This window comes from Schistocerca serialis, chromosome 7, assembly GCF_023864345.2.
Source record: "Schistocerca serialis cubense isolate TAMUIC-IGC-003099 chromosome 7, iqSchSeri2.2, whole genome shotgun sequence".
Lineage (NCBI taxonomy): Eukaryota > Metazoa > Arthropoda > Insecta > Orthoptera > Acrididae > Schistocerca > Schistocerca serialis.
In genome coordinates, this window is record NC_064644.1 from 7,264,959 (window position 1) to 8,372,420 (window position 1,107,462).

Consider the following 1,107,462-nt stretch of genomic DNA (forward strand, 5'->3'; position numbering starts at 1 on the left):
GGCACAATGATCATTTAATCATACAGTAAAGCTGCATGCTCTCGGGAATAATTACAGCTGTAGCTTCCCCTTGCTTCCAGCCATTCGCAGTACTAGCATAGCAAGGACGTTTTGGTTAATGTTACAAGGTCAGATTAGTCAATCATCCAGACTGTTGCCCTGCAACTACTGAAAAGTCTGCTGCCCCTCTTCAGGAACCACACATTTGTCTGGCCTCTCAACAGACACCCCTCCGTTGTGGTTGCACCTACGGTACGGCTATCTGTTTCGCTGAGGCACACAAGACTCCTCAGCAATTGTCAGGTCCATGGTTCAAGGGGGGTGGGGGGGTTGTGAGATTATTAGTCTTTAATATTAACACAACCTTTTAAAGTTTTTAGCATTATCCTTAGTTGTTCAAGTAATCTTTAATGTGAAATATTTTCTTAATGAGCTATTCAGTTGCTGTTTGAGAACAACTAGATGCCTGGAAGTTTCATGAGTATGCTAACAACTGATGAAGGAACGAAAATACTTGAAACTGTGTCATGTAAGGTTATTCACAACGAATTTGCTTTTCTGCAGCACTAAAAACAGTTTGTGGATCTGTGTTCCAAGTGTTCAAATAATTTACAGAATTAGTGATGAACAAATGCAAACCACTGTGAAGTGCATGGAAGAGTAAACCTTATGCCGTAACACATGTTAGGGTTTTCTAAAATTCCGATTACACCTGGGGCAAGAGAAAAATTACTATTTAAATATCTCTGAGCATTCTGTACTTAGTTTAATCTTGTCTTCACGGTATCTGTGGGAGTGATACACAGAGAGCTAAACATTGTCTCTATATATTCTTCACATAATACTGTTTCCGGAAACATCACAGCTCAGTTTCTCAGAGTATTCGGCATCTATCTTCAAGAGTCTGCCAATTCAGATTTTTTAACATTTTTGTGGCATGCTTCTTTGAGTCAAAAACCTGTGACAATATATGCTGCCCTTATCTGTATACATTCAGGATCCCCTTTTAGCCTTATTTTGTACTTGAGCAATATTCCGGGATGGGTCACGTGAGAGTTTTGTGAGAAATCTCATTTATACACATATTGCATCTTTCACCAATATTCTACCAGTGAACAGATGTCTGCCAAACGCTTTATCTATGACAGAACCCATGTGATCATTCAATTTCATACCCTTAGAAATTGTTACACCCTGGTGTTTGCATAAGATCAGTGCTTCCAGCTCTGACTCACTGATGTTGTAGTCATAGAATATCACTTTTTTGGTTTGTTTAGTGAAATGCACAATTTTACAGTTCCAAATGCTGAAAACAAGTTGCCAATCTTAACACCACTTTGAGCTCTGATTATCTAGCTCTACATATAAGGGCAACTTATAAAAAATCTACATATTATAAAAAAATATGTAGACAGAAAAATGATTTGAATAAACTTAAACTTCATCAAGTACAGATTGAATCTGTGTGTATATGTGAAACAAGGTTTCAACAATTGGTTTAATTGTCAACTCCCATCCAATAGCTGTGCATGTTTTGAAGCTCCAGTCAAACAAAATAAAAGATTTGGAACTAGTCACCCACTTTTTTGTAGTGCATGGTTTACCTGCTGTTAGTTATTTGTTGTCTGTTTTGTGTTAATTTCTTTTTAAATTTTTTTCTCCCAGAAGATGAAAGCAGAACAACATCAAAGCTTTGTTTGTGGTGTGACTACCATCAAACAAGAGTCAGTAAGTAATGTTAATATGAGCAATTATGTTTTTGTTTTTTGTTTTTTAAGATTGTAGCAGTATCTCAAAAATAAAACCAAAGATAGGGAAATAAATAAGCCTTTTTAAAATGGGTTATTGTCCAGCACAATCACACAAAATTTCAAAGGGAAATTACTGGTTTCTGCAATCATTGACCAAGTTCGGATCTTTTGTTACACAATTGTTTTCACAGCTGTGAGCCACCTTCAGTGGGTCTTGCTTTTCTGGAAATTTAGTACAAGTTTGGCAGGCTTTCTGTATTCTTATTTTTATGTCTAAAACCGTAATAAGTGCATCAATCTTTGAAGTGATATCACATTACTTATGACTCAGATTCAACTATTTGGCCCATTGTACATTTATGGGCTGTCAGCTTGTAATATTTTTTGCCTTATGATGCTTTCTTATTTTGAGAATGTATTTACTTTATTTTTTGCAGCATCCCTGCAATCTTATTTTGTATGATTGCAACAACAAATCAGCAGACTGGTTCTCCCTGCCAACACATTTCTTTTTTATTATTATTATTTCACACCCCCAGAAATCTTTGACACGTAGAAGTGTCAGAGCTGTTGATGTTGCTCAGGTGTTCTGGTTACATCTGGAACAAGACAGTACACAAAACCACAAAATAAAGAGGTTTTTTTTAAGGTGCATAATAATTTAAGAAGTGGTAGTGATCATCAAAACAAGAAAACAGATCCTATAAAAGAGCTTGTGGAACCACATACTTTCTTAGATCTCAATTCTTGTTTACAGGAGGGGCTCAGTGTTATTAGTAACCACAACAGTGTGTCCCTTTGTTCTCCAGGATTAGGAATCACACTCCTTTGAAACTAAATCCATTATTTCTTCAGTTGCTGCCATAAGTGAAAGTATTTATGACTGGGGTGTGGGGTACCAGGAGAGTGGGGCCTTCCCAAACAAACTGGTGGTGGTCCTGAAATGCCAGTGCTAGATGTTCTACCACACTGCTGCGAGAATGTGCTGCTGTGCCGTTGTGCATCAACCTTATCTGTGGTCTTCACTGACACGACTCGTCCTTCATCAGTATTAATGAGAAAATACTGATAATGAGCACCATTTAATCTCTGTGGCCCTATTAATCTTTGCCCAAAAACACCTGCTGTTTTGTTGTTTGAGAAACAGTGCTTATCCTGTCTTAGCGCAGGTGGATGAGGTTTTCATCAGCCTACACATGCTCATATTGGAAGTTTATGACGCAAATTGATGTAAGGTGTGCACCTTATCTGTAAGTGAAATGTTAGATACAAACAAAGGATCTGCACTACACACTTACTTGCGCCATTGATAGAACTGCAAGTTGCCAGTTGTGATCTTGTTGCCTTGATGTCTGGCTGTGCTGGTATGGATACAGAAATTGTGTATGAAGTACTGTCTATAAAAGGGTAGGAACCACACAGCCCACTAATCGTCACACATTTTATAGAATTTTTGTCTGTTAAGGTGGCATGTTCCATCCGTATCAGGTGTATGGAGTGGACGAGGCTATCGACTGTTTGCCAAAGAACCTGTGTACCTAGGTCTGTGGACATGTTTGGCAAACAGTTTATTAGGTGCTACTCTGAGGTGCAGATATTTTTCAGCATGAAGTTCACATACTTGAAAGTTATTTACATTAGCTAAACTGCAACATAAAATCGTATTTGCTATATCATTTGTGGAGTAGTAGGTTTCCATTGTTGGAGAGAAAAGAAAATGCACTGGAGCATTTGTACTTAAAAACAGTATGAAAGTACTCTGTATAAGTAGCTAAGACACCACAATAAACACCAAGGGTTGTTAGTAATTTACTGTACAGTTACACAGACTAACAAAACAAGCTATGCTACAACACAACTCTAGCCACATAACTGACTACTGACCACATCAGAGTGATGTGTACTGTTGACACACTTCATGAAGCACCAAGTGGTGACTGTGCTCACATCAGCAACCAATAGTCTTTCAGCCCCTCATGCAGATTACAGAAAGTATGCCTCTCTTGGCACATGTTAATTGGACTTGTTTTGATGACTAACACCACTTCTTAATCTATTTGGCACTTTGTTTTTAATGAACTGTAAATATCAATACATAGGATACAAATACCAAAAGGTGCAGCAATCGTACCAGAAATATTAGTTATAAACTTGACAAGGTGTGGTATCTCCAACTTCATTCTTTATTTATGTCCTTTGATTGAAATAAATGTTGTCACACATGACTATCAGTGGAGATGATGCAGTATTATCTTAAGAAGTATGTAAAATAAGGAAACAAGGAACAGGAATGTGGATGTAGAGAGTGGCATCTCGATAAAGAGGCCTGTCTGCGGATGATGTAGGAAAGGGTATGTCCATTAATTGTATGAGGGTTTTTTAAGAAAATTTGAACCCACCTTCCTCCCTAGATGAGATGTGGTGAAACCCCCTCCCTTCCCCTCACTTGAAGTTTACCCTATAATTTTTAAATAATTAAATTTATTTGATATGTTCATGTTTTTGCTTTATACCACTAAAAATACCTAATGCAATGCTCACAATTATTTTTATAAAACTTAATGTCATGTATTATGATAACAGATATTCTCTGAATATTCTCCACCATTTGGCAGCTTTCAAGAAAGTTAAATCAATTAAAATTGTTGTTTTCCATTGTAAATGTAGCTGTCATTTGACAGCTAATTTTGCAGAAAAAATGTAGTATATACATTTAGAAAGTGTATTAAATAGTATTTTAACTCCTGATTAAAAACATTTGAAAACACTTATTTTACACATTACAGCTGTGAGGAGTATACAGATGGACAGACAAGAGTCAGACAGATGAAAAGGCTCTGCAAATATAGTATTCATAGTTTTGATGGATAGGTAAAAAACTAGTCTTTTATTGATGTATTTTATACAATAAATTAAATCTCGTTGAACCTTTACTTACTTTGTGAATGAAAGACGACATTGTTTTTACTTTCCTTTGAACTGTGCGATTACTTAGCTTTTCTCTCACCTCATTTGTATGATCACTAGAGAGGTCACGTTGATGAACTTCATCTTAGCATCCGCCCATGAATGCTTAACGTCTTGCTGGAATGATAGCATTGAGTTCAGAGGGGCCATAAAGGTTGATGGGCACTTTAATATTGTTATACAGGAGAGTAATTTTGTGAATGAAAATGTTATCCACTATAATAATGTATATTCTTTCCATTAACAAACTGATGTGAGGTTTTCATTGCCCTCCCCTCCACCATTAAATGAGATTTGGTGAGGTTTTGAGTTCAGCTAGTTAATGGACAACCCCAAAGCATGTACACTGTTAAGACAGGTACCTCGGTGTCCAGAAATTGATAAGGTGGAAAAATAGTCATGTACATAAAACCTTTCTGGTATTCACACATTAATTCCTGATCCAGGAAGTAATGGAGCATTTGAAGTTGCATTTCTGGCTCAGATAGTTTTGAAAATGCAAGTTTTACTGAAGGTGAAGGCTCAAAATTTGAACGTGAAACTTCTAAAAGCAAAATTATCAATTAGTGACAGCAGTATTATCAGCTCTGTACTGTGGACGGTTGAGCGTCATTGTGGGCTTGGCCCTCCACAGAGGAATGCTGTGGTATACAAATTGCCATCATTAATTAGATAAGTAATTTACAATAAAACCAATTTTATCAGGTAAATGAGTAAATTAACAGTCTTAGGCCATTTCAGAAATGATAATGAAGTGAATACCACCTTCAACTTGAGTTCTGAGAAAACCAACTCTATTACATCCATAGTGAGTGTAGTCCCCGGAAAATAATTGCCTAACTTGTGATTGGCCATGGTGATAATAAAAGGGTGGAATTATTTGTTTAAATATTTTCAATGTTACGAGACATCTGTGGGTATTATTGGACTTTAAAAATAATATAGTTGTACTGTAAAGTAGTGTTACATATGGTTTCATATGTTTTAGTTGAGAGTAGTTCCCTCCATTAATGCTAAGAAACTGTGGTCCTTTGTGGTGAAACTTGAGGTACACTTATAAGGCACTGAGATGGAATTTCAGTATAAGTGCCACTCCAAAATGAAAGATTCTTCCAGGAATCAACTTGCAGTCTTTGGATGAGCTAATCCCCGTAATATTGTTTCTCCTAGGAGTGCTAATTCAATAGAAGGTTAGAGGAGAACCTGTACACAGTCTTGGAAAACTGGAAGCAACTTCCAAGTTGAAGTTGGGTGTTGTGTTCAGACACACAAAGTCTGGGATTGGCTCCAGATTGAGCACAAGTATTCTCCTAGTCACAAAGGTCGCCTCAGTATGGTTTGAGTAAATGGGAGGCAGACCCCAGTGGTGCCCCGGTGTGAATGGTCTACTCTTCTTTTGTTGTAGAGCCGTACAGTATCTCTGTAAGCCAACTCCCTGCAACCTGCGTACAACCTGATTCCAGACATTCAACCTGCAGCTGCACAGTGAGGTACCTAATACAGCGGGTACTGAACACTTCTCATGCTTGTGTTGCGGGACCTGTGTGTATATTATGTAACTGAAATGAGTTAAAAGAGCAGAAATGAGTGGAGAGATCAGTACGGATGAAATTGGTGTAGATAGAGTAACATGAATTATGCCTGTGAAAACTCTCAGGATATGCTGAACCTACAATGTGAAATATTTTGAAGGTATGTGAGTTTGTTTTGATGGGTAACAGTCTCTTCAGTTTATGTCACTGTACGGTATTGATAAGTTTAATTTGTCATTTTTGTACTAAAAAATTCAGACAAACCCATTACAGATTTACTTTTATTGTATGCATTATAGAAATAACAGCTATGTGGGTGATCGTATCACATCAAAACAGCAGTTATAGCAAAATTATATTTGCCTTTTCTAATTACAGTATAGAATAAAAAAAATTCCAAAATAATAGTTTCACTTCATAGAATTAGCTTTCAGAACCGTAAATTATTGTCAAGATTAGCACAATGACTACTTGTTAACTTACATAAGAATTTATACTGTTACATAGGGCTTTTACTCTGTGTTTTGGAATGAGATGTTGCTACATTATGGTTGTTGTTCATTGGGTAGCAGGCATGATGGTAATAGTATGGCCAGCAGTATGTGAAGTGGTAACTTGAGTAGAGTGGAAACACATGCTGAATGGTATGTCTTCAATAAAATATAAACAAACCCAAGAACGAGTAAAATTGCATATTGGCTTTAACTCAGAAATCACCAATTCCACATTTGATGCATACAAAATAGCAAAATCCAGTTCTTTAAGTAAATAATGGAATGACTACAATCAACAATAGATGAGAACATTGATCTGTAAAGATGAGTAAAGCAAAGGATATGCTTTCTGCTCTTGAATAATTTTAAATTTGTTGTAAATTTTTTGTTGAGTAAACTGCATGTACAGCTAAATTCAGCATATATACAATCTCATTGATTCCCTCAAAGTAGGAGTGTTTGAAATATGATGCATTGATTTCATCCGTAATGACCCACTTATTTAATATCGCAGTATTTAACTAACTTCATGTACATCCTTTGTGTAAGGCTAAGCCACAGTGGTTCACTGACTCTGTTCCCCTAGAGCTGCTGTTGTGTTCTGTACCAAACATGTCATGGTTGCAGAGCCTCGGGATACAGGATTGTGAAATTGTACGAGGGAACATCAGTGACAAATGAAAGTTTGAATCAGGCTAGGACGGTTTGTCAGACAATCTGACTATTGTGGCAATTTTGTCTAGGTTCACGTCCCAGTCTGTCACAGACTTTCAGTTGTCATGACATATTCATTTATGTTGTTTAGACCCATTTTTTCTGTATTTTTGTAGCCTGTGTTGCACCTGTACCTCTCATTTATTTTCATTCAGGTTGAAACTGACCCATCCACATCTCCAAATCGAGAGATTGAAGACATATTCATTAAGGAAGAAACTGGTAAGTATCAAAATTCACCTGTCTTTACATTGTCTGCAAACCAATGTGCACAGCATGACGGAAGCTGACTTGTGTGGATATTAACTCCTCATCTTGTTATTTCACTCATAGGTGATCCGCAAGGAATGTTATAGGCCCCCACACGCATCCTAGCCTTGTACCTTATTTGCAAGCTTCTGGTGTGCCTTGTGTGATAGCGATACAGGAATTGGGTTTCAGTCTATCTGGACTGCTGGTTTCTGAACTGGATTGAGTGAGGTAGAACACTGGTTAAGACACTGGAGGACAGGAGTTGAGAGTCCTGTATGACCACCCATATTTAAATTTTTCGGAGTTTCCCTGATTTGGATAGGCCAAATGCAGGACAGTTCATTTGAAAAGGTTGCATCTGATTTTCTTTCCCATCCTTTCCCTGTAAATATCTTGACACCTGCAAGATGTTGAGCCCTGATCTGTCTCGCTTCCTTCCCTCGATCTCCTTCAGTCTGGCATGCTGAGGTAAAAGGAACTATAAATCAAATATTCAGAAGTATTATTGATTATTTGTCAGTAAATGGTATATTGCTTGACGTACTCTTTATGAATCACAGTCCATCCTGTACAGTGCAAGGCAAATAGGTCACTATCAATATAAGTACATCACAGGAGAAAGGAAAGATGAAAACTGACTGTTCAGTGTTCCTGGGTAGCAATGTGCATCAGAATTTTTTTCTCAAACCCTTGGGTTCAGTGTTGTCCACTGTACATGAAATTTGGTACTGGAAAGCATTGCAAAATTAGCTTACTTTACATGCTTCCACCAATTGATGTCAAATGGTCTAACATTCTGGGTCATTTCTGGATGTACATATAAAGTTCCATCATACAGAAAAGAACTGTGAGAGTAAATCTGGTGCCCATCCTCAAACTTCATGTACACAGATGTTTAAAAAATTATGCATTATAACAACAGCCTCACGTATGTTTGGTATTTTATGACCTTTTGTTGTGAAGAGTTAGTCACATTATTTGAAAATAGCAGCACCCTTAAATAGGCACAAAAATGTACTCCACTATCTCCAATATTACTTTAACTCTTGCACAGAAAGTTGCAAAGTATACTACAACAAAAATATATGATCACCTTTATGAATTAAATAATGTAAGTTTTAAAAACCAATTGAAAGCCTTTCTGTTTAACAACTATGAATTTCTGAAATTGCTTGGGTTGCATTTGTCAAATTTTGTTGTATATTAAGATAAAAAATCTGGTTACATAAATGGTCATAATGTAGCAGTGTTTCAATAGAGAAAATGTATCTTATTTGGAAACTATTGATGTGTTCCAGATCACAGTTGAGTTGTTGTGAACACGCAAAAAGTAAAGTAAACTACAAAAGATGTTCTGAAAACACGTTTCTGTTTGAAAAACAATGATGAAACTTGATTGCCAAAATCAAATACACCATGGCATCAAAAACTATGCATCTTGCACTATTTTTCGACATAGTCACCACCAGTATTAAGACATTTGTCATAGGATGCAATCAGTTTGAAGAAACCACTCTGGTAAAACTTGGCGCCTCAGGATGCAAGAAAATTTTGCACAGCCTGCTGCACTCCAGCATTGGTTTGGAAGTGACATCCCGAGACTAGATGGGGATAGTCTGTAGGCATTCACGCACTAGTTCCAATACCCATTCGCACCAGATAACAGCACACGTTCCCATTGGTGACCACATTGTCAGTGCACATCTGTCTGCCATCATGATAGGTGCTCTAATAACCTCAGTTACGACAGTTTACTGCTATTATCTCTTTTCTGGCGCTCTGTGCATACATCATTCTTCCTCCACTGGCACCCCTTCTCTTTCTAAACTAGCAATGGATGTCGACTCGTATGGCACTTCTTGTTGGTTTGGTTTGGGGGATTAAAGGGACCAGACTGCCATGGTCATCGGTCCGGCACTTCTTGTGTCACCTGGTGTACCACGTTATCTTTCAAAAACAATGACAAAAGTTGCTTTTGGAATGTCCCTTGTATATCTATATACTAAGATGGCAAGGTATTTTGTAGGCGGTTCTTTAACAGTTCCACTCATAGATTAAGCTTGACAAGAATGATTACTTGCATGCCTTTCTCCATGCCCTGCTGTAAGTTTTTGTTTCTGCAATCTCTTCAGCAGATATATATGGTGTTCAAAAGGTATGTGAAGATTTTGTCCCGATAACTGAGACTTATATTTTTGTAAATATATTTCATGGGATTTTGTTATCGTATCAGTATACTTTACCCATAATTTCCATTATTAATCTTCCACAGAACAGACAGGTGTGCAACCATTTCTGCTATCCCTTTCTTTTGCACAAGTTTAATGGTCCCTGTTAGTCCAACCAGTTTTGGATCCCACACAATTAAGCAGTACTCTAATGTATGGCATAAGCAGTCTCCTTCACAGCCAAACTGAAAATTCCTGGTGGCCAATCGATGGATTAAATCATGCCATTTGTTTTACCTAAGACTAAGATTATCTAGCAGTTCAACTTCATATCTCTACAATTTGTTTACGCACAGACACTGGTACGACAGGTCTGACTTTTGCTGTGACTCATTAACCCCATAGTGAAACATTACTGCATTTGTTTGTATGAAACTGATATTTTATTGAAAACCAGCTGGACATTCCTACAATTCTTTATTGAATGACTGTTTGTCATAGATACATCATTTGCTAAAAGCTGACCCTGCAACTAATACTATCTGCTAAGCAATTAATGTATAACATGAACAGTAATGATCCTATTACACATCCATGAGGATACCAGGCGTGAAATTTAGTAACTGTAGATGCTTCTTTATCCATTCGTGACATATTATGACTGTCACATTCATGACTAGGTCTCCAAAAAAACATACTGAGTCAAAAACTTCTGAAAAGTGTTGTAATACCAAATCCAAGTCATATCCATAACTCTCACAAGGAAAGAGAGTAATCCGGCTGACATGGCTTAACCCAAATAAAAATAGTTTTTAAGTTTGGAGAAATGTCTTCTCTGCCACTCATCAGTGTCATTTATCTGTGAAACTGTGCATTTGTGCACAATCAATGATCAAAGGTTACAAATTTAAATACTGCAGAAGCAACAGTCACAGAAGGTTCAAAAGAATCATAAGTGATTTGGCAAAAAAATTAACACATGCAATATTTAGTATTATATTTCTCAAAATAGAACTTCCATTTTGGGGTATTTCAATCACCATCTTGAATCTCCACAGTCACATTTCTGTTACTAATAGGGGAAGATTGTACAGAAACCCAGCAGCATCTATTTTGGGGAATATGAGTATTCAAGTACTGCATGTTTTTTCAAGCAAATATTTAGCTTTTTCTATATGATATCTAATTTATGAAATGTGTGCTTCTGTAGTCATTGATTCGTTAACCTTTGAACATTGGTAGTGTTAAAATATTAAGGTTTATGGATAAATAACCTTGATGAGTGGTAGACCATACATATCTCCTTGTTTTAAACTAATTTTTATTCAGTGTTAGTCATCCAAGCTACTGTGGTTCCATTGTAGGAGTATCACGTGTTGAGAGTACAGGATAGGTTTCACATCACTCACTGTTTAGGGAACCCAAACTCATTGCTGTAGAGAAGGTCACTTTGTATCAAATAGGCCATTTGGAGTAATTCTGTGGATTTCTGCTGTTTATTTATTTATTCATTTATTACAATTGGTGTGAACTATGTTCAACAAATAATGGTTATTAGTAATTCACTTGTGGATTTTATGTAGGACCTAACAGGGATTAATCAATAAGTTTTCACGACTGCAAATGTTTCATTTATAAAATTATCTCATCTATCATGTTGAGGTGGAATGTATTTTCCGGTCTTTGGAGAATGTTCGGGAGCTGTAGCCCTTTCAGTTTACCAACCACTGTGGCTCAGTGCTGACTGATTTGGTGTACATCTGCACCCTAGTGTAGTATCTCATGTTTGACATAAATAAAATAAATAAATAAATAATGCAGTGGACAATGCAGTTGAAATAATAAAGAATGTGAGTAAGAGTGTGACAGGAGAGTGGAAGGTGCTAGTTGATTAACTGGTTTATACTTAACAACCTTTATTAAAACAAATAAATTAGAACTAAACTTAATAATCTCCATGGGTTCAATTAAAAAACACATTGAAGGTAGTTTAGGAGCTATGGCTGCTTAAGAAAAAAGGAAAAATAGCAGTTGTCCCCAACTACCAAAATTACAACAAGAATCTTTAAGAATTTGGCACAACAATCCTGAAATTAAAAACTTACATTAAAATTGCCGTTGGCAACAATATAAAACAGAGAAACAATTTAACATTCAGATTTGATCAGTCATTTTACAGATATGCAAATTGAGAGATTGCCTTCACCACCTTATTCTACAGAAACTCTTCAGATATCCTCTTGAGTTACATTAAGATGACTGTTGACATGGCCACATAGGTTGGTCCCATCACATTCAGCAAGACTTCCAAAATCATCCAGGGTAAAGCTTTTGCTCTATATCAGCAGCCTAGTTGCTTGTCCAGTGTCAGTGTCCCATCAGTTCAGCCACAGCAATCATTCTGTCTGCCAGTCAAGTACTCTCATGGCTGGATGTCACTCCATGTGGCCACTGCAAAATTAAAAACTTGCGCAGCTGGCAGCTACAGAATGGTGCTTGTGTCCATCACAGCACATACTCCCGTCCCCAGAATGTCTAGATGAGGCAGGAGCTTCCTAGTGAGAGAACTCGAGAAGACAATATTAGTGCCACCACTGCACGGGATACTACAGTTAAATTAAATTGCTAAAGGTCATTTTCTTTAGTGTTGTTACATCTCCAATTAAGGATAAATTGGAAGATAGCAGGAGTAGAGGTAGTGAAGATCTACCCACGCCTTGCTTAAAAGTACAGTTTGTAATGTACATACACAATATACATAGGAGATGATGATTTGCTCACAGTTGCACCAGTTCATTGAACACTGTTACTGAACATTGGTTATCAAAACAGTTGCCCCTCTTCTTTATACAGGCTTAAATTCATACACATCACTTATTACACTTTCTTACATCATTAGTATTCAGTTTAACTTGGGATAAATATACCCAAAAAAATTCAATTATAATGTGGGTTTTTTATGCGAAGGGTGACTGGAGTTGCAAACAGGAAGAGTTGTACCATCACCTTCAATCTGGGCAACAACTTCATCATTATTTTATCTTTCACTTTACTGACTGCCTGAAAGCTCTGCACTCAGACTCTGTCACCCTGTTTGAGGTGAGTAGGACATCTCCCCTTGTTATAATTCTGGGCTTCTTGCTCTTCAAATTAGCTCTTGTGCTCTTCCAGTAGTCTCAGATCTGCTTTGTATCACTTTTCTCAGTTAACAGTGGGTTGATTTATCACAAATTTTCTAGTGGCATGTTGGGCTTACATGTGAACATAAGGCTAGTGGGATCTGTTTCTGAGACTCATGTACCATCATGTTGAAGGCAAAAGCTAACCATTGAAGTGAATAGACCCACCAGAAAAGGTCTCTATATTGGTGTGCTATGTGGGCAGAACACAAATTGCGGTTGACTCATTCCTCAAATGATGGGTTAGGACAGTAAGGCGTTGTAGCAGTACGTGCAGTCCACCTTTCGAAACAGGAACCCTGAAACAGTCTTGACTTGAATGATGCAGCATTATCAGAGACTACATATTTAAATTGCCCAAGGGTACCAAACAAGGACTTTAAGCAATTTATAGTGCCATGTGCAGTCATATCACAGCTCGGAAATAACCAGCAAAAGCAGGTAAAGATACCCACACAAATTAATATGAACCTATTCCCGACTTGCTACTGCAGAAGATTGTCTACATAATTTATGTATAATATCTGCGTGAGTGACGTCACTATTTCAGAAGCTAGCAGTCACTCTGTGCCGTGCACTCAACATTTGGTTACTCATTGCACAGACTTTGCAAAACTGTACCCGCCCCTTAATTCCCTTGTCTGTGATCTGCCATATAAAATTTTCCTGAATTTTCAGTTGTGTGGCTACTGAGTAACAACTTCTCGGTAATATTTACATAGTAAAGATACTACTCCAGGAGTGACAGATGAAGCTATTTTGTCCTGTTTACTTCCCCTGACTGGACAGCTCAAAACATTTACAGTTAACCAGTAGGGCTTAACCTTTTCTCCTCCCTTTATCATCTCTTTAATTTCTTGTAACCTAACATTGGAATCCTGATGTTCTGCACTGTCTATAAACAACCGCAGGAGATAGGTGAGGATAGCCACAAAGAAGTCTGCTTTGTGCTTACTGCCTCCTTGAAAGGTCCACTCAGCTGCCCTCCCGAATAACTGAAATAGTGCTTGAAATGATATAAATGGTACTTATGCTTTATGGTATGGAGACAGAAACGGTACTTGGCTTTAATGGTAACAATATATAGGAAAATTCAGTAATGTTTCTGCAAAGTGCTATAGCACCAAAATCCTGAAATACAATCGGATATTTCGAATGTGGTACGACACCAGCTGTACAGTTTACTGGACAGATACAGAGTTTTCCGAAATTCTAGCACTTTTAGAGGGAACTAAGCGACAATATTTTTAATTGGAACCCACGTACGGAAACGTATACTTTCCGTGCTACAGCCGTTTGAATACATGTTTGCTAGGTGGGTATGCAACAGGGTAGCCATCGTGGGTGGTGGAGGGGGTGGGGGGAGGTGCTTTCGTCGGATGTCATTTACCGTCTGTCCCACCACTCTGACATGGCTCATGCGTCACTCACGTGTCTGTCAGTATTAGAGCAACATTGCGGAGCGCCCTGTTGCCGAATACACCGACATGATCCTTCTGTATGGCGAAGCTCGTCGCCTCTATCAAGCTCGTTCTCCGCAGCGTCCGACTTCATGGCATACGCTTTTCGCCACAACTGCGCAACGACTTTGAGAAAATGGTGCGTTCACCGTCAGCAGGGGTGACGGCAGTGCTTCAAAGAGACGCAGCCGCAGCGCACCCGAGTTGGAAAAGGCCGTATAGTAAAGGTGTTTCTGAAAACTTATTGAGTTTCCTTTTAATGAGTGGTATTGGTACTGGGTCACACCGAATAACTTACTTGTACAAGTGGTCGCGTTGCCAACATGTTTTCAAATGGCTGTAACGAGGAAACGGTGCGTTACAGGAGTTTGTAACGGGGATTTCGGAGCATCCTGCATGTTTACTGTACACTGTACAGTTGTTGTCCCATCATAATTGAAATCTGCGAAAACATTTCATAATTTCTGAGAGCTCATCAGGCGCGACTACGGTGTCTGCAGTATAAAACCCAGGGGCGTCATGGCTACGGCGGCTCTGACGCCCACGAGAACAACTGTAGGTAGAGAGCGCAACACAGCTACTTTGCTGGACATTTTCCTCTAATGCTGCCAGATGTCTCTATTTTTAGAGGTATCTTGACCCGCCCCGCACCAGCCTTATGCGGAAAGTCAGATGTCCCAACTTCTGGCCACTGCTAACATTCTGAAATACACTATCCGATCAAAAGTATCCAGACACGTAGTAGTGGACTTCAATATGCGGTATGCCCACCTTTTGTCTTTATGAAGGGTTAAACCTTGCTGGGAACGCTTTCAGTGTTGATGATATTTTACGCACCACACATGGTGAGAGTTTCATCTGTGTGTACGTACCAGACTATACACTGGCCTGCAAGATCGCCGCCTCTCTCCCCAATTTTGGAGCAATATGGGCACTAAAGTGCCTAAACAAGTGTGTGTTTGCAATGTGAATGATGTCAGACATAGGAGGTATAAATATTAAATAAATAAAACTGGCATATTTTGCTTATTTTCGCTCCATTATGTCATATGGTATCATATTTTGGGGTAACTCCACAAACAGAGAAAAAATTTTTAGAGCACAGAAGTGTATAGTAAGAGGTGTGAGTATTGTAAATCCAAGAACATCATGTCGAAACCTATTCAAAGAATTGGGCATATTAACCACAGCTTCTCAGTATATTTATTCCTTAATGAAGTTTTTTGTAAATAATACATCTCTTTTTCCAACTAACTGCTTAGTACACAGTAACAATACTAGGAATAAGAACAATATACATAAAGATTTAAAATCACTTACTCTTGCCCAGAAAGGAGTCCAGTATTCAGCAAGGCATATTTTTAATTAGTTACCAGCAACCATTAAGAGTTTAGTTTCAGACAAGGCACAATTTAAACATAATTCAAAAGAATTTTTGGTGGCCAACTCCTTCTATTCCATCCATGAGTTTCTCAACAAGTGCAGTAGACCATTTTAATGAAAATTTATTATACTTTAATTTTTGACAATACTTGGTTGTAATAGCCAAGAAACTAGAAAAAGTCGGAATTATGGATTTAATGAAAGCAGATGTAAGTATTAAACCTGTAAATAGTAGAAGTTTAAATTTAATTCATGTACATAATTTTACTCTTTATTGACTGAGGATCATTAAAATTAATGAAACTCAAGATTTTCTAATTCCATTTTTGTAATGTGTTTATCTGACATGTTCCACACTCAGGAGGATTCCCTCTTTTATGGGTATATGGAATGAATAATTAATCTAATCTCATTTAATCTAAAGGCCGAGACAGGGATACAGGATTCAAAGGTGCCTATAGGAGGCAAAAAGGGCTGCCTTACACATAACAGGATGCCATGTACGCATTTTGTAGTCCTGACCATTTCAAATGAGACCGTCCAGGCATCCAGCGAAAGAAAAGCGAGAATTCTGACTGATTAGAGGCCAGTAATAGGAGCGAGGTTAAGGAGTAGACCCTCAGTGTGTAATAAGACAGTGGCTCACAGTCAAACCTTCTAAGGTAAAGTTTGCACAATCACAGATGTCATTTTTGGTACACACAGTTTCTCCCCAGGGTATTATTGTTGACCAAAGCTGCTTTAAGACTGTGCACAACTGTTTGCCACCTAAGAGTCCCAAGGCTATGGCAAGGTTCATTGGCATGATTAATTTTTTCCAAAAATTGACACTTAACTTTGTCCAGATCGCTAGTCCACTGAGTTAAATGAGAAAGAAAGGAATGAAATTTGAATGGAGTCCACAGAGGAGTGGAGTAGGGGGAGGGGGAAGGGTGGGGATTTCTCAGAAGAGTGGATTATCTGCAGGAGGTGTCATAAATCAATTAGCAGGACAAAAGGTCAAGAGAAGGGGAGGGGGAAGGGTCAGGGTTTTCTCAGGGTGGATTATCCCCTGGATGCTTCTATATCAGGTGTAGCACCTCATCTTTTATTAGAACACTAGTCAAGGAGAAGACCGATAGGGTACACCTCTCTCAATTTTCCAAGATTAGAAATTTTGTATTCAGTTTACAGACTGGAAAGGTTGGCTGTATTGTTTGCTTTCCAGAAAAGCCCGTACATCCAGGGAGCACCGTCCATTCGTTGTTGAAAGTGATAACCGTGCCCTTATTCGGTACGGGGACTACCGAGGTGGATAGGGCATATTGCAAGAAAAGCAATTCGGATCTCTGCCTCCAGTTTAGAGTGTGTCATATAGGTGGAGGGTATAAAGATGTTGCTGACAAACATAATTTTATGTTCGAGAAAGGGGATATCAATCCCGCGTCCGGCCATCCTGATTTAGGTTTTCCGTGATTTCCCTAAATCGCTCCAGGCAAATGCTGGGATGGTTCCTTTGAAAGGGCACGGCCGACTTCCTTCCCCATCCTTCCCTAATCCAATGAGACCGATGACCTCGCTGTCTGGTCTCCTTCCCCAAAAACAACCCAACTATTTCAGTTGCTAGGTTTTAGGAAAAAATAAGTGTATCATTCTCAAAATATCGGAGAGAAGCGATATAGTTCCTACAAAGAACTTGAAGAAAATCATTTTGGCTACTAGGCCATGTCGTTATAAAACACTGAAAAACGAAAATACCGACATTTCGACCATCTTTTCAGCGATCCTCTTCAGGGCGATTAAATGCCAGGAAATTTCAAATCAGTGCACACTCCACTGCAAAGTGAGAGTTCAATTAGGGAACAACTTCTATTTCTTCTTCTTCACCTTTGATTAATTTCCCGAATTCCTCGTCCTTTTTGTATATTGCTGTCTTTATACAAGGTGTTTTACAGCTCATGTTACACATTTCTAGAGCTTGCAGTTTCACTTAGTTTCACTTTTCGCATTTTCTCTTGTAATGTGGCTGCCACAACTCGGTTCATTCAAAATCTTAAGCTCCTAGGTCAACTACAAGGCAGCAAATGCAACCAATACTAGAATTTTCGATTACTAAAACATGACACGCACTGCCCCTTACTTTCCGACTGCATCAACTTAGAAGCTTCTATTTCGTACAGAGTGGTGTGACTGCATACCTCACCACACGACATTAATTGCTAGACGATAAATGTAAACGTTTCCGAGAGATAAGCGTCCATTGAGACAATTTGCCATTACGTCATTACGAAAACAAATGAAGAAAACGTAAGGTTTTTTTTTCGGTTTTGAATACATATTAGCACTTCTCGCATTTTCTCGTGTAATGTGGCTGCCACAACTCGGTTCATGCAAAATCTTAAACTCGTAGGTCAACTACAAGGCAATAAATGCGGCCTATAATTGAATTAGCGATATCGAAAACATGACATACACTGCCCCTTACTTGTCGACTGCATTGACTTAGAAGCTTCTATTTCGTACAGATTGGTGCGACTGCATACCTCAGCACGCGACATTAATTGCCAGACGATAAATGTAAACCTTTCCGTGAGAAAAGGGTCCATTGTGACGATTTGACATTACGTAATTACGAAAACAAATGAAGAAAACGTAAGGTTTTCTTCGGTTATACTACACATTAACACTACTCACTTTTTCTCGTGTATTGTGGCTGACAGATCTCGGTTTGTGCAAAATCTTAAGGTCCTAGGTCAACTACAAGGCAGCAAATGCGGCAAATAATCGAATTTTCGATAACTAAAACATGACTTGCCCTGCTACTTACTTGTCGACTGCATTAACTCAGAAGTTTCTATTTCGTACAGAGTGTTGTGACTGCATACCTCAGCACGTGCCGTTAATTGCCAGACGATAAATGCAAACGTTTCCGAGAGAAAAGCGTTTATTGCGACGATTTTCCATTACGTTATTACGAAAACAAGTGAGGGAAACGTTAGGTTTTCTTCGGTTTTTAGTACACATTAACACTTCTCGCATTTTTTCTTGTAATGTGGCTGCCAAACCTCGATTCATGCAAAATCTTCAGGTCCTAGGTCAACTACAAGGCAGCAAATGCGGCCAATAAATGAATTAGCGATACCTCAAACATGACATACATTGCTGCTTACATGTCGACTGCATCAACTTAGAAGCTTCTGTTTCGTACACAGTGGTGCGACTGCATACCTCACCACACGACATTAGTTGCCAGACGATAAATGTAAATGTTTCCGAGGAAAAGCGTCCATTGTGACGATTTGACATTAAGTCATTACGAAATCAATTGAGGATAACGTAAGGTTTTCTCCGGGTTTTGCTACACATTAACACTTCCCACATTTTCTCGTGTAATGTGTCTGCCAGACCGTAGATCATGCAAAATCTTAAGGTCCTAAGTTAACCACAAGCAAATGCAGCCAATAATTGAATTTTCGATATCTAAGACATGACATGCCCTGCTCCTTACTTGTTGACTACATCAACTTAGAAACTTCTATATCGTACTGTTTGGTGCGACCTCATACCTCAGGGCCCGCAGCTCGTGGTCGTGCGGTAGCGTTCTCGCTTCCCACGCCCGGGTTCCCGGGTTCGATTCCCGGCGGGGTCAAGGATTTTCTCTGCCTTGTGATGGCTGGGTGTTGTGTGATGTCCTTAGGTTAGTTAGGTTTAAGTGGTTCTAAGTTCTAGAGGACTGATGACCATAGATGTTAAGTCCCATAGTGCTCAGAGCCATTTGAACCATACCTCAGGACGTGACTTAATTGCCGACGATATATGTAAACATTTCCGAGAGTAAAGCGTCCATTGTGACGATTTGACATTACGTCATTATGGAAACAAATGAAGAAAACGTAAGGTTTTCTCCGGTTTTTCTTCATATTATCACTTGTCGCATTTTCTCGTGTAATATGGCTGCTAGACCGCGGTTCATGCAAAATCCTAAAGTCCTAGCTCGACTGCAAGGCACCATATGCGGCCAATAATTGAATTTTCGATAACTAAAACATTACTTGCAGTGCTCCTTACTTCTCGACTCCAGCTATCGGCATTGCTTTTTGGTCATAAGTACATTCAGTAAAAGACCATGCTTCAATGGCGTTAATTAGCGTGAAAAGTTTACAAAGTGTTGCAGTTTATAAAGGACATAAAAAACGATTAAAGAAAAAAATTCTTTGCTGACCATACGATCTACGCAAGTAAAGAAGGGGATAATAAGATAGCTCTTTATGCAAATGAGTTGGTAAGTTTAAGTTCCGAGACATGTCATGGAGCAGGAACGAAGTCCTATAGTTGCTACGATTGGCTAAAGGAAAAGTTTTGCAGAATCACGGGAAATCACTTCTACAAGTGGCTGAGAATCTCGTAATGAATAAAAATTCTGTACTGAAGATTCCAAGGTGGGAGACGCAAGATTCCTCTCCCCCCCCCTCTCCCCCCTCCTCCAATTGCTATCCTCCTTTTCCTACAGCAAAAAAAACTAGAGAAATTTCCGCTGTGAAACTATTTGCAAACAAGAGAACGGCCCTTGAAATTTAACGCTTCAAAGTTTTAAGCCCTGCTCATTCCGGATATTGATTAGAAACTGTTAACCCATATTTGAAACCTGAGTACATAATCCCTGTCACATTTGATCAACGGTGTTCCTTAAGGACAGGTTCTGATTGAAAACGTTCGAAAATTCAATTTCTTTGTAATTGCATTTTTTAAAGGTGTACTTGTCTAGACTCTTGGAACGGAAAGTTTTTTTTTTAATCCTTGCGTTACAAAAGTTTCTACAGCCCATTGTTTGAAGCAGTGTCACGGTTGCCATGATCCGCGCGGTGCAGCCGTGCTGTCTCAAACGCCTTACACCGGTTCGCGCGGCTCCCCCTGTCGCTACGATTGGCTACGAGGTTCGAGTCCTCTCTCGGGCATGTGTGTGTGTGTGTGTGTGTGTTGTCCTTAGCATAGGTTACTGCAAGTAGTGTGTAAGCATAGGGACTGATAACCTCAGCAGTTTGGTTCCATAGGAGCTTACCATAGACAGACGCTTGCCATGGGACACTCTTGAGTCGGAAACGCTCTGCTCAGGTACTCTTGTCCGTCCGCTTTTAGAATACTGCTGCGCGGTGTGGGATCCTTACCAGATAGGGTTGTCGGAGTACATCGAAAAAGTTCAAAGAAGGGCAGCACATTATATCGCGAAATATGGAGAGTGTCACTGAAATGATACAGGATTTGGGCTGGTCATCATTAAAACAAAGGCGTTTTTCGTTGCGACGAAATTCCAATCACCAACTTTCTCCTCCGAATGCGAAAATATTTTGTTGACACCGACCTACATAGGGAGAAACGATCACCTGGATAAAATAAGGGAAATCAGAGCTCGTGCGGAAAGATATAAGTGTTCGTTCCTTCCGCGCGCTAAACGAGATTGGAATAATAGAGAATTGTGAAGCTATATGAAGATCGTAACTGTTCTCGAAAGAACGGAAACAATTTACGACCGTGCAGCTTCTCTAGAATAAATGATAATTAATTGAAATCCTCAGCTGCCGACTGTTGTTGTTGATATACCTCGTGACACACATTTTCAGCTGTCCCCATCGAGGTATATCAACAACACCTGTCGGCAGCCGAGGGTTTCAATTAATTAATCATTTATTGGTTCAAATGGCTCTTTGCACTATGGGACTTAACATCTGAGGTCACCAGTCCCCTAGAACTTTGAACGACTTAAGCCTAACTAACCTAAGGACATCACACACATCCATGCCCGAGGTAGGGTTTGAACCTGCGACCGTACCGGTCCCGCGGTTCCCGACTGAAGCGCCTAGAACCGCTCGGCCACATCGGCCGGTCTATCATGTATTCTAGAGAAGCTGCTCGGTCATGAGTGGCGCCTGTTCTTTCGAGAACAGTTACTATCTTCATATATATGGTTAAACGCTACCCAGCCATTGACCTTCGTCTGTTCGAATGCGCACAGGTTGCCCGAAATCTTACGGGAATCGTCACCTTAGTGTGCGCCAGTAAGGAGTGGATGGGCAAATACCTATTACGTACATTACGTACGTGGATTGTGGACAGTTGGGAATGTGAGTCTCACGGGAAGCGTGCAAGGGATAAATCCATGCAGTCGTGCTATTCATTTGTGCCCTCGGTGGCTCAGATGGATTGAGTGTCTGCCATGTAAGCAGGAGATCCCGGGTTCGAGTCCCGGTCTGGGCACACATTTTCAGCTGTCCCCATCGAAGTATATCAACAACACCTGTCGACAGCTGAGGGTTTTAATTAATTTTCAGTTGTGAAGGTAATTCGATGATCCCTTTGCCAGGCACTTAAATGTGATTTGCAGGGTATCCATATAGATGTAGATGTAGATGAAAGCTCGTCCCGTGACGCACGTGCACAAAATGATTCATACTGCAGAATGCATGCAAACATACTCGCCGACAATACGGACGAATATCGAGTGCAGGCTGCCGAGTGCTGCATATCCAGCTTAGACAGATCGGCTTTTCCTGCCAAGAAGAACAGGGAATTTCTGTCTAGGAACAATTCGAGCTAGAGGCAGGGTTGATAAGTACTCCTTGAATTGCAGACTAAACGTAAATAACGAAAATACATATTTGGTAAAAATTGGTCAAAACATAATCCTTTGAAGTTAGATTTTCAATATTCAAAACGGCTAATCCAATACGGAGGGCAGATTCGTGTTCAGCGACATTAAAAAAATATAACACTTAGTTCATGCATATCGAAGTAATAATATAACTGAAAGTTTTCCCTAATCTTTGAACTTTTTTTATTTTTTCGAGAAACGATTTTCTCAGAACGGCATGCAGCATTATCTAAAAATGGTTCAATCTCTTAACTTCTACCTCTGACCCAGAAAAGTAAACATTTTTCTTAGGAGCTTATACCTATAATATATGACATTGATTAATATTAACCAATTTTTGTGAAGGCATAAGGAGTGAAACAAAACCCCCAAAAAATCGAACTCAGAAAGTTCGAATTTGCACCGTATCGCTAAATTTAAGGTTGTTTCGTTGCGGTTAGGTATGAGCTCCCATGAATTTTATGTAATATCGACTGATGTTATCCATTTTTGATTTCAGGTAACATCTGAGCAGCAACACTGCACGCAGTCTGCGTACTTCAGACTCGCAGGCCCTTGATCAATTACGGGCGCCATTTTGTTCTTTTCTTTTTTACTGAAAATCTAAAATAAAGATCATAGTATGATCACTCGTAATTCCCAAACAGATCCTTCGAATGTATTTTCACTGTCTCAAACAAAATTTCCTAATGTACCATTTTTTGCTCAATTGAATGAGAACCTGGCCGTAACGCCGGAATATAGTCACGAGATTTTTTTCGGAGACGCTGTACGTTCGCGAGAAGAATTTTGTTCTGCGCGTGTCGATGGACATTCCACAGATATTAATGTGTGTGTGTGTGTGTGTGTGTGTGTGTGTGTGTGTGTGTGTGCACTACTCAGTCGTGCTATTTGAGTGTACATCTTTGCATAGTTTTCCTGGAAATACAGAAGCGTCCGATCTTACCCGTCGGCTTTGACCCATGACGTCACAAATACCGCGGAAACGACTATAAACAATTCCAATATGGCGGATATAAAAACATCGCATACGTATTGTAAACACTGAAATACACAAGTTTCACAAAAAGCCTAATGACTGTAACGGGACAAGCGTGGGAAATTAGGGGTTTTTGGGTGCGGAGAAACTAAATATACAGAAATGTAGCCACCGACCGCCATTCAAAACCACGCAAAACAACGAAATAAATCAACATCACAAAACTGACCAAATACCAAAAAACACATTCCTATCCATAATCGGACACTTCCCTTAACCTATATAGCTCAACAGAACCTACCGATCACATCCCCCAATAGAAAACTAAGAAACGAAAGCTTCCCTTACACCTACATACATCGGCACTTATGCAGTTTAGCAGGTACGGAAAAAATTTTTCATTTTTTTTCAAAATTTGATCATCATGTGTCGTTATGCGGTGGGGGGAGTCTGCAGTGCCCCCCCATCCCCCCACAGGCTTCATTAGTGTCAAATCAATATTTTCGAATCATAGGCGGCCGCTGCCGCGGCCGCATTCCAAAAAAAAACTCCCAACCTAACCTCAAGTGGGCTACGCTACAGATCAATATGTTCATCAAATTGCTTCATATTACGTATACATGTTCATTAGTGTCAAATCAATATTTTCGAATCATAGGCGGCCGCTGCCGCGGCCGCATTCCAAAAAAAAACTCCCAACCTAACCTCGTATTCAGGGCTACGCTACAGATCAATGTGTAGGTCCCTTACGTCACGGGTCAAAGCCGACGCGTGAGATCGGATGTTTCCAACCTATACCCAATACACAAAACATACATAAATAACCAAAAAAAAAAAACGGAACTTACCTCAAAAAAGTTCCAGCTCCACAAACTAGATTGGCCACCACAATCACACACAAATGCACACACGCACGCACGCACACACACACACACACACACACACACATACAAAAACACACACACACACACACCAACGAAAAAATACTGAACTAAAATAAAAACCCAACCCACCCAAACGTCAACCCCCTCCCCCACAACTCCAAAATACAACACACAAACACTATACAACAAAATAAACCACCCACCCACCTACCCAGCCCACCCTAACTAACCACTTTCGGTCTATACATTTTACACACAGCCCTTAAAAAAACCCGAAGAATGCAATAGCCCTCTGGGACACTCTTCCGCCAACAGTAGTCATCTAAATGAGACTGAAGGTTGGAAGAGCGCCTCTTCCCCCTCCCAAGAACTGACTTAACCGCTCCCCACATCCCCTCAATTGTGTTAGTGCAAGCCCCAGTATCATAATTCTTAAACTCTAGACTGTGGTTCACTACTAAATGATTAAATCCCCTCTCACCCAACCCCCTATATGAAGAAAACGCATCTGAAACTACTGTGGACCCCGGCTCTACATACTCCTCAATTAACCCCACTAATTCAGGCTTCGACCTCCCCTCCACAACCCTAAAAACACATTCAGTACCCCCACCCCCCTGAACAACAGCCCCCCACACCCAAAGACCAGCCACAGACTTCCCCCTCCCATACTTCCTTTTACCAAACTGCGACTCATCCACCTCCACAAGCACCCCATCCCCACCCAACTTACCCCTGTACTTAATAAATTCGGAACACACCTCACGACAAAAGGAATACCAGTCTAAAACAGTCCTCTCACTCACACCAGTCTCAAACGCGCAAAAACTCTGCCCGCAACTATAACAAAAATAATACGTAATAAGCACAATCTCACGCATGGCCAATCTAGACTTCTCGAACCAGGTACCACGCCTTACAGAACGCCATACGCCATCTTTCCGGCAACACCACATGTATCCGTCCCTGGTCCGAGAGTCCGGAACTTTAACCAATTTCATAGGTTCACGGCACACACCGCACTTCACGACCTCGGCAAATAAGCCAAATAGCTGAAGAAATTTAATCAGCTCTAAAGCTGTCTCCCCCATCATCGCCCTCAACCGAACACTGTTAAGGCGGTCTTTCATATCCATTCCTGAACAAAAAACCACAACCAAATACACTCAATAACAAACTCACCCGACGTACAGCAATGAGCATTAAATTAACCATTAACTCACTAATAGAAATTCCGCTTCAAATCCAACACCTGAGCAACAGAAAACTGACCCCACCACACGAAACAAACGAAACAAACGAAAACCATGAACACACCACCAGAGAGCACGACAAACAAAAACAAGACATCTACAAACACGCCACAATCGCAAATCAAACTCCGCGCCGTAATAACGTCACACACCACAACACGCTTACGTCACGGGTCAAAGCCGACGGGTAAGATCGGACGCTTCTGTTGACCCGATGGACATTCCACAGATATTAATGTGTGTGTGTGTGTGTGTGTGTGTGTGTGTGTGTGTGTGTGTGTGTGTGCACTACTCAGTCGTGCTATTTGAGTGTACATCTTTGCATAGTTTTCCTTTCACGATGTAAACAGTGCCCGGCTCAGTTGCTAACTGGCCAGTGAGTGGTTCCGAAAGTGTCGGATGTGCGGTGCGTTCGGTCTGCTAGGACAACAACAAGGGACGCCAGCGAACAATTTATGCCAAGTAAGACGAAGAGAACCATTCTAAAATGATGAGCCGCCTCAAAAGTGTTTATCATTAGTAAATCTTGTAGTTGAGACTGACAATCAATCTACAATAACTGACAGTTTTGCCTAGAGAGAGGTACAGGAACTCCATCTCCCCCCCCCCCCCCCCCCCCCCAACATCTCCTCAATGACATTTTGGTTGTGATGACAGGCCGATGGCTAGTGTAGCCCTAGATCTAACTTAGGTTGTAAGCGGGTAATTTGATTGAGAGTTTTTTATGCCAACGATTATGAATGCCAAGTATACGTTGTGCGAGCAGATTGCCCTGTAGCGTACGTAGCCTAGTGTTTCCTTCCGCGCCATATTTAACACACTTTCTCTAGCTGTGTACAAAAGTTGCACAACAGCCACGAAAACTACGTTTCTGGTGTGTGTGTGTGTGTGTGTGTGGGGGGGGGGGGGGGGGGAAGAGTGTCCGCTGTGTAACTTTCACTACAAATTTTAGTACCGCCGAAACTAGCCGAAATAGAAGCGTAATTTTAACTATATTTCCGTTTGTGGAAAAATAATGGTTCTCCTCTTTCGGCAGCAACTGTAATATGTAGGCGACTTCTTAGTTTTTTTTTTTTTTTTTTTTTTTTTTTACTCTGAATCATGATCGCAATAGACGCAGTGCTTTTTTTTTTACGTTACTTGATTCGTGGTCTATAGTAAACAATGCAACGAATTTGTAAATTCTTTGAAGTGTGACGTGTGTTACATAGACGGCGTCTGCAATGTTCGTAAGGCCAAGTTTGTATATGTTCGGCGTCTGTTTTTTTTTGGGCATATACTGTATAATTAAGGCGAGGATGATGATGTACAAGGAGCACTACATTAGCGGTCCGTGGAGGAATTGGGAATTTGGTTCTGCGGACGGCATGCCTGGGCATTTCGTGCAATTATGTTGACCACTGCGTAATTCGGACACAGTGATCATTGCCTCTTCCTAGTAACCAGGGGACTCGGAGGCTAATCCTGGTCTGGCACAAATTTTCAACAGTGCCCATTGACTAAAGTCAGTGCCCATTGTCAGCTAATGTAATTGTTTCGGTGTCAAATTGTATTTTGTTAACGATACGCCGTTTCGCTTTTTCATGGATAACAGCTTTGGAAAGCGTACAGGCTGTACAGGTTATATGGATATTTGCTCGTCGTTAGTCCAAGGCAACTATAGCGATTTTCAAACACAGTTGTAGTGCGTATTAAGGCTACATACGTATTTGTGCCCTGTGTTTCTTTACCAAAAGCTTATTCGTAGGTAATTTCCCTTTAGTGATTTTTCGTTTATTTATAGAATGCAGGCTTCGATGAAATATGAAACACATATCCGAAGTTTCTTCTGATGCTGCAGGTAGCCCTACTGTTTTATCCGTACTAGGGGCACAAACTCATTTAATACTGAAGGACACAATTTGTCTCCACATTTAGCAATTTTTCATAATATAGCTTCGATATATTTTTCTGTAATTCTTGTTTATATTTAATCTTAAAACACACCAACTGGAAATACGGAAGCGTCCGATCCCGCCCGTCTGCTTTGACCCGTGACGTCACAAATATGGCGGAAACAAAAACAAACACACACACTTTCCACAAGAAGCCTAATGACACTAACGGGACAAGCGCGGGAAATGGGGTGTTTTGGGTGGGGGGCAAACTAAATATAAACAAATTTAGACGCCTTGCGTAGCTACAACGTGTAAGTGAAGACAGCCATGCATGAATACCCACCCACCTCCACAGGGGTCGTAACCCCTGCAACCCATAGAAGATAAAGATGCTTCAGTAGCTGATTAGTGTTTTTTGTCTTTAAAAAAAATCTCACGGGATAGAACGAACAGATCAGAAAAGTAAATAAAATAAGATAAAACAGAACTGGAGACAGCCACACTCAAACCAAACTCCGCGCCGTCATGACGTCACACACAACAAACACCCTTACGTCACGGGTCATGGTAATGGTAAAATACCAGTGGTTACAGGTGTTGGAGCAGCACCTTTTTTAGGATAGGTAAGACAGAAAGATGTCAAGTTCTACGAGAGGTCAGGATTGAAACAAATCTTCAGTTTAGGAAAGAAATTAAACAGCACAATTCTAGGACATTGGATCACCAATCACAGCTATCAATTATAAATTTTCACCAATCACGAGAAATTTTATCTCCACCAAGTTGTATCTCAGTCCTAGGTAATTGCATTCATGAATTAAAGTCACCCAACCCAATTGACATAATCTGCCTCTCTGAACACCATGTGACCACTGGTATAGGAACTAGGCCTAAGCACAATGAGAAACTCAGACAGGAGAGTACTGCAAATGTTAGAATAAGGAAAGGTTCTCATAAAAGTATAATTAAAAATAATGTAAGTATATTTCATCAAAATATTGGGAGTTTAAAGAATAAAGTAGATGAGCTTCTGGTTTGTTTAGAAGATTTAGAAGCTGAGAATGAAATAGATATACTATGCCTGTCTGAGCATCACATTGTTACTGATATGAATAAGGTAAATGTAAGTGGTTATAAGCTCTCTGCACATGTAATGAGAGAAAATATGGAGAAAGGAGGAGTTGCCATATATGTCAAAAGTTATCATTGTGCAAAAAGTATAGAAACAAAAAAGTTTTGTGTAGAGAAACATATAGAAGCATGTGCCTGTGAGCTTAAATTAAATAAAGGCACATTTATAATTGTAACTGTATATAGGTCCCCATCAGGAAATTTTCATCTATTTCTGAAAAATTTGGACTCCTTGTTGTGCTATCTGTCAGACAGGGGGAAGCAAATTATTATTTGTGGGGACTTCAATGTAGATTCTCTGAAAGAGGGTAATAGGAAAAATGACCTTGAAGTATTACTCGGTTCTTTCAATTTGACACCCGTTATTGATTTTCCTACTCGGGTGGTAAAGGATAGCAGCTCACTGATAGATAACTTCTTTATAGACCAAGATAAGTTTAACCAGATAAATGCTCAGCCTGTTGAGAATGGTCTTTCTGTTCATGGTGCACAGCTAGTTACAATATATGACATAGCTCCATTCAGCAATACTAAACAGTCCTCCAAAGTAGTACGTTCAGTCAACGATTTAACAATTGCAAATTTCAGGGAAAGCCTACAGCAGTTAGACTGGAATGAGGTGCACCGTGAACCTGATGCCAATTTAAAATATAATTTATTTCATGACATTTTTGTAAATGCATTTGAAAACTGCTTCCCCAAGAAAATAGTTAAATATACTCGTAAGAAACCTTGTAACAAACCATGGCTTACTAAGGGTATAAAAATATCTTGTAACCAGAAAAGGGAAATGTATCTGACAGCAAGAAAGAGTAGTGACCCAGAAACTATCAAAAATTATAAAAACTACTGTGTGAAAAGTTATTAAAAAATCCAGGAGTATGTGTATCATGTCTGAAATCAGCAACTCTGATAATAAAATTAAAACAATTTGGAATATTATTAAAAGAGAAACAGGTCAACCAAGAGCAGAGGAAGACAGTATTACCATCAAATTGAATGAAAACTTTACGAACAAAAAGTCAGAAGTTGAAAATATTTTTAATAATCATTTTCTAAATGTTGTGGATATGGTAGGATCCAGGTGTTCATTAGAAGATGCTAGGCTGTTAATGGAAGAGGCCATACCTATGCAATTTGATACAATTGAAATCTCACCCACTTCTCCCTCTGAAATTAGGAAAATAATAAACTTCCTTAAAAGCAAAAACTCACATGGAATTGATGGCATTTCCAGCAAAATACTAAAAGCTTGTTCTCAACAGATAAGTAAGATTCTCAGCCACCTGTGTAATAGCTCTCTGGAACAGGGCATTTTCCCCGATAGACTGAAATATGCTATTGTTATACCTTTGCATAAAAAGGGGGATAGATCTGATGTCAACAATTACCGTCCAATCTCCCTTCTAACAGCTTTATCCAAAATTTTTGAGAAAGTAATGTATTCAAGAGTAGCTTCACATACCTGTAAAAATGAAGTACTAACAAAATGTCAGTTTGGTTTCCAGAAAGGTTTTTCAACAGAAAATGCCATATATGCTTTCACCAGTCAAATTTTGAATGATCTGAATAACCGAACACCACCCATTGGGATTTTTTGTGATCTCTCAAAGGCTTTTGATTGTGTAAATCATGAAATTCTGCTAGACAAGCTCAAGTATTGTGGCATGAGTGGGACAGTGCACAAATGGTTTAATTCATACCTAACTGGAAGAGTGCAGAAAGTTGAAATAAGTAGTTCTCGTAACATGCAAAGATCAGCACATTCCTCAAACTGGGGAACTATCAAGAATGGGGTTCCACAAGGGTCAGTCTTGGGTCCTTTGTTGTTCTTATTATATATTAATGACTTGCCATTCTATATTCATGAAGAGGCAAAGTTAGTTCTCTTTGCTGATGATACAAGTATAGTAATCACACCTGAGAAACAAGAATTAACTGATGAAATTGTCAATACTGTCTTTCAGAAAATTACTAAGTGGTTCCTTGTAAACGGACTCTCACTGAATTTTGATAAGACACAGTACATACAGTTCCGTACAGTGAATGGTATGATGCCATTAATAAATATAGACCTTAATCAGAAGCATATAGCTAAGGTAGAATATTCCAAATTTTTAGGTATGTCCATTGATGAGAGATTAAATTGGAAGAAACACATTGATGATCTGCTGAAACGTTTGAGTTCAGCTACTTATGCAATAAGGGTAATTGCAAATTTTGGTGATAAACATCTTAGTAAATTAGCTTACTACGCCTATTTTCACTCATTGCTTTCATATGGCATCATATTTTGGGGTAATTCATCACTGAGGAATAAAGTATTTATTGCACAAAAGCGTGTAATCAGAATAATAGCTGGAGTCCACCCAAGATCATCCTGCAGACATTTATTTAAGGATCTAGGGATATTCACAGTAGCTTCTCAGTATATATACTCTCTTATGAAATTTGTTATTAACAACCAAACCCAATTCAAAAGTAATAGCAGTGTGCATAACTACAATACTAGGAGAAAGGACGATCTTCACTATTCAAGATTAAATCTAACTTTGACACTGAAAGGGGTGAATTATACTGGCACTAAAGTCTTTGGTCACTTACCAAATAGTATCAAAAGTCTGACAGATAACCAACAAGTACTTAAGAAGAAATTAAAAGAATTTCTGAATGACAACTCCTTCTACTCCATAGAGGAATTTTTAGATATAAATTAAGAAAAAAAAGAAAAAAACAAAAATATTAAAAAAAATAAAAAATAAAGAAAAACAAAAAAAATTGTTTTATTAACTTAAGTATGTTGTTAAATTAACCTAATTATGTCATGTATTGGAAAATTCGACTCGTTCCACATCATTACGAAATATCGTATTCATGATCCATGGAACTAGTATTAATCTAATCTAATCTAATCTAATCTAATCAAAGCCGGCGCGTGGGATCGGACGCTTCTCTCGACCCAAAAATAGGGATGCGGGTAAGCTATTACAAACAGCATAGTAAATGCATTATTGTGGCCAAGAAAGACACGAAGCCCACACCTACCACAGTAGTGCAAGTTTATATGCCAACTAGCTCCGTAGAAGACAAAGATATTGATGAAATGTGTGATGAGGTAAAAGAAATTATTCAGGTAGTGAAGGGAGACAATTTAATAGTCATGGGTGACTGGAATTCGATAGTAGGAAAAGGAAGAGAAGGAAATGTAGTAGGTGAATATGGAATGGGGTTTAGAAATGAAGGAGGAAGCCGCCTGGTAGAATTTTGTACAGAGCATAACTTCATCATAGGTAACACTTGGTTCAAGAGTCATGAAAGAAGGTTGTATACGTGGAAGAGACCTGGAGATACTGCAATATTTCAGATAGATTATATAATGGTAGGACAGACATTTAGGAACCAGGTTTTAAATTGTAAGACATTTCCAGGGGCAGATGTGGACTCTGAGCACAATCTATTGGTTATGAACTGTAGATTAAAACTGAAGAAATGCAAAAAGCTGGGAATTTAAGGAGATGGGACATGGATAAACTGACAGAACTAGAGGTTTTAGAGAGTTTCAGGGAGAGCATTAGGAAACGGTTGACAGGAATGGGGGAAAGAAATACAGTAGTAGAAGAATGAGTAGCTTTGAAGCAAGAAATAGTGAAGGCAGCAGAGGATCAAGTACGTAAAAAGACGTGGGCTAGTAGAAATATTTGGGTAACAGAAGAGATACTGAATTTAATTGATGAAAGGAGAAAATATAAAAATGCATTAAACGAAGCAAGCAAAAAGAAATACAAACGTCTCAAAAATGAGATCGACAGGAAGTGCAAAATGGCTAAGCAGGGATGGCTAAGAGGACAAATGTAAGGATGTAGAGGCGCATATCACTAGGGGTAAGATAGATACTGCCCACAGGAAAATTAAAGAGACCTTTGGAGAAATGAGATCCACTTGTATGCATATCAAGAGCTCAGATGGAAAGCCAGTTCTAAGCAAAGAAGGGAAAGCAGAAAGGTGGAAGGAGTATACACAGGGTCTATACAAAGGCGATGTACTTGAGGACAATATTATGAAATGGAAGAGAATGTAGATAAGATGAAATGGGAGATATGATTCTGCGTTAAGAGTTTGACAGAGCACTTAAAGACTTGAGTCGAAACAAGGCCCCGGGAGTAGACAACATTCCATTAGAACTACTGACGGCCTTAGGAGAGCCAGTCCTGACAAAACTCTACCATCTGGTGAGCAAGATGTATGAAACAGGCGAAATACCCTCAGACTTCAAGAAGAATATAATAATTCCAATCCCAAAGAAAGCAGGTGTTGACAGATGTGAAAATTACCAGTTTAATAAGCCATGGCTGCAGAATACTAACACGAATTTTGTACAGACGAATGGAAAGACTGGTAGAAGCCGACTTCGGGGAGGACCAGTTTGGATTCCATAGAAATACTGGAATGCGTGAGGCAATGCTGACCCTACGACTTATCTTAGAAGATAGGTTAAGGAAGTTCAAACCTACATTTCGAGCATTTGTAAACTTAGAGAAAGTTTTTGACAATGTTGAGTGGAATACTCTTTCAAATCCTGAAGGTGGCAGGGGTAAAATACAGGAAGCGAAAGGCTATTTACAATTTGTACAGAAACCAGATGGCATTTATAAGAGTCGAGGGACATGAAAGGGAAGCGGTGGTTGGGAAGGGAGTGAGACAGGGTTGTAGTCTATCCTTGACGTTATTCAATGTGTTTTTGAGCAAGCAGTAAAGGAAACAAATGAAAAATTCGGAGTAGGAATTAAAATCTATGGAGAAGAAATTAAAACCTCGAGGTTCGCCGATGACGTTGTAATTCTGTCAGAGACAACGAAGGACCTGGAAGAGCAGCTGAACGGAATGAAGTTTCCTGAAAGGATGATATAAGATGAGCATCAATAAAAGCAAAACGAAGATAATGGAATGTAGTCGAATTAAGTTCGGTGATGCTGAGGGAATTAGGTTAGGAAATGAGACACTTAAAGTAGTACAGCAGTTCTGCCATTTGGATAGCAAAACAACTGATGACGGTCGAAGTAGAGAGGATATAAAATGTAGACTGGCAATGGCAAGGAAAGTGTTTCTGAAGAAGAAAAATTTGTTAACATAGAGTATAGCTTTCGGTATCAGGAAGTGTTTTCTCAGAGTATTTGTATGGAGTGTAGCCATGTATGGAAGTGAATCAAGGATGATAAAGAGTTTGTACAAGAAGGGAATAGAAGCTTTAGAAATGTGGTGCTACAGAAGAATGCTGAAGATCTGATGGGTAGATCACATAACTAATGACGAGGTATTGAATAGAATTGGGGAGAAGAGAAATTTGTGGCACAACTTGACCAGAAGAAGGGATCGGTTGGTAGGACATATTCTGAGGCATCAAGGGATGACCAATGTAGTATTTGAGGGCAACGTGGAGGTTAAAATCGAAGAGGGAGACCAAGAGATGAATACACTAAGCAGATTCAGAAGGATGTACGTTGCAGTGCGTATTGGGAGATGCACATGATTTAGTAGCATGGAGAGCTGCATCAAACCAGTCTCTACACTGAAGACCACAAAAACAATAATATGAAGGTATTTGTCTGATATGTAACCTTCAACAGAAGTGGGACAGACAAGAGGGTTAGGTTGGATTATATGTACTTTCTGTTATAATTGATCCATAATGAGGAGATACTCAATGGGAAACTAATATGCTAATTTATCTTCCACAGATTGCAAGTGGAGTGATCATGGACATGGGATGTGGAATGAAAATTTAGACATACTTTTGATTGTACTTGCATTATTTGACCCCCCCCCCCCCTCTCTCTCTCTCTCTCTCTCTCTCTCTCTCTCTCTCTCTCTCTCTCTCTCTCTCAATCGCGCGCACGCTACTTCTTCTAAAAAATTCACTTAATTAATGGTGTCGGAGGATATGGTTAGCAATAAATCCTTTAGGCTCCTCATAAACTGAAATTTATCAGTAGTAAAGCTTTTTATGGCTGCTGGCAAGTAATTGAAAAATTCGTTTTCCTGAATGATGAAGACTTTCTTGCACCAAAGTAATTAACTTCCAAAGTTTTGTGGAGATTATTCACGTTTCTAGTAATGACGTCATGAAATGAGCTGTTGATTTGAAAATATTCATTTGTTTTTAAAGACAAATTTCGCGGGGAGTTCGTATCTTCTATCTTCACCATGTTAAATTGATCTATTTCCATGTCCCTTATCTCAAGCTGTGTTATATTAACGGTAAAACACAGAACATTTCTTATATGTAACTCCACTATTTTCCAACAAGCTGACTATTTTTCATGAATAATATATTAATAGTGTAATTTTGGAAAAATTTAGAAAGACACTTTTTGAGGGAAAATTTCAAAAATAAAAAGACCACAGTGTTCTTTATAATACAGCTATGATGCATTAAAAAATATTACTTCATGCCCTCGAGTTAGACAACTGACCGTTAGAATTCCGTGGTTCTGGGATAAATGGTTTGAGAGGAAAGGTACATTTAGTTAGAAAAGTTACGGAAAATTTAAAGTTGTATTGCACTTAACGACATACATGCACTCATTTAAATTCATATTTTCTTTCACTGCATGTGTAATAGATTTCTCTGCCGTTTATTTGCAAGCAGTGCACAGTATAGTTTTTTTTAATTTTTTAGATGGCTCGTAAAGCTTTTCGTTCCTTTCCAATAGTACGCATGCCGAACTAAAACATAACATTTGTTTCATGATATTTACTATTTTATTTCTTGCAAGTCTTCTACAACTTCTCTCGAAAACTTTGTGGGTAGATCTTGGCATTTGTTTTGTTCAGAAACGAAAAACACCCCTGACACGTTACTACTGTAGCAAACAACTGACTACGAGACAAGAAAAAATGTATTCACTAGGTGAAAGCTCAAAGGAACGGGCAAAAATGTCCCTAGGCTTATCATCTCAAAGAAGAGCTGTCACAGAGAAACAAGTGGGCATGCCTTACATAGCAAGCTGCCATTTAAACTGACATTTAGGACCTTCAAATAAGGATTTGAACAAAAATGCTTTTATATTCGCACTAAGTGTAAATCAAACTGGTATAATCACCAGTAAAAAAAATATTTTCATTGTTTTTTAGGTACCTTCTGCCCTTCTGAATATATATATATTGCGAATCAGTAGTTAATATGCCTGGTTCCCCAAACAGGAGACGACTAGAAACTATCGAAATGTGGTGGTGTAGAAGAATGCTAAAAAAGTTTAGATCTAATAGCTGATGGGGAGATACGAAATCAGATTAGGGAGCAGAGAAATTAATGGCACAACTTGACAGAAAGAAGCGACCGTGGGCAAAGGGCGTATTTCGATTCCACCCGTCCGCTTTGCCCCATGACGTTCAGCATGACGGTCATTAGTTTGCGTTTAGAAGGATATCAGTGGCCTTATTAAATGTCACCTGTGATTGACTTCGTTTCTAGAGCAATTTATAATGTTCGTTAACTATGATTTTTTTCGTAATATATCGTGATGAACGATGGGAGGAACCCGAGAGTACAGCTTAAATTGTCGTTAAAGAAACGAGTAGCGATTGTATTTTTGTCTTTCTTATCCGACACATTGGGGAACCCAGGGTAGAATGGGGTACAAAGTTGAAATCTTTGAGTACATGTACAAAATTGATAAATAAGAGGATTACCAATTCTTATATGAACACATTATGATGTATTAAATCACAAAAATACAAGAACATTGCCATAAAATAAAACTGCAATGTTTTTCACTCAGAAACAGAAATGTATGTCATTTGCCCCATTCTGCCCTGTGCATGCGGCAGAATGGGGTGGTAAGTACAAGTGATTACAAAACCGTATAAAATTATCAGAAATGCAGAAAATATTGGCTTGCTCGGTATTTATTTAGTTTAAAGTGAATATTAATGTCAAACTACAGTTTTCACGTATTGTCTCCTTTTCTTAAGGCTGTTTACAAAGTTCACACACGAGTAAAGACTCATCATCTTCGCTATCTATTCCTGCACAAGAATCGTGTGTCCATTCTTTGCACGTGGAACCAGCGACCCAACCTTCAACTGATTTTGAATATAACCCACCACAATATAAACATTCGCAGTCAGAACTTTCCTCATAATCACTCTCGTTAGTATTGTATTCTCTCTCCTGTTTTCCATTTATCTTCAGGCCCTTTCTTTCTTTTTTGAATTCTTAATTTTATTCTCTTTCAGAACTAGTTTTTTCTTTGCTCTTTCTTCTTTAGCAAAGTTGTTTTTCTATTTTTCCTAATAACGGCTTTTAACTCTTTTTGTACGGCGAATCAGTTAAAACAACGGTCTTCCCCATCTTCAGTTTCGCTCTTTTCTTGCTTGCGATACTTTTCGCAAGGGCATCAGAATTTCAGGTGAAATATGAAATGAGGAGGTCGTGTTGTCAGTTATCATCCAAGAGCACCCAAGATTAGAACAATTAGCCCCAATAACTTTGTCATTCTTAGGCGGCAGTTCATTGTTACAATTCGCTGAAACCTCGCCCGCTTGATTATCGAGCCCGTTGCCGTCGTCTTTTTTAGCTGGTGTGCTAGGTGGAGGCAATTACAATTGTTCAGATATAATAACCTCTTTATCTGAGGCCTATCACGTCCGATGTCAGTTGTGTCTGCCGGGAGGAAATCTACATCGGTGAATATGGATGGGTCCGTGGGCCATATTCTAGTAGCTTCGAAACCTTTAATAGCGGTTTTCATTGTTGCACTTTAGACGAAAGCTGAACCAAAAAGCGTTGAAATTTGAAAGATAGTTACGAATTTCCCTGCGTGGCTTCGTAGCCATTTTCGAAGCTGATCACTATAACGAGGACTTAAAGGCTGTATAAAACAAACATCAAGCGGCTGAAGTCTGTGAGAGCAATGTGGTGGTAAAAATAGCAACGAAACGCCACTCTCCCTCGCGTAGTCCTTAACGTCAGTGTTCGTGGTATGTGCTGAATGGCCATCTGATATAAGGAGAACTGGGAAGTGCTTTGATGCCTTAGAAAATTCGACAAATTTTCGAAACCATACAAGAATTACTCTGGCCATCCATGCGGTCCTGTGGACCTCAGCGCAACCTCCTGCTGCCAGTCCTAACTCAAATTCTTTCTGCTTCTTCTTTCGTGGAAAAATAAGCGTAGGAGGCATGTAAGCTCCGCTTGCTGACGTACTAATGAGGCAGGTTGCAGTTTCGCCCCTTTCTGCAGATGTTAACGTTCCTACTTGACGTTTACCCTTGCAAGCTGTGATCTTCAACTGGTTTTTAGGATTAACCGAAACGCCTGTTTCATCACAATTAGATATTTGAGAAGTCATTACTTTGTGTTTGTCAGTTACATTTGTTAGCAACGAAATAAACCTATCGACAGCTACTTTATTAAAACCCATGACTCTTGCACCATATGTTGCTTCGGGTTTGTGAACAAACCCGCATTTGCTTCTTCATTGTTTCTTGATGTAATAAACATTTCGACTTGCTTTTCTCGATATTTTCGAAAAAGTATCTGGGAAACGTGCAAAAATTGAAAGGCAAAACTGTGCACCTGCCGAAATACGAGTGCGTATACTCATTTGAAACAATTTTCCTAAACCGCTTCTGATACGCTGGAGGTTACCGCACAGTTAACAGCAATTGTAGTTGACCGTTTGCCTGTATCGTATAAAGTACGACACAGTAAAATATTTTTGTAGGGAGGACACAGCATCTCATCTTGAATGGAGAGAGTATCTGTAAGTGTAAAAGTAGCCGCTTGGGCCCCAGGGAAGTGTGTTGGGAGTCTTACTGTTCATGTTGTATATTAACATTACAGATAATATAAGTAAGCTCACATATTTCAAATATGGTGCAGATATCGACATTGAGGTAACAAAGTCCGTGGGAACGATATGCACATACAGGGGATAGGAAAAATAATGTGAACACCTATACTTACATCTGCATGGATACTCTGCAAATCACATTTAAGTGCCTGGCAGATGGTTATTGAAACCACCTTCACAAGTCTCTATTATTTCAATCTCGTATAGCACCCGGAAAGAATGATCACCTGTATCTTTCCGTACGAGCTCTGACTTCCCTTATTTTATCTTGGTGATCGTTCCTCCCTACGTAGGTCGGTGTCAATAAAATATTTTCGCATTCGGAGGAAAAAGTTGGTGATTGGAATTTCGTGAGAAGATTCCGTCGCAACGAAAAACGCTTTTCTTTTAATGACGTCCAGCCCAAATCCTGTATCATTTCTGTGACACTCTCTCCCATATTTCGCGATAGTAGAAAACGTGTTGCCTTTCTTTGAACTTTTTCGATGTACTCCGTCAGTCCTATCTCGTAAGGATCCCACATCTCCCAGCAGTACTCTAAAAGAGGACGGACAAGCGTAGCGTAGACAGTCTCCTTTGTAGGTCTGTTACGTTTTCTAAGTGTCCTGTCAATAAAACGCAGTCTTTGGTTAGCCTTCCCCACAACATTTTCAATGTCTTCCTTCCAATTTAAGTTGTTCGTTATTGTAATACCTAGTTATTTAGTTGAATTTACGTCCTTTAGATTAGACTGCAACTTCTCTGATAGTGATTCGTCTATTCTGCTTCACCAGGGATCTTGCGGGGTCAGTAACGACCCGATTTGCGGATATTGAGGTCGTACCTTAACTGGCTTCTGTCTTCATCGATTAGCGGCTACCTTTGAAACTGTTGTACCACTCCTTTAGACGTGTAGTACCCATTACTTCGTCCACAAACACACGATGGTTTCAACTTGAGAATCGCCAAGCTTGAAGCCTAATGTGATGCAACGACGTCATTTTGCTCACATTACTAAATCCAACGTGTACCACTTACAAGTGTTCCGAAGTAGTGGAGAAAATCAGGTATGTGTGCTATGTATGCCTGAAAACATGAGCACACGCACGCCCTGATACCATTGTTGATTTCAACAATTAAAAAATTCGGATATTTTTTGAACAGCTCTCGTATATAGGCCGTCGGCAGTGATGTCGAAAGAGCAAGATACCCATAGCTACGCCAGTTGTATAGGTAGTTCGAATGGAGCTGTCTATTGTCCGACGAATCTCCATAACAGCTCCGAAACGTTCGTTCTTCACGTTAGGAATCAAGCTGAGCTCACGAGGGCATAAGTCCGGGGAGTGTGGTGCGGCGCTTTGCAGCCCCACACATCGAACAAATCAGTCACGACTTGAACCAAGCCTGCCCGAACATCGTCCTGCAAAATGACGGGCGCGTCCTGCAGAAAGTGACTCCGCTTCTTTCTCTCAGTTGTTTTTCTTCTTTGTAACACAGTCTGTTTCGTTTTCGAGACTAAACCGCTTAACAGATACTGTTCAAATTTGGCATGGAGACAGTTTGAACCCTGAGAAAGAACATAGCCCACTTTAGAAAGCGAGAAACGTTTTTTTTCTTTTTTTTTTACATTAGTGAACGTAAACTACATTAAAACTTACTAATTTTGGTGTTTAACTTAAGAATTGTATAAGTACTTCAGTAGTCGCCACGCGGGATAGTCTCTCAAACGAAATTACTCCCACGTCCGAGGCCTTTGAATATCACGTCCCCCATTCCGCTTGTAGTTCAGAATATTTTGGGGAAGTCTGGGACTTTGCATTCTCACCAGTCTTCACGATATTTTTGAATTTTTTAGTTTCTGTTAAAAATACTTAATTTTTCTCTAGTATCTTCATTCCTAATCATTTCTTGTCCTGCAGCCCTTCGAATTTCTTAGGATCCTCATCTCTGCCGTCTGAATTTTTGTTTTGTTTTACCCATGTTTTCGCTTTCATAGCATAACACAAGAACTGCGACCACTTTATAGAATTTCGGTAAAATCTCTTTTTGTACTTTATTGCCCAATCTTCGGATAATGGTACCACAGACAGCTTAGAATTTGTGTAATTTATTTTCAGTATCAGAGTAAAAATCAGATCTTACAGCGTACCCTAAATGAAGGTTTAAGAGACCTGTTCTAAAGCAGGATTATCCAAAACTAGTTTTAATCTGACTGAATATTTTCCTCGAAGTGCACTTATTTACGTTTTATTACTAGAAATTTTAAAGTTGTATTCGTTGCATATTTCGTTCAGGTGGTATATAGATCTTTGGAGGTCATTTCATTTACTTGAACCATGTCATCTACAAACAGAAGCACAATCAGGTATTTGTCATTCGTTATCCCAATTCCTTTGTCTGCTCGTAGTTCATGGTTTCATTTATGAAGAATGAAGTCAATGTAAATACTAAAAATGCTGACATAATCTACTCATTTAAATGTATACCGAGCGAGCTGGCGCAGTGGTTAGTACATGGTACGATGATGATGATGATGATGATGATGATGATGATGGTGATGTTTGGTTTGTGGGGCGCTCAACTGCACGGTTGTACAAAGCCCCAACCTTTCACAGTCCAGTTTCGCCACCTTCACGAATGATGATGAAATGATAAGGACAACACAGACACCTAGTTCCCGGGCAGAGAACGCAACCGAGCCGTGAATCGAACCCGGAATCCCATGATCCAGAGCAGCAACGCTAGCTTCTAGACGACGAGCTGTCAACTAGTACACTAGACTCGCATTCGGGAGGACGACGGTTTAAATCCGCGTCCGGCCATCCTGATATGTTTTCCGTAATTTTCCTAAATCACTCCAAGTAAGTGCCGGGATGGTTCCTTTGAAAGGGCACGGCTGACTTCCTTTACCCTTCCTTGACGCAGTGCCAGCTCCTGCTCCGTCTCTAACGACCTCGACATCGATGGCACATTAAATACAATCCTCCTTCCGTCCTTCATTTAAAGACATAGGTTTAACGCAATAAGTCGGGCGTTAAAAGTTAAAAACCGCGTACTCGTCTAAGGCAGCATAATTTCATGGCGCGAAAATTATCCAGATTATATTCACCGTGCATTTGTGAATGGCAGCACTTGGCGACTTCCAACAAACTTCACACATAATGTCGAAACTTTCCGAAACATTTTTTTCCGCTGACATCCGTGACAGAATGATGAAAGGACAAAGACTTTTATCGCTCCTATATTTTAGCTGTTCATGCAGTAAGGCGTCAGCATCAGGCATGAATTTCGAATTTATTACTTCTTTACTACTCACTGTATTCGCAACACATTTGTCTGACAGTATCCACACACATCGCTGTATGTACCTGAAAAATTATAGCATTGTACAACACCTAGTTCATTACATAAACATTGAGACGTTTTCGAAAAACTAGCTTCTCTTAAAACAGAGCCTCTTCAACTGCAAAGGGCTATGCTTCTTCAGGTCAAGTATTTAACGCGTTAACTGATACGGAAAGTGAACGAACTTCTGAAGGTGGTTTACATATGGGACTTCCAGTCTTCAGATAGCATTTTGTAGGGGAGAAGGGGGCGGTGGTTACGCGGTCTATTTGAAACTTAACACTTCCCGCAAATTATGCAGTTGTCTGTAATGGAGTACTGTCTGAAAGAAGCCACGCTCTGATAAGATTTCAGTGTAGTGCAAAGACTGGCAACTTGGTTTAAATGTTCCCGAAATGTAAAATTGTTCGGTTCACAAAAAGAAATAACCTTATCCTACGACTATGATATCAGCGAGTCAAATTCGCAATCGCTCAACCCACATGAATACCTGGGTGTAAAAATTACTGGAGATTTGAAATGGAACCGTCACATAGTCGCAGTCTTAGGGAAAGACGGTGGCAGGCTGCCATTCGTTGGTAGAATTCTAGGAAAATACGATCTGTGTACAAAAGAAATTGCTTAGAAATCACTCGTGCGACCCATCCCCCAACACTGCTCGAGGTTCTTGGATCCTGATCAGATACGACTGCCAGGCGATACTGAATGTATGCAGAGAAGGGCTGCACGAATGGCCACAGGTTTGTTTGACCCGTTGGAGAGTGTCACAGAGTTTCTGATGAAATTGAACTGGCAGGCGCTTGGAAACAAATGTAAAATATCCAGAGAAAGTCTACTTGGGATATTTCCGGAGGAATCCTTAAATGTTTAATATAGGCGAATGGTGGTCAATAGAGGGAATGACTGCGAATACACGTTCGATCTGCGTTCGCTTCCGTTAGCTGCGGTTCAAACTGAGCCTAATAATATTCCCCGTGCGAGATGTAGTTGGCAGCTCTGTAAATGCTGACCGGTGAGTCGCTTAAGGCCCAGGCAAAATTAATCTCGGAGGGACACATCACGCTCTCAACAATTCAAATAGTATCACAACAGATTAAGCATATCCACTGAGGATGATCTAGAGCCTGTGACTAGTGTATTGAATATAAATACGGAAAACTGCAACAACTCACTCTTTGAAATATTTTTAATTCCATTAACTAGTTTTGTAACCTTTTCAGACTCATTTTCAAATGTGGCACACAGAATTTCCGTCTTTATTTCGTTGAGTGATGCCGGGTACTGGCTCTCTGACGTGGGGACAGAGAACTCTTTAATGTATCGCCATGAGCGACAGTTACATGGCGACATGCGTCGGAAAACCAATTCTTCCACTTACCGTGGCAAAGTGGGTGGTGATGCAGTTAATATCCACCTGGCAACTGCCGTTGTCATTGTGTATTGGCCACAGAGTAATCGCCTTTCAGTGTAAATACAAATACGAAATTTCACGATCACCATAAGGTTTACTACTAATGTACGTTATAAAGATGTTCAATCAAAAGGATAGCATACTTTGCTCGGAAACAGTTTCTTAGTTTTGTGCATATAACACGAGGGCGTGCTGAGAAGTAATTACTTGAAATGTTTTTTTTGAAAACTCTTGAGCTTTCCGGTTAAACAACGTTAGTAACATTCTACATCTTTATTCTACATATCTGCAGCCCTCTGCTGCTAGAGGGCTCCGATTTGTACCGTGTAACACAGCGGTGTGTGATGTAGCTGTGTCGGTGCGTGAGAAGCAGCTCAGAAAACTGAAAGCACGAATTGGAAGAGTTGGTCCGCACGTGGAACGCCCTCCTCTTCAGCATTACAACGCCAAACTACAGCCTAGCGCTGCGGCGTCTGCAGCACTGCGATGCCGTTCGTTCACTGCCGTCGATTCACCTCCACACAGCCCCGACTTGGTCCCATCCGATTTTCATCTACTTACTTACGGAACACATTCGAGGAGTTTTATAGTTCGAAGCCATGCAAACAGAGGTGAGGTTGAGGCTCTGTTAGCATAGTCAAATATTCTACTGTGACGGTATCAACAAAATCAACATTTCAAAAAATGAGACTACGTAGTCCGATGACTACAGCTTCAGTGCGCTGCAGCTGGAATTTGTTAACTCATGTAAGTACTTGAGTGTATAAATTTGTAGAGGTATGAAATGGAACGATCACATTTGTAGGTAAAGCGCGTGCGGTTCATTGGTACAATACTGGGGAATTGCAATCAGTACCAGATAGGACGAACAGGGCATATTGAACTTAGACAGAAAAGGGCAGTAAAGAATGCTCACAGGTTTGTTTGACACATAGGAGAATGTCACGAAGGTGTTCAAACAACTGAAGTAACGGACAGTTGACGATAGACACTGACTATCTCGTGGAAGAGCAAAGTATCGCGAGGAGACCTACTTAGAAAGTTTCTAGAACCGACGTTACATGATGAATGTAGGAATATACTGAAACCGCCTACGTATCGTAAGTGTAGGAAGCGTGAAGACCAGATTAGACTAAGCACAGCACGCACAAAGGCTTTTCAGCAGTCACATTTCGCTCGCTCCATACCTGTCATTGGAGTGGGAAGAAGTCCTGATAACTGGTATAATGGCAAGTTCCATCTGCCATGCACTTCACGGTCGTTTGTAGAGGACAGATTATAAGCTGCCTATTTTTTGCTTTAAATCTGGATTACAAGAAAATGGGCGTCTTGCAAAATGTCCTAAATAAGTCTCCTTTTCGTCGTCGTCGCCGCCGCCGCCGCCGCCGCCGCCGCCGCCACCACCACCACCACCACCACCACCATCATCATCATCATCATCATAATGATGAGTGTTCTGCCCTAGGGCAGGTCTTCACATGTACCTCTCCATGTAGTCCCACAATTTGTTACCCTCTTGTTTTCTCACAACTATTACACTGTCCACCACCTGGTATGTTCTGCGTCGTCTTCTTCTTCTTCTTCTTCCTCTTCCATTCACTATTTCCTCCATACCATCAATAAACAATCTCTTCTCATTCAGTGTCCATGCCAATTGTTTCCTCATCCTGCTACCTTTAAAATTTCTCTCTGTTCTCCGACTCAACACCACCTAATTACTCACTTTGCCTGCCTATTTTATCCTCTATCAACGCACCCACATAAAAGTCTCCTGTTATGAAACGTCTCGTTGGCAATTGCTATACGTGTTTTCACCTCCTTATTACTTCCAATGTCGTCCATAATAGCGCGTCGCAGTTATCTAAAAACACTAAATTGTTCTGTATCTTCCTTCCTAACATTATAGTTGTTCTTACTTTTCTTGCACTTAACACCGGACATTTTGCCTTTTCTCATTCCAATTTACTCACGTGTCTTGTTTAATTCTTTTAACATTTCAGTCATACTTCTTTTGCTCACTGCCAATAACACCATATGATCCGCGAGTCTAATACATTCTGTTCTCCTAACAACAACCAACTCCCCTCTATTTCGTATCAAACGTTTTTGAATGACCTGTTCCAAATATATTTTCACACTAAGGAAAATAAACGTATCCCGGAGGAATTACCCCAGTGCGATGGAAATCGATACACATCATGTACGTGTAGGGGCAAATGAATGATTACAGTTGCAGAAAAAGTGGATGATTAATTCAAGAGAAAGAGCTTCACAAATTGATAAGTCGATAACGTGTTGGTCCAACTCTGGCCTTTACGCGGGCAGTTATTCGGCTAGACATCGATAAAGTTAGTGGATGACCTCCTGACGGATATCGTACCAAATTCAGTTCAGTTGGTTCGTTACATCGTCAAAATCGCGACCTGGTTTAAAGAACCTCCCCATAGTGTTCCAAACGTTCAAAATTGGTGAGAGACCTGGCAATCTTGCTGAGCAATGTATTGTCTGGCATGTTCAAAAACAAAGACGTAGATACTATCTCCGTGTGTGGAGCGTAAATTGTCGGCAGGCACCTCACTTAGTGTCCCGAGCAGAGGTCAAGCCGCCATAGAGACAAAGGGTGGACACACTGCGTATTAATGTCCACTAATCGGTGTCTGTACACTTACTGATAGGATAGTGTATTTCGAAATGTTAGCAGAGGCCAGAAGTTGTAGCATTTGGCTTTCCTCTTAAAGCTTACGTGGGGCGAGTCGTAGTATCTCTAGAAAGAGACACCTCTTGCAACATTAGTTGAAAGTGGCCTTCAAACTAGCCGTGCTGCGCTCTCTACCTCCGGTTATTCTCGTGGCCGTCAGAGCTGCCGTAGCCAAGACGCCCCCTGGGCAAACGCTGCGAACGTCTGCAGTCGCGCCTAACGATCTGTCACCAGTTCTGAAATGTATTTGCAGATATCAGTTATAATACGACAACGGCTACACAATTTACTGGAAACGTACAGGATGTTCTGAAATTCCGATCACTAACTGCTAGAACTTGTGCGGGGGACTGAGTACATAATACTCGTATTTTAAATTGTAACCCGTCTCCGGAGACGTACCGTATACTAGAAACATTTGAAAACATATTGGTAACGCTGTCACTTTGACAAGTAATTTGTTACACTGAAGAGCCAAAGAAAAACCGTGTAGGCCCCCCGCGAGCACGCAGAAGTGCCTCAAAACGCCGTGGCATGGAATCGACTAATGGCTGAAGTCGCGCAGGAGGGAACTGACACCAGGAATCCTGCAGAGCTGCCCATAAATCCGTAAGAGTATGAGGGAGTAGAGATCTCCTCTGATCAACACGTTGTAAGGCATCCCAGATATGCTCGATAATGCTATACAATTTACTGGAAACGTACAGGATGTTTGGGGAGTTTGGTGGCCAGCGGAAGTGTTTAACCTCGGAAGAGTGTTCCTGCAGCCACTCTGCAGCAATTGTGGTTGTCTGGGGTGTCGCATTGTCCTGCTGGAATTACCCACATCCGTCGGAATGCACAATGGACATGAATGGATGCAGGTGATCAGACAGGATGCTTACGCACGTGTCACCAGCCAGAGTTGTATCTAGACGTATTAGGGGTCCCACATCACTCCAAATGCACACGCCACAGACCCTCCACCAGCTTCAACAGTCCCCAGCTGACATGCAGGGTCCATGGATTCATGATGTTGTCTTCATACCCGTACACGTTCATACTCTATAGACATTTTGAAGAGAGACTCGTCCAACCTGGCAATATGTTTCCAATCATCAACAGTCGAATGTTCGTAGCGATGGGCCCAAATGAGGCGCAAAGCCTTGTGCTGTGCAGTCAGCAAGGGTACACGAGTGGGCCTTCGGCTCTGAAAGCCCATGTAGATGATGTTTCGTTGAATGATTCGCATGCTGACACTTATTGATGGTTAAGCATTGAAATTTTCTGTAATTTGCGGAAGGGTTGAACTTTCGCCACGCTCAACGATTCTCTTCAGTTTCCATTCTTGCAGGATCTTTTCCGGCCGCAGCGATGTCGGAGATTTGTTGTTTTACTGGATTGCTAATATTCACGGTGCCCTCGTGACATGGTCGTACAGGAAAATCCCCACTTCATCGCTACCTCGGAGATGCTGTGTCCCATCGCTCTTGCGCCGAGTATAATACCACGTTCAAAGTCATTTAAATCGTGATAACCTGCCATTGTAGCAGCAGTAACCAATCCAACAACTACGCCAGACACATGTCTTACACAGGCGTTGCCGGCGGCAGAACCATATTTTGCCTGTTTACATATCTCTGTGTTTGAATACGCATTATTATACTAGTTTATTTGGCATTTCAGTGTAGATGTGGCCCAGTACATCTATTGTTCTACAGTTTCACTCGTTAATAACCAAAGAAACAAAAAATCGATCTTCAGAGACACTGTTTTTACAGGAGGGCCTTTTCCAGAGTGAAATTAATACCTTCAGCTGCTGACGGGCGTTGATATATATCAACGAAGACGGGTGAAAATGCGTGCCCCGACCGGAACTTGAACCAGGGACCTCCTGCTTACATGGCAGTCGCTCTATCCATCTGAGCCACCGAGGGCACAGAGGATAGTGAGACTACAGGTACTATCTCGCCCACGCCTCCCGCGAGACCCACATTCTCACCTTGTATGTCCACACACTACATTCGTAGCGTCCTTTCGGACATGTCCGAAAGAACAGACACCATATCCATATAAATATATTTTCCAATTCGCGCGCGCTGCGTCTCCATGACGCATCACAGACGCACCTGCTGACGGCGAAGGCACCCTTTCTCGAAGACGTTGCGCAATGGTAACGAAAAGCGTGTGGGGGGGAGTCAGACGTTGTGGACAACGATCTTCATAAAGGCGACCAGCAGCTCTTCCAACACTGTGAGCTTGGCCACACACAATACTCGTGTCGGTGGATTCGGCAAAAGTGTACTCAGCAATGTTGCTCTAACACTCACAGACACATGAACGAGACTCGAACCAGTTCAGATAGGTAGGACAGCCTTCAAATGACATCATACGATCCGACGTAAGTAACCCCCTCCAGTGATGATTACCCTGTTGCATACCACATTAGCGAAGATGTATTTATACGGCTGTAGCACGGATATACGTTTCCATACATGTGTTCCAGTTCAAAATATCGTCACTCAGTTCCCTAGAAGTTTTTAACGGGAATTTTGGAACATCCTGTATCTCTCCAGTAACTACGAGGTGTGGCTAGAAAAAAACCGGACTAGTACTGGTGAAACAATAAAACGAATGCAATAAGGCTGAAAGTCGCGTGGCCTGTCACGTGACTCTCGCTCCGCCTACTGCTCGAGTTTTATCTGCCTCCTGCACTCAGTCTGCCCGTGGCGTCTGTTTTAAGTAGTTGACGTTTTGTCTGTGCGTCGGAAAATGTTGAGTGTACAGAAAGAACAGCGTGTTAACATCAAATTTTGTTTGAAACTAGGAAAATCTGCAAGTGAAACGTTTGTAATGTTACAACAAGTGTACGGCGATGATTGTTTATCGCGAACACAAGTGTTTGAGTGGTTTAAACGATTTAAAGATGGCCGCGAAGACACCAGGGATGACACTCGCACTGGCAGACCATTGTCAGCAAAAACTGATGCAAACATTGAAAAAATCGGTAAACTTGTTCGACAAGATCGCCGTTTAACAATCAGAGCAGTGTCTGAGTTAACAGGAGTTGACAAGGAAAGTGCTAGGCAGATTCTTCATGAAAGTTTCAACATGAACAAAGTGTGTTCAAAAATGGTTCCAAAGTGTCTCACAATTGAACAGAAGGAACGCCGAAGAATGATTTGTTCTGACATCCTGGAAAACATTGAAAGTGATCCCACCTTCTTACAAAATGTTATTACTTGCGATGAATCGTGGTTTTTTACTTACGATCCCGAAACTAAACGCCAATCGATGCATTGGAAAACTCCTGGTTCTCCACGACAAAAAAAAGCACGAATGTCAAAATCGAAATTCAAGGCAATGATGATTGTTTTTTTTTTACATCAAAGGGATTGTGCACATTGATTGGGTACCAGAGGGACAAACAGTGAATCAGCATTACTACATTAGCGTCCTGGCTACCCTACGTGAGCGAGTACGGAGAAAACGGAACGATTTGTGGAGAAAAAAGTCATGGATCCTTCACCAAGACAATGCCCCAGCTCACAGTGCGTTGTCAGTGAAGACGTTTTTGGCAAAACACAACATTCCCATCTTAGATCATCCACCCTACTCACCTGATTTGGCCCCCTGTGACTTTTTTCTTTTCCCTAAAGTCAAGTCAGCTTTGAAAGGAACTAGATTTGAGACTGTTGAAGCAGTAAAAGAAAAAGCGACGGAAGTAATGTATGGACCTACCGAAAATGATCTGCAGCATTGCTATGAACAGTGGAAAATTCGTATGGAGCGGTGTAGAGACCGAGGAGGAGAGTACATTGAAGGAGATAACATGAAATTGTAAATAATTGTAAATAAATGTTTTTTCCAGCATCAGTCCGGTTTTTTTCTAGCTGCACCTCGTATACAGCTCTTTCCAGAATTAGTTCACTCTGCAGCGGAGTGTGCGCCGATATCAAACTTCCTGGCAGATTAAAACTGTGTGCGGCACCGAGACTCGTACTCGGGACCTTTGCCTTTCGCGGGCAAGTGCTCTACCATTTGAGCTACCCGAACACGGCTCACGCCCCGTCCACACAGCTTTACTTCTGCCAGTACCTCGCCTCCTACCTACAGCTATTGTACCACATTCGAAATATACGGATGTATTTCAGGATTTCGACGTTATGCAACTTCGCAGAAACATGGCTGAATTTTCCTGTATATTGTTATCATCAAAACCAAGCACCGTTTCTGTCTCCATGTCAAAAAGTATTTGGCACTATTTTCATCATTTCAAGCACTATTAAGGTTGCTAGATGTAGGAAAAAATATTAGTATCGTACTGAAAATATCGGAGAGAAGCGATAGAATTCCAACAAACAACTTGAAGAAAATCGTTTTGGGTACTAGGCGATATCATTATAAAACAGTGAAACAACTAAAATAACGACATTTCGACCACCGTTTGAACGATCTTCTTCAGCGCTAATAAATGCCACATAATTTCAGATCAGTAGCAGCAAAATGAAAGTTCGATTTGGAAATAACTTCTATTTCTTCTTTCTTATCTTCGATTAATTTCCCGAATTTCTCGTCCGTTTCGTATGTTGCTTTCTTTATACAAGGTGTTTCACATTTCTAGAGCTTGCAATTTTACATAGTAGCTCATGCCTGCAAACGTCATCTAACGAGGCTAAGGAGCATCAAAATACAGGCGCCAGCTCCGGCAAATGTATGTAAATAGTGTGTGATGCCTTGTTTATGTATCAATTTGAGGTAATGGCCTCAGTACCGGAAACGAATGAGTCGAAAGTTACAAGTGAAAATTGTTATCATAAATCTGACTGTGGAATACAAGTACTGGTACTGTTGTTGCTAACTTTCAAAGGTGTTAGTATGGAACAAAGTAAGAAAAAATGTCCGGTAAACATGGGCCGCAAAATGCATACCTGAGGAGCTATGAGCACTTATTCAATAGTGGAGATATGTTTTATGCTAGCGAAGACGAACAAGTCCTCGAAGCTCTTAGGTATGCATTTTACAGCACATGTGCACTGGACATTGTTTTCTTCTTTCGGTCCATACTACCACCTTTGAAAGTTTCCTGCCCTACATTTGAGCTACAACGCTACCGGTACATACTGTCGCACATATCAGGGATGTCTTCTCTTCTAATATTCTGTTATAGGGACATAACCTCAAATTGATACATTTATCCATCGCCATCATCATAGAAAATTGGTAACGTCTTCATTGGATCTCCCTGTATACACACATTTTACAGACTGCAGCGCCTGCTACTTTTATACTCTGTAGCGTCGCTGGATGACGTTTCCAGACATCGATACCTATGTAAAACTTCATCAGCTAGGTCCCCTCTACAGACTCGATAAGTGTGTAGCATGACGTCTGAAACATTCTGTATGCAAAGTGAATAACATGGAAGAAGGGGCTAGACCCCCCCCCTCTCTCTCTCTCTCTCTCTCTCTCTCTCTCTCTCTCTCTCTCTCTCTCTCTCTCTCTCTCTCAAACTCGCACTCTCACTTCTCAACTATCAACTACCAGCTTCCTTTTAAGTCTTACAACTGCTGTCTCTCTAGCGGCTAATGTGTTCTCTCAAAATCGATTTTCCTCTAGCTCGTCTTCTCTAGTGTGTTCCATTCCTCTGTAAATATTATGGATCAGTATTTTCAGCCAGGACGTATGAAAGTGATGGTTTGGTAGTATTTGCACTTACCACTATTTGCCTTATTTGGTATTGATGTTAGTTTTTTCGTTTAGTCTGAAGATTTAGCAGTCACGTCAGCTGGCATAGATGTTGAGGAGTGAAGCAGCAAACGCCAACAGAGTAAGTCCTGGCCGGTGCTGATAGAGCCCTCTGGTAGCGAAGCCTACACTATAGACAACTGTGTGTATGAGGGACTAGTAGCGACACTTAGCAGCGAAGTGATAACTGAGTGTGTGAGGGACTAGTAGTGACACCTAGCAGTGAAGTGAAATCTGAGTGTGTGTGTGACTAGTAGTGACACCTAGCAGCGAAGTCATAACTGAGTGTGTGTGTGACTAGTAGTGACACCTAGCAGCGAAGTGATAACTGAGTGTGTGAGGGACTAGTAGTGACACCTAGCAGCAAAGTGATAACTGAATGTGTGAGGGACTAGTAGTGACACCTAGCAGCGAAGTGATAGCTGAGTGTGTGAGGGACTAGTAGTGACACCTAGCAGCGAAGTGATAACTGAGTGTGTGAGGGACTAGTAGTGACACCTAGCAGTGAAATGATAACTGAATGTGCGAGGGACTAGTAGTGACACCTAGCAGCGAAGTGATAACTGAGTGTGTGAGGGACTAGTAGTGACACCTAGCAGTGAAGTGATAACTGAATGTGTGAGGGACTAGTAGTGACACCTAGCAGTAAAGTGATAGCTGAGTGTGTGAGGGACTATTAGTGACACCTAGCAGCGAAGTGATAACTGAGTGTGTGAGGGACTAGTAGTGACACCTAGCAGTGAAATGATAACTGAATGTGTGAGGGACTAGTAGTGACACCTAGCAGTGAAGTGATAACTGAATGTGTGAGGGACTAGTAGTGACACCTAGCAGTAAAGTGATAGCTGAGTGTGTGAGGGACTATTAGTGACACCTAGCAGCGAAGTGATAACTGAGTGTGTGAGGGACTAGTAGTGACACCTAGCAGTGAAGTGATAACTGAATGTGCGAGGGACTAGTAGTGACACCAAGCAGCGAAGTGATAACTGATTGTGTGAGGGACTAATAGTGACACGTAGCAGTGAAGTGATAACTGAGTGTGTGACTAGTAGTGACACCTAGCAGCGAAGTGATAACTGACTGTAAGGGGCTAATAGTGACACCTAGCAGCGAAGTGATAACTGAATGTGTGAGTGACTAGTAGTGACACCTAGCAGCGAAGTGATAACTGAGTGTGTGGGTGACTAGTAGTGACACCTAGCAGCGAAGTGATAACTGACTGTGTGGGTGACTAGTAGTGACACCTAGCAGCGAAGTGATAACTGAGTGTGTGAGGGACTAGTAGTGACACGTAGCAGTGAAGTGATAACTGAGTGTGTGAGTGACTAGTAGTGACACCTAGCAGTGAAGTGATAACTGAGTGTGTGAGGGACTAGTAGTGACACCTAGCAGCGAAGTGATAACTGAATGTGAGTGACTAGTAGTGACACCTAGCAGCGAAGTGATAACTGAGTGTGTGAGGGACTAGTAGTGACACCTAGCAGCGAAGTGATAACTGACTGTGAGGGGCTAATAGTGACACCTACCAGCGAAGTGATAACTGAATGTGTGAGTGACTAGTAGTGACACCTAGCAGCGAAGTGATAACTGAGTGTGTGAGGGACTAGTAGTGACACCTAGCAGCGAAGTGATAACTTAGTGTGTGAGGGGCTAATAGTGACACCTAGCAGTGAAGTGATAACTGACTGTGAGGGGCTAATAGTGACACCTAGCAGCGAAGTGATAACTGAGTGTGTGAGGGACTAGTAGTGACACCTAGCAGTGAAGTGATAACTGAATGTGTGAGGGACTACTAGTGACACCTAGCAGCGAAGTGATAACTGACTGTGAGGGGCTAATAGTGACACCTAGCAGCGAAGTGATAACTGAATGTGTGAGTGACTAGTAGTGACACCTAGCAGCGAGGTGATAACTGAGTGTGTGAGTGACTAGTAGTGACACCTAGCAGCCAAATGATAACTGAGTGCGTGAGGGACTAGTAGTGACACGTAGCAGTGAAGTGATAACTGAGTGTGTGACTAGTTGTGACACCTAGCAGCGAAGTGATAACTGAGTGTGAGAGTGGCTAGTAGTGACACCTAGCAGCGAAATGATAACTGAGTGTGTGAGGGACTAGTAGTGACACCTAGCAGCGAAGTGATAACTGAGTGTGTGAATGACTAGTAGTGACACCTAGCAGCGAAGTGATAACTGAGTGTGTGAGTGACTCGTAGTGACACCTAGCAGCGAAGTGGTAACTGAGTGTGTGAATGACTAGTAGCGACACCTAGCAGTGAAGTGATAACTGAGTGTGTGAGGGACTAGTAGTGCCACCTAGCAGCGAAGTGATAACTTAGTGTGTGAGGGGCTAATAGTGACACCTAGCAGTGAAGTGATAACTGAATGTGCGAGGGACTAGTAGTGACACCTAGCTACGAAGTGATAACTGAGTGTTTGAGTGACTAGTAGTGACACCTAGCAGCGAAGTGATAACTGAGTGTGTGAATGACTAGTAGTGACACCTAGCAGCGAAGTGATAACTGAGTGTGTGAGGGACTAGTAGTGACACCTAGCAGTGAAGTGATAACTGAGTGTGTGAGTGTGTAGTAGTGAAACCTAGCAGCGAAGTGATAACTGAGTGTGTGAGTGACTAGTAGTGACACCTAGAAGCGAAGTGATAACTGAGTGTGTGAGGGACTAGTAGTGACACCGAGCAGCGAAGTGATAACTGAGTGTGTGAGGGGCTAGTAGTGACACCTAGCAGCGAAGTGATAACTGAGTGTGTGAGTGACTAGTAGTGACACCTAGCAGCGAAGTGATAACTGAGTGTGTGACTAGTAGTGACACCTAGCAGCGAAATGATAACTGAGTGTGTGAGGGACTAGTAGTGACACCTAGCAGCGAAGTGATAACTGAGTGTGTGAGTGACTAGTAGTGACACCTAGCAGCGAAGTGATAACTGAGTCTGTGAATGACTAGTAGTGACACCTAGCATTGAAGTGACAACTGAGTGTGTGAGTGACTAGTAGTGACACCTAGCATCGAAATGATAACTGAGTGTGTGAGGGTCTAGTAGTGACACGTTGCAGTGAAGTGATAACTGAGTGTGTGACTAGTAGTGACACCTAGCAGTGAGGTGATAACTGAGTATGTGAGGGACTAGTAGTGACACCTAGCAGTTAAGTGATAACTGAATGTGTGAGGGGCTAGTAGTGACACCTAGCAGTGAGGTGATAACAGATTGTGTGAGGGACTAGTAGTGACACCTAGCAGCGAAGTGATAACTGACTGTGAGGGGCTAATAGTGACACCTAGCAGCGAAGTGATAACTGAATGTGTGAGTGACTAGTAGTGACACCTAGCAGCGAAGTGATAACTGAGTGTGTGATGGACTAGTAGTGACACCTAGCAGCAACGTGATAACTGAGTGTGTGAGGGACTAGTAGTGACACGTAGCAGTGAAGTGATAACTGAGTGTGTGACTAGTAGTGACACCTAGCAGTGATGTGATAACTGAATGTGTGAGGGACTAGTAGTGACACGTAGCAGCGAAGAGATAACTGAGTGTGTGAGGGGCTAATAGTGACACCTAGCAGTGAAGTGATAACTGAGTGTGTGAGGGACTAGTAGTGACACCTAGCAGTGAAGTGAATACTGAATGTGTGAGGGACTATTAGTGACACGTAGCAGCGAAGTGATAACTGAGTCTGTGAGTGACTAGTAGTGACACCTAGCAGCCAAATGCTAACTGAGTGTGTGAGGGACTAGTAGTGACACATAGCAGTGAAGTGATAACTGAGTGTGTGACTAGTAGTGACACCTAGCAGTGAAGTTATAATTGAGTGTGCGAGGGACTAGTAGTGACACCTAGCAGCGAAGTGATAACTGAGTGTGTGAGTGACTAGTAGTGACACCTAGCAGCGAAATGATTACTGAGTGTGTGAGGGACTAGTAGTGACACGTAGCAGTGAAGTGATAACTGAGTGTGTGACTAGTAGTGACACCTAGCAGCGAAGTGATAACTGAGTGTGTGAGGGGCTAATAGTGACACCTAGCAGTGAAGTGATAACTGAATGTGCGAGGGACTAGTAGTGACACCTAGCAGCGAAGTGATAACTGTGTGTGTGAGTGACTAGTAGTGACACCTAGCAGCGAAGTGATAACTGAGTGTGTGAATGACTAGTAGTGACACCTAGCAGCGAAGTGATAACTGAGTGTGTGAGTGACTAGTAGTGACACCTAGCAGCGAAGTGATAACTGAGTGTGTGAATGACTAGTAGTGACACCTAGCAGCGAAGTGATAACTGAGTGTGTGATGACTGGTAGTGACACCTAGCAGCGAAGTGGTAACTGAGTGTGTGAATGACTAGTAGTGACACCTAGCAGCGAAGTGATAACTGAGTGTGTGAGGGACTAGTTGTGCCACCTAGCAGCGAAGTGATAACTTAGTGTGTGAGGGGCTAATAGTGACACCTAGCAGTGAAGTGATAACTAAATGTGCGAGGGACTAGTAGTGACACCTAGCAGCGAAGTGATAACTGAGTGTGTGAGTGACTAGTAGTGACACCTAGCAGCGAAGTGATAACTGAGTGTGTGAGTGACTAGTAGTGACACCTAGCAGCGAAGTGATAACTGAGTGTGTGAGTGACTAGTAGTGACACCTAGCAGCGAAATGATAATTGAGTGTGTGAGGGACTAGTAGTGACACCTAGCAGCCAAGTGATAACTGAGTGTGTGATGGACTAGTAGTGACACCTAGCAGTGAAGTGATAACTGAGTGTGTGAGGGACTAGTAGTGACACGTAGCAGCGAAGTGATAACTTAGTGTGTGAGGGGCTAATAGTGACACCTAGCAGTGAATTGATAACTGAATGTGCGAGGGACTAGTAGTGACACCTAGCAGCGAAGTGATAACTGAGTGTGTGAGGGACTAGTAGTGACACCTAGCAGTGAAGTGATAACTGAGTGTGTGAGGGACTAGTAGTGACACCTAGCAGTGAAGTGATAACTGAGTGTGTGAGGGACTAGTAGTGACACCTAGCAGCGAAGTGATAACTGAGTGTGTGAGTGACTAGTAGTGACACCTAGCAGCGAAGTGATAACTGAGTGTGTGAGTGACTAGTAGTGACACCTAGCAGCGAAATGATAACTGAGTGTGTGAGTGACTAGTAGTGACTCCTAGCAGCGAAGTGATAACTGAGTGTGTGAGGGACTAGTAGTGACACCTAGCAGCGAAGTGATATCTGAGTGTGTGAGGGACTAGTAGTGACACCTAGCAGCGAAGTGATAACTGAGTGTGTGAGTGACTAGTAGTGACACCTAGCAGCGAAGTGATAACTGAGTGTGTGAATGACTAATAGTGACACCTAGCATCAAAGTATTAACTGAGTGTGTGAGTGATTAGTAGTGACACCTAGCAGCGATGTGGTAACTGAGTGTGTGAGTGACTGGTAGTGACACCTAGCAGCGATGTGGTAACTGAGTGTGTGAGTGACTTGTAGTGACACCTAGCAGCGAAGTGATAACTGAGTGTGTGAGTGACTAGTAGTGACACCTATCAGCGAAATGGTAACTGAGTGTGTGAGGGACTAGTAGTGACACGTAGCAGTGAAGTGATAACTGAGTGTGTGAGTAGTAGTGACACCTAGCAGCGAAGTGATAACTGAGTGTGTGAGGGACTAGTAGTGACACCTAGCAGTGAAGTGATAACTGAGTGTGTGAGTGACTAGTAGTGACACCTAGCAGCGATATGATAACTGAGTGTGTGAGGGACTAGTAGTGACACGTAGCAGTGAAGTGATAACTGAGTGTGTGACTAGTAGCGACACCTAGCAGCGAAGTGATAACTGACTGTGAGGGGCTAATAGTGACACCTAGCAGCGAAGTGATAACTGAGTGTGTGAGTGACTAGTAGTGACACCTAGCAGCGAAGTGATAAATGGGTGTGTGAATGACTAGTAGTACACCTAGCAGCGAAGTGATAACTGAGTGTGTGAGTGACTAGTAGTGACACCTAGCAGCGAAGTGATAAATGAGTGTGTGAATGACTAGTAGTGACACCTAGCAGCGAAGTGATAACTGAGTGTGTGAGTGACTAGTAGTGACACCTAGCAGCGAAGTGATAAATGGGTGTGTGAATGACTAGTTGTGACACCTAGCAGCGAAGTGATAACTGAGTGTGTGAGTGACTAGTAGTGACACCTAGCAGCGAAGTGATAAATGAGTGTGTGAATGACTAGTAGTGACACCTAGCAGCGAAGTGATAACTGAGTGTGTGAGTGACTAGTAGTGACACCTAGCAGTGAAGTGATAACTGAGTATGTGAGGCACTAGTAGTGACACCTAGCAGTGAAGTGATAACTGAATGTGTGAGGGGCTAGTAGTGACACCTAGCAGTGAAGTCATAACTGAATGTGTGAGGGACTAGTAGTGACACCTAGCAGTGAAGTGATAACTGAATGTGTGAGGGACTAGTAGTGACACCTAGCAGCGAAGTGATAACTGAGTCTGTGAGTGACTAGTAGTGACACCTAGCAGCGAAATGATAACTGAGTGTGTGAGGGACTAGTAGTGACACGTAGCAGTGAAGTGATAACTGAGTTTGTGACTAGTAGTGACACCTAGCAGTGAAGTTATAATTGAGTGTGCGAGGGACTAGTACTGACACCTAGCAGTGAAGTGATAACTGAGTGTGTGAGTGACTAGTAGTGACACCTAGCAGCGAAATGATAACTGAGTGTGTGAGGGACTAGTAGTGACACGTAGCAGTGAAGTGATAACTGAGTGTGTGACTAGTAGCGACACCTAGCAGCGAAGTGATAACTGACTGTGAGGGGCTAATAGTGACACCTAGCAGCGAAGTGATAACTGAGTGTGTGAGTGATTAGTAGTGACACCTAGCAGCGAAGTGATAACTGAGTGTGTGAGGGACTAGTAGTGACACGTAGCAGTGAAGTGATAACTGAGTGTGTGAATGACTAGTAGTGACACCTAGCAGTGAAGTGATAACTGAGTGTGTGAGGGACTAGTAGTGACACCTAGCAGCGAAATGATAACTGAGAGTGTGAGGGACGAGTAGTGACACGTAGCAGTGAAGTGATAACTGAGTGTGTGACTAGTAGTGACACCTAGCAGTGTAGTGATAATTTAGTGTGTGAGGGACTAGTAGTGACACCTAGCAGCGAAATGAAAACTGAGTGTGTGAGGCACTAGTAGTGACACCTAGCAGCGAAGTGATAACTGAGTGTGTGAGGGACTAGTAGTGACACCTAGCAGTGAAGTGATATCTGAGTGTGTGAGTGACTAGTAGTGACACCTAGCAGCGAAATGAAAACTGAGTGTGTGAGGGACTAGTAGTGACACGTTGCAGTGAAGTGATAACTGAGTGTGTGACTAGTAGTCACACCTAGCAGTGAAGTGATAACTGAGTATGTGAGGGACTAGTAGTGACACCTAGCAGTGAAGTGATAACTGAATGTGTGAGGGGCTAGTAGTGACACCTAGCAGTGAAGTGATAACTGAATGTGTGAGGGACTATTAGTGACACCTAGCAGCGAAGTGATAACTGACTGTGAGGGGCTAATGGTGACACCTAGCAGCGAAGTGATAACTGAATGGGTGAGTGACAAGTAGTGACACCTAGCAGCGAAGTGATAACTGAGTGTGTGAGGGACTAGTAGTGACACCTAGCAGCAACGTGATAACTGAGTGTGTGAGGGACTAGTAGTGACACGTAGCAGTGAAGGGATAACTGAGTGTGTGACTAGTAGTGACACCTAGCAGTGATGTGATAACTGAATGTGTGAGGGACTAGTAGTTACACGTAGCAGTGAAGAGATAACTGAGTGTGTGAGGGGCTAATAGCGACACCTAGCAGTGAAGTGATAACTGAGTGTGTGAGGGACTAGTAGTGACACCTAGCAGTGAAGTGATAACTGAACGTGTGAGGGACTAGTAGTGACACCTAGCAGCGAAATGATAACTGAATGTGTGAGTGACTAGTAGTGACACCTAGCAGTGATGTGATAACTGAGTGTGTGACTAGTAGCGACACCTAGCAGCGAAGTGATAACTGAGTGTGTGAGGGACTAGTAGTGACACCTAGCAGTGAAGTGATAACTGAGTGTGTGAGTGACTAGTAGTGACACCTAGCAGCGAAATGATAACTGAGTGTGTGAGGGACTATTAGTGACACGTAGCAGTGAAGTGATAACTGAGTGTGTGACTAGTAGTGACACCTAGCAGTGAAGTGATCAATGAGTGTGTGAGGGACTAGTAGTGACACCTAGCTGCGAAGTGATAACTGAGTGTGTGAGTGACTAGTAGTGACACCTAGCAGCGAAGTGATAACTTAGTGTGTGAGTGACTAGTAGTGACACCTAGCAGCGATGTGATTAATGAGTGTGTGAGGGACTAGTAGTGACACCTAGCAGCGAATTGATAACTGAGTGTGTGTGTGACTAGTGATGACACCTAGCAGCGAAGTGATAACTGAGTGTGTGAGGGACTAGTAGTGATACCTAGCAGCGAAGTGATAACTGAGTGTGTGAGTGACTAGTAGTGACACCTAGCACCGAAATGATAACTGAGTGTGTGAGGCACTAGTAGTGACACCTAGCAGCGAAGTGATAACTGAGTGTGTGAGGGACTAGTAGTGACACCTAGCAGCGAAGTGATGACTGAGTGTGTGAGGGACTAGTAGTGACACGTAGCAGTGAAGTGATAACTGAGTGTGTGACTAGTAGTGACACCTAGCAGCGAAGTGATAACTGAGTGTGTGAGGGACTAGTAGTGACACGTGGCAGTGAAGTGGTAACTCAGTGTGTGACTAGTAGTGCCACCTAGCAGTGAAGTGATAACTTAGTGTGTGAGGGACTAGTAGTGACACCTAGCAGCGAAGTGATAAATGAGTGTGTGAGGGACTAGTAGTGACACCTAGCAGCGAAGTGATAGCTGAGTGTGTGACACCTAGCAGCGAAGTGATAACTGAGTGTTCGAGTGACTAGTAGTGACAGCTAGCAGCGAAGTGATAACTGAGTGTGTGAGTGACTAGTAGTGACACCTAGCAGCGAAGTGATAACTGAGTGTGTGAGTGACTAGTAGTGACACCTAGCAGCGAAGTGATAACTGAGTGTGTGAGTGACTAGTAGTGACACCTAGCAGCGAAGTGATAACTGAGTGTGTGAATGACTAGTAGTGACTCCTAGCAGCGAAGTGATAACTGAGTGTGTGAGGGCTAGTAGTGACACCTAGCAGTGAAGTGATAACTGAGTGTGTGAGTGACTAGTAGTGACACCTAGCAGCGAAATGATAACTGAGTGTGTGAGGAACTAGTAGTGACACGTAGCAGTGAAGTGATAACTGAGTGTGTGACTAGTAGTGATACCTAGCAGTGAAGTGATAACTGAGTGTGTGAGTGACTAGTAGTGACACGTAGCAGCGACGTGATAACTGAGTGTGTGAATGACTAGTAGTGCCACCTAGCAGCGAAATGATAACTGAGTGTGTGAGTGACTAGTAGTGACACCTAGCAGCGAAATGATAACTGAGTGTGTGAGGGACTAGTAGTGACACCTAGCAGCGAAGTGATAACTGAGTGTGTGAGGGACTAGTAGTGACACCTAGCAGCGAAGTGATAACTGAGTGTGTGAGTGACTAGTAGTGACATCTAGCAGCGAAGTGATAACTGAGTGTGTGAGTGACTAGTAGTGACACCTAGCAGCGAAATGATAACTGAGTGTGTGAGGGACTAGTAGTGACACGTTGCAGTGAAGTGATAACTGAGTGTGTGACTAGTAGTGACACCTAGCAGTGAAGTGATAACTGAGTATGTGAGGGACTAGTAGTGACACCTAGCAGTGAAGTGATAACTGAATGTGTGAGGGACTAGTAGTGACACCTAGCAGCAAAGTGATAACTGACTGTGAGGGGCTAATAGTGACACCTAGCAGCGAAGTGATAACTGAATGTGTGAGTGACAAGTAGTGACACCTAGCAGCGAAGTGATAACTGAGTGTGTGAGGGAGTAGTAGTGACACGTAGCAGTGAAGGGATAACTGAGTGTGTGACTAGTAGTGACACCTAGCAGTGATGTGATAACTGAATGTGTGAGGGACTAGTAGTGACACGTAGCAGCGAAGAGATAACTGAGTGTGTGAGGGGCTAATAGTGACACCTAGCAGTGAAGTGATAACTGAGTGTGTGAGGGACTAGTAGTGACACCTAGCAGTGAAGTGATAACTGAATGTGTGAGGGACTAGTAGTGACGCCTAGCAGCGAAATGATAACTGAGTGTGTGAGTGACTAGTAGTGACACCTAGCAGTGAAGTGATAACTGAGTGTGTGACTAGTAGCGACACCTAGCAGCGAAGTGATAACTGAGTGTGTGAGGGACTAGTAGTGACACCTAGCAGTGAAGTGATAACTGAGTGTGTGAGTGACTAGTAGTGACACCTAGCAGCGAAATGATAACTGAGTGTGTGAGTGACTAGTAGTGACACCTAGCAGCGAAGTGATAACTGAGTGTGTGAGTGACTAGTAGTGACACCTAGCAGCGAAATGATAACTGAGTGTGTGAGGGACTAGTAGTGACACGTTGCAGTGAAGTGATAACTGAGTGTGTGACTAGTAGTGACACCTAGCAGTGAAGTGATAACTGAGTATGTGAGGGACTAGTAGTGACACCTAGCAGTGAAGTGATAACTGAATGTGTGAGGGGCTAGTAGTGACACCTAGCAGTGAAGTGATAACTGAATGTGTGAGGGACTAGTAGTGACACCTAGCAGCGAAGTGATAACTGACTGTGAGGGGCTAATAGTGACACCTAGCAGCGAAGTGATAACTGAATGTGTGAGTGACAAGTAGTGACACCTAGCAGCGAAGTGATAACTGAGGGTGTGAGGGAGTAGTAGTGACACCTAGCAGCAACGTGATAACTGAGTGTGTGAGGGACTAGTAGTGACACGTAGCAGTGAAGGGATAACTGAGTGTGTGACTAGTAGTGACACCTAGCAGTGATGTGATAACTGAATGTGTGAGGGACTAGTAGTGACACGTAGCAGCGAAGAGATAACTGAGTGTGTGAGGGGCTAATAGTGACACCTAGCAGTGAAGTGATAACTGAGTGTGTGAGGGACTAGTAGTGACACCTAGCAGTGAAGTGATAACTGAATGTGTGAGGGACTAGTAGTGACACCTAGCAGCGAAATGATAACTGAGTGTGTGAGTGACTAGTAGTGACACCTAGCAGTGAAGTGATAACTGAGTGTGTGACTAGTAGCGACACCTAGCAGCGAAATGATAACTGAGTGTGTGAGGCACTAGTAGTGACACCTAGCAGCGAAGTGATAACTGAGTGTGTGAGGGACTAGTAGTGACACCTAGCAGCGAAGTGATGACTGAGTGTGTGAGGGACTAGTAGTGACACGTAGCAGTGAAGTGATAACTGAGTGTGTGACTAGTAGTGACACCTAGCAGCGAAGTGATAACTGAGTGTGTGACTAGTAGTGACACGTAGCAGCGAAGTGATAACTGAGTGTGTGAGGGACTAGTAGTGACACGTGGCAGTGAAGTGGTAACTCAGTGTTTGACTAGTAGTGACACCTAGCAGTGAAGTGATAACTGAGTGTGTGAGGGACTAGTAGTGACACCTAGCAGCGAAGTGATAACTTAGTGTGTGACTAGTAGTGACACCTAGCAGCGAAGTGATAACTGAGTGTGTGACTAGTAGTGACACCTAGCAGTGAAGTGATAACTGAGTGTGTGAGGGACTAGTAGTGACACCTAGCAGCGAAGTGATAACTGAGTGTGTGAGTGACTAGTAGTGACACCTAGCAGTGAAGTGATAACTGAGTGTGTGACTAGTAGTGACACCTAGCAGTGATGTGATAACTGAGTGTGTGACTAGTAGTGACACCTAGCAGTGAAGTGATAACTGAGTGTGTGAGGGACTAGTAGTGACACCTAGCAGTGAAGTGATAACTGAGTGTGTGACTAGTAGTGACACCTAGCAGCGAAGTGATAACTTAGTTTGTGAGGGGCTAATAGTGACACCTAGCAGTGAAGTGATAACTGAATGTGCGAGGGACTAGTAGTGACACCTAGCAGCGAAGTGATAACTGAGTGTGTGAGGGACTAGTAGTGACACCTAGCAGCGAAATGATAACTGAGTGTGTGAGTGACTAGTAGTGACACCTAGCAGTGAAGTGATAACTGAGTGTGTGAGTGACTAGTAGTGACACCTAGCAGCGAAGTGATAACTGAGTGTGTGAATGACTAGTAGTGACACCTAGCAGTGAAGTGATAACTGAGTGTTTGACTAGTAGTGATACCTAGCAGTGAAGTGATAACTGAGTGTGTGAGTGACTAGTAGTGACACGTAGCAGCGACGTGATAACTGAGTGTGTGAGGGACTAGTAGTGACACCTAGCAGCGAAGTGATAACTGAGTGTGTGAGTGACTAGTAGTGACACCTAGCAGCGAAGTGATAACTGAGTGTGTGAATGACTAGTAGTGCCACCTAGCAGCGAAGTGATAACTGAGTGTGTGAGGGCTAGTAGTGACACCTAGCAGTGAAGTGATAACTGAGTGTGTGAGTGACTAGTAGTGACACCTAGCAGCGAAATGATAACTGAGTGTGTGAGGGACTAGTAGTGACACGTAGCAGTGAAGTGATAACTGAGTGTGTGACTAGTAGTGATACCTAGCAGTGAAGTAATAACTGAGTGTGTGAGTGACTAGTAGTGATACCTAGCAGCGAGGTGATAACTGAGTGTGTGAGTGACCAGTAGTGACACCTAGCAGCGAAGTGATAACTGAGTGTGTGAGGGACTAGTAGTGACACGTAGCAGTGAAGTGATAACTGAGTGTGTGAGTGACTAGTAGTGACACCTAGCAGCGAAATGATAACTGAGTGTGTGAGGGACTAGTAGTGACACGTAGCAGTGAAGTGATAACTGAGTGTGTGACTAGTAGTGAAACCTAGCAGCGAAGTGATAACTGAGTGTGTGAGGGACTAGTAGTGACACCTAGCAGCGAAATGATAACTGAGTGTGTGAGGGACTTGCAGTGACACGTAGTAGTGAAGTGATAACTGAGTGTGTGACTAGTAGTGACACCTAGCAGTGAAGTGATAACTGAGTGTGTGAGTGACTAGTAGTGACACCTAGCAGCGAAGTGATAACTGAGTGTGTGAGTGACTAGTAGTGACACCTAGCAGCGAAATGATAACTGAGTGTGTGACTAGTAGTGACACCTAGCAGCGAAGTGATAACTGAGTGTGTGAGGGACTAGTAGTGACACGTAGCAGTGAAGTGATAACTGAGTGTGTGAGTGACTAGTAGTGACACCTAGCAGCGAAATGATAACTGAGTGTGTGAGGGACTAGTAGTGACACGTAGCAGTGAAGTGATAACTGAGTGAGTGACTAGTAGTGACACCTAGCAGCGAAGTGATAACTGAGTGTGTGAGGGACTAGTAGTGACATCTAGCAGTGAAGTGATAACTGTGTGTGTGAGTGACTAGTAGTGACACCTAGCAGCGAAATGATAACTGAGTGTGTGAGGGACTAGTAGTGACACGTAGCAGTGAAGTGATAACTGAGTGTGTGAGTGACTAGTAGTGACACCTAGCAGCGAAGTGATAACTGAGTGTGTGAGGGACTAGTAGTGACACGTAGCAGTGAAGTGGTAACTGAGTGTGTGACTAGTAGTGACACCTAGCAGCGAAGTGATAACTGAGTGTGTGAGTGACTAGTAGTGACACCTAGCAGCGAAGTGATAACTGAGTGTGTGAGTGACTAGTAGTGACACCTAGCAGCGAGGTGATAACTGAATGTGTGAGGGACTAGTAGTGACACCTAGCAGTGAAGTGATAACTGAGTGTGTGAGTGACTAGTAGTGACACCTAGCAGCGAAATGATAACTGAGTGTGTGACTAGTAGTAACACCTAGCAGCGAAGTGATAACTGAGTGTGTGAGGGACTAGTAGTGACACGTAGCAGTGAAGTGATAACTGAGTGTGTGAGTGACTAGTAGTGACACCTAGCAGCGAAATGATAACTGAGTGTGTGAGGGACTAGTAGTGTCACGTAGCAGTGAAGTGATAACTGAGTGTGTGACTAGTAGTGAAACCTAGCAGCGAAGTGATAACTGAGTGTGTGAGGGACTAGTAGTGACACCTAGCAGCGAAATGATAACTGAGTGTGTGAGGGACTTGCAGTGACACGTAGTAGTGAAGTGATAACTGAGTGTGTGACTAGTAGTGACACCTAGCAGTGAAGTGATAACTGAGTGTGTGAGTGACTAGTAGTGACACCTAGCAGCGAAGTGATAACTGAGTGTGTGAGTGACTAGTAGTGACACCTAGCAGCGAAATGATAACTGAGTGTGTGACTAGTAGTGACACCTAGCAGCGAAGTGATAACTGAGTGTGTGAGGGACTAGTAGTGACACGTAGCAGTGAAGTGATAACTGAGTGTGTGAGTGACTAGTAGTGACACCTAGCAGCGAAATGATAACTGAGTGTGTGAGGGACTAGTAGTGACACGTAGCAGTGAAGTGATAACTGAGTGTGTGACTAGTAGTGACACCTAGCAGCGAAGTGATAACTGAGTGTGTGAGGGACTAGTAGTGACATCTAGCAGTGAAGTGATAACTGTGTGTGTGTGTGACTAGTAGTGACACCTAGCAGCGAAATGATAACTGAGTGTGTGAGGGACTAGTAGTGACACGTAGCAGTGAAGTGATAACTGAGTGTGTGAGTGACTAGTAGTGACACCTAGCAGTGAAGTGATAACTGAGTGTGTGAGGGACTAGTAGTGACACGTAGCAGTGAAGTGGTAACTGAGTGTGTGACTAGTAGTGACACGTAGCAGTGAAGTGATAACTGAGTGTGTGAGTGACTAGTAGTGACACCTAGCAGCGAAATGATAACTGAGTGTGTGAGGGACTAGTAGTGACACGTAGCAGTGAAGTGATAACTGAGTGTGTGACTAGTAGTGACACCTAGCAGTGAAGTGATAACTGAGTGTGTGAGTGACTAGTAGTGACACCTAGCAGCGAAGTGATAACTGAGTGTGTGAGTGACTAGTAGTGACACCTAGCAGCGAGGTGATAACTGAATGTGTGAGGGACTAGTAGTGACACCTAGCAGTGAAGTGATAACTGAGAGTGTGGGGGACTAGTAGTGACACCTAGGAGCGAAGTGATAACTGAGTGTGTGAGTGACTAGTAGTGACACCTAGCAGTGAAGTGATAACTGAGTGTGTGCCTAGTAGTGACACCTAGCAGTGAAGTGATAACTTAGTTTGTGAGGGGCTAATAGTGACACCTAGCAGTGAAGTGATAACTGAATGTGTGAGGGACTAGTAGTGACACCTAGCAGCGAAGTGATAACTGAGTGTGTGAGGGGCTATTAGTGACACCTAGCAGTGAAGTGATAACTGAATGTGCGAGGGACTGGTAGTGACACCTAGCAGCGAAGTGATAGCTGAGTGTGTGAGGGACTAGTAGCGATACCTAGCAGCAAAGTAATGAACCGCAAAATGGCCGCGAGAATTGAGTGACTGAAATGTCTAGTTGCCGTTTATTTCTTCCTTTACACTATTATTACAAAACAGACTATGGCATCACTGTTTGGGTCCTCTGTTACCGTATCGTTGTGTATTTCACGCGTTACAAAATAATTCTGTTCTCTTAACATATAATGCAAACTACATCTCCAGTAACATTAATGTACGCAGCATGTTACATTCTTCATTCCCTCTTTGTAATTTAGTATTACTAAAAGTTTTGTCCACACTTTTAAGATTCGATATGTGGCTCGGAATTTAATAGCAAAAGAAACAGCCATACTAGCAGACAGTCTCTCTCTCTCTCATTAACAAATATACGAAATTTAGGTTCAATTTCCTCTGTGCAGTGAGGTGTCGGAGCTACTGTTACATTAAATGGTACCAAAATAATCGCACGGCATTGTGGGTTCCAGAATTTAGAACAGCAAGGGAAACTGTAAGTAAGTTTCTTGCAATGCAACGTTAGTGATATAATAGTACAGCAATAATAGACGTTTGTCATCCGTCTTTCTTATTTTACAGTTTCACTCATTACTGATGGCAAACGCCTTGCAGAGAAGGTATCATTCTGCATGTTTGGCTATGGCCTTTACAATCTCTAACTAGACTTAACCTGTAGAGGTAGTAATACACTCCTGGAAATTGAAATAAGTACACCGTGAATTCATTGTCCCAGGAAGGGGAAACTTTATTGACACATTCCTGGGGTCAGATACATCACATGATCACACTGACAGAACCACAGGCACATAGAGACAGGCAACAGAGCATGCACAATGTCGGCACTAGTACAGTGTATATCCACCTTTCGCAGCAATGCAGGCTGCTATTCTCCCATGGAGACGATCGTAGAGATGCTGGATGTAGTCCTGTGGAACGGCTTGCCATGCCATTTCCACCTGGCGCCTCAGTTGGACCAGCGTTCGTGCTGGACGTGCAGACCGCGTGAGACGACGCTTCATCCAGTCCCAAACATGCTCAATGGGGGACAGATCCGGAGATCTTGCTGGCCAGGGTAGTTGACTTACACCTTCTAGAGCACGTTGGGTGGCACGGGATACATGCGGACGTGCATTGTCCTGTTGGAACAGCAAGTTCCCTTGCCGGTCTAGGAATGGTAGAACGATGGGTTCGATGACGGTTTGGATGTACCGTGCACTATTCAGTGTCCCCTCGACGATCACCAGTGGTGTACGGCCAGTGTAGGAGATCGCTCCCCACACCATGATGCCGGGTGTTGGCCCTGTGTGCCTCGGTCGTATGCAGTCCTGATTGTGGCGCTCACCTGCACGGCGCCAAAAACGCATACGACCATCATTGGCACCAAGGCAGAAGCGACTCTCATCGCTGAAGACGACACGTCTCCATTCGTCCCTCCATTGACGCCTGTCGCGACACCACTGGAGGCGGGCTGCACGATGTTGGGGCGTGAGCGGAAGACGGCCTAACGGTGTGCGGGACCGTAGCCCAGCTTCATGGAGACGGTTGCGAATGGTCCTCGCCGATACCCCAGGAGCAACAGTGTCCCTAATTTGCTGGGAAGTGGCGGTGCGGTCCCCTATGGCACTGCGTAGGATCCTACGGTCTTGGCGTGCATCCGTGCGTCGCTGCGGTCCGGTCCCAGGTCGACGGGCACGTGCACCTTCCGCCGACCACTGGCGACAACATCGATGTACTGTGGAGACCTCACGCCCCACGTGTTGAGCAATTCGGCGGTACGTCCACCCGGCCTCCCGCATGCCCACTATACGCCCTCGCTCAAAGTCCGTCAACTGCACATACGGTTCACGTCCACGCTGTCGCGGCATGCTACCAGTGTTAAAGACTGCGATGGAGCTCCGTATGCCACGGCAAACTGGCTGACACTGACGGCGGCGGTGCACAAATGCTGGGCAGCTAGCGCCATTCGACGGCCAACACCGCGGTTCCTGGTGTGTCCGCTGTGCCGTGCGTGTGATCATTGCTTGTACAGCCCTCTCGCAGTGTCCATAGCAAGTATGGTGGGTCTGACACACCGGTGTCAATGTGTTCTTTTTTCCATTTCCAGGAGTGTATAATTTATTTCCTGATCCACAAGATATTTTTACAAAAAGTAGAGGCAGAGAGGTTGTCATATAACTATTAATCGAAATATTATATGAAATATATGGACGTGTTAGTAAAATCGCCAAGAAATTCCTCTTATTAATGTTAAGTGTTATCTGTTTGATTCAGCATTCACCTCTAATAAAACCACGAGAAATATCGTTTTCATACAAAAAAAAGGGTTTATCTCATTAGTGACCTGTGTCATATCTCATTTTGACACTAGAATAATTTGACAAAAAAAGGCCTGTGTTCGTTTTTGAAAATGCAATTAGTGAAAACAATGTATATTTAAAAGGTATTGTCAGCTTTTACGAAACGATATCTTATACAGAATTTATTTATCGCTTAGTCAATCATGATACTAAAAAGAACACATTGTTGGCTTGTGATTTGCTATTGTTTTAATATTTTGCATTTTCTTATGACTTTGAAATACTTACTGCTTTTTCAGCACTGAGAATGTGTGAAATAGAGTATGTAATATATGAATCAGTGTGATAAACTTTTTTTTTCGAGTATTGACTGTTAACTACAAGAAAATGGCAGATGTTTGGGTATTTACCTTAGCAGTATTCAGCATACGAAGGAAAGCAAAATCTTATTTATTTTTTTGCAAGGTTTTTATTTCATAGTTGTAATCCTACAAATATTAATGATACCATGCAGTTTCTTTTGATACTGAGATATATTATGTACCTTAAAATACATGTAGATGAAGTCTGGTGAAGAAAGTGTGTGAATTAAAATGTTTGCAGCAGCATAATCAGGTTTAGTTTGTAGTGTGGGAGTGAGCTCCACGTGGGATCCGAAGCACGGACCCCACAGGGGTACCCGGCATGCGCCACATGCCAGGGCAGAGGTGGAGGCTAGTGTTCGGAAGTCTGAAAATTCCAGCGCCGGCCGGGGATAGAACCCAGGCCCGGCTGGCGCGAATAGCCCCAGCCGAAGCGCTGGAACGTTCCAGACCCCTTACCACTAGACCACCGAGGACCCCGGCTGTTTTCCCTAAATCACTCCAGGCAAATGCCGGGATGGTTCCTCTGAAAGGGCACGGCCGACTTCCTTCCCCATCCTTCCCTAATCCGATGAGACCGATGACCACGCTGTCTGGTCTCCTTCCCCAAACCAACCAACCCCGGCTGTTTCCTGCTCTGGAGTCCAGCTAGTGGACGTAGAGCCCTTCGTGCTGTCCTCCGTGTTTACGCCGAGGCAGCAGTAGCATGGCATAACAGGAAGTGTTTACCTGCGTCCGCTGGGTGTACGACTTATTTACGCGGCTGACGTTCGTGTCGCTATAATGTCCTTAGTTGCGTTACAATTATTTGCAGGGACCTAAAATCTGATCTGCCTATGCAGTTACACGCAGTCGAGTCTCACTATTTGAACCTCTGTAATTCGATCGTGTTTTCAAGACCCATGTAAGAACTTCTATTTATCGAAGAAACCTCCTGTGTTCGGTACATTCCATAAACGGAAGCGACTGTCATAACAGACAACCCCGTAAACATTTTGTAATGAAGTGTCAGCTGGTACGTAATACTCGATATCTGGAATTGTTTTATAGGTTTCACCCCTATACACTTCGAAAAATTCCCGTGTTTTCTCAATAAAGCATAAGCACGCTACATAAATCCGTCGCGAAAATGACATCGAAGAAGTACAAGTGTTCGAGTACCACAGAAAAGAAGTGGGTCCTTGAAGGTGTGGAACGGAGAGCAGAACAAAAATAAGATGTAACGTTTCGGGATTCCCTCATACTCGAAGTAGACACTCCAGAAGCAGGAAGATCAGTTTGATGACGTCTCATGAGGAGCGAGGAATAAATTCACTCCCAAATAACTGCTGTACGAGATGCCTCGCCGCCTCTTGAAGGGTGGCATGGGCTTCTGCGGCCGTCGACTTGGCGACCCGTGAGTCATCGCGGTGTTTCTGACCACATACATTTTATCTGCGGGTTCTCCGGCCTGCAAAGGAAGCCGCGACGATGGGGAGGCTCTACCTGTAGTTTTGTAATAAGAACGCCCCCTCCACATTTTATCTAGACATAAGACTGTCCATGCACATAGTGCATAGCCGTGTTTTAAAAAAATATTTAATTTTTTTTTACCTTTACCATTCTACAACATTACTTCCTGTCTTATTTTACGAACTTTTCGTAGGAATGTTGTAAATTTTAAATGTCTTAAATCCGCCGAGTCATTATGTATTCTTAAAAGATCTTTTAACTCTTTCTCAAGACATATGTATCTTTTACCTCTGTCATTGAAGAGGCTGGCCACGGATTATTATTATTATTTTTTTTTTTAATTTCAAGTTTTGATTTTACTGCATCCTCCTTTAGCTTATTGATCAGAAATTTTAGGTTCAGATAGTTTTGCCTTATTGAAGAGTATGGTTTGATATGCTAAACTTCGGCAGCATTCGTGGTCCTGTGCATCGAATTGATGACGGTAGATAGCCGACCGAAATCACTTCGACATAAATTCCCGACACACAGATAACTAAGCTACTGCTGTGTTAGGTATCGATGTATTACCTAACACTGCCGAAGGCAAGTTATTTGAGAGTGAATTTGTTTCGAAATAATGTCGGTGGACTGTCTGTCTTCACCAATTCTGCATTTCAGTTGGTGCACTAGGATTTTCCATCTATTGACTGACCATATAGTCTACGAATTTCATGATCTTTCCTCCACTGGGTATTTCCTACGCTATTACCATCCATGATTCATGAAGGAAGTCCGGTGGAAGATGTGCTCTGCAGCATACATGCGGCAAGACATTCGAACTACTTCTTCATCCCTGTATTTCTCCACTAATTCCAGTTCTTGTATTTCTTCCAGAGGCATTGCTTGAAATGAAAATTACAACTGGAAATATATGTCTCGCAGAACACTGTTTTCATAGCTTAATTTGCAGCCGTTTCGAAGTCTAGCACTGCAGTTTTAAATGACAACCCAGTTATGACATTTCTCGGTCCAGAAAAAAAAAAATATTTCACAATTATTTTGGCTTTCCTCTGGTAAAAAAGCTAGTCTTCCGTGCTTCAGATATCAATATGCAATGGTGTACAGTTGCTTCAGTTGTTTCGAACGACTCTGAAATGTCCCTCCATAAGAAGAGATTCATTTTCACAAATTTTCTCCCCTTCTTCGTAACTGATCACCCGGATTCATTTGTCGGGAACAGATTTATTATCAATTTTCTAAATAACTTCAGTCACTTTCAAGATCTCTTCGCGCAGCTGAATCCCTGAACTTGTGCCATGGTTATGGGACATCCCAGTAGCTTCCCTTACACAGTGCAGTCTTTCTCATAATTCGTCATACTTGCGACGTAATCTAAACCTTTATCTCGCAAATCTTGAAATTGCTCTTTAAACCTTCGGAAAACAGGTACTGTCTCCTCTCCGCAGACTCTTTTCCAGCAGTTATGCATTCGTTTCTCAATCTCCACATCTGTTTCGTCAGGTAGGGCGAGAAACTTACTGTGCAGCAGTGATTCTACCATTTACAATTTTTAAACTGCCGCTGCTCCTATTTCGTTCGGAGTTCATGCACAGGCAATTCGTATACTTACCACATTTTCGGTGCTCCTGGTACCAATTAGGATCCTTTCCCCTTTCTGTTTCCTTTTTCCAACTACACAGTCCAGTGACATTATCATCATCACCGCCTGTGTCCGACGCCAATGTGCAGTAACCACTCACAGACAGCAGGTGGCAGCACAAGCAGTGTAGGGTATGCGTAATGCGGAAAATCAACGATTTATGTGCCATCCAAAGCACGTGATGATTGCCTTTCGGGTGGATGCATTTTCGAAACGGCAAAGTTCGTAAAATGTTGGCGTGTTGCCATACTTAAAGCGCACCGTGCATGGCGCCGTCCAGAACCGACGCTGAGGCCGTTGTGGAGCCCCACGGGCCACAGATGACAGGAGCTAAAGGAGGCCGCAGGTGAGTAACGTGCAACTGCTGAGCAACTGACCACGCACGCACGTGAACCGAGGGGCTACCGACAGTGTCTCCTCAAAGACCACTCGGCGAAAAATGTTGCGTGTGGGTCACCACAGCAGACGCCTGGTCCATACACCTATGCTGACTGCTGTTCACCGGCGACGAAGGCTGGAATTTCCACGCCAGTTCTGCGACTTGGCGTCCACTGCACGGTGACGAGCGGTCTTTTCAAGTGACAGTTAGACGTTGGCGTGTAGGGCGTGATTCATCTGAAAGTGAGCACCCTGCAACAGTCAAAAATGGCTCTGAGCACTATGGGACTTGACATCTGTGGTCATCAGTCCCCTAGAAGTTGGAACTACTTAAATCTAACTAATCTAAGGACATCACACACACCCATGCCCGAGGCAGGTTTCGAACCTGCGACCGTAGCAGTTGCGCGGTTCCGGACTGATGCGCCTAGAACCGATCGCCGACCATGGCCGGCGAAGTAGATGAAGTTAAGAAATTTTTCTACCGAGATAGTTAAATAAACCATGACGGATAGAGAAAGGAGGACGTAAAAAGCAGGCCAGCAATGGCATTCTTGACCTAGAGTAATCTGCAAGCATCAAACGTAGGGCTTGATTCGAAGAAGAAATTTCTGAGAATATACGTTGGGAGCACGGCATTGTATGGACTGCAGGAAAACCAGATCAAAAGAGAATCTAAGCATCTGTAATGTGGCGGTAGGGATGAATGTTGAAAGTTACGTGGACTAATGGGGTGAAGAATGAACAGGCTCCCCTTACAATCGGCTAGAAAACACTGACAAGGGGAAGGGACAGGATGATAGAACATCACTGAGTAACTTCCACGGTGGTAGAGGGATCTGTAGATGGCAAAAACTGTAAAGGAAGACAGACATTGGAATACACACAGAAAACAATTTACGACGTAGGTGCCAAATGGAACTCGGAGATGAAGAGGTTGGCGCAGAACCTCACCTGCGCCAACTTCTTCATCAGAGTAGCACTTGGCATCTACGTCCTTCATGGTGGGTCGTATCAGACCAGTCTGAAGACTGATGACTCAAAAACAAGTAAGAAATGGAACCATCACATTGTCTCAGTCAAAGGTAAAGATGGTGGCGGACTGTAATTCATTGTTAGAATTAAAGGGAAATATAGTCAGTGCACAAAGATGATCTTTTTCGAACTATTGGTGTGACCCATACTCTAATATTGCTCCAGTGTTTGGGACCTGACCCATATACGACTAGCAGGGGATACTGAACTGTTCATAAGAAAGTCAGCACGAATGGTTACAGGTTTGTTTGGCCCACAGGAGAATGTAACAGAGATGCTGAAGAAATTGGAAGATGCCTGAAGATACACGTAAGCTGTCCCGAGAAAGCCTACTTGCAAAATTTCTAGAACATACCCTAAATTCTGAATATGCGATGTGTGTTGCAAAAATTTCGGAACATTCGTAATTTCGCGCCAAGGGCGTGTTGGGGCGAAATGCAGTTGACATCCCTGCTCACGCGTGTGCTTAATGTATAACTGCGGGAAGTTTCATGGTTGTATGTCTGTTAGCTTATTGTTCAGCGCTGTATTGAGTAGAACGTTGTGTCGCACAGTTGGCGTACTTCGAGAGGGGATAGTTAGAGGAGCAATGGGCGTACTTCGAGAGGGGATAGTTAGAGGAGCAATGCGCCTGCAATAAATTTTGCGTGAAACTCAAGGAAGCCGCTGTTCGGGGTAGCCGCGCAGTCTGCGGGGCCTTGCCACGGTTCGTGCGGCTGCCCCCCGTCCGAGGCTAGAGTCCCCCTCGGGCATGGGTGTGTGTGAGTGGTGCTAGCCTAGGGACTGATGCCTCAGCAGTTTGGCCCCATAGGAACGTAAAAGCTAAACTCAAGAACACCTTTACAGACACACACCAAATGATGCAGGAAGCCTATGGTGATGACTGCTTAAGCCGTACTCGGTGTTACGCATGGTTCACACGGTTGAAAAACGGCCGGACAGAAGTTAAAGACGACCCTCGTCCAGGACGTCCTTCGACTTCTGCCAACAACGCTTGTGTCAGGAACGTCAACGAAACTGTGCGTGCTGAACGAAGACTGACTGTCCAAGAGATTGCAGAAGAATGTAACATTGCAGTTGGATCGTGAAATCCTAATACAGCATCTTGGAATGTATCGTGTTGCCGCCAAGTTCGTGCCACGGCTCATGAGTCAAGAGCAGAAAGACCTCCGCCTCGCAATCTGAGAAGAGCTTTAGGATCACCCAAATGAGAACGAGATGTTCCTTAAGAAAATTACAACTGGTGACGAGACGTGGGTCTGCAGTTATGACGTTGAGAACAAGGTTCAGTCTTCACAATGGCTAGGGAAATGTTCTCAACGATCAAAAAATAAAAAAAGCTTGTCAGGTCAGCTTGGCCCTTGCAGACATTTTTTTTATTTCCAAAGTTGAAAACCAAGTTGAGAGTACGAAGATTTGTGACGATAGACGCGCGGTCCAACGAAAGGCGAACCAAGTCTGCTCCCGGAAGTGGGAACGGTGCTGGGAGCGGTGCATCAGTCGTGGGGGAGATCATATACAAATAAGTGAAGGTAAGCGTGGAAAAATTTTGTGGACAAAGTTCCGGAATTTTTTGAACAGACCTCTTAGACGAAAGGTAGTGAATTCTGGCAAGTGGTCTGCAAATGTTCGTACGGTTGCGTTCGCTTCCATTCGCTGCTGTGGAACTGGGCTTAATAATAATATTCCCGGTGTGAGATGTAATTGGCAACTCTGTAAACGCTGAGCTGTGCGCCGCTTACAGCCCAGGCAAAATTATTCTCGGAGGGACACATCATTATCTCCTTCGTGCCTAGAGTTGCTTCGGCCAAACTCCAACTCAATTGCCAGGCCGATAGCTCGTGATCCTACTCCTCTGCAAGTAACACTTCGTTTGAAACCATCTGTACGCTTATGTAGGTTAAGACACTGCAGCCACTCATAATGGTGGGTCCACGTTTGCCAGTAACAGACGACAGAAGAAATTCTGAATTTTGTGTGACACTCGGTAGCATTAAGAAAGCTGAGTGGCATTAGTTGGTTGTGAGGCGTAATGGAAAGGATAATAGCTTCACATGTTGTGTACGGATACCGAGATTTAAAAGCCTGAAGTCTTCTATTTCAGAAGTAAGGAGCGCAACAATCAAGTGATTTATAACCAGTAAGTGTACACATTTTCGCTCGGTTGATTTTAATTGAGGTTGCAATGTGCTGGTCAAGCAAGTGCCGTACTGTAGAGAGGTTGAGCAAGAGGAGCGATTTTGTAACAAGTGTTTATCCTTATTTTGGATAGTGTGCTTTCTTATCTTAGAAGTAGTTGTGGGTAGCACTTGAAATGCATCACGAATTCCTTCGTCATTCAGTCTAATATCGCCCCCCACCTCCTCCACACACACACACACACACACACACACACACACACACACACACACACACACACAAACTAAATACCCTCCACCTCTCATGATTTTAAAAATAAAAGTGTTCCTAGAAAAGTTGTTCACTGTACAGTTTATTTATGTGCCAAAGTCAGTGATAATGTGGCGGGGAGGGGTGGCAGGGGGAGGGAAGGGCACAGGCGGCAGGGTGGGGGGGTAGGGGAGGGGGTACTGGCAAATGTCTGATTGCACTCAGGAGCAATGGTCTAAGAAAGGCTGGGAACCACTGTTCAAGTGCCTGTGAATGTGTACTGAACATAAATGTGGAAAACTGCAACAACTCACTTATGGAATTTATTTTAGTTCAAGTTAACTAGTTTTGGAGCCGTTTCAGGATCATCTTCAAATGTGGCGCACAGAATTCGCGTCTTTATTTCTTTAGAGTGAATCTGGGTACTGGCTCTCTGACAAGAAGACAGAGAGCTCTTTAATGTATCGCCACGAGCGGCAGTTACACGGCGACATGAATCGGGAAACCAAACCTCCTACTTATCGTGGCAGCATGGGCGGTATTGTAGTTAATACCCATCTGGCAACTTGCGTTTTAGTTGCCTGTTGCCCACTGGTCAATCTCTTAACATTGTAAATATAAATACGAATTGTCACCATATATCACCAGCATAACGTTTACTACAGATGTACATTACAAAGATCTTCACTTAAGAATACAGCATACTTTGCTCGGAAACAATTTATTTTTTATTTTTGTGTGTATAACACGACGGCGTGCTGAGAAGATAATGACTCGGTCTGCTTTATTTGATAAAGTCAGTAACATTCTACATCTTTACTATGGATATCTGCAGCCCTCTGCTGCTAGAGGGCTCCGATTTTGCGTAACATAGCGGTGTTTGACGCGACTATGCTGGTGGGTGAGAAAGAGCTCACAAAACTAAAAGCACGGATTCGAAGACTTCGTCCGCATGTGGAGCGCACTCTCCGTAAGCACGGCCTTCGAGGACTTCAATTGTTTCAAGCGGTGCAAGCAGAGGTAAGGTTGTGGCTCTGTTAACATAGTCAAACATTATACTGTGACGGTATCAACAAAATAGTATGTAGTTGGGGAAATTGTGCTGGTTCCCAGGGTGAGTGTGTTGAGAAATAAATTTATAGACGTGAAGAATACAATGTAGAATGTTAATGAAGTTTGTTTTATTTAAAAAGCGTTGTGAGTTTTCACATAAAACATGTCAACATTACTTTTCTGTACAATGGATGTCTCAAAAAATACGTACATTGATCAAAATAAGTGTTGACATGAATGCTGTTAACAGCACTAGGTTCAAAAAATTTTAACTGTATGGCAGTTGCAGATTAATTTTATTTGCAGCTAACGCGATTATATGAGTGGAATATTAGATTTAATGGTGAGCATTTATGTAAGTTTTAAGCATTGCCTGTATTGTCATTCTTCCTCTCTAAGAGCCTCGTCCTCCAATAACACTGCCGATCGGTAGCATGATCTGATGTCCGTCCATGGTTTTTCGGAACATCGATTCAGTGCTGAACCGAAACTGCTGGCTTGAGTTGTTTAGCCAGGATAATCCTGTGCGTCGTGGATCACGTATGCCAATAATCTTTATAAAAAAAGAAATGGTTCAAATGACTCTGAGTACTATGGGACTTAACATCTGAGGTCATCAGTCCCCTACAACTTAGAACTACTTAAACCTAACTAACCTAAGGACATCACACACATCCATGCCCGAGGCAGGATTCCAACCTGCGACCGTAGCGGTCGCGCGATTCCAGGCTGAAGCGCCTAGAACCGCTCGTCCACACGGGCCGGCCATTAATGTTTCCTTGAATTATTAATTTCAACAGGTTTTATTTATTGTTGCGGAATTGCGCTACCAAAACAATCTAGTTTTGCTCTCTGGATGCTGTTGAGAATTTATGCGTCTTTGTACCGCCATATTTTTGACTATATCTGTCGATGGTATCCATAATATTTTTCGATACGATCGTATTTCAAATGCCTAAGACAGTCCATGACGTGTAACATCGAAGTAGTCGAGTGCGAATCCTAATGACTGGTCTGTAGGTTCTCAGCAGTCGCCGCGGACTAAATGACTGCCGGGGACTTGGTGCATTGGCTACAAGTTTTCTAGTAATTCTGGAGATTTTCCTTTGGACTAAGTACGAGGTCGTTCCTCGTTGCTTAGATCGTGCAGGTTTCTGTCCGTTTATGTTACTATGGCTACACTATTAAATGTGTGTCCACCACCATATCAATAGATATTTCTCCAGCGATAGGATCGACTTTTTGAAACAATCTATACGGTTATGTAGGTTAAGCACCCAAGTATTACACACTGCAGCCATTCATCCAGGCGAGTCGACGTTTGCGAGGAACTGACGAGAAAAGAAATTCGGAATTTTCTGAGAGACTCGATAGCATGAAGAAAGCCGAATGACATAGGTTGGTTTCAGGGTAGTGGAAAGGATACTAGCTTCACATGCGTGAGGTTGTGGGTTCGAATCTCACCAGAGAAAGAAATTTATTTTAGGTCTTTGCCGAAGTGACATTGATAATCATTTGATTATTGATGTAAATTGATGTAAATATAATTTTTTTTTTATTTCCACTCCTCGGTCACGTGATTAAATAGTGATAAGAACTTCTTCATTTGGTCTAATTTTTCTTCTTATCATCCCTTCTCCACTGTAAATATTTGTTCGTGAACTTTTACTTGTCTTCATGTATCAATTCCGATCTAATTTCTCCTGTTTTTATGAGCCTGTATTTTCGTCTACGTTATTGTGTTCATTATATCGATTTCTCACTTTGCTTGGATTTTATTTTACTTATAAAACCTTCTCTCATTTAAATCTTCATCTACACTATTATTTCCATAGTGCACAAAGAATTTAGGTTATGTTTTAAATATTTGTATGTCGATTACCATGCAAAAAAGGCACGTCTTGTAATGAAAACTACATTTTTCACACTAATGCACTGTCAATATAAATAGATTATTTCGTCTTTTGTTTTTAATTAATATATCGGAGTTTTGAAATAATTGAATAGTCAAACAGATAGGTATAATAAAATACACATTCACAAAAATTCCGATTGGAAGAAGAATGATATAAAGAAAAATTAAAGAAAAAAAATAAAGAAAAATTAAACAAATGGAAAAGTTCATATGGTGATTAAAACGATGTTACAAAGGAATAGAACGAAACAAATTACATTTAAACCAATAAATTGAATAAAAATAGGCATCAAAGCCATTTCGATAAAGATTTAAAAATAAAAAAAATTACTGCAACTGACGAGGCATAGTTAAGCTTCTATCCTAACCATTGTGACACGTAACCAGACTATGGAATACGACCTCCTTAACGCTATGTAGCATCACGCAAAATTCCGAAATCTTTTCCGTCAGTTACTTGCAAACGGAGGCCCACCTGGATGCAGGGTCTGATAAGGGGGATCTTAAGTTATTACACTACCGCTTATTTGGTTTCAAAAAGTCGATCCCACCGCTGGGGAGCTCTCCTTGTTAGTTTTAAGAGTAACAAACGGCACATTTTGAAAGAACAGTAATGTCGCAATCCAATAGCGCCAACTAGCGGTGGCCCCTGCAAACTTGAAAGACGGCTCTAGCAAAGGCAAAGAAAATTTTACTGTAGCAAGTAACCTGGCAACGCTACACACACGTTTAGACAACTGAACAACAACGAAATAATAATAATAATAATAATAATAATAATAATAATAAGTTCGCAGGAGAGCTTCTCTAAAGTTTGGAAGGTAGGAGACGAGGTACTGGCAAAGCTGTGAGGACGGGGCGTGAGTCGTGCTTGGTTAGCTCAGATGGTAGGTCCCGAGTTCGAGTCTCGGTACGGCACCCAGTTTTAATCTGCCAGGAAGTTTCAATAATAATAACACATTAAGCAGAAAAGGAGGAGGAAGGGGATTTATCGACATAAAAAACCTATATTATGGACAGGTAGACAATTTAAGAAAATTCTTTCTAGAACGAGCAGAAACTAGCAAAATACACAAAGCAATCACTCATATAAATACATCGGCTACACCACTGCAATTTCATAACCACTTCTACAACCCTTTAGATCACATAACATCAACATATACGAAGAAAGTAAATTGGAAAAAGAAAACACGACATGGCAAGCACCCGTATCATCTAACACAGCCACACATCGATCAAGACGCATCCAACACATGGCTAAGAAAAGGCAATATATACAGTGAGACGGAAGGATTCATGATTGCAATACAGGATCAAACAATAAACACCAGATATTACAGCAAGCATATTATTAAAGATCCCAATACCACAACAGATAAATGCAGACTTTGCAAACAATAAATAGAAACAGCAGATCACAGATCACATCACAAGCGGGTGTATAATAGTAGCAAATACAGAATACCCCAGAAGACATGACAATGTAGCAAAAATAATACACCAACAGCTTGTCTTACAACGTAAACTTATAAAACAACACGTTGCCACATACAAGTATGCACCACAAAATGTACTGGAGAATGATGAATACAAATTATACTGGAACAGAACCATTATAACAGATAAAACACCACCACATAACAAACCTGACATCATATTCACCAATAAAAAGAAGAAATTAACACAACTAATCGAAATATCCATACCCAATACAACAAATCTACAAATGAAAACAGGAGAAAAAATTGAAAAATACATCCAACTGGCTGACGAAGTCAGGGACATGTGGCATCAGGATAAAGTTGACATTATACCAATTATACTATCAACTACAGGAGTCATACCACACAATATCCACCAGTACATCAATGCAATACAGCTACATCCAAACTCATATATACAACTACAGAAATCCGTAATTATTGATACGTGTTCAATTACCCGAAAGTTCCTAAATGCAATATAACATATACCGTACAGTTAAATGAAAGTCACGCTTGATCAAGGTCCGCGTCACTTTCCATTTTTGACCAGACATAACGTCTGACAAAAGAAAGAAATAATAATAATAATAATAATAGTAATAATAATAATAGGTCCAGTCATATTAATGTGACCAACTCCTATTTTCGAGATCAACGTGTAATAACTCATAGACGCCAGGTGATAGCATTAGTACGTGATGAATTTGGGGGGGGGGGGGGGGGCGATTTATGTGACGTCCAACGGGACATAATCGTTGGCTTTCTTCCCAAGGGTGGAAGCATTTCCGAAACGGCAGAATCTGTAATCTTTTCACATGCCACTGTATGTAAAGTAAACAGTGCGTGGCAAAATCTCGGTATTCTAATCCGGCTCCGAGGTAACTGTGTCGCACTACGGGCAGTAGGCGGCACAGGTGAGCGATAGCTGCAGATGTGTGTGCTGGCGAATAGACGTGCATCTTCTGTGCAGCTGACCGCCCAGGCGAACCAAGGCCTGCCACCAATGTTTCCTCGACAACGTATGGGCTTCCGCAGTAGGCACCTGGTCGCTGCACCCATGCTGACTGCTGTTCATTGGCGCTGAAAGCTTGCATTTGCACGCCGGTACCACAACTGAAAGTCCACTGAGTGCTACAGGTGGCCTCTCCATATTAACCACATTTTATGCCCCATCGGACAGATTTCCATTGGCGTGTAGCGTCTGAAAGCAAACGCCCTGCAACCCTGAGGGCGCGTTATGGTGTGGGCAATGTTTTCGCGGCACTCCCTGGCTGATCTCGTTATTCTGAAAGGCACAATGGATCAACCCTAGTACGTACCTATCCTTGGAGACCATATCCACCCTTAGATGCATGTGTAACATAGCTCGCAGTGTATGTGCGTGGTTCTGAAAGCTCCAGGATGAATTTACCGTACTGCCCCGACCGCCAAATTTCCCGGCTTTAAACCCAATCGAGAATCTGAGGGGCCACCTCGATCAAGTAGTTTGTGCCACGGATCCTCAATCAATAAAATTGTATCGCAGCTGGAGAAGTACTGGAGTCGGAATGGCTTCTTATCACTGTCATTACCTCATCGACACTATTCCTGTACGTCTCATGCTGCAAAAGGCGTTTATTCGGGATTGTAACACGTGGTCAGATTACTACGACTAGACAGTGTAATAATATTAATAATAATAATAATAAATTTCGCGTATGTCAGTTCCCTCGTTTAAGTCTTTCAATTGGACGGCACTTTGGCGACTTGCTTATCATTAACGTACACCAGTTGTCCAACCGGGGAAAGGGAATCGGCAGTTTAACGTGGAATCAGCACCACGTGTTGTTTCTACCGATTCCTCATATCAAGGCCGGATTAAACGCAGACTGAAAAATTTATTGCTTCAACTGGGATTCGATCCCACGATTCTCGATTTGCAGCCACGTGCTGTGCCGGTAGACCACCAGGTCCAACAGTTACGAGTTGGTAATCGAACTGTATTTGCGGATTATTTCATCTTATTTTACAAGTAAATGTGCTGTGGTGCAAGCCAAACTAAATTTATTCTAAGGGCATCAATTTCTAATCCAGGAAATGTGCAGCCAGGGCAGTACTGTAAGTGGAAATCGGACATTCATGCTCTAAGTGAAAATCAAACGCTTCCATCTTTCGTAACGAATTGCTATACATCTAGAAAACAAACCAAAATTGTGAAAACATTTCATACAAGACTACTGACAAATTTTTATGAGTAAAAATAAACGGGTATGGTAATATACATGGGGTGGATGAAAAGTAGTAGCAGTTCGGTTACAATTCATGCCACAATTCACTGACTAAAATTCACTTTATTACATTTCCGTCTCGCGTCTCGATCACTTTCCACACCCACGTGAAAAATGTCATACACTGTCAGAGCATCCATCTGTGATGATGTCTCGCTAGGACCGCCATAGGGTGTCTTATCATTTGCTGTAACGCGTACGTGGTTCATTTGGGCGATCAGGTCGTAATTGGGGGGACTCTACCGGATGAATGCGGTGGATGTTCCAGTACGTCCCGCTGCCACATACGCGGAGCTCCTGCACAGGGCTTGTCGTTTGGCGTCGTGATAGTTGGTGGAATGCAGCGCCGGAAGGAAAGATAGTTGCGCGCTCCGACCACGTGCCTGCCCTTTCAGTCTTGACCCAAGCACGTTCTTCGTGTTTCCCAAACATACTATTAAGGCACTTGAGCTAGCCTCTCCAACTATGAGATAGTACACACCGCAACTGACTCAAACACACGTATGCCGCTAACTTTACTACTTAAGCACCATCTATCAGCAACAGAAAGCGTGCACACCAAATTACTCAAATCCTTCATGTTACGGCATTGTGCTACTACTTTTTATCCAACACATGCAAAGACGCATGTGTGAGTACTTGTTATCTCCCATCTTGGTAGTGGGCTAATAATTGGGAGGTTTTGAAGTGCGTTATCTATATCGGTGTATCAAAAACAATCATCCGATCTGGCCCGTCTATATTTCTGAAACTAAGAAACATATACAATGAATTTTGCTTTTTGATGAACGGAAACTGAAAAAAAATTTGTTTCATCCTTTTCGTTGGTGTTCAATGTGCATTCTTGAGATGCACGGAATGTGTCAATGCGGTGTTCAAATTGTACCAACACTGCAGCAAGCATGTCTTCAGTTACAGTTTCCACAGGTGCTGTTATCCGATGTCTCAGTTCATTTATTGCTGTTGGTAACGTAGGTACATAAAGAGTCTGTTACAAAACCATACATATATAATCACATATAGTCGGGTACGGTGACCTTGGAGACCAGTAATCTACGGCCGAGTCAATTAGTCCAGTGTGACCGATCCATCGTTCAGTATTCGTTTGATTTAGAAATTCCCGCACTTCCAGATGCTACGGTCGCGGTGGCTCATCCCATTGGTAAATGAAGTCGTTCGAATCAAACCGTAGGAAAAGAAAGTTTTCAAGCATATCGAGATATATCCTTCGTATAACAGTGTTTCTGGCAAAGAAAAATGAATCGTACACCTTTTCCCGTTAAACTGCACAAAACACATAAAATTTAGGAGAGTCTATTTTACGTTGTACAACTTGATGTGGTTGTCCCGTACCTCATTTTGTCACATTATGACAGTTCACCTTTCTGTATAAATGGAATGTGGCCTCGTCACTAAACACTAACTGTGGGAGAAAACAGCCATCCTCCACCCTGCCGAGAGTGAAATTATGGAACTTCACACGATGTTATCGCCCTCACGAAAAGCTCGCAGTAGCTGAATTTAATATTATTTGATGCATAGACGTCGACGCATAGACGCCAGACGGACATCGGGGGTGTGCTGAGCTGTCGAGCTGCACGGCGAACGGATTTCTGCGGCCCCCTCGTGAAACTGTGGCGGATGCGTTCGACGCCTGTGTCAGGCACTCGGGGACGGCCTGGCGATTTGCCTTTCCGCAAACATTCTGTTTCTCTTATTCGTTTATGCCATCGTCTAATGCTCTGTGCTGTAGGAGGATCCGCACCGTACCTTGTACGAAAGTCACGCCGAACACTTATTACTGCCCACACTGCGCAAAATGCAGAACACAAAACGCTTTCTGTCGTCGCGACACCTTTTTTACTAGGACTGAAATGGACGGACAGTTCAGCTGCCAAGCGGTAACCATGTAAAGCCCCAGGGTTTGCTCTTTCCAGCAGTAAGCTATTCACGCACATATGTCGAAGTAAAATAATAGTTACTTTTTTTTAATCGGTTGATTCTTTTTGATACACCCTGTATATTTACAGTCTAAACCGTACCACCAAGAAATTACCCCAGTATGAAGGAAATCGGTAGATGTGATGTACGTGTAGAGGCAAACAAATGATAACAATTGCAGGAAAATTGGGTGATTCTTCAGGAGAAAGTCATAACGCATTGGTCCACCTTCCACCTCTGGCCCTTAAGCAAGCAGCTATTCGGCTTGATCTTGATTGATAAAGTTGGTGGATGTCCTCCTGACGGATGCCGTACCATATTCAGTTCAGTTGATTCGTTACATCGTCAAAATCCCGACCTGGTTGCAAGGAGCTGCCCATATTGCTCCAAAATTTGGAAGAGAGGCGGCGATCTTGCTCGCCAGTGTATAGTCTGGTACGTACACACAGATGAAACTCTCACCATGTGTGGTGCGTAAAATATCGTCGACACTGAAAGCGTTCCCAGCAGAGTTTAACCCCTCGTAAAGACAAAAGGTGGTCATACCGCATATTGAAGTCCACTACTAGGTGTCTGGATACTTTTGATCGGATAGTGTATTTCAGAATGTTAGCAGTGGCCAGAAGTTGGGACATTTGGCTTTCCGCTTAAGGCTGGTGCGGAAAATAGAGACATCTGCCAGCATTAGAGGAAAATGTCCAGCAAAGTAGCTGTGTTGCGCTCTCTACCTACAGTTGTTCTCGTGGGCGTCAGAGCCGCCGTAGCCAAGACGCCCCCTGGGTTTTACACTGCGGACACCGTAGTCGCGCCTGATAAGCGCTCATAAATTATGAAATGTTTTCGCAGATTTCAATTATGTTGGGGCAACAACTGTACAATGTACCGTAAACATGCAGGATGTTCCGAAATCCCCGTTACAGACTTCTAGTGTAAAGGGGGACTGAGTACACAATACTCGTATTCTGAATTGGAACCCATCTCCTGTAACGCACCGTTTCCTCGCCACAGCCATTTGAAAACATGTTGGTAACGCGACCACTTGTACAAGTAAGTTATTAGGTGTGACCCAGTACATCAATAGTTCCACAATTCCACTCATTAAAAGGAAACTTAATAAGTTTTCAGAAACACTGTTCTTTACAATACGGCCTTCTCCAACTCGGGTGCGCTGCGGCTGCGTCTCTTTGAAGCATTACAGTCACCCCTGCTGACGGTGAACGCTCCATTTTCTCAAAGTCGTTGTGCAGTTGTGGCGAAAAGCGAATGCCATGAAGTCGGACGCTGCGGAGAACGAGCTTGATAAAGGCGACGAGCTTCGCCATACAGAAGGATCATGTCGGTGTATTCGGCAACAGGGCGCTCCGCAATGTTGCTCCAATACTGACAGACACGTGAGTGACGCACGAGCCACGTCAGAGTGGTGGGACAGACGGTAAATGACATCCGACGAAAGCACCTCCCCCCACCCCCTCCACCTCCCACGATGGCTACCCTGTTGCATGCCCACCTAGCAAGCATGTATTCAAACGGCTGTAGCAAGGAAAGTATACGTTTCCGTACGTGGGTTCCAATTTAAGACATTGTCGCTTTCTTCCCTCTAAAAGTGCTAGAATTTCGGAAAACTCTGTATCTGTCCAGTAAACTCTACAGCTGGTGTCGTACCACATTCGAAATATCCGATTATATTTCCTGATTTCGGTGTTACGGCACTTTGCAGAAACATTACTGAATTTTCCTGTATATTGTTATCATTAAAGCCAAGTACCGTTTCTGTCTCCATACCATAAAGCATAAGTACCATTTATATCATTTCAAGCACTATTTCAGTTGCTAGGTTTTAGGAAAAAATAATTGTATCATTCTCAAAATATCGGACAGAAGCGATATAGTTCCTACAAAGAACTTGAAGAAAATCATGTTGGGTACTAGGGCGTGTCATTATAAAACACTGAAAATACCGACATTTCGACCGTCTTTTCAGCGATTCTCTTCAGGTCGAATAAATGCCAGGAAATTTCAAATCAGTGCACACTCCACTGCAAAGTGAGAGTTCAATTAGGGAACAACTTTCATTTCTTCTTCTTCACCTTTGATTAATTTCCCGAATTCCTCGTCCTTTTTGTATATTGCTGTCTTTATACAAGGTGTTTCACAATTCACGTTACACATTTCTAGAGCTCGCAGTTTTACTTAGAAACTCATGCCTGCAAACGTCACCCAACGACGTTACAGCCGCCAGCTCCGGTAAATGTATGTATATACAGGATGATCCGGGATTGTGTTACAAACTTCCTAAGATGATGGAAACAGACAAATGTATCGATTTGAGGTAAGGGCCCCTGTACGGGAAACAAACGTGTCGAAAGTTGCAAGTGAAAATCGTTATCCTATCTCTGACAGTGGAATACAAGTACTGGTACTGTTGTTGCTAGGATTGTAGGGTAGGCAACTTTCAGAGACGGCAGTATAGACCAAAACAAGAAAAAATGTGCAGAAAACATGGACTCTAAACTGCATGCTCCTGGAGCTATAAGCACTTGTTCAATAGTGGAGATGGGTTTCACGCTAGCGAAGATGAACAAGTGCTCGTGGTTCATGATGTATGCATTTTACAGCCTATGTGTACTGCACATTTTCTTCTTTCGTTTCATACCACCGCCTCTGAAAGTTTCCTGTCCTACATCTTAGCAACAACGATAACGGTACATATTGTCAGAGGTAACAAAGGTTTTCTGTTGTAATTTTCCGGTACAAGAACATAATCTCAAATTTATACATTCATCCATCTGCATCATCTTAGAAAGTTCGTAACATCTTCGTGGGATCCCTCTATTTTTGTAGGCGCCGGTGCCTATAACTTTGACGCTCTCTAGCGTCGCTAGAGTAGTGTGGAGCATGACTTGTGAAACACCCTGTCTATAGAACGAATAACATCAGGGAATGGACTAGAACGCTGTCTCACTCACTTCCCACGTATTGCCTTCCTTTTATGTCCTCCAACTCGTACAGCTGCTGTCTCATTTCTGATGGAGTTCTAAGTAATGTTTCGCTCGCTATATTTTATTCGTGGTTGCATCTTAAATTCAAACTGTATATTCTGGTCAACATTGTCAAAAGTTTTTTCTGTATATAAAGATGTTATAAATATGGGTTCTGTTCCCTCCAAATTGATTTTCCTCTAGATCAGCTTCTGTAAGGTGCTCCATTCCTCTGTAAATAGTTTGTATCAGTATTTTCAGCTAGGAGTTATCATAGTGGTGGTTTGGCAATATTCGCACTGACCACGATTTACCTTATTTGGTATTGGTGCTATTACGTTTCTCGTTTAGTGTGAGGATTTAGCGGTAATTTCAGCTGGCGTAGACGTTCAGGAGTGAAGCAGCAAATCCCGGCAGAGTGAGTCGCCGCGAGTTCCGGTACAGCCCTCTGGTAGCGAAGCCCTGCGCTATGGACGACTGACTGTGTGAGGGACTACTAGCGACACCTAGCAGCGACGTGGTGAATAGGAAAATAGTATTGCTAAAAGTTTTATCCACGCCTTTTAGCATTTAGAATGGAGATATGGCACGGAATTTAGTAGCAAAAGAAAACAGCCATAGTAGCAGTCTCTCTCTTGCAATGCAACGTCAATGATACTATAGTATAACAATAATAGACCAACTGAATCTGTAGAGGTATTAATACAATTTCTTTTCTGACCTTCAAGATACTTTCATATAAAGCTGAGCCTGAGAGGTTGTCATGTAACTACCAACAGAAAAATTATATGAAACATGTAGACCTGTCAGTAAAGTCGCCAAGAAATTCGTTCTTTAAATGTTAAATGTCATCGGTTTAATTGAGCATTCAGCTCACATAAGAGCAGGAGAAATATCCTCCTTCATACAAAGAAAGAGTTTATCTCATTAGTGACCTGTGTCCTATCATAATCTCACTTTGACACTTGAATAATTTGAAAAAAAAAGGCGTGTGTTCGTTTTGAAAATACAATTAGTGACCATATACGTTTATAAAAGGCATTGAGTGTGAACTGTTACGAAACGATTTCTGATACAGAATTTATTTACTATCACATAATGAATCAGGATACTAAAAAGAAAAGGCAGACTGAGACACCTGAAAATATATTTTTTTTTCACTGTTCAATTGTGCGATGGTATTGATATAATATTTTGCATTTCTTTTGACATTGAAATAATTTATCCTGTTTCAGCACTGAGAATGTGCTAAGTAAATATGTAATATATCTATCAGTATTACAGTCAAACTTAATTTTCTAATTACCGATTGTTAACTACAAGAAAATAGAAGCTGTTTTGGTATTTATCTTAGCAGCATTTAGCACAAAAACGAAAATAAAACGTATTTAGTTTTTTTTAGTGAGGATTTTATTTCATTGTAATCCTACAAATATTCATGATACTATGCAGTTTCTTTTGACAGTGAGATATATTATGTAGAAAGTACCTCGAAAATATATGTAGATCTGATCTGGTGAAGAAAGTGTGCGTATTAAAATTTAAAATAAGTGTTTGCAGCAGCATAATCAGGTTTAGTTTGTAGTGTGGGAGTGAGCTCCACGTGGGATCCGAAGGACGGATCCCACAGGGGTACCGGCATGCGCCACATGCCAGGGCAGAGGTGGAGGCTAGTGTTCGGAAGTCTGAAAATTCCAGCGCCGGCCGGGGATAGAACCCCGGCCCGGCTGGGGCGAATAGCCCCAGCCGAGGCGCTGGAGCGTTCCAGACCCCCTTACCACTAGACCACCGGAGACTCCGGCCGTTTCCTGCTCTGAACTCGATCTGGTGGTCGTGTCACAGTACAGCACTGCCTGTTGTCGGCTGTGTTTACATCGGACGCTGAGTGGCGGACTCTAGCCGGCGACATTAGATCGCTGTGAGGGGGAAGTGTTTACCTCCGACTGCTAGCTGTCCCCCTTACCCAGCTGAAGTTTTATTGCGTGGCTGTAGTTGCTTTACAGTTATCAAAGGCATTTGAAATCAGCCTCTGCGACTGTATGCAGTCGACACTTGTTAATCGTTTGTTTCAACCTGTTCCCAAATGCCTCGAGAAAACCGAAGAAACTTCTTCACTAATCGAGGCGACTGTCATAGCAGAACGACCCGCAGACATTCTATAATTACAAGTCAACGCCTAGCTTACACCGGATAATTCTATTTGTTTCATCAGTTGTTCAGGTAATTATACCGTCATTGAGCACCTTGTGACAGGCATCTGTTTTTAACAATGTACGAAATACCACAGCATATTAATCAGTTGCAAATAAATGCCTGTGTGTGCAGTTCAGGTCTGCGCCGTAGATTTTTTGTGAAAACGTCGGGATGAAATCGTAACATGTGTTTCATATTGATATGTAATTTAATTATCAATATCTGTAATACAGTGGTCACACGGTTACTCACAATGTAGGACTTTCAGTGGCCGGTGTACGATATAGCCTTTGAGTACGTTATCGCGTCGCGCCGTTTCTCCCTTTTTTTCCGACTGCGGGAGCTGCACTTTTTAGGCTCCTGGGAGGGCTTTTCTCGCCTTTTCTGTAATTTAGAGCATACTTACAAGTCCTGTGAGACGAACTCTTCCTTTGTGTCATAGGTTTAAACTCAATATAGATTTTCGCTTATATTCCGGCGAATATTTTTATTTTCTATTCCGGCGCTCCCTAAGCTGTTCGTCGCAATGACACCCAAATCAGTATCCTAGCTTACAGCTACACCAGTTTATAACTTTACACAAAGATGATTTGTAACAATGACGCGCATATGCCTACACTGGTACGATGACAACACAGGCAACAAGCGACAACCACGTACATACGGCGTGGACTTAACCTTTGTTTGCGCACTGTCGGTCTCGTAGTTATTAGTGATTCAAATCTGACGCAGTTTTGTCACACAAGAAACTTCGACCAAGGAGAAAGTAGACGTTTTCACGTCAGAATAACTTCCAGGAAGTTTTCGACTTTCGTAAAACAGAAACAAGTTTCGACGCTGTGGAATGCAACAAGAAATAGCAGGTAACGAATTGTTTCGGGATTCCACCATCCATGCTGCAAACGATCATCGAGCGGAAAGATAATGTTGCCGATAAGTATTAAAAGGCAGGAGCAAGCAGCCCGGGCGAGCCGAGTCCCCGCCTCTTGCTGAAAGCTTATGGAATTGGCTTACTCGATGCAGGGTACAAAAGGTATTTGTCGGAGGTTATAGCTTAACGGAACGCTAAATTATTAACTGTTAGTCTGGGAACCGAAGTCTCAGATACAAAGAAGGAGCGACACGCTAACTCCAAAGACATAAGGTCGTTTATAAGAAATTTAGTTCACAAAATGAATCCATTCGTGACAGTTTGTTCAGCATTGAAAAATGAATGAAGCTGAATTTATGTATTTTCGAACATTTGTGTGTGTGCCTTCCGTTTCAAATACTAAAGCAAATAACATGTAAGAAAACTGGGAATACAATAGTAAAAAAAAAATCTAAATTTTATTTCGATTTTTGCTGATTTCATCTAGAATAAAGTCGAGTTAAATAGAATTAACTATTCGAACTTTTTCTTAGATCCTTTGAACTTCGAATTGTGCAAACTCGATTGTAACGGTCCCCTGACCTTCGAACTTTCTAGAGTCTGCAGTAATGTCTAAAAAGTAGAAACAAATCTTCTCGTGCTACTATCCACGTTGCAGTGGATGCTGATTTGGTTGTCCTTTTTAGTATATCAGTATGGTTATAGAGTCCTAATCAACGTAAGCAACGCTGTTACGGTATAAACGTACGTTTATTTTTACCAAAGTTGCGTAAGAATGCGCTTCTGCCATGCATCCCCACTCCCTAAATCCGCCACCAGGCAAAAGAGAGTGAATACTCTTTCCTTTGTTTTTCACCCTTCATCGATGACAAGTGATGATGACTTGGCCGAAGAGACCTGTATAGCTTTAGTGAGTGCTCTCTGGCCGGCCTCCAACAACTGAATGCGATGTTCATTTTCATTATCTAGTAACTCGTATGTTTGAGCAATGATGTTTCGAATTCTGTCGGCAAACTGCTCGACAGATTCATCTCGTCGCATTCGCAAACTGTGAAGTTGCTATCTGTAAAATCTTATCGCGTTTTTACGTTTAAATCTCTGAACAACAACCGTTCTAAACTCATTGTAATCTTCTGTTTTCTCGCAAGTACGCTCCGCGCTAAATAAATCTTGTGCTGCTCCTCGAATTCTTAATTTGACAACCATTAGCTTATCGGAATCTGACCACGATCCTAACAGGGCGGCACCTTCAAGTTTACGAAGAAATACCTTGACATCATTTTCGGGTTCCCCACTAAACACTGGTACTAACGGCAATAATGAAAAATTCCTTACTGTAGTTGTACCTGTACTGCACGAACTATCATTTGACAAGTCTTTCGCAATGTTACACTCGCTTCTTTCTGCTTTTAACTGCCGAATCTCTTCTTGCAGTTCATTAATAACAGGTTGTAAATCGACAACGTTACTCTGACTGGATTGCGACTTTTCGTGTAATTTAACGCCAGTGAGTCAATCAAATGTAAAATACAAATCCATCACTGCCTTTGGTATTCTAGCCAAACTGAAATAGAGCAACCTGAATTCCAGCGTTGGGTGTCCCCGCGTAGTCGGAAAATGTTCGTGCTGCTGCTCTAAGTTCACGTTGTGTTGCACCTCTTCAGGACTGTGGATTTTTCCATAATTATCCCACTTCTGACTCCACTTCTATAAGGGTGTTGTTGCCCCGGATAATAATTAGACGAAATATTTGTAAGCCGTGGGTCCTCGAGGTACGGCAAATACGCGAACACGAGAAGTAAGTTTAAACAGTTTTATTAACAAAGGCTGATTATAAAACACGCTCGCTACGCGCACCCATTATCACTGTGTCTGACATCCTAATTATGGTCGTATCGAAAGGCTCCACTGTGATCTAAGGAAAGAGAGACATTCGCGCCCGAGCTGGCGCTAGTTAGTTGGGCGCGCTGCGGCCAGAGACTGACTTCCTGCGTCGCACTGCAGCTGGACACAAGTGTACTGACCGAGCAAACTGTCAGCTGGCGAGCGCGTGTTACAGCAGCGTGCAACCCGTACACACTTCCAATGTCGTGTTTGCAAAGATGGACGTCGGGAGTGAAGTGGCGCATCGTGTAGCCTATTGCGCACAATTTGAGTCGTAACACGACGTCCTGAGGCTGCACGAAAAGCATTATTAAACACGGTGGCGTTGCTCTCAGAGTATTGACCGTCTAGGCACGGTTGAACTACAGACAACTCTAGCCGTGTACCTCCTTCCTGGTGGAATGACTGGAACTGATCGGCTGTCGGACCCCATCCTTCTACTAGACGCTGCTCATGCGTGGCTGTTTACATCTTTGGGCGGGTTTAGTGACATCTCTGAACAATCAGAGAGACTGTGTCTCTGATACAATATCCGCAGTCAACGTCTATCTTCAGGAGTTCTGGTACATGAGGTGATGCAAAACTTTTTTTGATGTGTGTATGAACTTTAGCAGAAACGCGACCTACGGCGCCCCAAATCGTCACTGAACCCCTCCATGTTTCACTCTTAGGACGTAAAGTAGGCCAGAGGTTGGGAACAGTGTAAACGAGATTCATTCGACCCGAGAACTTTTTCCCCGTTACATCATAGTTCAGCTTTTATGACCTATGTGCCTAGCCGGTCGGAGTGTCCCATCGCTTCTAGGCGCTACAGTCTGGAACCGCGCGTCCGCTACGGTCGCAGGTTCGAATCCTGCCTCGGGCATGGATGTGTGTGATGTCCTTAGGTTAGGTTAGGTTTCAGTTCTAGGGGACTGTTGACCTCAGAAGCTAAGTCCCATAACGCTCAGAGCCATTTGAAACTATGTGCCACGATTTCCTTTTGCGCTTCATGGGTAAGTGGTTTTGGAATTCCATCCTGCCCTGTTATTCATTGTTTCTGGGCCGCCCTTCGTGTTGTTTCGATGCTGATGGTGTTCGCAAGTGCGACATTCAGTTCTGCAGTGGCTTTCGTGGCTATAGTCCTCTTATTTATCGTCATTATGCGAGATGCTTACAATAGTTCCCATAATGAAACTTCGTCTCGAAACCTCTCAGAAAAGCCAAAGAGATTCTCCTCGTATGTAAAGTATGCTAGCTGTAAGACAGAATCAGTGCCTTCTCTGCGCACTATCAATGGAAATACAATCGATGACAGTGCTGTTAAAGTAGCGTTACTAAACACAGCCTTCCCAAATTCGTTCACCAAAGAAGACGAAGTAAATACTCCAGTATTCGAATCGAGAACAGCTCCCTATGTAAGTAACTTAACATCAGATATCCTCGGTTTAGCGAAGCAAATTGTGTTCCACTCACGTTCCTTTCAGAGTATGCTAATATAATAGTTCCATACTTACCAATCACATACAACCACTCTCTCGATGTAATGTCTGTACTCAAAGACTGGAAAGTTGCACAGGTCAGATCAATACTAAAGAAAGGCAGCAGGAGTAGTGCACTAAATTACAGGTCCTTGTATTAACGTCGATATGCAGCAGCATTTTGGAATGTGTATTGTGTTCGAACAACATGAATTACCTCCCAGAAAAGGGTCGATTGGCACATTGTCAACACGGATTTAGACATTTTTCTTATGAAACACGACTAGCTCTTCAACCACACCAAGTGCTGAGCACTATTGTAAGGGATTTCAAACTGATTCCGTAGTTCTAGATTTCCAAGTAGGCTTTTGACGCCGTACATCACAAGCGGCTTGTAGTGAAATTGCGTGTTTATGGAATATCGTTTGTTATGCAACTGGATTCGTGATCTACTGTCAGAGACGTCACAGCTCATAGTAACTGACGGAAAATCATCGATCAAACAGAAGTGATTTCTGGCGTTCCCCAAGGTAAGTGTTATAGGCCCTCGGCTGTACCTTTTCCACATAAACGATTTAGGAGACAATCTGAGCAGCCGTCTTAGCTTGTTTGCACTGATGCTGTCGTTTATTACCTAGCAAAATCTTCAGAAAAACAAAAAAATTGGAGAACGATTTAGAAAAATTATCTGTGTGGTGCGAAAATTGGCAAATAATGAAAAGTGCGAGGTCATGCACATGAGTGCTAAAAGGAATCCGTTAAACTTCGGTTACGCGATAAATCAATCAAATCTAAAGGCCTAAAATTCAACAAAATACCTAGGAAATACAATTACGAACCAATTAAATTGGAAAGAACACATAGAAAATGTTGTGTGGAAGACAAACCAAAGATGCGTTTTATTGGCACAAAACTTAGAAGATGCAACAGGTGTAGTAGAGAGACTGCCTACAGTATGCTTGTCCGCCCTCTTTTGGAATACTGCTGCGCGGTTTGGAATCCTTACCGGACAGGATTAATGGAGTACGGGACTTAGGGCGGACGTCATTACAATAATGGCGTTCCTGGTTGCGGCGAGATGTTCTCACGAAATTTCATTCACCAACTTTCTTCTCCGAATGCGAAAATATTTTGTTGACGCCGACCTACGCGGGGAGAAACGATCAATATAATAGAATGAGGGAAATCAGAGCTTGCACGGACAGATACGGGTGTTCGTTCCCTCCGCGCGCTGTTTAGGACTGGAATTATAGAGAATTATTGTGAAGGAAATTCGATGAACCCTCTGCCAGGCATTTCCGCTGGCATGGTTACAGAAGCACGCACCAACAGTTTGCCATCGTTCGAATTCAGTCAGCTACGTCATAATGCACTGTTGTGACCACGGCTAACACTTGCAACGAACTGGGGACATCGACCACGTACGGCACCTGTGCAAATACAACAGCGCAATCGGCATGCTTGGCTGGCATCCTTATTTATGTCCAAACATGCATTTCTCATTGTCATACATAATTATAAACGAAAAAATAATTAACAATATTAGGTTCGCAGACGGCGCTTGTCGTCGCAAATGATCTACCTCCGCATCAACACATAATAGAAAATTCGTGGGGGTGATTTTGTTCCGTCATTGGAACTACACAAAGGCGTGATTTTTTTCACCCGACGCGTTTCGCTTTATTGAGGTAAAGCATCAACAATGGTGGTGATTTTCGCTTACATCGGAAAATGCCGTCTACTAGCACATAGTCCTTATTCTAAGTTAGATACTGATAATTTTGGTCTAATATTTAGTTGTTCTGCAGTACTATGCATTTCTTATGTTTTCACAACAAAATTTTATGCATACCATTGTATTCTGTTTGTTTTTGTACTTCACAGTACATAAACAAACAGAATACAGTAGGTGGTGTGCATAAAAATGTGTTGTGAAAACATAAAAAAATTCGTAGTGCTGCACAACAACTAAATATTAGACCAAAACTATCGCTTTCTAACGCAGAAAAACGACAATTTGCTAGAAGATGGCATTTCGCGATGTAAGCGAGAAATCAAACGAAAATCATCAACAGTGATGATGCTTTACCTTAACAAAGCGAAACGCGTCTGAAAGAAAATCACACATTTCTGTAGCTGCAACGACAGATGAAAAATACCCTCAAGAATTGTAAAGCAACTACGGACACTATGGCTATACAAATGAAGTACGTAATAGACAATGTCCACTGCAGGGACCAGTTTGGCTTGTTTAACAACACTTTCAAGTTGTACCCTACGGACTATAAGACACACCTTAATATTTAAGCAATTTTAAGAAAAGAACATTTTTACAATTTTTATTATTAGGTTGCAAATCTGGACAAAAAAAAAACAGTTTTGGTTTATAAAACCGAACTGACGTTTAAAATCCCTGAAAATAGTCATCTGAACTTACTTCTTCATCTTCGTCGTCGTTGTCGTCCTGACCGTATATGAAACGGTTTTCAACTGCCATCGAGAGCAGAACTTACGCCGCACTTCTAAAAGATTTAACAGTGATGCCTCCTGTCACTCTAGACCACGACTGTTTTATGCACCGACTCACTTCATTCAATGTAGGCCGTATTAAAGCTACCTTCGGCCTGAATTCATGTTAGGTTTCATCCATCATCCATTTGTCCCATCCTTCCCTCCTACCCTCTTTTAATGGTATAGTTATCGAGACATCAAGAGATTGCAATAGTGAAGTAAGTCCTCCCGCAATAACAGTAAACACTGTGTTTCTCTGTCTCAAAGTTTTTCAAGTGACTGCTAAACTGATCTAGCACAAGAAGACCACTCTTCTCTCACACACTCAGTCAGTCCACAATTTCATACCAGCCTCGTCCATCCAACCATTGTCATGTACGTGAACAGCATCAACACCTGGCAGTATTTCAGAAAGATTTGGCATTGTTTTGGGCTTGAAAGTGGTCATTTGATTAAGTTTAGTACCACATGGACAGCAGTGTAGTTCATTTTTTTCATGTCCACTTGTTTTGATACCTTTCATGGCAAAATTTCTGTTACTCGACACATCTAATGTCACAGGAGTTTTGTCTAATGTTGCCAGGTTTCCCGCGGCATCGAATATGTGGCCATTTTTAAGACTGGTGGGAATTTTAAATCAAACACTGGACATTTTTATATTCATTTCGAGTATAAGACGCACCTGAATTTTGGAGGCAGTTTTTCGAATAAAAATATGCGTCTTATAGTCCGTAAAATACGGTAGTCCTCTCTCAGAGAAGAATACAGGCAATCTCGTCAACAAATGTAAATTAATTGTTAGGTGTTTCCTCCTAGAAGAATTTGGGCACTATGATGTATGAGCAATGTGACTGTAAGAAATGGATCAGATTTAGAATAGAGTAAGATAGATTGTTCGTTAGTATGAAAAAACTATTCGTAAGGTCGGATCTTGGTTAACAACTGAGAATGAGAACGATTCGCTGCCACGTGTTCTCCACATCTCTCTATGGATGCGAAACTTGGACCCTTGGCCAATGTCTAGAGAAAAAATTTAATGCTTTTGAAATGTATCTGTATCACTGCCCCTTACCTTGGCTGTTGAAAACTTGAGTCGAAGCAGTCTTCCATTGGATGAAAGAGCAAAAAGAACTATTGGTCACTATAAAGCAAAGGAAGATTTAATATCTAGGGCACATTACAAGTAGGCAAGAGATAGTAGTTATTACAACTCATCAATGAAGGGAAAATACAAAGGAAAAGGTTTTGTGGAAGACGAAGTAAATGGTGATTGAAGGACATTCGGAGATGGTCCAAGGGGCGTTCAATAAGTAATGTAACACACTTCTTTCCTCAGCCAGTATCGTATAAAAAATGCGAAGTTGTTGTGGAATATTCCCACTTCAGCCGTTATAGTTTCATGAAGTTCCGATAGGTGGCGGCACTGCAGGTAGCCTTAAAAATGGCACCTGTAATGGCGGTGCGTTGCAAGCAGAGAGCTGTCACTGAGATTCTTTTGGCGCAAAACCAGAGCATCGCAGATATTCGTAGGCGCTTGGAGGATGTCTACGGAGACCTGGCAGTGAACAAAAGCACGGTGAGTCGTTGGGCGACGCGTTCGTTACCATCGCAACAAGGTCGCGCAAACCGATCCGACCTCTCGCACTCGGCTGTGATTCCTGCAATGTTGGAACATGCGGACACTCTCATTCGAGGTGACAGATGGATCACAACGAACCACCTCACTGCTCGATTGGACGTCTCTGTTGGCAGTTCTGACCCACTCGTCCTCCAGATAGGGTGCTCGACGGTGTGTGCCCTCTGCGTTTCTCACCGCCGAACAAACGAAGATAAGAGTAACGGAGGACCACTTGTGCGGAATTGCTTGCGCGTTATGAGGCTGATCGTGACAAGTTTTTCTCGAACAACATCGCAGGTAATAAACACACTTCCGAAAAAAATGGTACTAAGCACTATGTGACCTAACGTCTGAGGTCACCAGTCCCCTAGACTTAGGTTTAAGTAGTTCTAACTTACCTAAGGACATCGCACACATCCACTCCCGAGGCAGGATACGAACCTGCGACCGTAGCAGCAGCGCGGTTCTGGACCAAAGCGCCTAGAACCGCTCGGCCACAGCGGCCGGCTTATCAATTCCTACCGAAAACAAAACGGCAATCCATGTAGTGGCGGCGCACCATCTTTCCTCCGAAGTAAACGTTCCAGGCTGCACTCTCAGCTGGTAAAGCGCTGGCGACCGTCTTCTGGGACTCCGGGGGGGTTGCTCTGTTTGATGTCCTCCCTCGTGGCACGATGATCAACGCTGAAGTGTATTGTACTACTCTCAGGAAACGACTTTAGCGTGTTCGTCGCCACAGAAATGCAGACGAACTTCTCTGTCTCCATGATAACTCAAGGCCTCACACAAGTCTGTGCATCCAAGAGGGGCCCACAAAACTTCATTGGACTGTTTATCCTGATCCACCCTATAGCCTGCATCTCGCACCTTCCAACTTCCAGCTCTTTGTCCCAATGAAGAATTCGCTTCGCTGGAAGCAGTACGTGAATGATGGGGAAGTTATTGATGCAGCGAGACGTTGGCTCCGGCGTCGACCAATAGAGTGCTACCATGAGGGCATTCAAGCCGTCGCTTCGAACGGAGATACTGTTGAAAAATAGATTTTTGTGGCCAAAATAGTGGGGAATAATCTGGTATATTGTAGTCCTGAATAAAAACAACCTTCCAGAAAAAAATGTGTTGCGCTACTCATTGAACGACCGTTGTACAAATGCACGTCAGATCCATGCGTGGAGCCGGCCACGGTATCCGAGCGGTTCTAGGCGCTTCAGTCCGGATCCGCGCGACTGCTACGGTCGCAGGTTCAAATCCTGCCTCGGGCGTGGATGTGTGTGATGTCCTTAGGTTAGTTAGAACTACTTACACCTAAGTTCTAGGGGACTGTGTAACCTCCCCACCGAAATTTCAAAAGATATTATTTTAAATGCTAATGGACATTGTGCTAAGTGTAAGCTCCCCAGAGAAATTTTGAAACACAATAGTTGAATGTTAACAAGAATATTACCTAACGTAACCTCCCAGCAAATAAATTCAATGACAATGACAATTAAACAAAAATTAGCAATATGACCCAAGTATAAGTTCCTCACAAAAAATGAAAGTCAATTCAGTGATAATAAAATCTCAGTGACAAAACCGATCGAAATGTCGATCTTAGGCCCTGTTCATTAATTAAACTGAAATTCTTACCTTAGTAAAGCTGCATGTGCTCGTATTATTTTTGCCATAGCTTGGAGGAAATTGATTGCAAAAATTTTGAATTTAAGGGAAACTTTTCTTTAAGGAATATCAAGGGAATATTTTTTTTATTAAAGGATTCTTTGTTAAAAATTGCTTTGAAAACCAAAATTATTATTGGGGGCGATTGTTGCACAAATTAGTTACAGTTAATTTACATTATTGGCTGAGCGCATTTAAAAATAATATACCCCATCCTGAATCTTGACCAGAGTGCCATGTCGACGCCCGCCGACTCCTCACACACAACTGCACTGGGCTGCTACTACCGACATACTGCTCTGCCCTACTGCTACTGACAGATTGCCCATTGACTACTGCTCGCAACTGTACTGCACGACGGCTACTGACTGAGTACCACTCGCAACTCTTGCGCGGTCAAGCGCAGACTAGCCACGATAAATGGCTCTCTGGTCAGAGACTCTGCAATGCCTCGCCATCGCCGCCACACAACATACGTGTTTCATAACCCTCCACTGGGGGGGGGGGGGGGGGGGGGGCAAAAATTTGGCAGCGATGGTGAGTCATTTGGACTTGCCAAGCGTGGCAAAATTTTTCTTTAATTTATCAACTTCTACAATTTACAGAATATTTAGATACATGAATTAAATGTTGTGCACATGCACCGAGTACAAAACATTTCAGACAAAGACAAGATATGAGTACAAAACATAGTAGCAAATCAGAAAATTGTATATACAAATCATTTGACAGATAACAAAGTGCACACGCACTGAAAAAATTCTTTAGCATTTTCAGAACAATTAAACAGAATGGCAAAAAAAAAATCATGTTGACAAGTGACATGCGTGCACATGCACTGCAGTTGAGAATATATCAGCAAATGACGAAATGTATATACAATGAGTAACAAATGACATAAGTGCATACGCACTGAAGTATTGAACACACAGAATGAGTACAAATCATATTGAAAAATGAGAAAAGTGCACAGGCACTGAAGTTCAGTAGAAAACATATTAACACATAACATAAGTGCACATGCACTATAGTTCAGAACATATCATCAAAATAAAAATGTATATACAATATAAAAGACAAGAGTGCACATATACTGTACTTCAGAACAAATCGAAAAAAATAAATCATGTCGACAAGTGACATAAGTGTACTCGCATTGGAGTTCAGCAAATCGAAAAAAATGTATAGCCCATGAACATAAATGATGTTAGCAAAAAAATGATCTTCACTATTAGGATAGGAAAGGGAAGGATTGCATCATGGTTGTAGCACTTTAGATTGCACATAGCTGCTCTGAAAGTCCATATCTTTCCACAGAAGTACAACACCAAGTGACACAATTTGAAGTTCTTTTCCCATCAGAATTTATCAGCGTAGCCAAGACACTGAACTGTCGTAGTAATATTCCATGTTTTGGCAGTACATTAGGTACACCAAACAGTGGGACCATAATAACGTCTTCATCGCTCACGGTGGTGGACAGCATGTCGTGTCAACACCACGCTCTTACAAGGCACACCAACGTAGAATTAGTGCAAAAACCAAATATAGTGCTCCATGATCATGAGGATGGACAGGACAAATGGACATTGCAGTAATTCAGGGTAGTTAGCTCATAAGGTGAAGGACATTAGGTCACATAATAGGCTTCATTGAGAATTACGGTAGTAGTTTGCGGCATTCATAGCCCAGTTATTGAACATTTCTGTACCAAGTATGTAGTATTACAGAATAATGTTCATAAAATTAAATTATTGGCATCATGGGTAATCGTATTACAATAAACAGTGGCAGTCCTTGGCCAGTTACAAAGCATATTTAGTATGACAGAATAATGTTCATCAGAAGTCTTAATTGAAAAGGAGAGTCAATTATTGGCCTAGCATTAACATAATACATTGAGTGATACAAATTATTGGCACTCATTGGCCATTTACCAAAACATGAAAAGTCAACATTGAAAACAAGAGCTAATTAATGGCATAATTAATAACATAAGTCATTTAGTGACATTAATTATTGGCACTCATTGGCCAGTTACCAAAACATGAAAGGTCATAATTCATTTAATTAGATTAATTATTGGCACTCAGTGGCCAGTAAGTATTGAATAGTATAAAACATTGTTCATCATTCAGTATTATTCAGATCATTAAGAAGTCATTATTAAAAATCAGTTAATTACAGTCACAGCATTAACAATCATTGGCATTATAAGTAGTCTCATTACAATAAACAGTGGCAGTTATTAGCCAGGTACAAAGCATTATTATTTTTTGTTTTATTTTTTTTTGTATCATTAAGAAGTCATTACTGAAGTGACATACTATTCAGAGCTGATCAGTATTATTCAGAATTCTCTTAAACTATTAACATTATTTGGGACTGGTAATACATTTTGTTTTTGTGCTAGCAATGCATTGCTTTGGGTAATTATAAGGGAAAGCAAGAAGAAAAAAATTTGTTTCTGGTTTGTTGGTATAAATGAAAATGTGTAACGTCATCCATCATAAGTCAGCTGTGGCAAGATTATGAAACAAGTAGAGTATATGTAATCACATTCATAGATTTAATGAACAACTGCTTATAGCACATTAATCTCATAAATAATTTCTCCTGCAAAAAAATATATAAAAATGGATTATTAAGCTGAAAAGAGAAATGCATTTTATGCTGAAAAGTAGTGAACTTCGAATTAACAGGTAGTGAAATGTGTATAAAAATGTGTTCCATAGCTGTCCTTTCCAAAACCTTCAGTCATTATACTGTGCAATATAACACTTGCTGTCAAAACGAACTGCAACAAATACTTAAATAACTACATAGCCTAAATATAACTTCAACATTATCCTCATCTGCAAAGAAAACTTCATTATACATCTCATCATAACACCATTATCATCATCACCTGTAAAGAAAAACTTCATTATTCATAGCAGCATATTCTTCATCATTATTCATCAGCATTCATTACAATCTGCAAAAAATCACTTCATTACTCATCACACAACTATTCCTTATCTCTAGCATATTTCATCACTTAAAACTAAGATGTGTAGTTCTGTCTGACAGCCTGCATCAATCACCTTGTATTCTGAAAGAAAAATTAGTTAAGACTGCTATTCTACGATGAGTATAGTATATGCTTGTTAATCCTGATCCATTTCTTCTTCCTCATAAAGTTATTGCATCTTCTTTCGTTTATTCCGTAGGTGAAATTCCCATTTCTGTTGAATTTATTTCTTACACACATCATTTCTTTCTGAAATTGATGAACAAAGATTAATGTCTTGCATTTAAATCATATACCCACTAAATAATGAATGGTTTATGGTGACATAATTAACCATACAGCATATGTCAAAAGCATAGACAGTGTTCAAAGGCAAAATGTACAGAGAATATCACAATGCAGCGGCAAAAATGTAAAACAGTCACGATCTTGAGATGTCATAGGGCAACAAAAATGTCAAAGTCAACTGGTGTGTGTTATATCTTAACTATTTCACAGTGCATACAAACAAAACTGAAATACAATCATACACACAAAAAAATGGAAAATGTGCACGGTCTGATGTGTAACGACAAGAAAAGCGACCTGCTAACCTTACCCTGCCGGGCACTTGCCAAGAAAAAATACGATAATCATCAGTAATTAGTCATGTGAATATAATTGCATAAGTGGTCATAAAGATTAGTAAATGGCATCATAGCATATTGAATCATAAAGTGTCTTCATTCAACAAAGGGTTTAATATTTGACCAATGGTGGTTGCCTTTCGATTTTCTGGTTCTCAAAGTTTCGACGTGTACAACATTGGGGTGAGGGATGCTGCGAAACCGATATGGACCTGCGTATAGAAGTTCAAATTTACTGCACTTACCTTTTATTCTGCTGGATAAATAGTGTGTGCGTACTAATATTTTCTGTCCAATGTGAAAGTCGCGGCGTGTACAAACCTGTTTTTGCTGTCTTCTCCGGCGCTCTGCGGCACGTTTGATGTTGTTCAGCGCAATGTTAATTATTTCATGGTGACGTAGGCGACGACATTTAGGGAAGTTTACTAATTCTTTAATTTTGTTTGGTGGTTCAACGTTTTTCAGAATAACAGACAGAGATAGCATAGTGGATTCATTTGGAATGGAATTAATTACATCTTGGAATGAGAATATGTGTGTGTCCCAATCAATATGTCTTTTGTGGCAGTATATTCTACACAGTTTACCAATTTCTTTCATTAATCTTTCACAGGGTTTCGAAGAAGCATGGTACTTGGATATATAAATCGGAGAAATGTTTCTAGCTCGTAACATACGTGTCCATGTAGCAGAACGAAATTGTGATCCATTATCGGAAATTATCTTCAACACATGCCCTACATGAAATAGAAAATGTTTTACAAATGCTTTCGAAACAGTTTTAGCAGCAGCTTTGCGTAACGGAGTGAAAGTAACAAATTTTGAAGTGAGCTCAACAGCGACAAATATGTAGCAAAAACCTCTGTTAGTTCTCGGAATTGGACCAAAAATGTCTACTGCGGCCATATGTTTTAATTTAACAGGTATAATGGGATATAATGGAGGAATATGTGAAGTGGTGTCTGACTTAGCTTTCTGGCAAATTTTACAAGACGCTAAAACTCGTCGTATACGTTTCTCCATGTTGGTAAAATAACAGTTCTGTCTCAGTATAAGAAAACATTTTCGTGCTCCGTAATGTGCGTAACTTAAATGAGTGTACCAGATTAATTTGTTAACCAGTTCGTCAGGAATGCATAATAACCAGTTGTTACTGTCAGGATGAGAGCGGCGAAACAGAATGTCATTGCGTACAGTGTAATGGTTTCTAATCGTAACATTATTCCTATCTTGCCAAAGGTGTTTAATTTCTTTCCACACGTTGTCTTTATTTTGTTCTTGTGCTATGTCCTGTAATGACGACGAAATAAAATTTTCAAATGCTACTTGTTGAATGTACATGACACTGAAATTTGCTTTGCAGAAGTTGGTTGCTACGTCTTGCTGATTGTTGCTCAGAGAACGCGATAGTGCGTCTGCTATAACATTTTGTGTGCCGGGAATGTGAACTATTGTAAAGCTAAATTCCTGTACATAAAGTTTCCATCTGCTTAATCTATCGTGTGTGAATTTAGCCGAAAGTAAAAATTGTATCGCTCTGTGGTCTGTGTAGATGGTGGAATGTCTGCCATAAAGAAAGTGCCGAAATCTCGTAAAAGCCCATACAACACATAATGTTTCCAATTCTGTAACGGAGTAATTTCATTCAGCAGGTGACAAAATGCGACTTGCAAATGCGATGTTTTTAATTACTGTTGAGCCATCTTCTTCTACTTCCTGGAAAATGTGTACGCCTAAAGCGGTATTGGAACTGTCGGTGGCAATGGAAAAATTTCTAGTAAGATCTGGGTGCGATAAAAGTGGTGCATTCAACAAAGCATGTTTCAGGTTCACAAATTCAGAATGTGCTTGCTTATCCCAAGACCAAATACTGTTTTTACCTGTTAATTGGCATAATCTGGGTGTGTCTAAAGCAGAGTGATGAATAAATTTACGAAAAAAGTTAATTAAGCCCAAAAAACTGCGTAATTGTTTTTTCGTTGTAGGAACAGTAATGTCACGTAGAGCTTGAAGTTTTTCCGGATCAGGCGCAATGCCTTCTGCTGAAATTACGTGTCCAAGAAATTTTATAGAAGTTTTGCCAAAGTGCGATTTACTAAGATTAACTGTAAGTCCTTGTGCACGAAAAGTTTGTAACAGTTGTTCAAGAATCAGATTGTGTTCAGACCAGTTAGTTTTTGCAATGAGAATGTCGTTTACGTACGTCGTGATTCTGTCTTTAATGCAAACGTGTGTCGGATGGCGTCAAAATTAATAACATTTTCGTGAACAAGATTCTGCGTGTCTAAATTACTGCTTACGTTACTGGAATATGCAACCTGTACTGTGTCTGGTCAAATTCTGTCGTACGTGCTATTATTTACGTGAGGATGCTGTGGCATTTCGACTATTAGAACTGCTCTGTTACTTCTTCCAGACGTATTACGCTCTGGATGATACCTACTGTCGGGTTCATTCATGAGAATAGGTTCTTGTGTATAATTTTGCTGTTGGTATGACCGACTGTTGTTAGATGTACGCTGAAAATTGTGCACGTTATTTTTACGTCTGTCGTAATAGTCATTTCTATACGGTGTGTTGCGATAAGAATTGAAATACTGTCTTCTCTGTACGTAGTTGTTCCTTTGCTGCCGTGCGTTACTATTTGTTGTAGCTGAGACTATACGTGCACGCGGCGAAACATTAAAGTTTGGTTGACCTTGTAGACTGCATTGTTGGTTAGGTATGCTAAGCGGCTGACTTTCATGCTATTGTAGTGAAAAACATCTATTGTTACCAAAATGTGGTTCCGATTGCTCAAAATTTTATACATACTGATGATTACGATTTTATCTGTTATTAAAGTTTTCGTAGTTGTCATTTCTCGAGTGCCTAATGAAAATTGTCACATTCCGTAAAAAATTGTCTTATCGGGTTTTCATTACAACGTTTCTTAATTCTACATAGAGCAATAGTTAAAGAGCTGTTTTGATAGATATAAAGGATAGTAGAAGAGAAGGCAGCAGTGCAGAAAACTAAAGATGAAACAGCACTACTACAGCTCCGGGCCCTATGCACGCTACGGCACATATTCATTAAAGCGTAATGAATCCCCTGAGGTCATTTACGCACTGCAAATAAATTTTAGCTTTTGCGTTGCAAGCAATAGCGGTAAAATTCCAAAACCAAATTGTTGTAACCATGTTAATTCAAGTTTCCTCATTACAGGCAATGCTGATGAAAATACAATAGCAAATTGTCGCATCAGGTTCAAAGCTAGCTTCCGCATTACAGGCAATAGCGGTGAAGGTACAAAAATAAATTGTCGTACACAGCTCAAAGCGTGTACCTGTGTTCTGTCATTAAATTCTTTACATTTTCTTGCGGATAAAAATTGCTCGTAATCTACGTTCTCGTCATTGAATTTGAAAGCACGTTCGGGTTTGTGTGTGAATCTGTTTGTCTGTGTCATTTCGGACTTCAAGTTGCGTAGCTTTTCAGATTTTAAGTCGCGTAGCTTTTCGGATTTTAATTCGCGTAGTCTCTGTAAATTGTTCACATTATACACGCTGCGTGACTCTGACAAATGCTCGCAACGTGGCGGGTTCTGTGACGTATTGGTGACTGAAATAATTGTTAATTCTGTTACTTTAATACTTTCGTCAATTTGGTTGTTCTGACGTTCACTTTTATTATTGACTTCCGTATTCAGAGTGTGTGAAACTTCCAGTGACTCGAAATTAAACTCGTCGTGTATCTGTACTGCGTTTTTAGGGCATTGTTCAGTGACTGCATTAATTTCGTGTATCAGTGTTGCGTTTGCTGAACATTGTTCAGTGACTGCATTAATGTCATCTTTATGTGATTCTGTTGTGCCTACACGTGTGCTACTTAATTCTTGTGCAACAGTGCCAACTTCTTCATTACTGTTATTAGCACAAGTCTTAGTATCCGCACGTAATTGTCCTCTATTATCATAATACTGCGCGGCAATGGCTTTAATCTGTTCATCAAGCTGTTCATTCCGTTCACTAAGTTGTTTGATTTTTTATTAATGTTGTCTTGTTCTTCATTCGATTGTTTATACCTTTCATTAATTAGTTTACTTTGTTTGAGATCGTTTTCCAGTTTTTCATTCATTAGTTGTGATACTCCCAAAATTTGATCCAATGTAACATTCTCTACTCTATTATCTGTGCTGTTTGATTGCGTACCTACAATTGTCACGTTTTGTGCGACCATTTGGTCATTCTGTAATTTACAAAAACGTTTGTCACTCGAGTGTACATTGTCAGTCACTATTTCGGAATTAAATGAATCCGTCGTATTTTCAGTACACTGTCCATTTTCGTTAGACAAATTTGTGTGTTCGCCACGTGAATAAAAGTCATCATTAGTGGTTGGAATGCACTGATTGTTAGTGAACGCAGGATTGACATCATTACACTGCGTGTCACATGCCCTATCGGTAAAGTTGTTTGAGTCGGTAGTTTCATTCATAATACCTCGCGATACACTATTCAGAGTCTTTCGCGGCATTTTTACAAGTCAATTATTCACAAAACAAATAATCACAAATGCAAAAGCAACACACAAATACAACAGAGCAAACGAATTGCCGTTGATCTGTGGAAAGAAAGTCACAAAATTAGTAAAAGCGTTGCGCCAAATTCTAATTATATTTAAGCAAATAAGAGCAGATATCTGACTGTTTTTCAAAAGATTCTCAACGAAATACGATCCTGGACTGGGTGTCGCCAAGTGTAACCTCCCCACCGAAATTTTAAAAGATATTATTTTAAATGCTAATGGACATTGTGCTAAGTGTAAGCTCCCCAGAGAAATTTTGAAACACAATAGTTGAATGTTAACAAGAATATAACCTAACGTAACCTCCCAGCAAATAAATTCAATGACAATGACAATTAAACAAAAATTAGCAATATGACCCAAGTATAAGTTCCTCACAAAAAATGAAAGTCAATTCAGTGATAATAAAATCTCAGTGACAAAACCGATCGAAATGTCGATCTTAGGCCCTGTTCATTAATTAAACTGAAATTCTTACCTTAGTAAAGCTGCATGTGCTCTTATTATTTTTGCCATAGCTTGGAGGAAATTGATTGCAAAAATTTTGAATTTAAGGGAAACTTTTCTTTAAGGAATATCAAGGGAATATTTTTTTTATTAAAGGATTCTTTGTTAAAAATTGCTTTGAAAACCAAAATTATTATTGGGGCGATTGTTGCACAAATTAGTTACAGTTAATTTACATTATTGGCTGAGCGCATTTAAAAATAATATACCTCATCCTGAATCTTGACCAGAGTGCCATGTCGACGCCCGCCGACTCCTCACACACAACTGCACTGGGCTGTTACTACCGACCTACTGCTCTGCCCTACTGCTACTAACAGACTGCCCATTGACTACTGCTCGCATCTGTACTGCACGACGACTACTGACTGAGTACCGCTCGCAACTCTTGCGCGGTCAAGCGCAGACTAGCCACGATAAATGGCTCTCTGGTCAGAGACTCTGCAATGCCTCGCCATCGCCGCCACACAACATGCGTGTTTCAACTGATGACCTCAGATGTGCTCAGAGCCGTTTGATTATGCAGCCCATGCCGCGGCTAGTGTACGGGCAGTGTCAAGAGAATTGTCCATCCCCTGCTCAACTGTACGGGAAGTTTTGTGATCTGTTTTACACTGGAACGCGTACAAGATCCCGATGGTGCAGTAACATGGTCCACGGCATTCTGAATTTGCGCTTCAGTTTCTGGCACGGATAGAAATTGATGACTTGTGGCTGGGCAATATACTATGATGTGACGAAGCACATCTTATACTATAGACAGTAGGGAATACACACAACTACCAAATTTGGGGTACTGTTAAGCCGCGTGTTGTACATGAAGAGTCACTGCACTCGTCATGTGTGAATGTGAGCTCACAAGCATGTTTACTCTGGGTCCATTCTTCCTTGAAGAGAAAAACCCAGATGGCGTGTTACGTGTGAACGCTATCGAGACCTCCTTGTAGAGCAGGTGATTCCTGCATCGGAAGAGTGAAACTGTGTGGAAACCACAGTTTTCATGTAAGATGGGCCAACACCATATGTAGTTCTCGCAGTGATAGTTCTGCTTAATGCAACCTTCCACGGACGTGTTATCTCCAAAAGGATGGCCTGCAAGATCACCTCATCTTAATCTGTGACTTATGGCTATGGAGATGTCTAAAGGATGAGTTTTCCAAGGACATATTCGATCTCTACCTGATATGAAGCCTAATATACAGAAACACGTTGCTCAGATTCCACGGGATCTGCTGCGAGCAACTGTTGATCACGTCGTTCCACGTATGCAGCATCTCGCCGACGTCTCCGGTGCTCATACTGAACAATTCGTGTAAACGGCTTTCCTCATTTGTTCGCCCCTTTCTGTCGTTTGACGTTATCTGTCTATATGTCGTTCCAAATTCATTAAATGTGAAATCACTGCTATATGTCTTTCTTGCATTCACAGCGCCTCATTTTCACCTGGTGGTCAAAATTGGAACTAATTATTTTTCTATCATTAATCGGTCTCGCAGTAGGGTTTGAAAATATCTACGAATTAGGTGCTATACGATAATCACAGCCCACATTGGACCTCTGCCCGCGAACAGCGGCTCTTTAATTTAACCACCCGGCATTTACATACCAAACAGTGACAGCCGAAGACAAAAGTAAAAAAAAAAAGAAAGCCCAATTCACAGAGTGCTGTAACTGTAGTGCCGACATGAGGTGTAATGGGACGTTGTAACAGCTGCTGTCACTATTGACACATCATCTTTGCTCAATAACATGCCTGACGCTCTGTCTCTAAACATTCGCAATTTCCACTTGAAACACCATCCATTAACGAGATTGACTCTGTCTGTTTTATGGTCAAATCAGTGCCAGTGCCAACAAATTTCGTCATCTACAGTATTGTGCGTAATAATATTTTCACAACTAACTTTGTTTTTAGTGCACGGCGGCGATGTTGAATTTTAATCTGTTTCATCAAGTTTACATACCTCAAATCCATACTCTTCTGTGTGTTATACGCTGTTACCTCGTCAAAGCGCTTGTTGAAAACAAAGATTTTTTACGTTTTTATTTGACATTTGAATGGAGATTCAAACAATCCACCTAACACACACACTCATTGAAATGGGATGAATAGAAACGAAACTTCCAAAAAAAAAGTTCTGTGATATCTTGTCGAAAGACATATGGGAATATTATTCAAAGATTTATTTGTCTAGATTGGTCGTGAACGAATGGAGGGAAATTGTGTATTTGAGAGTTGGCGACACTGTGAGTTAAGGTTTTTGTTCACTCTATGACAAACATCGGATGTGCTTACTACAAACATTATTTGTAGTACCACTTTAATTGTGTTGTTTTCATTTAAGTACATGGTAAGCGAATTTGCACGCCATTTCATGAAACAAAAGTTCAGTTTCAAAATATTTTTTCTTGTGGTCTTCAATCCGAAGAGTCGACTGATGCAGCTCTCCGTGCTAACGCATCCAGTGCAAGCCTCCGCGTCCCCGAGTAACTCTCACCCTGCTCAATCTCCATCTACGATTTGGATCCCCAACACTTCTCACCAGTACTAAATTAGTGATCCTTTCTTCTAGTCAGGCTGTGCCACAACTTTATTTTCCACACAGTACCTCCTCATTAGTTACGTGACCTAACCATCTAATCTTCAGCACTCTTGCCGGCCGGAGTGGCCGTGTGGTTCTAGGCGCTTCAGTTTGGAACCGCGTGACCGCTACGGTCGCAGGTTCGAATCCTGCCTCGGGCATGGATGTGTGTGATGTCCTTAGGTTAGTTAGGTTTAAGTAGTTCTAAGTTCTAGGGGACTGATAACCTCAGATGTTAAGCCCCATAGTGCTCAGAGCCATTTTTTTTCAGCACTCTTCTGCAGCACCACGGTTCAAAAGCTTCTATTCTCTTCTTGTCTACTGTTCATCGTCCATGTTTCACATCCATATACGGCAATACTCCATACAAATACTTTCAGAAAAGGCTTACTGACACTTAAATCTACACTCGATGTTAACAAATTTCTCTTCTTCAGAAACGCTTTCCTTTCCATTTTATTTACTCTCTACTTCAAACATCGTCACTTACTTTGCTGCCCAGATAGCAAAACTCATCTACTACAGTGTCTCATTTCCAAATCTAATTCTCTCAGCGGCACTTGATTCAACTCGATTACATTCCATTATCCTCGTTTTGCTTTTGTTGATGTTCGTCTTATATCCTCCTCTCAAAACACTGTCCGTTCCGTTCATCTGCTCTTCGAAGTACTTTGCTGTGTCTGACAGAATTACAGTGTCATCAGAAAACATGGAAGAGTTTGTTTGGCTTCCTCAGCGTCCAGATTGAATAACATTGGGGTCAGACTACAACCCTACCTCAATCACTGGTTCCCTTTAGGGCCTTCGACTCTTATAGCTGCCGACTGGTTTCTGTACTATTTGTTAATAGCCCTTCGCTCCTTACATTTTACCCCTGCTGCCATCAGAATTTAAGAAAGAGAGTTCCAGTTTCTCCATGTGTACAAAATATTTTCGAATTCGGGACAGAAAATTGTCTTTGGAATTTTGTGAAAAGGTCTCACCACAAAGAAAACCGCCCTTGTTTTAATGATTGCCACACCACAGCACGTATCATATCCGTGACACACTCTTTTTTCAGGATAATACAAAACGAAATGCCCTTCTTTCAACTTTTCAATACCCTTCGCAAACCCTATGTGGTATCATAACGATTCCATACCGCCTAGCAATACTAGGGCTGTTCGGTAAGTCCGGTGAATTTCTATGAAGGAATGCAACATTTTCGTTGCACTTTCATCGTTGGTAAGCTTAATTACTCCAAGGATCATATAAATGCTTTCACATTGTTCAATGCACAGTTCATCGTTGACAGCCATCTCAAATAGTCAGTGTGTCGACTGCGATTGAAAATGGAGAACACCGAGTTTCGTGCTGTTGTTAAACGTTTACATTTGCAGGATTGGAGTGCTGCACAAATCAAAACATAATTGGATGTAATTCACGCCGACTCTGCACTATCTGCGAATATCATGACTTTTGTATTAATGAACCCATTTCCAAAACCTGTGGAATGGTAATGAAAGACGTCGAATAAAAATTCGTTTAACTACTGAGGCTGTAGGCATCTCAAATGAGCGAGTGTATAATATCCTGCATGGAGAATTGGCTATGAAAAATCAATGTGACAGATGGATATGGCGATTGCTCACAGTCGAACAGAAGCGTATCCGGCACAATATTTCAGCACAATGACTGGTTGTTTAATCGCAGTCCGCAAGATTTTTTTTCATCGACTTGTCACTGTCGATGAAACATGGATCCATTATTACACATCAAAGTCCAAACAACAAGTGAAGCCACAGCATACTACATATTATTAACCAATCATCCTGCCCACCTCCAATTCCTTAAAGAACTGAACTCACACATATAAAACAGGTTCAGACGTCTGGTTACTTTACGAATGTGTTAATGTGTCGTATATTTGCCTTTAAGCAATGGACAAACGCTAGTGAAATGGGGATTACTAAATAATGGGATATAAGCAGTCCTGCTTTGACCAGTGACGTCAGAAGTTACCACAGATGATGTATTGAACAGATTTAACAGCAAAGACCAATGTTGAGAAACAAAAATGTGCGGGACGGAGAAAACGTATCCCGTACATTCATATTTCGAACATAGTATTAAGTATATTGCTTCTTTGAATCCTAGTTTCCTATTCTTCACTAGACCTATATAGGTCGACTGAAGTAGGGGCTACAAAGTTTTCGAATATCGGCCTTTCCGCCTTCGATAGTACTAGTATCGGCTAAAAAATATCGTAATAATTCTAGTGCTAGTGAAGTCGGCGTTATTAGCATTATTGTGTTGTAACTTGTGCATCTGTCGTTGTAGATATCCAGCAGAGCGAAATCATCGGTCGAGACATTAAACTACCTGACTGCTGGACCATGTTCACTTCTTGGTCGTGGTTTTTTTCGTACGATATTTTTTCGGTGAATCTGATAATATTCTCATAATTGGAAGTACCTTTATTTCCTCTTTTTAAGTAAAACATCGGCAGGTGTAATTAATAATCGAGCATATATAATCTGACAGCTGATTTACCGTACATCGGGATACATGACGCGCTACGAGACGACAATGCTCAACCGACCTGCATCTTGAAGTTGACACCTCTGGAATGTACCTTTCTTTGTCAACCGTGTGACAGCAACGTTTTCGGACAAGCAAAGAATTTAGGCGCACGACTTGAAAATCATGCGACTTCACAGCAGAGCAGAGAATTATAGGATAGGACGTATGCTATCAAAATTCATGCCTCCGCCCATAACTAGTTGTCCGCGCCTATCTTTCTAGATATGTTTATAGACGCTTTGCACGCATCTAAATCGATATCTGACACATCTCTGTTTAGGAAGGTGACTCGGATAAGTATTCCACGAACAGTGTACCGGAAAATATGTCAATGTGGCGAGGTCCTGTGCGTGTTTTGCGCATGGTGCCATAAGTAAGTATGTTTTGCCTGTCCTTACGCAGAGTTTCATCTCATTCATTGCAAAAAGGCCCTCGAATAGATGATCATATACGATTAACAATAATATTCTTTAGATTTATTTTTACAGTCTGCATCACATTGAAAATAGCTGTCAGTACATTACATATACTTATTTAATAATTTATCACATCTCCCGATGTTTTACTTCAAGAAGGGGAAAGAAAAGTATTCCAGTTATCATATTATTATCAGATACAGCTAAAAAAAGCTACAGCCAAGAATCGAACACCGTCCACCAATCTAATACCAAATCGCCGAATCAGAGGTGCCCAACCTACAGCATGCGAACACAAAAACGTTAATAACTCGAACATTATTAACTTTGTATCCCATATTATACTGACAAAAAATGTATGTGCTTAGAAGATGTTTCGTTGTAAAGCACTGAAAATACGATTTTCCGTCATCAACTTTGACATAGATTTTCTTAAAAAATTAGTGTGTACAAAAAGCCGAAACACGTTTCCCTCTACTTTCATTACAGAACGTCCTTACAGAAAGTTGATCAAAACAGGCGACCCACTTATCGTCCTCTCCCCTTGCTAGTTACCGTTACCGAATAATTACAAATAAAAATTGTTTTCCAAGCTGTTCGTAGCTTGTTTGGATACTTTTGACATTCATTCACTCATGTCCTAAAATTCCTATTATTTTCCGTTCTCGAATTTACATTGCACTCTTGGACACTACTTGAATTACTAGGAGCAAAAAGCGGGCTATTATCTAGGGATAACCCGGTCAAGGACGCAACTATAAAAAGACGTGTCGTGTTTACGTAACGGCCGTTACAGGAATTACCCTCGGAATCTGCTGTTGTGGCGCTCGAATGGGAAAAAACCCACTCAGTCCAAGGAAAGCCGTAAATTGTGTTGACAGCTAGCGTCCCCAGTCGTTACGTAGCGCGTATGCTGCATACAAGGCTTTATTTCTTTCCATCTCAGGGAATCAAAGTCGCTTTGCCTTATTGTAGCATACATTTTACAACGTGTGCTAATCAGTGCTTCCCTTGTTCCGGTACCTGTATGATCCCAATAGGTGGTATCATTATCTTAAAGAAAGCTGTTTACCACAGCGTCAGCGGGCCTCCGAGAAATGCTGGAATTCATTGTTTGTTTCTAGTAACTGTGAACTAGAACGCGTTTACGACAAGTTGCAATATGCTGATACAACCTACACTTTCGAATAAGTGATCGTTTATTTCCTCGCAACGAATCAGCGATGTATTTTTATCGATGTAGCGCTCCAACAACGAGCTGTACTTCGACATTCCAGAGGCATTGTTTGCACAATTTTTGGGTCTTCGACATATGTACAGTACTGAGAAGCATAAATAGCATCCACTTTGAACGTGTTCTAAAATTTTGGAAAATCAGACCAGTTTTATAAATCTGATCTCGTCTTAAAACAAGGCATATAAACTTTCATTCATAAAATTTAAGACGAAGGCCCAGGAGTATGATGAAAATTCGGCAGTGGAAGCATAGAGGTGTATCGATGGGTGTGATTAAGAATAAATATAGCGATTTACAGAATCCACGCACTTGGTGTAGTTCCTTAAGATAAGAGGTGTAAGAAACTGGTCCGCAGCTCGTGTGCGGAAGCGTTCTCGCTTCCCGCGCCCGGGTTCCCGGGTTCGATTCCCGGCGGGGTCAGGGATTTTCTCTGCCTCGTGATGACTGGGTGTTGTGTGATGTCCTTAGGTTAGTTAGAACTACTTAAACCTAAGTTCTAGGGGACTGATGACCATAGATGTTAAGTCCCATAGTGCTCAGAGCCATTGTAAGAAAGTGGGAAAAGGATATAAGAGGCAATAAGTATAATTAGGTAGGTTAACATACCTATGACACATTACTGATTACATGCGATGTCCCAAGCGAAAAATTACGTCTGTTGGATGGGTATGCAAGAGTTTTGAGGAGTCAAACTGGACCATAATTACTATATGGAAATTCATACTTCTTACTTCTCTTACAGTTCAGAACATTAGAGTCTGTAAATTGAGCAATCTGTAATAGAAACCAAGGAGAATGAGGAAATAGGATCAGAAATGAGGGAGAAAACTTGAAGGTCTGATGACGTAACAATTCTGGCTGGCGTCAAAGGACTTGGAACAGCAGCGGAAAAGATGTTTTAAGCTGAAAATCAACAAAAGTAAAGGGAGGTCTAATGACGACGATAGTTTCCATTAGAGAAAACCTGCCTAATGATGTCAAAGGCGCGTTGGTGGTATGTACACTCACATCATTGTGCGTGAAATAACCTTACGTCACTTCCCAAGTTGTTAGTTCCCTGACACCACACATTCTTATTTTTTACTCCATGCCGAGGATCTTCAGATTGATTGGTCTGTGAATTCATATACCAGATACACGCAGGCATGCTTCACCTACCTAATAGCCAGTATGTCCACCTTTGGCACGGATAAAAGCGGCGACGCATCGAGGCATGGAAGCAGTGAGGCCTTCGTATGTCGCTGGCACCACACCTGACGCTCACGTCACCAAATTCCAGGGAAGGACGCGATGAGCTGTGGCGCCACGTTCAACCACATGCCAGATGTGTTCGATCGGCTTCACATCTGGTTGGGGGTCAACACAGCAAATGGAACTCGACACTGTTTTCCTCGAACTGCTCCGCCATATTTCTGGCCTGTGACGTGGAGTGTTATCTTGTTGAAAAATGCCACTGCTGTCGGGAAACATGACCGTCATGAAGGGGTGTACGATGCTTCTTGGTCGTCATGGTGCCCTGCACGAGCTCCACTGGATCCGTGGGTGCCCACGTGTACCACAGTGCTGTCCCCCTGGATGAGGAAGGATTCGTGCACTTCCATCGGCATGAAGAAAACGCTATCGGGACTAATCAGACCGTGCAACGCTATGCCAATGCGTCCAGTGCCGATGGTCACGTGGGCATTTCAGTCGTAGTTGCCTATGTCATGGTGTTAACACTGGCAAATGCATGGGTCGTCGGCTGCGGAGGCCCATAGTTCGGTATACTCTTTGTTCAGACGCACTTGTACCCTGACCAACATCAAAGTTTTAAAATGTTCCTTTACAGAGGAAAATCCAGGAGAATTGCTCCAGCTTAATCCTCGTACCACTGAAAAGATGGATGAAGTAATTATTAGCGTCAGCGGTGTTGAGAAACAGCTGAAACCGTTAAAATTGAACAAAGCTGCATGGCCCGATGGAATGACTGTCAGATTCTATACTGAATTTCGGTGGAATTAGAAGAAGGAGCTAATTACAATCTGTCGTAGATCCCTCGAACAAAAAACGGTGCCCCGGTCTTGGAAAAAGGCACAGGTCACACCCCTCGACAAGGAGGGTAGTAGAAGTGACCCACAATGACGAATCTAATCACATGACTGAGACGATATTCCATAAGCGCGCAATTTCACTGCAAGCCGCTTGTGAGGTATGGCGTCAAAAGCCTTCTGGAAATGTAAACATACGGAATTGGATTAAAGTCTCTTGCAGTAGTGCTGAGCACGTGTTGTGGTTGAACAGCTAGTTGTGTTTCACCGTGTTGACTGTGTGCAAGTAGACCGTTTTCTTGGAAAAACAAAATACGTTCCAAAATCGTGATGCATCTCAATGCAAACCAGCATGGATTTTGAAAACATCGATCACGTGAAATCCAACTCTCACTTTTCTCACATGACATACTGAAAGCTTTGGATCAATGCAATCAGGTAGATGCAGCATTTCTTGATTTCCGAAAAGCATTTGACTCTGCACCACACCTACGCTTATTGTCAAAAGTTTGACCATAGGGGGGGGGGGGGGGGGGGGGATCGAGTGAAATTTGTGACTGGGCTTAGGAATTTTTGGTAGTGAGGACACAGGATGTTATCTTGGATGTCATTGTCATAGTCAGACGTAAGTTAGAGTGTGTCCTAGGGAAATGTGTTGGGACCCTTGCTGCTCATTTTGTATTTTATTGACGTTGCAGACAATATCAATAGTAAAATCAGGCTTTTTGCACATCAGATGCAGTTATCTATAATGAAGTACTATCTGAGAGCAGGTGCATAAATATTCAGTCAGATGTTGATAAGATTTCAAAGTGGTGCGAAGATTGTCAGCTTGCTTTAAATCTTCAGAAATGTAAAACTGCGCTCTCCACAAAACGAAAAAAGCGTAGTATCCTGCGACTATAATAACAGTGAGACACTGTTGGAATCTGCCAATTCATACAAATGCCTGGGTGTAACTCTTTGTGATCGTTCCATTTCATATCGCCCCAGAGACCCAGTCGTGGGCAGGGCAGGTATCATACTACAGTTAGTCTACTAAGGAGATGGCTTATAAATTACTAGTACGACCGATTCTAGAATATTGCTTAAGTGTGTGTGACCTGTAACAGATAGGACTAACAGCAGATACTGAACATACACAGAGGACAGCACGAATGGTCACAGGGATCTTCGATTCGTGGGAAAGCATCATAGAGGTGTTGAAGAAATTGAACTGGCTTACTCTTCCAGGTAGACATAAACTTGAAAGTTATCTGAATGAATAAAAATATAGCAACTGACGTACTGTTTCTGATTGTAAGCTCTGAGCTGTAATAATAAATCAACTGTCGCAATGAGAAGGCAAAGCTGCATTGTAATAACAATTAATTGTCCTAATGAAATGGGGAGCTTTCATATTGTAAACGTTAGTAATCTGACTGCAAGAATTTTGAACAGTATAAACTGTCTGAATAATTAACTTTGACATGAAACCTAGAGTAATTGGTTTTGCAAAATGAATCACAAAAACTGTCTCTGAATAACATAAGTTGGCCCTGATTGAATAAATTAAAAAAAAATATAATTTTTCTCCTTACCTCTATTCTGCGCAAATCTGGATAACGCATTGCAGTACTGCTCTGTCTTGCGCGCCACTGTGCTAAAGCTGCAGATTACTGTACCCACACAGAGACACTCGAAAGGTTCAATCAGTTCTCCGGTAACTGAAGATGGAACTGTTTATCGAATATACCTGGTTGTATGATCCATTAAAAAGAACTGTAAGACAAAGATTGGTAAGAAAATGAAATTGCGCATAAATGACCACACTCAAGTTTTTTGTATACTGTGAAAAAGTGCTAAGGGCATATTTTAAATTTAATGAAATTCTTAACATACAAAGAATACTCTTTCCTATCTAGCAACTTTCAGTTCAATAACCAACTTAGTTCGATGACGCAGTTATAGTAAAAGAAAAAGTAACGTCATTATTATCTCTACCTTGGACATTCCATTACACTTGCTGCTTCATGTGTTGATTGAACAAATTGAAACATTTTATTGCCATTGCTTCCTCATTGTAACACAACAATGTCTGCATCCTTACTCAAACACTGCTGAACTGTGACTGCCTGTCTCTACCAGAGCTTAACGCTGTCTGCTCCACTGCGCCCTCCCGCAGCTCAGACTTCTGCGATACAGATACCAAAATTATACATGACACTTATCAAACTATCCCGAGAAATCCTACTTACAGGGTTTCAAGAACTGGCTTTAAGTGACGACTCCAGCAATATATTACAACCGCCTATGTGCCCCTCCCACAGAGATGGTGAAGACAAGATTAGAGTACCTAAAGCACGTACAGGTGCATTTAAACAGTCACTAATCAAGTGGTCCTTCCGCGGATAGAGTGGGAAATATCCCTAAATAACTAGTACAATGGGACTTATCGTCTGCCATGCACCTCAGGGTGTTTGCTGAGTATAGATGATGTACTTGTGCTCGTACCTTCGTCATTACAACATGTACTAGTTTGCATACCATGTGCGATAATTGTATCCGTCTTGAAATGCAAAAATAAAAATTTTATCAAATGTAAAAGTGTTTCATTTTCGATGTTCCACCCGCAGAGGCAGCGGGTAGTGTCTTTTGAGGCGGCCTAATAGCACTTTTGCCTTGTAAAAACATGCTCTCTAGCAGTGTTTGCTTACGTCCACTACATAGAGCGTACTGATGCTATTTGCTTGTGCTCCTGTGTTGCAGGTCGCAAAGAGAACGAAGAGTACTGGAGCGCCATAGGCAGGGATGACTCAGGGCTGTACAGCGTAGGCCGAAACGCCACGTCTGGCCCCCCGCCGTTGCTGTTGGACAAGCCGTGAGGTGAGTCACAGCAGTTGATACCGACATCTTTATTTATTCGTTCGCCATTTACAAAGGCATTCATCACGCACTGTATTAACTAAACTATTCTGTGAAATCTATACTGAGATACAATATTCTTTACATATAATACTGTACAATATGACAAATATTCTTGAGACAGGGGAGTCTACGTATGTCCTCCAGGCCACCATCGCAGCCATAGCCTTCACACAAAACTCACACTCAGGACTGCCGCACAGGCCAAATTTGTTTTGTCACTTGCTTATACCTTACCAACACACGTCGTGACACGGTCAAAGTTGGCCACCATTTCCTCAGGAGGTTGACTTCATGGATTTCTTTGAGTCCTCTACCAAGTATTTGTTCGTGTGTCCACTTACAGCCCACAGCCCATAGTTCATAGAGTCAAAGCCTTGCAGTTCTCCGCCAATCTTCCAAAGGTGGCGAAGTTTGTTTGTGAATGTTAGGTCGGTGTATAAGGAGGTGTGGGTTGTCTAGGATTGTACAGAAAATCTTGTGCCTGACTGTGATCACCTAATTTCATGAGGTCTATGTTTCTAGAACGGGGAGCCAGGCCAGATGGGGTGGTCCTGAGTCTATCATACATTTGCACATCTCGACCACATTTGTGAACATTGAAACTATCTTGCCTGAAGGTCTCAGGTTAAGGAAATTGGCCCAGTGGTTCCACTGGCTGCTTGTGTTTAGTCTGAGTTCATCATAACCTTCTACAAGAGCGTCCTCTCGTCTATGGCTGAAACACAAGCTTTCTTCTTCTTTTTTTTTATCGGATTTTGAAATGTTGTTTCTCTCTTCTTTGTGACATTAGTCTCTTCCCTTTCTTACACTCAATCATCCCCTCTCTCATGTCCCTGTTCTTTACTCCTCTTCCTATGTCCACTCTTTTTACTTTCTCTCACTTCCTTCTGTTTTTGCTCTTTCACTTATCAACGTTCTTCTCTCGTACGTCCAGTAACCTTTCTCTACAACTACCTCGTTTGTGCCAAACTCTGGCGACTCATGGGCCTCCACATAAATTTATCCAAGAGGGAGTAAAATTCGAAATTGACAATTTTGTTAAGACTAGTTCTTTTGAGTTTGCAAATGCGTCGTGCCCCAAACACAAATTTTGACAGCAAACACACAAAACTAGTTGTATCTTCCACAATTCGTAATTAACCACTTAAAAGTACTAAGGTCGATCACTTTCATACCTAAAAGATATGGATAGTCCAATAACATATACAATTCATTGACACATGAATAAGAAGACTTCCTTTCATGTTCAGCAGTCTGAAATAGTATCATCTTGACTTTATACGCAGAGTACCCAACAAGCTATAATTTTTTTTTTTTTTTTACACATTTCCTTAACGTTAGGCTATTGAAATTAAAAATCTCAAATACAGCCATTCAGAACGGCTGAAAAAAGTCCTGTTGGTTAGTAACGAAAAAAAAATGCCATTTTAAACTTCCACGAAGGGGATAAACAGAGAATAAATTTAAAAAAAACCTTATTCAACTTTGATGACTTCTACAACAATTTGCTCGCTTATAAACTTCACCTCTGACAACTTCAATGCATTTATTGCATTACTTCTATTTTTAATGTAGAATGACGCAACTACAGTTGAATAAAACATAGATTTCAAAATGTTATTCGGGTTGGTTGGAAATTGGAATCCAGGGGCATCATTCAATGGGAGAAATCTCTCAAAACCTCCCTCAAGTTGGCTGATGGAACCGACTATTACTGAAACCAAAGCAGCCCTTGTCCCATTTGGTGCAGTCACATCAACTGGGTGGTAGAACTCGCAGCTCTGTGTTGCCTCCGATAGAGTTTGAAAAGATTCCAATCCCTGGAGAGGACGTCTTTTCGATTTCACAATTTTCCCCCTCTCTTCTGCAGCAGAAAACGATATTGCCTCTTTTCAAATGTCTATTTAGCCCCCAAGATTAAGCATAAATGTACACACCTGCAATATAGCAAGAGTGTGTTCCGCCAAGAGCACAGTAGTAGGTCCGCTACGTGAAGATGAATGTATTATCCAGTAAGCCATCATGGGTCTTCTTCGTTCACAGAAAAACTGTAAGATACTATAGTGATTTCGTTGTGCGGAAAAAAGTGGTTCAAATGGCTCATAGCAGTATGGGACTTGAGCTCAGATGTTATCAGTCCCCCTAAACTTGGAACTACTTAAACCTAACTAACCTACGGACATCACACACATCCATGCCCGAGGCAGGATTCAACCTGCGACCGTAGCAGCCATGTGGTTCCGGACTGAAGCGCCTAGAACCGCGGCCGGCTCGTTGCGCAGCAGAGGGAGAAGGCATCCTTACGAGGATGTGGGTTTGGCGACAGGCACTTACACTGCTGCCATGATCACGTCGTTCTGGGAATTGGTCTTGGAATCGCGGCACCAGTTAATCAGCAGTTCGCTAAGAGCTGTATCAGGAAGTGACAGGCAAGGACTGAGGACATGTTTCACTTAAGAACAGCGCTGAAATCGCCACTGTTCGGATGTAGACGAAGAACTCTGCATAACTTCCAAAAGACCACCTTCCACACAACCATTTCAAATTTTGGGAAACTCATTCACTAGTAACAAATACAATGCCAGACACACACAAATGAAACCTTATGGATTGAGAGGATACGTGGTTGTATTTCTGTGGTGACAATATGGAGTCAAATTTAGAAAGAATTTGCCATTATGAGCTCTCTTATCAGTATGCCTTCCTCTGTAGTCGATGCACGATCTGATTCCACTAAAAAATGTGTCACCATCGTGTTTTATCATCCCCTGAGGCAAGCTGGGTAGCAGTTATTGTAGTTGGTACTCGATATTCTGTGTACTGGCACCGGGACGGTCTTGACGTCCGACTCACGAGGTGATCATTCAAAAAGGTCTGTCACCTCTGCTGTGGTTAGTATTTTTGTTAACCATTTGTAACTTTCGGTGAAGCGTCGTGAATGGCAAATTTCGAGTAAAGCCTACGCACTTCTCATTTTGCCAAGTTAAAATTCGGTTCTTTTGCCAAAACGCGGCGGAGTTTGCACAGTCTCACTTCACTAAATGTAGAGGCAGTTGCGACAGGATTGTCAAACAATTAAGTTTATTAAGTGGGGAACTCAGGAAAATATGGTCAGTAGCCTGTGAGAAAGCACATCCACGGTACAAAAAGAAATGAGTAGTGACTTCAGGGACGTTGTTTCAAAATCCATGGCATTTTTCCTTTCACCAGTTATCGATACACCCTTAAAAATTACGTTATTTTATCGAAAAAGTCTGTAGTCATTTGGATAACAGGGTAGGCAATGAAGTTTTGCATAACAACCATACAGTAAAATACTTTCCCCATTACATGCTATCATTTGCCGATATCTCAAAAATATATGAGAAATCTTGTGTATATCTCACTGTGTTCGCCTCGCGTGAGATCGCAAATGCGCGCGATCATCAGATCAATTTTCTCGAGACCTCAAACCAAGTATAAAGAAAAATTCAATATGTCAGCCAAATTTCATAAACAGTAACATCTTGTGTAATATCCACCAGACGCAAAATCATACCGACGCCAATTTTTCACTGCATACTTTTTCGAATTTCGCGTGGTGTCTTCCTTGCAAGCAAATATCACAATAACTCTGGCCATTAATAAAATGATTGGCATGTCATCGTGAAGCTGACACATAAAGCTATAAAACGAAGAAAATTTTTTATCGAATTGTTTCCGTAAAATCGTTTGAGAGAAATTTTAGGACGTGCGCCTCAGTGTTGTAATCGAAGACCGGCGGACACGGTCGGCCTTCTCTTCTGAACGAACGAACTCGCCCAGAGCTTTGGACGAAAACTGGTCAGTGCGCACCGGCAACCGCATCCTGTGAGACTCGGGCCTGAGCGACAGGCGTCGCGTCGTAGACTATCGTCTGCGTACGGATGCAAACTCTGCGATATCTCATGCTGAACGACAAACGACGCCGACAACAATTTGCTACGGCCTATAGAAATGAATAACAGCTTCCTGGAAAGATGTGTGTTCTCAGATGAGACAACCTTCCACGAATCAGGAATGATTTGGAGTACTTTGTGCAGAATTTTTTGGTGATAATTCGTATCAATGTTATTTTTAGTTTCAAGTGATGACTGAAAGAACAAACTAATAGTTTTATCTCCCTTAATAGTACACTTTTTGGCGACAGAGAGAATGCAGGCAAATGACTTCAGAGTGAGTCGCCATCAGTCATCTAATCAAAGTTAGCTAGTTAGTAGGATACATGTTCTATGGATCATTTTGTATGATAGATCGTAATGATGTGGAATGGGTCATTTTACATTCATTTGCAAATTAATTTAGGCATATGGTTACATTTCTAATTTTGAGAATATCATGATTTTTTTCCGTGTATCCAAAAATACAAGGTGTACATAAAGTCCAGGAACACTTTCAATTATTTATTGCACAAGAACCAAACAGTGTACAGCTATCATACATATGTCATTTCGAAGAGACCCTGAAAGTTTTTTTTTAGATGTATACCACCACAATGTAGTTTCGTAACTTGCGGATAGTTAGCAAAAGTCACGAACGTGGTGAGTTCAGGTGTGAAGCGAGCTTTCTGTGTGTTGGCATTCCACAAAAACTAGCATGCTACAGCTGTTCAATGGGTGTTTAGAATCAAGTGTGGTAAGAAGCCACCAACATGGAAGGCCGTTTACCACTGGCACAACAAATTTGTTACGACGGGTTGCTTGTGCCCGGCAAAGAGAAGCAGACGTCCCAGTGTGAGCGAAGTGAATGAGGAGTGCATACGAGAGACATTCGTAAGGAGTCCGAGAAAATCTGTGCGTCGTGCATCCCTTGATCTCAAAATGGCTCCAATGACATTGTGGAAAGTCCTGCTACAGAAGCTGTCAATGAAATCATTCAAATTGGAGCTAGTGCAGGAGCTCAATGATGATGACAAAGATAAGCACTTTGAGTTTTGTTCAGAGTTGCAAAAACTGAATGAGGATGGTAATGGCTTTGATTACATAATATTTAGCAGGGAAGCCACTTTTCACACTAATGGGAAAGTGAACAGGCATAATTGTCATATCTGGGGTACAAAGCATCCACACGAATGCATTGAATTTGAGCATGAGTCCCCAAAAGTAAATGTTTTTTGTGCCTTGTCATGCTAAAAACAGTACAGGCAATTCTTCTTCACCGAGAGCACTGTTACTGGATATTCCTACTTTCACGTGTTGCAGCAATGGCTGATACCTCAAATGCAATTGGACTCTTCATTCATCTTTCAGCAGGATGGAGCTCCATCCCATTTTCATCGTGAAGTTTGTGGGTATCTGAACACAGAGATGCTGCATCGATGGATCGGCCTCGCTACAGAAGAGGACAGGTGTTTCACTAAATGGCCTCCCCGATCACCACATCTCACTCCATGTGACTTTTTTTCTGTGGGGACACATTAAAGATCTGGTGTACGTACTGCCTCTACCACATGATGTAGCAGAGCCCCGTTTGTTTGAAAGTTTTTTTTTTTCAGAGTTTCTCTTCAAAATTCAATATGTATGATATCTGTACAGTGTTTAGTTCTTGTGCAATAATTACTTGAAAGTGTTCCTGGACTTTATGTACACCCTGTATAAATGTATGATGGGAGTGGCAGGCTTGTTAACATGGTGCTGAAACGTACAATGGTAACTAACAAAAAGCTCTGTTTGATGTGTTGCAGACACTACTGGCAATAACAACTCACACATTTAGGTATTTAAATATTATTTTAATGTTATCATAAGATAAGGGATAGTATTCATTACACTGTTGTTAAAAACAGCATTGTTTATTAAACATGTTATCTTCTATATGAACAGTAAAAATAATATACATTTCATTTAGATTTATTGCCAACTTGTTTCAGCTATTGCCACAAGATGTACAGTCACTTCAACTTAAAAATATAAACATTTTTTTCCAAGGAAGTTTCTTGATCCTAAATTGCCACAGCATTACATGTAAATGTTTAGCAGCCAATACCATTTTTTACAGCATCTATCATTTCTTGTCACTGTACCCAAGATGTAGTCTGGAATGTCTGAACAACCATTATCATTAGTTACCCTTATAATTGAGTCAATATGTATCATTTTTTTCTTTAAAACACATTTGGCAAAATAAAATGAATTATTTCTTTAGCAACAGTCCTTCTCACACAGGCAAGGACAGCCACAAACATTTCATCCTGGTTACTGTAAATGCACTCCCTGAACTAGCAAATGAAGCAAACACACAATCAACCTCTACTTTGTGTAATACTCTATTTCACCCATAGCAGTTCAATATACTAGACTGCAGACAAAATGTTCACCACATCTTGTACTTTTTCTGTAAATTGTTTGTGTTTCTGACCCTGCACAATTTGTCAGATACTCCAAGCAGTACACACTGTTTAGTATTAATCAATTCCCAGGGTAGCTTGCTTGGAATCATTTTAGTTCAGATACTAATCCCATGTTCCCTGTGACCTTAACTGTCTTGGGGTGATTTCCATGCTTCAATGTAGCAAGCTGTACAATGATAACTGTAACTGAATGCAGAAAATTAAGAATTGGAAATATAACAATAACAGACACCATGTAATCCAATGAACAATTGTACGTTGACTCACTCATTTATATTTCAGCTTTGTATTCAATTGGAGGCTTTTTCCCCCATCATTTGTACTGAATAACCATGTCTCTGAGCTGGCAATTATAATACCAACACTCGTAGGGATACCAGTTGTGACATTTCACACCTTCCAAAAGCACATGAAAATATTCCGAATTCAAATTTTGAAGATGGAACATTTTGGCGCTACATAGGCAGATGGGACACGATTCAGCAGCAGAAACGTATTACAAAATTGGATACTGTTATAAAGAGGAGATCCCTGATTTTGTTTATATTTTGCTGTAGCAACTCAATATGATCCCTGTGTTTAGACACATCTCTACCAATTCAGTTACTGTTATCTTGACAGAGAGAACACTTAAAATAGCAGAATGTCTGCGCTAGTAGTAAGTGGCATACATTCTAATCCTTCACATCAGATGAAACAGATCTCTTACAGAGGTTGAATTGCAATCACACGATTTCATTTCTGAGATTTAGAAGCAGTTTATGTTGAGATCACTATAAAACCACTTACACGTTCCTTGGCCCTCGAGATATGCCAACACTCATTCCGATGACTCAGACGGCTTGCTGCCAGACACATTTTGATCTTTTCGGGTGTCCAAGAGCTTTGGTCATCATGTGGTAGTTTGGTTTCAATGAGCTTGCTGCTGTCTTGTGGTCCAGATGATCATACTCATTGTCTGCGAATTTTAGATGCAAAAGTGAAAAAAAGTTTTCAGTCACAGCCATTGATTTGTGTTAAAAAACAGGATTTTAATATTGAGTATTCTATCATAAACCTGCTCTGATAGTAAAACAAGCAGAAACATGCAAAAACTAAACTCATCTGTTATGTATCCAAATCATTGTTCACCCAGAGAGGTGCTGGTGAGTATCCACAACACTAATGGCCTTTACCTAACAGGGTTCCATTTAAATAGGTCTCATTTCTTGTGCTGCCTCTGTACACTGTGTGCATCTAGTAGTGAGTTTGTATACAGGGTTATTACAAATGATTGAAGCGATTTCACAGCTCTACAATAACTTTATTATTTGAGATATTTTCACAATGCTTTGCACACACATACAAAAACTCAAAAAGTTTTTTTTAGGCATCCACAAATGTTCGATATGTGCCCCTTTAGTGACTCGGCAGACATCAAGCTGATAATCAAGTTCCTCCCACACTCGGCGCAGCATGTCCCCATCATCGAGTTCGAAAGCATCGTTGATGCGAGCTCGCAGTTCTGGCACGTTTCTTGGTAGAGGAGGTTTAAACACTGAATCTTTCACATAACCTCACAGAAAGAAATTGCATGGGGTTAAGTCGGGAGAGCGTGGAGGCCATGACATGAATTGCTGATCATGATCTCCACCACGACCGATCCATCGGTTTTCCAATCTCCTGTTTAAGAAATGCTGAACATCATGATGAAGTGCGGTGGAGCACCATCCTGTGGTACGTTTAGCTCCCTGCTTGCTTTATTCGTCGACTTCCGTGGGCTATGCGTGAAACTTGCCCGCACGCGTTCAACCGTTTCTTCGCTCACTGCAGGCCGAGCCATTGATTTCCCCTTACAGAGCATCCAGAAGCTTTAAACTGCACATACCATCGCCGAATGGAGTTAGCAGTTGGTGGATCTTTGTTGAACTTCGTCCTAAAGTGTCGTTGCACTGTTATGACTGACTGATGTGAGTGCATTTCAAGCACGACATACGCTTTCTCGGCTCCTGTCGCCATTTTGTCTCACTGCGCTCTCGAGCGCTCTGGCGGCAGAAACCTGAAGTGCGGCTTCAGCCGAACAAAACTTTGAGTTTTTCTACGTATCTGTAGTGTGTCGTGACCATATGTCAATGAATGGAGATACAGTGAATTTATGAAATTGCTTCAATCATTTGTAATAGCCCTGTACTTGATCAAGCTCATGCTGTATTGCCTCCTAATAAGATGGAAGGAGGAGGTCGGAATTGAAAGAAGTGCTGTAATTGTAGCTCTGCATCACGAAGGCTATTCTAGCAAGGCAACAGTAACTAAATTTGGCTTAGCCAAGCCTACAGTGGTGTATACATTGCTCCAGTTCAACCAGACTGGTGCCAGCACAAGTGCTTGACATTCTCAAAGTAACATTGTAAAGTAAAGATTAGTTCATATACGTACAGAGTAAATGTGAGGACTCTTCCTGCACCTGAAATTAACAACAAACAAAACAATGTGTCGGAAGCTCCAACCTTTGTCTCAGCAGAGCAATGCTATATATGTGACCATGACTTAAATGGATGGATAGAAAGAAGTTGAACTGATTGCAATGGGCACAGCAACGTAAAAACTAGAGAGCGCAGCAATGGTCCAAGGTGGTGTTCATGGATGAATCAAGTTTGAAATTTGGAACCCTTCACTGAATGTTTACTCATTGACTTCATGGAGAACATATGAAGTCAGCATGTAATGCCAATGACAAAGAGTTGTGGAGGGTCGGTCACTGTGCGGGGATAGAATCAGCTTCCTAGTGAGAATTAATGGAAAATTAAAGGAGGAAGGATATCACAAGATACTGATCAACAATTCAGTTCAATCTGCAAAGAGGCATATTAGTTGTGGGTTGTTCTGCAGCAAGACAATGATCCCAAACAGACTTCTAAATTGAGCTGACAGTAAGTCAATAGAGGAGAGAAATTTGGGAAACTGAAGAATATGGTCTGGTGAAGTCAGCCACCTCACTTAAGTCCCATCGAATACTTATGGGATGAACTTGAGGAAGGAAGGAGGTTAGCGTATAATGTCCCGTTGACAACGAGGTTATTAGAGACGGAGCACAAGCTTGGATTAGGGATGGATGGGGAGGGAAGTCAACTGTCCCTTTCACAGGAACCATCACGACATTTGCCTGAAGCAATTTAGGGAAATCACAGAAAACCTAAATCAAGATGGCTGGACACGGATTTGAACTGTTGTCCTCCTGAATGCGAGTCCAGTGTGCTAACCAGTGCACCACCTCACCCACTGGGATGAACACGGCAGGGAGATCAGAGAACTGAGGTCATCTAATGTTGAAAATCTATGGATTACTGATGTATTGGACTGTAATCTCTGCAAAAATATTATCTCCATAATGCCAACAGTCTGTGCAGCTGTTCTTAGCACGAAGGGTACTTAATGACAGAGAGAGAAAATATTTGTATTGTTTGCCTATTTAGTTTGAAGAGTGAAGTTGTCAATTAAAATAAAGTGTACAGCTTTTTTCATACGTGATCGAATACTTTTGACCTGTACCATATACTTGTTGTTGTGGTCTTCAGTCCTGAGACTGGTTTGATGCAGCTCTTCATGCTACACTATCCTGTGCAAGCTTCTCCATCTCCCAGTACTTACTGCAGCCTACATCCTTCTGAATCTGCTTATTGTATTCATCTCTTGGTCTCCCTCTACAATTTTTACCCTCCATGCTGCCCTCCAATGCTAAATTTGTGATCCCTTGATGCCTTGGAACATATCCTACCAACCGGTCCCATCTTCTTGTCGTGCCACAAACTCCTCTTCTCTCCATTTCTGTTCAATACCTCCTCATTAGTTATGTGATCTACCCATCTAATTTTCAGCATTCTTCTGTAGCACCACATTTTGAAAGCTTCTATACTCTTCTTGTCCAAACTATTTATTGCCCATGTTTCACTTCCATACATGGCTGCACTCCATACAAATACTTTCAGGAAAGACTTCCTGGCACTTAAATCTATACTCAATGTTAACAAATTTCTCTTCTTCAGAAACGCTTTCCTTGCCATTGCCAGTCTACATTTTATATCCTCTCTACCTCGACCATCATCAGTTATTTTGCTCCCCAAATAGCAAAACTCGTTTACTACTTTAAGTGTCTCATTTCCTAATCTAATTACCTCAGCATCACCCAACTTAATTTGACTACATTACATTATCCTCGTTTTGCTTTTGTTGATGTTCATCTTATATCCTCCTTTCAAGACACTGTCCATTCCGTTCAACTGCTCTTGCAAGCCCTTTGCTGTTTCTGACAGAATTACAATGTCATCGGTGAACCTCAAAGTTTTTATTTCTTCTCCATGGATTTTAATACCTACTCTGAACTTTTGTTTCCTTTACTGCTTGCTCAATATACAGATTGAATAACATCTGGCAGAGGCTACAACCCTGTCTCACTCCCTTCCCAACCACTGCTTCCCTTTCATGTCCCTTGACTCTTACAACTGCCATCTGGTTTCTGTACAAATTGTAAATAGCCTTTCGCTCCCTGTATTTTACCCCTGCCACCTTTAGAATTTGAAATAGAGTATTCCAGTCAACATTGTCAAAAGCTTTCTCTAAGTCTACAAATGCTAGAAACGTAGGTTTGCCTTTCATTAATCTTAGTAACAACAATAAACAGAAAATAAGTAAATATTGAGATCCTTCTCAAGGAAGGTGATTTATTTACTAAACTAGACAGGTTACAATGAAATGCGTACCATGTACTCTGCTGAAAAAGGAAACTACAACACCCTCAAAGAAATGGTAATTTTTTGTGACATCATTGTAATTCAGGTCAAATGAAACACGTGTCACAGTGAAGGGTGTCCTGTCACATCACTACAATGCACACCACTCTCTGATGGCAATGCAGGTGTATATTCTCACACACATAGATGATCATAAAGGTGCCAAATGGCATCCTGTGATACATTGCCCCAAAGCATCTTGGGGTGTTTGTTGCAACTTGGCGATGGTCCTTGCAAGCTCTGGAGAAAAAGTATGTTCCCCGACAGACAGCCTGCAGAATCAAAAGAGAGGGTGCACAGACAGCCCTCATGAGCATCATGACTACAATGAATGAATAACTGACACTAAAACCCCTCAGTACGCACTTGCTATACCCAAGTGCCACTGAATAGAGTCCTTTCGAGTTTTGCATTTTTTTTCCTTGTAGCATATATTAGGATCTTCCTGTTGTGGTTTCCTGGCAGAAAACAGGTTTGATACATCTATTCACATTAGTCTATTCTCTGAAGTTCTCTTCATATCTACATGACTGCTGCAACTTACATATGTTTCCAAACTGAGAAATCCTCAGTGCTTTGGAATGTGTCCTATTTATTATTATTATTTTTTTTTTTACATGAAGTTGTACCACAAATATCTTTTTTCCCCCCATATTGATTCAATTGCTTCCCAGTGTTTATTCAATCCAGCCATCAAATTTTTAGCATTCTATTCTTGTCTGAACTGCTTATCATCCAATTTCACTTCTACACGGCATTACCCCAATTACCTTCAGCAACTATTTCCTAACACTTAAATTTATATTAGATATTAATGAAATCCTTTTTCCAGAAATGCTTTTTGTGCTATAACAGTCCTGCATTTTATGAGGGGCACTCAAATAACAACCTAACACTTACCACAAGTGGACCATGGAACAGTTCCATTCAGAAGTAATCACTGCACATGTTAAGACATTTACCTCACTGGGTGATAAGATGATCAACTCTTGTTTCGAGGAAGGCAAATGGCTGCTGATGATTCCACAACTGCTATCACTTTAGCACTCCCTCTTCCAACAGAAACTGACATTCATGCATAGCTTTCTTTCTTCAGATAACCAAAGATATGAAAATCACACGGAGAAAGATTTGGGCTGTATAGAGGATGATGCAGCATTTCCCAGCAAAATCAGAGAAGCATACACTTCATCCAATTGGCAGCATGTGGGCAAGCATTATTATGCAACAGGACGATTCCACCTGACAGGATTCCAATAGCCTAAGGTAAAGTGGCAAAGCCAACAGTGGAAACATTGCACGTCTCCCCCACCAAAGCAACCCAAAACTGTTCACACAAGTTCTGTTAAGGCCATGATGACCTTAATGCATGAGGATGCCCACCTGCCACATTGTGAATTGTAGAAAGGCTACACTTCAGCGACTTGTAATGTTTCCCAACCAACATCCTCCATAATGCCTCAATCTTTCACTGTGTGATTCTCACATCTTTGGCAGTCTGAAGAAAGACATGCATGGATGTAGGCTTCACCTGGACAAGGAGTGGGGTGCTGTTGTGGATCCATCAGTGGCTGACAGCATTCTACAGAACAGGGATTGACAGTATCATCTCCCAGTGGGATAAATATCTTAATTTGTGTGATGACTGCTTTTGAATGGAACCACTCCATGGTTCTGTCATGTCAGGTGTTCAGTTCTCATTTGACTGCTCCTTATATAATGTGTTACATAAAGAACACAATTTCTAATTGAATAACAAAGCACCTAATTTATTTGAAAATTACTAGTATTACTGTGTGTTTTGTATTAACAAAGATTGCAGTTAAACACGAAACAAAATATTGGGCAAATGTCATCCATGGCTTTGTCCACACACATTCATTCTTTGGACAAAATTTTGGAAGACTCTAGAGCAAAGTTCCACATAAATTTGACCCATGACATATCTAATTTCTACCTTGAGGTGTGGTATGGTTCAACTAAATGCAAGATCTGACATGCCTCCACAAAACAGTCATATGGTGTCATATCACATGACACCAGTAGCCAGTTCAGATCGCCATTGCAAAGATGAGACAAGCAGGAAATCTTTCTGTTAGCAACCTAGTTGCTTCAACAAGCATTGTGGCAGGTTGCCCTCATCCTGTTGGATGTCTTTCACATTCAATTCTTGCCCTTGCAATTGCACCCGTAAAAACTGTCTTATCATCTGGCAATAACAATCACCAGTCACTATCACTGCATTTCCAATCTTGCCTTCAAAAAAGTATGGCCCATTGAGTCAGCCAGCACACAACCTGCACAAAACAGTGACTTGTTCTGGATAAAGACGCTTCTCACTGACTTTGTAAGGATTCTCTGTGCCCCAAACCCGGCAATTTTGCTTATTCACATAACCTTTAAGCTAGAAAGGTGCCTTGTCACAGAAGATTATTTTTTTATGAAATTCTTGTTTTGTGAATACCCAATCAGCAAATACTTGTCCATTGACCTCAGCTCATGTGTTGTTTGGATCATAAAAGAATGCAAATGCAGATCTTTTGTTAAAACTCAATGCAAATTCCTTCTCAGGACGACTCACCATTGAGGATGGTGGTGAATTCACTTCACTGCACTTGTAGCAGTGGGACACCGATGACCGAGACATTCCCTACCAGTTGACAAGAATGAGGACATCCATGTGATTTTATGTTTCCTGTCAATCCTGTATCTTCAAATTTCCTTACCAGTCTCTGCAATGTTGACACATTAGGCACATTTCGGGTATCATACATTACACGTCTTCAAATGGTCTCTGCATGGCATTCAATGCACTTGAAATGCCCTTTCAAAATCTGGATTGTTGATCCATCACGTATCATTCTATTTTAGCTGATAACAATACACACAAATGCCAGTTGACAATGACAGTCAGTAATCGCAATATCATCAGGTAACAGTAGCCTAAATTTCATGTCTGGCAACCTAACAAACAGAAAAAGGTGCTCAATTTAAAAACTGCATTCCTCATGGGACACCCCTTATATACTCTCTACTACAGCCATTGTCAGCTACTTTACTGCTCATTTACTACTTTTTGTGTCTCATTTCCTAACCTACTACATTTTAGAACAACATTAATTGATGCTTTTCTTATAAACTCTTTCCAAGATATTACTAATCCCATTCAGCTGCCCTTCATCCTTAGTCTTCACTGTCATAATACATTTCTTTTATTTCTTCTTTCCTGACCTGTAAGTCCCTCTCCAAATTTGTCTTTGGTTTCCTTTACTGCCTGCTCAGTGTAGAGACTGAATAACATTTGGGATAGGCTGCAGTCCTGTCTCTCCTCCTTCTCAGTTACCACTTCCCTTTCATGTCCTTTGACTCTTGTAATGGCAACGCCCTTTGTGCACAACCTGTACACTGCCTTTTGCTCCCTGTATTTTATCCCCATAGCTTCAGAATTTTAAATCTGTGTTCTTGTCATCAGTGTGAAAAGCTTAGGTTCTTCGTATGACCATTAATTTTGAAGACTGCATAATTTTCATTGAGTGTACAACTGTTATAAATCTACAGAATCTTAAACTTTTCTGTTTTTCAGAAATTCCATGCCTAATTTATGCTACAGACAGCTTGTTAACAGAAAGAAAATTGAGAACTTTTCCACTTGTGTCCTGACAGGAACAGTACTTGAATAAAAAATAAGACATTCTTGCAACTTGACAACAAGTTATGTCAAATACCTCCTAATTCACATTTCTGCTACAAACATGCAGATTTGGCACATTAATATGAGAATGTGTGTGGCCTAATTACATGTGGGAGATTGAACAAAGAAATTCTTCAATAAACCATGACAATTGGCAATTATAAAGAAGTGATTTGCTCTAAGTAAGCAAGTATGCAAACTTTCTACTACCTAAAATTTTATTTCTTTTCAGTCAACCTTCACATGTTGTAATGCACACGTAGCAAAATGATTTTAAAAGTTCTGCTAATTGTACTTTACTTTCATATTCCTTGCTATGATCCTCCTTTCTCCCAAAGCTCTTCAATCTATAATTCCAACCGACTGCTGTAGCATTAAGAGTTAAATGTATCTCCTTATCTTGACCTCTTTTCTGTTTAATTTCATCATAAACATGCAGATTTCTAATACTGTGGTAAACATTCACACTGGCGTTACTTCCAACTGCTTCATTCTTCTTCGTCAACACTGTATAGTAATACAACAGTCTGCACATGAAGCATATTATTACCCACATTCATTGCTTCTTGTAAAAGTGTATCATACAATTTTTAATGCCCAATGAAGCATATTTACAGTCTATATGTTTAGCAACATGTCATAAATCCACACATCAAAATATTATATGCAATTTGCAGCTAACACAAGCCGATTACAATGCATGTTGTGTCATGATGATTTAGTTAGTGTAAGGTTGAGAAATACTAGGAATTAGGCCCAATCCAACAGATTCATGTGTAGTATCTTGCAAATAAATGATTTTAAAGAACAATTTAACACCCTAGTACTGGGTGATTATAATTAAAATGCAGCTGCTCACAGAGGTCCAGTGTGTGCTGTACTTATCATGTGGCAGCAAAACTTGGTAGATATTATAATGCGTAAATACAGAAGTGATTTACTCTGGAAAAAAATAAGTTCCAATTTTGGCTGCCAAGTGCAAATCTGGCACTGTGAATGCAAGAAAGATGTATAGACATGTTTGCATATGAAGTGGATTAGGAACAAGACATGAGTAGAAAAGTTCAAACAAGACAGAAGGGAATAATTGTCATTTTATTACTAAGCACTTCTTACACAATTTGTTCAATATGAGCACCAGAGATGTCTACAAAATGCTGTATGGCATTAGATTTGCACCTGGTGGCCAAAATTGAAATTAATTTTTTCCCAATCTAAGTTCGTTCAGCATTATCCCATTAGTGTATCTACCAAGATTCACCACCATAAGGTAATTACAGCCCACACTGGATCTCCCTGACAGCTGCACTTCAGTTGTAACAACCCAGCATTTTACTCGAGTTCAGAATCAGACATCCCCAGCTACAATAATAAATAAGTTATAATGCAAAGTAAGGAATAATAATTCAGTACTTAACTACAGTATTTTGATGATGTGATGATTTGTAAGTAATTCTTTGAAAATCATGATAAAACACAGTTTCATGTTTCTATTCTTTATTGAAACCACACAATTTCAATTTTACAACAGACTGTTCGCAGGTGTCTACTGACAAAGTTAACAGAAACAATATAAATAAGGGAAATGGCCTTGTCATTGGATGTGACCGGAGTGTCACATTATAAATGAGGAACGTGTTGTAGAAGAGCACAAACTGAGTCATTCAGCAAACAGAATATGAGTATTAGATGATAACATTTTTCATTTATACTTTATTGGAGGGCTTTGTAGTTTAGTGATTAAGTGCATGCATGGAAATCTTTTTGTGACTGTACAAGGTAATATATTCATGAAATCTCAATCAAAAAACAATTATGAGAAGTTAATCTTCGAGACCTACAGTCATGAAAGAGTTTGTAAATGACAATATGTTCACCTTTTGACTGTAAAAGTGTTGATTTGTTAATGCCAATATTACAATTTTGATCATGTGGCCATTATCATGTAAGAATAACTGCATGTTAGCACATGTCAAAATCCAACAAGCATCTGACATGACAAAGAGAGATGGTTTCATCACACTGTGTTCCTGATTACAACTTTTTGTATGTACTGCACTGTTCCATAACATTTTGTGGGGTAAATGATTCAATATTTGTTTTTGTTTCATATAAAATAGAAGCTGGTTTCACCACTTGCTTTTCTGTGGGCTCACATATATTTGTTCCTGCGTACAAATCTGCATGTGAAATACTTGATTTAAACGCGTTTTAATATGTTGCGCGTTTTCTACTTTATGTTCACACCATTCTTCTGTACTTTCTCACATTTAATGGAGAACTTCATGCTAGCAAGCTTTTGACAAAATTGGTATTTAACTTTTTTACATCTTGTCATTGAATGACTATGCAATTCTGCTTTGAATACTATTGCTTTTTGCCACAGACTATGTTTTGTAGTCTCAGTGACTAGAGAACTCTTCCTCGCAAATACTAAAAAATTCAACAGCAGCTACAAATATTTTTTCACACATTACTGACAAGTACTAAAAACAATACATTTTAGCAAAAGTTGGTGCACTAGAATCATCCTCCCACTCCAATGAGTTCTACATTAAATGCAAGAAAGTATGGAAATGAACACAAACAAAAATAAGGTAGAATATGAGCAATATACTTACAATTTAGCAGTTCATACATGGATTTGTAAGCAGAAACAAATATGTATGAGCCTGCAGAAAATCATGTGATTAAAGTAGCTTCTATTTTATCAAAACACAAACACAATATGAACAATATTATGAAAAAGATGGACTGCTATTCACCTCAGTGAGCTGCAGACAGGTATAATGAAAAGAGTTTTAAACATATAAGCTTTTGACTGAAAGGCCGTGTTCAGAGACGGAAAGCACTTATATATTCACACACTCGTGGCCACTGCCACCTAATGTGGAATCATTTACCCCTGCAATATTACTGGTATTAGCAAAAATCAGACAGAGTAGGAGTAACATATTTACAATACGATTTATGGGAACAGGATACGAGTAGCGGTGTATGGAATAAACTGTCCCCAGTAATATATGCACACAGTACAAGGTATAAGAACGGACTGAATTAAAATGGCGGCTTGGATGAGCGACCTGAGTCCCAGAGATTAATGTTGTCTATCATCGATATGACCTATCAACGCCACACAGCCCCACCCCACCCCCTGGCAGTAAGGAGTACTGCATATGAGTCTTGAGGGAAGACCATGTGGTCATCGATGTTGCTGGTAGCCACACAACCAGGACCTACACCCCTACCGGGGCGGAATGTGGAGGCAAAGCAATGGGAGGCAGGTCCACCTTGAAGTCGTTGAGCCAGCGTGGGTGGATGATGCGGCGGCCAGCCTGAGAGCAGGTGGGTTGAACGGCGGATGGTGGGGTGTGGCAGGCCCAGATGCTGATCAAGCTGTCCGGTGAGATGAAGGCGCGAATTGTCATCAGGTCACACTCACAAGGGAGGGTGAGGCTATGCACAACACTGATGTTTAACTGGTTGTTGGGTGGCGGGGCTGTGGTGTCTGTGAGTAGAATGAGAACTCGAACATCGAGAGTGATGACTGAAATGTCGTCCACGTGGTGTGGGGGTACATTGCAGAGCAGGATGACTATGGGAGAGGGTGTCTCCATAGTCGATGAGGTAGCAGCAAAACCTGCACACGAGGTGGAGGGTGACATGTCTGAGAAACCCGCAAAAGGTCACAGGGAGGTGTCAGGTGAATAAAACAATGTGGTGGCCCAAGGAGATACATTGTTGGACTGCACAGCAGGAGGGAGACTGGCAAGAGGGTCATTAGGAGGATCAGACTGAGCCAGCAGAGGGACATCGTGGTCCACGAATGCTAGTTTGAGTTGGTGTAACAAAACAGTTTGAGGACTGGCTTTGACGTTGATGTCGAAAGTTGTATCGCCCTGCTGGAGGACTTTAAAGGGGCCGAGATGAGATGGTTGCAGAGGTTGTCAGACCGCATTGTCTCTCAGCATTACATGAGAGTAAGTGTCTGGTGGGAGTGGCTGGTAGGTGGGTGCAGACATGCATGTTTGAAGTGGGTGTGCATGCAACTTATAACATCAGGGGAGGGGATATGTCTTCAGGTACTTGAGGCTGAATGAATTCCCCTGGTAGGATGGGGTTCTCCACAGAAACGAATTCTGAGATAGTTCCCTGTAAGTTGGGCTTGAAAGTTGAATGGAGGCTGAGCAGTACTCATGGAAGTGCTTCAGACCAGAGGCAGTTGTGGCACCTGAGCGCTGTTTTTAGAGCGCGGTGCCACCATTCCACTAGCCTATTGCTTTGTGAGTGGTAGGCTGTGGTGTGAATTTTCTTTATGCCGCAGATGTTACATAAAATGGTGAACAGGGAAGACTCAAACTGCCGACCTTGGTCAGTGGTGGTGGTGGTGGTTGGACAACCGAACCTAGCAATCCGTGAGGAGATAAAACCCTTGGCCACAGTCTCAGCAGTGATGTTAGGTAAAGGGACTGCCTCTACTTGGCGGGATGTGTGGTCAATTGTGGATAGAATGTATCTGTGGCCCTCCATGACGGTGGAAGAGGATCGATATGTACATGACGAAATCATCCTGGAGGGATGTTGAACTTGCCCAGTGGTGGGGCAGTATGGCGGCTGACTTTGTTTCATTGGCAGGGGATACAGCTGTGTGCCCAGGTCTGACAGTCCCATTTTATATTTTTCCAAATGAAACGCTCAGAGATGAGCCATGTACTGGAGCAGACACCAGGGTGAGCGAGGTTATGCAGAGTTCGAAGGCCTGCTGGCACAGGGAGGGGGGGGGGGGGGGGGCGGGAGTAACGGGCGTAAGGTACTGGTAGAAGAGCCACACCACACTTTGGGGAATTTAGCTTTAGTAAACACAAGGGGTGTTTGAGGGTCCATGACGAGAGTTTGAGATTCCTCGTCAGAGGCTTGTAGATTGGCCAGGTTGGATAAGTCAATGATGCGTGAAATAGTATAGATCTGCGGCGACATTTGATATAGTGAACGTCGGTTATCAATTGGGAGACTAGATCAAAGCGACAGGGTAGGTCCTCGGGGTGGGCGGGGGGCAGGGGGTTTGCAGAAAGCATCTGTGAGTGGTTTGTGATCTGTGAGGATGAAGAACAGCCTTGTAGACCACAAGGAGATCTCTATCAAAAGTGGAGAATTTCTTCTGAGCTGTTATAGCTTTTTAGAGAAGAAATGAAGAGGGGAAATCATGTGTATCTCGTGTTGCTGTAGTACCGCTCCCACTCCAATGTCACTGGCGTCCGTAGTGATGAACAGATGAGCCAAGAGGTCAGGGTGGGCGAGTGTCACGGCATGAGCTAAAGAAGTCTTTAATGCATTGAAAGCATCCAGCGTGGGTGCAGTCCAGTGAACGGGTTTGAGTCCTGAAGTCTGTTTACCCAACAGCGAGACTGTCAGCGGGGCCTCCATGGCAGCGGCAGAAGGCAGGTGACGACGGCAGTAACTTATTGTGCCCAGGAAACATCGTAGTTCTTTGTAAGTACCCGGGGGCGGCAGTGAAGTGACGGCTTGCACGCGAGATTTGGGAGGCTGTATTATGTCAGTGGAGATGATGTGACCCAAGAAAGTAATGTTACTTAAAATCCGTCTTGATTGCAATTTTTTTTTTGTTTTTATATTCATATGACCGGTTTCGGTTCATTCAGAACCATCTTCAGATCTGATATTTCAGCTACAGGAGTAACCCGTCCAAATCCAACAACTTTCACATGCTACGTCATATGAACAAAAAAAAATTTTTGCAATCAAGACGGATTTTAAGTAACATTATAAAATCACTGATTGCTGTTATCCCATAAGACATTATGTCTGTTTTTGCAAAACCCAAGAAAGTGACGGAAGGCTGACACAGCTGTAATTTTTCTTTGTTGACCTCAATGCCATTGGATAAATGATTTTCATGTTCCTCAGCTGACTTGCTGAAAGTTAGTGTACCGTCCAAGTGTGCGGAGCAAAACTCTAACTGTTGTAGGATGGAGTCAATGAAACACCGCTGCATTTCTTAGGCCAAATGGCATGAAGTGGTATTGGAACAATCCAAGCGGCATGATAATAGCTGTTTTAAGGATGTCATCCGATGCTACGGGAATCTGATGGTAGGCATGGTTACAGTCGATAGCACTGAAGATTATAGCACCCAGTAACATATGAGTGAAATAATTTATGTTAGGCATGGGGTAATTGTACGTGTCAGTACAAATAGCGGTATACGGAATAAACTGTTCCCACTAATATCTGCACATATGTACATTTCGATAATTATCATACACATGCACACAGTACAAGAAATAAGAACAGACTGAATTAACATGGTGGCTCAAATGAGTGACCTGAGTTCCAAAGATTACTGTTGTCTATGGTCAATATGACCTATCAATGCCACAGATTCAAAGAGAGCAATACAAACAAGCAGTAATAATCAGGAACACAATGGAATGAAACCAGCTTCTGTTTACTATGAAGCAAAAACAATATTGAATACTTTAAATTACTTAACAAGAAAATGATGTGTGCTTCACATGGTTTGGCAGCAAACCAAGGTGATGTTACCCAAAGTTCCTACTTAAGTTTCATCCCCCTGGTAGCACCAATTGAATAAAATGACAAAACTTGTGTAACATTACAACAAACATAAGGCTGTAAGTGAACCTGTCAATCACAGCTTCTCATATCATTATATCATATGAAAGTAAATGCATAAATAATAAAATTCCTACCACCTACATCAAATTATTAGGCTACTTTAGAATCAAGTTGCCTAGTCATTTGGATATACCAAGTGATACTTGATAGATATATTGGTCCACCAGAAGAAAAATCAACTGACAGTCTAATGTTAAGAGTTCTTTATCATTCAGGAAAGAATGAAATAAAGTAATGTAATTAAGAAAAAACAAGAGAAAAAGGAAACACATTTGATAATAAACTACAGCCACTCATTTAAGTTTACAACATTGGTGAGTAGGTTGTCTAATGACTAAAGAAAATTCACCATTCCTCTGTTGCATAAATATATTGACAAAATTATTACTGTATTGAAAATGCTGATTAACAACAATTGTGAATCAGACCTACTGCAGCTGTTGACTATAGCTGATGGTGACTGAGTGCATGTCTGTTCCATGAACAGTGCTGAACTATTTCAAGAGTTAGAACAAGAACTATTGCACATAAAGCAATACAACAGCTGTAAGAATGACCATGCATGTAAAAGCATTATAATGTAACCAGGCATTCATTAGTACAATTAAATGCTGTGATGCAGTCAGTGTTATGAATATAATTGCATGGAACAACTAGAATTAGCATTGTTTCATACCTTGTACAAGAATGATTGGTTTTAAAAATCTACTAGTCAACTTTGACAGCCAATTTACATATATCATAGCTGGAAAGGAGAAAAAATGAAGCACCTGTATTATGTACTAGCTACACAAAAGCTTGTGCTAAACAGGAAGTTTTAGCAGAAATGAAAGTTTCTATCCTCTAGAAGACAGAAATGAGTATTAACAACTTTCGTTTATTAACAGTTATGAAAAGGGTAGATTGCTACTCACTGTAAAGATGACACATTGAGTTGCAGGCAGCCACATGAAATAGATTGTTTTACACTGAGTTTTTGGCCAAACCCTTCCCCAAAAAATAAAAGAAATCACACATGCGTATGCAACACTCTCACACAGACAGGTTAAAATATCCCATTGTCAGGCCTCTCTACAAAAAGGGGGACACCTCAAATGTCAATAATCATTGGCCAGTATCCTTGCTTACAGCATTTTCAGAAATCCTTGAGAAAGTAAGGTACTCAATAATCGTTAGCCATCTCAACAGTAATGGGATACTTAGTAAATCACAGTTCGGATTTCAAAAACGCTGTTCCACTTAGACAGCAATATACAATTTCACTGTCCACATTATAGAGTCTTTAAATAGTAAAACGTCACCAATAGGAATTTTCTGTGACTTGTCCAAAGCATTATGTTATAGGAATTACAATTCTATGGTGTAAATGGAATAGCATATGAGTGGTTTAAGTCACCTACAGAACAGGAACCAAAAAGTTTCCTTATATGGGTCAAGTAATTGAAATAAGTTTACCACTTCATCTAACTAGTGTTAAATTACATTAGGTGTCCAACAGGATTCAATCATCAGTCCCCTTCTGTTCTTGATATATGTGAACAACCTCCCTTCTTATCTGAAACAGGAAGCTGAACTGACACTGTTTGCTGATGGTACAAGCATCATTATTAATCCGGTACAAAAAGTCCAATTGAAAATGATACAAATAAGGTCTTTGGAAAAGTCATTAATTGGTTTTCTGCAAATTAGCTTGCTCTAAACTTGGAAGAAACACAGTAAATCCAATTTTCTGCTGCAAAAAGTACAGTTCCTTCAATAAATATAACACATCAGCAGAAGTCAGTAGACAGGGTAGAGCATACTAACATTTTGGGTGCACATATAGATGAGAATCTTAATTGGAAAATTCATATTTCGGATCTTCTAAAGTGACTAGGTTTAGCAACTTTTGCACTAAGAATAATTGCCAATTTTGAGGATATAGAAATTATTAAGTTAAACAAATACTAACAAAGAGAGAGAGGGGCTGGCCAGTACTTACCTCAGCTCAGTACAGCCGATAGATACACAAAAAAAAACAATCGAAAATTTACGTTCCTAGCTTTCGGAATAAATGTTCCTTCATCAGGGAGGAGAGAGGGGAAAGAAAGGGAAAGTGGATTTAGTTACTCACAACCCAGGTTATGAAGCAACAGGGAGGGTAGCAAGGAAGGATACATGGGAATGCTAAGTGGAGACTTGTCTATGACGGTCCATACATAATCCACGGGATACCGCATCCAGGAGTGTACTTACTAAAGAACAGGAGAAATGACAAGATTATAGGATTATGTCCAAATAAAGACATTAAAAAGTGCAACACAGAATAACTACATGTAAATAGTAGTTTTAAGGGAATGCACTGAATAATGACAGGCAGAGGATACTAATATTACTTAATTAATATTTATGTGCCTGACTGAAGAAGGTAAGTATTATTATTTGTTATTAAATATATATGATTGTGCAAGGCACATGTATTAAATAAGTTTGCAGTACGACATGTAGATTGTGACACCAATTTACACGCATGCCTGCGGAACAAATAGAAATTCTTGAGCACAGCGATTTGAGACAAAAACACATGACACAGTGGCCGATTAATTGCATGGTAACCTTAGGTTATGACTTACTGAATAAATTTCCTTTTCGATATGCAGTCACATTTGAGTTTAATAAGCGCCTCAGGGTCCAGTGCTCTAGTTATGATGTATTTTGTCTTATATTCTCTATTTTCAGGTGAATTTAAACTTGTATATATTTGTTGAATTTTTGATTTGCAAACAATTCTTTCTATACCTAGTCGACAAAGGATACTTATTTCATTATGTTATTTAGTTGTGAAAACTAGATCAAAACAGGAGAAATGTGAATAATATTGTACATGTCTAACATGAAACCCTCACATGAATGACTGAGAAATATAGTTGTAATTGTATTCTTAATTTTATTTCCATGTCAATGTATTGATCTATACCTGTCAATAAGGACAAGAGTGCAGAAAAGGACCGGAATATATAAATGTCCACAAATTGAAACTTTTGTCAAACACAATGTGATCAGTGTGGCTACGTGTGAAGTTATTCGCATGTATGAACCAGTGCGTTGTTAGGTCTTGTGTGTGAATGCGAACAATGACAACGATGTGATAAGGTAAAATTTGCAGTCCAAACGTCTCTGAACAAAGACATTATGCCAATTATGTTTGACAACGAGTGCAAGCTGTCGTACACAATTATCGTCAGAGTGCACCCGCACTCACTAACAACATGAGAAACTAACTATGTAATGCCATGCAAGCGACCGGAGGAGCCACTTATGGAACACTTCAAAATGCTAATAATTCAATGGATGACAAACACTAACCTTTATTTAGAACATTGGATAACCAAATCAGTAAACTGTGATGTCGGAAGTGATTTCCGTGCCTTCTCTGGGACTAAACACTTGTGGCACACCTGACATTACGTACTTCAATTTTTACATACTACCGGATCTGTGAACAACGACAAAAACGAACCCTTTCCTTCAATAAAATCGAGGAAAAGGTGCACTGTAATGAACTTTAATGGACAATACAAACCTGTATCACATCTGCAATAACACCAACAAATGGACTTGATGGCACGAGAACCTAATGGATGCAAGAAATGAATAAATTATAAACTATACCAGTACAATGAACATTGAAAGCCAATGGAAAATATTTTCTTTTCAAAGTGATGAAGTACTTACCTGCAAGGAACTTTGGTAAGAATGTTATTGCGAAGAGATACATCCGAGAATGTACGCATGGCAACAGAGACTGAAACTGGCAACTCTGTGAGACAGAATATCTAGCAACGATCGCGATGTGGCAGCAACCAACCTACAGTGAAGCGCGTGCGCTTGAACTACAATAACAGACTACGGTCAACAAAGGGACTTAATCCGGCAACTTAAAGACCGGCTAAGAACTTTATTTGTCAAAATGTAAATAAATGCAATCATAATGTATCTGTATATGATGTTATGTGTAAGTAATTGGAGGAGTATTTATTATTTATAATTTTTCTTATTTTTGCCATCCCACTTGGGAAAGTTGCTTGTCTAAAGATTTGATCTTTTGCCTCACAACTTTGGGGGCGGTTTAAAGGCACATTCTTAGCCACAGCATGTAAATCTATCTTTTTTTTTAAATCAGAGAACCCTGTTTAATAAAGCATGAAAGCCAATGCAAGCTATCTTGAGTGCGGTCGCATGTGATCGCTGGTGAGACACAGAAAGGATGTCTAGTCTTTTGTTAATTACTTCTTCTGTTATCTGTTATGGAATGGAGTCAAGGGAGAGCCTCGTGCATTAGACTGGTCACTCTAATTTAAACTCTTTAATGTTATAAAATGTCACTGCGTACTGCAGGGCGCATACTCACACATACCAGTAAATGTATAAGGAAATTTCCACTGTGCACAGACGCGATACCGACGTGCGGCTAATCAACATATCACTAGTGATTAATATTGTATTCCGAATGTATGTAGCATAGTGCACTTCAGTAATTATATTTATGATTAATGCTATTGCGATTTCATTATTTGTTTAATCCATGATCCTAAAGTTTCAACATTATATGTAAACTGTATTTTCAGTATTGATCTCATTTTAGCTCAGAAATAACGTGGCCCAAGAACCTCCTCCTTACAGAGATGACATTCTCAGAGCATATGTCTGATGACACCTTATCATGGTTTGAATACACTCACTAATTTTTAAATATTTCCATCCATCTGAATTCGTTCAACAAAAATTATAAAAAAAACTAGAATAATATAAATAATCATATGTATAAATTAATAGAGGGAAACATTCCACATGTATATATATATGTATGTAAATATTTTTTTTTATATATAAAAACAAAGATGAGGTGACTTACCGAACGAAAGCGCTGGCAGGTCGATAGACACACAAACAAACACAAACATACACACAAAATTCAAGCTTTCGCAACAGACTGTTGCCTCATCAGGAAAGAGGGAAGGAGAGGGGAAGACGAAAGGAAGTGGGTTTTAAGGGAGAGGGTAAGGAGTCATTCCAATCCCGGGAAAAAAGGACAGGTATACACTCGCACACATGCACATATCCATCCACACATACAGACACAAGCAGACATATGTATGTGCGAGTGTATACCTGTCCTTTTTTCCCCCTAAGGTAAGTCTTTCCGCTCCCGGGATTGGAATGACTCCTTACCCTCTCCCTTAAAACCCACTTCCTTTCGTCTTCCCCTCTCCTTCCCTCTTTCCTGATGAGGCAACGGTTTGTTGCGAAAGCTTGAATTTTGTGTGTATGTTTGTGTGTCTATCGACCTGCCAGCGCTTTCGTTCGGTAAGTCACCTCATCTTTGTTTTTATATATAATTTTTCCCACGTGGAATGTTTCCTTCTATTATATTGATATCATTAAATTTTTTTTTAAATTTAATTAATTACACTCTCCATCTCCACTATATGGGGAGTAGCAACCATCCTTTTCATAATATTGTTACATTCCATCCAGGGTTTTCCATTGTTTCATTTTGCCTGGTACTGCTGATTACTCCAAAAAACAACTAAGGAGTACACCTCTTGTCACTCGGTACTATCCTTGTCTTGAATGTATTAATCAGTTACTTTGACAAGGCTATAACTTGCTAAAATCATGCCCTAAAATGAAGACCATTCTGTCTGACATTTTAATCACCACACCTAGAATACCTTTTTGTTGCATCCACAACGTCTGCAATATCCTGCTCAGACTCAGTGTGCCTGCTGCACCCATTCCTTTACCCTGTGACTCCTACCCGTCTGACTGTCCCCACTGTAAGGCTTGCTCTACACACCCTCCTACCATGACGTATGCCAGCACTGTAACTGTCACAACAATATAATATTGAAGGGAGAGCCACTTGTGAAATGACACATCATGTACCGGCTCTTATGAAAGCACTGTTTGGCCTTCTGTATTGGCAGGACTACCACCAAGTTACCAGTTATGATGAATGTGCATAAACAGAGTGTGTATATGCGCAACACACATATCCTGTTGCGGAACATGCTCTACAACTTGACAGTGAGGACTTTGGTGCCTGTTTCACCATAAATGCCATCTGGATTCTCCCTCCTCTTAGAATTCCTCAGGTGAGAGCTAGTGTTACAATATGTGCTTGGTTCCTACCACCTACCTAATCTAAATTTACGTTAATGTCAATGGTATAATGGAAGATGTTCTAATGTAATCTTTTTACCAATAAATGAAATATGCGATACCCTTCAAATTTGGCAATATCCGAACTAGTTTTCATTTTTAAACTATATAAACCATTTTGGTGGATATTTATGAACATATTTCTCTCAACATTTTCTATATTTACAAATTTTATTTATATATCAATATTTTCTACCACTCTAAGAAATGTTATGAAAATTAGTTTCTGCAAATTCGTCAGAAATTCTAGTGCAACAAACTGTAATATTTGTTGTTAATTTTAACACTCATTCCTAGTATCAATCGCAACCTATGTTAAACAATACTTTTTGTTTTGCAAAACAATAGCAAAACCAATATTACATTTCAACAGGAAAAACAAATTGCACATATTGTAACACTTTACCCTTAACCATCTGTCTTAAAAAGCATTAACTAAACAAACAATGTCAAAAAACAATCACTAAATCATATATAAATTGTATTTTTAAATAGGAAATCAAGTTAGACCTTTTTTTCAACTAACAGTTGTTCTAGAAGCATCAAGAGATATGACCCTTCTAGAATATCATTTGCATAACGCAGGTCTTGGCAGCTGTAACTCAGTTAGATTTGTGACATCCTATGAAGCTCTTTCTGAGACATTTATTAAAGTTGTGCAATAACAAGTTTTTCAAAATGCCAATTCTGATGCATAGATGTAATGTTGTGGATGAAGAGATTATGGAGGATGGCTCCGTTAATAAACTTAATGATTTAATAATAATAAATGTCATGTGTCTTGGGCCTCCCATTGGGTAGACCATTCGCCGGGTGCAAGTCTTTCAAATATCGAAAAGATCCCAACAAGATGAACATGGAACCACTCAGCATAAGACATGATGGTAACATTATAAAAAACCCAGATACTATATGTAATATTTTTAATAACTAATACATTTCTGGTGAACAATCAATGCATATTACAGATTCTCAGATAGAGATCCAGTGCCATCTCACCCAGTGTACCGAATTTGAATTAGTGAAAGTGAATGAGCAGGAGGTTCGCAGGACAACATACATGCTAAAGAAAAATTTTTCATCCGAATGGGGTGGTGTATCCAGTGCTATTACTAAAGCATGCTTAAAAGAAATTTCTAAACCTCTTGCTCACCTGATTAATTGCAGCATTAGAGAAAACATGTATCCAACGGTTCTAAAAATGAGTGTAGTGAAACCAGTGTATAAAAAGGGAAGTAAGGAAGAAGTCTCCAACTATAGACCAATATCATTATTTCCCACTTTTAGTAAGATATTTGAAAGCATTATCCTTTCTCAGCTAAGTGCCTTTCCCACAAAACATAAACTGCTTGTAGATTCGCAGCATGGCTTCAGAAAAGAGCTAAGTACAATCACAGCAGTTACACAGTTCATCCATGAAGTTTACTGTCTGTTGGACCAGAAGATGCAGACTGCAGGTATATTTTTGGACCTGACAAGAGCATTTGATATAGTAAACCATAGGGTACTTCTTAAAAAGCTAAAATTTTATAGTATTGGGAATCAAACCATGAATCTTCTAATCACGTACCTGTTGCATCGTAAGCAAAGCACTAAATTGTCACACAAACTAGATAATAAAATCATGAACTCCCAGTCCACCAGTGAACCTGTATTACAAGGTGTACCACAGGGCTCAATCCTTGGACCCTTTCACTTCCTTATATATATATTAAAGACATTGCACAACCCATTAACTACCATATTGTAAGCTATGCAGATGACACGTCAATATTATTCTATGGGAGTGAATCCAAAGAGCTAGAATCTCTTGCTACTAGTGGTGTAACAGAAGTAACAAACTACTTCAATGATCAGGGACTCAAGGTGAATGTCACTGAATCTCAACTACTGACATTTAAAACTGGCAGTTCTAATCATGACAATATCAATTGGGTGTGTAACATCTCTGCAACAGAAAATGGTAACTGTAAATTCCTGGGTGTATATGTTGATGAAAATTTGCGGTGGACATACCACATTAATTTCGTATGTGCAAAAGTCAGTAGTGCCATATATCTCTTCAGGCAGCTCGCAGAGATAGTTCCTAGCCAAGCACTGAAATTAATATATTATGGAACACATTACCCCTTTCTCAATTACGGAATTGAACTATGGGGCTGTGCAGCAGATGCACATTTAAAAAGAATACTACGACTGCTACTACAGAAAAGAGCAATAAGACTTATACATGGGATGGGACATAGAGATTCATCTCATGAAGTGTTTGTGCAGCACGAATATCTGACAATATATTCTCTGTACATCTTCAAAATACTTGTATTTTTTGTAAGTCAACCAACAGAAGCTATCAAGGGCAGTGATGTACACGATCACAACACTAGAACGAAGTGTAACTATTTCATTAACAGAACAACATTAAAACTGACTGATAGAAGTCCATATATCAGTGGTTTGATTTGGTATAACAAGCTACCAAACTCTCTAAGAACGTACATGGGAAATGTTTTTAAAACAAAATTAAAATCTTTTCTAATGGAAAAATGTTTATATTCTTTCAATGAATTTTAAGATAGTGATTGTAACATGAGGCATTAGCATATCAGTTGTAATGTGATAAATGTAAAAAATTGACATAAGTAGCAACAGCTACAGAATATATAATATAAATATAACCATAGTATTAAGTCTGACGTTTGCAAAAGCCGTCATTATGACGGCTCCACGCAAAGAAAATGTAAATAAATAAATAAACAAACCTGACCACTCAGCTGCCGTGGGAAGACAATGATTTAATAGAAACAAGCAGACTCCAAACTGACTTATTCAACAACATTGGACACTGGACACCAAAGCCAACAATCAGTCTACTTTATTTATTACTTTTGGACATATAAATACATAGTATGGGATCCGTTTGATTTGTTTACTGAATCAACGAGAAATATCAGCTTAAAAAAGTAAAATAGCATCATAGTGTTCTCAGAATATATTCTCAGTAACTATTCCTTTTCGTTGCTCCCCTTTCATTTTGCAGGCTGTCTATCTCCCCCACACCTCTCCACTATCTTCCCCCTCCCATATATGCCTATCATGTACGATGCACTTAGCTTTCAGCTCATATTGACTCAGCATGATTTTTTTCTTTTTTTTTTTTTTTTTCAGTAAATTGTGTCTTGCTGATTACCATATATTCCATCATTAAGCTCCCAGGTTTTCAAATCTCATGCAGTGCAGGCACCAAGGATCAGTGTTTCCTTCTCATCCTGTCTGGTAAGTCTCCTCTGATCTAGGGTTTTGGGCAACTTTTCCATAAATCTATCCATTTCAGTTCTCTTTCTTTCCCTTCAAATCTTCTGCTAGAAGGAAGAGCCACTGGCTCTGAAAGCTTCCACATTTCTATATCCTTTATACATAGTTTCTGCTGCCACCAGCTTGGTGAGTAGATCATCTTATCTATCCAATTATATTGCAGCCATCTTCATGATATTGCTGGCAACATGGCTGTGGATGAGGTCGCAGATGGTATGAGAGTCAGTTACCATCTGACATCGGTTTATGAGTACTCAGCAAAAAGCTTGTGAGAATTCAATTCCATACAGCTGGAAAAAAAGAAAGAAAAGAAAAGAAAATGTTAGTTCATACCACCACAAGACCATAAATGAAAAAGTTGTTGTTATTAATAATCTGTGTCCCTAACATTCTATCTACAAGTATGTTAAGTAAGTCTCAATATACCATTTCACACTTATCACTTAGTCTGCTATTTACACTATTTTACTCAACTCCAGTTGCTTGTGACAAATGCACTGATGCATCAAACAGGCTACAGTACATTTTCATACATTATTTTTTTTTTTTGCAGGTTTAGGAAAATGGTGTACACTGACACTTGATATGTCTGTCAGGGAGCCTCATCCGAGATGTCGCGGCTTTGCCTGTAGCTATCGAGCTTGCAGGGTGCAGTCATCTGCAAAGAGTGGCATCAGTTCTGACAATGCCTTTTTCAAGGGTTCTGAGGTCATCCTCAGTTCATACAGATGACTGGTGGAGGCTGCTGGCCTCACATATGGAGTGCAAGCACAGTATATGATTTGCAGCATAGTGTCCAGAGTTGACTGGGGTCCTACGGTCTGGAGCTGAGTGGACAATCTCGGCCAGAGGCTTTGTTGAGTCTGACAGTCCTGGCTGGATCTGCATTATTGGGTGGATAATTGTAGGACTCTCCTTGACAGGTCAGGGTACACTACACAAAGGGAGCAGCTACTCAGTTAGGTAAGTACTTGCGGGGTGCACATGGTGGTTTTTAGGCTAGATGGTAGTCTGAGATACTCTGATGAACACTCATCAGTTGATATGCAGATAACAAAATCAGACCGCATTCAGAGTGAAGACACTTTGACAAATTTTATCAGTTAATTGTTGAAGTATTTGCAACAAAATTCCCAAATATATTTATTTATGGTTTATTTAGCCTGACTAGATTAGATGCTTAAGGCACTAACTTACATATGACCAGGAACAACACATACAAACAATATTACACAGAACCCACAATAATAATAATTTGCATTATTAATCAAAATAATAACTGAAAGTAACATTGATAATGATGATAAAATAATGTATTATAATAATAAGTTAAGACACAACAAACTCAATGCTAATAATTTGGATTATTAATAAAAAGTAATAATAATAATAATAATACAACATGAAGTCACCCAAGCAATTAATTCTACTCACAATTGGAAAGCCCCTGGAAAAGATAAAATGGCAAATTTCTGGCTAAAGAAGTTCATCTCAACACATTAACATCTAACTAAATTATTTAACAGTTACATTGCAGACCCATACACATTCCCCGATACACTTACACATGGAATAACTTGTCTGAAACCTAAAGATCAAGCAAACCTAGCAAAATATCACCCCATAACATGCCTACCAACAATATACAAAATATTAACTTCAGTCATTACACAGAAATTAATGACACATACAACACAGAACAAAATTATAAATGAAGAACAAAAAGCCTGTTGCAAAGGAACATGAGGATGTAAAGAGCAACTGATAATAGATGCAGAGGTGACATATCAAGCTAAAACTAAACAAAGATCGCTACACTACGCATACATTGATTACCAAAAAGCTTTTGATAGTGTACCCCACTCATGGTTACTACAGATATTGGAAATATACAAAGTAGATCCTGAATTGATACAGTTCCTAAACATAGTAATGAAAAACTGGAAAACCACACTTAATATCCAAACAAATCCAGATAATATCACACCACAGTCAATACAGATTAAGCGTGGAATATACCAAGGAGACTCATTAAGTCCATTCTGGCTCTGTCTTGCTCTGAACCCAGTATCCAACATGCTAAATAATACAAATTATGGATACAATATTACTGGAACATACCCACACAAAATCACACATTTGCTATACATGGATGATCTAAAACTACTGGCAGCAACAAATCAACAACTCAACCAATTACTAAAGATAACAGAAATATTCAGCAATGATATAAATATGGCTTTTGGAACAGACAGATGTAAGAAAAATAGCACTGTCAAGGGAAAACATGCTAAACAAGAAGATTACATATTGGATAACCACAGCGACTGCATAGAAGCGATGGAAAAAACAGATGCCTATAAATATCTAGGATACAGACAAAAAATAGGAATAGATAATACAAATATTAGAGAAAAACTAAAAGAAAAATATAGTCAAAGACTAAAAAAAATTACAGCAAGAAACAAGACAAAAGCTATAAATACTTACGCTGTACCAATATTGACCTACTCATTTGGAGTAGTGAATTGGAGTACCACAGACCTAGAAGCACTCAATACACTTACATGATCACAATGCCACAAATATACAATACATCACATACATTCAGCAACTGAAAGATTCACATTAAGCAGAAAGGAAGGAGGAAGGGGATTTATCGACATAAAAAACCTACATTATGGACAGGTAGACAATTTAAGAAAATTCTTTCTAGAACGAGCAGAAACTAACAATCACTCATATAAATACATCAGCTACACCACTGCAATTTCATAACCACTTCTACAACCCTTTAGATCACATAACATCAACAGATACGAAGAAAGTAAATTGGAAAAAGAAAACACTACATGGCAAGCACCCGTATCATCTAACACAGCCACACATCGATCAAGACGCATACAACACATGGCTAAGAAAAGGCAATATATACAGTGAGGTGGAAGGATTCATGATTGCAATACAGGATCAAACAATAAACACCAGATATTATAGCAAGCATATTATTAAAGATCCCAATACCACAACAGATAAATGCAGACTTTGCAAACAACAAATAGAAACAGTAGATCACATCACAAGTGGGTGTACAATACTAGCAAATACAGAATACGCCAGAAGACATGACAATGTAGCAAAAATAATACATCAACAGCTTGCCTTACAACATAAACTTATAAAACAACATGTTCCCACATACAAGTATGCACCACAAAATGTACTGGAGAATGATGAATACAAATTATACTTGAACAGAACCATTATAACAGATAAAACAACACCAAATAACAAACCTGACATTATACTCACCAATAAAAAGAAGAAATTAACACAACTAATCAAAATATCCATACCCAATACAACAAATATACAGAAGAAAACAGGAGAAAAAATTGAAAAATACATCCAACTGGCTGAGGAAGTCAAGGACATGTGGCATCAGGATAAAGCTGACATTATACCAATTATACTATCAACTACAGGAGTCATACCACACAATATCCACCAGTACATCAATGCAATACAGCTACATCCAAAAAAAAAAAAAATATATATATATATATATATATATATATATATATATATATATATATATAAAAATAGAGGGAAACATTCCACGCAGGAAAAATATATTTAAAAACCAAAGGTGATGTGACTTACCATACGAAAGCGCTGGCAGGTCGATAGAAACACAGACAGACACATACATACACACAAAATTCAAGCTTTCGCAACAAACTGTTGCCGCATCAGGAAAGAGGGAAGGAGAGGGAAAGACGAAAGGAGGTGGGTTTTAAGGGAGAGGGTAAGGAGTCATTCCAATCCCGGGAGCGGAAAGACTTACCTTAGGGGGAAAAAAGGACGGGTATACACTTGCGCACACACACACACACACACACACACACACACACACATATCCATCCACACATATACAGACACAAGCAGACATATTTAAAGACAAAGAGTTTGGGCAGAGATGTCAGTCGAGGCAGAAGTGCAGAGGCAAAGATGATGTTGAATGACAGGTGAGGTATGAGTGGCGGCAACTTGAAATTAGTGGAGATTGAGGCCTGGTGGGTAACGGGAAGAGAGGATATATTGAAGAGCAAGTTTCCGTCTCCGGAGTTCGGATAGGTTGGTGTTGGCGGGAAGTATCCAGATAACCCGGACAGTGTAACACTGTGCCAAGATGTGCTGGCCGTGCACCAAGGCATGTTTAGCCACAGGGTGACCCTCATTACCAACAAACACTGTCTGCCTGTGTCCATTCACGCGAATGGACAGTTTGTTGCTGGTCATTCCCACATAGAATGCATCACAGTGTAGGCAGGTCAGTTGGTAAATCACGTGGGTGCTTTCACATGTGGCTCTGCCTTTGATCGTGTACACCTTCCGGGTTACAGGACTGGAGTAAGTGGTGGTGGGAGGGTGCATGGGACAGGTTTTACACCGGGGGCGGTTACAAGGATAGGAGCCAGAGGGTAGGGAAGGTGGTTTGGGGATTTCATAGGGATGAACTAACAGGTTACGAAGGTTAGGTGGACAGCGGAAAGACACTCTTGGTGGAGTGGGGAGGATTTCATGAAGGATGGATCTCATTTCAGGGCAGGATTTGAGGAAGTCATATCCCTGCTGGAGAGCCACATTCAGAGTCTGGTCCAGTCCCAGAAAGTATCCTGTCACAAGTGGGGCACTTTTGTGGTTCTTCTGTGGGGGATTCTGGGTTTGAGGGGATGAGGAAGTGGCGCTGGTTATTTGCTTCTGTACCAGGTCAGGAGGGTAGTTGCGGGATGCGAAAGCTGTCGTCAGGTTGTTGGTGTAATGGTTCAGGAATTCCGGACTGGAGCAGATTCGTTTGCCACGAAGACCTTGGCTGTAGGGAAGGGACCGTTTGATGTGGAATGGGTGGCAGCTCTCATAATGGAGGTACTGTTGCTTGTTGGTGGGTTTGATGTGGATGGATGTGTGAAGCTGGACATTGGACAGGTGGAGGTCAACGTCAAGGAAAGTGGCATGGGATTTGGAGTAGGACCAGGTGAAACTGATGGAACCAAAGGAGTTGAAGTTGGAGAGGAAATTCTGGAGTTCTTCTTCACTGAGAGTCCAGATCACGAAGATGTCATCAATAAATCTGTACCAAACTTTGGGTTGGCAGGCCTGGGTAATCAAGAAGGCTTCCTCTAAGCGACCCATGAACAGGTTGGCGTACGAGGGGGCCATCCTGGTACCCATGGCTGTTCCCTTTAATTGTTGGTATGTCTGGCCTTCAAAAGTGAAGAAGTTGTGGGTCAGGATGAAGCTGGCTAAGGTGATGAGGAAAGAGGTTTTAGGCAGGGTGGCAGGTGATCGGCGTGAAAGGAAATGCTCCATCGCAGCGAGGCCCTGGACATGCTGAATATTTGTGTATAAGGAAGTGGCATCAATGGTTACAAGTTATATATAACTACAATCTGTAATTATTGATACATGTTCAATTACCCGAAAGTTCCTAAATGCAATGTAACATATACCGTACAGTTAAAAGGAAGCCACACTTGATGAAGGTCCATATCACTTTCCATTTTTAACCAGACATAACATCTGAGAAAGGAAAAACGTAATAATAATGTTATAGTGATAAGAATAATAAAATAACAGAGGCATTATGAATGATATTGATTAGTTTGGAGCTTTTGAAGCCTTCCTTGGTATTAGAAGAAGTGGAAGGGATAATGGAGGAGGACAGCGTTGAAATTAAAGTGACAATGGCTTATAGAAAAGAAGGTAATATCAACAGAGAACTCTGTAGACATGAGAAGGGAAAAGTAAAGGGGGAGCGAGGGTTGACGAGAGTGAATTGCAAGAAGAGATACTTTACTGTTGTGATAGGAAGTGAGTCATTAGCTCTCTTCTGAAGTTTGAAATGATTTTATTTCTCCAGTCTTTTGAGGAAGATTGTTCCAAAGTCAGGTTCCTCATACAGAAAATAATTTAGAGAAAATGGCAGTGTTGTGTAGTGACACAGAGAGGATTTTACTTTATTCAGAATGAGTATATCTGCTGTGCTGTTCAGACAGCAGTGTAAGACTTGAAGATAAATAGGCAGGAGTGCAATGATTGAGAAGATGATGCAGCAAGCCGCGTGAAGTGGCCACACAGTTTGAGGCGCCGTGTCACGGATTGCATGGCCCCTCCCACTGGAGGTTCGAGTCCTCCCTTGGGCGTGGGTGTGTGTGTTGTTAGTTTAAGTAGTGTGTAACTCTAAGGACCGATGACCTCAAAGGTTTGGTCCCTTAGGAATTCACACACATTTGAACATCTGAACGATACAGCAAACACAATGTATGATAATCTCTATGTCTATAGGCACATAGCCATGATAATTGTTCATAGGAGTGATATGGTAGAAATAGTGTAAGTCACAAATGTATCTCAGAAGCATTTTTCATCAGTTCCAGCTGACATGAGCTCTCACACAAAAATCCTCGGAAAATAGGATCACCATAACCAACTAGGGGAGTATTAGTGATTCTACAGGTTTCTTTTTAAGTTCGAGAGGAAATATCTTTTTATATTTCTGTAGTGAATGAAGTGTTCTGCATCCATTGTGATAAGGCAAGTAGGTCAGCATTTACTTTCCGGATGGCTGAGTGAAGATTTGTTGGGCTTGCACTTACGTATAACTGCAGGTCATGAGCATATAAAACATATTCACAGTGGGAGACAACACTCCACACATCATTAACATATAATGAGGAAAGTAATGGGCTCAATACAGATCCTTGTGGGTCCCTTGATACTAAATTCTCTCTCTGTGACTTCTCTGTCTCAATCATTACACATCACTGATGGCATGTAAGATATGAGTGGAACCACTGTACAGCATGATGTGTGCATTATGAAACCGATTCTAAAAAGTACTGGATGGATCATTTCTAGCCTGTACGTGCCTTATGTGTGAAACCAGAAGCCTTAGAATTCTCCAGTGAAGAAGAATTTTTAAAATGGAAAGACGAAATGGAATGTGCTACACATTCCAAATTCATTAAAAGCTGTGGCACTAAATTTTACAATGATGGCACCAAATGTTGTCATGTTTGCCATCGCTCAGGTCATTTTATCTCCAAAGGTGATGGGAGCAGACATCTAAAATTGACAAGGAGCAACAAAATCAATGGAAAGTGCCCAGCAGACATTAAAATCTAATACAAGGAAGGAAAATGCCATGTTACTTTTGTGTCAACTCATGTTGGTCAGGATCTGGACCTAAGTCATCTGCCTCTGACAGAAAAAGAATGGATGAAGATAGCTGAAGACATTGCTGCATGAATCTCATTTCCTACTGTCCTCCAAACAATTGAAGAAATGGTGCACAATTCAAATTTTGAGAAAGTGCATCTTACAATGATGCAGAATTTGCAGCTGCATATAAACTGTCTTCAAAGTCAGTCAGACATACAAATGATGTGATGAGCGTTGAAGCTTGGGTGCAAGAAGTGCAGCAAAGTGACAATTAATGTATACTGTTCTATAAGCCTCAAGAAACAATTAATGATCTACACCCTGTGCTAAGAAGTGAAGACTTTGTGTTAATTATAATGAACGACGTACAAGCCAAAATATAAGCAAAATACGGAAGTGATTTGTGTTGATGGAACTCATGGCCTAAATGGCTATTATTTTGAAGTTACAACATTACTTGTATTGGGTGATATGAGGCAAGGATTTCTGTGTGCTTTCCTCATATCTAACAGGTATGACTCTCATGTTTTGAATATATTTTTCAATTGTGTTAAGTTTCAGGTTGAACAGATTTCCCCAAAAGTATTCTGGACAGTTTTGGCAGAATCATATAGTACTGCTTGGAACAAATCAATGGGACCTCCTGAAATGAAACTTTTCTGTACCTGGCATGTCGACAGAGCCTGGAGGACCAATATTAACAGCAAAATTGAAATTTGGACAAGAGAAATGAGGTGTACAAACTCCTTAAGACATTAATGCAGGTAAGAGACGTTGCCGTGTTTCAGGAATCGTTGATAAAAGCACTTCAGAAACTCAACAGCGATTCAGAGACATCAGAATTTGGTCACTATTTCCAGATGTATTATGAAAAAGATGTGAAGTGTTGGGCATATTGTCATAGGATGCGAACCGCCTCAACACAGACATGCACCTGGAGAGTATGCATAAGGCACTGAAATACATACATGGTAACACAAAACAGGTAAAACATTTGGATAAAGGTATACCTGCATTCATGTTGCTTGTAACAGCAAAGCTGTTTGACAGTCTCTTTTAATTTCTTTATATTTCTTTTCTTTCCGGTACTTACCCCTCTTCACCTTCTCTCCTGTCCTCTGTCTAAACTGCAACACTTCACTGTCTGCCACTCCCACCATACTATCCCTCCCCCTCCCTGCCCCAGCCTCCTCCTTAGCACCACCCAGTTGCCACTGGAGCTGCTGCTCGCAGTGTGGTTTCAGTTTTCTGAGACTGCAGGCGTGTGTGCAAGTTGCGTTTGCACGCATATGTATGTGTATCTGTTGCTGATAAAGGCCTTATTGGCCAAAAGCTATAATTGTGTGAATCTTTTTGTTGTGTCAGCATATTGAGTGAATGCTTGGAGAATCGAGTGCTTTCTAAGTATGGCAGATTAAGTATTTGCAGGTTCCAGCAGAACTGATAGAATTACTGGATGAAAACTCAGTGGCATACATGGCAGTGAGATATGCAACATTTATCACCTGGTATGTGAATGTAATTTATCTTTTATTTCACACATACACAGTGCCATGTTTCTGTTCTATGTATGGAACATGATTTAAAAACCTATAAGTGTCAGTACATGTGTGCAACAAACTTTGAGTCAACAAAGGCATCAACAGCTCCAACACACCACACCAGGTACGAGATTAAATCTGTCTTACGTACTACACTAAAATGTCTTGAGAGCCATCCCTAAATTCACATATGCTCGAAGTTACTTTTGTGTTCTGATGCAGTATGCCTGCATGCTGTTTTAGTCTTTAATTACAGCATCTGTCAGTGAATCTCAAGAAAGAGTTTGTGACTTACCATGGCAGTAGACCAGGTATGAGATTAATTCTGTGTTACACACAATACTGAAATGCCTTGTGAGACCTCCGTAAATTGAAATATGCTCAACGTTACCTTTCTGGTCGAACGCACAATGCCTGCACTCTGATTTAATGTTTAATTGTTTACTTAAAGGGCCTGTCACTGAGCGTAAGGGGGTAAGCTTTTGTCATACAATGCCAGTAAGAGCATCCACACACCGCACCAGGTAAGAGATTAATTCTGTGATAAGCAGAATTGTGTAATACCTTGTGAGACATCTATAAATCCAAATATGCTCATTGTTACTTTTGTGTTCATATGGGCAATGGTCACATTCTGATTTAATAAAATTACTTAATGTCTTCCTAAGAAAGGCTCCCCATTCCTTCCAAGCTAATTATGTAAGGGTAGACCAGACAGGGCTCAAATTCAAAGATACAGTATCGACAGCAATAGATAGATTCATACCACATAAGTTAATAAGAGACGGGACTGATCCACTGTAGTAGACAAAACACGTCAGAACACTGTTGCAGAAGCAATGAATAAAACATTCCAAATTCAGAAGAAAGCAAAATCCCCAAGACTGGCTAAGTTTCACAGAAGCTCGAATTTTAGTGTGGACGTCATTGTGAGATGCTTTTGATAGTTTCCACAATGAAACATTGTCTCAAAATATGGTAGCAAACCCAAAGAGATTCTGGTTGTATGTAAAGTACACCAGTGGCAAAAAACAGACAATACTGTCACTGCATGATAGCCATGGAAATGTTACCAATGATGGTGCCATTAAAACGGGTTACTAAATACAGTTTTCAGTTATTCCTTAATGAAAGAAGACAAAGTAAATACTCCAGAATTTGAAAACAGAGCAGCTGTTAGTATGAGTGACATAAAAGTAAATATTTTAGGTGTTGCAAAACAACTCAAATCAATGGCAGCAACAGCTTCCACTCAGCACACCAGGTATGCGCTTATTTCTGTCTTATGCACAGTAGTGAAACTCCTTGTGAGACATCTATGAATTCAAAAACGGTCAATATTACTTTTCTGTGCCAATGCCCAATGCCAGTATCATGTTTAAATGTTTACTCACAGTGCTTGTCACTAAGTAAGAGGGGCAAGTGTTTGGCATTCCATGGCACCAAGAGCTTCCACACAGCCCACTAGGTATGAGATTAATTCTGTGTTATGCACAAAACTGAAATTCCTTGTGATACATCTACGAATTCTAATATCCTCAGTGTCACTTTTCTGTTCCAATTCACATTGACTGCATTTTGATTTAAGTTTAATTGAATGCTATTTTGTGTTTATATTTTCTTGGTGAATGCAACTTGAGTCTTGCTCTTGTTCCATCGTCATGGACAGAAAGGTTTGTACAGTAATTACCAATGTTATTTTTGATATGTACAACTGACTGGTAAAGGTGTTCACATGGTGCAGTTAGAATCCACAGTGTTTAGAACAGATCTTTGCAATGATCTCAACTACTATTTTTGGTTATCATTCTTATGGCTCTTTTCTGAAGTTCAAAAATTGTGTTCATATTTTGTGCATTTTTTACTCAAAACAGAATGCCATGGCTAATAACTGACTGTACATATGAATAGTATGTAACTAGAAGTCTCGGCATGTTATACACTGATGATGGGATTCTAAGGGTATGACATTTTGTTTGCAAGTATCTTTATGTGTTCTCATCACTTCAACTGAGAATCAATATTCATTCCTAGAAATTTTGCATTTGTTAGACTGTCTATAGAGGTGAAATCTACATTTAATTTAACATTGTCATTTTCCCTCTTCAAACTGAAATTCATGGCATTAATTTTTGTTATGTTAAATGTCACTTTGTCGCTTATTGACCAATTGTAAACTTCCTTGGGAGTTTCATTTGCTTTCTCTGAGAGGAGTTTTCTTGTTTCCTCAGTGACTATAATATTGCTGTCATCAGCGAAGAGAATTTTTTCACCATGAGAAACACTACTGGGAAAGTCATTGGTATATATCAGGAATAGTATTGGTCCTAATTTGATACCTTGTGGAAACCCCATATTAATGCATTTTTGGCCGGCCGTGGTGGCCGAGCGGGTCTAGGCACTTCAGTCCAGAACCGTGAGACAGCTAAGGTTGCAGGTTCAAATCCTGCCTTGGGTATGGATGTATGTGATGTCCTTAGGTTTGTCTGATAAGTGTTTTACTAAATGTTTACATCTATTTGAAGTATGTGTTATCACTATTCTTTGTACCCTATCTGCTAGGTATGATCAAAACCAGTCCTTAGCTACAACTCTTATTCCTAATGCTTCTAATTTATTTAACAGAATCTTGTGGTTGACTGTATCAAAGGACTTAGAAAGATCATGAAGGAACCTTCTGACAGACTCTTCTTTATCAAGAGCATCAAGTACAACTTTTGTGCATTCAACCACAGCTGACTCTGTATTTTTGCCACATCAGAAACGAAACTGTGATTCACTTAAAAGATTGTATTTATTCAGGTAATTCATTAATCTATCTTCCATAATTGTTTCTATTATTTTTGAGAATGGTGACAGCAGGAAAATAAGCTGGTAATTTTCTGCGTCTTCTACATTACCTTTCTTAACCAAAGACACAACTCTTGCCTGTCTGGAAATGTCCCTGATGTAAAGGATTCATTTATTATGTGTGGTAAGGGACTTGTGTAACCTCTATGCATTGTTCTAGTACACACATTGGTACTTCATCTAAGCCTTCTGACTTTTTATTTTTCAGTTTTTGAACAGTGTTACAGGCTTCATTTTCTGTGATTTGAAGTAACATCATTGTATTTAGTGCAACATTATTTACAGGGGTTATATTTGTTTTGGGGAATTTTTGTTGTTACTTCCCTGCCATACTTCAAAAATGCTCATTTACGTAGTTTGATAAGTTTTGTTGCTTATTTATTACCTTATCCCCCTCCCTTAGCAGTATGTTTTTCAGTCTTTCTTTGCCTCTCCCCGTTCCCATTTTTATAACATCCCAGAGTGCTTTGCTTTTATTCCCTGCATTATATATTACTGTCATTAAACGACTTTTTTGCAGCCATCAGCACCTTCCTATAGATCTTTTTGTATCTATGATAGAAATTTAAGAATTCTGGATCATTGTGACTCTTTTTCATGGAAGTGAGGTATTTAAGTGTTTGGGAGGACTTCTTAATACCTGCTGTTATCCATCAACTTTTGTGTGATGTTGATATGACATGCATACCTTTGAAAATGCCTTTTCAAAGTTCAATTTAAATAATGTGGATTCTTATTCACATTGGTTTCCTTATACACTTCATCCCAGCGTTGTTTTGCTAGTTCCTTTTTAAAAAATCTTTTATTTTCATTTCTGATGGATGTCGTTTGTTGGCTTGTAGTTTAGGGAATGATTTGATGTCTCATTTTACTGTTGTTATTGGACAGAGATGGTCTGATAATCCGAGATCTTTTACAGCTACATCGCATTTTTCCCTGTCCATATTTGTGGCCACATGGTCAATTACTGATGAAGTCATTATAGTAACCCTTGTTGCACTATTGACCAATAGGGACAGGCCAAAACTTTGAAGTATATTTATGAGGATGTTGCTGGATTCATTTATGATATTCGTGTTGATTTTAATGTCCCCACACAGAATTGTGCTGAGCTGTGTACTTGAGACTTTATTTAGAAATTCTATTAATTTATTAAATAACAGTGTCCATACTATCACTGGGAGATCTATACACACACAAAATTATTAATATCTTGGTGATATCAAGCCCTGTTAATTCAAACTTCTGGAGATACTCTTTAGGCAGGGGAACCTGTTGTCTGGATTTATCCTAAAAAGCACCTACTTCTCATACTGATGACAATAGGTATTTGACCATGTGTGGCCCGAGATCCACCCCCTATACTTTCATGAATCAGCTGTACCAATCTTCCCTTGTCAGTCCTGTTTAGTTATAGGCCAGGCCTAGTGAAACCCCGTCTGTCGATAGTCCTGACGGGCACCAGAGAAACATGAGCAAAGTTGGCTGCCCACAGAGCCACCCCTAACCCCACATTGATTCGCCTCACATCTCCATCAAGGTGTGGCCAATCGTGACACCAGAACAGCTCAACAAAGTGTACGTTGGTGCCACGAGTCAGGGAAGCTATCTTGCCCCATCCCTGTCCAAACTGTTTCCCACCCCACCCACTATCACTACATGGTCTTCTTTTGTAAAGTCCTTACGTAAAGACCCTAAGTCCTCTATCACATAACTTAGCCCTTGCATTTGGCTGGAAGATACTGGTGGCCTGGTATGCTGCACCTAAACTTTCCTGTAACTCGGGGCCAACAACTCACCCATGGCTACTACCTAGCAGCAGCACTTTCTTCTTCCTAACATTTTGTATATTTCTAAGCTTCTTGGCCTCAGTTGAAGTGCACTGCACATTTCTTGCTCCTCTTTCTACCAGAGGCTCTGGCAGTGGTAGACGCATGTTTTTGGGGTTGATGATAAAACTATCAGATCATGTTCTCTTTCTTCCTATCCTCCTACAAGCTGCCAGTTCACAACCACCCTCCTCCTACTCCCTAGCTCTCTTGATCCTTATCAGTTCCTTCTTTCAACTGTGCCTCAATGGCACAGATTTTCCTTTCCTGTACCCCAATCAATATGTTCCTCGCATACTCTGCAGTTCCAGGAGAGAGCCTCTTCTGTTCTCCCAACATTCTCCCCACTACATCTCCCCCCACCTCTCCCTCCCCCAGTGAAAATATTTCCTACAAGATTAGCAACAAATCCCTCTACTCACAACGCTATAACAGCTTCCACATTTCTCACTTGTGGTCACTTTCAAAAGAATAATTAAGTTTTAAATTTGTCAAGGACACAAGATTGGCTAAATGTAAACAAAAACAACACAAAAGTCTTACTTGCCATAGTTGTTGTTTTTGTACTGATTTAGAGATACAATGATAGAAGAATGTATTAGTAATTACTTTGCTTTTAGAGAATTTACTTTAGTGTTTGGTCAGGTTTTAAATGTTTATAACTCCAAAAATTTATGACTAGATCGCCTCTAACTAGTGAACAATATGAAATGTGTTAGTTAAATACAATTTAAAAACTTTATAATTATACTTTTATTGTGACAATAGACACTGATGAAACTAGTAGCTGTCTTTCTTAAACGAATTTTGCACTATCAAGAAAACTCGAATAGAATTTTTTGTGTTTTGGCATGCAAAATTTCGCGTTATGTTGCAATGATCAGGACTTCAGATAACACAATTTTTTTTTTCAAGCATAATCTCTTTGGGACGCAAATATTCTGTTGTGGGACAAGAATGGTCACTACAGCAAATTTACAAAACAAAGGAAATTTAAATTTGTCACTATTTCCTCCCAAATAAGTTCTTTTAGTGGACAAAGAAAACACCAGTGATCTCACTCGCCGGACATCATGTCTTCCTGTCTATTTTAATGTATGTTTACTTACAAGGCCTGTCACTGAGTGTGAAGGGTAAGCTTTTGGCATACAAAGGTAGCAGGAGCTTCCACACAGCACACCAGGTATGAGATTAATTATGTATTATGCACTATACTGAAATGCCTTGTGAGACGTCTATAAATTCAAATATGCCCAATGTTGCTTTCCTGTTCCAATACACAATGCCTTACAGGACTGTCAGTGAATGAGTGTGTCGGAGGCTAGCTCTGTCCATCGCTGTGGCTGTTCGTTAGAGAGACCGACAGCTATGCAGGGGCCCAGGTGCAATTCCTGGCCGATTTGGAGAATTTATCCTCTGAGGTTCGAGGTTGGGGGTTGTGTTGCGCTTATCACCATTTTACCTTTTCTTTAGATGCAAAAAAGCAGTATCAACTGATGTAGATTTGCAGTAGGCGGGCGATTGCTCCTGCATACGATCTCCTGGCCAGAAATGCCATACTGTCATTTCATTTCATGCTAGGTATGAAACTGATTCTCTGTTATGCACATTATTGAAATGCATTGTGAGTCATCTCTGAATTTGTATATGCTCAGTCGGTTTAATATTAATTTACAGGGCTCTAGAGTAAGCAGTGTGTAGTTGTGTGCACTATGGTGCATTGTCGTGACACCTAGCATGGCAATACAGCATGCAACTGTGACGGTGTCAACAGCACTGGGTAGTGTTGTCTACTTCACTGGATGGTGGTGCATGAGAAATAGAGTTGTCACGATGGCCAGTCTGACCTCAGTACCGCAGGTTTGCATGTTGGCCAGCGGGTATTTAGAGCAAATCCAGTAATACTCAGATATGAAGATTTGTTTTTCTTTAACATCACGGAATCATGTTTCTATATCTGCTCCATCCCCCCTCCCCACTCCCCTGTGGAAGGGGGTCACAATTACTTTGTGAGTTTGTGCATGGAGCACATGAGGCTCCTAGTAATTGGATCCTTTCTACTTTTCAAATCTGCATTAACTTTCCCGTGCTTGTCCATCCCCGTCGCTCAATCCTTCACCTCTTCCCCTTCTTTACAACTCTGTTCCTTGCTTACATGGGCCTGGCTACCCTTTTTTTTTTTTTTTTTTTTTGTTGCTATCCCTTACAGTATTATTCTTCTTGCTTTACACTTCCCTCTTTGGAGTTTTTGGTCCCTCTTTGGGGATTTAACTCCTCTAAATTTTGTCTCCATGGTGTGAGCCAGCTGGGGAACAACACCATACATGAAGTCTTTGGCATGTGGCCTTACCACCTCTTCCATTTTTTACCTGAAGCCATTGTCCTTTTGGTGCTATACAGCTAGCACAGTAGTTATTTCATGTGCTTGGGGTGTTATGTACTCTTTTGATGGAGTCCTCTGAAAACACAGGGATGACAGTTCTGATACATGAGCTGCTACCTCTCTGTGTATGCCTAGGAGTAGTGGCTTGTCATTATGGAGCATTGGGACTCCCATCAATAGCCCCTATGCCATGTGGCCCTTGGTGTGGCTGAGTAGTGCACAAAGGGAGAGCCCCTGATTGGTTTTGGTGCTATCAGGGTGTACACTTTGTGTATCAAACGCATCAGACTTAAAACAACCAGCCATTCTGTGGCTGCCCCTTTAGTCAGGAACGACTTTTCATGGTACCTCTTTTCAACCTACAACTTTCCCCTCCTTGGATATCCCCTCATGGGAAAAGGGTCAGACTCGCTGTCTTGGGGTGAAATCTTTTCCCCACTACCTGGTCTGCATCAAGACTGACAAGGACACCTTCCCACCACGAACCAATTACTTTTGGTAGAAACTATCAAAGACAAGTTTGGCAAAGTGGACACTCTGAGTCAGATGTGATCAGGTTTAGCTATTGATCAGATTTTCTGCTGCTGAACAGTCTGTGGGACTCTGTGCCTGTGATCATCTTCACAACATTCTGATGTCCATTACTCCTCACTAGCCTTTGAATAAACTTCAGGGTGTCATTTTTCATAGAGACCTCATCGTCCAAACTGGTGAAGTGTGGGCCAGTCTGGAATGGCAAGGCATTCATTTTGTTCATCATATTCAGAAAGGCACTAAGGACAACCACATTAATAATGACCACTTTATTCTGGTCTTTGAAGGGGATACCCCCCCCCCCCCCAGACAATGTCAAGGTTATGACTTACACTGTGATGTATGTCCTGCCACTGCTGAAGTGTTTTTGGTGTTTATGATTTGTACACATGTATTAATGCTGTACAGCAGACCATGTATGCAGTGAATGAGGATACCCAGGAGTGACTTTATTCTACTGACCATGTGTATTCATTGTCGTAACAGAACATTCTGGAATATGAGTTATATGGTTACAGATAACTTTTGAAATAGGGGGATTTTAAAAAAAAGTAAAATTATACTGCAAAGTGGAACCAACAAGGCTTTCAGCTGAGTTATATTGCTACATTCAGAATTACTCATCCACTCATTCCTAATTCCAACTGCATGTGTTTATACTGATACTGAAATTAATATTTATTTACGAAATTTATTTTTTGGTAAATGAGTTACATTATCAGGAAAATTGATTGTGAACAATCAGATGTTAATAACCCCCTGCGGGTTCGGGGGTTAGAATAGGCCTGCGGTATTCCTGCCTGTCGTAAGAGGCGACTAAAAGGAGTCTCACATGTTTCGGCCTTATGTGATGGTCCCCTCTCGGGTTTGACCTCCATCTTTCTAAATTTATCCGAAGAGCGAGCCAATTGGGGAAGGGCGCCTTACATGGTGCACTGTATCCGTCGTGCAATTAGACCTTTAGCCGGCTTTCTCATCGTTGCAATGGCGTCCCGCTCGTTTTCGATCTCTTGGGCGAGGATACGTCCCTGGGTGCGATTACCACGCTGCGCTCTGCAGTGTTTCTTTTAACTGCGACGATGACCTTGGACATTTTTGCACCTAAGATCCAGCACGGTAGCCAGTCCGTTGTGGTGGGGCCGCCATGTACCCTCTTGGTTGTAGCCCCCTGACAACACAGGGATCGCTCTACTGATGCCTGCGCCATTAACTCCCCACGTATGCCAAGGAGTAGATGCCTATCGTCCTGGGGTATCGGGACTTCCGGCAACGGCCATCCTGCCAGGTGGCCTTTGCTGCGGCTGGGTGGCGCCCGTGGGGAGGGCCCTTGGTCGGAGTAGGTGACATCAGGGCGGATGACCCGCAATGAAGCGTGGTACATCATCTCTCGCTGGCGGCCAGCCGCCAGCAGTCTCTAAGCGTTCTCGGGCTCAATTTAATGCTCAGAAGTACGATCCAAAAACGTTCCCCTCCCTGGCCACGCCGTGGGAAGAGCGTAAGTCTCAGGATGGAGGTAACGGTTATTCGCCCCGATTCTTAGTTTGCACGAGAGCTGATGGGGAGTCTTTTCTCTCCACAAAGCCTCAGTTCTTCGTCGAGCATTTAGAGGACAAGTTTGGGGAGGTGGAGGGCTTGTCTAAAATGCGCTCTGGGTCAGTACTGATACAAACGGCATTCTCCGCCCAGTCACGCAGGTTACTTGCTTGTGACAAGTTGGGGGATGTTAACGTTACTATTACACCACATAAGAGTTAAAATATGGTCCAGGGTGTTATTTTCCATAGGGATCTCCTTTTGCAGTCTGATGACGAGCTGCGCGCCAACTTAGAACGTAGAGGTGTTCATTTCGTCCGGCGCGTTCATCGGGGTCCGAGGGACAATCAGGTTGCTACCGGTGCCTTCATCTTGGCCTTCGAGGGTGATACGTTACCGGAAAAGGTCAAGGTGATGGTCTACCGATGTGACGTCAGGCCCTATATCCCTCCCCCGATGCGGTGCTTCAAGTGCTGGAAGTTCAGCCATATGTCTTCCCGCGGCACTTCCAGCCTCACATGTCGAGATTGCGGACGCCCATCTCGTCCTGATACTCCATGTGCCCCGCCTCCCATCTGTGTCAACTGCGGGGAGCACCATTCACCTTGCTCGCCAGACTGCAGAGTGTTCCAGAAAGAGCGCAAAATCATGGAATATAAGACCCTGGACCGACTGACTTATACTGAGGCCAAAAGGAAATACGACCGATTACATCCATTGAGAATGACATCTTCCTACGCCGCTGCTGCAACACCTGTGCTCGCCCCATCAGTTTCGCGACTTCCGGCCGGATCGACGAGTGGTACAACTCCTCCTGCCCCCTTGCCAGTGGGGGGCTCTACCCACCGGGTTGCTCCTGTGCCACCTACCTCCGGAGCAACACCATCCCCCCCATCGGGGACGTCGGTCCCCGCTTCTAAGCCGGCGAAGTGTCCAACTTCTTTGGCTTCCCACGCTCGCAAGGGGTCCCTTGGGTGCTCCCTTCCCAGGTTTCCACCAGCGGGAAGGCTGACGACCGACAGTGGCGTAAGTGCCCGCAATCAGCTGGTCGACGGGCTTCACGATCCTCCTCAGTCCCGGAGGCTGAATCGGTGAAGCCCTCCCAGCCAGTTAAACCCAAGGAGCAGCGTGAGAAATCAAAGAAGAAGAGCACTAAGCCCAAGGAACTTGCGGTAGCACCAACCCCACCGCACCTTTCGCGCTCTGCGTCTGAGGATGAAGTCGAGATTCTGGCGTCCGCTGAGGACCTTGATCTCGCTGGTCCCTCAGACGCCATGGATGCCTCTCGTACGGGTACTGAATCGGTGGCAGTGAGTGAACAAGCGGCGTAAATTGCCTTCCCAGTCCTTTCCCGCCTTTCTCAGCCATGGACAATATCATCCTCCAGTGGAACTGCGGCGGTTTTTTCCACCATCTAGCTGAGCTCCAACAACTTATCAGCCTTCGCCCTTTCTTCTGCATTGCTCTTCAGGAAACTTGGTTTCCAGCAATGCGAACCCCCGCCCTCCGTGGCTATCGGGGTTATTATAAGAACCGGGCAGCATATTAAAGGGTGTCGGGTGGCGTCTGCCTCTATGTCCTTCACGCTCTGCACAGCGAGTCTGTCCCTCTCCAAACACCTTTAGAGGCTGTCGCTGTTCGGGTGTGGACGCCACAGGCTGTTACCGTCTGCAGTCTTTACCTTCCACCGGATGGTGATGTCTCGCAGCATGTCCTGGCTGCGCTGATAGCCCAATTGCCGCCACCTTTCTTGCTATTGGGCGACTTAAACGCCCATAACCCTCTGTGGGGTGGGTCAGTGGCGACAGGTCAAGGCGCCATCGTTGAGCATTTATTGTCGCAGCTCGATCTCTCGAATTTAAATGATGGTGCCTTCACACACTTCAGTGTGGCGCATGGCACATACTCCGCCATTGACCTTTCAATCTGTAGCCCTAGCCTCTTACCGTCTGTCCAATGGAGTGTGCATGACGACCTATGTGGTAGCGACCACTTTCCGATCTTTCTGTCACTACCACAGCGTCACTCTTCTGGGCGCCCTAGCAGATGGGCTATGAATAAGGCTGACTGGGACTTGTACTCCTCCACTGCCGCTCTTGAGCCTCTCTCTAATGACGACATTGATGCGGTGGTTCAATCGGTCACCACCGGCATCGTTACTGCCGCCGAATCTGCCATTTTCCGCTCCTCTGGGTCCCCTGGGCGGAGGACTGTGCCTTGGTGGTCGCCTGAGATCGCTGCAGCGATTACAGATCGCCGGCGGGCGTTACAGCGTCACAAGCGACATCCCTGCATTGAACACCTGATCACCTTCAAACGGCTGCGTGCGCGGGCCTGCCGCCTTATCCGCCAAAGCAAGCAGGAGTGCTGGGAGCGGTATGTGTCCACCATTGGCCTCCATGTCACTCCATCGCAGGTCTGGGCCAAGATTCGACGTGTCTACGGTTATCGGCCACCTGTCAGCGTCCCTGCGCTCTCACTGAATGGAGCAGTTTGTACTGCCTCCGACGTCATTGCAAACCACTTAGCAGAGCATTTTGCTATGAGTTCCGCTTCTGAGAATTACCCCCAGGCCTTCCGCTCCATTAAAGAGCGGATGGAACGTCGGAGCCTTTCGTTTCGCACCAACCAACCAGAATCGTACAATGTTCCATTCAGTGAGTGGGAATTCCGCAGTGCCCTTGCCGCTTGTCCTGATACCGCTCCTGGACCAGATAGCATCCACTGCCAGATGCTGAAACACCTCTCAGTGGACTGCCAGCGACGGCTCCTCGACCTTTACAACCGAATTTGGGTCGAGGGTGAGTTTCCGTCGCAGTGGCGGGCAAGTATCGTTATCCCCATTCTGAAACCAGGCAAGAACCCTTTGGAGGTGGACAGCTACCGCCCCATTAGCCTCACCAACGTTCTTTGCAAGCTTCTCGAACGGATGGTGAGCCAGCGCTTGACTTGGGTACTGGAGTCTCGGGGCCTTCTGGCTCCATCTCAGGGTGGGTTCCGTAAAGGCCGCTCCGCCGCCGACAATCTGGTGAGCCTGGAGTTGACCATCTGTACTGCCTTTGCCCGCCGTCAGCACCTGGTCGCTGTCTTTTTCGACATGCGGAAGGCGTACGAGGCGACATGGCGTGATCACATCCTTTCTACGCTTCATGGATGGGGTCTTCGGGGCCCTCTGCCGATCTTTATCAGAAATTTTCTGTCGTATCGTACCTTCCGCGTGCAAGTCGCAGCCTCATATAGTTCCACCCACGTCCAGGAGAACGGTGTGCCACAGGATTCTGTTTTAAGTGTCTGCCTGTTTTTAATAGCCATTAACGGGCTCGCTGCGGCCGTGGGAAATTCTGTCTCAGCTTCCCTGTATGCTGACGACTTCTGCCTTAATTACAGCTCTACTGGCACTGCAGCTGTTGAACGTCAGCTACAGGGTGCTATCCGCAAGGCGCAGTCTTGGGCTGTAGCTCATGGGTTCCAGTTTTCGGCAGCCAAGACCTGTGTAATGCATTTCTGCCGGCGACGCACTGTCCACCCGGAGCCGCGGCTTTATCTTGCCGGCGAACAACTTTCAGTGGTGGAATCACACAGGTTTTTGGGGGTGGTTTTCGATGCCCGGTTGACTTGGCTGCCTCATATCCGGCAGCTTAAACAGGCGTGTTGGCGGCATCTAAACGCTCTGAGATGCTTGAGCCACACCCGGTGGGGCGCCGACCGATTTACCCTGTTGCGGCACTACCAGGCGTTAATCCAATCCTGTCTGGATTATGGGAGCCTGGCTTATGGCTTAGCATCCCCCTCTGCGTTGCGGGTGCTGGACCCAATACTACACAGCGGGATCCGACTTGCCACTGGTGCCTTCCGCACCAGCCCTGTGGACAGCATCCTCGTTGAGGCAGGTGTCCCTCCTCTGCAGGTGCGACGCCACCAATTACTGGCTGCTTATACTGCCCATGTTTTTAGCTTGCCCGGGCATCCAAATTACCGTGTCCTGTTCCCGCAGTCGGTCGTTCATCTGCCGGACCGTCGGCCCCGGTCGGGTTGTCCGATCGCCGTACGCGTCAAGGAGCTACTCTGCGGGCTTGGGTTTTTCCCTGTTGCACCCCCTTTCCAGGCGCCTCTGCGTACACCCCCGTGGTGTGCTCCTCGCCCTTGCCTTCGGCTCGACTTGGCACAGGGCTCGCAGGACTCGGTCCCTCCAGAGGCCTTCCGCCGCCGCTTTTATTCCATCCTGGCCACGTATCAGGGCTCTGGAATTGTTTACACCGACGGTTCGATGGTTGCTGGTCGTGTCAGGTATGCGCTAACTCTAGGGGACCATTCCGAACAACGGTCCTTGGCGGCTGGCTGCAGCGTTTACACTGCTGAGCTAGTCGCCATCTTTCGAGCCCTAGAGTATATCCGCTCCTGCTCAGGTGAGTCCTTCGTGATCTGTAGCGATTCTCTGAGCGGTTTACGAGCTCTCGACCAGTGTTTTCCTCGTTCTCGTCTGGTGATGGCTATCCATGAGTCCCTGCATACTCTTGCGCGTTGCGGCCGCTCTGTGGTCTTTGTGTGGACCCCCGGTCATGTCGGTATCCCGGGCAATGAACATGTTGACCGCCTGGCGAAAGAGGCCACGTGTAAACCATCTCTGGATGTTGGCCTCCCAGAGACTGATTTGCGGGCAGTCCTCCACCGAAAAGTTTTTGCGCTTTGGGACGCTGAATGGCGGGATCGGATCACACCCAATAAACTCCGTGCCATTAAGGAGACGACGACTGTGTGGCGGTCATCCATGCGAGCCAACCTCAGGGACTCAGTCGTCCTTTGTCGGCTCCGCATTGGCCACTCCCGGCTAACACACAGTTATTTACTGCGCCGGGAGGATCCTCCTGTATGTCGCTGCGGGGCGGCTTTGACAGTGGCCCACATTCTGTTGGCCTGCCCCCTTTTAGCTGTGGTCAGGCAGACATTTGCGCTGCCTGATACGCTCCCTGCCGTTTTATCTGATGACCCTGCTATGGCTGCCTTAGTTTTACGTTTTATTAGGGCAGGGAGTTTTTATTCTTTACTCTGAGTGTTTCTGTTTTATTTTATTGTTTTGTGTTGATTCTGGCCTTTGACCTACGGTTTTAAACTAAGTCTTTAATGTGTTTTCGTTGGTTAGCTTTTCCATTTTTTTTGTTCCTATGTTCCGCCAACCACCGTCACACTCCATGTGATTTTATTTCGTTTTGTCTGGTCCTTGTCTATGTTTCTTTTGTTCTGTGTCGTCTGTCTCCTATTCTGTTGAACATTTTTTATTCTCTGTGGGTATTTTCAGTATTTTGGAAAAAGGGACCGATGACCTCTGCAGTTTGGTACCTTTAATCCTTAAACCAACCAGATGTTAATACATTCCCTGCTAGAATATGAAAATATTTAATCTGTTTAACAGTTGTACTAGTGTTACTCATCTAGCTAGATCAAAAATAAATATATATTACAAGTTGATCATTGCAACTCACTCTCTTGTAATTTTGGGATGGTTGTCAAATGTGTGGTCATCACCAGCAGTGCACTGAGCTTCAATCACAGTCATCACTGCCCAGCACGGCTCGGGAGGGGATTGACCCAGCGATGCTAGCATTCTAGGCTGGTGGCACAAGCCGCATCAGTTTCTGGCGATCCCAAGTGTCAGCAGAACTGCCACACCAGAGGCCGGTGAAGAAGGAAGGAATATCGGTGTTTAACATTCTGTCAACAGTGAGGTCATCAGAGACAGAGCATAAGCTCTGATGGTTTCAAGGATGGGGAAGAAAATCGGTCTTGGCCTTTCAAAGGAACCATCCCAGCATTTTCCTTCATTGATTTAGGGAAATAATGGAAAACCTAAATTTGGATGGCAGGACACGGAATAAAGCCATCATGTTCCCGAATATGAGATCAATGCACTAGCTAATGTCGTGTAAACCTTCATCCAGAAGTGTTCTCAGTGACTTTGTTTCTTCTGTATCAGGAACTGTTATGGGTATGCAGCTTGAGGAATTTGTTTTCTTTGCTGAAAACAGTCTCCTCTGTGGGCCAATGAAAGAGATACCACTACTGGCATGAACAGCACCTACACTAGCCTTCAATGAAGTTACCATTTTGTTGGCCAGCTGAACCTCAGTAGCTGACATACCACAAACAATTTCTGCCAGTACCTCTGTGTCACAGGAACTGACTAGCATCAAAATTTTCTTCTCTCTCATTAATGAAATAAATGCCTCCAACATTTGTAACTAGTACATCTGGTAATTCAGAAATTTCAAATGGATTTTCTTCTGCACTCTCTACTTGGCAAACATTATGTATATGCTTGCACATATTTAACTTAATGCTATAATCAATACATGTGTAGGAATATCTATGAATGCTTACTTTACAGTCAGTGCACACTAATTTGGAGTTACAGTGGATAATGTTTTCTTCCACAAGGCAAACTTCAAATGATTTTGTGGCTGGTATTTCCCAACCTTTGATAAATAAGGACTCAATTAGGAAGGTAGGCAAAGTACTGGATTTGTACTTACGGCGAATGTTTTTCATTTTACTTGTTAGTTTTTCTTTGACAGGCTCATTGTCATTGTGAAACAGATTTGCTGTTACAAGCAATGTGAATGCAGATATACCTTTATCCAAATGTTTCACCGGCTTTGCATTACCTTGTAGAGGAAGTGGTGGTAATATGGCCCCTGCAACAAATATGCCCCCCCCCCTTAATATCTTAATAACATTTAACTGAACTTTAGTGGTGATAGCTGGAACTAGTGTGCTAGTATGCTCACTGGCCTGTAGGAGCACTGGAAGCAGGTCAGTACAGTGGCTGAGTGACAGTGAGGTTATATTTTTCAAACTCTTGTTCTAAACTTTGAGAGGTATGTGAATTTCACTTTATTAACGTACCATTATTGGTTAATACTTAGACGCAAGCACCATGCATACAACCTAGTAAATATTGGCAACAGTTTCAAATAGATTGAAAGGTGTGGTATTATTGCATTTTTAAGCTGTTTACACTAGTTTACAAGGTGCAAGTGATTGTAATATGGCCCCCATTGGTGCTTGTAATGTGGACCCCAGGGTTCATATTATAAGCAGTCTGTGAAATGTTTTTATTTCTGTTTTCAGATGCCTAGGACAAATCTGGCACCTAAATGAACCCAAAAAAGGTAGGTGTGGGATAAAAACAATATGCAAGAGGCAGTGTCTGCTGTCATAGGAAAAACGATGGGAGTTAAAAAAGCAAGCATCAAAACATTTTGCTGTCCCAAAAACAACTCTACATCAGTATGTGTATGAGGCTAATACCTCACAGATGGCAGATTCTGAAACTAAAAAGCTTGGAAGAAAACCAGCCCTAGAAAGTGAACTAGTGGATTACTTACAGTATATGGAGGCCAAATTCTATGCTTTTACTAGTATGGATGTTAGAAAAATGGCCTACCAACTTGCAGTTAGGAATGGAATTGCAACAAACTTCAGAAATGAAATTGCTGGAAGGGCTCATCTTGACCATTTTCTACGATGTCATCAAGATAAGCTTTCGGTTAGAAAGCCAACTGGAACATCATATGCTTGAGCAAAAGGCTTTTCCTGTGAGAGAGTTAACTCATTCTACAACTTGCTATAAGCTGAATACTGGAAACATAAATATCCAGGAGATCGTGTATGGAACATTGACGAAACAGGCCTTAGTGTAGTTCAGACTAAGGTACCACAAGTAATTGCAAGCAGAGGTAAACACCAAATTTGTTCTCTGACTGCTGCCAAGTGTGGGTCTCTAGTAACGGTCATCTGTTTGCTGAGTGTAGGAGGTTCTTATGTTCATATTCCCGAGGACGGATATGGCAGACGTTCTTATGAAAGGTGTCTTCCTGGGTCAATTGGGAGAGCTTACCCATCTGGTTGGGTTTAAGCAAACCTATTCACAGAGCGGTTGAAACATTTTGTTGAAGAAACAAACCTAACAGGGAGTTCGCCTATTCTACTCATCCTTGATGGTCACTTCTCCCATGTAAGGAATATTGATGTGATTGATGTCGCAAGAAAAAACTTCATCACCATTTTGTTATTGCCTTCACACACAACACACAACACACAAACTGCAACCTCTGGATCGTACTTTTATGGGTGCACTTAAGACTCACTACAGCAAGAATATTTGGCAGTGGATGCTCCATGAGAGCAAACCTGTTGGACCGTATGATATAGTGTGTCTCTTTGGCAAGGCTTGCTTCTGGAGTACAACTGGCATTAATGCAGTAAATGGGTTTATGGTAACAGGAATTTCTTTAGAAAGAAATATATTTCAAGATGATGAGTTCATCACTGGGGAAGGAGTCCCGATGCCTGTGCCTGCCAACCAACCGAAACAACAAGAATCCGAAAAGAGTGTCCAGAGCCTATTAAAATTGCATTTAGTATGTCTCCAAAGCATATCCATCCCATACCTTAGAAGATGAAAACATTGTCTTCTGGGCGAAAACCATGTGTTGCTAGTCTTGTGACAGGCTCTCGATGTAAAAACGAGTTAGAAGCTTACATAGAAGAGAAAAAAGCTGCAGCTAATCTTTGTAGCCGTGGACGCAGACAAGGGAAATTAACAGCTACTAAAAGGAACTTGACTTATGATATTGTTCTGGAACCCTAACCCAAACTCGTAACAGAGGGCGTGGTGCATCTGGTTGTGGAAGAGGCATTAGTTGACAATTAAAGAAAACCTTGATTAATCAAGAAGAAATGGACAGTGATGACTCAGATTGTGTTAACGATGGCATCATGGGGCTCTCAACTGGTTCTGGTGAATCTCCATGTGACCCTCTGGTTGGTGAACTCCAGCCAGATAAACATGATGCTCTTTGCTTATTCTGTGATGGGAAGTTTTCAAATGATGTTCGTGGCAAATTATGTGTGCAATGCCTAATGTGCTCTTTATGGGCTCACAACGAATGTGCTGAGGCGGAAAAAGAAGATTATGTTTGTGACTTATGTCGCTAGTACTGTGGTACTTTGTACTTTTATGGTTTTATATTCATAATAAATATGTATTTTAATTAAAAAGCAATTCTTCATTTTTCTTGCAGCCAGAAATCCTTAAAATGTACTGGGGTCCATATTACAAACACCATGGGGGCCATAATAACTGCACATCTTGTTCGCAGTCAAATTTATCTTGGGAAACAAAATAATAACAAATATATTCTGAAATTTTAAGGAATTTAATCAACATAATGTCTTAGTTAACTGTCAGTAGAGTATAACCATATCAATTAAGGTAGTACTATTATGGTATCAATGTACAACATTATATTGAAAAACAAACTGGGGGTTCATATTACCACCACTTCCTCCATGTATTTCAGTGTCTTATGCATACCCTCCAGGTGCATGTTTGTGTTGAGTCTGGCTTGTATCCTATGACAATATGCCCAACACTTTCACATCCTTTTGATAATACATCTCGAAATAGTGACCAAATTCTGGAGTCTCTGAATTGCTGTTGTTTCTGCAGTGCTTTTATCAATGATTCCTAAAACACAGCAACATCTCTTACCAGCATTAACGACCTTACAAGTTTGTACACCTCGTTTCTCTTGTCCAAATTTTGAATTTTGCTCTTAATATTGATCCTCCAGGCTCTATCAACATGCCAGGTACAGAAAAGTCTCATTTCAGGAGCTCCCATTGATTTGTTCCAAGCGATACTATACGATTCTGCCAGAACTCTCATGAATACTTTTGGGGAAATCTGTCCAACCTGAAAATTAACACAATTGAAAAATATACTCAAAACATCAGAGTCATTCATATTAGATATAAGGAAAGCACACAGAAATCCTTGCCTCATATCATCCAGTACAAGTAATGTTGTAACTTCAAAATCATAGCAGTTTAGGCTGATCGCATCATTTGGATATCTGACTGATTTTGAAGACAGGGTATTTGCAGCTGCAATGTTGTGCAAATCCTGCATCGATGTAAGTTGCACTCTCTCCTAATTTGAATTCTGCACTGTTTCCTGAATTTTTTGGAGGATGATAGGACACAAGATTCCTGCAGCAATGTCTTTAGCTATCATCATCTGTTCTTTTCCTGTCAGTTGTAGTACTTCTGGTTTCACACATAATGCATGTGCATACTGGAAAGATCCATCCAGCAAGTTTTAGAATCTGTTTCAAATGCAGACATCGTACACTTAAAACTTTTCTGTTGTGGTTTGCCATGAATATTTTGTTCATGGCGTTTTAAACTACCTTTACAAGTAAAATCCTTGTCACATAAGTAGCACTGGTAGGTACATGAACATTAGTTATTTGTAACAGGAGGCATCACTTCACTCAGTCTCTGTAGGTTGACTGTGGAAGTATGCCTCTTCAGGGTCTTGCGGTAACTGTACTCATTTCCTCAAACTTCACATTTAAAAGCTCTCATTTTAAAATGCTATTAAGACAACCAGCTAAAAGTGGTAAAAACTGCCACAATGTACAGTATCTATTGAAATCAACAGCTTAGTTCATGATTGAATACTAGAAATAAGATAAATCTATGGTAAAGATGTAAATGTAGTTACTTTGGTGTAGGTGTTGTTCATTGTTCAAGAACACACCAGTTCAATAACTTGTCTCTTCAAAATGTGTAACTCATACTACATTTAAATTTAACAAGAGGTTAAATAGTTAATTGGTGGCCAACTTCCTCTACTCCATTCACAAATTTATTTGTTGAACTAACTGATGTACCAAGAATAACAAAGAACATAAATTTTATGGAAAATTTGACCTCTGTGTATGTTTCAATGACTAATATGTTCTTTGTAAATAAGTGTGTTACACTGATTTTCTGTTTGATAGTGTGTGGCTACGACAGGTTATTATATTTTTTGTACTCCAGTAGGAGAACCCAGGGTAGAATGGGTACAAAGTTGAAAACATTGATTAAAAGTACAAAAGTGTTAAATAAGAGAGTTACCAATTTTTATATGAACACATTATGAAGTATTAATCACAAAAATACAAGATCATTGCCATAAAATAAAAGAACAAAATTTTTTTCACTCAAAAATAGAAATGTATGTCATTTGCCCCATTCTGCCCCGTGCAAGCGGCAGAATGGGGTGGTAAGTACAAGTGATTACAAAAACGTATAAAATTATCGGAAATGCAGAAAATATTGGCTTCCTCAGTATTTATTTAGTTTAAAGTGAATATTAATGTCAAACTACAGTTTTCATGTATTGTATCCTTTTCTTAAGGCTGTTTACAAAATTCACACACGAGGAGACACTCATAATCTTAGCTATCTATTCCTGCACAAGAATCGTGTGTCCATTTTTTGCGCATGGAAGAAGCGACCCAACCTTCAACTGATTTTGAATAAAACTCACCACAATATAAACATTCACAATCAGAACTTTCCTCACAATCACTCTCGTTAGTATTGGATGCTCTCCTTCTTTTTTCCATTTATCTTCAGGCCCCTCCATGAACCATAGACCTTTTCATTGGTGGGGAGGCTTGTGTGCCTCAGCGATACAGATAGCCGTATCGCAGGTGCAACCACAATGGAGGGGTATCTGTTGAGAGGCCAGACAAACGTGTGGTTCTTAAAGAGGGGCAGCAACCTTTTCAGTAATTGCAAGGGCAACAGTCTGGATCATTGACTGATCTGACCTTGTAAAACTAACCAAAACGACCTTGCTGTGCTGGTACTGTGAACGGCTGAAAGCAAGGGGAAACTACAGCTGTAATTTTTCCCGAGGGCATGCAGCTTTACTGTATGGTTTAATGATGATGGCGTCCTCTTGCGTAAAATATTCCGGAGGTAAAATAGTCCCCCCATTCGGATCTCTGGGCAGGGACTACTCAAGAGGACGTTGTTATCAGGAGAAAGAAAACTGACATTGTAGGGATCGGAGTGTGGAATGTCACATCCCTTAATCGGGCAGGTAGGTTAGAAAATTTAAAAAGGGAAATGTATAGGTTAAAGTTAGATGTAGTGCGAATTAGTGAAGTTCGGCAACAGGAGGAACAAGACTTTTGGTCAGGTGAATACAGGGTTATAAAGACAAATTCAAATAGGGGTAATGTAGGAGTAGGTTTAATACTGAGTAAAAAATGGGAGTGTGGGTAAGCTACTACAAACTGGATAGTGAACGCATTATTGTGGCCAAGATAGACACAAAGCCCACACCTGTCACACTAGTACAAGTTTATATGCCAACTAGCTCTGCGAGTGACGAAAAGATTGATGAAATGTATAATGAGATAAAAGAAATTATTAAGATAGTGAAGGGAGGCGAAAATTTAATAGTCATGGGTGACTGGAATTCGATAATAAGGAAAGGAAGAGAAGGTAACGTAGTAGGTGAATAGGGAATGGGGGTAAGAAATGAAAGAGGAAGCCGCCTGGTAGAATTTTGCGCAGAGCATAACTTAATCATAGCTAACACTTGGTTCAAAAATCATGAAAGAAGGTTGTATACATGGAAGAAGCCTGGAGATACCAACAGGTTTCAGATAGATTGTATAATGGTAAGACAGAGATTCAGGAACCAGGTTTTAAATTGTAAGACATTTCCAGGGGCAGATGTGGACTCTAACCACAATCTATTGGTTATGAACTGTAGATTAAAACTAATGAAACTGCAAAAAGGTGGGAACTTAAGGAGACGGGACCTGGATAAATTGACTAAACCAGAGGTTGTACAGAGTTTCAGGGAGAGCATAAGGGGACAATTGACAAGAATGGGGGAAAGAATTACAGTAGAAGAAGAATGGGTAGCTTTGAGGGATGAAGTAGTGAAGGCAGCAGAGGTAAGAAGACGAGGGCAATTATAAATCCTTGGGTAACAGAAGAGCTATTGAATTTAACTGATGAAAGAAGAAAATATAAAAATGCAGTAAATGAAGCAGGCGAAAAGGAACACAAACGTCTCAAAAGTGAGATCGACAGGGAGTGCAAAATGGCTAAGCAGGCGTGGCTAGAGGACAAATGTAAGAATGTAGAGGCTTATCTCACTAGGGGGTCTTTGGCAAAGTTCTTTTTCCTTAATAATGGCTTCTAACTCTTTCTTTGTACAGCAGATCAGTTAAAACAATGGTCTTTCCCCTCTTCCGTTTCACCCTTTTCGTGCTTTCATTAACTTTTGGCTAGGGCATCAGAATTTCAGGTGAAGTATGAAATGAGGAGGCCTTGTTGTCAGTTGTCATCCAAGAGCACCCAGGACTAGAACAATTAGCCTCAATAACTTTGTCATTTTTAGGCGGCAGTTCATTGTTACAATTCGCTGAAACCTGCCAGCTTGATCATCCAACCTGTTGGCGTCGTCTTTTTTAGCTGGTGTGCTAGGGGAAGGCAATTCCAATCGTTCAGCTCCAGATATAATAACCTCTTTATCTGATGGCCTATCAAGTCCGATGTCAGTTTTGTCTGCCAGGAAGAAATCTAAATCTGTGGTTACGGATGGGTCCGTGGGCCATATTCCACTAGCTTCGAAACCTTTAATAGCGGTTTTCATTGTTGCACTTTTGATGAAAGCTGAACCAAAAACCTTTGAAATTTGGAAGACCACCGCGGCCTGCACATCCCTCGGTCCATACGCGGAGTCAGTGGAGGGGAGAGGCGACACACCACTCGCCGGCCTAGGACGTCAGTCAACAGGAGCAACCCGATCATGATGGCACGTTACGGTGTCGAAAATTCGTTCTACGACAACCAGTCAACCCGCCTGCACGCCTGAGAGACCTTCAAGCACATTCATATTATATTAATATCCAGAAAAAACTTGAATTTCTTATCATTACTGAATTTCTAGATTGGACGTGGTGATTTGATCTTAGTCAAGAATGTCTTTGAGGAGACAAAGACGCCATTATGATCATCTTACTGAGTTTGAACGAGGCCGTGTAATAGGGCCATGAGAAGCTGTATATTCCTTCATCGATGTTGCAGGAAGACTTGGCAGAAATGCAGCACTGTACACAATTACTGGCAGCGGTGACCACGAGAACGTACGGTTGCAAAAAAGGCCGGTCACGTGGCGCTACCGAGAGGGAAGGCGTATGGCTCTGGCGCATCATATTTCTTCTGCAGCAGCAATTTGAACAGCAGCCGGCGACATAACGAAATGTTAAAAATCGATTACTTCAGGGACAGCCCCGAGCCAGGCGCCCAGTAGCATGCATTTCACTGACCCCCAAACCACCGCCATTTGCGACACAAACTGACATCGCACACCTTTACAACACAATGCACGCCCGTTTCAATACTTGCATTCAACATTCTGATCATTACATCTGTTACTAATTTACCGGCATGTCACTTTTTCAATGGCTTATTTCGTGCTTACATTGCCCTGTGATGCCGCAAAGTTAATCACTTAGATATGCTACATAGACAGACGCATTCCCGAAATTTCATTACTCTACATGATTTTGTTGTTGTTGTTGTTGTTGCTGTGGTTTTTTTTACCGCCAGTTCATTTGTCCAGTTGCGGAAGCCTTCAGTCGCTGACGCCACCCTGCAACACACCTCTGCCAGGCATGCTGCATCAAGCACAGCCCCTGTAAATCGTTAACTGCACAGCCCAGCGAGCTAAGAAATTTGCAGCTCAGTCCGCAGAGGTCCTTCGTGTACACCAGACACTAGAACAAGTGGTGCACACAACCGCGACTGGGTCACTCCTGCTACGGACCTTCTGCTGCATTCACTGTGACACGTGCGGCCACTCGAATGTAAGTGTGCCTGCCAGGCAGTTCCGTCGTAGCCGATAATTGATGCCCACCGATACGAACCCATAACTATACAGACGGCGCTTCTATGAACTCGGCAAAAAATTAGATGCACCATTTAAAGCATATTATGTTTTTGAAGAAAACTACAGTGTCTAAAATTCCCTTTAACTAACAGCTAAAATTAAAAACTTTTCCATTCCTGATTATGGTAATTTCGTATCCTTTAACGTAGTTAATTTACTTACTAACATTCACATTTATGAGACTATTAAAATTACTGAAGAGAATCTTCTCCAACACAAAAACCTAATGTACAAGAAATTAAAGATGTCATTAGGTTATTACTTCTGATACTCTCCTATAGCTATTTCCAGTTTAACGCTGAAATTTTTTTACGACCGGAAGCCTTTACCGTGCTCATTTGTATAACAAGTACGCTTGCTAACAGTTTTGTTAAACATCACAAAAGGCAGTACTTTAAGAAATTCCCGATCAGGGCTAATAAAATTTAATATTATAGTATGTACATGGACATAATCTTTGTATCATTTAGAAGATCACTCAGTGACACTGTCACTACATTGACATAACTGAATAGTATACACTAGCTTTAATTTTCACCATGGAGTTAGAACAACAACATCCAACCGACTGTGAAACGTCCCCTTTGAAAAATTATACAACACTGTGCTTAACCTGACACACAATGTTTTTAGCGCAACGCAATCTGACTTTCAATAATCCCTACAAAAGAATGGCCCTGACTGACATTAACCTATACCTTTCACAAATCACTTACCTCACAAAAATCTTCGTTATGCGAACTACTGCAATATAGCGAGCGCCACTACTGCCAGCTAAATAAAAGATTCAAACTACCGAAGGCACTAACTACTGATAGGCATAGTTAGGAAATGAAAGATTTTAGTAGAGAACAAACAATGTATTTACCTTAATAGTGTTGAAAGATCATAATATACATAACAGATCATGACATCCAGTCTTATAAATTTCCAAACTCCGCCATCTCTCTCCCCACATCCACCACTGCTGGCTGCTCACCTCCAACTGCGCAACACTACGTGCTGTTCACATCCAGCTGCCCAACACTACAATGGCAGACAACAATGCAAACTAGCCACAGACTGCACACAGTACAGCCAGTGATTTTCATACAGAGCGCTACGTAACGTTGCCAATAAGAAAACATAAACAGCCTACTTACATAGCCCCCATACTCCCCACAAAAAATTTTACAAATAGTTTTGGACCATGGCCAATACAGATTTGAAAAAATTTTTCGTAATTACAGTAACACAGATACCAAATGCACCCACTTATTGATACAATGTTGGTCAAAAGCTAAAATTTTCTCACAGTCCATAAAGACAGTCCTGATCATTCATCACAGTAACATTGCAGTGTTTTTCTTGAAGTCTGAGCAGTAAAAGAAAGTGCACACGGAAGTGTGCAGTGAAATGTAACCTACAAGTTACTTAATTTGATGAGCTGGTGTCAATTACAATTTTATAACATAAGAATACAATTACAAAGGTACAAAATACATCATTAAAGAACATAACAATACAGATAACATTTTTAGTAAAACAGGCTTTACAAAAGAATAGAAACAAACATGTACATCAGTGTTACAGGAATTATGACACCGAGCGAGGTGGCGCAGTGGTTAGCACACTGGACTCGCATTCGGGAGGACGACGGTTCAATCCCGTCTCCGGCCATCCTGATTTAGGTTTTCCGTGATTTCCCTAAATCGTTTCAGGCAAATGCCGGGATGGTTCCTTTGAAAGGGCACGGCCGATTTCCTACCCCATCCTTCCCCACCCCGAGCTTGCGCTCCGTCTCTAATGACCTCGTTGTCGACGGGACGTTAAACACCACTAACCTAACCTAACCTGTTACAGGAATTATGACATAAGTAAATACATAAAAGATCAGAATAATTATTGAAACATCAACTTCACACATGAGCATTAAAACAGAACAGAATTAATAATGTCTAACATCTTTACAAAGTAAATAACATATTATTAATGCAAATTATATTTGAGGATGGCAGTATTCCTCATCATAGTTCATGTAGCTGAGTATTAGAAAAATTCTACAACATAAGTCTTAGCAGATAAACATATAAAGACAGGAAGAACATAAATACACAAGGGTACACAAACACATAGTGGGATAACACAAGGAAAGGACAGGATTTGTCTTACTGCAGTATTTTACAAACAAAACTTTCTTTACTTCTCGGAGATCTCCCTTCGTTCTTCATTATTTCCAAAAAGTCCTATCTATACCTGCTATCTGTACTTTTCTCGTATAGCCTCTCAGTGCATTTCTTCAAATTCATCGCAATTCATTCTCTTATAGGCTACCCCCTCTTAAGCTAACTTAAATCTACTGAGCTCAGATGCTAAACTAAGGGACGAGGCAATGCAGCAGCACAAAAAAATTAACACAAACAGCAATGACAAAAAAATGGAAAATTGCAGAGCAAGCTACAGTAAATCTAAATTACCAAGCAATGCAACATTACAACTAATATGAGCCAATGTGCAGCAACAAGAAAAATAAATCAGTAGTAAAACTAGCTTAACAGAGTAATACAAAGTGAAATTTAGTAGCACTATGCCTGGCAAACAGCAGCAGCAAATGCAATAACTTATATCTAAACATGACAAAGCTCAAGCAGAAAAAAATATTACACTAAAGACAACAATGCAGACAAGGGAAATGTATATTCATATCTTAATGTCTATGTAATTAAAGTGGTGCACCACAACTTATTCTACAAAATAAATTACCAAGTACTTGAAAAGAAAATTATGAATGCAGTTCCTGTGAAGGTAAATGTCGTTTTGTGCTCCCTCATTTTTTTGAAAAAATTATTATTTACTCAATCTGTAGACAGAAAATATTTATATTAGTACATCTATAAAATTTTATTTTAACCAATGCTGAAGTGCAGCTAGAAACTAGATATTAAACAAAATGAGTTAATAAATACATAAAGCAAGCCATATGGCATTTCTCTCAACTAGCAAGACAATAGCCGTGAAATGTTTCTCATCGATTCATTAGGCATTTTAGTAAATATCATAAATTAAGAGCTCCACAGTATAATCATATGTTTTCAAGTTTGAGCGTGTCGTATTTGCGATGCTTTCTACAAAGGAATGTCAATAGTGAGGATAATGGCCTCCCTTTTTTTTCTACCTGTGCCTCTGAAAAGGCACACACTAATGGCTTTTTCTCCAGGCGTCTGACACAGCTGGGTGCCCACGACGCATTACGTGGAGGTGGTCACTTAACTTTCTTACGGAAATATTTACGACAGCAGTTTCCGCTACAGTGACAGTATCATATAAAAATATTTCACAGGTCAAGAATTTGCGTTACAAATCTGTTGACACAAAATCCTGTAAATATAACAGTGTCCAAAAAATTTTCGCCAGCATAGTGATACATTCTCGGATATACACACATTTCATAACTCTTAAAGTACGATTCTCAGTTTCCAACATCCTTTTCCACAAATCAGAGTCCCTAACCACTACTCATTATTCCTTACCTTATTCGTCGACACTTCTTCAATATTTCATCATAACAGATATGTAGCATACTCAAATAACTCATATAGCATCAGCTTATTGATCGTAAACATACCTCAACAGCATAATACACATCATGATCGTAATAATAACATCATAACACATCAGTCAACTCTCAAAATCGTCGTAGCTTCCTCCAATAATTTCAAAACCTAAAAAATTCTCTGCTCATTTAAATAGTGTAATCTACCTCAAACGTACTTTAAAATCATGATCCCACACCAAATACATCATTCAAAGCTCTCATAGTATCACAATGGTTCTGAAAAAATGTGAAGAGTTCACAAAGTACTGACAAAATACAATTTCATAAATGTGAAGTTATCCAACTGTGTAATTACGTAAACATCTGTCACTGATGTAGTAAAATAAATATTTGTCTCTCTCAGTTAAATGATCAGATAGCTGTGTAATTCTGTGTTAGAGAAATATGGTACCGATGTGTAAAGCTGTATAAGCAAATACCATATTAGCTAGGGCTCCTTGTGCTTGCCACACACATGGTACACAAAGTAGGCGTGTACCCCCCTAAGGATTAATGTAATTATACCCTCAGGCGTTACAGATTACAGCAGTGGAATGAAATGTATCACTGAAAACCTTTGTATCATTGTACTTCAAATATCTTTAAAAATAAATGATTTAAGTGCAAAATTAATCACTCAAATACGTGTCCTGTAGCGCTCAATGTGAGTCTTGTTGCAACATAATCTCTGTGGAAGTGTCGTAGTTATCGTCCTCCGAAAGCTAAGTTCTGCAGAAGTCAATGTACTTACCTCATGATAATCAAAAGTGAAATGGTTTGTGTATAGATATCTTAGTTATTACGCTTTTTGCCGTGATGAAGAAAGTACTGTGCTGTAACGTATTGTTGTGCTACGGAAAAGGCTGTCTCATTGTAGCTATATCACAAAAGTTACTACTAAAACATGTTTTACTTTCCAGAATAATTCAGAAAAAACTGTGCAGATATAAAACAGATACACCGCAAAAGCAACATTGTAAATTGTCACTCATTAGTAGTGTCGTGATAAAATCGTGTAGCTGTCACAGAAACCAAATACTAAGTCATCTTTAATCTCACACAAACTACTTCAAATAAGGAATGTCTTTTCAAGTAAACCAAAATATTGCATTAAAATCTCATTAGCAGTATATGTTCTAAGTATGTAAGCCTTATAGTCGTTACGTAATCGAGCAGCTAACAAGCGCCGGCCGAAGTGGCCGTGCGGTTAAAGGCGCTGCAGTCTGGAACCGCAAGACCGCTCCGGCCGCAGGTTCGAATCCTGCCTCGGGCATGGATGTTTGTGATGTCCTTAGGTTAGTTAGGTTTAACTAGTTCTAAGTTCTAGGGGACTGATGACCTCAGCAGTTGAGTCCCATAGTGCTCAGAGCCATTTTTTTGAACTAACAAGCAAGAATGTACACACACAATAACACTGTGTCGACTGTTCACAATAACAATGCATTCGTAATTTCTGTTTAAAAATGTTCCCTAGGTTCTAGACTGGATATTTAACTTCAAACATTGTTGCATGTTAACAGTTTCTTAAGTCTGACAAAGCATACTAGAAATGTGAAGTGAAAAGTTTTATGGCAAAGACAAAGTTAAAAAGCAGATTATCTTTCAATAAACGGTTTTACATGTGAAATGTGGTGTAAACCTTTGCTCTTCCTAGTACGCAGAGTTTCAACTTCAACGCAATTATCATGTGGTATACGTCCGATTCTGTAAGGTCCATTGTAAACTAGAAAGAATTAGTGACTCAAGTGTTTCTTCTTATGTGACAATGAATGAGCTTTAAAGAGAACTTTCTGACCAATATATAATTTCTTTGCATTTGCTTTACCGTGTAGTTTTCTCCTTTTGTCTGCTGCAGATTTTATATTTATAATAGCCAAATCAATTATGTTTTTGTGTCGAAGTTTACGTTCATTCGGGAAAGGTACAAGCTCTCTGATTCTGTTCGGTGGTTCTACATTCTTTAGTACAAGAGTAGGTGGTAAAGCAGTGGAGTCGTGAGGCATTTCATTCAGCACGTTTTGAAATAAGTGTAAATATCTGTCCCAATGCTGATGCTTTCTGTGACAATAAAGTCTGCAAAGCTTATTGATTTCTTTCATAATCTGTTCAGACGGATTACAATGTGGTGAGTACAATGAAATAAAAACAGGTTTGATTTTATGATTCCGAAGCATGCGTGACCAAACAGCATCTGAATTGCGGTCTGCTATCTGAAATGACTTTACTAACGTGTCCAACTTCACGTAAGAAATTTTTAACAAAGGCGTTGGATCAGACCGTCCAGTGGCTTTACGTAACGGAGTGAAAGAAACAAATTTTGAAGTAAGTTCAACAGCGACTAGAACGTACGAAAATCCATTAGATGTTCTGACAAGCGGTCCCAAGAGATCAACAGCAGCAAATTCTTTTAATTTAGAAGGAATAATAGGAAACAACGGAGCACGATGTGAGACAGTAGATGGTTTCGCCTTTTGACGAAGTTTACAAATAGACAAGACTCTTCGAATTCTCTTTTCCATATTGTTAAAATAACAAGTCATTAGAAGAATGTGATAACATTTTCGTGGACCAAAAAGTGCGTAGCTGAAATGAATGTACCAAATGAGCTTATTAACAAAATCGTCTGGGATGCAAAGTACCCATAGCTTGTCATGAACAGTGCAGCGTTTGAACAGTATGTTGTTTCTAACCAGGTAATAATGCCGAATCTGTGTGTGTGTCTTTTCATGCCATTTGCTCTTGATGTCTTTCCAAATCGGATCTTTATCTTGTCCATGAGCAATGTCCTTTAAAGATGTGGTGATGAAGTTTTCAAAGGCGACTTTCTGAATGTAAGGAATACTGAAATTTTTCTCGAGGATGCCTTCTGTGTTACTTTTCTCAGGCCCAGCAGGTGCGCGTGACAGTGCGTCCGCAACAATGTTCTCCTTGCTAGGAATGTAGACTATTGTGAAGCGGAATTCTTGCAGAAACAATGCCCAACGTTTTAACCTGTCATGATTTAATTTTGAAGACATAAGAAATTGTAATGCACGATGATCACTGTATACTTTTATGTGCTTACCAGAAAGAAAGAAACGGAATTTGTTAAATGCCCAAACGATAGCTAAAGCTTCTAATTCAGTAACAGAATAATTTTTTTCAGATTTTGTTAGCACTCGGCTAGCAAAAGCAATGGTTTTCTGAATGGCAGTGTCATTTTCTATGGCTTCTTGAAATAAATGGGCACCAAGACCGACTTTAGAAGAATCCGTGCTAAGGCAGAAATCTTGTGACAGATCTGGATGAGCTAGTATTGGCGCGTTAAGTAGCGATTCTTTCAAAGAATTGAATTCCAACTGGCTTGTTCGTCCCAGTTCCAAATAGTATTTTTTCCAGTGAGAGAACAAAGTTTTGGTGTAACTAGAATTTGCATATTCAGAAAACGACGGTAAAAATTTACAAGACCTAGAAAACTGCGGACTTGTTTTTTTGTGGATGGAACTGGAATGGCTCTTACAGCTTCTAACTTTTCAGGATCTGGCTGAATACCTTCAGAAGAAATAATAATATGTCCCAAAAACTTCACCTTTGTCCTACCAAATTCAGACTTTTCCAAGTTAGCTGTAATTCCAGAGTCTGCAAAAATATGTAACACGCTGTTGAGGATGCGATTGTGTTGTTCCCATGAGGCTTCTGCTATCAGAATATCGTCCACATATAAGGTGATGTGACGTTTTAAGAACTCAGGTAGTATGGAATTGAGCCCGCGAATGAATGCTACTGAAGAAATGTTCAAACCAAAAGGAAGTTTCCGAAACCGATAACAAACGCCGAAACAAAGGAAAGCTGTGTATTTTCTACATTCTGGATGAAGTTCGATCTGATAAAAGCTGGATCTGAGATCAATAGAAGACAACACTTTTTCACCATTAAAATTTTGAAGAAGTTCTTCCAACATTTGCGGCTTGTCTGTTTCAGGAATGATGATAGTATTGGTTTGTCTCGAATCTAAGACAAGCCTGATCGATCCATTTTTCTTCTCAACAACATGTAATGGATTGTTGTATGAGCTTACTGCAGGCTCAATAATCCCCTCGTCAAGCATAGATTGTATTTCTGTTCTAACACGGTCCCTATAATGTGCCAGAATTACGTATGGTCTAACACAAAATTTAGTATGCTCATGAACACGAAATTGGTATTGAAATCCCTTGATTGTTCCTGTTTTGTGAGTAAAAACTGTGGAATGTGCTTGTAAAATCTCAAAAAGGTCCTGCCTATCAGTGTCACTACAATTGTCAATTGTTTGAATTTTATTCTGAATTAACTCATTAGTTTCAAATATGCCGTCGATATCATCCCTGTCAGTACTTGCACAGTGATTGTTAGTGTCTAGTTCCGTAGAAAATTCCGAACTGCTGTCTAACAGAAGGTAAAGCCGATTAATTTCCTCGTAATGGTTTGAGAGCCAATCTTCAAATTTCAAAGCTATTGACTTACCTTCCTTCTCTAAACTTATTTCAGCATCGTGAAAGTTTAAAATTGCTTTGTATTCATTCAAAAAGGCTACTCCCAATATAATTTCCGTCGACAATAATGGAACAATGAGAAAGTTCATAGAGAAGCTGTGGCTTTGACAAAAGAATTCTAAGTTGGTTTGTTGGCGTACATCTACACTTTTTCCAAAGATTGCACCTTGTAATTTAATCTTATATAACGGAAGTGTGGGGCAATCGTTCGATTTGTTACATTTGCTAAAGGCTGTTTCACTAATTACTGAAATGGGACTGCCAGAGTCAAGTACTGCCGTAAATTTTACGTCATTTACTGTAATGTGAATCACAGGATATGCAATGTTGTTCTGTTTTACGTCGTGTTCCTGGAGTAAGATGGCCCTAATGTCTTCCATTTTTACGTAATTACTAGCTACGGCAGCTGCGTCGTCAGTTTCATAAGTACGTTTTGTGGCTGCCAGCGGTATGAGTCATTGCCTATTGTGTCTTTGTTGGCGCGCGTCGTTATTGGGATTTGGAGACCTAACTTCTACAAATTCACCTTGCCGAGAGGGCCCTGCCGTGTTTGAATCCCGCCAGTTCTGATGCAATTCAGGTCTGTCATTACGATCATATCGTCTGTCATCATGTCGGTAGATTCCATAGTTTCTTTCTTGTCGGTCACGTGGTGGAGAATTTCTCCCTGAATCGTAACTGCGCGCTGGACCGTTACGTCTAAAGTTATTCTGTCTCCCTTGATAATAATTATTTTGGTTCCCACATTGTATGTTTCTCTGATTGTCTCTGTGATAGTCACTACCGCAGAGAGGTGATCTTTCCCTGTAATTATTACTACTCTGCCAACGGTTGTCATACGGGTGGTGTCTGTTTTGGTCACGATATGAGAATAGCCTTGTCGTGTCCAGTTATTATTTCTTTCATTGCGGAATTGTGACAGATGTGACCTGTAATTGTTGTGCTCCTGTTTTTGCGTTCCGCGATTGTCAGTGTCAATTTCCCTGAAAAGCTTCAATGTCGTCTTTGCAACGTCCTGCTAAAATAATATGTCGTAAATGTTCAGGCAATTTGATTAAGCAAATGCGGATGAGTTCTGAGGGGGCTGTATGGGTTTGAAAGATACTGATTCTTATGCAACATGTCTTCAAAATATTTGACAAGACTGGAAAATTCAGATTTTTCAAAGTGTTTCATCATCATGATGCTATGTTTTACTCGGTCTTGTGTAGCTTGGGACCAATACGCTAAGAGGAAGGCAAGGTAAAATTCTCCTTCACTGTGACAATCATGAATGACCGATCGCATTCTTACAGCTGGTTCATTCTCTAAATAGCCACACATAAATTCTAATCTGTGTTCTAACGACCAGTTGGGAGGAAAACAATGAGAGAATTGATGGAGCCATGCTTGTGGATGAATGTCATTGCCGGATTTCTTAAATGTTTTGGATTTACATGTAGTAATGAACAGCTTATAGTCAAAGTCATCATGTCGGCGAGTCGCATATCGGTCATTGTTACGACGTTTCGGCGGTTCCATTTCAAAATTCAGTGCACCTTGCCAATTTCTTTCATAATTTCCGAAATGCCCTGTGTTATTATTTTGTGGCTGTTCCGTATTTCTATGTCCCTCTTCCCGTATTGGGGCGCGAGTGTCCTCTGAAATACGTAATTCGCGTATTACTTGTGCCAACTGATCTTGCACTTCCCGGATTTCTCTTTTGTACTGTGTATTGATTTGATTTTGATTCTGTTTGAATTTTCTAATTTCTTCATACTCTTCAGTGTCAGCGAAGGCTACAGGTGATGTGTCATTCAGATCATCATCTACCTTTGTAGATAAGTTAGTGAACTGATCTGAAAGTTCGGCTACTTTATCCGATAGTGAAATTATTTCCACTGTATGTTTTTCTGAACCAAGTTTCAGAGTGTCCATTTGTGTTGAAATCGTATCTACTGTGTCCTTTAAGTTTTCCCGAGTTTTTGCAAGTTGCGTAACCGAATCGGTAGATGCAACTGAGTCAAATTTAGCTTGCAAGGTCTCATGATTTTCATGAACAATAATTTGCAGTTCTTTTATGGCTGCTTCGTGATTCTGTAATGCATTTTCATGCCGCGAAAAAATAGGTTGAAAATGCTCACAAATTTGTGTTTTTACGTCATTACAGGCTTTTTGACATTTCGATTCAATGTTATGTAACTCAGTAGTTAAATCTTCACGTGTTTGTTCAAGAGTTTGTTCCAATGAGTCTAACTTTTGAAGCTGTTGCTGTGTTTGTGTCTGGTGTTGTTCCATTGTGTCTAAGTTTTGAAGATTTTGTTCCATTGTGTCTAACTGTTGCTGTGTTTGTCTCTGATTTTGTTTCATTTGCTGCATTAATTGCAATAATAATGTATTAGTGTCTGGAATCTGTTCCTCTATGCTTTTCGGCAGTGCATTTGCACCGGCAACATTTACATTTTGACGAGCAGAAAATGTGTCTTGACTTATTTGAGAAAACGGTGTGGACCCAAAACCTGAGTCTACAGTATTTGCAATATTGTGTTCTGTCATTTCGGATTCCTGAGGCGAGCTGTTGCCGATCGACCGATCGATAATGCTTCCCTGTTCACTAATTGTTCCACTGTCTACGCCATTATTTGCCGCCCGCTCCATTTCCCTATGCACAGTTACCAAATTACTACTTTGGATGTCTGTTAATTCATTACACAGTGGTGCTGGTAAGCTACGCTCGTCGTCACTATTATTTCTCAGGCTACTTTGTAGCCTAGTGTTACGTTTTTCACACGCCATTATTGTCACAATATTTCACACGATAACACAGAAAAGCACAATTTGAAGAGCAAAAATAAGAGAACACATTAACATAGCACTGAAAATAATATCTAGTTAATTGCAGCTGCGAAATACTTGGTGCAAATCTACATGCATGCCACAACTGTTTTACTGTACAACAATGAAAAACTACAACTACAAAGGAAATTCTCTCTATGATTACGCGCTAGCAATAAACAATGGCTACACTAATTACACAAACTACAAGAAAAAATCAGAAGATTCCAGTGAGGTATCCTCGGCTAAGGGTCGACATATGAAACGTCCCCTTTGAAAAATTATACAACACTGTGCTTAACCTGACACACAATGTTTTTAGCGCAACGCAATCTGACTTTCAATAATCCCTACAAAAGAATGGCCCTGACTGACATTAACCTATACCTTTCACAAATCACTTACCTCACAAAAATCTTCGTTACGCGAACTACTGCAATATAGCGAGCGCCACTACTGCCAGCTAAATAAAAGATTCAAACTACCGAAGGCACTAACTACTGATAGGCATAGTTAGGAAATGAAAGATTTTAGTGGAGAACAAACAATGTATTTACCTTAATAGTGTTGAAAAATCATAATATACATAACAGATCATGACATCCAGTCTTATAAATTTCCAAACTCCGCCATCTCTCTCCCCACATCCACCACTGCTGGCGGCTCACCTCCAACTGCGCAACGTTACGCGCTGTTCACGTCCAGCTGCCCAACACTACAATGGCAGACAACAATGCAAACTAGCCACAGACTGCACACAGCACAGCCAGTGATTTTCTAACAGAGCGCTACGTAACGAAATTGCAATGAACTAGGTATCCTTAGACATGTAGCACTGAAGGACGTTTTCATTGCACAAATAACTGGTAAAACGTTCGCTGCAGAATTACTCAGTCGCAATACTACTGGTGAGATTACATTGCAGACAGACGAAGAAGCTAACACTATTTGTCCCTACCATAACGTGGACCTGTTTCTGGCTGAATAGGTGAACAGTTTCGTAACAGCGAAGTAAGAACAGGCTTCCGTACCGACGACACGTTAGGCGTGACCGTACGTCACAGCCTACAACACAATAAACCTTCCACACACTCTGGGTTCCATAGGGCCTGTAGCGTAGTAAAGTCAGCATGTTACATATTTATAAGAAGTGCGCACATTTACAGCTATGTGATATTAATTTTCATTTCTTTCACTTTCATTATACATTTATTTCGGCTAAACTGCCATTATCGATTATATAACGTCTAGATGGACTAACATACAAATAACATCTTTGGTAACAGTATTTTGACTGTCGTTCTCTATTTGTTGAATTAAGGCAGTAATTAAAAAGTTATGACAGTAATTTCACAGTTTTGGAGCTACGAGGTAAACATATGAGATTGTGGCTCCAAAGCTGTTACTGTCTTAATAAATTAATTACTATTTTAAATCAACAATGTACGTCAGTTTATCTAGACAATACATACGTCGTTCGATAATGACGATTTAGCCGAAACAGATCGGTAGTGAAAGTGAAAGGAATAAAAATTAATGTCATAAAGCAGCGAGTCTGGACGTTCCTTATAAAATCATAGTCTTGGCTTTATAAAATTAACCGTAGGAATAAACTAAGTTTAATCCAGGACAAAATATTCGTTCTAGAGAACAGTACACCAGTGACAGTTTTAGATCGCTGTCTGCGAACCATATTCGGACGACTAAACGCAAGTTAGGTAATATGGAAAGCTCTTTAGAAATTCTTCACAAAATTGGAAAAGTAAGACAGCTTGATTATTTAGAAGAGACTGAAATTTATACGGCTTTTATAGACCAACCAGAGCACGTTTTGAATGAAACCTATCTTAAAAGTAGGAGGTTGTACAATATAGTGTTTTTTTTTCATATGACTGGCTTTAAGCGTGTTCTACATAATTACTCTTCAATTCACATTTAAGTGCTTGGCAGAGGGTTCATCGAACCACAATCATACTATCTCCCTACCATTCCACTCCCGAACAGCGCGCGGGAAAAACTAACACCTAAACCTTTCTGTTCGAGCTCTGATTTCTCTTATTTTATTTTGATGATCATTCCTAACTATGTAGGTTGGGCTCAATAAAATATTTTTGCATTCGGAAGAGAAAGTTGGTGACTGAAATTTCGTAAATAGATCTCGCCGCGACGATAAACGTCTTTGCTTTAATGACTTCCATCCCAACTCGCGTATCATATCTGCCACACTCTCTCCCCTATTACGTGATAATACAAAACGAGCTGCCCCTTTTTGCACCCTTTCTATGTCCTCCGTCAATCCCACCTTGTAAGGATCCCACACCGCGCAGCAATATTCTAACAGAGGACGAACGAGTGTAGTGTAAGCTGTCTCTTTAGTGGACTTGTTGCATCTTCTAAGTGTTCTGCCAATGAAACGCAACCTTTGGCTCGCCTTCCCCACAATATTGTCTATGTGGTTTTTCCAACTGAAGTTGTTCGTAATTTTTACACCCAGGTACTTAGTTGAATTGACAGCCTTGAGAATTGTACTATTTATCGAGTAATCGAATTCCAACGATTTTCTTTTGAAACTCATGTGGCTCAACTCACACTTTTCGTTATTTATCGTCAACTGCCACACCATACAGCAATCTTTTCTAAGTCGCTTTGCAACTGATACTGGTCTTCGGATGACCTTACTAGACGGTAAATTACAGCATCATCTGCGAACAACCTAAGAGAACTGCTTAGATTGTCACCCAGGTCATTTATATAGATCAGGAACAGCAGAGGTCCCAGGACGCTTCCCTGGGGAACACCTGATATCACTTCAGTTTTACTCGATGATTTGCCGTCTATTACTGCGACATTCCTGACAGGAAATCACGAATCCAGTCGCACAACTGAGACGATACCCCATAGGCCCGCAGCTTGATTAGAAGTCGCTTTTGAGGAACAGTGTCAAAAGCTTTCCGGAAATCTAGAAATACGGAATCAACTTGAGATCCCCTGTCGATAGCGGCCATTACTTCATGCGAATAAAGAGCTAGCTGCGTTGAACAAGAACGATGTTTTCTGAAACCATGCTGGTTACGTATCAATACGTAGATCGTTCCCTTCGAGTTGATTCATAATGTTTGAATACAGTATATGCTCCAAAACCCTACTGAAAACCGATGTCAATGATATAGGTCTATAGTTCGATGGATTACTCCTACTACCCTTCTTAAACACTGGTGCAACCTGCGCAATTTTCCAATCTGTAGGTACAGATCTATCGGTGAGCGAGCGGTTGTATATGATTGCTAAGTAGGGAGCTATTGCTTCGCAACCCCTAAGGTATCTACTTCTAAGAAACTCGTGCTAGCAGCTGTTCGTGTTTCAAACTCTGGAATATTCCATTCGTCTTCCCTGGTGAAGGAATTTCGGAAAACTGCGTTCAATAACTCCGCTTTAGCGGCACAGTCGTCGGTAACAGTACCATCGGCACTGCACAGAGAAGGTATTGGCGCTTGTAGTCTTTACATACGACCAGAATTTCTTCGGATTTTCTACCAAATTTCGAGACAATGTTTCATTGAGGAACCTATTAAAGGCATCTCGCATTGAAGCCCCTGCCAAATTTCGCGCGTCTGTAAATTTTAGCCAATCTTCGGGACTTTGCGTTCTTCTGAACTTCGCATGCTTTTTCCGTTTCCTCTGCAACAGCGTTCGGACCTGTTTTGTGTACCACGGGGGATGAGTTCCATCTCATCCCAATTTATGAGGTATGAATCTCTTAATTGCTGTTGCTTCTATATCTTTGAATTTGAGCCACATCTCGTCTACATTTACATAGTCAGTTCGGAAGGCATGGAGATTGTCTCTTAGGAAGGCTTCTAGTGACACTTTATCCGCTTTTTTAAATAAAATTATTTTGTGTTTGTTTCTGGTGGATTTGGAAGAAACGGTATTGAGCCTAGCTACAACGACCTTGTGATCACTAATCCCTGTATCAGTCATGTTGCTCTCTATTAGCTCTGGATTGTTTGTGGCTAAGAGGTCAAGTGTGTTTTCGCAACCACTTACAAATCGCGTGGGTTCGTGGACTAACTGCTCGAAATAATTTTCGGAGTAAGCATTTAGGACAATCTCGAAAGATGTTTTCTGCCTACCACCGATTTTGAACAAGTATTTTTGCCAACATATCGTGGGAAGGTTGAAGTCCCCACCAACTATAACCGTATGACTGGGGTATTTATTTGTTACGAGACTCAAATTTTCTCTGAACTGTTCAGCAATTATATCATCGGAGCCTGGGGGTCGGTAGAAGGAGCCAATTATTAACTTAGTTCGGCTGTTAAGTATAACCTCCACCCATACCAATTTGCACGGAGTATCTACTTCGACTTCACTACAAGATAAACCACTACTGACAGACACAAACACTCCACCACCAATTCTGCCTAATCTATCTTTCCTGAACACCGTCTGAGACTTCGTAAAAATTTCTGCAGAACTTATTTCCGGCTTTAGCCACTTTCTGTACCTATAACGATTTCAGCTTCTGTGCTTTCTATTAGCGCTTGAAGCTCAGGGGCTTTCCCTGCAGAACTACAATTTACAACTACAATTCCGACTGTTCCTTGATCGAAGCACGTCCTGTATTTGCCATGCACCCTTTGAGCTTGCAGCCCACCCCGTACTTTCCCGAGGCCTTCTAACCTAAAAAACCGCCCAGTCCACGCCACACAGCCTCCGCTACCCGTGTAGCCGCCAGCTGAGTGTAGTGAACTCCTGACCCGAGACCCCACTACCCTATGGCGCAAGTTAATTCTGCCAAATATTCTTGACCATGCTACGCTTATTACTACTTAACATCCTTTTTTCCTACATTTGTGTGTTACTTGCATTTCAGCACACTCTGATTGCTTGCGTCTGTGATCCGCTGCTTTCGTCTATACTTGAGATTTTACACCCTGGTGGGTATTGCTTTGACCTGATAGCCACTTCATATTTTTAGCTACTTTTAATTTACACACTCGGTATCATTTGTCACATATTTCTGTCACTTCCTTCATTTCTCCGCACACACTTTTTACAAACGTATCGGCCTTGTATATTAGACCTTAGCGTCTTTGCGCTGTATGGCTCATGAGCTTTGTATGTTTGCATCTTTGCTGCTATTGTCAGACGTCTACCATGCCTGCTACACGAGATATTGACTTAAGTCTTTATCATATCAGGTATTATTTCACCAGCGTTCTAACGTGGGCTTGCACGGTGAATGGAACATGTGTTAGTTTGCTTTTACACTGATGACAACTATGTTCCAGCATGTCGTAGCTTTATTTTATTAAGTGGGTTACAACGTCCCACGTAAGTAGCCTTGGAATTTTCATTTTCCAAAGTTTGTCTGTTTTGTGATTGCGTCTATTTTATTTGGTGACTGACGGCTTTCAGGATGCTTAAAAGTGACCAAGTGTCGAAACTGCAGTCACAATAAGTAATGCTTTGACATACTAAAGTGGAAAAAAATTCTACCTCACCTTGCTGACTGCAAGGGCCATTTCAGATGATTCCCACCTATGTGATCTTCCTGTACTAGTTTAGCCAACAAAGCTTTCGTTGCTCCTCGTCTCCATGAATATTAAACTCACCAGTTGACATCTGTAACTAAAGGCATAAAATAACGAATTATCGTATTTGAAGTTATCGAGTGCAACTCATAAATAAGTAACTGTAAATTAACTCTTGTGGTACAGCGTTATTTTACCTTTACGTCGTAAAGAAACAATTAGGGAGTCAAATAAATCCTGTATTCTAATGGAGGGGGGAGGGGAGGCGGAGGGTAGGAGGTTTACTACTACAGGGTTTTCCACAATGCTTTGACGATTTGTAATTTGTGTGTTATTCAAACTAAATGCGATAAAAATTGAACATTTTACACAGCATCTATTCAAGTTTGCTTACGATATGGTACATCGGACAACTGACGACCGCCGGCCGCTGTGGCCGAGCGGTTCTAGGCACTTCAGTCCGGAACCGCGCTGCTGTAACGGTCGCAGGTTCGAATCCTGCCTCGGGCATGGATGTGTGTGATGTCCTTAGGTTAGTTAGGTTTAAGTAGTTCTAAGTCTAGGGGACTGATGACCTCAGATGTCAAGTCCCATAGTGCTTAGAGCCGTTTGAACAATTAACTATAATTCGCGGCGCGTTTCACCCACTTTTTGAACACACTTTTCCTAGCTGCTGAAGGAATTCTGGGAATTTCATCGTGAATTCGACCTTTTAACTGTTGCAAACTTCTCGTGCGGTCGGAGTAAACTCTCGTCTTTGAATAACCCCGAGATAATAATCTGGTACGGTTAAATCAGATGAGCGAGGTGCTATTCGAAGCAAGCGCGTTTGGAAATGATGGCACTATCAAACTCTTCGCGTAGAACTGGGCAAGGGCTTGTTCCATGTGCCGCACGCCGCGCCTTCTTGTTGGAACCAAGTTTTCGTAACTAACAACTGGCGCTTGACTGTAACAAAATGTTGGATGTCCTCGGGAGTTCGGATTCTTTTCCGAGGACCGGTTGACTTTCGATTTGATGCACTGGCAATTGTACGGACGTTTCTTACCCAATTAAAATATTAATCAAAATATCCACGGTTGTGCTGCCAGTCTATAGTGTCCAACGGGCACTATAGACCGGCAGCACACCCGTGGATATTTTGATTATCAAATACGCCGGGAGAAACTCAAGAATCACAATTAAAATATTGTTCCGTGAGCAGGAATTGGATATCGCGACTGAATACTGAAACGCTTTTGAAAGGCACGTCGCACGCGCACGACAGATCTGCCGTAGCGGAAATAGCACTCCGCTGCGAACGCACGGTGTTGCCTCGACCAATGCGACATGGTTGCTGATCTATATACGGAATGAAAATTGACACTCCGCGCTACTAACAGACGAGCCACCGTCGCTGTGTCTTATTTTTAGCGCGCGCTATTCAAATTTGATATCGTCAAAATACTGTGAAACGCCCTGTATTTGGCCACAATTCGTTTCGAGAGCCTTCATCTCTCTATACGCGATATAAACGATAGTTGTGTTCAGCATGAAGCAGCGGTGTAGAGGAAGTCGAGACGAACAATTTCAGATACGGGATTTGTGGTCCGTCAAGTCGGAAAACAATCTCAAATTGTTCCAAGCTACGGCGCAAGGGCACTGCTCAAGGATTACAGTATTCTCTCGCTCTGCGCGCCAACTATTAGCCTTAAAGAAAAAAATTAACTGGACCTTCATTGAGGGAAACTTAAAGCAGTTTAATTTTGTACTGGAATACGTTTTCGCTGCAGGCAGCGGCTTTCGAGCTATTCCAGAGAAACGCACAAAAGTGACCTAGTGACCTTCAGACCCATCTCCACCCTGAAATGGGCATCAGATACTTGAAGTCCTGGTATAACAAAGACGGGCCAGGTGGCTAATAATGCCCACATTAATCGTTCCACGCATTATTTTGAGTTGCAACGTTGTTAATTTCTGTCCTGAATTCAATCCAGCGATAAGACAAGCCATGGTACAACTGTACTAAGTTGGCACAGTATGTGCCTTTAAGAATCGATTTCATAATCTGAAGACAGGTCGACACAGAGGCCACCTCGGAAATTTGAGCAAAACTAGGCGCACAATTTTTGCTACAATGACAAGAAATACAATAAATATTTACAGATGTCTGAACAGCAAATGACATTGTATGAATCGAAAAATAAAATATGAATCTCGTTACAAACCAGTCCCATTCACAATGAAAATAGATATGTAAATATAGCAATACATATTTACATTTTGGTGACTTATTCGTAAAATATCGTAGATAACTTCTTCCTAGCTTTAATAAAAATGTTCATATCGCTGATGATGATAATAATAACAGTCTATCGAAAATGAGCTGCCACACAGGATAATGTCTTGCAGTTTCATGGTAAGATTCACATTTTTTTTATTATTTTCTCTAGTTTCAAAGAATATTATATTTAAAGTATGTGTCATATACAACGATCGAAACTGTATTTTAGTGATTTTAAGAAAATTGTATGATTTCAAAGATTCCTACCAATTACAGTGTCTACTTGAGATATAAGGAATACATTGTACAGGTTTATTTCATCATAACAGATCCAAAACTATAGCGCTACTTACACTGCCCATATTTGGCTATGATTAGGGTTGCCGTTGACGTGTTGTTAGCTTTATGATTAATTAATGTGAGAAAGAATCTGTTAGCAACAAATTTTAAATAAGCGGAAAGGTCCTAGATGTTATGACTCAACCCTCTCACCGACAAGGATTTTTAACATGTTTTCCATGAAACTCCTTCCACTGCTGCACAAAAAAATTGCGGCTATACATATTATTTCCCACATTCGACCTCTTTTGGTCTTCATTGACCGAGCTATTACGCCACCGGCTTAGTCGACTGTTTCGTTAACATTGCTGATTCGAATTCTCATGAGCCTAATGGAAGGGGAAAAAAAAGATTACTGCAAACGAAATGCAGAAACTAATTAAGCTTACAATTTGATCAAAACATAGCCCTTACATCAATAGTAATTTCGCAGTAAGAAGGCCAGACAAACAAAACGATTTTATGCTGTTAAAATTCACAAAATTGTGAAGTAAAATTTAGATAAACATAAATTTCAAAGTTTGTAAGCGCACGACTAAGCCGGTGGCGTAAGAGTGAAGACAATAAAAAGAGTTGAATATGGGAAAGAATTGAAATAATCACAAATTTTTGTACAGTGGTAGAAGAGAGTGCCACGAACAGTCTCCTAAAAATCCTGACCGGTGGTCACTTTTGTACGTTTTTCTTGAGTAACTCTCAAGTTGCGGCATCTAACGAAAACGAATCCCACTACAAAATTAAACCACATTAAATTTCCCACAAAAATTCCAATTAATTTTTTAAATAGGGCTAATTCGAGGGGCGTTCTACGAGTACTGCAATACTTTGGTTTTATACAGGGTTCCAAACCGTAAAATGCGACCGCATTGCGCCGCCTCAGAGGGAGTGCCTGTACACCCGCGTGCTGCCACTCTACTGATCAACGTCATCTCAGCCCAACTCTTGCCGCATCAACAGTCTCCCCACCATCCACGTAGTTTTTCCCGCGGAGTGCATTCTTTATTGGGCCTCGTAACCCTCAAGTAATTCCGCACAAATGGTCCTCCGTCGTCTTTATGGGCTCCTGTTAGGCGGAGAGAAGCCCAGCGGGCAGACATTCCTCGAGTACCCCAACTGGTGGACGAGAGTGTCAGCACCCCCAACGGAGATGTCCAGTTGCGCAGTGAGGTGTGTGTGTGTGTTTGTGAGCCGTCGGTCACCTCGACTGAGAGTGTCCGCACGTTCCAACACTGCAGGAGTCGCGGCTGTAAGCCGCCGTCCGGCACGTGGGAGATCGTGCAGATCGCCTTGCTTTTGTCCGTTGCCAGGTCTCCGTAGACGTTCTAAAGACGCCTGCGAATATCTGCGGTGCTCTGGTATTCCATCGAAAGAAACTCAGCTCACTGCTCCAAACGCACCTCCACCACAGACGCCATTTTGGGGGCTGCGTATAGAGCCGCCCTCAATCGGAAATTCAGGAACTGGAGAGGGAATATTCTACGATGTCCCACAACAAATTCCTCATTTCTTTATCCGAAACTGGCCGATAAAAAAGTGAGTTATTTAATGCTCCTCGTAGTTTGTGCGAAGAGAGCGAGAGAGGTAGGAAAATCTCGCGCACCGTGCCTGCGCTGTAGCTTCCATGGTTTTTGTAGGCCAATTCGGTTTTCCCGAAGTTGATGAACTACAATTGTCCTGTATCGAATTGTCCGTACCGACTTGCCCTGTATCACTGTGGTATATCGTAAGTACAATGAACTGAACACCCTTAGTTGCTTACAGGCGTTGACGTACGTCAACGGGGACAGATGAAAATGTGTGCCCCGACCGGGACTCGAACCCGGGATCTCCTGCTTACATGGCAGACGCTCTATCCATCTGAACCACCGAGGGCACAGAGGATAGCGGGACTGCAGGGATTTACCCCTGGCACGCCTCCCGCGAAACCCACATTCTCGACGTATTGTCCCGCACTACATTCGTAGTGCCCCCGCCCATTATACTCTTTACTCGCGGCGCGTTGCCGATTCCCGTAAGAGTTCGGGCACTGTTTGTGCATTCGGACAGAAGAAGAAAATGGTCAAGTGGCCGGTGAGCCTTAACTATATATACACTAAGATGGTATCTGTTCTTTCGGACATGTCCGAAAAAATAGATACCAGCTTAGTACATATATATCGTAAGTAGTTATCGTTTACACGCTTTATAGTGTCACTGTGGACCGACGTTCGTACTTCGTTCTAAGAACCACGTGTCTCATGTCCTCGATGTATGTCTCGAATCTTCACGATTCTCTCTCTTAGGTGTGGATGGATACTTAGCGATATCAGCGATCGGTGTGGTAACTGCATCTGGAAAGCCACGACGATTATTAAACTTTTCAGCTATTACTGATTACTATGTTATTCACAGTGTTCAACTATTGACACTTACACTTCTGAAGGCAGCAAAGTGGGAGAGGTCTTCGCTCTCCCATTTATGCTCTTTCACAAACTTTGAAGCCCTAATCTCTCCGGTAACAGTTATGTATCGAATATAAACAATATGCTTCGAAATACTGGCTGGAGACTTGTACATAATGTAGTACAGGTTTTCTGAATTTACTTTGCAGTTTTTGTTTTTCTGACTAAAGGTGCATCAAATATGCCAAAATACATTAAGAACTACGCTAAAGGTCAGTGTGTTGCCACAAATTACTTGGCATTCATAAACGGTGGCTTCGCCTTCTCACAAGCAAATTATCACCTTCGAACCTAACCTAGAACTCCCGCTATCCTACAGGTCAGTGTCATCACAACCAAGAGCTAAGGGAGGCATTTACTTCACATCAACAGCCACCACGCTATAGTTCCTTTCCAAAAACCACCAATTTAATGAAACAAGAAAATATCCTATTTCGCTTAGCTCATGCCATAATGGTCCTACATATTACGGTACTTGACAGTTCTAGTTTTCGTAACGAGGTTGTCTTAGCAAAGCAAAGAACAGAAAATTTAAATTTATCGGAAGAAACTGAGTATAATTATGTTCTGAAGTACTCACCTTAATTGGTTGGCAAAACCTATTTCAGCTAGTGTAAAGTAATAAGCTATTTGAAAATTACATTTAAAAAGTTAACTTCATAGGTCACCTTTATTTTATATGTTTTAAGCGCCTAAATTTTATGACGTGCTTTAATTCGTGATCTGAACTGAAAATAGGTTATAAATTCCATAAAAAGGACACTGGAGGAGAAAGAAATATGCTGATTTTTCTACTTCAAATTACTGTAGTGATCTGGAGTAGCAATTTGATTAGCTCTAGAAACACTGGTCGTACAACTGAAAAATGCTCCACATATCAGAAGCCCTTTCCAAAAATAATTTTTTTGTTGATTCCTCCCATTCTGAGTTAACGACACAAGGCTAAATTTCAGTATAGACAAGTTCTTCCAACGTCACATCTTAGTGAAGGATTCTGCCAAGAACCCGTGAAAGTTCTCGTCCTACATAAAATTACTTAGCGGGTCGAAGTCTTCTAGTCAGTCACTCGTCCAACAGCCTGGTCCAACAATAGGAGACACCAAAAGGAAAGCTGGAGTTTTAAATTTCACATTTAAAAAATCACTAATGAAGAATGTAATGCGGGCGCGTTTTCTAGAGCTGAGAACAACTGTGTAAGTTGAAATGACAAGTTTGATGTCGCAAATTTTAGCACAAAAATTACAGATTTTACAGTTTTCAACTCGACGACATAAAAACAGAGTAATGGTTAACGCATCTCGCCAATATAAAAAAAGTGAAATAATCCTATACACAACAGTATTAAATATTAACTCTCTGAAAGAACATTAGTCCTAAGCACAATAATATGAAAGTTTAATTGGAAGTTTCTTAACAGAATTGATCCTACACATACGTTATGATGTTGGTCAGTACTACGAAAATCGTTCTTTCCCGGTTCAAAGTTCGGTACTATTTAGGATGACAACCAAATCTACGGTGGATGGTTAGTTATGTGACAAATTTGTGATGAGTAGAGAGGAAGTGGTAAGGACGGTAGAGATATTTCCAGAGAAACAGGGGTCAAGAGAGTGTATTTCCGATACTTAGCTCATTGTCGAATGCCAATCAATTGAGACCGCGATCGTAACATTTAAATGTAAGTATAATGACATCAACGACTTCGGTATTCGAGAGTGCGAATATCATTTTTTGGTCTGTTTCTAGTTACTCAGAGGTTTACAGGATGCTGTACTTCGAAAAATTTTGGTGTGTTCTTGTAGTCTATGAGTCTGGAGATGTTTGTATAAAAAAAAGCGAGAAGGCAAGGAAGAAGGGAAAGTAACGCATTTGTGTTGAGGGGAAGCGATCGCCGGAATTGTGGAACAATTCTGAGAGGGACTTTTGTCCGTTGATGTAGAAGCCCTGATTACCACTTAGTGTCACGTGTGTAGAAAGAAAGAGCAGGTTCACAGCGCTTCCTTAGGAATGGAGAGCATTGGGGCATTTAGTCAGTATTGTAAAGTTACTGTGGCCTACATTGTGTAGGGTTTGTATATAATGGATTGTAAAGTTACTATTGCTTATGTTATGTGATGAGTAGAGAGGATGACGGTGTGTGTGTGTAAATTGAGGGGGCTGTGGAGGTAATTTAGCGATCTCCGTAAAAGTAAGCACAGAAAGCCTCAGAAAGAAAAGCAGGATGGTACTTCGATAACGGGTCCTTAGGAAATTAGGCCTGTAAATTCGATAAGAAGGAATAAGAATGATTAATCGGTTGTTCTGGGATATAGGAGGGTTGAGAACATTTGCGTATGTTGAGAGCTGGAAAGGTAGGAGGTTAGGAGCGCATTCAATATTATTTTCGTGAACAAGTTCTGTTAGGGTAAGAATTTGAATTTACAAATAAGCTGAGAAAACACGAAAGCGAGCGTTAACTATTTCTGGGGGCACTTAACAATTTCGGAGAGGTTGACTGGGCTCTTATTTTTTTGTTTTACATTGTATGATGATCGTTTTAGATTGTGAGGGGAGAGAAGCGCTGGGATGTTTGTGGACGGTGTGTGTGTGTGTGTGTGTGTGTGTGTGTGTGTGAACTCGCTCTCGGCTATTCTGACAACAGACGTGAAGGTGTAGATGTGTCGCAAATAGGCCGGCAAGCAATGGAATGCGGCCTTAACATGTGTTTTGGACCGCACTGAGTTAGGACGGTGCGGTTCATTGAGTTCCGTGTGCGCAATGTTGTCCAAGTACTGGAAACCAGGTGTGAGGGGAGGGACAGAGGTGTCAGTCCGATTGCGGACATCCGGGAAGAGGGAGTAATCGAACTGGGGATCGTCGGGGATGGAGAAGACATCGGAAAGGTAGGAGGCAAAGTGATTGGCCTTACTAAGGGTGTCAGGGAAGGGGTGATCATCCACAAAAAAAATCCACAAATGGCTCTGAGCACTATGGGACTTAACATCTATGGTCATCAGTCCCCTAGAACTTAGAACTACTTAAACCTAACTAACCTAAGGACGTCACACAACACCCAGCCATCACGAGGCAGAGAAAATCCCTGACCCCGCCGGGAATCGAACCCGGGAACCCGGGCGTGGGAAGCGAGAACGCTACTGCACGACCACGAGATGCGGGCGAGGGGTGATCATCATGGAGAAGAGGGTAGTAGGGGGAGGGTTCAGTACCGGTAAGGCGACGGAAGGCTGACCAGTAGTTGGACGAGTTTATAGGTAGGGTAGCATTTAAACGGGTGCATGTCTGTCGCCAGTCCCGGCGTTTCTTAGCCGCGAGCAAGTTTCGGATGTTTCACTGGAGTTGCCGCTGGAGTCGTAGTGTGTCCGGGTCATGCATGTGGAGGAAGGCACGGTAGAGAAGGCAGGATTCACCGAGGAGGTGGACGGCCTGTGGGGGTAAGGTAGGGCGGTGGGGGTGGGTGGCGACAGTAGGGACGTGGGTCTCCATGGCCTCAGACGAGGTCTGCTGGAGAAAGGAGGCGGCATGGGTAACATCATCAGGGTGGTGGTAGGTGAAGGGGAGGCCTTCGACCCGGGTGGAGAGGGCATCCTGGTAGGCATTCCAGTCGGCATGGGAATAGTCATGGACGTACTTCAGGGGAGGATCATTACGAGGGTTGGGGCGGGGGCGAAGACCATCTGAAATGGTGAGGAGGACAGGGAGATGGTCGCTACCAATGGGGTCCGGGACATCCACCGCTTTGCGGCCAAGGAGGTTGGGGGAGGAGAGGATGACATCGGGAGTGGAGTTGGATTTGGGACAGGTGTGCTGGGGAATGGGGACGAGATCGCCTTGTAGGGTGGAAGAAACCGATGCCACCGCTGTAGCTCGCTGGGGGAGCGACTATGGGTGTTGAGGTCGGCAGCGATCGTGTAGGAGGAGAAGGTACAATCAATGTGGGAGAGGAAGTCGAAAGGAATAGGGGCGTTAGGGCGGAAATAGACGGTGGCGCAGGTGACGGTAAGGCCGGGGAAGAAGAGACTGAGGATCAGGTGTTCGGTGGGGTCGGGAAGGAGAGGTTTGAGCCGAACCTGAATCTGGCGGTGGTGGCCAATGGCAACTCCGCCGAGCACAATCGGGAGGGGATTATCGGAGCGGTGGAGAAGGTAGGGCGAAGTGTGGACGGTGTGGTAGGGTTGGAGGAAGGTTTCATTGAGGAGGAAGGCATCCACACAGTGGGTGGCAAGGGTGTGCATGAAGACGTTCTTGTTGGCGGGAAGGGAACGGGTGTTGTTGAACAGGATACGGTGCTGTTGCGCCGTGACAGGGATTTAGACGAGGGTGTCGAGACGGGAGAAGGTGAAATGGGCCTGGTTGTCGGAGTAGGTGGCACACATTTTTAGGTGGAAGATGGAATGGGCGGCGAGGGAGACCTGTTGGAGGGTGTGAGGGCGCTGGAAAGGGTGGACGTTTTGCAGGACAATGGTGAGGAACCCGATGATGTCCTCAGCGGTGGGGAGGGGGGGGATGAAGGGAATTGCCAGGATGGGTAGGGGCGTCCAGATGACGGACAGGGACGTTGAGTTCAGGAGTGGTTGGCGGGGGTCGGGCTTTACACTTTTGGGAGTACGTGGGATGGGGGAGATTGCAGGTATTACAGGAGGGAGGGGATTGAAGGTTAGAGCACTGCCGGAGGAAGTGCACTTACCGACAATGCAGGTAGGTGGGGGCCTCGCGGCACTTGGCTGTTGGGTGCGCGTTATAGCGCAGACACCTCTGGCAGCGCAGGGACTGAGGAGGGGAATGGGAGGGGTCGACCTTATAGCGCTGGTTGAAGAGGAGGGCACCCTCCTTCAGGAGACGGTCAATGGAGGGGGCGTCCTCGGAGAAAACCCGCATAAGGCGGGTGGGGCCAGCCGAGTTAAAAATGTGGCGGACCGCCTGCACCTCCAGTGAGGGATGCGCCTTGAGCTCCGCCAACACCTCCTCCTCCGTGATCGTTGGACTAAGCCGAGCGATCACGGCGGTGAGGGTCAGCGGGCGACGCGGAGGTTGGGGTTGGCGGGTAGGAGATGGAGAAGGAGCAGGGGTGAGGGAGGCTTTGGGGCCAAACCGGGTGATGTTGAGGCGAGATAGGATGCCAGTATGGAGGGTGGGGCTGGGGGAGGAGATGAGAACTGAATCCCGTCTGCGAGTGAGGAGTGAGATGGGGGCACCAGAGAACTGTTGGCGGAGTAGGAGGGAGAGGTTCCGGGCCTCGAGAAGGGAAGGATCGGGATGGGAAAGGAGGTATTTGTATAAAGAGGGGGGGAGGAGGAGGAGGAGGAGGAGGAGGAGGAGGAGGAGGGAGCAGGGCCAGGTGGGAAGACATCCATTGCATCCTGGGGGGGAAGGAGGATGGGGCGGGGCCTTTTTGGGAGCGGAGGAGGTGGTGGTGCCACTAGGCCGTTTAACGGCGGCAGAAGGGTGGGTGGTGACATGAGGAACGGGAGCTATAGGGAGGTGGCGGGAAGTGGCAGGTCCTGGCGTGGACGCCGCAGATGGTGACGGTGAAGGCGAAGGCGAGGGTGAAGGGAGAGTGAGAAGAGGAGGGATGGAAAGAGGGGGGAGACTGGGCATACCATGTAATGGTGGTGGTGGCGGCGGAGGGCGACGTGTACGCAATGGCAGTCGTGGTTGGGGCTGACCTGACGACAGGGATGAACGAAAAATGCACAGGACGAGAAGGAGAGGAAAAAACTGGGGACCCGGCCGGCGGGGCCAGAGCTCCGTTATATACCCGTGGAGCGCGGGGCTGCGCAGCCACTCGCTCGGCGACCGTGGCGCCTGAGGGCCAGGGCCAGGTGCGGCAACGATTTCAACTAATTCAGTTGCAGCGTGGACGTCGGGGCAACTGCACTAGGACCTCGACGGTGTGTACCGATTGTGTTGGAGAACAAGTGATGACCGTACTGCTCAAAATAAAGACATCAGTCCCTTTAACCTCTGTAAAATCAAAGGACATGACTTAGGTTAGAATAAGTGTACTTTATTATTTGACGCGATTCAGGTAGGTTACCAGGGGAAAAAGATAAGTGACGGCGAAAGTTCGTACATGTGATCGATTATAGTGTTGGGATTTGAACTTGTGATAGTTTTTTGTTATTGATGTAAGGCGAATGGCTTTCTCGCCGAGAAAATCGGACATCTTGAATAAATAATAAAAGCTAATAATAAATAGAAGTACAGTTTTCGAGACATTATCGTGTTGGAATTTGGCGCAATTTTCTAGTGGAGGTCGGCCAATAATAATAAATAATAATGATAATAAATGATGAATGATAATGAATAATAATAAATAATAATATAGACAAGAACGGTTTAGCAACCACTGTCGTGCTGGAATTTGAATTTGGAGGGAATTTTCTATTGGAGGCAGGTCAATGATTATGAATAATAATAAAGAAAAGTAAGGTTTTGCATGCATTATCCTGTTGGAATTTGAATTTCGCGCCTATTTTTTCTGGAGGTTTAGGTTAGTGGACGTAGCCCGATCAGGCTATTTTCGCCGCCAAAATTCAAACGTACCGCCATTTTATCTTGAGGGTTAGGCTAGTGGACGTAGCACGATTGGCCTATTTTCCAGCCAAAATCCGCCATTTTGGATGACGTCATGCACTGTTACCAAGTCTGCATGCTGCCATCTCGAATAAATTTGGCAACAATGCAGCGTGTCGTGACACACACTCAGGCGCACTACTCGCGGGGACAGCCGGCGCTGGAATCCAGGTTGGTCTGCTCGACTTTGGCTGGAATACGAAAGGCAGTGATGGATTTTTATTTTACATTTGAGTGACTCACTGGCGTTAAATTAGACGAAATGTCGCTTGGGAATACTGTCTCACAGGAAGCAGACAGGAGCAGAGCAATTTCCTTGAGCCACACTTTATTACAGACGTTACTGGATTCCGCCTTTGGGCTGGTGAGTCCCGTCTTAACGAGTTCAAATGGCACTGAGCACTGTGGGACTTAACATCTATGGTCATCAGTCCCCTAGAACTTAGAACTACTTAAACCTAACTAACCTAAGGACATCACACAACACCCAGTCATCACGAGGCAGATAAAATCCCTAACCCCGCCGGGAATCCCCCCCTGCGGGTTCGGGGGTTAGAATAGGCCCGCGGTATTCCTGCCTGTTGTAAGAGACGACGAAAAGGAGTCTCAAACGTTTCGGCCTTCTGTGATGGTCCCCTGTCGGGTTTGACCTCCATATCTCAAAATTTTTCCGAAGAGCGAGCCGATTGGGGAAGGGCGCCTTACTTGGTGCGTTGTTTCCATGTTGTGTTGAGAACTTTCGGCATCTTATTCGTCGTTGCATTGCAGTCCTGCCCGCTCTCCATCGCTTGGGCATGGATGCGCTCCTGCGTGCTCTTTCTGCCAAGCACTGTGCAGGGCTATTTTCTGCACTGGCGACGCCCATGGACCACATGTCACCTAACATCCAGCACGGTAGCCAGTCCGTTGTGGTGGGGCCGCCATGTACCCTCTTGGTTGTAGCCCCCTGACAACACAGGTATCGCTCTACTGATGCCTGCGCCGTTAACTCCCCACGTATGCCAAGGAGTAGATGCCCATCTCCTTGGGGCATCAGGACTCCCGGCAATGGCCGTCCTGCCAGGTGGCTATTGCTGCGGCTGGGTGGCGCCCGTGGGGAGGGCCCTTGGTCGGAGTAGGTGGCATCAGGGCGGATGACCCGCAATGAAGCGTGGTACATCATCTCTCGCTGGCGGCCAGCCGCCAGCAGTCTCTAAGCGTTCTCGGGCTCAATTTAATGCTCAGAAGTACGATCCGAAAACGTTCCCCTCCCTGGCCACGCCGTGGGAAGAGCGTAAGTCTCAGGATGGAGGTAACGGTTATTCGCCCCGATTCTTAGTTTGCACGGGAGCTGATGGGGAGTCTTTTCTCTCCACAAAGCCTCAGTTCTTCGTCGAGCATTTAGAGGACAAGTTTGGGGAGGTGGAGGGCTTGTCTAAAATGCGCTCTGGGTCAGTACTGATACAAACGGCATCCTCCGCCCAGTCACGCAGGTTACTTGCTTGTGACAAGTTGGGGGATGTTAACGTTACTATTACACCACATAAGAGTTAAAATATGGTCCAGGGTGTTATTTTCCATAGGGACCTCCTTTTGCAGTCTGATGACGAGCTGCGCGCCAACTTAGAATGTAGAGGTGTTCATTTCGTCCGGCGCGTCCATCGGGGTCCGAGGGACAATCAGGTTGCTACCGGTGCCTTCATCTTGGCCTTCGAGGGTGATACGTTACTGGAAAAGGTCAAGGTGATGGTCTACCGATGTGACGTCAAACCCTATATCCCTCCCCCGATGCGGTGCTTCAAGTGCTGGAAGTTCGGCCATATGTCTTCCCGCTGCACTTCCAGCCTCACATGTCGAGATTGCAGACGCCCATCTCATCCCGATACTCCATGTGCCCCGCCTCCCATCTGCGTCAACTGCGGGGAGCACCATTCACCTTGCTCACCTGACTGCAAAGTCTTTCAGAAAGAGCGCAAAATCATGGAATATAAGACCCTGGACCGGCTGACCTATACTGAGGCCAAAAGGAAATATGACAGACTCCATCTTGTGAGAATGACATCTTCTTATGCAGCTGCTACAACACCTGTGCTAGCCCCATCAGTTTCAAGACTTCCAGCCAGCTCGATAAGCAGTAAGACTCCTCCTGCCCCCTTGCCCGTGGGGGGCTCTACCCAACCGGTTGCTCCTGCACCACCTACCTCAGGAGCAACCTCCTCCCACCCGTCGGGGACGTCCGTCCCCGCTTCTCATCCGGAGAAGCGTCTAACTTCTTCAGCTACTCTCGCCCGTAAGAGTTCCCTTGGGACCCTCCCTTCCCAGGGTTCCACCAGCGGGAAGGATGACGGTCGCCAGTGGCATAAGTCCTCACCAGCGGCCGGGCGTAGGGCTTCACGATCCTCCTCTGTCCCGGAGACTGAATCGGTGAAGCCTTCCCAGCCGGTGAAACCCAAGGTTCAGCGAGAGAAGTCCAAGAGAAAGACCTCTAAGGCCAAAGAACTTGCGGTGGCACCAACCCCACCGCACCTTTCGCGCTCTGCGTCTGAGGATGAAGTCGAGATTCTAGCGTCCGCTGAGGACCTTGATCTCGCTGGTCCCTCAGACGCCATGGATGCCTCTCGTACGGGTACTGAATCGGTGGCAGTGAGTGAACAAGCGGCGTAAATTGCCTTTCCAGTCCTTTCACGCCTTTCTCAGCCATGGACAATATCATCCTCCAGTGGAACTGCGGCGGTTTTTTCCACCATCTAGCTGAGCTCCGCCAACTTATCAGCCTTCGCCCTTTCTTCTGCATTGCTCTCCAGGAAACTTGGTTTCCAGCAATGCGAACCCCCGCGCTCCGTGGCTATCGGGGTTATTTTAAGAACCGGGCTCCTTATGAAAGGGTGTCTGGTGGCGTCTGCATATATGTCCTTCACACTCTGCACAGCGAGTCTGTCCCTCTCCAGACGCCTTTAGAGGCTGTCGCTGTACGCGTGTGGACGCCACAGGCTGTTACCGTCTGCAGTCTTTACATTCCACCGGATGGTGATGTCTCGCAGCATGTCCTGGCTGCACTGGTCGCCCAATTGCCGCCACCTTTCTTGCTATTGGGCGACTTCAACGCCCATAACCCTCTGTGGGGTGGGTCAGTGGCCACAGGTCGAGGCGCCATCGTTGAGCATTTATTGTCACAGCTCGATCTCTCGCTGTTAAGTGATGGTGCCTTCACACACTTCAGTGTGGCGCATGGCACCTACTCCGCCATTGACCTTTCCATCTGTAGCCATAGCCTCTTACCGTCTGTCCAATGGAGTGTGCATGACGACCTGTGTGGTAGTGACCACTTTCCGCTCTTTTTGTCACTACCACAGCGTCACTCTTCTCATAGCCCTAGCAGATGCGCTATGAATAAGGCTGACTGGGATTTGTTCTCCTCCACTGCCTCTTTTGAGCCTCTCTCTACTGATGACATTGATGCCGTGGTTCAATCGGTCACCACCGGAATCGTTACTGCCGCCGAATCTGCCATTCCCCGTTCTTCTGGGTCCCCTCGGCGGAAGGCTGTGCCTTGGTGGTCGCCTGCAATCGCTGAAGCGATTAAAGATCGCCGGCGGGCGCTCCAGCGTCACAAGCGACATCCCTCCTTAGCCCACATTATCGCCTTCAAACGGCTGCGTGCGCGGGCCCGCCTCCTTATCCGCCAAGGCAAGAAGGAGTGCTGGGAGCGGTATGTGTCCACCATTGGCCTCCATGTCACTCCCTCGCAGGTCTGGGCCAAGATTCGACGCGTCTACGGCTATCGGACCCCTGCCTGCGTCCCTGCGCTCTCACTGAATGGAGCCGTTTGTACTGACTCCGACGTCATAGCAAATCGCTTAGCAGAGCATTTTGCTATGAGTTCCGCTTCTGCGAATTACCCCCAGGCCTTCCGCTCCATTAAAGAGCGGCTGGAACGTCGGAGCCTTTCGTTTCGCACCAACCACCCGGAATCTTACAATGCTCCATTGAGTGAGTGGGAATTTCGCAGTGCCCTAGTTGCTTGCCCTGATACCGCGCCTGGGCCAGATGGCATCCACTGTCAGATGCTGGAACACCTTTCAGTGGACTGCCAGCGGCGCCTTCTCGATCTTTACAACCGTCTTTGGGTCGAGGGGGAGTTTCCGTCGCAATGGCGGGAAGGCGTTGTCATCCCCGTTTTGAAACCTGGACAGACCCCTCTGGAGGTGGACAGCTACCGTCCCATTAGCCTCACCAACGTTCTATGTAAGTTGCTTGAACGGATGGTGAGCCGGCGCTTGCATTGGGTACTGGAGTCTCGGGGCCTTCTGGCTCCATCTCAGGGTGGGTTCTGTAAAGGCCGCTCCACCACCGACAATCTGGTGAGCCTGGAGTCGGCCATCCGTACTGCTTTTGCCCGCCGTCAGCACCTGGTCGCTGTCTTTTTTCGACATGCAGAAGGCGTACGATACGACATGGCGTCATCACATTCTTTCTACGCTTCATGGATGGGGTCTTCGGGGTCCTCTGCCGATTTTTATCCGCAATTTTCTGTCGTGTCGTACCTTCCGCGTGCAAGTCGCGGCCTCGTATAGTTCCTCCCACGTCCAGGAGAACGGTGTGCCACAGGGCTCTGTTTTAAGTGTCTGTCTGTTTTTAATAGCCATTAACGGGCTTGCTGCGGCCGTGGGAAATTCTGTCTCCGCTTCCCTGTATGCTGACGACTTCTGCCTTTACTACAGCTCTACTGGCATTGCAGCTGTTGAACGTCAGCTACAGGGCGCTATCCGTAAGGCGCAGTCTTGGGCTGTAGCGCATGGGTTTCAGTTTTCGGCAGCCAAGACCCGCGTTATGCATTTCTGCCGGCGCCGAACAGTCCATCCTGAGCCGCGGCTTTATCTTGCCGACGAACTCCTTGCTGTGGTGGAGACCCACAGGTTTTTGGGGGTGGTTTTCGATGCCCGGTTGACTTGGCTGCCTCATATCCGGCAGCTGAAACAGACGTGTTGGCGGCATCTAAACGCTCTGAGATGCTTGAGCCACACCCGCTGGGGCGCCGACCGCTCTACCCTGTTACGGCTCTACCAGGCGTTAATCCAGTCCCGTCTGGATTATGGGAGCCTGGCTTATGGCTCAGCATCCCCATCTGCGTTACGGGTGCTTGACCCAATTCTCCACAGTGGGATACATCTTGCCACTGGTGCTTTCCGCACCAGCCCTGTGGACAGCGTACTAGTGGAGGCAGGTGTACCTCCACTGTGGGTATGACGCCAACAATTACTGGCTGCTTATGCTGCCCATGTTTTTAGTTTGCCCGGGCATCCAAATTACCGTGTCCTGTTCCCGCAGTCGGTCGTCCATCTGCCGGACCGTCGGCCCCGGTCGGGTTGTGCGATCGCCGTACGCGTCAAGGAGCTTCTCTGCGGGCTTGGGTTTTTCCCTGTTCCGCCTCCTTTCCAGGCGCCTCTGCGTACACCCCCGTGGTGTGCTCCTCGCCCTTGCCTTCGGCTCGACTTGGCACAGGGCTCGAAGGACTCGGTCCCTCCAGAGGCCTTCTGCCGCCGCTTTTATTCCATCCTTGCCACGTATCAGGGCTCTGGAATTGTTTACACCAACGGTTCGATGGTTGCTGGTCGTGTCGGGTATGCGCTAACTCTAGGGGACCATTCCGAACAACGGTCCTTGGCGGCTGGCTGCAGCGTTTACACTGCTGAGCTAGTCGCCATCTTTCGAGCCCTAGAGTATATCCGCTCCTGCTCAGGTGAGTCCTTCGTGATCTGTAGCGATTCCCTGTATCGTCTGTGATCTCTTCTGTTCCTCGTTTTTATTCTCTGTGGGTGTTCTTTGTCTTTGGAAAAAAGGACCGATGACCATAGCAGTCTGGTCCCTTTAATCCCCCCCAAACCAACCAACCAACCCCGCCAGGAATCGAACTCGGTAACCCGGGCGCGGGAAGCGAGAATGCTACCGCACGACCACGAGCTGCGGACTATTAACGAGTGCGAGACGATTGGAAAGAAAGCAGAATTAGCTTTTGAACAGGAGTTTATGAACAGGAAGCCTGTTCGCGAAAATAAATTCATTTTGTTGCAATTGAGGCTCCTCGGCGACGCAGACGCCATCTGCAGCTTGCTGACCTGTCCACGACGCTGCATTTGGTAACGTGATGCTCAGCTTCGGCATTTAATCCGATATTACGGACGCCTGTGATTACCAGAGCTCAGTTTTCCAGCCACGCTCTTACTGAAAATTTGGGAAGTGAAGTAGGTTTGTCTGACGTATTTTATGCCGTCTGACAAGGTGATAGAGTAGAAAATAACAAGTACAGATGCGTTATCCGACCTTAAGAGTTAGTTCTGGAATTTAAGGGCCTTTGCCATTACTAGCTTCATTTTATCAATTATAAAGGTATGTCTTTGTTCACTTTGATGTTAGGAAGATTATTGTTAAATACATGTGTTCAATGCTATCCTTGTTCGTTTAGTAGTGATCAGTTCCCTGAACACTATTTAATTATTAAATATTAATCAAAATTAGTAAAGGGGCAGCTTCAATTAACAGGTTGGGTCTCATAACAGGCCTTCAGGCAGAGCCAGCGACCCGATCTAGTAGGCAAAGTGAACAAGTAAAAGTATTCTTGTTAAAACCCCCGACATTTGGCTGACCTGCCTACGGTCCCTAATCAGCATTTTATTGAAAGAAACCCCTTCCACGTGACTGCCCCTGCCTAGGATGTGTAGACAGCTGTAATCTTCTGATCAGTAATCACGGCGGCAGTTATTTGTGCGCGGTAAATTCTTTATATTTGTGTTTGTGTATTTATGCTGTGTACTTGTTTCATTGTTTCTATGTATTTCTGGCGCGTCGTTAATTTGTTGTTGTTGGGATTACTGTGTTGTTTCGTGTTCTGTGTTTTGTCACAGATTGAATAAATATTTTGGATTAGGGAAATAATGAGAGTAATTTGTTAGGAATAGGATCCGCAGAGATCGGGAAGATTTGTGGGATTTGTTGCGTAACCTGTTTGTGAATATTGTAGAGATATAGAGAGTTAATGATTATAATGTGTATTTTGTGTGTAAAGTTTTGTTAGTGTATAACGTTAGTCGGTAAGGAAACATACATGATTACGAGGGCTAAGGCGCGCTTAATAGAGACAGTTCAGGGCGCAACAGGGGTTGACAGAATGGCAGTCATGAGAGGAAGCAGCGACAGCTTACACGAATTAGCGGCAGCGGAATTCGAAAGAGAAAACAGCTATTTTCGGGAACGAACAGAGCGCATGGCGTCACCGGACAACCTGGAGCATGATGCAGGGGTTGGTGGGCCATTGGCGTGTCCGAGAGGTGCAATCAGGCCCATTGAACTGGTGATACGCGCGAGTTCGGCAGTGCGTCACCGCGCGGGCAAACGTCGCCCACGAGAAGCATGAATGGGTTACGTACAGGAGGACCGGAACGGAATAGTCCGACACTGTCGTACCGAGCAGGGTTTGGACCTTACTCGACAGGGGACGAAAGAATGAGCGGGGGATCACCTGCAAGTCATGACAGTAGTTATCATGCGGAAAGGGGAGACTTGGCGGTTGACGGGTCAGGTATCGCTGGATTATTGGAGCGTATGATGCAGAAGACAGACGCTAGTACGAAAGTGATGCAGGAAAGAATCGAAACGTGTAGAAAGGAGAGGCAAGCTAGTCGGGAAAGAATCAGTGAAGAAACACAAAGCAGCATACAGGAGTGTAGAAAGGAAACCCGGGCGCAGCTTGCCATCATAAAACGTGAAACATGCGGTGTGAAGGATGAAGTAAAAGCATTGCGCGAGAAGTTAGAGCGAGAGATAAGCGAAGCGAAAAGAACCGCCAATGAGGCGAAATTAATTGCGCGGAGAGCCAAGAGAATAGCGAGAGAAACGAAGGAGGTCACAGAGAACACGACCAAGGTCGGCAAAACTGTTATAAATCAGCTGCAGACACGAGTTAAAAAGAATGAAGAAACCGTGTCGAGCAGGAAGGAGGAAGCCGGAGAGGCACCACTGATGGAAGAATTTGCCGGATTTAAACGACAAATCGAGAGCAGGGTAGAGGCACTGTCAGTCGACAGAACTTCTACAAATACAGGACAAACTGGAGCCGATATTCAGATGGTATCCACGGAAAAGGTAACCTCGGAAGTACGGCAACGGGACACAGTATCTGTCACAGGAGATGTGAACCGACGTGACAATGAAGCACGCATGCTGGAAACCAGACCGTTAGAACGTCAGGGCAGCTATGAACCGCGAGTCACACGTACGGAGGTACCGCGTGTAGTAAGTGATTTGCCGGAGGCGGAGTTCAGTAGCAGAACAACTGGCGCAAGCAATTGCTACACGCTTAGGCGATCCACCTCGCACTTGAAAGAGTCACAGGATATCCAGGAGGCGCACACGGAGGTAGTTTATGAAAACATCGAAAAGCCACCGCAGAAAGATGAAACTAGGCAGTTTGATTATAAACACTTTCTGTCGGTACACAAGTTCCAGCACTGTAAGGATGATAATAATACGTTACATCCAAAAACGTTCATTGGACAGTTTGATCTGACGTTACCACCACAGTGGCCGTTAATGTACAAACTTGACTTTGTGTGCGCGCGCTTGGAAGGTGCATCAGCGGAAAGTATGCGAAGTGTTGCTAAAGGTTGCAGAACGTACCAAGAGTTCCGCGACGCATTTATGAGCAGATATTGGTCAAAGGAGACCCAAAACAGAATTAAACAGGAAATCCTAATGACACGCGACTTCGAGAGCTCAGGTTTCCGAAGTGTTGTGAAATTGTTTGAGAACATGCTGAAAAAGAATCAGTATCTGGCCGAACCGTGCAGCCCTGGGGAGATTATACGCGTATGCTATATGAAGTTGCCACGTACATATCAGCAGACACTAGGTGGCAGATGCGGAAATGACGTAGAAGCATTTAAGGGCATTCTTAGGGAACTGGAGTTTGCCTATAACGAGCAGCAGGTTCGTGAGAAGAAGAAGCAAAGGGAACCGCATGAGGAAGGCCAAGACGCGAATATAGAGAGAAACAGAAACCAGATGAGGAATAACTATGCCGGTAACGGTGACAATAGGGGAAACAAGCCACAGTGGCGCGATAATAGACGACAAAATTTTCCTCCACAGGAACGTAGGTGGAACCAGGGTAATAATAACTGGAACCCAGCCAATCAAAATGGAAGGGATCAACCAGTGCAGAACTGGAGAGCGAGTGAAGACCGCAACCGAGAACCTGCACAAATAATCGAAATACGTCCGGCGAACCCTGGCCGTACGCAAACTGCGCAAAACAGACAAGAACGACTAGGGCGGCACACTCGGCAGCGGAAGAACGCGGCCGAGAACAAAGTAGTGTATAATTAGATTAGATTTTTGTGATTTGTTGACGATGTTTATTTGTATTAGTATAGGCAGTGTTTTATTTGTGTTTTGTGATTATTTGTTTTATGTTGTGTGTATTTATTTTGCTATTTTTCATGTGCTTGTCTTATTTTGGTATGGATTGTGTCTATTACGTGTTTCATGTTAAATTTTGTTGTATGGGGACCACTGGGTCGCTTAGTATAGAAAATTTGCTTCACCTATGACACAAACAATATTTAGAAGTATTAGATTAATTACAGAAGGGGTTATCTTATGTAGATAACTTCCTATACAAAATTTTAGGGCAAGGCTATTGGACAGGAGAACTTTCAGGGCAAAATCTGGATCTATGGTGGATGGATTTGGGGTGTGTTGAGCGTGTTGTGATGTGGTAGGTGGATATTGTGTCCCACCGAATGCGTTGCGTTTCTTGAGACGAGTGCAGGGTGTGATGTCCGACGCGGTAGTGTTCAGGACCCACCCGTTGCGTTATTAGCGTATGGCATTAGTGGGTGTTTCAGGTGATAATTATGAGGTGGTCTGTCCGACGCAGTAGTGTTCGAGACGCACCTGTTTTCTCAATTGTGTTGCTAGTGTGAGTACAGTGATCAAAACGATTGTCCGGTGGCCAGTCAATCGCAATTAGGCGATAGGGACGCACCAAACATGGATAATTCGTAATGGGAGCGATGAGGATGTTGTGTGAAAAGGTGAGTTTTGAGCCCTCATAGAAAGACGTAAATCAGGTGGCTGGTCGCACGCAATAGCGTGATCGACAGACCTATTGATGATTTGCGACGTAGGAGTGTTGTAGAGACGTATTAGCGATGCTAGTCGAGTCTGGGCTTAACTATTTGAGTTAAGCAGAGACGCCAAAACAACACGCCATTCAGTTTAAAGGAAGAAAATGAAGTTCACCACAGAAGACAGATGCTCTGAAGTCCAGCCATGAACCTTGACCACTATCACTGGTTTTTACTTGCTGTAACGTGCAAAACTAACTCTTGTTTTGTTCAACAGATAAGCATGACGTTGAATTGAGCCTACCGTTACAGACAGAAGCAGACTAGGAGCGGAAGACCAATGCCGTAACCAGTCGAACAAGCACAACATCAAAGGGGTATCGGAGAAATTCGGAGTTACAGTAGCCTACAATAATGTGCAACAAATGTTTTTAATTGTTCACAGATAATAGCAGCAACTGAGCGACGCCAGAGAAAGGAGTTTTCTATAAAAGGTCACGGTATGTAGTAGTAGCATGTTGACGTCAACTGTAGAAAGTAGAAATAGAGAAAATGCCTCAGAGCACTATGGGACTTAACATCTGTGGTCATCAGTCCCCTAGACCTTAGAACTACTTAAACCTAACTAACCTAAGGACATCACTCACATCCATGCCCGAGGCAGGATTCGAACCTGCGACCGTAGCGGTTGTGCGGTTCCAGACTGAAGCGCCTAGAACCGCACGGCCACACCGGCCGGCTAGAAATAGAGAAATTAGTAGTTAAAGACCATGTGGCGATGGGATGACTAAATTAATAAACGTTTATTTTATCCACAGTAAAAGACCATCATGCTTGTTTCTATAATTTTGTTTTGAAAATTTTGTTTAAGAAATGTCTTTCTGTAAAATAATTGTAATGTATTGTACGTGATGACGTAAGAGGAAGTGGCTTAGGCAATAAGTAATCATGTATAAAATATCGTATCCTTAGTGGGTGCAGTTACACTTTGTGGCGGTGACTGGCCAGCTGACGACGAGCGGAACAGCAGACGAGAACCACGAGGGAACTTCGTCCATATGAGCACGTTTGCTGCTGCTGCCTCTGGCGGATCGTGAACGCTTCATTTTTGCACGTTTAATTACGAAGACGTGACAAGTACTGGACGAACGAAGTATGCGAGCAGTGTGAGAGTGAGGTCCTACCTAGCGCGTGTATGTAGGCGCGGGGGTGTGACATAGAGAGATGATGCTATCTCTCTCTTTCACACCACACCACGGCAAAAGGGACTAGACACGCACCACGTGGTGGATACACCGGGTGCGACCTTGTTGTTGTTGAATAACGGTGCTTTGGAATGGTGGCGGTGTTATGAAAACATTTACGAAAGGCTATGCCTAGTGCGTATATGTAGGCGGGTGGCGGGGGGGGGTGGGGGGTTGTGTCTCTGACGTCATGGCCGCCATCACGGCTAACGGTACTTTGGAATGGTACCGGCAATGGAAAGGTACTGTCCTTGTTCCAATACTAAGGCTCTGGAATGCTCTCCTCCTCCGACCGCATGCGCACGGTCTGGGCCTGTCCGTCTGGGAGCATAATGTAAGGCTCTTAGGGGATATCAATTTCTCGGGTGACAGGTGCAAATGCGACTTTGTTGAGGTAATGTTTGGAGGAGGCCGAGCAGAGACTTTTTGGTCGGTTTGGCAGCTGGTGGTGTTTGGGCGCGTCTGTTGGACTATTTTGCGAGCATGTCTGTGCACTGTGTGGTGCTTTATTTGGAGAGTTTAAGAGCACAGAGCTCATGTGCTGATATTGTGTACTGCACTATTTAAGAGCTGTTTGCTATTGTATGGTGAAATTAGGAGTTGTTTATGTATTTGTGGCCTGTGTCAGATGACCACAGTGGGATCAGTGCGGGTGTTTTGTGACAAATATACTCCACGACTAAATAAAAGGGGCTCCAAATAAATAGAGTGCAGCCCTTTCTTACTTTCCCGAGCAGCACAGCGCAGTCTGAGCTGTTTTTGCGCAATAACGGCAACCTGGTCGGAATGTGAGTGAGTAGACAAATAACTGGACAAATTTATCTGTAGAGGAGTTACAGGTCTGGATTGGAATGAATATCTTGATGGGTGTGGTCGTGTTGCCAAGTGTAGTGCACTACTGGAGTTCAGAAACTGCCTTATGTGAGCGTTACATATCGAAACCTATGAGAAGTAAAAGTTTCAAAAAGATATGTCGCAAATAAATAAAGTACACTCGTTACTCCTTCCATCAGCCTATGCACTGAAATTATTTCCGAAAATTAGCAGTTGTTTGGCTATTTGGAGGTAAATGATTTGCATTATTTACGAGCGGTTCGCATGTCTGTAGGCTTTGCTATCAGTTATCTTTTTGAAAAAAGATAAGTGACAGATAAAGCTCGTACATGTGATCAATTATGGTGTTGGGATTTGAACTTGTGATAGATTTTTGTTATGGATGTAAGGAAAATGGCTTTCTCACCGAGAATATCAGGCATCTTGAATAAATAATAAATGATAATAATAAATGGATGTACAGTTTTCGAGAGAATATCGAGTTGGAATTTGAATTTGGCGCAATTTTCTAGTGGAGGTAGGCCTATAATAACAAATGATAATAAATTACAATAAATGATAATGAATGTTAATAAATAATAATGAATAATAATAAACAAAAGTAAGGTTTTGCAGCCATTATGGTGTTGGAATTTGAATTTGGAGGAAATTTTCTAGTGGAGGCTGGTCAATAATAATAAATAATAATAAATGATAATAAATAATAATAAATGATAATAAATAATAATAATAAATAATAATAAATGATAATGACTGATAATCAATAATAATAAAAAGACAAGTATGGTCTTTGCATGCATTATCCTGTTGGAGTTCAATCTTTCCGCCATTTTTTTTCTGGAGGCTTAGGTTAGTGGATGTAGCACAATTGGGGAATTTTCGCGCCGAAATTCAAAATTAACGCCACTTTTCCTTGAGGTTAGGTTGTTGGAAATAGGACAATTGGCCTATTTTCCCGCCAAAAGCCGCCATCTTGAATGACGTCATGCAATGTTGTCAAGTCTACATGCCGCCATCTTGGATGCCATCGCCGCCATCTTGAATAAATTTGGCAACAATGGAGAGTGGGGTGATGTGAAGGTTGCCCTACTACTCAAGTCAAGTGTTAGTTATCGAAAATTCAATTATTGGCCGGTTTTGGTGCCTTGCAGTTGACAGAGGACCTTAAGATTTTGCATTAACCGAGGTCTTCTCAGCGACATTACACAAGAAAATGCGAAACGTATTAATATGTAATAAAAATCTAAGAAAACCTGAGGTTTCGTCATTTGCTTTCGTATTGACATAATGCCAGATCGTCACATTGTTCGCTTTTCTCTCGGAAACATTTACATTTATAGTCTGCAAAGTAATGGCACTACTAGCAACAAAATAGAAGCATCTAAGTTGATGCAGTCGGCAAGTAAGAAGTAGGACAAGTCACGCTTTAGTGATCGAAAATTCAATAATTAGCCGGTTTTTATGCCTTGCAGTTGACCGAGGACCTTAAGATTTTGCATGAACCGAGGTCTGGCAGCCACATTACAAGAGAAAATGCGAAACGTGTTAATATGTAGTAAAAACCTAAGAAAACCTGACGTTTTCGTCATTTGCTATCGTAATGACGTAATCCCAGATCGTCACATTGGTCGCTTTTCTCTCGGAAACATTTACATTTTTTGCCTGGAAACTAATGTCGCGTGCTGAGGAATGCGGTGGCACTACAAGCAACAAAATAGAAGTTTTTAAGTTGATGCCATCGGCAAGAAAGTAGTAGCACAAATCCAGTGTTAGCTATCGAAAATTCAATTATTGGCCAGTATTCATGTCTTGCAGTTGACGGAGGACCATAAGATTTTGCATGAACCCAGGTCTGGCAGCCACATTACACGATAAAATGCGAAATGTGTTAATATGTAGTAAAAACCTAAGAATACCTCCCGTTTTCGTCATTTGCTTTCGTAATAACGGAATGCCAAATCGTCACATTGGCCGCTTTTCTCTCGGAAACGTTCACATTTATTGTCTGGAAGCTTATGTCGCTAGCTGGGGAATGCGGTGGCACTAGAAACAACAAAATATAAGCTTCTAAGGTGATGCAATCGGCAAGTGAGAAGTAGTACAAGTAGAAGTTTTAGTTATCGATATGCAATTACTGGCCGGTTTTGATGCCTTGGAGTTGACGGAGGACCTTACGATTTTGCATCCATCGAGGTCTGGCAGCCACATTACACGAGAAAACGCAAAACATGTTAATATGTAGTAAAAACCTAAGAAAACCTGACGTTTTCGTCATTTGCTTTCATAATGACGTAATGCCAGATCGTGACATTGGTCGCTTTTCTCTCGGAAACGTTCCCATTTATGGTCTGGAAACTTACGTCGCTTGCTGAGGAATGCGGTGGCACTACAAGCAAAAAAATAGAAGCTTTTAATTTGATGCCATAGGCATGTAAGAAATTGTGCAAGTCAAGTTTAGGTTAGCGAAAATTTAATTGTTGGCCGGTTTTGTGCCTTGCAGTTGACCAAGGACCTTAAGATTTTGCTTCAACCTCGATCTGGCACCGACATTGCACGAGAAAATGCGAAACATGTTAATATGTAGTAAAAAATTAAGAAAACCACCCGTTTTCGTCATTTGCTTTTGTAATGACGTAATGCCAGATCATCACATTGGTCGCTTCTCCCTTGGAAACATTTACATTTATCGTCTGGAAACATGTCGCGTGCTGACAAGCAACAAAACAGAAGCTTCTAAGTAGATACAATCAGCAAGTAAGAATTAGTACAAGTCAAGTTTTAGCTATCGAAAATTCAATTATTGGCCGGTTTTGGTGCCTTGCAGTTGACCGAGAACCTTAAGATTTTGCATGAACCCAGGTCTGGCAGCCACATTACATGAGAAAATGCGAAATGTGTTAATATGTAGTAAAAACCTAAGAATATCCCCAGTTTTCGTCATTTGCTTTCGTAATGACATAGTGCCAAATCGTCACATTGGTCGCTTTTCTCTCTTAAATATTCACATTTATTGTCTGGAAACTTACGTCACGTGCTGAGGAATGCAGTGGCACTAGAAGCAACAAATATAAACTTCTAAGTTGATGGGATAGGCAAGTAAGATGTAGTGAAAGTCAAGTGTTAGTTATCGAAAATTCAATTATTGGCCGGTTTTGGTGCGTTGTACTTGACCGAGGACCTTGAGATTTTGCATCAACCGAGGTCTGGCAGCCACATTACGCAAGAAAATGCGAAACGTGTCAATATGTAGTAAAAACCCAAGAAAACCTCCCGTTTTCGTCATTTGCTCATCACTGTAGGTGCGACGACCATGGGTAGCTAGGCTGTGTGGAAGGGACTTCTTGGTATTGAGTGGGTGGCAGCTGTCAAAGTGGAGGTATTGCTGGTGGTTAGTAGGTTTGATATGGATGGAGGCACTGATGTAGCCATCTTCGAGGTGGAAATCAACATGTAGGAAGGTGGCTTGTTGGCTTGAGTAGGACCAGGTGAAGCAAATGGGAGAGATGTTGTTGAGGTTCTGGAGGAATGTGGATAGGGTGTCCTCACCCTCGGTCTAGATCACAGAGATGTCATCAATGAATCTGAACCAGGTGAGGAGTTTAGGATCCTCCATGTTTAGGAAAGATTCCTAGATTCAGCGATTGCAAAACAAGTCACATTTTAAAGGACTTGGCAGTATGAACTCTGTTATTAGTGTGATGTTGCATCCACCCCCTTTAGCCTGGAAGCTGCTTTTCATCTTGTCCTGAGGGAAGCTGGCCCACAACTGATGTAAATGGTCCTTGATATCCTGGATAATGGCACTTGTATGGAGCTGATGCCCTATCTGTCCCCACATATATTATAGTGGGACAGATCTGGGAATCTTGGTGGCCACGAGAGTACCTCAATATCATGTGGACAGCTTATAGAGATACAAACCATGTGTGTATGAACATTTTCCTGCTGAAAAAATGCCACCACAATACTGTTACATGAGTGATGATACATGAGGACACAGGTGTCCATGATGTACCATTGTACCATCAGAGTTTACTCAGTCAATACCAGCTATGGCCTGAAGTCACACCCCACCCCTCCCCGCACTATGATGTCAGGAGTAACACCACTGTGCCTCTCCAAAACTTTGGAAGAATGGGTTCTCTTCCTAGGTTGTTGTCCTTTTCACGAACAATCGTCATCCAGGGTAGTGCAGAACTGTGATTCGTTGATGACTGAATGAGCAGTATGCTTCCTGATCACAGCACTACTCCAAACCCTGCTGTTTGTGTTGTGTCGTTAATGGCAGCCTACACACGGGACAGTAATTCTCCAGTCCAGCTGTTGCTAGTCTCTGTCGAGTGACAGGAAATGTTGCAAGAGGTCCATTACTTGTTCTCAGTCAGTAGGACAAATGTGAGGGGCTACGCTGTGCTTTGTGCGTACTACAGTGTCGTGGAGGTTAGGTGTGGTCGACCAGAACCTTGAAAATGTGTATGCCTTCCCTCACGGATCCATGCAGTCCATCATCAAGCCACTGCCACATCCAAAGACGCCACAAACCTGGATTTTGCATGATTTGGCCCTCTGGTAAATGGAGACTACAATGAGGCCATTTTCAATCTTTGTGAGATGCTGATAACACTGTTTTGTCTGAGTATGCAGCATCTTGGTGTCCTTCACAGTGACCCCTAAATATTTGACACTGTCTGTGCCCTACCATGCCCAGTAACAACACTAAATGCAAACTTGATTAATTCACTTGGTGTGTATGCGTACAAAGTTACACTGACATCTATGTCTACTGGGTGCTGCACTTTTTTGTCAATAACTGTGTAAAAGACCTGGCACATAACATTAATTGCAACCCCAAACTTTTTGCAGGTGATACAGTCGTTGATAATGAAGTATTTTCTGAAAAAAACTGCAGCAATATTCACTCATACCTTACGGTTTCAAAGTGGTGTGAAGATTGGTAACTTGTAAAAATTTTTGCATTCCATTGTGGCAAGGTGGTACAGCAACCAGTTTTGAATTATTTCAGAATAAAAAGAATCTTGGCTGCAAAGTTATTTAATAACCCATTTTATGCCAAATGGACTTGATATGCTGTATGTGGCTCACACTGCATTTGTTTTGTGGGAGTGGTCCTGTTCGGTGTTACTGGGGCAGAGTCTGCTGCTGTGTTTGAGGTCCACTTCCCAATTTACGTGTTTTCATGAGGGATGTGTTACATATCCAGTCACTTTCACGTCCATTTTCCATTTTCTACGGCTTTATGATGGGTGGGTTACATATCCAGGTACTTTTACACACTCTGTTGATGCCCCAAAGTGCAAAATGAATTATTGATATTAAATAGCTTTGCAATCAAGACTGTTTTGTTCTCACATTCGCAACTTGCATTACATGCATAAAAATACAAAATTTTGCACTTCGAAATGACTACAGTATCAAAGATACAATTGGAATCAGCCAACTCATACAAACACTTGGGTAATGATAGGAAATGGAGTGATTATATAAGTACAGTTGTCAGTTCATAGGCAGGATACTGGAAAAAATGCAGTCAGTCTACAAGGAGACTGTTTACACACACTTGTGCATCTGTTTTTAAAATATTTGCTCACATGTGTGAAACCCTTACCAGATAGGTCGAAAAGGAGATACCAAACATATACAAAGAGAGACAGCACAACTATCACAGGATTGGATGGCTCACAGAAGAGCACTTTGGAAATATTGGAAAACTTGATTTGGCAGACTCTCATAGATAGATGCAAATTATGTCATGAAAGCATTTACAAAGTTTCAAGATCCAATATTAAGTGAATAATAGTTTGGAGAATGCCAGAGTCACACCCCTTTTAACACACAAGCTCATTAACACAAGTGGGTTATTATGTCTTTCAATATCACACAGAAACATGAGATCCAGAACACATTAGGACAACAGCAAGAGAGCAAGAACATCATCATAAAAAATCATAAAACACAAAGGTCACCCACACACTCTTAGGTCAAAGATTGTTTATACCTTAACAACTGTCTTTGACTATCAATTCTTAATCCATCTATCACATCAGCTCCCCCCCCCCCCCTCCCCCACCTTCCTCCCATTTCAGGGAGCTGTAGCCTGACCACACCTGCCAAGTGTTACTTTTATATTGATCATTATCATGTAAGTTTACCATTCACTCAGACTGCGAAAAACCAGGTGCACAATGAACCCACAGAAACCTTCACATCACCACTCTGCCAGCTCATGTTTGCACAGTTTTCAAGGCTAACTATGTGTATAAATGACCCTGAATTCCACACACCAATCCTTGTATGGGCCTACACAATGAGATAGGTTGGTCATTGCCAGTATAAGTGGCTTAAGACAATTCAACTGGCCATGATATCCACACACAAATCCTTTCCTGGGTGCACATAGTGGGATAGGTTGGTCATTGTCAGTAAACGTGGTCTTAACACAATCCACGTATACCATATCCTGTCATCTGTTCCTATCAATGATGAATGTTTTGTACTGTAGTCTTCTTTTGAAAACCAATTAGTTGCCAAGATCGCTATGTAAACACAATTACTGGATTATTAGTTTTGGCAATAAGTATTGCCATCCTCAGATCCATAAAACTAGGTAGTGGTGGCTACATCATACAGTGCTTACACTGCTTTGTCACAAGGGGCCTATGCAATATGCATAACAGAGTTGAGGCATTATAGCTACATGTCAGGTGTTCTATCATTAAGTATGAACAAATTCGAGTGCCTTACACATGGCATGAAGAAGAAGGATACATGCTACATCTTGGCTCTTAGTCATGTAAAGCCATGTTGGATATGACAGAGGTAAGTTACTCTGTCACAGCCGACAAGGCTGTATACCACAGAACACCAAGATGTGGCATGTATCTGTCTTGTTCATGACACGTATATGGTACTCAGATTTGTGTGTACTTTATGATAGAACACCTGGCATGTTACTGTAATGCCTTGCTCTTTTATGCATACTGTATAGTCCTCAAGTTGTGATGACATTCCCTGCTTTATTTCTTTGATGATCATCCTCAGTGTTGACTTACTGCATTGCTACACTGGCTGAAAAATGGGCTGTGAAAATACAACACTGACTACTTTAAATTATGAAACTGACAGGTGCACATATGCAATTCACAGTACTTAATTTTCACAAGCCCACCCCCCCCCCCCCCCCAATAATACATAGTTATATGGCCAGTGCACTATTGTTTAACTTTCGATACGCATAATTAATAGGTTGCAGGCGAACATCCACATACTGCTACAATAATTTACTGTTGAACATCTACGAGTAGTAAAAAACATAAATACATAGTCCACAGTTCTTTCGGAATAATCAGTCAGTTACGTATGGAACAGACACTGTCATTGTTTTAACACATGGCCTAATTGTGTTACACTTATTTCACAGTTTAGTTGAAGCATTGTTCTTGTTCTAACCAACAAGGGTTTCTCGTCTGATGCTCAGCTGTGGACTGACTGTCTTGGGACCCAAAATTAGGCTCTTTTACATCCTTACAATCATAGGTGCTGAAACTACACATTGTTTGAAGTTTAATTTACAGAAATTACAATTAAAATTTAACTCATTAAATTAACTGAATACATCGAACATTGGTTCTTTTTAACAGTTTATTCTACTACAGGGTTTAAGCCAAATTATTTGTTTAAATGATGAAATTAACGTATACAGTTACGCAAACAATACTTTTGACAAAACTGTTAATTGCTTTGGAATTAATGAAGGGCAGGTTTTGCTACCATGTTTTCGAATAGAGCCAAATAGATCCTTTAAGAATACAGCAAGATGGCGGCTAGTGACAAGAGTAAATCGTGTTTTAAGTGCAATAAATTAATAAAAACCACGGAAATATTCCTGATTTGTGGATTATGGTGTAGAAAACAGTTCCACAGTGATTGTGTTGGTCTAAGCAACAGTGAAATACGTCTCGTGAGAAATTCGAAAGAGCGAATTAAGTTTTGTTGTGAAGCACGCGAGTCTGTCTTACATGTTCAGCTGACGAAAGAGATAGGAACTACAACGGATTGGGAAACTGTACAATATTTAAGGGAAAGCGCGTCAAGTGCAGAAGTGAGTAATATTAACGAGACAAAAAGCTACAGCCACGTTGTAAAAAATAGTGTTTGTAATAAGATAAAGGCGAAATCGAAAAGTTAAATGAACGATTAAAAAGTCTTCAGCTAGTTGCTGATATACTGAGACGAGATATCACTAAACTTGAGAACGAAAACCGTGAGTTAAAAACATTGGTTGCGAGCAGTAAACGCCAAAAGAGCATAAACAACTTAAACACGCATTCCAGTGAAAGTAATGGTCAAAATTGCGTAAATAGGCCGAACTCAAATGCCACTGAAAGTAACGGTCAAAACTGCGTAAATAGGCCTAACTTAAATGCCCTTCAAAGTGAAAACAGTGGCCTAAAGTGTGTAAACAATTTAAAAACTATTTCCGTGTAATGCCAAAAAAGTGCCTTGCTCACAACGAAATACATGGAATAAATCCAATCTCGTGTGCACAAACAAGTTCAGTGTGTTGTCAGAAAGCAGCAGCAACTCTATAAACATTGAAAGTGAACAAGCCACCCAACGTGAAGATAAAAACATTGTAAGAAGCTGCAAAACATCGCCAACGGCCAGAAACAGCGAACAAAGAAACACAATGTGCTTTTTCTAGCAGACAGCCACGGAAGAAAGCTTGAAAATATTCTACAGGATGTGAATACGGATCTTCATACAACTGGCATCGTATTGTTGAAGACATCTCAGAACACAAGAATACAACAAGGGACAGTGACTTTGTTGTTTGTGTGATGGTGCAAATGATGTAGCACATAATGAAGCCAAAAAGTGTATAAGAGGTTTGAAATTTTTTTTAGATGTAAGTAAGATGGAAAACACTATTGTTGTGACGATACCTCATAGACATGACTTGATCTATAATTCATGTGTTAACAAAGAGATTCGTAAAACAAATATTAAAATCAAACAACTATGTTCCATTTATGCCAAATGCGATGTAGTGGATATTAGCAGACTTGAAAGAAATTTGCACACTGAATATGGTGAGCATCAAAGTTACCATGGGAAAACATTTTTGTATCAGGAGATAAACAAAGTTGTAAATGAAATACGAGCACTCAGCAGCCTTGTCTTAAAAGACAGTCCCACAGAGCATGAGTGTACACCTCCTTTTTTTTTTTTTTTTTTTTTTTTTTTTAGAGAGAGAGAGAAAACGGCATTACAGGCGAAGGAAAGTTAGAAACCACATTAAGTGGAAACTGCAGCAGTCTAATTCATTCAGATAATTGTGCAACCCAAGATCATGTAGCAAAACTAAATGAATACAGAAGGATCTGTGAAAGTAGAATACCATTATGTAGCACTGACAGTTTCCTTCTCCTTCATATAAATGTACAATCTCTTAGGTGTAAAATCAATGAATTACAATACTGGCTCGATAAAATCAACTGAAGTGTTCTATGCATCAATGAACTCTGGATGAAAGACACTGAAACAGACTTGTGTGTTCCTCATGGATATTCGTTAGTTACTAGCTACTGCAGAAAAAGTATTACACATGGTGGGGTCTCAATATATGTCAAAAGTAACCTTGAATTGCTTTACTCAGTTATAGACCTTAGTAGAATATGCCTTGGAGCTACAATAGAAGTATCTGGTGTGGTAATGCACGAACAGAAAACTGTAATTATCTCAATCTATTGAATCCCAGGCTCTGATGACATAGTATTTATAAAAAAATTACTACTTTAATATTGCTGTTGTCAAAATATAAACAGCATAGAATTGTAATTGTAGATGATATTAACATAGATATAAGGGCAAAGAGAAAAAATGTAATTCATATGATTAACTCTGAACTCATTAAAGTATTACTGTCTCAATGAAAAACCCACTAGACTGAATGCATACCTTGATAACACAATTAGCAATGTACAAAGAGACTCCATACAATGTGGTGTAATAGAATTAGGAATATCAGATCATGCAGGGCTATGGCTTCAAATAGAAAAGTCAGCCTTCAGTTCTACAGAGAGAGAAGTGACATATAGAATTCTAGGTGAATCCAATGTAAACAAAATGATAAACCAGTTAAAAGAAATGGAGTGAACTCATGTAATGGATAACAAGAAAACGATTAATAAATGTTTTTCCATTTTCCTGACAGAGATCAAGCATATAGTAGAAATGACATGCCCCTTGGCAACCAAAAGGTACCATTGTAATGTTAGTCATAAGCAACAAAATACTAACAAGTGGTACACCCCACAACTTAACAAACTCAGAATACTACTGATGATTATGAGAGACAAATCTCATAACAGTGATAGGGACAAGGAAATTTACACTAAAATGAGAAACCTTTACAGATTAGAAAAAAATGCTATGTGCTGTGCAAATGATGAATATATTTTAAATTCTAAACATAAATCTAAAGCTGCCTGGACTGTCATTAAAAGGGAAATTAATAATACCATTAAAGAAAAGAGTATCCCTATTGACTGTAATATTCTCAATGAATATTTTGTAAATAGCGTCACCACCCTACCCATCAATTCTGCCTCTGATGCAGAAGCATTGCTCACTTGTGCAAAACAGACAAGAAGTGAGAAGTTCACTTGGACCCGAATCACATTAAATGATATTCATAAGTAAATAACAAATTAAGTAATTCCAAAACAGAAGATTATTATGGACTCAGTAATCTCATCATTAAATTATAGCAAAAGAAACTGAAATGCCACTTCTCTCACTATCAAACAGAGTACTTGATGAAGGAATATTCCCCGACTGTCTTAAGCTCACAGTTACATTGCCTGTGTATAAAAAAGGTGAAAGAAACCTCCCAAATAACTACAGACCCATTTCAATAGTACCAATCATATCCACGTTAGTAGAAAATTGTGTGCATAAGCAGATATACAGGTATTTTGAAACCAACAAAATTTTAAATGAACAACAGTTTGGCTTCAGGTCACACCTATCGACTGTAAAAGCAGTAGAAGCTTTGGTGAGCAATGTTTATGAAGGGTATGAAAAATGGGTATCAATGTCTGGAACACTTATTGACCTAAGTGAAGCATTTGACTTGGTGTCACATGACATACTCATCAAAAAGTTAAAATACTATGGCATAGAAGATGACACACTCCATCTATTCAAATCTTATCTAAGCAATAGGTTACAACTTGTATATGCAAATAAGCAGAGGTCAGAAATACTCCCTATAGAAAGAGGAATACCCCAAGGCTCTGTTCTTGGACCTTTTCTGTTCATTGTCTATGTTAATGACTTCTAGAATTACATACCATGTAAGAACATTCTATATGCTGACGATATGGCATTAATAAGTACCAGAGAGAACTTACAGAGTGTACTGGACAAAAATAGAGAAATGATGCAAATGGCTAATTACTGGTGTCAGGCTAACCAGCTGTGCATGAATCAAACAAAAACAGAAGAAATAATATTTAATCTCAAAGTAACTGAAAATGAAAGCAAAACAGTGAAATGACTTGGACTAATCATAGACCAAAAGCTCTCATGGGAAGGACACACCAATTATCTATGTAGTAAACTGGCACGAGTACTTTTCTTATTGTGTATATTAAGAAATAGTGTGAGCAAGCAATTGCTACTCCACTCATACAATGCTTTTTTTCATTCCCAACTGCAATATGGAATATTGCTTTGGGGTAACTCCACAGGGGCTGAATGTATTTTCAGATGGCAGAAGAAAGCAATCAGGTGCATGGAAGGGTTGGCACCCAGAGAGTCCTGCAGAAATTATTTTAAATCTCTTGGCGTAATGACAGTGCCAAGCATGTACATATATAACTGTTTAATATATGCCAGAGAAAATCTGAAAAAATTGAACATGAGATGTGATGTGCATGCACACAGAACAAGAAACAGTCACCTGCTGGACTTGCCTTCCACAAGACTTGCTGTAGTCCATAATAACTATAAGTACTTGAGCATAAAATTTTTCAAGAAGTTACCATGCTCAGCTCGCACAGTACCACTAAATAAATATAAGAATACATTGCAAACCTGGCTAAAAAACAACGAATTCTATACAACTGAAGACTTCTTAGAAACTAATCATCAAAATATATGTTTTACCTAAGTTATGACGAAAATGTTTTGATATTATATAAGCTAGTTATTTACTGTGATTCTTTTCTTATGTGTGTATTTAATTACTGTATAAAACATTGTTTTACATAATGCTGAAGAAAAGGTCTTTACTTCCCTTTCTCCCCTTTCTGTAACTATTTGAATATTGTACTGAAACTAAAACGCTCTGTAAACTTTGACGAAGCCAATTGTATGAAAAGTACTGAAAGGCTAATAAAAAATATTCTATTCTATTCTATTAGTTGTTCCTCCAAATGTTTATAATTAGTACAGAATTTATATTTGTCTATACGTCAACAGTAGCATTTAAGTTACAAAACAATTACTGATTTCACCCCGTAACAAAAGATGCTAACTAGGAATAGTCAAAATAAATTAGAAAATCAATTACGTACACAAAAGTAAGCACAAAATTAGATGTGGTGTTATATTCTTTAAAACTGAGGGCCAACCTTTCTCTTTTATGGAAATGTAGATTATACTCCTGTATGTTAATGATAATTAATTCAATAATGAAATAATTGTAAGGAGGCAGATGGCAAAACAAAAGTGGAATTAGAAATTATCCCATCTTGCTTCATCACAATCGTTGTATGACATAGTTACCACTGCCAGGTTTCATGGATCTGAGGATGGCAATACATATTGCCAAAACTAGTAATTCAATAATTGTCTTTACATTGTGGTTTTGGTAAATAAGAAGACTACACTACAAAGTTATAGGTCACCTCCTGCACTAACTGATCACATCACATAACCATAATGAACCTTTTATCATTGCTGTCAGTTACTCAAAAGGAGCCAGCATAGTGAGAAGCAAGTGGTGGTGTGGCCCTGTCATCTCTCACCCAAAACAAACTACATGTAAAGAGATCTCTGAGGTAAAAGAAGGGCCTGTTACCAAGCCACACAGGATTCACAGGCTGGAGACAACACACAAACATTTGTAAGGTTCACAAAAAATCTGTATACTCCCAAACCGATAAACAGGGAGGAAATGAAGTGGAAAAGAAGTCCAGTATTTTTATAACTTTTCCATACACCAGTTGGGCAGTGGAACATCCTAAGTCTTCCTTAACTATGGTTCTCGACCCAAGTAGTACTACTGGAAGTACAAGTGTCCATGTCTCTACATAGCAGTACAATGCAGCTTTGGGCATGCAGAGCATACACGCTGCCATCCTATTACTGAAGGTATAGTAGCTTATAGTCTTGACATTTTTACAACTGTACTAATGCGAAAGTTCTTCAAACAGTTGGCAATCAAATTTCCTGCTTCTGTCTGATGTTATAACCTGAGGGATACTAAACTGGAAAAACAAAGACAAAACAATACCAAGGGCAACTGAAATAACTGAGATGTCAGAGACAAGAAGCATTTTGAGTCATCTAGTAAATCTGTCGACCATTGTAACCACAAAACAAAAGCCCTCATAGGGGTAGGGGACCTACAATACCAATATGAAGATGAGTGAACCTCCCATACGGTGAAGGAAACGCTTCTACAGGTGTCGATGAGTGTCGAGAGAATTTATGCATTTGACTCTTTGATGACAATCCTTCTGTACTCTCAGCCACACAACTTTGTCTGACACCAACTTTGTGGATGCTCTGATCCCTGGTTGTGATAAAGTGTGGAATGCACTGAAAACAAATCTTGTGATTGATACCCATTGATCCTGAATTTTGATCCCACTCTTGAATCATTGGTTTATTTCCATCGTTGCTTCTTTGATGCACAAATTTAACAGTAGGCGAAAAAGACTGCATCCCTGTCTTACATCCTTTTTAATCTTAGAACCTTTTTCTCTGTCTTCCGATCTGATTGTTCTCTCTTCATTCTTGCATATATCGGTATGCATGCAACAGCATGTGCTACCAATATATTTGAAAATGCCATGCATAAAAAGAGCATTTTTCAAAAGATCATACCTCAAGTACTTTTGGTGTTAGAAAGGTAGTGTAAATGTTTTGGATAGCCCCTGAGCTATTGTATACTCAACAGGAAGATTGTACTACTGTATGGCGAGTGTTATACTTATAACACAGAAAACACCATTTACTTTCGCTACATAATATTTTATTGGCAGACGATAAATCAAAATGCAAAGAAATAGTTTTCGACAATCACGGTAACAGTCATGACGAATGTCTCACACCAACTGGTCAACAACCAAAGTAAGTAAAACGAAGTACACAATAGTAAAGATATTAATATTTTCTGGCAGTTCTGCCCACCCCCCTCGAGGAGCGCGGAGCGCATAGGAGGAGTGATGAGGAGTAAGTGGTAAAGGGAAGGTAAACATTTAAGGCATGACGTAATCTTGAAGTCTGAGAGGTGGCCGTACGGTGCGGGCAGCACGGGTGATGGCAATAGGGGTAGGAGGATTCGGGGAAGATGAAGGAGAAGGGGGGGGGGTTACTCTTATAAATAAAACATTATTGGAGTCTACATATGCTGAAATGTCATTTTGTGAAGTACCAGAAGCCACAATGAAGCACTGTAATAGCTTAATGTCTTTCTGGTCAGACGGCACAGAATTGTTTTGAATTTCAAATAAAAAAAGAAAAGTGTCCACAAGTTGCATTTTTATAGAGTCCACATCATAGTCACTCGAGTTCACTTGAAACACTAGTTCATTACTGCTGGCACTCGGAGGCGTGAAGTACAGAGGAGGGGGGCCTTGACTTGAAGAGAGTGTTTGATTAGCTTGTGGAGAAGGGTTAGGACAGGCCGCTGAAGTTTCTTGCAAAACAGATTCATTATCGTGTATGTCGGTGTCGTTAAGGATCCGTGCTGGTTTCAAGCGCTCAATGGACACGACAGATGGTTTGTTCTTAAAGAGGATCGTATAAGTATTTTCAGAGTGTGACAGGACCCGGTATGGGCCAGTGTAGGGTGGAGCAAGGGGTGGCCGTACGGCGTCTTCTCTAAGCATCACATAGTTACAAGAAATGAGGTGTGGGTGAACGAAAACCGGAGGGGTAGCATGCGATCGAGGTTGCGGAAAACGTAACTCAGTGATATGCTGTCGAACCTGTCGTACCGACTCGGGAAGTTGATCCTCGGGAAATAGAGGAGGATCATCAAGAAAATCCGCCGGAAGTGCGAGGTTTTCTCCTTATACCATCTCAGCATCTGACGCTTTAAGGTCTTCTTTGAAAACCGTCCTCAACCCTAAAAGGACCCAGGGGAGTGCCTCAGTTCAAGAGGAAGAATGACACATGAGAGCGACCTTCAGGGTACGGTGCCATCGTTCTATTAGGCCGTTAGATTGCGGGTGATTGGCTGTAGTTATGAATTTGTTGATACCACACAGTTCACAGAGGCGATTAAACAGATTAGATTCAAACTGTCTCCCCTGGTCTGTGGTAAGTGAAGTAGGGCAACCAAAACGAGAAAGCCAATGGTGGACAAAAGCGTTAGCTACAGTGTCGGCCGTAATGTCCGCGATGGGGATAGTCTCGGCCCAACGTGTGGTACGATCCATCGTGGTCAGTAAGTAACAGAAATTGTTAGATATCGGTAACGGACCGACAATGTCCAAGTGGACATGACGGAATCTACTTGAGGGCACAGTAAATTTGCCTAATGGGGGCTTAGCATGTTTGTGTATTTTGGCTCTCTGGCAAGGTATGCATGCTCTCGCCCACCGAGTACAATCTCTTTTTACATTAGACCAAATGTATCTCTCTGTAATGAGGCGCATAGTCGCGCGAATGCTCGGGTGAGCGAGATTGTGGATTGTGTCTAAAACGTCTTTCCTAAGAGCTTTAGGGACATAGGACGAGGATGACCTGTTTTAATGTCACAATACAAAGAGCAGTCATCGTTGGGGAAGGGAAGTAGAGCAATTTGTAAGGAAGTATCAGAGTCAGAGAGAAGATGCTGTATTTCTGGGTCGGATAGCTGGAGCTCGTGTAAGCGGTGAGGATCAATAGCTGTCTTCAGGGAGGACAGGCGTGACAGGTAGTCTGCTGCAACATTGTCATTACCCCTGATATATTGAAAGTCTGAAACATATTGTAATACTAAATCCATATGGCGGAACCTTCTCGGTAGTACATCTAATGCCGGTTTGCGGAGAGCCTCGACAAGGGGCTTGTGATCTGTGTAAACTGTCACAAGAAGGGCTTCAATATCTGTACGAAAGTACTTTACGGCCTCATAAATGGCGTAGAGTTCACGATCAAGTGCGGACCACTTTCTTTGCGTTTCGGTGAGCTTTTTTGAAAAGAAACGCAGGGGTGTAGTACGTGTTGGTAGGGTCTGTTGCAAAACTGCGCCAATGGCATTATCACTAGCGTCTGTGGTTATTGTCAGGGAGGCGTCAGGGTGAGGGTGAGACAGGGTAATAGCGTTCACCGAGGCGTACTTAAGCGAGTCGAAGGCTCGCTGCACGGTCTGATCCCATTCTATGTGTCTGTCGCCTGTGGTATTCTTTCCCTTTAAGGCCTCAGTGCGAGGGGCTTGAAGAGATGCCGCATGTGGAATGTGGAGTCTAAAAAAATTTACCGTTCCGAGGTATCTACGTAACTCTTTATAGGTTTGAGGGAGGGGAAGGTCAAGTATTTGTTGTACTCTATCTGAGGTGGGACGAATGCCCTCATTATTGACCAAATGTCCCAGGAAAATAACCTCTGGCTTCTCCAGTTGGGATTTGTCACGATTAATCTCAACTCCGTGTCGTGCCAATCTATCAAAAACCTGTTGGAGGTGTTGTTTGTGTTCCTCTGCAGTTGTGGAGAAAATAATAATGTCGTCTAGGTAGGCATAGCAAAAATTAAGGCCACGTAGAATGGTATCGATGAATCTTTGCCAGGTCTGAGCGGCATTCTTCAATCCATAAGGCATAAAAAAATATTCGTAGAGTCCAAACGGGGTGATGATAGCGGTTTTGGGAATATCTTCTGGATGCATCGGAATCTGACGGTATGACTTTTTGCAGTCAAACACAGAGAAAAAATTGGCACCGAACATGGATTGTGAAAAGTCGTGGAGGTGTGGGACAGGGTAGTTATCAAGTATTGTTCTGGCATTCAAACGCCCATAGTCTCCACAGAGTCGAAAGGAATTGTCCTTTTTGGGAACGACATGTATTGGGGAAGACCACACACTGTCCGAGGGGTGGACTATACCCAAGCATAAAAGTTCATTAATACATTCTTTGGCAACGGTAAGTTTTTTTGCATTGAGGCGAAGGGGGCGAGAACGGACAGGCGGTCCCTCAGTTGTGTTAAGCCGGTGACAGACGCCCGTAGTAATGGCCTCGATTTTGTGAACAGGTGTGGCCGAAATACGTGGAGGGACGCAGGAAGGCGGCACGTTATCGTCGGTGCGCGGTAAGTATGAAAGGGAACTAACCTGAAACACGTTATCATTGAACGGTAGTTCAGTGAAAGCTGCAGTGTTGTCCGCAGAGCTGCGCTGTGCAACAGCCGGCGTGGTGCCATTGACTATGGTGTCACTGCACGAAGGAATCGTTGCGCGCGCATGCGCGGCGTCGCCTGTAACAGCTCTCTCCTTCGTGTTTTGATGAGAGGCGGGCGGTGAAGCGCAGGGTGGGGGGTTGCTGGGCGGGTTGTCGTCTTCGCTGTCCGGGTCGTGGCAGGCGCTGCTGTGGCTGCGTATAAACAGCGGTGCGGTATGCAGGTCCCGTGTAGTCTCGTACGTGTTATTACTTTTAATCTTGATCTCCTCTCTAAGCCCGCGCAATTGATCAGTGAGGGCATCACAACGTTGAAGTAGCCTTGCATTGTCTTCGGACAGTTGGTCGATTTCGAGGCGTTGCGTAACTAAGTTCACTACGGCAGCTTTGACCTCCTCAGATAAGATAGAAACTGTCTCTTTGTCTTGTTGACAGGACGTATTCGAGCTGCATTCTGTCGGCGTGGATGGGGAAAATCTCGCCGAAAATTGTTGTTTAAAATCCACTGAGCAGAGGGCAGGTGTAATTAAGTTCAAAGAAAAGTTATGAGCAGTTAAGAAGTCCAATCCTAATACTGACTCGTCGATTTCTACTACCAAATGTCCATTCATAATTATGTCTATCATCGAAGTAATGCGAAGTTGCGTTACACCACGAACCTTTAATGAGGAATTGTTGGCTGCTCTGATTTGGAGGGGCGAATGCTTGATTGTAGAAGTGACCACTGAACGTGGAATGACGCTCACATCGGCACCAGTGTCCACTAAAAACCATTTCTGAGAAGCTGTATCCTGGATATACAAACGTCCGAGAGAATAATTCGGAAGTGCTAGCCTGTGATCTGTTAGGCGACTTGACATCACAGTGCGGACCGGTGCGCCTACAGCGGCCCGCCGTGCGTGTTTGGGCGCGTTGCACGAGGTGAGCGGCAATTCCTGGCTGTATTACCGTAAACGGAGTGATACCAGCAGAGAGGATAAACTTGCTGATCCTGTGTTGTTACCGGGTGAAGGACGCCACTTGAAGCTGTGGTATGGGATGGTGAATGACGGTGTGGAATCTGGTGCTCAGCCAGTGTACTCTGTCTGTTGTTTTGGAAAGATCGGCCTCTGCCACGCGGGGGAGGCGTAATATCGAGGGGGACACACGTAGATAACTTCCTTCTGTTGATTATCTTATATGCGGCGCCGGCCAGCAATAATTTCGCTTGTAGAGGTTCCTGGTCGTGTGATAGGAGCTGCAGTTGGATAGCTTGCGGCAGCTTTGCAACCCAGAAAGAAAGTAAAGCTTCATCTGGCATAGTTTTGCTATCGAAGACTGCTCTGGTACGTCGCCACAGTTGTGATGGAGTCGAGTCTTTGAGATGTACATCTCGCAGTATGTATAAAACAGACTCTTGCGTTGTCTTAGCTAGACGTTCACAGATCTGTTGTTTTGCCTGTGCGTAACGATTTGCGGGGGCCCCTGACAGCACCAAGTCCTGTACCCACTCAGCGTGGTCCTCCAGGGCATTAATAAGCGCAATAAATTTAGCACTGTCTGAATCAATGTTTAGGGCGGTGAATATAGTCTCTGCCAAAATAAACCACGTATGCGGATTGTCTATTGTGAACCTTCGTAATTTAGGAATTTTCTCACTCTTGTGTTGTGTATCTAACAGATTTGATAGCACAGCGGACGGGAGTGGCGGAGTGTTTATGAAGCTGTCACTCGCGGCGTTCGCTGCGGCTGGTTGAAACACGGCTGACGCAGCCGGGGCTGCGGAAACAATCGGGGCGGGACGACTGTCCAACAAGTAATTGTTGTCACTGAAATTTGTACCCGTCTGTTTTTGTAGTGAGAATGTGTCCAAAACCGATTTATCAGCAATATATGGGGAGCTCCAAGCGACCTGTGGGCTCGAAAAGTCTGTGAGGTTCATAGTGTTGGGGCACTTTTGCACACTACATGTCACAGGAGGTTGTACATACGACGCACTGTGAGTCACAAATTTAGGCACAGCACTCATGATTGGTTTGTTATAGACGAACGTAGAAAAAGATTTCATAGCAGGTGACATCACTGACGATGTTGAACGAGTCCACAACGCCATTGTTGATGATGGAGAAAACTCCACGGTGTTGTACTTATCTTCCAATTTTATCCCAGTTGTTGGTGGCGTTGTGCGTAGGAAACCGTGGAAAGGCAGTGTAGAGGCACCATTAGTATCATGTTGTAGTCAGAAAGGAGCGGAAGGTGAGCGATGTGGAGATGTCGAAGTAAACGGCCACATTGTCGAATCGGACGTATGATGCGCATCGGAGGTCACCAGTATGGCGAGTGTTATACTTATAACACAGAAAACACCATTTACTTTCGCTACATAATATTTTATTGGCACACGATAAATCAAAACACAAACAAATAGTTTTCGACAATCACGGTAACAGTCATGACGAATGTCTCACACCAACTGGTCAACAACCAAAGTAAGTAAAACGAAGTACAAAAAAGCAAAGATATTAATATTTTCTGGCAGTTCTGCCACAACTGTAACTATCCTAGGTAAAGGTTCAAAGTTTGAATATTACATTCTGCATCCAGCTTAGGCAAAAAGGGCAATTTGGTTAGTTCATTTTGCATTAGATGTGGTCTGTAGAGGCACCATTTAGTTGTTGGATGATTCAAATGGCTCTGAGCACTATGGGACTTAACATCTGAGGTCATCAGTCCCATAGAACTACTTAAACCTAACTAACCTAAGGACAACACACACATCCATTCCCGAGGCTGGATTCAAACCTGCGTTCATAGCGGTCACGCGGTTCCAGACTGAAGCGCCTAGAACCGCTCGGCCACACCGGCCGGCTTGGACGGTTCCCGAGAAAAGCCAGAAAAAGTGTTTTTCACCATTTCTTTGGCATCAACAGTACATATCTGTTGAGGCTGGCCATCTTGAAACAATAAGTGTCTATACTGTAATCATTGATCATGGTGTACGAAACAAGTTCATTTTCAATCATACTGATCACCCCACAGCACAGCATATGTACTTATTACATAACTAACCACAGCAAATAGCTTAAATTTTAACAGTGTGTTCTCTATCCACTTATCTAGAAGCACTACAAATCTTACCAGTTTCAGAAATTCTTGTCTGTTATCAAGAAACACCACAAAAACATGGTTTGTGGGTATCAAAACTGGGCCACACTTTCTAAGACCCCTATGCCCAGCAAATGGCTGAAATTTTTACAGTACATTCCTAAGATCACAATCTCAAACCACCTTGAAAAGTTTTTTGATTTTTTAACCATTTCCAAGATACTGAGGTTAAAAATTACCTTATTTGCTAACGTGAAACACACACACAAAATCTGAAGTGAGACGAAAACATAGTTTGTAAAATGATGTAGCATGGAGAAATATGCTGTAAAGTGGCTCCATTATTGTCACAAGACTTGTGAGAGTCCCATGTTGTAGTATCAAAGCACATGCAAAATTTTTGTATATGTAAAATCCATTCTGAGTTGCAAAATTAGTTTTGCATTATTTCAATTTCACACAGGAACCAGTGGCAAAATGCTCCTATCAGGGCACAAAAAGGTGAATATGCTCCTGTTTAAAAGACTGACTGAAAAGTAGGGTACCAACAGCCTCGTTCCATCTTCCTCAGCGCCTCGAAAAATTTTGGCTTGCAAACATATTCGTGCTTTTTTTATGCTGATAGAGATGGGACATTGACAAAGGGAAGGAGATGGAAAAGTAATAATTACTATAAGATATTAGACAGTGGCAGATTCTCACACTCTTAAATGGAGATCCATTAACTGTTGTTCAATACAGTGTGGTAAAACCAAGAAAAAATTATCTCCCTTTCCCTACTGCTGGCAACAGAGAAAAAATGCTAATCAGTCTGTTTCTTGTTGTGCTGTGGAAAGTGAAGGACAGCTGAACACTGGCCATGTAAAATTTGCATTCCAGAAGCTTCTCTGGCTGTCACTGATAATAAACTACTACTCTGATCTCGTCCAAAGTCAGCAACAATTCTTTAAATAAACTAATGTCATTTTGGGATATTATAGATTCCAACAGAGCAGTAAGTGAAGCCTACAAATGAATCAACAAAAGACTCCTCACAAAACTCAAAACACTGTGGTCTTATGTAAAGGCTGCCAGCGACACCAGATACAGTGTCCAGACATTCATTGATGAAACAGGAACAAAAATTTATGGCAGCATAGAAAAAGTAGAAATGCTTAATTCCACTTACAGAAGTTCTTTTACAGCAGAGACTCCAGGAGTGTTGCCCAAGTTTTATTCTGACATCACTGTAGAGATGAGTGATCCATAATACACTCTATGTCCCTCTATTAAGAACTGTGTACAGTAGTTGAAAGAAAGCACAGGTCACACCCATCCATAAGAAGAGAATCAGAAGTGATCCACAATACTGCTGTACTGTATCATTGACATTTATCTGCTGTAGAAATTCATATTTCAAGCTCAAACATTATGAAGTATCTCAAGCAGAATGACCTCCTCCATGCCAACCAACATGGATTCCTATAACATTGATCATACAAAACCCATATTCTGGTTTCCTCACATCAGAACCACGGGAGAAATAGGATATAAGTCCATTTTCTTGTCCAACTCATTTTAAGCTCCATTCACGTAGCTTGAATTCTGTGTATAACAGTGCACAAATACTTTAGGGAATAAAGAAATACACCACAGAAATATTAATTGTTTTCATGTGCACGTGCACTGAGAAAAGGAACCACGTCCAGCATGTACCGAAATGGAATATCTGTAAATGTCACACGATTATTCCTGTTATAACTTCAAGTTGAACAAATATATTTCAAGGACGACGCAATACGTGAAAGTCACAGATCGAGTAAACAGAGTAAGACGTGTGTACACTTTTAACAGTCAAATCATAACTGAGTCCGGGTGTAGCGGCCGCTGGCTGGCTGGCCGCTGAGGTGGCGCTGCCGCTGCACGGCTGGCAGACAGCGCCGCATGTAGAGGACGGCCGTAACTGCGCAGCGGCACTTTGAAAGATCGCCGAGTCACAACAATTCCAATTAATTTTTTTAAATTTTTAGTTGGCTAATCAGCACTTACTTAAACAGACAGCTATTTTATTCTATGCTTCTGTTCCAACCTTAAACTGTATGCTGTCTTCTGTTGTGTTGGTTATTGTTTTCTGAGTAATGCGAGCAAGGGTGGCAGCATACTCAGCCACAAAAACCATTGCTCCATCAAGTGGTACAGGTATCCATTCTGCAGCAACATCTGAAGTACCCATAAGGGGAATCCCAGTCATCAAGATCAAGACATGAACATGAAAGAGGGAAGAGAGTTCAACAAGCAGTAGCAGTGTCAAGTGTTGTGGGTAAGTGAAAAACAGTTCCTCCTCTCTGTCTAAACGATTTTTAGTTGAAGGCAGCAAGGAGAAGAAGCCCATAATGTAAATAGTACAGGAGATTTAATAGCCCCTCATCACAATGGTACATCTGTGAGGAAAGACAGGTTTGATCTTAAAATACGCTATCTTAACATTCAAGGTGTGAGGGATAAGGAACTTATTGTCAATAATCTTGGAATAGAAAATGGGTTTGATATTTTGTGTCTGAGTGAACACTGGGCTACTGAGAGTGACCTAACATTTGTTAAATTTGATCATTATAATACAGCCAATAGCTACTGCAGAAAATTGCACTTAGAGGTGGTGTAGCAATCTATGTTAACAAGTCACTTAGATGTTCAGTCAATAGATTGGATCTAGATTTTTTCTGTGATGAACTGAACTTTGAAGCTGCTGGTATAGTTTTAGATATTGGTAATATCCCTGTACAGATCACCTAAGGACATGATCAGTGTATTTCTAGAGAAACTAGACCAGCTGTTACATGTACTTGGTGAAACTAGACGGATAAATTATGATATTGTAATAGGTGGTGATCAGAATTTGGATTTTGATGTAACAACACACAAACGTAGTGTCACTGTACTTCAAAATCTACTAAGACAATCTAACTTACACTGTGTCAATAATAGGCCCACAAGAAAACAAGCATGTCTTGACAATATGTTTGTGAATTTTAAAACAACAGATGAATCATGTGATGTGTTAGAGTATACATTTTCTGATTATAGTTCTGTAACCTTAAATTATACAAGTAGGTTCCCTCCTGATAAGACTAGTATAACTAAGCATGTCCCAAAAATTGTGATCACCAGACCTGTCTCAGATGAAATAATTCATAGATTTTGTAATTCCCTTGCTGACAGAGACAGGTTTAGCCAGTGTTATGGAGACACACCCTATACCTTAAGTAACAATTTGCCAGCAGAGATACTATCTGATAGGTTTTTTAAAGTATTTTTGGCACACTTTAATGACTGAATTCCACAAAGAAATTCAAAGTAGGCCTAACTAATCAAGTCCTGAAAACAAAAGTTCCAAAAAGACAAAATACATGGTATACACAACAGCTGACCACTCTGAAAAACCAAGTTATGTTGTTGTGCAATGTTTATTGCAGACTGAAGACTAATCAAGCTAAACTAGCCTATGTTACATGTAGGAATGAATATAAAAAAGCGATCACAGAAGTCAAAAAAGCACACAATCTCAGAAGTATTGAGAAATCCACCAACAAGTGCAAAGCTGCTTGGAGCCAATAAATAGTTTTGCTAAAGATGAAAGAAATGTTACAACTAATATCTCTCCCCAAGAATTCAATGATTATTTTGTTAAATCAGTTGAAGAAGTAGGAAGTAGTATTGCTAAACCCAAAATTACTTCATTACAGTTACTATCAAAAAGTAGTTGTAGATTGTCAACAAAAACAAGTATCTTCAATTTCTCTGAGGTCTCACCAGATTTTGTATTAAGAATAGTGAAACAGTTAAAATCATCAGACAGTGAAGACATATATGACTTATGCTGTAGCATACTGAAGAAAGCCATAGGCAGTATAGTGTACCCCTTAACACAATGTATAAACACATGTCCAGCTGAAGGATATTTTCCTGATGAGCTTAAACTGTCTAGGGTAGTTCCAGTTTATAAAAAAGCGGATAAAGACTCTGCCTCAAGTTACTGGCCAATTTCCATAGTCCCATATTTTTATAAAGTTCTGGAATGCACAATTTACAAACAATTATCTGATTACTTTGATACTATAGGAATTATTAGTGGATCTCAATATGGTTTTAGGAAAAACATGTCAACAATTTATGCAATAGATGTTGTTGTAAAATACATCCATCAAGTATTTGAGGATAAAGACTTTGCTCAAGTCACTTTTTGTGACCTAAGCAAAGCCTTTGACTGTGTAGAACATACATTACTACTTGAAAAATTGGATTTCTATGGTGTTAGAGGTAATAGCCTTAAACTATTAAGATCATTTATACAGAACCATAAGCAAGCTGTCTGTGTTGGCAAAGATTTGTCCAGTGTAGAACTAGTTAAGGTAGGTGTCCCACAGGGATCTGTACTAATAATGATTAATGACCTGCCGTCATGTATTAAATAAAAAAACTGTACTATATGCAGATGATACAACTATTCTGAACAGCAGTAATGACCTCAAAAACCTTAAAACTTGTATTGCAGAGACAAATGCTCAAGCATCATACTGGTTTAACGCAAATGGATTTTTGCTTTGTGAAAATAAAACTCAGCAGATAGTATTTAGTCTAAAAGACAAGCTACCATCTCATGATCCTAGTTATGTTCAGTTTTTATTGGTATATTTGGATGCCAAATGATCTTGGGATCAACATTTCAAATATCTTAGTGCTAAGTTGTCTATGGTAATCTATCTGTTAAGGTGACTGTGGCGTAGAGCGCCATAAAAATCGATATTTGTTCTGTGCGTAAGTGTGCTATCTTTGAGGAGAGGGCTTTGGAGAGCATGTTGGACGCTAACGGCAGTTAGCCTCCGGACTTGTACCTGTGTAGACGCTAGATTAGATTAGATTAGATTAGATTAGATTAGATTAGATTAGATTAGATTAGATTACATTAATACTAGTTCCATGGATCATGAATACGATATTTCGTAATGATGTGGAACGAGTCGAATTTTCCAATACATGACATAATTAGGTTAATTTAACAACATACTTAAGTTAATATAACAACTTTATTTTCTGTGTTTTTTGTTTTTCTTTATTTTTTATTTTTATTTTTTAATTTGTTTTCTTTTTTTTTTCTTAATTTATATCTAAAAATTCCTCTATGGAGTAGAAGGAGTTGTCATTCAGAAATTCTTTTAATTTCTTCTTAAATACTTGTTGGTTATCTGTCAGACTTTTGATACTATTTGATAAGTGACCAAAGACTTTAGTGCCAGTATAATTCACCCCTTTCTGCCCCAAAGTTAGATTTAATCTTGAATAGTGAAGATCATCCTTTCTCCTAGTATTGTAGTTATGCACACTGCTATTACTTTTGAATTGGGTTTGGTTGCTAATAACAAATTTCATAAGAGAGTATATATACTGAGAAGCTACTGTGAATATCCCTAGATCCTTAAATAAATGTCTGCAGGATGATCTTGGGTGGACTCCAGCTATTATTCTGATTACACGCTTTTGTGCAATAAATACTTTATTTCTCAGTGATGAATTACCCCAAAATATGATGCCATATGAAAGCAATGAGTGAAAATAGGCGTAGTAAGCTAATTTACTAAGATGTTTATCACCAAAATTTGCAATGACCCTTATTGCATAAGTAGCTGAACTCAAGCGTTTCAGCAGATCATCAATGTGTTTCTTCCAATTTAATCTCTCATCAATGGACACACCTAAAAATTTGGAATATTCTACCTTAGCTATATGCTTCTGATTAAGGTCTATATTTATTAATTGCGTCATACCATTCCCTGTACGGAACTGTATGTACTGTGTCTTATCAAAATTCAGTGAGAGTCCGTTTACAAGGAACCACTTAGTAATTTTCTGAAAGACAGTATTGACAATTTCATCAGTTAATTCTTGTTTGTCAGGTGTGATTACTATGCTTGTATCATCAGCAAAGAGAACTAACTTTGCCTCTTCATGAATATAGAATGGCAAGTCATTAATATATAATAAGAACAACAAAGGACCCAAGACTGACCCTTGTGGAACCCCATTCTTGATAGTTCCCCAGTTTGAGGAATGTGCTGATCTTTGCATGTTACGAGAACTACTTATTTCAACTTTCTGCACTCTTCCAGTTAGGTACGAATTAAACCATTTGTGCACTGTCCCACTCTTGCCACAATACTTGAGCTTGTCTAGCAGAATTTCATGATTTACACAATCAAAAGCCTTTGAGAGATCACAAAAAATCCCAATGGGTGGTGTTCGGTTATTCAGACCATTCAAAATTTGACTGGTGAAAGCATATATGGCATTTTCTGTTGAAAAACCTTTCTGGAAACCAAACTGACATTTTGTTAGTACTTCATTTTTACAGATATGTGAAGCTACTCTTGAATACATTACTTTCTCAAAGATTTTGGATAAAGCTGTTAGAAGGGAGATAGGACGGTAATTGTTGACATCAGATCTATCCCCCTTTTTATGCAAAGGTATAACAATAGCATATTTCAGTCTATCAGGGAAAATGCCCTGTTCCAGAGAGCTATTACACAGGTGGCTGAGAATCTTACTTATCTGTTGAGAACAAGCTTTTAGTATTTTGCTGGAAATGCCATCAATTCCATGTGAGTTTTTGCTTTTAAGCAAGTTTATTATTTTCTTATTTCAGAGGGAGAAGTGGGTGAGATTTCAATTGTTTCAAATTGCATAGGTATGGCCTCTTCCATCAACAGCCTAGCATCTTCTAATGAACACCTGGATCCTACTATATCCACAACATTTAGAAATTGATTATTAAAAATATTTTCAACTTCTGACTTTTTGTTCATAAGGTTTTCATTCAATTTGATGGTAATACTGTCTTCCTCTGCTCTTGGTTGACCTGTTTCTCTTTCAATAATATTCCAAATTGTTTTAATTTTATTATCAGAGTTGCTGATTTCCGACATGATACACATACTCCTGGATTTTTTAATAACTTTTCTTAATATAACACAGTAGTTTTTATAATTTTTGATAGTTTCTGGGTCACTACTCTTTCTTGCTGTCAGATACATTTCCCTTTTCCGGTTACAAGATATTTTTATACCCTTAGTAAGCCATGGTTTGTTACAAGGTTTCTTACGAGTATATTTAACTATTTTCTTGGGGAAGCAGTTTTCAAATGCATTTACAAAAATGTCATGAAATAAATTATATTTTAAATTGGCATCAGGTTCACGATACACCTCATCCCAGTCTAACTGCTGTAGGCTTTGCCTGAAATTTGCAATTGTTAAATCGTTGATTGAACGTACTACTTTGGAGGACTGTTTAGTATTGCTGAATGGAGCTATGTCATATATTGTAACTAGCTGAGCACCATGATCAGAAAGACCATTCTCAACAGGCTGAGCATTTATCTGGTTAAACTTATCTTGGTCTATAAAGAAGTTATCTATCAGTGAGCTGCTATCCTTTACCACCCGAGTAGGAAAATCAATAACGGGCGTCAAATTGAAAGAACCGAGTAATACTTCAAGGTCATTTTTCCTATTACCCTCTTTCAGAGAATCTACATTGAAGTCCCCACAAATAATAATTTGCTTCCCCCTGTCTGACAGATAGCACAACAAGGAGTCCAAATTTTTCAGAAATAGATGAAAATTTCCTGATGGGGACCTATATACAGTTACAATTATAAATGTGCCTTTATTTAATTTAAGCTCACAGGCACATGCTTCTATATGTTTCTCTACACAAAACTTTTTTGTTTCTATACTTTTTGCACAACGATAACTTTTGACATATATGGCAACTCCTCCTTTCTCCATATTTTCTCTCATTACATGTGCAGAGAGCTTATATCCACTTACATTTACCTTATCCATATCAGTAACAATGTGATGCTCAGACAGGCATAGTATATCTATTTCATTCTCAGCTTCTAAATCTTCTAAACAAACCAGAAGCTCATCTACTTTATTCTTTAAACTCCCAATATTTTGATGAAATATACTTACATTATTTTTAATTATACTTTTATGAGAACCTTTCCTTATTCTAACATTTGCAGTGCTCTCCTGTCTGAGTTTCTCATTGTGCTTAGGCCTAGTTCCTATACCAGTGGTCACATGGTGTTCAGAGAGGCAGATTATGTCAACTGGTTTGGGTGACTTTAATTCATCAATGCAATTACCTAGGACTGAGGTACAACTTGGTGGAGATAAAATTTCTGGTGATTGGTAAGAATTTATAATTGATAGCTGTGATTGGTGATGAAATGTGCTAGAATTGTGCTGTTTAATTTCTTTCCTAAACTGAAGATTTGTTTCAATCCTGACCTCTCGTAGAACTTGACATCTTTCTGTCTTACCTATTCTAAAAAAGGTGCTGCTCCAACACCTGTAACCACTGGTATTTTACCATTCATGGCAGTGCCTCCCCCCCTTAAATTTCCTGCTATTACCCCAGCCAGTTTCCCCTTCCCTTTCCTGTTGAGATGTAGGCCATGACTGGTATAGTCCCACCTACTGAGATAATCAACAGGAACCACACCAATATGAGCCCCCGCACCCGACCCAAGCAGCCGTTCCAACTCCAAATTAACTCTCCCAACAGAAGAGTTCAAATGAGGCCGGTCATGGCGTCTCAGGACAGATACAAATTCAACATTGGTGTGTCTCGATGCTGACGCAATCTTTACCAGGTCACACTCTATACTGTACCCAGGATCTCTGTCGATGCTGTTCCCTGGCCCTCCCACAATAACCACGGTGTCTTCCCTGGTAAATCCTTTACAGAGTGAACCTAAATCCTCTGTCACCTGATCCAGACTAGCACTTGGTTTGAAAAAATTTGTGACCTGGTATTCTGGTCCTAATTCCTCCTGCAGAAGTTGGCCTACACCTCTGGCATGAGAACTGCCTAACAACAAAACTTTCTTCCTTTTCGATGACTTTCCTACATTCTTTTTCAATTTCCTATTGAAAGTTTGTTGTGTCCTGTCTACACCTACCTCTGCTTGAGGCTCATCAGTTTCTAACTGAAGCAACAGGTCAAACTTATTTTTGACATTCACCACAAAACTGTCAGACTTAGTTCTAGGCCTGTTCCTTCTGCTCCCTGTTGCCACTTCCCACCTCTCTTTGCCCTTCTCCCTCCTTAACCTGTCCAGATCTTCCCTAGCCTGATCTAGCTCAGCCTGAAGGGCAGCAATTTTCCCCTCCTGTTCCACTATCTTCCTATCTCTGCTGCAAATCCTACATAACCACTGATGAGCCTGATCCACTTTCCCAACACCCACGCCACTGCAGTCCCCCCAGTGAAAAAAACCTACTGCATCCATCACACCAAACCCCAGAACTAACAATTCTACGGCAAGTCAGGCACTTCTCACTCATGGCAAAAATAATACTTTAGCTAGAATAAAAAAGACGTTACAAGAATTAAGCCTATTCACAAATGTATATAAGCAAGTTTCTGATTTAAAATTCCGCTGTTTTTCTGAGATCTGTATTAAAACAATGAAGGTATACGCTATTTATTATATATTTCACTCGATGGAATGAAAAAAAAGGACAATTAAACGAGATAATTTAACTTTGATTCTCCAAAAACGTTACGAGAATTAGGCCTATAAACAAATGTATATAGGCAAGTTTCTGATATAAAGTTACGCTGTTTTTCTGAAATCTGTATTAAAACAATGAAGTTATACCCTATTTACGGTAGTTTACTTATTTATTACCGAGAAACTAGTTAAATTACCGTGAAACAAGAAACAAAAACGTTTACAAAATTTAAGCCTAAGCGCGACTTCGCGAAGTTACGATCTTTTTCGTGTTTTCTGAAAAAATACGCAAAGAAAAGTCAAACCGTTAATGGCAAGACTAAACGATACACTAATGCACGTATTTACTTTGTTGTCGGCGTTAAACTAAATTATATTCCTGTCTAAATCACTTAACTTTCTGGAAATGGTTTCTGGCGTCACTTACTCGGCGGCCATCTTGGAAGGTCCCTAAGTGTGAATAAATCTGTATATGAGAGAATTCTAGTTGTTTACCTACAACTATACCATATTCCCTCACTGGTGACCCCATTTTTGTGTAATACGCGTCCGAGTTACCTCCTGAAGGTTATTTATGCGCCTACCGCGTCGGGTTTCTCCACGATCGCGAGGGCCTTTGTTCAGCTCCAGACAATGGCCTTTCAGCATTCACCGCCGCCCGGATTCCAGCAACATCTCTCCAGCACTCTTGCCGTCGTAGTGGACATGCCGCAAGAATCTTCCGAATCCTTCAGCCAGAACATGCAGTGGAATTCATCGAGTGCCGCCAGTTTCTTCCAACCGCCAACGGTCGTGGACTCTGGCTGTGTTAGCCTGGACCTTCCCACGTGTTCTCCACAGAGTGTTGGTCGGAACATGCCTACTCCTGTGTCGAACACACAATTCAATACAGTTCGTGGCGTCGAGCGAGGTTTCGCTACTTTGGAAAATCCAGTAGTAAATTCAAACTCGAATCAGTTCCCGCCACGTGTGTATCCTTCCGCGCCGGCTAGTCAACAGGTGTTCAATGCTCGCCAAACAGCAAATATCACACCGAGTGTGCATCCTAGTGGACGTGTGTGGGATCCTTGTGTTCCTTCTAATCAGGTCAACAATTCTGTGCTGGACAGTAATTACTCCGACATCTACAACCAGCCCCACCACTCACGGTCGAGTGAATACTGTGTGCATAACGGACATTCACCAGCATACTTAAGCACTTGTGGCTTCTCTCCGAGCTACCACGTCAATGAGAATGCACATTTTGACTACGATCCTCACACCGTTCGAGCGTCCGTCGCTTCTCAGCCGCCCCCCCGGCGACAAGTGAATTTCGCGATTCCCGCATTACAGGACGCCAATAATCCGGACTCGCAATCTTCTGCATGCTCTACTTCCGTCCAAAGTAATAGGCGCACGTCCGCAGTGACTGCAGTGCTGAATCTGCCGAAATTACCAGACTTCAAACCCGCTCACCCGGAGTTCTGGTTTAACCTGGTTGAGCAAACATTCAATGTCTGTGCCTTGGACAACGATGCACGCGTCGCCTGCCTCATGAACCATCTTCACGACCGCGTCGATTTAATTTATGATCTGGTCATAGCACCCCCCCCCCCTCCTAGCAGGGAAGTATGCTGTGGCGAAACAAACGATACTGGAGCGCGTCTCTAAAACCAGGAGAGAAAATGTGCGACAGCTCATCTACGAAGAGCGTCTCGGCGACAGGTCTCCGTCCAAGCTGTGGCGGTGCATCCGTCTTCTCGTCAATGAGCAAGTTATGCCTGATGACACGCTCGCAGAAATCTGGACTGAAAAGCTGCCTTTGCCTGTCCAGACTGCAATCTCTGCGTATGAAGATAGGCCAGTAAATGAATGTTGACGCGCCGCCGACAGAACATACTCCGCCAGGCAACGTGAGCAACGTGTACTGCATTCTGGAAGTGACCGCACTAAGACGCTTTCTGACGCCACGCCCTTGTCTGGTGCTACTGATAACAAGTTTTTTAAACTAGCCGCCCTGCCTGCACCTTCAACTCCCCGCAACGACAGTGCATCGGCCTCTGTGGAAGACTCTGGGGCACATACTCCGTCACCTAGCAACTACCCACAGGAGCACAGGCCCGCCCAAACTTACTGTTTCTTCCACGCGAGATTCGGGGAGCAAGCTCGCAAATGCCAGTCACCGTGTTCTTACCCAAACTCCAACCGCAGGTAGGCTACGGTGCCACCTCCTGCGTTGTAAACAACGGGCACCATCACACGTTGCACTCCGTTTCGGACAATAACAGTAAGTGTGGTCGAGTCTATGTTTGCGATTTACGATCAGGTGTATGTTATCTGGTTGACACTGGCGCAGACGTCTCTTTGCTGCTGGTTCGCCTAGCAACCAATAAAGTGCAACCACACAAAACAGTACTTCGTGCAGTGAACTTGTCTACCCTACAGTGTACGGTTTCCACTTTGTATACAGTGAAACTTTCGCCCGAGTGCAAGCTGGAGTGGACGTTTCTAGTGTCAACAATTGAAGAACCTATTCTCGGAATTGATTTCCTCAAGCACTATCAGTTGTCACTAGATTTCGTGCAAAATACTGTGTTTTACCCCTCCCTTAACAAACATATTCCTTTCGCTTCGCCGAGTGACAGTTCGGCCAACACCAAACGTGTGTGCTGTGCTAAGAAGTGTGTAAACCTATCCTTGGAGCTGCAATCCTGGACAAACAAGTGGCTAGTGGATGCGCCAAGTCTTCTAAGTTGCGGATGGAACGTACGGAAATGCTGCTGCGTCTCCGCGACATACACCACGAGTTGGCCTCCACACAACAACGCCTCGTGGCACTACAAGCAGACGACTCGTCGGCTACAGACAAGGTCAGTCCTTGCCAATCTGGTGTTCCCGTGCCCGCGCGTGTTAACGACAATGTGGTGAACTCTGTAAACTGTGTCAGCATCCCCTTTTGTAATGATAGGGTATGCCCGAGTGCTCATGCTCCTTGCGTTCCGAAGGGACAATTAACTTGCCAAACTCGTGGCAATGAACTACGGCCATCTGCTGTCCGGCCACGCCCACTCGTGCCTACAGCGCTCGTAGCGGCACGGCCCGCTACCAAGAACCAGTGTACCAACCTCGCCCATGTTCACACGTGTGCGGCCTTTACGCAGCCTACGAGCGGGTGGCACACCTGTACTTCCGTGCCCTCAGTGCCACAGCTTGGCCCGTCCACCACTGCCTGCTCTGCTTCACGGACATCTGACTGTCGGGCCGCGCCACGTATTGCAGTAGTCACTAATGGCACAGTTCATCGGTTACGTCTAACCGATGGGCCGCCCATATCGTAACGTCCACGCCGCCTCAAGCCGGAATTTATGAAAATTGCAAAAGAACAATTGGACGATCTGTTACAAAAGGGAATAATTGAACCTTCTTCCGGTTGCTGGGCTAGTCCTATCCTGTTTGACCAAAAGAAAGACGGTACTTGGCGTATGGTCGGAGACTGTAGGCGTTTAAATGCCTGCACCATCATTGATAAATATCCGGTCCCACACATCGCAGACTTCAATCGTGCGCTCGCAGGTGCAAAATACTTCTCTGTTTTGGACTGTAAGCACGCATTTCATCAGATTCCTATGGCTCCGGAGGATATTGAAAAGACTGCCATAACCACTCCCTTCGGGCTGTTCCAATACAAATTTATGCCGTTTGGGTTGAAAAACGCCCCCCAAACGTGGCAGCGTTTCATCAATCAAACTTTATCCCATCTAGACTTTTGTTTCGCATACATGGACGACATATTGGTTTTTGCTTCTACTTTAGAACAGAGTGAGGAGCGTGTTCAAGTCGTGACAGATATTTTAGCAGCCGCTGGTATTGAACTGAACAATAAAAAGACTCAATTGCACCAGTCATCCGTCACATTCCTAAGTTATGTTGTGTCATCGGACGGTCTGACACCACCACAGGATAAGATCAAGCCTGTTTTCGAGATGCTACGCCCTCAGACCTACAGGGAATTACGCAGGTTCATCGGAACAGTTAATTATTACCGGAAACATTTGCCAGCCGCTTCTGCAGTGCAGGCTCCTCTCACAGATGCTCTCGCTGGCCCACAAACTTCTGGCACCCGCCAGGTCCCATGGACACCAATCATGGACAAGGCATTTAATGAACTCAAACAGTTGTTGGCCTCCGCTGTCACTATTGCTCACCCACGGGCGGACTCCACAATGTGTATCACTACTGACGCTAGTGACAATGCTATCGGCGCAGTACTGAGTCAGACATACAACGATGTTACGACCCCCCCTGCAGTTTTTCTCAAAAAAGCTAAACAATGCGCAGAAGAAATACTCAGCATTCGACAGAGAACTACTTGCAGTTTACGAGGCCATAAGACACTTCAGAACTGATGTTGAGGGACGAGATTTCTATGTGCTCACTGATCACAAGCCGTTGGTTCCTGCCATAAAAAATCCTGCGGATGATCCGCCCCCACGAGGGTTTCGTCACGTCGAGTACATCTTGGAATTTACAAATGACATTCGCTACATCCGAGGAGTGGACAATGTGGTCGCTGATTTTCTCTCGCGTGTTGGTGCTGTCACAACCTTAATTGACTTAACGGACCTACCTCGGTTGCAATCGGCAGACCCCGATACCGTGCAGTTAATTTCAGACCACAGCTCCTCTCTCCAACCGGTACACTCTACTTTCCCTGGCATATCTGACTTAGTGTAGTGTGATGAATCGACTGGTACGTTGCGGCCATTCATTCCTAAGCCCCTTCAACGCCAGGTCTTTGACAAACTGCACACATTAGCACACCCCGGTGTCAAAGCCTCCACCCGTCTGGTATCTGAACGGTTTGTCTGGAGAAACATGCGCCGTGAGTGTCAGTCTTGGGCAAGGGCATACATGGTGTGTCAACAGAACAAAGCTTCCAGGCACACTTCTCCACCCCTTGGCTGTTTTGCCCAACCGCCAGGCCGGTTTCACCATGTTCATGTCGACCTCGTAGGCCCTTTGTCCCCCTCCGAGGGTTTCCGTTACTTGTTTACAGCTATTGACAGGATGACTCGGTGTGCTGAGGCTGTGCCTATTCCGATCATTACCTCTGAGACAGTAAGTCGAGAATTCTTAGATTCGTGGATCTCTAGATTTGGCTCACCTGTTTACCTCACCACTGACAAGGGGCGACAATTCGAGTCTTCGGTTTTCTCTGACTTATGTAAAATGTGTGGTATTATCAAAATTCATACTTCTGCATACCACCCCCAAAGCAATGGGCTTGTCTAGCGATGGCATTGCACCCTGAAGTCTGCCCTGCGTTGCCATGACTCACTATGGACAGAGGCACTGCCCTTCGTGCTTCTTGGCCTTCGTGCGACTTTCAAGGAAGACCTCAAGGGGTCCGTAGCCGAGTTTGTATATGGCAAACCTCTGGTTTTGCCTGGAGAATTAGTCACTCCGACCACACTTCCACGGCCCTCTGAAGTCCCTTCACTTTTCAAGCGGGTGCGCTTGCACTGCAGCAAAATTCAGCCGCCACCTCCGGCTGCTCATACACCTCCGCACGTGTACGTACCGCGCAGGCTAGACTCTTGTGAGTACGTGTTTCTCAGAGACGACTCGGTCAAAGCCCCACTTCAGTCGCCCTACACAGGTCCTTACAAGGTCGTCAAACGCTCTGAGAATAACATGGATCTCCTCATAAAAGACTCTGTAGCCACGGTCTCACTCAACCGAGTGAAACCAGCTTTCATTGAGCCTCAGGTGAACCTCGCTGATTCTGCCCCTATTTCTCCCACTCCTGCTTCGAGCGGCCATCCATCTTCCCACACCATGCATTTGGGTATTGATTTTCCACAGCGTGTTTCTCTGCCGAGCACTGCTCCTTCTCCGCGTTCATCTAATTTGAGTGGCCAATCTTTTCGGGGCTTCACTCCTCACAGCCCTCGCAGTCAAACTGCCAACCACTCGGATTCTACCATTGTGTTACCATCTTCGTGTGACAGCTCTTTGTCACGCCGTTCAATCCACGCTGGCTCCTCGTTGCCTTCGGTCACGCTGCCTCGTCTGTCAGCTGATGGCCCGAGGTTGTCTCCTGCGCAGTCCAGTGCACCTGCCACCCCCCTCTTAGCAGATGCTTCCCCCTGCCATGGCTTTCCCACACCTCCCTGCCTTCCTACCATTGCTCGTACAGGTGCCATCCAAGAATTCACAACACATGTGCACCCTGATGACATACATAAATTATCTGTTGTCGTAGATGGCGATACAGTGTGTGTGGTACTCGCGTGTGACAATATTGAGGGAGGAAGTGCCGAATCTCGTGTGGTGCGCCGCTTTAAATTGAGCAGAAGTGCTGCGTGTGGCAATTTGCGTGCCTTTGTTAGGCCTTCTGCCAAGGTGATTCTCCGCCTGCCGGCTGACGAAGTGCTACACCTTCACTCCAGGACGGGACGTCGTCTTCAGCCGCCGGCGTCACTTGCTGACTTCACCGTCGACATACCGGGCTTCACTCCCCGGTCTCCTACCAGTCGACCGCTTCCGCCTGACGCAGAAGAACTGTGCGTTACCCTCCTAACTTCTCACCCCCCCCCCCCCCATTCACAGGGACGTACTCCATACTGCGTGGGGGGGGGGGGGGGGCTATGTGGCGTAGAGCGCCATAAAAATTGATATTTGTTCTGTGCGTAAGTGTGCTATCTTTGAGGAGAGGGCTTTGGAGAGCATGTTGGACGCTAACGGCAGTTAGCCTCCGGACTTGTATCTGTGTAGACGCTAAGTATGAATAAATCTGTATATGAGAGAATTCTAGTTGTTTACCTACAACTATACCATATTCCCTCATGACTAATGGATTTTATACCTAAAAATTATGTTAGAATATCCTATCTCTCATTCTTCCAGAGCATAATAACCTATGGTATCATTTTATGGGGAAACTCCAGATGTGTGCGTGACATCCTTCTACTGCAGAAGAAAGCTGCAGGAGTAACTTCACTACATAATGGAAAACACTGGATTTTATACTGTGCATAACCACTTTTATTGTACTGCACAAACACAATATCTACGTACGTCACCGCGGGAAACGAACACTGGTTGTTTCCTCCAAAGAACCTCACTCACAAAGAGAATGTTTCAGTGTCCTGCCGACTATCGACTTGTCACTCCCACAAAGCTATTAGGGTAATTACAGGCTCATCATACACTCCTGGAAATGGAAAAAAGAACACATTGACACCGGTGTGTCAGACCCACCATACTTGCTCCGGACACTGCGAGAGGGCTGTACAAGCAATGATCACACGCACGGCACAGCGGACACACCAGGAACCGCGGTGTTGGCCGTCGAATGGCGCTAGCTGCGCAGCATTTGTGCACCGCCGCCGTCAGTGTCAGCCAGTTTGCCGTGGCATACGGAGCTCCATCGCAGTCTTTAACACTGGTAGCATGCCGTGACAGCGTGGACGTGAACCGTATGTGCAGTTGACGGACTTTGACGAGGGCGTATAGTGGGCATGCGGGAGGCCGGGTGGACGTACCGCCGAATTGCTAAACACGTGGGGCGTGAGGTCTCCACAGTACATCGATGTTGTCGCCAGTGGTCGGCGGAAGGTGCACGTGCCCGTCGACCTGGGACCGGACCGCAGCGACGCACGGATGCACGCCAAGACCGTAGGATCCTATGCAGTGCCGTAGGGGACCGCACCGCCACTACCCAGCAAATTAGGGACACTGTTGCTCCTGGGGTATCGGCGAGGACCAATCGCAACCGTCTCCATGAAGCTGGGCTACGGTCCCGCACACCGTTAGGCCGTCTTCCGCTCACGCCCCAACATCATGCAGCCCGCCTCCAGTGGTGTCGCGACAGGCGTGAATGGAGGGACGAATGGAGACGTGTCGTCTTCAGCGATGAGAGTCGCTTCTGCCTTGCTGCCAATGATGGTCGTATGCGTGTTTGGCGCCGTGCAGGTGAGCGCCACAATCAGGACTGCATACGACCGAGGCACACAGGGCCAACACCCGGCATCATGGTGTGGGGAGCGATCTCCTACACTGGCCGTACACCGCTGGTGATCGTCGAGGGGACACTGAATAGTGCACGGTACATCCAAACCGTCATCGAACCCATCGTTCTACCATTCCTAGACCGGCAAGGGAACTTGCTGTTCCAACAGGACAATGCACGTCCGCATGTATCCCGTGCCACCCAACGTGCTCTAGAAGGTGTAAGTCAACTACCCTGGCCAGCAAGATCTCCGGATCTGTCCCCCATTGAGCATGTTTGGGACTGGATGAAGCGTCGTCTCACGCGGTCTGCACGTCCAGCATGAACGCTGGTCCAACTGAGGCGCCAGGTGGAAATGGCATGGCAAGCCGTTCCACAGGACTACATCCAGCATCTCTACGATCGTCTCCATGGGAGAATAGCAGCCTGCATTGCTGCGAAAGGTGGATATACACTGTACTAGTGCCGACATTGTGCATGCTCTGTTGCCTGTATCTATGTGCCTGTGGTTCTGTTAGTGTGATCATGTGATGTATCTGACCCCAGGAATGTGTCAATAAAGTTTCCCCTCCCTGGGACAATGAATTCACGGTGTTCTTATTTCAATTTCCAGGAGTGTATAAGGCAGACTGTAAACCTTTGTTTTCTGAGCAAAAAATTATGACAGTAGTAAACCTATATATATACTATGTCTTAATCTACCCGAAAAATAAGCTACCTGAAGCTAAACACAGAGAAAATATACATTGCTACAACACCAGTATGAATAGATGTATCTATACTCCGTTCCACAAACTCTCAAAATCACTGAACAGATATGAACTAATGGGGCACAAATTATTTAATACACTTCCATTAGCTATACAAGATTTACCAGTGCAACCATTCAAACAAGCACTGTATGACTGTTTAGTTGCCCACCCATTCTACAACATAAAGGATTTCATCAATTGTAATATTATACTTTAATAACAAACCAATTGCTATTTTGCAACAGGAACAATATAGTAATATAAGTATGACTTTGTAGGATTTCATAAATTGTAATATTACATTGTAATAACAAGCCTATCATTCTATTGCAACATGAATTATATTGTATTATATGTATGACTTTGTCTATTGCCTTAATGGCCTAATGGCAATAAAATTATTCTCTTCTAAAATTATTCTATTCTATTCTATTCTGTTGTCACTAGTGGGCCTCAGGGACGAGTGGTAGGTTTTCCTTTTATTGGTTGTTCTTCAAGATGCTGGAGGATGAATTTTTCTCTGACCAATGAAAACACTGATATACCTATGTCACATAGAAGGTAAAAGAAAGACCAAGAGGCTCAGTCTGCAGTCACATGAGCAAGATAAACAGTGTCACCACAAACTGTTGTGTTTCGTCAATATTTGAGCACCAGAAAGGGCAAAGATGCTTAAAAAGTTTTGCTTTCCTGAAGCCCAAAACCACTGCTCTTCACTGTCACACGAGTTATGTATTATTACTTTCAGAATATTAAATAACATAAAACTATTTACAAAAAGAAGGCAAATGAATGCTTTACAAAATTTCATAAATATTTAAAACCTCAGAATGAACAAATTCAAATAATTGGAATTACCTCTTTTTTTCATGTCACACTGGTTCACATTATGTTTTTTTATCTATTTTAAAAATGCTCATATAACAAATATAAGATGTGCAAGTACTCGTGTAAGTATGTGTCCCACTACAAATGAAGTAACAACAATGTAGAAAGACAGTTTGCTACTTACCGTAAAGATAAGACACTAAGCTGCAGACAGGCACAACTAAAAGACACTTATACATATGCTTTTGGCCATAGCATTCATCAGAAAAGAGAAACACACACCATTTCTTCACACACGCAAGCACAAATCACGCACATATGACTGCCTACTACGAGAGGTTGGGCCAGATTGTAACTATCACGAGGGATGGTACCAGCAATCTAGATGGGAGGGGGAAGGGGGAAGAGACAGGATTGTATGGGGAAGAGAGGAGTGCTGACTGACGAGAATCCCAACAGATAGTGTCAGGTTGTGGGGCAGGGAGGTGGGGAAAATGGAGCAAAAAAGGAGAGGAGTAGGGAAACATGGATGGGTGCATTGGCAGAAGGTGCTAAAACAAAGAGTGTAGGAGACAGGAATGGGAAGGTGATATGACAGAGGGTGTAGAAACTGTTGTGTGAAGGGCGTGGGAGCAGTATGTTGCCATAGATTGAGACAATTACGGTGTAGAGAAAGTGTTGTAAAGATAACCTCCATCTGCACAGTTCAGAAAAGCTGGTGGTGGAGAGAAAGGTCAAGATGGCTTGGATATGAAGCAGTCACTGAAATCAACCACCATTTGGCAGTAGCTGTTCATCCTGGTAGACAGCTGGTTGGTAGTCAAACCAAGGTAAAAAGTAGTTTAATAATTGCAGCAGAGCTGATAAACGACATGGCTGCTTTCACATGTGGCCCGGTTCAAATGGTTCTGAGCACTATGGGACTTAACATCAGAGGTCATCAGTCCCCTACAACTTAGAACTACTTAACCTAACTAACCTAAGGATATCACACACATCCACGCCCGAGTCAGGATTCGAACCTGCGACTGTAGCGGTCACGCGGTTCCAGACAGAAGCGCCTAGAACCGCTCGGCCACTTCGGCCGGCCCGTGTGGCCCGGCCCCCGATGGGGTAGGATAAACCCGTGACAGGACTGAAACAGAAAATGCTGGGTGAATGGATTGGGTACATCTTGCACCTGGGTTTTCCACAGTGTTATGATCCTTGTAGCAAAGGGTTGGCACCGGGGTTGGAAGGTCTAGGGTGATTTGGAGGTTGGGTGGGTGATGGAACACCAGTTCAGAAGGGATGGGAAGGATCTCGGGTAGGATGATGCTAATTACAGGGCATGCTGATAGGTAATTAAAGCCTGGTGAAGGGTATGGCTCAGTTGTTCCAGTCTGTACACTGCTACCCCCTCTACTTCCCCTTCCCCACCCCTTCCAGATTGCTGCTACCATCCCAAGTGATGGCTGCATTCCGGTTCGAGCTGCCGGAGTTAGCGGTCAAGTGCGCACGGGTTATGCTTGCTTGTGTGAATGAATGGTATGTGTTTCTCTTGTTCTGCTGAAGGCTGAAGGCTGTGGCCAAAAGTTTATGAGTCAGTGTCTTTTAATTGTGCCTGTCTGCAACTTAGTGCATTATCTTTACAGTAAGTAGCAATCTATCTTTTCCTACATTGTTGATATTCCTAGCTGAAGTTCCCATTGTTTTGATTCTGGCACATGGTTATTCTTCCATCCTACAATCTTGTGATTTTTTTTGTTACTGTTGTATACAGCATTACTGTCAGTGTCTGTTCTTTCTCTTATTTACTGTGTTTTTGCACTGCCCTCCAAACTGCATCTGCTTCCAAGCCACACTAAATCAATAACCTTCTGTGGGCAGCATGAGCTTTGTGACCGTGCAGATTCTTGATGCAACATCTGATGCACCAGAGTCTTTCCTCTGGTTGTAACTATATTTATTCCTATTTACCTCACTTCATCCCTCATCCTGACATACTTGAGTGTTTTATTTTGCACACCTGCCTGTGCCACACAAAGTTGGATCATCGACCTAATCAATCCTTCTTCCACTCTCTTCCTTTATCACAACACATACATACTCCCATACCTCTTCAATTCTTTTTATCCCATGTTTATGAACGTTTTTAATGTACTTTTGGTTACTTTTATGTAGTTTCACACATTTTTGCGTATTTTTATGAATTTGTGAGCATTTTCAAGTATTTTTGCATATCTGGGCATGTTTTTGTGTGTCTTTATGTATTTTTTAAACGTCATTTCTCTTATCCCACGATCATCAAGACCTATCTCCTCTTCCCATTTCCTTTACACCATTCCTGCCACAATGAACTCCTGCTCCATCTTTCAGCACCAGTTCAGAAAAGTTTCCCTTGCTAAAACCCAGTCCCACATCCTATCTCAAATGCTGCCTAAATCATGGAATCCTCCCAAATGGCCAAACCATTAAAATTCCTATCTCTGGATCACATCTCTCATTTCACAATGTCCTTCACCTTTTCACATACTGCCAGTCCCTGGTCCTCACAAACCTGGTACTGCAAAAACACATCTCCATGGCACAGGCATCCGAGAACCACCTCTGCTCCCTCTGTAAGGTTCTGCTCCTGTGCAATCCCTGCTTCATACATAACATCTCAGAAACTGAATCCCATGCTCTCCAGCACCTGGAGAAGCATTCCAGATACCACCGCCATAAGTTATCCAACTGGTTGGTGCCCTACTGCCACCTTGGGACCAACATTTTCCAACCCTTATCCTACCTACAGATTTCCTCCTTGTCCAACCCTCATAGCACCTAAACCCTGCCTAGCTGATCTTTTCAACTTGTTAAATCCCCCAGAAACTCCTGAAACACTCCACCAAATCTAGAGCCAAAACATTCATGTAACCATGTTGTTAACCTTTCCACCAAAATCCTCAGCCCCACAGAAGTTTCAGTTCTATCCAAAGGCCACACCTTTAGCACCACACCCAAATTTAACCATGCTATACTCGTCAAAGACCTTCTCTCCTTTCCCTGATCCCTGCAATGGAAATACTTCTTTGCTGCCAATCCTGGCAACCAAAGCCAAGCTAATCCCAACATTGACCGCTCTCTCTCCCAGTTCATACCACCATCCAACTGTGATCCTCCCCCCTTCCCACCTTCCAGGAATTCCTCCCCTCCAACTCAGACTCATCTTCCTTCTGCAGGTCCCTTCCTCAGAACACCAACCTTTCAACAGAAGAAAGAACAGCCATACACAATCTCAAAACTAATCCTGACCTGATCATCCTACCTGCAGACAAAGGTTCCACCACTGTTGTTACGAATCACAGGCGGAAGACGGAAGGCACCCACCTGACCAATCCACCTACAAACTCTGCCAGAGTGATCCCATCCCAGAAGACCAACGCAACTTCCAATCTATGCTTAAAGTCTTAGGCCCTTCGCAGAACCTCTCCCCTGAATCCATTTAAATGCTCCCCATAATTCACAAACCCAACTATCCTGGATGCCCCATTGTGGTTGGTTATTGTGACCCCTCTGAAAGAATTTCGGCCCTCATTCACCAACACCTCCAACCAATTGCCCATAATCTAGAGTCCCAAAGGTACCAACCACTTCCTTCACCAACTCTCCCCAATCCCCACTCCTTTGCCTCCTGGATCCCTACTCGTCACTGCTGACACCACCTCCTTATACACCAACCTCCCTCATGCACATGGTCTTACCGCTATTGAACACTACCTCTCCCAAGATTCTTCAGACTCTAAACCCACTACCTCAATCCTCATACACCTTACTAGCTTTGTCCTAACCCACAAATATTTCTCCTTTGATGGTGAGTTATACAAACAAACCTGTGGCCCAGGCCATGGCACCATCCAATGCCAAACAGTTTATGGGCCATCTGTAGGAGACCTTCTTAGACTCCTAAAATGCCAAACCCCTAGCCTGGTTCAGGTTTATTGATGATATCTTCACAATCTGGACTCAAGTCCAAGACACATTGTCCTCATTCCTTCACAACCACAACACCTTCTCTCCCATCTGCTTCAATTGGTCCTCCTCAACCCAGTGTGAGACCTTCATAGACATTGACCTCCTCCTTTCTGATGGCTCCTTCTGCGCCTCGCTCCACATCAACCCAACAACCAGCAACGGTACCTGCATTTTGACAGCTGTCACCTCTTTTGCACCAAAAAATCCGTCCCGTATAGCCTGGCCACCCGGGGACAGCATATCTGCAGTGACAAGAACTCCTTTGCCTAGAATGCTGAGGATCTCACCGAGGCCTTTACAGACAGGCAGTATCCCCCTGATATAGTCCTCAAACAGATCCCAAACCCCTGCCACAAGGATCATATCCTATTCCATTACTGTTACAGGTTTATCCTACCTCATCAGTGGCCAGGCCACCTGTGAAAGCAGCCACTCATTTTCCAGCTCTGCTGCAATTATTGCACAGTTCTTATGTGTATATGACTTATATTGTCCATTAAAAATGGTTGTTTGAACACCTCCAACTGTGAAGACAATGTGTCCGTTTATAAATAGCTTTTCTGTTATGAAACTACATCATTTTTACACAATGTTTTCAATTTGTGAGGTTCTGCTTTTTTTGTTGATTTTAAGTTTTTTTATGGTCCATTCATACAGAGTCACACACACATTAAACATCACACACAACTTTCAACACACAGCGTACATTGCAATGTAAGTTATCTTTGATGTACACTTTGCACTGAAAGTTGTGTGTGATGTTTAATGTGTGAGACTCTGTATAAATTGACCAGAAAAAAACAAACTGAAACTCACTCGTCAAAAACATTACCTAAAAATGGCACAGTATAAAGAGAAAACACACTTTGTGATGTTCACCTGCTTTATTTCCTCATGTCTCATCCTCAGTGTCGACGTAGTGCATTGTGATACTGGCTGAAAAAATAGGGGGTGGAAGTCAAACACTGACTAGTGACTACTGTAGATGAAGTAGCTGACACATGCATATTTGCATTTCACGGTTCTTTACTTTCGCTGTTCACAACCACCCAATAATACACAGTTATATGGCCAGTGCACTATTGTTAAACTTTCAATAAGCCTCATTAATAATTTGCAGGCGAACATCCACATATTGCTACAATAGTTTACTGTTGAACATCTATAAGCAGTAAAAGCCTAACCACACATTTCACAGTTCTTGAAGAATAAAAAGGTATGTCTGGAACAGACACTGTCATTGTTTTATTTATTTTATTTATTTATTTATTTATTTATTGTTCCGTGGGACCACATTTAGGAGAAGTCTCCATGGTCATGGAACGAGTCAATACATGAAATTATAACACGATTGTAGAAACAGATAAAATGAAACAAGTCGTTAGTTTAAATAAAGAAAATCAAGAATGTAACACTGGAATTTGCTTAATTTTTTATCTCTTCCAGGAGCTCCTCGACAGAATAGAAGGAGTGAGCCATGAGGAAACTCTTCAGTTTAGACTTAAAAGTGTTTGGGCTACTGCTAAGATTTTTGAGTTCTTGTGGTAGCTTATTGAAAATGGATGCAGCAGTATACTGCACTCCTTTCTGCACAAGAGTCAAGGAAGTGCATTCCACATGCAGATTTGATTTCTGCCTAGTATTAACTGAGTGAAAGCTGCTAACTCTTGGGAATAAGCTAATATTGCTAACAACAAACGACATTAAAGAAAATACATACTGTGAGGGCAATGTCAAAATTCCCAGACTATTGAATAGGGGTCGACAAGAGGTTTTCGAACTTACACCATACATAGCTCGAACAGCCCGTTTTTGAGCCAAAAATACCCTTTTTGAATCAGAAGAATTACCCCAAAAAATAATACCATATGACATAAGCGTATGAAAATATGCGAAGTATACTACTTTTCGTGTTGAAATGTCACTTATTTCAGATACTGTTCTAATGGTAAATAAAGCGGCATTTAGTTTCTGAACAAGATCCTGAACATGGGCTTTCCACAACAGCTTACTATCTATCCGTACGCCTAGGAACTTGAACTGTTCCGTCTCGCTTATAACATGCCCATTCTGTCTGATTAAAATGTCAGTTCTTGTTGAATTGTGGGTTAGAAACTGTAAAAACTGAGTCTTACTGTGATTTAGCATCAAATTATTTTCCAAAAGCCACGAACTTACTTCATGAACTACATTATTTGATAATGTTTCAATATTACACACAAGATCCTTCACTACCAAGGTGGTGTCATCAGCAAACAGAAATATTTTTGAATCACCTGTAATACTAGAAGGCATATCATTTACATAAATAAGGAACAGCAGTGGCCCCAGCACCGACCCTTGGGGAACGCCCCATTTAACAGTGCCCCATTGGGACTGAACATCATTACCACTCTCAATATTGCGGAGGATTACCTTCTGCTTTCTGTTCTTAAAGTAGGAGGCGAACCAATTGTAAGCTACTCCCCTTACTCCATAATGTTCCAACTTCTGCAGTAATATTTTGTGGTCAACACAGTCAAAAGCCTTCGTTAAATCAAAGAAAACACCTAACGTTCTCAACCTTTTATTTAATCCGTCCAAAACCTCACAGAGAAAAGAGAATATAGCATTTTCAGTTGTTAAGCCATTTCTAAAACCAAACTGTACATTTGACAGCAAATTATGTGAATTTAAATGCTGCAGTAACCTTGTATATACAAGCCTCTCGATAACTTTAGCAAACACCGATGGCATAGAAATAGGTCTATAATTGTCAACATTATCCCTGTCTCCCTTTTTATAAAGTGGCTTCACTACCGAGTACTTTAATCGGTCAGGAAACCGACCACTGCTAAAGGAAAAGTTACAGATATGGCTAAGTACTGAGCTAATATACGTGGAACAATACTTCAGTATTCTGCTAGATACCCCGTCATATCCATGAGAGTTCTTGGTCTTTAGTGATTTAATTATTAACTCAATCTCCCTCTTGTCAGTATCATGGAGGAGCATTTCAGGTAACAGTCTCGGAACACTTTTTTCTAAGAGCGCTGTATGATTCCCTGTTGGGACTAGGTTTCTATTTAGTTCACCTGCTATATTCAGAAAGTGATTATTAAGTACTGTACATATATGCGACTTATCAGCAACACGGACATCCCCACTACGCACTGATTCTATATCCTCGACCTGTCTCTGCAGACCAGCCACTTCCTTTACGACTGACCATATGGTTTTAATTTTATCCTGAGACTTAGCTATTCTATCTGCATACCACATACTTTTTGCCTTCCTAATAACTTTTTTAAGCACCTTACAATACTGTTTGTAATGGGCTGCTGCATTTAGATTTTGACTGTTTCTAACGTTTTGATATAATTGCCACTTTGTTCTACAAGATATTCTTATCCCTTTAGTCAGCCACCCAGGCTGCCTGTTTGTGCTAGTACCCTGTTTTAAACGTTCTAACGGAAAGCAACTTTCAAAGAGCACGAGAAAAGTCTTGAGGAAAGCATTATATTTATCGTCTACTGTATCAGCACTATAAACATCTTGCCAATCTTGTTCCTTGATAAGGTTTACAAAAGTCTGTACAGCAACTGGATCAGCTTAACACATGGCCTACTTGTGTTACACTTATTTTACATTTAAGTTGATGTATTGTTGTTGATCTAACCATTACAGGTTTCTTGTCTGAAATTCAGCAGTGAACTGACTGTCTCAGGGCCAAAAATTGGACCCTTATATATCCTCACAATAATAGGCACTGAAACTACACATTGTTCGAAGTTAAAGTTACAGAAATTACAATTAAAATTTAACTCATTAAATTAATTGAATACATTGAAAAATTGTGTCTTTTTAACAGTTTCTTCTACTACAAGGGTTAAGCCGAATTATTTGTTTAAATGATGAAATTAACAACTATAATTATGCAGACAATACTTTTGACAAAACTGTTAATTACTTTGGAATTAGTTAAGAGCTCGTTTGCTAACTTGTTTTCAAATAGAGCCAAATATATCCTCAAAGAATGCTATTGTTTTATCTTTCCAGTGCTTATAATTAGTACAGAAATTATATTTGTTTATAAGTTAACAATAGAATTTAAGTTATGAAACAATTACAGATTTCACCCTGTAACAAAAGATACTAACTAGGAATAGTCAAAATAAATTAGAAAATCAATTACATACATAAAACTAAGCACAAAATTAGATCTGGTGTTATATTCTTTAAAACTGAGGGCCAGCCTTTCCCTTTTATAGAAATGCACATTTTACTCCCATATGTTAATGGTGATTAATTCTAAAATGAACAAATGAATTCTAAGGAGGCAGATGGCAAAACACAAGGGGAAGTAAAAATTATCCCAGCTTGATTCATCACAAAGTGAGAGAGTGGTGTAATCGTTGTATAACATAGCTACCACTGCATGAGAAGACTACAGTATGAAATTATAGATCACCTCCTGCACTGCCTGATCATGTCACATAACCATAATGAATCTTTTATCATTCCTGTCAGTTACACAAAATGAGCCAGCATACTGAGGAGCAAGTGGTAGTTTGACCCTATCAGCTCTCACCCAAAACAAACTACATGTAAAGAGATCTCTGAGGTAAAATAAGTGCCTGATACCAAGTCACACAGGATTCACAGGCTGGAGACAACACGTGATCGTTTGTAAAGTTCACAAAAAAATCTGTATATTCTCAAACTGATAAATAGGAAAAGAAGTTCAGTATTTTTAAAACTTTGCCATACACTGGTTGGGCAGTGGAACATCTTAAGTCTTAATTAACTATGATTCTCAACCCAAGTAGCACTACTGGGAGCACATTGGAATCATTTCCCAAAACGTGCCATGTAAAATATGAATAAAAGAAAATCAGGACTTGTAGCAGAAAGGTTATTTACACATATCAAAACAAGTTCTGCATCACCTCAGTTCCAATGGTTCTGGAACCTGTACAGAAAATTGGAATAAATATCAACATAAACATCATTTCTGCCATTTTTATTGCTCATGAAAACCAGACATTGCATGTTATACCACCGTACAATGAGACCTTCAGAGATGGTGGTCCAGATTGCTGTACACACCGGTACCTCTAATACCCAGTAGCACATCCTCTTGCATTGATGCATGTCTGTATTCATCATGGCATGCTATCCACAAGTTCATCAAGGCACTGTTGGTCCAGACTGTCCCACACCTCAACAGCAATTCGGTGTAGATCCCTCAGAGTGGTTGGTGGGTCACGTCTTCCACAAACAGCCCTTTTCAATCTATCCTAGGCATGTTCGATAGGGTTCATATCTGAAAAACATGCCGGTCACTCTAATCGAGCAATGTCATTGTCCTGAAGGAAGTCATTCACAAGATGTGTATGATGGGGGCATGAATTGTTGTCCATGAAGACAAAGAAATGCCTCGTCAATATGCTGCCAATATGGTTGTACGATCGGTCAGAGGATGGCATTCACGTATTGTACAGCCATTACAGAGCTTTCCATGACCACCAGCGACATACACTACCGCATTAAAATTGCTACTCCATGAAGATCACGTGCTACTGAAGCAAAATTTAACCAAAAGGAAGACGATACTGTGATATGCAAATGATTAGCTTTTCAGAGCATTAACACAAGGTTGGTACCAGTGGCGACACCTACAACCTGCTGACATGAGGAAAGTTTCCAACCGATTTCTCAAACACACACAGCAGTTGACCGGTGTTGCCTGGTGAAATGTTGTTGTGGTGCCTCGTGTAAGGAGGAAATGCGTACCATCATGTTTCCGACTTTGATAAAGGTCAGATTGTAGCCTATCGCGATTGCGGCTTATCGTATCGCAACATTGCTGCTCGCGTTGGTCGAGATCCAATGACTGTTAGCAGAACATGGAATCGGTGAGTTCAGGAGGGTAATACAGAACACCGTGCTGGTCCCCAATGGCCTCGTATCACTAGCAGTTGAGATGACAGGGATCTTATCCGCATGGCTGTAATGGATCGTGCAGCCACGTCTTGATCCCTGAGTCAACAGATGGGGACGTTTGCAAGACAACAACCATCTGCACAAACAGTTTGACGACGTTTGCAGCAGAGCGTGATGGTATGGGGTGCCATTGGTTACATGTCTCAGTCACCTCTTGTTCACATTGACAGCACTTTGAACAGTGGACGTTACATTTCAGATGTGTTACGACCCATGGCTCTACCCTTCATTCGATCCCTGCGAAACCCTACATTTCAGCAGGATAATGCACGACCGCATGTTGCAAGTCCTGTATGGGCCTTTCTGGATACAGAAAATGTTCTACTGCTACCCTGACCAGCAAAATCTCCAAATTTCTCACCAATTGAAAACATCTGGTCAATGGTGGCCTAGCAACTGGCTCATCACAATACGCCAGTCACTACTCTTGATGAACTGTGGTATCGTGTTGAAGTTGCATGGACAACTGTACCTGTACATGCCATCCAAGCTCTGTTTGACTCAATGCCCAGGCTTATCAATGCCGTTATTATGGCCAGAGGTGGTTGTTCTGGGTAATGATTTCTCAGAATCTATGCACCCAAATTGCGTGAAAATGTAATCACATGTCAGTTCTAGTATAATATATTTGTCCAATGAATACCCATTTATCATCTGCATTTCTTCTTAGTGTAGCAATTTTAATGGTCAGTAGTGTACATCAGCCCCACATAATGCCACCCCCAAAACATCAGGGAACCTCCACCTTGCTGCACTTGCTGGACAGTGTGTCTAAGGCATTCAGCCTGCCCAGGTAGCTTCCAAACACATCTCCGACAATTGTCTGGTTGAAGGCATATGCGACACTCTTTGGTGAAGAGAAGGTGATGCCAATCCTATGCGGTCCATTCGGTATGTTGTTGGGCCCATCTGTACTGCAATGCGTGGTGTCGTGGTTGCAAAGATGGACCTTAGCACGGATGTCGGGAGTGAAGTTGCGCATCATGCAGCCTTTTGCGCACAGTTTGAGTCATAACACAACATCCTGTGCCTGCACAAAAGGCATTATTCAGCATGGTGGCATTGCTGTCAGGGTTCCTTTGAGCCATAACCCATAGGTATCAGTCATCCACCACATTAGTAGCCCTTGGGCAGCCTGAGCAAGGCATGTGATCTACAGTTCCTGTCTCTTCGTATGTCCTCCATGTCCGAACAACGTCGCTTCTGTTCACTCTGGTACACCTGGACAATTCACTTGTTGAGAGCCCTTCCTGGCACAAAGTAACAATGCTGATGTGATCAAACTGTGGTATTGACCCTCTAGGCATGTCTGAACTACAGACAACACGAAACATGTACCTCCTTCCTGGTGGAATGACTGGAACTGATTGGCTGTTGGGCCCACTCCATCTAATAGGCGCTGCTCATGCACGGTTGTTTGCATATTTGGCGGGTTTAGTGATATCTCTGAACAGTCAAAGGGACTGTGTCTGTGATACAATGTCTACAGTCAACATCTAACTTCAAGAGCTCTGGGAACCAGGGTGATGCAAAACTGTTTTTGATGTGTGTATAAACAAACCCACTGGTATGACTACCAACCAACTTTCTACCAGAATGAGGCCACCACCAAACTGTGGCCAAGAACAAAGTAGACCATCCTGTGGCACAACATGCAGCAGTTCACAACATCCATGACTTCACTGGCTCCACCATGAGCTTTTCTGAACTGTGCAGATGGAAGTTATCCTTAAGACACATGCCTCACTCCCACAATTATCTTGGCCTCAACCTAGAATAACATACTGTCCCCACACCCTCCACCCAATGGCTTCTACCCCATCTGTCATATCACATCCTTCCCATACCCATCTCCCACACTCTTTGGTTGCCACCCTCTGTCTCAATGCACCCACCCATCTTTCCCTGCTCCTCTCCTTTTTGCTCCATCTTCCCCACATCACTGCTCCACAACCTGATGCAGTGCCTGTTGGCATTCTATTCACTAACAGTCTGCCAGACAGCACTCCTCTCTTCTCTCACCCATTCACACACTGCTATCCCTTCCCCCTTACCCCTTCCCCACCCCATGATAGTTACATTCTGGCCTGAGCTACGAAACTAAGGATCATGTGTGTGTGAGGTGGGCTTACTTGTGTGAATGAATGGTTTGTGTTTCTTTTTTTCCAATGAAGGCTGTGTCCAAAAGCTTATATATACAAGTATTTTTTAATTGTGCCTGTCTGCAACTTAGTGTGTTACCTTTATGGTAAGTAGCAATCTGTCTTTTCCTACATTGTGTATATTGCCCTACCTGGAGTTTCCATTATAAATGACGTAAGATTTTTCAAACAGAATATTGGTGTATAGTCATTGTCTTTCATTTTTTTAAATTGCCCTCCTCTAAAATTTAATTTTGTGACATAGACTTACCCTGTTTTCCCCTATGGCCTTCAGTTTATGACATCCTGAAAGTCAGAGTTCAATGCAGCCAAGGAGCTGTAGTGTTTCTTAACCTCTGAGAAGCATTTGGCGAGCATCACACCAGCACTTATTGACAAAAGTAAGGCGATAAGGGGTATCAGGAAAAAATTGTGACTGTTTGACAGCAACGTGGATCTTCTGATCTGTTACATTCTTTTTTTTCCCCCTACTCCCAAAATAACTAGTCACTTTTGGTAATTTTTCTGTTATTCTCAATAAATTTATCTATAGGCATGTGACTCTTACATGAAAATCTCAATACCTTATTTGGACTCTATTTCACTTAAATTTATTGTTCACATTATTACATACTTTGGTTGTTCTGTTCACACTCATGTAATTAATTAGAAAACACAATTAACAGGCATCATTACTACAGTTTGTGACATACAAAACCCTATGAGCTAGTCAGCACATTTGAGAAAAGTGATTTACACCAACAGTAAAGTACTTTGAATTATCAGAAACTAATTAATTGAAGTTATAATTGGCATTCAAGTGTATAAGCAGATGATTTTCCATTACAGATTTCACCACACTCATTGCTAGATTCTGTACTTTGGATACACAGTTCTGTTATTTTAATTTTTTTGTACAATTTGACATACAGTGTAGTCACTTGACTCACTAATAATGTCACATAATTTACTATGGTTTTCCACACGGTACTTATACACTGAAACACCAAAGAAACAGGTATAGCAGTGCATATTCAAATACAGATATGTGTAAACAGGCAGAAAACGGCTCTGTGGTCGGCAATGCCTGTATAAGACAACAAGTGTCTGGCGCAGTTGTCAGATTGGTTATTGCTGCTACAATGGCAAGGTATCAAGTTTTAAGTGAGTTTGGACGTGGTCTTATAGTTGGCGAACAAGAGATGGGACGCAGCATCTCCGAGTAGCAATGAAGTGAGGATTTTCCTGTTGACCATTTCACAAGCATACTGTGAATATCAGGAATCCAGTAAAACATCAAATCTCTGACATCACTGCGGCTGGAAAAAGATCCTGCAAGAACAGGACCAACAATGACTCAAGAGAAATCGTTCAACATGACAGAAGTGCAACCCTTCCGCAAATTGCTGCAAATTTCAATGCTGGGGCATCAACATGTGTCAGCATGTAAAACATTCAATGAAACATTGTCAATATGAGCTTTTGGAGCTGAAGGTACACTTAAGAACCCTTGATGACTGCATGACACAAAGCTTTATGCCTCTCCTGGACCCATCAACACCAACACTGGACGGTTGATGACTGGAAACATGTTGCTGGTTGGATGAGTCTCATTTCAAATTTTATCAAGTGGATGGATGTGTATGGATATGGATACAACCTCGTGAATCCAAGGACCCTGTGTGTTAGCAGGGGACTGTTCAAGATGGTGGAGGCTCTGTAATGGTGTGAGGTATGTGCAGTTGGAGTGATATGGGACCCCTGATACATCTACATATGTCCGTGACAGGTGATACACATGTAAGCATCCTATCTGATCACCTGAATTCATTCATGTCCATTGTGCATTCCGACAGACTTGGGCAATTTCAGCAGGATAATACGACATCCCACAGGTTCAGAATTGCTAGAGAGTGGCTCCAGGAACACAGTTCTGAATTTAAACACTTCCACTGGCCACCAAACTCCATAGACATGAACATTGTTGAGCATATCAGGGATGCCTTGCAACATGCTGGTCAGAAGAGATCTCCACTGCTCCCACATCAGACATTAATCGAGTCCATGTCACGTCATGTTGTGGCATTTCTGTGCGCTTGTGGGGGCACTGAGCGGGTGTACTAGTTTGTTTCACTCTTCAGTGTACATGTAAATGAGGAGATCCACATCACAACATAAGTATAATACTACCCACATTTGTTCCTAAGGTTCTAACAAGCTACGTTTTCTATGAGCCATAACATCACATTAGTTCTTATAGCACATCGAAAACAGTAAAATTCAACCCAGCCATTATGTAGTTTTCAGAATAACAGTTTATTCCTACACCAGACTGTGTAAGACCATCTCTGTCACAACACTGCTAATTCACAGTCCAAAATCCCTCCAGGAAGAACTATCTTGGGTGCACTCTCCAAGTTGGCTCACACCACAGTCACAGACATTCTATATACAAATATAAATGCACGAGACACCTTAATATTAATGTTTACTTTCAAAGTGAGCTCAGTAATCAGAATTAAGGAACACTTTAACTGAACTATGCTGTGTTTAGCAAGAGTGGGGAATGTTATTGTCACCAAAACCAGAGATTGTTGGACAGGGTGATACTCATTATTGATTGAAGTAAATCAATAATTGAAGTGTGATCCTTTTCAGCAAATTATTTCTGGACAGTACTAAGTACAAACTGTGACATTTTTGTATAAATGTGAACTTTGTTTTGTGCCACATTTAAATTATTAACTTCACCACTGGATTGACAACAGGTCATTGCAGGTGCTGATCTGATTCTGTGGACCAATAAGTTTTCAAAGTTCACAAACTGATCACCTTTCTTAATAACTGAACAAACTGGATACCATTCTTCAGAGCTGAACTTAATGTGTGTATTAGTGCAATCTAAGTTACGGTGCCATGTACATCTTTAAGCAAACACCATCCCATGGATATTTAGACTTCCAGCTTAGTAGTGATGAAGAGTGATGCTGCTGGGGAGACATTATGAAAACCAGGTCAGTATCACTACAAGGGTATCACTCAGGGAAGTGCGTTGGGACACTTGCTGTTCATGATGTATATTTATGACCTGGCAAACAATGTTAATACTAACCTCACACCTTTTAAGGATGATCTAGTTACCTCTTTCAACAACCTACATAGGCAGAAATTTTTTTGAATAAAGAAGGAGAAGAAGAAAAAGAGTAAGAAAGAAACACGAGTAGTTATCTATAATGAAGTAACGTGTGAAAAGAGCTGTATAAATTAAATTAGGTTAGGTTAAGTTTTCAGTCAGATTTTAATAATATTTCAAAATGGTGCAAATACTGACAGTTTGATTTAAATGTTTATAAATGGAAAATCGTGCACTCCCAAAAACAGAAAAACATAGTACCCCATCGCTACAATGGCAAATATCTGTGAGTAACACTTTGTGTGGAAATAAAACTGAGTGACCACAATGCCTTAATCATTAGTAAAGTAGGTCTCAGACTTTGGTTCACTGGCAGGAAACTGGGAAACTATTGTCAGTCACAAAGGAGACTGTTTACAAACCATTCGTGAGACCCATCCTGGAATATTGCTTTCAGCAAATACAGACTAACAAGGGAAATTGAGTGTATACAAAGAAGATCAGCACAAACAACAACAAAAACTTAATTGAACTCACAACAGAGTGTTCTGTAGAAGCTGAAAAATCTGAACTGGCAGATAGCTAAAGCCAAATGTGAACTGTTCAAATGTGTGTGAAATCTTATGGGACTTAACTGCTAAGGTCATCAGTCCCTAAGCTTAAACACTACCTAACCCAAATTATCCTAAGGACAAACACACACACCCATGCCTGAGGGAGGACTCGAACCTCCGCTGCGACCAGCCGCACAGTCCGTGACTGCAGGGCCTCAGACCACTCGGCTCGTCCCGCGCGGCAGTGTGAACTGTCCTGGAAAAGGTAACTTACAAATTTCAAGAATCAGAAGGTAGGGAATCTGGAAATATACTACTGTCTCCTATGTATCATTCCTGGACAACAGGCAGATACAGCATTAGACTATTTGCAGTGGGCACACAGCCGGTTAAGTAGTCATTCTCCTGTGTATGAATGGAATGGGAAGAAACCCATATATTTGGTACACTGGTCAGTACCCTGTGCCATACATTTCCCAACGGTTTGCCGAGAATAATTGTAGACATTCCTTTCAGTTTTATGGCCTTTTGAGCATGTAGATGACTATTTCAGTGATCTGTACTTTGTGTTACCTCTTACAAATACTTAAGTTTATAGTTTATATAGTTGGTCTTTAAATATGTCTGCTTGTGTCTGTATATGTGTGGATGGATATGTGTGTGTGTGTGTGTGTGTGTGTGTGTGTGTGTGTGTGTGTGTGTGTGTGTGCGCGCGAGTGTATACCCGTCCTTTTTTCCCCCTAAGGTAAGTCTTTCCACTCCCGGGATTGGAACGACTCCTTACCCTCTCCCTTAAAACCAACTTCCTTCCGTCTTTCCCTCTCCTTCCCTCTTTCCTGATGAGGCAACAGTTTGTTGCGAAAGCTTGAATTTTGTGTGTATGTTTGTGGTTGTTTGTGTGTCTGTCGACCTGCCAGCACTTTCATTTGGTAAGTCAAATCATCTTTGTCTTTAGATATATATTTCCTACGTGGAATGTTTCCCTCTATTATAACTAAGTTTATAGTAAAGTGCACAGTTTGCATTTCTTCATTTGCGTGGATGTTGTCAATACACACTGAACTGCCTCCTGCGATTTACCAGCTATAATTCAGCTGTACCCTTTTCGTCAGAGACATTCTGGCCATCACGTTGTTTGGCCCAGCTAATGTTGTTGTTGTTTTTTTTATGGTGTGTGGAATTTGATACCATAATGTGCATAAACCCTATAGTGTGATTCTGGATGCTCTGCCATGTTGTTTCTATTTTATGTGCAATATTTCAGTGACTGACACAGTTGTCTTCTTCAGGTACTGTGTGTTTTTCTGTTATGTGTGTTCACAGCCTGGACTCCAACCAGACTGAACTGTTGTTGATCTCATACCACTATTTATACCTGAATTCAGTACCCAGCTATCACTATGCCCTCTAATGCTCTTTCGTTTTGCAGAGCTCTCACTTATATGACATAAAATGCAAATTCTCTCGGCATTTTTCGATGCTGGTGGATGTGATGTCCAACGAAATTTTAATAAACTGATTGCCAGACCCTAAGCATTATTTAAATTGAAACCACCACCACCACCTCCATCATCATTATCATGTAGAATAGGTCTGTTTGGAACATAACCCTCATTATCTAGTCCTGTTTCCTCACTGTCTTTTTGTGTTCTCTCTGGTCAAGTCCTCAACTGTTTCTCAGTAAACTCCTCCACACCTTTCAGCATCTCCGTTTCACATATCTTCTTGGGAATCCTCTTCTTTTCCATTTTCTTTAAGTGCTCATACTACCTTAGCCTTGATGTTTCTGTCCTGCTCTGCAAAGGTTCTTCTTTCACTATTTCCCTTGCCCTTTCATTCCTCACCCTATCTCTCATTCTTACTCCTATCTGAGTTCTAAGGAACTTCATCTCACATGCTTGTAATCTGCTCTCATCTCTTTTCTTCATTACCAATGTTTAAGCTGTAGAGGTCAATATTGGGATGTAGTAACTTCTATATATCATTTCTTTGCTTCTTTCTGGGACATTTTCTTTCCAAATGAAGCTCGTAACATTTTCCAGGAATGCTTCTGCCTGTCTGCCGTATTCACTGATTTCTTTCTCATTTCTTCCATTTTTCTCTACCACACTTCCCAAGTACTTACCTCTTTCCATCTTCTTCAGTTGTTCACCTCAAATCCTTATTCTGCTATTTGGTTCATCTTTCTTTCTAGCTGTAACCAGGATCTCTCATTTCTTTACATTAAATTTCATTCCATACTGTCTCTCAGTTTCTTCCCAAGCATCCAGCTGTTCTGAATCTCCTCCTCCCTGCTTCCCAGATTATCAATTCATCTGTGAATGCCATTGCTTTCATATTATCTTCTCCTGTTTTTTCTGCCACTTTAGTCATCATCTCATCCAAGACCACAATCAAGAGGAGTGGTGACAAAGCACTGCCCTGTTTCACACCACTAGTTTTCTGGAACCAGCCTGTTCTTTCATTCCCCATTTTCACACAACACAAACTTCCACAGTACATCTCCTCCACTCCGACTGTTGTCTCTTTTTCAGCTCCCTTCTTTTCTGGTGCTTCTCAGACCTTTCTTCTACAGACACTATCAAATGCCTTTTCTCTATAAAGAAAGGCCATTACAAAGCCTTCCCCATATTCATAGAGGTGTTCCTGAAGCTGCCTCAATGCAAATATGAGGTCAACAGTGGATCTCCCAGGTCTGAAGCCACGCTGTTCCTCTCTCATTTTGTTCTCGACCCTCATTTGGATTCTGCTCGCCAGGATCTTTTCATATATCTTGCCACAGTGTGGTATCAGTGTGACACCACTGTAGTTTCTACAATCCTTGCTATTCCCTTTCTGGAGTCATTTTCTCATTCCACACCACCCTCATCATATGATATGGCCACTGTTTCCCAACCTCCCCTGCTGCCTTCACCATTTTGACCCTTACTTCATCCATACATGGTCCCTTTCTTCCTCACTCTTTCCTGTGCCAATCCAATTTCTGCGTGCCCAGTTTCTTCTCTAATCAGTGACTTCTTCTTTCTCTTTACTCCTGTCTTGCTAAGTTGGTCCTTTTGTGGATCCACAGTCTGAAGGCCTTATTCTTCTTTCACACTACCTCCTTGATGCTTTCATTTCACCATTTTCATGCTACAGTCAAACCTCCATATAACGATTACCAGTACACCAATAAACCTTGGTACAGCAATAATTTTATATGGCCCTGGCTGATTTTCGATATGTACTATGTTAATTAACTCTCATTACAACGATGAAGTAAATTTAGCAACACTCTTTTATAACAAAGACAAAATTTCTTTACTCTTTCCTATTTCTAAGAAGCTCACTATAGTGGCAGACAGGGTTTATTTAGCTACTGGACTTCGGCACTATTTCCAGAAGCTTCACTACGTACTATAGTACTGTATTTATTCTAGCAGTAAAGAGAATAGCGTACACCCACAGGCGAGCTGTGCTGAGCGGCAAACATCAGAGAGCTCCTTTGTTTGAACGAGTGTTTAGTTTGTCCTTTGTTGAGATTCAGTAGTAGACAAAAGTGTTTTTGTCGGACTCCTATGCAGCTTATCTCCATGATTTTGGCAATCTGTGAAAGATTTGGACAATGGCTAGAACTGGGAAACAAATAAGGTTGGAGACAAAAATGGAGATTTCCAAAGACTTCAATAATGGAACAAAACAAGTAGATGTTGCGAGGAAGTACGGTCTTGCACAATCAACATTAGCTACATTCCTAATGAAAAGAAACTGAAGGAAGTATTGCAGGTGGCAAATTTAACCCTTCAAGAAAAAGAATGAAGATGGCTACTGCTGATGATGTGGACAGTGCTACACTGTGGTGGTTTAATGAGATGCGTGCACAGAATGTACCAATTAATAGTCTGTTAATATGTCAAAAAGCCTTAGATTTTGCTAACTTGCTTGGCAATTCTAATTTTAAGGCAAGTAAAGGATGATTGCAAAGATTTAAGGACAGGCATGGGATCATTTTTAAACTGATTTCAGGAGAAGAAAAATCAGTGCCTTTAGGTGAAGCAGAAATTTGGAGGAAAAACACCATGTGTAAACTGTTACAAAAATACAGCCCTGAAATCTTGTACAACACAGGTGAGACAGGATTGTTTTACCAATTGATGCCAGAGATGATGATGGCCTTTAGAAGAGGAAAGCGTAAAGGAGGGAAGCACTCTAAAGTACGCCTAACTCCTCTTCTCTGTAGCAACGCCTCAGGGACACATTTATTTATTTATTTTTTATTTATTTGTTCCATAGATCAAATCAGTACAATGGCTTGTACAACTGACGTGGGATAAGTCAATACAAATATACAGTCTACAGGAGTCTAAAACAGTAAACAAGAACACAGAAGAATGATTATTTTACATTACCTACAAATTATGTTACTTAAAGTTACAGCTTTACAGAGAAATGTTACATGATGTGACAAAATTGACTTAATAACATTAAGCTTTGATACATTATCATGCACTAAGACAATTTTGATTCCAAATATTCCTGGATGGTATAAAAGCAGTCTTTTATTAAAAGAGATTTCACTGTCTGTTTGAATTTATTTATTTCTTGGATTTCTTGTATAAAAGTTGGAAGATGGTTATATAATTTTATTCCCATGCACTTGACACCATCACTGTACAATTTTGTTGAGTGGGGAAGTATTCTTAGAGAGGTTTTTGATCTTTTGTCATATTCATGGTAATCCATATTTTTGCTAATTTTGTTGATACTTTTTTTGGTAAATAATAATAATTCTAGTACGTATTGGCATGGGAGGGGCAAAATATTTAGTTTCTTAAATAATGGTTTACAAGTGTCTCTTTGTTTTTTGAACATAATTGTTCTGACTATCTTCTTTTGCAGTTTGAATATCTTAATTGATTCAGAATTTTGGCCCCAGAAGATGATTCCGTAGCTAAGTACAGAGTGAAAGAGTACATGGTACATTGTGGTTAGGGTACTTGTGTTAGTGACGTTCCTTATTGATCTAATCATGAAGCATACTTTACTAAGTTTTGTGCCGGTAACGTCAATGTGCCTTTTCCATGTGAGCATATCAGTAATAGTGACCCCCAAAAACTTTATTTCATTTTCAAGTTCAACATTATTTTTTTCCAGTGATATAGTTGGTAGTAATGGATTTCTGTTTTGGGCAGTGTGGAAGGTTATTCCAATTGTCTTTTTTGCATTAAGAAGCAGCCTGTTACTTTGAAGCCATTGACTTATTTGATCTGTGGTCCTATCTATATTAGACTGGAGAATTTGTTCGGGTGCAGATATGAGTACAGAGGTGTCATCAGCAAACAAAAGGGTTTTTGTGTCTGGTAGGCAGTGAGGAAGGTCATTTACGTAAAGTAAGAACAGCAAGGGGCCCATGAATTGACACCAATTGTGATCGGACGATCATCAAACCCACAGTGCTTCAAAAATGTAAGAAGATTACCAGAGAAGAGAGTATCGTCAAACAGGGTGATTTCGGGCACCTGGGCGAATTTGGACATTATGGCTTATTTGCTTCTTGCTACTGCATAGAAACAAAGAGTTACTTATTTTAACATCCATGCGCCAGTTATTTTAAACACAAGATTGCATTTATCACTTTCCACAACTTTTATTTTGCGTCAGTTGTTTCCCTAGGTGAATAGTTGACGAACAGTCTCAGTGTTAAAAATCCATGCATTATCGTAAAGTGGAAACTTTCTACTGTTATGCCAAGCGGGAAGTTATTGTAACCGTAACTGTCAACGTGCTCAGTAGCTAATAGCATTGAGATAATTTCTGTACAAGTTTGTCGAGTTTCTCATGCAAGATTATAAAATAACGACGGTTTTTGTAAAACTGTGTACTGTGTGGGGTGATTTTGGACAATGCCAAGAACGTATAAAAGCAGGAGAGGTGCTACAGTACGGTGTATTTATGACCCAGAACTTTTAGATAAAGCTGTTCATGATATTCAGAGTGGTAAATTTTTGCACAGAAAAGCATGTGATTTGTATGGTATACCTAAATCAACCCTACAAAATAAAGTGCAGGAAGCACATCCGAAAAAAATGGGAGCACAGCCAGTGCTAAATAAAGAAGAAGTGTTGAAGCAAGGTATCTTGAGGGCTGCACATTGGGGATTTCCCTTCACTAAATTGGATATTAGATATTTAGTTAAAGGCTACCTTGATAAATCTGGCCGAAAAGAGAAGAAATAATTTTCCAGGAGAAGAATGGGTGCATTTATTCCTCCGACAGTCAAGAGATCTTTCAGTTCGCCTAAGCGAAAATATTAAATGAGCTCCCGCAAAAGTGAACAAAGAGACTATTTAAATTCTTGCAAAATAAAAACTTATCTGTAATATATAAAATTCATTATATCATTCCATATCACTTATTCATAACAAAGGGCTGCCTTAAAATGTGTAAAAAGTCACCAAAATCAAATAAAAAGCATGTAGAATTTTCAAAAAAGACAGTAACCGTCCAAATTCACCCTCTATATTCTGTAACTTCAGACAGAGATTTAAAAAACACACGTGTCCAAAATCACCCCAATCCATGGGGTGACTTTGGGCATTTTATTTAAATGCCTCAGATAAATATACCTACACACACACACACACACACACACACACACACACACACACACACACACACACACACACATCGTCCGAAATCACCCCATCTGATGGTACATACATTTTATTTTAACTTCCTTCAATACAGTATAGCTTCAGCTATAATGTTTTGCTACAGTCGTATTGTAAATGCGATTTCCTTTATTGCAGCCAGTTACAAGGCAAATTGAAAAGCATGGATGACATCTACTCTTTCTAGTGAGTGGCTGTTTTCGTTTGTTAAAGAGATGACAATGAAAAATAAGAAAATTGCATTGATGGTGGATAGTTGTAGCATGCAGAACAACATGCCAGCGCTGAAGAACATTTGAACTTTGCTACTTCCGCCCAAACTGTACATCGATTTTTCAGCCATTAGATATGGGGATAATTAAGAACTTTAAGACAAAATACCGTTCACATTTAGTTCAACACATGATTGCAAACATTGAAAGAAAGGTGACCAGTCCCATAGATTCTTCAGTAGTTGAATACTTGTCAGTGGATGATGAGGCGTTGGTGTTCGAAACATATACCGATGAATCTATCATCGAGGAGTTAAAGGGTAATTTGCCAGTTGAAGATTTTGACGATGTCAGTGATGTGATAACTGTGAATCCCCCTCCTCTGGTGGAGCTAATAGGTCAGTTGGAAACCATTCAGCAAGTAGCATTTTCAACACCCAGCGTTTCAGCACAGCAATTGATTGCATTAATGGAAATAAAGACAATATTCACAAGAGACTCTAAGAAAAAAGAAACAAAGGAAAATAAGTGAATTTTTCTGCACACAAAATTAAGATATTCTACAGGTACAGTATTAATAAATGAAGTGAACGAAACGTGCTTCATTATTTGTCTTTTAATGTTATTTTTAATCAGAAAAGTATGATAGTAATGTACTTCTTAGTCATGAAAACATGGCTCCTTGCTCTGAGTCATGATAAGAAAACCTCATTATAACAATAACCCTGGAACAACAATGTAATTTTCATGGTCCCATGAAATTTGTTATATTGACGTTTAACTATACTTGCCCTTTCTGCATACAGATAATGCAGCTTTACCACAGCACTTTCAAACTGTCCCCATCCCTCTTCTCCATTTCTGGTTCGTCCTTTAGTAATCTTTCTCTTATAATCTACTGGTATTCTTCCTTGACTTCAGTTTTCATACTATAATTCTCCTTTCCTGGTTCTCTGTCTCCTTCCATTCTTTCATGATTCATGTGCTTATCACCAAAAGCCGGTGGTCACTAACCAATGCCTTGGATGGAACTACTTTTGTCTCTGTTACAGTCCTCCTTGTTTGCCAATCTTAGTGCATGCAATCCGCCAAAGATTTCTGCACTAGACTCCTGCTGTACCGTGTCGCTTTGTGGCTCTCTTACTTCAAACAATAACCTACCTGCCACTAAACCATCTCTCCTGCAGAATTCCAGCAATTGAAACAACGATCCCTGTTTATTACATTTTCAGTATAAATAATTTGTGGCCCCAGCACTCAACTTATTAAAATGTCATTGATCATCAAATTCACCAGAGTTGGAAAATGCTGAGAGAATTTGCATTAAATGGAATATCATTGCCAACTTCGAAGACCAAAAAAACCATCAAAGGGCATAGTGGGTATCAGGAATCAAACTTGTCTATAAATAGCACTACAAGAGCAACAATAGTTCACAGTCTGGTTGGAGTCCGGGTAATGAGTGCACATTACAAAACCCGCAGCACCTGAAAATGACGGGTTGATAATTGAAATATTGTGGATAAAATGGAAAAATAAACTATTCAGCAAAACACCCGGAATCATGTTATAGTCAATCATGCCAATGAAACCTGAGAGACTGCATAAAAGTGATTGTAGTAACATGCTGAAATGATACTTACAAGTTAGTAAGGCTGCATTATGCTAGACAAACAATATTGTTACAAAATGTAGTTCAGTTATATTTAGTTTGTATGCTCAGATATAGGTACCGGTAAGGTTGTAGCCAGTTGTTATATTGTTTGCATTTCAGTCACTCGCCAGCAGTTTTCTACTCCTTAGCATCCAGTACATATGTCTGCTTAGTCTTCAATTCCTAGTACAATCGTGGACTATCCTAGGAAACCAGTAGTGGTGGTTCCATTGCTGTTGACCTTGTGCTTATCTAAAAGCATGATGTTAGTCTAACAGCAACACTGTTTCCCAGTTTTTATTAAAGACATTAGTCATTGCATTCTTGGTGAGGAAGTTATGATTGTATTAGAACATTCACAGTTACCCAAAAATATTGTAATGATACTGCAGAAATCAGATGGTATACAGCTGGTCAGGTTGTCCAATACATCATATTTGTGCTATGTGTTACTTTTCTGTCAATGTGCTTACGTTTATGACCCTTTTAATAGTTGAGTGCATGTTTTGTGCTAGGCCAAAACATTTATAGTTGTATGTATTCAAATAGAACTTTGATCATGTAATCAAAAACTGGAAAATCCAGGATGAAATGTAACATTATTAAGAAAAGGAAAATTGCTACTCACCATATAGCAGAGATGCTGAGTTGCAAATAGGCACAACAAAATGTCTGTCACAAATAAGTTTGTAACTGTGTAGGTTTTAACATTCTGACTGCCCAATACTGGTTTGGCATAATAAATGTGCAAAACAAATCCTAATATGGAGCTGACGTTTACATTTGAACCAGCACAAGACAAAAATGAATATTCGGGCCATTTTAAAATAGTCCATTTGTATTCAATCCACGGATGACAGCTATCTCTGACCTTCTGGTCTTATTCTCTGAATAAGACTTCAGCCAAAAGCTAAAATGTGGAACAATCTTTTCACTGTGCCTTCTGCAACTCAATGTGTCATCTTTACAGTAAGTAACAATCTATCCTTTTCATAATATTGTTTATAGTCCAACTTTGACTTTCCATTATTTGAACTAAAGCATCTCATGTCCATAGACACCTATTTTCACTTCTTAAGACTTGGTGCTTCTACAATTTTTACACTCCTCCCCACAACCCCAACCCATGCCAGGACCAAATTAGCTATTCATTTCTGTCTTAAGATTTGCAGTCAAGGTGTGCTAATATGACACAGCGCTTACTCATAAGTTACCTAAACAATCCATCAAATCTTCAGTATTCTCAAGTAGCATCACATTTCAAGAGTTTGCATTTTCTTTTATGTAATGTCTACATTCCACTTCCATAAAATTCTATATTCTAGAAAAATAGTTTCAGACTAAGCTTAGTAATGCTTAAATTTGTATTAGGTGTTGACATCTCTCTTTTTCAGAAAATTTTTTTGCTACTATCAGTTTCTCTTTATCTCAGCTATCATCTTATTTTGCCACTGAAATATAAGAACATGCCTACTACTTTCAGTACCTAATTTTATAATTTAACTCAGCATCAACTCATCAAATTTGACTGCACTTGTTTACCTTACTTTGACAGATGTTCATCTTGTAACCGCTTTTCAAGACACTGTCCATTCTCCAGAATGAGATTTTCACTCTGCAGCGGAGTGTGCGCTGATATGAAACTTCCTGGCAGATTAAAACTGTGTGCCCGACCGAGACTCTAACTCGGGACCTTTGCCTTTCGCGGGCAAGTGCTCTATCATCTGAACTACCAAAGCACGACTCACGCCCGGTACTCACAGCTTTACTTCTGCCAGTATCTCGTCTCCTACCTTCCAAACTTTACAGAAGCTCTCCTGCGAACCTTGCAGAACTAGCACTCCTGAAAGAAAGGATATAGCGGAGACATCCCCCAAGCTGTGGCTAAGCCATTCTAATCAACAGATCTTCCAAACCGCTGGCTGTCCAATATAATTACAAAGCCATTGGCAGATATCTAAGTTTTCAGTATTTTCTCCAGCTTCAACTTCTGTATTTCTGTTTGTTGAGATACTCAGCAACCATTTCCACAGAACAAATTTTATTCTTTTGCCAGTTTCAGGCACCTAGTGCCCTTCTTAAAAGGTTGTTCAGAAAAATACCACAAATAAGAAAAAGTTACATAAGAATATTAAAAGTTAGGAATGAAAAGTTTAAAAATTTAAAGATAAAATGGTACATACTTGTAATTATCACATTATTTGTGGGTGTGAAATGTATGCAGAATATTGCTGTGGTCATAAAAAATACACAAAGAATATGAAATACAATAATGATTCCATTAAAACAAAGAGAACTTGTAAATGCTTACATGTGTTTCATAGTACCTATACAAAAACGGCATGAGGAAACCAAACAAGTAGTTCACACATCATGACAGAACTGGAGTTGATCACCCAATGACTTGTATAGCTTTAGGTTCGATTTCAGGGTGGGGGTAAAAGTATGATAAAAATAACAAACAAAAAATCTTACACAGTCGTAGTTGCCATAAGGCATGAACATAAAAAATGTAAGTGTACATAAGCAGCATTATAAGTAATATTGAAAAACCTAATGATAAGTAAAGTAAGTTAATATTAATGACAGGTAGCACTATGGATGGGTAATTTGGAAACTAATCTCCGAAACAGCTGTAGTGAGGACAGTAGCGTGCTAGCATGGAACTCTTTGGCAAAGCAAGCACTTCATGGAGCTGGCACCTGTAACTGGGGTAAATGGAGAAACACCTCAATCAGCAGATAGTATTAAGGGTCAGAAAGTAACTACAGAGGAAGGACACATGGGCACAACTGTATACTTCTATTACAGTGAAACAACTAGTACTGAATATACAGAGTGATTCAAAAAGAATACCACAACTTTAGGAATTTAAAACTCTGCAACGACAAAAGGCAGAGCTAAGCACTATCTGTCAGAGAATTAAGGGAGCTATAAAGTTTCATTTAGTTGTACATTTGTTCGCTTGAGGCGCTGCTGACTAGGCATCAGCGTCAGTTGATGCTAAGATGGCGACCGCTCAACAGAAAGCTTTTGTGTTATTGAGTACGGCAGAAGTGAATCGACGACAGTTGTTCAGCGTGCATTTCAAACGAAGTATGGTGTTAAACCTCCTGATAGGTGGTGTATTAAACGTTGGTGTAAACAGTTTACAGAGAATGGGTGTTTGTGCAAAGGGAAAAGTTCTGGACGGCCGAGAACGAGTGATGAAAATGTAGCACGCATCCAGCAAGCATTTGTTTGCAGCCCAGGAAAATCGACTCGCAGAGCTAGCAGAGAGCTGCAAATTCCACAATCAACCACATTGGCACTTATCTGTCCATAACTACCTGAACGTCAACTACCCGAGGCGATGGATCGGCTGCCAGGCAGCCCGTGACAGAGCACTTCATCACTGGCCTCCAAGAAGCCCTGATCTTACCCCCTGCGATTTTTTCTTATGGGGGTATGTTAAGGATATGGTGTTTCGGCCACCTCTCCCAGCCACCATTGATGATTTGAGACAAGAAATAACAGCAGCTATCCAAACTGTTACGCCTGATATGCTACAGAGAGTGTGGAACGAGTTGGAGTATCGGGTTGATATTGCTCGAGTGTCTGGAGGGGGGCCATATTGAACATCTCTGAACTTGTTTTTGAGTGAAAAAAAACCTTTTTAAATACTCTTTGTAATGATGTATAACAGAAGGTTATATTATGTTTCTTTCATTAAATACACATTTTTAAAGTTGTGGTATTCTTTTTGAATCACCCTGTATTAATGTCGCAATTACAGTTCGTGAAAGATTTGTAACTAGCAGCCTTCACACTAATTGTATGGTACCTTAAGTTTTACAATAGATTGCTGAGCTTGTGTAGGGATTTTATTAGTGTGCAAGGAGGACATACAGCCGCATGAACAGCGTGTGAGATGCGCCAAGATGTGAGAAGCAGCAAATGGAAAAAATGGGGAAACAGTTCCTTTCCAGTAGCCAAAATGAATGGTCAAAAATAACTATATGAGAAGGAAAACTTGGGCATTGTTGTATACCTGTATTACAGTTAATAAGCACTTTTACTCATTCAGCGTCAGATAGTCTAACATATTGCACTTATTTTCTACAACTAATACATATGTCGCTAGTTACATTTACTTCGTGATGCATATTAAGGACTTTTGTATACATTTCTGAAATAGCTATTTGACTGTAATAGAAATATACAATGATGCCCACTTTTCCTTTCTACTAATGATATTTTTGACCCTTCATTTTGGCGAGTAGCTACGAATTTTTTCTGCATTTTCTCCAGTTATTGCTTCTTGCCTCTCGGTGCATTTCGCGTGCTGTTTGTATGGCCATACTTCCAGCTAGCATGTTACTCACCTCTCTACAAGAGTTCAGTGATGTGTTCTAAAACTTAAGATAACTTAGAATTAGTATGAATGCCACTAGTTACAATTCATTCACAAGTTGTACCTGTGACACACATATATTATAATACTAGTTGTTTCACTATAATAGAAACATACAACCGTGCCCACGATTCCTTCCTCTATAGTTACTTTCTGATGATATTAGCTGCTGACCGAGAATTCTCTCCACTTACCCCATTTACAGCTTCCGGCCTCACGATGAGCTTGTTTTTGCCAACAGGTGCCATGTTAGCACGCAACTGTCATTACTACAGCCGTTTCGGAAATTTGTTTGCAAATTTCCCTTCCATAATGCCATCTGTCATTTATATCAACTTGTTTTATCTATCCTTAGGTTTTTCTATGTTACTAATAACGCTGCTTACATGCACTTACATCATTTTTTTGTTGATGCCTTGTCGCAACTACAATTGTGTAAGATTGTGTTCTGTCATTTTACCCCCCCCCCCCCCCCCTGAGCCCAGATACCGACATCGAGCTATGCATATCATGTCTATACCACCTGTTTGGTTGGTTTGCTTATATCATTTTCGTAAAGGCACTGTGAACCACATGTAAGCATTTACAAGTTCTTTTTGCATTAATGGAATCATTATTGTATCACCTATTTTTTGTGTTGTTTCTAGGATCACAGCAATATTCTGCGTACATCTCATGCTCACAAACAGTGCAATGATTTTACGTATATACCATTTATCTTTTAAATTCTTAAAGATTCATTCCTGAATTTTAATACTCTTATCTAACTTTTTCCTATTTGTCAAACAATGGAAAATCCAGGATGGAATGTAACAATTTTCAGGAAGGAAAGTTGCTACTCACCATATAGCAGAGATGCTGAGTTCCGATAGGCACTACAAAAAGATTCACACAATTGTAGCTTTCGGCCATTAAGGCCTTTGTCAGCAATACACACACACACACACACACACACACACACACACACACACACGTCTGCTGTCTCAGACTTATTTGTGGTATTTTTCTGTACAGCCTAAGAAGGTTGCTAGGTGCCTGAAACCATTAACAGAATAAAATCTCTTTTGTGCATATTATTGCCAATTGTTTCAACAACTGGAAGTTTTTATTTTTTGTCCCTGAGCTTTAACACCCTTTTTAAATTTTTTCTCGGTTTCCTTTACTACTTACTCAATCACAAGATTAAATAATATGGGGATAGGTTGCAACCATATGTCACTTCCTTCTCAATTATTGTTTCCCTTTCATGTCTTCTGTTGCTGTAGCCTTCAGTCCAAAGACTGGTTTGATGCAACTCTCCATGCTACTCTACTTTGTGCGAGCCTCTTCATCTCCTGTATTGTACATCTTTCTGAATCTGCTTAATGTATTCACCTCTCGGTCTCCCTCTACAATTTTTACTACCCACACTTCCCTCCAATGCTAAATTGGTAATCCCTTGATATCTCAGAACGTGTCCTATCACCTAATTCCTTCTTTTGGTCAAATTGTGCCACATATTCCTTGTCTGTCCAACTCTATTCAGTACATCATGTGTTCTACCTGCTATAATTGCAACCTTGTTCCTGTACAAGTTATAAATAGCTTTCTGCTCCCTCTACTTTATCCCAGATAACTTCATACATGCAAAGTTTGTATATCAGTGGAGTGGGCTGAACTTACTGTAATCAGATGACAACTTTGATGCTCGATGTAATGATGATGCGGCATATGGCAGAGAGGGCATAGTACTTATATGTAGAGATTTTGTATTTATGTTGTGGTGACAGATTGATCTGCATATAGCATGAGAGATGGATTATGTTGTAAGGAGATCATTTCATTTGGAGTTATCACAGCCAATAAATGTCATGTAATGAGAATAGCTGTGTATTGTATGTAAACTGATTTTCCTCAACCGGTTTATGCTATACTGAAATGTCACTGGACAGCTCAAAGTCGACACATTTGTGAAGGGCGCGGCAAGCAACCAAAAATCGGCAGGAAGTTGATGTAGCGTGGTACAGAAGGTCACAAGAGAACTACCACACGGCCCCAGGAACAAACTCCCGACACACTGCTGCCTGCCAATATTCCACAAGCATCCTTACTCCAAGCTGTCCACTGACATTCCAGATGGAATCTACTCCCTTGGCAAAGGTTGGAAAAATTGCATTCCCCTGAAACAGAAATACATAAGATTGTTAATTTTTTTACCAAAAAGTAGCTCCACTGTCAAATTCAAGAACTTTTTATCCTTTCCTCAAACCATTCAGAAAAGCCCTGACAAATTAAAACAGTGTATCAGAACGTACGTGAATCTATCGTGACCCAACACATATGAGCAAATTTTGCATTCTGTCCAAGTTTCAATTAACCAACTTATCTGTACTACCAACCACAATACACACACTACAGCAGAGGAAAATTTCATTATAGGATTACGTCTGCAGTTTGTGTCATTCTTCTAAAGTATGTATACTTTTTGGGACACACTGTATGCAGTGCCACAAGTGTTCTCTCTAGAACCTATGGTGTACCTTTTTGTAACAAAACTAACAAAATACTTTTTGATTCAACAGCAGTCTAAATAATTTACCATGGATATATTCTTTGTTCCCACTGTGTGTGTGTGTGTGTGAGAGAGAGAGAGAGAGAGAGAGAGAGAGAGAGAGAGAGAGAGAGAGAGAGAGAGACTAGACATTTGTAAGACAGACTGGACATGAGGAAATGTAGGCAGTAATCAGACAGTAGAAGGCATGAAATTTGTTATTCACAAACAAATCAAAAATCAGGTGTATAATCCTTAATAAACACAAAATTTAACATTAAATGATATATCATTTTTTATTATGCACAAAGAAACATTTTAATTTTCATAGTTACACAAAGCAACAGAAATATCTTGCCCTTTTAAAACTGATCGCTGCGTCACACACAGATAACAGTTATACCAAACAGCTTTGTCTGAACAGAAGAACTTCCAATAGATTATAATGATTCTTGAAACCACTCTTAATTATTAGGAAGGATTAGTTTCAGCTACAGAGTTCATTAAAAGAAAACTTCATTGGATACCTGAATCCTCCATGATGGAGCAACTTATGAACAATTTCTAAAGAGGTCATCAATACAGAATTCTGAATAACAACACTCATTAAGCAGCACATAAATTGTCACATATTTTACAATATACATTTTGTAGAAATATTTTTTCTGTGTGTATTACTTACACTTCTGAAGAAGGAAAAGAAAAATTAAAAATACTTGTTTCATTCTGAGGTAGAATGTGGCTGCTTGTTTTACTTGACATGTATAAATGACTTACAGTAATAGAATCACAGGTAGATCTTTCCTGTGTTATCAGTATGTATAGCTTATATACATATCACAGTAAATTGAAGAGGCAACTGAAACATATGTTCTCTTGTCCTGTTTGAAGGGAATATTTGCTTAATTCTTGTGAGGTACCATGTTGCTCTGTGATTTTTTTTTTTTTTTTTTTTTTTTCCACGGTGTGCCCAAGAGTGGTAGATGATCTGAGCTTCTGCTAATAGCTTGTAGCATTAATTAGCTGCCTTAATGAGATATATCTGAAAAATTTTCAAGTGTGCACTGGCTATAAAAATAAAATATCAAATTTTCCCCCCTTCAGGTAAACAACCTGTACAACAGCAGCACGTATTTGCTGTATATTTGAAGCCATAATTCACAGTATAGCACTGCTTATTGGAAAAAAATCATACAAATATATTAAATGAGTAGCATTAAATATCTGATGAGTGACAGTGTTGGTCAAGCTTTGAAGTGGGTTGAAACTGGTCCACGCCTCGACTTGCCAGGTCAACCTGACGTATCCCATGTCCAAAAAGCAAACACATTTCTTAAATGAGAGCATGTTACATACATTAACAAACTTCTTTCTCTCTGCTATCATTTCTAATCCGTAGTTTGCTTTTGTACCACAATCAACTCCTGAGTATATTCTAGAAGAAAATTATAACATTATTTTCTATGGAGAATTATAACTTTCCTTTCAATGAAGATATGGGGTCAGAAATATGGTTTTAGAGTCTTGAAAAATTTTAACTTCAAACTGACCGTAAAAAGCATCCACAAGAAAACATTCTCACAAAAGGCAACAGTAAAACTTAGTATCATCAATTAACAAGAACAGATACCAATGCTTGAAAAAGTGATCAGATTAGCATAACCTTGATCTAAAACAAATTCCATGTCATCACTGAAGTTAGGCACTCAATGGTATGTCACAATACTACTATTGTAAACAAACTAACAAACAGCATTATTAAAATGTCTTTCTACAAAATGCAATATATGACTTTTACAGCTCCATAAAGCTCGAATTGCAAAGCTAAAACTGGAACAAAGCATTATATCTAGTGTCTCTGTGAGAAAAGATTTGCTAATTACTGTATTGCAAAGAATATGTAGCTGCTGCTCCACTTCTTTCTTGTTCTCAAACAAGGAAGAAAAAATGGCAAGACATCAAAGAAGTTTGGCTGCATCTTTTAACGGCAAATATGTCCTCTACTCTATTGAAAAGACTTGAAAAATGCACCTTATGGATGTGAAGAAGATGATAAAAATTTTAAAAACCAGAACAGAAACATAGCAAAGATGTTAGTAATAAAGAGAGTAATTTAGTGATAGAAAACACACCACCACAAGCCTGTCCCACAGAAAAGACATAAAAATAAAAATTCCACCTATCTCCATCAAACGTAATATTCACGTGATACAGGTTACCACACTGCTAGTTGTCTAGATCAAAACTGATGTGTGTGTGTTTTATGTTTGCATTTTCAAATGGGTATCACACTTGAAAAACATGTTTGAATGTTCAATATAAGGTTCTGTTCTTTAAATAATTTGAAACAATACAGCCAATGTGGCAAATTACATTCTCAACCTAACGAACAACAGTTGTAATCATTCTGCCAACAAATATTTAAGCAATGCATTAACTTTTCTTAATATAATTGGTACATGTAATCAGCAGTGCTTGAAACTGTGACTTATTGGCAAAAGGTAGTCACAAAATGCATGCACATTTAGTCAATGAAGAAGCCAGTTTTTGTCTTCACATTAAAATTTTTGTGCTTTTCATGTTTGCTGTATGATAGCACCTAGCAACACCTTTACTTTAACAATGTTCATTGAAGCACGAAAAATGATCATCTGTAGTCCCATCACAAACTGTTTGGTACATTGGAAAAATGTACTATTATGTCTGACCATAGGATGAAGATTAAATTTAGGTGGCAGGTCCTGCTGATAAATACAAGCAGTACCCAATAATATGCAAGTATAAACCTAGCTAGGAGAATCACCCATAAGCTTTTCTCATACCTATAACCACTTTGTGATTTAGTTACTCAATTACTACATAGAAAGGTAATAAAGCTGTACAGTTCAATTGATTAAATCAATAGAAACATAATAAAGAAATTTGAACAAAGTGATTATAGAGTGAGTTGCTCACTTAGGTAGAACTATATAAATATCAATGCACTATAATTTAGAGACCACATGGAACACTGCTTACAAACAAAAATGTCAAATTTATTTTATTTTCATCATATTTATAATTATGAATGAAAAAATAAAAAAGTCAATAATGACAGAAATCTATTATTCTCACATTGTACAGTTGAGTAGAGCAACAATATTTATCAAAGTACGAAGATATAATTAACAAAAGCATTCACAATAAAACAGTGTTTGTGAATAATAAATTATTTTCAGGTCAAAAAACATCAGCTTTTGCGTTATGGTGTTCAGCACCCTACAAAGATACCAAATAACAAAAAAGGATGATTCCTCCAGGCTGATATAACTTTCAATACAGCCAAACAAAACTACGGACAAAGGTTTTACCATTGTAGTACCATTCAAGATATTTGAGTGAACAACTTTGAGCTTCAGACAATATTCTCCACAACTGTCAAACACAATAATCATTTCAAACAGTGATCATATGTGGTCCACTTAATATTGGTTATTCAACAACGACAAAGGCTTTCATAATATGACATAATGAAAATACCTCAAAAACTAAGCAATTTGACTCTCATTTTACAAATCTTGACTAATTCTGTAGAAACAAGATAAGCAAAAACAATTAAAATAACTTAGGGACATCTGAAGTATTAAAGAAATTTACCATAAAATGAGTAATGGTAATAAGACATCAAAAGAAACAGAGTTTACATCTCTAAGCTTTAGTTACCAACATGTGATAATCCTAAATTTATGGAAAATATATTTCTTCAGATCCAGTGACAAGTGTATGAAGCTCAAAATCCTTCCCACACATACATGCCAATATCACAAATATTATGCAGCAGTCTTTTTGTGAGCAAAACTAAAAATCTATTTTATAAGAAACTACATACACATTTACATTAAGAGCACAAGAACTTCAGATAAAACTATTTTAAAGGTGTACGACATCAATAAAATTTATTACATGTGTGTAGTCAACAATTAGAAAATGAATGGTGCCATATATTTTCTCTATACAATAGGCCCATTGTTTTATCTTTAACTCCATGTTGTCCACTAATAACAGTTTGTTCCTCAACATAATGCACCTGAGTTCTTTCAGAGTTTCCAAACACTTCCTCCTTTTTTATACTCACAATATGTCATATTTAACTGTGCAGCAGTATGCTCAGGATCCAAGCACTTTCTTATTGGTGCGTATTGTCAAAATTACACTTAGTTCTTCATGCCGGAAACACATTCACAGTATCACATCTGCAGTATTTCAGAAGAATGGATAAATTGGTCAGTAGATAACTTCATACACAGTTGCTTTCTTGTCACCGGAGCCTGTCACAATATACTTGTCATCAGCTGAAATATCGCAGCTCAGCACGGATGACGACTCCTTTGACTGCAAAACAAATAAAGACAACAAATGTCAGTTGGAGTGTGGAGAGTGTTAAAAATATAGGGGTCAAGACGCAAGTTAACATGAATCATGTATAGCACATGTACCATTGTTGCCAATGTGCTATAGAGCAAGTACAAAATGAATATGTAATATAGTGTACTCAATGTAACTATTTGCCTTGTAAAACCTGTTGTCATTGTGTAATTACAGTGTTCAGATGAATGACATTCTTTATAAGCCAAAGCAGGTTCCCATTTGATGAAGAGTAAATTGTAGACATGGGGGTGTCATTTTAAACAAACATTTATTAAAACCTGTGTTGCACAGCTTCTCGTTGCCTGGAAGTCTTTCCATATCATTACAAAAAGAAACAGAAACATGGACACAACACTGTAAACTGGGACAACTTGGCCACATTTTTTTCCTTCTACCTGTTTTGTTACCTAATAATTCAAAAAACATTTTTGAAGCCATCCTAAAACATGAGTCTTGATGTCTAGTTTCATAACATGTGACCAGATAACAACTTAGTTATTACTTATATGTTAAAAAATGAGATGGTGTTAAAATTAGCAGAAATGGCCAAGAAATTGCAGAAACAGATGTTTAAAGCAGTAAACACTTTAATGCAAAGACAGTTATACAGAAGAAAGTTATACAGAAAAGTATAAACAAAATTTCAGATCTTCAAAGTTAAAAGAAATGCTCAATATTTTCAGAAAAGAAAAATTTATGTGCCCCATGTCTTTTACACTCAGGGTGGCTTCAACTGGCACATATGGGAAATAAAACCTCTTTCCCTGTTGTTGTATAAAGATGCGACATCTTGAACTCCTTGTCTCCATAGATGTTAATAAGTTTCCCTATACAGTCATTTATGAAATTGCTTGACACACTTTTTAATCAAGAATTTTATCACAACAAACATTTCAAGAATTATTTGGGTAAGATGCTGGGCCATTGTGGCATTCATTTGATTATGTTCACAAATGGCTGAGTTACGATCCTCTTCTCAGCAAAAATTTTCACACCTGTGTGCTTCCAGTTTGATTGTAATGAGCCTCAGCATTTTAACGACATGTGCAGAGACCAAAAAAAGATCAGTTAAGGAAAAAAGTATGAAAGAAGTAAGAAAAACGCAAAATTCTAAACTGGGAAAGTTCTACAATTTTTACCACATTTCCTGGTCAACATTGCCAAGTTATATTATTATACTAAATACAACACTCTATTTTATTTCTAAAAGTGATTCAAAAACTTAATTATACACTGCACTGAACAAAAGAAATAGTTTTTACTTAGGTCAGAATGACTGGGCAATGTGAGACACTTCTGTACACCTAATACGCATGCAAAATCTGTCGTTTTCATAGATTGCCATGTGCAATGAAAGCACTTGCACCTCTACTGGATGATTAAGGAATTTGGTAGGGTGCCAAAGTGGCAAAGCTGTCTTGCTTGGCAAAGTTGTCTCAGTTTACAGTATCAATACTTCAACAATCATATCTACATCTACTTTCCTGTATAAATACAGTCCTTAATATTTGTCTGAGGAATCTACATTAAAAAACTGAGAACTTTATTTTGTGTACTGAAGATGGAAACTGATCAACAGATTAAGCAATGACAGAGCAGAAGAGCTTTCCCTCGAGCAGAATCACTAATCAACCAATGAAAACACCATTGAGATGGGAAGGAATACAGTATGAACTCACATTTCAGTCACCCATAATAATTCAGTGGTACAGGAGGAGGAGTAACAGTTGTTTTGTAGTAGCAGTAGTAGTTCTTGTTGTTGTGCTCTTCAGTCCTGAGACTGGTTTGATGCAGCTCTGCATGCTACTCTATCCTGTGCAAGCTTCTTCATCTCCCAGTACCTACTGCAACCTACATCCTTCTGAATCTGCTTAGTGTATTCATCTCTTGGTCTCCCTCTACAATTTTTACCCTCCACACTGCCCTCCAATACTAAATTGGTGATCCCTTGATGCCTCAGAACATGTCCTACCAACCGGTCCCTTCTTCTAGTCAAGTTGTGCCACAAACTTCTCTTCTCCCCAATCCTATTCAATACCTCCTCATTAGTTATGCGATCTACCCACCTTATCTTCAGCATTCTTCTGTAGCACCACATTTTGAAAGCTTCTATTCTCTTCTTGTCCAAACTATTTATCGTCCCCGTTTCACTTCCATACATGGCTACACTCCATACAAATACTTTCAGAAACGACATCCTGACACTTAAATCTATACTCGATGTTAACAAATTTCTCTTCTTCAAAAACGCATTCCTTGCCATTGCCAGTCTACACTTTATATCCTCTCTACTTCGACCATCATCAGTTATTTTGCTCCCCAAATAGCAAAACTCCTTTACTACTTTAAGTGTCTCATTTCCTAATATAATTCCCTCAGCATCACCCTATTTAATTTGACTACATTCCATTATCCTCGTTTTGCTTTTGTTGATGTTCATCTTATATCCTCCTTCCAAGACACTGTCCATTCCGTTCAACTGCTTTTCCAAGTCCTTTGCTGTCTCTGACAGAATTACAATGTCATCAGTGACCTTCAAAGTTTTTATTTCTTCTCCATGGATTTTAATACCTATTCCGAATTTTACTTTTGTTTCCTTCACTGCTTGCTCAATATACAGATTGAATAACATTGGGGATAGGCTACAACCCTGTCTCACTCCCTTCCCAACCGATGCTTCCCTTTCATGTCCCTCGACTCTTATAACTGCCATCTGCTTTCTGTACAAATTATAAATAGCCTTTCGCTCCCTGTATTTTAACCCTGCCACCTTCAGAATTTGAAAGAGAGTATTCCAGTCAACATTGTCAAAAGCTTTCTCTAAGTCTACAAATGCTAGAAATGTAGACTTGCCTTTCCTTAATGTTTCTTCTAAGATAAGTTGTAAGGTGAGTATTGCCTCACGTGTTCCAACATTTTTACAGAATCCAAACTAATCTTCCCCGAGGTCAGCTTTTACCAGTTTTTCCATTCGTCTGCAAATAATTCGCGTTAGTATTTTGCAGCTGTGACTTATTAAACTGATAGTTCATTTCATCTTCATCTACATCCTCTTCCGTTTCCATAATATTGTCCTCAAATACAGCACTTGTATAGACCCTCTATATACTCTTTCCACCTTTCTGCTTTCCCTTCTTTGCTTAGAACTGGGTTTCCATCTGAGCTCTTGATATTCATGCAAGTGGTTCTCTTTTCTCCAAAGGTCTCTTTAATTTTCCTGTAGGCAGTATCTATCTTACCCTTAGTGAGATGAGCCTCTACATCCTTACATTTGTCCTCTAGCCATCCCTGCTTCCTGTCGATCTCATTTTTGAGACATTTGTATTCCTTTTTGCTTGCTTCATTTACTGAATTTTTGTATTTTCTCCTTTCATCAATTAAATTTAATATTTCTTCTGTTACCCAAGGATTTCTACTAGCCCTCGTCTTATTACCTACTTGATCCTCTGCTGCCTTCACTACTTCATCCCTCAGAGCTACCCATTCGTTTTCTACTGTATGAACAGTGCCCCCCCCCCTTCCCCCCAAACACAAAAAAAAAAAAAAAAAAAAAAAAACACACACACACACACACACACACACACACACACACACGCACACACACACACACACACACACACACATCCTGAGTCCTGATTTCTCCTTACACAAGTGTGCACTGGAGACAATAGAATCTACCAGGATGCTCATCAGCCTTTTGTGTAGACAACAGAATATTGTAACCAAAAATTTACACGTAAGGTCACAGACATTTCAGTAACATTCCCATACTAATGCTGGATGCTTTTGCAACAGACCTATGGGTTCCTTAAGTATCTTCTTTCATGCCAATTTCAAACAGTTCCAAAACAGTTAAACCATACTTGTGAAAAAGTTGCAGAAATGTGTTTTATGCAGTCTCCTCTACAGAAGTGTTCTACGTCCCAGGAGTCCAAAATATATAAAAGTCTTTCATCACAAATGTTTTTCTGCTTCATAGTACTTCATATAATGTTAGACAGTAAACCTGCAATCAACATGGTACAGTCTGAAGCTGATCAAGAACCGAATAAAATGTTATTTTATTCTCTCTTATTTTGTTTGTAATCTACTGTACACTTATCTATGATTCACATCAATCAGTGAAAATGCTTCACCGTTCTGAATTTCTGTAACTTTACTCTGGGTTGACAGTTTTCTATCTCCATTTTTATGTCCACTATTCTCTTGTTATTGCCAGCTGTAATTCCAGTTTACAAACCATAGTGTCTACAAAGGTTTAGATTTCATTATGATGTGTACCTACACATGAAACTTGACACTCCTGCGACATAGTTACTCCTGACAGTGCTTTGTTAGTGTCCAAAACTGTGTCAATTAGATGTCCCCACATAATTTTCTTTAATGGAAGTCTCAAAAGATTAACATACCCGACTGCAGTATGTGGAATTCCTTCTGGGAGCCATTCCATTACATCTTTGCTGTGAACTTCACTGACATTTCAAGTATCGAAGACAAATATTTTATAAACAATGCTCAGTAAATCAGTCTAAATCAGCCACAATAAATGAAACAATATCACTGCAGTGTCATGATGATATACGAATGAATGAATGAATGAAATGAAGTCTCACGCTTCTCGACAGAGCGTAGGGGAACGATGCGGGAGATCTGCACCGCTGTACTAGGCAAGGTCCTAGTGGAAGTGGTTTGCCGTTTCCTTCCTCTGACTGTAATGGGGATGAAGGATGATGATGAAGATGACATAACACCACCCAGTCATCTCGGGGCAGGTGAAAATCCCTGACACCTCTGGGAATCGAATCCAGGACCCCGTGCTCAAGAAGCGAGAGTGCTACCGCGAGACCACGAGCTCCGGACACAATGATATATACCAGCAAATTATCAGTTTTCATTGCTTATTAAAATCTAAAATCCAATCAGGGTTGCTTTCACATTAGGCACATTAGCACATTGAACACTAATACATGAAAGTACTTCTGCAGAGATATCGAAAAGCTTCACGAAACTGAGAAATTTTTCCTTTGCTAAACAAACAAAAATTATTTTCCTCAAATAATGTGTTACTGTTATCTTTCCCACAATTATAATTTTTCTGTTATCTCCACAGCACTCAGTTACAGTTCTTACATTTTCATTCTTTGCAATTTATTATATTTTAGCACTAAACAGAGATATTCCCTCTTTCTTCTGCAATACAGAGATGGAAAAAGGAGAGGTGGAAGCATAGGTCACAAGTAGCTGTTGATGGACGACTGTCATAATTTGGAGGACTGTTTTTTACTGTTTTGCTACACAAATTGTTATTAATTACTATAGATGAAAATAAATCAGTGAGACAACGCACATTGGTGTTTCACAGTAAACATTTTTCTGTTTGTTGTATCACTAGTTTGTTCTGTCACTCCTTTCACTATCTCATACTGCACTAAAAACAATTGAAAGTACTATTTGTAGTTTAGGTGATATAAATTAGCATCTGGAGCCAAGAATATGAAACCTTATAATACTGATAATTACCTGGAAAATAGATGCTCCATATGGAGTTCGCCATGCATTGAGGAGATTGTCCTTGCCAGTGGACACAAACCATTTCCCACATGCAGCGAACCTCAGAGAAAGCACACATGATTCGTGAAGATGAAGCTGGTATTTGTCTGGTTTAGCTGCATGTAGCACCTGTTGAAACAATACATGAACAAATATTTAAAAATAAGCATTCTGACCCACAAAAGGTACGAAAAGGGCTTTTTTCAAAGCAATTTGTTCAATTTCTTACAATGTACTATAATGAGTATAATGTTGTGCCATCTCTCTCTCTCTCTCTCTCTCTCTCTCTCTCTCTCTCTCTCTGTCTCTGTCTCTCTCTCTCCCTGTCTCTTTGCATGTTTTAAGTAGGATGTAAAAAAAGGGGGGGGGGGGGGGATGAAGACTACAGAACATTTAACAATGACACTAATCCTCAAAAGACAGGAAACTTTACAATTACACAAGATTCACTATTCATTTTTTATTAGTATTGTTTTTACTATAATTTTAATTTGAGTCAGTACCATGTCATCTGTGCATTGGTACTAGATGCTTTCTTCCCCAAAGAGAGAAAAATTACATCAGCTGTCTGCTTATCTGCAATTTACAATGTATTCAGTACTTTGAAAAGCTACACTGTTAATTTGAGGGTCATTCAGTAAACAATGCTCTACAATTTATCCTATCATATTTATTCTTAAGAGCTAGAGTTGGTGGCAATATAAATCAATGTTTCTTCTGAATGTATTATTTTTCTACTTGGTCTCCATTATGTTCTAAGGCCTTATGCCAGAACCCGTGTTTCCTTTTGATAAGGTCATTGTCCTGTGCTCGTAGCCATGTTTTCACTGCACGAATTACAATTCTCTCATCATGTTCAAAGTTGTGGTGCACTGGTCTGTACAAATGATGGAGCCCCTGCAACTCACCATATTGGTAGCAGTGGATGTGAAGGGACGTCTCTAACGCGGCTGATCGTGGAGCCCATGATGCTTTCACTCTCTATACCTATCACCCAACAGTAATCTTATCAACTGCATCATTACCATACAATGCACACGAACTTTATGGATTTTCACCACAATTTCTTTTTACAAAACCAAGAATTCCATTACAGCACAATGCTTGTAATGAGGGTCTTACACAGTTGCCCTTTTGATGGTTCACTATAGCCCTGCCATTTGATTTGATTTGATTTGATTTTTTATTGCTCCAGTTTTATCATATAGCACAAATTGTACAGTTGATATTGGAACTGTTTGAAACTCTGCACATATGCAGAAGATACATCAAATGTGAAGTACCAAATGACTTTTCCTATATAAAGTCCATTACAAAATGCCATTTACAAACTTCGAGGGGTTGTATATAGTGTCTTGAGGAACAAATTGAGGATAGGAACAGATGTCTGAAACCGTCATCCACCAAGGCAACAGCATCACATGCGTAAGAGACGAGGCCTCCCTATGCAGCAGCTTTTTGATGTTGTTGTTGTTGTTGTTGTTGTTGTTGTTGATGATGATGTTGATGTTGTTGTTGTTGTTGTTGTTGTCTTCAGTCCAGAGACTGGTTTGTTGCAGCTCTCCATGCTACTCTATCCTGTGCAAACTTCTTCATCTCCCAGTACCTACTGCAACCTACATCCTTCTGAATCTGCTTAGTGTATTCATCTCTCAGTCTCCCTCTACAATTTTTACCCTCCACACTGCCCTCCAATACTAAACTGGTGATCCCTTGATGCCTCAGAACGTGTCCTACCAACCAATCCCTTCTTCTAGTCTTTCTCTTCTCCCCAATTCTTTTCAATAGCTCCTCGTTAGTTATGTGACCTACCCATCTAATCTTCAGCATTCTTCTGTAGCACCACATTTCGAAAGCTTCTATTCTCTTCTTGTCCAAACTATTTATCATCCATGTTTCACTTCCATACATGGCTACACTCCATACAAATACTTTCAGAAACGACTTCCTGACACTTAAATCTATACTCGATGTTAACAAATCTCTCCTCTTCAGAAACATTTTCCTTGCCATTGCCAGTCTACATTTTATATCCTCTCTACTTCAACCATGATCAGTTATTTTGCTACCCAAATAGCAAAACTCATTTACTACTTTAAGTCTCTCATTTCCTATTGTAATTCCCGTAGCATCACCCAATTTAATTCGACTACATTCCATTATCCTCATTTTGCTTTTGTTGATATTCATCTTATATCCTTTTTTCAAAACACTGCCCATTCCATTCAACTTCTCTTCCAGGTCCTTTTCTGTCTGTGACAGAATTACAACGTCATCGATGAATTTCGAAGTTTTTATTTCCTACTCCGAATTTACTAGTTAACAAACAACACTGTAAGATGTTCCGCCTATAGTCCGTCAGCGTACAAAGTCAAATTTGCTGCCGAAGTGGTGGCCTAACAGCAGACTAGCACCTATAATTTTAACATTCTGTAGTGCCACTGGCTGACATTTCCGGACACAGGCTTCTACCCTTAATTTGTCCCTCAAGACAGCCTCTACAACCACTCAAACTTTCTTGGTACTATTTTGCAACACCACGTATATTAGGTAATTTTCCTACATTTCAATGGCTACAAAAATCTTCAGGACATTATTGATCAACCTTTGCAAAAACTGCTTTAATATTATCAGAGTGCAGCAAATCTATACTGTATGTGTAGACCAGAAAGAAGTAAGGGTTTTCTTTTTATTTTTTTTTTTTTTAAAGAAAGGCTTAACTTCATGCTGACACTCAAGTACATATAAGTATAAGTTCAGATTGCAAAAAGATAAGAAAGGACGAAAACGGCTATAGCGATAGCATCCCTGTTAAAAACTAACCTGGCATTTACAACAAGGGATTTCGGGAACAACTGAAATGAGAACTCAGGAGAGAAACTTATTTAACCCGAAGCAAACTTCTAATAATAGTTCGTGGGAAGACACAAACATTATGCCCCAATCCAGAGCAGAGGTGTTCATGTAACACGTACTTTAGAACACACATATTCCGCACTAGCATCACTTCATACATATTGTTAATTGAGACCCAATATTTAATGTGATTAATGGTTACGGACACAAGTACAAATCTCACTGTATACTTGTAAATTATAGCTTGCCAGTAGTTAAATGTAGAGTGTATTCAATTCTCGAAATAAATCGCGCATTTGCTGAAAGCCACTAGTGAGAATTGCAAACAAACACACACACACACACACACACACACACACACACACACACACACACACACACAAACTATTACTCTGATCTTCTTCTTCCCCCCCCCCCCCCCCCCCCCACTTCCCCCGCATTACACAGCTCTTCAGAATCAAAAACCAGATTCAGAGATTCAGCTCACAGATGAATGCTTCCACAGCTACCACTGTTAGCTTAAAATTCCTCACACACTGGAATTTTGCTCAGGTATTGTGTTAATAGCTGGTGTGGGAATAACCCATTGCTGCACTCACCTCAACATTGGAGTTCTCCATTCCAACAGCAAGCCATTCACCTGTAGGGCAGTAACCAAGTGAGAATATTTGGGATGTAAAATCATGTTGTTGTAACTGTCTGCCTTCACGTAAGTCCCACGACCGCACTGTATTGTCGAGTCCACCAGTCCACAATTTAGTGCCATCTGCTGAAATGTCTATACAAGAGGCACCATCCGTATGACCCTGGAACTGTCGTACCAGAGTCTGATTGTGGAGGTCCCATACAGCAATGTTGCCATCTGAGCAGCAGCTGAAGCACACCTGGAAAGAAAAATTTTAAAAATACATAACATTATACAGCTACATGTACCATATTTATACAGATTACAGATCGCTTGGCATGTCTTTTTTCGGTCTGTGTGTTACATCTAATCTGAGGGAATACTGTACGGATTTTGGTACAGTTTCCACTAACAAACTGACTGATTCACGAGGAAGGTTTGTGTACATAATTTATTACTGCCACCCAAGACATCATCCAAGTGCTACCAGTGTGAAGCTTGGGCACTTTGCGAATTTATTACAGTATGAAAGTACTGCCTTCAATTAAACAATTTATCACACATATCACATATAATTTTTTTCTTCTTCAGAAATCACCAAAGGAAAAGGAAGAAATGAGGAAAGAAGAGAGGAAGGTTAAATCACATGAAGTACTTAACAAAGTAACAATATGTTGACAATGGGAATTAACAGAATGTAAATGACTAATTTATTTCCCTGGTTACAATATTGTGTACCGCTAAATTGTGCCCTAAAAAATTTGTCCTTCAGTATTTCACCATTCTCTGTCTTTCTTCTACCACATTTAATGCTTCTCTCTCCCCCCCCCCCTCCCCCCTTCATCCCCCCAAATAAGATAGTAAGGGTTTGGTCCACAGTAAGTAAAAAGTGCACTTTTCACTAATTACAAAATTAGATTTACTGCTCATGAATACAAATTTTGAGATGGCCTGCAGTAATGAGTTATTCTTGGGTTATAAGAAAACTGGATGAAAGGAAGAGGGAAAATGTATGCTCTTAAGACTGTAATCTGTCAGCATATTTAGAGAAATAGTCCAAAAGTAAAAAGTGACAGTATATTGCATTAACCAAAGAAAGTAGTTACAGTAACATATAGGACTAGTCCAATATTGGTCAAGCAGTGTTTTGTATTAATTCGATCATTTCCAGACACTGAATCAATTACGCCAATTCAAAAGTAATTTTTGTATATTTTACTGTTTGGAAACAGGTAATGTTGTTCGAATAACATATACACACACATATTCAGTAGTAGCACTGCTAACATAAGCATCAACACATTCTGAGAAACAATGTTGGTAATAGTACGTACTGGAAAATTGTAAATGTATTGAACACATGTGGTTACAACTCACTATCTCGTTCAGAAAATTAACAACCATCAAAAACCGCTATTAAAAGAACTGCACGTACAGAGAGAAGAAGTTATGTTGTGTAGATGGATGAGGACATGGTGGAGCTCAAACTGTGAAATGTAAATACTATAGCGGTTTTAAATTAGCATTAGATGAAGTCCTTACTCTTACTAACAAAGAGAAGACACAGGAGAAGGAATGCTTGTTATTCAGTCAGTCTGAGGTACAATTTGACATTTTGTGTTAACACTATTTGGAATACAAATATTATAGTGCTGAAGATGAATACAAACTGAAGTTGTTCAGACATTCAGTTTTTCATCACAAAAAACTGATTAAAACTGCACTATTGGACAATTAAAGAATTAAGATTTTTTCCCCTCACACTATATATCTGTACACTACCATCAACAGGTTCTATTGTCTCAAAATATCTACATAATTTTAAATGTATTTGTAGTCAGTGAGTCAATTATGTCTTGTACGTGTGACAACTTCACATTATTATTCTGCTTTTCCATCTTTCATCACAAAGTCAAAACCAACTTTACGAAAATCAAGTTGGTTTAATATGGAAAACGGCTTAAAAATTGTTGTCAGACTGAGTAGTGTGCTAGGATATGAATTACAAGGGGGTACATTACGGCCATTCTGATTTAGATTTTACCTGGCTTCCCTAAATGACTTCAAGCAAATGCTTGGGTGGTTCCTAATATAATGCCACAGCCGACTGTGCCCCATTCTTGTCAAGCGAGGCCTATATGTGACTGTATGTGTGAACTATGTTTTTTCCTTGCTCTTAAACTGAAGTAAGATGACATATCAAATATATGTGTAAAACTGATTAACAGAGGACAACCAGCACCATGATGACAACCACGACTATTAAATGCATAACCTTTTGGCCAGAAAGTCGTCTTATTACACACACACACACACACACACACACACACACACACACACACACCCACACACAAAAAACTGTTTTCCACATCTGCTCCTAAACCACTGGATCGATCACAGTCAAGTAGTACACCTACTAGTTATTGTTTGGAAAGAAGTATTGTGGGGTTAAAAATCATCTCCCACTGAGGTGGGGGTGAAAATGGGCTGATAGGTGGAGAGGGAGAAGGTGGCCAGAGGAATGTGTGCAGTATCTGTGTCATAAATACATGGGTGAAGTCACAAGTAACAAAGCTAAGAAAAACATAAAAGAAAAATCTTTGAAGCTAACTATTCATGTACTGTGGGTAATTACGTTTGACAGCCATTGAACTTTTATGTTTGACCACACTGGGAACGTACTTCACATAAAGCAATGCTCAGTATGGCAACTACTAGAAGAATGAACTGCTAAAAGAATGAATGATACACATTGCAGAACTAACCAAATATAGTTAATACCACTGAACGACAACACACACTGGGGATCGGTTACCTTCGAATCTGGGCTGATAGCAAGGGCGTAGCAAGCTGGCGCACTAGAAGTCAGCTCGGCTTTTATCCGCGGTGTAGGGGACGCCAAGTCCCAGATGCTGAGATTGCTCGCCTCTCCCCCGACGATCAGAGTCCTGCCATCTGGCAGCAACTTCACAGAGCGAATGTAGTTGTCGCGTTGCTGTAAGTAGCAAAACACGTCAGCATTACTGGTGGAACACTTTAACTGGCATGCTAATATGACAAATAGCCCTTGTCTCGTGGAACCTCCACTCTCTTCTTCAAGTTGAGGGTGAGCTGTTGAAGATTATTCAAACAAAGCAAACGTAAGTAGTAAAGACTTTTCTTCTTTTTTGGTAGTTGCCACAAAGCACTATTTACAGTCACTGTTATTGACATATTCCTTTTTTTACAGCCTTCACACTGATAAAATCCTGGGACGTGAGTACAGGTGTGACAAATGTTGGAACTCTATTGAAACTCCTTAAGAGATGAAAGAGCAAATCACAGACAAGAGTTAAGTTTCAATCCTTGTCTTTAGCGGTAACTGTTCTAACCAAATAAACTACCTAGGAATGCCTCCTGGACTTCACACTCACAATCCACCAGTACCTCTCCCTGTAATTTTTACCGGAGGAAAAAAGGCAAACTAAAACAGTGTGCTGGCAACTGTTGCTCTAAAGTATTATTTCAAAGAACACACAGATAGTCTACAATCCTCTGACCCAACATAAAACACTGGCTTAAATTAATCTATGTTTTGAGGTTTGTTAAGGAATGGACTGAGAGATTATTGTACATCTTTGCTGCTTTCTTGTGCTACTGTCAACCGCTCAGTATTTTCTGTGTACCGTATGTGTACATCTGTCCTCATTACTTTTTTATGCTGCTGACTTTAACCTCTGTGGGGTAGAAATGACTGAATTTGCATTATTCTACTGTTGCGAATTTTCTCGGCACAGCTCTAGCTTTCGTGTCACATCTGAACCGTATTTGCTAACTAAATTTAAGGTAGGACAGAATTTAATCGATAACTAGAACAAACACTGAACAGCATTTCTCGACACTTACCAAACAGTCCAGCTGCGAAACAGGGCTCTTTGAGCCAGGCTGGCTGATGTCCCATACTTTCACACAACCTTTACCACCGGTGTAAACATACTTTGTAGGGTTGCTGATAGTGACTGCACAAACAACCTCTCCGTGTGCCAGCGTATTGATCTGGCGAGCGTGTCGCGGAATGCCTGGACCGATGAGTGCGTCTGGAGGGAATGGCACGGGCTGCATTTGGCCATCTGAGCTGACATGGAAGGAGTAAGCCCTGTTCAAAGAAATATTATGTCTGAATAACACTGCATGTATAACAAATATTTTTAAGCTATACCTTAAGTAACAGACCCACAGAAATTCACTACCCATTTAAAACTCTTTAATAATATCAGTGATATCCTACTTCACAAACTATTCTCTCTCTCTCTCTCTCTCTCTCTCTCTCTCTCTCTCTCTCTCTCTCTCTCTCTCTCTCTCTCTCTCTCTCTCTCTCTCTCCCTCACACACACACACACACACACACACACACACACACACACACACACACACACACCAATTTGTGACAGAGGACTCAATCACTGAAATGTGAGGCACTGCACACTTAGTATTCATGACAAACATAAAGATTTAAAATGTTCAAATCCGTACAGTACATTGCTACAATAATTTTTTTATATGTGTGATTCCATGTTACTTCCATACATTCTCCAATAAGTTCAAGTACACAAACTCTTCATACTGGCATACCTTGCTTCGGATGGAATGAGAAACATAGAAGTTGTGAGGAAAGGACAACAATGTACTGCAAAGTTGAGCAATCCCAAATAATGTTATCATATGGAGAACATTTCAAATGTGAACACGGCAGTGCATGGCTCAAAATAACTCCAGGCAGAATTTTTGTAGTAACTGGCCAAGGTACGGCTGATAAAGCGGGCTAATTGTGACGGGCAAGACAACTAAGTACGAACAATGTGGTACCTTAAACAAACACTGGAACACTACGAAGGCTCACAACGATATTTCACACGACGGAGATTTCCTTGCCGGGAAGAGGTCTACGGCAACTGCACGCCAACGTGGCCGGTCAGTGTAAAAGAAACGACGGCTCTTTTTATCGTCCCACGGCAACGGCCCAATTCTGGGTGAATCCGTTCGGTCGTGAGTAAACAAACTTCACCGAGCCTCAAAACAATTCGTATGTAGTTGGCTCCAGAGAAGACTATTATTTTAGTCTCCTGTGAGTTCAGAGTGATAACTGCACACCATTAATTCACCTGCAATTCCAGGACTACAAGTGAATACTACAAAAGTTGGCTCAGACATTACCGTAAATAATTATATTTCTCCCTTCTGCGTTGCTGGGATTATTAAAGAATAATGTGATCTGTGAAAGCTAGAATACTTTTTGCTAAGCTGTAAGACTAAGCAGAAGACCAAAAAATTACATTCGTTTTTAGCTCGACTCTCGCAACACCGAGGCACGCCAGTCCCTCGACAATATTCAGTACACCGTACAGACCGGCAACTTACGGTTTTCCTCCCGGAATGCCACCGAGGCCGGCAGGCCCGAGGGGTGCTCTCATCTGCGGGTGCGGCTCGTAGCTGACCAGAGGCGGCCTCGGGTAACTGTTGAGTGCAGGCGGCAGGTTGTTGTGCAGAGCGGCACCGTACGACTGCAGCTCGTGGGGCCCGGCCCCGGCGAGGTAGTGCGGGTACAGCGAGGGCGGCTTCACCACCGGTTTCAGCCCACTACCCCCAGCCGCCCCCGCGGCGCTACCGCCCCCACTACTGCCACCGCTAGTCGGAGTCACGGACTTCGAGATCGGAGTCGTCGGTTTCTCGCCGTCCAGTTTCTTCGTCGAGGGAGTGCTCGCGTTTGACGACGTTCCACTCCTCGGGCTGGAACATTATAAAGGTTAACTTAAAATATCTGCGACATTACAGTAGACAGTGGTATTACAGAGACAATCGCACACTCCCGTGTCACTTTCTTACCGACAACGGCACTAATCTGTACTACTTCACCGTCCCACAGTTTGCACGTCGACTTCTCCGATGATACTTGTAGCATTTGGTTAAGGTTTGATAACTGGTTTATTGGAGGATTTGTGTTTTTACATCTTTCCCGATACCTTTGTAATGGCTCCGGCAAATAAACATTTGATCGACGGCATTTTATCGGTAATGTTCATGCATTCGAATGTGCTAATTACATAAAAAAACAGATGTATGTTTCACAGTACATTAATACAGTCATCAGGAAACAAATATGCAAAAGGACAGTTACAAACAGCACCACAGCACTGATAATTCCTTTCAGTTTAGAGTCTGTGTGGAGAGGACATCTAAGGCCACAAGTCGTCATAATATCAAAAGAATTTATCCAGTCAAACTGATCAAATATTGTGCTTTATGAAGGAATCGTCAACCTAACTGGAGAGCCAAAAATATACCAACACATTTTCCTCAGTTTCCTTCTCCAACAAGAGTGTGAAGTAGCAAATGAAAGCCCACAAACTTCCACATTTAATCGAGGGCACTCACTGACTATTGTGTGCTTCATCGCTAAACGTACAGGGCTCGGACAAAAATATGGAGGCAGTGTGAGAAATTGGTGCTTAAACTAATCGAGTCTACAGGTTGTGGTGTCGTATCTGACTAGGAAGAGCGCCTGTTCGATGACCTCAGTATGTCCCATATGTCAATCCTGGTCAGAACAGTGCTCCGTGTTGTCATGAGCGCACTATGTCGGAGCTAAGGGAGTTCGAACGTGGGCAAACTGTCGGTGCACGTACGGTGGGTGCTTCCGTAACCGAGGGGGCCGAAGAGTTTGGCACCGTACCTAAGATTTATACTGCGTGCAGCGAAAGTGGAAAATCGTCATCCTTTAAGTCACAAGGCGGACCGAAGTGTGCACCGAAGAATCGTGACAGATGGTCACTAAACAGTATTGTAGAGGAAAACTGAGGACATTTGCAAAGTCATTGCAGAACTGTATGTCACACTCACAAAAATTATCAGCACCAAAACAAAACGAACAGAGCTCTGAAAGCAGGCAATTACAGGAAAGCTGCAATTCCAAAAGCACACATCAGTGATAGAAATGCCCGTAACAGGAATACGTGTTGCCGAAACCGTAAAATCCCGGAGTCTAGAGCAATGGGCGAAAGTCATTTGGCCGGGTGTGTGTACACTAGGTCCCGAAACAGGTTCTGTGAGCACAGGGATGAATTTTTGCATTCCCCCTGGCCACGACTGTCACGACATCTATTACTGAGCCTTTGTGGTCTACTCTGAAGAGAAGGGTGCACGAATGCTATTCACCTCCATCACTGTCAGCTGAGCTCGGCAATATCTCGCTTGAGGAACGGTATAAGAGTCCCTCGAAAACCATACAGGACCTGCATTTATCGATTCCAAGATGACTCAAAGCTGTTTCTGGTTTTCTATGTCGTATTAGGCACGGTAATATGTTGTGTTGTTTTTTGTATTTCTGTATTTTTGTCCACCTCCTGTAAATCAGCAGAATTCACTGCTATGCTAACTTTTCCCATGCAGTATCTGTAAAAATATGTTGCGCTATTGTTCACATTCCAAGTTTAACACCTGTCCCGCTCATAACCGATTGGACGAAACAATTCACAGTTCAGGCATGCCACACGAAATAGGATTAAGACTGGTAAAACACTCGTGATATTAACTGACGGCCGTATTACTTAACAAAGGAAACTTAAAAAGCTGGACCGCCGTGCACAGAGAGTAATTCGGTGGCATATGCCTACTTATTGTGAGGCATAAAAAATAAAGTAGAAGACTGAATGCTGTGAGCTGCTAAGAGAAAGAGACAAATAAAAAAGAAAAATTATTTATTCATTTTGAATATTGTATACTTCTGAGTGGTGCCTTTCAAGAAAAAAAAAGTTTTTAATTTGTCAACAGAATTATTAACTGAAGTTTCTTGCGCTGAATTTCACTTACACGGGCACAAAGTTATGGTTATCTCAAAAAGTATAGACCCGTGTGCCTCACAACCTGTTTGTTAACATATTGTGCAGTCGATAAGTATATGCACTGCACTATTTGTACGTAATATCAAATAATGCTAACAATAAGCCTACATATCTCCAAGTACCAATCTGCAATTTATCTCTTGGTGGAGTTTAAGAAAGTACATACTCTTTCTTTCTCACACAGAAATAAACAAACATTCTTACATGTACATTGTGTGAGAAATCTACAATGCGTTTACCTGTGTGGTCCAATGTGTTCCTTCTTTGGTGCAAGCTTGTCAAGTCCATTTTCTCGAGGGGATGCAGTGCCATTTGGTGGTGAAACAGGATCCTGCATGACAAAAGAATGATCGACTCATTTCATTACCCCTATTAGTATATAAAGAGCAACATTAAAACAATTCAAAGTCAGATGTTGGTGGAGACAGAAAATATAGTGTGCATCTAATACCTTTTGGAACTGCAGCTCATTGTCAGCATTAAGAACTAGCATATTATGGTAGTGCTTCAATAATGTGTAGAGCTTAAGCACACAATTACATCAAAGTAAGCAACGTCCCTTACCTCGCTTGCATCATCCACAACGAGGTCCTGATCACTCTTCTCCCCATCACTTGCCTGAAACACAATGTTAAGTATCAGATCCTTAACTAGGACACTTTCTAGTTTTAGTAGTAACACTGAACAATATTTACTTCCTTCGCTACAACTATTAAAAAAATTTTCATAAATTCTCTCAACGTATAAGTAACAGACAAACAACACCGGAAGACTTAGTGGAAGAGTTCAACGCAGATTGAAGTTATTTATAGTTTCAGGAGAGACACTTAAAATTTAAGAGGACCATTTTAATTTGTCAAGCACTGCATTTATCATAGTACTGACGGAATGTCAACTTCTGTAACTTACGTGGCAGTCTTTCTCCTCCTTTTTCATTTTCTTGTGTTCAGGATCAGGTGAGCTACGTGGCCGGTATTTCTCCCGCTCTGCTGGTGAGATTGAGTTTCTCTGGAAAGGCCAACAGGAAACTAGTGTAAGCTCAACAGTTGCTGATTTTATCGAGTGAAGCGACCAAACAAGAAAATACTAGCTTCCTATTGCTTGCAACTTTCATTTCAGTATCAACTTCTAGAAAAACAGCAGTTTAATCAGGAGATTTAAAAAAAAATCCCATAATAATTTCCACCTGTCTTCACATAGTGGATTCTTGCTTGTGTTTAAACTGGAAGGAAGCAGTTCTCTCAGAGTTGGGATTAAAATTAATATGCTATACAACTTTTGCCATGACTGTTGTTCAATAATTCTGAGTTGCTAACAAACCCTACTTGCATACAAACTTGGATGTTTATTCATCGTACATTTATCATATCGGAATTTTGGCATTCATTTGTTTACCTTAAAAGTAACAGAAAAAAATGTCTCACTGTGAAACTGTGGGGACAAAGTAGACTACACAAGGGAGAAATATTTGGGAAATATGTAATGTCTCTAAACGCCCTGAAAGGAAGAGGAAATTTATGATTTTATATGACTGACGTTTCGCAGCAACGTGCAAAGACTCGAAATAACTATTTCTGTCATAAGAAAAACAGCAATTATTTTCGATCGATATTAACCTTAAGTGACAACCTTTCCTCTATTTCCGGCACCTTACCAGCAGACCTAATTTCGGGCCAACCTAGGCATGATTAAAATAAAGGAATAATACGTACACTGCAAAAAAACTTAGACGAAGAGTTAAATTAGTTTGCGTATCATCTTCTGACACACATTGTTACTGTTGTTTCAAAATATTAATTTTTTTTCCTTTTAATCGAAAACGAAAGGAAGAAAAACAGCATACTCGCTAGACAATTATTTCCATTCTAACAACCTATTATCTGATTTCCTATGAGCTTGTCAGCGTGTCACCGATGTTCAGCAGCTTCAAACGCAAAATATCTTCGATCGCTAATGGGCGAGCAAAATACTGCGAATTTCCGTGCTTGTGCTAAGGTCGTAAGTTACGCAATCAAGTCTGTCTGTCGATACACTACTGATTATATATATAATCACACACACACACACACACACACACAGTATTGTGTGCATCTTCAGATATTCTCGACTGTTCACTATCAGGTAATTTCCGTATCATGAACTTCACTGATAATTATTCGCAGCGAAAATTTACCTCGTAACAAGCAGCACAACGTCATATTTATGACTACAGTGAAAACACTACGGGTACACACTCATGAATTGGCAAATTAGGGATGGCAGTGTTACGTAAGTCACAAATAGTTTATTTATTCTGCTGGCAGTGTAAGCTGCAAGAATAGCATCTTGATGATAATGATTCAATTTGACTTTCGAATTGTATAAATTAGATCTACCTCCTACATATCAGAATTTTTGGACATTCATGGAAGAAAGTTGTCTATTTTGGTGTTACTGAGATGGTACCGATTTTCCTGTGGAATGTTTTCGTGTAATCTATGTTGACTGTTAACACGTTTTGACGCTGCATAAATACTCCGCATGCCACCTGACACTATGGTGGATGGTACTCCTGATACCATTAACTGATTAACTGATCCATCCCTTCTCTGTCCCATAAGGGAATGAAGCGTGGAAAGTTTCGTTGTCGTTACGCATTAGCTCTCATTTCTATAATATTATTGTCCTGGTCATTTCGCGAGATGTACGTGGGAGGTAGCTGTGTTGTGAGACTCCTTCCGGAAGGTTCTCGCCCGAAATTTCAGTAGTAAATTTCTCCGTGATGCACATCGTCTCTATTCTAGCATCGCCATTGGAGTTTGTCCTACACGGTAACAGCCCCAGACTGATGAGCAATACTAAATAATCGGTCGAACAAGCACTATGCAAGACACTTCCTTGGGGGACGATTCACATTTTCGTAAGATTATTGGTTCAAATGGCTCTGAGCACTATGGGACTTATATTCTGAGGTCATCAGTCCCCTAGAACTTAGAACTACTTAAACCCAACTAACCTAAGGACGTCACACACATCCATGCCCAAGGCAGGATTCGAACCTGCGACCGTAGCGGTCGCGCGGTTCCAGACTGTAGCGCCTAGAACCGCTCATCCACACCGGCCGGCTAAGATTATTCGTATGAACCCTAGCAGGTCATCTACTGTTCCTGCTGTTTGTTTATATAGTCGTCCCACATGAGGTAACACCTAGATATTTCATCGCAGATACTGTTTCCAGTAGTTTGTCATTAATATCGTGGATTTACAGCAGTGGATTTCTTCCGTATGCGCAGTACGTTGCATTTATTTATTGCCAGAGCTCCGTAGGTCATTCTACGAGTCGGTACTGTCTTCTGGCGTTGTTAACTTTCTTATACATGACAGCATCACCTGCGAATAGCCTCAAAGGGCTTGCACCGCTTTCTACTTGACCATTTATATGCATTGTGAACAGTAACGGTCCTATCACCCTTTCTTGCGGTACCCCTTTACATCTGTCGATTTTGTTCAGTTAAGAGCGACGAGTTGAGTCTTAAGTCTTGAATCCACTCTGTATGCTAGTATCTGTTTTTCACTACACGGCAGTTAATGTAGTTGCAACAGACACACGTTTTTCGTTTGAATGTTATATGAATGGGACTTGAGTTATACAAGAAGCGCACATACATACGAATTCCACTGATTTATTTCCTTAATAAGTAAATCTTTTTTTCAGGCGATCACGAGAGGGCGCCTCAGAGGCTTTTAAAATAGATACAATTCTCTTTCTCATTTTCGCGTGCGATATCTGCACGCCGGCCGGAGTGGCCGAGCGGTTCTAGGCGCTCCAGTCTGGAACCGCGCGACCGCTACGGTCGCAGGTTCGAATCCTGCCTCGGGCATGGATGTGTGTGTTGTCCTTAGGTTAGTTAGGTTTAAGTAGTTCTAAGTTCTAGGGGACTGATGACCTCAGCAGTTAAGTCCGATAGTGCTCAGAGCCATTTGAACCATTTTTGATGTCTGAACGGTTGAAGCGCCTATTGTTGACGAGTCACGTTTTTTATTAAACAAGGGCATTATCCAGAGCATAAACCGTTACAGATACCCAGCTCGGCGACCGCTCATTACTAACTCTGTACCTCGTGTACGTTTAACGGCAATCTAATAGGAACGCGGGATAAAACTGCAAAGTTACGTTAATATTAGCGATTAGACAGACTTTTCGTTGTTAACTTATGTCAGTATGAAAGAGCTGTTTGCCGTCGAAGCAAAAATCAGCAGGGGTTGTCCAACTGCACGCAACGACGCTTGTGCTTTTTTTTATCACGGAGTCTGTATACGCCAAGCCACACGTTTTATACTCGTGAATATTTTACTTAAGCCTTTTTTCGCATGACGCCAGTCCCTCTTCGCCCACACGTGGGTGGCTGAGTTACAAAGCCCTTGCCTCCTACCGCTGACACACACCATCGCGGCGTGCCTTAGATAAACCCACCCTCTGTGCGCGCCCGACTCCGCTGGGTTTACAGGCTCACCAGTGAGGCAGATGGCGGAATGGAAGCTCAGAGAGAGAGAGAGAGAGAGAGAGAGAGAGAGAGAGAGAGAGAGGAGTCCTCTCGACGCCCCGCCCTCTAAAACCCTCAAACGGACCATCAAGCCGCACAAATCCCACCCTCGCCTATTTCTTTACAACCTCCCCTTTTCGCCCGTTCTGTGCTTCGTCTCACCTCGCCCTCCCTGTCCTACCCTCCTCGCTACACCCTACACAAAATTCGCATGCCCCAGGGGCGAGCCGGGGAAGCAAGGGAGGCGCGGAAAAGAATCTCATATCCCCAGCAGGGCAGGAGCGTGATGGCTGGGTGGGTTATGGCTGGACCGCGTTACAGATAGAGAACGACTATTTTATGTCCGCCCGGGGCCGCACGAGGGCTCTACGCCGCGGCCGCTGCCGTTGCCCGGCCGAAGGGGAATCAGCACTCAATTTAATATTCACTTTCTGTTTAACGAGAGAGGCTCCCAGGCTGCCTCTGCCATTATGTACCGGACCCTCGTTTATTTTTAACAATAGCCGCGTCCCCCTCTGGCAGTTTTCCCTACTGGCGCTCGCTCGTGGCATGACCCTCAGCCTTTCTCCCCTGGCTGGGTGACGCCGTACCCTCTATGCCACCCCTGCACACCGCACCCCTCCACTCGAGTGTTTCGCGGTCTTGTAAATTGATTAAAGGATGAAGGGTGGGAAAGACTAGGGGGTGTAGGGAAGTGGGGGTCTGGCAGTGTCGCCTGCGTGACTTGCAGCCCTCGCGCCAGCAGCCGCAGAGATGTGGACTGCCAGAGCTGGGGAAAGGGAGCAAGATAAATGAAATATAAGTCAAATGGGCCGGCTGCACTACTACGGCCCGCGCTCAGCTCCCCTGCCGTGTTTTATTTATATTGCGCGGCGACCGTTCCGCGCCGAATGGCTCGTCGCCAACAGATGGCAGCAGCGGTGGCGGCACAGGCGGTGCTAATCGTGTTTGTCTCCCCAGGCGGCAGCACGGGCGAGTTCATTTAGTGATCAAAATACCACCCAGCGCGCGCTAACAACGCGCCCCCCTCCCGAGCAAGCGTAACTGCTGATCCGGCAGGCGCGCAGCCCTCGCCAAACCCGCCCGCTTCGCCGCCGTAATTAGGTTTTGCGTTGCAACGAGGGTCGCCGCCGGGGTTTAGGACTGGCGGACGAGAGCTGCGGGCGACACAGTGACGAAGAGAAGCCACAGAGAGTGTTCGACCTACGCACGAGCACACGGCGGCGCGAGGCAGTTGGAGCCCACGGAAGAGACACACTTCCGAGAGTGCTGCTCCTTCCGTTAAATTTGCTCGATGTCCCCGGGTCACTTTTCGCAATTTTTTCGGTTCTCCAATGCAGTTTCATGCCCATGCCATATATTTTGGGACGTATTCGTTCTGCTATACCGAGCGAGGTGGCGCAGTGGTTACCACAGTGGACTCGCATTCGGGAGGACGACGGTTCAATCCCCAACTCGCTCCAGGCAAATGCCGCGATGGTTCCTTTGAAAGGGCACGGCCGACTTCCTTCCCGTTCTTCCCTAATCCGATGAGACAGATGACCTCACAGTTTGGTCTCTTCCCCCAAACAACCCAACCCCGTTCTGCTATCTTTCAAACTGCCAACGCAAACAGTGAATGTAACTTCAATACCATCTGACTAAGTTACAGTACCCATAAGAATATTTCATGGTTCTAACAGCATCAGGGAGCGTCGTGAGATCCATTGGTAGTCTGGTGGCTGTACGCTATTTCCCGAATACCGGAGGCGTGTCTCCTTCACTATTAGGTATGCACGTTTTGAAATTAGCCATCAAGCTGTTCCAAGACAATGACGTATGTCTCTGTCAAATTATAGGGTGGTATAAAGGTAAGAGCAGTCGCCATTTTATGACCTGTATTTGTTACAAATGGAGTTACCTCGGTGCGGTCTGAAGTATATCCACTATCCTGCATTGCGAATCATCGATAAACTGTACAGGAAAGAAGCAACTAGTGACCTCGTGGAAGAAAATGTTGCAGGTACTCTTTGCAAAATTATGGAACCTGTCACTCAGCCAAGTTTTGTCCTCTAAAGTTTACAGTACCAAAACAAATAATCAGTTTGAGAATGTTGGCTCCTGCTTATATTTTCGTTTACTGGAAAATAAATAAATTTTCATGAGGCGTTGGTCTGATTTACGGGCCTGTTGAATCCCCCAAAAACTTGTACTGAAGATCGTAAACGGTGGAAAAAACGTATGGTATTAGAACTAAAAAGAAGTCAGTGGTTCTCGATGGAGGGTCAGCGCTCAATGACAGGCTAACTCGCTCGGTATAGTTTGTATCCAGCGCAAATAACCGACTTCTACGTTTGGGTTACTTTGGTTTACAATGTTAAAGTGTACAATACGTAGTATAACTGACATCTCGTGGTAGAAAAAATATTAGTTTACTTCTCACTCTTTAATTTTTATGTTCTGAAGCAACATATGATAGCAATAGCACTTGTCCTTATTTCGATGTCCTATCCTGATTTTCACCCGACCACAGGAAAAACACGTCATTGAGTAAAGCGGGAGTTTTGTAATGGGCGAGGTAACAGGTATACGAGATATGAATCGTTGGTCAGAATCTTTACGGTGCATCGAGAACACAATTCGACGTAATAACGGTTTCGCTAAATGTATCGGGTCGGCAATCGCGCGTGAATGCCGCCTGTCCGCACGTGTTGTTTTTACATATTTTACGGCGGCAAAGCGTAAAACATACATCAACTTCAAACAGCGAAGTGCGCCGCAAAATGTGAAGCTACGACAAGCAGAAAAACGCGACCCGTGTAGATAAATATAAAACACCCCGTGCACCTACAGTGTGTGTGTGTTTAATGCTCGCCGCCATTCCCCTTCTGTGACGCAATATGCCCCACAGTAGTATGACAATGATAATCGTTGGATCGCCAAATAGATGGCAACTCGTTGAATATTCAATTTGTCGCCGAATGTAAACTTAATCTGCTTGCAGTTCAATTTACTTTTTTGTTTTGTTTTTTAGGAAGCCCGCTCTACTCTGTGCTGGCGGTTATGCGGGTCAAATAGTAAAGGATTAACTTTAAAGTGGATTTAATGGCATTACAGGCTGAACACAAATTGACAGTTTTTCCCCCGCGCTGTTTTTGTGACGGTGGGACGGCTGCGAACAACAGCTAAAACGCGAGACAAAAAACAGAGGTTTACAGGGGTGGGGGCGCGGCCCAGCGAAGGGAGGTGAAACGGTCACGGGGGAGGGGGGGGGGGGGGGACATGTAGGCGCGACTGCCCTCCGCTGCCGCACCGTCAGAGTGACAACTCAACATGACGCATAACTAGCTGTTTAGTGTTAACGACATATCTGTAATTTGCGAATGGTCATACGTTCTTTTTTCTCTTTCCTTTTTATCTGTTACCCTTATTTTCTTTCATATCTGTACAGTTTTGTTCCTGTGACTGAATGACCCTAGCTGACGAGATTTTACTGATTATCTAAAGCTTTCCTGAGCACTTATTAACGGAAATTTGGGGCTCAGCCAAAAAAATACGTATTATGCAAGCAGCTCCTCATATCGTGGTCTACCACACGCTTCCAGTGGTAGTCAAACTGCGATCCGAATGCAGTTTTCTTGCTCACAACCAGTAACACACAAAAATACTTACAGAGACAACAACTGCACCAAGGAATATGAAATTAAATTAAGGCTGTTGTAATACAGTGCAACGACTAGAAGAAAAGCGAAATTCAAAACATTTAGCAAATATTTGTGATTGTGTCGCATAGTGTATGATGTATTTAAATATAAGTACAATTACTGTTATTAATAAACTAATCATCTGCTCACACAAAACAACACAACACTTCAGACAGTAGATACTGTGCCACAACTTCGATGGTCTCTGGGGAAGCAGCATTCTGTGACAGAACAGTCAACACGAAGTGTTCCGAATGGCGCCGACGTCTAACGATCACGACTTCTAACGATCAGTACCTCGCGGCCAGTAGCCATCTTATCGCGCCCTTACTATGGCTAGTATACTGGAACTCATAGCCTATTAATCCATGTTGGTTACCAGTCAGTAATAAGATCGGTCCATATGCGGGTCGAGATGCCGCCCCAAAAGTGTAATATTGATTCTTTGACAAAAAAAAAAGCTTGGCGACCGAAAGCCTTTTTATAATGTAAACTGGCCGAAAGTAAGAAAGTTCTTCTGGAAGTACTTTGTTACGAACACGGGAGTCGTGCAGTGAAAATCTGCGACGGACAGTCACCAAAATATCTCCTCGCAGAATAATAAAGGGGTACCGATACTATTTCTCCCTCCTCTACAGGCGCTAATGGAAGCTAAATCTACATACGTAATGAGCAATCCACGATATGGTGCATGGCGGTGGGTACATCGTACCAATGCTTTCGTCTTTTTCTTTAACGGTCAAAACCACTGATGTATGTTCTTCAGCCCTGTGTCCTCAAATCTCATCTTATTGTCTTGACCTCTACGGTAGATATTCGTTGGTAGCAGCGTAATGACCACCGTCTTCTTTGAATACATGTTCTCCAAATTGATCCAGCAGGTTTTCGCGACAACTAGGTCATTCTCATTGAGGTACTCTACACTTTCTTATGGCCTATATGCCGACCTGTTGCGGTTTTAGCAGTGCGTCACTGAATTCGTGTACTGCATACTGCCAGGCCTACTCGATAAGGAAATCAAACACTGGAATAATACTCTAGAACAGGTGGCACTAACGTACGTATGCGACTTCCTTTGCAGTTCCAGTTTATTTATCTAGAACCGTTCCAACAAACCCAAGTCTTTTACCCCTAAATACGAGGGCGATTCACTAATTGAACCGACTAAATGATGTAGAAAAAGAGCCTGTATTTTTACACAATGAGAAATTTACTACTTCTCACCGTAATGCCTTCCTAAATGGAGCCAACAAATGAAAATCTAAGGGAAACAAATCTGGACTGTAGGGACAAAGGTATTATCCCCCAACACGTTTTTTAGTTGGGTGGTGTGGCAGTATCACACCGTTTCTTTGACGTCCTCGACGTTTTTCTCTTATTGCTGGCTTTATTTTATTCATCAGCATGTCTGTTTACTTTAAGTTGATCTTCCAAATAATTCCAAAAGACGAGACCCGGAGCATATCAACATGACTTTTCGTAGTGTTGCTTGCATTCCGAATTTCTTTCGGACAAGTGAGCTGAGGTGCTTCCAATCCAAGCTTTGTCTTTAAGACTCTGGTTCAAATTGGTGGATCCAAGTTTCATCGCAAGTTAAAATCTTGTTTAGATAAGGATTTCACAGCGTCCTTTCTAGTCTATACACACTTCCGAGTGTGTTTTCGCGTGTCGTAGCGTAAATTCTTTAGGGACCCACCTTACACTTGTTTTACTATAGCTGAGCTCGTTGCAGATAACGTTATGATCTGTGTCAACATTCCCTGCAACTGCCTCTGCTGCAGTCCAATGTAACACGTCGAGTAATGTCGTCACTTTGGGTTCGAAGACAAGGAGTTGACACTTCAGCTGGTGGGCCAGGACGTTGATCGTCCAAGTTTACACAGTTTTTGAACTGTTCTATCCAGTTAAAAAGTTTATGCGCTCTCTTACTACTTTGGCCATATTGTAAATCATTCGTTTTTTAGGCTTCCGAAAGCAAAAAACGGTCACTGAGCGTTGTTCAACTAAGTGGAAATGCAATACTGAGCTTATAAAACAAAAGTAATTTTATCCGTCAGCTGTTCTCAGCTCATCCCGGTGGATACGAAAGTAAAATCGGATACGAACGTAAAGTCGGATACGAACGTAAAGTCGGATACGAACGTAAAGTCGGATACGAACGTAAAGTCATGAAAGTACACAAAACTACTACTACAAATTGTTTTATTTCTACATCAATTTGTCTCTCTATTTTATTGAATGCCCTCTTACTTTTACGATACGACATGACCGAGATGTTCACCATTAATCTTGTAATGACGTACTACACGGTTCTTTCTCGTTTATATGAATTACCGTACATTTACCTACATTTAAAGAGAGCTGAAATCCAAAATCCTATTTGTGTCGCTGATCCTGTTTGATAAATGGTTGAAGTACGCTGAAAATAGAGGGACTGGTATCCTTCTCTGGGTTACACCCAATGTTACTTTCGTTTCTGTAAAAATTTCGCCGTCAAGTAACGTATTGTGTTCTATCCGCCAAATGTTTTTCGAGTCAGTCATATACAGGGTATTCGGAAATTCCCGTTAGAAACTCAGCGACTTGCAGGAGTGAGTGAATATATAATATTTTGAACAGGAACCTATGTTCGGACGGTTTCAATTTAGATGTGTAACGCGTCCACGTATGCTGAGGGGAAGAGAAAAGTTGCTTGTCCTGGTATGCAATAGGGTAGACAAGATGACGTGCATTATGTTACACACAATGGGGTCCTACGCAAAGCTCAATTTACAAGACAAGAGTTCTGGCCGCTGCACTAGACATTGAAGAGAGAACAGGTGGGATGGACAGTGTGTACCAGAACATTCTGTAACAACGGTGGTGGTCGCCACATTGAGCAGTGTGTAATGCTTCAGTACGTACAGTATGTTGGGTTCTTACTCGCTTTGAAATAGTGTCAACACGTAAAGTTTAAGTGTTAATACAGACAAATGTGCTTAAGTGATGAACAGATGTTTCGTTACGTTTGCTTTCGAATTATTACCTAAAAATTGTACTGCGTCACGCCTAATTCAGTTCATCAAGCAACAGTGGACGAGTTTAACGTCTGAACTGAAACCCTCGTACGACCAAAACTGTACGTTTCCGGACACGGTCTCCTATTGCAAATATTTTGCACGCACTCCGCTCAGTCCTAGAAGTCTCTAACGGGAATTTCCGAACACTCGCATTTACGAAGACATTCCGCCTGATCGTATCTGACGAAGGATTCCGCTATAGTTCGTACTCTCCGCTTCACAAGGTACGGAGCGCTGCAAGGTACAAAAATGTGGATGTAAAATGCTCTGTAATGGTTAGAATCGAGATTTTTGTACGGGAAGCACGAATGACACCTCCTAACTCTGAGCAGGTGTTTGCGATCTCCGGGACGACACGGTGCAAGGTGTCAGGGTGGGGCTGTCAGGCTGTGCTGTCAGCTCGGAAATTCTGGGTCAGGCGGAAGCTGCGGGCCGGGCAGGGGCGAAGGAAGGGGGCGGCAAGGGTTGGCGAGGCGAGGCGAGGCGAGCGCCGCGGCCACGTGTCAGGTTATCGATGTCTGGCGGCGCGGCGCGGCGCTGTTTGCGGCGGGCGCGATGTAAAATGCACGCGCGGCCGGCCGCCGACACGAGCGCGCCCGTCGCCGTTAAAACGTAATGCCGCCGCCGCCGCCGCCGCGGCCCTGCCAAACCGCAGGCTGCCCCTGACAGGCCGCGCTTCTGCGGCCCACACAACACTGCGGTCGCCACAACTCTCCCCCCCCCCCCCTCTAATCTGGCGCCAGGATTCCACCCCCTCCACTCCTGCCACCTAGTTCCGGCAGCCCAGACAACTGCTGCTCCCCCGTCAACGATACAACTTTCTGCACGTGCCGCTTGTATCTCTTTCCACATCATATCTCGATATTTTTTTATTTATTCATTTGTTACGAGTCTCGGCTCGGCGGCACACGGGTAAAGTGTCCGACTACGGTTCAATAGGTCTCGAGTTCGATGCCCCGTCAAGTTACCGGTTTTTGCCACTTTTCATTTCTTTTCACCTCAGCAAATCTTTGCTAATTTGTAGCCCCCCCCCCCCCTTATAACTGTCTGCGTGAGTCTGATCAAAAATTGCACAAAGGCCACCCCTAGTAAGGCTCTGTGGAGTTCGAGCCAACCTCCAGACACACGATTACTTCACTCTTTAAACCATTTTTCTCACCGCTTTAATGCGGTCTGCCACGACACTCGCCCATTCGCCAATCTCTTCGTCTCATAGCTCCGTTTACACCTAACCTCCTCGATTATTTCCCGGATATATTGGAATATTTGACCCCCTACGTCTACCTCTAGCGCAGTTTTCCGAACTCCGTTCCGTGGAACACTGGTACTACGTGAAAAACTATTAATAACATGCCGTTTTTCCCGACATTTTGACGATACTAACTATTTTTTAATTTTTATTTTTGTGCTCTCAGCTATGATTTAAAATTGTAGTGAACACGGAATAAAACCAGTTATTTAAAAAAAAAAAATATTCACCTTTAAAATAAGCAAGGCGTTCCATCAAAGTACCGGGATTCCCAAAGTGTCCCACCGCAAGAAAAAGTTTAGGAACCCCAGATCTTGTGTCACGTGCGCTGACGCAGCGATTTAAAAAATGTTGAAATCTGCTGGAGTTCTACTGTATTACTGGTCTTAGGTTTGAGACTGATGTGATTCTACTCTTTCTGTATCGCCTTGGGAACTGCGCTGGCACTTAGCCGCTCTTTAACTGTTAGTTATAGATAGCTAGTGCCTCAGTGTCCCTGTGTTTGGTATTCACGTAGCACTATCGGTCAGCTCTATGTTTAATAACATCGTACAGATCCACGGTAGTCAAAGAAGTTAATGTTGTGATTTGTGATGCCTCGACAGATTGATCCGGTGCGGACCGCTAGCTCTCGTGTGAAACTCCTGTTCTCAGAGAAGCACTTGCACCCTATGTGTTCAATTATTTGTTGGATGTATTTCAGTTTCTGTCTTCCCCTTCAGTTTTTGCCTTCTACAGCTCCCACTAGCAGTATAGGCGTTGTTCCCTGATGTCTTAACGCTTGTTCTATCGTCTCGGCTTTCTAACTGTCAGTGTTTCAATATATTCCTTTCCTCGCCAATTCTGCAAAGAATCTGCTCATTTCCTATCGGTCCACGTAGTTTTCAGAACCTTTCTGCAACTCCATATCTCGAACGCTTTGGCTCTTTTCTTCTCCGTTTTTTTCACAGTCCGAGAGACATAGTCAAAGAATGTTGCGCTCCATACACGTGCGTTCTCAATAAGTTACCGCTCGAAATAAAGGCCATGTTTGATAAAAGTAGATTTCTTTTAGCGAGGTATGATCTCTTCGCCTGTGTTAATCTGCTACTGATATCCTCCTTTCTTCGTCCATAGTAGAAATATCTCACTTGTCTACTATCCGCAATTTTGATGTTAAGTTTATTTTCGAAAGACTATCTACAATTTATACAGAAAAGCGGATCAAATTATAAGAACGTAAGGACAAAAGCGATTCAATAATTAATAACGGAGTGAGATAAGAGTGTTGCGGGCTATTCCCTCGTGTTGTTCAACCAGGACATAGATCACGATGATGTACGGAAGTAATGTACAAGGTAAACGCACCTTACTTAATAAAGAAGGTCGTGAAAGGCCACCTACATAAACTACAGTCTTTTATAACTCATAAGACGGTCTTACGCACAATTTGTGGCTCACGTTTCGCTCCCTGCTGTGGGAGACATCATCAGAGGCTACGAAGATGTGTTTTTTTCTCGCCCTTTCAGCATCAAATATTTGGAAGAACTCGTTGGTAAGCATAAACAACTCAACTGTTAGTTCGCGTGATGGCGGAAAGTCGATGACAATGAATCGTTTAGGGGCTCTCACACGATCAATAATATTGTCGAGCTGTTAATGTAACGACCGCCTGAGGGCGCGTATTGACGTGTTGTCAATACTAGAAACATTGACGAGCAGTATTGATGGACCTCAAAATATTCTCAGTATTGTCAATACGTACTGAACGCGTGGGGTCAAGTATTGACGGTTTGACAATATTCTCCACGCCGATGTTGACAGAGTTTCCGGAAACAGGCATCCGGAGTTAGTGCTGACTGTTTATCTTCCAATACGCTGTTGTGTGTACCATACATCAGATTCAGTTTTTAAGGTGTCTTAACACGAAAGAATTTTTATAGGCCAGTGCATTGGTAATCACTGTTATACCACTTTAGAATGGTTAATGGAGGATTCCCTATGACAGTGCTTACTTCATTGATTTGAAAATGTGGTACAGCAGTTTGGAAAAAACGCTACCATATCGAAAAACAGTTCGTATCTCTGCCTTGACTAGAAAGAGGTGTGCGAAATACACGTCAGTTTCACCAACGTATCACAAAGCGAAAAAAAAGGGTTATACGTAAATTGTTTGAACAGATCCTTGCCAGGCATATGTAACTGTTTCGCAGGTTTCCACAGAATTTTACTGACTGTGCTAGCTCATATCATAGAACTACACTTCGAGCATTAGAATGAGCTCCTTGTCGCCAGAAATCTCCAAGTTACTCCTAATCTCTCGTCGAATTGCTACTGTTTCTTTCATCAACGTTTTATCTCGTATCAACGCTAACAGCCTGACGTAAGAGGCAGGGCTCGCCAGTAAAGCATTAAATCTTTCGGGTGCACGTTTCTGACTTCAGTCAGTAAATCAACGCGTGATCAGTCCCTCCTTTTTTTCCCCAACCATTCTCGGATCCATTCCGTCTTTTTGTTTTCTGTTGCTTGCAAGCTATAGCTGACGTAACTGCAGCAAACGCTTTCTTTTGGATTTTCGACATTTTAACCTCGTAAAATCGCGCTGACAGCTGACAGGTTATCGACCGTGTGAGGTCGGATCAATATATTGAAGGTTTGCAAACTAGAATTATCAGTAAAAATTGAACGTGTGCAGGCCGCTGCAAGCGCCAAATGGAAATGGAAATGAGCGTTTGGCGTCATTGGCCGGGAGGCCCCTCGCGGGGCAGGTCCGGCCGCCATATCGCAGGTCTTATTACATTCGGCGCCACATTGGGCGACCTGCACGCCGGATGGGGATGAAATGATGATGAACACAGCACAACACCCAGTCCCTGAGCGGAGAAAATCTCCGACCCAGCCGGGAATCGAACCCGGGCCCAGAGGACGGCAATCCGTCACGCTGACCACTCAGCTACTGGGGCGGACAGCGCCAAATTATACCTAAGACCGTGTCCGAAGTTCTTAAAACCAGATCTCACCACGATATTAGAATTTGCTCGCCTCGTTCGCATCTGAAAGCTGACTAGTACTGGTAACGCACTCAATTTTCGGCTTACACGACCGAGTGTTAGACAATCAACAGTCGAGGGCATATTCTTATAACTGATTTTCTTTGCGCCTTCGAATTAGCTCTAATTCAGTCGCCAATTTCTTTTCACGGTACGCACATGACTGATTCAATCTCAAGGTGTGGGAGAAAAAGCCGACATCGGCGTTATTGGAGATGACACGCAAACTGGAGACTGAACTGAGAATCGTGTAAGGAGAGACCCCAGCTGTCGTCCCTGTACACGATCTCCAGTTGTCAGGGCACTCGTAGGTAGGGCATCGCCGGGTAAGAAACAACTGAACGGTACTGCGTAGGAGAGCGCCGCTGTCTGTCTGTGTCTGGCCGAGGTGCGCGGTGCCCGCCGGCGAAAGCCAGGCCAGGCCAGGCCGTGCCGTGCTGTGAACGAGGCCGGGCTGCAGGCAGAGGCGGTGCGGTGATTATCACCGGCGCGGCCGCTAAGCACGGCAAACAGCCCCGCTTCCTATCCTAGCGCCTCCTCCAAACTTTGCTCTACGCACACATTTTGACACTGCGTCAATAGTTGCTCTGTCTCTCTACATTAGCACGAGTAACTCACACTACTTCGTCTCTGCACAATTTTTTTTTTTCCCAGGCAACTTTCGTAAATAATATAGTTGCAAATCCATTTCTTTACGGAAAAGATACCGGTTTGTCCTCGCTTTCCGAATATTCGTACGCGAATAATTTGCCAGTGTTCAAATATGGAAATACATTTATATTTCCAGTCACCGCAACCCGTGTTTTATCAGTATTTGGATGCTGACGTCACTGAAAGAAAGCCACAAGTATAGGGACGCCGGCTCATTTTACTGCTCTGGAGAGTGTTCTAGGATGAAGGAAACCATTTAACCCCCGATTACCGAAACCTCGTAAAATTTACGCCTGCTGTAGAATTTTAAACACGATTTTTGTACTTAATTTGCTATGCAACATGCCGTCGGAGATCTAATAACGGTAATTAACTGATGCATAACCTATACGTTATGACTTCCTTCGAATAAAATGTGGAGCATTAAACTTTAATTTAGTAGTAATTTAACATTTTAGGGTTAATAGCAGAATGGTCACGGTTCGGAGCGCTCAAAGAGGTACTATGTGCATACGAGTTACAACATCCCCCATATATTTTTCTCACAAATTTGTCACACGATACCTGCGAAACTTGTGCACGTCATCTCCCTGTGGCCGTACACATTTTACACGACGTCGACGGCACGATTACCTAGCCGCTCCGACCGCTTTCTACAAGTCTGCTTCGACCACTGCAGTAGCGGCACGGCCCGGAAGGTACGACCACGGAGAGAGCTGTTCGTGGTTGGAAACATCAGAAATCGCTAGGATCCCGGCCCGGTGAGGGACGAGCATCAGAAATTACTCCCAACTTCTTGTCGCGAAGAAACTGCAGTCCGTGTTGTGCCGACGCGACGGTGCGCTGTCTCGGCGGAAGAGCGTATGTGCAGCCTTTCCGGCCGTTTTTCACGCAATGCTGTTTCTTTTGTTTTGTTTTGTTTTAGGGCGCAAAAACAACTATGGTCATACGCGTCCCAAGTCATAAACTTAGAACGCTAATGCGAAAAAGGAGTTAAAAGCGACTACATCTTAAGCCCAATCGATGGAAGGGGAAGAGAGCTAAGAACAAGGACTTTCTCTTGGAGACTAGTCTACAAAATACGCCGTAGAGACAACAAAGGTCACGAACTTGAGATTAAATATCCTTCGCCATATAGCTGCGACGCGTGAGAAATAAAACGTAAGGGCGTCGCTCGCCGTAACGGTCGATAACTCAGACGGCAAACATACATTAGAACGTAAGTGGTTGAATGAGCATATAGTGGTGCGGGGTCCCCACCTAACACAAGACGATGGGTGTTTGGGCAGTGATGGATGGAGCTTGTTCCTTGGTAGGGAGCGCGTGACACTGTGGCGGCCTTTGGAGCCAAGTTGGTGAGGATTGCGTCATCGCTGTATCAGAACGTCGCTTCTACCATTTTTTTCAACACTGGCGCCTACTCAACTTTTTTTTTTATCGTAAGTGTGCGAGCTTCCATTGAACTGACTGACACTTCGTTTCACGACTGAGAAAAGGCACCCGTGTCTCATCTGGTGTCACCGTAAGATGAATAATTCATACCGATATCTGCGATTTTTCTATTCTATTCTACTCTTTATCCGGTTGCTGAGCGAGGGAGGAGTTATTGTCTTTATGCATCTATACGCGTCATCATCTCTCGCAGCTCATTTTCTGATCCATATGCGAGATATACGTACCGTGATCAAAGCACAACTGTCACAAAGTATTTCTCGAGTAGTGGTTCTCTGCAAATAAGAGATAGAGAAAGCAACTGGAGCCTGTCGTTTGGTACAGAGACTGAGAATACACTGTCGAAGGACAGTCTACGCAGGATGTATAAGACGTGTGGCTTGGTTCGTAGAGGCCTGTATGGACTATGTGATGGGAGATGTGCGAGTTAGGTGAAGTACGGCGTGGAGGGGGCGGGAATCTCTGGACAAACTGACGAACGAATGCGCAACTTCTGCGTTTGTGTAGCGACTCGCACACCACGCATTCACCGAAGCACACACCAACTTCCCCTACAGATAGCATCACGTTTGAATAGTTGGGGAAATACTTACCGCATTATCCTATTTGATCCATTAGAAATGGTTTGTGAAAGTATGCAACTGTAAAAACAATTGGTTTATTCATAAATAATTTTTCTGTTGCCGGTCACAATTTTCTTTTATTTATGTTCTACACGAAGCGTTTCGGGAAATAATTTCCATTTTCAAATGCGTTTTTCTCCGTGTAATATTCCATTTTTCGTAATGTTTTTTAAGTATGACGTTCTGCATTGTTCTGTTGACCTTACTGCAATACATTTAAGAAGGCGCAGTTCTTAGTTGATTATCCATCTTTATACGTAATTAGTGACGAAATTTGGTAGAACTTGCACTTGCAATTTCCTTATATACACATGTGCAGTCTCTCACACATGTTAAGCGTCACACACAATCTTCTGCACAAAGCATACATCGAGAATAACAAACTTAAATAAACAGTTACAAAGTTGTTTTTAGATGTAGTCAAAAATGTGTGTGAAATCTTATGGGATTACAGGTTTTCCACAGAGTATGATATACTTTCGAACAGAGGGCATTTATCTTAACAACCTGAATCGTGATTCCCTTATGTGTATTTACAATGGTGCTTACTTCTGCGTGTTACTGTTTTTAAGTACGATGCTTCGACAGTATACTTAAATAGAAACAGTAATACACACGTAAACACCTGCTCATACTCTGTGGAAGACCTGTAACATTATTTCTGTTGACTACATTTAAAAACATGTCTGTAACTGTTTATGTACGTTTGTTATTCTCAACGTATACTGTGCACACAGAAAACTGTGAGTAATGTTTAACATGTATTCTTCTCTCTTCTTCGGTTATCAACCCACAGGTTGGTTGGCAGCAGCACGCCATTCCGTTCTTTTGTCAACTTTCTTCTTCATATCTGCATAGGTCTGGCACCCGATGTCATTTATTACTTGTTGAATGTAGCTTAATCTAGGTCGTCCTCGGCGAGTTCTTCCTTCAATGATTCCTTCTAATATTCTCTTAATGAAATTGTTATGCCGTAAAATGTGACCTATGAAGGTTATTCTTCTTTTCTGTATATTTCGCCAAAGAGATCTGTTTTCTTTCACTCTTCTGAGGACATCTTCGTTTGTAGCCTTGTCTCGCCAGCTGATTTTTTCCATTCTCCGGTAGCACCACATTTCGAATGCCTCTAATCTTCTCTTTTCTTCTTTTCCACTAGTCCAAGTTTCACATCCGTAAAGGGCTGTACTCCACACATAGGTTTTCATGACTCTCTTTCTTACGTCTAAACTAACATTTCTACTCGTCAGTAAGTTTCTTTTTCCATTGAATGCTATTTTGGCAAGTTGTATTCTGTTTTTAATGTCACTTTTGCTCCTTCCATCTGCTGTTATTTTGCTACCTAAGTAGTTAAATTCTGTAACCTGCCCTAGTTTCTCTCCCTTTATTGTTATTCGTATGGGTTCATTGTAGTTCAGGGCGCCACTCACCATCACTTTAGTCTTTTTCTTATTTATTTTCATTCCATACTGTTCTTTTAAGGTGTTTTCCATTTCATTGAGTGCGGCTTCTAAATCTTCTTTCCTTTCTGTAATTATGGCGATATCATCTGCATATCGCAACATATCTATTTTCATTCCGTTAAGTTTTATTCCTACTTCAATATTCTCTCTTATTTTGTCTATTGCTTCTTGGATATATGCGTTGAAAATTACTGGAGATAGTGGGCATCCCTGTCTCACTCCTTTCCTTATTCTTGCTGTTTCTTCTTTGTTTTCCTTCTTAACTAAGGCTGTTTCATTTTGGTATATTTTAAAGATTATCCTTCTATCATTATATTTCAGACCAGCCTTCTTCAGAATTCTAAACATTTCTGGCCATACAACATTGTCAAATGCCTTTTCGAGGTCTACGAAGGCTATAAATACTTGTTTGTTTTTGGAAATTTGTTTCTCAATTATTAGTCTTAAAGATAAGATTGCTTCCCTCGTCCCTACACCGCTTCTAAAACCGAATTGGTCTTCACTTAGAGTGCTATTCAATTGGTTTTCAACTCTTTTCAAAATTATTCTTATTAGAATTTTTGATGCGTGTGAAAGAAGACTGAGTGTTCGATGGTTTTCACAGTCCATAGTAGATGCTTTCTTAGGTATGGGGAATATGATGCATTTCTGATAGTCTTCAGGAACTTCACCTGTTTTGTATATTTTCTGTATGAGTTGCAGTAATGTAGCTTTCATTTTGTCTCCTGATTTCTTAATTAGTTCAGAAGGTATATCATCAACACCTGCCGCTTTCTTATCTGGTAGTTCTTTTAGTGCTTTTTCAAATTCATCTTTCAGAATTGTGTCCCCTAGTTCTTCTTTCTCTACTTCTTCGCTTAATTCTATCATATTATCTGTTAGAGGGTCTCCTTGATATAGCTCTTCAATGTATTCTTGCCATCTCTTCAGCGTGTCATATCCAAATAGTACCTTGCCCTCTTTGTTCTTTATAGTTCCTGAAGATTTTACTTTCCGTTTAGCAAAGTTTTGTTTTATTGTTCTGTAGGCCAAGTCAGTTTTTCCTTTAACCATGTTTTCCTCCACCTCTTTACAAATGCTGTTGAGGTAATTTTCTTTTGCTTTCCTAGATTCTCTGTTTATTTGGTTTCTAAGCTTTCTATATTTGTTTTCGCTTTGCTCGTCAGAGGCATTTTTGTATAGTCTTCTTTCTTCCATTAGACAAATTATTTCAGGTGTTATCCACTCTTTCCTGTTTACAGGTTTGGCTTTCCCAATAAATTCTTCTGCTGCTTTATGTATGCCTTCTTTGATTTGTTTCCACTCCTCGTTAGTACTCCCGGGAATAATGTTTGATGCCATCTCATCAGTTTTCCGTGCATAAGGGATCACTAGTTCTTCAGACTTTAGGTTATCTCTGTTCCATACTTTGTTCGTTTTTCTCTCTAATCGCTTGAGTTTGAGTAAGCTGCAAAAAATGGAACATAAGACATTTAAGGAGATGTTCTGTCAAAATTCGACACTAAGTAGATAAAATGATAATCAACAAAAAATTGCGTTTTTTTTATATTTCAGTAAAGTCAACAGGACGATACTGAACTTGACATATCAAAAAATTACGAAAAACTGGAATAGAACACAGAGAGACACGCACTCGAAAATGAGAATCATTTCCCGAAATGCATGGTGTAAAACATAAATAAAATAAAATTGTGACTTGTAGCAGAAGAGTTATTTGTAAACAAACCCGTCATTTATAGAATACGAGGCGAATGTTTGCAGCCACGTCCACTGCACGTCTCTGATGTTCCTTTTATCGACTGGTCTCACTGGCGTTCGGTCTAACCATTCAGCGAGAGAGAAAAAGGCAGATAGAGAAGTCTGACTCGCGGTCGCAGTCGTATTACAATGGGATCGATCTCGACAATATTGGCGGACTGACGATAGCAAGTGTTCTTTAGGTGGAGGAAATGCTGCACGGAAATAAAAACAAACAAAAAGGACGGTGGTAGGGATGACGGGTGAAAAGGCCGCGGTGAATGGCGAAGGGTTCTTTCGGCGGCCGGGCCGTAAAAATGGAGCGAGGATCCGGTGCGCTGGCCCGGCCGTTGTGTAGGTGGCGGCAGCCTGCGGGAGGGTGCCGACCGTCTCCACTGTGCGGGTCACACCGGCACGCAGAAAGAGTGCTCTACTGGAGCGATACGTCACGCGATGTGACTCGACATGCGAAGGCAACGAGACAGCGCAGATCAGGCTCCCGCTTCAGTGTCAGGTGCAATCGTAACCTGTTTAAAAGATGAAGTTACCGAAGCTTGCAAGTTAGAAACACCGAAAAAGAACAGGAGGTACTGGGTACGCGAGAACAGTGCGATAAATGCAGCGAGTAACCTTGATGTTTGTCGACGGCCGTGCCGCAGTGGTAACACCGGTTCCCGTCAGATGACCGAAATCAAGCACTGTCGGTCTTGGCCAGCACTTGGATGGGGGACCTTTCTGGTCTGCTGAGCACCCCTTGTGGGGCCAACTGAGGAGCTGGCTCATTCAGAAGCGCCGTCTCCGGCCGCGGAAACTGGCGGAGCGGTGTGCCCACCACCTGCCCCCGCCCCTCCCTTCCATACCCACATCCAGAGACGCCTGCGCGCTGGAGATGACACGGCGGTAGGTCGGTACCGTTGGGCCTTCCGAGGCCTGTTCCAATTGAGTTGTTAACATTCGGACACTACGAAATTTTTACTTTGTAGCATCATAATTTTATTCTTAACAAAACAAAAAATATATGCAAGTTAACATAATAACTTGTACGTACTGTAAATAACAGCATAAACTTTATTAATACAATTTACAGTTTTTTTAATTACGTGATTTAAAAAAATATTTTGTAGTTATTTCAATATTCGGATACTTTTTACAGAACTATCATTTCAAGACAATTTTTTCTGAAAAACGCATATTTCAATCTATTGTGGGGTAGTAATTCTATTATATCACCTCTTTCAAATGCTCCGGGATACTGCTAATGGTAATTTTTAATAGTCTGTACACACACCATCCCATTATTCTTTTCACACACGCTTCATACTTCTTCAGGAAGGTAAATATTTCTAATACGTCACTCCAATCCACCCCAGACTTTCTCAATAGGGTTGAAGTCTGGTGATTTACGTGGCGGTTGTACGGCTTTCGGGCAACTGTACAAAAAATATTTCTGCCAAATGTTTATGGTCACTGTCATGGTAAAACTCGAATGTCCTGATACCACATTTTTTCAGAACTTTGGCGTCAATTGTTTTCAGTATGATCAGCTACACATATTTGTACAAAATACTAGCGACGAACAGGCCGGCCGCGGTGGCCGTGTGGTTCTGGCGCTGCAGTCCGGAACCGCGAGGCTGCTACGGTCGCAGGTTCGAATCCTGCCTCGGGCATGGGTGTGTGTGATGTCCTTAGGTTAGTTAGGTTTAAGTAGTTGTAAGTTCTAGGGGACTTATGACCTAAGATGTTGAGTCCCATAGTGCCCAGAGCCATTTTTTTTTAACTAGCGACGAACACTAATGCGCCCGGCGTAAATGAGGAGCCACAGACCCCAGACAAGAACACTGCCGCCTCCGTGCTTTACAGTAGGCTTTACATTCGTGATTTCCAACTGTTCATTCTTCCGCTACACCAATCTTCGTCTATCCGACCCAGAAACGTTAAATTTACTTTCGTTGGTAAAAACGACCTCGTTCCACTATTCCTTCCTTCGTCACAGAGTCTATAGCCTCTTCATTCGATCATGTTTATTTACATACGGGCCGGAGTGGCCGTGCGGTTCTAGGCGCTACAGTCTGGAACCGAGCGACCGTTACGGTCGCAGGTTCGAATCCTGCCTCGGGCATGGATGTGTGTGATGTCCTTAGGTTAGTTAGGTTTAATTAGTTCAAAGTTCTAGGCGACTGATGACTCAGAAGTTAAGTCGCATAGTGCTCAGAGCCATTTGAATTTTACATACGGTTTCTTCCTGGCCACTCTTCCCAGAGTCACTTTCATTGAATGCTCTGCAAATCTTTTTTGGACGTACTTCCTGTACATTTTCCTTTAGAACCTTACTTGCTAATTTGGGTCACTGAGTGTAGGCTACTCGGTTTTTTGTAATAGATTCGTCTTTTCAAGTGCATCAAAGTTCTTTGATTGTTCAAAAATGGCTCTGAGCACTATGGGACTCAACTGCTGAGGTCATTAGTCCCCTAGAACTTAGAACTAGTTAAACCTAACTAACCTAAGGACATCACAAACATCCATGCCCGAGGCAGGATTCGAACCTGCGACCGTAGCAGTCGCGCGGTTCCAGACTGCAGCGCCTTTAACCGCACGGCCACTTCGGCCGGCTTTGATTGTTCCTTTTGAGCTGTAGGGTCAATCCGGTTCTCGTCTTTGAATTGTCTAGCGATATCTGCCGCAGTTATCTAACTCATGCTGAGCATGGCAGCGATTTGTCTATATTATTTACCACGCGCGTTATGAAAACTTACAACTTGTCGTATATCAAAACTGGTATTAGTTTACTGTCTGGAAAGTCAACCGCGCTTGTAACCAAACACTGCACTGCCAACTGTTCGAATACTGAAGTAACGTTAAAGTCGAACAGCGTTTTATTTACATCGTATTATGTAACAACTGTTATAAGTTCTGTAAAAAAAAGTTCATTGGCCTGCTACCTTTGAGAATGGGTAGCAAATAAGTAATCTGTTTTTTCTGAGGAATACATAATTATATGTATCATGAACAAAAAAAAATTTTTTTAATAGTACTTCTGTGTTTTATAATCAAACAACTTATGGGCTTTCCATATCTAGAATTTAACCGTTGAAATGTAAACGGGTGAACATTTTGAATTAAAATTTAATTCTTAGGAAATAAAAGAGGAAAAAGTTGGCTCGTACAGAATCGGAAGAAAACATCCACTGCAATCTTTGCCAAGATAATGTGAACAAAAATTTCGCTGTTTTCGCAAGTTTTCCCACTTTTGAATGTCATGCATTAACATATTCTGCGCCCTTTGTACAGTATTACTGAGCATGCCGCATAAGTACTCTACAACGTAAGCCGGCCGCTGTGAAATTCCTTTACAACAGCTCCAGAGGGATGTTCTGCTGCGATTAAGTATCACTTAACGGAAGTTGCAATGTCATCCCTTTCTACTACCATTCGACAGGCCGAAACAACCTAGGAATCTTCAATGCGAGTCGATTTCACTGTCTACCATACATCTGTTCGGGTTCGGATGTGCGCGCGCTCACACACACACACACACACACACACACACACACACACACACACACCATAGGAAACCTTGCGGCTATGCACAGGAAGACTCAACAACAGTCTGAAGGTGAAAGTGGTTTTACCAAGTGCCGCTTCTGTTCATGCGACCAGGTGTGTAACTTAAGTGAGGCTACGTGTTGACGCTCAACTGCTCTATAAAGCACTGTCTGTCCTAGAACAACGACGGTTACCTGCCGGGTAGTGTGACTGTAGAATCACAATTACTTTTTATTATGTTGATACGAATCACTAACCAAGTACAAATACATGGTACGTGAATTTATTATATAGTGAACATTCAATATATTTCTGCATGGCAGGCAAGCAGGATCTAACGTCAATAATATAAGAGGGAATATTCTAGTCTCAGATACTGCTGGCTAGACTAATGGGTAATTAATTTCGTGACAAGTAAATACACTCACCAAATGTAACCCCTACATAACTACTTTAGAACGGCACTATGGCCGAAACAAGAGTGTAGCAAAGAAGAAAGATTACTAATTAAAGTATTGCCGTTACCCTGGAATTACTCATTATACAATGTCATATGTATGTTTTTATCCACCGTTTTTTTTTTTTTTTTTTTTTTTTTTTTTTTGGAGCAAATGTAGTTACTCTCGTGCCAAACCGCTCCGATATTTTATATTAATTTCAGTTTGTTTTCCGCACCAAATTACGAAAGAGGCATTTTACTGAACTTTATATGTCGTATCCTTTTTGCCAACATTCTGTTAATAAAAGCAACTTAAAAATTAGTTATTGGCTACGTTGCGTTTTCGTTTGTATTTCGTGTAATAATTCTTAGAAAGAAGATTGAGGCCGTTATTCAGTGATCGTTTCGAGGCGTGGGCAAAAGAGCGAATCAAAATTAGCATTAATAACGAAAGACGCGATCTGTCAACCACAACAAGCTGCAGCTGAACTGCGCACGCACTGCGCCAGGGAGCGAGTTGTCGCTATGACAAACCCGCGCCAGTCACCGCTGTTACGAAACAATTTTCTGACCGACGCTGCGCGCTGCCGGCAGCAGAACCGATGCCAATAACGCGACCGGGCCGCGCGACATTCTCGAAAAATAGAGCAGGCGGCGCGGCATTTTAAAATATGCGGCCGAAAAGCGCGCGCCGCACCCCTCTGCCAGTCGGCTGTGAACTCGACGCGAGCATGCTTTCATAAGAATTACACGTCCCGGCGCCGAGAATCGAGAAGTGAATGACGGCGTGTTTTCAAATTAAAGCAAAGCGCGTGTACCGGTCGCATGTTTTAAAATTAAAAGTCAATAGCCATCGAAGCTGGGAGCGGCGAGCCCAGTGTTTGTGAATAAACAGACGCGAAATGAGTTAGGGATGTGTTATTATTTTAGGATGCGAAATGAACATAAAACGCGCCGCCCGCAGCTCCGCTCAGCTCGCCTGTTTACCGGCGGCCGCGGCGGTGCCCAAATATTTCCACAGGCGCCCACGCAGGCCGGCGTAACCCTTACCTCACCTCGTCCTGTTCACGCGAATCGTTCACTGTCTGCTGCTACACACGCACACACACTCGGGGCGGTGGGGATTTACTCCGAGAGAGACTGACGCGAGACAGAGAAATGGCGGAAGTCGCACAAGTCGACACAAAATTCATATACATCTAAAAGGGTACGGAAACATCGGCCGCGACTGTCCATCCCATTGACGAGGAGTAGTCCGAGTTATTTTTCAGAGCGTTTTACCTTCCTGAACACGCTGAAATGTATTGACTGTTTGTCTGAATTTCTCTTTCTCGAGTAAAGTGTGTTCAAAGAACATTTCTTCTAATGAAACGAATACGACGAGTGCCATAGCTCCATTTCCCAGAACCTTCGCTCAGTGGGAGAGGGGCCATAATAAGCGGACACGTGTCTCGGTTTATCCGTAGATATTCGGCCGCTTCTGAAAAAACCACGGTCAAAGTTTTCGAGGTCATTAATGTGCATTTTCGCGAGTAAACAGCCTAGCCGAAGCTGTGTCTCGGTGGCTATCGTCTCGGATTCCCAGTTTTGCGCCCCACGTTCGAAACCCGATTATTAATTTTGTGGTATCGATAGCTACGATGCCACGGCGTAGGTGCAAGTTGGTAGGTTGGCAGTGCGATACCGACACTGACGACAGCGCCCTCTAGCCGGCGCTGTGCAGCTCTACGAGCGCCGCTCCAGATGCTGCGCGTTTGACCGAGCAACTTAGCTTTTACTTCATAGGGGGCTAGTCATTACAGACTTTGTTACTTCAGTGATAGTTTGTCTGACCATTAGTAGCTCTTAGCGTCGACACCTGTACGGCTTCGCACCTATGTGCTCATCTGTACGCAAAGTTAAGTAAAAGAGTTATAACTCGTACGCAGTACCTCACTTTTCCTGCTCCTACTCGCTTCCTATATTCGGCATACCCTTCAGTTTTCAGGGGCAGACCCACGCGCCGCCTTCCAGGCGGGAACTTGAGATGTTCGTAAATATGTGCGTAAAGTTTCATATTCGTATGTCTTAAAGTTTAATAACTATATGCATTCGGAATATGTATGTTCTTTTTGGAACACCCTGTGCTATATACACATGTATTATATACAATTAATCTACGAAATTTATTGTGAAACCCAGTTGTAATTTACAATTAATGTAGCGCTCTTATATCCCCCACCTTGTGTATTAACCTTCTGCGGAAGTGGGTAGATAAATGAATGAAACAAAATAAATGAAAACGATAATCGGGTTTCGAGCATCGGACGCAAAAGTGAGGGTCTGGTACGCCAGCCACTGTGCCACCAGATGAGGCGAGCTTATCGCGCGCTAGAAAGCATCTACTAGGTCGAAAACTTCGAGGTTCGTTCTCTCAGAAACGGTCGAATAAGCCGAGACAAGTGTTCTTATTCTGACCCTTCTTCCACTGCGCCAAGTTTCTGGGAAATCGGGCTAGCGCACTCGCCGTAGATCCTTTTTTGTCTCGCCTCCCCACCCATTTCCTTTATTTTCCTGTTCTGGAGCAATACGTGGATCTGTCTTCCGTCCTTCTCTCTAGATGCGCATTGATGGGTAACACGCCTGTTCCAGACACTCGTATGATATTTTAGAGCAGGAGGAGCAGATATATTTCCTTTGTTTCTCAAAACCCAACTGCCATCTTTCTCTTAATTGGATCTAATAATTTCAGCAAGATTCTTCTATCTATCTTTTACTAATCTTCTAACGCCACTTTGGATCCAGATAAAAATAGTGTTCCTAACACGTAAAGGCCTTCCGGTTTTAGAACTGTATTATAATGCCTTAAAACCGTTTTTATTGTACAGATTTCTGAGTTTTCACGTAGTCTCTTTTTTCATTTTGTCAGTTCTGGTAACTGTTTCTTTTTCCACTTTTTATGTTTATGTTTTCACACAGGTATTGCCCGCCCCGGTAGCTGAGTGGTCAGCGTGACAGACTGTCAATCCAACGGGCCCGGGTTCGATTCCCGGCTGGGTCGGAGATTTTTTCCGCTCAGGGACTGGGTGTTGTGTTGTCCTAATCATCATCATTTCATCTCCATCGACGCGCAAGTCGCCGAAGTGGCGTCAAATCGAAAGACCTGCACCAGGCGAACGGTCTACCCGACGGGAGGCCCTAGCCACACGACATTTCCATTTCCATACACAGGTATTTAAAGCTGTGTGTTATCTTAATGTTGTCATGCTTTGTTTTTAAAAAAATTTGAGAGTTACTTTTATTGGTCATGTATTCTCCTTTCCAAACGTCCCTTCACAGGTGTTCCCTACAGAAGGTCTAGTGTGTTCTTTTCATTCTATGAGGTTCTGCCTGTTATTACGAGGTTGGCTGCAGAGACCAAATAATTTGTTGCTTGTTACGATCTACCCATTTTATGTAGTTATTAACTTTTTGTATTCCTTCCTCTATTTTCCATTCTGTTATAATTTTTCCAGCACACAGTTAAACAGTAATGGTGACAAGCAGTCACCTTGCCTTGACTCCTAATACATGTTGAAAGGGACTAGACGTTGTCCAAGGAAATTTCAACTTTCGGTACTGTGTGTGTAAGAGTCTGTTTAGAAGAGTCAGTTTAGTTATTTCCAAGGTTTCTCGATCTGCTTTAAATTCCTTCCGGGTTTTGATGGGAGAGTGTCTACTACGAGATGGGTCCCAGGCTTGCAACAGGTAGTGGCGAAATTGTTAGCAATGTTTTACGTGTTACCTCGAAAAGGAAGTCAGGTACTTAATTTTAGTTTGTATGCAGCTACGTGTCTGCATTGCCGGTACGCACTGAAATCTCTGCAGACGCCTTTAGAGAAGCCACAACAAAATCGCACAATCCATTTCTAAATTTGAACAGGAACAGAACTGCTACAACACGTGCCGAGTAGATGGAAGTAAATGAAAACAACGCTCTATTTGGAATTTGGACTAGCATGACAGCTGCAACATTTCCGCTGTTGTCAAAAACCATCGTATCGAGCGCAATACTATTCCATCAGTGGGATAAACCATTTCCCTTTGCTTGCCTGTAGCGACATACCACGGTGCAGTGGTTTGCGGCGAATGCACAGAGGGTGAACAAAAACATGGAAACACCAAAAAAAAACATTACCGTGCCTAACACCGTGTAGGAAATCAAAACGCTCGGAATGCATGAGAATGGTTTTGAAGGCAATCTTATACGATTTGCTCGGAAAATGGCGTGGGGATAGCGATGGTGCAGCCTACCACGCGGTACAACTCTCCGCTGCAGTGCCTCTGGAAGTACCGAGCGCTTTGCCTACGTTGATTACGGAACCACCCACCATACGAGCGCCAAGACTTTTCCTACGTTCGAATTCACATAGCACCCGCATAACACTCACAACCGCAAAGAACACTTATTTCCACGACTGACACTGCATTCACTCATTCGTTCAAAATGTTAGTTCCAACTTGGCCTATTTTCTTGTATTTTACTGAGGAAACTGAATATATTATTCAGTTCCTTCCTAATTTCCGATTTCCAGAGCCTTTCTGTTCTCGAACATTCCTTTCCTGCTGTCAGTAATCTCATCTGTGTTGCTTGTATGCAATTTGGCCGCGTGGTCTAGGGCGCGTTGGCACGGTCCGCGCGCCTCCCCCCGTCGGACATTGGAGTCCTCCGGGTCGTGTAAGGTACATTACTTAATGTATGTGGGTACGCTTAGCGACCGATCACCTGTGCAGTTTGATCCCATAAGACCTTATCACAGATTTCCAAATTTTTGTATGCAGTTTCATTGATGTTTGTTTATAACCCACAATTCACTTCCGTAAAAAGGCACTGGAAGCGACAGACAGTGTCTTAATTTTCTTTCGTTCCTCGTTTCATTTTTGAGACTTTTGTTTATTGTTGCAGATATATTCCTCAAATTCGCTAATTTCTTCTCTGTGTCTTCACGATAGTGATATGTGACATCGCAACGAAATTAGTGAAGGTGTTTGATCTGTTATATTATTCCATTATTAGTCACAATTTTTGTCCGTACAGGGTGCGCCGGCCGAAGTGGCCGTGCGGTTAAAGGCGCTGCAGTCTGGAACCGCAAGACCGCTACGGTCGCAGGTTCGAATCCTGCCTCGGGCATGGATGTTTGTGATGTCCTTAGGTTGGTTAGGTTTAACTAGTTCTAAGTTCTAGGGGACTAATGACCTCAGCAGTTGAGTCCCATAGTGCTCAGAGCCATTTGAACCATTTGAACCGTACAGGGTGCTTTCCCGTAAAAGTCACGGGTTTTGTCTTCATTTATGAAATCCTCAAACGGTACTGTTCCAACTCTTACCTAATAAATGCCTCCCCTTCATTCTCCGCCAGATGTCACACCCTTGTTATTTCTTAAGGAGTTGTTTTTTCTTTCTTTTTGCGGCGGGCAACTTCTGCACTCCGCACCTCCCCTCCCCCCCCCCCCCCCCCCTCTTTCCACTACATGCGCCCTTGGCGAGACCGATCGCCCACAGCCTCCCAGGCCCTGCAGTTGGGCGATGTTTTTCCGCAGTAAACACGCCGAGTGAAGTTGTGTGATGATGCCTCGTTACGATATATCACCGCTATTTTCCCGGTCTAACAGTTTTAATTCTTATTCTCCACTCTGCGCACGTGCGAACTACGGTGTAAAAGCCGCCGACAGAGGCCGCCAACAGAGGTCGAGCCGCAGCCGAACACACGCCGCACAGCTTACAGTCGGAGCAACGCGGCGCGCCCGTATCAGCTGTTTGGCGGGCAATCAGTGCCTCGTTTATGCCGCGGCCGGGCTAACCGCGGACAATTCGCATCAGAGTAAATACTCGCCGGCGTTTTGACAGCGCGAGATCGCGCGCGTATCGAAATTCGATTACGCGATAATTTATAAAGGTCGCCTGCGCCGCCACCGGCACGGCGCGGAACAGTAAATAGCGTCACTGCGAACGCCGAAAGGCGAAAAGGGGGAGCGGAGCCGAGCCGAGCCACGCGGGCTGGCCGCGCCGTTTTACGGCGGCTCTCTAAAAGAGGCGGGGCGGGGCCTCAGGATGTATATATAGATACGTCTAGGCCTATACTCCGCCATATACATATATATAAAATGGCGCGATTTTCAATTTTGCGGTACCGCTATAAAAGGCAGGCTCTGCGGCGGGCGCGAATCTCTGGGCTCGGCTATAAAGGGCGGGCATTACTCCCTTAATCAAGGCCATAACCGTTTAGGAAAGGCTGAGGTCGCGAAAGCGGTTCCGTCGTAAAAAAAAAAGGGGGGTAGGCAGGGGCTACAAGGGGGGGGGGGGGCGGGCCCTAAAGGCGGAACGGCCGAGGGTGTCGGTAGCGCAGGATTACCGCGACTAACCGCCTCTTATAAGCTGCGCGGATTTCTCTGCATCCGCCACCGTGTTCTGAGACGCTCCACCAGGTTCCGAGCCACTTCCGTACCTTACCAGCTGGTTGTAGAGGCGCGCCTTTCTGTTACGACCGGAAGGCCTGTCGGCGAGTAGATGCCGCATATTGCAGCAGGAGCCGTTTCACAGTATCGTGACAGGTCACGATAAAAGCTACGCCGCCTACAGACAGGGGTCGGACGAGAATACCGAAACACGGCGAGTAATGTGCGCTCGAGACGCTAGCCAAGCCTGCAGACTGCGCTGTTCTTCTAGACCACGAACGGTACTGCTGCAATGTCAACACTTTGGAAGTGTTCAGGTCGCGAACAGAACTGTCTTGCCGGCCGCTGTGGCCGAGCGGTTCTAGGCGCTTCAGTCCGGAACCGCGCTGCTGCTAGGGTCGAACGTTCGAATCCTGCTTCGGGCACGGATGTTTGTGCTGTCCTTTGGTTCGTTAGGTTTAAGAAGTTCGAAACCGAGGGGACTGATGACCTCAGATGTCAGAGGCATTTGAACCGAGAACTGTGTTCTGTGAAGGTTGAGTGCGCTATTTCGGAGCTCAGTCCATTTGAACTTGTGCAAAATGTCGCCGCCCGTATGGTGGGCGCTTTCTTAACAAAAGAAGCTAAACTGTTTCGTGTTTCGAGAGACATCGGATCTAAGATTTACAGAGCATACAGGGAACGCGGAACATCACGAGTCGCCGAGTCACATCGCGGATGCACATGTGTGCGGAGTGCACGTGAGGGGACTCTAGCGACGGGACGACAGCTGCAAAACTCGGTGAGGCACTGATGTGCAGCTCGTCATCCCTGGCAGCCGAATGGAGCTCCGTAAGCACGGAATTCCAGGCTGAGTTGGCATTCCGAAATCACCCACCAACGACGCAAATGCCCTCAGAGGACCACGTGGTGCCGAAGCCATAAAAACCTGTACTGTACAGCAATGGGAGAACGTCAGTTGGACCGATGGGCTCTGCTTCATGCAGTTTCCACCTTATGGCCGAGTTTATGTCCCGAGAGTGAAACATGGCGGGGATTCGGTGAGGATATCAGCAGCCACGGTCCCTACGGCTACACTACTACCAATGACTGTAGCACCTTTTCGGCTGACGGGGTCCACCCCGTGGTACAGTGGTTGTTCCCCTGTGGCGATCTGTGTGCCAAGCCGACACGGCCCCTGCTCCCGCACCTCGTCTCCTCCCGCGCTGGTTTTGCGAGCACGAGGATGAACTGTCGCGTCCCTTCGTGGCCATCACAGTCACCAGGTCTCGGCATTACCCACTTCCACCACCGTTACCCGAACTTGCCATCACATTGCGGGAAGTATGCTGCAACATTCCTTTGGAAAGCATACGGCTTTTATTTATCCATTCCGAGGCGGCTGGAAGCTGTTCTCAATGCCAACGTGTTTCCTACACGGTATGAGGCACGGTGATGTCGTTTTGTTTTTGGTGTTTCCACATTGTCACACACTAAAGTCTTTCACCAACTTTTGTTATTAGACTCGGAATGTTTATCTGCCGTTCTTCGTGTATACTGGATTAAACCACAGGTTGAGTACGACCTCTAGAGATAAATATTTACAGATTTTCCAAAGTAGTTATCTGATTTCTTTATGCCAGGTGTGAAGTAATTTGTCCCAATTGCAAACCTAATTACCGTCAGAGAGATGTTCTAACACATGGAGTATCCGCTGTCGTCGATACAATACGTATAAATGCTATCTTGCCGCCAGCGCCCTAATCTCCGGCTCAACCTCGTCGATTATGTACCTAAAGAACCGAATACGAAAAATTCTAATACTGCATATCTAATCTGCTAGATATAAAAATGACGGAAATATAGCTTAGGCGAAAGCTGAAGCAACCGGTTTCTTAGACAAAAGTTTTATCTCTTATAAAATTTCGAGCGAAATAAATGCCCAAAAAAAAAAGAAAAAGCACATGAATAGCTTCGTGGCCAATCAGGCCGTATCTGAGCGTATTATCGCCCACTAACTGTTCATTATAGAGGTAGTTAACAAATTACCTCCGAGCCTTAGTAAAGAGGGACACGGCTCTGCTAGGGGGGAAAAAAAGTGAATGGAAGTAACGAGGAGTGGGGTGGGGTCGGGTGGGGTGGGTGGGCAGCCGAGACGCCGGAATGTTTCGTTGAGCCAGGGCGCCGCAACACGTGTAACCGCTGGCGCCAATTAGCCGGCCTGGCCACGAGAGAACAGGACGGAACAGAACAGGCCCCCCAGCTGCCGCGGTGCGCCGCCTCTGCCATGTTGGCAGCGCCTTCCTGTGCGGCCGGCCGCAGCTCTTTTGTTTCGGTGCCAACCGACCGCTACGACACAGCAGCCGCCTAGCCAGCCGCAGACGCTCTTTTGTTTTGTTTTTCTTTTCTTTCCCCTTTTTTTTCTCTTCTCGCTGCCGCGTCCTCCCGGCGTTCCCCATTCCGCAAGGTAAGCGCCGCGCGGCTGCTTCAACCCTTCTGATCCTCTTTCCTTCTTCTTCCCCCCCCCCCCCCCCCCACCCTGTTTTTTTTTTTTTTCGCCTTTTCTGCGCTCTTTTTCTGCCCCGGCGCGCTGTTCAACATTAATGGACGTGGCCGCTCGCAGACCTCCGCCGCGCCGCGAACGCCGCACTAAAGAAGGTATTTTACAGCTACCGCCTTTGGCTGGGAGCTCGCTCGGTTTTATAGGACCGCATACCCGCACGGAGAAGCCGACTAGAGCTGACGAGGGCACGGCGGCGACAATCCCTGTCTGGCTGGACTGCGCCAGTTGCCGATTCCCTCTTTGCTCGCGCTTTTATCGACCCCTCCCCTCCCCACACGTTGTCGTCGCCTGCTGGCTCGTTTCGCGACAATAGCTGCCCAGGCTCCGCTGCGGGGGGTCGGCCGGAATGGATTTTTCTTGCCCTCCCCGCGGTTGCGACCGCGCACCCCCGAAAATGTGTCGGCTCTTTTCCGTCCCGGCGAGAGAAGTTTTATAAAAGTTACAAGCCGCACAGTTCTCTGAGCACAGCAAACTCGCGGGGCGGTTACCGCGATCACTGTCTCCATCCCCTTTCGAGAGAAATAAAAACTCGATTGCCTGTAACGCTACAAAACGTCGTCTCCGGTGCCGAAACACTTGTATTCGCCTGAACTGCCGCGTCGATATGCTGTGAATGACTGGTCTCTTGCGAGGTTGTTCATTATGAACTGGCTTTCGGTTTCTTAGGCCATCGTCAGATAATTTAATACTAAACAGATAGTCCACAAAACTTCAGCGAGAATTCGTAGCGTACAAAGATATGACATTTTATGACTATGCTGACACACAAGCGTAATATAAAACCTAGAGACACTCCAAAAAATATTATATTACAGTTTATTCAAATATTAAAACTATATGAATGTATAAGCCAATGGGACAAGTGAGTAATGGCACAGGCTACAACGTAATATTGACAAAGTGCTGAATGTGATGAACAGGCCGAACAAAAGGAGGGGCGGGAGGGGGGGGGGGGGAGGGGGGAGCGAGAGAGAAGTCTGTGGGATGGGTGTGGAACAGTTACAACAAGCGTATTATCTAATGGCTAGAGAAATAGCAACTGGCTGCGGCTATTTTATTAAGGGTAAGTAATGGTTTGGTCATTAAGGACTAGGTCACGTTTCATTGATTGTCGTATTAATGGTCAGAATTTCACGCAACGTTAGTTTTCTGCCTGTAGTTCCTTTATTGCGAACATCAAATTTCACACCATATGAGTGACCTTCATTCAGAGCATGTTCAGCTAACGTGGCATCTTTCTTTTTCAGCCTGCAGCTGCTTTCATGCTCAATCAGTCTAGTAATTACAGCCTGACCTGATTGAGCAACATATAATTTGCCACACGGATTGCAGGAAATTCAGGCCTAAGAAGCCGAAAGCCGGTTGATAACGAACTACTGAATAAATATCATTGTGGAACATTAATACTGTGTATTCAACTTATTAATACGCCTATGTTCCTCCGAGAACTGACGGAATGTTCCATACAACTGAAATTTGTCAGGGGAATAAAAAATACTGTTTGTACATGTCTCATTTGTACATTAAAAACCTGAGTTGTTCAGACATCACAGAACTGCGTTGCTCATCACAAAGTAGAAAAGATAAATACTGTATTAATAACGTAAGTACTAGACCAGGGAACTTACTGGTTCTAAGCACCAATAAGAAAGTTTTCACAGGCTGATTCCTGCAAAGAAGAAATGAACAACCAGCCACTATTATGGAAACAGCGCAGAGATTTAGAACCGCCAGCTCTCTGTTCAAACGGCTGCTCACGTTTGTATTATATTTGTTGATACTTACATCAGTTGCTGAAGAAAGAGCCAGAAACTAATGTAAACAACAACTATTGTAACATAAATGAACAGCCATCTAAAGGTATACCTATCAATTCGAAACCGGTGACGGCGCTATTTGCGTAAATAAATAGCATTGTTAACAGTGTTCGATTGCTGTTTTCTTGTTTTCACGGATCAGCATTGTAGACCGTCACGGTCTCAAAAACGTCAGTTTTCGACAAAACAACAGAAAGAAAGTTTTCGTTCCTAGTCCCATTAAGACTACGTCTTATTTGCGAAAATAAGAGAGTTGGAACTTAAATAGTGCTCTGTTCGGTCAATGGGACTGGGAAGTACTGACCATCCACCATACTCCCCAGACTTAAGTCATTGTGACTTTGATTTGATTTCGAATATTAAGGAACCACTTCGTGGCAATCGCTTCAGAACTGTTCCAGAGAATCGACAGGCAGTAGACCGCTCCATTCGCACCATTGACAGAACAGGCTCTGCCAACGGTATACTACGCCTTCCACATTGCTGGCAACGGGTTCTACACAGCGCTTGTGACTACTTTGAAGGACAGCAACAGGTGCATACATGTAACTCTTTTGTATCGGTTGTGAATAAATAGTTGCCACTATTTAAGTTCAAACCTACGTACAAGTACAGAAATAATTCATTAGGATATTCCTTCTTCCCGGAGCGTTTGTGCCTAAGCTGGTCGTTCACAGAGCCTCTTCCAAGCTTCTCTTTTCTCTCTCAGCCTATCATTTAGCATCTCCTCCCTTTTTAGTCCTCTTTGGTTCACATCACTTGGTCTCTCCATCTTGTTCGCGGTCTTCAATTGCTCTTCGTCCAGATTTTGTCCTTACTGGGGCTCTTCTCGGAAATGTTGGATTTTTTTTAATGTGGCCGAACCATTTAAACCTGTTAGTCTTCATGGTTTCTTTTTAACGAACTTTATCTGCACGGTGTTTTGTATTATTTCATTCCTCATCCTGTCCCTTCTCGTCTTACCGAGGACAACACGTAGAAAGTGCATCTCTGTTTTTGCTTTCTGCTCAGATCTTTCTTTGTCTAAGTCAAACATTATGATCCAGAAGTCACACTTTTCTGTTTTCCTCGAAATTTCTTTCGTAATGTCTCCTTCCTTGGTTAATTTACTTCATAATTTACTTCATAATTTTTCCATTGCAAATTATATCATTCATTTTTTCCATTTTTCCTTACTTCGTTACTTCAGTTTTTGTTAAGGTGATCTCCATGCCTGCTTCTTCAAGTACACTCTGCCAGGTGTTCAGTTGTTATTCCAACTTCTGCTCATTTTCTTCCCAAATTACCACAACATCTGCATATGGTATGATTTTCACATCATCCTCTGTTGACCCTTGGCGAACTTAGTTTATGATGTTGCTCATGAATATATAGAACTGCAGCCAACAATAACCACTTCTCTAATATTTTAAATTTTGGACCTCCAGAGATGAGCACTGCACAAGACAATGCGTCATGTAGTAACTCAAGTTTGGAAGACTTTGTCTTTCGTGGTTTGGCACCTGGATCGAGTCTAGCGACATGCAATACAGCAACGCGTGAAGAAATGGTATGTAGAAACTTTTCCATTTCCACTCTTCAGCTGTGAACCAGTCTATTGTGTTACTGAAGATTTCTGACTAAGAGCATAAAACGCAGGCAAGATATCTGACTACATTGTTCACTCAAAATGCTTTTATACTGTGTTGGTGATAAAGACTTAGGATGGTGTCCTTCTCGCGGTCAGTATTTTTTGGAAAAGTGGTGCCCTGCATAAGAAATGTGATCGTCTTCCTGAGTCTCATGAACTACATCGATTTATCGCACTTCTGAAAAAATTCATGAACGCTTTTCTGTGCTTCTTACGCCGAAATTCTGTAGTCACTTATTAGTGACGACTAAATGCTTTATACTGGAGATAAAGTGCCAATGCTAATGCAAGTTGTCACCCGAAATATTAAAAAAGTAAAATAAAAAACCTTGCTGAAGGGTACCTAAACGCTCCAAAGTCTGACTACAGCTGGAGACCGCCAATATATCAGCGTAAAAGCCAAAGTAAAGTGTGTCCCACCACCATCTTAAGGTGAACAAGATTTTCAACAGCAAAGGCTAGATTCTGAACATGCAGTTAACAACGACTGGGTGTTGTTTATACTTTCAATAAAAAACATGTGTGTCTGTATACAACCAATTACCGCCTCAGCAAGTCATTTTGTGACAAGTCTAGAGGTACATAGGTAGTCTTCTGTCCTTGAAACAAAAACAAACGGAAACTGATACTTTAATACATTTATTGATTCGTGGGTTCTCATACAGCGAAACAAAGTTTGAATTGACTGAGAAGTTCAAGAGATTGTAAGAGGAAATTTTATTCCTGTACGTGGTTATCTATACCAGCAAATCTTTAATGCTACAACAAACCTGTGCAATTTTATCAGATTACAGGCGCCAGCAAACATCAAGGTCAGTACAGCGCGTCTGTTCTTATTTTATTTCTCCATGCACGATACTGCCTGACAATCACTTTCAAGCTGCGCAAGTGTTCACTTGTTATCAAACGTCCCGCGGGCAAAATTTAGAAACGCCTCCGCAGCCGCTCGGATGCTAATTGAGAGAGCACAGCCAGTTCGTCGGAACCTGGGGGCCGGGAAGTATTCCGCGCACCGTTACACCTGCTTGCCTTAACCTCGATTTCTTCCCACCCGCGACGAAAGCAATTCAATTTCGCGGGAAAGCGGAGTTATTTTCCCCGCCCCTGTTCCTCCTCCCATTTCGCAAAATAATCTGCGGCGCGAGCGCACGGACAATGGAGTGAAACCCTCGCAGGAAGGCATTAAGACATTCTCCGCCCGCCGGGGCGCAGGTCTGCTCGTGATCTGCGAGCGAGATTGCGCTCTCTCTGCCTCCCCAGGCCGCCGCGGCGTGGCGCGCAGATCGTGCCTGCCGAGCATCCGCGCTGGCTGCGCCCTGCTGTTACTTTCCCCTGCTTGCCATGCCTTTCCTGTTCCCGCTCCCCCCCCATCCCACAGCGACGCCCCGCCGGCTACAAGTTACAATTACACCGTGGCCGCATCGAAGATTACAGTGCCGAGCGCCGCGCGCGCACAGGCGAATATTGTTTAAATATAAGTGCCGCCGTTAGGAAATGGGCAATTTGGGACCGCAAGCTCTGCGTGATTGTGTTGTTGGCACTGGGCCGGTAATGTGCCGCTGTAATTACTGGCTGCGCGTGGATGTTACTGCAAGCGTGACAATATCCCTCCCAGGTCCTCCTTTCATTCCGACAGCGGTGCGCTCACACCGACTGGTACCGGGCGACTCACAAGTCTGTCCCGAGAACAGTGTGCAACCCAAGTTGCTCGCCTGCCGTCCCTACACGTCCCAGCAAAAGTTTAAACACGCAGAAGTGCAAAGGGGCGTGTCGAAAAAGCAAGCTAGTGTCCTATACACCGCAAGCAGGAAAAGGTCTAGGAAAGGACAGCTAAATCGTCGGGTATGGTCTCCGTAACTTGCGCGGCAGTTAGAAGAGCAGAGGGCTCTTAGGCACAGTTTTGCTCCATACTAGCTAACAAACCCAGCGTTGTCCGGATATTTATTTGCAGCTGTGCCCGAGACTTGGTACGTATGGAATTTATTTTTTGACCCTTCTTTGTATACAATCCTTTAAGTAGTATAATTGGGGACAAGAACGAAGAGCTTGTTTGCTTCAAAAATACAGGACAGAGCTACGAAGAGCTGGCCGTGCAAAAAGCAACAGCCACGCAAGAGGTGCGTGGAGCGAGATAATGCACGATGCTCTCGATCGCTTTCCGAAATCGTTTTCCAGAGAGCGAGTGCTTGATGTTCTCGATCGGCAGTAAGTCTCCTCTCACGATCTCCATCAGTCTTTTAGCCTTTCTCGTGTATTCAGAAGGACTCTCGCGTACAGGTATTTTTATTCAAAAAGAAAATGGAATCAAAATGTAACGAGTAGGCACCCCAATCACAAATCAAAGTTAACACATTAGTTTTCCCTAGCAAAGAATGTGTGTGTGTGTGTGTGTGTGTGTGTGTGTGTGTGTGTGTGTGTGTGCTGTCCTTAGCGCAAGTTAGTTTAAGTTAGATTAAGTAGTGTGTAAGCTTAGGGAAAGATGACCTCAGCAGTTTACCACAAATTTCCAATTTCAAGGGGCCATCCATTGTGGTGGGCGAGGACTTTCGGAGCGCAGATACGCCGTAACGCACGGGGAAGTTTCCGGTGGACGAGGATTCTCGAGGTGCTGGTAGGTCGTAACTTACTGACGAGTACTGAGCGCAAATTACACAGGGCACAGTTTTCATTCATCCAACTACGTTGCCTTAGTGGCTTAAGTAAGAAGGTGACGTATTTGCCTGGAAACATTTGTCGAGAAATATACTTCTCAACGTAATCATTTGCAGAAATTCTTATACATTTATTGTCGTGAGACCGACGTCGCTTGCGACTGGGAGCGGTGTGGGAAACAGTCTGCACCTTTGCGCCCACTTTCCCAAAGTCTGAATAGAAAGGTACATCGCACCACACTTTGTCGGATAAAAACGTGCAAGATAACTGGTGATGAAACAGCTCACACTGTGGATAAAGCCGTTTACCGTGCCAAACAACGAAATAAACTATTAACGTCCGGAGCCTTTATCCAGCAAATAAAGCATCTCGTTAGAAGAGAGTGGGACAAAGTGGAGAGCCTTTCCAGCGACAAGATTTTCACTGAAGAACAACATGCGGCGAAATACGAAAGCGGTAAGCACTATCAGTTGATGAGACATAAAATGAAGGCCGTTTGAAAGTCTACAAATATCGCATGTGATTCAGAAGGTCATCATATTATACCTACTACTTTCTTATATGTATCAAATCTCATTTCGGATTAAAAATTTAATTTTAATTTTGTGCTATTTGCATCTTAACAGATTACAGCTACATACAAAGGAATAACGTGGAATTATCTCCTTTCGTATTCCCCGTTTCATTTCCTACCCAAATGATCAAGGTAGAACAACTGTTGACTTGTAGTTAGGACAATTATATCACTTGGAAACATGATTCTCTACTATTATTCTTACAAGCGAAACTCCCCACCCACCCCCGTCAGATTTAGTGGTAACATAGCCCAGTGGGTAGCCGTCAAAATCTGAACACAGATCAAACATGAAAACACGAAGAACGTGTACCGAACTGTGAAGAAAAAAAAAAAAAAAGCAAAATAGAAACAGTGAATGGTCCGAGAAGAGAAGTGTAAGAAAGAGCAGCGCGAAACAGCAGAGTAAGTGGTCATGGTGATGGACTGTCCCTCGCGCCATTCATTTTATATTTTTAACCCCACAACATTATGATTTGTTTGACCGGTCATTAAAATGTTTGTTCTCTTTCTGTATTCTTGCCAGTTGTCATACTATACATTGGTTACAGAAAATGAGTCATGTTGGTAAGAGTATGTTACTGTCGCAAGTAAATGTGACAGCAGGCGAGATACCACACAGACGTTTCACAGGAATTAAAACAACTAATGAACGGGTGTGAACTGTGATACAACAAAGGAATTCAAGAGTCAAGACTTCCAAATCGGAACGCAACTTCAAAAACGTTAAAAACGTATGTTTTGACATAGCACAGAGAAACTGTGTGATTGTGAAGCTCTTGCTTTCATTTGTTGCAGCTTATGCGACAAACTATTATGTTTTCATCATTTCCTTAGGAGCGATCACATTCACGCGAAACCCTATATCGGGTAAGCAGGCCTATCTCACTCACTTACCAGTCGTACAAATTAGGTGCGTCGATGAGATATTTCTATCATATGACACACGTACTAGCCGTGTATGACACACCAAACGTGTTTTGACTTCTCGCCTTGTCATCAGACGTTTATGGTTCCCATGCGAAAGTCACTTCCTTTCGGTTGCTAATAGAGTAGTTACGCAGAATTAACTGTCACTTGTTGTTGCGAACAGACGTTACACCACGACACACACACAAAATTTGAATCAAGCGAACAGCAATATATATTGGCACGATGGATGTTTGGAGACGTCTCACCCGCTTGGTAGTCCAACACCGTAACCACGACGTCATTTTCCTTCCTCTTTGCTCTATACTGCACTTCTTGTTCTTGGACCGTTCACTGCTTCTATTTCGCCTTTTTTTCATAGTTCGGTACACCTCCTTCCGGTTTTCATGCTCGATCTGCGTCCAGTTTTTGACGGCCCTCTTACCACTAAATCTGCGGGGGTGGGGCTTGCTATGGGCAGTTTCCCTCGTTAGTAAAGAATGGCGAGTGAAGTGTAACATAGTGTACGACGGCTGTAGTGCTCACTGATGCACCAGTAGTGGCACAAGTTTGTTTCCATACTTTTCAACTGTACTCAGTGAGCAAGCTTCCTTACGGATTCCGAAGAGTACTGTTTGTACGTGAACAACAGAATGCCGGATAAAGCGACTTTCTCCTATCCTCTGGCGAAGCAGCGCACTCGCCGCAGAGTGGCGTAAACCACAGCCGGCAGCCGCTTGTTTAGAGCCGTCACCAAGTAACTGTCACGTGTGTGTGTGTGTGTGTGTGTGTGTGTGTGTGTGTGTGTCACGGTGCAAAGCTAACAAGCAGACACAGTGGCGCAGTTCTGAAATGAACTACTACAGACCCACGAGCGCAACGATCAGGAACTAAAGGCACAATTTTCCTTCCCCGGACTGTCTTACCCGAAAAGTCAAGTCCCGCCTATTACAAAATCATTTGGAAGCTTACATAGATTGTGCAAGCGGCAGCGATAACATGAACATTTCTTCACACCTAGGGACGCGTAATCTGTGTCTAAATACCAGATGAAAGCTACCAACTTACGTAAATTTGGCATAATGCCTAAGAGGAAAACGCAGTAACCGTCTTGTGATAGAAATTCTTTGCATTGTTTACGACCTCCGATGAAGCAAAAGGTGTAACCAGTTTAGAGTTCATAAAACACTAAGAAATTACATTACAAACTCAAGCCTACCCGTCATTTGGACTTTCTCAGAAGTGGAAACTGGTTAGGAGTATATTTTTTGTGATCCGATGAAGTAGAAATGCAATGAAATCTTTTTTAAAACATACGAGGTTTGTTCAATAGTTAATGACCCACATTTTTTCTCAGAACATATTTATTATAAAGCGTCAGAATTTGGTGAAAATATACATCAACATGTCTTATCCGTGTGTTAGTTTTCTACGTTCTAGGCCGTATGCCAACGTTGTGGAAGAGCATGTATTCCCTGCCGGTAAAAGCTCTTGTAATGTAGGCGTAGCCATGTTTTCACTCCACGACTGATACTCTCGTCATCTCCAAAGTGTGTGTTCCCCGTAGAGAAGCGGCTCAAAGTGATGCAAGTAAGAGGGTGCCAGGTCGGGACTGTACTGTGGATGAGACCACGATGTCCAACCCAATTTGGCGATGTCTGGTTCTCAGACTAGTGTATGGGCGTGCATTATCATGCTGGAGCAAGATTTCTGCTCTATTCTTGTCCAATCGAACAAATCGGAAACGGTTCTCGAGTTTATTCAGAGTCTTCACGTACGCCTCTGAACTGATGGCCTCACATCCACGACAATGACGCCGTCACAATCCCAGAAGACTGTCACCATGACTTTTCCAGCGGAGGCGGTTGCCTCGAATTTCTTCTTTTGTGGTGAATGAGGATGATGCCACTCCATGGACTGCCTTTCTGTTTCCGTAGCAAAGTGGTGCACCCAGCTCTCGTCCCCCGTAACGACCCGAAGAAAGGCCTCTGTCGCTCTCAAAACGCTCCAACAATTCAGATGAGATGGCCTTTCTTTGACTCTTGTGGTCCGCTGTGAGCATTCGTCGAACCCATCCTGAGCACCTGTTTGAATATGCGAGAGTCTCCACCATTGCAGACGCACTTCCAGTGCTGACCGGCGACTGTAGAGCCAGCTGTCGCGGTCGGCACGAATAACGCCATCCGCACGATTCGGCGTGTCTGGAGCAGTGGCTGTGACGCGACGTCGCGAGCGTCGGTCATCACCGAACTCTGTTTCTGCATTTCCTGAGGCTGTAACTTTCTGTACCCATCGCCCAACTGCAGCATCGCCATACACTGCACACAAACGTTTGTGGATGTTCACCAAGGTTTCTTTTTCTGCACACAATAATTCAATAACAGCACGCTGCTTGTAACGTGACCCGTATGTAGACGCTGTACTAGGGCTGTGCCATCTGCCAGAACGGGTAGGCGCACAGACAAACATCAAATGTGATGCAACAACGTTTGTCTATGCATATTAATTGCTTTTTTTTTAATGGTGGGCACTACTTATTGAACGAGCCCCGTAAAAACTTTTCAGGCGTGACAGGGAAGATAAAGGCAACATCGAATAAGCAGTACGCTCGTTGTACGTGTAAACAGTACCGCAGAGCACTAGTATTCAGTATTTCGTGCTAGGTACAACAGTACTTACTTTCTTGTACTCTTAAAAATAGGTGAAGCAAAATAATCGTAGGTATGGACCATCATAAACCCACTGAATAATTTTAATAATTTTATTGTATAATAACCTAGAGAGAGAGAGAGAGAGAGAGAGAGAGAGAGAGAGAGAGAGAGAGTCCAGCCGCGGATAGAAAAAGGGCTACAGAATGAAATAAGTGTGTCTTAGGAGCGAGATTCGGTTCGGAGATTGGCTTGCACAATCTGGCTCCTGGAAGGCCAGAGGAGGCTGCGGCGTTTCCCAACGCGGCCGTGCAGAAAGCAGCACTGCCCGAGGCGCAGAAGAGCCACCCACACGTGATACGTAGCGTGCGTCATTTGGCCAATTCGCGGCAACTGATCTCATTTCCGCTCGTTCACAATACACAAAGCCTAACGGCCCTTCTTAATTGCGCGCAGATCATGTTTCGCGGACAATGTCTCGTGTGCAGATCTGTAGCGGAAAAATAATTTGCAGAGGAGAGAGAATGCAATTCGACGAGTAAGAGTGTTGCCATTAAAAGCCGACTGTAATCAGTACGAATGGATAACACGGCAAAAATACCTACATCGCAGTACGCAGACAACAGAAAGGAGTCGAGAAATCTGGAGGGAGAGGTGGCAGGTACCTTCAATACACGAGTTCGTGTTACAGCTGCTCTTTCGTGTTCTGTAAACACTCCCCGAGTCGGCCAAGCACCACTCCTTTTGGAGAACGCATTACGGTTCGTCAAAACATGCCAACAGTCCCAGCTCCGACGCATATTTTGCATACTTTATTGCACAGCCTCCAGCGCTGCCACCGTTCCGCTATCAACCTTTGTATATCTCGACTCTCTCGTATTGTTGGGTTAATTCTGTTTTCTCTCTCTCTCTCTCTCTCTCTCTCTCTCTCTCTCTCTCTCTCTCTCTCTCTCTCTCTCTCTCCCAACAGCCTGCTCATTTGGCAGGGCTACATCTGTTGCGTACAGCAGTGCGTTTAAATTGTCCATCTCCCCCTTCTTGTTATCTGTATCGGCAATTCTACATACATAGGTCAACTGCCGTTGCTATCGTTCGCTTGTACTAGCGTTCTTCAGTCTGCAAGTATCCACAAACGGAATTCGAGCTCATTTGGACACGAACGGGGTAGTAGTCGACTGTGGCGTTGTTCGAGAGTAGCCTGTTTCTCTGCTAATGTAAAATGTCAAACGCAAAACACTGCAATCTTGATACAGAAAACGGCGGCAAACAGTTTGGAATACAATTCTTTAACTGACATTGGAACGACAGCTATCTTCTTAAGCAGTATAGCCGGCCGATGTGGCCCAGCGGTTCTAGGCGCTTCAGTCTGGAACCGCGCGACCGCCTCAGCGACATCCTGCCTCGGGCACGGATGTGTGTCAGGTCCTTAGGTTAGGTTAGGTTTAAGTAGTTCTAAATTCTAGGAGGGGACTGAACACCTCAGATATTAAGTTCCATAGTGCTCAAAGTCATTTGAGCCTTAAGCAGTATAACAAAAACAACCGAGATCGCAACTTCATACTTGGCCCATTTTGTTAATTGCAGCGTTAGTAGTCTGAAGATGGTCATGTCTGAATGAAACTAGATCGCAGTAGAAATATATTTCAGTTGCGAACTAAATCGTTTTTGTTACACAGTTGTGAATACGGCTGTTTCCAAATACGAAACCAGTCTTGTCACGACGTCATCTTAGTCGACTACCATCGCCTACATGGTCTGCTTCACTGTCCTACTGTTCGACTGGCGTAGTTTAGTGTCTCGTACACAGCAGTGCCATTAGTGCTGAAGCACAAGGCCAGCTGGTAAAATGTTGGGGTGGAAACAATGTGAATATGTTGACAGAAGCATTCTGACCCCTGCCTGAAGTGATTTACATAAAAATGGTACTGCCTTCAGGGACTCACACCTAGTGAGTACGTGGCTGGCGACCACGGGGTCCCGAGCTGAGTCCTGGCATTGCTTCCACTTACTTATGCCAGGCTCCTGACTTTTATCTTTCCTATTTGGCCACCCTCGGCCAACTCTTGTTCTTTTCCGACCCTGACGGTGTTTCGAGGGCTAGGGGTCTTCCATTTCCAACCTATACTTCTACTGAGCCGAATATCTCCCGGGATAAGGAGATTACCTTCTATCAAGTGCCAACGGCCTTCTAGGAGGGCGGATGAGCGGCTAGAAGGAAGGGCACTCTCTTGCCCTTGGGGTGGGAAAGTGCTCCTAAAGGCGGAGGAGCCACAAGGTGGCCAACGGCATAGAATGGAGAAGGCAACGGGAAACCACTCCATTAAAGTATCAACAGCTTATGATGGAAAGCTCTTTGGTTAAATTCTCCGGAGGTAAAATAGTCCCCCATTCGGATCTCCGGGCGGGGACAACTAAAGAGATACCAAAATCCAAAAGCATTAATGTAAGAAGGATAGCAACATGGAACATCAACTCACTTCTTAAATGTGTGAAACTGGAAAACTTGAAAATGGAAATGAAACGAATGGATATTGATGTACTGGGAGTCTCAGAAATGAGATGGCCAAACGCTGGCGACTTTTGGTAAGGGGATTACAGAATCATACACACTGGAACAGCACAAGACAGTCCCGGGATTGCAGGAGTGGGAATTATCCTCAATAAAGAGATGGGGTTAAGAGTAAAAGGATTTGTTCAACATAGTGAGAGGATAATTTATGTCCGATTGGAAACTAAACCAAGAGACACAATCATAATCCAAGTATACATGCCAACTACGGGGCACGAGGATGATGAAATCCACATGATGTATGACCACCTTGAAGAAGTAATTGGCAGAATTAAAGGAGCTGAAAACCTTGTCATCATGGGGAAGGTAAAGAAGAGGATGTGGCAGGGAATTTTGGATTAGGATTAAGAAATGAAAGAGGGGATAAACTTGTAGAATTCTGCCAAAGAAATAAACTTTGCATTACAAATACCTTCTTTAATCATCATCCAAGAAGAAGATATACTTGGAAAATGCCTGGTGACATTAACAGATACCAAATTGACTTCATATTAGTGAAGCAAAGATTTAAAAACCAAGTTAAGGACAGCAGATCATATCCAGGCTGTGATGTGGAAAGTGACCACATACTCATTATGATGACGACTGAACTAAAATTCAAGAACATTAAAACAAGAAGTACATGTAAATGGGATTGGACAAACCTGAAAAACGAAAATACACTGAAGCACTATCAACTAGAAACAGACAAGAAAACAAATACACAGGGCTGCAATGACATCCAAAGCAGCTGGGAAAAAATAAAAACTGCTATTTTAGAAGCAGCAGAAGAAGTAATAGGAAAAGAAAGGACAGAGAAAAGGAAGGAATGGATCACTAATGACCTACTAAATATGATGGAAGAAAGAAGGAAATTAAAAAATTCTGTGAAGAAGGAAGACCAAGAGAAATACAAGAGTCTGAAAAACAGAATCAACAGAGAGGCAAAACAAGCAAGAGAAAAATACCTTGATGATCTCTGTATTTCAGTTGAGGACAACACGAGCAAGGGAAATATCGAAAAGGTCTATAAATATGTGAGACATTGCTTTGGAGACAGAAGAAACAAGTGTAGGGCTGTGATGGATGAAAATGGCAATATGTTGGATGACGATGACGAAGTTGCAAGAAGATGGAAACAATATATAGGAAAACTGTACAGCGGACCAGGCCTGTCTGAAAACATCATGGAAGAAGAAACAGAAGTAGATGCACACAACATAGGTGAACCTATATTATAGGTAGAGTTTGAACTAGCTCAGAAAAAATTGAAAAACAACAAATCGCCTGGTATAGACAATATCCCAGCCGAACTTCTGAAATCTGGAGGAGCAAAACTGAATCAGGAGTTGTATAATCTTGTTTTCAACATGTACGAGCAGGGTGAAATTCCTACAGACTTTGAGAAAAACATTATGATCCCCATTCCAAAGAAGGCAAATGCTACAAGATGTGAAAATTATAGGACACTCAGCCTAGTTACTCACGCCTCTAAAATGTTAACCTCAATTATCCTAAAACGCATAGAACAAAAAGTCGAAGCTACACTCTCCGAAGACCAGTTGGGATTCCGGAAAGATAGAGGAACCAGACAAGCAATATTTGCTCTAAAACTAATAATAGAGAAACGACTAGATAAGAACCTGAAAACATACATAGCTTTCGTAGATGTAGAGAAAGCCTTTGATAATATTAAATGGGATAAGATGTTTGAGGTACTCAAAAAAGTAGGAATAGACCATAAAGATAGAAAAATGATATGTAACCTGTACAAGGAGGAGACAGCAGTTATCCGTGGACGGACAAAAGAAGAAGAGGTGCAGATACGGAAAGGTGTCCGACAAGGTTGCGCACTATGCCCTGTTATCTTTAACGTAAACATTGAAGAGGCGCTGAAAAAAGTAAGGGAAAATTCACAGACAGGTGTAGTAATTCATGGCCAACGAATAGATATGATAAGATATGCCGATGATATAGCTGTCCTGGCTGAAAGTGAAGAAGATCTTGTAGTCCTACTGAATAGAATGGATAAAGTTATGGGTGAAGAATATAATATGAGAATTAATAAAGGAAAAACAAAAGTAATGGCATGCGACAAAGAAGATCAAGTGAAAGTCCAAGTTCATGTAGGCAATGAACTGCTTGAACAAGTTGATAAATTTACTTATCTGAGCAGTAATATTACCAGGGATGGAAGGAGCAAGGCAGAAGTGAGAAGTAGAATAGCTCAAGCAAAGGCTGCTTTTAACAAGAAGAAAAACATATTAACATCTAAGAGCATCAGCCTTGAAACCAGGAAAAGATTTTTGAAATCATATGTGTGGAGTGTGGCATGCTATGGGTGTGAAACATGGACTCTCGGGACAGAGGAACAGCAGAAGCTAAATTCTTTTGAAATGTGGTGCTATAGACGCATGCTCAAAATAAAATGGATCGACAAGGTCACAAACGAAGTGATTCTGGAAAGAGCAGGTGAGAAGAGAAGCTTCTGGAGTTTCATTGTTAAAAGAAGAGTGCAATTTACAGGCCATCTATTAAGACATCAAGGACTCCTGAACACAATCATAGAGGGATATGTCGAGGGAAAAAGACCAAGAGGAAGACCACGACTGAGGTACATGGAACAAATCGTGAGAGATGTTGGATGTGACACCTATAAAGAAATGAAGAGAAAAGCTGAAAGGCGCACAGAATGGACAAAAGCTGCCATTGTAGCTGTTGCAAACCGATCCTTGGATTGACCACTACAGAAGAAGAAGAAGAAGAAGAAGGTACTAGCAAAATTTTGCAATACAACGCAACAATAATTCGCAGGAGGTTCATTGTCGCTGCGTTCTGAGAATACTTCGTACATGAATGGAGCCGCTGTGCCAAGTCTGTGGGCGCAGTAGTTCACTAGCAGGGTTAGTCTGAGAAGTGCTTGCTATGGCATCGCGGTCACGAAGTGAGATTCGGGCAGTTTTTTGGTACAGCTTCGCGCGTTGTTTGAACATAGATCAGTGCTTTGAAGGAAAGACTGTTACACTTGGTGGTGTGCGTCCACGCCGTACACCTGTATTCAGGCGGTACAGAGAGTAAATTTCACTCTGCAAGAAGGTGAGAGGACGGGATGGCCACGAGCGTCAGTTACAGATGACACGACTTATGACTCGGTGCCGCGAGATGTTGAGGTTTTCTGAGGGAAACATCGTGACAGGTGACAAGACGTGGCCGTACTGACGTGCCGACTGTGACTCAAGACAAAGTTTGGGTCTTGGAAGATGGCGACACACCCGTAGCTGTCAGAAAATCCCCATCAGTAAAGAAGAAAATGATAGCCTTTTTCTTTCTTATTCAAATGGAGAGGAATTTTGGAGAGTTGTTTTGGACACAGAAGACAGCTAAGTGGTGCGGGGTACAGGACAAACTTGTTGAGCACCCTCCCCACAGTACAGACGTCGCTCGTTGTGACTTTGCACTGTTTCCGCACGTGAAAATGAAGCTGAAAGGAGCGCAGTTTTCAACTGACGAAGACCCCTGAGGGCTTGGGACAACGAGTATGCCTTATTGACTACAGAACATGGGGAGAACAGATTTAGGCATTGGTTTCATTAACACACACACACACACACACACACACACACACACACACACACGAGAGTGAGAGAGATAATGTGGTGGTACATACAGCACCACACACATTACTGTTTTCTCTGTCGCTTTCGCTGTAACACGGCGGAATGTGTGTGAGTGAGTGAGTGAGTGAGTGAGTGAGAGAGAGAGAGAGAGAAAGAGAGAGAAAATGAGAACGGACAGAAACAGAAGTACGTTTCTGTTGTCCCTATAAACGCGTTACAACAATTCGCGCGCCTGTTAAGAAATCACGTTTTTCGCAAATGAGAAAAGTTGGTAACCGCAAACATTTGTGTCGGTGTTTCGTTCCGCGGCCCTAGGGCGCAGGGGGGAGGCGGGGGCGGCTGGGAGAGAAGCAGCTGGGCCGATACATCGGCGCGAGGGCGAGTCACAGGGCGGGCCAAGTAATAACAGAGGCGAGCGCTGGCGGGGCCGCAGCGCTCGCTGGCGCCCAACTTTTATTACGGCCGCAGACAAATTTCCGATTCGAATTTCCTCCCCGCGGCTCGGATTAAGGGGCAGAGAGGCGCCGAAAGTCGCCGAATGAACCCGGCGGTGGCTGCTACAGCAATCGGACGGCAGTTACGAGTGGAAGTGGCGCCACGGCGCGCGCCCTCTGCTCCCAGCCTCTCGGCAGTCGCGTTTCCGGTCTGCCGCGCTGGCGCCGTCGGGCCAACTTGTAAGACGGTGCGAGGACGCGGTACTCCAGCCACTTTGACAGTTCGTTAAAAAACCCTACTTCGCGTCGCTCTGCACAACTAGGGAAAGAAAAGAAGCAGCCGGGCAGATTTAACCGTTATTTCTAAAGATTTTCCAGTGTGACTGACACACACACACACACACACACACACACACACACACACACACACACACAGTGTGAGGACACTGTCAGCCTGAAGATACCGAAGCCACCTCTTCAACTGTTACATTTACTCATTAGCTGTCTTAGGTTTTGAAAGTGTTACAAGTCTACATAATGAACAAGTCGCAGCAGCCGATGACCCCTATCTCACCGTTTCTTTGGCGGCGTACGTGTTTTGCCTTGGGCACGAGAGTTAAATGTGTGTGTGTGTGTGTGTGTGTGTGTGTGTGTGTGTGTGTGTGTGTGGCGCGTGATTAACGATGTGGGGTGGCCAGAAACAGTCTGCACAGCTTGTAAGAGTGTTGATGTTAGGTTCTGCTGAGAATTAATTGTTGGGAAAAAATTCGATACGTTGCGCCGTTTACGATATAATTGACACATATCTTAGTCAATTAGGTCGTTGGGCGTGCAAATTCTAGCGATCTGCTAGAAACGTTGTCACCAAACGGATTCTTCGTTTGCTATCCCATAACCGAACGAGAGAGCGATACAAAAACTGGACACGGGACGGTAGTAACGATCGAATCCGATCCAGAGCCTGAGCAGTGTCGTGCGCTATCATCTACGCTAGAAAACTGACACTAGCTGCATCTGCCGGGCCGTTTGAACTTACTGGGAAACGGTGTAACGTATCGAAATGTTTTCCCTAACCTTTAATTGTCAGTACAAGCTACTCTGCAACACGATTACATGCTTGCCGAGCGGTTTGTGATCACCCTCTATACAATTAAGCTGCTCAAAGGCGTGTGAAAGTGTACTGGATGTACACCAACAAAGTATTTACATGCTCAAATATTGCAAACATATAAATAAGGAAGGCGGTTCACTGAAATATTGTGCAGAATCTCCAACCAGGATGAACACTTGGAAAGTAATTTACCACAACGCTACCCTATATTTACGAAGGACTTACGCTATATTGGAACTCATTCAGAAAGAATGATTTTTCATATAGTTAAAAGGGAAAACAGCCATTTTCTCCCGGCTACTTTTTATGAACGAGGGAAGACATCTATTTTATCTTTTTTTATTCTGGGGCTGTCGCCCGGAAACGAAGGCTGAAACGAGGTTCCCAATAAATGAATAACACTTCTGGTCCATCACGAAAGTGAGTGGCATGCCGCAAGTGAGTGAGTGTTCAGAATTCCTCCTACTCCACTTTTATCTGCGAAATCGACAGATTACGGTGCCACTTAAACCAGTACACATGGCCACTATCTAAGTGAATAGGTACTAGACAATACCTAAGTACTGATGATTTTCTCTCTGGCTATGGAAGAAACATGCGCTAATTACCATTGCACTACATCTGTTGTCGAAATTTATGAAACTACTGCACATCAGGCATTCTTCTACTGATGACGAGAGGAAAAAAGTAGACTAGTCGTCATATATTCGTTTGGAACAAGAAGTTTTCGTTCATTTGTTACAAAGCATTTTGATTATGTGAGGTCCAGTGCTCTCCACTTGGAGGGTACTGCGTACATTTCCTGGAAATACGAATTGTTTTATCCTCTGGTTCCTTCACAAGTACAGTGAAGCCTGCTGACCAGATATGTGCTCCAGAGGATGGAGAGCGAATGAACGCTTGTCACGCAGCTCCGTCCTCAATATTACACAGAGCACAGCTTCCGCCGTATACTTCTGCACTTCGAAATTCGTTCATCGCGTACGGGATGATCAATGAACACAGGAGGAAAGTATTGTCTTCGATCTTGTCATTGTTGTCGCGTTCTCTGTGTAAGTACGGCAACCACTATTGAAAGAGCACTTGCTTACTATAAAGTCTGTCTCTGTTTGCCCCCGTCTTGTCAACAGATCCCTTCTTTTATTTACATTGACACAGTTTAGTGTAACACCTCCGTTGCTGTAACGATTACTTGATCTACCCATCTAGTCTTCAGCATTCCAAAATACTGTACTCTCTCTTCTTGTCTGCGCTATTTATCGTCCATCTTTTACTTCGACATAGCAAGTTTCTATATTTCAGTAAAGATTTTTTCATGTTTACATAATATTTACTTCTGACATAATTTAATTTGCTACCCAAGGAGAAAATCTTACATTCTGCCCTCATATCATTTCCTGATTTCATCGCCTGATTAATTCCACCACGCAAAGGCGGTTTACGTTGCGAAGGGACATTTTCAAGAAATCCCACTCGCCAACTTTCTCCTCAGAATGCTAAAATATCTTGTTGACACCCACGTACACAGCGAGAAGTGTCCATCTTAATAAAACACGGGAAATAAGAGAGTCCGCACGGAAGGATTTAGGTGGTCGTTTTCCGGCACGTGTTATTCAGGAATGCAACGGTACAAAAAGAGTCCCTCGCTGACAACGTCGCAGCTGAGCGCCCATAAAGCCAGAGAAATAGTCTGACAGCCAGCGGTCCCACGAACCTTCTGTCAAACACACAGAACAGCCTACATCTACATATATACTCCGCTAGCCACCAAGCGGAGGGCACAATTCGCGCCAAAGTCATATTCCCCCCGCCCCCCCCTTCCTCTGTTTCACTCGCGGATCGCACGGTAGTCAAGTACATGTACTTCAGTTGATGTTGACATTATAGTCTCTTTCCCAAAATTCCGTTGCTGCCTATTTACGAAGGCGCGTTGAAAAGTAAGGCCACCGCTTTTTTTTATGTGAAATTTTTTAAATAAAACAAACGTTTTAACATTTTACATGTTTATAGTTCATTTATATGTACTGTCGCTAGAGGGCTCCGAACTGCAGGGTGCTTCACGACAGTGCGAGACGAACGGTACGCTGTCGTCTAGTTTTGAATACGACGAGTTGGTCCACACACGGAGCACCCTCTCCTTCAGCGTGACCGCTCCAGACCACACCGAGCGCTGCGAAGTTTGCAATCATCTTCTGTACTGTCCCAATTTGGCTCCATCCGATTTCAGCCTCTCTCCGAAACTTAAAAGAACACCTTCGATGACTTCGCTTTGATAGTGACGAAGCGGCGCAACCGGAGGTAACGTTGCGGCTCATTGAATATAGCAGTCTACAGTGGCGGTATTGACAAACTAGTCTCTCGTCGGAAGACATGTGTTCGTCGCCAGGATGCCTATGTTAAGAAATAAGTACGTAGACACGGAGAATGAAGATGTAGAATTTTAATAACGTTTGTTTTATTTAAAAGGGTTTAAGAGTTTACACACAAAAGATTCGGAGGCATTACTTTTCAGCACGCTCTCCTATTTGTTCCCCGAACTCCGTTTCAAATTTCTGCTTTGCTTTATCGCTTGATCAACGTAGAGACTGATTACGATGCCCGAGTAAGATGCACTCTTGGACCACTGCGTTCTTCTTTTTATGTCACGACGTAAATTGTAGTACTGACTGAGGAACTGAAGGCAAATGTGAATTAGCTTTTAGACAGCAGTTTGAACTACGTCCCAGCCGATCGCGAGTTTGTTACGAACATTGCGTTAACGAGCCACGTAAGTAACAGGTTTGCCTCTGGACTGTCACGTATCGCAGTGTATTTAAAGCCACGGTGTGAGGGCGAGTGCGAATTAAGTAGGCAGAGGGATGAGAGTAGGGGAGAGAGGGAGAGGGAGAGTGCGTGTCCGACGTTCGCAGGCTGACCGGGCAATTGCTGTAATTTATCGCTGCCCGCGGCCGGCCAAAACAGCGCCGTCGCCGCCAATTAGAAACGTCGTCATTACAAATCATTTGGCAGGCGCGCGGCTCGCCGGGCCCGGTCCAGCCGTCGCTCCCGAGACCAATAAATTTCCATGCGTTACGGCGGACACGGGAAGCGCATACAGGCGACATGCGGGCCCGCCGCCTGGGGCTGCCGCGCCGCAGGTACAACACGCGTCACGCGCGCCTCCTGTCTTCCGTGACACCGCCGCCCTGTCCCGTATCTGTCTGGCCGAACAGGCGGCAAGAAATACAGCCGACCGTAACTCACAGGTCCCTCTTTTGCAGATATTGCGGAGGTGGTTCAGTTGCAAGAACACTGCCGCACAGAGGTAGTAATTCGAGACTCCGCCAAAAACAGAGTTTTTAACCGTCAATTGGAACAAGCGCCGAGATTTCAATACTCATCATCACCATCGATAGCAAAATGAACTCGGAATTTGAATAAAGCAGACACTATGTACCGCAGGGTTTTATTTTGGGTCCTCTTTACCTGATGTACACACACTGTCTGAGCACAAGTCTCTCAACACCTATTTGCGAACATTAAATGTGGCGTCTGTCCATCCTTCGGCTTTAACTCTGTTGTGGCCACTTCTAATGAGGTGAATGACTGTCGGTGGAGGAATGGCAGCCCATCCTTCCCCGAGACCCGAAACTGGTCAGGACAGTAAGGTTGGACGCTCGATATCTGGAGCGAACTCGACACTCTAACGCGTGCTGAAAGCGTTCCGTAGGGTTCGCGTCGGGACTCTAGGCAGGAGGGTTCAGTACATTTCAGGAATGTTGTTATCCCCAAACCGTTGCCTCACGCATGCCGATTTATGGCAGAAGGCATTGTAACAACGATACAGCAATCGTCTCCCTCTGTTGTACACAGCGCACAATGCAGTGAGATGTGGATTTCCGAATTCGGAATTTCCTTGAGAGTAATAAGGAGACCACACCGCAACCGAAAAACGCCTCCACATAGTAAAATCGCCTTCTCCAAACTTCACTGCTAGCACTGCACAGTACCACAAGTAACGTTCTTCAGGTATTCGCCAAATCCAAACAATTCCGTCGTGTTCCCACAGGGTGTAGCGTGAATCATCACTCCAGATCACTCGTTTCCTGACGTCCACTGACCAGCGCCGTCGCTCTTTACATTACCTCGAATGTCACTCGCTTACCACCGATTGCAGCAAAGTATGGCTCACAAGGCGCTGCTCGACCAGTCTAACCCATTCTACACTCGTGCTCATAAATTAAGGATAACTGCAGAATGTGGTGCCACACAACGTGGCACTACACGAAACTGGCGCTAATAGCATAGCCACATAGGGAACACGCACGACACAGATCTGTATTGGAGATAAGTTGAGAAAACCGTCCCGAAACACATGTGCTACAAAACGCCACTGTTTTCTGCGCATGTACCCTGTCATCAATATGGGATATGATCACCGTGCACACGTACACAGGCCGCACAACGGGTTGGCATACTATGGATCAGGTGGTCGAGCAGCTGGGGGCGTATAGCCTCCCATTCTTGCACCAGTGCCTGCCGGAGTTCCTGGAGTGTCCGAGAGGTTTGAAGACGTTCAGCGATACGTCGACCGAGAGCATCCCAGACGTGTTCAATGGCGTTTAGGTCTAGAGAACAGGCAGTCCACATATTTCGCCTGATATCTTCTGTTTCAAGAGACTCCTCCACGATGGCAGCTCGGTGGGGCTGTGCGTTATCATCCACCGGGAAGAAGGTGGGACCCACTGCACCCCTGAGGTGCAAAATGACGTCCCGATACACCTGACGTGTTACAGTTCCTCTGTCAGAGATATGCAGGGGTGTACGTACACCAATCATACCTCACACCATCAAACCACGACCTCTATACAGGTCCCTTTCAAGGACATTAAGGGTTTGGTATCTGGTTCCTGGTTCACGCTAGATGAAAACCCGGTGACAATCACTGTCCAGACTATACCTGGACTCGTCCGTGAACATAACCTGAGACCACTGTTCCAAGGACCATTTACTGTGTTCTTAAACCAGGCTTTACGGGTTCTCCTGTGACTAGGGGTCAGTGGGATGCACCTTGCAGGTCTCCGGGCAAATAAACCGTGTCTGTTCAGTCGTCTGTAGGCTGTGTGTCTGGAGACAACTGATCCAATGGCTGCGGTAAGGTCCCGAGCAAGGCTACCTACAATACTCCGTGGCCTCTGGGGGCACTGATGGTGAGATATCGGTCTTCTTGTGGTGTTGTACACTGTGGACGTCCCATACTGTAGCACCTGGACACTTTGTCTGCTGGAATCGTTGCCATAATCTTGAGATCACACTTTGTGGCACACGGAGGGCCCGTGCTACGACCTGCTGTGCTTGACCAGCCTCCAGCCTTCCTAGTATTCTACCCCTCATAACATCACCAATATGTGTTATTTGAGCCATTTTCAACACTCAGTCACCATCAGCACCTCTGAAAACGTCTGTACCCTTACTTGCTGTGCCGTACTCCGACATGCACCAACACACCTCTGTGTATGTGGCCTGCTGCCAGCGCCACCATGCGACGACCAGGTCAACTGCACCGCATGGTCAGACCCCCGCAAACCGCCCACCAGAGCGTTGTTTCACCATGTATCAGCATGAGTGTACCTACAGTCACTGTGCAGGCTGACCTGTTGGTAGCGGTTTTGGAAGTGACGAGTGATTCGCCCCGCTGACTTGACGGCCCCTGCCCGCCAGTGTACCATGCCTGCTGGTCTCGGTGTAGCTGCTGCTGCTGCTGCTGCTCCTCCTTGGCGTTTCCACTTCGCAATGACGACATCTACGGATTTTCCACTTCAGCCGTGGTTGGTTAGCTTGCTGCCCAAATAAAAAAAAAAAAAAAAAAAAAAAGTGATCCAAATCCTTTAGCACCTGACAGAATTACTGTGTCACCTGTGACCTCAAATTATTATTTGTTCTCACTGAGCTCTAATTGCCTTTCTAAAATTCCCTTTGGATTCCTTTACTGCTTGCTCAGTGTACAGATTGAATAAAATTGGGTGCAACTATAGGGATAAATAGCACGACCAATCGCCACACCCACAAGGGAGCTGACGAAATATTTGAAGACTTCCAATAGTTTCGAAGCGAATGGCGTTTTATCGAATTTTAACGAGACTCAGTTCATACGATTCAGACGTGATTACTCCTATAGAGATTAAACATGAGAATATTTGCTTATTCTGCACATTTCCGTTCAGTAATGAGTTCCATCATACTTTATGGAGGAAAGTGAACTTAAAGCTGGATTATTTTCAGAATATGGAACCGTGTTGCAACAACTGTACCTGCTGCTACTTCTAGAATATTCTGCAGAGGCCTTTTCGGTTAAATTTGCGTTCTGACGACTGCTTCTAAGTACATACATTCATTTTTGTCCTTCGTCAAATAGTGGAAATAATTAGATTTTTAGTAGAGAACCGAATCGCATACAAGGGTAGATACATGTTTTCAACTATCTGCCGGAGCGTATTACATTTCTTACAGGTAATTTGAGGATTAAAATGGGAGTTCTGTTGGGCTGCTCCTTTACTCCATTCAACAATACCTTCATTGAAACTCTTAATAAATAATACCAGTGTAATGGAATAATATTTTACGACGCTTCGTTATTTTATAGAACTGTACTTATGTAAAACGTACATCCTTATTTTCGACATGCCAGAGGCCCTTCTGCGCTGCATCCGTAGATATCAACTAACGTAACTTCCACTGCCACGTTTGCACCACAAGGCGTAACGTTCTAACGCGCAGCTATCTCATAAATGTAGGTACGGACCAGAGGTTTGCGCAAGGCAGCTGCCTAGCTATAATTTCCGCCACTGAACAAGTTCTCCCCTATTTTTTCCCCTCTACACAATACGTGCGACTGTCGGCTGTAGAGAAGTTGTTGCGATGCTGGGTGCCACCACACAGTAGGCATTATTGCAGCTTTTACGGCCATATACGTTACGTGCAACTGTGTTTATGGCTGCAGCGGTCGCGAGTGGCAACAGCGGAAGATTGCTGTGCAGACTTCGTGATTGCGCTGCCGACTGCCGAGGCATGCCAAGGAAGAAAGCGAACAGTCTGTTACTGTCTCTTTGAGGCAATTATACCAAGTTGACTGCTCGTTGCAATGGAGCTAACACACTTGGGAGTGAACAGTGATTTTTTAAAAGGCATTTTCACTTTGTACTGAACGACCAGCCACTGTGCCTTGCTTGGCCCCATTAACCGTGTCAGTTATAAGCCCACAACTCGAGTGGCAGGTAGACCTATGAGCTGAGCATCGTAGGGGAGAGAGTAAGTGACCATCTGTTTAAACAGCGATGTCCTCAGTGACTGACTGATCACCGCCTAACCCATCCCGATAAGAATAGAAACATGAAATTTGGAGAGGGTGTTTATCTATTACTATAGGTGGCGTTTAAGAAGCGATTTTTTTCAAATTCCGTCCCCAAGGGGTTAAGTACGACATGAACATTTTCAGGAAAATATCTTGTTATATTTAAAAAAATTTAAAGCTAAATCTATTGGTATTTCACTTCTCGGTTAATACAAAGAACTATTTGCTAGTATCACCACAAGAACACAAAAAGCATGACTAACAAATACCTTGGACACCGGGTACCAGAATCGCTTTTTGGTCGGAAGTACATTCGGAGAAGACCGTGCTTCTACGACACTCACAAACTGCAACGGTGTTGCAGTTTACGAAGAACATAAAACTTCGATTTAAGAAAAACAAAAACAATCTGTGCAGACCACACAGTTTAAGTGAACTAGTCTGGATACAAACAAAATACGAGCTTCGTCCACACAACACGAGATGCTGTGGGCCGTAAGAGAAGCTCACTGCGGGGGCATCGCACCACGACTACGGCGAATTTCTAGCCAACTTCTTGTTAACCAGTTCACGTTTAACTACTGCGCAGTCACTACAAAACTTATGAGAGCAACCGAATAATAGGCCCACATACTCGGATGTCCGCCAGTTCCGCGTACCGGCTTTGACACCGACAGACCGCCGCGTCATCCTGCCCCAGTGGCGTCATCCGGTGGTGTGGAGCCAACACACAGCTAACCGGCCGTTGTCTGTTCCGGAAAAATTCGCCGTTATCGTTCAGTTTAGCAGAATACACCAGGGAGTAGGGCTGTCTCAGTGTTTTGGAACCATTACGAGGACGATAATGCAGCTACGTGTAGCCGGTCAGGGAAACATTAGCGCAGCACGGTATAAAAGTCACAGCACCACCTCTGTACCGGCCTTTTCATATATTTTTCCCCCACAAAGAAAGTATCATCAGTGCCACCAGAAAGCATGCTGCGGCTGGAAGGCTCGCCACACTATTACCGCCAGAGCGAATGTAGCGGCTGGGCATTTCGCGCCACTGGGGTCTGCCGTGCTGTTCGGAGCAACAAAAGGCTGCGGCAGTGGCAGCAGAGCGGAGGGGGCGGTGATTCCTCGCTGCGGAGGGTGGGGGTGGGGGGGTTCCCCGGAGCGGCAACGTATTGTGTGTCTGCTGCGCGGCCATCAGATGGCGGGCAGATATGTAAGGACCGGTCCAGTGCGCCGCTGCTGCCGACGCACGCACGTCCGCACGCATTCACGGCGCCCGTGCGCACGCACGCACGCACATACACATACATACACTGGGCCCGACACACGGGGGGTAAAAATGGAAAAGAGACGCCCTGCCAATTTGCAGCTGAGAGTTTTACTGAACCAGAAATAACGAACAGAGCGCTGGACACTGCAACTCGATTTCCGGAGCTTTTAGAGGCAGCGAGCATTATTTTAAAAGGGAATTTTTTACGCATCGCTAAAATCGCGCTTCCGTCGCCAGCAGCGCCGGTGTAACAAAAAAAAGAGAAAAAAAGAGCGGAGGTTTGGGGAGGAGAGGCGACGCGCTGGAACAAAACCAGGGCGCCAGCGAAAGAGGCCCGTACCGTAGGCGCGGGCCGGCGCGCGCGAACTACGGAAGGCGTGGGCGGCAGTCTGGTTTTCTTCGACGACGCGCTGCTCTGGTCAAAGGGGTATTTCGTTTCACTGATTCTGGTCCGCCGACAGAGTGGCACAGAGTCACATGCAGCAGTCACCTCTTTTACAGCTACATACACACTCCCCAAACCACTGTATGGTGCATGGCGGAGGATACCCTGTTCCGTTACTAAATAGTCACTATCTCTCATTTCAGCAGTGGAAATTGACGATTGGCGCAGCAGAATGAACGTTATTGTAGTGGGCCTTAACTCAAAGGGCAACGGACTTGCGCAGTGGCTACACCGGTTCCCGTGAGATCACCGAAGTTAAGCGCTGTCGGGCGTGGTCGGCACTCGGATGGGTGACCATCCAGGCCGCCATGCGCTGTTGCCATTTTTCGGGGTGCACTCAGCCTCGTGATGACAACTGAGGAGCTACTCGACCGAATAGTGGCTTTGGTCACGAATACCATCATAACGACCGGGAGAACGGTGTGCTGACCCTCCTATCCGCATCCTCCACAGAGGATGACACGGCGGTCGAATGGTCCCGGTAGGCCACTCGTGGCCTGAAGACTGAGTGCTTAGCTCAGACCAAGTATCTGTGCGTATGGTAAACATTTTATTACCTGACTGGAAGAAATATTCGGAGAAATTCGAGATTTCCGTATAAAGTCATTTTATGAAATGTTCTGGAAAGAAGCAAGGCAACTGAAATTTTAGGCACATCATATATTGCATTACACGTAACAACATGATCCCGTTGATATCTATGAATGCAAATTGATAACCAACATGATTACGCGCTAAGGTTTATACTAACTGTGAGACCATATAAGAGACAGTCTAATGGAAACAAGACAGATAGGGACATAATAAGTGAACTGTTTATTATTTCAAAAGTAATCGCCGTAACTTAATACATTTATCCCACTGTCTAACAAGGTGGTCAATGCCTTGCATGGAAAAATGCACCTTTTGATCGGAAGTAAATCGACAGCCACGAATGTCCTCATTCTGGGCTCCTACAACATGGAAGTCGCATGGGGAGAGGACGTGTAAGGGCTTCCCAGCGTAGTGGAAACGTCCGTGGGGCCCTCCTTACCCATCTGCCATACAGTCTCCATCTCCCGAATGCGATTTCCATATGTTTGGAGCCCTGAAGAAAGACGTCCGTGATCGTCGATTTGCTTCGCACGAAAACATGTTCGCCTCGTTCCAGTCACGATTCCGTAGGCAACCGCAAACATTTCTCCACGAAGACACTGACCGTCTTGTTTCTCCGTGCGATAAACGTAGTAACAAGGCGATTATTTTTGAAGTAATACACAGTTTACTTATATTTTATAGCTGTCTCATTTTCATTTGACTGAGCCCTTATAGTGATTAAAACCCACTGCTTACATGCACGTGTGATCATATAACGTTTACTGGGTCGATAACGTCCATTTGGTTGAAATTGGACAATAATGGCTAGTAAGAAAACATTATTCGAATAAGAGAGATTCAGTCGGATTTCGTCTTCATAAACTAAACTGAGTGAGGGGCTCGGAGCCACACAATACCGACCGGTGGATGTATCGTCCCCGTCTGCCTCAGGTGTTGCGCGCGGGCTCTTGCTCCCGTGGTGGCACATCGGATTGTGAATGTATAGTGCGAGAGGACTCACTGTCCTCCCCTTGTTTCCACTCACAATAACTAGACGGGACAAGCTGTCTGGTTCAAGTGTTTATTACATTAGACTTTACAACTTGCACAGGCAGCGCGCCAACTGCGGCTCCTGGCTTAGCTGGAAGACGTACATACGCGCCCGTCTGCTACGGGGTCTCGCACCTACCTGCTCGGCCTTACCTCTGCTTATCTTACCTGCGCGCACAAAGGACCTGGGAGATCCACTTCTGCACGCAGGTTGCAAATTCTTCCGACAGGGACCAGAGACTATACTAGACAGTCTGACCTGCCTAGTTTGAAGCTGCCACTAGATGGCAGTTGGTGTGAGTAGCTGAGTCCAAACAGGTGTCATTTGGAGGTTAGTACTGGAGGAAGAAGCGGTTGCCATACTCCGAGTTGTTAATGGCGGCATTCCGAACAGGAGCCGCTACTTACCGTCTAGGTAGTTCCCCCTACTGTCTTCGCGAGCTCGAGTCATATTCGGCGGTAAATGGAATCGAACTCTGGTCATCCGTGTCGCAGCCCGACGCTTCAGAAGTGGACCAAACTGTTAAAAGTCCCCGTAGATGTGGATAAATAAACGGTACTGCACTCTCAAGCGTCGCTCGTTAAAGGCCAACTGGCAAAGTAGAGATCGGTGGTGGATTGTGCGGGAAAAACAGCCAGCTGAGTGCTATTAAGAAAGCAACGGGCCGGCTCTCTGGAGGAACTGGCGTACTTCGGGTAGTGTTTGCAGGGCCGGCCGCAGGGCGGTCGGCCGGCGGTGAATGAGAGACCCTCGGGAGGGCAGCAGGGGCAGGGCGGCCGGTATTATGCGCGACACGGCCCTTCCATTTGGAGCGCGCCCTCGAGGCCGGCTGACAATTACCGCCGATGTCTTCTCAGCCGGCGAGGAGCGGCCGCGGCCTCGAGCACGGCAGGGCCCCGCCTAGGGAGGCGCTCTGGGGCCGCACACCGGCAGGTCAGTGGCGGCCGGTACGAAACGACAAGTGCTGTGTTGTCAGAAGAGAAGCTGTAATAACACAGTGGGTCATTCGGGACAGCTCAGTCGTGTCCAACACTGGATGTCACCTAAGTAACATATCCAGCAGGCACATTTAACGTTTCTAAAGTTTCCCATGTCGACAGCTGTTGACGTGACTGTGGCAAATTACCGAAACGCGAACTAACGACTACAGCTAAACCGAGGCCAGGTACGCCTCACCTCGTATAGTGACCAACAGGGATCGTAGAGCTTTGCCGAGGGTGGTTATACGAGGTCACACGAAATCGGCGGAAAGAATCCGAAGCAGAGTAACTGTCTGTAGGGACGGGGAACACGGTTCAGCAGCTCCTAAGAAGCCACACTTTCTTCTAGAGAACGCTAAGAGACGGTTGAGGTGGTGTAAAGACAGTGCATGCCAGGAAACGAAGCTTTGGATCTGACGAATGCTAAGGAACGTTACCTACGATCTGTGTAGTGCCAACAGTCACGTGGGGTATGGGGGTGATTTCTGCGATTGGGGAGTGACCTCGAGACCCCACCGCCCATCCTCACTATCTTGTCTGGTTTCGGCTGCCATTCCTCCAGAATCACATCCCTCACTGAAATATTTGCAACAGAATCCAAGTCGTCGTAATGACGAAGGATGGACTCACCATGTATTAATGTCTACTGATAGGGTGCCTGGCTACTCGTGATGAGCAGTATACGGTGCACGGCGAAGGGTACCTTGTTAGTCAGTCCCTCCCCTGTTCCACTCGCGTGGGGATCGAGTCAAACAACCACTGTCTGTACAATTCCGTCCGAGGCTCCTTTTTCTTCTCTTCACAGTGGCTCAAATGGCTCTGAGCACTATGGGATTTAACATCTGAGGTCATCAGTCCCCTAGAACTTACAATTACTTAAACCTAACTAACCTAATGACATCACACACATCCGTGCCCGAGGCAGGATTCGAACCTGAGACCGTAGCAGTCGCGCGGTTCCAGACTGAAGCGCCTAGAACCGCTCGGCCACACCGGCCGCCTCTCTTCACAGTCCTTATACGAAATGATGGCAGTAGGATCGTTCTGCGGTCTTGTCACAAATGCCGGTTCTCACAACTATTTCAGTAGCGTTTCGCGTAAGTAACGTTATCTTCCCTCCACAGATTCCAACCCAAGTCAGAGCTCATTTCCACAACATTCGCTACTGGTAGCAAGCTTAGCAGCAAATCTCAGAACTGCTTCGATGTCTTCCTTTAATCCGACCTGTCGGGATCGCACTGCTGCCCTGTGCGTGGTATTTTTGTACGTGCACTACACAGTTTTAGAATTCTCTTAAAAAACTCAAGTCGTCCATTCGTCTTCCTTATAACTGGCCTCGCACGCACTTAGCAAACTAGCGCGTAGACTTGGTGTGTCAAGCAGCGCACCAGTAGTACTGGCGCCGCTGGTAAAGCTGTCACACAATAGCGGCGTCTGTGCAACAGCATCTCTGCAGAAGTTCCGGATTGGTCCGATGTCTGGCCAGGAGAAAGTGAGAGCGAAATCCGAAAAAAAGAGGTTCTTTTGAAGTGAAGGGGGGGGGGATCCACTCGCACATCAACCGGTAATCTCATTCTGCAGAGGTAACGCCATGGCGCGAGCTGGCACCACCGTTCGTCGTAGGGCCGTGTATTTGTTTTCAAGGAGTTGGGTCCTGCAGGTCGTGTTACCTGTACCGTCACTACTAAACGCTAAACGTCTTTTGCGGCACCAACGTCACTGCAAGCCTTGTACATGGATGTAAGTGTAGGATCTCTTTTATGTGAGATGTCACTATACAACTGGTGAACCAGATGCTGCAGATTCATTTTGGGAACGCTAGACTTAAGAGCGAAGTGATTTTGTGTCGTTTGGAAAACGGTGACGGAAGTACGGGTTTGGGAGTGATCGTCAGTTGCGCTGGTATAGATCAGTCGGTGATGACCGCGAAAGAAATTTTACTGGGTTCGAGTCCCAGCCTGCGGACAGTTTTCATCTGCCAGTAAGTTTCAGTCATTATGTTATCGTCATAGGATGGAGAGAAATGTTTTGCCTTCCTGTGTTTGTTCGCCAAATTAATACTACGGCGGTATTAATAATTTGATTAATTACTTCTCATCTCAACTGTGAGATCTAGCGACAGAGGGGAAGCTATCTCTCGTTCCTTAGACGTACAGCTACTTTTCTAATCTACACGTTTACCCTGGGTATTGCGTGCCGTCTCGGTAACCTGTAATTCACCTATAAGCGACCAAACCGCAGAGAGGAGAACGACGTAATGAAATTGGTGACGGAAGCAGCTCACGGTTAACGAGACCTCTTTTTCTCTCGAGGTCGCAGTTTCGAATCGCAGCGATACTCTGAGAAGGAAGTCTTCGCGGCTGCGCTGAGAGCATGTGATCTCCCCCCGAGCGCCCCGCGAACGAATGCATCACAAAGCAGTTTTGTCGGAGAGCCAGTGGGCGAAGGGAGGGAGAGATGGTTGGAGGAAGGGAGGGAAGAAAAGTCTGCGCCCTCAGGGACGCGGCCCGCGAGAATCCCCTGCCCTAATCCCCCCGCCGCCGCCGCCGCCGCCTCCTCCTCCTCCTCCTCCTCCTCCCATATTAATATTTGAGCGAGCATTTGCCTCGCCGCGGAGATAGGGGCGCTCGCCTGCCGAGCAGAGAGCGGCGGGCGGCGCAACGCGACTCCGGCTCCGCAGGATTTTAACATAAAATATGAAAATTCGCAGATGCGGGCAGAAAAGAGGGGCGGCGCGGGAGGGTGGGAGGGGTGGCAGGGATCGCTTTCCATTAGTGAGGGCAGCTCGGCTCGCAACCGGCTCCGACTTCATTCCGGTCCGCCGATAGCAAAACCTCCCTGCGGAGGGATTGCCCGGCGCTGCCGACGAAAGGAGATTGCGCTGACGGCTTCCGGGTAGCTGGCGCGCTGCTTTGGCAACCTCACGAAAACTTCTCGCGAAAGGGCCGCACCTCGTTAGAAATTGTAGCGGTACACCGCTGTCGGCACACACAGTTCTGTCTGTCTCCCGGCCCGGCTCGAAGAGAGAGCGAGGAAGTACGATTAGCTATACACGGAAAGGCAAATTTTTCAAATGTGTGGAGTATTTCATATCACATTTCGTCACATTACATTGTCAACGTCCATTAATTTCTCTCTGTGTCGGCCTTCACTCGCTTTTGTATGGGGTGGCAACGCACCATTTAGTACTTTTCGTTTTGAATACTATTTTTTTTATACACCACACACACACACACACACACACACACACACACACACACACACACAGACAGACAGAGAGTGTGTGTGTGTGTTCTTGCATATCTTGAACGACCGAAGCAATTTAACCCAAAACTTGGCGCACTCATGGATACCAATAAGAGGCAATTAACGCTTACGCCTGCAGACATACTCTGCAAGCCGCCGCACAGTGTTTGGCGAAAGGTATCCTGTCCAGCACCAGCCACTTCCCACTCTGTGCCACTAGCAAATAGAGCGACGGAGAAACGACCGTCTGTATGCCTCCGTACAAGCTCTCACGTCTCTTATGTTCGTGGTCTTTACGCGAAATGAATATTGGCAGCAGTAGGATCATTCTGCAGTCGGCTTCAAACGCCAGTTCTCTGAACTTTCTCAATAGTGTTTCTCGGTCGCCTTCCCTTCACCGATTCCCATCTGACTTCCCCAAGCATCTCTGTAACACTGGTAACGAATCTAGCATCCCACCTCTGAATTGCTTCGATGGCTTCATTTAATCCGACCTGGTGGGGATCCCAAACACTCCAGCACTACTCAAGAATGGGTCGCACTCGTGTTCAATATGTGGTCTCCATTACAGACAAGCTGTGCTTTCCCAGCACGCTCCCAATAAACCGATCGGTTAGGTAAGAATTCCTTTGTAGACACTTTTGTACAAGGGTGGGCTGGAAAAACTACGTCAATATGGAGCGCCTGTATCAATTCCAGTCCACTTGGTACATGTATTACACTCTGTCTGGGAAAATGCAACATGGGAGTAAGACACCGCTGCAACCGTTACGGATAAGACGCCTCAGGGAAATCATCGAAAACCAAGTTTATCAGCCGGGAATCCACGATTTTCGGAGTCAATAGCATGATTTCTAGCAATACTGATCGCATTTAAGCCAAGAGGTGGACGTGGCGGCAGGAAGGAAATGGCTTTAGAAGCATAACTCCTGAATGTTGGCGGCTATGTTAAGCAAACTGGATACAGAAGTAATCGGGAAAATACTGGGTCAAATAGTACTGAAAAACAAGCATACAGACTAATATGAAATAAAGAAATTTAGATGTCTGTTTATCGATCAATACTCTGTCGATAACAGACAGTTATGTATACCTTCTCGTATTATTATTTCTCGGAGTGCGAGTACAGGGGAACAATGAGAAATATGATTATCAAATTGTCATCAGCAAGTGCCTAATCACGTGCACACCTGTCTTACGATTCCCGGTGGACCAAGCAGGAAACAGGATTGACTCTCTTGGGAGGAAGCAGAACGAAGTCACCACGGTACCGACATGCAACTCATTCAACTGGCGTAAATGCGTAAAACTTGCTTGCTCTAGGGATAGTTCCTACGATGGAACGGCGAAGAAATTCCATCTCTGAACATGGTTCTTGCAGTCGCGTAGGCGAAGGCGGGAACTTGTCCGGCCCATTCTCGAGTATAGATTATGTCATCTAACCAAATGAAAACAATTCTACACGCTGCCCGGAGGATGCTTCGAACAGCTGGAGATCTGTGCTTGACTTCCCAATAAATAGTCTTTAGGAAACGCAACCAAGAACATGTTACACAGAATAAAAGAACAAATCACCAGATTCGGGGTCATCAGACTACGTAACAATGGATTTACAAAATCACCCTTGCAGCACGACCCAACAACGTCTAATTTTCCGAAATTCGAATATGCTTTTCCTCCCTACATTATTCTCGAAGCAGTTTCAAATTCAGCTGCAAGAGAATCCTCTAGAAAACGAAGAAATAAATGAAACTTAACAGGCCAAGAACACCTACAAGGATGTGGGATGATGTAGCAGCATGATATAGAAAGAACAATCACTGAGTAAAAGTATTTCAGCTGCTATAGAAGAAGACAATATTCTTTAAATCTACTAGACTTTAAAGTTTTTCACCTTCTACAGAATTAGACTGAAATCTTCATCACCAAAATTCCACGATCACAATATAACATTATCGAGATCACTCGGACAATACGAAGCTATGTACGCCCCGGGAACAAAAAAACTAACTTGCATCGCGTGCTACCGGCAGGAGTACAATATTGATATAGTGGGCATGCAAAGTTTCCGAACATACCGTACCAAAAATTATAAATATTCACCTTGCCCAGTTCCCAACACGGTTTTCGGGGGGCTCTTCCTGACCGTGAAGCAAATGCCGGAACTGGAAGTCTCTTCCAAAATGTTCCCAATTGGGATTCCCTCGTTCCACTGCTAGCTCGCTTCGTACAAGGTGTAGAAGTATGAAACCGGAATTTGGTTGCAATAATTACACGTCTGTTGTTTGAAACTGATAATATTTTATTCAAAATAATCTCCATTGCTAATTATACATTTGTCCCATCTCTCCGGTAGAATATGAATGCCACGCCAAAAGAAACCGTTCTTCTTTTGAAGCGAACCATTCAGCGAGCCATTTTCGCACATTTCCATAGGAATTGAAGCGTTGTTCAGCGACAGCGTGTTCCAGTGATGCGAACAGATGATAACCGGACGGAGCCAAGTGTGGAGTATAAGCTGCATGTTCTAGTATTACCCAACTGAACGCCTCGTTCGTTTCCCTGACCCGTTTTGCTGTGCGTTATGGGGCGTTATCACGGAGCAGTTGACATTGTGTTGCCTTTTTCTATATTCCGGTCGATTTTCACGTAATGCTCGATTTAAATGAATCATTTGCTGTTGGTAGCGATCAGTGTTAACGGTTTCACCAGGTTTTGGCAGCTCATAACAGATGACACCCTTCTGATCCCACCAGAGAGTACTGTCTTCTTCCTAAAGCGATTTGGTCTTGCAGTGGATGTCGACGGTTTGCCTGGATTCGCCCACCACGATTAACGACGCTTAGGATCCTCAAGATGTATCCTCATGCCCTGTCACTGTTCGGTGGAGATACGACTTACTTTTGTATCTGGCGAGAAGCATTTCCCAAGTGTCCTCTCGATTCGCTTGCTGTCTTTCGTTCAGTTCATGCGGAACCCATTTTCCCGTTTTCTGCACCCTTCCCATAGCTTTCCAACCGAAGGGAACTAGCGTTCTGCGTCATATTCAATTGTTCCGCGAGTTCTTGTGGAGTTTGAGTATCATCTTCACCCAATGAGACCTGCAATTCGTTGTCTTGGAACTTTTCCGGTGGTTTCCCGAGCTCGTCGCTTCTCACGTCAAGAACACCACTTTTGAATTTTTTGAACCACCCAAAACACTGTTTTCCCGAGAGAATGTTCGCCGAAAGCTTCGACGAGCATTCGATGGGATTCTGCAGCAGTTTTCTTCAAATGATAACAGAAAACCAATGCTGTCCGCAAAACTCGACGTGTTTACAGGTTTGAAACAGATACCGATGTGCTGTTAATGTGTGTTGACATTCGTCGTCGGCCGTTACAGGAAGCAGATGGCGCTGCAGACGCCGCTGTCTTACGTGCCCTACGCTGACGGCTAGAAGGATCTACAGCGAAGTTCCGGATTTATACTTTGAAGGTGCTGCATGTTACTCTGCCACGGTCAGGCCTAGAACAGCCAGAGGTTGGCAGCTTTGGGGGGCGGAGTTTGCCTCCTCGATACGCAGCCGCCGGGCAGGGGCAGGACCAGGGCGTGGGAGGGTGGGGGTGGGGGTGGGAGTAACGAAGTGAGACGGCGTGATGAGCCGCAGCCGTCGCCGTCGCCGGCGGTAAACAGGGCGCCAGGAAACACAAACTGCCGGCTGCCGGCTGCCGGCTGCCGTGTCAACAAATCCGACTAGCGACAGCGCGCGCCGCCGCTCCGCCTCCTGCCACAACACGGCCCCACTCATTCCAGCCCGCTTCTCGTACACAAGTACCGCTCCGGTTTTTCGTTTCAAAAAATGGTTCAAATGGCTCTGAGCACTATGGGACTCAACTGCTGAGGTAATTAGTCCCCTAGAACTTAGAACTAGTTAAACCTAACTAACCTAAGGACATCACAAACATCCATACCCGAGGCAGGATTCGAACCTGCGACCGTAGCGGTCTTGCGGTTCCAGACTGCAGCGCCTTTAACCGCACGGCCACTTCGGCCGGCGGTTTTTCGTTTGTTTGCTGGGGAGTCACATTGCGCCGACAGGGGGGATAATTGAGGCGAGGCGGCAGCTCGCTTCTCTATAAAGATGCTGTCGGATCGCTGAAGAACTGACCCCGCAAGTCGCCTGTCTTTCAAGCGAACTACTTTTACCATTTCACCAGTCATCCAGACCTAAACAGGTTTCCTCTCAGTTATGCAGTAGTATTGCAATAGTGGTTCTGGCAAACAAACCACGTATTTCCATATAATCAAAGGACACACCAATGTTTTTTCATGTTCGCGATGAACAATCGTTACGCTGATATTTTTGCCATATCAAAGTAGCGCTGGCTACAGTAATACAATCGCTGCTGCTCTTGATGAAGTACACTCGGTGCAAACCAAGACACGACCAGGGGAAAAACCTGATTATAGGGGCCTACACTGTTGAAGACCGAAACATTACAAGAAACAGCCACACACTTCAACAAACAATACGTGCCTTGCTCCACAATAATCGGAAACTAACTCGTGATTTAATTTTTTCCACGGTCCCTCGTCATTACACAATCCTCCTAGTGTGAGTTACGTAATCTGTGTAATTATGGATTTAGGATTCTGAATTGAGCAGACAAATTATTCTTTAACATTCACACATGTTTTTGTGAAGTCTTTTTAGGTTCTTTCTGTCAAACAATATCCAATTTTTTTTCCATCTTAACATATGTGCGATTCTGGTATTTATATTGATAGGTGTTAAGAATTTGTGTTCACTCAACGCAGAACCCTATCTCCAGAATTATATATTTGAAAGCAAAATTTGACATTCTGTCGCGCTGACCATTCAGCTACCGGGGACGGACAATCGTAAGATGGACATTACCGTCTATCACAATAAGAATTCACACTACGAACTGAAATTTATACATGTAATTCTTGCTGCGTCATCATGGTATCCCTTGACGACCGCATTTCAACAGAGGATTTGAGCCTATTACCAGAGGATATTGGCGAAGGCCAAATTTCGCAGTAGTTACAGCACACCATGAAACCTCCTTTCTCATGTGCTGATCATATGATACCTATGTTCCAGTTATCAAGGATACTTTCGGCTTTCCAAATCTTAATTACAAGCTTGTGGAAATGTTTCGCTAATTCCTTTCCTGCATTTGTAATGAGTTCTTCTTGTATTAGATCCATTACTGGGGCCTTCTTCTTCTTCTTCTTCTTCTTCTTCTTCACTTGCTTGATGGCTACCTTAGTGGAGGCGTTCAGTTGGGAAACAGTAGGACATGCGGCTTATTCTCCAGACTGCACTAGGACACCCTCTCGCTGAACAACGCTTCAATTTGTATGAAAATGTACGAAAATGGATCGCTGACTGGTTCGCTTCAAAATAAGTACTTTTTTTTGCGTGGCGTTCATAGCCTGTCAGAGAGGTGGGATAAATGTATAAATAGCAATGGAGATTATTTTGAATAAAATATTGTTTATCAGTTTCAAACAACAGACGTGTAATTATTGCAACCAAATTCCTCAGCAGTTGGTGCTGGTTCCCCTGTTCCTGAGAGCTCTGCATTTACAGAGGATAAGATTCCTTCACAGTCAGCTATACCCTCATTCGGCAAAGTGTTGAAGCCATCTTCTACACACTGCTTCATCGTTACTCAAAACTGAGCCATCAGTATTTCTACATAAATTCGTCCTAGGCTGGAGTTCCTTTCGGCTCTTATTTAACTTCTGACAAAAAGCTCTCACTTTATTCGTGCCCTTCAGCTGATTCATTTCTTTCCTTTCATGCTCTATTTCTTTTTGTTGTGCCTCTCGTGTTTTCTAACCATTCTGTAATCTACATATCTTTGAGTACGGTTTACCTGTTGCAGCTTTTAATTGCTGTTACTTGTGTTGACCGTCATATTGGTCTACAAGGACCCATCTGATCAGCTTTGCCTTCACTGGACCTTCCATCTGAAGTTTTCGCCGCTGGGCAAAGGTTGGAACACTTCTGAGGAGCCTGGGGTTCTTCCTGGGAGAAGCAGCTATTCACTGGTACAGGCGCACTAAGAAGTCGTGCAGTATAGCCGAGTGTGTTGCAGCCTATGGCACGTCTCCAGACGGAGGGAGACTGACTGGATGTAGTCGCATGTCATTTGGCTGTGTTTCTGCTGTAACATTTTGTGATCGGTATCCACCGATAGAGATGCATCAGGGGAATGCCACGATGATTTCCTACAAGACGTAGGGGCCTGTGAGACAGTCTCGTTTGTCTTCATCAGCGAATATTTTACAAATCGCAAGAGACATTTAGACCTATGTGATTGTAACGATATTATTACGTCATAGCCCACCTTCATCGTAAATGGATGAAACTGTAGTGTGTGTTTGCGTTTCACGCTTTTCTGCACTTACAAATCTTTCTGCACTTACAAACCTTCCCGCACATAGTTTGCTGCTTCATCTGGAATACAGAAATAGCTATCCTTGCCTAAAACTTTATTAGTGGATCGTTTGCATTTATTCTTTACAGAACGCCAGTAAGTTACATCTTCTTTGATGCTATACGTATTGATGCCCGTTGTATATCAATAAAGGCTTCCCTCGGAGGCCTGGGTGAATTCCGCATTCACACCACGTACCGTCAGAGAGTGGCAGCAGTACTGAACTCTGGGAAAAAGCCACGCACCGCAGCCTTCTGTCAGTCAACTGGTGTGCGGAAGTGACCTTTCACAACGGCGCGTCGCAGGTAGCAACAGAGAGGTTGATATATTCTATTTCTGGAACACCCTGTTCCGAGGCCCACTACTTTAATTGTCCTGGGTTTCACAGAAATGTTAACACATTCCGTCTCTGCGTGTCACCAACTCACTGGGCCTCTCCTGTAGGTGATCGTAGGAATCTCTTGCGGGACTCGAGTCTTCGAAGTCCACAGGAAGCTCCAAATTCGAGGGTAGATTTCTTCGAAGGTATGCCGAAGCTTCTCATTCCCTTCGTGACCGGCTGTTCGGGAGTTGGAGTTTAAATCCGGTCACTCTCTATTGTTTATGGAGAGACGTCAGCTCCAATCGGCTGTTTCGTTTAAGGATAAAGTTGACCTTTTTGGCACGTACAGATCTGGGGTCACACCGGGCGAGCATATTCTGCCGTGAAGTAGTACAGTGGCTGGGAAACACGTGTAGCCACCACGACAGGGCGCACGTGCAGCTCTCGGGGAAGATGGGGCGGGACGCGCGCGCCGAGGCGATAACGGGCCAGCGGCCGCCGCGGCTCAGCGCCGCCCCCACCCCCGCCGTCCCTGGCGGCGGGGGCGGGCTTGCGGCCAAACCGCCAAGTTGCGGCGGCGCGCCCGCCTTGCTTCTGTTTTGTATTGATCGCGCGGCGGCGGGCGTGGCCGGAGAGAGAGCACGCCGGGGCAGAGCGGGGCAGCCGCAAGGCGTAATGAAGCCGCAAGCAGGACAGCGCCGCCGCCGCCGCCGCCGCCGCCGCCGCCGCACACACAATTATATAATCCCCGGCGCGGCGCCCGGGCCATTACGGCTAATATTGCGAGGCCGGGGCTTAAGCCGGTTCGCCCAATTGCCGCGTGCCGCCGTGCCGGCCCCGGGGGCGAAGAAGGCGCCCCGTGGGGATTTGCCGGCAACAGCACACTTCTCTTCATTTAAATACCTCTCGGCCGTTCTCTCCGTGTGCTATTTCCGGCGTTTAAAGACAAATATACAGTTTGAGCGGGTAGAGAATATTTGAAAACCACAAACAGCTGCTGATAGTTTACATATTTACTCAGTATCAGTTTCGATGAACCTACCACATCATCAGGTATCATTACGTCGTGGTCTCCTGTGATTATCGGTTTAATGAAGCTGGTACTTAGTAAATTTTCACTTCAGCAGCATCTCTTGTTGGTTTCCGAATACGACTGTATTCAAATTAGAGACATATGTTTTACCTATCGTCGAACTCTGCCTGTGGTTTAGTTGAATAGAATTTGACACTGGCGATCTCGGACCACGCGAACTACTTGAAATCGTACGTATTTATTCCAATCTTCTCCTAGTCCATCTCCCACTCCTCCCTCTCTGTTTCTTCTATTAGTCCACCTCCTGCTTCCCCTTTTCCCTCCCCCTCTCCCTCCTCTCCTTTCCTTTCTGTATCAATCTCTTCCTCACCCCTCCATCTCCTCCTCTCCCCCCGTCCCTACCCGTGACCTCCCCTCCCTATCCACGTCCTCTCCCCTCTCTGCCCATTTCCACCTTCAACATTTCTGTCCATCTCCATCTGTGCCTCCTCCTATCTGTGCCTATCTCCTCGTTACCCCTTGCTGTCTGTCCATCCACTCGTCCTCCGTTCTCTCTCCATGTACTGAAATCGTCCCATCGGTTTGGGATGAGCTTTTCACCCGTGGCTTTGCCCGCATACTCACGTCTCAAACATTTCACACATATTCAACAAATTTTGTGCGTGTTTGTTACACATGTTTCGCCTGTATCTCTAGCGAATATCGCCCTGCAGTTTCACTTTCACGCAGATCAATGTTCGTGAGCATCTCCTCAACTACGAACCGCACAACGATGTAATTGTGCAGGTTCATCCAGTGGTATATGTGCGTACTGCCTGCTGCCTGCGAAACGTTTTGTGAATAGTGCCAGTACTAACGAACTAATAAATTAAAACGTAATTTCATTTTCTAACAAATCTCAGTGTTTATGACCTCTTACCTCGTCGACTATGCATCGTACAATCGTATATTTTTGTAAGTACATTCAGAGGCATATGTGGATACTGTCTCAGAAATGCGTCACGAATACAGTTAGTAGTAAAGAAGTAACAAATCAAAACATCGTGCTTCGTGAGGCAGTTTTACTGCATGAATAGCGAAAATGTACTAAGCGATAAACTTTATTCCTTTCACCATTTTGTGTGGTTCCTCTGTGAGAAAGAGATTCGTAATGGTTTAAAATTATGTGTAAAGTTTGTTGGAAGTGTGGTACTGGATGACTTAAGTACGGGTGCTTTCGCTGTGGACTCCCCTCGCCCCCCTGCCCTTTGACAGGTGGGTACTTCCTATCCCCACAGTGATTCTTTCCAGCCAGTAAATAATAAGTGAACTGAGTTTGGTTGAAATCGATCCAGTGGTTTAGCACATGTGGAATATACAATTTCTATGGATGCCTTGATCGCACGTGGCAGATGAAAGACAGTTAACCACTTTCTTCTTCGAGTCACCAACAAATAAAAATCCATAAAAGGCAAAAATATAAAATTACAATTAAATCTCAATAGTTACAGAATAAAACCAGTGTCCTGTTACGAAAATAATGCCAAGTCATCATCTAGCGCCTACAACGTCTCCGAAACAGAACTTACCGCATCGTTTCGGCTGCTGACAAACGTCCCGAACTGACATATTCGAGACCTATTAAACCAACTATTGACATTCTTATTCATTCTTATTCAGGGAAAATTCTACAAAATTTTACGTGAAATCACAAACTTCGCACCACTTCATCATACAACATTTAGGCGAAAAACCCTCAAGCTTCTGACAAACGCCCAAAATCTAACCTTACACGCCACTTCGCTTCAGGAAGGAATAACGCCCACCAAGTCTAAAAACAAACATTTGCAATAGAAACAAACACCTTTCCCCAACTCCCATTTTGACGATACCCATAGTGCTTCGAGATTCGAACCCCCACACATCGCCTCACAGCGGTCGCCGCGGTCTCTTCGAACAGGTGTCGTGCCTGCTGGCGCGTCTACCTTACACAGATGTGCCCGTGTAGAGCGCACGTACGCGTGCTGGGCTCACGCGGGCGAAGAGTGCAGTCTTTAAAAAAATATTTATGTTTAAAATGTCGGTGACGATCGAGTGAGGTGACGCAGTGGTTAGCACACCGGACTCGCATTCGTGAGGACGGCGGCTCAATCCCGCCTCCGGCCATCCTGATTTGGGTTCGCAGGAGAGCTTCTGTGAAGTTTGGAAGGCAGGACACGAGGTATTGGCAGAACTGAAGATGTGACAGCGGGGCGTGAGTCGTGCTTGGGAAGCTCAGGTAGTAGTGCACTTGTCCACGGAAGGCAAAGGTCCCGAGTTCGAGTCTCGGTCCGGCACTCAGTTTTAATCTGCCAGTAGGTTTCATCCTGATTTAGGCTCTCCGTGGTTCCTTTGAAAGGACACGGCCGACTTCTTTCCCTCTCCCAGTTCGCCCTCCTCCCCCAAATCAGCCCAACTCCGACAACTGCTGTCAATAACGTCATCGTTTTTATTTTTTGAAATACAATTAACTACAATCTAGAGTCTTCAGAACAATTTGGACCAGACGTCTGATAAAACGAAACTAACATGTTTCACTGTTGCAATTAGGGAGCATATAAAATTGTTAAATGCAAAGAATCCAAGCATTTGCTGAAGACACTAAAGTTTCCCAGCAAAGGCTCATAAAATGAAAGTATTGCAACAAATGAGTAGTAAGGAAGAAAGCAACCACCCACAAATCTTTAAAAAAATTCAAATTGTCTTATCGCGATTGTCGGTTTCGTGATGTACTCCCGTCTTCCGATGATTACGTTACACCGCTAGTATCGCTGGCAAAATCACTGTCTACTCCTTCGTCCAGTGAGCTACGTTTTCTTCCCGTCTTGCCCACATTAATTTTTGAGAGAGCGCATGAAATGCTTATTGGCAGACACACTGTGAAACTACAGCTTCTATCGACGTATCGGATGGTTACATAACACACGGCAATGCAGCCGCGCAGCGTCTCCGCCAACCACATACATTTTTAAGCTGTAAATGCAGCCAGAGATCGCTGAGCAACAAATGTTTTCCTTTCGTTCGACGGCAATTTTTTCACTCACCTTGAAAAAGTTCCGAGCATCGTAATCAGTTAATTTAACCACTGTACTCCATCCTTTGAAGTCCTCCGCACTAAGGAATCGAAAATTCACGTTCGTCTGTGCAATATACAAAAAAAGAAACAAAAGCATACGACGTAGCTAACAGACGTATGGGCTTCCTTCTAATGTTGCCCACATGTTGTCCCACACGGCTAAACAATGACGTAAAATTCGTTGTTCGTAACATCGAGTCGGTAATGTGGTTGGTTGGTGTGGAAGTTTCCAACCTGGTAAAGTGAAGACGGTATGCTATGAGGACACTATCAAAAGCTGTACTAGCGATGGGAAGGAGTTTGTGAAGTAACAGAAACGCTGCTTAGCGTTCCAGATTCATACGCATGACCCCATAATCATATGCGAGAAGGACGACTGGCTTTTTATATTCGATGCTATCGAGAAAAACGGGTGAAATAAATGCGAAACTGGTGCGTCTATTTAGGCATAAATTATAGCCGAGGAGTGGAATCCGTTCTGTTAAATTTACGTAGCGTGTCTGCGGAACTAACGAACCATCATCAGAGGGTGTATCATTTCAGAGGAGATGGAACGGGAGGGGAGAATAATGTACCCGCATCCGGTCCAACGAGACTGGAGGCAATAAATGTTTTACGTCGAAAGTTATAGTCTCGAGAAATGAGACTTGCACGCAGCAGCGATTTCGTGGTTTCTCTTTAGCGAACTCCAGTTATTCACGAGAGAAAGGCCGGATCCATAATATTACACGAGATTCACTTCCCTGCGGAACACGATGACCTATTCCGTTTGTTCCCATTATCTGCAGTTGCCAGAGCGTAGCGTTAGGTTGTTTAGACCTGCATTTGTAGCTTAGCACAGTATTATCGAGAGCAAATTTAGTCGCCCTTGCAAGAATCGCAATAAAACCGGAAAGGACTACTAAAGATACTTATTTTCGCTATGGACGCTCAGTTTCATACTCTCCCTTCCCCCCACCCCCCACCCCCCGCCGCACGAAAACGTAAAAAGGTAGCAGTACGCCGGTGTGTGTGTGTGTGTGTGTGTGTGTGTGGGGGGGGGGGGGGGGGGGGGGGTACGTTGCGACCACCTTTTCAAAACGTTGTCATCTAGTAGTTTACTATATATTTCAAAATTCTGAAGAAGTATTTATTTTTTTAATTATTTCTTATACCAGATTCCTTAAACCTTTTAAATTTTACAGTTCAACTTAACCCAAAATTTTAAGTGTTAGTAGCACATGTCACTTTCCTCAGTGAAAGTCATATTCAATATTTTCGGATTCTGGACATTATTTACACATGAATCTCTCTTTAAAAAGTATGTTGTGAGTAAAAGTCAACAATAATTGGAGAATTTTGCATTTTTTATTTTTTGTGGGTAAAAAGGGCTCTGTTGGTAGTGCACGTTATTGAAAGTTTGTTGACATCGCTAAGAGAGAGTTATATTTTCAGGTTCTGGACACTACTAGCACATCAGATTATCTTTAAGAATTACGTTAGACAAGTTAACAACAGCGAACATAGTTTGATTTTTTATTTTTTATGGTGGGCACAAATTGCTCCCTCCCCCACCTGGTAACGTGTGTTATGGAAAACAAAATCTGCTGGTGTTGATAAGTCTAGCACGGCTGCTGCGCTTCGTCAACCTCACTTCGCTTCAGACTGTCTTTTGCAATACACCGTTCTGAGATTTCACGCCACAAATTTCGTGACAGACAGGTAAGGGCAAACCATTCACCACAGTCCGCCGCTTCTGTCTTTTCGTCTTTGCTCGCTATCCCCAATTCAGCGTTTGTTGTGGGTGCTTGACGTAACAGTCATAAAAATCGATTTAATGTGGCTTGTAACTTCTCTCTATTTTCTGCGATATTTTTTACTGGGACCTTCTGGGACAAATCGATCCGCATTTCAACGCAGCAGTGTACTTGTCCAGGACCAATAGAATTACAGTTACTTCTGCAACTGAACAGTGGTATATGCCATCACTTGATGATAATGCAAAGAAACCGGCACTGCAGTTTTTTACGCACCTGGGGCGTCCCCATTTACGTGTATCCGCGAAATACCTAACCGTTACCCTCGAAAATATATCAATCATTTTGTATCTTTTCCACTTATACCAGTCAATAATTCATTATTTGGCTCAACTGGATTCATTACTCTGATTATATGGTACAAACAAAAACTACACACAACAAGACTTTCTGCCATCCCCCCCCCCCCCCCCCCCCTCCGTCACAAACGTTTATTTTATTGCATTGCGCACGTTGTGTCACCGGGTACATCCGTTTGTGTGGTTCCTTACGTCACAACCCGACTCACCCGAGAGCCGAAAGCACTACGTTAAAAAAACAAATTGCACTATAAAATGAACGTACCGGATACTGAACGCGTTTTTTATTACAGCAACAAAGCATTTCCTTGTTTAACTACGCTGATTCGTGTTCACAAGATTGGCACCAATGCTAAACATCTGTGCAGCACTCAGCATTGTTCGCCAACTTCACACGTCAATGGAAAGCCAGGAACCAGCGGTCGATCAGCGACTGCAGTCATTTGTCCCCATTCAACAAAGAACATCTCCACCCCGAGAGTTCGCGTAAAACAGTGAACTGGGGAAACGGGGTAAGCGGCACCGCGCCCATAAGGTTAATAAAAAGCGGTGACTGATCTCTCTCCGGCAGCTGTGTTAAAGAGGCGAGCGAAACGTGCCACGTCGCGGCCTCGCCCCGGCGAGCAGTAAAACCTGGGCGCCCACACAGGCCGTAAATATTACTAAGTGATACCGCGCCAACACACGAACGTACGCCCGGCCAAAGAGAGTCACAGCCGTCGTTAATTCCGGGCGCGTGAATTTGAAGACGCACAGCTCGTAAAAACCAAGCCGGGCGGAGGGGGTGGGATGGCTGAGAATAAAGATGCAAATGACGGCGTAAAATTCCGTAATGGCGAGAAAGAGAGAGAAAAAAAAATATATTCCGTGGCGTAAGTAGCCGGATTTATTCTCACGAACCGAACTCGCGGCGAACATATATATTTTGAATGTGACACCTTTAGAGACTGGAACTTCGTGTTCTTGAGACGTAGTTCCACAGCGGAGGTTCTCCTTTCGGTGTCACGAAGCTGAAACTTGTAAGAATGTACCAGAGTGAATTTTGCGGCTTCATAACTTTCATCCACCGCAGGAGACACAGCCATGCCCGAAGCAGGATTCGAACCTGCGACCGTAGCAGTCGCACGGTTCCGGACTGAAGCGCCTAGAACCGCTCGGCCACAACGGCCGGCGCGTTCTGATTATGTAATTAGTTATTTCCTCACATCTTCACACTGTATTCTACCCTACGTCGTACCTCCTTTAATGCTGCTTAAAAATCTCATTACAGCCGACTGTATTTTACTCTGTTCCTTTCGAGTTGACGCCCAGGCTTCGTTGCCGTAAGGCAATGTAATTCCTTAACTTCTTATAATTTCAATTCTTTAGTTCTTACATGCCTGTCTGAAGGAACACACACCGTTGGCGATCCACAGCTGTACAAAATAAGAAGGCGTGCTGAAAAGTAATTCCTCCTAATTTATTATGTGAAAACCCTTGAGGCTTGGTAAATAACATAAACGTTATTAACATTCTGCATCTTCATTCTTCATATCTATATACTTATTCCTCAACACTGGGACGAACACATGTCTCCCAACGAGAGACCTGCTTATTGATACCGTCACTATATAATGTCTGACTTTGTTGACGGAGCCATAGCCTCACGTCTGCTTGCAGCGCTTCATCACCATCGAACTGAAGTCATCGAATGTCTTGGAAACATATGACAAACGGATGGGACCAACTGGGGACTGTATGGAGCACGACCGATGAGGGGCCCGCATCCCGAGCGGCAAGGCGAGGTACCCGGCGCCAATCCGCCCGGCGGATTACTGTAGAGGTCCGGTGTGCCGGCCAGTCTGTGAATGCTTTTTAAGGCGGTCTTCCATCTGCCTCGGCGAATGCGGGCTGGTTCCCCTTACTCTGCTTCAGTTACACTATGTCGGCGATTGCTGCGCAAACACTGTCTCCACGTACGCGTATACCATAATTACTCTACCACGCAAACATTGGTGTTGCCATCGTCTGGTATGAGACCTTCCCGTGGGAGTCCACGGGGGCCGAACTGCACAATAACCCTGGGTTCGGTGTGGGACGGCGATGGGATGGGTGGACTGCTGTGGCCTGTTGTGTCGTTGTGCGGGACCAAGCCTCTCCGTCTTTCCTAGGTCTCCGGCTCAATACACAATGATCGATAACAGTGAACCACACGTGTGGTTTGGGCACTTCATACTGAAGGTGGTGTTCCATGTGTAGACGAACTCTTCGAATTCGTGCTTTCATTTTTCTGAGGATTACCCCACCCACCGACGTAGTTACGTTACACACTACTCCATTACACGTTAATTTTCTGAGCCCTCTAGCGGCAGAAGGCTACGTAGAATGTTAATAACGTATGTTGTATTTGAAAAAGCTGTAAGAGTTTTCACATAAATTCGGAGGCATTTCTGCATTCGATTTCCGACTGTAAATTCGTTGACATCGCCTATATTACGTATATACTTACCACCTAACGGTGACATGTGAAAAACTTTTAACAGGACAAGGTTCGAGTACCGGTCCGCCTCAAATTTTCATGTCTTTCTATTGGATAGTAAATCTATACCTACTACAGCCGAAGTCAACGAATTCGCAGTCAGAGAATGAATTTCTACGAATTTTATTTTCCGTTTCTTTCCTAACTTTATTTTTAAAAGCTTTTTACAGCTTGGAATATGCTAACTTTTTGCTCATTATCACAGTAAAGATAATTAAAATGTCGTTTTCTAGAACAATATTTGATGTAACTGGGTCCTTTCCTCTGAACGGCCGGCCAACTGTAGGAGTCATCAACTTTGTTAGGTATTTGGCCAGCTTATAAGTAGGAGAACCAATTGCACTGACAATAGGTCTCATGGGGACATTATCCTTATGGAGCTTCGGTAGTCCGTACAACCTGGGCGGTCTAGGAGCTCGGACTCTTGAGATTTTTTGTAATATCGTCTGGCAGCTCGGAATATCATAGAAAAATGACTACACTGTTGGAGGACAGTACGTATAAGTGTCTTAAACGGGACCCATGAAGTTACTGAAGTGTGAACATCACATCAAAAACTCCCAGATGTTGATTCAGAAAATCAAAGATATTAGAGTTGGTCCAACTGACATTTTAGTCAGCCTGGATGTGGTGTCGCTGTTCACAAAAGTTCCTGTGCAGGACACTTTGAAAATGCTGGCGGATCTTTTTCCTCCTGAAACTATAAAGTTGTTCCGGCACGTGATGACGACCGCCTACTTCTTGTATGGTAATACAGTTTATGAAATGACAGACGGTATGGCGATGGGCTCTCCGTTCGTCTCCATCACTGGCTAATTTTTTTATGGAGAATTTTGAAGAACGTGCACTAAATTCGGCTCCCCTCCGTCCATCCTTATTTTATCGTTACGTTGACGATACATTTATGATCTGGCCACACGGCGAAGAAGCTCTCAAAGAATTCATGGAACACATGAACAGCATCCATTCGAACACCTAGTTCACTGTCGAGATGGAGAAGGAAGGGAGACTGCCTTTCTTAGACGTTTTAGTACAACGACAGACGGACGGGCGTCTTGGCCACTCTGTATACCGTAAGCCGACGCATACCGATTTATACCTGAACGCACAGAGTTTCCATCATCCCGCTCAGAAGAGAGCCGTTCTGAACACGTTGGTATATAGAGCCAAAACTGTTTCTGACGAGGACCACTTAAGGTCCGAGATTAATCACCTGAAGAACGTGTTCCGAAAGAACGGCTATGGTGCACGCGATATAAAGCCAGCGTTCTCCAAAACAAGGAAACGTGATAATGCTGCAACCTCACAGGATGAAACACCGATTGCGGTTCTTCCTTTTTGTGGCGCAATTTCCAGCAAAATAGGAAGAGTCCTGCGTAGACGTGGTATAAGACCGATTTTTCGTCCTCCTAAGAAAATTAACGAGATGATGTGCCCTGTTAAGGACAATCTCGGCCTCAGGGTCCCTGGAGTTTATAATATACCCTGTGAGTGTGGAAGCAATTATATAGGTCAGACTATTCGTACCGTTTCCGACCGCTGTGCAGAACACCAACGCCATATTAAAAATAGAGTGCTGGAGAAATCGGCAATTGCGGAGCACAGCCTCACGAACAAACGCAAAATATTGTTCGATGAAACTAAAATTCTGTCCCATGCCTCCACGTACTGGGATTCTGTTATTAAGGAGGCTGTTGAAATAAGAATGAGCCAAAAGAACTTTAACCGCGATAGCGGATACCATTTGAGCTGTGCGTGGCAACGGGCGCTTGATGCAGAGAAGCAGCAGAGACGTTCCTTCCAAGGTTTACGTTCAAACGGAAGCGGTGGCGCCACCGGCGCACACAGAGACGCCGTCTGAGACAGCAGGACGTAACCGCCGACCAATCATAAGCCGACCAATCGGAAGCCGTCTTCGGGCTATATAGAGGCTACCACAGCAGCGGCGGAGTCAGTCAGGTCCTGACGATGACGATGGAGGTAATCGTCGAAAGCTCGAGATTTTATCTAGAACTGACGCGGCAAGAATACCGAGAATATTTTATATATTCACATATATTATTTAAAAGATACATGGATTTTTGTAACTTTGTCCGATTTACTTGGAAGATTAATTGATATTTGATTGTCTGCAAACATTGTGTGTGTGTGTGTGTGTGTGTGTGTGTGTGTGTGTGTGTGTGTGTGTGTGTACGCTCGCGCACTATTTGTTTCATAATTTTATACCTGGATCTACTAGTTATTTGCATTTCTTTAAATTGTCATCGATATATGTCACGTATAAAATAGCGAGTCATAGGCTACATTACTGTCCAAGTCCCGTAGTTGCCACTGATACCCAGTAGTTATTTCTATAGTCAGTTGCCACCTCCGGCAATACTTCGAGTTTGTAATCGTTCGTGACATATTCACTGGTTCCTCGTTAAACTGTAACTATCTTGCTGGTGAACTGTGATCCTAGATCGGGTATCAAGTTGAAGATATGGAAATACGACACCCACGACGACAATGTCAGCTGAAACAGGGCGGTTTCAAAACCAAGTTTAGCACTGATGACTTGAAAACAGCTTCCATCAGTATTCTGGTTCAAATGGCTGTGAGCACTATGGGACTCAACTGCTGAGGTCATTAGTCCCCTAGAACGTAGAACTAGTTAAACCTAACTAACCTAAGGACGTCACAAACATCCATGCCCGAGGCAGGATTCGAACCTGCGACCGTAGCGGTCTTGCGATTCCAGACTGCAGCGCCTTTAACCGCACGGCCACTTCGGCCGGCATCATCAGTATTGTGATCTAAGTGATAAACGTGAGTAAGTTCGTATTTAACTCCAAACTTTGTCTACTTGTCGCTTGTTCTGGCAAAGGTGACAGTATGGGAAGCGTTGCGTATGACATGACAGCCCTCATTTTAGGGTTGATATTACTTGAAAAAATTGCTCCGGGCGAATAACAGCCGTGGAAGATCGCGTGCACTTTTGTCCGAGAAAATAACTTACAAATGCCTCTAGGTGCCATGCTACGTACTGGTCTTGCGAAATGTTATTTATTCCCCAGTGTGATCCTTAAATTACGCCAAGTGAATGTTGTAACTAATAAGTTGTTGCAGCACGTATAGTATTTGATCACGTCGTCAAAAATATGTAAGAAATAAATTTGACGGTCATAAGAATCGTTTGTTTGCCCTGCCGGATATCACCACGAGCTCGTTGAAACAATGTAATCGAACACGAGAGCTACTGCATACGGCTAAGATCATGCGGAGCTAGTCCGGGCCACATTCGTCCGCTCCGCGCGTGATCAGATATCAAAAATTCCGGTGGCTGGTCCCTGCGCACATCCTAGCGGCTCTCTCTTCTGCGCATAGCAGCCGACAGAGGGCAGCCGAGTTTATGCCTGATAGATTCTGACGATCCAATTAAATGTGCCGAGAGGCAGGAATCCCTCCGCCCGCATAGTGCGGGAGAGTAGGGAGGATAGGAAAAAAAGGGGGAGGGACGATAAAGAAGGGCCAGACGAATGAAGGGACGCGCGTGCGGGGGGACGGCGAACACTGCGCAGACGGGAGAGCGAGCTAAATGAAGTTCCTGGGGGAGCCGGCGCCCTCACCTCGCCCCGGCATACGTCAGCCTGCCCCGCACACAGGCCGCCTGCCTTTTCTTGCCTCCTTTCCTTCTCTTTTTTTATCTGCAGCCCGGAGTTCTTCACACTGCTTTCTCGCATTCGTGCCCCGCTGCAGCAATGTCACGCGGCACCACGGTTCTGTTGCGCGAGCGCGCAGAGAGAGAGAGAGAGAGAGAGAGAGAGAGAGAGAGAGAGAGACGAGGCAAGCAGAGGTGAAAGACGGAGGCGAGCCGAAGGGCGCAGACAGAAAGCGAGGGAGCAGCCGAGGGCCGGGGACGGAAAACTGCCGGAAATTGTTCACGTCCCCGGGGGATGGCTGCCCTGCTAGTCTGGCATAACCCTCCCCCGGGGCGCGCTGCGAGGGACGTGTGATATGACGTGAAGAAAGATACACACGGCGAGCTGTTTAAACTGCGCCACGGCAAACACGGGCCGACGCATAAAATACGACGGCCGGCGCCGGATTGGTCGCGATTTACTAGGGCGGCGGTGACGTCACGTCCGGGGAATACCCGGCCCTCGCGGCGTGACCGCACCGCGCTACGGCGGAGCGACTGGGGTTCGAAGCCGGCGACACGTGCGTGGGGCTCGTTTCAGACGGAGCATTCGTGCAAATCAATCCGCTTTCTCAACCTCATACGCAGTGCGGGCTGAGGACGTACCAGTAATCGCCGCATGTGATGGTGCTCGATGAGATGGAAGTGCGGATGGCTATAATACGCACATAAAGGACAGGAAAGTAATCGAGTGCGTCGTGGGTGTACGTGCTAAACGTTTAAGCTTGGACCAGAGGCTCTCGAAAAGATAAAGAATCTTCCCATCTCCGAGGTAAAAATAGATACAGGAGTATAAGTAAGGAGACATGGCTGCGAGGATTATAAGCATGCTGTGAGTAAGTGATTCTTGGTGTTAAATCGGGTTGTTTATTTTATGGACGATATTTTGACGACCGACCTAATCGTCTTCTGCAGGTGGTGCAAGTTGTGCGGCTGGGCGTACTGGAGTTGGAAAGGGTAACTCTGCTGAACATGCGGAAGCACGCCGTCATCCACAGGTGGTGCAAGTTGTGCGGCTGGGCGTACTGGAGTTGGAAAGGGTAACTCTGCTGAACATGCGGAAGCACGCCGTCATCCAATCACGCGAAGAAAACTGACGTATCGTAAACCTCGACACCTCGCCAAGACTGACGAAAAGCTGCATTAGCGGCACAGCTCTGCGAGTGGGTGCGCAACATGGAGAGGTGCGAGAAACCTTTGATACGTGATGTTACAGTTGACTGTTGAAAGTCAGATATACAAATGTGATCAAATGTATCCGGCCAATTATCAGCGGACCTTAACATGGCGTGTGTCCACCCTCCTTCGCCTTTATGACGACTTTAACTTCCACTGAGGTCTCTCAATGTCTGTAGATCAGTGGCAGACCAATATTCCTCGAGAGCGGAAGCCCGAGGAGGTAGTGATGTTTGTACGCCGCGTTCTGGAACGAAGTCTACTTTCTAATTCACCCCAGAGGTATTCCACTGGGTTCTAGTCAGGACTCTGCGCGCGCCAGTCTACTTCAGGGATGTTATTGTCCACAAACCGTAGTGTCTGATGGATGCTGCATTATGACAGGGTGCATCGTCGAGGTGATGCAATGACTCTTCGTCTCTGAACTGTTGTTCTGCTGTACGCAGTACAGGACGCTGTAAAATGCATTTCACATCTTTGCACGTTTCGTATTTCCTTAAGCGCAATGAGGGGAGCCCAACGTAGCCGCGAAGTACAGCCCCACCGAGCGACACACATTTCTCCGGAGTTCACTGTCGGCGGTACACGTGATTGTGTGCGACGCTCTCCGTGCATTGGCCACACCCAAATCCTTCCGTTTGATTGCTGCAGGCTATACCGTGCTTCAAACCACTCGTTTCCAGACACCCACTGTTCGTGGCCGTCGCCCCTCACAGCAGTTCAACCGTCGATTAGCACCGATTTCAGAAATTCGTGGCTTATGAGGAACTTCTTGACCACTCTAGCGCCTTAACTCCCTAAGCACACTCGTCGTGTTATCTGGACCGGTAATAGCACTCTGGAACTGTCAACTGATTTCGCTGTCTTTTTACAATCAAACTCCGCAACGATCGATTGTTCCGGTCCGTCACTATCTGAGATCTGGATAGTCTGGGTTCAGCTGTGGTTATTCATTCGCGTTTCCACTTCACAGTCACATCATCAGTAGTCGAGCTGTCCAGTTATAGAAGGGTCGAAACGTTCCCAATGGATGTGTTACTCAGGCGATACGCAATGACTACTCCAAGTTCGAAGCCACTGTCCTCTACAGGCCGATCCGTTCTCCTCTCATTACTTCTGTAATGGCAACGTGACACACCTCGCCCCCCCTTTATACTGGCGGGTTCGCTTCTCGAAACACGTACGAAGTGTGCTCTAGCTTAAGGGATCACGGCAGGAAAGTCGCTGGGGGAGCTCCGGGTACGAATGTGCAGGATGCAGCAGTTACGCTGAAACAAAGAGGACAGATAACTAGCTGAAGACTCTGACCAATGATAACAAGCGTCAAGCCGCCCTTATGTCTGATGACCGAATCGAGTTTTACCGCCACAGCGAGAATTTAACTGAACACAGCTGCAGTGATCATTGGCTGTAAGGCCAGATTTGTGTACGTAACCTGTGAACTAAGGAGTAAGAAGCATTGGCTTTGCGTGCACTGTAATGCCCTGTTGCCCTCCACACTAGACAGAATTTTATCGGTAAGCGTGCGAGGTTAAAAAAAAAAAAAAGAAGAAAAGTCATCGCCGGCGCTCGAGCGAAGTGCGAACGGATGGCGGTGCCCGCCGCACAATGGGCCGGCAGATCTGATAGCGGCGCGCGGCCAGCCAATCGCCCGTTTCCGCCAGATAGGAAAGAGAACAATGGCGGCCAAGCAGCGATAGCCCTTAAATTACCGCCCGGCGGAGCGGAAAAAAAGCCGGCCGCTTATAATTACCGCGATAGCCATCGCTATCTGCTGTGACACCGGCGCAGCGCCCTCCATCCCGTGTCCTCTCTCGGCCTGCCCCATTCTTCCCGGCCCATTTCTTTTTAATTGTGTTTTGTCCCAATTACCGGCGCCCACGGACACGCACCCAGCTGCCGGTCACGCCCCCGCCCACGCCCGCGCCAGGCCGTAAATCTCAATTTGCGGACCTGCACGGCAGATTACGAGGCAGCCGCCGCCGCCGCCGCCACACGCCCACCCGGGAAATGACAGCGGCGCAGTTCCGGCTCGCGGGCCTCCGGCGGCGACCAAATGTCGACAGCCGCGCCGCCTCGGCACGTCGCTACAGTGCGCCTCAGGCAGGTGGCCGAGGTGCTGCACTCACACTCGGGAGGATATGTCTTCGAACCCCTGCCCGGCCATAACACTTTAGCATATCTGCTCGTCCCACTTGTCACTACAGGAGAACGCTGGCAGGTGACTTCAGGACAAATCCGTCACCCTTTGGAATGGCAATCCGAGCTAGCCAAAGGCTGTAATGGACCTGCAGTCGAGTTACATCGCGTCTACCTCCTTTCCGTTACGGTAGCTTAACAGGAGGGGGAGGTAACATTAGCTCGAGTCCCATCGACGACAAGGTCATTAGAGACGCAGCAGAAGCTCGGGCTCTGGAGAGATGGAGAAGGAAATTGGCCGTTTACTCGGGAAGAAACCATCCCAGTCAGAACCGTTGGCGTTTTTCTCGCCCTAGGTAAGAATTCAAAACTGACGTCCTCATTTTCTGGGAACAGTCCTAAATTTTTATGCTTTGCCATCAATTATTTTAAAACAAACTGAGGACAACAAATGTCCTCAGTTTCCTAGTTTTTGTCCTCAATTCTTGAAGTTTCCCAAAATAACTGAAAAAAGGAACAAAGTGCTGAACATTTTTAACCAGAACAGAATATACAAGTGCAACCAAATTTGGTGTCAAAATGGTTCAAACGGCTCTGAGCACTATGGCATTTAACTTCTGAGGTGATCAGTCCCCTAGAACTTATAACTACTTAAACCTAACTAATGTAAGGACATCACACACATCGATTTTTACTGTTATTTTCAAATCTTTTCTTTTTTGCTCAAAATTCCGTGTTATATAAAGAGCGGTAATGGCCACGCTTTCGAGCACCGTATTCTGGCAAAGGATTCTTATTAGGGAGCAGTGGGGTTCAGATTCTCCCTACTACTTCCAGATACAGCTCATCCGTGGCCTCCCTATTTCAAAGGCAACTGCCGAGACAGATGCTTTCTACGGAAAGGACGCGCTCGATTTTCTTCCTCAAGCCGACGCTGCGTCGAGTCCCTTAGGACCACGTCGTCCACGTGATTTAACCCTAATCTTCCTACATTTGTTTGTTCTTTGGGTGCGCTGCATCAGCTTCGGCGAATTTAACCTACACTGTGACATTTCCATCTCCGGAAATAAGTGTGCTCCGGGAGAGCGGTTTACAGACCAACTTCGGAGGAGCATCAGTACTGTTCACACAGAATACGTTTTTGTCTGTCAGTAGGCAAGAACGTGCTTTTGTTACTAAATGTTTGAAAGGCACATTCACTGCGTTTCCGAGAAGTCGTGTAAACAATGGAAAGGAGAGGAAAATAGCTTCTGAGACCTGCCGCGACAGGAGAACGTCGAACATTAAATAGCTAATGAAGAAGTACTGAGTCGAATCGGCGAGAAAATAAATTTGCGGTACAACTTAACTAAAAGAACGGATACCTCACCAGGACACTTCCCGAAGGATCAAGGATGACTGAAATAAGCAAATTCAGACTGATGTTGGCTGCAGTAGTTATTCAGAGCCGGAGTGGCCGTGCGGTTCTAGGCGCTACAGTCTGGAGCCGTGCGACCGCTACGGTCGCAGGTTCGAATCATGCCTCGGGCATGGATGTCCGTGATGTCCTTAGGTTAGTTAGTTTTAAGTAGTTCTAAGTTCTAGGGGACTGATGACCTCAGAAGTTAAGACGCACAGTGCTCAGAGCCATTTGAACCATTTTGAAGTTATTCAGAGATTCATCGGGCATTGCTGTAGCCTGGGGAATTGCAACGTTAGTTGCGTGTGGGGTGTAGTATTCCCTGCCTTTTTTTTAATTACATATCTTGAATATTTTAAAATTGAAATTAATGTAGTTGAAAGTAATGTAGCTGAAATTAAGGTAGAGTTATAGGTCCTCTGCTGTTCCTTATCCATATAAACGATTTGGGAGACAATCTGAGCAGCCGTCTTCGGTTGTTTGCAGATGATGCTGTCGTTTATCGACTAATAAAGTCATCAGAAGATCAAAACAAACTGCAAAACTATTTAGAAGAAATATCGGAATGGTGCGAAAAGTGGCAGTTGACCTTAAATAACGAAGAGTGTGAGGTCATCCACATGAGTGCTAAAAGGAACTCAAACTTCGGTTACACGATAAATCAGTCTAATCTAAAAGCCTTAAATTCAACTAAATACCTATGTATTACAATTACGAACAACTTAAATTGGAAGGAACACACAGAAAATGTTGTGGGGAAGGCTAACCAAAGACTGCGTTTTATTGGCAGAACACTTAGAAAATGTAACAGACCTACTAAGGAGACTGCCTACACTACGCTTGTCCGTCCTCTTTTAGAATACTGCTGCGCGTTGTGGGATCCTTACGAGATTGGACTGACGGAGTACATCGAAAAAGTTCAAAGAAAGGCAGCACGTTTTGTGTATTATCGCGAAATATGGGAGAGAATGTCACAGAAATGATACAGGATTTCGGATGGACATCATTAAAAGAAAGGCGTTTTTCGTTGCGACAGAATCTTCTCAAATTCCATTCACCAACTTTACACAGTGACAATAATATAATGGGATATTACCTATTAATTATTAGCCACATACCAGATACAAATACTGAGGAAAACTTTTCATTCAGTGCAACATATTCACTGGCAAGGAAAGGCTTCTTACAGTTACTCACAAACCGGTAAAGAACATCTTTAATTGGAGCCAATTTTACTACTTCCTTCTTGGCAGTTCCAATATCTTGCTCATCAAAACTAGAGCAGCGCAATCTTCGGAGGGACATAGTAGTTCAATCAGATGCCCAAAGGTCTGCCAGAATCATTCTACTTGTCTTGTAGGTTCCTGCTAAATGCAGAACCACACTGCCATTATTTCGTGATCCGTTATAGATTTTAGTACGTTTTCTTGTGAATACCTCTCTATGACCGTGCGCTTATTTGTAAACAAATCAATTTGTTCTGTAATATCAAAAAATATAAAGAGATTGGAACACTTTAGTGACACAGCACGTTGTCTGGCATCTTCAATGACGCCTGGGGAGTTGGGTAATAATACTGGGTAACTTTCTTCTAACATTGGGGCGTGGAAATTGTTTTCTCCATTTAGTCGTTCCATCTTTCCCGAGATATAAATTATCACTGACCTCAGTTTCATCGTTTCGATGTCCTTCCTGCTCTGCTAATGTGTCGTGATCATTGACAATAACAGCATCGTCTTCATCTCCGTCATCGGAATCTATTGGTCCCCATCGAGTACGTGATCAATCAATGATCGAACTTTTGTCGCCTTATGGCCCATAACAAACCATATATAACAATATTTGCTACGAATTTTACGACAGCATATCATGCAAAATTCAAAAATGCAGTGAAATGGCTATGTTGACTTTTTATTCTTATGGGAAGAGAGTGGTGTGTTGAGGTTTCACGAACACCAGCATCTGACTAAGTTCTATTCTCAACTGAAGTTACAAAAACGCATTTATACCATACTACTGACGTCCCGTAGCATCTACAAGGAACTACAACTACAAGGAACTACAAAGCAGTGTGACAATGCCATCTAGCAGAATACAGAAATTCGTCGTAAGGGGAGTACCACATCACTGCCGGTTTACGAGACCTCGACAGGTAGATTACCACGTATCGCTGCATATAAATAGTCTTCGTACTGAAGGCCATGATAACGATAACAACAACAAAAACGCTACCATCACAACCACCACCACCACCACCACCACCACCACGTCCATTAGCAGGACAGACCCTAGGTGCAATCTTTGGGATTTAACCTGTCATTATTTAAGATGTCACGAAGTGATTAGGTTTACCGAGTACAGCTGAAGGAATTGGCCGCCGCTTAATGTTTTAAGAACGTGTGGTGTTCCTGCAATACGAACGCAGTGGGTTATCGCTGCCCCTTAACACAATCACAGAGCACGGCCCTGTCCCAGCCGGCTGACGTAGTGAGGGAAACAAGAGACGAAGTGGAGGCGTGCACCGGACGCGGCCGCTGAGCTGCGAAACGACGCGAGAAGGCCGGCCGTGCGCTGTGGGAACGGCCGCCGGCCCGTATCCAGTGGCGACGCGGCGGCGGCGGCGGCGGCGGCGGCGGCGGCCGGCTCTCGTTTCGCGCCGTCGCCAGAGGTGTACAAACCCTCCTTCCAGCCTGCCTGCCCCTATTTCCGCCGCAACCGTTAAAGCAGCTCGAGGTAGCGCATCGGAGACTCGAGAGTACGTGTGTACTGAAGGCAGGAGAGCTCGGGTTTCCGGAAGCCTGGCAAGATTCTCGAGACCCGTTCGGCCTGCTCCACTCGACAACAGGTTGCTCTATCGTCCCAACGAGACTAGCCGGGTATATGTTTGCTTAGGTAGTTTCAATGCGGCTCATTTATCGTAACGCTGGGAGCAGCAAAATGACCGAGCCAGACTTGAAGGAGACTGAGAAAAAGATAAGAAATGGGGAATAACATACCAGCCACAAACGGAGCGCAAGTCCAGCAGGGTAAAAGTTGTCGGGTGTTTATTCAGACACTTTCAGATAAATCGGTAGCTGTCTCGCAATGCAAATTGTGTAGAAAGTTAGTAAACTGTCGTTCGGGAATTTCGTGTACGTTACGACATATTTGTGAATTTGACCATCAGTTTCCTCAGTCCATAAATATTGTGAAAGTGGCCAAAGTCTCGGCGTCTGACAAGGATGTGGAAACGTGTACCGAGGACCTGAGGCCATTTAGGACTTTCTAAGCTTGGGGCAAACGTTGGCTGCAATAGGGAAAAAACCATTACGCAGTGGATATTAAAAACCATAATCTGGTGATATGCAACAAAGTGCGAAGAAAGTTTAGTATGGAAGAAAAGCTGGTTCCTTCAGACATGACTTTTCAGATTAACGTGAAATAGAAAACGAACTTCGTCTTTGCTAAAATGCGTTGGAGCATTTAGAATGAACTATTTTGGCCACTTAGGTTTAATTCAGCGAATCGGCACTATACATCTCGGACAAAGTAATTAAAACTGGTATAACTGGGTCACATTTGGCTGCAACACACTAAGGTTGCAGGAGAATAGATATCTTGAGATCCTTAGGTGCAGAGGATCTCGACTTTCAGAGATGGCCCTGTTTAACACAGAAAAAATACACGGCAGGTCACCTGATGATGGTTCGAATCCAGCATAGCCTGTGCTAGCCGAAAGTGGGTGAAGTTGCAGAGAAAACCATTCACATCGAAATAAATAAGCTCGAAATACGCCAAAAAAGAGAAACAGGACAAATAAAATCCACCACTGTATGTCCTACAGTGACCCATAAGATAAATATATTTCAGTGAGCCTCGTTTTGTGATACTCAGGTAAAACCCTACTCATAAATCTACAATGAAAGCGTACAGAACGAATTGCTACGAACGTAGCATTGTGGGAAGACGGGCAGGCATGCAAGATTCCTTCAGTGTGCTTCAGTTGGACATATCTTGGCTTTGATGGAAGTAAAGCAGGCTACCCGTTCGGCTGATAGCGAGCGGCAACTTGCCTGTCTGGCTAACAGGCAAGCATGGGCAGGTTAAAAGCGGAATTTGTGCGCCTCTGCCCGTCACCCATAGACTGCTTCAAAACGGTACGAGTGGCGCCATCTTTTCCACTCACTTGCAACAAAAAGACGGGTTGTATGAGCTAGAGAGAGAAATCTGAGAATCGTTGGAGAGCGTTTGAAGTGTCTTGCGAGTTTTAGCATGGCGCAGGCGCTTGTGTAATATTATCCCCTTCACTGTTAGTTTTCCTTTGATCTAAAATAATTCTCTTCCTCTGCGAGTGGTCATGTGTGTGTTACGTCGTTTAACTGTGTTAATGTGTGTTTAATTAATATGTGACAGAGGTGAACGTTTAATTATGGTGTTTATCTAATCCGTGGGTAGTTGGTAGAGGCGTGACCGGGGTGGGTGAAAATGAGCGGACATTGAATGCAAAGTAGTGAAATGCAAAGTGCTATCGACAGGGGATGTCAAATTGATTCCATATTTTTAGATTTCCAGAAGGCTGTCGACACCGTTCCTCACAAGCGTCTTCTAACGAAACTGCGTACCTACGGAGTATCGCCTCAGTTGTGCGACTGAATTCGTGATTTCCTGTCAGAAAGGCCGCAGCTCGTAGTAATAAGACGGAAAGCCATCGAGTAAAACAGAAGTAATATCTGGCGTTCCCCAAGGAAGTGTTGTAGGACCTCTATTGTTCCTGATCTATATTAATGACATGGGAAACAATCTGAGTAGCCGTCTTACATTGTTTGCAGATGATACTGTCATTTACCGTCTTGTGAAGTCATCAGATGATAAAAACGACTTGCAAAATGATTTAGATAAGATATCGGTATGGTGCGAAAAGTGGCAATTGATCATGAATAAGGAAAAGTGTGAAGTTATTCACATGAGTACTAAAAGAAATCAGCTAAATTTCTATTACGCGAAAAGTCACACAAATCTGAACGCTGTAAATTGAACTAAATACTTAGGGATTACAATTACAAATAACCTAAATAGGAACGATCGCACAGATAATGTTGTGGGTAGAGCAAACCAAAGACAGCGATTCATTGGCAGAACACTTAGAAGGTGCAACAGGTCTACTAAAGAGACTGCTTACACCACGCTTGTCCGCGCTATTCTGGAGTATTGCTGTGCGGTGTGGGATCCGCATCAGGTGGGACTGACGGATGACATCGAAAAAGTACAAAGAAGGGCAGTTTGTTTTGTATCGTCGCGAAATAGGGGAGATAGTGTCACAGACATGATACGTGAATAGGAGAGACAATCATTAAAACAAAGGCGTTTTTCGTTGCGACGGGATCTTCTCATGAAATTTTCAATCACCAGTTATCTCCTCCGATTGTGAAAACATTCTGTCGGCATCCAACTACATAGCCGGCCGGTGTGGCCGAGTGGTTCTAGGCGCTACAGTCTGGAACCGCGCTACCGCTACGGTCGCAGGTTCCAACCCTGCCTAGGTCATGGATGTGTGTGATGTCCTTAGGTTAGTTAAGTAGTTCTAAGTTCTAGGGGATTGATGACCTCAGAAGTTAAGTCCCATAGTGCTCAGAGCCATTTTTGAACCACCTGCATAGGGAGAAATGATCATCACGATAAAATAAGAGAAATCAGAGATCGCACAGAAAAATTTAAGTGCTCGTTTTTCCCACGTGCCTTTCGAGAGTGGAACGATAGAAAAATGGTTCAAATGGCTCTGAGCACTATGCGACTTAACTTCTGAGGTCATCAGTCGCCTAGAACTTAGAACTAATTAAACCTAACTAACCTAAGGACATCACACACATCCATGCCCGAGGCAGGATTCGAACCTGCGACCGCAGCGGTCGCTCGGCTCCAGACTGTAGCGCCTAGAACCGCACGGCCACTCCGGCCGGCGGAACGGTAGAGAGACAGCTTGATGGTGGTTCACTGAACCATCTGCCAGGCACTTTATTGTGAATAGCAGAGTAATCACGTAGAAGTAGAAATGCAGAGTGTGTTAGAGGAAACGGATGAGGACCAAGAGGTGAAATAAAGGGAAGGAGGGAGGGAGGGAGAGGGTGGGAGGGAGGGAGGGAGAGGGTGGGAGGGAGGGAGGGAGGGAGGGGAGAGAGAGGGGGGAGGGAGAGGGGGAGAGAGGGAAGGAGAGAGAGAGAGAGAGAGAGAGAGAGAGAGAGAGAAGGAGAGAGAGAGAGAGAGAGAGAGAGAGAGAGAGAGAGTGTAAATATCTTCCATTACAGGAATCTGATGATGACCGAGCGAGGTGGCGCAGTGGTTAGCACACTGGACTCGCATTCGGGAGGACGACGGTTCAATCCCGTCTCCGGCCATCCTGATTTAGGTTTTCCGTGATTTCCCTAAATCGCTTCAGGCAAATGCCGGGATGGTTCCTTTGAAAGGGCACGGCCGATTTCCTTCCCCATCCTTCCCTCACCAGAGCTTGCGCTCCGTCTCTAATGACCTCGTTGTCGACGGGACGTTAAACACTAATCTCCTCCTCCTCCTCTGATGATGATTTGTTGCAATAAATCGAAAAGTTTGGTGAAAGGAGGTCTTATTTTCTTGTTGCTGCAAAGACGCAATTAAAATACTTTCAATAATTTTAAAGCACCTACAGACAGTACGGACAGAGAAATGAAGAATTTAGTATGTTACATATCGTCCACTCGGTCACGCAGTGTCAAAATGAAAGAAATCCGAACTATGATTGAAAAGCGAGATGTTGATTCCGCACTGACTCTGTTTTCGTAAAAGCAAATGCTCGGGTGAGTTCCTACCCTAACCAACAAACCATTTGTTATGAGACAGGCCTGAGCGCACGGCTGTATTTTAGGTGACGAGACGGGGAGCGCGGCCGCGCGTAAGCGTGTGTGTAGCAAGTAAACAAGGCGGCGAGGCGCGGGGAACCGACTGTACTGCTGTGCTGCTGTGCGCGGCCTCCCTCGCCCTCGTCTTTTTTCCGCTCGGCTGAGCCAGCAGTGTTACCAACCGTAAACATCGGCCGCTGCCGGAGCTGCCAGATGGGGCCCGGGCGGCCGCCGCCCCCCGCGTAACCTAATATTCCACCCCGCCCCCCCCGCCCCGCCTGGCTCTTGCACGGCGGCTCCCCGTGGTCCTCAGGGCCGTTCTCCCCGCGCTATTATGTACAATAACTGATAAGGGCCTAGGGAGGGAGCGCGCCCGCACCGAGGGGTGTGATAAATTGCGAGGGCAGGCTCGCCCCAGGGGTGCGCACTGCCGCGCTGCGCCGTTTCGCCCACTTGCCGTAACGCCCGTCCTTTGTCTGCCGGCTGGAGGGCCCCTCCCCGCCCCTCCTAACGACTCCGCGTCTCACTGGCTGCTTCGCTCTTCCTCGCACACGTCTCGCCGACTCTCTTCGCGCGTGAGTCATTATTTAATCACCCACTCGTGTCAAGTACTTCTGGCGCACAGCTTCCATTGTGTAGGACGCTGGACTTGGAGCTACGTTGGTTAGCACGCTAGCAGTCGCTGATCGGGCATCGAGTAGACGCCACTACCACACTCGGGCGGCAGCTGGTGTGGCGTTCGTTTGTTCAGTGCGTGTGGTCAGTCACATGAAAGTAACTACCAATTCGTGTGTGTCTTCGGCCAGCTAACAAACAGCGGAAAGTGCGCTATTTTGAAACTATTAGCTACAACTATGCAAGGAACATAAACTCGAATTCGGAACATTTCGTTATCAACCGAGCTATCCAGGCACAGCTTATGACTGTCCCTCACAGCTTTCACTGCAGTGCACGGGCAACTCATTCGCGAAGAGTATTTCGCCCGCACCGCCGCAGAGTTTTAATTTGCCAGGAAATTCCAGAACCGGGGTTACGGTTAAAAATTACCAAGGGGAGAGAGAGAGAGAGAGAGAGAGAGAGAGAGAGAGAGTGTGTGTGTGTGTGTGTGTGTGTGTGTGTGACAGAGAGAGAATTGTTTGGAAACGAACAATCTACTTTCCTTCTAGAAGAAGGATGAATTACGAAGCCAAAATCAGTAATACAGACACCACTACAAAAGTAAATTAATCCTGGACAGAAAGGGCTTTACTTGATATTGTCCCGACTGACCGTGGTGCGCCCTTCATTCTCAGACTCGCACACAGGACGACGGCGCTTGTAAACCCTGCTCGGCGTCCCACATCTAGGTCGACTTTCCCGCCCATTCATCCTCAATCCGAACTCGTGGTCGGTCTCTAATGACACCACCGTTTGACGTAGAATCCGCCAACTCTGCGACTTTTTCCATCCACTCAACGAAGCACTTTCAAACGTGACAACCACTATAAGGAAAAAAATACAAAAACATGTTGATCACAACATCGACAGTTGTCTTTCCTGTCTGAGACGTTGTCCCCTGCAGCGGGATGACATATTTTCTATCTCTTGTAACTGCTGTACTGCTATATGCACTTCGACTTGTCTCATTCACGTATGCCTCAGCGCACAGACGAATGTCACGTATCTGCCTCGCATTTGTACGATGAGAGTACAGTCGCGGAAGCACTTCTCGGCACGGTACTTTGCTAAAGTATCTGTGCATATCGGCACATCTACTCACTCCAGTTACTCCACGATATAAGCACAACGAGCACCATCTCAACGTAGACCTGACATTGTGCACGGGGAGCTGGATATTAAATGCGTGTTCAGGGATAACTACAAATCCTGGAAAAAAATACTCTTGAGTTGGTTGCAATAGCGTCTAGTGTGCAATTTGCTTTACATATGCGCCGCACTTCATTTTCCCTTAACCCTTCCAACGAAATCTAAATCTTCACTCGCCTTCCCCAAGACTGATTTTACACGTTCTTCTCATTTCATACCGCTTCTTAGTATTAGCCGTAAATACTTATACTATGTGATGTATTCAACATGTTCACCACTAATCTTGCATTCTACATGTCCATACGTAATCCAAAAGCCGCCATATGGTATATGTTGGAGGTTAGCTTGTAACACATTAAGTCATTCCGCTTGCTATTCCACTCAAAAATGCATCTAATGCAAAACGACTGTCTATACCCTTCCGTCCGAACCCTCATTTCTCCTCTCGTGGTCATTACGAGAGATGTATGTTGGTGACAGTAAGATCCTCGCGCAATCTGCAACAAATGCCGGTTCCCTAAACTATCTCAGTAGTGGTTCGTGGAACTCAATAGCGATTCGTGGAAGAGGACATTCTCTTCTGTGCAGAGTCCTACTTCGGTTCATGGAGCATTTCCGAAAGCTCATGTGTTAACCGAAACTAATGGTAACAAATTTAGCAGCACACCTCTGAATCGCTCCCTGGTGGCGATCCTAACACTGGAACAGCACTCAAGAATGGGTCGCCTAAATGCCCTGTGGACCGTCTTCTTTATAAAGGAGCTACACTTTCCTTGAATTCTTGCAATAAACCAGAGTCGACCATTCGTCTCCCCTACAATCAACCGTACCTGCTTGTTGCATGCCGGACCGCTTTGCAATGTCATGCGTATTTAATCGACGTGACTGTCAAGCTGCAAACCACTATTCGAACATTACAGAACCGTTTTCCGTACTTACCTCCTAGTGTCCTACTATAAAGTAATGTCGTTTCTTTCTCTCAATATTTTTATTTTATTTGCTGTCATTTACAGAGATCTGCCACCTAGATGGTACGACTGGTCGTCCTTACATACACACGACACGGTAAATTATTCTAATTTTAATTACTTGTAATGCTGTTGTAATGAGATTTTTTCAAACTAATGTAATTCTACTTATGTAAGTACAAGTTTAGAGAGACACTCTGCAATAAATCACCGGTCACTGTCTGATTCTACTGTACGCATTCTTATTTTATACGGCGCTAATAGCTTTATTTACTAGTCCATTTATGTCTCTAATCTTACTTTAAGTTATATTTACGTATTTTTTTATGTGGGTTTTGTGCCATGTGCTTACTGAATCTCGCTTTTTTTTTGTCTATCGTCCCTGTTCGTGTACCCTGTGGAGTTGCTGTCATTGCTGCTTATTATGATGTCAGTTGTTTAGTTCTCCCTTCGGATGCTCAGTGTGTAGTGCATTACAGACTGTGTTGTGTGTCTTCGTTACGCACTATATTGTGTACGGCGTTGTGTGTTAATGCGTTTCTGTCTTGTCCTGCTTGCCTGAGATCATAAACATCGTCTTGCACGTCCTCACATGTAACTGGAGGTTTAAGCTCCGAGGCCACCTGTGTTTCGGCAGAAGCATTACCTAGAACGGCTCGATGTTTCCGCGGCAGCCTTCATCGGGGGAAGGATGCCAGATAGCAAGGCCTCGGACTGCCCCGAGAGCTGAGAAGACTTTGGCCTCCCTAGCCGGCAGGCACGCAGCAAGCAGGCGGCGCTGCGTCTGCATCAGCATCACAAAGCAGCCGAATTATTATCCGCAACCCTCGACTCGACCCGTCTTCCGCCCTCGCGGGCGCGCACAATGGCGGCCGAGGCAGCGCTGCTGCAGGAGAGCAGAAACCCAATTAGGGATGCGACGACGGCCGCGGATTGCCGTCACGGCCCTCGCCCGTCGCCCCCCCATCCCGCGCCGCTTCGATCGCACTTCAAAACTCTGTTTTACATCGGCATCGCTGACTAATTTGTCACACGAGCAGCGCGCGCCCGGCTGACGGCTCGAGCCCGCTTTTTTTTCCCTTTTTTTGCGACCCCCAGCTCTCCAGTTCGGTCGATCGGTTCCAGCAGTGCTGCGCGCTGAGTACCGGCGCCGCCGGTGTCTCGTTTGTGACAGACGCTCGCCAACCACAACAGGGCTGGCGCTCTCTGTCCTCCGACGCCTCCACGAGAGGGTAATAGCAGGTGATAAAAAAATAAAAAGGCGTCACGGGAAAAAAATATAAATTCGTCGAAATTCGAGCATCGGGAGGACTCTACGGCTCTGCTGAAAATGTAATACACTGCGCAAGAGGTCATTAGCGAACTAATAAAAACAAACAAAGTGCTAAAAACGTGGTGCGTTGTACCGGATGGAAAAGACTGATTTCACTAAATGCGATTCACTGAGGCGTTAGCGGTGAGTGTTTATAGCACAGGTGGTAGAATGGTGAAGCCTGACGTACAACGGTAGCACGAGGACCATTTCCAGTTATAATGTTACTTAAAATCCGTCTTGATTGCAATTTTTTTTTATTCATATGACCGGTTTCGGTTCATTCAGAACCATCTTCAGATCTGTAAAAATAATGATACTAATTTACTATTTCACGTAAGCAAATCTTTTTCATCCTATCTAATCAACATCAAATGTACCAGAACGTACCTGATATTTCAGTTACAGGAGTAACCCGTCCAAATCCAGCAACTTTCATATGCTACGTCACATAAAATTGGTTGGCAGAGTGCACGTCGTTTATATTAATTCTAACACTATAACCGACAGATGGCGTCTGGTACATGTTACATTCCATTTGCACATACTGTATTCAGTAGATATTTTTTTATATTAAAAATATTTAATTAAAACATGTAGATGTCAAGGTTAAAATCTGTACTTGTCAAAATTAAAAAACCGTAAAATTATCATTTTTATACGATCTAAAAAGCATAGGGCGATTTATATATGTATGGTGCTGGTGCGAACTTGTTTTCCTCTACGGTCTGCTTCCGTGGTTCCCGCCATTTCGGTGTTGTGCCACGGTCCGCTCAGTCGTCTGATGTCCAAAGCCGCGGGCAAGTGGGCCGCGCTGGAGGCCAGGCGCTGCACGCGTCTTCCAGCTCCAGCTTCTCCACCGCGCACCATCTCTCATCCCTCGGCCTGGATCTCCACACGCAACAGTTGTCATCTTAGTGGGTCGTCATAAATGCTAAAATAGGCGTTATGATTGAATTCGATTTGCTCGTTGAGGATTACATCCGGTTCTTTATTTTTGTGGGTGTATATTTCGATCTCTTCCAAAATGTTAAGAAACCGTCCCTTATGAGCTGTATGCAGGATGTCTAAATTGTGTTCGATGTTCGTGACCGAGTGCTTTGTCGCAGCCATATGCGACCCAAAAGCTGTTTTGTTTTGAGAGTAGGTGTGCTCCCTGAATCTGGTTTCAAAGTTCCTACCAGTCTGCCCTATATATTGTTTACAGCAGTCATTACATTTGATCTTATATACACCTGAATCCTGAAATTTATTCCTACTGTTACATATTCTATGCCGGAGCTTCAATTTTAACGTGTTATTTGTTCGGAACCCTATTTTAACGTCGGATTTACGAAAGCATCTTTCAATTTTGTCTGTAATTCTCCCATTGTAAGTGAGAGCTACATATTTTTTCTTGTTGTTCCTCTTAACTGCTACTTGACTTCCTTCTATTTGTTCCATTTGCCTCTTCTTTATCTTCCTATAAATATTCATCACCTGCTTACACGTATATCCGTTCGCTACGGCCACTTGTTTCAAAATACTTAACTCCTTTTCTACTTCCTGTTGGTTTAGTGGCAATCTTAGTAGCCTGAATACCATCGAAGTAAAATATGCTCATTTGTATCGCGGTGGGTGACAAGAGCGCTCATTGATAACTAGATCTGAACACGTAGGTTTTCTGAATATGCTAAATTCATGCTTGCCATCTTTCTTTATTAGTGTTAAATCTAAGTAATCTATACGGTTGTTTTCTTCAAATTCCATTGTGAATCTAATTTTCGGGTGTTGAGAGCTCATTTTTTGTGCTAAGTTTTCGATAACGGCCGTACAGCGCATTACTTACCAAACTGCAAAAATGGCTCTGAGCACTATGCGACTTAACTTCTGCGGTCATCAGTCGCCTAGAACTTAGAACTAATTAAACCTAACTAACCTAAGGACATCACACACATCCATGCCCGAGGCAGGATTCGAACCTGCGACCGTAGCGGTCACGCGGTTCCAGACTGAAGCGCCTTTAACCGCACAGCCACACCGGCCGGCACCAAACTGCAAATACTAGAGGTGATAACGAAAGCAAGATTAGAATTTGCAAAAAATAGTATTAGTTTTGTTTCGATCAAACACTCACCCACCTGGTGCCATATCTGTTGATACCCACGGGCACTTAAACTGAACGTAGCACCTAGACTTAGCGAAGCATATAGAAAAAGTATTGAACACAGGATGTACTCACTAGAGCCTAACTGGGGCTGCCGCAGTTTCGCACGTGTGCCAGTTACGTATTAAAGAGCGACCCAACAAGTAGGACAACCTGTACCGCCATCGGTCAGTAATTTTATATTCAGCAAACAGTAGTAGTCACAAAATTGTGACGATATTCTGAATTACTGCGTGTGTGTCTTCGGAGATTCCCGATCCGTAATAAACTTAATGACACCTTGTAGTAATTTTTATAAGCCACCCGGTTACCGAAGACATACAAAGGTACTTCACTAACACGGTTAACCCTTAAACTGATACTTTATCTCGTAAAATAATAACTTTTTATGGCGAAATAGCGTCGAAGGAGGAGGCTCTTCAACTCTTTTCTTACAGTGTGTATTTCTAATAAAACGCTATACACTGCTAGTTTTACACTTAATTCGTAAGGGCGATGGAAAATATATTTCTTATTTCACACCGATCTACAGCTGTCAATTTAATCATTAATCAACAGACTTTGCAAGATTGACATGTCTAGAATTTCGTCTGTCTGACGACACCGAGCGCGCTCAATCAAATAATGGAAAGTGCGGTCCCGAATCTTTTTCATACCCGAACTTGGGAAAAATGCTACGGGCAGAATATCTCCACTGAAGGAGCAACATTTATTATGGATCACGGCTTCCCACGAACCTGAGAGCACGAGCGGGGATGAAGGAAGGAAAGTAAACAGGAGACGGGAAGAACTCGGCTTCCACACAAAATAGAAGGTTTCGCCAGGGCGGCAATTTCGATGTCATCAAGTATTAAGGACTACACGGCGCGGCGCATAATACGAAAGAGGAGAGGTTAGTCGCTACAAAAAGAACGGCCGGGGAGCGTGTAGAATTAGCGCTGATGGAAATCTGAGTGCCCGACTATAACGGTAATACAGTGTTACAATGCGGGTTTGATCGCGATAACAAAAAGCGATAATATCTCTGTTCGTGTTTAATGTGCAGAGAGGGGCGCATAAAAACGGGCCCTCGGCTGCATATTAAAGCAATTTGGGGGCGCCAGGAGAGAGAGAGCTGCTCGTCCTTGGTGGCCGCCCCTGCAGATGGCGGAGGGTGAGCCCGAGGGAGCTGAGCTGATTGATAAGGTCGCCGGGGGCAGCTGCAGAGTCTCTCCCCCCAGTCGCGGCCGCTTACTGGGCTCACGCATTGCTGAATCACCCTCGCATCTTCTGGGACGACGACTCTTTCATCCCCCTTACTTGCTTGGAATATCTTTCTCTCGTCGCCAAAATACGTGCTTCGTCTTGTAGTAGTTGTTTCGACGTAAGTACTCACAGGTCTAACTAGCCTAGTAGTCTGAATTTTAGTGTGTACCGGTTCTACTTTGCTCTGAGTCAAAGCCTTCCTTACAAGGGAACCTCCCCATCGCACCCCCGTCAGATTTAGTTATAAGTTGGCACAGTGGATAGGTCTTGAAAAACGGAACACAGATCAATCGAGAAAACAGGAAGAAGTTGTGTGGAACTATGAAAAAAATTAGTAAAATATACAAACTGAGTAGTCCATGCGCAACATAGGCAACATCAAGGACAATGTGAGTTCAGGAGCGCCGTGCCCCCGTGGTTAGCGTGAGTAGCTGCGGAACGAGAGGTCCTTGGTTCAAGTCTTCCCTCGACTGAAAATTTTACTTTCTTTATTTTCCCAAAGTTATGATCTGTCCGTTCGTTCATTGACGTCTCTGTTCACTGTAATAAGTTTAGTGTCTGTGTTTTGCGACCGCACCGCAAAACCGTGCGATTAGTACACGAAAGGACGTGCCTCTCCAATGGGAACTAAAAACATTTGATCGCAAGGTCATAGGTCAACCGATTCCTCCACAGGAACACACATCTGATATATTCTATACGACACTGGTGACGGCATGTGCGTCACATGACAGGAATATGCTGTCGACCCACCTAACTTGTACACTTAGCGAATGGGTAAAAAGATTCTTCTACCTTGCCCGATTTAGGTTTTCTTGTGGATGTGATAATCACTCCGAAAAAAGTGATGAAAACATAAGAGTTTGTCACATAAACTGAAAATAAAAAATTAAACTGTTCACTCGAGGTAAGACTTGAACCTAGAACCTCTCGTTCCGTAGCTCCTCTCGCTAACCACGGGACCACGGCGCTCCTTGACTCCTATTGTCCTTGATGTTGCCTATCTTCGCATGGACTACTCAGTTCGTATATTTTGCTTATTTTTTTCACAGTTCCACACAACTTCTTCCTGTTTTCTCGATTGATCTGTGTTGAGTTTTTCAAGGCCTATCCACTGTGCCAACTTATAACTAAATCTGAGGGGGGTGCGATGGGGAGGTTCCCTTGTTAGATAAGCCGCCTTGAGAAACCAGCTAGGGAGAAGAGAGAGAGAGAGGGGGGGGGGGGGGAGGTAGCCTATTGCAAGCACAGTATCGATGGAATTATTACTTTGTCGAAGGCTTTACCAGTGCATCAGTGAAGAAGCCTTGTTGCCCTCAATGGACTTTTCTTATGATCGCGTCCATTGGTATGCTTTAGGAAACAATTTTTCTCGAAAAAAAGGAATAGAAAACTGCAATACACCAGTGGAAGACACATTAAATACGAACATCGCTACTTCTCTTACATGATGTGTAAAGATTATTTCTCTGGGAGAAAAACAAATACGAAGTGAACATATTATTCCTACTTTGCACTGTTGGCTGAGAAACTTTACAGACTCCGAAAGCACACAACAAATCAAATCATACACGTTGACGTGTAGTATTAGTGCAACAAAAAGGTCGTTAAGACACAAATAGTGTGCTGAAAAGCTCCAGATGTGTCATTTATTTTCATAAACAAAGAGAGACAGGAGATGTTATGGCCACATACGTTCGGAGAAACCAGTACAAAAAAGTGTATTTTTCGTATTCTAGAAGGAAGATTTTTAAATCCCACAACTAAAGCTTCCTGTGTCTCGAAATTATCATTGACAGACATACAGACTATAATAAAGAGGGCCCAGATTTCCATGTAAATGCATGCTGCAAACATGTTTTCATTTTTTGCCATTTACAGTGAAATGCATGAATTTTGACATTTATATTTTTATTGCCTCTGTGCGTGTATTTCAATGACTTGCACGATTGTAAATTTTATTGATTTTTACATATGAATTACGGCAAAAGTGCACAACGTGCGCAAATTTGCGATTTTTGTTACAGTTTATACATTTCACAGTGAGCTCAAACGCCCCGGATGGGCTCGCTTGCTCTCATTGGAACTCAATAATAGGTTTCATCCGAATAAATTTAAATAAAAAGGGTTCATATTTTTAAGTCACGCTGCCCCTTATATGATGAAGGGCGGGAATTAAAGTAAAATATTTTATTCTAGCATGTATCACGTTTCAAATGGTTCAAATGGCTCTGAGCACTATGGGACTTAACATCTGAGGTCATCAGTCCCCTAGAACTTAGAACTACTTAAACCTAACTAACCTAAGGACATTACACATATCCATACCCGAGGCAGGATTCGAACCTGCGACCGTAGTGGTGGCGCGGTTACAGACTGTAGCGCCTAGAACCTCTCGGCCACCGCGGCCGGCTATCACGTTTCATGCGTAGCCCATGAGTTACATCGTGTAGATGGTACAATAGTAAGCCTAAAATATGGCAATATGAATACGCTGACATCCGCCAATCAGGTAAATAGATGCAGAAAATCTAACAGTTCAATAACTCTGACAACATTAACTAAACTACGCACAGTATGCTGAATTTTTTTGCTATTGTAGGTATTCCTGAAAGCGCCTACCCGTGTTGCGGAACTTAGAAATATACTCCCAGATTTAGCTTTGCCGCCACAACCTATTTTAACCAGATGGTGTACCAGAATAAATGCTTGCATCTTTTAATGCGATGATTTTAATTAACTTAAACCGGTAACAGATTGTAAATTCCCGGAAATTAATACGAAAAGAGTTAAGTGAATGTCCGTTAATTGCTTTTGCTGGTTTCGGGTCGTAGACACTTTGTAAGCCACTAATGCAGCTTATGAAAGTGCTACTCGAGAACACAGATTTGAAGAAAGGCCTGATTTTACATCGAAACAAATTTCGCGCATTTGCCTGCGGCAATAACGAAGTTGGAATCCACAGGTTAACTGGTGAAATATCTGACAGTTACTGAAGAGGTTGTTGAAAAATATTAGAAATCATCCTATGGAGAACTGGGAGTTGTAGCAAGTAAGATGAAGAAAGTGAAAGTTATGAAATTGACAAAAAAAAAAAAAAAAAATATTTTGTGGCGAAAATGTGAAAGACTTTGAACTTCACAGTAGTGACATGTTTCTTCACTTTGGCATGCATCTGTCATCCCCTTGCGACGTGGAAATATCATTTTCGAAGTACAGAAATGTATTTTCGCTAGACGGAAAATCTGCAGACATCGGTGGTTTTATTTTTTTTATTTATGTATTTACACCATCCTCCATTACCATATTTGTAATACTACATGTATGTAGAGTGTGTGTGGGACGAGGGGGGGGAGGGGGTAATGTGTAATGTTTGCGTATGATGATGATGATGATGATGAAAGCGACAGGATGATATCTTGTCGGCACACAACCCACTCCTCGCGAATAGCACCAAAGGGGCCGCCGATCTTAAGGACCCCATTTAACGGACGGATCAGCAACAACACTGTCACACGGCTACACTTCATGACACACTACGGAGAAGCCTCATGTCTAAACCAGGACATTGGCGACATTCGTGGTTGTGTACAGTTTTAGAAGAAAATGAAACTAATTATGAACTGACTTTTACTACCATATTTGTATCGTTTTGATGCCTCATAGTTGGTGTTTATGATACGCAACTGCATAAATGCATGCACGTTTTACTATTTGATAGTGCTCAAAAATCTGGTCTCTAGTGATAACCACGTACCAGGAAAGAACGGGGTACGCAAATCAGGAACGCTGGGAGGGAGCCAGATACGATAGAGGCATCTTTACAACCTCGTTTTTGTAAGCAGAACAGAAAGAAACGACGACAGCTGAGCACCGTGTGCACGGTTCTTGCAGCGCAATGTTCTCGCCGAGACACAATTACCAGGACAGATACTTGACCGTGGAGACGTCTGACCTCAGAGAGAGAGAGAGAGAGAGAGAGAGAGAGAGAGAGAGAGAGACCGCAGCCGCAGGAAGAGGCGCGAATTCCGTGGCGGCAGCCGCCGGAAAAGCAATTTATTGGCCGCGGCTGAGGCTGGAGCTGGAGCGGAGCAGGGGGGGCGCGGTTTCTTGCGGTGCCTGGAGGCTCCAGCCGGCAGTTAATTACTGGAGGCAATTAATTCCTACAGGTGGTTGGCCAACCAGGCGCGGCGCCGCCGCCCCGCCGCAGCCGGCGACCCTTCCTTGTCCGCCGGGATTACAACGGACATTACACACGCGCCGGCGCACCTCCCCCCCTCACTACCGACCATGCAGCCAGGGGTGCCCGGATCGACGCCCGGCGCACGCGGCGCCTGCCCTGCGAATGCATTTCTTCCCACACGTCGCGAGAGGCGTAATTATAGTGCATGTCTCCTGAGCTACAGCTGCCGCAGATACTTTCATTATCGATTAACATAACTGCTCCTAGCCAAACGGTCTAATGCCGCGAGCTCGTGCGTTTATTTCATAGAGCACAGACCGCTAGGTAAAAGCATCAAAATGCGAGGATATGTGTGTATAAATGCATACCGTTTGTATTGACATTCGACAGTAAACGCTTCCGTGTGTGTGTGTGTGTGTGTGTGTGTGATAGTAAATATATATATATATATATATATATATATATATATATATATATATATATATATATATATATGTGTGTGTGTGTGTGTGTGTGAGGAAGATGTTAATATATGGACAGAAAGAAAAATTGAAACAACATTTTATGAATGAGTGATGTCTGTTCTTTCGGAGACGTCGGAAGAACAGACGTCACACGAAATCCGTAACTGTGATACATGTTATATAGACTGAAGGTCGAAGGGGAAGAAAGGAAAGGAAACGGAAGGAACTTATAATGTCATTTGCATTGGGACTTCACGCGGAATCGGCGGCGACGAGTACAAATGTATGCCCGACCGGGACTCGAACCGCGATCTCCTGCTTACGCGGCGGTTGCGGTAACCACTGCACTATCTGGACACAGTGTTTATACCAATGAATGGACTATATCCGCACGCTCCCAGCCCGAGCCACATTCCCAGTCACTAGAGGTTGCGGATTCAATGCCCATTAAGGCGAATCACTTACATCAGTGTACGAAAGACCACACATCAAGGATTCGTGTAACTCTTTCACCTCGATAGGCAATGAATCCACAACCTTCAATGCGGATGCAAAATATCGTTCGGCCACCAGAGGGAATCCAAAATAAGCGAGCATGGGGACTGCACTAGGTGGGACAGTGGATCGGCCACGGAGCGTGCATTTTATAAACACTACATGCCGATAGCGCAACTGCCTACTTAGCAGGAGATCCCGGGTTCGAGTTCCGATCCGGCTCGCATTTCCGCTCATCGCCGCCGATTCCGCGGAAGATCACAATCCAACTGACATCAATTCCTTCCCTTTTCTTTCTACCTCTCCACCTTCAATAAAATAACATCGTTGACTATGATATATGGACATGCAACGTAAAGAGTCTTATCTGATAGGGTTTCCTTCCGACGGTCACAATGGCGCTGTAGATTACCGTAAGTGTATCCGTTGGTTTTAGGTGACTACTGCGTGTGTGCATAGCGCGGTGTCAGTCTTGTGTTGTATTATGACGGGAGAAAGGCGAGGGTGAACCCTGGTGCAGAGACACAGCCTACTCCTCTAGAACAGCACCGGGGTTGCGGGAGGGGAGGGGGGGGGGGGTTAACGTCTTCAGTCCCATCCGACAGACGGATGAAAACCAAAAGTATCACGCGCTCCACGAGACACGGTGGAGTGGTTTCGAATTTAATTCAGGTCTCTGGAGCCAAGTCTGCTCCTCTTATCAGTCAAATATAGGTGGCGAACATTCCTTAAGCCAGCAGCATTCGGACCAACTATCTCGAGTGCAATGCTACCGCACAGGCGTCCCCTAACGCCTTAGGTTGGTAATAAACGGAATCTTCACTGTTTGCTAAGACACTATGGGTAACTACGACGGCGTGCTGAAAAGTAACGCCTCCCAATTTTTTCGAAAGTGTTTTCAAGTAAAACATTGTACTTGTTTATTTTTAAAGTCGACATATTAGCCCTGATGACCAACACATTCCTCCCAACGAGAGGCCAGTTAACACGTTCACTGCAGAATGTTTGACACTGTCGGCGGGGCCACAACCTCATCTCTGCTTGCACCACTTCACCAATATCAACGTGAAGTCGTCGAAGATGTTCTCTAACTTTTGGAAGGAGGTGAAAAACGGTTGGGGACCAAGTCGCGACTGATCGATGTCAGTGACCCCAATGTGTTGGACTGCTTTGGATGTCGCAGCGCTTGTGTGTGATCTGTGATTGCCATCCTCAAGGAGAGGGTGTTCGATTTGTGAGCAAAGCAGTTACAGGGCGCTGCTTTTCACGCACCGACATAGATACGACACAGACAGTACGGAGCCCTCTAGCGGCAGAGGGGCACAATTCGCGTCGGCAAAGCGGCAAGTCGACCGAGTAACGTGTCTCACGTCTATTGCCTCAACCGATATTGAAAACAGAATAAAAAACTCCGAAGCATTTCTTTTCAGCGTGCCCTCGTATTTCCAAACGTTAATTAAACGTATTTACACTGTCGTATTTCTTACTGCTTAACGTAGTTGGCTGCATAGTTACGAAAACAGATGCAATCAATAACTGGATATGTGATTTAATGGAGTTAATTCAGAAAAGCAGCTCATACTAATGTCTGGCTCCGTAGATAAACTGTGGCATCACGATAATTTGTTCTAATTTCGAAAAAAAGGTTGTAAGAGGTCCGAGCAGAAGTAATTTCGTTGTATTGCTCATGCGCTGCCTGCGATATGCAAGGTATAAGAGAATCTCTGACCAGAGAGCAGTGTTGACTGCAGTAGGAACTGTGTAGCTGTAGCAGTTAAGTTGTTGCTAGTCTGGAGTCTGCTCTGGTCTGGTCTGGTGTATCGTGTTGGCTGGCCCGGTCGCGGTGCAGCGATGCCGGAGCCTGAGTATTATTGTATGACGCAGCACTGCTGTCGGCCAAAATTTACCAGGTTAAATTCACAGTGAATTATTGAAAAGTCATAAGTGAGCGACAATTTAATTGAGAGGTTAGTTACATTGTTTTATTACCAGGTTACTGAATTTATTTTTTTATTGGGACGTCACACTGAATGTGAACGACATAATTATATTTTTTTACTGTTGAGAGATTTAGGAATTTTTTTGTTTTGAGGTTACGCTAAATGTGAATGAATTTTGAGCTTAGATTAAATCAGAAAGAATTTTTGTGGGGAGATTAAATGTGAATAAATTTTGTGGGGAGGTTACACTGTGAAAGAATTTTGTTTTGAGGTTACACTAAATTAGAATAATATTCATATTATTTGATCATATTTTGTGGGGAGGTTACAAGGTACGGCTGTATGTCTTCGCATGCTGATCAACCTAGCGATTGTCGACCAGAGCGTGCAGTCGATAGTCACGACGAGCCTCCTTCCTCCTTTCTCATTGCCAAGTAAACCGGCGCAATACTTAAACCACAACCGGCACCCGCAAAACGTCAAAAGAAATGGATTAGAAGCTAATCCGTAATGAACACATGCGATTACTAAGTAGAATGTTGTCGGTCACAGCTAGATTTCTATGTCCGTTAATAACAAGCTGTCATTCCTGCGCGCGAGCGAGGCTTAGCCCTCAGGGCTCGTGGATTCGGTGCAACCTCACCTCCGTGTGCAATGTCTGAATGGTTTTTCAACTGTTTGTAGCAAACAACAGCGACTTCTCCTTGTAACCGAACGTCTGATCCGTTCTGGGTTCCTGGGGTCACATTCGAAAGGGACTGCTTCCAATTAAAAAAGTCCCCTTGAAAACAATGTAATTGTTATTGTCATCACAATCGGTTTTCACTACACTCTTGTTACAAAATGGTTCAAATGGCTCTGAGCACTATGGGACTTAAATTCTGTGGTCATCAGTCCCCTAGAACTTAGAACTACTTAAACCTAACTAACCTAAGGACTTGACACACATCCATGCCCGAGGCAGGATTCGAACCTGCGACCGTAGCGGTCGCGCGGTTCCAGACTGAAGCGCCTAGAACCGCACGGCCACACCGGCCGGCCAGGGATTTACCTTGTGTGGTTCAGGATATAATGAAAGTGGGCAGGTAGATAATCGAACCTCCAGTGGGGAAGTTCCTCGCTACACTGTTCTCAGAATACTCAGCCGACACTTGTTTCACTTGTGGCAGTTTGTTTATTTATAAGAAGACAGTTACAGGTGTATACAGAGGACAACACTGGCTACGGTAAAGCGGCAGCTGCACAGCTACTCACGTGGCGCTCCTCTGCTGAGTTGAGGCCGGCCGACGGCGCGCGGACTGCTCCTGCAACACAGAGGGCACGGAAGAAGTAGTGCGACATTCCTAGCCACACAGGTGGTCGACAAGTTAGTCACAAAACTCACATCTGCCTGCTTTGCACTTCCAGAGAATCGTGAAATAAAGTTCTATGAAGTTGATAACCGAACATCTCGCGTCTTTACTTACGTGCCAATACATTTACTCTCTAACTGTATCTATAGTTAACAACTTAAAAACAGAATACTAGCAGTAAAAATTATTTGACAGACTGTACATCCGTTTCTAGGGCTTACAATATAGTTTTAACTTTTATGCGAGAGTTTTATTTAATTATTTAGTTATCCGTTCGGCGTTTTAAAGACTAATATTAATAAACAGATTAGAACATAAAATACGCTACCAGTGGACATCGAAGAGGAAACTGAAAATCCTCAAATATTCATCAACAGAGTAAAAGAACACATCATTAGCATCTACTACAATTAATCAGAATATTTATACTCGGGAATGTAAATTGGAGGCATTGGTGCAATAATCCGATATAGCCAATTTTGGCCGAAAATGATATTTCATCTTCATTGCACGGTTTGAAAACTGCTCTGTCGTGTGGTGTAAGAATAACATCTGTGTTCGGGACCGACCCACGCTAGCATAGAGAATGGAGCTGGCGACGTCGTGTCTTTGGGACAAGAACCAAACACGTCAGGCGCTTGTGCTTTGTAATTCCAAACAGCGGTCAGAGTCTGGCACGTGAAAAACACGGAAGACGTGCACTCTGGTTTATAGCGATGTCATGAAGCTTGCCGAGATGTATGTGCCAACCTCAGACACGGAGTTTTATAAAATGAGAGTAAGTGGTACCAGAGACCCTTTCAAGTCTCAGACATCTATGATGTATATAGGTGCAGGCTGGAACGACGAATGAAAATTTGTACGAAGGCCGGGATTGGAACCTGGGCCGCTTCCTCACTAGGCAGATGTGCTGAACACGACGCCAACCTAGCGTAGCGGCTTTGTACAACTGCACGGATTACCCTACCACGCCTCGCTTCACGATACAAATTGCATTCACTCCTCAGCGCACTCGGTATTCCCCCTAAACTAGAACAGCATCGCAGAGGCTCTCCAACTTCATCGGAATTGCACAGTCAGCATTGAACTGAAACACAGGCGTAGGTGAGTAGGAGGGGGGCGCGCTACCGTAATCAGCGCATTTGGGCAAAGGAACTGTGCCGCGGTGGTGTAGCGGCCACAGCATCTGCCCAGTGAGCAGGAGATGCGCGTTCGAATCCTAGCCTCTGTACAAATGTCCACTCGTCACTTCAGTCTGCATGTGTATACATGGAATTTTATAATAAGGTGATCTGGGACGGAAATGCTACATGCAGTTCATCAGAAAGAGAGGCACAATGAATTACTGACTAAACTTCCACCACCTATGACCTATTAGGGTATACATTTTTAAAAATCTCATACTCTCCATCAGCTTCAGTAACCTGCAATGTCATAATACTCGTATCTTTAATTACTTGTTTCTCTTTTGACTTTACATTAAAAAACAAGGGCGAGACAAGTACAGTTTTATGAAGTTCTATAAATAACATAATAAATTTTTCTTTGGTGATGTAATAAGCTACTGTGTGTTGGAGGATGGAAAACGACAAGACTGATTAATGAAGTTTTTCAATTACTGGATGATATTTTGGGTGTTACTCGAAAGTATCCTAACGCGACGTATCTGGTTATTACACCAATTCATTCAATTACGGTCAACTCTAATATTTCTGCAGACCTTGATAACAGCATTATACAGAGCTAAACAGAGTTACATATACGCTTTATTTGAAACAGCAGCTGAATAGTATAATAGAAGAAGCGGTAATTTTTTCCCAAAATATTTGCTTTTATGTCAGTATACATTTATGAAGTAATCTAGAAGTAATTTCCTTAATTATTAGTGCGAGTAAATTACCACTAGTCATAGTTCTTTTTTACTGAGCCCTTTTATGACTGCTAACGCCTGTTGATATGCAACCTGTCTCACTCCCTATGTCTGAGCGATATGGTTGACGGTGGGATTTACGGGGCACACACCGTTAAAGAAAGAAAGAATGAATGAATAGGCCTACAAGCGCAGGAAGTAATTTTGCTGTTTGCTTAATACCCTTATCATTTTGTTGTTTTGCTAGGTAATGTTACAATCATAGCTTTTTCTAGCTGCAAGAGGAAAACAGGATACAGCAAAAGGGCAATGCGACATATCGTGAAGAGCATTACCATTGTGCTTGCAGTCTCCACAGCAAACGTTTCACTGAACGTGGAGTCGTGGTGCTAGGACGCTAACATACGGCTATAAAGTATCATTACACGTTAACAAGACCTTTAGAGGCAGAGCACAAAACAGAAGTGGACAGGGATGTGGCTGCGGAAAGCGCGTGTCTTTTTGAAATCATCACGCGATTTAGGGAAACCGAGCAAAACATACGTACGTATATCCGTGGACAGACAGACTTTAACTCTTTCCTTCCCATACGAGTCTGACGTCTTAACCATTGTCCCACCATCTTCGGTAGGGCTGTGCAAGTTACACTAAATGGTAACAACGTGTGTTTCTTAGGAAGGAAACCTACGGAAACTTTTTGGATAAATTTATACAAATCGCGTTCGACGTAGACCGTATATCCCAGAATCACGACAAAAACACGAGAGACATAACGACACTTACAGAGGCATACGGTCAGTCATTTTCTCGGCCCACACGAGAAAGGAATAGCGCACTGTTAATACTGACAGTATACTCCGCGCCGCACCGCACTGCACGGTGTATGTTTACACACATATTCCTTCCGTGTAAACACTGCGTAACGAAGCGGCAACAGCTGGCCTTTCGCAGATTGCTGACGCATTCTGTAATCTACTGAAAACCTTTGACTAGCGTGCTACGAAAGAACAATCTATGGGTGTTGCGCTGTCCCTTAATCCTGATAAAAATATAATACTAATTCACAAGTCTCAATAAAGTTTCATTGCGGAGGCGAGGGAACATTCACAGCTAGATAAAGCACAGCGCATGTTCAGTGCAGAAAACAACTAATGCCACGTGCCAGAAAACGTGAGAAAGCAACTGTGGGGACTTTCCGCTGTATTGTACAGTCGTGTCACGCCTAGATCGAGAGGAACCACACGGGAAGTTATCGACGATTTCTCAACGTCCGCGTCATTCCGACGAACTTAAAAATTATTCCTCAGGCGGCGTTTAATTTTCATCAATGGATGTTTAATTTCCATTAAATGGACTCAGACAGTCTCTCCCTCTCCCCCACTTCCACCTAAAAGCATTAAGCTCAAACGTTTTCAAAGAGCGGCCGAGTTAATTTAATTTACGGCGAAAATAAGATTAATAACGGAGGTCGGCCCTTTATGGCTGCTGCCACAACGGGCTGGAAGGCTGCGCGGGAGGTTATAAAAGGCGAGAACGGAAGGGGGGTAGGAGCGACGAGCGAGGCGCACAACGATAACATGTAACTTGTAATCTTATCTGTGGTTGAGTTTAAGACACGTCACGGACAGAGAACACGGAAATAAGTTTCGAATGTAGCATTAGAGTGACTCAGCAGCGTAGAGCAGGCGCACACCTAACTCGTACAAACAACACAAATGTATTTCGTTTCAGGATTTTACAGGCAGCGGTTAAAAAACACGCATTTGTAATGGTATCACGCTAACCGACTTAGGACAGCACCGCTAGAACGCACTCCTAGATAACACTGAATAGGTTAGATGTAAGTTTCCATGTCCCAAATACTCTCTCTACATGCAGTAACAAATTTTTCAATTAATGAAGGAATGTACTTTTTCTGTTTGTGTTCGTGCAACATAGAGATTCAGCCGAAACGTAGATCACATTGCGTTCACGCGCAGAAGGTGAATGTGAACTATCACCGTTTTCGACCACGGGTATCTGGAACGATAAGCACGTCTACATCGGTACCCCGCGAGGATACTCTGTACCACTACTTGTTACTTGCTGTCCTGTTTCACTTGCAGAAAGAGCGAGGGAAAAACGAAACCTGTACGCCTCCGTATGAGTGCTAATTTCTCGTACCTCATCTTAGTGGCAATGTCTGTTGGCAGCGGCACAATAGTTAGGCCGGTTCTCTAAATTTTCTCAATAGTATTTTTCGAAAAGAATGTCGCCTTCCCTCCAGGAGTTCCCATATGAGATCCCGAAGTATCTACGTAACACTTACGTGTTGTTCGAACATACCGATAACAAAGCTAGCAAACCACCCCTGAACTGCTTCGATGTCTTCCTTCAATCCGACATGTTACGGATACCAAACACTCGAGTAGTACTAAATAACAGGTCGCAGCAGCGCCCTATATCCGGTCTCCTTTACAGGTGAAGCACTCTTTCCTAAAATTCTCCCATGTCAACCATTCACCTCCCCACCACAGTTCTCACATGCTCCTTCCACCTAATATCGCTTTGCAACGTCACGCCCAGATACTTAAACGACTGTATTGTGTCAAGCAGGACACTAGCAACGCATTACAGGTCTGATCTTCCTACTCATCCACATCAACTTGCATTTTTCCAAGTTTAGGGCTAGCTCCCATTCATCACACCAACTGGAAATTTTATCAAAGTCGTATATCTTCCTACAGCCACTCAACTTTGACACCTTTCCGTACACCACTGCTTCGTCAGCAAAGAGGTGCAGATTCTGCCCACCCTGTCTGCCAAATCAATTATGTATATAGGAGAAGAACAGCGCTTCTACCCCATCTCCCTGGGGCACTCCTGACCGGGTTCTATTATTCACCGAGTCTTGGAGCCACTCACATATCTGTGAACTTATTCCACATGCTCGTACCTTCGTGTCAAATGCTTTCCGGAAATCTAGAAACATACTCTGCCTGTTGCCCTTCATCCACAGTTCTGAGTGTATCATGTGAAAAGAGAACAAGCTGACTTTCGCACAAGCATTGCTTTCCCAAACCCTACTGATTCGCAGACACAAGCTTCTCAGTCTCCAGAAAGTGTATTATATTCGAACTGAGTACATGTTCAAGGATTCTACAGCAAACAGAAGAGATATTGGTTTGTAATTTTGCGGGTCTATTCTTTCCTTATATACTGGAGTCACCTGGGCTTTTTCCCAGTCGCTTGGGACTCTGCACGGCGAGAGATTCACGACAAATGCAAACTAGATAAGGTACCAATGCCGTAGAGTAGTCTTCGTAAAATCGAACGTAGAAGGCAAATAACCGCCAGGGAGCACATCACATCAGCGACTTACAAATAAGAACTTCACACGGCAGTTTAACTGTTCTCACGAATCACTACCGGAGACAGTGCTACAAACTATTTACATGGCGTACTCAGAAAGGGCCGTTCTTTCAAATGAACACACATTTGTCAGAAAAAAAGCTTTTATTCGCAGTTCTCCTTTCTACAAAACTTTTATACGTCATCAACGTTTATGTTTATGCACTTCTGACAACGCTGCACTAGCTTTCTTCAAGCCATTTGCGAAGAAGTTCTCTGCCTGAGAATTGAACCAATTGACGATGGCCGTCTTTAATTAATGTTCAAACCGTAGTTCGAGCAAGCCACTGTTTCACCTCCAATAAGAGGTAATAAATCGCTGGACGTGAAGTCGGGATTATATGGTGGGATGTGCTGGATCCTGTCCTTAGTACGGACAGCTGTGTGTGGAGTGGGCTATTACGACAACAATACCCGGCATCGCCGATTTCTGATGCTAGTTTCAATTTGATCGAAGTATCGCTGACCGCACCAACTGTACCTGTGGAACCACGCCCAATGAAATCGAACAAAAGGAGGGCGACTTTGTTCCAGAAAAAGCTAGCTAACCATTTTCGAGTCACGTAAGGAGTGTGCTCGAATTTATTCGGTTCTGTCAAATATGTATGGAACCACTGTATTGACGGTTGTTCTGATTCTTCTTTGAGTAGGATAGTGACGTTTCATCGCCCACGACAATATGGGAAAGCAAATGCTCTCCTGCTTGTCGACATCGTTCCTCGCCTTGACTGTGTGTTTGTCAGCACTTCCGGTACCCAGCAACGCACAAATTTCGAGTCTTGCCGTTAGACTCGTAACGCGAGGCGCCAACCACCAGTTTTGTCTGGATGCTGAGGCTGCCGCTCCTCCCTTCGTCATCCACACTGGCGCGGCCTCTTTTACGAACATCTCGACGCCAAATAAGAGGCCACTGTTGTCTGCTTTCTAACGACTACTCAATCAGTACGATGGCTTCTGTAGTGTCGTAAACCATCAATAGGTGGTACTGCATTCGTGCAACTTTGTTTTCAGCGTAGATTTACATGCAAGCAAACGTCCCTTACTTTCCGAACGTATAAGCCCGCAGCCTGCAAATCACTGACGCGTATTAGAGTTACGTGCCACGAGTGTTGCAGTCAGTGTGACGCGTGGTGCGAAGTATGACACATCTACTGCCCAATTTGCGATTACCTACAGCGTTTAATAAGAGCGATTATGCTGAGTAAGCCAGTAGGAGTAACGTCTTATAAGGACGCGATATATGGGACGATGTTTCAGCCAGTGGCATAAAGTTTGGAACCTGAGCGTACCTGAATTGTCCCTTTCCCCACCGGTCCGTGACGACAAATACCAGCGCTCTCCCTTCCCGACCGTACAGACTCGCCAAACGAGTTGTATGTAGAGCGCTTAATCCCCGTGTTATGTCTCGAGGGACGCCCAAATACGAACTGGTAACCGCGCGAACCGCGTGCGCCATCAACCGTGCAGCAGCAGCTTATCTGTTCCGCACAAACAACTACTGCACTGCTTTATGAACGAAGCTTTGCGTTGCACTTTACTGCACACACAGCTGCTGCTCTTGCTTCTTGGCTAATACTGCAGAAGGCAGTGGCAGGGCCTGACAACAAAACTAGTTTCCCCGTGCTGCCACGGCGTAATAATAAACTCTAGGTGTGAATAACGCACAGCCCCAGTGGAGTTGTCGAAACGACTTGCAAACTGCTCACTGGTCTGCTGTGACCTGACGCCTTGTTCACGGTTAAGACCGTATCAATCCTAACCTGTGCGATGCCTTTTAAATAGCGCCTACGCCGCACTCGCAAGTAAACAAACAAGCAAGGCTAACAGAACGTATTACGCAGTAAACGAGACGTACCACGCACAATGGTCTAATGTCTCACCTCCGTTGTAGTCTTCTAGTCTTCGTAATAAGCGTTCCACGCGAGAATCCAAGTCGAGACCACAGTGTTGGGTTGGGTTGATTTGGGGGAGGAGACCAAACTGCGAGGTCATCTGTCTCGTCGGATTGGGGAAGCGCTTTCAAATACCACAGCGTGGGGATGTCAGCTCCACTGGGATAAAGCAACACAGTAAGACAACTTTCAGAGCTTCCTAACTCCACAGCGATATCTAGTTGTTGACAGCAAAGAAATGGATGCTCAAAAACGTCGTTTTCGCTACTAAATTGATAATATTTATTTAGTAAACACAATTGTGGTCCCATTTCAGTTGTCCGATCTTCTTAAGAGATCTTCATCAGATCTACATTACTTGATGACAGCAGCAATCGCTGGCATGGAGCCGGCCAGTCCGAGCTGGCGCAGAGAATACTTTTGTTAAGTGTTTCAAGTTGCTTCAATACTCCGAGGGTATCTAGTTCCAAGTTACTCATATTGACAGCTGTTCTTTATTCGAATAATGGAATATTTACTTCGTCTTCGACGACAGTAGAAACGTGTGTACACTACACGGTTCTCACCTAGCGTGATAATATACATTGAAGCGCCAAAAGATCTGGTACAGGCATGCGTATTCAACTACAGATATACGTGAGCAGGCAGAATGCGGCGTTGCCGTCGACAACCCCTATATAAAACAAGTGCCTGGCGCAGTTGTTAGATCGCTTACTCCTGCTACAATGGCAAGCTATCAAGATTTCAGTGAGTTTGAACGTGATGTTATAGTCGGCTCACGACTGATGGGACCAGCATCTCTGAGGTGACGATGAAGTGGGGATTTTCCCGTACGAGCATTTCACGTCTGTACCGTAAAATTCAGGAATCCAGTAAAACATTAACTCTCCAACATTGATGCGAGCGGAAAAAGGTCTTGCAAGAACGGCACCAACGACGACTGAAGAGAATCGTCAACGTGATAGAAGTGCAACCCTTCACCAAACTGCTGCGGATTTGAATGGTGGACCACCGACGAGTGTCAGTATGCGAACCATCCATTCAGCGAAACATCATCGATATGCGCTTTCGGAGCCGAAGGCCCACTCGTGTACCCTCGATGTCCGCACGACACAAAGCTTTACGCCTCGACTGGGCCCGTCAAGCACCGACATTGATGGCTGGAAACACGTTGGCTGGTCGGACAAGTTTCAAATTGTATCGAGCGGACGACGTATCGGGGCATTTCTGCCTGCTTGCGGTAGCCCTATACGATATTACGCAGGTGTACCAGTTTCTTCGGTTCTTCAATGTATTTCTGACAAGAAACAGAGGCCAAAGAACAATCGAATTCCACACACACTTCCGCAGATAATGCGAAGTTCGACAGAAGCAATTTTGCGCTAAAAACTGCCTTCGGGAGTGTAAATATGAAACGTCAAGCCGTATTTAAGTCGCTTTGAAGAGGAAAGTTGGGCGTCGCTGGTGCTGCTTTTGCCAGCAGCCTGGGATACGCGATGTTACATCAGAGGCCACCAGGGAAAAAACAAACGTCGCCGACAGCGAGGGAGGCGTGAGTAAGCGAGGAGAGCTGGCGAGGGCCGCAGTCGGCGCAGGCATTATGCCGGCGGGCCGGTGCACACAACGCGCCGCCCTCCTGACATTTCATTCGTCGCGCTGCCGGTACGGATTTAATAACGTAATGCCACCCGCGCCCGGCCCTTCATAAGAATTAACTTAGCCCGATCCACAGCCGGCCACATGAAAAATTCACTGCGACGGCGCCGGATAAAAGAGAAATAATGTTTTATAACTGAAGCGGACTCGTCCGCTGCAGCCCTCTCTACCCCCATCACTTGCCTTTTTCCAACGCCGGTTGTCGTTATTTCTGTTCCAAACGCAAAAGGAAGTTTCATATTTTAACAGATTTATAAATTACTCAGTAGGTCGAAGCGCGAGAACAAAGCTAACGGACATTTTAACCAGCGGAGCTCTGTCGACGCCGGCGTAATGTGCGTCAGGCGGACGATCCATTTCGGCCTCGCGCGTTCGGCGCAACCCAATAAAAAACACGGCCGTCTGCTGTCGCGCCCACCAGCCGCTTCCCCTCTATACGTTGGCAAATCGAAAAATTAAAAAAGCTCGCGCAGTATACCTGAGGTCTACCGTGTTACGGGGTGGGCGTACCTGTTGGTTACAGGTCGAACAATCGCAGTTCCTCGCGTTTGTGCACATACACAAGATCCCGTACCAGAATGACATTATCTGACATTTTACCAATTTGGTTTATCACGTAGTTCATTGAGTCGTGTGTACAATGCTACTTTAAAGAAGGAAAATTGCAAAAATATATTTCAAGGTCGAACCGTTGGTAGCGGAACAACTTTTTTTTTGCACGATTTGTTAATCACAAACTGCACCGTGGTTCGCAGTGCGCGTTGAAACTCCTGCAACCGGCTCGATTAAGTCGTGACATTTGTCGAAGGACGTCAGAAGCACGCGTGCCAGCAGAAGCTGAACCACGGTCAGTAAAATACTGCGGCGTTGGTCCCAAAAGGTGACTTGGCGACAGCTCGATCTAGAGGAGTGAATGAGTATCTGAATGTAATTCCACAAATTGCACCATTTCCAGAGCGAATTGTTTTGAATTGCACAGTGAAAGCCGGCTGGTATTACGCTCTCGTTGCTTGCGGGGCGCTACTGGAAGACCGGGAAGCGGCAGAAATCACATCGCGCCATCGGCTGTACTCGGTCCCCGGTCAGTTACTGTCCAGGAACTGTGAAAGGTGACTTTTGTAAACACAGCCCTTGGCCTTTGCTTAAGGGCAGCGGGCCCTGGCATTACCGGCGCCATCTCGTCCAGTCGGAGTTATTAGGCTACAGTTTCCCACCTACTCTTCTCCTTCTCCATGCGTAATACGCAACAAATGGCCGCCTCTCTACAGCGAACTCTGAAGAATACGAGCACAAAGATTTAATTTTCATGCTACACACTAGTCTGATTCTCACCTTTTTTCCACAATTTCCTCCGAGGCTTGTTATCTGAAATATTTGACCCTCTTCTTTTCATTGGCTCTCCGCATGCTTTACTACGATTGTTACAGTCGTCCATTATACCGCTGATATTAGTTTCTGATTTCAAAGGCATAAAACTTGGCCGAAACAAGGGCGTATCTGTGCTTTGGCCTGTAATGACGCTCAAACGTGAGCCGGGTGCACATATTTTTAGTTCAGGCAGCACTCTTTAAATGGGACGCACAGGAGTCACCGAACGGAAGATTACAGTGGTAAGTTCCACAGTTTTAAACACGGCTGTTACTGAGCAACCGTATATTAGTTTCAACATAGGATTATACAGCCAACAGTTTGCAAATAAATGGTTCATTGAGCGAGGTTTCGACTCCTACTAAGAGTGTCTTCATCAGAATGAAATTTTGATAAACCGTAAAATGACACTGTGAAAAGGGAGTGGTCAGGCTGATAATGACGATCCTAGTTAGGCACACTTGGCAAAGGCTCGAAGGTTCTATTTTATTTTTGACTCGAGCACAGCTCCTCTGAATTCTGACTAGTCCCTGTTCGCAATGTAATTTTACGGTTCATCAAAGTTAAATTCTGAGTAGTAGGTGTCGAAACCTAGGTCAATGTACTAAACAGTTTTTAAAAACCGGCTGGCTGCATAATCCTATGCTGAAAAAAGGGTGTCAAGTTCGTGGATCGTGTGACATCGATTACATGCCTAAGAGTAATTTCACTAAACTGTATGGAAGTGAACGTAAATGTGAATTCACGAGTACGGGTGGCAGATGGAAATCTCGTACTGGTTTGAAGGGTTCTGGAAATGTGCGGTGCGTGTATGAAGGACGTCGCATACGAGACGCTAGTGCCATCTATTTTTGAGTGCCGCTGCAGTATTTTGTGCTCTTCTGAAGACATCTCTGGAGCTGACAGATACGCTGCTATGTTGGTAGCAAGTCGCTGCAGCTCAGAGTACGTAGGTGCAACAGAGAGGATCGAGGAAGCTGGATGAAAATCACTGTTCTCTTGTAATCTGCGGCATTTCTAGGACTGTGCAAAAGTTCTACTGTCTCCATTACGTGTTTCGTTAGGGATAAGAGGTAAGAGAGAGCGTACGGAAGTGTACGAACATCTCTATCTAGTGGCATCAACGGTCCTCGCACGTTCGATAACTTTGTCAAACCATCACCGCCTGAGGACTGATACAGACATGTTGTCATTACATGAAATATTGACGAGCATTACTGATTCCCCTAAAACAGTCTGAATATTCTCAGTACGTACTGTGCGTGTGGGGTCGTGTATTGACGGTTTGACTATATTCCACGTTCAAATGTTGACAGAGCTTCACGAACCAGTCGCAGAGCGTTACTGTGCATTGTTATTGTTTTCAGTTCGCCTTTGTGTGTCGTTAGAAGTTCGCGCTTCAGTGCGCTACGTCCTAAATCGAACAAAGAACTGGTGGCTAAATTTGTCGAGTACTGCAAAAACAATAATCCCCGGTAAATCAATATTCAAAGGAATATACGGGAAAAAATTAAAATGAGGCCTGTGAAGACTTACTGAACATTCACACTAAACAGCGGTAGTCATTTTATTTGTGGCTTTTTGAAAAATTTTAAATGTACTATTAATTCGACAAATTACACAGCAGTGAGGAAAAAGGCTTCCATTCGAAAGGTACATCACATATATGCAGTATGAAGAGGTCTGCGAAATGCATTCTAGTCTCACAAAATTATCTGAAAACGTTAAAAAACGTTTTACGTTAATCAGCTTAATATATCACTGCAGGACACAGTTTCTTCATAGACACCCTTAACAATTTCGCTAGTTGTATCTGTTACTATTACAGCACTAAAAGCTTTCGAATGACCTGCCTGTCGCCAAACATCTCAAAACTAATCGTAATCTATTCTCATTAACGTGTGTTTCATGTTGTTTCAACTGTAGTAATTTTTGGTACAACGCATCCGAAAATTGCGGAATCTTTCGGGCTCTCGGTTCTGATTTCAGTCAGTTAATTAACACGAGAAAGAGGTGGCCCCTCGTTTTCAGCCATTCTCTGACTCATTTCCTGTTTTTGGCTGTTTTTTGTTGTTGCTTGCCAGTTATAGTTAATACAATTGCGGTACACGCTTTATTTTGTATGTTCAACGTCTTAACGTTGTGAAATTGCGTTGTCAACTGGCAATATTATTCGTCGCTTCAGTGTACTGAATGTTTTGGCAAAGTAGTATTGCCAACAAGTAATGTGGCCGTATGCAGGGCGCTATATGCGAATAAAGCAGAATAACAGCGCCCTGTGGAACAAATACGGAGATTCTAGGGGCGCCCTTTCCCTGGAGCGGAGGTCAGTCGTGTTGGGAGCGGGACTGTACCGGCGCGTTGCTATGACAACTCCCCATCGAGCCCCGGAATTTCTTCCAGCAGGGCCGGGCCCCCGGGTCACCCTCAATCTTGTCAGGCAGCGCTTGCAAATTACGCGCCGCCTCGCACTATAAACTACCTTAATGAAATTTCTTTGTCGGCGGCTGCGAGCGCCCAGTGTCTCCAAACGCCACCGACGGGCGTCTCTCCCCCCCCCTGCCTCGGTTTTTCTTTCTTAACCGCCCGAGCTCCTCGCCGAACTACATTAGCTACTGGAAAAGGGTCTTGTAGGTGGTGGTACAGTCGAGAAGCGACTTTTCCCAACGAGCACTCATTTAAACGTGCACACACTGAAACGTAGTCTTGCCCGTATATGCAGCAGACCTCAGTCTAACGAAATCATGAAATAAGCCTTATGCCGGAGGAGCATCACCGTTTGTTAATTGAGAGTTTTGTTTTAATTTTCTTTTCAGCCACCGTCAAAACTTTTACAGCTATTACCGGTTAGACGTCTACGTCATCTCCTACTGCAAGCTCTCGATCCGTCTGGCGACGTACCGAGTAAGCATCCACAGCTGAGAGTGCATGTGCTGGTCAACTTCTTAAGTATGTAATTTACGACTTAATCTCTTCGATAGTTCCCTACTTTAATCTGCAGCGAACCAAAGCCGATTACAGAGATTATTCAAATGCCTCTACTTTCAGTGAATCTGTCCTCAGACAGGTATCAACTGGACGTCCTCCAAACCTCTCTGTCCCGAGCATCTTCCTTCATTTCCTTGTAACTACTTCGTCTCTACACACATGTATGCAGAGCACCACCTTGCTGTCCCTCTTTTTCCTTCTTTTCCCTCCACGATTCTCTGTAGTAGACAATTCCTAAGTGACGAGTGTCCCATCGACTGCGTTTTCCTCTTCTGTACAACCCTCGTCAAGTTCCTCTCCTTCCTTGTTCGGCACCTCATTTCTCAGTCTGTCCATCCTTGTCACTTTCTTCAGTCTTCTAACTTTCTAAATACTTTTGTTGTTTCTGAGTGCCCATGTTTCAGAACCACACGACATACACCCCAAACAAAACATTTGGTGAACCTCTTCCATAATACCGTTCCATCTAGTGATATATTAAACGTGTCATTGCTTTTTGCGATTCTCATCATTTTGGTCTTGCCATTGTTCAGTTTCATTCCAAATTCCTTAACCAAACTTACAGTATTTTCCATCATTGCCTACGGATCTTCCTCCGTTTCTGTTAGCACATCATACGATCAGCGCATTTGCTGCTTTTTATTCTTTCTCGTCTTACTTACATGTCCCTATCAGTAGAAGGCAGGATGAGGCAATGAAAGTTCTTCAACCATATGCCAGCAATTTGGGGCTAGCGAAAAAGGAAATGGCACATGGGAATCTCTAGGGGGATTCGCAACTCGGCACGGGAAAATCTTTATAAACACGAGCAGAATCAGCGGGTGTAATTCAGTTATTTCCTATGATCTATTACGTCTCAGCACAAAAAACTGAACTCCAAGTTGTACCGTAGTTCCGACGCAAAAAATGATAGCATAATGCAAACGTGTACACACGAGCAACGATATGGAAATCTGTCCCCGCACTGGGCTACTGCTGGAACAGTATTGCAGTTGTACCGATATATTTCCATCGGAATACCAATCACAAACAGACGATTTAATAGTAAGGATTCTACGTCCACACCCGCACTCTGCAAAAATAACTACGATTTGCCGACAGAGGGTATTTCTCATTGTACGAAGTTTTAGGGTTTTTCCCGTTGCATTCAACTGAGCGCTATGCGTAAGGTGCTCGAATTTATTTCGAAGAGTCCTCAATTTTAGTTCTCGAAACAAAGCACGCTTTCGTGTCTGTCAATTCAGTTTTGATTTATCAGCAAGTATTGACGCTCTGCCACACGCTAAACAAATTTTCGATGTGTGACCATTCGTGGCATGGGTTCCACACACTTGCTGTGTTTTATGCAACCCACAAAGCTACTGACTTGGCGATGTCACTAAACACTAAATGAAAAAGAGATAGACATGAGATACTTTTTTTCTCAAATGACTCTGAGCACTATGGGACTTAACATCTGAGGTAATCAGTCCCCTAGAACTTAGAACTAATTAAACCCAACTAACCTAAGGACATCACACACATCCATACCCGTGGCAGGATTCGAACCTGCGACCGTAGCGGTCGCGCGGTTGCAGACTGAAGTGCCTAGAACCGCTCGGCCACTCCTGGTCGGCACTTTTTTCTCAAATTGTATCATTGATTTTTCTGTAGTTGCCTGAAGTAAAACACAGCATGTAAAAATGTATTAGCGATGTGAAGTACTTGTTGGCTCAAATGGCTCTGAGCACTATGGGACTTAACAGCTGTGGTCATCAGTCCCCTAGAACTTAGAACTACTTAAACCTAACTAACCTAAGGACATCACACACATCCATGCCCGAGGCAGGATTCGAACCTGCGACCGTAGCAGTCGCGCGGTTCCGGACTGCGCGCCTAGAACCGCGAGACCACCGCGGCCGGCGAAGTACTTGTTGGATAAAAGTCCCGAAGTAGACGTTATCAGAGAGATGCAGCGGTGTGAGGTTGGGCTGATTTCCAAGCACGTGGGTTTAAAGGATTGAAAAGAATGGCTGCGGCAGGAAGGCGTGCAGCTGTGGACAAAGCGCGTTCCGTGTGCCACACGAGAGGGCCTTCCACACGTGTCACATGAAGACGCATAATCAAAATTATTCAGAAGAAACTTTATTGATGAATAAAGACTTGCTAAAAAATTTCTAACGGGAAGTTGGCATAAATATCTCCTTATTTAAAACGAGTGGTTTCGACAGACTTTGCTGTCATCTTCAGGTTTTAAAACATCTTTTCGATACGAAACGTGTTCATTTTAAATTGGATCTCACGCCAAGCTGTCATGTGGATAAAAACTTTGCCGCGGCCCAACTTAAAATGAACACGTTTCATAACAAAAAGAGTCTTTGAGACCTGAAGATGACAGCAAAGTACGCCGAAACCGATTGTTTTAAATAAAGAAATATTTACGTGCTCTTGGCTTTAGAGTGTATTTGGCAAGTCTGTCTTCTCAATCGAGAATGTGGGGCTTATCAGTGGCCAGCAGAAGCGCGGATGATGAGAGAGGTGCCACCTGCAGGCAGCACAGCCCCCCCCCCCCCCCCCGGTGCCTCCAGTGCAGCCAGCTGCAGCCCACAGAGGCGCCGGCCGGCCTTATTGTCGGCTGCCTTTTGTCAGGCGCGGGGCGAGGTCCGGGCCAGCTTTCTCTCTGCCTCCAACTTCCAACCCTCGCGCTCCAATCCCGTCGAACCGCCACGGTTCTTCGTGCATAAATAGGGCGCGAGTCAGCACAGAGTTCACCAGCTGCCTTTCATCTGATTCCTCTGAAGCACACGGCGATCCCAAACATCTGTGAAGCCACCTCCCGACGATATCAGGGCACAGCAAGCAATTTTCACGTTCTCACATCACGCTCGTAGACACACCGTGAAATCTCAGTAATTTTGGTGAGTAAGTGTTTGAACAAATTTTATTGTGGGTTCTAAACGAATAATTTTTTTACGTAAATACCCAACCGTATAAACCCAGTTTATTTATTTCCTTACTTCCAGACGCGTTCCGCTTCAGTACAGGGTGGCTATCATTAGACTTTCACTACCTGAGCCAGTGTAGACGGAAGACTATTTACCAAATGGGCAGTCGACTTGGTAGGAATGGTATTCAAACCGTGTGCTGCACGGTTTTCGTCGTTAGCAGTGATAGTGTGAGGACTTGCCTTAGCCACCGGGACTGGCACGCCGACGTACGGTTGAAACACGACGACGCCCACGAGAAAGACAGGCCGGGGCGCGCACGTCACCAAGGTATCCTGCACTCGCTCAAGTCCGCAGGCAAACTACGTAACTAGGCGTGTCCGTACAAACGAAAACTGAATCTTCTACTGGAATCCTACTGTTATTACTTCCATAATGATGGGAAGTCCGTGGGCCTACTTGTAATTTGTTACGGCTCTACTTACGTACAATAAAATCAAATCGTGCTAAAATGATTATCAGTTGCATAAGGCACCACTTCCAGCATTTAATGAGTATTGTTAAGCAGAAGAGACTAAATGCTACAAACTCGTCGTTATACCATTTATATCGAGTATTGATCTTAAATTAAATTTTGCTGTATACTGTTAATCAGTAAGACTTCATAATAGCAGATTACAGTGGAAGATGCAATTCTCGTTAGTACTTAGACGCCCAGCTGCGAGTTAACGGGTTTAGAAACGCATTTTGTCTGCTGAGCTGAGCGAGCGAGTTCAGGACTACGTGCGTGACGCACGCGCCGCGGCCTGTCTTCCTCGTGGGCCTCGCAAACACGAGAGTGAGCGTGCATTGCAGTTACGGACAGTCAGCATTGGTCTAGGCGAGGTGAGCGGGGCTTCACTCGTAAAGCTGTCTTGATAAACCAACAGCAACACTGCTGCAGTTGTTCACGAGTATTGACCCGTAAAAGGAATATGGAATGGTCCTGTTTCCTCACCGGGGTTCGAGAACATGATTTGCAAGTTCGAATTCACTGGTGACTCGGGAATTGCTGCTGGGAGAGGTTGACGGCCAACTGCGCCACAAATTGTTGTTGAAACTGCCATTGCCAACCCTGGGAATGCTGAACGGAATGTGCGATCTTCAAGCACTGCACGACTGTATCACGACAGCCGAGTATTCCGTCGTCCACAGTTCGGAAGGGTTGCTGGCAATTGTGAAATGGTATCTACAGTGCAGTTCCAAGCTGCTGTGGATGCAAATAGTCGTTACACTGAGAAACTTTTGTAGCCTGGAACGCAGAAACGGTACGCAATTAACAACTGTTACCTGTCTTGAGCCGGCCGATGTGGCCGAGCGGTTCTAGGCGCTTCAGTCTGGAACCGCGCCAGCGCTACGGTCGCAGGTTCGAATCCTGACTCGCGCATTGATGTGCATGATGTCCTTAGGTTATTTAGGTTTATGTAGTTCTAAGTTCTGGGGGTCAATAGTTTATGCGTTACTCCTATTCCGCCTGTCCTTGCAAATGTTTCCACAAAGTTATATTGTCCTACGATCAATCGCTTGTCATAGGAGGCCTGACAAGTACCGACTACAAAGACACTGTCTGTATACTGGAGCATCTCCAGTGGCAGTGTGTCTCGCTGTTCTGCTGGTGATGGACTGTGCGGCTGGTCCCGGCGGAGGTTCGAGTCCTCCCTCGGGCACGGGTGTGTGTGTGTGTGTGTGTGTGTGTGTGTGTGTGTGTGTGTGTGTGTGTTTGTCCTTTTTTTAGGTTAAGTAGGGTGTAAGCTTGGGGACTGATGACCTTAGCAGTTAAGTCTTATAAGATTTCATACACACATTTTTGTTCTGCTGGTGAAGTAGTAGTTCTTTCCACCGTGTTACGTTCAGTTGTAATGGTGGAAGCACTGAGGACCGAATTCTACAGTCGGACGGAAATGTGACCTCCCCAGCGAGGGTCCAGTCTGAGAAGCACTGCGCGACGCGGCTCGGTAAGAGGGAACAACACAGCTGGCTGATCTGTATGACAACAAATACCGAGAAGGCAAAACTCCTTCGTGCGAATTTTATATTCTCGAAACACGGTACTAAAAACAAAGCGTCGCTATCGAGAAGCGTTGTCGTAGCCTGAAGCAGCTTTTCAACTATGTTTTGTAGATTCTTCTGTAGTCAATTTCATGACGTCGAACTGGAAACACTTTTTTATGAAAATGTCGCCGTCCCCCTCCCAAGTCCCTCTTTCGAAGAATATTTACAGTAACATCACGAAAACCGTCGGTACACAAGGGCAGATATATCATCCTCGATGCTCGCCCGACACTTCTGGCGATGCCGTAATACCGTCAGCATACAGAAGTAGGCGCACAGGCGTGTGAGCAAACAAAGGCATTCCCGTGTGATGCGTTTACACACTTCTTCCCTCCTTTTTCCACCTTGGTAACAGACGAGCCCTTGTGGTCGTTACGAAGTGCCAGACAAGTGCTGGGCGCGGCGCACGACTTCCGGAGACTGCTTGCGCCGTACGTGGGCCGGCCACAGCGGAGGAGGCAGTAGCCGCGACATCAGAGGCGGCCAGCAGCAGCAGCAGCAGCAGCAGCAGCTCCAGCGGGAGCAGGCCTCTCCAGCGCGTCTTAGGGCGGCACTCGGCGCGCCGCGCTACTCACCAAGAGCCGGCAAGAAGGCCTCCGCTATTCGACGCTCAAAGGGGATCAATGGCGGCCACGCGATCCCCGGCCCTCTCCACTAACGAGGGGGGCCTTAAGGAGGGCTGCGACCGGGAATACTCTAGAGCGTCCGAGACGAAACATTTCGTTACCTCTAAAATTTCACCTGTGCTCCCTTACGGACCAGAACGGTTCACTAACGTACTGAACACACGGGAAGGGGGAGACCTTTTATTAGTAGCTGATCGCAAGTGGTCGACGATCGAAAATGAGAGTCTGATGGAGCAACAGTCAGTTTTAACAATAATTTAGAAGCCTTTTAGTTTTAGTCAAATGCTACATGTGGGCGCCGTGGTGGCCGAGCGGTTCTTGGCGCTTCAGTCTGGAACATCGCGACCGCTACGGTCGCAGATTCGAATCCTGCCTCGGGCGTGGATGTGTGTGATGTCCTTAGGATGGTTAGGCTTAAGTAGTTCTAAGTTTTAGAGGACTGGTGACCTCAGATCTTAAGTCCCATAGCAGTCAGAGCCATTTTTTTTTGCTACATGTGGAGCATAGATCTATACGGTGCACAGTTTGGACGACGCGAAAACGTGTATAAAGAAAAGCGGAGAAGTTTCCAGAATGAGATTTTCACTCTGCAGCGGAGTGTGCGCTGATATGAAACTTCCTGGCAGATTAAAACAGTGTGCCGGATCGAGACTCGAACTCGGGAACTTTGGAAACTAGGAGACGAGGTACTGGCAGAAGTAAATCTGTGAGGACGGGGCGTGAGTCGTGCTCGGGTAGATCAGATGGTAGAGCACTTGCCCGCGAAAGGCAAAGGTCCCGAGTTCGAGTCTCGGTCCGGCACACAGTTTTAATCTGCCAGGAAGTTTCTAGAGTAGAAAATCTGGAAATGTGGGATTGGAGGAAACTCTGCAGCGGAGTGTCCGCTGGTTTGAAACTTCCTGGCCGTGCCGTAGTGGGGTTTGGATGTCGAATATTTACCTTTTTTATTTGTACTTTTTCTGCAACCAATCACTGTTATTTAATTGCAGTTAAACACTTGGAATGCGTTTCAAGCATGTTTTGCTATTCTCAGGCGTTTATTAACACATATGCTACTTGAAGACAAAATATCAGTCTGAACTAACGTAGAACTGTTTATTCGCTATTCCTGTTGGAGAGTTTGAGCGGGCACGGGTGGCCAGAAATCGACGTCCGGTGTTGTCTGCTGCTGGCGTCGAGCTCTCCCCCCTTGTCGTGCGGGATGCAGATGGTTTGGCATCGTGTCTTATGCTGTTATAACCGTGTCATGTACTTTTCATGTGTCGGTTGTTCACTTTCAACTGTGACGTCCCGAAGCTTTATCTGCATCATTGGCACACTGACGGAAGTGTTTTTTTAACACGACACGGTTGTATTCCAATGTAACACTGTTTTTGACATACTTTCGCTGTAACAACGTCTGTCCATAAATGTAAACAGTAAACCTCAAACACAATACGGCACCGTACAGTGTGTGGATGACTACGGATAATCATTCACCTTCATCGATATTCGCGATACCGATATTTTCGTAGTCATTTGTTTCACACTGCAAGAAGTTAAATTTATTGCAAGGCCGCCATATTGTATTTAAGGTACCCTGTTTAAATCTACGGAGAAACGTTTGTGCAGCGCAAGTACGTCAGTTACATTAAGAAGTGCAATAGTGTAGTGTAGCAAAACCGCTCCGTCTGCGTCCCGACGATGCAGATGAAGCTTTGGGAAGTCAGAATCGTAAGTGAACCATCAACATATAAAAGTATAACACACGATTTTCAGGCGGTAAAAACTGACGGAAAACTATCTGCATCCCGTACAGGCTGTGACATCGATCACCACAAGAAGGCACAGCTAAACGCCAGCGGGCGACATCGCTGGACGTCGATTTCTGCCGACCCACCGCCCGTCGAGTTCCCTCTGGGCTACTTTGGACAGACATTTTTTCTGCAAGTAGCACATTTATTGATAGACGCCAGACGAAGAGCAGATGGTGCTTGAAACGCGTTGCAAGCATGGAAACAGGAAGGTGTACTACACGGTAAAAAATAAAAAAAAGAGGCAAAATCTAAACAATGAACGGTCCAAGCTCAAAATGTGCAACATCGAGCTGATTCGAATAGCCACGGTGTCGTGGGTCGTGGTTATGTGGGCGCGGTGTTGGACTAAAGGGGCAGATACGTGTCCAGATCTTTATCGAGTCGCTTTTTTTTCTTTCCACAAGATTGAACTGTCTGTCCAGTCATTGATGTGTCTGATAGCTGTATTCAAACTTGTGTCTGTGTCGTGTTGTTAAGTCCGTTTGTAACAGCGAGGTGTAAGGGAGGGACCTCAAGACGCACATACCTCCTATCTGTTCGAAGCAAGTACCACATGCTATGACTCTTGCGTTCCGTTTTGGAAGTTATGACTCTTGAATTCTTCTTTTGTAACATAGTTCACACCCGTTTATTTGTTGATTTAATTTCTGTAAGAGATCTACGCGCCATCTCGCCTGCTCTCACAATACATCAAATTCACTTGCGACGGTAATACATTCTTACCACATGACTCATATTCTGTACCCAATGGATAGTTTAACAGTTGCCAAGACAAATGTAGGAGAACAGACACGTCGATGACCGAACGGAAAGATGATAATTTTGTGTAAAAAAAGGGGGCACGAGAGGGATTTGAACACTGACCTCTCGCTTAGCAGTCCAATACCGCGAAAACACAACCAGGCCAACGTTATTCACGCAGTCCGCTCGATGTCGCACGTGCCGAGCTTGGACCGCTCACTGTACCTATTTTGCTTCTTTCTTCGCAGTTCAGTGCGCCTTCTTGCTGTTTTCATCCTTGAGCTGTGTTCAGTTTCGGACGGTCTGTCTACTGGGCCATTTTACCATTAAGTCTGAGGGGGATGGGACTACTCCCTTTTTAGGTATAGTAAGTAAAACAAAGATAAATTGGTTGGTTGGTTGGTTTGTTTGGGACAGGGAACCAAACAGCGAGGTCATAGGTCCCACCGGATTAGGGAAGGATGCCCTTTCAAACGAATGATCGCGGTATTTGCCTGAAGCGATTTAGGGAAATCACGGAAAACCTAAGTCAGGATGGTCGGACGTGGGTTGGAACAGTCGTCCTTCCGAATGCGAGTCCAGTGTGCTAGCCATTACGCCATCTCGCTCGGTGAAAGATAAATTGGGTACACCACATATTGAGATCCCAATGCTTACTCCAGCTATAAACTTTGTAAGACGTGTATATTTCTATTGTCTATTGTCAAACCACAATTTATGAAAGATGTTTATATTTTATTAATAGGATTAAGTAGGAAGAATTAATATTTGTTATTTTGGAAATGATTGTGGTAGCAGGGAATGTCTGCACCAAAGTATTGTTGGCGGGACAGACCGCACATTGGTATAATTTTAAAAAGGGCGGGAGAGACCGCGTGTGGATACATTTTAAGAAAAGAGCGGGAAAGACTGCACATTCATACGTTTTTGTAATGTAGCAGGCATTGACTGCACCAGAAAGCATTGTTGGCGGGAGAGACCCCACTTTAGCGTTCGTAGGGACTCAGTAGTAAGCGAGACGGTAGCAGGTGTGAAGCGAAAGGTTGAGAGGAGCGGTGTGCCTGCCAGCCACCAGCTATGATTTACAAGAGATTATAAACGGATGTACAGACACATCAGCTAACTATTATCATAAGAGGAACTAATATTACTGAATGTTTTTTTCTCTTCTTCGAGAAACTCAAGACTACTGAAGGTATGTTTGCGCAATGCTAGTTGTAAGATTATTGTAAAAAGTAAGCCCCATTTGAACGTTTGTAAAATCATTTTATTACCAACAGTAAATATATGAAGAATCGTTTTCAGAATATAATTAATTTTTGCCAGCAATACTGCATTACTGATTATAATCCATCTCAAAAACCGCCAACGTAAAACTTTGCAAAATTTTATTGTTGTCAAGAAAAAGTTTAACTATGAATTACCTAACTTCAATCAAATTAATTAAAGAATAACGTCAGCTATGGTATTAAAGAATAACGTCAGCTTTGGTAATAAATACAGCCACTTACTATGAGATCCCACCAGCAGCTAATAGAGTATAGTAAAACAGAGTAAGTATATTCATGTCGCAGTTCGATGTAGCAGTCAGATGGCGATCCGGTAACAGTAAAAAAGGTAAGGAACAGTTTTGGGTTATTGCAGATAACGACTGAGGGCCACGACGACGACACATTCTATGTTTCGTCGAATTGATCACCAAATCACTTTTAATAAGGAGCAATTAAATTTGTATGCGAAGGTTGCACTTATTATTATTGAGAAACAGAATTAATTTTAAAGGGAAGATTTGATTTGTTATTATTAAGCAATAATAGAAACCCTTGGGTAACAGAAGAAATATTGAATTTAATTGATGAAAGGAGAAAATATAAAAATGCAGTAAATGAAGCAGGCAAAAAGGAATACAAACGTCTCAAAAATGAGATCGACAGGAAGTGCAAAATGGCTAAGCAGGGATGGCTAGAGGACAAATGTAAGGATGTAGAGGCTTGTCTCACTAGGGGTAAGATAGATACTGCCTACAGGAAAATTAAAGAGACCTTTGGAGAGAAGAGAACCACTTGTATGAATATCAAGAGCTCAGATGGCAACCCAGTTCTAAGCAAAGAAGGGAAAGCAGAAAGGTGGAAGGAGTATATAGAGGGTTTATACAAAGGCGATGTACTCGAGGACAATATTATGGAAATGGAAGAGGATGTAGATGAAGATGAAATGGGAGATAAGATACTGCGTGAAGAGTTTGACAGAGCACTGAAAGACCTGAGTCGAAACAAGGCCCCGGGAGTAGACAACATTCCATTAGAACTACTGATGGCCTTGGGAGAGCCAGTCCTGACAAAACTCTACCATCTGGTGAGCAAGATGTATGAGACAGGCGAAATACCCTCAGACTTCAAGAAGAATATAATAATTCCAATCCCAAAGAAAGCAGGTGTTGACAGATGTGAAAATTACCGAATTATCAGTTTAATAAGTCACAGCTGCAAAATACTAACGCGAATTCTTTACAGGCGAATGGAAAAACTGGTAGAAGCGGACCTTGGGGAAGATCAGTTTGGATTCCGTAGAAATGTTGGAACACGTGAGGCAATACTAACCTTACGACTTATCTTAGAAGAAAGATTAAGAAAAGGGAAACCTACGTTTCTAGCATTTGTAGACTTAGAGAAAGCTTTTGACAATGTTAACTGGAATACTCTCTTTCAAATTCTGAAGGTGGCAGGGGTAAAATACAAGGAGCGAAAGGCTATTTACAACTTGTACAGAAACCAGATGGCAGTTATAAGAGTCGAGGGGCATGAAAGGGAAGCAGTGGTTGGGAAAGGAGTGAGACAGGGTTGTAGCCTTTCCCCGATGTTATTCAATCTGTATATTGAGCAAGCAGTAAAGGAAACAAAAGAAAAATTCGGAGTAGGTATTAAAATTCATGAAGAAGAAATAAAAACTTTGAAGTTCGCCGATGACACTGCAATTCTGTCAGAGACAGCAAAGGACTTGGAAGAGTTGTTGAACGGATTGAACAGAGTCTTGAAAGGAGGATATAAGATGAACATCAACAAAAGTGAAAGCAAGACGAGGATAATGGAATGTAGTCGAATTAAGTCGGGTCATGCTGAGGGAATTAGATTAGGAAATGAGACACTTAAAGTAGTAAAAGAGTTTTGCTATTTGGGGAGCAAAATAACTGATGATGGTCGAAGTAGAGAGGATATAAAATGTAGACTGGCAATGGCAAGGAAATCGTTTCTGAAGAAGAGAAATTTGTTAACATCGAGTATAGATTTAAGTGTCAGGAAGTCGTTTCTGAAAGTATTTGTATGGAGTGTAGCCATGTATGGAAGTGAAACATGGACGATAACCAGTTTGGACAAGAAGAGAATAGAAGCTTTCGAAATGTGGTGCTACAGAAGAATGCTGAAGATAAGGCGGGTAGATCACGTAACTAATGAGGAGGTATTGAATAGGATTGGGGAGAAGAGAAGTTTGTGGCACAACTTGACTAGAAGAAGGGATCGGTTGATAGGACATGTTTTGAGGTATCAAGGGATCACAAATTTAGCATTGGAGGGCAGCGTGGAGGGTAAAAATCGTAGAGGGAGACCAAGAGATCAATACACTAAGCAGATTCAGAAGGATGTAGGTTGCGGTAGGTACTGGGAGATGAAGAAGCTTGCGCAGGATAGAGTAGCATGGAGAGCTGCATCAAACCAGTCTCAGGACTGAAGACCACAACAACAACAACAACAACATTATTAAGCAAGAGATAGAAATACTAAGGGGAGGTTTCATAGGTTATTGTAGAAGGGGAAGTTGCGTAACAAAAGAGATATAGAAGAGATGGGAAGATTTCATCATCAGAGGCTAGTAGAGAGAGAGAGAGAGAGAGAGAGAGAGAGAGAGAGAGAATGGGGGGGAGAGAATGGGGGGGAAGAAAGATACTGTGTGTGAGTGAGTGTGTGTGTGTGTGTGTGTGTGTGTGTGTGTGTGTAAAGGAGGAGGGAGATAATTAAGCGGAACTGAAGAGCGAAGCGGAAGAGGAGGAGAGATGGCAAAGTAACACGCGTTGACAGGCCCCAAGCCACAACACAACTAGTCGTGATCAGGATTACTGTTCTTGCCCCCCTGGAGTAGGGGGCCGGTAAGCACTGGCAGAGTGGCTGGGCTGCGACGGCAGGTGGCAGAGCAGAGCAGAGCAGAGCCAGGCAGGTACTGACCGGGCGCCGGCTTGTCGTCGCGGTGCAGGTCCGGCTTGGCGGCGCCCAGCATGGCGAGCGGGTGTCCGGGCGGCGCGGCCAGCGCCCCGGAGAGGCCGAGCAGCGAGGCGGCGGCGGCGTTGGGCGGCCCTGGGTGCGGCATCATGGGCAGCGGCGGCGCGTGGGCGGCGTGGGGCAGCTGCTGCGCGTGCATCTGCTGCTGCAACACGGCGCGCGCCCTCTCACGCAGCGTCCCAGCTCTGACACTCCTGCTGCTGCCTCTGACGTCACTGGTGCCCACTCGGCGCCGCGTACGGTAACGTGTTCGTGCCTGCCTGCCCGCCGCGCCCGCTTCCGCGTTCCTCGGGAGCCTCAGCGAAGCTTTACCGTACGTGGCGCCGGAGCGAGCACCACTCGCAAGGTCGGCAGCAGCAATCACACGACACTTCCCAGTCGACACCGTTAAGCATTTCAGGAAGAGAAATCTGCATACACGAAAAACACTACTGGCCATTAAGATTGCTACACCGAGAAGAAATGCACATGATAAACGGGTGTTCATTGGACAAATATATTATACTAGAACTCACGTGTGATTACATTTTCACGCAATGTGGGTGCACAGATCCTGAAAAATCAGTACCCAGAACAACCACCTCTGGCTGTAATAACGGCCTCGATACGCCTGGGCATTGAGTCAAACACAGCTTCGATGGCGTGTACAGGTACAGCTGCCCGTGCAGCTTCAACACGATACCACAGTTCATCGAGAGTACTGACTGGCGTATTGCGACGAGCCAGTTGCTCGGCCAACATTGACCAGCCGTTTTCAATTGGTGAGAGGTCTGGAGAATCTGCTGGCCAGGGCAGCAGTCGAACATTTTCTGTATCCAGAAACTCCCGTACAGGACCTTCAACATGCGGTCGTGCAATAGCCTGCTGAAATGTAGGGTTTCGGAGGGATCGAATAAAGGGTAGAGCCACGGGTCGTAACACATCTGAAATTTAACGCCCACTGTTCAAACTGCCATCAATGCGAACAAGAGGTGACCGAGACGTGTAAGCAATGGCACCCAATACCATTACCCCGGCTGATACGCCAGTATGGCGATGACGAATACACGCTTCCGAAGTGCGTTCACCGCGATGTCGCCAAACACGGATGCTACCATCATGATGCTGTAAACAGAACATGGATTCATCCGAAAAAATGACGTTTGGCCATTTGTGCACCCAGGTTCGTCGTGGAGTACACCATCGCAGGCGCTCCTGTCTGTGATGCAGCGTCAAGGGTAACCGCAGCCACGGTCTCCGAGCTGATAGTCCATGATGCTGCAAACGTCCTCGAACTGTTCTTACAGATGGTTGTTGTCTTGCAAACGTCCCCATCTGTTGACTCAGAGATCGAGACGTGGCTGCACAATCCGTTACAGCCATGTGGATAAGATGCCCGTCATCTCGACTGCTAGTGATACGAGGCCGTTGGGATCCAGCACGGCGTTCCGAATTACCCTCCAGAATCCACCGATTCCATATTCTGCCAACAGTCATTGGATCTCGACCGACGCCAGCAGCAATGTCGCGATACAATAAACCACAATTGCTGTAGGCCACAGTCCGACCCTTATCAAAGTCGGAAACGTGATGGTACGCATTTCTCCTTCTTACACGAGGCATCACCCACAACGTTTCACCAGGCAACGCCGGTCAACTGCTGTTTGTGTATGAGAAATCGGTTGGAAGCTTTCCTCATGTCAGCACGTTGTAGGTGTCGCCACCGGCGCCAGCCCTGTGTGAATGCTCTGAAGAGCTAATCATTTGCATATCACAGCATCTTCTTCCTGTCGGTCAAGTTTCACGTCTGTAGCAAATCTTCGTGATGTAGCAATTTTAATGGCCAATGGTGTAGTAAATGCTGTATTGTTCAAAATCGTGTATCTCTGACATTATTAATCGATTGCTTTGAAATTTTGGCACAACGTTGAATTCTAATACGAGGTGTGATAGGAAAGTTTTGAGAATGGATCCGCTACTGCTTACTGATTGGCGGGCAGGTACACGGACGGTGGGGAGTGAGTCATTGTCTTGTCCGTGAACGCCCTGTGACAGGAAACTGCGTTTCCTTTATTCAGTTCATTGTGGCAGCTGGTTGAGTGCAGTACTGTTAGAGCTTGTTGCTGGATTCTGTCTGCGTAAAAATGGACGTAAAAACGGAGTAACGAGTTTGTGTGAAATTTTGTTTTAAAACCGAGAAATCAGCTTCTGAGACGAACTACTAAAAACAGCTTTTGGAGATAATTGTACGAGCCAGTCAGATGTTTTTGTCTGGTTCAACAGATTTAAAAACGGCCGCGAATCATTTGAAGATTAACCAAGGTCCGGCTGTCCTTCCACTTCGAAAACGAGTGAAAATGTTTTGAAAGTTCGCAACTTAGTACTCTCTGATCGTAGACTCACAATTAGGGAGATGGCCGACGAATTTAAGTTTCTATGCAGTTCAGTCAATTTTAACTGAAGATCTGAACATGTGTCGAGTGCCTGCAAAATTCATCCTAAACGTATTCTCAAGTGACCAAAGACAATATCGACTTCAAGTGTGCCAGAACCACGCGGCTGCTACGATCGCGGGTTCGAATCCTGCCTCGGGCATGGATGTGTGTGATGTCCTTAGGTTAGTTAGGTTTAAGTAGTTCTAAATTTAGGGGACTGATGACCTCAGCTGATAAGTCCCATAGTGCTTGGAGCCATTTGAACCATTTGTGCCAAGAACTGATCAATCGGACTTAAAAATGATCCCGATTTCTTAAATAGGGTAATTACAGGTGAAGAATCGTGGATGTATGGATACGATCCTGAAACCAAAGTGCAGACTTCGCCGTGGAGGACTCCAGGTTCACCACGACCGAAAAAAGCACGACAAAGTCGGTCTAAGGTGAGGACAATGTTGGTGACTTTTTTCGATTCTACCGGTATTGTGCATCATGAATTTACCCCTGGAGGACAGACAATTAACGAGGAATACTACAAATGTGTCCTTGAGCGTTTGTGCGAAAAGGTGCGGAAAAAAACGCATCCATCGTTGAATTTTTGACCAAGTTCAAAATTCCTGTGCTTCCACAACCGCCATATTCCCCTGATTGGGCCCCTGCTGACTTCTAACTATTCCTTACACTGAAATTTTCACCGAAATGGAAGCGATTTGACTCGGTCGAAGACATCCAGGCAAATACGGAGAGCGTCCTTAACACAGAAGAACATTTCCAGGAACGTTTCCACAAGTGGATCGGTGTGTTCAGTCAGAAGGGGACTGTTTTGAAAGAGATTTAACACAGTAGCATGTAAGTACCACTATTGTACAATTACAGGCGCATTCTTAAAACTTTCCCATCACACCTCGTATATACACATTTTTAACGCATGTAATATATAAATATGATATATATAAAGCGAGAACATTGTTACGAAAACACACATCCACACACACGAACACACACCCACACCCACGAGATAGACGGGAGGGGAAAGGATATAGGAAAAGCAGAGGTGATGGAGGGAGAGGGAGAGGGAGGGAGAGAGAGAGAGAGAGAGAGAGAGAGAGAGGGAGGGAGGGAGGGAGGGAGAGAGAGAGGGGGGGGGGTAAACAGAGAGAGGGGAGAGAAGAGGATGGACAAAGAGGGGAAAAAGAGGACGGGATGGATGAAGAAAGGGGGAGATGAACAGAGACAGGGGAGAGGAGGACGTTAGGGTCTATCTCCAATTCCCATAGGCTACATATCAGAAACGCGTGCTTTCTCTTTTTTCTCTTTCCATTTAAGCAGACTGCGCAACAGCAAAGCGTGGCCGGGTGCAGCTAATAACGAGTAAACCACTGAAATAAACACATTTCAATTTTCACTTGGCATTCGTTAATTGCGTACCACGTTCACGTTCCAGGTTACAAGTGGTTACTGCTTCCCCAAACACCTCTCGTGGGGTGGGGTGCCTGCTACCTCCCTCGACATGTTACTCTTCGGCCTCCAGCGTGTGACAGTCAATATTGTCCTTCAGGAACCCCCCCCCCCCCACACACGGCTTCTTTGTGGAACAGCTTGGAACTACTGGCCAATCATTCGGATTTCTCCAAATCTGGTTACTGACTGAGCGAATGAAGTCCCGGCAGTGTCGCACACTGCACGCACGGACGGACGCACCTTAAGCCACGGCACCCGCCAACAGCCAAGTTATTGTCTCAGCAATGCCGTGTCAATTGTTACGTCATGTGTTTCCTGCTCTTTGTCGGCACGGTTATTAAAATAGTACTCGTCACTTTTCAAATTTTCTATTATAGTACAATACTTCAAACTAATGCAAATTTTATGAATAAAAATTTCTCCGTTTCAAAAAAGTTTCAGCTATAAGCGAAAAATTATAGTACGCTGCTATAGCTAATTGGCACTTTGGTTTATTACTCCGTCATACCAAAAAGTAAGAAACACCTGATAAGACCGAGACGAAATAAGTACGGGAAAATATCGATTATTCAGAACTAAAATATCGATATTTCTTTTTACCAATCGCATTTTCCTATCCCTTTGGCAGGGCACAATGTCATTGGAATACATAGGAGATTTTACTACTTCTCCCTTTCCAAATTCGCTTTTGCTTTTCCTTACAGCTTCTTCTGAGTGCAGATCGAATAAGAATGGAGGGAGGGAGGGGGGTAGCCTAAAAGCCCATCTCACTATTATTTGAAGAACTGCCTACCTCGACATCCGACTTCTCTAACTGGACTCTGATTTCTACAGAACGTGTGGATAACAATCTCCATCCGTGTATTCATCACTGATGACTTCGTAATTCAGGAGAAAGTATAGTCCAGTCAAGGATACATATTATATGTCGAAAAAATTGGGACCATGAAACTCAGCAATCAAGGAACAGAACCACGAGGAAAATGTGACAAGCATTTAACTAGGAATACGTAACCATTCCATATTCGTCCTGTAATATCTGCCCTTTTAGTTTTTATTCAGCTTAAATGTTTTCTTTGGCCAGAGACCATTTAACCAAGCCTTTGCTTTCTATGTAGCGACGTCTTATTGTCTGTGGACAGGCTAGTTAATGTCACGTATCTCACTGCACATCTATACACGTGGTACCTTTTTTCCGCGCTAGAGGTTTGATTACAGCCGAAATACACACCCGAAGCGGGACCGCAGCCCGCGACGCCAGCACGAGAGCACAGAGGCCTGTGGACACAACTTCACCACGTCAGCTGACCGGCCTTGCGGCGCTCGTGTTCACACACGTGAGTACACTCCTCGACCTTCTCCACTTCCTCAGTATCCAAGCAAATTAGCTTAGTAAGCAAAATAGTATCTGAAGATCGAGTCACTGTGCGGCAGTAATACAATAAGACAAAGGCATGTGTGTCAGGAAATTTTTGTGTATTACCAATCCAATAGCCGCGCCTACATGTTTTTACAATGTATAGGTAAATTAGAGGATGCTCATTACGAGACAGGTTCAGACGAAACCAGTTTGTAGTACGCTGTGTGGTGCGAGGACAGTTTCATTGGAAACATGCATCAAACTTAAAATGAAAGTGAATGATGCAAATGGTATGCTCGGGATTTTCCATTGGCGCAATTTTGATACGCGTGTTACTACACTGAAAATGACCGATATACTGTCCGAGCACAGCCCAGCAAGAAGTGGTGCACTTTTTAAAAAGAAATTTTAGAATGGGAAATACTGGTCATATGCCGGATTCCAGTCGTCCGTGTGTGTGTGTGTGTGTGTGTGTGTGTGTGTGTGTGTGTGAGCGTTTTCATTATTATACTCCGCAACGCACTTTTCGAAAAGCATAAGCTGAAGCTTTTCTGTTCGTCGCTTCTGTTCGGAGAAAATATTAGGTACCTGTACAGTACATCATCGTACCTACGTAAGTTGACTGTGTGTACACAGAAGTAACAGCGCGTACGCTGTGTATTATTGAAATTTTCTTTACTTTTAGATGTCCTGACTAGCTCAATATTTGACTGTTCCTTTCGGTATGCTAGCGGGTAATAGGAACATTTACCTTAGGTCTATAATAAAGGTTTAAGCACAACAAAGTTCCGGAAAGAAAATTCGAAACTGATACATGAAGACGGATCAAAATGTAATGCAGGAGTTTATTATGATAAGCAGTCACAAACCATTCTGTAATCCACGGATGTTCACTCTCATTATCCTTCAAAAAGATTGTACAGAACAATATTTTCTTTGATATGTGCGCCGAGTGCTGTTATTTGATATGCTATAGACAGGAAGTGCGCTGTCATCATATTTTCAATGATTTCTATTGTAGCTAGTATGCATTTATTTCTGAACTTTTGATGCAATTTTCACACCGCTCGCTTCCGACAGCCAAATGGGCTGATTTGTAAAGAGCGCTAAAACCCCCGGTATGCTTAATAGCCGTGAATATTTGCACTTTATTCGTTATAACTGTAAACTGGCGCGCGTAGTGAAAAACTCGCTTCGCTTTTGCTTGTTGCACGTGCGAGTGCCCATCCAATGGAAATTACGTTTGCCCAACCAAATTGGTTTTTCTGTTACTCTAACGGGACAATGGGTTTATAGAGCGTGCAGGAAATTACTGTTTCACTGTCTGTGTTTAAGGCTACCTGACACAGACCTCACCCGTCCACGAGAAGCGTAACACGCTACGTCGAAGTGTGTTTTATTTTAATGTAATGTAATCTTTAACTCTTCACGAGGATCCCAATAATCTTCAGCCTTCTCGCTAACAACATCGCGCGCTTTGTTACATTTCGCACTCATGTGATAGCTTCTGGCTTCCGTAAACGGATATAAAGAAGCGTAAATAAGATTTTGCTGGCACACGCTCATTCAGTAGAAGTGACTAAGTGCATACGCGTTGAATAAGGAATTCCCAAGGCATCTTATTTTTGAAGTAATTGATGGCAAACCATATTTCGCAGTATGGATTGTAAAATAGTCCGCATCAAACGTCGAAGAAAAATGGAAAATCACTTTGCCAACAAAGTCGTTTTGTACTATCGTATTCATTGGCAGGATTAAAGGCAATGTTGAGCTTCACGGTATGTCAGTGATGAGGCATTGCAGCAGTTGGCCTTGTCTTGTTTAATGTCCGCTAGCTACACTTGGTTCAAATGGCTCTGAGCACTATGGGACTTAACATCTATGGTCATCAGTCCCCTAGAACTTAGAACTACTTAAACCTAACTAACCTACGGACAGCACACAACACCCAGCCATCACGAGGCAGAGAAAATCCCTGACCCCGCCGGGAATCGAAGCCGGGAACCTGGGCGTGGGAAGCGAGAACGCTACCGCACGACCACGAGATGCGGGCTAGCTACACTTCTCAACACCCCCCCTTCCCCCCCCCCTCCCCCCCCCCCCCGATGAGGTATGTGATGCGCAAAATAGTGTCCTTCGGCAAAGTTTTTTTGTGGGACATTTATTTCCTGTTGGGATCAGTCAGACAATTGGGATCAGTCAGACAATCGATGGGATAAATTTACTGACCACCTACTCGCAGAATGTCGTCGGATGTGGGTGTCAAATACAGAAGCGCCACAGCAAACGAGTAAAAGCGTCAGACGTATGTTCTATCAAGACAGTTAAATCTGGGCGGAGTATAGATCTCTACCCCATTTACAGTACTTGCCATTGCGCAACTAACTACTTTTACACATATTTTTTACACCTATTCTTAACACTGTTGCAGACGCTTCGTCTTCGGAATTCCCACAATGGCAGCAGTATGGGCGCTGACCAATTAAAGCGCCGAAACACGGTGAATTTACTGTTCCACTTTGGCCTGTTATATACCCAGCTGACAGTAACAGCACGTATCCTGAGACCCCTCAGAGTGGGATGTCTGCTGGAGAGGTGTGCCCCACTAATTAAACTCATTCCGGATGGCTGGAGCTCGCGCTACTTACACTGGTCTGCAGTACAACTACGGAACACTTCTCTGTCTGATTCAACCTATCAAATTTGGGATTCTGTACGACGGAACCGGTTCGACTTGTAGAACGTGTTTGAGGCGGCCAAAGGCTGTCTTTAGGAATCCGGTTTGTATGTTCAGCGAAAGTAGGCTATCACCGGAGGAGAACGTCACCTGCAGCAATTCTGTTATGGCCAGCGAGTAGCCGTGCCGAGCATACTAAGGCAGCTCTGTCAGCGCACACAAGGGAAGGAAAGCTGCCCGCTCTACCTGTCCGCGAGGAAATCTGAGTTTTATATTTGTTCTAAACGCCTCCATGTAGTTGCAAAAATATCTAGTTTCTGTTTACTTTTCCCTCCAGTAGTCTTCGGTTTCGTTCCCAACTGGTGTGAAGTCAGATCTACAGGTGATTTGTCTGAACTAAAAAAGATAGAAGACCTTGTCGACGACGGGCCCTCACATTCTAGCGGTGGAGCACAAGGTCTAGGAAGAAAATAGGCAGTGCATTTACAAATTATCTGTCCCAGCATTTGCCTCAAGCGGTTCAGGAAAACCACTTACCGCATCAAGAGCAGTCGTTTTCTATAAATGGATGCCGAACTAGGCACCGAGCAGCGACCATCTTATCTGTAGTGATGCTGACATACAGGGTTTGGGCAAAAATACGGAGACACAAAAATCAGAAGACATTACCGCGCCTAATACAGTGTAGGAAATCCGCTGGTATTCGAAACAGCTTCTAGTCGCCTCTGAATGGATAGATACAGGGCCTTTATAGGGTTCAAGAGAATCTTATGCCATTCGTCCTGCAAAACAGTACAGCTTGAAGTGACGACGAGGGATGTGACGAGTGATCACGCGCCCTTCTGTCCGAAGCACATCACAAACGGTCAATAATGTTGAGATTTGTCGACTGTGGTGGTCAGGGGAGATGCAACTATTCCTCCTCCTCCTCATGCTCGCAGAAGTAGTCCTGGACGACGGCAGTTGTTTGAACGGGGCCCCCATGGTTTTGGAACTCAGCATGACCACTGGCAAACAAATACGTTACCACTGGTTGGACCTGATCAACCAAAATGTTCACATGGTCCCTGGCAGTAATGTCAGCTTGCAGAGTAACCATGGAGCGCATGGTTCAAAATGGTTCAAATGGCTCTGAGCACTATACGACTTAACTTCTGAGGTCATCAGTCGCCTAGAACTTAGAACTAATTAAACCTAACTAACCTAAGGACATCACACACATCCATGCCCGAGGCAGGATTCGAACCTGCGACCGTAGCGGTCGCTCGGTTCCAGACTGTAGCGCCTAGAACCGCACGGCCACTCCGGTCGGCGGAGCGCATGGAATACTATGATATGGCTGCGCAAATCACCGCAGAACCTCCAACCATATTTCACTCTTCAGACGTGAACTCAGTCAAAAGTTGGAATAATGTGCAACAGTCTAATCCGATCAAATCTCTTTTTTCCATTGCACCATAATGTTATGGCTTCGGAATCACGTTTTCGTGCCACGGGCCCTTGCATCACTGATGAATAGTTTTTAAATTATAGCTCGCCTCGGATTTCCCTACTCACGGAGCTCGGTTTGTGGGGTTTTGGTGCTGACAGGTTCGGCGAGTGCGACATTAAGTTCTGCAGTGACTTTCGCAGATGTTGTCCTCTTGTTTTTCCATCACAGTTCTTATCTGTCACGATGACTCAGCGTGCACTTTCGTCCGATGATCCGTGATTTCCCTAAATCGCTACAGGCAAATGCCGGGACGGTTACTCTGAAAGGGCACAGCCGATTTCCTTCCCCATTCTTTATGAAATCCGAGCTTGTGCTCCGCCTCTAATGATTTCGATATCGATGGGACGTTAAATCCAATCTTCCTTCCTTTTTTTAGCAGATGATGTTGTTCCACTTATCCTGTATGCGGTGTAAACCTTCGATACGGTGCCTCTCGAGGAGAAGGGAGGGGATTGGTATTTAACATCCCGTCGTCATTACAGAAGGAGCAAAGATTGGATTAGGGAACGAAAACGGCCTACCCTTACAGAGTAACCGTCCCGGCATTTGCCTGGAGCGATTTAGGGAAATCACGGAAAACATAAATCAAGATGGCCAGACATGGATTTCAACCATCCCCCCCCCCTCCCCCCGACTGCGGGTACCTCTGTAAACACCGAACACTTCTACTACCTTGGTTACGTAAGCACCCACCATTCGCGCACCGACAATTTGCCTACGTCCGAATTCACTTAGCTCTGACATAATGCCCTCACAACTACACAGAACGCTGTTCTCAACACGACGGACACTTGCAACGTATTGAGGACACTGCCGTTTGCGGTCGAATACAACAGCGCAACGCGCACGCTTGGCTGGCAGCTGCATTTATGTTGAAGCATGCATTTCTCGCGGTCTCCCCTCTTTTTTATCCAATCCCTGCACATACATGTTGCAGTGCCATTTTTCCTGGTTTAAGAAAACTTGAAATATCGCACTTGCATGGCAGGTTGCATGGCAGCTAGGAGAGGTCCAGGTAATACTTTACAGCTTACGATGCTTCCCTAGTCACTGATCGGTTCATTTTTGTCCTTAGCCATTCGGGGGTCTTAGAGGTGGGGTACTGTGGAGAAGGCGGCGTGGCGGAGGCGAAGAAGCGCGCAGCCGGGCAGATACAGTCGTCTGGCGCGGCAGCCGCTTTATCGCGCTATCTGGGGAATCCGGTTATGCAGAAAGGCGGCGTGTCGTCGCGACACTCGAGCGATAGTCGTAATTGAATGCGGCATTGTGCGCCACGTGCAGCTGCCCTGCGGCCGCCACGTTACGTTACAGCTTCATGGCCGCTGTCTCGTCGGGCGGGTTCAGGGCACAACAACGGGGGCCTCACACGTGCCGTTTTAATTGCGCGCCTCACCACGCAGGTGTGTGCAGTGAAGTTAAGGCTCACGTTCCTATCCACGTGCAAGTGTCTGCGTGTTAACGCCGAAAGCCGCGTGGAGGTACGTGCCAAAGCGTGGCATGTGGAGTTTCGTCAGTTCTGAAAATCGTGCGTGTTGTTATATACAACACTTATTGCTATCGGCACTACAGCAGTAGGTGCCACAGTTATGAAAATAGAAAGGGAAACGTGGTACTTGGCTAAGGAGTACAATTACCGTCACAATCATACTTCTGTCATTAACGAGCTGCAACCCAGTTACCGAATATCGAAATGTTTAAGACGACAAATTGCCGGACATCGTCAAAGACAACATTAGCTAGACTGAGGCAGTTATGGGGAAGAGCTTTTCTGCAGAGGAACGTGTTACAGCTGCTCGCAGATTTTTCGTAATGGGTAACACCGTCGGAGACTTAAAATTTGCAACAGCCGTTTCCAAATCTTCGTTGTACAGTATAGTTCCCAAGACATGAAAACTATTCCTCCTCCTCCTCATGCTCGCAGAAGTATGATGCACTATAGACAAAGGTCACGAAGGTAAATAATTAAAAGTATTAGTTATTGTATTAATACCTTTTATTTAAGAAACCGACGGATATTCCAACATGACAACGCTCTGCTTCAGTTTTGAGTAACAAAGATAAATGTAAGCGCCATCAGTTTATGAAAAGAACTTTCTCCGACAAGGGAACCGATCCGACGATATTAAGAAAGGAAAAGGGACGGATCGCACCACAGCTCGTGCAAAATTATTTGCTCGTACGAAATTATTTACAGGACGACCGATACACGAAATGAATCAGAATACCCCATATGGGGTTTGAAGTCGAGGCACGGAAATTGTAATTTAATGTCCCGTCGACGGTGAAGTTATTAGAGATGGAGCGCAAGTTCGAGTTTGATGGGGAAAGAAATCAGTTGTGTTCTTTCTGAAGAAACAATCTCCCTTAAGTCATTTAGAAAAACGACGCAAAACTTCAATCTGGATGAAGTCTAACGCGCTCAGATTAAAATGCGACTCAGGTTCGAGACCAGGGTTTCTTCAGGTACCGAATGGATACTACGAGTTGGCTTGGAGCAGAGTGCGCCAGTCACTACTATGAGACCAGATTAGTATTTACGTATAAAGACTCAAAAACAAACATAAAAAAATGGTTCAAATGGCTCTGAGCACTATGGGACTTACCATCTATGGTCATCAGTCCCCTAGAACTTAGAACTACTTAAACCTAACTAACCTAAGGACATCACACAGCACCCAGTCATCACGAGGCAGAGAAAAATCCCTGACCCTGCCGGGAATCGAACCCGGGAACCCGGGCGCGGGAAGAGAGAACAACAAACATCACACCATGGCGAAGCGGAACTATGAAACTAAAGAGGCGGCCTCAAGGTGAACCTAACCATCCTCCCCATGATAAATCTTTACATATGGTCACCACTTCGCTACGTCATATTTTTAATTTATTTAGTAACACAGCACTGCGAGTGTGCTGTGCCTTCGATTTCCTAGCCATACGATCCCGTGGTAGCATCCAACGCTGATCTCGTGCAATCTTTATATCAAAGTTCATAAAACTACACCACCACCACGACCACCACCACTAAAGATTTTTTTGTGCGTCATTAGCTCAGTTGACTACGGTAGTTTCTGAGTCACCTGGAAGGAAGGCTATTAGTTTAGGAAAGTCGCTGCCTGGTACCACCGTACACTATCAGGATATCTGTCTGTCCATGAAAGTTACTACAGTCACTATCATAACTTAGTGGTAGATGACTTGCCTAGCAGCATTCCAACGTCACCTGCCACAGCGTAGGAGTACCAAGACAGAAAAAACGTGTCTGTCTCACATCCGCTAAATACAGAGTTTGGCGAAAACAACGGGTCCTGTCCAAGTTCTAGCTTTGAATGCTCTCCAACAGCACCATACCGCGCCTGTCTAGTCCGATACTTTTGAACACTCAAACCAGAGTTCTCCACTGTAAAATTTATGTGCATAGCATCATCTATATTCGTCGCACCTGCAATATTAGCCCCAGCAAACACCAACTCTAGAACACGCACTCGCGAAACAGACAAACGCAACTTTTCCAGTCTTACGTGACTGTGTTTGTTCAAATAATAACAACTCCTCTCGGACAGCAGTTGACTGTAGGGTCGTCTCCCGGAGCAGTTCCTGATTAGGTATTACGGTTTTCTTCTTTTGCTTTTCGTTTCTGCCAAAGCCTGGATTATTTAAAATTTTACTGTCGTGAGATTTGGACAACACATGGCAGTACATCAACTACGTATAGAAGATAAACCGGAACTCAGACAACACTTCAGAGGGTGCTCAGGAATATGTTCCGAATATTTAGGTAGAAGGCACACCCGGTCCCTGGTGGCTCCTGCCAGAGTAAATGCATTTCGTTTGTTTTCTTGCCCTCCTTTGTATCCGTTCAAATGGCTCTGAGCACTATGGGACTCAACTGCTGAGGCCATTAGTCCCCTAGAACTTAGTACTAGTTAAACCTAAGGACATCACAAACATCCATGCCCGAGGCAGGATTCGAACCTGCGACCGTAGCGGTCTTGCGGTTCCAGACTGCAGCGCCTTTAACCGCACGGCCACTTCGGCCGGCCTCCTTTGTATCCGTATTCCACTGAAAATATCTGTGTGACGTATAACATGTCGACGGTGAACACTGCGAATCTTTTTTTTTTTTTGCCATTCACTTGTGCTACATGTTGTTGACAATAGGAAAGACTATTTTACTCTTCCACCTCAAAATTGCACTGAGTACGGCTCGGTTCTCTCTTTGGTAAGTCTGGAACCGCAAGACCGCTACGGTCGCAGGTTCGAATCCTGCCTCGGCCATGGATGTTTGTGATGTCCTTAGGTTACTTAGGTTTAACTAGTTCTAAGTTCTAGGGGACTAATGACCTCAGCAGTTGAGTCCCATAGTGCTCAGAGCCATTTGAACCATTCTCTTTGGTACTTCGTACCAATCTTAGTGGTTTTCTATCCTATTCCGTTCGCGTACTGGGCGAAGGAAAACGCTTCCCTTCGCGCTCTAAGCGCTAACCGCCTCTCCACGATTCCTGTGCTGAGTAGACGGCTGTCGCTGGGGCGCTGTCTAAAGGGTCTCCTTCCAGAACTGATTCTGTGAACTAATCCAACTGAAACTTCCTGGCAGATTAAAACTGTGTGCCCGACCGAGACTCGAACTCGGGAGAGCTTCTGTAAAGTTTGGAAGGTAGGAGACGACGTACTGTCGGAAGTAAAGCTGTGAGTACCGGGCGTGAGTCGTGCTTCGGTAGCTCAGATGGTAGAGCACTTGCCCGCGAAAGGCAAAGGTCCCAAGTTCGAGTCTCGGTCGGGCACACAGTTTTAATCTGCCAGGAAGTTTCATATCAGAGCACACTCCGCTGCAGAGTGAAAATCTCATTCTGGTAATCCAACTGAGTTTCCCGATTGTTCTACAAATTCCCCACTCCAATTGCCCGAGCATCACAACTTCAGTTTTGTACAGCCTATATAGGGCTGTCAGGATACCAGCATTGGGTCTCTCAATTCACTAGAATACTGCCGTTGTGCCTACATGAGGAGCTCTCCAAACACTATTAACATACTTTAGAACTTATCGCTATAGCGCCTTGTATGCGTTGAACACTAGCACAACCGTTCCATTAAGTCTAATATTTCCGTTCACTTTCCACACTTCTGACTTTCAACAACTCGGCATGCTACCTGATGGCGTGTGGCCGAGGGTACTTCTACTAGCACGAACTTCTCCCCCCTTCCCTGTTCCACACGCGAATGGCGCGTGGGAAGAATGATTGTCGGTAAATTCCTGTATTATCTCTAATTTCTCGAATTTTTACTCTGTTGTCGTTTAGCGAGTCATGCGTAGGAGGAAGTAATATGATGTCTGACACTTTCCGGAAAGTACATTAGTTTCTCCTATTTCCTATCACTTCCTAGAAATAAGTATAGTTTAATTTTTAACATTTTTGTTCTCTTCGCCAACAACTAAGCTATTTCAGGTAGTACACCGCCAACACTATTGACACAACTAATACGGCGAAGCGCAGGGTTAGCCGAGCGGTCTGAGGCGCTGCAGTCATGGACTGTGCGGCTGGTCCCGGCGGAGGTTCGAGTCCTCCCTCGGGCATGGGTGTGTGTCTTTGTCCTTAGGACAATTTAGGTTAAGTAGTGTGTAAGCTTAGGGACTGGTGACCTCAGCAGTTAAGTCCCTCAAGATTTCACACACATTTGAACATTTTTTAATACGGCGAAGGTAAGACATACTCATTCAGATTAGCAGGGCAGATGTGTCAATCTGGCCGTTGTAACTTAGGTTTGAATTATCGGTGAAACTTAGTTTGGTTCCTTGAACACGACATAACGGCTTTTTCCAACTGAAAACGCTATGAGACTAAAATTAAATTTTCGCTATGGCTGTACCAATCTCAGTACAATCATTACTTCTTGATACGTGTGGGTTTCATCAGCACGGAAAACACGGCGCGCTCCCTGCTCATTCAGCCTACATATTACGTTACCATTCTAAGCTTAACCTGAATAGTGCCCGGTAAGGTTTGTTCTGAATCGCTGACTGGCGATAAGCTGAGAATCTAAACGAGCACCGATGTACGCTACCTAATACTTGGACGCATACAATAGAGGCAATACTACCACTGTGTTTAGTCTCAGCATTTCAGAAAAGTTTAATTTTGCACTGCACTCTCAGGTTGTCTATCGCGTACGATGGCAGTAGGCTCTTTTTGCTATGGATCCGCGGTCGTTACTCATTCCGTCTTCTGACTTACCGAAAACTATGGAAGGATGGATGTTTGTTGTAATACACAAATAACTGTAACAGGCCACATCTACTTATCTTTCCAGTAAGCGTTTCTCAATATGGGGCGGATTCATATAAATTACGACGACATACATTTATCTCTGGCTGTATTGTTCGCTTGCCTTGTTAATTTTTGAATAATTAAATTCTATGAAACGCTTATTGGAAATATCAATGGAAGTGACAGGCTGCATCTATTTGTGTGCTGCAATTTATGATCATGACATTCCCAGTTGCGTCTGACCTAAAACGTTCGCGTTTAAAGGAGGAGAATGTATATGCTAACTAGCCGTGGAGCGATTTTCCTTCGGTTTATTGTCTTTCATAGCACAGTGGAAAAAGAGCAAGCAAGGAAGAAAGCCTCAGCGGAATTTACGAGAAAACTGGGGAGCCAGACTTAAAGCTATCGAATGCACGAATGTTCGCCTTCGCACGAACTTTTTTCCCCTGTTATGTTTCTCAGTCTTACCTCGCGATGGCGGAGAAACTGCTTTAGGGGAATCTGCATGTCTCGACGGTGGAGAAGTGTCGGCTTTCGGCCAACCCAGTGCTACAGTAGCAATTTAAGTGATTCGTGATTCTGTGGAAATATTTTCTCACGTTCAGAAAACCGTACCACCACCTACAAAACTCCATAGTAACTAAATTCCTGCAGAGACAACGAAAGCAGCACTGAAAAGTCTGAAACAGATAGCCGAAAGCTACAATGGCAACACATTAGAGCATCTGCACAAACAAGACCACACACAGCGCTACTGTAAAAATTATGAGTAATGCAGAAAATACATAACGCCGCTTCTTACGTTACGCTTATTAAAAAAAAAAAAAAATAAGAGAAGCTGTCAAGCTATGACGAATAAGCTTGTGCGTTACGAACACCAATAACGTAAAATTCAGCAGAGCAGTAATTCTTCAGAAAGCAGAATAAGAAGATTAAATTGTTTCGCATGCATTTCGACGTCTAATACGCCGATACCGTTATTAATTAATTAGAAACAACTGAGCGAAACAAGGAATAAAATTAAGAAAGCACGACACAATAATGAACGTATTTAACTGAGGTACGCCCATCACCGAAGTTCATGCGCATGCGTAATGAAAGACAATACAGAAGGCTACGAACCAGCAGTCTGGGAAGGTCTGGCCGCTGTTGCTGAAAAACAGAAGAGAACAAATCAGGGGGATGTCGCCCACCACACGCCACACTACAGCTAGCACACACACAAAGCACACACTGGCTCGGTCGCGAAATGTGCGTGCCGCACCACGCATGCAACTATCTGCTACTGACATCTTGCTACAGAAACGAGAAATTCGATCCCGAAAAGGTGCCAGCATCCATTTCAATTACAATTCAAAAATTCAACGAGCCTTCTGTTATTCTCCAATACCTTAAAGCTAGAAATTACGTGTCTCGACAGTTTTATCAATCTAAGCAAATAACTATTTTTCCTTCAAATTCTCGAGTACAGGAAATCTCCTTGCCTGTTTAATGGTTATGATCACTCGGAGGAGGGAGTGCCTGCGCAGCAACCGATGTGGTTCTCAACCACTGGCGAACTCCCCGAATGGCGTGAGTCGGCCGGTGACTGGCGAGGAATTACTGGAATTACTAAATAAGTCGGTATATTAAAGAGTGGATTGTCAGGTTCTGCGGCAGACGTTAACAGACTGGCAAATTTTCAAAGCTAACCCTGCCACCGCAGGTACACAAATCAGCCTGAATGTGGTTTTTCGTCTGGGGCGATGCAATCTTCCCACCGTGTCAGAGCGAAAAATACGGGAATTCCTGTTCTTGGATTAGAGCTTCTGCTACACAAAGCAAGTTTAACTACACGTTTCCTACTTTAGTGCGGAAATATAGGACCACGAAAAATAATTCACACACTTCGAATGCACACAGAAATTTTAATTTCAAAGTTAACAGTTGCACAAATACAATGTGCCACATATGTAGAAATTGTATCATTGTACTGGGAATCAAGGTTATAAATTCAAAAACTATTATTGTTACTATTACTATAAAGGGGAATGGACATATTTTCATTTTGTAAGGCAATCGCCAACTGCAGAACAGAATAAGATCTCACCATCTCCCATCCACAATCAACAAACATTAATGTGAACAGTCCCAAATGGAATTTTATGGCCATCGTTTCTTACGAATATTTCTGTTGCTTCATAAAACAATGGGTGGAAATTACGCTTTTTTTTGAGTGATTACATCCGCTGAACGACATTCAAGCTGAAGGACATCATTTTTCATCCTCGCGTAATCAAGATGGATGCCTGATCTGGGGGAGGGGACCAACCAGCGAGGTCATCGGTCGCAGTCTATTAGGGAAGGATGGGGAAGGAAGTCGGCCGTACCCTTTCAATGCAACCATGCCGGCATTTGCCTGAAGCGATTTAGGCTAATCATAGAAAACCTAAATCAGGATGCCCGGACGCTTGTTTGAACCGTTGTCCTCCCGAATACGAGGTAACCAGTGCGCCAACTCGCTCAGTCATGTAATCAGAGCGGAAGGCTGCATACGCTGACTCAATGTAGGCTGCCTATTTCCTAGCTAAGGCTGAATGCACTACTGGCCATTAAAATTGCTACACCACGAAGATAACGTGCTACAGGCGCGAAATTTGACCACAGGAAGAAGATGATGTGATATGCAAATGATTAGCTTTTCAGAGCATTCGCACAAGGTTGGCGGCGGTGGCGACACCTACAACGTGCTAACATGAGGAAAGTTTCCAACCGATTTCTCATACACAAACAGCAGTTGACCGGCGTTGCCTGGTGAAACGTTGTTGTGATGCCTCGTGTAAGGAGGACAAATGCGTACCATCACGTTTCTGACTTTGATAAAGGGCGGATTGTAGCTTATCGCGATTGCGGTTTATCGTATCGCGACATTGCTGCTCGCGTTGGTCGAGATCCAACGACTGTTAGTAGAATATGGAATCGGTGGATTCTGGAGGGTAATACGGAACGCCGTGCTGGATCCCAACGGCCTCGTATCACTAGCAGTCGAGATGACAGGCATCTTATCCTCATGGCTGTAACGGAACGTGCAGCCTCGTTTCGATCCCTGAGTCAACAGATGGGGACGTTTGCAAGACAACAACCATCTGCACGAACAGCTCGACATCGTTTGCAGCAGCATGGACTATCAACTCTGAGACCGTGGCTGCGGTTACCCTTGACGCTGCATCACAGACAGGAGCGCCTGCGATGGTGTACTCAACGACGAAGTTGGGTGCACAAATGGCCAAACGTCATTTTTTCGGATGAATCCAGGTTCTGTTTACAGCATCATGATGGTCGCATCCGTGTTTGGCGACATCGCGGTGAACGCACTTCGGAAGCGTGTATTCGTCATCGCCATACTGGCGTATCAGCCGGGGTGATGGTATGGGGTGCCATTGCTTACACGTCTCGGTCACCTCTTGTTCGCATTGATGGCACTCTGAACAGTGGACGTTACATTTCAGATGTGTTACGACCCGTGGCTCTACCCTTCATTCGATCCCTCCGAAACCCTACATTTCAGCAGGATAATGCACGACCGCATGTCGCAGGTCCTTTACGGACCTTTCTGGATACGGAAAATGTTCGACTGCTGCCCTGGCCAGCAGATTCTCCAGATCTCTCACCACCTGAAAACGTCTGGTCAATGGTGGCCGAGCAACTGGCTCGTCACAATACGCCAGTCACTCCTCTTGATGAACTGTGGTATCGTGTTGAAGCTGCATGGGCAGCTGTACCTGTACACGCCATCCGAGCTCTGTTTGACTCAATGGCCAGGCGTACCAAGGCCGTTATTACAGCCAGAGGTGGTTGTCCTGGGTACCGATTTTTCAGGATCTATGCACCCAAATTGCGTGAAAATGTAATCACATGTCAGTTCTAGTATAATATATTTGTCCAATGAATACCCGTTTATCATGTGCATTTCTTCTTGGTGTAGCAATTTTAATGGCCAGTAGTGTATAAATATCAATATAATCATAATTTAAGGTGGAGTGTTGACTACAGAAATGGATGTGTGCGGTGACCTAGAGGTATGTTCTTTGGATAAGCAGAATGTTTTATTTCTGACAAGATTAAAGGCGGATAAAAAAATTTCATGCAAATGTTGTATTGTGCGGCCATAGCTCTTAATGCCTTAATTTCCTTTAGCGGTTACGTTCATGGAACACCTTCAGGTGACAGCCGTCTAGGGCGTCTCAGAGTGCTTTGCTACATATGAAAACAGTTTCAGTAGGTTTTATCATGAGCGTTGGCAAAAAACCGTAAGTACCGATGCGCTCTGTCAAGTCCTATACACCCGTCACATGAAGATGTTCCTGGAATGTAAAAGTTAGCGCAAATTTAAGCATTTCGTAACAACAATCTCAGCTGTGTTTCACACATGCCGGAAAGCCACTTAGGTGAATATAAAGTGCTGGTTCAGCTGGAGCAGCCGCGTCTACGACACCCACAGCTGTCTCCGCGGCTTCGCAGAGTGTACGGCCCTCGTGTCCCTGTGTGGATAGCTGTGGCTCTGAGCGTGATCATTAACAATGTAGAGACATTGTAGCGAAACTTCTTGGGAACAAAGCACGGCGCAAGAGCGGCACGCGCAAAGCAGCCAGCGCGCACAAGTTTGCTGAAATGAATTATCGAGAGGAAAGTTGCCGGCAATCAGGCGCTGCCTGTTATCAGAGCCAACGTAAACGCACCGAAAGGTACTCCCAAATTACCGGCTACGCCCAAGAACGCGTATTTTTGAAGCTTTCAACATTCTACAAACTTATTTACATACGAGACGCGTATGTGGGCGACCCGGAAGTTCGTCGAACACGAAGAATAACAGGTGTGCCAGGCGGGGTAGCCTTGCGGTCCGAGGCGGCCTGTCATGGTTCGCGCAGCTCCCCCTCCTCCTTCCTCTCTTGGGAATGTGTGTGTGTGTGTGTGTGTGTGTGTGTGTGTGTGTGTGTGTGTGTGTGTGTGTGTGTGTGTGTGTGTGTGTTTGTCCTTAGCGTAAGTTAGCTGAAGTTAGATTAAGTAGTGCGTAAGCCTAAGGACCGATGACCTCAGCGATTTGGTTCGATAGCCCTTATCACAAATTTCCAATTTCCACAACAGGTGTGTGATTACTGTGCAGGTGTAAATCTACTGAGCTTCAGCTTAAATATTTTAAGAAACCGTCGGCATTACCTTACATTAAACACAGGTGCAATACTTCAGCATGTACCCAGGTCCTAGCGTCGTTCACACAGCTACTTCCGTACAGGCTTCGTGCAAGTATGTAAACAATCTGTGTTTTGGCGTGCCTATCTGTATCAGATACCGTGATTGATTACTTTTGTACTTGTTGATTTTCCGTACGCACGCTGCCTTATGTTAGCGAGAAAAAAAAGGAAAAAGACAACTACCGGTAACGCCTTGTATGTCACACATATACTCATTTCCGTACAGTGACTAGTGATGTCTACACATCGTACTGACCAAGTGAATGAAGAAAATTGTCCGTCTCCGAATTTTGTATAATTCCAAGTCCGTAATGTTGGCACATAATAAAGAGCACCCCCCCCCCCCCCCAAATACACCGTACGTGCAGTTTGGCTACAATTTTGGTCGTTTGTGATACATTTCAGGAATGCGCATTACCGTGCCGTAACACGTCTGGAGTAGCACAGACCCATATTCAGGCAACATGGTATAATATACCAATGGAATCCTCGTATGGATACGTTGGGGCATATTCCAGACCCTAACGAAGTTGTTGTTTTTTTTTTTTTTTTTTTTTTTTTTTTTTTACAACAGACCCACTAGAGTGTGTTCTCTGGATAGTTACTTCTTACTGGACGGCGACAGAACATTGCACAAGACGAATATGTTCCTTTTCAAAGATGAATATATCCAAGCTATTCCTGGAATGGCAGCAACGATTTAAGAACAACGTACCATTCATGTACAAACACAGGGAATAGAAGCGAAACTGTTTTTCGCTATTGAGGATTTCTGTACGAAATAGGATTTCTATTCGGAAAGAAAGACTCGTCATAGAATGCAGCTGCCTGAGCTTTCCACTAATTATCCGCGCTGCTCTGGGTGTGCCGAAGTTCAAATGAGCAGAGATGAAACTCAGAGGGAGCCAATTATGGGCTGCATTGTGGTGATTCAACACTTTCCATCGAAAACGCTGCAGGAGCAACTCCACGGCCCCCGCGGCAATGGTCGTGAAGAAGGAAGCGCATGACGGTTATGTGGGCTGCATAACATCAGGCGAAGTCTTTCACTAGGCCGTCATACTTGGCGGGAGACTATTGTTCTAGCTAGGCATCTTTACACACTCACAGAGCGCTCATAATTGGATAGAGCGACGCGACGCGAGCGACGGCTGTACCAGGGACTTTGCCCAACACATCTGTGCCAAGTTCGACGGATATTCACTGTGGTGCTCAACCGGACTTTGCTTTCCTAATAGCCCTCCTACTAGTATACCCTAATAGAAATTCGGAGTAGGCCTGCCAAAAAAACTTGCGCTGTTAGAAGGAACCCCCCCCTCCCCACACACACACACACACACACACACACACACACACACACACACACACACACGCACACAAACATTCCTCCTGTTTAAACGGCTTGCGACGTATACGCTGTCTAGATTCCGCGACTCCCAAAGCCGCCGAGCTGGGTGGCGCAGCGCCCCGGCGTCGTATTTCATCTTCTGAAAATGAATCCGCAGCGATTCCTCCGCAGACGGCCGCAGCGCCTCTCGGAAGTGGCGTTCGGTCCTCAGTCACCTTCCGCCGACAGACGTCTTTACCCTCCTCGCCTTTCGCTCCGCTTTTTGCCTTCTTTTTGCCCTCCTTCCCGCGCCGTCTTTCTCCTTGCCGAGAGGAGGAGGTCTTATATTAAAAACTCGGAGGCGCTGCCTCTGAAGGAAGTTTTAGGCCGGCACCCGCGCCCCACCCACCGAGGCGGCCCCACTCCTTCCTAATCAACATTCCAATCTGGTTCTTCTACCGCCGCCGCCGCCGCCGCCGCCTCCCCGTCGATCGAAAATTCAGCTCGGCAGTTGCGCCCCGCCGCCGAGGCGGCATCCATAGTAAATTAAGCAGCCGCCGTCGCGGATTCTTCGCGTGTTTCCCCGTCTGGCAGAGACGCGCGCGCCAGCGGCCCAGTCCGCTCCTCGCATCTCGCGCTCGTCCCGGCTCTCTGCTCTCGCACGCCGCCGCCATCTCTTTCACGTCCTACCTACTTTTTTTTTCCTTATTGTGCACGGTGCACGGCAGACTGTCGACACAAGCAGACGGGCACGTGGCATAAAAGCGAGACGGAAGCGGGGAAGACACGAAGAAAATAACAACAGTAGTAGTGCGTTATCGGATTGGGGAGTACTGGCGGATTTGCAGGATAGGACGATATGTAAAGGATGGGGTAGAGGGTGAAAGAACGCTGAGAAGAAAAGCTGAACCGATTTGAAGGAGGGTCGCAGAGAGACATCGGCGTGTGACGGGCGGCACAGTAGCAGAGGGCCCTGGTCGGCCCACGCCCACGCCTAGGTAGGTCTGGCCTCGTGGGCGGACGTGGGGGCGCCGTCACAGGACGCCGCTGAGATAAGACGGGGGCGCGCCGCTGACGACACACTCAGAGCTTCCGGTTGCCCTCCGCTCTTCTCCCACTGCGGCTCTCGATAAACACTCGCCCGACTAGCAGGTTGCCCAGAGCTGAGCTGACGTGAAATGATTACCCTTATCTGGGGAAGTATTGCGTTTCACACGGCTGACAATTCCAGTTCAGTTCGATGTCAGCGTAATTAACCAAACACATCGACGCATATTCCTCCCCTAGCCGACCAAATGCTAGCGACGAAATTGTCTTCCTCCGTCATGATAAAGAACAGACTGCCTGTTGCGCTAGGCCATTCCCTCGAGTATGATGGAGCTACAGAGGTTTGACAAAAATATGGAAACATCGTGAGAGACGCATGTCTGAACATAAATGCAGATGATAGCCAAGCCTGCAAGTTGCGCTAATGCATTTTCCCACGAACGGGACCTGTGCAATGCACTCAATACGTTGCAAGTGTCTGTCGTCCTCAGAATAGTGTTCTGCGTAGTTGTGAGTGCATCATGTTGGAGCTAAGTGAATCGACGTAGGCTAAACCAAGAAGAAATGCACTTGATAAACAGGTATTCATTGGACAAATATATTATACTAGAACTAACATGTGATTACATTTTCACGCAATTTGGGTGCACAGATCCTGAAAAATCAGTACCCAGAACAACCACCTCTGGCCGTAATAACGGCCTTGGTACGCCTGGCCATTGAGTCAAACAGAGCTCGGATGGCGTGTACAGGTACAGCTGCCCATGCAGCTTCAACACGATACCACAGTTCATCAAGAGGAGTGACTGGCGTATTGTGACGAGCCAGTTGCTCGGCCATCATTGACCAGACGTTTTCAGGTGGTCAGAGATCTGGAGAATCTGCTGGCCAGGGCAGCAGTCGAACATTTTCCGTATCCAGAAAGGCCCGTAAATGACCTGCGACATGCGGTCGTGCATTATCCTGCTGAAATGTAGGGTTTCGGAGGGATCGAATGAAGGGTAGAGCCACGGGTCGTAACACATCTGAAATGTAACGTCCACTGTTCAGAGTGCCATCAATGCGAACAAGAGGTGACCGAGACGTGTAAGCAATGGCACCCTGATACGCCAGTATGGCGATGACGAATACACGCTTCCGAAGTGCGTTCACAGCGATGTCGCCAAACACGGATGCGACCATCGTGATGCTGTAAACAGAACCTGGATTCATCCGAAAAAATGACGTTTTGCCATTCGTGCACCCAGGTTCGTCGTGGAGTACACCATCGCAGGCGTTCCTGTCTGTGATACAGCGTCAAGGGTAACCGCAGCCACGGTCTCCGAGCTGATATGTCATGCTGCTGCAAACGACGTCGAGCTGTTCATGCCGATGATTATTGGCTTTCAAACGTCCCCATCTGTTGACTCAGGGATCGAGACGAGGCTGCACGATCCGTTACAGCCATTCGGATAAGATGCCTGTCATCTCGACTGCTAGTGATACGAGGCCGTTGGGATCCAGCACGGCGTTCCGTATAACCCTCCTGGACCCACCGATTCTATATTCTGCTAACAGTCATTGGATCTCGACCAACGCGAGCAGCAATGCCGCGATACGATAAACCGCAATCGCGATTGGCTACAATCCGCCCTTTATCAAAGTCGGAAACGTGATGGTACGCATTTCTCCTCCTTAGACCAGGCATCACAACAACGTTTCACCAGGCAACGCCGGTCAACTGCTGTTTGTGTATGAGAAATCCGTTGGAAACTTTCCTTATGTCAGCACGTTGTAGGTGTCGCCACCGCCGCCAACCTTGTGCGAATGCTCTGAAAAGCTAATCATTTGCATATCACAGCATCTTCTTTCTGTGGTCAAATTTCGCGCCTGTAGCACGTTATCTTCGTGGTGTAGCAATTTTAATGGCCAGTAGTGTAGCTAGAGTGTTTGGTGTTTCTAGAGATAAAGTATCTCAGTTCTGTGTACTGCAAACAGGGAAAGAGTAAAATTATTATGCGCAAAGTCGCAAAGCAGACGAAAGTGCGTGTTGAATGATGGCGACGGACAGCCGTTGAAGAAGACAGTGACGAAAAATAAGAACGACAGCCTCAAACACCAGTGCAGAGCTGAATGCCGCACTCGCGAACCTTGCCAGCACGTGTACACTGAGGGAGCTCGAGACGTGGGGAATCGCAAGGCCAGTTGGTAGCACAAAACCACTCATCAATACTGCAAGAGGAGAACCTGGTGCCAAAGATAAAAAACCTGGACTATGGATCAATGGAACGAAGTCATATGTTCTGGTTAGTCTTGGTGCACACGGTTTCCAACTTCTGGCCGAGTTAACATCGCAACAGCGAAACGTGGCGGGTGGGGGGCGGGGGGGGGGGGGCTGTTATATCGTGGTATTCCATGAGCCCCCATTGGTACTCTGCGAGGTCGCATTACTGTCGTGGAATATATGACTATTTTGGCTGATCATAGCCCATCCCACGGAGCATGTTTGTCCGCCTACGGCGATGCTGCGTTCCGAAACGATAGTGCGCGTGTACAGACTGCTCGCACCGCGTTAGCACTAACTTCGTCAGCACGAGCGTGAAATGTCACATCGCCTACAGTAGCGGCACCTGGCGGCGCTTACGACATAAACATTTTGTGGTCACTACGCGCTGTTGACAAAATTACTTCAGTAAATACGACATTTCATTTGTGTGTTACGGTGCTGAACTGATTGTTTATCTTTTGACGATGTCACTACGGCTCCATTAGGTAAGGACATGTTTTTTAAAACATGTGTATCTCGACACATTTAAAGCGCATAATTTTCATGTGTATTTGCATAGTACGTTTCATTATGGCCTACTTTATTGTTTTAAGCTGTGGACAGTCCACTCGTTATACTTGTATTTTCCCATGTTTTGCTGCAGTTCTTAAGATGGTCATTGCCGACCGAAACCAGTAGTTTAAGGACCTTACAAGTTTGTGATGATAGACGGAAAAAAAACTATTCTACACTTTTTGGATCACTGTTCGATTCGCGACCATGTAGCAGCTTGTGAAGTACATTTTCGACTGGCGGTCTTCTCCTTCCTACTCGCACGCTCTCCTCTACCGTTCGCGTCTCACCACTGTTGTTAGTAAGAGCCTCTAGGTCCGACGTCGATTACAACAAGTCGGCACCTCTTGCAGCCGTCGCGTGTGTTCCGTTGTTTGGCTCGTTTCTTGCGAGCGCGCGACTGGAGGGTAATACGCGTGCGCGCACGGTCGAAGCGCCAATGAGCCGTAAGCACAACGCGGGGGCCGCAGCCGGCGCTCTTTGCAGACTTCGCGGCTCCATTAGTCGCTGGCGCCAGTAGGGTGCTCCACGGGGCAGCGGAAGCGACCGTGGCGCCAGCGCGCTACGCCGCACGCGGCCCTCGAGCTGCAGCCGGGGCGGCGCGAAGGAGGGCTTTCAAAAGGGCTCCGGGGGCGCGGAGCGCGCTCAAGGGCGCCGCGAGGACGAGAGGGTGGAGCACAGAGGGGGCGGGAGGCGGGGGCGGCGGCGCCGGAGGGCGCGCAAAGCAAAGAAAGGCGACGAGAGAGGCGGTCGGGGGGGAGATGAAGTGGCGCGTCAGATATGAGCCCCACTTGCCAGTAATCACCATACGCCGCTATTGTCTGCGCCGGCGCTCGCTGCCTGCGACGTCAATAATTAATGCGGCCGCCGCGGGGAGGCGTCGGAGTCGGCGTCGCTGGCTCGGGGAATCCCCATCTGCCAGCGTGCGACCGCTGCGCTATCTATCCATCCCGCCGAGCGAGGGTGGGTGGGGAGGGGGGGGGGAGGGGGGGGGAGGTGCGTTCGCTCGAGCGTTATTTTAATATCACGCTACTGCCTTGAGCCAGAAGTACGAAATGGGGAGAAGCCGTCACTGATCGCACAAGTGCGGCGCTTGGAAAACACACACACACACACACACACGGAGAGCGAAAAAGAGGGGATCCGCGGAATGGGCAAACCACATCTGCCAGAGGCAATGCGTAGAGAGCCACGCAGAAAGAGCGTGTACTTGTAGAATGGGCGAAAGCGAGGGGACGTCTAAATTAAGAGATGAGGTGCTTTGTATTCCTCTGTGCCACAATGCTGTTTTTCCGGTGAGAGCAAAGGAGTAAATGACTTAGGGCAAAATACGACTCTGAAAACCTGCACAAAAGAACACCAACGTCGAGTTCTGCACGTTGTTGTGGGACGCAGACAAGTCCCTAATTTGCGCATTATTAAATTGAACTACGTTAATTCTTGTTGTTGCTGGCGAATAGAACAAATTATTTATCAACTATGGAAGGTGTAAACGGTTTTACTGTAGCCGACATAATTCGCCCCGCGAGAAACAATAACTGTACTGATACTTAAAACATTTCTCAATTTATTTTTCAATGCAAGTTGGACATTTTTAATTACCTGACATGTTTTGATCAGTCGGGATCATGTTCAGATATAAAACAAAGTAGAACCATTACTGACGCAATTACTTACTTTCATATTGTTTGACATGCGAAGATGATCCAGAGTGATCGATATGACATGTAATTAAAAATGTTCAACTGAGACTAAAGAATAGGTGACAATTGTTTTAAAGAGTGTGCGTGTGTGTGTGTGTGTGTGTGTGTGTGTGTGTGTGTGTGTGTGTGTGTGTCACACACGGTTTAAAATCCGTGTCCAGTTAAGAAATGTATCATACCATGGCTGGGATCAATATGTTTCATTCTCAACCGCTCACTTTATCAGTTACATTCCACTCCACTCGCCATGTATCCAAACCTCAACTTTTAAGGTGAGTGTCATCTGTATCGGGACAGCAATTATTGTGTGTACGGTGTTGTTGTTGTTGTTGTCGTTGTTGTTGTGCTCTTCAGTCCAGAGACTGGTTTGATGCAGCTCTCCATGCTACTCTATCCTGTGCAAGCTTCTTCATCTCCCAGTACCTACTGCAATCTACATCCTTCTGAATCTGCTTAGTGTATTCATCTCTTGGTCTCCCTCTACGATTTTTACCCTCCACGCTGCCCTCCAATACTGAATTGGTGAGCCCTCGATGCCTCAGAACATGTCCTACCAACCGATCCCTTCTTCTTGTCAAGTTGTGCCACGAACTCCTCTTCTCCCCAATTCTATTCAATACCTCCTCATTAGTTATGCGGTCTACCCACCTTATCTTCAGCATTCTTCTGTAGCACCACATTTCGAAAGCTTCTATTCTCTTCTTGTCCAAACTATTTATCGTCCACGTTTCACTTCCATACATGGCTACACTCCATACAAATAGTTTCAGAAACGACTTCCTGACACTTAAATCTATACTCGAAGTTAACAAATTTCTCTTCTTCAGAAACGCTTTCCTTGCCATTGCCAGTCTACACTTTATATCCTATCTACTTCGACCATTATGAGTTATTTTGCTCCCCTAATAGCAAAAGTCATTTGGTGCTTTAAGCGTCTCATTTCCTAATCTAATTCCCTGAGCATCACCCGATTTAATTCGACTACATTCCATTATTCTCGTTTTGCTTTTGTTGTCCATTCCGTTGAGCTGCTCTTCCAGGTCCTTTGCTGTCTCTGAGAGAATTACAATGTCATCGGCGACCCTCAAAGTTTTTATTTCTTCTCCGCGGTATCTATCGTACTGGTATCCCGGCAGGTCTAGTGACCTTTGTGGAAGACTCTAGTGCGAGTGGGCTGCCACTTGCGCCAGGCACGTGGCGAGACCAGACAAGGCCTGCTCTGTCCTTTGTGGGCGCACGCCGCGGCTGCCGGCCGCGCAGATAAACCAACAGCGGCTCCAGCAGACCGCCACGAATATGGATGGATCGCCGCGGATATTAGTTTTATTTATCAGAAAGGCGGCGCGGGGGAGGGCAGCCGCGGTCGCCGAGCCGCAATGCATGTGAATCAGCGGCCGATCTAACAGCCGGCTGGGGTGTGTGTGTGTGTGTGTGCGTGGGGAGGGGCAGACAGCGCCGGCGGCAGAGATTCTCCCCCTGGCGGGGTCGCCAGGCCACACGAGGGCGACTTACTGCTGGGGAGAACCGGGTCAGCCCGCGTTACGCTCCGGCGCCAGATGGGGCCGCTCCACGGCCGCGCGCCGCTAAGTCAACTGTCACTCCCTCGTACTGCCTCGAGTAGGTCTCCCAGCGGGCAAGCGGCTCTCCAACTGCCATTCCTTCCTCACTTTCTGCCGCTTCGGAGGGGATGGCGTGTGAGCTATTGGCGTTTACGACGATCTGTCAGAACATTACGACCACCAATCTATCGGTATAAACCTGTCCAGGCCACAGCAGCGTCTCCTAGCCACACGCACGGTGTACGTAGTACCGTTGAGTGTGCTGTTCCTCTGTAGAATGGGGAAGGCGCGCGATCTGTCTGCTGATTGTGATGCCCCAGAGGCTCGGCAAGACATTTCGGAAACTGCGCGACTTGTCGGGTGCTCTATGAGTGCCGTGGTGATTGTCCTCAACACGTGGCGAAACCAAAGTGAAATGACGTCCAAACATCGCGGATTGGGTGGCCACCCCTCATCACAGATGGGAGACGTCGAAGGCTGGGCAGACTGGTAAAACACGGCAGGCGACGAACTAACATCGGACTTTAGTGCTGGGCACACTACAAGTGTGTCCGAACACACAGTGCACCGAATACTGCTAACGATGGTTTCCGCAGCGGCGACACGTGCGTTTGCTAATGTTAACACCACGACATCGGAAACTACGACTTAAATGTCAGGACGCCCTCGGCATTGGACGTCGGCGCAATGGCAGAGCGTTGCACGGTCTCGTGAAGCCCTGTATCTACTTCATGGTGCCGATGGGAACAACAGCCCGTCCACCTGAGGGACGGAGACATGCTGGCAGCAGCTCCATTATGGTCTGGGGAACATCCGTGTGGGCGTCCAGGGGGCTGCTGCAGCTCGTGCGAGGCACGATGTGGGCCGAGGAGTACCTCACACTGGTTTCCGACCGTGTTTCACGATGGCATTTTTTCAACAAGATAATGCCCACGTCACAACGCCAGGAGTGTGATGGAGTGGTTCAGGAGTGTGATGGAGTGGTTCGGGAGTGTGATGGAGTGGTTCGAGGAACACAGTGGTGAGTTCAACTGGTGTGCCGCCCTCCCAACTCCTCAGACCTGAACCCGGTTGAACTCATCTGGAATGTGGCTGAGCGTGGCGTCAGAGATAACGTGTGTGTGTGGGGGGGGGGGGGGGGGGGGCAACTCCCTCCAGCCACCTACAAACACCTCGTTGTATAGATGCCACGACCCTGTTATCTTTTCCAAAATGGACATACCGGCTATTAGGTACGTAGTCATAATATTCTGGCTAATCAGTATACCGATATTCTGACGTGCTCAGGGATGAAACGAATGGACCGAAAGGTTATCTGTAACTTTTACAGAAACCAGACTACCTGTCTGACAGGACATGAAAGGGGTTCAATACTTAAGAAAGCAGTTGAGCTTACACTCTTAAGTCTTCTGTGCTATTGTACCTGGATACAGAGCTAGCATTACAGGAAACTAAGGAGAAATTTGGAAAGAATTTAAGTTCGCGGAGACGAAATAAAACGTTTGGGGTTTGTCGTGGTATTCTGTTAAACAGACCAAAGAAATGCGAAGATCAGTTGAACAGAATGGATAGTTCCTTGAAGATGAACAATAGTGGAACAGAAGTAATGCAGTGTAGTCGAATTAAATTAGGCAATGATGTCGGAAAACGGGAAAATAACGCACTGGAATTGGTAGACAGGTTATGGTAGCTTGCGCAGCAAAATAAGTAACTATGCAGGAAGTACAGAAAGGTACAAAATGAAAACTGGCTGTAGTAAAAAAAAAAGGCGCGTCCGAAGAAGTGTTTTTAAGACCGCATAAAAAAATCGGTGTGTTAGCTGTGCTGGACGGCGACCTTGTATGAAAGTGAAACGTGGACGATAAACAGTTCGAACAAGACGAGAATAGAAACTTTTGACATGTGGTGCTGCAACACAATGCTGAACATAAGATGGCCAGATCATATAACCAATCAGCAGTTAATAGAATTGAGGAGAAAAGAAATTTGTCGCGTAAATTGACTAAAAGAAGGGATAGGTTGAGACAAGACATTACGGGACATCAAGGGATCAGCAGTTTATTACTGGGAGAGAGAGAGAGAGAGAGAGAGAGAGAGAGAGAGAGAGAGAGAGAGAGATTTTTTTTGGGGGGGGGGGGCAGATAAAAAACCGCAGAGGGAGAGCGGACAGGTTGAAATGGATGTGTGCTGTGGTAGTTACTGAGAGATGGAAAGGCCGCACAGGCTAGAGTAGCGTGGTCAGCCGCATTAAACCCGGCTTCAGACTGAAAACCGCAACAACAAACCTCAGCTTCTTCCATGTTTACCTGGCATCTACAGCCATGTCGTAATAGGGGAGTTGGGCATCAAATGGTATACGTAAGTTAAAAAATTCAGTTTTTTTCTGAGTGAGGGGCACTCAGCAAGACTACTGAACTAGCACGTCTAGATTTCAAATAAAAACACGCTCGTTAACTTTAGAGCACAGCACGGTGGGGAACCAAACAACAAATTCTCAACAAACATCCTCGATCAACTTCTGCAATATTTTAGTATGTGTAACAACTGCTTTGCAGTATTTCGCTGCAGACTAGTTCGTTCTCTTTGTTACAGCAGTTATTAGTAAACCACAGTACTACTGCACCTGGCAGTCAGTGCAGCTTCTATCCTGATACTTTACGAGAATATGCTGGACCTCTTCATAGTATATGCACAACTGTCTTGAAAACATTTACAACGCGACGCGCTTTCCTCGCTTTACTGTAGCGTCTCCGCGCGCGTTTCCAACAACGGCCACGAGAATCCAAGTGCAGTAATCTCGTGGTCGGGTAGTAAGTCTGTGGCTGCAGCGCACTGAAAACAGCTTCCATCGACGTCGACCGCTTTCAAAAAAAGATGCCTCATTTACGGACAGTTTGTCCAATGATACATCTGTCGACCTGAACCCGAGCCACGTTCAGCTCGGACGATTTTCATAACAACGGTGCGCGCGCGAGAGTGTGTTTCTAAATATTTTAGGCATTATTAGGCACCGTACATCAAACAAAAATAACAGCGAATACCGAACTACGTCCAACTAAATTCCATCTTGTAGCTGGCATTTAAACCTTTCATAGTACGCGGTAACTCGTATAGGCTAACAACTGATAACTATCTCAATCATTTTAACATCTTCCTCTTTCAGAGGACCACCATACACGGACATTACGTCTCAGTCGACCGGTTGCACTGCATATTTGTGTGTGCGGCGAAACTAGCATAAGCAATTAAATATCTTGTCTGTGTGATGTAAAACTATTATGAAATGGTTGAGGAAACAGTAACATATGTTAATGCAGAGAAGATAGAATATTTGGTCACAAGTAAGAAAATCCGAGGTGATGCATCTCTTGACTGAAGCTGGATTCACTTGGCCGCTTGAAGCACTCTGAGTCTTTTCATAAACACACCAGGAAGGATACAAAAGTAAATGCTTGTCTAGCAGCAGATAATGGAACTCTTTACAATTTTATCAATGTCTTGGGAGAAAGATCAGCTGTCACCAACTTCAGAATTCACCTTTATTGGTCAAATGTCTAACCTGTAACACTAGGCAGACGTGAAGCTTTAACATACAGGAAGAAAGATGAAGAAAAGCTATTAATATTGGGAAGAAAAATATTTTTAAAAAGTTTTTGGGCATGTAGGAGACAACAAGAATGTCGCAGAACAGAGACTACTCTAAGAGCAGTCCCTGGCAGGAGCACGGCGGTCCAGAACTAAATGGTGTGGCAACATCCGAGATAACCACCAGGATGAACGTCACCTCCGAATGGAAAGCGCACTCACGACAGCAAGAAATTGGAGAAACTCGTAAAGCAGACATACGGTTTATGACGCCTTTGGCCGCACGAAGTTCGTTTCCCGTGACTGGACCCCTACAGCCCCATTTCTTTTCGTTGCTGAGGGAGCTGAAATTTTCTCTGGTATCCTGTTGTAAAAGCCACCGCCTACACCCAACACGTGTTCGCTGCCCCGCTCAGTCTAAAGGAAAGTTACTTGCCAACACAGCTACCGGCCAATCAGGCCTTAAGCAGCGAAAAGGATCAAATAGCAGTTTTCTCCCCCCCCCCCCCCCCCCCCCTCCATCCGTCGCCATAACCGGTCTTCCCGCAGAGCCCTATAAACGTCTGTGGCCCGAATATAAAATAACACGCCTTACGGTGGAAGCCGATAGGAATGCGTAAGCAGGGAGATTTGAAGGCGTGCGAGGAAATGGCTGCCGCCGCGAAGCTCTCAAATTATTGCGAGCGACTTCCCGAAGCCGGCGGAGGGGCGTCTGAATATGGATGAGGACGGGGAAGTCCCGGCGCCAGTGCTGCCACTACATGCGCCCCCACAGCTTTTTTTTTCTCTTTTCATCCTCATCTCCGATCTCCCCTCCCCCATTTCTCCCCATGCACCGGCAGTTCAGCCTGACTCGCCGGTCAGCCCAGCCGAAATAACGGATACTGTAATACGATTATACGGGGCGAAAACACAAAAAAATATGTCGTATAAAAATTCCGGAAATCCATTCAAATAGGATTTGCGAGATTTCGGGCGACGAGTTGTGATGTGTGATCAACAAGCAAACGACCGGCTGTGGGGGGAAAAGAAACAAAAACAAGAGCCAGTGGGGGGAAAAATGTCTCTGCTACGCTGCGTGGAACATCGGGATAACCACAACGCGATTTATAAATGGGACGGGTAGGGGTGGGGGTGGGGGTGGGGGGTGACTATCTCGTGCCAGTGAGTGCTCTCCCCATCTCAACACAGACTGTGCGCAGAAAGAACGGCACACCATAAATCAATCTTTTCGCTTTAAATATACGGTAGTGGCGCAGCGTGCACAACTCGTCAACTACCGCGGCGTCCCAGCGGCCAAATCCGTCGTATACCTGCAACTGGAGACGACCCTCGTGTCGAATTAACTGCCTTCAACAACTACGCTGTTTTTTCACGAGTGTGATAAGGACATGACGCCACTCTCGAGAGGGCTATTTAGTACGGGCAATGTTTTACAAACAGAGTTTCCAGCTAGTAATGAACAGAAATTTCAGAATAATTCATACCGGTCAAGATTTTTTCATTATCTTACAGCCCGCTGAAGTGTAGTCACAAATCAACAGTCAAGCACAGATTAGCTTTGGAAGTCAGCACTGAACTGAGCACCCAACCAAGAACAGACGGGTAAACGAAAATGACTTCGTCTAGTTTGAAGGATTCACTTTTATTTTAAAGGACTGTTCAAATGGCTCTGAGCACTATGCGACTTAACTTCTGAGGTCATCAATCGCCTAGAACTTAGAACTAATTAAACCTAACTAACCTAAGGACATCACACACATCCATGCCCGAGGCAGGATTCGAACCTGCGACCGTAGCGGTCGCTCGGCTCCAGACTGTAGCGCATAGAACCGCACGGCCACTCCGGCCGGCTTAAAGGACTGTTAGGGACTTCCCTGACACCGTGCATTTGCAAATGGACAACGCACGAATTTGTTGGAGCCAAGACAACATCAAATCCTTCAAGAGATTCGTTGGATTGCTAGGAAGGCTAAGTTGTTAGTGTATCCAGTATTTTATGTCTCGTCGCAGGTGAAAAATCATTTTTGCATAAAAAAAACGAGACTTCATTGTTAAACATGAAAGAAATGGGCATCTCATTCACTATACTTTCTTCATACAGTTTATGTTAGTGGGAGATTAAATGTCGGAATTTTTATAACATTATGCCCTCAACAATCCTTCGGAGCAATTACGTTCGCATGGACATCTAATAACTGCGCTGGCAAAATGGCCTCATAAACCAACTAATGAACGCAATGCAAAATACACACGAACCTACCGGCGAACATCAACGTACAACGAGAAATGTGTTTGGCGCTAACGTTGCCACGTAGTATTTCACGGTCCGGCCTGTAGTATCAGATGCACAGTTTTTCAGCTGACTCCTCCCTCCTACGCCCCTGTGCAAATTTTTTGCTCAGTGTTATTCCACGCCGACAACGGGTTCCCGCTCGGCAGGGCTTCGTAATTATTTCGGCTGGAACATGCAGCAATTACGCAAACACTGCGCGTGTTTAACCAAGTCCGTGTAAATTTTTATTATCGCCCGGGAACAACAGAACAGGCGGACAACACGACGGCTGCAGCATGGGGTGGGGGGAGTGGGAGCAACACACACACACACACACACACACACACACACATGGAAAACAGGGAATTGAGCCAGCAACGCCAATACGCCGGCAGGAAGCTGTTGTGGGAACGTGCTACTATTTTTCCATGTTCGGCGTTTTCCCACAGCGCCTGCTACAGCGGTGCGGCCGAGACTACACGCGACAGCGTGTGACCAAAAAAGAAAAAAGTTTCCTTGGACAAGGCTTCCGGCAGCTGCTAGCTGCAGTTACCACTGCTGCCTCCGCTGCTAGCAGTAGCGCCACTGGCGGCGCTGCTGTCGGTGCCACTGCTGCCGCCTGGCGGAGTTTGTGCTAATTAGGTGTGTAAACAGAGCGAGAGCGATGTTCGCGCTGAGCGGTGCGGCGCGGCGCTGCGGTGGCTCGGCACGGCCGGCGCGGGGCGGGGTGGGGAGAGGGAGGGGTAACCGCACCTCTCTGGCGTACCACTGACATCACACTCACTAATCCATTAGCTGGCTGCTCGCCGCCGCGCCGCGCCAGCCGGACAGTCGCTACCGCACAAAACGCGGCACCGCCGCCACAGACGCCACAGCCGCGCCTGCCGTCTCGCCGGCCCCGAGCGCATCATATTATAAAAGAGAGCCGTCTCTTTTCTTCCTATCTTACAACGCCCCTTCTTTTTCTCAAAGAAAACTTTTTCCTTCGCTTTTTCCCATTTCTTGGGTCTCCTGCACGCATTTTAAAACGACTACGAAACTAATTTTTAGCACCGTGTCCCAGGAATTTTTTTCTTTGTTATTTAGATGAAGCAGAATGAATGTGCATGTGTCCCGGATCTCCTCTCAAATCCCTGGATCAATTTCAACCAAATTTGGCACAAAAACAGAAGGCCTCGTGGGGATCACAACTGTGGGGTTTGTAACTCCAACAGGAGCGAAGATAAGAGCAAAACTTGGTGTATAGGCTGCCCTGCACAAACTGCATATTGCGTAGGAATAGTATGAGCCTGCCAGACCGAGCTACTTTGCAGGGCAGCCTACATTCGAGTGGCCCTGACCTATAGGTAGTCCTACGAGACAGGCACGTTGTGTTGGAGCGGTATTTGCCTGCTTTATCGACCTGCTTTGCGTGGCGGCCTGTACATCAGGGGCAAATAAATTACTTTCAAGCAACTGATTTGCAGCCTGCCCTTCATGACATACACGTTGACAGCCTGCTGTACTGCAAGAGCTACATGAGGCAATGAGCACAGCTGCAGACAAGTGGAGATGGATAGAGAAGGGAGTGGACAGAGTGAGGGGAGCAGGAAATGCACAGAGAGGGAAGAGATGAGGTAGATACATGAGGCAGGTGGAAGGTATAGCAGAGTAGTGGGCTGGTGGAAAAGGAAGGAGGAAGACGTAGATGGAAAGACAGAGGGGGAGGGGACTACAGTCAGAGGGATAGGAGAGGAAGATATGGTCAAAGAGGGAGTGGATGATATGAGCAAAGAGAGAGGGAGGAGGAGATGAAGAGACAGGGGGAGTGGGGAAGAGGAGACAGATGTGAGAGAATGAGGACAGACTCAGAGGGGAAGAGGTGGGTACACAGAGGGGGTGTGTTCCATGTGTTACACATGTGGGGCGATGCTGGTGGGGAAAGGCTAGTTAGGCTAGAAAGGCGATACTCTTTCTGAGACACGCACCATTAGTTATTGTTTACTGAGATCCAATGCAAAGGGATTGCTGAACAGTGCGTGTTCTGAAAAAATATACTCACCATCGAAAATGCATAAGTTGCCATGCCTGCTGTGCCTGTTGTTCTTAGTCAGGGATTGATAATACTAAGTGTCCACTCTGAACACTAAGTGATATTGGATCGTGTTTTCAGCTAAAATATACAAAACTGATAATGGAATATTAGGATATTAGAAACCAAATAATATTTTGGTGATATACATGTGGCGTCACATTTAACCACACCCACGCAACTACTCATAACATTAGTCGCTTCACACTCATTTCATTTATTTGTAACGAATTTAACAGTATGGTTTCCTCTTGCTAAACAATTAAGAAAATTTCTTGAGACCATGACTGTAAAAATACAGAGAGAACAAAAGAGATCCAATATGTTCATCGAAACACACAGCATACAGAAATTAAGCTCTCATCGACCCTAATACCAGTTTGACCGCTACAGTGCCTCGCGAAGCACGATCCCACTGGAGCTGGTATCCCTATATTTCGTCCAACTGTGAAACGACTTAGTTATTACGGAAGCCACAGTTTCAAGATCTACGGTTCAAATTTTCCTTTCTGGGATGTGCAAAAATATCGAAGGTGACGTAAGGGTTACATACTCTAAACGTGACTGTGGTTCGAACTCCGGAACAGTAGATCGTGGTATTACGCTGCAGAGCTTACCACACCGAGCTTTGCCTCTCTTCACAAAATTCAGAATGTTGTGAGCCGTATAGAAATGAAACTAAAGACGAACAAGCTTCTCTAGAACTCTTAAGAGTCCTTAACTTTGCAGCAGCTACTGAACGACTTGACATTATGCTGTGTACAAGATAGGCAGCCGAACGTAGTATCCTCCCCTATGCGGGTGTAGCTCTAACTGTGCGAGGTACCAACGGGTTCAGAGTTCGAGTTTCGCTCTGAACCACATTTTATAACACTTCATAACTTTCCTGGTGGCTCCTTTAATTAACATCAAATGCCATCAGATTTTGCACTCCACAAGAGGCGAAGTCTATTCACACCACAAGCGGCGAATCCGAAAGTGTCCATTATATTTGTCTGAGCAGTTCTCCACTCTCTCGCTAAATATTGACGGTGTCCGAATGGAATGAAGAATACGAGAAAAAGTGACGCAAGATAAGAGACTTTTGGCCAGCAGGGGAAAAACTGGAGTCAAACTGCCTGTCGACGGCGGGGATGGTAGAGAATGAGCACGGTTTAGGAATCGATAATGACGGGGGAGTAAACGCACCGAGTGCACCTGAAAGGAATTACTCCAGCATTCACCTTAAACGATTTAGGAAACTTCAGCAAAACCACACTGGATATGGGCGGACAGACATTCGTAGCACATTGCCCTACAATGTGACACATCAACTGGCATCCTCGATCATCATTACTCGAGCTGAATACAGAAATTAGTTCACTTTTCGGCACATCTGACAATGACAAACACTAGAAGAGCCCTTTCGAGCAGAAAACGACGATCTTGCTAGTGTGGAGAGAGCGCTCGACACTGAAGGCGTGGACTTTGGAAAAATCAGACTTAAGACTGGGATGTGGTTGCGGCGCGCACAGCCCCTGATTATACAGTCGGCAGTGGTCGAGCTTTAGCTACAAACGGGTCGATACGGCCGTCCTGAAGTTGCCACCGCGACCGGGGCTGAAATATGCCTCTACATCACTTTAATTAACATTCAATTAATGCCGTAATTCAGTGCCACTGGAAGCGTCGATTAGCAATCAAGTGGTCTGGCTGACAGCCATTACACACGCAGCGGCCGCAACCGCGTCGCTCGCGACGCCGCGGTGTGACCTGCCGCCGCTGCCAGGGGTCTGAACAATACTCAAAACTCTCTTCCGTTCTTTAAACCCTACTCGTCTTCAAGTGTCAGGAAGATGGCTGCTACGGCCGCTCTTGTACTATCAATTTCTTTGACAAAGAAATGTGCCCAAATATTCGTCAAATTTCTTTGACAAAGATTTTTGACGTGGCGCCAAAAGGGTGTATCACACTGTCGTCATATTTTTCGTCAAATTTCAAGACGGCGGACAAGAACTACTTGTTATGCGCTGCAGTTGCTTGTACCACAACTGCATTGTGTGTACATTTGGAAGAAATGCGGCGTCTCAGTATTTGCTCAGTAAAGTGGACTCTCATATTACAAAACAGAATACACACTTGAGAAATGCTAAATGTGCAGAAGACACGTTCACCGTGACACCACGCTGCTGGCACTAGAATGCGACACGGCACATTAACCAAAATAATTCCAGAAACGTGTGAAGCGTTTTATAAAGCACTGAAGGTGTCAAATGGCTCTAAGCACTATGGGACTTAACATCTGAGATCATCACTCCCCTAGACTTAGAATACTTCAACCTAACTAACCTAAGGACATCACACATATCCATGACCGAGGCAGGATTCGAACCTGCGACCGTAGCAACAGCGCGGTTCGGGACTGAAGCGCACCGGACCCCTCGGCCACAACAGCCGGCTGCACTGAAGGGGAAATATCCGAAGGTAAATAAATTTTTAGTACACTATTTTTTATTTTTGAACAATTTAATGTTTTCCGAGAATTACAAAATTAATAAGAAGTAAGGAATAGATGAAGCGCTTTTTAACTCGTGGCATCGAGAGTTCAAAAATAGATAAAATAAAATGGGTAGCTAAGATTTTTTTCTACTTTAGAAGGTGACCACCTCCTCTATTCCAGCTCGCTAAAAAGCTGCCTGGATGTTTCCAGACGTAGACGTGTATGCCTCTAGCTGTCGTTGTGGATGTGAAGTCGCCTGGAGCATATTCCAACCTCGGATTAGCACTCGATTAATAAAAAATGCATTGTGCCCCTTGCTCAGACCCCTCCCGCCGCCCAGTCGAAGCAAGGTTATTAAAAGAGAGTCCCAACCATCACAGGTCCCAACTTTGAAGCCGTGTTTACAAACACACTACAGTTGTAGTGGTGTCAGCGCTGCAAGCGGTTACATTTCACACTGCAGTGAACAGAAGACGAAAGATATTTATGGTCAAATCTACGGTGAGACTCTAGAGTCGATCATATTTCTTTGACGAAATGCGAGATTTGGCAAAGTTCCCTATTACACTGTCAGGTTTCTTTGACATATCAGCTTTGACAAAGAAATATGATAGTAAAATGCCGGCCTAAGGGACCTGAGCTTGTTCTAATAACTTCTGTGAGTAATTTAGAAGTCAAAAAACAACCGTCCCCTCTCGTATAAAAAGTGACGTATACAATGCTGCAAACAGTTATTCGCAGACGAACTGATAACGTTCTCTGAAAGTGAAGAAGCCTTGCAGCAAGTTACGTACAATCGACAAAATATTCTCACAAAGTGTAATATGAAAATTTCTGAAACAAACGCTAAGTCAAAATTGCCAAGGCCTTCCTGGTCACTTGTTGACAAATTGCCTGCTGGTTTCTGTCTTGGGTTCTGCTGCTAATGTTCGTGTAGTGACTTTTCTGACGTCCGCCACAAGTAACGGAGGTGTGAAGCTTCGACGCCGCCGCCTGTGTTGGCGAAACGTCAGAAAAATCGCCAAATAATCGTCGGCCGAAGACCGCGAGACAGAAAGCCAACAGAGAGTGTGTTGACAGTAAGTCAACTTGTGTAATTGGGAAGACTCTCAGGATGTGAAACACCAACTGAAAATAAAATTGTTAGAGAGGAAGTCCCAGGAGGAGCTGTCGAGTATTCAAGGGTATGGCAGAAATGATCATTCAAAGCAAAAAATGTCTAGCAAACATAGACTCTAAAAACTCACACCTTAAGAGCTACTACCACTTTTTTTCACTAGAAGAGTTCACAGTACCGAAGCGTAGCATTTTACAGCCCATGTTTGCTCACATTTTTTTGCTTCGAATGATCATTTCTGCCATTGCCTTGAATATTGACTGTTCCCCTACAATCCTCTGTATATTTGAGTAGTCATATTTCGCAGTTTACTAACCAATCTGAAAACAGAAAAATTAATCGGAAACAATAAACTGCATGTAATATTGAGAAGACTGGATGAACAAAGGCCTAATAAATACACCTCAAATTTCAAGACATATTTAAACCGGCTGTTCCACAAGAGAACGTAAGATAATTTTTTTCCGACGTTGTAGACCAAAAAAATCTATTACAGAAGAGATTTTCATGGTTTGTAAAGTGGTGTAAATTTAAGATGCAGAAGAAATTGGCGGAAATGTAGTAGGGATACCGAAGAATAGGTTCTCACGTGAAGTGAATAGGATCTCACGTGAAGTGCTGCGAAGTCGAGCAGAACAAAAGCAGTCATTTGAGAAGAACCATACCGTCTATGAATGAAGTAGTATGCGGAAGAGACTAACAAGAAACACCGCGCCGTGCCTCTCCCTAGAGACGGCCACTCGCTAACCGTCAGAGGAGCCCCGACACCAACGACAGCACAATGCGCCATTAAAATAAAACGTCAGGGCTTTCCTTCTATACGTTAAGAGGAAACTGAAATCTCTCTCTCTCTCTCTCTCTCTCTCTCTCTCTCTCTCTCTCTCTCTCCCTCCCCTGTTCGTACAGAAATCTTTCCAACATTTACCTCCAAGCGCTGGACCGGCACAAAAGCCTTGTCTAACCCATCCAAAATCCCTCCCACCAAACGCACCTCCCACACTGCTCTTCAGATGTTTGTAATTCTCTGAGTGTTACCACTCGCATAGCAACAGAGGAAAATCTATCCAAGTCACCATCGATTCTCATATTTTTGTTGACCTTCCACTATTTTTCGTTTATATTTTCAACGGTTTTATTTTGAAGTGCCAATACGTTTATCCTTAAAAATGTTTTGGTGAACTTTTCACCGGTACATTTTTTCATTATGGTGATGCGATCTGTCGTCATACTAATCAACGAACTGTACCAGCGTAGTGCTACGACAACAACACAGTAACGAACAATCGACATCTGAGCAACAACTGGCCACACTCCCAAATCATTAATTATTTTCCACATGCTTAATAGTATGGTACAGGTCACGCACGAAGGGAGGAAGATAAAAAAAAGTCAGCTAAAGGGTAGAAGGAAACAGGTGTCCCATTGAAGGATGATCTGGTTAACACGAATAGTGACGAAAGAATTTCTGCGTAATAAGTTCTTTATTTCTTGCGTATTTTCTAAGTTTAGAGTTATTTTAGATCAAGCATATGCATCTGCAATTGTTGGTCACGTCGTCGACAAGGTCATCAGGGACTAAAGAGTAGCCACGACGAACATGGCGTGGCGCTTTATCTTATTACCACGGAACTACTTTTTTGAGGAAATGATTTCTATGTTTATGTAATACAGTGATGGCAAATAATACAAATAAATCCTTTATGTTTTGAAGTACTCACACGAACAGAAGTGCCTGATCTATTTATACATCACTGGGGTGATACAGTATCTGATGTTGATAGAAACATTTAGATGTTTGTATTTTGTTGAATATTCGTTTTCGTAAGTAAATTATTACAGCTTTATTATTTGTAAAGGTAAATTACATATACTAAACAATATTTTTATATTTCTGTATTAAATGTCTTTCAGTTTTAGAAGAAAAAGCTTTATTTCTTTTAAAATTTACTTTACATACACCCAGCACTGCAAAAACCAATGATTTTCAGTTCTGAGCGCCTATTTATGCTTTTACATTGTTCCGTATTATTTTGTGGGGTAAGGTTCAAAGCACTTGCGACAAAGAGTAATGTTACATTCCTTACAAAATGTCAGTAGTCTGCTTTTGCAACCAAAAAACTGACAACTTGTTTGGGAATGACGTGTTGACATGAAGTGGTGCTTTCAATCACATCTCACTTCACTTCACGGAATGCTCTTCCTGCTGTCGGTAAGGGACTTCCTACTCTGCTACTGGTAGCCATTTTGATATACTGGACAGTAACCCAACGTCAGAACGCCAAAAAGTCGAAAGATCTTGCTCCATACACCATGTGGTATATGATCCAGCTGTTCAAAAAAGCCATGTCAACTATTCTTGTAACAACAGCCCAATATCATTTCCTGTCGCGTAAAGAAGTAAGGATGTGGAAGTACCTCGTGCGGCTGACCATAGAAGATGAGATTGTTCGAGGCGGCAGAGCGTCGTAGGCGAAACTCCGCTACAGAGCCCAGAGGTGGCGGTGTTTTATCTGACTGATGGGTACAGCAAGTTGGGGGGGGGGGGGGGGGAGAATGTGCCGGAAGAGGACGGAGGACAGGAGGCGCTGCTGCCCCCACTCCCCATCCACAATCCCCATCCACAACGAAGAACATTCACCTCTAGCGATCGAGTTCAACTTAACGCTATTTTGTCCAACACCCAATGGTAATTCTTCCGCACTGGCTCGTCTCTCTGAGTGGCCATACGTACATACAACATTCCACGTGGCCGAAATACTGACTGTGGCACTCTCCACTGTGTCTGTATTACTCCGAGAGATACTAAGTCGAAAGGGCCACAAAAATAACTCACTAATTGCGATGCAACCAGCACAAAACAGACACATTGTCAACTCAGAAGGTTTTTTTATGTTGTTTCAGTTAATGACCAGGTCCGATTTAATTAAAACAGTCCTTTCATTGATACCGATTTTCGCTGATCGGCATCAACACTTCAAGAAACGTTTGCTACAACCAGAAACAGCCCACATCTTGTGCGCAGCATAATTGAAACAAACGGAAGTGAACAGCCGTCTGAAGACAAACCTGCCAGACACCGATAAGCGCTCCATTAGCTTCTCATGTAAGTATCGTCGGACTATTGGCGACTGGTAGTCCTGTTTTTCTTTTTGTACGAATGAACGTGGGCATTTACAATTTCCATCGGCCCTCTCTCGGTGTCCTCTTTCACTCCTCCTCTTCAGCATCTTCGTACCGTTTCTGCTTCTCTTTGTCTTCCTTCTCCTCCTCCAGTCGAGACAGAATAATGAAGCATCAGGCGACGGTAGTTACATATTCACGAAGGTGAACATAGATGGTGTTAAAACCTGGCATCTCATAGAGACTTCTTTCCTCACAGATTTTGCTAAACTGGCGCTTGAAAGCATTAGAGAATGACTGACAGTCTAATATCGAATCTTTTCAGCTTCCAGTAGAATTTGTGGTAGACTTCTGGTGACACATATGAAGACTAAAGGGACTGTACACCTAGTAGCGACTTGTGTAATCTTGAAGATGGAAAAAACAAAGAAAAAAAGTGCACTAAATGGCGCAAATAATGCTTGTACCTTACCGTGAAATCATGTATCGTTTCATAAGGAAGTGTGCGAAGTCATGACGCGTATGTGTTTGACGTGACGCAGGGAACACATTAACAGCAAAGCTGTCAGATTACGCTGTCGAGGAGTCCTCCTCCGCTGACGATTTGTGGAAGATACAAATACCGTCAGAAAGTAGCCTCGTTTCCATGAACCATCACTCGAGACCGCGTGAAACCCAGATACCGATAGCTGCCGCTATCAAAATATCTTACTGCTGTGATCTCACTCCCTATCGGCGACAATACATAACCACTGGCACTGGAAATGAGATATCAGCTTACGAATGACGAAATAGTCGGAAACGTAGAGACTGAAAACTGTGCAGAGACAGAAGCTATTATTTTGTTCGAAGTTGGTGTACAGGTGTAGTAGGTATTATCTTGAAAAAGTTTTGCGAAATATTCAAAGTACGAAGCGACTGTGAGAAAGGTTATTATCTGCCGTTAAGGAGAACCGATGTTCTTGAGATTAGTCCCACTTAGGCCTGCCTTTCGATGATATCATGTCTTAATATGTCGCGTCCTTCGCTAGTAAACAGCACAGAGCAGAAAATGGCACATCTCTGAGTAAGAAATACTTGGAACACGTTTTATGTCTTAAGCAGGTGTTCAACTGAACTTCTGGAAATAAATTACACGGTACCATAAAGGCGGGTTCGTGTAAACAAATTAGTGAGACATTCGTCGGGCGTAGTCGTGCTGGGACACTGACACAAAATGCAAATGTATAACGAAAAAAGTATTAATAAGACAGCAGTAACTTGTCCTGATGTTTGCCTGAACAACTTCTTATTCAGGTCGGTGGAAACGCCACTCTTTCGGTTTTCCAGAAGCACTGTATATGATTCGCTACCCTTTGGGTTTGATGATGTTTCTCACTCGCTAAAACTGATCACAACCAATACTGTTTCACACAGTTTTTAATTCGTCACCCTCGAGTGTCTTATTTACAAGGGTGCGTACGAATGAAAACGTTTCGCTTCGTGTTGTGTGCCAGAGTCCGAACAGCTTTCCGCTGCAGCCACGCTTGCAGTGGATTGAGCGTCTGTGACGTACTTTACCCGGCGCTGCCACGCCTTAAATGACAATTCTCGGGAAGACAGAGTGCTCTGTCAACCTTTCAGCGAGGCTTTACCTCGTCATGCTCACTACTCGCCGTCTGGCGCCTGAAGCTATCGTGGCGGCATTCTGCACAGTAAGGTACAGTAGCACCTCGGTTTCTACGAAGAGCCATCACGCAAGTTGCCGTCAAAACTACAGACTCCCGCGTGCCACGACCGGCTCGGTCGTGTTTCCTGGAAGCGCAGCATCATGTTGCCGCCTGCTCGCGACTAATTCTTTTATCCGTGCCGCCCAAAGGAGCCGGCTGTCTTCAGCACTCTGACAGCGAACTCGTCAGGGTGAGAAAATATGCGAACCACTGCTTTACACCTAAAAGTCGGCACAGCAGCAGTTGAACAGCGTACCAGAATTATTGCCGCATGGCTGCTAGCACACAAGTAAAGTGTTGTCTTCGGCATTGGCGTAATGGCACCCATTATCATCGTGTAATGTCAACAGATTTACTTAACATCCAACGCTGACTGACGGCACTGACCGTGGGGAAAAAATGTCGGACGGACATCACGAACAAAGGTATAAACTTAAGATGAACTTCAGTTTCAATGGGACGTTCCTTTACTAGAAAGATTTTATTTCGCGGACTGTGCAGTTCTGATGCTCACTCCACAGCAGAGCATTCGTTGCCTTTACGGAGTCAGACGCTCGCTTCTTGTGGCATTCCGTGACGAACAGGTAGAGCGCGGCAGTGTGCGTTTCCTTCGCGAGATACGACAACGTCGTGGGGCAGAATATTCTCAACCTGCGAGACACGTTTCTGTAAGTGGATGGGCGGCTTCCAGAATGACGCGAGGAGGGTAATCATTTGTCGCGAAAAAGAGGCTTTCGTGTTTGGTACCAGGTTATGCGAAATAACTGCCGGTATCTGTGGAGTCTGCAAAACGCACCAATAGTTTCTATCGCTTCTCTCTGACACTGTGCTTCGCTAAATGGCCCAATAACCTTCTTGTACGTCAATGTTTCTGTTTTCCTTGCTACTGCTGTACGAAAGATATGATGCTACAATAATAGTCATATCTTCAAATTGCAACCTGTTCAGCGAAGATTTGACATTGGAAACTGAGCTGGAGTATGTGACGCCCAGTATCATTGCAAAACCCACTCGACAAGTAAAGCAGGCAGGCTTATATTAGTTACTGGGCACGCCTGACATGGCGTCTGATTTGCAAACACAGGGGATGTAGTAATGGTGATATGGATCGCTCAATACTGCCAACAGATAAAACACCACCGTCTGGAGGTCTACTATATACGATTAGTTATGACTTGCTCTATGCTCAAGAGCGAGTGCCAATCCGCAACTGTTTGGTGATAGCAATGGAAGGAAAGCACCCCCCCCCCCCCCTGCAGCATCGAAGTCTACCGATGTCCTAACTGGCGCTATGTTTCTCGTCACTGAAATTTATCTGTCGTCCGTATTCGATGGACTTTGCCGCTTAATCTCTACGGCTCAATTATCACTTCTCTGGCAACTTTAACTTTCCATTAGCCCACGGTACTACAGCAGGACGACGCATATGTGCGTGAACCCATTTCTTATCACAGAATTACTGTTCTCGAACTACAACGCTGGTTCCTCGTTTCCGGCGTACAGCAAATTAACTAAAAAACATTGCAGATTCTTAGGCTGATTCTTCTGAAGCAGTTGTATGGATATGTGAAGTTTCATAATTATTCTAACTATGTACGTGAAGGCTCGTTACGTACAGATTCGACGTAACCTATGACGTCCCGACAATTATTTCGTCCGTAAAGGAGACGTCATCTGCACTGCGACTGATATTTAAAAACAATTAACAGACTTCTGTGTCAGTCACTCCCTTACTATTCCGCCAAGCGTTTCAGTGGTTCACGTTATTTTCAGGTGAATAGTTACGTCGGTACACTCTTGGCATTAGTGCAGAACAAGACGTCTTTTCTGGAAACAGGCCAAATGAAAGATACATTATGTTTCATCTTCTGAGGTGAAGTAACCCAAAACACTTTTTAATATAATACATAAAGAATACTTTATACAGCGTGTACCATAATGAATGACATAAACGTGTATAGTTGGAAGTACACGATACAAGTAAATAATCAGGAAGTAAAAAAGTCTCAGTAAAGAAAGGTTCTAAATCGAACACCTTAACAGCTGTTAACACGTCTTCATCTTCGATACCGTGAAAAAAATATTTTCTAGTGCAAGCTTTTTGTTTTCCGTATTTTGGGAAGAGGTAGTGTCGACCAAAACAAGGAAAAATGTCCAGTAAGCAAGGGCTCTAAAGTGCGTACCTTAAGAACTACGAGGACTTTTTCACGTTCAATACTGTAAAACACATCACTTCTACTGATCAAGTGCTTATACGTCTTAAGGTATGTTTGCTGGTTTTCCTGTTTTGCTCGCCACCACCACCACCTCCTCCCAAAATACAGAAAGCAGAAAGCTTGCAGTGGAGGAAATTCCTTTCACAGTATCCAAGGTGATAAAGTGCTCACAACATTTTACGTTTCAGAGCCCATGGTTACAGTGAGTTTTTGTTTAAGTATCGTGTACTTTCAACTATATGCGTTTCCGCAATTAATTATTACACACCCACTATAATATAAATGTACAACGAAGGATACAGCGGCTATTTGTTCTGCTTTGCCACGACAGACAAAACAACCTGTTTTTCCAGCCGACCTGCTGCTGCGAGACTACACCAAGAGTGCAACTACGAAATCGTGCAACTGAAGATGACAGTCATCGAAACGCGTAGAGGTACAATAAACGAGTAACTGTGGCAAAAATGCTTCATTTATATATTCCCACATGCCAAATACGAAATATCGTGTGGTGGGATACACGAGCTAGTTAGAAATCCCCCGGAATCCGCGGTGAAATAATAGCACCGTGTGTGTGTGTGTGTGTGTGTGTGTGTGTGTGGACACACGGTAGCTGTAAAGGAGGCGCAGGCGGCAGCGACGGCGGAACGCGGCGCAGGCAGCGGCCGTTGACACGGCTCGGCTTCCGCGGGCCAAACTTGGCTGGGGGTGGGGGTGGGTTAGCACTTTGCCGGCAATTAGCAGCCCGTATACTTAACAGTGCGCCGTGGCTCCAGCGCAAACACGTAAACACGACCGGCGCAGCCGCCCCCGTGCCTGCACCGCACAGCACCGCAGCTCGCCTCGCTAGCCCGCTAGCCAGCTTCTATTTTCCTGGTCGACAAACACAAACAGCGGCCGACTCCCTATCCTCGCGCTACCCTGCCAGAGGCGACACGCCGCGTATCCCCCAGCTAGACCGTACCCCTGCAAACAGCGCGGCCGCGCGTCACGTGTTGTCGCTAGCTCCGAAACTGCAAGACGCTCTGAGCGGTTTGCCTCACGTTTACCCCCGTTTGGAACGAAGATCCATTTACAGGATATTTGGAAATTTCCGTCATACACTTCCGGGACTTGTAGAGGGGAGTGAGTACGTAATATTTTGAATAGGAACCAATGTTCGCAGTACAGTTTCCGTGCTACAGCCGTGTGAGAACGTGACTGCTGGGCAGGTATGCAACAGCGTAGTCACTGTCGGATCGGCCGATGTCGTTTGACGTCTGTCCTACCGCCTCAGACCTGCTTCCAGCGATATTCACGTGTCTGTGTGGTTGAGTACACCAGTTCAAAATATTATCTACGCACTCCCCTCCACAAGTCCTGCAACTTAATAATGGTAATTTCCGAACACCCTGGATACATGTATCACCTGAATCATTCGCGACGAAACAGTTATTCCCACTGTGTACCGGACAGGGACAAACCTGGACCCTTGCCTTTCAGCGCGCCACAACATTACCAGCTGACCTGTCCTGGCACTACCCACGAACATCTCCACTTCCGCCAGTGCCTCTCCCTGCCTTCCACATGTATGCCGGAAGTATCATCAAGTACCCACGCGGCAGTTGCGGTGGCATTCGTGAATAAGCAAGTTACTGCACCTTACGTACACCGAAACGCCTCCGTGTTGTCGAGCAGGTGTACGTCGAGGGTAAGCGCGGAATCGGCTGAACACACAGGCGAATGCTTCAATCTCTACTTACAGCAGTCTCACCGTACAAGTCGCGGACAGAATGAAATTATCATTCTGCACAGGAGTATGCGCGGACATGAAACTACTTTCGGAGTTCCGCAAGAGAGTTCTTATGGAGTTTGGAAGGTACGAGACGAGGTACTGCCGGAAATACAGCTGTGACAACGGGTCGTGATTCGTCGCTCGGGTACCTCAGTCAGTGGAGCACTTGCTTGCGAATGGCGAGGGTCCCGAGTTCGAGTCTCGGTCCAGCGTGCAGTTTTGACCTGCGAAGTAGTTTCCAGTCAGAGAAAGCTCATGTTGGAAAAGAAATACAAAAAATGTCGAGACCACAGTTTTTCGCATCTTTCACACTCTTCGTTGGGCCTGTAAGTACGTGTTTAACGTTTCTGGATTTTGTGTCCCGAGATAAATGTGGCTGACTTAGTATTGATTTAGCTAACTTTTCTATAGCTGCAGTAGATTTGCTGATATAGGATAGGACAGCAGGTTGGAACGCTACGACTATTTATAATACGATTTCGGAAAAGTCGAGTAAATTTTTTTTTTATCGGAATTTTGTGATAGCATGCTTTTCTAGATGTCTGACTATGGAGCTATAGCGTAAGTTTCCACGAACCCAGGTGTTGGTTTCAACAGCACAGTGCTTTATTTGGTATGATTTATTGAAGGCTTTTGCTTCCTACCACCTTTGAACTGACTGGCCCATCCATTATGGAGACGTATATTCAAAGCGTCGGTGAAGCTCGCCATCCCTCACTTTAATCGATCAGTCCCAAAGGCGATATAAGCCAACAGTGTTAGAAAGAATCCGTGCACTTTTTGTATGACACCTGTCCACTAACCCAACTCAAATTTTCTCGATTTTTTCGTCATGGTAATTTTTCGACAGGCGTTTCGAAGAAAGTAATATTGCATTAGCTTTCGCGGTAAGAACAATGAATTTTCCCGTGATCCACTGCGCTTGCGTTGTACTGCCTGCCAGCTGAGTTTGAAGAGAGTCGCTGTGACGCTCACCCGATAATCTTCTATACCTGATCCATTAATCCTACTGGACACCATTTCGTGTCGATTAACGCCCTGAGGCATATCTTTAAAAAAGACGCCACTTCCGACGACCTATCGCAGTTGATCCTCCTCGGGAAACGGATCTTTGGTGTGATGTGTAATCGGAAGCAGGTGTCTTTCCTGGCTAATCTTCACCTCACCGAGAGGTGTATTCATCTCTTGGTCTCCCTCTACGATTTTTACCCTCCACGCTGCCCTCGAATACTAAATTGGTGATCCCTCCATGCCTCATAACATGTCCTACCAACCGATCCCTTCTTCTAGTCAAGTTGTGCCACAAATTTCTCTTCTCCCCAATTCTATTCAATACCTGCTCATCAGTAACGTGATCTACCGATCTAATCTTCAGCATTCTTCTGTAGCACCACATTTCGAAAGCTTCTATTCTTTTCTTGTCTACACTATTTATCGTCCACGTTTCACTTCCATACATGGCTACACTCCATACAAATACTTTCAGAAACGAGTTCCTGACACTTAAATCTATACTCGAAGTTAACAAATTTCTCTTCTTCAGAAACGCTTTCCTTGCCAATGCCAGTCTACATTTTATGTCCTCTCTACTCCGACCACCATCAGTTATTTTGCTCCCCAAATAGCAAAACTCCTTTACTACTTTAAGTGTCTCATTTCCTAATCTAATCCCCTCAGCATCACCCGACTTAATTCGACTACATTCCATTATCCTCGTTTTGCTTTTGTTGATGTTCATCTTATATCCTCCTTTCAAAACACTGTCCATTCCATTCAACTGCTCTTCCAGGTCCTTTACTGTCTCTTGCAGAATTATAATGTCTTGGGCGAACCTCAAAGTTTTTATTTCTTCTCCATCGATTTTAATTCCTAGTCCGAATTTTTCTTTTGTTTCCTTTAATGCTTGCTCAATATACAGATTCATTGACATCGGGGATAGGTTATAACACTGTCTCACTCCCTTCCCAACCACTGCTTGCCTCTGATGTCCCTTGACTATTATAACTCCCATCTGGTTTCTGTACAAATTGTAAATAGCTTTTAGCCTCCTGTATTTGACCCCTGTCACCTTCAGAATTTGAAAGAGAGTATTCGAGTCAATATTGTCAAAAGCTTTCTCTAAGTCTACAAATGCTAGAAATGTAGGTTTGCCTGAGTCTGAGGACTGAAGACCACAACAACAACAACAACAACAACAACCTATCTTCTAAGATAATGATCTTCGCCGAGGTCAGCTTCTACCAGTTTTTCCATTTGTCTGTAAAGAATTCGTGTTAGACTTCTGCAGCCGTGGCTTATCAAACTGATAGTTCGGTAATTTTCACATCTGTCAACACCTGCTTTCTTTGAGGCAGTTAGGACTGTCAAAATGGCCAACGAGCAGGCGTACGAAATCTCGTTGGTACTCGGAACTTGACGCGGCTGGAAAATCGAGGAAAATTTTATTATATGTAAACTGAAGTTGGAGGGGAAAAAAAAGGGGGGGGGGGGTAGGGAAGGGATTACCGATGTCAGCTGCATCGGGACTTTACGCGACGAGTGAAAATGTATACCGGACCGAGGTTCGAACCCGGGATCTCTCGCTTAGCAGGCAGGTGCGTTAACAAGCGCGCCATCCGGACACGGTGTTAATCGCAGCTGGCCAGACTCTGCCGGCGCCCCTCGCAGCCGCTCCACGTTCCCACGTGGCGCCACACGCCCGCAGCCCGTGTCCTCCGAGATTCCCGCAGGAGGTCGGACATACTTGGGCATGGGGGAGAGGGAGAAGGTGGCAGGAGCTGCACGCTCTGCCCTGGGACGCGCAGAGCTGTTTGCCGCCCCGCCCCAGCCGTGCCCGTCAGCTGGCCTCCCCACACGGCGACCGAGTCGCGGTTTCCACAGCCGCAGACAGCCCGCACCACCACTCTCTCGTAACAGCCGGCTTCCCTGTGGACCTACCGTACTGGCAACAATGGCACGACGCCAAAGTTCAAGCCCAGCTGCCATTATGTCGCTACTTACAGCAACACCGAAGACATCGACTAACTGCAGCTAGGTATAAATGCAATCGGCTTTCGTTCGACCGTAAATAATTCAGCTCACGTCGTACACACATGAAATGCAAATACATACTTTGTTATGGGGCCTAAACACACAAACTTTGTGATAGGAATGTAATTATAGTATTCAGCAATTAATTTCAATCAATAGTACAGGGCGGTTATAATTTTCTCTATCTGAGCACCCATAAAAAGCCAGTGATCGTGCGACAATGAAACTTTGTGGAAACATTTATAAGAACATGCGAGAGAAGAAGGAAAACCCAATAACCCACTGGAAGAAATACATTTTAATTGGACACGAGCGGGTAACATGTGTTAACCGGGTATCATGTTTACGTCCCAGGCTACAAACGTTAGTCAAGGAGGCGACCGTCGGCATCCACAACCGCCCGCAGCGCTTTTCGAACGGTGGACCACAGTACGTTCCGAAGTCGTGACACAGCCTGCGCACTGCTTCAAGCCAGCATTCTCAGCCGTGGCAACGTAACTTCTCGAACAATTTGTGCTGCAACTGGCCGTCGGCCTCTCCGAGGAGCCATTCTCAAATGGCCAGTTAATGCCGAGTTCTCCAGCACCGCTGCTGAAAGAAGACCTTTCCGTAACCCTTTAATGCTTCGATAGTCGGGAAGAGCAGCAGCAGACTTGCCCCTGTAAGTCCCCCTCACCTTGCTCGGACCCACCCTGACTGTGTGCAACTGCAGTGCACATTCGTGCTTGTATTTCAAACCTATGTCGGCGTACTGGCGTCTAACGGCAAGTCACGACACCCATCTTTACCAATAACGCAAATCCTGCAGCGCAAGGTCTGAACATCGCTCCTACGAAGTCCACACCGACTCAAGTAGCGGAAGTTTAGTACACCCACCTGTAATGTGGCATCACTCAGCACCGAATTTAACGCGCTCCCTATCGTCCACCCCTCTTCCCTTTCGACTTTTTCTTCTTCACAATGATTCCCTGACCTCCGTCTTAGTTACACCGATCCTAGATCCCATGTTCCTACTCCACTCGCCCGACAAGATTCCACCCTGAAACGCCAATTCTCCTGGAGTTTTCGTATCTGACACCAACCACCGCTCAATCTCTTCTCTCCCAAATACTCCGTTACCGGTGCTAGTACCCATGTGAAACCATTTAAAAATCCTCAAATGACTTGTAAATATTTTGATTGCAGTTCAAGGACGGCATGTTGCATTTCTGTCGGTCAACCCCCATCCGTATCAACGGCTAGACAATGAAATGAAGTATAAAAAACACTGTAACACAGTGCATTCCGAAAGAACTCAGAACTAACAAGCAGGTTCAAAAATGGTTCAAATGGCTCTGAGCACTATGGGACTTAACAGCTGAGGTCATCAGTCCCCTAGAACTTAGAACTACTTAAACCTAACTAACCTAAGGGCATCAGACACATCGATGCCCGAGGTAGGATTCGAACACGTGACCGTAGGGGTCACGCGGTTCCAGACTGAAGCGCCTAGAACCGCTCGGCCACACCGGCCGGCTAACAGGCAGGGATTCGAGATCTCTAATCACGAAGGAGTGGAGTATACGGGTAAAAGGAAAAAAAAAAAAACATTACAGTTTAATGTCTCGTCGGCTACAACCTCTGATTCGGGAAGTATGAGGGAAGACATCAAATGAATTGGCAATTGCAAATAAGGACTACTTTTAGCCGCAGAATGTAATGACGGCAATGAAAATTTGTGCCGGACGGGAACCCGGATATCCGGCTTTCGCGAGCGGTCGCCTCACCGTTTGGCTATAAGTCCACGTCTCACAGCCAGACCCCAGGCTACGGTGCGCCTACGACCTGTACCCGTACATCCATTGTGTGTATTCCCGTGCAGGTCAGACGTTGCCCGGTATCGCCAGATAAATACCAAGTGCAGTGCGTTTGTTGTGCCGATTACGATGGAAAGTTCCTTTGGAGATACATGCATGTCCGAAGGAACTTTGTATCGTAATCAGAACGACACAGGCGCTGCAATATCGTATGAGGGAAGAAGTCGGCACGCCTCTTCGCAGAACCAAAGCGCAAGGCATCTGCCTTGGGCGATTCAGGAGACCGGCGGAAAAATTTAATCGTCCTCCCAAATTCGAGGCCTCCCACAGTATCGTTATGGGGTTATTTACTATCTAGATGGCAAAAAAAAAAAGGCGGTGGTTCCGGGTTATTTCGTCTCCGTTAATTAGTGGTTAGGGAAGTTTTTCTCGACCGTTTTATTGCATTTACAATTTTTAACTTGTACACGATTCACTGCCTTTCTGCGACACTACGAAAGAGATGGGAGGGAGCACATAATTAGGGCAAGCGGGAGAGAGCCGGACCGCGGCGTAGCGTTTCGGTCACGTGTTTCGTCTTCAGCGCGATTGCGGCGCACACGTCTGGAGCGAGGGCGGACCGGCGCAGCCCCCACCCCCACACCGCCGGCGGCGGCCGCGCTGTTTGAACAGCAAACAGACGGAAGACAAGCAAGCAGCGAGCGTTTTAATGCACGCCAGCTCAACTCAAATATTGACTCTGGCCGGGCTGAGACCGCCGCCACTACACTAATAGCTGGCGAGCCGGCAAACACGCCAGCGCCTCCGCCCACGACCGGCCGGCTGGCCAAGAAAGCGTAACAGCCGCGGGGCGGTTCATAGCGGCGCAGGGGCCGGGCAAAGCGGCGAACAGCGGTTAAAGGAGGAAGGGCGGCAGAGCGGCAGCAGAAACAGGGAACTGCTACAGGGCAGACACTAGTCGAGGGGGGGCGGGGGGCAGGAAAAAACCAAACAAGAGAACCAACACGTGAAACAGAACTCCGCGACGCCAAAGGAGGTACTCGGAAGAAATAAGCATCAAACCACAAAGAACGAAACTCGTCTAGCTTGAGGGTGGAAATCAGATGGCGCTATGAGCGTAAGTATAATACAAGTGATATCAGATGCAGTAAATAGGTAAACTCATAAAAATGCATGGGTACAACGACTTGTAGAGATATGAAATGTAGCGATCACGGCGGCCGCGGTGGTCTCGCGGTTCTAGGCGCGCAGTCCGGAACCGTGCGACTGCTGCGGTCGCAGGTTCGAATCCTGCCTCGGGCATGGATGTGTGTGTGCTGTCCTTAGGTTAGTTAGGTTTAAGTAGTTCTAAGTTCTAGAGAACTGATGACCACAGCAGTTGAGTCCCATAGTGCTCAGAGCCATTTGAACCATTTTTTTGTAACGATCACACCGGTTCATTCGTAAGTAAAGCAGATAGCAGACTTAAGTTCCTCGGCAGAATACTAGGGAAACGCAGTCACCCTACAAGAGAGAGTTTATTCCAGACACTAGTGCGCGACCGGTTCCAGAATACTGCTCAAGTGTTTGTTACCTGCACCAAATAGGGCTAACGGAGGATATTGAAGTTGTGGTGGCGATAGCTACGATGACGCGGCGTAGGTGCAAGTTGGTAGGTTGGCTCTACGACACCGACGACCACGCCCTCTAGCCGGCGCTGTGCAGATCTACGAGCTCCGCTCCAGATTCAGCCCATATGATTCCGAGGAGACGACCTAGCAATACTGTTTCTACTTCACAGGGGGCTAGCAATTACAGACTGTCTTACTTCACTAACTTCAATGATCGTTCGTCCAACTACTAGTAGCTGTTAGATTTGATGGATGAACGGGTTGGCACATACGTGCTCATCTGCAAGCGAAGTAAAGTAAAAGAGTTATAACCTAATTGGAATACCGAGCATTTCACCTTTTCCTGCTCCGACTCACTTCCTACATTCGGCTTAGCCTTCCAGGCGGGATACAAAAGAAGTTGTAAAGAGAGGGGCATCACGGAAGGTGACTGGTTTGTTGGACCGAAGGGAGTATGAGGAAGATGTTGAAAAAAGTAAAACGGTAGACGCTTGAAGACACACGGAAAGCACCACGTGAAAATCTACTTAGGAAGCTTCTAGAGCACACTAAGAGATAAATCTAGGAATTTACTAGAACCACGTACGTAACTTCGCCATAGGGATCGCCAAAACGAGATTAGAGTAATCTTTGTGCGATCCATATGTGAATGGAACGACAGGAAGCCCTGATAATAGCTGGTGCACCGGGATGTACACACTGCCTCGCACTTCACAGTGGTCTGCAGACTACAGACGTTCTGGGCTGAATGGTGTGCCATACTGCAGGACCAGTTTGTTTCACATCTCCAAATAGGTGTACCACATATGAAGGGCTTATTTCAATAGTGGTACAAGTGCATTACCTGCACTTTTCTGCCTATAATGCTTCTGAAATTAATGAGCCAAACAGAAGCAAAGGCTCATCTGAAGCAAGAAGCCATATGCTTGAATATTCCTGTTATCTCAACTGCAAATTTTTCAGCGCTCATTTAACTTTGCATAAGCTGATAACTTTCTTTAAACGTTCATCTCAACATAAACAAAAATGTACTTGTACCGGTATTGGAATAAGCCCTTCGTACCACACCCCGGCAAGAACAGCGATTTGTCAGAAATGCAATACGCGAGAAAACTCTACTTCAGGAATTAATTGTACAATGAAATAATTTAGAGTTCGTTTAATTTTCACGGAAGTATTGTCGGCCGTCAATTCAATTTAATTTTTCGTGCACGTTAGGTCACTTGAAGCATATTTTTCAGTCACGAAATAATGGTGGCGTTTATCGACTTTTGTCACTTTCCTTGTCCCTTAAAATTATGCAAATTTGGTACAAGTCAGTTTAGTAATTACACAGTGCGCTACATAGATAACGACTTACTGCAAGTAGCTGCAGAGCAACGCAGTATTCTAACAGGTTTCCGGTGGTTGTACACCGAAAGGGAGGGAGACGGCCTGAGGTGTCAGAGTGTGTGTGATGTCGGCTGAGTATCCTCAGCGACGCAGCCTCGGCCAGTTTTGGGTGCGGCGCACACGCCCGCCTCTGGCGAGGGAGGATCCGAGGCGGCGGGGCGGCAAGCGAGACGGGAGCTGGCGAGCGGTGTCACGCCGAGTGTGTGTCGTCAGCCAGCGAGGGCGTTCACACCGCGGCTCAGCGGCCGGCCGCCGGGGGCAGGCAGAAGCGGGACCCCGGTGCCGGGGGCGGCGAGGGGGCGGGGCGCACGCGGCGGAACGCGAGGAAGCGGCGCCCGCCGGGGCCGGCCTGCATGAAACATGAGCACGGCCGACGCCTGCGCGCGTAGTCACCTGATGGGGCCGCCACACGTTCCAACTGCCAACACACTGACCCTCTGACGGCGCGGATTCACGTACTGTCGAGCAGTACTGTGGACCTCAAAATATTCTGCAGTACACACTGAACGTATGAGGTCGAATGTTGACTGTTTGGCGATATTCTCCATTTAACGAATTAGAAACATCAGCTGTGTAGGGGACGTCGATAGAATCGACGGGGTGAGTTATAAATGCGTGTGTGAACGGGATTCGAACCCGGTAGCTCTAACACGCCTGTCGCCGAGGACACGGCGGCTGCTGAGGGCCGTGCCCGGGATAAATCGGCGCTGCCGCGCTTGTTCCCTCGTCTCCGGCGGACTGGGGGTCAGCCGGCACGGTACCTCAGCGTGTTGCGTCAGAGGGTTGGCTCCTCTCTCTAATAAAGAAAACTGAGTGAACGGGTCAACGAAGAACCTAAACGGGTGTCACCAGGCTATAACAGTACCTCCACTAACAGTTAATTGGTTCAAAAATTATCACGTCGCGCACTCAAAGTATCATCTTTTTTTTTTATTGCGCAACTAAATGGTCTTTAATGTGGCAGGTATTGCTGCTTCAATTGATTACAGTCACTGAAGAAAATTAACAATAATATCACTAATCTCGTATTTGCAATCCAACGACGATCTCGCTCTGGCTTTGGCTCGTAATTAGAATTGTTGTCTAGCCAGCACGACTGTCGCTGTCGGTGCGAGAGGCAGTCGGATGTTAATTGCGCCGACTCGAAGAACTTGCGGAGACAATCTTTCAGGATTAATTTGATGATTTACGTTTTTCATTGCAATGTGCTTCATACCTTTTTAAACAAAGGTCACTCGAAAACAATTCTCCACACTCACTTTTCACAAAAATTCGCATGTATTAAACTTTTTATACTTTCGCATGTTCAAAACATTACTTCATCGTACAATTTCGCAGCCGTCACTGCTCTTAATAAAACTCTCAACATTTTTCATTGTCCACAACTCAGATTCATTTTTTCATTTCCAACCCAAAGTCAAGACTCTTCATATCCGACACAAAAACTTGACTACTCTGTACGCTCCGCGCCAAAAGTCACAAACCACCATCTAAGATAACAATAAGTACAAAGATATTCACACTAGATATTATATCGATTTCAACATCTCAAAATATCGACGTATGAAACCAAGTTTGAATAGAGTGAAACACATGAGACATTACGTAGAAAAAAATATTCATTAATCTACGGTATCGAAAAATAGGGTTGGCGGTTGGTAATGGTTTCGCAAATAAAGAACAATTATAAGACGTCCGCCCCTAACAAATACCGCGAACAATATAGAACAAAATGAGATAAAAAAGGATTAGAGCAGCTGCCTAGTAAGCAGGAGATCCCGGTTCGAATCCCGGTCGGCCACACATTTTTCAACTCTTCCCGTTGATTCTATAAACATCCCGTACACAGCTGATAATTGTAATTCATTGCAATCTCATTCTTGACGGCTGTCACGATCCACCATGGTGAAAGAACACACCACGTACACATACATATTCTCCATTCAGATGTTGCAGAGCTACAGGAACCACGCTCGTGGCGTTACTACGCGCTGTTCAGTTTTTCCATTCGCCGTTGTGTATATCGTAGCTAATATTAAATTTTTAAGGATTCTTAAAACAATGTTAATAGGTGTATGCAACGGTAATCATTGTATGTGTTACTTTAGGATAGTTAACGGAAGATTCTCTATAACATTGCTTACTTCGTTAATCTCAAAACATAGTATACATTGTTGCGTTACAGAGCAATGTTGAAAAAAAAAAAAAGCCCCCTCGCTTTTCGAAAAATATGCCCTATATCTGCAGTAACTAGTAAGAAGTCTGGAAAACGCGTATTAGTTTGACCAAATTATCAAATTGCGCAAAAAGTTTGACGTTTAATTTCCTGAACAGGTCCTTGCCAGAAAGATGTAATTGCTGAATAAGTTTCCATAGAATTTTGCTAACTGTGCTTGCTGATATTACAGAACTAAACTTCGAGCATTAGAATGCCCTGTGTCTTCAGATGTGTCTAAGTTACTCCTAATCTCTAATCGAATGCGACTCTCTCTCATTAACATAATTTTTATTTTCATCGCGCATCAACACTAATAACTTGTCATAAGATGCGCAACTCATCGGAAAACAACACATAAAATATTTTGGTTCCGTAATTCTCATTTCAGTCAGTAAACTAACAGGTGATCAGTGGCTCCTTCTTTCAGCCAATCTCGGGCCCATTTCCTATTTTTGGTTGTTTTGTGTTGCTTGCAAGATATAGCCAATATAACTGCAGCACACGCTTTCTTCTGTACATTCGGCATCTTCGCGTTGCTGGCTGACAGTTTTTGTCAATATTACTGATGGTGTGATGACGCGTCAATATACTGATGGTTTCACAAACTAGTATTGTCAATACATATTGAATGTGTGCAGGCGCTCTACACCGTCCACGCTTTTGGCGATTATACGACTCTCACCTAACAAGTGTAAGCAGAGCACCCATCGAACCAAGTCGTACTTGTCGCACTTGTAACGTAAGTCGTGAACAACACCGTCTACAAAACTTCAGCAGTCGCGCAGACGATGATTTCCTAAAAGGAAAGCCGGCCGCGGTGGCCGTGCGGTTCTAAGCACTTCAGTCCGGAACCGCGTGACTACTACGGTCGCAGGTTCGAATCCCGCCTCGGGCACGGATGTGTGTGATGTCCTTAGGTTAGTTAGGTTTACGTAGTTCCAAGTTCTAGGGGACTGATGACCTCAGATGTTAAGTCCCACAGTGCTCAGAGCCATTTGAACCCAAAAAGGAAAACAAGGGTGTAACAGAACGTTAAGTGACGGCTTGTTGTTGCGACAAGATTTAGCGACTGAACATTATCATACCTCACAGCTTGCAGGCGCCATCTACCAAGAGCTGTGTGCACTAATGTTAAGGGCTTTTTTGCAGGGTGAATTAGTTACAAACTATGGTGTGCATACACTTTATTCGACATGTCAACGTCAGTACAGATATTCGTATGTAGGTTATGACATGTTCGATATGCCTGCCGTCATTGGCGACGATGTGGCTCAGACGAATAACGAAATTCTGCATGAGCCGCTGAAGTGTCGGAACATCGATGCTGTCGAAGGCCTCCTGAATGGCTGTTTTCAGCTCAGCAATTGTTTTTTGGGGTTATTGCTCTACGCCTTGCCTTTGTTATAGCACCACAAAAAGGAGTCTCATGTGTACAGATCCGGAGAATATGACGGTCAATCGAGGCCTATGCCAGTGGCCTCTGGGTGCCCCAGAGACAGAATCCGATCCCCGAAGTGTTCCTCCAGGGCATGAAACACTCTCCTGCTTCGATGGTGTCGAATGACATCTTGCCGAAATCACGGTCACTTTGGATAATGGGGATGAAATCATCATCCAAAGCCTTCGGTAGTCACCGTGCCATCGAGGAATATCGCACCGATTATTCCGTGACTGGACATGGCACACCACACAGTCATACGTTGAGGGTGAAGCTACTTCTCGATCACGAAATGCAGATTCTCAGTCCCTCAAATGCGCCAATTCTGCTTATTGACGATAGCCCATATCATCATCATCATCATCATCAATTTTACGCCTGATGTCATACCTTCACAATCGGAAGGCAATATTTCCGATAAATACTTTTCACTAGTCCTTCTCCGGAGCTCAGAGCCACTTTCTGGACTGCCAGTGAAATTTCCTTGCAGGGAAGACTGGCATCGACCCGAAAATTGGCAGCCCCGAGGTGTGGGAAACTGGAGGCCGCGGTGGCGAGCGTACACCCTGGCACACCACACCCACTGCGGGCGCTCCCAACAGAACTGTGCGCCAGGGCTGCAAAGCGAAGCTCAGAACTTTTCACTTTATGCCACGGACTACAGAACGGACAAGCTTAACGCGACTTTTGTAAAAATAAGAAATAAAACTCTATCGCCCTAATTGCTCAACAGCGCACTCGTAAAGCACGTTGTTTTTTTTTTGCTCGGCAACTCTCTGCAGAGAACCTCTTTACGAAGCCAGGGAAAGGCCAGTCACCTGGGTCGCTTTTCCGCTGCGGGAAACTGCTCGCCCCGCGGAGTGTTGTTTCATTTTGCGTTAATGGGATAACGGCAGCGCGAAAATGCGGCGTAAGATGCCGGAGAAGCGAACCCTTCCGACGGACGTAAATTAAAAAGCCGGCGTCGGGTGGAGGGCAGATACAAAAGAGAGCAGAGCGGCCATTGTCCGCAGACGGACAGCTGTCGTGGGAACTCGCGGCCGGCCGTCCTAATTGCTCTCCGCCGTGTTTTGTCCGGGACCGGCGTCTCCGCCATCTCGGCTACTCATTAATTTACTCATTAAAAATGGCCATTAAGTAAACCCGCTTTAATGACTCGCAGGTCACGCCCGGCGCTAAATTTATTGCTCGTAACGGCAGAAAAGGCTCGAGGCGCCAAATTGCTTGCGCAGTTTGTGGTCCCCCCACTTCATGGCGCGCTCTGCTCCCTGCTAGCCAAGTCACGCGACTGCCACCAACCTCGCAGATTCTCTCAAGGGATGCGACGGCGCTGTCACTGCTTCCAAAACGATGAAATGCAGAGCGTAAAGAGATTCGTGACGTGCTTTCACTCTCACTGAGCAGTAATTAGCCTCATACTTGCTATCGGATGCCTGATTAAGAGAAGGAGACCTATCGATACAGCTACAACTATACGTATGACGTGCGGAGGAACAATTGTGGGAGTATATCAGTGTTATTTTCTTCTCTTCTTTTCCACCAACTGGGAGAACAGTTATCGGTATCGAGCTGTATAAACCAGAATTTCTCTAGATACGAAGTCGTCAACATTACGTCAGATATATGCTGCTTGATTCGCTGTGGAATGTTGACCTCCTAAATCTGGAGGGCGATGCACATCGCATGTACCGATCGTCCCCCCCCCCCCCCCTCCTCTCTCTCTCTCTCTCTCTCTCTCTCTCTCTCTCCCGCATGTTGGAAGAACATTAACAGTACCGAATGACTGATCGAGCGAAACCTCGTGGGTGAGCCAACGGACTTGCCGCAGGGGTACCAGTTCCCGAAGTCAAGCGCTGTGGGGCTTGGCTGGCACTTGGATGGACCACCGCCCCGGTCTGCCGAGTGGTGTCGGCAAGTGGGGCTGCTCTCAGCCCTGTGAGACCAATTGAAGAGCTACTTCACTGCGAAGTAGCGGTGTGCTGACCGCCTGCCCCTACGTATCCACATCCAGTGACGCCTAAGGGCCGAGGATGACACGGCGGCCGGTCGGTGCCGTTCGCCCGGTGTTTTTTTACTTCGTGGGTGAATTAAATATCTTTAGGTTTCTTCCAATATATCCTGCGTGGTATCTCTATCACGGCTAGATTCGACGTTCCAGAAGATAAATTACGACTGTGTCCGAGTCCAGTGACCGCTCCCCAATTACGTAGTGAAACGATGATGGTATTTTCGTCTATTTAGAGCACTACATTACGTTTATTGATTCTGAAAATCAGATGGCAATCTTCGCACGAACCGTTGATCATATTCTTCTTGCGCACCAGAGTAACATTCCTACACACGTCTGTGTCGCACTTAACAGTTTCAGCGAGGGTCAAGCGGTTGTCGCTTCTGTTTCTAGATTTCCGGTGAAGGCGCCAGCTTTCTACAACTGTAACCGATAAAAAAAATCAGTTATTTTGTGAATAATCCTATCTAAAAAGCTTAATGTTTACTGCCCATCATCATATCTAACCTTAGAGCTTGTGAAACAAAGTCCACTCTCAATTTCAACAAGTTGCGAGAGAGATACGATGAAGTGGGCCGCAAATGACACCGAACTTTGTTCTAAGATCGGATGTGATGATGACTGACGTAGACAGAACATAACACTTTTCGTAGATAAATAAGTATCCGATACAAACAGTATTATTACCCGAAGTTTGCATTTCATCGCGGACTCTTAATGGGAATTTACTTCGTGTAATAAAAACTTATCTTAAAATTACCTGCTTACTTATCTGTGGTAAATTGATAACGAATAAAAGTGTATCTTCTTTGTGATACGAACCTTCCGTGTGGAAATTTAAAATTAGCGTCGATGCCCAGTGAAGTAGAGGAATTCCTCAGGCCCGTTGCTATAAACGCAGCCCGCAGCTCGAGTGCTCCGTAATTTTTTTTGCATCGCTGTGCCGTACATTATTTGCAGGATGTGCTCTACAGATATACAGTCTAAGTGTTCTTAATGAAGTGGCAGGTGAGTGGCGATACAGGAAAAACCGCTGATACATTCTAAACCCACTTGTCGCGGCCCCTTATCAGACTCGAGTGCAACAACTTGCGACACCGGAATACGAAAGCTACTCCAGTTGTCAGATACGACAAACACTTGCAAAGCGTTCTTCTTTTTCTCCCCCAAGGCCCGGTAAACAGCGTGCGCCTCGAGAGCGGCGGGGCCGGCCTTATCAGCCGTGCCGCAGTGTGGTGACGCGGGTCGGTTCACACCGCGGGCTGGGACCGCCTCACCTCACCTCATTACTGGGTCCCGCTGACAGCCCGATAGCGCTCACACTTGCGCAACAGTGAGCCGGGCTGGCGTGCCCTGGGGCTGGCTCCTCTTGCACAAACATCTGCCACCGTGCCTACTGTCCAATTACAACGCCACTCGGCCGCATGTCATCGCTGTTTTTTCGAAAGACAAACATCGAGGGTGCAAGCCGGGTTATCGGTCCTGTCGAGCTGATAGAATAAAAACATGAACGCGTCGCTAGACCACGTGATTTTGAGTACGAGGTTAGGAGATACTCAAAAGGCCCGCTTTTATACAGCATCTACTCACAGGGACGTGTACTGATAGAAAGTGAAATCTTACGAACAAGGCGACGCCACGACGTTGGGATCACGGATTTACTTCATACTTTGTACACGTTTAGTAGGCTATTTAAACAATAATGTTTAAGTAGCAAGGTGCACTACTCTGGCAAAAAATGGTTCAAATGGCTCTGAGCACTATGGGACTTAACATCTATGGTCATCAGTCCCCTACAACTTAGAACTACTTAAACCTAACTAACCTAAGGACATCACACAACACCCAGCCATCACGAGGCAGAGAAAATCCCTGACCCCGCCGGGAATCGAACCCGGGAACTCGGGCGCGGGAAGCGAGAACGCTACCGCACGAACTACTCTGGCAATTCCGAGAAAATCGCAAGATGAGTTTCATGCGTCTATTACGTAACTGATGTATCTATGCGTAGGTGCGGGATGGTAGAGTTCGTGGTGGTCAAGTGGTTACATCGGAGCTTTCGTAAGACGAACGTAGAAGAGGCGGCGGTTCGACTCCCGCACAAACCTTTACTTTTGTAGCACAAGTGTGAATTCTGTGATACTCAAAAAACTTGTACCTACAGTACTTGTCCTTGCCTCATTAGCTTCATCTTACGCTATGCGGGTTAACTGTCAAATAGAGCCTACCTGAGTGAGTGTAGGTCGAGGCGACGAGGTGCAAAGAAGTTCCCAGTACCTTACCAGATTGCATGCGTAAGGGAGTTCGTACATCACGACAGGCACACATTTTCATGAAAACTATACGCATTACTTCATTTACTTGCCGAGAGTTATTAATATGTTTATTCTCACGATTAAATTTAATCAAAAATAGTAAGCAGTCAAATAATACGAAATTCACTACAACTTCATGCAAATACACGTGTTTTTTTATTATGTTACCTCCCAAATGTCATAAATTGAATAATACGACCAGTGATGAAAAAATGGATTAAAAAATTAAGGGTGAGCGGGAACAACTAACCACCCTACGAACAGATATATCTGTTACGTAATAAACGCGTAAAACTTCTCTTGCGATTTTCTCGGAATTGTCAGCGTAGTGCAGCTTACTATTTGCACGTTATGTTGTTTTAATGGCCTAGTAAAGGTGTGATCCCAACGTCGTGGTTTCCCCTTGTAGGTAACGGTGGTGCGTCGACTGATCAATTCAGAAATAGTACCACAACTGCCTACTGGACTTCGTGCATGAGGGAAAAAAAAGTTGACCCGGGAAAGTACTTCATCGGGAAATCCAAGTCGCAGAACAAGCCATGCCAGAGTATGTAACAGAGTGAAACCTGAGTAGTTATGTAGGGAAGAATCGCACAGAGTGATTGGAATTACTCAAAACGTCTGTTTGTATACAGCAAGGAATAAACATTAAACTGAAAGTAATTCACTTGCCACTAAAGTTACGCTCTACCAAAACTACGGTTTGGTAGTTTATACCTATACATAAAAAATGACGAAGTAAATGGCAGGATTACCTGTACTACTGCTAGTATTTGCAGGAAGAAAAAAAAAAAACGCAAACGCCTTCTCTTTGTTCTTTGTTTTACACGTAATCAGAACCTCACATCGTCCAGTGTTAGTCCATTGCGCATTTCATATTTTTGCCAGTATAAATTGCATTTTGTGGGTAATAAAAATTAGTTGATAGCGTAGCTTCTCCGTTTTTATGCAACGAAAGCAACTACTTTTGCTGCAACTAGCACGGTTTACACCTAGAAACCTAAAACAGTGGAACGTCCTTCATCAGGATCAAAGGCGAAAGTTTGCCGTTATTATCAATAAGTGTCAAGTTGTTTATGAATAACACAAACATGTTTTATATAAGCTCGATGAAGTATCTAAGCTGTGTTTGCTAAGTTTTTGTTTTGCTTTTTTATATAATTTTACTTTTTTAGGGAATTGCGTTTCCTAACAGAATATGATAAATTTGTATTATTTTATATTTTTATTACAACATCCCAATGTTTCACGTTACAAATCAGTTTTAAAATGAAACCTGAACTAAACATTGATAATTTCAATTTTACTATAAATAATGTTTATTTTACAGTGACAGACAGGAGGATTAGTATTTGCAACAGTTATGTTCCATAGGTTACGCGGCCCTTTATACAAGGTGTTTCACAATTCACATGACACACTTCCAGAGGGGACTTGGTAGATCAAGTTTTACGTAGGAGTTCATGTCCGGAAAAGTCTTCCAACTACGTTACACACCGGTACGGTACTTTCAGGGATGATGGACTGGAATAAATCTGAATGTTATAAGCGAAAACCGTTCCGGTAACTCTCACAGTGGAATACGTGTACTGGTAGGCAACCCTCAGAGGTGGTAGAATGGACCAAAGCAAGGGAAAAATGTCCAATAAACATGGACTCTAAGATGGCATACCTTAATAGAGGAGATGTGTTTCACAGAAGCAAAGATGGACAAATGCTCGTAGCAGTTTAGTGCCCGTGTTTGCTGAACTTTTTTCCTTGTTTTGGTCCATACTACCATCTCTGAAAGTTGCCTACCCTACAGTTTTAGCAAGAACAGTACCAGTACCTGTATTATACAGTCAGGGGTATGAGAACGACTTTCGGTTACAACATTCAACTCGAGTGTTTCCAGTAAAGGGACCCCTCTACCCCCCTCCATCACCTCAGATAGTTTGTACCACCACCACGTGATCACCCTGTCTGTATACATGCATACATTTACAGGGGCCAGCGCCTGTAACTTCGACGCTGTGCAGCGTCGTTGGATGACTATTTCCGGACATGGATTCCTATGTAAAACTTGATCTAGTAAGTCCTCTCCACAAAAGTGCGAAATACCCTGCACATCCTCGGTCGGTTTCTAGAAGGTTCACCGCTTCCGGTTTCGAGGGGAATCTAACACGACACTGATCGCGTGCGCGGACACACCAAACGTTACTATCTCAAATGACCGAGGCTACTAGGAAAACTAGCGTAATCTACTCTTACTTATGATAGTCTGCAGTAGCCTACGGTGGTTTTACAGCTCTACTTGCTATGCAACCAACAGTCGTACGGCTGCCACGCGGTATGGAACCGATCCACAACAAATCGCGACAAGTTCACAATGTTTTCTCTTACGGACGATCCTCTCGGATTATAAGCTACGTACTGTTTGAACATGAAATTCAAAAACATGCCGTGGATGTATTCTAAATGTGGAACTGCTTATTCGTGTAGATTCATTTACCACTACACACGCCTCACAATCCCAGCTAGCAATGTTTCCACGAACCTATAACAATAAATGAAGACCAAAATACCTTGACTGACAATAGTACACTGTATACAACATTATAACCATAGGTTTCGCTAATGTTAACTAGTCCATTTATGACTGAATATGGAAGAAACTGGAATAAAATACGAAAAGTACAGTGCTCAAGTGCGTCTTATATGAGGTATAAATGTTAATTATTACAATTATTTGGGAAATAATAGCAGTGAAATTAAAATAAAATACATCTAAACATTTCAGCAACAATCAGTTTTTCAAAGGGATTTACTGTTAATGTTTTTTTTTTGTTTGTTTGCGAAGAGAGGTGTTAGAAGAAAATAAGGAATCAGGTTTAAGGGAAGTGACGCCTGAAGTGCGTGGACACACACACACAGAGAGGGGGGGGGGGGGGGTGTATCCTAGTGTGAAAGACGGCCTCAACTCACCCCTACGACGGCGTTCAGTTCAGTCATGGTGACCTGCTTAGCTCGCTCCACCGCCGTCGCCACCTGTTGTTGATGCTGCAACACAAAACCACAAAATATCACCATCTCTAGTCTTCTCAGCGTAAAAAGTAATCTCAAAGTAGGTCCCGTAAAACTCTAGACAAAATAACTGCAGTGCAGGAGGAGGAAAGGTGGGGGATGCTGGATTCCGATCATCAAAATAAGGCAAATTACTTCTATTAATATAGACGGATAAAAAAATCGCAACACCAAAAATTAATACAGATTACTGAAATTTGGGGAGTACATTTGTCAGGTAACCTATTTACGTGATTAACACTGCAAGATCACAGATTAATGTAAGAGCGAGGGAAACCACTGCAAATGTGAAATGCTTATACATCAGAATGTTGAATGTAAGCTCACAAACGTGCATGCATTGTGTCAGAGTTCGGTGCCTGTTAATCTCGGTCGGTCGATATAGGGACGGTTAACGCTGGTTGTGGATGACGCTGCAGTTGTCCGCCCGATTGGACACAGATCTGGTGATCGAGCAGGTCAACGCAACATACCGACACACCGTGCAGCACGATCGGTTACAACAGCGCTATGTGGACGAGCATTATCCTGTCGGAAAACACCCTCTGGCATACTGTTCACGAATGGCAGCACAACCAGTCATAACAACAGACTGAGGTTGCGTGGGAGTACCTCCAGAGGGCTCCCGCTGTCCTATGAAATCGCACCCCAGGCCGTAACTCCAGCTGTAGATCAAGTGTGTGTGGTACAGAGACAAGATAGCTGCAGGCTTTCAACTGACCTCCCCCTAATGAACACACGGCAATCACTGGCACCGAGGCCGAACCCAGGTTTCATATAAAAAACCAGCAGACCCCCATACTGCCGTCCAATGAGCTCTGGCTTGACAGCACTTAAGTCGCAAATGGCGGTGGTCTGGGGTCAGTGGAATGCACGCTACGGGGCGTACGGCACGGAGCTGTCCTCCAAGTAGCCGATTTGTTCGACGCGTCACTGAGACGGAGTCGTGCAGCCGAACACGGTGGTCCTGTGCCTCCCTGGTGTCAAGTGGCCCTCCAGAGCCCGGTATTGTTGCCACCGTACATGCCTGCGACCATCGCCGCCACGAACTATGTTCGGCGGATCCATTTCTGCCAAGTCTTCCTGTAACACCGCAGAAGAAACATCCAGCTTCTCGCAGCCCATTTACACGACCTCGTTCCCACTCTGTGAGGTGGTCTTAATGGTGTTTTTGTCACCTTAAAAGCAGTCCCGACGAACACACCTCACCACGTCCAGTCTCAAACGTAACTATTGCACGCGACCGTTACAGCGTGTATTTAACGCTAACCCGATCCGCATCCTCATAGAAGCGCTACTAACGCCACTTTTATGCGACTGGCGCGAAATATGAATCGTCATCTTTCAGATGTAAAAACACGCCTACCAACTTTCGTCACAGTCGTGCAACTACTCCTGAGTGCTGCGATTGTTTTTCCGTCAGTTTATGTCCTGTAGTGTGATGGTTGTGAAGCTCCGGCGTTGTACAAAATGTAGCATGTAACCTTATCGCAACGGTTTGTTCACGGAGAATTGAGTTGTTGGTAGAGGTGCCACCGTAAACTTACGTAACACAGACGAGGCCACGTGCTGAGTGCCCTTGAAACAGTTGACACTTTTTATCAACACCGATGTGTTGGTGCGGTGTGTTCATCAACCGATCGGGCCATGCTCGCTACCGTGACGCGACTGGCTGGACCAGCGTACTTTGGACTCGTCGACGGCCAGGCTGCCTGCACCATCTGTGTCATTGCACTACATGGCTCGGTGCGCCTGTTCGAATGGACCTAGGCATCATCGGGAGCCTTCGTAGATTCGTACTGACGCGTGCACTGCCGCTCACGAACATCTCTTGTCTCGAAACTTCCTGGCAGATTAAAACTGTGTGTCGGACCGAGACTCGAACTCGGGACCTTTGCTTTTCGCGGGCAACTGCTCTACCAACTGAGCTACCCGAGCACGACTCACGGCCCGCCCTCACAGCTTTAATTCTGCCAGTACCTCGTCTCCTACCTTCCAAACTTAACAGAAGCTCTCCTGCGAACCTCGCAGAACTAGCACTCCTGGAAGAGTCTTGTCTTGTGGGCAAAGTACGTCCTTCAGAGATGTATGGCGTAAGCCAGGAACAACGCAATTGGCGAGACTTGTTCGTGGAAGCGTGCTGTCTTGTTTTGTGCATGCGAAAAATCTGTTTGTTATAGACATGTAGACACGTGTTATGTTAGCGCATTAATAATTCATGATGAAATCGTGTTGCAACATGGAAAAATTTTGCCATCGACAAAACATCATGGTAAACGCATACTGTAAGTATTCACTAAGAATGTGGGCAGATAATCAGTCCGTACGTAACAATGAAGCAGTGCATTATCTTCGTATTTATTTAGCAACACAGCCAATTACTATAATCAAATACTTAAGATACTAATAACAGCTTAAAAAGGCATAGAAGTCGAGAACAACAGAAGAGCATAAATCGCAAGAATAACAGGCTGTCATTTTTTATACAATGGATTTCATCCTGGGTCACAATAAAGAAGTCAGATAGCTAAAAAGCGTAAATGGCCTTGTACAGTAACGTGGTGAATCGTCTGCTGTCACCATGTTGACATTTTACCGAAGTTGGCTTTTTTCCATCGGTAGTACGGAACAACACATCTGCCGTTGTATACTCGTATCTCGTTGACATTGGTTCATATTTTTTTTGGTGTACAGCCCAGGGCCGTTTCTGTATTTGCCATGGTTCGGTGAGATCAAAATCGTCGGCAAGCGCAACCCATTTCCACACCTTCGGACAGTTGGCGGAACGGGAGCAAAGGATTACTGTGTGTTTATTTTAATATATACTTCGACAATAGTATTTGGGGCGCCGATAGGTGGGTCCTATCGATTCAGTTGATACGCAGATGGTGCTGTTTACCACTTCCTTGCCGGCCTGTGTGGCCGAGCGGTTCTAGGCGCTTCAGTCTGGAACCGCGCGACCGCTACAGTCGCAGGTTCGCATCCTGCCTCGGACACGGATGTGTGTGATGTCCTTAGGTTAGTTAGGTTTAATTAGTTTTAAGTTCTAGGAGACTGATGACTTCAGAAGTTAAGTCGCATAGTGCTCAGAGCCATTTGAACCATTTTTTGAGCCACGACGACGTACAGCTAATACCAGAAACAAAAACAGTTGGGGGAAAGTGGAGCTCTGCCCTCGTCATCTGTCGAGGGCGTTTCTATCTTACTGAACTGTGGTTTGCATTTCTCTTCCAAGCCGTATGGCACATTTCGATCACAGATGCTGACGTCAGTCGCCACAGTGGAGTGGTACTGTTTACGACGACGCGTCACTCGCACTGCCCACTGTGCCGCTAATCAGCCTGGCACGGCAACTGCGGCGGCTCGCAGGGTGACGCGGCGCGCACCAGCGTGCAATCAGCGCCGGCTGCGAGCAGCCGAGATTACGATAGCGGTCCGCCGACTCGTTGTTTAATGGAGCCGTCAGCAGGCCCAGAGGCGCCGTAATTGAGACGAATGCCGGCGAGTTCCCGCGTGGGAGCGGGCAGCGTACCGCGGCCAGGGGGGGGGGGGGGGGGGGCCACCTGCCCAACTGTTTGCTCTCTGCTTGTCGCCGCTGCGCCGCTTCTTCTCGCAAATAGGGTACGGACGTTCGCGGCTTCCGTAGTCAGGCACACCATCTCGACACACATCTGCTACAGTGAAAGTGCCACTGCCCACTGGTTCAGTTGCGCTGCATCTCTGCCTGCTCTCGCTACAGTGACGGATGAAAGTATTCACACACCTCGGTCCCTATAGAATATATTTATTAGGAGGTAAGATAACCAGAGCTGTTATTTGGTAAACCAACAGTATCGGGGTTCCTTCCTAATCTGTACTTGTCAAAGGACTAGCTTACCGCCAACTGCTTCGCTCACGTACTCTTGGACTTTAGTCTGCACTTCCTTTTTCTTGTTTTTCCTTAATCCTATTTTTACGTTATTTACAAATTACACCACCTTCTAACATTTTCACACTAATTTTCACTGAAGCACGATATTCCCCAAGTTTACTCCAGACCAAAAGGTGATTCTGGTAGCTCGAGTCCAAAGTTTTTGTAGATCGTGCCTTTTGCGTTCTTGTGGTGAAACTTTCATCGCCTGGCACAAATTTCCTTCTGTCTAACCGTAAAGTAAAATACCAGTTTTCACAGGTTCAGCTTTAAATCTTTTTAATATAATGAAACATTTCCTTAAAATTTCTCATCCCCTATTTCGCACCCATAGGGGTTGCATTTCCAACAACAGTGAAATACGTAATTTTATTTCTAACAGAGAAGCCAAATTCAAATTGCCGTAGACATGCCTTTGAAAACCACTTAGGAGTTGAGTCTCCAGACACAGTTAATCGAATTTTTTTGTTTTAATTTCTAAGAGAGAATCAAATACAAATTTTCATAATTTAACTTCAAACATACTACCATAATCAAATATTTGCATGAACATTTGACCCCCTTTTTCACTACCACGGAGGTTTCATTACCAAAAACAGTGAAATATCTATTTCTTATTTCCAATCTAGAAGCCTAATTCAAATTTTCATAGATTTACTTTTAAAAGTACATTGATAATTAAACATGTTCATAAAATCTTTCATCCCCTATTTCACTCCCTTCGGGATGGAATTTCAAAATCTCTCTTCTGGAACGACGCCTACAGTATAACATCACCATCCTCTGCAAATTTTAAGTTTCTGTCCCTTGTGGTTTGGACTGAGCGATGGTCGGTGAGTGAATCGGTCAGTCGGTACACTGCCCTTTATATACAGAGGTCAACTAAATTAACGTTCTGCAGAAAGTAAATAAGAATTCTGTACCAGCTGGCTTCACACAGTGCGGAAAAAATTATACGCACACCACCCGAACTGTAAGCGTAGAAACGACTAATGAACCGCGTTCAGTGCAGAGCTGCGCCTCGTGAATATTAGTTCTGATAGACGGTGAACGCCGTGGAACAACCAAATGGGCCGCAAATCGAAGAAAATAACTGTAGAGGAAAGGCAAATAGTTATCTCCTAAAATGAATAGCCTAAATCATTTTCAGAAATAGTTAATAACTGACATTATTGGAAGAACCGGGCGACTGCGCAGTCCGCAATACCGCGATTTAGAGAAAGAAATACTCTCATTAGTACCAAAAGAAGAGGTCGACCACAGAAGATAACGCAATGGGAACGAAATATATTAATAAGGATGGTCAAAAAAGATTGTAAATTTGAAAACTGTGCATTGCCTGCACATTTTAACGAACAGTTCAGGGAGAAAATCACACCATCGGATGTTCCTTATTAAGAAATGCACATCATGTAGCTAGGGTAGCTAGAAGACCATATATCAGCAAGAAGAGCATGAAATTGAGACTTTAACTTGCTAGAGAGCATAAAAGCAATAACACAAGTTTATGGGACACGACACCGTCCACAGATGAAAGTAAATTTAATAAATTTCTAAATTATGGCAGAATTTAGATGTGGAGATAACCATATACTGAGCTGAATCCCAAACACATGCAACACGCAGTAACGCACGGTGGTCGAGGAATTATGGTATGAGGATGAATGGCTACATCTGGTGTTGGACAACTTGTTTTTGTTGAAGGTAACATAATACATTCGAGTATTTAAATATAGTACAGGATTATCTGCAAGAAAGTGTCGATAGCTTGGGTTTACGCACATACTGCTATTTTCAACAAGACAATGGCCCTACACATATAGCGAAAACTGTTCGCCTGGTATCATGTTTGCAGTACATAGCGCAGACCCTAAACCAGTTGAACCTCTTTGGAGTGTGCTTGAAAGAATGGCCAGGAAACACGAAACACGAAGTGAGGCTGCCCTGAAGCAATGTCTACAAGAAAAACGGCAAAATACTGCCTCAGAGGCTAACAGAAGTATTAACATTGTCATTATATTTATGTACATTGTACTTTTCTTTGTAGGAATTAATACATTTTCCTACTATACGAAGCCAGCTGGTTCAGAGTTTATTACTTTTTGCAGACTACTAGTTTAGTTAATTGGGAAGGAAACACCATACTGTTGCTTTACCAAATAACACATCTGGTTGTCATCTTTAGTTCTAATAAAGGTATCCTACATGAACAAATTAATCGAATACAGACAGCCTCATAACTTCAACGCAATACATCCGGAGAGGCACAGTAGGCTTTTGGCATCTCCGAAGACTGCTAACTTAATTTTAGGGCAACTGTACAACTGGCTCTATGAATTAGCAGTAATAGCGGGTTTTCGTTTGTTTATTGTGGTTTAAAGGTGCGAAGTAGTACGAACATCGGTTGAAACTTTAGACCGAAGTCTTTTCCGGCGGCAGTCCAGGAAAAATTCTACAGGTGTGACGGCCGCCAGAGTGACAAGATGTATCGACGTCAAATCGAGACGCCAACATCAGGTGGTGTGATCTACTGCGATGGTATCTTTTTCCTCCTCGGCGACCAGTTGTACTGATGGCTTATTGTGTTGTCTTTGACGTCAGAGCACATGACAATGGCGTCTCGATTTGATGACTAAATATCGTGCCCCTCTGACACATTAATACGGCGCGATATTCAAGAATTATTCCTCCAGTAGTAAACACATTTGTATAGAGACAGATCCCAAACGCAATATTAATTCGAAGAGGAAGGGAGAAATGAATGAATTTTAGGATTTAACGTCGCGTCGATGACGAGGTCATCAGAAACCGAGCATGAGCTCTGATTGCAGAAGGATGAAAGAAGAAAATCGGTCGCGCCCTTTGAAGGGAGCCATCCGAGCAGTCGCCTTAAACAGTTTGGGAAATCGCAGAAAAGATAGAACTTGAGGCCGGACGGGGATTTTAACCGCCACTCTCCCAAATGCGAGCCCAGTGTCTCAGCACTGCACGACGGTTCAGTTCAAAGAGGAGTTACTTCAGGTATAGTAGTAGGAAAAGTATATTTTATGTCGTGAAAACATCGACAGTAATAATAATAATCTGTTACCGAACACGCCCCCTCCCCCCCCCCATGAACCGCGGACCTTGCCGTTGGTGGGGAGGCTTGCGTGCCTCAGCGATACAGATAGCCGTACCGTAGGTGCAACCACAACGGAGGGGTGTCTGTTGAGAGGCCAGACAAACGTGTGGTTCCTGAAGAGGGGCAGCAGCCTTTTCAGTAGTTGCAGGGGCAACAGTCTGGATGATTAACTGATCTGGCCTTGTAACAATAACCAAAACGGCCTTGCTGTGCTGGTACTGCAAACGGCTGAAAGCGAGCGGAAACTACAGCCGTAATTTTTCCCGAGGGCATTCAGCTTTACTGTATGGATGTAGGCTGCAATACGTACTGGGAGATGAAGCAGCTTGCATAGGATACAGTAGTATGGAGAGCTGCATCAAACCAGTCTCAGGACTGAAGACGACGACGACGACGACGACGACGACGACGACGACGACAACAACAACAACAACAACAACTACTACTACTACTACTACTACTACTACTACGAACACGGGGCGCAAAATCCAGAAGCCGCGACGCTAACCACTGTGCCACCATTTCGTCTGAGGATATTACGTGGCGAAAGGCATACGAAGTACCTCTGAAATACACCTGAAATTTGGACCGTCGTTTTACCACAAACGGTCCAGTGTCTACGGCTAAGTCGAGACAGGTGTTCGCTTATTTTGACCCCTGTTCCACTGAGTGAAGTCCCTGGGAAATCGTGTTACGGCAAGACCATAGCAGGAGCTCTTCCGTGAACTGGAGCCCGCTTCGCGCTTCCGGAGCGCACTCATTCCTCGACACAGCGCCTCACGGGGCGTGTCTACGTGTAATGCGCCCGAGTGAATTAAAGTGTCGGTGGCGATGCCATAATCTAATCTGTCTGAGCTACGATGGACCATGGAACTACCTGGCATGTTGTAAGTTATTAGGTTTTAAAATAGAAGAGCTGAAGAAATCTGTGATGGGGTCGAGTCCTGGAAGCAGGTGGCGGCGGTCCGGCTCCAACGCAGCCGAAGAGCCGCCTGTGAATACCTCGAATGCGGAAGACGCTCTCCGACACTAATGCGGCGGGAATTTCTGGAAGTCTGCGAGGCGTGGGACGCGAATGGCGGAGACAAAGCGACAGCACCAGGCGGCTGAATGCGGCGCCGTTTGTCGGCGAGACGCGGCGACAAAAAAGTCGCACCATTAAAAATCTTCCTCCTCTTCCGCGGGAAGAGAGAATTACGTAAATAGGCTGCAACGCGGTATGCTCAGCCCCGTTCTGCCCGAGACGCAAAGTGAGTGAACAATACGGCGATGGCAAAAGCTGTAATCAACAGTTAATGGTCTCAGGGGGAAGGGCGGCCGTAATGAATGGGCACAGCGCTAACTGCGAACCAAAAAACAATGGCAATAGTGCGACAGAGGGCCGGCACAAAGGCAGGCAACCGAGTGGGCCGCTGATGTGATGAAAACCCGCCGCAAGATGGGCCGGGTCCCTCGCGACGTCGCAGAGTCACCGAGGCACTTGCGCGACTCAAAGAAAGCCTCGAAATGAGGACAACAACCAACGACGGCACCAGCAAAGTCCCCTGTCATTAAACACACAATGCCCACCGACGGGCTACGCGAAGGAGAAAGAAAGAGCGATCAAACAGCGTGGGCGATCCAACGCCGTGTACAGGACTGAGGGTTTGTGTGCAATAATTCGTCACGCCTGTGGCCCGAAGTACGCGTACCGCGAGTGCGGACATCGTAATTAATATGCTTTCGATGTATTCCGTTGAGACAATGGAGTTGAGAGAAACAGGAGCAAAAGAAAGGTACATTTGTCCAGCAACCACGAGTAAAATCCATTTAGCAGGTACAGTGGAGGAAGAAATTATAAAATCAGTAATTTTATCCTTCCCAGTGTCAAAGAACACTAACGTGGTACTTTAACATAAATTTGCAAATAATTTCTTTCGTTTTGTGTGAAATTTCTGCAAAAAAGTTACCAACATCTACGACCAGTTTTTTTACCAAATATGCATTATCTAAATATATTACTTGCTTTAGCTGGACAACAAATTAACACAGAGAACGTAATTAACTCCGCAATAAATTCATTTTTTATTTGTGCAGTGGTGCTGCAAATTGATCGAGGTCCTCTGATATATGTTTCATAGTCTTCTGAGCGATCCGGCCCTTTGTCTAGAGGGCCGAGGACACACACATTTTGGCGGCGAGTAGAAATTCACGTGATGCCACGAAAGCTGACAGAAACGTGAGGAAGCTGAGGGAATTAAACAGGAGAAATGTTTCCTAGTAGCTACGCATTGGCCATTTCGGAGCACCGCAGATTACTGTGATGGAGTGGGCTACAGCTAGTGCGGTGGGTGGATGGGGGGCGATGCAGAGTGGGCTAGGCGCCGGCTACCGCGTCAGTCTACTGCTCTGTCTGTAGGCGGAAGCTAGTGCTGCTCGAACCTAGCACGGAACTGACGTCAAAACGACTTGCTACTCGATGCTGCTGCCGAAGTCGATGAACAACTTTGGAGAAGCCATACTGGATTTCGTCGTATTTCATTGTTTTCATTTTATAACTTGTGTGTTATGGCAGTACGCCGTTTCAAGACAACAGTACATTGAAGATTTATCATAAATACGTCACTCTTCTTACGATTTGTTGTAATTAAATGTGGGTAAAAGTGTACAGGAGATCCTAAAATGGATGAAAGATCTTGAGTTGTATGTGCTCGGTGTGGTGGTGTGGTTAGACTGAATTGTGGCGTTGAAGAAAGTATGTTCATATGCTATTACACGCTAATTTTTTTTCTTCGTCTTCGCATTTGTAACAGGTTCTGAAAGTCTTATTAACGTGCTAGAAGTACGGTCTGCAACAGTCGATGTTATTTACATATAAGAAAGTGCTGTCTCTCATAAATGAGCTTCTTCCATTCTAATGGTTCTAATGGCTCTGAGCACTATGGGAGCTAACATCTGAGGTCATCAGTCCCCTAGAACTTGGAATTACTTAAACCTAACTAACCTAAGGACGACACAGACATCCGTGCCCGAGGCAGGATTCGAACCTGCGACCGTAGCGGTCGCGCGGTTCCAGACTGAAGGGCCTAGAACCGCTCGGACACTCCGGCCGGCTTCCATTGTAAAACTTTAGAGTGATTTAGAAACGAAAGATGAAATTGCTGCGAGTGAAACGACCGGCAATGACGATTTTATTCTAGCTTGTCGCAAATATCTGGTCGTTTTTGCTAATACGTAGCGATTTCAGAGGGTGTGATTAGGCAGGAACCTAAGAGCACAACTTAAATTGCTGCGAGTGAAACGTGCAGCAATTACACTTTTATTCTTGCTTGTTATTTTAAGTATGCTGGGGGTTGTCAGCTACTTTAGAGTTCATCAGAGACAGCATAAAGCAAACACGAGAAGTATTACGGCAAGAAGTGAGAGCGATAGTTTTCCGAATATTTTAATTTTTTTTAGAGATATTCAGAAGCTGAAAAAGTGGCCAGGCGTAGCGCTTATACACCAGCGACGGTAGTTAGTAGAGTAGGCGGCCGGCTGGAGTGTGGGCGTGGGAGCTCCATACAGCAACCGCCATAGGTGCACGGCACCGGGACGCGTACACAGAGCCAAGTCGTCGGGTACAGAGCGGGTGCGGCCTTTTACCGACGCGGACTCGCCGCCGCCTAATGCGACACGGCAGCTGCGGCACAAAAGCCAGGACGGGTAAACAGCGGCGGGCACACGAGTGCACCTCTGCCGGACACACGCTTTTTGTACTGTTCTCCCCCGTCTGCGACAAAGTGCTTCTCAGGCGGCTGGCGCCAGCACACGAAGCACGGCCTCTGCGGATAGCGGGCCGCGCTACCGCACCGCTGCGAGACCACGGCTGCAGCTGTCTTAAACCTGTCAGACTTTAATCTTTTCTGGAGAAAGCAAAACTTTTTATTTAAGTGGTAATGCTCTTAGTAGTTTTTTAATGATTTTAGATGCGAGGTTTGTAAAAAAAAAACATGTACCAGTTTCCGAAACACACATCGTACGCTTGGCTTCATTTTATGGACTAATTACGAAATATTATGTATTATAATAAACAGTAAAATGATCATTCGATAATTACGGTGCAAAATAACAATATTCAATTATACAGCAGAATATAGCGAACCAATCCAACCACATCCGTGTATTCTGGTGGTTAAGGGATGCTGCGCACTGCTGCTATGACTTGCTGACATTTCCGTAGTGATGCCCAACAGTTGGCAGCACTTGTCGCGCATGTTGAAAAGGCTCGACATTCACAAGTGCCTACCTCAGGTTTCCATAGGGGAAAAAGTACTTCTCTTGCAGCTAGGACGCAGCAGTAAAAGTCAGTGTACACAACTGTACCAAGAGGGTGTGATTGCTACACGTAGCCAGTAAAGGCAAACGAGTGAGAATGCAGGACTACGCAAATGAAGTCATCAACCAACTTGACTAAATGAAAAACTGACTTGGCAAAGAACTTTAGCCAGGACTTTCAAAAGTTTTCATACAAAGTAAAAATAGGGTACGTGAATATCACTGCCACCCCTCGTCGCGTTACAGCAACATTTAAATCGACTAGTAGCAACATTTGCGTTCACGATATGTATTTGTTAAGAAATAGACTGACACGTACCATGACCACTTTAAATAAATAAAAAGATACTATTCGTGTATTAGTAGACGTCTACAAAGTAATAAAAGCGTTAATGATTTCGCAATAAATGTGAAAATATTGCAAGCTTAAAAGCAAAGGGATTTCCCCCTCCCCCCCCCCCCCTCTCTCTCTCTTTTCCCGAAGTACTTCACAGCTACAGGGCATCGCTACTACGTGCCATTGCCCGTCTCCCACGACGTGGACTAAGGGGTTGCGTCTTTCTAACGGACGTAATCAGGAATTGCAAAATATCGAACTAAGCAAAGATAACGATTTGAAAGTCATATTATTACACATTTTGACTTACGGATCACAATGTTGACCAAGGACAAGTATCAGACATGCTGCTAGTCTCGTGTAATAATCCGAACTGGTGAAGCGTAATACATTCGATGTCATAAATAGTGACTGGATGCTGGAATTCCTTCCTCAGCGAGAGTATACGTAGTTTCTACTATATATCAAGCAGAAAACGAGGACGCTGTTTCCACGACGCACTACCTCGACAGGAAAGACCGAGAGCGGCCGCATTTCTAGGGCACGACTCGACGCGACTTACAAGTATGTTATGCCACCGTTTTCTGAGCATGTACGGCGTTCTCACGTCGTGGCAACTTTCAACTTCCCGGATCAACTCTGCGCAGCCGTTGTTAATCGTTAACCTGTAAAACGCACTACAGGTGCAACCGCACCGCCTCCCACCCCCACCCCTGCGAACGCACAGTTCATAAATACTCACATACGTCTTTGTGTCTGGAAGATTCGTTACGGGAAAGAAGAATTAACGTTTTAATATTATGAAAACAAGTCCGTGGGTGTGTGATCGAGTCATGAACGAGAGTAACACTGAATATTTGGCCACAGGTCAAGCAGAATACTGGTACATACTACACACTGCACTAACACAAAATACACGCCTTGCACCTACGTTCTACATCTACGTGGTTACTCTGCAATTCACACTCAAGTGCCTGGCAGAGGGTTCACCGAACCATTTTCATACTACTACTACTACTATACCATTCCACTCTCGAATGGCGCGTGGGAAAAAGGAACACCTAAATCTTTCCGTTCGAGCTCTGATTTCTCATATCTTATTATGATGATCATTTCTCCCTACGTAGGTGGGTGTCAACAAAACATTTTCCCATTCGGAAGAGAAAGTTGGCGATTGAAATTTCGAAAATAGATCTCGCCTTTGTTTCAGCGACTGCCACCCCAACTCGCGTATCATATCACTGACATTCTCACCCCTACTGCGCGATAACACGAAACGGGCTGCCCTTCTTTGCACTTTTTCGATGTCCTCCGCTCAACCCTAGCTGGTATAGATCCCACACCGCACAGCAGTATTCCAGCAGAGGACGGACAAGTGTAATGTAGGCTGCCGCTTTAGTGGGTTTGTCGCATCTTCTAAGTGTTCTGACAACAAAGCACTGTATTTGTTTCGCCTTCCCCACAATATTATCTATGTGGTCTTTCCAATTTAAGTTGCTCGTAATTGTAATTCCTAGGTATTCAGTCGAATTGACAGCCGTTAGATTTGTGCGATTTATCGTATTCCCAAAATTTATCGGATTTCTTTAGTGGATGACCTCGCACTTTTCTTTGTTTACTGCCAATTGCCACTTTCGCACCATACAGAAATTCTCTCTAGATCACTTTGTAATTGGAATTGATCGTCTGATGATTTTACTAGACGGTAAATTACAGCACCATCTGCAAACAGTCTAAGGGGGCTGCTCAGATTATCACCTAGATCATTTATGTAAATCAGGAACAGCAGAGGGCCTATGACACTACCTTGCGGAACGCCAGATATCACTTCTGTTCTGCTCGATGATTTACCGTCTATCACTATGAACTGTGACCTCTCTCCGAGGAAATCACGAATCAAGTCACACGACTGAGACGATACTCCATGTGCACGCAATTTGATTAATAGTCGCTTGTGAGGAACGGTATCAAAAGCCTTCTGGAAATCTAGGAATATGGAATCGATCTGAGATCCCTTGTCGACAGCACTCCTTACTTCTTGGAACGGTAATACAGATGATTAGTACCAGAGAAAAGAAAAGTAGCGTATAAATAAAAATGTCAGACATACAAAGCTTGTTGACAGTCAAATGAAGATTGATGAGTTACACAAATATCCCGGTAGTGAAAAAAGGAAAGGTAATGGGAACAAGAATGCAAAACTTTAAAAAATATTATCAGTTGTTTCAACGCCCTCGGCAGCGAATCATTAAAGAATAATATCCAGGAGAAAGAATTAACAGGACTTAGTGAAAGACTCATCATCTTTATTCGACGACAGTGATTTAAGCAAGTACGAGAATAATAACGTTAATGGCCGCGAACGCAGTACCGTCCAGATGCGCGGCTAGTGGTATAGGAAGCTGTGAAGCAGCTATTCTTTCCTTGGGTACTTCTTGTGTTTTCCTTTATAGGTGGAATGAAATGTCTTTTCTTTAATTTAGGTGTTATTGTCTGAATTGATTGTGCCGCACGAAAATAAAAAAGATCTACATAATCGATCATGTCTTACGCAGCTGAGGACAGGTTGTGAAAATCTGTATTTGGTAATTAAGGAGATCTTTAAGGAAACAAAACTCTCACCTCCGATACGGCACCGTAATTCTAAGTGGGTTACTGAGGAAAGAAGAATACTAATGTGCACAGTGAAGCAGTCTGAACTCCCGAACTTGCTCGCACGGACTTTTATTTGGTAGTAATGTCTCGTTTAACTTCCTTAAACCCAAATCAAGTTTCCGTGTAAATAACAGACACAGCTCGTCTCAAACATTCCTTGTAAAAAAAAATATAGTTACAGCTTTTTGCTTTTTTCCCATTATAATTTCAAAGCCAATGTGCTCTAATAGCGTTAATAAACGCAGAACGATAAAAAAGTGCAAAGCACATTTCCACGTGACGTGAGTTAGTATCAGTTTTTTTAAAAGTGCTGCATAATATAATGTCGGTAATTAGCAATAAATCTGCAGCGAAATGTAAATCAGTTACAAGCGATAAAGGGCATTTTGTGTAACATTATACAAACAAAACTGATTTTCTAATTTCCAACAAAAAGAATAATTAGTTTAAAGTGAAAATGTATTGTAAATCATAATCCCGGCAGAGCTGTATACAATCTACGATTTAAACCTATTAATTTGAGAGTAATTTTAATTGTGTCACGCAGAGGCACTGCGAATGCAGCTAATGTATAGCGAAACAAAATCAATCAGTGTGACGGGGTGGGAGCAAATTTAACTGCGTTGCGTTAGCTGCAGTTGCTCTGGACGCGGGATATTTCACTCGGCGCAGCGTGCGTGGTACTCACCTCTTGTGACAGGAAGGGCAGGATTTGCGCGATGATGGCGTTCAGTCTCTTGGAAATCTCCGTCTGGAACAAAAAGCAAAAGAAGTCGTGGTGGAGAAGCGCTTCCAGTCCAAATCTAGGCGCGCAACGCAAGGTTGAACCCAACCCCACACTTCAAAAGTGGATGCAGGCACTACCAAGAAACGAGGCGCAGCGCATTAACGTTTTCTTTTATCGTCTAATAGTACCAGGATGAACCTTTCTTTTTCAAAAAAAGAAGGTGCAGTGTTTAGTATTCTCCCCTACCAAGCATTTATTAGCCGTACTATAACACGCACCGAACACCAGGCATTGTTTACACGAACTTTTTCCCAAATAAAAAATGAAAAGCACTAAATTGTGGACGTTCTACTGCAGGGTAATCAACCTTTTTTACCTATCGTTCACTTTTGTATCTCCGAAGTAGTAAAATTTTCTAACCGTCCTCCGGTTCCACAGTAAAGACGACCTATAAAGTAGGGACGTACCTTTACTTAACAAAATTTATAATGGAGAGTTACAGCAAGTTAAAGCATACAACAACACCGTAATTACTTAGCAAACACTTTGTGTCAAAATTTTATGAAAACCTGATGAAAATGTTTGTATAATCCTTACCGCCTGCCGTCCAACATGAAAGCTGGAACAAGCGTTACTGGGCAGTAACGACCAGGTTGGCCATCAGTGTTCTACGGTATACAGACTGATGATAGCCTTGTAAGCTGAAAACGAAGTAAATCATACCACAGAACATAAACAGTTTACTGCTTTTCATTTATAATTTATGAAGTGGTTTTGCCATGCAGAGACGGAAGAATCAGTTAATATTAGTCTTTTTCCAATTTATCAAGGCTCGTGGATTTAGTTTCAGGCTCTATAAACAGCGAAGTCATATCAGCCCATCTTTGTATCGTAGTGGGACGATTATTTTTAATGCAGACTAAATATGTATTAAACCAATCTCTATAACGTTACAACGCAGTCATCGGTATATCGTGGTTACTACTGACAGAGTAAACGTACATATTTAAATGTGTGATCAAAACGTTTAGGAGGCATGAGTTCGTAGTACATCTTGTAATTTATAATATTAAATAATTACCCCGAAACGCAAAGTCACCGCCCACATAAATTACGAAAGACCTTCGACGCCGTTCACCATTTTGAAAATCTTGTTACTCAAATTTTTCACACTGAAGTGAAGTTTCTTACTCCTAAAAAACACTCATTCTGAAAACAATCCCGAAGATGTCACAGATGTTTGTTTGCAATATCCTTTCCTCCAGGAGTGCTAGTCCAGCAACTTCTGTGAAGTTGATGATGAGGTACTGACAGAAGCAAAGGTCTGTAGGCTGGCTTGAGTCTTGCTTAGGTAAAGCAACTGCGTGCGGAAAGGCGAAGGTTGCGGGTTTAACTACCGGCATGGCACTGTGTTTCCATCTCCCAGCAAGTTTCGACCTTTCTACTATCAGCTTTTAGTGAAGAAGGCAGAACTAAGTTTTCTTGCAGGTCAAACGATTTTTTTCCCCTTATCAGCATACTGATGACCCCACCCAAGTAGTCTATTATTTCTCGTTATGCACATGTGTCACAGAGCGATGTTCAGACATTAGGTGTCGACTGTTCTCTCTCGTAAGACGATTCGGATGGGGACCTTCACCGGCTAAAAATTGCACTCTAACGCTTAAAAGCGCTCTCTCAACCGCAGTATACTGTCTCATGCACGATCCATAACTTTACCCTGAATCAGCGGTGAACCTGGAGGAGGGAGACACGAGCCGCTACGCCTCCCCCCACCCAAGGACTTTAAGACAGAAGAAAAAGATTCTTTGAAACATAGCTTTCAGGCTTAAGAGTGTCGAAAATTTTCTCGTTATTTAGTTGGTAGTATGAAACCCGGCAATGCTTCGCTATTATTAAATTTGTATGGAAATTGGATATACATGCTTGTTTCTTTCCCCTCCTCTCTGTGTGCACACCCTCCTCCGCCCCCCCCCCCCTCTCTCTCTCTCTCTCTCTCTCTCTCTCTCTCTCTCTCTCTCTCTCTCTCTCTCTTTTCCTCCCCCGCCCCCCAATACTCTCTCTTCTCCTCCGACCTTGAGCCTCGTTATTGTTACTGAAAATTCGTGTTCTGCAGTACTGTTCTAATCATAAGCCGATGAGCCATATACAAAACTTTTCTATCCAACTGCGAGGAAGAAAACAAAATTACATATTGTTCTGTATACTTTTTTAAAATGCATATAATGAGAACCAATAAGCATGGAGGAAAGGCTTTGTCTGACTCTGAGAAAGGAAACAAAACCGCACACTTCCACAAAAGAGTACAGCACAGGATTTTCTTTACCCGAGTCTGTTTTCACACGAGACCTGTACATTTGTTGTTTAAAAAAGTATGTAGCCCGTGTCAGGCTGAATGTCTGTTACGGTATAGTGTAAAAATATTATCCGAGAATTTTGGTGATTCCTCTTGAGATATCATAGATATTTATGTACCTTGTAGCTTATGTCCATCCACAGTTTTATTAGTGTGTTGTGTAAAAAATTTGAGGTAAATAACTTTTCGAGATTGTTTTGAAACAATATTATACATACACTCATAAACCATGTATATATCTAAAAAATGTGTCGCCGATGTCGTTCAGCACGTTTATTAGAGTATCGTGAAAAATCTGAAGAACTTTTCGAGACTTTTGGCAACAACGTTAAGCTAATATCTATCTCTGTTTCGTAGAATAGATGAAAAAACACGTAGATTTACTGTAGACGATCTGCAGACAGCACAGCGATAAAAAAATCAGTGCCGTCGTGCTCCCTATCCTCCCCGACCGAAATCTTGGATTCCACTCCCCCCGAAATATTTATTATTTCTCACTAGACACCCTGCGAAAGGGGACTGCTCTACTATGCTGCTAGAGGTATACTGTGACGAAGGAAGGCAGGCAGGAAGGAAGGAAGGAAGCAAGCAAGCAAGCAAGAATATAATTAAACGTCGCGTCAACTTCAAAGTCACTAGGGATGGATCTCAGATACAAACGATGAAGATTCTCTAACGGAACCATCCCAGAACTCAGCTGAAGTCAACGAAAAACGTGTAAATATTGGGAAGTGTGGATCGGTGCTCCTTCGCCGGCGGGTGTGGCTGAGCGGTTCTAGGCGCTTCAGTACGGAACCGCGCGACTCCTATGGTCGTAGGTTCCAATCCTGCCTCGGGCATGGATGTGTGTGATGTCCTTGGCTTAGTTAGGTCTAAGTAGTTCTAAGTTCTAGAGGACTGATGACATCAGATGTTAAGTCCCATAGTGCTCAGAGCCGTGTAAACCATTTTTTGGTGCTTCTTCCCAAATTTGAACACAGTTCCCAATATCACAGTACAACTTCGCTGGGTGTCTAACTATTCGTGATGTGCGATTTGTCGGGTACAAGATACGAATAGGAGACGTGAATCAGAAAAAGACAGGATACACAGTAACATGGCAGAATGTGTGTGTGTTTATATATATATATATATATATCATGTGTGGCTACCAAGCGGCTCTGCCCAAACCTGAATCTGTTAGCAGCAGGACAGCTAAAGCCACAGAGTGGCACTTAGCTACATGTCGGCTGAAATAGTGTGTTCATTACTGAAACCTCGAGAGACCAGTGCGGCGCGGAATCGACTGGCGGCAGCATGTTGTCCGCTCGGCACCAAAGTCGGCAACGGAGCGAGGGTAGCGAGCAAAATATTCCCGCCTCCGCCCGACCACGGCCGCGGAGAACGGCTGGGAAGCCAGGTCTGTCTACTTGTTATTCACAGAGAGGCGAGGAACAAAAACAGACGGGGCCCGGGGTTGCGTGCCGGCCGCGACCTCGGGTATCGACCGCGAAGCGACGCCGCGCAGGGCTAATTTATATATTCAGCGCATTTAGAGGCCGGATTAAAGTTTGAACGGCCACCTACAAAGCGTAACACCGCGCCGCGCCGTGCCGTGCCGGCTGCATATTTAAAACGCCATTCCGCTTCACACGGCGCCCGCCGCCGCCGCCGCCGCCGCCGCCACCGTGGAGTATCGCGACGAGCAAACATCCGCAGCGGCTCCTGGGAGCGGACACGTGACAGCGAGCGGGACACACAGACTGGACGCCGAGTGGAACCCGGCCGCCACGGCAGTGCGTACGTCGCTTTGCAAAGGGGAAAAGCGGAAACATTCCAGATTTACAGTGGCTTGCCTTCACACGCGATAAGGTGATACCGGAGTGTCGCTAGTCTGCCGAGGATAAGAATATCAGAAACGATCACAGATACCACTTGCTAACATCTTCAGTGGGAAGACTAGTCGAACTCAGTTCTCCCAATTAGTCTATCCTGTCCTAGTCTCTTCAGCTCTGCATAAAAACTACAACCTACCATCCACTTGAACCAACTCGTTGTCTTGAAACCCTACCGCCCCTTCCCAAACTGGCGATTCCTCGCTGCTTCAGTACCTGTCCTATCAACCTGTCCCTTCTTTAAGTCTGGTCTTGGCGTAAAATTCCTTCATGCCCAGTTCGATTCAGAGCCTTTTCTTTGTTTATGTGAACTACCCACCTTATTTCCCCCACTTCAAAAGCTATTTTCTTCTACTCTGCGCTATTTATCTTTGAGGTTTCTGCGCAATATAAAGGTATACTCCGGACAAATACTTCCAGAAGACTTCGTAACGCTTACATTTTTAAACATTTCTCTCTTTCTAAAATCCTGTCACACTACTGCCAGTGAGCGTTTTCTATTGTCTCGATCTGTACCATCGTCAATTATTTTGATCCACAAACAGCAAAACTCTTCTACTGGATTCGGTGCATATTTCCTTATATAACTGTCTCACTGTCATCTGATTCACTTGTATAACTCTTAATCACCCTTATGTTACTTTTAGTTATGTTCTTTCGAGGCACTATTCCATAAACTGACCTTCCGAGACTTTTGTAGTCCATTGTAGAACTTTCCCTTTTTTCAATTTAATTACTTCCCCAAATATATCGTGCTTTCCTTTCCTTCTTGCTCACTGTAAAAACTGAATAATGTGACAGAAGAGAAGTTTAGCGCTTACAATAACTAATTTTGGATTTTCGGTAGGTCCGGAGTTGGTGTCTAGGCAAGATACAGCGAGGGTGACGGGCACAGACACGACTCGTGCGCCAGAGTATTACATTCATTACGGAGGGGACACTCAAATCTAATTCTCGCGGCTATAATCGGGCACCTCCAGTAGTTCTGGATCCGTGTTGTCTTCGCTGACACTCTAGTTATGAACCTGGAAGCAGTCTACTCACCTAACCTCATTAAATACGCCTGGTCTGGGTCGATGTCATAAAGTACGTTTTTGATTACAGTATGTGCCGTAGGAAGTTGCACGGTTGCCTGTCAATACCCACTCACGCTCTTACTGACATCAAATTGTTCAGTACCTCGCTTGTACGTTGCAGGTAACATGACAGAGTGACTTCTACTGCTGGGTCTGATTTTATAGTTTCAAATTTGGAGAAGCTGATGTAAGTAGAGGGCGACAAATTATGAGAGGAACACGAATGATGCACGTTTCCATGTAGCGTTTGAGTAACTGGTTGCAGATTCTCCAGTCGCTTGCAGTTGCTGTAAGTTGGCAGACAACACGAAGAATGTATAATTCGGATTTTTTCCTTCTTTTCAGATCATCTTGGATTCGTAGTATTTCTTACGGGCTGAGTACGAGCTTTTATTACAGCGAGTCTGAAAACTGTGCAAACAGCTTAATATCAGATCGTTGAAAAATTTGCAGTCGTTTGCTACATTGTTGCGTTCCCTGTCAGTCCCCGATTTAAATGTGACTACAAATACGACCAAGCTTAGAATACTGCTTCTTCGGGGGAATAAGAACACAGTAAGAAAGTAATTAGGAATTGGCTGATTTGGGTGGAGCGGAAGGGAGTCGGCCGTGCCTTTTTCAAGAAACCATGCCATCATTTGCCTGAAGCAATTTACGGAAGTCACCGAAACCTAAATCAGGATGGCCGGACGTGGGTTTGAACCGTCGTCCTCACGAATGCGAGTCCAGTGCGGTACCCTGCGTTGGAAACAGAAGACTAGATGGTACAGGCAATTCGCAGATACATACGAATGGCAGGATGACAACTGACGAAGCTGTAGGAATCGTGTTAGACAGTAGCGTAGGCTGTTTAAAGGAGTATGAGGAATCTTGTATTAGCCACCGAGTTATGTTTTATTGTGTTCTGGGACTTTATTCTATCTGTTAACACGTTACTGAAAAACAGGGGTGGGGGTGTTACACTCTGAGCAAGGAATTTATTTGGCTGGGACATGCGTTGTCACGAAATGCCCCAGCCTAAAGTACCAAACAAAAATTGCTTCCTCGGGTACATCGATTGAAATGTGGTGTGTGAGTCTCGGCAGCAGGCGCCTAGCGCAGGGTTCCCAAACTGTGTTTCGCATGACGCTCGTGTTCCAGGGGAACTGAGTACGTGCTCCACCAAAAGCTATCAATAACACAGCATTTTTCTTTTCGATATTTTGAGGATGCCAATAGTTTTTAATTTTATCGTAATTTCTGTAAAACTGAAGTAATCACAGAATGAATGAAATAATGTTTAACCTTCAGAATGAGCAAGGTATTCCATCAAAGCACCAGGCTTCTCAAAGCATTCCGACAAAGGAAAAGTTTGTGAATTCCTGGCGTGGTGTACTATGTCATCCGGCAGGCTGTCCTCTGCTAAGTTTGCTAAGATGGTAGCATCCGCCGATAGAGAGAAGGCTAACGTATACATTCAGCACATTAAGATAACTCTGGGTATGACATGGAGCGATGTCAAATTTCCCGAGTTTTTTTTAAATATTTTTTTTACCGCAGACTCGCCGACACACACACACACACACACACAGGGTGTGGGCGGACACGCCCTCGCCTCGCGCTCTGCATATTTAAAAGCCGCGGCGGGCGTCGCCGGGGCGACGGTAGCGGCTAGTGGCCAGCGACTTCCGGCGCACGCACGCAGCACGCGTGTCGGTGCGTGCGAGGGGCCGGCGGCCGGGTCGCGGCGACAAATATTGGAGCCGCCGCCAGACTTGGCCAGCAGGTAAATATTTGCGGCGATATGTCGGCCGCAGCGGCGTCCGTGTTTGCCGTCGCCTCAAAGGGCGCTTCGCCACTCGGCACACACACGCACACACGCACTCACGCACAGAGACAGAGGCAGACAGGCAGACGCAGGCGACGCGGTTAGCGGGCAAGAAGCGGCGCGCCTCGTTAGCGAGGCGAGGCGAGCAGAACAGAACAGAACAGGGTGGGGTGGGGTCGCTGCAGCCCCGCCACTACTGCTTGCTGCCGCGCTCTTCCGCCGCGCCGCCGCACTTTTGTACAGACTCGCCATCCTCCAGCGTGTTCCCCATTAACCTTCAGCCAACACTACCGGTCCGAACGATCCAGCACGCGCTAAATTACACGGCAACCGGGGGAAGGGAACAGGCGTGGCATTCCCTCGAGGAAACGAGCACGTATTTCGACGGTGCAGACGCCAATTCCAAACCGGCTCGCTTAGAATCCACTTTGGTTTAGGACACGAGGTTTACCGCCTGTAATTTGAGCGGTCGACACTGACTATGTAGTGTAACCTTCGAGGTTCTAAATAATGCAATTCGAGTCACAAATTCGCGTCTTATAGAAAATAAACGAAGGCTAAATCAGAGACTCAGTTTTTACAGTTTCTAACACAATTCACCAAAACCTGACGTTCTAATTACAAATAATGGACATATAATTAATGAGACTGAACAGTTCAAATTTCCGAGTGTTCAGACAATAAACGATCTGGAAATCTTACGTTAAGGATCTTGTTCCGAGACTTAATGCTGTCATATTTAATATTAGAACAGTATCTGAACTAAATGATAGTTCTACTCGAAAAGTAGTCTGCTTTCCTTATTTTCATTCGCTTATTACGTACGGTTTTATATTTTGGAATGACTCTTTCCATCCTCAAAGGGTACTTTTGGCGAAGAAAAGGGCGGTTCGGGCAATAAGCGGTCAAGTTCGCGAAACTTCTATCGACCCCTGTTCATTAGTCAGTTAAGACTAGGCGGAAATCCGATTCGCATTTGGATGCCTCTCCGTTGACTCTGCTCGGAGGAACATCACAATTACAGGTAGTTTGCGTAAACCAGTGTGCTGCCATCAATGCATCTTGTATACGGATGGCGATTCCCCCTTTATCGTCAGCTTAGGCCTGAAGATGGTGCAGTGACGCGCCGAAACTGGTAGCCGTACAAAATGACGTAAGTGCGGCTGTACCTGTTTCATTCTCTTACAGCACTGGTGCAGGAGGGTGTGCAGTGTTGTGCTGCATCCATTTTCAATAAGACACCGAAAGACTTCAGAAATCTTAACAGTAATTTACGGTTTCAAATCGAAATTTAAGAGTTTGCTCGTGGCTCTCCACTCCTACTCCGCCGCCAAGTTCCTCGAAAAATTAAGCTAATTCCTGTGTTACATTGTGGATTGCGTTAGGCGCTGATTCCGAATAGCTGATTTATAATAAATAAGCAACAAAACCTTTCCTGAAAAAGAGGTGTATGTCAATGCTGCATGTATCAAAGTGAAACCGTGAGGACAATGTCTATGAGGAATAAGAGAATAGAAGTTTCTGAAATTTTATAGTATACGAGAATGCTGAAGATTAGACGGCTATACTTAGCAACTAACGTAGAAGAACTGCATCGAATAAAGAAGGAAGCAAACAGAAGGCACAACTTGTACAAAAAAGAAACATATTGGCAGGTATCAAAGAATAGTTAATATACTAATGGAACCGAGGGGAGTAGAAATCACAGAGGGAGAAGAAGGCTTGAATACAGTACCACGCACGTTACTACTACTGCTGTTACTACAGCAACTCAGGATTACAAACAAAAAATAAATACTCTGGAATATCATCCTGTTTTAAAAGACTGCCTCGTTCTACCTTCCTTACCACCTTTAAAATTTTTCTCAAAAATTGTTACATGCGAACATACTCGCGCTTTTATATGCTGAGAGAGAAGGCGACAGTGGCAGTGGGAAAGAGATGGAAAAGTAAGAAATACTGGAAAATATAATACAGTGCTTGTGGTACCGTGACAGCGAAGGAGGCAATGATAGTGAGGCAGCAGCGGGATATGGTTGACAGTGACAGAACAGTGCTAGGAAAACAGTGAAGGAGACAGTGCGGGGGAGACAGGAATTGGGGTGACAGCCAGTGATAATGAGAAAGTATATGACAATGACAACAAGGGTGGCAGGGAGAGGGGGGAGGGGGGGAGGGAGGGAGGGAGGGAGAGAGGGAGAGAGAGAGAGAGAGAGAGAGAGAGAGAGAGAGAGAGAGAGAGAGTGGGAAGGAAGGAATGAGACAGCAAGAGGGAGACAATGGCAGTGAGAGGAGAGACTAGTAGGAGGAGAGAACAAAGGAGATGTGACTGTGACACAGGAGGTAGTGACAGACAGAGACACGCAGAGGCAATGACAATGACAATGAGTTGGGCTGAGTGAATGAGTGAGAATGGGCGAGTGGAAGTGGATGGGCGAGTGGGTGTGAGTTACAGCCAGGGGACCTTGTGGGAGTGAAACTTTTTGAGTTGCGTGTTAAAAAGAACTCTAGTATGTTCACATTCCAGATGTTTTGGGAAAATTTCTGTGCTGAAGACGGTAGGATGTGGCAGCTCGGTACCCCTGTTTTCACCCAGAGTCTTTTAAAACAGGAGAACATCAGCCTTTTTTGTGCTCCAGTATTTTTCCGCTCGTCTAAATATGGTCCATTCGCTGCTGTGATATTGTTGAGAATTTTGGCATCACACAGCATGCGATTGATCGTATGGCATTTGTTGGATGGGATATCCGCTTCGGGGTTCGGCCGCCGTACTGCAAGTCTTTCTAGCTGACGCCACTTCGGCAACTTGCGTGTCAATGATGATAACGGACACACAACACCCAGTCCCCTGCCGGGAATCGAACCCGGGCCCCCTTGCGTGGTAGACGGTAATGCTACCGCTACGCAGGCGGACACACACACACACACACACACACACACACACACACACACACACACACACACAGCACGTAGACACTTAAGAGAGCATTGACAAGAGGCAGAGAATGACTGGTCTCCTTTGAGGCGGTACAGCAACGAGTAAAAGCTCACGGCGCAGAACTGAAGTAACCGTTTCCCTTGTCCAGTGAGTAGCATCAGTAAGAGAGCGTATAGTATTCAGCTTTGGCAGAAGTACCACCTTATAAACGACACCTGAGACTATAACCCGGAGCTAGTGAATGCCGGAATATTCTCTGCCTGGCAGTAAAGCCCGTACAACTGATGTCAGTGGCAGCCGCACGCGCTACAGGATGCACGCATGACTTCCACATGCAAGCTCAACAATGTAGGCGCGGAGCTCTGGTGTTCCATCGTGTCCAGACGTGCACGCTATAGAAAATTGTACGGCGCATGCACGGTAATACACAGTGAACGAGCGCTCTGACTTAGAATCTGCTCGCCATCACGTGGGCCGGAGCTGCGGGACGTCGGACTGCGTTCCTGTTTGTTCGGCGCTCTCCTCTCGGAGGCGGCAGGCAAACAGCGGCCGGCAGCGCTGCACAGCAAACGAGCGCCGCCACGCGGCCGACAGGCGAAACACTGACCGCAAACATCTCTCTCCTCTTACTGCCACTGCTCGTAGGGTCTGCACTGTGCAACAAAACGAAGCACTCGAGGAACATCCTCTTCATCTTTAATAACCTCGCGTCGCGAAATACAATGTGGTAAAATTCGTGCCGTAAAATGATTTACTTCTGTTCTCGAGGCATGAACTTCCTTGGCTTCGCCAACTCACAACCGAACGGTCACGTCTCACACTACACTACAGATCAGCCACCACAGGTTACACATAAAAAAAAAAAAAAAAAAAAAAAAAAAAACACAGAAACCAAATAAATACTGTCATCGTGCCCCCCCCCCCCTCTCTCTCTCTCTCTCTCTCTCTCTCTCTCTCTCTCTCTCTCTCTCTCTCTCTGTGTGTGTGTGGGGGGGGGCGGAGGGGGGGGGGGTATTTTTCATTTGTTTACTTTGGGAGAGAAATGGAATTTGTGATCGTGTTTGGTATTACTGTCTATTACACGACAAACCAGTGTAAAGAGTGAGTGGCTATTCATATTTACTTGGTCATTTACTAGAAGCTTCTTTACAGCCTTGGTAATTTTCTTGTACAATTAGGAGGCGTCTTTCAATGTGTGTTCCAGTTAAATAACTAATAAAACACAGAAAAAATAAAGTACACACATACATACACATTAATACATACATTACGTCACATGCCACATTTTCATATCAAGTGTGAAATTCGCCGTCAGATATCGATTAGGTTCAACCCGTCCACGTGGAGAGCTCGGATGAAAAAAAAGGAGGGCATTTGCGTTTTCTTTCCTAAGTAAAGATGCCGACATTCGCCATCACCGATTTCGGAAACTTTTTATTATGCAACGAGCTGAAGAGGGCCATGACAGTTGCAATATTATTTCTTTTATTACTTGAAGACTAATTTCGAGCGTAAATTCATTATCGTATCATCCAAAAAAACAGAAATCAGATATAAGCGATTTGTACATTACAGAACTGTGCCACCGTACAAATATAGCTGATGACAATTGGTACTTATTGATAAGCCATGTAATAACGTACGATAGTCACACGAACTTCCAGTGTTGTTGAAACACATCTTCAGTATAAAGCAGTACAGGAGTGAACTTTTTCCACCTGAGACACCGAAGTTTAGAAGATATTAGGAAGACTAGGAAAGGGGACAGTTAACGGAACTGCGCAGTCTAGGCACAACATCATTTTACGTACTTTTTCCCTCTTTCCAGTTTTTTACGGCGTGGTTAACCGCTCATGCGGTAACAAGCATACCAGAATACGTATTTCAAATACAAGCGAAGATCTTTACTGGAAGATACTTCAGCTACAATTTCTAAACGCCTAAAAAAGACGTCTAATTCGTCATGCGAGCGCCATACTCGGTAAATCGGTGAAAAAAATCGGTGAAGCTAGTAAGACAATAACAAAATTGTTGGTACACCAAGGAATCTGAATCCCGCAACAACGACCGTGAGTGCGGTGTGCTGCCCGCACTGAGTTCACACGACCTCATTGGCAGAGGATGACACGGCGGCCGGTCGGGCCGTCGCGGCTGGGCTGTCTGGACCTGAACGCGGAGCTCTGCTTGCTTTTCGTCCCAAGTTCTATCAAGCTTTTCCGAAAACAACGCTGGTAACGGTTGTCAAATAATGACATTATGATACCCAGCATTGAACACTTTGTGGCACTTGTTCGTAAGCAACACAGTGCAGGCCAGAGGGTGTTTGCGGGTCTCGTACTGGTGTGGACAAAGGGCGATCACAATTTGCGTGACGGTACGAGAAAGAGTGGCGCGTGTACGGAAACGGTGGCATTAGAAGCTGTGCGTGCCTGGCGATTTGCAGTCCCGGCACGCGCCCCCAGTGTTGGGATTCTCGGCCAGTTTTAGGAGGAGTCATATGGCGCAGCTGTTGGTAAACAGCAAACAAGGAGCTGTGTGACCAAACATCGTATGTCGCTCCAGCGTTTGCAGCAGGCGTGTCTGCAGATATCGAAGGAATTCATAGGATCCTAACTAAAGTTTAACACAGATGGTCGGCGAATTTTCACGCTAATCTTCCGTGTACAGCAGGGTGTGCGCTGATATGAAACTTTCTGGTCCCAGGATCCACGTTCGAGTGCAAGTCCGAGAGACAGTTTGGATCTGCCAGAAACTTTCAGCTTCGATGAACTTAATCGGGAACTGTTGGAAGAAATGCAAAGTTTCTCTCGCGAAAGACCCTTCACTAAATTTAAATAACGGTTTTTCGAAAAAGACTGGGCCACATTCCATAGTGTAACCCGCGTACGGGTTCTAATAATAACAGGGACTGAAGTGCGAAAAGAGGCCTACAATCTCTCTCGCACGCTCAATACGCCAATGAACCAGGACCGAAAGATATACTATACAGTTGCTTGCGACGTGTAAAAGTAGAGGTAAAAGTCCTAATTATGATTTAATTTCATAACAATATCAATCAGATCGATGTTAATCAGTACGAACAGAGCGTTTGCGGAAGATGTCAAATTTCAGAAATATCTATTAAGATGACGTCAACTGATTTTCGTTTTATCCAATTAGTATTCATCACTGACTGCAAGGATACTTTACTACTGGTGTATGCGATTTTATTAGCGCGTGCAGTCTTCCACTTGCTTCTCTTTTGTCTCTATCCCGTACCTACACGGGATCGGCACGTTTATTATCGTATTTGGCATTGTCGATGTTAGAGGGTGGTCGGATCTCGTTCCTGTCACCAACCTTTTAACACGCCTCCCCCCACCCTACCCCCCCGAGGGAATCTGTGTACCCCTAAAGTGTCTGCGTCTAGGGTTATATATGTGAAAATGTGCTTGCATAATTCAGGGCCGTCGAAGAATTTCCTTTGCTGATGTGTAGTGTCCTCTCTGTCCCCTAACGCACTGACGTGGCCCCAGCAGTCTTTCGAACAAGTCTTACTTCTTACGGTGCGCTGACGCTCTTACGGATGCCCACTTAGCACCACGCCCTCTCTCTGCTTTCTTCGTAACCGTGCCGCCTTTCATACTAATAAAACGAGAGTTCAGCGCAAGAAATAACAAACAAATGCTGTACACGTAAGTGAGCAGTCTCAGAGCCCGAGTTCAGGGACCTGGAGTGTCTCAAGTGATCAGCCGCTGGCGTTGTATTCCACACTTACCAGACTCTTGGCAGGGAGCTTTTCCTCCTCTTTCTGCAGGAGGTCGATTCGTAGTGAAATACAGCTGCGCACTACGCACGTACATACTGCTCTCCAGTTCCGCCTCTTCTGGAGAGGCACCGAATCGCTTTCAGTGGAAGGAAAGGAAAATATTGCGCGAGCTGTACAGCGCGGCAGCGTCTGCAGTTCGCTTTAGTTCACGCTTATATTAACCGACAAGCAGACAGACGCCACCAGCACGCCCCCTGTAATTAACGAAGTGAGGAACGAGCGCGTCCGATGCGGCGGCGCTTTTCCTCTCGCGAGTCGCAATCAGCAACGCACGCGCGCGCACAAAAACATTCCTCATTTAACGGCGCGTCAGCCTAAGATAGCGACGCCGACGCCTCCAATGAGATTTGAGATCGTCTCCCGCAGGAGGAAATGGAACATGGCGGCAGTGCAGTAGCGAGAAGAACGGGGGGCAGAACTGCCTCGCAAGACGAGTTGCGGGCTTGTCAGTCGAAATGAGCGCCGGATTTCTTTTTTTCTTTCTTTCCTTTTCTTTTCTTCTCCCCCTCCCTTCCCCAGCCACCAACGGTCGCTTTTCATACAGCTGCGCCTCCACTCTGCGTGTCGTGAAAGGGAAGAGGCCGCGATGTGGCGTGGCGTGGCGAGGCGCCCGCATCTCGCACGGCGCCCGCCCCGCGCTGCTCGGCGCGTGGGAACTCATCTGCGGCGCGAGTGCCTTTTCGTCCTCGTCCTCTCCTCTCCTCTTTCACTCACACACTCGCCGGCGGCGTGATTATCAGTCCGCCGGCACCGCACGAACCGCCGGCGCGCCGTTTCTAAGGACCACTGCGCCTCTCCGGGAGCCTTTTTCCCCCTCCCCCCCTTTTCTTTTCTTTTCGTCCGTAGCGCAATAAGCACCGCAGAGGAGCGCGCTATGCGAGGCCGGAGAAAAGCTACATTGCGGGCGAGACGCGCGCGCGCGCGCACACACACACACGCAGGTGTGGGCCGGGGGTTCACGTGAGGCGCGGCGCGGCGCGGCGCGGCGCGTGCTTCCACAGGCAACGCGCGCTCACTAGCACGGGCCGCAGTTACCGACGCACCTGCGCGGGGCTTCATTTTTCACTGAGGGGCCAAAGGATCGGCAGGCTTTCCGTTCCACACGCCGCGCCAAAGAGGCAGAGTGTGGCAGCGCGCGCCGGCTGAAAACCTCGCCGAGGCCGTTGTAACGGGAATTCCGCGACGCCTTTCATTCGTTTAATTACACTAATCAGAGCGCGTGTACGGAAGGATAGGCCGGCCCGAGCGTACTTCACAATCCTACGGCCCCTTCGGGCCAACTCTCTCAACTCTCTTAGAGGATATCCAGTTGGCAGGCCGAGTCGTGTGCAACATGGCGTTGTATATTCTAGTGTTATCCTTTCTCACTTTGTTTTCACGTCACGAACGTTTCTCAAGTCAACCCCTCAATCAGAGCAACAATTCAGATTGAGCTACGGAAGAAGGATGCGAGGACCCATTTCAATGTCCTCCACGAGGGAACCACCGGAATGGGATCACAATTACAAACTAAAACTCAAACAACTGTTCCCTAATCGGCAAATATACTAATGTCGCCGCTTTATAATACACTGAAGTGCCAAAAGCACTGGTACACCTGCCTCATATCGTGTAGCGCCTCCGCGAGCAAGCGGAAGTGCCGCAACACGACGTGGCAGGGACTCTACTTTTCTCAAATAGTGCTGGAGGAATTGCCACCACGAATGCTGCAGGGCTGTCCATAAATCTGTAACAGCACGGGGGCTGGAAATCTCTTCTGAACAGCACGTTGCAAGGCATCCCAGACATGCTCAATGATGTCCGTGTCTGGCGAGATCGGTGGCCAGCGGAAGTGTTTATACACAGAGGAGCGCTCCTGGAGTCACTCCCCATTTCTGGACGTATGGGGTGTCGCATTGTCCTGCTGGAATTGCCCGAGCCCGTAGGAATGTACAAAGGATACGAATTAATCCAGGCTATGAGAGAGGACGCTTACATACGTGTCACTTGCCAGAGTGACACACCACCAGCTCGGAAAGTGCCCGGCTGACATGCAGGGTCCACGAGTTAATGAGGTTGTCTCCATACCCGTACACGTCCATCCGCTCGATACAATTTGAACCGAGACTCGTCCGACCAGGCAACAAGCTGGCAGTCGTCAACAGTCCAATGACGGTGTTGCCGGACCCAGGCGAGGCGTAGTCTTCCACAGTTTGTGCAAGGATTGCACTTACGTCACGTTGAACGATTCTCTTCAGTCGTCGTTGGTCCCGTGCTTGCGGCGATGTCGGAGATTTGATGTCTTATTGGATTCACTCGTGGTCGTAGGGGAACATCCCCACTTGATCGCTACCTCGGAGATGGTGTGTATAACACCACGTCCGAACTCAAATCTTGTTGCCATGCCATTGTAGCAGCAGTAACCGATCTAATAACTGCGCCAGACACTTGTCTTATATAGGCGCCGTAGTCTGCTTGCTTACATTATTCTGCATTTGAACACGCATGCCTATACCAGTTTCTTTGGCGCTTCAGCGTAAAACTTACAACATACAATGTAGTCACTTCACACTAACACCCAAACCTCCACTTGTCAAACACTCAGATCGCTACCAAACGTTGTATGTCGATAAAGTATCAAACAAAACACCGATTTAGTCAGTAAAACGTGCTGTCATCCAGTAGAAAACGCGTAAACGGTAGGTAAAAGTAACGTCAGAACTACGAAGCCCACGAAAATTGTATCTGTGAATAACAGTTTTGAAGATCTGCGTTCATTCAAACCCGTTATTGTTTTTAACTGTTTGCGCGTGAAACTGGTATACAAAGCGTTTTCCTGGCATGTGAAAGGACTTTCGCGAGTTTGTAGCAATCTTCTTTTGGCTGTCTCCTTTCGCTTCGTTAGTTTGAAGTAGCTAACCTATACAGTACATCTGTACAGATAGGTATGGTGTTCTTTCGGATATGTGCGACAGAACAGACACCACTCGTGATGAAGCAGCTAGTGCATTTGTAGTGTCACAGAGTAAACAAACTGGAAGGGCTCAGTAAAGAAACACTTGCACCACGTTGTAAAAGTATTAATAACCCCCATGTAAAATTTTCACGCGTAACACGGTAAAAAAATTGGCATCCCTGGGCTTTGAACCCAGGATTCTTAGTACGACGATCCAACGCTCTACCAACTCTCTGCGGAAACTACGTATACTTAGTACGCACTGTTATACTTTTCATGTGTCCCGTAGTTCTGGTGTCACTTTTAATTAACGATTACGCCCGTTCTGCTGGAGGAGAAGTGCATAGTACGAGCTAAATCGGAGGTTTGGTTGATACTCCGTCGCTCTACAACGTTTGGTACCGATCTGAGTGTGTGGCATCTGGAGGTTTGAGCGTAAGTATAATTTACGAGCGTAGAGATCTCAGGTTGGTGTAGCCTGTCAGCAGAGCTGCGTACCACCTCGTCAAACTGTAAAATAACTGTGGCTAGACGGATAAAACCGATGTTTTGGGAATGTCTTCCATAACGATATACTAATAACCTTCCTCCCCCCTCCCTCACACACTGTATAAACAATAATTGTTTGCAACGTACCACGGTGGAGTAGAGGTAGTCAACCCGAACAATTTTGTACAGGACACGTGTGGTCTATCGAGTCGCGGGAGCACTTCTAATCGGCCAGAAAACAGCTACGATACTGTAGTGCGTGCGAGTTGGGGGAGGTTTTCATATTCTCTCGCTCTTTACGCACAAACTTTTAGTACCAGACAAAAAAAGGGAACCCTGTCGTAGAAAATTTAAAGTAGTTCAATTTTGTAGTGGAATACGTTTTCAGTGGAAGTCACAGTTTTTCGAGAAGGACTTACAGAAAGTGACATCCACTTAAACGCACTCCATTCCCCACCGGCCAGCATTTTCAGTATGTCACTCATGACTTCTTCCTACCGCTGCACAAAAATTTGCTACAACACTGTTTCCCCACATTCGACATTCTTTGGTCTTTGTTTACTGGGCTGTAAGACCAGCGGCTCTGTCTGCTGTTTCATTAAGATTACTATGTTAAATGTGCAGGTGAGGCCAATGAAAGAAAAACGACTTTCGTAAACGTTATGTAAAAACTGAATACGTCTACAATTCGATCTAAAGTTAACTCTTGCAAACAAAGTTTCGTAGTCAGAGGGCCAAACAATAAGATTTAACTGTCAATTGCCGGTGGCGTAATAGCCAACTCAATGAAGACCGCCGGCCGCGGTGGTCTAGTGGTTCTAGGCGCGCAGTCCGGCACCGCGGGACTGCTACGGTCGCAGGTTCGAATCCTGCCTCGGGCATGGATGTGTGTGATGTCCTTAGGTTAGTTAGGTTTAAGTAGTTCTAAGTTCTAGGGGGCTGATGACAGAGCCATTTGAACCATTTGAACCAATGAAGACCAAGAAAGGTCTAATACGGAAAAGAATTCGTGTATTTGCAAATTTTGAACAGTGGGCGGACAGAGTGCCATGAACAATACACCAAAAATCTTGATCGTTCTGGGAAGGGACGGGGATCGGTGTGGTATGAACTGAAGGTCTGTTTTTCTTGAGTAACTCCAAAACCGCAGTCTCTACCGGAAAAACGCACCCCATATCAAAATTTAACTACACTGGACTTTCTACACAAAAAAAGGTCAGATTCATTTTCCTACAGGACAAATAGCCCGAACACAAGTGCGGCCTGGCACATTCTTCAGAAATTGTCAATTGGATTGGCGAAACGCACTGCGAAAATATAATATCGAGGACTGAATGTAGTTGAAACACCCATAAATATTTAAAAAAATGTTTATACACTTATCTCGGTCGCGGAAAACTGGCATACCAGTCACTACTTTAGAATTCATATATACAGCAAGTATTGAAGACGATCGTATTAAGTAAACGAAGTACTTTGAAGACAAAATACGCCACTACAATGGAAAATGAGGCCAATGGAGACAGCACAGAAAAAGAGATTAATGCAGATATTACTACGGGTTCTGCTTTGAAGATAAAGGATTAGACGTGCAAAAGAAAAATGATGAGAACATCCAGAAATCACTAAAACATTTCATTTGCACAAGCGAGCACGTTCAGATAAATAGAAGAAACAGCCAGATAATTATCGATTAGAGCCGCATATCTGAAAGCGGAGATAAACGAAAAAAGTTATACATCGAAATTCCGTTAAATTCCTACCAGAGATGGAAACTGAAAACAGGACTATTCACAAAATTCGCTCCGGGTATTAATAATGCAACAGTTTTGTTTTCTTGAAAAATACGTACTTCGATGAGTAGGAGATTTAATTTTAATCACACAAGTTCTGTTACTAATGGAACTGAGTTTTTAGCTCGAGAGTACAAAGCATTCCACTGACGTATAAGAGATTAATTTTATATGAGCTCAGTTTTTATGAATCTCATTTGGTCTCGCGAGCGACGAACAAAAAGCTCACTGGGGAAAAAAACGAGCACCGACGCAATATTACTGTCGATTGCTTCTTTTTTATACACATTCGCGGACGTTCGTTTGATATAACATTCATAAATAACAATTGCGCATGTTTTATATTTTGCAATTAATGCCTTGGTTACTGGCGAACGGCACTGAAAAGATATAATGAACTTTTAGAGTTATCCCCGCAGTCTGAAAAAAGCCCTGTCTGCAGCTTCATCTTGCACATCAGTTTGCCTAACATTTTCTTTCACTCGCGATCCGTATAGATCTTAGTCGCGATCTTCCTGAAATCTTGTGTAATTTACCACCACGAAAATGTGTTACTACTACCCTAAAAATTGTGTGTAATTGTAACACTTCATTCACTCAACGATAAACATTAGACTTCCATTCGATAGACCTGTATAAACGAAAGTTTGAAGGTACAGTGATTCAATTGTTTAAAGCATTATTTTTGTTTTCCGATCTTTTGGTAGCTTACATTTGACGTTACGATTCCTCTATGTTCATACTTTTTTTTTTTAATTCGGCCTTATTAATTTCTGCACTTTCGTTCTCTCTCCCTGTCAGATTTTTCCATACCTTAGGACGAAGTATCTTCTACATCAACAAGCCATCTCTAGTTAACAAACATTTTGCAATTTGTACAAGGGGCAGCCGAAAAGTGGCAGATGGAAAAATTAAGTCATATGTTTATTGTTTCTAAAGCAATCGCCTTAACTGTTAATACATTTATTCCACTGCGAGACAAGACGATCCGTGCTTTCAAGGAAAAATGATTGCGGCTGCGTAGAGAACAATGACTGTACCCAGGACTTGACTCCTCCGTACGAATTACATCTACGACCACGAACGTATCTCAAGGGTCCAAAAATATGGAAATCTGACGGGGAGAGGTCGGGGCTGTGTGTAAGATGTGCAAGGGCTTTACAGCGAACCAACTTCTCGGCACACCCGCATCAAGTCCCGGCATTTTCCCATGCGATTTCTTTATTTTAGCAGCCCTGAAGGAAGACATTCGTGACTAGAAACGCTTCGGACGGAGATGTGCGCGCCACGGTACAATCACGGCTTCGCCGGCAACCGTTGACATTCTTCAGTGATGGCATAGACAGTCTTGCCTCACACTAGGATAAATGTGTCAACAATTATGGCGGTTACTTTTGAAATAATAGTTTACTTTTTTCCATCTGTCTCGTTTGTATTTGACTGTCCCGTACAAAAGCAGCTTATTGAACATGGAAGGAGAATTTTGAAATGCATTCCTCAAACCTGAAGGAAGAAAATACTTTTCCGGCAAAGCGAAATACGTTTTGCAAGCGAAGGCTGGCGATGAGTTACGCGGTATTTTTAGACCAAGATATACCTTACTTCTGTCATACTTATCCAAGTGTCTCCGATGTTTCTTTGTGTAATCAGCGGTGTAGTCACACAGGTTTTGGAGTCTCTGAGTTTATCCCGTTTATAGTACTATGAACGGAATAAACTTACAGGGACGGCCAAAACCTGCGTGGCTACACCACTAATAACACGAAGTGAGTTTGGAGACACTTGGATAAGTATGTCACAAGTAAGGTGTATCTCGGTCCAAAAATACCGTGGAACTCGTGGCTAGTCTTCACTTGTATTTTTTACAGTACTGTTCAGTTACCGAAAGCTCTGGGAGGGAAGTAACATCGATTACATTGCTGGCTGGCTACCGTTCCATTTACAGACGTAGTGCGGGTTGCATGAAAGACATCGCTAGGGGGAGCTGTGTGTGTGTGTGTGTGTGTGTGTGTGTGTGTGTAATTGAAGTTGCAGCCGACGAGAGAGATACGAAGAAAATCAGCCTTTTTCGTTTGCAGTGGACCACAGTATTTTTCAAACTGTATCTTGACGACTAAGCAAATGGCGTAAAAAATTGTATTGTTGGTCACTGAAATGTTGAGAAATGCACAAACAGTTCAGTGGTAAAAGAAGAAAAATTGACAAGTATCAGGAGGTGTACAGGCAAGCGATGCGTATTTGCACAGAGCGAACAGAAAAATTATCTGCAGAACGTAGGCTTATGGGCAGTGTCAATAACTGTATCGGTGATCACTGATGTTTCTTTGGACCAAAACGTGGTGCACTAGGTGTGATCGATGGCTTCTTCAAGCTGCTCGCGACACCACAACCAAGGCCATATTCGCGTTACATTTACACTTGTTCTATAGATAATAATACATTTCGTAATGATCTGCAATTTGTCTGTTTAACGTAAGGTTTCTTTACACGATATTACATCTATTATTATTATCAATTATTATTATTAAACAATTACTGCTTCATATCTAATATTTCGTCTGCTGAGTATGAGTAGATACGCACAGAAATTCCTCTAATTCGCTTTTAAATTCTGGTTGGCTGCCTGTCAGTGTTTTAATGCTATTTGGTAAATGACCAAAGATTTTTGTGGCAGCGTAATTCACTCCTTTGTGTGCCAGATAATTTAACCTAGAATAGTTAAGATGATTCTTTCTTCTTGTATTGTAGCTATGCACTGCTGTGTTATTTTTGAACTGGGATTGGTTATTAATAACAAATTTCGTAAGTGATTTTGTGTGTTGAGAAGATACTGTGAACATGCTTAGTTCGTTAAATAAATGTCTGAAATGTGATCTTGGGTGGGCTTCCAGCTATTATTGTGATTACAAGCTTTTTGCAATGAATACTTTCTCTCTTAATGAGGTATTACCCCGAAATATGCCATATGAAAGCAGTGAATTATACCCCGAAATATGCCATATGAAAGCAGTGAATTAAAATAGGGAAAGTAGGTTATTTTACTGATATGTTTATCATCAAAATTTGCAAAAACCGTAACAGCGTTAAGTAGCTGAACCTAAACGTTTCAGCAGATCACCAATGTGTTTCTTCCAGTTCAATCTCTCATCAATGCACACATCCAGAAATTTTGAATATTCTGCCTAGTAACAGATTTTTATTCAAAATCTGTATTGTTATATTTTACTGTACAAAACTGTATATACCGTGTTTTCTCAAAATTTATTGAGAGTCTATTTGCAGAGAACCACTTAATTTTCTGAGAGGCATTATTTACAATTTCCTCGGCAAATTCTTGTTTGTTGGGTATGGTTCGCAGGAGAGCTTCTGGTAGAGCGCTCGCCCGCGAAACGCAAAGGTCCCGAGTTTGAGTCTCGGTCCGGCACACAGTATTAATCTGCCAGGAAGCTTCGTGGTTACTATAGTTGCGTCATCAGCAGAAAGGACCAGCTCTGCATCTTTACGAATGTAGAGTGGCAAGTAATTAATATATATTAAGAACAATAAGGGTCCCAAGGCTTGACCCTGTGGAACACCGTTCTCGATAGCTCCCCGGCGTAGGTAGTTGCTCAGGATTACGTACGAGAGCCGTGAAGCAGACGGAGATGTCAGCAGCTTAATTCCCTCAGCAGTAGGCGATCCGTGCGGCCGGCGACGTGAGGCAGAGCCAGCCAGAGCAGCAGGTAGAGACAAAAGCCGGACGGTTCCACCGTGTGGCGTGGGCCGGCATGCGCAATTAATCGGGCCGCGGCGGTCGGCCCATTCTTCAGCCGCAGACGCCTGCGCCGGCGCCGCCCATTCATGCGCTATATATATATACGCGCACACACACACACACACACACACACACACACACACACACACACACACAGAAAAGCCGGACTTATCTTCAATTAACCCGGGGCGGCGGCGCGGCTGGCCGCAATAAGGAGAAAAGGACTCGCTAGGTGGCGGCGGGTGGAGAAGGAAGAAGAGGGACCGAGGGCTGCAGGCGTCTGCCTTCGTTTTTTTCCGTCCGCAGAGCCTTGTTGTGTTCCTCCCCGCCCCACCCTCCCCGTCTGCCGTGCAACGCCGCGCCGTGGTCACAATCCACTTCCTTTTTCCCTCGTCCCCCCCTACTCTTTTTTTTTCGTCGTCCTTTTCTGCCCCCTCGGCGGCAACAGCAGCAGCCTCGGTGATAGTTTACAACGCGCTGTCAAGACCAGACAAGAGGCGACCCGAAGCGCAGCGCCGCCGAGGCAGCACACGGGACGAGAGGTAGAGGAGGAGGAGGAGGAGGAGGAGGAGGAGGGACAAAAAGGCAAAGACAACAAACGACAGAGAGCGAGGGGGGGGGGGGGGGGGAGAGAGAGAGAGAGAGAGCAGTTTAATGTCGGGCTGGTCAGGCGGGCTTGTGGCGGCGGCGGCGGCTACACACACACACACACACACACAGGGGCCGGCGCCGTGGCTCCTTATCTGCAGGCGGGCTCATTACTGCCGCTGCCGCCACTTTTCACGCTGCTTTAAGCGGCGTCACGCGCGCCTGCTCGCGTGTGCGTCGGTGCGTCCGACCGTGAAGCCTGTTCCGCGTCGCAGCCAGCCAGCCGGGGCACGGCGACGTCTGCGTTTGCGTGACAGGAACCAGGGAGAGGGAGAGAGAGACGCACAGTAGCTTGCTGACAACACTGCCGGGTAGCCACGCATAGGAGACAGAGGCCGATTCTCTGCCACGCAATGACGCGTCAGTAAGCTTTATGCTGCTGTTTGCTCTGATTAACGCACACTTACGTGTGTGTGTGTAACGGAAAGAACAGAGGGGGGGGGGGGGGGGACACGGTACCGCGGCTGCTGCCGACTCAGTGCCCTAGTGTGATCTCAGTTGGAAACATTGCGTTGTACTGCACTGTCGACGCGGATACGTCACCCCCAAAAAGCTGCTACCTCGAAGGAGACACACTAGTCCTGAACTTACTGACAATAGTCGCACTCAAATTACGTAATTTTCGAGTTGATATCTAATAACGGGATCTGTGTCCTCTGATGTTTCTACGATGCCGTCAAAATACACGACAAATAATTCCATCTCGGCCATAAAATAATTCTCATTTCGCGCCGTAATGTGTGTTCTTTGTTGTTTCGGGATTGCAGCCGGATGGTGGCATCCGGCCACGTTATGCTTCTCTTGACAACCGGTGAGCCATCTGCAGGACATTTTTACACTGGACATTGCTGGTGAACGTCGCTCAGTTGGTATCACTACGCCAGCTTTTGCTACGTGCTATAGCTGAAGGTGGCTGAATGGTTGTCAGCAGAAACATATCGTGGCCCGATGTCGGCATCATTCTGCTGCAGTCTCCTGAAATACGAATGTTCTTTTAACACGTTATCCAAATAAGAGTATGTAACAGCTTTGTACCGTCTTCTGTAGGTTGCTTTATTTCAGTTGTTGCCATCTGCATTGGCCGAGACGGGATTCGTCACCGAACAGCGAGATCTTTGTTGCCTTTCTGACAGAGTTAACGGTATGTCTGATGCATTAGTTACTGGGCGCCGTCAGCAAGGCACTTGAATGTGATCTCCAGGGTATCCGTGTAGATGCAGATGAAGCGATAGGACTGCATATGGGTGAAAAACGAGTGCCCTGCCCTGCAGAGCAATCGAATTACTGTGCTGGTTGAGGATACAAGCCAGCTTACGACTGCGCGGAAGAAATTTGACTCCCTCCTCTGTGAACGTATTCGGTCTACAGAAGGAAGGTATCAGATAAGCTCCCAGTAAGAATCACAGTAACTGTCGTCTAATGACGAAGACCGAGGTAATGAGGAGTAGCAGATACGAAATCAGCGACGAACTGAACAAAATTAGGTCCAGGTAGCGGTCGAAACGAATTCTGCTATATTGCAGGCAGATTAAGGCGTGACGAACGATGCAAGGCCAGAACAAAACGAGGAGAAGTACCCTGGTATCGAACGTAGAACCCGAGAGGGAACTTTCACTATGTACAGCTGACTACAGAATTGTACACCAGTGAACCGTGGACGATGCTGCAACCAGAGAGGGAGCTAATGGAAGCATTTGAGTTTTGGTGCTACAGAAGAATGGTGAAAATTGCGTGAACTGTTAAGTTGAGAAATGAGGTGGAGCTCCGCAGGATCGTCGAGGAAAGAAAATGTGGGAAACAGTGAGAGTACAGGGCAGGATAGGACACGCAAATAACTTTCATGGCACAAGAGGGAGCTGGAGACGGTAAAAACTGTAGAGGGAGACAGCGATTGGAACAGATCCACCAAGTAAACGAGGCTATTGGCTGTATGTGGCATGGGGCTTTTTCTAATGTCAGGGGAGGAAGTCGTGGAGGACCGCACAAAAGCAGTGAAGAGACCGGTGTCAGAAACAAAAGCGACCTCTCGCCTCTCCAGTACGCACAGAGATGTCTCATTTTTGCCTCGTTTGCGCCAGTTGTACTCGCAAACGTGTACCGCAGCGATGACTAATGCAATTTTAAGGAGCATGTCTAGAAAACATTACCAGGGACCGTTAGGCGGCCTTCGGAACATTCACGGCCAAAGAAGCACCGCACCGTGGGGTACTATCGGTGGATAGGCATACGACGCAGAGAGAGAGAGAGAGAGAGAGAGAGAGAGAGAGAGAGAGAGAGAGAGAGAGAGAGGGAGGGAGGGAGGGAGATGCCTGGGCGCCAGGATAAACACGTCAGCGCAGAAGGGGCCACGAATGAAGCGGCTCGCTGGCCGCTGGCCACAGGCGCCTGCGGCAGGGGGACGGAGCCAAGGTTTCAGCCGCAGGGGCCCGCCTGCAGCTCCCGTCTAAACACTGCGCACCGCTTGTCTCGGCGGAGTCGAATCAAGTACTGGCGCACCTGACACTCGCTTCACCCTGCCTGTGTAGAAACTACCAAATTCGTACGCATCTGACCAGGTGCTCCAAGTGATAACGCCAACGTAGACCCAAGTGTCAGAAGTCAGCCCAATACCGTGCCGGACCTCCTTTTGCCCGGAATAGTACACGAACTCGACGCGGCGTGCAGCCGACAAATCGTTAAGTCCCCTGTAGAAACATTATGCCGTGCTGCCTCTACGGCCATCCGTAACTATTAACAGAGTTGTCGGTGCAGGATTTTGTGCACGAATTGACCTCACGATTATGTCCCATATACGTTCGGCGGTATTCGAGTCGGGCGATCTAGGCGGGCAAATTATCCGCTCGAATTGTCCAGAATGTTCATCAAACCAACTGCGAACAGCTGTGGCTCGTTGACACGACGCATTGTCATCCGTAAGAATTCCGTCGTTGTTGCAAACTTTAAGTCCGTCAACGGCTGCAAATGGTCGCCAAGTGAATGATCGGTTGAGCTGGACCAGAGAACCCGGTTCACTGCACACCACTGTGGAGCACACCCACAGCGTGCACAGTGTCTTGTTGACAACTTGGTGGAGTCTGCGCCACACCGACCCTACCATCATCGGCTCTTACCAACTGAGATCAGGGTTCATCTGCGCAGGTCACAGTTTTCCAGTCATCCAGGGTGCGAGCCTAAGAGATGCCGTCGCGCTGCTAGCAAAGGCACTCGTGTCGGTCGGCTGCTTTAGGCTATAAACGACACATTTCGCCGCACTGTGCAAACGGACACGCTCGTCCACGTCTCACATTTATTTCTGCCGTTATTTCAGGCAGTGCTGGTTGTCTGCCGACTCTGCGCAAACTCCGTCGCTCTCGGTACGCAATACTACCGCGATTTGTATACGTCCACATCGCTCGCTGCTCCTTGACTTCTGTCCCCTCAGCGTACTATCCTGTAGCAACTGTGTATAACAAATGGTTCAAATGGCTCTGAGCACTATGGGACTTGACATCTGAGATCATCAGCCTCTACAACTTAGAACTACGTAAACCTAACCAACCTAAGGACATCACACACATCCATACCCGAGGCAGGATTCGAACCTGTGACCGTAGCGGTTGCGCGGTTCCAGACTGAAGCGCCTAGAACCGCTCGGCCACAGCTGTGTTTAACAAACACAATTTAAAAGATCCTGTGTAAAATGACGCTGTGTTCAGAAATGAGTGTATTTCGAGAGTACTAGAGGGAGCCGAAAAGGATAAAATTGTACGGATGACGTGAGAATTGAATATATACAACAAATAATTGACGAATGAAGACACACACGTGGGTGCTACACTGAGATGAAGAAACTGGCACACGAAAGGGAATCATTAGGGGGTGGGGGTGGGAGAAATTATGTGACACATGTAACTGTAAAAAGCTTGCCAGTAGAATAAACCGAGCGTCTAGCTGCGGTTCGGCGTTCAAAGTCTTAATTCCCGTCGTGCGGCTATAATTACGTGCGCCGGTGTGCCGGCCAGCCTGTATGTGGTTTTTAGGCGGTTTTCCACATGCCCTTAGGTGAATACCGGGCTGGCCCCCACATCCCGCCGACATTTGTAACACTTCACGGTTTCGACCACACACAGACAGCTGGATACACTGACTCCGTCCCGAGGGGTATGGGGTATGGGGTGGCCGCAGGAAGGGCATCCGGCCACCCCTTTAAATTAACCGTGCCGAATCCGTTGTAACCGTGCCGACCCTGCGAAAGCTGCGGGAAAAGACATAAGCGAAAGAAAAAGTTGAAATTTGTGATAAAGTGTGCCTGAAATATACGAATGAGTTCAATATGGAGATATAACTACGAAAGTAAATGGTATTCCATAATCGTACCACACGTCGTACAGATCACTCTCGGCACTGACGTCAGGTGAAGGCGTCGAGAGGTTGACGTCACGGACGAAGCTGAGGCGGCGAGAGCTCCGCGAAGAATTTACCCGAGCTTCACTGGCCTCTTTTGTTTGGATTCTCGAGTGCCAGTATGAGGCCTACTACCTCTCTCGGTATTTTCCGCCGCCCGGTCGGGAAGCCTGCGCCGGCGCTCGCTCTCTGTTTACTTCGGCGGCCGCAGCTGATCTTGCAGACGCCGCAGATGGCTTCCGCAGCGTCATTTTTTGGTGGGCGCGCGTGCTGCGAGAGCCGCGGTTTGTTTAGCGCGGGCCGGCTATTTACGACGGTCCGGGGGCCAAATTGTATTAGTGACACGGCGCGGCAAGGCGCTGTTTGTCTTGGCCGGGGCGGCAAAAAGCCGGCGAGAGATAGGCCGCTGTAGCCGGTGCCGCTCTCCCGCGTCGCAGGTTATATTTACACCGAGCGGCCTGAAGGCCTGCCAGCCGGCAAAGCAAACACCGCCTCTGCCCCGCGCGCGTCCCCGTCATGCGTGCGGCCGTCCGATTTACCGAGAGCTGCCGCCGCTAAGGAGTTTATCACAACACTCTGCAGACTCACGTCGTTATTTACAACGTACAGAAGGTTGGCGGCGTTGTACTGTCGGAAGACACGTACCCTTCGACCTTCCAACTGACTTACGCAGCAACTCACAGAGCGACCTACGTGGACTCCTGAACCACGGAATAACTCTCAATTTCTCACATTACTAAGAATTTTCAAAGGTTAAAGTCGCTGAGGGAGGATGGGGGATGGGGGAGTGTGGATGGGGGAGGGTGGAGGGTTTGCGGACCGTATTCTGGATCTGGGATCCCCAGAGGCCACCGGCCACGATTGGCCGCCATATTCTCCGGACCAGAGCACATATGACTGCGTTTTGCTTGGCTATATTAAAGACAAAGTGTACTGCAATAACCTGAAAAGCACTGCTGAGCTGAAAGCAGCCATTCAGGAGGTCATCGACAGCATCGATTTCCCGACACTTCAGCGGGTCACAAAGAGTTTCGCTTTTCGTCTGCGCCACATCGTCGCCAATGATGGCAGGGATATCGAACGTGTCAACACTTGAATCCGAATATCTATAGTGACGTTTACATGGTGGATAAACTGCGTGCACGCCCATAGTCTGTTACTAATTTTCGTTTTTTTTTTCATGTAGTTCAATAATTCTCACTACATATACAATTTGGCGGATAGGAATTAGTTGACTGTAGGAGGATACAAGATAACTTTGAAAAAATTTCTACTCGGTGAGATGAACGGCAGCTAGCTATAAATGTAGAAAAACTTAAGTTAATACGGATGAGTTGGGAAGACAAACACGAAGTGTTCCGATACGGCATTGGTTGTGTCATGCTTGACGCAGTTACGTCGTTTAAATATGTGGGCGTAACGTAGCGAAGCGATATGGAACTGGCATATGAGGCTTGTGGTAGGGAAGGCTAAAGGTCAACTTCGGTTTACTGGGAAAATCTTAGGGAGGTGTGGTTCATCTGTAGAGGAGACCCCATATAGGAAGCTGGTGCGACCTATTCTGGACCCGTAACAGATCGGATTGAAGGAAGACATCGAAACATTTCACAGGCGAGCTGCCAGATTTGTTACTGATGGGTTCAAACAACATGCAACTGTTACAAACATTCTTCGGGAACTCAAATGGGAGTCACTAGGGGAACACTATTGAGAACCGCCGTTTGATGCTGACTGCAGAAAGATCCTACTGCCGCCAACACACATTGTCAGTAAGAACCACGAAGATAAGATACGAGAAGTTAGGGCTCATAGGGAGACACTTGGAATGCCAAAGGAAATAGCTATTAGCGGAGGAGGAGTGAGTAAGACTGTCCCACAGTGTAACGCGCGTTTGCACGCAGAGGCACGCGCTTAGTGTGCACGCCTCTTCCTCGACACGTGCGCACGAGGCGTTCACATTGAGACCTGTGTTCACACTGGGCGCTTCTACTTCCGCCTGGGGCAAACTACAGTCGCACAGCGGCTAGCCGCAAGGTGCGGAAGTGTAGACGCACCTTTAGTGTGTCACAAAAAGTGAGGAGATATTCAATCAGGAAGGCCTTTCCTCACTTTTGCACTGGAACGAAGAATACGGTACACCATTAACTTGATGTATTCACGAATACATCCTTCCTCAGAGAGTTTGGGTGACGAGTTCTCAGGACACCAGCGACCCGTAGCGACGTTTAGGCAAGTGAGAAACGCGTGTCGATGCCGCGAAGAGAATTCGATGCTGAAATCGTATATACACGACAACTATTCCATAGAAGAATTTTTCAAAGTATACTACAGTGAGTGAAGGAATACACGGACGAATAAGGAGTGAATGACTGTGTGCACACTTTGAAGACGACTTTTGGCACAGAGCAGGGCGTGGAGCGGTGTGGTGCAAAGCGGCGGCCGGCGTTTCATTTCAGAGAGCGGCCGCCTGTGCGTGGGTGTGGAGCAGGGTGGGGTGGGGTGGGGTGGGCGTGGCCGCGCCGGGTGTCGATCGCCACTAATAGCGCTCCGGTCACGCGCCGGCAGCACGCGACGAGCCGCGAGCTGAGCTGGGCTGCCGCGTTCGCACCTCGGCCGCCGCACGCGCTGACACCTGACACAGCGAAACAAACTACAGGACGATCAACCAGACGAGGCGAAATGACTTCAAGTAGTGATCCTCACCTTCATTTTTATAGTGCCCTGGGTTCGTGTCGTCCTGTTGCTTACTGTCCAGTCATCTTACCAACCGACTGTAGCGTGCACACAGAATAACGCGGCCGGTAGATGTGCAATCGAAAGGACACGCGTCGAGATAGCGGTGCCTGTGCAGATTGTGAGCAGGCACTGTCGGGGTAGTGCTGCTCCGTGCTAAGCTCGCATACTGAGGGGAGCGCCTCAGCGCCCACACTTGCACATCTGTCATCTCTGCTTCGGTTAGGGCCTAATAAGAATTCAGCTGAAAACACAATAAAGGCAGCAATATTTTTTCGCCTGGCCTGTTAACCACATGTAGCTTTCGGAGGAGCCTCACGAGTGGCGAATTTCGAGTGTAAGCTACACATATCTGTTGCTGCCACGTTGAAATTTGCTTCTTTCGGCAAAAGACAACGCAGCTTACACAGTATCGCCTCGCAAACAGGTGCAGACACAACTTTTGAGAGTATTCCGAAACAGTGTTTTTTTTACATATATCTAGTGAGGAACTGAGGGAAAATAAAGCCGGCATCTTACGAAAAAGCAGAACCTCGCTACAAAAATAAGCATCTAATGTCTTTACTTACGTTGTTCCAAAACCCATAGCATTTAATGTTTCAACTAGCAATCGATGGCCCTTAAAAATTACTTTCATCGAAAAAGTCTGTAGTTAGCGGAATAACACGATACATAATGACGTGTTGCATAATAACCGTATCGCGAAACCTCATTTCGATATCTCTAACAGTTTATGATGTGTGAGGAATGTTGTGGATATTTCACTCAGGTTTTATCGCTGGCGCGCCCGATCGCAAATGAATGTGCTACGTCAGGTTAGTTTTCTCGAGATTAATGACAGACAGGGACCTTCGCCGAAGTCTGAGGAAAGCTTAATTTCATACGCAGCAACATATTATGTAATACGCACTAAACGCAACATCACTGCGACCCCTATTTTCCGTTGCAAACTTTTTCGAATTCTCGCAGTGTCTTTCTTACATGCAAATATCACAATAACTATGACTATTAACCAAATGATGGACACATCATGAAGCTAACGTATAAAGCTGTATGTAAAGCAAAAATGAAACTTTTTGATCCGCGTATCTAATATGTGTTTGTTGAATGTGTTCGTTACCACTAGAAGATAATTAACAGTCCACGTATGCATAAATTTAAGCTACGTTTTACGTGACAGAAGAAATAAACTTGACGAAAAACAGCTCGAACATAAAATAAACTCGCCGCAAGTCGGCACCAGGAAGTAGGGGAGGCGCCCGGAAGGTGGCCGGAAGCGTGCCGGAGAACTTGTAGCCATTCCCGGAAGAGCGCCTCTTTTTTCCCTCTCGCCCCGTCACTCTGCCATCCCCACGGCAGAGCAAGTTGGCAACAGTGGCGGGGGGCGCGCTCCATTACAAGCGGTAATGAATGAGGACCAGCGTGCGACACAAAAAGGAACGGCGGAGGGCACAAGAAAAAGCGGCCGCGGCCGCCGCCGACGCCACATTCAATTAGGCCGGCGCGGCGCGGCGGCCCATCTCGCTTCGCACCCCGGCGCGCTCCCTGCACAAACACGCTCCACCCTCCACATCTGGGCCGGGAGAGTGGCTGCTGGCTGACGCCGCGACGTGCAGGGACCTCGGGAACCGGGCACAAAGCGCATTCCTCGTCAAGAGAAATTTCAGTGGATGAACGTCTGGCGCACAGAATTGTACGGCAGTGAGTCGCGGACAAACAGAGAAGAATCCAAGTGTTTGAGTTGTCGTGCTACTGAAGGAAGTTGAAAATTAAGTGGAGTGATGAGGTTAGGAAAGAGGGAGTTCTTCGCAATATCGGAGAAGAAAGGGATATATGGCAAACATTGACGAGCGACAGGATGAAAGGGCATCTGTTAAGGCAACAGGAAATAACTTCCACGGTACTAGAGGGTACAAACTGAAGACAGAGATTGGAATACATCTAGCAAGTAAGTGAAGACAGAGTGGGAGAGCTGCTCTGAGGTGAAGAGATAAGCGCACGAGAGGAGTTAGATACCTACCTGTACACACTGTCAGTACACCTCACTCAGTGCCACAGCATAATCCACCATACTGCCTATTGTTTCAGCAGATTACGTTTCAAAATGTCAGTTTGTAAAATCGGTTTTCACTGAACCTATACGCATTTCAGGTTGTCTGAAACCATTCGTCTGGAATATAGTCTTAAGCGGAAATGAAACTTGCAAGATAAGCGGTTCACACATGAAGAGAATGCCTAAGTTTCTGATTGGGTGTTTCAGGAGACGAAACAGCCAAGGTCATCATTCTCCTACTCACCCCCCCCCCCCCCCCCCCCTCTCTCTGACAGGTCAGAAGCACTGTACCCATTCTGTCTGCGTATAGAGTAAATTCTCTGCACAGGTGTGACAAAGTGTTTAAATGTTTGCGTAGCGTCTCTCTCAGGCGGAGTATGGTAACCAGCAGGGTGTGGAGAAGCACTCCGTCTCGAGGCCACAAGTGGCCCATCGGGACCATCCGACCACCGTGTCATCCTCAGGTGAGCTTGCCGATAGGAGGGGCGTGTGGTCAGCACACCGCTCTCTCGGTCGTATGACGGTTTTCTGTGACCGGAGCCGCTACTAATCGGTCGAGTAGCTCCTCGATTGGCATCACGAGGCTGAGTGCACCCCGAAAAATGGCAACAGCGTATGGCGGCCTGGATGGTCACCCATCCAAGTGCCGGCCACGCCCGACAGCGCTTAACTTCGGTGATCTCACGGGAACCGGTGTAGCCACTGCGGCAAGGCCGTTGCCAGCAGGGTGTGGAAAACTGCGTAAAAATCACATCCAGTCTGGCCTGCACACCGACTCCTCGCCGTTAATCCGCTGGGCGGAAGCGGTCGCCTTAATTGACGCGGTTAACCGGGTGGGTAGGGGCGGAGAGAGATGGAACAAATAAAGAGGTGGTGCTGAATCCGACTGAAGAGCGAAAATTACGGCACAACTTGGCTAAAAGAAGGCCCGACTCACATGACACACTTTGCGCCACCATCGAGGAACAATTAATTTCGTAATGGCGGGAAATGTGAGGGGGGAGTAATGGAGCAAAATGTAAAAGACGGCGGCGAGTAATGGAGGGAAATGTGGAGTAGGGTATTCGTGGAGGAAAATGTGAGGAGGGGGTTAATGGAGGGAAATGTGCTACACTAAATAGGCTCAGATAGAGTTAGGGTGCAGCAGGTACAGAGATAAAGCGCCTTGCGTGGGAAAGACTGTAGTTTGCCAGATACGTGAGCGGCTAGAGGACTTGTTAAGTTACGGTACGAAGTACGTTGTCGTCGACAGTGTTCACCAGAGGCAAGGTCAGGAGTGTCCTACTCTCCATACACACAAATGAACTGCCGCAGAGGGCGAACAGCAACTTACGGCTCTTTGTTGTGGCGTATGAGAATGTGCCGCCGCTGAGCGACTGCACGTGTATACGAGATGACTCAGACACAATTTCTAGTTGGTGTGATGAGTGGCAGCTTGCTCTAAATGTACAAAAATGAGGGTTAATGCGGATGAGTAGGATAAACAATCTTTTAACGTTCGAATGCTGCGTCAGTAATGCGCTGCTTGAAAGAGTTACATCGATTAAATGTCTAGGCGTGTCGTTGCAAAGCGATATGAAATTGAGTCAGCGTGTCAGGCTCACAGTCGTGAACGCTAATGTTTGAATTAGTTTTCAGCGGAGAATTTTGGGAAAATTTCGCTCATCTATAATGGTGACTGCGTAAGTACGACCCATTCTTGAATACTGCTCAAGTATCGGGGATACCGACCAGGTCGGATTGAAGGAAGACATCGAAGCAATTCGGAAGTGTATTGCTACATTTGTTCAAAAATGGTTCAAATGGCTCTAAGCACTATGGGACCTAACATCTGAGGTCATCAGTCCCCTAGACTTAAACCTAACTAACCTAGGGACATCACACACATCCGTGCCCGAGGCAGGATTCGAACCTGCGACCGTAGCAGCAGCGCTGCTACATTTATTACCGATAGGTTCGATCAGCACGCACATATTACGACAGTGCCTCGTGAACTCAAATGAGAATCACTGGAGAGAAGACGACGCTCTTTTCTCGAGGCACTATTGCGTTAAGTTTAGAGAACTGGCATTTGATGCCAACTGCAAATCGATTCTACTGTCGCCAACGCACATTTCGCGTGAGGGCCAAAGAAATGACGAGAGAAAGTAGCGCTCGTATGCAGGGTTATTACACAGTCTTTTTTCTCGTGCTCTATTTGCGATTCGAACAGGTCAGGAAAAGATTTAGTGGTACGTGGTTCTCTTCGCTAGGCACAGTACGGTCGCTTGTGGAGTATGTACGTCGATGTACACTAACGTAGAGACCATCAAACTAGTCACGAAACTTTTTGGGACGAAACGTTTTATCTTCAGGGTTGATATTTCTATTTGTGCCTGTCCTTCGAAAGGTTGTGCAGAAATTTCTACATGTTCTTTCCATGTATCTATTAACACTGTAACCTCCCTCAGGGGTGAAAGATTGACCAGATCATTACGGACCACACGACATGAAACACTGAACCATCGCGTAGGACCTTCGGTCCTGAAATAAACTTAATTTTATAAAAAAGACGACTGACTTTTATTAATGACATACATTGAAAAAAATGTAATGTTATTGCTGGTGGTATGCACCTGCGGATGGAACCCCAGGATCTCGCACGAGAGTTCTAAATCCAAAGCGCATCTCTGGTGGACCAGTTTCTTTTTCTTGGCCTGGATTTTAGATACCATCCATCTGCTCAAGTTCTGCGATTGTCTGTAGTTGGTTGGAGGAGAGAGATCCCAAATGGAGAGCAGCGTTTACGCACTACACAATATTAAAAGAATCCGGCTGTCTTCCTCTGAACGACACCACAGGTGAAATAATGAATTTTTTCAGGTAGGGAGTGTTGGTTCCGTGAGGTAAGAGAGAGATTTTTTCCTCACAGACGGAAGTCGCGTTACGAAGCATCTTGTGGGATTAGACATAACTTTCACGTAACTTGCGTGACTACTTTGTAAACTCGGCGACGAACAGGTATAGCGCATTACGAAGCAAATTCGGCGTTTGGAGATCGTGCTGGAACTGCGGTGAGAGGTGTCACTCGGCGCCGCGCTCGCCGGGCCAACGTCTCGCCTATTACAGACAGCTATTTAACAGGCCGCGGAGCGATGCGGTGGAACGCGCCGCCGGCCCGCTGTGTGGGTTGCGTTGTGGAGCGGGGCGCGGCGGGGCGGGCCTTGTACCGTAGTCTACAACACGCGTAAAAACAACCTATTTACAAGCTTCCCCGTGGCGTCCACTCGCACGCCGTAATTAGCCGCTGCATTATTCATGAGAATTATTTCATTTTAGCTGGGGGAACAAAGTAGTCATTAATTAAACTCAAACAGCAAAATAATTACATTCAAAAACGAATTAGATAGCCCGAGAGGTGTGCGTGTCGGTGTGGCCCTTTGCCTACTGATTGATTTTATACTCCGTGATCGGTCGATGTAGTTTATTTTTGCTGAAATTTCATTTTAATCAACAGGTCACGTGCTCTGATATTCGGCTTACGCTGTTAACACGGATAATTATTTCATTTTTGTCGTCAGGCCCTTCTTTAAGAGCAGTGGCTAACAGGTTATCGCACATTAGTTGATTTCTGGGTCGTAAGTTTTTTGTTGGCAGATTACTAAGATGTACAGGCAGAGACAAAACAGGAATGATGCACCGTTTCCCTAGTTTGGTTTAGCGAAATGGTTGTAAAGCTAACTATGGAGGACTTAAAAGAACTACAAATATTGTATTCTCTGAACACTAACGGATCAGGTTTAGTTTTGCCCCGGTAGAGGACAATGGTGACTCATTCCTGTTTTCGCTCGAGCGGCAGTCTCTTCCGGGGTCGAGAGTGGTGTCTCAACAAGAGTGGGTATTGTTCACGACCAACTGTCACATAGTACTCGACAGTCGAGAATGTAGTTCCCTCTGATGTGGAATCCTGTTCCTTCTGCTTCTCTCTCGACAGCCCGACAGGGGGAAGGTTTATGCTTCGCCCACCGCACTCCACATACGCACATCTGATGCATTATATTTCTGCCCAATGTTTACAAAATTTTACGTTCATTCTCTTACACTGTCGAAAATCACCTAGTACTGCAATCATCAAATTTTCTCATATACACGACAGGTCTGTTCAAATCGGGCGGGAATTGTCACCGCCTCATTCAAAGAGTGAAATACTAAAGATAAAAATACATCAGAATAATGAGTGAATTTCCCGCCCGGATAGCCGTGTGTGCTATAGTTCCGCTTCCGGAACGGGAAGGGGCGTCGGCTCGGCATCGAATCTGCCTGGCGGGTTAACGACGGGGGTCGGTGTACCCGTCACCCTGGATGTGGTTTTTAGGCGGTTTCCCACATTCCACCAGCTGAATACCGGGCTGGTATCTCTGAGTCCCTCCTCAGTTACGAGTTTCGCAGACTTTTACAAAACTTTTGCCCACTTTCACGTAACTCTGGCATGCGGTCACCCCTCAAATTAACCGTGCCAAATAGATTATTGATAACCGTGCCGATTCTACGACACTGCTGGACAACGGTACAAAGGATAGACAGTAATCGGTAAATTAATCCGGGAGATTAATGTATGAAAAATCGAAGAAGAGCCAATGGTCTTGGCACAGTGGTAACACCGGTTTCCGCCAGATCACAGAAGTTAAGCGCTGTACGGCTTGCCTAGAACTTGGGTGACCGTCTGAGTTTGCTGAGGGCTGTTGGCAAGCAGGGTGCACTCAGCCCGTATGAGGTCAGCTGAGGAGCCACTTGGCTGAGAAGGAGCGCCTCCGACCATGCAAACTGACAACGGGCCAAGAGGGCGGCGTGCTGACCACATGCCGCTCCATGTCCGCATTCAGTGACGCCTAGGCGGTTAGGACGACATGGCGGTCGGTCGGTGCAAGTGGACCTTCCAAGGTCTCTTCGGACTGAGTCTGGGGTTATAGGGAAAACACACACATATTTTTTTACATAAAATAGAGAGAGAGAGAGAGAGAGAGAGAGAGAGAGAGAGAGAGAGAGAGAGAGAGAGAGAGAGAGAGAGTGACTACCGCGAAATTAATTGTACTCCCCGGGATTATGGAGCACAAGCTGATTACACACGGAACTTTATTACGGATAGGCGAGAATGGCGAAGGAAATCGGATGCGACGTCTACAATAATCCCGGCGCTATTCTTTATCGTTTTACGGAAAGCTCTGAGAAAAACTTTTTTGTCAGGACATGGAGATTCTTCCAGAATGTGAGTCTAATGTGCTACCTTGGTGCTCGGTAGTGCAGCCTGTGGTGGTTTCGAACTACAAAAGCGAGCGCGTTAGCGAAATTAAACGCCGCTGCCTTCAGGCTCCTTGTAACGTAGTCGCAACTTCCTCGAGAAACTAGACGCCGCATCCGACAAACACCGAATACACCAGAGTTCGAGGCGGTAACGTATGATACATCACGCTTTGTTTGCTCGACACAAGAGTTTGCGGAAGATATTCTTGCCGTAGGAGAAAGCTTAATAAACGCCATGTTGCAAAACGGTTTCGCGTAGCATATCAATATTATTGTAATATCGACGGTAACCACACTCAACAGCGTAAGCTAGAACAACATGCTCATCTCACTGAGAGTATGAACTGAACATCATGTTGTGCTTCGTAGAATAGCAGTGATGCAACCCTGAGCGTGGGTAGGAAACAGCAAAATATTTGAAAATGCGGAAAAAAGCAGTGCCCTGCGGAAGCGCGTGCAATGTTTCCGCGGGATTCTGTCAAAATGGCGGAATGTGCAAGGGTAATTAATGCAATTTTGGCGTGCATCTGTTTTAATATCCCAGATTGGGAGCCATTAAACAGCGAGCGGTATAGTTACCAACCCCCAGCCACACTGACGCTCCTACATTCTGCCGGTGCTTCCTCTTTTTCTGTAGACTCTGCAGTAGTTAAAAATTACGTAACTTGTAATACCGAACACAAAACAATGCTGGCAATAAAATTCATCGTAAATGACCCATCACAAGTTGAGAAGGGCAGTGATACATACCCACAACACTACAGGGAAAAAGACCTTTATTACCCATTGTTAAGTCTGTCAGTGGCTCGTAGAGGAGTTCAATATGCAGAAATAAAAATTTTTGATCCTTTGCCCAATAACACAAAATATTTGACAGGTAGCGAAGCAAGTTTTACATCTTATTTAAAATCATTTCTCCTGTACAACTCCTCCTATTCCATTGAGGAATTTCTATTTCAAAATTGGTAGCCTGTTGAAAAAAAATTGTTTTTATGTGCAGCTGCATGACTAGGAATAAAATTATGTTTTTATTAATGTTAACAGTAACGCTGTATACACACCCTGTAAAGTGACTCGTTTCATACCATTTCGATAACGAAGTCGTTCAAATGATCTGAGGAACAAGTAAGTAACAACCGTGGTGCTAACGGGAATACGGCAAGCGTACCGATCACTACTTCAACGAAAATCCAACTTTGGGGTGCAGCTACTAATTCTGACTAGTGTGGGTGATTTGTTTAATCTTTAGCCGGCCGGAGTGGCCGAGCGGTTCTAGGCGCTTCAGTCTGGAACCGCGCGACCGCTACGGTCTCAGGTTGGAATCCTGCCTCGGGCACGGATGTGAGTGATGTCCTTAGGTTAGTTAGGTTTAAGTAGTTCTAAGTTCTAGGGGACTGACGACCTCAGATCTTAAGTCCCACTGTGCTCAGAGCCATTTTTTTAATCTTTAAGTTGTGAAGTAATTCTCAGAGCATCTGACTGCACTGCGGGTCTTCGATAGTTTGCATCCTGGAGAGACTAGCGACAATCAGGTTTTCGGAACTCGTCTGTGACTTGTCTGGAACACTGTGATGTGTTTTCACTGTGTCCCACCATCAGCACAACGGGTACGTAAATACGTACAGTCACTCTTGTGAGACAGAGACATACACGGCGTCGAGTCGCAATGTGACCACCGGTCAAAAGCCCGAATAACCGCCATCTGCAAGACGTGCGGGCTCAGAGTCGATCATGTTCTGAAAGATGTCGACAATGTAGGCGTGCAGACTAGCGCGGTGGCCAGCTGCGATAGGTTTCTGGGCCGAGGATGGCCGATTGACGTGGTCTCTCACATTCTGGATTGCGTTTAAATCCGAGGTTGGTCGGTTAGGAGAGGGGGAGACGAAACTACAGCCTCATCAGTCCGTGAGTTGGGGCAGCACGGTAAATTCATTTTGGTGCTCTTCGGACTGCGAGCTCTATGACACGGTGCATTGTCCTCCTGGTAGATGTCATCGTGCCGAGGAAAAACTAAACGCATACGGGGGCACACGGTCCTCCAGGATAAACGCATACTCGAGTTGATCCATCCTGCCCACGGAACGTCCTCCGACCAGGACGTTTCCGACGATTGTCGGATGGAGTTTTCTTTCAGACGCTTCGAGTCTCACGCGCCAACGGCCTTCTGTCCGCTGGACATGAGACGCGATTCGTGTGGACAGGTGAGCTCTCGCCACGTCCGGCTGCGGTACTGGCGCGGGCAGCGACGTCCACCGAGTGATCGTTGACGAGACGCTGCTGGCAGCCCCTTCGCTCATCCAGACGGCTGCAAGTCTACTCGCCCGTACGCATCTCCCAGCCGTCGTTCACCCCGTCATCTACGGCCCGTGATTCAGCTCAGTTGCCCCGGCACCGGTTTTCGTTAGCACAATTTTGCCACGCACGGTATATTTTAACCGTTTCGTAAATGTTTCCACGTTTGGCCTGAATGACACTGATGGTGCTATTTTGGACGTCAGATAGCTCGCTCAGTTTGCGCGTCACGACTACTTCACGGTTTTCCGCCTGCTCCCCACACTCGCTACCGCCTGTGAGTGGTTACTGCACGTTGACGCCGGGTACATCATCTGCTATGACAACAGTGTTACCCTCGAAGGCGCGCAAAAGGTTACCGAAATCACCAACTAGTTTACTGCCAGTTTGTTGCCACAGTCCTTGTCAAGTCCTGATTGCGGTCTGTACGTGCTGTTTTGTTTCGGTACCATATTCGTGGTTTACTGTGTGTACGCCACTCGATGTTGCGGTGGTGGAGAATCTGTCCTCGATGCCCAGCTGCTTTCTACACTTTACAAGACACGTTTCACTTTTCACAGTTCTGTCCGTTTTTATGAGCCAAAACCTTCCGTTCTGGTGCACTTTAGCCTGTTACAGGCCTTTCTTTGCATTTCCCTTAGGGATACGCAGTGGGTGTCTCACATTCCTCTGAGGTTCGGTGGCCAAGTTTTGTTCGTTCTATCAACGCCGTTGCCGATTATGATGATGACGGTAATGATAAATGCAAAACAGTGTAGTGCATAATTTAATAGGCGGGTACCTGTTGATCATGTCGAAACGCGTTTTTCTTAACAAAAGATTGTTATTGAAAGATCAGGAGTAGTAGCAGAGGGTTGTTTCAATAAAATATTTACTACGATTTACTATTATTATTATTATTATTATTATTATTGAGACACTAACCACAGATCCCTACCGCGCCGCAGTCCAGCCGCAAGTCGGTGCGGACATATTGCGCAACAGTTGACAACTTTATGACGATTGGTGCAATCACGGCGACAGTTGAAAGCCGCGAGAACAGATGCCAACGAGGCAGATAGGCGACACGGCGGTTTCGCCAGCGCTCAACTGTTTACGCCGCGGGGGTATCGATAAGTAGCATTCGAGCTGATTTATGCCCCAGTGTGGGCTGGACGGGAACACGTGGCAGTCGCAGTGTTCGGCACAAAGGCCACACAACACCGCCAGCAGCGCGCCGTGAAAATCCCGCGGCTGTCGGGGGTGGAACAGCGCCGGGGCCGGGGTACCTGCGAGCCGGCCGGCCGCCCCTTTGTTTCGCAGCTTTTCGTACGCCTCCACCCCTAACCCGCCTCCCCCACCCGCCCTTGCGAATTGGCGGCGGTATCGGTCGGGCCACGCGGCGCGGCCGCGCTTAATAATGTACGGACGCTGCAGGTCACGTGACACGATCCGGCCCGGCCGGCAGCCGCTGTAAATTGGTTATAAAGCAACTCCGCTTCCCCCCCTGACAGCAGGGGGAGAGATAGCTGCTGCCCGCCGGGTGATCCTCATCTTAGTGCGCTGCGCGGCGCCGGCGCGGTAATCCGATTACACTGATGAATTATTAGAGGGAGCTGGCTGCCTCTGCCGCTCTGTTTAACATAGGAGGTAATTTCTGCCTCCCTGCTAACTGTGTCAACCGGCGGCTCGGCTCTACTTCACCCCCCGGCAGCAAAATCCACTGCCGCTGCCGCTGTCGCCCCGCTGCTGCAGCCTTCGAGATTGCCCCCCGCAGACCACCGCCCCACTCGGTCTGAGCTCCGCCAGATGTCGCTTTCCATTGTGCAGCCACCAGCAGCAGATAACACACGCTCCGCTCCCGGCCATTTGTTTTGTCTGCTGCAGCCCGCTTCCCACCCGAAGCGAAACGTGACGTGACGTCACGTCACCACGCAAACGGCGCTAGCTAGGAGCCGCCTGCAGCTACGAGGCAGCCTGCCTTCTACTTTGGACAACACACTATGTACTTAGGGAGTAAAAACAACCGTTTCGCAGAATGTTTCTCAACAATCGTAACTGCATCGATTTACCAATATTTTTTCGCCGTATTTGCCTCCAATCTATGTCGACAGGGATTTCGGTGGAAGCGCGTTTCTTTTACGTACGTAACTGCTTCACAGGTTTCTATATATGACTGCGTTACCTGCTAGAGATATGAGAGTCCGAAAGTCTGCCCATCTCACTACCTTGTTACATATGAGAAGTAAACAGCAAGCATGGAGACGAGCAATTACGACAAAACTAGGCATACAACAGAATGAATTTTATTTATGGATTCTTCCGTCGCTTCTTGATAGAACAATTCCGTATTGAGGGTTGAATAGCACTTGGCGGTTTTTTGTTCTACCGATATTTATTTGTAGGAACTTTTTCGGCTTATTAGGCCATCTTCAGATAACTACTGTTTACTATCGTTTACGAGGAGCTTGTGTTCTTACGAACAAAACAAATGGTTCAAATGGCTCCAAGCACTATGCGACTTAACTTCTGAGGTCATCAGTCCCCTAGAACTTAGAACTAATTAAACCTAACTAACCTAAGGACATCACACACATCCATGCCCGAGGCAGGATTCGAACCTGCGACCGTAGCGGTCTCGCGGTTCCAGACTGCAGCGCCTAGAACCGCACGGCCACTTCGGCCGGCTATATTTGTGGCATTGTGATCGTGTAAGTGTATTGAGTGCTTCTAGGTCTGTGTTACTCCATTTCACTACTCCAAATGAGTAGGTCAATATTGGTATAGCATAAGCATTTATAGCTTTTGTCTTGTTTCTTGCTGTCAATTCTGTTTTCAGTATTTTTTTTAGTCTATGACTATATTTTTCTTTTAGTTCTTCTTTAATATTTGTATTATCTATTCCTATTGTTTGTCTGTATCCTAGATACTTATAGGCATCTGTTTTTTCCATCGCTTCTATGCAGTCGCTGTGGTTATCCAATATGTAATCTTCTTGTTTAGTGTGTTTTCCCTTGACTATGCTATTTTTCTTACATTTGTCTGTTCTAAAAGCCATATTTATATCATTGCTGAATACTTCTGTTATCTTTAGTAATTGGTTGAGTTGTTGAGTTGTTGATTTGTTGCTGCCAGTAGTTTTAGATCATCCATGTATAGCAAATGTGTGATTTTGTGTGGGTATGTTCCAGTAATATTCTATCCATAATTTGTACTATTTAGCATATTGGATAGTGGGTTCAGAGCAAGACAGAGCCAGAATGGAGTTAATGAGTCTCCTTGGTGTATTCCACGCTTAATCTGTATTGGCTGTGATGTGGTATTATTTGAATTTATTTGGATATTAAGTGTGGTTTTCCAATTTTTCATTACTATGTTTAGGAACTGTCTCAGCCGGCTGGTGTGGCCGTGCGGTTCTAGGCGCGTCAGTCTGGAACCGCGTGACCGCTACGGTCGCAGGTTCGAATCCTGCCTCGGGCATGGATGTGTGTGATGTCCTTAGGTTAGTTAGGTTTAAGTAGTTCTAAGTTCTAGGGGACTGATGACCACAGATGTTGAGTCCCAAAGTGCTCAGAGCCATTTGAACCATTTTTTGAACTGTATCAATTTAGGATCTACTTTGTGTATTTCCAATATTTGTAGTAACCATGAGTGGGGTACACTATCAAAAGCTTTTTGGTAATCAATGTATGCATAGTGTAGTGACCTTTGTTTAGTTTTAGCTTGGTATGTCACCTCTGCATCTATTATCAGTTGCTCCTTACATCCTAGTGCTCCTTTGCAACAGCCTTTTTGTTCTTCATTTATAATTTTGTTCTGTGTTGTATGTGTCATTAATTTCTGTGTAATGATGGAAGTTAATATTTTGTATATTGTTGGTAGGCATGTTATGGGGCGATATTTAGCTGGGTTTGCTGTGTCTGCTTGATCTTTAGGTTTCAGACAAGTTATTCCATGTGTAAGTGTATCAGGGAATGTGTATGGGTCTGCAATGTAACTGTTAAATAATTTAGTTAAATGTGAATGTGTTGAGGTGAACTACTTTAGCCAGAAATTTGCTATTTTATCTGTTCCAGGGGCTTTCCAATTGTTAGTAGAATTAATTGCTAGGGTGACTTCATGTTGCAAAATTATCACTTCAGGCATTTGTGGTATCATCTTCTATGTGTCTGTTTCTGCTTGTATCCACCGTGCATGCCTGTTATGTTGTACTGGGTTTGACCATATGTTGCTCCAGAAGTGTTCCATGTCTTATGTTTGGCGGATTGTCTATTTTAATCCGTGTGATATCTATTGTCTGGTAAAATGTCTTTTGGTTTGTGTTGAATGTTTGGTTTTGTTTCCTTCTATTTTCACTTTTTTGTATCTATTTTTATTATTATTATTATTATTATACTGAAGCGCCAAAGAAACTGGTATAGGGATGCGTGTCCAAATGCAGAGTAACGTAAGCAAGCAGACTACGGCGCTGCGGTCGGCAACGCCTATATAAGACAGCAAGTGTCTGGCGCAGTTGTTAGATCGGTTACTGCTGCTACAATGGCATGGTAACAAGATTTGAGTTCGAACGTGGTGTTATACACACCATCTCCGAGGTAGCGATGAAGTGGGGACTTTCCCCTACGACCACGAGTGTACCGTGAATACCAGAAATGCAGTAAGACATACATCGCTGCAGCAGGAAAGAGATACCGCAAGAACGGGACCGACGACGTCTGAAGAGAATCGTTCAACGTGACAGAAGTGCAACCCTTCTGGAAACTGCTGCAGTTTTTAATGCTGGGCCATCAACAAGTGTCAGCGTGCGAACCATTCAACGAAACATCATCGATATACGCTTCCGGAGCCGAAGGCTCTCTCGTGTACTGTTGATGACTGCACGACACGAAGTCTTACGCCTCTCCTGGGCCTGTTAACACCGACATTGGACTGCTGGTGACTGGAAACGTGTTGCCTGGTCGTACGAGTCTCGTTTCACATTGCATCGACCGGATGGACGTGTACGGGTATGGAGACAACCTCATTAACTCACGGACCCCGCATGTCAGCAGGGGACTGTTCAAGATGGTGCCTCTGACATGGTGTGGGGCGTCTGCAGTTGGAGTGATATGCGACCCCTGAAACGTGTAGATACGAACCTGACAGGTTACACGCATGCAAGCATCCTGTCTGATCACCTGCATACATTCATGTTAATTCCGACAGATTTGGGCAATTCCAGGAGGACAATGCGACATCCCACAGATGAGCTACAGGAACACTGAGTTTAAACGCTTCTGCTGGACACCAGATTCCCCAAACATGGACAGTTTTGAGCATATCCGGGCTGCCTTGCAACGTGCTGTTCATAACAGATCTCCACCCCCCCCCCCGGTACTATTACAGACTTATGACAGCCCTGCAGTATTCACGGTGTCAGTTCCCTCCAGCACTAGTTCAGAGATTAGTCGAGTCCATGCTACATCGTGCTGCGGCACTTCTGCGTGCTCGTGGGGCCCTACACGATATTACGCAGGTGTACCAGTTTCTTCAGTTCTTCAGTGTACTACTACTTATTTTCTCGCTCATTTTACTTGTTAGTAATGAAATCACAACGATTAAACAACCAGTTAGCAGTAAGTTATGTTCTCCGTGAACCCGAGGAAGGTATTGTGCAGATTTTTCATCAGAACTGCCTCTTGCAGTTGTCAGCAGAGTGGAGGACGCAGTTTTAAGGTCCTGTAGACTGTAGACAGTTTACTTTATGATGAGTCTTTATGTTATCTGTACAAAATGGCTCAATATCGCTACAGTTAGGGAAGATTGGAAACGATTTGCTTCTTCTTTAGGCGATTTTGTGCATTTTTCGTAACAACCGAAGGTTTGGAATCAACGTATTCTTGTCTCTCAACATGCGATATCACTGCATCTTCTAGTGTTTTTTGTGGAAGCTGGTGCTATAGTCAGAGACGAGAAGAGGAGGAGGGAGGGAGCAGAAGAAGGAGGAGGAGGAGGAAGAAGACAAAGCCGATGACGTCACATTGCTGCTGCCGCCGTCACGCTACAAACCACACGCACGCTTCGCTTGTGCTCTCCCGCTAAGCTCCGCTCCTGAACCCCGAGCTGCGGCAGCTGCAAGCTTCCCATGGTTCGGCGGACACCTCCGCTGGCCTGGCAACTGTCAGCGGCGACAATACGACGTGCCTGCTCGGCTCGGCTCGGCGCGGCGCCGTAATATAATTAGCCAGATGGCTTGGAGAGCGCGAGGGCGCACAAATCTGTATTAGCAAATACCGCCACGTGTCGCCCGGGGCACAGTCAATAGCGTTAATTAAAAAGCGCCCACGCGCACACACACACGCACGCACGCGGCGCGCCCTCCCGGTAATACACTAATAAAAGCTTCACTCTGGTTTCCCCCTGAGCGGCCACTCACTCATACTTTTCAGCCCGGACGCTTCACGCGCGGCAGCTCCGTGCGTCGAGACGTACGTTCACTGGTGCATCCGCAGGTACGGCGGGAGCGGAGGCGTGCTTTCTGATCTGATCACATCACGCCACGCCATACAGCCATACTCTGGACACAAATCCATCCAGATTACAAAAGTGTCTCCTCTAGAACCACTGGACCGTTTCAACCGAGTTTGATACATATATCACATACTGACTGAAAGGAATCACTGCGGACATAAGAACCGCCTACCTATAAAAGAGGTGAGAATGAAAAAGCAGAGTAGCGAGTAACGCGCGAATACCCGTATATTATTCAGCCAGTTTTCGGGAATAAGAGCACTCTCAGTGACTTGGAACAAACCTTGCACGTAACTTCAAACCTTTGCGAAATGTTTCCTCGTTGACAACCCCCAGAAAGTGTTCGTGCTTTGAAACTGCTGCACGAAGCTCGACGTTATAATTTATTACATTTTCTCTACTAACGATATTCGCAAGACATTTCGCAGACAGTAACCACATATGTCGCTGATGTACCAACGAAAATGTATCCACGCATCACACAAAGTTAAAGAAATATGACGTCGTGAGCGCAGATATACGTGAAAATGGAACTGCAGGGCGAAATTCACTAGACATAAAGGTGACATGTGTGTACAAACACATGTGAAATATCTTAAATATATGTGAAATATATCTGACATGTGCGTACCGGGCAAAGCCGCGGGTAGAAAGCTCATCCTGCGCAGGTAAAAAGTTCATCCTAGACACCTGGATCGATTCCAATCACATTTGGTACACACAAAAGTTACGATCTGAAAGAAATACTGTGGGGGAAAGAACACCAGTCTCCTATTGGATGCGGATGAGTTTTCGAGAGAAACGGGGAGGGGGGGGGGGATGGATAGGAAGTGGGCAGGAGGAGACGGACAGAAAGAGGAGAGGAGAGGCAGAAAGAAAGAAAGAAAGAAAGAGAGAGAGAGAGAGAGAGAGAGAGAGAGAGAGAGAGAAGGAGAATGCAATTAAATTAATTAATTTCTCTCTGAGAAACGTCCACAGCGCCAACGCAGAACGTAACACACGGCTTTCGATCGCAGCACAAAACTCTGTGACGTCTCTTGTGTTAACTGGAAATGTTCCGTTTGCTTGTCTCACGTTAACGGCACTGTCGTGTAGCGGATCTATAGGCTGTTGTCAGCACATCCCGTACAAAGATCGAGCGATGTTCCAGTAGCAGATTCTGTGTTACGTTCGGTGTCGACACCAACAGCTACAATTACACTGACGGAAAAAGGCAGCACCAAGAAGGAGATATGAGGCGTAAACGAAAGTTGGTGGGCGTTTTTCAACATCAGAAGGGCGACGTCAGTGACGTAAGCATGGCGCTAGTAGCGCCGCTATCAGAATGCGGATTAGATTTGCTTTAAACACACGCTCTTACGGTCGAGAGCGTTAGTTACCTGGTGCGACAAAGACGGCATTATCAGCAAGTCGCTGAGTTTGAACGAGCTTCTGTAGTATCGCTACGAGAAGCTCGATGTTCTTCCTGCGATACTGCAAAATGAGTTGGCAGGAATGCAGCCATTGTGCACAATTGCTGATAGCCGTGGTCACCAGAATACCTGGCTCCGGGCGGCCACGAAGCACTAACGAGAGGTGAGACCATCACACTGCAGCACAGCGACACAAGAAGCTGTTGAAAATCTGTTACTAAAGAACAGTCTCAAGCCAGAAGTCCTGTAGTGTGCATTCCAATGACACTAAACTACCACCCATCTCCCTGCGACGTCAGTCGTGTAAAGCGAGAGCTCACTGCAGGCCAGGGTGGACGTCTGTTGTGTTTTCCGATGAAAGCTGTCAACCTATCTGCATGCTAGACACATTGGAGTTATGGTGTGGGTTGGGATTTTGTTATCCAATGTTCCCTTCCTTAATCTGTACCTCAGTCTGGTGATCCGATCTGTGATGCTCTACAGAGTGTCGCATATTGCCTTAGTCAGCTGAATCACCAGCTATGTCTCCAGTGGACTTCACCGGACAGTTCCAGCATTAACCGTGCCTGTATTGATCGAGCATGTGAAACAGACACGGAACTCCATCCCACAAACTAACAACCGGCACTTGTACAAGTTACATCAGTTATTAATGTACCAGCATTTCAGATTTGCAATGTTTTATCTGCTGCTTACATTAACCTATGATCTTGTAATGTTAACGACTTAAATATATTATTTGCACAAATGTATTCGCGAAATTTCATTAATCTATACAAGTATTGGTTAAAAACAGTCTTGGTTGCAATTTTATTTTTTAACTACGCGTTTCGCCTTATTTAGACATCTTCAGGTTATCTTAATTTGGTATTTCTTAGAAGGATCCTTTAGTCGGTGCAGCCAAAGGGCATCGTTGAATATATCAGACCAACATCGCCGTCATTAAATTCAGTAAAAACTTTTCTAGATGGACGCGAAAACTGAGTTTAACGAAGGCGATGTTGACCTGATATATTCGACGATGCCATTTGGCTACACTGACAAAGGATCATCCTAAGAAATACCAAATTAAGATAACCTGAAGATGCCTAAATAAGGCTAAACGCGTAGTTGAAAAATAAAAAAATAAAATTGCAACCAAGACTGTTTTTAACCAATACTGTTAAGCACTGGTTTGGTGTATGCAAAATACGGATTGGAAGAATTTCTATAGTCTAAATTAATTTTTTGGTGTTGCGGTTTTTTCCGTTGGTGTACATCCATATCTCGAAACGTAGCGGTAACGACGATATACTAAGGTATCGATTAGGCCAACACGAAAGCACTTATTTAGAATAGAAGGCTAAATCCGGAAATCAACTTACGTACGCATGAACACCATTAAGATACTAGTTAGCAAGTAAAGGTACAATCATGCCAATTCCCTTTCCCAGCCACACCATGAAGCTTACAAATCTCATATTACTCGACTGGTGAATAGTAGCATGCGGAACGCAGACTGAGGCAACCATTCATTATACGCAGTGAATAAAACGGAGTTCAGTTGCGGCGCGTGTCGCTTGTACCCCGCGCCCTTAGCTTGCGACAGTTTTGAAATGATGGACTGCCCTGCAAAAGAGCTTGCCCTGTGACCGCTACCGACGGAGGAGCGATTTCTGCAGCAGTGCTGCTCACGGAGTAATAGTTACGATCATTTCATTTCAATAATTTCATTGTAAACTTCTGCATGATATCTAGTCTTTAATATTTTTCCGGTCCACTGTCTATATTTTCATCCTGATTAAAGTAGTATAGAAACTTTATTACTTTCCCCTGGAATATTCGATACCTTCCATGCTATCAAACTATTATTATTATTATTATTGCACTTATTATTTGCTTCTTGCATTCGAATACAGCGTCGTTCAGTCTGCAGTAAGACCACTCGATTTTTACACTGTTTTAAATGTTATTTGCTCATGATCGAACCAATCCTGTGACACACAACATGTTCTCGAGACGACGGGATGGTAATCTTATGCAGGTGGGCAGCCAACATTCAAGCGTAATATGGCTGCGGCTTCTCTTCTTGGTCCACCAGATAGGCCTACGTCTGTGTCGTCAATGACGTTTTCTCGATCTTTCCTTCACATGATATTTTACACGACCATTTTAATTCTTGTCCAAGTATGTTGTTAACAGTGCACGTCACTGCAAAATTCATGTTAATTTTTCGGTCTGTTAATGTGCTCTTTGTGACTGGAAAAGCCGCCCTTTCTAACTAGAAAAACTGCTCTTTCGTTACGATCTACGTCACAGTGAGATAATATGCATTGAATTGCAGTTTTCTTCTTCTGTTGATGGTATTTAATTAGTTCTCGAACCTCTTTAGCTTTAACGTTTCTTTTGGACCTTGTTGATAACGGCCGAAACTGCTGCTCTGAAATCACAAAATATGACTGATTTTCTATCATACTGTAAAATACTTGACATCGATACAGAAACAAAAATATCAGATCTCACTCTTGTAATTTAAGTCGCAATGTCCCTATTCACAAGAAAACAGAGCTTGTTGAAACTTCAAACCCAGAGTCTTCAGACACTCGGTAGGAGGAGAGGGGGGGGGGGGAGGAGGGGGGGGGGAGGGGTTCATTCCGCAGTTTTCAATTCCCTCGGGACGATTACGAATTCCATTACTACCATTAGACTTCCTCCACGCCGAAGTGAGTGTGGACCACGATAGGCGGTGCACGAATGCGCCACACTTGCGCAGCTACCTCGGAATTATTCCGGTCTTGTGGACGGCTATTCTTAACGCGTACACGCGCAGAAACGTGGAGCCACTCGGAGCAGTAGTTCCGTGATTGAGCCAATAAAGAGCAGCGGGCCAGAGTGCCGCGGCGCGGTGCGGCGGAGTGGAGGAGGAGAGGAGAGAAATTTAATAGGAATCCGGGCGGAGTGGGCAACTCAATTACGGGCGTGAGGCGCGGTTAGCGGGCGGGCGGCCGGAGTGTGGCTAGCGCCGGCTGCTGCTGGCCCCATTAAGTGCGCCGCCGCTAATGGCCGGCCAATGAAGTACGCCCACAGGAGCCGCCGCCGCCGCTACCTGCCAGCTACTAACCGACGCCTCGCACCCCTCAAGTCGCGTTCACAAGGCCCACAGCTCACGGCAATATTTGGAAATAGCGATGCCGCCGACTGGGCCGTAATGTCAAAAGGGGAAGGTGGAAGCAGTACACAGAGGATCAGTACAAGGAAGACTAACTTTAAGGCAGTATTCTAGAAATGGAAGACGACACAGATGAAGATGAGATGGGAGATATGATAGTGCGAGGAGAATTTTAGGAGCACAGAAAGACCCAAGTCGAAATAAGGCCCCACGAGTACATGACATTCCATTGGAACTAGTGATAGTCTTGGGAGAGCCAACCCTGACTAAACTGTTCCACCTGATCAGATGTATGACTCAGGCGAAATACCCCCAGACTTCGAGAAGAATATATTAATTCCAAATCCAAATAAACAGTTGCCTACAGGTGTCAATAGTACCGAAGTATCAGTTTAATCAGTCATTGTTGCAAAATACTAACACGAATTCTTTACAGAAGAATGGAAAAACTAGCAGAAGCCGATTTCGGGGAACATAAGTTTGGATTCCGGAGAAATGTAGGACACGCGAAGCAATACTGACCCAAAGACTTCTACAAGAAGAAAGGTACACTTAGAAAGATGCTTTTGACAATGTTGACTAGTGTACTCTCTTTGAAATTCTGAAGGTAGCAGGGGGGAAATACAGGGAGCGAAAGACTATTTACAACCTGTATAGATACCAAACAGCAGTTATGAGGGTCGGGGTGGCAGCACGAATAATGAGTTTTGCTATTTGGGCAGGAAAATAACTGATATGGCCAAAGGAATATAAAATGTAGACTGGCAACGACAAGAACAGCGTCTCTGATGAAAAGAAACTTATGAACATCGAACACAAACTTACCCGTGAAGTCTTTTCTGAAGATATTTGAAGTGCAGCCATGTATGGAAGTGAAACATGGACGGTAAACAGTTTAGACTAAACGAGAATAGAAGCTTTTGAAGTAATGTGCTACAGAAGAATGCTGAAAATTAGATGTGTAGGTCACGTAACCAATGAGGGAGGCACTGAATAGAATTGAAGACAGAAAAAAAAAATGTGGCGAAACATGACCAAAACAAGGGATCGGTTGATAGGACCCATTCTGAGACATGAAGGGATAACCAATTTAGTATTTGAGGCAAGTGTGGGGGATAAAAATCGTAGACGGCGACCAAGAGACCAATACAGTAAGCAGATTCAGAAGGATGTAGGTTGGAGTTGTTATTCGGACATGAAGTGAATTGCACAGGATAGAGTAGCGTGGAGAACTGGATGACACCAGTCTTCGGACTAAAGACCGAAACAACAAGCTTGCGACACACGGCAATTTTTCAGTATGGAACGTTTCACTTTGCATTACCTTGTTACAGAGTGGCACTGGGTGAGTGCCAATTACAGGTCACATCAACTTGCAAGCACCTAGAGGAAACTTTTTTAACATTTATTTGGCCATTTCACAATAAAGCCAGTATTTTAGCTTGTCTTAGGATTCTGAGTCCTGTTTCTTTCGGCACACGATGTACTTAGAGGACATGCATCTCAGCAACTTGGAGTTTGACGTTTCCCGTGGACATTCTACGAGGGTCACTCCAAAAGAAATGTACACTATTTTTGTAAAAATACAGTTTTCATTCTGCATGTGTGAAAGTTTTTACAGTGTGTAGATACATCCTACCCGCTTGTTTTCAAACTTAGTTCAACCTGTTCCCGTGAGTGGCGCCGTCACAGCATGCCTTCAAGATGGCTGCTACACTTGACGTTCGTCACAAGCAACGTGCTGTCATAGAATTTGGGAAACTGAAAGAGTCTGTTCGTGAAACACGGTTTGAAGATGATGACTCCATTGTACACGCTGCCAAACAGTGGCTCCAACAGGTCGGTCCAGAATTTTACCGTGCGGGTATACAGGCGCCGGTTCCAAGATGGCGTAAGGCAGTTGAGAGGGATGGAAATTATGTGGAGAAATGAAAATATTGTTCCTAAAGGATGTATTACACACTGTAAAACTTTCAAACATGTAGAATAAAAGATGGATTTATAAAAAAAAATACTGTGCATTTCTTTTGGAGTGACCCTCGTAATACGCGCTCAGGAGACGCACACAAATACAAGTATGGCGTTTAGAATTTACGCCCTTGCCTGAAACGGTACTAACCAGAGGCAACGGAAGCTGCAGCTGTAATCGTCTACGGCAAGAAGGTGGCGAGTAAGTACTTGGTAGCGAAAAATTGCGCGAGGTGACCTCGTTACGTGAGAAGCGGCGCGCCGGCTGACGGCTGCATCGCTGTGGCTTTCCCCCGCGCCACGGGCTGGCAGCTTGCACGCCCGCGCTCACCCACTCGGCACGCGCACCCCGGACTTCCCCTGCGGTGGCTGCAGTTATCTTTCTTACACCGGCAAGGAGCGTAACAACCACGCTGCGTATAAGGTGTTGCAGTGACCAAGTACTGCTGTACAGCGTGTTTCAGAAGTGATCGTCACTATTAGGGGATTTGACAGGAATCACCATTCGAAACGGAAAAGTCAAGTAAACATGGGCTCTAAAACGCTTACCTTAAGAGGTATGAACTATTCTTCATCTTCGATAGAGTTTCATCTCTCCTACTCCGAGTTCTTTGTTTTTCCTATTTGGAAAGTGATTAGTACGGACCAAAAACAACAAAAATTTGTCCAGTAAACATGTGCTGTAAAATGTATGCCTTAAGAGCTGTGGACACTTGTTCCTCTTCGCTACTTTGAAACACAACTCTTCTAATGAACAACTGCTCATAAATTTTTAAGTATGAATTTTAGAGAATATATGGAAAGCAAAGAGCTTGTAGTACAAAAAACTTGTTTCACAGTATCGAAGATCAAGAACAGTTCGTATCTCTTAACGTAAGCGTTTTAGAGCCCATGTTTACTTTTTTATTTTCAATGGTCATACCTGTCATGTCCCTGAATACTGAGCATCACTTCTGAAACACCCTGTATAGCCCAGATATCGGAAACACCTTCAGATGCAGAAAAACTTAGGAATACTTGATCAAATGCCAGAAGCGCAATCACTGACTTCGAACACTCATTATTCGTCCTGCTTCTATACTGCAACACCTGACAAATTAGATGATGTCGAGAATACATTCATAGTGCACACGTCAATATGTCGTTTTGTGAAAGAAGACTGTTGTATATTTAAAGTGTTTTACCTATAGTCCTGAGATAATACAGCTGCATTAAATATTTTCGGGTTGTGTATGTGCAAATGGAAGTACGTAGTTGGTAGAGGATGCGGGGTAGGGGAAAAGGAGGATAAGGAAGGAGTCGCCATGGCTTGGACAGCACTGTACTTATTTGCACAAGTGTTTCGCTGGGAGTAGCAAATTGCCGTCAGTACTCACCTGTGTTTACAAATATGGCGCAGTACTCTGATGTCCTGGTGCGCGACGGCACGAAAACAAACAACCGGCGCTGGCTACTGCTGAAGCGCCGTTGGCCGTAATACTCCGAATGCTGTGTGTCCAGTCAATAGAAACAAAAGCACTTCAAGACACGCAGAAGATCCTTTTCCGTCGTCTATCTTTAACTAAATTTTGCCTATTCTTTTAGGGGGATACAACTTCTGCAGGCGTCATGTAATAAGAAACATGCGGTATGTTTTTACGTAATCTTTTCTCGCAGACGTGTACGTGTGTGTGTGTGTGTGTGTGTGTGTGTGTGTGAGAGAGAGAGAGAGAGAGAGAGAGAGAGAGAGAGAGAGAGAGAGAGAGAGACAGGTGTGAGTCAGTGTCATAGTAACTGTGAAGTCGTTTGTACCCAACAGATGGCTGCCTTCACTGGACCCGAGCGAGCTAGATGTGTAGTTTGGTTTGAAGAATCGAAGCCGGCGACAACAGTTCAGCGTAATTTGCTTATCAAGTACGCCTAGTAGGCCTACAATTTATGAGTGGCATAAACGTTTTGTAAAAACAGGGCGCTCGGTAAGACACGGGAATGTCAAGGTCAGTGGACTGGCCGTGATGCGCCAATTGCACGGCTCCCACACCCCCCAGACCTGACACCACTCGATTTTACTTTTATGGGAATTCGTCAAAGATACCGCGTTTGTACCTCCTGTCCCAGCTTCTCTACCTCAAGTTAGATCAAGAATTTACGCCGCCCCTGAGCAAGTTACACCTACAATGCTACAGTAAGTTGGGGAAGAAATTGACTTGCGATGGGATGTGTGCAGGATAAGCCACAATCAACATATTTAGTTTATGGTAAAATGACTGTTTCCCTACACAATAACACTAAACCCAGCTCTACATCTTCTTTCAATACGAATTTTCCAAGTTGTAAAGTCCTTTTTCAGACACCCTGTATAATCTTACATGTTTTTGGCACTGTGGTTGCTCTCCAAGTCTGTAATAAATTATTAGCGACTGACTGCGGTATATTTTCTCAATTTTTACTTACACGTTTCCGTGACTGTTTTTCGCATCCGTGCTGCTGCTTTAGGCAGACGTTTTTGGCTGTGATCATCTTTAGGTAAGTTCCACAATCCACATCCGTTTGAGGTCGTCGAAATATTGCGCGCAAAACTGAAATCGTCGGGGCGGGCGTCAGCATGCGTGGCAACTGGACACCAGCGCTGCCACAGTGTGGGGGACAGCGCATTCCAGGCGGCTGGCGGCCGTAACGGGCGGTTTCACGGTTCACAGCGGCGGACGCCACGCCAAGCCGTTAGCCGGTCTCTGCCAGAGCGCCTGGGTGCAGGAGCTGCGCACAGCCGTGACTGGTCAGGTTCGGCCCGGCCGGGGAATTTTCCCCCTGCGCCCGCCGCCGTGTGTGTGCGTGGCGACAGCACGTGGGGCCGGCCACTTTGGCCAGGCAGGCAGGCCGGCCGGCCGGCCAGCAATTATGCCGTGAAGTGGTGTGTGGCGCGGACATGCGGGCCCAACACCCTCTCGACCGGCAGCCAGCTGCCGTCCCACAACGGCGCGGGAAATTAGTGCCAGCGTGTTGGCGACCCTGTCGGGGCGTCCCCTCTCGCCCCGCCCCTTAACCGGCCCATTCAGCCGGCACACACACACACACACACACACACACACACACACACACACACACACACGACTGCACGCTGGCGCCGCGGCGCGGGTTATCGAGTTACTACTGGTGCGGTGGCGACGCCGCCAGACACGACGCGAAGCGCCGAACCGGACGGGCTCTGTAAAGCGATAGCGCACGGGACAGGCCACACCGCCCGCCCGGCTGGAAACTTCTCATTCCCCTACAATGACAGTCTTCCCTCTTCACCGTGTGAATGAACTTCGATCCATATTGGATGCCACACTAACGAAAGAGCACGTCGTCGTCAAACTGATGTATGTGACGAAATTGAAATTTCAACATTAGCTGCATTCGGACACTGAAAGAAAGTCGACGGCGACAAGTGGAAAGTTGCTCTGGACCTGGACTCTAACCTGGACTTTTCACTTTCCGCGAGAGACCGTCATAACAACTTCGGCTACCTGAGCGCGCTTCAACTCAAACCCAAATTCCCAACTTGTTGCACACTGCATACGTAGCGCCCCATTTCCGTTACCCTCAATGCTCGCACCTTCACTTTGATTCCCACAATAGGTCGTTTGAAGAGTGCAGTTGTACTCAATGATCTTAAATAGCCTCGAAGGAGAGCATATATTTGTGTGTGTTTCGTATGTTCTTTCGCGCGTGTCCGACGTTAAAGATCATTCAGCGCAGGTGCACTCTCCGTCCGACGTTTCCCAGTAATCGGCACGAACCTGCGAGCAGCGAGGCTAATGGGCGGGCAACGGTACGTATTAGTGAGCAGCAAGCTGGCAATTACGTTCGACGTGAAGCGTGTTCGGATAGCCCAAGTAAATAAGGTGATCACTCACGTAAGGAGGGAAATCAGGGTTGGACTCCCGGTCCAGCACACATTTGCACTTGTCACTCAATCTATTTTCATGCTCGACTGTGGAATTTCAATTTCGTCATGAATAAACAATGTCACAAACAGAACGTCTGTTCCACGAAAGCGAAAATGAACAAAGCCTCACATGCATTTTAGGGCCCTTGTTTGCTCGATAACTTTATCTTGTTATGATCAAAGGCAGATGTACCGAACACTTGTCAGTGTTTTTGTTGGGACACCCTGTATATATGGCTGGGAGATCGAAACCATATGGCGTTTGTTCTTTAGGGCATATCCCAAATGGCAGACACCATATATACAAACACTAGATGTCCGTCCACACAACGTCATTCCACTTTCTACAGTACAGAACTGGAAAAGGGACGTTATGATGAGGAAGGAAGGAAGGAAGGAAGGAAGGAAGGAAGGAACGAACGAACGAACGAAGGATGGTGAAGAAAATCGGCAGTGCCCTTTCAAAGAAACCATCCCGACATTAGCCTGGAACGATTTAGGGAAATCTTAAAAAACGTCAATCTGGTGGTCGCGGATCTGAACAGTCGTCTACTATGGCAACCACTCACTCAATTTGATGTTATGAACTGCCGAAAGTGATACAGAAAGTCGGAACATACTGCCAGACTTAAGGACCAAGCTGCGGTAGAAGAGGTTATAAATTTAGCTTTGGCTGTTAGCAACGGATGTTCTTGAAAAAAGTCATATGGTACATGTTACACAGGGGTGTGAGAATAGGAAAAAAGTCGTTCAAACACATCAAAACAATAAATGTTTGGTCTATAAAACAAACACATACAAATACGAAAACAATATTTAGAATGCATGGCGTCTTTACGTGTTTGTTTTCTTTCGAAGTACCCAACAACATCGCGGAATGCTTTGTCGTTTCGATCTCTGACGTGCCGTGTGAATCGTCCTTTAGAAAGCTCAACATTACGCAGCGTTTCGTCCTAGTGCCAACGCACCATCCTGATACTTTATAAGGTAGGGCACACTAGGCCAAGACGAGTGGCGAGAGATTTACTAAGGAAACGATTGTTAACATTTATGAATTTTATAATTTCCTGGCAGGCGGTACACAGAACGCTATTCTGCACGGAGAGTCATTTACACGCTGAATTCCTATCTCGCGTGTGGTAGGGGACGTCATAAATTGTCTTAGCGAATGGTATTACCGGCCATCGGAGACTTTAATGCAAATTACGGAATTCTAGACTGTAAGAACAACAGTAATACCCAGTCGGATCTCGAGAAAGTGTTTGCCTAGAGTAGCTGCTGGCAGTTACCTGTTAATGGAAAGTAATGCGAAGTTATACCGCTCAAGACACGCGAAGCCATGACGCTCTTTGAATAATTTTGTCACGACTACAGTGTGTGATACAATTATTTATGAGTAACACTACTTAAAAGAACGCAGTGGAACGAGTACACTGACTCACGTGTAGTCAGTATACGGCGGGCTACGTTTCAGTTGTCGGGTACGGGGGAAGTGCCGTTTGTCTTCAGTCTCCACTTGTGGCTTGGAAATCTCCGTAGCTCGCCCGCACAGTGTTGGAGATGTTTCATTTCATACGGCCACGCGTGTCTTCCTCGGCGCCGTCGCTGATCTGTCACGCTTCGGGGCTACCGTAACTGTTCCACTTTGCTGGCAGTCTCCCACGTGGGCGAACGACGTTTTCTCGAGTGGGCTAAGCGCATTGCGTCGCAGGCGGTGCATTTTATACAGGGTGTATCAAAAAGGATCATCCGATTTGGCACGTCTGTATTTCTCAAACTAATAAAAATATGCAATGAATTTTGATTTTTGATGAACGGCAAACGTTCAGTCTTTAATATGCACCCCTTGAGATGCACGGCATATGTCAATGCGGTATTCAAACTGTTCCATCATTGCAAGGAGCATTCAGTTACAGTTTCCACAGCTGCTGCTATGCGATGTCTCAGTTCATTCATTGTTGTTGGTAACGGAGCCACATAATCACATACAGACAGGTCCGGAGACCTTGGAGGCCAGTAATGTAAGGCTCAATCATTTGGTCCTTTGCGACCCATCCATCGTTCAGTAAACCTTTGATTTAAAAATTCCCACACTCCCAGATGCCAGTGTGGCGGTGCCCATCCTATTGGTAAATCAAGTCGCTCGAATCAGTCTCCAACTGTTGGAAATGAAAGTTCTCAAGCATATCGAGGTATGTGCTTCCTGTAACAGTGTTCTCGGTAAAGAAAAGTGGACCATACACCTTTTCCTGTGAAACTGCAAAAAAACTCATTAAATTTTGGAGAGTCCCTCTCATGTTGTACAACTTGATGTGGTTGTTCTGTACCCCATATTCTCAAATGGCGACTGTTCACCTTTCCATTTAAATGGAATGTTGCCTCGTCACTAAACACTAAGCGTGGAAGAGAACTGTGGTCCTCCATCTGGCCGAGAATGAAATTTACGGAACTCCACAGCTGTTGTTTGTCACCTTCACAAATAGGTTGCAGAAGCATAATTTTGTACGGTTTCACGTGGAAACATCGACGCAACATACGCCAGACGGACATTGGGGCATGTTGAGCTGCAAAGCGAACGGGTTTCTGCGGATTCGTTGTGAAACCACGGCACATGCGTTTGACGTCTGTGTCGGATACTCGTGGACGGGCGGGAATTTGCCTCTACGCAAACAACGTCTCCCAGAATTGTTCATGCCATCATCATATGCTCTGTACTGCACGAGGATCCACTCCGTACCTAGTACGACAGTCACGCAAAATGTAGAACACAAACAGCTTTCTGTTGTCCCGACACCATTTTTACTAAAACTGAATTGGGCGCACACTGCTGCTAGCGGGGAATATGTAAAACTCGAGCGTTTGTTCTTTCCAACAGTACGTTGTTCACGCACATATCTCAACACTCATGTTCATACATTAAGGATAATTGCAGAATGTGGTGCCACACTGGCGCTAATAGCATAGGCACATACGGAACACACGCGACACAGATCTGCAAGTCCACGGTATTGGTGATAAGTTGAGAAAACCGTCCCGAAACACATGTGCTACAAAACGCCTCTGTTTCCTGCGCATGTACCCCGACATCAATATGGGATATGATCACCATGCACACTTACACATGCCGCACAACGGGTTGGCATACTCTGGATCAGGTGGTCGAGCAGCTGCTGGGGTACAGCCTCCCATTCTTGCACCAGTGCCTGTTGGAGCTCCTGAAGTGTCATAGGGGTTTGACAAGGCCGTGCAGCGATACGTCGACCGAGAGCATCTCTGACGTGCTCGATGGGGTTTAGGTCTGGAGAACAGGCAGGCCGCTCCACTCGCCGAGCGATATCATCCATCAGGAGTAAGGTGGGACCCGCTTCACCCCTGAAAAGGCGGACATACTGGTGCAAAATGACGACCCGATACACCAGACCTGTTACAGTTCCTCTGTCAAAGACATGCAGGGGTGTACGTACACCAATCATAATCCCACCTCACACCATCAAACCACGACCTCCATAAAGGTCCCTTTCAAGGACATTAAGGGGTTGGTATCTGGTTCCTGGTTCACACCTGGACTCGTCCGTGAGCATAACCTGGGAACAGTGTTCCAATGACCACGTACTGTGTTCTTGACAACAGGCTTTACGGGCTGTCCTGTGACCAGGGGTCAGTGGAATGCACCTTGCAGGTCTCCGGGCGAATAAACCGTGTCTGTTCAGTCGTCTGTAGACTGTGTGTCTGGAGACAACTGTTCCAGTGGCTGCAGTAAGGTCCCGAGCAAGGCTACCTACAATACTCCGTGGCCTCTGGGGGCACTGATGGTGAAATATCGGTCTTCTTGTGGTGCTGTACACTGTGGACGTCCCATACTGTAGCACCTGGACACTTTCCTGTCTGCTGGAATCGTTTCCATAATCTTGAGATCACCTTTGTGGCACACGGAGGGCCCGTCTTACAACCTGCTGTGTTTGACCAGCCTCCAGTCGCCCGCATAACGTCATCAATATGTGTTCTTTGAGCCATTTTCAACACTCAGTCACCATTAGAACGACTGAAAACTTCTGCGCACTTACTCGCTGCACCGTACTCTGACATGCACCAACACACCTCTGCTATGTGGACTGCTGCCAGCGCCACCGTGCGACGACCGCAGGTCAAATGCACCGCATGGTCATACCCCGAGGTGATTTAAACCCACACACCGCCCACCAGAGCGTTGTTTCACCATGTATCAGCATTATCCTTAATTTATGAGCATGAGTGTAGTTATGACTTTTTAAAATCGGATGATTCTTTTTGGTACACACTATACAATTCTGGTGTTGGAGGCGATGTGACAAATCACTTATTTTCCATTACCTGGTAATTCCTCTACGTTCCTGATTTCCTTGTCATCACTGCTGCATTCTGCTGCCGTAAAGTGGGTAGAAACAGGATCACTTCCGCACTTTAGAATGTGTCGCGTACTGCCTACCAAAGAGAGACTATTCGAATTTGTTTGCAACGCTTCTGTCAGCTACCTTCCTCGCCCCCATCTGTCCGCGCTGTTTCGCAAACACTGTGCCGAATAAAAAAACTGCAAGAGCAAACTGGGCAGCGCGCATGGTAATGATCAGATTACAAGGTGACAAGCGCCCAATCGTATTCGCAAGCACGCGCGCTGATTGGGCGCGAGAGCTATTCTAAAACACGTCCTCCCTCCCCCTCCCCCATCACCCCTCTGTGCTTTTTTTATTTTTTTTTGTGCAGAGCAGCTCGGTCTACTTTCCGCCGAATAATGGCGGCCGATTGCAGGAAATTAAAGCGGAAACGATTTAAATTTTGATTCGGCGAGGTTTAATTTTAAATTAAAAGTATTCCCCGTTGCTTCAACACTCAATCTGCATGAAAAATGCGTAATGTTGTATGAGTGCTGAAAAATTTCAAATGCATTAAAAGCAAACATGACGAGCTTTTACAGCCCCGAGTAAATGGCGGTCCAACTAGATGTACTAGCGTGCATTTAGAATTTCAATTTATGTTTTAATATTCGTACAGGCGACGCATTAATATTTTCCGCTCTCGTACAATAAATTTGCGCCCGGGGAAAATTGTATTAAAACACAATTTTCTTGATCATTTCCAAATATCTGGGACTGCAAAAGAAAATATATACTCGGTTTATTTCTCGTATTTCGCATCCTTTATTACTGACAGCGAGTGTAAACCCGATATCCTAAAGATGCTCATTATTATTATTATTATTATTATTATTATTATATGAAGTACTTTAGTTTACTGTGTTACCTACATACAAGAACAGACCAACTGTTGCAGATGAATTGGTATACGTGAATATAAAAAAAATTATACATAAAATTTAAATGTTTTAATATATCGGTAACTCAGCACTATCATACGGAAAAATTATACATAAATTACTCAAAAAATTATAAAAAATTATAAAAAATCCGCGCACTACATTTGGCCATCTCGCGCGTAGGAATACGTTCATCCGGAATCCTGAAGGGAAATGCTACTGTACTATATCCCATTGCTACGTAACAAATTCTGTTATTTATCATTTTAGACTGTACGATACCACACTATATGCTATAGAACAGTCAGTTACAAGTTCCACAGATAATTTGAACGACTTTTTCATCAAAATGATATGGAATGAGTCAGTTTACACGATGTGTGTACATCATTAGTGTTAACGTTACCCAACATATTTAGTCCTACTCACACAACTAAAATATTTTTTTTTCTTTTTTACAGGCTATCAGTTTTTAAATAAAAATTCGTCCGTAGAAGAATAGTCAGAAATGTGTGTTGCTGAAGACTGAACTATCTGAGCCACTGACAATTTTTTTAACAAAGGTGCTTTTTTCCTAGCGATGTAGTCATGAACATCAACGTTCTTCTCAAACCGCGACTTATTACGTATGACGAATTTCACTATCGAATGTATGTACTGTGATGGGTCGGTAACATTGCCAACTCCTTGATGAGACAACTCCATGATGGCCGCGAGTGAATATTATTCTGGCTTTTGTGCAATGAATACTTTGTTTATATGAGTTACCACGGTAAGTTATTCCTTAAGGCATTGAGAGGGAATATGCAAAATGTGTAAGGAGGTTCATTCGTCTGTTTCCTATCTTAGATGTTCCAGATCAAGTTTTAGGAATATGTACACCCAAAAATTTGGAGCATTCTACTCTTTCCTACTGACTCCTCGTGTGCTACATCAATCGCTCGGACGACTTTTTTTTTTTTTTTTTTTTTTTTTTTTTACAGAATTATACAAGTGTTTTCTCAATGAACGGAGCGCCCATTTTCAGAGAACCACTCAATTGTTTGAAAAACAATGTTAACAGTCTCTATTGGGATTTATTATAACACTAGTAAAGGCAGCAAAAAATAAATAAAATAAAATAAAATAAATAAAATCGCTCAAGGTGTAGATACTCCGAGATGACTGTCAGGGTCTCACGAAATCCATGCTAGCGCCTCTCGAGGTTCGTCTCCCCGTTACTCCCTGGAGATAGTTTAATGTTGCGCCACGGCGCGCTATTGAAACACGAGACACTGTCTCCACATCACCTTAATTGCACATTGCACTTACGTAGAGAAACAAATGACAAAATATTCCTGACAGACTGATTCTTGGATTCCTGTATTTAGAAGAAACAGGGTTCCGAAATTCACCCGGCCATTTAGATTTAAGGTTTCCGTTATTTCTTTAAATATTCTAGGGGAGAATTTAGCATAGTCCACAATCGTAAACTGACAGACTACCCTAGCATAGTAGCCCACCTCTGCAAACAAAGCAAACCTGGTTCGGTCTCTACTAGAAGTTTCGCGTTATCATAGCGATTTCCGACGCTAAAAGTAGGCGGGGAGAGGCTGAGGCTATAACGTATGTAGTACAGTAACTAAAGTCTCCGTCACACAAGTGCTTTGTCGGTTGTTTTGCTTTTCGACATGTTTGTTGAATCTTGGGCCTAATTATCTGTCTCTAGTTTCCTCTCATTGTACGAGGCACTGGCAGCCTATGGATGTATTTTTGGGTCTTTGGCATAATTATTTGTTTATCGTTCTTCTCTTGCGGGAGACATCGTCAGAGATAAGGAGCATTTAAGCTGACTGCCTGAAAGAAGAATAACTTCGAACCCTTTAGCGATGTTAGTGTCAAGAACACATGAACTGTTTACCCGAATCCTGGAGTAGTTCACTTCAGAATATTTCAAGTACCTGCATCTAAAGCATCTGACGAGAACTCACGGAGAGGACAAGAATGCAAGCGGGCATGAGGTGAAACCCGAGAACACATCAAGAAAGTCGAATCTACATACACTGTGCAATAGAATTTTAGGATCATTTTTTCGAAACGCTGCAATTGTTTTCCATTGCGACACACAATCTTGAAATTTGGGTCAAAGGCGCCTACAACCTCCTCCTCTAATGCTGCAGAACCGTGGCGCACTGCGACGTCTCCCCCGGCGACACTTCAAACAGCAAGGTGTCGCCACATCCGAAAAACACGCCGGAGCTCTAAAGTTCATGCGGCGTGTAAAGTGGACTGATGATTTCACATTGGCACCAAATTTCACCGCAATTGTGCCCAACGCCTCTGTGGACGCGTCACACGCTGGTAAGGTCGTTACCTTCCTTCTTACGCACATTTCACCCCTTTTATGATGTCTCTGCGATGGAGATGTGAACCGCGACACCCAACGTTCAGATCACGTGTTTCTCCGTTGGTGGCAGGCGGAAACATTTCAGACGCGATGATCTCATGGGGAAGGGTGTGGGTGGGGGGATGGGGGGGGGGGGGGGAGGGAGAGATCCTAAAGGGCGCCAATGAAACCACATCTTGTCCGGGGGCGTTTATTCCCACACATTTCGCGGTTGGAGAGTTAGCAGTGCCAGGAGCAACAGGGTGATGATGTTGACAGCCCGTGAAACTGCAAATACCATCGGACGTTTCAGCCTTTCTCTAAAATCATTACGCGCTGCACTCCATTAAATCCCTTTGGAGTGGAGAGCGACCGCAATTTTTGCCCTCGTGTACAGGTTCGAACCAGTAGAGACCGCTCAAAAGCATTCTACGAAATCTGAACGTGATCCGAAGCAGCGTAGGCTACTTATGTTTTCTGAGCCCCTCCTGATTTCCGCTCTCCTGTGGCGTGATAATGGTGAAGTACAACACTGTCATGTGCAGGAGCAGAACGGAAAAGGGTCCCTGTGAGACCCTCGAGTTGGGCAACACGCCTCGGTGCCACCCACGCACCATTTTTGAGCACGTTACAAAACTACCTGCCAGAAACTTCGACACCAGCGCTGCCCGACGGCTGCTCTAGCGCCTCAAGTTAAGACAACCTCTTCCACACCCCACGAATGGAGTTTGCCTACCTTCAGACGACACAGCAGCCGCGAAGCTCAATTGAAGTCGTGGTTTCCAACAGGTATATTTGTAACGTGCTCAACAAACGTGCGAGGGTGTCGCCGAACCGACACGTCTCAGATAGACCTTTTCAGTTTCATTCACGCACATTTTAATGTTACATTGTCGTGTTATCACGCCACAGGAGGGTGGAAAACTGTTGTGGACTGGCAAGACAGCCAGTCCACAGTGACGGGTAACCGAAAGGCACGCACTTAAACTCACGCAGGATGGCGTGAGGTCTGAAACAGGATACGTAATGAATGCTATAAAGAAAAGTACGTAGCTGCTGGAATACTTAACTTCAATCCATCATTTGTATACATCGTTCTTGATGAGACAAGTGAGACTCTCTCTAGATAAATGCAATATAATGCTAATGGTGCCTTGCTAGGTCGTAGCCATGGACTTAGCTGAAGGCTATTCTATCTCTCGGCAAATGAGAGAAAGGCTTCGTCAGTGTAGTCGCTAGCAAAGTCATCCGTACAACTGGGGCGAGTGCCAGTAAGTCTCTCGAGACCTGCCGTGTGGTGGCGCTCGGTCTGCGATCACTGACAGTGGCGACACGCGGGTCCGACATGTACTAATGGACCGCGGCCGATTTAAAGCTACCACCTAGCAAGTGTGGTTTTGAACAGTCGCTGGTGGTTCTAACGTGCACACCAGAGCAAAACTGCGACAGCTCTCCACTGCAAAGGGAAGCGATGACTCTGAATGGGGATGAAGTTCCACAATGTACTAAGAGATAGGTTAAAATTTCGGAGGGTGCCAGCACCCCAAAGGTTGCTCACTGCCCCGCGAAATGTGTGCTGATCAACGCCCCAAGGAAAAGGGTGGTTTTATTGACGCCCTTTTTGGCAACCCCGCGGCCTTTTCGTGTCTATTCTGAGCAGCGGTGTACCTAGAATGTTTTCCAAGAAAGCCCCGCGGTCCTGTCCTCCACTGGGAAGGAGGGGTGAGGTGCGGCTGAGAGGGGCTGTGACGACTGTCTCCCCGCGTGACAAGTCCACAGTGGCGTAAATTGGTGCCAGTGGGAGATCATTAACCCACTTCACAGCCCACGTGCATTTCTCAGCTGTGATGTTTCACTCGCACGTGTCGACACCTTGCTGTTGGAAGCGGCGTCCAACGCGAGGTTGACGTCGCAGGGCGCCACGCTTACAGAGGAAGGCTGCAGATACCTTAGAGCCAAATTTCGAACTTATACATCGCACTGGGAGGCAATTATCTGATTTCGAAATAGTCATCTCTTAATTGTGTTGCGCAGTGTATTTGAGGTTATTTGAAAAGGTCAGGTAGCCAGAGATGAGACGCAGACTTTTATATTCGCTTTTACGAACAAAGTACGTTGACAGAGGTTGGTGAACAGTACTGCAGTTTCATCAGTTCCCCTATTTACTTTGTCGTGCCTTTAAGGAAGAGAATATGCGCCACAGAATCCTTCTATGTGCATTAAGAATAGCCGGTTAACAACGACGGACTGTGGAGAATCACACATGTTAACTTTTCGTTCTGCGTTACTTTTCCATTTCTAACAACTAGACGAGTAGTAGTTTCGGTCTTTGTTCTGTCAGAAATGGCGTTAGGAATTCGTGTGCGACACGAACTTACATCCGTGCTACAGACGCAGACTTATTTCTGCCGTAGGCACAAAGCAGATCAGATCAGTCAGTGCATTTCCTCTCGTATCAATTATTATCGACTCAAACCACAGCTGGTCTGTAAACGGCCAGTAGCGCGTGCACACACACACACACACACACACACACACACACACTCGCTGTCCTCCGATGTTAGCCGCGGGAATGCGGTTTAGCATGTAGATTAAACTGGGACTACAAACAGAACAGAACAGAACGGTCGGGCGGCAAGTGGACCACCTAATAACGCGGGCTGTGTTTCCAAATTTTGATGAATATTTAACTAGGCGGGGCGGGACGTCTAAACAAGCGAGCGTCCGCTAACAAGCGGCGACAGCCATTAGCCGGCAGCCGCATTCATTAAACGCGCCTCGCTCCACGTCACGGCGCGGCCTGCCCGGGGCGACAATTAAGGACGCGGCGGGGGCCAAGTTGCGCGGGCGAGCGAGTGCGGGGGCGCAGACACGTGTAGCGGCCGCGGCGGCGACGGCGGCGACGACCCAACTTCCCTGCAGCGCCCGTGTTCTGCTCCGATGGGTAACGGGTGGGGGTGGGGGTGGGGGGAAGGGTTAAGCAGAAGCTGAGCATTCCACTGCAGGAAAGAGGACGATCCGCGAAACGTCCGACATTTGTTCGGAGATATCTATGCCGTCGTGGGCGTCCCGTGCGGGCTCTTCGGTCATTAAATTTCTAGCGGCCACTTATCTGCAGCTCCAGTAAGCTACAGATTTAACATTGACGAGAAATACTGCAGCCTCAGCAATCACTTTGTTATCTTGCGTTTTCACAGTGGCGGCTAGTTGCGTGCCAGTGTGCTACAGCTACCTGTACACCGCCGTTACGGATGTCACGCCACTACACCGAATATCGTGTCTGGCGTAGTCCAGCAACTCAACTCGCCGGGCGTCCCCTGCAGAAACACACAGCCGTGCTACGTCTATAGCCGGGTAGAATTTTGTGCGGAAACTGGCCTCTCGATTAGGTCCCATAAATTTTCGATGTGGAGTAGCAGCTCTCACCTGCTGCCCTCCATCACTAGAAAGAGGTACACCTGGCTCCTTAAATTTTTTTCACTTATTTACATGTCTAGTTTTTGGAAATTAGTGGTAAGTTCTTATGGGACCAAACCTCTGAGGTCATCGGTCCCTAAGCTTATACACCACTTAATCCAGCTTGAAATAACTTACGCTAGGAGCCGCGCGGACTGTGACAAAGTGCCTCAGACCCCGCGGCTTGTACCTCTACTTCCGTAGGACCAAACTGAGGAGCAAATCTCTAAGGACATGGAATGCGTCAGTACCTGAAATTACAACATACAAGTAAGAACAGATAAAATAAAATGTTTATGAATGCAAATTAGTCTTACCGTACGTTTAAGTGAAGGCAATTTACATTATAACATAGGAATCAGCTGAATTTTTCAAGGAACTCCTCGACAGAATAAAAGGAGTGACCCATGAGGAAACTCTTCAGTTTAGACTTGAAAACGCGAGGATTACTGCTATACGATTTTTGAATTCTTTGGTAGGTTATTGAAAATGGATGCAGCACTATACCGCACACCTTTCTGCACAAGAGTTAAGGAAGTGCAGACTGGATGCTGCCGAGTACTGATTGATTGAAAGCTGTTAACTCTTCGGAATAAGCTGATATTATTATTAAGAAACGACAAAATTCTATATATATATATATATATATATATATATATATATATATATATATATATATATCTCAGAAACCAATGTCAGAATACAAAGACTGCTGAAGAGGGATAGACAAGAGGTTCACGAATTGACACCACTTATTGCCCAAACTGCCCGTTTCTGAGACAAAAATATCCTTCGAGAATGGATACAGTTACCCCAAAATATAATACCACATGACATACGCGGATGAAAATAAGCGAAGTAGACTAATTTCAAGCTCCCCTACGCCCAGTATCCGTACTTTGGATTCTACATAGTGTTTTTCTAAAGCTCTCAGTATGGGGAAGTACTGTTATCGGTATGCAGCTACGGGTTCTCTTAGCAACACAGAAAGCTATTCACTTCCTTAATACGTTTTCTGTATTTTTCCTCTTCTTTCACTTCGCCCATGACCAGAATTGGTGCAAGACATTCTAGAGCGCTGAACATTTTGAATACCGAACTGCACGATGCCCACAACAACCACTCTACCCTTGCGTGATCTGTCGCAGAAGGCAAGAAAACCTCTACTGCTCTTACTACCCGACCAGACTATCGCAGAGGTTTTCTTCCCTTGGCTGTTGTCTTGTCACATTTTTCCCCCTGTGCCCTTGAAACCGCTACCCTCCGTTCGCTCTTCGTCTAGCCCGTGAGGCCCTCGGTTAGTGACTAACGAACACGGACGTGACAATAGATCTTTTGAGATGGTCACTACGACGGTGTGCGCGTGGATGGGTTCCACCCTTTTAAAACCGAATGCTACACATCAGTCAGGAAGCACGAAGTATGTCGAGATGTAATTTTGGTTAACGGAGAACACTGGGCGGTATGAAAATTCCAGCGGTGTGACGGGACGAAAAAGGGCACAGACAATTATTAGAAAAAAATGTATAGTTTCTGCACCGTAAGACACGCAGCCGGGTAAAAATGACTGCAAATGCGGGGATTCGTTACCCTCGGCAACACTGCGAGTACGGCGCGGATATTTAATTTCGGCCGCCGCCGGGCTACGGTCCGTCCTTTGTCGTGCGGTGCGGCGAGCAGTCCTGCTTGATATTCCCTTTAATGCCTACAGACGTCTTTTTTTTTTTTTTGTTGTTTCCGTTAGCCGTGCCGTGCGGCCGCGATCAATAGCTGCTTCGGCAGCCAGAAATATGCCGGGGGGAGTTGCCGCTTTATGGCGTGGCGCTGTACAAAATTAACGGCGCGCGCTCTGTACGCTCCTCGATAATGTAATCCCAGTAACTGATAGGCCTCCGCGGCGCTTAATAATCGACCAAGCTCAAAGTGGTTATTTGCATAAAGGCGCGACAGGACGCCACAAGCGAAGCAAAAAATAAAAAAGAGCGGAGCGGCGCGTGGCAAGCGACGCTGTGTCGAGTGCGCGCACAATTCTGCGACCCCGGTACTGGCTAACAGCCGCCACCGTCGTTCCGTAGCGTTCTGTGGACACTACAGTGGCAGAAATCAGTGTAAAGGTATGGATATCTGTGCGAAAATTAACGATGTCGGCTGGAGTAGCTGTGCGCAGCTTATATGCAGTGGTATGAGATCCAGTATACTGACAAATGCTGTCAAATGGTACAGGATTGGGCATCAGTAGTACAGTATATAACAAGACAACATTGGTTCAGATAGCAGAGGGTAGAAGTCAATATAAAGGTAGTCGGCTCTGTGCGATGTTAGTGTGTGCGTATGAGCCCTTACTGCAGACAGGAAACGCACGTGATCAGTGACAGCGCGTGTGGTGTACATAAATCACGATTGTGACAATGCCAAGCGAGAACAGTTGACACGAGATGAAAAAGCAAAACTTGGGGCTTTCTAATCGCCAGTCGGCAAGTAGGTTGAACCGTTCAAGTACATTTATTGATAGCTTCGTTGGACTGGGCGCACGATATGAACAGAACATGAAATATGCGCCCAGTAGTAAATTATATGACGCATCGAAACGGTTCCTTTTACGCAAAGCGAGGGCCACAACTTGTTGCCGATTTACAGCTACCAATAGCTGCCAGACGTGTAAGACAAATTTTGTCAGAAATCAAAGATCCTGCATTCAAGAAAGTACTTCAGAGACTTGCTCTAACACTCAAAAATAAATAGACTGGGTTGGAGTTCGCTGAAAAGTGTCTCTCCTGGATTTCCGAATGGGATAAAGAGATTTTTAGTTACGAGAAAAAGTGCAAATGAGATGGACCAGATGGATTTCAGTATTATTGGCATCGTACGATGACAGAGCAGCGGGTAAGAACGAGCAGCAATTTGGTGGTGGAAGTCTCACGATTTGGGCAGCCTTCTGCGCTAAAGGTGAGTCACGCATTGCTTGGTGGTAGACTACAATGCACTAACATTACACTGAGCTACACGAGACAATTGATGGGAATGTATGAGGACATAGGGTACGAAAGTCTAACGTTTCAACTAGATAATACATCTGTGCAGGTTTCTGCTACAACCGTACATGGTTTTGCAGATAACGTTAGATGTCTTGCGTGGGCTGCGCGTAGTCCTTATATGAACGCCATGGAAAACCTTAGGCGAATGTTTACAACGGGTGCTTATCGCAATGAAGGTAATTTGAAGCCGTACGTAAGCTGTGAAGTACGATACGAGAGGAGTGGGAGACAGTTCCAGTGCAATAACTACAACATCATTGTCTAAGACAATTTTTGAGGTAATTAGGAAGAAGAGAGGTTGGACAGAGCATTAACAATATAACAACTCAACAGGACAGTTGAGTCCTTTACACTAGTTTTGTCCCAGGAAATGCAAACGCCTATTTTGTTACTCGTGTTAGCGAGGAAACTATGTACTTCCATCATGATTATTTATGACTTACACGTATCCTCTACTTTCATAAATTATAAACGGTATACTACAGACATTGTACTGTACCCTTCGTAGGAACCTCGCCTTTACACCGATTTCCACTACTGTAGAGGTGTTGCAGCGACGAATGGAGAAACACTAGGTGTGAATTTTTTTCTACGCCAAAGTCAGGGAAGGTTTGAGACAAGACCGCCAATTGCAGCTGGTTGGTTAATTTGGCGGCGGAGAGCAAACAACAAGGCCAACGGTCCATTGTAAGTTGTGACCACTGACGTTGCATCTGTACATAAAAGTGCAGTGAGTGAGCTAAACGGCGGCCTCGAGTTTCAAGGTGTTTGTCACTCACAAACAAGCAGCATGATACGGTCTGCAGATGACGTAGCAGTAGTCAGTCCCATGCTTAATAAAATGGGCTGTAATATACTTGTAGAACACCACGACAATGGTGTGCGCAGCATTCCGACGTGCTTCATGGCTGGTTATTAAGCTCCTGAAGAGGTGGAGGAACTCTGCAATCTCGAAAATAAATTAGCAGCATTCATCGAGTAAGGAGTGAAGACGTCCTGCAACGAGTCACCGACGAAAAAATCTCAAAGAACATGCAGTAGTTGTTTGAAACTGTAGCTGAAAGGACGATAGATGGAAAGAATCGCTCCCTAATGCAAGTCCAGGGTCTTACCGCTGCCTGAGCACTTGTATCGAACTGGAAGTAGGTTACTGGTCACTTCTCATGGGAGAATAAACAGAAGTATATTCCATTATGATTGACAATGCGGATACTCAAGCAGGAGGAGAAGGTATTCGTCTCGAAAAGACTAGCTCTTCATACGGCAGAGTCGTCATATAACTTGCAATACGTGTGGCCAAAGAGGCTTTCAAATTTTTTACTGACAATTTATGCAAATTAAAATTAGTTCTAATCCGACCGAGGCTATAAGGCAAATGCTATATATGGTAATCATCTGTCAATCATTCGGAATGAGGGTCGAGATTTTGCTGCGTAGAACCTATCTCTAAAAGCAGCCTGAGAGCAAACGGCACGTAGTAAAGGAAAGTATGCATATTTTAATACACCCTTTTCCCACTGCATTGTTGCCCCCACTGCGGTGGGCCCGAAACAGTGTTCTACACGCTTCGCAAAATATTCCTATATTAGACAGTCTGTAACAGTAACGAATACAGAGAGAATGAATAATAATCCGTTGACAAATGTTCACTACCCGTTTTAAGGTACGTGCCACGAACGACCAAGTTGTTAGTTTTCGTAAGAGATGAGTATCGGCTATTCAGCAGTAAAGCTCAGCAAGCATCAATTCCACATGGAACATTCTGCTTGTTCGAAGTGATCGGGATTATATATTCCGTTAATTATATTTCTGACGTAACGTAACCATTTCAACACTACAACTAAGTTGGACTTACATGTATTATGGTAGCCATTCTACTCAGACAAAACCAGCGTCGACATTACAGTTTTTAACAGCGCAGGGGGACATGCTCCTCGTCTCACATGGTTTGTCCCGAGTTATGCATACACGCTGCTGGAGCTCCAACCCGTAATCATGCTGGATAAGAACGCGGACGTTTTTAATGTATTTGTAATTCACGGAGGAATACAACAGATTACAAGGCAAATCCTACTGCTTATCATTGACATATCACCATAAAGCAATATACGCAAGTCAGCGCAGTGATGTACAATGATGTCTGCACGAGAATACTACTGAAGAATCTAAATGCTCGCTCTGTAGGATGGGAAAATTTCTCAGCTGCTGTTGTTGGTCTTCAGTGGTCTAGCTAGACTGCTGATCGTCAACGTATCACTTGCGTGCAAGGTTACAGTCAGAGAAACAGCTCCAGAAATACATCCTAACATTTAAACTTATATCGGATGTTGAAGTTCTCCTGCTGCAAGTACAAAGGACTGGAAATTTTTTTGATATGGATTGACACACACACACACACACACACACACACACACACACACACACACACACACGCGCGCGCGCGTGCCGCCTTTGGAGCTGGCCAGGCAGCAGCTTTTCACCCGCAGAGCCATTAGCACACAACGCTGCGGCGACCCCTGCGAAATTATTCACGAAGCTTTTTTCCATTATTTAGGGAGACCGCTAAGCGAGTCGCCCGCACAACGGCCACCTCCGCGTATTAGTAATTGATCCGACACAGAAAGCGCCTAACCCCGCGTTCACTCGGGGCTGGTTCCCCCCAGCTGCTGGGCTGCCTCGGCTTTTCCCCCTACTGCTGCTGCTGCTGCTGCAGCCACCCTCCACGGGACAACCGAACTGCCGGCACACGGAGCTTCCGCAAACACCTCCTGCTTGTTCGGTCCCCTCCTTCCTTCCCGGGCGCACAGCTTTCCCGCCAGCCCCTGCGCGCATTTTACGCCGGTATTTTTCACCGCAGGGCCGCTCCCTGAAAATAAATAAAAAGGAAAAACGGCCGCCGACCCCGTCCATTAATTTGGCTGCCCCCCGTCGCGCCGGGCCCTCGCCAGCCGGCTTAGCTCGGCTGCCTCCCTCCCTCCCACCCTCCCTAGAACGGCGCGCACCCCAGTAGCCGCCCCCCCCCCCCCCCCTCTGCCGACGCTTTTGTGTCTGACGAAGAGGTCGGCCGGGCCGGCTGGCGCCTTTTTTCGTCGGTATATTTATTTATCGCTTCCTCGCTGGCTCCACAGATACCACTTGCCGTCCAAATAAATAAAGAGCGTGGGCGTGGGCGGGGGTGGAGCCCGGCGCCTCTTGGCCTGCCACCGCCCTCTCTCTATATCAATTTTCATTTAGCGGGGGCAGAAGGGGAAGCAGAGATGACGACGCAGCCAGCGCCTGCGCCACCGCCGCATCCATCCTCCGTAACAGCCCAGCAGCCCCACACAAAAACGCCGTCACAACTCGGGCTATCCGCTACCGAGTGAATCGTCGTATCTTACCAGAATAGGGAGGCTGAAAAAAACCTCCTGGCTTTGGCCCCTTCAAAGTGGAAATGAAAAATGAATTTGATATCGTACAGAGGCTTAATAACGTCTTATACAACTGTGCAAACGCAACGTCTTTCCTGACTATCATGTTTAATTTTTAGGGAGGGAGCGAGATGCCACAGACACAAAGTACACACAGTTGTGGAGTTAATTCTTTAACTACTTTAAATATTTGCTTCTCCTGAGGAAGTCTGCGATGAACGTATTTTATGATTGAAAGTTCGACTGGTTTTTGGCTTTTAGACATCAGAGCGTGGAAATATGGGACAAGGCACTCAACTTTTGCAGAACATTTAAGAGAAAATAATCGCAAACTTACTACAAGAGAGAAAAAATGGAAATAACTCCAATAAACAATGAAAACACCTCCTAACCATACAAGAAAATTACCATATATACAAAACCAAGGCTGAAAAGAAGCTCGTCGTAAATGACCACGTGAATATGACTAACCACTCATTCTTTACATTGGTTAAGCATATAACAGACAGTAATCCGAACGGATGATCACAAATTTCATTTCTCTCCCGAAGTATATAAATTAAAACAGAAAACACACACACACACACACACACACACACACACACACACACACACACAGAGAGAGAGAGAGAGAGAGAGAGAGAGAGAGAGAGAGAGAGAGAGAGAGAGAGGGGGGGGATGTTAAAAATTTTACAAATGTAAATCAATCACGAATAGACCTTCTTAAACTTAGAATATTCTCACCAACCAAGTGAACAAAGCATTAAGCGGAAACGCCGTTTAAATTTGACGAAGCGATTGTCGTTTCAAGACAACATACCTCTGCATACGCCCCAAATTATGGCTACCAAATCGAAGGTCCTGCGTTTTCGATTGGCCGACCGTCACACTCCGTTCACTTGATATGGCCCTTTCGAATTTCCGGCCGATTCATAAACTGAAGGCACACACTCAGTCTCGTCATTTTGACGAAGCTGAAGACTTCGTTGTTCTGAGGGCTAGTTTGACCATCTATCGAACGGTTCATTTTTGAATTGACTAGAAACGCTGCAACTACAACGTAACACAAATGTGTATGTGTGTATGTTGTAGAGTATCGTTAGTTTATGACTGAATCTGTGTCATGTCGACAGCTATGACTGTACTTCGTGTTAGCAAAGCACTTTACTCCCTGTACAAGCTCGCTATGAGATATAGTAACACAGCATGTTACAAAGTCGTGAATTAGATTACGGCAAGTGAAAGAGACATATTGCGAGAGGGACTCATGTGTGTAAGATAACTCCCTTCGCTCGAAAATTTCCTTCGTACCTTCTCTGTGTTACCGGAGATGACGTGTCACTGCTCTCATCCGTACTTAGTCTGCAGTACACGCGAGGTACCTGGTTGCTTCCACCGCACTGAGTACAGCGCATGCGCATGTACAAATAATTACATTTTCAATCGGTTTGTTTAAACGCAAAGCCACTCAGCGGAATACGAGAAACTGCACAATTACTGCCCACTTCGTGGATCACCAATACCGTTCTTCACACTTTCGCAGAGAATGAACAAAATGATGAACTGCGTATTTGCGTAATTACTATCAAGCATTGCCGGTCCATTCTTTAGTGTGAATATTGTCTGACAATTTACCACAAGCAGATCGCTGTATAATATAATTAACTAAATGCAATTTATATTCGCATTGTAAGACACCACAGCACGCAGCCACTTTTTACTCGGGCACATGTCGTATAGGCGGCGGTGGGGCTAGCTGTAGGCCGAGCAGGCTCACTCTGTGCTGCGTTTCCGAGTAGCTAACACACATGGTGCACAGTACGATAGGGCGGAAAGTAAACGATACCTCATTTGAAAAGAGACAACTTGTTATCTTCCGTCACTCTAAAGGACGTTCCGAAAGACAGATTGACGCACTGCTACAAATGAGTAAGAGTACTGTAGGTGACATTATGCGAAGATTCAACAGAGAAGATGGAATTGAAGATAGACCAAAAACAGGGCGACCAAAGAAGCAAAGAGAGCAAACCGGAGAATTAAGAAAAATTAAAACAAATCCAAGGTTGTGCAGCAGGAAATGGGAAGGGCGTGCACCCTGAAAGAGTCCGACGAATTATCAGACGAGAGGGGTATAATGGTCGAGTAAGCAGGAAGAAGCCTACGATAAATGAGAGGACTATAAAGAAACGACTGGACTTCGCGAAGCAGCACGTAAATAAAAGTGTCGGTTGGTGGGACGAAGTAATTTTTGTCAAGGGATGTCAAGTCCAGATGTTCTCAAATGGAAGACCTATGATTTGGAGAAAACCACGTGAGGAATTTCAATCTAAGCATCTGCAAACCACAGTTAAACACTGTGGTGGAGGTGTAATGATTTGGGGTTCCACGTCATCTCGGGTAGCCGAATTAGCATTCATTGAAGGTACAATGGACAAGCGTAAGTATCTGAAATCGTAAACGAGAACTTACCGCAAAGTGATACAAGTTTCGGGCTTTCCAGGACTTTCAAATTGTATCAAGACAACGATCCGAAGCATAAAGCGGATATTGTGAGAGTATGGGCGCTGTACAATTGCCCTATGGTTTTGGATACTCCTCTTCAGAGTCCAGACTTGAACGCAATAGAAAATCTTTGGAGTGAATTGAAGCGAAAAGTACGACAAACGCCAGTAACCGCAAAACAAGCATTAAAGGGACGAATACTGCAAGAATGGCGGCAAAAGTCCTGATTATACGCGAAAGCTCGTTCACAGCACGCCTAAACGCTTGGAATAAGGGATTAAGCAAAAAGGACTGCATACAAGGTATTAAAATGTACAAGGTTGTGATTGTTATACTTGCCGTCCGGAAACTTTTGTGGCTGTGATACTGGGCATCTTTCTTTATGTATTATTGTTTATGTCGTTTGAGTTAGGTTTGCAAATAAGAAAATGCTGTTCTGTTATTTATTACATAGTCCTATACCATTTTGTGCAGAGACTACTCCTGTAACATGTGATGCCTTTACATAATGAAGTAAAAGTAAAAACACTGGTGGCCGAATGCTTTTGTGAGTCACTGTATCAACAGCAGTAGTTCATTATTTTCGCGCTACATCCGAACACAGAAGCCAGTGGTATAGAAGGTCCACAATTTAGTTGTTCTTTCGCACGATACACGTACCGAGTAAACTACCTGTCACCGGAACCACACACCACATTACTGTCTTCTCGTAGCTGAACATGATGGCCTTAGAGCCAGAAATATTACAAGATGGCTCTGAGCACTATGGGACTCAACTGCTGAGGTCATTAGTCCCCTAGAACTTAGAACTAGTTAAACCTAACTAACCTAAGGACATCACAAACATCCACGCCCGAGGCAGGATTCGAACCTGCGACCGTAGCGGTCTTGCGGTTCCAGACTGCAGCGCCCAGAACCGCACGGCCACTTCGGCCGGCTATTACAAGATGCTGTCGGGTTTCTTGTTATACTGCCATCCTCCGGTCCATCCATCCACTAAATGAAGCGAGAATGCGCGTTCAATCTGGCATTGCGACTTTCTTATGTTCAATTTCATAGTACGTGAACCGCACGATGGAGCTTCTGACTTAGCTACCATTTCATTTGTGGGTTTCGCCATCAGTAATAGTCTCTTTAGTGTAGGCCTGAATCTATATTCACATCTGAATACGTCTCCCCGTTCTAAATAACGCAGTGAGTTTCGGTTACGGAGAACAAAACGCTGGTCTGACGCCAGTTCGTCAGCTCGTTTATTCAGTAGGTGATTGTGTGAAAGGGGAGCACAAACAATATGCACGCCGGATCTCCAAGAGAAAAAAAAAAAAAAGGACGATTGGAAAGCCAAGAACGTTTGGGAAGCAGCTTAGCAAAGCGGCTGTCTTCTGCGGAGTGGTGGAGGGTAGGTCCCTGGAGACCCGGCTAGTGTGAGGGCGGGCCTCGAAGACACGGTGGGCGCGGGCGTAAAAACCCACTCCATGAATCGCTAACAAGTTGTCGCCGCCGCCGCCCCTCGCCCCTTCGCAGGTCACCCACTGGCGCTGCTCTTAATTGAGGTTTTAATTGCCGGGGCGAGAGTTACCGCTAATTACCTCTGTGATTATCATGCAGTTTCCCTCTCGCGCGTCTTAATGAGCCGTCGCCGGAACGGAACGATAGGGGAGAGGGAGAGAGAGAGAGAGAGAGAGAGAGAGAGAGAGAGAGAGAGAGAGAGAGAGAGAGAGAGAGAGCGCACAGCCTTGGAGAGGCGGTGCAGGGAGGGGTTGTGGGGGGGGGGGGGGGGGGGTTAGGCTAGAGGTAAGGCAGAGGGGCTAATAATAGTCGTGCTTAGGGCGCCGAAATAATTACCGCCCGCCAGTTGTCACGGCAACCAGCTCTACCGCCAGATGGCGCGCCTGGGATTTTCCCCCCCCCCCCTCCCCCCTCACCCGTCACGCAGGGAGACGGGGTAGGGGTGTCGACGCAGTTCTCGAATGAAAACTGATAAGGGGAGAAATGGCGCAGGTGTTGCACTCCCTGAACACCCCAGCATTTTGTGGCGTGAGACTGTAGTGCCTGGTGAAGCGATCATGACAGACGAACAGGGATGCGTAAAAACAGCTATCTTTAGCAGCTTTCTTTCACTGGCGCATGCAGTGGGCCATAAATTCTGCTTCAGTTTTACATTACATTCTTTGGCTGTATCGTTTGAGCTAGGTAGCATTAACTTGGAAAACACCAATAATCCAATATAGGCCGCTGTGGGAATGTGGCTTTGCCTAATTACTGGCGAAAGTGCACAGCTTTGAGCTCCCATTTAGTTTGAGCAACATTTGTTTTTAGCACTGTATTGGGGCGGTGCAATTGACATGGGTCAGTAGATGTCTTAAGCAGCAAGACAGATCGCTACCGTGTAGAGTAGCGACGCAGTTCCCACGATCGGAACTCTGGCAGTAAGACTGGCAATGCCACGTGATTTGAAACTCTAGAAGCCGTGAGAGGGGGCTGACTGGATGGTTCTGAACGACTGGACCCACCAGCATGTAGCCGCTGAAATAGCAACTTTTCTATGGAATGGAAATGAGGTCCCATCCTTATTGACAGAGCCTAGGCCCTAGGGGAACAATGCGGGAGACCTGCACAGCCGTACTAGGCAAGGTCCTAATGGAGGTGGTTTGCCGTTGCCTTCATCCGACCTTAATGGGGATGAATGATGACGACGACGACACAACAATACCCGATCATATCGGGGCAGGTGAAAATCCCTGACCCCGCCTGGAATCGATCCCGGGACCCCGTGCTCGGGAAGCGAGAACGCCATGGCGAGACCACGAGCTTCGAACAACTCTTCTATACCACATAAAATTTTTAAGATTCCACTTTTGGCTAAGGGTACCCCGAGTGCCATAGAATCTTTGTTACCGTAATTTCATGAAGTGTTGAATCATTTGTACCACAAAAAAATATTATTTTGTCAACAATGTACGAACAGTTCCGAGATTTCTGAAGATTTTTGTTGCTCACCTATTTCGCCAGTCGGGGTTAGAACACAATCCGAGTCACATTATCAGGAAACCACGTTCTTAGTTTTCAATAACTTTTTTAAATTAATTATATCAAATTGCTCGAATGTTATGTAGTCTGCCGTGACTGTTAATAAATGCACTGTAATGCCAGTCGGAATTTTTTTCGAAAGCAAATTAACTATCCAAACTTCCATTTAGAGTCATAAAGGTAACCTGTACGCATCTCCGAAGAAATCCAGTACGCTACGAGAACTACTTCGAGAGACATCAGCGAGAGACCTAGACAGAACAGGTAGGACGAATCGTACCCACTGATTCACTTTCGCAGTCACGAATGGTAAGGAACAACCTCTTATACTGCAAGTCGCTTATACCACTTTCTACGGATTCGTAGACAGTCAGTCTATGGAGCTTTAGTACACAGTGGGCAGGGTAGGGCGGTATTTCTTGAAAGCTTATTGCTGTTTCCTAGGAGGGCCGCGCACAAACACTATACGCCTATATCCGTGATGCCAATCGCTTTTATTTTGTAACACTGCACGCTCACCTATTACAAATAATTCTAGAGATCGCAGACCACCTGTACAGGAATTCACACGGATACAGCGAACACTGACACTATGAAAGCCAGCTCGCTCGCAGTTCGCCCACGAGACGCGCCAGGCGACAGACGCAGATGACCGAGTCGATACCTATTGTTCCTCGACTTGCGCGAAGCGCCCTATACCGTTCTGCACTTTCGGGTAGTGAACTAAGTGTGAGGTTGTGGAACATTAGACCAGCTTTACGGCTGTATTCGAGAGTTCCTAGGAAACAACACAGCACATCAACCGTGACGTACAAAACTCTGCATCGTGAAAACTTGCTTCGGGCGTCCCCCCATGAGGGTGACAAGACCACTAATGTTTACAAGATATATAAATAACCCAGTTAGGTGGCTTGTGGAGTACAGATGTAGACGCGAATGTAGAAATCTGACAGAAAACTATCTCGAGACTTCCGCTACCTCTAGTGTGTAGTGTACACGTAGCGTGAGAACAGTTTGTTCCCTAGCACTACTGCTTATCAATCAACAAGGAATCAGTTTTGCCTTTCGCTTCTGAAAATCATCGTACTTGCTTTGTTTCTCAACTGCAAGCAGCGTGCCAGAGAATTCTCTATCAGTCGTCTGCGCCAGATTTGCGGCGACTGTTTGTTTACTGACGACTACTCGAGTAAGTTCCACTTCGCCGCAAATGAGCAGGGAACAGAAACGTCGCGTGTGTGTCATACCGTTGTCAGCGAATTCGTCCAGGACAAATGTTTACTCTTGCGATGTGAGGAAAGAGAAGGGGAAGGACTTCTCTAAGTTTCTTGTTTAAAGAGCTCTCGCGTTCGTCACTAGGGTGACTCTCTGAGCCAGACCGAGGAGACTTTTACATCTGCGCTGTGTGGCGCGAGGCAACAACAGGGCCACACAGGAAAGCCTGAAACTTCCGCTTTTCTGCGTGTAACACCTACTTACTGCGACATTATCTCCTCGTCAATAGTTATTTTCATTTTTCTTAATTTTGTATGTTGATAACTTTAGTGCTATACACAGTAGTTGTAAGTACATCGAACAGGCCCTCCCAACAGACAAAACATTTTTAGAACTAAATACCATTGAACTGTGCTCTCTATGTGCAGTGTTTCTCGGAGATACATGGTCCTGTTTTCTTAGTGTCTTCAGTGACTGCAGTTTATGTACTATTGAAGCCATACGGACAAAATACATCTACATGGATACTCTGCAAATAACATTTAAGTGCCTGGCAGAGGGTTCATCAAACCACCTTCGCAATTCTCTATTACTCCAATCTCGTGTATCGCGCGGAAAGAATGAAAACCTGTATCTTTCCGTACGGGCTCTGATTTCCGTTATCTTATCGTGGTGATCGTTCCTCCCTATGTAGGTCGGTGTCAACAAAATATTTTCGCATTCGGAGGAGAAAGTTGGTGATTGGAATTTCGTGAGAAGATTCCGTCGCAACGAAAAACTCCTTTCTTTTAATGATTTCCAGCCCAAATCCTGTATCATTTCTGTGACACACACTCCCATATTTCGCGATAATACAAAACGTGCTGCCTTTCTTTGAACTCTTTCGATGTGCTCCATCAGTCCTATCTGGTAAGGAACCCACACCGCGCAGCATTATTCTAAAAGAAGACGGACAAGCGCAGTGTAGGCAGTCTCTTTAGTAGGTTTCTTACATTTTCCAAGTGTCCTGCCAATAAAACGCAGCCTTTGGTTAGCCTTCCCCATAACATTTTATGTGTGTTATTTCCACTTTAAGTTGTTCGTAATTGTAATACCTACGTATTTAGTTGAATTTACGGCTTTTAGATTAGACTGATTTATCGTGTAACCGAAGTTTAACGATTACCTTTTAGCACTCACTCATGTGGATGACCACACACTTTTCGTTATTTAGGATCAACTGCCACTCTACCCACCATTCAGAAATTTTTTCTATATCTTTTTGCAGTTTCTTTTGGTCTTCTGATGACTTTATTAGTCGATACACGACAGTGTCATCTGCAAACAACCTAAGACGGCGGCTGAGAGTGTCTCCCGAATCGTTAATATAGGTAATGAACTGCAAAAGGCGTATAACTATCTTGGGGAACGCCAGAAATACGGAATCGATCTGAAATCCCTTGTCAATAGTGGATTACTCCTACTACCTTTCTTGAATATTGGTGTGACCTGTGCAACTTTCCAGTCTTTGGGTACGGATCTTCCGTCGAGCGAACGGTTGCATATGATTGTTAAGTATGGAGCTAATGCATCAGCATACTCCGAAAAGAACTTAATTGGTATACAGTCTGGACCAGAAGACTTGCTTTTATTAAGTGATTTGCGTTGCTTCACTACTCCGAGGATATTTACTTCTACGTTACAATGAAGGTAATGGTACTGCGTTATCTATGTTATCCAAGTGTGAAATGCTTTCAGAGCGAAATTTTCACTCTGCGGCGGAGTGTGCGGTATCGTGACACTTCCTGGTAGATTAATACCGTGCTGGACCGACACTCGAACTCGGCCCCGAGGTAGAGTATCGATGATTAAATCTGGGTTCGAGTCTCGATCTGTCACACCTCTTCAATTATCACCACATAACCATCTTACGTTAATCTTTATGGTGCTACTGATTTCGGAAACAGGAGGTAGTAATGGCTACGCCGTGTCGAGCACGATATGGAAGGGCGTAACTGATCGTTTAGCACGGCTCGCTGTGTTTCCGAGCTGGAAACAGACTGCTGTTTGCTCAGTAAATGTGTAGCAGGCGGCAGACGACCACCAGCCGACAGCGACCCCCACATAAAAGGGCTCAGGATACGCCCGTCCCTTCGACCAGGTTTTTACATCGCCAATCGCCCGCTCTTCCGCCGTGACAACGGCCGCTTTCATCGCGGCGTAATTACATTCCACTCCGGTCGATGCCTGCGCGTATCGCAGCGGAAACAAGCGGCGACGGCTACGCGCACCCTCATTCTCCAGGCAGAACGCCACTATAGCCTGGTTACCGCGCGTGACGACGGCACAGCACAACACGGTAGCGTTGTCGCCAGCCTAAGAGCGCGTTGCGAGGTCACCGACAGACACAGAAGCACCGCTGGAAGCTGTGTCAGACCTCCGCGTCGTTTTCACGCTTCCTGTCTCGCCCTCCTGTCGCGACGTAGAGCAGCTTTCACAACGGATAAGTGAGTACCAACTGGACGCAGTGGCGTCCGGGAGACATTCCAGTGACACGGTACGGCTAACGGCTCGTGCACACCGGCTTGGCGAACTACTGTCAGCACAACACGTGGTGGAAAGTGTTACGGAGGATGTGCTTGTTGACAGCGCTGGATTCGCCCGGCCTGGCGCCGCTCGTGCAGGGCGCAGACAAAGCACCCGCTGCCTGCGGATTTCCTGCTTGGCGGGTTCCCCCCCTGCTCGCGGCGCAGCAAGCTGCTAGCTAGCCGCGCACAGTTGTTCCATCCCAGCGTCCGCGAACCTGCCGCACAGCTGGTCCACCTCGAGAGTCGCTGGAATTCTGAACGCAAACATCCACACTTCGCAAGCCATCTTACTGTAACCGCGGACGCTACTCTTCCCCTTTTCCTTCTCCGATCGCGAATTGTTCACGGGGGAACGGGTGTTGGTCAGCCTTCGTATGAGTACACATATCTCTAGTCTTTTCTCGAGATATACGTAGGAAAAAGCAATACACTGGTTTACTCTTCTAGAAAAATAAACCTCTCGCGGGCCGTCAATTCGCACGTGGACGTGGAGCTGGTGACGTGGAATTCCACGTTTCGCTACACTGCAGAGGGTGATATGAAGAATCTGGCATGCCAGATTTTTGCCTCGCGGAGAGGAACGTGGCCAATGAAATGCGACATAGTTTTTATGTCCCAAGTAAAATTTAGGAACCACCACTGTATTGAGTTAAACTACATATTTGGTGGGTTTTGTTTCTCAGAGAACGTTCCGTGATTGTGCGCTTCCAACTCTGTTTCGAAGCATCAACAAATTGAAGATCTCTCGAAAACGCGTCTTTTCAGCTACGATTTTTTTAATAATGACAGGAAACTGCACAGAGGTGGATCAAGGGTTCCTGTATTTGGAGGTTTTTAGTACTACAGCTTGTGTACCGTGGACGGGCTACAGCTCAATGATGAGTCGTTTTGATGCAATTTGTCGTACTTAAATATCAAATAACATTTGTGGATACAGTCTTGAGCCAGCATATGGCATAAACGGAGGCGGCCTGGCTGCCACGCCGAAGCTGTAGTTAAGCTGATAGCGCCGGTAACTGTGGAGAGAAAGATAGCACGTTCGTGTCCACTTTTATTTCGCCTTTTGTTTTTGACAGATTATGGATCTATTTTACTAATTTAATCGAAGTATCACCTGTAGCATAAGTAGCCAATTTGCAGCAATTCTTGTTACTAAAGCCAACGACTGCAATGTTTCCACGGCTGCCAGTCTACACCAGAAAGTTCTTGCAATTATCAAACTTCGTATATATATACACCTCTCTTAGTTTATGGACTGCCTCATGTTCGTATCTTTTCAAAGACGGTGAGCGGCTTCGAAAGACTAACCTCTTCCATTCCAAAGACATCACGAAACGACTCTCGGGCTTGAAATCTTTAAGATGATGTACTTTACTTCAGAGGGATGGTAGTTACTGCAAAATTGAGAAAATGAATATTAAGTATGTGCGAATTCTGTATCTGCATCTACATCCATACTCCGCAAACCACCTGACGGTGTGTGGCGGAGGGTACCTTGAGTACCTCTATCGGTTCTCCCTTCTATTCCAGTCTCGTATTGTTCGTGGAAAGAAACACCGTAGGTATGCCTCTGTGTGGGCTCTAATCTCTCTGATTTTATCCTCATGGTCTCTTCGCGAGATATACGTAGGAGGGAGCAATATACTGCTTGACTACTCGGTGAAGGTATGTTCTCGAAACTTCAACAAAAGCCCGTACCGAGCTACTGAGCGTCTCTCCTGCAGAGTCTTCCACTGGAGTTTATCATCTACGTAACTCTTTCGCAATTACTACATGATCCTCCAACGAAGTGCGCTGCTCTCCGTTGGATCTTCTCTCTCTCTTCTATCAATCCTACCTGGTACGGATCCCACACCGGTGAGCAGTATTGAAGCAGTGGTCGAACAAGTGTACTGTAACCTACTGTATTTCCTTAGGATTCTTTCAATGAATCTCAGTCTGGCATCTGCTTTACCGACGATCAACTTTATATGGCCATCCCATTTTAAATCACTCCTAATGCCTACTCCCAGATAATTTATGGAATTAACTGCTTCCAGTTGCTGACCTGCTATATTGTAGCTAAATGATAAAGGATCTTTCTTTCCACGTATTCGCAGCACATGACGCTTGTCTACATTGAGATTCAATTGCCGTCCGACATCTGAGACTACAGTTTAACTACACACCTGGAAATGGAAAAAAGAACACATGGACACCGGTGTGTCAGACCCACCATACTTGCTCCGGACACTGCGAGAGGGCTGTACAAGCAATGATCACACGCACGGCACAGCGGACACACCAGGAACCGCGGTGTTGGCCGTCGAATGGCGCTAGCTGCGCAGCATTTGAGCACCGCCGCCGTCAGTGTCAGCCAGTTTGCCGTGGCATACGGAGCTCCATCGCAGTCTTTAACACTGGTAGCATGCCGCGACAGCGTGGACGTGAACCGTATGTGCAGCTGACGGACTTTGAGCGAGGGCGTATAGTGGGCATGCGGGAGGCCGGGTGGACGTACCGCCGAATTGCTCAACACGTGGGGCGTGAGGTCTCCACAGTACATCGATGTTGTCGCCAGTGGTCGGCGGAAGGTGCACGTGCCCGTCGACCTGGGACCGGACCGCAGCGACGCACGGATGCACGCCAAGACCGTAGGATCCTACGCAGTGCCGTAGGGGACCGCACCGCCACTTCCCAGCAAATTAGGGACACTGTTGCTCCTGGGGTATCGGCGAGGACCATTCGCAACCGTCTCCATGAAGCTGGGCTACGGTCCCGCACACCGTTTGGCCGTCTTCCGCTCACGCCCCAACATCGTGCAGCCCGCCTCCAGTGGTGTCGCGACAGGCGTGAATGGAGGGACGAATGGAGACGTGTCGTCTTCAGCGATGAGAGTCGCTTCTGCCTTGGTGCCAATGATGGTCGTATGCGTGTTTGGCGCCGTGCAGGTGAGCGCCACAATCAGGACTGCATACGACCGAGGCACACAGGGCCAACACCCGGCATCATGGTGTGGGGAGCGATCTCCTACACTGGCCGTACACCACTGGTGATCGTCGAGGGGACACTGAATAGTGCACGGTACATCCAAACCGTCATCGAACCCATCGTTCTACCATTCCTAGACCAGCAAGGGAACTTGCTGTTCCAACAGGACAATGCACGTCCGCATGTATCCCGTGCCACCCAACGTGCTCTAGAAGGTGTAAGTCAACTACCCTGGCCAGCAAGATCTCCGGATCTGTCCCCCATTGAGCATGTTTGGGACTGGATGAAGCGTCGTCTCACGCGGTCTGCACGTCCAGCATGAACGCTGGTCCAACTGAGGCGCCAGGTGGAAATGGCATGGCAAGCCGTTCCACAGGACTACATCCAGCATCTCTACGATCGTCTCCATGGGAGAATAGCAGCCTGCATTGCTGCGAAAGGTGGATATACACTGTACTAGTGCCGACATTGTGCATGCTCTGTTGCCTGTGTCTATGTGCCTGTGGTTCTGTCAGTGTGATCATGTGATGTATCTGACCCCAGGAATGTGTCAATAAAGTTTCCCTTTCCTGGGACAATGAATTCACGGTGTTCTTATTTCAATTTCCAGGAGTGTAATTTAAAACCGAAAATGGTACGGAGATTAAATTAAGTTAACGATTAACTGATACTAGTGTGTTTGTTAGATAGTTGTACAGCATTGTTCGCTGCTCAGGCCACGGACGAGTCAGGAATCTCCTTTGCGAGTGCCTTCGCTGTTCGTCGATGATCGCCCAACAGAGTTAACACAGCTGTTTCACGCACGTACAGAAACAGCGTGACTTACGCGTACGCCCGGGGAGTGCTACGCAGCAAGTCACGGTCACGAGACGGCAGCTGGAGCCTCCTCCAGATCCAGTGATACACGGTGTCTCACTTTTAGTGTCTGCCACCGGAGCCGTCTGTTTCTATTTGATGTTTCGCGCTTACTGATGCAGATCTTATAAATGGATTTAAGTTCGATTTTATAAAATTACATGTATACACTCTAGCCACTGTACAGTAGTTTGGTGTAACAAATCTTCATATGCTCCTGAAGGTCACGATTTTCCTTTGTTCTACACGACGCGCTTCGGGAAATAATTACAATTGTGAGAACAGTTTTCGCGTATTATGACATGCGTACGCCTGATGTTTGCGATGTGTGAATCGCTGCCTTTATTTTATTGTCTTTCAAGATGTCCTCTTGTACTCTTATGCAGAAACACACACGATATAGACTACCTACACAGTTGACAGTCTAAAATAGCGCTTGCCATGCACCACCAGGAAACGTATTCAGTACGCCCGTGTTGCTTGACGGCAACTGCGATTGGACGAGATATCTGATAGTTGTACGCTTTAATCTGAATAATCTGAACTGTTGTATCTGACACGTGTAGCGCAGGTTCGTATCTAAATAACAACTAGTCTGAAGAGCGACTATGAAAGTCTAGCTTTCCATCTGAGATCCAGACACTGGCACACGACTTTTAAGTTGATCGGCCTTTTAGACACTAAATATTCTTTCTTGTATAACTCAGTGATGAAGATAAGTAAATAATTCACACGTACGGTTAGCAGCAACTACCTATGGCTTCACTTACTGCAAATTTACATCATCTTCGAACGGGTTCCGCATAGCTACATTGCGCTGATAAAGTTTAGGCTTGAAGTAATTATCAGAGATTACATATATAATCTCGGATCGACTGAATAAGCCCAAATGTGAAAGTCAGGCCTAAGCAAAATCTATCGCAGAAGTGAGACTCATAGAACGGCTACGCCTTCTTTATTTTGTACTGTTTTCTGTCATACGCATTTGAGAAGCACTCAGAACACCGCCGCAATTCTCTATAATTGGTCGAACAACCATCTCGTTTTCTATTTCCTTATCCAAAAATTATTTAAGCTCCTCTAAAGATTTAAACGATTTGACGAGCCCTGAATGTTCACCAGTAATCTTGTCACCTGAAACAGTGGGGTTCCGTGTTGAAGAGATTCAGCGTTCATTATACTTATACAATGCGGCTACAGATCTCTGTTGTCCACTGCACATGCTTCCAAGTGGAACACTCTGTCAGTACGCCAGTGAAGTGAATTAATCCCGAGGGGTTCAAGCCTACCAAATACATCCCCCGCATTGTTTTATTAACCGCTTTGCCCCGTAAGAAGAAGCACACTTCAGTCATCGAGTGAAACGTAAGTTTTATGTGGCGTTCCCCAGGGCACTGTTATAGGCACTCGGTTTTATCTCCTCTATGTAAATGATTTAAGAAACAATATCAGCAGCAATCATGCTGTCATTTAGCATCTAGAAAAAACATCAAAATATCAAAACGAATGACAGAATTATTTAAATAAGATACCCGTATACTTGGAAAAGTGGCATTTGACCCTACGTAATGAAAGGTGTGAGGTCATCCGCATGAGTACTAAATTCCAGTTACATAACCGATCACCCGAATTGACATACTGTCAATTTAACTAAGTACCTAGGGATAATCATTACCAATAACTTCAAGTGGAATAACAACATAATAATGCAGATAAGGCTGGCTAACACAAGATACAGCAAGTCTACTAAAGAGATTGCTTGCACTACGTTAGTCCGTCCTCCGCTGGACTACTGCTGCGCGTTATGGGATACTGACCAGATAGGATTGGAGCAGGACATCGAAGAAGTTCAAAAAAGGGCGAGTTATCGTCAAATGGAGAATAAAGTTTCGGCGGCAACCGTTAAACAAAGGCGTTTACCGTTAAACAAAGGCGTTTTCCGTTACGGCGTGATCTTTTCGTGAAGTTTCTATCACCAACTTTCTGCTGCGAATGCGAAAATATTCTGGTGTCCACCTACAATGGAAGACATGATCATCGAAATTAAGTAAGATAAATTATAGCTCCCACAGAAAGATTTAAGCGTTCGTTTTTCCCGCTCGCCGTTTGAGAATGGAACGGTACAGAAATAGTGTGAAAGTGCTTCTATGAACTCTCTTCCAGGTACTTTGAATTGCACAGTATTGACGTATATGTACCACATGTTATTTACGTTTATCCACCAGAGTCTGGACTGAAACCGCCGCAGTTCAGATGTAAAGTATACGCGTCATGTCGTGCGGCAAACAGCGATTTAGTGTAAGATTTAACTGGACCGCATTTTACAGGCTTCTGTGTGCACAAACTTTCGCCCCCTCGTCCGGTGCGCTGACTCGCACAGCTCCATTCCCGGTCCAGTAGCACGACTCTGGGCTGCAAGAGCGACTCATTTTTCCGCCCTTTCACAGCAGCCGCGCGGCAAAAGACGCGGCCGCGAAATCCCCGGCGGGCTGGCGGAATTCTGCGGGCTTTCAGCTGCGCAGACAATGCGCTGTGCTGTGCGGGTGCGGGGCGGCCAGGAGGCGTGTCAGCGCCTGTTTACCCCTGGGCCTGGAGCGCGCTACTCTTAATCCGCACATTGTGCTCTCCTGGCCCAGACTTGGCAGGGGGAGTAGGCGGATGCACAATGACGCCCGCGCCCTAATACTCATTGTTTTCAGAGCCGTATGGCCGCTCTGCACCATTCCTGATTTCCAATGCCGCCACCCATTCGGGCCCTACCCATTTCCTCCACCTGCTGTCTCTGAATGGCTGGATCACCCACTCCCACTCAAGCCTCGAAATAAATCGTGCCGTCTGCGTCTATTTTGACGGGAAGATGTTTTGTCCCCTCCGCGTGCGCGCGCGGACACACACACACACACACACACACACACACACACACACACACAGTTTCTGCCGAATGTTTCCCGAACACCACGAACGTCTCTAGTTCAGTATTTGCACTGTTCTGATCGACAGCACGAACGTGGACGCCGGGACAGGCCTAGGTAAGCTGTGAGACATCGACCAGACAAAAGCGGTCTCGTATGTTTTGTGTTCAACATGAGGAAGTGGCTTTCATTCATCGCAGATACAGCACACTGGCAGTAATTTTTTTTTTTTTACAGACGAGTCATTTAGTCTCTGAATTATTCAGCTATAGCGATACAATTTCTTCCTCTGTCATTTTTTACAGCATAATGGATTGGCCAAACAATACTGAAACGGAGCTGTGAAAGGCGAAACGTAATAAGCCGTTAGCTGTTTTTTTTTTTTTTTTTTTTTCAATTCCATATAATTTTCACATCATATCCTCTTCGCAGTGTCTTCCAATACTTCATCTTAGGCCGTCCTCTTCCTTTTTCTCGTAGCATTTTCCCTTCTATAATATTAACGGTGAAGGTGAGGTGTCTGTCTTACTACATGTCAAACTTAAGTAATTTTACTCTTTCCTATGTACTTCAATAATCTCTCTTCATTTACTGTTTTTCGAGTTGGTTTTTCTTTCCGCCCAGCCCATTCTCGCCATTTTCCACCACATCCAGATTTCAGCAGCTTCGGGTCGATTCCTTTCCAATTTACACGAGTCCAATATTCACTTCTATAGACCAGTGTACTCCATAGTTTTTCAAAGGATTTTCTGTCATCTGTACTTATGCGTTTGCTAGTTAAAAAGTTTTGTTAGTGCATTAAGCATCTTTTTTCCTGCGTGAATATACTATCGAGATTGTTCCATCTGCTCAATTATGATGAATTTTTAGGTTTATATTAGATTGGTGTGCGAAATTAGCTAGACAGTAGCATATGCGACAATATTTCACTTTTCACGTTGACAACTTTTATGCATCGTGTGTTACAGTGTGAGTCACTGTCTCTGTGATGAACAGATAGCAGACGTGCTTCAAAAAAACACACATCAGGGTAAACAGTGTGATGTACGGTATAAATGCTGAGCAGTTCTTGCAATATAGGAAAGCAGGAATTGCTAGTGCTAATATAAAATTTTCAATAAAATCTTCGGTACAAGTCCAAAATTTCTCCCCAGTTGCGAGACTGCTACCACCCTCAGAACCTTACGAATACATGCAATACATTATGCGAAATAGCCACAGACATACATTTGTACGTATAATTTAATTTCAGGACACTGATTTTGCATTTGGCAATAAAATGCGAAACGCGTCTGACGTAAATACAGAAGTGGTGTTACCAAAAACAAATTATTAACTCAATGAATTACTTTTATTGAATTGGACTGATTTGGGGGAAGAGACCAAACAGCAAGGTTATCGATCTCATTGCATTAGGGAAGGATGGGGAAGGAAGTCGGCCGTGCCTTGGCAAAGGAACCATCGCGGCATTTGGCTGCAGCGATTTAGGGAAACCACGGAAAATCTAAATCAGGATGGCCTCCTGAATGCGAGTGTAGCGTGCTAACCACTGCGCCACCTCGCTCGGTAATTACTTCTATAAACGGGTCAGAACAGTAGAAAGTGACTATGTCTGTTGCGGGGGAGTGAAATAGCGCAGCACCGAAATTATTTCTGCTCGAGACCTATTTCCATTCCATTAAAACCGAGTGCAATATCGTCATGACGCGGTGACAACTCAAAACAACCGTCTGTATAATCATACAGTACGACATACCGTCAATTTTCTGTATCATTAGGCAGCGTCACAAGTGAAAAGCCAGCAATAAACATGAATGATCAAACATAAAACTCTTCCTTCAACATCTCATGTTGACGAGTAATAGTCTCACAAAGGAAAGTTGCAAACTAAAGGCAGCTGCCTTCACCTACCAACATCCTGTAACGTGTATATCACAGCCTCCCAACGATGCCCATGTCTTCTGCAAAGTCTTTGCACGTTCTACGTCAAGTCTTCGAAAATACTAAAAACCAATAATGGAACTAAGCTGCAAAGACTTTACGGTAGACCGCTGCATCGTTGGGGGGAGCTGTGATATATACGCTACAGGATTGTACTATGTTGGCAGGTGAAGGCAGCTGCCTCTGGATTGTAACTGACCTTTGTGAGACTGTCACTCGACGACACGAGATGTTCGAGAACGAGTTTTATGTCTGACAATCTGTGTTAACTGCTCGCATTCTACTTGTGGCGGTGCCTAATGGCATAGAAACTTCAAGATATGCTGTAATCGTGGCTGCGAATATGCGTACTATTGCGCCGTACTTATGCGTGTCTATCCTGTTATAGCACTTTATTGACGCAGTTCGCTATCATTTTGAGATAAGTGTGTGACCCCTGGTAACAGTCTCAGTACTCAATCGTGAGAAAGTGATACGACGGCTTCACAACACTCGTGATTTAAGTTGAATTTTTAGTAGGTAAGTAAGTTGGCAGAAATTCTGTTTCCTACAGTCAGTACTCTCCATACAACGAAAATATTTCTCAATTAGTCGCGGGCAAACAACATACGCCGGAGAATCACCTGAGAGGAAAATGGAGGAAACACAGACGGCGGTAGATTTAGTTCGTGTGTGTGTGTGTGTGTGTGTGTGTGTGTGTGTGTGTGTGTGAGCAGTGAAAGGTGGTAACTAAGGCAACGAGCACACCAACAGTTGGGTAATAATCGATGGCCGCGAGGGATGGGGTGCGTTTCGGAGCGTACAGCACTGCCCGGTCCGTTTCGCGGGCAGCGCGCTGTTGACCCTGCCAGGCGGTGCAGAATTCTGCGCTCTGCGATTCACGGACCGCGGTAGCCGCAGGACAAAGCAGATTCGGCGCCCGACTGCTCGCAGAAAGCCGACACACACACACACACACACACACACACACACACACACACACACACACACATCGCGTATGCGGCTCGGAGCGCCACGCACGGCCGACGCATAATCGCGCGGAGGCGCGCGCGTGCGCATTCCTCAACTGTCTGACCGCAAGCAGGCGGCGCCGCGAGAGTCGGGGAGAAGGCAGAGTGAGGCCGTGAGAAGGCGGCAGCCGGCCACAGCGCGTCTCGACGCCGCCGCGCACCACACCTCACACTCGTGTCATCTGAGCCCAACTGTGCGCCACGTCCCCCCCCCGTACAGGGTATGCTGTTTCTTTACATGCAAGTCACCACGCGACTGAAAGTTTCTAATTCCTGTATTGAAGAATTAGTCCTAACTATGGTTCGCCGCTCAGCTGTGAACGGCACCAACTATTGCAAAAACTATTTTCACAGGTTTAAGTCACGCCGAACGCAGAAAAAGGTGGGCCATAAACTGCCAGAGAGAGAAAACTGAGAACCTGGGAGGGTCGATGGATTCTTGAGGTTGTCTCCTACCCGTACACGTCCATCCGCTCTATATACTTTGAAATGACTAGTAAGACCAGGCAACATGTTTCCAGTCGTCGACAGTCCAATGTCGGACTTGACAGCCCTGTCGAGGCGTAAAGCCTTGTGCCGAGCAGTCATCGAGGGTACACGAGTGGGCCTTCGGCTCCGAAAGCCCATACCGATGTTCTTTCGTCGAATGGCTCGCACGCTGACACTTGATAGCCAATCACCGAAATCTGCAGCAGATTTGGGAAGGGTTGCACTTCCGTCACACTGAACCATTCTCTTCAGTCGTCATCGATCCCGTTCTCGCAGGATCTTTTTCCGGCCGCACCGATACAGGAGATTTGATGTTTTACCGGATTCCTGATATTCACTGTACACTCGTGAAATGGTCGTGCGGGAAATCCTACTTCGTCGCTACCTCGGAGACGATGTGTCCCATCGCTCGTACGCCGACTGTAGCACTACGTTAAAACTCACCCAAATCTTGATAACATGCCATTGTAGCAGCAGTAAACGTTGCCGACCATAGCACCGTATTCTGCTTGTTTACGTACCGCTGCATTTGAACATGCATGCCTATACCAGTTTCTTTGGCGCTTCAGCGTACAACGTACAACATACAATGTAGTCATTTGACACTGACACCCGAACCCTCACTTGCGTGCAGTGGTACACAGCTATTGTGATTTCAACTAGGACTGCAGTCATGTACTTGCACACAAATGACAATTTTTTCAAGGTTATAATTAAAACTTCGTGATTACCTCTCGCTATCGTTCATGAACGACTGGACACTAGGTCCGCGATTAACAATAAGGTACTGCGTTAATGAAAAGCTCCGCCTTCACCCAGAAGTTTATTGCTCCATCGTGCACTTCAAAACCTGAGATTTTTTTAAAGCGGAACTTTAATTGTAAACTGCGGGATATGTTTCCATAATGTGTCAAGCATCAACTAAAGCAATGCATAAGTTTTAATTGTCAGTACAATGTAACTGAAAATTCAGTTAATCAAATGGGAATTTTATTTACCCTCGGTTACTGTTCGAAATGAAATTGGTGTAAACAAATTTAACAGCAGTTTCAGGTTACTGGGTGGATTAAGAACAACCCTTGTCTGTGCCACTAGAGACAGACAAAGCAGAAGACGATTTTGGTGAGCCAGTGGTTTGAAAGCAACAAGCCATGGTTACAGACTTAGGGTTGAAATACGCTCAAAATACTGCTAATAACGACAGAAATAAATTTCTGCTGTTTGAGGTTTTCCTCGCGTAGCAACTGTTTCAAAATTTCTCGGGAAGATTATGGCCAACTGACCCACGGGAATATTTTGTAGTTTCGAAGACAGCATTATGACCTGAGAACGTTTCAACCAGAAGCAGATTTGATTCCACAAGAAGCCACAAATTCCTAACATTGTCATGGCTCAGCACAGTTTATCGCTTGCTTACCCAATGCGCTAGGTAAGAAGTTAGCAGGAGTGGAAATCCACTCGTCGCCCTCGTGTTAACCGAAGATTCTGCTTATGAATCCTTCAAGTCCAGTTACCAGCTTTCGAAACTAATTGATAATCCAATAAGGTCGTGCTTCGCTTGTATTAAAGCGTGGGCTTGCTTCATACGAATGTTCCCGGTGGCCTAATAGCAGACCACATGGAATCATATTCGACTTGTCTCTTCTGTGTGCACCCTAAGCGCAACTACACTCAGTGTGTCTGCACTTAACACGGAACGGAAGTAGCAGTTGCGCTCGACCCTCCCATTGTGGTTTTATTAGAGTACTTGCTTCCAACGAGTCCCATTCGCGTTCCGTATCCGCCTCTCTTGCACTATCGTATGAGCTACCTGTTAAGCCGCGTTTCCAATTTCCTTCATCTGCTTCCAGGACGACTTTTAGGGAAGCCCCATGCTGTACTCCACAATTTCTCACACCAGCTCTTACGTGTACGCAGCACAACCGAAATCTGCATGCAAACAATTACACGGCGGGGTGTGGCAGAGTGTACTTTTTTTGCCACTATCATTTCCTGTCTCGTACCATCCGCCAATGATCCGAAGAAAGAACTACTGTCGACTAACCTACCTAAGAGCTCGAATTTCTTATTTTACTTTCCTGCCCATTTCACGGGTCTTATGAAGCAGGAAGCGCGTTTTATGGTGCCTTACTTATGTCGAAGCGTACGCTCTAGAAAATTCAACTGCAAACCTCTGTGATGCCTCTTGTCGTTTCTGCCAATGGAGTCTGACAATTTCCGTTAGGTCCTGACGCCCACTACATGAAACGAAAAGCATTCTTTGTTGGATCCTTCCTCTGATCTACAAATACAACTTGGTAACAGTCTCATACTGGTGAAGAATATTGAAGATTCGGTCTAAACTAAACTCCGTCCGAACAGGCCTTAGAAGGCCCAACAACACCGACCGGCCGCCGTGTCATCCTCAGACCACAGGCGTCACTGGATGCGGATATGGAGGGGAATGTGGTCAGCACACCGCTCTCCCGGCCTTATGTCGGTTTACGAGACCGGAGCCGCTACTTTTCAATCGAGTAGCTCTTCAGGTTGCCTCACAAGGGCTGAGTGCAGCCCGCTTGGCAACAGTGCTCGGCAGACTGGATGGTCACCCATTCTAACGCTAGCCCAGCCCGGCAGCGGTTAACTTCGGTGATCTGACGGGAACCGGTGTATCCACTGCGGCAAGGCCGTCGGCAGATTCGGCCACTTTTCCGCTGATGAAATAAATTTCCTTATGATTGTTGCAATGAATCGGCCTAGTATCCATTTTACCAGGTAATTAGTTGGACGTGATCACGTAAATACATGCCACTGAAGACGGTTTATTCTAGGTATTTTAGGGATTTTAGTTTTCGCAGTAATTTGTCGTCGGTAACGAAACTAAACAGTGACGTATCTGGACAGGAATACCGTCTTATGCTACACACCGACTTATATTTTTGTTTTATCCAGTCATGTTTTAAGATTTGATGTGCTATCTTCGAAGGGCTTTGTTTTTTCTGATAAATTATTTGTACATGTTAAACTATTTTGTAGCTTGTATGAATTTTTGCTCTGAAGTATTTAGATCTACAAAAAGAGCGATCATTGGGTACGAGTTTACATAAGTTTAAGACATATAAAATCTTAACATATACACTACGTAAACTATGTGCTATTGTAAGTAATTCACAGCCTAAATTCATATAACCTACACAAGAGGTTACCATGTAACAGTTTTTCAGAAAGAAAATAAAAGTGCACTGAAGAAGACACAAAGAGCTGAAACATCGCTGGGTACACGAGAACTATAGAACACTATTGTAGAGGACTAAATTCCTGTCCACTTTTCCCCCTAGTAAGCAAAGCGCTACAACATTCGAAAGACGATTAGTCTTTGCCTATTTGAAGGCAATATATTACATTTACAGCGGTTTGGCATCAACTACTAGCCGCTGCACCAGTCTTCGATCCTCCGCATGTCTTCCTGCATTTCGATACAGTCTTCTTACGTTCTGCGTATCCCGTAGTCCACAAACGAATCTACAGGATGCGGCGCTTAAATCCAGACAGTGAAACTTCTTTTCGAAAGCAAATTTGTTGAAACAAGATGCAAATGAAATTATTTCTACTTAAGAGTAGTGGTATCTTTCAAGAGTAAAATTACTCGATGTAATGCCCTTCAGCAGTGACCGCCTCCACTCCTGTCCCGAAGCGGGCGGACGCGCTGTTTAAAACAGCGCTGTCCGCATTCGCGAACGCTGCTTCGACAGCGATGCTTAGAGATGCGACATTAGGGTGGCTGTTCTTATTGGTAGCTCTTTCGACTACAATCGAAACGTGGTCGAAGGGATTGAAATCCGGGCCCTTTGGCGGCGAGAGCTCCTTCGACCAGAACGTGTCAACGTTGTACGAGAGCCACCTTCGAACTAAATGCCTCGTATGAGGTGCTTCTCCGCCATCCGACGCATTGTCCGCTCGCAGACATTCAATACCGACGCCCCTTTCTTCACCGATTGCCACGCGTCCTCCGAAATCAGTGCCTGAGCCTTTTCTGTGACTGCCGCAGTTGGTGACACGCGTTCCCTCGCCGGGTTAGCGGAACCTCGGCCACACTCCTGCGAAGCGTCAGACTCGGCCACAGGTTCGTAGGCAGTGGATCTCGGGTGTACGAAGAATCGAGCTATCTCAGCGGGCGAACGCCCAGCGCCAAGACTTTCGACAATCGCAGCTTTTCGGTTGTACTCCGCACTTTTCCCGCAACATCTCGGCCATTTTATGGTTCTGACTGTTTAGTAGATGCCTATGGCTTTCAAAAACGCCGTTCGCGACCTTCGGAGGAACTACGATATGGTGGCAAATTCAGAGTGAAATTCGTCTGGATTTAAGCGCCGCACCCTGTATACCTTACAACAGTCTCTCATAAGAAATAAGTTCGCTCTGTATTATCTTCCCACCTGCCTAGTTTACTGCAGGACACCTTGCTAGTTCTCACCACGACTCCCGCTCCCACCCCTCCTCCACCTCCACTGACACCACCCGCCCAACTCCGCGCGCCACGCCCACTTTTCGCAGCACCCACGGCCGGATCATTTCCGCCCGGCCGAATCTGCACCTCAATATCTGTGCGCGCGTCGGCGAAATATGAGTGCCGCTGCCGCTGCGAGCGAGGAAGGAAGGAAGGAACAACGACCTGGCGCGCAGCAAATCTGCCGCTCAAGTGTTCGGCAAACAACGGTTTACATTACGGAACGCTGCGAAAGGTTTTCCATCGGCTGCGCACTCCCCACCAAACTCACTCGCACTCCCCTCCTGCCTCTCCCATTCTTTCGGCCATCTGCATTGCTCAAACACAGCCCGCCCGCCCAGGTCTCACCTAGCCATCAGATACCTCCAGAGATAAAACGTCCCCGAGTCCGCTGCTCGCCTTACTCCCTGGCGTCAGCTATGCATCGTGCCTGCGACGCCGTCTGCTCCGGGACCGAGCAGTAACTTTGATACAATGCGGGGAAATAACGGTCTGTACAAATTGCGGTAGAATGGTGGCGTCGGTCGTTGTGGTTGTCGTTGTTGCTTTAGGACGGAAAACGCTGCGGTCAAAAGCGCCCGTGTCAAAACCTTAAATGATCGAATACCGGATGAAGTCAGTAATAGACCCTAATCAACTGGAGTAAAGGCATAGCTAAAAACGATCACTTCCCCTTTGAACGGGATGCTCAAACGGTTGAAAATTAAATTTCCTTCACCACATTACGAAAAATAATGAATAAACAGCGATCTACAGCTCGCGCTGTAACTGCTAAAATATCACATAACTGAGATCGCAAACACACATTAAAATGTAATCGGTTACAAAATGGACATTGGGTCAGGAAACGGCGCACTGTCAATGGTCGGTTGCAGTAAGCAGAGTAGTGCGAGGTCTCCACTTAAATGACGGCGGGAGCTGTTTAATTTCCCGCAGTTTATAGATCTTATAATTATATTTTTTCCTGAGACATTTAAGTCTCTTCCTTATCTGCGATAATGATTGAATCAGAAGAAATGGATTAAAATTTGTGCTACGGTCGGGACTCGAACCCAGGTCTTTTAGCTTGCTGGACACAAATGCTAACCATTACACCACTACAGCACTATGGTTAACATTGCTGCACGATCTACAAGATCAGCTATGGTACAGGACTTGCCCATTACGTCGAACGCTGCGGTGCTATTCCAGTGCCAGAGAGCCCTGCCAGTAGTGACAATGTAAGGGAAAATAAACAGAAGATATGAATTGAAGTTTGTGTTGGGGAGGACACTCAACTTGGGTAGTTCGTGCAGCAATGTTAACCATAGTGCCGTGGTGGTGTAATGGTTAGCATTTCTGTCTAGCAAGCAAGAAGACCGTATCGCAAATTTTAATCCATTTCTTCTACTTCAATCACTATTCCCGGAGTTTGTTCCCATACTCGGAAGACCAGTGTTCATGTCAGAGGGACACGAGGCAACACAGAGATCATCTGAAGGGGCAGAACAGCTGAAAGGCCAAAGTAGTCTGCTGCCATGGCAGCAGCATCGGCAGCTTCATTCGCGCACAAACTGACGTGGCCAGAGACCCACATAACGGCTCCATCATCAGAGAGCGAGTGCAGGCATCCGTGCATTCGTTTTACTAAGGGGGTGGTATGTGTATAGCACACAGAGGCTCTGGAGGGTCAATCGGTACATAATTCCCAACTGAGAAGCCTCTTTCGTCGTATGCACTGGGTAGCCCGATACAGGGCGAAACGTTCGGCAGTAAAAATAGAGGGCGGGCTAGAAGCCGATAGCTAAAATGTTTGTTGCCAATCAGAAGGCAGCATCCGACACCACAGTCTGTCTCAGAGCCACCATTGTAGACGAAGGCGCTGCCTCCATGTTGCGTGCGAAGTTTGAGAAACTTATAGCGATAGCTCGAATTTAGAGTAGTGTCCTTGGGGAGCGAACCTTTCTCTGCCTCGTGATGACTGGGTGTTGTGTGCTGCCCTTAGGTCAGTTAGGTTTAAGTAGTTCTAAGTTCTAGGGGTCTGATGGCCATAGCTGTTAAGTCCCATAGTGCTCAGAGCCATTTGAACCATTTTTGAAGCGAACCAAGCCCAAGATTAACGCGGACATCTGCAGGAAGGCAAGGCGGTGAAGGGCCCTTAGCCATCGAGAACATGACAGCTGAAGTAAGGTTAAGCTTCCTAAGCAGTATACGAAAGCGAGCTCCGGGAGGTTACGCTTAGTCTGTATTGCCGGTCAAGGGAGTGACCAAACAAAGGACACATTGGATGGATGGGCAAAGCTGCAGACAACACCCACATCTGTTGAGGAGAACATCTCGCCGGCGTGATAGCGGCACTAGTGCACCCTGCCTTCGCCCCCCCCCCCCTTCCCCCGAAACCTCCCCCCCCCCCATCTCTCTCTCTCTCTCTCTCTCTCTCTCTCTCTCTCTCTCTCTCCCCCCAGACACACACATACATATTACAACAGTCGTCAGTTTCTTTTTTCTGCTTAAGCCCTACGATTTTCATCAACATATTTTGTCTAGAAAGGAGTTAGATAATTTGGAACCAATGTTTCGTTTCTAGTCTCTCCAAGCCCCGAGTGTAGCCACTGGTCTTCTGCAGATGTCCCACGTTCGAATATTGCTAACCGACTGGGCCGGGTTCGATTCCCGGCCGGGTCAGAGACTTTCTCTTCTCGGGGACCGAGTGTTGTGTTCTTACATTCGTATCGTCATCACTGAAGCGGAAGTCTAATGAAACACACTATCGTATCGCCTTTCCACTACTGACGGCTGCATGGCCTAGAGCCGAAAGCCAATAAACTGAAATTAAAACTAAACAGTGTCGCAACCGCTCACTCCTGTGTTTGACCAACTTGAATGAAAGTAAATAAACATTCAAACATGGATGTTAATTTTTTTTTAATAAATGTGGCTGGGTCATCCCTCGCAAAGGAATGTGCCCAGAAACTAAACGGTTAAATTACACTAGCAAATAGTTGGGACATGAGCCATGGTAATACAGAAAGAGTGACGAACTTTTCCACACTCGACTCGTTTCCATAAATAGAACGCAGATGAGATTGTAGTACGAAATATTAGAAGATATGAAACTGATACTAAAAGAGTGGGGGAGGGGATGCACATTTTACCAATTAACGATAGCAGATAAATAAAAGAACAACTTCCTGTATATTATGAATCTTTAACGTGTTGAAAACACCAGATAGACCTTCAGTTTTAGCATTCCCTAACTTGAGACTATCGACGAACGGTATCATTTCGTACGTCTGCTGTTGGTAACTTGGTGGCCGTCCGTCTGTGCCACATATGGTCACTAAGTGCAAAAATCAACCGTCCATTGTAATGTTATCCACACTGTCTCGCCAGTGTACCGTAAATGCCACCGTGACGAGACAGTATGCTATTACAATAATGTATGTTTTTTTTTACATAGTAATTGCTGGAAATGTGTAACAGAGAGAGAGAGAGAGAGAGAGAGAGAGAGAGAGAGAGAGAGAGGGAGAGAGAGGGAGAGAGAGGGAGAGAGAGAGAGGGGGGGAGGGAGGGAGGGGGAGGGAGGGAGGGAGGAGGTAGGGAGGGAGGAGGTAGGGAGGGGAGGGGGAGGGAGGGGGGGTTGTGACTAAAAGCAATCGCGTATTTGACGCCAAGGAGTGAAGCTTCCTTAAACTTTCCGTGTTAATCCACGAGATGAAGATGGTCGCTTGTCCAAAATTGGTTGCCCGGGAATAAATCGTGGTTGTTTCACAATTCCGTTCGGAACTATGGATTGACCACGAGACTTGTTCAGAAGTTAGACGATTGTTAAAAGGGCACGAAGGAAATAGAACGATTACGTCGAAAATGAATTTAGTATACCACTGCACTCATCGCCTGATAAAGGCTGCAAAAAATAAAGCGCTGTTCGAGTTGCTTTCCGTGTACCCGCTCTTTCGAATGAAGCCAGCAACATGAGAGGGAGAAGAAACAGGGAGATCGTGGAAGTGCCCTCTTGGCTCGCTGTCCTCGTCTTTTTGCAGCGACTGGTGTCGACGTGTTATCCGGCGATCGTGCGCGCACCCCCTCTCCCGCACCCGCGACTTGGGAACAGTTAGTATGAATTATTTACACGGCCGCTTTTCCCTCTTCTCCCCCTTTTTTTTCTGCATGAAATATGCCTCCGGCTGCCCCCCCCCCCCCCGCCCCTTCTCGCCGGCCAGTTCCCACCGCTGCGGAGGAGCAAACATCACACAGAGCTGCGTGTCACGAAGCGACCGCATTAGCATACAGATAAATATTTATCGAACACTCGAGGCGACGCGGAAAAGGAAAAGGCAGAGGCAGCACTAATGACTCACCTGCTTGTGCATCTCGACGTTCAGCCCGTACGACATCTCGTAGTACTGAAACGAACAACAAAGCGTTTATTAGTGGTCGGCTCGGCGCCCATCAAGATAACACAGCCAACAGCCGGCCGGCCCCTATAATATTATGCGTGTTGTTTAACGGCACCCGAACACGGCATGCCGTCCCGGCAGAACCGGTCCTCTCGCACTGTGTGTGTGTGTGTGTGTGTGTGTGTGTGTGTGTGTAAAAAAAGAGAAGATGGTTGTGTGGAGTCCGGCCGGCAAGTTACAACTACTGTGTTCACTCACTCACACTCGCACACAAAACATGGAGACCGAGAGTCTGTCATCAATCATGTGTGCTGTAGAACGGCCTGTTACAAGAGGTGGACCGCCAACACGAGTTACCCACGCGGGCGGGGCGGCTCTCTGGTGGACGCCTAAGACACGACCCAGCGGGGCGCGGGGGACCAGAATGAAGCCGTCCGCTTTGTGGTATGCAAACGCTGCCTCGTCCTGGGTCTCATCCAAGTGTCCCTGTTGTGACGAGGCATCCACATCGAGTGAAGCGAGCACTGTGGGCTGACTTCGTCCACTACTTGGGTTCTACACGCCCCGATCACGCGGCAGGTGTCGAGCACGATGACGCGCGAGTGACGGAATGGGTAACCTGGACGCACTCTACTTAGTGAATGTTACCTCGGCATTCGCTCGAAATGGCTGAAGCAAATTACGGAAGAGCCACCTCAATTTACGGACTGTCGCTTATGTTAGACGAAAAATGCGAGTGACACAGTAGCCGTCTCAGTAAAATATCTATCTGGAACGAGATATTCTTTCTTCGTTTTTGGAAACCGAGAAAATTGCGCACGAACTAGTTCAGCATTTCGTTCCGAGTCAGCAGTGACTTACACCAATTCTCTATTGCTACAAGGATCAGACAATTGTATGTACAACGAACGCACGAATCTAGGAACATCTTTAAGTTTCCGGAACAGCGTACTTCTCACTCGGAACATCATCAGTCGAGGAACTGGTGCGCGAAGGTCAGAATAAAGTACTCTGTTCCTTTGTTTTAGATGAAATTACTTTGTGCCGAGCGAGACGCTTGTCTGATTAAGTGGTTTAATGCGATTCGGTTGTCTTCCAAATGTACATTTCCTAAAACTTTTACACCGAGCATAAAATTTACAGAAACAAGACAAGTGTCGCAAATTACTAGTGTGACTGAAAACGACACCAGATTGCAACCGATCGCCAAAGTAAAGGGATTCGCTCAAAATGACAAGAAAACCAGCGATAAAGATGGCACCTATCGCAGTAACAAAACGGAAAACGTTCGAGGAAGAATCGATTAACAAGATGAGGGAACACTTAGATCTCATCTCTTGCAGCGGGAGAGACAACTTAACAAGTAACGTAAACACGACAAAGTCAGTCGTATGCTTACGTATTACGAAGTAGAAAATTTAAATACGCGTACGACACGTTGAATTATATGGTGGCACAGTGAGTTGTGACGGTTTATAATGCTTTGGATTAAGAGGCTTTTTCCCACCGTAACGAACAACGTGCGCTTCTTCAATATCGATTGTCTTTCGTTTCATCAGGATGGTACCAAGAGACTAGTCTATCTCTTAAGAAGAAACAGTTCTACAGCCCACATGTGATGTCAGACAACAGCCAACTATCTAAGCAGATACGCATTAACAAAAACTAATTTAAATAATACCAGACCCTCCAGTAACCATGCGCAAATGTATACCCATATCCGAAACCGCAAACCAATGTCGCCAGGCAGAGCATACAGAGAGAGTGTCGAGAGCGACAGGCACAGCTATAGAAGCGGTTGCAGCTATTCTACTTCTCGTGCGGAGCTACGAGGCAGCGCAGGCGGGTTTTAGCGTAACTGCGCTAGCTCTAGCGTCATGCAAAGCAGCTGACTCTCGCCCAACACGGCGGCCATAAAGCACGACAATTAGCCTCCGACCGGCGGGAGACACGCTACAAATTGAACCGCGCGCGGGAAAGCCGCAGGGCTGTTTGTGAGCTTTTGCATGGCGCGAAGGACGGCCGGAATATTAACGCGCGTTTCTTTTGGCTCCCAAGCCAAGACGTATCCTTTTTGTTTTCAGCGCTGCTCACAGCCGTCGAGGAATAAAATAAACAACAGAGGGAGACAGATGCATTGCTGGGGCGACACACACACAGGTAACAAGCTGAAGGAATAAGAAAAGGAAAAAAGCTGCTGCACAATGAATTTCTCTGTAGGCCAAGTGCTGCCTCGTGTGAGAGCAGGAAACAAAGATTACCTAGCGATTCAGCGAGGAATGGTTAGCTGAAATCTGCGGTGCCCGAGTAGAAGAAACACGACTAGGGTGAAACAGTGAAGATAAAAACCACGAATTCTGCTGCTGGTGTGGAGTAAATGGGAGCGACCTGGACGAAGCAGGCGGAGGGCCTCGTAGCGCGGTGTGGCACGAAAAAATGATCGGTTAATTTTAATAACGGCTTAATAGCGTTTGCCGAGTAATTACCAGGTAGTTAGTTTCCCGATTAATTTCTCGAGGTCGGCGGTGGTGTAATTAGAGGGTTGGGCTGCGGGGGCATCGCCTTCGTCCCCCACTTTGAGGCGCTCCTTCTCCCCACACCACGGCCTGACTGCTCACTCCGTTACCCAACATGGACGTATCGAGTGCCACTTCACGGTCTGCTGCGCGCAGAGCAGAAGCTGACAGCTCGCTGCTTTTGTTTATTTCTTTATTCCAGGAAAGGACACTCAGAGGTCAAAGCCAGTCACGAGTCCCAGTAGTCTACGAACTTGGGGCAACCCAAGGAAGGAGGAGACCCAACTGTGTGTATCACGTCCGATTCATCCCGCTATCCGAATCGTCTGTCCTCAATCTAAACCGCAGTGTCTGCTAATGGATTTCTAAACATACGATTAACCCATTGAGCTGCTGGTAAAATCCTTCACACGACCAGTTCCGGTCGTCTAACCGTCATCAGGTTCACAGAAGTATTCACAGCATACTGTTATAGATTCACGACGTAATTTACGATACACCGTGCACAATTCGAGGTTTAGACTGGAATTGGTTGTGTAAAGAAGGTATTTTAACAGCAGCTAAAGGCGGGAATACATTTTTCCAAATATGAGAGTCGCCATCGTGAACTACTAAGACAACAAGCAAGTGAGTCGTATTTCAAGCCACATTTTGATGTTCTTCAGTGCGTCGAAGGGGTTCTAAAACATATGGACACTGAATTGATACGAGTTAACCGAACAGCATATCCGAGAATTCGGGGAAGTTCTGTAATGCGTGTTGTAAGACTGAGCGAACCACTGGGACCCAATGCGATGGTTACGTCGTGTGCGTGGTTAACACGTCAGAAAATTTCTTAGACCATTCTAAGCTTCCATGCCTATTACGTTTTTTACTCGCTCCTGTGAACGGGAACGCGTTATGCAGATCTCGGTGCCTCTCGCATCCATCTAGAAAAGATAACCTGAAGATGCCTAAATAAGGCGAAACGCGTCGCTGAAAAATAATAAAAAAATAAAAAAAATTGCAACCAAGACTGTTTTTAACCAATATTGTTAAGCACTGGTTTGCTACTATGCCACATATGTGCCAGCTTGATCTACAGGACGTTTCTACGTTTTTTATCACTTATTTCTTCCACCTCTTCCAGTGATTCGTGTGGCGTTCAAACCAGCACTGGAGTTGTCGGAGCCTTTACGTTTTTACGCATGAACGATAAAACGGAAAAAAAGGGAAGCTGATGGTTGTGTTACGCTTAGTGGAAGCATAGGCTTTCGCTCGACTTTCACTGGACCTGAGGCCTCTTTTCGCACATGGGATCAGTCTTACTATTCCACATCCGTGTCAAACGGTCCTTTATACTCGTGACGCGTTTCCGACATGTCCAGTTAGTGGTCTCGATTGTGAGCGAGGTGCCCCATCCGCTACCAGCACTTTGCGGGGTTACACGACCAACAGACGCGAGTCAGTAGTATTTGCAAAACGAAAGCGTAATGAAAGAACAGTGGAGAGAGAGAGAGAGAGAGAGAGAGAGAGAGAGAGAGAGAGAGAGAGACAGGACCTGTACAGCACTGGAGATGACTATCTACGGATCAGTAACCCAAGACCCTATTCCCCGAGAAGAAGCGGCAAGAGCTGCCGCCTTGGAAGAGCAAGGTCTACTCACAACAGCCCCGCGGAGCAGCACAAGGCGTTAAAAGCAGGCGCCAAGCCCCCAGCACCAAGCAGTTCCCGGCATGCGTCACATACCCCTCCGGCGTGGTTAGTTTACGTCCTCCACTCACTCACCATCACGTAATGCCTTTGCATTTCTGTTTTCTCCGCGGCTAATTTGTCACACTCCAATTTCACACTGAAAGTAAAGCAACGCAGCCACCAGGGCAGGCATGAGAAACAAAAAAAAGGAAACTGGCCATGCTGGTGTTTTCTTTGTGTGTTAGAGCGGGCGGGTACACAAGAGAAAAGGCAAACAAGCGGGGCATGCAGCTGCGGTACACGCGCGTCAACAGCTCGGCGACAAGAAAACAGGGCTCTGAAAACCGCGGCGGCGGCGGCGGCGGCGGCGGCGGCTGTGGTCCACAGGCTGGGGCAGCCCACGCGCCATGTTGTCTCGTCAATATTTATGCTGCCGGCCGCAAACACGAAACGCACCAAGTGGGCCACCAACTGCATTTCTCCTCCTGCATACAGCTTTCGCTGCTGACACGGCACGCGGGGGAAGGTAATCTTTAGCGAGGGGGAACAGCGACCGTTAGAAATTGAAATGGTACACGAGCTACAAGTCGCATACAACTACAAGTTTTATGCGACTTGTGGATGGTCTACCATTGTAAAATTAAGGTAATCCTTGTTTAGTCCTGGGCCGATACGTGGTCGCCCGCACGGTAAAATATGAGGGTTTACACCAAGAAGGCAATGTTCTGGACTTTGTGTAAAGCAACAAGCTGGCTACGCAGACGGAAGAGACAAGAAAAATAGAACAAGGAAGCTGGGAAAAATTTTCTGAAATGGAGCATGATCTACACCGACAACAAACTAAGGCCCACGAGATGCTGAAATAATAAAGATGAAACAAAGATGGCTCAAGTTAAGCCTATTTTAGAAAGTAAGTGACGCAGGATTCTATAATGGCGCGACAAACTGCGTAAGGGACATTACTTGCAACGTTTAAGCTTCTGATATCTACACGTTCACCTCCGTCTTTGGCCGAAATGAATCCCGTAAGTCATGACAGCGTAAAATGGTCCAAGATGTTCAAAATTCTGAAAAAAATAGCGGTAAACTTTAGGGAGAGAAGGGTTATATACGGTAAGTACAAGAGCCATTAGAGACTAATAAGAGTGGACGATCAAGAACGAAGTGCTCTGATTAAAAACGGTATAAGACAGGGATGTGCCTTTCGCTCCCTACTGTTCAATCTGTACATCGAAGAGAGAACGATGGCAATAAAAGAAAGGTTCAGGAGTGAGATAAAAATTCAGGGTGAAAGGATAAAAATCATACGATTCGCTGATGACATGGCTATCCTGAGCGAAAGAGAAGAATTACATGATCTGATGAATGGAATGAAGCGTCTAATGAGTACAGAATAAGGATTGAGAGTAAATCTAAGATAGACGAAAGTAATGATAAATAACATAAATGAGAACAGCGAGGAACGTAATATCAGGGTTGGTGAGAACTAAGTAGATGAAGTTAAGGAATTCTACTACATAAGAGCAAAATAACCAATGGCTGACGGGGCAAGGAGGACATCAAAAGCAGACTAGCACTGACAAAAACGGTATTCCTGGCCAAGAGAAGTCTATTAGTATCGAACATAGGCCTTAATTTGAGGAAGTAATTTCTGAGAATGTACGTTTGGACCACAGAATTATGTGGTAGCGAGACACGGATTGTGGGAAAACCGCAACAGAAGATAACCGGAGCGTTTGAAATGTGGTGCTATAGTCGAATGTTGAAAATTAGGTGGACTGATAAGGTAAGGAATGAGGAGGTTCTGCGCAGGATGGGAGAGGAAAGGTGTCTGTGGAGAACACTGACAAGGAGAAGGGACAGGACGATAGGACATCTGTTAAGACGTCAGGGAATGACTTCCCTGGTACTACAGGGAGCTGTAAAAGAAGACAGAGATTTGAGTACATCTAGGAAATAAGTTAGGACGTAGGTTGCAAGTGCTACTCTGAAGATGAAGAGGTTGGCAGAAGAGAGGAATTAGACGCCTGATATGCCTCGTGCGTGTACTTGCTGCTGGCTGTTATTGCGCTGCAGTCGCCCCAGGAAGGCCGCCCCCGCCGCCGCCGCCGCGCCACAACACACACACACACACACACACACACACACACACACACACACAGAAGCAGCGGACTCACCATGACGTAGTGCCGCTGGATCTCGATCTTCTCGCTCGCCAGCTTCTCGCACTCCAGCTTAAGGCTGCGGGTCATGAAACACAACGTTCAACATTACATCCAGTCTCTGCGCTGCTGGCCCGTCGTCGCTGTGGAGAAATCGGCAGAGCAAAATAGGCCTCACATACGGCGGCAGAGCGGCCAGCTTCCAACCTCCCTCGTATCGTCGCGTGCCTTTCTTCTGGAGCGCCATGGCGGACAAAGACTGCTCGTGGCGTGTGCCGTATCCTCTCGGTTGCCATTGCACATTCAACTACGTTACAAGCGAAATTTTGCCTGTACGTTCAATAGGCCGATAGAGGACAAATCCTGTGCGATGCTGAGTCCAATCATATTTTTTTACGGAGGCTGCGAAACACGAAGAACAATCTGTACATGCAGTAGCGACTGGTCAAGAATACCGCACGAATGTAGACACAAGATGACAGCACAGGTCTTTCTCGGTGGCTGCTGGAAATATTGACTGTTGTTCGTGTTTTGCTCTCACTATCAATAAATACATCTTGAACTGAATTTCACAGCAGAACAGTTTATCGCCACTTCATCCAGTACATACAGACAAAATTAGATTTGAAGCAAAATTTTGTTTCTTTATGACAACCAAAACTGTTTGCCTGTAGCGAATGAAATACACGTGAAATTCCCGATCAAGTATTTGTTTGGGTTTACACTATATACACATTATAACAATGAAATTGAATACATCTCCCGAAACGCTAGAGGAAAAGTACCTGACGATTCTCAGAGCACACGAGCATCTGATACGTACTTGTTCGTGCCCGGACGCCATTCTGCGCTGCAAAAGAAACGTGGAAGGTTACTGTTAACTTCCAATGAGTGAAGCTGTGCAAAACCCATGCGACCGTACACTCGTTAAATTTCCCATTTTTTTCTCCTTTTTCCGTTTCAATATTCCAAACTGAGCCGCACCGAATCCACACAGAATCCGGTTGGAGGACACCGGTCTGCCGCCGTAAGTGGGTGACATTGGCGGAAGTGTCTGATAATGCCCAGTTGTAGTCTTTCAGTTCTCCAGGAGCACCCACCGCCCACACAGCGAACGCCGGCTCGCTGCGCATCGGGGACGGAAATAGTCAAGGAACGAGGAAAGGGATGTTACAGTGCTCCTCTGAATGTGCCGCCAATTTGCCTTGTATAGTTGAAAATACACGCATGAAAACTCCGTGAAAGTGGCGTGTTATGTCTATTCTGACGGCAGTTTCTCAGTATTGTGCTAACAATGGGGAGAGATTAGGGAGGGCAGCCGCACATAACTAATCAGAGATGGTGTCAGGCTTCCAGAACGTGATCTGCGTCGTACGTTCCGAAGGTGAAAGTCAGTATCGAACGTGGGCAACAGCAGGGACGTGGGGAAGAAAATAGCACCGATGACTGTGTACAATTCGTGTGGGAGTTACGATGATGGTATAGAAAAAGAAATGGAGTAAGGCGTCGAACCAGTTTTTCAACCAATGACTACAAAAAAATTATTTCTGTGTTTCAGAAGCAAAGTTTGTTAAGCCTGTACATTGCTGAAAACGGACTGTCCTGCGAATGTTATTTCGTTGTCAACCTAGTTGAAAGGCTTTCAGTACCAAGGATCTGGAAGCCAGTAACAACGAGTAGATCGCAGAGGCGGTTCACAAATGACACGTGTCTAACTGCTCTCGAACGAAACTCATCACATCGATTAAGCATGTATATCCTAGAGGAGATGCCTAACTTTTATCTAAAATAACTTCTTGACACGTTAGAGAAATCTGTCATGTCTCTTCACTGAGACAGGTAACCACCAACAGCTTATGAACGAAGAGCAACTCGTGTTTGTGACTTGGTTAATCACTGAGGTACAAGCGCACACTTCTGTAAGTGGACCTATGGCTTTTTAATTGGCCCAGAATAACACACCTGCACGAAATAAAAATCAGCGACTTAATTGCTTTCTTAGGTCTAACAAGTTACGGAATAAAAATACATCGAATGTAGAGATTCTCGTGTTGTTGTTTGAATGACGTGTCAGCCGGAAGATTACGACACTGTACATCAAGAGTAGCGTAAACATCACATATTGCTTGTCCAGGTCGCTCTAGTTCCCGATGAGTGTGGAGTGATCTTCTGTGCAAGGCACCTTTCGAACGACATTCTACGTATTTTTGTTAAGTAATTCTTGTCAGACTCACAAGAGTGTTATTTCACGGAATGTATCTCGTACAGATGTGCTACTCTGGTGCAGAGAACTACTACAGTACTATCTATGAAGTCCTTGCTCACTATTCGCCTAGGTTAAAAATACCATTTATCTTTAACTAAGCAAAAGCTGTTTACGATGAAAAAGTTACGCGCTTCTACTCTTATATAATGCACTACGAAGATATTTATCAAGGTGCAACACGTATCTAAACAATAGGCGCGATGAATTTTGTTTTAGATGTTTATTTACATAATACTAAAATGTTATGGAAGCTTGTCAAGATGTCAGTCTGAGATAAATTCACGACAACTGAATTATTATTGTAATTTTTTAAATTAGAGTCTAACTGCACTGACTTAGGAAATGTCACGGAATAGGCAAGTAATATCGCGTAGGGCCTCCTCCGGTTTCTACGGAATGCGGAGAGACGCCACGGAAGCGAGTCTACAAGTCCCTGGTACTCCTCTGGAAGCAGCCGGCGCCAAATCGTTTGCAGAGCGGCAGCCAATTCTGATCCGATAGTTGGTGTAGGGCCCACGGCACGGAGCCTGTCTTCCCCGACATCCCAGATACGCTCGATGAGGTTCAAATCTGAGTTCCAGAGCGGCCGTCTCAGTCTTTGGGCCTCCGCTGCATGCTCCTGGACCCATTCCCGGGCGACGTGGCGGCGCGTTAGCATCTCGAAACACCGCAGGACAGTCAGCGTGCTGGAAGCACAAAGATGGGTGGAGATGGTCCCCGAAGCGCTCACAATACCGCGGACCATTCAAAGTCCCTTCCAGAACAACTAGGGGTCCACGAAAATTAAACCCAGACCGTAACAGACGCCCCACACCTTACTGGCAGGCGGGATCCACAGACTCGTGTGGTCCGCGCCACACGCCGTGCTTGCGACCAGCACGGTGCCGTTGACAGCACGATACGTCCCACCAAATCACGTTACGCCACTGTTCCACTGTCCATCCGCATTGACTGGTGACACACGCAAGCCGTTGTGTTCGATAACTGGGTTAACAGTGGCGCCCGTGCGCAGCGCCGGCTATTCACATTCCAAAGGATTGCCCACTGGAAGACGTGTCTAGCACGTCCTCTGTTGAACTGAACCGTGATTTGTTGCACTGTTGCCCTTCTGTCACTACTTACGATCCAACTCAGACGTCGCCGGTCACGGTCATCGAGGGCGGCTCGACGGCGGCTAATTCGCCTGTTGTGGACCGTGACATCCCCCTTCAACCAATCATCATACACCGCGGGCCCAATTCCTGAACATCTTCCGAAATCAAAATTACCCATCCGTGGGCACCGACGACCACAGCACGTTCGAACGGCGTCAGCTCACGTCGACGTGGCATGCCACACAAATCATTTGCAGGAACTCTTCTCAAAAGGTCTCCTATACAAGTTCAGCTGGCGCAGGTCGCGTGGGGTACGCCATGACATTTGCCAAGTCAGTGTGAAGTGGGTATCGCATACACTATGTTATTTATCCTATGTTTCACATCAGTTATTTACGAGCAAACTTGGCTCGTCTTATTTGTTTTGACAGATCTGAAGATATACGAATCATTTACCACTGTACAGGCAAATGCGGCAGTAGACCGTAGTGAGAACATCGCAATTACTGGAAATGTTAACTGTGTGGCGACGTTTTCTTTCCAACAAGGGAAACACCCCCTCAGAGTTAGTGGTTAGAGGGCGCAATGGACAGCCTGTCAAAAACTGGACACAGGTAACACATGAAAAATGGGAAGAAGTTGTACTGGACTGCGAAAAACAAGCAAAATACAAACAGTGAACAAACTAAGAATAACAAGTGCAATATATAGCAGGCGCAAAGACAAGTGCTTCGTAGTTACATGGTAACGGTGTTGGACACCCAAGCGGGCGACTCGTGTGCAAACCTACCTCGTCCCATATTTTTTTTCTATTTTTCGCTGTTCGCTTTACTCGAATTTGTGTCTGTGTCGTAGTGTAACGTCCGTCTGCAACAGTGAGGTGTAAGGTACGGACCTATAAAGACAGTTGATTCTACACAAGTACTATATTAGCAGCCGAAAGGGAATGGGAACCACAAAGTTTGGTGACAAGGCAACAAGTCAACCGAATCATCTACCGTAAAACACGACATTAGTGACAGTACGTGTGTCATATGATAGTAATCTCTAACCGACGCACCTATTATGTACGACCGGTAGGTGAGAGAGAGATGCCTCCTTGCCCGATATGTGTGTTCCTGTGAATGTGAATGATCTCTCCCAAGGAAATGACGCAGACATAATATTTTGTCACGTAAACTGCAACAAATGAACGCAATCGTTTCTCTGTCCTCTGTCAAAACACGTGTTTTTAAGAAGTTGCTTTCTGCTTTGGAAGTCTCGACTGTTGAATTCCTTTGTTGTAACGTAGTTCACACCTCTCTGTTGTTTTCATCTCTGCGAGATGGTACCTCGCCTGCTCTGACTATTACGTCACATTTACTTGCGACGGTAACGTGTTCCTACCACGTGATTCATATTCTATAACCAATATATAGTATGACAACTGCAAAGACTACAGAAAGAGAAGCATTTCAGTGACCAGACTGACAGTACATAATGGTGTGAGAAAAAAAATCAATTGTACGAGTGAGTTTTGAACACGGATTCGACTGCTTGGTAGTCCAAGACCGTGACCACCTATTCACGACGCCGTTGCTGTGTCACGCTGCTCCTTATTACACTTCTGTTCTCGGACCGCTCACTGGTTCTATTTTGCTTTTTTTCCTGTTTCGCTTTTTCCTTCCTGTTTTCATGCTTGATCTGTGTTCAGGTTTTGACGGGCTATCCCTTACATCTGAGGGGGGTTTGCCTTGTAAGAAGGGTGGGACAGAGGAACATCTGAAGTTGAGGGAGGGGTCACGCCTCGTCTGGCGGCTCAGAGGCGGAGGGGCGCAGCGAGCCGTGCGCCGGCGGGGCTTTGAAGGCGAGCCCTCCAGGTGGGGAGCCCTCGCACTCCAGTGAGCAGCCGCCAGCAGCCCGTGCCGAGGCATTATCAGAGGCCTACCGTGTACAAGTGGCTACACCAAAACATTTCCTTTTGGGCACTATTTCCAATTCCGGTTCTACAGCCACGTTTCGAGTAAATCGTTGTAATGCAATTGTAATTAATTACACTGCGTGCTGTAGCGCTTGTCGAGATCATCACAGGCAACATCTGGCCGTACGACTAACACAAGCCGACGCCTTCTACAGGTCGAACCAGCGTTACCTCCGAAACACCACCAGGCCAACTCAACATTGACCATATTACGATCGCTTTGTGAGAAATATGGTGTCTGCGACGAAATTTGCCAACAGCTGTGCCGGGCCTCGGATCTGAAGCTAATGCTGGATTGGTTCATCATTTCAAGTGGCGTCGGCGATACCGCTGTGTGGTGACATGTTGCTTATGATCCTCTCGACGTGTGTGACGACACGCAATGCGTGTGATTACCACAAGACGATTACTCACTCGAAAATGGCTAAAGGGTCGAAATTGCAACGACGTTCAAAAGAAAATAACCGTCGGACGGCGAGAGTGTTACGATTCGGACTGTGGAAACACTAATTCTCGGCTCCTGACAGCACTAGCGGCCGCGAAGGCGACTGCTCCATCTCAGCGCCAAGTCCTTCAAATTTAGTATCTGGGGGACGACGGCGTCCAGATGCTTAATAAACGTAAACTCGGTCGGTTGTAGGCTCTAATGTGACGTTCATTTAATTGTGCGACAAGCTAATTTCGACTAAGCGTCATTGTCAACCAAATTTTTAACATCTGTATTTGACGTATTTTTCAAATCACTCTAATTATAAGTAAAAGGTAGCCATATTCCGTCACTTTACGAAGTACTTGTACGCTCAGCAAAGTCAGAATACTATCTTAAAAGGTATCACTGTAGTGTGGATACTTTCGTAAAATGACGGAATATGGCTATGGCTCTGAGCACTATGGGACTTAACATCTGAGGTGATCAGTCCCCTAGAGCTTAGAACTACTTAAACCTAACTAACCTAAGAACATCACACGCACCCATGCCCGAGGCAGGATTCGAACCTGCGACCGTAGCGGTCCCGCGGCTCCAGAAAATATGGCTAGTTTTTAAGTATAATTGGAGTGATTTGAAAGACATATCAAATACACACGCTGCAAATGTGCTTGACCATGACCCTTAGTCGAAATTAGCTAATCGCACGATTAAACAAACATCGCATTACAGCCTACTATAGACCATGTTTCCGTTTATTCGAGAGAAGTCGTGCACGTGTGACAGTCCTCTGATACGAGCCAAAATATGTGATAATGCTGAGAACAGTTCTTTGGCTTTCACAGCAGATTATGTCTTACTGCAAGGAAACTTCCATTCTCGTTGCCCCACACGACAACGCTCAATGTCCGGATTTCAGCAGTCTCATTTCTCCACCACACCGGCTAACGATCGGCAGGCCTGCCCCTAACTGACCACTGGAGTGCGAGCGCACGCCTAATGACATTCCTGAATGCTGTAAAAAAGAAGTCATTCATTAGTGCGACCGCCAGTGTCCTGCCTGCTTCGTTTTGTGCTCGACATCCATATTTTACGGAAACAACTTTTATGTTTATCAGTGAATAAACTCATGTTTAACCACGGATTATCTGCATATTGTGTCCCGGCCTGTACCTGTTATTTCGGGCAACAATACCTCTTTTCCCGTTTCTTGTCACAGCCGTATTGCATGTAGGGTCTGATGAAAAAAATATTGCCACAAAACGAAGCAAGACATACTTACGTCGTGTCATCTTCTCACTTCTTTCTATGACAAATAGAAACGTATCAAAGTGTATTTCAAATAGACTGGAGGAAGTGGAGCTTTGATGACTGGTCGTTAGTCGTGGTTTGGTAGCTCAGCGTGTTCGGTCAGAGAGCTGGTTGGCCTCTGCAATAAAAAACTGAGTGAAAGGATCAACAACGAACTTGAACGGATGTTACGTGACGTCCGCAACGACTAAACACAAAAAAAGTTGGTAGAGCACTAGCCCGCGAAAGGCAAATGTATCGGTCCGGCACACAGTTTTTACCAGCCAGAATATCAGCGGACACTCCACTGCAGAGAGAAAATTTCATTTTGTATTTAAAATAGTTCACGCGTTATGGTAATAAGGAGTTACGATAAGAGTACTTCACTCAAACTAATAGGCACACTCTTATTTCAGTCCGAGTTACTACTCGTGACGCAATTACTACATTTAATACGACCCGAAACTAAGAATGTGGCATAGGTAGTGAAGATGACACGACGTCTGCACACTGCGAATGAGATGCCTCTATAAAGATAACCTAAAGTTCGACCAGGTGAAGTGTGAGACTGGAATGACGGGTGCGCAATACGCCAACACGAAACAGCGCCACCCTCAAAACGCACACTTCGCTTGGTCACGGTATACAGCAACAGAGTCTACCTGTCGTCGTATGACTGTTTAGCATCAAGTGCAAACACACAGTAATTCAATTGTGATCAACAAACAGAACAAAATTAGTAATTTGGTTTCACTTAGCTGCAACAGAAAAATGACAACAATGTTCATACATCAACGGGCATACACTGTCAAAAGGAAAATGCAATCAGTTAGGTTCATGAATGAGAAAATGGTATAAACATTTAAGCACAGTTTTCGTTGCAGAGCACAATAGTCGCAAATACAACAGTAGTCTGTAAAAATAGCGTAAAACATACCACGTTCACGCAATGAAATACTTAAGGGAAAGTATTTCTTTGAGATTTTATAAGTCTCAATAGAAGAGACTTCTACTCTTGATAAACAGTGGAAATTATTGCTTTTCATTGAACAGTAAGAGTGCCTTTTACAGGCTATAAAATATTACATTTCCGTAGTTCTTTGGAAAGTTTTAATTTAGAAACATTAGGAACAACTTCCTCTTTTTTCTTAATATGCTACAGATAATAACTAATGTTGCGTCAAGATATTAACCGCATTAAGAGTCTTTTCTTTATGGCTACAACTGTTCAGACACGGGAATCTAATTCCTGCGAGAAGTATAAGCGTGAGAAAGTACAGCTGGAAGAGCTTGGACTGTGCGTCTTAACGGGAGCTGCTATACTCACTTGTGGTACTGGGCCTGCAGGAAGTTGAACTCTTCCTTTATCCTGTCGCACGACTCTGCGACGGTGAACTTGAAGGGCTGCGCCGGTTGAGGCGGCCCCTGCAACAAAACAAAGCCGTCCTCAGTTTCTTCCTCAAGCTCCGCTTCGATTTTTCTAGCAAGGACAATCAAGTGGAAAAAAAAAAAAATAGTGGAGTGTGGCTCAAGTCACAGTCGTTGTCGACTGTTGCAAATACATCACTCTTTCATCTGCGGTATTTCAGAAACGAGCAAACATGTTATGACTTAGTCATCCTGATCATAGAAGTCGTTAGTTTCGATCAATTATTTGAAATGACAGAGAAATAACTCTAATATTGCCTCGTACCTGAACAAAATAATCCGAGGTAGTGCAGTGATCGACACGGCACCTTTCGTAGCACTATTATCGACGCTACAATGTATTTGATTATATTCGTCCTGTTCGTATTTTACTTCCACGACCTAGCTCGGTCACAGGTTCATCGTCATCAAACATTATCTTATCTCGTTGTCAGCATTAAATTCAGCCACCTATCAGTCTTCAGCGACATATGGTTTATGATTAAACCAAATTTGTAACACGTTTTTATATTTCCGTTTATTTTAAGTCATCATCAAGTACCGTCATAAATAACTAATTGCTATACCTCCTTAAACGGTGTGTATTACAACGTACTCATTGTCTACAATATTTTTAATTCCATCGACACAGCAGAACCGATCGAAGCCAGTTTTATCCACAAATGGTTATTGGTGCAGTGGTGACAGGTCAATTAGTAAAATACTAAAATGGATCAGTTATTGTTATGGAATCTCAGTTATTCGTGTCAGAACAACACAGAGCTGCAAGTATGACGAATCTATTTGAATAGAGGTTCAAATGGTTCAAATGGCTCTGAGCACTATGGGACTTAACATCTATGGTCATCAGTCCCCTAGAACTTAGAACTGCTTAAACCTAACTAACCTAAGGACAGCACACAACACCCAGCCATCACGAGGCAGAGAAAATCCCTGACCCCGCCGGGAATCGAACCCGGGAACCCGGGCGTGGGAAGCGAGAACGCTACCGCACGACCACGAGATGCGGGCTTTGAACAGAGGAAAACTTGGTAAGACTCAGTCGACTTTGCAATAACAAACGAGGTGATTCTCGTTTGGACGACACGAGGGGAATCTGGAAGAAAGACTGGGGACCGAAAGCCACTGCAATGGGAGGAGCTTACTTTCTGGACCCTACATTTGGTTACGTTCAAACCCCGTTCCTTTGTTCATAGCGTTCGCTCGGTCGAAAGGAAAAGTGATACGAATTGTCTGACAATGGATCTACATACACACGGCAGCGACTCCTTTGATAATAGCAAACTGTCAGTTCTGTTTGTTTTCGTGTAACTGAAAGCGGTCCGTGTAGATTTGCTAACTCGTACCATCTTATTGTGTAAGAACAGTGTCGGGTTCCTTGGTAAGAACTTACATTTCCGCGGGGCGATTTCTTCGGCGAGAGAGTTAAGTACATTGCCGGTGTGGATCACTACAGAAAACGATACAGCCGTTCTGCCCTAAGACTGACCCAACTTTTCCACAGGAACTGCTCAAGGTGTGGGACAGAAGAGCAATGACGTACATGAACGGAGCATTGAACGAATGTTTGAAGACTGCCGTGTAACCAGATGATGAACGGTGTTTACCTAAGAGGGCATTATCAGGACAAATAAAATCACCTGCCTAGTCACCGATCCATACACAGCCGGCTCTAGTCCTATCAGACGGGAGTTTTCCACGCACCCAACATCCGGTATGCTACCTCGCACTCTTATGCGCAAATCAGACTATTCCGTACCACAAGCGATCATGCCTTTCCGTGGCAATAACATATCCTGCATAACTGTTACTCTAGATTACTTTACGATGCCGTCAGACCAGCTTGTTGAGCAACTTGATACAGCACACTTGGCCGCTTGTCGTTCGTTATTGAGTAATTAATACATCAAAACCTTTCTGATGTGGCCAATGAATATAGTGGCCATCACTGCAATGGTGTCTGCGGCGTAATGCCCCCGATACTGTTGCCTCCAGTTTCTTCCGCGTTCTAGACTACAGCGCCTGAGGCTTCGTTCATAATCTGTCGTAATAACACTTAACATTACGAAAAGGTCCCGCACGGAAACTCAGTAACTTTACGTGGTATACCGTACCGTAACTGCGGTTCTTACTGCAGTACTCTCAGTTCCATGCGTTCGTGGTACTGTTAGTGGATAGTTTTCTCTTCCAGGACTCGGTGGTGAAGTATGTGAGTCGTATAGGGGCATGCAGTGACGGGCCCTCAGGGCTATGTACACTGAGGTAACAAGCGTAATGGGATAGCGCTATGCACATATACAAATGGCGGTAGTATCGCATACAAAAGGTATGAAAGGGCAGTGCAAAGCCGGAGCTCTCGTTTGTTCTCAGACGACCCATGTGAAAAGGTGTCCGACGTGATTACGGCCGCACTATGGGAAGACTTGTCAGACTTTGAACGCGGAATGGTAGTTGAGCTAGACACATGGGACATTCCGTTTCGGAATTCGTTGGGGAATTCAGTAGTCCGAGATCGACAGTACCAAGAGTGTGGCGAGTATACCAGATTTCAGACATTATCTCTCACCATAGACAACACAGTGGCCGATGGTCTTTCACTCAATGACCGAGAGCAGCGGCGTTTGCGTAGAGCTGTCAGTGCTAACAAACTGCGTCATTTAACAGTAGACAGTGTGACGTAATCGTACGTATCTGCCAAGACAGTGCGGCGAAATGTGGTGTCTTGGAAGCTAGATTAAGGGAAGGGGAGGCAAACCTACGTTTCTAGCATTTGTAGACTTAGAGAACGCTTTTGGCAATGTTGACTGGAATACTCTCTTTCAGATTCTGAAGGTGGCACGGGCAAAATACAGGTAACGAAAGGCTACTTACAATTTGTACAGAAACCAGATGGCATTTATAAGAGTCGAGGGGCATGTAAGGGAAGCAGTGGTTGGGAAGGGAGTGAGACAGGGTTGTAGCCTCTCCCCGATGTTATTCAATCTGTATATTGAGCAAGCAGTGAAGGAAACAAAAGAAAAATTCGGAGTAGGTATTAAAATCCATGGAGAAGAAATAAAAACCTTGATGTTCGCCGATGACATTGTAATTCTGTCAGAGACAGCAAAGGACTTGGAAGAGCAGTTGAACGGAATGGATAGCGTCTTGAAAGGAGGATATAAGATGAACATCAACAAAAGCAAAACGAGGGTAATGGAATGTAGTCGAATTAAGTCGGGAGATGCTGAGGGTATTACATTAGGAAATGAGACACTTATAGTAGTAAAGGAGTTTTGCTATCTGGGGAGCAAAATAGAGAGGATATAAAATGTAGACTGGCAATGGCAAGGAAAGCGTTTCTGAAGAAGAGAAATTTGTTAACATCGAGTATAGATTTAAGTGTCAGGAAGTCGTTTCTGAAAATATTTGTATGGAGTGTAGCCATGTATGGAAGTGAAATGTGGACGATAAATAGTTTGGACAGGAAGAGAATAGAAGCTTTCGAAATGTGGTGCTACAGAAGAATGCTGAAGATTAGATGGGTAGACCGCATAACTAATGAGGAGGTATTGAATAGAATTGGGGAGAAGAGGAGTTCGTGGCACAACTTGACAAGAAGAAGGGATCGGTTGGTAGGACATGTTCTGAGGCATCAAGGGATCACCAATTTAGTATTGAAGGGCAGTGTGGAGGGTAAAAATCGTAGAGGGAGACCAAGAGATGAATACAGCAAGCAGAGTCAGAAGGATGTAGGTTGCAGTAGGCACTGGGAGATGAAGAAGCTTCGACAGGATAGAGTAGCATGGAGAGCTGCATCAAACCGGTCTCAGGACTGAAGACCACAACAACAACATGGGCTACGGCAGCAGTGGCTTTGCTGACAGGACGACATCGCCCGCAGCGCCTCTGCTGGGCTCTTGACCGTATCGTTTGGATCCTAGGCGACTGGAAAACTGTGACCTGGTCAGATGAGTCCCGATTTAGTAAGCGGTAATGGTAGGGTTCGAGTGTGGTGCAGTCCCCAGGAAACCACAGATGGAATTTATCAAGAAGGGACTGTGCAAGCTGGCGGTGGCTCCATAACGGTGTGGGCCGCGTCTGCTTGAAATGGACGTCGTGCTCTGGTCCGACTGAACCGATCATTGGCTGGAAGTCTGGAGACCATTTGGAGCCAGTCAGAGATGTCACGTGCCGAAACAACGATGGAATTTTTGTGGGTGGCAGTGGGGCACGTCACCGGGGCACAGTTGTTCCAGACTGGTTTGTGGAACATTCTGGAGAATTCGAGCGAATGATCTGGCCGCCCAGGTAGTCCGACACGAGCCCTACGGGACATTTTGGTGATTTGATCGAGAGGTCATTTTGTGCACGAAATCCTGCATCGGCAACACCTGCCTATAGACGCAGCACTGCTCACTATTTCTGCACAGGACTTGTTGAGCCCACGGCACCACGTCGGGCAAAAGCGACAACGATATCAGGAGGTACGCCGTGACTTGTCACCTCACAGTTTATTCCAAGACCGGGAGGAATTGTTACGATGAGAACGTCTGACACGTACTGCTACGCCAAAATTTGTACACAGAGTAAAAAAATCTTCCAAATACAGGGATGGTACTACTCTTTCCAACCTGTCTTTTTTTTTACGCTCACTTGGTGACAGAACAAAACCTACGCAACAGAGGGAAAGTAAAAAATAAACCGTCCAAGACTGTCGTGTTGCATCGTGAGGGACAATCAGTATTCCTGGTGGTATTGCTCATGAACTGGCAGGGCGTGCCGGTTTCACAAGAATGAAGTTCCGCCAGTGCTCGCTTTGCCACGCCAGGCGTTTCAGTGTGTGTGCCGGCCGCCGCACCTACGCTGGGATAATGTGCAGGCAGGCAGCCGCCTGCACAGCAGCGGCGGCAGTTTTGCGCCCAGGCCGCGGCTGCGGCTGCGGTTTCTGCGGCGCGCCCGGCGCCCCGCGCAGAACCGCAGCTCCGCACAGTAGCCGAGCGCCAGCCTGTCCCACCCAACACGCGCGTCTGCCGGGGACTCGGCATTCGCGGAAGGCTGCTCCTGGAACCGTCCCTCGTGTGTGTGTGTGTGTGTACGGCGAGCTTATCAGCGCCCTTAGGAAAATTTCTATGCACGAATGCGATGAAAATGACTAAAACGTCCCAAAACAAATGACATTAAGCCTTACTCTTCTTCCAATCTCTCTCTGTCATCCGTACCATCGCAGTAGCTGATCTTTACGGTACCGTAAAAATGGTCACATAATCTGAAATAGGCAATTCAAATAAAGGAATACACTGCTGGCGTTAAAATTGCTACACCAAGAAGAAATGCAGGTGATAAACTGGTATTCATTGCACAAATATATTATACTAGAACTGACATGTGATTACGTTTTCAGGCAATTTGGGTGCATAGGTCCTGAGAAATCAGTACCCAGAACAACCACCTGTGGCCGTAATAACGGCCTCGATACGTCTGGGCATTGAGCCAAACAGAGCTTGCATGGTGTGTACAGGTACAGCTGCCCATGCAGCTTCAGCACGATACCACAGTTCATCAAGAGTAGTGACTGGCGTATTGTGACGAGCCAGTTGGTCGGCCACCATTGACTAGACGTTTTCAATTGGAGAGAGATCTGGAGAATGTGCTGGCCAGGGCAGGGGAGCAGTCGAACATTTTCTGTATCCAGAAAGACCCGTACAGGACCTGCAACATGCGGTCGTGCATTATCCTGCTGAAATGTAGGGTTACGCAGGGATCGAATGAAGGGTAGAGCCACGGGTCGTAACACATCTGAAATGTAACGTCCACTGTTCAAAGTGCCATCAATGCGAACAAGAGGTGACCAAGACGTGTAAGCAATGGCAACCCATACCATGACACCGGGTGATACGCCAGTATGGCGATGACGAATACACGCTTCCGAAGTGCGTTCACCGCGATGTCGCCAAACACGGATGCGACCATCATGATGCTGTAAACAGAACCTGGATTCATCCGAAAAAATGTCGTTTTGCCATTCGTACACCCAGGTTCGTCGTTGAGTACACCATCGCAAGCGCTCCTGTCTCTGATGCAGCGTCAAGGGTAACCGCAGCCGTGGCCTCCGAGCTGATACTCCATCCTTCTGCAAACGTCGTCGAACTGTTCGTGCAGATGGTTGTCGTCTTGCAAACGTCCCCATCTGTTGACTTAGGGATCGAGACGTGGCTGCACGATCCGTTACAGCCATTCGGATAAGATGCCTGTCATCTCGACTGCTAGTGATACGAGGCCGTTGGGATCCAGCACGGCGTTCTGTATTACCCTCCTGAACCCACCGATTCCATATTCTGCTAACAGTCATTGGATCTCGACCAACGCGAGCAGCAATGTCGCGATACGATAAACCGCAATCGCGGTAGGCTACAATCCGACCTTTATCAAAGACGGAAACGTGATGGTACGCATTTCTCCTCCTTACACGAGCCATCACAACAACGTTTCACCAGGCAACGCCGGTCAACTGCTGTTTGTGTATGAGAAATCGGTTGGAAACTTTCCTCATGTCAGCACGTTGTATGTGACGCCAATCTTTTGTGAATGCTCTGAAAAGCTAATCATTTCCATATCACAGCATCTTCTGCCTGTCAGTTAAATTTCGCGTCTGTAGCACGTCATCTTCGTGGTGTAACAATTTTTATGGCCAGTAGTGTATTACAACATTCACCACATTAGAAGAATACCTACCCAAGGCATTTTGGAATCTTTGGTAAATGTTTCGAGCACCGTGCCATAAATTACGTGGGCGATGGAAATACTGCTACACTTTTAAGAATGTTCGCGGCTGTTCAATTGCAACACGCTGTGTCTGCTTTGTTGCCTCTCAACATCGTCTTATCTAATCTCCAAGCAGGGCGATTAGCCGTTCCGAAAACACTGTCAGATAAAATACATTCGTAGAGCAATTTACTTCTCACGGCTATTATTAAAAAATGAATACACTGGTCTGGCGCAGTCATCACATTACAGGCTGCCAACACGTCTGTCTTTGAGATCCAGTATCACCCATTCCTTTCATGTATCTATAGAAGATATTAACCAATGAAGGCCATTTCGAGGTCCTGCTTAATGCGTATCATGCTGAGACGCATGTCATACAACGCGCACAAGCAGAGGTTTATTTAATTTTATTTATCCGTGGAGATGGTTGACTTCTTTCAATACGTATTTACGGCGTAAATATCACATTTGATAGCGTAGTACTTGTCGGGTTCTCAGAATAATACTGAATCAGTTTTGCCACAATTTTAGTGGTATTTCGCACGTGTGCCTCAGGAAATCTAATGAAACAATCGATATTTCTAAAAATTTAGGAAGCACACAACAGCAATTACAGGAGATAAATGTATAAGATAGTGACAGTTATGTCTCGTGCGCCAAGAACTGTTAAGTTTTTGTTTTCAACTGTAAGCATACAACAGGGAGTCTAAAAGTATATTATGCTGCATAGAAGGTCGTTACATAAACTCTTAATACTCAGAATATTCCACATTACTTATAAAAGATGTGTAAATCTATCATCTCTGTAATCAACATTGCTTTGTCGAGATATGATTCCCCGGGAAGGTCCAATGCACTTTGAAAGTTTCTTCAACGAACGGGAGATTTAAAGACGGAGCAACTCTGATTCCAGGACAGAAAATGGTAGTTTAGAGGAAAACCTACTGTTCCAACATCTTTTCCTTTTGATGCACTCTCCGTACCGAGAGAACAGGATGAACACTTTTATTTTGTTAAAAAGTGTGTTTTCTCTACATCGAAGAACAATAGCAGCAATTGCCAGTATCAGTTCTATTACGACATCAAGAGCTTCGCGGTAGTGTGTGCAGTGTGTGTGCCCTTGGTGTGAGCTCTCTACACAGTGCATGCTCGACACGACACCGCGCTTATCTCTCTCTCTCTCTCTCTCTCTCTCTCTCTCTCTCTCTATGCTGTGTCGGTTACTGGCTCCTTATCGTATGCTAACGAAGGTTCAAAGAAGCAAACATACCCGATGTGACGAGGCAGTCGGTAGACTGCGTGTACATATCGCCCCGACCTTGTAACATACGTCAACCTGCCTGCGCATTTCCTGGTAACATCTCGAGTGAGACGTCGAGAAATGGCCTCTCCTCTGTGGTTGCTGGGTGCGGTGCAACATCGCGACACAGACAGGCCGGTTAGCGCAGCTCAAATGCAGCTTCACTACTTCTTTCTACACAACAGCGACACATTTTAAAAATGCTCTGCCTGAACAACACCAATGGACGATATGCGACACTGACTGTTTCCCAACATAGGACAATGCAGAATATGATCTACATGAGTGACGAGAACTTCAGAACGTAATTTGTGTGTACGAGGAAGAAAGGACTATGTAATCACACATCAAAGAAGACAAGACCAACTGTCGAATCCCATGTGGGGTTTTGAAGGTGGTCCGGCCACACACACACACACACACACACACACACACACACACACACACACACACACACACACACAGGCAAATGCCAGGACTGAAGTATCTACCTTGAAAACCAGCAAAAGAAGCTGGCAAACTACATCGACCTTAGGGTCCTGCACAAAAGTGAAGCATCTCAAAACTAATCAGCGTGGTCGAGAAAAGCTTCATAATAGCTCCCTCAAACCTACGGGCAAGAAATGAAGATTTCAAGGAAAAGCAACGCTTACTTTCTTTCTTTCTTTCTTTCCTTCGTTAACTCCTTCATTGGATAGAATCTGTCGACTTGTTTCGAAGTCAGTCTTCATACCTTTAAAGTACCTTTGCTTTTTCGAAACACCTAAAATTCCAGGTTTTATAGGAATTGGCAACTTTTGCGGCAGAATTTGTAAATGAGAAGAATTATATTTAACAGTATCTAACCAGAAAGTTGCCAAAGGAGAAAGACGATATGGTATTTCATGTTTGAGTGGTTCTAATAACTCTGAGCACTATGGGACTTAACTTCTGAGGTCATCAGTCCCCTAGAACTTAGAACTACTTAAACCTAACTAACCTAAGGACATCACATACATCCATGCCCGAGGCACGAGGCCAAACAATCAATGCACATGGTTACTGCGAGACCATTAAGAAATTGCGCCGGGCGGTGGCATTTTCAATTACGGCTGACATTATAAAGAGGCACTACAAAGCACACGTCGGCAGCAGCGATCTGAAAATGGCGTACATGTCTTCTCCCCGAGTCAGAATAACTGCTGTGCAAGCTCGGATCTGCGATCGTAGCGCTGCCGCGGATAGAAATAGAAACGGAACTTACTTTGTGGACGACCCTCGTATTAGTCTAAGCACTTGCGCAATGAAACACGTAGAAAGCCTCTTGTTTTAAAATAGTTCGACGTCTTTTCAAATAGCGGACTACAGCTTTTCACCAACTATATGGCCGAAGATTAATTTGTAGTAATTGTTACCAACGTGAGACTATTCTTCGTTGTCGACATTACGACATTAAAGGAAGACCCCGTACAGCACCCGCTGCTGTCTTCTACGACACGTGGTCGACATTCACTAACCGGGGAGACTTGTGTAACAACTGAATGTCTGCCAGAACATCGGTTGGCCATTCTGTATCAAATGGTTAAATGGAGCACAAACACGTGAGAAACATAACTTCTAAACTTCTAACAACATTGCATCACCCAATATGTGCCAGGAACGTGTTGTCTTTGCCTCTGCTTGTCTAATGACGCATACAAGAAACACTGCGTTCTCTCTCTCTATCTCTCTGGAAAGCCATCAACTCGCGCAGCGCATTTAATACACTTGACAGTGTATCTGCCGTCTTGTTAAGCTTTTCTCGCCTCTTACAAGATTACCCGATAACGTTATCTCTCGGCCGAAAGAGAGCTTTTTAATATGTCGACCTGGTCATTCAATTAGTACAGATGTAATTTCGCAAGGAGACCTTTCCAAGTTGTTTATCTGCGGCGGAAAGTCGAGTGTCCATCAATCAGACCAGCCCGCCGTGATAACCCGGCTTGGCACTCTGAACAGCAAACAGCAGCGCTGCAAAAGGCCGGCCGTAAAGGTTATCTGCGTGCGGAACCAGCACACTCTGCTGGCTGTGTTTACTGCAAAGGCTCAATTAGCGGCCGCTATTTGTTACAAGTCATCTACCCGATTGTCCACCTACGCTGGCTGCTTTTCAATATTTGAAACACACACACACAAACGCACGCACCCGTGGCCGAGACAAGAACAGAACTCGCGACTAGACGGCGAAGATCTGAAGTGATATGTAGCCTGACTGTTATATCATTACATAAGAAAATGGAAACTGAACACAAATATATATACGAACAACGTATTTTCTAGTGTTACGAGTATTTCGCGGTCTAATGCTGGAGATCCAGGAAACGGACACGCGCCGAGTCTGCACACAGGCCAACTGTTCTCCGTCTATCGTACACAGTTTCTCGCATCGCACATCAGCAACTCTCGGGGCGACAGTAATCTCTGCTGGAAATTCTGTAATCTCGGCTGCAAATTGACTGCGAGTATCACGTATTTCCGCCATATTATGTTTCTACGTGGAGTGATTACTGAGGTCGGCCTTGTCGTGATGCACGACCATTTCCCGCGTTGTCAGAACCGTCTTCCGACCTCTGAAATCTCACTTAGCGACGCAGCTAACGCTCGCCAGTGGCGTGGTCCGTATCTGCCCGTCTCAAACGGTCCAATTGTAGTCTGCATACCGAGAGTCCCAAAGCCACCATTATCGCATTACATTTCTACATCTCCAGCTATACTCTGCAAACAACTGTGAAGTGAATGGCAGAGGGTACAAGTTATTAAGGTTTGTTTAAATGCCTCTGTGCGATACCGCTGTGAGCTAAAGCATCGGTGTGTGTGTGTGTGTGTGTGTGTGTGTGTGTGTGTGTGTGTGTGTGTGTGTGCGCGCGCGCGCTACATTCGCCAGCTGGAGTGGCCGAGCGGTTCTAGGCGCTACAGTCTGGAACAGCGCGACGGCTACGGTCGCAGGTTCGAATCCTGCCTCGGGCATGGATGTGTGTGATGTCCTTAGGTTAGATAGGTTTAAGTACTTCTAAGTTCTAGGGGACTGATGACCTCAGAAGTTAGGTCGAATAGTGCTCAGAGCCAATTGAACCATTTTTTTGTGTGCTACATTCCTGAAATAATCATTCAAAACCCGGTTCTTGAACCTTTCTAAGCGGGCTTTCTCGGGATTCTATCTTCACGAGTCTGCCACTTCAGTATCTCTGTGACACTCTCCCACGGGTCAAACAAACCCGTGAGCCTTTGTGCAGCTCTTCTTTGTATACGTTCCATATCCTCTGGTCTTATTTGGTATGGGTCAAATACACTTGACCAGTATTCTAGAATGGGTCGCATAAGTGATTTGTAAGCAATCTCCCTTGTAGAGTGATTGCACTTTCCCAGTATTCTACCAACAAACCGAAGCCCACCAGCTGCTATACCCACGACAGAGCGTATATATCATCCCATTTCATATCTCTGCAAACTGTACAAGTACATATTTGTAGGAGTTGGCCAATTCCAACTGTGATTCATTAATATAATAGTCATAGGATACTACGTTATTTTTCCTTTTGTGAAGTGCATGATTTCACATTTTTGAACATTTGAAGCAAGTTGCCAGTCTTCGCACCACTTTGAAACCTTATCAAGATGTGACTCAATATTTACATGTCTTCTTTCGGACAGTACTCCACTACTGATAACTGCGTCATCAGCAAAAAGTGTGAGATTGTCATTAATACTGTCCGTAAGCTCATTAATATACAACATAAAGAGCAAGGGACCCAACATACTTCACTCGGGCACACCCGAGGTTTTTCTACATCTGTCGAAGACTCTCCATCCAAAATAACATGCGGCGCCCTCCTTATCAAAAAGTCCTTAGTCCATCGCAAATATCTCTTAATTGCCCATATGACAGTACTTTTGAAAATAACCGCAGATTTGCTACCGAGTCAAATGTTTTCAGGAAATCAAGAAACACTTTATCTACCTGATTTCCTTGATCCCAACCTCCCAGTACGTCATGCGAGGAAAGTGCGAGTTGTTTTCGGAATCAGCACTGGTTGGCGTCTAGGTGGTCACCCTATCCGAAAATCCTCATTATTGAGCTCAGAATATGTTCTAAGATTAACAAATCAATGTCAAGTATACTGCGATTACAAACTTCTCGTAACGAATGATAATGAGACTTCTTCTCGAATGACGACACAAACTTTCCTTCCACTTCCTGTGTGTGATACACTGCGGTTGTAATGCAGCTATTTTCGTCGTCGAGTCACGTCCGTAGGCAAAGCGGAACCTGCTTGCTGCCCTTACAGACAGCACAGATGTGGTTCGTTGGGAAGTCTTGACCAGAGTGCCAGAGCTCGTGAACGCTCTTTCCACTGTTGTATTTCCCAAAACATGGTCAAGTTTCAGACAGTAGTGCAATACTAAGGATGTTTACAGATTCTTCAAGCGCTTCTTTTCCAATCGCGCTCCGTGTCTGTTCTTCTCTGCGCCCTCTCCTGTCGCCGCCGCCCACGGATTTACCCCGTAATCTGCTCCGTGCCATCACTGCAAAGTAATCGACGGTACAAGGCACGGAGAGCTGTCGGCAAGCACGTTTCATGTGAAGGTGGTTCGCAGAACGCGCCGACCAGTGGACGCCGCCACCCCCGCACAGGATGCAAAGCTGGGAGCCAGATAACGTCGTCATGGCAGCAAGTTACATGGCAGTGCCGGCACTAAAGCATTTGCTCGTTCATTTTATTCCACGAAAAAAAAGAATAAATAGGCCTCGTCATTGAATACCGAAAAACCGCAGAATATGGGAGCTAGATCCTTTTTTTATGGAAAAAATCTTTTCCTGGCGTGCGCGCGGCAGCCGGGGGCAGCGAGGCGCGCCGGCTACAATGGCTGCTCTGGACGCTCACTCGGCCGGCACATTAATGCTTGTTACATTCATTGCACAACACGCGCGGTTTTTTCCTCCCCCGCTCCTCCCCCGTGTATTATACACCTCTCCCTTTTTTTTTTCACAATTTCGTTGTCCGACCGCTCCGCGGTACGAAGCTAACGACGCGGATATTTATGAATAATTTGAACAATTTTTATTTAAATTATTCCGCGGGCTGGCTGGTGTTAATCAAATTACCATATTCAAATTGGGCCAGCTCGGTCGGGTTACCCCTCCTCCCTTCACCATCCCATCCCATCCGGCGCGCGGTATTGATTTTCGCGGCACAGACGACGCAGCTGGCCGGGGATAAATCCAATTGTTTTAATATCCTTGCGCGGCCGCGCGAGTTTTGGTCCGCAGTGCCTCTGTCCGCCCCCGCGCGGCGCAAAGTGGATTACTAGCGGGCTAAGCGCCGGCGGGGAGCGCCCGGCCCGAAACGCAATTCCGGAAAAATACGGGCCTCGGCGGAGCTGTGGGGGGCGGTGATTCTCTGTCTGCGCCCCGGGGTCACTTGTCGGCTCACCGGCCGGCCCTCAGGGGTGGAGCAGTACGGCAGACGAGGCGCGGGAGGGACGGGGTTCGATTCATAGCTCCACCGCCCTGATTCACAGTTGCTGCGTTTTCCAGCAAACAGCCTGTCTCTCACGTCAGTCAATGTGTAGGTAAACGGAGCAAGCGATAAAGGAAACCGACGAGTCACTTTGGAAAGAAAATCATTGTTCAGTGAGAAGAAATAAAATCTATCATCAAAATGAAATTTTCACTCTGTACCGGAGTGTGCGCTGATATGAAACATCCCGGCAGATTAAAACTGTGTGCCGGACCGAGACTCGAACTCGGGACCTTTTTGCCTTTCGCGGGCAAGTGCTCTACCAACTGAGCTACCCAAGCACGACTCACGCTCCGTACTCACAGCTTTACTTCTGCCAGTACCTCGTCTCCTACCTTCCAAACTTTACTGAAGCTCTCCTGCGAACCTTGCAGAACTAGCACTCCTGAAAGAAAGGATACTGCGGAGACATGGCTTGGCCACAGCCTGGGGGATGTTTCCAGAATGAGATTTTCACTCTGCAGCGGAGTGTGCGCTCGGTAGAGCACTTGCCCGCGAAAGGCAAAGGTCCCGAGTTCGAGTCTCGGGACCGGCACACAGTTTTAATCTGCCAGGAAGTTTCACTATCATCAAAATTTGCCGATGACTTTCCAGTTCTGTCAGAGGCCGCAGAGGACCAGGAGTGTCAGATGAACGGAACGGATTGTGTCTTCAAAGAAGTGCCCCAAGATTAACAAATAGAAGAAAAACCGAGGTAATGAAATGCCATCGAATTAAATCAAGCGATCCTGAGGGAAGAAGGTTAGGAAATGAAATACTAAAAGCAGGTGAGTATTCCTATTCGGGCAGCAAAATAACTAATGATGGCCAAATTGGAGATGATATAAAAAGCAGCTGTCTATAGCAAGAGAAGCATTCTGGGGAAGAGGTATTTGTTTATTAGTAACCTCTCACTGAAAGTTGACGCCTGGAGTGTAGTCTAGTGAAGGTGTAGCAGCACTTCAGACAACAAGGGAAAAAACTGGAAATGCGTGGTTCCTATGGGACCAAACTGCTGAGGTCCTCAGTCCCTACGCTTACATACTACTTAATCTAACTAACTTACGCTACGGACAACACACACACACACACACACACACACACACACACACACACACACACACACACCCATGCCCGAGGGAGAACTCTAACCTCTGACGGCGGCGGAGCCGCACGAACCGTGGCGAGGCGCCTGAGACCGAGCGGCTAGCAAGGGAACAGTAGCCTCTGACATGTGGTGCTAGAAGGATGATGAAGGTTAGATAGGCCAAATAATGAAGCAGACTCAACCGAATACAGAAAAAACACTTACTGCCGCAACTTGACCTCAAAAAATAAATTGGGGGGGGGGGGGGGGGGGGGGGGCTCTGTCAGATTATTCTCGCAGTACCGAATCTCCCATTTAATCTACACCTACGTCCCTCTCATTTCTACATTATTGCCTTCAAGTTCATCTTCCTTTTGTAGACAATATACTCCTTTCCTTCTTTGCTCTGAAGGTATGTATTTTAGAGCCCTTGTTTAATGAACTTTCTATTTCTTCGTTTAGTGGGTACAACAACCTGTCAAAATATTAGACACTTTAACACCCTGTATAACACACACATAGCACGATTACAAAAAGATTCTTTGATTTGAGATGGTCGATCTGGTGGTGGTGGCGATATTTCCAAACTGTGGGACCACCATCTGATTAAGACATCGTCTGGTGGGTTTTGAAATGCTCTGTCATTTCGTAACCTCCCCTTACTAGGACCAGAGTACTCAACGCGCGACGCTGTAGGCACTCGCACTCGAGATACATTGAATGAAGCAGCTACGCGGTAGTAGAACAGTGGACGAATATTTGCGTCCTTGGAAAAGCTGACGAGCGGAATTTGGACAGGCACTGGAGTCTGGCGTCGCCGGTAGCGCTGGGCCCTGATTTCTGGAGGGAAGACCAGTGTGTACATATTTACCGGCGGCGCGCAAACAGCGCCCGGGAGACGCGTGTTTAGACACAGATAAAGGGCCGGGCCGGCAGATAACGGGGTTCTCCATCTGTGGCTCGGGGGCCAGCAGGGGCGCGCGTGTTTGCCCACTCGGGCACGGAGGGCGATAAGCGGCCGTAGGGGACGCAGGCCCCTCCCCAGTTTAAGGAATCGACATTTCCTATTAACAGAATCAGTCTTGCCACTAATCGAGAAGGGAGTGACACACAGTGGCTATCCCCTATGATACTCATCCTTGACACTGAGCAAGCTATCGAGGTACCCAACAAGAAATTTAGAAAGGGAACTGAAGTTCACAGAGGATAAAGTTAAGGTTCGGTAATGAGACTGTACGTCAGATAAAGGAAAGGATTTACAAAATCAGTTGAAGAAATGCATAGTGTGTTGAAAAGAGTCGTAAAATGATCATTAACGAAAGTAAAACAACGGTAATGAAGTGTAGTAAAATTAAGTCTGGTGATGCTGAAGGAATTAGATTAGTAAATGAGAGCCCCAAGGTAGTGGACCTGTGATGCTATTTGGGCAGCAAACTTAACGATGGTCTACGTCAAATGCAGTCTGGCACTAGAATGCAAGAGCTTTGCTGAAAAGGGGAAATTCGGTAACATCAGGTGAAAGTATTTTCTGAAAGTATGTGCCTGAGGAAGCCTCACGCGGAAGTGATACGTGGACTTAGAGTATGGACAATATGAGAAAAGAAGCGTTTGGAATGTTGTGCTACAGAAGTATGCTGAAGATCTGAGGGATGCCAATGTTGTTCTTGTTGTCGTCGTCGTCGTCGTCGTCGTCGTCTTCTTCACTCCAGATACTGGTCTGATGCCGCTTTCCATGCTACTCTATTCTGTGTAAGCCTCTTCACCTCCGAATAACTACTGCAACCTACATCCTTCAGAATCTGCTTACTATATTCATCTCATGGTCTCCCTCTACGATATTTACCCTGCACCCTTCCCTCCAATACTAAATTGGTGATCCTTTGATACCTCAGAATGAGTCCTACCAATCGATCCCTTCTTCTAGTCAAGTTTTGCCACAAATTCCTCTTCTCCCCAATTCTGTTCAGTACCACCTCCTCATTAGTTACGTGATCTACCCATATAATCGTCAGCATTCTTCTGTAGCACCACATTTCGAAAGCATCTATTCTCTTCGTGCCTAAACTGTTTATCGTGTTTACATCCATACAAATACTTTCAAGAAAGACTTCTTGACACTTAAATCTTTACTCTATGTTACATTTCTCTTCTTCAGAACCGCTTTCCTTCTCATAGCTAGTCTACATTTTATATCCTCCCTACTTCGACCATCATCAGTTACTTTGCTCCCCAAATAGCAAAACTCATCTACTTTAAGTGTCTCGTTTCCTAACCGAACTCCCTCAGCATCACCTGATTTTATTCGACTAAATTCCATATGGATACCAATAAACGGAGATATAGTGAATCGAATATGGGAATAACACATATGTCACTATCTGATTGAAAGAATGAATAAATTGATAGCACACAGCCACAGGGAAAGGAGGAGGAGGAGGAGGTGGTGGAGGAGAAGAAAGTTTATTTTAGAGGGAGAGGCAAGCAAGGGTTTGACACAGTAAACAGCTTCCAGTGGTTATAGGTAGGAGTAGCTATGTAGGAATGAAGGCACCTGCACTGGATACATTAGAGTCAAGATGTGCATTCAACCAGTATTAGCACTGAAGACCAGAACAAAAACAAGTTTTCTTTAAGGAAATCATCTTACTACACGTTAATTTCTTATGATTTAGGATTAGGAATCTCTCCTTTTTATTTCTCATCCAGAATTGAGTTGAAGGTATCTGTGTCTAACAGCGCACCTGAAGAAGAGGTTGGTGACCTGCCCTTCTTTCACGTTCTATTTTCTTGCATTCCTCATATCCAGCAGTGTGCAAATATTTTAAACGACCTTTCAAGTAGCTGTACCTCTTTTCCTCCAACAACTTCCCTCGCAAATTTTCCCCGCTGGTAGGATCGCACTAAATTCCTCTCGATTTAAATCAGCATTTCAAAGTCACTCCCTCCAGCTAAGCGAGAGGAGTGACCCACGGTCTACACGCTGCCTACGGTGTATCGTGTAGCGACATACCTCGGCTGCTCCTTTCCGTTCTGAAGTCTGGTACTCAGAATATGTTTCCACTAGCGCCGCTAAACGCGAGACCTCGCAATTGCAAACGTAAATTTAGCAGAGCTGGTCAGTGACGGCGTCTCCTCTTTGAGAGGCGAGACCTTCACAACTCGATTTCTGCAGGGTGAGGCGGAGGACCGAGCGGAGCAGAAGGCGAGAATCTGCGACAGGCACGGGTGTTACGGTTACCGGCGCTAACGCCCGGCATTCTGCTACACACACACACACACACGGCGGCCGTAGAAGATGTAATTACACGCCAGCAGCGGGGCAATTACTCACAAACCTATATCCTCTGGAAAAAAGGAAAAGAAAAAAGCGCAGCTGCCGACGGTAGGACGGCGCGCCTTTGATGTGGCAGGTTTTACGACGCGGGGGCCACAACACGGCCTGGTCCGCCGACAAAACGCCCGGCCGGCCGCTAACGGAGCATTAAAGATAATTACAAGTCCACCGTCGGACTAATAGGGCCAATATAATTACGGCTGGTCGCTCAGTAAATACTCATTCCCAGAGACCTCCCCTCTAAGCAGAGCCCCCGTGTCTTCTTCCGGCCAGCAAGGTCACCCCGCCACACCTGTCTTCTGTTCCCACCTCCTAACAGGCGACCTCACATTGTTAACGCCGCTGTTCTCACGGATCAGTAAGTCGCTGCATTTGTGGTCGACGGTGAAGTTATTAGTGACCGAGGACGAGCTCCGATTGGATTCGAAAAGGGGTCGTATCCTTTTTACCGCTTCAGCGATTTAGGGAATCCATACCAGATCCTTACTTGTCCCCACGAGACAGAGCGCCTCATCCCTCCCTTACCGCCAAAGAGAAACAATTGGCTTTCCTATTTAGCCGTAATTTGGAGATAGTCTCACATAAAGCTGGCCTGTACGCTGTTTAATTTACACACTCAAGTCTTCGACTAACTGCACGTCAGCTCTGCAATTATAGAAAGGGAGCGACGGCCACCCCATGCCAAAGACCCTCGATATCCACGCTGTACAGCAACCTCCAAAGATTATCCACTGTAGTTTTTCTTCCGCGAGAACCTAGAAATAAAACACGTTTAATGACGTCTACTCTTCCACATTCGCAATAAGATGGGTGCTTGTCCCACAAATTTAGTACAAGTTCGTTCCGAAATAGCTAAGGTTTAATTCTAGCCGAGGAACAGGTTCACACAACTCCTGAGACATCCTCATCATTCAGGGTAACGCAAGTGATTTCTGAATTGTTTCCGTGCGCCTGTCTCCCTTTAAAGGCTATATTTTCCACTCTTCATTCGAAATTGTTCTCCAGCGCATTTTGAACATCCTGATTTGGGCGTAATATAGGATCCTCCCGTGCTGCTGAGAACAATTTCTTTTTATTGTGCTCGATCTGAATTGTAATGAGAAGGAAATAATAGGCACTATCCGAATGACCAGAATCAGCCACCTGTCACTCGCAGAGTTACTACGTTTTGGTCCAGTATGCCAATTTGCAAGTCCTTGGGTGAGTTGATGGTACAAAACCTACATCCACATCTGTAATTCGTAGGCCATGTTTTTGTGTGGAGGAGCGTACTTTTAGAGCCACTATAATTTCTCCACCTGTCCCATTCATCAATTGCACGTGAGAACGATTTTCGATGAACCTCTGTATGATACTCAATTTCTGATTTGTCTCGTCGTGGTCGTTTAGCGAAATTTATGTGGGACAAAGCAATATTTTGCCCGACTGCTCTCGGAACGCGAGAACTGGAAATTTGAATAGCAAACCTCTCCGTGAAGCAGAATTCTTCTTTTGTAGTGTCTACTGCTGTAATCTGGCTAGCATCTCCGCAGCGTTTTCGCGCCAACTAAACGATCTCGTGACGAAACGCGCCGCTTTTCGGTGCATCTTTTATTAATCGAACTTGGTACGGAACCAGGCTCACGACTTATACTCAAGAATCGGTCATCCAAGTGTTTTGTAAGCCATTTCGTTTCCTTACCATCCTCCAACATACAGCGAGTTCCAAACATTTGAAATCCCTTTCTTCCCATAAAACGCGTTTTCAGTGTTGTGTTCTCGGTAGTCTGTTGCATGTTCGTGCACGTGTTCCACATACCAAATTACGGAGAAAAAGTTTTAAACGTTCATTACTAGATGGCGCATGGTCCCTGTGCCAGAGAGCGCTTCCCTCTCGAGTTAAGGTGTTATGCGTCAGTCTCCTCCATTTAATTCGTGCACAGTTTTTGTGACAGGCAGTGCGCTTGTAAGGCTGTGTTTGCGCCAATAAAACATCTTTGTCCACGGAGGCGATAATTTGGATTTAAATAACTGTAAAAAATGCTGAACAGAGAAAATAGCGTGTGACCAAGGTGTTATGAAAAGCTATTTCTTCCACACCAGCACAGAAAGGCTCACAGCAAACTTCGCAACATCTGCTCCCGCAAATGGAATTGTGTGAGAAACAGAAGTCGCCGAGTCCGTAACTCAGTTTGCCAGTACGAGTGTGACTTAGTGGCATCTTGTCAATTGGACAGGTCAGTCTGTCCAGCATAGCCTGCTAGCTGTTGGGAAATAATGTAACTGGGTGCACCTAACGTCATCCTCCGGGTCCTTCCTGCACTCGGGTTCCGGGGCCGTCCGCTGAGAACGAATGCGCCAGGAAGCGTGAAGACTCTGCAACAGATGTACGTCTCGACCAGCCGAGTATCTTCACACAACAAGTTGTGTTCCGTGCAATCACTGGACTGGACTGGACAGGAGGGGTGGTGAGGGGGGGGGGGGGGGGGGCAGTGAGCCCAGAGGCCGTCAAGTAAACTCCGTACCAAAGTCAGTACTTAAAGATTTCTTCTAGAAACTGAATTTTGTTATTCTCTTAAAAGTTATGGAGAATAGTTTTTGTTGACTACAGTTCTACTAGTTAGGCCGTTACTGTCGTATTTCTGTACCTTTGTTGTCACGAATGAAACGTATTGCTCCGTATTAATGGCACCTGAATGAAAACATACAAAGAAGAAGACACAGTTTTTCGAATCTCGTGACAAATGTGCGATTTGACAGAACGTTTGGTGTTTACACACACACACACACACACACACACACACACACACACACACACACACAAAAAATGAGTACTAACCAAGCTAGAAGCATACGACTCGTAATAGCTGTAATTGTTAGTCTGCAAATGTAAATGCTAATGTACGTTTTTCAGCACACCGTCCTCGAGCAACAGAAATATCTGCAGTTATAGCCTTTACACCACGTATAATTTCCCAGTAACACTCCCTTAGGGTACGGCCAATGTCCATATTTACGTTTATATCCGTCGACTTTGTTGAACACAGTGGCGGTGAAGGTTTAGGCGGCCTTCCCGCATATCTAAGCTGCCGCCGTCGCACGAGGCAAGCCGGGTTTGGCAGGCGCCGGTCTGCCGAGAAGCGGTGATCTGCGATTCGTGCCAGACGCTGCGTGGGAATCGCCGGACCTCCCACCGTGCCTGGCACCGGAAGAGTCGGTTCGCCTCCACCCGTCACTACCTGGAGGCTGGTAGTCAGCACAGCAGCTCTCACAGGCTTTTCGCGTCCTGGATACGCGCAAGCAGCCGTTCAGTCCGATCTCGTTCGAATCCTATCGCAACGAGCGAGTGAGATCGCACACTGGTTAGAAAATAGTGGTCGCGCATTCTTACGAGGGGGAGCGAGGTGTCAAATTCCTGTAGGCCTCCAGCCCATTTAGATTTTTCGTGGTTTCCCCAAATCGACCGAGACGAACGACGGGATAGGTCCCTCGGCCTTCCTTATCGTTGCTACGTCCGAGCTTAACTTTCGTCTCTAATGACGTCGTCGCCGACGTGGCGTCAAACTCTGATCTTCTTTTCCTTCTACCTCTACTTACGTACCCTGCAAGCCACTGCACAGCGCGTGCCAGAGGGTACGTCGTGCCAATTTTATCAATCTTCTGGCCTATTTCGTTCGCATATTGTACGAGAAGAAACATTACTATCTGTGCACCTCTGTACGCCCCTAATGTTTCCCCTCGTATTCCTGTAATCCCTATCTGAAATATACACTGGTGACAGGATCCCCATTTAAGATGGAGTGCCTCTGTCACACTTCCCTGTGGGCTGTGCTGGTTTCCCACGATCCTAGCAGTGCGTCATCGGATTCGCTTGATGTCTTGTCATGCCTAGTCAATAATGACATGAAACTCTGCATCACTGCTCTAAGTGTTTGTCGTACCAGCGTCTTGTCGGCAACTGATTCTCGGGAAGTATGAGCTTCCTTAACAATCAGCGTAAAAATACTGTCTCCAGCCTCGTAGGGAAAACCGACGGAACACCCACCCACCACCATCTGTAGAAAGTGTTGTTTGATGTTAGTAAGTAGAAAGACAAGACTTCTACTTCGTGTGATGAATGGGAGAAATCAGTAAATGCGGATAAATTTAAGACTATTCCTGGAAGAAAAAGGAAGAGCCTTATCACATCCACTTTAGTTTTTACACATCAGTGAATTTCTCTCGTGTCCCTCACGTCGTCTTTAAAATATTTAGGGCTAATATTAGGAAACGATTAAAATGGCACATGGATTCAGTAGTGGTGAATGCGAATGAATGAGAGATTTGTAGGGAAGATTCTTAGACAACGCTGTGCATCTAGACAGGCGATCGGAAAGAAGTTGCCCTTTCTACTACATCTTGAGTTCTCCTCAAGCGTATGGAGTAATCACGCAGGTTTTAGAGCACCGAACGCACTGTAAGTGTCTGGCGCAGTTGTTAGACCGATTGCTTCTGCTACAATGGCAGGTTATCAATCAAGATGTAATTGAGTCTGAACGTGGTGTTACAGTCGGCACACGAGCGATGGAACACACGATCTCCCAAGTAGTGATGAAGTTCGGGATTTTCTCGTACGATCATTTCACGAGTGTGCCGTGAATATCAGGAGTCCGGTAAAACATCAAATCTCCGACATCGCTGCGACTAGAAAAACATCCTGCAAGAACGGGACCAACGACGACTGAAGAGAATCGTTCAGTGTGACAGAACTGCAACCCTTCCGCAAGTTGCTGCAGATTTCAATGCTGGGCCATCAACAAGCGTCAGCGTGCGAACCGTTCAACGAAACAACATCGATATGGGCTTTCGGAGCCGAAGGCTCACTCGTGTACCCTTGATGACTGCAAGACACAAAGCTGTACGCTTCGCCAGGGCCCGTCGACACCAACATTGGACTGTTGATGACTGGAAACATGTTGTCTGGTCGGACTAGTCTCATTTCAAATTGTGGACGTGTACGTGTATGGGGACAACCTCACGAATCTGTGGATCCTGCATGTCAGCAGGGGACTGTTCAAGCTGGCGGAGGCTCTTGAAATAGTGTGGGGCGTGTGCAGTTGGAGTGGTATGGGACCCCTGATACGTCTAGATGCGACTGACAGGTGACACGTATGCACGCATCCTGTCTGATCGCCTGAATCCTTTCATGTCCACTGTGCATTCCGACGGACTTGGGCAACTGCAGCAAGTCAATGGGACACCCCACACGTCCAGAATTGCTACAGAGTGGCTCCAAGAAAACTCTTCTGAGTCTGAACACTTCCGCTAGCCACCAAACTGTCCACACACAAACATTATTGAGCATATCTGGGACGCCTAGCAACTTGCTGTTCAGAAGAGATCTCCGCCCCTAGTAATCTTACGGATTTATGGACAGCCCCGCTAGATTCACTACTTCAGACATTAGTCTAGACCATGGCACGCCGGGTTGCGGCGCTTTTGCGTGCTCGCGGGGGCCGTGCACGGTATCAGTTTCTTTGGCTCTTCAGTGTATATACTGCTCAATACTGGAATGGAGACGTGCAGTCTCAGGCACGCACTGCCACGATCAAAAGCTCGCACTGAGCTGTTTATGGAAAGGCCCCAGCTGTTTATGGAGACATTGCCAGCAGCAACGGACTCAGGTTTAAACGGAGTAGCAGAAGTAAAGCCTGTAACATTTATTTTAAGAGTTCCCGTGGTTGCTGTTATTCCACCGTTTCTTCAGAAATGCTGATCTGTCTGGATCCCCCTATCAGGTTGGATTAATTGAAGTGATGGAGGGTCTCCAGGGAAGAACGTCACGCTCGTCTCGTAATTATTAAGTGAGCGCGAGAGTGTTACAGAGACGCTTAAGCTTCACTAGCAGGCGCTGGAAGAGAGGCGCTTACTGTCATGGAGAGGATTACTGTCGCAGGGGCTCTTACCAAGTCTTCCGAGGATCTCCCACGCACCACTCGCGAATGAAGCGGAAATGGGGGGGGGGGGGGGGGACGTAATGGTGGTAGCACACACCGACAGCTGACCTGCGGCGAATCCAAACGTTGACCAGTATTTTTAACATTGGTCGCGCTAGCGTCATATATGATACTTCGCTGCCATGTGACCACAGCGGTGTCACGCACACGCAAAATCTGTCAAGATTAATTGCGGCTGACGTTACGCGACATACCGCTTGCGCACAGACCGCCGTCTTGTATGTAGACGTAAGATTATTTTAATTAAGTAAGGAAGGAGCAGAGAAGACGACACTGCTGTTTAGCGAGTTGAGGCAGTCCCCGTGGCGAGCAGCTGCGACGTTTCGGCCCGCGAGCGCGAGCTCAACCTCGGGAAGTGGGCGCCGGCGGGTCGCGAGCTGCGGCGGCCGCAATTACGGGATAGCCGCGGGCTGCGGCACGCCCGCCGTATAAATCCTTGTAATGGCCGACCCGCGCCCCCGGCGCACTTTATACGCGGCTTTTATTTGTCGGCGTTAACTCGGCGGGGGCGGGGGCGGCGACGTGAAGAAAAGAGAAGGCGGCGAGTATACTGCCGGCGCCGGCGCCCGTTCCTCCTCACCCCTGCTTCCTCTGCTCTGCTCCCCCTCTGCGGCTGACAGCTCCTCTCGCCTTCTTCCCGCCCCCGCCTCGTTGACCCAGTGGCGGCCGAGTCTCCATCGATCACGGTACGCGTCGCGTGGTCGCTTTACTGTCCAAGCACGCCCCGTGCTCCGACACGCGCTGTCTATTATGCGGCCACCGGCCCAGCGGACACTGCTCGATAATGGGAACTGCTTGCCCTACTCGGCAACTGACGCCAAATTTCGACAGTTCACACACGCCTCTGATATTCAGAGCACTCTTAAATTTTGACAACACTGACTACAGAGTGCTGCGATCTGGAGCTCTACTTAGGTCAGAATCGACGGTCTAGATCGCAATAATATTTGGGTATTTATCTGTTTCCACTAATGTTAAAGCCTTCTTCAGAATTTGAGGTTGGTGCTGGTATGACACCACGATCATACCCTGTTGGACAGTGTACGGTCGTGGTATCACGAGGAAACCGAGGAGCTGCCAACAGCAGCACTATGGGGTCAAAAATACTGAAGATGGCTTTAACGTAAGCCGAAACCGGTAAATAAACAAATATTAATGCGACCTCGTCTGTCGATTTTAACCTAAATTTAGAGCACCGACGTCAGAGGCAAGTCAGGTGCAAAGCTAAGAATTACTCGTAAAATAACACTCTTTCGCCTTCAGCATCAACATTTCGACACACAACCTCATTGACACAACCAATAAAGAAAAACTGTTTGGCGCTTGACAGGAATGTGCAACAGTTCCGAGAGTGGAAATGGAAAACGTTCCAAGTACTATTTCTTCGCAATACACGTTTTCAGAGCTATTGTGTTCTCGGTACTCTTGTTTGCATTTCCCTACATCTCAATCTGGTGCCAACCTGTGGAGACAGTCTTTGAAGCCGGCCAGAGTGGCCGAGCGGTTCTAGGCGCTACAGTCTGGAACCGCGTGACCGCTACGGTCGCAGGTTCGAATGCTGCCTCAGGCACGGGTGTGTGTGATGTCCTTAGGTTAGTTACGTTTAAGTAGGTCTAAGTCCAGGGGACTGATGACCTCACATGTTAAGTCCCAAAGTGTTCAGACCCATTTGAGCCAGTCTTTGAAATAAACGTTAATATATATCCCATGAGTTTTGTGCAAAATTGTGCTTCCCTCTGCAGTCACAAAATTTAAAATACATGAAAAGTGGATTGAGTTTTCAGCTCTACTACTAAAAAAAGTAACGCTGTATTTCTGTACTTGTATTTTCGCAAATAAAACAGTGTCTCCTACCAATACCACTTTGAAGAAAACGCTTTTTCCGCCATTTTCTCGGAAACTGATATTTTTGAGATCTTAGCTCCGTACAAAATAGAAGCTCATTCTTGCAAAAAGGGAAACAGCAAACAGCCACTCTCGTAACAGTGCTATTTATTTACACAAATAGTGCCGTTACGGGCTTCGAATCGACAGATTTATCAAAAGACGCCTGACCACGGTCATATTGTCACGTAGAAGGGGCAATTATATGAATGACGAACACTAACTTCATTTAACGGAGGTTTATTCAGCACTTGCACATACAAGAGCGCGGAGCGAACTGCCTCCGGCCAGGACACACACACACAGTATATATACAGCTACAGAACATTCTTGACATTTGTGGATACTTCTACAACGTACTCGAACCTAATATAGAAATTAAAATTGTACAGTCCAGGTGAGTTTTTGAACTCACGAACCCCCATGCAATAGTTTAGTATCATAACCACTACACCACGGTGCTACTCGGCTTCTTCTGCGACAATATTACAGTTTTAAATCACACTAGTGTTGGAAAAAGCAGCCAACAACTAATGTAAACAACAATTTTAATATAAACGTGAACAGTCGTCTGAAGACGCACCTGTCAAAAACCTGTAACGGCGCCGTTTGTGTAAGTAAACCAAACAGTTTACTGATATGGCACTCACAACGTTCTCAACACAATACTTATTTTGTAATTTGCCTTTTGTTGCGGTGATGGGCGCAATTCTGTGATATCCGAATACCTGCCTCAATTTTTTGGACACACATCTGTCATGTATAGAGAGAGAGTGATTTTTTTTAGTCTCCTGATAAAAGTCAGATTTGGTATTTAGATCGTATCCCCATGTTCACTTTTCAATTGACGTACAAATTACGCAACTGACGATGGCAGCATGCTGCTGAAACACATCGTGCTAATACATACCTAAAAATAAACGTGACGAACTCTGAATTATTTTACAAACTTCGCGCTACGGAACTCAACCAATGCCACGCAACACGGACAAAATTTATATTTACTAATTAATTTACATCCACGAAGCCCTAATAATCCTCGATATGTTAAGAATTTTACTTGTATAAGGGTCACGAACGCCGAGTGTGTGTGCGCGCGCACCCGCACCGAGGCGCTACTTGCTGCGACAGGCGACTTCCTGCCCGTAAGCCGAGCCGAGCGGCCCACGGCGGCGAGTTTATGTCTCGGCCTAAAAATAATGCAGGTCCGAAGCAGCCGCGTCGTAAAGCGCGGCCACGGAGCGCCGCGCTGGCCCGCCTCAGCCGGCCGCTCGCCGGCGCCTTCTTTCCGGCGTTATCGCGGCCGGTAACCAACACGGCCGGGCGCTCATCCCGTCGCTTTGATCTGGCGCGACCAGTGCCGAAGGGCGGCTCGACCCCACAGATTTTCGCATATTTATAGAATCAAATACTTTTCAGGAAACCAGTGCTGCCACAACATTACTCGTAACATCAACATAACGCCAGTTGCAAATCAGTCTGGGAGGATAAGCTATGCGAGACTGATAGCTCTCATGTCAGATTGGGTCTGTGGAAGTGTGAAAGAGTGATGTTTCTCCAACACAGATTCCAGCTTGATTGTGAAAATAATAAAATAACTGAATGCTTCCAGGGTGTATGGTGCAGCACGCAGCATTGTTTCTCTACTGTCTGACCTCTTATCCTTTGCAGAGCCTCCATATCTTTGCGAATTTAGACGACCTGAAAATCAGATCGGCGCCATGTCCGATTTCGCTATATTCCCGACATAAAAGTGACCAAGTCAATGCGAGTTAACTACCAAGTGTATATTTTTCGGTGTTTATGTAATGGAGTGGTTTATGTGTAGGCAAGTAAGACAGTTTTAAAACAATATTTTGAGATGTAGTGAGTCTAGGTGAACAGCAATTTATGGCTGTTTGGTGATACAGAAGATGACTGACAGAATTTATTTCTGTCTAATTAATGGCCGCTTGTTGTAAATATACACTCCTGGAAATTGAAATAAGAACACCGTGAATTCATTGTCCCAGGAAGGGGAAACTTTATTGACACATTCCTGGGGTCAGATACATCACATGATCACACTGACAGAATCACAGGCACATAGACACAGGCAACAGAGCATGCACAATGTCGGCACTAGTACAGTGTATATCCACCTTTCGCAGCAATGCAGGCTGCTATTCTCCCATGGAGACGATCGTTGAGATGCTGGATGTAGTCCTGTGGAACGGCTTGCCATGCCATTTCCACCTGGCGCCTCAGTTGGACCAGCGTTCGTGCTCGACGTGCAGACCGCGTGAGACGACGCTTCATCCAGTCCCAAACATGCTCAATGGGGGACAGATCCGGAGATCTTGCTGGCCAGGGTAGTTGACTTACACCTTCTAGAGCACGTTGGGTGGCACGGGATACATGCGGACGTGCATTGTCCTGTTGGAACAGCAAGTTCCCTTGCCGGTCTAGGAATGGTAGAACGATGGGTTCGATGACGGTTTGGATGTACCGTGCACTATTCAGTGTCCCCTCGACGATCACCAGTGGTGTACGGCCAGTGTAGGAGATCGCTCCCCACACCATGATGCCAGGTGTTGGCCCTGTGTGCCTCGGTCGTATGCAGTCCTGATTGTGGCGCTCACCTGCACGGCGCCAAACACGCATACGACCATCATTGGCACCAAGGCAGAAGCGACTCTCATCGCTGAAGACGACACGTCTCCATTCGTCCCTCCATTCACGCCTGTCGCGACACCACTGGAGGCGGGCTGCACGATGTTGGGGCGTGAGCGGAAGACGGCTTAACGGTGTGCGGGACCGTAGCCCAGCTTCATGGAGACGGTTGCGAATGGTCCTCGCCGATACCCCAGGAGCAACAGTGTCCCTAATTTGCTGGGAAGTGGCGGTGCGGTCCCCTACGGCACTGCGTAGGATCCTACGGTCTTGGCGTGCATCCGTGCGTCGCTGCGGTCCGGTCCCAGGTCGATGGGCACGTGCACCTTCCGCCGACCACTGGCGACAACATCGATGTACTGTGGAGACCTCACGCCCCACGTGTTGAGCAATTCGGCGGTACGTCCACCCGGCCTCCCGCATGCCCACTATACGCCCTCGCTCAAAGTCCGTCGACTGCACATACGGTTCACGTCCACGCTGTCGCGGCATGCTACCAGTGTTAAAGACTGCGATGGAGCTCCGTATGCCACGGCAAACTGGCTGACACTGACGGCGGCGGTGCACAAATGCTGCGCAGCTAGCGCCATTCGACAGCCAACACCGCGGTTCCTGGTGTGTCCGCTGTGCCGTGCGTGTGATCATTGCTTGTACAGCCCTCTCGCAGTGTCCGGAGCAAGTATGGTGGGTCTGACACACCGGTGTCAATGTGTTCTTTTTTCCATTTCCAGGAGTGTAGAAAAATATAAGTTAATGCGCATTAATAGGAAAAACAATCCTGTAACGTTCTAATACAGGATTACTAATGAGCTTGACACAGTCACATGGATAACCTATTGAGGCGTAACTTTGCTATGCGATATGAAATGGAATGAGCGAATCAGATTGGTAGAAGGGACGGTGAATGCTCGACTTCGTTTTATTAAGATAATTTTGGGACGTGTAGGTCGTTTATGAAGGAGATGGCGTATAGAACGGCAGTGCGACCCATTCTTGAGTACTGCTGAAGTGTTCGGGATTCACACCAGGGCGGATTAAACGAAGACATCGAAACAAATCAAACGCGTGCTGCTAGATTTGTCACCAGTAGTTTCGATTAACAGCCAAGCGTTACGGAAATGCTTCACGAACAAATGGGATTCCCTGGAGGGGAGACGAAGCTCTTTTCGCGAAGCCTTATTGCGGTAATTTAGACAACCGTCTTTTCAGGCCCCGACTACAGGTGGATTCTACTGCAGCTAGTTTCGCTTAAGAATCATGAAGATAAGGCGAGAGAAATTAGGGCTCGTATTGGGGTATATAGACAGTCTTTTTCCCTCGCTCTATTTGAGAGCGAAAGAGGAAAGGAAATGACTTGTATTGGTACGTTGCACCCTCCGCCACGCAGTGCGCGGTGGCTTGAGGAGCAAGCATCTTGATGTTGTAAGTAGACTGTTTAGGTTTCTATGTCGGTAACTCCACGTAATGCTCTGTACGAAAATTGGTGACTGCGCTGTGTGCAGTCTGTGGCTGGTTGGACTCATTGTTGGGATATTCGATAGTGTAGTGTTGGGCTGTTGGAGGTGAGCCGCCAGCAGTGATGGATGTAGGGGGAGAGATGCCAGAGTTTTGAGAGGTTACTATAAGCGGACGATCTGGACGTGTGTCCGCCAGAAAAAGGAAATTTGTTTAATTGGATTAATTTCCCTAAGGTAAATACATGTTTGTTGTCTACCAAAATGTTTCATTTGCTAACTACGCCTATCAGTAGTTGGAATCTTTTATTTAGCTGGCAGTATTGGCGCTCGCTGTATTGCAGTAGTTCGAGTAACGAAGATTTTTGTGAGGTAAGTGATTCATGAAAGGTATAGGTTATTGTTAGTCAGGGCTATTGCTTCGTAGGGATTATTAAAAGTCAGATTGCGTTGCGCTAAAAATATTGTGTGTCAATTTAGTGATGATCAGAGTAAGTAAGGAGAGAAATGTCTGAGTACGTTCAGTTTTGCTCAGCTGTTTGAAAATCAAATAACGTAAGAGTTTTTCCAGCACTGTTCAAATGGCTCTGAGCACTATGGGAGTTAACATCTGAGGTCATCAGTCCAGTAGAACTTGGAACTACTTAAAGCTAACTAACCTAAGGATATCACACACATCGGTGCGCCCGAGGCAGGATTCGAACCTACGACCGTAGCAGGAGCGCGGTTCCGGACCGAAGCGCCTAGAACCGCTCGGCCACAATGGCCGGCTCCAGCACTGTCATTCGTTTCATTCACAGGAGACGTTTCAATGTGTCTTGCTGTTTACAGCCACTGGTTGACGACTCCCAAAAATGACAGTAACGCGAGGTGGATTCGTATTATTTCTGAGACAGTAAAGAGTTACTAATATCGTAACAGAAACATGACAGAAGCGCAGGTTCCAGGTATTGGCTGAAAGCGTAGGAAACGCGACGTTGTTCAGAGCGTACACGGGACCACCACCTCACGTGCTGTGAAGGAAAGCTTTCATTGCCGCTACCTGTTAAATTCACGGGCCATCTTGAGGTAACAGGTGCCTAAGAGCTTCTGGTGGCTCGGTACACACGAAAGCAGTTTTAGAGTGTTTCTGCGTGAGATGACGCTTCGAAGCTCGTGGACCTCTTCGGGTGCGTGCAGAGGTGTCTCGACGTGCCGGCAGAGCTGCAGTGTACGTGCGAGCGGCGCGGCGGCGGCAGGTCGCGCATTCCTGGGCGTGCGCCGCCACCGCCACACACTCGCTCTGCAAGAAGCACTGCCGGCCGCGCCCGTCCACTCGTAATGCGCTGCAGCAGCCACCGGCCGCCGTCATAAATCCAAAGGGGGGCGAGGCTTAAAGACGCAGACGCTGTCCCGCTGGCGCTCGGCGCTCGTCTCGACTTGTAGGGCAGGGCCGCCACGTTACGTATGACGAGGTGCGCGCAGTACGGGACCCGGGTTTCCCACGGGCACCAGACACAGTAGCAGAGTGCGCGCGACATGCCGTGGCCGCTAGATGCGCAGGCGGCTGGGAAACTGCGAGGAGAGCGGGAGTTGTGGGCGGCCGCTCAGGGGCAATGGCGAACGCTGGAGGGCAACTGACGTTCTACACAGGCCTACACTCACGTCTCGGACCACGGCCTTATGCTCGTAAATCGAATATCACGAGTACCACGTTAATTGTATTTGAGACTAGATTCGCCGATGTTTCCGATCACGCAGACATCTAATTTACATTTCTGCAGGCCTACTGTGTCTCAACTCGACGCCACTCTGTCGACTTAGTCTAGCGCAACAGTCCTACGGGGAAAAAAGGGATTGATCGTTTAACGTGTAAGAAGAACCACGTATCGTAACACAGTTCAGAGCTAGAGGGAAGGTTAATATGACAAATTGAAAGTTTGTGCGGCCCGGCCGAGATGGCGATCCCGCGACCCTTCTGTTTTCAGGCACGTGCATCGTCTCGAGGCACGACCTATTCGCGAGGTGTGTAGGCGTTATCCGGCTGCGCAGGGTGGACGTGCGAATTCCCGAGGCGCGGCGCCAGCAGAGCCGGCTGACGTGGCGAGGTCCTGGCGCAGAGCCGCCGGCGTTTCGCCGTTCCCGCTCGGCGCATTCGCCGCGGAGCGAGCCGGCAGATCCGCGATCAGGGGAGCGAGCGAGCGAAGCGCTCCACGTCACGTCGGCGGGTCACCCGGCCGGGCAGCGGCGGCCAGGGACGGCGCGAGTCCGGCGGAAAGGCGGCGGGCCGCTGGTTACTGACCCCGCGCCGGCTGCCGGCAGGAAGCGGCTGCCTGCCAATTAGCATACAAAGCGACGGCGGCAGCGACACACACACACACACACACACACACACACACACACACATATATATCTGCTATGAATCTCACCGCGGTAACCACTCCATCGCCACCGCGGCTCTCCCCCCCTCCCCCCCCTTTCCCTGGAAACGAATCACGAATACATGTTTTTTTTTTTTCTTCTTTGCTCGGCGTGTGTGCTGGCAACTTGGCGCGCCCACTATGTCTACCAATTACCAGGGCACTGTGCGCACAAAACTATTGTCTCAGGCAGCCCTTCACTGGGACAAACGAAGCCACCTGCGGCAAGGCGGAAGCCAGTGAGGAGCTTTGCGAATTTGTGGAGGCAACCGCAGCTCTCCCGTATCTGCACATTTCGTAGTAGCCGTAGAGACTATTCTTGGCGATACTGAACTAGTGGAGCAGGTGAAAAATAAAGTTATACGAAAAATATATTCCAACTTTCTGATCAAAGCGTTAATGAAACGCATTCACTCCGTCTGCTGTCTTTTTCAGCAGCGTTTTTACTTCCCATATGTACATTTCTAAGCCACATGATCATCGCGATTTCAGTTGTATCGTATCTGCGAACTTGCCAAATTTCTTTCATCCTTAGAATTACATAATTTTGCTTGAAAGATATAGTATATTTGAGAGTTCTGTTGACTTTTTAATAATAATATTTACGTAATTCTAAGTGATTTGCCACAGTCCCACAGGTACGCCTTTCTGGTATCATGTCGTCACAGTAACGGTCGTTACATAAACTGAGGCCCTGACAATGACAGCTGCGATTTCGGAATATACGTTCTCTAAGTAGAAACACAGTTGGAAAGACACCAAACAGATTTTATTATAAAGCTATACGAATAAGATATTCCAACTTTCTGATCAAAGTGTTGATGAAACACACTCACCCATCCAAGTGAAAGCCATCTGCCAATGTCTCGTTCGGCTATTACTAATAACTAATACACAGATGTACCCCGACATAATTATTAACACTAATGCAGTGGCCATATTAGTGCTTTCATAAAAACGTAGTACTTTGCTTCGTGAGTACAAAATGTGAACCGTGACGCCAAGCCAATGAAGTGAGTATTATTTAGTAAAATTCTTACACAATGTGTATGTAACGCTATAGTGGTTTGAAACAAACAATGCACCTCCTCTTAAAACCCATTCGCTAGACGGATGAAATAAGATAAACGATATATCTGACACTGTAATAATAGCGGCACATCACTGTAATGTGCGTATCACTGCTTTCTTTTGTTTAGTGTCACATGGAAGACACTGCCTCACAATCTTCGTACAGGGTAACTGTAATTAATGTAACAGTTGTCCGAAACAGAAAAAATTTGGTGTAAATAAAAGCAACTAATACGCCGTGTATCACCACAGCTAACAGCGGCGATATCCGAAAAACCGTCAAGATATCACAATTAAAGCAAAAAATATATAATCCTACTTGTAACCAATGTAAACAAACGTTTTGCCAGGCACTCAAATGTTACTTGCAGAGTATCCATGTAGAATCTCAAACGCCATACTCTACTGCACTTCTTGTATTATTAAATGCTGTTGGTATAAATCTAAAGTTCGATAATACAATAAATTCGTCACTACTGAACTCGCAGAGTGGCTGAAGAAAACTAGCATCAGTGTATAACATGACGATTAACGTGGCATTACCAAAAAACTTGCTCTCTACGCCACGTCTTGACGGTGAAAGCATCAAAGTCTAAGCATAAACTCAGCTCCGTTGTCACCTGGGAAACAGTCACCCCTGACTTTCAGAGAAACCTCCAGAAACCGCACTCAGCAGTAAACTGAATCGTGCGTGTCCGGCGGGTTTTTGAAAACCACTCCTCGTGCGTACACTGCGAATCTTGACTGCTTTCCACTAAGCCGAAGGAATACCTAACGTCGATAGCAGTCACAATTTTGTGAAAAAAGCCGATGTCACGCCTCAGTCGTGCAGCAAACTTTCCCCGAACACACGTTGTGTGCTGCTGCCGTGGCGCCGGAGACGCCTCGGGCGGAAGCGCCGAGCTCCGTGTAGTTGTTAAGTGCCGGCGACTCGAGGGCATACTGCAGGTAGTTAGCCGCGCTGGATGCGAGCAGGTAGCGTCAATTATAAATGCGCGGACACACTGCCCGTACAGAGGTGTACACGCGGCCGCCAGGGGCGAAACGACGCAGTAAAACTGAACACTTCTGGAACACGGCGAGATAACGAAAGCGGCGTTACACAAGCGCGCAAAAACTGGTCGCTCGCTCGATCCACACCGCCGGTCGTAAAGATAAAACGGCGATCCCCGCCGGCGTGTTGCGATCCCGCTCTTCCCAGTCGAGACTGGCAAAACACTGATTGATGCTCACTCGGAACGTCCACCTCCAACTGCCGTAATTTGTTGCTGTTGAGCAGCTATAGTGACAACGGCGGAAGAGGACAAACACCCTCCACCTCACATTCTCATTCCTTTTATTTTTTTTTTTTAGCACCGCATAGTGACCCGAGTGTTGCTTGCTAATCAAAGTTTATCTTCGTCTTTTACATAAAACTGGGCCATTCCTGCAACGTACACCAAAGTCCTAGTCTAATCGCAATCCTGACATCCGCATTTATGTTTGCTGGGTTTTTGAAATTCACTTGACAGCACGCGGCACGACTGGTTGTCTGCTTAATTTTTGTGAAATTTAAGTACTACCGGTATCTGAGAGTGCAGTTTAAGAATCCATTCATGCGAATCCATTCATGCGAACAGCAATGCCGCAGAAAAGTAGACTTATACTCCCTTTCGAGCTATACTGTACTGGCGCCGACAGTCACTTAACGTGTGGTTAATAACTAGGGCATTGGGAACGACACAAAGAACAAAGGATCATTAGGGAAACACCTTAGCAAAGGGCCATTGCATGCCTCAGTTCTTCATCAGGCTACAGCGCCTGTTACGAGTCGCTGAGCGCCCATAGTATTGCGCACGGCGTAACAGCCCATCAGCACGATATAACCAACACAGAGAATAATGAAAATAAATCACTGTACCGATTTCCAAGAGTACAAACTATGAAAGGAAGCAAGCAGTCGAAATTTTATCACTAATTCTCGACGCTAGTTATGCTTATTACTATGTCGTCGATACGTTAGTCTGTCCGATGGTCAAATGACGGTATGTTTGTACGACTTACCACACTAAAATGGACGTCTGCTGTGAGAGGTGCTCAATGTGATGCGACGCATCCTTTCACATCTAGAGAGCCGCTCTGCTTTCTCTCCTCCAAAAAACAATCACGAGATGGTGCGAACAGATTGGCTGTCCTCGGATTCGGCCACAAGCTCACGTAACGCGTACACGATGTCGATGGCCCTGCATCACAGCGAAGCCTTAAATAACCAACAGCCAGGAATCTACAAGATTAGGTACAGGTGATGCAATGGCCACGTAGCTGGACCACGCTGCCCGTTGGACATCTGTGCTGGGTACTGTCGTCCGAGGTAGGAATGGGAAAGTGGCAATTCGTAAATACGGCACATCGCTTCCTTTGACACCAACGGCACAGTCAAGATTACTAACTCCTGAGGAACGCAACCAATAAGAAATGAGCAATGCAAATCGGCTCCGAAAGATTCTAAGCACCCTCCATCGATAATACCCACCACTACCGAGTCACGGAGCATCTTTGGCGGTGTTGCTGTGGAAGGGGGAAGCGATGTGCGGGTGGGCAAGGTAGCAGGAGTTGGATTTTGTTTGTGTGTGTGTGTGTGGTGTGTGTGTGTGTGTGTGTGTGTGTTTGTTTTGGGAATATATGAAGGGTATGGGTTTTGTCTTATTTGTGTGTGTCCAGTGCTGCTACACTAATTAACATTATAAATAACTGTGAACGGTCTTTGTGAATGCCCTAGCAATAAGCCGAGTGTCGCTAAGCAGGACAAGGAGGAGAAGGTCGGTTAACTTTCCATTTTGTCAGCGACGTGGCGCAGAGCATACTGATTTAGCGCATTTCTCCACCGAATGGGTACTTTGAAGGTGAGTTAGGGGCGTTATCTCAATGCTGGGGCAAGTAGTACTAGCGCACCGAACTTAACTCTTTAGCGATGTCGGGAGGAGGGGGATATCTGATAAACCCACAAATCGCACAACGACCACTTACACACTCAACACTAGCAATTACCAACAGAAGTAAAATGGTGCAAATTTCTCACGTTTATGGGACTGTTTTCTAGCGTGGATCACTACTACTTCGTGCAAGTATATAGGACCTTATCACGTGTTTAGTAGCGTCAAAATCTTCGCCGATATCGTGTCGAACAAACTTGGTAATTTTATAAACTGCGACTTCGGATGTCACGTGGTGTGAGCTACTTCCCGTAAAAAGGCAGCAGCAGTATTTCGTCGCCCTTTCTTTACGGCGGGTTTACGCGAGCAGGAGGCAGAGCGGGCAGGCAGCGGCGCGAGCAGTCGGGGCTGCGCGGATGTTTGCGAGTGTCACTAACGGCTTCCTGTTTGTCTTGCAGGGGCCGTAATCTCCCCTCGCGGGCCGTCGCATTCCCCTGGGAGTGAGCAGCGGCGGCGGCGGCGGCGGCCGGGTGGGGCCCGCTAACAAGCGGGCATTCAGCGCCCCCGTCCCCGCGGAAGGCACCTGTCACGCCTGTTACTACACAGGCCGCCGCTGCCGCTGCCTGCAAAAAAACACTCCACTCAAAAGGGAGCAGCCGCCGCGCCGCGCCGCGTCACACACGCGCTGCATTTCCAGCCAGCCGTGTCCGGCTCGACCCCAATACGCCCCCCCCCCCCTTTCAAGTTATCTGTACTCGCTCGCTCATCTCGCGCCACAGACACGTGATGCTGTACAAGGACACTGCAAATTAAGTAAACACAGAAAATCAGGAGGAGGGAAAAATTTGGAAAGCAAACAAGAAATGGTTCAAATGGCTCTGAGCACTATGGGACTTAACATCTGTGGTCATCGGTCCCCTAGAACTTAGAACTACTTAAACCTAACTAACCTAAGGACATCACACACATGTATGCCCGAGGCAGGATGCGAACCTGCGACCGTAGCGGTCGCGCGGTTCCAGACTGTAGCGCCTAGAACCGCTCGGCCATCCGGCCGGCCAGCAAACAAGAAGTATGGAAAGCAAGACAGGACATGTCCTAAGACATCAGGGAACGACTTCCATGATACACTGAAGAGCCAAAGACACTGGTGCACCTGCCTAGTATCGTGTAAGGCCCCCGCGAACACGCAGAACTGCCGCAACACGACGTGGCGTGGACTCTACTATTGTCTGATGTAGTGCTGGAGGAAACTGACACCTCGGGTCCTGCACGGCTCTCAATACATCCGTCACAGTACGAGAGTACTGAACAGCGCGTTGCAAGGCATCCCAGACATGCTCAACACTCTTCATATCTGGAGTGTTTGGTGGGCAGCAGAAGTGTTTAAACTCAGAAGAATGTTCCTGGTGACACTGTAGCAATTCTGGGCGTGCAAGGTGTCTCATTCACCTGCTGGAATTGCCCAAGTCCTTCGGAATGCACAATGGACGTGAATGGATGCAGGTCATGAGACAGGATGCTTACGTCCGTGTCACCTGTCAAGAGTCGTACATGGACGTATGAGGGGTCCCATATCACTCCAGCTGCACCCGCCTCCACACCATTACACAGCCTCCTCCACTAGCTTGACACACCTCTGCTGACATACACGGTCCATGGATTCATGAGGTTTCCTCCACACCCGTACACGTCCATCCGCTCCATACAATTTGAAACGAGACTCGTCCGACCAGGCAACATGTTTCCAGTCATCCACAGTCCAATGTCGGTGTTGACGGTCCCATGCGAGACGTAAGGCTTTGTGTCGTGCAGTCATCACGGGCACACGAGTGCGGCCTCGGCTCCGAAAGCCCATGTCGATGATGTTTCGTCGAATGGTTCGCACGCTGACACTCGCTGATGGCCAAGCATTGAATTATGCAGCAACTTGCGGAAGGGTTGTACTTCTGTCATATTGAACGATTCTCTTCAGTCGTCGTCTGTCCCGTTCTTGCAAGATGCAATTATTCAAGTAAAGCGTCTCAATGATTGTTCCTTTATTACCAGTACAACTTAGGAGGCGAAGATAAATTGCTGTGCAGAAGCAAAATAGTGATAGGGAACAGGATTGGGATCTGCATTCTTTTTTTTTTTTTTGCATTATTCATTATACAGAATGTTCGAAAATTCCCGATACAGACTTCTGGACTTTTAGAGGCAGTGAGTAGACAATATTTTCAATAGGAACTACGACGGCTTCAATTCATATGTTTAGCTCATCCACTTCTGCTTGAGGAATTTAACTAGGCGTAACGCAGTACAGTTGTTAGGTAACATTTCGAAAGGAAACATAACGAAACATCTGTTCATCACATACGCACATTTGTTTGTATTAACATTTAAACTTAACGCGTTTACATTATTTCAAAACAAAGAAGGACCTCTGCTCTGCAGAAGTTTCGTAAATTAAACTGAGCGTACGACGCTGAGCTACAGAATTACGCTCAGTTAAAAGAAGTTTTTTCAAATTTTATGTGACAAAATCTAAAACCGTGTTAGAGTAAGTTTCCGGGCTGGGACCGTTGTTTGAAATTTTACTGCCAAGAGCTAAAAAATGAAAATATATAACCATACAAAAGCGGGAAAAAGTCTAGTTCCTATTAATTCTTCCTTTGCTTTTATAGAGGGAACACAACTTATGCACCAGTTTTGCGAGCGTAATGGCCGAGGCCTTTTCCCCTTGTGGATTTAGCAAGTGCACCGCCTGGTTTATAGGAACTGCCTTGTAAATTTTTCCTTGGAATGATGTCCAGTTGTTCAATTTGTTAATGGTCGATCAGTTTTTCACGTCACGTCGAACTACAGGTCATTCTGTCTACCTTACTGCATACCAGGACAAGCAACTCTAGATTTTTCTCTTTCCCTCGGCACACGTAGATGCGTTACACGTCTGAAATGAAACCGTCTTAGAAGAGAAAGGGTACGTTGCCAGACACAGGTTATAATTCAAAATATTATTTACTCGCTCTCTCTGTAGGTCCTGGAAGTTCGTAGTTTTTAACGGGAATTTGTCAACACCATGAATTTCGCATCCCACAATTCCGGTTCTCCTCAGTACGTCTCGTTCGGTAGGTGAGCCCTCGTCCAAACACAGCGCGCACGAACCAAGCATTTTTTTCGGGGTGCCGGCATCGTGCGAAACTTTTTCGTTATTGTTCGACGATGCGCAAAGCGATACGGCGTGGACAACATAAGCTACATTTCAATAAATAACACAGAAACAAAAGAAATATTTAGTGTTCTGTTTGATCCAAGTTTGTCCATGTATGACGTCATGGTTCAGAGGAAATGTCCAGTGTCCGTGTATGTGTATGTGTATGTGTATGTGTGTGTGTGTGTGTGTGTGTGTGTGTTGTGTAGTTTCACCCCACCTTGGAACAGCGAGTAAGAGGAGAGATGAAATGGTATGTGCTACATCGCCAAGATTGCATGGTTGTCAGTTTAAAAATATTTAAACAGTGAATAGCAAGGCTTAAGAGCTGAAAGTTTCATCGAAAAGATCCAGTTTTTATCATTATTTTTTCGGACTGTGTATCTATGAATATAACGTTACCTCCTGATCTGTGTCATGTTAAATCTAACCACCAGGCACACGATAGAGCGGGAGCAGGTAGTAAGGGATCTAATGTGACAATAGCGACATCTTTGTTTCGTCAGTCACAAATGGAAATATTCCAGTCAAGTAAATAGCCGGTAACCACATGTCTGACTTTCCGAGACAATTACGCCATAGATCCTCTATCTTAAGTACGCATTCTGCAATGCATTTTTAGCTACCCTACAGCGAACTTTCCTACTGTTACTCGTGTTTCTCACCACAGAGCCAACGTCAGGAACACCTGAGATATTCTGGGCGCATTAACGTTCCAGGGCTATTCGAAACTGTGAAATGCTATCAGGATGTTATCTAAACTACTTTACGCCACATTCAAACGAAGCCGACGAGCCATTCTGTGATGAAACCGGCCGCTCGATACACAGGCATTTACGACTGCCTGGAATGCGGTTCGTGACGTAGAAGAACTGGTCGCCTGTCACCGGACTGAGCAACTGGACGCCACTCCAAGGCAGTTATTGAGAAACGAGACACTGCATTAGCTTGGTTCACAAGGGGAAGAGAGCTCAATACACATGCTCGTAAAACTAGCGCATTAGTTGTGTGCTGCCTATTCCTTCGAGACGAATGCCATAACTAATACGAGATACTGGAAACATTTTTCACTCTTCTGGCCTGAAAACACTCTACTTATCACCGTTTTCAATGTAAATCCAAATTCGTTCCGCAAAATTGAAAGGAACTATTGAAAACAATTTCTTTAATTGCGCATAATTCTCAAAAACGATTTACTGTATGGACTTGCTCCGTTAGAACATCAACCCTAAATTCCTGAAGATATTTTCGTTCCATCGTTACAACTACAAGAAAATGCGTTTTTCTCACCAGCACTGTGCTGTGTAAAACTAAGAATTGCATAGTTCTGCATACGAGCGAAAAGTTAGATTACAAGTACCAGTGTCTAACGAAGAAAGACACCGAAGACGTGCTAGCGGAAGGCATTTCCTGATGTAGGCGAGGAACTAAGCAGGAATCACCGTAAGTAAAAACCAACGAACTGTTTTTCGATCTTAGAAACAAATTGTAAATATTTTTTTCATTATAGACCACTGATGATACATTACCTCAATAAAGCGAAACGCGTGTGGCGAGAAAAGCACGTACTTCATCGTAGTTTTAACTACGGAATGAAAACACCCTCAGGAATTGTAAAGCGACTACGGACAATATGAACTCACAAAGAAATCAACCCTAAATATTACGGAGAAACTTGTCGCATCTCAATGTAAACGACCATAGAAATTTTACCTGAATCTGTTTCCTGTAAAAATGTTGACAAACGATACTATTACGAGCTCAGTTAAGAGACAGGATAAGGCAAAGCGCCAAAGATAAAGTAATGACATTCTCCCTGTTTGAAAGGCACACAGCTCTGAGCGTAACAGCAATGTCTCCCAGTAAATAATCTGTAGAGCATGTACCTGAGAAACATACGTGTGACCCCTGTTACATGCTCTAAGGCTCAGCGAAAAAACAGATGACTGGGCGCTTCCTAAGTACATGTTTTTCCAGTCTCTAGTTTACGAGGAATTCAAACATTACGTTTCCACATGACAAAGTCAGTTAGACAAGGGATTACCAACGACGAAAATAACAAAGCACTAGAAAATATTTTGTGTAATACCCTGAACAGTGGGTTCCTAATCCGATGCTTACCCATACAAGCAACAGCCCATACCAATCTGAAGCCATTAATGTGTACCAAGGGTTATATTGGGTGTTCAGAAAATCATAGACTTTTCGATCAAGATACTATTGCATCGTAAATTTTATACAATATATCGAGCATTCGTTTTTCTTCCTCGGTTAATCAACAGCCTTGCCCAGCTTTTCTTTCTATATAAGGTCTGCTTGCTTTGTGCAGTCCTTGATAAGCCTATATTATTCTTCCATCTTCCAGCTGTATCTAGGCTACTTCCTCGATGCTTAAATTAATCCACCTGTTCAAATCTTTTCCCAAGTTTTGAACACTGAAAGCAAGTATGTCCACTTTGTGTGCACGTGTTACTTTGATTTTATTTTGGTAAAAATCTAGATTGGAGCCAGCAAAAAAAATGGTTCAAATGGCTCTGAGCACTATGGGACTCAACTGCTGCGGTTATTAGTCCCCTAGAACTTAGAACTAGTTAAACCTAACTAACCTAAGGACATCACAAACATCCATGCCCGAGGCAGGATTCGAACCTGCGATCGTAGCGGTCTTGCGGTTCCAGACTGCAGCGCCTTTAACCGCACGGCCACTTCGGCCGGCTTGGATCCAGCACCATTAAGTGTTAAGTACTGCAATATTGTCAGCTCAACAAAGAAAGAGGGAGTGTCCGCTGCTGATTTATGTAGCCAATGAGAGAACAGAAGGCAGACGACGTGTTTCGTAATAAGAATTATTACCTTCCAACTTATCCTAGACCTCGGGCTATGCTCCAGTTCAATCAACATGACTTTCACTGGAAGTCAACAAAAAACCGCGAACCAACAGCACAGGAGAACTCCGCTCTAGTGCTAGAAACATTCCCTGTTTTCTCGTCTCTCACTGGTTCGTGAAACTACCGTCCCAGTGGCTAAGCGAAACACGCGTGGCCAACCTACGAATATATAGGAACACCGCCGTTACTAGTGCTGGTCACGATCTAGACTTCAGCTTTTTATTTTTGAAAGTTTAAGCACCAGCTAGTACTACACGTTCAGTTTCACTGAGCACCCGGCAAGATAACTTCAGTTTGGGCGACTAACGTTATGTCACCAGGAAACTATCATTCTGATTTTCAGTCCGTGAAAAACGTCTGCCACGTGGAGATAATCGTTTTCTTATCTCACAGCCTCTACTATGGTTGAGTTAAATATCAGTGGCGACAGGTTGGTTGGTTGGGGTATAAAGGGATCAATCTACAGTGTTATCAGTCCCTTTTTCCGGACGCAAACAATGCTCAAAGTACGAAAACACCCAACACCACACCCAAAAAAGAAAACGAATGGAATGAACAAAAAATGGGGAAAACATACACCAAAAGGAAAAGTAGAAGGTATTAAAGCCATAGAGCCGATGGTCTGAGCTGGCTGATCACAATAATAAAAGAGGATGAGCCAGCCACGGTGCAACACATTAAAACGTCCACCTCAAAAAGACAAGGCGAGATGAACACATGTAGGGAAAAGACGCCCACCAAGAGAAACAAATGCAAAAAAAAAGTGCGACAAAAATGGAGGGAGGGTGGCGACCTCAGAGAGGAGGGGAAGTGCCCACCCTTAGATGTTACGATAACCCCCCCCCCCCCTTCCCCCGTCACGAATAAAACATAAAACTAAATCTATTGTTGAGGCACGGTGCTGGGTAGGTTGAGGTCCGCCGCAGAGTGGCTGAAAGTGGGCAGTCCAGCAAGATGTGGACGACAGTCATATGTGAGCCACAGTGACACCGAGGTGGGTCCTCGCGACGGAGGAGGTAGCCATGTGTTAGCCACGTACGGCCAATGCGGAGCCGGCCGAGAACCACAGAGTCCCTGGGAGACGCCCGCACGGAGGTTTTCCACACATTCGTAGAGCACGAAGTTTGTTGTACGTACTGAGACTATGCCACTGCGTCTCCCAAAGCTGAAAAACCTTGCGGCGTAATAATGATCGCAGGTCAGTTACGGGGATGCCGATCTCCAGAAGAGGTTTCCGTGAAGCCTGTTTGGCCAGCCTGTCGGCAAGTTCATTTCCTGGGATTACGTCCACACGAACACCACGGAACGACTGGACCGTTCCAGGGCATAGATGGACTCCTGGATAGTCGCTACCAAGTGATGGCGGGGATATCACTGGTCGATAGCTTGCAGGCTGCTCAAGGAGTCAGTACAGAGGGGAAACGACTCGCTAGGGAATTAGCAGATGCGCTCAAGAGCACGAGAAATGGATGCCAGTTCTGCAGTGAAAACACTGCAGCCATCTGGCAAGGAGTGCTGTTTAGTATGTCCTCCACGATCATACGCAAAGCCAACGTGACCGTCAGCCATCGCGCCGTCAGTGAAAACCACTTCACGGTCACGGTACATGTCAAGAATCAAGAGGAAGTGACAGCGGAGAGCCGCGCGGCCGACTGGGTCCTTAGAACCGTGTGAAAGGTCCAGGCGAAGCTTCGGCCTAGGTGTACACCATGAAGGTGTACGTGAATCGACCTCGAGTATACGTGGTAAAGGCAACGACTCCACTTTAGAGAAGATCGGATGCGAACTGCAATCTTAAGGCCTGACCTGGGCCTACGATTAGGAAGAAGAACCGCCGTGGATCGGAAAAGGAGAGGGTAATTCGGATGCTCAGGAGAACGTAACTGTCGAGAAGTTGTGCACGCCTAACCTTCAATGGATGGACTCCGGCCTCCACCAGGACGCTGGTCAGCGGACTCGTCCTAAAAGCTGCTGCTGCCAGTCGAACGCCACAGTGGTGCGCTGGGTCGAGTAAACGCAACGCTGAGGGCGCCGCCGAACCGTAAACCAGACTCCCATAGTCAAGGCGGGATTGAACGAGGGCTCTGTAGAGCTGCAGCCCAGCTGGTGTGGCTCAGGCAGCGGAAGGCACTGAGGTGCTGCCAGCACTTCCGCTTCAGCTGACGAAGATGAGGAAGCCAGGGCGTCGAAAACCAGTCCTAAGAATCGATGTGTCTCCACTACCGTGAGTGGATCGTCATTAAGGTAAAGTTCTGGTTCCGGATGAACGGTACGACGCCGACAGAAGTGCACGACACAGGGCTTCGCGGCTCAAAACTGGAAGCCGTGGGCTAGCGCCTTGTGGAGGCGACAGTTTTCCCGAATTTGTCCTCTTGTACCACTGCTGCAAAGCCTATTGCTGTTCAACGAATTGTGTAGAGAGGCGGGTGTGGTCTTTTTCTCGTGTTGCCCCAGGGTGGCGGGCCCAGCCTGTGTGGGTGGAGTGAAGTGGGCAGGTGGCGGCCAGCCGTTTTGTCGCCGCGGGGTTGGCTGCGCGCCTTTGTGCCGGGCAGGTATTCACCGAGGACAAGGGCGTGCGGCTTTGTGCGGTCTGGGACAGGTGTGTGTCGGCCACGGGCAGGGTGCGCGCCGCTTAACTGGCACACTTACACCGGCGCTGGATTCTCTTACAGGAGTCGCAACCACTGTTACATAACGTACCACTCTGCCTGTCCACTGCTTTTGTACTACGTGTTCTGCTGTGCGGTAACTGAAGGATTCAAAGACCTGTCGTCCGTCCACACAGGGAACTCGATATGAGCCCGCAACTGTTGAAGATATTGGGAACACGTGCACCGTCTCTACACAGCTGAATCACGTGCTGCTGATGGCTTTGGAAGAGGGCACCGTGATGATGATGATGATGATGATGATGATGATGATGATGATGATGATGACTGGTTTGTGGGGCGCTCAACTGCGTGCTCATCAGTACCAGTACAAAGTCCCAATATTTCACAGTCCAATTTTTTCAACAGTCCAATCTAGCCAACGTCACGAATGATGAAGACAACACAAATATACCCATCCCCCAGGCAGAGAAAAGTCCCCAACCCGGCCGGGAATCGAACCCGCGACCCCGTGATCCAGAGGTAGCACCGTTAGCTATTAGACCACGAGCTGCGGACGGAAGTGCTTATTATGACCAAAACACACACACACACACACACACACACACACACACACACACACACACACACACACACACACAAGTGCCCAATTCCAGCTCCTTCCGGAAGGCTTCGTACTTACAGAGGAGCTCACTGAAATTTTGGAGGGTCACATATGAAGGGGTTATTTCAGTTGTGATACAAGTCCATCTTTGTTCATATTGGGATACAGAGTCCCAAAGTTAAATGAGATCTGAAAAATCTGCAGTTGAGATACCAGATATAGTCTAGCATATGGCTTCTTGCTACAGATGAACCTTTCTTTCTGTTTGGCTCATTAATTTCAGAAGCATTTTAGCCATAAAAATGGAGGTAATGGAATTGTACCACTATTGAAATAAGCCCTTCATATATGCCAATAGCTTAGTTATAAATACAATCACTATTCTGTAGGAATCCCGGTCAGAATTATTACTTGGTGCTCCAGATTATAGACCGTATCGCGACACTATCACCGTAACAAGAAAATCACCGTACTGTGGTTAAAGGGGACCACCAAGGTATGAAATTGACGTTCTCGCTACGAGTGCCGTTTAGCACAGGACAATGGGCGTACGAACACATCCCTCACAGACAGACACTGCGAGATGTGACGCAGCAGCTCACAACCTTGTGGAAAACAAGCGGCACCTACCGTACCAAGGTATTGCGCAGTTACCACATATCCCTGCACGACCCTGGTACTTCCATCGCGTGTACCACCAAGTTTCTGATTACCATGTCCCGCCTCCGTTTTAACCAGTTACGGTTCCTGCCGCACTTCCATCGGCTACAGCTGATTGATTCGCCCCTATGTGAGTGCGGCGCGGAGGACACCGACCACACCGTTTTCGGCTGCCCTCTGATACCACGCGACAACTCAACTACTGCAGTGCTTGGTGATGACTGGACAACGACTTACACACACACACACACACACACACACACACACACACACACACACTTAGCAGCTGACCCATCATGATTTAACGGTTGTGTATAAACCAATGTAAATATCCTAGGGGAGCCTGTAACCTCCCCTCACTTATCGACCTTAATGACAGTGAAAAATTAAACCGCGTGTACCTAATGGAAATTTGGGAAAAGCAATCGTCACCGAAGTCAATTTGTCGGTAAAGAGGGAGGAAAGGGCTACATCTAAATGAAAGGAAAAATGCAAATGAAACTGGTGGAAATTAATTTTGAAAAGGAGTAAAGTTAATAAAGAAAGTAAATGTGCGGCCGTTACGTTAACAATTAACTAGCGGTAATTAGATATTTGAGATTTGGGGGAAATTACGGTCGCCAGTCCTAAGGACAATTACTATAGTAACTGAAAAAAGAAAGGTTATTACACATATAATTAGCACTAGAAGCGTGGCAACTGAAGGTTGACACGTGTAGTATGAAAACAAAGTTTGTCAGAAGTAATAAATTTCGCTACACTCTGACTTAATTTAGCAAAAGAATTAATAAAACCGGAAAATCGAAAGTTACTTTAGTGACTGAAGTTAATAGTGAGCTTTCTTTCTGAAGCACATCGAAATTCAGTAAAATACGGTTAGTCTTGGACTACCTCAACAATCGTTTCAAAAGCTACTTGAATCTACGCAATTTAGAAATAAGAGATTTAACTCTGAACTTGAATTAAATGATTCTGAACAATTAACAATAGTAAAATCTAGTACGTACCAAGCTGAGCTGCAGTCACAGGTAACTAAAATACGGTAACAAAACTCGCACTCTTAATTTGTGCTTGTGCAATCTAAATATTGTAGCCAGCTATGAATACCTTAACTAAACTTTGAAATTAAAGCAGTGAAATGGAATGATATTACTTTAATGCTGGCGTTTGAATTTCAACGACACTCGGGTTCATTCCGGAAAAGGAAGGGACCCTGCTTGGTAATGCAATTGGGACAATGAGCAACAAAGGTTCATGCTAAGTTGCTGTAATTTTGTGATGCAACAATTTTAAAAGTTTGAAAAGCTGAGGTCTGCCATACAGTTCTAAAACTTTACGTGCTTCCAGTCTTCCTTGTTGGCTGATTGAAGGTTTGAAGCCGTCGATCGAGGAGGTGGCGACAGTCACTCATTGTCGGCCGTCGCTGTTGCGGAAGCTGGATGTTGGCGCGCCTTCTTCTCGACACGGTCACCACACGAAACGGGCTCTTGATGTGCGCCAGCTAATGCTTCCCGTCCGCGACACCATGTCAGAAACTATCATGGCAAATCGAGCGCAATTACATGCTGCCAAACCCCGAAAGCGCGGCAACTCGCGAGAGCTTCACACAACACACCTGCTCCACTGCACCACCCCAGCCAGACTCTCTCTGCTCTGCCCGCGCTCCACGCGACCGAGTTAACACTACCAAAGGTCCTAAATACTTTTGTTCTCCACACAACCTATCGATGTATTCGTTCGATAGCACAGTTTTCCCTCGGCCAGACGCAGCGTACAAATACAAATAATATTCACAAAACAAACCAACATAAATGCATAGATAAACAGTAAAACAATTACAATACATAAAGACACAGAAATGTCGTATCTTCAGGTAACAAAATAAGGAAAAGAATTTATAGTGCAGCAGATGGAAATAGGAGGATATGCATTTCCGGCGTTACAAGCCTTTGCTATATATATCACGAATGCGATTGGATGCATCTTTTAAATTTTATAATATGATGTACTGGACGCTAGTTGAGTGGGTAATGCCCAATGGTCACAATAAAAAAAAAAATTAACAAAGCCTGAGACATGGGAGAGATCGCAGATACCGCGGGGTAGCCTCGCGCAGCTATGTTTCCCAATTTCGTATGCTAATTCACCGCATATTCCAGCTTTTCTCAATCGCCTTCTTCACTATCAACAAACCACATACTTGATCAGCGCTTTTGCGTATCACTGTTCAGGAATTTCTAAACATTCCATATACCCATTAACAAATACAGGAAAACCAAACTTAAGTGCGGAGAACTTAAATATTGATACGGCTCACCACAGCAATGAATTGCTTTCAGCGGCTGCGCGTTGTCAACAGCAATTCGGCGTAGCAACTACGCTATTTCCTGCAGAGCTAAAAGCGGCGATAGGGTCGAATTGACGCACTGAGTCATAAAGTAACACTTTACCACCCACGTGTTGGACGATAAAACTGCAAATGACTTGTGTGCGGAAGTTGGTACTGCTTTAGTCCTTATCACCTGGTAATGTTTTTCCCCCTTGAAAATGACAGTGCCGCGCTCTGAAATGGTTTTCTTCCGCTCTGAGGTCATGCAAAACTTTATCCTTTTTGTGGAATTTCCGAACATGTGTTATCTACAAGGACGGTAAAGAGCCCTGCGTCATTCTGGAAACAGAACCAGACAGTTATTATTGCTGATAAGCGAACAGCTGGCGACTTGTTCCCAGTGGCTATGTCCAGGGTCACACTGCCTCACGTTACGCGCCGTCCACCTTTTTTGTGTAGACAGCCAATTGCCCAACAAAGACCACCACGAATTTCGCAGTTTGCTTTCAGCACAAGAAAAGATTTTTTTCCATTCATTCACAACAGAAAGAATTTAATTTTAAACCGAAAGGTACAAGGAAAGATATAACCTTACGTCCCGTTGACGAGTTGACTATAGGGGGGTTACTTTTTGCGCATCACAAAGAAGTTGAACGAATTCCCTTTGATGTTAACTCTTAGTAACAGCGTCCTTTTTTAAATAGGTTCTGATGCAAAAGCAGGGTCCGGAACCTGAAAATGTCTCCTGGCAGTACAATCTTGGCAGTACAATCTTGGCAGTACCATCTTGGCAGTACCATCTTGGCAGTACCATCTTGGCAGTACCATCTTGGCAGTACCATCTTGGCAGTACCATCTTGGCAGTACCATCTTGGCAGTACCATCTTGGGAGTACCATCTTGGCAGTACCATCTTGGCAGTACCAACAAAAAATGGCTCTGAGCACTATGCGACTTAACTTCTGAGGTCATCGGTCACCTAAAACTTAGAACTAATTAAGCCTAACCAACCTAAGGACATCACACACATCCATGCCCGACTCAGGATTCGAACCTGCGACCGTAGCGGTCGCTCGGCTCCAGACTGTAGCGCCTAGAACAGTTCGGCCACTCCTACCGGCGCAGTACCGACACACTTTTCGTAACGTGTACAGAAGGGAGCGGTACTTCATGACCAAAAAAAAAAAATTAAAAATACAGATTTCGTTAATTAGCGCGACGTTCTATTCACAACATCCTTTCTACAGATGTGTAAAAAGAGTCGTGAACTTGAAAACGTGAATATGGCATTTGTTACGAGAAGTCACATTTACTACCAAGAGATTGATGAGCTTCGTTTCACTGAAGAATTCAATTACAGAATCAAGTATAGGAAGTCACTAAAAAATAATTTTCAAAATTTTAAAATATGAAGTATATGAGTAGATTAGAATATTTGCGCAAAGTGGGCATGAAGCCGCTCTCCTCCCCCCCCCCCCCCCCCTCCCCCGGGTATTGCGACGATTAAAAACCACTCGCGGGGGAAATTTGGGAACTGTGAGGTAGCCTTGTTAAGCGAATCGCCACGATATTCGAGCGAGTCTATTTAGAGAATCCGTGGCACTCAAATCTGCTCCCGTGAACGAGTACAGTTTTTTACTACAGCGTCGTGAGTCAGTAACTCTCTATTAGCTAAAATTTATAATTCCGTGTTACACAGAGCTGCAAATGAGTGCGTACAGGGAAGTCGGATTGGCCACGCAAACGCATGGTCTAAAAACATTCCCCGCAGTTCGTATTTTTGCAGATTTTTTCGATCTCCGTTTTGGGATGTGCTGCCTGCTGCCCTTGTGACGGATGGAGCGGGTAACTACCCTCCTCTGTGCGCCATACGCCAGTCTTTTTCTGTCGTAAAATCCCGCAGGAATATCTACAAGACGCTCGGGTGAACAAATCTGTTACGAGCATCTGGAGTCCTTGCGAGGCAGGCATAGCAAAAAATCAAAAGAACAGAGAGTAGCAACAAGGACATAGTGCATGAGAAAGTAACAAATGCTGTGATAAATGGGAATCTCTGGAAGACAGACAACGTATTTCTCGCTACCACACATTATTTAATGGAATCTGTATTCTAAGAAGGCTGTGTGATTATTATGTTCCTTCCAACGCATACCTCGCGAACAGATGAGAATAAAAGATTAGCGGACGTACACAGACAATCTTTTTCCTTCACTCGATACACAAATGAAATAAGACGAAATCGATGTTGAGGTATTGGTTCCGTCATGACCTGTGTAGCTGCCTGCGAAGTATTTATGTAGAAAGAATCCAACTGTTCTACGAAAAATCATTTCTGTAGCGAAAACCACTGAAAGCTTGTGAATGACCCATTAATCATATTTTAATAAACAAGTTCGGTAGCAGTACAGGATTCACTGGACGGCGAATAGAGAGCAACTGCTATCCGTGAAACGTATTACTGCACCAGCAGAACTACAATATAACTTTGGTATGAGGGAGGAAACTTATGATTCAAAATGAATTTTACTTGTTTTGATCGTAAGATCTAATTCCAATACTCGGTTTCGTTTAGTAAACGTTTATTCTTGCACCCAAACAAGATTTCTTAACATCAAAGAAATGAAGTTAACTGATCATCATTAGGCACTGTTTAGATACGGAGCTCCAGTAAAACAGCAGTTCCCGAGCTAACACAAGCCACATTAAAGAAATAACAGCGTACACAATAGTTTGCACTGAAGTAGCTAGGTTGAATGAATTTAACACAGCTGTCAAAACTTGGCAGTACAACAAGGCAATAACATATTGAGAAAGAATACTAATTTAATAAATTCAATAAAAATCTCCATAGAGAAAGAGTAATAACCACCAACACCGACAGTCAGTATTAAAGTGAGCAACGGGTCTACTGAAAATATCCAACTACAATTTTTCAAAAATCAGAAGTGCTACTGACAAGCTGATGGATATCTTGAAGAAGAAAGGAGTAGATTGGAAAGAGAGACGACTGATACAGAATCTACATTTACACCAGAAAGTAAGGATAAGGATTGGAAACGAAATGTCAGAAGGAAGCAGTATTGGCCGATGTGTTAGACAAGGTTGTCGCCTTTCCCCACTGTTGTTTAACGTATACCTTGAAGAGATTATTGCGAAAAGCTTAGATGGTAAAAGAGGAATATGTATTGGTGGAAAGAGAACAGAATGTTTAAGATTTGCTGATGACATGGTATTAGTGGCAGAAAGTGAGCGGACAGTGAATAACATGCTCAGAGATCGGAATGAAGCTTGTGTGGAATATGGGATGCAAATAAACACAGAAAAAACAAAGAGTATGGTTATGAGTACAAGACGCAGACTGTCCAATATTAAAATAGGACAATCTGCCATTAGCCAAGTAAGTGAATTTAAATATCTCGGAAGCACAATAACTGAAGACTTGAGATGCCACCAGGAGGTGAAAACTCGAATTGCCATAGCAAAGGAGGCATTCGACAGAAAGAGGAGACTCTTATGTGGCAAATTAGATAAAGCACTAAGGAAAAAGCTTGGCAAATGTTTTGTCTGGAGTGTGGCACTATATGGGGCAGAAACATGGACGCTGAGACGAGAGGATGAAAAAAGGTTAGAAGCATTTGAGATGTGAATGTGGAGGAGAATGGAGAGAATAAGCTGGATGGAAAGAGTGAGTAATGAAAGAGTATTGGAAAGGGTTGGTGAGAGAAGATGTCTGCTGAAGGTTGTAAGAGAAAGGAAAAAGAACTGGTTGGGACATTCATTGAGAAGGGAGTGCTTGCTAGTAGATGCTTTGGAAGGATTGGTTTGTGGGAGAAGACAGAGAGGAAGAAGGAGATACAAGGTGATGACAAAGGGAAGAGGAAATTATGCAGACCTGAAGAGGATGGCAGAAGACCGGACAGCCTGGAGAACGACCACGTGGAAACCTGCCTTTTGGCAGAACACTGATGATGACTAATGTTAAATGTGAGGACATGTTTTCAAACAAGCAATAGCTATTATTACATCCCATAAACCCGATCCAAACGTAACAAATTAACTCAGGTGCAATGATTGCGATCAGTATTGTGTCACACAAGGTATTGATGTCAAACACCAACCAGAGAGCATTCATGCTATCATATTGAAAACCGGCTTCTGGAAGGCACAACGAAGAAAAACAAAATGGAAATATAACGTACATAGAGAAATGAAATTGTTTTTCAACAAAATGCGTTTCCCAGAACAACTTTTTCTTAAAAAATTGTGGTTTGGCTAAAATTACCGTTTTTATATTTTCTGAGAAGGCGCTTTTATGATGCGACGCTTTGTCTTCAGCTGCTAAAGCGTGCCTTTTCAAAGCAGCGGTGTATGGGTGAATGGTGCGCATATTGGACTGGAGTGAGTCAGCACCGTTGCCCTTCTGCACTCGATTGCTACACAACAGCAACTAAAACCGAGACCAGGAAGTTGGGAGCGCAGAGCGACCTCTGGCGACGGCGATCAACCAGTCACCTGCACAATGCAGTAACGTCCGCTGACCGAGTTTTCCGTCTTGTTTGCCACCGCGTGTTTTTATGTTACTTGTTTGCTACAGATTCATGCCTTTGGTTTTGTGTATCAAACAAACATGTCAGCTTATTCATTTACAGCACCTTGTTGGATCCTATCCACTGTTCACCTACTCTTCTCATATTTTAATTGGACTTTCATCACCTGTAGTTAGCTTTTTACTGTTCCATTCTTCTACCATAATGCATAGCTTCGTTGCGCAATGAATTCCATCATGTAGCTGTCTCGGTCTTCACGCGTTCTAGTGGATGGTTGGTTGTTTAAACTAAGTATAGTGGCACGCATTACAGATGTAATTGCATAGCACGAACATGCAATGCTTCAAATTTTGTACCTGCTGTAACTACGTTTTTATATTCAATATAGTGTATGAATGGGAGGTGTATTTCCTGTTTTTATCGACAAATAAAATGGCCATTCAGCATTCATACCGCGTGCTCCGTAACTTGACCGTGGAAACCTTTGTACTATTAAGACGGTTAATTGCTGCAGGAGACCACTGTTCTCATCTTGGTAGCATAACGCACAGCACAGAATGACCCAAACTGCTGTCAGATGCCATGTAAGCATTTCGTCTAGAAAAATTCACCACAGTTTATCGTGTTATTCGTCTGAAGTTCTTACCCTATTACCGCAAGGCAGTGAGACGTTCAATTCATACAGCAGACACATAATAAGGACTGAGGGAAAGTATCGATACGAATGTTGCACATTGGGAAAGGCAACAAATAAATAAACCAGCTGAAGATGTCTTTCATACATACAGATAAACGCTTCTGGACAATCGAAGACTAACATTGTTGCAAGAAGAAAAGACTTTTCAAAAACCGAAGTGTTATTTAAATATGCCGAGTTAGTATTTTAAAATCTATTTTGTAATGAAATGATAGTTCTTTGGAGAAAACTTTCTTCGTGTAGGTGGCTTAATTTCCTTCTCCTTGGTAGCCCTCACTTTGTGTGTTCCCACAACCAGTGTGGTTGTAGAAGACAAGAAACGGCGGAGCATAAATGGTGGTCGCATTCGCCATATGTCGTTCGCAGTAGCATATCAGGCATTGGAGGAAACGACTGCAGAACAATATATTTTGTCTAGCTTCCTCTACAAAGAGAAATATAACGGTCTGCAAATGTTTAATCCAGAAGACTTAATAACGGTTCCAGACATTTCTGCGAAGTCAAGTTAGGAGAAATACTATACTTTTTCTTATTTGTGATTCTTCCGACTCATTGGGTTTTTCGATATATGGTGCAATACGAGGGTCTTCTATGTATTCAAAATCGTTGACAAGAATCATATGAATTAAGTTTGATAAAAAGTTTGCAATTTACTTTACCAATCGTGCCCAGTAGTGGGATTCTGTTTCTGCTGCTCCTATATCACACTGAGGGCAGGAATTGATTGCTGCAGAGGTGAAGAAGTTTTATTCTAAAGGCAACAATGTATATACGGTTGTGCCTTGAGAAAACACAAAAACTTGTCAACATTCAACCATGTTTCGGTGACGTTTCACCATCGCCGGTGGATTCGTTTACTTTCTTAGTACAACACATCGGTGCTCGTGTGGTTGTCTGACATTTTGTTCCAGTACGGCATTTTGTTGATTCCTCTTTTTCATGCCTTTACAGGATATGTAAACTGTACTCTGTAACAAGCACAGTCATTCACTTGTTGAATCGGTGAAGCGGCGAATATCTGATAAACAGGGATAGTCGTTGTTACAAAGCAGTTTACACACACTCTAGAAATCTAAAGGGATGCAAAAGAGAAATAAAACAAATAACTTACTGGAACAAAATCTCAGCTGCACTGAAAATGTCAGCCAGCTACAAAAATGTCAATATGTGACACTAAGAAAATAAATGAATCTATGACGATGGTGAAACTTCACGGAAGTCTGGCTGTTACGGGAGAAAAATTTCTAAGGCAAAAACGTTATTTCCATAATTATATATTATGAAGCCGTGCGGTGTTATCTTTTAAAAGAGCTAAAATGGAGATATTTTGGTAACAACGTGCCAAGACGCAGATAACAGACAGAAATAAAGTAGAAGCAAGCGCAACATCAGGTAGTTCCTTTTTTTGCATGTTCGTAAATACACACCTCTACGTGGCATCTTTTATATACGACTGCAATATTTATTACTGTTTGTTCAAGAGCCACAACTTTTATTTAAAAAATACATGTTTACACTGAATACATGTGAATTTACATTGCACACCACGATGTCGCCAGCATAAAGTAAACTTTGTCAACGATTTAGTCAACGGTTAACGTCAGCCTATTTTGTTTAGAGGCACTACCTTCGTAAACCGCACGCGGTCGGATGTGGCGGCTGTGAACGATTGTCGGATGAGTTCAGAAAAAGGATCTGCGTGAAATCTTTATAATGCTATGATTTTACATACGAATTAATGAGATAAAAGTTTTTCCGTTTTGTCATTTGTGTGATGCAGAAATGTAATGGCAGTCGTGTAAATAATAGTTTGCGTGAAAAGTGGCAAATAGCTTTTTGATACGTTTCTGTCATATCTACCACAAAACGTGAACATAAATAGGAAACTATTAGTACTATCCCTCCTTGCTTCTTTTCTTTTTCGATTATGTACCTACAGCAGGGACAGTTTGGCCCTCTCCCGGCGTCTGCTCCAACCCGCTTTGTTATCAGATGGATCAGGTTCACTTCACGCTGTGGGAGGCGACCTCTTTTCCACAGAGTGCCTAAACACAGCCTGCCGATGTTAATTATTAGAGGTAAGGGTGGAAGAATAAGGGCGGCTAATAAACGCGGGGAGAGGGTAATAGAAAAGGCACCACTGGATACGCGCGGGCTCAGTAGGCAGGAAGAGGTGCACGACGCGGCCTGGTATCCTCTACAGTACGCCGCGAGCTGCCCGGTGGTTCTAATGAAAGTGCCGCCACTCGAGGAGGTGCAGTGTGGGCTCTGATTATTGTGCCGCAGCGAAACTAATCTGTTCATGTGGATCCGTTTTGGCCCCAGGGGCAAATCTGACGCTGTACAGTATCTCTCCGGTGCTCAAATTGAACAAAGTGTGTAAGCACATTATGCCTTTCTTACTTGTTTGATCTTTTCTGCCCACGTCCCGTTCCTGATCCGTTACATAACGAAACATTTCTTTACGTATTTCTTGCATTCGCAGCGCCAGATTTGCACCTCGTGGCCAAAATTGGAACTAATTTTTTTTTTTCCAGCGTAAATCTGTTCGGAATTAACGCATTCCAATATCTAACAAGTTGCCGGCTCTGGCTCTTTAACAACAGCCGCCCGGCTGTGATGACCGCCGTGAGGTGACGCCCTTTCGTAGACAGGCACTCGCGCTGACGCTTGGCCGCGCGGTCGGCCCCAGACCTAGGTGGGGCCGCCGGCGGAAGCCGCAGGCCGCGTCCTGCACGCGCAGGAAGTGACGCCACGCACCCAGCGCGGCGCCCGCCCACGCACGCACCCGCCACCGGCCGTGTAACTGCTGCGAGCGCGCACGGGCGGAACTAGCGTATTTCCTGCTGCACACGTGCTCCCGCCAGCGCAGCTCTCTCGTGCGCGTTTATTTCGAGGACATCTATGCACGCAATACAATTTTCCACTCGACATTTATTTATAGCGCACAATTCGATCTAGCAATCTGAAACGTCACCCTCGTCTACTAGAGCACCGTTCAAGATATACGTCAACTATCCCACGAAAGCCTTAATCCGAAATTTCAACAACCAGTATTCACTTTAAATGCGAATCATTTTAATTAAGGTTTGGACGTGGCCTTTATGAACATCACATGATGATACAAACTTCTGTAACCGTGAACTCTTATTATTTTATACTTTGTAATGTTTCGGAGGTTCATGCCTCCATCGTCAAGTGCAGTTCCGTTAGTTAATACGGCAATAATGCGTTGTACGCCTTTGCGTGGTGGCAGCCTACCTTCTAATCGTATTTACATTACACACACAAGGTGCTCGAGGAGGAGTGGTCAATATTCCGTGGTGTGCCAGGAACGATCATTCGAAGCCAAAAGTCTGATAAACGTGGGCTCTAAAATGTGTACCTTCAAGACCTACGAGCACTTCTTCAATGATACTGTGACACAAATCTCATCTAGTGTAAATTCTTTGCTTTCAGTGTTTTCAAAGGTGGCAGCATGGACCAAAAGAAGAAAACAATTCAGAGAATGGAGACTGGAAGAAATAATCATACCGTTTTACGTGTCGACCAACCGGCACTTAAAACATTACTGGAAATGGTTCTCCACTTAGACTGGCGCCTCCAAGCACAGCCCTCTGACACCTCCCCTCCTCCTCCTCTCCCCTCCCCCCCCCCCCCCCCCCCCCCCACCTTTACCAACGATTTAATTTCTGTGGACGCCCATGTTCCCATCATCCAAAAACAAAATAATACAATGAGAGACGCAGTTACCAAGTCAATGCTTATCTATTATGCCAAGACACCTTACTGCTGGCAGTTGTTTCCATGACTCGAAATTTACAAGTGCAGTACAGCATTTCAGACACAGTTATGTGGCAACGTGTCATGCAGCAATAGGCGCACTAAAGATTTGTGTTCGGGTAAGTAATGTATACAGCAGAGACAAATATCTATAAATGCTTTTATTCACAACTTTGCATTAATAATGTCTTTAAACACCTTCCCTATATTTTCTGAGCAACATCACACGATTCATTATTATACTTGTCACTTCTGTTTCTGGGCTCATCTGTCCTAGTACCCCACAATGCCGGTAACGATTTACACATTTCGATGCACCCATAATAATACTCTATCGTCATTTTTTAATAGGTTTTCCACCCAAAAACAACAGACCTAATCTCCTTGCTCTGTGTAACACGCAACAGCCTGTCTAGGTTACTGCCAATACTGCCCACAGACAGCTCAGCATTTCCAGGCACCGCAATATATTTCCAGTTTTTTTGATGTTCTCAGTATTATTGAGCAACCTCTCGATCTCACTGCTAGACGATCAGTAGCATTACGCATCTGCGAAATATTATCAGTATTACTGATAGCGCAGGGGCCGCTTAGGGTATGCATTTTAGAGCCCATGTGTAGTGGGCTTTTGTTTCTGTCCATCTCTCAAAGACTTCGCAGAGAATTGTTTCACAAAATCGAAGCTGAAGAAGTGCTCACAGCTCTTAAGGTAAGTATTTTAGAGCCCACGCTCCGACATTTCCTGAACACTGACCACTTCTCCTCGGACCCCTTGCATAGCAGTGTACAGAAGGTGAACTGAACACGACTCGAAAAGTAGCCCGTGACCCAAAATCGTAGTGTCACAGATCACCCTTCGTACATACAATATTTCCACTCTGTAATAATTAACATAAGTCCACTTGAGGGGGTATAATCCTCCGATACATGAAACATGTAGCGGAAAGTGTAATATCATAACTGTGACTGGCTTACAGTAAATTTTATTTTCAATTAGAATCAGTATTAAGTGAGAAATCAATAAATATGCTAGAGACACCGACGTACCGCTCCTGAAGACAAAAGTTAACTAACTACACTGCGCACAGCAGCACTGAATGTGTATAGTCGAAAGTAAATATATGTTCGCATCCTACACTTAATTCCGCAGCTCGAGATATGGGAAGGTGAACTGTTCAGTTACGGCAACTGTAAATAGACGAAACATAGAACTGCTCAGTACCGAATACGGGTAAGCTTGTAATGTGCACAGCAGAACTACGCGTTTTTCAGAGAATGTACAGGTATGCGTAAATGTAATTTATCGACAAAACATTTTTTTAATGAGAGAATAGGACCCGCGATCAGAAAAGTATTGTCATATGCTTCCACCGCAATATCCGATTAGTAGAAATAATTCACCAGACTGACAATTTATACACAGAGAGAGAACTAGCGGTACAATGAACAGGGACTGTCTTGTGAGCAAAGCGTAAATACACGAAATATTTTTGTCCCGATACGTTTATTTGCTTTACAATGCGATAAGTCTGTGTAAATAACGGCTCTCACGGGGTCAATTTCGCCGCATCTGTACTTTATTGAAACACAAACACTGCAAACTAAAATGACAAAAAATAAACAAAAAATACGCGGGTTAATATAAACACGAGAAACGCCAGTGTTTGTGTTGCGCGCGCACTCCCTGCCGAAAACAAGCGAACCGCAATTTACGCCGTCATCGGTGGAATGCTGCAGAATTCCGTCCGTCCAGATATCTAAACATTCAGACTAAAAGGGAACAGGCGGGGGCAAACAACACGTACAGGTTGGGAAAAAAAGGACAGGATGCGTTCATTCCTTCTGCAAGAGCTCGGCTTGACAAGACATAAGAAAGTGCGTTAGCAAAGCTGTCTGCCCTAGACGTACATGCTAAGCGAAAGTGTGGGAGACTATACGAAGAAGAGAAAGACAGCAGAAGAGAGGATGTGTACAGAAGTAACGGTATCGGCGGCGTGAAATTGGCTGCGTTCGATAAACCCGACGCCCACGAACTACAATGACGGCCAACTAATGATGTACTGCCGTTATTACCGACCCAGTAAATTATTAGCGGACAAGTCGACCGGAAAATACCACCGCGTAAACGAGCTTGACGACAAAAAGAGAGTCCAGCAATTATTTTCTCACAGGACGCTCGTCTGTTGGCCAAGTTGCCATGCGCGTTCTGTGCTGGTGCTGGTGCTGGCGAAGTGAAAGAGCCCATTGACAGTCAACTAATTTTATCGACGGCGTCGCTGTCTACGTCAGTAATCAACTGAAAATACAATGAGAGAAAGGAAGCACATCAGTATTTTAGAGGCTTAATTTGTATCGTAATTTCAACAGGGACAGGGCAAACTTGTAGTTCTCTTACGCGTTGTTAGCGAGTGATGGCAATAGGAAGACACTTTTTCAACGGGGCAAGGATGGTGAGAGGAAGAGCCTATTTCATTACCCAGCGACTCCAGGGGCCCTGACAGGCTCAATATTGAGCACTGGGCAATAATATTGACCGTCTGAGACACATAATCGACGGTTTGCGCAATATATTGACGCTCGCTGAATATATTGGACCGTGTAATGGTAGTACAGTGCAATAAACAGCATTTCCAACGGAGCCCGAGAGAAATTCAGTTCGCTCGGAGCGAATTTCCGCAAAGAAATGAAAAAGTAAATGACAAAAGCTCAGAGAGTGTGCTGGAGTACGTATATTAAAGGACCACGCGGTACTTCGGGAAATGAAATTCCTGACCGTTTAGAAAAGGCCAGATTCCTCATTGTCGGCAATAGCAGAGGAAATTGAAGGTCACGAGTCATGACAGTAAGCAGTTTTCAGAATAGGCAAATAACATCAAGTCAGCTGTCCGGTAACCATACTTTTTTTTTTCTCCTAACAGTTGTCAGACGACAGACATAAGATCATGTAAGCTTTCAATCGGTAATCGGTAAATAATTGTTTTATGTCGTTTGGAACGGTTGTTACAACAGAGAAGTGCGTAGAACAAGTACATTTACACGATAGATGTTGAATTTGTAATTATTTGTTGTTGTTTACCTATCTAAGTTGCAGCGAATGAATCCCTGGTCTAGTGAAATGTTCACTGGAAGCTTTAGAGACTTACTTCGTCCGTTCTGCATAATTCCTGCTTCTGGTTTGCAAGGAAAGCAACACTATCGCAATACATAGGAATTGAACATGCTCGTTACGAAGGGGGAGAGAGTGTTCTGTCACTCCCGAGCATAAATACTGCTCAATAATATGGTGCCGTTCTTGCCCTCGCACTTTCTTGCAATATATTGACAGAATATTATTGCGCAATAAATAATGAACTTATGAGGTCCACTTCGTGAGAACATGGGATCTTATATCCACGACGAACATACCCTTTTTATTGTTTTTTCAAGTTTTTGCTTGTCGGTTTGATTCGGGCGAGATGGCCAAACGGCTAGGTTATCGGTCCCATTGGATTGGGGAAGGATGGGGAAGGAAGTCGCCCGTGCTGTTTCAGAGGAACCATCCCAGCATTTCCCTGAAGCGATTTAGGGAAATCACGGAAGACGTAAATCAGGATGGCCGGACGGGCGTGTGAACCGTCATACAGTAATTTTGCACGTCCTCGATTCAAACATAAGCTTAAACTGAATGGTCCCATCGTGTTGTTGTTGTTGTGGTCTTCAGTCCAGAGACTGGTGTGATGCAGCTCTCGATGCTACTCTATCCTGTGCAAGCTAGTTCATCATCCAGTACATCTTTCTGAATCTGTTTAGTGTACTCATCTGCCTCTACGATTTTTACCCTGCACGCTGCTCCCACCGTTAGTCGGCTGTTTCCAGAGCGCTAGTTCGTGCCTTGTCCAGGAAGTGAATCATCCAGCAAGCAGCAGCTGCTACTCCTCGAGCTCCTCGGCTTTCGACACGACTTCCTGATCGAAGGAAGTCTCTGGTAGCTTTAGAGAGCTGGTTCTTAAGGAGTCGTCCTCGACGGAGGCGGTACACTTTTTTCAGTTGGACCAGGACGAGGAAGAGAATCGGCAGTGGTCAAGTCGAACCGACAGTCCCAGGATTCGCACTTCCGCGATACCGATGCAGTGTCTTACAGTTGCCGCGTCGTCTCGCTCGGTCGATATCACAGGTCGAACACAGGACTTTGTAGTGGCGGTCAGCCGCCCTTCAGAGCTCAGCTCAGCCACCGTACAAGTGACGTCTCGCTACCTCCTTCGCAAAAGTCTCGCGCGAAGATATTTACAGGAGTCCGCCAGTATCGTCGAGGTGATAAAAAGTGAAGCCAGAAAAATGAGCAGGTCGAGCCAGCTGGAGGGGAGAGGGCGGCGGGCGCGATTGCGGCGTAATTTACGAGTGCGCGCCGGCGGCGGCCGGTGACAGCTGTCCAAACAGCCGGCCCCGGCTGGTGGGCAAGGCCGCCGGCCACTCAGCGGCGCCGCTTCCTGCCGCCCCCAGATAGCCGGTCGCTGACCCTCCCCCACCGGCACGTCTTCGTCGCAGGCCCGCCACAGCTTCCAGCCGACGGCAGTCTACGAGTATAGATTTTCCACCCGAGAGCTGGCATTCCCCGGGCGTCCGTCCTCTCACCGCTCCTTCAACTCCTATCCACAGCCGGCGTTTCCTAAACCGTCCCCTCCTCCCGAGTATCAGCTTCAGTCGGGGCCCTACGAGAAACGACGGCTCCACAGACAACTTGTGACTTCATACCACACACCGAGCGAGGTGGCGCATTCGGGAGGACGGTGGTCCAGCCATCCACATTTAGGTTTTCCGTGATTTCCCTGAATCGCTTCGGGCAAATGCCGGGACGGTTCCTTTGAAAGGACACGGCCGACTTCCTTCCATATCCTTGCCTAATCCGAGGTTGCACTCCATCTGTAATGACCCCGTTGTCGACGGGATGTTGGACACTCATCTGATCCACCTCCTCGTCCGACATACATCTGGTAGGCTCGTCTCTCACCCCCGAGTTGTCTATTAGCAGGATAGACGACGGTCAGAGCGTGGGACCTGGGTCAGGTAAACGCGCTATCCCGCCCACTTCGCGGCCATCCACATGTTGCACGGATCTCCATCCCTCCTCTAAGTTTCACATTCTGGAGCGCCATATTCTCACCTTCAGTTTCCATACACGGTTACCCTGCCGGGACCGTATCGTGTAACAGCTAATAAAGTATCCACTTCTCCTGAAACTCTTGCAGCACCTCCACCAGTCCTGTGTTTCCCGTGAAATAAAATCCGAAAACCGTACTCAGTCCCTCATCTACGAGACGCATTGTCTGCTGCCGCACGCCTGTCATCACATTTTAACTTTTTTATACATTCCGTATCCTTTCCACGGTAATTTCAAATGCCATCCCCTTCCAGACAATCAAATCGGCACTGTTACATGTGCATACTATCAACTACAACTTATAAAACCTCTTACATTCCATATGATGGCTCCAGAATACCATTCCCTGCGGCCTCCAACCACATATATCCCCTCTCTTGGCCCTTCCACTATTCATCCCCCACATATTCTTATATTATTTCCTCTCCACTCCCATCTGTATAGGAATCCCACATGTACCAAATTTAGCTCAACACCACGCAGACAATATTATAATGACTTTCTATACAAGTATTTCACATGACCTTTCCCTCTTCCCCCCCCCTCCCCCCCGTACCCGCCACCACCCACTCACAGAATTACGCTTAGCGCCAGCATCGGGCGCAAACCTATCAACTGAGATGACAATAATCGTAAGCCCTAGGCGAGAATCGAAACGCTGGTGCCGCGCTGACAGTTAAGAAACACATCACGCCAATTTCGACAAAATGTCATCCACTAGTTAGAAACTCGACAACCCAATGTCTGAAGCATCGCCTATTCACTCTCCAACAGTGGGTACAAAGTGACGGAGGCAAGGCTTAGTGGGTGATAACGCCAGTCGCTATTCCCAAAAACGTGGAGGGTGATACAAGGAACGCTTTTTGTCCAAGATCCGTCCCTCCACCTTCTGATATCAAGTACGATTTTTAACTTTCTCGGTGTTATAGATCCTCGTTTAATAATCTGGCGATGAAGGCTCGCTCCTTCCAAATGCGTCTATTTTGGTGTTTTTGCACTGTGAAACGAGGTTGAGTCTACCTCTTAATAGTCGTTGGAACAACCGCGGCGTCGTATCCATAACGGATAAATTCAAAGTTCAAGTAGTTTTGTTCTTTTAAACGTTGCCTACTTTAGATTATAAATCAGTTGCGTTAGTTAATGTTAGGACAACGACGTAGTGACTAGTTTACATAGCAGACAGACCACGTTCTTGCTCTAGGTTGGGGAACTCCCCCCTCTGCGATGAGCCAAGAAGCCGACAGTACGTGTGTGTGTGTTGTGACAATCGTAAAGCGACATCATGAAGACAATATGCAACAATGTAGAAGTAAGTCAGTATACGAGCTCTTTTAGTTACAGATGATGGTGTTATACGTGAAGAATGATAGAACAAAAAAGGGTTTTCACCACGCCGAAATTTGGGTCGGGCGGGGAGTTACGGAGTCGGCAGACATCGTGCTAAAGGGACGTTCCCAGGATTCGCTACAAGCTGCTTTAAGAGGTCGGCCTGTGTAGTAGAGGGCCGCACCCCGGAACGCCGACACGAGGCGTGGCCGGCGGCGGCCAGGCGGGTGGTTTTTGTAGCGGCGTGGGAGGAGAGGAAAGGAAAGCAGCGCCGTCTGCAGCCGCCGCCCACGGGACCCGGCGCCGCCCACGGCGCGATTTACGAGGCGGCGAGGCAGCGAGCGCAAGAACGCAGGAGGCGCCACGCATTACGTGTCTGTCCTGCTCCCTCACTGCTTTACCCCGCGACAAGTGTCTCTCCTCCTGGATACTAGTCGCCCATAGCATTTGCAGTAAACGTACGTACACTGGTAACTGCTGACAACTATGCTGGCCGGTTCTAGGCGCTTCAGTCTGGGACCGCGCGACCGCTACCGTCGCAGGTTCGAATCCTGCCTCGGGCATGGGTGTGTGTGTGACGTCCCTAGGTTAGTTAGGTTTAAGTAGTTCTAAGTTCTAGGGGAGTGATGACTTCAGATGTTAAGTCCCATAGTGCTCAGAGCCATTTGATTTCTTACAAGTATATCATTAAGTGTGTCCAATGAAGGCAATGGTAACACCGTCAGATTACCGAAGTTAACGGCTGTCGTTGTGTGCTAGCACTTGGATGGGTCTCCATGCGGTCGGCCGAACGCTGTTGGCAAGCGGGGTGCACTCAGCCCTTGTGAGGCAACCTGAGGAGCTACCCGATTGAAAAGTAGCGGCTCCGGTCTCGTAAACTAAAATACGGCCGGGAGAGCGGTGTGCTGACCACACGCCCCTTCATATCCGCTTGCAGTGACGACTATGGTCTGAGGACGACACGGCGTCCGTTCGGTACCGTTAGGCCTTGTGGGCTGTTCGGGAGGAATATAGTATGGTATGCAACTAATAAAGATGCGTATTTATTTCACCATAAACGTTCAGTGGCTCCCACACAATCCACGCACGTAGGTAAATGAATACGTATCGACATTAATAAAAAGTATTACTATGAAAAAACCAACAAGGGCATGGTTTTAGTTAAAGTCAGCACCACAGCTAGTCGATCAATTGGGAGCGCTACACAAAGAACACAAGGACATAGATTTGGATCGCAGAAAAATAGACATTTATATGGAATAGTGATGCAATTGTTTTCTCTCAATTTACTATCTACAATCATTCCGAATGGATCGGTTATTGTGCGCTGTTTTGATTAAAACCGTCGACAGAAATGAAGCCGTTACTAACACAAAGGTTTAATTTCCGAGCAAATGTTCAGTCTTTGTGCGATATAATACTGTCGTTCTGTGTATGTCCAACTGTAATTTTACACCTATCTACAGACGAGGTTTTTTTTCTTTTTTTTTTCTTTTTTTTTTTATTGTTTAACCTTGCACCACAAGCAAATTCGACAGTCGTAAAGAGAGGAGACAGTGAGTGATATATAGCGGGGCTGTGCTTCAGAATGAACAGAGGTCTGAGCTGCATGTTTCTTTGACACATTTCAAACCAAGCGTTGAGAACCATAAGAGCCTAAGGCACACCGCCTTCGGGCCCATATGAAAGTGAATAGCAGAGAAATGGGTGAGACAGCTTTTCGTGGATCTTGACAATAATGCGTGCCTGCGGCACAGATAAACCTGACTCATAAGATCAACAGTTGTCAGGAGCATCCGTTCGTAGCACACTGGACTCGCATTCGGGAGGAGGACGGTTCAAACCCGCGTCCGGTCATTCTAATTTAGCTTTTCCGTGATTTTCCTAAATCGCGTCAGGCAAATGCCACGATGGTTTATTTGAAAGGGCACGACTGACTTCAGCCGGCCGCTGTGGCCGAGCGGTTCTACACGCTTCAGTCCGGAACCGCGTGACTGCTACGGCCACAGGTTCGAATCCTGCCTCGGGCATGGATGTGTGTGATGTCCTTAGGTTAGTTAGGTTTAAGTAATTCTAAGTTCTAGGGGACTGATGACCACAGATGTTAAGTCCCATAGTGCTCAGAGCCATTTGAACCATTTGAGCACGACTGATTTCCTTTTCCATCCTTCCCTAATCCGATGGGACCGACGACATTGCTGTTTGGTTCCCTCCCCAAGCGCCTCAAAAGGAAGTACCTGCAACTGTGCACGACAAAGTAATCTGGTAAAGAAGCACATGAGACCGGCAAACGGGGAGGAAGGGCAGGGGAATAAGAAACCAGCACTAACATGTCAATTTCCGACGTGCCGTGTGTTCACATGCATGCTCTGAATGTTGCGAAAAACCAGCATTCTCGCTTTCGTCACAGCAACTAATTACAGTATTAATATACAAGGACGCTTTCGCAACGTTCCTATCACCTTACTCGTAAAACAGGTTACCAGTGTTTTCTTGCAACTTTAAACCGGTGTAAACGATGTAGGAGAAACCTTAGCAAAAACCTTAGTCTCCCTCTCTTAATGGCGCGTTATTTGCGTGAAAGGAGAAACCCCGGAAAATTTGTTCCAAGATAACGATCTTGCTCGCATAATGTCGCCAATGTGTGTCATGCCAAGAGCATAGCACTACAGCAGCCAAATGGAGGGAAAAAACCGCCTCATACCATCACTTCTGACTAATTATTAGTAACACGTAACAAGAGTTATCCAATACGCATTTGTAACCTGCCAAGCTAGATCGCTACACCACTTTATTAGTTTCTCTTAAGCTTTTTCTCCGATATTTAAAGACAGAGCTAATTTCCGTTATTTAAACGAGTACGGTTTAACGTCCCGTCGACGAACAGATAATTAGCGGTCAGAGCACAGGCTCGGGTAGGACAACAAGAGGAAACGAAATCGGAAGCGACCTTTTCAAAGGAACTGTTCGAATATTCGCCTTAATTATAGGGAAAAGAAAAACTGTACTGGATGGCTTCACGAAGACTTAAAGCACGTCTAAAGTTTTAAACGATTGCGCCACTTCTCCCGCACCTTAAAAGAGAGGTAATATTCAGCGTCGAAAATTGGACAGAGTGCAAGCACAATTCTGGATGGAAGAAGATGAGCCGACCGCAGTGAGGTTAGCCTGTGGACTCATACCTCCAATGCTGACTGATATCGGCACAACACCGGGTCAACTTTGTAGCTAATAACCGGATACTCTATCAATAGCTCCCGCTTCGTCGGTTAGGTGTCGAAATTCTTTTATACACTACTGGCCATTAAAATTGCTACACCACGAACATGACCTGCTACAGACGCGAAATTTAACCGACAGGAAGAAGATGCTGTGATATGCAAATGATTAGCTTTTCAGAGCATTCACACAAGGTTGGCGCCGGTGGCGACACCTACAACGTGCTGACACGAGGAAAGTTTTTATCCGTTTTGTCATACACAAACAGCAGTTGACCGGCGTTGCCTGGTAAAACGTTGTTGTGATGCCTCGTGTAAGGAGGAGAAATGCGTACCATCACGTTTCCGACTTTGATAAAGGTCGGATTGTAGCCTACCGCGATTGCGGTTTATCGTATCGCGACATTGCTGCTCGCGTTGGTCGAGATCAATGACTGTTAGCAGAATATGGAATCGGTGGGTTCAGGAGGGTAATGCAGAACGCCGTGCTGGATCCCAGCGGCCCCGTATCGATAGCATTCGAGATGACAGGCATCTTATCCTTATGGCTGTAACGGATCGTGCAGCCACGTCTCGATCCCTGAGTCAACAGATGGGGACGTTTACAAGACAACAAACATCTGCACGAACAGTTCGACGACGTTTGCAGCAGCATGGACTATCAGCTCGGAGACCATGGCTGCGGTTACCCTTGACGCTGCATCACAGTCAGGAGCGCCTGCGATGGTGTACAAATAATAAAACGTCATTTTTTTGGATGAATCCAGGTTCTGTTTACAGCATCATGATGGTCGCATCCGTGTTTGGTGACAACGCGCTGAACGCACTTTGGAAGCGTGTATTCGTCATCGCCATACTGTCGTATCAGCCGGGGTAATGGTATCGGGTGCCATTGGTTACACGTCTCGGTCACCTCTTGTTCGCACTGACGACACTTTGAACAGTGGACGTTAAATTTCAGATGTGTTACGAGCCGTGGCTCTACCCTTCATTCGACCCCTGCGAAATCTTACATTTCAGCAGGATATTGCACGACCGCATGTTGAAGGTCCTGTACGGGCCTTTCTGGATACAGAAAATGTTCCACTGCTGCCCTGTCCGTCACATTCTGCAGATCTCTCACCAACTGAAAACGCCTGGTCAATGGTGGCCGAGCAACTGGCTCGTCACAATACGCCAGTCACTACTCTTGATGAACTGTGGTATCGTGTTGAAGCTGTATGAGCACCTGTACCTGTACACGCCATCCAGGCGTATCGAGGCCGTTATTACGGCCACAGGTGGTTGTTCTGGGTACTGATTTCTCAGGATCTGTGCACCCAAATTGCGTGAAAATGTAATCACATGTGAGTTCTAGAATAATATATTTGTCCATTGAATACCCGTTTATCATGTGCATTTCTTCTTGGTGTAGCAACTTTAACGGCCAGTAGCGTAATGCGGGTCAGTGCGGCTGCGGTGCGGTGCGGTGCGGCCACGGGCAGCTTCTGCTTCCGGACGGACCGCTGAGGGCCGCTGAGCAGCCGCGCGCAGTCGTGTCTCACCGTCCGACCTCCGCAACACGTGCCACCTGACACTGTCTGCCCCCCCCCCCCCCCCTCCTTTCATCTGCTCCGCTGCAGTTGCCTGTGGGACACTCGGCATTAGATCCACAACAAAATCCTGCCAGACTTCCCTTCTCTGCCTTTATCGCCCAGGAAAGAAACACAAAATAGTCGAGATTTTGCAAACCCGAATCAGTAGTCCATACTAAATTTCTTGTGCGAGGCGAGTCAAAAAGGATTTTACAGCTTTGGAATGACACAGAAATTTATTGAGATAACTTGCAGACTCAGTAGATGTGTCATATTGTAGCGAACACCCTCAAGTTTGATAAACGTAGTGCATCAGTACCCCATTTCACCACCAGGAGCGCCAGTATACTGGACAGTTACTTTCACTGGTATTGTGTATCTGGATATGCTTCAAGAGTTTTTAATTCCTCAGACCGATGAAGAAGACCGAGATGGAATGGCTTTCTACCAGCAAGGCGGCGCACCACACCACTTCCTCGACAATCGCTTCCCAGGTCGGTGGAGTGGCGTGGAGGGCCAATCGTACGGCCACCTCGCTCCCCAGACTTGACACCGCTGGATTTCTTTCTTTTTTCATTTACGGCCTCGAGTATGTTCCTACCCCACCAAACAATTCAAGCGATCTGAAAAATCGGGATCTACGCTAACCGATACACGAGTTACGCCCGATTTGCTGCAACGAGTGTGGGAAGAAACTTATTACCGGTGGGACGTTTGCCACATCACAAATGGTAGTCACATCGGACCAAAATAACACTTGACAGTTTTACGTAAAACTCGAGGCTGCTGCTACAAAATGACACATCTACCGATTCTGTACGTTACCTCGACAAATTTCTGTGTCATTGCACAGTTGTTAAGTCCTTTCTGACTCGGCCTGTATTTAACAAGTTACTCGAGACAATTTAAGCAGCGCAGAGGATTCCGAGGACCTATATTGCCCTTACTGTAACACAACGATTTAGGACAACGAAACACTGTTTTGAGCAAATGATGCTACACAAAAAGATGCTAAATACTCTTCTTTCGCTGATAAATTGAAAGTGCATCAGTCCAACAACATTTCCATCTCTTGTGTCTACCGCACTTAACGGGGGCTTTCCCGCACATTTTCATCGCTAGCAATTGCGGAATGTGATGGAAAACGATTCAGCCACAGCGTAAAGCTCATTTTCAGAATTAATATTGTTTTCCGAGTGTTTCTCATTAATGTAGGTAATTTAATCCGGCTATGCAACTAACAAGCCAACGGCCCTGTCGCAGTGGTAACACCGGTTAAGCGCAGTCGGGTGACCATCCGGTGCACTCAGCCCTTGTGACGGAAACTGAGGAGTTAATTGATTGACAAGTAGCGGCTCCGGCCTCGCAAACTGACATAAGGCCGGGAGAGCGGAGTGCTGGCCACACACCGCTCCAATCCGCATCCAGTGACACCTATCGGCTGCGGATGACACGGCGGCCGGTCGGTACCGTTAGGCACTGATGGGCTGTTCGGGAGGAATATAGTATGGTATGGAACTAATAAAGATGCGTATTTATTTCACCATAAACTTTCAGTAGCTCCCACACAATCCACGGACGTAAGTAAATAAACAGGTATCGAAATTAATAAAAAGTAATAGTATGAAAACATCAACAAGGGAACGTTTTTACTTAAAGTCAGCACCACAGCTAGTCGATAAATTGAGAGCGTTACACAAATAACACAAGGACATAGGTCTGGATCACAAAAAAATAGACATTTATATGGAATAGTGGTGCAATACTGAATGTGTAGTGTGCAAGGGAAAGTAAAAATAGGACAAAACGACCAGTATCAAAGGCAAGAAAACCTGACAGAAAATGTATGTGCACAACATTTCCGCATGTGAGTAGCAAACGGACAAAAAAGCCACAAGGCAGCCATATTTTTGTAACTTTTTATGTTTCTGGTACGTGAAGTTCAGAATGTAATCATTTACCCAAAGTCGTTCGATGGAACTCTCAAAAATTCTCGATAAACTAGAGTTTAAGGTTTCCCAGCATTTTTTATTTGACATAATGAGGAAAGTATTTTTCGATGAGTCCCGGGGGTCTGTAGTGTGTGGGTTCCATTCCCGGCTCATGGAAATTTGTAAACATGTGTTGATGTTCCATGGGCATTTTCCGCAAGCATAAGATACATAGAAAAGAAAAACAGATAAAATCTATCAAATATATGCAAATTAACAAATATCTAATTAATTTTTGTCGTCAGAAATGCATGTCTTCTAATTTCTAATTACATAAAGCATCCAAAATCACAGATTTCATGCAAATTTAAATTCTTAATTATCGGTCTTTTATAAAAGACTCTTAATAAAGATCGTTTAAACAAAAATACTAGTTAGCACACTGGACTCGCATTCGGGAGGACGACGGTTCAATCCCGCGTCCGGCCATCCTGATTTAGGTTTTCCGTGATTTCCCTAAATCGCTCCAGGCAAATGCTGGGATGGTTCCTTTGAAAGGGCACGGCCGACCTCCTTCCCTAATCCGTTGAGACCGATGACCTCGCTGTTTGGTCTCTTCCCCCAAAAAACCAACCAATCAAAAATACTAATCTTTCCATCTTAATATATTTTACGTTTTACAGCATTGGTCGTAGTCCATGCACCTTTGTTTAAAAAATTGCAAGAATCCTACTACAGAGGCACTAGGTCCACAAAAAATTAACTGAGCGTTAACGAAATAAAGACGCTAGGAAAACCTCAAAATCAACTATTTCGAGGGTTTTTGGAAGTTGCATCGAATTCCTTTGGAGACAAATCTGACTGCCGTCTGGTCTCGTAAGTCACACTTCCATAGTTTGCAAAACAAGTTGTTTTGAAATCTACAATCAGACCAAACTTGGTAGGCTAAATTGTTTGGTTCCAGACCATTTATAGCGTTGTACACCAACAAAACGGAACATATACAGCAGACAGATTTTTAGTCCAATGGAATTACAATTTCCTCGTGACATGGGTGGATAATGATTGAATCTGACGAAATGAATTAAAATTTGTGGGGCTTGTACCTGGGTCTGTGCTTACTTGGCAGATGTCTTGACTATTACATCACTGTAGCAATATGGCTAACATCCCTGTACATGCTATCCTAGTTCAACTGGGCTCGCTACCACGAACTTGACACCTCCAGCCCATTTTCCCCTTCTTAAATCGTCTATACTGCCGGTGCTTTCCGTTACTGCAATAGCATCCCAGCTTTGTACGTGATGTGGAAATCATGCCTTTACCTGAGGTGTAGATGATCTATTGATCTGATGGAATTACAACTTCCTCGAGGCAGATGAGCCTCGACTTTATATTCTATCATTATCAAAGTTGAGACTCTTGTGTCTCCAGGAAATTGTCTGCAACAGATCATCTACGCCTGAGGTACGCGCGGGATCTGCCCATCCCTTATAAAGTTGGGGCGCAATGAGCGTACGGGAGGCCCCCAATCGGGGAAGTTGGGCCGGCAAGTGCAAGTCATATTTCATTCGACGCCACATTGGGCGACTTGCGCGCCGCTGTGTTTCTGGCCCCTTTCTGGAGATTTGTTAATCGACGAAACCAGCGTCTTTCAAGTGTGCGAAGTAACGGGGAGGGTTACATGCAGATTATTTATTTATTCCATTAACAGTATAGAGTAACCCACCGCCTTGAAATGTAAGGTGGGTCGGATGCTTCTGAATCTAATAGCAAAGACTTCTCATTGTTACAGTCTTATGGGTATACAGTTGTTAATGCTTTTTTAAAATAATATAAAGAACATAATACATCTGAGGTTACATAGAACTGAATGCTTAACAATTGTTAAAATGGTTCCATATAATTTGTTACTACCTAGTCGGTGAAAATATAATTTATACAATGCAAATGTAAAAGAAAAAGAAAAAAAGAAAATGTAACACAACGAGCGTGGTTAACAATAATTTGTAACATATAGAGGGAAGTGATATGCTGTATTTGGATGAGTGGTACAGCCTAAGTAGCATGTTGGTTGGTAATGGACTATTTCTATCTATTTCTGATGAGAAGGTCTCGGACGGCCCCGAGCTATTCTCATCTGAGATGGCTTGCGCTAAAGTATGTTTACGCAGATTATACAGATTAAATGCTGATTGAGCACTTCATATATGAAATGCATGGGTTTTAGCTTCACATGAGAAATACACTTACGTTTGTAACTTGTTAGTTGAAACAGAATATAGTTCATTCTGCTTCCAAGCGACATTACCTTATTACAACAGGCTCAGTATGTGGTGCCGGTGTTTATTTGTTTTATCATTGTTGTGTTGTTTGTGACTGTGTTGTGGCATGCAGTGTCATACATAGTAGGTTTTGGTCCCTTACATGTCGATCCCCTCTGAGTCATGTTCACATACTGTTCCTTCCTCGGTTTCGGAATCTGTGGTCGTGTTTGTGTCCTCCCATGTGGTCTGTTGTGTTGTTGTGCTTGTCTACGCCACCTTGCATACGGGTTTTGGCGCTTGTAGGCCTATTCTTCGTGCAGAGTGTTCGATACAATATCGGCTAAGCTATTTATTGCGTTCCAGTCATCGGGGTTACTTATTATCCGGGCGATATTGTCATTCTGTATAGGTCGGTTTAAATGTACCGGATGCGGCCCGTGGCCATTCCCCGGCTCGGGTCGACATGTTCCAGTTGTAGATGGAAACTTCGCGTAGGTCCCCACGACGAGCTCGGACAGCTCAACCGGTACACGGAATATAACAGTCTGTGTGTGTTCGCTGCCCGGCCGGCCACGTATGTTTAATATCGGGAGGTTTCAGTCCACTCGTGAGTGGAGCGCGCGACAGCCAGCAGCACACAGCTTCTCTCCATCGTGCAGTAAACAAGGAGCGGGAGGTTAGCGATGCGAGTACGAGGGAGCCGCGGCGGCAGCGACTGTACAAGGCGCGCTGCAGCGAGTGTACGCGTGTCAGCGTGGCGGGGGCGGGGGCGGCCGCAGCGGCGCGGCCAGCCGCAGCCCGCCCCCGCACAGTGGCGGCTCTGCACGAGTCGCTGACTACTGCAATACAGTGCACAGCTGCAGACCTTACCTCGCCACTGTCGTGGTACCGGCGGAACTAGGTGGCCCAGTTGTAGTGGGCGGACAAAAATATGGCAAGACCGCGACAATTGCACGCTCGAACGTAAATGCAGGTGTTAGCCGAGGGTGCAGTTGCGCTGTCGTATCGGACCACGAACGACCTCAATACGTTTCCGTGGCCACAGCAGTGTCTAAGCAGTCGGGGCTGAGTGAGCTCCCACGTGGCAAAACTGTTAATGCTCGTACGATAGAGCCGAACTGTTTGCTGTTTCGAGAGCCGAGAACTTCATCTGCCAAAACACAATGCTGACGACAGTATGTGCTAAGTGATCCGACAGACAGTCACCGATGAGGATTGTGACGAAATATAAAGAGGACAACAGCCGTGAAAGTCACGGCAGAACTGAATGTCGCGGTCGCGAGTTCTGTCAGCGCCGAAACAACACGAAATGGAGCTCCAAAACAACCGAATTGCGGGGCCACCTGTAATTCCGAAACCACTCGTCGGTAACACATAAACTTGGGGTCGAAGCCATGAAACTTGGACTACGGAACAATGGAAGAATGCCATTTGATCAGCTGAGTCTTGGTCCACAGTTTCCAACTTCTGGCCCAGTTTACGTCCCAAGAGTGAAGAATGGTGGGGGATCGACAAGGGTTTGGGCAGCCGTATCGTAGTATTCCGCGCGCACCGCGGCTATTTTGGAGGGGTCGCATGACTGCCATGTATTGTGTGGCCGTTTTCGTCGATCACGTCCCCTGTCCACACAGACTCCATCGTCCAGGACTCGTCTCCCCTGGCCACCCCAGCCGCTAGATCTCAATATTGTTGAGCCTTTGTTGCCTTACTTTAGAGAGAAAGGTTCGTTATAGCTGCCCACGTTTATAATCGTTACATGAAACTGCCATTACTTTGCACGGAGAATGGTGTAACATTCTCCTAAACCCATATAAGACCCGCGTTTACTCACTGCGAGACGGCTGGAAGGTTTGTGGTGTTTGCAGGAAAGGTTCATTATAGTTGCCCATCTACATCATAGTAACCTGAAATTGCCATTATTTTGCAGGGAGAATAATATAAAAATATGTTGAAAACTATATAAAGTGTAGGACCTGTGTTTATCCACTGCGAGACAACTGGAAGGTGTTTTGGCATGGTAGTGTGTCGTGTTTATGATATTTCCATATTGTTGTCCAATCCCTGTAGTTTTTAATACGAGAGAGATTGAAGACCAATAGATTTAATTATTAGTACAGTCACACTTGATACACTAGAATTCAGTTTGTTCACGACTGAAGGTAACTGTCTCGAGTGGGGTCTTGTGCAGAACTCAAACGTGGACGGTGAAGAATTCGTACTAGAAGTTTTTGAAATTTATCTATTTATGGCAGATTTAAAGACCTGTTACCTAATGTTTTAAAACCGGTCGTACGTCTTACAATTTTCATCTGTCATTTTTTGGTAGTTTTTTCGTTTTTATCTGCAACATTTGATGAACTATAATACTATTTTTTAAAAATAACGATAAAGTAAGGTTAAAATATAAATAAAAGTTCGTTGTTTTAACAAGACTGTAAAAAGATTCTAGGATAGATAGAATTTGTTAGTGCGATCATCTATTGTTCAAATGGCTCTGAGCACAATGAGACTTAACACCTGAGGTCATCAGTCTTCCACAACTTAGAACTACTTAAACCTAACTAACCCAAGGATATCACACACATCCATGCCCGAGGCAGGATTCGAACCTGCGACCGTAGCGGTCGCACGGTTCCAGACTGAAGCGCCTACAACCGCTCAGCCACAGCAGCCGGATCATCTATTGTTAACTGGTGGTGAATACCTAGGAGTGGTTTCTTCGAGCTGTTCACCGCGAATCACAACACTGTAGTTTATTTATTAGTAGAGAAATGGTGGTGCTAATCCTATGCATTAACATTAGGTAATCATCTGTGTACGACATTGGGTGCCTTTCTGGCTAGATCGTTAGGACCTTACACTACATTTACTCCAGTATTCGCTATCCTTGACTGATAGGTACAATTTGTCAGAGCATTTTGGCACGTTACGTGTCACTGATAATTCTGGGTGTCTGATTTACTTCTACATCTCGTCTCCCTGCTCCTCTCCAGTGTCACTGTTTTCGCTGTCACTGAGGGTATCGCTGTCCACCTTCTGCAGATTGTTGTCTCGTTGCATATGTCGTGCCCGCAGATACTCTTCATGTGTTGTTTTTGAAATACTGTTTGTTAATGCATTTAGGTCTGTGCCCATTGTTCTCCGTCTCTTATTTCTGTGTATACTGCTGGTCGGAAATTCTCGTTACAGACCTAAAGGACTTGTAGAGGGGAGTGAGTACATCGTGTTTTGAATAGGAACCCGTGTCCGGAAACGTAATCCAGCGAGACTACAGAGCGTCAGAGTTGTAGGCGCGGCCGTCTGTAAATGTACGTATACACGGGGTGATTCCATGATGGTGTTACAGACTTTCTAGGATGATGGAGAACGATAAATGTATTAATTTGAAGTAAGGATCCCTGTACCGGAAACGAACGAGAAGGAAGTTATAAAGAAAACCGTTCTGATACCTCTGACAGTTGAATGCATGTACCTGTTCTTGTGTTGCGAAGAGTGCAGGGCTGGTAACTTTCAAAACGAGAAAAAATGTCCAGTAAACGTGGGCTCTAAAGTGCGTACCTTAACAGCTATGAACACTTGCTCAGTAGAGAATATGTGTTTCACATAGCGAAGATGAACGAATGGGCATACCTCCTGAAGTATGCTATTTAGAGCCGACGTTTATTGGACGTTTTTTTCTCGTTTTCGTCCACACTACCACCACTGAAAGTTACCAGCCCTGCAGTCTTCGCAACACAAGAACAGGTACATGCATTCAACTGTCAGAGGTATCAGAACGGTTTTCTTTTATAACTTCCTTCTCGTTCGTTTCCGGTACGGGGATCCTTACTTCAAATTAATACATTTATGGTTCTCCATCATCCTAGAAAGTCTGTAACACCATCATGGAATCACCCCGTGTATACGTACATTTACAGACGGCCGCGCCTACAACTCTGACGCTCTGTAGTCTCGCTGGATTACGTTTCCGGACACGGGTTCCTATTCAAAACACGATGTACTCACTCCCCTCTACAAGTCCTTTAGGTCTGTAACGGAAATTTCCGACCACCCAGTATATGTACGTATGTTTTTGAGTAGTCTATGTGAAGTGTATGTCTGCTGTTTGCGTACTGGCCGCAGAAGAAGCCCGTCTCTTCTGGGGAACCTCCTTTCCCGCACGCGCAGGTGTCTTGAGACACACACGGTTTAAATGCGTGGGATGTATCGTAACGCGGCTGCGATAGATAATTCATTGTAAACGTCTCCCTTGTGTCACGGTGGCAGTCGTGCAGTCAACATTGCTTTTGAAATGTGACGCTAAACAAGCATCCCACGTAAACTGTTAGCCAGCTGCACTCGTATCCTAGCAACTGACGCCAGAAATCTGAGACGCCGGCGACTGTCTCGTTGCGAAAGTAAAGCGGCTTCCGTTGCCGAGGCGAGATGACGCCAGCGTAGCGGGGGCTAATCAGCCGCATCTCAAACACACACACACACACACACACGCTGGCGGGCGCGAGGCGCAAATCGCGTGAAATTGGCGCCATTAGGCGGGCTGGATGGCGTCTTGCTCGCCGCCTGCGGGGAGCCGATTCGCGACGGCGGTTTTTTGAAGCCGCTGCAGCGGGAGGAACGGCCTCGCGCCGAGCCGACGGAACGCCTGTACTGCAGCGCCAATTGTGCTCGCGCGGTCCCGACCGCGCAACCTGCCCGGTGACTTGCATCGCAGTGCCGTGCGGGCCGTGCTGTAAAGTGCGCGAGGCACTGCTTCAAAGGCCAGCGACCATTCTACAAGGGTCACTCCAAAAGAAATGCACACTATTTCTTTCAAATCCATCTTTCATTCTACAAGTTTTAAAGCTTTACAGTGTGTAGATACATCCTTTAGGAACAATATTTTCATTTCTCCACATAATTTCCATCCCTATCAACTGCCTTACGCCATCTTGGAACCAGCGCCTGTATACCCGCACGGTAAAATTCTGGACCGACCTGTTGGAGCCACTGTTTGGGAGCGTGTACAATGGAGTCATCATCTTCAAACCGTGTTCCACGAACAGACTCTTTCAGTTTCCCAAATTCTATGACAGCACGTTGCTTGCGACGAACGTCAAGTGTAGCAGCCATCTTGAAGACATGCTGTGACGGCGCCACTCACAGGAACAGGTTGAACTAAGTTTGAAAACAAGCGGGTAGGATGTATCTACACACTGTAAAACTTTCACACATGCAGAATGAAAACTGTATTTTTACAAAAATAGTGCGCATTTCTTTTGGAGTGACCCTGGGAATTGAGTCGGTAGTTACTGAACTACCGTACCTCAATCGGCAGAAACGGAACTCTCAAACAATCGCTTTGTTGTCCGCCTGCCTGTTTACCCCACTGTTACGAACAATTTTTCTCATGAGCAAGTTTGCGTATGAAGTTAAAATTGATATCACATACTAAGGTTGCCCTGATGGTATAAGAAAATCAAGTTTCTAAATTAGTGGTAGTCAAACATGGTCGTTATCGCTGAATAGTGCGCGTTGCATATTTCACGTTGGACGGCAGGCGGTATGAGTTTTAAACCCTTCCCTACGTTAAAAGTCACTAATATTGTGGAACCGATGGGTTCTTAGAAAATTTTAGCATTTGCAAGATACAGAAGTGGGCGGTAGTTATAAAAAGATGACTACCCTTGTTCGAAGTCAGTACAGTCGAAAGACACGACGATTTATGTCAACATAATTTGACACTCGCGAACTCAACTATCAAAACCTATATGGTACTTCCCGTTGACCAAGAATCGTGTAAATTGGCAGACGCAAGGGTTCAAAGTGGATGTAAAGAGAAATTCAGAAAAATGTTAAATTGTAATGTATGTCACAAGAAAAAGTATTTCTTTGTCATTTTTTATCTGTCTGCTTGCCCGTCCATCAGTTAAAACCCATTTCACTCAGGAACAAGTTGCCCTATAAAGTTACATTTTGTGCGACATACTAATGTCGCTTGGTCCCTTGGTGATTAAAGCACTTAAGATTTAAGTCAATGAAATCAAAAGACACGGTCACTTATGTCGCATATTTTGATAATCGCAAACTTACTCACCAAAACCTTTAGGGTTCTCCCCGTTGACCTAGTATCATGAAATTTGTCAGGAAGCAAGGTTCTGCAGTACAAGTAAAGGAAAAATTTCTAAAATTGTTAATTTCTAATTCTATCGTACGATACATAATATTTTTGTTGTCAGTTGTTATTCCAATGTCTGTCTGTTAAAAACTCTTTTTACTCTGGAACGGGTTCACATAGCAAGTTGAAATCTATGTCACATACTGAGGTCTATGGTCCCATAGTGGTGCAAAAAATTTAATGTCCTAAGCCAATGCAATTAAAAGATATGACCATTTATGCCTCATATTTTAGCACTTGCAAACGCAATCACCAAAACCTATAGGGCACTTCCTTTTGACCTAGAGCCATGAACTTTGGCAAGAAGGAGGGTTTCACAGAAAAAGTAAAAAAAAGAGAAGAAGTCCAAAATTGTTGAATTTTAATTATATCAAGTAAGAAAAAAGTTTTTGCCATTAGAAGCTTCATTGCGTTCACCTTCTGTCAAAACAATAACAGAAAAATGTTACTGAATGCAAACATAAAAATAAGAAGTAATCATGTTTGAAGAGATATGAGCACTTGTTTACCTTCGATACTATGAAATACATCTCCTCTACTGGAAACTCTTTGCTTTTGATATTTTGGCAGGAGGTAGTATGCACCAAAAGAAGGAAAAAATGTAGCAAACATGACTTTAAAACGAATATCTTAAAGAGAAAATTTCAATAGAAGAGATGGTTTCACACTAGCAAAGATGAAGAAATGTTCAATCTCTTAAAAATGTTTTTTTTCCCTTGTTTTGGTCAATATTACCTCCTCCCAGAATATGGAAAGCAAAGACCCTACAGTAAATGAGATCTGTTTCGTAGTATCGAAGATGAACAAGTGCTCATACCTCTCAAGGTATGCATTTTAGAACCCATGTTAGTAGACATTTTTCACTTATTTCTGTAGAATAAATCCGTCCCTACGGTTTTCGGCGTGGTTCCCGTTGTGTGGCGTCATGTATATACGAATGACGTCTCCTGTCCCCTGCTCGCTTTTGTTTGTAAGTTCAGACGTGTCTCAGGAACCACTGTACAGATATTGTAATTCAAAGGACCGATATATTGCCAATATCGATAACAGGCAAAAATGGTCGATATCCTCGATTTCCATGATGGATAACCTATACGTATACGTAGGCCTCAGTGCGTGGCTTCTACTCACACCTCACCTTCTTTTTTTTCTTTCTCTATGATTTCATCCCCACCACATTACACACGGATGGCTGGGAGATGCTCTTCAGCCAAATAACATTATAAACAGTGGCTCACTAGTTTATAGTGAGAAGTAAGTTCAAAAATGTGTGTGAAATCTTATGGGACTTAACTGCTAAGGTCATCAGTCCCTAAGCTTACACACTACTTAACCTAAATTGTCCTAAGGACAAACACACACACCCATGCCCGAGGGAGGACTCGAACCTCCGCCGGGATCAGCCGCACAGTCCATAGCTGCAGCGCCTTAGACCGCTCGGCTAATCCTGCGCGGCAAGAGAAGTAAGTAAAGCTGCCATCATTGCGAAGGTTGATCTCCACGTCACGGTGCTTTGCTAGGCATGGTTCTGCTGGAGTGGTATACTGTTATCTTATGCAGCCAGACATTGAGGGACCTACAGTTAAACGTGGTCAACGAACGACAGAGCAACTCAGCACTTTACACACAAATATTGCCACAGACGACAGAAGTGTTGACAAATAAAGGTCCTACGACCGACCAGGGATCGAACCCAGTACTTTCGAATCTGTAGTCTCGCGCTTTACCACCGGCCATCACACATTTTAATTGATAAAACACGGGCCCTTTGCTGTACCTGATCTATACAAACGATTTCGGAGGCAATCTGAGCAGCCCTTTTAGATTGTTTGCAGATGATACTATTGCTTACTGTCGAATGAAGTCATCAGAAGATCAAAACGAATTGCAAAATGATTCACATAGTACGCCCACTGTTAACACCTACACGGCGACAGCGGTCATCATCAACAAACACTCTTTCTTCATTCGACGTACACATCAATTGCTAGCCCTGTGCAACTGCAATTTCCGCGCAAGCAGACGAATCTCATTTCCATGTAAATAAGATTTCTTGTTCGTATATATTATTTCAGCCGATACTCATCATGTCGTAATAAAGCAAGAAAACATAACTAGAGCTGCTGGGAAAAAGTAAACGTGTCAACAAAAAAAACTGTAAATATTTCCTGATGAGAGAGAGAATGCCCCCCCCCCCTCCCCCGACGCTCACACACACAGACACACACACACACACACGCACACATACATACACACACAAAGGATATTATTTAGATAGATACGTTGGTAGCCTTGCAGCGCCTCACGGGAAACCAGTTTCAAGACCTCTTAACCAAGCGCGGGAGACGTAAAAAATAATTGACTTCCACATTCCACAAATAAGCCATTCCGAGCGCGACCGAAGTGATTTACGGAACACATCCTGGAGTACCGAACATTAACTGCATCGCAGAAATGGGGAGGTGACAGATGCGTAAAAATAAAAGGAGAACGATCCACAGGGAGAGGAAAAAAGGCAGCCAAAGAACTACCTGGCTGACTAATTAAACGACGGCCGAAAAGGACGCCGCGGCGGGCGCGCGCAAATTGAAAACCTGATTAATGCGTTTCTTCTTACACACGCCAGTCACACGCAAAAACCGTGATTAATCAAAGCGAAAATAAACAGGTGACCACGCCGCATTTCTCCGATAGCTATCAACAAGTAATTAAAGGTGTGCTATTTAATTCAGCGGCGGCGCTTTTATTACAAGTAAAAATCACGCGATCACCGCTTTCCTTCTGCCTCGCAACTTTTTTTTCGCTCTCGGGCGCTGCTCGCCACCCGCGAATGAGAAATTATAGCCTCGTAAAGCTCCGGTCGGCAATTACCACGCTACGACGCCAAAGGCACGATTTCATCTCCGCTGCCCTGGGAACGAAACGTCCACCGGGCTACCTCTGTTGGGAAGACGGGTACTACGGCACAGTACACTCACTACAGAGTAGCTAGCATCATCTTCAGTTCACAGTACCCGTGCAGGTTGACGGTGCTCTCACGAAACTGAGCTACTTCCGCCACCGAGGGAGCATACAGCCTACCTCGGAAGTTTCGACAGTATCTTTGTGACTGTACGAACAGCTGCCTCTATTGCTATGTAATCCCAAAAGTAAGGTCTCCTATTTTTTTAATAAGAAGATAGACCTGTTTATTTCTACAATGCTTTACATCAGTTTACAGCTTGCACATTTAGCTATTTTTCGACATAATGACCATTTCTGTCGATGCACTTTTGTAGGCGCTGTGGCAGTTTTTGTATGCCCATGTCATACCAGCTCGTCGCCATGCCGTTTAGAAAATTATGAACCTCTTCTTTCACCTCGTCGTCGGAGCTGAATCGCTGGGACCACAATTAAAGCTGACAGGTACTGTGAGACTCTGAAAAAACTCAAACGGGCAATTCAGAACCGGAGAAGAGGAATGTTGAGCAAGGGCGTACACATTCTCCATGACAACGCTCGCCCACACATCGCTCGGCAAACCGTTGCTCTCCTGCAACAGTTTCAGTAGAACATAATCACCCACCCACCGTGTAGTCGTGACTTGACGCCCAGTGACTATCACCTTTTCCATAAGTTAAAAGAACATTTTGCCGGAAAGCGATTCAGCTCCGACGACGAGGTGAAAGAAGAGGTTCATAACTTTCATTAAGTGTAGGCCGTGGGCCACTCTGTCCGACGTAAAAAAGCACTCCGTCGCCAGGCCACGAGTGGCCTACCGGGACCATCCGACCGCCGTGTCATCCTCAGTGGAGAATGTGGATTAGAGGGGCGTGGGGTCAGCACACCGCTCTCCCGGTCGTTATGATGGTATTCTTGACCGAAGTCGCTACTATTCGGTCGAGTAGCTCCTCAATTGGCATCACGAGGCTGAGTGCACCCCGAAAAATGGCAACAGTGTATGGCGGCCTGGATGGTCACCCATCCAAGTGCCGACCACGCCCGACAGCGCTTAACTTCGGTGATCTCACGGGAACCTGTGTAGGCACTGCGGCAGGCCCGTTGCACTCTGTTCGATGTCCGAAATGGAATGTCCCATGCGTCTAGCTCCAACTACCACTCCGCGTTCAAAGTCTGTTAACTTCCATCGCGCGACCATTTTCACATGAATCGCCTGAGTACAAAAGACAGTTCCGCCCATGCACTGCCTTTTTATACCTTGTGCACACGATGCTACCGCCGTCTGTATATCTGCGCATCGCTATCCAATGACTTCAGTGTATAACTAGCGCAATTCGAGGAGAATTACTTAATCCTGCACTTTTCAACTTCTGCTTCTTCGCAACTCGTATCAGAACACAAACTGATGTCGAATTCTCCACGTAGGAGCGTGCCTCCTTAAGTTCTGCCCCCCCCCCCCCCCTTCACCTTCGTTTAAACCCATCACATTTGCACAGCGTATAAAGACAAAAATGAGCGTGACTGACGACAATGAGCGAGGATGGCATTGGTAAAGACTTACGAACACCATTTGGTAGGATCGGTGTTCAAACACCGCTCTAAGATCCTAATTTGGGTTTTACGTGGTGTCCCTAAATCGCACGGTGAATGGAAGAGTAAGTCATTCAAAACGGGCTCAGCTGATTTCCTTCCCCAATGGGAAAATTTAGTCATTCTCTAGGGACCTTGTCATCGACATTGTAGCTCATAATGTTCATTCCACAATAGTACTAGCATTTCGTCATTTTTAGTTTCTTCTTAACAAACACATAGTGGACTTTCTCACGACGAGGGAAAAACTTGAAAAAGGTGCGTAATAAACCTATCTGGGCCGACGGGTCGAGTTCCAAGCAAAATTGCTTTCGCTGAAATGTTTAGCGAGTGAGGTTAAAACTGAGGCTTCGTTATCGCCGAGCCTCTAAAAGCTAACAGACCAAAGTAAACTGGCCCAGCAGGGGCACGGCATTCCGCGCGCCAAAAGGTGTCGTCACCTAAGCTGGCTGGGAACAAAGAGTCGCTATTACACCGGGCTTACGTGACCCATTGGGTAAAGTACGCGCACTGTACTAAAGGCAAATATCTGTGGTTTCGACGTGGAAGTTAGTTTGCGGGCTGAGTAAAGTCGCATCAACTGCAACTTTCTGACACCCCTTGGAGGGTATTACATAGTATGGTCAGACTACTTACTTTCTCGTCTACATGTTCTAATTTTCAAATCTGATTTCCTCAGCATCCATTGATTTCCTCTGTCTCACTGCACTGTCCTTGTTTTACTTTTATTGGTCTTCGTTTTCTAACATATATTAAAAAACAGTAACTGCCCTTCGTTCTTTTATCGTGTCTGGCAGGATAACAATGTCATAATTAAATCCAAAAGAACTTATATCTTAAAACAAAAAAGGAATAAATGACCGTGCCTTCATATTACATTCACTTAGAGGCTTGAATATTTTACAGTTCCACGGGACTGCAGACATTTGTGTTTGACAGAAATTTCGATATGATATCCGTACCTGTTTCGAGAAAAAGGGATCTTAACAGACAGTGAGACATAATAAATGACAAAACAATTTTTTGTATGATATAACTACAAATTAACAATTTTAGGATGTTTGTTCTTACTTGTGTTGTGAAACCTTGCCAACTTTCATGAACGTAGATCAACAGGAAGTACCTTGTAAGTTTTGGTGAGTGAGTGAGAGTACCAAACAAGTGACATAAATGTCCATATCTTTCGATTGCAATGACACAATAGGATCAAGTTTTACACAGCCAAGAGACCGTAACATAAATGTGAACTTGATACGCCTACTCATCCCTGAGAAAAAGACGGACACGCGGACAGAGAGACGGACAAAAGGTCATGCCAAAAGTGTTTCGGTTTCCCGGTTTTACCGATTAAGTTGCGGAGCTCTGGAAAGAAAGATTCGGGTTTAACGGCCCATCGACGACGCAGACATTAGAGATCGCGCACGAGCTCGGGGGGGGGGGGGGGGGGGGGGGGGGAACCAGCTGCGCCCTTTCAAGGAAATCATCCCAGCATTCGCCTTAGGAGTTGGAAAATGATGGGAATGGGAAACGTTAATCTAGGTGACCGAAATGGGTGTGAACTGCCAGTCTCTGACCACTGCATCAGCTCGCCCTTCTGCCCGAACAGCACGCGTGAAAGTAGTCGTCAATCTTAATCACACACACTGTACAGCGTGCGCCTGCCGTGGCCGCAGCCTACCGCGCCAACTGGGAGCCGATATCCGGACTGGAGGCAGACCACACGTGGGCCGCACACGATTGGCAAACAGGAACAACCTCGTCAAGGAAGGGACGCGTGTTCCCGCAGGACAGTCAAACACGACACGGCATTCCAACGCCGGCGACCTCTAGCTATTCCTCCGGCGAGGGAAGGGGGAATCCCCGAAAACCCGATTTGTCTCACCCGCGGGGCCCCAGCGGCTGCAGACGAGGGTCGCGGCGCAGCGGCCGCCTCACGGGAGAAGGAAAAAAGGCTGGCATCCGGCGCCGAGTTTTTGGGATCCTCGGGGGAAATAACGCGGCCGGCGGCGGCGGCGGGGGCGGCGGTCACAATCAATAGCGCCGCCGACTTGCCTCTCAATTACCCGGCACTCGCCGAGTGCTCTCGCGGCTTCGCCTCTCGCTAGTTACCTCCCCCTCGACGCGGCCACGCCTCGCCGCTCTCCACTGCGAGCAGGGGGTGGCTGACTCCCGCCTCTTACTGCCGCCGGCCTGTGTCGGACCACGCACAGTGACAGAGACCTCTCAGCGAGCAAGGCAGCCCAAAACCCGGACAGAGAACTCGACGCGAAGGGAGCGGAGTAACTGTGAAAAATCCCGCACGGTACTTCAGCTCCAAACTTAAAGATCATATACAACCACTCGCTCGTCGAAAGATCCGTACCCAAACACTGAAAAGTTGCACAGATCACACCAATATTCAAGAAAGGTAGTAGGAGTAATCCAGTAAATTACTGGCCGATATCACTGACGTCCATATGCAGCAGGATTCTGGAACATACGTCGTGTTCGAATACTATGAATTACGTAGAAAAGAACTGTCTATTACCTCACAGTCAACACAGATTTAGAAAACATCGTTCTTGTGAAACACAACTAGGTCTTTACACACACACACACGAGATGTTGAGTGCTATTCATTCAAATGCTTCAAATGGCTCTGAGCACTATGGGACTTAACGTCTGAGGTCATCAGTCCCCTAGAACTTAGAACTACTTAAACCTAACTAACCTAATGACATAACACACATCCATGCCCGAGGCAGGATTCGAACCTGCGACCGTAGCGGTCGCTCGGCTCCAGACTGTAGCGCCTAGAACCGCTCGGCCACTCCGGCCGGCAGTGCTATTGAGCTCTCAAATTGATTCCGTATTTCTAGATTTCCAGAAGGCTTTTTGACTCTGTAGCACACGAGTGGCTTGTAGTCGAATTGGGTACTTATGGAATATCGTCTCAGTTATGCGACTGGATTCGTGGTTTCATGTCAGAGAGGTCACAGTTCGCAGTAACTGGCGGAATATCGAGTACAACAGAAGTGATTTCTGGCGTTCCTCAGGCTCTCTGTTGTTCCTTATCTACATGAACGCGTTCTGGTTCACCTCGTAACCGTTTGTCACAGGAAAGACAACTTAGACAGACACACGGCGACACAGCAGAACCGTTGCAGGCCAGACGTCGCGGACCACATAGACACAATATCCAGGGTGTTGCATAAAGAGTGGTCCCAGCGACACGGCAACGGGCACAAGCGACAAGCGACTCCACAGGCAGTTCTAGTCAGCAGCCGTGACGTATCAGGCCGTAGCAGCGCCGCCCAACACACTCTACGGACTAAATGCGTAGTTGGCGGAGTGTCACGGAAACAAGTATTCATTAGACCAGCGTTTCCTAAACTCCGCTCCACGGAACACAGATGTTCCGCTGCGAGTGAATAACAGCTCCGCGAAATACTGTTAATAACATGGCGCGTTATGTTTCGATATTTTGACGATACTAATTACTTTTCTAATTTTATTGTGACTTCTGCGTAGCTACGATTTAAAACTGAAGTAATCACTGAATAAAACAAGTTTTCAAAATTTAAAAAAAGTCTACGAACCTTCAGAATAAACAAGGTGTTCCATTAAAGTACCAAGATTCTCAAAGCCTTCCGTCAGAAGAAATGATCTGGAACCCAGCATTACACAATAACATTAGATTGTAAGAGAAATGTACAAATAAGAGGGCAGCACACACAATAATTTCATGAATATCCTCGACCACCGTCCATGGTGATGTTTCTAGGAACTCTATTTTGGACTATCTGCCAAGTTGGTAAGTGATGGTTTTATTTACTGGCACTACACTGAACAGCCACATGTGATGGTAATTGGTAACGTTCGCTTTATTCTTCTTTCGTTCCCTTATTCAGAGAGAAAGGAATGAGGACCTTGGCTAGCATAATATTTCGTGTTTTCTTGTCACATATATGGCGATGAAAAATTGGAAACGACGCAACTCTCTTTTAACGATACAGTGATACGAACGCTAGCACACTTTAATGGCCTCTGTAGAGTATACAGCCACCGACTGAATTTTGTGATTTTCACCCATACACACGGTTATTGAACCTTCCCCATTGCTTGAAAAAGTGTCACTTCTCGAGTACACTGCCGTGCATAATTGGGGATTAACGCGTTTAAACCATCTTCAACAACGCCGGGAAACACGATCCTTCTTGAATGGAGGAAATACTTTTTGCCGTGCTCTGTCCAATGGCATTATCCCATGCACGGCGCAAATGATTCTGGCTCCTCTGAACTCAATATGTGGGAAATATTCCCATTTCTTCACTTGGCACTCCATTCTCTATCATCCACAGTTCGACTCACAATCTCGGAATGACAAAATGACGACCTTTAAAGCCAAATAGCAACAATGGACTACAAATAAAAAATGACAATCGATAAATAAACCCATAGCAACCGGAATACAAACATGCAAAAGAATAACGCTACAAACTTCTGTACCAACCAAATATATATGATCTTGCTTACTGTAGTCGAGCCTTGGTTTCCCTCTGCAATTTTCATCATCCCACACCGACCTCCAATAGCAAATTTACAATTCGTTGATGTCTCAGGACGTGTCCAGTGAACCAGTCGCTTCTTTCCGTCATATTGTGCATAAATGTATATTTTCCCTTCATTCCATTAAGAATCTCCTCATTAGTAATCCTGTCCACCCATCCAATCATCAGATTTCACCTGTAGCACAACATTTCTGAAGTTTCTACTCTCCTCTTGGCTATTCTGTTTATCATCCACGCCTCACTTCTGAACAACGCCACACCGCGGTCAAATAACTTCAGAAAAGACGGACTAACACTTAATGTAATATTCGATGCTAACATATTTCTATTTTATACAATTTTTTTTTCTTACTACTGTCAATCTGCAGTTTACATTCTTCCTACTTCATCCACCGTCAATTTTTTTGCTGTCATATTTCAGTTCCTTACAAATTTTTTTCTTCCTACTGCCAGCCAGCATTTTAACTTCTCACTATTTCATCCATGGACAGTTTTTTTTGCTGCCTACATAGCAAAGCTCATCTACTGCTTCTAACGTTTTTTTTCTTCCTACTGCCAGTGTGCATTTTAAATTCTTCCTATTTCATCCAGCGTCAGTCTTTTGCTTCTTAAATAGCAAAACTCATCTAGCCTATTGCTTTTGGCAAAACTAATCTAAATTCTTCCTATTTCATCAAGTGTCATGTTTTTTGCTTCCAAAGTAGCAAGAGTCATCCACCGCTTTCAGCTTGGCCCACGCTCGCTGCCACTAGAAAGTGATTGCTTTTGTTGACATCTTTTGGAGTAAAGACTGCGCGAATGGACGGTGTCTCGTACGGAAAGAAAGTGCACATGATGCTACTGAGAATAACGCCGAGCATCTTCGGTTGCTGTCTGAGCTCTTACTTGTGATGGCATTCAACCATTCAAAGGTGTTGTCGATTGTCGCGAACGAACGCTAAACACTTGCACTGTGCGTTTTCGCAAACTGATTTTTACGCCAAAATGGCGTTCTTCCTACAAGTTCTATCTGAGATTAGCAGTTTCCGTGATATTATGTTTATCACGTGTGCCTAACACGCAGAAGGTTCCCGTTTCAGTTTCGGCGAAAAAATTTTTTCATAGCGCTGAATACTCGGCATCGCCTGATTTAATTCGACTACACTTCATCGGCTTCGTTTTGTTTTTGTCGATGTTCATCTTGTAGCCTCTCTTCAAGACACTGGCTCAACCGCTCTTCCAAGTGAAGTCGCCACGCGTGGTCTTTCTGTCGCCTGGAGAGGAACTAAATGGCTCTGAGCACTATGCGACTTAACTGCTGAGGTCATCAGTCGCCTAGAACTTAGAACTACTTAAACCTAACTAACCTAAGAACATCACACACATCCGTGCCCGAGGCAGGATTCGAACCTGCGACCGTAGCGGTCGCTCGGCTCCATGCTGTAGCGCCTAGAACCGCACGGCCGCTCCGGCTGGCGGAGAGGAACTCGCAGCGGACGAGGTCACAAGTGAGGCGCGAAACACCAGGTGTCGCCCGGCGGCCTTTTTAGTGGGTCTCGACATTAGCAGGATGGGAGCATCATTAGGTAGCGAGAGTGCGACCGCCCCGTCGCACCGTAAAATTTAATTCCCGATTACCGGGCGCCGGCTCCTGCGTCAGCCGACTCCTCCTCGGCCCGGAGGGGGCGAGAGCTTCCCCCGCCCCCCTCCCCCTCGGGTAATTGAGCGGCCATGCCGCGCCGCTCGCAATACGAGGTTTAATTTATGGTGCGACCGAGCGTCGCTGCTATCTCTTCCGAAGAGTGCCTTCCTTTTTTTTCGTCTCCCTCTTTCCATTTCGGAGCTGCCCGTGGCGTGTTGTTTTATTTGTGCGCCGGTCACCGGACCGAGATAGGCGGGCATGCCTGATGGGGCGCGCAGCACAAGCCGCCGGACACGTGCCCGGGGCCAGCCAGTTACTGGAAGCGGCGAGCCGACTAATAAATCGTTTTGTCCAGAGATGCCGCCAAGTTGGAACAACTGCGTTCTGCTCCAATTTCTTTCTGAAGTGTCCTTTTCGAGTACCTAGATAGAGAATTTTCTACAGTAGTTCATCCGTATGTTAGATGGTGAACATAAGCTTGTGTTACGATGAAAAAACTTACGATTTTACGATGGCTTACTGAGAAGCAATGTCTCCGATTTTTTTTCTCTTTTGTAAAACTCTTACAGTTTTTCAAATAAATAATAAGTTGTTAACTTTCTACATCTTTATTCTTCATACCCACCTATTTATTTCTCAACGTATTCACCTTGGCGACGAACAGATACCTCGCAACAAGAGGCCAGTTTATTGATACCGTCACTGTAGAATGTTTGCCGGCGGAGTCACAACCGCAGCACCGCTAAATCACTATCAAAGTGCAGTCTTCGAATGTGTACTTTACGTTTTGGAAATAGATAAAAGCTCTGTCACACACATTGACGTTAGCACTACCGCTTCCTTCACTGTGAGCACGAACAACCCAACGCCGCACACGAACCGTGACGATACAATCAGCACAGTACACAGCTTTCATTCTCCTATGGATTTCAAGTGGGACACGTTTTCTGCTGTTAGAAACGCTGTTTCACAAGCAAAGACACAATTACGTTACACACCGCCGTACTACACGCTACAATTCGGATGTGTCTATCAACAAAGGGTAGCAACATGCGCCAGCGAAGCGGGAAAATCGACCGAGTAACATGCATGACATGTAACACCTCCGTCGATACTCAGAATAGAATGAAAAAGTTGGTGTCACTGCTTTTCAGCACGCCCTCGTAGGTCGAAAGTTCACGCAACACAGGTCTCCAAAACACAGTTCTGTGACTGGTTGCACGTCTCATCTTGTGAAAAACTGCCAGAAATCTAACACCAATGTGTGTTATGAATGTGCTGAAAATCTCTAAAACAAGTAGAAGTAAGTCTGACACAATGACAGCGTCATTCGCAACCTCACATGCACAATCGCACCATTTCACGTATTGTTCGCCCTTCGTCTTGAAATGTTTACAAACATTTGACAATATGGAGCGTCCGAGGCTGCTTGAGGAAGGAGGGAATTTAGCAAATTTGTATTCGGGAGGGGAGGGGCTAAATTTCCTGTGACTCGTGGCCTGATTTGGTTCTCCGTAAGTACTTTAGCTCACTTGGGAAAAAAAAAGTCTAAGTCCATGAGATCAATCATTTGCCACCCATCTCTGAGATACGCTGCTTTAGTAACCTTTACGTTGACAAGGTGCCTGCCTTTACTTTCTTCGTCTTTGCAATGCAAATGACAAGCTGCTGACTTTGGACCAATAAACAGAACACTGACCTAAAAAACCCGACAAAAAAATAATAATAGTCTATTTATAAAACGACGGTGGTGCCATTCTTGTTGTACGGCAAGTGTTGGATAAATAAACAGGAAAGTGCCAGCAAAATACCAGCTGCAGAGATGAGACTATTGAGGGTGGTGAACAAGAAGAGATTCAGTAAGAAATGAGAACGTTCAAAATAAGTGAAATTTACTCAAGGCGATAATGAGGAAATAACTGTACACAGAGACGAGGAACTGAGTGACAGATGGACTACAGAATGGAACCCTGGTTTTCAAACACAGGGAACGATGGCCACGGAACGGGTACGTGCCTAATCCCCGTATGTAAGACGACGACAATACTGACAACCATTCTGTCTTAAAGAGGGGCACTGTCACCCACTTACAATACGGAATCCTGCAAGCCAAATTCCACGAATGCTTTGTCCTACCTGGCGGGTGGTGGCTGTCCTTGCTTCAGTTAACTGATTTCAGATCATTTTGACAGCGGCACAAGAACGCAGTCGGTTAAAATTATGCAGCAAATCAGTAGGTTGAAAATAATACACCTTTTGTTGTAACAGAATTCAATTTTAATTGTGTACAAAGATAAGCGTAGTGTGTACACAGCAATTTTATAAAAATGATACCTTTTTTGCTAGAAACGGATTTAAGCGCTGCACAAAAATAGTCAAAACTAACAGTTGTAGCTTACGTTTATAAATTATGGTTGGCTGTATAACCGAAAACCAATAAATAAATAAACTGATTTAGCACTATCGAGTCAGAGAAAAGTAGAACAAGGTACCTTACGCTGGATGGCTTCACCAGACCGCAAGGAGCGTACCAAAGAGTGGAGAGGAAAGCAGAGGATAGAGAAGCAACCAAGTCTGAACCTGCCGCAAGTCACATCACCAAATGAATCAGTCCTATTTCAGTCTCGTTCCCCGTTCCACCGCCTCGGTGTTTCGATAGAACTCAAAGGGTGAATGTGACGGCCGGTTTAGTCGCAACATAGTGGGGACCTTAATACATGAACCGTTAAAACAATACGGGAATCTGCGAAACTAGTAAATTTACGTGATCAGCACTTTTTATACATTACAAAATATGTTTGATGCTTAGAGAATGAAGCAAGAAAAGAAATTAGCAGGCGTTATTTTCTCTTAACGCTAAACGCTTGAACAGGGTCGCCCAATAACAGGAATCGCTCAATGGCTCGAGAGAGAATGGAGAAATGTTGAATGCGATTTTCCTTGTAACTGGGAATAATATTTGGCTGACTTACAGCTGCAAGTGAGCTGCAACTAAACACACGCAGCTGTTTTTTCGCTACACGCCGTGCTTACGTACTGCTACTAGATATCACACCCCACACCTCCCATGTTCCCCTTGTGGGCAATGCCTTTACGTCTATCAACAATATGAGGGGAACTCCGTGTGGTCTCAAATATTCTCCAATGGCCTCAGAAAGAGGGTGGAGAAACTCCGAAATTCGGTCCTCCAGTGGTGGGGAACTGTGACAGCAGCCCGAACAACACATTCATACTATGAGATAATGGCTAGGTACTAGCCGAAATCAAGATTTGCATAATAAAACCTGAAAGAAAAGGAGGACTGATTGCTGTGCTCCATCTTTTCTTTTGCGGTTATGTCCAGGAATGTAGGGGTCGGATTGGCAAGAGTGAGTAGCTCGAGGTTCCATTCCCATGCGCGGCAGCTGTCTGTTTCTGGGCCAGACGTGTAGAGCAAGTTCCGCGTCGAGAAATGAGCTGATGTCGCGCTCACCACAAACTTGCCCGCACTTCCGCAGGATGTTTCGAGACCAGGAATAATTCGCCAGATCCTTCCTGCGGCCAGCCGGCTCTTCCTGGCGCTTTCTTCCTTGTCCGGATCTGCCTCACTTCAGCTTTGCCTAACGTGACGCACTGGTTCTGCTTTCTTCACATCATCCTCCCCAACAAACTAGCGCACCGAGTTATACAATTAATACTAGCAAGCACGTAGCTCAAGGAAAATGCGAATTATGTCGTCTTCAGTAAGTAGACATCAGCGTTCCTTCTAATAATTTTAATGAGAGCTTCTGTGACGCAAATCCTATCGCGTTACAGTAGCCTCAGAAGCCAAAACAAATAAAATACTTTTAAGGTTTTAATAGCCCTACTTTGCAGTATTATTATCTGAAAATACATTAAATGAGACAAAGCGTCTATAAATTATGTGGTTATTTCGAAAGTTGCGGGTACGAGGGTCAAACGAATAAGAAAACTACGAGGTGTTGCGAAACGACACGTGTCCGACACAATGCTATCGCGAACTGAGACAACACGTTATGTCACGGTGTGTACGTAAGGCCAGAATTACACCGACAAAGATATTTTACAAATAACTTATAAAATGGCTCTGAGCACTATGGGACTCAACTGCTGTGGTCATAAGTCCCCTAGAACTTAGAACTACTTAAACCTAACTAACCTAAGGACAGCACACAACACCCAGCCATCACGAGGCAGAGAAAATCCCTGACCCCGCCGGGAATCGAACCCGGGAACCTGGGCGTGGGAAGCGAGAACGCTACCGCACGACCACGAGATGCGGGCTAACTTATAAAAGCTTTCATAAAAGATCTCTGACAGAGTTCGTTTACAGTGCAATACGAGCCCAAGGAAAAGCCAAGCAGAGACCAACATCTTAAAAAAAAATTCTGAATTCCGTCAAACCATGTGGTACTGCCCACAATAAGAACATCAGAACAGCGAGTAGTGCAACCGCGAGTCACATCTGTATGGATCTAAACAATTCAGATCCTCTTCAACAAGTCATGGGTCAGGCCTGGAGTCAGATTCAGACCCACACTAACAGAGCACTGCAGGGAATGTCATTGAGACACTGGCTTTTCTCTACACACCTCGGTTGATTGGATGGTTGATTTGAGCGAGGTCAGGGAAGGATGGGGAAGGAAGTCAGCCGTGCCCTTTCGAGGAAACCATTCCGGCATTTGCCTGAAGCGATTTAGGGAAATCACGGAAAACCTAATCCAGGATGGCCGGACGCGATAGATACATTACGGACTCTCCTGGACAATTGAGCTTCATGAGGGAAAGAGCGGATGAGACACGCAGGATGACCGTCATAGTAGCCGCAGCAAGCTTGCAAACGTATGGAAGGGCCAGTAAATGTCAGGACGTGAATCTAAATTTAAGCACCTCACTGCCAAGGTTAGAATGTATCACACTAAACTAATGCCCACGCTTACACAAACCCACCGCTAGGGCACACGCACATTATAAACGAGTACCACATATAAAAGCAGAACGCCAGCGTGAGACGCGTTTCAAAATCACATCATTCTACTAATTTATCGTCAACTTTAAACAGAATACAGATAATTATCAATTATGACACTACGTATCATGTAATTAAATCAAAGTGTAATCAACGATTCAGTTCATTAGTAAAATCTATTACCTGCCCACGGCAATGGAGAGCGGACAAAATAATTCCTGAAATCATGAACAGGATGCACCATATATGGTTGAAGGGCTTATTGAAAAATACTGCCGTAGCAGGAATTAAAATACCTAGGCCACATTTCAAAAATAAATTGCCAACTTATTGAAAAACAGTATAACAATTAGATTTTCCACTAACAATAGGTCGGAACACTTATTACTCAACTAAATATAAACAGATTCAACAACACTGGACTGTATAAAGTATGATGCACCAAGTTGTCCTGCATATTATGTATGGAAAATAGAAAGACATGGTTCCAGGTACATACGAATGCCTTTGGACTTCATCACTTTGAAAAATCAGTCATTGCCCAGCATACGATGGACAATAAAAGCATTATTAACAAGACAGAAGGCAATCTGGTATTACTAGACAGTGAAGCAAATGGTAACACGACACACTGTTAGAACAAACCACAAACCCTGAATCGACAGAAGTCACCGGACACACTTCCCCTACTTACGTCAATTTCTCTGATATCTGACACTGCATAATAAACTCCATCTTACATCATCTTCTATTAAACTGCATCTATGAATCGTTTCTGAAATGTACAAACAAATGTGAGTCCGATTATAGACTGGATAAATCAATGTCTGCTGTCACTAAAACGCTACTAATATTCTTCCTTGATTTTTCTGTACGTTTTTCAGGTTTCTATCACACTTTGCGTCACGTGACTAGCGAATTTCGAAATCTAACTTCCTCGCAACATGAACATTACCTCGCTTTTCGCATTACCTCACTCAAATGCCAAAGTAAATAGTTCATTGGAACAATTTGGACCTAATGACACCCACAGGGTCCGAGGTACATGGTATGACTCAATAAAATATGAAAAATTGTCACAGAGGGCTTCGTACTTCCTGGAAATAAAATAATCTGAACCTGTCGTTTTATTATATCTAATTCTCTATGACACCGTGAACAATAACAATGGCAACCTTCCACACTCCCAGACAATATACTGCTTATGACGTTCGTTACCATCCAGCAGTACTACCGTGCAATGTGTTTAGATGTCGGATGAATCTCTTACAACAGACCAGAGTTAGCCAGATATATTTTCACATTATACACAGATTCTGGCCCTAATGCCAGGCTTTAGGATCCGCAGAAAGTAAACGAGGTAACGATGTTCCCACTAAACACACACACATCCACGTGTTGCTAAGGGCACAAAATTTTCTCCGACGACATTCACGACGGGAGATCGTAAAAAAAAAAGGCGAATAGTCTACGAATGTATCAGTAAAATAAGAAATCACAAGTACTTAGCCGAGCTAAACTATTAAGAAAAGTAACTGAACAGTTGGTGTATGGAAATTCCAAGTGATATTGATAACCGTCAAGACAGCTCAAATAATTCTTGAGGGTATTTTTGGTCTGTCGTTGCAACTACGAAAATGCGTGATTTTTTCACCAGACGCGTTTCGCTTTATTGAGGTAAAGCATCATCAGTGGTCTGTAATTAAGTTATTTACGTTTTGATTTGTTTTTTAGATCGGAAAAGAGTTCGTTGATAGTTGATTGACTTGTAGTTACGGTGATTTTTCGGCTGATTTCTCGCTTACATCTAGAAATAAGGTCTGCTAGCACATCGTTGTTTTAGACACTGATAATTCTCTTCTAATTTTTAGATGTTCTGCAGCCTTATGCATTTCTCAGAACACACTTTTAAACACACCACTGTATTCTGTTTCTTTTTGCACTTCAAGTACGTGTTGTTGTTTGTGTTTTGTAGTGTTGCCAACATAACCTTTCCACTACTTTGTCTTTGACCCACAACATTAAAAAAAATATTATATTGTTGTATGTGTGTAATTCTATTTAATTATGTTTCTGTGTATTTATGGACTGTGTAAGAGTAGAGAGGGAATAGCGGTGTGGAGGTTTTTTTGTATTTTTTGAGGGGAGAGGGGAAACTATGATGAGTGGACATAAGCATATGGCAGTGTGATGGAGAAGTTGAGGAGCGACAAGTGGGTGTGTGGGGGTGAAAGAGTGGGAAGCGGTGAAGGATGGCAAAGCTCTTTTCTTTTTCATGTAATTTCATCAATTATTCTATATACAGTATGGTTTCCAATATTTATCTGGTCATTTAGCAACTGTTTATTTTGTGTTAATGCTTTTTGTACGTGGAAATTTTCTTGGGAGAGGAGGAGGTATCTATGTTTACTGATTTTATGATTAGTTTTCAATATTGCTTGGCCACACAAATGAAGAATTCAGCTCAAATAAATAAACAAAACCAATTAATTCTGCCATTCGTAGGCTATTATCTCACTGTTGTCCTAATTAACTACATATCCCCCACAATCTGACAGAAACGGCGCCAATGAGGACAACGCGTGATTCGGCACAGCAAAAGTTTCGTACGTGTTTGCGAAATAAAGCCCACAACCACGTCTGCCTCACGGCCGAGTAAAATATAACGGCAAGTCAAGTATTTTCTCAACTGCGACAAAATAATTTGTGAGGCGGAAGAGCATGTGGTCTGACCCAAGGGATAATTGCTACGAGACTGGGGGAAATATACTTTATGATTCTTGTAATGGCATTAGGGGTGCATTTTCTGACGACAAACTCGCCAGCACTTGGCAGTGATTCCCTGACATTCTTCATGCTCCACTGCGCGCTAGAAGTCAATTATCACCAGGTGTCAGCTTATTACCGAAACACGTTCGTTAACCGCTAGCTATTCAGTTCATAACCGTTTGTACGTAAGCACGTTAAGCAGCAAGTAAATTCCTGAAATGATAAATATCATGAAGACAGTGTTTCACTTAAATAAACGGCTGTCGCAATGAGGCGCGGACTTCCAATGTGGAAATCATTTAAAAACGAATATAAAGCTTTCTGTTTTCTAACCAAATGAGTTCGTGTTAATGACGCGCCATTCGATGAAGTCATTACCCTCGTATTCCGGCGCGGTAGAGAGATGCATGATTTGGTGTATCACACGAAATACCAAAGTAATTAAATGGCTCACAGAAGAAACTGAAATGGAAGTAAGTTTTGACTGCAATTAAAAAAAAAAAAAAACAGTCAAATTCTATGTGAATTTATTTGTCTAAATGTAAGAAATAAAATACATTAGGGAAATATTTGAAGTATCTCATTTGCTGTACACGATTTCGAGCATCATTAAAATGGCCGTCAATTCTTTTCTCTAATCTATATTATTTCCTACTTTCAGGTAAATCCTTTCACAAAACATTTGACCGATTTTCTTTTATTTTCAAGTTTCGTTCAGATGTAATTGACGGCTCATTTGCTTTCCTAGCGTCTCCCGTTCTGAAATAACCCGAATTCAGTACTTCATTCGGAGGAAACCACTGTGACAGTCAAATATCACACAAGCCGAACATTTTGTCCGCAAAATATGGGGGGGATGTACTATTTGACACATCATTTACGTATCTACAGCTGTTCGTGAAATATTTTACTTTTCCCTGAAATCACTAACTACGTTTCTCTTCGTTACAATGATAACTTTCAAGCAATTAAATACTTCTTTCTCTGCAAAACTAGACCTCACACTGATCGCTTCGATGCCCACTTGTCCCACTCCTTGTTAGGCAGTGAAAATTCGGACAAAAGTCCCATTGTGTAATTTACAGGGAGTCTTGTTTTCGCTCTGATTAAACATTTGAGTAATACAATGGAGACGCGCGACATATTTGAGCCAGACGACTGGAAGACAAAAGATGGACTAAGGAAGAAGCTCTTTACTACATGTAAGACAAGAAAATTTCTGGCGACGGCCATGTAGAAAATAAGTGCCAGTAGAAAAAAGCTTGTCAGTAAAATGGACGGGGGAGGTGCTGACCATAATGCTCGGAGAAGGCCATCAATGGAACGCCATATTGATGCCCTTCTTCACTGTCGGGGATGAACCAAATCCAAATGCGTGGAAGACAGCACGAGACAGCTGGGCTCGGCCGAACACTCGTCACCCGCTCAGTCCGACCTTCTTCGTAGCCGTCACGTCTCAAATGTCCGTGTGCACCTTGAGTCAACAAGAACCACAGCATCGGCATTCTGGCCCCTCACGCACGTACGAATAATGGAGTGGCGACCGGGAAATTCGTGCCGCGATCTGCGCAGACTTCGTCCGAGTGGCGGATACTTCTGCCTCTGCCTTTGTTGACTCGAACCTGAGAGCCGTCAGTCCCGGAGACAGCCTCATACGGAATGGACAGGAAGATGGGCATTCCGTGCCGAGAAGTCACCTCGCCGTATTACGCCAGCGTCTCCAGTCACGACGCACGTACAACCGATTCATGACATTACTGCCTGCGCGGGGGCACACGGGAGATTACAGAACGCTGCTTTTCACGGGACTGCTTACCTGCGAAACAACAATCCGTAGTTCTTCCCCATAATTATTATACGCAATCTGCCCACCGGGGTCCCAAGAACTACCCCTTCCACGTAAAAAATGTGTCAATTGTCATGTCGTTATTCTGAAATCACTGTGCGAAAATGTTGATTTCAATGAACGACGAGAATCCTGAGTAGTATCTTTTGAAGTGAAACCGGAAGTAGCGATAGTCAAGATTCAGGTTGTTACCAAGGTGTTTATTTTCCCTTATCAGTTTGGGGCAATCGTATGTACATCGCTATTTTCTTTATCTGTAACTGGGAATATGCAACACCAATCCTATTGGCAATCACCGGTACCCATAAGCTGACATTCTAATTTATATGTGTGACGTATCCACAAACCTAATGGTTATCCTGAAGCCAAACAGGCATTACAAGGGGAGAAGAGAACATTGTTCCCTAAATAAAATAACGCTCCGTAACACGCAGCTTCACTTAGCTCAGCGTTTGAATTGGCCCCAGAAAGGTGGCGTGGGATCATCACACACCAAAGCTTTGTTACAAGAGACTAGTCCATTTCTCTCACACAGAAAAACTGCTGCGACATGCAAGCGAACTTATGATTCACAATTCGAAGAATTATATGCTCGTAGCGCTAGAAGCCGCGCGGCATTAGCCGAGCGGTCTCAGGCACTGCAGTCATGGACTGTGCGGCTGGTCCCGGCGGAGGTTCCAGTCCTCCCTCGGGCATGGGTGTGTGTGTGTTTGTGCTTAGGATAACTTAGGTTAAGTAGTGTGTAAGCTTAGGGACTGGTGACCTTAGCAGGTAAGTCCCATATGATCTCACACACATTTGAACATTTTTGAACTAGAAAATTTGGGGGGGGGGGGGGAGATAGAGAGAATGTTACACCGTTAACTAAACCCTTCGTAAATTTTACTTCTCCATATTTTATTCAAAGGAACTCTTAATTTATGATTAATCGACTCGTTAATTATAATTATTAGGTCTCCAATGGTGCGTGACGTACAAAGTAAGTACCAAATGTAGCCGTCCACATCCTGTACTTTCCACACGAGATCGGCGGGAAACGCGAAATGGAACCAATTGCAATCGTAACTCATACGAGGGTTTAGTAATCCAGGGTTAAATAAGGCATAGGATAGCAGATCTAGCAGGACCCTGTAAAAAAGAAGCAACGCAAACTGACTGCGGCTTTCTGCATGACAACGCGCGGCCGTGTGTTTCAGACAGTCTAAAATGGTTCAAATGGCTCTGAGCACTATGGGACTTAACTTCTGTGGTCATCAGTCCCCTAGAACTTAGAACTACTTAAACCTAACTAACCTAAGGACATCAGACACATCCATGCCCGAGGCAGGATTCGAACCTGCGACCGTAGCAGTCGCGCGGTTCCGGACTGAGCGCCTAGAACCGCGAGACCACCGCGGCCGGCCAGACAGTCTACCAGAAGAGAAGTTGGCGACGGTGAGATTACAGTTAGGGGCCATTCCAGCTGCTTTCGAGCCGTCTGTAAAAATAAGAAATTTAAAATGCCGTAACTCTCGGATGAGTACTCTTAGGCCTTCAAGTACCGCTTTTCACTACTAAAGCAGGAGCTAATGGACCATACTTTGCATACAGTACAGCCAAGCATAAACTGGGTCCTGCATGATTTAGAAAAGTCGTCGCGAAGGGAAATAGTACAGCAATCTGCTCTTTCTCTGCTAGGAGAAAACCTAGTTAGCTCCGAGATTTTTCGGCAATTACGACGACTGCGTAAGAAAGTAATAATTTTTTTCCCTCGTATGTCAGAAAGTTGAATGTTGAGGAGTCTAGAACGACTTAAGTATGCACTGGTGTTACTTAATGAAACACACACCGTCGAAACGAATGAGAAACAAGTATCTGACGACGAGGTATAAAACCTCGAAACGCGTCGCACAAAATCAGTCTGCTGTTATACTATTGTTCTCACACTGTATGCAACACGGTTAATAAAGATAATGAAATGCCAAAACCGTCTATCTATTTTCCTCTTCTTTTGTCAGTCCCATACCAGTTCCTGCTGTCGGCAACACACAGTAGCGGTCGACGAGAGGGGGGCAAAGAATAACAGACGCACCGGGAAGTACAATCGATACACGCGGCATAGCTGCATAAATACATAATTAGCACGCGCGATTGGGAGCCATCAGAGAGGAGAGAGGGTACGACGGCGGGGGAGGGTGGGGGGGGGGGGGATGGTGGCGGCAGGGAGGCAGACACAACAGGCTGGTGGCAGCGGTACATGTGGCAACCCCGCGGCCGCCCCTCCCACAAGCGACACTAATTGGTTAGTAACGGATCCACGCCTGAAAGGCCCCCGCGCCACACACACACACACAAAAGGAAGGCCCCGGGGAAGAGGGCCGCACTCCCACGGAAAAGGAGAAAAACATGTTTATGGCCCAGTTGCGATGGGAAGGTAGCAGAGGCGAGAGCTACGCATTCCGAGGCAGCCTTTGTACAGTTGCTACGGTCCGCATCGAATCTGTGATGCAACCCGAACTGAAGAGGGCTATCTAACGGGCGGGCGCAAATCTTCAAAATTACCAGTTGACGAAACCTCTGCCGAGGGGCAGAAAAAGAAAGAAAACGAAATGCGTCACGAACTTGCACGACTTATGGGATCAGTGAAGTGGATGGAACGTTCTGAAACCAGTGGTGGCAAATTCGCTTACTGATAACGGTAAATCCTCAGAAACTATACCGTGCACCGTAATTACGGACGTACAGTACAAATTCTCGGTCACGCGACGACGGCTTGTGGAGGATTCAATTAGGCGAACTGCATATTAAATTTTAATTTTCTCCGCTCCCTCTAGCCTCCGGGTATATTTCAGTGCGAGTTACGATTACCAATTTCAGCGCCCACTCTGCACGGCTTGTTCCAAATCACGCGTTACTTACGAGACAAGTCGGCGGCAGTAAAGAGAGCAGAAATATAAATTTGTCGTTGCAATCTTTAGGTCGGTCGTTGAGGAATGTTATACTTCGAAATACGAGCGCCACTTCTGCCTCTCCTATTCCTGCCGTGATATCTGCAACTGTATAAATATTTTATTAGTGTAAGTAGTTCCTCCTCCGCTACTACAATAATTAATCAGAATGAATTAAAACGCAAATAGTAGTATCGGAGAGATTGCTATCGGTAATCTTTATTAGCTACAATAATAAATCAGTGTAAATATTGTATGCGTGTCTCGGTTATGATGTCTGATGAATGCGATTGGATGTAGACTCCTAAACTCTGACATATGTGTCGGAGGCTGACTGAATGGATAATGTCTGAACATCGCGGTTACAGCAGCACACTTGTTACACCGTCGAGCTACCTTCGTTGCTAAGAGTCCTGTAAAAATGGATGTCTATCTCCGTTCGAATGAAGCGCACACCTTCGCCCTTGTACATACTTTTTCGAGAACTGAACATCACTGCTCATCGACAAACTACGTTTACAATATACGCCCACGGTGTAGGGCACGGACGTTTCACGGGGAGTCTGTAAGGTATAAGCTCTGAAACGCCTCACTTTCTCTTCATCATCTCCAGTGGAATTCCAACGTCCACCGACAGATGGTACGTTGATGTTTTTACTTCGTCCAGCGCGTCCGCATTTTTGCGTGACAAAAGATAGGAAGAAGGGAAGCCGACGGGGAACACTGAGTTCACACAGGGCGTAGGCTCATCCGGTGCCGCGTTGCAAACGAGCGCCGCAACACAAAAGCAGAGCGCCGCGGGCAGCGCACAAAGGGCGACGAAACAAACGGGCGGGAGTTGCGAGTGCTGCGCGGTTCCGGCTGTACGTTTGCTCTTCAGGTCCGTCGTTGTCTTTTACGTACCGGGTGTCTTGCCGCCGCGGCGGCAGCAGTCATGGCTCCGCTGGGGAACATCGTCAGCACTGTGGCAGGCTCCCCCGCAGCGTCATGTCGCACTCAGCTTCCCGCCGGGAACAAAGGCCCGCGTCGCCGTCACGACGCCGCCTCGGCGCCGCTCGTCGCCGGTGCGGGCGCGCTCACACTGCGGCAAATCTTCTCCGCTCCCTCCGAGAAGTAGGCGAACAGCTTGCAGCCGACCGGGCGACACTCGCAGTGGAAGTTATGCCAGTTGGGCAATCGAGCACGATAGAAGTGAGTAGAAGGAGGAAGAAGAAAAAAAAAACAGGTGAAATGCTGGTGGGTGAGACGCAGAACACGAACACACCAAGATGCGGCGAGGGACGCACTGCAGCGGATCACACTTCGCGCACACTCCGGTCACCACACGCGCTGGCCAGACACGAACAGTCGCGCACTCGACACTCACTGCGCGGCGGTCGCTGCCCGACTGAGCGGCGAGCTGCGCCTGGCGCGGCGCCCCCCACCACCGCGCCGCCGCTCCCCCTCCCCCTGCCCTCTGCCGGCGCTGCCAACAACCCGGCCGCTAACACCGCTGCCGCCAGCAGCGGCGCGCGCGGCCGCCTAGCCTAGCCGCGACACCCTCTCCCTCGCCGCACCGACACGCACACCCCGTGCCGCGCCGTAGCGCCGAGGGACTCGTTCGCTATACAACGGCGCCGCCACCAGCCCGAGATCCCTGGCGCTCACACACCACCGACGGCTGCTGCCGCCGCTCTGGCGGCGTGGCTTAAAGAAGGCAAAAAGAGGGGAAAAAATCCCCCCGCGCACACACACACACACACACACACACACACACATACACACACACATGAGCGCGCGCGCTAGCGTGTATATATATAAAAACTCCACACACAAAATGGCAGCCACCCTACTAGGCGCTGCAGAAAACTCTCGAGAACAACACAAAAGGGCTCGGCACTGCCAGGGGTTCGTATATATCCTCGCCTCCCTCTCTCTCTTTTTCTCTCTCTCCTCCGCCCTCTTTTCGAGCCCGCTCGCCGCGCCGAGCTGCCACCCTCCTGTAGCTAGCAACCCCCTGGCAAATACTCTCCACTGATTTTCCTTTTCCGAATATGGCAGGGCAGGGGGCGCGCGGGCGGGAGGGACACAGACAGTGTTTCCTCCCCCTCGCGCACGGCCCGCTACCCCTTCAGCAGCGTGGCCGCCGCCGCCGCCGCCGCCCCCAGACCGCCACCCTCCGCTCGCTTCGAGCCGCCGCCGCCGCCGCCGCCACCGCGCCACCCTTCCCTCCGCCGCCCCCGCGGAGCTGATTGCCCGTATCCCCCTCGCAGGCGTGCTGCTGCTGCTGCGAGGCCACAGCGCAGGGACGGCGGCGGCGGCGGCGACTCCACGTGGAGTCGGCGCGCACACGGAGCCAGCGCGCCAGCTGCGGCGGACTTGGCGAGCCTCTCAGCCAATGGCGCGCCGCGCCGCGCGGCTCTTGGCCAATGGCGCGCGCGCGACGGAGGCGGGGACTTTTTGCAAGACGGCCAATGGAGCGGCGTGGCGGCGCGCCGACAGCCGGCCGTCGACTCCACGTGGAGCTCGGGCGCGGGCAGCCGGGCCCGGGGACCCTGGCGGCGGCTGTAGTAGTGGTGGTAGTAGTGTGTTGCTTTGTGCGGCCGGGCGCTGCGGTGCGCTGGAGTGAGACGGAGGAACACACGCACTCTGGACCAGAAAAAAAAAGGAGGCAGAGAGAGAGAGAGAGAGAGAGAGAAGCAGAGCGAGAGCCCCTGGCCCGCTGGGAGAGAGGTAAAAAAAAAAAAAAAAGAAAGAGTTGCTGCCAGCCAACACACAAGAGGCCCGGTCGGCTACAGGCGAGGTACAAGCAGCGCCGCGAGCCGGCACGGCCTGCCGTGTGGTAGCGCGACAAGCAGCCGCGGCGCCGCGGTCCGCGGTTCGCACCCCGCCGCCGCCGCTGCGGTCTGGCTCGCCGCAGCCACCGCACACCCCTCCACCGACGCCTCTGGCCCGACCCCACGCCCATAAATTATATTACAGCTCGCAACGCAATTACCGTACGGTGTGAGAGCGCGCGGCTGTGAGCTGCTTCTCGGAATGCCGTCGTGTCCGAGGCGCGCAATCTGTTGCCGGACCACTGAACGGACTGGCGCCTAACCGGTAGACCTGTGCGCGCACCACGCCGTCGCAACAACGAGAGGTCCCGCCGTTTCGAGATGCAGCACGGAGGCAGCAGATTTCTACCGAGGGAAACTCCCCGTCGTACACCCCTCAGATTTAGTCGTAAGATGGCCCAGTTTATAGCACCTAAAAAACTGAACACAGATCAAGCGTGAAAGTAGGAAGAAGGTGTACTGAATTGAACAGTGAACTATCCAGTGTTAAGAGATGCATTACTGAGCACTGTTGAGTAGCGAGGGCGTTATGGTTGTGTGGTTACGATGTGGACTGCGAAGAGAGAGATCCGGTGTCAGATCTCACTCGTACCCAGAACTTGTTTTTATTTATTTATTTTTTTCACAAAATTATTCACTTTTCGACCGGTTATTGACGTGTCTGTTCGCCGGATTCAGATTTGTGTCTGTGTCGTGCTGTAACGTCCGTTTGTAACAGCGAGGTGTAAGAAACGGAGCTCCAGAGGTATACAGTGTGATTCACGAAGACATGCAAATATTTTAATATGTTATTCTATAAGCAAAACTAAAGAAAAAAGTTCGTGTAAACATAGGTCCGCAAATGTTTAGTTACGGAGTTACGGCTAATAAAAGATTTTGCCTGAAATTTAGCAACTTCGCTAATATGAAGTCATCGCAAAACTGTACGAGGTTAAAACAAAACACTACGGTATTTCCATTTGTTTTGTTGCTATTGATCTGGTGAATCTAATGAAACATGCCTCAGACGTGTATCTGCAGTAGTTTTCCAAAACATCCACAGAATCAAAGAAGGAACTTCGTAAAATTTTTAATTTATTAACTACTTGGCCGAATTTGTTTTTTAAATTCGAGACAATTGCACCATGCTTTCAGTAAAAGTTGTAGAGAATTTAAATCTGGAAAAATGATGGTAATAACGTTAACTGAAACAATATGAATGTCTCAGATAATCTGCTACGTGCTACAGTATTGTGCTATGGGATTAATAAACGCAGATTATCTGACACATTCACACTGTTGCAGTTATCGTTATTACCATCATTTTTCCAGATTTAAATTCTCTACAACTTGTGTCGAAAACTTTGTGCAATTGTCTGGAATTTAAAAAACAAATTGTGCCAAGTAGTTAATAAATAAAAAATTGTACGAAATTACGTGTTTGCTTTTCTGGACTTTCTGGAAAACTACTGCAGGAACACGTCAGGGACATGTTTTATTCGATTCTCCAGATCAATAACAACAAAATAAATGGATATAGTGGATTACTTTAACCTCGTACATTTTTGCGATGACTTCATATTAGCGAAGTTGCTAAATTTCAGGCAAAATCTTTTATTAGCCGTAACTCCGTAACTAAACATTTGCGGACCTATGTTTACACGAACTTTTTTCTTTAGTTTTGTTTGTAGCATAACATATTAAAATATTTGCATATCTTCGTGAATCTCCCTGCATAACTCCTATTTGTTCTACACATGTGCCAAATGTTATGACAGTTTGCCTCCCATTTTGGAAGTTTTGACTTTTGAATTACCGTTTATTTGTTATTTTCATTTCTGTGTAAGGTCGGTGCGGCATCTCGCCTGCTGTCACTATACCACATTTACTTGCGACAGTAATATATTCTCTCCATATGACATAGTCTATAACCAAAACTACAAAAGGCGAAAAGACACGTCAACGACCGGGCAGAAAATTCATAATTTTCCTTAAAAAAAAAAAAAAATGAGGTTTCAGCACGGGCGTCCCCCGTCGCAGACCAAAACTGCAGCTACATCACCAGGACGGCCTCGCTATGCAAGTCTGCCGAGCGCTGCACATCTCCAGACTGGCCTGTCCATTGCTCCTAGTTTCCTTCTGTTTTCATTCTTCAGCACACGTTCTTCCTGTTTCCATGCTTGACCTGTGTTCAGTTTCTGATGGGCTATCCATTGGGCCATCTCAGAACTAAATCTGAGGGGGTACAGTGGGGAATTTCCCTTGTAAGATCGTTCACTACACTACCCAATTAATATCAGTTGAATCTACAAGTTCAGTGTTAGCTATCACAATTTCTTTGCACCCACTAATTATATATCAGAGGTTTAAACCCTGCATATCATATCATATGCGTGTACGCGTTGCGTCTGTCTCCAATGTCTCCGTTTCTTGTCTTATTTACATCGCGTAAGTGTAAGTGCTCTAAACACAACAGGCAAACGAGTCCGTGATACAGAATGTAGTGGAGACGGAAACAACACATGACCCGTATTATTAACTGACGCTACCTGATGATAAACGTTTAAACATCTCAAACGCCTAATGGAAACAAAATAAATCGTGAAAAATGTCGTATTACCGCCTTGAGCTGCTGGTAAAATCCCTTTTTAACACAACCAGTTTCAGTCGTTCATAAGAGTATTCACAGCATCATGTTTAGCAGAACACAAAATCATTATCGTCAGATGATAAAATCATGAATTATTCACTGTTAGCACATCACATTATAATTTTATGTTACGATATATTAATCGTAATCTAATTTTACATTACCATACGACAACAGTGAATAATACTTGGTTTCATTATCTGACGATAACGATTTTATATTTCCACTAACATGATTCTTGTGAATACTTCTATGAACCTCATGATGGTCAAAACGACTGAAACTGGTTGTGTAAATTAAGAATTTTGCCAGCAGCTTAAGGCGGCAGAATGGCATTTTTCAAATATATTGAGGCAGTCGAGCACCGCCTCCTGAAATTAAATTGTGAGTGATTACAGTAAACTTGCAGCTTCAGTTGATAACGTTAATCTTATATAGGGTGTCCCAGGAGGAATGGTCAGTATTCATAGATATGACAGGAACCATCATTCGAAGCAAAAAAAAAAAAAAAAAATCTAGTAAGACGCGCGCCTTAATAGTTCTGTCTTCGATACTTTGAAACAAACCTCTTCTTCGTCAAGCTCTTTGCTGTCCGTATTGTGAGAAATCATAGTATGGACAAAAACATCGAAAAATAATGCCCAGTAAATATGGGCTCTATAGTGTAAAACTTAAGAGCTGTAAGCATTTGTTCATCTTCGCTAATGTGAAACCACGTCTTCTACTGCATCATTCCTGACATCTCTCATAGTATCTACCTTAGAACCCATCTTTGGAAAGCAAAAAATTTGCAGTAGAATAGATCTGTTATACAGTATCGAAGGTAAACAAGTGCTCATGTCTTAAGGTACACATTTTAGGACCCACAGCCGAGCGTTTCTAGGCGCTACAGTCTGGAACCGTGTGACCGCTACGGTCACAGGTCCGAATCCTGCCTCGGGCATGGATGTGTGAGATGTCCTTAGGTTAGTTAGGTTTAAGTAGTACTAAGTCCTAGGGGACTGATGACGTCAGAAGTTAAGTCCCATTTGAACCATTTAGGACCCACATGCACTAGAGATTTTTGCTTCCAATGGTCATTCCTGCCATTTCTCTGAATATTGGCCGTTCCCCTCAGCCAGCCTATACAGGGTGTTGCAAGAAGGTACGGCCAGACTTTCAGGAAACATTCCTCACACACAAATAAAGAAAAGATGTTATGTGGACACGTGTCCGGAAACGCTTAATTAGAGCTCATTTTAGTTTCTTCCACCTACGCTCAATGGAACACATTATCATGATTTCATACGAGATACTCTACCTGTGCTGCTAGAACATGTGCCTTTACAAGTACGACAAAACATGTGGTTCATGCACGATGGAGCTCCTGCACATTTCAGTCGAAGTGTTCGTATGCTTCTCAACAGCAGATTCGGTGACCGATGGATTGGTAGAGGCGGACCAATTCCATGGCCTCCACGCTCTCCTGACCTCAACCCTCTTGACTTTCATTTATGGGGGCATTTGAAAGCTCCTGTCTACGCAACCCCGGTACCAAATGTAGAGACTCTTCGTGCTCGTATTGTGGACGGCTGTGATACAATACGCCATTCTCCAGGGCTGCATCAGCGCATCCTGGATTCCATGCGACGGAGGGTGGATGCATGTATCCTCGCTAACGGAGGACATTTTGAACTTTTCCTGTAACAAAGTGTTTGAAGTCACGCTGGTACGTTCTGTTGCTGTGTGTTTCCATTCCATGGTTAATGTGATTTGAAGAGAAGTAATAAAATGAGCTCTAACATGGAAAGTAAGTGTTTCCGGACACATGTCCACATAACATATTTTCTTTCTTTGTGTGTGAGGAATGTTTCCTGAAAGTTTGGCCGTACCTTTTTGTAACACCCTGTATATGATAAAGACCAACTCTGTCAAACTGAAAATGATTTACAGCAAAACCACTTCCGACACTTCTACAGTGTGTTTGAGTACGACCTCTCAAGGTAAAACCCCACAAACATTTGTTTTAGAAAACAAAATAGAAAGCCAAGGCATCTGAATGTTGACTTTCCCCGCATATGCTGCTGACGAAATCTTTTCGTACTTTCATCCAGGTCCACCTGCATGGAAGCTCGAGAAGATTTCGTCGGAAAGCTAACATTAACCGGCAAAGAAGGCTGTGAGTTATTAGGCAGATATTTCGAGATACTATTAAACAGCGATGAACCAAAAGAGAGACTTCAAATGTCAACTCCTGAAGTGAAGTTTCCGTAATCAAAGGCACAACATAAGAAGGTACTTTTACAAATCGCTTCAGAAGTGAAAAATAACGAAGCTGCTGGTCAAGACGAAATTGTCGCAGCACTGCGGGAACTGGGTGATGGAGATCGACTGCTGACGTTACGATTAATGCAGAATATATGGCTAACAGAACAAATTTGCAGGGGGCTGGAAGTACGCATTAATTCATGATTTAGGCAAGAAAAGAGATAAAACTCAAGACAATAACCACAGAGGAATACCACTATTATCAGTTACATACCAAATTCCTTCTGAAGCTCTAGGTTATGGGCTACAGAAGCAGGAATACGACAGGATCGGAGAATTTCATGAAGCATTTTGGAAGACAAGATCATAACGAACCAGACCCTGAGTCTTAAGCTCATAATCCAAGGCAGAATAACAAGATGCACGCTCTAAATCACTGTGTTTGTGGATTGCAAAAATGCACACGGCGCTGTTGAAAGAACATATCTGTTTAAAATATTGGAAGAGTCTGGTGTGTTTGATAAGAGAAGAAATACACCGTAACTAGAAGCAGGCCTAAAACAGAAAATAAATTCAAATTGCAGGTGAGGTATCTTAAAATTTTGATGCACGAACATCAGGTGTTAAACAAGCGGATGAACTATCACTTTCTTTTTCAATTGTATCTTTGAAAAGTGATGCAAGGATGGGAACAACAACTGAGAGAGAACGGAGTAGATGACCAACGCTATGGGCTGTAAAAGAAAATGATCTAATAATTCAACGTTAAACTTTTGCCAAAGAACTTGCAATACTGTCCCGAGACAAGTAATGGCAACAAGGAAAATCAACATTTTGAAAAGAACTGCAGAAAAGCAGGCCTCAGATATCTTACACAAGGCCAGAATTTATGATAAATATATGATATGCTTCAAAATTCATGAACAAAGATCACCAAAAAATTAAGTGAAAATAATTTTAAACATATTGGTAAGGTAATATATAAGAACGGCCATGATGGCGAGGCTAGTAAACTTAGAGCAAGAAAGATGGAAATGATCTTACAATTGACTAAAGATGTGTACAATAAGAGATCTATCTCCTTTCAAGGGAAGTTACATCACCTTGTTGCAATAATAAAACCTCAATGTTTATACACAGCCAAATGCCTGCGTCTGATTAGCATAGGAAAAAATACAAAACAGGGAAAAGATAGAGGGGAAAATACTGAGAAAAATATTGGGGGCGATAAAAAACAACGAAGAATGCACGAATTTAAGCAATAAAGATATGTGCAAGAATACTGAACATTTAAATGTAATGACGGGAAAATGTAGATAGGGGTTTTATGGTCATCTAGCTCAGATGAATGAAAACAGGGTATGCAAAAGAATTTTTGAACATGTCAGTCGCAAAAAATTTCCTGGTGCAAAAAGGCTCCAAGAACTCTGAAGTGATCCGAAAGAGTGGAAGATTGAAGAATATGAAATTGTGAATAGAGACAGATTTCAAAGGAAGGTTTTTGAATCTGATCTCCAATGAAAACAAATGAAGTGTTTAGAAATTCGGAAACAACAGCATTCAGATCGAATGAAAAATTATTGGAAAAATCGTAATTTAAATCAAAAGTGGTTATTCACGTGGTTCATAGGAAGACCCAAATGAAGACCTTGCGGCAAAGCTGAACCTTTCTCGAATATAAGCAGCACATTTATCCCAAAACCTGACCATGAAAAATTAAGGTACGGTTTACCTGCGCCTGTGTGACTTTAAAATACTTGGAAAAACGTGTGATGTGGACGAATCCAAATTCAGTGCGAGTATCAGTTGGTGACGCATCTTTATACAAATAGAGTACTTCGCTTCCACACAGACATCCAGAAGATATAACCAAGAAACTCGTCAACATTAAGAACAGCTCCTTGTACAAGGGAATAATGCACTCATTCCGTCTGGTAAGATTAAAAAGCCATTAATCAGCTTCATGTCAGAACACGGTATCGTCAGATTCCATTATCAAAGTACTTGCGAAGTGTTACACGTCCCGTGCCCTAGATAGTAGCAATGACAACGTACTTTGGAAGCGGAGTGACGAAAATAGTGATGAAACAAATGCCGATAGTGAAATTAACGATGACATCGGCGATGATTATATTACAAACCTAGTATTCATGTGTGGTTTATCTACAATAGAACATAAAAAATGTCATTAAGAGTGACTATGTTTCAAGAGTTATTGTAAACGGTAATGTGCTAGAAATTTTTCTCCATCCAGTTTTTCTCAATTTTCCTGCTTAAAATTATTCGGGCAAATACGGTAAATATAACGCTTATATCGACTGCGTGTGTTCGACCGCCCTGTTTGTACACGTGAAAAATAAACCAAGAAAATGTTGTTGTTGTTGTGGTCTTCAGTCCTGAGACTGGTTTGATGCAGCTCTCCATGCTACTCTATCCTGTGCAAGCTTCTTCATCTCCCAGTACCTACTGCAACCTACATCCTTCTGAATCTGCTTAGTGTATTCATCTCTTGGTCTCCCTCTACGATTTTTACCCTCCACGCTGCCCTCCAATACTAAATTGGTGATCTATTGATGCCTCAGAACATGTCCTACCAACTGGTCCCTTCCTCTTGTCAAGTTGTGCCACAAACTTCTCCTCTGCCCAACCCTATTCAATACCTCCTCATTAGTTATATGATCTACCCATCTAATCTTCAGCATTCTTCTGTAGCACCACATTTCGAAAGCTTCTATTCTCTTCTTGTCCAAACTATTTATCGTCCATGTTTCACTTCCATACATGGCTACACTCCATACAAATACTTTCAGAAATGACTTCCTGACATTTAAATCTAAACTCGATGTTAACAAATTTCTCTTCTTCAGAAACGCTTTCCTTGCCATTGCCAGTCTACATTTTATATCCTCTCTACTTCTACCATCATCAGTTATTTTGCTCCCCAAATAGCAAAACTCCTTTACTACTTTAAGTGTCTCATTTCCTAATCTAATTCCCTCAGCATCACCCGACTTAATTCGACTACATTCCATTATCCTCGTTTTGCTTTTGTTGATGTTCATCTTATATACTCCTTTCAAGACACTGTCGATTCCATTCAACTGCTCTTCCAAGTCCTTTGCTGTCTCTGACAGAATTACAATGTCATCGGCGAACCTCAAAGTTTTTATTTCTTCTCCATGGATTTTAATACCTACTCCAAATTTTTCTTTTGTTTCCTTTACTGCTTGCTCAATATACAGATTGAATAACATCGGGGAGAGACTACAACCCTGTCCCACTCCCTTCCCAACCACTGCTTCCCTTTCATGTCCCTCGACTCTTATAACTGCCATCTGGTTTCTGTACAAATTGTAAATAGCCTGCCGCTCCCTGTATTTTGCCCCTGCCACCTTTAGAGTTTGAAAGAGAGTGTTCCAGTCAACATTGTTAAAAGCTTTCTCTAAGTCTACAAATGCTAGAAACGTAGGTTTGCCTTTCCTTAATCTTTCTTCTAAGATAAGTCGTAAGGTCAGTATTGCCTCACGTGTTCCAGTGTTTCTACGGAATCCAAACTGATCTACCCCGAGGTCGGCTTCTACTACTTTTTCCATTCGTCTGTAAAGAATTCGTGTTAGTATTTGGCAGCTGTGGCTTATTAAACTGAATGTTCGGTAATTTTCACATCTGTCAACACCTGCTTTCTTTGGGATTAGAATTATTATATTCTTCTTGAAGTCTGAGGGTATTTCGCCTGTTCCATACATCTTGCTCACCAGATGGTAGAGTTTTGTCAGGACTGGCTCTCCCAAGGCCGTCAGTAGTTTCAATGGAATGTTGTCTACTCCCGGGGCCTTGTTTCGACTCATGTCTTTCAGAGCTCTGTCAAACTCTTCACGCAGTATCGTATCTCCCATTTCATCTTCATCTACATCCTCTTCCATTTCCATAATATTGTCCTCAAGTACATTGCCCTTGTATAGACCCTCTATATACTCCTTCCACCGTTCTGCATTCCCTTCTTTGCTTAGAACTGGGTTTCCGTCTGAGCTCTTGATATTCAGCAAGTCGTTCTCTTATCTCCAAAGGTCTCTGTAATTTTCCTGTAGGCAGTATCTATCTTACCCCTAGTGAGATAAGTCTCTACATCCTTACATTTGTCCGCTAGCCATCCCTGCTTAGCCATTTTGCACTTCCTGTCGATCTCATTTTTGAGACTTTTGTATTCCTTTTTGCCTGCTTCATTTACTGCATTTTTATATTTTCTCCTTTCATCAATTAAATTCAATATTTCTTCTGTTACCCAAGGATTTCTACTAGTCCTCGTCTTTTTACGTACTTGATCCTCTGCTGCCTTCACTGCTTCATCCCTCAAAGCTACCCATTCTTCTGCTACTGTATTTCTTTCCCCCATTCCTGTCAATTGTTCCCTTATGCTCTCCCTGAAACTCTGTACAACCTCTGGTTCTTTCAGTTTATCCAGGTCCCATCTCCTTAAATTCCCACCTTTTTGCAGTTTCTTCAGTTTTAATCTACAGGTCATAACCAATAGATTGTGGTCAGAGTCCACATCTGCCCCTAGAAATGTCTTACAATTTAAAACCTGGTTCCTAAATCTCTGTCTTACCATTATATAATCTATCTGATACCTTTTAGTATCTCCAGGGTTCTTCCATGTATACAACCTTCTTTCATGGTTCTTAAACCAAGTGTTAGCTATGATTATGTTGTGCTCTGTGCAAAATTCTACCAGGCGGCTTCCTCTTTCATTTCTTAGCCCCAATCCATATTCACCTACTACGTTTCCTTCTCTCCCTTTTCCTACACTCGAATTCCAGTCACCCATGACTATTAAATTTTCGTATCCCTTCACTATCTGAATAATTTCTTTTATTTCATCATACATTTCTTCAATTTCTTCGTCATCTGCAGAGCTAGTTGGCATATAAACTTGTACTATTGTAGTAGGTGTGGGCTTCGTATCTATCTTGGCCACAATAATGCGTTCACTATGCTGTTTGTAGTAGCTTACCCGCATTCCTATTTTCCTATTCATTATTAAACCTACTCCTGCATTACCCCTATTTGATTTTGTGTTTATAACCCTGCAGTCACCTGACCAGAAGTCTTGTTCCTCCTGCCACCGAACTTCACTAATTCCCACTATATCTAACTTCAACCTATCCATTTCCCTTTTTAAATTTTCTAACCTACCTGCCCGATTAAGGGATCTGACATTCCACGCTCCGATCCGTAGAACGCCAGTTTTCTTTCTCCTGATAACGACATCCTCTTGAGTAGTCCCCGACCAGAGATCCGAATGGGGGACTATTTTACCTCCGGAATATTTTACCCAAGAGGGCGCCATCATCATTTAATCATACAGTAAAGCTGCATGCCCTCGGGAAAAATTACGGCTGTAGTTTCCCCTTGCTTCCAGCCGTTCGCAGTACCTGCACAGCAAGGCCGTTTTGGTTATTATTACAAAGCCAGATCAGTCAATCATCCAGACTGTTGCCCCTGCAACTACTGAAAAGGCTGCTGCCCCTCTTCAGGAACCACACGTTTGTCTGGCCTCTCAACAGATACCCCTCCGTTGTGGTTGCACCTACGGTACGGCTATCCGTATCGCTGAGGCACGCAAGCCTCCCCACCAACGGCAAGGTCCATGGTTCATGGGGGGGGGGGGGGGGGGGGGGGGACCAAGAAAATAATCAAGAAAACACTTCCGTAGAGAAATAGATATGCACAATATAGAAACGTATGATATCAGAAGGAATGTTGACACCATAAGATGCTCACCTAATAACCTGGAAATAAATCGTTGCCCTGCAGTGGTGAACCCAGTATTCCTGTACGCAAGTGAATATATAGAATTATGAGTTCGCTAAGGTATGATTATTACAAAGAAAAATTATAAGAAATTTAATGGAGACACTAAAAAACACAGACTCTCAGGAATTTATAAGCTATATCATCTATCAGAACATATAAAGTATAAGAGAATCAGTAGAAAAGAGAAAACGAATATCCTTAGTGAATCGTATAATATGGGCAGTCAAACATAGCGTTTAAAACTTTTAGCAAAATAAATTAGCAATGTGCTGGATGTAAAACGTCAAGAAAAATTTCAACTACTGAACAGATGAAGAAACAACAATTAACAACAGTTTTAGAATAAAAACATACGGAGGAAGGAAGAGACATGAGATTTAGCGTGAACCGATGAGACGAGAAAAAAACAAAGAAAGTTATAATGGATGAAAGGCAAGAGGAAATAGCAGAACTTGAAGAACGCTACCGTATGCATCCCATAAGGTCTGAAAGAGACAAACGGAAAGAAATTAAAGCGAATGAATACTCGAGAAGGTAGGATTGATAGGTACAGCATTTTACTCCAGTAAAACCATTGACCACCCTTAAATGAGACTGGCAATATTATAAAAAAAAGGAGATCATTAACACAATTGGAGAGTTTACTTACGTACCGTTTTCTGTGTTTATCATGCTGGAAGATAGTGCAATAGTCGCAGATTCAGAGAGGTAACAAATTATAGTGCAGCAACAATACCTTTCACAGAAACAGATGACGCCGAAACTACTCGTGACCTGAAACCACCCTGCTTAAATTTATAAATAAAACGTGCTGAGTTGAAACACACATTCAAAAGTTGTGTTCTGGAAAACGACTTTTTTGTTGCGTAAATCGTACATTAACTGATTTTCTAAAGGCCGTGCTTTGTCAAACCACCGAATCTGCTATGTCCCGTGCTACTATTTTCGTTTACTTGCATTGTTCTTTTAATATTTTTTCCTCGGGTGACCACCTTTTCTATTTCTTTCGATAATACCTTGCAGTCAGATATATTTATGAACGAGGTATTGTATCTGAAGAAATGAATTTTAGTTCATCATACTCCTCTTATTAGGCTCCTGTCTTTTACTTGCCTTAGTTTTACATATACTTTTTTCATACAGTTTCTTTCGGTCATTTTCCGCTATTCTACAAATTTTCTTGCCTCCTGTTGGAGCTTCTCTTATTTTCTTCGTGCCTAGTTTTTACACCCGTTGTTAAGCGTATCGTACACAAATCATTTGCAAGGATCAAGACCAGCTTACTTGCCTATAGATTTTATCTGTCGAAATATTGTGTGAACAGTTTGTAAAGGTGAACTAGAAAGTTTTATTGAATCTACCGATACCATCTCCATAACTTTTCACCCTTCTGAAATGGAACTTATCCGCTTCAAAACAACTTCTTATATTCTTTTTCTCCAAAATTCTATAACATTCTTGCACGTTTTGGAAGATTCTATAATATCCTGGAACATTCTACATCGCTCCACCACTTCAGAAAAAAAAAACCATTTTCACCATGTTACTCCCACGGAGCTGCAGGGAAGGATTGCGTAGTTATACTGACACACACCGACTGACCACGCTTACATTTATTGTACATGGGCTTACAGATTTTCAAAGATTATGGTGGAAAATAAATGTATGAATATGAGGTAATAGATTTTGCTCTGTAAACGTCCGAGTCAAAAGTTAACAAGTGAAAATCATTCTGATACAGTGCGATCCATATAAACCTGAATAACGGTACAAATTTGCAATTTTGGGAGATGATAACACACAATTGGAAGATTACGTACGATACAAAGTCCTCATAGCAAATGTTGGAAGTGCCCTCCACCGGCATCGATGCACAGCTGTACTCGCTTCACCATATTCCACTACATTATGTGAAGCGCATCCTCCCCAGTGTTGTTTATTTCGTGTGTACTGGCCTCTCGAAGTTCTGCAGTTATCCGTGGTCTATTATTGTACACCAGGGTTTTAAGATAGCCCGCACAAGGAAAAAAAAAAAAAAAAAAAAAACGGGGGAGGGGCTGGGGCTAATTGAGCTGATCGGAAGAGCCACACTTTTTTTGAGAGTCATCGGTTACGAAAGAAACTGGTTACAAGTTGAATGGAAACGTTAGACATGTGACACGTTGCTGCAGCATATTGGAAATAGCCTTCTGTAAGTTTGACGTCATTCAGCTGTGCCGCAAACGTACTGAAGACGACCCTATGAACAGTAGTGACTACAGCCACATGAAGGGATATGCAACAATCTGGCACCTCGCACCTCACCTCACTGCAAACTTTTCATCTTGCTGTGGCGTTTCGTGGATGATATGGGGATTAACACCAGTCCAGTATCTGCTGTTTTGTGTGTTGATGTAACATGACAGATGGAATCATGCCTCAACTGTAAACCAAGCTGCGGAGAGAATACCTGGTGAATAAGAAACCCCTGAAACCATCGACAGAAAAGCACGATTTTCTCATGATCTATTTCTTGCAATATTTGCATCACGTACATACTGTACGGTCGCAGTCCCGATTACTTCACACCTCTCAGACATGTGCTATATGAAATGCCTGTCTTCTGGCTCGTTCGATGCAACGATTTCCTTGGAAAATTCTCCAAGCATCTTCGAACACTATCAATAACCTCTGCACTCGGTGATGGTCTATGTTTACCACTCTCACTGTTTAGTACTCGTTGTCTGCACTTTCCTTGCAATTGGTAAAATTGTTGTCTTTGTTGGAACGTCGTATGCATTGAATTCTCTCTGGAATATCGTCGTGTTGTAAATCAATGGATCTGCCTTTGAATGTTTTCACATTAAAAACCCGCTCTAGAATTGCGTACTGCATGTTTCTGCCAGCAAAAGACCGCGAACGAATCACTAATTTGCTCGTTATTGTCACGCGATCAGATCGACACACTCGCGCACTTCACAAACAGCTACCGACGAGGCTACCAACGAAATAACACGAACCGGGCAAGCGCGGTGTTGTATCGGACAGAGGACCTCATGCACAGAAACTTCTATTAACTTGCCAGCACCGGGCAATACTTCTGATTCTCCCAGGGCTGCTAAGATCATTAAAACAACGAGCTTTCGGAGGGAAATTATGACCCTCTGAAGTAGTTCTGGTTTATATGGATCGCCCTGTACTTCTGATAGTAGAATACATGCACCGTTACTGTTCTTACTAAGGCTGTACGGTAGACAACTTTCAGAGGTGGTAGTATGGACCAAAACAAGAAACAAAATGCCTCTTAACTTGGGCCCTAAGGTGCATATCTTAAGAGCAAATTTCACTTGTTCATCTTCGCTACTGTAAAACACAACCCAATGCCCATACCTCATAAGGTATGCATTTTACAGCCAATATTTACTAGACATTTTTTCTCGTTTTGGCCTACACTATCTCCCCCAAAAATATTGAAACCAAAGAGTTTGAGCAGAAGACTAGTGTTTCACGGTATCGAAGATGAACTAGTGCTCATAGCTCGTTAGGCATTTTAAGCCCCAAGTGTACTGCTCATTTTTTCCTTGTCTTGGCCCATACTACCATCTCTTAAGGTCGCCTGCCCTACAATCTTAGTAACAACAGTACCGGTCCATGTATTCCACTGTCAGAGGTATCAGAACGATTTTCGTTTACAACTTTCCAATCAATCGTATCGAGAAGGGGGTCCTTTACCTTAAACTGACAAGTTTATCATTCTCCAACAACGCTGAAAGTCTGTAACCTAATCTGGGAATCAATCTGTATATCGATTTTAATTCCATCTTTGCAGCTACTGATAAATGCGCATTTATGTTCCCACGCAGGTTCCATGTTATTCATTTTATCGTGGTCAGTGTCCTGAAATGGAGAATAATTGCAATTATGATCTGCTTGTACATCTAAAAACAGTTCATTGGGGGTGATGTAGGGATGTTATTTTTTACTTACAGCATTTTTGTCTAATTTCCGTTTCAATGTGGAATTGTCAGTAGACCAGTTCTTCGAGATGCAAGTCGAAATGAGACGAAAATGCTGTAAGTACAGATCACACTCATATACCTTCTGTAACGAAACTATTTCTAGATTTACAAGCAAACCAAAATTGTCAACATGTTACATTCTAGTTCACTGACAATAGCATAAAAAAGGTGAAATAAACACATATTTTTTATAATACGTCAGTTTGTGTGGCCATCTCCCGCAGCAGCTGTTACCATCTGTTATTGTAGGTTATCTGTCTTGAGCCCACTGCAAAGTAATTAAAAAGAATTATACCAAACGCGTTTCGCTTTTATTTATAAAGCATCCTCTGTGGCATTCTGTAAATTGAATACATACGTTTGTACATTTTTTTGGTTTCTTTTAGGTTAAAAATAGCGTTTTATTTATGAAGGTAGTCTGTAAGCTACTTGCAGTGTTTCTTTACATAGTCTCCACCTTCCCTTCTTGCTAGCAGTGGCTGATGTTGACAGGCTTCATTCGACATCTGCAGCTTTTTGTATTTTGCGTTATTTCCTGCGCCTCACTATTTATAATTGACTTTCTTAACTGTTTTTCATTCATCACTGCTGCAATGTTTACGCCTATTCGTTTGTTTTCGTTCATGTTGTGGGTGTTGTCAACCTACGAAACGATTGTGTGTGTGTGTGTGTGTGTGTGTGTGTGTGTGTGTGTGTGTGTGTAGATAGAGACGTGAGAGGTGTGTCCAGGGACTGCATGGACAGTGATTGTGGGATAGATCTGGGAGAAAATGGTAGTCGTAAATGGAACCTGTCATTGTATTTGTACTTTTAATGTTGTATTAAGTGGTCAATCAGTTTGAAGAGTGTGCAGTAAGCCAAGTTGATCTGATCATTTATGACTTGTTTCTTTTCTGTTACGGTTTTTTGGATGTGGTAGTTTTATGGGAAGGTGAGGAGGTGTTTTTTGTTCTTGTTTATCCTAATGATTTCCATGTCTGTGTCTCTGGTTGTAATTTTATGTTGGTGTTGGTGTAAGTGTTCTGCAAAAGTTGAATGATTTGTCCTATACTTCCATGCTCTTACATGTTCTTTGTATCTGGTGTCAAATGTCCTGCTGGTTTAACCTATGTACGAGCCATCACATGTATTGCATTTCAGTTGATATACTCCTGATTTCTGATACAGGTCAGTTTTTTCTATTGTTTTTCGGAAGTATTTCTGAATTGAGTTGTTGGTTTGGTGTGCTATTTTTATGCCTTGTTTTTTGAAAATATTTGATATTCTGTGTGTGTATTTGTGGTTGTATGTCGTTGTGTACCATATTTTACTTTCTGTTTCTTTCACACTTTGTGCTGTTTCTGTTCTCGCATTTTGTGCATTTCTTTGTGTGTGATTTTGTCCTTGTGTTGGTGACAGCTGGGTGTTTGTTCTTTTCTGTTTCTTGATTTTATTGTTTAGCTTTGTTACTAAGTTCTCTTTGTATCCATTCTTTGTGGCTATTTGTATTATAGTATTCATTACTTTTTGTAATTGTCTGCATCTAATTTTGCTGTGTTTAGTCTATGGAGCATCTATTTAAGTGCTGCCTGCTTTTGAGAATTGGGGTGTTGTGATGTCTCGTATATAATGGTGTCTGTTGGTGTCGGTTTTTGGTATATGGCAAGTGTGTGTTGGTTGTTTTGAATCTTTATGGTGATGTCCAAGAATTTTAACTGTGTATTTTGCTCTTTCTCTATTGTAAAATGTATCTTATCATGAGCAGAATTTATATCTGTGTGTAACTGGTCAATTATATTGTTTGGTTCATCTGTCAGGCACAAGATATCATCCATATATCTAATATAGTATAGGATGTTGTACCTATTTGGCACTATTTTGTTAAATATAATCTGTTCTACATGGTTCATGAATATTTGTTATGGTTCTAGACACTGGAGTTCCCATTGGTCACCCTACACTTTGCAAATAGAACTCATTGTTGAAATGAAACTAATTCTGTTCTGTTTTTAGCCCTAGAACCCTGACTGTTTCTTTGATGTATTGATGTGGAAGTGTACTGTGTGTCTTAAGGTTTTGTTCTATAATGTTTATTGTTTCAGTTATTGGTATATTGGAATACATATACTCTACATCAAATGACAGGAGGGTGGCTGTGTCTGGAACTTGTATGTCTTTTATGTACTGAATTAATTGTGTGGTGTTTGTTATAATCCTATCTACTTTTAATTTGTAGTTTTCTTATACGATTTTCGGCATGTATCTTGCAAGTGGGTAAGTGGGAGCATTTCTATATTCACAGTAGCTCTGACAGGGAGATCTATCTTGTGTAGCTTTGGATGGCATCGGAGGGAAGATGCTCTGGGGTTTATCTGTATCAGTCTCCCTTTTTCATTGTTTTCTATTCTATGTTCAATGTCTTTTAGACTTTGTCTCAGCTTAGTCTGAAATCTGTTTGTTGGATCTGATTTTAATTTTATTACAGGTTTTTATTTTTTACATTTAAACCCCAGTGCACCTTTCCTCCGACGCCATACAAAGCTACACAAGAAAGAGTTCCCTGTCAGAAATATTGTGAATTATAGAAATGCTCCCACTTACCCATTTACGAGATAAATGTCAAAAATCTTATCGGAAAACTACAAATTACAAGAAGACAGGACTATAACAAACACCACACAATTAATTCAGTACATAAAAGCCACACTAGTTCCAGATACAGCCGCCCTCCTGTCATTTGATGTAGAGTATATGTATTCCAATATACCAATAACTGAAACAATAAACATTATAGAACAAAATCTTAAGACACGCAATACATTTCAACATGACTACATCAAAGAAACAGTCAGGCTTCTATGGCTAAAAACAGAACAGAGTTATTTTCAGTTCAATAATGAATTATATTTGCAAAGTGAAGGATTACCAATGGGAGCTCCAGTGTCTAGAACCATAACAAATATTCATGAACCATGTAGAACAGATTATATTTAACAAAATAGTGCCAAATAGGTAAAACATCCTATACTATATTAGATATATAGATGATATCTTGTGCCTGACAGATGAACCAAACAATATAATTGACCAGTTACACACAGATATAAATTCTGCTCATGATAAGATACTTTTTACAATAGAGAAAGATCAAAATACACAGTTAAAATTCTTGGACATCACCATAAAGATTCAAAACAACCAACACACATTTGCCATATACCGAAAACCGACAACAACAGACACCATTACATACGAGACATCACAACACCCCAATTATCAAAAGCAGACAGCACTTAAATAGATGCTCCATAGACTAAACACAGTAAAATTAGATGCAGACAATTACAAAAAGTAATGAATACTATAATACAAATAGCCACAAACAATGGATGCAAAGAGAACTTAGTAAGAAAGCTGAACAATAAAATCAAGAAACAGAAAAGAACGAACACCCAACTGTCACCAACACAAGGACAAAATCACACACAAAGAAATACACAAAATTCAGAAATAGAAACAGCACAAAGCGTGAATTAAACAGAAAGTACAATATGTTATACAATGACATACTACCACAAATACACACACAGAATATCCAATATTTTCAAAAAACAAGGCATAAAAATAGCACACCAAACCAACAACTCAATTCAGAAATACGTCCCAAACACAATAGTTAAAACTGATCTGTATCAGAAATCAGGAATATACCAACTGAAATGCAATACATGTGATGGCTCGTACATAGGTCAAACCAGCAGGACATTTTACACCAGATACAAAGAACATGTAAGAGCATGGAAGTATAGGACAAATCATTCAACTTTTGCAGAACACTTACACCAACACCAACATAAAATTACAACCAGAGACACAGACATGGAAATCATAAGGATAAACAACAACAAAAGACACCTCCTAACCTTACCATAAAACTACACATCCAAAAAATCATAACAGAAAATAAACAAGTCGACTTGGCTTACCACACACCCTTTAAACTGATTGACCACTTAATGTAACATTAACAGTACATATATAACGTCATGCTCCATTTACGACTACCATTTTCTCCCAGATCTATCCCATAATCACTGTCCAGGCAGTCCCTGGACACATCTTTCACGACCCTATCTACATTTAAGACATTTTCATTAACTCTCTCTCTCTCTCTCTCACACACACACACACACACACACACACACACACACACACACACACACAATCGTTTCACAGATTGGTAACACTCTCAACATGAACGAAAACAAACGAATAGGCGTAAACATTGCAGCAGTGATAATGGAAAACAGTTAAGAAAGTCAATTATAAATAGTGAGGCGCAGGAAATAACGCAAAATGCAAAAAACTGCAGATGTGAAATGAAGCCTATCAACATCAGCCACTGCTAGCAAGAGGGGAAGGTGGAGACTATGTAAAGAAACACCGTGAGTAGCTTACAGACTACCTTCATAAATAAAACGCTGTTTTTAACTTAAAAGAGTCAAAAAGTAAATGTACAAACGTATGTAGCAAATTTACAGAATGCCACAGAAGATCTTTATAAATAAAAGCGAAACGTCTCTGGTGTAATTCTTGTTAATTACATTGCAGTTGGCTCAATACAGATAACCTATAACACATATTTTTTAGTATTTGCAAGGAAGAATTCAAATAACTTTATATAAATTTATGTCGCGAAAATGTTTCTGATGTTTTCGTAAATCCGAACGTTTTTTTGGTGGATCCTGGTTGCACGTATTTTATTAGGTACCTATAGAGATACGTAAATATCACTTATTAAATTAGTAGAGTTCGAGTAGATCCCCCAAAAGACGAAAGGAATGACATAATAAACAAGAGCAAATTTTGCATCGAACAGAAGTCGTGCGTAGCTCTTACTAACACCAAAATTTGTAACAGCTCTTCATTAACGTTTAAAGCGAAAGTTCAAACAGAAAAACATAACATTGTAGCTACAATGTGAAGAACAATTTTGAGTTACTATATTTTCAAATAGGTAACATTATTTACGATGACTGAAAGGGATTTCAAGATCATCGAATGTGGGATATTGTGGCGAACGATGAGTGCAGTATCATTCAGTTCAGTCGCAGGTAGAAGTTTTTTACGACGAAATAATGACATGATAAAGTCTTTGGGACAGAAGTAAATTCAAAAGTAGGAAATATAAATATTCTTCCAACGTTGTCTGCTCCTAGATAGTGCTGATAACGGCATGATATGCCCATAAATAATCAAGTACAGCCATTACATTTGAAACATCCACTTTGAAAAATTATAAATGACTGTGCTGGTAAACTTCTACGTTATTTAATTTTCAAACAACTGATCAAACTGAACGTACTCAGACATTTCTCTCTTTACTTATTCTGATCATCACTGAACTGACACACAATGAAAAAAAATCTAGTTAATTGCAAGCGCAGCTGCGAAATACTTGGTGCAAGTTTACATGCATGCCACAACTGTTTTACTGTACAACAATGAAAGACTGCAACTACAAAGGAGATTCTCTCTACAATTACGCGCTAGCAATAAATTAAAGCTACACTAATTACACAAACTACAAGACAAAATTAGAAGATTCCAGTGAGGTATCCTCGGCTAAGGGTCGACATATGAAACGTCCTCTTAGAACAATTATACATGACTGTGTTTAAACTGACACACAGTATTTTTAGCGCAACGCAATCTGACTTTCAATAATCCCCACAAAAGAATGTCCCTGACTAACAATAACCTATTCCTTTCATGAATCACTTACCTCACAAAAATCTTCGTTACTCGAACTACTGCAATACAGCGAGTGCCAGTACTACCAGCCAATAAAAGATTCTGACTACTGAAGGCACTAACTACTGATGGGCATAGTTAGCAAATGAAAGATTTTGATAGAGAACAAACAGTGTATTTACCTGAATAATGTTCAAAAGTCATCATATATATATCCATCATCTCATGACATCCATCTTCACAAATTTCCATTTTCTGGCGGACACACGTCCAGTTCGTTCGCTCAAAACTCTGGCATCTCTCTCTCCACATCCACCACTGCTGGCGGCTCACCTCCAACTGAGCAACACTACGCGCTGTTCCCATCCAACTGCCCAACACTACAATAGCGAATATTCCAACAATGCCAACCAGCCACAGACTGCACACAGCACAGTCAGTGATTTTCATACCGAGCGCTACGTGGCGTTACCAACGTAAAAACCTAAACAGCCTACTTACACATTCTTCGTTGTTATTATAATCTATTTGGCAGCTGTAATACCACTACGTTTGCTTTCGCTGGACGCAAGCTGGCTGGAAACAACCATTACCGTCGACCGTTCACGCTCAAACTTGCAAGATGATTTCCCCGACATCAAAGTGTTATTGTGGCGACTCTCGCACTTTTAGAGCATGCGCAAACACATTATTCTGCAGCTCCCCTGCAAGACGCGTAACGCAGTCAATGAAGCGATTACACTGCCGCTTTACAAAAACTTTTCTTTCTCTCTCTAAAATATCTACGTCTCATGTCAGCGAGCAAAGATCATATAAGCGAGCAAAGATTGCAGCAACAATCACATCTCTGCTCCTAACAACTCCACAGAGTCTGAATATATATAAAGTGAGCACTGCAAATCGCACATATCGAAAACATCAAATTATAAATGTCACGTGATGTTTGGTAAGGTGTCGAAACTTTAATACTAGTTGCACTGCTTTAACGCGTTTTTAGCTATTAACAGCAACGGTAACGGTTATTGGTACGGATGTCGAAATAAGTGAAAGGAGTGACACGTTCATTCACGTGAATTTGGAGCCAGTTTTTGTTGGTCACAAAAAGTCTGTTCCTCGCATCTGAATGATCATTTCATAGATAAGCTTACACTATTACATTCATTGGAAGTACACTCTAAGACAAAAAAGACACACCACGAAGGAAGTATCCGAATGGGACGGAAGTCGGTAGATGTGACGTACATGTAGAGACAAACAAATTATTACTGTTTCAGAAAAACTTGATGACTTATTCAAGACAAAGAGCTTCACAAAGTGAGCAGGCTAATAACGCGTTGGTGTTCCTCGGGCGTTATGCAAGCAGTTATTCAGCTTGGCATTGGTTGATAGAGTTGATGGATGTCCTCCCGAGGGATATCGTGCCAAATTTTGTCCAACCGGCGCGTTAGATCGTCCGAGATGGTTGGAGGGATCTGCCCATAGTGCTCAAAATGTTCTCTGTTGGAGAGAGATTCGGCCACTTTGTTGGCCAAGGAAGTGTTTGGCAAGTACGACGACAAGCAATAGAAACTCTTCACTGGTCACCGCACCTCTCTTCGAAGCGGCACTCACTACTGAAAACTGTTCTACTCCAGTCAATGAGATTCCACGCCTCGACGACCAGTGAAAACGTGTCTGGGGGCGCCCTGGACAGCGGTGGGGTACCAGCCTCGCTGCCAGTTTCCACATGATCCGACACCCAGGAGTCATACTGTGGGTGGCATTCCTTTCCACAGCAGGATCCCTTCGGTTGACGCCCGCAGCACCCTTACAGCACAGCTGTTCGTCGACGATGTTCTATTCCCCGTTTGGTTGCTCTGCATGCCGAGGCATCCTGGGCTTCCATTTCATCAAGATAACGGCCGTCCACACACGGGGAGAGATCCCACTGCCTGCCTTCGTGCTTGCCATACCCTGTGTCGGCCGGCAACGTCGCCGGACGTCTACCCAGTTGAGAATGTTTGGAGCGTCGTGGGCAAGGCCCTCCCACCAGCTCGGGATTTCGACGATCTCAAGCTCCAATTGGATAGAATTTGGTCCGATGTGCCTGAGGAGGACATCCAACAACTTTATCAATCAGTGCCGAGCTGAACAACTGCTTGCATAAGGGCCATAGGCGGACCAACGCGTTACTAACTCGCTCAATTTCTGAAGGTCTTTCTCTTGAATGAATTATCAAATATTTCTGAGATTGTAATCGCATGTACCGATTTCCGTCCCATTTGGATAAGTCCTTCATGGTGCGTCGTTTTTTTTTATTTAATTTTATTTTTTGTCTTAGCCTGTATTATAAGGATTTACGTGGAAAGGAAACGCAGCACACAAGAGAATGAAGACGTTAGTAGTAAAGCGCAAGCCGTGAACTTCTGCGTGGTCACGTGTCTTCCTACTAAACATCACGTAGGCTGGCCAACATGCCGGATGTTTCAGGCGGGTTTCTCTGCAACTTTCTAAGTAATAAGTGAAAGATGTACTTATTTCTATAAGTAAACGTAAGAAACGTTACTATTACACCTTAGGTATGAACATATTTTATTTATTTTTTTAAAATTTTATCCATATTTCGCAGCGTTAAACGTGGCTGTACTTAATACACTGAGCGTATGAATTAAAAACGCCTTCAGTCACAAGTTTTGGTGTTTTATTAAGTACACGATGCATTTCAAACCCTGTGGGCCCATCATCAGCTGTAATGGGTCTTAATACATGGTTTATTTTCTCTTGAATGAGGTGAAATACATATTCCTCTCACGAAAAGTTTGATATTAGGTTATGAATTTCATAAGTCAAACGGGGAAAGTACGTGCGAATAGCGGAAAAAATGAACAGCGGAAACTTACTGCACAATCCAAGAAAAGCGTTTTTAGCTTTTTAGCACCGGCAAACATTCTTTCCTCCATCGTTTTCGTACAGTTCACTTTATTCAAGAGGCACATTTGCATACACATATTTGTAACCTCTTCACAAATGTTTTTGTACATGGTCTGGCCAAAGATGACTTTATTTAGAGTGCTACAGATATAATTATTAAACAATTGACATATGCAGGAAATAACTTTAGAATAGGTCTTTAAAATTACTGAAATAACTGTGGCTTGTGAAATCTGTTTGTTCATTTAACATAGATCCTGTTTTTATTTTTTTTATTTTTTTGTGGAGGTTGTTCTAACAGATTTAGGGTCTTACCGTTGGTTTCATTAGGTAGTACCACCAAATTGTGTTCAAGACTGTTGATGACATGTTTCGTTTCCAGCATATGTTGTGCAATGACTGATTTTTAGAGGTGGTTGAGCCTAAAAGCATTTATGTATTCTTGAAAACGTTTTTGAAGTTTGTCTGTTTTCCCTACGTAAGTACGCCGCACAACTTGGGCATGATACATTGTACACTCCGCTACTGTATGTTTGCGTATTTGATTTTATCTTATGGACGAGTAAGTTTCCTAACTCATCATTAGTTGAGAAGACAACTGTTACATTTGTCTTTTTGAAAAGGTTAGCGATTTTTTTGTGATATGAGGCTCAGATGTGGGATACTGCCGAATATTTTCTCTTCTTTCACAGTGTGACCATTCGTTGTCTTACTTTTATGTATTGTCAGTTGTTTGCAACTGACATTGCTTATGGCGATGCTCTTTATTGTATCTATCCCATTCTTTAGGGTGTTTTCTTCTAAATCAAGAGAGTGTACTCTGTCTGGCATGGGCCTAAATGCAGAATGTTTCTGTGTGGTGGGATGGCACGATGAGTTGTCCAGTGTTACGTCTGTGTTGTGCATTTTCTGTGTTTGCTGAGCTTGTTTTTGTTGGTGGTTGGTGATTTTAAGAGCCAGGAAATTTATGCTTTTGTTGTCCTCATGTTCTATTGTAATTTTATGTTTTCGTGGAGAGAATTGAATACTGCTAGTAGTTCTTCGATCTCACCTTTTGTTCCATCAAACAGCAGCAAGGTATCATCAACATATCTCCAGCAATATATTATTTTACTTTAGAGTCTATTGTTTTCATTAAAGAACTTACTTTACAGGTGAATGAACAAACAGATTTCGCAGGCCGCAGTTATTTCAGTAATTTTAAATACCTATTCTAAAGTTATTTCCTGCATATGTCAATTGTTTAATAATTGTATCTTTAGCGCTACGAATAAATTGATCTTTGGCCACACCATGTACAAAAACATCTGTGAAGTGTTTACAAATATGTGTATGCAAATGTGCCCCTTGAATGAAGTGAAGTGTACGAAAGCGATGGAGAAAAGAATGCTTACTGGTGCTGAAACGTTTTCTTGGATTATGTGGTAAGTTTGCACTATTCATCTTTTCCACCATTTCGCACATATTTTCCGCGTTTCACTTACGAAATTCGTAACCTAATATCAAACCTTTTCGTGACAGGAATATGCATTTCACCTCATTCAAGCAAAAAAAAAAAAAAATAGTTAAACCTGATGATGAAATGTATCGTGTACTTAATAAAACACGAAGCGTTGTGACTGAAGCAGTTTTTAATTCACACCTCCAATATATTTTATTTAGTTACAGCAACAAATTGTAATTTTTATGTAGAACCAACACTTCTTTCCTATCATGTAGCTGATGTTTTTAAGCCAACTGTGTACAAAGTAATTTATATTAAATTTATATCAATTTTAGTTGCAAAGCTAGAAATATTGAAAGTTTTACAGGCAGACGCAACATGTTGTACATTAACTGCCTTATGTTCAGTTGGATGTTCTGTTGGCGGAATGTCTATTTGAGTGAGCTGGTCAAATGAGTACCTACTTCTGTGAATAAAAAACTCAGTGTGATCTCTAAGCGATCTGCGGACATCTCACGGTATAAGCGATGGGTGCCTAATTGGTACTGTGACGGCACTCGTCAAGCATCAGCAATGTAGGAGAGAGGGGCATATTTAGCGGGTTTCTTTCCAGGATTCTTAAAAATTTTTTGGTTGGATTAATCGTGTTTAAAACTGTACATTCTTACAACATGGTTAATAAATTATAACTTAGTATACATACTTCTAACTCAACAACACAGTTAAGAGTGCAAAATAATTTTGTATAGGCTCAAGTCGAATGCGTAAACCTGCCCCGGGTATGGGTCGAGTTTGCACAGCTATGGATGCACGTTCACGCTGTCACAACACAAGGTGTAAACAAGAGACGCTTGTAAACTTTCCAAAATATGTTTTGTTGGCAGCAAACAAAATTAAAGTTCTACTTACACCATTTAACGTGGTAAAACACAATAATCTGATTGTAAGCAAAGTTTTTGCTTAACTTCAACTTGTTATCTTTATATTGCCTACATAAAATGTTGACTGAGGACTTGTTGACGATCACTGTCCGAATTGCAAAAAATGTGTTTCCTGAGGCGCAGTCGTCGTGAGCCCACCTCTTGCATCCAAGACATTGGGCCCATTCTTGGTTTCACTTGGACTGGCTATATCGTTTCAAGCAATGAATACAATTTTCTTTCTGTGCATCAGAATTCTGCAGGTTATAGGAGAAAGGAAGAAGAACTGAGTGGGGCATACATCGAGACGTGGTTGCTTGCAAACAGATGTTTTGGACGCACTAGTTTGTGAGAGGGTACTGAGCGGATTGAGGATGACAGACGAAATAAAGGAAGTGAAAATTACGCAGACTTGAAGACATCGGCAGAAGATAGGAAGGTATGGAGGGTTACCATATGAAAACCCGCATTTGAGCAGTAAACTAATTATGACATGACTAGGCCTATCCACATTTTTCATTGCTCTTATTTTAGCAATTTCTTGCCATTATCAGCCCCTGCTCTCACAGAATTAATTCGTCCTGCTTGAGATTCATTAGGTTCAAACAGCTTTTTTGGCAATTTCTGCCTTTTGCTTTCCTGTGCCTTCATTTTTTTAGACTGTGTCTTAAGGTTTCCTTGACTGGAGTATCAGTTAGGATGGCAATGCAAAACAGTGCGTAACGTACCCCAGCACAACTGCGTAATCGTGTCCCATCGTCATGTTTCAATTAGTTTCGAAGTTTTCAGGCTTTCAAATTATACTAATGTATCTTGGATAGTAGAAATATCTCCTGTAAACGAACATATATTAATCTATTTTCAATTCTCAAGGTACGATCCATGGGAGCTTCGACAACTGAGGGAAAAAATTTACTCACCTCGCACAGAAACACAAATACAGGGTGAGTACAAAGTCTTGCCCTGATTATAACAATTTATTACAGAACAACCTTTTGACATAATAATTTACATTTGATGCTGTCACATAGGTTAGTGTTACTGGTTTTTTAAGACCACTAACGGTAGTAAACCTCAACGTGTGCTCCTTTGATAGCTCGGAGAATGTCGAGGCGGTATTCCAGTTCCCGCCAGGTGTTTCATAACATGTGTTCTGTCACAGTACCCACAGCAGCTTGTATCCAAGCCTTCAGTTCGTCGACGTCAGCAACTGATGTGACGAAGACTCTGTCCTTGATATAGCCCCAGAGAAAAAAGTCAAGGGGCGTAATGTCTGGAGAGAGGGATGGCCAGGGTGTTGGACCGTTCCTTCCAATCCACCGATCCGGTCATTACGCCCCTTGACTTTTTTCTCTGGGGCTATATCAAGGACAGAGTCTTCGTCACATCAGTTGCTGACGTCGACGAACTGAAGGCTAGGATACAAGCTGCTGTGGGTACTGTGACAGAACACATGTTACGAAACACCTGGCGGGAACTGGAATACCGCCTCGACATTCTCCGAGCTATCAAAGGAGCACACGTTGAGGTTTACCAATGTAAGTGGTCTTAAAAAAACAACTAGTAACACTACCCTATGTCTATGTAACGTCATCAAATGTAACTTATTATGTCAAACGGTTATTCTGTTATAAATTTTTATAATCAGGCAAGACTTTGTGCTCACCCTGTATGTTCTTTGCACTAAGATGTTTTATCCAATTGGTGCTCTGAAGTTTGTGAGAGCGCTCAGTAGGTCGCGCTACTAATCTCCTATTGTCGGTAGCGCAATAGCAAGAATGGTTCCCGAGAAAAGCGTTCTGCGTGAACGTGCGCCATGCATAAACGTACGCCGGTCTCCCCTGCTCCTTGGACTAGTTCACCACATCAATATCTGTACTAGACCGAACTTTGTTTGCGCATTCCGACCTGCTTTGCATGCGGCAGTGTAAGGGTACATTCTACAATCTAACACAACATGACTTCAAGCAGTGCATTGAGGAAGCTTATCGCTCCGTGAACCAGAAACTTTCTGTCTCTTCCGCGCTGGTGCTAACTGCATAGTTCTCAAAGCAGGTTTTCTTTCGTTGCTGTTATGCTTTCTAAGATAACGAAGATGGCCCTAGAAAAGACTCAGATGTGGATGTTTTTGCTGTGAAAGGATTAGCCGTCAGTCCCTGACGTTTCCCAGGGTGCGTGGCACTCGATGGATCTCTTACTTTCAAGAAGCACTGTACGAACTGCGGTTCAAAATTTTCCACCAGGAGCAATCACCCACGGAAACTGACCGGAACAGAATGGGTTTGTCAACCTGAAACCATACGAATTTCTGCAATGGCACTACGCTATTTTGTAGCAGAGTATGCTTGCTATGTTCGGTATAATTTAAAACATGCCAAACAGGTGGGTTGCTTGAAATCCGGTCGAATGGCCTTACCGTCTTATAGGTACAGCACGACCTCCTACTCGCAGCGAGACAGCTTGAATGAGGAAAGAGAAACACTGGAGCAGGAAAGAACACATCCTCTGTATGGGTTAGCACCCACAACAACTGAAGTAACATTTTGAACGATCAGTTGCAGCTCGCGAGTAAGCACTTCCTTGATGGCTTTAAACCGCTGTTCACGGTCACATAATACCTGTTTACCGATCTCCGCTGACATCGGCAAATGTGCCGTCTTCCTCAAAATACTTCCTCTCTTACTGTCGATCTACACATGTCATATCACTGGGTTTCATTTTTCCTGGGCTTTTCAGCACATGGTCCTACAGTTGGTATTCCAAAAAAAATGTATTTTGTAATATGGTACAGTTAAACAGAAGGTTCAGAAAGAAATACATTAGGGAACGTGCTGGGGTGGGCATACTAGTAGTAGTAGTAGTAGAAGAAGAAGAAGAAGTAGTAGTTTTATACATCCGTGGATCTCTTTTACAAGGCTACTGGATGGATCTTGGTATTACAATTTAAGAACAACATAAGCTAAGTAATTCACATATACAGACTTACAGATCTAGTATGACAAGGATGGTACAGGCAGTCGACCACGGCCTTGCAGTACGAACCATCCCGGAATCTGCCTGAAGTAATCAGGGAATTCACGGAAAACCTAAATCTGGGTGGTTAGATGAAGAGTGGAGCCTCTACCTCCTCGAATACAAGGCCAGTCTGTTTCATAAACAGTGCTGGGTCATTCGGTTTACCCCTAGTGTACAATACTGCTTTAAAACTAAGTTATTTAATAACGAACGAGACTAGTGCTACACTGTTCATTCAAAATTTATCATTCCTAGTCACTGCACATACCACACGAACTACGTACACATTGTTTCATAACACTACACTCACACTATCAGTGGATGTCAGGCGCCTTTCGTGGACCACAACTCCCCATTTGCTAGCCCGAAAAACTGACTCAGTAGCCTTCTATTACGAGTGACATGCCGAGTCCTGAAAGAGGATAAAGTGTTAGTATTAGACATTGCATAGCTTTTGGAGTAAGTTTTTCCAAAAAAGGAAGACAAGATGAAAAAACAACGTAGTGTTTAAATGTTGTACGGAATGTTATATGTTTTATTATCGTTATTATCATTTGCTTGTGATACTTTTTTTTACTGAAGCCTTACTCCGTGTTGCTCAAGTAGTCCTTCAATGTAGAGAATGTATTGCTTAACGGCTACTTTTTGAATACCTTCTTAAAAGATGTTTGTTTTAAAAATTTTTTAATCATCTTTGGCGATTTATTGTACAGTTTCATTCCTTGGTACTAAATGCTCTTTTGGGTTTTATGTTTATTATTTCTTAGTAAATGTATGTTTAGTCTAGATCTTGTTCCATGGTCATGGACAGAGCTGTTTATGGAGTAATTGACAATGTTATTTTTGATGTGTTTATCTGTTTGCTAAATGTATTCACACGGTGCAGTTAAAATCCCTAGTGTTTTGAACGGATCTTTACAGTGGGCTCGACTACTATTCTTGTTTATTGTTCTTATGGCCCTTTTCTGCAATTTGAAAACTGTGTTCATATATTTTTTGCCACAGCTAAGAACTGACTGTACATATGAATGGATGTAACTGAAAGACACTGGCCGTTAGACGCCGATGACAGGTCTCTAAGGGCATAACGCGCTGATGACATTCTGTTTGCAAGTACGTTTGTGTGTTCACAACACTTAAACTGTGAATCCATCTTAATTTCTACAAATTTTGCGTCTGTTACACAGTCTATAGAAGTGTCATTAACATTAAATGTAACAGAGTCATTTTCTCTCTTCAATCTGAAATTCTTAGCATTCCTTTTTTGTGTTTTTAGTGTCGTTTTATTTCTTAACGACTGATTGTAAACTTGTAGAGAGTTTCATTTGCTTCCTCTACAAGGAGTTCTCTTATTTTCTCAGTTACTATAATACTGCTGCCATCAGCAAAGAGAATTTTTTCACTATGTCGAACACTACTGAAAAGTCGTTGATATATATTAGGGAACAGTAATGGTCCTAAAATATTACTCTGAGGAACTCTTATATTAATGGTATTTTGGTTCTGATAACTGTTTTACTAAAATTTAGACTTATTTGAGTTATGTATTATCTCAACTCTTTGTACCCTATCTGCCAGGTACGATTGGAACCAGCCATTAGCTACCCCTCTTATTCCCAATGCTTCTAGCTTATTTAGTTGAATCTTACGTTCTACTGACTTTTTGTTTTTTAGTTTTTGTAAACTTTTAATGACTTCATGCTCTGTGGTTATTGTAGCGTCATTGTACGTAGTGCAGAATTATTTAGAGATGTTATATTTTTTTGGAAATTTTTGCTTTACTTTCTCTGCAATACTTGAAAAATGCTCATTTATATTGTGTGCTAGGTGGTGTGGATCATTTCTTATTTTATCTCTCTCCCTTATCAGTTTGATATTCTTTGTTTGTCTCTCCATATTTGTTTTTTTTATGACATCCCAGACTGCTTTGCTTTCATCCTCAGCATTGTATACTATTTTTTCACTGAAGGATTTTTTTGCAGCAGTCATCACCTTCCTATAAATATTTTTGTATTTATGATAAAAATTTAAGACTAATTTATTATGACTCTTTTTCATGGAACTGAGATATTTGAGGATTTGGGAGGGCTTCTTAATGCCTGCTGTTATCCATTTGCTTTTGTGAGACATAGATACTGATGTAGGTACTTTCGGCAATGTTTTTTCGAAGTTTAGTTTAAATGTCGAGTAATTAAAGAATTTCATATTTGCGTTGGTTTCTCTATACAATTCATCACAGCTTTTGTTTGCTAGTTATTTTGGAAAATTTATTGATAAAAGTGGCCAAGCTGCCACTGGGAGATCGATACCCTTACAAAATTATTAATTTCTTGGCGTTATCGAGACTTGTTAATTCAACAGCTGATATTTCAAAGTGTTTGTCTTCACTTTTGTATTCTTTTTGAATCAACCTGTATATTATGACTTATGAACACTATTAAGGCAAATACGTTGTTTGTTCTCTATCAAAATCTTTCATTTGCTAACTATGCCTATCAGTAGTTAGTGCCTTCCATAGTTTGAATCTTTTATTTAGCTGGCAGTAGTGTCGCTCGCTGTATTGCAGTAGTTCGAGTAACGAAGATTTTTGTGAAGTAAGTGATTTGTGAAACGTATAGGTTAATGTTAGTCAGGGCAATTCTTTTGTAGGGATTACTGAAAGTCAGGTTGCGTTGCGCTAAAAATATTGTGTCAGTTTAAGCACAGTCGTATATAAATTTTTAAAAAGGGGACGTTTCATACTACTTTGAGTTGGTTAATTCCCAACAACATTGTACTAATGTAGACCATGTACATGAACTTCATTCAATAGTGACCAAAGACACTGAAAATATTTTTAAACAGATATATGATATCTAATATTCACTCATTTACTTGATTATCAACTCTTGGCTTCTAGCTGCTGGGGACGGCAGGCGAGTACCTGGCTACTGCATCCCCGGACGTGACGAGCTGCTGCCGTGCCAGGTTCGAGCACACGCGTCAGCGCTCGCCAGATCTCTGCAACGTACCAAAAATATTATTACACAGAGCAACGTTGAAAAATAAGTTATACGTGTCGTCCCATGCGAAACCATTGCGTGAAAAGAGTGTTGCATTGTCAGAACAGAGTATACGTTCCAGGTTTCCAACGGGCACGGTGCTGCTGCGGTACGGACAACAGGTGCGTCAAAGCGGAACAAACACTTCTGTAAAATATCTGGCAGTATGCGTACGGAACGATTTGAAGTGGAATGATCACATAAAATTAATTGTTGGTAAGGCGGGTGCCAGGTTGAGATTCATTGGGAGAGTCCTTGGAAAACGTAGTCCATCAACAAAGGAGGTGGCTTACAGGACACTCGTTTTACCTATACTTGAGTATTGCTCATGAGTGTGGGATTCGTACCAGGTGGGGTTGACGGAGGAGATAGAGAAGATCCAAAGAAGAGCGGCGCGTTTCGTCACAGGGTTATTTGTTAAGCGTGATAGCGTTACGGAGATGTTTAGCAAACTCAAGTGGCATACTCTGCAAGAGAGGCGCTCTGCATCGCGGTGTAGCTTGCTGTCCAGGTTTCGAGAGGGTGCGTTTCTGGTTGAGGTATCGAATATATTGCTTCCTCCTACTTATACCTCCCGAGGAGATCACGAATGTAAAATCAGAGAGATTCGAGCGCCCACGGAGGCTTTCCGGCAGTCGTTCTTCCCGCGAACCATACGCGACTGGAACAGGAAAGGGAGGTAATGACAGTGGCACGTAAAGTGCCCTCCGCCACACACCGTTGGGTGGATTGCGGAGTATAAATGTAGATGTAGATGTAGACTGCGAGACGGGTGGCGTCTAGTACGTGGGACAATACGATTGTTGTTGGCGATACGTCTAAATGGTACACACATACACTTTGAAATTAAGGCGCTGCGGAACAAACATAATGTCGCACCTAGCTATGCTGAAATGGTGCCAACAATCTGACAAAGTTCGCGCCGGCATGGATAATGACCACGCGATTTCCATCTTTTCGGGAAGATGGCAAAACATCTGAGGGGATGGGGGACGAAAGATTTTCCAAAGACCTACATCTACATCTGCTTAGATACTCCGCAAGCCACCTTACGGCGTGGTCCACTCGCACATAGTGCAAGGGAGAAACGACTCTCCATATGCCTCCGTATGAGCCCTAATTTCTCGTATCTTATCTTCGTTGTCTGTTACGATTCCCGTCGTCAGTTGTTTTGATGACAGGTGTGTGTGCCAGTAAAGTCGGTATGGAGCTGGCTGCGTAGTCTGTATCTGTAACGACTGAAATAATTAGTAGTCGTTGGTAAAAGATAATAGATATTGTACTTGTGTTAAAGGCTTCTTCATATGCTACATACATATAATTACAAACATATCTAGAGAGGCATTACTTATGCAATACTCGACCAGGTTGCTTCCTATCAGCTGAAGGCTATGCTTTATTCCTAGTTGACGTCCCGAACAAGAGTGGACGTGAGCTCGCTAGACACTTGTCACAAGCCGCGGAGCGGCGCTAGTCGCGACTCGCGGGTTCAGCGATATCTACTACGAACCGCGGTCGATATCTGCAACCCCTAACAAGTGTGCTATCGAACGTTGATACCACATGGTCCTTACGCGCAATGTACATTCGCGGCAGTAGAGTCGTTCAGCAGTCATGTCAAATGCCGGTTCTCTCAATTTTCTCAGCAGTGTTCCTCGAAAAGAATGTCGCCTCGCCTCCAGGGATTTCCATTCGTTTCCGAAGCATCTCCGTATCACTTACGTGCTGTTCAAACCTACCGGTAACAAATCTAGGAACCCGTCTCGGAATTGCTTCGATGTCTTCCTTCAATCCGACATGTTACGGATCCCAAACACTCGAGCAGTACTCAAGAATAGGTCACACCAGACTATATGCTGTCTGCTTTACAGGTGGACAACTCTTTCCTAAAATTCTCCCAATAAACCGAAGTCGACTATTCACCACCCCTACCATAGTTCTCACATGCTCTTTCCATTTCATATCGCTTTGCTACGTTACTCCCAGATATTTAAACGACATGACGGATTCCAAGCCGGCTGATGTGGCCGAGCGGTCCTAGGCCCTTCAGTCTGGAACCTCACGACCGCTACGTTCGCATGCTCGAATCCTGCCTCTAGCATGGATGTGTGTGCTGTCCTTAGGTTAGTTAGGTTTAAGTAGTTCTAAGTTCTAGGGGAGTGATGACCTCGGATGTTAAGTCCCATAGTGCTCAGAGCCATTTGAACTGATGTCAAGCAGGACATTAGTAGTACTGTATTTAAAGATTACAGGTTTGTTCTTTCTACTCATTCCCATTAACTTATATTTTTCCACATTCAGGGCTAGCTGCCGTAAATCACACCAACTGGAGATTTTGTCTAAGTGGTCTCGTATCTTCCTACAGCCACTCAACTTCGACACCTTACCACACACCACGGGATCATGAGCAAAGGAGCGCAGATTGCTGCCCACCCCGTCTGCCAAATCATTTACGTATACGGAGAACAACGGCGGCCCCATCACACTTCCGTGGGGCGCTCGTGGCGATACCCTTGTCAAGGTGATGACGATGACGTCGTTGACACAGCGGGTCTCGAATGGCTCCTTGATCAAGGAGTGGATTTATATAGCCTAGGAATTGAACAGCTGGTAGAACGTGCCAGAGACTTGGTGACTACGTTGAAAAGAGTGTCATGTACCTGTTTCACTTCGAAGCGTATTGCAGCATTCAATAAAAATTACTTGGTCCGCCATAATAATGAGTAGGTTACATTTTGGTGTCCAGTTGTAATAAGCACGCCGGATTAATTGCCTACAGTACCACAAACTGTGTAGGTGGCAAAGTTCTCTCTGATGCTGCGGAACTTGTGTGTCACCACAGAGACATCAGAAAAATTATATTCTTCAACCAAAATAGAAAAGAGTTTGAAGAGAAACTCAATTCAGAAAAAGCAAAATGTAAGTGGTCCTATCTCTGTTGATACACATCTGCAGAAAGCATCGAGGGATTTTTGTGGCAACAAAGTGTTCGGAATGTAACTGTTGTATATTTCTTTTTTGGCGCAAAAGTGGCAGTTATCCGATTTTACTTACGACATCATCAAAAGCATACTAGACGAGCGTCTGCAGCGCTCGGTGTGTGTCAGTTAAACAGCTGATCACAATAGCTGCATATAAAGTGAATGATCACAATGTCTTGCAACGGAACGTCGTCACAATGAGACAATTTAAAAATGCAGGTAATCTGTTGACATCTATATTTAGAGGCTCGTGGGACTGTAGGATAACTATAGGCTCTAAATCACCTATAGGCTCTGCATCAGATCTGAAAACAACAGATATTTATTTGCTCAAATAATTGAACACAAGTCACACTAAATGACGAAGAATTTGCTCCTATATAAATGAGTGCAGAAACACGTACTTGCTCTCCTTTACAATAAATCTTTCTTCATCACAAATCAACAGAACACTACTGAATAAGTCCGTCATCTACCACACTTCAAGTAAGAAGGTATCAGACTTCGCAGAGGCAAAGACTGTGCCACACCAAGACAAAGATTGTTTGACAGTAACGCAACTTGCTCTCGTCGATAACTTACAAAAATCAAAATGATGTACGCACCATCCAAGGTGCGTGACTCCTTATTTCTCCAGGAAACTTCCAGCGACTTGCTGCACTCCGCCGGGCAAAAGGAGGTCCGACACGGTATTAGGAGGTTTCCCACGGTTTCGTCACCTCAGTGTTTGTGCTGGATCTAAACTGTAGTTTCACAAAAGGAATTACAATTCCAAGTTATACTCCCTGAGGGAAGAGGAATTCTCTACTCTATTTACGTATCTGTGTCATGGAGGGTAAAGGCGGGCACGCAAAGCATTGAGAACACAAAATATCCGTGTACAGAATACGCAGTAGAAGAAAGACAAAGGTCAACTGCGGATCTAGAACAGGAGCGAAGTCTTGTTTGGGAGATAGCGCACTATACGTCTCCTGAAACTAGAGCTCTTGTACGAACGAGAGAACGCGGAGTGTCTGAAGACGGATACAGCCTCGCCGGGCATGAGTTGCCAGCTGTGAAGAGCCGCTAGCGTTGCAGCCCCGTGTTCCGAGGCGGCAAACGGAACACTTAATTAGACGCGCTGACTAAGGCGGTCGAAAGGTGGTCGAGAGCGTGGGTGCGGCGGTACGCGCTCGTAGGACTCCGCACTCGTAACCACCTGCTGTCGGCGGGCTGGAGTAGTTTCGTAAGCCCAACTACCGCACGATGTTTAAATGTACATCAACATTCCGATTACGAGGGGCGTTTGAAAAGTCCGTGCAAAGTCCGAGAAATGGCAGCACCGGCACGTATCGTGTTCAAGTTTAGTTAGTAGCATCTTTGGAAAGAACGCACACCAAGTTTCAGCCATATTGGTCTATTTCTTTGTGTTTGGCATTCGCGTGAATCAAGGAAGTCGAATGATTGTCAAAACATTGACGAAAAAGTATTTCGTGTAGTGATTAAACATTACTTTATGAAAGGCAAAACGCCTCGGGAGACTAAAGTGAAGCTTGATAAACATTACGGTGACTCTGCACCTTAGATTAGAACAGTTTGTAAGTGGTTTCAAAATTTTCGGAGTGGGCATACGGGCGGAAGTGATACTGAACTTTCTGGACGCCCTGTGCAGGCTACGACTCCAGAAATCATTGATAAAATCCATGATATGGTGATGGATGACAGCAGAGTTAAGGTGCGTGAGATTGCTAGCGCTGCGGGCATCTCGAATGGATGGGTACATCATATTTTGCATAAACATTTGGACGTAAGAAATCTACCCGCAAGATGGGTTCCGCGATTGCTCACGCTTGACAAAAAACGGAATCGTGTGAAGTGTTACATGGATTGTTTGCAGCTGTTCAGAAAGAATCAGCAGGACATTGAGCATCGTTTCGTCACTGTGGATGGAACATGGATACATTACTATACTCCTGAGACCAAACAACAATCTAAACAATGGGTTACCAAGGAGAATCTGCACCACAAAAGGCGAAGACCATTCCTTTCGCCGGGAAGGTTATGGCGACTGTCTTTTGGGATTCGCAAGGGATAATACTCATCGACTATCTGGAAAAGGGTAAAATTATTACAGGTGCATATTATTCATTGTTATTGGACCGTTTGAAAACCGAGCTGCAAGAAAAACGCCGGCGATTGGACAGCAAAAAACTCCTTTCCATCACGACAATGCACTTGCACACACCTCAGCAGTTGTGATCGCAAAATTAATGGAAATCGTATTCCAGATCGTTTCACATCCCCCTCCCCCCCCCCCCCCCCCTCTATTCTCCAGACTTGGCTCCCTCGGACCACTATTTGTTCCCCAATTTGAAGAAATGGCTGGCGCGAAAAACGTTTTATTCAAACGAGGAGGTGATTGCAGCAACTAATAGCTATTTTGCAGACTTGAACAATTCCTATTATTCGGATGGGATCGACAATTAGAACAGCGTTGGACAAAGTGTATAAGTCTAAAAGGAGACTATGTCGAAAAATGAATAAGGTTTACCGCAATACGTAAGTGGTTTTTATTTTTGCACGGACTTTTCAAGCACCCCTCGTACTATCGTTTCTTGGTAATCATTCTTCAAGATGTCTGAAAGGTCGCTTAAACCTCGTGTTCATCAATTACACGACACAGACTGATGTTTTAGCTTTGAAGTGCTCTTTATCTTTGACCAGTGTGCTGAAGATTCACTCCGAGTTTCGATTGCTTGAAAATGGTGACAAAAGCAAAAGGCGCCCAGTTTTGATGAATATTGAGTCCTGGTCTTCGCTACGTCACAAATTCGTGGCCAGAGTGCAAGAGACCGCTCACCAAAACATGGCGTTTAAGACTTACTAAAAGCGTCAGACAGAATGCGAATTGGTCTGTCATGACAACTGAGAACTTATGCCAGGCCGAGAACCGAACCCGCTGCTGCTTCTCCAGAATTGTCTTGATCAGCCCATGCGAGTGCGCTTCCAGGGTTGTCTCAAACGTCGAATGTCGCTGGCGTTTCTTGTCCACTATTTCCGAGCACTAGATCCAGACCGTGCCCCACGATGCGTGAGTGAAGGGATGTGGCCACAGACCCCGAGAGATTAACACACACGCTCAAACACTGAAATTAGCGAAATTAATTTCTTTGAAAAATTTAATGCAGAACTTAATAACAAAATTCGTCCACTGACTTTTACAGCGTTTTTATTTCGCCAGTGTGCATTTTGAAGTTACGCCTTCATCATTAGAATTTCATTGTTTTGTGTAATTAACTTCACTGCCATGCCAATACGTGAGGAGAGCGTATCTGTGAATGTTGTTGACTCCTTTCGCACATGACATGACAATGTACAACTCTCACATTTTCAACATGTACAGTTTTCAAATGCTATTAATAAACAGTATACAGATTTTATTAGTAAGTTCTACATTTATTTCGCTGCCTCTCTTTGCCAAAACTAGTTACTATGACTACTATGGAAAAATTTCATTTCTCACGATTAATGAAAATTTTCGTGATAACTTCAGATAACTGATTTCATTGAAAGAAGCCACGTTCCTGCGTGAAACAGTTTATTTTTGTATTTGTTTGAAACATTTTACTTCACTGGCAGTTAAATAACTTCATCCCTTCAGGCACGATCAAGCACCATCGTAAAGTAATTACGTCATAATTATGTTTATCTTCGACAATACGGTTCTATCTGCGGGCTCGTAGACGTTTATGCTATTTAACGACGACGTTTTCCAGCTGACTGAGTGCACGAGAGTATGTGAGTTCAGCAATCAGCCCTGTAAACATGTCCTTTTTTATACAAAAATTAGACTCGGGAAATAAACTAATTGTTAATGCTATCGCGTCACCTATTCAAGAGAAGGAGATGCTTTCATTGTGCAACGGAAGAAACGGGAGTATGAATGAACATTTGAACAAATTCAGGATCACGATTACTTCTCAGTGTCTTTGAAGACTCTTGTGACTCTATATGTGTGCAGTGAGGATTCCAACCTCACCCTGAACACCTAAAGTCCGTCCGCACAAGAACACGCACGGTGTCACGCCGAACTTTATTTGTGAACAGCACGCTTTCTCCAAGTCTCGCCAATGCTTACCAAGGGAGCTGTAAAGGCATGCGAAGAGTTCAGAATACTTCTGCTGGTGGGAGTTTGACTTTGTTTCGACTAATAATACTGAATAAACGTAAACATGGTCCGTAGTGGGCTGTAATGCTACGTTTATTTGGTCGTGTCGTTAGCTCATTTCGACTAACTTTCATTTTCAAACACCTGTAAAATCAACAAGGAAAAGCATTACATTGTCTGCATACATCACCATGTATAAATAATACTTTTAACACTTCGCATTAAGATAAAACATTACTGTACAAATTTCTTACTTACATTTGTAACATCTGTATTTCATGTCATTTTCAAATCACTCTTAATTACAAGTAAAAAAGTAGCCATATTCCGTGATTTGAAAATGTCATGAAGTACAGATGTTACAAATGTAAGTAAGAAATTTGTACAGTTATGTTTGATCTTAAATGTGAGTTGTGTAAAGTGTTATTTCTACATGGCGATGTATGCAGACAATATTTCATGTTGGTTTTACAGGTGCTTGACGACGACGCTTAGTCTAAATTAGTTAATCACACGATTAAATAAACATTTCATTAAAGCCTTCCGCGGATCATGTTTACGTTTATTAAGCATCTGGAGGCTGTGGATCCCCACACATACAAAATTTTTAATTCTGTTCAGGGCAGAAATCACAATAAAGCTCGTGCTCCAATCAAGTACAGACATAAGAATCAACGCAAGAAACGTGTGCAGACCGAATATAGCAAAGATTTAATGAATCGTATCAGTTTTAGTGAAATTCCTCATCATGAATGCTCAGTTCAAAAGCAGTAACAGATAATAGCTTTACGTTCTTCCCATGGTGAACTATATGGAATACAAGTCCACTGCACATGAAAATCAGACAAAAAGAAAACTCTATACACGCCAGAATATTTTAAGCAATATTAAATCACTGGAAGTCAGTCGAACCCAGCACGCAGATGAACAGATGAAATGCCGATACCGTGCCACGGGCATGAAACACAGTCTGCCCATTTCAACTACAAAGCTAAGTGTGAACACACGTGAAGGCCCCCGGGGAAAGATACAGTACAAAACTGCAGTTGCTGGGATATTCAAGACGCTACATAGAGTCTTTCAAGAAGTCTGGGAAACAGATGCCATAGCAGAAGATAGGAAAACAGCACTGCGTTATCTAATCGACAAAAAAAGGAGATGAAACACCCCAAAAACAGGAATTCCTTCCTACCAAATGACGGATAGAAAAACAATTAAAATCGATCAAAAGAGGAAAGGCCGCTGGACCTGATGGGATACCAGTTCGATTTTACACAGAGTACGTGAAGGAACTTGCCCCCCTTCTTGCGGCGGTGTACAGTAGGTCTCTAGAAGAGCTTAGCTTTCCAAAAGATTGGAAAAGGGCACAGGTCATCGCCGTTTTCAAGAAGGGACGTCGAATAGATTCGCAGAACTGTAAACCTATATCTCTAACGTCGATCAGTTGTACAATTTTGGAAAATGGTTCAAATGGCTCTGAGCACTATGGGACGCAACTGCTGTGGTCATAAGTCCCCTAGAACTTAGAACTACTTAAACCTAACTAACCTAAGGACAGCACACAACACCCAGCCATCACGAAGTAGAGAAAATCCCTGACCCTGCCGGGAATCGAACCCGGGAACCCGGGCGTGGGAAGCGAGAACGGTACCGCACGACCATGAGATGCGGGCAATAGAATTTTGGAACACGTATTATGTTCGAGTATAATGACTTTTCTGGAGACTAGAAATCTACTCTGTAGGAATCAGCATGGGTTTCGAAAAAGACGGTCATGTGAAACCCAGCTCGCGCTATTCGTCCACGAGACTCAGAGGGCCATAGACACGGGTTCCCAGGTAGATGACTTCCGCAGGGGTTTTGATACAGTTCCCCACAGTCGCTTAATGGGCAAAGTCAGAGCATATGGACTATCAGACCAATTGTGTGATTGGATTGAAGAGTTCTTTGATAACAGAACACAGCATGTCATTCTCAATGGAGAGAAGTCTTCCGAAGTAAGAGTGATTTCAGGTGTGCCGCAAGGGGGTGTCGTAGGATCGTTGCTATTCACAATATATATAAATGACCTAGTGGATAACATCGGAAGTTCACTGAGGCTTTTTGCGGATGATGCTGTAGGATATCGAGAGGTTGTAACAATGGGAATTTGTACTGAAATGCAGGAGGATCTGCTAGGAATTGACGCATGGTGCAGGGAATGGCAATTGAATCTCAATGCAGACAAGTGCAACGTGCTGCGAATACATGAATGAAAGATCCTTTATCATTTAGCTACAATATAGCAGGTCAGCAATTGGAAGCAGTTAATTCCATAAATTATCTGGGAGTAAGCATTAGGAGTGATTTAAAATGGAATGACCATACAAAATTAATCGCCGATAAAGCAGATGCCAGACTGAGATTCATTGGAATAATCCTAAGGAAATGCAGTCAGAAAACAAAGGAAGTTGCTTACAGTACACTTGTTCGCCCTCTGCTTGAATACTGCTCACCGGTGTGGGATCCGTACCAGATAGGGTTGATAGAAGAGATAGAGAAGATCCAACGGAGAGCAACGCTCTTCTTTACAGGATCATTTAGTAATCGCGAAAGCGTTACGGAGGTGATAAATAAACTCCAGTGGAAAACTCTGCAAGAGAGACGATCAGTAGCTCGGTACGGGCTTTTTGTTGAAGTTTCGAGAAATACCTTCACAGAGGAGTCAAACGGTATATTGCTCCCTCCTACGTACATCTCCCGAAGAGACCATGAGGATAAAATCAGAGAGATTAGAGCCCACACAGAGGCATACCGACAATTTTTCTTTCCACGTACAATACGAGACTGGAATGGAAGGGAGAACCGATAGAGGTACGCAAGGCACCCTCCGCCACACACTTGCGGAGTATGGATGTAGATGCAGGTGTATACTTGCAAAATTCTTTCAAAGCATTACAAAACAAGATTATAAGGTAATCGAACAAGCAATTAGCAGAGTACCAAGGCGTGTTTAGAAAAGGACGGTGCCGTGGGGAACAAAGTTTAAATCTGAAAATTATAGTCAGCTATCGAAGAATGTGAACTAAAAGCATTTAAATAACATTTGTAGACTTCAACAAAGCACATGATTCGATTGACAGGGAAACATTATTCAACATCTTAAAAGTGTTTAGAGACGACAACGAATCAGTCGCAATCGTAAAAGACACGTTAACAAATATGAAGTGTAAAATTCTACTTTTAGGTGAACACTCCAAGGATTTTGAAATCAAAACTGGGGAAAGATAAGGAGATTGATTTTCGTCACTACTGTTCAGTTATGTACTAGAAAGGTAATCAGGGAGTGCAGTGGCGAATTAAAAAATTTTGCGCACCTAGGCACACCATATTATATGCCCCTCCTCCCAATAAAACTATGTTTTAAATATTAACTATTACCCGATCACTTCACAATTGCCGTTTTGGGTGGGAGCGCTGTGAGCTATTTCCTTACTCTTGCTATTCGTTGTTCTGAAGGACGCGTCAGCGGTCTAATCGCGCTCAATCAAAACGTAATATGCTTCCTGAACTGTACTTGGCGTAAGTGTAACGCCAGAAAAGCATATCCTCCTATTTCCATCTATTGTACACTAAATTATTTCCTTATTTTATTACCTGAAGATATGACGTTTCTGTGTCTTTCTATATTGTAATTGTTTTACTATTTGTATGTATATGCATTTATGTCGATGTATAATTGATTTGTTTTGTAAATATTATTTGTATTTTTACGCTGGGTCTGGCCTAGGGAAACTATGCTATCGAACGACTACATCGATAGGTCGTGTGGAGAACCAAAGTGTTTAGGATCTTTGGTAGTGTTAACTCTGCCACGTGGAGCGCGGGCAGAGCAGAGAGAGTCTGGCTGGAGGAGGGTGGTGGAGCAGGTGTGTTGTGTGACGCTCCCGCGAGTTGCCGCGCTTTCGGGGTTTGGCAGCATGTAATTGCGCTCGACTTGCCATGATAGTTTCTGACACGGTGTCGCGGACGGGAAGCATTAGCTGGCGCACATCAAGAGCCAGTTTCGCCTGGTGACCGTGTCGAGAAGAAGGGGTGCCAACATCCAGCTTCTGCAACAGCGACGGCCGACAATAAGTGACTGTCGCCACCTCCTCGATCGACGACTTCAAACCTTCAATCAACCAACAAGGAAGACTGGAAGCACGTAAAGTATTAGAACTGTATGGCAGACCTCAGCTTTTCAATCTGTTAAATTTTTCTCACTAAATTACAGCAACGTAGCATGAACCTTTGTTGCTCATTGTCCCAATTGCATTACCAAGCAGGGTCCCTTCCTTTTCCGAAATGAACCCGAGTGTCGTTGAAATTCAAACGCCGGCATTAAAGTAATATCATTCCATTTCACTGCTTTAATTTCAAAGTTCAGTTGAAGTATTCATAGCTGGCTATAATATTTAGATTACACAAGCACAAATTAAGAGTGCAAGTTTTGTTACTGTGGTGTCACCGCCAGACACCACACTTGCTAGGTGGTAGCCTTTAAATCGGCCGCGGTCCATTAGTATACGTCGGACCCGCGTGTCGCCACTGTCAGTGATAGCAGACCGAGCGCCGCCACACGGCAGGTCTAGCGAGACTTCCTAGCACTCGCCCCAGTTGTACAGCCGACGTTCATAGCAATGGTTCACTGACAAATACTCATTTGCCGAGACGATAGTTAGCATAGCCTTCAGCTACAATTGCTACGACCTAGCAAGGCGCCGTATTCAATTTATAATTAATATTATGAAGCATGTACCGTAACGAGAGATGTTCTACAATTGTGGATTAAAGTTAAGTATTATATCAACTACGTACTTCATTTGCAATTCTCAAGATATTGTCCTGTTCCAGACTTCACGCCAGTCAGCGTGTAATTAAACGTGTGCATTTCGGCCTCCTCTAGAAAAACAGTGTTGGCTTTTCTGCCAACACTACAGTTACCATATTTTAGCTTACCTGTGACTGCAGCTCAGCTTGGTACGTACTAAATTTTAGTATTGTTAATCGTTCAGAATCATTTAATTCAAGTTGAATGTTAAATCTCTTATTTCTAAATTGCGTAAATCCCAGTAGCTTTTGAAATGATTGTTGAGGTAGTCCAAGACTAACCTTATTTCATTGAATTTTGTAGTGCTTCAGAAACAAAGTTCACTATTAATTTCAGTCACTAAATTAACTTTCAGTTTTCCGGTTTTATTAATTCTTTTGCTAAATTAAGTCAGAGTGTAGGGAAATTTATTACTTCTGACAAACATTCAGTTTTCACACAACACGTGTCAACCTTCCGTTGCCACGCTTTTAGTGCTAAATACATGTGCATTAATCTTTCATTTTCAGTTATTATAGTAGTTGTCCATGGGACTGGCGACCGTAATTTTCCCCAAATCTCAAATATCTAATTAACGCCAAGTAATTGTTAACGTAACGACCGCAATTTACTTTCTTTATTAACTGTGCCCCTTTTCAAAATTAATTTCCACCAATTTCATTTGCATTTTTCCTTTCATAAAGATGTAACCCTTTCCTCCCTCTTTACCGACAAATTAACTTCGGTGACGATTGTTTTTCCCAAATTTCCATTAGGTGCACGCGGTTTAATTTTTCACTGTCATTAAGGTCGATAAGGGAGGGGGAGGCTACATAAGGAAGCGAATAAAACAAACTTAAAATTCATTGTGTTAACACAATCTTCTGTCGAAAGACAACAGAAACGAACACAAGGCAAATAACTTTTCTTTTATGGCCTAAAAATTTAGCAGAGCGTGAAAGGAGACAACAGAGTTTTGTTATACATTCACTTTTAATATGGTCTTTTACACGAAACCATTGAAAATGAAAATAATAACGCTACGTTACGATCTGAAAATTGAAGCGAACGTGTCATACATTAGAAATTAATACGTTCTTTCACAAGGATTCGTTCAAAATTAAAATTAAACTGTCGTTGTACGATCTTGAAAGGGTACAGTACCGCCCGACATTGAAAATAGGTACAACATACTTCATTATTTTTGTCAGAAGAACACATTTTTTTTGTAAAATAACTCAATTTCAATTAATACAGCGAAGCCGGATACCAGTGTGGGAAAGAATGACAATTTATTTATTTAATTGATCACATGTGCACTCCCACAAAGTAAATCCCTACATCCAGTTTGGTGAGATCCGTGAAATGAATGAATGTATGGTCGTCTGCTAACCGCAGATAGTGAATGTGAATATATGATCATCTTTGAGACGATCCTTTGGCCACCTTTGGTGGGACCAAAGAGATGAAATTTACCAGAGCTTTGAGCGCCTGAAATGTGGCTGACCAATAGGGTAGCAAGGTGCCTCCCCACTTCGACAGAGATGGGAGAGAACCTCAGGAACGGCCATGTTTCAGCACTCTGCCGCTGGATCTTGTGCTGTTAAGACCTGTTTTAGTTGTGCTCCGTAATGACGAAAGAGTGGAGACATGGTATGCATATGGAATATTTAAGAGTAGTTTGAAGTATTAATTTCTCTATTTCAGGAACTTTTGTGGGGAGAATTAAATGTCAGGCAGGTAATATTAATGGGATGGTAGGAATCTTCGGAAGTGACCAACGGTCACAATGAAACCACGTGTAGCATTAAGTTGAAATACTTCCGTGTGCTTAAGTTAAGTTGAATTACTAGCGTGTGTACAATAAGTTGAAATATTTAAGAAATAGCGTGTGTACCATAAGTTGAAATATTTAGGAAATGGCGTGTGCAGGACTTGAAATTAGAGACGAGTACTTCCACGTGGTGAGTACTGTGTGAGTCTCAAACTGTGTATGAGACAAAAGATAAAGAGAAGTACTCGTCCATGGTATCAATTGAGGACTCGCGTGTGTGATGAATACGTTCTTAATATTACTTTGCGTGATATGATTCCGTGTGACGCTTGATTCAGACTCTGAGAGAGAAGCAAGGTGAGTCGGCCGTCTATCCAGCGACGCCACTTGGCTTGCATTGCACAGGAAGACGTGCAAATATCTCCAGAGTTCATAGTAGGAAAGTAGAATTATGAAGTGGGGCAGTGACGTGTGAAACTGGGATAAATATTAATTGAAGTGGGAAAGCTGAAAGTGATAATGTTGTGACTATTCTCTGTGTAGTATCTCATGTTGTAGTGTGGTGTATGTCATGTAATTTGGGTATGTGTGGTTTGCATGGGAGAGTAGTGAGGTAGTTTCAAAAGATTAGTGGGTTATGCTTGTTCCTTCGGTACCGTTCGGCCTGGAGGAAAGTTTAGTGATGATGATTGTGAGAGTCGAAGCGTGAGGTATAATAAAAGATCCACCATCCTATCCAGAAAGTGCACTGTAGCGTTAAAAGTAATTACGAGACCATAATATAGAGATTCACCATTGTAAAGCCATGCCCACTGGGCGGAATTTCTTATGTATTATTGTTGTAGGTTGTAGAATTTGTGTGTTTAGGTTAGAGAATTTATCGGAATAAATAAGATAGTGAAAAGAAAAAGATTGGTGGACTTTTCCTTCGAATTATATGTTGTCATAATGTCCCAAATTTATAATGTGTGCGCCATTCATATTCAGTGCGGTGGCCACGTGTTGACAAAAGCCGTTAAATAAAAGACAAAAAGAAAATGTGGTATTGTCAGTGCGTAGTGTACAGTCAGAGTTCTGTAAATTACTGATAGTCACATGCGTGTTTCCGTTGCGTATTAATCATATGGGAGGATAACTTGTAACTTAAGTGTGAGTACTAGAGTTCATGTTACTCGATAAATAAGAATGAATCCACTCGCTTGGCAGACCACTCATCTTGCAGGCCTGACTGCTTGATGCCACAGTATGAGCAAGGCATGTGGGTGCCTCTCAATCTAATAACTTGAATGTATGTGTAGCAGAAAAAAAAAAAAAAAAAAAAAAAAAAAAAAAAAAAAAAAAACACGTTCGGTAATAATACGTGAATTTAAGCGGAAGAAATGAAAATGAAATAGAGATTTGGGTGCACGAACTAATAACCAAATATAGATGAACGAACACAGAACTGGATTTGTTATTACATAATTTTACAGACTAGTGTGGAAAAATCAAATTTGTTTTATAATCTAACAGTTAATGTGTAAAGCATTAGGGTCTGTGTAGCTAGATGCTGCATAATAAGTGTACAAAATACCTTTAATCCATGTAAGGGCTGACCAGTTTTGTACTGCAGCAGCTGCTCTCACCATAGCCCTTTCTAACGGTATTAGCAAAGCTTTTTCGTATTTGTCGACAGAACTTTTTCATTTGAGCGTAATCTCCGATAACGTATATTTCCCGCGATAACTATACATTTGAGCAGGCGCCAAGAATACGCATCAATTGTAACGTACTACAGTATCAGTATGACTTGACTGTACAGCGCCGAGCGGCCTGAGTCATTCGGGTATTGTTTAGTATTGTTGGGCGCCTTCGCTCACGTCTGCACTTAAATATGGTTTAGTTCCGCGTTCTGCCATCGGCAATTGTAAAGTAAACAGGTAATACGTAGTTTGTAAATCCAATGAATGTGCTCTAAGTTATAATAAAAATCACATCATAATCTTCTTCGATGTGAAGAATGGACAAGGCGTTCAATCTCTCCTCAGACAACGTAGAACGTAGGTACGATTTCCGTCTTTTAAGAGCCGAAAACGAGCGTTCTGCTGAACAAGTTGAAAGGGTCCTGTAGCCACCTTTCATTAGTCTGGTAGCCCATTTTCATTACCATTTCTCTTTCTTTTCCTTGTTTCTCTATTCTCTTTACTCTCATAGTGGTGTGATTGAATGAAAGTGGTTGTGTGTCACGTTGCTAGACGGTGGCGTAGTCTGCTGCAGAAAGTCTGCGATAGTCGTACAGATTCAGCAGCAGTTGCACAGAATAGCCAACTCTCGCAGTGGTCAAGTAGGCAAAGAGGTTTCCGCTACTTGTGAGAAATCCACCTGCGTTAGGTTGGTGGCGGAAATGGCATCTTGGGGTTTTCCGGTCCACGCGGAGCGTGGAAGAGGCTGGAGAAGCGGAAGGCAGTCTGCCGCCGGTACGGGAAGCGTCCACAGCTGTGCTCCAGTCGAAGAAGGGTGAGTTAGACTGACCGCGTGGCGCGTTGTTACTTGGCGAGGGGAGAGCTGTTAGCCTTTGGTCTAGCTTTTCAAATCTGGAAGATTGCTTTGCCTTGTCGCAGCAAGGAATGCAAAACTTTGGCAGATTTTTCTTTTAGCAAATTTCTGTAGCAGACTTGGATCCGCCGGAAGAGCGCCACACAAAGGTGTCGATAAGAAGTGAGCACTCGCTTCTGTATGAATGTCTGTTTGCCTTCAGCTGTGCCTGTATAAGCTTTCACCTTTCTAAATATTTAGAGCCTTGCCTTCTCGTAAATTTTCCTTACTTTCCGTGTCTTTCGTCCGTGGGAAGCCAACCACGTGGTAGAACATTATAGTTGTTGGGCTACCGGCATCACTAACTGTCCGATCGCATGTTTGTTTTAGAAAATGTTAACATGATTGTATGATGTGATATTGTTGGGATTTGGCACTATACCTAGAAATTGTGCCTCCACAAACCACGTGTTATCAGGAATCGTGTACATGCCTCACATCCTTAGTTTAGGAATAAATGATTTTATCTACAATTTTCTCTTGTGTTCCGAGATTACGTTTTTGCGCCTAAGCCACTCACCTCGTAGCTTTCCCATTAGCACATCCAATGCGTTTCCTTATGCAGGTCCAGTGATTAGTCTCCTCTTGTATTTTATAACAAATGCTTTAGATTAAGTCATATTTTCAGGTGTGTTGCTGGGAGCTGATCTTATGCAGTGTTCATGCATTTTCTATTTTATTTTAAATGTTTGATTGTCGTGAACAGCGCACGGGAAATACTATTAATTACATCGTATCCGCTGTGAGCGACCTCACAACGTATGCATTTTTGTGAGTTTTTGGTCTGTGATCAAATTAATTTATTTTCCGACTCGACCAAATCCTTGATTAGTTGTATGGTTTGAGTCGGTGGCGACCCTATTCTTCTCACGTTGATTTCATAAGCAATAAGTATTTCCATTCCCAATAATAAGGAATAACCCGTAGTAACCGGTTAGTTACAAAGTTGTTAAGTGCGTACATAGAAATATTCTAAGATCAATGTCAACATTCGGAAACACGGAATTTAACCTCCCGTTTCGTAAAAATTTGCTCATTTTGACTGGTATGTCACTAATCTCAGAAGGTTCCAAAAGTTCCGCGAAATGTACACATTCATTAGGGAAGGAAGGCTCTAAATCGGTGTCATATGACGCTTGGAGTTTTGCTGCACGTTCAGCAATATCATCAGAGGAACTGTTCTTAAGGTTACTGAAAACTTTGAAAGAGTCCAACACTGTTCTATAGCTTTCCTTCCTTCTCACTAAATCCGCGTACGAGTTGTTCAGAACTGGGAGAAATGTTTCCACTCTAAATTTTTTCCTTCCAGTCAGAAAAACTTCTTCAAACTCCGCTTCTTCATCACCATGAAGTTTGCGCATTCATGATCTTTTATAGGTGCATTCATAGTCTATATAAGTCAGAATCTCCATGGGGTTTATTTTCATAATAGTCGAACGTGTCAGGAATAGATGCAATAAATCCTACAGGTGATTCATATAATTCATGCACTATTTTAGTATCAATATTTACTCTATGCCATTTCAGATTTACACTCTGGAGTATGTCCTTCCAAACTGTCATCACGAATACTGTTTCTAGTCTGCTGAGTTGATTCAATAAAGCTCATTTTGCACAAGTGGTTTTTCAATCGTGTTATTGGCAATGTGTGTGAGGGCATTGATAACACCCTCCCAGTTTTCATATAGACTTATACACGCTTCCTCTCTTGCTGACAAACAATAAACTTTTTGGCGAAGAGTTCTCGGGCTTCCAGCCGGGTGGCGATGTCTTCAAACTGCGACGTTTCGACGAGTGACATACTCATCATCTTCGCCAGAAGATATGAGTATGTCACTCGTCGAAACGTCGCAGTTTGAAGACATCGCCACCCGGCTGGAAGCCCGAGAATTCTTCGCCAGCTCTATACGCCGGGAAAGCATACATTCACAATGAACTTTTTACCGTTTGGCTTCCAGGTTTCATGAAAGAAAGAAGCGCTGTGTACAACAGAAACAAAAATTATAAAGGTTTTACACTACATTGAAAAATGAACATGCTTCCCAACAGCTTGCAGAACTAGTGCCGACTAAATTCAAAGAATGTGCTGCACAAGGCACATAATGCGCCCTCGGATTTCGTTCTTTAATGCGTGCCTGCAAACCAGAGTGGGTGCCTGACACATTGCTTGCGTTGTCTTATGACTGGCCTCCACTGTCAGTAATATCAATGGAATTTGTAGTACGGCCTCAGCTAAGTTGTCGGACTTGTGTGCCGGGTTTGGTAAAAACGGAAGGAAACCTTCAACAGGTTCACCATTCTCGTTCGCATATCTTAATATGAAAGAAAATTGATCAGTATGTGAAATGTCCGCAATAGAATCTGCTATTATAGAGAAATATTTGGCCTGTTTTATTTCACTTATGATGGTTCTTTTTATTCGTTCAAAAAGAAGCTCTATTATTTCATCACAGATTGTTGAAGAAAGATAATTTGTATGTCCCTGCCATGGATTTCCATATCGTTCAATTTGCTCTGCAAGAAAAGAATCTAACTTGGCCATAAGTTCAAGAGACATCATAAACTGACAATTATGCAACGAATGGAATCTTTCAACGTGTCCACGTAGGAGAAGTCCACGACTTGTTAGCTTCTTCACTACTGCAAACCCCTCCCGCCGGAGGTTCGAGTCCTCCCTCGGGCATGGGTGTGTGTGTTGTTCTTACAAGGGAACCTCCCCATCGCACCCCCCTCAGATTTAGTTATAAGTTGGAACAGTGGATAGGCCTTGAAAAACTGATCACAGATCAATCGAGAAAACAGGAAGAAGTTGTGTGGAACTATGAAAAAAATAAGCAAAATATGCAAACTGAGTAGTCCGTGTATGGGGTAACATCAAGGACACGTCGAGCTCAGGAACGCCGTGGTCCCGTGGTTAGCGTGAGGAGCTGCGGAACGAGAGGTCCTTGGTTCAAGTTTTCCCTCGAGTGAGAAGTGTAATATTTTTTTTTCAGACAATTATCAAAGTTCAGGCATTCACACATAATCAACTTCGCTCTCCAAAATTCCAGGACATGTTCAGATTTGCTTGGACATATGCAGGATTTGACGGTCTACACACGGAAAAATTTGAAAACGTTAGAAACGTATGTTTTGACAGAGCACAGGGAAAACTGTGCGACTGTGAAACTGTTGCATTCATTTGTTGCAGTGTATGTCACAAGTTTTCATCACTTTTTTGGGAGTGATTATCACATCCACACGAGAACCTAAATCGGGCAAGGTAGAATAATCTTTTTACCCATTCGCCAAGTACACAAGATAAGTGGGTCGACAATATATTCCTATCATGTGACGCACATGCCGTCACCAGTGTCGTATAGAATACATCAGACGTGGTTTCCTGTGTTGGAATCGGTTGACCTACGGCCTTGCGATCAAATGTTTTCGGTTCCCATTGGAGAGGCACGTCCTTTCGTCTACTAATCGCACGGTTTTGCGGTGCGGTCGCAAAACACAGACACTAAACTTATTACGGTGAACAGAGACGTCAATGAAAGAAAGGATAGATCATAATTTTGGGAAAATAAAAGGAAGTAAACTTTTCACTTGAGGGAAGACTTGAACTAAGAACCTTTCGTTCCGCAATTGCGCACGCTAACCACAAGACCACAGCGCTCCTAAGCTGATGCTGTGCTTGATGTTGGCTATCTTGCGCATGGACTACTCAGTTTGTATATTTTGCTTATTTTTTCATAGTTCCACACAACTTCTTCCTGTTTTCTCGATTGATCTGTGTTAAGTTTTTCAAGGACTATCCACTGTGCCAACTTATAACTACATCTGAGGGGGCGTGCGATGTGGAGGTTCCCTTGTTAGCATCAGTCAGTGTAAGTAGTGTGTAAGTCTAGGGACCGATGACCTCAGCAGTTCGGTCCTTAGGAATTCACACACATTTGAACTGCTACAAAACACCTTTTTCAACACACAGCGCCAGTACATTTTTTTCTGTCTCAACATATGGCTCGAAATGCTTATCTATTGCTTAAAGTGACTTTTTTCTTGTTAAGAACGATAACTCAGAATTTTTATGTTGAAGTTAATTCTCATGATGAGATAAAATATTAGAAATATTTATCCAGTCTGCAATACAATTAGTAGCAATCACGGTCTTACCTCCAAATAATTTACATAGTGCACGAAAAACAGCACCGGTGCTACAGGAGTATACTAGAGAATCACGCAGAGTTGATTCACCGTTTAAAAGTTTACGGTAAAATACATTTTTGTTCAAATATCTGGTTTTATTGCCTATTGATGTTCTTGAATTAGAAAAATCACCGTTATGTATTTGATCAATGCAACGTTGTAAGAGAATGCTCACAGTTGATTCATTGACACACCATTCTGTAGGATCATCACTAACGAGGATATTTCTTTTTGTAATGTCTGACTCGACACTTAGTTTTTTGTGAAACTCTAAATCAGAAACACTTTGCTTTTCTTCATTTTTAACTTTTGTTTCGTCTGTATTTACTTCTTATAACAGCTGCAGTGCCAGAAATATCATCTGGACTACTTGAACACGAAGTCAAACCATCAAACTTTTTTGCGAAAAATTTATCTACTCTGCCAAGCGTTTTTATAGCATTGGCTTCTCGTTCTCGCTTTTCCTTCGATAATTTCCGAAATGCCGCCCCGCTTAATTTTGCACATTTGCTTTTTTCACTGTTATTCATGTTAAGGCACTTACAAAATTATCAACCAACAGTCAAAACAAAAGAAAAAAACTGTAAAAGGAAAGAAAAAAAGACCGTGTCCAGCTCCAATCGTACTAAACCGCACATGAGTACAAAGCTTTTTACTTTAAATGCGGCACACGGAGCGATGAACTGACCAACTAGGATTACTCGACGTAACTGTGCTATGAAAGGACGACAATGTAGAATAATTCAATTTCATTGTCGCCTGTTTCTCTGTTGTTATCGAACAGTAGAAGCACACCTTCCGGCTGGAATTCGTCTCTTAAAGAAAACGGGACCGTCCCTTTTTTTGGCTTGTTTCTCGCGTCGCCGAAATTTTAGCTTGGACACAAAAATGTCTAAATATTCTTGACACTGTGTTTCTAATTTGAAAAGAAAGTAATTTTTGCAATTTCTTGCAGTGAGGTGTGCTGGATCGACTCTTATCCCACTTATAAAACATTTTAGCTGTTTCTATGGGCGGGGAAGACAGACTACATGGTTTGCATAGTCTTGTTGGCAGCCGATGTGGTGTGTTTTCATTTGTGTGAACACTGCTGTTACGTCTACTGCCAAATGCACCTTTTGTTCCAACATAAAATAAAAATAACCTTTCCTCGAAGCAAAAAAAGCTTAGTTAAGAAGTTTAACCCCCCCGCCCCCCTCCCATGAACCACTGACCTTGGCGTTGGTGGGGAGGCTTGCGTGCCTCATAGATGCAGATAGCCGTACAGTAGGGGTATCTGTTGAGAGGCCAGGCAAACGTGTCGTTCCTGAAGAGGGGCGGCAGCCTTTTCAGTAGTTGCAGGAGCAACAGTCTGGATGATTGACTGATCTGGCCTTGTAACACTAACCAAAATAGCCTTGCTGTTCTGGTACTGCGAACGGCTGAAAGCAAGAGGAAACTACAGCCGTAATTTTTCCCGAGGGCATGCAGCTATACTGTATCATTAAATGATGATGACGTCCTCTTGGGTAAAGAGGAACACTCTTCTGAGTTTAAACACTTCCGCTGACCACCAGATTCCCCAGACATGAACATTGTTGAGTGTACTTGGGATGCGTTGCGACGTGCTGTTCAGAAGAGATCTCCACCCCCTCGCACTCTTACGGATTTATGGATAGCCCTGCATGATTCATGGTGTGAGTTCCCTCCAGCACTGCTTCAGGCATTAGTTGAGTCCACGCCACATCGTGTTGCGGCGTTTCTGCGTGATCTTGGGGGACATGCACGGTATTAGGCATGTTTACCAGTTTCATTGGCCCTCCAGTGTAATACGCAATGCTTTATCGGCAAACAATACACCACTTAAACTGAAATGACTTGGCCTTTGAAAGCACAGCATTTCTAAGCGTTTCTAGACTGTCACAAGTCTTCTCGTTGATAGTATGTTCACTCGTATGCAACAAACCAGCACCGGTTATTTCAACACTGAGAGAAATTGTTCCTTCGGACTAATACGGGAAACTTCGCCACCCTTGTGATACGGTTGCTAAGTGTATATTCGTGTCCCGATGACCTCCGCTAATTGGAGGTTTGTTCTTGTACTTCTCCACCGGCGATAGGAGAACCGGTTTCATCTCGTCAAGACTGTCGAGTTTCCCCAGCGGTGATCCGTCTTATTTATCGCGAGGTCTTTCTGAAGCCCGTCGTGGCAGCGAGTCGGATAACTGCGCGTTTATGTAATTCCGCTTAAGTGAGCTCACCCGAGAGAGCTTTATCTAGAGATTTATAAGCGATACGACAAGAGACATTGGAGCTTAGTATGGGAGAAAACCGTGTGTGTTAATTCTGTTGGACAAGAGTGATAGCAAAGGCGCGATATAGAACCTCTGACACGATTCATGCAGATATGAAAATGGGTCCCGCGCATTGAGAATACGACCGAGCGCGGTACAATAGCAGTAATCTTTAATTTTAACAACATGTGGAGTGATATTCGTCTGCTGATTAATGACATTCCAAAGGGAAGTACTGGTGAACTGTCTTCCCCTGAACTCTGATGCATCATGAAATCCCATGCAATTCACTTTGTTTTTCTATCTGTCTATGCTGCAGGATTTCCGCCTTCTGCCACAGTGTCTTTTATTTCCTGACTTTCCGCTTCGTTTCATTTTTCTATCACTTAGCCGCGCGGGATTGGCCGAGCAGTCATGGAGTGTGTGGCTGATCCCGGCGGATGTTCGAGTCCTCCGTCGGGCATGGGTGTGTGTGTTTGTCCTTAGGATAATTTGGGTTAAGTAGTGTGCAAGCTTAGGGACTGATGACCTTAGCTGTTAAGTCCCATAGGATTTCACACACATTTGAACATTTTCTTTCACCTAATTTTTGATCGAGAAAAGACAGTGTAAGTGAGTAGCCTTTAGTTGTGTACATTTTATCGTAAATGCAAATCTGGACTGTCAATTGACAACCTAAATGTGCTACTAAGCTCAAAGCCACATCACTTACATGAAATGGAAAAGAATCCTGTATGTGTGAAAGCTCATTCATATGCAGATAAATAAGCAAACCAATAATTTCATGCTCGCTGGACTTGATCAGTGCGAACTATTAAAAAAAAAAAGATAGCTATATTAAAAAAAACATACTGTATTGTCGATCCGTATAAGAATGTAACATGGAACACACGAGAATTCCTGCACTGACGTATGACTCTGATAAAATAGAGAAACTGACAGAATCTACATTCCGCAAAGAAACCGGAACAACCACGTTTTATGAATCTCACCTGCAAAATGAGGCACTGGCAGAAACTGCGTCATAGAAGGCACCGCAACAGCTAAAAAATACTGCTAAAAGCTAGCTACAGTTGGTTCAGGGAAACTGGGTTCATAATCGTGACCCAGAATGCCAATGAAACACAATGAACTTTCAGTTAGGAAGGAACTTATTTAAAAAAAAAAAAAAAACAATTATAGACTCTAATAAAAAAAATGATTTAATCTAATAACTTCTGTGGTACAGCAAATAAACTCAGAGGATCAATCAATAGAATAATAACCAAAAACTCGACTGTGACGTGGGAGAAGTGAGCCAACAATAAATGTCTACAAAAATAAACTTTTTGCTTCATCAAATAATACCGTGTTCTTCATTTCAAAATCTTTTTTAGCTCGATATACTGCCCAACCATTGTTCTAAGTCATCACTCCTCCTCGTACTAAATCTACAACTCACATAGTTTCAAAGATGCGTCTATGTATTACACAGTAGACCAACGCAACTCGCCTGCTGCACATTACTGACTATCAAATATTCTATGATTGTGTCCGCCTTCTTAGCTGGGAGGTAACGTGCTAGCCCGGGTACGACTCCCGGCTGGCTTGGGGACTTGCTACGCCCGTGGTCTGGGTGTTGTGTTGTCCTCCTCATCTTCATGGACGCGCAAGCCGCCCAGTGTGGCGTGACACTGAGTAAGACGGCGGGCCAACTTACCCAGATGAGGCCTCCGGCCAATAATGTCGCACCATCATTTCATTTGCTATGAATCCTTAGTGCTGCCATCACAGACACTGGTACTGTTGCCTAACAACTGTTTATCTGACCACAATTCTTCAAATATATCGTTTTCTATTACAAATACTGTTGTTGTTGTTGTGGTCTTCAGTCCTGAGACTGGTTTCATGCAGCTCTCCATGCTAGTCTATCCTGTGCATTAATTTTCCTGTAAGCAGTATCTGTCTCACCCCTAGTGATCCACGCCTCTACCTCCTTACATTTGTCCTCTAGCCATCCCTACTTAGCCATTTTGCACTTCCTGTTGATCTCATTTTGGAGGCGTTTGTATTCCTTTTTGCCTGCTTCATTTACTGCATTTTTGTATTTTCTCCTTTCATCAACCAAATTCAATATTTATTCTGTTACCCAAGGATTTCTATTAGCCCTCGTCTTTTTACCTACTTGATCCTTTGTTGCCTTCACTATTTCACCTCTCAAAGCTACCCAGTCTTCTTCTACTGTATTTCTTTCCCCCATTCTTGTCAATCGTTCCATAATGCTCTCCCTGAAACTCTCTACAACCTCTGGTTCTGTCAGTTTATCCAGGTCACACCTCCTTAAATTCCCACCTTTTTGCAGTTTTTTCAGTTTTAATCTACAGTTCATAACCAATAGTGTAAGTAGGCTGTTAAGTTTTTTTTATTGCTAAGCCACGTAGCGCTCTGTATGAAAATCACTGGCTGTGCTGTGTGCAGTCTGTGGCTGGTTTGCATTGTTGTTTGCTATTGTAGTGTTGGGCAGCTGGATGTGAACAGCGCGTAGCGTTGCGCAGTTGGAGGTGAGCCGCCCGCAGTGGTGGATGTGGGGAGAGAGATGGCGGAGTTTTGAAATTTGTAAGACTGGATGTCATGAACTGCTATATATATTATGACTATTAAGGTAAATACATTGTTTGTTCTTTATCACAATGTTTCATTTGCTAACTATGCCTATCAGTAGTTAGTGACTTCAGTAGTTAGAATCTTTTATTTAGCGGGCAGTAGTGGAGCTCGCCGTATTGCAGTAATTCGAGTAACGAAGATTTTTGTTAGGTAAGTGATACATGGAAGGTATAAGTTAATGTTAGTCAGGGCCATTCTTTTGTAGGGATTTTTGAAAGTCAGATTGCGTTGCGCTAAAAATATTGTGTGTCAGTTTAGTGTTGATCAGAATTAGTAAGGAGCGAAATGTCTGAGCACGTTCAGTTCTGCTCAGCTGTTTGAAAATCAAATAATGTAAGAGGTTTATCAGCACAGTAATTCACTACTTTTTCTAAGGTTACGTTTCATACGTCGACCCTTAGCCGAGGATACCTCACTGGAATCTTCTGATTTTTTCTTGTAGTTTGTGTAATTAGTGTAACTATTGTTTATTGCATAGAGAGAATTTCCTTTGTGGTTGTAGTTTTTCATTGTTGTACAGTAAAACAGTTATGGCATGCATAAACATTTGTACCAAGTATTTGGCAGCTGCGCCAGCAATTAACTAGATACTATTTTCAGTGCTATGTTAATGTGTTCTGTTATTTTGCTCTTCAAATTGTGCTTTTCTGTGTTATCGTGTGAAATATTGTGACAATAATGGCATGTTAAAAACGTAACACTAGGCTCCAAAGTAAACTGAGAAATAATAGTGACGAAGAGCGTAGCTTATCAGCACCACTGTGTAATGAATTAACAGACATTCATAGTAATTTGGTAACTGTGCATAGGGAAATGGAGCGGGCGTCAAATAATGGTGTAGACAGTGAAACAGGTAGTGAACAGGGAAGCATTATCGATCGATGGATCGGTCGGCAACAGCTCGCCTCAGGAATCCGAAATGACAGGACACAATCTTGCAAATACTGTAGATCCAGGTTTTGCGTCCTCACCGTTTTCTCAAATACGTAAAGACACATTTTCTGCTTTTCAAAATGCGAATATTGGCGGTTCAAATGCGCTGCCAAATAGCACTGAGGAACATGTTTCAGACACCAGTGCACTGTTATTACAATTAATGCAACAAATGGGGCAAAAGCTTTAAAAGTTAGACACAATGGAACAAAATCAGAGACAAACATAGCAACAGCTTCAAAAGTTAGACTCAGTGGAACAAACGCTTGAACAAATACGTGAAGGTTTAACTGCTGAGTTACTTAAAATCGAATCGAAATGTCAAAAAGTCTGTAATGACGTAAAAACACAAATTTGTGAGCATTTACAACCTAATTTTTCGCGTCATGAAAATGCGTTACACAATCACGAAGCAGCCAAAAAGAACTGCAGACTATTGTTCATGAAAATCACGACACCTTGCAAGCTAAAATTGACTCACTTGCATCTACCGATTCGGTTACGCAACTAGCAAAAACTCAGGAAAACGTAAAGGACACAGTAGATACGATTTCAACACAAATGGACACTCTGAAACTTGGTTCAGAAAAACACACTAAGGAAATAAGTTCACTATCGGAGAAAGTAGCCGAACTTTCGGATCAGCTAGTTAACTTATCAACAAAGGTGGATGTTGATCTGAATGACACAAGACCCGTAGCCTTCACTGACGCAGAAGAGTATGAACAAATTAAGAAATTCAAACAAAATCAGAATCAAACTAATACGCAATACGAAATCCGGGAAGTACAAGATCAGTTGGCACAAGTAATACAAAAACTACATATTTCAGAGGACACGCGCTCCAACACGGGAAGAGGGACTTAAAAATACGGAAAAGCCACAAAATAATGACACATGGCATTTCGGAAATTATAAAAGAAATTGGCAAGTTGTACTGAATTTTGAGATGGAACCGCCGACACGACGTAACAATGACCGATATGCGACTCGCCGACACGATGATTTTGACTATAAGCTGTTCTTTACTACACGTAAATTCAAAACATTTAAGAAACCCGGCAACGACATTCATCCACAAGCGTGGCTTCATCAATTCTCTCATTGTTTTCCTCCCAACTGGTCATTAGTGCACAGATTAGAATTTATGTGTGGCTATTTAGAGAATGAACCAGCTGTAAGAATGCGATCTGTCATTCACGATTATCACAGTGAAGGAGAATTTTATCATGCCTTCCTCTCAGCATATTAGTCTCAAGCTACACAAGACTGAGTAAAACATAGCATCATAATGATGAAAAATTTCGAACAATCTGAAATTTCCAGTCTTGCGAAATATTTTGAAGACATGTTGCACAAGAATCAGTACCTGTCAAACCCATACAGCCCCTCAGAACTCATCCGCATTTGCTTAATCAAATTGCCTGAACATTTACGACATATTATTTTGGCAGGACGTTGCAAAGACGACACTGAAGCTTTTCAGGGACTCTTACAAGAATTAGAAATTGACACTGACAATCGCGGAACGCGAAAACAGGAACACAACAATTACAGATCACATCCGTCACAATTCCGCGATGAAAGAAATAATAACTGGACACGACAAGGCTATTCTTACAACGCAAATCGTGAACATAACAGACACCACCCATATGACAACCACTGGCAGAGTAATAATTACAGAGAAAGATCGCATTTCCGTAGTAATTAATATGACAGAGACAATCATAGAAACAGACAATATGGCAACCAGAACTATTATTATCACTGGAGAAAGAATAACTTCAGACGCAACGGTCCACCGCGCAGTTACGATTCCAGGAGAAATTCTCCATCACATGACCGACAAAAAAGAAACTACATAAACTACCGAAAAAACGACAGACCTGAATTTCATCAGAAGTGGCAGGATTCAAACAGGGCAGGGCCCTCTCGACAAGGTGAATTTGTAGAAGTTAGGTCTCCTGATCCTAATAACGACGAGCGCCAACAAAGAGATAGGAGACAATGACTCGCACCGCAGGCAGCCACGTGCGCCGGCTGGCTCAGAGGAAAATAACATAGACGCTAACCTTGAGAAAAATTCCAGTATTCCTTACTGACGTATACCACATGATAACTGCGTTGAAGTTGAAACTCTGCGTACTAGGAAGAGTAAAGGATTGCACCACATTTCACATGTAAAACCGTTTATTGAAAGATAATCTGCTGTTTAACCCAGTATTTGCCATAAAATTTTTCACTTCACGCTACTAGTACAATTTGTCACACTGAGAAACTGTTACCATGCAACAATGTTTTGAAGTTAACTATCCAGTCTAGAACCTAGGGAACGTACTTAGACAGTATTTACGAGTGCATTGTTATAGTGAACAGACGACACAGTGTGTGTATATTCTTGCTTGTTAGTTGCCCGATTACATAAAGACCATAAGGCTCACATACTTACAACATATACCAGTACTGCTAATGAGATTTTAATGCAACATTTTGGTTCACTTGAAAATACATTTTGAATTTAAAGTACTTTCTGAGAGATACCAGATGACACAGTGGTTAGTTCATTTGATAGCTACATGATTATATCACGACACTACTAATGTGTGACACAATTTACATGGTTTCTTTTGCGGTGTATCTGTTTTATCTCTGCACGGTTTTTCTGAATTCTTCTGGAAAGGAGAACATGTTTTAGTAGTAACTTTGTGATATAGCTACAATAAGACAGCCTTTTCTTTGTAGCACAACAATACTTTACAGTGTAGTACTTTCATGATCATGGTACTGTACGTAATAACTACGATATCTATACACATAGCATTTCACTTTTGTTTATTACGAGGTAAGTACATTGACTTCCACAGAACGTTGCTTACAGACAACGATAATTACGACACATTTTTTACCCTTAAGTAATGACGGAGATTATCTTACAGCAAGACGCACAATTTAGCGCGGCAGTACACGTATTTGAGTGATTAATTTTATACTTAATACATTTATTTTCAAAGATTTTCCAATTACAATGATACGACGGTTTTCCGTGATACATTTCATTCCATTGCTGTAATCTGTAACACCTGAGGGTATAACTACATTAATCCTCAGAGCTTACATGCCTACTTTGTGCACCATGTGTCTGGCAAGCACAAGGAGCCCTAGCTAATATGGTATTTGCTTAAGCAACTTTACACATCGGTACCATATTTCTGTAACACCTAAATTACACAGCCATCTGATCATTTAACTGAGAGAGACAAACATTTTTTTTACTGTGTCAGTGACACATGTTTACGCAATTACACCGTTGGATAACTTCACACTTATGAAATTATATTTTGTCTGCACTGCGTGAACTGTTCATATTTTTTGGAATCGTTGTGATACTATGAGAGCTTGAATGACGTATTTGGTATGGGATCATGATTTTTATAGTACATTTGAGGTAGATGACACTATTGAAATGACCAGAGAATTTTTTTTAGGTTTTGAAATTATTGCAGAAAGCTACGACGTTTTTGAGATTTGACTGAGGTGTTATGATGTTATTATTATGACGACGATGTGTATTACGCTGCTGAGGTATGTTTATAATCAATAAGCTGATGCTATATGAGGAATTTGATTATGCTACATATCTGTTATGATGAAATATTGAAGAAGTGTCGACGAATATGTATATGTGTAATAAGGTAAGGAATAATGAGTAGTGGTTAGGGACTCTGGTTTGTGAAAAAGGTTGTTGGAGACAAAGAATTGTACTTTAAGAGTTATGAAATGTGTGTACTTGCGTGAATGTATCACAATGCCGGCGAAAATTTTTGAACACTGTTATATTTATAGGATTTTGTTTCTACACATTTGTAACGCAAATTCTCGACCTGTGAAATTTTTTATATGAGACTGTCACTGTAGCGCAAACTGCTGTCGTAAATATTTCGGTTAGAAAGGTAAGTGACCTTGACGTAATGCGTTTTGGGCGCCCAGCTGAGAGATAGTCGTCTGACAAAAGAAAGTCATTAGGTGGAGAAAAAAAAGAGGCCATTATTCGCTTTTGACATTTCCTTGTCGAAAGCATAGCAAATACGACACACTCAAACTTGAAAACATATGATTACACTGTGGAGCTCTTAATTTGTGATATTTACTAAAATGCCTAATGAAATGATGAGAAACATTTTCATCTATTGTCTTTATAGTTGAGAGATATATTTGCCTTGCGAGACACCATTTGGCTAGTGAATGACGTTTCATATGTTGCTTCATATATACATTTGCCTATTTTGTTTAATATCTAGTTTCTAGCTGCAATGCAGCATTGGTTACAATAAAATTTAATGGATGTACTAATATCACTATTTTCTGTCTACAGACCCAGTAAAGGATAATTTTAAGATCTACTTTCTTAAAAAAGGGAGCACAAATAGACATTTCTCTTCACAGGAATTGCATACATAGTTTTTGTCAATGACTGGGTAACTTGTTTAGTAGAGTAAGTCAAGGTGATGCATCACTCTAGTTTTAAGATCTGACATAGACATTAGACATTTCCTATCTTTACTGTAATTTTTCTGCTTGAGCTTTGTCATGTTTAGGTATAAGTTACTGCATTTGCTGCTGCTGTTTTCCAGGCATAGTGTTACTGAATTTGACTTTGTATTACTCTGTTAAGCCAGTTTTACTACTGATTTATTTTTTTTTGTTGCTGCACATTGGCTCATATTAGTTGTAATGTTGCATTTGCTCTGCTAATTTAGATTTACTGCTGCTTGCTTTACCAATTTGCATTTTTTTTTGTAATTTCTGTTTGTGTTAATTGTTTTGTGCTCTGCATTGCCTCGTCCCTTAGTTTATATATCTCAGCTCAGTAGATTTAAGTTAGCTTAAGAGGGGGTAGTCTGTATAAGAGAATGAGTTGTGATGAATTGGAAGTAATGCATTGACAAGCTATTTAAAAAAAGTGAAATAAGAGGAAACATCTATGATATGAAGTTTTGGGTTGGACTGCAGTACCAAATGTCACACTGAAAACAAACCATGTCCTGTCCTTTTGTGTTATTCTACTATGTGTCTGTGTACCCTTGTGTATTTGTGTTCTTCCTGTCTTTATGTGTTTATCTGATAAGAATTATGTTGTAGAATTTTTCTAATACTCAGTTACATTCACTATGATGAGGAATACTGTTATCCCCAAATATAATTTGTATTAATAATATGTCATTTTCTTTGTAAAGATGTTTACACATTATTAATTCTGTTCTGTTTCAATGCTCATGTGTGAAATTATTGTTTCGAAAACTATTCTCATTATTTTATATATTTACTTATGTCATAATTCCTGTAACACTGATGTATATGTCTATTTCTATTCTTTTGTGAAGCCCGTATTATTACAAACGTTATCTGTACTATTATGTTCTTTAATGGTGTATTTTGTACCTTTGTAATTGTATTCTTATGTTGTAAATTTATAATCACTTAGACACCAGTCCATCAAATTAAGTAACTTGTAAGCATTCATTTCACTGCACACATTTCTGTTCGTCATAGTATATGCATAATATGTGAAAAAAAGCAGTCTGTTAGTGCTCGCACGTGTGTTGATAATTCAGCAAGGGACTTATTAACAGCATTGCTGGTTCTAAGGACAATTCCTAAAAATTTGTGAGTGCACAAGTGGTGGTTCATGGACTTGCTATATTGTCCACAAGACTCTTCGATGGCGATTGTGCACCTGCACAGTCGCAACGGATGGCTGCTAGCCACCTCTACAAGGACTACAGTGGGTCTACACCTTTGATGACTCACCAATACCATTATTTCTACAAGGACTGCAGTGGGTCTGCATCTCTGGTGGCCCACCAATACCGTAATCTCTACCAGGACTACAGTGGGTCTGCTCTGTGATGACCTACCTAGCAATATTCTTCAAAACTTCGACTGACTCTGCTGTGGGTTTGCTCTGTTGTGGCCCATTACCTGTCTGCATGTCAAGAGTCAGCACTGTCTTTTCGTTGGAAGGACAACACTACTTCTTCAAGACTGCATGGAAATCCACTACTTCCGTGTGCATTTTCTTTCACTGCTCAGACTTTGAAAAAAAAAAAAAAAAAACACTGTAATTTTACTGTGATGAACGATCAGGACTGTCCTTATGGACTGTGAGAAAATTTTAGCTTTCGACCAACATTGTATCAATAAGTGTGTGCATTTGATATCTTTGTTATTGTAATTGTGAAAAAAATTTTAACAAATATATATTGTCCAGTGCCCAAAACATTTTTGTAAATTTTTTTGTGGGGAGCATGGGGGCTATGTAAGTAGGCTGTTTAGGTTTTTTTATTGGTAACGCCACACAGCGCTCTGTATGAAAATCACTGGCTGTGCTGTGTGCAGTCTGTGGCTGGTTGGCATTGTTCGAATATTCGCTATTGTAGTGTTGGGCAGCTGGATATTAACAGCGCGTAGCGTTGCGCTGTTGGAGGTGAGCTGCCAGCAGTGGTGGATGTGGGGAAAGAGATGGCAGAGTTTTGAGAGCGGATGATCTGGACGTGTGTCCATCAGCGACAGTAAATTTGTAAGACTGGATGCCATGAACTGATATATATATATATTATAACTTTAGTATACTATTAAGGTAAATACATTGTTTGTTCTTTATCAAAATCTTTCATTTGCTAACTATGCCTATCAGCAGTTAGTGACTTCAGTAGTTTGAATCTTTTATTTAGCTGGCAGCAGTGGCGCTCGCTGTATTGCAGTAGTTCGAGTAACGAAGATTTTTGTGAGGTAAGTGATCCATGAAAGGTATAGGTTATTGTTAGTCAGGGCCATTCTTTTGTAGGGATTTTTGAAAGTCAGATTGCGTTGCGCTAAAAATATTGTGTGTCAGTTTAGTGTTGATCAGAATAAGTAAAGAGCGAAATGTCTGAGCACGTTCGGTTCTGCTCAGCTGTTTGAAAATCAAATAACGTAAGAGGTTTATCAGCACAGCAATTCACTAATTTTTCAAAGGTGACGTTTCAATAGATTGTGGTCAGAGTCCACATCTGCCCCTGGAAATCTCTTACAATTCAAAACCTGGTTCCTAAGTCTCTGTCTTACCATTATATAATCTATCTAAAACCTTCCAGTATCTCCAGGCTTCTTCCATGTATACAACCTTGTTTCATGATTCTTGAACCAAGTGTTAGCTATGATTAAGTTACGCTCTGTGCAAAATTCTACCAGGCGGCTTCCTCTTTTATTCCTTACCCCCATTCCATACTCATCTCATACGTTTCATTCTCTTCCTTCTCCTACTAACGAATTCCAGTCACCCATTACTATTAAATTTTCATGTCCCTTCACTATCTGAATAATTTCTTTCATCTCATCATACATTTCATCAATTTCTTTGTCACCTGCGGAGCTAGTTGGCATATAAACGTGTACTACTGTGGTAGGCGTGGGCTTCGTATCTATCTCGGCCACAATAATGCGTTCGCTATGCTGTTTGTAGTAGCTTGCCCGCATTCCTATTTTTTTATTCATTATTAAACCTACTCCTGCGTTACCCCTGTTTCATTTTGTATTTATAACCCTGTATTCACCTGACCAGAAGTCTTGTTCCTCCTGCCAACGAAATTCACTAATTCCCACTATATCTAACTTTAACCTATCCATTTCCCTTTTTGAAGTTTCTAACCTACCTGCCTGATTAAGGGATCTGACATTCCGCGTTCCGATCCGTAGAACGCCAGTTGTGTTTCTCCTTATAACGACGTCCTCCTGAGTAGTCCCCTCCCGGAGATCCGAATGGGGGACTATTTTACCTCCGGAATATTTTACCCAAGAGGACGCCATCATCATTTAACCATACAGTACAGCTGCATGCCCTCGGGAGAAATTACGGCTGTAGTTTCCCCTTGCTTTCAGCCGTTCGCAGTACCCGCACAGCAAGGCCGTTTTGGTTAGTGTTACAAGGCCAGATCAGTCAGTCGTCCAGACTGTTGCCCCTGCAACTACTGAAAAGGCTGCTGCCCCTCTTCAGGAACGACACATTTGTCTGGCCTCTCAACAGATACCCCTCCGTTGTGGTTGCACCTACGGTACGGCCATCTGTATCGCTGAGGCACCCAAGGCTCCCCACCAACGCATCCAGTAACATCGTCACAAAACAGCCGCCTTACAGCAGTTCCCAGCTCACACCTCTCGGAGGATGAACGCAGTGCTCAGGTGCATCCTTGAACCATCTCCACAACAACTAGAGCATCGCATGTTGCTTAAAAAGCATCTCTACAAACTATTGCAAAATCGTCGATGCGGGTCGTTGGAGGACGTTGTTGCTTGCATCGGGTGTATGCGTGTCATCAGCATGAAGGTCATCGCCATTACAGCCGTAGACTTGCTGTTGTAGAGGGTACTTTTAGAGTCGTGCTCCGTGACGTCACTACAGCGTTAATCGATGGCATCCGTGATCGTCAGTGGCGGGAACTGGAAATCGCGTGGGAAGTTCAGAGAACTGATGGAACGTTGTAGTAACAACCGCTATTGTGGGTTGTGACGGGTAATGCTCTCTCCAGTTCCGGTATCTCACATTTATGTGCCTACTGTTGCGGTCGAAAAACCGTGCCCTGTTCAGAACTCTCTATTCGATTACAAGATGCAACATTATCTAGCTCCTAGTGAAAGACTGTGTTTTATAGATTAAAAAACTGCACCTAATTTGAGATATAGGCACCACGCAGGTAACTACAATTTGTCGTACTACCTCTAGTGAGTTGATTCAGTCCCAGAAGCACCATTCTGACTGTCTGTGAAACACTCTCCTTCTTTGGTTTGAGCCATCAGTCTTGCCACAGATCTGTTGCTGTCCTCCATATTTTCTTATTTTGTGTTAACCTTTTCACCTGTGCGCAACTACTACAGCCAACATCCCATATAATTTGTGTTTCACACTCCACCTTTTGTCTACCACTACATTTTTCCCGTCTACACGTCCGTCCAGCGCCAAGACAACTACTCGTTGATGCCGTAGCGGATGTTCCCTGCTTCTGGTGGGGACATTCCATAGTCTTATCTCCTCACCTATTCTTTTCAGCACCTACATCGCACACTTTATCCAAGTACTTGATTTTTAAGTTTCTCCGATAGCATCACAATTCAGTTATATCCAGTTTCTTCTTCGGATTTCCTTTGGTCAAAGTTCCACACCCATACAGCTCTAAGCTTCTGACATATAACATCAGGAACTTTTTCCGTATTTCCACGTAGATGTCTGAGTCTAGCAGAGCTCTTCGCATGTAGCAATCTACTTCTGATACCTTGCTTGCTTCAGCCATTTTATTCTTTCTCTATTCTGTCCATCCTAATTTCGATGATTCCCCTTACTACCACTCTTCACCACCATTGTCTTTTCTTTGTTTACCTTTGGGTCTTATTCTCTGCTGTGTGTGCTGTCCAATGCTTCCACAATGCTTCCAAGTGTTCCTCACGAGCGGACAGAAGAAGGCCGCTAAACTTGAAACCGATATCTGTTCCTTTTGCACTTTCACGTCTCTTTTCAAATTATTTTTCACTTCCCTCATTTCTTTTTCAGCATGCCTGAAATCCTTCTTAACACGAACTTTCCTTTCTTGACCTTCCACTTGATAACTGTACATTACCGGACCCAAGGTACACGGACACCCCTATGTGATGCCGAACTGACTGCTAGATGTTATGAGAAGCGGACACACCGATATGAGAGGAGACGGGGAGTGCTGCGCCGTCAATAGACAAGGAGTGACACCAGAATGGATCGATCAGAAGGGCTCAGTGACTTCCAAAGTAGATTAGCCATTTGATGTCACCGGAGTAGCCGATCCATCAGGGACATTATTTTCAACCTTTCTAAAGCTGCTCAAGCCCACAGTTGGTGACCTCACTGTGGAGTGGAAATGCGAAGCAACAATCGCGTCTAAACCGACACTGGGCGGATATCGTGTGCTGCCAGAGGGGGACTGTAGAGCACGACGGAGGATGGCTGAAAGAAATCTCGTGAAATCAACGGAAGGAATCACTCACGAGTTTCAAAGCGCTACCATCTGCACAATGACTGTACGAGGGAAGTTGATAAGAGTGTTGTCGAATGGCCGAGCAGCTGTGTGTCGCGGATTCGTAGACATACAGAAAACAGAGCAGGCGCTCTGCAAGTGTGGAGTTTGTGGGTGGAGGCGACTGGATGCAATCGAGTAGCGTGCTATACTGTGCCCCCCGATCAGTGCGTTTGCGCTAGGGGTTGGCAGCTGTACTGCATTTACAAGCAATTTTAAAACACGGAACGAGAGGTTACGTCTTGATCGCATGGGTAGAACTGACATAAAAAAATCGATAGAACTGCGGAATATACGTATAAATTGAGGGAACATACACCTAAATGCGGGGAAATTGAGGAAGTACTTGCGTGTCTTCTGGTTGGCGCAGAACACTTTGTAGATGGGAACAAGTATGCGACAGCAAGAGGAATCCGAGAAATCGTCGACATGGAAGCGAAGGGAACATGGGAAACAGTCACTTTTTTCCGTCGAGGCAGCATTCTACTGTATGTCTATTGAGGTAACAGTGATAAACGCGAGCTGACTACTGTATTTGACGCTTTCCCGGAAGACAGAGAACCATCTGCCTCTACACTTACGCCGCGCGGAGTGGCCGCGCGGTTTGAGGCGCCGTGTTATGGATTGCGCGGCCCCTCCCGCCAGAGGTTGGAGTCCTCCTTCGGGCATGGGTGTGTGTGTTGTTCTTAGCATATGTTAGTTTAAGTAGTATGGAAGTCTAGGGACCGATGACCTTAGTAGTTTGGTGCCTTAGGAATTCACACACATTCTAAACTTACTTGTACCTGCGTTAAAGGATGACACAAAGTGGATGGAGTGGTCGGTTGAGACAGACTTGTAACGAGATACGATTTAATGGTAGGCTGATGATGCATTCTAGAGAGAGAGAGGTAGAAGTTGCTGCAGGTCATTTGACCATTTTTTCCTCATGTTCTGTCAGGATGCATCAGTTATGTGACATAAGCTGCGTTCGACACGTGTACAACAGCGTGTTCTGTGTGGGTCTTAGAGCAGTGTCTAGTTGCGATCGTTAACAGTAAACCTCTCCGTCATCAGAGGACTTCCATCTCATGTGTGATGAAACGTGACACATTCCTCTAAACGTACGAAGATTTACGAGATGTACTCCATTCCCCTGCCGCATGTTGGGTGTAAAATCGATACTTCAGTTTCATAACTAAGTTAGCGATAAGTGCCTGTGAGACCGTGCAATCCCCTTGTATACATCTCCTTGACAGATCTGCTGTTTACAGAGTTAGTGGCGGCATGGTTTGTAATTCCACTTGTCGGACGCTGCTGCTAAGGTTTTATTTGTTTCCTTGTAAGAGGTATTCTCCGTTACTAACGATCATTTTACATAGGACTGATGTGGGCATAGCATAATTTCTCAACCGTGATCGATGTGAACAGTGGACGCTATACATTTGTGGAAAGCTATATTGTGCATGTATCACACAGAACCAATGTTTTAACGAAGTAGTTTTTTCGTTTCACGGTTTGTTACCATAGGTTATCGTAGAGAAACCGACAAGAGGGATGTATGTCATGCGCTGTCTAACAATACCACCACTTGCAAAGTAGGTTAGAAATCAGATTAATAATGTTGCTCACGCAGCATATGTTCGCTTTATCGGTCAACAAAAAAGTTATTGACTGTGGATGCTATCGTCAGAATGGAAATAATGAAGTCACTGTAAAAAAGTTATTTATTTTGCCACTTATCTTGAATGGATTCCCACGTAGATTTCGTCGAAGTTATTATGGCTCATCTTGTTGATTATAGGGTGATTCCACTTTGCTAGAAGGTCAAGATCTGTATTTTAGCAATATTTGAAGACCTAACAAATGCGTTTTTCAGGAAATTCTAATGATAAAACAATCCCAAATCAGAACAATGGTATGGTAGAAATAATTTTTGACTTGGTGTTCACGATCCACATTTTTATTAAACTTTTTGTAAATTCACATATACTACTTCTTAATTGTCACATCATCAAGAAAACAGTTTTGTATCAATCTTCATATATTTAATTTCCTCTTTAACCAAACACAAGACTTGACTGTTCTTTTACAAAGCGAAATAACAACTTAGCTTCTGCAAAGTGAAACAAAGACTGCTCTGTGCGCAAAAAGGGTTACAAGTGAGTCAAAGATTATGACAGTCTCACAGAAATGAATACACACAAGAACCGTATCACTGTAATATATCGATACATCGGAGTACCTATGCATTAACAAAACCAAGTGTGAATATTGCCACAAAAATATGTCTGTTACTTCGCAGAAAAGTAGTACGATATTATTGGTATCGAGAACTGAGGTTGAAGTGCCGTAATGGTCACGTAAATAAAGAACCATTACAGCTGGAAATACATTCCTTACATTGGAATGTTAACAGTGCTGCATTCCACACGACTGATGGGTTGGAAACTGAAGCGGTCTAACATTGTAGCCTGTTTTAAGTGTGGAACCTTGTAGCCTTAGAAGTGCATGGGCTGATGTTGTCTCTTACCTTTACCCTCCTGGTACTGATCCCAGAAACTAGAATAATACTTTAAAATTGATAGCGTGGTCGATTTACACAAAAATGCTTCGAGCTCCATCCGTCTGCAGCTCCATCATGCAAAAATCACCCATTTCTTGTTCTTCTCAAGGGGAGTACGTATGGAGGAATCGGTTAAAAAGTGACATTTTCGGATTATTATCTCTTATTAATATTTGTTCTCTCCTGAATAATTTGATGCATTATTTGTCGAAAAATTCCAATTGGAAGTGTAGTTTTTATCATTTCAAAGTCAATAGTGCGTGTGTAAATTTATCCGGTCGTTCTGCACTGACTTGCCTAAGTATCTCTATCTCTTGAACTATTCAGTCTAGAAGGCTGTGGTTTTCAGATATTTATTCCTTGAAATCATGTCAATGTTCGTGTTAAGTGGTTGGATGCACTGTATAAACAGAAATGGTGGTATTGCACATGCATTTTGTTTATTTACTTTGTGGTTGTCGTGTTGCATAAGTTTTGAACTGAAAACATAGTGGTTTGGTGTGTTATTATACGCTCTTGTACCTCTTTTCAACATGACGAAAAGAAAGGGTTGCTTTGAGAAGCGACGTTTCCATGGAAATCAGCATATCACAAAATCTGAATCCAGTGTTGATCCTGAAAGAGATTTTTCACAGACCCATGATAAGGACACGCCTACTAGTGCTTCGAAGAGGAAACTTGGAGACCATGAGGATTTATTTATTGGCAAAGATCAAAATAGTTTAGGTTATGTTCTTTTAGATTTGAATGTGTTAGGACAAGTTTTGCAAGATGCTGTGTCATGTAAGGTTTGCGGTGGGCAAATTAGCATCTCTGAGGACTCATCTGCAAGGACTTGACTGGCTAACAAACTTGATATTCAGTGCGAAGTTTGCAGGCTCTCGACATCATTTTGGACTTCTGAAAAGTGCAAGAATGACTTGTTTGAGAGCAATGTTAGATTCCTGTATGGAATGAGGTGCATTGGGAAAGAATTGATTGCAGCTGAAGAATTATGTGCAACACTGAACTTGCCAAACCCACCAACCAGATCAAGTAAGTACACAGAAGTAATTGGTGAATGTGTCAAATCTGTTGCTGTTGCTTCCATGAAAGCTGCTGATAAAGAAGCAGTAGAATTAAATAACACAACAGACTTATCTGTGGCAGTTGATGGCACATGGCAGAAGAGAGGTCACACATCAAAAAATGCAGTTGCAACTGTCACTAGTGTTGACACAGGTAAAGTTAATAGTGCGTGTGTAAAATTATCCGAATGGATCGACTTAGGATCAAGAAAGCCCAGCGTGCGGCAGAGGAAGTGACTAAAGAAGCAAGAGACAGGAAAAGAAGGGAGCTTCTAGGTTTGCAGGATAGTCAAGAACAGGATCCAGATAATGCTGATTACGGGCCTGGCTGTTTCTAGAAGCTGGCATGCCTCCATGTGTAAGTTAATATCAAATAAAATGTTTGAACTTGATTTGCCGGAAATGACATTTCTAAAATTATTTGACTCATTATCTCAGGAACTATTACAGATACGTTAATTTTACACTATGTTATCACTTAGTATATTGCAGCTACTGAACCTCCCAAAACATCTCTACCTCTAACGGTTTTTTACTTACAGAGAAAAAGTGGACTTTTAAACGAAAATATTCAACAATTTTTAAAAAATCGTAACTAGCTAATTATTTCTCCATACATTTTGATTCTGGTTCAGCAATCAGAAAAGGAGTGATATTATACATCGCAAAAATTTCAGATCTCTTTCTGTCACAGGTTCTGAGATGATGGGTCATCAATATTGCAAATTTAACACTGTGGATATAGGACGTACGTACTCCCCTTAACTGTCTGCTATTACATCACAACACTTTCAAATCTGTAACTATACATTGATAAGGAGTGCTCACCTCCTCGACATGCGCGTGTCTGGAGAAACCTTGTGCACTTGGATGGACGAGGACTCGACAAGCTCCATTCATTCACGAGACGTGGAATGTAGCGGTCTACTTCTGGACAGCTGCAGATTAAATCGGTAACGGTGCTGCAGGGCAGGTTGGTCAAAGGCAGTGCGAGGGGGTCTTTCAGTCTCTAATTTTATCCTAAGACTGCGAGAATGCTCTGTGACCCCATCTGCATAGAGATGGATCGAAAAATTAAACACCATGCTCGAACTGCTAGAAATATGTAGAGCACTGTCTGGTATAATTTTATGATGTATATGTTCAAGAATTAACAGTGAATGGCCTTACCGCACAGTTATCTATCTACATTCGCAATGATACTCGTAAAGTAGAGAATGGCGGTTTAGCTATGATACTGAAATTGGGAACATGCTGTCACATCATTGGTCGGTGTTGAAATTACTGTTAAATTGCTAAAATTGTTCGCACTTCAAAGGTCTCTGTTGGATTCCTTTCATGTTAATTTCAGAAATCTGTTGTCATTTACGGCATAAATTCCTGTTCTAAATTTACTGTGGTGTTTCTGACTATCTGCGAGGAGACTGGGCAGTGGAAAGTGTTACTTTTACACATAAACAAGAACGATCTGTCACACTACTACACTTTAAAACACAGTTTATATGTAATTCATGTCACACAGTCTCATACGGAACCTACATCCGCTTTCTTTTATATACTGTATATGATAGGATACTGTCATCCCCCTTCCCTTCTGTGTGAGAGGATGAATGAGCAAATGTATTTCTAGTTGCGTGCTTGAGGGTAGCAGACAAGCCTGTCTGCTAGAGAACAGTAGGACCAACGTCGGAACAGGTAGCTACGCTTTCTAAAAGCAAAGAGGTTTCTATTCTTAGTATGGTCCTGTCCGTCCCTTGTCATGTTGGTATAGGAAGCTGCCTCTCTGGTCACTTCCGTTTGTATTTGGGAAGCACGCTCGGTAGGAGCGCAGGTCAGTCTGTCTGCGGCGAGCGTCTGAAGTGGTAAGATCTCCGGTTAAGCGCGTGTCTGCTAAGTCCGTAGGACAATGGATTTCTTAAGTTCAGCCTAACTGAAAATTTAATCACCTTTATTTCAGGTTTGGATATAAAATATCCAATGTTATCTTAAATTGCAACGCAGTGCAATTCGAGTGTGAAGCTCAGAATATCTTCCAGTAGTTGCTTTGTCACTACTTTGTGAGTAAAGTGGAACCACGTGTGGATGATCCGTAACTCTAACTAAGATCATCAATCTTAAATGCGAATGTGCGTGAGATTATAACGTCTCGTCTTGACAATATTTTTCAATATAGCAACTTTTCTTTATGTTCAACCCACGTGGCGTGTCCTTTGTGAGACCAGTACCACGTGCTTATACAATTGTTTGACCCATCAGGTTAATAATAAGACGATAGTAACCAGTTCGAGGTTTTTCTTTTGTAAATTGCTTTTCGATGTAATGTATTTTAATTATCAAAATTATTGTGGAGTTACACTCTTTGTGTAAACCAAGTTGACCACGCGAAGCATGTGGTGTAATCATCAAAGTATCCCTCAGCTATTCTTTTCGGGAAGCTTTCACAGAGAGTTAGTATGAATTTAGTATACCAGTGTGTGGTAATTACATGACGGACGGGATTGCGCTACGAACGTAACTTCTTTGGCTGAAAATTGAATCGGTTGGTTGTGGTTAATTTCCTCTTGCATGTGTTTCAACGTTCTTCATGTGTTATTTTATGAATCCAGTGTTGTATGTAGTCTCCCAATCTTGACTCCATATTTAATGTGTTCCATAAGATTACAATCTCACATTTTCACAATCCTAAATAAGGCACTAGCTTAGTTACGACTCAAGTTTAATATGCTGAAATTTCAATGATCAATGTTAAAATAAATTTCCAAATATAAACTGATTTATTTCTTTTTATTTAAATTCTCTTTTTTGTATATATATATCACCGGTTGTCGTTAAACGATTATAAGTAATGTTAGTCTGGTTGGGAATCTGGTAAGCTAGACTGGATACCTGGTGAAACAGTTGCGCAGTAATGCAAGGTTAACTTCCTCAGACAGCTCACAGCTTCTAACCGGCTTTTATTGTCTAGCAGCACCGCTTGCAGAATAAAATTAAAGCAACAACATTACACACTATCAACTGTGATGCTTATTATTACAGTACATCGACGGTGTCTTTGCCACCCCATCCATCCACTGGTACGCTGTTGGTTACCACATAATGATTGACGACATCGTTTGTGTGAGTTGGAGAAAGAGTTTTGGTGCAGGGGCCACACCTTCTGGGGATGGTTAGCAATGAGGAATCAGTCGAAATGGAACGCAGAGCCATCAGCTATTCCGTCACTGTGACAGATGAGTATAAATGTAGAGGTTGTCAATCACCATCAGACAACCGTTTGGAAACTCTCGACAACGCAGCCAAACTCTTCCAGTTTCCTTATGTTGTAACTGTCTTTTATTTAAAATCGTCCAGTGTGTGTGGTGTGTTATGGTAGCAGCAGTAACAACATGACTTAAATAGTGTGACACCTAGTTTTCTGTGAGAAGCAATGGATCACAACGTGTTAATGTCAGTTTAGAACCTGACACAGATCTTGAAGTTGTGACAGAAAAAACAAAACGTATGGCAGTGTACAAAGCGCGTTACAGCAGAAAAACAATGTTTCAAACAATGACACAGGGTCACAGTGAGTGTCTTAGACTTGTAGTTTGTGGGATACGGTCATCTCCTACAGTACAGGTGATGCAACTTTACACTGGTCTGTGCAATGGATCGATAGCTGTATATTTAATAGGATCGTCCCATGTGCTCGATGCCGGTATGCAGAGGGTATTTGCTTTCGATATATGGGAGGAGAGAGATGCGGTAAAAATCTTATCGAGTCCTGTATCGGATGAAGTTAGTGGAGCTTTATAATGCGTAATTTTTCTCTGTTGGATGATACAGAATAACAAAGATAGCATATTGGGGCGATAGACATGAATGGGCGCAGATCTGCTTTGGACAGTAGTACTTGTATGAAGTTTGGGGACGCAACACAGTGCAGTAGCAAAATGCTCGTCCTTCCTCCAGTTCCCGTACTGTCTTTCATACCACCTCGCGTTGCAGGAGCAGGCTTCGTTTGGCACTGCCTTACACATCGTACACTGTTGGTGGAGCTACAACAACAGGTTCCCATTTCCACGGAATGGTCAAAGGAGGGATCTGTCGCACTAATGGAGGTCCTCTGTTCCTACATGGGTTGCAGATACAGCTCTCCCAGACTTCTGCTCAGTTCCTACTTAAATTGGATCGATCACATGCGCAAAATTGCAGCAATGGCAGCAGTTGCATGAGGCATAGGGACTATCTAAAATTTTACTATAGCAAACAGTTTCGAAAAGGTGACTCGTTTCGAGATATGAGAGTGCCAGAAGTATGATTCGCTGGTAGCTGTAATCATTAAAGGACTTCTCCATCGGATGCAATGCAGGTATGTGGTTGAATGGAAAGGCTTGATACCGGAGCGTATAATAATGGAGATCTGAAAAGCCTGTGCACATTTCTTACGATCTCAGTCAGCACACCATCTACTGTATGTGATCCCTCTCAATCAATCTTTGCTTACAATCCAGTGGATATATTGCAGAACATCTGATATGACATCGAGATAGAATGTGTTATAAATATTGGAGAAATATGTAAAGGCAGCATGAGGGAGTTGCAAACACCGGAATCATACCGTGTTCCTTAGCTGAACCACTTTCTAAATTCAGTGATTTTATCACGAGGTTGCATCATTGGCTACGTGTAACTGCACTGTTGGTCTGATAATGTACACTCCAGCTGTCACCGTCTATATACAGTGTCACAGTATTTGTCTGGAAAAACCACTTCATTTGGAGATAATGCCCTACCTCGATTTATAAAGCCAGTTTAGCTTTTAACATGGATACTTGTGTGCACGTGTAGAATCAAGACCGGTTGTGATAGTAATATGGTCGTTGCGATCATGTTTTTTTTTAACATATGGTCTTTTGTAAGACGATTACGCCTCTCTTTCTAAGACACAGTGGTACCACTCGCTAGAAAAACTTATGAGACATGTCCTCCCATTGCTGATTTTCGGTCAGTATTATTTCGTATGGCCAGCAGTCAGTTATTGGCCAAGTAGAGGATGGGTGATAGGTTCGCCTTGAACAACAGGATTATAAAGAATGTGTGTGTGTTCCAACATGTGCAAAGGAACTATGTCCTGGCGTAAGGAAGGTACAGATTTGACATGGAATACTGTGACAGGAAAGGTAAGAGAATGTCAAGTCATAAGAATGGTACAGACATTTCTATTTTCAGAGCCACAGCTGTCAGTAGGGTTTATGATACTTTGCCCACAGTCTAATGTCGGCCAATTGAGACCGTGATCGTAATTTTTAATTGTAAGTACAATGATAAAATATATATGTGACCGGTTTCTTGGGATGATTCTGACTGGGGTTGCGTGCTGCGCAGGGCCGGTGGCCTGTGGTGGGAATGCTTCATGATTCTGGCTGACAGCAGGAGCTGCCCGAACGGAGAGACATGTTGGGGTGCAGGAATGTAGCTTCTAGACGGCCGAATAGTGAACTAATACTTACTGCGTGTTGGACAGCTTTTGTGATCGCAAGGAAATTTGAGTAGATTCAATATGGACGTGTGCTTGCGCTGGACCATTATTCCCTCTCATGTAAATTGTCCGATTGAATGCTTCTGCACATTTCGCATCTTATTTAGTTGAGAGAACATCGCTTGTGGTGTGTGCATGTAGCACATGGAAGACGGGTGGAAGACATGTTTGCTGGTTCTCTAGACATGAGAAATACCTTAGTTGACTTTGTAAGTTATAGGGATGATTTGGAATCTGTTACATCACCGAAATTGGTATTCACGAGTGGAAATATCAGTTTCCTCTATTTTTTTCGAGTTTTCACGTAAAGGTCTTCACAGACAGAATACGTTTCTAGCTATCCAGTGGTTGACAGCATGCTCCACCTTGCTAAAGTTTCGGGTTACTAGAGAAATAATTTCTAGTCCATATCTTCAGAATTGTGTTGCACGAGTGATACTGCTATTCAAGTGATATTGCTATGTGCTTGATATCGAGAAGTATCGAGTAAATGGTAAAATATTCTGGCAAACCATGTGAAAATTCACGTGTTTTTGTAATCTCAGTGTTTGGAGGTTGGTGTAGAAAACTAGCAAGGAAGCAGGTCGGGACCAGAAATGGTGATGCCTTTGTGTCGAGGTGAACCTTCCCAGCCTTTGTGCAACAGTCTTTGCGGTATATGTACGAGTGTCTGGCAGTCGATAGCTATATGCATGATGCAAAAGGAACGATTTTTTACGGCGCAGGATACGAATTGTATGTTTACTATATCGACACGGTACGCGGTGGTACATTGGAGGGTTGGAGATCGGTTTCATGCTCTAATATTCAATCTTCCATCCTCAGTGACAGAGCAGTGTAATTGAGCAAGAGTCTTTCCGTATTTGACTTTATGTAGGTCACTTTTACAGGGTTTAGTGCCATTGCAATATGGCGATCTGTACAAAATAGTTTTGTCACTGAAAGTTTCGTCTGCAGAAAGAAAAAGGCGGACAGTGCTTTCACGCCGGCAGAATCAGTAATTTGGCAGTTAAATTCAGTAAGAGCCAATCATAATGCTCCATTCACAAGACATCATTTGTACCAGGACATAGGAGCCTCTGCATAGCGGTGAGAACGTTTGCGTTTCAGAGATGTTTGTTGAAAGCAGGACTCAACGATTTCCAGGAAGGGTAACAGGTGATGGATGGGGTGCCACATTAGGACCATCAGGAGGATTGCATTTGGGATTATTCTTGGCTATTTTCGTAAACGGGTTCTGTTAGGACAAGATTTTCCATTCAGACAAGCTCAGACTTCACGAAAACTCCTGCAAAAGCGAATATTAACTAATTCTGCGGCAATTTACAACTTTTGAGAGGTAGACTTGGCTCTTAATTATATAGCCATGTGACATCAGTACAACACTGAGACTCTTTTAGATGCACCTGCGATTGTGAGTCACTGTGCAAACACCTCTCGCTTGATGCTGTGCTTGCAGGTACACGTCAGTCACGGTAAACATGTGTGCACCCAGAGGTGTCTCGCATGTCCCATTAGGATCCCTAGCAACAATGCACCGTGTGCTATTCTGGAAAGCATTGCAACAGATTTCTATAGTGCGTCCTGTGACAGCAGTACAGCATTGAGAACCTTTTAGCTGCATCTGCAAGGGTGGGTCGCTCGGCAATTAGGCCTTTGCTGGACAGCAGGTAGAGAGGCATCAAGCCAGCAACAGTAAACACATGTGCGTTCAGAGGGTGACTTGGCTCCTATTTACAAAGACATTTGATGTCAGTATAACCCTCGAAGAACTGTAACTGTATACCCAAAAATAGACCCGACTTTCACCTGCGATAGTGGCCTAATAGCAACAGCTCGCACCCCTGCCCTCGTCTGATTGGCGAAGACTTGCAGCGTGGTGGCGTGTGCGTCTGTTGGAGCCTCTGATATGTTGCGTTTGACGATAGATTGGAAGCGTTTTTTATGTGCACTGAGTGTTTGTACACTACATCATTTTCGGCTGTTTAAGCGTTGTGAGCGTCTTATAAGAGCATTATATATGCATTCTTTCTGTGATTTACGAGTAGTTTGCGGGTCTGTAGGCTATGTACTGCATCATTTGGACAGTTTGGAATTAGTGAGCGTGACTGCAGAGCCTTTTACATGCGTTATTTTGATAATTTACGAGTTGTTTTCGTGTCTGTACATTAGTGCAGTGCCTTATTTTGGTAATTTACGAGTTGTTTGCGTGTCTGTACAAATGTGTACTGTATTATTTAGATAATTTACGAGTAGTTTGTAGGTCTTAGGTTAGTGGAGGTAGTCCAAATGACCTTTTATCTGCCAAAATTTGAACTTCCCGCCATTTTCTGTGGGAGAGTGTGTTGTATTGTCCTACTGGAATTTGAACTTCCCGTCATTTTCTGGGGGGAAGGGAGGGGGGGAGAGGGGTGGAGGGGGGAAGGGTGGGGGTTAGATTAGTGGAGGTAGCACAACTGACCTATTTTGCCGACAAAATTTGAACTTCCCACCACAATGTCATTGCTGCATTGCCATATCTATCTCCGCCATCTTGGATTCACCGTCTTGAATAAATTCGGCAACAATGGGGAGTGGGACCATATATATAGTTTGTCCCACTACTGACAGGGTTCTCGAGTGCGACATTCAGGTCTGCAGTGACTGTTACAGCTGCAGTCCTCTTATTCTTCGTCACAATCCTCTTCAATGACCATCTGTCACGATCACTCATCGCACCCTTTCGTCCGCGTTCTGACTTAGTAGACTATACTTTTTCGCTTTCCCTGTATGTAGTATAAATCTTCGCTACGGTGCCGTTTGAATCACCAAGCACTTCGGCTACTTTGGTTACAGAAGGACCAACCACATGAACATCACCAATTTGCCCACGTTCGAATTCACTTAGCTGCGACGTAGTGCACTAACAACTGCACAGAATACTGCCTTGACCACGGCTGACACTTGGAACATGTTGAGGAAATGTGTTGTTCACAGGATCTGTAATTATCCACGTGCTGCTCATGGTCAAATACAATAACGCAGCTTGGAGACTTGTATAACATCTGCATTAATGTGAGACCTTAACTTTTCCCGGCGAATCGAATGTTCGAATAACTCACGGGTTTGCTCCCGGGTGACGTCGTCGAACACCGCCGATATTTCGACAGGAGCACACCCCGCCATTCTCAAGGCACAAATGCAAGGAAGAAGAAATGTGTTTTATTTTTTTTTTTTGGTCATCAGTCTGCTGACTGGTTTGATGCGGCCCGCCACGAATTCCTTTCCTGTGCTAACCTCTTCATCTCAGAGTAGCACTTGCAACCTACGTCCTCAATTATTTGCTTGACGTATTCCAATCTCTGTCTTCCTCTACAGTTTTTTCCCTCTACAGCTCCCTCTAGTACCGTGGAAGTCATTCCCTCATGTCTTAGCAGATGTCCTATCATCCTGTCCCTTCTCCTTATCAGTGTTTTCCACATATTCCTTTCCTCTCCGATTCTGCGTAGAACCTCCTCATTCCTTACCTTATCAGTCCACCTAATTTTCAACATGCGTCTGTAGCACTACATCTCAAATGCTTCGATTCTCTTGTGTTCCGGTTTTCCCACAGTCCATGTTTCACTACCATACAATGCTGTACTCCAGACGTACATCCTCAGAAATTTCTTCCTCAAATTAAGGCCGGTATTTGATATTAGTAGACTTCTCTTGGCCAGAAATGCCTTTTTTGTCATAGCGAGTCCGCTTTTGATGTCCTCCTTGCTCCGTCCGTCATTGGTTATTTTACAACCTAGCTAGCAGAATTCCTTAACTTCATTGACTTCGTGACCATCAATCCTGATGTTAAGTTTCTCGCTGTTCTCATTTCTACTACTTCTCATTACCTTCGTCTTTCTCCGATTTACTCTCAGACCATACTGTGTACTCATTAGACTGTTCATTCCGTTCAGCAGATCATTTAATTCTTCTTCACTTTCACTCAGGATAGCAATGTCATCAGCGAATCGTATCATTGATATCCTTTCACCTTGTATTTTAATTCCACTCCTGAACCTTTCTTTTATTTCCATCATTGCTTCCTCGATGTACAGATTGAAGAGTAGGGGCGAAAGGCTACAGCCTTGTCTTACACCCTTCTTAATACGAGCACTTCGTTCTTGATCGTCCACTCTTATTATTCCCTCTTGGTTGTTGTACAGATTGTACGTGACCCGTCTCTCCCTATAGCTTACCCCTACTTTTTTCAGAATCTCGAACAGCTTGCACCATTTTATATTATCGAACGCTTTTTCCAAGTCGACAAATCCTATGAAAGTGTCTTGATTTTTCTTTAGCCTTGCTTCCATTATTAGCCGTAACGTCAGAATTGCCTCTCTCGTCCCTTTACTTTTCCTAAAGCCAAACTGATCGTGACATAGCGCATTCTCAATTTTCTTTTCCATTGTTCTGTATATTATTCTTGCAAGCAGCTTCGATGCATGAGCTGTTAAGCTGATTGTGCGATAATTCTCGCACTTGTCAGCTCTTGCCGTCTTCGGAATTGTGTGGATGATGCTTTTCCGAAAGTCAGATGGTATGTCGCCAGACTCATATATTCTACACACCAAAGTGAATAGTCGTTTTGTTGCCACTTCCCCCAATGATTTTAGAAATTCTGATGGAATGTTATCTATCCCTTCTGCCTTATTTGACCGTAAGTCCTCCAAAGCTCTTTTAAATTCCGATTCTAATACTGGATCCGCTATCTCTTCTAAATCGACTCCTGTTTCTTCTTCTATCACATCAGACAAATCTTCACCCTCATAGAGGCTTTCAATGTATTCTTTCCACCTATCTGCTCTCTCCTGTGCATTTAACAGTGGAATTCCCGTTGCACTCTTAATGTTACCACCGTTGCTTTTAATGTCACCGAAGGTTGTTTTGACTTTCCTGTATGCTGAGTCTGTCTTTCCGACAATCATATCTTTTTCGATATCTTCACATTTTTCCTGCACCCATTTCGTCTTAGCTTCCCTGCACTTCCTATTTATTTCATTCCTCAGCGACTTGTATTTCTGTATTCCTGATTTTCCCGGAACATGTTTGTACTTCCTCCTTTCATCAATTAACTGAAGTATTTCTTCTGTTACCCATGGTTTCTTCGCAGCTACCTTCTTTGTACCTATGTTTTCCTTCCCAACTTCTGTGATGGCCCTTTTTAGAGATGTCCATTCCTCTTCAACTGTACTGCCTACTGCGCTATTCCTTATTGCTGTATCTATAGCGTTAGAGAACTTCAAACGTATCTCGTCACTCCTTAGTACTTCCGTATCCCACTTCTTTGCGTATTGATTCTTCCTGACTAATGGCTTGAACTTCAGCCTACTCTTCGTCACTACTAGGAAATGTGCTAGCAAATTTAATACCTCGATTCACAGAAGAGAAGCAAGGAAGATACCACACACAGAACAAGTAACCGCAAAGTCAACACTGCATGGGGGCTTAATTAAATATGATTGAAAATATTTTTTATTTTTTCGTAGCTGTATGTCCGATTACGCAGTGTCTCGTAATCGGTTGGCCCTGACTAGTATTATTACGCTATCTGACTGCAACAAACAATGTAAGAAAATTTTCGTAAATACAGTTAATTAATTAAGTCCCCAGCAACTATAAAACCTACAAAATCCAAGCACAAATGTAACTGTTCTGTATGTGGGAGTGTGACTCAACGTCCACATCTGGCACGGTTCTTTTCCAACAAGACAAGAATTTTTTTAAATACCAACTATGCTGACGTGACAAAAGAAATTTAGAAAAACTGTAATTGCGTAAGAAAACCAGAATTCACTCTAATACAAGAACACAAGCCAGATGCTTTGTTGACTGAACCTGTAGTGACGCATTATTTCAGATACACAATTAATAAAAGAGCATTGTAAGTTTTACCTTCATATATATTGACGAAATGCACACAATAACATCTGCTATCTCTCCCATCAAATAACTGCATAAAACATGGAACAACACTCTTTACTACAACATCTTACTCCAACTTCACGACAACCACCAGCTCTTAACACACACTGTCCTCTACGAACTCTCAACAACCACTGTCCTCTACGAGCTCTCTACTAGCACTGTCCGCCATGAACTCTCAACAAGCACTGACTTCTACGATCTCTTGACAACCACTGACAACCACGAACTCCTAACACGCACTGTGGAGGCGGCTTAATAGTACTCTTTGGCGCAATCTCTGGCGCAGTGGCACAGTGTAGCCACCTTTCATATGCCCCTCCTCCACAGGCCAGAATTTGATGGTATTTTTGCCAGCATTGGTGGTGAAAATACCACAAAATTCGTCCAGAAAAATACAGACAAAAATAAAAGATAATATTAATACCTAAATATCACATAATTAGTTAAAATTTTGGCTTTGCACTGACCTTTCAGTAACCTAATATATAAAATACAGTAAGCAATACAACTTCTTCTCATGCATGTGGCTTTACATAATAGTTTACACAATATACAAAAAATCAGTTTATACAAATGTTCACATATAATGCTTTCAATGATTAGTTATACAAAAAAAAAAAAAATACTAACAGGTGACATCTTTTCAGTAGAAGCAGTTCATCAGTTGCACACAGCAATGTTGAGAGCAGGTACACCCAGCAACAAGTCACATTAGTTCAGTAGAAGCAAACCATCAGAGGCACCCAGCAATGTTGAGTAGGTGCAGACACCAACAAGTGACATCATTTCAGTAGAAACAGTTCATCAGTTGCACCCAGGAATGTTGAGCAGGTGCAGACACCAACAAGTGACATCATTTCAGTAGAAGCAGTCCATCAGTTGCACCCAGCAAAGTTGAGCAGGTGCAGACACCAACAAGTGACATCATTTCAGTAAAAACAATCCATCAGTTGCACCCAGCAATGTTGAGTAGGTGCAGACACCAACAAGTGACATCATTTCAGTAGAAACAGTTCACCAGTGGCACCCAGCAATGTTGAGTTGGTGCAGACAGCAACCAGTGACTTCATTTCAGTAAAAACAGTTCATCAGTTGCACCCAGCAATGTTGAGTAGGTGCAGACAGCAACAAGTGACACCATTTCAGTAGAAGCAGTCCATCAGTTGCACCCAGCAATGTTGAGCAGGTGCAGACAGCAACAAGTGACATCATTTCAGTAAAAACAATCCATCAGTTGCACCCAGCAATGTTGAGTAGGTGCAGACACCAACAAGTGACATCATTTCAGTAGAAACAGTTCACCAGTGGCACCCAGCAATGTTGAGTTGGTGCAGACAGCAACCAGTGACTTCATTTCAGTAAAAACAGTTCATCAGTTGCACCCAGCAATGTTGAGTAGGTGCAGACAGCAACAAGTGACATCATTTCAGTAAAAACAGTTCATCAGTTGCACCCAGCAATGTTGAGTAGGTGCAGACACCAAAAAGTCACATTTCTTAGCAGAAGCAGTTCCATAAAATTCACTAGCACTGATCACACAGTTCATCAGAGTTTATGAGCACAAATTAAACATGTCCTAGTGTCACACATCATATTGAAAAGTGCAGGTAACAGCTCAGAATATTTATCTTCACTAATCAGACAGTTCAGGCATGCACATACAGATGCATTTACAGTAACATACAAATCATAACAAACACACAAATGATATCAGATAATTGTCCTATTAACTATTACAATACACAAATACCAGTAAACCTATAATATTTATGGGTGTCAGTGCAAGCCACTACAAACAATAAAATAATATTTACGAGATAGGTGGGTAGGATTAGGAAAGGAAAACACACAAAACACACTCATTCATCTTTCATCCACATTAAGTACTACTGTGTAATTGAATAGTGTTAACTGTGTAAATGTAATTCTGTCAAAATCTGATGTTCATCATGTGTATCAAGTAGTAGTGGCAGCAATGTATAACAGTCAATAATAGTTAGTCAACGTCATAGTCATCATGTCAAGACCAATGTTTGCCAAGCCAGATCAAAATGTACTGTTGTTGAACAACTGTCAGTGAGCCAAGATATGCAATTACTTCCTCTCTTCAAAAAAAGTATATACTGCTTAGTTATTTAACAAAGTGTGTGTATAGACTATCTTCCTTCTATTTTAATGTTCTAGTCTGCTATCTTCATCCTCCTTGTTCCATAAGACCAACAACAAAAAAAAAAAAATATGCATCTCACTTACTTTACCTCTTATACACCAAAACTCTAATAATCATCAGCATCACACAATCTCAATAATACCTCAATAATACCTCTTCAATACGTCTTATCATCAATATCATTTACCTTACCTCTTGTCCACAGAAACTCCAATAATCATCAACTTCATATACTCTCAATACCTATAATAATACGTCGATAAATATAAACCTCAGCACCAATATCATTTCACTTCCATAACAACTCTTTCCTCTAGTCAGTCTCCTCGAACAAGTACAGATAAAATCCTAATGCAACTTCAATTCAGCATCCCATACAATCCGAAGACACAGTGTCCACACACAACCTCTGTGTAATCCATCTGACCCAAATTTTCTACTCATTATAAATTATAAACAAAGAAATGCATACATGACCTCTAACAGACTTAGTTCGAATAACTCTCAGTAATTAAGTACGATTACGGAGTGTGAATAATCATAATGTTTCACAGTGTGTACACCACTTCAAGAATTATGGCAGACAGAAGCAAACATGTGGAGTATTTCTTGTGTCAAGTGTCACTTCCTATTTCAATTGCTCACGAAAAATGCAGTGTAATACTGTCAATGGTCTAAACCTAGTTTCGGTCTGTCATGTCGTTAGCCTCCTTCCTATTAGCATAAATTTATACAGCTTCCATAAAACCTCAGCTCATGTGACTTCTATGACTTTCTTGTACTAATGTCGTTCGTCGAATTATAGCAGTTAATTTTCTTATCTTAAAAATATAAGGCACTGAGCGTAAGCAAAACATGCAATAGCGAGTAAATATACCAGTAGAGAACAGAATGTCAACAAGTGGATGCAGCACAATCCTACAACGAGGCTCTGCCAAGCGAGCAATCTATAATTAATACAGTAGTGTGACCTAAACTCTATGTTTATACACAGTATATCAGCATTTCTATACACCAAATTAAAGAGCAGTTATGGCAACAAAACAGAAACGTGTAAATATGCAATCCATACAAAAAGCAGCAAACATATATCTTACGTAATAAACAAGTCATTAGCATCATATCATCCTAAGCAAATAAATGTTCATATGTCATCTTAATAAGTAAACATGAAAGCGCAAGCAGATAAATCATAAAGTACAACATACATGCATAATCACAGTCAGCACAATTAATCAGATAACAATTATAATTTAAATAAATAAGCACAGCAGGCACATAATTAAAAAAATGACATCAGTGAAAAAGCAGTGCAGCCAAGCGATGCATAGTATACAAGTCACAACCCAGTTCATTAATAATCATTGTCAAAATCAGTTAACGTACGCAAGCACGTCGCTTTACAAGTAAATTCATAGAACATGAAATTAGCACAAAGTATGAATCACGTAATCGCGAGCAGCAAATTACGTCTAAAGTACGTACCTAAGTGGAAATATGTTACCTGAAAAATGAACTCAATTAATAGTTACCTTTTTTTAGTTAATTAGTTTCTTCTTCGAAATTACATTCTTCCTGAAAATTTCTCGATAGCAAGTCGTCTTAACGTCGGAGACACACAGAATTTACCTGAAGTTCTTAAATATTTTATAGAACCGTATCCTGAAAAATACTGAATGTTAATAACAGAATTCATCAAGTCACTATAGCTTTATACAGAATTTAGTCGGAGAAATTAGACTGTGTGTTTGTTTACGGCTGTCAGTGCATTCGCACTGAGCGCTCGATCAGCTGTAGCCGCGTGACGTAGGAAGCAATTGTTCGCGGTCAACGACTGCCTTGTGCGGCGCGCAGACTTGACTGTTGCTTTGAGTATGTGCCGCCGCCAAAACACAGCGCGGTATCCTTGTACTCTCCGCATGTTTACATCTAGCTGTTAGTTTTTCACAAGTATGTCATTCCACAATTTTTTTTTTTTTTTTTTTTTTTTAAGTATATCATTCCACAAAAATTTTGGAAACTACGAACCTCACGTTTTGTGGTAGGAACAGCATAATTACGAATAGCGTCTAATTTCTCTGGATCAGGAAGAATACCTTCTGTAGAAATAATGTGACCGAGAAATTTCACCTGAGAACGACCAAATTCAGATTTTTCTAAGTTCACTGTGATGCCAACTCTTGCAAAAATACGTAATAATGAGTCCAAAATTTTATTGTGCTCACTCCAAGAACGTTTAGCAATAAGAATGTCGTCAACATAAGAAGTAATGTTGTCACGAAGATAAACAGGTAAAATTTCATTTAAACTACAAATGAATGCTGCAATAGGTACAGTAAGTCCAATCGGTAATTTCCAAAGTCACTTTTGGGTAAAACAGTCATATCCGGTTATTGTTTATCTACTGTCTAGATAGATTGATAGTCGAAGAGTTGGTTTGACAGATGCAAAGAATAGTAAAAAGAGTAGGCAGCGGTACAGAAAACTAAAAGGGAAATAGCACCACTACAGCTCGGGGCCCTATGCACGCTACGGCACATATTCACTTAGAGTAGTGAATCCCCTGAGGACCTTAATAACTGCACATAATTTCTAGTTTGTGACTTAATGGCAACTTTGGCGGAAGTGCGTACATAAATTGATCTAGCCATGCACATGGATGTATGTCATTCTTAGAATTGCGGAAGATCTTAAATTTCCCGACAGTCAAAAAGTGTTTATAGTCAAAGTTTTCACCTCGTGGCGACAAAGACCTACCGCGTCTGTCCCGGTCCGAATGTCGATTATTGTAAAGTTCGCGCGCCTGGCGCTCTCTTGTTGCATCCCGTAAATGAAATAAATTGCTTTCTTCAAACCCCTCTGCTAAACTAAGACTTGTCAATTTATCTGAGATGTCCTCAACTCTTTCCGATGAGTCACTTAATTGTCCTTTCTGTTTATTTACGTCTTCTGTAAATGTCGCGACTCGGGTTTCGGTGTTGTCACATTTGGTAGTTAACTGTTCATATTGTCGTGTTAGATTATTTATTCTGTCATTTGGTACGGATTCCTCGATTCTTTCAAATATTTCTTCCTTATCCTTTGCACGTTGTAAATTTAACTCTGAAAAATTCTGTACTATCACGCGATCTCTTTCTTCCTGTTCTCTATCCTGTTCCCTTTGTCTGATTTCCACTGCAATTAATCTATTATTGTGAGAATTCAGAATCGGTTGTACTTCTTCCCTGATTTCTTTCTTTAATTCATCTTTCATATTTTTGAAACATGTCCCTATTCGTGAATCTATCCGCGTTTCCAAAGTTCCCATCTCTGTTTTAAATTCAGATCCTAACCGAGTTTCCATTGTTCCCATATCAGTTTTTAATTCAGCCCGTAAAGTTCCCATCTCAGTTTTAATTGTTCCCATCTGTGATCCCAGTGAGTCTAACTTTGTTCCCATATCAGTTTTTAATTCAGATTGAAAATTTAATAGTACACTCATCAACTGCTCCATATTAAATTGTTCAGAATTCTTTTCGCCCCTAACATCTCCCGCAAAACTAACTTCCTTCGTCACAGCTGTAAGGCTATCTGTGTTCGATACTATTTCAGAATCTTCTGTCGTTAATCTCAGATTCTGTGAATTTTCCGATTGAGAAAAATTTTGAAATGGTTCCGGACTGTCTTCCCGACTTATTAAATTATTTTCAACTCCATTATTCATCATACAGTTGTCCTGTGTTGGCGAGTTCGCCATGTCAACAATTTCGTTCTCGCTATTCATCATTTTTGTCTTTTTCATCGATCGCGTAATCATTTACAAATATACGAAAGATTCGTCACTGTACGAAAATTACACACCGTGACTCTTTATCTCCAACAATACTATTCACACTAGATGTTTCCCTCAAACACGATCAATCGAACAATTGAAATAATTGCACTAAATTGTCAAACCGTTGACAAGACAACAAATTTAATTCTGAGAAAAAAAAAAATACCATTAGAAGAATGACAATTACCAAATCTACACATGCAAAATGGACCACAATTACTAAACTACAAATTACTACAACAATACTACAGTCTACAATTTTCACAATCAGAAGAATCCAAGGGACGATCCGAAGCAGCGGTCGCCACGTGCATGGGGGCTTAATTAAATATGATTGAAAATATTTTTTATTTTTTCGTAGCTGTATGTCCGATTACGCAGTGTCTCGTAATCGGTTGGCCCTGACTAGTATTATTACGCTATCTGACTGCAACAAACAATGTAAGAAAATTTTCGTAAATACAGTTAATTAATTAAGTCCCCAGCAACTATAAAACCTACAAAATCCAAGCACAAATGTAACTGTTCTGTATGTGGGAGTGTGACTCAACGTCCACATCTGGCACGGTTCTTTTCCAACAAGACAAGAATTTTTTTAAATACCAACTATGCTGACGTGACAAAAGAAATTTAGAAAAACTGTAATTGCGTAAGAAAACCAGAATTCACTCTAATACAAGAACACAAGCCAGATGCTTTGTTGACTGAACCTGTAGTGACGCATTATTTCAGATACACAATTAATAAAAGAGCATTGTAAGTTTTACCTTCATATATATTGACGAAATGCACACAATAACATCTGCTATCTCTCCCATCAAATAACTGCATAAAACATGGAACAACACTCTTTACTACAACATCTTACTCCAACTTCACGACAACCACCAGCTCTTAACACACACTGTCCTCTACGAACTCTCAACAACCACTGTCCTCTACGAGCTCTCTACTAGCACTGTCCGCCATGAACTCTCAACAAGCACTGACTTCTACGATCTCTTGACAACCACTGACAACCACGAACTCCTAACACGCACTGTGGAGGCGGCTTAATAGTACTCTTTGGCGCAATCTCTGGCGCAGTGGCACAGTGTAGCCACCTTTCAACACACAACCAAAGATAACCAGCATCAGAAATATCGATAGTTACTATTAATCAAGAGGTGAGGTAGCACCAATTCCATCCCTCTGTTTTTTGATGAGAGAAAAATGGTTCAAATGGCTCTGAGCACTATGGGACTTAACATCTATTTTCATCAGTCCCCTAGAACTTAGAACTACTTAAACCTAACTAACCTAAGGACAGCACACAACACCCAGTTATCATGAGGCAGAGAAAATCCCTGACCCCACCGGGAATCGAACCCGGGAACCCGGGCGTGGGAAGCGAGAACGCTACCGCACGACCACGAGATGCGGACTTTCGATGAGAGACAGAGCCGGATTCGAAGCAGCATTTAAACAAAATCCACCATCTCTGTTAATAAGGTTGCTTGATAGTCTGATTTCAACAGCTTCCTTAATAACACTATCCCAATAGCTGGACGTGCAAGCCAGAACCTCTGTGTTGTATTCCATTGGATGACAGGTGTCAAGGCAATGTTCTGCAATAGCGGATTTGCTTGGCTGTTGTAAGCGTGTGTGACGTTTATGTTCAATACACCGGTCTTCCACAGTCCTGATTGTCTGACCAATATATGACATGTCACAACTGCAAGGAATACGGTAGACCCCAGCCTTACGCGTCCGTAAAAGGTGATCTTGGTTTGTATAAGTCTGGGGTCTATCGTATTCCTTGCAGTTGTGGCATGTCATATATTGGTCAGACAATCAGGACTGTGGAAGACTGGTGTATTGAACATAAACGTCACACACGCTTACAACACCCAAGCAAATCCGCTATTGCAGGGCATTGCCTTGACACCGGTCATCCTATGGAATACAACAACACGGAGATTCTGGCTTGCACATCCAGCTATTGGGATAGTGTTATTAAGGAAGCTGTTGAAATCAGACTATCAAGCAACCTTATAAGCAGAGATGGTCGATTTTGTTTAAATGCTGCTTGGAATCCGGCTCTGTGTCTCATCAAAAAACAGAGGGACAGAATTAGTGCTACCTCACCTCTTGATTAATAGTAACTATCGAGATTTCTGATGTTGGTTATTTTTGGTTGTATTGACACTTGTTCTGTGTGTGGTGTCTTCCTTGTTTCTCCTCTGTGAGTCGAGGTATTAAATTTGCTAGCAGATTTCTTCTTCCTTGCATTTGTGCCTTGAGAATGGCAGGGTGTGCTGCTGTCGAAATATCGGCGGTGGTCGACGACGTCGGCCGGCAGCAAACCCGCAAGTTATTCGGACATCTGTATTAATGTTCAAGCCCGCATTTCCCGCGGTGTTTCTATATGTTCGCCCAACCTCTGTACGCGGTACTCAAACACTGAATTGGGACTGATTCTTACTGGTGTGTCCATTTCTGTTATTGCTTGTGCAATTCTGGTTTGCCTGTTTTGTGCTTGTTTTAAGTCCTTGTGAATAACATCAGGTTGAATTACAAGAACAAAACGTAGGGATGACTGTAGGCATTAAAAGCGTAATAATGGATGGAAAGCGAACATGAGTCCATCGTGGAGCCACGAGACCGCGACAAAATCAGAAAAAAGGTCTACAGTATTGTATGAGAATGATTTTTATCAGAGCATAAAAAGAAAGCCAGCATTTTTTGAGTCATCAGTCGTCTCACTTGTTTGATGCCACCCGCCATTGATTCCTCTCCTGTACCAACCTTTTCACCTCAGAGTAGCTCTTGCAATCTATATCTTCAATTATTTGTTGGATTTATTACAATCTCTGTCTTCCTCTATAGTCGTTACCCTCTAAAGCTCCCCCCAGTACCATGGAAGTTATTCCGCCATGTGTTAACAGATGATCCTTCTTGACAGTGCTTTCCGAATATTCCTTCCCTCGCCGTATTTGCTGAGAACCGCGTCATTCCTTACCTTATCAGCCACCTAATTTTCAACATTCTTGTGTCGCACCATATTTCAAACGTTTCCATTCTCTTCTGTTCAGAATTTCCCGCAGTCTATGTTTCACTACCATACGACGCCGTTCTCCAAACGTAAATTTTCAGAAATTTTATTTCAAAATAAGGCCTATATTTGATACTAGTAGATTTCTTTTGGCCTGGTATGCCATTTTTGCGAGTGCTATTCCGCTTTTTATGTCCTCCTTGCACCGTCCATCATGGGTTATTTTGCTTCCTGGGCAGCAGACTTCCTTAACTTCGTCTATTTCGTGATTCCAATTCTGATGTTAAGATTCTCGCGCTTTGCATTTCTGTTACTTTTCAATACGTCTGTCTTTCTTCGAATTACTTTCAGTCCACATTCTGTACTCACTAGACTGTCCATTCAACGGATTCTGTAATTGTTCTTTAGGAAGACTAACATATAGACATGAATTCCAGACCACGTATTCTACCTGTGTGACGAAGAAATAAAATTTATTAGTCAAAACATCTCAGATTTTAGATGTATGTATTGGTACATATAGAAAACGGAAGGATACAGCAGAAAGAATGGTGATGATGAGAAAGAAGATACCAGTTAATTGACGACATTAAGATAAATGCAGCATATACTCCTACGAAAAGGATGGCAAATAACGTAGAGAACTGGAGAATGCTGAAGTTGCAGTAATGGATGTGCCTAATGGGCACAGAGGAGGCTTTAGGCCCAGGAAGCAATGAAGAACATAGATTCTCTCTCTTTCTTACACAGTAGGCTTAATACTCACTAACTTAATCGACATAAACTGTTAGCCATCTAACTCAATAAAGTTTGAGAAAGTTTAACCGAATGCGTTTCAGAAAAAGGAAAAAAAAAGGCTCCAGAAGCAAATTATCGAATAAGGCACATTAGTTCTTTGTATTATACTTGCCGACTCAGCGAAGTCCACAACTCTGCGTGCTCGATTCCACCAGGAAGCAGACCAGAATGACCACAAGGCCGGAACACAATGCGACGCCATTTATCGGAACTCCACGCTCGCCAGTCACGGCGCCATTCAAAAAGCGGCCGTCTGCGTTGTGGTGTTAACGGCAGCTTGTGAATGGGCCGGTAATTCCCTTGTCTGCCTGCCGCTAGTGTCCGACCAACGGGGCGGCGTGACACGCAACGTGGCTGGAAGTGCGTCACTCGTCCTCGGAAGGCAGACGTGGAGCGGTACAACGTGCTCGGTGCGCAGTCCTCCCTCCTAGTCGCCAGATGAGGCCGACCAGAACCTTGACAGTGAGTGTGTGCCTGCTACCACGTTCGCACGCAGTCCAGCGTCGGGCCAGCGCCACCAACCTGGATCCTGCACGAGTCCACCAGTCGGCCGAATGGACACCCACTGTGAGGGCCCTTCCATACTCGGTAAGGCGCTGAGAACGCTGTCTCACGCGAGGAGGAGGCATCTCCGTGTCCTTCGCGGCCATCGCTCAACAGCTGACGCTGTTCACGCCATTTATACACTCTACCAAGTCTCGTAAATACAGTAAACACGAACGACACAAATTCACTCTGGTGGCTGATTCACCTGCCGCAGAGAATTGCAAGTGTTATCATTGACATTCCAGCCGATGGTGTGTGTATGTGTATGAAGTTACATTGAAATGCGACTACTTCTTCTCGGTGCTTCGTTTTTTTTTTTTTTTTTTTTCAGCTAACGTACCTGCGAAGGCGTTTCACATCGACAGCAGTACTAACAACGTGCGTGGATTTTTTGTTGTTGTTGTTGAAGGCCCTTCCTTGCGCACTCCGAAGATTCGGCGAGCTTCACTGATTTAGTTAAATTAAAACTGAGATGTCACGTGCCGACGAACGTGATTCATAACCTTCTCGACTTTACAACAATAAAAACGAAATCGAGAAATAAACGGTATGTAATGAAATTGTATATGTTCCTCATAGTCCATGTACCGAGACGGAAGATCCTTATGCGAACTAAGCCTCCTTGATACTATTGAACTACATGAAATAAAATCGTCATAACTTCCAGACGGTTTGCGTTAGGACACTCAAACTGCACGGTTGCCCGCAGGGCACGATGCGAATTAATACGTGCGTGTCTGGTTTAGTTTAGCGACGAATCCCACAGTCATTTGGATGGGTTCGTCAGTAAGCAAAATTGGCGCATTCGGGGGACTGGGAATCCGCATCTTGCGATCTAGGAGTCTCTTCACCCTCAACGGGTGACTGTGTGGTGTGCCATGTCCAGTCACGGAATAATCGGTGTGACGTTCCTTGATGACTCGGTGACTACCGAACGGTAGGTGAACGTTTTGGAAGATGATTTCATCCCCATTATCCAATATGACCCTGATTTCGGCAAGATGTGATTCACGCAAGACGGAGCTCGTCTCCATAGAAACAGGAGAGTGTTTGATGTCCTCGAGGAGCAATTTGGGCTATCCAGGCATGGGCATCGATTGGCCGGATCTGAACGCACGTGACTCCTTCTTGTGGGGATATATCAAAGACAAGGTGTGCGGTAATAACTCCAAAACAGCTGCTGAGCTGAAAACAGCCACTCAGGATGTCATCGACAGCATGGATGTTCCGAAACCTCAGAGGCTCATGCAGAATTTCGTTATTCGTCTGCGCCACATGATCGCCAATGACGGCAGGCATATTGAACATGTCATAATCTAAATCCGAATATCTGTAGTTACGTTTACATGCTGAGTAAAGTGTGTGCACTCCGTTGTTTGTAACTAAATTACGTTTTTTTTCATATAGTTCAATTATTATCACCCTGTGTATAGTAAAACAGAAAGTGTGTGTCTTCCTGAGTCAAATTTGAGAACGAATATCTTGACGTATTGTTGCTCTTCTCAAAACGAAGTAAAGAACGAAGGACAGAACCATAATGAACACCAAATAGAAGAATGGACAGTGCGGCAGTACAGTTTAAAGCATGCAGCCTTACTACTTGGTTGACAGACAGAAAACTAAACATTCACTGGATGCTGTCACTGATAAAATAATCATCTTCTATAACGATAACACCCGGTGGAAATATTGAAACAAATTAGCATAGCTTGGCAAGAAAGATCCTCGCTGACAGTCGAAGTAAGTGTTCACCTGTAGAGGTTACATCTTTTTCTAAAATAAAATCAAATGAAATGAACCTTAAAATGAAGGAATAAAAGTTTCTTCCAGCTGTTCTACATATCCAGTCTTAGACAGTGTCATTCAATACACAAGCCGCCTATCCCTAATGCATGGACCATGGAGCATTGAAAAGTAAATAACGACTTCAGACAGCACAGTAAATCACGAAATCACATTAAATGAAAAAAGAGAACATAAAGGAAAGGGGAGAACAAATAAATTTATAGTCCCATTTGCAAAGAAGAGTCCATAGTCTGCTTCGAACTGGACTGTAAATAGATTAAAGTAATATACATACCTGAGGCAAGGAATTTAGTAATAGAATAGCGCTTGTCCTACAGAACCAAACACTTCGCGGCTGACGCCATGGAACCGACAAGAAACGTTTCTAACGGCATCGTCTGCCTGTGCACAGGTGCGCAAAGCCTCATAGAAATACAGTAGTTATCCACCAGGTGATTTGTATAGGCTGTATAATAAACAGCAGCAGTCCTCGCACACTGGCTTTGCTCTTGACGATGATGATGATGAGCGTTTGGCGTCATTGGCCGGGAGGCCCCTCGCGGGGCAGGTCCAGCCGCCATATCGCAGGTCTTATTACATTCGGCGCCACATTGGGCGACCTGCACGCCGGATGGGGATGAAATGATGATGAACACAACACAACACCCAGTCCCTGAGCGGAGAAAATCTCCGACCCAGCCGGGAATCGAACCCGGGCCCAGAGGACGGCAATCCGTCACGCTGACCACTCAGCTACTGGGGCGGACCTCTTGACGATGCCTCCCCATTAAGAAAGATTAGTTCTCCGTCTGTAATACAGAACGTAACACTTGCTTTTCCGCGCTCTGTTTATAGCGGAATATGAAGGAGTGCTGCTACAGCACGATGTGGCTATTTTACGGGAAGCGTGACTGCGGAAAATATGTGGAAATTTGCAGACCGACACAAAGGACATACGGGAGTGCTGCTCGGTCAGACGAGCAGGACAGGGCGTGGAGATGGCAGGCAGGCTTAAACATGCAGTAAACGACGTCAGCGGGAACTTTTACTGCTCGTAGACAACGCAGATAAAACTCTGCGTTTGAGAGCTTACGGTCCATTATCGTTTTACCCGCTCGTGCCAATTCCCGCAGGTGTGCTCATTTGAGGGCACAGTACCGTAACGCAGGATGGGAAGTTTTATCCCTGTGTGACAGCGAAGTGAATACAACGAGTACTTGTTTTCTTCTTGCTGTTATCACAGATACAGTGAGGGACATAAAACCTTTGAACAAACTGGAAACTTAGGAATGCTGCCGTGTTAAGATCCGGAGCCTCGCGTGGCTGATGCTGACACAGTAATGCATCATTTCCTGGTTGCGCCTGTGTGCCCTTTCTGTGTGCTGGTGTGGACACCAGGCCTAGTCTCCGGCAACAGGGTTTTGTTCACCCTGGTGGTGGAGGGGTCTTTCCCTAAGCCTCCTAAATTGGTGGTGGGTGGGGGATTAGGCTGATCTCAGTACGAGCAATTTTCCAGCGACAGCCGATGTTTGATATTTGGCTCAACGGTGCCTACAACCTTCACCGTAAGCCAAAATAAATAAACCTTTCTGCTACGTATATCTCGCGAAGACACTATGAGGATAAACGCAGAGAGATTAGAGCCCACACAGAGGCATACCGACAATCTTTCTTTTCACGAACAATACGAGACTGGAATAGAAGGGAGAACCGATAGAGGTACTCAAGGTACCCTCTGCCACAAAACGTCAGGTGGCTTGCGGAGTATGGATGTAGATGTAGATGTAGATGTTGCAAAAGCATGGCGTCCTGCGACGTCATTCTCAGGCGTGACAATGCTTCAAACATCAAGGTGTCGACACACACGAAAAACAGACCACATCCGAAGTGTAAGGTAGGTCCTGTTGCTTATCGTACTGAAAACTGTCGTTTTTGACCACGAAACGTTCCGGAGTCAATGCCCCAAGGCAAGGGGTTGTTTCATTGACGCCCCTTATGCTGCCCTCTGAGGCATTTTCGTGTCGATTCTGAACGGAACTTGTGGATGGTATGCTACGACAAATACAGGCATGCATCAATGCAAGAGGACGTGCTACTGGATATTAGAGATACCGGTACGTACAGCAATCTGGACCACCACCTCTGAAGGTTTTGCTTTCACGTTGAAATCGTTTCCTTGGCCACTCGTAAGAAAACGCAGAGTTCCGCCGCACTCACCTCCATTTCAGAGGCGTCAAAAGATGGGCTGAAATTTGGACGAGAAGAGGTTGTGACGACCTTCCCATCCTGTGAGGCACCCATAGTGGCGGTGGGAAGAATTATGCAGAATTTGGTGACAATGACACGTTATTAGCCCATCTTACACTTCGGACGAACTTTCGCCGAGCCCGACGGTGACGTCGCAGTGCGCCGCGCTTTTGCAGCATTATATGGAAAGGTTTTTAGGCACGTTTGAGCCAAAATTCAAAATTAAGCTTTCCATTGAGAGACAATTACGCGTGCCGCCGTGTTAGCCGAGAGCTGCTTCCTGGACTCGTATCGTGTAGGCGCGCCGGCCCCGGATCGAATCCGCCCGCCGGGTTAACGACGGGGGCCGATGTGCCGGCCACTCTGGATGTGGTCTCGACGGTTTTCCACATCCCACTAGGTGAATACCGACGTCCCGCCTAAGTTACACGACTCGCGGACATTTGAAAGCGTTTGCACTATTTCATCGCTTTCACTAGACGCAGACAGCTGGGGCACGCTACTTCCGTCCCGGGAGTGCGGGGTGGCGACAGTAAGGGCGTCGGGCAACCCGCCCTCCGACACTAACATTGTCAAATCCATAGCGACAGGGCCGCCCCTAGCTGAAGTGGGACAAAGGCGCAAGAAAGTGATGATGACGCTTGGGAGACAATTACGGGGTTTAAAATAAGCGGTTCTTCAATTCTGTTGCACAGCGTGGACGTAGAATCTCTCTTTTTGCAGGTAGAGTGGTGAAAGAAGACTGGAGAAAACTGTGGGAACAGGGGTAAGCGGCTCTCCGGCGTTACACGTGCGCTGGCCGGCTGGTGCCGCGGCGTGCCGTGCCGTGCCGTCTCGTGTCGTGTCGCAAAGCCCGCATGGTGCGGGGCAGGGTGCCTTATCTGCAGGAAGCGACCGGCGCGGCATTAGCCGCAGCACGGCGCAACACAGCAGCATTGTTTCCATTCCGCGCGCGTCTTTCGAAACGTTTGTCACGGTCGCTGCCCGCCAGCGGAACGAGCTGCAGGGGCGGCAGTCAAGCCAGAAGGCAGCAGGGGGGGAAGGGGAGGCGGGAGAGAGCCGGATGACGCTCTGGGCAGGGGGCGGGAGCCGGCAGCACGAGCCTCTCTCACGTGCAAGGAACGCTACGAGCAGGTGAGAAGAGACCCTCTCCATTGCTTACCACTGTAATTAACAATACTGCACGTGCACACACACACACACACACACACACACACACACACACTGATGTCTCGTGGTACATCATAGGCTGCTGCTGAGCAGAACGTGCGTGGCAGATAGGCTGCGGGAAGCGTGTGCTCATTGTGATCTAGACTCAGAACAGTACACACCATTGCGAAAACATCTCTCGTTAATGTAATTGCGTCAACATTCAGCGAAGGCTTTCGAGGTCGGTTTTCGAAACACTGCTGAGTTTCGTCAAGCGCCGTCCTTTAAATTGCCGACACCAGACTAAGGCTTCGGAAACGTCGGAGATTTGGGTCCGATCAGATTACTTTCCTGGACCAACGATAGCTGCAGTCCAGTGTCGCAGACGCTGTGTTGACGATCGACAGCCACATTTAATTTAGAATGAAATCGCAAACTGCCATTACGGCTCTGCATCAGCTGTAGAATATTTCAGAAGAAATGAAAATTTGTGCCAGGCCGAAGGCCACAGAGCCCGCGCGGATAGGGAGTGTGGAGTGGGAGTGTTCCCTCGATTGTCCTCCCGTCCTCAAAACGCCACCTTGCACTACCAATCAGCAGCTATCGTATAAATTACGCACTAAAGTGACAAGGACTTGTGAAAGTATATTATAGAGACGTTCACGGTTCAAATGTACTACTAATTTGTAGCAATGAATATGGACTCGAGTCACTTGCACTACAATTCAATGATTAGAACACAAATGAGATATGTATTATCTTCCAGGTCGGTCGAGTGGAGTGAAGCGTGACGCTGTCAGGTTGGCCAGCCTGCGCACAACTGGGTGACGCGGTGCATGCGATCGTCGATTGTCGGCGGCTTCCAGTGTTCTCAATACAGAGGCGTGGAAAATATCTGTACAAGAAAGCTTCTAAGCGTGCTTGTCGCTGGTTTCTTTTAATAAGAAGTGAACGAAACTACCTACGCACCACTGCCCATTTACTGTATTTTAACTAAGATTTATTACAATCTATTTATTTCGCATCAATTGAATTTCTCCACTCGCAAAAAAGTTCTGGGTTTATCCCGGACAGTTGTATAAATCCCCCCCGCCTCCGCAGAACACCCTCAAAACCACGACAAATCCGGGAATAACCCGGTCTTATGGCAGGCCTACTTACGTGAGCATTAGGCCATTGTCTAAAGTACGTTTCTCTGCCTAGCAATTCGTGTCTCAGTAATGCAGACATCTACAGAGGAAGTATATACGCTGACAGTAGTTTCGAATTCAGTCTCTCTACACCAAATTGTTTTACGTATGCATGCAAGATCGCACTGTCTCTCCGATGTCTATTAGTGAGCTTATACTAGGAAAGAGACGGCGCCGTTTGTTTTCTTTAGCACGAAAACAGATCCTCGTCCGAGGACTGGAAAGTTGCGCAAGTCGTACCAGTACCCAAGACAGGACCTGTAGCACTGTAGTAGGATTCTGAAACAGACGCTGCGGTCAAACATCATGAATCACCTAGAAGAAAGAGATTTATTGACAAATAGCCGACATGGATTCAGAAAATATCGTTCTTGTGAAACGCAACTATCTCTTTATTCTCACGAAGTAACGTGGCATGGAACGTCAAATTGATTACATATTTTTAGATTTCCATAAGGCTTTTGACGGCGTTCCTCACAAGCGACTTCTAATTAAATTGCGTGCCTATGGAATACCGTCTCTCTTCTGTTACTGGATTCGTGATTTCCTGTCAGAAAGGTCACAGTTCGTAGTAACTGATGGAAAGCTATAAACTGAAATAGACATAATACCTGGCGTTTCCTAACGAACTGTTACAGGCCCTCTGCTGATCCTGGTCGACATTAACGATTTAGGAGACAGTTTGAGCAATCCTCTTAGATTGTTTGCAGACGATTCTGTCATTTACTGTCATGTACAATCATCAGATGATCAAAACGAATTGCAAAATGATTTAGGCAAGATATCTGTATGGAGCAAAAAATGGCAATTTTTTCTAAATCGTGAAAAATGTGAAGTCATCCACTTGAGCACTAAAAAGAAGCTGCTGAATTTCAGTTGGACGATAAATCACACAAATCTAAAGACGGTAAACTCATATAAACACTTAGGGATTACAATTACGAATCACTTAAATTGGAACGGTTTTGTAAGGAAAGCAAACCACACAGTGTGATTTATTGGCAGAAAGTGCAACAGGTCTACTAAAGAGATTGCTTGCACTACGCTTTTCTGCACTCTTGTGCAGTATTACTGTGTGATGTGGTATCCGCATCAGACAGAATTGACGGAGGACACCGGAAAAGTTCAAGGGAGACCAGCTCGTTTTGTATCACTGCGAAAGCAGGGAGACACACGAACTGAGGTGGCAGTGATTAAAACAAGGCGTTTTTCGCTCCGGCAAGTCCTTCACTTGAAATTTCAATCACCAACTTTCTCTTTAGAGTGTGAAAACATTTATTGGTTCCCACCTACACATGAAGGAATGAACATCATAACGAAATAAGAGAAATCAGTGCTTTGCACTGAAAGATTTAAGTGTTCACCACCACGCGCGCTGTTCGAGAGTGGAACGGCAGAGAAGTAGCTGAAGGGTGGTCTCTGCCAGGCACTTAATTGTGAATTGCAGAGTAATCTGTAGATGTGGATATAGATAAAACAACTTCAACAGAAAAAAAGAGGATTGAAATTAGCCAATTTGTGGGCCTTAATGTTAAATTAAGCAAACACTGCCAACTCTCTCGCGCTGTAAGCTCCATGACAGGTTGGAGCGATTGCTGAGTCTCGCGATGTGATCTGATGACGTCACGATCCGACCATCGCGAGGATACATATAAACAATTCGGCTTTGCTCGGTTTGTTTGAGTCTGAAACTACTGCCTGAGTCTTTGTAGCCTCTGAGCATGTGTCTACCATCACATGACAAACGTTAGCCGCATAAACATGCATCAGACCACGTCCTAATGCCCATACAACACTGATCAGCAAGGATGCGTCGTAGTGTGTGACTGAGTTCTTTTGATGGTTGGTGTGGGGGAGGGGATCAAACAGCGAGGCCATCGGTGCCATCTGACTTCTTTACATGCAACCGTCGTAATACATTATTCGGTCATCACACCTTTTCCGGAGTAATATCGGTCAATTCTCCACTTGTGTGGTCATGGTATAGATAGGTCCCGGATAAGTAAACTGTTAACTCTGGCACTGTGTGCAGCTGCTGGGACGCGCGTGTTTTGCTCACAAGACACGCGTCGTCTTATTCTGCTGAAACATTGTGACGTTTCGAGAGGGGGGGAAGGTTCCCTCCTTCTGCCTGTTCACCAGTAACATTGTTGTATGGTGACATGTATTGCCACGAGTTTGTTGGATTGTAGCTCAGATGCACAGTACGTGGCTATTTATAGCCGAAATCTAGATATGCAAGAGTAATGAAAACTAATGGGATTGCGACTGAGTGCTGTGTGCTTCTTCTTCCTTATAGTGTACTGTCGCTATGCACAACGGTACCTTATGGAATCAAAGTCGGATACACATAATAAAAGCAAGGTGGATAGCTCGATGAGCAACTAGTTTGATTTCTACACGGTCATCGTTAGCAAAAAGGAGAGGAAATGGACCGTTCGTTCTTACGTCATTATAAAGCACAGAAGGCATCTAATAAGTCTGTACTCAGCATCTCATTACAAATGTGACTGTGCATTCGGCTACGAACGCACTACAGGGTGCGTAAAATGAAACTGTACTGGAAAATATTTACAATAAGACTCACGCAAGACTGACCCTTATTAATGAACATAACAGAAGACGTTGGAAATGGTCTTAGGTGACGTCGATTCAGCACTGCGCTCGGTTTATCAAACTGTGACACACGCACAGCAGCTCTACCTGAGGGACAGCAACAATAACGAAGCTCTCCCACTGTGTGAGGATTATTTGAGTGCCCCTCACTGTTCAATCTGCCCCACAACTAAGAATCAGAGGGACAGAGAAATGAGACGAACGACGTGACCAGAAGGTTGGACTGCCTCTGCTGATCGTCCTCCCCTCGCAGAACTCTTCGTGCACTCGTGAGAAGGTGCGTCTTGCTGAAAATATCCATACAGTCGTTCATCTTCCGTGAGCTGATCCACATTTAGCATTAACAGTCTGGTGAAAGAATCGTGTAACGACGCAGACGCGAGTCACTGTACACCAAACACCAATCTAGAGACTATGCAACGACTCTTCAAACTACTGTTGCGAATTTTCTGATGTATGATGGTGCACGTTCTGTGACTTCACGTAACCTGACAGGATCAGCCAAGTCACATCTGCAGAAATGAAAACTCGAGGATACAAAAGTGAAATATTTTTGAGATGCTAAATTATGGAGGGGAATTGCTGAAAGTGACATATACTATTTTGGGAACAATGAAGAATCGGTTGAAACTTACATGTCCCTTTTCTTCTTTTTGATGTCGAACCTTCCACTATAGCAAACAGAACACAAGCCACGAGCGTGTCTGATGGTCAGCATGCCTGTATAAATGGATAGGGTAAAGTCACTGCAGCGTCAAACACAGCTTTCCCATCATTTTTTGGGCCATATATCACTAAAATTAGGTAATAAATAATGTCTGTAAAAGTGAAAGATGGTAAGTGGGCAATAAATAGTGGCAACAAATTACAGAATAAATTTGGCAATCACACAATCTGTCTAGGTTTTACCGGCCAATGGGACAACGCCCCTTTATATTTCCTTTATTTTTAAGTCATAAAATTGTCTAGAGCAAACAGGGATGGGAAAAGGGAAAGGGTTTCAGGGAAATCTGGCAACACTGCAGAATGTGACAAGGTGCAGCAAAGATCTGGCAACAATCCACATTGTCCCAGGGATGGCTTTATCGCTGTATACCATAATGCCACACTCACTAAGTTGAACATGGTTAACTGAGCTGATACATGCGACTGAGTACTTAATATGATAGTTACAGTGACCCAATCGTAGAGTGAGGAGACTGGCCAAGTACTTTGCCGACTTGTATGTTGGTGAACCATAGCAGACAAATAAAGTGGGTTCTGGGACACTCTACATCAAATTTATGTCAAATTAATTATGTGAAGTAATTAATTGATCAATTAATTCCCACCTTCCCCGATGTCATGGGTTTTCCCCGGCAGGCACGTGTCCTCTTCCCCTCTGGGAAATCCCTACCTCTCCTCACACCCAGAAAAAATAGTGGGAAATTCAAATTTTGGTGGGAAAAGAGGGCAATTGGGCTACCTCTGCTAACATAACTCCTACCACCCCACTTTGGCAGGAAATTCAAAAAATGAGGGGAAATTCAAATTTCATGGACTTAGTTGGCACCTCAGCCACCCGAGGGCGTCCCTTTCCCCTCCCCCATTCCCCTCCCATCACCCACTTCGCCTCCTCTCTACCACTTGTGAGGGAGCTTCAATCTGTGCTGAGCTTCCCCAGAATGTTTATTGTATGAGCAGAAAGTGTAGGCCATTCGAGAAAGGTGCAGTCAGTCTTCCAAACCGCTAGAGGCAAGACTCTCATCCACCCCAGAGCAGGCATCCTTGTGTACACTTGAGGAGGCGCTGGTGGCGAGCAGGGATGATTTTAATAAGTGTCCTACATGCAAGGACACAGCTGATGACAGCGTCCATAGCTCCCTAAACGAAGACTGGAGAGGAAAGGTGATGGATGAGCATCAGAATAGTTTTCAGCAAATAATGGTGATGCAGCGGGATAAGGAGAAGATGCATTTTGCAACTCATAGAGGCTACTGCTTGTGCTGGAACTGTCTATCTTTTTTGAAATACCACTTCAATACGTCTAAGAGACAACTGTGTTTTCTTCAGCATCAATCCCAGACCTATTGAAGTAGTTCACAAAACTACCGCCAGAGATCTCTTGAAACAGGTTGTGTCCCCCCCCCCCCCCCTCCACCATCACTTGAAAACTGGCGGGGGACAATAGAAGTGCAGGAACACCACACTCGCTCATATGATCACCACGTCGTGTATACAGAGCAGACGTGGCAGCTCCGCCACTCTCAGTCGCAGTCAGACTCTGGATAAACAAGAAGAAGAAGAATCATGAAGCATCACGAGCAGCAGACGAGATTGTGCAGCACACTCCAGCAGGAGAATAGGAAGAACTGTAAAAGTAAGTATATATATAGCTTCACTGGAGTTTTTTTTCCTTTGTCCAACTCATTTCCTTTGTCTCTGTGTATGCTTATTGCTTCTCCTTCTTCGTTCAGCGCTGACCTGCGACACGTCCAGACCAGCAGCAATAACCGCCAACTTGGTGGGGCCTGCAGTAACCTTCATTTCAGGACATGCATTGGCAGCGGCATCGTTGCTATAATCGAATGAGTATGGAGACGGTAGTTTGAGGACTGCACAAACCAGCATACAAAACATACCCTCGTGGGTATGTAATGATTAGAGGTTTGGATGATTTACGGCAGGCTCATCGTGTGGATATGGGGGAATATTCACATGAGAATAATTGGTTCAAATATATTTTAATGGTTATTGATACACACCCCAAATTTGCCTGGGCATCACCTGTTAAAACAAAAATAGGGAGAAATGCTTTGGGAGGTGTTTGAGCATTTGTTACAGACAGGGAGAATCGATGGCTGGACAACCTGCAAACCGTTCACGGTGGAGACATTTATAATAGGTATTTCAAGACCGTGATGCAGCGGCATGAGATACATCACTACTCAACCTTTGAAGCTAAGTCATCTGCTTTCTTTCTCAGAATGATCCAGGTGTACGTGTGTAGTCCCTTAATCCTGGCATCTAATTCGTTGATCAGTTTCAGAAGGGTCTGGCCGTATGTCTCTAGCTCCTTAACTTTACGTTTGAGAGACTGAAATTTTCCATCTATGTACAGATACATCCGCGGTCTATACACACCTGTCCTTTCGAGCCAAGTGTCTGACATGCACCCACCTGAAGGCAAGTATTGTAGAACGTCTGAAGAGAATAATAAAAGATCGAAAATGGATGTGTTTTAGTCCTTGTGGTTCATACAAAGGGACAGATATCCTCCCAGAAATAATTGCACAAATATAATCGAAACGAACATGGCACAATAAAAATGAGACCGATTGATGTTCATGATAATGAACTCACGGATGTGGTGTACTATCGTGTTAAAACGTTCGATGGACGTAAACAGACATTTAATTTGGATGATTTGGTATGTATCTCAAAACACAAGACAGCATTTGACAAGTAATACCTCTGAAACAGTGACAAAATGCAGAAAAGCTCAGAACCACACCTGTTTCTCACATAGCATGTCACAATACGTAGAGGGAATGGAGCACTAGTGAAATGGCTTGGTTTTCCTACAACACAAAGCATCTGGATTCATGCTAACGATTTGCTATATAATGGGGTGCACAGAGCACTGTAGCATAACATGCGCGATAAGAGACAGGTGGTGGTATTCTCGACAAACTTCCTGTCGAAGTGCACATTTCGGGCTATAATTACTGAGGACCTGGTACAAAGTTTCAAAAACGTTTGGCTGGAGATGATAATGGTATTAACCTGCTTGACAAAGCTTGTTTAGAACATGACATTGCATACAAAAAACGTACTGATCTCTCAGGACGTCACGCTGCAGATTTAATTTCAGCTGGTACAGCCGAGGCAATGTGTGCGAGAAGGGATACTGGTACGGTGCAGCACATTGCAGCACACGCAGTTGATAGAACCATGCGTGGTAAAATTAAGTTGGGGTTGGTTGTGAATTTCAAGCAAATTATAAACGCTGCACATAGTGCTGAGAGGCACCCACATGCCTTGCTCATACTGTGGCATCAAGCAGTCAGGCCTGCAAGATGAGTGGTCTCCCAAGCGAGTGGATTCATTCTTATTTATCGATTAACATGAACTCTAGTACTCACACTTAAGTTACAAGTTATCCTCCTATATGATTTATACGCAACGGAAACACGCGTCTGACTATCAGTAATTTACAGAACTCTGACTGTACACTACGCACTGGCAATACCACATTTTCTTTTTGTCTTTTATTTAACGGCTATTGTCAAAACGTGGCCAACGCACTGAATTCGAATGGCGCACACACTATAAATTCGGGACATTATGACAACATACAATTCGAAGGAAAGGTACACCAATCTTTTTCTTTTCACTATCTTATTTATTCCGATAAATTCTCTAACCTAAACACACAAATTCTACAACCTACAACAATAACACATGAGAAATTCCGCCCAGTGAGCATGGCTTTACAATGGTGAATCTCTATATTATGGTCTCGTAATTACTTTTAACGCTACAGTGCACTTTCTGGATAGGATGGTGGATCTTTTATTGTACCTCACACTTCGGCTCTCACAATCATCATCACTAAACTTTCCTCCAGACCGAGCGGTACCGAAGGAACAAGCATAACCCACTAATCTTTTGAAACTACCTTGCTACTCTCCCATGCAAACCACACATACCCAAATTACATGACATACACCACACTACAACATGAAATACTACACAGAGAATAGTCACAACATTATCACTTTCAGCTTTCCCACTTCAATTAATATTTATCCCAGTTTCACACGACACTGCCCCACTTTGTAATTCTACTTTCCTACTATGAACTCTGGAGATATTTGCACGTCTTCCTGTGCAATGCAGGCCAAGTGGCGTTGCTGGATAGACGGCCGACTCACCTTGCTTCTCTCTCTGAGTTTGAATCAAGCGTCACACGGAATCATATCACGCAAAGTAATATTAGCTTCTCTCTCTGAGTTTGAATCAAGCGTCACACGGAATCATATCACGCAAAGTAATATTAAGAACATCACACACGCGAGTCCTCAACTGATACCATGGACGAGTACTTCTCTTTATCCTTTGTCTCATACACAGATTGAGACTCACACAGTACTCACCACGTGGAAGTACTCGTCTCTAATTTCAAGTCCTGCACACGCCATTTCTTAAATATTTCAACTTATGGTACACACGCTATTTCTTAAATATTTCAACTTATTGTACACACGCTAGTAATTCAGCTTAACTTAAGCACACGGAAGTATTTCAACTTATTGCTACACGTGGTTTCATTGTGACCGTCGGTCACTTCCGAAGATTCCTACAATCCCATTAATATTACCTGCCTGACATTTAATTCTCCCCACAAAAGTTCCTGAAATAGAGAAATTAATATTTCAAACTACTCTTAAATATTTCACATGCATACCATGTCTCCACTCTTCCGTCATTACGGAGCACAACTAAAACAGGTCTTAACAGCACAAGATCCAGCGGCAGAGTGCTGAAACATGGCCGTTCTCGAGGTCCTCTCCCATCTCTGTCGAGGTGGGGGAAGCACCTTGCTATCGTATTGGTCAGCCACATTTCAGGCGCTCAAAGCTCTGGTAAATTTCATCTCTTTGGTTCCACCAAAGGTGGCCAAAGGATCGTCTCAAAGATGATCATACACTCCTGGAAACTGAAATAGGAACACTGTGAATTCATTGTCCCAGGAAGGGGAAACTTTATTGACACATTCCTGGGGTCAGATACATCACATGATCACACTGACAGAACCACAGGCACATAGACACAGGCAACAGAGCATGCACAATGTCGGCACTAGTACAGTGTATATCCACCTTTCGCAGCAATGCAGGCTGCTATTCTCCCATGGAGACGATCGTAGAGATGCTGGATGTAGTACTGTGGAACGGCTTGCCATGCCATTTCCACCTGGCGCCTCAGTTGGACCAGCGTTCGTGCTGGACGTGCAGACCGCGTGAGACGACGCTTCATCCAGTCCCAAACATGCTCAATGGGGGACAGATCCGGAGATCTTGCTGGCCAGGGTAGTTGACTTACACCTTCTAGAGCACGTTGGGTGGCACGGGATACATGCGGACGTGCACTGTCCTGTTGGAACAGCAAGTTCCCTTGCCGGTCTAGGAATGGTAGAACGATGGGTTCGATGACGGTTTGGATGTACCGTGCACTATTCAGTGTCCCCTCGACGATCACCAGTGGTGTACGGCCAGTGTAGGAGATCGCTCCCCACACCATGATGCCGGGTGTTGGCCCTGTGTGCCTCGGTCGTATGCAGTCCTGATTGTGGCGCTCACCTGCACGGCGCCAAACACGCATACGACCATCATTGGCACCAAGGCAGAAGCGACTCTCATCGCTGAAGACGACACGTCTCCATTCGTCCCTCCATTCACGCCTGTCGCGACACCACTGGAGGCGGGCTGCACGATGTTGGGGCGTGAGCGGAAGACGGCCTAACGGTGTGCGGGACCGTAGCCTAGCTTCATGGAGACGGTTGCGAATGGTCCTCGCCGATACCCCAGGAGCAACAGTGTCCCTAATTTGCTGGGAAGTGGCGGTGCGGTCTCCTACGGCACTGCGTAGGATCCTACGGTCTTGGCGTGCATCCGTGCGTCGCTGCAGTCCGGTCCCAGGTCGACGGGCACGTGCACCTTCCGCCGACCACTGGCGACAACATCGATGTACTGTGGAGACCTTACGCCCCACGTGTTGAGCAATTCGGCGGTGCGTCCACCCGGCCTCCCGCATGCCCACTATACGCCCTCGCTCAAAGTCCGTCAACTGCACATACGGTTCACGTCCACGCTGTCGCGGCATGCTACCAGTGTTAAAGGCTGCGATGGAGCTCCGTATGCCACGGCAAACTGACAGACACTGACGGCGGCGGTGCACAAATGCTGCGCAGCTAGCGCCATTCGACGGCCAACACCGCGGCTCCTGGTGTGTCCGCTGTGCCGTGCGTGTGATCATTGCTTGTACAGCCCTCTCGCAGTGTCCGGAGCAAGTATGGCGGGTCTGACACACCGGCGTCAATGTGTTCTTTTTTCCATTTCCAGGAGTGTATATTCACATTCACTATCTGCGGTTAGGAGACGACCATACATTCATTCATTTCACAGATCTCACCAAACTGGATATAGGGATTTACTTTGTGGGAGTGCACATGTGATCAATTAAATAAATAAATTGTCATTCTTTCCCACACTGGTATCCGGCTTCGCTGTATTAATTGAAATTGAGTTATTTTACAAAAAAAAATGTGTTCTTCTGACAAAAATAATGAAGTATGTTGTACCTATTTTCAATGTCGGGCGGTACTGTACCCTTTCAGTGCACTGATAAAGTAGTAGTAGTAGAAGAAGAAGAGGAAGAAGAAGAAGAGGACAACGATGAAGAGGAAGAAGGGGTGTTAAAAACTGTATTCTGACAGCGATATATGTGGCTAAAAGCGCCCTAAAGCATAAAGTATTGGTTAAAGCACCCAGGGTTCTACCGATATGCAAGACATCAGGCGGACTGATCCCCTTCCTCACTCCAGCCCTCGCAAGTCTCTCAGCAGTGGGTTCACTGGCTGGTGATGCTGCAGCTACTGTTGCCAGAACAGACAGGAACGCACAAAACTTCCAGGAGCAGCAAGAGGAAGCAAGAAGACAACCACATGATGAGAGCAGCAGCCGCCGGAAAAGGACTATACCTCAAACCATACAAGAAAGGACTAAATTACGTTACGTATGCTACCGGATAGAGCGCTTGTAAATACAAATCTGCTCACGTTAGTTAAGAAAAATTGAACATTCCAAGATTCCGTGGTGTGTTAAATTGGGATACATTACTGAAGAAAAAATCAAATGGCTCTGAGAACTATGGGACTTAACATCTGAGGTCATCAGTACCCTAGACTTAGAACTACTTAAACCTAACTAACCTAAGGACATCACACACATCCATGCCCGAGGCAGGATTCGAACCTGCGACCGTAGCAGCAGCGCGGTTCTGGACTGAAGCGCCTAGAACCTCTCGGTCACAGCGGCCGGCATTACGGAAGACCATATGGAAATCTGGAGGGTGCGGAATATTGAATTAAATGTTGCTGGGGGACTAGCAACCCACTGGATAGCGTATGTTAACAAAAATAAAAATAACGTCTACTATTTCGACTCATTTGGAGACTTGTAGCCACCAGAAAATTACAATGACACTTCACCGACAGAAGACGTGTGTACTACAATTTTCATCGCTATCAAGACTTTGTAAGTAGGCTGTTTATGTTTTCTTATTGGCAACGTTACGTAGCGCTCTGTATGAAAATCACTGGCTGTGCTGTGTGCAGTCTGTGGCTGGGTGGCATTGTTGTAATATTCGCTTTTGTAGTGTTGGGCTGTTGGCTGTTAACAGGGCGTAGCGTTGCGCAGTTGGAGGTGAGCCGCCAGCAGTGGTGGATGAGGGGAACAGAGATGGCGGAATTTTGAGAGCGGATGATCTGGACGTGTGTCCATCAGAGACAGTAAATTTGTAAGACTGGATGCCATGAACTGCTATATGTATTATGACTTTTGAACACTATTAAGGCAAATACGTTGTTTGTTCTCTATGAAAATCTTTCATTTGCTAACTATGCCTATCAGTAGTTAGGGCCTTCAGTAGTTAGAATCTTTTATTTAGCTGGCAGTAGTGGCGCTCGCTATATTGCAGTAGTTCGAGTAACGAAGATTTTTGTGAGGTAAGTGATTTGTGAAAAGTATAGGTTATTGTTAGTCAGGACCATTCTTTTGTAGGGATTATTGAAAGTCAGATTGCGTTGCGCTAAAAAAATATTGTGTGTCAGTTTAGTGTTGATCAGAATAAGTAAAGAGAGAAATGTCAGAGTACGTTCAGTTTTGCTCAGCTGTTTGAAAATCAAATAATGTAAGAGATTTGTCAGCACAGTAATTCACTAATTTTTCTAAGGGGACGTTTCATACGTCGACCCTTAGCCGAGGATACCTCACTGGAATCCTCTGATTTTTTTCTTGTAGTTTGTGTAATTAGTGTAGCTATTGTTTATTGCTAGCACTTAATCATTGAGAGAATTTCCTTTGTGGTTTTAGTTTTTCATTGTTGTACAGTAAAACGCATGTAGATTTGCACCAAGTATTTCGCAGCTGCGCTTGCAATTAACTAGATATTATTTTCAGAGCTATGTTAATGTGTTTTCTTATTTTGCTCTTCAAATTCTGCTTTTCTGTGTTATCGTGTGAAATATTGTGGCAATAATGGCATGTGAAAAACGTAACACTAGGCTCCAAAGTAAACTAAGAAATAATAGTGACGACGAGCGTAGCTTACCAGCACCGCTGTGTAATGAATTAACAGACATTCAAAGTAGTAATTTGGTAATTGTGCATAGGGAAATGGAGCGGGCGTCAAATAATGGTGTAGACAGTGAAACAGGTAGTGAACAGGGAAGCATTGTCGATCGATCGATCGGTCGGCAACATCCGAAATGACAGGACACAATATCGCATATACTGTAGATTCAGGTTTTGGGTCCTCACCGTTTTCTCAAATAAGTCAAGACACATTTTCTGCTTGTCAAACTGTGAATGTTGCCGGTGCAAATTCACTGCCGAAAAGCACTGAGGAACATGTTTCAGAGACCACTGCATTGTTATTACAATTAACACAACAAATGGGACAAACACAGCAAAAGCTTCAAAAGTTAGACACAGTGGAGCAAAATCTCAAAAAGTTAGACACAGTGGAACAAAATCTTAAAAAGTTAGACCCACTGGAACAAAATCAGAGACAAACACAGCAACAGCTTCAAAAGTTAGACTCATTGGAACAAACTCTTGAACAAACGCGTGAAGATTTAACTACTGAGTTACATAACATTGAATCGAAATGTCAAAAAGTCTGTAATGACGTAAAAACTCAAATTTGTCAGCATTTTCAACCTATTTTTTCGCGGCATGAAAAGGCATTACAGAATCACGAAGCAGCCATAAAAGAACTGCAAATTATTGTTCATGAAAATCATGAGACCTTGCAAGCTAAATTTGACTCAGTTGCATCTACCGATTCGGTTACGCAACTTGCAAAAACTCAGGAAAACTTAAAGAACACAGTAGATTCGATTTCAACACAAATGGACAATCTGAAACTTGGTTCAGAAAAACACATTGAGGAAATGTGTTCACTATCGGAGAAAGTAGCCGAACTTTCGGATCAGTTCACTAACTTGTCTACAAAGGTAGATGATGATCTGAATGACACAAGACCTGTAGCCTTCACTGACACAGAGGAGTATGAACAAATTAGAAAATTCAAACAAAATCAAAATCAAATTAATACACAGTACAAAAGAGAAATCCGGGAAGTACAAGATCAGCTGACACAGGTAATACGCGAATTACGTATTTCAGAGGACAATCGCGCCCCAATACGGGAAGAGGGACATAAAAATACGGAACAGCCACAAAATAATAACACAGGGCACTTCGGAAATTATGAAAGAAATTGGCAGGGCACACCGAATTTTAAGATGGAACCGCCGAAACGACGTAACAATGACCGACATTCAACTCGCCGACATGATAATTTTGACTATAAGCTGTTTATTACTACACGTAAATTCAAAACATTTAAGAAATCCGGCAACGACATTCATCCACAAGCGTGGCTTCATCAATTCTCTCATTGTTTTCCTCCCAACTGATCATTAGAGCACAAATTAGAATTTTTGTGTGGCTACTTAGAGAAGGAACTAGCTGTAAGAATGCGATCGGTCATTCACGATTGCCACAGTGAAGGAGAATTTTACCATGCCTTCCTCTCAGCATATTGGTCTCAAGCCACACAAGACCGAGTAAAACGTAGCATCATAATGATGAAACATTTCATACAACCTGAATTTTCCAGTCTTGTGAAATATTTTGAAGAGATGTTGCACAAGAATCAGTACCTGTCAAACCCTTACAGCCCCTGAGAACTCATCCGCATTTGCTTAATCAAATTGCCTGAACATATTATTTTTGCAGGACGTTGCAAAGGCGTCATTGAAGCTTTCCAGGGACTCTTACAAGAATTGGAAATTGACACTGACAATCGCGGAACGCGAAAACAGGAACACAACAATTACAGGTCACATCCGTCACAATTCCGCGACGACAGAAATAATAACTTGACACGACAAGGCTATTCTTACAACGTAAATCGTGACCAAAACAGACACCACCCCTATGACAACCGTTGGCAGAGTAATAATTACAGAGAAAGATCCCATTTCTACATCTACATCAACATCTACATCCATACTCCGCAAGCCACCTGACGGTGTGTGGCGGAGGGTACCCTGAGTACCTCTATCGGTTCTCCCTTCTATTCCAGTCTCTTATTGTTCGTGGAAAGAAGGATTGTCGGTATGCTTCTGTGTGGGCTCTAGTCTCTCTGATTTTATCCTCATGGTCTCTTCGCGAGATATACGTAGGAGGGAGCAATATACTGCTTGACTCTTCGGTGAAGGTATGTTCTCGAAACTTTAACAAAAGCCCGTACCGAGCTACCAAGCGTCTCTCTTGCAGAGTTTCCGCTGAAGTTTATCTATCATCTCCTTAACGCTTTCGCGATTACTAAATGATCCTGTAACGAAGCGCGCTGCTCTCCATTGCATCTTCTCTATCTCTTCTATCAACCCCATCTGGAACAGATCCCACACTGGTGAACAGTATTCAAGCAGTGGGCGAACAAGTGTACTGTGAACTACTTCCTTCGTTTTTGGACTGCATTTCCTTAGGATTCTTCGAATGAATCTCAATCTGGCACCAGTTTTACCAACGATTAATTTTATATGGTCATTCCATTTTAAATCACGCCTAATGCCTACTCCCAGATAATTTATGGAATTTACTGCTTCCAGTTGCTGAACTGCTATATTGTAGCTAAATTATAAAGGATCTTTCTTTCCATGTATTCGCAGCACATTACACTTGTCTACATTGAGATTCAATTGCCTTTCCCTGAACCATGCGTCTATTCGCTGCAGATCCTCCTGCATTTCAGTACAATTTTCCATTGTTACAACCTCTCGATACACCACAGCATCATCTGCAAAAAGCCTCAGTGAACTTCCGATGTCATCCACAAGGTCATTTATGCATATTGTGAATAGCAACGGTCCTATGACACTCCCCTGCGGCACACCTGAAATCACTCTTACTTCGGAAGACTTCTCTCCATTGAGAATGACATGCTGCATTCTGTTATCTAGGAACTCTTCAATCCAATCACACAATTGGTCTGATAGTGCATATGCCCTTACTTTTTTCACTAAACGACTGTGGGGAACTGTGTCGAACGCCTTGCGGAAGTCAAGAAACACGGCATCTACCTGTGAACCCGTGTCTATGGCCCTCTGTGTCTCGTGGACGAATAGCGCGAGCTGGGTTTCACACGACCGTCTTTTTCGAAACCCATGCTGATTCCTACAGAGTAGATTTCTAGTCTCCAGAAAAGTCATTATACTCGAACATAATACGTGTTCCAAAATTCTACAACTGATCGACGTTAGAGATATAGGTCTATAGTTCTGCACATCTGTTCGACGTCCCTTCTTCAAAACGGGGATGACCTGTGCCCTTCTCCAATCCTTTGGAACGCTACGCTCTTCTAGAGACCTACGGTACACCGCTGCAAGAAGAGGGGCAAGTTCCTTCGCGTACTCTGTGTAAAATCGAACTGGTATCCCATCAGGTCCAGCGGCCTTTCCTCTTTTGAGCGATTTTAATTGTTTCTCTATCCCTCTGTCGTCTATTTCGATATCTACCATTTTGTCATCTGTGCGACAATCTAGAGAAGGAACTACAGTGCAGTCTTTCTCTGTGAAACAGCTTTGGAAAAATACATATAGTATTTCGGCCTTTAGTCTGTCATCCTCTGTTTCAGTACCATTTTGGTCACAGAGTGTCTGGACATTTTGTTTTGAGCCACCTACCGCTTTGACATAAGACCAAAATTTCTTAGGATTTTCTGCCAAGTCAGTACATAGAACTTCACTTTCGAATTCATTGAACGCCTCTCGCATAGCCCTCCTCACACTACATTTCGCTTCGCGTAATTTTTGTTTGTCTGCAAGGCTTTGGCTATGTTTATGTTTGCTGTGAAGTTCCCTTTGCTTCCGCAGCAGTTTCCTAACTCGGTTGTTGTACCACGGTGGCTCTTTTCCATCTCTTACGATCTTGCTTGGCACATACTCATCTAACGCATATTGTACGATGGTTTTGAACTTTGTCCACTGATCCTTAACACTATCTGTACTTGAGACAAAACTTTTGTGTTGAGCCGTCAGGTACTCTGTAATCTGCCTTTTGTCACTTTTGCTAAACAGAAAAATCTTCCTACCTTTTTTAATATTTCTATTTACGGCTGAAATCATCGATGCAGTAACCGCTTTATGATCGCTGATTCCCTGTTCTGCGTTAACTGTTTCAAATAGTTCGGGTCTGTTTGTCACCAGAAGGTCTAATATGTTATCGCCACGAGTCGGTTCTCTGTTTAACTGCTCAAGGTAGTTTTCAGATAAAGCACTTAAAAAAATTTCACTGGATTCTTTGTCCCTGCCACCCGTTATAAACGTTTGAGTCTCCCAGTCTATATCCGGCAAATTAAAATCTCCACCCAGAACTATAACATGGTGGGGAAATCTACTCGAAATATTATCCAAATTATCCTTCAGGTGCTCAGCCATGACAGCTGCTGAGCCAAGGGGCCTATAGAGACATCCAATTACCACGTCTGGGCCTGCTTTAACCGTGACCTTCACCCAAAGTATTTCACATTTCGGATCTCCGTCAATTTCCTTCGATACTATTGCACTTCTTATCGCTATAAACACGCCTCCCCCTTCACTTTCCAGCCTGTCTCTGCGGTATACATTCCAATCTGAGTTTAGGATTTCATTACTGTTTACGTCTGGTTTCAGCCAACTTTCTGTCCCTAGTACTATATGGGCGTTGTGACAGTTTATTAATGATAGCAGTTCTGGGACCTTTCTATAGACGCTCCTGCAGTTTACTATTAGCACATTAATATTGTTATTCCCTGTCGCATTTTGCCTACTCCTGCCTTGCTGCGCCTCAGGAGGCGTCTTGTCGGGCCTAGGGAGGGAATTCTCTAACCTAAAAAACCCACGTGTGCACTCCACACGTACTCCGCTACCCTTGTAGCCGCTTCCTGTGTGTAGTGCACGCCTGACCTATTCAGGGGGACCCTACATTTCTCCACCCGATAGCGGAGGTCGAGAAATTTGCACCCCAGATCTCCGCAGAATCGTCTGAGCCTCTGGTTTAAGCCTTCCACTCGGCTCCAAAACAGAGGACCGCGATCGGATCTGGGAACGATATTACAAATAGTTAGCTCTGATTCCACCCCGCGAGCGAGGCTTTCCGCCTTCACCAATTGCGCCAACCGCCTGTACGAACTGAGGATGACCTCTGAACCCAGACGGCAGGAGTCATTGGTGCCGACATGAGCAACAATTTGCAGTCGGGTGCACCCAGTGCTCTCTATCGCCGCCGGCAGGGTCTCCTCCACATCTCGGATGAGACCCCCCGGCAAGCAGACAGAGTGAACACTGGCCTTCTTCACCGACCTTTCCGCTATTTCCCTAAGGGGCTCCATCACCCGCCTAATGTTGGAGCTCCCAATAACTAATAAACCCCTCCCCCCGTGTGCCTGCTCGGACCTTGCTGAAGGAGCAGCCACATGTCCACTCACAGGCAGAGCGGGCGATGCCACACGGCCAGCCTCCACATTGACCCTCCGCCTCGTGCGCCGCGAACGCCGCTGAACCCGCCACTCCCCTTGGGGAGAGGGTGGCCCAACCGCGCCCGGTACCCGCGAAGATGTCTCGATAGCAGGGACAGTGGGTGAAGCATGTAACACCTGGGGTGTACCACGCGACGCACCAGACTCCCCACTGCCGCTACACTCCGTGGCAGCAGCCTGGAGACGGCTGACCGCGGCCATCAACACGTTCAGCTGTTCGCGAACAGTGGCCAGCTCCTCCTGCGTCCGTACACAGCAGTCACACATCCTATCCATCCTAAGAAATCAATTTACTGAAGAGACTTAATCAACTTTTAACTAGACTCCTAATTCACTAAAGGCGGCTGATTATTGACTAAACTGTGATTGCTAGCCACTTCTTGTAGAAAACAATGAAAGTAGCACTACCTGTCTCTCGACTGTATTGAAAACAAACACTAGCACTACTGGCACTACGGCTGACTAAAGGGACTCTCTCTGACTGTATTCAAAACAAGCACGAAATCTATGGAACACTATTACTAGCACTCGACGATTAAAGCTTCCTAAAAGCAAAAACACACGGAAGAAGAAGTGACAAGTAAGAAAAATACAGTTAATACTTAAATTAAGGTAGCTCGCTGCACAGCAGACGTGAAGCGGACGGAAGTTATGACGATACTGACCATCGTAACGAATGTGACAGAGACAACCATAGAAGCAGACAATGTGGGAACCAAAAGTCCCCTCACAGGAATTGCATACATAGTTTTTGTCAATGACTGGTTACTTTTTAGTAGTGTAAGTTAAGGTGATGCATCACTCTAGTGTTAAGATCTGACATAGTTATTAGACATTTCCTATCTTTACTGTGATATTTTTTCTGCTTGAGCTTTGTCATGTTTAGATATAAGTTATATCATTTGCTGCTGCTGTTTGCCAGGCATAGTGCTACTAAATTTCACTCTGTATTCCTCTGTTAAGCCAGTTTTACTACTGATTTATTTTTCTTGTTGCTGCACATTGGCTCATAATAGTTGTAATGCTGCATTTGCTCTGCTAATTTAGATTTACTGCTGCTTGCTTTGCCAATTTGCATTTTTTGTCATTGCTGTTTATGTTAATTGTTTTGTGCTTCTGCATTGCCTCGTCCCTTAGTTTAGCATCTGAGCTCGGTAGATTTAAGTTAGCTTAAGAGGGGGTAGGCTGTATAAGAGAATGAGTTGCGGTGAATTGGAAGAAATGGATTGAGAAGTTGTACAAAAAAGCACAGAAAGCAGATATAGATAGGACGTTTTGGAAATAATGAAGAATGAATGAGATCTCCAAGATGTAAAGAAAGTTTTGTTTGCAAAATACTGTAGTTAAACAAACCCTGCCCTTCCCTCTTGTGTCATTCAGCTATGTGTTTGTGTACCCTTGTGTATTTGTGTTCTTCCTGTCTTTATGTGTTTATCTGATAAGACTTATGTTGTAGAATTTTTCTAATACTCAGTTACATTCACTATGATGAGGACTACTGTTATCCTCAAACATAATTTGCATTAATAATATGTCATTTTCTTTGTAAAGATGTTTACACATTATTAATTCTGTTCTGTTTCAATGCTCATGTGTGAAATTATTGTTTCGAAAACTATTCTCATTATTTTATATATTTACTTATGTCATAATTCCTGTAACACTGATGTATATGTCTATTTCTATTCTTTTGTAAAGCCCGTATTATTACAAATGTTATAATCATATAGACACCAGTCCATCAAATTAAGTAACTTGTAAGCATTCATTTCACTGCACACATTTCTGTTCGTCATAGTATATGCATAATATGTGAAAAAAAGCAGTCTGTTAGTGCTCGCACGTGTGTTGATAATTCAGCAAGGGACTTATTAACAGCATTGCTGGTTCTAAGGACAATTCCTAAAAATTTGTGAGTGCACAAGTGGTGGTTCATGGACTTGCTATATTGTCCACAAGACTCTTCGATGGCGATTGTGCACCTGCACAGTCGCAACGGATGGCTGCTAGCCACCTCTACAAGGACTACAGTGGGTCTACACCTTTGATGACGCACCAATACCATTATTTCTACAAGGACAGCAGTGGGTCTGCATCTCTGGTGGCCCACCAATACCGTAATCTCTACCAGGACTACAGTGGGTCTGCTCTGTGATGACCTACCTACCAATATTCTTCAAAACTTCGACTGACTCTGCTGTGGGTTTGCTCTGTTGTGGCCCATTACCTGTCTGCATGTCAAGAGTCAGCACTGTCTTTCCGTTGGAAGGACAACACTCCTTCTTCAAGACTGCATGGAAATCCACTACTTCCGTGTGCATTTTCTTTTACTGCTCAGACTTTGAGGGAAAAAAACTGCAATTTTACTATGATGGATGATCAGGACTGTCTTTATGGACTGTGAGAAAATTTTAGCTTTTGACCAACATTGTATCAATAAGTGTGTGCATTTGATATCTTTGTTATTGTAATTATGAAACATTTTTTTCAAATCTGTATTGGCCACTACCCAAAACAAATGTAAGTTGGCTGTTTAGGTTTTTATATTGGTAACGCTATGTAGCGCTCTGTATGAAAATCACTGGCTGTGCTGCGTGCAGTCTGTGGCTGGGTGGCATTGTTGTAATATTCGCTTTTGTAGTGTTGGGCTGTTGGCTGTTAACAGCGCGTAGCGTTGCGCAGTTGGAGGTGAGCCGCCAGCAGTGGTGGATGTGGGGAACAGAGATGGTGGAATTTTGAGAGTGGATGATCTGGACGTGTGTCCATCAGAGACAGTAAATTTGTAAGACTGGATGCCATGAACTGCTATATATATTATGACTTTAGAACACTATTAAGGTAAATACATTGTTTGTTCTCTATGAAAATCTTTCATTTGCTAACTATGCCTATCAGTAGTTAGTGCCTTCAGTAGTTTCAATCGTGTATTTAGCTGGCAGTAGTGGCGCTCGCTGTATTGCAGTAGTTCGAGTAACGAAGATTTTTGTGAGGTAAGTGACTTGTGAAAGGTATAGGTTAATGTTAGTCAGGGCCATTCTTTTGTAGGGATTATTGAAAGTCAGATTTCGTTGCGCTAAAAAATGTTGTGTGTCAGTTTAGTGTTGATCAGAATAGGTAAAGAGCTGTTTGAAAATCAAATAATGTAAGAGATTTATCAGCACAGTAATTCAATAATTTTTCTAAGGGGACGTTTCATAACTTTAATACTTACTTCTTCGGGCATCTATCCATCATGTTCTTCGTGACGTTTATGAAGAAGCATGTGTATACACTATGTGTTCAAAAGTATCCGGATACACCAAAAAACATACGTCTTTCGTATTATGTACATTGTGCTGCCACCTAGTGCCAGGTACTCCATATCAGCGAACTCAGTAGTCGCTAGACATCGTGAGAGAGCAGAACGGGCTGCTCCGCGGAACTCACGGACTTCGAACGTGGCCAGTTGATTGGGTGTGACTTGTGTCATACGTCTGTACACTCCTGGATACCCCTATGTCCAATGTTTCCAATGTGATAGTGAAGTGAAAACATGAAGGGATATGTACAGCACAAAAGCGTACAGGCCGACCTCGTCTGTTGACTGACAGAGACCGCCGACAGTTGAAGAGGGTTGTAATGTGTAACAGGCAGATATCCATCCAGACCATCACAGGGAATTCCAAACTGCATCAGGATCCACTGCAAGTAGCATGACAGTTAGGCGGGAGGTGAGAAAACGTGGATTTCATGATCGAGCGGCTGCTCATAAGCTACACATCACGTCAGTAAATGCTAAACGACGCCTCGCCTGGTCTAAGGAGCGTAAACCCTGGACGACTGAACAATGGAAAAACGTTGTGTGGAGTGACGAATCACGGTACACAATGTGGCGATCCGAAGGCGGGGTGTGGGTATAGCGAATGCCTGGTGAACGTCATCTGCCAGCGTGTGTTATGGCGTGGTCGTGGTTTTCGTGGAGGGGGCTTGCACCCTTTGGTTTTTTTACTTGGCACTATCACAGCACAGGGCTACATTGATGTTTTAAGCACCTTCTTGCTTTCCACTCTTGATGACTAACTCAGGGATGGTGAGCATCTTTCAACATGATCGAGCACCTGTTCATAATGCACGGCCTGTGGCGGAGTGGTTATACGACAGTAACATCCCTATAATGGACTGGCCTTCACAGACTCCCAACCTGAATCCTACAGAACACATCTGGGATGTTTTGGAACGTCGACTTCGTGCCAGGCCTCACCGTCCGACGTCGATACCTCTCCTCAGTGCAGCACTCCGTGAAGAATGGGCTGCCGTTCCCCGAGAGACCTTCCAGCACCTGGTTGAACGTAGGCCTAGGAGAGTGGCAGCTGTCATCAAGGCTAAGGGTGGGCCAACTCTATATTGAATTCCAGCATAACCGATGGAGGGCGCAACGAACTTGTAAGTCGTTTTCAACCAGGTGTGCGGATACTTTTGATCACGTAGTGTAGCATTAAGCATCGTTGAGGTTGTAACCTCCCCCTCACTTATCGACCTTAATGACAGTGGAAAATTAAACCCCGTGTACCTAATGGAAATTTGGGAAAAGCAATCGTCACCGAAGTTAATCTGTCGGTAAAGAGGGAGGAAAGGGTTACATCTAAATGAAAGAAAAAATGCAAATCAAACTGGTGGAAATTAATTTTGAAAAGGGGGTAAAGTTAATAAAGAAAGTAAATGTGCGGCCGTTACGTTAACAATTAACTAGCGGTAATTACATATTTGAGATTTGGGGGAAATTACGGTCGCCAGTCCTAAGGACAATTACTACAGTAACTGAAAAAAGAAAGGTTATTAGACATATAATTAGCACTAGAAGCGTGGCAACTGAAGGTTGACACGTGTAGTGTGAAAACTGAAAGTTTGTCAGAAGTAATAAATTTCGCTACACTCTGACTTAATTTAGCAAAAGAATTAATAAAACCAGAAAATCGAAAGTTAATTTAGTGACTGAAGTTAATAGTGAGCTTTCTTTCTGAAGCACATCGAAATTCAGTAAAATAAGGTTAGTCTTGGACTACCTCAACAATCATTTCAAAAGCTACTTGAACCTACGCAACCTGTAATTTTGTGATGCAACAATTTTAAAAGTTTGAAAAGCTGAGGTGTGCCATACAGTTCTTAAACTTTACGTGCTTCCAGTCTTCCTTGTTGGCTGATTGAAGGTTTGAAGCCGTCGATCAAGGAGGTGGCGACAGTCACTCATTGTCGGCCGTCGCTGTTGCAGAAGCTGGATGTTGGCGCGCCTTCTTCTCGACACGGTCACCACACGAAACGGGCTCTTGATGTGCGCCAGCTAATGCTTCCCGTCCGCGACACCATGTCAGAAACTATCATCGCAAGTCGAGCGCAATTACATGCTGCCAAACCCTGAAAGCGCGGCAACTCGCGGGAGCTTCACACAACACACCTGCTCCACTGCACCACCCCAGCCAGACTCTCCCTGCTCTGCCCGCGCTCCACGCGGCAGAGTTAACATTACCAAAGATCCTAAACACTTTGGTTCTTCACACGACCTATCGATGTAATGGTGCGATAGCATAGTTTCCCTAGGCCAGACCCAGCGTAAAAATACAAATAATCTTTACACAACAAACCAATTATGCATCGACATAAATGTATATATATACAAATAGTAAAACAATTGCAATATACAAAAACACAGAACGTCATATATTCAGGTAACAAAATAAGAAAAAAATGGTAGTACAATAGTTGGAAATACGAGGATATGCATTTCCGGCGTTACAAGGTTCAGGTGCAATGTCGTATACTCAGACTTTAAAAGAACTGTCCTTAGTATTACGTGCGAATTACTTCCCAGCGACTGGCTTAAGCAACTGGTAGTGAGGCACTGCGCTAGTTGGGCTGGAGACATGCAATAAGGGTCCGAATATCACAGAGGCTAATAATAAACTTCATCTGGAAAATAATGGTGTTAAAAAATTGCGGAAATAGAACTTGATGCTTACGGTATTGACGATGTAAACGACGTTTTAAGACGATCGGGAGAGGGGATTGCACTACGTGCGAACATCGATACATTTAAATATGAAACAAAGACAACGAGTGCAATGACTGGCATTAACCAGAAAGGTTCTGTAGGACTGCTACTGGGATTCACAAAGGATATTCTACTTGTCGACTTTCGTGGCGTGGAAATTACTGTACAGCTAAATCTAAAGCGGAACCAGTAGTGACTTTGAACGTGCAGAGACCCTAAGCGTCGGCGGCGAGCTTCAACCAATCACGGATCACAGCGTCCACATATTGTCAACGAATACAGGACGGGCGTAAGGCACGTATAAAACCAAAGTGCACAACGCACAGCGCGGCACTTCACAACAGAACAGCAAGCTGACAAAACGTGCAGACCACGAGTTTTGTAATGCAGTAGGTCTGCAATCGTGCAATGATATGGTTCGATATAATTAGCCCAGAGGAGTATGAGGAGTTTATTATACGCCAGGAACACTTCTCGCATAAACCTTATGCATCAACCACATTTAACAAGACCGATGAAATTAGGATTGCCATCCAACACCAAGACGCTTTGACCCTCCCATGCAACAGTCTCATATATCTCGAGGGATCATTTACGTAAAGGGATGGTACTGCTACAATGGCATCGAACCTTACACATAATGCTTTAACATTCCTGGTTCGTAAGATACGATACAGACTTACAGCGGTCGAGATGGACCATACACACAATGTAGGCGTAACACCAGCTCTTAAAACGTATGGCTCTGCTTCTTTCTCGGATCTGAACAATTTGGAAAATGCTGGATGATTCATAGATGAGCCAGTGGATAGAACAGTTGAAGAGTACAAGAGATTTACTGCATGTATACCTTTAAAACTGCTTATGGGATAATTTGAGGACATGTAGCAAATTATTCTCAATGCTAGACAGGAACTTATTCTGGTACGCAGTGCAATGGATAGCGACTCATACATTCAAGCAGCTCAAGTGGAGAACGAGATCACCGTCAATAAAATAGTATGGAAAATGTCACACCTCACTGTATCAGATGAGCAGCGTTTGAAGCTTTTAAAAGTTCTGAATGTCGGTTGTATTTCTACCATTATCTTTCCAGTCATGGGTTCGCGGCAGATGTTCGAGTACCCCGAGCTACCGACTGCAAGCAGACAAATGTGGTCTATTAAAACCCCAGTTCATTTGGAGATACCCAGGTTTATCATACTTCATTTCAGAAAAACTGAAGATGGAGTATAGGAAGTGATTCAACCAGATGTGACAATTGCAATTTAATTAATGCCAGAGTCTACTTCACCTCATAATTCTACCTGTATGATAATTTACGCCTACAGTGGAATGGAAACGTGTACAGTCTAGCACATGACGTGTACCCAAGGTACGGTGCTTCTTGCCGTGAGGAGGAAAGATATCTATTCAACCCATGGAAATTCAAGTAGCTGGCACCAGTCATCGTCATAGACTGCTCAAAACAGAACTAGATAATTAAATTGGGACCCGTAGACGTGAAAATTGAATTTGAGTCTTCTGCAAATTTTCCTGAGCACACTGTAGCTAATGCTCTAGTTCTACATGGCTGTGTGATTAACTACTGCCCACTCACTGGCGTTGTGCAGCGACTTGTACAAATTAACAAGAGCTTTAGCATACCTGGGAGCATTTCGAAACGGCTCTCAAGGTGTGAACATCATTGCAGATGTTTAGGTTTCTATGATGATGGATGCATACAGTTCGTATTTCAAGGTGTTGCATTCACAGCGTACATAGAAGATGCAGGTATAATGGAGACATTCTCAGCAAGCATTGCATTGCCGAGGTCTTTCAAGGAGGTGAAGTGTGCTAAAACATGGAGGAGAGCAAAGTGGTTAACACGTTTCTACCATGGAATTCACTGGGATGATTCTGATATACGCTATAAGCATATGGTAACGTCGCTTCGATTCTTCGACCACATGGGTACTGTAAGTAGGCTGTTTAGGTTTTTTTATTGGTAACGCCACATAGCGCTCTGTATGAAAATCACTGGCTGTGCTGTGTGAAGTCTGTGGATGGTTTGCGTTGTTGTTGGCTATTGTAGTGTTGGGCAGTTGACTGTTAACAGCGCGTAGCGTTGCGCAGTTGGAGGTGAGCCGCCAGCAGTGATGGATGTAGGGAGAGAGATGGAGGAGTTTTGCGAGTGGATGATCTGGACGTGTGTCCATCAGAGACAGTAAATTTGTAAGACTGGATGTCATGAACTGATATATATTATGACTTTTGAACACTGTTAGGGTAAATACATTGTTCTCTATCAAAATCTTTCATTTGCTAACTATGCCTATCAGTAGTTAGTGCCTTCAGTAGTTAGAATCTTTTATTTAGCTGGCAGTATTGGCGCTCGATGTATTACAGTAGTTTGAGTAAGGAAGATTTTTGTGAGGTAAGTGATTCATGAAAGATATAGGTTAATGTTAGTCAGGGCCATTCTTTTGTAGGGATTATTAAAAGTCAGACTGCGTTGCGCTAAAAATATAGTGTGTCAGTTTAAGCACAGTCATGTATAATTTTTCTAAGGGGACGTTTCAGTACCATCATCAACATCAAGAGGAAGAAGAAGATCACATGGATGGATAGAATCTTCAAGTTTGCTACTATTCAAGAGGTGGAATTCTATGGGTGGGCTGCTCTCCATCGACTCAGGAAGAATAAGATGTGTGAAAATAGCGTTACTGTAACTGCTTATGAAAATATAAAATTACTTTTAAGTTGGATTAGAAATAAATATTTTTTTCAAACTTACATTCTGCATTCTTTTTTTACCGATTTCATCTTGCTCACACACTTCAATAGTTACATAGTATGCAACTTCGCCTTTTCTTCAAGTGCAGGAGACATAACTTTAGAGATGTGTGCCATGTCTCTGTGGAAGCAGTCACGTTCATGGGCCACCTGCTCCCACAGTCAAACACACACAGCATGCTATGCAAAATCCCGTGCAACCATTGCAAATAATTTGTTATTCTGCATTTTTAGGTATAAAGTAGTAACTGTAAAAAAAAAATTATTTTGTGTCAAGAAAACTCATGTTAAAGTGTCACATTCTGCATCATTATGAAATGGGGTTGGGGATTTTCTCCACTCATGGAGGACTGGGTGTTGTGTTGCCCTCCTCATCATTTCATCCTCATCACAGGAACGCGAGTTGCCCAATGTGGTGTCGACTGAAATAAGACTCGCACTCGGCGGCTGAACTTCCCCGGATGGGGCCTCCTGGCCGGCAATGCCATATGATCATTACATTATATATATATATATATAACGTGCAGTGGGGGTAGGATTTCTGTAAAAAACAACAATGAAGACAATTGGTTACGAATTTTTTTAATTTGTTCAGTTCTTGAGATACATTTTGGTTCTTAAGATTTCAATTAAGTGCTTAAGATTAAAATTTGATTCTTTTCCACATAATACTTTTCTTTTAACAGTAATAAGTAAAAACGACATTCACTGGTTGAAATAGTTACAGTTTTTAGATATACATAAATCTACACTAAAAAGTAACATACTGTTGATACTTTTACTACAGCAAAATTACAGTCTCAATACCACCAGTTACGTGGATGAACAACAGTTCTGATGGACTGTGAACTATGTACACTTAAAACTAATGTGGAGATACTTTATAGTACAACTATATTACACAGTCTCAATAGCACTGGTTACATGGTTGTTATACAGTAACACCTCTGATGGACTATGAACTATGTATAATTAAAAACTAAACTGATTTGGATGGTTAACATCAGGTGAAACTCAAAAACTATTCTGTTTGCAAATGTACATAGCATATGATATGATATATACATTATTTATATTTGTCATCTGGAGTACAACTGTATAATTTTTTTTCGTTGGTGTGTGTATATATTGATACAAATATTTTGGCGCACATAAGGTGCATAAATAGACACAAATGTGTACACAGTACACAAACTATCCAAGCACACATAGTGTACATAAATAATTATTTACACGACACACAAACAAACACACACACACACACACACACATATACACAGTTACTTACCCTATGATAAAAGGGCCATACTATTCGGTCACATTCACACCCAGACACATTCTCTACCTCTTACTCAGTCCCCCACCGCTTCTCTCACAACAAGTGAATAGTGTGAGTACAAGCAAGTTTCAATTCTGTTATCACAAATGGCTCTTTTATCGTCATGAGGCAAGAGACCAATTTTAGAATGCAGTACAGTCTACACCTAGTGTCTCTCGATCAAGTACTAGTTTACTGTCCTGTATGAGCAATTTTAGCAGAGAAGCACGAACATCTCTGTAGAGGTCCCGAAAATAGTCTTTGACTGAGAGGGCTCTCAGTGTGACACAACACACACCCTCAGCCCACACCATCCAATGTGCGATACACGTACATTTTTGCTTGCAGACCTACAAACTCCACAATCAGCAATCCATTCGTCTTGTCTTTCAGAAGGCCAATAACCTTCTTGCACATGTTCAGGATTATACTATACTGTAAGGATTATTGGCTGTGTATGAGGACATGTCAAATTCATTGACATGGAACCTCATTACTTCTTATCACAGATCTTCACCCAGTAGATGAAGCTATCTGTTTCTATATAAAGTAACTTTGGATCTGCGAAATGAATTTTCACAATTCATAGTGGAATTGGTAGATGTGGAGTTTGGATAGGTCTAGTATGCACATCCCTACATAAATGTGCTTTGTGAACACTACTGCAACCTTCGCCATCTCCATAGCAACAAAGTTTTCATTCATTATGGTGATCTGCTTTAAATTTGGTCGGCAATGCATATTATTACTGCCCAATGCCCATCTCGTGCCGTTCTAATCAAGATTTCTCGAGGTTCCCTCAAATACGCCATTATTTTCTCGAAAATTGAATTATTCGTTAATTTATATAGATCTCTCTCAAAATCACATGTCGCGGAAATTCTCTGTCTTGTATTGAAATCAATATACTTTTTCAACCAGGGGGACTGCTTGAAGGAGACAGTCCAGGGGATTCTAACCAGCTTCATCCCCCACAGCTCGAAATTACAATAATGCGTACTATATCCCTGCTTAATCCCCAGCTTTGTCATCAGTTCTGGGGTGGAGTTTCCTTGCGGAACTAGTTGCTGTGGACATAGCGGGAAATCAGCATGCGCATCATGCAAACTAATAGGGTCGGTGAGACCTGCCTCAACCACACACCCCACATGAAAATCAGCCACCATAACCTTGATTTTTCCATCTAATTCCTTTAATTTGTCTTTGGGCACCCACTGAAACTCATCAATTGGCAGTGATTATTGCATGGTGTGCCCATGTATGTTATTCACATCAAAGTACTTGATGAAACTCGAAACATGAATGGGTTGAATGTGTCACCAGTACGTGGGATATTTGGCTTGGCGTGCCCATGGACACACTAGCAAAGTCCCCCACGGATCCCTCACTCAGAGAAAAGAAGCATGCTAGGATTCTTCAATAATTCGATGCAGAGCCTCGTTTACTTGATCATAGCATGACAAGACAACCCAGGTGCCATGTAATTAAAGGTGGAATCCAGAGAATATGTGGTTGTGCATAGAATCGGGAATTTCTCGAGAAAATTCGCAAGCAAGCGAATGTCTGTGTCCATGTAAAGCTGTGCATACTCTCCTAAATACTAAATACTAAATATGAAACACTAAATGTCTTTTTCCAAAGCTGTTTCACAGAGGAAGACTGCACTGTAGTTCCTTCTCTAGATTGTCGCACAGATGACAAAATGGTAGATATCGAAATAGATGACAGTGAGATAGAAAAATAAAGTCGCTCAAAAGAGGAAAGGCTGCTGGACCTGATGGGATACTAGTTCGATTTTACACAGAGTACGCGAAGGAACTTGCCACCTTCTTGCAGCGGTGTACCGTAGGTCTCTAGAAGAGCGTAACGTTCCAAAATTTTGGAAAAGGGCACAGGTCATTCCCGTTTTCAAGAACGGACGTCGAACAGATGTGCAGAACTATAGACCTATATCTCTAACGTCGATCAGTTGTAGAATTTTGGAACATGTATTATGTTCGAGTATAATGACTTTCCTGGAGACTAGAAATCTCCTCTGTAGGAATGAGCATGGGTTTCGAAAAAGACGATTGTGTGAAACCCAGCATGTGCTATTCGTCCACGAGACTCAGAGGGCCATAGAGACGGGCTCCCAGGTAGAAGCCGTGTTTCTTGACTTCCGCAAGGCTTTTGATACAGTTCCCCACAGTCGTTTAATGAACAAAGTAAGGGCATATGCACTATCAGACCAATTGTGTGATTGGATTGAAGAGTTCCTAGATAACAGAATGCAGCATGTCATTCTCAATGGAGAGAAGTCTTCCGAAGTAAGAGTGATTTCAGGTGTGCCGCAGGGGAGTGTCATAGGACCGTTGCTATTCACAATATGCATAAATGACCTTGTGGATGACATCGGAAGTTCACTGAGGCTTTTTGCAGATGATGCTGTGGTGTATCGAGAGGTTGTAACAATGGAAAATTGTACTGAAATGCAGGAGGATCTGCAGCGAATAGACGCATGGTTCAGGGAAAGGCAATTGAATCTCAATGTAGACAAGTGTAATGTGCTGCGAATACATGGAAAGAGAGATCCCATATCATTTAGCTACAATATAGCAGGTCAGCAACTGGAAGCAGTTAATTCCATAAATTATCTGGGAGTAGGCCTTAGGAGTGATTTAAAATGGAATGACCATAAAAAATTGTTGGTAAAGCTGGTGCCAGACTGAGATTCATTCGAAGAATCCTAAGGAAATGCAGTCCGAAAACAAAGAAAGTAGGTTACAGTACACTTGTTCGCCCACTGCTTGAATACTGCTCACCAGTGTGGGATCTGTTCCAGACGGGGTTGATAGAAGAGATAGAGAAGATCCAATGGAGAGCAGTGCGCTTCGTAAAAGGATCATTTAGTAATCGCGAAAGCGTTAAGGAGATGATAGATAAACTCCAGCGGAAGACTCTGCAAGAGAGATACTCAGTAGCTCGGTATGGGCTTTTGTTGAAGTTTCGAAAACATACCTTCACCGAGGAGTCAGGCAGTATATTGCTCCCTCCTATGTATATCTCGCGAAGAGACCATGAGGATAAAATCAGAGAGATTAGAGTCCACACAGAGGCATACTGACAATTTTTCTTTCCATGAACAATACGAGACTGGATTAGAAGGGAGAACCGATAGAGGTACTCAAGGTACCCTCCGCCACACACCGTCAGGTGGCTTGCGGAGTGTGGATGTAGATGTAGATGTAGATGTTAAGTGGGAATATTGAATTCCTGCGAGACATTCATGGCATGCTGATATGCTGCATTCATTATGGCATCGCCCGTTGATTACTGTAGAACGCAATATGTCGGGTAGTCTTTTGGCATACTATCCAGATTCCGTATGGGAAATCCCCCTTCCGAGTCACAGGTTGAAACATTTCCTCATCAAGAAATGCAGCCTGAGTGATGTGCATATCCTCCTGAGGTAGAGTTTCAACGAGTTTCTGGAGTAGTGCCGGCATAAAACGTAGCCAGACAAGAAAGCGTAGCATAATTCTCTGCATCATTCATTTGGAGAATGAAGTGTGTTTCGCGACGGCCTCAGGCAGGACACTAATTGATGATCCTTCTTACAGAAATTAGCCAGTGGTCAGCAAGAAAGTGACTGTCATAACCGCATAAATTATGAAAGAAAAAGGGTATGCACCTTGGTAGCTAGTACTTCAAATTGCACATGTTGTGAATTGCACCACGGAACTTTCCGCAAGATGACAGTGGTCTCTACCAGGAGTTTCCAACTTCCAGTCTAGGGCCAACCCACAAATAATACAGTCAACCGCCTTTTTGTACAAATCTTCATTCTTCTTAGATCATGGAAATATTGATGCGGTAAAGCTTATCAGCTTCCCGTGAAAGTTTTTTTCAGCTTAGTGAGCAGTCAAACCCCAGATTTATCTCTGATGTAATATTTGTAGGAGTTAAGACTAGAATCATAGAACGATGCAATTTGGTATGCAGCTGCATATGGTATGCATTTTTCTGTAAAGGTGGTATGTGACGCTGTGAGGTCACCTAACAGCAGGTCAGAGGAGGCATTCAGGGCAGTGTACACCCCAAACAGGCATCACTCCTAGTGGTGAGCATTTTTGTAAAGTGTATGAATTTCTTATCATGAGTAGGCATAATAACACGTACTGGGTACTTGGAATCGCAGCCTACTAGATTCATTGCTAAATGGACGCTTCTCGAAAACGCATTGAGGAAACTTGAGCAAATATGCTGTTTACCCTTATGTTTACTCATCTGGGAGGGGAGAAGGCAAAACACGTCTTCGAGTCAAACATAAAGGTAATTGCCTTTCTCCTTATTTAGCAGCATTTTTACATGCAGTTTATTCACAGCAGCAAATTCTGGGAAATGGAGGGGGCGAACGACTATATGATTAACCTGCTTGCTCTGCTCATCCGACTTGCGTTTCTTCAGGTCACAAGCATGAACTGATATACTGGTATTCTGAGCCTAAAATTTAGGTGTCCTGGGTCTCGCCTGTGAACTCGATACCGTAAAATTTATAATACCCATGAATGCATAAGTTTTTTACCATATCAGGCTGGGCACTCAGGATATGCATTATAATTTCTTTTGCAAGCCAGGACTGACCATGCAAAACAAGCCTGATCCTTTTCATTTTTGACATTAATGCATGTTGTATTATCAGCTATATCTTTAGAAAGCTCGATATAGCTAGACCCTCCATTACACCGGATTATAGACATGTATATGGATATCCAAGGGTAATATTCGGCTGACTTCCATCTCAGGAAACCAGTCCATTGTACCACTCAAGGTGGATGCAACAAACCACTCGACAATTTATGTGCCCTGTGATATCATGCTATTATCTCCCCAAATGTATTGGTGACTTTTCCTCAACATCAGCTTGCTGTTTGGGGTGATGCTATTAACTCAAAGCAAAGAATAGCACTACATTTAATGGCGGGATAGTGTGGATCACTAAGAACTTTGAGGAGTTGTGATCCCAACACTGGAAGGCACACATCCAGAAACCTGGCAGGGTTTCAGTATCGTTAGACTGCCTTTAAGGCTTTAGCAGCCACCGAGTATTCTAATAGTGACATGATGCCACTGATCTGATGTCATTCACTAAAAGGATGGGACAGAGAACTGCTGCTGTCCATAGGATCATCAATATTACTATTACTACTGCTAGGAGATGAGGTCCATCTGGTTGCTGATGGTTCTGGGGGGAAGGGGACAAAGGGTTAATGCACTGAGGCACACATACATTTCGTTGATGCTGTTTCTGGTGAGGATGAGATGGTGGTGGAGGAGGAAGAGGCGGTGATAGTGCATTAGGCCAATGGGAGCAGCCTGGCTGTGGTGACAGCTCTTAATGCTGCTGTTGCAGTGGGTCTGACACGCTAGCTTGAGGGGTGGGAACCGGCTGATCTTCCTGATGCTCGATCCACAGATACCAGAGGGATGCTGAGAAGATGGAAGGAACTGGCTGTGTGGCGGTCACGGCAGCTGCCCGTGCCACTACTAAAGGGACACTGCAAGCTGAGGTATGCCTTGTCAGGCAATGCTTTGTGGCCATTGGTTTGACACCCCCCCCCCCCCCCCCCCGCACTCACACCACGGCGTGCTGCAATTTTGGACACAGCACCACTGTACAAGAGTGAATAACGAAAAAGTTAAGCACGACGATCCAGAGAAGAATACAAAAGATCACATGGATATAAGCAGAGTGAGTGTGTGTAAAAAAATGACCTCTTCCGGTCTGGGTCTACGGCATAATCATTTCATCCACATCATTGGGTGCCTCCACCACTCCTTCAGCAATTTCATCCTCATCTAAAAGGACCACGTCACGGCACCTTTGTGTCTCTTCTGCAGCCATTTCCCTGACCCATTCAGGCATCTCATCAGAACTGGCATGGAGCCACAAACCTATCTCACCTACAATAAAAAAATATATGCCGATTTTTCAGAGAAAAACCTACTATACTACAGACATAAACAAAATATGTTTGAGCACTGCAGAATTTTTTCCTAGTTGCAAGAGTACCGTAGTATATAAATGAGAATTCTGGAGCAAAGAGCATATTGGATTAAAAGTTCCAGGATATAAATCAAGGTTTCACTTGTGCCAAATCCCCTCTCCAAAAATTTATCTATACCCACAAAACGAAATTTTCATTTAATTAAAAAATAAATTATTTAATTGAAATTCAATCCTAAAAAGTAAATTAAAAAATTTAAAAAGAAATGAAAAAACTAAAATTTATTCAAATTCAATAACGTGAATCTGATGATCTTTACTTCCTTTTAAAAAAATAAAACATAAACCAACAATTTTCTCTAATTTATCATCATTTGTAAAGATTTTAGTATAATGAACTGGAAAAAGTAATCATCTAAGAGCTATAAAACTTTTTCACCATATTGGTAAAATTTCAGCTTTTATAATCATGTAAGATTTTTTTTCAGCTCTGACAATATAGTGAACGCTTCTGCACAATCTTTACTCTGAATGTTAAGTTCAGTTAACAGATTTTCAATGCTACCATTCATGTTGATTTTGTTTTGCTTTTATTTATACAGAGTAAATTTAACTTTTCAAAAATTAAAAGGTTTAAAGAGAGGAACGATTCAGTTCTTTCTTTAAATGTTTTAATTTTTGAAAATCTAGATTTTACAGTTTTTATTTTGTTTATTTTTCTGAAAATATTTTAAAAGGAAATGAAAACATGAAGTTGAAACTTCATTATTTTTCTCTAATGTTTTATTCATTCATGTAATTAAAACTTTTCAGTAAGCATTCTATATTTTGAATCATAAATCACATTCGTTTTACCATACGTAATAACATTTGCAATTGTAACATCAGGTATATTTTCATTAAAGAACGCCCATAATTTCATTTTTTTTGAGTAGTTACAACATTCATTTGTCTGGACATGTATTACATAGATAGGATGATTTTGGTTGGTTGGTTGATTTGGGGGAGGAGGCCAAACTGTGAGGCCATTGGTCCCATTGGGTTAGGGAAGGATGAGGAGGGAAGTTGACCATGACATTTCAAAGTAACCATCCCAGCATTTGCTGGAAGCGATTTAGGGAAATCCCAGAAAACCTCAATCAGGATTGCTGGATACAGTTTTGAACCATCATCCAACCTAGTGCAAGTCCAGTGTGCTAACCACTACAGCACCTCACTTGATAATAATTCTGAATAAAACTGAATGGACTTACATTTACATTGTTATGTAATTGGGTTATTCTTTTAAAATCTTTAAAAGAATTGTAAGCTTTTGAGAGAGATGAAGTTAATTGAATAAGAGTTGATGAAGAAATAAAATAATATTGAACAATATTAAAAGGTAATTATCAATTAGTTTAATATTCGATTTACCATCATATGCTGAAAAATCTGTTCCATCTCTGTGAATAACATCAAAGGTCATATAAAGTTGCGAACAATTAAGATGAATCCAAACATCACCAATATTAATATTAATTTCTGTTTCCTTGTTAGGAAGCTTTAAATTATTTTTTGGTTTCTCATTAACAGGGGCGATAACTCTCGATATTGTTCATGATTTATTAAGGGAAAAATTTATTAATTTATTTATAAAACGATTGTTACATAAGCACCATTAAAGTCCTTCAAATTATCTTTTTCATCAGTTATAGCTATTTCAAAATTATGAATAGTACCAAAAATTGGAATATTTATAGGATGATTTGGTTCATAAATTATTGGTCCTCAAAATACTGTATTTGATTTAAATAAAGTAATAGTTTTAATTTCTATATGAAAATAATCATTATGGTTAACAAATTATCCATCAGCTAGATTAGAATTCATATTTATTATTTAAAATGTAATAATTTTAGGAACTTCTTTAGAAACAGTCTTTTCGTTAGCTTCAATAATATGATTATTAAATCTTAAAACTTGCTCAAGCCTATCTTCTTCAGCTATAAATAATTTAACACCATATTCAGTAATAACTGCATATAAAATTTGCATTTTCTTTAATGGTTATATTTGGTTTTTGAATTTTTTTTTCTAAAGTTTTCAAATTATATTGATCATCAGAAACTTCTATCATTTCGTCATTAGTATATATTTTATTATTTTTATGTAATATTTGAAGTTAAAAAAGTTGAATGAAAGCAACTAGCAAAATATTACTAAAGCTGTTTCAAATAGGTACAGTTAATTTTTTTTCAGAACAGATGAATTACCAGTCAGTTGAAATAATCAACTCATTTGTATTAATAAAAATTATGGAAATAAATGACAGATCCAAAAATAAGAATTCCAGAAAAGAAATAAGAAATAAACACGGTAAACTTTATCAAATTCTGTTCAGTGTGTAAGCATAGGTCTAAGTGGATGCGGAAAACCAACATTGATGTTTGGTGGTTATATTCTTGCTCCAGGATGGTTAAAATGGAAAAAATTAATCATTTGTATGTTTATTCAAAACGTTTAGATCGAGCAAAATATCAAAAAAATTTTAAAATGATGTGAAAAAATTCAAAATAAAATTAATAAAAGAATTGCTACTTTTATTGAAAATAATGATGAAGTTATTCTGTTAGATGAACATGGAGATAATTCAGTTGTAGTTTTTGATGACTTCATTTTTGAAAATCCAGATATAGTTAGAGAAGTTTTACTAGAGGCAGATATAAAGGAATAAATTGTTTTATTTAAGTCAAAAATACTAAAACAATTAGTTAGAGACAACCTAATTTTTAAAAATATTTTCAGACAAGATGATACAAAATGAGATTTTCACTCTGCAGCGGAGTGTGTACTGATACGAAACTTCCTGGCAAATTAAAACTGTGTGCCAGACCGAGACTCAAACTTTGGACCTTTGCCTTTGCCTTTCACAGCTACCCAAGCCCGACTCATGCCTCCATCCTCACAGCTTTACTTCCGCCAGTATATTGTCCCCTACCTTCCAAACAAATTTAAATCATATTTAGCATGAATTTTTTGGTGGTGATTTACAGTTCAGTGAATTTAAAGAAATAATTAGTAAATGTTGGGATAAAGCTGAATTTGATTTTATTAGGAAAGATATAAAAAGAAACATTATTGATTATAAATATAGAGAGAAGATTAAGTATTTTTTAAACACTGAACGTAAATGTTGAACATAAATGTTAGACATTTAAAATATAATGACTTTTTTAATGTTTAATAAAATACAATCTGGAGGTTTATAAAAAAGCCAGATGAAATAGAAGAGTAAAGGAACAATTAAAAGAAGAATTTAAAAATGGAGTAAACAATGATTTCCATGAAAAATTTAAAATGGAAAATCAACAATTTATTGATGCATTTGAACAAGTTAACCAAGGAATCAAAGGATTAGGTGATAATATTTTGAAAGGAATTGAAGAAAATAGAGAAGCTGAAAACCAAATGGTTCTTTATAATCGATATTATATAGAAGAATTTAATGATATTCCAACAATTAAACAATATGACAGTCATAAAAGAATTATGAAAAAGAAAGAACAAAATTAAAAGACAAAGATGTTAAAAAAGTAAATATAGGTGAAAGAATGTTAGATTTTATCATTCACAGTGAAGATAATGCTTTTAGGTTAAGACCTGTTGTTACTTTTAAATATATTGGTAAATTATGAGTAGGATTCAGTGGCAATAAATTAGAAATTGTTGAAAAAGACAATGAAGTTACTGATGCATTAATGAATCTGTCAACTAAAATACAAATAACTATGCATGATTTAGATACAGAATTTCATTCTCATGATTTACAAAATTGGCCTAGAATTTCATTCAATTCAAATGCTGTGTGTAATGAAAATAATCCAATTAAAATAAACTCAGGTAAAGGAAATAATTGTAATAATTTGATAAAAATAATTCTTGAAGAATATTTTCCTAGTTTATCAGTAAAAAATCTTAATGATTCACTTGAAAAAGTTGGTGAATGTTTAGTAAAAAAGTATTCAGAAAAAAACCGTTGAATATATTTGTATGAATGATCTTCACCAATTAATTAATAGAGTAGCAGCAATCCATAGAGAAGAATTAGCTGGAAATAAAAGGTATCATAATGAAAAAGCAGGAATAACTCCTAATAAATTTAGTGATTTTATTGTTAATGATACAAAAGGACTTCAGTGTTTAATCAGATTTTTGAATAATTTACTATGCACGTTTTGGAAAAATAAAAAATATGGGAAATCATTAGTTAATACTTTAATTAATAAAGAACCATTTGAAATGCTTCTTCCAGAGAACTGTTTTCCTGTTGCAGGATCAAATTAGATGAAAGATTAATAAGAGGTGATGAAGGAATTAATTTATTAGACAAAGCTTGTAAGAAACATGATATTGCTTATAGAGATAATAAAGATTTGGAAAAAGTCATGAAGCTGATAATGGACACTTGATTTGGAGAAAAAATGGCTGCAGCTGCAGTTAGAAGAATAGTGTAAGGTAAGAGTAAATTAGGTATGGGCTTAGACATAGATGCAAATATGTGGGGATTATAAAATTCTTTATTTATTTTTAATCTATACAAATGAATAACTTTTCAGATGATTACACTTTGCTACCTAGTGGTATAATTAAACCAAAATCAATTAAAATTAAACTCAATAATCAACAATTACAAATTATTGGACCTATTGTAACTGATGCTCTAAGGAAAATAGAGAAAAAAACTAGAGGAAATTTATGTAGACTGTTGGGCATCTTATGAAAAAGAAAGAAACAAACCACGAAGGTGGATTTTTACCATGAGTATTGGCAGCTATACTGTATTTAACAGCTATTGATTGAGTGGCTGGTGGTTCTGTAGCAATCGCTAATGCAGTTATAAATAAGAAAATAGCTGATAAAGAATTAGGAGAACAAAGAAAATGCAACTTAGCAATGAAAAAGGAAGCTGGCACCTGATGTAGAAAAAAAATTCAAAGAAAGGATTGAAATATTTAACAATCCTTTATCTAAATCATAGAAGAATTAGTTAAACTATTAAAAATGAAATATTTTCGTGGCATTTTTACTATTGATGGATTACCTAATGAACTAAAAAATTTAGTATATGGAATAGTACATTTAGATACTTCTGATCACATTGGCACTTATTGTAAAGGTAAAGTATATGATAAGCAAATTATTGAATTTAACTTTATGACTGGAGGAGAGCAAAAAATGCAAAATTTCAATGAATATTACTTTTTCCTTAAAAAAGTTGCTATTGTTGGTAAAAGCATAAACAGAGATTTAACAATTAATGATTTTTATCTGTCAATAAGTGTTTTTGACAAACTTTACAAAATAGCTCCTGATATGCAAACAATAAAAATAATGCACAAATCAGATTTTGTAACTGTAAGATTCAAGGATTCTGTACAAACTTTTCCAATTAAAGTAAAGTTAACTATATTTGGTGTTATAATAAAATTAATTTTTGTTCGATATAAATTAAGAATGATAATCACATTTACTGTTTGAAGTGCAAAAAGTTTACTGAAACATGTAATTCTCATAGTTGATCAACTAAAAATGGAGGACATAGGATTGAAGGCCTTTCTGCAGTATCTAAAAGGAGAATAGTAAATTCGTTAAAATTTTTTTGGGGGTAATCGATTAAGTATTTCTGAACAAATTATTAATGAATTACATAAACCAATGAGAAAAAAATTGAAAGAAAAAATGTAATTTCTTTTGGAATAGATGATTTGTACCAAGCTGATATAGTTGTAATGGATTCTGGAAAATTCAAAGGGATTTCAGAAATAAATAAATGATATAAATATTTACTAACTATAGGTGTTTTTTTCAGAATTTGCTTGGGCTATTCCAGTTAAAGATAAAACTGGTAAGAAAGTTGTTGATGCTTTTGAAAAAATATTTAGAGATAGAAATACAAAAAAATTACAAACAGATAATGCCAAAGTATTTTGTAATAAGGAATTTCAAGAGTTAATTTAAAAAATTAACATTAATCGTTATTAAACTTTTAGTAATTCAAAAGCCTCAGTAATTGAAAAGTTTAATGGAAAATTGAAAGAAAACATGTGGAAGAAAGTTGCTCCATAAGGAAATAATAAATAGGCCAACTAAGTTTCGAAATTAGTTGATGAATATAATAAGAAACCATTCATCAATAAAAATGAAGCCAAAAGATGTGTTAAACGAAAATGAAGAAATCTTATTGAAAACTGTATATATAATGAATTTGTTAGATACTAATCCTAATTACAAAATTGGTGATAAAGTAAGAATAAGCAAATTTGCAGGAATGTTTGGAGAAGGATATACTGCCAACTGGTTGACAGAAATTTTTGAAAATGAAGATGTTATTCATTCTAACCCAATCACCTAGAAACTGAAAGATTTAAATGATGAACAAATAAAAGAAAATTTTTATGAGAAGAACTACTGAAAACGAATTTTCCAGATGTTTATCTTGTTGAAAAACCTTTAAACAAGAAAGGTAATAATTTGTGTGTTAAATGGTTAGGATGTTATGATTCTTGCAGTCAATGGGTAAATAAAGTAATTTCTTAGAATATTAATAAAAAGCTTTGTGTATGTAAATGGCGTTAGTTATTGAAAATTTAAACATGTTTGGTGTTGAATATAATAATCAGTATGCTTACTGTTTCGTCTATATTATGATATTCAACTAAAGGCCAACAAAAATAATTTACCATCAGAATTATTCGAAAATTTTAAATTTGAATTAGTGGAATCTTATGGTTTCGAATTATTTTATGCATTAGATGTACACTTGTGATACGTGGAAGTGTCTTTAGTTGATTTACTTGAGGTATTTAGAGATATTTTTTGAGTGTCTTGACATGTATTTCGACTTGGAGCTGAAGGAGCGATATTTTTGTATGGACTTGTAGGTAAAGTGAATGTCCTATTTAGCATTACAGAGATATTTATTTATTTAGAGTTGTAGGTGAATGGCACACTCTATGTAGAGTTTGTGTCCACCTGCTACTAGTTTCGAGTTGTACTGTGAATCTTTTTCCAGCAGTATAAAACCAGTTCTATGTGACATCTTCAACTTTGAGGTGTGCTACGATTTTAGGCGCTCCCATAATGCTTATAGATTTGTAATTAGGACTGATCTTTATGATTAAATACGTATTTACGAAGAATCCTTACTTCAGTTTTCCACCAAAAATAAACGAAGTACACTAATCTAACCTCTCTCTCCTGCAGCTGGTCAGAGACTGACAGTTTCCCGCCGTTTCCGTGAGTGACGTGTTTGTGGGGTGGGGGTGATGTCATAGGAATGGGGAGTTGGGTTATTGAAGCACAGTTGCCCTATTTTCCAGCCAAAATTTAAATTTCCCGCCATTTTTCTCTGGTTGGGGGGAGGGAGAGGGGAAGAGCAAGGCAGGGAAGGAAATAGGTAATTTGTGGTTAGGTCCCATGGGAGCAAACTGCTGACGTCATCGGTCCCTAATATTACTCCCTACTTAATGTAACTTAAACTAGCTTATGCTAAGGACAACACACATCCATGCCCGAGGGAGGACTCGAACGTCTGACGGGGGGAGCCGCGCGAACCGTGACAAGACGCCTCTGACCGCACGGCTACCCTGTGCGGCCGATTTCCCAGAGGGGTGGTAGAGAGGTAGTAGGGAAGGGGCACATGCCAGCTGGGGAATCCCACGATGTCATGAGGGAGGAGGGATTAATTGATCAATTAATTAATTTACATAATTAATTTGATATAAATTTTCCCAGCACCCACTTTATTCCGCTACTAACCACTGGTAGTCATGTTGAAGTGGAAGGGTGTCCCATCCTTGTGGATCTCTAGTAGAGCATAAACAATATGTAGTCTAGGTACCTGAAGGGGAAGGTCTTGACCATGCTATCTTCCAGCAATAAGCTCAGATGTCTTTTTTATAACTGTCGATGCTGGATCTCGTAGGAGCTACAAATAAATTTATTCGTCCAGCAGCGCTCAGATCTTAGTTTTGTAGTCTGCATATTCCAAAATGACGGCTGTGGTGGGCCTTTTCAGCAGGAAGAACCACAGTGATGCCACCAGCACGGAAGGTGACCTTCTCCAGGCAACGTAAAATGCACTGGAAGTGGCGAAACTTTGTTCAAAGATTATATAAACTGTGTTGATCTGTCGAGAATTGTATAAGCTGTGTTTTATACATGTTTATGACACGAGGGTAATGATACAAACCACAGTGATTTCAACGTTGTACAGTGCATGCATGCCTTTGCACTCAGCTGTAGTTGTGTTGGGGGTAACAGATTTGTTTTCATGAGAATACGGCTCGTTTTACTACATATTTCGTCCATCATTTCGCTGGGTAACTTGCGGACTGCTTGTCCGCTGCCTCATATTGTTTCATAAATAGGAACGTCCCGCAGCAAAGATATCGTACGTGCCGGCATACCACTAGTGTTTGTTCATCGCTCACGAACAGCTTATGTTGTCTGGCCGGTATTTTAATTGCCACACGCCCCATATTAAATCTGGTACACACCTGTCGAAGCTACAAGTCCCCCTTCACAGAATGGCGCTGATCGCAGTCTTAAGAGTAAGGCGGAAGGTAATTTTGACACCGTTATACGAGGATCCGGTCTACCTTTGAGGAAAAAACACTGGCTTGAGGCAGGAGTCAGTGTTTCGTTTAGTGAGTTCTTGTGACAATGCTTATATTGATCCGTCAATCGCATGGGGATTAACAAGCTCGGTCTCTCCCATCCTCTCAATCATGGTGCTCTTCGATATGAGTTGGCTTTCCGCCGATAGTACTTTATACTATCTCTTCTCATTATAATTATCAACAGCGACAGAAATACTACAATGCCCTACAAATGAGCTAATTACAGTCAACTCGACGACAGGGTTACAGTAAAGACATGTGAGTGATAAGTCGCCAAGTGACGCCTGCATTGTGGCGTCAGAGGCATGATACTGTGAAGTGGAAAAATAAGCAAAGCAAGTTCTTGTGTAAGGCAGAGATATAACTCACCGTCAGTTGTCTGCCTTTATATCGAAGGAAAAAAATGCAGGAAATGAAAGAAAATTTAGAACATAAAAATAAGCACTAGGTAAACAAATATTAGTGCTTATGTTAAAGTTGAAAGAAGAGTACAAAGGAAAATGATTAATATCTAGCGATAAATAGTGAGAAAAAGAGTGTAGGAAAGCAAGGCAGTACAAAATAACTGAAACAAACGAAAAATCGAGAAGCTGCCTCATTTCAGAAAGGGTTACTCTTCAGAATTTATTGTTAACATCGTGGCCATTTAATATTTGCTAATTCAATGTAGTTTATCCTGTAGATGATAATGACTACTACTCCTCTTTTGTATCTGTATTTCATGTTTGTTCTTCAAGAAAACTGGTTCCACTTAATTGGTTCAGGCAATTTTAGTTTTTTTTATGTTTCGTACCTTCTTTTGTGTGTTCGGAATTTTTCTGTTAACACTTTTGTACGTCACTGAAGTGCACTTCGCCACGTCACTGGTGATGCCTGAAAGTTAGACGGAACAGATTTTGATTCATATACAGAAATAAAATTTGGTGTCAAAAGATTATTTCTTATCAACAAAATAAACACCATTTAGCGAAACTAGGGTGACTAATATCGAGAATCTACACAAAATTACGGGAGTAGTTCTGAAAAGCGTACGTCGGGAACGCTAAGTTCTGTCCTAACGGAATCCAAAAAAAGGGGGGAGAAACAACGTGAAAACATTGAAATTTGACGCTACACTAGGATCTCAAAAGTTAAATGGATAACAGAAGCACAGATTGAAGAAGTACTAGAAAGAAACTGAAAGAACGCAGTGGAAAATGTCTTTTTGGAAAAAGTGACAGGTTAACAGAATTTGTACTAAGGCATCTAGAAACGGTTACATTGTGTCTTTGAAGCGCAGTAAAGGGTGAGTATTCTGAGAGTGGACGAAGATCGCAGTAAGCTGAACAGGCGATGGAAGATGCTGCATATGATAGGTAAGTAGAAGCAAAAGGCAAGGGAAAAATAGACCAGTGAAAGACGTAGTGGTTCAAATGGCTCTGAGCGTTATGGGACTTAACATCTGAGGTCATTAGTCCCCCAGAACTTAGAACTACTTAAACCTAACTAACCTAAGGACATCACACACATCCATGCCAGAGGCAGGATTCGAACCTGCGGTGGCGCGGTTCCAGGCTGTAGCGCCCAGAACCGCTCGGCCACTGCGGCCGGCGACGTAGTGGCATTACGGAGCTTTTGAAGAATGTTTTCCAGCGTAGGAAAATACGGTAGCCAGAGAAGCATCCCGTAACGAACGTGGAAGAAAGAGTGATGAGATCTTTTAACAGCCACTCATTTTCCACACGAAACAGCCAGACAGAGAAGCGAGATGACGCACTGGCGACAGTACTGGGTCGCGCCAGCCATTAGCAAGTTTCCTCTGGTTTCCCCAAATTGACAAATGCGAAGGGGCATATGGTTCCTTCGAAAACGATATGGCCGTTTTCCTTCTCTGTTTGTGTTTTGTGAGAGCTTTCACTACGTCTTCAATGACCTCGACGTCGAAAAATTGCTATCCCCTCATCTTCCTCCCTTCTTTTGTTCGAGACGCACACCAAAGAATTTTTTTCAAAGTACGTGGTGTATGGATAATAAGAAGGGTGTCCCACAATGGTGTCATCAGTAGTCCAAAACCATACCGCGACCTAACGTAAGGCGTACATGTGCATGTACACCCCGCAAGATACCATAACGCTGCGTGGCGCCCCCCATCTCTCCCCCCCCTTTCTTTCCCACCCACTCTTCCCTGTTCCAATCTCAAATAGTGGGGGGTAAGAGTGCTGTTGATGGGGTACCGTATGGGGTCTAATTTTTCTAATTTTTTCGTCATTTAGTGAATCGTATTGCAAGATGCCATGGGGTGTGACAGTGATGGACAGGGTGGAGAAAAACTGTGTCAGGAAATTTTAACCCTGGATATCGGATGCCAGTAGGAACCAAAATTACTAGCGTTTACAGCAGTTCACCGGCGACTTGGCGAAACAGGCTCGTTAGCGGGATATCATGGTGATGCTGGAAGAAGCCGGAGATGACGGGATGCTGCATTTGAAGAGACTGTTCTCGAGCGCTTCGAGGAAGCGCCTACGACAAGTACTGGAGCGGTTTGACACGAAATGGGGGTCACCCATCGGTTAGCCTTGGATGTTTTGAGGGATGACGGCCAGCATCCATTTAGTTTCCACCCTGTCCAAGAACTAAATCCTGTGGCGGACTATGAACAAAGGCGAGGCTTCTGCCAGTGGTTTCTGCGACGTGTTGCGCGAGATCCCGACTTCCCTATTTGTGTTGTTTACCGACGAGTGGACATTCCATCTGGATAGCCTTTACGACACTCGAAACGTTCATTACTGGGCAAGGGGAAATCCTCACGCCACGTACTTTCACGGACACCAGGAACGATTTTCCCTCAACATTTGGGCAGGCATTGTGGGTAAGCATCTGATTGGCTGGGTCTGTCTACCTCGTCGACTTGCCGGGGCAAATTACCTTCACTTTTTACGAGAAACTCTACCCGGCCTGCTGGCTGATGTTCCCCTGGACATAGGGCTACGCATGTAGTTGCAGCATGATGGGGTGCCCATACATAACAGTCGTGCCCTCTGTGGATATTTAAATGAACTCTTCGACGGCCGGGTAATTGGCAGAGGTGCTCATAGGACATGGTCCTCGTTATCACCCGATGTCACGCCACCGGACTTTTTCCCGTGGGGTTCTTCAAGGTTCTAGTTCATCCACCCGGACGCAAACCACCTAGAAACGAAGAGGGATTAATAGATCGCATTCAACATGCCGCCAATCACATCAGGGCAATGCCAGGAATCCTTGAAAGAGTTCGTCAAAACACCGCTCGACGTTACCAAGCTTGTGTCGCGTCAGGGGGTCGCCAGTTCGAGCACCTGCTTTAAGTAATGTCCTAGCTACAAAAAAGGCGCTTTTCAGGGCCGACACAATTTGCAAAAGACTTTCTGTACGCGAACTAACAGCTGTTGACGGATTTTTTCCCGGTACGTCTCGTCATGTAACTACAATGGATGTGTCGGGACCCTGGCGGATTCGCCCCCAGGCCCCCAGAGTGAAGGGCTGACGCGCTACCACCGAGCGTGACACAGTTGTCCTCGGCCCTGTATATAGACGCTGTCGTGTGCGAAACCGACGGGCGGTGACTCTCCGTGTCCTGCCTTTGCGCCATCCTACATCAGACCCGCGCTGCCTACCTGACCCACTTTGTGTAACAATTCGTCTGGCGGTGCGCTCCAGTGAAAACACCCCTCTCTATCGTGATTCCTCTGCACAAAGTGGCTGTGAAACAGACCGCAGAAAAATACAGAGAAGTAAAGGAAAGAACAGTCACCTAGGCAAGCAGAGCAACAAGTTGTCGAGGCCCTGAATACCCAATCAGAGTCGTTTCGTAACATTAAGTGGCACGCTATCAATACATAAACTTCATATACGCAACGAAAATTAAAGAGTGACAAGCCAAAAGGCCTCGTCTTTGAGTATGTGTGAGGCAGTAACATTCAGTACCTTATCGAAATTTCAACAGTAAACCTGTCCGCATGCACGACGCCAATCTTGCAGCATCTGCCACTGCACTTTGTTGAGCATCTCTGTGAGTGTGTGGGTTTTATTTTGTCAACTTCCGCAATGGATTGATCCAACAAGTACCCTTTGGCTCCTGCAAGAAACAATTTTCACCTCACACTACTACAGAAGTCAGACACACGCTCCTAATGTACCAACAAGAATTGCTTGAAAAACTTTCAGCAACAAATATCTTCTGGAGTTGTCCGCTGTAAGGAAAAGACACCAAAATATTCAGTATATTCTTACATAACCTGGGTACAGGAGTATTGCTAGTTAGTGTAAGAAAAACATTAAACGAACGAAAAATATTATTTATTGCAAAAAATTCTGAGAAATTAAATGAAACTTTTTCTTATACAAAAAAATAATGAATTTCTGGCTTCTTTTGGAACAGTAGATTGCCGCTTATGGATAGGAATGTTATTATTCTACAAAGTATGGAAAGGTTCTTTTTTCCCTTTTCTTTAAGAATGTTATTTACTCAGAAGAATGGCTGAGCGCCGCCCCTACACAACTTGAATAACTTTTCTAGGTACAGTCAAGGCTGTCGTGTGAGAAATGTAGTGGAGTGTACTGTTAGGGAGGACAGATGGGGCTCGCATACACTGTAGCGCACAATACCGTGAGCTGCAACGACTGCTGCAACTACGCCTTGATGAAGTCAGGGACTGCAATCCGCCCCTAGTCTAACTATTGGTGTGGTACACCGGTCAGATAACCAGTCCACCTCGATGCCACTCGATACTTGCTCGCAGGCGTTTAACTAGTACTCTGTGTTCACACTGCACAATAAGTGTGGCAGCCAACACAGTGAACAACACTTAATCGCGAGCGACTCAATATAGAGTATCACTCCGATTCGCTAATGACAGAGCTGCTCTCCCAGTGAAGTACTGAGGAGAGACTTTGTTCCTCGCTCTTTGCGTACACATACCAGCGTACTCGCTCTCGTTACGTGTTCCCACTTCAAGAGCGACAATGGAACGGCCCCTTTTTCTGGAAAAGTTGCAAGGGTATGTCATTCGCTGCCTTCCCTCACTCCTCTGGCTCTTTGCATCAGAAATATTCCGCCAATCAGCGTTGCTCTTTTAAACAGGAGAATGACGTTTCGTTTAAGTCGACCAGTGCGGAAATCTGTAGCATCTCTGTTAGGCGTATACTGTCCTCCTGTGAGAACTCCGTAACTATGCAGTCGATCCGTGAAAAAATGCGTCTTCTGGGCGCTCCCACACAATGTAGCGGAATTTGCTTTTAAGTCGAACACGGGGGTCGTAATCCCTTCACTCCGGCAAAAGCTGTCTTCTCGGCTTTGGCCGAAGTAGGTATGTTGTTGACCCAGCCCTCTGAAGGGATGGTCTACCCAGCGGGCTGGTTTCCTTTTTAGAACGAAAATTCCTGTGGCCGTCATGTTGTGTACACCAGCCTCGACTTTTTTCAACCTCAGTGCGCACTTGTGATTTACTTATTAGATGTGCATATTGCTTACATGAATTCATACAAAATTGACTCTACCTTATCGAGTTTGGGTTCGAATGAAGCGTCTTGATGTGCAGAGTACGATTGGGAGGACGGAATATGTAAGAAATGAAGGTCAGAAGACCACGCCACCTTACATCTCCATAATGGACTTGCGCTTACTGAACGACCCGGAGGTGAAACGCACCGCTCTTAGTTGGATCTTCTCTGTTTCTTCTATTAATCCGACCTGGTAAGGGTCCAACACTGAGAAGCAGTACTCACGAACCGGTCAAGCAAGTGTTTTGTAAGCCAATGCTTTCGTGGATGAATTACACTTCTCTAAGATTGCTCCAATGAATCTCTGCTTATTTCATGTGGTCATAGCACTTCAGGTCGCTCCGTGTGGTTATTCCTAGCTGTTTTATGATAGGTGCTGTCTGAAGTCATTTTTCACCACTAGTATAATTGAACAGTAGTGGATCAATAAAGGAAGAGTACCCCCTGAGCATGACACTGATACATACAAACAGATTTCTATGATAAAGAATGGTGTGACTATCGGAAATTATGTTTTGCAAAGGCCGAGGGTTGGGGGAATCCACCATCGTATCATCATTGTGGATAATACTGAAATATCCAATATTGACGTGTTTGAACAGAACGAAGTGCTATTCAACGTAAATTTTACTGGTAACGTATTTAATGTAGTTGAAAAACGGTTTAACAAATTCGACGCTCTTCATTAGAGCTCTTTAGTTAGTATAGTTAACAGAAAAATGGTTCAAATGGCTCTGAGCACTATGGGACTTAACATCGATGGTCATCAGTCCCCTAGAACTTAGAACTACTTAAACCTAACTAACCTAAGGACAGCACACAACACCCAGTCATCACGAGGCAGAGAAAATGCCTGACCCCGCCGGGAATCGAACCCGGGAACCCGGGCACGGGAAGCGAGAACGCTACCGCACGACCACGATCTGCGGACAGTTTACAGAAATGTTCCTAGTGTAATGCCGTTTTTACTTTTGTCAACCATGTTGAGTGTCCGTTATCAAGGTGCTTACAAAATAAACTCTGGTAAAGAAGGTAAATTGTTAATTCACATACCATTATTCCATCTAGAATTCGTCGCTAGCCTGATACGCTGGCCACTGCTCGACGGAAACCTTGCATGTTGCTTAAAGCGTCTTTCATAACACTAGCCATTAACAGCTGCACTGACGCAACATCTAAGAGAGCGACAAATAACCAGTCATCAGTGTAACCAGAGGGTAGCCGACAGTAATAAGCCTAGAACGTTGTGTGGAAATGGCAGGGAGCTCAGAGCGGCCTCACTTATCAAGTTGGTAGAAAGCCTGCATTTCTTCACCGCAGCGGTTGACGGCTGTTAGGCGTCCTATCGCAGCGGACAACATTAGGGCTAATCTATTCGGGACAAAAGTATTGTTTCTGTTTCCGTCGACATTTTCCTTACAAGAGCCTCTCAGACCGACACGTGGACGATAAGAGCTCTTGGCCGACTGCACAAGCTTCCATTCACATTTTGTTAACATCGGATGCAGCACTTACACACTGCTAGAGAAACTAGTAATTAGGAAAAGCGATTGTTCGTCCTCTCGTAAACCTCAAAATCAGGCTGTCACATCAAGCTGTCTTTCTGCATAGAATTATGATTAGACGGAGTATGGCTCACTTTTCTTTTTTTACACTGTGTGGCCAGAAGTTTCCTTACGGCAGGTTGTGCAACCGAACGCGAATACACTACTGGCCGTTAAAATTGCGACGCCATGCAGCAAACGTCGAAGTGCCACGAAATATACTACAAGCGTATACAGGGTGAGTCACCTAACATTACCGCTGGATATATTTTGTAAACCACATCAAATACTGACGAACCGATTCCACAGACCGAACGTGAGGAGAGGGGCTAGTGTAATTGGTTAATACAAACCATAAAAAAATGCACGGAAGTATGTTTTTTTAACACAAACCTACGTTTTTTAAAATGGAACCCCGTTAGTTTTGTTAGCACATCTGAACATACAAACAAATACGTAATCACTGCCGTTTGTTGCATTGTAAAGTGTTAATTACATCCGGAGATATTGTAACCTAAAATTGACGCTTGAGTGCCACTCCTCCGCTGTTCGATCGTGTGTATCGGAGAGCACCGAATTACGTAGGGATCCAAAGGGAACGGTGATGGACCTTAGGTACAGAAGAGACTGGAACAGCACATTACGTCCACATGCTAACACCCATTTATTGGGCTTTTTCACTGACGTACATGTACATTACCATGAGGGGTGAGGTACACGTACACACGTGGTTTCCGTTTTCAATTACGGAGTGGAATAGAGTTTGTCCCGACATGTCAGGCCAATAGATGTTCAATGTGGTGGCCATCATTTGCTGCACACAATTGCAATCTCTGGCGTAGTGAATGTCGTACACGCCGCAGTACATCTGGTGTAATGTCGCCGCAGGCTGCCACAATACGTTGTTTCATATCCTCTGGGGTTGTAGGCACATCACGGTACACATTCTCCTTTAACGTACCCCACAGAAAGAAGTACAGAGGTGTAAGATCAGGAGAACGCGCTGGCCAATTTATACGTCCTCCACGTCCTATGAAACGCCCGTCGAACATCCTGTCAAGGGTCAGCCTAGTGTTAATTGCGGAATGTGCAGGTGCACCATCATGCTGATACCACATACGTCGACGCGTTTCCAGTGGGTCATTTTCGAGCAACGTTGGCAGATCATTCTGTAGAAACGCGATGTATGTTGCAGCTGTTTGGGCCCCTGCAATGAAGTGAGGACCAATGAGATGGTCGCCAATGATTCCGCACCATACATTTACAGTCCACGGTCGCTGTTGCTCTACCTGTCTGAGCCAGCGAGGATTGTCCACAGACCAGTAATGCATGTTCCGTAGATTCACTGCCCCGTGGTTTGTGAAACCCGCTTCTTCGGTAAACAGGTAGAACTGCAACGCATTCTCTGTTAATTCCCACTGACAGAACTGCACTCGATGATTAAAGTCATCACCATGTAATTGCTGATGTAGCGACACATGAAACGGGTGAAAGCGGTGACGATGCAGTATGCGCATGACACTACTTTGACTCAGTCCACCGGCTCTGCAAGTCCCGTGTACTCATGTGTGGGTTCATGGCAACAGCAGCTAACACACCAACTGCACCCGCTTCTCTTGTGACGGGCCTGTTACGGACCCGTTTGCGTGCTACGACCATACCTGTTGCATACAGTTGGCGGTAGATGTTTTGCAATGTGCGTTGGATGCTCTCTGTCCGGGTACCGTTCTGCAAACACCCTGCAGGCTTCAGCTGCATTTCGTCGACACTCGCCATAGATGAGTATCATCTCCGCCTTTTCAGAGTTCGAATACACCATGGTCACAGTTCCTACAACACTGCACTATCACAGACGTCTGGTAACACGGTGTACTACAGTTGGTCTGCGTGCGGAGACGAATGCAGAATAACAATAGCAGCAAGCGCTACATGCGGGCACTGCGACAGCTAGACCAAACCACAACAGTTCACTACAGCCACACTCGTAAACACGGTCGTCATCGTAAACATGTGCCTGCAGATGCTGCTCGCCGACCGTGGCCCGTGTTTGTTACAACACGCAACTGAACGTCGGAGGTTTCAAGCGTCAACCTTAGGTTACAATATCTCCGGATGTAATTAACATTTTACAATGCAACAAACGGCACTGATTACGTATTTGTTTATATGTTCAGATGTGCTAACAAAACTAACGTGGTTCCATTTTAAAAAAACGTAGGTTTGTGTTAAAAAACATACTTCTGTGCATTTTTGTATGGTTTGTATTAAACAATTACACTAGCCCCTCTCCTCACGTTCGGTCTGTGGAATCGGTTCGTCAGTATTTGATGTGGTTTACGAAATATATCCAGCAGTAACGTTAGGTGACTCACCCTGTATATGCAAATGATTAACATTTCAGCGCAAGCACAAGAAATAGATAGGAATAACGCAGTCTACCGGGTGGTTATACTCGTAATTAAGGTGCAGCAGCTTACTAAGGTCCAGCGTGGGGTATAATTATCGTATGGCAGCGAAACGTGGTACATAGGCAAATGTGGAACCGATTTAAGCCGGAAAAAAGTTAGTTCCAATTTTGGCCACTTGGTGCAAATCTGGGGCTGTACAGTATCTTTTCAACGACGCCGGTGCTCATATTGAAAAAATTGTGTAAGCAGCGGTTAATAGTAAAATCAACACTGTACTCTTCTCGCTTGGTTCACTTTTTCTGCCCATCCCTTACATGCGGAAACATTTGTACACGTCTTTCTTGCATTTACAGCGCCAAATTTGCACCTGGTGGCCAAAATTGGAACTAATTTTTCCCAGTGTAAACGGGTCTGCATTGACGCATTAGTTTCGGTGCCATATGGTAATTGCAGCCCACACTGGACCTCTGTGAGTAACTGAACTTTAACATAACCACTTAGTACATTCTGTATTTAAGGAAAGATAAATGCGGCGAATTTCTCACTCGGAGATCCGATTTGAATTTTGGTGAGAATACCACGTTGCGCTTCGTGTAGGGAAGAGAAATATCTGGAATTCGACTGAAGCTGGTTCATAGTCTGTCAAGACTGTGATTGACGTTTCGCGATATTGCTCCGATGAGTTCCTGAAAGCATACTTAACGGCATGCAGGCTCTCAACGGCTCCAAGCGATTAGCGCCAGAGAGGACAGATATACACTGCTTAACATAAAAAGTGATGCAGTCGGAAGGGGCAGAAGAAACGAAATGAAGCCTCACGGTTTGAGGGGGTAACAGTTCAGTGTTTACAAAACTGAAACAAATTTACATAGAACTTGGCAGTGTAAGCCCACTTATCACTATGACGCTGCACGCCATGTTGCTCTGATTCGGTTGCGATGGGTGTCAGAAAGACGTCGTACCTCAGCTGAAGCAAGCTGCTGGGACTTGTCCCTGATGCTCTGGATACTGCCAGTGGGACAGGCTGGTCTCACCTGGGTGCCGCTGATGACAAATCCAAGGATTCTGTTGGGCACGGGAATGCCTCAACTTGAGGCAGACACTTCATACAGACACTTGCCGTTTCTTGACGAGCATTGCCCTGTTGAAAAACACCATGAGAGGTAACGCTTGAGGACACAGAATGTCATCAGAGTACCCTAAATCACTTCCAGCCACGATCTGAAGTCATACACATTAGCTCTCGACACCGTTACACCGAAACTAACATCGCTGTGCCTCTCCAGATCACCTGAAGAAGAGGACCTCTCCCCAGCTCGTTACCACACTTGCCGACGATGGTCGTCTGGGATGGTGCAGAACTATGATTCATCCCTGAACACAATGCGATTACATTCACTAGCAGCCCGTACCTCACGATCATGGTACGACTCCAAAAGCAGCCGTTTGTGAGATGGTGTTAATGGCATCCTACACATGGGACGGTAGTTCCCTAGTCTGACTGTTGCTACTCTTTGACCGATTCTGCAGAATGATACAGATGTTGCGGGGCAGCATTACCTGTTCTCGAATGGCAGGTGTAGCTGTCGAGGGTCTACAATACCCTTATTGCACAATATGGCGATCCTCCGTTACGGTTGTCAGACGTAGCCGGCTGGAGCCTTGACTAGCTAGGAGTACGCCTGCTCTCAGGTTCCCATGCAGTCCAGTATGGGGCCACTCTCACTTTCCAATATTCCCAAATTCTGGACATTGCACAACTCGAGCAGCTGGCGAAATGGAGACCCACGGAGGGACCCACTTCAAACTTTTCCATGTGCTGATAATGCTGTATCACACTATTAATGCTCATCTCCATGCCCCTCACATCGCGTTCAACATCTTACCCTCTTCGTGCCCTTTGTATACCCTGCCACGTCTAATAAAGACAACAAAGATGAACAACATTAATGCGCTATGGTGGGCGTTCTAACTGTTACAGAGATTTGCAACTCTAATCGTTTACATATACACGATTGATATCTATTTGCACGAAGTTACATTGAAATGCGACCATGTTATCAGTGTGCTTCACCTTTTTTGTCAGACAGTGTATTCATGTACTAAAACTCTTCGTGTCCAAACAACTGATGGCCCATGTTTCACTCCTGCACAAGGCTACACTCCAGACGAATCCCTTCAGAAAATACTTCATAACACAATTTACATTCGCTGTTAGCAAGCTTTTCTTTTTCAGCAATGATTATTTTGCTTTTCGTAGTTTTCATTTTATATATCGTCTGCTTTGAGCATTGTCAGTTATTTTTTTGCCCAACTAGTAAATATCATCTTTTAGTGTCTCATTGCTTACTTTAAATCTTTCAGTGTCACATGACTGAATAGCGTGAAGGATGGGGCTATAACACTACCTTACTCCCTGTTCCAACTGCTGCCACTTTTCATGTCCGACAACTCTTATAACGGCAATGCGGATTCAGCAGAAACAAAAATTGAAGCTTTTGCTCCTCCCTTTTTTTTTATCCCTGATTCATTCATTAGTTGGAATATTTCCCGCCAGTAAGAGAGACAAGAGGATTCTTGAGGAAGATGTCAGCTGTGAGGTCGAAATATCCAGTTTAGAGAAGCTGGAGGAGAATGTGATGCGGCCATATCGGGTGGAAGATTTTACATTCAAAGTCAAACTGCTGGTACCCTGTTGTACTGCGTTAGGATTCATTAGTGATACTCCTGGCTATTTCAACTTTGAGCTCAAATAAAACGTATAGCGAACGTGGACGGGGAAAACATCACCCTTCTGAAACAGCTATCCCTTTACTCACATGAAGTAACGAATGCTATCGACAGAGGATCTCAGACTGATGCCACATCTCTGGATTTCCAGAAGACTTTTGCCAACACTCATCACAAGCGGCTCATAATCACGTTGCGTGTCTATGGAGACCTAAACAACGAAATTTCGCATCACTGGACTGGGCATGGTCGGAAGATGATGTGGTTCTGGTTCCTCGGCCAATCAGGTCACCTCAGTTGTCCCTTTATGGGTGTCCTACAACTGATATAGGCAGAACTTGCCATAAAATTGTACACCCAGTCTATTCATAAGAAAGCCGTAACTATCAGTAATGTTCCTATTGTTAGTTATGCTGCCATTTTTAGAAATAATTAGTCATAATTTGTTTTTGCATTAGCAATTTCACTTTGACAGTAAAAAGCAGTTTTGACAAACAGCACTTTCAGGCTGAAAATAAATTTGCAAGCAGCTCTACAAAATCTGCACACTTACGCAAATATTGACTTCATATCCACCAAATTTGTGTTACATACACAGAAAACTTTGCTCTATCTGCTGAATTATTCGTTATTGTCACCCATATTATGTGGAGATAATTGTTAAACAATCAGTATAATCCTTAAATGAAGGGCTTATTTCAATAGTGGTACAAGTCCATTACCTCCACCTTCTCATATTAATGATCCAAACAAACAGAAAGAAAGGTTTATCTCTAGCAAGAAGCAATATGCTTGAATATTTCTAGTATCTCAACTGCAGATTTTTCAGCGCTCATTTAACTTTAGGACTTTGTATCCCAAAATGAACAAAAATGGACTTGTACTTATTTCAATAAGCCCTTCAAATATGGTATGCTCCACTCCAAAATTCCCAAAGGCGATACACTGTCACCTGCGACCCAGCCATCGGCCACACAGCTGCGTACCGCGGGTTGCCGACCTTCCTATACGTCAGCAACACAAGCGGTGGTGAGCAAACCTCCAACAGTAAACGGAAAGCCTCCAAACAAAAAAGGAGTACGTCAGACGCGAGAGAGCCAGAAAGATATGCCAGTGCCCAGAGCAGTGGCAAGAACACAAAAAGAAAGGAAACTGAGAAGACTTATGCTGATTCCGACATCTGTTTGAAGTGTGACTAAAGCATTGATCATGGCGATCTCTTTGGAGGACCCACACTAGGTTCTATTGCTATGGAAAATCCAGCACATGCTGGTGGAGGAGATAATATCTTGGCTAAATTTTGAGGAGGAAACAGCTAGTTCTACGGCTACAGGTACGTCTGCACTTTACAAAAAATGGTGGGTAGTTATCTAGAAATTATAGCTCTAAAGTCTGCGCACATAAACAAAATATTTTTTCAACTAAATGAAAAAGACATTTCTCTTAGTAGTAAGAGGGATATGACAGGGAAATTGCCAATTCCTGATTCTGCTGCTAGGGTGGGAAATATCAATGAGGAATCTGCTTTGTGCAGTCCTGTTGATGTTCATCAAAAAATATCGCATAGTGATTCTGTTTTGTGTGTCTTCTGGATTAATGTAAACAGTTCCTGCTAATTCGGGAGAAATTAATCAGGAAATTTCTGTACTTTTGACAGACATACATTTCATGTCATAAATATGCTAGAAATATCCCCCACAGAAAAATCCCAGTTGTACACACGTTCTATTATGCGTGGTCGTTAACGCATTTTAAGACCCAAAACTTCAGCTATCAGTTTGCATAAGAATATCACATGTACATCATATTTTGGGCGAGTTCTATGGTATTTAATAATTTCAGTCCAAATGATGACACACTGTTTTTATTTTTCTTGTCTATGTTTGCAACTTAAAGGAATGAAATACACTGTCATTTCAAACCAGTTTAGACTCGCTAATATTTACAATTTTTACTAACAGTTACTCCTGTTTTGAAAAACGCAGATGACTTTTTTGATTTTGTATCATATTTAGGTAAAGTCAAATGGAACTACACTAATAGGAAAAGAATCGAAACACCTAGAAGGAGTTGTGCAACATAAACGAAGATTGGCAGGCATGTTTCTGCACCTGAAAGATTATGCCTATTCCAATTTCATGCGACTCGCATAAGAGTGTCGCTAGTCGCGCCACTATGAGCATACAGATCAGGTTTGCTTAAAGTACACGCTGTAACCGTCGTAAGCGTTAGTTTCCTTTGAGAGGGCGTGGTGAGTTGATGATATTCAAGAATACCTTTATTGTGACAAACACGGCATTGTCAACACCGCACTGTGTCTGAATGAGGTCGTGTAATAGAGCCTCGACAAACTGGATGTTATTTCCGCGATATTGCAGAAAGACTTGGCAGGCATGTAAGCACTGTACATGATGGCTGCCGACGACCGTCACCAGAACGTGCGGACTCAGGACGGCCACGTGGCGGGAGACCGTCGTGTTCGTCGTATATCTCTGGCGTATCGTACCGCATCTGCAGCAGCTGTTGACACTGTACTGACACAATGAACCGTTACCAGTCGATTTCTTCAAGCACAGCTCAGAGCCATACTCCCTGCTGCGTGTATTCCATTGACCCCAAACCACCACCATTTCCGACTTCAGTGGTATCAAGCGAGAGCTCATTGGAGAGCAGGATGGAGGTCTGTCGTGTTTTCTGCCTCGCTGTGAGTGATGGCAGTGCTCGTTGGAAGGAGGTTCTGCAACCAACCTATCTGCGTGCTAGACACACTGGACTTCCGCCTTGCATTATGGTCTGGGATGCGGTTTCGTATGACAGCAGGAGTTCTGTCTCGGCTGTTCCACGCACCCTGTCTGCGAAGCTGTGTTTCAGCCTGGTGATTCGACCTTCTGTGCTGCCATTCGCGAACAGCATTGCTGGGAATGTTTCCCAAAACGGTAAGGTTCGCCTGCATACTGCTGTTGTAAACCAAATGCTCTACAGATTATCGACACATTGCCTTACCTTGCTCGTTCACCAGACCTGTCTTCAATCGAGCACATGCGCCACGTCATCCGACGGCAACTCCAGCGTCATCCTCAGACAGCATTGTGGCCGACCAAGCGCGACAGCCACGGAACTGCATCCCACAAAGCGACATCCGAACGAGTACAACACATTGCATACACTTCTGCATGGCCGAGCGGTTCTAGGCGCTACACTCCGGAACCGCGCGACCGCTACGGTCGCAGGTTCGAATCCTGCCTCGGGCATGGATGTATGTGATCCTTAGGTTGGTTAGTTTTAATTAGTTCTAAGTTCTAGGGGACTGATGACCTCAGAAGTTAAGTCCCATAGTGCTCAGAGCCACTTCTGCATGCTTGCAATAAACATTCTGCCGGTTATAAAAATGGTTCAAATGGCTCTGAGCACTATGGGACTTAACATCTGAGGTCATCAGTCCCCTAGAACTTAGAACTACTTAAACCTAACTAACCTAAGGACATCACACACATCCATGACCGAGGCAGGATTCGAACCTGCGACCGTAGCGATCGCGCGGTTCCAGACTGAAGTGCCTAGAACCGCTCGGCCACTTCGGCCGGCCTGCCGGTTATACACCGGTTGTTAATGTACCAGCATTTCACATTTTCAATGCCTTATCTCGCGATTATAGTCTGTTTGTAAACTCAAGAGCGAGCAGCGCTTTTGGAGGGGGAAGTGGCCTTTCCCGGAAGAACGCTGCCACAGGCCTACAGGGGCACCCAAAATCTGTTGCCCGTAATCTGTCTAGCGGTGTAGATCGGCGTGCAGTGATATACGTCGTTTCTGTTCGTGGGATCTTAGTTGCCAGTGTCGCTGAGTTAACTTTGTATACTTACTGATATACTTCGATATCCGGAAGTGATGGATAATCGTCTAGCATTGCAACAAAATGTACAGAATACGAAGATGTGGAGGTATTTGCGAAGTAACAAGCGTTCGATCGTCTCTAATGTTATTACAGCGTGTATTAAAGGGGCGACCCAAGAGGAACTGTTGCCTAATATTACCAGTCCCAATCAAAGGCCTGCAATTCATGGGAACGTCTGCCTCACCCAATAGGATGCATAAGTAAGGAACGGAAAAAAAGCCGCACGGTTTACTGGAATCGCCACGAAGGAAAACTAATAATTTTGGGAGAAAACCCATGGTTATAGACAGTATCAAAATCAGGTAAAACCTTTGATGCTCAAGGAACACTAAATCTCTACCTCGGTCACTGTTCACCTGATTCGAAGACATATTGCTTAAAACATGTGCGCAATAGCTATTCTAAATACTGCTAAAATTTCCTTCGAAACATGTACACAGATTTCCGGACTTCTAAGCAAGAAGCTTGACATACGAGGTGCGTTCACATATTAATTTTTATTTTTCGGTAAGAACTTTATTTGTTAATCTACAGCAATGTTATCCTCTTCAAAATATTCCCCATTACATAATATACAATTATGCCAGTGCTTTTTCCAATTCCCGTAACACTTTAGGAACTGTTTCTTCGGGATAGTTTATAGGTCTCTTAACTGTGCCTTTTTAATCTCATCCATGCTTGTAAAACTGCTGTCCTCTAAGGCCTGCTTTGAAATGCTTATACCACTTGTCTGCCCTTGGTTTACTCATAACAGGCTCACCAAAAGCAATATTTACCATTTCTAAAAATTTGATACACTTTATACCAATTTTATAACAAAATTTAATACAGTCTCTCTAATTTATTTGTATACTACCCAAACACATGTAACTTTTCTGACAGCGGACAACAGAGTAAATACCCAACATGCACAAAATTGTACACATACTTTTGAGGCATGTTTACGAAGACAGTGACAAAAAAGTAGTGAAAATGGAACTAATACAACACACATAATTATAATTTTCTGCTCACTTTTTAAACACTCTTCGTGTTGGAAGAATTGTTAAGTTTCAATGCAGTCCTTCAAATAGAAACACAAAATAAGAACCAGCCTTAAATTCCACAGACTGATTGGATTATATGGGGTTCGTTTTACGAATAGCAATAGGGGAACATACATTCACACGAACAGGCATTTTGTTCTATGTTTGTAGTAGAGTCCTGACTTCCGTTCTTATGTTAGTTCAAATGGTTCAAATGGCTCTGAGCACTATGGGACTTAACATCTATGGTCATCAGACCCCTAGAACTTAGAACTACTTAAACCTAACTAACCTAAGGACATCACACAACACCCAGTCATCACGAGGCAGAGAAAATCCCTGACCCCGCCGGGAATCGAACCCGGGAACCCGGGCGTGGGAAGCGAGAACGCTACCGCACGACCACGAGCTGCGGACTCTTATGTTAGTATTACTTAATCTATAATGTTGTGTTTCGGAGGAAGCTATCGTTTTTTGTTTTCCTTATGGTCTTGATGCATTTGTCTAGAAATAAAGGCAGCCGACACGTGTCCGTACCCTGCGCCGCCACAGGTTTGAAGCGCGCGCCGCGGCAGGTACTGTACTTACGTTGTGGAACAGCCTGTAGAAGCGCCCTGTGACGTAGCAGGGTAGGCAGAGTGGCGACTCGCGCGCTCGCTCTTCAGTTTTCCGACAGACTACACAGTAACCAGCGATCTTGCAATGTTAATTACTTGAATATATTACCTAGTCATACGTATTCCCGAAATTTCATTACTCTGTATTAATTATTTTTTGATGTTGCGACCGTTGTAGTTCATATGGTTCCAGAGACCTTTTCTAGTCACAAACATCTACGATGTACTGTATATATGCACAGTGAAGTGACGAGTGGTTTTCAGGCAGCGTGCCCCGGTTCGAATCTCGACCTTGCTACAAATTTTCATTTACTACTTCGTATTGTGGGGTCCTGCCCCCTCAGTCTCTAATAGGGTGCCTAAAGGATGCTGCTTTCTCGGATAGCTATACAACAATTCAAGCAAATCACATTAATGGCTTTTATTACCATAAAGTAAATTGACAGTACTTAACTTTGGATTTGCAAGCAAAGGGCGACATGAAAATGATCAAACTCCTTCGCTAATTACACACATCAATAAAGTTTTGCATCACCCCGGATCCCAAAACTCCTGACGTTATCGTTGACTGTGGACACTGTATCACAGACACAGTCCCTTTGACTGTTCAAAGATGTCACTAAACCTGCCCAAAGATGTAAACAACCGTGCATGAGCAGCGCCTGTTAGATGGAGGAGTCCGACAGCCGATCAGTTCCAGGCATTCCACCAGGAAGGAGGTACACGGCTCGTGTTGTCTGTAGTTCAACTGTGCCTAGACTGTCAATACTGCGGTTCGATCACGTTCGCATTGTTACTTTGTGCCAGGAACAGCTCTCAACAAAGGAAGCGTACAGGGGTCTCGGAGCGAACCAAAGCGATGTTGTTCGTACTTGGAGGAGAGGCAGAGAGAAGGGAACTATCGATGACATCCCTGGATCAGGCCGCCCAAGGGATGACCGCTACCTACGGATTTAGGCTCAGAAGAGCCCTGATAGCAACGCCACCGTGTTGGTTCAAATGGTTCAAATGGCTCTGAGCACTATGGGACTTAACATCTATGGTCATCAGTCCCCTAGAACTTAGAACTACTTAAACCTAACTAACCTAAGGACATCACACAACACCCAGCCATCACGAGGCAGAGAAAATCCCTGACCCCGCCGGGAATCGAACCCGGGAACCCGGGTGTGGGAAGCGAGAACGCTACCGCACGACCACGAGATGCGGGCACCACCGTGTTGAATAATGCTTTTCGTGCAGCCACAGGACGTCGTGTTACGACTCAAACTGTGCGCAATAGGCTCCATGGTGCGCAACTTCACTCCCGACGTCCATGGCGAGGTCCGTCTTTGCAACCACGACACCGCGCAGCGCGGTACAGAGTGGCCCAACAACATGCCGAAAGGATCGCTCAGGATTGGCATCACGTTCTCTTCACCGATGTGTCGCATATGCCTTCAACCAGACAGTCGTCGGAGATGTGTTTGGAGGCAACCCGGTCAGGCTGAACGCCTTAGACACACTGACCAGCGAGTGCACCAAGGTGGAGGTTCCCTGATGTTTTGGGGTGGCATTATGTGGGGCCGACGTACGCCGCTGGTTGTCATGGAAGGCGCCGTAACGTCTGTACGATACCTGAATGCCATCCTCCAACCGATAGTGCAACCATATCGGCTGCATATTGTCGAGGCATTCGCCTTCATGGACGACAATTTACGCCCCCATCCTGCACATCTTGTGAATAACTTCCTTCAGGATATCGACATCGCTTGACTAGAGTGGCCAGCATGTTCTCCAGACATGAACCCTATTGAACAAGCCTGGGATGGATTGAACAGAGCTGTTTATGGACGACCACTCTGAAGGATCTATGGGGAATCACCGTTGAGGAATGGGGCAATCTGTACCAACAGTGCCTCGATGAACTTGTGGATAGTATGCCACGGCGAATACAGGCATCCATCAAAGCAAGAGGACGTGCTACTGGGTATTAGAGGTACCGGTGTGTACAGCAATCTGGACCACTAACACCTCTAAAGGTCTCGCTCTGTGGTGGTACAAGATTTAATGTGTGATCTGGAACGATTTAGTTTCATTTTATTGAAGGCTCTGTGCCCGGGTTTCAGGCAGGCTCTCCCGTTTCGTTCGTTGCTGAGATGCTATTACAGTACAGTTCGAGAGCCTCTGCAACGCTGTTCGAGTTTAGAGGGAATCCCGAGTGCGCTGAGGCGTGAATGGGAATGTGAACGGCGGAGTACCAGGGTAGTCCACGCGAAAGCGCTGTGCCAGCGTGTCGCAGTGGCCAGCGCATCGCATTTGCCTAGTGAGCAGCAGACCTGCGCTCCAATCCCGGCTTTGGTACAAGTTTTAATCGGTCGCTTCAGTCTGCATGTATACGTAATTTTGTTACCTTACCTGACGTTAAGCATCATGTTTATGTAACTCCAATTTAGTGTGAAGGTGGTTCGACGAAACCCCTGGCGGGTACTGAAGTGTCAACTGCAGAGTGGTTGAAATGGCTCAAAGCAGTATGGGACTTAACATCTGAGGTCAACAGTCCCTTAGACTTAGAACTACTTAAACCTAACTAACCTAAGGACTTCACACATCCATGGCCGAGGCAGGATTCGAACCTGAGACCGTAGCAGCAGAGCGGTTCCGGACTGAAGCACCTAGAACCGCTCGGCCACAGCAGCCGGCTGCAGAGTGGTCACTTAAGTGTTGGCGAGCAGTGCGGCAGGTGACACAGCCACGGTGCGAGGTCCTCGTCGCGACAGCCGGTGTTCCCCAGGTGTGCGCCGCAGCGAGGCGTGAGCGAGCGAGCCGTGGGTGGGCCGGGCAGCAGTCGGCCTGCACCGCGATGGCGGCGGCCGAGCCGAGCCGAGGCGTGACACGGCGGCTCCGCAATTACGGCCCGGAATAAACGGTGATTAGTTTGGGAGGCGCGAGATGGCCGCCGATAGGGGCGCGTAATTAACGCGCTGCGCTGCGCCGCGGGAAAGTCTGCGGCCCGGCGACGCCTAATGAGATAAGAGCCGGCCGGGCACCAGAACGCAACAGAACAGAACAGAGCAGAGCAGGGCTGCCATCCTCCTGCCCCCGGCGCGGTCGCAGGCCGGCGCTTCTGCCGCGCACTGTGCGCTTGTGGCTGGCCCTGACGTGCAGCTACGGCCACAGCCACGGCGACACGGACACGCGCTTCTCGTCGCTCTCCGCTGACCCTGTTCTCCAGCATCTCACTGCCTCTCGGTTGTGCGAGCTGAAAGCTTCTGCATCATTCCCACATTTCTCGCTTCTGTGTCTGGTTTTGCTTAACGTTTTCAGTCTCTCGTGCATTTAACGTGCGGTTTCGCCATTGTAGAGTTCGATCCTATCTTGCTATGCCCTATAGACGAAGCAGATCCGGCTACAAGGTTGTGGCTCTCCTGTGTGGCTGGTTTAATAAGTTTGCAATTACCCTTTCCTGAGACTGCTGCGTCTTTTCATAGAAACTTCGCGCAGTCTGTCGGATTCCGTCTTTTATTTTAGGAAGGGTGATCTCATTCAGTTCTCACTTTGGTAAATCACGTGGGAGATACGTTTCCATCCTTCGCGCACTGCCTCGGAGGCCCTGCAGGCGTCGTAAGTGGCAGTCAACTGCCTTTCCCCACGATACGGATGCGTGCTCCATCACAGCTCGAATCAGCGCCACATACAGTGTGACGTCGCAGTGTGGGAGGAGGTTAATACTGGGTAAAGGGTCTTCAGTCTGCCTTGCACTTTGCTCCAGGTTTCCTTTACGTCTGGTCTCCAGGTGAGGTTCACATATAAGGTGACGCCCATGTGTCCTGCCGTGCGCGACCATGGTATGGCGCCTCCCACGATTCACACCGGCTGGAGATCGTCAGGGACTCCTTTCCTCGTTATGGTTAGGGGCTGGCTTTTGGTGGGGTTGTCTCTCAGTCTCCATTGGGTGGCCCAGGCTCCTATCGCACGTCATACTAGCTGTAAACGTGGGCGCATGACGCTGGCACTGAGATGCCTTGTGTACAGGGTAACGCAACGCTATCCACTTTGGGCGCGTCGGAGGCGTAGAGGGAGTACAGCAGGGGGCCAAGGACGGACCCCTGCGGCACAGCCGCTGGTATCTGTCTGGTTGTTGATGTCCCGTCGCCGGCGCTGGCGCGGACGTGGAAGGTACTATTCCTGGGGTATGACGTGACATGCCTGACGTGCAGCGTCGATACCCCCAATACGAATAATTTGCAGAGGAGGCCACGGAGACGTCGAAAAGGGCCGGTCCTCAGTACTCACGATTCTTCGTGGCACACATCGCGTCCTCCACAAGGCGCAGGACCCGATGCTGTGTGCTGTGCCCGCACCGGAAACCGAACTGCTCATGCGGAATTACGCCTTCTGTTTCTACGTGCTACAGTAATCTCTTTATGTACAGCCTCTCGAAGACCTTGGAGGTGGCTGAGAGGAGACTGATTGGCCTACAATTTTGGGGAAACCCGTGGTCTTTTCCCTGTTTCGGTATGGCAAACACCACTTCATGCTTCTATGCAGCAGGTAAGTTGCCTGTCTGTAGAATCTTGTTAAAAATATTTCAAAATATTTCAGATGGGACGGAGGTCATCTGGGGATAGGTGTTTTAAGATCATGTTCTCAAATTTGTTGTTTCCACTGGCCTTCTTCGGATTTAGGAGACTGATCTACTCTTCGACTTCTTCTTCTGTGTTTTTTTTTTTTTTTTGTCTGCTGACTGGTTTGATGCGGCCCGCCACGAATTCCTTTCCTGTGCTAACCTCTTCATCTCAGAGTAGCACTTGCAACCTACGTCCTCAATTATTTGCTTGACGTATTCCAATCTCTGTCTTCCTCTACAGTTTTTGCCCTCTACAGCTCCCTCTAGTACCATGAAACTCATTCCCTCATGTCTTAGTAGATGTCCTATCATCCTGTCCCTTCTCCTTATCAGTGTTTTCCACATATTCCTTTCCTCTCCGATTCTGCGTAGAACCTCCTAATTCCTTACCTTAGCAGTCCACCTAATTTCAAACATTCGTCTATAGCACCACATCTCAAATGCTTCGATTCTCTTCTGTTCCGGTTTTCCCACAGTCCATGTTTCACTACCATACAATGCTGTACTCCAGACGTACATCCTCAGAAATTTCTTCCTCAAATTAAGGCCGGTATTTGATATTAGTAGACTTCTCTTGGCCAGAAATGCCTTTTTTGCCATAGCGAGTCTGCTTTTGATGTCCTCCATGCTCCGTCCGTCATTGGTTATTTTATTGCCTAGGTAGCAGAATTCCTTAACTTCATTGACTTCGTGACCATCAATCCTGATGTTAAGTTTCTCGCTGTTCTCATTTCTACTACTTCTCATTACCTTCGTCTTTCTCCGATTTACTCTCAAACCATACTGTGTACTCATTAGACTGTTCATTACGTTCAGCAGATCATTTAATTCTTCTTCACTTTCAATCAGGATAGCAATGTCATCAGCGAATCGTATCATTGATATCCTTTCACCTTGTATTTTAATTCCACTCCTGAACCTTTCTTTTATTTCCATCATTGCTTCCTCGATGTACAGATTGAAGAGTAAGTGCGAAAGGCTACAGCCTTGTCTTACACCCTTCTTAATACGAGCACTTCGTTCATGATCGTCCACTCTTATTATTCCCTCTTGGTTGTTGTACATATTGTATACTACCCGTCTCTCCCTATAGCTTACCCCTACTTTTTTCAGAATCTCGAACAGCTTGCACCATTTTATATTGTCAAACGCTTTTTCCAGGTCGACAAATCCTATGAAAGTGTCTTGATTTTTCTTTAGCCTTGCGTCCATTATTAGCCATAACGTCAGAATTGCCTCTCTCGTCCCTTTACTTTTCCCAAATCCAAACTGATCGTGACCTAGCGCATTCTCAATTTTCTTTTCCATTCTTCTTTACATTATTCTTGTAAGCAGCTTCGATGCATGAGCTGTTAAGCTGATTGTGCGATAATTCTCGCACTTGTCAGCTCTTGCCGTCTTCGGAATTGTGTGGATGATGCTTTTCCGAAAGTCAGATGGTATGTCGCCAGACTCATATATTCTACACACCAAAGTGAATAGTCGTTTTGTTGCCACTTCCCCCAATGATTTTAGAAATTCTAATGGAATGTTATCTATCCCTTCTGCCTTATTTGACCGTAAGTCCTCCAAAGCTCTTTTAAATTCCGATTCTAATACTGGATCCCCTATCTCTTCTAAATCGACTCCTGTTTCTTCTTCTATCACATCAGACAAATCTTCACCCTCATAGAGGCTTTCAATGTATTCTTTCCACCTATCTGTCTCTGCATTTAACAGTGGAATTCCCGTTGCACTCTTAATGTTACCACTGTTGCTTTTAATGTCACCAAAGGTTGTTTTGACTTTCCTGTATGCTGGGTCTGTCTTTCCGACAATCATATCTTTTTCGATGTCTTCACATTTTTCCTGCAGCCATTTCGTCTTAGCTTCCCTGCACTTCCTACTTATTTCATTCCTCAGCGACTTGTATTTCTGTATTCCTGATTTTCCCGGAACATGTTTGTACTTCCTCCTTTCATCAATCAATTGAAGTATTTCTTCTGTTACCCATGGTTTCTTCGCAGCTACCTTCTTTGTACCTATGTTTTCCTTCCCAACTTCTGTGATGGCCCTTTTTAGAGATGTCCATTCCTCTTCAACTGTACCGCCTACTGCGCTATTCCTTATTGCTGTATCTATAGCGTTAGAGAACTTCAAACGTATCTCGTCACTCCTTAGTACTTCTGTATCTCACCTCTTTGCGTATTGATTCTTCCTGACTAATGTCTTGAACTTCAGCCTATTCTTCATCACTACTATATTGTGATCTGAGTCTATATCTGCTCCTGGGTACGCCTTACAATCCAGTATCTGATTTCAGAATCTCTGTCTGACCATGATGTAATCTAATTGAAATCTTCCCGCATCTCCCGGCCTTTTCCAAGTATACCTCCTCCTCTTGTGATTCTTGAACAGGGTATTCGCTATTACTAGCTGAAACTTGTTACAGAACTCAATTAGTCTTTCTCCTCTTTCATTGCTTGTCCCAAGCCCACATTCTCCTGTAACCTTTTCTTCTACTCCTTCCCCTACAAATGCATTCCAGTCGCCCATGACTATTAGATTTTCGTCCCCCTTTACATACTGCATTACCCTTTCAATATCCTCATACACTTTCTCTATCTGTTCATCTTCAGCTTGCGACGTCGGCATGTATACCTGAACTATCGTTGTCGGTGTTGGTCTGCTGTCGATTCTGATTAGAACAACCCGGTCACTGAACTGTTCACAGTAACACACCCTCTGCCCTACCTTCCTATTCGTAACGAATCCTACACCTGTTATACCATTTTCTGCTGCTGTTGATATTACCCTAAACTCATCTGACCAGAAATCCTTGTCTTCCTTCCACTTCACTTCACTGACCCCTACTATATCTAGATTGAACCTTTGCATTTCCCTTTTCAGATTTTCTAGTTTTCCTACCACATTCAAGCTTCTGACATTTCACGCCCCGACTCGTAGAACGTTATCCTTTCGTTGATTATTCAATCTTTTTCTCATGGTAACCGCCCCCTTGGTAGTCCCTCCCGGAGATCCGAATGGGGGACTACTCCGGAATCTTTTGCCAATGGAGAGATCATCATGACACTTCTTCAATTACAGGCCACATGTCCTGTGGATACACGTTACGTGTCTTTAATGCAGTGGTTTCTATTGCCTTTTGCATCCTCATGTCGTTCTTGATTGCTGATTCTTCCGCCTTTAGGGGCAATTTCCCAACCCTAGGACAAGAGAGTGCGCTGAACCTCTATCCGCTCCTCCACCCTCTTTGACAAGGCCGTTGGCAGAATGAGGGTGACTTCTTATGCCGGAAGTCTTCGGCCGCCAATGCTGATTATTTATCAAAATTTAGGCAGTGTCGGGGATCGAACCCGGGACCGAAGACGTTTTGATTGTGAATCAAAGACGCTACCCCCTTTTTTTGTTTTTTATTTTTTTTTAATTTTATTAATACTTTTTTTTTTTTTTGGGAGACACAGGAATCAACAGTAGTGGAAGGCGTTGTTATTTATTTATTTGCAAGTGTTTTTGTAAGATTCACTAATATCATGAAATTATGGGAACACATCGGCGAAAGAGAAAAGAAATATAAATTCTGTAAATTCTGGTTAAAGAAGAAGAAAGGAAAAAGGAAAAGCAAAAAGAAATAAAATCCGCGCAATCTGCGACGCGCTCTCCCATCCGCGGAGGTCAGAAGTAGAATAGATCGTAGGCGGTTGAAACTCAGAAACCGCCGGGGGAGGAGGGGTGGGTGCCCTCTGAGCCAGGCACCCCCCAACTCAGTGGAGGTCTTACAAAGACCGCTCGAAGATAGTTAGCAAATAATGTTCGATAACGTGGCGTGTTTTCGAGAGCTGCATGAGCTGTTCGTAAATAGGTCCAGAAGTCGAGGCGGGATTTAGGTCCCTCATGAAAGAGATAAGCGACCGCCCACCCTTTGACCCACGTAATAGCATGACATTTGGCGGCGGGAAAATGTCGGTCCTCCGGGTATAGAAACATTCGAGGTTCGATTGTGTCTGGTGGCACCCGGAGATAGCAGGCAATGATTTGCTGCACGAAGCGCCATACATCTTGCGATGAGGCGCATGTCAGACGGTGTTCATCAGTGTCCAGTTGCTGGCAAAGGAGACAAAGAGGGGATTCTGACAAGCCAATGTTGTGCAGGCGCTGCTTCGTGGCAAATTTCCTGTTGACTATGTGATACCACAGTGCTCGGACGTTCGTAGGGAGGGAGGGCTGGTGGACGGTAGTCCACACTATGGGCCACTGGATGGAGGGATGTTTGGTCTCCATCACATTCCGGGGAACACAGCGCAGCAACAGGCTGTAAAAATCCTTAGTCCTAGGTGGGCGTGTATCTGGGAGACTGGTATGTATGTAACTGTAGTCGACGAAAAAGGTCGAAATATGGGACAAATGAGGCACGATATGGCCGACAGACACCGGTGGTGAGGTGGAAGCAGGTAGGAGGACCTCAAGCAAGCTGCGTGTTAGAGATGTACCCTGGCCCATCCACTGCTTTCTCATGGTACTCATGTACAAGGCTGCAGCTCGCATACGGACATTGACGAGCCCGACGCCACCATCCCGTGAGGGCAGGGTAAGTGTCTCATAACGGACTTTAAACATTGAACCAAGCCGTGAGATAATAGCCACAAGTCGCCTGAAGGTTGCGCCCAATTGCAGTTGGCAGAGGCAGAACTTGCGCGATGTGAACCAATTTTGATGCCACATAAAGATTAATAAACTCAACCCGTTGAAGTGTGTCCTGGCGGCGCAAGAGGTTCTGGCGGACGTCGTTGCGGATGACATGTAACAGGCGACGGAAATTCGTTGTCGCCGTGCGTGTGACCGTGGGGGTAAAGGTAATGCCAAGGTACCGGAGAGTCCGCACAAGCGGCAGGGGTGCCACTTCAGCCTCCTGGAGGCCCCGTCCAATGTGCATTGCAGAAGATTTGGCGACATTCATGGCACTGCCAGCGGCAGCCCCATAACGGGTAATCGATTCGAGGACATCCCTAATCTCAGAGCCGGAGCGAATGAGGAGGAGGAGGTCATCAGCATAAGCCCGACAGCGAAAAGTGTGTTGGCGCAAGGTGAGGCCAGAGAGCTTGGTCGTCAAGCCATCAATTAGGGGCTCAAGGGCAATGGCATACAGGAGGGTAGAGAGGGGGCACCCCTGCCATATCGAACGGCAGATAGGTACCGGCCCTGCTATACGTCCATTGACTTGGACACGGGAACTGGCACTGTCGTAAAGACGCCGGATGACGTCGAGAAACGGAGGGGGGATGCCCATTCGGGCTGCCACCGAAAACAGGAAACGATGACGTACTTTATCGAAGGCGCTGTCGAAGTCTATAGTGACGACCGCTGCCCGGAGTCTGCAGGCCGCCGCTATCGCAATTAAGTCGCGGCATTCCCCTGTGGCAGTCTGTATGTTAACCTGTCCGCCAGGCGTCGTTTGCTCTGGCGAGAGGATATGAGGGAGTGTAGTTCGGAGCCGCATTGCCAGTAAGCGCGCGAAAGTCTTGTAATCGGCATTGAGTAGGGTGAGCGGTCTGTAACTCGTGACCATCGAACCACGGGCTGGTTTGTGGACTGGTATAATGATGCCCTCAGCAAAGGCGGGTGGGATTGCTTGGTCAGATGTCATCAGTTTTTGATACATAGTCGTCCACCGTGGTGCCATGAGGTCCCGAAAGGTACGGTAAAACTCAATCGGTAAGCCGTCAATTCCAGGCGATCTGTTGACTGCACCCTTGGCGATTGCGTTGTTGACTTCGTCTAGCGTGACCGCCACTGTCAAAGCATACGCCTCCGTGTGGGGGAGGGTGCGCGTGACGTAATGCAAAATGGAGTCGTCTGCTGCAGTTTCAGCGTCTTCATCACTATAAGTACGACGGTCGTGCTCGACGAATGCGTGGACGATGTCATTCTGAGTGGTCACCTGCGTTCCATGAGGCGTGGTCAGAGTGCTGACGATCTGCCGACGACGCCTTCGTTTGTCGGACACTATATCATGCATGGATGGAATTTCTAAATCCGCGTGATCATGGCACCGCGTCCGTACCACGACCCCTTGCAGTTTCCGGCGTGCCAGCGCAATTATTTCGCCTTAGTTCTTTGCCGTTTCAACTGGTTGTCCGGGGTTGGCGGTTGAGCATCCAGATCTCGGAGAATCGCGTAATAGAAGTCAACAGTGGTGCGATGCCAGTCGGCCATGTCCTTCCCGTATCTCATCAGTGTCCTCCGGATCGCCGGCTTGGCGCAGTCCAACCACCATGTCAATGTCGAGCGGTAGCGGGGAAGGCGTCGTTCGCAGGCTGTCCACGTTTCAGTGACTTGTTGGCGACACGCCAGGTCATGCAAGTGTGAGGTATTGAGTTTCCATGGCGCACGGCTGCGCCATACTGATTGCAGCGGAAGGAGGACCGTACAGATGTAAGCGTTCGGCGCCCCGTATCCCAGATCTAAGAGTTTGTGAGACATATATCCTGTCTAGTCGGCTTGCGGAATGGCTTGTAAGAAAGGTATGGCCAGAAAGGTCGCCGTGTTGTACTTCCCAGGTATCGTGAAGCAGGAGGTCTCGCACCACTATACGTAGCTCCTGGCATGTAGTATAGTGGGGAATCTGATCTTTAGGATGCAGAACGCAGTTAAAATCACCTCCTAGTAGGCAATGGTCATAATGCCCTAAAAACGGGGGAGCGATTTCCTCGGAATAAAACTGGGCTCTTTCATGCCGTCGGTCGGTGCCTGAGGGAGCGTAGACATTAATGATGCGTGTCCCCATGGCAGTGAGTGCCATGCCCCGAGCTGGTGGAAGGAAGGCGACATCGGTCACAGAAATCCCGTGGCGGACGTAGATGGCCACCCCGCGGCCCATAGGATCACTCGCGGAGGCGTGGGCGGTATAGCCATTGATATCCGGGAGACTAGCCAAGTGAACAAGGGCGAAATCAATGTCCGAGGCCCAGAACATCTCCTGCAATAGGCGGATTTTCACCCTGGAACGGATGTTGTTGGCGTTGATGGTTGCTATCCCGTAGGCCTAGTGTCGGATTGCTGGAGGCTGGTCCACTCCGCCGTCCGCGCAAGGGTGTGGGCGTCGCAGCGGAACGTTATCCCGCTGGCCCGCAGGGGAGTCTGGGGAGAGTATGATTAGTGGTGCGGCCGTGACGGCGCAGGGTCCCGTAACGGCTCCTGCTCCTCGACCTCCTCCTCGTGCCACGCCGTGGAAGCGGAAACTGGTGTACCGTCCATTTTGTCTGCAGAAGATGTTGTAATTGTGCGTGGTGTAGTGTCGCCTGTGAGACGTTCATGATTTAGTTCAGCGTCAGCACGGGGCGCAGGCACACCGATGGATGTCTCCGCGCTCATTACGTCTTCGTCAGCAGTAGCGGGTTCTGAGGCCTCGTGCTGGTCGACGGTTACGTCCTCCTCGACTTGTAACGTCTCCTCTTGACCGGAAACGGTGCGACGTCTTCGCTTGCGGCGTTTCTGGGAACGTTGTTTCCTTGTGCGACCCTCCGTGTCCGACGACGGAAGGGAGTCGCGTCGTTCTGGCAGAAAGGCCGCTGTAGGAACGATGAGCGAGTCGATCTCCATCGTGTCTCCGAGGTCAGGGCCAGCGTCTGGTTGCGCCGGCATCTTCGGAGCGGCGTCGATGGCCGACCGAGGCGGCGGGCCGTCCGAGGCGCTCTCCGTCGGTGTCTGGTCGGGCTCGTTGGTGGCGTCGTTTGTGGTGACCGGGCGGCGTTGCGAAGCGGTAGCAGGAGCTAGAGCAGCTGCGTAGGTCACCGGTAGCACTGTACGTTGCGACGTGGGTGGTCCTTCGGCAGCTGGAAGTTGCGTAATACGCCGTTGTAGGCATTCGGGTCTAAGGTGGCCTTCTTTGCTGCACCCGGAACAGGTCCGAGGCTGGCCGTCGTATAAAATTATTGCACGGCATCCGCCGATCTGTAAGTAGGACGGGACGTGGCTTCGGAGATCAATGGTGACCTGTCGGACCCCGTTTAGGACAGGATACGTCCGAAACTGTGTCCACTTCTCCGCAGTGTGGCCATGGACTGTCCCGTATGGGCGTAGTGCCGCGACGACTTCCTCAGCAGGAAGTTAGAATGGCAATTCGAAAATGCGTATCGTTCGCATACCTAAGCCTGCGCGGTCGACGGTTACCTCCCCCACACTGCCATCAGCGTGACAGAAGCGGTGCCCCTGTTTGGTCTCACGTAGTATGCGTTCGCACGCCGCGTCGTTAATGATTTTCACATAGACCGTGCTGCTCACGATGGACAAATGTATGCCGATAATATCGGTCGCCGGGATCTTCACTTCCTCTCGCAGAAAACACTCCACCTCGAGTGCTTTGGGTCGGGCATAATCGTTGCAGGGAGTAAATCGGAGTGTTGATTTACGGTAACGGTTCGCTATGGATCGTACAAGGTAAGCCGGCACTTAAGCAACGGCCGTCAGAAAGTAAACAAGGCGAGCTCGCGCGCCGCACGAAGTCAACACGTACGCGTCCGCTCTGTTGCCCTACCGAAGGCAGACTGATGACAATTTCCCACCCCTAGGACACCTCTATCCGCTCCTCCGCCCTATTTGACAAGGCCGTTGGCAGAATGAGGCTGACTTCTTATGCCGGAAGTCTTCGGCCGCCAGTGCTGATTATTTATCAAAATTTAGGCAGTGTCGGGGATCGAACCCGGGACCGAAGACGTTTTGATTATGAATCAAAGACGCTACCCCTAGTCCATGGGACTGACCTTCTTCTGTTAACGTTTCTATTTCGCCTTCCTGATGGGTATCAAGGGAGGGACCCGAAGTAAGTGTTCCTCGTCGATGGGATTGTGAACAGTAGCGCAGTTATCCGTGCCAAGGCAGGGCACAGATTCGCAGACGACCTGTAGAGGGGGGATGTGCTGACCATCGCTCACGAAGTACTCCGTCGTACTCCAGGCAGTGTCTGTTTTGGTTGGCAGGAGAGCCAACACCGTGTTACTAGAGGAGGCCGAAAGGCACGCGTTTTAGCTCACGCAGGCTGGCGTGAGGTCTGGAACACGACAAGTAAATTAGAATTTAGAAAAACGGACGTACCTGGTGGAATACTTAACTTTAATCCATTAATGGTGAACGTCGGTCTTGACGGTACATGAATCAATATCAATAGTAACTGATAATGGCGCCTTGGTAGGTCATAGCAAATGACGTAGCTGAAGGCTATGCTAAACTATCGTCTCGGCAAATGAGAGCGTATTTTGTCAGTGAACCATCGCTAGCAAAGTCGGTTGTACAACTGGGGCGAGTGCTAGGAAGTCTCTCTAGACCTGCCGTGTGGCGGCGCAATCACTGATAGTGGCGACACGCGGGTCCGACGTATACTAACGGACCGCGGCCGATTTGAAGGCTACCACATAGCAAGTGTGGTGTCTGGCGGTGACACCACATTCCTCCCCCGCAAATCGGCGTACGGTTGTGCCATAAGGCTTCCGCCCGCCGTGGGGAGGACCCCATGTTGACGTATGCGACGAGGTGGGGAGCCTAACAACAGGCGAGGCTGTGCCACCCGCACCCTGCCATTCGGACCGCGGGGAGCTAGGAAACGCCTGAAAATCTGCTCCAGGGTGCACGCCAACATGCGGTGTATGCGCCCGCAGAGAGACAGGAGGGGCCGAAGGGTCGACCTCCATCGGGTCGGGGCACCCGACGGGCGAAGACGACATATGGTCCGGAGCGGGCAACAGTTCCATGTCGGAGGACAGCCGGTCACGGGAAGCGATCGGCAGCGCGTGACTCAGGGAGGCGCCCGGCGGTTGCAGCGACGCGTCTACTGCGGGCGTCGCCGGCGGGAGAACAGGCGGCGGCGGCGGTGGCGGCGGCGCGTCGCCATGGAGCAAAATAGAAGGCAGCTTCGCTAACACCTGGGGTTGAGGCGAGCCAGTAGATGGGTCCCCAGGGCGCTGACCGGACGGCACCGTCGCTGAAAGCAGACGCCGAGCAGCAGATCCCGTGCGACGACAGAGGCGCAGCTGGTTGAGATGCCGGCGCACCTCACCAGAGGCCCCCAAAACCAAATACATCGCGCGGCCGAGGCAGCGAAGAATGCGCCCTTCGAGCCAACGGCGTGAACCTCGGTAGTGACGATAGTAGACAACGTCGCCTGGAGCAAAAGCAGGTGTCTGCCGCTGCACAGGAACCTGATGCGGCGGATGCAGCAAAGACATCAAGGTTCGATGAGGACGACCGTGGAGCAACTCAGCCGGCGAGCGACCATCTCGGGGCTGAGAGCGATACGAAGACAAAAAGAGCAACAACGCGTCCTCCCGAGAATGCGACTCTTTCAACTTCAACATCTGTGACTTGAAAGTCCTGACCAATCGTTCAGCGGCACCGTTTGACTGAGGCGAAAACGGCGCGGACGTCAGATGTTGAATACCACTGGCCTTGCAGAATGACTGAAATTCTGCGGACATGAATTGTGGGCCATTGTCGGAAACAATAGTCTGTGGAAGACCTTTAATGCAAAAAATAGCAGATAACGCTTGGATGGTGGCAGATGACGTCGTGGAAGACATCCGGACAACAAAAGGAAAATTACTGAATGAATCTACCACAACCGACCATCGAGCATTCCAGGACCAGCAAAATCGATGTGCAAGCGTTGCCAAGGAGAAGTGGCTTTTGGCCATGCAAAGAATTTCCGCGGTGGTGCTGATTGTTGTTCGGCACACACCATGCAAGAAGAGCACATAGTCGTAATCGCGGCATCGATTCCGAACCAAATACAGTGCTGACGAGCAAGTTGTTTCGTTCTCACTATACCCCAATGTCCTTGGTGGAGAAGCTGTAAGACAGAGGACTGTAACAAACGTGGGACCACGACCCTGGACTGATCATTATCAGAACGCAACAGCAAAACACCACCTCGAACAAAAAGTCTCTCCTTGTGAGCAAAAAATCGGCGAACCAACGGATCCCCGATCCGTGACTTTGACAAGGGCCAATGCGTAGAAACAAAACGCTGAACGGTAGCCAGGACAGGGTCGGCAGCTGTGGCAGTAGCTACACGACGAAAATCGATCGGAAAGGATTCGACCACGTCATCCGTTTCCGAATCAATGAACGTGGAAGCAAGTTCGGAGGAATCGAATGCTCTATCCTCAGCAACAGGCAAACGGGACAACGCATCGGCGTTTCCGTGCTTAGCAGTGGACCGATGCAAGATATCGTAGCGGTACTGCGAGAGGAAAATAGACCAACGAATGAATTTCTGCGCTGTACGTGGAGGTATAGGCTTGTTCGGATGAAAAAGCGATGTCAAAGGTTTGTGGTCTGTGATGATGGTAAAGTGACGACCATACAAGAAATCATGAAACTTTGTAACACCAAATACGAGAGCCAATGCTTCTTTCTCGATCTGTGAATAATTTCTTTGCGCAGACGAGAGTAATTTGGACGCAAAGGCAATAGGGCGATCGTGTGATCCATCTTTGTGCGCAAGCACAGCACAGATCCCGAAATCCGATGCATCCACCATCAACAAAAGGGGCTTCTGGGGATCGAATGGCGTAAGGCAAGTCTTGCAAAGCAACGCCGATTTCAACTGGCGAAAGGCGCGTTCGCATTCCGTCGTACAGACGAACGGAACACCTTTACGGCGTAAGCGATGAAGCGGAGCTGAAGTGGAAGAGGCGTGTGGGATATAACGGTGATAATAATTAATTTTTCTCAGCACACTCTGTAGCTGCTTCAAATTCTGCGGCGAAGGCAAGTCTTGTATGGCACGGAGGTGCTCTGGACTGGGATGTATGCCTTGGGCATTGAGCACATGTCCCAGATAGGGCAAGTCACGAGCAAAAAACACACATTTGTCCTTCCGCAAGCGAAGACCATTTTGTCGCAAGACCTGAAATAATGTTCTGAGATTGGCTAAATGTTCTTCTTCCGTCTTTCCGGAGATCACAATATCGTCCAGATAGTTTGCTGCAGTAGGGACCGACGCACAATCAGTTTGTAGATATTGCTGAAACAATGCAGGGGCGGATGCACACCCGAATGGCAGTCGTTTGAATCGATACAAACCAAGATGCGTGTTAACCACCAAAACGCGCTGGGAGTCTTCGTCCACCGGTATTTGCAAGGACGCATCTGCTAGGTCCAACTTCGAAAAATGTTTATCCGAGCACAGTTTGTCAAAAATATCTTCCGGGCGGGGTAAAGGAAAAGTTGCAATCACTAGTTGTGGATTCACTGTTGCCTTGAAGTCCACATAAAGTCTCAATTTTCCGGAAGGTTTTGACAAAATTACTAAGGGTGATGCCCTTCGTGATTCCAAATCGTGTAATGTTTTTGCGACCTCATCACGCAATGCGTGGGGAACATTGCGCGCTCTGAAAAATTTCGGTTGCGCGTTTACTTTCAGTTCCAAATGTGCTTTATAGTTCGTAGCAAATTCTTCACATAGACGAGAAACACTGTCTGAAGGCACAGTCTGGTTCACTGATAGGACCTGATTGACTATAGACAAGTTAAACAACTGAAATAAATCGAAACCAAACAAGTTCACTGCAGAAGAAGAACAAAGGACGTAAAATGACACAAGTTTTGTTTGTCCTTTGTATGTTGCAAGAAGGCTGCACTGTCCTAATACAGGGATATCTTGACCTGAATAACTAGTTAACTTAACATTTGCGGCACGCAACGGAGGTGTGCCCAGCTGTTTGTGCGTGTCTTGATTGATCAGTGAAACTGCAGCTCCGGTATTGAGCTGGAATGGTATCACTTTGCCGTTAATGTCCAAGTCTACCAAAAGTTTGTTGTCCTGCTGACGACAAGAGCGACTGTCTCGTGCAACGTGAACTGACATTGGCACATAATCACTTGCGACTTGACGGGATTTCCGGCTGTGTCAACGCACACTATTTGAGGGACGAACACAGTCACTGTTAGAGAGAGTGGCACTGAGCGGAGTGGAATGAACTACATGATTTGCCATGGGAGAAGTTTCACGAGCCTGAGTATCCTTGGTTCGAATTCGGCGCGAAGCAAAGGGCCTGGAATGGTAGTGAGTTTCCGATCTGAGATTTTTCTGGCAAACACTCTGAACATGTCCTTTTTTATTACAGGAAAAGCAAATAGCCTGGCGTGACGGGCAATTCTCACGCGAATGTCTAGTAGCACACCGCGGGCATGATTTTAGCACTGCATTTGCTTGCCTGCGTGGCACACGTGGCTGAGAGCCTGGCGGCAGTGGCGCGGCCGGGCGCGAGGGCTGTTTACTGCTCCGTGCAGCTCGCCCGGCGGGCCGGTTAACGTGACACACAGCTGGTGAAGTTTCAAATGATTCCTGAGCAAAGTCAAGTGTGTCCTGCCGATCCAATATGTCCATCACTTGTTGAACGGAGGGATTGACTAGTTTCAAAATCTGTTCCCTTATACGAACATCAGAAACGTTCTGTGCAATTGCATCACGTACCATAGTATCGGAATAAGGGAGTCCACATTGACACTCAAAAGCACAATCCCTAGCAAGGCCTTGCAAGGTTGCAACACACTCCCGATTAGTCTGACCTGCCGTATGTTTTGTACAAAAGAAGGTATACCTTTTCGCAACTACATTGACTGATGCTTTGAAATATGCATCTAATGCAGACAAAATTTCGTCGTAGGACAGAGTTGCTACGTCGCGTCGGGGAAATAATATAACTATCACACGGAACGTGGTCACCCCAGCGGATGATAACAAAAAAAAAAAAAAAAACTGCCGCTCGTTACCTTGAATTCTGTAGGCGGCGAGATTGAATCCAAATTGGCGTGACCACTCCGTCCAGCTTTCCAGTGCAGTTGGTCGAAAAGTTGGTGCAACAGCGTGTTGTGGCTGCGTTAGCGGTGGAGCGGCGGCTGCCGCAACGTTTTGTATTGCCCATTGACCCTGGACGAGCTGTCCAAGAGCATCCAGTAAGGCCTGCGTCTGCTGATTCTGTAAGCGATAAAATTCGGACAGTACATCTGGAGATTGTGGCGAAGCCATTACACAAGTAAATCAGGGAAATATCGATAAGAACGCGGTTTTGCCTCGTCGCCAACGTTTTGGTTGGCAGGAGAGCCAACACCGTGTTACTAGAGGAGGCCGAAAGGTGCGTGTTTTAGGTCATGCAGGCTGGCGTGAGGTCTGGAACAGGACAAGGAAATTAGAATTTAGAAAAACGGACGTAGCTGGTGGAATACTTAACTTTAATCCATTAATGGTGAACGTCGGTCTTGACGGTACATGAATCAATATCAATAGTAACTGATAATGGCGCCTTGGTAGGTCATAGCAAATGACGCAGCTGAAGGCTATGCTGAACTATCGTCTCGGCAAATGAGAGCGTATTTTGTCAGTGAACCATCGCTAGCAAAGTCGGTTGTACAACTGGGGCGAGTGCTAGGAAGTCTCTCTAGACCTGCCGTGTGGCGGCGCAATCACTGATAGTGGCGACACGCGGGTCCGACGTATACTAACGGACCGCGGCCGATTTAAAGGCTACCACCTAGGAAGTGTGGTGTCTGGCGGTGACACCACAGTATCATCGTCTATTCGGAGGTAGGCTATTTTCCCTGCTCATTCCTTGCTGCGGTGTTGTTCCGTGGCTACTTTACAGTCTCACCTGAGCCAGTTTAAATTGCCTTTGGTGGCTGGATGTCTCATCAGTTTCCATTCCCTATTTTCGAGCGCAGTCGCTTCGCTTATTTCGGAGGGGGGAGGTGGGGGGGGGGGAGCTTGCAAGTTGTCCCTTGCCCTTTGAGGACCTCTGGGGGACGCAGCGTCCACAGCCTGCAGAGTCATCTTGGTGAAGCTCCTGATCGCCTCGTTATGCCCACGATTTCGACGTCAGGGGCAGTATCAAGTGACCCTTTCATGTTTTCCCCTGTTCCCAATCTACTTTCCGTAATGGTAGTCTGCGGTTTGTCGTCCGTTCACCTAGATCGAAAGGTACCGGGAAGTGGTCAGACGACAGCGCAGCTTGGATGCTTGTTGTAGTGCGGTTTCCCACTCCCCTTAGGTGTGCAATGTGTAGAACATGTGCACATCCGCCGTCCATAGGGTGTGTTGGAGGGCTGTATGGTCCCAGTACAGTACCATTGTGCCTCCTAACGGCTCACAGCAGTCGCCGTCCACTTTTGTTCGCCCCCCCCCCCCGCCCCCCCACCCTCCCCAGGAGTTCCAGTCGATATGTTTGGCACCGAAGTCCCCCACAACAAAGAGCTTGCCGCAGATGGACATCAGGGCCTCGATGTACAGGCCAGTGGGCCTGCCACGTGCTGTACCCTTGTGGCTAGGCCCTGACGCCCAGTCACAGCACCTCGGACACGACCTCTCTCGGGATGTGTCTCTCATCCCGAAGCACGCCACACGTGCTGTCAGACGTGGCTACTGCATGCTCTATAACGACCTGCTGCATCTCACAGAACGTGCTGCTCATCGTGATTTGCAACCTCAGCGCTCTCCAGCGGCAGTCTGCGACAACTTGCGCGCAAATGGCACAGTGTCTTTACGAAAATGGACACGGGTAAAACAGCAAAGTTAACTCCATTCGCGGCTGTCGAAGAAAGAGAGGAAATCGTGAAGAAGATTCTGGACTTGTCGGTGACTTGAAAAGCGAATCTGACATAAATACTAGTAGAAGCTATTCATAAACTCAGAGGAATTTTCATCTCATTTTCCGTTTTAAATTGAATGTAGCTAAAGCGTATAAATCCCTCATCTGCCCTATACTGTGCTACGCCCATCCCACCTGGATCTCCGCCCCTCCTACATTTTACAAATCCATTCAAATCCTAGAATTCCATGGTCTCCACCTCGCCTATCGCATCTGCCTCCTCTCCCCCACACGGATCCTGTATGACCTCATTCCGTTCCCACAACTCCTCGTTTTTCTCGCATGGATAGGGATCCTCTACACCTCCCATAAACTTGATCCCCCTCACCCACTTGTCTCTCCCCTCCTCTCCCACCCCTGTCCTCTGCTGCACCTGTATTCCCACGTCCTACCTGCTCCCCACCTCTCCACTCTCCATACCCTCGCCCCCCGTGGCTTCCGACAACTGCCCCTCCCTGATTATGCCCTCACCCCCTCCATTTACCCCTCCTACCAGCTTTGATCTTCCCCTTCCACACCCCGTGTCTTTTCCCTCGGGCGCCCTCCCTCCCTCCTCCCTTCCTCCATCCCTCCCCTACCCCATCCTTCTTTCCTCCCCCTCCCATCTCCTCTGCCACTGGCATCTACATCCTCCCCCCTCCCTTCTCCCCCACCTTTTTCCGCTTTGGCAGGTCCCCAGACTCGCACAAGTACAGTGAACATTCGCGCGCCGTAGATCATCACCTTCGGTTCTTTGTGTGTGCTGTCGTGTTAGTGGTTCAGTGTTTCATCGCCCACGCTGCATCGTTCACATGTGTCATTTCAGTCATCAGTGTTCGTGTACAAATGCTGAACGTTTTTTATTATACTACCCCTGTGCATGGCTGCATGTACTGCATCCCGTGCGCCGGAGTAATGGTTCTCGTACACGTCTGCGACGACGGAAGAACTCCAGCCACAGTGCAAACACTGAAGGCGCTCCTCTGAGTAGTATAAACTAATACTGTCTTCTCCTCTCTGTGTTCTACAGACAAGAAACGCGAACTCCCAGCCACAAGGACGGAATTCAGATGTCTCAGCGTGAGTCTAGACAGAAGAAGTGCTCTCAATCACTGAACGCTGCATACATAACGACGACTCCCTACCCGGAGGCGAAGTTCAGAATCGTATAAGTTCGCAGCAGTACAATGCCTAACCGGATGACATCTTTCTCTCCACCGCTGGCTTCCCAGCAAAGCTCGGCTCCCCTCCCCCGTAATTGCAGAAGGCGAACCAATTCCCGAAACCACGAAATCTTCTCCCTCTCTACAGATTCTTCCGAACGCCGACCAATCATATTTTAGTCTTCTGTCGTCCAGCGCGGGAATACCTACTCCCGTTAATTTTCGCTACAAAACCGACCGGCCGCCGCTCTATTGAATAACGCTGCTGATGTCCTGACACATGTGTTGCATTAGGATTGACATCGGCCCAAATGTTACAAGCTGTGGTAGTTAGAAACACCGTCACGAGTAAATCCAGCCTCATCCGTGAACAGATACTGCTCACAAACAGGGGATTTAGGCTACACTGTTGTTGCACCCACTGGCACAAATTCTCCCTAGGAGGAAAGTCTGCATCTTTGATGGCTTGCACTCGCTGGAGATGATATGGATGGAGTACTTGCCGATGTAAAATCCGCCACGCACTGCTGTGACTCAGGACACGCTCTTGGGTAGCAATCATGCTTGTTGATGTACTCGAAAGTGCGTGTAGAGTGCTAAACACCTTTTCCACAACATCGAGTGTTATGGAACTGGGTCGACCTTCTCGTACATGGTGTGCGAAACTCCCGGTTTCTCTAAGGCGCTGATGTAACCGGTTAAATGTACGCCTGTCGGGCTGCCTACGGAGAGGAAAAGCTTCTTCACACAATCGAGCAGCCTCAAGGCCACTGCCGTTCGGTTTGCCACACATGAAGTGCGTGTCAGGGAACTCTTCAGTGGTCTGTCCACGGTGCCTTCACGTTCGTAACCGATGTGAGGCTAGTACGGTACAGCGCACGGAGGGGGAAAGGGAAGTTGTTGCGCATGCGTAAAGAAACAGATATACGATTCCAATCCTTGAGATATCAACATAAATAGCGCGATATCCAGAGGCGCTCAGAGTTGGTTCCCAACTCGAATTAATGCGATATTTCGGCAACTGTTGACTCCCGGACGCACGTTTATTCCAGCTTTTTACCTACTTTTGGCCTGTATTTTCCATGTGTCAGTTAGTGACCATTACTTCTGAAACATCCTGTATATGTTACATGAAGTTCCATAACAGCAAAAACTTTCATTCTGTAAATTGTGTTTATCTTCTGACATACAATGGCATTTACGTTAACCCTCTATTGTATGGCACTGCACTGCCATTTCGCAACAAACCCTAAATGTATGTGTAATGTTAAAGAAACGACCCATATGAGCGTCATGCTGGCGTTTGGCAACATAAACAGTATGGATGGATTGCGTTAGACTGTGTTTAGAATAATTATGTTGGCAGAAACAGTTCAAAATCGATCATGTTTGCTGAAGGTCGAGTGTGCGTAACCATGCGCGGAAGCAGCTGAAAGAGTGAGTTATTTCTGCCTCTTAAATCACGTCTAGTTAGATTTTTAAGGTATGTAAAATGAGGCTTAATTACAGATTATGTTTCTATGTCTCTGATGAATGATTAATAATTAATCAATATTTTCAGTTTATTCCCATACGACACGATCACGTGACCTACCACTTCAACATGGCAGCCAGACCTCTAAAGTCTTTTTCTACAAATGCCATTATTGGATAGATCTTCTTAGCACACAACTTATAACACTAAAAACATCAAAAACAGGAAGAATTTATCTGGCATCGTAGCCGGAATGACGCGTTTCGGAGAAATCCACAATTTGCTTATACTCATACCACGTACTATATGACAAAGAAAAACCACCAAATACGTATCTTAGCTCGACACAATATAGTGCCTCCGTTTCGCTTGCGACGTAAAAACGATGTCGCACGTCCCTGGCCACGTTCCACTGCACGAGGCGAAAATCTGACACGCCACATTCTTCATTTCACGCTTCGTAGTGTGGTGGAGCGTGGAATTCCACGCTGTGACGTCACCGCTCCCGTCCATGTGCGTTTCCACGTCCCATGAGAGGACAACTTAAGCGACAACAGGCCAAAAACGTGCCTTGTTCGGTGGCCTCATGTCTGGCGCCTTGTAGTGCAAATGCTCAGTTTTGCACACTGCCTGATAAAAATTGCTCGGCGTTAATGTGGGGTGTGTCCACACTTGGCTTCTATGGCATTCGCTGAGGTGGTTGAATGTCTGTAGAGGGACGGCAGGACGTTCTTCCTGAGGGGCCGACACCAGGCGTGGCGGTGGCGCTGGACGCCGGGACTTGCAGCGGATTCGCCGCTGCAGCTCAGCCGAAAAGGTCTTTCTTTGGGTTCAGGTCGGACTCTGGCAAACTAGTTTATTTCATGAATGTGTCCACGAGCCATTACCTCATAGACGCTGCTGTATGGTTCAAATGGCTCTGAGCACTATGGGACTCAACTGCTGAGGCATTAGTCCCCTAGAACTTAGAACTAGTTAAACCTAACTAACCTAAGGACATCACACACATCCATGCCCGAGGCAGGATTCGAACCTGCGACCGTAGCGGTCTCGCGGTTCCAGACTGCAGCGCCAGAACCGACGCTGCTGTATGACAGGGTATATTGTCATGCTGATACAAATAGTCATCATTTCCGAACTGTTCCCCTGCCATACACAGTACACAACTAGTTTAATATAATCATCTTCTGGTCTTGCAGTTCTTCTCGTTTCCTTGTTTACTAAGAAAAGTGAATGAGGTATTCCGCCTTATACAAGAGACCTTTGGAGTTTTGTTTTACCCAGACATATTTCAGTACTTTTGTGCTATCTTCAGTGGGTTACTTTATTTCCTTTCTGTAAAATTGTTATTACATATCAACATTTAAAGAAAACATATGCTGCAAAATATTCACATTTGTGAATGGAGTGTTTGTTGTCAAATATTATATCTGTTTGCTTACAATTCACAGTTGGGCTGATGCATTGTATGTTGTTTATTGCAATATGTCCAAAGTTCTGGTTTTATAGCTTATTTGGAAAAAGAGTGGATGTTTGCATTAGCTTACATACCTTACATGAAGCTATTGGACGTTTATGTTGGTAGCTGTCAGTCTGCTACATGATCTACCATCTGTCACCTGCAAACAGCATTATTATGCATAACGTAATTTTTGTTTCTGTTTATTATGCCTTATAAACAAAAACAAAAATTATGTTTTCCTGTTTGCAGATGACAAGTCGTAGATTGTGTAGCATACTCACAGCTACCAGCACAAACATCCAATAGTTTCATATAAGGTACGTACGTTAATGCATGCATCCACTCTTCCGCAGAACTTTAGACGTATGTAATAAACAACATAGAATGCATCAGCCCATCTGTGAATTGTAAACAAACCATGTATAATATTTGACAACAAATACTTAAAAAAATGGTTCAAATGGCTCTCCTTTTCGAGGAAAGCTACTTTTTAAAAATTTAGAGAACCGGCATTTTAGATTCACTACAGAACCATTCTCCTGTCGCCAACGTACATTCGCGTAAGGACCACAAAGGTAAGATAGAACAATTAGGGCCCGCACAGAGGCATCTAGATTGCCGTTTTTCCCCCGCTCTGTTTGCGAGCGGAACAGGTAAAGGAATGATTAGTAATAGTACAATGTACCCACCACCACGTATTTATGTAGATGAAGAGCGACACCACTGTACAGTCAATGGCTGGAATCGAGTGATCTGGAGAGATGAGTGACGCTGTAGCGTGTGGCTATCCGATGGAAGTGTTTGCTTTTTGTGAGTGTCTGGAGAAAGGTACCTGTAGCCATGTGTAGTGTGGACACCGAGGTAGCGAGGAGGTTGTGTTACAGCACGGGGGTGATTTTCTGGTCACTGTGTTGTCCCCCTATTGTTCTTAAGAAAACACTAAATGCGGAAGTATGCCACGTATATTAAACTCTTGGATGAGGAATTCTACCTTACACAACAGACCTTTGGAGTTTTGTTTTATCCAGACATATTTCAGTACTTTTGTGCTATCTTCATTGGGTTACTTTATTTTCTTTCTGTATAATTGTTATTACATGTTAACATTTAGAGAAAACATTTGCTACAAAATATTTACATTTGTTCATGAAATGTTTGTTCGGTGTGGCCGAGCGGTTCTAGGCGCTTCAGTCCGGAACCACGCGGCTGTTACGGACGCAGGTTCGAGTCCTGCCTCGGATATGGATGCGTGTGATGTCCTTAGGTTAGTTAGGTTTAAGTAGTTCTAAGTCCAGGGGACTGATGACCACAGGTGCTAAGTACCATAGTTCAAAAATGGTTCAAATGGCTCTGAGCACTATGGGACGTAACATCTGAGGTCATCAGTCCCCTAGAACTTAGAACTACTTAAACCTAACTAACGTAAGGACATCACACACATCCATGTCCGAGGCAGGATTCGAACCTGCGGCCGTAGCAGTCGCGCGGTTCCGGACTGAAGCGCCTAGAACCACTCGGCCACCGCGGCCGGCTAGTCCCATAGTGCTTAGAGCCATTTGAACCTTTTTGTGTAAATAAGCATTTACTTACAGTTTGTTGGTATCTGCGTTTCCTCTCATCTGATCAGGAGGTCGCATAGATATTTGCTCGAAAACTGCTTTTAAAGACGTAAATGTTATGAGTTCACTATGCATGCCCTTCAGTTTGGTTTGTGTACCCACATGTTGCCAGCCTAAAGAAGTATATGTTGAAAACTAACGTCTGTTCGTGATGTTTATGTGTGTGTGTGTGTGTGTGTGTGTGTGTGTGTGTGTGTGTGTGTTTGTGGATGCGGGGTGGGGGTGCCGGTAATTTGTTTGAGTTATAGAGTGTTGAATATGAATGTAATAGCTGTCAGAGAGTGGTTGAAAGCTTTGTTGATCAGCTGATCTGAGTTTTGGTTTAAATTTTCTGTGGAGGGGTTCATGGACAAGTGAGTGAAGAGATGTTGGCTGGTATTATTATTATTATTATTATCCTCTTTTGGAGTGTTATTCTGTTATGTTATCTGCAAGTATAAACAATGAATTGACTGGCATGTGTACTTCCTCATTCAACAGGGTTTTCTTTCCTGCTTTGTTTTTCTGTATGTGGTAATTTTCTTGCAGGGTAAGGAGCTGTTTTTATTGTAGATTCTAAATATTTTCATGTCTTATTCTCTAGTGGTTGGTTCGTAATTATGTTCTCTTAAGTGTTTTGCAAATAAGGAGTGGTTTGTCCCATACTTTCAGACGCTCAACTGTTCTTTGTACCTGACATCAAATGTTCTGCCTCTTTGTCCTGTGTATCTGCCATCACAGTCGTTATTTGATATACATCTGCTTTCTGGTTTCCGTTTTTTGTCAGTTTTGGGGGTGCATTTTTGCATAGAACTGTCTCTTTTGTACGCTATGTTTATTCCCTGTCTTTTGAAAATACTGGTGATTTTATGTGTGACTTTGTGTTTCTGTGTCACTGTGTACCATTCTGCGCTTGCTGCGGAGGATGGCCACGCAAACAAACTTGTTATTAACGCCAAGCCAGGCATTTGGTCTACACCAGAAATCCAGGAGACTTCACCAGAACATTCATAAAACCGCACAACACATAATATTCAACACCACATAGAGTGCAGAAAGAAAAGGCGGCTTTTATTTATAAAAGAAATATTTCTGTGCTTGCTGCTGAGGATGGCTACGGAAACAAACTTGTTATTTTCATTTGAGTTTTCGGAGCGTCTCTGTAATACTTGAGTGTCGATCGAACTTACCGGTGAACCGCGCGACTGCTGCGGTCGCAGGTTCGAATCCTGCCTCGGGCATGGATGTGTGTGCTGCCCTTAGGTTAGTTAAGTTTAAGTAGTTCTAAGTTCTAGGGGACTGATGACCACAGATGTTAAGTCCCATAGTGCTCAGAGCCATTCTTGCAGCCCACATATGAATTGCTTCGATAGCTTCCTTTAATCCAACCTGGCGGGGTTTCCAAACACACGAACATTACTCAAGAATGAGTCGCACTGGTGTTCCGTACGCGGCCTCTTTCACACACCACCCGCACTTTCCTACAAACCTTCCCTCCTACAGTACTTACCCGCTCGTTCCATTTCATGTCCCCTCACGCGTCGCTTGGCACCGGCTGCAGAAATGTGTGGGTTGTAAGCAGTAATTTGGTCCTGGAACTCTTCCACTGGTCCGTGTTTGCATACAAAAACAACCACACGGGAATTGTGGGTCCGTCTTGATGCAAAACACTTTAGTTATTTATTTATTCCCCAAACTAGTTTCAGCGACAAATATCGACATCGTTAATGGGTTCTGTAAATCTAAAACATGCAGAAATGGCACAGTTGTAAAAATTATTACGTGTGTGCTTTTTGTTTTTTAAATGTTGTTTTCTGTGAATTCTTTCATAGCATGGTCTTAACATTTCTGTCGCTGTTTACATCATATTTTCTGTGTTTTTCCGTTGCTGTTTTTCTCGGCACACATCATGTCATCTTTCAGTTACTTTTTGATACAGAAAACCATAGATTTTGCACTTCGTTCGTGATCCAAAACATTACACCATCTTGCTGCTAGCACGTGTCGCGAGAAATGTATCGCATGTTGCGAGAAGGCTATGAAAATTCTAGCGGGAGTTCTGACGACTTGTGTACTTGTGTCCCTGTGTGTGACGAGCGAGGGGTTCTTTCACGTGTCTGTGTTTTCTGTTCTTTGTCCTGTGTCAGTTCTCTCAGAGCGGAGAAGTGTGTGTTGTTGCAAAGTGTTGTGTCTCCTTTTATTACGTCTTTCCCTTCCACTATAGCCTTTTCCATGTAGTAATTTGATTCTATTGTTTGTTGTCGATATAGACTGTTGCTATTTTTTAGGGTTGTAGATCGCTCTCGATATTAGTGGGATTATGATTCTTATTCATTAGGTCTTTTGCGAAAGTTGAATGTGTGCTGTCACTCTTTAGAGCTCTCATTTGCTCTGTGTACCTCGTTCTGAAATTTCTGCTTGTTTGTCTTATATACCGTATAACCCTACCACAACTATTGTAATTTCGTAAGCTTTTACCTAAATAACAGAAACCCTGTCTCTATGTTGCCACGTATAACCCTCTTACTGAAATAAAGTTTAGTACACTATGGGAGGATAGCTCTGTTAGTGGGAAAAGCTAATCAATAGAGTTACCCTTTTTACAGGATTTGACCGAGTGTTGTGTCTATTGGATAAGTAAGTCAGACTATTCCCTTCTTTTCCTGAGATCTTACCCAGCGGTTAGAAAGAAACGCAATATGAACAGGAATATATTGTAGCTAGGACAACTCAGTTCCAAGTTCATTTAGTGGTTTAAAATATGTACTAACGATCACTAGCGTGTCCAGGCAATGAAAGAGTGAAATACTGGAAAATCAGAACTATGAATTTTGCCTATTTTCTTGCTACTGTTTAAGTTGCTTTTTCAAATAAATAGTACCCCACTTAAACAATGTTGGACTACGCCCTTATACATTTCGTTTTTAAAAGAGAAAATGCCCAGAAGATAGCTTCAAGGAAGCTAAGAAAATTTGGCCACAGGGGACCTTTAGAAAACCACTTTCCTTAATCAACAAACTTAAATACTAAAATGTTTAGATACTATAGCACACACTTTTTATACTGAAAATTTCGCTTAAAGAAAACCTCTTTCTTACTGGAATTTACTTTCAACAGCTATTATTCTTGGAACTAACTCTGTATAGTCATTTAACAGATTATAGTAACTTTGCTTGACCTGACTGAATTTTACGTAAGCAATGTTTTACTCTAACATTTTGCAATAGTCAACAAAACTGTCTCATTATTTACACAAAAACAATTTAAATGGTGCCTCTTTGGGGCTTCGTGAGTGTGTCAAACAGGATACTCGGATTAATCAAACACCAGGAATGAACCCTATATAGGTATATGATTAGGATGAAATAACAGGGTGAATCAGTTTCTTTAAAGCTCAAGAATGATTATTAAGACACAGTTTAAATTAGTGGTTCACGCTCTGTCTAAGGCGCTGCAGTCACAGACTGTGCGGCTGGTCCCGGCGGAGGTTCGAGTCCTCCCTCGGGCATGGGTGTGTGTGTTTGTCCTTAGGATAATTTAGGTTAGGTAGTGTGTAAGCTTAGGGACTGATGACTTTAGCAGTTAAGTCCCATAAGATTTCACACACATTTGAACTTTTTTTTTCGGTTCATGCTCTATAGTGGTACAATAAGTACCCTCCGCCACACACCGTAAGGTGGCTCGCGGAGTATAGATGTAGATGTAAAAGTAAAATAAAAAAAAATAGTGGTACAATAAGTACCCTCCGCCACACAGCGTAAGGTGGCTCGCGGAGTATAGATGTAGATGTAAAAGTAAAATAAAAAAAAATCTTATCTGGTGGCATCATTCAATTTTACATACAGTAGCCCAAGAACTTGCAGCTATGCCGTAAGCAGTTTGCAGTATTCATCCAAGGAATTTTTGTGCAAATTTGCAGGCAAAGCTTCTCCCGCCTCAGTCACTGCTGCCTACAGACTGTGCGACTCGGCTCCGGCGCTTGCTCTAGGTAGGGCGCCAGTTCGCCCTCGCCACCTTTCCCACTCCCCAGAGCCACTTTCCTTTCAAACAAAAGCAGACTTGCTTTTACATAACACCTATTTCTTACGTTGTTCCTAAGGGTGACCATTCCTTACAATTGCCAAATTTACATCAACATCAACATTTCCACACACAAATATTTTTAAATACAAAATGTCATCAGAAAATTATTTAACGTCATAAACACTTTACATAATATTTTACATACATTACTCACATACAATGCAAAGAACTTCAAACTGCAGTATAGGACACTTTACTTTACGTATACAGAAAATATACACTACTGGCCATTAAAATTGCCGCACCACGAAGATGACGTGCTACAAACGCAAAATTTAACCGACAGGAATAAGATGCTGTGATATGGAAATTATTAGCTTTCCAGAGCATTCACACAAGGTTGGCGCCGGTGGTGTCACCTACAACGTGCTGACACGAGGAAAGTTTCCAACCGATTTCTCATACACAAACAGCAGTTGACCGGCGTTGCCTGGTGAAACGTTGTTGTGATGCCTCGTGTAAGGAGGAGAAATGCGTACCATCACTTTGATAAAGGTCGGATTGTAGCCTATCGCGATTGCGGTTTATCGTATCGCGACATTGCTGCTCGCGTTGGTCGAGATCCAATGACTGCTAGCAGAATATGGAATCGGTGGGTTCAGGAGGGTAATACGGAACGCCGTGCCGGATCCCAACGGCCTCGCATCACTAGCAGTCGAGATTACAGGCATCTTATCCGCATAGCTGTAACGGATCGTGCAGCCACGTCTCGATCCCTGAGTCAACAACAACCATCTGCACGAACAGTTCGACGACGTTTGCAGCTGCATGGACTATCAGCTCGGAGACCATGGCTGCGGTTACCCTTGACGCTGCATCACAGACAGGAGCGCCTGCGATGGTGTACTCAACGACGAACCTGGGTGCACGAATGTAATTTTTTCCGATGAATCCAGGTTCTGTTTACAACACCATGATGTTTGCATCCGTATTTGGCGACATCGCGGTGAACGCACATTAGAAGCGTGTTTTCGTCATCGCCATACTGGAGTATCACCCGGCGTGATGATATGGGGTGCCATTGGTTACACGTCTCGGTCACCTCTTGTTCGCATTGGCGGCACTTTGAACAGTGGATGTTACATTTGAGATGTGTTACGACCCGTGGCTCTACCCTTCATTCGATCCCTGCGAAATCCCACATTTCAGCAGGATAATGCACCACCGCATGTTGCAGGTCCTGTACGGGCCTTTCTGGATACAGAAAATGTTCGACTGCTGCCCTGGCCAGCACATTCTCCAGATCTCTCACCAATTGAAAACGTCTGGTCAATGGTGGCCGGGCAAATACCTCTTCACAATACGCCAGTCACTACTCTTGATAAACTGTGGTATCGTGTTGAAGCTGCATGGGCAGCTGTACCTGTACACGCCATCCGAGCTCTGTTAGACTCAATGCCCAGGCGCATCAAGGCCGTTATTACGGCCACAGGTGGTTGTTCTGGGTACTGATTTCTCAGGTTCTGTGCACCAAAATTGGGTGAAAATGTAATCATATGTCAGTTCTAGTATAATATATTTGTCCAATGAATACCCTTTTATCGTCTGCATTTCTACTTGGTGTAGCAATTTTAATGGCCAGTGGAGTAGTATCAATATGCGAAAATTTTGAAGCAAAATATTACAAAAATTTAGATGAACCATTAACAAATAAACTGGGCCTCATAGGAGTTTCACGTGAGTTGGTGTATTGCAGCAACAAACAGTACATATTAGAATATTTTACAGCTGTGCTGTTTCTACATGTTTTAGAATTACAGAACACACTGATGATCGCGATGTTTGTCGTTGAAACTAGTTTTGGGAATAAACAAACAACAAAAGTGTTTTGCAGTAAGGCGGACCCACAATTCCCGTATTGTCGTGGTTGGGTTATATACAGGTGCTCGGCTATTGCGCACCGTTCTTTTTAAATCTCCGCGCACAGTCATTGTGCCAGATCGACATCTGGCAGCACACTGAAACTCAGGACTGATTCCTTCCGCTGATTTCGTGCCATTTTCTACATCCACTCTTCTCGTTGCATGGCAGTCCCTGTTCGCCAGCACATTTGGCCTGTGTGGTCCCCTTTTAGCTACGGTTGTTGCTTCCGTTTAGATTTCACAATCACAGCCCCAACAGTCGACTTGGGCTTCTATAGGAGGGCTGAGATGTCCCGCATGGACTTGTTACTTGGGTGACGTCCACTGACTAGTCCGCGTTCAAAGTCGCTGAACTCTCCTTATCGCCCAATTCTGGTGGCGCTGCATCTCTGATGTCAACAAAGTACTCTCCGCTTCCTCTTACTCTGTTGTTTGTTGTTGTGGTCTTCAGTCCAGAGACTGGTTTGGTGCATCTCTCCATGCTACTCTATCCTGTGCAAGCTGCTTCATCTCCCAGTACCTACTGCAATCTACATCCTTCTGAATCTACTTAGTGAACTCATCTCTTGGTCTGCCTCTACGATTTTTACCCTCCACACTGCCCTCCAATACTAAACTGGTGATCCCTTGATGCCTCAGAACATGTCCTACCAACCGATCCCTTCTTCTAGTCAAGTTGTGCCACAAGCTTCCCTTCTCCCCATACCTCCTCATTAGTTATATGATCTACCCATCTAATCTTCAACATTCTTGTGTAGCACCACATTTCGAAAGCTTCTGTTCTCTTCTTGTCCAAACTATTTATCGTCCATGTTTCATTCCCATACATGGCTACACTCCATACAAATACTTTCAGAAACGACTTCCTGACACTAAAATCTATACTCGATGTTAGCAAATTTCTCTTTTTCAGAAACGCTTTTCTTGCTATTGCCAGTCTACATTTTATATCCTCTCTACTTCGACCATCATGAGTTATTTTGCACCCTAAATAGCAAAACTCATTTGCTAATTTAAGTGTCTGATTTCTTAAGGCCTGCCGGTGTGGCCGAGGGGTTCTAGGCGCTTCAGTCTGGAAGTGCGCGACCGCTACGATCCCCTCGTGCTTGGATGTGTGTGATGTCCTTAAGTTGTGATGTCCTCAGGTTAGTTAGGCTTAAGTAGTTCTAAGTTCTAGGGGACTGATGACCTCAGATGTTAAGTCCCATAGTGCTCAGAGCCATTTGAACCATTTTTCATTTCCTAATCTAATTCCCTCAGCATCACCCAACTTATTTCGTCTACATCCCATTGTCCTCGTTTTGCTTTTGTTGGTGTTCATCTTATATCCTTCTTTCAAGACACTGTCCATTCCGTTCTACTGCTCTTCCAGATACTTTGCTGTCTCTGTTAGAATTACAGTGTTGTCAGGGAACTTAAAAGTTTTTATTTCGTCACCATGGATTTTAACACCTACCCAGAATTTTTCTTTTGTTTCCTTTACTGCTTGGTCAATATACAGATTGAATAACATCGGGGAGAGGCTACAACCCTGTCTTACTCCCTTCCCAACTACTGCTTCTCTTTATGCCCCTCGACTCTTATAACTACCATCTGGTTTCTGTACAAATTGTAAATAGCCTTTCGCTCCCTGTATTTGACCCCTGCCACCTTCAGAATTTGAAAGAGAGTATTCGAGTCAACATTGTCAAAAGCTTTCTCTAAGTCTACAAATGCTAGAAATGTAGGTTTGCCTTTCCTTAATCTATTTTCTAAAATAAGTCATAGGGTCAGTATTGCCTCACGTGTTCCAGTATGTCTACGGAATCCAAACTGATCTTTCCCGAGGTCGGCTTCTACCAGTTTTTCCAGTCGTCTGTAAAGAATTCGCGTTAGTATTTTGCAGCCGTAGAAGAATTTAATTGGCACGAGAGTGAGAGAGGTCAAGTAGGGCAAAAGTAACAGAAGAGATTAAAAAAAAGCACCAAAAATAGGTTGCTATGTCAGAAGTTGGTAAGTGTTGACCACGTAACAGGGACACTGGTCCGCCGTTTGACGGGATGATGGCAGTTGGGGTCCGACAACAGGGAAGCTACGGCAATGATAACAACAGAAGTTTTAACTTCATCCTGAGTGCACTGCGTTTTTGGATCAGACACAGCATACTCAGTAATTTGTTCCACAGCTGTTTGGCGCATAATTCATGGCTGGGTGGATCTGAATTTAATCTATCTACGACGATGACTGCAAAATACGCCTACTGATGAGCATGTGTACGTCCGTAACGAAAAGAAATTAGAAGTTCGTGGTTTTGTCGTAAGCATATAGCGCTAACACCTGGCTGTTTTGGTCTCGATGTGCACAAGCACTAACGTTTCACTACATTTCTCAGACTGCAGCAGCTCTCAGATTCAGCTTTCTAATGAAAGCCAGTCTGTTAAGTACTCCTCGCAGCTGTCGATAGCGGATGCGTAAATATCGGCAGCTATGGAACGAGAAAATAAGTAAGCTGTCTCTATATTCCAAAGATATGCAGATGACCCGTTTACTCAGCAGATGAGACGTATACGCGAAAGCAGCCTCTCACCTGCGGAAAGAACAATGTAGAGGAGACACTGTGCTAAATGTAAACTTCAGTTTAAAGCCACGGAATGAGAAAGCGGCCAACGTTATTTAATTTGAGTGTTCAAATGTAACGCTATACGTGCGGAAAGAGTAACAAAGAATGGTAAGGATCGGAAGAAAAATACCGTAGCAAGCAAGTTTAAACAAATGGGTCACAAGCGTAGACTTCACAAACGAAGCACGGCTAAAGTCGCCAACTCACCATGGATCTCAATATTTATGTGCAAGTCAAAACATCCAAGTATTTTTTGTCGATACATTCACTGATTTCATTCAAAACGTAGCCCTTGTGTGTGTGTGTGTGTGTGTGTGTGTGCTTGCGCGCCAAGTGTACTTAGGGAGAAACGTTTATTGTATCAGCGCGCAGCAGTAAGAGGGGAGGATGAACAAATATGGACACGATAAGCAACAACGGGGCTAAATGTAAAAATATTACCCATGCTAGCATCGAGTGCGAAAAGTAAATGCAAACCATTGAATTAAACTTAGCAAAATATCCTCAAACTTCCATGTGGTCATTGTTTTCAAAACCTTCGACTTTTCAGCCGAATACGTGTTGGTGTCTGGGAAGATATTATCGTACACATACTGACAAGTGTGTGGTACTCTGGACAAATCGAGCAAACCGCGATGAGTGACCAGCACTTTCGCCTTAATTTAATTTTTTCTTCATCTACTCGTATAAGGGTATTTAAGACATCTAATGAGCACTTACAATATTCACACCACACCACACACTGACGTAACACTCTCTCAAATACATTTTGTGCTTCTCTTTTTTCCCACACATTTCTTTCTGCGGGACACGATCACAATACCACTAAACAAATATACTGACGGGAAAAATCGCAACAGCAAAGGGTAATTAATGCAGAGTAATGAAATTTTGGGAATACATTTGTCTAGGTAACATTCCAAGATGCTACTCCAGGCAGGTATAAAATGAATGTGCGGAACGGAAAATAATAAACGCTAAAATGAAGATTTGGCCCTGTCTGACTACCCCCCTGAAGCAGATCTTAGGATATCTTAATTCTATAAATTACAATCTAAGCATAAATGAAAGATGAAGGCAACTAATCCTACTAATTGATAAATGTTGTTCCTGCTTATATATTTATCGTAGATAAAAAAAAACCTTATATTACAAAGTTTACATTTCGTAAGTAAAATTACTAATCATGTGCCCAACTCTGCCCCTTATTATGACTGCGCGATGTAATATCAATAACGCGAAATGAGTGACATCACCTACGTACCAAGCACTAGAAGACACTACTTTCAAAGATGATCTACGGTGGTGTGCAACCTCAGTGGAAATAAACTAACGTGATCACAGCTGTTTCGCTTTATAGCCCTAATAAGCCGAAGCAGTTTGCGACACCACCGTATGTACTGCCTCTGGTGCGTCGGCGTGCTGGTTCTCGTACACGTCTGCGTCCTTGGGAGAACTCCAGCCACAAAATAAAAACTCTTTCAAACACTCGGACGGCAGAAGGCGGTCCTCTAACACACTCTAATACTGTCAAATCCTCTCTGTGTTCTACAGACGAGAAACGCGAACTCCCAGCCACAAGGACGGAGTTCAGATAACGTCTCAAGGTAAGTATAGGCAGCGGAAGTGGTCTCAATTACTGAACGCTGGGTACTCAACGACGACTTCCAACCTGGAGGTGAAGTCCAGAATCGTATAGGTTCGCAACGGTACAGTGCCTCACTGATATCTAACGACCATCCACACGGGCGCTGACAACGGAAGACCTCGTCTCTCCAGCGCTGGCTTCCCAGCAAGGCTCAGCTCCCCACCATCGTAATTCCGAAAACGAATCATCTTCCCGAAACCACGGAATATTTTCCCTCTCTGCAGATTATTCCGAACGCCGATCAACCATATTTTAGTCTTTTGCGTCCAGCGCGGAAAGTTTGCGAGGAGAAACCTATACTCGTAAAATGGTACGCTTCGGAGTGAAAATCCTTGGAAATAACCCAGCCTGCGTGGTTTCCGAGACGCTGCTTCTTCGTTCTTCTCACGTGCGTCCAAGATTTTCGTAGTTTCCGAAGTGTAATCCTTCCGGTTCGGCTACAAACCGGCCGGTCGCGACTGTATTCTGCTCCAGCGCTTAGCTGCTACGACGTCCATCTTGCTGTTTCCTGTGTTTAAGCAGGACCAACACCTGTGCGGGCCTTCCCCCCAGAGCTTGAGTTCTGGCTCATCTCCACTGGCGTTCCAACCTCTACTAGTACAGGCAGTCAATCATTACACCATTTTTATAATAAAGCCACTCCATCACCTTTCACGTACTAAGCGTTAACAATTATTTACAAGGTGTACGTGACAATGTGAGTCTCCTTTAAATATTCATATATACGATGTACTACCTATCAAATAATACCTAATGTGGTTGTAGATGACGGCAAAGGATGTGGATGAGTACTTGTAAGGTGAGAAATTATAGGCTCCTTACAACATATTTACATGATTAACATTGCAAGGTCACAGGTTAATGTAAAAGCGAAACAAGCCGTTGCAAATGTAAAATGGTGGTACATTAAAAACCGGTGTAACCGCAACAATAACGAATGTAGGCATGCAAGCGTTCACGCACAGTGTTGTAGAGGTGCCGTATGTTAGTTTGTGGTATGGCGTTCCATGTCTGCTGCACTTGGTCAATAAATGCAGGGACAGTTGATGCTGTTTGTGGATGACGTTGGACTTGTCGTACGATTCTGTCCCATACGTGCTCGACTGTAATCGAGCAGGCCAAGTCAGTACGTCGACACTCTGTAGAGTACGTTGGGTTACAACAGCGGTGTATGGGGGAGCGTTATCCTTTGGAGCACACTCTTTGGAATACTGTTCGTGAATGACAGCACAACAGGTCGAGTCAACAGACTCATGTACAGGTTTGCAGTCAGTGTGCGTGGGGTAGCCACGGGAGCACTCCTGCTGTCATACGAAATCCCACCCCAGTAGGTCCAGTATGTCTAGCATGCAGACAGGTGGCAGCAGGCCCTCCACTTGTAACACCAACATCGATTGTAAGTAGGTTATACTATGCCACTGTGTGTCTGTAACTATGAAGTGGTTGTTCTTTACTAATGTAGGTCATTGAATTTTGAGAGGGAAAGTTGAAGTATTGTAAAAGAAAGAGAAACTGTACTTTGAATGCTGGTTCATGCTTAAGGAATTTGTACTGTTTAGTATAAAAGATGTAGGGAACCCCCTCCGCTACGGAAGTGGCTTGGCGCACAGTAGAAGGTGGTTTTGGCGGTCGGTCTGGGCGGCTACTGGGTGAGCAGGCTACGCAGTCAGTGGCTAGCCGTTGTGCGGTTAACATCGAGGGTGCCAAGTGAGGGATTTGGAAGCTATATTGAAAACTTGCCTCGGATGTGGATTCGGTTGTCGCATGGTGCTCTTGGTATTATGGAATGGCTCTAAAACGAGAAGAAATACGTCACGTAGAAGAATTGGTAAAGAGCATTTAACTTCAAGAGCGTGGGACCAGTTAGCCGCCACATTGCTTGCCACAACTATTCCGCCAACTTCAGGAACACAGATATGTATTATACCATAGTCCAGTATATTTGTGCGAGTGTTAATATATATAAAAACTATATATGTGGTATTATTAAATTTTATTTGTAATATTTCTAGGCCAGTTAAGTCAGAACTCTTTCCATGCCCAAACTTAGTTCAGTGTCCAATGCAGTTTCATCTTAATACTGTGTTACGTAATGATTGTGATTACAACTATCACTATGAGGACTGAGGCAATATCTTGCTTTATGTGATTACTAGCTGGCGCATTAATAGTAACTATTGCTACCTACAACTTAGATCGTCCTGTATTCGTGTGTATCGAATGCACTATTCAAAGGGAGTGTTAGTGAAAGTTACTTTAGCTACTCATGTTCAATTTCCTTGAACATAATGTTTCAAATTATTATGCCTAATTAGGCTGGCGACCGTTTGTTATTTCATTTGTAGGCACTTTTCTACTTTCATTAACCCCAAATTAAAGCCTGTTAAGTTTTCTATTAAGGGAAGGTTTACTATCTTTTGGTTCAAAAAACTGATTTTTTTAAAATTGCATTTTTGGATCCATAAAAGTGTCTAGAATCCACCCCTGAAACGGTTTTTCCGAATACGGGACGGAAATATCTGTTATTCGTGGCTGAACAAAAAGATGCACCTGCCTGAAGTCGGCCTTCTTCACGCACCAGTTTTTTTCGTTCGGAGGACGAGTTATTGTACCGGTGCATGCGAGGAAACACACAAAATTCAAATGAAAGGTTGAACGCGTGTGTTTGGAAGTTAGCCCCCAAGCATTTGCATTCTGGTGCGAAGACTGTGGAGATTGCGACTTTCCTAGCAGTGAGCAGCTTCAGCGAAGGGTATTCAGCAATTCTGAAGACCATGACAACGATGGACGTCACCCTGGGACTCTATTCGACGCAGTTCGCCAAGCATTCGGACGACCACCGGATTCGAGCGGCCGGAAACCGCTTGTCACCGGCCGCACGAGCGGCTCTGGAGCAGCGCAGGATGGCCCGGATAGAGCAGAACGCCCTCTATGAGGAAGAGGAAGGACTAGTTTATGGATCCGGAATAGAAGATTAAAAGTACGTTGCATAATATTGCATTTATATGTAGTCAGAACTTCAAACGCGTTTTTCTCTAAATGATTTTTTTTTATCGCTCGGTATGGTAACTTCAAATCTACTGAACCAATTGGCATGATATTTGGTTTCCGACGAAGCTAACTAAATTGTCTAGGAGTTATATAACTTTTATTCCGATCCATCAACTACAAATATTTTTACTTGGCGAACGAAGTCGAAAAATCGATGAAAAAACCCATATTTTTTTCAAATGGACGCCATTTTGTTTCCTTAAGCGAGGTACAACTCCTAAAGGAGATTATATAATTCCGTAACGTTAACTCAATCTTGATTTCGGACGAGCCGACTGACCTGTGACGTACCGCGCGTGGAGGTCTACATCGAAATTTTGTTTCGTTCCGATAACACTTCCGCCTTTGCTCTTCGACATTTCCGGTCGAAAAAATTCCAGTTTGGCGAGGAAATATCAATAAACATTTTGACCAAATTTGATATTGATGTCTATAACACATCCCGAGTAAAAAATTCTCAAAGAACATGCTTTTTTCGGGTCAAGGATAGTAAACATTCTCTTAATTGCCAGTGGTACAAAATTGCTGTCCGACACCCACTATCCATTAAGTAAAAACACGGTCAAGCGTCTAATTCCTCCCAGAGGGTAACGGTAATTTGTGAGCATAGTGTTATACTTGGGGCAAGCTTGCAGCCTGATGTTATACACTGACCTCCTTCTAGCCAGTACAAGACCATCACTGGCCCAGAGGCAGACAAAGCTATCATCAGGAAACACAACACAATACCACAAACTCTCACTTAACACCACTGAAGTCGCAAATGGCGGTGGTTTGGGGACAGTGGAATGCACACTGCAAGGCATCGCACTCGCTGCTGTGCTTGAAGAAACTGATTGGCAACAGTTCTCTGTGCCACTGCGGTGCCAGGCACTGCAGGTCTCTGTGCCACTGTGGTGCCAGAAGCTGCAGGTCTCTGTGCCACTGTGGTGCCAGCCACTGCAGGTCTCCGTGCCACTGCAGTCCACCCGCTGCAGGTCTCTGTGAAACCGTGGTGCCAGCCACTGCAGGTCTCTGTGCCACTGTGGTGCCAGCCACTGCAGGTCCCTGTGCCACCGTGGTGCCAGCCGCTGCAGTTCTTTGTGCCACCATGGTGCCAGCTGCTGCAGGTCTCTGTGCCACTGTGGTGCCAGGCACTGCAGGTCTCTGTGCCACTGTGGTGCCAGCCGCTGCAGGTCTCTGTGCCACTGTGGTGCCAGCCGCTGCAGGTCTCTGTGCCATTGTGGTGCCAGCCACTGCAGGTCTCCGTGCCACTGCGGTCCTGCCGCTGCAGGTCTCTGTGCCACTGTGGTGCCAGACGCTGCAGGTCTCTGTGCCATTGTGGTGCCAGCCACTGCAGGTCTCCGTGCCACTGCGGTCCTGCCACTGCAGGTCTCTGTGCCACCGTGGTGCCAGCCACTGCAGGTCTCTGTGCCACTGTGGTGCCAGCCACTGCAGGTCCCTGTGCCACCGTGGTGCCAGCCGCTGCAGTTCTTTGTGCCACCGTGGTGCCAGCCGCTGCAGGTCTCTGTGCCACCGTGGTGCCAGACACTGCAGGTCTCTGTGCCACTGTGATGCCAGCCACTGCAGGTCTCTGTGCCTCTGTGGTGCCAGCCACTGCAGGTCTCTGTGCCTCCATTGTGCCAGCCGCTGCAGGTCCCTGTGCCACCGTGGTGCCAGCCGCTGCAGGTCTCTGTGCCACTGTGGTGCCAGCCACTGCAGGTCTCTGTGCCACTGCGGTCCAGCCGCTGCAGGTCTCTGTGCCACCGTGGTGCCAGCCACTGCAGTTCTCTGTGCCACTGTGGTGCCAGCCGCTGCAGGTCTCTGTGCCATTGTGGTGCCAGCCACTGCAGGTCTCCGTGCCACTGCAGTCCTGCCGCTGCAGGTCTCTGTGCCACCGTGGTGCCAGCCACTGCAGGTCTCTGTGCCACTGTGGTGCCAGCCACTGCAGGTCCCTGTGCCACCGTGGTGCCAGCCGCTGCAGTTCTTTGTGCCACCGTGGGTCCAGCCGCTGCAGGTCTCTGTGCCACCGTGGTGCCAGACACTGCAGGTCTCTGTGCCACTGTGGTGCCAGCCACTGCAGGTCTCCGTGCCACTGCGGTCCTGCCGCTGCAGGTCTCTGTGCCACCGTGGTGCCAGCCACTGCAGGTCTCTGTGCCACTGTGGTGCCAGCCGCTGCAGGTCTCTGTGCAACTGTGGTGCCACCCACTGCAGGTCCCTGTGCCACCGAGGTGCCAGCCGCTGCAGTTCTTTGTGCTACCATGGTGCCAGCCGCTGCAGGTCTCTGAGCCACCGTGGTGCCAGACACTGCAGGTCTCTGTGCCACTGTGGTGCCAGCAACTGCAGGTCTCTGTGCCACTGCGGTCCAGCCGCTGCAGGTCTCTGTGCCACCGTGGTGCCAGCCACTGCAGTTCTCTGTGCCACTGTGGTGCCAGCCACTGCAGGTCCCTGTGCCACCGTGGTGCCAGCCGCTGCAGTTCTTTGTGCCACCGTGGTGGCAGCTGCTGCAGTTCTCTGTGCCACTGTGGTGCCAGCCACTGCAGGTCTCTGTGCCACTGTGGTACCAGCCGCTGCAGGTCTCTGTACCACCTTGGTGCCAGCTGCTGCAGGTCTCTGTGCCACCATTGTGCCAGCCGCTGCAGGTCCCTGTGCCACTGTGGTGCCAGCTGCTGGAGTTCTCTGTGCCACTGTGGTGCCAGCCACTGCAGGTCTGTGTGCCACTGTGGTACCAGCCGCTGCAGGTCTCTGTGCCACCGTGGTGCCAGCCACTGCAGTTCTCTGTGCCACTGTGGTGCCAGCCGCTGCAGGTCTCTGTGCCATTGTGGTGCCAGCCACTGTAGGTCTCCGTGCCACTGCGGTCCTGCCGCTGCAGGTCTCTGTGCCACCGTGGTGCACAGCCACTGCAGGTCTCTGTGCCACTGTGGTGCCAGCTGCTGCAGGTCTCTGTGCCACTGTGGTGCCAGCCACTGCAGGTCCCTGTGCCACCGTGGTGCCAGCCGCTGCAGGTCTCTGTGCCACCGTGGTGCCAGCCACTGCAGGTCTCTGTGCCTCTGTGGTGCCAGCCACTGCAGGTCTCTGTGCCACCATTGTGCCAGCCGCTGCAGGTCCCTGTGCCACCGTGGTGCCAGCCACTGCAGGTCTCTGTGCCACTGTGGTGCCAGCCACTGCAGGTCTCTGTGCCACTGTGGTGCCAGCCACTGCAGGTCTCTGTGCCACTGCGGTCCAGCCGCTGCAGGTCTCTGTGCCACCGTGGTGCCAGCCACTGCAGGTCTCTGTGTCACTGTGGTGCCAGACACTGCAGGTCTCTGTGCCTCTGTGGTGCCAGCCACTGCAGGTCTCTGTGCCACCATTGTGCCAGCCGCTGCAGGTCTCTGTGCCACCGTGGTGCCAGCCACTGCAGGTCTCTGTGCCACTGTGGTGCCAGCCACTGCAGGTCTCTGTGCCACCGTGGTGCCAGCCGCTGCAGTTCTTTGTGCCACCGTGGTGCCAGCCGCTGCAGGTCTCTGTGCCACTGTGGTGCCAGACACTGCAGGTCTCTGTGCCACTGTGGTGCCAGCCACTGCAGGTCTCTGTGCCTCTGTGGTGCCAGCCACTGCAGGTCTCTGTGCCACCATTGTGCCAGCCGCTGCAGGTCCCTGTGCCACCGTGTTGCCAGCCGCTGCAGGTCTCTGTGCCACTGTGGTGCCAGCCACTGCAGGTCTCTGTGCCACTGCGGTCCTGCTGCTGCAGGTCTCTGTGCCACCGTGGTGCCAGCCACTGCAGTTCTCTGTGCCACTGTGGTGCCAGCCACTGCAGGTCCCTGTGCCACCGTGGTGCCAGCCGCTGCAGTTCTTTGTGCCACCATGGTGTCAGCTGCTGCAGGTCTCTGTGCCACTGTGGTGCCAGCCACTGCAGGTCTCTGTGCCTCTGTGGTGCCAGCCACTGCAGGTCTCTGTGCCACTATTGTGCCAGCCGCTGCAGGTCCCTGTGCCACCGTGGTGGCAGCTGCTGCAGTTCTCTGTGCCACTGTGGTGCCAGCCACTGCAGGTCTCTGTGCCACTGTGGTACCAGCCGCTGCAGGTCTCTGTGCCACCGTGGTGCCAGCCACTGCAGGTCTCTGTGCCACTGTGGTGCCAGCTGCTGCAGGTCTCTGTGCCACCATTGTGCCAGCCGCTGCAGGTCCCTGTGCCACCGTGGTGCCAGCCACTGCAGTTCTCTGTGCCACTGTGGTGCCAGCCACTGCAGGTCCCTGTGCCACCGTGGTGCCAGCCGCTGCAGTTCTTTGTGCCACTGTGGTGCCAGCCACTGCAGGTCTCTGTGCCTCTGTGGTGCCAGCCACTGCAGTTCTTTGTGCCACCGTGGTGCCAGCCGCTGCAGGTCTCTGTGCCACCGTGGTGCCAGCCGCTGCAGGTCCCTGTGCCACTGTGGTGCCAGCCACTGCAGGTCTCTGTGCCTCTGTGGCGCCAGCCACTGCAGGTTTCTGTGACACCATTGTGCCAGCCGCTGCAGGTCCCTGTGCCACCGTGGTGCCAGCCGCTGCAGGTCTCTGTGCCACTGTGGTGCCAGCCACTGCAGGTCTCTGTGCCACTGCGGTCCAGCTGCTGCAGGTCTCTGTGCCACCGTGGTGCCAGCCACTGCAGGTCTCTGTGCCACTGTGGTGCCAGCCACTGCAGGTCTCTGTGCCTCTGTGGTGCCAGCCACTGCAGGTCTCTGTGCCACCATTGTGCCAGCCGCTGCAGGTCTCTGTGCCACCGTGGTGCCAGCCACTGCAGGTCTCTGTGCCACTGTGGTGCCAGCCACTGCAGGTCTCTGTGCCTCTGTGGTGCCAGCCACTGCAGGTCTCTGTGCCACCATTGTGCCAGCCGCTGCAGGTCTCTGTGCCACCGTGGTGCCAGCCACTGCAGGTCTCTGTGCCACTGTGGTGCCAGCCACTGCAGGTCTCTGTGCCACCGTGGTGCCAGCCGCTGCAGTTCTTTGTGCCACCGTGGTGCCAGCCGCTGCAGGTCTCTGTGCCACCGTGGTGCCAGCCACTGCAGGTCTCTGTGCCACTGTGGTGCCAGCCACTGCAGGTCTCTGTGCCTCTGTGGTGCCAGCCACTGCAGGTCTCTGTGCCACCATTGTGCCAGCCGCTGCAGGTCCCTGTGCCACCGTGTTGCCAGCCGCTGCAGGTCTCTGTGCCACTGTGGTGCCAGCCACTGCAGGTCTCTGTGCCACTGCGGTCCTGCCGCTGCAGGTCTCTGTGCCACCGTGGTGCCAGCCACTGCAGTTCTCTGTGCCACTGTGGTGCCAGCCACTGCAGGTCCCTGTGCCACCGTGGTGCCAGCCGCTGCAGTTCTTTGTGCCACCATGGTGTCAGCTGCTGCAGGTCTCTGTGCCACCGTGGTGCCAGACACTGCAGGTCTCTGTGCCACTATTGTGCCAGCCGCTGCAGGTCCCTGTGCCACCGTGGTGCCAGCCGCTGCAGTTCTTTGTGCCACCATGGTGTCAGCTGCTGCAGGTCTCTGTGCCACCGTGGTGCCAGACACTGCAGGTCTCTGTGCCACTATTGTGCCAGCCACTGCAGGTCCCTGTGCCACCGTGGTGCCAGCCTCTGCAGTTCTTTGTGCCACCATGGTGTCAGCTGCTGCAGGTCCCTGTGCCACCGTGGTGCCAGACACTGCAGGTCTCTGTGCCACCATTGTGCCAGCCGCTGCAGGTCCCTGTGCCACCGTGGTGGCAGCTGCTGCAGTTCTCTGTGCCACTGTGGTGCCAGCCACTGCAGGTCTGTGTGCCACTGTGGTACCAGCCGCTGCAGGTCTCTGTGCCACTGTGGTGCCAGCCACTGCAGTTCTCTGTGCCACTGTGGTGCCAGCCACTGCAGGTCCCTGTGCCACCGTGGTGCCAGCCTCTGCAGTTCTTTGTGCCACCATGGTGTCAGCTGCTGCAGGTCCCTGTGCCACCGTGGTGCCAGACACTGCAGGTCTCTGTGCCAGCATTGTGCCAGCCGCTGCAGGTCCCTGTGCCACTGTGGTGGCAGCTGCTGCAGTTCTCTGTGCCACTGTGGTGCCAGCCACTGCAGGTCTCTGTGCCACTGTGGTACCAGCCGCTGCAGGTCTCTGTGCCACCGTGGTGCCAGCCACTGCAGGTCCCTGTGCCACCGTGGTGCCAGCTGCTGCAGTTCTCTGTGCCACTGTGGTGCCAGCTGCTGCAGGTCTGTGTGCCACTGTGGTACCAGCCGCTGCAGGTCTCTGTGCCACCGTAGTGCCAGCCACTGCAGGTCCCTGTGCCACCGTGGTGCCAGCTGCTGCAGTTCTCTGTGCCACTGTGGTGCGAGCCACTGCAGGTCTGTGTGCCACTGTGGTACCGGCCGCTGCAGGTCTCTGTGCCACCGTGGTGCCAGCCACTGCAGTTCTCTGTGCCACTGTGGTGCCAGCCACTGCAGGTCCCTGTGCCACCGTGGTGCCAGCCGCTGCAGTTCTTTGTGCCACTGTGGTGCCAGCCGCTGCAGGTCTCTGTGCCACTGTGGTGCCAGCCACTGCAGTTCTCTGTGCCACTGTGGTTCCAGCCACTGCAGGTCCCTGTGCCACCGTGGTGCCAGCCTCTGCAGTTCTTTGTGCCACCATGGTGTCAGCTGCTGCAGGTCCCTGTGCCACCGTGGTGCCAGACACTGCAGGTCTCTGTGCCACCATTGTGCCAGCCGCTGCAGGTCCCTGTGCCACCGTGGTGGCAGCTGCTGCAGTTCTCTGTGCCACTGTGGTGCCAGCCACTGCAGGTCTCTGTGCCACTGTGGTACCAGCCGCTGCAGGTCTCTGTGCCACCGTGGTGCCAGCCACAGCAGGTCCCTGTGCCACCGTGGTGCCAGCTGCTGCAGTTCTCTGTGCCACTGTGGTGCCAGCCACTGCAGGTCCCTGTGCCACTGTGGTGCCAGCTGCTGGAGTTCTCTGTGCCACTGTGGTGCCAGCCACTGCAGGTCTGTGTGCCACTGTGGTACCAGCCGCTGCAGGTCTCTGTGCCACCGTGGTGCCAGCCACTGCAGGTCCCTGTGCCACCGTGGTGCCAGCTGCTGTAGTTCTCTGTGCCACTGTGGTGCCAGCCACTGCAGGTCCCTGTGCCACTGTGGTGCCAGCTGCTGGAGTTCTCTGTGCCACTGTGGTGCCAGCCACTGCAGGTCTGTGTGCCACTGTGGTACCAGCCGCTGCAGGTCTCTGTGCCACCGTGGTGCCAGCCACTGCAGGTCCCTGTGCCACCGTGGTGCCAGCTGCTGTAGTTCTCTGTGCCACTGTGGTGCCAGCCACTGCAGGTCCCTGTGCCACTGTCGTGCCAGCTGCTGGAGTTCTCTGTGCCACTGTGGTGCCAGCCACTGCAGGTCTGTGTGCCACTGTGGTACCAGCCGCTGCAGGTCTCTGTGCCACCGTGGTGCCAGCCACTGCAGGTCCCTGTGCCACCGTGGTGCCAGCTGCTGCAGGTCTCTGTGCCACTGTGGTGCCAGCTGCTGCAGGTCTCTGTGCCACTGTGGTGCCAGCCACTGCAGGTCTCTGTGCCACTGTGGTACCAGCCGCTGCAGGTCTCTGTGCCACCGTGGTGCCAGCCACTGCAGGTCCCTGTGCCACCATGGTGCCAGCTGCTGCAGTTCTCTGTGCCACTGTGGTGCCAGCCGCTGCAGGTCTCTGTGCCACTGTGGTACCAGCCGCTGCAGGTCTCTGTGCCACCGTGGTGCCAGCCACTGCAGGTCCCTGTGCCACCGTGGTGGCAGCTGCTGCAGTTCTCTGTGCCACTGTGGTGCCAGCCACTGCAGGTCTGTGTGCCACTGTGGTACCAGCCGCTGCACGTCTCTGTGCCACCGTGGTGCCAGCCACTGCAGTTCTCTGTGCCACTGTGGTGCCAGCCACTGCAGGTCCCTGTGCCACCGTGGTGCCAGCCGCTGCAGTTCTTTGTGCCACTGTGGTGCCAGCCGCTGCAGGTCTCTGTGCCACTGTGGTGCCAGCCACTGCAGTTCTCTGTGCCACTGTGGTGCCAGCCACTGCAGGTCCCTATGCCACCGTGGTGCCAGCCTCTGCAGTTCTTTGTGCCACCATGGTGTCAGCTGCTGCAGGTCCCTGTGCCACCGTGGTGCCAGACACTGCAGGTCTCTGTGCCACCATTGTGCCAGCCACTGCAGGTCCCTGTGCCACCGTGGTGGCAGCTGCTGCAGTTCTCTGTGCCACTGTGGTGCCAGCCACTGCAGGTCTCTGTGCCACTGTGGTACCAGCCGCTGCAGGTCTCTGTGCCACCGTGGTGCCAGCCACTGCAGGTCCCTGTGCCACCGTGGTGCCAGCTGCTGCAGTTCTCTGTGCCACTGTGGTGCCAGCCACTGCAGGTCCCTGTGCCACTGTGGTGCCAGCTGCTGGAGTTCTCTGTGCTACTGTGGTGCCAGCCACTGCAGGTCTGTGTGCCACTGTGGTACCAGCCGCTGCGGGTCTCTGTGCCACCGTGGTGCCAGCCACTGCAGGTCCCTGTGCCACCGTGGTGCCAGCTGCTGCAGTTCTCTGTGCCACTGTGGTGCCAGCCGCTGCAGTTCTTTGTGCCACTGTGGTGCCAGCCGCTGCAGGTCTCTGTGCCACTGTGGTGCCAGCCACTGCAGTTCTCTGTGCCACTGTGGTGCCAGCCACTGCAGGTCCCTATGCCACCGTGGTGCCAGCCTCTGCAGTTCTTTGTGCCACCATGGTGTCAGCTGCTGCAGGTCCCTGTGCCACCGTGGTGCCAGACACTGCAGGTCTCTGTGCCACCATTGTGCCAGCCACTGCAGGTCCCTGTGCCACCGTGGTGGCAGCTGCTGCAGTTCTCTGTGCCACTGTGGTGCCAGCCACTGCAGGTCTCTGTGCCACTGTGGTACCAGCCGCTGCAGTTCTTTGTGCCACTGTGGTGCCAGCCGCTGCAGGTCTCTGTGCCACTGTGGTGCCAGCCACTGCAGTTCTCTGTGCCACTGTGGTTCCAGCCACTGCAGGTCCCTGTGCCACCGTGGTGCCAGCCTCTGCAGTTCTTTGTGCCACCATGGTGTCAGCTGCTGCAGGTCCCTGTGCCACCGTGGTGCCAGACACTGCAGGTCTCTGTGCCACCATTGTGCCAGCCGCTGCAGGTCCCTGTGCCACCGTGGTGGCAGCTGCTGCAGTTCTCTGTGCCACTGTGGTGCCAGCCACTGCAGGTCTCTGTGCCACTGTGGTACCAGCCGCTGCAGGTCTCTGTGCCACCGTGGTGCCAGCCACAGCAGGTCCCTGTGCCACCGTGGTGCCAGCTGCTGCAGTTCTCTGTGCCACTGTGGTGCCAGCCACTGCAGGTCCCTGTGCCACTGTGGTGCCAGCTGCTGGAGTTCTCTGTGCCACTGTGGTGCCAGCCACTGCAGGTCTGTGTGCCACTGTGGTACCAGCCGCTGCAGGTCTCTGTGCCACCGTGGTGCCAGCCACTGCAGGTCCCTGTGCCACCGTGGTGCCAGCTGCTGTAGTTCTCTGTGCCACTGTGGTGCCAGCCACTGCAGGTCCCTGTGCCACTGTGGTGCCAGCTGCTGGAGTTCTCTGTGCCACTGTGGTGCCAGCCACTGCAGGTCTGTGTGCCACTGTGGTACCAGCCGCTGCAGGTCTCTGTGCCACCGTGGTGCCAGCCACTGCAGGTCCCTGTGCCACCGTGGTGCCAGCTGCTGTAGTTCTCTGTGCCACTGTGGTGCCAGCCACTGCAGGTCCCTGTGCCACTGTCGTGCCAGCTGCTGGAGTTCTCTGTGCCACTGTGGTGCCAGCCACTGCAGGTCTGTGTGCCACTGTGGTACCAGCCGCTGCAGGTCTCTGTGCCACCGTGGTGCCAGCCACTGCAGGTCCCTGTGCCACCGTGGTGCCAGCTGCTGCAGGTCTCTGTGCCACTGTGGTGCCAGCTGCTGCAGGTCTCTGTGCCACTGTGGTGCCAGCCACTGCAGGTCTCTGTGCCACTGTGGTACCAGCCGCTGCAGGTCTCTGTGCCACCGTGGTGCCAGCCACTGCAGGTCCCTGTGCCACCGTGGTGCCAGCTGCTGCAGTTCTCTGTGCCACTGTGGTGCCAGCCGCTGCAGGTCTCTGTGCCACTGTGGTACCAGCCGCTGCAGGTCTCTGTGCCACCGTGGTGCCAGCCACTGCAGGTCCCTGTGCCACCGTGGTGGCAGCTGCTGCAGTTCTCTGTGCCACTGTGGTGCCAGCCACTGCAGGTCTGTGTGCCACTGTGGTACCAGCCGCTGCACGTCTCTGTGCCACCGTGGTGCCAGCCACTGCAGTTCTCTGTGCCACTGTGGTGCCAGCCACTGCAGGTCCCTGTGCCACCGTGGTGCCAGCCGCTGCAGTTCTTTGTGCCACTGTGGTGCCAGCCGCTGCAGGTCTCTGTGCCACTGTGGTGCCAGCCACTGCAGTTCTCTGTGCCACTGTGGTGCCAGCCACTGCAGGTCCCTATGCCACCGTGGTGCCAGCCTCTGCAGTTCTTTGTGCCACCATGGTGTCAGCTGCTGCAGGTCCCTGTGCCACCGTGGTGCCAGACACTGCAGGTCTCTGTGCCACCATTGTGCCAGCCACTGCAGGTCCCTGTGCCACCGTGGTGGCAGCTGCTGCAGTTCTCTGTGCCACTGTGGTGCCAGCCACTGCAGGTCTCTGTGCCACTGTGGTACCAGCCGCTGCAGGTCTCTGTGCCACCGTGGTGCCAGCCACTGCAGGTCCCTGTGCCACCGTGGTGCCAGCTGCTGCAGTTCTCTGTGCCACTGTGGTGCCAGCCACTGCAGGTCCCTGTGCCACTGTGGTGCCAGCTGCTGGAGTTCTCTGTGCTACTGTGGTGCCAGCCACTGCAGGTCTGTGTGCCACTGTGGTACCAGCCGCTGCGGGTCTCTGTGCCACCGTGGTGCCAGCCACTGCAGGTCCCTGTGCCACCGTGGTGCCAGCTGCTGCAGTTCTCTGTGCCACTGTGGTGCCAGCCGCTGCAGTTCTTTGTGCCACTGTGGTGCCAGCCGCTGCAGGTCTCTGTGCCACTGTGGTGCCAGCCACTGCAGTTCTCTGTGCCACTGTGGTGCCAGCCACTGCAGGTCCCTATGCCACCGTGGTGCCAGCCTCTGCAGTTCTTTGTGCCACCATGGTGTCAGCTGCTGCAGGTCCCTGTGCCACCGTGGTGCCAGACACTGCAGGTCTCTGTGCCACCATTGTGCCAGCCACTGCAGGTCCCTGTGCCACCGTGGTGGCAGCTGCTGCAGTTCTCTGTGCCACTGTGGTGCCAGCCACTGCAGGTCTCTGTGCCACTGTGGTACCAGCCGCTGCAGGTCTCTGTGCCACCGTGGTGCCAGCCACTGCAGGTCCCTGTGCCACCGTGGTGCCAGCTGCTGCAGTTCTCTGTGCCACTGTGGTGCCAGCCACTGCAGGTCCCTGTGCCACTGTGGTGCCAGCTGCTGGAGTTCTCTGTGCTACTGTGGTGCCAGCCACTGCAGGTCTGTGTGCCACTGTGGTACCAGCCGCTGCGGGTCTCTGTGCCACCGTGGTGCCAGCCACTGCAGGTCCCTGTGCCACCGTGGTGCCAGCTGCTGCAGTTCTCTGTGCCACTGTGGTGCCAGCCACTGCAGGTCCCTGTGCCACTGTGGTGCCAGCTGCTGGAGTTCTCTGTGCCACTGTGGTGCCAGCCACTGCAGGTCTGTGTGCCACTGTGGTACCAGCCGCTGCAGGTCTCTGTGCCACCGTGGTGCCAGCCACTGCAGGTCCCTGTGCCACCGTGGTGCCAGCTGCTGCAGTTCTCTGTGCCACTGTGGTGCCAGCCACTGCAGGTCTCTGTGCCACTGTGGTACCAGCCACTGCAGGTCTTTGTGCCACTGTGGTGCCGGCTGCTGCAGGTCTCTGTGCCACTGCGGTCCAGCTGCTGCTCAGACTGCTGCTGTAGATGCAGCACAAAACGCTACAGGCATACGCCGAACACGACGGTCTCCCCCCTCGGTAATGCCACGTGGCCGTCCTACGTTCTCGTGACCACCGCTGGCAGTATTCATGTAAAGGGGCTACATTCCTTCCAAGTCTTTCTGAAATATCGCAGAAGGAGTATCCAGTTTCTCCAAGCCCTTTACACGACCTCGTTCAAGCACATCGAGGGGTGAATAATGACATCTTTATCGTTTTAAAGGCGTTCTTGACCCACATGAACTCACCACGTCGAGTCTCAAAGGTAACTAACGCTCACAACCATTACAGCATGTATTTAAGTCAAACCTGATTTGCATCCACATAGCGACGCTACCAGCGCCACTTTTTTGCGACTGGCGTGAAATTTGTATAAGCATCATCTTTCAGACGGCCATCCAACTTTCGTTTTCATTGACGCCCTTTACGCCGCCTCTTGGGTTCATTTTGTCGATTCTGATCGCCGGTGTGTGTAATATATTTTCCTCGGCCAATCGTATGAAAACCACTTTATTTAAACGCTGGATGCTGCAATTCTGAGCTGCATCGCAGAGGCGTCAAAAGAAATGGTCAAATGTGCATAAGAGGGGCTGGGTAAAAGTGTGGTCCAATTTGGTGCCAATGTGGCAATAGCAACACCACTTTGCAGCTCACGTGAACGTCTGAGCTGTGGCCTTTTTCTGGATGTGTCGACCCCTTGCTGTTTGAAGTGTCGACGAACCGTAATCTCGCAGCGCACCCTGCTTCACTAACATTACAGGGGAATGTTCTAGGTACCTGTGAGCCAAGTTTCATACGTATGTGCTCTATGGGAGGTAGTTATAGGGTCTGTAAAAAGTGATCCTTCCATTCTGTTGTGCGGTGTACATTTGTTAATCATCTAAAGAAACATCGCAGGAGATGGGTAACTGCCAGTTTCTACTCTTAACTACTGGGAAACGTAAGGGTTAAGGAAGATATATTCTTCTCGAAGCCCTTGGAGTGCAACTTTTGCGGTGTTCATTGAGCTGCTTAGCATACCAGTAACTGAGATCTCCAGTGACTACAGAGAGGGGAGCTCCCCATAAGATCATGCAAATTTAAGAGAAATAATGTTGTACAACATATGCCTTGTTGAATGAAAGTTACTCGGGCTCGTCCAATTAATCTTCAGAATATCGGCACCACACCTCACATGGATATGTTAATGAAGGGGCTTATTTAACTAAAAAAGGAAACTAGTGATCATTACAACAATTTACTTTATTACCATATCAAACAAATGATTTATCCACTGAATCAAGCGTGTAAAAATGTAATAAATGATCAAAAGGTTGTTATGATGAACAATAGCCTTGGCTGAGGTGGGTGGGCACGTGAAAGCGTAACATGAAACTACGTTGAATGGTCCTCACGCTGACACTTGTTGATGGCCCAGCATCCAAATCTACACCAATATGCGGAAGGGTTGCACTTTTGTCACGCTGAACGATTATTTTCAGTCGTCGTTGGTCCCGTTGTTGCAGGAACCTTTTCCAGCATCATCGATGTCGGAGATATGATGTTGTACCGAATTCCTGGCGTCCACGGTATACTCGTGAAATGGTCGTACGGGAAAATCCCCTCGCTACATCGGAGATGTGTCCCATCGCTTGTGCGCCGACTATAGCACCACGTTCAAACTCACTTAAATCGTGATAACCTGCCATTGAGCAGCAGTAACCGATCTAACAACTGTGCCAGACACTTGTCGCCTCATATAGCCCGCATCTCGTGGTCGTGCGGTAGCGTTCTCGCTTCCCACGCCCGGGTTCCCGGGTTCGATTCCCGGCGGGGTCAGGGATTTTCTCTGCCTCGTGATGGCTGGGTGTTGTGTGCTGTCCTTAGGTTAGTTAGGTTTAAGTAGTTCTACGTTCTAGGGGACTGATGACCATAGATGTTAAGTCCCATAGTGCTCAGAGCCAGAGCCTCATATAGGCGTTGCCGACCATAGCGCCGTATTCTGCCTGTTTACATATCTCTGTATTTGAATACGCATGCCTATACCAGTTTCTTTGGCGCTTCAGTGTATTTCAATAAACAGCACGTTTTCCCGGACGTGTCTATGTGAAAGGGTATTGGTTGGCCAGAGTTGGGAAACTGTGATATAGTGAGAGAGATAATGTGAGAGATAATGTGTCACACCATTAATGGTTAACTATGAAAAAATCTGTGGCAGTACAAATTGTAATCTTGGTTATACAGTTATTATTGGTCGGAACTCACAAGATCCGCTACAGTTGGCTAGTGAGATTCCTACGATGGCAGGAGCAGCTAAGTTTTAGAGAGTAAGGTGAGAAAACACGTGCTTTAGATAGATCGATGAGAACACATTTGCAATAGAGACGTCGAAGGGAATACTTGCTTCAGTCCATTGCAGAGAACTGCACAGAGGGATATCTCTAACTTAGAGAAGAGTACAGAGATGAAGCTGGACTCAGAACTTCCATAAGCTACTGCAGCCATCTTCCACCGACACCGTTTAAGAGTGGTGAGCATGAGCCATTGATGCAATCACCAAGCCGAAGTGGGTGCAAAATTAGTAAATTGTACCAGGGTTTAATTGCAGAGTCCAAACATTCGCAGCCAGCTAGTTGCACCCTCCATACTCTTTGGCAAATATATTGTGTTCATAGCACTTTTCTAGGGTTCTTTCTCAGATCACTTTCGCAGTCATTGACTGTATGCTGATATACACTGAAGGGACAAAGAAACTGGTATAGGCATGCGTATTCAAATACACAGAGATGTAAACAGGCAGAATACGGCGCTGCAGTCGGCAGCGCCTATATAAGACAAGTGTCTGGCGCAGTTGATGGACTGGTTGCTGCTGCTACAATGGCAGGTTATCAAGATTAAGTGAGTTTGAACGTGGTGTTATAGGCGACGCACGAGCGATGGGACACAGCATCACCGAGATGGCGGTGAAGTGCGGATTTTCCAGCACGGCCATTTCACGAGTGTACCGTGAATGTCAGGAAGCCGGTAAAACATCAAATCTCCGACATTGCTGCGGACAGAAAAAGTTTCTGCAGCAACGGGACCAACGGCGATGAAGAGAATCGTTCAAAGTGCAACCACTCCGCAAATTGCTGCAGATTTCAGTGCTGGGCCATCAACAGGTGTCAGCGTGCGAACCATTCAACGAAACATCATCGGTATGGGCTTTCGAAGCCGAAGGCCCACTCGTGTACCCTTGATGACTGCACCACACAAAGCTTTACGCCTCCCCTGGGTCCGTGAACACCGACATTGGATTGTTGACGACCGGAAACATGTTGCCTGGTCGGAAGGGTCTCGTTTCAAATTGTGTGTACGGGTATGGAGACAACTTCATGAATCCATGGTCTCTGCATGTCAGCAGTGGGCTCTTCAGGCTGCTGGAGGCTCTGTAATGGTGTGGGGCGTGTGCAGTTGTAGTGATATGGGACCCCTGATAGGTCTACAACGACTCTGGCGGGTGACACGTACGTGAGCACCCTGTGTGATCACCTGCATCCATTCATGTCCACTGTGCATTCCGACGGACTTGAGACAACCTACTCGTCCAGAATTGCTACAGAGTTGCTCCTGGAACTCTCTTCTGAGTTGGAACACTTCCGCTGGCCACCAGACTCCGCAGACATGAACATTATTGAGCATATGTGGGATGCCTTTCAACGTGCTGTTGAGAAGAGATCTCCACCGCCTCGTAGGATTTATGGACAGCCCTGCAGAGTTCAGGGTATCAGTTCCCTCCAGCACTACTTGAGACGTTAGCAGAGTTCATGCCACATCATGTTGCGGCGCTTCTGCATGCTTGCGGGGACCCACACGATATTAGGCAGGTGTACCAGTTTCTTTAGCTCTTCAGTGTAGTTCTTTGGACACAAAACAGTCTGCCTTACTCGTATAATGAACATTCCTGCATGGCACACGATGATCGACTGCCAGCGCCATAGTCCCAGTCTCTGTGTTCTTCACCTGACTTCCAGATCTTATCTCGCCAAAAATGGATTCCTTCTAACACCTCGTACATGGCACTTTTTATGGAATGCAGGCTGCCCTCCTACACGTCTCTCATGTGGAGATGGGACACTGCAACTTCTCTTTTTATGCCTGTTGGGGTCAGCTTTCAGCGCTGAATAAGTTTGACACTCTGGTCCTTCTAAGTTAACTTAACAGTCACGAGTCAGCTGAAGAAAGCTCCCAATACTGCACACAATAACAGGTGAATCACACCGTAATAAATAGGAAGGGCGAAGAAGAAATAATTAACTGTGCAGTTGGTGGCAGTAGTGAATATTGTCTGTAGTTGTCATGCAGCGTTAAAGGATCGATCACTCTGTCTACTGTGGTGGGGATATTACATCATAAAATAGAATGCGTGACAATTTGAACGTAAAGTGCCACGTAGCAAAGTATACATCCATGACTCTTGCTACCGTTGCTTATTTCTGTGTGACTCTACAACTGTTGGGGCAGCACGCGAAATCTCTAGAACTGGAGTTCAAGGAATCCCATACCGTCCCCAAACAATCGCTAACCCACTACACATCAACCCTGAGACGTGGTCACGGGTGAACTAGTGTCACAGTCCGCAGTCTCAGCGGAGACAACCAGTAGAATATAAAGGATTCACCACATCAACCCCCATAGCCTGCTCTTGCTGTGAGACCTTCATAGCGCACCAGTGGGTTGCCATTCATTTTGCCGGTTCTGCCATAGCTGCCACTTCATTTGCCACGTAGCCACTGCTCCAGGTCGTCTTCTATGTAGGAAGTAATTCTGGCGTCCGTGCTTCCTCAGTTACATTCATTCACTCACTCACAGTATTACTTTCAGCACTGTTACAGAGAGTATCGTAATTAACAGCAGTTACTGAGATGGGCGAAAGTAAACAACAGTAGAAGCAAATTGAATCCAGTAAACATGGGACTGGAAACGAGCTCTTTTACAAGATAATTGGGAATGTGTGGTTAAGAGTCTTCACTGAGTTCAGTAGCCAATATTGCCCTAGTTAGAACATACTTATTGGAAATATTAACTTTTCTTTTAGTGCCCATGGCACATCTATATGGGTTCATATTTCACCAACAGTGTACCTTAAGAATAAATACAACGTACAACGCTTTTTTAACATCTTAGGTGTTACAATTTACTGTATATTCATACTTGTAAATGAAGACGTTCTGCTCAGATTTGGGTGCAACACTGCACGTGTCTCTGTAATGGATTTTTTGAAACACCCACATATTATCTTGTAAATATTGACAAGACAGTGTAGTTCATTGTTTGACTTCTTCAGCCATATTAAATGAAGTACTGTAAACTTCACTTCGGAGATAACACTAGACAGAAAACTCCAGAAGACTGAGGACAGGTGATCTTCGAGCATGTTGATGTGTTATATGTTGTCTTGTATCAGTAGCAAAATGTACCACTACCCCAACACGCATCTACCACACTCTCTGACCCTGCGTTCTCAGTGAAATTTGAGAGCAATTAGATGGGGACTTATCTGAAAAGTTTACTTTTCAGATACATCTGTATTAACTTGGACAATATTTTATCCCGAAGTCAGTGGCCATTTGTAATCAAATATTAGAGGTAGAATCACAAATGTGTGACGCTTATGAATTGGAGCGGTTTTACTTTCATTATCAGATTCTTTCAACTGTATCAATCTTACTTTATTTATTGGTTTAACCTGACCTTATAGGGTCATTAGGCGCTCTCTTACACCTGACATTTTTAACATCATATTACCTAAGAAATAACAATTTTAATATGACAAACTATATTAAAATTATTTGAGTGTCTATAGAGACAATTTGAGTAAATAATATTGACTGCAAACTATTTAAGTTAATACTGGCAGTACTTCTACTACTGCTGAAGCTGACACTAATAATGATAGTAATAATAATAATAATAAGGCCCAAGAAAAGAATAGGCCTCCGGTATGTTCTGCCAGTCGTAAAAGCCGACGAAAAGAACAAACCACTAATAGGGCTAACCCCCCTTTTAGTGTGACTACTTGGTTCAGGACAGAACTAATGAAGCCTTGGACAAGTGCTGTCATGGTTGGGGACAACGCTTGAACTCTATGCCCGTCCACAATGGTAACGACACTGCTAGCCACACGGAAAATGATTTAATTCCAAATAGAGGTGTTTTGCAGGATTTGCATCCTGCGACCACTCTAGGAGGAAAACAAAGACAGAGGATGAAATGGTCAGATGAAGTTAACCGACACCTCATGTTCTGTTATTACCAAGCAACAAACTTAGGAACCAACACAACTGGATACAGATCACAAGTATACACAACATTTATTGCCAGATACCCAGAATTAAAATTTTTAACAGAACAACGACTAGCTTATCAGATCCATGTAATAATAAAAAATAATAGAATTAGAAAACATCAAACAACAAGTACAACAAATACTAGAACAAAATAATGTGCAATCAGAAGAAGAAGAAAATACAGTAATGGACTCAAACATCCCAGAGGAAACAAACAAAGAACAAAACGCATTAATTAAACAATCAGAGGAAAACGAAATCTTAAGACAGCCACCAGAACAAGCAGAAATAGAACACGAGGTGACACACATGTTAGATATAGAAGAAAAATTTCAGCTGACATATATAGATTACAAAGACACAAATACAGACGTTAGACCATTCTTGTATAGACTCCCAAATAACCCACAAGTCGAAACAACAATAACAACTATCAACACAATCATACACAACAAAATAAATGAAAATACAACTATGGAAGAGTTACAATTACTGGTTTACATAGGAGCAGTCACTATACTAAATATACACACTAGGCAGAGATCAGAACGAACCAACACACAGAAGAAACCCACAAAACCAGCATGGCAACACAGGCTACAGATCAGAATAGAAAAACTGAGGAAAGACATCGGACAGCTAACACAATTTATAAGAAATGAAATATCAGACAAAAAACGAAAAAGGTTAGGTAAAATCCCACAACAAGAAGCGATAGAGCGATTAGATGAAAAGAAGCAGAAATTACAAGCATTGGCCAAACGACTTAGAAGATACAAAAAAAGTGAAAATAGAAGGAAACAAAACCAAACATTCAACACAAGCCAAAAGAAATTTTACCAGACAATAGAAAACACACACATTAAAGTAGACAATCCACCAAACATAACAGACATGGAACACTTCTGGAGCAACATATGGTCAAACCCAGTACAACATAACAGGCATGCACGGTGGATACAAGCAGAAACAGACACGTACAAGATGATACCACAAATGCCTGAAGTGATAATTTTGCAACATGAAGTCACCCTAGCAATTAATTCTACTCACAATTGGAAAGCCCCTGGAAAAGATAAAATAGCAAATTTCTGGCTAAAGAAGTTCACCTCAACACATTCACATCTAACTAAATTGTTTAACAGTTACATTGCAGACCCATACACATTCCCTGATACACTTACACATGGAATAACTTATCTGAAACCTAAAGAGCAAGCAGACACAGCAAACCCAGCTAAATATCGCCCCATAACATGCCTACCAACAATATACAAAATATTAACTTCAGTCATTACACAGAAATTAATGACACATACAACACAGAACAAAATAATAAATGAAGAACAAAAAGGCTGTTGCAAAGGAGCACTAGGATGTAAGGAGCAACTGGTAATAGATGCAGAGGTGACATTTCAAGCTAAAACTAAACAAAGGTCGCTACACTACGCATACATTGATTACCCAAAAGCTTTTGATAGTGTACCCCACTCATGGTTACTACAAATATTGGAAATATACAAAGTAGATCCTAAATTGATACAGTTCCTAAACATAGTAATGAAAAATTGGAAAACCACACTTAATATCCAAACAAATTCAAATAATGTCACATCAGAGCCAATACAGATTAAGCATGGAATATACCAAGGAGACTCATTAAGTCCTTTTTGGTTCTGCCTAGCTCTGAACCCACTATCCAACATGCTAAATAATACAAATTATGGATACAATATTGCTGGAACATACCAACACAAAATCACACATTTGCTATACATGGATGATCTAAAACTACTGGCAGCAACAAATCTGCAACTCAATCAATTACTAAAGCTAACAGAAGTATTCAGCAATGATATAAATATGGATTTTGGAACAGACAAATGTAAGAAAAATAGCATAGTCAAGGGAAAACACACTAAACAAGAAGATTACATATTGGATAACCACAGCGACTGCATAGAAGCGATGGAAAAAAACAGGTGCCTATAAGTATCTAGGATACAGACAAAAAATAGGAATAGATAATAAAAATATTAAAGAAGAACTAAAAGAAAAATATAGTCAAAGACTAACAAAAATACTGAAAACAGAATTGACAGCAAGAAACAAGACAAAAGTTATAAATGCTTATGTTATACCAATATTGACCTACTCATTTGGAGTAGTGAAATGGAGTAACACAGACCTAGAAGCACTCAATACACTTACACGATCACAATGCCACAAATATAGAATACATCACATATATTCAGCAACAGGAAGATTCACATTAAGCAGAAAGTAAGGATGAAGGGGATTTATCGACATAAAAAACCTACATTATGGACAGGTAGACAATTTAAGAAAATTCTTTATAGAACGAGCAGAAACTAGCAAAATGCACAAAGCAATCACTCATATAAATACATCTGCTACACCACTGCGATTTCATAACCACTTCTACAACCCTTTGGATCACATAACATCAACAGATACGAAGAAAGTAAATCGGAGAAAGAAAACACTACATGGCAAGCACCCGTATCATCTAACACAGCCACACATCGATCAAGATCCATCCAACACATGGCTAAGAAAAGGCAATATATACAGTGAGACGGAAGGATTCATAATCGCAATACAGGATCAAACAATAAACACCGGATATTACAGCAAGCATATTATTAAAGATCCCAATACCACAACAGATAAATGCAGACTTTGCAAACAACAAATAGAAACAGTAGATCACATCACAAGCGGATGTACAATACAAGCAAATACAGAATACCCCAGAAGACATGAGAATGTAGCAAAAATAATACATCAACAACTTGCCATACAACATAAACTAATAAAGCAACACAGATACCGGTGCTGCAAATAATGCTCACCACAAATGATCAGCACGAGGGGTGCAGAGTGATGTCTCTTCCGCTGATACAAACTCTGCAGCCCCGATCGCCTGCTCAAGTGGAGACAGCAGCTCACAGAGGTCTGTACCGCGCCCTCACCCTGCCCAACTCCAAGGTGTACACTCTTCTCCATCCCCACACAAACTCTCAGTTTCCTGGCTGAATTGTACAGCCTGCTCTTTCCTTCCTGCGAAACAATACATGACGGACAACCTCTGTGTGAGAAAACTCAGCCCACCAATTATGTGATTGCTTCTTCCACAAAAATAATCCTGCCAAGGAAAATGCATTGCGTTAAAATCCCAATGACTTTTCCATCCTCTTTTTCCAAAAAACTTCTCCGTTTGATCCATCTTCCTGATGTTATAAGCATTTTTATTGGTTGCGCGTTTTGACACCCACTAGCTAGCCTCACATCAGAGGTGCTCTGAGAATAAAAAACCGCAGTCAAGGCTAGGTTCTTGTTTTGCGGCATGCCGTGTCTCTTTAGGAAAGCACGAAATTGTTATCTGCTGAAGGCAGTCTTCAGAGCACGGCAGAGCGCCGGTCTCCCGCTGATAGAAATTCCTCCGCTCGGCATTCTCGGCCACTAGGCTGAACATAGTCGTTAATGAACAACATCACTGGTCACCAGCGGTTTTTACGCAAAATACACCTGCTGCTGCCCGCCCTGGGCAAGCGCCAGAGTCCCTGCTGGCTGCTCGGGCCCGCTTTTTCGTTACGTCCGACGCTGCCCTGCCTGCTCCAGAAACAGCGTGCTCCCTGTTCCCAAGCACTCTTAGAAAGCGAATAAAAGAAGACGTGCACTAGGTATAATCAAGATAGTCAAAGAACAGTAAGTACAGCCACTGCAGCCAAATTCGCTTTTACAGGTCATTACTGTAATCCTCATTAGCCTCTTACACCGAAACCTCTACATGTCTGATCTCAGATCGGTACCAAACGCTGTACGTAGACAGAGTACCAATCAAAGCCGGCGGTTCTAGGCGCTTCAGTCTGGAACCGCGCGACCGCTACGGTCGCAGGTTCCAATCCTGCCTCGGGCAGGGATGTGTGTGCTGTCCTTAGGTTAGTCGGGTTTAAGTAGTTCTAAGTACTAGGGGACTAATAATCTCAGAAGTTAAGTCCAATAGTGCTCAGAGCCATTTGAACCAGTACCAATCAAAACACCGATTTAGTTCGTACTGTGTGCGGTCGTACAGTAGAACATGCATAAGCGGTAATTAAAAGTAATACCAGAACTACGGAGCACATTAAGCCGTACTCACTCCGAACTAAGCGTTTCCTTTAACTTGGATGTCTATCTGCGTTTGGCTTCCCGCCGTTGTTGCGGTTATGCCGTGGTTCTTCCTCCTTCCACGTGTGGCAGCAGCTATGTGTATCGATATTTGCACCGTGTATCATCTTTGGTCTTTTGCATATAGTTTCCGGCTAGGGGTGTGCGGGCAGTCAGTCGGTTGGTGTGGACCAGGGGGAATCTCCGTGCGGCGCAGTCGGCTGGGGCCGCTGGCAGCCCCTGCACAGTGTCGGAGCGTGTGTGCAGCTGTCCGATCGCTACGAGCTTCGTGGTTCACCGACCCAGGACGTCAAAATTGAGTGGTGTCTTCAAGTACTCAAGCCACGTCCGTTCATGTTGTGTCGTTCGTTTCGGTGGTTCGCTGTTGGGGAGCTTTTCCTGTCAGCAACACCGAGTGGTTGCAGTGGTGAAATCGAGCTGCCGTGCGGTGGAATTAACTATATTGGTTTACTACAATTCAAATGCACCAGCGGAATTTTCGGCCTTGTGGTCGTTAGTATTCTGGTTACCTGCCCTGGCCAGTGTTCTTTTTTGGTGGAGTTAACTACATTACCTTATTTAAAATTCAAGGGTACCAGCGGAATTTTCTGCCTTGTGGCCGTCAGTGTTCCGGTTACTTGCCCTGGCCACTAACGTCCTTTCCTCACCTGTCCAACACGGTGTGTACTTTTGACAGCTTAATACATACGTATTTCATTGTGGTTAATCATGTCCGTAACAGTTTGCACTTTGAATTTTCATGTACCGACTGGTGGTTAGCAAGTCGTTTGTGGGGTCGGTCCGTGACTGTCTCTTGATTGGGTTACCGACAGATCAATTGTAGTTGGCTCTACCCCCCCCCCCCCCCCCCCCTCTCCCTGGAGGCATCTGAGTACCGTTTTCTATACTGGCCTTTTCATGGGTGTTTAATGGTCTGTTGGTTATTTATTATAACGAATGCTTTCAAAAAAATCATTGTGTTTTATATAAATCAAGGGCCTTAGGCCCGTATAAGTAAGATTGAATTCTGGGAAGTGGATATTTTGCTGAAAGTTGCTGTTGTTGTGCTATCCTTTCATTTAGTGCGCTGTCAGGCACTTAAAACTTAAAGGTTTAAGGTATTTTGAAATTTTCGAAAATCAATTGTGGGCCTTCAGCCGCTTAAAACCTTGTTCTTAAATTTAGTTATTGTCGTTGCGTTGCTTTTTCATTTAGTGTGCTTTTGGCCACTTAAAACTTAAAGGTGTAAGGTATTTTTGAATTCTTGGAAGATTAGCTGTGGGCCTCAGCCGCTTAAAGCCTTATTCTTAAAATTTCCCCTTAAGCGAAAACATTGCGGCCTTCTGCCTTAAAAGATTATGGTAATATATTTTAAAATTTTAAAATTTAATTGTGGCCTTTATCCGTTTGTACTGCCCCTTGTTTATGTTTGTTCTATCCACTTTTGCCTTGAGGCTTTCAGCCTAGCTGTGATAATTATATTTGCAATTTTAGCTGTGTGTCGTCAGTCACTTGAAATTTATCTTGTTGATTTTTAAGATTTCTTGTTTGGAGGCCTTCAGCCGTGAAAGATTTGGATTTTGAAACTCGTAGTTGTAAAGGTTCGCCTATGTGCCGTTTTGGTTTTAAATGTGTTATTAAATTACAATAAATTACAATTTTGAAGTGAAACTGACCGCCACCTTATTTGGCCCTTTCCACAATGCTAATCACCTGTTCTGCCCAGCGGGTTTAGCGGGTGTTTGACCCATGAAAGGTGTATCTGCGAGGGGCAGTTTTGCAGATCTCTCCGGGGTGAGTTGATAGAATGTGAGTTGTCGTACCAAGGTCCGGCGTTCAAACCCCGGTGATTACAATTTTTTTAACTGTTTACTCGTGAAACAGTTATATTTGAGAACATTTTGCTGACATGTAAAAGGATTTTTCAGAGTTTGTAGCAATGTTCTTTTGGCGGTCTGACTTCGCTTCGTTAGTTGAAAGTAGCAAACACTGTAGAGTACATTTGGATAAATAGGTATGGTGTTTTGTCGGACATGGGTGGCAGAACAGACATCACTCGTCATGAAGCAGCTAGTGCATTTGTAGTTTCACAGAATAAACATAAACAGTCAGAACAGTAGGGTAAAGAAACAATTGCATCACATGTGCGGAAGTATTAATAGTCCCATATAACACTTTCACGTATGATACAATAAAAAAAAAATTTAAAAAAACGAACCCAGGACCTTTGGTACGACGATCTAACGCGCTACCAACTCCTCCACGGAAGTTATACATTATTCACAGTAATGCTTCTCCTGTGCTCCTTAGTTCTGGTGTTACTTTTAATTAACGTTTACACCCGTTCTACTGGACGGCAGCACATAGCACCAACTGAATCGGTGTTTTGGTTGGTACTCTATCAACATACAACATTTAGTACTGATCTGAGTGTCTGACATCCCTGGAAGTTTGGGTGTCAACAGAGTGTAATTCTTATACAAAAAAAAAAAAAAAAAAAAAAAAAAAAAAAAAAAAAAAAAAAAAAACCGGAAATGATCGTATTTCATTCTTGGCTGAGAGGTCCGATTGCGGGGAGTTCGGCTGCCGTATTGCAAGTCCTTTTTAGTTGACGCCCCTTCGGCGACTTGCTGCGAGTCGATGATGAAAATGGTGGACACACAATACCCAGCCCCCTGCCGAGAATCGAACCCGTGCCCCCTGCGTGGTAGGTGATAACGCTACCGCTACGCTACGGAGGCGGACTTCTCCTACTAAATGAAATAGGACGTGTCGAAATAGTTCACAGGTGAATTGCCGGACGCCGGTGTCCAACGGGCACAGTACTACGGCAGGCGACCGCGATGCCGTCACCAGGGCCGGCTCCGCGCTCTCCTCTCCTCTCCTGCCCCCATCCGCCGCCCGCGCCCAGCGCACCTACCCCACTGCTGCCGCTCACCCAGTATTCCACCCTGGGCTCGCTCCCAGCTGCGCGCACGCTGCTGTCCCTCTGCCTGCCCCAAAGTCAGTTCTTCGTGTAGTATCTCGTTCCTCTTCTCGGCCGTTCTAGTAGTGGGGTCCCATGCATTGTTAAGTACGTACCCGCTATCACGCTTTATCAGCGATTTTCCTTACTCGAATCTCAATTGATTCCTTAATAACACAGTCCTGGGATTTGGACGTCTAAGTCAGAACCACGGGGTGCTTGTAGTCCATCCACTGCGTGCAATTCCGTCAGTCAGTGCTGTGCGACTGCCGACTTGTGAGGCTGCTGCAGTTTTGGTGTTCTCGGCAACGATCTTCGACAGTACGCACCGTCTGACCTATGTAAGACTTATCACATTGGCAGAGTATCTGATAGGCCGCAGATTTCCGTAGTCCAAGGTCATCTTCCGCGCTACCAAGTAGAGACTGTGTGTTGACGGGTAGGCGCAAGACTGTCTTCACTTGGTGTTTCCGAAGAATTCGTCCTATCTCGGCGGATAACGGGCCACAAAAACGAATGAACGCAACGGCCGCGTCCTCCTGAGAACCTTTTTCTGGTCCCACCGATTGCACAGAGGGTGTAGGATGTAGGTCTCTACCAATATGCCCCTCCTTGTAGCCATTCTTCCGGTAAAGGGGACATTCTGAATGGCTTGCCGCTTTTCAGCTTTATAACTCAATGGATATCCTGGATTTAATCATACAAGGATGTAAATGGAGATCACTGAATCACGTGGTCACATCCATAATTATTAACGAAACAAAATATGTGCTTTGCATGTATAATTGAAATATGTTTGGGTTCCAAAGTAATCTACCTTAAAAATAGTATGCAGATAACTATATTTGGGATACAGAAAGTTTGATGTGTTTCTTCTCAAATTTCGTTCTAAAGACACGACACGTTTCCAAACTCAGATAATCATTTATATGAAAACAGACAGGTTTTCAGTCATCTGCATACTTGGACAAATTTCTACGGGCTTATATTCAAGAATCAGTTTGACGGTTTGTGTGGAAGTGTGTCTGTTTCTTACTGTAGTAAGTCGGCGATATTTGGTTCGTGGGGCTCTCAACTCAATCCAGTTTAGTCACTGTCACGAATGATATTGATGAAATGATGAGCACAACACAAACATCCAGTCCCCGGGCAGAGAAAATCCCCAACCCGGCCGGGAATCGAACCCGGAACCCCGTGATCCAGAGGCAGTAACGCTAGCCACTAGACCACGAGCTGCGGACTGTAGGAAGTCCAGGTTCTTTTAGTGTCACGAGACTAAACAGATCCCGTTTGAAAAGAAGCTATAGTGCGGCAATTAGCAAAGTAAATCATTACCAATAGTCAATGTGAATGGCCTCTATCATAGGGACCAAATTGGGTAGGGGCATGCATCACGAGATATTAATGGATTATACGTTCATGAGAGAGTACCAATACAATTCTCTGAGAAACTACTTTATCTGTAGTCACAGTTGCAAGGAAACACTGCCCTGTGTCTGCTTGGTCTCTTGAGTTCTCAAAGAGCGAGTCGCATATCAAATGAGTAACAGTAATGTAGACTATGACGGCGAGCTGTTCTAGATGAACTCCATCTCTGTCCTCCATTAGAACGTCTGATGGCCGCGCGCTTTACGGCCGAGAGCAGAGGAACAATAAAACGACCATGTCTTCAAGTACCGGTACTGGAAATATTCACTTTAGTAATTAGGGCGCCGCGTCTGCAAAAAAGTTAGCACGTTCCCTCGCTCGTAACATTTCATTAGCACATGCATTATACACGAACCTCGAGCCAGCGACGTTAATGAAATTAACAGCTTTCGCTGTTCGAACACGAGACACATTAGATTTATAACGGCGCGGAGCTGAACAAGAAAGTCTGCGAGGAAAAACGAGTTAAGCAAGTGGAATTATAGAACCTATAAAGCAGAAAGATAAATGTGCATCAGTTTCCATAAACGGCAGAGAAACTACAAAATAACGACAACTCAAAAAGTTACGTGGCGAAGCGCACGACACAATAAAGGGAAAGACAGCTCCAGATACAGAATATTACTTCGAATATGTTGTTCTTTGGAATATATTGAACGCGTCCTACACTTTTTTCCTTGAACTAAGCTGTATACGTAAGATATGTGACTTCAGTGAATTGCCCTCACAATATTGGCCTTTTTTACAAAATTTTGCCCCGCGAATAAGTGCTAACGCTATCTGAACACTGTTTAACTGAAATATTCGCAAGTAGGAAGTGCTTCCCTTGATCAGTGAAAAAGAAAAGTGGAAGTTTGAAAGAATATTTGAACCTATCCGAGAGTACGACTACAACTTGTAACTTCATGGCAGATAACGTGTAATGAGGCTGTGAACCTCACTCTGGACGCCTACCTCCTATCCATGAAACAGCAGGAATATGACAGTCACTTGAAACAATACCTGGAGAAGTGCAAAGTCTCGAAGTCTTACACTGACTTATCTATTTCTGCTGATGGCAGTTCTCTTTTCACTAATCATTCAGCTGAAAACAGAATGCATGTTATAAGTTATTCTCAGAGAAAATACTTTCTGACCTAAAAACATGAGGTCATGTGTGTATAGTTGGAAAATCGTGCAAATTTCATAAACGACTGTGGGACGAAAGTAAATCGAAATGGCATTCAAAAATGGTTCAAATGGCTCTGAGCACTATGGGACTTAACATCTGTGGTCATCAGTCCCCTAGAACTTAGAACTACTTAAACCTAACTAACCTAAGGACATCACACACATCCATGCCCGAGGCAGGATTCGAACCTGCGACCGTAGTAGTCGCGCGGGTCCGGACTGAGCGCCTGAACCGCTAGACCACCACGGCCGGCGAAATGGCATTAGTGTAACTCCGGATTATTAATAAATGACTCAGTAGACAGTAGCAAACAACAAAATTAGATTTGTTTTATTACGGACCAAGCGGTGCACAATTCCACAATACACCAGAATCAAAACAAAAGAAAACTGCATACACTCTGGAATACTCTGAGCAAATATTAAAGTAGTGGGAAGGCAGATAATTCCGCATTGGAAGTTAAGTCTGGACTTGGCTAAAGGTGCACCTTGTAATACTGGCTTTATTTCGACCAGTGTGGACTTTTTTAAGGGTGTTTGAAAGTATGAGCAAAATATTTGCGAAACAAGGCCGCATGACACTGACGACAGCTAGAGAATACTGAAGCCATGGAAACCCTTTTTTTAGAATTAACAACTAGAAGCAAGTCTACTTGCTCCGTGTATGCCCTTCAATTGATTAAATACCTGTTATCTTCATGTAAATGACCCAGCAGACCTAGAAGACTGTTGGAGAGCGGAAAAGTTTCATGACACAAGACCATGTTACTCTCTAACTTCAGTGTAAGGAAATGATTAGAATGATAATAATAGTGATAATCGGACTTCGTGAAGAACGTTCTATTGCGGGCTCGACTTGTGGAAATAAAAACGCATAGACGAAAGCGCGCTAATGTCGTCACCGAACCATACACTTCTATCGAATTTAATGGGTTGAAATGTTAACACAAGCTTTTTACAATATTAGTAAAAAGGATCGATGACATTACCAGAGTACAAAAACGTACACTACTGGCCATTAAAATTGCTACACCACGAAGATGACGTGCTACTGCAAATGATTAGCTTTTCAGAGCATTCACACAAGGTTGGCGCCGGTTGCCATACCTACAACGTGCTGACATGGGGAAAGTTTCCGAACGATTTCTCATACGCAAACAGCAGTTGACCGGCGTTGCCTGGTGAAACGTTGTTGTGATGCCTCGTGTAAGGAGGAGAAATGGGTACCATCACGTTTCCGACTTTGATAAAGTGTAACAACTACAACGGCTTCTGGCATCAAATGTAACAGTTGTGTTACTAAATGTGACACTTCTGTCACTCAATGTAACTGGGTTTTCTCTTTTGATGCTGTCAATTGTCAGGATAAGCATTCTAAGGCATTCTGTCAGTGTGAAAATATTAAATAAATTAACTTTTCTCTCTTAACAACATGTGGGCAGGGTGGGTTCTTCCTTGGCTCGGGTATGAGGTCGAATGAAACATCATTTTTACAAAAGATAACTTTTATTGAAGATTTGTACAACTGTATCTTACGGGATGTTCTGGTTCGGAGAGCGGCAGCTGTGTCGTTTGTGAATTCTTCTGCTGCGGCAGCGGCGGCGGCGGCGGCGGCGGCGTCTGATTACGCGTAGCGGTGTGTATCTCGTGTCGCCGTCTCGCCCAGCTGACCGGAGACGCGCAGCGCGAGGTGGCCCGTTAATTATTACGAGCGAAGTCGTGCATCGGATGGTGATACCTTGGATGTGGCGTCCCAGTGTTTCTCTTCTCTAAGCGGCCGCGTGTGTTGTGCGTCGACCAGCGGAGCGGCGCGGCGGGGCAAGGCCAGTGTCCCGAACTCGAACCACGGTCTCCCGCTTGCCAGTCTTCGACTGTCAGCTCTTCACCCCAGCTCACAGGTGACTACTGATGTGAGGCCGTCTCCTTCCCGTCCTCACGAGTCACCCGGGTATGTAAAAACCAGACTTCAAATACCTTTTAACTTCTGTCTTCTGGCGCCGCGGCTGCTGCTTGCTATTCCATTACAGCGGCGGACTTGGTGCGACTGTGCATGATGTAGTCTCTTCTTGCATGACGGTCTTCAGCACTGAAACCGACTGAAAACTACTGCTACTCTTCTTTTCTTCCTTCGTCTCTCGTCTTCGTCTCCATCTGTCTTCATCTGTCTTCATCTATCTTCATCTGTCTACATCCGTCGTGCCCACCGCGTCTCGCGTATTTATTCACTTCAGTTCACTGGAGGTGAACGACTTCACGGCCATTGCCTCTTCTGTCACGTTGAAAAGCTTCTCGAAGAATCTTCTTAACGTCGGTCATTGGCTCTTGGAATGTAGGCGGGGGCCTCTGATCGCATGTGACGACTGAGAAACAAGTGAGCCGGTCATTGCCTCTTCCGTCACGTTGAAAAGCTTCTCGAAGAATCTTCTTGACGTCGGTCATTGGCTCTTCGAATGTAGGCGAGGGCCTTTGCTCACATGCGACAACTGAGAAACACGTGAGCCGGTCGGGCGATGCCCTGACGGCTGAATCGACAGCGGCCGCTTATGTGGAACTCGCTGACTTCACGGTCATTGTCTCTTCTGTACTGCTGTTCTGCCCACTGAATGCGAGTATGTAACTCTCTAAACTAAACCAAGTTTTCCATTTATATTCTAATTTCTAGTTCACTTCGATTTCACTAATTTATTTACTTAAGTACCACTCAACATTCCTCCACCCTTCGGAGAAATTCGCCCTCGAATTTACCACTCAACATTCCTCCACTCTTCACACGGAAAGAGCACAAGCACTGAAAACTCTCGACTTAGAAGATTACACACGCTTCACATTAAGTATGTAGCCTATCGCGATTGCGGTTTATCGTATCGCGACATTGCTGCTCGCGTTGGTCGAGATCCAATGGCTGTTAGCAGAATATGGAATCGATGGATTCAGGAGGGTAATACAGAACGCCGTGCCGGATCCCAACGGCCTCGTATCACTAGCAGTCGAGATGAGAGGCATCTTATCCGCACCGCTGTAACGGATCGTGCGCCCACGTCTCCATCCCTGAGTCAAGAGATATGAACGTTTGCAAGACAATTACCATCTGCACGAACAGTTCGACGACGTTTGCAGCAGCATGGACTATCAGCTCGGAGACCAAGGCTGCGGTTACCCTTGACGCTGTATCACAGATAGGAGCGCCTGCGATGGTGTACTCGACGACGAACCTGGGTGCACGAATGGCAAAACGTCACTTTTTCGGATGAATCCAGGTCCTGTTTACAGCATCATGATGGTCGCATCCGTGTTTCGGACATCGTGGTGAACGTACATTGGATGCGTGTATTCGTCATCGCCATACTGGCGTATCAACCGGCGTGATGGTGTGGGGTGCCATTAGGTACACGTGTCGGTCACCTCTTGTTCGCATTAACGGCAACAAGCAGAAGTCTTGTTGTACTTCGCTTTTCCTTGAAGGAAATAAATATAATAGAAAATCGAAAGCAAATATTAATTCATAACATTAACACAAATTGTGTGTGAAGCCTAATGGTTCTGTCTCTGACGTAGCTGACAAAAGATGGGCATAGTATCGCGTAAAGGTATGAAAGGTCAGTGTGTACTGGCGGAGCTGCCGTCTGTGGTCCGGTGAGTCACGTGGAGAGGTAGGAAAGGCCAGTGTGTACTGGCGGAGCTGCCGTCTGTGCTCAGGTGAGACACGTGGGGAGGTATGAAAGGTCAGTGTGTACTGGCGGAGCTGCCGTCTGTGCTCAGGTGAGTCACTTGGGGAGGTATGAAAGGTCACTGTGTACTGGCGGAGCCGCCGACTGTGCTCAGGTGAGTCACGTGCGGAGGTATGAGAGGCCAGTGCGTACTGGCGGAGCTGCCGTCTGTGCTCAGGTAAGCACGTGCGGAGGTATGAAAGGCCAGTATGTACTGGCGGAGCTGCCGTCTGTGCTCAGGTGAGTCATGTGGGGAGGTATGAAGGGCCAGTGTGTACTGGCGGAGCTGCCGTCTGTGCTCAGGTGAGTAACGTGGGGAGGTATGAAAGGCCAGTGTGTACTGGCGGAGCTGCCGTCTGCGCTCAGGTGAGTCACGTGGGGAGGTATGAAAGGCCAGTGTGTACTTGCGGAGCTGCCGTCTGTGCTCAGGTGAGTCACGTGAGGAGGTATGAAAGGCCAGTGTGTACTGGCGGAGCTGCTGTCTCTGCTCAGGTGAGTCACGTGCCGAGGTACGAAAGGCCTGTGTGTACTGGCGGAGCTGCGTCTGTGCTCAGGTGAGTCACGTGCCGAGGTATGAAAGGCCAGTGTGTACTGGCGGAGCTGCCGTCTGCGCTCAGGTGAGTCACGTGGGGAGGTATGAAAGGCCAGTGTGTACTTGCGGAGCTGCCGTCTGTGCTCAGGTGAGTCACGTGAGGAGGTATGAAAGGCCAGTGTGTACTGGCGGAGCTGCAGTCTGCGCTCAGGTGAGTCACGTGGGGAGGTATGAAAGGCCAGTGTGTACTGGCGGAGCTGCCGTCTGTGCTCAGGTGAGTCACGTGGGGAGGTATGAAAGGCCAGTGTGTACTGGCGGAGCCGCCGTCTGTGCTCAGGTGAGTCATGTGGGGAGGTATGAAAGGCCAGTGTGTACTGGCGGAGCTGCCGTCTGTGCTCAGGTGAGTCACGTGGGGAGGTATGATAGGCCAGTGTGTACTGGCGGAGCTGCCGTCTGTGCTCAGGTGAGTCACGTGGGGAGGTATGAAAGGCCAGTGTGTACTGGCGGAGCTGCAATCTGTGCTCAGGTAAGTCACGTGGGAAGGTATGAAACGCCAGTGTGTACTGGCAGAGCTGGCGTCTGTGCTCAGGTGAGTCACGTGGGGAGGTATGAAAGGTCAGTGTGTACTGGCGGAGCTGCCGTCTGTGCTCAGGTGAGTCACGTGCCGAGGTATGAGAGGCCAGTGTGTACTGGCGGAGCTGCCGTCTGTGCTCAGGTGAGTCACGTGGGGAGGTATGAAAGGCCAGTGTGTACTGGCGGAGCTGCCATCTGTGCTCAGGTGAGTCACGTGGGAAGGTATGAGAGGCCAGTGTGTACTGGCGGAGCTGCCATCTGTGCTCAGGTGAGTCACGTGGGAAGGTATGAGAGGCCAGTGTGTACTGGCGGAGCTGCCGTCTGTTGTCAGGTGAGTCACGTGGGGAGGTATGAGAGGCCAGTGTGTACTGGCAGAGCTGCCGTCTGTGCTCAGGTGAGTCATGTGGGGAGGTATGAAAGGCCAGTGTGTACTGGCGGAGCTGCCATCTGTGCTCAGGTGAGTCACGTGGGAAGGTATGAAACGCCAGTGTCTACTGGCAGAGCTGGCGTCTGTGCTCAGGTGAGTCACGTGGGAAGGTATGAAAGGTCATTGTGTACTGGCGGAGCTGCCGTCTCTGCTCAGATGAGTCACATGGAGAGATATGATGGGCCAGTGTGTACCGGCGGAGCTGCCATCTGCGCTCAGGTGAGTCACGTGGGGAGGTATGAAAGGCCAGTGTATACTGGGGGAGCTGCCGTCTGCGCTCAGGTGAGTCACGTGGGGAGGTATGAAAGGCCAGTGTGTACTGGCGGAGCTGCCGTCTGTGCTCAGGTGAGTCACGTGGGGAGGTATGAAAGGCCAGTGTGTACTGGCGGAGCCACCGTCTGTGCTCATGTGAGACACGTGGGGAGGTATGAAAGACCAGTGTGTACTGGCGGAGCTGCCGTCTGTGCTCTGGTGAGTCATGTGGGGAGGTATGAGAGGCCAGTGTGTACTGGCGGAGCTGCCGTCTGTGCTCAGGTGAGTCACGTGGGGAGGTATGAAAGGCCAGTGTGTACTGGCGGAGCTGCAATCTGTGCTCAGGTAAGTCACGTGGGAAGGTATGAAACGCCAGTGTGTACTGGCAGAGCTGGCGTCTGTGCTCAGGTGAGTCGCGTGGGAAGGTATGAAAGGTCAGTGTGTACTGGCGGAGCTGCCGTCTGTGCTCAGGTGAGTCACGTGCCGAGGTACGAGAGGACAGTGTGTACTGGTGGAACTGCCGTCTGTGCTCAGGTAAGTCACGTGGGGAGGTATGAAAGGCCAGCGTGTACTGGCGGAGATGCAGTCTGTGTTCGGGTGAGTCACATGGGGAGGTATGAAAGGTCAGTGTGTACTGGAGGAGCTGCCGTCTGTGCTCAGGTGAGTCACGTGGGGAGGTATGAAAGGCCAGTGTGTACTGGCGGAGCTGCAGTCTGTGCTCAGGTGAGTCACGTGGGGAGGTACGAAAGGCCAGTGTGTACTGGCGGAGCTGCCGTCTGTGCTCAGGTGAGTCACATGGGGAGGTATGAAAGGCCACTGTGTACTGGCGGAGCTGCCGTCTGTGCTCAGGTAAGCACGTGCGGAGGTATGAAGGGCCAGTGTGTACTGGCGGAGCTGCCGTCTGTGCTCAGGTGAGTCACGTGCGGAGGTATGAAAGGCCAGTGTGTACTGGCGGAGCTGCTGTCTCTGCTCAGGTGAGTCACGTGCCGAGGTATGAAAGGCCTGTGTGTACTGGCGGAGCTGCCGTCTGTGCTCAGGTGAGTCACGTGCCGAGGTATGGAAGGCCAGTGTGTACTGGCGGAGCTGCCGTCTGTGCTCAGGTAAGTCACGTGGGGAGGTATGAAAGGCCAGCGTGTACTGGCGGAGATGCAGTCTGTGTTCGGGTGAGTAACATGGGGAGGTATGAAAGGTCAGTGTGTACTGGCGGTGCTGCCGTCTGTGCTCAGGTGAGTCACGTGGGGAGGTATGAAAGGTCAGTGTGTACTGGCGGAGCTGTCGTCTGTGCTCAGGTGAGTCACGTGGGGAGGTATGAAAGGTCAGTGTGTAGTGGCGGAGCTGCCGTCTGTGCTCAGGTGAGTAACCTGGGGAGGTATGAAAGGCCAGTGTGTACTGGTGGAGCTGCCGTCTGTGCTCAGGTGAGTCACGTGGGGAGGTATGAAAGGCCAGTGTGTACTTGCGGAGCTGCCGTCTGTGCTCAGGTGAGTCGCGTGGGGAGGTATGAAAGGCCAGTGTGTACTGGCGGAACTGCCGTCTGCGCTCAGGTGAGTCACGTGGGGAGGTATGAAAGGCCAGTGTGCACTGGCGGAGCTGCCGTCTGTGCTCAGGTGAGTCACGTGGGGAGGTATGAAAGGCCAGTGTGTACTGGTGGAACTGCCGTCTGTGCTCAGGTAAGTCACGTGGGGAGGTATGAAAGGCCAGTGTGTACTGGCGGAGATGCAGTCTGTGTTCGGGTGAGTAACATGGGGAGGTATGAAAGGTCAGTGTGTACTGGCGGAGCCGCCGACTGTGCTCAGGTGAGTCACGTGCGGAGGTATGAAAGGCCAGTGTGTACTGGCGGAGCTGCCGTCTGTGCTCAGGTGAGTCACGTGCGGAGGTATGAAAGGCCAGTGTGTACTGGCGGAGCTGCCGTCTGTGCTCAGGTGAGTCACGTGCGGAGGTATGAAAGGCCAGTGTGTACTGGCGGAGCTGCTGTCTCTGCTCAGGTGAGTCACGTGCCGAGGTATGAAAGGCCTGTGTGTACTGGCGGAGCTGCGTCTGTGCTCAGGTGAGTCACATGCCGAGGTATGAAAGGCCAGTGTGTACTGGCGGAGCTGCCGTCTGTGCTCAGGTGAGTCACGTGGGGAGGTATGAAAGGCCAGTGTGTACTTGCGGAGCTGCCGTCTGTGCTCAGGTGAGTCACGTGAGGAGGTATGAAAGGCCAGTGTGTACTGGCGGAGCTGCAGTCTGCGCTCAGGTGAGTCACGTGGGGAGGTATGAAAGGCCAGTGTGTACTGGCGGAGCTGCCGTCTGTGCTCAGGTGAGTCACGTGGGGAGGTATGAAAGGCCAGTGTGTACTGGCGGAGCCGCCGTCTGTGCTCAGGTGAGTCATGTGGGGAGGTATGAAAGGCCAGTGTGTACTGGCGGAGCTGCCGTCTGTGCTCAGGTGAGTCACGTGGGGAGGCATGAGAGGCCAGTGTGTACTGGCGGAGCTGCCGTCTGTGCTCAGGTGAGTCACGTGGGGAGGTATGATAGGCCAGTGTGTACTGGCGGAGCTGCCGTCTGTGCTCAGGTGAGTCACGTGGGGAGGTATGAAAGGCCAGTGTGCACTGGCGGAGCTGCAATCTGTGCTCAGGTAAGTCACGTGGGAAGGTATGAAACGCCAGTGTGTACTGGCAGAGCTGGCGTCTGTGCTCAGGTGAGTCACGTGGGGAGGTATGAAAGGTCAGTGTGTACTGGCGGAGCTGCCGTCTGTGCTCAGGTGAGTCACGTGCCGAGGTATGAGAGGCCAGTGTGTACTGGTGGAACTGCCGTCTGTGCTCAGGTAAGTCACGTGGGGAGGTATGAAAGGCCAGTGTGTACTGGCGGAGATGCAGTCTGTGTTCGGGTGAGTCACATGGGGAGGTATGAAAGGTCAGTGTGTACTGGCGGAGCTGCCGTCTGTGCTCAGGTGAGTCGCGTGGGGAGGTATGAAAGGCCAGTGTGTACTGGCGGAGCTGCCGTCTGTGCTCAGGTGAGTCACATGGGGAGGTATGAAAGGCCAGTGTGTACTGGCGGAGCTGCCGTCTGTGCTCAGGTGAGTCACGTGGGGAGGTATGAAAGGCCAGTGTGTACTGGCGGAGCTGCCGTCTGTGCTCAGGTGAGTCACGTGGGGAGGTATGAAAGGCCAGTGTGTACTGGCGGAGCTGCCATCTGTGCTCAGGTGAGTCATGTGGGGAGGTATGAAAGGCCAGTGTGTACTGGCGGAGCTGCCATCTGTGCTCAGGTGAGTCACGTGGGAAGGTATGAAACGCCAGTGTCTACTGGCAGAGCTGGCGTCTGTGCTCAGGTGAGTCACGTGGGAAGGTATGAAAGGTCATTGTGTACTGGCGGAGCTGCCGTCTCTGCTCAGATGAGTCACATGGAGAGATATGATGGGCCAGTGTGTACCGGCGGAGCTGCCATCTGCGCTCAGGTGAGTCACGTGGGGAGGTATGAAAGGCCAGTGTATACTGGGGGAGCTGCCGTCTGCGCTCAGGTGAGTCACGTGGGGAGGTATGAAAGGCCAGTGTGTACTGGCGGAGCTGCCGTCTGTGCTCAGGTGAGTCACGTGGGGAGGTATGAAAGGCCAGTGTGTACTGGCGGAGCCACCGTCTGTGCTCAGGTGAGACACGTGGGGAGGTATGAAAGACCAGTGTGTACTGGCGGAGCTGCCGTCTGTGCTCTGGTGAGTCATGTGGGGAGGTATGAGAGGCCAGTGTGTACTGGCGGAGCTGCCGTCTGTGCTCAGGTGAGTCACGTGGGGAGGTATGAAAGGCCAGTGTGTACTGGCGGAGCTGCAATCTGTGCTCAGGTAAGTCACGTGGGAAGGTATGAAACGCCAGTGTGTACTGGCAGAGCTGGCGTCTGTGCTCAGGTGAGTCGCGTGGGAAGGTATGAAAGGTCAGTGTGTACTGGCGGAGCTGCCGTCTGTGCTCAGGTGAGTCACGTGCCGAGGTACGAGAGGACAGTGTGTACTGGTGGAACTGCCGTCTGTGCTCAGGTAAGTCACGTGGGGAGGTATGAAAGGCCAGCGTGTACTGGCGGAGATGCAGTCTGTGTTCAGGTGAGTCACATGGGGAGGTATGAAAGGTCAGTGTGTACTGGAGGAGCTGCCGTCTGTGCTCAGGTGAGTCACGTGGGGAGGTATGAAAGGCCAGTGTGTACTGGCGGAGCTGCAGTCTGTGCTCAGGTGAGTCACGTGGGGAGGTACGAAAGGCCAGTGTGTACTGGCGGAGCTGCCGTCTGTGCTCAGGTGAGTCACATGGGGAGGTATGAAAGGCCACTGTGTACTGGCGGAGCTGCCGTCTGTGCTCAGGTAAGCACGTGCGGAGGTATGAAGGGCCAGTGTGTACTGGCGGAGCTGCCGTCTGTGCTCAGGTGAGTCACGTGCGGAGGTATGAAAGGCCAGTGTGTACTGGCGGAGCTGCTGTCTCTGCTCAGGTGAGTCACGTGCCGAGGTATGAAAGGCCTGTGTGTACTGGCGGAGCTGCCGTCTGTGCTCAGGTGAGTCACGTGCCGAGGTATGGAAGGCCAGTGTGTACTGGCGGAGCTGCCGTCTGTGCTCAGGTAAGTCACGTGGGGAGGTATGAAAGGCCAGCGTGTACTGGCGGAGATGCAGTCTGTGTTCGGGTGAGTAACATGGGGAGGTATGAAAGGTCAGTGTGTACTGGCGGTGCTGCCGTCTGTGCTCAGGTGAGTCACGTGGGGAGGTATGAAAGGTCAGTGTGTACTGGCGGAGCTGTCGTCTGTGCTCAGGTGAGTCACGTGGGGAGGTATGAAAGGTCAGTGTGTATTGGCGGAGCTGCCGTCTGTGCTCAGGTGAGTAACCTGGGGAGGTATGAAAGGCCAGTGTGTACTGGTGGAGCTGCCGTCTGTGCTCAGGTGAGTCACGTGGGGAGGTATGAAAGGCCAGTGTGTACTTGCGGAGCTGCCGTCTGTGCTCAGGTGAGTCGCGTGGGGAGGTATGAAAGGCCAGTGTGTACTGGCGGAACTGCCGTCTGCGCTCAGGTGAGTCACGTGGGGAGGTATGAAAGGCCAGTGTGCACTGGCGGAGCTGCCGTCTGTGCTCAGGTGAGTCACGTGGGGAGGTATGAAAGGCCAGTGTGTACTGGTGGAACTGCCGTCTGTGCTCAGGTAAGTCACGTGGGGAGGTATGAAAGGCCAGTGTGTACTGGCGGAGATGCAGTCTGTGTTCGGGTGAGTAACATGGGGAGGTATGAAAGGTCAGTGTGTACTGGCGGAGCCGCCGACTGTGCTCAGGTGAGTCACGTGCGGAGGTATGAAAGGCCAGTGTGTACTGGCGGAGCTGCCGTCTGTGCTCAGGTGAGTCACGTGCGGAGGTATGAAAGGCCAGTGTGTACTGGCGGAGCTGCCGTCTGTGCTCAGGTGAGTCACGTGCGGAGGTATGAAAGGCCAGTGTGTACTGGCGGAGCTGCTGTCTCTGCTCAGGTGAGTCACGTGCCGAGGTATGAAAGGCCTGTGTGTACTGGCGGAGCTGCGTCTGTGCTCAGGTGAGTCACATGCCGAGGTATGAAAGGCCAGTGTGTACTGGCGGAGCTGCCGTCTGTGCTCAGGTGAGTCACGTGGGGAGGTATGAAAGGCCAGTGTGTACTTGCGGAGCTGCCGTCTGTGCTCAGGTGAGTCACGTGAGGAGGTATGAAAGGCCAGTGTGTACTGGCGGAGCTGCAGTCTGCGCTCAGGTGAGTCACGTGGGGAGGTATGAAAGGCCAGTGTGTACTGGCGGAGCTGCCGTCTGTGCTCAGGTGAGTCACGTGGGGAGGTATGAAAGGCCAGTGTGTACTGGCGGAGCCGCCGTCTGTGCTCAGGTGAGTCATGTGGGGAGGTATGAAAGGCCAGTGTGTACTGGCGGAGCTGCCGTCTGTGCTCAGGTGAGTCACGTGGGGAGGCATGAGAGGCCAGTGTGTACTGGCGGAGCTGCCGTCTGTGCTCAGGTGAGTCACGTGGGGAGGTATGATAGGCCAGTGTGTACTGGCGGAGCTGCCGTCTGTGCTCAGGTGAGTCACGTGGGGAGGTATGAAAGGCCAGTGTGCACTGGCGGAGCTGCAATCTGTGCTCAGGTAAGTCACGTGGGAAGGTATGAAACGCCAGTGTGTACTGGCAGAGCTGGCGTCTGTGCTCAGGTGAGTCACGTGGGGAGGTATGAAAGGTCAGTGTGTACTGGCGGAGCTGCCGTCTGTGCTCAGGTGAGTCACGTGCCGAGGTATGAGAGGCCAGTGTGTACTGGTGGAACTGCCGTCTGTGCTCAGGTAAGTCACGTGGGGAGGTATGAAAGGCCAGTGTGTACTGGCGGAGATGCAGTCTGTGTTCGGGTGAGTCACATGGGGAGGTATGAAAGGTCAGTGTGTACTGGCGGAGCTGCCGTCTGTGCTCAGGTGAGTCGCGTGGGGAGGTATGAAAGGCCAGTGTGTACTGGCGGAGCTGCCGTCTGTGCTCAGGTGAGTCACATGGGGAGGTATGAAAGGCCAGTGTGTACTGGCGGAGCTGCCGTCTGTGCTCAGGTGAGTCACGTGGGGAGGTATGAAAGGCCAGTGTGTACTGGCGGAGCTGCCGTCTGTGCTCAGGTGAGTCACGTGGGGAGGTATGAAAGGCCAGTGTGTACTGGCGGAGCTGCCATCTGTGCTCAGGTGAGTCACGTGGGAAGGTATGAAAGGCCAGTGTGTACTGGCGGAGCTGCCGTCTGTTGTCAGGTGAGTCACGTGGGGAGGTATGAGAGGCCAGTGTGTACTGGCAGAGCTGCCGTCTGTGCTCAGGTGAGTCATGTGGGGAGGTATGAAAGGCCAGTGTGTACTGGCGGAGCTGCCATCTGTGCTCAGGTGAGTCACGTGGGAAGGTATGAAACGCCAGTGTGTACTGGCAGAGCTGGCGTCTGTGCTCAGGTGAGTCACGTGGGAAGGTATGAAAGGTCATTGTGTACTGGCGGAGCTGCCGTCTCTGCTCAGATGAGTCACATGGAGAGATATGATGGGCCAGTGTGTACCGGCGGAGCTGCCATCTGCGCTCAGGTGAGTCACGCCGGGAGGTATGAAAGGCCAGTGTATACTGGGGGAGCTGCCGTCTGCGCTCAGGTGAGTCACGTGGGGAGGTATGAAAGGCCAGTGTGTACTGGCGGAGCTGCCGTCTGTGCTCAGGTGAGTCACGTGGGGAGGTATGAAAGGCCAGTGTGTACTGGCGGAGCCACCGTCTGTGCTCAGGTGAGTCACGTAGGGAGGTATGAAAGGCCGGTGTGTACTGGCGGAGCTGCCGTCTGTGCTCAGGTGAGTCATGTGGGGAGGTATGAGAGGCCAGTGTGTACTGGCGGAGCTGCCGTCTGTGCTCAGGTGATTCACGTGGGGAGGTATAAAAGGCCAGTGTGTACTGGCGGAGCTGTTGTCTGTGCTCAGGTGAGCCACGTGGGGAGGTATGAAGGGCCAGTGTGTACTGGCGGAGCTGCCGTCTGTGCTCAGGTGAGTCATGTGGGAAGGTATGAAACGCCAGTGTGTACTGGCGGAGCTGCCATCTGTGCTCAGGTGAGTCACGTGGGGAGGTACGAAAGGCCAGTGTGTACTGGCGGAGCTGCCGTCTGCACTCAGGAGAGTCACGTGGGAAGGTATGAAAGGCCAGTGTGTACTGGCGGAGCTGCCATCTGTGCTCAGGTGAGTCACGTGGGGAGGTATGAAAGGCCAGTGTGTACTGGCGGAGCTGCCATCTGTGCTCAGGTGAGTCATGTGGGAAGGTATGAAACGCCAGTGTGTACCGGCGGAGCTGCCATCTGTGCTCAGGTGAGTCACGTGGGGAGGTATGAAAGGCCAGTGTGTACTGGCGGAGCTGCCATCTGTGCTCAGGTAAGTCACGTGGGAAGGTATGAAACGCCAGTGTCCACTGGTGGAGCTGCCGTCTGTGCTCAGGTGAGTCACGTGGGAAGGTATGAAAGGTCATTGTGTAGTGGCGGAGCCGCCGTCTGTGCTCAGGTGAGTCACGTGGGGAGATATGATGGGCCAGTGTGTACCGGCGGAGCTGCCGTCTGCACTCAGGTGAGTCACGTGGGGAGGTATGAAAGGCCAGTGTGTACTGGCAGAGCTGCCGTCTGTGCTCAGGTGAGTCACGTGGGGAGGTATGAAAGGCCAGTGTGTACTGGCGGAGCTGCCATCTGTGCTCAGGTGAGCCACGTGGGAAGGTATGAAACGCCAGTGTGTACTGGCGGAGCTGCCTTCTGTGCTCAGGTGAGTCACGTGGGAAGGTATGAAAGGTCATTGTGTACTGGCGGAGCTGCCGTCTGTGCTCAGGTGAGTCACGTGGGGAGATATGATGGGCCAGTGTGTAGCGGCAGAGCTGCCGTCTGCACTCAGGTGAGTCACGTGGGGGGGTATGAAAGGCCAGTGTGTACTGGCGGAGCTGCCGTCTGTGCTCAGGTGAGTCACGTGGGGAGGTATGAGAGGCCAGCGTGTACTGGCGGAGCTGCCATCTGTGCTCAGGTGAGTCACGTGGGGAGGTATGAAACGCCAGTGTGTACTGGCGGAGCTGCCATCTGTGCTCAGGTGAGTCACGTGGGGAGGTATGAAACGCCAGTGTGTACTGGCGGAGCTGCCATCTGTGCTCAGGTGAGTCAAATGGGGAGGTATGAAAGGCCAGTGTGTACTGGCGGAGCTGCCGTCTGCACTCAGGAGAGTCACGTGGCAAGGTATGAAAGGCCAGTGTGTACTGGCGGAGCTGCCATCTGTGCTAAGGTGAGTCACGTGGGGAGGTATGAAAGGCCAGTGTGTGCGGGCGGAGCTGCCATCTGTGCTCAGGTGAGTCATGTGGGAAGGTATGAAACGCCAGTGTGTACCGGCGGAGCTGCCATCTGTGCTCAGGTGAGTCACGTGGGGAGGTATGAAAGGCCAGTGTGTACTGGCGGAGCTGCCATCTGTGCTCAGGTGAGTCACGTGGGGAGGTATGAAATTCCAGTGTGTACTGGCGGAGCTGCCGTCTGCATTCAGGAGAGTCACGTGGGAAGGTATGAAAGGCCAGTGTGTACTGGCGGAGCTACCGTCTGTGCTCAGGTGAGTCACATAGGGAGGTATGAAAGGTCAGTGTGTACTGGCGGAGCTGCCCTCTGTGCTCAGGTGAGTCATGTGGGGAGGTATGAGAGGCCAGTGTGTACTGGCAGAGCTGCCGTCTGTGCTCAGGTGAGTCACGTGGGGAGGTATGAAAGGCCAGTGTGTACTGGCGGAGCTGCCGTCTGTGCTCAGGTGAGTCACGTGGGGAGGTATGAAAGGCCAGTGTGTACTGGCGGAGCTGGCATCTGTGCTCAGGTGAGTCACGTGGGAAGGTATGAGAGGCCAGTGTGTACTGGCGGAGCTGCCGTCTGTTGTCAGGTGAGTCACGTGGGGAGGTATGAGAGGCCAGTGTGTACTGGCAGAGCTGCCGTCTGTGCTCAGGTGAGTCATGTGGGGAGGTATGAAAGGCCAGTGTGTACTGGCGGAGCTGCCATCTGTGCTCAGGTGAGTCACGTGGGAAGGTATGAAACGCCAGTGTGTACTGGCAGAGCTGGCGTCTGTGCTCAGGTGAGTCACGTGGGAAGGTATGAAAGGTCATTGTGTACTGGCGGAGCTGCCGTCTCTGCTCAGATGAGTCACATGGAGAGATATGATGGGCCAGTGTGTACCGGCGGAGCTGCCATCTGCGCTCAGGTGAGTCACGCGGGGAGGTATGAAAGGCCAGTGTATACTGGGGGAGCTGCCGTCTGCGCTCAGGTGAGTCACGTGGGGAGGTATGAAAGGCCAGTGTGTACTGGCGGAGCTGCCGTTTGTGCTCAGGTGAGTCACGTGGGGAGGTATGAAAGGCCAGTGTGTACTGGCGGAGCCACCGTCTGTGCTCAGGTGAGTCACGTAGGGAGGTATGAAAGGCCAGTGTGTACTGGCGGAGCTGCCGTCTGTGCTCAGGTGAGTCATCTGGGGAGGTATGAGAGGCCAGTGTGTACTGGTGGAGCTGCCGTCTGTGCTCAGGTGAGTCACGTGGGGAGGTATAAAAGGCCAGTGTGTACTGGCGGAGCTGTTGTCTGTGCTCAGGTGAGTCACGTGGGGAGGTATGAAGGGCCAGTGTGTACTGGCAGAGCTGCCGTCTGTGCTCAGGTGAGTCATGTGGGAAGGTATGAAACGCCAGTGTGTACTGGCGGAGCTGCCATCTGTGCTCAGGTGAGTCACGTGGGGAGGTACGAAAGGCCAGTGTGTACTGGCGGAGGTGCCGTCTGCACTCAGGAGAGTCACGTGGGAAGGTATGAAAGGCCAGTGTGTACTGGCGGAGCTGCCATCTGTGCTCAGGTGAGTCACGTGGGGAGGTATGAAAGGCCAGTGTGTACTGGCGGAGCTGCCATCTGTGCTCAGGTGAGTCATGTGGGAAGGTATGAAACGCCAGTGTGTACCGGCGGAGCTGCCATCTGTGCTCAGGTGAGTCACGTGGGGAGGTATGAAAGGCCAGTGTGTACTGGCGGAGCTGCTATCTGTGCTCAGGTAAGTCACGTGGGAAGGTATGAAACGCCAGTGTGTACTGGCGGAGCTGCCGTCTGTGCTCAGGTGAGTCACGTGGGAAGGTATGAAAAGTCATTGTGTACTGGCGGAGCCTCCGTCTGTGCTCAGGTGAGTCACGTGGGGAGGTATGAAGGGCCAGTGTGTACTGGCGGAGCTGCCATCTGTGCTCAGGTGAGTCACGTGGGGAGGTATGAAACGCCAGTGTGTACTGGCGGAGCTGCCATCTGTGCTCAGGTGAGTCACGTGGGGAGGTATGAAAGGCCAGTGTGTACTGGCGGAGCTTCCATCTGTGCTCAGGTGAGCCACGTGGGAAGGTATGAAACGCCAGTGTGTACTGGCGGAGCTGCCGTCTGTGCTCAGGTGAGTCACGTGGGAAGGTATGAAAGGTCATTGTGTACTGGTGGAGCTGCCGTCTGTGCTCAGGTGAGTCACGTGGGGAGATATGATGGGCCAGTGTGTACCGGCGGAGCTGCCGTCTGCACTCAGGTGAGTCACGTGGGGAGGTATGAAAGGCCAGTGTGTACAGGCGGAGCTGCCGTCTGTGCTCAGGTGAGTCACGTGGGGAGGTATGAGAGGCCAGCGTGTACTGGCGGAGCTGCCATCTGTTCTCAGGTGAGTCACGTGGGGAGGTATGAAACGCCAGTGTGTACTGGCGGAGCTGCCATCTGTGCTCAGGTGAGTCACGTGGGGAGGTATGAAACGCCAGTGTGTACTGGCGGAGCTGCCATCTGTGCTCAGGTGAGTCAAATGGGGAGGTATGAAAGGCCAGTGTGTACTGGCGGAGCTGCCGTCTGCACTCAGGAGAGTCACGTGGCAAGGGATGAAAGGTCAGTGTGTACTGGCGGAGCTGCCATCTGTGCTCAGGTGAGTCACGTGGGGAGGTATGAAAGGCCAGTGTGTGCGGGCGGAGCTGTCATCTGTGCTCAGGTGAGTCATGTGGGAAGGTATGAAACGCCAGTGTGTACCGGCGGAGCTGCCATCTGTGCTCAGGTGAGTCACGTGGGGAGGTATGAAAGGCCAGTGTGTACTGGCGGAGCAGCCATCTGTGCTCAGGTGAGTCACGTGGGGAGGTATGAAATTCCAGTGTGTACTGGCGGAGCTGCCGTCTGCATTCAGGAGAGTCACGTGGGAAGGTATGAAAGGCCAGTGTGTACTGGCGGAGCTGCCATCTGTGCTCAGGTGAGTCACGTGGGGAGGTATGAAAGGCCTGTGTGTACTGGCGGAGCTGCCATCTGTGCTCAGGTGAGTCATGTGGGAAGGTATGAAACGCCAGTGTGTACCGGCGGAGCTGCCATCTGTGCTCAGGTGAGTCACGTGGGGAGGTATGAAAGGCCAGTGTGTACTGGCGGAGCTGCCATCTGTGCTCAGGTGAGTCACGTGGGGAGGTATGAAATTCCAGTGTGTACTGGCGGAGCTGCCGTCTGCATTCAGGAGAGTCACGTGGGAAGGTATGAAAGGCCAGTGTGTACCGGCGGAGCTGCCATCTGTGCTCAGGTGAGTCACGTGGGGAGGTATGAAAGGCCAGTGTGTACTGGCGGAGCTGCCATCTGTGCTCAGGTGAGTCACGTGGGGAGGTATGAAATTCCAGTGTGTACTGGCGGAGCTGCCGTCTGCATTCAGGAGAGTCATGTGGGAAGGTATGAAAGGCCAGTGTGTACCGGCGGAGCTGCCATCTGCGCTCAGGTGAGTCACGTGGGGAGGTATGAAACGCCAGTGTGTACTGGCGGAGCTGCCATCTGTGCTCAGGTGAGTCACGTGGGGAGGTATGAAATACCAGTGTGTACTGGCGGAGCTGCCGTCTGCATTCAGGAGAGTCACGTGGGAAGGTATGAAAGGCCAGTGTGTACTGGCGGAGCTGCCATCTGTGCTCAGGTGAGTCACGTGGGGAGGTATGAAAGGCCAGTGTGTACTGGCGGAGCTGCCATCTGTGCTAAGGTGAGTCATGTGGGAAGGTATGAAACGCCAGTGTGTACCGGCGGAGCTGCCATCTGTGCTCAGGTGAGTCACGTGGGGAGGTATGAAAGGCCAGTGTGTACTGGCGGAGCTGCCATCTGTGCTCAGGTGAGTCACGTGGGAAGGTATGAAACGCCAGTGTGTACTGGCAGAGCTGCTGTCTCTGCTCAGGTGGGTCACGTGGGGAGATATGATGGGCCAGTGTGTACCGGCGGAGCTGCCGTCTGTGCTCAGGTGAGTCACATGGGGAGGTATGAAATGCCAGTGTGTACTGGCGGAGCTGCCGTCTGTGCTCAGGTGAGTCACATGGGGAGGTATGAAAGGCCATTGTGTAGTGGCGGAGCTGCCGTCTGTGATCAGGTGAGTCACGTGGGGAGGTATGATATGTCAGCGTGTACTGGCGGAGCTGCCGTCTGTGCTCAGGTGAGTCACGTGGGTAGGTGTGACAGGCCAGTGTGTAGTGGCGGAGCTGCCACCTATGCTCAGGTGAGTCACTTGGGAAGATATGAAAGGCCAGTGTGTGCTGGCAGAGCTATCGTCTGTGCTCAGGTGAGCCACTTGGGGAGGTATGAAAGGCAAGTGTGTACTGACGGAGCTGCTGTCTGTACTCAGGTGAGTCACGTGGACCGGTATGAAAGGCCAGTGTGTACAGGCGGAGCTGCTCTCTGTGCTCAGGTCAGTCACGTGGGGAGGTATGAAAGGGCAGTGTGTAGTGGCGGAGCAGCCGTCTGTGCTCAGGTGAGTGACATGGGAAGGTATGAAAGGCCAGTGTGTACTGGCGGGCCTGCCGTCTGTGCTCAGGTGAGTCACTTGGGGAGGTATGAAAGGCCAGTGTGTACTGGCAGAGCTGCCGTCTGTGCTCAGGTGAGTCAAATGGGGAGGTATTAAAGGCCAGTGTGTACTGGCAGAGCTGCCGTCTGTGCTCAGGTGAGGCACGTGTGGAGGTATGAATGGCCAGTGTGTACTGGCGGAGCTGGTGTCTGTGCCCCGGTGAGTCACGTGGGGAGGTTGAAAAGGCAGTGTGTACTGACGGAGCTGCCGTCTGTGCTCAGGTGAGTCACGTGGGCAGGTATGAAAGGCCAGTGTGTACAGGCGGAGCTGCTGTCTGTGCTCAGGTCAGTCACATGGGGAGGTATGAAAGGCCAGTGTGTAGTGGTGGAGCTGCCGTCTGTGCTCAGGTGAGTCACGTGGGGAGGTATGATATGTCAGTGTGTACTGGCGGAGCTGCCGTCTGTGCTCAGGTGTGTCACGTGGCGAGGTGTGACAAGCCAGTGTGTGGTTGCGGAGCTGCCGTCTATGCTCAGGTGAGTCACGTGGGGAGGTATGAATGGGCAGTGTGTACTAGCGGAGCTGCTGCCTGTGCTCAGGTGAGTCACGTGGGGAGGTATGAAAGGGCAGAGTGTGCTGGCGAAGCTGCCGTCGGTGCTCAGGTGAGTCACGTTTGGAGGTATGACAGGCCAGTGTGTAGTGGCGGAGCTGCCGTCTGTGCTCAGGTGAGTCACATGGGGAGATATGAAAGGCCAGTGTGTACTGGCGGAGCTGCCGTCTGTGCATAGGTGAGTATCATGGGGAGGTATGAAAGGCCAGTGTGTAGTGGCGGAGCTGCCGTCTGTGATCAGGTGAGTCACGTGGGGAGGTGTGATATGTCAGCGTGTACTGGCGGAGCTGCTGTCTGTGCTCAGGTGAGTCACGTGGGGAGGTATGAAAGGCCAGTGTGTACTGGCGGAGCTGCCGTCTGCGCTCAGGTGAGTCACGTGGGGACGTATGAGAGGCCAGTATGTACTGGCGGAGCTGCCGTCTGTGCTCAGGTGAGTCACGTGGGGAGGTATGAAAGGCCAGTGTGTAGTGGCGGAGCTGCCGCCTATGCTCAGGTGAGTCACGTGGGGAGCTATGAAAGGCCAGTGTGTACTGGCGGAGCTGCCGTCTGTGCTCAGGTGAGTCACGTATGGAGGTATGAAAAGTCAGTGTGTACTGGCGGAGCTGCCATCTGCACTCAGGTGAGTCACGTGGGGAGGTATGAAAGGCCAGTGTGTACTGGCGGAGCTGCCGTCTGCGCTCAGGTGAGTCACGTGGGGACGTATGAGAGGCCAGTATGTACTGGCGGAGCTGCCGTCTGTGCTCAGGTGAGTCACGTGGGAAGGTATGAAAGGCCAGTGTGTACTGGCGGAGCTGCTGTCTGTGCTCAGGTGAGTCACGTGGGGAGGTATGAAAGGCCAGTGTGTACTGGCGGAGTTGCCTTCTGTGCTCAGCTGAGTCACTTGGGGAGGTGTGAAAGGCCAGTGTGTGGTGGCGGAGCTGCCAGGAGCTGCCGTCTGTGCTCAGGTGAGTCAAGTGGGGAGGTATGAAAGGCCAGTGTGTACTGACGGAGCTCCTTTCTGTGCTCAGCTGAGTCACGTGGGGAGGTATGATAGGCCAGTGTGTACTGGCGGAGCTGCTGTCTGTGCTCAGGTGAGTCATGTGAGGAGGTATGAAAGGCCAGTGTGTACTGGCGGAGCTGCCTTCTGTGCTCAGCTGAGTCACACGGGAAGGTATGAAAGGCCAGTGTGTACTGGCGGAGCTGCCTTCTGTGCTCAGGTGAGTCACGTGGGGAGGTATGAGAGGCCAGCGTGTACTGGCGGAGCTGCCATCTGTGCTCAGGTGAGTCACGTGGGGAGGTATGAAACGCCAGTGTGTACTGGCGGAGCTGCCATCTGTGCTACGGTGAGTCACGTGGGGAGGTATGAAACGCCAGTGTGTACTGGCGGAGCTGCCATCTGTGCTCAGGTGAGGCAAATGGGGAGGTATGAAGGGCCAGTGTGTACTGGCGGAGCTGCCGTCTGCACTCAGGAGAGTCACGTGGCAAGGTATGAAAGGCCAGTGTGTACTGGCGGAGCTGCCATCTGTGCTCAGGTGAGTCACGTGGGGAGGTATGAAAGGCCAGTGTGTGCGGGCGAAGCTGCCATCTGTGCTCAGGTGAGTCATGTGGGAAGGTATGAAACGCCAGTGTGTACCGGCGGAGCTGCCATCTGTGCTCAGGTGAGTCACGTGGGGAGGTATGAAAGGCCAGTGTGTACTGGCGGAGCTGCCATCTGTGCTCAGGTGAGTCACGTGGGGAGGTATGAAATTCCAGTGTGTACTGGCGGAGCTGCCGTCTGCATTCAGGAGAGTCACGTGGGAAGGTATGAAAGGCCAGTGTGTACTGGCGGAGCTGCCATCTGTGCTCAGGTGAGTCACGTGGGGAGGTATGAAAGGCCAGTGTGTACTGGCGGAGCTGCCATCTGTGCTCAGGTGAGTCATGTGGGAAGGTATGAAACGCCAGTGTGTACCGGCGGAGCTGCCATCTGTGCTCAGGTGAGTCACGTGGGGAGGTATGAAAGGCCAGTGTGTACTGGCGGAGCTGCCATCTGTGCTCAGGTGAGTCACGTGGGGAGGTATGAAATTCCAGTGTGTACTGGCGGAGCTGCCGTCTGCATTCAGGAGAGTCACGTGGGAAGGTATGAAAGGCCAGTGTGTACCGGCGGAGCTGCCATCTGTGCTCAGGTGAGTCACGTGGGGAGGTATGAAAGGCCAGTGTGTACTGGCGGAGCTGCCATCTGTGCTCAGGTGAGTCACGTGGGGAGGTATGAAATTCCAGTGTGTACTGACAGAGCTGCCGTCTGCATTCAGGAGAGTCACGTGGGAAGGTATGAAAGGCCAGTGTGTACCGGCGGAGCTGCCATCTGTGCTCAGGTGAGTCACGTGGGGAGGTATGAAGCGCCAGTGTGTACTGGCGGAGCTGCCATCTGTGCTCAGGTGAGTCACGTGGGGAGGTATGAAATACCAGTGTGTACTGGCGGAGCTGCCGTCTGCATTCAGGAGAGTCACGTGGGAAGGTATGAAAGGCCAGTGTGTACTGGCGGAGCTGCCATCTGTGCTCAGGTGAGTCACGTGGGGAGGTATGAAAGGCCAGTGTGTACTGGCGGAGCTGCCATCTGTGCTCAGGTGAGTCATGTGGGAAGGTAAGAAACGCCAGTGTGTACCGGCGGAGCTGCCATCTGTGCTCAGGTGAGTCACGTGGGGAGGTATGAAAGGCCAGTGTGTACTGGCGGTGCTGCCATCTGTGCTCAGGTGAGTCACGTGGGAAGGTATGAAACGCCAGTGTGTACTGGCGGAGCTGCCGTCTGTGCTCAGGTGAGTCACGTGGGAAGGTATTGAAGGTCATTGTGTACTGGCAGAGCTGCCGTCTCTGCTCAGGTGGGTCACGTGGGGAGATATGATGGGCCAGTGTGTACCGGCGGAGCTGCCGTCTGCACTCAGGTGAGTCATGTGGGGAGGTATGAAGGGCCAGTGTGTACTGGCGGAGCTGCCGTCTGTGCTCAGGTGAGTCACGTGGGAAGGTATGAAAAGTCATTGTGTACTGGCGGAGCCTCCGTCTGTGCTCAGGTGAGTCACGTGGGGAGGTATGAAGGGCCAGTGTGTACTGGCGGAGCTGCCATCTGTGCTCAGGTGAGTCACGTGGGGAGGTAAGAAACGCCAGTGTGTACTGGCGGAGCTGCCATCTGTGCTCAGGTGAGTCACGTGGGGAGGTATGAAAGGCCAGTGTGTACTGGCGGAGCTGCCATCTGTGCTCAGGTGAGCCACGTGGGAAGGTATGAAACGCCAGTGTGTACTGGCGGAGCTGCCGTCTGTGCTCAGGTGAGTCACGTGGGAAGGTATGAAAGGTCATTGTGTACTGGCGGAGCTGCCGTCTGTGCTCAGGTGAGTCACGTGGGGAGATATGATGGGCCAGTGTGTACCGGCGGAGCTGCCGTCTGCACTCAGGTGAGTCACGTGGGGAGGTATGAAAGGCCAGTGTGTACAGGCGGAGCTGCCGTCTGTGCTCAGGTGAGTCACGTGGGGAGGTATGAGAGGCCAGCGTGTACTGGCGGAGCTGCCATATGTGCTCAGGTGAGTCACGTGGGGAGGTATGAAACGCCAGTGTGTACTGGCGGAGCTGCCATCTGTGCTCAGGTGAGTCACGTGGGGAGGTATGAAACGCCAGTGTGTACTGGCGGAGCTGCCATCTGTGCTCAGGTGAGTCAAATGGGGAGGTATGAAAGGCCAGTGTGTACTGGCGGAGCTGCCGTCTGCACTCAGGAGAGTCACGTGGCAAGGTATGAAAGGCCAGTGTGTACTGGCGGAGCTGCCATCTGTGCTCAGGTGAGTCACGTGGGGAGGTATGAAAGGCCAGTGTGTGCGGGCGGAGCTGCCATCTGTGCTCAGGTGAGTCATGTGGGAAGGTATGAAACGCCAGTGTGTACCGGCGGAGCTGCCATCTGTGCTGAGGTGAGTCACGTGGGGAGGTATGAAAGGCCAGTGTGTACTGGCGGAGCTGCCATCTGTGCTCAGGTGCGTCACGTGGGGAGGTATGAAATTCCAGTGTGTACTGGCGGAGCTGCCGTCTGCATTCAGGAGAGTCACGTGGGAAGGTATGAAAGGCCAGTGTGTACTGGCGGAGCTGCCATCTGTGCTCAGGTGAGTCACGTGGGGAGGTATGAAAGGCCTGTGTGTACTGGCGGAGCTGCCATCTGTGCTCAGGTGAGTCACGTGGGGAGGTATGAAATTCCAGTGTGTACTGGCGGAGCTGCCGTCTGTGCTCAGGTGAGTCATGTGGGGAGGTATGAAAGGCCAGTGTGTACCGGCGGAGCTGCCATCTGTGCTCAGGTGAGTCACGTGGGGAGGTATGAAAGGCCAGTGTGTACTGGCGGAGCTGCCATCTGTGCTCAGGTGAGTCACGTGGGGAGGTATGAAATTCCAGTGTGTACTGGCGGAGCTGCCGTCTGCATTCAGGAGAGTCACGTGGGAAGGTATGAAAGGCCAGTGTGTACCGGCGGAGCTGCCATCTGTGCTCAGGTGAGTCACGTGGGGAGGTATGAAATTCCAGTGTGTACTGGCGGAGCTGCCGTCTGCATTCAGGAGAGTCACGTGGGAAGGTATGAAAGGCCAGTGTGTACTGGCGGAGCTGCCATCTGTGCTCAGGTGAGTCACGTGGGGAGGTATGAAAGGCCTGTGTGTACTGGCGGAGCTGCCATCTGTGCTCAGGTGAGTCACGTGGGGAGGTATGAAATTCCAGTGTGTACTGGCGGAGCTGCCATCTGTGCTCAGGTGAGTCATGTGGGGAGGTATGAAAGGCCAGTGTGTACCGGCGGAGCTGCCATCTGTGCTCAGGTGAGTCACGTGGGGAGGTATGAAAGGCCAGTGTGTACTGGCGGAGCTGCCATCTGTGCTCAGGTGAGTCACGTGGGGAGGTATGAAATTCCAGTGTGTACTGGCGGAGCTGCCGTCTGCATTCAGGAGAGTCACGTGGGAAGGTATGAAAGGCCAGTGTGTACTGGCGGAGCTGCCATCTGTGCTCAGGTGAGTCACGTGGGGAGGTATGAAAGGCCTGTGTGTACTGGCGGAGCTGCCATCTGTGCTCAGGTGAGTCACGTGGGGAGGTATGAAATTCCAGTGTGTACTGGCGGAGCTGCCGTCTGTGCTCAGGTGAGTCATGTGGGGAGGTATGAAAGGCCAGTGTGTACCGGCGGAGCTGCCATCTGTGCTCAGGTGAGTCACGTGGGGAGGTATGAAAGGCCAGTGTGTACTGGCGGAGCTGCCATCTGTGCTCAGGTGAGTCACGTGGGGAGGTATGAAATTCCAGTGTGTACTGGCGGAGCTGCCGTCTGCATTCAGGAGAGTCACGTGGGAAGGTATGAAAGGCCAGTGTGTACCGGCGGAGCTGCCATCTGTGCTCAGGTGCGTCACGTGGGGAGGTATGAAATTCCAGTGTGTACTGGCGGAGCTGCCATCTGTGCTCAGGTGAGTCACGTGGGGAGGTATGAAAGGCCAGTGTGTACTGGCGGAGCTGCCGTCTGCATTCAGGAGAGTCACGTGGGAAGGTATGAAAGGCCAGTGTGTACTGGCGGAGCTGCCATCTGTGCTCAGGTGAGTCACGTGGGGAGGTATGAAAGGCCTGTGTGTACTGGCGGAGCTGCCATCTGTGCTCAGGTGCGTCACGTGGGGAGGTATGAAATTCCAGTGTGTACTGGCGGAGCTGCCATCTGTGCTCAGGTGAGTCATGTGGGGAGGTATGAAAGGCCAGTGTGTACCGGCGGAGCTGCCATCTGTGCTCAGGTGAGTCACGTGGGAAGGTATGAAAGGCCAGTGTGTACTGGCGGAGCTGCCATCTGTGCTCAGGTGCGTCACGTGGGGAGGTATGAAATTCCAGTGTGTACTGGCGGAGCTGCCGTCTGCATTCAGGAGAGTCACGTGGGAAGGTATGAAAGGCCAGTGTGTACTGGCGGAGCTGCCATCTGTGCTCAGGTGAGTCACGTGGGGAGGTATGAAAGGCCTGTGTGTACTGGCGGAGCTGCCATCTGTGCTCAGGTGAGTCACGTGGGGAGGTATGAAATTCCAGTGTGTACTGGCGGAGCTGCCGTCTGTGCTCAGGTGAGTCATGTGGGGAGGTACGAAAGGCCAGTGTGTACCGGCGGAGCTGCCATCTGTGCTCAGGTGAGTCACGTGGGGAGGTATGAAAGGCCAGTGTGTACTGGCGGAGCTGCCATCTATGCTCAGGTGAGTCACGTGGGGAGGTATGAAATTCCAGTGTGTACTGGCGGAGCTGCCGTCTGCATTCAGGAGAGTCACGTGGGAAGGTATGAAAGGCCAGTGTGTACCGGCGGAGCTGCCATCTGTGCTCAGGTGCGTCACGTGGGGAGGTATGAAATTCCAGTGTGTACTGGCGGAGCTGCCGTCTGCATTCAGGAGAGTCACGTGGGAAGGTATGAAAGGCCAGTGTGTACTGGCGGAGCTGCCATCTGTGCTCAGGTGAGTCACGTGGGGAGGTATGAAAGGCCTGTGTGTACTGGCGGAGCTGCCATCTGTGCTCAGGTGAGTCACGTGGGGAGGTATGAAATTCCAGTGTGTACTGGCGGAGCTGCCGTCTGTGCTCAGGTGAGTCATGTGGGGAGGTACGAAAGGCCAGTGTGTACCGGCGGAGCTGCCATCTGTGCTCAGGTGAGTCACGTGGGAAGGTATGAAAGGCCAGTGTGTACTGGCGGAGCTGCCATCTGTGCTCAGGTGAGTCACGTGGGGAGGTATGAAATTCCAGTGTGTACTGGCGGAGCTGCCATCTGTGCTCAGGTGAGTCATGTGGGAAGGTATGAAACGCCAGTGTGTACCGGCGGAGCTGCCATCTGTGCTCAGGTGAGTCACGTGGGGAGGTATGAAAGGCCAGTGTGTACTGGCGGAGCTGCCATCTGTGCTCAGGTGAGTCACGTGGGGAGGTATGAAATTCCAGTGTGTACTGGCGGAGCTGCCGTCTGCATTCAGGAGAGTCACGTGGGAAGGTATGAAAGGCCAGTGTGTACCGGCGGAGCTGCCATCTGTGCTCAGGTGAGCCACGTGGGGAGGTATGAAATTCCAGTGTGTACTGGCGGAGCTGCCGTCTGCATTCAGGAGAGTCACGTGGGAAGGTATGAAAGGCCAGTGTGTACCGGCGGAGCTGCCATCTGCGCTCAGGTGAGTCACGTCGGGAGGTATGAAACGCCAGTGTGTACTGGCGGAGCGGCCATCTGTGCTCAGGTGAGTCACGTGGGAAGGTATGAAAGGCCAGTGTGTACTGGCGGAGCTGCCATCTGTGCTCAGGTGAGTCACGTGGGGAGGTATGAAATTCCAGTGTGTACTGGCGGAGCTGCCATCTGTGCTCAGGTGAGTCACGTGGGAAGGTATGAAAGGCCAGTGTGTACTGGCGGAGCTGCCATCTGTGCTCAGGTGAGTCACGTGGGGAGGTATGAAATTCCAGTGTGTACTGGCGGAGCTGCCATCTGTGCTCAGGTGAGTCATGTGGGGACTTATGAAAGGCCAGTGTGTACCGGCGGAGCTGCCATCTGTGCTCAGGTGAGTCACGTGGGGAGGTATGAAAGGCCAGTGTGTACTGGCGGAGCTGCCATCTGTGCTCAGGTGAGTCACGTGGGGAGGTATGAAATTCCAGTGTGTACTGGCGGAGCTGCCGTCTGCATTCAGGAGAGTCACGTGGGAAGGTATGAAAGGCCAGTGTGTACTGGCGGAGCTGCCATCTGTGCTCAGGTGAGTCACGTGGGGAGGTATGAAAGGCCTGTGTGTACTGGCGGAGCTGCCATCTGTGCTCAGGTGAGTCACGTGGGGAGGTATGAAATTCCAGTGTGTACTGGCGGAGCTGCCGTCTGTGCTCAGGTGAGTCATGTGGGGAGGTATGAAAGGCCAGTGTGTACCGGCGGAGCTGCCATCTGTGCTCAGGTGAGTCACGTGGGGAGGTATGAAAGGCCAGTGTGTACTGGCGGAGCTGCCATCTGTGCTCAGGTGAGTCACGTGGGGAGGTATGAAATTCCAGTGTGTACTGGCGGAGCTGCCGTCTGCATTCAGGAGAGTCACGTGGGAAGGTATGAAAGGCCAGTGTGTACCGGCGGAGCTGCCATCTGTGCTCAGGTGCGTCACGTGGGGAGGTATGAAATTCCAGTGTGTACTGGCGGAGCTGCCATCTGTGCTCAGGTGAGTCACGTGGGGAGGTATGAAAGGCCAGTGTGTACTGGCGGAGCTGCCGTCTGCATTCAGGAGAGTCACGTGGGAAGGTATGAAAGGCCAGTGTGTACTGGCGGAGCTGCCATCTGTGCTCAGGTGAGTCACGTGGGGAGGTATGAAAGGCCTGTGTGTACTGGCGGAGCTGCCATCTGTGCTCAGGTGCGTCACGTGGGGAGGTATGAAATTCCAGTGTGTACTGGCGGAGCTGCCATCTGTGCTCAGGTGAGTCATGTGGGGAGGTATGAAAGGCCAGTGTGTACCGGCGGAGCTGCCATCTGTGCTCAGGTGAGTCACGTGGGAAGGTATGAAAGGCCAGTGTGTACTGGCGGAGCTGCCATCTGTGCTCAGGTGCGTCACGTGGGGAGGTATGAAATTCCAGTGTGTACTGGCGGAGCTGCCGTCTGCATTCAGGAGAGTCACGTGGGAAGGTATGAAAGGCCAGTGTGTACTGGCGGAGCTGCCATCTGTGCTCAGGTGAGTCACGTGGGGAGGTATGAAAGGCCTGTGTGTACTGGCGGAGCTGCCATCTGTGCTCAGGTGAGTCACGTGGGGAGGTATGAAATTCCAGTGTGTACTGGCGGAGCTGCCGTCTGTGCTCAGGTGAGTCATGTGGGGAGGTATTAAAGGCCAGTGTGTACCGGCGGAGCTGCCATCTGTGCTCAGGTGAGTCACGTGGGGAGGTATGAAAGGCCAGTGTGTACTGGCGGAGCTGCCATCTGTGCTCAGGTGAGTCACGTGGGGAGGTATGAAATTCCAGTGTGTACTGGCGGAGCTGCCGTCTGCATTCAGGAGAGTCACGTGGGAAGGTATGAAAGGCCAGTGTGTACCGGCGGAGCTGCCATCTGTGCTCAGGTGCGTCACGTGGGGAGGTATGAAATTCCAGTGTGTACTGGCGGAGCTGCCGTCTGCATTCAGGAGAGTCACGTGGGAAGGTATGAAAGGCCAGTGTGTACTGGCGGAGCTGCCATCTGTGCTCAGGTGAGTCACGTGGGGAGGTATGAAAGGCCTGTGTGTACTGGCGGAGCTGCCATCTGTGCTCAGGTGAGTCACGTGGGGAGGTATGAAATTCCAGTGTGTACTGGCGGAGCTGCCATCTGTGCTCAGGTGAGTCATGTGGGAAGGTATGAAACGCCAGTGTGTACCGGCGGAGCTGCCATCTGTGCTCAGGTGAGTCACGTGGGGAGGTATGAAAGGCCAGTGTGTACTGGCGGAGCTGCCATCTGTGCTCAGGTGAGTCACGTGGGGAGGTATGAAATTCCAGTGCGTACTGGCGGAGCTGCCGTCTGCATTAAGGAGAGTCACGTGGGAAGGTATGAAAGGCCAGTGTGTACCGGCGGAGCTGCCATCTGTGCTCAGGTGAGTCACGTGGGGAGGTATGAAATTCCAGTGTGTACTGGCGGAGCTGCCGTCTGCATTCAGGAGAGTCACGTGGGAAGGTATGAAAGGCCAGTGTGTACCGGCGGAGCTGCCATCTGCGCTCAGGTGAGTCACGTGGGGAGGTATGAAACGCCAGTGTGTACTGGCGGAGCGGCCATCTGTGCTCAGGTGAGTCACGTGGGAAGGTATGAAAGGCCAGTGTGTACTGGCGGAGCTGCCATCTGTGCTCAGGTGAGTCACGTGGGGAGGTATGAAATTCCAGTGTGTACTGGCGGAGCTGCCGTCTGCATTCAGGAGAGTCACGTGGGAAGGTATGAAAGGCCAGTGTGTACCGGCGGAGCTGCCATCTGCGCTCAGGTGAGTCACGTGGGGAGGTATGAAACGCCAGTGTGTACTGGCGGAGCTGCCATCTGTGCTCAGGTGAGTCACGTGGGGAGGTATGAAATACCAGTGTGTACTGGCGGAGCTGCCGTCTGCATTCAGGAGAGTCACGTGGGAAGGTATGAAAGGCCTGTGTGTACTGGCGGAGCTGCCATCTGTGCTCAGGTGAGTCACGTGGGGAGGTATGAAAGGCCAGTGTGTACTGGCGGAGCTGCCATCTGTGCTAAGGTGAGTCATGTGGGAAGGTATGAAACGCCAGTGTGTACCGGCGGAGCTGCCATCTGTGCTCAGGTGAGTCATGTGGGGAGGTATGAAAGGCCTGTGTGTACTGGCGGAGCTGCCATCTGTGCTCAGGTGAGTCATGTGGGAAGGTATGAAACGCCAGTGTGTACCGGCGGAGCTGCCATCTGTGCTCAGGTGAGGCACGTGGGGAGGTATGAAAGGCCAGTGTGTACTGGCGGAGCTGCCATCTGTGCTCAGGTGAGTCACGTGGGGAGGTATGAAATTCCAGTGTGTACTGGCGGAGCTGCCGTCTGCATTCAGGAGAGTCACGTGGGAAGGTATGAAAGGCCAGTGTGTACCGGCGGAGCTGCCATCTGTGCTCAGGTGAGTCACGTGGGGAGGTATGAAATTCCAGTGTGTACTGGCGGAGCTGCCGTCTGCATTCAGGAGAGTCACGTGGGAAGGTATGAAAGGCCAGTGTGTACCGGCGGAGCTGCCATCTGCGCTCAGGTGAGTCACGTGGGGAGGTATGAAACGCCAGTGTGTACTGGCGGAGCTGCCATCTGTGCTGAGGTGAGTCACGTGGGAAGGTATGAAAGGCCAGTGTGTACTGGCGGAGCTGCCATCTGTGCTCAGGTGAGTCACGTGGGGAGGTATGAAATTCCAGTGTGTACTGGCGGAGCTGCCGTCTGCATTCAGGAGAGTCACGTGGGAAGGTATGAAAGGCCAGTGTGTACCGGCGGAGCTGCCATCTGCGCTCAGGTGAGTCACGTGGGGAGGTATGAAACGCCAGTGTGTACTGGCGGAGCTGCCATCTGTGCTCAGGTGAGTCACGTGGGGAGGTATGAAATACCAGTGTGTACTGGCGGAGCTGCCGTCTGCATTCAGGAGAGTCACGTGGGAAGGTATGAAAGGCCAGTGTGTACTGGCGGAGCTGCCATCTGTGCTCAGGTGAGTCACGTAAGGAGGTATGAAAGGCCAGTGTGTACTGGCGGAGCTGCCATCTGTGCTAAGGTGAGTCATGTGGGAAGGTATGAAACGCCAGTGTGTACCGGCGGAGCTGCCATCTGTGCTCAGGTGAGTCACGTGGGGAGGTATGAAAGGCCAGTGTGTACTGGCGGAGCTGCCATCTGTGCTCAGGTGAGTCACGTGGGAAGGTATGAAACGCCAGTGTGTACTGGCGGAGCTGCCGTCTGTGCTCAGGTGAGTCACGTGGGAAGGTATGAAAGGTCATTGTGTACTGGCAGAGCTGCTGTCTCTGCTCAGGTGGGTCACGTGGGGAGATATGATGGGCCAGTGTGTACCGGCGGAGCTGCCGTCTGCACTCAGGTGAGTCATGTGGGGAGGTATGAAGGGCCAGTGTGTACTGGCGGAGCTGCCGTCTGTGCTCAGGTGAGTCACGTGGGGAGGTATGAAACGCCAGTGTGTACTGGCGGAGCTGCCATCTGTGATCAGGTGAGTCACGTGGGGAGGTATGATATGTCAGCGTGTACTGGCGGAGCTGCCGTCTGTGCTCAGGTGAGTCACTTGGGGAGGTATGAAAGGCCAGTGTGTACCGGCGGAGCTGCCATCTGTGCTCAGGTGAGTCACGTGGGGAGGTATGAAAGGCCAGTGTGTACTGGCGGAGCTGCCATCTGTGCTCAGGTGAGTCACGTGGGAAGGTATGAAACGCCTGTGTGTACTGGCGGAGCTGCCCTCTGTGCTCAGGTGAGTCACGTGGGGAGGTATGACAGGCCAGTGTGTAGTGGCGGAGCTGCCGTCTGTGCTCAGGTGAGTCACATGGGGAGGTATGAAATGCCAGTGTGTACTGGCGGAGCTGCCGTCTGTGCTCAGGTGAGTCACATGGGGAGGTATGAAAGGCCAGTGTGTAGTGGCGGAGCTGCCGTCTGTGATCAGGTGAGTCACGTGGGGAGGTATGATATGTCAGCGTGTACTGGCGGAGCTGCCGTCTGTGCTCAGGTGAGTCACGTGGGTAGGTGTGACAGGCCAGTGTGTAGTGGCGGAGCTGCCACCTATGCTCAGGCGAGTCACGTGGGGAGATATGAAAGGCCAGTGTGTGCTGGCAGAGCTATCGTCTGTGCTCAGGTGAGCCACTTGGGGAGGTATGAAAGGCAAGTGTGTACTGACGGAGCTGCTGTCTGTACTCAGGTGAGTCACGTGGACCGGTATGAAAGGCCAGTGTGTACAGGCGGAGCTGCTCTCTGTGCTCAGGTCAGTCACGTGGGGAGGTATGAAAGGGCAGTGTGTAGTGGCGGAGCAGCCGTCTGTGCTCATTTGAGTGACATGGGAAGGTATGAAAGGCCAGTGTGTACTGGCGGGCCTGCCGTCTGTGCTCAGGTGAGTCACTTGGGGAGGTATGAAAGGCCAGTGTGTACTGGCAGAGCTGCCGTCTGTGCTCAGGTGAGTCAAATGGGGAGGTATTAAAGGCCAGTGTGTACTGGCAGAGCTGCCGTCTGTGCTCAGGTGAGGCACGTGTGGAGGTATGAATGGCCAGTGTGTACTGGCGGAGCTGGTGTCTGTGCCCCGGTGAGTCACGTGGGGAGGTATGAAAAGGCAGTGTGTACTGACGGAGCTGCCGTCTGTGCTCAGGTGAGTCACGTGGGCAGGTATGAAAGGCCAGTGTGTACAGGCGGAGCTGCTGTCTGTGCTCAGGTCAGTCACATGGGGAGGTATGAAAGGCCAGTGTGTAGTGGTGGAGCTGCCGACTGTGCTCAGGTGAGTCACGTGGGGAGGTATGATATGTCAGTGTGTACTGGCGGAGCTGCCGTCTGTGCTCAGGTGTGTCACGTGGCGAGGTGTGACAAGCCAGTGTGTGGTTGCGGAGCTGCCGTCTATGCTCAGGTGAGTCACGTGGGGAGGTATGAATGGGCAGTGTGTACTAGCGGAGCTGCTGCCTGTGCTCAGGTGAGTCACGTGGGGAGGTATGAAAGGGCAGAGTGTGCTGGCGAAGCTGCCGTCGGTGCTCAGGTGAGTCACGTTTGGAGGTATGACAGGCCAGTGTGTAGTGGCGGAGCTGCCGTCTGTGCTCAGGTGAGTCACATGGGGAGATATGAAAGGCCAGTGTGTACTGGCGGAGCTGCCGTCTGTGCATAGGTGAGTATCATGGGGAGGTATGAAAGGCCAGTGTGTAGTGGCGGAGCTGCCGTCTGTGATCAGGTGAGTCACGTGGGGAGGTGTGATATGTCAGCGTGTACTGGCGGAGCTGCTGTCTGTGCTCATGTGAGTCACGTGGGGAGGTATGAAAGGCCAGTGTGTACTGGCGGAGCTGCCGTCTGCGCTCAGGTGAGTCACGTGGGGACGTATGAGAGGCCAGTATGTACTGGCGGAGCTGCCGTCTGTGCTCAGGTGAGTCACGTGGGGAGGTATGAAAGGCCAGTGTGTAGTGGCGGAGCTGCCGCCTACGCTCAGGTGAGTCACGTGGGGAGCTATGAAAGGCCAGTGTGTACTGGCGGAGCTGCCGTCTGTGCTCAGGTGAGTCACGTATGGAGGTATGAAAAGTCAGTGTGTACTGGCGGAGCTGCCATCTGCACTCAGGTGAGTCACGTGGGGAGGTATGAAAGGCCAGTGTGTACTGGCGGAGCTGCCGTCTGCGCTCAGGTGAGTCACGTGGGGACGTATGACAGGCCAGTATGTACTGGCGGAGCTGCCGTCTGTGCTCAGGTGAGTCACGTGGGAAGGTATGAAAGGCCAGTGTGTACTGGCGGAGCTGCTGTCTGTGCTCAGGTGAGTCACGTGGGGAGGTATGAAAGGCCAGTGTGTACTGGCGGAGTTGCCTTCTGTGCTCAGCTGAGTCACTTGGGGAGGTGTGAAAGGCCAGTGTGTGGTGGCGGAGCTGCCAGGAGCTGCCGTCTGTGCTCAGGTGAGTCAAGTGGGGAGGTATGAAAGGCCAGTGTGTACTGACGGAGCTCCTTTCTGTGCTCAGCTGAGTCACGTGGGGAGGTATGATAGGCCAGTGTGTACTGGCGGCGCTGCTGTCTGTGCTCAGGTGAGTCATGTGAGGAGGTATGAAAGGCCAGTGTGTACTGGCGGAGCTGCCTTCTGTGCTCAGCTGAGTCACACGGGAAGGTATGAAAGTCCAGTGTGTACTGGCGGAGCTGCCTTCTGTGCTCAGGTGAGTCACGTGGGGAGGTATGAGAGGCCAGCGTGTACTGGCGGAGCTGCCATCTGTGCTCAGGTGAGTCACGTGGGGAAGTATGAAACGCCAGTGTGTACTGGCGGAGCTGCCATCTGTGCTACGGTGAGTCACGTGGGGAGGTATGAAACGCCAGTGTGTACTGGCGGAGCTGCCATCTGTGCTCAGGTGAGTCAAATGGGGAGGTATGAAGGGCCAGTGTGTACTGGCGGAGCTGCCATCTGTGCTCAGGTGAGTCATGTGGGAAGGTATGAAACGCCAGTGTGTACCGGCGGAGCTGCCATCTGTGCTCAGGTGAGTCACGTGGGGAAGTATGAAAGTCCAGTGTGTACTGGCGGAGCTGCCATCTGTGCTCAGATGAGTCACGTGGGGAGGTATGAAATTCCAGTGTGTACTCGCGGAGCTGCCGTCTGCATTCAGGAGAGTCACGTGGGAAGGTATGAAAGGCCAGTGTGTACCGGCGGAGCTGCCATCTGTGCTCAGGTGAGTCACGTGGGGAGGTATGAAAGGCCAGTGTGTACTGGCGGAGCTGCCATCTGTGCTCAGGTGAGTCACGTGGGGAGGTATGAAATTCCAGTGTGTACTGGCGGAGCTGCCGTCTGCATTCAGGAGAGTCACGTGGGAAGGTATGAAAGGCCAGTGTGTACCGGCGGAGCTGCCATCTGTGCTCAGGTGAGTCACGTGGGGAGGTATGAAAGGCCAGTGTGTACTGGCGGAGCTGCCATCTGTGCTCAGGTGAGTCATGTGGGAAGGTATGAAACGCCAGTGTGTACCGGCGGAGCTGCCATCTGTGCTCAGGTGAGTCACGTGGGGAGGTATGAAAGGCCAGTGTGTACTGGCGGAGATGCCATCTGTGCTCAGGTGAGTCACGTGGGAAGGTATGAAACGCCAGTGTGCACTGGCGGAGCTGCCGTCTGTGCTCAGGTGAGTCACGTGGGAAGGTATTGAAGGTCATTGTGTACTGGCAGAGCTGCCGTCTCTGCTCAGGTGGGTCACGTGGGGAGATATGATGGGCCAGTGTGTACCGGCGGAGCTGCCGTCTGCACTCAGGTGAGTCATGTGGGGAGGTATGAAGGGCCAGTGTGTACTGGCGGAGCTGCCGTCTGTGCTCAGGTGAGTCACGTGGGGAGGTATGAAACGCCAGTGTGTACTGGCGGAGCTGCCATCTGTGCTCAGGTGTAGTCACGTGGGGAGGTATGAAACGCCAGTGTGTACTGGCGGAGCTGCCATCTGTGCTCAGGTGAGTCACGTGGGGAGGTATGAAAGGCCAGTGTGTACTGGCGGAGCTGCCGTCTGCACTCACGAGAGTCACGTGGGAAGGTATGAAAGGCCAGTGTGTACTGGCGGAGCTGCCATCTGTGCTCAGGTGAGTCACTTTGGGAGGTATGAAAGGCCAGCGTGTACTGGCGGAGCTGCCATCTGTGCTCAGGTGAATCATGTGGGAAGGTATGAAACGCCAGTGTGTACCGGCGGAGCTGCCATTTGTGCTCAGGTGAGTCACGTGGGGAGGTATGAAAGGCCAGTGTGTACTGGCGGAGCTGCCATCTGTGTTTAGGTGAGTCACGTGGGAAGGTTTGAAACGCCAGTGTGTACTGGCGGAGCTGCCCTCTGTGCTCAGGTGAGTCACGTGGGGAGGTATGACAGGCCAGTGTGTAGTGGCGGAGCTGCCGTCTGTGCTCAGGTGAGTCACATGGGGAGGTATGAAATGCCAGTGTGTACTGGCGGAGCTGCCGTCTGTGCTCAGGTGAGTCACATGGGGAGGTATGAAAGGCCAGTGTGTAGTTTCGGAGCTGCCGTCTGTGATCAGGTGAGTCACGTGGGGAGGTATGATATGTCAGCGTGTACTGGCGGAGCTGCCGTCTGTGCTCAGGTGAGTCACGTGGGTAGGTGTGACAGGCCAGTGTGTAGTGGCGGAGCTGCCACCTATGCTCGGGTGAGTCACGTGGGGAGGTATGAAAGGCCAGTGTGTGCTGGCAGAGCTATCGTCTGTGCTCAGGTGGGCCACTTGGGGAGGTATGAAAGGCAAGTGTGTACTGACGGAGCTGCTATCTGTACTCAGGTGAGTCACGTGGACAGGTATGAAAGGCCAGTGTGTACATTCGGAACTGCTCTCTGTGCTCAGGTCCGTCACGTGGGGGGGTATGAAAGGGCAGTGTGTAGTGGCGGAGCAGCCGTCTGTGCTCAGGTGAGTCACATGGGAAGGTATGAAAGGCCAGTGTGTACTGGCGGGCCTGCCGTCTGTCCTCAGGTGAGTCACGTGGGGAGGTATGAAATTCAGTGTGTACTGACGGAGCTGCCGTCTGTGATCAAGTGAGTCACGTGGGGAGGTATGAAAGGCCAGTGTGTACTGACGGAGCTGCCGTCTGTGCTCAGGTGAGTCACGTGGGCAGGTATGAAAGGCCAGTATGTACAGGCGGAGCTGCTGTCTGTGCTCAGGTCAGTCACATGGGGAGGTATGAAAGGCCAGTGAGTAGTGGTGGAGCTGCCGTCTGTGCTCAGGTGAGTCACGTGGGGAGGTATGATATGTCAGTGTGTACTGGCGGAGCTGCCGTCTGTGCTCAGGTGTGTCACGTGGCGAGGTGTGACAAGCCAGTGTGTGGTTGCGGAGCTGCCGTCTATGCTCAGGTGAGTCACGTGGGGAGGTATGAATGGCCAGTGTGTACTAGCGGAGCTGCTGCCTGTGCTCAGGTGAGTCACGTGGGGAGGTATGAAAGGGCAGAGTGTGCTGGCGAAGCTGCCGTCGGTGCTCAGGTGAGTCACGTTTGGAGGTATGACAGGCCAGTGTGTAGTGGCGGAGCTGTCGTCTGTGCTCAGGTGAGTCACATGGGGAGGTATGAAAGGCCAGTGTGTACTGGCGGAGCTGCCGTCTGTGCATAGGTGAGTATCATGGGGAGGTATGAAAGGCCAGTGTGTAGTGGCGGAGCTGCCGTCTGTCATCAGGTGAGTCACGTGGGGAGGTGTGATATGTCAGCGTGTACTGGCGGAGCTGCTGTCTGTGCTCAGGTGAGTCACGTGGGTAGGTGTGACAGGCCAGTGTGTAGTGGCGGAGCTGCCGCCTATGCTCAGGTGAGTCATGTGAGGAGCTATGAAAGGTCAGTGTGTACTGGCGGAGCTGCCGTCTGTGCTCAGGCGAGTCACGTATGGAGGTATGAATGGCCAGTGTGTACTGGCGGAGCTGGTCTCTGTGCCCAGGTGAGTCACGTGGGGAGGAATGAAAAGGCAGTGTGTAGTGGTGGAGCTGCCATCTGCGCTCAGGTGAGTCACGTGGGGAGGTATGAAAGGCCAGTGTGTACTGGCGGAGCTGCCGTCTGCGCTCAGGTGAGTCACGTGGGAAGGTATGAAAGGCCAGTGTGTACTGGCGGAGCTGCTGTCTGTGCTCAGGTGAGTCACGTGGGGAGGTATGAAACGCCAGTGTGTACTGGCGGAGTTGCCTTCTGTGCTCAGCTGAGTCACTTGGGGAGGTGTGAAAGGCCAGTGTGTGGTGGCGGAGCTGCCAGGAGCTGCCGTCTGTGCTCAGGTGAGTCAAGTGGGGAGGTATGAAAGGCCAGTGTGTACTGACGGAGCTCCCTTCTGTGCTCAGCTGAGTCACGTGGGGAGGTATGATAGGCCAGTGTGTACTGGCGGAGCTGCTGTCTGTGCTCAGGTGAGTCATGTGAGGAGGTATGAAAGGCCAGTGTGTACTGGCGGAGCTGCCTTCTGTGCTCAGCTGAGTCACACGGGAAGGTATGAAAGGCCAGTGCGTACTGGCGGAGCTGCCTTCTGTGCTCAGCTGAGTCACGTGGGGAGGTATGAAAGGCCAGCGTGTACTGGCGGAGCTGCCTTCTGTGCTCAGCTGAGTCACGTGGGAAGGTATGAAAGGCCAGTGTGTACTGACGGAGCTGCCTTCTGTGCTCAGCTGAGTCACGTGGGGAGGTATGAAAGGCCAGTGTGTACTGGCGGAGCTGCCGTCTGTGCTCAGGTGAGTTACGTGGGCAGGTATGAAAGGCCAGTGTGTGGTGGCGGAGATGCCATCTGTGCTCAGCTGAGTCACGTGGGGAGGTATGAAAGGCCAGTGTGCACTGGCGGAGCTGCCGTCTGTGTTCAGGTGAGTCACGTGGGGAGGTATGAAAGGCCAGTGTGTAGTGGCGGAGCTGCTGTCTGTGCTCAGGTGAGTCACGTGGGGAGGTAAGAAAGGCCAGTGTGTACTGGCGGAGCTGCCTTCTGTGCTCAGCTGAGTCACGTGGGGAGGTATGAAAGGCCAGTGTGTACTGGCGGAGCTGCCGTCTGTGCTCAGGTGAGTCACGTGGGGAGGTATGAAAGGCCAGTGTGTACTGGCAGAGCTGCCTTCTGTGCTCAGCTGAGTCACGTGGGGAGGTATGAAAGGCCAGTGTTTACTGGCGGAGCTGCCGTCTTTGCTCAGGTGAGTCACGTGGGCAGGTATGAAAGGCCAGTGTGTGGTGGCGGAGCTGCCATCTGTGCTCAGGTGGGTCACGTGGGGAGGTATGAAAGGCCAGTGTGTACTGGCGGAGCTGCTGTCTGTGCTCAGGTGAGTCACGTGGAAAGGTATGAAAGGCCAGTGTGTACTGGCGGAGCTGCTGTCTGTGGTCAGGTGAGTCATGTGAGGAGGTATGAAAGGCCAGTGTGTACTGGCGGAGCTGCCTTCTGTGCTCAGCTGAGTCACGTGGGAAGGTATGAAAGGCCAGTGTGTACTGGCGGAGCTGCCTTCTGTGCTCAGCTGAGTCACGTGGGAAGGTATGAAAAGCCAGTGTGTACTGGCGGAGCTGCCTTCTGTGCTCAGCTGAGTCACGTGGGAAGGTATGAAAGGCCAGTGTGTCCTGGCGGAGCTGCCTTCTGTGCTCAGCTGAGTCATGTGGGGAGGTATGAAAGGCCAGTGTGTACTGGCGGAGCTGCCGTCTGCGCTCAGGTGAGTCACGTGGGGACGTATGAGAGGCCAGTATGTACTGGCGGAGCTGCCGTCTGTGCTCAGGTGAGTCACGTGGGAAGGTATGAAAGGCCAGTGTGTACAGGCGGAGCTGCTGTCTGTGCTCAGGTGAGTCACGTGGGGAGGTATGAAAGGCCAGTGTGTACTGGCGGAGCTGCTGTCTATGCTCAGGTGAGTCACGTGGGGAGGTATGAAAGGCCAGTGTGTACTGGCGGAGCTGCCTTCTGTGTTCAGCTGAGTCACGTGGGAAGGTATGAAAGGCCAGTGTGTACTGACGGAGCTGCCTTCTGTGCTCAGCTGAGTCACGTGGGGAGGTATGAAAGGCCAGTGTGTACTGGCGGAGCTGCTGTCTGTGCTCAGGTGAGTCACGTGGGGAGGTATGAGAGGCCAGTGTGTACTTGCGGAGCTGCCGTCTGTGCTCAGGTGAGTCAAGTGGGGAGGTATGAAAGGCCAGTGTGTACTGACGGAGCTGCCTTCTGTGCTCAGCTGAGTCACGTGGGGAGGTATGATAGGCCAGTGTGTACTGGCGGAGCTGCTGTCTGTGCTCAGGTGAGTCATGTGAGGAGGTATGAAAGGCCAGTGTGTACTGGCGGAGCTGCCTTCTGTGCTCAGCTGAGTCACACGGGAATGTATGAAAGGCCAGTGTGTACTGGCGGAGCTGCCTTCTGTGCTCAGCTGAGTCACGTGGGGAGGTATGAAAGGCCAGCGTGTACTGGCGGAGCTGCCTTCTGTGCTCAGCTGAGTCACGTTGGAAGGTATGAAAGGCCAGTGTGTACTGACGGAGCTGCCTTCTGTGCTCAGCTGAGTCACGTGGGGAGGTATGAAAGGCCAGTGTGTACTGGCGGAGCTGCCGTCTGTGCTCAGGTGAGTTACGTGGGCAGGTATGAAAGGCCAGTGTGTGGTGGCGGAGCTGCCATCTGTGCTCAGCTGAGTCACGTGGGGAGGTATGAAAGGCCAGTGTGTACTGGCGGAGCTGCCGTCTGTGCTCAGGTGAGTCACGTGGGGAGATATGAAAGGCCAGTGTGTACTGGCGGAGCTGCTGTCTGTGCTCAGGTGAGTCACGTGGGGAGGTATGAAAGGCCAGTGTGTACTGGCGGAGCTGCCTTCTGTGCTCAGCTGAGTCACGTGGGGAGGTATGAAAGGCCAGTGTGTACTGGCGGAGCTGCCGTCTGTGCTCAGGTGAGTCACGTGGGGAGGTATGAAAGGCCAGTGTGCACTGGCGGAGCTGCCTTCTGTGCTCAGCTGAGTCACGTGGGGAGGTATGAAAGGCCAGTGTGTACTGGCGGAGCTGCCATCTGTGCTCAGGTGAGTCACGTGGGCAGGTATGAAAGGCCAGTGTGTGGTGGCGGAGCTGCCTTCTGTGCTCAGCTGAGTCACGTGGGAAGGTATGAAAGGCCAGTGTGTACTGGCGGAGCTGCCTTCTCTGCTCAGCTGAGTCACGTGGGAAGGTATGAAAAGCCAGTGTGTACTGGCGGAGCTGCCTTCTGTGCTCAGCTGAGTCACGTGGGAAGGTATGAAAGGCCAGTGTGTCCTGGCGGAGCTGCCTTCTGTGCTCAGCTGAGTCATGTGGGGAGGTATGAAAGGCCAGTGTGTACTGGCGGAGCTGCCGTCTGCGCTCAGGTGAGTCACGTGGGGACGTATGAGAGGCCAGTATGTACTGGCGGAGCTGCCGTCTGTGCTCAGGTGAGTCACGTGGGGAGGTATGAAAGGCCAGTGTGTACTGGCAGAGCTGCCTTCTGTGCTCAGCTGAGTCACGTGGGGAGGTATGAAAGGCCAGTGTGTACTGGCGGAGCTGCCGTCTTTGCTCAGGTGAGTCACGTGGGCAGGTATGAAAGGCCAGTGTGTGGTGGCGGAGCTGCCATCTGTGCTCAGGTGGGTCACGTGGGGAGGTATGAAAGGCCAGTGTGTACTGGCGGAGCTGCTGTCTGTGCTCAGGTGAGTCACGTGGGGAGGTATGAAAGGCCAGTGTGTACTGGCGGAGCTGCTGTCTGTGGTCAGGTGAGTCATGTGAGGAGGTATGAAAAGCCAGTGTGTACTGGCGGAGCTGCCTTCTGTGCTCAGCTGAGTCACGTGGGAAGGTATGAAAGGCCAGTGTGTACTGGCGGAGCTGCCTTCTGTGCTCAGCTGAGTCACGTGGGAAGGTATGAAAAGCCAGTGTGTACTGGCGGAGCTGCCTTCTGTGCTCAGCTGAGTCACGTGGGAAGGTATGAAAGGCCAGTGTGTCCTGGCGGAGCTGCCTTCTGTGCTCAGCTGAGTCATGTGGGGAGGTATGAAAGGCCAGTGTGTACTGGCGGAGCTGCCGTCTGCGCTCAGGTGAGTCACGTGGGGACGTATGAGAGGCCAGTATGTACTGGCGGAGCTGCCGTCTGTGCTCAGGTGAGTCACGTGGGAAGGTATGAAAGGCCAGTGTGTACTGGCGGAGCTGCTGTCTGTGCTCAGGTGAGTCACGTGGGGAGGTATGAAAGGCCAGTGTGTACTGGCGGAGCTGCTGTCTATGCTCAGGTGAGTCACGTGGGGAGGTATGAAAGGCCAGTGTGTACTGGCGGAGCTGCCTTCTGTGTTCAGCTGAGTCACGTGGGAAGGTATGAAAGGCCAGTGTGTACTGACGGAGCTGCCTTCTGTGCTCAGCTGAGTCACGTGGGGAGGTATGAAAGGCCAGTGTGTACTGGCGGAGCTGCTGTCTGTGCTCAGGTGAGTCACGTGGGGAGGTATGAGAGGCCAGTGTGTACTTGCGGAGCTGCCGTCTGTGCTCAGGTGAGTCAAGTGGGGAGGTATGAAAGGCCAGTGTGTACTGACGGAGCTGCCTTCTGTGCTCAGCTGAGTCACTTGGGGAGGTATGATAGGCCAGTGTGTACTGGCGGAGCTGCTGTCTGTGCTCAGGTGAGTCATGTGAGGAGGTATGAAAGGCCAGTGTGTACTGGCGGAGCTGCCTTCTGTGCTCAGCTGAGTCACACGGGAATGTATGAAAGGCCAGTGTGTACTGGCGGAGCTGCCTTCTGTGCTCAGCTGAGTCACGTGGGGAGGTATGAAAGGCCAGCGTGCACTGGCGGAGCTGCCTTCTGTGCTCAGCTGAGTCACGTTGGAAGGTATGAAAGGCCAGTGTGTACTGACGGAGCGGCCTTCTGTGCTCAGCTGAGTCACGTGGGGAGGTATGAAAGGCCAGTGTGTACTGGCGGAGCTGCCGTCTGTGCTCAGGTGAGTTACGTGGGCAGGTATGAAAGGCCAGTGTGTGGTGGCGGAGCTGCCATCTGTGCTCAGCTGAGTCACGTGGGGAGGTATGAAAGGCCAGTGTGTACTGGCGGAGCAGCCGTCTGTGCTCAGGTGAGTCACGTGGGGAGATATGAAAGGCCAGTGTGTACTGGCGGAGCTGCTGTCTGTGCTCAGGTGAGTCACGTGGGGAGGTATGAAAGGCCAGTGTGTACTGGCGGAGCTGCCTTCTGTGCTCAGCTGAGTCACGTGGGGAGGTATGAAAGGCCAGTGTGTACTGGCGGAGCTGCCGTCTGTGCTCAGCTGAGTCACGTGGGGAGGTATGAAAGGCCAGTGTGTACTGGCGGAGCTGCCATCTGTGCTCAGGTGAGTCACGTGGGCAGGAATGAAAGGCCAGTGTGTGGTGGCGGAGCTGCCATCTGTGCTCAGGTGGGTCACGTGGGGAGGTATGAAAGGCCAGTGTGTACTGGCGGAGCTGCTGTCTGTGCTCAGGTGAGTCACGTGGGAAGGTATGAAAGGCCAGTGTGTTCTGGCGGAGCTGCCGTCTGTCCTCAGGTCAGTCATGTGAGGAGGTATGAAGGGCCAGTGTCTACTGGCGGAGCTGCCTTCTGTGCTCAGCTGAGTCACGTGGGGAGGTATGAAAGGCCAGTGTGTGGTGGCGGAGCTGCCATCTGTGCTCAGGTGAGTCACGTGGGGAGGTATGAAAGGCCAGTGTGTACTGGCGGAGCTGCCTTCTGTGCTCAGCTGAGTCACGTGGCGAGATATGAAAGGCCAGTGTGTACTGGAGGAGCTGCCGTCTGTGCTCAGGTGAGTCACGTGGGAAGGTATGAAAGGCCAGTGTGTACTGGCGGAGCTGCCATCTGTGCTCAGGTTAGTCTCGTGGGGAGGTATGAAATGCCAGTGTGTACTGGCGGAGCTGCCATCTGTGCTCAGGTGAGTCACGTGGGAAGGTATGAAAGGCCAGTGTGTACTGGCGGAGCTGCCATCTGTGCTCAGGTGAGTCACGTGGGGAGGTATGAAAGGCCAGTGTGTACTAGCAGAGCTGCCATCTGTGCTCAGGTGAGTCACGTGGGAAGGTATGAAACGCCAGTGTGTACTGGCGGAGCTGCCGTCTGTGCTCAGGTGAGTCACGTGGGCAGGTATGAAGGTCCTGTGTGTGGTGGCGGAGCTGCCATCTGTGCTCAGGTGAGTCACGTGGGAAGGTATGAAAGGCCAGTGTGTACTGGCGGAGCTGCCATCTGTGCTCAGGTGAGTCACGTGGGGAGGTATGAAAGGCCAGTGTGTGCTGGCGGAGCTGCCGTCTGTGCTCAGGTGAGTCATGTGGGCAGGTATGAAAGGCCAGTGTGTGGTGGCGGAGCTGCCTTCTGTGCTCAGGTGAGTCACGTGGGAAGGTATGAAACGCCAGTGTGTACTGGCAGAGCTGGCGTCTGTGCTCAGGTGAGTCACGTGGGAAGGTATGAAAGGTCGTTGTGTACTGGCGGAGCTGCCGTCTGTGCTCAGGTGAGTCACGTGGGAAGGTATGAAAGGTCATTGTGTACTGGCGGAGCTGCCGTCTCTGCTCAGTTGAGTCACGTGGGGAGATATGATGGGCCAGTGTGTACCGGCGGAGCTGCCATCTGTGCTCAGGTGAGTCACGTGGGGAGGTATGAAAGGCCAGTGTATACTAGGGGAGCTGCCGTCTGCATTCAGGTGAGTCACGTGGGGAGGTATGAAAGGCCAGTGTGTACTGGCGGAGCTGCCGTCTGTGCTCAGGTGAGTCACGTGGGGGGGTGTCACAGGCCAGTGTGTGGTTGTGGAGCTGCCGTCTATGCTCAGGTGAGTCACGTGGGGATGTATGAAGGGCCAGTGTGTACTAACGGAGCTGCCGTCTGTGCTCAGGTGAGTCACGTGAGGAGGTATGACAGGCCAGTGTGTAGTGGCGGAGCTGCAGTCTGTGCTCAGGTGAGTCACATGGGGAGGTATGAAAGGCCAGTGTGTACTGGCGGAGCTGCCGTCTGTGCTCAGGTGAGTCACATGGGGAGGTATGAAAGGCCAGTGTGTAGTGGCAGAGCTGCCGTCTGTGATCAGGTGAGTCATGTGGGTTGGTGTGACAGGCCAGTGGGTAGTGGCGGAGCTGCCGCCTATGCTCAGGTGAGTCACGTGGGGAGGTATGAAAGGCCAGTGTGTACTGGCGGAGCTGCCGTCTGTGCTCAGGTGAGTCACGTGTGGAGGTATGAATGGCCAGTGTGTACTGGCGGAGCTGGTGTCTGTGCCCAGGTGAGTCACGTGGGGATGTATGAAAAGGCAGTGTGTAGTGGTGGAGCTGCCGTCTGTGGTCAGGAGAGTCACGTGGGGAGGTATGAAAAGTCAGTGTGTACTGGCGGAGCTGCCATCTGCGCTCAGGTGAGTATCGTGGGGAGGTATGGAAGGCCAGTGTGTACTGGCGGAGCAGCCATCTGTGCTCAGGTGAGTCACGTGGGAAGGTATGAAAGGCCAGTGTGTACTGGCGGTGCTGCCATCTGTGCTCAGGTGAGTCATGTGGGGAGGTATGAAAGGCCAGTGTGTACTGGCGGAGCTGCCATCTGTGCTCAGGTGAGTCACGTGGGATAGTATGAAACGCCAGTGTGTACTGGCAGAGCTGGCGTCTGTGCTCAGGTGAGTCACGTGGGCAGGTATGAAAGGCCAGTGTGTACTGGCGGAGCTGCCATCTGTGCTCAGGTGAGTCACGTGGGAAGGTATGAAAGGCCAGTGTGTACTGGCGGAGCTGCCATCTGTGCTCAGGTGAGTCACGTGGGGAGGTATGAAAGGCCAGTGTGTACTGGCAGAGCTGCCATCTGTGCTCAGGTGAGTCACGTGGGGAGGTATGAAAGGCCAGTGTGTACTGGCAGAGCTGCCATCTGTGCTCAGGTGAGTCACGTGGGAAGGTATGAAACGCCAGTGTGTACTGGCGGAGCTCCCGTCTGTGCTCAGGTGAGTCACGTGGGCAGGTACGAAAGGCCAGTGTAAGGTGGCGGAGCTGCCATCTGTGCTCAGGTGAGTCACATGGGGAGGTATGAAAGGCCAGAGTGTACTGGCGGAGCTGCCATCTTTGCTCAGGTGAGTCACGTGGGGAGGTATGAAAGGCCAGTGTGTACTGGTGGGGCTGCCATCTGTGCTCAGGTGAGTCACGTGGGGAGGTATGAAAGGCCAGTGTGTACTGGCAGATCTGCCATCTGTGCTCAGGTGAGTCACGTGGGAAGGTATGAAACGCCAGTGCGTACTGGCAGAGCTTCCGTCTGTGCTCAGGTGAGTCACGTGGGCAGGTACGAAAGGCCAGTGTGTGGTGGCGGAGCTGCCATCTGTGCTCAGGTGAGTCACATGGGGAGGTATGAAAGGCCAGTGTGTACTGGCGGAGCTGCCGTCTGTGCTCAGGTGAGTCACGTGGCAAGGTATGAAAGGCCAGTGTGTACTGGCGGAGCTGCCATCTGTGCTCAGGTGAGTCACGTGGGGAGGTATGAAAGGCCAGTGTGTACTGGCGGAGCAGCCATCTGTGCTCAAGTGAGTCATGTGGGAAGGTATGAAACGCCAGTGTGTACTCGCAGAGCTGGCGTCTGTGCTCAGGTGAGTCACGTGGGAAGGTATGAAAGGTCATTGTGTACTGGCGGAGCTGCCGTCTGTGCTCAGGTGAGTCTCGTGGGGAGATATGATGGGCCAGTGTGTACCGGCGGAGCTGCCGTCTGCACTCAGGTGAGTCACGTGGGGAGGTATGAAAGGCCAGTGTGTACTGGCGGAGCTGCCATCTGTGCTCAGGTGAGTCACGTGGGGAGGTATGACAGGCCAGTGTGTACTGGCGGAGCTGCCATCTGTGCTCAGGTGAGTTACGTGGGAAGGTATGAAAGGCCAGTGTATACTGGGGGAGCTGCCGTCGGCACTCAGGTGAGTCACGTGGGGAGGTATGAAAGGCCAGTGTGTACTGGCGGAGCTGACGTTTGTGCTCAGCTGAGTCACGTGGGGAGGTATGAGAGGCCAGTGTGTACTGGCGGAGCTGCCGTCTGTGCTCAGGAGAGTCACGTGGGGAGGTATGAAAGGCCAGTGTGTACTTGCGGAGCTGCCGTCTGTGCTCAGGTGAGTCACGTGGGGAGGTATGAAAGGCCAGTGTGTACTGGCGGAGCTGCCTTCTGTGCTCAGCTGAGTCACGTGGGAAGGTATGAAAGGCCAGTGTGTACTGGCGGAGCTGCCTTCTGTGCTCAGCTGAGTCACGTGGGGAGGTATGAAAAGCCAGTGTGTACTGGCGGAGCTGCCTTCTGTGCTCAGCTGAGTCACGTGGGAAGGTATGAAAGGCCAGTGTGTCCTGGCGGAGCTGCCTTCTGTGCTCAGCTGACTCATGTGGGGAGGTATGAAAGGCCAGTGTGTACTCGCGGAGCTGCTGTCTGTGCTCAGGTGAGTCACGTGGGAAGGTATGAAAGGCCAGTGTGTACTGGCGGAGCTGCCGTCTGTCCTCAGGTGAGTCATGTGAGGAGGTATGAAAGGCCAGTGTCTACTGGCGGAGCTGCCTTCTGTGCTCAGCTGAGTCACGTGGGGAGGTATGAAAGGCCAGTGTGTGGTGGCGGAGCTGCCATCTGTGCTCAGGTGAGTCACGTGGGAAGGTATGAAAGGCCAGTGTGTACTGGCGGAGCTGCCTTCTGTGCTCAGCTGAGTCACGTGGCGAGATATGAAAGGCCAGTGTGTACTGGAGGAGCTGCCGTCTGTGCTCAGGTGAGTCACGTGGGAAGGTATGAAAGGCCAGTGTGTACTGGCGGAGCTGCCATCTGTGCTCAGGTTAGTCACGTGGGGAGGTATGAAATGCCAGTGTGTACTGGCGGAGCTGCCATCTGTGCTCAGGTGAGTCACGTGGGAAGGTATGAAAGGCCAGTGTGTACTGGCGGAGCTGCCATCTGTGCTCAGGTGAGTCACGTGGGGAGGTAAGAAAGGCCAGTGTGTACTGGCAGAGCTGCCATCTGTGCTCAGGTGAGTCACGTGGGAAGGTATGAAACGCCAGTGTGTACTGGCGGAGCTGCCGTCTGTGCTCAGGTGAGTCACGTGGGCAGGTATGAAGGTCCTGTGTGTGGTGGCGGAGCTGCCATCTGTGCTCAGGTGAGTCACGTGGGAAGGTATGAAAGGCCAGTGTGTACTGGCAGGGCTGCCATCTGTGCTCAGGTGAGTCACGTGGGGAGGTATGAAAGGCCAGTGTGTGCTGGCGGAGCTGCCGTCTGTGCTCAGGTGAGTCATGTGGGCAGGTATGAAAGGCCAGAGTGTGGTGGCGGAGCTGCCTTCTGTGCTCAGGTGAGTCACGTGGGAAGGTATGAAACGCCAGTGTGTACTGGCAGAGCTGGCGTCTGTGCTCAGGTTAGTCACGTGGGAAGGTATGAAAGGTCGTTGTTTACTGGCGGAGCTGCCGTCTGTGCTCAGGTGAGTCACGTGGGAAGGTATGAAAGGTCATTGTGTACTGGCGGAGCTGCCGTCTCTGCTCAGTTGAGTCACGTGGGGAGATATGATGGGCCAGTGTGTACCGGCGGAGCTGCCATCTGCGCTCAGGTGAGTCACGTGGGGAGGTATGAAAGGCCAGTGTATACTAGGGGAGCTGCCGTCTGCATTCAGGTGAGTCACGTGGGGAGGTATGAAAGGCCAGTGTGTACATCTACATCTACATCTACATCTATACTCCGCGAGCCACCTTACGGTGTGTGGCGGAGGGTACTTATTGTACCACTATCTGATCCCCCCTTCCCTGTTCCATTCACGAATTGTGCGTGGAAAGAACGACTGCTTGTAAGTCTCCGTATTTGCTCTAATTTCTCGGATCTTTTCGTTGTGATCATTACGCGAGATATATGTGGGCGGTAGTAATATGTTGCCCATCTCTTCCCGGAATGTGCTCTCTCGTAATTTCGATAATAAACCTCTCCGTATTGCGTAACGCCTTTCTTGAAGTGTCCGCCACCGGAGCTTGTTCAGCATCTCCGTAACGCTCTCGCGCTGACTAAATGTCCCCATGACGAATCGCGCTGCTTTTCGCTGGATCATGTCTATCTCTTCTATTAATCCAACCTGGTAAGGGTCCCATACTGATGAGCAATACTCAAGAATCGGACGAACAAGCGTTTTGTAAGCTACTTCTTTCGTCGATGAGTCACATTTTCTTAGAATTCTTCCTATGAATCTCAACCTGGCGCCTGCTTTTCCCACTATTTGTTTTATGTGATCATTCCACTTCAGATCGCTCCGGATAGTAACTCCTAAGTATTTTACGGTCGTTACCGCTTCCAATGATTTACCACCTATGGCATAATCGTACTGGAATGGATTTCTGCCCCTATGTATGCGCATTATATTACATTTATCTACGTTTAGGGAAAGCTGCCAGCTGTCGCACCATGCATTAATCCTCTGCAGGTCCTCCTGGAGTACGTACGAGTCTTCTGATGTTGCTACTTTCTTGTAGACAACCGTGTCATCTGCAAATAGCCTCACGGAGCTACCGATGTTGTCAACTAAGTCATTTATGTATATTGTAAACAATAAAGGTCCTATCACGCTTCCCTGCGGTACTCCCGAAATTACCTCTACATCTGCAGATTTTGAACCGTTAAGAATGACATGTTGTGTTCTTTCTTCTAGGAAATCCTGAATCCAATCTCAAACCTGGTCCGATATTCCGTAAGCTCGTATTTTTTTCACTAAACGTAAGTGCGGAACCGTATCAAATGCCTTCCTGAAGTCCAGGAATACGGCACCAATCTGCTCGCCAGTGTCTACGGCACTGTGAATTTCTTGGGCAAATAGGGCGAGCTGAGTTTCACATGATCTCTGTTTGCGGAATCCATGTTGGTTATGATGAAGGAGATTTGTATTATCTAAGAACGTCATAATACGAGAACACAAAACATGTTCCATTATTCTACAACAGATTGACGTAAGCGAAATAGGCCTATAATTATTCGCATCTGATTTATGACCCTTCTTGAAAATGGGAACGACCTGCGCTTTCTTCCAGTCGCTAGGTACTTTACGTTCTTCCAGCGATCTACGATAAATTGCTGATAGAAAGGGGGCAAGTTCTTTAGCATAATCACTGTAGAATCTTAAGGGTATCTCGTCTGGTCCGGATGCTTTTCCGCTACTAAGTGATAGCAGTTGTTTTTCAATTCCGATATCGTTTATTTCAATATTTTCCATTTTGGCGTCCGTGCGACGGCTGAAGTCAGGGACCGTGTTACGATTTTCCGCAGTGAAACAGTTTCGGAACACTGAATTCAGTATTTCTGCCTTTCTTCGGTCGTCCTCTGTTTCGGTTCCATCGTGGTCAACGAGTGACTGAATAGGGGATTTAGATCCGCTTACCGATTTTACGTATGACCAAAACTTTTTAGGGTTCTTGTTTAGATTGTTTGCCAATGTTTTATGTTCGAATTCGTTGAATGCTTCTCTCATTGCTCTCTTTACGCTCTTTTTCGCTTCGTTCAGCTTTTCCTTATCAGCTATGATTCGACTACTCTTAAACCTATGATGAAGCTTTCTTTGTTTCCGTAGTACCTTTCGTACATGATTGTTATACCACGGTGGATCTTTCCCCTCGCTTTGGACCTTAGTCGGTACGAACTTATCTAAGGCGTACTGGACGATGTTTCTGAATTTTTTCCATTTTTGTTCCACATCCTCTTCCTCAGAAATGAACGTTTGATGGTGGTCACTCAGATATTCTGCGATTTGTGCCCTATCACTCTTGTTAAGCAAATATATTTTCCTTCCTTTCTTGGCATTTCTTATTACACTTGTAGTCATTGATGCAACCACTGACTTATGATCACTGATACCCTCTTCTACATTCACGGAGTCGAAAAGTTCCGGTCTATTTGTTGCTATGAGGTCTAAAACGTTAGCTTCACGAGTTGGTTCTCTAACTATCTGCTCGAAGTAATTCTCGGACAAGGCAGTCAGGATAATGTCACAAGAGTCTCTGTCCCTGGCTCCAGTTCTGATTGTGTGACTATCCCATTCTATACCTGGTAGATTGAAGTCTCCCCCTATTACAATAGTATGATCACGAAACTTCTTCACGACGTTCTGCAGGTTCTCTCTGAGGCGCTCAACTACTACGGTTGCTGATGCAGGTGGTCTATAGAAGCATCCGACTATCATATCTGACCCACCTTTGATACTTAACTTAACCCAGATTATTTCACATTCGCATTCGCTAATAACTTCACTGGATATTATTGAATTCTTTACTGCTATAAATACTCCTCCACCATTGGCGTTTATCCTATCCTTGCGGTATATATTCCATTCTGTGTCTAGGATTTCGTTACTGTTCACTTCCGGTTTTAACCAACTTTCCGTTCCTAATACTATATGCGCACTATTTCCTTCAATAAGAGATACTAATTCAGGAACCTTGCCCTGGATACTCCTGCAGTTTACCAATATTACGTTAACTTTTCCTGTTTTTGGTCTCTGAGGACGGACATTCTTTATCAACGATGATAATGTCCTCTCTGGTAAGCCGTCAGGTATTTTATCGTTTCGCCCAAGGGGGGGTCCCTCTAACCTAAAAAACCCCCGTGTGCACGCCACACGTACTCTGCTACCCTAGTAGCTGCTTCCGGTGTGTAGTGCACCCCTGACCTGTCTAGGGGGGCCCTACAGTTCTCCACCCAATAACGGAGGTCGATGAATTTGCAACCATTATAGTCGCAGAGTCGTCTGAGCCTCTGGTTTAGACCCTCCACACGGCTCCAAACCAGAGGACCGCGATCGACTCTGGGCACTATGCTGCAGATATTAAGCTCAGCTTGCACTCCGCGTGCGATGCTGGTTGTCTTCACCAAATCAGCCAGCCGCCGGAAGGAACCAAGGATGGCCTCAGAACCCAAGCGGCAGGCGTCATTCGTTCCGACATGTGCTACTATCTGCAGCCGGTCACACCCAGTGCGTTCAATAGCTGCCGGAAGGGCCTCCTCCACATTACGGACGAGACCCCCCGGCAAGCACACCGAGTGCACACTGGCATTCTTTCCCGACCTACCCGCTATTTTCCTGAGGGGCTCCATAACCCGCCTAACGTTGGAGCTCCCTATAACTAATAGGCCCGCCCTCTGTGACTGTCGGGACCTTGCCGGAGAATCGGCCACTGGCCCAACAGGCGAGGCACCCTGTGGTGGCTCGGAAACGATGTCATCACCACTAGGAAGCACCCCGTACCTGTTGGAAAGGGGTAAGGCAGCTGCCACGCGGCCAGATCCCACCTTCGCCTTTCGGCCAGGCACGCGCGAGCCCACCACTGTCCGCCATTCACCCTGGAGTGATGGCTGACCGGTAAGATGCTCACTGCCGGAAGACGCAGCGATATCAGGGGTTCCATGTGATTCCAAGGCCACCGAAGTAGGCATAGGTCTCACCACAGTTGCCCCAACGCCACTACGAGCCGACGCCTGCGCCTCGAGCTCGATGAGCCTAGCAGACAAAGCCTCCACCTGCCCCCGAAGAGTGGCCAATTCTCCTTGCGTCCGCTCACAACAACCACAGCCCCTACACATGACTATGTTTACCCTACTCTATACGGTGACAAATTCCCAAGATAATCTTCTGATGAGCTACTCTGATAATCAAGAAACACTCACTCAAATACGAGACGCGAAAACTACGCTAGGTTTTCTCAGAAAAACTATTTAAAAGCTAAGCGCAGCAAATAAGTACAAAAACGCTTTATACAAACAGTACTCGCTGCTGCTGGTGCTGTCGCTCTGGCTGTCACAAGACAACTGCCGATTCAAGTGACTAGTGGCTAACGGCCGCGAAACAAACAAAAGACGGTTTTAGGGCGCTTTCTGTTCTAAACGATCAAGAAAACACTAAGAAATCTAACACGAAAACTACGTAAAGTTTTATCAAGAACTGTTAGTTACTATGCAGAGCAGATAAACACAAATAGAACCCCTTCCTTAGTGGAAGGTCGTAAACAAAATGCAAAATAAACGCTTTATACAAACAGTACTCGCTGCTGCTGGTGCTGTCGCTCTGGCTGTCACAAGACAACTGGCGGAGCTGCCGTCTGTGCTCAGGTGAGTCACGTGGGGGGGTGTGACAGGCCAGTGTGTGGTTGCGGAGCTGCCGTCTATGCTCAGGTAAGTCACGTGGGGAGGTATGAAGGGCCAGTGTGTACTAGCGGAGCTGCCGTCTGTGCTCAGGTGAGTCACGTGGGAAGGTATGAAACGCCAGTGTGTACTGGCGGAGCTCCCGTCTGTGCTCAGGTGAGTCACGTGGGCAGGTACGAAAGGCCAGTGTGTGGTGGCGGAGCTGCCATCTGTGCTCAGGTGAGTCACATGGGGAGGTATGAAAGGCCAGAGTGTACTGGCGGAGCTGCCATCTTTGCTCAGGTGAGTCACGTGGGGAGGTATGAAAGGCCAGTGTGTACTGGTGGGGCTGCCATCTGTGCTCAGGTGAGTCACGTGGGGAGGTATGAAAGGCCAGTGTGTACTGGCAGAGCTGCCATCTGTGCTCAGGTGAGACACGTGGGAAGGTATGAAACGCCAGTGCGTACTGGCAGAGCTTCCGTCTGTGCTCAGGTGAGTCACGTGGGCACGTACGAAAGGCCAGTGTGTGGTGGCGGAGCTGCCATTTGTGCTCAGGTGAGTCACATGGGGAGGTATGAAAGGCCAGTGTGTACTGGCGGAGCTGCCGTCTGTGCTCAGGTGAGTCACGTGGCAAGGTATGAAAGGCCAGTGTGTACTGGCGGAGCTGCCATCTGTGCTCAGGTGAGTCACGTGGGGAGGTATGAAAGGCCAGTGTGTACTGGCGGAGCAGCCATCTGTGCTCAAGTGAGTCACGTGGGAAGGTATGAAACGCCAGTGTGTACTCGCAGAGCTGGCGTCTGTGCTCAGGTGAGTCACGTGGGAAGGTATGAAAGGTCATTGTGTACTGGCGGAGCTGCCGTCTGTGCTCAGGTGAGTCTCGTGGGGAGATATGATGGGCCAGTGTGTACCGGCGGAGCTGCCGTCTGCACTCAGGTGAGTCACGTGGGGAGGTATGAAAGGCCAGTGTGTACTGGCGGAGCTGCCGTCTGTGCTCAGGTGAGTCACGTGGGGAGGTATGAAAGGCCAGTGTGTACTGGCGGAGCTGCCATCTGTGCTCAGGTGAGTTACGTGGGAAGGTATGAAAGGCCAGTGTATACTGGGGGAGCTGCCGTCGGCACTCAGTTGAGTCACGTGGGGAGGTATGAAAGGCCAGTGTGTAATGGCGGAGCTGACGTTTGTGCTCAGCTGAGTCACGTGGGGAGGTATGAGAGGCCAGTGTGTACTGGCGGAGCTGCCGTCTGTGCTCAGGAGAGTCACGTGGGGAGCTATGAAAGGCCAGTGTGTACTTGCGGAGCTGCCGTCTGTGCTCAGGTGAGTCACGTGGGGAGGTATGAAAGGCCAGTGTGTACTGGCGGAGCTGCCGTCTGTGCTCAGGTAGGTCACGTGGGGAGGTAGGGAAGGTCAGTGTGTACTGGCGGAGCTATCGTCTGTGCTCAGGTGAGTCACGTGGGGTGGTATGAAAGGCCACTGTGTACTGGCGGAGCTGCCGTCTGTGCTCAGGTCAGTCATGTGAGGAGGTATGAAAGGCCAGTGTGTACTGGCGGAGCTGCTGTCTGTGCTCAGGTGAGTTACGTGGGAAGGTATGAAAGGCCAGTGTGTAGTGGCGGAGCAGCCGTCTGTGCTCAGGTGAGTCACATGGGAAGGTATGAAAGGCCAGTGTGTACTGGCGGGCCTGCCGTCTGTGCTCAGGTGAGTCACTTGGGGAGGTATGAAAGGCCAGTGTGTACTGGCGGAGCTGCCGTCTGTGCTCAGGTGAGTCAAATGGGGAGGTATGAAAGGCCAGTGTGTACTGGCAGAGCTGCCGTCTGTGCTCAAGTGAGTCACGAGGGGAGGTATGAAAGGCCAGTGAGTGCTGGCGGAGCTATCGTCTGTGCTCAGGTGAGCCACGTGGGGTGGTATGAAAGGCCAGTGTGTACTGACGGAGCTGCCGTCTGTGCTCAGGTGAGTCACGTGGGCAGGTATGAAAGGCCAGTGTGTACAGGTGGAGCTGCTGTCTTTGCTCAGGTCAGTCACATGGGGAGGTATGAAGGCCAGTGTGTAGTGGCGGAGCTGAAGTATGTGCTCAGGTGAGTCACGTGGGAAGGTATGAACGGCCAGTGTGTATAGGCGGAGCTGCCGTCTGTGCTCAGGTGAGTCACTTGGGGAGGTATGATATGTCAGTGTGTACTGGCGGAGCTGCCGTCTGTGCTCAGGTGAGTCACGTGGGGAGATATGACAGGCCAGTGTGTAGTGGCGGAGCTGCCGTCTGTGCTCAGGTGAGTCACATGGGGAGGTATGAAATGCCAGTGTGTACTGGCGGAGCTGCCATCTGTGCTCAGGTGAGTCACATGGGGAGGTATGAAAGGCCAGTGTGTAGTGGCGGAGCTGCCGTCTGTGATCAGGTGAGTCACGTGGGGAGGCATGATATGTCAGCGTGTACTGGCGGAGCTGCCGTCTGTGCTCAGGTGAGTCACGTGGGTAGGTATGACAGGCCAGTGTGTAGTGGCGGAGCTGCCACCTATGCTCAGGTGAGTCACGTGGGGAGGTATGAAAGGCCAGTGTGTGCTTGCGGAGCTATCGTCTGTGCTCAGGTGAGCCACTTGGGGAGGTATGAAAGGCAAGTGTGTACTGACGGAGCTGCTGTCTGTACTCAGGTGAGTCACGTGGGCAGGTATGAAAGGCCAGTGTGTACAGGCGGAGCTGCTCTCTGTGCTCAGGTCAGTCACGTGGGGAGGTATGAAAGGGCAGTGTGTAGTGGCGGAGCAGCCTTCTGTGCTCAGGTGAGTCACATGGGAAGGTATGAAAGGCCAGTGTGTACTGGCGGGCCTGCCGTCTGTGCTCAGGTGAGTCACTTGGGGAGGTATGAAAGGCCAGTGTGTACTGGCGGAGCTGCCGTCAGTGCTCAGGTGAGTCACATGGGGAGGTATGAAAGGCCAGTGTGTAGTGGCGGAGCTGCCGTCTGTGATCAGGTGAGTCACGTGGGGAGGTGTGATATGTCAGCGTGTACTGGCGGAGCTGCTGTCTGTGCTCAGGTGAGTCATATGGGTAGGTGTGACAGGCCGGTGTGTAGTGGCGGAGCTGCCGCCTATGCTCAGGTGAGTCACGTGGGGAGCTATGAAAGGCCAGTGTGTACTGGCGGAGCTGCCGTCTGTGCTCAGGTGAGTCACGTATGGAGGTATGAATGGACAGTGTGTACTGGCGGAGCTGGTGTCTGTGCCCAGGTGAGTCACGTGGGGAGGAATGAAAAGGCAGTGTGTAGTGGTTGAGCTGCCGTCTGTGGTCAGGAGAGTCACGTGGGGAGGTATGAAAAGTCAGTGTGTACTGGCGGAGCTGCCATCTGCGCTCAGATGAGTCACGTGGGGAGGTATGAAAGGCCAGTGTGTACTGGCGGAGCTGCCGTCTGTGCTCAGGTGAGTTACGTGGGCAGGTATGAAAGGCCAGTGTGTGGTGGCGGAGCTGCCATCTGTGCTCAGGTGGGTCACGTGGGGAGGTATGAAAGGCCAGTGTGTACTGGCGGAGCTGCTGTCTGTGCTCAGGTGAGTCACGTGGGGAGGTATGAAAGGCCAGTGTGTACTGGCGGAGTTGCCTTCTGTGCTCAGCTGAGTCACTTGGGGAGGTATGAAAGGCCAGTGTGTACTGACGGAGCTGCCTTCTGTGCTCAGCTGAGTCACGTGGGAAGGTATGAAAGGCCAGTGTGTACTGACGGAGCTGCCTTCTGTGCTCAGCTGAGTGACGTGGGGAGGTATGAAAGGCCAGTGTGTACTGGCGGAGCTGCCATCTGTGCTCAGGTGGGTCACGTGGGGAGGTATGAAAGGCCAGTGTGTACTGGCGGAGCTGCTGTCTGTGCTCAGGTGAGTCATGTGAGGAGGTATGAAAGGCCAGTGTGTACTGGCGGAGCTGCCTTCTGTGCTCAGCTGAGTCACACGGGAAGGTATGAAAGGCCAGTGTCTACTGGCGGTGCTGCCTTCTGTGCTCAGCTGAGTCACGTGGGGAGGTATGAAAGGCCAGCGTGTACTGGCGGAGCTGCCTTCTGTGCTCAGCTGAGACACGTGGGAAGGTATGAAAGGCCAGTGTGTACTGACGGAGCTGCCTTCTGTGCTCAGCTGAGTCACGTGGGGAGGTATGAAAGGCCAGTGTGTACTGGCGGAGCTGCCGTCTGTGCTCAGGTGAGTCAAGTGGGGAGGTATGAAAGGCCAGTGTGTACTGACGGAGCTCCCTTCTGTGCTCAGCTGAGTCACGTGGGGAGGTATGATAGGCCAGTGTGTACTGGCGGAGCTGCTGTCTGTGCTCAGGTGAGTCATGTGAGGAGGTATGAAAGGCCAGTGTGTACTGGCGGAGCTGCCTTCTGTGCTCAGCTGAGTCACACGGGAAGGTATGAAAGGCCAGTGTGTACTGGCGGAGCTGCCTTCTGTGCTCAGCTGAGTCACGTGGGGAGGTATGAAAGGCCAGCGTGTACTGGCGGAACTGCCTTCTGTGCTCAACTGAGTCACGTGGGAAGGTATGAAAGGCCAGTGTGTACTGACGGAGCTGCCTTCTGTGCTCAGCTGAGTCACGTGGGGAGGTATGAAAGGCCAGTGTGTACTGGCGGAGCTGCCGTCTGTGCTCAGGTGAGTTACGTGGGCAGGTATGAAAGGCCAGTGTGTGGTGGCGGAGCTGCCATCTGTGCTCAGGTGGGTCACGTGGGGAGGTATGAAAGGCCAGTGTGTACTGGCGGAGCTGCTGTCTGTGCTCAGGTGAGTCACGTGGGGAGGTATGAAAGGCCAGTGTGTACTGGCGGAGTTGCCTTCTGTGCTCAGCTGACTCACTTGGGGAGGTATGAAAGGCCAGTGTGTACTGACGGAGCTTCCTTCTGTGCTCAGCTGAGTCACGTGGGAAGGTATGAAAGGCCAGTGTGTACTGACGGAGCTGCCTTCTGTGCTCAGCTGAGTCACGTGGGGAGGTATGAAAGGCCAGTGTGTACTGGCGGAGCTGCCGTCTGTGATCAGGTGAGTCACATGGGGAGGTATGAAAGGCCAGTGTGTAGTGGCGGAGCTGCCGTCTGTGATCAGGTGAGTCACGTGGGGAGGTGTGATATGTCAGCGTGTACTGGCGGAGCTGCTGTCTGTGCTCAGGTGAGTCATGTGGGTAGGTGTGACAGGCCAGTGTGTAGTGGCGGAGCTGCCGCCTATGCTCAGGTGAGTCACGTGGGGAGCTATGAAAGGCCAGTGTGTACTGGCGGAGCTGCCGTCTGTGCTCAGGTGAGTCACGTATGGAGGTATGAATGGCCAGTGTGTACTGGCGGAGCTGGTGTCTGTGCCCAGGTGAGTCACGTGGGGAGGTATGAAAAGGCAGTGTGTAGTGGTGGAGCTGCCGTCTGTGGTCAGGAGAGTCAGGTGGGGAGGTATGAAAAGTCAGTGTGTACTGGCGGAGCTGCCATCTACGCTCACGTGAGTCACGTGGGGAGGTATGAAAGGCCAGTGTGTACTGGCGGAGCTGCTGTCTGTGCTCAGGTGAGTCACGTGGGGAGGTATGAAAGGCCAGTGTGTACTGGCGGAGTTGCCTTCTGTGCTCAGCTGAGTCACTTGGGGAGGTGTGAAAGGCCAGTGTGTGGTGGCGGAGCTGCCTTCTGTGCTCAGCTGAGTCACGTGGGGAGGTATGAAAGGCCAGCGTGTACTGGCGGAGCTGCCTTCTGTGCTCAGCTGAGTCACGTGGGAAGGTATGAAAGGCCAGTGTGTACTGACGGAGCTGCCTTCTGTGCTCAGCTGAGTCACGTGGGGAGGTATGAAAGGCCAGCGTGTACTGGCGGAGCTGCCTTCTGTGCTCAACTGAGTCACGTGGGAAGGTATGAAAGGCCAGTGTGTACTGACGGAGCTGCCTTCTGTGCTCAGCTGAGTCACGTGGGGAGGTATGAAAGGCCAGTGTGTACTGGCGGAGCTGCCGTCTGTGCTCCGGTGAGTCAAGTGGGGAGATATGAAAGGCCAGTGTGTACTGACGGAGCTCCCTTCTGTGCTCAGCTGAGTCACGTGGGGAGGTATGATAGGCCAGTGTGTACTGGCGGAGCTGCTGTCTGTGCTCAGGTGAGTCATGTGAGGAGGTATGAAAGGCCAGTGTGTACTGGCGGAGCTGCCTTCTGTGCTCAGCTGAGTCACACGGGAAGGTATGAAAGGCCAGTGTGTACTGGCGGAGCTGCCTTCTGTGCTCAGCTGAGTCACGTGGGGAGGTATGAAAGGCCAGCGTGTACTGGCGGAGCTGCCTTCTGTGCTCAGCTGAGTCACGTGGGAAGGTATGAAAGGCCAGTGTGTACTGACGGAGCTGCCTTCTGTGCTCAACTGAGTCACGTGGGGAGGTATGAAAGGCCAGTGTGTACTGGCGGAGCTGCCTTCTGTGCTCAGGTGAGTCACATGGGGAGGTATGAAAGGCCAGTGTGTAGTGGCGGAGCTGCCGTCTGTGATCAGGTGAGTCACGTGGGGAGGCATGATATGTCAGCGTGTACTGGCGGAGCTGCCGTCTGTGCTCAGGTGAGTCACGTGGGTAGGTATGACAGGCCAGTGTGTAGTGGCGGAGCTGCCACCTATGCTCAGGTGAGTCACGTGGGGAGGTATGAAAGGCCAGTGTGTGCTTGCGGAGCTATCGTCTGTGCTCAGGTGAGCCACTTGGGGAGGTATGAAAGGCAAGTGTGTACTGACGGAGCTGCTGTCTGTACTCAGGTGAGTCACGTGGGCAGGTATGAAAGGCCAGTGTGTACAGGCGGAGCTGCTCTCTGTGCTCAGGTCAGTCACGTGGGGAGGAATGAAAGGGCAGTGTGTAGTGGCGGAGCAGCCTTCTGTGCTCAGGTGAGTCACATGGGAAGGTATGAAAGGCCAGTGTGTACTGGCGGGCCTGCCGTCTGTGCTCAGGTGAGTCACTTGGGGAGGTATGAAAGGCCAGTGTGTACTGGCGGAGCTGCCGTCAGTGCTCAGGTGAGTCACATGGGGAGGTATGAAAGGCCAGTGTGTAGTGGCGGAGCTGCCGTCTGTGATCAGGTGAGTCACGTGGGGAGGTGTGATATGTCAGTGTGTACTGGCGGAGCTGCTGTCTGTGCTCAGGTGAGTCATATGGGTAGGTGTGACAGGCCGGTGTGTAGTGGCGGAGCTGCCGCCTATGCTCAGGTGAGTCACGTGGGGAGCTATGAAAGGCCAGTGTGTACTGGCGGAGCTGCCGTCTGTGCTCAGGTGAGTCACGTATGGAGGTATGAATGGCCAGTGTGTACTGGCGGAGCTGGTGTCTGTGCCCAGGTGAGTCACGTGGGGAGGAATGAAAAGGCAGTGTGTAGTGGTTGAGCTGCCGTCTGTGGTCAGGAGAGTCACGTGGGGAGGTATGAAAAGTCAGTGTGTACTGGCGGAGCTGCCATCTGCGCTCAGATGAGTCACGTGGGGAGGTATGAAAGGCCAGTGTGTACTGGCGGAGCTGCCGTCTGTGCTCAGGTGAGTTACGTGGGCAGGTATGAAAGGCCAGTGTGTGGTGGCGGAGCTGCCATCTGTGCTCAGGTGGGTCACGTGGGGAGGTATGAAAGGCCAGTGTGTACTGGCGGAGCTGCTGTCTGTGCTCAGGTGAGTCACGTGGGGAGGTATGAAAGGCCAGTGTGTACTGGCGGAGTTGCCTTCTGTGCTCAGCTGAGTCACTTGGGGAGGTATGAAAGGCCAGTGTGTACTGACGGAGCTGCCTTCTGTGCTCAGCTGAGTCACGTGGGAAGGTATGAAAGGCCAGTGTGTACTGACGGAGCTGCCTTCTGTGCTCAGCTGAGTGACGTGGGGAGGTATGAAAGGCCAGTGTGTACTGGCGGAGCTGCCATCTGTGCTCAGGTGGGTCACGTGGGGAGGTATGAAAGGCCAGTGTGTACTGGCGGAGCTGCTGTCTGTGCTCAGGTGAGTCATGTGAGGAGGTATGAAAGGCCAGTGTGTACTGGCGGAGCTGCCTTCTGTGCTCAGCTGAGTCACACGGGAAGGTATGAAAGGCCAGTGTCTACTGGCGGTGCTGCCTTCTGTGCTCAGCTGAGTCACGTGGGGAGGTATGAAAGGCCAGCGTGTACTGGCGGAGCTGCCTTCTGTGCTCAGCTGAGACACGTGGGAAGGTATGAAAGGCCAGTGTGTACTGACGGAGCTGCCTTCTGTGCTCAGCTGAGTCACGTGGGGAGGTATGAAAGGCCAGTGTGTACTGGCGGAGCTGCCGTCTGTGCTCAGGTGAGTCAAGTGGGGAGGTATGAAAGGCCAGTGTGTACTGACGGAGCTCCCTTCTGTGCTCAGCTGAGTCACGTGGGGAGGTATGTTAGGCCAGTGTGTACTGGCGGAGCTGCTGTCTGTGCTCAGGTGAGTCATGTGAGGAGGTATGAAAGGCCAGTGTGTACTGGCGGAGCTGCCTTCTGTGCTCAGCTGAGTCACACGGGAAGGTATGAAAGGCCAGTGTGTACTGGCGGAGCTGCCTTCTGTGCTCAGCTGAGTCACGTGGGGAGGTATGAAAGGCCAGCGTGTACTGGCGGAACTGCCTTCTGTGCTCAACTGAGTCACGTGGGAAGGTATGAAAGGCCAGTGTGTACTGACGGAGCTGCCTTCTGGGCTCAGCTGAGTCACGTGGGGAGGTATGAAAGGCCAGTGTGTACTGGCGGAGCTGCCGTCTGTGCTCAGGTGAGTTACGTGGGCAGGTATGAAAGGCCAGTGTGTGGTGGCGGAGCTGCCATCTGTGCTCAGGTGGGTCACGTGGGGAGGTATGAAAGGCCAGTGTGTACTGGCGGAGCTGCTGTCTGTGCTCAGGTGAGTCACGTGGGGAGGTATGAAAGGCCAGTGTGTACTGGCGGAGTTGCCTTCTGTGCTCAGCTGACTCACTTGGGGAGGTATGAAAGGCCAGTGTGTACTGACGGAGCTTCCTTCTGTGCTCAGCTGAGTCACGTGGGAAGGTATGAAAGGCCAGTGTGTACTGACGGAGCTGCCTTCTGTGCTCAGCTGAGTCACGTGGGGAGGTATGAAAGGCCAGTGTGTACTGGCGGAGCTGCCGTCTGTGATCAGGTGAGTCACATGGGGAGGTATGAAAGGCCAGTGTGTAGTGGCGGAGCTGCCGTCTGTGATCAGGTGAGTCACGTGGGGAGGTGTGATATGTCAGCGTGTACTGGCGGAGCTGCTGTCTGTGCTCAGGTGAGTCATGTGGGTAGGTGTGACAGGCCAGTGTGTAGTGGCGGAGCTGCCGCCTATGCTCAGGTGAGTCACGTGGGGAGCTATGAAAGGCCAGTGTGTACTGGCGGAGCTGCCGTCTGTGCTCAGGTGAGTCACGTATGGAGGTATGAATGGCCAGTGTGTACTGGCGGAGCTGGTGTCTGTGCCCAGGTGAGTCACGTGGGGAGGTATGAAAAGGCAGTGTGTAGTGGTGGAGCTGCCGTCTGTGGTCAGGAGAGTCAGGTGGGGAGGTATGAAAAGTCAGTGTGTACTGGCGGAGCTGCCATCTACGCTCAGGTGAGTCACGTGGGGAGGTATGAAAGGCCAGTGTGTACTGGCGGAGCTGCTGTCTGTGCTCAGGTGAGTCACGTGGGGAGGTATGAAAGGCCAGTGTGTACTGGCGGAGTTGCCTTCTGTGCTCAGCTGAGTCACTTGGGGAGGTGTGAAAGGCCAGTGTGTGGTGGCGGAGCTGCCTTCTGTGCTCAGCTGAGTCACGTGGGGAGGTATGAAAGGCCAGCGTGTACTGGCGGAGCTGCCTTCTGTGCTCAGCTGAGTCACGTGGGAAGGTATGAAAGGCCAGTGTGTACTGACGGAGCTGCCTTCTGTGCTCAGCTGAGTCACGTGGGGAGGTATGAAAGGCCAGCGTGTACTGGCGGAGCTGCCTTCTGTGCTCAGCTGAGTCACGTGGGAAGGTATGAAAGGCCAGTGTGTACTGACGGAGCTGCCTTCTGTGCTCAGCTGAGTCACGTGGGGAGGTATGAAAGGCCAGTGTGTACTGGCGGAGCTGCCGTCTGTGCTCCGGTGAGTCAAGTGGGGAGATATGAAAGGCCAGTGTGTACTGACGGAGCTCCCTTCTGTGCTCAGCTGAGTCACGTGGGGAGGTATGATAGGCCAGTGTGTACTGGCGGAGCTGCTGTCTGTGCTCAGGTGAGTCATGTGAGGAGGTATGAAAGGCCAGTGTGTACTGGCGGAGCTGCCTTCTGTGCTCAGCTGAGTCACACGGGAAGGTATGAAAGGCCAGTGTGTACTGGCGGAGCTGCCTTCTGTGCTCAGCTGAGTCACGTGGGGAGGTATGAAAGGCCAGCGTGTACTGGCGGAGCTGCCTTCTGTGCTCAGCTGAGTCACGTGGGAAGGTATGAAAGGCCAGTGTGTACTGACGGAGCTGCCTTCTGTGCTCAACTGAGTCACGTGGGGAGGTATGAAAGGCCAGTGTGTACTGGCGGAGCTGCCGTCTGTGCTCAGGTGAGTTACGTGGGCAGGTATGAAAGGCCAGTGTGTGGTGGCGGAGCTGCCGTCTGTGCTCAGGTGAGTCATGTGAGGAGGTATGAAAGGCCAGTGTGTACTGGCGGAGCTGCCTTCTGTGCTCAGCTGAGTCACACGGGAAGGTATGAAAGGCCAGTGTGTACTGGCGGAGCTGCCTTCTGTGCTCAGCTGAGTCACGTGGGGAGGTATGAAAGGCCAGCGTGTACTGGCGGAGCTGCCTTCTGTGCTCAGCTGAGTCACGTGGGGAGGTATGAAAGGCCAGTGTGTACTGACGGAGCTGCCTTCTGTGCTCAGCTGAGTCACGTGGGGAGGTATGAAAGGCCAGTGTGTACTGGCGGAGCTGCCGTCTGTGCTCAGGTGAGTCATGTGAGGAGGTATGAAAGGCCAGTGTGTACTGGCGGAGCTGCCTTCTGTGCTCAGCTGAGTCACACGGGAAGGTATGAAAGGCCAGTGTGTACTGGCGGAGCTGCCTACTGTGCTCAGCTGAGTCACGTGGGGAGGTATGAAAGACCAGCGTGTACTGGCGGAGCTGCCTTCTGTGCTCAGCTGAGTCACGTGGGAAGGTATGAAAGGCCAGTGTGTACTGGCGGAGCTGCCTTCTGTGCTCAGCTGAGTCACGTGGGAAGGTATGAAAGGCCAGCGTGTACTGGCGGAGCTGCCTTCTGTGCTCAGCTGAGTCACGTGGGGAGGTAAGAAAGGCCAGTGTGTACTGGCGGAGCTGCCGTCTGTGCTCAGGTGAGTCATGTGGGGAGGTATGAAAGGTCAGTGTGTACTGGCGGAGCTGCCTTCTGTGCTCAGCTGAGTCACACGGGAAGGTATGAAAGGCCAGTGTGTACTGGCGGAGCTGCCTTCTGTGCTCAGCTGAGTCACGTGGGGAGGTATGAAAGGTCAGCGTGTACTGGCGGAGCTGCATTCTGTGCTCAGCTGAGTCACGTGGGAACGTATGAAAGGCCAGTGTGTACTGACGGAGCTGCCTTCTGTGCTCAGCTGAGTCACGTGGGAAGGTATGAAAGGCCAGTGTGTACTGGCGGAGCTGCCGTCTGTGCTCGGGTGAGTCATGTGAGGAGGTATGAAAGGCCAGTGTGTACTGGCGGAGCTGCCTTCTGTGCTCAGCTGAGTCACACGGGAAGGTATGAAAGGCCAGTGTGTACTGGCGGAGCTGCCTTCTGTGCTCAGCTGAGTCACGTGGGGAGGTATGAAAGGCCAGCGTGTACTGGCGGAGCTGCCTTCTGTGCTCAGCTGAGTCACGTGGGAAGGTATGAAAGGCCAGTGTGTACTGACGGAGCTGCCTTCTGTGCTCAGCTGAGTCACGTGGGGAGGTGTGAAAGGCCAGTGTGTGGTGGCGGAGCTGCCGTCTGTGCTCAGGTGAGTCATGTGAGGAGGTATGAAAGGCCAGTGTGTACTGGCGGAGCTGCCTTCTGTGCTCAGCTGAGTCACACGGGAAGGTATGAAAGGCCAGTGTGTACTGGCGGAGCTGCCTTCTGTGCTCAGCTGAGTCACGTGGGGAGGTATGAAAGGCCAGCGTGTACTGGCGGAGCTGCCTTCTGTGCTCAGCTGAGTCACGTGGGAAAGTATGAAAGGCCAGTGTGTACTGACGGAGCTGCATTCTGTGCTCAGCTGAGTCACGTGGGGAGGTATGAAAGGCCAGTGTGTACTGGCGGAGCTGCCGTCTGTGCTCAGGTGAGTTACGTGGGCAGGTATGAAAGGCCAGTGTGTGGTGGCGGAGCTGCCATCTGTGCTCAGGTGGGTCACGTGGGGAGGTATGAAAGGCCAGTGTGTACTGGCGGAGCTGCTGTCTGTGCTCAGGTGAGTCACGTGGGGAGGTATGAAAGGCCAGTGTGTACTGGCGGAGTTGCCTTCTGTGCTCAGCTGAGTCACTTGGGGAGGTGTGAAAGGCCAGTGTGTACTGGCGGAGCTGCTGTCTGTGCTCAGCTGAGTCACGTGGGGAGGTATGAAAGGCCAGCGTGTACTGGCGGAGCTGCATTCTGTGCTCAGCTGAGTCACGTGGGAAGGTATGAAAGGCCAGTGTGTACTGACGGAGCTGCCTTCTGTGCTCAGCTGAGTCACATGGAGAGGTGTGAAAGGCCAGTGTGTGGTGGCGGAGCTGCCTTCTGTGCTCAGCTGAGTCACGTGGGGAGGTATGAAAGGCCAGCGTGTACTGGCGGAGCGGCCTTCTGTGCTCAGCTGAGTCACGTGGGAAGGTATGAAAGGCCAGTGTGTACTGACGGAGCTGCCTTCTGTGCTCAGCTGAGTCACGTGGGGAGGTATGAAAGGCCAGTGTGTACTGGCGGAGCTGCTGTCTGTGCTGAGGTGAGTCATGTGAGGAGGTATGAAAGGCCAGTGTGTACTGGCGGAGCTGCCTTCTGTGCTCAGCTGAGTCACACGGGAAGGTATGAAAGGCCAGTGTGTACTGGCGGAGCTGCCTTCTGTGCTCAGATGAGTCACGTGGGGAGGTATGAAAGGCCAGCGTGTACTGGCGGAGCTGCCTTCTGTGCTCAGCTGAGTCACGTGGGAAGGTATGAAAGGCCAGTGTGTACTGACGGAGCTGCCTTCTGTGCTCAGCTGAGTCACGTGGGGAGGTATGAAAGGCCAGTGTGTACTGGCGGAGCTGCCGTCTGTGCTCAGGTGAGTTACGTGGGCAGGTATGAAAGGCCAGTGTGTGGTGGCGGAGCTGCCATCTGTGCTCAGCTGAGTCACGTGGGGAGGTATGAAAGGCCAGTGTGTACTGGCGGAGCTGCCGTCTGTGTTCAGGTGAGTCACGTGAGGAGGTATGAAAGGCCAGTGTGTTCTGGCGGAGCTGCTGTCTGTGCTCAGGTGAGTCACGTGGGGAGGTATGAAAGGCCAGTGTGTACTGGCGGAGCTGCCTTCTGTGCTCAGCTGAGTCACGAGGGGAGGTATGAAAGGCCAGTGTGTACTGGCGGAGCTGCCGTCTGTGCTCAGGTGAGTCACGTGGGGAGGTATGAAAGGCCAGTGTGTACTGGCGGAGCTGCCTTCTGTGCTCAGCTGAGTCACGTGGGGAGGTATGAAAGGCCAGTGTGTACTGGCGGAGCTGCCGTCTGTGGTCAGGAGAGTCACGTGGGGAGGTATGAAAAGTCAGTGTGTACTGGCGGAGCTGCCATCTACGCTCAGGTGAGTCACGTGGGGAGGTATGAAAGGCCAGTGTGTACTGGCAGAGCTGCTGTCTGTGCTCAGGTGAGTCACGTGGGGAGGTATGAAAGGCCAGTGTGTACTGGCGGAGTTGCCTACTGTGCTCAGCTGAGTCACTTGGGGAGGTGTGAAAGGCCAGTGTGTGGTGGCGGAGCTGCCTTCTGTGCTCAGCTGAGTCACGTGGGGAGGTATGAAAGGCCAGCGTGTACTGGCGGAGCTGCCTTCTGTGCTCAGCTGAGTCACGTGGGAAGGTATGAAAGGCCAGTGTGTACTGACGGAGCTGCCTTCTGTGCTCAGCTGAGTCACGTGGGGAGGTATGAAAGGCCAGTGTGTACTGGCGGAGCTTCCGTCTGTGCTCCGGTGAGTCAAGTGGGGAGATATGAAAGGCCAGTGTGTACTGACGGAGCTCCCTTCTGTGCTCAGCTGAGTCACGTGGGGAGGTATGATAGGCCAGTGTGTACTGGCGGAGCTGCTGTCTGTGCTCAGGTGAGTCATGTGAGGAGGTATGAAAGGCCAGTGTGTACTGGCGGAGCTGCCTTCTGTGCTCAGCTGAGTCACACGGGAAGGTATGAAAGGCCAGTGTGTACTGGCGGAGCTGCCTTCTGTGCTCAGCTGAGTCACGTGGGGAGGTATGAAAGGCCAGCGCGTACTGGCGGAGCTGCCTTCTGTGCTCAGCTGAGTCACGTGGGAAGGTATGAAAGGCCAGTGTGTACTGACGGAGCTGCCTTCTGTGCTCAGCTGAGTCACGCGGGGAGGTATGAAAGGCCAGTGTGTACTGGCGGAGCTGCCGTCTGTGCTCAGGTGAGTTACGTGGGCAGGTATGAAAGGCCAGTGTGTGGTGGCGGAGCTGCCGTCTGTGCTCAGGTGAGTCATGTGAGGAGGTATGAAAGGCCAGTGTGTACTGGCGGAGCTGCCTTCTGTGCTCAGCTGAGTCACACGGGAAGGTATGAAAGGCCAGTGTGTACTGGCGGAGCTGCCTTCTGTGCTCAGCTGAGTCACGTGGGGAGGTATGAAAGGCCAGCGTGTACTGGCGGAGCTGCCTTCTGTGCTCAGCTGAGTCACGTGGGGAGGTATGAAAGGCCAGTGTGTACTGACGGAGCTGCCTTCTGTGCTCAGCTGAGTCACGTGGGGAGGTATGAAAGGCCAGTGTGTACTGGCGGGGCTGCCGTCTGTGCTCAGGTGAGTCATGTGGGGAGGTATGAAAGGTCAGTGTGTACTGGCGGAGCTGCCTTCTGTGCTCAGCTGAGTCACACGGGAAGGTATGAAAGGCCAGTGTGTACTGGCGGAGCTGCCTTCTGTGCTCAGCTGAGTCACGTGGGGAGGTATGAAAGGTCAGCGTGTACTGGCGGAGCTGCATTCTGTGCTCAGCTGAGTCACGTGGGAAGGTATGAAAGGCCAGTGTGTACTGACGGAGCTGCCTTCTGTGCTCAGCTGAGTCACGTGGGAAGGTATGAAAGGCCAGTGTGTACTGGCGGAGCTGCCGTCTGTGCTCGGGTGAGTCATGTGAGGAGGTATGAAAGGCCAGTGTGTACTGGCGGAGCTGCCTTCTGTGCTCAGCTGAGTCACATGGGAAGGTATGAAAGGCCAGTGTGTACTGGCGGAGCTGCCTTCTGTGCTCAGCTGAGTCACGTGGGGAGGTATGAAAGGCCAGCGTGTACTGGCGGAGCTGCCTTCTGTGCTCAGCTGAGTCAAGGGGAAGGTATGAAAGGCCAGTGTGTACTGACGGAGCTGCCTTCTGTGCTCAGCTGTGTCACGTGGGGAGGTGTGAAAGGCCAGTGTGTGGTGGCGGAGCTGCCGTCTGTGCTCAGGTGAGTCATGTGAGGAGGTATGAAAGGCCAGTGTGTACTGGCGGAGCTGCCTTCTGTGCTCAGCTGAGTCACACGGGAAGGTATGAAAGGCCAGTGTGTACTGGCGGAGCTGCCTTCTGTGCTCAGCTGAGTCACGTGGGGAGGTATGAAAGGCCAGCGTGTACTGGCGGAGCTGCCTTCTGTGCTCAGCTGAGTCACGTGGGAAGGTATGAAAGGCCAGTGTGTACTGACGGAGCTGCCTTCTGTGCTCAGCTGAGTCACGTGGGGAGGTATGAAAGGCCAGTGTGTACTGGCGGAGCTGCCGTCTGTGCTCAGGTGAGTTACGTGGGCAGGTATGAAAGGCCAGTGTGTGGTGGCGGAGCTGCCATCTGTGCTCAGGTGGGTCACGTGGGGAGGTATGAAAGGCCAGTGTGTACTGGCGGAGCTGCTGTCTGTGCTCAGGTGAGTCACGTGGGGAGGTATGAAAGGCCAGTGTGTACTGGCGGAGTTGCCTTCTGTGCTCAGCTGAGTCACTTGGGGAGGTGTGAAAGGCCAGTGTGTACTGGCGGAGCTGCTGTCTGTGCTCAGCTGAGTCACGTGGGGAGGTATGAAAGGCCAGCGTGTACTGGCGGAGCTGCATTCTGTGCTCAGCTGAGTCACGTGGGAAGGTATGAAAGGCCAGTGTGTACTGACGGAGCTGCCTTCTGTGCTCAGCTGAGTCACGTGGGGAGGTGTGAAAGGCCAGTGTGTGGTGGCGGAGCTGCCTTCTGTGCTCAGCTGAGTCACGTGGGGAGGTATGAAAGGCCAGCGTGTACTGGCGGAGCTGCCTTCTGTGCTCAGCTGAGTCACGTGGGAAGGTATGAAAGGCCAGTGTGTACTGACGGAGCTGCCTTCTGTGCTCAGCTGAGTCACGTGGGGAGGTATGAAAGGCCAGTGTGTACTGGCGGAGCTGCCGTCTGTGCTCAGGTGAGTCAAGTGGGGAGGTATGAAAGGCCAGTGTGTACTGACGGAGCTCCCTTCTGTGCTCAGCTGAGTCACGTGGGGAGGTATGATAGGCCAGTGTGTACTGGCGGAGCTGCTGTCTGTGCTCAGGTGAGTCATGTGAGGAGGTATGAAAGGCCAGTGTGTACTGGCGGAGCTGCCTTCTGTGCTCAGCTGAGTCACACGGGAAGGTATGAAAGGCCAGTGTGTACTGGCGGAGCTGCCTTCTGTGCTCAGCTGAGTCACGTGGGGAGGTATGAAAGGCCAGCGTGTACTGGCGGAGCTGCCTTCTGTGCTCAGCTGAGTCACGTGGGAAGGTATGAAAGGCCAGTGTGTACTGACGGAGCTGCCTTCTGTGCTCAGCTGAGTCACGTGGGGAGGTATGAAAGGCCAGTGTGTACTGGCGGAGCTGCCTTCTGTGCTCAGCTGAGTCACGTGGGAAGGTATGAAAGGCCAGTGTGTACTGGCGGAGCTGCCTTCTGTGCTCAGCTGAGTCACGTGGGAAGGTATGAAAGGCCAGTGTGTCCTGGCGGAGCTGCCTTCTGTGCTCAGCTGAGTCACGTGGGGAGGTATGAAAGGCCAGTGTGTACTGGCGGAGCTGCCGTCTGCGCTCAGGTGAGTCACGTGGGGACGTATGAGAGGCCAGTATGTACTGGCGGAGCTGCCGTCTGTGCTCAGGTGAGTCACGTGGGAAGGTATGAAAGGCCAGTGTGTACTGGCGGAGCTGCTGTCTGTGCTCAGGTGAGTCATGTGGTTAGGTATGAAAGGCCAGTGTGTACTGGCGGAGTTGATTTCTGTGCTCAGGTGAGTCACGTGGGGAGGTATGAAAGGCCAGTGTGTACTGGCGGAGCTGCCTTCTGTGCTCAGCTGAGTCACGTGGGAAGGTATGAAAGGCCAGTGTGTACTGTCGGAGCTGCCTTCTGTGCTCAGCTGAGTCACGTGGGGAGGAATGAAAGGCCAGTGTGTACTGGCGGAGCTGCTGTCTGTGCTCAGGTGAGTCACGTGGGGAGGTATGAAAGGCCAGTGTGTACTGGCGGAGCTGCTGTCTGTGCTCAGGTGAGTCACGTGGGGAGGTATGAAAGGCCAGTGTGTACTGGCGGAGTTGCCTTCTGTGCTCAGCTGAGTCACTTGGGGAGGTGTGAAAGGTCAGTGTGTGGTGGCGGAGCTGCCATCTGTGCTCAGGTGGGTCACGTGTTGAGGTATGAAAGGCCAGTGTGTACTGGCGCAGCTGCTGTCTGTGCTCAGGTGAGTCACGTGGGGAGGTATGAAAGGCCAGTGTGTACTGGCGGAGCTGCCTTCTGTGTTCAGCTGAGTCACGTGGGAAGGTATGAAAGGCCAGTGTGTACTGACGGAGCTGCCTTCTGTGCTCAGCTGAGTCACGTGGGGAGGTATGAAAGGCCAGTGTGTACTGGCGGAGCTGCTGTCTGTGCTCAGGTGAGTCACGTGGGGAGGTATGAAAGGCCAGTGTGTACTGGCGGAGCTGCCGTCTGTGCTCAGGTGAGTCAAGTGGGGAGGTATGAAAGGCCAGTGTGTACTGACGGAGCTGCCTTCTGTGCTCAGCTGAGTCACGTGGGGAGGTATGATAGGCCAGTGTGTACTGGCGGAGCTGCTGTCTGTGCTCAGGTGAGTCATGTGAGGAGGTATGAAAGGCCAGTGTGTACTGGCGGAATTGCCTTCTGTGCTCAGCTGAGTCACACGGGAAGGTATGAAAGGCCAGTGTGTACTGGCGGAGCTGCCTTCTGTGCTCAGCTGAGTCACGTGAGGAGGTATGAAAGGCCAGCGTGTACTGGCGGAGCTGCCTTCTGTGCTCAGCTGAGTCACGTGGGAAGGTATGAAAGGCCAGTGTGTACTGACGGAGCTGCCTTCTGTGCTCAGCTGAGTCACGTGGGGAGGTATGAAAGGCCAGTGTGTACTGGCGGAGCTGCTGTCTGTGCTCAGGTGAGTCACGTGGGGAGGTATGAAAGGCCAGTGTGTACTGGCGGAGTTGCCTTCTGTGCTCAGCTGAGTCAATTGGGGAGGTGTGAAAGGTCAGTGTGTGGTGGCGGAGCTGCCATCTGTGCTCAGGTGGGTCACGTGTTGAGGTATGAAAGGCCAGTGTGTACTGGCGAAGCTGCTGTCTGTGCTCAGGTGAGTCACGTGGGGAGGTATGAAAGGCCAGTGTGTACTGGCGGAGCTGCCTTCTGTGTTCAGCTGAGTCACGTGGGAAGGTATGAAAGGCCAGTGTGTACTGACGGAGCTGCCTTCTGTGCTCAGCTGAGTCACGTGGGGAGGTATGAAAGGCCAGTGTGTACTGGCGGAGCTGCTGTCTGTGCTCAGGTGAGTCACGTGGGGAGGTATGAAAGGCCAGTGTGTACTGGCGGAGCTGCCGTCTGTGCTCAGGTGAGTCAAGTGGGGAGGTATGAAAGGCCAGTGCGTACTGACGTAGATGCCTTCTGTGCTCAGCTGAGTCACGTGGGGAGGTATGATGGGCCAGTGTGTACTGGCGGAGCTGCTGTCTGTGCTCAGGTGTGTCATGTGAGGAGGTATGAAAGGCCAGTGTGTACTGGCGGAGCTGCCTTCTGTGCTCAGCTGAGTCACGTGGGAAGGTATGAAAGGCCAGTGTGTACTGACGGAGCTGCCTTCTGTGCTCAGCTGAGTCACGTGGGGAAGTATGAAAGGCCAGTGTGTACTGGCGGAGCTGCCGTCTGTGCTCAGGTGAGTTACGTGGGAAGGTATGAAAGGCCAGTGTGTACTGGCGGAGCTGCTGTCTGTGCTCAGGTGAGTCATGTGGTTAGGTATGAAAGGCCAGTGTGTACTGGCGGAGTTGATTTCTGTGCTCAGGTGAGTCACGTGGGGAGGTATGAAAGGCCAGTGTGTACTGGCGGAGCTGCCTTCTGTGCTCAGCTGAGTCACGTGGGAAGGTATGAAAGGCCAGTGTGTACTGTCGGAGCTGCCTTCTGTGCTCAGCTGAGTCACGTGGGGAGGAATGAAAGGCCAGTGTGTACTGGCGGAGCTGCTGTCTGTGCTCAGGTGAGTCACGTGGGGAGGTATGAAAGGCCAGTGTGTACTGGCGGAGCTGCTGTCTGTGCTCAGGTGAGTCACGTGGGGAGGTATGAAAGGCCAGTGTGTACTGGCGGAGTTGCCTTCTGTGCTCAGCTGAGTCACTTGGGGAGGTGTGAAAGGTCAGTGTGTGGTGGCGGAGCTGCCATCTGTGCTCAGGTGGGTCACGTGTTGAGGTATGAAAGGCCAGTGTGTACTGGCGCAGCTGCTGTCTGTGCTCAGGTGAGTCACGTGGGGAGGTATGAAAGGCCAGTGTGTACTGGCGGAGCTGCCTTCTGTGTTCAGCTGAGTCACGTGGGAAGGTATGAAAGGCCAGTGTGTACTGACGGAGCTGCCTTCTGTGCTCAGCTGAGTCACGTGGGGAGGTATGAAAGGCCAGTGTGTACTGGCGGAGCTGCTGTCTGTGCTCAGGTGAGTCACGTGGGGAGGTATGAAAGGCCAGTGTGTACTGGCGGAGCTGCCGTCTGTGCTCAGGTGAGTCAAGTGGGGAGGTATGAAAGGCCAGTGTGTACTGACGGAGCTGCCTTCTGTGCTCAGCTGAGTCACGTGGGGAGGTATGATAGGCCAGTGTGTACTGGCGGAGCTGCTGTCTGTGCTCAGGTGAGTCATGTGAGGAGGTATGAAAGGCCAGTGTGTACTGGCGGAATTGCCTTCTGTGCTCAGCTGAGTCACACGGGAAGGTATGAAAGGCCAGTGTGTACTGGCGGAGCTGCCTTCTGTGCTCAGCTGAGTCACGTGAGGAGGTATGAAAGGCCAGCGTGTACTGGCGGAGCTGCCTTCTGTGCTCAGCTGAGTCACGTGGGAAGGTATGAAAGGCCAGTGTGTACTGACGGAGCTGCCTTCTGTGCTCAGCTGAGTCACGTGGGGAGGTATGAAAGGCCAGTGTGTACTGGCGGAGCTGCTGTCTGTGCTCAGGTGAGTCACGTGGGGAGGTATGAAAGGCCAGTGTGTACTGGCGGAGTTGCCTTCTGTGCTCAGCTGAGTCAATTGGGGAGGTGTGAAAGGTCAGTGTGTGGTGGCGGAGCTGCCATCTGTGCTCAGGTGGGTCACGTGTTGAGGTATGAAAGGCCAGTGTGTACTGGCGAAGCTGCTGTCTGTGCTCAGGTGAGTCACGTGGGGAGGTATGAAAGGCCAGTGTGTACTGGCGGAGCTGCCTTCTGTGTTCAGCTGAGTCACGTGGGAAGGTATGAAAGGCCAGTGTGTACTGACGGAGCTGCCTTCTGTGCTCAGCTGAGTCACGTGGGGAGGTATGAAAGGCCAGTGTGTACTGGCGGAGCTGCTGTCTGTGCTCAGGTGAGTCACGTGGGGAGGTATGAAAGGCCAGTGTGTACTGGCGGAGCTGCCGTCTGTGCTCAGGTGAGTCAAGTGGGGAGGTATGAAAGGCCAGTGCGTACTGACGTAGATGCCTTCTGTGCTCAGCTGAGTCACGTGGGGAGGTATGATGGGCCAGTGTGTACTGGCGGAGCTGCTGTCTGTGCTCAGGTGTGTCATGTGAGGAGGTATGAAAGGCCAGTGTGTACTGGCGGAGCTGCCTTCTGTGCTCAGCTGAGTCACATGGGAAGGTATGAAAGGCCAGTGTGTACTGGCGGAGCTGCCTTCTGTGCTCAGCTGAGTCACGTGGGGAGGTATGAAAGGCCAGCGTGTACTGGCGGAGCTGCCTTCTGTGCTCAGCTGAGTCACGTGGGAAGGTATGAAAGGCCAGTGTGTACTGACGGAGCTGCCTTCTGTGCTCAGCTGAGTCACGTGGGGAAGTATGAAAGGCCAGTGTGTACTGGCGGAGCTGCCGTCTGTGCTCAGGTGAGTTACGTGGGCAGGTATGAAAAATCAGTGTGTGGTGGCGGAGCTGCCATCTGTGCTCAGCTGAGTCACGTGGGGAGGTATGAAAGGCCAGTGTGTACTGGCGGAGCTGCCTTCTGTGCTCAGCTGAGTCACGTGGGGAGGTATGAAAGGCCAGTGTGTACTGGCGGTGCTGCCGTCTGTGCTCAGGTGAGTCACGTGGGGAGGTATGAAAGGCCAGTGTGTACTGGCGGAGCTGCCTTCTGTGCTCAGCTGAGTCCCGTGGGGAGGTATGAAAGGCCAGTGTGTACTGGCGGAGCTGCCGTCTGTGCTCAGGTGAGTCACGTGGGCAGGTATGAAAGGCCAGTGTGTACTGGCGGAGCTGCAGTCTGTGGTCAGGTGAGTCATGTGAGGAGGTATGAAAGGCCAGTGTGTACTGGCGGAGCTGCCTTCTGTGCTCAGCTGAGTCACGTGGGAAGGTATGAAAGGCCAGTGTGTCCTGGCGGAGCTGCCTTCTGTGCTCAGCTGACTCATGTGGGGAGGTATGAAAGGCCAGTGTGTACTCGCGGAGCTGCTATCTGTGCTCAGGTGAGTCACGTGGGAAGGTATGAAAGGCCAGTGTGTACTGGCGGAGCTGCCGTCTGTCCTCAGGTGAGTCATGTGAGGAGGTATGAAAGGCCAGTGTCTACTGGCGGAGCTGCCTTCTGTGCTCAGCTGAGTCACGTGGGGAGGTATGAAAGGCCAGTGTGTACTGGCGGAGCTGCTGTCTGTCCTCCGGTGAGTCACGTGGGCAGGTATGAAAGGCCAGTGTGTGGTGGCATGGCTGCCATCTGTGCTCAGGTGAGTCACGTGGGAAGGTATGAAAGGCCAGTGTGTACTGGCGGAGCTGACGTCTGTGCTCAGCTGAGTCACGTGGGGAGGTATGAAAGGTCAGTGTGTACTGGCGGAGCTGCCGTCTGTGCTCAGGTGAGTCACGTGGGCAGGTATGAAAGGCCAGTGTGTGGTGGCGGAGCTGCCATCTGTGCTCAGGTGAGTCACGTGGGGAGGTATGAAAGGCCAGTGTGTACTGGCGGAGCTGCCTTCTGCGCTCAGCTGAGCCACGTGGGGGGTATGAAAGGCCAGTGTGTACTGGCGGAGCTGCCGTTTGTGCTCAGGTGAGTCACGTGGGCAGGTATGAAAGGCCAGTGTGTGGTGGCGGAGTTGCCATCTGTGCTCAGGTGAGTCACGTGGGGAGGTGTGAAAGGCCAGTGTGTACTGGCGGAGCTGCCTTGTGTGCTCAGCTGAGTCACGTGGCGAGATATGAAAGGCCAGTGTGTACTGGAGGAGCTGCCGTCTGTGCTCAGGTGAGTCACGTGGGAAGGTATGAAAGGCAAGTGTGTACTGGCGGAGCTGCCATCTGTGCTCAGGTGAGTCACGTGGGGAGGTATGAAATGCCAGTGTGTACTGGCGGAGCTGCCATCTGTGCTCAGGTGAGTCACGTGGGAAGGTATGAAAGGCCAGTGTGTACTGGCGGAGCTGCCATCTGTGCTCAGGTGAGTCACGTGGGGAGGTATGAAAGGCCAGTGTGTACTGGCAGAGCTGCCATCTGTGCTCAGGTGAGTCACGTGGGAAGGTATGAAACGCCAGTGTGTACTGGCGGAGCTGCCGTCTGTGCTCAGGTGAGTCACGTGGGCAGGTATGAAGGTCCTGTGTGTGGTGGCGGAGCTGCCATCTGTGCTCAGGTGAGTCACGTGGGAAGGTATGAAAGGCCAGTGTGTACTGGCGGAGCTGCCATCTGTGCTCAGGTGAGTCACGTGGGGAGGTATGAAAGGCCAGTGTGTACTGGCGGAGCTGCCGTCTGTGCTCAGGTGAGTCATGTGGGCAGGTATGAAAGGCCAGTGTGTGGTGGCGGAGCTGCCTTCTGTGCTCAGGTGAGTCACGTGGGAAGGTATGAAACGCCAGTGTGTACTGGCAGAGCTGGCGTCTGTGCTCAGGTGAGTCACGTGGGAAGGTATGAAAGGTCGTTGTGTACTGGCGGAGCTGCCGTCTGTGCTCAGGTGGGTCACGTGGGAAGGTATGAAAGGTCATTGTGTACTGGCGGAGCTGCCGTCTCTGCTCAGGTGAGTCACGTGGGGAGATATGATGGGCCAGTGTGTACCGGCGGAGCTGCCATCTGCGCTCAGGTGAGTCACGTGGGGAGGTATGAAAGGCCAGTGTATACTAGGGGAGCTGCCGTCTGCATTCAGGTGAGTCACGTGGGGAGGTATGAAAGGCCAGTGTGTACTGGCGGAGCTGCCGTCTGTGCTCAGGTGAGCCACGTGGGGAGGTATGAAAGGCCAGTGTGTACCGACGGAGCTGCCGTCTGTGCTCAGGTGAGTCACGTGGGGAGGTATGAAAGGCCAGTGTGTACTGACGGAGGTGCCGTATGTGACCAGGTGAGTCAAATGGGGAGGTATGAAAGGCCAGTGTGTACTGGCAGAGCTGCCGTCTGTGCTCAAGTGAGTCACGTGGGGAGGTTTGAAAGGCCAGTGTGTGCTGGCGGAGCTATCGTCTGTGCTCAGGTGAGTCACGTGGGCAGGTATGAATGGCCAGTGTGTACTGGCGGAGCTGCCGTCTGTGCTCAGGTGAGCCACGTGGGGAGGTATGAAAGGCCAGTGTGTACTGACGGAGCTGCCGTCTGTGCTCAGGTGAGTCACGTGGGCAGGTATGAAAGGCCAGTGTGTACAGGCGGAACTGCTGTCTGTGCTCAGGTCAGTCACACGGGGAGGTGTGAAAGGCCAGTGTGTAGTGGCGGAGCTGCCGTCTGTGATCAGGTGAGTCACGTGGGGAGGTATGACATGTCAGCGTGTACTGGCGGAGCTGCCGTCTGTGCTCAGGTGAGTCATGTGGGTAGGTGTGACAGGCCAGTGTGTAGTGGGGGAGCTGCCGCCTATGCTCAGGTGAGTCACCTGGGGAGGTATGAAAGGCCAGTGTGTACTGGCGGAGCTGCCGTCTGTGCTCAGGTGAGTCACGTGTGGAGGTATGTATGGCCAGTGTGTACTGGCGGAGCTGGTGTCTGTGCCCAGGTGAGTCACGTGGGGAGGTATGAAAAGGCAGTGTGTAGTGGTGGAGCTGCCGTCTGTGGTCAGGAGAGTCACGTGGGGAGGTATGAAAAGTCAGTGTGTACTGGCGGAGCTGCCATCTGCGCTCAGGTGAGTCACGTGGGGAGGTATGGAAGGCCAGTGTGTACTGGCGGAGCTGCCATCTGTGCTCAGGTGAGTCACGTGGGAAGGTATGAAAGGCCAGTGTGTACTGGCGGTGCTGCCATCTGTGCTCAGGTGAGTCATGTGGGGAGGTATGAAAGGCCAGTGTGTACTGGCGGAGCTGCCATCTGTGCTCAAGTGAGTCACGTGGGATAGTATGAAACGCCAGTGTGTACTGGCAGAGCTGGCGTCTGTGCTCAGGTGAGTCACGTGGGCAGGTATGAAAGGCCAGTGTGTACTGGCGGAGCTGCCATCTGTGCTCAGGTGAGTCACGTGGGAAGGTATGAAAGGCCAGTGTGTACTGGCGGAGCTGCCATCTGTGCTCAGGTAAGTCACGTGGGGACGTATGAAAGGCCAGTGTGTACTGGCAGAGCTGTTATCTGTGCTCAGGTGAGTCACGTGGGGAGGTATGAAAGGCCAGTGTGTACTGGCAGAGCTGCCATCTGTGCTCAAGTGAGTCACGTGGGAAGGTATGAAACGCCAGTGTGTAATGGCGGAGCTCCCGTCTGTGCTCAGGTGAGTCACGTGGGCAGGTACGAAAGGCCAGTGTGTGGTGGCGGAGCTGCCATCTGTGCTCAGGTGAGTCACATGGGGAGGTATGAAAGGCCAGAGTGTACTGGCGGAGCTGCCATCTTTGCTCAGGTGAGTCACGTGGGGAGGTATGAAAGGCCAGTGTGTACTGGTGGGGCTGCCATCTGTGCTCAGGTGAGTCACGTGGGGAGGTATGAAAGGCCAGTGTGTACTGGCAGAGCTGCCATCTGTGCTCAGGGGAGTCACGTGGGAAGGTATGAAACGCCAGTGTGTACTGGTGGGGCTGCCATCTGTGCTCAGGTGAGTCACGTGGGGAGGTATGAAAGGCCAGTGTGTACTGGCAGAGCTGCCATCTGTGCTCAGGGGAGTCACGTGGGAAGGTATGAAACGCCAGTGCGTACTGGCGGAGCTTCCGTCTGTGCTCAGGTGAGTCACGTGGGCAGGTACGAAAGGCCAGTGTGTGGTGGCGGAGCTGCCATCTGTGCTCAGGTGAGTCACATGGGGAGGTATGAAAGGCCAATGTGTACTGGCGGAGCTGCCGTCTGTGCTCAGGTGAGTCACGTGGCAAGGTATGAAAGGCCAGTGTGTACTGGCGGAGCTGCCATCTGTGCTCAGGTGAGTCACGTGGGGAGGTATGAAAGGCCAGTGTGTACTGGCGGAGCAGCCATCTGTGCACAAGTGAGTCACGTGGGAAGGTATGAAACGCCAGTGTGTACTCGCAGAGCTGGCGTCTGTGCTCAGGTGAGTCACGTGGGAAGGTATGAAAGGTCATTGTGTACTGGCGGAGCTGCCGTCTGTGCTCAGGTGAGTCTCGTGGGGAGATATGATGGGCCAGTGTGTACCGGCGGAGCTGCCGTCTGCACTCAGGTGAGTCACGTGGGGAGGTATGAAAGGCCAGTGTGTACTGGCGGAGCTGCTGTCTGTGCTCAGGTGAGTCACGTGGGGAGGTATGAAAGGCCAGTGTGTTCTGGCGGAGCTGCCATCTGTGCTCAGGTGAGTTACGTGGGAAGGTATGAAAAGCCAGTGTATACTGGGGCAGCTGCCGTCGGCACTAAGGTGAGTCACGTGGGGAGGTATGAAAGGCCAGTGTGTACTGGCAGAGCTGGCGTCTGTGCTCAGTTGAGTCACGTGGGGAAATATGAAAGGCCAGTGTGTACTGGCAGAGCTGCTGTCTGTGCTCAGGTGAGTTACGTGGGGAGGTATGAAAGGCCAGTGTGTACTGGCGGAGCTGCCTTCTGTGCTCAGCTGAGTCCCGTGGGGAGGTATGAAAGGCCAGTGTGTACTGGCGGAGCTGCCGTCTGTGCTCAGGTGAGTCACGTGGGCAGGTATGAAAGGCCAGTGTGTGGTGGCGGAGCTGCCATCTGTGCTCAGGTGGGTCACGTGGGGAGGTATGAAAGGCCAGTGTGTACTGGTGGAGCTGCTGTCTGTGCTCAGGTGAGTCACGTGGGGAGGTATGAAAGGCCAGTGTGTACTGGCGGAGCTGCAGTCTGTGGTCAGGTGAGTCATGTGAGGAGGTATGAAAGGCCAGTGTGTACTGGCGGAGCTGCCTTCTGTGCTCAGCTGAGTCACGTGGGAAGGTATGAAAGGCCAGTGTGTCCTGGCGGAGCTGCCTTCTGTGCTCAGCTGACTCATGTGGGGAGGTACGAAAGGCCAGTGTGTACTCGCGGAGCTGCTATCTGTGCTCAGGTGAGTCACGTGGGAAGGTATGAAAGGCCAGTGTGTACTGGCGGAGCTGCCGTCTGTCCTCAGGTGAGTCATGTGAGGAGGTATGAAAGGCCAGTGTCTACTGGCGGAGCTGCCTTCTGTGCTCAGCTGAGTCACGTGGGGAGGTATGAAAGGCCAGTGTGTACTGGCGGAGCTGCTGTCTGTCCTCCGGTGAGTCACGTGGGCAGGTATGAAAGGCCAGTGTGTGGTGGCATGGCTGCCATCTGTGCTCAGGTGAGTCACGTGGGAAGGTATGAAAGGCCAGTGTGTACTGGCGGAGCTGACGTCTGTGCTCAGCTGAGTCACGTGGGGAGGTATGAAAGGTCAGTGTGTACTGGCGGAGCTGCCGTCTGTGCTCAAGTGAGTCACGTGGGCAGGTATGAAAGGCCAGTGTGTGGTGGCGGAGCTGCCATCTGTGCTCAGGTGAGTCACGTGGGGAGGTATGAAAGGCCAGTGTGTACTGGCGGAGCTGCCTTCTGCGCTCAGCTGAGCCACGTGGGGGGTATGAAAGGCCAGTGTGTACTGGCGGAGCTGCCGTTTGTGCTCAGGTGAGTCACGTGGGAAGGTATGAAAGGCCAGTGTGTACTGGCGGAGCTGCCATCTGTGCTCAGGTGAGTCACGTGGGGAGGTATGAAAGGCCAGTGTGTACTGGCAGAGCTGCCATCTGTGCTCAGGTGAGTCACGTGGGAAGGTATGAAACGCCAGTGTGTACTGGCGGAGCTGCCGTCTGTGCTCAGGTGAGTCACGTGGGCAGGTATGAAGGTCCTGTGTGTGGTGGCGGAACTGCCATCTGTGCTCAGGTGAGTCACGTGGGAAGGTATGAAAGGCCAGTGTGTACTGGCGGAGCTGCCATCTGTGCTCAGGTGAGTCACGTGGGGAGGTATGAAAGGCCAGTGTGTACTGGCGGAGCTGCCGTCTGTGCTCAGGTGAGTCATGTGGGCAGGTATGAAAGGCCAGTGTGTGGTGGCGGAGCTGCCTTCTGTGCTCAGGTGAGTCACGTGGGAAGGTATGAAACGCCAGTGTGTACTGGCAGAGCTGGCGTCTGTGCTCAGGTGAGTCACGTGGGAAGGTATGAAAGGTCGTTGTGTACTGGCGGAGCTGCCGTCTGTGCTCAGGTGGGTCACGTGGGAAGGTATGAAAGGTCATTGTGTACTGGCGGAGCTGCCGTCTCTGCTCAGGTGAGTCACGTGGGGAGATATGATGGGCCAGTGTGTACCGGCGGAGCTGCCATCTGCGCTCAGGTGAGTCACGTGGGGAGGTATGAAAGGCCAGTGTATACTAGGGGAGCTGCCGTCTGCATTCAGGTGAGTCACGTGGGGAGGTATGAAAGGCCAGTGTGTACTGGCGGAGCTGCCGTCTGTGCTCAGGTGAGCCACGTGGGGAGGTATGAAAGGCCAGTGTGTACTGACGGAGCTGCCGTCTGTGCTCAGGTGAGTCACGTGGGGAGGTATGAAAGGCCAGTGTGTACTGACGGAGGTGCCGTATGTGACCAGGTGAGTCAAATGGGGAGGTATGAAAGGCCAGTGTGTACTGGCAGAGCTGCCGTCTGTGCTCAAGTGAGTCACGTGGGGAGGTTTGAAAGGCCAGTGTGTGCTGGCGGAGCTATCGTCTGTGCTCAGGTGAGTCACGTGGGCAGGTATGAATGGCCAGTGTGTACTGGCGGAGCTGCCGTCTGTGCTCAGGTGAGCCACGTGGGGAGGTATGAAAGGCCAGTGTGTACTGACGGAGGTGCCGTCTGTGCTCAGGTGAGTCACGTGGGCAGGTATGAAAGGCCAGTGTGTACAGGCGGAACTGCTGTCTGTGCTCAGGTCAGTCACATGGGGAGGTGTGAAAGGCCAGTGTGTAGTGGCGGAGCTGCCGTCTGTGATCAGGTGAGTCACGTGGGGAGGTATGACATGTCAGCGTGTACTGGCGGAGCTGCCGTCTGTGCTCAGGTGAGTCATGTGGGTAGGTGTGACAGGCCAGTGTGTAGTGGGGGAGCTGCCGCCTATGCTCAGGTGAGTCACCTGGGGAGGTATGAAAGGCCAGTGTGTACTGGCGGAGCTGCCGTCTGTGCTCAGGTGAGTCACGTGTGGAGGTATGTATGGCCAGTGTGTACTGGCGGAGCTGGTGTCTGTGCCCAGGTGAGTCACGTGGGGAGGTATGAAAAGGCAGTGTGTAGTGGTGGAGCTGCCGTCTGTGGTCAGGAGAGTCACGTGGGGAGGTATGAAAAGTCAGTGTGTACTGGCGGAGCTGCCATCTGCGCTCAGGTGAGTCACGTGGGGAGGTATGGAAGGCCAGTGTGTACTGGCGGAGCTGCCATCTGTGCTCAGGTGAGTCACGTGGGAAGGTATGAAAGGCCAGTGTGTACTGGCGGTGCTGCCATCTGTGCTCAGGTGAGTCATGTGGGGAGGTATGAAAGGCCAGTGTGCACTGGCGGAGCTGCCATCTGTGCTCAAGTGAGTCACGTGGGATAGTATGAAACGCCAGTGTGTACTGGCAGAGCTGGCGTCTGTGCTCAGGTGAGTCACGTGGGCAGGTATGAAAGGCCAGTGTGTACTGGCGGAGCTGCCATCTGTGCTCAGGTGAGTCACGTGGGAAGGTATGAAAGGCCAGTGTGTACTGGCGGAGCTGCCATCTGTGCTCAGGTAAGTCACGTGGGGACGTATGAAAGGCCAGTGTGTACTGGCAGAGCTGTTATCTGTGCTCAGGTGAGTCACGTGGGGAGGTATGAAAGGCCAGTGTGTACTGGCAGAGCTGCCATCTGTGCTCAAGTGAGTCACGTGGGAAGGTATGAAACGCCAGTGTGTAATGGCGGAGCTCCCGTCTGTGCTCAGGTGAGTCACGTGGGCAGGTACGAAAGGCCAGTGTGTGGTGGCGGAGCTGCCATCTGTGCTCAGGTGAGTCACATGGGGAGGTATGAAAGGCCAGAGTGTACTGGCGGAGCTGCCATCTTTGCTCAGGTGAGTCACGTGGGGAGGTATGAAAGGCCAATGTGTACTGGTGGGGCTGCCATCTGTGCTCAGGTGAGTCACGTGGGGAGGTATGAAAGGCCAGTGTGTACTGGCAGAGCTGCCATCTGTGCTCAGGGGAGTCACGTGGGAAGGTATGAAACGCCAGTGCGTACTGGCGGAGCTTCCGTCTGTGCTCAGGTGAGTCACGTGGGCAGGTACGAAAGGCCAGTGTGTGGTGGCGGAGCTGCCATCTGTGCTCAGGTGAGTCACATGGGGAGGTATGAAAGGCCAATGTGTACTGGCGGAGCTGCCGTCTGTGCTCAGGTGAGTCACGTGGCAAGGTATGAAAGGCCAGTGTGTACTGGCGGAGCTGCCATCTGTGCTCAGGTGAGTCACGTGGGGAGGTATGAAAGGCCAGTGTGTACTGGCGGAGCAGCCATCTGTGCACAAGTGAGTCACGTGGGAAGGTATGAAACGCCAGTGTGTACTCGCAGAGCTGGCGTCTGTGCTCAGGTGAGTCACGTGGGAAGGTATGAAAGGTCATTGTGTACTGGCGGAGCTGCCGTCTGTGCTCAGGTGAGTCTCGTGGGGAGATATGATGGGCCAGTGTGTACCGGCGGAGCTGCCGTCTGCACTCAGGTGAGTCACGTGGGGAGGTATGAAAGGCCAGTGTGTACTGGCGGAGCTGCTGTCTGTGCTCAGGTGAGTCACGTGGGGAGGTATGAAAGGCCAGTGTGTTCTGGCGGAGCTGCCATCTGTGCTCAGGTGAGTTACGTGGGAAGGTATGAAAAGCCAGTGTATACTGGGGCAGCTGCCGTCGGCACTAAGGTGAGTCACGTGGGGAGGTATGAAAGGCCAGTGTGTACTGGCAGAGCTGGCGTCTGTGCTCAGTTGAGTCACGTGGGGAAATATGAAAGGCCAGTGTGTACTGGCAGAGCTGCTGTCTGTGCTCAGGTGAGTTACGTGGGGAGGTAGTAAAGGAAAGTGTGTACTGGCGGAGCTCCCGTCTGTGCTCAGGTGAGTCACGTGGGAAGGTATGAAAGGCCAGTGTGTACTGGCAGAGCTGGCTTCTGTGCTCAGGTGAGTCACGTGGGGAGGTATGAAAGGCCAGTGTATAGTGGGGGAGCTGCCGTCTGCACTCAGGTGAGTCACGTGGGGAGGTATGAAAGGCCAGTGTGTACTGGCGAAGCTGCCATCTGTGCTCAGGTGATTCATGTGGGAAGGTATGAAAGGCCAGTGTGTACTGGCGGAGCTGGCGTCTATGCTCAGGTGAGTCACGTGGGAAGGTATGAAAGGTCATTGTGTACTGGCGGAGCTGCCGTCTCTGCTCAGGTGAGTCACGTGGGGAGATATGATGGGCCAGTGTGTACCTGCGGAGCTGCCATCTGCGCTCAGGTGAGTCACGTGGGGAAGTATGAAAGGCCAGTGTGTGCTGGCGGAGCTGCCGTCTGTGCTCAGGTGAGTCACGTGGGGAGGTATGAAAGGCCAGTGTGTACTGGCAGAGCTGCCGTCTGTGCTCAGGTGAGTCACGTGGGGAGGTATGAAAGGCGAGTGTGTACTGGCGGAGCTGACGTCTGTGCTCAGGTGAGTCACGTGGTGAGGTATGAAAGGCCAGTGTGTACTTGCGGAGCTGCCGTCTGTGCTCAGGTGAGTCACGTGGGGAGGTATGAAAGGCCAGTGTGTACTGGCGGAGCTGCCGTCCGTGCTCAGGTAGGTCACGAGTGGAGGTAGGAAAGGCCAGTGTGTACTGGCGGAGCTATCGTCTGTGCTCAGGTGAGTCACGTGGGGTGGTATGAAAGGCCACTGTGTACTGGCGGAGCTGCCGTCTGTGCTCAGGTGAGTCACGTGAGGAGGTGTGAAAGGCCACTGTGTACTGGCGGAGCTGCCGTCTGTGCTCAGGTGAGTCACGTGGGAAGGTATGAAAGGCAAGTGTGTACTGACGGAGATGCCATGTGTGATCAGGTGAGTCACGTGGGGCCGTATGAAAGGTCGGTGTGTACTGGAGGAGCTGCCGTCTGTGCTCAGGTGAGTCACGCGGGAAAGTATGAAAGGCCACCGTGTACTGGCAGAGCTGCCGCCTGTGATCAGGTGGGTCACGTGGGGAGGTATGAAATGTCAGTGTGTAATGGCGGGCCTGCCGTCTGTGCTCAGGTGAGTCACGTGGGGAGGTATGAAAGGCCAGTGTGTACTGGCGGAGCTGCCGTCTGTGCTCAGGTGAGTCAAATGGGGAGGTATGAAAGGCCAGTGTGTACTGGCGTAGATGCCGTCTGTGCTCAAGTGAGTCACATGGGGAGGTATGAAAGGTCAGTGTGTGCTGGAGGAGCTATCGTCTGTGCTCAGGTGAGTCACATGGGGAGGTATGAATGGATGGTGTGTACTGGCGGGCCTGCCGTCTGTGCTCAGGTGAGTCACGTGGGGAGGTATGAAAGGCCAGTGTGTACTGGCGGAGCTGCCGTCTGTGCTCAGGTAAGTCAAATGGGGAGCTATGAAAGGCCAGTGTGTACTGGCAGAGCTGCCGTCTGTGCTCAAGTGAGTCACGTCGGGACGTATGAAAGGCCAGTGTGTGCTGGCGGAGCTATCGTCTGTGCTCTGGTGAGCCACGTGGGGAGGTATGAAAGGCCAGTGTGTACTGACGGAGCTGTCGTCTGTGCTCAGGTGAATCACGTGGGCAGGTATGAAAGGCCACTGTGTACAGGCGGAGCTGCTGTCTGTGCTCAGGTCAGTCACATGGGGAGGTATGAAAGGCCAGTGTGTAGTGGCGGAGCTGCCGTCTGTGCTCAGGTGAGTCACGTGGGAAGGTATAAACAGCCAGTGTGTAGTGGCGGAGCTGCCGTCTGTGCTCAGGTGAGTCACGTGGGGAGGTGTGACAGGCCAGTGTGTGGTTGCGGAGCTGCCGTCTATGCTCGGTTTAGTCACGTGGGGAGGTATGAATGGCCAGTGTGTACTAGCGGAGCTGCTGTCTGTGCTCAGGTGAGTCACGTGGGGAGGTATGAAAGGGCAGTGTGTCCTGGCGGAGCTGCCGTCTGTGCTCAGGTGAGTCAAATGGGGAGGTATGAATGGCCAGTGTGTACTGGCGGAGCTGCCGTCTGTGCTCAGGTGAGTCACATGGGGAGGTACGAAAGGCCAGTGTGTAGTGGCGGAGCTGCCGTCTGTGCTCAGGTGAGTCACGTGGGGAGGTGTGACAGGCCAGTGTGTGGTTGCGGAGCTGCCGTCTATGCTCAGGTTAGTCACGTGGGGAGGTATGAATGGCCAGTGTGTACTAGCGGAGCTGCTGTCTGTGCTCAGGTGAGTCACGTGGGGAGGTATGAAAGGGCAGTGTGTGCTGGCGGAGCTGCCGTCTGTGCTCAGGTGAGTCACGTGGGGAGGTATGACAGGCCAGTGTGTAGTGGCGGAGCTGCCGTCTGTGCTCAGGTGAGTCACATGGGGAGGTACGAAAGGCCAGTGTGTAGTGGCGGAGCTGGGGCCTGTGATCATTTGAGTCACGTGGGGAGGTATGATATGTCAGCGTGTACTGGCGGAGCTGCCGTCTGTGCTCAGGTGAGTCACATGGGTAGGTGTGACAGGCCAGTGTGTAGTGGCGGAGCTGCCGCCTATGCTCAGGTGAGTCACGTGGGGAGGTATGAAAGGCCAGTGTGTACTGGCGGAGCTGCCGTCTGTGCTCAGATGAGTCACATGTGAAGGTATGAATGGCCAGTGTGTACTGGCGGAGCTGGTGTCTGTGCCCAGGTGAGTCACGTCGGGAGGTATGAAAAGGCAGTGTGTAGTGGTGGAGCTGCCGTCTGTGGTCAGGAGAGTCACGTGGGGAGGTATGAAAAGTCAGTATGTACTGGCGGAGCTCCCATCTGCGCTCACGTGAGTCACGTGGGGTGGTATGAAAGGCCAGTGTGTACTGGCGGAGCTGCCGTCTGCGCTCAGGTGAGTCACGTGGGGACGTATGAGAGGCCAGTATGTACTAGCGGAGCTGCCGTCTGTGCTCAGGTGAGTCACGTGGGGAGGTATGAAAGGCCAGTGTGTACTGGCGGAGCTGCCATTTGTGCTCAGGTGAGTCACGTGGGAAGGTATGAAAGGCCAGTGTGTACTGGCGGAGCTGCTGTCTGTGCTGAGGTGAGTCACGTGGGGAGGTATGAAAGGCCAGTGTGTACTTGCGGAGCTGCCGTCTGTGCTCAGGTGAGTCACGTGGGGAGGTATGAAAGGCCAGTGTGTACTGTCGGAGCTGCCGTCTGTGCTCAGGTAGGTCACGAGGGGAGGTAGGAAAGGCCAGTGTGTACTGGCGGAGCTATCGTCTGTGCTCAGGTGAGTCACGTGGGGGTGGTATGAAAGGCCACTGTGTACTGGCGGAGCTGCCGTCTGTGCTTAGGTGAGTCACGTGAGGAGGTATGAAAGGCCAGTGTGTACTGGCGGAGCTGCCGTCTGTGCTCAGGTGAGTCACGCGGGAAGGTATGAAAGGCCAGTGTGTACTGGCGGAGCTGCCGCGTGTGATCAGGTGGGTCACGTGGGGAGGTATGAAAAGTCAGTGTGTACTGGCGGACCTGCCGTCTGTGCTCAGGTGAGTCACGTGGGGAGGTATGAAAGGCCAGTGTGTACTGGCGGAGGTGCCCTCTGTGCTCAGGTGAGTCACGTGGGGAGGTATGAAACGCCAGCGTGTACTGGCAGAGCTGGCGTCTGTGCTCAGGTGAGTCACGTGGGCAGGTATGAAAGGCCAGTGTGTACTGGCGGAGCTGCCATCTGTGCTCAGGTGAGTTACGTGGGAAGGTATGAAAGGCCAGTGTGTACTGGCGGAGCTGCCATCTTTTCTCAGTTGAGTCACTTGGGGAGGTATGAAATTCCAGTGTGTACTGGCAGAGCTGCCATCTGTGCTCAGGTGAGTCACGTGGGAAGGTATGAAACGCCAGTGTGTACTGGCGGAGCTGCCGTCTGTGCTCAGGTGAGTCACGTGGGCAGGTATGAAAGGCCAGTGTGTGGTGGCGGAGCTGCCATCTGTGCTCAGGTGAGTCACGTGGGGAGGTATGAAAGGCCAGTGTGTACTGGCGGTGCTGCCGTCTGTGCTCAGGTGAGTCACGTGGCAAGGTATGAAAGGCCAGTGTGTACTGGCGGAGCTGCCATCTGTGCTCAGGTGAGTCACGTGGGGAGGTATGAAAGGCCAGTGTGTACTGGCGGAGCTGCCATCTGTGCTCAGGTGAGTCACGTGGGAAGGTATGAAACGCCAGTGTGTACTCGCAGAGCTGGCGTCGGTGCTCAGGTGAGTCACGTGGGAAGGTATGAAAGGTCATTGTGTACTGGCGGAGCTGCCATCTGTGCTCAGGTGAGTCTCGTGGGGAGATATGATGGGCCAGTGTGTACCGGCGGAGCTGCCGTCTGCACTCAGGTGAGTCACGTGGGGAATTATGAAAGGCAAGTGTGTACTGGCGGAGCTGCCGTCTGTGCTCAGGTGAGTCACGTGGGGAGGTATGAAAGGCCAGTGTGTACTTTCGGAGCTGCCATCTGTGCTCAGGTGAGTTGCGTGGGAAGGTATGAAAGGCCAGTGTATACTGGGAGAGCTGCCGTTGGCACTCAGGTGAGTCACGTGGGGAGGTATGAAAGGCCAGTGTGTACTTGCGGAGCTGCCGTCTGTGCTCAGGTGAGTCACGTGGAGAGGTATGAAAGGCCAGTGTGTACTGGCGGAGCTGCCGTCTGTGCTCAGGTAGGTCACGTGGGGAGGTAGGAAAGGCCAGTGTGTACTGGCGGAGCTATCGTCTGTGCTCAGGTGAGTCACGTGGGGTGGTATGAAAGGCCACTGTGTACTGGCGGAGCTGCCGTCTGTGCTCAGGTGAGTCACGTGAGGAGGTATGAAAGGCCAGTGTGTACTGGCGGAGCTGCCGTCTGTGCTCAGGTGAGTCACGTGGGGAGGTAAGAACGGCCAGTAGGTACTGACGGTGATGCCATCTGTGATCAGGTGAGTCACGTGGGGAGGTATGAAAGGTCAGTGTGTACTGGCGGAGCTGCCGTCTGTGCTCAGGTGAGTCACGCGAGAAGGTATTTAAGGCCACTGTGTACTGGCAGAGCTGCCGCCTGTGATCAGGTGGGTCACGTGGGGAGGTATGAAATGTTAGTGTGTACTGGCGGAGCTGCCGTCTGTGCTCAGGTGAGTCACGTGGGGAGGTGTTACAGGCCAGTGTGTGGTTGCGGAGCTGCCGTCTATAATCAGGTTAGTCACGTGGGGAGGTATGAAGGGCCAGTGTGTACTAGCGGAGCTGATGTCTGTGCTCAGGTGAGTCACGTGGGGAGGTATGAAAGGCCAATGTGTACTGGCGGAGCTGGCGTCTGTGCTCAGGTCAGTCACATGGGGAGGTATGAAAGGCCAGTGTGTAGTGGCGGAGCTGCCGTCTCTGCTCAAGTGAGTCACGTGGGAAGGTATGAAAGGCCAGTGTGTGCTGGCGGAGCTATCGTCTGTGCTCTGGTGAGCCACGTGGGGAGGTATGAAGGGCCAGTGTGTACTGACGGAGCTGCCGTCTGTGCTCAGTTGAATCACGTTGGCAGGTATGAAAGGCCACTGTGTACAGGCGGAGCTGCTGTCTGTGCTCAGGTCAGTCACATGGGGAGGTATGAAAGGCCAGTGTGTAGTGGCGGAGCTGCCGTCTGTGCTCAAGTGAGTCACGTGGGAAGGTATGAAAGGCCAGTGTGTAGTGGCGGTGCTGCCGTCTGTGCTCAAGTGAGTCACGTGGGAAGGTATGAACGGCCAGTGTGTAGTGGCGGTGCTGCCGCCTGTGCTCAGGTCAGTCACGTTGGGAGGTATGATAAGTCAGCGTGTACTGGCGGATCTGCCGTCTGTGCTCAGGTGAGTCACGTGGGTAGGTGTGACAGGCCAGTGTGTAGTGGCGGAGCTGCCGTCTGTGCTTAGGTGAGTCACGTGGGGAGGTATGAAAGGCCAATGTGTACTGGCGGAGCTGCTGTCTGTGCTCAGGTGAGTAACGTGGGGAGGTATGGAGGGCAGTGTGTGCTGGCGGGCCTGCCGTCTGTGCTCAGGTGAGTCACGTGGGGAGGTATGAAAGGCCAGTGTGTACTGGCGGAGCTGCCGTTTGTGCTCAGGTGAGTCAAATGGGGAGGTATGAAAGGCCAGTGTGTACTGGCAGAGCTGCCGTCTGTGCTCAAGTGAGTCACGTGGGGAGGTATGAAAGGCCAGTGTGTGCTGGCGGAGCTATCGTCTGTGCTCTGGTGAGCCACGTGGGGAGGTATGAAAGGCCAGTGTGTACTGACGGAGCTGCCGTCTGTGCTCAGTTGAATCACGTTGGCAGGTATGAAAGGCCACTGTGTACAGGCGGAGCTGCTGTCTGTGCTCAGGTCAGTCACATGGGGAGGTATGAAAGGCCAGTGTGTAGTGGCGGAGCTGCCGTCTGTGCTCAAGTGAGTCACGTGGGAAGGTATGAACGGCCAGTGTGTAGTGGCGGTGCTGCCGTCTGTGCTCAGGTCAGCCACGTTGGGAGGTATGATAAGTCAGCGTGTACTGGCGGATCTGCCGTCTGTGCTCAGGTGAGTCACGTGGGTAGGTGTGACAGGCCAGTGTGTAGTGGCGGAGCTGCCGTCTGTGCTCAGGTGAGTCACGTGGGGAGGTATGAAAGGCCAATGTGTACTGGCGGAGCTGGTGTCTGTGCCCAGGTGAGTCACGTCGGGAGGTATGAAAAGGCAGTGTGTAGTGGTGGAGCTGCCGTCTGTGGTCAGGAGAGTCACGTGGGGAGGTATGAAAAGTCAGTGTGTACTGGCGGAGCTGCCATCTGCGCTCAGGTGAGTCACGTGGGGAGGTATGAAAGGCCAGTGTGTACTGGCGGAGCTGCCGTCTGCGCTCAGGTGAGTCACGTGGGGACGTATGAGAGGCCAGTATGTACTGGCGGAGCTGCCGTCTGTGCTCAGGTGAGTCACGTGGGGAGGTATGAAAGGCCAGTGTGTACTGGCGGAGCTGCCATCTGTGCTCAGGTGAGTCACGTGGGAAGGTATGAAAGGCCAGTGTGTACTGGCGGAGCTGCTGTCTGTGCTCAGGTGAGTCACGTGGGAAGGTATGAAAGGTCATTGTGTACTGGCGGAGCTGCCGTCTCCGCTCAGGTGAGTCACGTGGGGAGATATGATCTGCCAGTGTGTACCGGCGGAGCTGCCGTCTGCGCTCAGGTGAGTCACGTGGGGAGGTATGAAAGGCCAGTGTTTACTGGGGAGCAGCCGTCTGCACTCAGGTGAGTCACGTGGGGAGGTATGAAAGGCCAGTGTGTACTGGCGGAGCTGCCGTCTGTGCTCAGGTGAGTCACGTGGGAAGGTATGAAAGGCCAGTGTGTACTGGAAAAGCTGGCGTCTGTGCTCAGGTGAGTCACGTGGGGAGGTATGAAAGGCCAGTGTGTACTGGCAGAGCTGCCGTCTGTGCTCAGGTGAGTCGCGTGGGGAGGTATGAAAGGCCAGTGTGTACTGGTGGAGCTGACGTCTGTGCTCAGGTGAGTCACGTGGAGAGGTATGAAAGGCCAGTGTGTACTGGCGGAGCTGCTGTCTGTGCTCAGGTGAGTCACGTGGGGAGGTATGAAAGGCCAGTGTGTAGTGGCTGAGCTGCCGTCTGTGCTCAGGTGAGTCACGTGGGGAGGTATGATATGTCAGTGTGTACTGGCGGAGCTGCCGTCTGTGCTCAGGTGAGTCACGTGGGGAGGTGTGACAGTTCAGTGTGGAGTGGCAGAGCTGCCGTCTATGCTCAGGTGAGTCACGTGGGGAGGTATGAAAGGCCAGTGTGTACTGACGGAGCCGCTGTCTGTGCTCAGGTGAGTCACGTGGGGAGGTATGAAAGGCCAGTGTGTAGTGGCTGAGCTGCCGTCTGTGCTCAGGTGAGTCAAATGGGGAGGTATGAAAGGCCAGTGTGTACTGGCGGAGCTGCCGTCTGTGCTCAAGTGAGTAACGTGGGGAAGTATGAAAGGCCAGTGTGTGCTGGCGGAGCTGCCGTCTGTGCTCAGGTGAGTCACGTGGGGAGGTATGATATGTCAGTGTGTACTGGCGGAGCTGCCTTCAGTGCTCAGCTGAGTCACGTGGGGAGGTATGAAAGGCCAGTGTGTACTGGCGGAGCTGCCGTCTGTGCTCAGGTGAGTCACGTGGGGAGGTATGAAAGGCCAGTGTGTGCTGGCGGAGCTGCCGTCTGTGCTCAGGTGCGTCACGTGGGGAGGTATGAAAGGCCAGTGTGTACTGGCGGAGCTGCTGTCTGTGCTCAGGTGGGTCACGTGGGCAGGCATGAAAGGCCAGTGTGTGGTGGCGGAAGTGCCGACTGTGCTCAGGTGAGTCATGTGGGGAGGTATCACTGGCCAGTGTGTAGTGGCGGAGCTGCCGTCTGTGCTCAGGTGAGTCACGTGGGGAGGTATGATATGTCAGTGTGTACTGGCGGAGCTGCCATCTGTGCTCAGGTGAGTCAAGTGGGGAGGTGTGACAGGCCAGTGTGTAGTGGCGGAGCTGCCGTCTATGCTCAGGTGAGTCACATGGGGAGGTATGAAAGGCCAGTGTGTACTGGTGGAGCTGCTGTCTGTGCTCAGGTGAGTCACGTGGGGAGGTATGAAGGGCAGTGTGTGCTGGCGGAGCTGCCGTCTGTGCTCAGGTGAGTCACATGGGGAGGTATCGCAGGCCAGTGTGTAGTGGCGGAGCTGCCGTCTGTGCTCAGGTGAGTCACGTGGGGAGGTATGAAAGGCCAGTGTGTACTGGCGGAGCTGCCGTCTGTGCTCAAGTGAGTAACGTGCGGAGGTATGAAAGGCCAGTGTGTGCTGGCGAAGCTATCGTCTGTGCTCAGGTGAGCCACGTGGGGAGGTATGAAAGGGCAATGTGTAGTGGCGGAGCAGCCGTCTGTGCTCAGGTGAGTCACATGGGGAGTTACGAAAGGCCAGTGTGAAGTGGCGGAGCAGCCGTCTGTGCTCAGGTGAGTCAATTGGGAAGTTATGAAAGGCCAGTGTGTAGTGGCGGAGCTGCCGTCCGGGCTCAGGTGAGTCACATGGGGAGGTATGAAAGGCCAGTGTGTACTGGCGGAGCTGCCGTCTGTGCTCAGGTGAGTCACGTGGGGAGGTATGAAAGGCCAGTGTGTGCTGGCGAAGCTATCGTCTGTGCTCAGGTGAGCCACGTGGGGAGGTATGAAAGGGCAATGTGTAGTGGCGGAGCAGCCTTCTGTGCTCAGGTGAGCCACGTGGGGAGGTATGAAAGGCCAGTGTGTAGTGGCGGAGCTGCCATCTGTGCACAGGTGAGTCACGTTGGGAGGTATGAAAGGCCAGTGTGTACTGGCGGAGCTGCCGTCTGTGCTCAGGTGAGTCACGTGGGGAGGTATGAAAGGCCAGTGTGTGCTGGCGAAGCTATCGTCTGTGCTCAGGTGAGCCACGTGGGGAGGTATGAAAGGGCAATGTGTAGTGGAGGAGCAGCCGTCTGTGCTCAGGTGAGTCACATGGGGAGGTATGAAAGGGCAATGTGTAGTGGCGGAGCAGCCATCTGTGCTCAGGTGAGTCACGTGGGGAGGTATGAAAGGGCAATTTGTAGTGGCGGAGCAGCCGCCTGTGCTCAGGTAAGTCACGTGGGAAGTTATGAAAGGCCAGTGTGTGCTGGCGAAGCTATCGTCTGTGCTCAGGTGAGTCACATGGGGAGGTATGAAAGGCCAGTGTATAGTGGGGGAGCTGCCGTCTGCACTCAGGTGAGTCATGTGGGGAGGTATGAAAGGCCAGTGTGTACTGGCGAAGCTGCCATCTGTGCTCAGGTGAGTCACGTGGGAGGGTATGAAAGGCCAGTGTGTACTCGCAGAGCTGGCGTCTGTGCTCAGGTGAGTCACGTGGTAAGGTATGAAAGGCCAGTGTGTACTGGCGGAGTTGCCGTCTCTGCTCAGGTGAGTCACGTGGGGAGATATGATGGGCCAGTGTGTACCGGCGGAGCTGCCATCTGCGCTCAGGTGAGTCACGTGGGGAGGTATGAAAGGCCAGTGTATACTGGGGGAGCTGCCGTCTGCACTCAGGTGAGTCACGTGGGGAGGTATGAAAGGCCAGTGTGTACTGGCGGAGCTGCCGTCTGTGCTCAGGTGAGTCACGTGGGGAGGTATGAAAGGCCAGTGTGTACTGGCGGAGGTGACGTCTGTGCTCAGGCGAGTCACGTGGGGAGGTATGAAAGGCGAGTGTGTACTGGCGGAGCCGCCGTCTGTGCTTAGGTGAGTCTCGTGGGGAGGTATGAAAGGCCAGTGTGTACTGGCGGAGCTGACGTCTGTGCTCAGGTGAGTCACGTGGGGAGGTATGAAAGGCCAGTGTGTACTGGCGGAGATGCCGTCTGTGCTCAGGTGAGTCACGTGGGGAGGTATGAATGGCCAGTGTGTACTGGCGGATCTGCTGTCTGTGATCAGGTGAGTCACGTGGGGAGGTATGAAAGGCCAGTGTGTACTTGCGGAGCTGCCGTCTGTGCTCAGGTGAGTCACGTGGAGAGGTATGAAAGGCCAGTGTGTACTGGCGGAGCTGCCGTCTGTGCTCAGGTAGGTCACGTGGGGAGGTAGGAAAGGCCAGTGTGTACTGGCGGAGCTATCGTCTGTGCTCAGGTGAGTCACGTGGGGTGGTATGAAAGGCCACTGTGTACGGGCGGAGCTGCCGTCTGTGCTCAGGTGAGTCACGTGAGGAGGTATGAAAGGCCAGTGTGTACTGGCGGAGCTGCCGTCTGCGCTCAGGTGAGTCACGTGGGGAGGTAAGAACGGCCAGTAGGTACTGACGGAGATGCCATCTGTGATCAGGTGAGTCACGTGGGGAGGTATGAAAGGTCAGTGTGTACTGGCGGAGCTGCCGTCTGTGCTCAGGTGAGTCACGCGGGAAGGTATTTAAGGTCACTGTGTACTGGCAGAGCTGCCGCCTGTGATCAGGTGGGTCACGTGGGGAGGTATGAAATGTTAGTGTGTACTGGCGGGCCTGCCGTCTGTTCTCAGGTGAGTCACGTGGGGAGGTATGAAAGGCCAGTGTGTACTGGCGGAGTTGCCGTCTGTGCTCAGGTGAGTCAAATGGGGAGGTATGATAGGCCAGTGTGTACTGGCGGAACTGCCGTCTGTGCTCAAGTGAGTCACGTGGGGAGGTATGAAAGGCCAGTGTGTGCTGGCGGAGCTATCGTCTGTGCTCTGGTGAGCCACGTGGGGAGGTATGAAAGGCCAGTGTGTACTGACGGAGCTGCCGTCTGTGCTCAGTTGAATCACGTTGGCAGGTATGAAAGGCCACTGTGTACAGGCGGAGCTGCTGTCTGTGCTCAGGTCAGTCACATGGGGAGGTATGAAAGGCCAGTGTGTAGTGGCGGAGCTGCCGTCTGTGCTCAAGTGAGTCACGTGGGAAGGTATGAACGGCCAGTGTGTAATGGCGGTGCTGCCGTCTGTGCTCAGGTCAGTCACGTTGGGAGGTATGAAAAGGCAGTGTGTAGTGGTGGAGCTGCCGTCTGTGGTCAGGAGAGTCACGTGGGGAGGTATGAAAAGTCAGTGTGTACTGGCGGAGCTGCCATCTGCGCTCAGGTGAGTCACGTGGGGAGGTATGAAAGGCCAGTGTGTACTGGCGGAGCTGCCGTTTGTGCTCAGGTGAGTCAAATGGGGAGGTATGAAAGGCCAGTGTGTACTGGCAGAGCTGCCGTCTGTGCTCAAGTGAGTCACGTGGGGAGGTATGAAAGGCCAGTGTGTGCTGGCGGAGCTATCGTCTGTGCTCTGGTGAGCCACGTGGGGAGGTATGAATGGCAAGTGTGTACTGACGGAGCTGCCGTCTGTACTCAGGTGAGTCACGTGGATAGGTATGAAAGGCCAGTGTGTACAGGCGGAGCTGCTCTCTGTGCTCAGGTCAGTCACGTGGGGAGGTATGAAAGGGCAGTGTGTACTGGCGGAGCAGCCGTCTGTGCTCAGGTGAGTCACATGGGGAGGTATGAAAGGATAGTGTGTACTGGCGGGCCTGCCGTCTGTGCTCAGGTGAGTCACGTGGGGAGGTATGAAAGGCCAGTGTGTACTGGCGGAGCTGCCGTTTGTGCTCAGGTGAGTCAAATGGGGAGGTATGAAAGGCCAGTGTGTACTGGCAGAGCTGCCGTCTGTGCTCAAGTGAGTCACGTGGGGAGGTATGAAAGGCCAGTGTGTGCTGGCGGAGCTATCGTCTGTGCTCTGGTGAGCCACGTGGGGAGGTATGAAAGGCCAGTGTGTACTGACGGAGCTGCCGTCTGTGCTCAGTTGAATCACGTTGGCAGGTATGAAAGGCCACTGTGTACAGGCGGAGCTGCTGTCTGTGCTCAGGTCAGTCACATGGGGAGGTATGAAAGGCCAGTGTGTAGTGGCGGAGCTGCCGTCTGTGCTCAAGTGAGTCACGTGCGAAGGTATGAACGGCCAGTGTGTAGTGGCGGTGCTGCCGTCTGTGCTCAGGTCAGTCACGTTGGGAGGTATGATAAGTCAGCGTGTACTGGCGGATCTGCCGTCTGTGCTCAGGTGAGTCACGTGGGTAGGTGTGACAGGCCAGTGTGTAGTGGCGGAGCTGCCGTCTGTGCTCAGGTGAGTCACGTGGGGAGGTATGAAAGGCCAATGTGTACTGGCGGAGCTGGTGTCTGTGCCCAGGTGAGTCACGTCGGGAGGTATGAAAAGGCAGTGTGTAGTGGTGGAGCTGCCGTCTGTGGTCAGGAGAGTCACGTGGGGAGGTATGAAAAGTCAGTGTGTACTGGCGGAGCTGCCATCTGCGCTCAGGTGAGTCACGTGGGGAGGTATGAAAGGCCAGTGTGTACTGGCGGAGCTGCCGTCTGCGCTCAGGTGAGTCACGTGGGGACGTATGAGAGTCCAGTATGTACTGGCGGAGCTGCCGTCTGTGCTCAGGTGAGTCACGTGGGGAGGTATGAAAGGCCAGTGTGTACTGGCGGAGCTGCCATCTGTGCTCAGGTGAGTCACGTGGGAAGGTATGAAAGGCCAGTGTGTACTGGCGGAGCTGCTGTCTGTGCTCAGGTGAGTCACGTGGGAAGGTATGAAAGGTCATTGTGTACTGGCGGAGCTGCCGTCTCCGCTCAGGTGAGTCACGTGGGGAGATATGATCTGCCAGTGTGTACCGGCGGAGCTGCCGTCTGCGCTCAGGTGAGTCACGTGGGGAGGTATGAAAGGCCAGTGTTTACTGGGGGAGCAGCCGTCTGCACTCAGGTGAGTCACGTGGGGAGGTATGAAAGGCCAGTGTGTACTGGCGGAGCTGCCGTCTGTGCTCAGGTGAGTCACGTGGGAAGGTATGAAAGGCCAGTGTGTACTGGAAAAGCTGGCGTCTGTGCTCAGGTGAGTCACGTGGGGAGGTATGAAAGGCCAGTGTGTACTGGCAGAGCTGCCGTCTGTGCTCAGGTGAGTCACGTGGGGAGGTATGAAAGGCCAGTGTGTACTGGCGGAGCTGACGTCTGTGCTCAGGTGAGTCACGTGGAGAGGTATGAAAGGCCAGTGTGTACTGGCGGAGCTGCTGTCTGTGCTCAGGTGAGTCACGTGGGAAGGTATGAAAGGCCAGTGTGTAGTGGCTGAGCTGCCGTCTGTGCTCAGGTGAGTCACGTGGGGAGGTATGATATGTCAGTGTGTACTGGCGGAGCTGCCGTCTGTGCTCAGGTGAGTCACGTGGGGAGGTGTGACAGTTCAGTGTGGAGTGGCAGAGCTGCCTTCTATGCTCAGGTGAGTCACGTGGGGAGGTATGAAAGGCCAGTGTGTACTGACGGAGCCGCTGTCTGTGCTCAGGTGAGTCACGTGGGGAGGTATGAAAGGCCAGTGTGTAGTGGCTGAGCTGCCGTCTGTGCTCAGGTGAGTCAAATGGGGAGGTATGAAAGGCCAGTGTGTACTGACGGAGCAGCCGTCTGTGCTCAGGTGAGTCACATGGGGAGGTACGAAATGCCAGTGTGTAGTGGCTGAGCTGCCGTCTGTGCTCAGGTGAGTCAAATGGGGAGGTATGAAAGGCCAGTGTGTACTGGCGGAGCTGCCGTCTGTGCTCAAGTGAGTAACGTGGGGAAGTATGAAAGGCCAGTGTGTGCTGGCGGAGCTGCCGTCTGTGCTCAGGTGAGTCACGTGGGGAGGTATGAAAGGCCAGTGTGTGCTGGCGGAGCTGCCGTCTGTGCTCAGGTGCGTCACGTGGGGAGGTATGAAAGGCCAGTGTGTACTGGCGGAGCTGCTGTCTGTGCTCAGGTGGGTCACGTGGGCAGGCATGAAAGGCCAGTGTGTGGTGGCGGAAGTGCCGACTGTGCTCAGGTGAGTCATGTGGGGAGGTATCACTGGCCAGTGTGTAGTGGCGGAGCTGCCGTCTGTGCTCAGGTGAGTCACGTGGGGAGGTATGATATGTCAGTGTGTACTGGCGGAGCTGCCATCTGTGCTCAGGTGAGTCAAGTGGGGAGGTGTGACAGGCCAGTGTGTAGTGGCGGAGCTGCCGTCTGTGCTCAGGTGAGTCACGTGGGGAGGTATGAAAGGCCAGTGTGTACTGGCGGAGCTGCCGTCTGTGCTCAAGTGAGTAACGTGCGGAGGTATGAAAGGCCAGTGTGTGGTGGCGAAGCTATCGTCTGTGCTCAGGTGAGCCACGTGGGGAGGTATGAAAGGGCAATGTGTAGTGGCGGAGCAGCCGTCTGTGCTCAGGTGAGTCACATGGGGAGGTACGAAAGGCCAGTGTGAAGTGGCGGAGCAGCCGTCTGTGCTCAGGTGAGTCAATTGGGAAGTTATGAAAGGCCAGTGTGTAGAGGCGGAGCTGCCGTCCGTGCTCAGGTGAGTCACATGGGGAGGTATGAAAGGCCAGTGTGTACTGGCGGAGCTGCCGTCTGTGCTCAGGTGAGTCACGTGGGGAGGTATGAAAGGCCAGTGTGTGCTGGCGAAGCTATCGTCTGTGCTCAGGTGAGCCACGTGGGGAGGTATGAAAGGGCAATGTGTAGTGGCGGAGCAGCCGTCTGTGCTCAGGTGAGCCACGTGGGGAGGTATGAAAGGCCAGTGTGTAGTGGCGGAGCTGCCGTCTGTGCACAGGTGAGTCACGTGGGGAGGTATGAAAGGCCAGTGTGTACTGGCGGAGCTGCCGTCTGTGCTCAGGTGAGTCACGTGGGGAGGTATGAAAGGCCAGTGTGTGCTGGCGAAGCTATCGTCTGTGCTCAGGTGAGCCACGTGGGGAGGTATGAAAGGGCAATGTGTAGTGGAGGAGCAGCCGTCTGTGCTCAGGTGAGTCACATGGGGAGGTATGAAAGGGCAATGTGTAGTGGCGGAGCAGCCATCTGTGCTCAGGTGAGTCACGTGGGGAGGTATGAAAGGGCAATTTGTAGTGGCGGAGCAGCCGCCTGTGCTCAGGTAAGTCACGTGGGAAGTTATGAAAGGCCAGTGTGTAGTGGCGGAGCTGCCGTCTGTGCTCAGGTGAGTCACGTGGGGAGGTATGAAAGGCCAGTGTGTGCTGGCGAAGCTATCGTCTGTGCTCAGGTGAGCCACGTGGGGAGGTATGAAAGGGCATTGTGTAGTGGCGGAGCAGCCGTCTGTGCTCAGGTAAGTCAGGTGGGAAGTTATGAAAGGCCAGTGTGTACTGGCGGAGCTGCGTCTGTGCTCAGGTGAGTCACGTGGGGAGGTTGAAAGGCCAGTGTGTGCTGGCGAAGCTATCGTCTGTGCTCAGGTGAGTCACGTGGGGAGGTATGATATGTGAATGTGTAGTGGCGGAGCTGCCGTCTGTGCTCAGGTGAGTCACGTGGGAAGTCATGAAAGGCCAGTGTGTAGTGGCGGAGCAGCCATCTGTGCTCAGGTGAGCCACGTGGGGAGGTATGAAAGGCCAGTGTGTAGTGGCGGAGCTGCCGTCTGTGCTTAGGTGAGTCACGTGGGAAGTTATGAAAGGCCAGTGTGTAGTGGCGGAGCTGCCGTCTGTGCTCAGGTGACTCACGTGGGGAGGTATGATATGTCAATGTGTAGTGGCGGAGCTGCCGTCTGTGCTCAGGTGAGGCACGTGGGGAGGTATGAAAGGCCAGTGTGTAGTGGCGGAGCTGCCGTCTGTGCTCAGGTGAGTCAAATGGGGAGGTATGGCAGGCCAGTGTGTAGTGGTGGAGCTGCCGTCTGTGCTCAGGTGAGTCATGTGGGGAGGTGTGACAGGCCAGTGTGTGGTGGCGGAGCTGCCGTCTGTGCTCAGGTGAGTCACGTGGGGAGGTATGAAAGGCCAGTGTGTGCTGGCGAAGCTTTCGTCTGTGCTCAGGTGAGCCACGTGGGGAGGTATGAAAGGGCAATGTGTAGTGGCGGAGCAGCCGTCTGTGCTCAGGTGAGTCACATGGGGAGGTATGAAAGGCCAGTGTGTAGTGGCGGAGCTGCCGTCTGTGCTCAGGTGAGTCATGTGGGGAGGTATGACTGGCCAGTGTGTAGTGGCGGAGCTGCCGTCTGTGCTCAGGTGAGTCACGTGGGGAGGTATGATATGTCAGTGTGTACTGGCGGAGCTGCCGTCTGCGCTCAGGTGAGTCACGTGGGGAGGTGTGACAGGCCAGTGTGTACTGGCGGATCTGCCGTCTATGCTCAGGTGAGTCACGTGGGGAGGTATGAAAGGCCAGTGTGTACTGGCGGAGCTGCTGTCTGTGCTCAGGTGAGTCACATGGGGAGGTATGAAGGGCAGTGTGTGCTGGCGGAGCTGCCGTCTGTGCTCATGTGAGTCACATGGGGAGGTATGGCAGGCCAGTTTGTAGTGGCGGAGCTGCTGTCTGTGCTCAGGTCAGTCACGTGGGGAGGTATGGAAGGCCAGTGTGTACTGGCGGAGCTGCCGTCTGTGCTCAAGTGAGTAACGTGCGGAGGTATGAAAGGCCAGTGTGTGCTGGCGAAGCTATCGTCTGTGCTCAGGTGAGCCACGTGGGGAGGTATGAAAGGGCAATGTGTAGTGGCGGAGCAGCTGTCTGTGCTCAGGTGAGTCACATGGGGAGCTATGAAAGGCCAGTGTGTAGTGGCGTAGGAGCCGTCTGTGCTCAGGTGAGTCACGTGGGAAGTTATGAAAGGCCAGTGTGTAGTGGCGGAGCAGCTGTCTGTGCTCAGGTGAGTCACGTGGGGAGGTATGAAATGCCAGTGTGTACTGGCGGAGCTGCCGTCTCAGCTCAGGTGAGTCACGTCGTTAGGTATGAAAGGCCAGTGTGTGCTGGCGAAGCTATCGTCTGTGCTCAGGTGAGCCACGTGGGGAGGTATGAAAGGGCAATGTGTAGTGGCGGAGCAGCCGTCTGTGCTCAGGTGAGTCACATGGGGAGCTATGAAATGCCAGTGTGTAGTGGCGGAGGAGCCGTCTGTGCTCAGGTGAGTCACGTGGGAAGTTATGAAAAGCCAGTGTGTAGTGGCGGAGCAGCCGTCTGTGCTCAGGTGAGTCACGTGGGGAGGTATGAAATGCCAGTGTGTACTGGCGGAGCTGCGGTCTCTGCTCAGGTGAGTCACGTGAATAGGTATGAAAGGCCAGTGTGTGCTGACGAAGCTATCGTCTGTGCTCAGGAGAGCCACGTGGGGAGGTATGAAAGGGCAATGTGTAGTGGCGGAGCAGCCGTCTGTGCTCAGGTGAGTCACGTGGGGAGCTATGAAAGGCCAGTGTGTAGTGGCGGAGGAGCCGTCTGTGCTCAGGTGAGTCACGTGGGATGGTATGAAAGGCCAGTGTGTAGTGGCGGAGCAGCCGTCTGTGCTCAGGTGAGTCACGTGGGGAGGTATGAAATGCCAGTGTGTACTGGCGGAGCTGCCGTCTCTGCTCAGGTGAGTCACGTGGTTAGGTATGAAAGGCCATTGTGTGCTGACGAAGCTATCGTCTGTGCTCAGGTGAGCCACGTGGGGAGGTATGAAAGGGTAATGTGTAGTGGCGGAGCAGCCGTCTGTGCTCAGGTGAGTCAAATGGGGAGGTATGAAAGGCCAGTGTGTACTGGCGGAGCTGCCGTCTGTGCTCAGGTGAGTCACGTGAAGAGGCATGAAAGGGCAATGTGTAGTGGCGGAGCAGCCGTCTGTGCTCAGGTGAGTCACGTGGGGAGGTATGAAAGGCCAGTGTGTGCTGGCGAAGCTATCGCCTGTGCTCAGGTGAGCCACATGGGGAGGTATGAAAGGGCAATGTGTAGTGGCGGAGCAGCCGTCTGTGCTCAGGTGAGTCACATGGGGAGGTATGAAAGGCCAGTGTGTAGTGGCGGAGCTGCCGTCTGTGCTCAGGTGAGTTACGTGGGAAGTTATGAAAGGCCAGCGTGTAGTGGCGGAGCTGCCGTCTGTGCTCAGGTGAGTCACGTGGGGTGGTATGATATGTCAGTGTGTACTGGCGGAGATGCCGTCTGTGCTCAGGTGAGTCACGTGGGGAGGTGTGACAGGCCAGTGTGTAGTGGCGGAGCTGCCGTCTATGCTCAGGTGAGTCACGTGGGGAGGTATGAAAGGCCAGTGTGTACTGACGGAGCTGCTGTCTGTGCTCAGGTAAGGCAAGTGGGGAGGCATGAAGGGCAGTGTGTGCTGGCGGAGCTGCCGTCTGTGCTCAGCTGAGTCACATGGGGAGGTATGGCAGGCCAGGGCGTAGTGGCGGAGCAGCCGTCTGTGCTCAGGTGAGTCACGTGGGGAGGTATGAAAGGCCAGTGTGTACTGGCGGAGCTGCCGTCTGTGCTCAGGTGAGTCACGTGGGGAGGTATGAAAGGCCAGTGTGTGCTGGCGAAGCTATCGTCTGTGCTCAGGTGAGTCATGTGGGGAGGTATGAAAGGCCAGTGTGTTGTGGCGGAGCAGCCGTCTGTGCTCAGGTGAGTCATGTGGGGAGGTTTGAAAGGCCAGTGCGTACTGGCGGAGCTGCCGTCTGTGCTCAGGTGAGTCACGTGGGGAGGTATGAAAGGCCAGTGCGTACTGGCGGAGCTGCCGTCCGTGCTCAGGTGAGTCATGTGGGGAGGTATGAAAGGCCAGTGTGTACTGGGGGAGCAGCCGTCTGTGCTCAGGTGAGTCATGTGTGGAGGTATGAAAGGCCAGTGTGTGCTGGCTAAGCTATCGTCTGTGCTCAGGTGAGTCATGTGGGGAGGTATGATAGGCCAGTGTGTAGTGGCGGAGCAGCTGTCTGTGCTCAGGTGAGTCACGTGGGGAGGTATGAAAGGCCAGTGTGTGCTGGCGGAGCTGCCGTCTGTGCTCAGGTGAGCCACGTGGGGAGGTATGAAAGGGCAATGTGTAGTGGCGGAGCAGCCGTCTCTGCTCAGGTGAGTCACATGGGGAGGTATGAAAGGCCAGTGTGTACTGGCGGAGCAGCCGTCTGTGCGCAGGTGAGTCACGTGGGGAGGTATGGAAGGCCAGTGTGTGCTGGCGAAGCTATCGTCTGTGCTCAGATGAGCCACGTGGGGAGGTATGAAAGGGCAATGTGTACTGGCGGAGCTGCCGTCTGTGCTCAGGTGAGTCACGTGGGGAGGTACGAATGGTCACTGAGTACTGGCGGAGCTGTCGTCTGTGCTCAGGTGAGTCACGTGGGGAGGTATGAAAGGTCAGTGTGTACTGACGGAGCTGCCGTCTGTGCTCAGATGAGTCACGTGGGGAGGTATGAAAGGTCAGTGTGTACTGGCGGAGCATCCGTCTGTGCTCAGGTGAGTCACGTGGGAGGTATGAAAGGTCAGTGTGTACTGGCGGAGCTGCCGTCTGTGCTCAGGTGAGTCACGTGGGGAGGTATGAATGGTCAGTTGTACTGGCGGAGCTGCCGTCTGTGCTCAGGTGAGTCACGTAGATAGGCATGAAAGGTCAGTGTGTACTGGCGGAGCTGCCGTCTGTACTCAGGTGAGTCACGTGGGGAGGTATGAAAAGTCAGTGTGTACTGGCGGAGCTGCCGTCTGTTCTCAGGTGAGTCACGTGAGGAGGTATGACAGGCCAGTGCGTACTGGCGGAGCTGACGTCTGTGCTCAGGTGAGTCACGTGGGGAGGTATGAGAGGTCTGTGTGAACTAGCGGAGCTGCCGTCTGTGCTCAGGTGAGTCACGTGGGGAGGTATGATAGGCCAGTGTGTACTGGCGGAGCTGCCGTCTCTGCTCAGGTGAATTACGTGGGGAGGTATGAAAGGTCAGTGTGTACTGGTGGAGCTGCCATCTCTGCTCAGGTGAGTTACGTGGGGAGGTACGAAAGGTCAGTGTGTAGTGGCGGAGCTGCCGTCTGCGCTTAGGTGCGTCACGTGGGGAGTTATGAGAGGTCAGTGTGTACTGGCGGAGCTGCCGTCTGTGCTCAGGTGAGTCACAAGGGGAGGTATGATAGGCCAGTGCGTACTGGCAGAGCTGCCGTCTGTGCTCAGGTGAGTCACGTGGGGAGGTATGAAAGGTCAGTGTGTACTGGCGGAGCTGCCATCTCTGCTCAGGTGAGTCACGTGGGGACGTATGAAAGGTCAGTGTGTACTGGCGGATCTGCCGTCTGTGCTCAGGTGAGTCACTTGGGGGGGGTAGGTAAGGACAGTGTTTACTGGCGGAGCTGCCGTCTGTGCTCAGGTGAGTCACGTGGGGAGGTATGGTAGGTTAGTGCGTCTTGGCGGAGCTGCCTTCTGTGCTCAGGTCAGTGACGTGGGGAGGTATGAAAGGTCAGTGTGTACTGGCGGAGCTGCCGTCTGTGCTCAGGTGAGTCTCGTGGGGAGGTATGATAGGCCAGTGCGTACTGGCGGAGCTGCCGTCTGTGCTCAGGTGAGTCACGTGGGGAGGAATCAAAGGACAGTGTGTACTGGCGGAGCTGCCGTCTGTGCTCAGGAGCGTAACGTGTGGAGGTATGGAAGGTCAATGTGTACTGGCGGAGCTGCCGTCTGTGCTCAGGTGAGTCACGTGGGGAGGTATGAGAGGTCAGTGTGTACTGGTGGAGCTGCCGTCTGTGCTCAGGTGAGTCACGTGGGGAGGTATGAAAGGCCAGTGTGTGCTGGCAAAGCTATCGTCTGTGCTCAGGTGAGCCACGTGGGGAGGTATGAAAGGGCAATGTGTAGTGGCGGAGTAGCCGTCTGTGCTCAGGTGAGTCACATGGGGAGGTATGAAAGGCCAGTGAGTAGTGGCGGAGCTGCCGTCTGTGCTCAGGTGAGTCAAATGGGGAGGTATGAAAGGCCAGTGTGTACTGGCGGAGCTATCGTCTGTGCTCAGGTGAGCCACGTGGGAAGCTATGAAAGGGCAATGTGTAGTGACGGAGCAGCCGTCTGTGCTCAGGTGAGTCACATGGGGAGGTATGAAAGGCCAGTGTGTAGTGGCGGAGCTGCCGTCTGTGCTCAGGTGAATCACGTGGGAAGTTATGAAAGGCCAGTGTGTACTGGCGGAGCATCCGTCTGTGCTCAGGTAAGTCACGTGGGGAATTGTGACAGGCCAGTGTGTAGTGGCGGAGCTGCCGTCTATGCTCAGGTGAGTCACGTGCGGAGGTATGAAAGGCCAGTGTGTACTGGCCGAGCTGCTGTCTGTGCTCAGGTGAGTCACGTAGGGAGGTATGTAAGGCCAGTGTGTGCTGGGGAAGCTATCGTCTGTGCTCAGGTGAGCCACGTGGGGAAGTATGAAAGGCCAGTGTGTACTGGCGGAGCTGCCGTCTGTGCTCAGGTGAGTCAAATGGGGAGGTATGAAAGGCCAGTGTGTACTGGCGGAGCTGCCGTCTGTGCTCAAGTGACTAACGTGCGGAGGTATGAAAGGCAAGTGTGTGCTGGCGAAGCTATCGTCTGTGCTCAGGTGAGCCACGTGGGGTGGTATAAACGGGCAATGGTTAGTGGCGGAGGAGCCGTCTGTGTTCAGGTGAGTCACATGGGGAGGTATGAAAGTCCAGTGTGTAGTGGCGGAGCTGCCGTCTGTGCTCAGGTGAGTCACGTGGGAAGTTATGTAAGGCCAGTGTGTAGTGGCGGAGCTGCCGTCTGTGCTGAGGTGAGTCACGTGGGGAGGTATGATATGTCAGTGTGTACTGGCGGAGCTGCCGTCTGTGCTCAAGTGAATCACGTGGGGAGGTGTTACAGGCCAGTGTGTAGTGGCGGAGCTGCCGTCTATGCTCAGGTGAGTCACGTGGGGAGGTATGAAAGGCCAGTGTGTACTGGCGGAGCTGCTGTCTGTGCTCAGGTGAGTAACGTGGGGAGGTATGGAGGGCAGTGTGTGCTGGCGGAGCTGCCGTCTGTGCTCAGGTGAGTCACATGGGGAGGTATGGCAGGCCAGTGTGTAGTGGCGGAGCTGCCGTCTGTGCTCAGGTGAGTCACATGGGGAGGTGTGAAAGGACAGTGTGTACTGGCGGTGCTGCCGTCTATGCTCAGGTGGGTCACATGGGGAGGTATGAAAGGCCAGTGTGTAGTGGCGGAGCCGCCGTCTGTGTTCAGGTGAGTCACGTGGGGAGGTACGAATGGTCACTGAGTACTGGCGGAGCTGTCGTCTGTTCTCAGGTGAGTCACGTGGGGAGGTATGAAAGGTCAGTGTGTACTGACGGAGCTGCCGTCTGTGCTCAGGTGAGTCACGTGGGGAGGTATGAAATGTCAGTGTGTACTGGCGGAGCATCCGTCTGTGCTCAGGTGAGTCACGTGGGAGGTACGAAAGGTCAGTGTGTACTGGCGGAGGTGCCGTCTGTGCTCAGGTGAGTCACGTGGGGAGGTATGAATGGACACTGTGTACTGGCGGAGCTGCCGTCTGTGCTCAGGTGAGTCACGTAGATAGGCATGAAAGGTCAGTGTGTACTGGCGGAGCTGCCGTCTGTACTCAGGTGAGTCACGTGGGGAGGTATGAAAAGTCAGTGTGTACTGGCGGAGCTGCCGTCTGTGCTCAGGTGAGTCACGTGGGGAGGTATGATAGGCCAGTGCGTACTGGCGGAGCTGACGTCTGTGCTCAGGTGAGTCACGTGGGGAGGTATGAGAGGTCTGTGTGTACTAGCGGAGCTGCCGTCTGTGCTCAGGTGAGTCACGTGGGGAGGTATGATAGGCCAGTGTGTACTGGCGGAGCTGCCGTCTCTGCTCAGGTGAATTACGTGGGGAGGTATGAAAGGTCAGTGTGTACTGGTGGAGCTGCCATCTCTGCTCAGGTGAGTCACGTGGGGAGGTACGAAAGGTCAGTGTGTACTGGCGGAGCTGCCATCTCTGCTCAGGTGAGTCACGTGGGGACGTATGAAAGATCAGTGTGTACTGGCGGATCTGCCGTCTGTGCTCAGGTGAGTCACTTGGTGGGGTAGGTAAGGACAGTGTTTACTGGCGGAGCTGCCGTCTGTGCTCAGGTGAGTCACGTGGGGAGGTATGGTAGGTTAGTGCGTCTTGGCGGAGCTGCCTTCTGTGCTCAGGACAGTGACGTGAAGAGGTATGAAAGGTCGGTGTGTATTGGCGGAGCTGCCGTCTGTGCTCAGGTGAGTCTCGTGGGGAGGTATGATAGGCCAGTGCGTACTGGCGGAGCTGCCGTCTGTGCTCAGGTGAGTCACGTGGGGAAGAATCAAAGGACAGTGTGTACTGGCGGAGCTGCCGTCTGTGCTCAGGAGCGTAACGTGTGGAGGTATGGAAGGTCAGTGTGTACTGGCGGAGCTGCCGTCAGTGCTCAGGTGAGTCATGTGGGGAGGTATGAAAGGTCAGTGTGTAGTCGTGGAGCTGCCGTCTGTGCTCAGGTGAGTCACGTGGGGAGGTATGAAAGGCCAGTGTGTACTGGCGGAGCTGCCGTCTGTGCTCAGGTGAGTCACGTGGGGAGGTATGAAAGGCCAGTGTGTGCTGGCAAAGCTATCGTCTGTGCTCAGGTGAGATACGTGGGGAGGTATGAAAGGGCAATGTGTAGTGGCGGAGCAGCCGTCTGTGCTCAAGTGACTAACGTGCGGAGGTATGAAAGGCCAGTGTGTGCTGGCGAAGCTATCGTCTGTGCTCAGGTGAGCCACGTGGGGTGGTATAAACGGGCAATGTTTAGTGGCGGAGGAGCCGTCTGTGTTCAGGTGAGTCACATGGGGAGGTATGAAAGGCCAGTGTGTAGTGGCGGAGCTGCCGTCTGCGCTCAGGTGAGTCACGTGGGAAGTTATGTAAGGCCAGTGTGTAGTGGCGGAGCTGCCGTCTATGCTCAGGTGAGTCACGTGGGGAGGTATGAAGGGCCAGTGTGTACTGGCGGAGCTGCTGTCTGTGCTTAGGTGAGTAACGTGGGGAGGTGTTACAGGCCAGTGTGTAGTGGCGGAGCTGCCGTCTATGCTCAGGTGAGTCACGTGGGGAGGTATGAAAGGCCAGTGTGTACTGGCGGAGCTGCTGTCTGTGCTCAGGTGAGTAACGTGGGGAGGTATGGAGGGCAGTGTGTGCTGGCGGAGCTGCCGTCTGTGCTCAGGTGAGTCACATGGGGAGGTATGGCAGGCCAGTGTGTAGTGGCGGAGCTGCCGTCTGTGCTCAGGTGAGTCACATGGGGAGGTATGAAAGGACAGTGTGTACTGGCGGTGCTGCCGTCTATGCTCAGGTGGGTCACATGGGGAGGTATGAAAGGCCAGTGTGTAGTGGCGGAGCTGCCGTCTGTGCTCAGGTGAGTCACATGGGAAGTTATGTAAGGCCAGTGTGTAGTGGCGGAGCTGCCGTCTATGCTCAGGTGAGTAACGTGGGGAGGTGTTACAGGCCAGTGTGTAGTGGCGGAGCTGCCGTCTATGCTCAGGTGAGTCACATGGGGAGGTATGAAAGGACAGTGTTTACTGGCGGAGCTGCCGTCTGTGCTCAGGTGAGTCTCATGGGAAGTTATGTAAGGCCAGTGTGTAGTGGTGGAGCTGCCGTCTGCGCTCAGGTGGGTCACGTGGGGAGGTATGATATGTCAGTGTGTACTGGCGGAGCTGCCGTCTGTGCTCAGGTGAGTCACGTGGGGAGGTGTTACAGGCCAGTGTGTAGTGGCGGAGCTGCCGTCTATGCTCAGGTGAGTCACGTGGGGAAGTATGAAAGGCCAGTGTGTACTGGCGGAGCTGCTGTCTGTGCTCAGGTGAGTAACGTGGGGAGGTATGGAGGGCAGTGTGTGCTGGCGGAGCTGCCGTCTGTGCTCAGGTGAGTCACATGGGGAGGTATGGCAGGCCAGTGTGTAGTGGTGGAGCTGCCGTCTGTGCTCAGGTGAGTCACATGGGGAGGTATGAAAGGACAGTGTGTACTGGCGGTGCTGCCGTCTATGCTCAGGTGGGTCACATGGGGAGGTATGAAAGGCCAGTGTGTAGTGGCGGAGCCGCCGTCTGTGCTCAGGCGGGTCACATGGGGAGGTATGAAAGGCCAGTGTGTAGTGGCGGAGCCGCCGTCTGTGCTCAATTAAGTCACGTGGGGAGGTATGATAGGTCAGTGTGTACTGGCGGAACTGCCGTCTGTGCTCAGGTGAGTCACATGGGGTGGTATGAAAGGTCACTGTGTACTGGCAGAGCTGCCGTCTGCGCTAAGGTGAGTCACGTGGGGACGTATGAAAGGTCAGTGTGTACTAACGGAGCTGCCGTCTGTGCTCAGGTGCGTCACGTGGGGAGGTATGAAAGGACAGTGTGTACTGCCGGAGCTGCTGTCTGTGCTCAGGGGAGTCACGTGTTTAGGTATGAAAGGTCAGTGTGTACTGGCGGAGATGCCGTCTGTGCTCAGGTGAGTCACGTGGGGAGGTACGAATGGTTACTGAGTACTGGCGGAGCTGTCGTCTGTGCTCAAGTGAGTCACGTGGGGAGGTATGAAAGGTCAGTGTGTACTGACGGAGCTGCCGTCTGTGCTCAGGTGAGCCACGTGGGGAGGTATGAAAGGTCAATGTGTACTGGCGGAGCATCCGTCTGTGCTCAGGTGAGTCACGTGGGAGGTACGAAAGGTCAGTGTGTACTGGCGGAGCTGCCGTCTGTGCTCAGGTAAGTCACGTGGGGAGGAATGAATGGTCACTGTGTACTGGCGGAGCTGCCGTCTGTGCTCAGGTGAGTCACGTAGATAGGCATGAAAGGTCAGTGTGTACTGGCGGAGCTGCCGTCTGTACTCAGGTGAGTCACGTGGGGAGGTATGAAAAGTCAGTGTGTACTGGCGGAGCTGCCGTCTGTGCTCAGGTGAGTCACGTGTTGAGGTATGATAGGCCAGTGCGTACTGGCGGAGCTGACGTCTGTGCTCAGGTGAGTCACGTGGGGAGGTATGAGAGGTCTGTGTGTTCTAGCGGAGCTGCCGTCTGTGCTCAGGTGAGTCACGTGGGGAGGTATGATAGGCCAGTGTGTACTGGCGGAGCCGCCGTCTCTGCTCCGGTGAATTACGTGGGGAGGTATGAAAGGTCAGTGTGTACTGGTGGAGCTGCCATCTCTGCTCAGGTGAGTTACGTGGGGAGGTACGAAAGGTCAGTGTGTAGTGGCGGAGCTGCCGTCTGCGCTTAGGTGCGTCACGTGGGGAGTTATGAGAGGTCAGTGTGTACTGGCGGAGCTGCCGTCTGTGCTCAGGTAAGTCACGAGGGGAGGTATGATAGGCCAGTGCGTACTGGCAGAGCTGCCGTCTGTGCCCAGGTGAGTCACGTGGGGAGGTATTAAAGGTCAGTGTGTACTGGCGGAGCTGCCATCTCTGCTCAGGTGAGTCACGTGGGGACGTATGGAAGGTCAGTGTGTACTGGCGGATCTGCCGTCTGTGCTCAGGTGAGTCACTTAGGGGGGTAGGTAAGGACAGTGTTTACTGGCGGAGCTGCCGTCTGTGCTCAGGTGAGTCACGTGGGAAGGTATGGTAGGTTAGTGCGTCTTGGCGGAGCTGCATTCTGCGCTCAGGTCAGTGACGTGGGGAGGTATGAAAGGTCAGTGTGTACTGGCGGAGCTGCCGTCTGTGCTCAGGTGAGTCTCGTGGTTAGGTATGATAGGCCAGTGCGTACTGGCGGAGCTGCCGTCAGTGCTCAGGTGAGTCACGTGGGGAGGAATCAAAGGACAGTGTGTACTGGCGGAGCTGCCGTCTGTGCTCAGGAGCGTAACGTGTGGAGGTATGGAAGGTCAGTGTGTACTGGCGGAGCTGCCGTCTGTGCTCAGGTGAGTCACGTGGGGAGGTATGAAAGGTCAGTGTGTACTGTTGGAGCTGCCGTCTGTGCTCAGGTGAGTCACGTGGGGAGGTATGAAAGGCCAGTGTGTGCTGGCAAAGCTATCGTCTGTGCTCAGGTGAGCCACGTGGGGAGGTATGAAAGGGCAATGTGTAGTGGCGGAGCAGCCGTCTGTGCTCAGGTGAGTCACATGGCAAGGTATGACAGGCCAGTGTGTAGTGGCGGAGCTGCCGTCTGTGCTCAGGTGAGTCAAATGGGGAGGTATGAAAGGCAAGTGTGTACTGGCGGAGCCATCGTCTGTGCTCAGGTGAGCCACGTGGGAAGGTATGAAAGGGCAATGTGTAGTGGCGGAGCAGCCGTCTGTGCTCAGGTGAGTCACATGGGGAGGTATGAAAGGCCAGTGTGTTGTGGCGGAGCTGCCGTCTGTGCTCAGGTGAGTCACGTGGGAAGTTATGAAAGGCCAGTGTGTACTGGCGGAGCATCCGTCTGCGCTCAGGTAAGTCACGTGGGGAGGTGTGACAGGCCAGTGTGTAGTGGCGGAGCTGCCGTCTATGCTCAGGTGAGTCACGTGGGGAGGTATGAAAGGCCAGTGTGTACTGGCGGAGCTGCTGTCTGTGCTCAGGTGAGTCACGTAGGGAGGTATGTAAGGCCAGTGTGTGCTGGGGAAGCTATCGTCTGTGCCCAGGTGAGCCACGTGGGGAGGTATGAAAGGCCAGTGTGTAGTGGCGGAGCTGCCGTCTGTGCTCAGGTGAGTCAAACGGGGAGGTATGAAAGGCCAGTGTGTACTGGCGGAGCTGCCGTCTGTGCTCAAGTGACTAACGTGCGGAGGTATGAAAGGCCAGTGTGTGCTGGCGAAGCTATCGTCTGTGCTCAGGTGAGCCACGTGGGAAGTTATGTAAGGCCAGTGTGTAGTGGCGGAGCTGCCGTCTGTGCTCAGGTGAATCACGTGGGGAGGTATGATATGTCAGTGTGTACTGGCGGAGCTGCCGTCTGTGCTCAGGTGAGTCACGTGGGGAGGTGTTACAGGCCAGTGTGTAATGGCGGAGTTGCCGTCTATGCTCAGGTGAGTCACGTGGGGAGGTATGAAAGGCCAGTGTGTACTGGCGGAGCTGCTGTCTGTGCTCAGGTGAGTAATGTGGGGAGGTATGGAGGGTAGTGTGTGCTGGCGGAGCTGCCGTCTGTGCTCAGGTGAGTCACATGGGGAGGTATGGCAGGCCAGTGTGTAGTGGCGGAGCTGCCGTCTGTGCTCAGGTGAGTCACGTGGGGAGGTATGAAAGGACAGTGTGTACTGGCGGTGCTGCCGTCTATGCTCAGGTGGGTCACATGGGGAGGTATGAAAGGCCAGTGTGTAGTGGCGGAGCCGCCGTCTGTGCTCAGGTGAGTCACGTAGGGAAGTATGAAAGGCCAGTGTGTGCTGGCGGAGCTGTTGTCTGTGATCAAGTGAGCCACATGGGGAGGTATGAAGGGCTGTGTGTGCTGGCGGAGCTGCCGTCTGTGCTCAGGTGAGTCGCATGGGGAGGTATGGCAGGCCAGTGTGTAGTGGCGGAGCTGCCGTCTGTGCTCAGGTGAGTCACGTGGGGAGGTATGAAAGGCCAGTGTGTACTGGCGGGCTGCCGTCTGTGCTCAGGCGGGTCACATGGGGAGGTATGAAAGGCCAGTGTGTAGTGGCGGAGCTGCCGTCTGTGCTCAGGTGAGTCATGTGGGGAGGTATGAAAGGCCAGTGTGTAGTGGCGGAGCCGCCGTCTGTGCTCAGGTGAGTCACGTGGGGAGGTATGATAGGTCAGTGTGTACTGGCGGAGCTGCCGTCTGTGCTCAGTTGAGTCACATGGGGTGGTATGAAAGGTCACTGTGTACTGGCAGAGCTGCCGTCTGTGCTAAGGTGAGTCACGTGGGGACGTATGAAAGGTCAGTGTGTACTGGCGGAGCTGGCGTCTGTGCTCAGGTGCGTCACGTGGGGAGGTATGAAAGGACAGTGTGTACTGCCGGAGTTGCTGTCTGTGCTCAGGTGAGTCATGTGGTTAGGTATGAAAGGTCAGTGTGTACTGGCGGAGCTGCCGTCTGTGCTCAGGTGAGTCACGTGGGGAGGTACGAATGGTCACTGAGTACTGGCGGAGCTGTCGTCTGTGCTCAGGTGAGTCACGTGGGGAGGTATGAAAGGTCAGTGTGTACTGACGGAGCTGCCGTCTGTGCTCAGGTGAGTCACGTGGGGAGTTATGAAAGGTCAGTGTGTACTGGCGGAGCATCCGTCTGTGCTCAGGTGAGTCACGTGGGAGGTACGAAAGGTCAGTTTGTACTGGCGGAGCTGCCGTCTGTGCTCAGGTGAATCACGTGGGGAGGTATGAATGGTCACTGTGTACTGGCGGAGCTGCCGTCTGTGCTCAGGTGAGTCACGTAGATAGGCATGAAAGGTCAGTGTGTACTGGCAGAGCTGCCGTCTGTACTCAGGTGAGTCACGTGGGGAGGTATGAAAAGTCAGTGTGTACTGGCGGAGCTGCCGTCTGTGCTCAGGTGATTCACGTAGGGAGGTATGATAGGCCAGTGCGTAGTGGCGGAGCTGACGTCTGTGCTCAGGTGAGTCACGTGGGGAGGTATGAGATGTCTGTGTGTACTAGCGGAGCTGCCGTCTGTGCTCAGGTGAGTCACGTTGGGAGGTATGATAGGCCAGTGTGTACTGGCGGAGCTGCCGTCTCTGCTCAGGTGAATTACGTGGGGAGGTATGAAAGGTCAGTGTGTACTGGTGGAGCTGCCATCTCTGCTCAGGTGAGTTACGTGGGGAGGTACGAAAGGCCAGTGCGTAGTGGCGGAGCTGACGTCTGTGCTCAGGTGCGTCACGTGGGGAGTTATGAGAGGTCAGTGTGTACTGGCGGAGCTGCCGTCTGTGCTCAGGTGAGTCACGAGGGGAGGTATGATAGGCCAGTGCGTACTGGCAGTGCTGCCGTCTGTGCTCAGGTGAGTCACGTGGGGAGGTATGAAAGGTCTGTGTGTACTGGCGGAGCTGCCATCTCTGCTCAGGTGAGTCACGTGGGGACGTATGAAAGGTCAGTGTGTACTGGCGGATCTGCCGTCTCTGCTCAGGTGAGTCACTTGGGGGGGTTGGTAAGGACAGTGTTTACTGGCGGAGCTGCCGTCTGTGCTCAGGTGAGTCACGTGGGGAGGTATGGTAGGTTAATGCGTCTTGGCGGAGCTGCCTTCTGTGCTTAGGTGAGCCACGTGTTGAGGTATGAAAGGGCAATGTGTACTGGCGGAGCTGCCATCTCTGCTCAGGTGAGTCACATGGGGAGGTATGAAAGGCCAGTGTGTAGTGGCGGAGCTGCTGTCTGTGCTCAGGTGAGTCACGTGGGAAGTTATGAAAGGCCAGTGTGTACTGGCGGAGCATCCGTCCGTGTTCAGGTAAGTCACGTAGGGAGGTATGTAAGGCCAGTGTGTGCTGGGGAAGCTATCGTCTGTGCTCAGGTGAGCCACGTGGGGAAGTATGAAAGGCCAGTGTGTACTGGCGGAGCTGCCGTCTGTGCTCAGGTGAGTCAAACGGGGAGGTATTAAAGGCCAGTGTGTACTGGTGGAGCTGCCGTCTGTGCTCAAGTGACTAACGTGCGGAGGTATGAAAGGCCAGTGTGTGCTGGCGAAGCTATCGTCTGTGCTCAGGTGAGCCACGTGGGGTGGTATAAACGGGCAATGTTTAGTGGCGGAGGAGCCGTCTGTGTTCAGGTGAGTCACATGGGGAGGTATGAAAGTCCAGTGTGTAGTGGCGGAGCTGCCGTCTGTGCTCAGGTAAGTCACGTGGGAAGTTATGTAAGGCCAGTGTGTAGTGGCGGAGCTGCCGTCTGTGCTCAGGTGAGTCACGTGGGGAGGTATGATGTGGCAGTATGTACTGGCGGAGCTGCCGTCTGTGCTCAGGTGAGTCATGTGGGGAGGTGTTACAGGCCAGTGTGTAGTGGCGGAGCTGCCGTCTATGCTCAGGTGAGTCACGTGGGGAGGTATGAAAGGCCAGTGTGTACTGGCGGAGCTGCTGTCTGTGCTCAGGTGAGTCTCGTGGGGAGGTATGGAGGGCAGTGTGTGCTGGCGGAGCTGCCGTCTGTGCTCAGGTGAGTCACATGGGGAGGTATGGCAGGCCAGTGTGTAGTGGCGGAGCTGCCGTCTGTGCTCAGGTGAGTCACGTGGGGAGGTATGAAAGGACAGTGTGTACTGGCGGTGCTGCCGTCTATGCTCAGGTGGGTCACATGGGGAGGTATGAAAGGCCAGTGTGTAGTGTCGGAGCTGCCGTCTGTGCTCAGGTGAGTCACGTAGGGAAGTATGAAAGGCCAGTGTGTGCTGGCGGAGCTGCTGTCTGTGATCAGGTGAGCCACGTGGGGAGGTATGAAGGGCTGTGTGTGCTGGCGGAGCTGCCGTCTGTGCTCAGGTGAGTCGCATGGGGAGGTATGGCAGGCCAGTGTGTAGTGGCGGAGCTGCCGTCTGTGCTCAGGTGAGTCACGTGGGGAGGTATGAAAGGCCAGTGTGCACTGGCGGGGCTGCCGTCTGTGCTCAGGCGGGTCACATGGGGAGGTATGAATGGCCAGTGTGTAGTGGCGGAGCTGCCGTCTGTGCTCAGGTGAGTCATGTGGGGAGGTATGAAAGGCCAGTGTGTAGTGGCGGAGCCGCCGTCTGTGCTCAGGTGAGTCACGTGGGGAGGTATGATAGGTCAGTGTGTACTGGCGGAGCTGCCGTCTGTGCTCAGGTGAGTCACATGGGGTGGTATGAAAGGTCACTGTGTACTGGCAGAGCTGCCGTCTGTGCTAAGGTGAGTCACGTGGGGACGTATGAAAGGTCAGTGTGTACTGGCGGAGCTACCGTCTGTGCTCAGGTGCGTCACGTGGGGAGGTATGAAAGGACAGTGTGTACTGCCGGAGCTGTTGTCTGTGCTCAGGTGAGTCACGTGGTTAGGTATGAAAGGTCAGTGTGTACTGGCGGAGCTGCCGTCTGTGCTCAGGTGAGTCACGTGGGGAGGTACGAATGGTCACTGAGTACTGGCGGAGCTGTCGTCTGTGCTCAGGTGAGTCCCGTGGGAGGTATGAAAGGTCAGTGTGTACTGACGGAGCTGCCGTCTGTGCTCAGGTGAGTCACGTGGGGAGGTATGAAAGGTCAGTGTGTACTGGCGGAGCATCCGTCTGTGCTCAGGTGAGTCACGTGGGGAGGTATGATAGGCCAGTGTGTACTGGCGGAGCTGCCGTCTGTGCTCAGGTGAGTCACGTAGATAGGCATGAAAGGTTAGTGTGTACTGGCGGAGCTGCCGTCTGTACTCAGGTGAGTCACGTGGGGAGGTATGAAAAGTCAGTGTGTACTGGCGGAGCTGCCGTCTGTGCTCAGGTGAGTCACGTGGGGAGGTATGATAGGCCAGTGCGTACTGGCGGAGCTGACGTCTGTGCTCAGGTGAGTCACGTGGGGAGGTATGAGAGGTCTCTGTGTACTAGCGGAGCTGCCGTCTGTGCTCAGGTGAGTCACGTGGGGAGGTATGAAAAGTCAGTGTGTACTGGCGGAGCTGCCGTCTGTGCTCAGGTGAGTCACGTGGGGAGGTACGAATGGTCACTGAGTACTGGCGGAGCTGTCGTCTGTGCTCAGGTGAGTCACGTGGGGAGGTATGAAAAGTCAGTGTGTACTGGCGGAGCTGCCGTCTGTGCTCAGGTGAGTCACGTGGGGAGGTACGAATGGTCACTGAGTACTGGCGGAGCTGTCGTCTGTGCTCAGGTGAGTCACGTGGGAGGTATGAAAGGTCAGTGTGTACTGACGGAGCTGCCGTCTGTGCTCAGGTGAGTCACGTGGGGAGGTATGAAAGGTCAGTGTGTACTGGCGGAGCATCCGTCTGTGCTCAGGTGAGTCACGTGGGGAGGTATGATAGGCCAGTGTGTACTGGCGGAGCTGCCGTCTGTGCTCAGGTGAGTCACGTAGATAGGCATGAAAGGTTAGTGTGTACTGGCGGAGCTGCCGTCTGTACTCAGGTGAGTCACGTGGGGAGGTATGAAAAGTCAGTGTGTACTGGCGGAGCTGCCGTCTGTGCTCAGGTGAGTCACGTGGGGAGGTACGAATGGTCACTGAGTACTGGCGGAGCTGTCGTCTGTGCTCAGGTGAGTCACGTGGGAGGTATGAAAGGTCAGTGTGTACTGACGGAGCTGCCGTCTGTGCTCAGGTGAGTCACGTGGGGAGGTATGATAGGCCAGTGTGTACTGGCGGAGCTGCCGTCTGTGCTCAGGTGAGTCACGTGGGGAGGTATGAAAAGTCAGTGTGTACTGGCGGAGCTGCCGTCTGTGCTCAGGTGAGTCACGTGGGGAGGTACGAATGGTCACTGAGTACTGGCGGAGCTGTCGTCTGTGCTCAGGTGAGTCACGTGGGAGGTATGAAAGGTCAGTGTGTACTGACGGAGCTGCCGTCTGTGCTCAGGTGAGTCACGTGGGGAGGTATGAAAGGTCAGTGTGTACTGGCGGAGCATCCGTCTGTGCTCAGGTGAGTCACGTGGGGAGGTATGATAGGCCAGTGTGTACTGGCGGAGCTGCCGTCTGTGCTCAGGTGAGTCACGTAGATAGGCATGAAAGGTTAGTGTGTACTGGCGGAGCTGCCGTCTGTACTCAGGTGAGTCACGTGGGGAGGTATGAAAAGTCAGTGTGTACTGGCGGAGCTGCCGTCTGTGCTCAGGTGAGTCACGTGGGGAGGTATGATAGGCCAGTGCGTACTGGCGGAGCTGACGTCTGTGCTCAGGTGAGTCACGTGGGGAGGTATGAGAGGTCTCTATGTACTAGCGGAGCTGCCGACTGTGCTCAGGTGAGTCACGTGGGGAGGTATGAAAAGTCAGTGTGTACTGACGGAGCTGCCGTCTGTGCTCAGGTGAGTCACGTGGGGAGGTATGAAAGGTCAGTGTGTACTGGCGGAGCTGCCGTCTGTGCTCAGGTGAGTCACGTGGGGAGGTACGAATGGTCACTGAGTACTGGCGGAGCTGTCGTCTGTGCTCAGGTGAGTCACGTGGGGTGGTATGAATGTTCACTGTGTACTGGCGGAGCTGCCGTCTGTGCTCAGGTGAGTCACGTGGGGAGGTATGAATGGTCACTGTGTACTGGCGGAGCTGCCGTCTGTGCTCAGGTGAGTCACGTGGGGAGGTATGATAGGCCAGTGTGTACTGGCGGAGCTGCCGTCTGTGCTCAGGTGAGTCACGTAGATAGGCATGAAAGGTTAGTGTGTACTGGCGGAGCTGCCGTCTGTACTCAGGTGAGTCACGTGGGGAGGTATGAAAAGTCAGTGTGTACTGGCGGAGCTGCCGTCTGTGCTCAGGTGAGTCACGTGTGGAGGTATGATAGGCCAGTGCGTACTGGCGGAGCTGACGTCTGTGCTCAGGTGAGTCACGTGGGGAGGTATGAGAGGTCTCTGTGTACTAGCGGAGCTGCCGTCTGTGCTCAGGTGAGTCACGTGGGGAGGTATGAAAGGTCAGTGTGTACTGGCGGAGCTACCGTCTGTGCTCAGGTGAGTCACGTAGATAGGCATGAAAGGTTAGTGTGTACTGGCGGAGCTGCCGTCTGTACTCAGGTGAGTCACGTGGGGAGGTATGAAAAGTCAGTGTGTACTGGCGGAGCTGCCGTCTGTGCTCAGGTGAGTCACGTGGGGAGGTATGAGAGGTCTCTGTGTACTGGCGGAGCTGCCGTCTGTACTCAGGTGAGTCACGTGGGGAGGTATGAAAAGTCAGTGTGTACTGGCGGAGCTGACGTCTGTGCTCAGGTG

At 45.5% G+C, this 1,107,462-nt stretch overlaps 1 protein-coding gene and 1 non-coding gene across 6 annotated transcripts; both read right to left on the reverse strand.

Moving 5' to 3' along the window:
- Positions 1-205,532: 205,532 nt before the first annotated feature.
- On the reverse strand, positions 205,533-205,607 carry Trnat-ugu (transfer RNA threonine (anticodon UGU)). Its single transcript has one exon. It is a non-coding gene; the product is annotated as a tRNA-Thr (tRNA).
- A 90,695-nt stretch (positions 205,608-296,302) lies between these two features.
- On the reverse strand, positions 296,303-762,179 carry LOC126413321 (transducin-like enhancer protein 4). Of its 5 annotated transcripts, none has more exons than XM_050083223.1 (18): positions 761,708-762,179; positions 658,248-658,345; positions 649,899-649,962; positions 643,493-643,537; positions 540,438-540,500; positions 525,332-525,406; positions 473,652-473,681; positions 456,809-457,004; positions 431,152-431,201; positions 318,257-318,355; positions 317,912-317,965; positions 317,587-317,678; positions 314,868-315,236; positions 313,356-313,605; positions 312,286-312,465; positions 309,445-309,729; positions 305,960-306,118; positions 296,303-300,403 (listed from the first exon to the last, which is right to left on the reverse strand). In XM_050083223.1, exons 1-18 carry the CDS (start codon positions 761,756-761,758, stop codon positions 300,296-300,298), a joined length of 2,268 nt encoding a protein of 755 aa, XP_049939180.1. In that variant the 5' UTR covers positions 761,759-762,179; the 3' UTR covers positions 296,303-300,295. The 5 variants fall into 5 exon arrangements, with proteins under 5 accessions (XP_049939180.1, XP_049939179.1, XP_049939183.1 ...); XM_050083222.1 differs by having other exon boundaries at positions 456,809-457,007; XM_050083226.1 differs by lacking the exon at positions 649,899-649,962 and having other exon boundaries at positions 456,809-457,007.
- Between the last annotated feature and the right edge of the window lie 345,283 nt (positions 762,180-1,107,462).

Bases quoted from the DNA above. Each gene is read 5' to 3' on its own strand.
- LOC126413321 (XM_050083222.1), bottom strand. From the start codon at position 761,758: ATGTTCCCCAGCGGAGCCATGACTGCTGCCGCCGCGGCGGCAAGACAC. The intron at 318,356-431,151 runs GTGAGTAGCTGT...TGGCCTTTCCAG, and splicing joins ACTCAGCAGAGGAGCGCCAC to AGAAACTCAATCTCACCAGC. The intron at 315,237-317,586 runs GTAAACGCATTG...ATAATGTTCCAG, and splicing joins GAACACATTGGACCACACAG to CCCGAGGAGTGGAACGTCGT.